This window comes from Bombyx mandarina, chromosome 06 (genome assembly GCF_030267445.1).
Source record: "Bombyx mandarina strain Sakado chromosome 06, ASM3026744v2".
NCBI classification, from domain to species: Eukaryota; Metazoa; Arthropoda; class Insecta; order Lepidoptera; family Bombycidae; genus Bombyx; species Bombyx mandarina.
This window is the reverse complement of record NC_143213.1, coordinates 9,787,712-10,941,144: the sequence shown is the minus strand read 5'-3', so window position 1 is coordinate 10,941,144 and position 1,153,433 is coordinate 9,787,712. Positions and strand designations below refer to the sequence as shown.

Below are 1,153,433 nucleotides of genomic sequence, written 5' to 3'. Positions count from 1 at the left end.
AAAACACAAACTCTCAAGTACTCTTAAACACAATGGGCATTATTGCAGAAGCATTTAGTTTACTCAGAAAAAAATACTAAAGACAAAATTCACTATAGTTTATACAATAGTAAGTTTTTAACACCGAAAAGTAATACCGAAAAGTAATAATCAAGTAACCATTAACGTACCATTGTGATTACAGAAACATTTAGAATTATTCATAAACGCGAGGTAACTATAAAACCTCTGTATTAAATGCCTTAAGTCTTACAAGTTAATGTTTAAATCTGTGTAAAGCTTTTAATTGTTCTTAATTTCCCGCTTAAAGCAATTGAACTATTTAATTCGACTGTGGGGGTCGATACTGTTTCGACATAATCATTTACAGCTTGTCATTACAATTTTCTAAATATGTGCTTCTTCTAATCTATACATTCTAGTACTGAGTGTAAATTTTAAGCTTCATTTGGCGTTTCTTTATCTCTTTACGTCATCAGTTGCGACAGCACTGACGATGTCATGTTATTTTTACTTGACTTCGAAGGAACTTCATTTCTTGTTAAGGCAAGCGTCCTTGCCGTTCACCAGTGGTTGCCGTCACCCAAATCAGGAATGCCGGAGGCACAGCCGAGCTACTTACTGCCTTCTACTGGCTATTACTGCTACTTGCTGATACATAGACTATCAGCAATGCCAGTAATAAAGCCAGGAAAGTGCTGATAGTATTTTACTTTTTGTCTGTCTATCTATATTTATAAGATACTAGTGGCCCCGCAGTAGTCGAAATTCGACTATAATTAATTGAAATTGTAAGTTTGTACACTATTATGATTCAATTTTCAAAGACTATTATACTTCTATAATCACAAATTTCGCCAAGACTACACTATAGAAAAATATTAATAAATACAAACAACATTTAATTATTCTCAATTTGACCACAGACGTCAAGAACAAAAGTTTGACAATAAATAAATAGTACGCATGCGTGTGTGCGTCAAATACAGGATAGTGTGTGTAGTGTTTTTTTTTATTGATTTCACGTATTTTTAGGCATAATTTAAAAAAAATATTAACATTCTGCACTCCTTCTCTAAATTCTCTATAAGTGTGGGAAATTTCATACACAATTTTCGTAAAAAGGGATACAAAGCTTTTCCTTCACGTATTAATATATAGATAAAAAAAAACATTTTTTTGGCTTGAGGCGGTCTATAACGAACACACTATATAGACTGCAAAACGGTTGGACCTATTTCGATGGGTTTTTTTCAGACCAATTTTCAAATTCAGCCAGCGGCTTTTATCGGCTAGAAGCGATCGAATCGAAATGAAACAAAAACAGGTAAGCAAAGCGAGTCGAGTTTGACTGGTAATGTATGCAATTGCAGGGACCCAGGCGCAAAAAACTTTATCACTGCAACGCAACTACAAAAAACTATTATTTGAAGTATTATCTTAAGAATGAATATATATTATAATATATATTAATCATAAAAGTATATTATACTTTCTTATATTTATTATATTTTTGTATATTATATTATATAAGTATATTATACTTATGACTTACAACTACCCGAAGTTGCAGTAAGGTAATAAAAATTGTACGACACATTTTAACAAAACTATCATTCAAATAACTACCGTCGAACCGCGATACCGACTTGAGCTTTAGATTATAACTAACCTGCCGTTCCGGTTGGTTTAATACCAACGGAAATGGAAAATTAAAAATATAAGAAACTTTGTTAACCCATTCATTTAATATTGTATTAAATTCTTGTCGATAATCTAGTAATATGTATTGTTAATTTGGCGCGTTTTACCTGTAAACTATTATTGACTGTAATTTTTTGTTTTAAAAGTGTAAAAGTTAAGTTAGTTAAAAGTTTTAACGTTTTACCTCTAATTAATTATTGACTCTAAAGTATTTTTGGTGTTTTCATTAAAATCATTCATTACTAAGTTGATTTAGTATCAGGTGATTTTTACAGCCCAAAAACACGCCGAAATTTATTCCGCTACCAAATTTAAAACACATGCTCTTAATTTCCATTGTATTAGAACAAAATTTACAACTAAGCAAATGTTTTTATTGTTCTCTAATAAGACACTTTGAGCATAATTAGCAGTCCCCTAAAATTTATATTCTTTTAAATTAGTTAACAAATATCTCAAGTGGTATATATTTTCTATAATCTATAATTTTCTAAGTTGTATGTATATATTTTCTATAATAATGTATTATCTATAGTACACCGCAACATACCTGCAATATTTTATATATTTTCCAGAATTTCTATAAATTAAACGGTTGTCTGGAAGAGATCGCTTTTAGCGATAAGACCACCTATTGTACATATGTATCTGCTTTTTTGATTGTTTTTGAAAGTAAATTGTGTTTTGGTGTGCAATAAAGTGTATTCTCTCTCTCTCTCTCTCTCTCTCTCTCAAGTGGTAAAAATGTAAAAATACAATATTGTATATTTAAAAAAATTGTATATTAGAAAGAGCCTTAATACTACTTGGATTACGAAGCATACATTTATCACACGAAACAAGGCACAAGACGGTAACCGAAAATATGAATTAGATGCGTTCAAAAGCATTTACAATTACAACTCGAAACGCTAATAAGATATTTCGGTGACGCCATCAAACTTCCATTAGCAATTAATTGGAATATCATTTTGACGTTACGCCGCCGCTGCGAAATTAATTGCTGTATGTATTGCTGATGTCAGTTTCGGTTATTTGAAATGCAAAACAAATATCCTGACGTGTTTTGTGTGCGGTGAAAGAGAAATAAGTTAATGCAATTATTAAAGATATGGTTGTAAAATTAGTGAAAATTTATTTAGGAAGATTTTTTATTGTTTTTTGGAGTTTACTCCTTTAGAATCGATTTACATATATAGGCCCGGGGTATGAAAATTATGGGGACCAAAATCGTACTAGCATGTCACACGAAATGCGTTATGCGCCTGATTGGCTCCTGATTGCGTGATGCGTGCGCGCGCCAATCAAAATCGTACTAGCATGTCACACGAAATGCGTTATGCGCCTGATTGGCTCCTGATTGCGTGATGCGTGCGCGCGCCAATCAAAATCGTACTAGCATGTCACACGAAATGCGTTATGCGCCTGATTGGCTCCTGATTGCGTGATGCGTGCGCGCGCCAATCAGGAGCCAACGCGCGGCCGCGTTATCGCAGGTGACGCCGGGCTGCTGCGCCGGCAGTCCGCCACAAAGCCTCGTACTGATCGCGCGTTTCTCTCATTATTGTATTTTCATATATTTGTTAGTCGTTTGTTTTGTGTCTCGTTAATTTGTTAATAATCTGTAGTGTATCGTGTTGTCGTAATATAGAACTATTTCTCGTATTGTTTCGTTTAATTGGAGTTTACTCCTTTAGAATCGATTTACATATATAGGCCCGGGGTATGAAAATTATGGGGACCAAAATCGTACTAGCATGTCACACGAAATGCGTTATGCGCCTGATTGGCTCCTGATTGCGTGATGCGTGCGCGCGCCAATCAAAATCGTACTAGCATGTCACACGAAATGCGTTATGCGCCTGATTGGCTCCTGATTGCGTGATGCGTGCGCGCGCCAATCAAAATCGTACTAGCATGTCACACGAAATGCGTTATGCGCCTGATTGGCTCCTGATTGCGTGATGCGTGCGCGCGCCAATCAGGAGCCAACGCGCGGCCGCGTTATCGCAGGTGACGCCGGGCTGCTGCGCCGGCAGTCCGCCACAAAGCCTCGTACTGATCGCGCGTTTCTCTCATTATTGTATTTTCATATATTTGTTAGTCGTTTGTTTTGTGTCTCGTTAATTTGTTAATAATCTGTAGTGTATCGTGTTGTCGTAATATAGAACTATTTCTCGTATTGTTTCGTTTAATTTTTTATATCCAGTAAACTCCAGTCGTGCGTCGGAGCGGACACACACACTTTTTTTTTTATATCCAGTAAACTCCAGTCGTGCGTCGGAGCGGACACACACACTTTTTTTTTTTTATATTTTGCAAGCACTAATAATATAGAGTTCATGCCTAAGCATTTAATAATACCTATTTCCCCTCATACATTAATGAAAAATTAATATTCTAAAAGCCACCAAAAAGGTCCGAATTTCGCAATTCTGATTTCTCTTCGAGTTGTATACTCGTATACTACATTAGTTTTTGCTTTTCGTTCTCAATTTTTTTTTTGGGGGCTCGTCCAATCTTCCGTGGTGACAACTAAAACTTAAAATATAAAAAAAAGTGTGTGTGTCCGCTCCGACGCACGACTGGAGTTTACTGGATATAAAAAATTAAACGAAACAATACGAGAAATAGTTCTATATTACGACAACACGATACACTACAGATTATTAACAAATTAACGAGACACAAAACAAACGACTAACAAATATATGAAAATACAATAATGAGAGAAACGCGCGATCAGTACGAGGCTTTGTGGCGGACTGCCGGCGCAGCAGCCCGGCGCGCATTTCGTGTGACATGCGCATAACGCATTTCGTGTGACATGCTAGTACGATTTTGGTCCCCATAATTTTCATACCCCGGGCCTATATATGTAAATCGATTCTAAAGGAGTAAACTCCAATAAAATCATAACAAATGCTAAATTAAACTGTAACGAAATTTGAATTATTCCTGTGACCCGCGGAAACCGAAGAAAATACTTTTATTGGAGTTTACTCCTTTAGAATCGATTTACATATATAGGCCCGGGGTATGAAAATTATGGGGACCAAAATCGTACTAGCATGTCACACGAAATGCGTTATGCGCCTGATTGGCTCCTGATTGCGTGATGCGTGCGCGCGCCAATCAAAATCGTACTAGCATGTCACACGAAATGCGTTATGCGCCTGATTGGCTCCTGATTGCGTGATGCGTGCGCGCGCCAATCAAAATCGTACTAGCATGTCACACGAAATGCGTTATGCGCCTGATTGGCTCCTGATTGCGTGATGCGTGCGCGCGCCAATCAGGAGCCAACGCGCGGCCGCGTTATCGCAGGTGACGCCGGGCTGCTGCGCCGGCAGTCCGCCACAAAGCCTCGTACTGATCGCGCGTTTCTCTCATTATTGTATTTTCATATATTTGTTAGTCGTTTGTTTTGTGTCTCGTTAATTTGTTAATAATCTGTAGTGTATCGTGTTGTCGTAATATAGAACTATTTCTCGTATTGTTTCGTTTAATTGGAGTTTACTCCTTTAGAATCGATTTACATATATAGGCCCGGGGTATGAAAATTATGGGGACCAAAATCGTACTAGCATGTCACACGAAATGCGTTATGCGCCTGATTGGCTCCTGATTGCGTGATGCGTGCGCGCGCCAATCAAAATCGTACTAGCATGTCACACGAAATGCGTTATGCGCCTGATTGGCTCCTGATTGCGTGATGCGTGCGCGCGCCAATCAAAATCGTACTAGCATGTCACACGAAATGCGTTATGCGCCTGATTGGCTCCTGATTGCGTGATGCGTGCGCGCGCCAATCAGGAGCCAACGCGCGGCCGCGTTATCGCAGGTGACGCCGGGCTGCTGCGCCGGCAGTCCGCCACAAAGCCTCGTACTGATCGCGCGTTTCTCTCATTATTGTATTTTCATATATTTGTTAGTCGTTTGTTTTGTGTCTCGTTAATTTGTTAATAATCTGTAGTGTATCGTGTTGTCGTAATATAGAACTATTTCTCGTATTGTTTCGTTTAATTTTTTATATCCAGTAAACTCCAGTCGTGCGTCGGAGCGGACACACACACTTTTTTTTTTTTTTTATTGCTTAGATGAGTGGACGAGCTCACAGCCCACCTGGTGTTAATGGTTACTGGAGCCCATAGACATCTACAACGTAAATGCGCCACCCACCTTGAGATATAAGTTCTAAGGTCTCAATTATAGTTACAACGGCTGCCTCACCCTTCAAACGGAAACGCATTACTGCTTCACGGCAGAAATAGGCAGGGTGGTGGTACCTATCCGTGCGGACTCACAATACGAGGGCTGCACTGAAAGTAATTACGCAAATTATAATTTTGCGGGTTTCATTTTTATTACACGATGTTATGTTATTCCTTCACCGTGGAAATCAATCGTGAACATTTGTTAAGTACGTATTTCATTAGAAAAATTTGTACTTGCCAGCGGGATTCGAACACCGGTGCATCGCTCAACACGAATGCACCGAAAGTCTTATCCGTTAGGCCACGACGACTTCAATATACTATAACAATTTTTTATTAGAAAACGCAATGGCATAATTTTATGGAATTATATACATATTAGTTTTACAGGACAGGAGCAAGTCTGCTTAAACATTACCAGTTCATTCAAATGAAAAAAAAAACAATATATTTAATTTTTGTTTACACAGATGTTCATTTCTTTTATTGCGGTACGATTATTGAGTAGACGACAGTTTAATGCGGTACTTTAAATGTTTTATATATTATGTTAAAATAATATAAACACAACATTTTAACTGCAATGCCAACATATTATATAAACCTATTTCTTTTGGGATTTTTATTTTTTCCAATAAAACCTACTGGTTTGGTATAGTAATAGAGAAAACTTTAGAAGTCATCGTGGCCTAAAGGATGCAGCGATGCACCGGTGTTCGAATCCCGCGGGCGGGTACCAATTTTTCTATTGAAATACGTACTCAACAAATGTTCACGATTGACTTCCACGGTGAAGGAATAACATCGTGTAATAAAAATCAAACCCGCAAAATTATAATTTGCGTAAACACTGGTGGTAGGACCTCTTGGGAGTCCGGACGGGTAGGTACCACCGCCCTGCCTATTTCTGCCGTGAAGCAGTAATGCGTTTCGGTCTGAAGGGTAGGGCAGCCGTTGTAACTATACTGAGATCTTAGAACTTATATCTCAAGGTGGCTAGCACATTTACGTTGTAGATGTCTATGAGCTCCAGTAACCACATAAAACCGGGTGGACTGTGGGCTCGTCCATCCATCTAAGCAATAAAAAAAAAAAGTTAGCTCAACTCACGACATCGATATATTTAAAAATGAATTGCTTGCTGTTCGTTAGTCTCGCTAAAACTCGAGAACGGCTGGACCGATTTGGCTAATTTGGGTCTTAAAGTATTCGTGAAAGTCCAGAGAAGGTTTAAAAGGTGTATAATAAATATGAAAATGCTCGGAATTACACAAAAATAACAATTTTATTTTTCCTTTGATATGTGTCCCCCGTCGGGCGAATTTTGTTTGTTTTAAGTTTATTTTATACACAACTTTAGGTGTTTTATTTATCGATTGAGGCACTACGAAGTCTGCCGGGTCAGCTAGTACAATGTATATTTTTTGGACTGGAAGGCAATAAACTTTGAAATTGAAAAGGCATTTTCCCGAGCTGAAGCCACGTTTAATTATGTCGGGCTATGCAGTTCTGTAACTGAAGCTTAGGTTCGTTCTACACGCACGCACGAATAAATGTAATCGTACCGCATATTTCTACTGCATCTTCTAATAGATCTTTAGATTGATGACGAAATTTATATCGCTGTAATTTTATGTGTACGTTTCGGTAAGGACCAAAGGAATTTTTTTTAATGCTTAGATGGGTGGACGAACTCACAGCCCATCTGGTGTTAAGTGGTTACTGAAGCCCATAAACATCTACAACGTAAATGCGCCACCCACCTCGAGATATAAGTTCCAAGGTCTCAGTATAGTTACAACGGTTACCCCACCCTTCGAACCGAAACGCATTACTGCTTCACGGCGGAAATAGGCGGGGTGGTGGTACTTACCCGTGCGGACTCCCAAGAGGTCCTACCACCAGTGAAAAACGTGAATGCAGACCTATAACATGGCTTTTGAATTACAAAGCTTAAAGTAAACATACAGAGAGACCCAAAGATAAAAACTTTTTCAAACAAACTAGAGTATTACGATCGGATCGTGGAGGCGTCGTGTCCCCTTACAGGGGCGTGGGATGGGCCTCTGCGAAACCCCTCTGCCCGGGCTTGTAACTCCCTGCCTATTGAGGCAGGGGTGATGCGCTGCGGGTTGGTGAGTGGCAGGCTTCACTTTACTATCGGTGGGACCGACTTCTTTCTTCGTTTCTTTCTTCTCCCTTGATCTCTTTTCCTTCTTTTGTCTTCCTTCTTCTCTTCGTTCTTCAGGGGCGCCCGCTTCTCCTCCATTTTTTTTATAATTTTTTTTTTTTTTATCTGGGTATACCATAAAGACACATTTAATACTGTTGCAGTCAATAAGGCGATTACGATCTGATAGTAGATTCTGCGAAGCATCGCTATTCTCAGGGCCAGTGTTAGCAAACTCTATCAGGATGAGCCCCGTGAGCTTACCTACCCGCCAGTGCATTGCTGGAATAGCCCCTTAGGCTACTAGCTAACAGATAGGGAGATAAGTCAATAAGATCATATAACACAATAATATAAGACTATTTTAAAAATGTTAGTCAGTGTAAATCTTCGAACGAAAATTGCAGTAAGTTTCATGTTGGTATCCTATTAATAAATAGCACAGTATCCTATAACGGTGTAGCAGAGCCCTAAGCGCTTAAACCGCTCAGCGCTAACTAGCTTAGCCCGTGATCTAACTTTCATGAACTTAAAGAGTAGTAAAAAGCTCGGAATAAAGTCGCGATTAGTTCGGAGGATATAAGGTGAGTTAAAGTTTAACCATCAGCTTTAATGATCATTACGTCGTCTATCTACAAATAAATAAAGAAGATGTCTGTCTGTGATTTCGAAGTAAAAGTTTTTGTCGTCAAACGGATTTTTTAGATAAAACTTTAATAGAACTAATACAATTTATGTCTGTCTATTTATTTTTTCGTGCTAGATACTTTTTTGAAACAGTAAAATTAATTCTGATGAGACTTTGAAGACAGACCATCGAGGTGATTCGCCCGGACCATGGTGAAGCGCGATCGCAGACGACTTACGGACTGGTGTTAGTACAACTCGATAAGGCTTATTTCGGGAAGTACTTGCACCAGATTGGAACTTAGAGTACGAATTGGACGCGGTAAAGCACACGCTCGCAGTCTACCCGGCTTGGATAGGCCTCGACTTTTTGCCGCCAAGCAATAACCCAGCCCATAGATATCTACTATGTAAATGCGCCACCCACCTTGAGATATAAGTTCTAAGGTCTCAGTATAGTTACAACGGCTGCCCCATCCTTCAAACCGAAACACATTACTGCTTCACAGCAGAAATAAGCAGGGCGGTGGTACCTACCCGTGCGGACTCACAAGAGGTCCACCACCAGTAAAACCTAATACTGACACTACCTAAATGTAACTATGGACATAACATACATTTTTCTTAATAAAGGTCTTTACAGTAAAATTAATTAAAGATCTTTCAATTTCGAAATGAAAGATTTCAATTATTATGGTTAACTATTTTCTAAAACTTAAAAAAATGTTATCCGTCTGACTATTTATTGAGCCCGGTTTATCTTTTATAGCATTAGTCCGATAATATAAAGACCGTTATTAATCTTTGCCTATAATATTGCAATTCATTTTCCCGAGAATAAAGGTTTTGTTTCTTCCGTCAATCAAAATTTGCACTCATGGTGTCGATGCATCTCTTGCCAGGGCAATAGCGACCTTTCCGTACTCTACTTAAGGAAGTCGGGTGTTCGGGATCTAAAAAACTTTTTGAAGTATTTTTGTGTTACCTCTCGGGTATCGAATTTTGTCACGAACACATCGTAAATTAAAATATTCTTATAAAAATACACAAATCAAACCGAACAATACTTTAATAATGTTCAACTTCATTAATTAATACAAGAAATACATACAAATGTTTTGATAACACCTTCAGTACTTATAGACATTAGTTTTACCCCCGTATCTTTAGTCGTTCACACGAGCCTAACTCGACTCGACTCAACCTCCAACGCGCGTTTTGGTATGCTTAGTCGTAAAAATAAACTCCACTCAAACGTCCTTGGAAAATTGTCCTAACCGGAGTGAAGTAAGCGAACTGTCGCGAACTGTCGCGTCGCGACGTACCTTGAACGTTCCTCAAGGCTGGTTTTCTATCAATGTCCAAATAGTATTTGGACCGTAAATGGAAATATATGATATTGTTGTGCAATGGCCTGGGTCTGTGCATGATGAGGAATGCTCGAGCATCATCGGATGAGTTAAGAGTGGAGGACTATTTTACAAAACGACTAAAAATACGGGCAATAGTCTCTGAAGTTGACACATTAAAGAACACGCTTCTTTGTATACTCGTAATATGACAATGCACACAAAACGCACATAATATAAAAGTAACTCGAACATAATACGACAGTATGAACTAGGTCGCGAGGATGTTCATTTTGTTCTGTTTTATATCTACGGTTGCAGCATATTATGTACAAGGTATTTATTATATAATTCATAAAAAATAATACTTATTTACAACTTTAAAATGATTATTGTCATTCTGTGTATTTATTTGGAATTCAATGTGTGTGTGTGTTAATAATATGTGACATTCTGAAATATTGTGTTTGAGAAAATGTTCGTGGATTGATGTTTCTAGAATGAACTCAAATTATGAAAACTTAAGATTGGTAGTGAATAATTCTACCATTACTATTATACTGTATTCAATTATTATTAATTAACTGGTTGGTAATAATGTGTTTTATTGTTACAAAATATTATTTGATAAAAAGAAAAAGATTCGTTAAAAACAAAATCCTGTCCATTTACTGGCATTGGCATTTTAAGCTATGTTCGTATAAATTTCAAACTCATCGTAAGGCTAATTTGAAAATCATTAACAAAGTATCAGGTGAAAAAAAGACAGTGAAACACTAAAAACATGGTAGAGAAATTTCTACAAAATTCTTAATAAGACTCTCAAACAGATTTTACCGACTCTTTTACTTGCTTCTAGAAATACCACTAATAGTACTATAATGTCATCCATATTATGGTACTATTATTTTAGTGTCGACAGTGGGATCAATAATTCGTTATTTCAACTTATTAATGGACGGGCTTACTTTTAGATCTATTTCAGGATTGTCTTCGAGTCTTTCGTAATTCATTTAAGGAATTTGTTAAGTATAATAATAATAATAATAATAAACAAGTTTGAGTGGTCAACGCTGCTCATAGACCTAAGATATTCATTGGATGAGCGCAATAGTTCATAGTAAGTTAACTTAACGAGTTAGTAAAAATTAAGGCTGCCTTACCAGATTATTGAGGAACACAATGCTTTTAAAATTAATCTCCATCTCCGCAACTTTTTCCAGAGCATCATTTATTACATCGATGTCCGAGAAACGAACATTTCGTTGGAAACAGCACCGACTGCCCGATAACATGTTCGAACCGATATCAGACAGTGCCGGGAGATTCGTGTGAAACTTACTCGGGATGCGTATGCGATGAAGATCGGGTTCGGCTATTCGATGATGCCACTGGACCTTGCGTTTCGACGGATTCGTGTCGTAAGTGTCTTGAGTGTCGTCGTGGCCCAACGGATAAGACATCCGGTGCATTCGTGCTCAGCGATGCACCGATGTTCGAATCTCCAGCGGGTACCAATTTTTCTAATGAAATACGTACTCAACAAATGTTCACAATTGACTTCCACGGTGAAGGAATAACATCGTGTAATAAAAATCAAACCCGCAAAATTATAATTTGCGTAATTACTAATGGTAGGACCTCTTGTAACTCCGCGCTGGTGGGTACCACCACCCTGCCTATTTCTGCCGTGAAGCAGTAATGCGTTTCGGTTTGAAGGGTGGGGCAACCGTTGTAACTATACTTGGGACCTTAGAACTTATATCTCAAGGTGGGTGGTGCATTTACGTTGTGGATGTCTATGCGCTCCAGTAACCACTTAACACCAGGTGGGTTGTGAGCTCGTCCACCCATCTAAGGAATAAAAAAAAATAAAAAAAGTTCAATTTAAAACAGACACGTACCGGATTGGTACACTGACTTTGACAGTTTCTTTCGAGTCCACGGTTATTATAAAGCGAATTTTGTCGCTCATCTTGGGACGTATCATGGTAGTCTTAATAATATTACATTGGATTTTAATACACGTCCTTCCAGGTTTATATTACGCCTTATCTGTTGTAAAATTAGAGAGAAAGAACTGGTACGGTAGTAAGAAGTTGTAGTGGTAGTAGTACTCGTATCAAGCGATATTTAAGACTATTCCGGCGTTCAAATCCCGCAAGCTGATACTAGTTTTTCTAATGTAATACTTCTACGATAATGGATTAAGATCGTGTTTTTAAATTCATTCATCTCAGATGGAAAATTTCCAGGTTATCTTTATAAACCAACTATAAGTCTTAAAGGAGATGTTATTTCATCAATGGTTCTAAAACTTATCAAACTAAAGCTTAAAATTCTAAAAGAAGCTTATTCCAAAAGAATTGCTTTTTAATCCTTTGAATTTGATTATCCTAGTTAAACCAATGTGATACTAATCTGTCTTTTTTTAAGCGGTTTTAAGCGGTTATTGGAGCCCATAGACATCTACAACGTAAATGCCGCCACCCACCTTGAGATATGAGTTCTAAGATCTCAGTATAGTTACAACGGCTACCCCATCCTTCAAACCGAAACGCATTACTGCTTCACGGTAGAAATAGGTAGGGCAATGGTACCTATACGTACGGACTCACAATACGTCCTACCACCAGTGTCTTTGATGTATGTCCACATTTCAAAGTAGACCGGATCTCCTAAAAATTATGAAAATTACTTTAAAAAATTCACTGCCTATATATTGAAATCTTTTAAAGTATGCACTTATATGCATGCTTTAATATATTTTATATTGCATCTATATGCGTGATAATTTTATAAAAAATTGTCAAAAGTACTCCATCGTGGCAGCGCGATTATAATAATGCGAATCTTGGTCCTATCTATTCACAGACAGTGACGGCTTGCGATGCTTATTCACACAGGCAATGTCAATAATTTGATCGCGAAAATATTTTTTCAGTTCTTACATAAATTATGGTTGCTTGCAAGCTGAGCATACATGAACAGGTGATAAAAGAAAAACATATGACGTCAGTTCATTAAATGCTCACATCACTAAACTAGAATTCCAACAATAATAGATAAAGTTCTTGATTTGACTCAGTACAAAATTTAAAAAAAATGTGTGGTGTCGTGGGACAGCGGATAGGAACGAAGTTCCTTATTATACAATTATTAATTTTAAGTTATATTCAATAATTTAATAAATTTTAAGGTACACAATTTTTATTATGATTTTTTTATTGATAAAAATGAAAAAAACTACTTTACAAAGTTATCAACTTTATTTTATTCGCAATGATTTATAAAAATTATGTAATAAAAATATGTTATTTTTTGGGCGTTAAGTTGTACACTGTGTGCATTACTAATAAAAATCTTACGTTACGGACGTTTTTTCCCGGTTAGGTATCCCTCCGCTCATCCCACAAGGAACTTCGTTCCAAAAATATTGCTTTAATGCTCGTGAAGTTTTAATCACGATGCTTCTTTTAGCGCCAGATCCAGTTTACTGTGGGCCACACGAAGAACCGACAGAATGTGAGAATATCTGCTTAGAGTCCTGCGCTCATGTTTATTCTAACGAAATCTGCATCGCCAGTAAACTTTGCTTCCCTGGCTGCAAATGTACTAAAAACCACTTGAGAAACCAATTGGGAATGTGCGTTCCGCGGGATTACTGCCCAGGTTTGTTTTTTTCCTACCTCTACTGATGGCCTTGAGAGGCTATTTCAACTTTGCCTTGACGTGTAGTTGAGCTCACGGGGCTCAAACCCGGAGTACTGCTAGCACTGGCCCTAGCAAGAACAGTGCTTCGCAGAATGTACCACCGGATCGGAAACGCGACCCACTGAGAAGGTTTGTACGAATCTATACTAATAATATTAGTAGATTAGATATTAATACGTGAAACAAAAACTTTGTATCTCTTTTTACGAAAATGGCGCGGACGGAGAAGTATGAAATTTTCCACACTTATAGAGAATATAGAGAAGAAGTGCACAATGCTAATTTTTTTTTTAAATAATGCTTAAAAGATACATTAAATCAATAAAGAAAACATTACACACACTACCATGTATTTGACACACACACGCATGCATACTATTTATTTATTGTCAAACTTTTGTTCTTGACGTCTATGGTAAAATTGAGAATATATTAAATATTGTTTGTCTCTATTAATATTTATCTATAGTGTAGTCTTGGCTTTGAAAATACAATCATAATAGTGTAGAAACTTACAATTCCAATTAATTATAGTCGAATTTCGACTACTGCGGGGCCTCTAGTTCACGTAAAAACGACTGAATTAATTTGGATGAACTTTGCGCACAAATAATTTATAGCTTGAATTAACACATCGGACACAGCTTAATATTATCAATGTCATCACCCAGGCAACGCCGGATATAACTTCTATAATAGCAGATGTTGAGATTGGTTGTTTGTCTATAAACCATAGAATGACGCAAGCAACTCTTTAATCCCAAAAATGTAATCTTATTATGTTTGAATAAGCAAATTTAACACGAATAAAATCTAGGACACGTCTAGTTTTAAACGTGTATAAATGCGATCTTTATTTAATTTTAGGAATAGCTTTTTTATTTATTGTTAGGTTTGGGATTGGAAATACAGTCAAAATTATTTTATTAGAGCTTGTTATAACAAGTGCTATTGAAGTTCCAACAAGTGAATTTTAAAAAGCAAAAATGTGCGATTTCGTAACAATAGAAAATCTATATAAGTAAAAAGAAATCGAAATTACTTTTCAAAATACCACTCCCTATATTGTTTCCCCAATAGCTAGTTCATGCTCACAGCCCACCTGATGGTTACTTTTTTTTTTCTTTTTTTCTTTTTTCCTACCTTTGCTGATAGCCTTGAGAGGCTATTTCAGCTTCACCCTAACGTTAGTAGGTGAGCTCGCGGGGCTCAACCGGAGAGTTGCTAACACTGACCCTAGCAAGAGCAGTGCTTCGCAGAATCTACGACCGGATCGGAAACGCGACCCACTGAGAAGATCCGGCGAGAAACTCAGTGGGCTGCGTCTATGGGTTTGATGGTTACCGGAGGCCATAGACATATATAACGTAAATGCCGTCACCCAGCTTGAGATATGATTTCTAAGATCTCAGTACAGTCACAACGGCTGCCCAACCCTTCAAAGCGGAGCAAATCATTAAAAATCAAAAGCATTACTGCTTCACGGTAGAAATAAGCCACCAGTAATTCCGTCATTAATAAATTTCTAATTCCTAGAAGTGGTGACATACGGACAAACGGAATAAATATTCCTATTATCTTGAAAATAAATCACCGCTACTGTTTGAACACTGTTTGATGATTGTAATGATTACATTCACCTATGTTTATTCAAGTGTTAGAATGTTGATGTTAACCTCCGTAAGGTCGTAGTTTATACTTCGAGAAGAAAGGATCATGTTTTTTTTTAAATATACTGCTATTAGTACGTTTCCCCTGAGTTTACTAAAACAAATAAACATTCCAGTTTACATGTTTTACTAAGCTCTAATTTTATATTAAATCAATTAAGCATTATGGCTTCGTCAAACAGAACGCGTACTTAGCGCTGCGTTTTAACGTCGCGCTCTTTTCTTACTTATAGCGCTGGGGCTCTGTTTGACGGTATGTTACCATAGTAGTACAGCACATCTCGGCGTCATAGCGCGCCGTCAGTTTAGCGCTCTGACGCGCGCTAATTACGCGTTCTGTTTGACGAAGCCTTTATAGTTGACATCAGTGAGACGTTAAGTCATTAGTTCTAAATTCGGGAGCCCCTTGGTAATAATATAGTACCGGATGGAGTCTCGATCATACCCAGTTTCTTTGTGTAAGGTATCCGGGCTGTGAAACTTGTTATTGTTGTTTCCTTCATTAAAAGCACACAGAACAAAATATTAGCGCAGGGCTTTCATGCCGACACCTTTAAATACAAACAAAATTTTCCGTTTCTCAATACGGAATCCTTTTTGACATGGGTCTAAACAGCGTATTAATAGATTAAATATTTAAAATTTCCTTCCCAGATTCGAACATCTGCTCGCCAACGTGCGCTCAACCTAATCCACCGGACTGTCCTAATATTGATCGTAATGTATGCGAACCTGGTTATATATTGTCTGAGATCGGAGGCGTCTGCATAAAGATCGAAGATTGTCCTGGTATGAAAATAAATTATGTAAAATTCATAACGTGAATGTCACTATCCACCATGAGTGGAAGTCTTAATTATATTTGTGCAACGGCTAAACATAATGGCAAGTGGCTCATTTGTTCTAAAGTTTTTAGACCTAGGACCTAAAACCTAGGATCTAGGACCTAGGACCTAGAACCTAGGACCTAAGTCCTAGGACCTAGGACGTCATTAAATGACGAAAAAAATTAAATATTTTTTAAGTAATCATTTGTTATGGGAGGGTAAGCCGCTTCGTTACGTTACGCGTTACGGCGCCACTATGTCTGGCTTCCCTCTCTCTCACGCCTACGACAGCGCTACTGACAACGTATGTAACTCTTAACTATTTATATATCTTTTTCAATTTATGTTACAATTTCCCTTACCTTATCAAAGTGATATACATAAAATTTAAGTAATAACCTAAAGTTTTCTATAATTAAACAATTTCAATATTAAATAATTCAATATAGATTAGTTTTTATTTTATAACACAGACATTGTCGATAATATAATTCGCGGCCAGTCAATATATTCGTTGTATCTGGAAATCATTAATGAGTCCTTAAATTTCAGCTGATGCCTCCTGCAATTCTGACCCGAATGCTATAATCGCTCAGTGCCCACAACCGTGTCCTTCGACGTGTGAAGCCCCTAATGCTGTTCCGTGCAAGAAAATGTGCGAACCCGTCGGATGTGAATGCAAGCCCGGCTTCATCCGGTCAAAGGTCAACGGCAAATGCATTTTACTTGATCAGTGTCCTGGTTAGTTCTTTTTTATTTGAATTTGGGTGTTTTTGGGCTTAATTCGTGAAGTTGAGGCTACTTGTTTAGCCACAGAATCATTGAAAGATTTTTTTTTTATAGCTTATAAGGATGGACGACCTCACAGCCCACCTGGGTTTAAGTGGTTACTGGAGCCAATAGACATCTACATCGTAAATGCGCCACCCACCGAAATTGAAACTACTGCCAGAAACAAGACGAGTCGAAAAAGTGTTTTTTTTTCGTAAATTAAAAGAAACTTTTTGGGTGTATCTTCCCTCCTACTATATGGAACAGGATGGAAGAACCAATTGAATGTTAGAATGTTGAGTTTATGAGGATTCCTACTTATTACGCCATGGAGTACCTTCAATTCCCCAACTTATTGTCCCGTCAAATCGAATGCGTCAGTGGAAGTCTAACGATGATCCATAAAACTCCAGACAGAACATTTTTTAATCAAGTACATGTCCCAAAATAAATTTCAAAGAAAATTTCTATTCCCCGTAAAACGTTGATTCACTAATGATCCAATCAAAAACATTATTCAGAGCCAAAGTTCTTTGATAAATAAAGGAACAAATATAATTAAACGAGATCTATTGGATCGTTCGTGTTTCTGGGAAGTTGAATGATATTTGAAACTTCCGGTCCTTATCTATTACGTACAGGAGTCTCGATTTCAAACGAAGGCAATTTACCACCGTCCGTCATAAAATCGTTCTACTCTATTGTTACGTGTAAAAAATTTCGATGATAACATTTTCTTTAGAAATTCTGTGAGATTATTAATAAAGCCTTAATGAATTATATTATAAATGTACTAGTATGCATATTTTAATGAATACACCTTCGTAAAATTCTTGACGTGGTTGCTCTTACATAATAATATTTGCTTTTATAACTTCAAAATTCTATTATCTTTTTCGTAACTTTCCCCGGCTTTCCAAAACAAAATAAATAAATAAATTATTAATTTTTAATTAATAAATTATTAATTTTTAATTATTAAATTATTAATTTTTAATTAATAATTTAAAAAAATCTAAATATATAAAAAAAATATGAGTCATCTAAATATTCCGTTGCTTAAATGTATTATTCATATCGCGTAATTATTAGGCTCGTATCTAGTTTGCTTTCGTCTACTTTGGAACATGATGTTGATAACTAATATTGAAAAATATCGCTAAATACCGAATTAGGCAAGACTATGGCACCAATCTGTAGGCAGTTACAGTTTATATTAATACCAATTTTAGAATTATTTGCCAATAAACTATATACGTAAATTTCTAATTACGCAGTTTTAAATTGCTCACTGATTTTCTTAATATTGGACTTTTTCAGGAGGCAATCCCTGTGGAGACAACGCGACTTTCATGAATTGTCGGGTGCCTTGCATAACAGACTATTGTCCCGTTAACGACACCAGAGGCGAGGTCATTTGCGATATACCCAACCCTTGCCTTTCTGGATGTGTTTGTAACTCCTACTATAAGCACCGAAGCGTCAATGACAATCAATGTATCCCGGCCAAAGAGTGTCGTAAGTAACTGCTTTAATTCGTCTATATTTTTATAACGGCTTAGCGTTTATGTTCATAGTTTATACCGCTTAGAAGGCGATGAGATTCAGACGTTGTTTACATTTTAAACGAAGCCATGGGGGCAGATTATAACCCACACACACACACATACTGATATTCGATCGAATTATTCGATGAATGTTATTTATTCGAGAAATTTTGAAGTTTTTAATCATAAATTTAACCTTACATCGTAGGCCAACTAAGAACTACTTTGTTATTTTTAAACTCGTTTAGAACACCTCTCTCAATATAAGTATTTTTTTTTTAATTTGGAATGTAAATCTTGAAAAAAAAAATCCATTCAAAAAAACATCAATATTGTTGTTCAAATTCGATTTTCGTTCGCTTATAGTAAATTCTGACTTGTGGAAATGGTAAATGCTAAGTTACTCGTTTACTATTGACAAACAAGCGCACACATATTAGGTACCTGTAATTTAACGATTACTAGAGTCCGTGGACAAAGCAACGGGAATATCACGGCTCACGGCATCCACCTTTGCGCACCTAACATGACTTTCCGTCTGTTAATACAAATTTTAAGGAGTTATTTATGAAAATAATTAAGAATCTTAGTAATTAAGAAGATAGTGCTTGCATACCCACATTTTCTAATCAATGAACTATTAACCTTTTCTGCCCTATTGAACAGAAAATACCTTTGACCTTATCTGACCTTAACATGGATATGTCTAGTACAGTAGAAATATATTATGAGTATGTCGTTGAACTTCATGACGTTTCCAAAAACTATTTTCAGCACCGGTCAAGTGCACCAGACCGAATGAAGTCTGGGACTCTTGTCCATCGACGTGCCTATACGAGAACTGCAACGATGTGGACAATCCGAATGTAGTGTGCGATGACAGTTGTAAAGCCGAACCCCGTTGCGTGTGCGACGAGAATCATTTTAGAAACAACGACGGAATTTGTGTGCCAGCTGAAGAATGTCGTAAGTATTTATGTATACATACTAGCTCACCCGGCAGACTTCGTAGTGTCTCAATCGATAAATAAAAGACCTAAGCTTTCGTATAAACTAAACTTAAAACAAACAAAAGGAATCGGTCTGACGGTGGACACATTAAAGCGAAAACAAAATTGTTATTTTTATTTAATTCCGAGGATTTTCATGTTTACTTACCTTTTAAACCATCCCTGGACTTTCACAAATTATTCAAGACCAAAATTAGCCAAATCGGTCCAGCTCTTCTCGAGTTTTAGCGAGACTAACGAACAGCAATTCATTTTTATATATATATAGATTATATTATACTGATTGTTAAGAGATCGTTCGTGAAGTCGAAATAAAAAAAATACCTGCACTTAGACGGAAAACAATATTAATTTTCATAGAAAAACCTTGATTTGCACAAAAATTGCTAAATTGGTAGGATCATATTATGTGAACCCGCAAAGCACTATGGTCTCGATCGGCGAATCTAATATAACCCCTCAAGGCTACTAGAATAAGTAAAAATTTAAAATTTAAATTATAATTTGCGTAATTACTGGTGGTAGGACCTCTTGTGAGTCCGCGCGGATAGGTACCACCGCCCTGCTTATTTCTGCCGTGAAGCAGTAATGCGTTTCGGTTTGAAGGGTGGGGTAGCCGTTGTAACTATACTGAGACTTTAGAACTTGTATCTCAAGGTGGGTGGCGCGTCTACGTTGTAGATGTCTATGGGCTCCAGTAACCACTTAACATCAGGTGGGCTGTGAGCTCGTCCACCCATCTAAGCAATAAAAAAAAAAAAAAAAAAAAAAAAAAAAAAAAAAAAAAAAAAAAAAAAAAAAAAAAAAAAAATATATAATCAAAAATCTCGAGTGAAAGAAGGCATTCGTCTGGTTTTACACGTTGCATTGCGCTTTTATGATATTTTATGTTAACCGAATGATAATCACGGTATTACGAATTCTCTGTGGTATTCAACATATTAATATATTTAACTAATTACTTACAGCTTCCTACGTCATCAATACTGAACGCTGATGGAAGACGAATGGCATTTGTTAAAATTGTAACTATTACAAAAAGATTAATAATAAAGAAAATATAAACTGCCTGTTTCATTTTTCCTGTTCTACAAATTACAGTAATTATACATACTTAGAGCATTTATATAAAAACAGAATTTCCTTAAAAGTCGCTCCTTAATACTTCGTGAAATACATCTTAAAGTATTTTCAAAAGATTTTCATATAGTTGATTTTCAGAACAAAATACCGAAACATAACTTGATTCTCTGGCAATATCTAATAAACTATTAAACATTTTTAACGCTATTAAAAAATTTACGTCAAACCGAAACCAAAAATCAAGTGAAATTTGAACAATGTCGTCAAGAAAAAATATGTATACGAAAAAAGTGTTAAGAGGCTTTCGGTGCAAATCCGGGCGACGTTCAAAGAACACTGATGACAAACAGGAAAAATTGGACGTAAAGCTGGCAATGTCGTCGCCTTCAAATATTTTCCGTCCAACGAAACTGAAAGGTGGATTTATTTGCGGTTTTTCAATACAAAAGAAACAACAAAAGACAAATCGATACTGTACTTCCTTAACCTGTGAATCATAACATAACATGTCCCATCTAACAGTATCTTTATGAGTATCTTATGGTAGGCAGCGGCTTGGCTCTGCCCCTGGCATTGCTGACGTCCATGAGCGACGGTGACCACTTACCATCAGGTGGGCCCTATGCTCGTCTGCCTACAAAGGCAATAAAAAAAAAGAGTACTTAAATAATTAAGCAATGCATTGACAACTAAAGTAATTAGGGTTAGGTATACAATAAATGTAAGGACTTACGGAGCCGAGACGTGGACACTCATAGTAAGGTTGTTCCGTCAGCTCAAGATCGCTCAACCAGCAATGGGAAGAGCCATTCTCGGAGTTTCTCTGAAAGATAAAATCCGGAATGAGGTTATTCGACAGAGAACTAAAGCCATCGACATAGCTCAAAGAGTCAGCAAGCTAAAGTGGCAGTGGACTGGCCATATATGCCGTAGAGCTGACGATCGCTGGAGCAGACGGGTTCTCGAGTGGAGACCGCGCAGTGGAAGACTTCACGTGGGACGCCCCCTGGCTAGGTGGTGGGTGCGATGACCTCTGAACGGTGGCCGGCAAGAAGTGGATGAGGAGAACCGCAGACCGGGCTCAGTGGCGTGGATTGAGAGAGGCCTATGTCCAGCAGTGGACGACTGTGTGCTGTTGTTGATGATGATGATGATATAATAATATAAATTTTAATAATAAATTGGTTTTCGACGATACTCGAATGGCTTACATCAATTTAAACGCTCAAAAAATCAGTCTGTTCTTTTTATTCTAGTGCGCCTTTACAGGCAGCTTTAAATCGTGATAGCATTACTATTCAGATTCACCACTGAGAGTAATCAACGATAAACTTCAGACTTGATTTTTATCATAACTATGTACATGTGCATCGCGGCACGGACAGCTACGACATTTATCAATTTACAAGTAATTCAAACTACATACATACTTTTACGGCCTCATCTGGCGTTTTTATTACCATTATTATTTCCGACGTTCCGAAATTTTTTTTTTTTTTATTGCCTTTGTAAGCAGACGAGCATACGGCCCACCTGATGGTAAGTGGTCACCGTCGCTCATGGACGTCAGCAATGCCAGGGGCAGAGCCAAGCCGCTGCCTTTTTTCGAAGTAGCTCTTAGCAATGATCTTTTCAATATTTGTTCTGCGTTTAGCAGAATTTCAAATCCGCGCCGTTTCGTCGTTCAAAAAAGGCTGGAATACAAGTTTTCGGTATTAAAGTGCTTTAAATCTTTTTGACGTGACAACGTCTTATAATTCGATGGAGCCGGCTGCACGCACGAAAAACATGACTCATGCGGCGTTGCCTCGCTCTGAGGCGTTCCATTTAAGGCTTGAAGTGCAAGCGAGAGCGCGCAACGAGCGACAAAGAGGCACAATCGGCCTCCGCATTCGGCAGCGTTCGACATCTGTCTCTCTCCTACTTGAGTGAGCGATGCATCCGCGTGGATAGCTGCTATACAATAATACATTTACATGTTTTCGTCAAGTATGAAGTTCAGTGAAAAGTGAATGTGGTGTCAATTGCTTATAGCAACGATAATTGCGATAATTGAAAAATGAAACCATTCCATCAGAATTTTCTTATGACGTTGACACGTTCAACCATCGTCAGTAAACCGACTTTACAGACAACCGATTTTTTTTTTCTCAAACTGTTTGAGCCAGGATCCAAAATGGTCCTGGAGATTTTGTTCTTTTATGCTATGTCCTGACCAAAGAACGACTTATTATTTTCTGTAGGCGATAAAAACTGTAAAACTTACAAACTTAATTTAGGTTCTTATGTTTATCGAATACAAATCACTTCTTTTACCTAAAACTTTAACAAACATGCAAAAATATACATATATTTTAATACAACTGTGAATATTCTGACCAATGGAATTCAGGTTTTAATATTATAACTACAATGATATAGTAACTAGATTCATATATTTAAGACTAGTTTTAAGTGATACGTTTCGCTGGATCGCTAAATTAAACGATAATTGGTTGGTTAATTATAAAATCATTAACAAAATACTGAACCGATGATAATTCTTCAGTAATTACAATGTTGACGTAGCAGAATTATTACGCTAGTCTCAGTACGAGGAAAATTGTGTTATGAATCAAAGATGACTGGCTTAAGTCATTTTGTCAATAGATTTATTGGTTTTGAACACGCCGAATGAAGTGGACGACTACAGTTAATTAATTAAATAGAAATGACAAAGTTTGCTCTCGTGGTTTTGGGTTCGTCGTTGTTACTTTGTTTTATTCAAAGTGAAGGTAAGATGATGAAAATGTTTTATTTTATTTTATTTAATTTAACAACAACTGATTTGAAGAATTGATTGGTAGTGTTTATTTATTGACAACTAGCGGCCCGCTCCGGCTCCGCTCGGGTCTTTAACAAAAATTTCAACGATATTTGACGTTGTTTTGTTTTTTTAAATAAAATAACCCTTATTGCGGCATAACTATAATAGTTCGACATATGCTGTCGCGACACTTTTTGTAAATAATAATCTGTTCTACAAAGTCATAGTATAGGTATATTATTTTATTCTATCATAAATAGTTTTCGCAGGGCACGCGATGTAAAGAATATTTAAGGTTTTTTTTACACCTTGGGTTACATTATTGGAGTTTTAGTTAGGATCCCTAATTTTTTTCAAAAAAGATCATAGCCTATGTCACTCGGGAATAGTGTAGCTTCCGAACAGTGAAAGATTTTTCAAATCGGTTAGTAGTTTCGGAGCCTATTCAATACAAATAAACAAATCTTTCCTCTTTATAATATTAGTATAGATTTTAGACGAACTAAGGATTATCTGTTTTTATCTCTCACTCTCTTGTATCTTTTTGAGACTCATAAATGAATATACATCACGAAATAATGGAGAAATCATACTGTGACAATAATAGGAAATAATAATATGCACGTGACTCCAAAAAGCAAAAAACATTTTTATTTGTAATTTTGATTGATAAAAAGACATACCTATACAATTATTTTTGAAATTTGTCATAATTTAATAGTTAAATTTAATAATCAAAAATTGGCCTTTTTCAAATTCTCTCGTAAATTTCTAAAACGCAACGCTACTGGTGGAACAAAATGTGACGTCAAACTACACTGTCAACAGTGTCAACAAGTTGTTTGTATGGTTTCTACGTGTGATTACGTATATTATTTATTTCATGTTAAGTTAATAAATAATAAGTTCTCAGTGTAAAATTATTACCTACATTCTTGTGGAGAAAGACTCAACACAATGACTGGAACCGGTTTTAATGTAATCTGACGTCACAAAAAAGCGTGCCAAAATGGCCGAGTTTAAATCGCCCCAAAATGATAATGATTTTAATATAATTTTTTTTGCCTAATGGTTTGTATTACGGATGTGCTATATTTATTTTTGCTAAAGTAATAACTAGTAAAATCTTTTAAAAAAATAAAAAAGTACATGCATATTCCCCTTATAGTAGCTAAATGTTCTTATAAATTCGTAATTGCTGCCTTATATCTTATGCTTATATCTTATTCTATAATATGTCTATGCAACTCTTATTATATGCGTACTTATTTTTACGTAGATACGTTATTTTTTCAGCGTTTATTATATTTATTGCATCGTAGGTACATATTATTATACATATTTGTTGTATCTATTGATGACGTTTTTGTGGCATGCTTTGTATAAAATAGATGTAAAATATACCAATGCGGAAGAATGACCAGTTGAAATTCATGAGAAACCGATTATTATCCACCTATTGCTGCTACTGTAGGTAGTTACAGAGTTATACATAGAGTCTGCCCATTAACTGAAACATGTAAATTGTATTGTAACATGATATTATCAAAACTGTTAGGTACTAATTGCATGTTTCTAGAGATAAGAATGAAGTTTATATAATATGTTTTATTTAAAAATCCTTAGTACGTATCTGTATCCAAAATTTAAGTGACCAACTAAATGAAGACATGAGTGGATGAAGAGGTTAAGTATCATTTTTAAGATTTTTAAGTTTTTACATTGAATAAAGGTCTTATGTGCCTATAAACCATAATAGACCTAAAAAACTCCGAGTTAAAAGGCTATTTTTAGAAATTGCATATTGTGATGATGCAGTTATTTACGAAGAAAAAGTACAAACAAGAAAAGTTTGTTGCCCGTTTTCTCAAAATTAACAAACTGTATCCATATCCTCTTCATCCACTAATGTCTTCAAATGTGACATTTTACTTTTATTGCCTTTGTAGGTAGACGAGCATATGGCCCACCTGATGGTTAATGGTCACCGTCGCTCATGGACGTCAGCAATGCCAGGGGCAGAGCCAAGCCACTGCCTACCAAACTACCGGGGTAAACTTTGATTACAGTTGTAAAACGCTCGACACTCACATGTGAAGCTAATGAAATGTCTGTGGAATGCTCGTTTTGCGGTCCGAAAACTTGCGAGGACCTTGGAACAGCGGTGCCTTGTAGTGGAGCCACTGGGGTCTGCAGGCCAGCGTGCGTATGCGTCGATGGCTACGTCAGAGATACGAACGAAACTTGCATACTAAAGACCGAGTGTCGTAAGCATTTGTATTATATTTAAGACCAGCATTTGCCCGCGACTTCGTCCGCGTCGAATAGTTACTTTGGCGTATATCTATGTAGGGGAACGATACCCCGCCCCGCTTAGCTTACTATGCATTTATAGTAATAGACGTTAGTCAGTCAGTGGTTAAAGTGCAGCGATCCACCGCGCTCGCTGACACGAATCAACATGTAATTATACGTAGTGTTTTATAGACCGCTCCGATGAGGTTTATGGAGGACAACACGTAATAAACAACCAACGCACATGCCTCCTCCTCTGTCATCTCCCTATAAACCTCACATCTACATATGGCGTAAGCTCTCAAAAGGGAAAAATACCCCGATTTTGAAACATTATTTATTGGTGCTCCGCTTGGTCCTATTGGTCTTAGCGTGATGCTATATAGCCTATAGCCTTGCTCAATAAATGAGCTATCTGACACTGAAAGAATTTTTCAAATCGGACCAGTAGTTCCTGAGATTAGCGCGTTTAAACAAACAAACCCTTCAGCTTTATAATATTAGTATATTTAAGACTAATAGTTAGGCTGCTATGACACATACGCACTTTTTTACTGGTGGTAGGACCTCTTGTGAGTCCGCACGAGTAGGTACCGCCACCCCGCCTATTTCTGCTGTGAAGCAATAATGCGTTTCGGTTTGAAAGGCGGGGCAGCCGTTGTAACCATACTGAGACTTTAGAACTCATATCTCAAGGTGGGTAGCGCATTTACGTTGTAGATGTCTATGGGCTCCAGTAGCCACTTAATACCAGGTGGGCTGTGAGCTCGTCCACCTATCTAAGCAATAAAAAAAAGCATAGACATTAAGGAAACCTACTTATTTGTTTAAGCCTTTAAAAAGCCAAAAATCAGAAAAATCTTTTACGGTGCACCCATATCACCATTGGCTTAGTGTTACGATTTTCGAGATCGTAGCTAATTTACACTAAATTTTTTTATAATCTCCGATGTCGTATTACAATTCGAAAATGCATAGGCCATACCTTTATAGTTTGATATGGTTTTGGTTTGGAATGTATCCCCTGACCACAAATGATATTCTTCATTTATCTCCCAAATAAATGATACCTAATAATAGATCTGCGAAATTTGTCCTCCGCCATAATTATATCGCACTATATAGATAGGAGACGTGGTGCTTCACTAGGGATCTTTTTAGAAGGCTCAAAGTCGCGCAGCGAGCTATGGAGAGGGCTATGCTCGGCATTTCTCTACGTGAACGAATCCGAAATGAGGAGATCCGTAGAAGAACGAAGGTTGCTGACATAGCCCGTAGAATTAGTGAACTGAAGTGGCAATGGGCCGGCCACATAGCACGAAGAGAGGACGGTCGATGGGGCAGAAAGATCCTGGAGTGGCGACCACGTACTGGCAAGCGCAGTGTGGGACGGCCACCTACTAGATGGACCGACGACCTAGTAAAAAGCGCTGGGTCTCGTTGGATGCAGGTGGCAATGGACCGGTCGCACTGGAAATCTATTGGAGAGGCCTATGTTCAGCAGTGGACGGCGATAGGCTGAAATGATGATGATGATGATGATATGAATAAATCATCCATGTATGCCATGGTTGCTTGTAGGATATGTTGTGAGGTTAAATAAACTTCCTGCCCATCCCTACCCTAAAGCGCCCGTGCATGCACTTTCAAAATGAAGGTAGGGTACTGCCAGTGCCCTTAGTTGAATAGCAGTATTTGAATCGACCTAAGTCTTAAAACTTATGAAATAATCGAAATTGAATCTAATCCACAGCAAGTTGCGGAGGAGACTTCAACGCTACAACCGGTTGCGGTAACCACTGCGGCAACTCATGTTCCGATTACAAAGAAGTTAACAAAACATGTCTGACCGGTTGCAAATATAACAGTTGTAGTTGCAGAGATGGTTATGTTTATCATGACAAGTTGCAGTTTTGCGTATTACCTGTTGATTGTTGTGAGTAAATTGATTTTAATTCTTATTATTAGGGTCAGTCGGTCATTATATTATCTAAATAAGCACGCTTTAAATAGAATCGATTAGATACATTGAAATGCTGTCATCCTTCTGAATTAATAGTTTTCCTACTTTTGATACGGTTTGATACTATTTTGATACATTACATGTTTTACGACACTAAAAAAAAATTTTCTAAAAAGTTTGTTATGTGTTGCCGGAGTACCCAAAATACTTTAATTGATCAAATATCATTATGTTTAGATAGACGCCCTTCTGTGAATAACAAAAAGTATCGACAGAATCTACTTAATAAATTCTTAGGCTTACGGCATGTCCATGTTTTATTAAATTTGTTTGTTTGAATAACATATATTATGAAATACAATAGCAAATAAAATTTCGGATCAAACAAAAGAAAAGATCCCCAAAACGTTGTAACGTTCTATTCCAATTTATGAATATAACAGATGAAACAAATGATAAATATTATTCCTTTATTACAGAATTTTTGCAGATAAACCTGGACATTGAAGTTGATTAAGGATATGGAAGTTGATGAAGTTGATAAAACAACTGCCGCGAACAAAATAGCTATTAAGAATAAAACCAAAATGACTTTTATATTTATTAATTTCTTGCCAAGATAAAATTGTTAAGCACAAACCAATTGATAAAACAAAATATGCATTGATACAGTAAACTTTTATACATAATTTTATTAAATAAATAGTTTTATTCGTCAGGTATCGAGTAAGAATTACAGATATGGACAGATAAAATAACAGCGGAATCCATGATATTACATAATCGCGGAGAGAACTAAAAATAAATTCCTCTGGAACTTTACCTACATTGAAATAGCGGCTAGAATGTAAATTAAAATATAAATCTTTGTAGGCGGTTTTCCATCATCATTATTTTATTACTAAGAAACTTCCAGAAGAAGTTTTGAAATTGGAGCTATCAAAACATAATTACAAACAAAATTACTGGCACTTAATCAACAAACAGGCAGTGACTAAACTAAGTTCAGTACCTCTTCTTTGGTGCTCGACAACAGTAGCTAATGACGCTATAGTGGTTCCAATAAAACATTTTACAAAAGTATATTTTTCCTTAAGTAAATGACAAATGTCACTAGCAAAAGAAAACAAAAGAAGAAGTGGACAACATAAAATGAATAAGCCTTGTAAGTATTTACGGTCAAACTTGTCAAGTCGCCATTGGACAAAGAGAAAGTTTTATAAACAATCCTAAAGTAAAGTGAGAGAAAGAGAGAGTGAGAGAAAGAGAGAGAGAGAGAGAGAGAGAACATACTTTATTGCCCACAATTAACATTAGAAAACAGTCAACAAGCAGATACGTTTGTACAATAGGCTAGCTTATCGCTAAATGCGATTTCTTCCAGACAACCGTTTAATTAACAGAAATTCTGGAAAAGATAAAGATACAGCAGATATGTTGCGGTTTACTATAAATAATACATTATGAAAGAAAATACATACATACAATAAATATTATTAAATATATAACTATATGTACCGTAAGACTAATAAGCCCATTATTGTCTTTCAAAATAGATTTCAAAACTAGAGTGAACGATTTACTACGGATAATGCGACTTAGTTATATTGGTGGTAAATTAATTTGAACTTTCAATAACAATTTTCAATGACATTCAGATTCTAATAAATTATTTTCAATTTCAATTACACTGAGCGGTTTTCTACATTAGCAATATCTTTCGTGATTACTTGAAACATACAATAATTATCTCGCGACTACAAATTCGCCAAGTATTTACATATATCCGTCTACAATTCAAACGATATAGATTCAAAAATAAATAAAAAAGGGTGCGCGTACTTATGTACGCGCGTAAGAAGTTATACTTTATTTTTATTAAATTTTTAAATATTAAATAATTAATATTTAACGTTAATAATTTAATAATATTTATTATGAATTATTTTAAATAATAATTTTATCATTTATATTACTAAATAATACATACGGATAGTTAACCTCAATTGTATTGGAGCACTTGTGGGCAACTTCATTTCTGTTAATTTTGTGTCACGGTCACGAATAAGAAAATTCATCGAACTTGCCACGTACCATCCGGCTATGGAATGAGCTCCCCTCCACGGTGTTTCCCAAGCACTATGACATGTCCTTCTTTAAAAGAGGCTTGTGGAGAGTATTTAGCGGTAGGCAGCGACTTGGCTCTGCCGACGGTAACCACTCACCATCAGGTGGGCCGTATGCTCGTCTGCCTACAAGGGCAATAAAATATGAAAAATAACTCTTTGCTCATAACAAAAAATATTTCCGGCATGTTACATAATAATATGTTGTCAGTTCCGCGCGAGTGGTCACTGCGGACGCGCGTGCCTCGCTCTGTTCGACCCGTAATCGTGTTTTTTATTTTATTCGCGCGGCAAGTACATAATAACGTTATCGCTGTGAATTAACATAACTAGGGTAACTCCTGGTAACAGGAGACCCTTTAAATAATGTATCCAGCATCAACGTCTCAAAATCCACCAATGTCACAACCACCCACAAAGTTACAATCAGCACCCAACGCATCAAGCTATGCCAATGTAACATCATCAACATGTTTCCCCAAGAAAGACCAAGCTATCATATTGGACTCCATTGATGGAATAACACTCAGGGAGTACCTTATTGCCTTATCCTCTATAACACCTACGGCATCTATACGGTTTATATCTCGCATCTCGAATGCACGTATATGTATTTATATGGACTCCAAAAAAACAGCAGATAATTTGATAGAAGAAAAGAAAAATATAACCATAAAAAATAATATTGTACAAATTAAACCCCTGATCACAAGAAATAAAAGAATTGTTTTGTCAAACGTGTGTCCCGTCATACCAAATTATGTCATAGAAGAAAAATTTCAAGAAATTAATATAAAAATGATGTCACCGTTAACATTCATGAAAATAGGTGTGACTGATCCAGGATTTTCTCATATATTAAGTTTCAGAAGACAACTGTATATTAGCCCAGATGATGAAAAACGCCTCCCAGAATCATTTCAAATAACATTTGAAGGGACCAATTACTGGATTTATACATCTACTGATGCTCTAAAATGTTTTAACTGCAATACACTCGGCCATCTAGCCAAAAATTGCCCTCAAACTATAATAAATATTCAAGACTACCCCCAAGCAACGGACACACGAAAAGCTAAAGAAATAAATGAAACATTTAATACAAACGATGATCTTATACTCGCTCGACCCCATACTGACTCTGTTTGCCCCGCATCGACGACGCACGATTTCCTACAACCATCCCAGATAAACTTAAAAGGTAAAAAACGAATACATTCACCAACAATAACCGAATCATCAAAAACTGAAATCTCAAAACAGCATACACAAGAAGATGACTCTGATAGAATGGAGCTTGAGACGGATGAAACGAGCAGCATTATATCGCTAGAAGATATAGAAATCCAAACAAAAACGAAGAAAAAATTAAAGAAGACAGACCCTAGAACTGACGAAGAAATTTGGAAAAATATTGAAGACCATATGACGGAATTAAATAACGAAAATTCATTCCCTATTAATTTAGATCAATATATTAGTTTATTAGATAGCTCTCGAGGGAAACAAAATATTAAAGAATTGGTGTATTCATATACAGATGATATTAAAGAACTCATTAAAATGTGCAACAAATTACACTGTAAAATGAACAAAAGTTTAAAAAATAGATGCTCACGTTTATCAAGGAAATTACATGAAATGTTGAATCCTGTCCCTAACATAACTTCGAACAAAGATCAATAAATACATAATATTATTAATTTATCTGTACTACAAATTTAAATATTTTTGTACTATTTATATAATTGGAATGGATATTTTACAGTGGAACGTAAATGGCTACTTCAGAAGATTCGAAAATATAAAACTATTGTTAAATCGTTTACGTCCAACTTGCATTTGTCTACAGGAAACAAATTTCACTTCTGATAAATGTGCCTCCCTATCAGAATACGAACATTTCTACAAAAATCGAATGCAAAGTAGTAGGGCTAGCGGTGGAGTAACTATTTTTATTAAGCCTCATACAATTCCAGAAGAAATAACTTTAAACACAAATTTAGAAGCAGTAGCGATAAAAGTTAAATTTCCGTTACCTATTACATTATGCAATATTTATCTTCCCAATAGTAATCCGATCAACAAACAAGATTTAAATGACCTCGTCAGTCAACTTCCATCTCCTTTTATAATTCTAGGAGATTTTAACAGTCACCATTTTTATTGGGGCTCAGACAAATGCGATACCAGAGGTAGAATGGCTCGATCAACATGATAACGTATTTTTATTAAACAACGGACAGCCTACCCATTTTGATAGCAATACAGGTCGCACAAGTATTATAGATTTAACTTTGGCTTCACAAAATATAACATCATATTTTGAATGGAATGCCTTAGAGGATTTGTATGACAGTGACCATTTCCCAATTTTAATTAAATCTCAATTATTTTATGATACCGAATCAAGTAATATCAGAGTACCCAAGAAATGGATATTTGATAAAGCAAACTGGTCCATGTTTAGTAAAGAGGTTGAGTTACATATTAACGAATTGACACCTTTACGTCATACACCTGACTATTCTGTCAATGACATTATTAAAAAGTTCACTGAAACCATTCTTAAGGCAGCTGACAAATCAATACCGAAGACATCTGGTACCCTAAAAAAAAATAATTTGCCGTGGTGGAATGAAGATTGCAAAATAGCAATTAAAGAAACAAAAAAAGCTCTTAAACTTTTTAAACGACACGCTACAAGTGACCCTAATTCAGTGTATAAAATTGAATATAAGAAAAAGAGAGCATACTACAGAAGACTTATTAAAGAAAATAGAAAGAAGTATTGGGAAAATTGGGTATCGTCTATTAACAGTAAGACTCCCATTGGGGATGTATGGAAAAAGATCCAAAAACTGAAGCACCGCAACACTAGATTCAACAATATTGTGCTCGAAAATATCGATGGAACATTTACATCCAACCCCATTAAAACCTCAAACCTATTAGCTAAAACCTTCGCAGCTAATTCTAGCTCGAATAATTACGATGACCAATTCATTGAATATAAGACCAAACAGGAAATTGATTCAAACTTTAATGTAGATAATAATTCCAACCCAATTAACAGAGAAATATCAATGCAAGAATTGTTACTGGTACTTTCTCAAATTGGCAATTCTAGTCCAGGGCCAGACAATATATCAAATATTATAATTCAACACTTGCCAAGCAGAGGACTTGACTATTTACTTCAGTTATATAATTATATATATAAGAAACAGGTATTTCCTGACAGCTGGAGAGAAGCCTTAGTAGTTCCAATATTAAAACCAGGAAAAATATCAATTTTACAAACTAGTTATAGGCCCATATCCCTAACATGTAATCTATGCAAAATACTTGAAAAAATTATAAGTAAAAGAATCAGATGGTATGTAGAATCGAATAAGTATCTTTCACCGTTCCAGTATGGATTTCGTCAATTTCGATCAACAGTGGACCATTTAATGAATATTGAAAGCGAGGTACTTGATAGCCTTGCAAATGATAATTATATTGTTATAGTAGCACTAGATATTGAGAAAGCCTATGAAATGGTTTGGAAACACAGAGTTTTAAAAGTATTACAAGACATTGACATTAATGGAAATGCCCTAGCGTTCGTCAGAAACTTCCTTTCAGAAAGAACAATAAAAGTAAGAATTAATGATACAATCTCTAACCCTATTCCTACAGAAAATGGTCTGCCTCAAGGATCTGTACTCAGTGTGATTCTATTTTTACTGGCTATTAACGATGTTCTTTCACATATTGAAAAACCAGTTAAAGGTTTTTTGTTTGCCGATGACCTAACCATGACTTGTAGTGGTAGAACATTAAATCCTACATTAAAACTTATTCAAAATACTCTAAATAATCTTCAGGAATGGTCTAAAAAATCTGGCTTTAAATTTTCGAAAATTAAAACTGAATTTATGATAGTGTCCAAAAAGAAAGACAGAAATAGAAATATATTATTAACTTTAGATGAACATAGTATTAAAGAGGTAAATAACTTAAAAATATTAGGATTAATTTTTGATAAAAAAATGTCTTGGAATTCACATATAAATAAACTTAAGTCTGAGTGCTATAAAAGGTTAAACATAATAAAGGTTTTATCATCAACAACATGGGGATCTGACAGTAAATGTTTGATTAATACGTATCGCGCTTTAATAAGACAAAAAATTGATTATGGCTCTGTGATTTATGATTCTGCAAAAAAATGTTCACTTGATGCCTTGGAAAGCATACAAAACACCGCTCTTCGACTGAGTATTGGTGCGTTCAAAACAAGCCCGATTAAGAGCATCTTAGCTGAAGCTGGAGAAATGCCACTAGGACTTAGAAGAAAGGAACTTGTAATTTCATATGCTATAAACATACTGTCTCAACCTGAAAATCCAACATACTATTACTACAATAAAACAACAGCCGTAGATACAGAATACGAACTTCAACCTAATTTACTGCAGCCTTTACGAATCAGAGCATCCAAATATTTAAACGAACTGAATCTTAAAATCCCAAAAATCTTTACTAAGAAACTACTCTCATCTGGTCCATGGGAAAACTTTGAATTCCCCATTAACCTTGAACTAGCTAAAAACAAAAAAGACGACACTCCTCAAGACATATATAAAAACTCATTCTATGAAATTAATAGTAGATATACTGGTTGTAACATTTTCTATACTGACGGGTCAGTTATGAACGGAAAATCAGGATGTTCAGTAGTGACTGGTGATAATTGTTATCGATATAAACTAGGAGATTTTAATTCCATTTTTAGTTGTGAAGGGATAGCTATTCTCAAAGCTTTGGAGTTGATACATAGTGAATCTAATACAAATAAGTTTGTAATATATACTGATTCAAAATCATGCTTGACAGCGTTACAAAATACAAATAATACGAACACTCTCATTAAAGAAATCCAGCAAAAAATGATAAATATGCTTAAAAATAACTACAAATTCGAAATTATATGGGTTCCGAGTCATCAAGGGATAGTTGGCAATGAAAAAGCAGATAGTGAAGCGAGAAATGCAATTAATGAGAATGAAAGGCATATAAATAAATCAACTCCAGTGGAATTACAAAAATATTTCAAACGTAAAATTAAAGTGAATTGGGATCATTATTGGAAAACAGACAACACAACAACATTATTTAATATTAGAAAATCGATTTTTGACAAATCTCCTAGTTCATACACCAGTAGAAAAGACCAAGTCGTTATCACCAGATAGCGTATTGGGCACACAAATATGACACATATCCATTTAATCACTAAAACAGATAGAAACAAATGCAAGTGTGGACACGACCTTACTGTTTTGCATCTATTAGTAGAGTGTACAGCATTTGACAATGAAAAAAGACTATGTAAAGTTCCTAATAACTTGAAAGACTGTCTAAATCAGGATGGATGTCTGCAAACCATAAATTTTTTGAAAATGTTAAATGTTTATAAACTAGTGTAATCTACTGTATTATGTAATGTAAATAGCCAATAGTGGTCGCTAATGACCTGAGATGTTAAAAAGCGACCTAAAATAAATAAATAAAAAAAAAAAATATGTTGTATCAAAATTACGAAACCGTGCGTTTTTTTTTTTTTTCAAAAGAAACGTAATATAATGGAATCGCCCAAAATATTCCCGATTCATAGATCCGAAAAGGGCCCGCGAAGTTAGTATCACGTTATCTAACGCAGCCCAACAAAAACTTGAGGCAATCTCCCGGAGCCTTCCGCGAGAGAGATTGATTTATGACTAACGCAAAAAGGTATCCTTCCTTTTACTTTGTGCCAGAAATATACGTTTTGTACTTAACATTTATTTTAGATTTGTAAGTAGTACAGGGAGTGAGTTGAAAGGATCTCTTTGAAATGAACTAGCTTTAATTTTGATGAACATTTATTTACCCGCGATCTCTTAGGGGCTAATGAACTACTAGTTTTAATTTTGATAATCATTTACCCGCGATCTCATAGGGACTTTAAAATGGACAAATTATTTTGTTATCTCTGATAAGCAAACCAGAGAACTAGTATGGTATTAAATAATTATTAAAGTCATTAAATTATAGGGTAAGCTCTGACGTATACTTTTAATCTTTATGGGAAAGTTAGGATACGATAAGGTTGCGTTTCAGAATGGAATACTCGAGAGCTTTGTGATAGAAAAAGCTGGAATGATCTGCTCGTGCGTGCTAATAATATGCTTTAACATCCTTATTAGAGAGAAATCAGGGGCGGCAGTAGAAAGTATTCGGGAAAGAAAAATGTTCACAATTGATTTCCACGGTGAAGGAAATAACATGGTGTAAAAAAATAATCAAACCCGCATAAAATTATAATTACTGGTGGTCGGACGTCTTGTGAGTCAATACGGGTAGGTACCATCATCCTGCATATATCTATCTATCGTAAACAGTAATGCGTTTCAGTTTGAAGGGTGGGGCAACCGTTGTACTGTAAAAACTGAGACTTTAGATCTCAGGTGGGTGACGGTACTTACGTCGTTAACGTCTATGAGCTCCCATCAACACTTAACAACAGGTGGCTCGTGAACTCGTCCACCTATCTAAGCAATAAAAAAACCCTTGATGGTTTAGCAGTCATTAAAGTCATTCCAATTTAAAATTCCTGTCCTAAGCAATTCTTGTCACTCTTGTTGCAATATATTTTAAACATAACAGAAATATGTCTGACTGTAGTGTTTTAAAACGTTGGCTAAATTACCTTCCATCTAATTACTCTCCACTCAATTTGGATGATGTTTTGACAGTATCTAATAATATGTCATACAAACTTCTATAAAATGACTGTAATCAAAGTCCTAGTTTAATCAAATTCTAGTAAATATTACCGGCCTGGTCGCGAAATATTCTACACTTATACCTCTGAAGCTGATTACTTTGAAGTTTGATTCGAACCGACGCGACGACAGCGAATATTACAATATCAATTTTGTACTAAAACGTCCGAACAAGTTTAATGCGCTTCTAAAAGTTTTATGACTTCGTAATTTGTTGTTTACTACGCTGGAATAGAATGGTGGTGTCATTGGATAATTATAAAGAGCCCGTTCCCCCTATTCACATTTCAGTTTTAAAAAGGACTAGCGGTCCCGCAGTAGTCGAAATTCGACTATAATTAATTGGAATTGTAAGTTTGTACACTATTATGATTGTATTTTCAACACCAAGACTACGCTATAGAAAAATATTAATAGAGACAAACAATATTTAATCTATTCTCAATTTTACCAGACGTCAAGAACAAAAGTTTGACAATAAATAAATAATATGCGTGTGTGTGTCAAATACATGGTAGTGTGTGTAATGTTTTTTTTTATTGATTTAATGTATCTTTTATGAATTATTTCAAAAAAATATTAGCATTGTGCACTTCTTCTCTATATTCTCTATAAGTGTGAAAAATTTCATACTCCTCCATCCGCGCGATTTCCGTAAAAAGGGATACAAAGTTTTTACTTCACGTATTTAATATATATGTTGGCACACGTCAGGGATGGCTGAGCGGTAGGTTCCGTCATCACTCGTATTCGATTGAACTCAGTTTAGTCAATAAAACTTTTCAATAATAATTATTGAAACTCAACACACACAACTTTGACAATGACAGGATAAACCGACAGTTTCGTTGCACATACCGACAGACCGACTGACTGACTGTCAGAGACTCACTGCTGAGACGGACGGAATCACTGTCTGACACGAATGCCACGACTCTGTCCACGTACCGCCATTTTATACTGTGGCGTTACGGGGTCTACCCTTCATTTTGTGATATTTATCAAAACAACATTTCATCATTTAAAATAATAATCAAAATATTACTAAAAGTCGTTATCCACGACATATATATTGTTCAACTCATTGTCAACATACTCGCGTGACGTATTTTGTTTACTTCTTGTCTGGAAGTTAATTATTTATATATGTTAATCGTAGATATGTATATTAGTATAATTTATACTGTTTTTACAGCTTAATATAGTGTTTTTTATTGTCATCACGACAACTTTATTCGAAAAGTCAGAAATAATATTGATCTTGAGTTATGAAATTGCCGTGTTTATAATTTTGGTATTAATACAGAAACATGTTTTCCGAAGTTCGGTCTATTATTTCTTAGTTTGCAGTATTCATTTTTTTCCCTACCTATGCTGATAGCCTTGAAGCTATTTCAGCTGCTCCTTGACGTGTAGGTGAGCTCTCACAGTTATTAACACTGGCCCTAGCAAGAATAGTGCTTCGTAGAATCTACAACCGGATCGGAAACGCGACCCACTGAGAAGATTCGGCGAAAAACTCAGTGAGCTGTGTCTATGGGTTAATTCGCTCGTCGAGCCCTTGGTCGGAAGCGACGGGTTCGACGAGGACGTTGACCGGTGCTTGTGGTACCTAAAAGCACCGTTAATGGATTGAGAGGATCCGTAATTATGTGTTTAGGGCGACGTCGACTGTTTACCATACGGTCCACAAGATCGGGTATGCAGTATTCATATTGGTATTAGTAAGCGACATGACATATGCTACGTCAATATTAACAATATGATAGATACTCTTGCGTGTTCAAAATGGCGTCTTAGCATGATTTTAATTATGAAACATTTAGTTTTTGTATCAACATTTAAGTTAGTTAATTTCATGACAATTTTACAGAAAAAATATAAAAAAATAATAATATCCAGACTTCAATAATAAATTTATTAAATGCAACTTAGTAAACACCAGTACAAGATTGGACTTTTAATATATTTCTTATAGAAATAACAAGGTATATAATTTTATCAAAACCAAGCAAATGTAATAAAAGATTAACTGAAAAATATCCATTCTAAATATTAAAAATGTAAAGGAGAGTTTATTTAATACGCTTTTACACTATAATATACTAAATTTTGAAAACATAGTATCAGGAGTACAAAGAGGATATATTATTATAGTATTTGCAAAATTTAATATAGAAAAAACTCTTTTATCATTGACATGTTTAAAAGCAAATAAAACAACAATTAAAATATCCAGACTATTATTAATACACTAGACTAGTATTAATATACTAGAATGGATTACGATTAAAACAACAATAATTTTAGTTGGAATTTGTTTTAAATTAACAACGTCTATTTACACGGAGTTTCAACGAAAATAAATGTAATTTCCTCCAGCTCTCTCGATCTGTTTGCATACAACAGATACAAATCTGTTCAGTACGAAATGGGACCAAAGCAATCAAATTTTAAGAAATCCCTACAAATCACCTATTTGGTTTACGAAACTTTAGCCTCATTGGAACTATTTTGAGTCGGCAAAACCGCGTTAATCTTCTTGGTTGAATTGAATTATCCATTCAAGATAAAGTGTCTTGTAAATTGTTTTTATAATTGATCTGCAATAGACTGGTAGTAGGACCTCTTGTGAGTCCGCGCGGGTGGGTACCACCACCCTGCCTATTTCTGCCGTGAAGCAGTGATGCCTATCGGTTTGAAGGGTAGGGTAGCCGTTGTAACTATACTTGAGACCTTAGAACTTATATCTCAAGATGGGTGACGCATTTGCGTTGTGGATGTCTATGGGCTCCAGTAACCACTTAACAACAGGTGGGCTGTGAGCTCGTCCACCCATCTAAGCAATAAAAAAAAAGACATTTTGAATGGTATTTTCGTCAACTTTCATGAGTTATAGACATAATTATAACTACTTCTAAGATTTAACCGAATACTTTACAATTTTCGTACTAACCCCCGACTGTGAAGTATTTGCGAGATTTAACCCTAAAAGTAATTTTAACCAGAGATATCTTAAAGTTTAACATGAGAGTCATGAGACACATTGAGTCTCTCACTCTCTTCTATTGTCCGAGAAATTATGCATATTTTTCGACACCATATTGTGCACATTTTACAAAACTCCTGAAGTCTGTGTATACTATAATATCATACTTAGCAAGTACTTTTTTAAATTTATGGCTCTAGTTTGTATTGAATGAAAAATAAAGTAAAACTAGAGATCCCGCAGTAGTCGAAATTCGACTATAATAATTAATTGGAATTGTAAGTTTGTACACTATTATGATTGCTTTTTATACTTCTATAATCACAAATTTCGGCAAGGCTACACTATAAAAAATATTAATAAAGACAAACAATATTTAATCTATTCTCAATTTGACCACAGACGTCAAGAACAAAAGTTTGACAATAAATAGTATACATGCGTGTGTGCGCAAATACATGGTATGTAGTGTGTGTAATGTTTTCTTTATTTATTTAATGTATCTTTTATGCATTATTTAAAAAAAAATTAGCATTGTGCACTTCTTCTCTATATTTTCTAGAAGTGTGGAAAATGTTATACTCCTCCGTCCGCGCAATTTTCGTAAAAAGGGATACAAAGTTTTTGCTTCACGTATTAATATATAGATAAACAAAACAAAAAGATTCTTTCTTTTTCTTATCCAGCTATGTTTTTGAAGCGTTAATCTCTCGACATTCCTGGGCGCTTATGCAAATACTTGAAGAATTCCTGAAATAATTCTCTTTACAAACACATTTAGGTTCATTGTTAAAAACTAGTGTATTGCAAACAGCTGGAGGGCTGTCGACATCTTCACAATACTCCGATAAACAAGCTGGAGGAGAAGGATCCCAAACTTCATTTTGTCTCGTACAGTTCACAGGTGCTGAAAGCGATAAAATTATGTTCATTAAATCGAACATTATACAAGGGACTTATGTACATCTATAAATAAATGGGTTTTTACCATAAATTACAAGCAGTGAACAATGATTTAATTTACATTTTATGTGTCCAGTAATAGCGCTCCCTCTCTCCACATAGAAGCATTTTTTTTTCCTCCTACCTAAGCTGATAGCCTTGAGAGGCTATTTCAGCGGAACCTTAACTAGTAGGAGAGCTCACGGGGCTCAAACCTGACGACGTTGCTGACACGAACCCTAGCAAGAGCCGTGCTTCGCAGAATCTACCACCGGATCGGAAACGCGACCCACTGAGAAGATCCGGCGAGAAACTCAGTGGGCTGTGTCTGAGGGTTAATTTACTCGTCGAGCCCTTCGTTGCAAGCGACGGGTTCGACGAGAACGGTGACCGGTGCTTGAGGTACCCAAAAGCACCGTTAGTGGATCGGGAGGAGAAGCAAATAAAGTCGACTTTAGAATTTATGTCGATAACTCGTCAATGAAAAAGGCGGCAATAAATAATTTTCGCAAATACCCACAATTTACGAACAAAAAATCATCAAGAGCAGTGGTCTCATGAGAAATGGTTCATTTCATCTGAAATAGGGCTCAAGTATGAGTCGCAGAAAAATTATTTCGATTTTACCAACATATTGCGTTGGTATTTCACATCACTACGTTAAACGTTAGGTATGATAAATAAAACCACTTACGGCACTCCCAAGACGCGATACATCTCGGATCTTCTGTGCTAAGTCTTTTATAGCTAAGTTTGCAGATACATCCAGAGTAGCAGGGGCTGAACGGGAAATACTCGCAGATCAAAATCCCCATGTTATCATCTACAGGGCAATAATCAGTAGGGCACCCGGACTTGCATTGGACGTAAGTACCATTTGGACCACAAGGGTTTCCACCTAGATGTAGGACAAAATTAACGTAGTACCAACGATTATAATTTGCGTAATTATTGATGATATGGTGTCTTGTAAACCCGCACTCGTAGGTACCACCACCCTGCCTATTTCTGCCGTGAAGCAATAATGCGTTGCAGTTTGATGGGTGGGGCAGTCGTTGTACAGTTGTACAAATAGTTCTTAGAATTTATGCGTTAAGATGGGTGGTAGCATTTACCTTGTTGATGTCTATGGGCTCCAGTAACCATTTAAGACCAGGTGGGCCGTGAGCTCGCCCACTCATCGAAGTAAAAGATAAATAAAAAAAACATAGAAACTGTTGTAACTAAAGTCTCAACGCAAATATCAAAATAAACTATATATTTTTTATTTGGGGAAATAGGACAAAAAAGGTTTTGTTGAAAAACTGAATGACAAATAATTGCAGATATTTTATAATAGCTAAACTAAAATTCTTCGTGTTGTAACACAAGCGAAAATAAATTGATATGAAATTAAATGTGATTCACTTTTAAAGGATATTGTGAACAAACCCAACTAAATATCATATTAGACGAATACTTTACATAATATGATTCCAAAATATCTTCTAGTTTAAATATTTCAAGACTAATAATTGAGCTACTAGCCTGGGCATTCTTCGGGGCTGATACATTTGCCTTTTGTTTCCGAAAGTATATAACCAGATTCGCATTCGCATCCGACAGGAGCACATTTCTTTTTACAGGGCTTAGCCTCCGGTGCCTCACAAGTAGACGGACAAGCCAACGGACATTCTTTTATTACCGCATGCGGATCACCGTTGCAACCTCCCATTTCTGTAAAAGCAAATTAAATCTTTATCAAGCACTAGCTGGCCCAGCAGACTTTGTAGTGCCTCAACTTTTGTATCAAATAAACTTAAAACAAACAAAAGGAATCCGTCCAATGGGGGACACATCAAAGGAAAAACAAAATTGTTATCTTTGTTTCATTCTGAGCATTTTCATATTTATCTACCTTTTAAACCTTCTCTGGACTTCCACAAATAATTCAAGACAAAAATTAACCAAACCGTTCCAGCCGTTCTCGAGTTTTAGTGAGACTAACGAACAGCAATTCATTTTTATATATATGTGGAGTATTTTTTAGAATTTAATTTTATTTAAATCTGACAACCCCAATTTGTGGATGGGCTGTCAAAGTCAGGAGGTAGTCAGAAAAAAAAGATTAGTGTGTGTGGTGGTGGTAAGATGTAAAAGTGATATGTTGTTGTTTCTTTGTGTAAAAAATAAAAATAAATAAGGTGAGATCCATTTCTCGTTATTCCGCCATCCTACATCTTTTGGGAGCTCTCCGTGAGATCAGAAGAGACAAGTCCTATATAGCTTCTGTTAAGCTAAAGGAGAAGATGCGCAGTGACAATATAAGAAAAGAAAAGGTAAAACAAATTTACAAAGTTGGCGATTTAGTTGCAATCAAGAAAACGCAGTTCTCTCAAGGCAGTAAATTATTTCCTAAGTACCTAGGACCTTATGAAGTCTTAAAAAACAAAGGAAATGACCGATATGTTGTGAAGAAAGTTGGAAATACAGAAGGTCCAATCAACACCACTTCTTCTGCTGATTTCATGAAACCATGGGTCACGTCGGTAGAAAATTATTCATCTGGGTCAGATGATTAACCAGGACGGCCGTGTGGAGTATTTTTTAGAATTTAATTTTATTTAAATCTGACAACCCCAATTTGTGGATGGGCTGTCAAAGTCAGGAGGTAGTCAGAAAAAAAAGATTAGTGTGTGTGGTGGTGGTAAGATGTAAAAGTGATATGTTGTTGTTTCTTTGTGTAAAAAATAAAAATAAATAAGGTGAGATCCATTTCTCGTTATTCCGCCATCCTACATATATAGACTTAACCAAATATCGCTCACAAAGCTCACAAAGCATATTATGACCAAAATGCAAGTCATGCACAGAGCCATAGAACAGGCTATGTTAGGCATTTCTTTAAGGGATACAATGCGCAATACCAAAATCCGCAGAAGAACTGGTTTGACTGACATAGTCAAAGAGATTGCTCGGAAAAAGTGGAAGTGGGCCGGCCACATATGCCGTCGCACTGACAATCGGTGGGACACAAAAGTACTGGAGTGGAGACCTCGTAATGGACGTCGTAACGTGGGCAGACAGCCAACAAGGTGGACAGATGACGTGGTCAAAGTGGTTGGTAGAGACTGGATGAGAAAGGCAAGAGACCGAAGAGAATGGGGTGCATTCGAAGAGACCTACACTCAGCATTGGGTGGACACCGGTTGAAGAAGAGAAACCAAATAATAAAATGACAATAAAAATATGTTATACATAACATTATTTAACGGGCTCTAACTACATTACACGATCAGTTCCTGATATTTCGGGGCTGTGGCAAACGCCATGATTAAGGGCAGACTGTAATGTGTAAGTTTTAGTGTGAGAACCCGTAAAATAATAGTGTAATTATATGGCAAAAGCTTAAAAGAGCTTGTAAAAAAAAAGTTCCGTAAAAAGGTGGCTAATAAAACAAAGAGCAACTAGGTACATAATTAAGACTAGTCTATCGGTGGTCACGGACAAATCTACTGCAAAGTATTAAAAATGTCACAAATTATGAAATGACAATTAAAAACGCGAAATACGTAAAAATAATGTTAAATAGAGATATGGGTCACGAAAACTCAATAACGCTTACAAACAAACTGCAACTAGGCATGATCTTAGGACCGACAATATTTCTTTTAAATAATTGTAAATATAAAATGTTATCCTGAATGATTTGCTCGGTGTAGAAACATCATCGTGTAATGAAATCACATAAGGAAATTTTATAAATATGCTGGTGGTAATAGTCTTAATAGGCGCTTAGGTCTTAACCTTAACTCATATAAAATCCCCGTTATTATGTTGGAAAAACCTTGATACAATAAAATCGAAATTTCGACCTTACGTTTCAAAGTCTACATCTCTACATTATTTATGATAATACTTACAATACAAAACAATAACCTTGTGGTTTTTTTTCCTACCTACGCTGATAACCTTGAGAGGCTATAATATCAGCTTCGCCCTAACGTGTAGGTGAGCTCACGGGGCTCAAACCGGAGTGTTGCTAACACTGGCCCTAGCAAGAGCAGTGCTTCGCAGAATATACCACCGGATCGGAAACGCGACCTACTGAGAAAATCCGGCGAGAAACTCAGTGGGCAAACTTCCGTGATACCTCTATTAGGAAGCTAAAATCTGGATATGTAAACAGTGTTACCAAACTTACTAGGACATTTGTCGATTGCAACACATTTCCCATCGAGTTCCGACAAAACGTATCCTTTCTTACATTGACACCCATCCTCATTGTTGGCAGGTAATTTATACTTAGAACATTTTTTTGGATTAGGAACAGCACATGTGGGTCTACATTCAATTGGTATCGGACATCGACCAGCTGTAAAAAGAATATGTAATAGTTTTAGGTACATTTATGAGAACTATAAAAAATATTAGTCGTTTGTAAAGTCGCTTTACGGACAATAGTTTTACGTGACTACGTCAGCAACATAACTAATCAAACTGCCAGACGCTCTAGCGTCACGCGAGTAGAGAGATAAATGAGTCACAAGCCAAAGCTTGGGCCGATCGTCTTTCTCTATCGCTTGTTCCGCGCTCTCGCTTGCACACTCAGGCTCAGACGGAACGTGACACTTTATAGTACGTACAGCTGAGGTTCATCGATTTATAAGACGTTATCACGTTGAAAACTACACAAATTTTATTTAAAAAATGCATTAAAGAGAAACATCGATTTCACTTACGACACGCTTTTTCCGGAACACAAACGTCATCTTTGTTTCTTTTATACCCATCTACACACACGCATCTAGGGTCACAGTTTGAGCCGGGCGGATCATCACAATTAGTAGTGTTAGCATCTTCGCAACGTTCTGCCAAACATTGCGAACAGGGATTCCAAACTTCATTAGGCCTAGTGCAATTGACGGGTGCTAAAACATATTGGACAAAATTAATGTAAAATTAACAGAATAAATTAGCTCTTTCATTGATATGCAAAGGAGTTGGTATTTTTTTTACTGCTTAAAGGTGTGAAGTAATTCACGGCATGGCCGATCATCATCAGCCTGCGGCAGTCCACTACTGGACATAGGCCTCCCCCAAAGCTCGCCACTGAACCCGATCTTCGGTTCTACGCATCCAGTTACTGCCAGCTGCCTTGCGGAGGTCATCGCTCCATCTAGCAGGAGGGCTATGTTGAGCCGATATTGAGTATATGGTCGATGTTGAGTGGATATCGAAGCCAATTGACATCGACAACGTGAATGCTGTCGCCCACCATAAAACATGAGTTCTAAGTGACAGTTGTATAGTAGAACGGCTGACCGTCTTTAAAATTGCTACTTCACGGCAGAAATAAGCAAGATGGTGGTACCTACCCGTGTGATCACACAAAATTCCGTACCTTCTATTTGCATAAGAAAAAAGCTACAATACGCTGTTACTGATTATCTAAACATTAATGGGTATTTAACAAAATGAATCTTACGACAATCTGAGGCGAGCACGCAAACATCGTCTTCTTCGCGACTTTTTCTTTTGTAGTTATCCTTACATACGCAGCCAGGCGGGCAGGGTCGCCCAGGCTTACACGCTATTTGGAGTAAACTGTCGTCTTCAGGACAATACTGGTTTGGGCATCGAAAGCCGCAATCGGAATATGTTCCGTTTACCCCGCATTGTTGTTCTTCTTGAAAAAAAAAATAACCAAATCTTTGAAAAGCTTTTAGTCTTTCAAAACCAGTGATACTTGAATTTCAACAGCTAAACCAATATTTCTATAGTACCATAATTTACATATTTCAGGGATTGGTTCTTCTGAAACTTTTGATCTACCAATCCTAAAACTATAGGTATTATTCCTTATATGTAGTATCATTCCTTAGCCACGCTGGGTTTAAAAATAACATTATAATGTCCCTATTTTTTCCTCAATTGAAAATTTATCATTCGTAAATTTAGGGATGTCAATACTGTATTTTGACTAAAACAAAATTGGCGTAAACATAATTATTGTACGTACTTGGACAATTTTCGATCTTAATGCATTCCCCGTTGATCTCGGATAATATGAAACCAGGCTTACCATAACAGGCTTCTCTTTTGAAGGAAACTTCCTGAACGTAGGAACAATTGGGATTCGGAATTGCGCATGTCGGTATACATTTAGAAGGAAGCGAGCATTTCTCCGCTACAAGAAAAACAAACGCTGAATTCCTTAGGAAAAGGAGACTACGAGTATTGCAGGAAAGACTAAAGATAAAAGTCAAGTTATATACGAAAGGGGGAGACAGGATTATTTTCGCAATCTAAATATAAATCTTATGCAGAAGTTTTTAAGAAACTATAGACCGAAACAGAAAACGTCAGTCAGCATAATCAACATGAGTAAAAAAAATAGTTGTACAAGCACAATATTAGTGCTAGTAGAAGGGAAGAAAATGAAAAGGATTTTACTATTATTTTTATGAAAGACTGACAAACGACACGTGGCAGCTCTTAACAATAGATATATTATTATAATTTGAATTAAAGTCTGTAAAGTCGTCCGACATCAAGCGATGCGATTATATTGGCGTTCAAATCCCGTAAACAGATACCAAATTTTCTTGGAAAATACATAATTACCTGCCAAACTATTGATATTCACTGACTGTGGGGTTTATGATAAAGCCGCATAGGTTGATACTCCCTATCGTACCTTGAAGTCATGTAATCTGGTTTCAAGTTTCGTGAACAACCAGAGACGTTAAAATGACACGGAAATATGTTTATTTCTTTACCTGTCCCCGTCTTTACTAGCACATGTTATATATTTATCTATAAGACTACACTTTGCTATTAATTAGTATATATATTTTTTTTTTTAATATCTCTGGTAGGCGGATGAGCATATGGCTCACCATGGTGAGTTGTTGTCATCGCTCATGGACTTCAGCAATGCCAGGAGCACAGCTAAGCCGCTGCCTACCGTTATGTGCTCTCCACAAGCCTCGTCTGAAGAAGGACATGTCATAGCGCTCGAGAAACACCGTAGAAGGGCGGGATAGATAAATATGTTTTGTTATATTCATTCATTTATTTTGTTTTACATTTTAAGTTATTTGATAGTTTTTAGTAAATAATTATTGCGGTCATCATCATATAAAAATGATATACTTTATCTCTTTCCCACAACTGAAGGAATCCAATGATTCAAGTATAGAAAATCGGTAAAAATGTTTAGGGACTTTTTTTTATTGCTTAGATGTGTGGACGAGCTCATAGCTCACCCGGTGTAAAGTGGTTACTGGAGCCCATGGACATCTACGACGTAAATGCGCCACCCACCTTGAGATATAAGTTTTAAGATCTCAGTATAGTTACAACGGCTGCCCCACCCTTCAAACCGAAACGCATTACTGCTTTACGGCAGAAATAGGCAGGCTGGTGGTACCTACCGGTGCGGACTCACAAGAGGTCCTACAACCAGTAAGAAATAGGACTAATAGTAAAAATAGGAATAATAAATCAGGACTTAATATTCCAAATGCATAAAACTCTAAATACATATTTTTTTACAAACCCACCTTGAAAACATTCCTCACTGGGAATGCATATACCACTGCTGTTCCTCAAATATCCAGATAAACAGTTACATCCGACTTCATCACCCCTAGACTCACATAAATACGTAGTGTATATGCTCTCACAAGTCTGAGGGGGACACACTATTTTGGAATCCGACAGTACTTCGTTATAACCACATTCCGGTACTGAAATTAAAGTAAACAAAATTAATCGGTAATTTGGTTTGAGTGCACGACTGTTGACATTCTTGTGGATTTTAAATGTCGTTAACCATTTACACGTGTACGATTTGTCGTGAGTTCTGTGGGCGTAAATCGTAGCCCAGCTTAATAAGCACTGGCAAAATGACAAAATTTTTGCGAGCAGGCCAACATTACAATGTCACCTGCGATTTCGCCTCACGACATTTGAAAGTGTCTTATCACCTTCTATGACTGTTCAGTTTTTTTTTTGTTTAGATGGTTGGACGAGCTCACAGCCCACCTGGTGTTAAGTGGTTACTGGAGCTCATAAACATCTACAACTTAAATGCGCCACCCATCTTGAGATAGAAGTTCTAAGGTCTCAGTATAGTTACAACGGCTGCCCGACCCTTCAAAACGTATATACCTAGTCAGGTCATAAATTCTGTCACATGTTTAATGTAAAATAATTGAAACAAGTTTATTCATTATGTAACCATTCATATACCAAAATGAACTTAACAAAACATAGATTCTTATGACACTAAAGTTTATTCAAAATGATCTCCGTGATTTTGAATACAGGCCTTCAATCTGCGCGGCCAGTCGTCTATCGCAGCACGAACGAGGTCCATGTCAATATCGGCGGCTGCCTTAATCAAGGATGTCTTGAGTGACTCCAAATTGGGATGAGGCTTTGAGCACGCCTTTTCTTCCAAGTGTTGCCATATCTTGTAATCTAACGGATTCAAATCTGGACTGGAGGAGGGCCAGTCTTCGTGCCGGATGAAGTCGATTTCACGCGCCGCCAGCCAGTCTTGTGTGCTCTTCGCTCTATGAGCTGGCGCCGAATCTTGTTGGAATACCCAGTGCCTGTTATTGAACATGGTATGAGAAACAGGTTCCACAAGGTTCGTCAGGACTGTATTTTGATCCACAACTGCATTCGTTTTTACACCTTTCTCACAAAAATGTACCTCTGTTAAGCCCCAATAAGAAACTCCCAACCATACCATGAGCGAGGATGGAAAATGACCTCGTTGGACACGCGGAATACGGTTGCTCGCTTCTTCACTACTGTGTGCGTACACCTTATCATTTTGTTTGTTGTAGCTCTCTTCTACGGTAAAAACTTTTTCATCCGAAAAAAGAATTTCCCGATATATTTTTCCCGCGTACCGCTTCAACAAAGCGCGGCATCTCTGCAGTCTCAGGTCCATTAGACGAGCATTCAAACGATGTCCTGTTTTTCTTCGATATGTCCGAAGCCCTAAGTCTTCATTTAACACCCTTTTCACCGTGGTTCTGCTTATCCCCATCTGAAGGGCCAACAGTTTCTGCTTACGTTTGGGATTTCTTTGAATTCGCGCCTTCACAGCTTTTATCACTGCTGGAGTCCTAACAGACCGAGGGCGATCACTTCTTGACCTGTCATCTACACTAGAGTCTTCATTGTATCGTTTGATGGTACGATAAACGAATCTTTTGGTTATATTCAAATTTTTCAGTATGTTAAAAATTTGAATTGGCGCGTAACCGCAACGATGCAACGCAATAACTGCAACACGGTCTTCTTTAAGCGTCCACTCCATATTTAAAAATGAGTGAAAATTCTAAAAGTATACATTTTTATTTTCATGAACAATTCGAAATTCGAATTCAATAAACTTTTTTGTGGCCAGCATTCTAAAAGAAAAGTTTTTACTGTGTGACAATACTTATGACCTGACTAGTTATATACACATGTACACATGTGTGTATTATTGAAACTCACCTTCTGTTGTATTGTGCGCGGTTGAAGAGCATATGAATACTAACACACTAACACATACGAACAACATCTTGGCAAAACTATAATAAATACAATTCAAAATCCAATTTATATACTAGCGCATTTTATTATTGTGCTAGTCATCGTGTTAACTGTTGTTTAATTAACAGTTGTGCAAAGCGAAGCATTTTTATTCAAATTTGATAACAAATAAGGTTTCCTTTTAAATAAACAAGTAAAAAAAAATATCATTCGTTATGTTAATGTGGTTTTCACATAATACTGTGCCCCATAGCTTCAGTCGTGGTTTTTTGAAATTTGGACCGTTGTTCAATGTTAATATTGTAAAAAAAGATACAACATTCCAAACTTAATACTTTTTATTTATTTATAACTTCTTATACTAGAAAGTATAAAGGCGGACTTAATGCCATAGGCATTCCCTAACAGTCTACCTTAGGGGAGTGCAGAGATGAAGCTTGGTAGGTGTAGTGTTAAGGTGATATTACTTAAACATATGTGTATATATAACACACATAATATTTATAGATACAAATACTCGTACTTAAATAAACACATATACTTTTAATACAATACTTTTCTGCATTCAAAAAACAATAACGTAATTCATGTTTCCATACCTATTCCAAAGGAAGGTTAGCTCATATGATATTTGCGCAGTTTTAAAACCTCGCCATGAAATATGCAACAAATTTTAATTCCAATAAAAAAATTAAAAAAAACCTTTCATGGTTTCCGTTGATTGAACCCAACAATAACTATGGTATTAATGTACTACATAATGATTGCGTTTTGAAGCTTATTGTGTATTTAGTGATCTGTATTGTTTATAATCGGGCGAATCAAAACAAAACAGAAGATTTTTTTCTAATGAAACATATACTTTAAACAGCATTAAAAAAAGAACAAAATTGCACCTAATCAAGTTCTGAAAAATAATTATTACACTGTTTAATTTCGTGCTCGAGACATCGAAGCGTATTAAATAAGGAGGAATTTCAGCATAACTTCAACGTAATTAATTGAAGAATTAGATCTATTTCTTACTGTCACGCTTCTCGCGATTCTTCGTACGCTCATTTATGTCGCGACATTCCTGAGCGGAAACGCAGATTCCGCTATCGTTCCTGAAGTAATTATCTTTGCAGATGCATCTAGGGCTGCTTTGTATAAACTCGTTACAAGGTACCGGAGTAACGTCGACATCGTCGCAGGTTTCTTGTAAACAGGGCGGTGGTGACGGGCTCCAGACTTCGTTGGGTCTAGTGCAATTTACAGGAGCTGGCAAAAAAAAAAAACACCTTGAACCTCTGATATCGATTAATAATACTACAATAGAACTTTTTTTTTATTGCTTAGATGGATGGACGAGCTCACAGCCCACCTGGTGTTAAGTGGTTACTGGAGCCCATAGACATTACAACGTAAATGCGCCACCCACCTTGAGATATCAGTTCTAAACACGGAATAGATAAACCGTGGTTCTAAAGTATCAAGTATAGTTACAACGGTTGCCCCACCCTTCAAACCGAAACGCATCACTGCTTCACCGCAGAAATAGGCAGGGTGGTGGTACCTACCCGTACGGACTCACAAGAGGTCCTACCGCCAGTAATTACGCAAATTATAATTTTGCGGGTTTGATTTTTATTACACGATGTTATTCCTTCACCGTGGAAGTCAATCGTAAACATTTGTTGAGTACGATTTCATTAGAAATATTGGTACCCGCCTTTTTTTTTTTTTTTTTTTTTTTTTTTCGGGTAGAGGGCCGAACCTCCTACGAGGTCCCCGCGCAAAAGGGGCGCGCGGGGTATGTGAGACTCTACGATCTGCATGGTGTTATGAGCAGACCGCGGGACCAAGGATTTTAGGGCCCACCCACTAAACGACTCCCCTGCACTCTTACACCCGACGTCCGATCCCCTCCGAGGTCAGAACCCGGATGAGGTAGGGGGGTTACCGCGGTCAACACTACAACCAGACGGCGCGGCTCACCCCAAGGACGCCCAGCCGACGGAGCCTTCGAGGCGAATCGAAGGCTCTGAAACGTCGGCCGTCTCGGTACGGCAGCCCGTCGGGCCGCCCAGACGGTGCCGCTGGTGTCCCGGAATACCCCGCTGGACCAGAACCAGCCTGCCGGGTCGGGACGCGATACACCGTCGACCGGTCGCTCTATTTACTCCATGGCAGCGCGCTAGAGTGCTGGTAGCGCGCCGCGCGGCCTCACCCCCTCAGGTCGCCCCTTGACCTTCACCGGGGGGAGTTCGCCTCTTACAGGGGCCGAAGTCGGACAAAAGCCCTTCTGCGGCCCCCGGCTCGGCGGCGACGGATAGGTGCGGAGAGGGATGAGCTCTCCCTCTCTCGTTCCGCCGCCTCCTTCTGCGAGATGGTGCACTCGCAGAAGTCGAGCATCGCCTTCCAGGACTCATCGCTGCCGAGCATCGTAGCCACGATAGTCGGCAGCGACAAGTCCGGTCCTATTTGCGAGACAAGGACACGGCGTTGCTCCACCCATGCGGGGCAATATGCGAGCGTATGCTCGACCGTGTCCTCGTCGCAGTCACAGTGGTGACACTCCATCGTCGGTTCCCTCCGGGCAACGCGATGCAGGTACCGGCCGAAACACCCATGGCCGGTAAGCATTTGCGTCAACCGGAAGGTGAGACGCCCTTGGTCACGGTTCGCCCATTTCGCGAGGACCGGGCGCACCGCCTCGACAGTCCGGAGACCGGCCGACGGGTCCGCCAAGCGGCGAGACCACGCCTCCAACACAGACCGCCGAGATTGGAGCCTCCGCGCTCTAATTGCTCCTTCTCCGGGACGTGGTTCCCCCCTGTCGCGAAGGTCACAACGCCACGCATAATCGGCAGCGAGCGCCTCCGCCTCCAGGTCCCAGGGAGGCGTCCCGGCGAGAACGCACGCCGCCTCGAAGGAGACGGTGCGGTATCCACGAATCGCCCTGACTGCGATTGCACGCTGCGGGCGTCGCAGCGCCACGACGTTTCTGCGAGTCAAGGCGCGGCACCACACGGGGGCTCCGTATAATGCAATAGACCGCACCACCCCCACGTAGAGGCGGCGCACCACCGTGTCAGGCCCTCCGACGTTTGGCAAGAGCCGACTCAGCGATCCAGCCGTCGCCATCAGTCGGGGGCCCAACTTCTCGAAATGAGCGCGGAAGTTCCAACGACCATCCAATTCGAGACCGAGGTACCGTAACCCAGTCACCCCGACCTCGACGCGGACGCCTCCAATCACCAGGTGGGCCCCGGGTGGCGGCTCTCTCCCAGCCCTGTGAAACAGCAGGGCCTGGGATTTCTCGAGGGCCACGTCGAGGCCCAGCCTTCGGATCTTACCGACGACGAATGCCACCCCTGCGCAGGCAAGACGAGCAGACTCTTGGTAGTTCCTCCCCCGGGCCACGACCAACGTGTCATCCGCGTAACACACAACGCTTAGGCCCGGGAGAGGGCCGTGCAGGGCGCTCCTCAGAGCCCAGTCGTAACCGATATTCCACAGGAGAGGGCCAAGGACCGACCCCTGTGGAACACCGCGCTCGACCGGAAAGCGGAGCACCGCACCACCGTGTCCGGTGCACACGACCGATCTGTCCTCGAGATAGGACCCGATCAGTCGGCGGAGGTACGCGGGGACGCCATGATATTCGAGCGCCCCCGCGATCACTGACCAGGGCAAGGTGTTAAAAGCGTTGGCGATATCCAGGGACACCGCCAAGGCCACCCCACCCCGGGCGACAGCTTCGTCAGAGAGGGCACGCACGCGCATAATCGCGTCGATAGTAGAGCGGCCCTCTCTGAAGCCATACTGTTCCTCCGACAGATCGGGACCCGTCCCGGTCAGGTGCCGGACGATGCGGGCGGCGATAACTCGCTCCAACAATTTTCCCGCCTCGTCCAGCAACACGATGGGGCGGTACCCCGCAGGTGAGTCTGCGGGGCGCCCCTCCTTCCTCAGAAGGACGAGTCTGCCCGTCTTCCACTGCTTAGGAAACCGTCCCGACTCGAAGCAGGCTTCAAAGAGCCGCACGAGCCGGTCCCCAAGGGCACCGAGGGCCAAATCCCAGACCCGGCCGTGAACACCGTCAGGGCCGGGGGCCGCGTCTTTTCTCCGCATCCTCAACACGGCCGCATGAATCTCTTCCTCCAAAATGCTCGGAGGGACCACCTCAGCAACACCGCTCACGTCACTGCGAGGCGGCGCGCCCATGGAGGGAGGCTCAAAGTCCCTCTCCATCTGCGGGAACAGCCCGGAGACAATCTCCCGCAGCTGCTGAGGCTGGAGACGCTCCGTCACTGGGAGCGCCCACGGCCGCAATTTCTTGCGGACCGTTTGGTACGGGCGCCCCCAGGGATCCTGATCGAGCATCTCCAGGAGCGTCTGCATGCCCTGAGATTTGGCCTCACCGATGGCCAGTCGCAACGCTTCCTGCTTTTGGCGGCAGTCGGCGCGCAACCGGTCCGCTACCTCCGCGAAGTCCTCATCGCGAAGGCGGCGGCGGCGATGGCGAGCGCTCCGGCGGCGCGCCCGCACGCACTCCTCGCGGAGTTGCGCGATTTCGGGCGACCACCAGTACGCACCGCCACGCGGAGCACTGCTGCCTACCCGGGGCATCGCTGAGTCACAAATACGACCCATCGTTCCCCGGAACCAGTCAGCCTCTGACTCCACGTCCACGGGGCTAGTAGGCACGGGTGCCCACGCAGCCACCGTGGCTGCCTCCACCAGGAGCTCCTTATTCAGGCGCTTCAGTGCCCACCTGGGGAATGACCGAGGAGCACTTCGCGGGAGCTCCTCCTCACCGCGGGCGTTCATAGCCGACGCGGATCGAGAGGAGGCTGAGAGCTCAAATCGGACGTATCGATGGTTATTGGTACCCGCCTGGAATTCGAACACCGGTGCATCGCTCAACACGAATGCACCGGACGTCTTATCCTTTAGGCCACAACAACTTGAAACGACGACCTCTCATATCGATTAATAATAGTAGAATAGAAGCGGTTAGGAAATATATATTTTTTCTCGTACTTAGTAGAAAAAATGTTAAAGCTATAAGTTTTTGTTGATATCAAAGTTATTATGGCAATATCTGATGGTAATATAATTATTTACACAGCTCATGAATAAGTTTCGTTTCGATATTCGAAAATATAATGTATAAAGTGTGAATCAAATTTCACGAAAATAATTGTGGTAGATACATTTAGTCATAATATTGGTGTTTCAATACGTATCCATCCAAGCAGCCCCAGAATACTAAATGTTTGTCGAGCCTTAATAGATCCCTTCTTATCTCTGGATATAAATTTATTTACATTACAATATACTTTAACTTCAAAGAAGTTATCCATAAATAGTAGTCCAAAGTGTTCCTAATAGGCTTTAGTAAATCCAACCTGTTTCGCAGGGCCATTCAGTTAGCCATTGAATTTCGTCCCACTCGGATTTATTTATATTTCTCAATTGTGTTCGCCTTAATGTTTAAGAACAAAGAAATTATAAGTAAAATACGCCCTCAGGGGATTTCTCATTGGACCGTTCTACAATAAATCATTGTCGTTATAATTAAATATAAAAGCAATTAATACCGGGAAACACTTAAAAAATGCTTTCACTAGGACTTATTCCATCAACATTTATATCATCTTTCATATTTTTGTCTTGATTAATCTGAGCAACAAAAACAAAATACCTGAGTTCTTAGTGTCAGTTTTATGGTACAACTGCTGCCCTGCCCTTCCAACCTGGACGCGTACTGCTTTACGGTAGAAAGGACAAGTTTGCTGGTGAGTGGTTACCGTCGCGCATGGACTTCAGCAATGCCAGGGGCAGAGCCAAGTCGCTGCCCACCGTTAACCTCATTTAAAGAACCTACCCCTAGGAGCCTACCTCTAGAAACCTACCCCCAGAAGCTCAGAAGATGCCCTACGACAACCAGAAGATATCACCGCAATGCCCAATAAAACTATTTTTATCTTACTCTATGTTGTACTTACGACAGTCTGTGGTCGGCACACATCGCTTGTCATCCTGACTCAAGAGTCGATAATTGGGTTTACAAACGCAGCCCGGATTACACGGGTAAGGGGGCGAGCAAGCAACTATAGCGCGGCTGTCGCTTGTTGGACAATAGTCGGTGGGACAGCCAGCTTTGCAGGATACGAGCGTTTCGTTTGCATTACACGGACCTAAAATATATTCTTCATTTACTTATAGCTATCATAACAGAAGTGGACACACATATACATAACATATTTCCAAAATCCATATATAAATATTTTATCGGGCAACTCAAAATGTAAGCCGATTTAGATGAGTAATTAAATGATATTAACAAAATTCAGTTTATCTCAATAATCAAACTTGTTTTTGATTGAACAATTGATTTTTCGACCTCATGGCCCAAAGTGGGCGGCGACAGTAATATTTTCGTGAATATGGGACTTGGGTAATGGCCAAATATAAAGCACGACGTAGACACCCTCGCGTCACCCACATTTTACAATAAAATATATCAATTTTTTTTCTACTTTTTCGTTGATAGGCTAAGGAGCTACTCTAGCTGCGATGTGACTTGTAGGTGAGCTTTCGGGGCTCAACCTGTATTGTACATAGAACCATTCAAGTCATGTCGTTTGTACTGCAAAAAATCGTATACCGCTTAAGCGTTTAAACGAATACTCAAAGGCGTTACGACGATTTGTCAAGCGAATCGAATGCACTTTAACGTTGCAGTGGCGCATAGTACTCGTTCACACGTTCGTTTTTACACAAATGAAAATCTAACCATATGGAACATCCGGGTGATTGTACGTTAAAATAACGAATACAAAGAAAACGTGCAGGACAATACTGTGTGAACACTTTTTTTTTTCTGGACGAGTGCCGAACTCCCTACGAGGTCCCACAGTCTTCGGTAAATCCCTTACTGGATTTTATATTATACACAACAGATTTGTGAAGTTGATGAAATATAAAAAAAAATAAACAACTAAAAATAGAATGACGTCAAGCATTATTTTCCTTATACGTGTATGCACGGTTAACTATAATGATTTGTGTTAGAAGTCAACTTCGAAACTAGTTTTAAGATTAAGACGCTTAATAAGGTATGTGCTAACAATTAAATCACACAACAGCTGATAAATACCACATTAGTTACAATGTATTTTTTAAATAATACAAAAAATGTCGAAACATGTTACTTTTATCTTCTTTTATCAATTTAAATTATTGAAACTCACCTTCAGTTGTATTGTGCGCGGTTGAAGAGCATATGAATACTAACACACTAACACATACGAACAACATCTTGGCAAAACTGTTTAATACAATTCAAAATCCAATTTATATACTAGCGCATTTTATTATTGTGCTAGTCATCGTGTTAACTGTTGTTTAATTAACAGTTGTGCAAAGCGAAGCATTTTTATTCAAATTCGATAACAAATAAGGTTTTATTTTAAATAAACAAGTAAAAAAAAATATCATTCGTTATGTTAATGTGGTTTTCACTTAATACTGTGCTCCATAGTTTCAGTTGTTGTTATTTAAAATTTGGACTGGTGTATAATGTTATTATTGCAAAAAAGTTTTTTTTTTTTATTGCCCTTGTAGGCAAACGAGCATACGGCCCACCTGATGGTGAGTGGTTACCGTCGCCCATGGACTTCAGCAATGCCAGGGGCAGAGCCAAGCCGCTGCCTACCGCTTAATGCTCTCCACAAGCCTCGTTTGAAGAAGGACATGTCATAGCGCTCGGGAAACACCGTGGAGGGGAGCTCATTCCATAGCCGGATGGTACGTGGCAAAAAAGACCTCTGGAAACGCACTGTGGATGACCGCAGTGGCTCCAGGTAGTATGGATGAACTCTACTCCGGTGGCGGAGTAGAGTTCATCCATAAAGATACAACATTCCAAACTTAATACTTTTCTGCATTCCAAAAACAAAAACGTAATTCGTGTTTCCGTATCGATAGCCTTCAGATAAATTGAAATGCTGTTTCGCCATCGATTAATAAATACCAAAAGGAAGGTTTGCTCATATGATATTTGCACAGTTTTAAAACCTCGGCATGAAATATGCAACAAATTTTAATTTCAATTAAAAAATTACAATAATCGCTTTCACAGTTTCCCCTGATTGAACCCAACGGTATCTATCGTATTAATGTACTACATAATGATTGCGTTTTGAAGCTTATTGTGTATTTAGTGCTCTGTATTGTTTGTAATCGGGTATATCAAAACAAAATCGTTAGAATTAATTTTTTTAATCATTTAAACAGTATTAAAAAAGAAACAAAATTGCACCTAATCAAGTTCCGAAAAGTAATAACTTATTAAACTGTTTAATTTAGTGTTCGAGACATCGAAACGTATTAAATAAGTAGGAATTTTAGCACATCTTTAACATTTAATTGAAAAATAAGATTAATTTCTTACTATCACGCTTCTTGCGATTATAATCACGCGCGTTTATGTCGCGACATTCCTGAGCGCAAACGCAGATTCCGCTATCGTTCCTGAAGTAATTATCTTTGCAGATGCATCTAGGACTGCTTTTTATAAACTCGTTACAAGGTACCGGAGGAAGGTCGACATCATCGCAGGTTTCTTGTAAACAGGGCGGTGGTGACGGGCTCCAGACTTCGTTGGGTCTACTGCAATTTACAGGAGCTGCCAAAAAAAAAGAACACCTTGATTAATCGAAAACAAAAACCGAAGACACAGATTACGTGAAAAAATATGATTCATCGACATGCCGTTACAAGCATTCACGACTGACTGACTGAAACTCTAAGCCTCAATAAGAAAGCCTCAAAAAAGTCCTTCTCTTCTTTCATGATTTTTTCCATAGAAAGTCGTGGTAAGAGAGCTTACTATTTCTGTCATTAAGCAGTCGTGGGTTCCTTTTATAAAAGTCAGTTACACAGTACACTTTACAAGAAAAACTTCGATCTCTTGTCTTGAAGGGCGGTAACCAAGATATAGGGCTTCAGAAATCAATGCTTCCCAGATGCGGGTTTATTTTGGAAATGCTTACAAACAGCGCCCATGTAGTCATTAGAATAAAAGTTGTTCCCAGACTCGGAATATGGACGCGAAAAATTCAAAAGTTAGGTCTGGACTCATCTTTAAGGACATCCAGAGCTCTTGGGTTTTAAAAAAAACATCAGGGACCGGATTGTATGCCTTTGCAAATTTACATATGTAATTGCATTGAATGGAAATGGAGTATCATTTCCAGCGATCACTGCATATTTTAATTAAAATCTACCAACAATCTATATATTATATATAAAAACGAATTGCTGTTCGTTCGTCTCGCTAAAACTCGAGAACGGCTAGACCGATTTGGCTAATTTTGGTCATGAATTATTTGTCGAAGTCCATAGAAGGCTTAAAAGGTAGATAAATATGAAAATTCTCAGAATTAAATAAATTTTAGATCTTTTATTTATCGATTGAGGCACTACGAAGTCTGCCGGGTCAGCTATCATTCATATTTTCGATAAACATATTTACTAAAATTAACTGCTATAAAAAAAATATCGGTACTTTTGGGAAATAACAACAAAAGCATGATCTTTTACTGAGCGAATGTACCTAAGTTGTTCGGTAAGCCGATAGCCTGAATGTTTTTGTTCGAAACTTGCATACCCATATGCAAACTTATTTTGAAAACGTCGTTAGCCATATTCAGACACCTGTCAAATATCTTGTGTTCTATGATGACTTGTTACTTTATAATTTTTGTGCTTAAGCCGTAGAAATAGGGATAATCATATTTCGCGAATACCAAAGAAAAACGACATTATTAGAATTAGAATTTGCCGCGCTTATCAACTATTTAAATTAGATTAATTATAGAGTATTACGAGTTTATTTGAAAAACATTGTAACTTACGGCAATCTGTATACAGAATGCATCTTTGGTCTGTCTCGCTGCGTCTTTTATAATTTAGCTTACAAATACATCCAGAGTAACAGGGGGCTAATGGAAAGCCTTCACAAATTATAACTCCACGATTATCGTTGACAGGACAATAGTCATTCGGACACCTTGATTTGCATTTAACAAATGTACCATTTGATCCACACGGGTTTCCGCCTACGAAAATTGTAAAGCTGAAGAGTTTGTTTGTTTGAACGCGCTAATATCAGGAACTATACTGGTCCGATTTGAAAAATTCAGTGTTAGATAGCTCATTTATTGAGGGAGGCTATAGGCTATATAACATCACGGTAAGACCAATACAAGTGGAGCACCAATAAAGAATGTTTCAAAATAGGGGTTTAAATAGCTCCTTAACATGTTTTCACTTTCTACGTATTTTTTTAGTTTTTTTTATTACTTACATGTGTGGACGATCTCACAGCCCACCTGGTGTTAAGTGGTTACTGGAGCCCATAGACGTCCACAACGTAAATGCGCCACCCACCTTGAGACATAAGTTCTAAGGTCTCAGGTATAGTTACAACGGCTGCCCCACCCTTCAAACTGAAACGCATTACTGCTTCACGGCAGAAATAGGCAGGGTGGTATTCACCCGTGCGGACTTAAAAGAGGTCCTACCACCAATAATTACGCAAATTATAATTTTGCGGGTTTCATTTTTATTACACGATGTTATTCCTTCACCGTGGAAGTCAATCGTGAACTTTTGTTGAGTACGTATTTCATTAGAAAAATTGGTACCCGCCTGAGATTCGAACACCGGTGCATCGCTCAACACTAATGCGCCGGACGTCTTATCCGTTAGGCCACGACGATTTACATTTTACACTAAGCTTGGCCGTTGGCTGCATGTAGGTACGGCTCAAGCCAATTCTTGTCTAAGTATTACCATCACCGCTTTGTTCGAAAAATTTGACTTATTTTTGTATTATTAATCAATTATTTTACAATATTAGTATATATTACGTCCATTATGAAGGCTTTCTTTTACGCATCATCCGTCATCCGGCTCCATATTAGGGTTCCCTGTACTAAGGAAACCAGAGACTGATATATGTAGATACTTATATTAGTTTAATTACATATATAGATAATAAACGCTCAGACAAAATCAAACAAACCATCACACGAATGTCGAAATGAGAATCAAACCCATGGCCCTATTGCACTCTTTTTTTTCCTACCTAAGCTGATAGCCTTGAGAGGCTATAGCAGCGGAACCTTAACTAGTAGGCGAGCTCACGGGGCTCAAACCTGACGACGCACTGACAACTATTGCACGGTAGGATCGGGTCAATCAGCAAAAATAAGATTATGTATAAAAATCAAACCTGCAAAAATTATAATTTGATTCTCTCAAGGCGGGCGGCGGTATTTATTTAGTGGTAATTTTTTTATTTTTTTTTATTGCCTAGATGGATGGTCGAGCTCACAGCCCACCTAGTGTTAAGTGGTTACTGGAACCCATAGACATCTACAACGTAAATGCGCCACCCACCTCGAGATATAAGTTCAAGTTCTAAGGTCTCAGTATAGTTTTTATATATATAGTATACCTAGTATTTATAGGTATAGTTATAAGTATATCAGTATATTTATAAGAAACTAAATACAATAACTACGTCATTGGTTTAAAAAATTCATATTGGTGCTACTTTACTATACTATTGTTTGTTTTTTTCAGTTCATATGTCAAAATTATTATAAAGAGTTATAGAACTAACCTGGGCATTCTTCAGGCTTAATACATTTTCCTCCTATATCTGATAGTATGTAGCCATACTCGCATTCACATCCAACCGGATCGCACCTTTTCTTACAACCTATAGCCTCTGGTGATTTGCAAGTGGACGGGCAAGGTAACGGACACTTCGTCACTTTTGCATGTGGATCTCCATTACAGCCTGATGTTCCTAAGCATAAATCAACTCAATTTTACAACTGATAGTCTGAACTCGTCGTGGCCTCAAGTATAAGACGTCCAGTGCATTTGTATCTTGCGATGTACCGGTGTTCGAATCCCGCAGGCGGGTACCAATTTTTCTAATGGAATACGTACATACTCAACAAATGTACACGATTGACTTCCACAGTGAAGGAATAAAAACATCATGTATTTAATAAAAATCAAACCCGCAAAATTATAATTGGCGTAATTACTGGTGGTAGGATGTCTTGTGAGTTCGCACGGGTAGGTACCACCGCCCCGTCTATTTCTGTCGTGAAGCAGCAATGCGTTTCGGTTTGAAGGGTGGGGCAGCCGCTGTAACTATACTGATACCTTAGACCTCATATCTTAAGGTTTGTGGCGGCATTTACGTTGTAGATGTTTATGGACTCCAGTAACAACTTAACACCAGGTGGGCTGTGAACTCGTCCACCAACGTAAGCAATAAAAAAAAAATTGCCCATGATGCAGGAGTCTATAGCACGAACCACCACCGTCTATGGCTTCACATATTGAGAAACCTCCTCATGATACGCGCCATGCCAAGAATAGCTGCTTTCTGCATCAGGCCCCTACCCCAGCTATTTAACAAGATTTTCTTATTGTGTTGATCGAAACTTTTCGCTATCAAACCGTGCACCGACACAACTATTGGAACAATGATAGTTGAGTCAACCTGTCATATGGTAATAGTCTTGTGGACCAAACTAAACTATTAATTTGACAATCTAAATATTTTATGAATTTGTCCTTTTCTGCCTTCACGAGGTCTCCTCAGGCGGAACGGTGATATTAACCAACACTGCTCGACGCGCAGACCAATACCAATTACCACAATATCAGGCTTATTCATGACAATATACTTGTACGTGATAATAGATCAGAAGTTTTGAAAAATCTCGTAATGTGTGAATGGTATATCGATCTTGATGATTTCGTAGGTTATAAGAATTTTATTTTGTTGTCGGTATAAAATTAATATTTACAATGTCAAAGTGACTTACTAGGACATTCTTCTATTTTAATACATTTTCCTTCTGCTTCAGACAAGATGTACCCTTCTTGACATTGACATCCGTCCTTGTTCTCAGCAGGCGGCTTGTAAGGTGGACAATTCGGTGGATTCGGCACAGAGCAGGTAGGTCTCCACCTGGCGGGCACCGGACACTGACCAGCTGTTTAGAAACATTTGTGTGTTAAAATTTGAAAATTATGTGTACTTAGGACGTATACTTATTATTATAGGACGTATAATTGTGTGTACTTACGACGAGACAGAAGGAAATATTTCAAACATTTTTCCTACCACTTAGAAGTACACCAGCTCTCACCTTATCTTTTTAAAAATAGATACTGAAGCCCATAGACATCAGAACTTTAATCGTGTTCGGTATCCACCAGGAGACGTCAGCTCGAACACTGTTGTTTTGGAATAGTGGTGATCCTTCAAACCAAAAGGCTTCCTGACAGGCACGCTTATATACAAGTGTACACTCACAATCCGTCGTTATATCGGTACTCAAGACTTGGAGGAGATATAAACGAAGTTACGTTAAGAATGAATGTGAACAAATTAGACTCTAAAACACACTATTACCAAATTATGAATATAATATTGCGCTTACGACAAGCTTTCTTCGGGACACAAACGTCATTGTTGTTCCTGTAATAGCCGGTTGCACACACGCACTGCGGATTGCAGTAAGGGCGCAGCTGAGGAGGACAATTCAGGTTAGAGGGACTGTTGGCATCCTCGCATCGTTCCGCCAAACATTGTGCACACGGATTCCAAACTTCATTCGGTCGTGTGCACTTCACTGGAGCTAAAATAGGTTTTTGGTTCACATTTTAATGAAATTAATATCTTAAGTTGCCAGTGAGCCTCTGATATCGATTAATATCGATTATTAATTGATATCGATTAATAATTCGACAATAGAAGTGGTTAGAAAATATTCATGTGTTTCCTTTTTTTTCCTACCTAAGCTGATAGCCTTGAGAGGCTATATCAGCGTTGTGTCATTAAGTATTCGTCCAAGCAGCCCCAGCTAAATGTTTGCCGAACCTTAATAGATACCCTCCTTATCTCTAGAAATATATTTATTTACATTACAATTTATTTTAACTCCAAAAAAGTTATCCATAAATAGTAGTCCTAAGTGTTTCTAATAGGCTTTAGTAAATCCAACAGGTCGCAAGGCCATTCAATTAGCCATTGAATTTCGTCCCACTCGGATTTATTTATATTTCTCAATTGTGTTCGCCTAACGTTTATTGAGAAAGAAATTTTAAGTAAAATACGGCCTCAGGGGATTTCTCATTTGACCCTTCTACAATAAATCAGTGTCGTTATAATTAAATATCAAAGCAATGAATACCGGGAAACGTTTATGAAGTGTTTTCACAAAGAATTATTCCATAAACATTTATATCATCTTTCATACTTTTGTCTTGATCAATCTGAGCAACAAAAATAAAAGTTAAACAACAAAAATAAGAGTTCTTAGTGTCAGTTCTGTGGTACAACTGCTGCCCCGCCCTTCTTATCTGAACGCGATACTGCTTAACGGCAGAAAGGACAGGTTTGCTGGTGAGTGGTTACTATCGCCCATGGACTTCAGCAATGTCAGGGGCAAAGCTAAGTTGCTGCCTACCATTAAGTACTCTCCACAAGCCTCGTTTGAAGAACTTACCCCTAGGAGCCTACCCTTAGGAGCTCACAAGAAGCCCTACGACAACCAGAAGATATCACCGTAATGCCCAATAAAACTATTTTTACTATACTCTATGTTGTACTTACGACAGTCTGTGGTCAGCACACATCGCTTGTCATCCTGACTCAGGCGTCGATAATTTGGTTTACAAACGCAGCCCGGATTACATGGGTAGGGGGGATCGCAAGCAATTACAGCGCGGCTGTCGCTTGTTGGACAGTAGTCAGTGGGACAGCCAGCCTTGCAGTATACGCGCGTTTCGTTACCAGAACACGAACCTAAAATATATTCTTCAGTTACTTATAGCTATGATAACAGAAGTGGACAATTAATTATAATAATATATAACACATTACCAAAATCCATTTATACATTTTTTTATCACACAACACAAAATGTAAACCGACTTAGATGAGTAATCAAATAATATTAACAAAATTCAGTTCATCTCATTAACCAAACTTGTTTTTGGCGCGAAGTGTTCCAGTTTCATGGTTGAAATGGAAGTAATTGATTTTTCGACGTAATGACTCAAAGCGGGTGGTGACAGTCATATTTTCATGAATATGGGACTCCGGTAATAGCCAAATATAAAACGCGCCGTAGACACCCTCGCTTCGCCCACATTTTACAATAAAATATATCATTTATTCTACTTTTTCTTACCTATTCGCTGATAGACTAAGGGTCTATTCCAGCTGCGCTGTGACTTGTAGGTGAGCTCACGGGGCTCAACTAGAGAGAATGTCCTAACAAAGGCTCTAGCAAGAGCAATGCTTCGCAGAATCTACCATCGGATCGAAATTGCAACCCACTGAGACAATTTTGCGAGAAACTCAGTAGTATTTCTCCTTTTAATTACTAACTAAGATAAAAAGGATATATGTATCTAACTAGTAGAAAAGGCTCAATGCGGTGGATCGACCAAACCGGGACTACAATGGGAGGTTCCTTAAAATAGTGCTTAACATAACGCTTACAGTTTTTTTTCTGACTGAACTAGCAATAATACTGCGTAATGCACGTTTCCGTTTTTTTTATGAATGATGGATTACTGATAGCCCGGATGCCTCCAGTTTCACCAGGACAAGTGGGCGGATAAATCTACTACCGGATCGGAATCGCGACCCACTGAGAAGATCCGGCGAGAAACGCAGCGGGCTCTTTGCCCAGTACGACGGTACGGTTACCAGGTACTGTCCGAGGGTTACGGCTTCGCTCTGGAGCATACTTGCGATTAGAGAGTAGTTCCTACTCGAGTAGTAAACGGTTGTGTCATCAGCGAATCAGACTAATTAGGTTGGCGGCGACCGGGGAATGACATTGATAAATAAACTAAATAGGAGCGGCTAGAGGACGGAATCTTGCGGTACTCCAGCCGTGAGTTGCCACGGGGCAGAACGGGCTCCTTCGAGTTGATACCGAAAAGAGCGGTTCGACAAGAAGTCCCGTATGATGAGCACCCGTTTCTGCTCTGTTAGTGTCATGTATACCAAACTGTAATTTTAAAACGATTTTTTGCATGATGACCACAAAACTTACTAGGGCAGGTTTCTATTTTAACACATTTCCCTTCTGTTTCAGACAAGATGTACCCTTCTTGACATTGACATCCGTCCACGTTCTCAGCAGGCGGCTTGTAAGGTGGACAGTTCGGTGGATTCGGCACAGAGCAGGTAGGTCTACATTTGGCGGGCACCGGACACTGACCAGCTGTTTAAAAACATTTGTGTGTTAAAATTGAAAAATTATGTATTGTATTTTTGTATTTGCATGTAATATATTTATTCATAAAAAGTTACACTTTCATTTAAACCATGCCCCGCAAAACTACTTACGCAGTTTGACTGCAGGTAACTCGATTTATATATTTATAGCTTATAAATTATTAAATTAGGTTATTTTAATTTTTTTATTTATTTTTCGTACTGTCAAGATGAGTGAATCTAATGAAGAAATTCGATACATTTTAAAATTTTACTACAAAAAAGGTAAAAATGCAACGCAAGCCGCGAAAAAAATTTGCAATGTTTATGGACCTAGTGCAGTGTCTGTGAGGGTAGCACAAATTTGGTTTAAGCGTTTTCAATCCGGAAATTTTTAAAGAAGTCAAAGATGTACGTCGCTCTGGTCGCCCTATTACGGATAAAATGGATGTCATTTTTGAAAAGTGGAGCAAGGTCGGCATATCAGTAGTTACGACGTAGCTGAAGAACTGGGAATTGACCACAAAACAGTTTTGGCGCATTTGAAAAAACCGGGTACACAAAAAAGCTCGATATTTGGGTACCTCACGAGCTCACTGAAAGAAACCTAATGAGCCGTGTACTCATTTCTGATTCTTTATTGCGACGTAATGAAAGCGAACCATTTTTGAAGAAGCTGATAACTGATCATGAAAAGTGGATCACGTACGACAAGAACGTGTGAAAAAGGTCGTGGTCAAAGGCCAGTCAGGCTTCACAGACTGTGGTGAAACCCGAGCTAACTCGCAACAAGGTGATGCCGTGTGTGTGTTGGGGGATTTGAAGGGCATTATTCATTATGAGCTGTTACCACCAGGCAGGACCATCGATTCCAAACTCTACTTAGAACAACTGATGAGATTAAAGCAACAAGTTGAGAGAAAGTGGCCGGAATTAATCAACAGAAGGGGTGTGGTTTTTCATCATGATAACGCTAGACCTTACACATTTTTAGCCACTCAGCAAAAATTAAGGGAGTTTGGCCGGGAGGTGTTAATGCATCCGCCGTATAGTCCTGACGTTGTACCTTCAGATTTCCACCTGTTTCGGTCTCTTCAGAATTCTTTAGGCAGTGTCAGGTTAACATCACGAGAGGACTGCCAAAATCAATTGTCGCGGTATTTTGATCAGAAGCCCCAAAATTTCTATAGCAAAGGGATCATGTCCCTACGTACAAGATGTCAAAAAGTTATCGAACAAAATGGTACTTTAGTTAAATGTAAATAAACTATATTAAAAAATGTTGTGAATTTTCATAAAAAACACGAATAAACTTTTCCCCATGATAAAATGGATGTCATTTTTGAAAAGTGGAGCAAGGTCGGCATATCAGTAGTTACGACGTAGCTGAAGAACTGGGAATTGACCACAAAACAGTTTTGGCGCATTTGAAAAAACCGGGTGCACAAAAAAGCTCGATATTTGGGTACCTCACGAGCTCACTGAAAGAAACCTAATGAGCCGTGTACTCATTTCTGATTCTTTATTGCGACGTAATGAAAGCGAACCATTTTTGAAGAAGCTGATAACTGGTGATGAAAAGTGGATCACGTACGACAAGAACGTGTGAAAAAGGTCGTGGTCAAAGGCCGGTCAGGCTTCACAGACTGTGGTGAAACCCGAGCTAACTCGCAACAAGGTGATGCCGTGTGTGTGTGGTGGGATTTGAAGGGCATTATTCATTATGAGCTGTTACCACCAGGCAGGACCATCGATTTCAAACTCTACTTAGAACAACTGATGAGATTAAAGCAACAAGTTGAGAGAAAGTGGCCGGAATTAATCAACAGAAGGGGTGTGGTTTTTCATCATGATAACGCTAGAACTTACACATTTTTAGCCACTCAGCAAAAATTAAGGGAGTTTGGCCGGGAGGTGTTAATGCATCCGCCGTATAGTCCTGACGTTGTACCTTCAGATTTCCACCTGTTTCGGTCTCTTCAGAATTCTTTAGGCAGTGTCAGGTTAACATCACGAGAGGACTGCCAAAATCAATTGTCGCGGTATTTTGATCAGAAGCCCCAAAATTTCTATAGCAAAGGGATCATGTCCCTACGTACAAGATGGCAAAAAGTTATCGAACAAAATGGTACTTTAGTTAAATGTAAATAAACTATATTAAAAAATGTTGTGAATTTTCATAAAAAATACGAATAAACTTTTCCCCAACCTATTATTTTGTATACTGCCCACTTTGAGAATAAATTACTTTTTGTGCCCCCATTTTTTCACCTACTTAAAAACCACTTTAGCGAGAGCTCAATCGGTGTCTAAGAGTCATCCTACATGAAATTACAAATCGCCTCCCACGTCTCTACACAACGCTCCCATTTTTTTTCTGGGTCTCTTACCGCCCCCCTTTAGGCCTGCAGCGCCCACAAGGGGACGTTATCGCACTCTTTGGAAAAGGCTGCCATAAACTATCAGAACTTTACGTTTACGTGTTTACGTGTTCGATATCCACCAGAAGACGACGACTCAACTCAGTTTTTTGGAATAATGGCGATACCATTCTTCAAAACGAAAGGCATGATGCTTCCTGACAGGCACGTTTATATATAATCCGTCGTTATATCGTTACTCAAAACTCTAGGAATCCAGAGTAACAGGGGGCTAATGGAAAGCCTTCACAAATTATAACTCCACGATTATCGTTGACAGGACAATAGTCATAACGCTTACAGTTTTTTTCTGACTGAACTAGCAATAATACCGCGTAATGCACGTTTCCGTTTTTTTTATGAATGATGGATTACTGATAGCCCGGATGCCTCTCCAGTTTCACCAGGACAAGTGGGCGAATAAATCTACTACCGGATCGGAATCGCGACCCACTGAGAAGATCCGGCGAGAAACTCAGCGGGCTCTTTGCCCAGTACGACGGTACGGTTACCAGGTACTGTCCGAGGGTTACGGCTTCCCTCTGGAGCATACTTGCGATTAGAGAGTAGTTCCTACTCGAGTAGTAAACGGTTGTGTCATCAGCGAATCAGACTAATTAGGTTGGCGGCGACCGGGGAATGCCATTGATAAATAAACTAAATAGGAGCGGCTAGAGGACGGAATCTTGCGGTACTCAAGCCGTGAGTTGCCACGGGGCAGAACGGGCTCCTTCGAGTTGATACCGAAAAGAGCGGTTCGACAAGAAGTCCCGTATGATGAGCACCCGTTTCTGCTCTGTTAGTGTCATGTATACCAAACTGTAACTTTAAAACGATTTTTTGCATGATGACCACAAAACTTACTAGGGCAGGTTTCTATTTTAACACATTTCCCTTCTGTTTCAGACAAGATGTACCCTGGTTGACATCGACATCCGTCCTCGTTCTCAGTAGGCTGCTTGTAAGGTGGACAGTTCGGTGGATTCGGCACAGAGCAAGTAGGTCTACATTTGGCGGGCACCGGACACTGACCAGCTGTTTAAAAACATTTGTGTGTTAAAATTCAAAAATTATGTATTGTATTTTTGTATTTGCATGTAATATATTTATTCATAAAAAGTTACACTTTCATTTAAACCATGCCCCGCAAAACTACTTACGCAGTTTGACTGCAGGTAACTCGATTTATATATTTATAGCATACAAATTATTAAAGTAGGTTATTTTAATTTTTTTATTTATTTTTCGTACTGTCAAGATGAGTGAATCTAATGAAGAAATTCGATACATTTTAAAATTTTACTACAAAAAAGGTAAAAATGCAACGCAAGCCGCGAAAAAAATTTGCAATGTTTATGGACCTAGTGCAGTGTCTGTGAGGGTAGCACAAATTTGGTTTAAGCGTTTTCAATCCGGAAATTTTTAAAGAAGTCAAAGATGTACGTCGCTCTGGTCGCCCTATTACGGATAAAATGGATGTCATTTTTGAAAAGTGGAGCAAGGTCGGCATATCAGTAGTTACGACGTAGCTGAAGAACTGGGAATTGACCACAAAACAGTTTTGGCGCATTTGAAAAAACCGGGTGCACAAAAAAGCTCGATATTTGGGTACCTCACGAGCTCACTGAAAGAAACCTAATGAGCCGTGTACTCATTTCTGATTCTTTATTGCGACGTAATGAAAGCGAACCATTTTTGAAGAAGCTGATAACTGGTGATGAAAAGTGGATCACGTACGACAAGAACGTGTGAAAAAGGTCGTGGTCAAAGGCCGGTCAGGCTTCACAGACTGTGGTGAAACCCGAGCTAACTCGCAACAAGGTGATGCCGTGTGTGTGTGGTGGGATTTGAAGGGCATTATTCATTATGAGCTGTTACCACCAGGCAGGACCATCGATTCCAAACTCTACTTAGAACAACTGATGAGATTAAAGCAACAAGTTGAGAGAAAGTGGCCGGAATTAATCAACAGAAGGGGTGTGGTTTTTCATCATGACAACGCTAGACCTTACACATTTTTAGCCACTCAGCAAAAATTAAGGGAGTTTGGCCGGGAGGTGTTAATGCATCCGCCGTATAGTCCTGACGTTGAACCTTCAGATTTCCACCTGTTTCGGTCTCTTCAGAATTCTTTAGGCAGTGTCAGGTTAACATCACGAGAGGACTGCCAAAATCAATTGTCGCGGTATTTTGATCAGAAGCCCCAAAATTTCTATAGCAAAGGGATCATGTCCCTACGTACAAGATGGCAAAAAGTTATCGAACAAAATGGTACTTTAGTTAAATGTAAATAAACTATATTAAAAAATGTTGTGAATTTTCATAAAAAATACGAATAAACTTTTCCCCAACCTATTATTTTGTATACTGCCCACTTTGAGAATAAATTACTTTTTGTGCCCCCATTTTTTCACCTACTTAAAAACCACTTTAGCGAGAGCTCAATCGGTGTCTAAGAGTCATCCTACATGAAATTACAAATCGCCTCCCACGTCTCTACACAACGCTCCCATTTTTTTTCTGGGTCTCTTACCGCCCCCCTTTAGGCCTGCAGCGCCCACAAGGGGACGTTATCGCACTCTTTGGAAAAGGCTGCCATAAACTATCAGAACTTTACGTTTACGTGTTTACGTGTTCGATATCCACCAGAAGACGTCGACTCAACTCAGTTTTTTGGAATAATGGCGATACCATTCTTCAAAACGAAAGGCATGATGCTTCCTGACAGGCACGTTTATATATAATCCGTCGTTATATCGTTACTCAAAACTCTAGGAATCCAGAGTAACAGGGGGCTAATGGAAAGCCTTCACAAATTATAACTCCACGATTATCGTTGACAGGACAATAGTCATAACGCTTACAGTTTTTTCTGACTGAACTAGCAATAATACTGCGTAATGCACGTTTCCGTTTTTTTTATTAATGATGGATTACTGATAGCCCGGATGCCTCTCCAGTTTCACCAGGACAAGTGGGCGAATAAATCTACTACCGGATCGGAATCGCGACCCACTGAGAAGATCCGGCGAGAAACTCAGCGGGCTCTTTGCCCAGTACGACGGTACGGTTACCAGGTACTGTCCGAGGGTTACGGCTTCGCTCTGGAGCATACTTGCGATTAGAGAGTAGTTCCTACTCGAGTAGTAAACGGTTGTGTCATCAGCGAATCAGACTAATTAGGTTGGCGGCGACCGGGGAATGCCATTGATAAATAAACTAAATAGGAGCGGCTAGAGGACGGAATCTTGCGGTACTCCAGCCGTGAGTTGCCACGGGGCAGAACGGGCTCCTTCGAGTTGATACCGAAAAGAGCGGTTCGACAAGAAGTCCCGTATGATGAGCACCCGTTTCTGCTCTGTTAGTGTCATGTATACCAAACTGTAACTTTAAAACGATTTTTTGCATGATGACCACAAAACTTACTAGGGCAGGTTTCTATTTTAACACATTTCCCTTCTGTTTCAGACAAGATGTACCCTGGTTGACATCGACATCCGTCCTCGTTCTCAGTAGGCTGCTTGTAAGGTGGACAGTTCGGTGGATTCGGCACAGAGCAAGTAGGTCTACATTTGGCGGGCACCGGACACTGACCAGCTGTTTAAAAACATTTGTGTGTTAAAATTCAAAAATTATGTATTGTATTTTTGTATTTGCATGTAATATATTTATTCATAAAAAGTTACACTTTCATTTAAACCATGCCCCGCAAAACTACTTACGCAGTTTGACTGCAGGTAACTCGATTTATATATTTATAGCATACAAATTATTAAAGTAGGTTATTTTAATTTTTTTATTTATTTTTCGTACTGTCAAGATGAGTGAATCTAATGAAGAAATTCGATACATTTTAAAATTTTACTACAAAAAAGGTAAAAATGCAACGCAAGCCGCGAAAAAAATTTGCAATGTTTATGGACCTCGTGCAGTGTCTGTGAGGGTAGCACAAATTTGGTTTAAGCGTTTTCAATCCGGAAATTTTTAAAGAAGTCAAAAATGTACGTCGCTCTGGTCGCCCTATTACGGATAAAATGGATGTCCTTTTTGAAAAGTGGAGCAAGGTCGGCATATCAGTAGTTACGACGTAGCTGAAGAACTGGGAATTGACCACAAAACAGTTTTGGCGCATTTGAAAAAACCGGGTACACAAAAAAGCTCGATATTTGGGTACCTCACGAGCTCACTGAAAGAAACCTAATGAGCCGTGTACTCATTTCTGATTCTTTATTGCGACGTAATGAAAGCGAACCATTTTTGAAGAAGCTGATAACTGGTGATGAAAAGTGGATCACGTACGACAAGAACGTGTGAAAAAGGTCGTGGTCAAAGGCCGGTCAGGCTTCACAGACTGTGGTGAAACCCGAGCTAACTCGCAACAAGGTGATGCCGTGTGTGTGTGGTGGGATTTGAAGGGCATTATTCATTATGAGCTGTTACCACCAGGCAGGACCATCGATTCCAAACTCTACTGCGAACAACTGATGAGATTAAAGCAACAAGTCGAGAGAAAGTGGCCGGAATTAATCAACAGAAGGGGTGTGGTTTTTCATCATAATAACGCTAGACCTTACACATTTTAGCCACTCAGCAAAAATTAAGGGAGTTTGGCTGGGAGGTGTTAATGCATCCGCCGTATAGTCCTGACGTTGTACCTTCAGGTTTCCACCTGTTTCGGTCTCTTCAGAATTCTTTAGGCAGTGTCAGGTTAACATCACGAGAGGACTGCCAAAATCAATTGTCGCGGTATTTTGATCAGAAGCCCCAAAATTTCTATAGCAAAGGGATCATGTCCCTACGTACAAGATGGCAAAAAGTTATCGAACAAAATGGTACTTTAGTTAAATGTAAATAAACTATATTAAAAAATGTTGTGAATTTTCATAAAAAATACGAATAAACTTTTCCCCAACCTATTATTTTGTATACTGCCCACTTTGAGAATAAATTACTTTTTGTGTCCCCATTTTTTCACCTACTTAAAAACCACTTTAGCGAGAGCTCAATCGGTGTCTAAGAGTCATCCTACATGAAATTACAAATCGCCTCCCACGTCTCTACACAACGCTCCCATTTTTTTTCTGGGTCTCTTACCGCCCCCCTTTAGGCCTGCAGCGCCCACAAGGGGACGTTATCGCACTATTTGGAAAAGGCTGCCATAAACTATCAGAACTTTACGTTTACGTGTTTACGTGTTCGATATCCACCAGAAGACGTCGACTCAACTCAGTTTTTTGGAATAATGGCGATACCATTCTTCAAAACGAAAGGCATGATGCTTCCTGACAGGCACGTTTATATATAATCCGTCGTTATATTATCGTTACTCAAAACTCTAGGAATTTGGAGGATATATAGACAAACTTACGTAGAGAAACAATGTGAACAAATTAGACTCTAAAACATACTATAAAATTATGAATATAACATTTCACTTACGACACGCGTTCTTCGGGACACAAACGTCATTGTTGTTCCTGTAATAGCCGTTTGCACAAACGCACTGCGGTCTGCAGTAGGAACGCAGTTCAGCAGGACAATTCTGGTTAGAGGTACTGTTGAGATCCTCGCATCGTTCTGCCAAACATTGTGCACACGGATTCCAAACTTCATTCGGTCGTGTGCATTTCACTGGAGCTAAAATAGGTTTTTGGTTCACGTTTAGAACAAATTAATATCTAAAGTTGCCAGTGAACCTCTGATACCAATTAATATAATATAATACTACAGTAGAAGTGGTTAGAATATTTTTTTCTCATTCTTAGTAGATTTGATGATGATAGCGTGACTTTTAAATCAAATTTCACGAAAATAATTGTGTTAGATACATTTAGTCATAATATTGGTGTTTCATTAAGTATCCATTCAAGCATCCCCAGAATACTAAATGTTTGTCGACCCTTAATAGATACCCTTCTTATCTCTGGAAATATATTTATTTATATTGCAATATACTTTAACTTCGAAGAAGTTATCCATAAATACTAGTCCAAAGCGTTCCTAATAGGCTTTAGTAAATCCAATCTGTTTCGCAGGGCCATTCAGATAGCCTTTGAATTTCGTCCCACTCGGATTTATTTATATTTCTCAATTGTTTCGCCTTAATGTTTAAAAAAAAAGAAATTTTAAGTAAAATACGGCCTCAGGGAATTTTTCATTGGACCGTTCAACAATAAATCAGTATCGTTATAATTAAATATCAAAGCAATGAATACCGGGAAACTTTTAAGAAGTGTTTTCACAAAGAATTATTCCATCAACATTTATATCATCTTTCATACTTTTGTCTTGATCAATCTGAGCAACAAAAATAAAAGTTAAACAACAAAAATAAGAGTTCTTAGTGTCAGTTCTGTGGTACAACTGCTGCCCCGCCCTTCTTATCTGGACGCGATACTGCGGCAGAAAGGACAGGTTTGCTGGTGAGTGGTTACTATCGCCCATGGATTTCAGCAATGTCAGGGGCAAAGCTAAGTTGCTGCCTACCATTAAGTACTCTCCACAAGCCTCGTTTGAAGAACTTACCCCTAGTAGCCTACCCCTAGGAGCTCACAAGAAGCCCTACGACAACCAGAAGATATCACCGTAATGCCCAATAAAACTATTTTTACTATACTCTATGTTGTACTTACGACAGTCTGTGGTCAGCACACATCGCTTGTCATCCTGACTTAAGATTCGATAATTTGGTTTACAAACGCAGCCCGGATTACATGGATAGGGGGGTGAGCAAGCAACTATAGCGCGGCTGTCGCTTGTTGGACAATAGTCGGTGGGACAGCCAGCTTTGCAGTACACGAGCGTTTCGTTTGCATTGCACGGACCTGAAATATATTCTTCAGTTACTTATAGTTATCATAACAGAACTGGACATACATATAACATATTTCCAAAATCCATTTATAAATATTTTATCGGACAACTTAAAATGTACACCGATTTAGATGAGTAATTAAATTATATTAACAAAATTCAGTTTATCTCATTAATCAAAATTGTTTTTGGCGCGAATTAGTCATGCGTTCCAGATTAATCGTCGAAATGGCCGCAATTGATTTTTCGACCTCATGACCCAAAGCGGGCGGTGACTGTGAATATGGGACTCCGGTAATGGCCAAATATAAAGCACGCCGTAGACACCCCCCCCCCCCCCCCGTACATTTTACAATACAATATAATATAATTTATGTTATGTTTTCCTACCTATTCGCTGATAGACTAAGGGTCTATTCCAGCTGCGCTCTGACTTGTAGATGAGCTTTCGGGGTTCAACCTGAGAGAATGTGCTAACAAATACCCTAGCAAGAGCAATGCTTCGCAGAATCTACCATCGGATCGGAATCGCGACCCACTAAAAAGATTCTGCGAGAAACTCAGTGAGTGGCCAGGAACTCACTGGGTAGCGAGAAACTCAGTAGTATTTCTCCTTTTAATTACTAATTAACATAAATATGATATATGTATCTAACTAGTATAAAAGGCTCAATACGGTGAATAGACTAAACCGAGACTACAATGGGAGGTTCCTTAAAAGAGTTCTTAGCATATCGCTTACAATTTTGTTTCTGGCTGAGCTAGCAATAATACTGCCTAATGCACGTTTCCATTTTTTTATGAATGAGTGATTACTGGTAGCCCAGTGCCCTCTCCAGTTTCACCAGGAAAGGTAGGCTCAGCCAGGAGGTGTGGGATTCGCTAACAGCTGCCCGAGCGTCTCCAAAGGAGACCTAACAACTCAAGGGCAGCTGCTTCGCGAATGAATCTACCACCCGATCGGAATCGCGACCCACTGAGAAGATCTGGCGAGAAGCTCGGCGGGTTGATTCATGGATTAGGTTGCACGTCGAACTCTTTGCCCAGTTCTACCAGTACGGTTACCGGGGTCCTTAAGCCTGCTCCTAGTGTTAGAGTTGAAGGCGTCTAATATAAGTTATTGGATCTGTTGAATCCGTAAGGACATGTTTAGGGTGTCGACGGTGACTGACTCCTGCGTGATTAGGATTCGGGCAGCAGTCAGCGGCGGTAACGATAAGGCGATTATCATGACGCCTTATCGAAGTAACGTTCCGATGGTGACTTCATGTGTTTTCGTATAGATTCGAGGCCCAGGTAGCCGTGTAAGTCGACGTTCCTCACGAACCACGGAGATCCGACGAATAGCCTTCAAAAACGATATTGTAGGGACTGAAGGGTGTCTATATGTGTTCGGGCTGCGTGAGCGAACACCAAATTCGCGTAAGTCATGACGGGCCTTATAAAAGCTTTGTAAAGTGTCACCTTGTTCCGAAGGGATATTTACTGCGCTTACATGTCACGGGGTAAAATTTGCCGAGATTAAACGCGGCTGATTTTATATGCGGGCGGAATGTCATAAATGCATCCAGGGTGACTCCCAGGTACTTGACCTTCCTGGCCCAGGGAATAGGTTAGCTGAAGAGGGTGATAGGGGTGTGAGATTTCTCCTTCTAATGCGGGAGGAAATCCGTGTAGAGTTTCCCCTTTGAAATAGCATCGTTGTGCTATTCGCTAGGTTGATGTCTATGTGTCATTTTCGGAACCATTGTCCGAGGGCTACTGCTGCGCTCTGGAGTTTACTCGCGATTAGGGACTTGCTCCTACTCGAACAGTAGGCGGTGTCATCAGCGAATCAGGCTAACTGGGTCGGCGGCGACCGGGGAATGTCATTAAATAAACTAAATAGGAGCGGTAAGAGTTAATTCGACTCGATATAGAAAAGAACGGTTCAATAAGAAGTTCCGTATGATGAGTACCCGTTTCTGTTCTGTTTTTTTTTAATGCATACCACACTGTAACTATGTAACGAATTTTTGCATGTTAACTACAAAACTTACTAGGGCAGGTTTCTATTTTAACACATTTCCCTTCTGTTTCAGACAAGATGTACCCTGGTTGACATCGACATCCGTCCTCGTTCTCAGCAGGCGGCTTGTAAGGTGGACAGTTCGGTGGATTCGGCACAGAGCAGGTAGGTCTACACTTCGCGGGCACCGGGCACTGACCAGCTATTTAGAAATAATAGTGTGTGTTAAAATTTTAACTTAAAAAACGATGAGCTTTAAATGAATTTCCGGAAGTATTCCAATAAATACTTTAGTACAAGAATAGAAGTACATAACCTCAAAAAATGTGTGGACCATGTGAAACTCTTCCTTCCGGTTAATAGGCAGACATACTATCATCATAACAGATCATCGATTTAACACATAAAGAAACCTAGGAAAGACAAGATATTTGTTAATGTCCTATAACATTTCACTTACGACACGATTTCTTCGGGACACAAACGTCATTGTTGTTCCTATAATAGCCGTTTGCACAAACGCACTGCGGCCTGCAGTAGGAACGCAGTTCAGCAGGACAATTCTGGTTAGAGGTACTGTTGAGATCCTCGCATCGTTCCGCCAAACATTGTGCACACGGATTCCAAACTTCATTCGGTCGTGTGCACGTGACTGGAGCTGAAAAAGGTTTCCACTGATAACTGAGCTTTTATAAAGTTTACGTTGGTGTGCAGGAGACGCAAAAATGCGTCCGCGGTATCTCTGCTGTACATTTGACTAGCAGCAACTCAGCAGGTATCTCGATGTGTGAAGGTTAGATGTTAATAAATGTACACATTGTAATGTGAAATAAAATAAATATTTAATGATACAAAGCAACCCGGCTCAAAAAGAAATACTATCCATAATATTTCTATAATGTACTACTATAAAAAAATCATAACAAAGTATTATCTTGAATACGTTGATTAGGGTGTTAACAATTTATAGACTAGGACGTTTAAATTGCAAACAACTATATTTTTAATTCTTCGTCTGCCTCCGCCTGCAATATCAAAACTGAATTTATTTTACGCATTTCATTAAAAAATAACTTAGTTATTATTGTGTGTAACTTTACTAATCTTAGAAAGTTCCTAATAAATTCACGAAAGACAGGAGTATTCCAGTAGTAGGTATAGGTCGTACTGTATAAATGTTTGTTCTAGGGGAAGCGGCATTCAAGAGTGGACCATGAGCTCACCTCGTCTATAGCATCAAAAAACCACAACACAACTTTGATTGTATTACATGTTGTACTTACGACAGTCTGTGGTCAGCACACATCTCTTGTCATTCTCACTTAGGAGCTTATAATTTTGTTTACAAACGCAGCCTGGATTGCATGGGTAAGGAAGCGCGCAATCAACTAGAGCGCGGCTGTCGCTAGTTGGACAGTAGTTCGTTTGACAACCAGTTTTGCAGGAAACGAGCGTTTCGTTTGCATTGCACGGACCTAAAATAAAGTTCCTAATTAATTTTAGTTAACACTATCGATCCGTTCCGTTACAAATATCTGTTACATATTGTATCATATTGTTACAGATATTTGTAACACTTGGACACTATATTTTAATTGGATTCAGTAATATATAAAATCTACTTGCAGAACTATTAAAAATGAAAAGATGAGATAAATAAATCTATTTATTTTATCCCTGCAAACTCCGAGTAATAATGAAAATAAGGCTTTCCAGCTTTTGCCTTAAGCGAATCTCAGAAACATTTCCAGAAAACATAGAGATAATTTTGAGAAGCTAGTTGTTACTGGCAAAATGGAATAGAAAATATGGCGAGGCAGCAACCCAATGCGTTCTTTTGACCAGATCTGTACCACACTCGATTACAGAGTCTGCAATGATGTACAAAGAATCAAAGACAGGACATGGATGGAGGTGGTCACAACCCCAGACATAAGAAGGTCAACTGGGGGACGAGGACAAGAAAACAGAAATAAGATATATATTTGTTGGGAAAAGTGTATCACATATCTATATATCACATATAATAAATCTGAAGAGTTTTTTTGTTTGTTTGGTTGAACGCGCAAATCTCAGGAATTACTGGACCTATTTGAAAAATTCTTTCAGTCTTAGATAGCTCATTTAATTTATAAAATCACGCTAAGACCAATTATTGCGCTTGTATTGACAAGCGGAGCACCAATAAAGAATGTTTCATAGTCGGGTTTTTTTTCCCTTTTGAGAGCTTCCGTTGCGTGCACTGCGGACACAGTTAAAGTTTCGCTAAAATAATGTATGACAAAATTGTTCTCCTTTAAAAGTTCTAAAAAAAGTCCGCAACAGCATATGTCTATATTTTAAGGTTGGCTCACTATATCGTTTTTTATGCTAACCAAATTTGTTTTAAAATAAAGCATTATAAGTGAAGGTGTTTTTATGAAGATGATATTAAATTCCTATCCAAATAAATACGTTATTCATCACAAGTATTTAATTTTAAAGAAATTTCCCCTCACTTGATTTTAATGAGTATCTCGCTATGAGTATTTTAATGAGTATGAGAAGATATCGCAGTTTTAAAATAACACCGCAGCAAAATAATGATCAAGCGTGTAATATTGATGTACAAGGCGTCGGCCGGCTGGTGCGCGGCGGCGCAGAATAAGAAGAATAACAAGAAACACCAAACAACTTAGGCTATAAACTATAGGCTTTAAAAATTATAAATTTTCCTGGATTTCTCCAGGATCCCATCATCAGATCTTGATGATTACAGGACCATTCGGGAAGTCTATCCTTTCGAACAAAAAAAGAAAAAAGAACTATCAGAATCGTTTCAAGCATTCTCGACAAATCGGTGAACATACATAGATAAAAAAGTATATTTGTTGGGAAAAAGGATATCACATATTATTATGATACATATATGGAAAGCGCCGCATTAGTACTAAAGTACTTATATCTTTTCTTCTGCACCGTATGTACTGAAAACCCGCGTGGAAATTTTATTTTTTCTCAGAAACGGCCTATTGCACTTTTTAGTTTTTGTGTTAATTTTTAGTTTAATTTGGGTTGTTGCAACTTTCATGTAGAATTGAAGAATTGAAGCTTACAAATGTAATTAAATTTCATTAAAAGAGGTATGATGTAGTGACTACGTAAATTAACCTCAAGCACCAGTCATCGCTATCGTCAAATCCGTCGCTTGCGACGAAGGGCTCGACGAGTAAATTAACCCTCAGACACAGCCTACTGAGTTTGTCGCCGGATCTTCTCAGTGGGTCGCGTTTCCGATCCGGTGGTAGATTCTGCGAAGCACGGCTCTTGCTAGGGTTCGTGTTAGCAACGTCGTCAGGTTTGAGCCCCGTGAGCTCACCTACTAGTTAAGGTTACGCTGATATAGCCTCTCAAGGCTCTCAGCTTAGGTAGGAAAACAAATTCAAACGTAACTTACTAGGGCAGGTTTCTATTTTAACACATTTCCCTTCTGTTTCAGACAAGATGTACCCTTCTTGACATTGACATCCGTCCACGTTCTCAGCAGGCGGCTTGTAAGGTGGACAGTTCGGTGGATTCGGCACAGAGCAGGTAGGTCTACACCTGGCGGGCACCGGACACTGACCAGCTGTTTAGAAATAATAGTTTGTGTTAAAATTTTAAATTAAAAAAACGATGAACTTCAAATAGGATTTCCGGAAGGACTCCAATAAATATTTATTACAAGAATAGAAGTAACCTCAAAAAATATGTGAACCATGTGAAACTCTTCTCTCCGGTTAATAGGCAGACATACTATCATCATAACAGATCATCGACTTAACACATAAAGAAATCTAGGAAAGTCAAGATATTAATGTTCTATAACATTTCACTTACGACACGCGTTCTTCGGGACACAAACGTCATTGTTGTTCCTGTAATAGCCTTTTGCACACACGCACTGCGGCCTGCAGTAAGAGCGCAGCTGACCAGGACAATTCAGGTTAGAGGTACTGTTTACATCCTCGCATCGTTCCGCCAAACATTGTGCACACGGATTCCAAACTTCGTTGGGTCGTGTGCACGTCACTGGAGCTGAAACAGGTTTCAACTGATAACTAAGCCCTTAAAAAGTTTTCGTTGGTGTGCAAGAAACGCAAAATGCGTCCGCGATATCTCTGCTTTGCATTTAATTTTAATTTTGACTAGCAGCAGCTGAGCAGGTATCTCGATGTGTGATGTCAGATGTACAGTAAAATAAATATTTAATATACACAACAACCCGACTCCAAAAGAAATACTATCTATAATATTTCTCTAATGTACTATAAAAAATTTTCATATTAAAGTATGTCTTGAATACGTTGATTAGCTGATAGGGTGTTAACAATTCATAGACAAGGACGTTTAAATTGCAAACAAACATATTTTTAAGTCTGCGTTTGCCTCCGCCTGCAATAAAACTCAATTTATTTTACGCATTTCATTCAAAAATAATTTAGTCATTATTATGTGTAACTTTACTTATCTTAGAAAGCTCCTAATAGATTCAGGGAAAAAAAACATTGGAGTATTACAGTAGTTAATATAGGTATTGTATAAATGTTTGTTCTAGGGGAAACGGCATTCAAGAGTGGACCTCATCTCGTCAATAGCATCATAAAACCACCAAAACAGCGTTGATTGTATTACATGTTGTACTTACGACAGTCTGTGGTCAGTACACATCTCTTGTCATTCTCACTTAGGAGCTTATAATTTTGTTTACAAACGCAGCCAGGACTGCATGGGTAGGGACGCGCGCATGCAGCTACAGCGCGGCTGTCGCTTGTTGGACAATAGTCGGCGGGACAACCAGCTTTGCAGGATACGAGCGTTTCGTTTGCATTGCACGGATCTAAAATAAAGTTCCTAATTAATTCTAGTTAACACTATCAATTGTAACAGATATTTGTAACACTTGGATATTGAAATTTTAATTGGATTCAGTCATACAAAAAACTTATATTTTGATAAAACAATTAAAAATGCAAAGACGAGCTTGATTAATCTATTGGTTTTATCCCTGCAAACTCTTAATAATAAACAACACAAGGCTTTCTAACATTTGCTTTAAGCTAATTCTAGAGTACCTCGGAAACATTGCCGGAAAACATAGAAATAATTTAGAGAAGCTAGTTGTTACTGGCAAAGTGGAAGGAAAAATATGGCGAGACAGCAACCTAATGCGTTCCTTTTGAACAGATCTGCACCACACTCGGTTACAGAGTCTGCGATGATGTACAAGTAATCAAAGACAGAACAAGATGACACAAGATCGTAAGTACGAAAGACACGGATGGAGGTGGTCACAACCCCTGAAACAAGAAGCTCAACTGGGAGACGAGGACTAGAAGACAGAAATTTGATGTATATTTGTTGGGAAAAAGGATATCACATATTATTATGATACATATATGGAAAGCGCCGCATTGGTACTAAAGTACTTATATCTTTTCTTCTGCACCGTATGTACTGAAAACCCGCGTGGAAATTTTATTTTTTCTCAGAAACGGTCTATTGCACTTTTTAGTTTTTGTGTTAATTTTTAGTTTAATTTGGGTTGTTGCAACTTTCATGTAGAACTGAAGAATTGAAGCTTACAAATGTAATTAAATTTCATTAAAAGAGGTATGATGTAGTGACTACGTAAATTAACCTCAAGCACCAGTCATCGCTATCGTCGAATCCGTCGCTTGCGACGAAGGGCTCGACGAGTAAATTAACCCTCAGACACAGCCTACTGAGTTTCTCGCCGGATCTTCTCAGTGGGTCGCGTTTCCGATCCGGTGGTAGATTCTGCGAAGCACGGCTCTTGCTAGGGTTCGTGTTAGCAACGTCGTCAGGTTTGAGCCCCGTGAGCTCACCTACTAGTTAAGGTTACGCTGATATAGCCTCTCAAGGCTCTCAGCTTAGGTAGGAAAACAAATTTAAACGTAACTTACTAGGGCAGGTTTCTATTTTAACACATTTCCCTTCTGTTTCAGACAAGATGTACCCTTCTTGACATTGACATCCGTCCACGTTCTCAGCAGGCGGCTTGTAAGGTGGACAGTTCGGTGGATTCGGCACAGAGCAGGTAGGTCTACACCTGGCGGGCACCGGACACTGACCAGCTGTTTAGAAATAATAGTTTGTGTTAACATTTTAAATTAAAAAAACGATGAACTTCAAATAGGATTTCCGGAAGGACTCCAATAAATATTTATTACAAGAATAGAAGTAACCTCAAAAAATATGTGAACCGTGTGAAACTCTTCTTTCCGGTTAATAGGCAGACATACTATCATCATAACAGATCATCGACTTAACACATAAAGAAATCTAGGAAAGTCAAGATATTAATGTTCTATAACATTTCACTTACGACACGCGTTCTTCGGGACACAAACGTCATTGTTGTTCCTGTAATAGCCTTTTGCACACACGCACTGCGGCCTGCAGTAAGAGCGCAGTTCAGCAGGACAATTCAGGTTAGAGGTACTGTTTACATCCTCGCATCGTTCCGCCAAACATTGTGCACACGGATTCCAAACTTCGTTGGGTCGTGTGCACGTCACTGGAGCTGAAACAGGTTTCAACTGATAACTAAGCCCTTAAAAAGTTTTCGTTGGTGTGCAAGAGACGCAAAATGCGTCCGCGATATCTCTGCTTTGCATTTAATTTTAATTTTGACTAGCAGCAGCTGAGCAGGTATCTCGATGTGTGATGTCAGATGTGCAGTAAAATAAATATTTAATGATACACAACAACCCGACTCCAAAAGAAATACTATCTATAATATTTCTCTAATGTACTATAAAAATTTTTTCATATTAAAGTACTATGTCTTGAATACGTTGATTAGGGTGTTAACATTTTATAGACAAGGACGATTAAATTGCTAACAAACTTACTGGTGGTAGGACCTCTTGTGAGTCCGCCCGGGTGGGTACCACCACCCTGCCTATTTCTGCCGTAAAGCAGTAATGCGTTTCGGTTTGAAGGGTGGAGCAGCTGTTGTAACTATACTTGAGACCTTAGAACTTATATCTCGAGGTGGGTGGCGCATTTACGTCGTAAATGTCTATGGGCTCCAGTAACCACTTAACACCAGGTGGGCTGCGAGCTCGTCCACCTATCTAGCAATAAAAAAAAAAAAAACCATATTTTTAATACTTTGTCTGCCTCCGCCTGCCATACCAAAACTGAATTTCATTTAAAAAAAACATGTGGCACTCGGGAACTGCCGCGGTAAAGCTATTGCATAGCATTTTTTATCAACTTATGCAATTATAATTAGACAATGATAATTTAATATTAAAACAATAATAAAACAGGACCACGCTATATTAAACATTAAAAAGTAAATGTATCTGGGCTCCAGTAACCACTTAACATCAGGTGGTCCGTGAGCTCGCTCACCCATCTATGCAAATAAAAAAGTATAAATTAGTTCAAGAAGTCGGCTTATGCAAAGAATCCAATCACTGGTAGAAAATTAAAAAATTAAATATATATCTAAAACAAAAAAAAAGAAATCAATAATTTCATGATGCGCATGCAGTGTGACGTCACGCCACGCGCTTATTCACAAACACTACACAAGCGCAACGTGTGAATGTGTTGAACGCGAGCTACATGATAGGCGGAGTGAGGGGTGTAAGGTTTTTTTTTGTTACGGAATTTCATGATTCGGTCGCCGCGCTCAAGGCGTTCTCCCCGCGATAACCTACGGCGCGGAAACCTGGAGACTGACGGCAGGGCTGGCCCATAAGTTAAGAGTCGCACAGCGGGCGATGGAGAGAGCTATGCTCGGTATTTCTCTAAGGGACAAAATCCGGAACGAAGAAATTCGACGGAGAATCAAAGTCGACGACATAGCTCTCAAAGTTAGCAGGCTGAAGTAGCAATGGGCCGGTCACATCTGTCGAGCCAGCGACGCCAGATAGGGGAGGAAAGTCCTCGAATGGAGGCCACGGATGGGTACCAGGAGCGTGGGGTGTCCTCCAACCAGGTCGACTGATGACTTATTACACACGGCGGGAAGTCGTTGGATGCGGAAGGCGGAAGACCGCATTATGTGGAAGGCATTGGGGAAGGCCTATGTCCAGCAGTGGGCAGATAATGGCTGATGATGATGATGATAATGATACTCAAGGCCCGCGATGAAATCTATGCAATAGCTTAATAATTTAATCATTATTGTTTGTAACTTTACTAATCTTAGAAAGTTCCATATAAATTCAGGAAAAAACAACATTGGAGTATTTCAGTAGTTAATATAGGTATTGTATAAATATTTGTTCTAGGGGAAACGGCATTCAAGAGTGGACCTCATCTCGTCAATAGCATCAAAAAACCACCAAAACAGCGTTGATTGTATTACATGTTGTACTTACGACAGTCTGTGGTCAGTACACATCTCTTGTCATTCTCACTTAGGAGCTTATAATTTTGTTTACAAACGCAGCCAGGACTGCATGGGTAGGGACGCGCGCATGCAGCTACAGCGCGGCTGTCGCTTGTTGGACAATAGTCGGCGGGACAACCAGCTTTGCAGGATACGAGCGTTTCGTTTGCATTGCACGGACCTAAAATAAAGTTCCTAATTAATTCTAGTTAACACTATCAATTGTAACAGATATTTGTAACACTTGGATATTGAAATTTTAATTAGATTCAGTCATACAAAAAACTTATATTTTGATAAAACAATTAAAAATGCAAAGACGAGCTTGATTAATCTATTGGTTTTATCCCTGCAAACTCTTAATAATAAACAACACAAGGCTTTCTAACATTTGCTTTAAGCTAATTCTAGAGTACCTCGGAAACATTGCCCGAAAACATAGAAATAATTTAGAGAAGCTAGTTGTTACTGGCAAAGTGGAAGGAAAAATATGGCGAGGCAGCAACCTAATGCGTTCCTTTTGAACAGATCTGCACCACACTCGGTTACAGAGTCTGCGATGATGTACAAGTAATCAAAGACAGAACAAGATGACACAAGATCGTAAGTACGAAAGACACGGATGGAGGTGGTCACAACCCCTGCCACAAGAAGCTCAACTGGATGACGAGGACTAGAAGACAGAAATTTGATGTATATTTGTTGGGAAAAAGGATATCACATATTATTATGATACATATATGGAAAGCGCCGCATTTGTACTAAAGTACTTATATCTTTTCTTCTGCACCGTATGTACTGAAAACCCGCGGGGAAATTTTATTTTTTCTCAGAAACGGCCTATTGCACTTTTTAGTTTTTGTGTTAATTTTTAGTTTAATTTGGGTTGTTGCAAATTTCATGTAGAATTGAAGAATTGAAGCTTACAAATGTAATTAAATTTCATTAAAAGAGGTATGATGTAGTGACTACGTAAATTAACCTCAAGCACCAGTCATCGCTATCGTCGAATCCGTCGCTTGCGACGAAGGGCTCGACGAGTAAATTAACCCTCAGACACAGCCTACTGAGTTTCTCGCCGGATCTTCTCAGTGGGTCGCGTTTCCGATCCGGTGGTAGATTCTGCGAAGCACGGCTCTTGCTAGGGTTCGTGTTAGCAACGTCGTCAGGTTTGAGCCCCGTGAGCTCACCTACTAGTTAAGGTTACGCTGATATAGCCTCTCAAGGCTCTCAGCTTAGGTAGGAAAACAAATTTAAACGTAACTTACTAGGGCAGGTTTCTATTTTAACACATTTCCCTTCTGTTTCAGACAAGATGTACCCTTCTTGACATTGACATCCGTCCACGTTCTCAGCAGGCGGCTTGTAAGGTGGACAGTTCGGTGGATTCGGCACAGAGCAGGTAGGTCTACACCTGGCGGGCACCGGACACTGACCAGCTGTTTAGAAATAATAGTTTGTGTTAACATTTTAAATTAAAAAAACGATGAACTTCAAATAGGATTTCCGGAAGGACTCCAATAAATATTTATTACAAGAATAGAAGTAACCTCAAAAAATATGTGAACCGTGTGAAACTCTTCTTTCCGGTTAATAGGCAGACATACTATCATCATAACAGATCATCGACTTAACACATAAAGAAATCTAGGAAAGTCAAGATATTAATGTTCTATAACATTTCACTTACGACACGCGTTCTTCGGGACACAAACGTCATTGTTGTTCCTGTAATAGCCTTTTGCACACACGCACTGCGGCCTGCAGTAAGAGCGCAGTTCAGCAGGACAATTCAGGTTAGAGGTACTGTTTACATCCTCGCATCGTTCCGCCAAACATTGTGCACACGGATTCCAAACTTCGTTGGGTCGTGTGCACGTCACTGGAGCTGAAACAGGTTTCAACTGATAACTAAGCCCTTAAAAAGTTTTCGTTGGTGTGCAAGAGACGCAAAATGCGTCCGCGATATCTCTGCTTTGCATTTAATTTTAATTTTGACTAGCAGCAGCTGAGCAGGTATCTCGATGTGTGATGTCAGATGTGCAGTAAAATAAATATTTAATGATACACAACAACCCGACTCCAAAAGAAATACTATCTATAATATGGGTGTAGGACGATTAAATTGCTAACAAACTTACTGGTGGTAGGACCTCTTGTGAGTCCGCCCGGGTGGGTACCACCACCCTGCCTATTTCTGCCGTAAAGCAGTAATGCGTTTCGGTTTGAAGGGTGGGGCAGCTGTTGTAACTATACTTGAGACCTTAGAACTTATATCTCGAGGTGGGTGGCGCATTTACGTCGTAAATGTCTATGGGCTCCAGCAACCACTTAACACCAGGTGGGCTGCGAGCTCGTCCACCTATATAGCAATAAAAAAAAAAACAATATTTTTAATACTTAGTCTGCCTCCGCCTGCAATACCAAAACTGAATTTTATTAAAAAAAAAACATGTGGCACTCGGGAACTGCCGCGGTAAAGCTATTGCATAGCATTTTTTATCAACTTATGCAATTATAATTAGACAATGATAATTTAATATTAAAACAATAATAAAACAGGACCACGCTATATTAAACATTAAAAAGTAAATGTATCTGGGCACTTAGCCAGTAAGCACTTAACATCAGGTGGGCCGTGAGCTCGCTCACCCATCTATGCAAATAAAAAAGTATAAATTAGTTCAAGAAGTCGGCTTATGCAAAGAATCCAATCACTGGTAGAAAATTTAAAAATATATATATAGGTATCTAAAACAAAAAAAAAGAAATCAATAATTTCATGATGCGCATGCAGTGTGACGTCACGCCACGCGCTTATTCACAAACACTACACAAGCGCAACGTGTGAATGTGTTGAACGCGAGCTACATGGTAGGCGGAGTGAGGGGTGTAAGGTTTTTTTTTGTTACGGAATTTCATGATTCGGTCGCCGCGCTCAAGGCGTTCTCCCCGCGATAACCTACGGCGCGGAAACCTGGAGACTTGTGGGGTAACTATGTAGTTACATAAGTGAAATTTTATGTATATATCGTTGATTGAGAAATTATATTAATTTTTAATATTGTCTACTTTTGTGACAAACATCATTTATATATAGTTAGCAATGACGCACCGTGCGCAAGCACTACGGGTGGCCCAAGCGCGCGCGCACATCACCCGCGTCTTCCAATCGATCGGCCGGCCAGTCCGTAACCTGTCTTGCCGTCGGATGCATGTCGTGTTTTACTTGCTAACCCGCTTCGCAGTGCTTGCGCATAGTTTGCTTAACGTTTATGTTTAGTTTAAAGTTGAATACATATTCGCTTTACTGGTGACCCCAAATTAGAACACAATGGCAAACAAAGACGACAATAAAGATGGAGATTCGAACGTTAACCGTGTCGGCGTGCGGGTACCTGCTTTCTACCCGACAAAACCAGAATTGTGGTTTGCAGCTCTGGAAAGCCAGTTTGCCTTGGCAAAGGTGACACAGGATGAGACTAAGTACCACTACGCTATCTCACAGCTGGAGGCAAATTACGCAGAGATTTTGGAAGATGTAATCACATCCCCTGCCGCAGCGGATAAGTACCAGCGCCTGAAAACCGTGCTGATAAAACGGCTCACGCAATCACGCGAACGCCAGGTCATGCAGCTGTTAAACCACGAAGAACTGGGGGATAGGAAGCCGTCGATTTTTCTGCGACATTTAAAGCAGCTCGCAGGTCCAGGTGTTCCCGATGACTTTATCCGGACCGTATGGACCAGTCGCCTTCCCATCGGTGTCCAGACCATCATCGCCTCCCAAAGCAAATTACAGCTGGAAGAGGTTTCGGAACTGGCAGACCAGATTATGGATATAGCGGCACCAGGTTTGCAGGTCGCAACAGCTTCCGCTTCATCCACAACGGGAGACCAGCAGATTGCGGCGCTCACTAAGCAGGTACAAGCTCTGTCAGCCAAGTTAGATCGAATGTCACGTCCGAGAGATAGATCGACGTATAGACGTCGTGGCCGTTCATCGTCTACCAGCACCAGGTCGCAGTCCAACTACCGGAAGTTTCCCACCTGCTGGTATCATATGAAGCATGGATCGAAGGCGCACAAATGCGTGAAACCTTGTGACTACGCGGGAAAAGAAACGGGCAGCCGGTAAGCATGGCCGTCGACTGCCCCAGTACCGGCCGTTTATTTGTGGTGGATAAAAGGACTAAAATACAGTTTTTAGTGGACACGGGAAGTGATTTGTGTGTTTTTCCTAAAACATTGGTTAAAGAAAGACGTTTTAAAACCGGTTATGAACTCAGTGCGGCAAACGGTTCGATAATAAATACATATGGGTACGCCCACTTTGTACTAAACCTAGGCTTGCGCCGCGACTTCGCTTGGCGGTTTATAGTAACCGACGTTACAAAGGCGATAATAGGGGTTGATTTTCTGTCACATTATAATCTTGTTGTAGATATTCGCAATCAACGCCTAATCGATGGTAGCACAATGCTAGCGTCCCCGGGTTTGCTTGCCCGCACTAATGAGGATGTTTCTTCGGTCAAGGTAATGTCTGGTAAGTCTGTGTATCATGACATACTAGCAAAATACCCCGAGATTACTCGTCCTCATGGAATAAACACCACACCTCGTCACAATACTGTACACCACATACGCACCACACCTGGGCCGCCTGTATCATGTACACCGCGCCGATTGGCGCCTGAAAAATTAAAAACAGCTAAGGCTGAGTTTAATGCTATGCTACAAATTGGTACCTGTCGTCCATCAGATTCGGCATGGGCGTCGCCGCTTCACCTCGCCTCTAAAAAGGACAACGGATGGCGTCCCTGTGGCGATTATCGTATGTTGAACGCTCGAACAATCCCCGACCGGTACCCAATCAAACACATCCACGACTTTGCACATAGTCTATCTGGTAGCAGTGTATTTTCAACCATCGATTTAGTGAAGGCTTACCATCAGATACCCGTACATCCAGGCGACATCGCGAAGACCGCCATAACAACGCCGTTCGGCCTGTACGAATTTCCGTACATGACGTTCGGACTTCGTAATGCCGGACAGACATTTCAGCGCTTCGTAGATGAAATGGTAAGGGGTCTAGATTTTACATACGCCTATCTAGATGATTTTTTAGTGTTTTCTAAAGACCAGAGCACCCATGAAGAACACCTTCATCAGCTGTTTAGCAGATTGAGTGAGTATGGCATGGTCATCAACACTTCGAAATGTGTATTCGGTGCCTCGGAGGTCAAGTTTTTGGGGTACCGCATCTCAGCTGCAGGAACGACTCCTCTGCCAGAGAAGGTCGAAGCTATAAAGAGCTTTCCTACCCCCAAGACTGTCAGGTAGCTACGCAGGTTTCTGGGGATGATAAACTTCTATAGGCGGTTTATCCCTAACGCAGCCCAACATCAAGCACCCCTCAACGCGTTGGATCAGTCAAAGGCTCTCAACCAATCGACATGACAGGTGAGGCATCGAAGGCATTTGAAGCCTGCAAAGAAGGCCTCTGTCAGGCCGCCTTGCTGGCTCATCCAAAATGCGACGCCAGGCTGGCACTGGTAACTGACGCGTCCGACAGCGCTATAGGGTCTGTCCTCCAACAGCACAATGGAGATGCGTGGCAGCCTCTAGCCTTCTACTCTCACAAGCTGAGTCCCACCCAGCAAAAGTACTCACCGTATGATCGAGAGCTCCTCGCCATTTACGAGAGCGTAAAATACTTCCGCCACATGATCGAGGCTCGCGACTTTGTGATCTATACGGACCACAAACCACTCACGTTTGCCTTCCATAATCGGAAGGAGAACTGCTCTCCTAGGCAGTTTAGGCATCTAGACCTAATCGCGCAGTTCAGCACCGACATCCGCCATATTTCAGGTAAGGACAACGTGGTGGCCGATACCCTCTCAAGAATTGAGGAAGTTGTGCAGCCTTTAAATTTGGACCAGCTGGCCCTTGCCCAGCAGTCTGATAAAGAGCTAGAGCAACTGATCGTGGAAGGTAAGAGGTCACTGCGCCTAAGAAAAATAAAACTGCCCGGGTCGCAATATGAGCTCTGGTGCGATGACTCGACCGAGACCCTGAGACCTTTCATGTCCAAAGTGCTTCGGCGGAAAGCTTTTGAGAGCTTACACTCTCTAAGCCATCCAGGTGCTAACGCCACGGCGAAGCTTGTCTCAGAGAGGTACGTATGGCCAGGCGTCCAACGGGACTGCAGAGAGTGGGTCCGTACATGCTTAGCATGCCAGCGCTCCAAAGTCACGAGACACGTAAGTTCACCCATGGGAACATTCAAACTTCCCGCAGCCAGGTTCAAATTTATTCATATTGACCTGATTGGCCCTCTGCCAGTTTCACAGGGGTATCGTTACTGCCTCACGGCGATCGACCGCTTTACACGGTGGCCAGAGGCTATCCCTTTGACCGACATCACTGCGGAAGCCGTAGCTAAAGCCTTAGTCAGTGGGTGGATTTCGCGATTCGGGTGCCCTGCCGACATTGTTAGCAATCGTGGGGCACAGTTCGAGTCAGCCCTATTCAGAAGTCTTGCACAATTCATAGGTTTTCAGCATCGACGGACAACTGCATACCATCCATCGTGCAATGGAATCGTAGAAAGATTCCACAGGCAGCTTAAAGCTGCCATAATTTGCCACGAGAGTGCAAATTGGGTCGACTCCCTTCCTCTGGTCTTACTGGGCATCCGTAGCGCTTTCAAAGAAGACCTTCAAACCACCTCCGCTGAACTACTCTATGGTGAGCCACTTCGTTTGCCAGGTGAATTTTTTAACACAGAACCAGATTTTGGCGGTACACCAGTCTTGACAGAATTTGCATCAAAGCTACGTGGTATTGTGCAAAATTTGAAGCCAACGCCTGCGTCTCGCCATAGTAATCAAAAAAAGACCACGTTCGTTTTTAAAGATTTGGCCACTTGCAGTCACGTATTCCTGCGTGACTGTACTGTCGGTGGAACTTTGAAACCAGCATACACTGGACCATTCGAAGTGGTTCAGCGTGGGGATAAAGTCTTCACGATCATAGCCAATGGTAAGAAGGTCACGGTATCCGTGGATCGCATCAAGCCGGCCTACATACTACATGACCCAGACACCACAGCACTTACACAGCCCACACGTACACCACACACACATACCAACCACACACACTTACGTACTCCTCACACAGACGATCGGGTGCTACCGGAAGCCGAAGAACATACTCGTCGAACTAGATCGGGGCGTAGGGTCAGATTTCCGGACTATTATCGCCCGTAACCCGGTCTCTGGAGGGGGGTGATGTGGGGTAACTATGTAGTTACATAAGTGAAATTTTATGTATATATCGTTGATTGAGAAATTATATTAATTTTTAATATTGTCTACTTTTGTGACAAACATCATTTATATATAGTTAGCAATGACGCACCGTGCGCAAGCACTACGGGTGGCCCCCGCGCGCGCGCACGTCACCCGCGTCTTCCAATCGATCGGCCGGCCAGTCCGTAACCTGTCTTGCCGTCGGATGCATGTCGTGTTTTACTTGCTAACCCGCTTCGCAGTGCTTGCGCATAGTTTGCTTAACGTTTATGTTTAGTTTAAAGTTGAATACATATTCGCTTTAGACTGACGGCAGGGCTGGCCCATAAGTTAAGAGTCGCACAGCGGGCGATGGAGAGAGCTATGCTCGGTATTTCTCTAAGGGACAAAATCCGGAACGAAGAAATTCGACGGAGAATCAAAGTCGACGACATAGCTCTCAAAGTTAGCAGGCTGAAGTAGCAATGGGCCGGTCACATCTGTCGAGCCAGCGACGCCAGATGGGGGAGGAAAGTCCTCGAATGGAGGCCACGGATGGGTACCAGGAGCGTGGGGCGTCCTCCAACCAGGTCGACTGATGACTTATTACACACGGCGGGAAGTCGTTGGATGCGGAAGGCAGAAGACCGCATTATGTGGAAGGCATTGGGGAAGGCCTATGTCCAGCAGTGGGCAGATAATGGCTGATGATGATGATGATAATGATGCTCAAGGCCCGCGATGAAATCTATGCAATAGCTTAATAATTTAATCATTATCGTTTGTAACTTTACTAATCTTAGAAAGTTCCATATAAATTCAGGAAAAAACAACATTGGAGTATTTCAGTAGTTAATATAGGGATTGTATAAATATTTGTTCTAGGAGAAACGGCATTCAAGAGTGGACCTCATCTCGTCAATAGCATCAAAAAACCACCAAAACAGCGTTGATTGTATTACATGTTGTACTTACGACAGTCTGTGGTCAGTACACATCTCTTGTCATTCTCACTTAGGAGCTTATAATTTTGTTTACAAACGCAGCCAGGACTGCATGGGTAGGGACGCGCGCATGCAGCTACAGCGCGGCTGTCGCTTGTTGGACAATAGTCGGCGGGACAACCAGCTTTGCAGGATACGAGCGTTTCGTTTGCATTGCACGGACCTAAAATAAAGTTCCTAATTAATTCTAGTTAACACTATCAATTGTAACAGATATTTGTAACACTTGGATATTGAAATTTTAATTAGATTCAGTCATACAAAAAACTTATATTTTGATAAAACAATTAAAAATGCAAAGACGAGCTTGATTAATCTATTGGTTTTATCCCTGCAAACTCTTAATAATAAACAACACAAGGCTTTCTAACATTTGCTTTAAGCTAATTCTAGAGTACCTCGGAAACATTGCCGGAAAACATAGAAATAATTTAGAGAAGCTAGTTGTTACTGGCAAAGTGGAAGGAAAAATATGGCGAGGCAGCAACCTAATGCGTTCCTTTTGAACAGATCTGCACCACACTCGGTTACAGAGTCTGCGATGATGTACAAGTAATCAAAGACAGAACAAGATGACACAAGATCGTAAGTACGAAAGACACGGATGGAGGTGGTCACAACCCCTGACACAAGAAGCTCAACTGGGAGACGAGGACTAGAAGACAGAAATTTGATGTATATTTGTTGGGAAAAAGGATATCACATATTATTATGATACATATATGGAAAGCGCCGCATTGGTACTAAAGTACTTATATCTTTTCTTCTGCACCGTATGTACTGAAAACCCGCGTGGAAATTTTATTTTTTCTCAGAAACGGCCTATTGCACTTTTTAGTTTTTGTGTTAATTTTTAGTTTAATTTGGGTTGTTGCAACTTTCATGTAGAATTGAAGAATTGAAGCTTACAAATGTAATTAAATTTCATTAAAAGAGGTATGATGTAGTGACTACGTAAATTAACCTCAAGCACCAGTCATCGCTATCGTCGAATCCGTCGCTTGCGACGAAGGGCTCGACGAGTAAATTAACCCTCAGACACAGCCTACTGAGTTTCTCGCCGGATCTTCTCAGTGGGTCGCGTTTCCGATCCGGTGGTAGATTCTGCGAAGCACGGCTCTTGCTAGGGTTCGTGTTAGCAACGTCGTCAGGTTTGAGCCCCGTGAGCTCACCTACTAGTTAAGGTTACGCTGATATAGCCTCTCAAGGCTCTCAGCTTAGGTAGGAAAACAAATTTAAACGTAACTTACTAGGGCAGGTTTCTATTTTAACACATTTCCCTTCTGTTTCAGACAAGATGTACCCTTCTTGACATTGACATCCGTCCACGTTCTCAGCAGGCGGCTTGTAAGGTGGACAGTTCGGTGGATTCGGCACAGAGCAGGTAGGTCTACACCTGGCGGGCACCGGACACTGACCAGCTGTTTAGAAATAATAGTTTGTGTTAACATTTTAAATTAAAAAAACGATGAACTTCAAATAGGATTTCCGGAAGGACTCCAATAAATATTTATTACAAGAATAGAAGTAACCTCAAAAAATATGTGAACCGTGTGAAACTCTTCTTTCCGGTTAATAGGCAGACATACTATCATCATAACAGATCATCGACTTAACACATAAAGAAATCTAGGAAAGTCAAGATATTAATGTTCTATAACATTTCACTTACGACACGCGTTCTTCGGGACACAAACGTCATTGTTGTTCCTGTAATAGCCTTTTGCACACACGCACTGCGGCCTGCAGTAAGAGCGCAGTTCAGCAGGACAATTCAGGTTAGAGGTACTGTTTACATCCTCGCATCGTTCCGCCAAACATTGTGCACACGGATTCCAAACTTCGTTGGGTCGTGTGCACGTCACTGGAGCTGAAACAGGTTTCAACTGATAACTAAGCCCTTAAAAAGTTTTCGTTGGTGTGCAAGAGACGCAAAATGCGTCCGCGATATCTCTGCTTTGCATTTAATTTTAATTTTGACTAGCAGCAGCTGAGCAGGTATCTCGATGTGTGATGTCAGATGTGCAGTAAAATAAATATTTAATGATACACAACAACCCGACTCCAAAAGAAATACTATCTATAATATTTCTCTAATGTACTATAAAAATTTTTTCATATTAAAGTACTATGTCTTGAATACGTTGATTAGGGTGTTAACATTTTATAGACAAGGACGATTAAATTGCTAACAAACTTACTGGTGGTAGGACCTCTTGTGAGTCCGCCCGGGTGGGTACCACCACCCTGCCTATTTCTGCCGTAAAGCAGTAATGCGTTTCGGTTTGAAGGGTGGAGCAGCTGTTGTAACTATACTTGAGACCTTAGAACTTATATCTCGAGGTGGGTGGCGCATTTACGTCGTAAATGTCTATGGGCTCCAGTAACCACTTAACACCAGGTGGGCTGCGAGCTCGTCCACCTATCTAGCAATAAAAAAAAAAAAACCATATTTTTAATACTTTGTCTGCCTCCGCCTGCCATACCAAAACTGAATTTCATTTAAAAAAAACATGTGGCACTCGGGAACTGCCGCGGTAAAGCTATTGCATAGCATTTTTTATCAACTTATGCAATTATAATTAGACAATGATAATTTAATATTAAAACAATAATAAAACAGGACCACGCTATATTAAACATTAAAAAGTAAATGTATCTGGGCTCCAGTAACCACTTAACATCAGGTGGTCCGTGAGCTCGCTCACCCATCTATGCAAATAAAAAAGTATAAATTAGTTCAAGAAGTCGGCTTATGCAAAGAATCCAATCACTGGTAGAAAATTAAAAAATTAAATATATATCTAAAACAAAAAAAAAGAAATCAATAATTTCATGATGCGCATGCAGTGTGACGTCACGCCACGCGCTTATTCACAAACACTACACAAGCGCAACGTGTGAATGTGTTGAACGCGAGCTACATGATAGGCGGAGTGAGGGGTGTAAGGTTTTTTTTTGTTACGGAATTTCATGATTCGGTCGCCGCGCTCAAGGCGTTCTCCCCGCGATAACCTACGGCGCGGAAACCTGGAGACTGACGGCAGGGCTGGCCCATAAGTTAAGAGTCGCACAGCGGGCGATGGAGAGAGCTATGCTCGGTATTTCTCTAAGGGACAAAATCCGGAACGAAGAAATTCGACGGAGAATCAAAGTCGACGACATAGCTCTCAAAGTTAGCAGGCTGAAGTAGCAATGGGCCGGTCACATCTGTCGAGCCAGCGACGCCAGATAGGGGAGGAAAGTCCTCGAATGGAGGCCACGGATGGGTACCAGGAGCGTGGGGTGTCCTCCAACCAGGTCGACTGATGACTTATTACACACGGCGGGAAGTCGTTGGATGCGGAAGGCGGAAGACCGCATTATGTGGAAGGCATTGGGGAAGGCCTATGTCCAGCAGTGGGCAGATAATGGCTGATGATGATGATGATAATGATACTCAAGGCCCGCGATGAAATCTATGCAATAGCTTAATAATTTAATCATTATTGTTTGTAACTTTACTAATCTTAGAAAGTTCCATATAAATTCAGGAAAAAACAACATTGGAGTATTTCAGTAGTTAATATAGGTATTGTATAAATATTTGTTCTAGGGGAAACGGCATTCAAGAGTGGACCTCATCTCGTCAATAGCATCAAAAAACCACCAAAACAGCGTTGATTGTATTACATGTTGTACTTACGACAGTCTGTGGTCAGTACACATCTCTTGTCATTCTCACTTAGGAGCTTATAATTTTGTTTACAAACGCAGCCAGGACTGCATGGGTAGGGACGCGCGCATGCAGCTACAGCGCGGCTGTCGCTTGTTGGACAATAGTCGGCGGGACAACCAGCTTTGCAGGATACGAGCGTTTCGTTTGCATTGCACGGACCTAAAATAAAGTTCCTAATTAATTCTAGTTAACACTATCAATTGTAACAGATATTTGTAACACTTGGATATTGAAATTTTAATTAGATTCAGTCATACAAAAAACTTATATTTTGATAAAACAATTAAAAATGCAAAGACGAGCTTGATTAATCTATTGGTTTTATCCCTGCAAACTCTTAATAATAAACAACACAAGGCTTTCTAACATTTGCTTTAAGCTAATTCTAGAGTACCTCGGAAACATTGCCCGAAAACATAGAAATAATTTAGAGAAGCTAGTTGTTACTGGCAAAGTGGAAGGAAAAATATGGCGAGGCAGCAACCTAATGCGTTCCTTTTGAACAGATCTGCACCACACTCGGTTACAGAGTCTGCGATGATGTACAAGTAATCAAAGACAGAACAAGATGACACAAGATCGTAAGTACGAAAGACACGGATGGAGGTGGTCACAACCCCTGCCACAAGAAGCTCAACTGGATGACGAGGACTAGAAGACAGAAATTTGATGTATATTTGTTGGGAAAAAGGATATCACATATTATTATGATACATATATGGAAAGCGCCGCATTTGTACTAAAGTACTTATATCTTTTCTTCTGCACCGTATGTACTGAAAACCCGCGGGGAAATTTTATTTTTTCTCAGAAACGGCCTATTGCACTTTTTAGTTTTTGTGTTAATTTTTAGTTTAATTTGGGTTGTTGCAAATTTCATGTAGAATTGAAGAATTGAAGCTTACAAATGTAATTAAATTTCATTAAAAGAGGTATGATGTAGTGACTACGTAAATTAACCTCAAGCACCAGTCATCGCTATCGTCGAATCCGTCGCTTGCGACGAAGGGCTCGACGAGTAAATTAACCCTCAGACACAGCCTACTGAGTTTCTCGCCGGATCTTCTCAGTGGGTCGCGTTTCCGATCCGGTGGTAGATTCTGCGAAGCACGGCTCTTGCTAGGGTTCGTGTTAGCAACGTCGTCAGGTTTGAGCCCCGTGAGCTCACCTACTAGTTAAGGTTACGCTGATATAGCCTCTCAAGGCTCTCAGCTTAGGTAGGAAAACAAATTTAAACGTAACTTACTAGGGCAGGTTTCTATTTTAACACATTTCCCTTCTGTTTCAGACAAGATGTACCCTTCTTGACATTGACATCCGTCCACGTTCTCAGCAGGCGGCTTGTAAGGTGGACAGTTCGGTGGATTCGGCACAGAGCAGGTAGGTCTACACCTGGCGGGCACCGGACACTGACCAGCTGTTTAGAAATAATAGTTTGTGTTAACATTTTAAATTAAAAAAACGATGAACTTCAAATAGGATTTCCGGAAGGACTCCAATAAATATTTATTACAAGAATAGAAGTAACCTCAAAAAATATGTGAACCGTGTGAAACTCTTCTTTCCGGTTAATAGGCAGACATACTATCATCATAACAGATCATCGACTTAACACATAAAGAAATCTAGGAAAGTCAAGATATTAATGTTCTATAACATTTCACTTACGACACGCGTTCTTCGGGACACAAACGTCATTGTTGTTCCTGTAATAGCCTTTTGCACACACGCACTGCGGCCTGCAGTAAGAGCGCAGTTCAGCAGGACAATTCAGGTTAGAGGTACTGTTTACATCCTCGCATCGTTCCGCCAAACATTGTGCACACGGATTCCAAACTTCGTTGGGTCGTGTGCACGTCACTGGAGCTGAAACAGGTTTCAACTGATAACTAAGCCCTTAAAAAGTTTTCGTTGGTGTGCAAGAGACGCAAAATGCGTCCGCGATATCTCTGCTTTGCATTTAATTTTAATTTTGACTAGCAGCAGCTGAGCAGGTATCTCGATATGTGATGTCAGATGTGCAGTAAAATAAATATTTAATGATACACAACAACCCGACTCCAAAAGAAATACTATCTATAATATGGGTGTTAACATTTTATAGACAAGGACGATTAAATTGCTAACAAACTTACTGGTGGTAGGACCTCTTGTGAGTCCGCCCGGGTGGGTACCACCACCCTGCCTATTTCTGCCGTAAAGCAGTAATGCGTTTCGGTTTGAAGGGTGGAGCAGCTGTTGTAACTATACTTGAGACCTTAGAACTTATATCTCGAGGTGGGTGGCGCATTTACGTCGTAAATGTCTATGGGCTCCAGTAACCACTTAACACCAGGTGGGCTGCGAGCTCGTCCACCTATATAGCAATAAAAAAAAAAAAAAAACAATATTTTTAATACTTAGTCTGCCTCCGCCTGCAATACCAAAACTGAATTTCATTAAAAAAAAAACATGTGGCACTCGGGAACTGCCGCGGTAAAGCTATTGCATAGCATCTTTTATCAACTTATGCAATTATAATTAGAAAATGATAATTTAATATAAAAAAATAATAAAACAGGACCACGCGATATTAAACATTAAAAAGTAAATGTATCTGGGCACTTAGCCAGTAAGCACTTAACATCAGGTGGGCCGTGAGCTCGTTCACCCATCTATGCAATAAAACAAACAAACAAAAGTTGTAAATATATCTGGGCTCCAGTAACCACTTAACATCAGGTGGTCCGTGAGCTCGCTCACCCATCTATGCAAATAAAAAAGTATAAATTAGTTCAAGAAGTCGGCTTATGCAAAGAATCCCATCACTGGTAGAAAATTAAAAAAAAAAAAATATATATATCTCTCTAAAACAAAAAAAAAATCAATAATTTCATGATGCGCATGCAGTGTGACGTCACGCCACGCGCTTATTCACAAACACTACACACGCGCAACGTGTGAATGTGTTGAACGCGAGCTACATGGTAGGCGGAGTGAGGGGTGTAAGGTTTTTTTTTGTTACGGAATTTCATGATTCGGTCGCCGCGCTCAAGGCGTTCTCCCCGCGATAACCTACGGCGTGGAAACCTGGAGACTGACGGCAGGGCTGTCCCATAAGTTAAGAGTCGCACAGCGGGCGATGGAGAGAGCTATGCTCGGTATTTCTCTAAGGGACAAAATCCGGAACGAAGAAATTCGACGGAGAATCAAAGTCGACGACATAGCTCTCAAAGTTAGCAGGCTGAAGTAGCAATGGGCCGGTCACATCTGTCGAGCCAGCGACGCCAGATGGGGGAGGAAAGTCCTCGAATGGAGGCCACGGATGGGTACCAGGAGCGTGGGGCGTCCTCCAACCAGGTCGACTGATGACTTATTACACACGGCGGGAAGTCGTTGGATGCGGAAGGCAGAAGACCGCATTATGTGGAAGGCATTGGGGAAGGCCTATGTCCAGCAGTGGACAGATAATGGCTGATGATGATGATGATGATAATGATGCTTAAGGCCCGCGATGAAATCTATGCAATAGCTTAATAATTTAATCATTATTGTTTGTAACTTTACTAATCTTAGAAAGTTCCATATAAATTCAGGAAAAAACAACATTGGAGTATTTCAGTAGTTAATATAGGTATTGTATAAATATTTGTTCTAGGGGAAACGGCATTCAAGAGTGGACCTCATCTCGTCAATAGCATCAAAAAACCACCAAAACAGCGTTGATTGTATTACATGTTGTACTTACGACAGTCTGTGGTCAGTACACATCTCTTGTCATTCTCACTTAGGAGCTTATAATTTTGTTTACAAACGCAGCCAGGATTGCATGGGTAGGGACGCGCGCATGCAGCTACAGCGCGGCTGTCGCTTGTTGGACAATAGTCGGCGGGACAACCAGCTTTGCAGGATACGAGCGTTTCGTTTGCATTGCACGGACCTAAAATAAAGTTCCTAATTAATTCTAGTTAACACTATCAATCCGTACCGTTACAAATATCCGTCACATATTGTATCATATTGTAATTATTGTAACAGATATTTGTAACACTTGGATATTGAAATTTTAATTGGATTCAGTCATACAAAAAACTTATATTTTGATAAAACAATTAAAAATGCAAAGACGAGCTTGATTAATCTATTGGTTTTATCCCTGCAAACTCTTAATAATAAACAACACAAGGCTTTCTAACATTTGCTTTAAGCTAATTCTAGAGTACCTCGGAAACATTGCCGGAAAACATAGAAATAATTTAGAGAAGCTAGTTGTTACTGGCAAAGTGGAAGGAAAAATATGGCGAGGCAGCAACCTAATGCGTTCCTTTTGAACAGATCTGCACCACACTCGGTTACAGAGTCTGCGATGATGTACAAGTAATCAAAGACAGAACAAGATGACACAAGATCGTAAGTACGAAAGACACGGATGGAGGTGGTCACAACCCCTGACACAAGAAGCTCAACTGGGAGACGAAGACTAGAAGACAGAAATTTGATGTATATTTGTTGGGAAAAAGGATATCACATATTATTATGATACATATATGGAAAGCGCCGCATTAGTACTAAAGTACTTAGATCTTTTCTTCTGCACCGTATGTACTGAAAACCCGCGTGGAAATTTTATTTTTTCTCAGAAACGGCCTATTGCACTTTTTAGTTTTTGTGTTAATTTTTAGTTTAATTTGGGTTGTTGCAACTTTCATGTAGAATTGAAGAATTGAAGCTTACAAATGTAATTAAATTTCATTAAAAGAGGTATGATGTAGTGACTACGTAAATTAACCTCAAGCACCAGTCATCGCTATTGTCGAATCCGTCGCTTGCGACGAAGGGCTCGACGAGTAAATTAACCCTCAGACACAGCCTACTGAGTTTCTCGCCGGATCTTCTCAGTGGGTCGCGTTTCCGATCCGGTGGTAGATTCTGCGAAGCACGGCTCTTGCTAGGGTTCGTGTTAGCAACGTCGTCAGGTTTGAGCCCCGTGAGCTCACCTACTAGTTAAGGTTACGCTGATATAGCCTCTCAAGGCTCTCAGCTTAGGTAGGAAAACAAATTTAAACGTAACTTACTAGGGCAGGTTTCTATTTTAACACATTTCCCTTCTGTTTCAGACAAGATGTACCCTTCTTGACATTGACATCCGTCCACGTTCTCAGCAGGCGGCTTGTAAGGTGGACAGTTCGGTGGATTCGGCACAGAGCAGGTAGGTCTACACCTGGCGGGCACCGGACACTGACCAGCTGTTTAGAAATAATAGTTTGTGTTAACATTTTAAATTAAAAAAACGATGAACTTCAAATAGGATTTCCGGAAGGACTCCAATAAATATTTATTACAAGAATAGAAGTAACCTCAAAAAATATGTGAACCGTGTGAAACTCTTCTTTCCGGTTAATAGGCAGACATACTATCATCATAACAGATCATCGACTTAACACATAAAGAAATCTAGGAAAGTCAAGATATTAATGTTCTATAACATTTCACTTACGACACGCGTTCTTCGGGACACAAACGTCATTGTTGTTCCTGTAATAGCCTTTTGCACACACGCACTGCGGCCTGCAGTAAGAGCGCAGTTCAGCAGGACAATTCAGGTTAGAGGTACTGTTTACATCCTCGCATCGTTCCGCCAAACATTGTGCACACGGATTCCAAACTTCGTTGGGTCGTGTGCACGTCACTGGAGCTGAAACAGGTTTCAACTGATAACTAAGCCCTTAAAAAGTTTTCGTTGGTGTGCAAGAGACGCAAAATGCGTCCGCGATATCTCTGCTTTGCATTTAATTTTAATTTTGACTAGCAGCAGCTGAGCAGGTATCTCGATGTGTGATGTCAGATGTGCAGTAAAATAAATATTTAATGATACACAACAACCCGACTCCAAAAGAAATACTATCTATAATATTTCTCTAATGTACTATAAAAATTTTTTCATATTAAAGTACTATGTCTTGAATACGTTGATTAGGGTGTTAACATTTTATAGACAAGGACGATTAAATTGCTAACAAACTTACTGGTGGTAGGACCTCTTGTGAGTCCGCCCGGGTGGGTACCACCACCCTGCCTATTTCTGCCGTAAAGCAGTAATGCGTTTCGGTTTGAAGGGTGGAGCAGCTGTTGTAACTATACTTGAGACCTTAGAACTTATATCTCGAGGTGGGTGGCGCATTTACGTCGTAAATGTCTATGGGCTCCAGTAACCACTTAACACCAGGTGGGCTGCGAGCTCGTCCACCTATCTAGCAATAAAAATAAAAAAAACCATATTTTTAATACTTTGTCTGCCTCCGCCTGCCATACCAAAACTGAATTTCATTTAAAAAAAACATGTGGCACTCGGGAACTGCCGCGGTAAAGCTATTGCATAGCATTTTTTATCAACTTATGCAATTATAATTAGACAATGATAATTTAATATTAAAACAATAATAAAACAGGACCACGCTATATTAAACATTAAAAAGTAAATGTATCTGGGCTCCAGTAACCACTTAACATCAGGTGGTCCGTGAGCTCGCTCACCCATCTATGCAAATAAAAAAGTATAAATTAGTTCAAGAAGTCGGCTTATGCAAAGAATCCAATCACTGGTAGAAAATTAAAAAATTAAATATATATCTAAAACAAAAAAAAAGAAATCAATAATTTCATGATGCGCATGCAGTGTGACGTCACGCCACGCGCTTATTCACAAACACTACACAAGCGCAACGTGTGAATGTGTTGAACGCGAGCTACATGATAGGCGGAGTGAGGGGTGTAAGGTTTTTTTTTGTTACGGAATTTCATGATTCGGTCGCCGCGCTCAAGGCGTTCTCCCCGCGATAACCTACGGCGCGGAAACCTGGAGACTGACGGCAGGGCTGGCCCATAAGTTAAGAGTCGCACAGCGGGCGATGGAGAGAGCTATGCTCGGTATTTCTCTAAGGGACAAAATCCGGAACGAAGAAATTCGACGGAGAATCAAAGTCGACGACATAGCTCTCAAAGTTAGCAGGCTGAAGTAGCAATGGGCCGGTCACATCTGTCGAGCCAGCGACGCCAGATAGGGGAGGAAAGTCCTCGAATGGAGGCCACGGATGGGTACCAGGAGCGTGGGGTGTCCTCCAACCAGGTCGACTGATGACTTATTACACACGGCGGGAAGTCGTTGGATGCGGAAGGCGGAAGACCGCATTATGTGGAAGGCATTGGGGAAGGCCTATGTCCAGCAGTGGGCAGATAATGGCTGATGATGATGATGATAATGATACTCAAGGCCCGCGATGAAATCTATGCAATAGCTTAATAATTTAATCATTATTGTTTGTAACTTTACTAATCTTAGAAAGTTCCATATAAATTCAGGAAAAAACAACATTGGAGTATTTCAGTAGTTAATATAGGTATTGTATAAATATTTGTTCTAGGGGAAACGGCATTCAAGAGTGGACCTCATCTCGTCAATAGCATCAAAAAACCACCAAAACAGCGTTGATTGTATTACATGTTGTACTTACGACAGTCTGTGGTCAGTACACATCTCTTGTCATTCTCACTTAGGAGCTTATAATTTTGTTTACAAACGCAGCCAGGACTGCATGGGTAGGGACGTGCGCATGCAGCTACAGCGCGGCTGTCGCTTGTTGGACAATAGTCGGCGGGACAACCAGCTTTGCAGGATACGAGCGTTTCGTTTGCATTGCACGGACCTAAAATAAAGTTCCTAATTAATTCTAGTTAACACTATCAATTGTAACAGATATTTGTAACACTTGGATATTGAAATTTTAATTAGATTCAGTCATACAAAAAACTTATATTTTGATAAAACAATTAAAAATGCAAAGACGAGCTTGATTAATCTATTGGTTTTATCCCTGCAAACTCTTAATAATAAACAACACAAGGCTTTCTAACATTTGCTTTAAGCTAATTCTAGAGTACCTCGGAAACATTGCCCGAAAACATAGAAATAATTTAGAGAAGCTAGTTGTTACTGGCAAAGTGGAAGGAAAAATATGGCGAGGCAGCAACCTAATGCGTTCCTTTTGAACAGATCTGCACCACACTCGGTTACAGAGTCTGCGATGATGTACAAGTAATCAAAGACAGAACAAGATGACACAAGATCGTAAGTACGAAAGACACGGATGGAGGTGGTCACAACCCCTGCCACAAGAAGCTCAACTGGATGACGAGGACTAGAAGACAGAAATTTGATGTATATTTGTTGGGAAAAAGGATATCACATATTATTATGATACATATATGGAAAGCGCCGCATTTGTACTAAAGTACTTATATCTTTTCTTCTGCACCGTATGTACTGAAAACCCGCGTGGAAATTTTATTTTTTCTCAGAAACGGCCTATTGCACTTTTTAGTTTTTGTGTTAATTTTTAGTTTAATTTGGGTTGTTGCAACTTTCATGTAGAATTGAAGAATTGAAGCTTACAAATGTAATTAAATTTCATTAAAAGAGGTATGATGTAGTGACTACGTAAATTAACCTCAAGCACCAGTCATCGCTATCGTCGAATCCGTCGCTTGCGACGAAGGGCTCGACGAGTAAATTAACCCTCAGACACAGCCTACTGAGTTTCTCGCCGGATCTTCTCAGTGGGTCGCGTTTCCGATCCGGTGGTAGATTCTGCGAAGCACGGCTCTTGCTAGGGTTCGTGTTAGCAACGTCGTCAGGTTTGAGCCCCGTGAGCTCACCTACTAGTTAAGGTTACGCTGATATAGCCTCTCAAGGCTCTCAGCTTAGGTAGGAAAACAAATTTAAACGTAACTTACTAGGGCAGGTTTCTATTTTAACACATTTCCCTTCTGTTTCAGACAAGATGTACCCTTCTTGACATTGACATCCGTCCACGTTCTCAGCAGGCGGCTTGTAAGGTGGACAGTTCGGTGGATTCGGCACAGAGCAGGTAGGTCTACACCTGGCGGGCACCGGACACTGACCAGCTGTTTAGAAATAATAGTTTGTGTTAACATTTTAAATAAAAAAAACGATGAACTTCAAATAGGATTTCCGGAAGGACTCCAATAAATATTTATTACAAGAATAGAAGTAACCTCAAAAAATATGTGAACCATGTGAAACTCTTCTTTCCGGTTAATAGGCAGACATACTATCATCATAACAGATCATCGACTTAACACATAAAGAAATCTAGGAAAGTCAAGATATTAATGTTCTATAACATTTCACTTACGACACGCGTTCTTCGGGACACAAACGTCATTGTTGTTCCTGTAATAGCCTTTTGCACACACGCACTGCGGCCTGCAGTAAGAGCGCAGCTGAGCAGGACAATTCAGGTTAGAGGTACTGTTTACATCCTCGCATCGTTCCGCCAAACATTGTGCACACGGATTCCAAACTTCGTTGGGTCGTGTGCACGTCACTGGAGCTGAAACAGGTTTCAACTGATAACTAAGCCCTTAAAAAGTTTTCGTTGGTGTGCAGGAGACGCAAGAATGCATCCGCGCTAACTCTACTGTACATTTGACTAGCAGCAACTCAGCAGGTATCTCGATGTGTGAAGTTAGATGTTAATAAATGTACACATTGTAATGTGTAATTAAATAAATATTTAATGATTCAAGACAAGCCGGCTCCAAAGAAAATACTATATATAATATTTCTCTAATGTACTATAAAAAAAACAAAGATTATAAAGTATGTCTTGAACACGTTGATTAGGGTGTTAACAATTTATAGACAAGGACGATTAAATTTCAAAAAAAATGTTTTTAATTCTTCGTCTGCCTCCGCCTGCAATACCAAAACTGAATCTATTTTACGCATTTCATTCAAAAATAATTTAGTTATTATTGTGTGTAACTTTACTAATCTTAGAAACCTTAGAAGATTAATTAATTCACAAAAGAAAACATTGGAGTATTTCAGTAGTGGGTATAGGTCGTACTGTATAAATGTTTTGTTCTAGGAGAAGCGGCATTCAAGAGTGGACCATGAGCTTATCCCTCAATAGCATCAAAAAACCACTAAAACAGCGTTGATTGTATTACATGTTGTACTTACGACAGTCTGTGGCCAGTACACATCTCTTGTCATTCTCACTGAGGAGCTTATAATTTTGTTTACAAACGCAGCCAGGATTGCATGGGTAAGCGAGCGAGCAAGCAACTACGGCGCGACTGTCGCTAGTTGGACAGTAGTCGGTGGGACAGCCAGCTTTGCAGGATACGAGCGTTTCGTTTGCATTGCACGGATCTAAAATAATGTTCCTCATTAATCGAACCAGAAATTGGAAAAAGAGAATAAATCCAAAAAAACAATAATGGAGATAATTAAAAAAAACTTTATAAGTTTTTACTTTCAACTTAAAGGCTCACGTAGCATCACTGATATTGAAGAAAATATAAATTCTTACTTATTTACTAATAGATCTGGCTGAAATACTTAGTCTGGCCATAAATACTGTTACAATTAAAAATAAACAAAATATTACATTTGAATTTGGAATCTGTAATTTTTATGTGATTGCTCATTGAGTTTTCTCATTTTGGCGCCAATACATTGTACAATATTTTGCGATATTAAAATGGAGTGGGGTGATAAAGAGAACCGAATCGCTGTGATTGCATTACACAAAGTAGGTATGGAGCTAAATGCGATTTTTAAAACTCTCCATACGCTTGGTATTAGTAAAATGTTTGTGTACCGGGCTATTAATAGGTGCAATGAGACCTCCTCTGTTTGTGACAGAAAAAGATCTGGCCGTCCACGTAGTGTTCGTACGAAAAAGGTAGTCAAAGCAGTAAGGGAAAGAATTCGAAGAAATCCTGTCCGAAAGCAAAAGATTTTATCTCGGGAGATGAAGATAGCACCTAGAACCATGTCGCGTATTTTAAAAAATGACTTAGGACTTGCAGCCTATAAGAGACATACTGGTCATTTCTTAACTGATAATTTAAAAGAGAATAGGGTGGTAAAATCGAAACAACTACTGAAGCTGTACGCAAAGGAAGGTTATAGAAAAATTTTGTTTACGGATGAGAAAATTTTTACAATTGAGCAACATTTTAACAAACAAAATGACCGTATTTATGCTCAAAGCTCTAAGGAAGCTTCCCAATTAGTCGACAGAGTGCAACGTGGGCACTTTCCGACTTCAGTGATGGTTTGGTGGGGTATTAGCTATGAAGGAGTGACTGAGCCATACTTTTGTGAAAAAGGTACCAAAACATCGGCACAAGTGTATCAAGATACCATTCTTGAGGAGGTAGTGAAGCCCCTTAACAACAACATGTTCAATAATCAAGAATGGTCCTTCCAGCAAGACTCGGCGCCAGGTCATAAAGCTCGGTCTACGCAGTCTTGGTTGGAAACGAACGTTTCGGACTTCATCAGAGCTGAAGACTGGCCGTCGTCTAGTCCCGATCTTAATCCGCTGGATTATGATTTATGGTCAGTTTTAGAGAGTACGGCTTGCTTTAAGCGCCATGATAATTTGGAGTCCCTAAAACAATCCGTACGATTGGCAGTGAAATTTTTTCCCATGGAAAGAGTGCGTGCTTCTATTGAAAACTGGCCTCAACGTTTAAAAAACTGTATTGCAGCCAATGGAGACCACTTCGAATAATCTTTTTATACTTTAAATTGTTTTATATTTATGTATTAAACTAACACACTGTAAAAGTAATAAATGTTATTTGCAAAAGAGTTTTTTTTATTTTTTATTGTAACAGTATTTATGGCCAGACTAAGTATATTACTCATTTATATATATGTATACATGTAAATGTGTGGGATTTATTCCCTTCTTCCAATTGGTGGTTCAATTTTAGTTAAACCTACTGTTTCGTTCTGTTACAAATATATGTTACATATTGTATCATATTGTAACAGATATTTTTGTAACACTTGGATTTTTATTTGATATTGATATTTTAATTGGATTCAGTAATATATAAAATCTAAATCTAAAATCTTTAACGGCCGTCTGGTGTAGGGGTATGTGACATGGTCACTACACAAGGGGGTCGCGGGTTCGAATCCCGTCAAGGGAAGATATTTGTATGATAAATATAAATGTCTTTTCCAGGATTATGGATGTATATTAAATATATGTATGTGTATAATAAAAATCTTACATTTACTTCCGTTATCTGGTACCTGTAACACAAGTTCTTTACGAACTTATCACGGGACCAGTTAACGTGGCGTGATTGTTAGTAAATATTTATTTATTTGCAGAAAAATTAAAAATGCAAAAACGAACTTGATAAAGCTATTGCTTTTATCCTTGCAAACTCCTAGTAATAATGAAAATAAGGCTTTCCAGCATTTGCCATAAGCGAATCCTAGGGTACCTCGGGAACATTGCCAGAAAAAATAGAGATAATTTCGAGAAGCTAGTTGTTACTGGCAAAGTGGAAGGGAAAATATGGCGAGGCAGCAACCCAATGCACTCTTTTGAACAGATCTGCACCACACTCGGTTACAGAGTCTGCGATGATGTACAAGTAATCAAAGACAGAACAAGATGACACAAGATCGTAAGTACGAAAGACACGGATGGAGGTGGTCACAACCCCTGACACAAGAAGCTCAACTGGGAGACGAGGACTAGAAGACAGAAATATGATGTATATTTGTTGCGAAAAGTGTATCACATATCTGTACTAATATTATAAAGCTGAAAAGTTTTTTGTTTGTTTGGTTGAACGCGCTAAACTCAGGAACCACAGGTCCGATTTGAAAAAATATTTCAGTGTTAGATAGCTCATTTATTGAGGAAGGCTATAGGCTATATAACATCACGTTAAGACCAATACAAGCGGAGCACCTATAAACAATGTTTAAAAATCGGGGTATTTTTCCATTTTGAGAACTTCCGCTGCGTGCGCTGCGGAAACGGTTAAAGTTTCGATAAAAAGGCAAAATTGTTCCCCTTTAAAAGTTCTAAAAAAGTCCGCCACAGCATATGTCAATATTTTAAGGTTGGCTCACTATAACGTTTTCTAACCAAATTTGTTCTAAAATAAAGCATTATTTGTGAAGGTGTTTTTATAAAGATGATATTAATCCCTATCCAAATAAATACGTTATTCATTACAGGAATTTAATTTTAAAGAAATTTCCCCTCACTTGATTTTAATGAGTATCTCGCTATGAGTATTTTAATGAGTATGAGATGATATCGCAGTTTTAAAATAACATCGCAGCAAAATAATTATCAAGCGCGTAATGTTGATGTATAAGGCGCGCGGCGGCACAGAATAAGAAGTATAACAAGAAACACCCAAACAACTTCAAGATAGGCTTTGAAAATTATAGATTTTTTTGGATTTCTCCAGGATCACATCATCAGATCTTGACGATTACAGGACCATTCGGGAAGTCTACTCTTTCAAACAAAAAAACGAAAAAAGAATTATCAGAATCGGTCCAAGCATTCTCGACAAATCGGTGAACATACATAGATAAAAAAGGTGGTCGAATTGATAACCTCCTCTTTTGAAGTCTGGTAAAAAGCGTGATTTTGGTACCTTAAATAGCTCCATAACATTCTATTATTCAAAAATATTTTCACTTTCTACGTAAATGAAGTCGCGGCTAAAATTTAGCGTTATGCCAAAGTAACTATTCCACGCGGACGAAGTCGCGGGCAAAAGCTAGTGATACATATATGCAAAGAACCGCATTGGTATTAAAGTACTTATATCTTTTCTTCTCAACCGTCTGTACTGAAAACCTGCTTGGAAATTTTATTTTTTCTTATAAACGGCCTATTGTACTTATTTTTGTTCTTATTTTAATTTGTGTTGGGTTATTGCCATTTTCGTGTAGAATAAAATATTACCTTACATTGAAACGAGATATGATGTAGTGACTACGTAACTTACTAGGGCAGGTTTCTATCTTAACACATTTCCCTTCTGTTTCAGACAAGATGTACCCCGGTTGACATTGACAACCGTCCTGGTTCTCAATAGGCGGCTTGCAAGGTGGACAGTTCGGTGGATTCGGCACAGAGCAGGTAGGTCTACACCTGGCGGGCACCGGACACTGACCAGCTGTTTAGAAATAATTATAATGTTAAAAATTAAATTTTTTTTTTTTTTTTTTTATGTGCTTATCTGCGATCAGTCCTGGACTATGAGCAGATCCGTTGCGTGTGCCATCGCGTTGAAGAGGCTCCTCACCAGGAGACTCCTCATTAATCACCATCTGTCACCAACTCCCTGTATATCATGACGTTTCAGTCGTTTAATGTAACTGACTTTTGTCAACTCATTAGCTAGGGTATTTGGGTGGTTTTCCAGCCGAGTTCTGTACTTAGTCCCTGTCAACCTTATCTCTTCCTTAACAGTTCTCATGTTCATGGCTTCATGGATCTCAGTGTTTGTCACAAACCATGGTACGTTTGCTATGGTTCTTAAGATGCCATTCTGCATTCTTTGCATGATATTTAAACTGGAGTCGCATGCACTTCCCCACAGTTGCAATCCATACGTCCATATTGGCTTCAGGATCATTTTGTAGATTAGGAGCTTATTGTCAGTGGAAAGCTTCGAGTTACGTGCCATCAGCCAGTAAATGTTTTTGAACCGCATGTTTAGCTCATCTCGTTTTGATTGGATGTGTTTTTTCCATGTCAGTCTTTTGTCCAGGTGCATACCGAGGTATCTGACTGTATCACATTGTGGCAGGGTGATATCGCACATTTTTACCGATGCGCAGCTTCCTTTCCTAAGCGTAAATGTTATGTGGACGGATTTTGTAGTATTAGCCTTTATTCGCCATTTCTGGAGCCATTCAGTCACTTTGTCAAGGTTGTTCTGCAAGGTAGCAGAGGCAACAGCTGGGTCCGTGCTGCTTGCAAGTAGTACTGTGTCGTCCGCAAATGTAGCTGTGGTAACGCCTTGTGTTTCAGGAAGGTCAGCAGTATATATGGTGTACAAGACGGGTCCCTGAACAGTACCCTGTGGGACTCCCGCCATTATATCGTGAATATTTGATAGCTCTCCGTCTTCTCTCACCTGGGAAATTCTATCTATCAGGTATGATTTCATCAGTGGATAGTAACTATGGGGTAAGAATGCCTTTATTTTGTATAGTAGGCCTTTATGCCACACCTTATCGAACGCAGCCTGGATGTCCAGAAACACGGCAGAGCAGTATTCTTTGTTTTCAAGGGATGATCGAATTTTTTCACAGACCCTATGCACTTGTTCTATGGTAGAGTGCTGTTGTCGAAAACCGAATTGATGTCTGGGTACAATTTTGTTTTCATTGAGTATGGGTAATATTCTACTCAAGAGAATCCTCTCAAACATCTTGGACAGCACAGGCAACAGGCTTATGGGTCTGTATGATGTGGGTTCTTCCGGGGGCTTTCCAGGCTTGTGAACCATTGTCACTATGGATACTTTCCATAATCTGGGAAAATGTTGCACTCTAAGCACACTATTGAAGAGAGTAACCAGGAAGACCAATGCCTTTTTGGGAAGCTCTGTGACAATTTCTTTGGTGATGAGGTCGAATCCAGGGGCTTTTTTATTTTGTAATTTAATTATGGTCCTTTTCAGCTCCTGTATCGTAACTGGCCTTGGTGGGGTGGAGAGTTGCAGGTCTTGCTGCAGTGTACTTTCAACTGCATTTTCAAACTCCACATTATTGCTATCATTCGGCTTGAAGATGTTGGCTAGATGTTCTCCAAACATGTTCGCTTTCTCTGTACTTGTCCTAGTCCATCCAGAAACAGTTTTAATGGGACATTTGTATTGTTGTGGTCTGACCAGTGCCTTTGTAAATTTCCAGAGTGAATGGTCCGTTGATTTTGTGGCCGTTAGGTTTTCCAGATTATTTTGTAGCGTGGCATTATTCACATTGTCAATTAGGTTTTTCAGTTCTCTAATAGCTCTGTTAATTGCAGTCTTATCGCTTTTGTTTCTAGTTTGATGCCATATTCTACGCAGCTTTCTTTTTTCTAAAATTTTGTGTTTTACTTCGAGAGGTACATTTCCAACCACTTGAGATTTTTTCCTTGGAATGGGTGTATTAGTCCAGCAAGCCTTTTGGATGAGGTTAGTAATATATTGAGTTGCTTCATCTATTTCATCAGGTGTCTTCAACGATACTTTCAATTCGATATTGTTTTCAATATAATCTTTGAAGCCTTCCCAATCAGTGCGGTTGTTGTAGAGGGTATCAGGCTTGTCATAATGAATAATCGTCGTACTAATAGTTAAGAGAACAGGTGTGTGGTCAGAATTACTGTCTAGACAAGTCTCTGCCTTGAGATAATTTCTCGAGAGTCCCTTTACTATGAAGAAGTCTAATAAATCTGGTTTTTTATTTGTATCCGTAGGCCAGTAAGTTGGTTCTCCAGACGAGACAGTGCTGAGGCCGTTTTCTTCGAGACTTAGCTTTAGTTGTCTGGCTCTAGTTGTTGTTAGCCTTGAGCCCCAATATGTATTTTTGGCGTTCCAGTCTCCACCAGCCACAAATTTCCTCCCCAGTGTAGCGAAGTAATCTGTAAACTTTGTTGCGCTAATTGTATGTCTCGGTGGGCAGTATACCGCTGACAAATTCAATTGTCCACAGCGGGTTTCGACTGCAACCGTGGTAGCTTGGATATGGTTTGTCCTAAATTCTGGCAGCAGTTGATGTTTAATTGATTTTCTTATCACAACGGCTGTTCCCGCGTGGCCAGTTCCATCAGGATGATTAGTCACATAGATGTGGCATCCTTTGATGCTAATTTTGCTTTTACTTGTACAGTGAGCTTCAGAGACAAGTACAACATCAAGCTGGTTATTGTTCATCAACAGTTCCAACTCAGTCTTGCTCGAAGGAAGACCATTAATATTCCAGGTACCCACCCTCAGTGCGGTCATTTTGATATTCTTTCGACTAGAGTAGCTATGAGACTCATGAGAGTGCTCATCTGTTGTAGGATTAATTCGAATTTCTCCGATTGTTTGATGAGTAATTCTTCTAATTTGTTATTCACGCTAATTGTAGTAGTTGGCTGGGTTTCTTCCTTTTTAAGTACATCCGAGTAGAGAAGTTTTTCTTGTGTTTTTTCGAGAGGTTGTGGTCGAAAGTCTATTGGGACAGTCCTGCTTGTCACTTGTGTTTTAGTTCTGAAGGTTAGATTCCTAGCCATACGTCTGTTTAGAATTTCTTTGTAAACTTCACAACCTTTATAATTAGCCGGATGTGCGCCTTGGCAAAGGGCGCATTTTGCTGGTGTATTGCGGTCCTTCTTTGGGCAATCCGCGGTTTTATGCCCTTGGCCACACTTCACGCATCGGTATGGTCTCATGCAATAATTTTTAGAGTGACCATATTGCTGGCACCTTTGACATTGTGGCAACGTGGTTCTTTTTTTTGGATCTTCGATTATAACTGACTGATGGTATATATATTTAATGTCTTTCACGGCGGCGTTGTTCGCTCCTGGTTCGATATTAATAAAGAATGTGGAAGTTGGTTTTTTGTCTGGTCCAAACTTAGAGTTTATAATTTCACCTTGGACTTTGTTTCCCGTCTTTTCGATTTCTTCTTTGATTGCACTGTGTGGAGTTGTATGGTGCAGGTGTTTGATGACTATTCTATAGCAGCGTTGGTCTTTTAAGTTGAAAGTATGCCCTATAAGGCCTTTTTTTCGAACTAAGGTGATTACGTTTTTGTATATTTCTGTGTCCACGCAGACTACTCTCAGTTGATTTCTATTGACAATCTTTATTGTAAAACAGTCTTTGTCTACTGTAGACTCCAGCAGTTCCAGGAGTTTGTTGACATCTTCAACTCCATATAATATTATAGGAGGTGGCTTACTAGGTCGTTTTTCCATTGGCTCCTTCGTGGGTTCTTTAGAATCAAGTGGTAATTCGCTAAATCTATTGCTAGTTGTGATTTTTTCTGGTGAGGGTGACTGTAGTTTTTGTCTTTTTCTCTTTTGGTTTCTAATTCCAGGGATCCTTTGCCAGTCTGGTGGTTTTGGTACAAAAGTATCAGAACTACTGTCTTCTAATGCTGTGGTAGTTTCTAGCGGGGGAGTATTTCCCAGTGACGAGCATCTAGTTCTTGTGAACAGACTAGGATGAAAGGCCTGTTGAATATATCGTTTGAAGTCTGGTAAAAAGCGTGATTTTGGTACCTTAAATAGCTCCATAACATTCTATTATTCAAAAATATTTACACTTTCTACGTAAATGAATTCGCGGCTAAAATTTAGCGTTATGCCAAAGTAACTATTCCACGCGGACGAAGTCGCGGGCAAAAGCTAGTGATACATATATGCAAAGAACCGCATTGGTATTAAAGTACTTATTTCTTTTCTTCTCAACCGTCTGTACTGAAAACCTGCTTGGAAATTTTATTTTTTCTTATAAACGGCCTATTGTACTTATTTTTGTTCTTATTTTAATTTGTGTTGGGTTATTGCCATTTTCGTGTAGAATAAAATATTACCTTACATTGAAACGAGATATGATGTAGTGACTACGTAACTTACTAGGGCAGGTTTCTATCTTAACACATTTCCCTTCTGTTTCAGACAAGATGTACCCCGGTTGACATTGACAACCGTCCTGGTTCTCAATAGGCGGCTTGCAAGGTGGACAGTTCGGTGGATTCGGCACAGAGCAGGTAGGTCTACACCTGGCGGGCACCGGACACTGACCAGCTGTTTAGAAATAATTATAATGTTAAAAATTAAATTTTTTTTTTTTTTTTTATGTGCTTATCTGCGATCAGTCCTGGACTATGAGCAGATCCGTTGCGTGTGCCATCGCGTTGAAGAGGCTCCTCACCAGGAGACTCCTCATTAATCACCATCTGTCACCAACTCCCTGTATATCATGACGTTTCAGTCGTTTAATGTAACTGACTTTTGTCAACTCATTAGCTAGGGTATTTGGGTGGTTTTCCAGCCGAGTTCTGTACTTAGTCCCTGTCAACCTTATCTCTTCCTTAACAGTTCTCATGTTCATGGCTTCATGGATCTCAGTGTTTGTCACAAACCATGGTACGTTTGCTATGGTTCTTAAGATGCCATTCTGCATTCTTTGCATGATATTTAAACTGGAGTCGCATGCACTTCCCCACAGTTGCAATCCATACGTCCATATTGGCTTCAGGATCATTTTGTAGATTAGGAGCTTATTGTCAGTGGAAAGCTTCGAGTTACGTGCCATCAGCCAGTAAATGTTTTTGAACCGCATGTTTAGCTCATCTCGTTTTGATTGGATGTGTTTTTTCCATGTCAGTCTTTTGTCCAGGTGCATACCGAGGTATCTGACTGTATCACATTGTGGCAGGGTGATATCGCACATTTTTACCGATGCGCAGCTTCCTTTCCTAAGCGTAAATGTTATGTGGACGGATTTTGTAGTATTAGCCTTTATTCGCCATTTCTGGAGCCATTCAGTCACTTTGTCAAGGTTGTTCTGCAAGGTAGCAGAGGCAACAGCTGGGTCCGTGCTGCTTGCAAGTAGTACTGTGTCGTCCGCAAATGTAGCTGTGGTAACGCCTTGTGTTTCAGGAAGGTCAGCAGTATATATGGTGTACAAGACGGGTCCCTGAACAGTACCCTGTGGGACTCTCGCCATTATATCGTGAATATTTGATAGCTCTCCGTCTTCTCTCACCTGGGAAATTCTATCTATCAGGTATGATTTCATCAGTGGATAGTAACTATGGGGTAAGAATGCCTTTATTTTGTATAGTAGGCCTTTATGCCACACCTTATCGAACGCAGCCTGGATGTCCAGAAACACGGCAGAGCAGTATTCTTTGTTTTCAAGGGATGATCGAATTTTTTCACAGACCCTATGCACTTGTTCTATGGTAGAGTGCTGTTGTCGAAAACCGAATTGATGTCTGGGTACAATTTTGTTTTCATTGAGTATGGGTAATATTCTACTCAAGAGAATCCTCTCAAACATCTTGGACAGCACAGGCAACAGGCTTATGGGTCTGTATGATGTGGGTTCTTCCGGGGGCTTTCCAGGCTTGTGAACCATTGTCACTATGGATACTTTCCATAATCTGGGAAAATGTTGCACTCTAAGCACACTATTGAAGAGAGTAACCAGGAAGACCAATGCCTTTTTGGGAAGCTCTGTGACAATTTCTTTGGTGATGAGGTCGAATCCAGGGGCTTTTTTATTTTGTAATTTAATTATGGTCCTTTTCAGCTCCTGTATCGTAACTGGCCTTGGTGGGGTGGAGAGTTGCAGGTCTTGCTGCAGTGTACTTTCAACTGCATTTTCAAACTCCACATTATTGCTATCATTCGGCTTGAAGATGTTGGCTAGATGTTCTCCAAACATGTTCGCTTTCTCTGTACTTGTCCTAGTCCATCCAGAAACAGTTTTAATGGGACATTTGTATTGTTGTGGTCTGACCAGTGCCTTTGTAAATTTCCAGAGTGAATGGTCCGTTGATTTTGTGGCCGTTAGGTTTTCCAGATTATTTTGTAGCGTGGCATTATTCACATTGTCAATTAGGTTTTTCAGTTCTCTAATAGCTCTGTTAATTGCAGTCTTATCGCTTTTGTTTCTAGTTTGATGCCATATTCTACGCAGCTTTCTTTTTTCTAAAATTTTGTGTTTTACTTCGAGAGGTACATTTCCAACCACTTGAGAATTTTTCCTTGGAATGGGTGTATTAGTCCAGCAAGCCTTTTGGATGAGGTTAGTAATATATTGAGTTGCTTCATCTATTTCATCAGGTGTCTTCAACGATACTTTCAATTCGATATTGTTTTCAATATAATCTTTGAAGCCTTCCCAATCAGTGCGGTTGTTGTAGAGGGTATCAGGCTTGTCATAATGAATAATCGTCGTACTAATAGTTAAGAGAACAGGTGTGTGGTCAGAATTACTGTCTAGACAAGTCTCTGCCTTGAGATAATTTCTCGAGAGTCCCTTTACTATGAAGAAGTCTAATAAATCTGGTTTTTTATTTGTATCCGTAGGCCAGTAAGTTGGTTCTCCAGACGAGACAGTGCTGAGGCCGTTTTCTTCGAGACTTAGCTTTAGTTGTCTGGCTCTAGTTGTTGTTAGCCTTGAGCCCCAATATGTATTTTTGGCGTTCCAGTCTCCACCAGCCACAAATTTCCTCCCCAGTGTAGCGAAGTAATCTGTAAACTTTGTTGCGCTAATTGTATGTCTCGGTGGGCAGTATACCGCTGACAAATTCAATTGTCCACAGCGGGTTTCGACTGCAACCGTGGTAGCTTGGATATGGTTTGTCCTAAATTCTGGCAGCAGTTGATGTTTAATTGATTTTCTTATCACAACGGCTGTTCCCGCGTGGCCAGTTCCATCAGGATGATTAGTCACATAGATGTGGCATCCTTTGATGCTAATTTTGCTTTTACTTGTACAGTGAGCTTCAGAGACAAGTACAACATCAAGCTGGTTATTGTTCATCAACAGTTCCAACTCAGTCTTGCTCGAAGGAAGACCATTAATATTCCAGGTACCCACCCTCAGTGCGGTCATTTTGATATTCTTTCGACTAGAGTAGCTATGAGACTCATGAGAGTGCTCATCTGTTGTAGGATTAATTCGAATTTCTCCGATTGTTTGATGAGTAATTCTTCTAATTTGTTATTCACGCTAATTGTAGTAGTTGGCTGGGTTTCTTCCTTTTTAAGTACATCCGAGTAGAGAAGTTTTTCTTGTGTTTTTTCGAGAGGTTGTGGTCGAAAGTCTATTGGGACAGTCCTGCTTGTCACTTGTGTTTTAGTTCTGAAGGTTAGATTCCTAGCCATACGTCTGTTTAGAATTTCTTTGTAAACTTCACAACCTTTATAATTAGCCGGATGTGCGCCTTGGCAAAGGGCGCATTTTGCTGGTGTATTGCGGTCCTTCTTTGGGCAATCCGCGGTTTTATGCCCTTGGCCACACTTCACGCATCGGTATGGTCTCATGCAATAATTTTTAGAGTGACCATATTGCTGGCACCTTTGACATTGTGGCAACGTGGTTCTTTTTTTGGATCTTCGATTATAACTGACTGATGGTATATATATTTAATGTCTTTCACGGCGGCGTTGTTCGCTCCTGGTTCGATATTAATAAAGAATGTGGAAGTTGGTTTTTTGTCTGGTCCAAACTTAGAGTTTATAATTTCACCTTGGACTTTGTTTCCCGTCTTTTCGATTTCTTCTTTGATTGCACTGTGTGGAGTTGTATGGTGCAGGTGTTTGATGACTATTCTATAGCAGCGTTGGTCTTTTAAGTTGAAAGTATGCCCTATAAGGCCTTTTTTTCGAACTAAGGTGATTACGTTTTTGTATATTTCTGTGTCCACGCAGACTACTCTCAGTTGATTTCTATTGACAATCTTTATTGTAAAACAGTCTTTGTCTACTGTAGACTCCAGCAGTTCCAGGAGTTTGTTGACATCTTCAACTCCATATAATATTATAGGAGGTGGCTTACTAGGTCGTTTTTCCATTGGCTCCTTCGTGGGTTCTTTAGAATCAAGTGGTAATTCGCTAAATCTATTGCTAGTTGTGATTTTTTCTGGTGAGGGTGACTGTAGTTTTTGTCTTTTTCTCTTTTGGTTTCTAATTCCAGGGATCCTTTGCCAGTCTGGTGGTTTTGGTACAAAAGTATCAGAACTACTGTCTTCTAATGCTGTGGTAGTTTCTAGCGGGGGAGTATTTCCCAGTGACGAGCATCTAGTTCTTGTGAACAGACTAGGATGAAAGGCCTGTTGAATATATCGTTTGAAGTCTGGTAAAAAGCGTGATTTTGGTACCTTAAATAGCTCCATAACATTCTATTATTCAAAAATATTTACACTTTCTACGTAAATGAATTCGCGGCTAAAATTTAGCGTTATGCCAAAGTAACTATTCCACGCGGACGAAGTCGCGGGCAAAAGCTAGTGATACATATATGCAAAGAACCGCATTGGTATTAAAGTACTTATATCTTTTCTTCTCAACCGTCTGTACTGAAAACCTGCTTGGAAATTTTATTTTTTCTTATAAACGGCCTATTGTACTTATTTTTGTTCTTATTTTAATTTGTGTTGGGTTATTGCCATTTTCGTGTAGAATAAAATATTACCTTACATTGAAACGAGATATGATGTAGTGACTACGTAACTTACTACGGCAGGTTTCTATCTTAACACATTTCCCTTCTGTTTCAGACAAGATGTACCCCGGTTGACATTGACAACCGTCCTGGTTCTCAATAGGCGGCTTGCAAGGTGGACAGTTCGGTGGATTCGGCACAGAGCAGGTAGGTCTACACCTGGCGGGCACCGGACACTGACCAGCTGTTTAGAAATAATTATAATGTTAAAAATTAAATTTAAAATAATATACATATTATTAAAACAAATTTTGGGAACGATTCCAGTAAACAATAAGAGAATAGACTTCAGGTTGGAAAAAAAAGTAGGCAATGTGAAACTCCCCTTGGCTTCTGGTTCATAGGCAAACATACTATTATCATAACAGACCATCAACTTAACACATCAGAAAACTAGCAAAATCAGGATATTAATGTCCTATAAGAATTCACTTACGACACGCTTGCTTCGGGACACAAACGTCATTGTTGTTCCTGTAATAGCCGTTTGCACACACGCACTGCGGATTGCAGTAAGAACGCAGTTGAGCATTACAATTTGGTTTTAAGGCACTGTTGAGATCCCCGCATCGTTCCGCCAAACATTGTGCACACGGATTCCAAACTTCATTCGGTCGTGTGCACGTGACTGGAGCTAAACCAGGTTTGTAATTGATAATTTAGCATTGTATTAACAGATTTATATGCCTGCTAAGCAGTAGCAAAAAGCGCTCACAATTAAGTCATTAGGTACGCATTGTAATCTACCTCGAGTGTCATATTGTTTTGCTTGAATATATTTATAAGTAAAGGTTGTAAAGAATCGGTTCTCGAAGGCGACGAAATAAATTGAAGCAAATCATTTGATGCCAAATTAATCCGTCATCATTTTAACTCTCCTAACGTAATGTATAAAGCAAATCAAAAAGTTTTGTTCCTATTGCAATATTATCTCTGATAAGCATATTTGTTAACGCAATAATATTAGTTTATGACTGACAAATAAATTTTAATGCGGTTTTCGAAAGTATCGTGATTATGATTTATCGTGACTGCACAATAAAAGTGTGTTTTAAAATTTTTGTACTTACGACAGTCACTGGTTAGTACACATCTTCTGTTTTTCTCACTCAAGAGCTTATAATTTGGTTTACAAACGCAGCCCGGCCTGCACAGCTTGGGGGGGGAGCAAGCAACTATCGCGCGGCAGTCGCTTGTTGGACAATAGTCGGTGGGACAGCCAGCTTTGCATTGAACGAATGTTTCATTTCCATAGCAGTAGCCTGAAAGAAGCCAATCATTATTGAAGTGAAACTTCTTTAGAATCGTTGTGATGTGATCTTAAACTCGATGAAACGAAAAAATGAAATGTGAAGTTAAAATATCAATTCACAAAGGGCGCTACCACATACTATAAACGATGATTTACAATTATTTCTATTTAGTATGTTATCAAATCAAATCAAATGAAATCAATGGTTGGTGGTTGACCCTTGCGATTATTCTTATATTTTATAAGTTTCACTTCTACCGTGTGTGACTTGCACACACACACTTTTTTTAATTTATTAACTACTCCAACCAGAACAGAAATAGGCAATGTACATTAGACATATTAAACAAATTTTTTTCTACATTACACTAAAACTTATGCCAAATCGTCACATTACAACTTAACAAAATGAAACCAAAGACCAGCTTAATTCAGTCATCCTACTTGTTCCACCAAGAAGTTGATTTCTATGTATCCGACCCAGGCGACGGGGCAAAATAAAGCCGCCGTCCGCCGAAACATGTCCAATCGAGTTCTCCGGATCCGCTCTTGATGATTTTAGGCCCTTCGAGCACTGGTCACCGTCTTCGTTAAACTCGTCGATTACGGTGAAGAGTTAGGCGTGTAGTTCTCGTTTCACTGAGTTTCTCGCTGAATCTTTTCAGTGAGTCGCGATTTCGATCCGGTTATATATTAAGCACCGCACTGCTCTTGCTAGGGCCAGTGTTAGCCATTCTCTCAGGTTGAGCCCGTGAGCTGGCCTACCGGTCCGCGTATAGTTGGAATAACCCCTTAAGCTACCAACGATTGGGTAGGGAGAAATAAAGTGGTTTTATATGCAAAATACGAATTCGGTGTTCACCAAATAATAATGTTCTTAAATCCTATAGACATAGCAAGTAATAAGATGAAATAGAAGCACCTAAAGGATAAGACGTCCGGTGCATTCGTATGTAGCGATGCACCGGTGTTCGAATCCCGCAGGCGGGTACCAATTTTCCTAATGAAATACGTACTCATCAAATTTTAATGTTCACGATTGACTTCCACGGTGAAGGAATAACATCGTGTAATAAAAATCAAACCCGCAAAATTATAATTAGCGTAATCACTGGTGGTAGGACCTCTTGGGAGTCCGCACGGGTAGGTACCACCACCCCGCCTATTTCCGCCGTGAAGCAGTAATAATGCGTTTCGGTTCGAAGGGTGGGGCAGCCGTTGTAACTATACTGAGACCTTAGAACTTATATCTCGAGGTGGGTGGCGCATTTACGTTGTAGATGTCTATGGGCTCCACTCCACAGTAACCACTTAACACCAGGTGGGCTGTGAGCTCGTCCACCCATCTAAGCAATAAATAAAAACCTAATAGCAGTAGCTCGATAATACACGTATCCGCTGATTTAAATCAGATTAGCAGGAGTTTAAGTGTCCTGCCTAGTAGGCACTAGCCTCCAGATCGCGGCCACCAATTTAGGACAGTGGTTCCGGAAATGGTGCATTGACATCAACCCCATGAAAAGCACAGCCGTGCTCTTCAAATGGGGTCGCGCTCCCGACACTGCTGCTAGTATCTCGTCAGCAATTTGGCGCGGTAACTCCATTTGCGCCATTAAAATCTTTGGCCAGCCCATACCATGGGCTTCGAAGGCTAAGTACCTAGACAGAGGGATGACATTCGGGCTCCAAATCAAGTCAGTACGCGACCAAGCCGCGCTTCTACTCGGTCAACTCTAGCCCATGATTAGCAAGTGAAGTAAATTGTCCCTTCATAACAAGATGACACTCAACAAAACTTGCATAAGTTCCATTATGACCTGTGCAAGTGTAGTATTTGGTCACGCGGCCCGCATGTACATTAACTCTCTCCAGGTCACCCTATCTCGTTTCTGCAGGATAGCCGTCGGAGCACCGTGGTGTGTGAGGAATGTAGATCTACACGACGACCTGAATTTAGTACCGATACGTAAGTATCTTAAGGAAGCGTCAGAACGCTACTTTGAAAAAGCAGCGCGGCACGATAACCCTCTTGTCGTGACCGCCACTAATAACTTATCCGACCGCGACGAGGCAATGCAAACTATGCAAAGCCGCCGTCGCCCGAAACATGTCTTGTCGAATCCCCCGGATTCACTCTCGGTGCTTTTAGGCCTCTCAAGCATCGGTCACCGTCCTCGTTGAACTCTTCGAGTTCGAACGCGAGAGCGAACTAACCTACAGACTGAGTTTCTCGCCGGATCTTCTTAGTGAGTCGCGATTCCGATTTGATGGTAGATTCTGCGAAGCACTACTCTTGTTAGAGCTAGTGTTAGCAAATTCTCTCAGGTTGAGCCCCTGAACTCACCCACCTGTCCGGGCATAGCTGGAATAGCCCTTAGGCTACTAGCGAATAGGAAGGGAAAAAAGGGCAAATATTGGTCAAATGAATACGAGCGGAGCAAAATATTTTTTTTTTTTTATAGCTTAGATGTTTGGACGAGCTCACAGCCCACTTGGTGTTAAGTGGTTACTGGAGCCCATAGATGTCTACAACGTAAACGCGCCACCCACCTCGAGATATAAGTTCTAAGGTCTCAGTATAGTTACAACGGCTACCCCACCCTTCTAACCGAAAGGTATTACTGCTTCACGGCAGAAATAGGCGGGTTGGTGGTACCTACCCGTGCGGACTCCCAAGAGGTCCTATCACAAATTTAAAATTAAAATCTTATTGAAAATTTTACTAAAATTAAAATTTTATTTTTTCAAACATATGTATACTTTTTGTTGATGTTTAAAACTGTAAAGTATTTGAAACGTCAGAAATAATGCAACAAAAAAACGAAAGATTGAACGGTAAACGGTATTTGATATTTAAAAAAAAACTTATTACCTTAAAGCAGAACGTGGAAAAGAAATGAAAATCGCATTTAAGATATTCAAACTCACCTCTCGGTACCGTGGTAGCAGTAGACGAGCCGATTAACATCAACAATCCAACAAATAAGACCAACATCGTGGCCTTACTAACTCCGACATTTTCAAACCCGATCTTTTATACTATTATTTTATTATCGGATAGCATTTAATGCCGACTCTTTTAAGTAATAAAATAAAAAAACGTGACAAGCAAGTACACAATGTTTTATTGAAAGTTAATTAATCGTATTATGTTTGTAACAACTAAAGTTTTAAAAGCGTTTCTCATTTGTAAAAGTCTTATTGCGCTTTTTAATTTAGCAGTTCCAGATCACCTAAAATGTACAATATTTGTGTTACAAAAAAAATAAGGCACGACAGTATTTTTTTTATTTTTTTTTATCTCTTAGATGGGTGGAAGTGCTCACAGCCCACCTGGTGTTAAGTGGTTACTGGAGCCCATAGACATCTACACCGTAAATGCGCCACCCACCTTGAGATATAAGTTCTAAGGTCTCAGTATAGTTACAGCGGCTGCCCTGCCCTTCGAACCGAAACGCATTACTGCTTCACGACAGAAATAGGCGGGGTGGTGGTACCTACCCGCGCGGACTTTCAAGAGGTCCTACCACCAGTAATTACGCAAATTATAATTTTGCGGGTTTGATTTTTATTACACGGTGTTATTCCTTCATCGTGGAAGTCAATCGTGAACATTTGTAAAGTACGTATTTCATTGGAAAAATTGGTACCCGCTTGCGGGATCCCAACACCATTGCATCGCTACATACGAATGCACCGGACGTCTTATCCTTTAGGCCACGACGACTTCAAGTACATAATAATATTATGATTTATAATCTTGAAAATTATACATCGGCAATATTTTAAACAAAATTATGCCCTTTTATTGCCTCTTGCTCTTCATTAAATATTCATATGTTTTCTGTATCCTCACAGAACAATGCTAATACTAAATACTAAAACGCGAACATTATGAATTGGCGTGGTCGAAATTTCCGAATTCACCAGTATTATAAGTCAAAATTTAACTAATTTTATAGATTTAGTACCTACCTAGAAATTATAAAATAATACATACACATCACGACCGATTTGCACGATAAAGGAATAAAAATTACGTCATAAAATCAGAACCATTAAATTTTAAAACATACTGATAGTAAAGTGTTGTAAACTTATAGATTCACCACACTGATGTATAGGTATATGGACAGGGTTTACAATATATCTGAAATTATGAAATTGCGAAGTATTAATTCCGCGATGAAGGGATAGCATCGTGTAATAAAAAGCAAACCCGCAAAAATTATAATTCGCGTAACAACTGGTTGTGAGCTCGCACAGCTATCCTGCGTCTTTACCATGTTCGGGCGTGGCCTTTTTACTATTTTCGGCCAACGAGTCCGTATCGTAGTACCGTTCCGACGCTGGCAGATTGTCATGTAGGTCGACGATCCTCACGAACCACGGAGCTCCGACGGCTAACCTGCAAAAGCGGGATTTTAGGGATTGGAGGGTGTCTACATGTGTGCGGACCGCGTGAGCGAACACCACACTCGCGTGTGTCATGACGGGTCTTAAGCAAGTTTCGTAAAGTGTCATTCCGGTAGCGGCATTTACTTTGTCTATGGCTCTGGCGTCTATGGCTCTGGTGAGGGACGGAAAATTTGTGTACAGCAACTGTGACAATGAAGCTCATGTGCAGGATGCGTGATATCATCCACATTGTGATATTGCTTCGATAACGGTGTGAACTAGTCTGGTCCTTTAGTATAGTCAAAAAAACCGCCTTTTCCTGAAAACATATCACCAAATTCCTGTCTTGAATGGTGGAAAAACATATCGTGAGCCTTTCGCTAACAGGATTCGATATTTTAAACCGACTTAAAAAAACAGGAGAAGGGAACAGGGTTCGTCTATTTTTTAGTGTATTGCCATCAGAACTTTTTTCTAGGTGAATCGATTTCTTTCAATTAAAATCTGGCTTTTATTAATGTTGTCAAGACCTGACCAATATTTTTTGAGTTTTCCTCAATAATGCATATTGAATTGACTTCGACGCGATTGATGATATTCTAGTTTTATTTTGGTAAATTCGTGTATTATATTGCAATAGAAACTTTGACTTCGTGTTTTGACTAGGCGGTGACTATTTTATGATGCTTATAGTAGCCAATTCCAATAGTACCCAAATACTATTGATCATGGAATCTACGCTACTAAATAATAATTGTATTTATTTAGTCTTACGGTTTTCGGGTTACTTTAAACAAACGTTTACCAGTCGGATTTGAATATCTTCAACTTTTCCAATTACAACCACGCAATTTTATTTTGCTATCGTAGTTAGCGGTAATACGAAAAAATAAAACTGCCAAATTGATAATAAAATGTATTTATTTCAAAAAATTACAATAACAATTTCTTTTTTATTTATCATATATTACATTTTCATTAAAAACATTTATATTATAAAAATATATTTTACAATCTATCATACAAAATTACAATAGGTAACGTTTAATGAACCAATAAGATTTTTAGATAATTTTGTTACCTACTTCATTTGTTTGGCACGAATAACCTTTTAAAATACAAAATGAGCATTTCTTTAGTATACTTATTATAGCTTATTAAGCTTATTAAGTAAGTAAGCAGCATTAGCTAGTAAATGGAATCAAATACACTTTTTTGATCATTTTTATTCACTTCTTTCGTTCTTTAGATCAAAGAAATGAGTATTTTAAATAATTCATACTCAGACATCGCCACGCCAAATTCTACATTCTTTCTGAATTAATTTACATAGTATTAAAATTTAATAATAACTGGCACATTATTCATATGGAAACTATTATAATAAATGTATTATTTATTCTTGAATATCAGCGTTGGTTTAAATAATAAAAACCTTACCACGGTGACTATCCGATAAAAAAAACGCTATAAAAATATTCGTATCTTTAAATATTTAAATATATAAGTTTAGTGTACATTACTTTAATACAAACACTTTAAAAGTATTTGGTAACGTAGATAGTGACACCTTGTAAATGGCATACAAGTAAAATATTTTATTCAAAGGAAATTAATACTCTGAAATCCTTTTCGAGGTTTTTACTCATTTACAGCAAAACCACGAGAGAGTTTACGAGAGTTTTATTCGAACTATTGACGAAGCCAGACACTTTTTGAACAAGATATGTGAATTTACATGGCAACTTGGAAGCCATGTTCAAAATAAAGGGAACTGTTTTTTTTCCTTTTTCTATTTCCTTATTAGATATTAATATTGAAATATTGTGATAATTTCGATTGTTAATTTTTGCGTATAACATTTTCAAGACATGTTCATCGTCATTTAAAAAGTGCTCATATTACATTCGTTTTAGGTTACAGTGTTTTTTTTATGATTTTTCTTAGTTTATCCTGGCAAGTAAGCGGTTCGAATTAAAACTTTGCAAAACCATTGACAATTTCACTATGATGCAAGCCGTAAGCACTGGCCAGAGCCAGTAAATCGATTTAAAAAAAACCGTAGTTTTTTTTAAAACCGGAAAATAGAATAAAATAAAATTACGGTCACGACTAGCGAAAAACTTTAGTGCCACGTCGATCTGTTGCCTTTAGTGACATTAGTGACATAAAGTCAATTATGATCAATGATGTAAGCTTTTGAAAATAAATATTAAAATCGCATATAAATATTTACGCAACATTTTTTTTATGATTTCTTCAAACAATTTAGCTAAAACATTGTAATCTAAAGGTCGACTCTAAGAAAAAGAAGCTGTCTGTAGATGATTAGACCAAAAAACGAGTATTTTTAAAAATAAAAATCATTAGAATGACGAGATATTTCCAAAAAAAAAAAAGAAAACAACAAACTAACATTCTCCTTGGGAATCCTTATTCATAAACATATTCAAGTAAACGAACCGCTTTTAAGGGCAAAACAATATTAATTTGCTACACATAGCACAAATATATACCGCTTTCAATTAGTTCACACTCAGTAGGTTTAAAATAGATATAATTTTTTTTATCTGTAAACTAAATCACTCAACCTCTCAGCTAGTGATATCTGACCATTTGAAGAATAAAAATCACTTCCAATTGTTTTCGGAAGCAATTCCTTTGCACTGTTAAATTCCCCCCATCAAAAATATTTATCTGACATTATACACGTTACTATTCGTATATTATTAACATTATCTATACACTTTCTAATGCCACAATTATTTACAAGATAATATTTATAAAAAAAAAACATTACGCGCAATTTGTTCTCATTTAAAAGACTAGCCTTGGCTAAGTAAGTACCGCTAAGAAATTCGTTATAAAAATTATTATAATAATATTAAGTTTGAAGCATTTTTCAGTCGTATAATAATTATTATATTCGTTGAACACATCTCATCATCATTATACTAATTTTACGAGTTTTATTAAAAACGAAATCATAAAACAGAGTAAATAAATTTAAATACAAACTTTTTTTTACAAAAGTTTTGTTAAACATATACATTTTTTGAATACGTAAATTAATAAATTAAAAGAAGGACATTATTATATGAAGAATCACTCGAGCTAACTAAAAAAGAGTTGAACATAAAAAAATCTTTTAAGGAAATGAGAGTTCATTTTAGAATGGTTGTCGGAATAGAATTATGATAAAGCAATATATCTCAGTTCGCTTATTACAAAACCTATGTACAGATTTTTTTTTATGTTAAAATATTTTACGTGTTGAATAACAAATAACGGGAAAGAAATTAACGTTACCCTGCCACAAAAATGTAGTATTTTTGTACCCCTAAACTATAGTACAAATAGATACAAATAAATCATATATAACTGAAAAGATTATACAATGTATATTTATTTTTAGAAGATAATTTAATTAGATTTATAAAATAAGAATAGTCATTTAAAACGATCACAAAATAGAAGGGATATAGTAGAGCAATACTTTAAGATTTCGCTTATATTAAAACAGCACTTCACCCACTGATTGGACGGATATTTCATCTTACAATGTTCGATATCATTATTTTATTGTTTCACAAATTTCTCACTATAACTCTGTCGTAGTTTCGACAGTCGATTGATCGTATGGGTACCCGGAGAAGTTTCTTTTGCCAAATGTCACGTTGTCGTTGTCAGAGGCTCTAGAAAAAAAAAAAAAGTTAGTGATCTCGCATTTCAGAACTCTGTTCGAAGAGTAGGTGACTGTCAAATACAGTAACTATTACCATGTGCAAGAAAATCCACTTTGTCTTTGATGACATTAAACGTAATATCGTCATTTCGCATTAAAAGTGTACAATTTCCAAAAATATTCGAAATTGAGTTAATATGGGGAATCATTTGATATCACCAGTATTTTTCTCATAAATACTGTCAAAAGAGCGTAGTTTAGTTTTAGTTTTTTTTTTTTAGTATACCTATATTTTGACTACTATTAACAACATTAATACATAATTTTATCTTACTTTAAAATAAAGATAATGTAACTGGTAAAAAATAAAAAATCGATGTTGCAAAAATGATTAATATTTAAAAGATCATATGTTAAGCCGTTAAAATACTCTCCTGTAAAATTAGTAAGTTTTGAGATTATACAGTTTTAATGCGAGAAGACGATAAAATATGTCAAAGTGCCATTTCAAACTTCATGATTTTTGCCACCAGGGCGGCGCTACTGTGCTGATACTTGACAGTTTTGACATATGTCTAAGTAATGTTAAACTTACCTTTTATTTATCTTTTAAGTCTGCTATTAATTATTTATTAATTTGTATGACTGAAATAAAGATTTAATGAAATCAAAAACAATTTTATACGTACTTCTGCATTCCGGGTATATCGTCGTACGCCATTATCGGTTGAGTTTTCTTCTTGTGATTATTCCCGTTGATCTTCCTACCTAATGTGGCGGCTAATAATCCACCACCGACATTGTTATTGTTGGCACGGGGCAACGTCCCGAGAGCGTTGTTCAACGCTTGGGAGTTCGGCATCCTTCGGTTCAACGTCTGTGTGTTGCGCGCAATGGACGCGTTGTTCGCGATAGGATCGTAGTGGCTGTTGTGGAGTTTGTTCAGAGTACCCCCGTTTTCATTAACGCTCGAGGCTCGAGCTGTCGTCGCTGTTTCCGATAACGTTGGACTTCTCTCGCCTGAGGTGGATAAGTTATATCGTACAATCTATACTATATATAATATATATAATAATATTATAAAGAGGAAAGATTTGTTTGTTTGTTTGTATTGAATAGGCTCCGAAACTACTGAACCGATTTGAAAAATTCTTTCACTGTTTGGAAGTTACACTATTCCCGAGTGACATAGGCTATAAATCTCTTTTGAAAAAATTAGGGATCCTTACTAAAACTACAATAATGTAATCCAAGGTGTAAAACAATTATTACCTAAAATATTCTTTACATCGCGTGTCCTGCGAAAACTATTGATGATAGAATAAAATAATTTACAACAAATTTGTAGAACACATTATTATTTATAAAAAGTTTAAAGACAGCATATGTCTAACTATTATAGTTAAGCCGCAATAAGTGTTTTTAAAAAAATAAAACAATATAATAAAATAGTACAGTATTTTTTTTAGATAATCTATATTCAGTTTGCACTTAGGTACTGGGACAGGACTTCAAATTTCGTAAATCTTACAATGTGAAGCATAAATTCAGATTTACTTTTTCCAAGTCTCTTTTGTCAGGATTAGTGGGTACTTTGGAATTTTATAGCAATTATTTAAGAAAATAATTATAGAAAAGACAAACCAATGATATTGTATTTTAAATTAAAAAAATATTTCGAAATCTTCAAATAAGTTTGGCGAGTTTTTTTTAAAAATCCCGTTTCTAATTATTAAGTCAATATTAAAGTAAAAACAAATAAGTAAGATATCCTTATTGTAATTAAGAGACTCTAATACCAAGTGGCATCGTGTGTAAAATATGTGTACATTTATTATATTTTATAACAGTGTCAGATCTGAATTACCTATTTTAAGAATCTTAAATTGTAACGTCATTTTCCATTTACTTGAGTTTTACAAAGGTCGAATAAACTCACCATTATCTTTGGATAAATATTGAACGTTGTGTATATTGAACGCGTGATTGTTTGGGCTGAAGTCTAATTGCAGATCCGCGTCATCGACCGCCATATTGAGAACCTGTTAGAGATGCGAAATTCTATTAAAATACAAATAACACAATCTAAAATATGACTAAAGCAAATAAACCTAAGAGCTACTTTAAAACGAAGATTTTTTCACCGACACGATTATCTGGACGACATTAGCATCAGCTAAAAATAATTGAAGACATGAGTGAATGAAGGGGTTAAGTACCATTTTTAAGATTTTTGGTTTTTTACATGAAATGAAGGCGTTATGTGACTATAAACCATATTAGACCTTAAAACTACTGATTTAAAGGCTATTTTTAGAAATCTGCATGTGTTGAAGTAGTTATTAACGAAGAAAAATTACAGATAACAAATGGTTGTTGCCCGTTTTCTCAAAATTAACAAATTGTATCATATCTTCTCTTCATCCACTCGTGTCTTCAATTGCAACATACCCCAATAACTTTTGCAACATACATCAGTAAGTTTAAAAAAAAAAAACATTATCGTATCCTTTAGTAAATTTAACTAGATCACCAAAATTGATTCTGTGTAAAACAAAAGTATTGACTATGTTATTTAGATTAAGTTAAACCTTCAAGGGCAAAAGAGGATTGAAAAAAACCCTGCCAGCGCCATATCTATTTCTGGCGTTGACATTGTCGATAAGTGAAAATGAATGTTACACAACTCAATGTCATACACATGTCTCCAAAATGGCTCCTTCTCATCTTCCACTTATCCTCGGAATTCTCCCGAATGGGGGTTGATAGACCATAGTTATATTTAAATAGAGATAATTTTGTATGGGTTGCTGTAAATGTTATTATATCCAGGAGAACTTGAAACTTATAGTACCTGTGTTTCATATCTTGGTGCGGGGTCATCTTCACTGGACTCATAGCCAGACGGAGGACGAGGAGGCGGCATGCTCATACTCAGAGTTCCGTACTGTTGAACCGCTTGCTCTTTGTGTTTCTTATACCTTAGAAATGGAGTAAGAACAATTGATACATGATTTAATAATATTATGCACGTTGTAGTTATTGAAGTGAAACTTCTTTAGAATCGTTGTGATTTCAAACTCGATGAAACGAAAAAATAAGTCCATAGAGACACACATAAATGTATAGGATTCAGCCGGGAGAGAATGAGATAGAACACATTAGACGTTCTCGTCTCATCTCGTTCTCGTCTCGTCTCGTCTCCTCTTTGTGCGACTATTCGTAGCATCCCCACTATCGTCTACTCAACATTGTCCGTAATATGTATGCTCCTGTGTAGTGGGATAGTCAGTATATCTGTATCTATATCTTATTTATAAGTTTCACTTCTACCGTGTGTGACTTGCACACACACACACTTTTTGCTAATTAATCTGCACCACACCGATCAATAACGGTGTCATTATCATAAAGACTGCATTTAAAGAAGTATATGTCTCTTTCAATCCCCTCCTACTGTCGTTCTTTTTTGGAATAAAAGATATCTGACAAAAATTTGGATTGTGGAAACGACATTTTCAAGGCAAAGTTTCAAACCATATTCGGGTGGTGGACCTGTTCGATAATTGTAGTATTTTTTTTGAGTTTTTCGAGTCCTAAACATAATTTAACTACTTTTACAAAAATCTTATTACTTGACGCTGGCTAATGCACAAACCGTGCCGGAGCCAAAAAATAAATTCGTATTCGAGAGAAAGAAGAAGAAGAATGTATATCAAAGTATAAAACGCGTCGGTCAAGGCTGATCGCGAACCCCACTCCTTGACCTGGGCGCCTTGGGAACTTAAACGAACACGTATATTTACCTGTTCCAGGAGGCGCAGATGTAGATGGTGGCGACCAGTGCGGCGACCAGTACGACGGCGGCCAAGCCGATCAGGGCGGCGGGTAGGGCGGTGGCTAGCGGCGCGGCTGCTATGTGAGGCTTCTTCGGCAATTCGGCCGCTACTAAAGGAGCTCGGACTTCACTGACTGGAGACTGAAGCCGAGCAGCCACCGCTTTGTGGACACCAGTCTCTATGGCCCTATGAAAATAAAAAAATTTGAAGTCGTCGTGGCCTAAAGGATAAGACGATCGGAGCATTCGTGTTGAGCGACGCAGCAGTGTTCGAATCCCGCAGGCGGGTACCGATTTTTCTAATGAAATACGTACTATTGTTTGTTCGGTGTATTTCATGAAGTTACATATGTATGAACTACGAATAATGCATAGGAAAAATACTAAATTGAGCATAATAAGAATATCATAATAAGAATATCATATTCTCTAAGGTTTCCCGAGTCATAAGAATAAAAAAATAATTTACACCACTCCATGCTTGTGCATTGTGCATCGAGTGGTCCACATTTTAGATTAGACAAGACCTTCAGTAATGAAGAGACCGACTCAGAAGAAGATGCTTTTGCTGTTATAAATCGGATTTACGTTTTCTATTTATTATTATTTTCGCAAATGGACGACCGAACTAATTGCCCATCTAGTGTTTGCTATCGGATTCGATTGATTCGAACAGAGATGTATGTACGTATACATAAAATACGTAATGACGGGAATTGTCTACTCACTTCTGCACAGGCATAGATTCTCTAGTCAATATTTCGCCAGTACTAGGTTCGATTAGGTAGAGCCAAACGTCGGTTCCACGGCTGTCGCTCTCCAATGTACCATTCTCTCCTAGATAATGTCTCGACGTTAACTTTTCTAGGCCGGCGACCAAACCGCTCTTCTCTTCTATGACGGATAGAAGACTTCTGGCTCTCCGGCGCATTGAATCCGGATTCAAATCCGCTATTTCCAATACCAGCTGATTCTCTTTTTGTAATAAGTTTATCTGTAATTATTATTAGTATCATTATATTGTAACGCCTATTATTTGAACCATTATATTGAATAGTCGAACGAATATCGAAGGATCTAGAAGCACCTAGGACGCTCGAGAGGTACAACGCCATCTATTGTCAGATAGCGAAAACTACTACTAGAGAGATGTGGAATATTCTCGATAATTCTAGGGATGAGGTATCGACTATAAAAGCGTTGCAGGGATGGCACGCAGTTAGTAATCGGAACTACTCGAAGCGAAACAGCGAACGGATCACCTGAAGGGAAGCGGAGCAAGCGAATTGAAAGTTTTAAAGTGTTTGTGAAGTGTTTTAAGTGTTGAATACAGTTTTTGAGTTGTACTTTGGTGAAATTTTATTTATCCCGAACCCCAGCGCGTACCAATATTGTTTTTGTATAAAGATAGATAGATACAGGTCTAGGAATAGATAGTTAGATATATAGAGATAGAGGTGAGTGAAGGTCACCTCACGTGGAGAATTTCAGTCAATTATTGACAGGATTACATTAGTATGGTTGCTGTAGTTATGTATTATTTAATCGGTTTTGCTAGACAAAGACATGATTAAAACTAATTTTACGGTTTAATCAAACATTTATTATTGCTATTATATATCGAGGGGTGATAGGCTATTTGGTTTTAGCGATATTTCGCTTAAAAACGCGACATTTATCTTTGTAATTAAAGGTCTATTTTATTTAGTACTAGCTGTATCCGTCCGCTTCGCTGGGCATTTAAAATTAACATTATTATTTCTCACCCCCACAAAGATTCTCATCATTAAAGCCCCCGCAACTGGTGTAGGGAGTCCAACACTCATATAAATATTAGCCTATCCATTAAGTACCTGTATTTTCTACATGGATACCCAGTTTCAAAACAATCGGAAGCATGGTTCAGTAGTTATAACGGAACATCCGTAAAAACCACTGTAAATTTATAATATTAGTATAGATTAGCATCAACAGTTCGACAGCTCGAGGTTTTTAATTGAACTTAAATTAAGTTTACTGCATTTAAATAGCTGAAGTTTTTTTTTTTGTTATGATATTTTTTCTAAAATTTTAAACTTTAAACGGCTCTCCTGTAAAGTTGTAAAAATGTTTGTTTAAACCAAATAGCCTTTCACCTGTCGATATTGTTTCCGCCATTTCGAATTGAATACGAACGATTGCGTATTAATGTTTCATCTTAACTGATTAGAATTTTCAGCCCGCCCTTATAGGTATCATTAGCTTAGTCACTACTGTAGAATTGAGAATAAGAGCTCACGCGTCAAGATGGCGGCATTTACGCGTTAATGTCTGTGAGATCCTATGAACTATGTAACTATACTTGAGACCTTAGAACTTATATCTCAAGGTGGGTGGCGCATTTACGTTGTATATGTCTATGGGCTCCAGTAACCATTTAACAACAGGTGGGCTGTGAGCTCGTCCTCGTCATCTAAGCATTAAAAAAAAAGATCCTATGATCACTTTACACCGTGAGCCCGTCTATGAAATAAAAATGAATCGAAAATTTACCACAACCGACGCTCTGGCTATATTATAGTCCTGCGGCGAATCAGGGTTGTCTCTCGCGGTCACGCTGAACTTGAACGGCAGAATGTCCTTTGGAACGTTCTCGAACGATTTTATATTGCTTATGATCCCCGTGTCCGCGTCGAGACCGAAGTACTCTTCGGCCGCTTCGGTCCACGAGTTCTTGTGGTATTCTAACTTGCCGTAAGCGCCGCTGTCCCGGTCTTTCGCCTGAATAAATCGATATTTATTGTCGAGTAAATAAAGAGTTGTTTTACACGATAGAAAATCTTCGGACATTTACATTCGATGCTTTACAAAAATGAACTTTAACTGTACGACAAACGATTGAAATTTAAATTTATCTCATGTATTATAGCACTTTATGTGAGTAGTTATAAATCAGCACGCATTTAATTACTTCTATGTTGCCGGGAGTATATGATAGGCGTCTAATAGCTTTTCTCATAGTCTCCACATTCAAAAATGACTCGTATTAGTCTATGTAAAAGTATGTTTAATATTTAAAAGTATTTTTATATTTAATCAACGAGAACGATCTATTAAAAAAAACCGTGTGTTTTCAATAGTTCAACTATTGAAAGCTTAATTAATTAAATTTAAATTATTGACTTCATTTAGATTGTTTTTTTTTTTTATTTACATAAAATTAATTTTGATTAAATTTAAATTAAACTAAATAAATAATAAGATAAAATTATTAACAAAAAAAAAATTTTTTTTTTTTTAATTTCATCTCACCTTTACTTGAAGAACGTTGGTGCCCAGAAGCATCTCTTTATTGACGATAGCGAAGTATTTCCCTTTCGCGGCGGCCACAGTGGACTGTTCGTTGAACACAAACACGGGGTGGTTGTCATTGACGTCGGTCACGTGAACTTTGACGAGCGCTTTACTACTGTCGGGGTTGATCAGACCCTGTATGGACTCCAGTTGTACTTCAAGAGAATACTCCGATAGTGTCTCGTAGTCTAGCGAACTCGAGTTAAGGTATATCGCGCAGTCGCGGTCCTCCGTCAGCTTCACGTAGAATATCCCTGAATAAATCGGTTAGTATATTTACCAGAAGTCGTCGTGGCCTAAAGGTTAGGACGTCCGGTGCATTCGTGTTGAGCGATGCACCGGTGTGCGAATCCCGCAGGCGGGTACCAATTTTTCTAATGAGATACGCACTCAACAAATGTTCACGATTGACTTCCACCGCGAAGGAATAGCATCGTGTAATAAAAATCAAACCCGCAAAATTATTTGCGTAATTATTGTGAGTCCGCGCGGGTAGGTACCACCGCCCTGCCTATTTCTGCCGTGAAACAGTAATGCGTTTCGGTTTGAATGGTGGGGCAGCCGGTTTAACTATACTGAGATCATAAAAAAAAAACATATCTCAAAGTGGGTAGTGGCATTTACGTTGTAGATGTCTATGGGCTTCGGTAACCACTTAACACCAGGTGGGCTCTGAGATCTTTCATCCAAATATGCAATAAATATAAAATAAAATAACAGTGTATTATTTTCTGGCCCTGGCATCATTGGTTTAAAGTAAGGATGAGCAACACGCGGCCTGCCAAGCATTTCTAAAATTGAAATTTATTTTATCGACCTTCTCACATCAATTCGGTTTTCTGTTCTTTTCTTGATTGTTTTTATTAAAAAAGTATGTTTCGTAAATTATTAATAATAGTTAATTTATGTGCGGCCCGCCAAAAAAATAATTAAAATTGGCCCATTGATTAAAAAGGTTGCTCACCCCTGGTTTAAAGAGATTCTACTCCAAACGAAAATAGGGTAATCTTGGCCATTTTTCTACTGATTCATCAATTCTGTTTGTCTTAATATCAATAACCATATAACATATTATTATAGAATAATTAACGCAATCTTACCTTTTTGCGAAGATTCTGTGAGTAAACATTTTAGAGGCGTGTCTGGGGAATGTTCCCTTTTATTGAGTAATGGCAACACCCTAACTAGGGTACCGTTGGGCGAGTTCTCGGCAACGTGTTCCGTATACACTGTATCAGCGAAACCTAAGCCGACCTGAAGGACGAGGAAAAAAAAATTGAATTAGCTTAGAAATGAAGAGATAACATCATTAAAAAAAATAAAATTTAATTTAGATTTAAAATTACGTAGTGGTTTTTAGTGAGTTGTGGTATATATATAAATTAAATAACTGGGAATAAATTACACACGGTCATCTAGCCCCTAATTAGGATTCCCTGTGTTATAGATACCAGAGACTGACACACAAACTTGTTTAATAAACACCCAGAAAATGAGCATAAAAAACTGTTCGTTACACGAATGTTCGTTCGATGTGGGAATCGAACCCACGACCCCAGGCGCAACAGTCTGGGGCGCTAACTATTGCACCACCGAATCAGTCAAACAAAAGCTTGTTGTCTCTTTCCATCCTGCCTATTTCTAAAGAGCTTGTTGTCTCTTTCCATCCTGCCTATTTCTATAGAGAAGCAGTCAAACGTTCCTAAATCCAAACATTCAGCTTGAAGTGGTGTTATCCACGTTTTGGTATCTATGGGCTTCGGTAATCAATACTAGGGGCCCTGAGCCCATAAACTTCTATCTATAGATATTTCCCTGTCTACTTACCTCTCTGCTCTCATTCTTAAAGTTAATGCGATTGATTTGGTACTTTGTTCATTTAGAGCACGTACTTCCATCAAATAATCTTTAGATAAAAACCACCTTAGTATCAACGAATTAAAGACGAGTTTTCAAGAAATATTTTTTTAGTTCTATTAGTGTTCTATTTATCTCTACTACTACTACTACTACCACTCATACTACTGCTACATGTGTAGAAAACTGAGCGCTTACGTCAGGTGGAACGGTCGCCGAATGACTCACGTACACCGTTAGACTGGTCACCGATGACATGACCGGATCGCCTTGGTCGTAAGCTTGTACGTCCACCTGTAATGCACACGAATTTCGTTTTAATCATTTCTACTTAGCTCGTAGGTACCAAAACTCCACCTGTTGCTGCAGTAATGCGTTTCGGTATGAAAGATGTGGTGATAGAGAAAGGTGGGCGGATGTGTTCACGTTTCTGTCTGTGGTCTAACCATTCGGTCTTCCAAAAGAAAAACGAAGAAAGAAGAAAATTCCATCCAATGTGAACTCAAACCAGCACGTATATGAGATTCATGCCAGCAAACCTCTTGTGAGACCGCACAGGTAGGCACCACCACCCCGCCTATTTCTGCCGTGAAGCAGTAATGCGTTTCGGTTTGAAGGGTGAGGCAGCCATTGTAACTATACTTGAGACCTTAGAATTTATATCTCAAGGTGGGTGGCGCATTTAAGTTGTAGATGTCTATGGGCTCCAGTAAGCACTGGAGCCCATAGACATCCATCAATATCACATCAATACTAGGTGGGCTGTGAGCTCGTCCACCAATCTAAGCAATAAAAAAAAACTCATCACCCCTGCCTCAAGGCCAGGCAGAGGGGAGTCCCCCGTAAGGAGACTCATGGCAACAAATCAGTATGAATCTTACCGTATACTCGCTATCAGTTTCTTTCTTCAGATCATCGCGAACCCTCAACGCACCGGTGTCGGGTTCGACGTGGAAGTACTTGGACGCTTTACCCCGACCCACTAGTTTGTACCGGACTCTGTTGTTCGGTGACGTCGCGTCTGCGTCACTGGCGACGACCGTCTGCACGAGACTGCCTATAGACGATGAGTCCTCCACCGTGACCGGTCGGACCACTGACGTGAATATGGGCGAGTTGTCGTTCTTGTCCTGGAGATATACAAACTTATTTATTTATTTTATACAAGTAAAAAAAAAACACGTGTGGCACTCAGGGATTGCCGCGGTAAAGCTATTGCATAGCAGTTTTTAACAACTTATGCAATTATAATTAGACAATAATAATTTAATATTAAAACAATAATAAAATAAGACCACGCTATATTTATAAACGTTAGCAAAAGCAAAACATTAACTGTTCCCTTCACACTCATAAGCTAGACCGCACGAGAGAGAGATGGGCAGACTTTTCATGATACGCATGCAGCGCGACATCACGCCGCGCGCTTATTCATAAACACTACACAAGCGCAAGCTGTGAATGTATTGAACGCGAGCTACAAGTAGGCGGAGTGGGGGTGTTAGTTTTTATTTTCGTTACGGAATTTCTTGATTTGGTCGCCGCGCTTAAAACCCGCGATGAAATCTATGCAATAACTTAACAACTGGCTGCAACATAAACCATGTAGCGCATGACTAACACAAATGTTTTGAATTTGTATACAATGGTCGTTACAGCTATACAACAAAACAACACGATAACGAAAACCAATCTAACTTATGATGTATGGATTGCGTTTAGTGAAATGGAATGATTTAAAAACTTGTTCGTGATTTAATGGCATCATTCGTTTTAGTAGCCCAAATATATTAGAAAAAATGGCGGTTTTACTGGTTGTATTATGAGTCTGGACAGGCAAGAACCACTAATTTGAAGGTTGGGACAGTCACTCTATTATACAATATTGACTTCGACCTTTGGGTCTCAAAGTAACTGGCGATTTTAACGTTGCGTTGTCCACGAATTTTGATAATCACTCGACACCTATTGAACCATATGTTCATCCATTCATCTAGCACAATAAAATATTGTCAAGTATACTATTAAGAAGAAACCCGTAGGAAAACTCCGATGCGTTAGCAATAATTTAACGAAATCTTTTATTCAACAGTACTTCATCACATCTGCAATAATTTCTGGCAAACGAAATAATTCACAAAATGGTTTTCAAAAGCAAACACATAAATTATTAGTCTAAACTGTACCCAGCAACTGTATGCAGCTAGCAGCCTTTTATGTACTTTTCAAAACATCTTCATACATTTGCCATTGTAAACAGCGTAGCATACGGAAAATTGGATGATGAGTAACCACTGTTGCCCATGGACATCAAGGCAATGCCAGGGGCATAGCCAAGCTATGACTACCGCTGAGAAGTTTTCTCGTACCTCGTTTGAAGAAGAACGTGTCACAGCGCAGAAATATATGGGAAGTGGTATAGATGGATGGTGGGTTGATGGTATAAAAGGGTACTATTATGTATATATTAAGTCTGCTATAAAAATAAGATAGCGCGAACATCCCAAACAAGCCTTTAGTATTTTTTTGTAATTTCAATAAAACAAAATGACGGCCTTCGGAATTCAGTAGTAACGAATACTCACATCAACGACAATCTCTATAGTTGTGGTCGCGCCCGGTCCTTCTTCAGTGTTTTCTTCGGTGCCAACAATTAGTTCGTGTCGGGCCGAGGTCTCTCTGTCTAAGGCCTGCAGGGTCCTTACCAGACCCGACTTGCGGTCGATCGAAAACAGATCCATATCGCCTTTCATTATCGTGTACGTTATCTCCGGAGATGTATCGGGATCTTCTGCCTGTTCGGGGAATTATCAAGGCTATTATCAAACGCACTCTTTCAATGTCTGTCTACCCTCATTCTAATTGATTTATAAGTATCACGAAAGGTCATGATTGATATTTATTGTTGAAATGAAAACTTCTTCAGCATTATTGTGACTTGAAAGTCGATGAAACGAAAAAGCGACAATGAAAGAGACAGACACATAAATTTGTAAGATTTAACGTGAGTGAAAATAAGATAGGAAGCATTATACAGTGTTTCTTATATTCGTGATTCTCTGTGCTCTGCTTCGTACCTAATATTCGTACTTTTTTGGTCATGAGGAAATCGCCGGACTTACGCCCTCTACTGAGGATGGAGGGCGGGGCATGTCAGAGTCGAACTGACTAAAACCTCCTGTCGCTCAACAACCAACGTGCAAACCTCGCATGAGACAGAACTCATGAAAAGGCAAAGATCCTCTCTTGAAGGATAATATATTAAATATATATTTTATCAATAAAAATAAATAAAATTTAATGTATGTTTGTAATATTAATCTGACTGATTTTTACTACAGGCATATTAAGAATGTATATACGGTACATATATACCAAAATAACGTTTGTTACAATTTTTGTCTGTTTGTCTGTTTGTCCCGACTAATCTCTGGAACGGCTGGACAAGTTTTGGCGGGACTTTCATTGGCACAAATCGTAGGTGCAAATGGTAGGTACAAATCGATACCACATCACTGTGACTACTGTTTTTCACATCACACGAACCTGAACTTTAACGACCGGGTAATTGGGCACGTTTTCCGGTACATGAACCGAATACAGCGGCAAAGGAAATATTGGCGCTTCATCGGGTATGTCTTGCACTTGTACTGCGACGGACGCTGTTCCCAGACGTTTGTCTATAGCGCCATCTGTCGCTGTTACCACGAAAGAATATTCCTGAAAAAAAAAAAGTAATTTATTGAGACGTTTCAAACCTAGATTTTGGTTATTTTCTTGGCGTTATTCGTGTTTTTTTTTTTGCTTAGATAGTTGGACGAGCTCACAACCCACCTGGTGTTAAGTGGTTACTGGAGCCCATAGACATCTACAACGTAAATGCGCCACCCACCTTGAGATATAAGTTCTAAGGTCTCAGTATAGTCACAACGGCTGCCCCACCCTTCAAACCGAAATGCATTACTGCTTCACGGCAGAAATAAGCAGGGTGGTGATACCTACAGGCGCGGACTCACAAGAGGTCCTACCACCAGTAAGAACTGTTGTAGACATATTTGAACATATTTGATTTCTACGGTTTAACTTCATAAACAAGTATTGCGAATGTCGGAAATAATATCGAAAGGAGAAAGGCTATTTGGTTTAAGCGAATTTTTTGCAACTTTACAGGAGAGCCACTTAAAGTTTAAAATTTGGAAAAAATATTGGAACGGAGTAAATTTAATTGAAGTTCAATTGAAAACATCGAACTGTTGATGCTAATCTATACCTATATATATATATATATAAATGAATTGCTGTTCTTTGGTCTCGCTAAAACTCGAGAACGGCTAGACCGATTTGGCTAACTTTAGTCTTAAATTATTTATGATAGTCCAGAGAAGGGCTCGACGCAGCTAATTTTTCTCTTTCATTCTGTTCTATCAGCCGTCAGCTCAACACTCACTCCTCTCTCTCTTTCTCTCATATCGTCACTCACACACTCCAATGTCTTCTTCGGTCAACCTCTTCCCTCTCTACTTCTAACATTGTTAGAGTATTATTGTTTTTTTTATTTGTTTTTTTTTCCGGAAATTTTAATTGCGTCGTATCGGGTTTATTAGCTAAATAAATATACCGTATATTTTATTGACAAATGAACGGGAAATCTAAAGGTTTTGTACTCACCTTCGTCTTCTCATAGTCGAGTTTGGTCTTGGTGCTGATCATCCCGGTGTTGTTGTCGATGTTGAAAGGCAAATTGTTCGGGATGCTGTAGCTTATGATCGCGTTGACGCCTTCGTCCGCGTCCGTCGCGTGCACGTACCCAACGAATTCATCGGACATCCCTATAATATTAATAATATATTGGTAATCTTGTGTGGTAAGTATTGTATTATACGTATATTATACTAGCGACCCGCCTTCGCTTCGCTTCGGAAACATTAAATTTTATTATTGATAGTTGAGTCTCACGATGTTACCGGCGGTTATTGTCGTACCGCGGGTGAGGCCGCGAGGCGAAGCTGGTCTAAAAAAAGTAGCCTAAGTTATAGTAACCGGCAAACTTCTTGAGCAAATGACCTTGACTGCGAGAACCGAATTTTAGATCACTTTGGTGGTGAGGGTGAGGCGCGACGGCAGGGAAATCGTATCGAGCGCGTTATTGGTAGATCAGTCGAACCTTGCGTCCCGCACCGCGCCCTCGTTCCGCTTGCTCCCAAAAGTACGCTTGCGTACAGTGAAAAGTCTATCGTTATTAATCGTTAAGTTATTTGTTATAATTGCTTGTTGACTTTGTTGCCATTGCTATTTGTTGAGTGTTTGTTGATTTTTTATAAAAAATACACTATGCCGCGACAAACTGGTGTAGTATTCAAAAGAAAAGGTAGAAAAATTGTGTACGACGTATATTGCTTCATTATAAAACAGGGGAAGAATGATATGGAAAAAGTAAAACAGACTTCGGAAGCAACAAAAACATCCGTGAGTACTGTTAGGTGCATTATTAACGAAGCTAAAGGCTCTGGCTTGCTCGCCGTGTTTCGGACTCCGGGTAAGAAAAGGTCAGGGAAGAAGAAAGTTACCGGAATGGATAGTTTCGTTCAATCTGTAATAAAAAGATGTAATCATAATAACTACATAACAAGCAGCGAAACTCCGTACCGTAGAAAGGCTTCGAAAAATTTAAAGAAGATATAAATTTTAATGGCTCGGTATGAAGTTTACGACGAATTATGAAAGAGCTAGGCTTCAGATGGAAAAAAAAAACAGAAAATAATCGGAAGCTGGTAATTGAAAAAAGTTACATTCGATTACTTCGAATCGAATATCTTCAAAAAATAATTAATTATAGCCAAAAAAGTAGACCGAACCGACCGAGTTGTAAACTACACCGATGAGCCCTATGTCGACTCATCACGATGATAGCAACTCGGGTGATAAAAACAGTGATGATGATGGTCAAAATTATGATAACGAAAAAAATAATTACAAATACCTGCTTCGCTTCAACTGAACCAAGACTTGGCAACAGCTCTAGTTTTGACTTAATAGAAGGAATATCTATTTTACCCCAAGATTAAATTATTACAATTATTAACCTATCTTTTTTGTTGATGTTCTCATAAATATATAAATAAATACATATGATGATTTTAATAATTTAATTGCATTATGACGCAGAGTAAATAATGTTTTTGCACGTGAGTGTACCATGCGCAAACTTACCCCCACTACGTCAACAAGTGCTCAAGAAGTTTGCCGGCTATTATACTCCTTATATCATCAGCTACCTATCAGTGAAAGTCCCGTTAAAATCGGTCCAGCCGTTCGAGATATTAGCCGGAACAAACAAACAGACAGACAGACAAAAATTGTAAAAAATGATATTTTGGTGTATGTACCATATATATATATATATGTGCATGAAGTAAAAAGCGGTTATTTCAATATGCAGCGTCTCCTCTAGTACTTCGGACACGTGGCCCGACGAAATCCTGACAACTTGGAAAAACTAATAGTTGTAGGTCACGTGGCCTCCTCGACTTCTCTTTCCTTAAAGAGAAGTCGAGGATGATCGCCAACTAGGTGGACGGACATTGTCAAGGAGGCCACAAACACCAGCGTCCCGGGCGCCATTGAGCAGGCCAAATGCAGGCAACATTGGAGGAAACTAGTGCAAAAACTAGATCAAGGTGGTCACGACTCTCAGTAATGAGGAAGCAACGAAGAAGAAGAAGATGTTTTGTTATACAATTGGGTTATGTCAATCTATCCGATTTCCGAAGTCTCCGTCTAATGGTGGCTTGGAAGTTTGCAATTATATTTTGGTTTTAAGTTTGTTTTTTCTCGTTATTTCGGTGTACCTAAGTATTCCGTATAGTGTTGCTTATTGATAATATTCGAATAACTGATGATAGGACCTATCGAACCTTACCGCCTTGAACTTCCGCTTCCGTTTGAAGAGTACATATAATCTGGAAACACTTAACATCGAATGCGCCGCGAACTTCAGCCCAAGCCAGAAATTTTAAGAACAAATCGCAAAGGACTTTAGGCGCTTCGATAAATCTGTAGTAACTTAACTAATAAGCTGCGGTTAGATTTTGAATAGTTGTGATATGTTAATTATCTACCTTCTTTAACATGGAACATGTATAGTTCCTCATCAAATTTCGGATTATTATCGTTTATGTCGGTAACTTTGATATTGACGGTCGCAGTGCTCACTAATTTCCCTGGATCTTCTGCTTTCACCTCCTGAAACATCGATAAATGTTGTGCTTGTAATTAAAACAAAATACCCAGTAATAGTATCGTTTTTTTTCAATCGATTCGTCTTTCATTTATTTCAAATTAATAATCGAATATATTCGAATAATTATGAGGCCTAAATATTAGAAAATATTTTTATTGCAAATTCTTGATGTCTATCTGTATAACTAACTCAAAGGAATCGCTTGGATCGACGATACCGGGCATAATTTTGTATACAACCTCTATTTTAGTATTTTTTTCTACTTTTTAAGCTGATTATCTTCACTTTAGTAGCTACTGGAAATGCTAAGTGTTATCCGGTTTTTTTTAAGTCTTATTAATAGCTAAACGACATAGAAAATGCAACAAACAAAATGAAACTAAATTTTTATTTTTTTATTATGGTTGAATTTCGATCATCGGGCAAACAATAGTTTATTTATATATGTTAAGTATGTGTACAACAGATAGATTACATATCTATCCACTCACACGATTTTTATTATGAGATTTATTACTTCAAGTAATAAAAGTCACGTATTGTGTTCACGAATATATTCTTAAGCCCCCCTTTAAGATCAATCGCATTATAATTGCTACATTTTTTTAAGCAAACTCAAAAGTATTTCAAACTATTAACTAAAGCTACACTAAACTTAAAATTTTAATTAAAAATGTGCATACCAATTGATATCTCGTCAAAACTTCTCGATCGAGACTCCTAATGACCGTTATGACGCCAGTATTAGAGCCGATTGCGAACTGTCGCAGATCGTTTCCAGATAATATGCTGTATGTTACAGGCTCGTTCTCGGGATCTTTTGCCTGAAAATTAATAGAAAAAAACAGCTATGATATTTGTGTAAAAATTAAATTTCGAAGTTCCTTATGGGACGATGCGGAGTGGTAACCTAACCGGGAAAAAACGTCCGTAACGTAAGATTTTGATTATTTATGTATATTCTTAGTATGATGGCTATACAGTGTCTAATGTATAGTCTACGTGATAACGGTTATTATTATTATTCATATAAATAGATGTTTCTTTGTATATTAATTATTACTATATATTTTAAATAAATCATTGTGAATAAAATAAAGTTGATAACTTTGTAAAGTAGTTTTTTTTTTATCAATAAAAAATCAAAATAAAAAATGTATACCCGAATAATTATTTTCTTTATACCTCGAATAGAACTTAAAATTAATATTTTTATAATAAGGAACTTCGTTCCTATCCAGTATCCCACGACACCACACATCTTTTTTTTGTTATTGTGAAACTGGTTACTGGTGGTAGGACCTCTTATGAGTCCACACGGGTAGGTACCACAACCATGCCTATTTCTGCCGTGAAGCAGTAATGCGTTTCAGTTTGAAGGGTGGGGCAGCCGTTGTAACTATACTTGAGACTTTAGAACTTATATCTCAAGGTGGGTGGCGCATTTACGTTGTAGATGTCTATGGGCTACAGTGACCACTTCACACCAGGTGCTTTGCGAAGCGATTGCTTCACGACACACAGTTGCGAGATCTTTCCTTTTCATAAGGGTTCAAATAATCACGAACACTCACAGTGACTGTAGTAACGGTCGAGTTGATGGCGGCGCCCTCTGAGACGGGCGCGTAGTAGTCTCTGGACGAGAACTGCGGCGGGCTCGTGTTAGGGCCGGGGGCCACGGATAACTCCACAATGCCCTGCGAACTGAGGCCCTTAGCGTCGGTGGCTCGAACTGTAACGCTGTATTGTTCGCCGGCTTGGAGACGCCCCGTGCTTGCTGGAATATGAACGAGTTTTGTCATTTGAAGAGTGCTCTGAGGAATTGAGATGATGCCATCATCTCGTTTTTACTATCGCATCGCCCGCCATCGGAGTAGAGCTCATCCATACTACCTGGAGCCACTGCGTTCATCCACAGTGCGTTTCCAGAGATCTCTTTTGCCACGAACCATCCGGTTTTGGAATGAGCTCCCTCGCACGGTGTTTCCACGAGCGCTATGATATGTCCTTCTTCAAACGAGGCTTGTAGAGAGTACTTAACGGTAGGCAGCAGCTTAGCTGTGCCCCTGGCATTGCTGAAGTCTATGGACGACGGCGACCACTCACCATCAGGTATTATTATAAAACAATTTTAAGTGTCCGTGAAGCAAACACTCCAGATTTACGGTTTTAAAAAATTGACTCCTTATATAGTGAATGAACTACGGTAATTTATTGCTTAGTATTGGAATTTACTGGTGATAAGGCGAAGTCGTGGGCTCATGAGTTTGTGAAATTATTTAACCAAAAGTATTCATGCAACACAATTCACACAAGAAAGATATAATTCGATAGTTAAATAAATATGAAAAGAAGAGCGTTCAAGCAAAACCAAACAGGATGGATAAGACTTCCATTACCATGAGTACTTTAAAGGAGAATCAAATTTTAATTACATTGCAGCAATGCACTAAAATATTTGTGCTCAGAAAGAAAGAAATGCCTGTAAGTACTTTTTACCAAAAATAATAGTTTGCAACTGTAGAATGCAGAAAATATTGTATCTGTGCGGTAAAAACCTATTGAAATTTTCTAAAATTCGATCTAAAATCGCATACCTATAGACAAAAGCGTCTATAGACCATTTAGAGTCCGTGTAAAAAAAAAAATTGTGCAATATTTTTTTGTATTTTGTTTTTTTTTTTGTAAATTGTAATGTTCGCATTGTTTATTAATTTTGTGTAACATAAAGAATACTGTCTTTCTCACTCCCACACTCTCTCAATCTCTCCCTCTCTCTCTCTCTCTCTCTCTCACTCCCACACTATCTTACTCTCTCAATCTCTCTCTGTCTCTCATTACCTCAGCGCCCTCTAGTAAGCGCGCGGTCAAACTGAAATACAAATATGTCAGTACAAATGTATCAGGCTAATTGAAAGTGCCGACGCCGGCGCCCCCTAACGCCATTGAGGCCACATTCAGCACCGTAGACAAAATCGCCTCTGCCTATGTCTATAGGCTCAATGCTAGCTTCTAACCACTATTAGGCAATGTAAAGCAACTTCCAATTATCTTTCAACAGCAGTATCCGGCAGCAAACGTTATTTCTATTACCTATCCAATTGAAAAAGATTAAAAAGAAGAGAAAAAGATTTCGGACCGTACTTAATATCAGTGACGAAATTCAATTCGTCGTTCGTGCGATTGAGAAAAGTGTTACAAGTGTAATTTAGACAGTGATAAGTGCTTACATATAACTCCCGTGTTAGGGTCTATAGTGAATTTGTTGCCACCGTTATTAGACACGTGATATAAATTATATGTCACACGTGCGTTCTCACCCTCGTCGATGTCAACAGCTTCGACCTGTAAAAAAACATAATGTTACTATGAATAAATAAAAGAAAAGATTACTAAAATTCCTTGTCCTATTTTTTCTAATTTATTCATTGATATTATGGAGGGTAGAGGTAAGTATAACCGTCTCTGTGTTTGAAAATGTGTCCGTTAAAATCTGCTAAATAAGGGTGGCGCTACAGTAGCAAAAGGGTAAATTTAAAAAAAAAAGCGCTGATAGTTATTAGATTAAGATAGAGTAATAAAAAAAGACGTAAGAACTGTAAGCAATACAAAATCACAAAAAATATTTTATTTAAAGCTGATAAGAAAATACAATCCATGTCTTCACGTTTTACCACAGCAATAATTTTAGGTTATATTGACGAAATTAGTTTGGACTACGTAAACATGTGAGGTCTTGTATATTACACTGTCACTAGCTACTCTAGTCATTAAATATATTAAATTTCCTAACTCAGCATACTTCAATCAGTTAACAACTGCTCAATTCATATCATACCCTGTGCCTGTGCTAGAGCCATTCTGGAGGATTTTTGAACTGTTATTTAAGGCTGAAAGTGGGACACTTTTTCAAGCTTCTCCCATTTGAGATGGTTCTCCTTACCTCTACCCTCCATAATTGATATAAATTGTATAGAATAAACACCTAATTGTGTAAATAATTTGATTCTATAACCACATTAATTGATTGAAAAATTATTAGAGCAATATTTCGGGCGCCATTTTTATATTTGAGGCCACGTCACTTGTGGTTACATACGCCATCTTTTTTTCACACAAAAAATCTCACCTTATGCACTGCAGTGGGTTCTAAAGTGGCCGGTACAATTATTGGTTGGGTTTTAGGTATGGTTGGTGCGTTATCGTTCTGGTCTAGCAACTGTACGGTGATGGTATATGGAGCTGAGGCGGCTCCACCGTTCGCTTCGCGGGCTACGACCTGAGTGAAAAAAAATTCAAGCATCAGAAAATCAGTATTTTTATATTTTATAAGTAGTTTCACTAATAATAAAAAAAAAAAACGAAAATATTCCAATAGGTTCAATTTATCTACAGATACGTAACATAAAGAAATTACAGTAATTAATTAGTATGGCCACATTACTAAAAATAAGATTCAGTGTCTTTTGGCGCGAATTCAATAATAATAATAATAAAACATTTATTTCAGAAAAAATCCATAAAATAATAATAATACAATAGTCAGCACACAAACAGTTCAACAATACAAATAGAAAATGAACAATATACTAATTCAATTAATTAAATATACAAAGGAAATGAATTAGAAACACATAATTATATCAATACAGTAGTAACCACTCTATGTCAATATTAGCTATCATTATGTCAATCAGTTAATTAATTTGGAGAAAAAATAAAATAAAAAGAAAATCATACACATTTCATAATGAAGAGTAAAATAATAATAAGGATATGTCAGTCTTGTCCGGTAATTATACAATGACATTTCTTTTTTATTTTTGTATATGTACAAATAATACAATAACTTGAAGAATAGGGTTTGAATGTGTAATACTGGTGGACTATTAGCCATTTAACAAGCGAGTTACTGAATCTTAATAAGCCTTATTTTGGTTCATAGTTCATTAGATCACAATCTCCAGTAGAGATTTAGTGAGACCTTTTGTATTCTACTGTAGGTAGCGGCTTGGCTCTGCCCTTGGCATTGCTGAAGTCCATGGGCGATGGTAACCACTCACTATCAGGTGGGCCATAGGCTCGTCTGCCTACAAAGGCAATAAATATATTTGTATACAGTACAATTTATCAATTAATTTTATAGGTATTGCCAGACTCCCAAGCACCCGGTATGACATTTTAAATAGGTTTGTGCTGACGAAAAGTCGATAGATACCTGAATTCTATATTTCCCTGGGTTCGGTGGATCTCTGTCAAGTGTCTCGTCACTAACAACCAAATATCCGTCCTTGATGTCGAAGAAATTAGTTGTCAGTTCAAACGTGTAGTTCGGAATTGGATCTCCTGGTCCCTGTTAAAATTATATTCGTTCACAATCGGCGCTTCTAAGACTACATCGAGGAGTGAAGGGAAAGACATTTCACTTAATACACGAAATTTATCTTTTGTAATTAAAGGCTCGTTTTATTTGGTATTAGCATCAACAGTCCGATGTTTTTAATTGAACTTCAATTAATTTTATTTGGTATGATATTTTTCCCAAATTGTAACTTTAAATGGCTCTCCTGTAAAGTTGCCAAAATGTCGCTCAAACCAAATAGTCTTTTGCCTGTCGTTAATATTGTCTTAAAGTTTCTAATGCTAACATCTAACAGGGGTCAGCACTAAATATCAAAAGGTCACTCTGCAAGTCTGACCATTATATTTCCATAATAGGCACTATATGCCTTCGTAGGGTGCTGGAATTCTTCAAACATATTGGTCGTAACGAGGGTCACGATCTAGAACAGCTGATTTTGACAGGAAAGGTAGATGGCAAACGTCCCAGACGACGCAGTCCCACGAGATGCTCGGACCGAATACGATCTTCTCTAAACATCGACTTCCACAATGCCCTTCATGAAGCTAAGGATCGCAGCAGATGGAGGGAAATCGTACGGGAGAAACTGATGCAGTGGGAGAGTCACGACCCTCAGTAATGAGGAAAATGACGCGAGGACGAGGAGTAGGCACGTACGAATGATTATTTCGAATCTATGTATTACACTCACCAGATCAGGATCGGAAACAGTTAACTCAATCGGCTGCCCGTTTAAGTCCAAGACTTTAGTTCCTTTCGGTGAGTTTTCCTCGACTTCCCCTAAATCTGAAGAAGCTTTCACGACTGGTGGACTAGCGTCTACCGGCCGCACTGTGATGGTCAACTTGGCTGTGGTATAACGTTTCGCTTCTGATACTTCTTCGGCCTAAAATACAATAACGTCGGTTGATTTTTGCTTGAAATTTCTAGGGTTCGTGTTAGCAACGTCGTCAGATTTGAGCCCCGCGAGCTCACCTACTAGTTAAGGTTACGCTGAAATAGCCTCTCAAGGCCCTCAGCCAAGGTAGGAAAAAAAAAAGGATTGAAATTTTCTTAAGTCTTTGTGGTCACCAGATTTCCGGGTGTCATCATCTTGTCTATCTATGTCGTGTAGCAATAATGCGTTTCGGTTTGAACGGTAGGGTTGCCGTTGTACTATAAAACTGAGACGTAGAACTCATGTCTCAAGGTGGATAGTGCCAATGATGTTGTTAATAGCTATTGGCTCCGGTAACCACTTAGCACCAAGAAGGTAACGGGGGACCACAGGCAATTAATTTACAAAAATATGGGTAATGTCTGTTGTACTGAGTTAGTTGATTAGTTGATAGAGGTATTTTACATGTAATTTTACTCATCACGTGGATCATGTGGTTAACAAAACCAACAACTTATTGTTGCGGTAGTATCGTAGAACACAAGGTATTTGACAAAACTTGAAACGTGTCAACAAGGCTTTCGAGATAAATATGCATATGCATATACAACACTCAGATTGTGGGTCCACCGACCAATATCGCTTGCTCGATGGTATATCTTCACTTTATCGATATCCTTAAATATATCGAAAAAATGTCAACTTTTTTTTTTATTCCTTAGATGGGTGGACGAGCGCACACCCCGCCGGTGTTAAGTGGTTACTGGAGCCCAAAGATATCTACAACGTACATGCGCCGCCCACCTATAACGTAAATGCGCCACCCACCTACAACGTAAACGCGCTACCCACGCTAACTGATTTATACTTGCGTCTTCTCAAAAAACAACAGTGCCCGAATCAGAATTTGAGCTCCAGCGTGACAATTCATCGAACTCCTAAAGCTTTATCTGTTTGAAAATCGTGAAACCAATCAATATCTCACCTTAATGACCAATTGAAACTTTTTCGCAATACTTGTATCGACCGGCACCAGTTGCCTTACAGCGCCGGTGTTTGTGTCGATAGTGAAATAATCCGGCCAGGACTCTGGTTCTCCGCTCTCGATGCTGTAACGTATCCTCGCGTTCAATGTATCCATGTCGACAGCTTGAATCTTTTCCGGTTCTAATGAGAGTATTCCTGCTAGCATACCGCTGTTCACCTGGTATAGGGATATACAAAAAGTTAGGTTAATTTTTTTGCCAGAATTAACCAGAAAAGTCCATAGCGCACTTGTCATTCAACGCTTATTAGTCTATATACTATAACATCAATATCGCCATTTTCGTTGGGATTTGAAATCGAAGTTTCAATTGCATACACACTGTTAGTGATATATTATGTGACATGAGGGAACACCTATTGCAGATGTAATGAATAGTATGGCTTGAATGACACAATCTCTTCTTAATTAATAGCAGAACAGCTTAATGATTAAAGGGCCCCAGCTAGATCATTCTATTCCTTTCTTGTGAAACCCATACGAGTTCCAGAATACCAATTCATTAACTGACTCTGAACGAAAATTGAAAATCCGCCCCTAATCGAATTGGTCGACCTTGTTATTTTGAAACTCTCCATATCCTCGCGAGCGACTTTCAGAAAAATTATTCTAACGGTAAGCAAGATTTTGATTGTGGCCACGGCTCAACTATTCTCTATGAGTTACAGCGAAGAATTACTATTACATAAATATTAGAATATGAACAAACAATAAAAATAAATATTCTATTTGTAGCAGTTTCAGCGACGCTTAGAGAGATCTTTAAAAATATTCAAACTTTTATCCCAAGTCGTTCATTGCCCGTCCATAATATGAAATGACACAAACATGGGTTCTGATAAATTAGCAGCAACAATAAGTCTTTGTAGAGAACAAAAATAAATAATGGCTCTTACGTAGCTGGCATATTCGGGGTTGAAACAAGCTCCTTCGTGTAGGGTGCAGCCTTTGTATATGAATGAAGGATCTTGATCATCATCATCTTGAACGTTCACTGTTAGCGTCGTTGTACTTGACAACCGTCTTTTGTTATCACGGGCACGATCCTTAATAAGATTGAGGAGAAATTCGTTATCAAATTCTATAATGAGAATATGTAATTTCTTGCAAAGATTGGTGATCCGCTTATGTACCACAAATGGTGTTTATAGAATCCACTGAGCTCGAGATATCTGGTGGGAATCTGGTGGGCACAAGTAACATTGAAAAAAGCTCGATGTCTTAAATGAAAAGCTGTTTAGAAAGGCCAACTTAATCGACTTAAAGTTATAATAGTAACAGCATTGGTGTGGTGTTAACTACGGGCTTTGCGATTTTATTTCCCATATGACGAAAAGGAATGTACCATAGTCTGGTTCTTTCTTTAATCCTTCTTTTGTTGCTTAGATATGTGGACGAGCTCACGGTCCACCTGGTGATAAATGATTACCGGAGCCCATAAACATCTACAACGCAAATGCAGCCACTCACCCACTTTATGAGCTCTAAGGTCTCAGTTTTTACAGTACAACGACTGCCCCACCCTTCAAACCGAAACGCATTACTGCATCACGGCAGAAACAGGCAGAGTGGTAGCACCTACTCGTGCTGACTCACAAGACGTCCTACCACCAATAAATATTCAATATTTAAATCCCTCATTCCTATAATACTTACAGAAGCAACAATAGTGACTAGATACTTCTGTGTTCGTTCGTAATCCAAACTCTTGTTAACTGTGACGTGTCCAACATGAGGTATCGGAATGGCGAAATGGCTGTACCCGTCAGCGGCGTTCATTGAATCCAATGTCTGGTTATCTCCCTGTATTATGAAGTATTCTGACAAGCCATTAACTCCAGCGTCGATGTCAACTGCTCGAATCCCTTCGAATATCGTCGTGCCAATCGGAGCCAACTATATTTAAGTGAAAAACATAATCTATATATTAATACGTGAAGCAAAAACTTTGTACCGCTTTTTACGAAAAATTGCCCGGATGCAGGAGTATTAAATTTCCCACACTTATAGAGAATATAGAGAAGGAGTGCAGAATGTTCATTTTTTTTTTATTATGCATAAAAAAATTTATGCATAAAACAATAAAAAAAAACATTACACACGTATTTGTGTAATGTATTTGTACATGTATTTGACACACACATGTAGTCTTTGTTTATTGTGAAACTTTTGTTATTGCTTAAAGTATGTGGTCAAATTGGAGAATAGGTTCATATTGTTTATCTTTAATATTATTTGTCTATAGTGTAGTCTTGGCAAAATTTGTGATTATAGAAGTATGATAGATAGTCTTTGACAACAGAACCATAATAATATTAATACTAACGACTAATTGATTATCTGTTTGTTTGATTACGGTGGTGTTGTCAAGACAGGTGCCTTTAGAAGGATCATAGGTGCCTAAAATTAACGTAAACACTTTAAAAATTAGTATTTTTGTAAGTCATTGTTATTCCGTTTATTCTAGATATTTTTTAAAAATAAATATTAGCACAAGATTTTTCTATTTATTCAAAATCCAATCTAACTATGTTAAATATAAGTTTCGAAATATCAGAATCGCACCGTACCTCAGAGACGCTAGTTTCATACGGTGTCCCCTGAAACACGGGCGCATTGTCATTGATATCCGACACTCTCACTATCACAGGTATGGTCCGACGCTTCTTCGTAGCTTTCACTTGGCACACCAACTGGAAACCAAACCAGTTCATTAATTATCGACAACATTAGTCACTGACGACGATTAATTATATTATGCAGATCGATGTTATGGCTTCAGGCTTCTTGATAATAAGTTCATATTTGGAAATGATTTAAAAGCAAGCGATTATGTACCTTAACGCACTGAATTTTCAGATTAGAATCCTATGGTTTGAAATCTTTGAATGGAGCTCAAAGTGAATGCAATAAATTAGTGTGGTAAGATCACAGATCGAAAGCTCTAGCCACCCACCGGCGGTCATGTCTCAATTTGTGACATGTTTTTGTTTATTTTAGCTATTATTTATATTACGCGATGACAAATTTCTAAAAGCTTTAGATTCTGGCCTATAACTTTCACTATTTAGTTTTGCAATATTACAATTATAATATTTAAATTTGTTAGCAATACACAATCCAATTTTAGATACATTAGAATGTTTTTGTAATAAACATACCTACTAAGCATTTCTGCCTATCCATATATTATATTCTTTTCATATTTAAAACTACATGTCATAATAACAAAATCATAACAAAATCATCAACTTCCTAAATTGCCTTGTTATAATACTGGACATTTGAAATGTAATTTTGCGTATAAAAAGTAACTTATAAATATTTCTTAAAAATGCGATAAAGCTGTAGGCACCTATAGTTTACTTTAATTAGTAACCGTAAAAGAAGTTTTCTTTTCATTATCAATTACTACGTATTTAAAATAATTATTGAAACCATAAAATACAGTTAATTATCGGCAATTTCACAAGATAGGATTGTTACTGCGTACACACAACTGCAGATATTAATGATGCGCCACTGCTATAAGTGGCTACGAGCTGTTAATTAATTTTATTTATTTAATTTTATATGATAGTTTACAGTCGGAAAATAAGCAGCTATATAAGGAGGTTAAGCGCTGTTTTTAACCGACTTGAAAAGGAGTAGGTTATTTTTTTTGCTCTGTTGCTACTCTATTATCAAGAGCGGACCACTAGTTTTTGAGTTTTCCTTATTATTGAATATTTCACTAAATTCCACTACATTGATAATACACTGATTTATACTTCGTTGAAATCGGTTTATATTGATTAGAAATTAATTAAAAAAAAAAAACTGTTGTTCCTTAGATGGGTGGACGAGCTCACAGCCCACCTGGTGTTAAGTGGTTACTGGAGCCCCTAGATATCTACAACGTAAATGCGCCACCCACCTTGAGATGTAAGTTCGACGGTTTCGGTATATTTACAAAGGCTGCCCCACCCTTCCAACCGAAACGCATTAGCGTTTCGGTTGGCAAGCAAGTAATCTGCTTCACGGCAGAAATAGGCAGGGCGGTGGTACCTACCCGTGCGGACTCACAAAAGGTCTTACCACCAGTATTTTTGTAATGTGTTTCATCATTTAAAACAGTTGATTTATTTAGGCTTATCTTTACCTGAAAGACCATATGTGAGAGGTTGTCCGCGTCTCTATCGAGGGGCTGGAGCAGTTGTAAGCGTTTTCCATCGAGCTGAAACAGCGTTGGCCCCTTAGGGAACACTGTCGATAATACTACATCCACATCGGGCTCCCCCACTACTGGCAAGATAGCTGGCACCGTGCTTTGGTTAACTTCTGAAATGGGAATTGTGATTTCATTAGCCGAGTCTTACTTTAAATACGTGACTTTAAATACGTGGGGACCTCGCGTCCCGTTACAGAGATGCGGATGGGCCTCGGAGCAAGCACTTGGAACCCAAAACCACTTCTTCCTTTAAGGTGTATTGGAATAAGGATGTGTATTGTTATACACCAAAAATCTAAACATCACAAACCCAGTCACCGTACGGGTATTTACCCATTATTATTCGTTTCAATTTGAAGACTGCGTTTACAGTAATATCTTGAGACTTCAACCACTATGAAAGATAGGGATTGATAATATTTAACTTAATTTAATTTTTTAATTACACGATTTAATTTTTAATTCACGATGTTAGTCCTTCACAGTGGAAGTCAATCGTGGACATTGTGCTCCTGTTTGAAGTGTGGAGCGATTATAGATATTTTTATGGTTATCATTTAAACCTAAGAAAAATTACTGATGGTATTTCCTTCATGATAGCTTTGATAATCCTCGAACCCAGGTAATATGAGCTAGATTGCATATGTTTGCGTATAGTATCATCATCATCATCATCATCATCAACAGCCCACAGTCGTCCACTGGTGGACATAGGTCTCTCCCAATCCACACCACTGAGCCCGGTCTACGGCTCTCCTCATCCACTTCTTACCAGCCACCGTTCCGAGGTCATTGCACCACCTAGCCAGGGGGCTTCCCACGTGACGTCTTCCGCTGCGCGGTCTCCACTCGAGAACCCGTCTGCTCCAGCGATCGTCAGTCCTACGGCATATAATGCCAGCCCACTGCCACTTCAGCTTGCTGCTTCTTGCGTATAGCGTATGCAGTAAAAACAACAGGAGAGTTTTATATTATTATGCCTTTAACTTACGATCTCCTCTGCTTTCTTCGATATCGACTATAATACTCGATTGACCCGTTTCCACTTCGCATGGACCTTGGAACAAAAATTCTTACGTTAATAACACGTCAATCAACTAACAATCTCTTAGGCAAAGAATATTTTTCCTATGTAGGTATTTTATATAAAATAGTATAGCATTATTATATATCAATATGTTTATTTTATTATTCCTTAGTCTTAATTTACTAATGTCCTTTCATATTTATAAGGCATTTGCGTCAGTTTTAAAGTAGCGTATTGCGGTTTAGATAAAATTTGCATTATTGTATGGAATCCAGGGTAATACAGCCATAGAAAATGTGTTTAATAAAGAAACAAATTTGTTTCTCCTTTGAATACTATCTGGCCGAAAACAAAATACATATTACCATTTAAAATTTCCAACCGAAATAAGATTTGATATGAAAGTTCTATAATATAATATAGAATGTAGGAAGATCGGTTTATTTTAGTTAGTTCACACTGGCACACTAAATTTATTTTAACAGAAGATGAATATCAATGGCAGTATTCGGCTTTCCTGATGAGGTTTTTTTTATTGCCTTTTTAGGCAGTCGAACAAACGGCCCACCTGATGTTAAGTGGTTACCGTTTCTTTTATTAATAAAGATTTTTGGTGTTAAAGTTAAATCCACTAGATTTTGCCCTAATAAAATAATTTGTAATCTAAAAACCAAAGGTCGTTTACACGAACATTTAGACAAATTAGTTCGTAGTCATAACACGGAAGTATTTACGAGTATTCGCAATTAAACGCCAGTTAGCAGGACGTCCAGATTGCGGAGATACTCATTGCAATTATACTAATTCCGAATTGCACTGTTCAACAATACAAACAGACAATTTAGTAATTCGATTTTATGATTGCACATCACGACTCTATTAAATAATAAACTTTACATTTTGTTTATAGCCCCTGTAGGCACACGAACTTACAGCCCACCTAATAGTGTGTGTTTATGGTCGCTCGTAAACATTAGCAATACCAGGAGCAGAGCCAAGCCGCTGCCTACCGCTAAGAACTCTCCGCAAGCCTCGTTTGAAGAAGGACACTAGGAATATAGTTGTTTGTCTAACAGTAATTTAAAAAAATATATAGCTTAGCTAGGGTGGACTCACGGCCCACCTAGTGTTAAGTGGTAACCGGAGCCTATAGACACGTAAATGCCGCCACCCACCTCGAGACATGATTTGTAAGGTCTCAGTTTTAACAGTACAACGACTAGCCCATCCTTTAAAATGAAACGGATTACTGCATTACGGCAGATAGGCAGGGCAGTGGTACCTACCCATGTTGACTCACAAGACGTCCTACCATCAGTAATTACGCAAAGTATAATTTTGCGTGTTTAATTTTTATTACACGATGTTATTCTTTCACCGTGGAAGTCAATCGTGAATATTTGTTAAGTAGGTACGTATTTAATTTAAAAAATTGGGAATCTAATTTTAATTGCTTTTGTCTCTTATTTATTCAGGTTTATTCACAAAAGTACAGTAGCGGACTTACTGCCTAAGGCATTCTCTGAGATACAACGCCTTACATATAATTATATCATAATAAAATTTGCACATATATCTATATACCTATACCTATACCTGTACCACACCATAATCATACCATACCATACATCTATATACATATTCTCATACATATTTAATCATAAACACAAAATAATATTATAACTCATTTCACTATTCATAAGACACGAAAAAGAAAAAAAAATAGCAATGTTATGTAATTTCGGTACCCATAACACTGAAGACTACTGCCCGTATCTTTAGACGTTTCGTGAAATAGTCCTCCACTCTTAACTCATCCGATGATGCTCGAGAATTCCCTCCAAACTTACTCGAGTTTGGTATTTTTAGTCGACCATTACAATATTCCTCAACTGTCCTCGAGTGAGGTAATAATGATGAAAATTTGATCAAGCTAGCATCAAACCCATAGAGTTCTGTAGTCTATGGTCATTGCTGACGTCCATGCTCTGCCCCTGGCATTGCTGACGTCCATGAGCGACGGTGACCACTCACCATCAGGTGGGCCGTATGCTCGTCTGCCTACAAAGGCAATAAAAAAAAAAAAAAAGTTTAATGTCAAAATCAAGCTGCCGCTGTCTGTTTGACACTAGATGAACTTGTTTGATGTTTTGGTTGCTGAGTTATTCGTAAATATGTGTGCGTGCGGTAAATCAGAAAGTGTATTATTTATTTTCTAACCTATTATTATTTTAGATTTCGGATCCGGCTTTGTATTTTTATTCGCCGCTTTTGTGTGATTTTGGTTGCATCGTGTTGTTGAAGTGCTTTTCCACAACCACCAGTTTATTATTAAATAAATAAAACTTATAATCGCATTGACTTTATTTATCAGGTAGTAAGCAAAATATGTCTCTTATGTAAGTAAATAAAATAAAGAGTTTCAAATGTCTAACCTCGAACTATTTACTTTATTAATAAATATTATCAAACTTAAATTATCAAAATATGCGGGAATCATGCACAGATCCAGGCCATTGCACAACAATATCATATATTTCCATTTGCGGTCCACATACCTACTATTTGGACATTGATAGAAAACCAGCCTTGAGGAACATTCAAGGTACGTCGCGACGTACCTTGACTTGACAGTTCGACTACTTCACTCCGGTTAGGAAAATTTTCCAAGGACGTTTGAGTGGAGTTTATTTTTACGACTAAGCATACCAAAAGGCGCGTTGGAGGTTGAGTCGAGTCGAGTTAGGCTCGTTTAAACGACTAAAGATACGGGTGTACATCTCGCCTGAGGGGTTTTCGATTCTAATTATGACGTCACACGTCAAATTTCCATAGTCTTTATCTACCTAACGGAATAACTTGAATCTAACAGACCGCCATAAATATTGAAAAGGACAGGTGCAGAGTTCTCTGGGACTACGTTGAGCCGTCGGCTAATTAACGCAATACTTAGGTCTGGCTTCCCTCCAATAATTGCCGATTACGTAAGCACGTGAGATTGTTAATGATTGTACAACGGTATTTGAATTGTAACTGCTATGACGTGCTTCCTATTCCTTTAATGTATACATAATTACAAGTACATAAGTATAAGTATATTATAAACATAAGGGTTCATTTTAAATAACGTGTTATGATCACTATTTAGTACAATTATGTTTCGTTTTTCTACATTTCTGTAATGAGAAAAGCTTTTTTTTTCAGCATTCAAAAAATCAAGTCAAGTTTTAAGGGCAATGTACCATGCCTACTGTCACTTCAACGTCGCAAACCCGTGGGCTATGCTGGTTACCATGGTTTCCCTGCGAATCTCTTCATTTCTGATTTGATTTCACAAGGAAACTCCGAGCATAGCCCTCTCTGTTGCTCTTTGGGTGACCTTAAGCCTTCGGATTATGAAGTCATAAGATGGCCGGGTTGTAGCGTGTAGCTATACTTTATAATAAAAACGACATGGGCTCTGTGTGACTCGTTTTAATGGCGCATGCAGTCTGGCAGTGTTGCCATATAATTACATTCTTTACCTAACACTGATAAGGCCCATAGTCAAGGACCACGTCTCAGTGCTATGTATCCCAGTGTGTGTATATCACGTATTTCACCCTTCAAACCAAAACGCATTACTACCTCACCGCAGAGATAGCCAGAGTGGCACCTATTCCTGCGGGCTCACAAGTCTCACTGCAACTGTAAACAAACTGTTCCCTAATGTGTAATTTAATACGTATTTTAATCATATTAAAATATTTAGTATATAGTATCTACTCTTAAATTATTAAATCCAAAGCCGCAATACGCTATAAAATTATGTAACCGAGCTTATGTTAAGCGGTTTTAATGCTTTAGCTGAATACCAAAAGATTATAACGAAACTTTTATCGTGAACTTCTTTGGCAGGGTGATAAATCATCTACTTTATAGTTTACATTTTTCAATTAAATTTGTAACAACTAAGCTTTTAAAAATTATAAAATGTATGCATTTTTGTTAGTGAAGTGGTTATTGATCCCTAGTACTTTAGCATGAGATCCGGTATCAGTCGTAGTCGATTGTATAATCTATAAGATAAATGGTTGAAATTACTTTTGGAGTTTAATCTCGAGTTGTTTATTGTCATTATATTATCATATTAATTCCGTGACCGAGAAAACTATAATGAAAACGTCGAAAATAATATAATGATTAAAAAAAACGAGAGATTATAATATCGTAAAATTAATTTTAATTGTGTCAGTGTCTCACAAGAACCGAAGGAAATACTTTTCTTTTATTGCCTATGCAGGCCGAGTAGCATGCGGTCTACGGTAGGCAGTGGCTTGACACTGTCCCTGGAATTGCTGACGTCTATGAGCAACGGTAACCACTCACCATCGAGTGGGCCGTATGCTCGTCTGCCTACTAAGGCAATAAAAAAAACCTGATGGTGGGTTTGTACCGTCACTTGTGGACTTCAGCAAAGCCAAGAGTAGAGTCAAGCCACTGACTAACGCTAAGTACCCCTCGCAAGCCTCGTCTGAAGAAGGACTCTAGGTATAAAGTTGTTTTGCTAACAGATACTTGGTATTCTGGATCTGAGTGTACTTTCTTTAGTATCGTCTTCTATATTTCTGGTACATATAACAGTGAAGAAAAACTGAGCTAAGGACTGTTAAAATGTCTAAACTTTATCTTTACGATAATGATAATTATGCACTTAGTGATAGTATCCAGAAAAGCATTAGAGATATAATTTATATACGGACAAAGATGAAACAGCTCCTCTTGTTGTAAACCGATTTTGTGTGTGTTTTAGCTTGGAGTAGCATTGACGAAATTTAGTACTACCTATTTTTTAATTTTTTTTTCAAAATGTCAATAACCAGACTCATAATGTAATGTACAAAATGAATCTAAGTCTTGAGGCGTTAGTGTTTATTGTCGAAATTCGATCATCTGACAAACGCTTGTAAGTTTAAAAGCAAAACGTAAGCAAGGTCTGAGTATACGTGAAGCAAAAACATTTATAAAAATTTATAAAAAAATTATAAAAACAAAAAAAAAAATTACGAAAATTGCGCGAACCGAGGAGTATGAAATTTCCCACACTTATAGAGAACAATCTGTTACCAGAGGATCCTCAGCTACTTCGGTCATATTGCCCGCCGACTGTCAGATAACTTGGACAAAGTGCTTGTGACGGGCAAAGTAGAAGGAAAGAGACCCCGCGGCCGATTACCTAGCCGTTGGTGTGATCAAGTAACCGGTCTAACTGGGTTGCCAGTCGCAACCGCCATTCGAGCAGCTGAGGACCGGACGAGATGGAAACAGCACACGAAACAGGCAACGGTGAAGTTTCAGTTTTTTAACATGACACACACTACCACGTATTTAACACACACACACACACACAAACACACACACACGCACACACACACACACGCACACACACACGCACGCACACGCACACACGCACACGCACACGCACACACGCATATATATACTTCGTTTATTATCAAACTTTTGTTATTGTTTAAAGTCTGTGGTCAAATTGAGAAAAGATTTATATTGTTTGTCGTTATTATTATTTGTCTATAGTGTAGTCTTAGCGAAGTCTTAGTCTTAGCGATATCACCGTCCTAACTATCTCTACCACGAATCCGCACACCAATTCGAAGGAGTCAATGTAATCTTGAAACATTTTATCTTATGTCTAACTAGAGACATCCCACTGTCGTATGTCATAACTAACAACATACACTGATCATAGATTTTTGACTTGAGACTCTTGATAACAAAAAAACGATATTCTCTGTTTTATATTTCACACATATTGTTAACACATAACAACGGATAAAATTTGGTTTTAATTGAACATGCACTGACCAGAGCGTGATATTGTTCAATTCTGAAAACGAAGTAGTCATAACAGAGCTTTTTCGACAATAGTTAAAATCCCAAACAAAAACACAACAACTATACGGCTAATACCTATTACTATACAATACTTCATGATCATTTCAATGGCCGCCATCATTACTTCTTTGACAATTAACTAGATAACGGTTTGAAATAATCATTAATCTGTTAGATAAACCTTGTATGGAGAAACTGGTACTGAAATAACAGATACGTGGGCGTTAACGATTCACGGTACCAACAGTTAGGTTTGCATCTTTATCTTGATAATTATGAGATATTTTATTCGTGTCTCTCAACTTTTCGATTTTCGGGAATCCGAAATGGCTAAGTCACTTTATAAAATAGTTTTGGTGGACCTTCAGAGACGATAACAGTTCCCTTTATTTTTTTTATAATATAATTATTTTGTTACTCTCTTTTGTTGCACAATGGAGTGGCATATTCACTAGGCGAGTAATCTTCTTAAATAAGATTTAAAAAAAAAAACTTTTCGGTTTTAGTGCAATTATGTTGGTCGTTCTATCTTTAGATCGATCTATCGATATTTCGAGAGAAATAGAAATCCGTATTTTGGTTTTAAATTTTCCTATGGAAAGATAGATCTTTAGTTCGTGTAGTTGTTAAACAAATTCATTTGAGCATCACCAAAAGGTGTCAGATAAACATAATGGACAGTAAATGGGTTTTAAATTATCATATTACTAGATTAAAAATTCATTTTCCATGACAGACACCGTATCAATGCAATCGATTTTTTTTCTGATAAATGTCGTGACTTAGTCGCCAGTCTGGTTTGACGTTGAATTTTGGACCACTCGACATATCAAATCAAGCATTCAAGAAAATCTTTGAGGTATACAAACAAAAATAAATCTAGTAAAAGAAATATTTGTTAACGATCGAGTGACAATAATGAATGTAAACAATGAATTCATTCATATTAAAATAACAAATCGATTGCTGTGTACTCGTAAACAATCCATTGTTACATTGATTAAGTTGTGTTTCTCATTCTGATTGCTTGTTTGTTTACACTCCGTTAGTTTGTTAGAATTGTTTACTCATAATGAAAACATATTTTTGTTATATGACAGCCTAGAGTAGCACAACCCGTCTTCTTCGTGAGTGTCGTATGAGGTGACCCAGAGGGCACGAACAACATCATTATAAATAATATAAATATAAATATTTTACTAACAATCATGCCACGTTAACTGGTCCCGTGATAAGTTCGTAAAGAACTTGTGTTACAGGTACCAGATAACGGAAATAAATGTAAGATTTTTATTATACACATACATATATTTAATATACATCCATAACCCTAGAAAAGACATTTATATTTATCATACAAATATCTTCCCTTGGCGGGATTCGAACCCGCGATCCCCTAGTGTGGTGACCATGTCACTTACCACTACACCAGACGAACGTTAATCTGTGTGCTTAGTACAAGTTTTTAACGTTCTCGACAGCGTAAAAGTTAACTCAAATCTGTATGCAGTTGGAACGTTTGCCTACGTTTGCCGCTGGAGGCGCTGTTCCAACTGCATACAAATGTGAGTTCACTTTTACGCTATCGAGAACGTTAAAAAAATCTCACTAAGCACGCTGAACATTATACCAAATTGATGCGAGAAGCCCGCACACGTGAGTACTACAATTCTACCTGTTGGTATAGCGAAACTGTCACCTGTTCTGCTTTATGAAGTGGGAGAGACTATGCGAAATTGTAACTTCGATGTCTCCAAACGAATGAATCATGATATACACGTTGTAATGTCCACTACGTATTGATATTTTATCGGATTTTTGAGGATCGATATTTGAGGTTATCCTAAATGTTAATTTTCTTCACACTTTATGTTGTTCTTACCGGGAGTGGCGATGACCAGATAAACCAGGCATAGGAAAAGCCATATCGATGTTTGTCCATGCCGGATCAGCGCACTCCACCGCGGCATCTCACTGTAACAAAAAAAATTTATCATTCATTAAACAGTTTCATAGGATCGATTGCGTTACAGGTTAATCTGGAATCGATTATACATTCTTATGGATGATCCGTGAGTCTCTTAAAATTGTAGAACGTCATATATTAAAAATAAATGATGTTTTTGTTTATTTAATCCCTGTGATTATGTTAATGGTAATATTAATTATTATAAAATATATATTTTATTTACAAAGGAGGAACATAAGTGTAGAACAAAAATGTATTTTGTTTGCACACAGTTGCCATGGCCTTTGTAATAAGTGCTATGTGAAATATACATACATTAACATTATAAATAATTATGATACTTTGTATGTAACTGAATCACGCAAAACTAGCTGAACGAATTTGGAAGATAACGATCCTAACCCAAACTTATCATAAAATCACCGACGTAAGAAAAGGCATACAATGATTTTAAGTACCAACTAGTCTACAAAACAACTTTTTAGTTCACAGACTAGACTGATCCTATAAACTGTTTTTTATCCACGGAAAATGCAGGTTTAATTCTTTCTAAATTACAAATTTTACACGGTCAAAACTATAGAGAAAGTTAAGTGTCTCTATAATTATTTATTTCCCTATAGTTAAAATATTAGTACAATTTAGTATAACTGAATCCATAAAAATAATCCGATTACGTATGTATTCAGTAAGATACCCAATATAAAAATATTGTCCTCAATCTTGAATAGATATATTGCTAACCGAACATGAAAATAAATTACCTCAATCCATCATTTTTGTACCAATTGTACATTTTCTTAGACTCCTTATTGCGGCCTGGTGGAACGCGGACGCAACGTAAAGATAATAAATATTATTACAAAACCCAAGTCATGGATCTCGCACCACAACAGCTGAACTTAAAGCGAATTTATGATAGTCTTAGTCTAGATAACGTTATTTCATCTAAGTTACAGCGCCCAATACAAAGGTAAAGTAATCCATGAAGTTTACGAAGGACATTGCTTAAGCGCCCTTAACAATGGTAAAATTAGCAACTATTATACGAACGGTTATGTTGGACATTTCTTTACGGGATAGGACGCACAGTGCAGAAATCCGCAGAAGAACTAGTTTGACTGATATAACCAAAGCGATTGCTCGGAGAAATTGGAACTGCGCCGGCCACACATGTCATCGCACTGAGAATCAGTGGGGCACAAAAGTATTGGACTGGAATTGAATTGATTGAAAGTCTTGGAAAAGGATTGGACGTGGTCTCCACCTCGTACTGGACGTCGTAACTTGAACAGACAACTAATGAGGTGGACCGATGACCTTATCAAAATAGCTTGTAAGGACTGGTTGCGAAAGGCATATGAAGAGACCTACACTAAGAATTGGATGGACACAGGTTCAAGAAGAGATTCTAATGGAGTTTAAAATAACCACATTGCAAACGTAGCCTTAGATATTATAAATCTAACACTGGAAATGACATTAAAAATAGATTATCCAATAGTAAATCATAAGAAAATGTTAAAAGTAGCGTATAAAAGCTGGTGGGTGGTGCAAGCAATAAATAAATTGAAGCGAAATGACGATACCGGTCTTTGCTGGATGATAGTTTGAATCTTAGAGGTGTGTAGAAATTAAAGTAACGGATGTAAACCATCTACTTGTTAGATCTTACATAAGAATGTTTATGGCCATTGGCATATCAGATCGGGCATTATAAATTACTTTAAATTGTAGTTTGTAATGCCATTTTGTTTTCATTTTCTTTGCAATGAATACATCTTTAATTTTCTGATAGTCTCTGATCGCAAGTTCATTGCGTGGTGTATAATAACATGATTTTATCATAGTTTTGAAGCATAGTGATAGAACACAATTGTTGTCTAATGTTTTAACGATACAAAATCTGCTAACAAGAGACTAAACGACTTAAATTACGCTTGGTAGCAAAAGGGGAGAAGTCATATAGATAAAAGTCATATTAGGGATTTATTGAAAATTTTATTTGAATGGTTTACAAAGTACATATTCATTAAATGAGTATTCTTCAATTCAGCCCAGCCCTATTCTTGAAACGATATAATGACTATTGCTTTTTACGAGGCATTATCCTGTGTAAGTAGGACTCTAGCTAATACAACAAGTTTCCTATTAGTAACTGGCATCCTTGTTCAATGACAGTTGCCAGGGACTACATGCTTACGCGTAAATGCACGCTTACATTACGTTTATCAGAAAATCTTCATAGCTGTCGCATCACAATCAAATTTGATTTGAGATATCTCAAAGAAGGATGGAACTAAAATTTTTGATGAATCATGTAATATTGAACATCATATCGATGTAAGATTAAATTTGATCTACAACATTGCCTCGAACCGAGTCATAGTTATTGGTCGTTTACTGTTTTTCCTTTTGTGTTGGAGGTAATTCAAAATGTGGTCAACAGAGAATTTGATTAAGATAATGTTCAAATAAATCATAATGTTAATTTATCAATGTGCGTAATTATAGGTCGTAGTATACCCGAACGGGAAGGAACCATCATGCCAACTCCTGGCGCGAAGAAGATAGTAAATGCTCTAATCTTGAAGGTTGGGTGGTAAATGAACAAGTTTTCTTTTTCATACAAAATATGGCTGGATAGTAATTAGCCGTCAACGTCTGAGTTGAGTAGTATCGGGTTCATTAATGAACGTCAATATATTATGTATGAGCACTCAAGCAAGAATTAATTCTTACAACAATAGGGCAAACTGAAAATTTTGTTTCAATTTGGAAGCGACTCTTTTTGAATGTGGAAGTTTAGGAGTCGACCCAGAGAACACGTCACTTATCAGGCGATTTGGTCTTGGCCTTTTTAAACTAAAGTCGCAGCGATTACCCTGATTATTATTATTACCCTAATATTTATTATATAATATTTGTTTAACAATCAAAACAATGTCACAGTGGTCGTCTTCGGCTACAAGTTAATAAACATCTTATCATTTAAATAAACACTGAAAATAATTTTATAAGGATTTATAAATTTGTTCTTTGCCTAAATATGTATATACTATTTCGTTTTCCCTATCGTAATTACTCAGGAAGATATACGTACGCTAACCGCATCTAAGTTTTGTACGGAACGCCACAATTTAAGATCGAATTAAACCTAACCTTGATGACATAAAGAATAGTCCGTTAACCGCATTAGTAAAGATTACGTTTAGTGGGACGTTCGCCGTCTACTATGATCCTATTATATGTCGCAAGATTTACTTACAATCGTAGAAACTAGATTGTATTTACAGATATTATTGGAAATTATTCTAGTGAAATTGTGATTTAACCTACGTTAAGGCTGCTCTGTCTAGAATTGGATATAGATCATTTTCGGTCTCGATTCGCTGTCATCTCTGTTTCTTTTCATAACCAAGCCTCAGGGGCTTATACCATAAGTATATTTGTTTTTAAATTAGTTACAAATTGTTTTTTTTTTCCTACCTAAGCTGATATCCTTAAGAGGCTATATCAGCGTCGCCATAACTAGTAGGTGAGCTCACGGGGTTCAAACCTGATGACGTTGCTAGCACGAACCCTAGCAGGAGCCGCGCTTCGCAGAATCTACCACCGGCTCGGAAACGCGACCCACTGAGAAGATCCGGCGAGAAACTCAGTGGGCTGTGTCTGAGGGTTAATTTACTCGTCGAGCCCTTCGTCGCAAGCGACGGGTTCGACGAGAACGATGACCGGAAATTGGTAGTATGCGTTTTAATCTAAAGGATTTATAGCTGTTATACAACAGATGCTCTGACTTCGGGTCTCAAACTGAGCGATGGTAATCAAATTCTGTAACTCATTCACCTATCTAGTATAATGAAATTTTAACCCGATAAGTTTCTCGCTGAGTATTCTCGGTGGGTCGGAATTCCGATCCGATGTTAGATTCTACGAAGTTGCGAAGCACTGCTCTTGTTGGGGCTATTGTTAAAATATTCTCTTAGATTGAGCCCGTGAGCTCACCTACCCATCCGCGCGTAGTTGGAAGAAGCCCCTTAGGCTATCAACGAATAAGCAGGGGAAAAATATGAAAACACAAAGAAAATAAATAAAAGGCGATCACTTTAAAAAGAAAATTTAGATAAAGATCCTTCAAAGATCTTTCAAAATACCGGCCAGTTTAAAAGACTTGAGCACGAATCGAGCGGCGAAATGTATAATTTTAGCACGGTATTCTCTATTGTAATGGTACAACAGACCATTGTTTATAGTTTCTGCGGTTTTTGTTCCCGGTTCAAGCCGCGCCGTGAATATTCATAGCTACATACAACATAAATTTTGAATGCGTTGGTTATTAAGTATTTAATTTGTCAAGGAATTATCTACGTTATTTTTCTTTTTTTTGTTATTTGTTTAAATTTGATTTTTACTGTTGAAGACCTGAATGTGATATTCATTTCTTCAGTCGCTAGATCCATGTTTCTTTTGCATGGAAATGACGATGTATGGTTTCGGAATAAATGATATGTTTCGTTGCATCTGTCACCTTGTGAGCTTTATGAGCTCACAAGTTTCATCGGTATTCAGAAAATTTGAATTTGTTTTAGGATTAGGACGATTTTTATTACACGAGGTTGTCCCTTCAGCTTGGAATATTCGATAGGACGGGTTGTAATACTTTTTTGCCGAGGTTTGCGCGTCTAGTTGTACTGTTGACCGCAGGCAGGTTGAAGACAGGGTACTATCACTCTACTACTATCTACTATCACTCTACGTACCCTGTCTTGTGTTCCATCTCGGGCGGAAAGAGACGTCAGGAGGGAGTCATTGATGGGTCTTGGTCGGTAGTCATCTTGGAGTTCGACATAACCCGTTCTGATCCTCCATCGACCGGGCTATGTCGGCCCACGGACATCCACTGCTGGACATAGGCCTCCCCCAAAGTTCGCTATAATAGCTTTTGTCTTGTGCATCCAGTGGTTTCCCGTGACTTTCAGTAAGTCATGGGTCCATCTCGTGGGAGGCTTATCCACGTTTCGCTTTCCGGTACGCGGTCGCCACTCGAGAACTTTTTGGCCCCAGTAGCCATCTATTCTACTAGCAATGTGTCCTACCCACTGCCACTACAATATCGCAATCCTTCGGGCTTTGTCAGTTACCTTGGTTTTTCTACAAATCTCCATTCATTTTCGCGGCCATTTCGCAGAGAAACTCCGAGCATAGCTGTTTCCGTTGCTGTTTGAGTGACTTTGAGCTTTCTTAGGTCCATTGTCAGCGACCAAGCCTCATTATCGTATACTATCATTGGCAACACACAACGGTCACACACACTTGAGCAAATTTCAAGATATAATGCTGTCAATGACACGGTAGTGTTACTGTATTTCGAAACAATATGCACTCACACAATGTTAAACCGAGATTCAATCAAACAGTGATTAGCACGGAGATTTAACGACTCCAGACAAATGCTATATGAAATTAACACTTTACGAACGAAACGCGTTTCCGCTTTTTGTAACATACGAAAGTTCATAGCTTCATCAAACATAAAAGATGGCTAAGCGAATAATAGAAAACGCAAATAATGGGCTGCCGTTATGCTCAGATAGCTGTGAAAAGTTAAGTGCTCTGAAATGGTAGTGCGTTTTTTTTGCGTGTACGGAAATCGCCTTATTTGCGTCTATGCGTAGGGGCGGTATTTGAAGCGTCTAGGATCTAAATTGAGTAAAAGCCCTCGGACGCTCACTTACGTCCAAATCTCAGATAGGACAGAACCCATCCGAGGTAGTCTGGGACAAGGAGATTAGTTTCGGGAAGAATGCGTATCTACTCACCACCCTGCCTACACCGAACGCCAAAACGACGATCAATCCGAAGTTCACCTCAACGATGCCGTCAACTTAGAATACCTGAACACCACACTGGATCAAGGCCAGCGTAATTTGGGAATTACGGTCGTCTGTCTCTCACTCCCAGGGGCTCGTTACCAAGAAGCGTTAAAGGCAGACGACTACATGAAGTTTTATTAGGTCTCTCTCGACGGTACCCTAGTTTAGCACACGGTGGGGATCCAAAATTTAGAGTCATAAATCGGACGTGATCCCTATGCCAACCGCCAACTCGACAGCAACGGGTCGATACGGAGAAAGAAGAGCTCTATCTCACGTTCTAGCGTTTGCTTCTGCAAGATCGTATACTTCGGTAGGTCGGGCATCGAGCGCCATGACTCGCAAGCAGAACCAAACGCAGAAGCAAACTCCCTTAAAGCGGTTATGGTATAGAGAAATAAGTGTCGCGATAAATATTGCAATAAACAAGAAGTGTTATTGTGAAGTTTGTATGAGAATATCCCTCGATTACCGCAATTCAAGGTCGTACGCAACTTTAACAAACTATTACTTTATGTAATACATATTATTATTATGTGATTTATTGATAGACTACTAGTGCGTGACTAGATTAAATTTAAAAGCCGAATAACTTATGTTAATTGCTCTGCCATGGTTTTTTTGTATTGCTTAGTTAGGTGGACTAACTCACAGCCCACCTGGTGTTAAGTGGTTATTAGAGCAAATAGACATCTATAACGCTAATGCCGCCACCCACCCTGAGACATGAGTTCTAAGACCTCAGTATAGTTACAACGGCTGCCCCGCCCTTCAAACCGAAATGCATTACTGCTTCACGGCAGAAATGGGCGGGGCGGTGGTACCTACACGTGCGGACTCACGCGAGGTCCTACCACTGGTGTTTAATTAGTATGAATTAGTATGTAAAAATGCTAAGAGTCGCATTTTACAATATGTATTTCAAGGCATGAAACTGATGGATGACAAAAAAAAAAATTTTTTTATTGGCCTTGTAGGCAGACGAGCATACGGCCCACCTGATGGTGAGTGGTTACCGTCGCCCATGGACTTCAGCAATGCCAGGGGCAGAGCCAAGCCGCTGAAAACCGCTTAATACTCTCCACAAGCCTCGTTTGAAGAAGGACATGTCATAGCGCTCGGGAAACACCGTGGAGCTCATTTCATAGCCGGATGGTACGTGGCAAAAAATACCTCTTAGATGATCGCGGTGGCTCCAGGTAGTATGGATGAACTCTATTATCTCTAATATTAAATGTTCAAGCATAACCGACGTTGTGTGGGTGTGAATTTGCGAAATAGCTTAGGACGGATTACACGTGTGTGTTAATTTCAAAAGCAATGCGATAATTCATAAATCTTACTCTTATTTTTTTTTTAAAAGCCAATTAAACTTTATATCCCTTTATCTCGAAGCATCGTAAACTTAAATGTAAGCGTATCGTTTCTTAGAATCTTATTGAATTCGGGTAGGGCTATAATAATGCAACGTTATAAAATGCTTCCATAGGATTTGACGACAAAAAAGCAAAGACATTTTTTATGAATGGTTTTGACAGTCCAATGAATATACGAGCTAGCTTGTGCAGTCATTATTCGTTTTTTTTTTTGTGCATTAATTCAAAAATATGTCCCTTATATTCAATGAATCAATAGTTTAATAATAGCACTCGATTTTTGTACAATACGTTACGTATAACAGAGGAAAAACGAACAGGCCGTAATCAATTTATAAATCTCTCTCAAATAAGTACATAGTGTAATGAAATAATGTGTTTCATACTTAAAAAATAAATAATAGTTTAAAAAAACTAACAAAATACGGTTTTTAAGAAAATGCAACTAAAAAATAGAAAAGAAATTTTAATAAATTTGAATTAAAAATAGTGTAAGAAAAAATGATTTTATTGTAAAAAAAGCGTTTATTTATTTTTCATTTTTTAGTTGAATTTCAATCTTTTCAATATATTTTTTTCAATTTCAATATTGTTAAATATTGAATTGTCATCGGTCCTTAATAAATATACCAAATTTCGAGTTAATCCGACGTTTTGAAGGGGGTCAAAATCATGCTCAAACTTCAAAGATTCCGTTACATTGCGTTACATAAATATTACGTCTGAAGCTAATAGAAGCGTATTAAAAAGGCATTCATGTGACGGGTGCACGACCTCATACGACCGCGAGATGCGCTGCCAAATAACATTTAAGATTAAGCGGACGCAGTTATCGATCTCGTAAGTTTTCGATGCGTTTAGAAAGATTTTTGTTTTTTTATTCTTTATTAGAGCCATACACCCATTAGGTTAAGTTAATTAGAAAGATTAAGCCGCGAAACTTTCAATAAATAGCTTCTATAGGACAACGGGCGTTAGAATAATTCTTTTAGATTAAGTTGGCACACAAAAAATCTAAACAAATTCAGGTTTGTTGTTATTAAATTGACAAAAATTACAGAATACGAGTATAATAATACATATTATTATAATATAAATAGAGAGGAATGTATATATTTGTGTACATTTCGAATTAAGCCGCATTTAGACCCTAAATTTACAGATATGAAATTTACAATATCGAAATTAATTCAATTCGAAGATTTATATATACCTACATTATTATGTAATTCGCACAGATTATTTTTAAAAATCCTATTCAATCTTGAAATCTTAGTGTACTTAGTTTCAATGGAACTCAATAAGATCAAAAATAGGTTCACAAATTTTCTTTGGAACGTAACACGTAAGACTGAATATTTAACTCAAACAATATTTCACTATAAAATGCTAAAACGAATTGTGATGCATAGGAAAAACAACCTTATAGTGCCTGTCGATAAGAATGATTCCAGTAACTGAAAGGAATTCTATTTAATAGCAGACTAGCCGCCGCGGTATTTTATAAAATTGCATCACAGCATCGAACCCGTTACATGTTACCTCGGTTTATTCCTAACGTTTCCGTATCCACCCTTTGATTTACGCTGATAAGTGAAGCTGTGTCCATTCAAAGAGTCATCTTGGGTTTAGATTTTAAGATAATTGAATCATCTTTTGTTGGTTTATTTAAAATTTTTATATAAAATTCTCGTGTCACAATGTTAGTTATTAGTTACCATATTCCTCTGAAACGGTTTGACCGATTTTTATGAAATTTTATATGCATGCTCAGTAGGTCTGAGAATCGGCTACTATCTATTTTTCATACCCTAACTGATAAGGGCTGTCCACCCCTAACATTTATTTTATTTTTTGGACATTTTTTTTTGTTTGTTATAAAGACGCATTATGTGATTGAATGAGGTTTTGTTATTTTTATATTCCCTCATCGTTCACAGCGCTACATGCCTCTTTCACTCATTTACCACATCCTTACACATTTACAATAAGTTAGTTTTTTTTTCTACACTAGAAATTCCCTATAAATCCTATAAATGGCAAAACAACGTTTGCCGGGTTAGCTAGTAATATCGATATTTTGTGTTACATAAACGTAATTAATTCAAGATAAAATTCAAAAAACATGTTATGGCCGTGTTCATCTTCAATTAACAAATCTCAAATGAATAAAAAGAACCAATTTTTTTAAATAGATAGAAATAGATTATTTACAAAAGTTGAAAAAGTTTACTCCCTGCGCATTACATCAATAAAAGCGTGCATTATGACCCAATTTAGTGCCAAACCCGGTAATATTGGAGGTTAATGTGTCGATCGTGAAATCAAGTCTTTACAGGCAGCTTGGCATTTAGCTCTATCTGAGCGATCTAATTGAAGTATCTGAACAACGCCCTAAAGTAGAAAGGAATTCTTGAGTCGTTTAAACCTTTTTGCAATAAGCCGTCGGGAGCCCGATTAAAGTTCCTTGATCCTTCACTAGAGACAGGTGTACAATTCAGTCTATTTGAAATCGTGCTGTCTGCCATGAGAATAAAGCTCGATTTCAATCGATGATAACAAGAATAAACGTTTTCCGTTTATTAGCAAACTACAATTTTTTCGTTACAATTTAGCACCTTTAGAACTAGAGATTTATATCCAAATATGTTATAGAAATGGCCGCACAATAGGACCGGATAGTAATCAATACGATGCCTAGATCCAAAGGTCGGGTTATCGTACATGCGGGCCTTTATCAGACGATCTCATCTTAAACTCGATCCTATCCGCACACGCGACAAACTGCGTAAATACTTGCAAGGAAACAGTCTGTTAAATAAATAGCTTCGTAATATAATAGCATAGTTGTTTTACCGACAATTTTATGGGTTGCCTTAAATGCTTTAAAATTGGCTGCGTTCTTACGCACGTTAGTTGCTGAACAACTTACTAGTAGTCGGATATTATTTTTTTGCAAGGTGGGTGGCTGAGCTCACAACCCACTTGGGGTTAAGTGGTTAACGGACCTCATAGACATCTATAATGTAAATGCCATTGAGATATGAGTTCTAATATCTCAGTATAGTTACAACGGCTGCATTCGGCCCTTCAAACCGAAACCCTGAAATATGTAGGGTGATGGTACCTACCCGTGCGGACTTCCAAGAGGTCCTAACACCAGTCACAAGGGGACCTACTACTACCAGTCACAAGAGGTTCTACTACAAGGTCAGCGGTTATCTTGTACGATTAAATTTAAACAAAATACGAAAATTAATGCCCTAAACCTAAATAAATCTAATTTCAGTAATTAAAATTGTATTTAGTACAAAATTGCTTTATTTTATATAAAAAACAAGAAAGCGAGGATTTCAGCACGCTGTGAGAAATTTATAAGACCATTATGTATTAGACAAAACCGAATTAATTTGCTAGAGGATCTTTGGTTTTGTAACCATTATCGGATCGCTATCAAACATCACAGGATTGCCTGCTAGGTTAATTTGAAGATTTTCTGAAAATTTCATCGATATTGGTACAGCCGTTCCAGAATCTTACATAAATAAATCTTACATAGAAATTATATCCAAACATCTCATATATAACTTCATGGCACATGAAAAACAGCTAAGCCCTTAGAACCCATCAAAAACTATAAAATAATAACGAAATGTCATCACGAAGCCGGCAACTCCTCTTCGTCAGTATTACGTACAGCATAATGATGCTAAACATCCATTAGCGGTTTACAGAAACGTGAAAGTGTGTACATAAAGTTAGTGTTTAAGGTACATCTTCGTCTCGTTTTGCATAAGTTTACGTAACGACTCCATCTTCAAAGTTCACGGGGTCAGCGACTTGAAACATAGAAGATGTTTGTTGAATAGAAGAGAAACTATTGTAAGATAAATTAATATATTTTAGAGCAGTAGACAGTAACATAACTAAGCTCACAGTAATGCTCATATTCATGTGCACTCATCGCCTGGTGGGACATATGAATGCAGAAAGAAGACCATAAGAAGACAGGCAAGCGTGTGACTCAACAACAATGCCAGGCTCAAAACTCTTTTGAAGTTATTCTGAAGACGGACATGTCATGGTATTCAAGAAATATCATGAAGGGGAGTTCATTCCAGAGCTGGATGACTGCAAAGACACAACACTTAATGCAGAATATACAATAGTATGCATAGATAGGTGTAAAGATGAAGTTAATATTTAAAAGAATCTTTATAAAAAGCACCCAACGCTATTACAAGTCTACTATTATCTATATTCTATGATCAACACAGCTGCAAACGACGCCCGTGTTTGACGGGTTGACTTGTAAATTAAAAGTTCTGTTCGACGCCAACCTATACCGTGATTTACGAGTAATATAATTATCACTTGTTATCCAATTCTGTTTGATTCACGACTGTCTTGTGGCGGATGTTTCTATTAGGCTTAACAGTGCAAATGTGACATTTTTTTATTAAGCTTCATTGCTTGTTTTTTATGATTAATTTTTATTTTCGAATATCAATATTGTTCTTCATCGCGTTTTTAATCATAAAAGCCAGATATAGTCTGGCATTTTTGAGTAACTACCAAAATTCTTCTTTCCCGTCATCTAAAATCCTCACATTAATATTTTTAGGTATTGCTATTGTGATTTGCCAATGCGACTAAATTACATTATATTTTGCCGAACTAAGTTAATAAATTTTAAGATCATTTTTACCTGTACAGTAGCGTTAATTAAAGTTAAAGCCCTATGATATGATATTTCTGTGCGGACGAGTGGGTGAGCTCACGGGCTCAACCTGAAAGAATTTCCGAACACTAGCCCTAGGAAGAGGAATGTTTCGCATATCAACACCAAATCGGCATCGTGACCCATTGAGAATCCGGCGAGAAACTCCGTTGGACATATCTTATCGTAAATCATAATAGTACAATAAATTGGCTATTATTATAATAGTGGTAAGATATATTATGTTTGCATGGATAGGTCTCATCGCCTACTTCTGCCGCGAAACAGTTATGCCTTCTGGTCCAATCATTGAGTTTTTTACTTTAACGTGGGTGGCATTCCTGTAATGATGTGTATTGGCTTCTGTGAGTATTTACCAAGCGTACGCCCATTTATGGCTATAAAAAAAGATATTTAATAGATATGGGACTAACGTCAATTCTCAGTCGCTCCAAATTATAATCTGAACAACACAACTTCGTTGCTTTCAATTTTATTTTTGATTTTAGAATTTAGATAATACGCATTTTTATTTTTTGCCTTTTTAGTTTACATTAAAGCATATTTTAAATCTGTACAAAAACAAATCCCGAGAATACAATTAAAACTAATTTTAGGTATTAAATTGATTCTGGAAAACAACATGGAGAAGTGGAAAGATCTCTTCACGATTAAATATCAAGACTAGTTATGGTCACTATCGTTCTCGTTCATATATAATTATTATTTTGTATCAATGCACCGTAAATGAAGTTACATGGCATTTAAATTCATAGATATTTCTAAATATCTGGTATTCAAATAGGTACTTAATACAATCGAAGTTGTGCTTACATTAATAGGCGTAATCTTAACACGAATATCTCCTTTAAAAGCCATTTGGTATTGTATTGAATATTTAAATGTCCATTGATTTAAGCTTTTCCTTCGGCCTTTGCAAGTTGCAGACGCAATTAAAATTAATTTTACGATTGTCTTCGCCCGTGACCACGAAAACTGTAAAGCATTGGAATCGTCGGAAACAATAATTCGAAAATCATAAAAAAACGCAAGATTAAAGCGTAAAAGTATTCGTCATTATGTTTCCAATATATTTTGCAAAATATATTTCCGCAAATCATTTAGAGCAGCGGTCGGGGAATCGGGGTAAATTACCCCAAATGGGGTAAATTACCCCAAATGGGGTAAAATGAAATTTTGGGGGGGTAAAAATGAAACTTTTGTGAGTAAATTATATTTTTAGTTATTGTTTTCGTTTCAAAATTATCATGGGGGCTATAATATGAAAGATACTAAAAAGAAGCGATTTCGTATTTTTTTTTGTTCTTCGCCATTGGGTTATATCAACTTACACAAAAATATTTTGGGGTAATAATCAAAAAAGTTCTCCGACCGCTGATTTAGAGGAATAGACACTAAAAACAGATATTGTTATTGCAAGTTCATTAATTCACTACCACCAATAACCTTTTATTTTCGTTATCATTCGACGACTGAAAAGAGCAGTAAATAGTGAAGGAAAAAAAATAACACACATATTCTAATTTTGTTTAGTTTATATTATAATCCGAGATTTAATAAGATTATTGGAGTCAATTAGGTGGCGGCTCCCGAAGCCAAATAAAATCTTTCTAAGCTCCATACAATTATTGGATAACAGAATGAACAATATAGACAGTAGAATTAGCATAACCAGTTTTGATGCAAGGATTGCAGCGAAATGTGGTTTGTAGTGAAAAGGAAGTAGTGATTGGCGGTTCGGTTACGAGTTGTCCAGTTCGATTGAGCAGGAACGTATTTGGACATTTAATTTTAAATTACAGTTAGGTCAGTTTGAAAATCGTCTGGGATGTCGTTGGCATTAAACAATGATTTATTCACCTAGTCCCTGTTTGTCAGAATATAGAATAATACTTATTTTGTCGAAGGGGAACAAACTGGTTGGTTATATGTTATTTAATAGCAAGTATTATAATAATATAACCTTAATCGCTAAGAGTACATTTTGCGATTATGAACATATACTTTTAGCGTAGGATCGAAATTTTACATCACATTTTTATTTGCTAAGTAAACCTGGCCTAAGTCTCAATTATATTGTAGAACGATTTTCTCACCCTTCTTCATACAGGTATTTTTTTTTTATATCACGCATAAATAAATGGCTCAAATTTCTAGAAATTATAACACACACGAGAAATAATACCCAAAACATTCGTACTTTCAGTCTTAAATTTACATCGAGTCACCTCTAAACAACATTGAAGTATCCACATTCCCGAAGAAAAGCCACAGCATTGCATGCAAATTCGCTCAGTTTCCTGTGAACGGCCCACAGTGTTGAATCACCTGCCTTCATTATACACGCGAGATGCGATCGGCACTCATGTGATATGTGATATCGATAACATCTAGGCACCATTACAGTCCTTCGAGACAGATTCATAGTTTTTCTTTAGAATTGAAGTAGACGTCTTGTAATCAACAAGAAGCGATTCTACTTCACAGATTCCATTGCACCCTACAAAATTTATCTATGCCTCAACAGATATTTTAAATAGGTGGCTTCGAACTAACCTCGCTATTTTAGTGGTTAGAGTACTTTTTGTCGAAGTCTGCATTTTTCGATTTGATTAAACTAGAATATGGGTTTCAAAAACCTTTTTTTATATTAACTACTACCAGATACTAAGATACTCTTTATTGATGTCACATTATCAAATTGAGGGGGAAAACCAAGCGACATTTATATTTGTAATGAAAAGTGCGTTTTATTTGATGTTAGCATCAACAGCTCGATGTTTTTAATTGAATTTGAATAAGTTGAATAAATGGCTGAAGAAGTTTTTTTGTTATTTTATTTTTTACAAATTTAAGGTTTAAATATCTCTCCTGTAAAGATACAAAAACGTCGTTTGAACCAATTAGCTTTTCACCCCTCGATATATAGTCTGTCAGGATAAGATATACGTATGACTAAAATAAACAACTTAATGAGTTCGAATTTTGTGTCTACTTTATTATTATTTTTCATAATTTGCCGTTCTAAAAATAAATACAATTTAGAATAAACTGAATTTGTAACGTAGACTATGAATTCTGCATCAAACTATATTATTTTCACACGTTTTTTTTTATTTTATTGCGATCACTACGATCTGTTATCCCTTAGAAGTTTTATAGTGACTTTTATAGTAAATTACTAGAAATAGCTTCTTAAGAAAGGCTTAGTAAAATAAATTAACGTCAGTGAGCTTCTATGTTCGTTATAGTGTCTGTACGTACTTAGCAAATCGCAGCATCGACTTCCACGGTGAAGGAATAACATTGTGTAGAAAAATCAAACACGCAAAATTATAATTTGCGTAATTACTGGTGGTAGGTCCCTTGTAAGGGTACCGCACGGGTAGATACCACCATCCTGCCTATTTCTGCTGTGAAGCAGTAATGCGTTTCGGTTTGAAGGGTGGGGCAGCCGTTGTAACTATACTGAGACCGTAGAACTTATATCTCAAGGTGGATGGCGCATTTACGTTTTAGATGTCTATGGGCTCCAGTAACCACTTAACACCAGGTGGGCAGTGGGCTCGTCCACCCACTTAACCCGCTAAAAAAAGTTAGAGACAGAGTTGAGGCAATGTTCGATGAACAAACATTCAGCTGCTGGGAGTATATTTTCATGGTAAATTTATTTTTGACTTTACATTTAATTTAGATTCGACTTACATTCGACCTTCAACTTACTTTATAGTTTTGAATTTACATACGATTTTCTAAATAGTCATTTAATAGTGCGAATAACGCGAGAGACGTCAGAAAGTCAACGTATTTTGCGTTTTAAGATTATACTAGAGGTCCCGCAGTAGTCGAAATTCGACTATAATTAATTGGAATCGTAAGTTTGTACACTATTATGATTGTATTTTATACTTCTATAATCACAAATTTCGCCAAGGCTACACTATAAAAAAATATTAATACAGACAAACAATATTTAATCTATTCTCAATTTGACCGTAGACGTCAAGAACAAAGGTTTGACAATAAATAGTATGCATGCGTGTGTGCGTCAAATACATGTTATGTAGTGTGTGTAATGTTTTCTGTATTGATTTAATGTATCTTTTAGGCATTATTTAAAAAAAATATTAGCATTGTGCACTTCTCCTCTATAGTCTCTTTAAGTGTGGAAAATTTCATACTCCTCTGTCCGCGAAATTTTCGTAAAAAGGGATACAAAGTTTTTGCTTCACATATTAATATATAGATAATGCGATTTCGTTGATGTAAGGAGACGTCTAGTGAAATTCTGATTATTAAATCAGAATTAGTATTAACTACAATAAAAAAATTGTTTTCTAACAATGAAGAGTTTTGCATGTAATAAATATAAATAATATTGGGCATTACTCGAATTTTGTATCAAGGTGTCGTTGATAGTATTAAACGAAGACTGCACCAATAGTACCCAGAGTTTATAAAACAAGACGGTAGACGCATGCTACCTAGACGTTTTGCAAAGAAGACAGGAACTTATTTTAACTTCTTGTCTATATATTTTTCTACAGCTCCCCAGACGAATTCACAATCCGGCTATTCTTAACGAAGGCTACTGGAAACGTCAAAAACATCACTTACGTCTTGAAATAAAGACTTAAATATTATTTTTTGCAATACTTAACTGACCTCTGCTTCAATACCGTTTCACGTGTCTGTACAAAACTTGATGTCTTTCAAGTTTTTGTTCACAAGCGGTAAATTAACGCTAAAATAATTAAAGATATTTTCCTTATTTTTATTATTAAATTTACACTTTGAAAAAGCTCTCAGTCAGGATTTAATTTGGCCATCATCAGCGTGTCGCTTCAATGGTCGTAATGATTAATCGATAAATAATTTTTGTTTGTTTATTGAAACCGTGGTTTTCCGCATGTAGGTTGAGTAAAAGAGAGCTGATCCTCTGTATGAGGATTCGTTCTGGACATGTTCCCTTGGGTGCATTTAGGTTTCTAATGCGATTACAAGACAGTCCCAACTGTGCCACGTGCCACAATGTCAAGGAGGATCTCTACCACCGCCTAATGGAATGTGTCCAGAACGAACCGGAAAGAGCAGAACTGCTGCAAAATACGGGTCTTTCTAGGTATGAATTGTTCTTTTTTTGCATAATATTTTTGTATCAGGTTTTAAATGTGATTATAGTGATAGAGCTATGAGTTTTTTAGTTTGTTCTTTCTTGAAAGATGTAAATTAAGCGATATATGTAGTTATTTTAAGTGTTTTTGTTTAAGTTTTATGTTTCACTGTGTTTAAATATGTTATTTTTTTGTTTTGTTTATATAATAGCCGACTTAACCTAATAGGTGTATGGCTCTAATAAAGAATAAAAAAAATAAAAAAAACTTATTGATATTTCCTGAGATTATGGGAATGTATCGTCTGCAAGTTATAAACACTACAATTTTTATTGAGCAGTTCTTGATACATTTAAAGCAGTGGGAATTTACAAAGCGTTTACTTAATAATGAAATTCATTCAGAGTGTCTAATAAGGGAATAGTGACAAGGACATCCCGTGAATCAAGTATAGCCAATGATGTGCACCTGGCATCCTAAAGTATACATGTGTCAATTGAATATAATTGCACGCGCAAAACGTTAAACGCCAGAAAGTGGACGTAAACGCTAGATCTTGAGCATTCCTCGGAAAACTCCTGTTAGTTCACTCATTATCCATACAAAACAAGCGCTACCTCGTTTCAGAAGGCAAGGTTGTCAGGTTTGAAACTTGTGTACTCGTTGAACTTTTATTCAGAAGCCATTTTTTTCCCTCCACAACCGAATGAACACAGGAACACAGAATGAACTAGCACAGGGTTCATGTGGTGTGCTTGCACAGCCCAAACACAAACTAAATGCCACCACCCCACTTTTAGACGTGTGGTTGAATCTTCAACTGTATACACAACAGCTGATTTGAGGATGAAATAAGTAGAGGATTTACTCATTTAACTAGATGACGTTACTTATTCTCTAGATGGTTGAAAAAGTTTAGGGGCAACGAATCGTTACGTGGTTAAAGAAGTCCATACACATCACGATGTATCCACACGCCTTGTTATTTATTCGAAATCTCAATTTTATAACAAAACACCTAGGTATCCAACATTGACAACTTACCTATCAACCTTTTCACTGGTGGTAGAACCTCTTGTGAGTCCGGGTAGGTACCACCGCCCTGCCTATTTCTGCCGTGAAGCAGTCATACGTTTCGGCTTGAAGGGTGGGGCAGCCGTTGTAACTATACTGAGACCTTAGAACGTAGATCTCAAGGTGGATGGCGCATTTACATTGTAGATGTCTATGGGCTCCGGTGACCACTTAACACCAGGTGGGCTGTGAGCTCGTTCACCCATCTAAGCAATAAATAAAAACCTAAACCCATGACTGCTTCGTTGTAGAGACATGCCCAAGTGCGCATAGAATACACACAAATTATTTAAGCAGGTTGTAGGGTAGACCCAAATTTACGTTTAAATAATGTAGATAGATGCAATTACTTACGGTCAAAGCGATTCTAAACGTTCGTTTGATTCTAAACAAGTTAATCACAAAGTAAATCCACGAATGGCTTGATATGCCGAATAATGTTATAGATCGTTTTTGTTTTCTTCATAATCACTCAGACTTAATTGATTTTTCCAAGAGAGCTTAAACCTAAAAATATTATGCTAAGTGTCATTCTTAATCTATTAAACCTACATTTTTCTTTTGTTATCTTGACAGATGATACATCAATAACATTACCGTGTTTCTACATAACTTACTAAGTTTCTTTAAAGTTTAGTTTACATACAGGTTTCCATTTTTATTTCCAATGTGGTATTGTTGTTTTACACATTACATTGTGACACAAACTATGTAGACGCCAAATCTAAAAAAAATCAATTAAAAAATACCAAATTAATCCTACAATATAATGCCAAATTAATAAAACAATGCATTTGTTACTTTGTAATTCGTTCACTCGCCAACCCTGCTACGGTACTGATAACCCAATATTACTAGTCTAGTGTCTTGTAATTTCGTTGTAACACCAAAGAGAATACAGTCTAAATGACTATTGGCTTTGATCACGTTACTGTACGAACAAGGAAATGATCTAAAAATCAATAGTAAATGTCACGCGACCGTGCTCAGAAATAAATGTTCTAGTTTAGGAGTATAATAATAGTTATTTCGCTTAGAAGTTGCTGTTTTTCAATACTGGCCATTTGAAACGAAATTTATGCATAATTGGCAATAAATTCCAAATTCAAACTAATTTAATTTAAAAAATATAGAATTCTAATATGTATTAATGAGTAGCTCTATTTATTACACTTAACGACATATACAGAGGAGATTAATTTTTTTAAATTAAAATAGTGGGCTTTGTCATTGCAAATGTAAGTGTGCGAGCTCACGGCCCAGCCCATTTTAAGAGTTTACCGAAACTTTAAATAGATGCCCCAGATACAGATATGTATAACAAAATCGATATCGTTAAGAATAAATTATAGACTATTTAAAATTAAATTTTCTTGTTGTTTTGATTCATACATATTTGGCACAAGTTATTATTATGACTTTAGAAAAAAAAAGCAATTATTTTACTAATAATTTAGCTTCTAAAGCCTTATTGCTTTTTCACTTTTCGTTTTGTATAAATATGATATCGGGCCCAGGTTTTGCTTTCAGGCCTTGTGCGAATGTACCTTCACTATTGTGTGATTAGATTAAGAACATATTCCATATTCTATGGAAGAAGTATTGAGTAATTATTCGGATGATTTTCCAAAATTAATCGTGGACCAAAATGGTTTCATCGAAAATGCATTCCATTGTTTTTTTTTTGCCACGAACAATCCAGCTCTAGAATTCCGTCAAAGGTAGGCTTAATATAGAACGTTTGCATAAACGATCAGGCGATCAACTCGTCTGCATCCGATAACAAATTAATTTAACCAATTGGAGCCAATATTAAAGTGACTAAATTCCTAACGTCATATCTAAAATCAATAGGGAACCGTTTAAAATACATACCCAATACGCATGAAATATTTTATAATGGCTCTGACTTCGTTCAACATCGAGTGCTCACAAAACGACAGGTACAATTTGCTAGGACCGGTTCCGACCGTGTTTCCATCGCACTAAAATACTCTCACAATCCGGTTATAAAATATCACATAAGAAATATTTATGTGTGTATTCATTTTTTTTTTTTTTCAAATCGGATTTGACCAGATGTTTTGCGTGAGAATATTTATGCTTCATTATAATAACGTTATAAATTGAGTGCATGTTGTTAATTTGTAGCACAGAATGGCTTTAGGGTCAGAATAGGCAAAATTATTGCGACCTCGATTGAATTATTGCCGTTTACTGTTTGACTATGAAATTTAAACACATGAAATTAGATAATAAATAATAAACGTGTTTACGTTGTCAAAATATCGAATTCAGGTTTCCGAATTTGAATTCTTTTGTTTTGGTCAGTGACTAATCGAGTTTCGTATCTGCGCGTATCTGAACGAACTAAGCCCTCTATCACTGAACGGGTGATAATCGGCGCCGCGACCACCTGACTTCTCGATCAGCGGGCTGTCCGAAGCCCACCCAGACGGCGCCACCAACTCGTACCCGGGATATCCCGCTGGGTCAGAACTAGCATAGCTCGTGCAGTACATTTAGTGCAACTTATGTGTCGACTTCTTGAGTCTCCCTCGCCGGTATTCAAGCAAGCATAGGGAAAACCTCCAAAATACTTAAGGAGCCATCCAGGATTGCTAAATATGTAATTCTCTTTTTTTTTGTAGATTGCGATTCCAACCAAGTGGAACGACGACTTAATGCGCACGGCGGGAAGTCGTTGGATGCGGAAGGCGGAGGACTGCATTCTGTGGAAGGCATTGGGGCAGGCCTATGTTCAGCAGTGGGCAGATAAAGGCCGATGATGATGATGATTCCAAAAATTTCACTTATCACTTTTCCAATTTACCTACGATAAATTTTTAATGACAATAAACTTTATTGCAATTCAATAAACAAACGGAGATGAATATAACAAATAAATGCCTTATTAAAATTGTATAAAGTGTAAAAATGAACAGAGCTAAAGTGTTGCGCGTGAATTTTATCGATAAAACCCAGAGAGCCTACTGAGTGTACATGGCGAGCGTACGATTTATTGTTCCAGTGTTCCGAACACTCACCTACGCGACCGAGAACGTTTTAAATAACTACCGGCGATGTTATCGATTAAACATCCCCGCAAAAGGAATCGCAACTATACCAAGAAATTATTTTACGAAAGATTTTTAAAACAAATTGGTTGGTTACGTTGAGGTGCAACTTTTTTTGCCTTAAACGCCCAGTCGAACTCACGCAATTTATATTACTAGTGGTCGCCCGGTAGTCGAAATTCGACTATAATATTAATTGAAACTAAAAGTTTGTACACCATTATGATTCTATTTTCAAAGACTATTATACTTCTATAATCACAAATTTCGCCAAGGCTACATACACTATAGAAAAATATTAATAAAGACAAACAATATTTAATATATTCTCAATTTGACCACAGAGGTCAAGAAGAAATAAGAAATAAGAAAAGAATTTGACAATAAATAAATAATATGCATGCGTGTGTGCGTCAAATACATGGTAGTGTGTGTAATGTTTTCTTTATTGATTTAATGTATCATTCATTTCATGCATTATTTAAAAAAAACATTAGCATTATGCACTACTTCTCTATATTCTCTATAAGTGTGGGAAATTTCATACTCCTCCGTCCGCGCAATTTTCGTAAAAAGTGGTACAAAGTTTTTGCTTCACTTATTAATATATAGATGCTTGTATGGAAGTCCATAGCTGCTATCTAGCTTAATATCCTTGTCGTATCACTCTTGTCAGAGCGGTCGTGGTCATCATTCAGTATCATTGCTGTGAGCAGATGTTATGCGCCTCACGAGTAATTGCCACTTCTCCCAGTTTTGGTGAACCTGGTACGCTCATGTAAACAACCGCCAAGTGCCGACTTGACTTGGTCGATCCATCGTATGGGCAACCTTCCACGCGGTCTGGTGCCTATTAAGGCATACATGACATCAGAATGTAGGTACATAAAACACGATCGTGTTGATTGTGCCAAGGTAGAATTGCAGTATCCAGGTCTACTACTTTACAATATAATATAAGCTGGTCAGATCTGGTAAAGACGCTCACCGGCCTGCCAATAACCGAAACTAAAAGACCGCCGAGGAAAAGAAGACGTGGAGAGGGATGGTGCTTAAGGCTATCGACGCTTCAAGCTAGAGACGACCAGACGATTTCAGTAATGAAGAGACCGAGTAAGGAGAGAGAGAGATGAAAAAATGAAGATAATACTATTAGGATAATAGAGAAGTAGCAAAGATCTGGGAAGTCGGAGTCTAACACTCATGTTTTCTGATTGATAGCTGAACGTAAAAATGTATCATGAAGAACCTTTGACCTTTGAACCATCACTTCGTAGCTTGCACCATACCAACTCGAACCTACAATGTCACTGAACTACTAAAAACTTTATAGCAAATAAATCTTTATAACATGAACAATATTTGTAAAGCATTTACGATCGTGTTTAAAACAATTACGAAACTATCTTAAAACAAACTCAATAAATAGTTAATATACGCTTTGAAGTGAACAATACAGATTATAATTAACGACATTAAAAACGAATCGCTTGCGGTTAACAATCGTTTAGTAGCTACAGATAAAATCTATATTAATCGTAAATATTGTTAATTAATAGGTCACGTGGTCGATAATAAATTGTCTAGTCATGCACCTCATTTGTTTTGTAATATCGATAAACGGTTTTCGCGCTCTGACAGATGATTGAAGGATCGATTTTGAATGGAATAGAAACGAACGGTTTGCGTTTTTAAATGGCAAAGAAAAACACTCGTGAGGCCTCAAAAATTTCGCGTTAAGCGTCATTTAATGCACCTGGTTTCAAGTGATTTCCGGGGAGTATAAGCCACGCTACCTGCCCTCGAACAAAGAGTCAAGTTACTTAGAAAAATACAACTAAAATCTGCTACAGAACTGAGTTATGTTACAGGTTTCTTTATATTGGGAGGACTACGAACGTTCTGTCACTCTCTATGGGCAATTTTAAACCTATCCGTATTCACTGCTATGGTGACGTTATCTAGAAGCGAAAATAACTTAAAGAAACATCGAAATATTCGAAATTTGTTTTTTTTTATTGCTTAGATGGGTGAACGAGCTCACAGCCCATCTGGTGTTAAGTGGTTACTGGAGCCCATATACATCTACCACGTAAATGCGCCACCCACCTTGAGATATAAGTTCTAAGTTCTCAGTATAGTTACAACAACTGCCCCACCCTTCAAACCGAAACGCATTACTGCTTCACGGCAGAAATAGGCAGGGTGATGGTACCTACCCGCGCAGCCTCGCAAGAGGTCCTACCACCAGTAATTACGCAAATTATAATTTTGGGATGTTATTCCTTCACCGTGGAAGTCAATCGTGAACATTTATTTTGTTAAGTACGTAGGTATTTCATTAGAAAAATTTGTACCTGCCTGTGGGATTCGAACACCGGTGCTTCGCAAGATATGAATGCACCGGACGTCTTACCCTTTAGGCCACGACAACGTCGATTACATAAAGGCTGACCCGCAAGTTATATCAAGACGAAATGTGGCTATAGTATCAACAATGTAGATCATGTTAGAAATGTTTTTTTTTGTAGCAATTAATCGTTTCATAGAAAAAAGTATTTAATAATTGTTCGACAAAATAGCCCTGAATATTTACAATAAAAGTACCGTTACGCCGCGCCGCGCCGTTCATTCGGTTAAACGCGTCAGAACGAGATAGACAATAACAAATTCGGTCAACTCTTTTCAAATAATGAGTACGACAAACAATGCAGCCATCTATATATTAACACGTGAAGCAAAAACTTTGTATCCCTTTTTACGAAAATTACGCGGACGGAGGAGTATGAAATTTTCCACACTTATAGAGAACTAGCGACCCGCCCTCGCTTCGCTTCGGAAACATGAAACACATGAAACCAAAAAATAAAATATTTTTTTTTTTTTAAAAAGTAGCCTATGTTCATCAGGGACAATGTCGGCTTCTAATGGAAAAATAATTTTTCAAATCGGTCCAGTAGTTTCGGAGCCTATTCGAAACAAACAAACAAACAAATCTTTCCTCTTTATAATATTAGTATAGATATAGAGAAGAAGTGCACAATGCTAATATTTTTTTCAAATAATGCATAAAAGATACATTAAATCAATAAAGAAAACATTACACACACTACATACCATGTACATATTTGACGCACACACGCATGCATACTATTTATTGTCAAACTTTTGTTCTTGACGTCTGTTGTCAAATTGAGAATAGATTAAATATTGTTTGTCTTTGTTAATATTTTTTATATTGTAGTCTTGGCGAAATTTGTAATTATAGAAGTATAAAATACAATCATAATAGTGTACAAGCTTACAATTCCAATTAATTATAGTCGAATTTCGACTACTGCGGGACCTCTAGTTCAGTTAAAGCGTCAGAACGAGATAGACAATAACAAATTCGGTCAACTCTTTTCAAACAATGAGTACAACAAACAATGCAGCCATATTACTAGAAGCATAAGGCTCAAAATTTTGACGACCAAATGACGGCGAGTTTAGTTAAAATTCATCACCAATATTACATAAAGCATTTAAGACACTTGTGTATCTTTGCAAATCTTGAATTTACGACAAACGTGAAAGCGCCGTTTGTTTGACCTGATACCATGCGCCCAACAAGAAGCCGACCTCTTTTGAACGCACGCTACAAACAACAATTGTTTAATTAGAAAAAATCTCACGTTTATATTCAATTAAACGATGTGAAACACACGTATTATCTCGGTTTTGTTACGTAAACGATTGCAATTAGCTGCCAATTAGATGTATGGTCATTTGTTTGTTTTTTTACCATAACCGTTTTTTGGTTTGACAAAAAAAAATATTTTCTCGTTTCTCATCTTTCATTTATTACCAAACAATTTCATTTCATTTTTTACTAGTGTAACTCCATCGCGTTTCGCCTTGACTGTCGCTATTTTTTGACAACTTCTTCAATTTCTCGAAAATAATAACGCGCCTCCTCTCGTGGGTTGGTACTTAGACTTGACTTTGAAGCCTTCCCTGAAGTGCCAACAATAACTGTATCAAATTTCGATGATGAAATATCTATCAGCACCTATTTATTACTTTGGGTCACCAGACGGCCCCTGAAAGAGTCCATCTATTCAGAGCAACAAAAAAAACCGCTAATATTCTGTTATGCCCACTACGTTACGTTTTTACAATCCTTTCTCGCTTCCAAATACTAGCGTATCAGCGGCGAATACGAGAAGGATCCCCTCACGATTCTTTTTCAAGGGTAAATCCGTCACGATTTTCTAAATCAAATGAATCATTACGTGAATGCGTCGGACAGAATCACCGGTTTAAATTAATTGACAACTCGTGATCATTTCAATCTTAACATCTCAATAAATTAATTTTTTATCGAGCAAACTTAATGAATTAATTTCCGATTGAGCAACGAATGATCTCTGAGGTTAAAGATCACGGCGATTGCTTTGTGATTGTAATTTGTTGCATTTTTATGAAAACGAGCATGTGCACGTCACGCTGCTAGACTTACTTGAATACAATAAATAATAGTTTAAAAAAACTAAAAAAATACGCTTTTATAGAAAATCCAACTAAAACATAGAAAATAAATTTTAATAATAAATTTGCATTAAAAAAAGTGTATGAAAAAATTATTTTATTGTAAAAAAGCGTATTTTTTAGATTTTCTAAACTATTGTTTATTTTTCATTTTTTAGTTGAATTTCAATTTTTTCATTATTTTTTTATAATATATACATAATATTATATTTAGTTGTCATCAGTCCTTAATAAGTATGCCAAATTTCGAGTTAATCCGACGCTTTGAAGGGAGTCAAAATCATGTTCAAAGTTTCCGTTACATACTAACATACATACGTCTGAACCTAATAAAAGCGTATTAAAAATAACGTTTAGTTATTTGGACAATTAATACCTCTTTACATTACATTAATACTTTCATGAATACTCTTTCCATTAATACTTTTGTATGACGCTTAGTCATATCAGTTGTTTGTTTTGACTCAAAATAGCGTATTTATAGAATATCGTTATCTTTTTACCGTTATTTTCACCGCTCGTCTAACACGAAAAGTATTGTCATTTTGTCAGCATTAAAAAAAAAAGGGCTAAAGCATCATCGATTGCTGGACAACTATTACTATCGGAATCTAGTATTTCTTTTCTTTTTGTATTACATTGATTCGTTAAATTGGATTTAATTCATTGAGTTTTTCGATTTGATTCGGTATAATTTTCAATGGACAAGCTAACTGTTGGAGTAGTTTGTTGTTATGTCAATGAAAGCAGTCGCCTGAGTTTTACGCGATGAAGCTATTACGGTTTTGATGTTGAATGTTCAAAAGAAAGCAGTAGATTTTGTCCATAAGACTACAAATATTTTTTAATTTTAAATAATCTTTAGTGATAATTGGTTGCAATGCCGTTCTCACATTTGAGTGTTATATAGCTGATATAGAAAGTCTTCATATACTAAAGCAAATTTAGATCACGTTGCCCCGATTACAACATCAAACGGAATATATTACCTGCCACATTATAAACGCCTATTCACATATAATGTATTCCTTTCAATTATTTTTTTGTCCCGACAGATGCGTTCTTTACTCCAGTGTAGACCACCTACAAAAGGCAGATGGGCAGAGTGCTTAATTTCTTTTGATTTTTATAAAAAATCCCATTATTTTAATAATAAAACAGTATCCGTGTAGTGTGTTCTCAAGGAATTCGTTGGAGATAAGCCAGCAACGTTCTCAGGCTAATGTAATGTATATTGAATTTCAATCATGTATGGATGAGTACGACCATACTTCTGACAACAAAAACAATCGTAAAATATGGCCTGAACGCGGAAAAAATATTTATTCTTTATCTTGAGATTTTAAAATTTAACAATAACGCATAGATGTTTTAAGCTTTTCATAAAATCATTACTTTTGTTTATCATTATTATTATGTATAGAAATTATAGTTATTGAAAACACAAAAAAAGACAATGTCTAAAAATACACCTCAATTAATAACCTTTACAATTTAACTTCAAATGATTGAATTGCGTATGTAAATATACAACGTGCGAGATTCGACTCTACGTAATCCATCAAATGGACCATTAAAAGTTCGATTGCTGATAATGAACAGAGAGAGCAACTTCTCCCCGACAAACCAACTACGGTGGTCTTTGGTTTGTCGAGGAGTTTTATTTATAATGACTTCACTTTAAGCTGCATTTTCCATAACCCGTTCTTTTGATTAATAATAATAATTATATACATATTATTATGTATAGATATTATTATATAAATAATAATTTGTGTAATTACTGGTGGTAGGACCTCTTGTACGCCGCACGGGTAAGTACACCACCACCCTGCCTATTTCTGCCGTGAAGCAGTAAGGCGTTTCGGTTTGAAGGGTGAGGCAGCCTTTGTACTGTAAAATCGAGACTCGGAACCCATATCTCAAAGCGGGTAGCGGTATTTAAGCTGTAGATATCTCTGGGTTTCGGTAACCACTTAACGTTAGGTGGGCCGTCAGCTCGTTCACTAGCCTAAGCATTAACGTTCTCGATGAACGCAATTGTTTCAGAAGATTTTTTCTCTTGAACCAGGTAGTGCCGTAGCAAAAGCTAAACTAACAATATTTTTTAGATAATAAATATTACGCATATATCAAGTTATGAGACTCATTACCTAGTTGATTAAAGCTTACCACATAAATCCCTTCTAATTCTAGTTTATATTACACTAGCTGAGTCTCGCGATGTTACCCGCGGTTATTGTGTGAAGCCGCGGTGCTAAGCTAGTCTAAAAAAGTAAGGCCTAAGTTACTCCTTAGATCATCAGCTACATATCAGTGAAAGTCCCGTCAAAATCGGTCCAGCCGTTCCAAAGATCAGCCGGAACAAACAGACAGACAGACATTTAAAAAAAATGTTATTTCGGTATATGTATACCGTGTATACATACTTACGTATTTAGTAAAAAGTGGTTATTTTATTATTACAAACAGACACGCCATTTTTTTTTTCGTATAGATTAGAGTAAATTACATTACAAACGGCGTCCAGTTAACACGTAAACATTAACTTATTACATAATTAATCAAAGTAAATTGGTAATTAAAGAACGGATGTATTTGTATGGCTACAAAACATGGTTATCATTTATGTACTTACGCTAGATTTATAACGCTTATGAATTAGCATTCCTCAGATCGTCGGCTTTGCTTCATCTGTAACAAGGAAACATAAATTAGTATTTTTTGGCGATATGTGTGTGTATAACTCACGGCCCACCTTATCCCATCAAGAGAGGGAGTGACGTTACTCCTTTTGTGGGTTTTGAAATTTCAATTGTATGTTATACAATGTCGACGCTCGGGATCATCAAGACAATAATAATTTGATAAAAAAATTTAAACTTATAAAAAGGCGGCAAAGTCGTGATTGATTTTTTTAAGGGATTTTATGACCTGGTAACTAAGACCTTTAAGGTCAAGTCTTATTTTAATTTTAACGAAAACTTTTTTATATGAATATGATATTATGAAATAAAATGACGTTGGCTAATATGAAACATGGCATGAATTGAAATGAAAACGAAATGAAATGAAATAAATGCGAAATGAGATAACATGGGATGACATAATATATTTTCAGTAAAATGGTGGTCATTTACTGAGACTTTTTCAGTGGACCATTTGGAGGATCACGAAAAGTTACGTTCAGCGGCTTTGTTTCATTTTCCCTCATTTGTGCACTTTCACAGATACTAAGCAGTTAACAAACCACCGTTATTACACATTTAAACGTGGAAGAACACTAAATAGACAAAATAAAACAAATCACACAACTTCACTCCTCGCGTTCCCGCCAAAAAGTCCAGTCATGATTAAGTGAAAAATGCACAGATAATATAAAAAAATTTGCGCTTCCGTTTCGTTTCACACTGTAAAGATCTTGGATATACCCTTTAGACCTTCAAACTAAAACCCACGAGTAATTCCCAGCAGAAATAAGTAGATTGTATTTAGTCATGCAGTCTTACAATACATCTGACCACCAGTAATTTCTACTTTGTAGCAGATATCAGAACCAAAATTACTCTACAAAGAATAAGCTAACTAAAGAGTATACTTCGTTGTACATCGAAAAAAAAAATAGCATTGAATTGTCACTCAATAGGCAGGTATAATTTGAACAGTTTCGCTAAAATATATCTCTTCCTGCCAAGGCTATTCCTGAAAAACATACGGCCGGTATGTTGTGACTTGTGATGTACTATTATTTAAATAAATCAGAGAAATCGATGCAAATAGACAAAACCTCAAGCATAATAATAAATAATGAAGACAAATAAATAAATATGCACATTAAACATAATGAATTACATAATGATATAATGAATTACAGAATTGCGTGAAAATTATATTACGAACAAACCGGCTAGGTTTTTTAATAATCGCAATCAAAGTGATTTTTTAATTTATTTTTTATTGCTTTGATGGGTGAACGAGCTCACAGCCCACCTGATGTTAAGTGGTTACTGAAGCCCATAGACATCCACAACGTAAATGTGCCACTCACCTTGAGATACAAGTTCTAAGGTCTCAAGTATAGTAACGACGGCTGCCCCACCCTTCAAACCGAAACGCATTACTGCTTCACGGCAGAAATAGGCAGGGTGGTGGTACCCACCCGCGCGGCCTCACAAGAGGTCCTACCACCAGTAATAATAATTATTCATGATGTTGAATATTATTAACCTATTTACCGCAATCGACAGTATATATCTTGTTCTAGGATCCAACCACAAGCCCGTCATTAACTTAAAGCTTTTGTATTCTTACAAGAACCGAACGCATTTTCGATACGATTGTATTTTACACCTTTGAGTCAACGTTCCGAGAAAGATTCGCTTACTTCCTTTGCAGCTTTGTACTTACGTTGCATCACGATCCTGAGGTCAGCTCCCAACATTGTCTAACCACAATGGCAATTGTGAGAGAGATCGTCGGTACAACAATAGGTATAAGACTCAGCAATTAGCGATACCAATTAAATATTTACTTTGCTAACGTTGTGATAAGCAGTGATCACCGTCAGAGGATTTTGAAAATGATTAAACTCCTCAATAATGGCTTTAAAACGAATGGCGTTACAAGATAATTTACTTTCATTTAATATTTAATTGATATTTTTAAAAAATAAGGCCAATTGCGGGCTACCTCCACTGCGGTGTCTTCGCAGAACCTGTTCTTCTCAATCAAATTTCTATTTCCTATTTTGGTTACCGGTGGCAGGGCGTGCTGTGGTCTGCCACAAATCAGTTAGACGTTCCGATCTAAAGGGTTGGATGAGCGTTACAGTGCAATTACGACTTCGACCTTGAGGCGACTTGTGAGATCTATGGGCTTTAGTAGGTAACTTGTTAAAGTCAAATGATCCGTGAATTCGAACACCTTTCCACACCCTACACAAAGAAAGGTCTAATGGTCTAATGGTGACAGGTTCTGAGAACAGCTTGGGACCGATGAATACCCCTTTAAACTTAAAGGGAAGATTTAGAAGTCAGTTATAAAGCCTGTATTTTTGACTGACTGTATTGACTAGAGTGCTGGGCTACGAAAGCGGTGGATGAAGGAAGAATGTATGCAGCAGAAACGAGGATTTTTAGATGGACGTGTGGAGTAACAAGAATTGATAAGATTAGAAGTGATCTATACAAATGGAAAATTTAAAGTAGCGCCAGTAAATGAAAATATAATAAATTGAAGGTTTTCATGATATCGGCATGTTATTAAATGATGAATGTCACCAAAAAGATCCTGAGTGTGAAAGTCAACGGTAAACTGGGCGTCCAATAAAGAGTTGAACTATGTGAAAAAAGATATGCGAGAGTAGAGTGTGAATGCAGATATTATATATGAAAGGCCCGATTAGAAAGAGGACACGCTGCGACAACCCCACATAATGTAGGACAGGGGCAAGAAGGAAAAGAAAGAAAGAAGCTCTCTGATGGTAAGCTTTTTTAATCTTTCAAGCATGTCCATCTATGCTTGAAAGATTAAAAAAGAAAGATAGATCACCCGATGGTGAGTAACCGGTGCTTGTGCATAGGATTATTATCAAACCTCATCCCAAGAATAACATATCAGAGCGCTAATTCCGGAGCCAAATAATACGCTTTAATTATATCGTAGTTTCTATAATTGAGTAACTGTTACTATATTCACTGTAGCATAGTTTATAGACCGAAATCAAGCCTGTTCAATAAACTAAGTAGCTTTGTAACAGCTTTCTGCGATAAAACAGGTATAGTCTTTATATAATTGATGCTAAAGTCCAGACGGTAAGTGCGGGGTCTACAAACGCCATTCAGATTACAGCATCACTAGTCTACATGTAGCCACTACATCTTCTAACTAGCTCATACATTGAATACGCGCAGTACAAGTAAGCAGGGCAGGTAGCAATTTCTCAGTGTCATTCGTAAATGCGTTTAATGTGTAGGCGCAAGTCGGACAACTGTCTAACTTGACTCACAATCATATCGACCACTCGATATTGCGTCATTAAATAAATCGATTTTAATACACATCTGACAACTCTGACGAAGAATCGGAGCTGTTAAGTTATTTGTACTCTGTTGCGTTCAAGTTTTTTTTTGTTGCTTAGATGGGTGGATGAGTTCACGGTCCACCTGATATTAAGTGGTCACTGGAGCCCATAGACATTTACAACGTAAATGCCACCACCCACCTTGAGACATGAGTTGTAAGGTCTCACTTTTAACAGTACGGCTCCCCCGCCCTTCAAACAGAAACGCATTACTGCTTCATGGCAGAAATAGGCAGGGTACCTACCTATGCGGGCTCAAAAGACTCAAAACCTAACAAGACACCCTATAAAGTGTTTAGTTCTCAAATAAGCAAATAAATAAATAAGTTATTTGCGCAAGACATGTCAATAAACGGCCTGTATTCGAGCATGAGTATTATTTTAGTGTGGGTAGATGGGAGTGCCCGCCATTCATTGTGGCCGCGAGCAGGTTGAACAAATAGATCGAGTTGAATTTATAATGAAGTGTGACCGATTGATTGTCGCGGTAATTGTGCAATAAAAACCGTGTGCCAGTAATGGAATGTAACACGGTCTTATTACGCGAATCGTGCTCGGAATAACACTGAGAACGAACTACATTATGGTTGTAATTTTGAAGAAAAAAACAACTAAATAAAATTTAGTTTACTTGATTGTAGACCAAAATAACAAATGCCAACATTAGGAATATAATCAATCTAATATACATATTTGTAAATATTATGCAGTTTTGAGAAAGTTACTAAACTTAACGCCACCGACTCGTGTATTTCTGTCGCATAGATTTCCCTAATAAAAATCAAAATTTGCGTACAAATGTGTTTACATTATTTCATGTTCATTAACATTGAATGAACTTGTGATTTTAGAATGGGATTATAGCTTTAGTCTATCTCGAATTTCGTTTAAATACTTTAAATGGGGATGCAGTTATAAAGCTTAACGAATATAGTACTCATAGCATTGGGTATTGTGGATAGAGTTTTTTTTTTATTTATTTACAAGGAGAACCAACAGCCAACTAACATAATATAATAATATAACAAATAATAGAAACAAAAAGCCAAATTAATGGTCTTGTTTATATTGGATAAACAAATTAAAACACTAGAGAAACAAAAAACATAGAAACAAAGAAATTAAAAACAATCAGCAAGCAGAAACAATATATAGTTTTTATGAAATTAATTATGGTGTTAAAAGTATTTTGATTTTTAGTAGGTATCATTAATCAACATTTTACGGTAACAGAGGTTCGAGATCCCAAAGAATCGATACTTCGATATCAATTTTAAAGTGATGTAGCAGGATTATAGTACATAGTTTAGAAGTCTACAGGTTTCACTTTTGCAAGACCACGAACTCTTCTATCAACTTTTTCCATATTTTTTTAGATTACCATAAGAGTTTGTAACTGTAAAATCTTTTCAACACAGCCTTACGTACGCTTCCGAACATCTATTTCTTACGCACAAAGTTCTTAGCGGACTACTATAACACTATTGTATCTTCTTTTGTTTGTACTATTGTTTATATGACTGGTTGGCATTCGACCTAGTTTATCTATTGTGTACTAAATGAGCAACGTATGAAAATTCATAGCGTCTGGTGTGTCAAAATGTGAAAGCTTATTTGCATTATTGTATTTTGTAGAATTTAGACGCGTTTTTACTCAGATACGATAATTTTCCATTAAGATACAGCTTTTTGAATACCACCCGCATTATGACAAAAAGTCCAATCATGTTTATCATTTATAATGTCATCTCTCATCTACAACATTTAAGGATCCATTTCATGTTTGATGACCGATTCTCATCAAGTAATAGACAAAACAATGAGACCCACCGGTTGAGACACATAGTATTACAGATTAACACTAATTACGTGAATGGGTCAAAAAAGTAATTAAAATTAGACCGCTGTCCTTTACTCGTGCGTTAGAATTTTAAGGAAACTCATCACAGACAGTGCTTCAATCAAAATAACTATTGTGCTTTATAACTATTTTTTAAATGACATAAAAGCAATTGACCCACAATGGCCACAAACTTTGCTAATGTACAGCTAACAATTACAGCTAGCAATCTGACATTTATGACGACTAGTCGTAACGTTTTTTTTTTTATTAAAAAGGGAAAACCTTTCTCTCTCTGCTATAAGCGTGTAATTCCATGAAATTTGTTAGTGATTTTATTACATAACGCAATACACACAAACAAGTCTTACATTCGACATTTAAAGTTACTGGGCGAAAAAAAAAAAAAAAACCGAATACATTATCTGTAGCAAACTTGATTGACCTGAAACTGACCACTTTTCTTACGCACGTATCTTGTACCAGTCACTTATCATAAAGTATATTACGATTCCTGTATCAATATATCCATAGGTATTATTACTTAAAAAAACACGATTTTTTCGAAGCTTGCTCTTAAATAACATTTACGTATTTGTGGTTATTTAATTATAAATATACTCGCACGCGCTGAGAGCTTTATTTGATATGCCCATGTTCCTGAGTAAGCTTCATTGAAATAATTGTTATAAAACAAGAGTCATAGTAGAAGCAATAAGAACATCTAATATATAAAATTCTCTTGTCACAATGTTCGTTCCCATACTCCTCCGAAACCGCTTGACCGATTCTCATGAAATTGTTTATGCATATTCAGTAAGCCTAAGAATCGGCTACTATCTATTTTTGATACCCCTAAGTGATTAGGGTTGTCCACCCCTAACATATTTTTTTTACTTGGACTTTTTTTTTTGTTATAATGAGGTATTATGTGGTTGAATGAGGTTTTGTTATTTTTATTATATATTCCCTCATCGTTCACAGCACTACATACCTCTTTCACTCATTTACCACATCCTTACACTTACAATAAGTTAGTTTTTTTTTTTCTACACTAGAAATTCCCTAGAAATCTTATATATGGCAAAACAATGTTTGCCGGGTCAGCTAGTAAATGCATAAAAGTATCACAAGACCAGCATTACTAATATCTCAAGGTGGGTGGCGGCATTTACGTCTATGGGCTTCGGTAACTACTTAACACTAGATGGGATGTAAGGTCGTCCACCCATCTACGCACTAAAATATAAATAAAGAACTAAATAGTATTTAGTTTTTTTTTTTAGTAAATACGCTATATCCCTAAGCCCACTGTTCCGTACCTAATTCACGAATCCAGCTAATTCAATGGGCATTACTGTAAACAGTAAGTGCCGTTGGTTTCGTCAAGTCTCGCCCACAATTGATCAAGTCGGAACACCATTCCTTGTAATAACATTCAAACCAGTTGTTACAGTACAACGGAAAATAGTCAGGAAGCGAAATGTGAATCTCCCACGTCTTGGACACGACCTGCCGCAATGACATTTGAATCTATAACCAAACGTGATGCTATTCCCGACATTCTTACTCTGTTTGTTACTTTAAATGGATAACGTGGGCCTGGTTTTCCATAACGGTTGTCTTCCACTGTATATCCATCTAGATAAAAGTCTTTAGTTTTTATTTCGGTAAATTTGATTCCACCGCGTCCTTTAGTAATATATATATATATTTTTTTGGTGATCTACACACCAGTCTTTTATTTACTATTCTTTTCATTAACTATTTAATATTCATGCTTGTGATTTAATCAACAAATGTGTTTTCGAATTATCATTATTTATTTAAATAAATGTTAATGTTAAATTATTCAGTATAGGTATGCATTGGGATCATTTCGCAACAGTATAGATTTTCCGTGAAGTATAAGGCAAGTAATCACAACCTGCTCTCGCTCATTGGTATCGGCGTGACTCACAGTAAAGTTCAGCCAGCCAGTCAAGGTCCCGATGAGCCGTTATCGGAACAACAGCATCACGAGGGCGGAGATCCGCAATCACCTGAACTCCACGCTATTGTTGCTATTTCATGGCTTTTGAAAGATCATCCAAAGTGGTAATGTTTAAAATTGTTTGTACTCAACAAATGTATGTCAAGATTATTGAATAAAACGTTATATGTACTAGGGAAGTAATGCAAATTTTATTTATTCCTCCTATGACAGTATTTGAATTTTTACTGGTGGTAGAACCTCTTGTGAGTCTGCACGGGTAGGTACTACCCCGCCAATTTCTGCCGTGAAGCAGTAATGCTTTTCGGTTTGAAGGGTGGGGCAGCCGTTGTAACTATACTGAGACCTTAGAACTCATATCTCAAGGTGGGTGGCGGCATTTACTTTGTAGAGATGTCTATGGGCTCCAGTAACCACTTAAGACCAGGTGGGCTGTGAGCTCGTCCAACCATCTACACAATAAAAAAACAAAAATAAAAGAATAAATTAAATTATAGATTTGACCGTCACCACTATTTGGGGATTTTCGAAGAATTAAATCAAGTCAAGATGCAACGACTTCTAGAAAGATAGAAAACAAAATGTTAATAATAATTCAAATGCTTGTAATGAGTGGTTCAACATTAAGTAAGTCAAGCCCTTAACGTAACTAACAAGCTAGATACACATTAAATTTCGATTTTACTGACTAAATAAAGTGGACATAGATCCGATAGCCTTATTCGTGGAACTCAGAAGATAATGGCTTCTGATTACGATCTTTTCGAATGAAATCGTAAGTAATAGAATATAGACAGAGCATTACGTATTATTAAGCTGTCGGTGACTCGGATGTGATTCAAGAAGAATGTTTTGAAAGGTTTTTATAATTTGAATTTCTTCGAACGATGTACAACAGTACTGGAAGTGTTTAATAATATCGGTTTATTGCATAAATTTTTTTTGGATCTAATTTCATTTTAAAATTGATTCTAATTTACGCAACCAAATTTAAGTCAATGCCGAAATTCAAACTACTTTTTAGGAAAATTTCCTAACAATATTAATTTTGTATTAATTCAATTTGACGAAATGTTTTTGTTTGAACAAATAAATAGCGTTAATTAAAAATTTTATCGTATTTCTCTAATCATTAAATATTGACCAACGGACTCGACTCTCTCATAGACGCCTTAATTCGTCGTTCTGTGCGCACTTGGGCCTAACATTAGGCTTTACTGACAAACTTTCTGCGTTACAATTTTAGGAAAAAAAACATTGCTATTTCGCCATCGCATCGAATTATTTATTATCCAACCGAAAATTGTTGTTTTTGCGTACAAAAGTGATTTGGAGCGGGCCGCGTGACTTTCGAAACTAGGCACATTATTGTTTCGTGTCTGGCCAAAACTTAAACGTCTGACCTCGCGGCTTACTCGAGAAAACGTTGTCTAGTCACCGAACGAATGCTATGAAACCGAGGCAACGCCAATACACTTTGCCCGAAGTGAAATTAAACATTATTCTAAACAGCCTCAGTAATGGTTTGATAAACAATACTAGATGATGACCGAGCTTTGCTCGTTTTTTTTTTAATAACGCCATCTTGTTGTTTCTTTAAAGCGGTTAGTTGCCCTCAATTAAGAAAAATAATATTATTATTCGCCAATAGATGTCGGGAAGAATTGATTATTGAAAACACGAATAAAACAACATTTTCTGAAAATAAATCGTAGCTAGATCGATTTATCGCCCCCGAAATACCCTGTATACTAAATTTTATGAAAATCGTTTGAGCCGTTTCCGAGATTCAGATTATATATATACAAGAATTGCTTGTTTAAAGGTATAAGATAAGACGGAGTAGTTGACCGACACAAAGATCACGACTGTTTTGTCATTCAAAATGTTAAAGCCTCTATTGCCTCTATCTATATTGCCAAGTTTATGAAGCGATATGAAATTACCTTGCCTGTGTGAAAACATCCGTTTTCGACTGCATACTGAGTTAAGGATTATTTACCAACTAAATATTCAAACGTATTATTTAATAGACAATCAGAAACAGTCATATTCGTGTAACGTTATCATTACAATTCATTAGAATTGACAGAATAGGCAACGGGCAACTCACGTCCGTTGTAGATATGTGCCTCAATAAAGAAGAAAGTGGAAAAAAAAGTGGATGTCACTGGAACTAATTAACTGCTTGAATAGTACTTTCCAAGTTACGCTTTCTTCATTTGTTTGGACGTTTGTACAGAAAATATGATTATCGATCTTACAACTAAGGTTAGTTACGGATTTTATGGTTGCATGTTGTACTTTAAAAACTGAGACACTAGAACAAATATCATAAGGTGTGTAGCGGTATTAACGTTGTAGATGTCTATGGACTCCGGTAACCACTTAACACCAGGTGGGCCGTGACCTCGTCCACCCATCGACAATAAAAATAAAAAAGCCTAATTTCATTGTCTCACTAAAAATATTTAAGTATATGATTTAAAACAAAAGCAAGGACGAGAACATTCTCTAACACATAATGGAAAACAATTGTATAGCTATTGCTGCAATTGTAGTTCTCACTATAATACGTATTAAAAATGTAATCGATTATAATGGCACACCCTCCAATTAGAACGTTTTTAATTTATTTTATACTTAGATGAGTGGACGAGCTCACGTCTCACCCGGTGACAAGTGGTTATAAGAGTTCATAGACATCAACAACCTAAATGCCGCCATCCTCCATGATGATTTCGGTAACATTTTGACACCAAACCAAGTTGAGAATGTGATCATCGCCCGATTAGTTGAGAATCCGTAGTAATTTGAGCCGTGTTTACGCATTAGTCTATTTATGTGGAAACTTCGTTTTATTACTACTGTGTGTTTGATGTATACCGCAGAAAAGTAATTCGCACAAACAGCTAAAACAACTTCAGTTTGATAAATCACTACATTACAACTAAAACAAAAAATTCAAGAACTAAAAAGGACACGGTTACGCTAAAGAACCCAAATAAGCAAGCCAAAAGTGTGTTAATGAGATAGCATAAAATAAATAATAAAAATAACCTTGATCATAAAATCACTGACCGATTTCGAATGGAACTTCGCAAAAAAGACTAAGAACTTAAGATTATTTGAGTAAAACCCGAAGCTTTCGGACGTTATTAGTGACTGATAGCAGTTGAACTATACATTAGATTCCAGTAATATAACTTTTTTTTTTATGGATGTTTTTCTAGGAGCTTGTCATTACTATATTAGGACTGGTGGACGAGTGCTGACTTCGAAGGCATAGGATTTGCTAACAAAGCTTCGGGATTGAACTCATACGAACTTAAGTTCACTTCATACAATGTATTCAATGTATTAAAAGTGCTCAAAGGAATTGTTTGAGATGATCCCATCATCTCGTTTTTACCATCGCACCACCCGTCACTGGAGTAGAGTTCATCCATACTACCTAGAACCGCTGCGTTTATCCACAGTACGCTTCAAGATATCTGTTTTGCCACGTACCATCCGGCTTCGGAATGAGCTTCCCTCTACGATATTTATAGCACATTTACTGGTGGCAGAACGTCTTGTGAGTCAGCACGGGTAGGTACCACCACCCTGCCTATTTCTGCCGTGAAGCAGCAATGCGTTTCGATTTGAAGGGTGGCGTAGCCGTTGTAACTATACTGAGACCTTAGTTAGAACTTATATCTCAAGGTAGGTGGCGGCAGGTGAGCTCTTCCACCTACCTAATAAATAAAAAATTACATCTCCTTCTTCAAACGAGGCTTATGGAAAGTACTTAACGGTAGGCATCATCAGGTTAGTTCTGCTCTTACAACACATATACTTAAAGGAGTCGCTGCGTAAACTACAAATAAGTCCAGTATACTCGTGTAGAACGATACGAATTTTTCTAATGAAATAAGTATTTAAACCATTTTCACGAATTGATTTCCACGAAACATAAAAATATTTATCTTGTCTTAAAATCGAATCCGATTATTATTTTGTAATTACTGTTGGTAAGCCCGCACTGATAGGCACCATCGTACGTTCTATTTCTGCCAAGCAGTCATGCGACCCAGTTTAAAAGCTGGGACGGCTGTTAAAAAACTCCATTATGACCCGAAACTTGTTTCATTGTGATATCTCTGGGTTCCGGCGACCATTGAACACTAATTAATCTGTAAGTTTGTTCACGCGTCAGTAATAAATCAACTTAGACCAATTAAACAGCCAACACCATTATTTCGTTGAAAGCTATTTGGTATAATGACTTCGAATATAGCTAGTGCCATAAAGACCGCCAAAACACTGCCGAATCTGTAAACCACTACTGGCCTTGGACACAGTTCTTGTTAGGCGCAACCGAAAAAAAATAAACGTCTACAAAATCTTGTTTTCTAATTACAACAACTTTTTTACGATTTAATATCGCATTCTTTGTTGTCGTTATTTTAGATGTTTCAAATACTTCACAGTTTTGGTGGTGGTATATATGAGTCGACTATTATCAAAGCCGGCAATGTGACTTTTGGACAATTATTGGTAAATCAGATAAACGAATTATTGACTTTGTATTCCATTGGCAGTCACAAAACTCTTCTGAACGACATCTTAGATAAATAACAGGTTAAGTATTAACCTTTATTTAATGCAGGTTTTGAACCGTATTCTTTGAAGGAGACGATTATATTCAAATCAATCTGTATTGACATATCAATAACATTTTTTTGTCCAAATGCACAGATTGCCACCTTTGATAATAGACGACTCATATAAACTAATAACCGAAAATATAAACTAACAAATAAATAGAATATATTATCTTGTTTTTTAGTTGTATTTTTTAGCAAGCCGTCAGCAGTTCCCTTAAATAAAATGTAAATTGCTGACGTATCGCAAATTGCATAATCGATTCAAAAGATTTCAAGACGAACGCTTGTAACGCTTGACACATGACTGTCAAGAGTTAACGTGTAAAACGAATGTAAATTTTTAATCACGATTTAATTTATTTTTATTTATTACACTTCATGTGATTATCTGCATTGGCGGACTTATTTGTAAGGCATTCTCTACCAGTCAACCAAAAGTAGTGCAGAGTGAGTGGTAAGTGCATTGTAATATAATCCGTTAATTGTGTGTTTTTTTTAAATATGCGCTACATCAATTACAACTGTCTTAATTTACTTGAGTTTAGTTTAAAAAGTATGCGAAACATCAAATTAAAAGATCTTTATACGCAAATTAGCGTGCTATGACAAATCCAACATGAATCAAAGTCTATAACGGCTTACAAGAACACCCATTTGTAAAATAGCGTCCGCATATCTTCTAATGCTTATTGTAATACCATTAATAAATTTAGTATTTCAACAAGTAAATCCCTTTAAAGTGGATTAATTTTAATAAGCTCCGGTCGACTTACCGGTACCGCTACGCAAAGATTACTGTATTCCCTATTAGTACAAAAAAGCATCCGTTCACATCACTCAATCGTCAGTTACTGCTACTAGGGCTATTATAGTCGCAGTATAGAACGCATCAGCTTTTATAACGTTTAGACAAGTAAGCATTTTGTTGATACTAGAGCCCTATCACGCTATTTATGTGATACGAATGTTTTACTTAGAAAATATCTGTCATTAATGAATGAGTTATTAATACCAGTGGTCCCGCAGTAGTCGAAATTCGACTATAGTTAATTGAAATTATAAGTTTGTACATTATTATGGTTATATTGTCAAAAACTATTATACTTCTATAATCACAGATTTCGCCAAGACTACACTATAGACAAATAATATTAAAGATAAACAATATTAACCTACTTTCAATTTGACCAGACTTTAAGCATTAACTAAAGTTTGACAATAAGCAAAGAGTATATATACATATCTGTGTATGTCAAATACATGGCAGTGTGTGTAATGTTTTCTTTATTGATTTAATGTATCTATTATGCATTATTTTAAAAAATATTAACATTGTGAACTCCTTCTCTATATTTTCTTTAAATGTGGCACATTTCATACTCCTCCGTCCGCGCAATTTTTGTAAAAAGGGGTACAAAGTTTTTGCTTCACGTATTGATATATAGATTTTTATAGTTAGCTGGTGGTAGGGCATGTTGTGAGTCCGCACCAGGTATCACCGCCCAGCCTATTACTTCCGTGAAGAGTTTGGGTTGAAGGGTGGGGCAGCTGTTGTACTGTAAAAATTGAGATTTAGCGCCATTAACGTGGTTATTGTCTATGAGCTCCGGTGATCACTTAACACCAGGTGGGCCGCTAGCTCATCCATCCATCTTAGCAATAAAGAATATCTATTTGAGCCATTGATTTTAGTGTCGGTTGAAAGTCAATGAAAAGGACGAACAGAAGATAAGGAAAAAAGAAAGGTTCTTTATAAAAAATATTAGTGATACAAAAGGCGCTCCGAATTTATAGCGTTTGCTTATTTTTCAAAAGAAGTTTGTAAAAATAAATTGAATAGTTTCAAGACAAGTAAAGAGAGTCGGATTATAATAATTATTCATGGTTTTGAACTTTTATTACTTAAATAGTGATAAATTTAAACCTTGACTTTCTGAAATGGTTTAAAATTATGAACTGTTTTGGTAAATACATACGAAACTAGTATTTAACAAAAAAATATTATTACATATAAAAAATAAATATTGTAAGACTTATTAGATAGAAGACTTATTATATTAAAATATTGTAAGACTATTTTAGTTACATATTCTTCTTTTTTTCATAAATTTTACGCGGTTCTTATTTTTTTAAATCGAATGTCAGAAAAATTAATACCTCTAAAAATTATACCCAAGGTGGTGTTCTTTCTCCTCTTCTGTTTTCTGTGTTTATAAACTCTGTCACTAGGCTTATATCTTCTAAATTCCACCTCTACGCAGACGATCTCCAGCTATATCGCCACTTCTCAGAGCCTGAAGTTGAATCGGCTATTGCTGCGATGAACAGTGATCTGAAGTCTATCAGTGAATGGGCAAAAGCCTACGGTCTGCACATTAATCCGGGAAAATCACAGGCTATCATTATAGGGGGTAAACAATTGCGCAGTAGACTCAGCGATCCTATACTCCCCCCAATTTATTTGGATGGGACTCAAATAACTCTAACCGATTCAGTTAAAAACCTGGGTGTTATTGTAGATCGACATCTTTCGTGGAGTTCTCACGTTGCTGAGATTAGTAGGAAGGTGCACTTTGCCTTGCACTCGTTGAGATGTCTGCAGGGCTTCTTACCTCAGCATACAAAAATATCTCTCGTCCAAGCTCTCATTCTACCCATAATTGATTACGCCGATGCCTGCTACTTGGATGCCACTGAGGAGCTCTCAAACAAGCTTGAGAGGATGCAAAATCTATGTATCCGTTTTATATACAATCTCAGAAAATTCGATCATGTTTATCATTTTCGCAAAGAACTTAAATGGCTCCCTATACGCCTTCGTAGGAATACTCGAATATTATGTCTCCTATTCAATATCCTACATAAGCCCACTTCTCCCTTATATTTACGTGAGCGATTCTCTTTCATTCGTTCTCCTGATGCTCCCTGCAGGTCCAACCAACGTTCTGTTTTGTTATTCCCTTCCCACAAAACCAATTTCTATTCTCACTCCTTTACTGTGTACGCGGTCAGACTGTGGAATTCGTTGCCGGCTGACATCCGAGTTTGCAAGTCTGTTTCCGTTTTTAAATACAAGGTCAAACAATTTTATCTATCATCAACCGAATGATCATGGTTCTATACTCTTCGCATATACGAGTGTTACTGTGTTACTTTTAATATTTGCTATGTGTATGTGCTATAATTCTCATGTTGTATTTGTTATTTTAGTTATGTGTTCTACACACACTTATCACTTTTTATTATTATTCTCATTATCCTCTCGCAGGTCTGCTGGAAGAGATTTCTCAAAGAAATAAGCAGTGCCTTTGTACATAATTTTCCTATTACTCTGTACTGTGTCTTGTTTTCTGTGTGTACATAAATAAATAAATAAAAAAATAAATAAAATACTCTATAAATAAAATGCCACTCGTTAGTCTTTTTTTAGGCGAAGCGCCGAATCGAAGCTCTCTTCAAAATATCTCGTAATAATCGTTTTAATTCTTTGTGAAAGCAACCGTATATGAAGGCTACATTAATAAATCAAGAAAAAAAACAAGGTAACAGTTGTCATTGAGACAGTCTATGTGAGGAACAACATAAACTAGATCCAACTGTATTGATGTGAAATAAAACAGTTCTTTCCTGTGTGCGCCTTTGAACGTTGGCGTACGTTTGCCGCCAGGGACGCTATTCCAACTCCATACAAATTTGAGTTAACTTTTACGCTATCGAGAACGTTAAAAAACTCGCACTAAGAACTCGGTTCCACAACATACTTTCGCTTAGAACTTCATAATAGTACTTCAAATATAACTTCAAATATAACTATGTAAAATGTAACTTCAAATATACGGACGTAATATTTAATTATAATTTTTACAAGATGATCAATGTAGTGCTTGCATACTTAGTAGACATTATTAGTGTTTAAAAGTGGCAGAAATGTAGTACTTAAAATGGTTTTGGTAAAATTATTAAAATTAATCGTAAACAGATAATGTTATTGCTTTTAAGCGAAATGAATCTCTGACAAAATTAATAATTACCATATAATATCAGCACGCCAAAGTAATGATTCATATAATTTATTTTCAAAATACACGGCCAGGTCTCTTACACATGCAATAGCGCTTCTGCGGTTTTTAGGCAATGGTACGACATAAGTGACGGTTACCACTTACCAGCAAATGAGCTGTAAGCTCGACTTATAACAAATCTAAGTATGTCATCTTACATACCTCACGGATACTAACAGAATAAGCCATAAAAATGAATAATTCCCGGTAAGATTATTTCCTTATTCTCCGGTCACTGCACAAATCATCACAATACAGTTTTCGTACACTTTCACAATCAAAAACACGATTCGGCGAGCAGATACTATAAGTACGCGCGTCTCGGATCACTACACATGGAGTACTGAAGTATTAGTTTAGTTGAGACGTAACTCCATGTGACGTAATAGGTTGTATACAGCATTTATAGAGATAATTGTATCTAATTATAAATATAAAACTCGATTCGAATTTTGAATTTATTAATGTTTCTTTTGGTTTTTTTTTTCAGAAAAGTTTAGAAAATTTGAATATCAGCGCATCGACCGCCATCAGGTTCATCCCTACCACCTGAAACTACTCCTTTCCACGTAATTTCGGATCCTCCCGATCCACTAACGGTGCTTCTAGGTACCTCAAGCACCGGTCATCGTTCTCGTCGAACCCGTCGCTTGCGATGAAGGGCTCGACGAGTAAATTAACCCTCAGACACAGACAGCCCACTGAGTTTCTCGTCGGATCTTCTGTGGGTCGCGTTTCCGATCCGGTGGTAGATTCTGCGAAGCACGGCTCTTGCTAGGTTTCGTGTTAGCGACGTCATCAGGTTTGAGCCCCGTGAGCTCATCTACTAGTTAAGGCGACGCTGATATAGCCTATCAGTGCTATCAGCTTAGGTAGGAAAAAAACCTCCTTTCATCCACAGACACTGTTTTCGTCACATACCGTCCGGCTCTAGAATAATCTCTTTTCTTCGAGGTTTCCATGATTGCTGATGTCCAAAGACTCGTGTGATCTTGTCTGCCTTTGTATTAAAAATGTGAGAAATGCCTCGCACATTAATGCAATTCAGGCTTCAGTAACTAAGGGAACAATATTGCTGTGTTTCACCCCAGAAAACACATTCAGGCGCATGATGTTCTTTTAACACAAGTAACTTTGTGAAGCACGGTCCAAGTTATGAAGAATTTTTTTTTAATCCTACGAGTTAGTATATCGTAAACGCATAATTTTAAAAGTACTTTTATTTTTAAGTATTTAAAGTTTAATAATGAATGTGTAAATAAACAGTAATTTTTTGGGTTAAAAGTTATTTCTTTAAAAAACGGTCTAATTTTCAATCACAATAATGAGGTTTTTTTTCTGATAATTCTAAAGAATTCATGCTTTTATTTTGCGAGTTTATAACATTCTCTTATTGACTTGTTTAGATCTCGTTGCTGTTTACAATTTATTGCATCGACATACATAAACCCATATCTCTTGCTGGACATTCCGCTATCTTCCATTATGTAATTGTTCCAAGTACAAATATACAGTAGTTATAAAACAAAAACAGTACCACCGCTTTTACAGGGAAATCAGAGAACCAATAATATAATAAAATTACAACTCGTTCTTATTATGTTAAGCTACTTCCTATTAGTGATTTAGATCCCCGTCGCGTTTCTAACTGCGACTAGCATAGATTTAATTATTTAAGAACACTCATTTATAAGCCTTAGGATTCCGCTGGGTATATTACGTTTAATAATATATTTTATTATAATTTGTTCGTTGACTGAAAGTATCAAAGACTTTTATGATGTTTTTATGAGTACAAAAGTTTAAAATACTTAAAACTATAATTGATGGTAATTGGACATCATCACAGTCAGGGGTGCACTTAAGCCACTACCTACAGCTGATCTACTTTACCACGCTAATAAAACGCTACGTGACGTTTCACTTCCGTTATGAACTCTTAATTAAATACTATGAACAATTGCATTTAGAATTACTTTTACGATTTAATCTAGAGTTTATTGTATTCATTTCATTATTTCCGACCATTCGAATACTTCACGCTATTTGTGATCGCGGAACATTAAGTTTTTATTCGTCGTAATTCGAAATTATTTTTTGAAGTGAAACTTCTTTAGGCGCATGAGGGTAAAATTTTTACAAAACGTCACGCAGGTATGCAACGGAAGTGTAATCAAACTACTATTGAAATTAAGTACCGTACTTGTCAAATGTCAGTAGTAGTAGTTGTTGTATTTTTCCAACTGGAAAGGCAAATGTATCATACCATACAGCCTAATATTTTATAATTTTTTTGTGAAAAATGTTAATAGGAATTGAAATGAAATGAAAAGAATTTGGAACATTAATCAAATAGCATGAAATTAAATTAGTCAATTCAATTGGCAAAATATTAGTCATTTACAATTTAGAAATCTAAACATAATGTGGTTGTCAACACTGAGGTTTGAGATTGACATTTGACAGACTTTTGGCGTTAACATATCTTCCTTTTTCCCTTCCTCTAAGTCTCGGAAATCTAAAGTTTTAGATTTGTATTTGTAAGCAAGACTTGTAAATTAGTTCACCAAAAAAGTTTCACTTCTGACGTGTACTTTGTACGGACGCACTTTTTATTTAGTTACGGCTCGCGAAAATCGAAAAACAAAAAAAAACAATTTAATTTAATATCTGAATCTAGGTTAGTAATCTGTAACCAAACAAACGTAGATAATCAAGCTTCGGTCACGCTGAAAACTAAAACAATACATCACAGAATAAATAATTCATATTTGATTCGCAGATTAAACAATAGCTCCCGACAATATTATACGAGATGAACCTATGGTAATAAGGAAATTATACAATTGTATTAAATCAATGAACAGTTAGAACTAGAACGATAACCATAGAAGGGCTTACAGCGTAAATCATATAGGTAGGATAATACGTAGCCAATAAACTGACGCTAGTATTTGAATGAAAACGTTATTCTAGCAAGGCCTTTTGGAGTTAATAGGTTCATAAGTATTCATGGGGTGCCTTCAATATGGGGATTGTTGAGAGACCCGGTCAAGATGGTTCTAAAGACGATAGTATTATGAGTTTTCGAAGTCACTCCTATTATTATGGAAATCGTGAAATGTTTATTCGTGTCGAATGAAATATTTAAGATTATTGTTGAGAAACTTATTTCGTATTGAAGTTGTTGCAATCGAGCACCTATTTAAATCGATTTTAAATATATTTATTTTGTGTTTTAAAGTTCATTTCTTAGAGCTATTGATACATAAGCAAATTTTCAATGACACGACTTACATCACTGGTCGAATCTCAAAAAATAATTTAATTTATACATTGATACACAAATATTTCAAACAGTAAATTACATTTTGCTATAGTTCCATTCTTAATCTATGTAAGAAGGAATTGTTTATCCAAGACTGTGATCTATTGCCATTATTTTATACGCGTGTTTGCGTGAATTGTTTACGCTAACGAGTGGACATAACCAATTCAGTATACAGGCAGTAAAAGACTTAATTAAATGATTGATTAATGAATACTAATAGTGTGCAGAACAGCCTGTTGCATTTTTTTCTGATTCGCAAGTTCCTCGATTTCAATAATAATGAGCCTTGAAAATGTTCGTAACAAAATAATTCCCTTAGGAACATTTTTACAGTCATAGGCGGATTGATAAATTCTTCTTCTTCTCAGTCGTGTCACTCTTGACAGAGTGGTCGTGATCGTCATGTAGTGTTGGAAGGGGCAGACTTGATGCGTCTCACGATGTCGCGCCATCTCTCCCTGCTCGAGGCCATTCTACTGCACTCATTTAGGGGACCTCCCACTGCAGTTTTAATTTGGTCGGTCCACCGCATTGGTGGCCTCCCGCGCGATCTTGTACCATCAACGCTTCCCTGTACAACGAGGCGTTCTATGGACCGGCCATCTCGTCGCGAAACGTGTCCGAAGAAATTCACCATTCGAGACTGTACTATACCAAATAGACGCTGCTTGATGCCGAGTTCCTGAAGTATCGAGACATTTGTACGAAAGTCGGTCCACGAAACTCCAAGCATTCTTCTCCAGCACCACATTTCCAGAGCGTCTATTTTCTTCCTTTCCACGTCTCGCACGGTCCACGTCTCAGCAAATAGATTGATAAATAAAGCAAATAGATCAGCTTTGCATTGAATGGTTAATATGATATTGTATTATTGGATATTTAACTTTTTTATTAATGTTTATGAGCTTGGGCTGGTAGGTTGCCGCTTCCTATAAAAGGCAGCACGGAAAAGGTTCTTACGGAAGATATGTCGGTTTGACTTGGCGTGATTTGTTAGTCCGTTCTATTTTATTTACTCTTTAATTGGCTCCTTGAGCTTAACTTTAATAGTCATAAAATTGTATATAGCATAGGACTGAATGAAAATAAACCACGTTGTTAAAGATTGTCACTTTAGATCCCCTTTTTGGGGTAATTCTTAATAATATATTTTAACAATATTTCACTTCTGGTTCCTAAAACTACAATAGATTTTCACGCTTGCTGTTGCTACTTTATTAAAATATAGCTACAGGTTTTGAGGTTTAGAATATTAATTATGTTTTAAAGAATAAACTCACAATAAGAATCGTTGCTTCAAGAACATTATCATCATTTTCAATCCGTACTGCTGCGGATAATCATGCACTCTTTGAATATTTTACCCGACTCAAATCTTAGTTTTTCTCGTTTAATTATGATCCATTTTTACTGACATAATGTCCCCCCTAACTCGTTAAGGTTTTCTTCAGATACAAAATAATTTCAAACAATGAGCCCACTTATTTTCAGTTTAGAAAGTACAGCACTCTCAGATTTATCACTTTTATATCCTTTTAAGCAAATAAAAACGTGTATTACCTATCTTGATACTAAATGATCAGTCTTCGAGATATCAAACTTAATCGTAGAATTAAATGTAGGTAAAATATAAGAAAGGTACTTGGGCCAAGTTGCACTAATAGTGCTGGTGTCGTTACTCATCCAAACGTTCAAGATAAAAATGAATTGTTATACTCCTTTGCTTTAAAGCATTTTAATAATTTAGTTAGTCATTAGATGATACGGGTTATGTGTGATCGCAATTTATGTAAGATCATGTATATAAATGATACCTGGCTAATTCAATCTACTGCTTCTACTCTCAGTTCAGTATTCTTACCTTTTTTTTCTTAAGTACTGAGCAATTTCTGCCCATCTTAACACATACAACACACTTATGAAACTACCTATGACCGCTAATTTTGTTATTTATTTTATCGTTATATTTGACAGTATATATCCGCAACTGTGTTTACAAAAAAAAAAACTGGAAAAAATCAATCAAGACACATTAATGAAAAAATCATTCCCGATCTACTCAACTCTATCGAACAGAAGTACGTTTTTATCGATAATAAATCGATACGGGACCGTTACCGCATTCGAGCTATTAACAGCATTATAAAATTTACCGTTCGCTTGTGAAACATCGATAAATATTGTACTAAGTGAAAAAGAGGTCTGGCTGTCAACACTAATAATAAATAATTGATTGTTTGGTAATACTGGGTGAATTGACGACGTTTTTATTCTATCTATGTTTTATGTTCATATTTTACGGTCAGGTGAAAATTGTAGTTTCACTACTGCCTCTGAAATGAAATTAGGAGTGGTTTCAATGTTATTTTTCAATAGTAATTTGGTAAATTTAAAGCATTGAAAGCAAAACATTTTTATAATGTGAACAGATCTTTAAACTTTATTCTGGACGTATATAAGGACCGAAGGTATTTTAACGACCTACATATTCACATAAATTTGTCTACACCGCTCAGAATTTTTCTTAATTTCGTTTGAATAACATTAGGACAACTCCAAAACAGGCTTTAATGGAAAGAAAACTAATATGTTTCACAAACTAGGCACGTTAATATGCTTCAAAATTTGAATCTCCAATGTCGAATTCGTTATTATTCGATCCATTTTCTATCAATCATGTATTGAACATTCTCTTTGGTACTCGGAACTGACTTCGATCTAAATAGAACTGTTGCAAAATAAAATACAAAGTTGATACGAAACACCTGTGCAAAAAACGAAACAAAGGTTGTGTTTTATTAAAAGTAACTATCGGTGATTGGAACTTGCTGAATCAATGTATAATATTAAAGAAATTTGACACATTGAATTTAATCATATATACCTAATCTGTCGTGAATTTGTTTGCTGAATTGCTATGTGAAGGTAATAGTCAGGGGGGTGCAACTCCCATACAAAGGAAAAGAACATTCAACTAGCGTCATCTTTAGGAACCGGCGAGGTCATTTTTGAAACGTTTTGGCCTTAATGAACTAATAAACTCACTAGATGGCAGATACGAGTTCTGACTCAATAAAAATGTTAGCGTACTTTGAAGCAGTGCTTCCACTTTTAGGGAATTCTCCCTTTTTTAGGGAAAAATAGCTGATATTTTGGATGATAAAGACAATTTTAAAAATACCAGGATTTAGGATATTTCGGGGTAAAAAGCAAAGCCTATACTAGTAACTGTTTTGAATTTTAAAATAAACGATAATTAAAGTAAAACAATGAACATTTTATTTTATGGAGAGAATGACATTAAGTCGAGTTGACAAGTAAAAGAATAAAACAGAGTTGTGTATAAAAACTATAAAGAAGGTTTGATTCAACAGTAACCCTCTAGTAAAGTAAATCATAGATTAAGCCACTGCTTTTTTCTTAGGGATTCCCCAGAATCCCAATAAGTATAATCCGCCAAATTTTTATTTACCTATTTTCGTTGATGTCACCAGAACTTACTTGTATTGTAATATACAGGTACTTCATGTACCATGAAAGATTATCATGGTAATTTCATTTACGAAAACCTTGTAATTGTCATTTCGCTTTTGCTAGCAGTTCCTTCTTCAAAGACTGAGGTAGAAAGATTATTCAGTGTTCTCAAATGTAAAAACTGACAAAAGAAACAGGCTTTCTAACGAAACCCTGAACGACTTGCTTCATAGAAAGTTGGGAATGCCAGCAAACAATTGCTTAATTTTAGAACCGAACAGTGTTAGGTTGCGTGCAGCAAAAGAATATAAAAGCAATGCGTCGACTTCCTTGAAAATTCTAATCCTATAGATCTATGATCTTCTGGGGGCGTTTAGATTATATATACCTACATTAAATAATATGCTGTGGTTTATTTTCTGTATTTTATTTATGCTTTCTATATAAAGGATTTATGAAAGTTGTTTAGGAAATTTTAGGGATAAATTCAAAAGAAACTAGGGTAAAATGTGGTAAAAAAAACGTAAGTGGAAACACTGCTTTGAAGTTTTCAAAACTCCACGGCCAATAAAACAATCTCAAAAAAAAAAAAAGTTTTCAAAATGTCGTACATAACGCTTTAATTTTTTAAATCGTTTTTTTTTGGTTTTGTTTTGAGTTATTTTACGTTGTAGTATTAATTTAGAGCAACTTTTAGCTTTGTGAGAATATTAGACGATTAGACATTGAGAAACTCTGTTTTGAATTCTCTTTAGACATAACTTGGCTCCAATACTTTTTTCTTCGTTAGCGTTTCGTAAGCCAGTGTAACTATTTTCATTTCAGAAAGTTTATTATTAAAAATCAGCATGCCTCAAGATCGAAAATGAAATGCTATTTCGGATGCCTTGATAACGGTGAGTTTACACTATTTTTCCGGTATATTATTTGCTAACAGAATTATTATTCATAATATAATTAAATGAATTAGCACCAACTAATGGTCCTTCCTATTTCTGCTGCCTAGCTATCATATATGTTAAGTTTTGATCAAAACAGTCGGTATTAAGTCTCGTACTATCACACACACACCTCAGATAATAAAATTGTCCCGAGTGGGTGGCAGTATTTATGTTTTGCAACTCAGCGTATTATATGCTTATTGTCAAGTGGGCCCGAACTAGTTTTTTGGAATGATCAATCAGTCATGATTTCCTGTTTAAATAAAATACAGCACAATTGATCTCACATCCAAAGTTAGATGATGGCATTCACGTTTTGTTTCCTGGTGTTTGATAACCAAGTTACACCAAGTGACCTGTGACCACGTTCATCCTTCTACCCAATATAAAATAATGTTTTTATTTTTGTAGACAAAGGTTTGATAATGACAAAATTTTATGGAAAAATTATAAGGAGCACTAAAATGTCTGAAACATGAAAAGATTGATGCACTATATTTGAACCAGAACGTGTTATGTAATATATTAATTTGTAAGTATGATTACATTAACACAAAATTTTTCCTGGTCGTATTTTTTCAATATTTGTTACATACTTAAGATACTTTGTTTCTCCGTTTCAGAAGAGAAACTGATTCAGCAAGGAACGTGAACTCACAAGGGATCTTAATTTTTTTTAAATATGTTTATAATTTATAAATTAATAATTGAAATAGTTCATAAGAACTAAATTGATGCCAATTTTGTTTTAAAATAGGTTGTTTAGTTCTTATAGTTATAGTATTATGTTTGAATAGCTGTAATTAGTAAGTTAGTAATATATGAAAATACTGATATAAATTTTTGTAAATAACCTTTTGTAAATTCTACGAGAAGATGATTTTAATTAATGATCAAAAGTCAATGGTCTTCAAAAGCATTATTTGCAATTATTTAGATTAGCTGTGGAATATATTTGCTAAGTTGTGTTTTCTGTATGAGCAGATATAAATGAAAATGCCCAAACATGATTATGTTTCTTACATTTTCATTATGTGAAATCAATATGCTTGTGACTTGAGTATATTAATAATTTATTAAAACTTAATTTATAGACAGCAACCCCTATGGCACTGCTGAAGTTTATAAGCACTGGTGACCACTTATCATGAGCCGGGTTGCATGCTGGTCTGCTGTTGAGTGCAATAAAAATTTTCGAAACCCTTTCTATTATTTAGATGTAATATTAATGTACATTTAATTTGGATTAAAAGATAAATTTACATTTTATGTTTGCATGTGTATGTTTATAATTCATTTGCATGTAATGAACATCAGTTTCTTTTGTAACAAAATGCAAACTAATGGTTTGTAATGAATGTAATTAACTTTAAGATGATTTTCTTTCAATCTGCTGTTTGTTTCATCTAGTATTACCAAAGCTAAAGCATCAGAAACGTCAGAATAGAAATAATTTAGATAGGGAATAAAAGTATAACTATTGTAATCATGTCTAAGATTACTATAAGCGTCATTAAGTACAAACTATCAATATTTAAGAGTACTTTAAATCATCTTTACATTTTTTAAACATTTTGTTTTTTTTTTGTTTTTCAAATCATGTAACAAAACGTTTGTGCAGAACAAAATGTCACATGTTATGAACATGATTGTGGGTTAATCGTTTTTTAAATTTCTAAATGTTTATAAGAATGCTAAGAATAATTTAGTATTCACTTTAGTGTGTGTATTATCTCTACAATGCTAGTTTAAATGACAATTATTGTATGACGAAGCATAGGTAGTGTTTATAGATGTAATATTTTCATACAAGGTCATGATCTGTCACGATCAACTTTAAGCAAGAACTGCTATCGTTAAGAAACAAATTTATTAAATTTAATTCAAATTGTCTACTATGTTTGTAATGGAAAGCTGACATGTTTATATTTCGCACAAATGACTTAATTGACATTGAATGATTTGATTATCTAGACTTAATTAACTTTTAGATAACTTTCGATTTAATGTTAATAAGTACGCTAGTAGGATTAATCTAGAGGAGTTATTGTTATTCGAAATTTTATACAATTGTACGTTCATACAATCTTTTAACAGAAAATTGTTTGTAATATAGGGAAATTAAATAGCTTACAGAGAATTACAGCTTTTTATTTAAAAAAACTGTTTTCTCTCTGTATGAAAAGATCTTATCGATTAGAATGCTGAACACAATCAAACATTCCTTAATAACTCATAAGTACTACCGGGAATTTCAGCGATTCTAAACGATAAGATTTTTTCATAAAGAGAGTTATTAAAAATATTAAAATTACTAAAAAAGCCACCTGGTGGGGGGTAGGGAGACTAATAATCGACTGTAGCGACGCCTGCTGGACCGGGCTTTAACTAAAGCAAAAATAAAAATGAGAGTTGCGCATCTATCTCTAATATATTAAGTGTATAATCTATGGTAATAGTCTATATTGGGTCGAAAGGGGACGGCCCATTTCAGGCCCAAAGCGGACAATAGATTAGAGAAAAAATACTTAGTGCATTAATTTTGTCATAAATAAATATGCATTTACTTTCTTCCAAATAAGCGCCACTACAGTTTACAATAAGTAGTTTAAAAAAAGTAACTCTATTGAAAAAAACAAGAATTTTATTTTTGCGGGAAAAATATTGCCAACTTCAAAACCTTTTACGTATTAAGTAAACATTTTAAGTATATAAAAAAACATATAAATAAATCATTTTAAATATTATCATTAATCAATCGATTTTAATCGATTTTAAGGACATAAAATAACATCAAAGACATACCCATTGGACTTTAACTTGTTACTATACTTGAGACCTTAGAACTTATATCTCAAAGTGGGTGGCGCATTTACGTTGTGGATGTTTGTGGGCTCCAGTAACCACTTAACACCAGGGTGGCTGTGAGATCGTCCACCCATCTAAGCAATAAAAAAAAACTTAACTTGTATTGTTATTTAAATATGTACAACTAAAACAAAAACATAAAAAATAAAATATAATGTGTACTCGTAAAAAAAAGAGTAAGAAATAAATCCAATATCGGTTATTTAAAAAAATGATGGATATATGAATTTCATGTAATTATTTTTCTTTATACTGACCACACTGATTTTAATCTGACTGACTGACACTTCGCTTGCTGCTTGTGCTTGCGTTCAAAATGGATGTGTTTTGATTTTTCTTCGATTTATTTTGCTTTTATCAATAACGTTTCATACTACGGCTGAAAACCATTGTGTGAATTGTGGTTTTAACCTGACCGAGATTTAAAACCGTGTATATGCTCTCCTGTGCTATTTTTAGATGATTTACTAATTGTGTATGAAGATGAAGAAAATATAGAATAATATAGATATTTAAAGAAGTATGTGTGTTTTTTATACCCTAATAACTACAATTGGATAAAAATACATTAGGAACATCTTAAACATTAAAAAAAGAAAAGTTCTTGAGGTATTTATATAGAAAATTAACCTCAAAACGAGTTTTTTATTTTTATTATATTTTTTATAATAGTGGCGTCAATTTCAATATATTTTTTAGATATCTTATACATTTAAGAATTTGAATCAGTCCATTTTTATAGTAATATTTAATGTCCACCTTGGGCCTAGCACACTATGGAGAGTGGGCAATCCCCTTTTCGGTGCAATGAAATAATATTACCTGAAAATTGTAATGAGTTATTTAGTTATATTATGAACTCTACTGCTTCAATAAGAGCTAATCAGAAGTGGAAACAGCTAAGTACAATAAACTGGAGGCGCATTGTGATGCAGCACTCCAAAGTATCTTTAATGTAATTGAAATCAGTTTAATTTCGAAAAGGGCACATGTCGCATATTTTGTCAAATACGTTTTTTCATATACATGTAGTTTTGAGGCTTACCTACACCCATTTTATAATAATTCCAGTAATTTTCAATTGCTAATTAACACTAAAATATATATCAAAAGTTAATATTTTAAATTTTACACTGCTCCTACAAAATAATAATTTTTTTTTTCATTTCCTGAACATTTTACATTTTCAGAGATTATATATCGAAATTGCATATTCAATTAAAGTGTTCCACTCTGCGCTACTGTACGTCAAATTTCTTGGAAAGCCTTTTCCGTACAAACACCATTTTTATAAGTAAATAGATATTAAAAAATATAATTTTAATATAATAATATAAAAAATTACGTTGAGTATTTTCGTCGTCTATTCCACAGAGTCTAATGGCGAAAGTCTTCAATCAGTGCGTCCTGCCTGTCATGACATACGGGGCGGAAACGTGGACCGTCACGGTTGGGCTGGTCTACAAGTTTAAAGTCGCTCAGCTCTGGACAGGGCTATGTTTGGAGTTTCTCTGAGAGATCAAATCCGGAACGATCCGACAGAGAACCAAAGTTATAGACATAGCACAGCGAATTAGTAAGCTGAAGTGGCAAGTGGCCATATTAGCCGGACAACCGATAACCGTTGAGGTAAACGCGTTCTTAAGTGGAGACCGCGAAATGAAAAACGCAGTGCAGGACGCCCTCAGGCTCGGTGGAGTGACGATCTGTGCAGGGTGGCTGGCAGGAACTGGATGAGAGAAGCCGAGGATCGTGCTCAGTGAGTGCTCAGGGAGCAATTGGAGAGGCCTATGTCCAGCAGTGGACTGCTATAGGCTGATCCGGGAACTTGGAAATTGGGCAAGGTTATTGCCCTGCCCAAACCCGGCAAGGATAGGAGAAATCCCTCCAGTTATCGTCCGATCACTCTGCTGTCGCATATGGGCAAGTTGTTCGAGCGGCTGCTGCTGAGAAGGGTGTCGCCGCACATCCTTCTCAGACCCGAGCAATTCGGGTTTCGCAGCGGTCACTCGACAACGCTGCAATTGGTCCGCGTTATGCACCACTTGGCGGATCGGTCCAACGCGCGCCAGTACACGGCCGCAGTCTTTCTCGATATCGAGAAGGCCTTCGACCGTGTCTGGCATGCGGGACTGATCTACAAGCTGTTGCAGAACACGGACCTCCAGCACGCCTATGTGCGACTGCTGGGGTCGTACCTGGAGGGAAGATCCTTCCTTGTCGCGGTCGAGGGCGCAAAGTCGTCGGTGCGCCCAGTCACGGCCGGAGTTCCCCAGGGAAGCGTCCTGGCACCAGTCCTCTACGCTCTCTACACCAACGACATTCCCACGCTTGAGGGCAACCTCCAAGCGTGGGAAGCCGACGTGAAGTTGGCGCTGTTTGCCGACGACAGCGCCTACTTCTCGTCCTCTAATTTCCCCTCTGCGGCCATTTCGAGGATGCAGAGGCTGTTGGACCTACTGCCCCAGTGGCTGGACCGATGGAGGGTCGCGGTCAACGTGGGGAAGACCGCGGCTATCCTCTTCGGTCCGGTCCGCACAAGAGCCGTCCCAGGACAGCTCAGTCTCCGTGGAGTCAATGTCGAGTTTAGGCCCAGTGTCCGATACCTGGGAGTCAATATCGACCGGAGTTTGAGGATGACCGCCCACGCCAAGTCGGCGTTGGCGGCCGCCCGCTATGCGAGGTTTCTCCTCCGGCCGGTGTTGGCCTCCAGGTTGCCGACCAGGACTAGACTCGGCATTTACAAGACGTATGTTCGTTCCCGTATCACGTACGCAGCTGCGGCCTGGTATCACCTCATCCCGCAGATCATGCGGGTGAAGTTACAGGCCCAGCAGAATCTGGCTCTTCGCACGATAGTCGGAGCAGGGCGTTACGTCAGAAATGACGTAATCGCCCGGGATCTAGATGTGGAGTCGCTCGAGGAGTTCATCCGGAGGCTAGCTCGTAATATGTACGAGCGGGCTGACGGTGGACCCCACGAGCATCTCCGCAATATAGCTCCCTTGCACGCCAGACCACCTGATGGTCAGGCGCTACCAAGGGAGCTACTGGAACCCCCGGCTATGGTAAGATAGTCGGCTTAACCGGAGTGATATGGGAGTGCTCATAATGAGTGCCCCCATGGGACTGAGCTGTCCACACTCTTCATCTCCCCCCACACTGTTGGGGTGCCCCCCTATGGGGACCCATTTCTACCGCCCGTTTGGGTGGACCACTCCCCCTTAAGGGGAGTGATTTATTTATGTCGGTCCCTCCCCGCGACGGTCTTCCCCTTCTGGGGAGCCATTAGCGGGTGAGCGCCAAACTAGTGCCGCGGCTCCCCCTCTGACTTGTAGAGGTGGGGCCGCGGCATGGGGCCGGTGGCGGGCCCCACGGTGCTGACTGTTGTTTTTTTGTAGTTGTAAATAGTTAGTATAGTTAGTTAGATTAGTTTTAGTTAGTTTATAGTTTAGTAGTTAGAGGAAAAAAAAAAAAAAAAAAAAAAAAAAAAAAAAAAAAAAAAAAAAACCGTAGGAAGCAGAGGACAGCAGCCGGCGCCGGGGTGACTCCTCCGCGGGCATCACTCCACCCAGGAAAATAACAAGCCCATCGTATTATATTTAAGTATTTATTCATTTTGTCGATGTGAGTGTGCCGAGCACGCTGCGAACAGTCCCCTCCCATCTCGTCCTGCATCCATATCACCCCTGCCCTATGTGGCAGGGAGCTTCGTCCCGGGCAGTGGGGATTGCCCCGAGGCCCGTTCCGTACCCCCGAAAGGGGGTACGACGACCCTTCTTGTTGTATAGGCTGATAATGAAATAGATATTATGACAACTTACTCATCTGCTGGATTATCCGACCGCGACGGGGCAATGCAAAGCCACCATCGCCCGAAACGTGTCTTGTCGGATCCCCCATTTTCACTCTCGGTGCTTTTAGGATCCTCAACCACCGGTCACCGTCGTCAAGAGTTTGACAAGCGAACTACCTCATAGACACAGTCCGCTGAGTTTCTCACCGGATCTCTCTATAATACCAACTAATAAAACCGGAACAAATCAATGCTTCGCAGTAGAAATAGGTAGGCATAATATAAATAATAGAAATATTTTTAAGAAGCGATTCCATAATCTTTTTTATATGTTTTGTTTGGTCGTGTTCTATATCTGCGCTGTATTAGTTGCGCTGAATCGAAATTTTAAACAGTTTTTGTTCGCACTTTAAAGAACGTCTTTGATGGAACATGATCAAATCTACGGGTTGTTTTAAGCTTACGCCATTACCAACATTATAAATACGTCGAAACAATATAAATTAGTATCAACTCATAATATCAAAGATTGATTTGATCTGTTTCAAAGACTTCACTAGTAGGTAATAATGTGTTCAAGGAAGTGACATCTAACTAATGCTGCTAAGGATTAAATTTGGAAAGAATACTTAATTAGTTGCTTAGAATAAAGATGCAGTATTCTTTGGAGTTTATTGTGAACACCAACACTAAATTACTGCTAGGGCTGTGGAAGTTATAGATACGATCTACTTGATTCCTGCAGCGAAACTCATGATGGATTCCGGTTTGAAAAATCGCAAAGGCGACAGTTGTTGCTGTGACAGAACTGTGTAAAGGTGGGTGGTGTTTTAAAGGGGGTGTTGAAATTCACCTTGTAATATTTATGGGTGACCAATGAGTACCAGGCCAGCACGAGCTCGTATGCCCAACGATAGCAATATAATACCTAGACTAACTTCACTAACGACAAAATTTTGTAAATTAGTAATATTTAATGTTATGTAATAATTCTCTTGGCTTCATTAGAGAAAGAAGAAACTGGTACGAGAATCGGTATCCCGAACGATTTAGCATAACTAACTTGGATTTATAGCAGAATATTTAACAAGGTATAGGCGTTTTATGCTAAACTAAACTAGGAGGAGTTGCAGAGGAATTTTATATTTACCACGATTGATGTTACGATACGTTAACAACTATCATTGAACATAGGAAACGACTATCTATCTATAAATATCTATATGGTCTATAAATCAGAAGCAAAATCAATTCTTTTTTTTTAATACGCTTTTATTAGCTTCATACGTATGCTATTTAGTATGTATGTTAGTATGTATAAGTATATTAGTATGTTAGTTAGTTAGTGTTAGTTGTATGTTAATGTAGTATGTTATTATGTAACGGAATCTATGAACATGATTTTGACCCCCTTCAAAGCGTCGGATTAACTCGAAATTTGGCATACTTATTAAGGATCGATGACAATTCTGCTAGTCCAGAAAGAGTGATAAAAATGAAGTTCGGAAATTTATTCCAAGACGAAGAAGTTCAAAGACTTAAGAGTAAAAAATTATGTCAATAGCGCTAACAAACATTGCAGATACCACCAAGAGAGAACGCAAAGTGATTCATTAAATGTTTGATTAGTTCTTGACTATAAAGACATTTCTACACGATATGCAAAGTAGGAGGCAATCTACTAGCAGATAAACTAAGAGTTATCTTACCATATTCTTTTAATTCATTGATCTTGATCGAGTTTAAGTTATGCAAAGCTTAAGAACAATTTAAGCTAATGAAATAGCGTTATAAACATTTATTTTAAAAAATATGGGCTTGGTAAACGTGTAAATAAAGGATAAGTTATTTTTTTTTATATCTAGTGAATCAGTTATATGTGCTCGAACTTAAGTGTGAATAAGTCCGAGGTATCATTAGATGTATACATCAAATCTTGAGAATAACAATTAAAAATTACGACTTCACAAAAATGCCTACATAATTAAATTTAATTGAGAGACACACAGGTCAAACAGAACAAAGAAATCATTTAATCGATTAGGCAATTATCAATCGGAGGAATTCGTGATTCTAGTTTTCGTTAAAATCTTAACTTACAATCCATCAGTTCACCGAACATCGTAACCATTTTTAAATTGATTATTGATAAACTCGATCGAAGTTAGGTTATCAGATTATTTCCTTGACAAAATGAAGCGACGTGGCGTGGTGTAGCGCCCATAATTAATGACATTTTGAGGCATAGATAGATATTTTAATGATATAAACTAAGAGATAAACGTACGCTGACAAACAAAACCAATGACCAATAATAAAATCATAAAAAAGTCAATTATTTCATTGCTTTTTTCTGTGAAAAATAAATGCGTCATGCGTTCCACGTTGAAGAGTGAGACAGTGGCTATACAACTGAGACTGAGATCTTTGAATGTAAACCATTGCTGTAATGTCTATGCTCTCCGTCCGTCAGTTTTAGACTGCTTGAGTCCATATTTGAGCATTAATATCTCACAAAGTCTTATATACCACCAGATTATTTTTTCTAAAGCCATTTGTGTACAATTAAGTAAAACATTTTGCAAAGACTGCTGTTTTACTTGTGTTGTAACAAACAGCTTTTTCTATAAGATAATTAAGATTTGAGATCCAATAAAATGAGTTCACAACGGTCGTAATTTCGTAATTAGAATTAATCGTTGATTTAGTTATGTAACTGCAATATAAAAACTAATAGGATAATTATTGCACTAGTTTGCATTGGGCATTGTTAAAACACAATGAGCTTGGTGGAATTGGTATTGCTTATGTCATTACGTAATATTAAACTAAAAAAAAAAATGGTTGATACTATCACTTAAATAGTTTCAAATGTATTTTGATTTGTTTTCTAAGTAATAATAGAAGTATCGCAACACTGCAGCGCATTTTCATTTTGGATTGCAATTGCATGTTAGCAATAACGGTAATTAGTTGAATCAAAATAACACGAGGCTGGGGTATTTCGTTTTTCTCTTTTTTCATAGCTTAACATGATAGTTGCTCTATATTTAAAACTACAAAACATAAGATTTAATATAAGCAATAGACTATATTTTTTAATTCGTGTCAAATAAATTTTGCACCGAAACATCAACCAATTTACCTCAGATAAAAATGGGGCAAATACATTCGTGACAATGTCTTATTATTTTCGTATTACGTAAGAATCGTTCGCGTGCAATTGAATTTCTGAGGAGTATTTTACAAGTTTAATAGTCCGTTAACTTATAAATAAATATCGCAATTTAGCGAAATAAATTAAAAAATCATTGTTGGTTACGATTTCGTTATGAAATTCAAAATTATTTTCCCCAAATGAAGCGTTTACTAACAAACAAATAGCATATTTTTTAAAGTTAACATTACCATATTTGGAACATACGTTGTCCAGGCCATCACTACATAGTATAAAACAAAGTTTCTCTGTCTTTCTCTGTCCCTACATCCCTATGTATGCTTAAATCTTTAAAACTACGCAACGGATTTTGATGCGGTTTTTTTAATAGATAGAGTGATTGAAGAGGAAGGTTTATATGCATAATAACATCCATCAAATAGTGGAGAAATCTATGATAAATTATAGTTTCCGAAGCGAAGCGAGGGCGGGTCGCTAGTAAACAATATGACGTAACCTACTTCATAAAGATTCCTTAAACACAACCATAGCGTCGTTAGATTTACTATTAAGCCCCCTGCTTCATAAGTAGCCCCCATGAACCCAAGTATATCGCTTTCATGTAGTATTTATTCACTCGTATCTTAGCAAAAGGTTCACTATAATCTAGTTGTTAGGCGGCTTTCACACCGAGGCGACATGTTACACGGAAAATGCATTAAATGCCAAACGGTTCGTTATTTAAACGCGAAACAAGGAGGTGGATTATGTCTAAGCTAACCAGGAATTTGGAATACGAAACTTACTTAAAAGAGTATATAATTTTACGTCGCTTTTTACGAAAGTTTTTTCTTTATTGTCTAGGGGGGGTCTTCATTGCGTGAACCTACACAGAAAATAATGGTTAAATCAAGCAAACGTTCATATTTAAATTGAATCAGATACCATGTGTGGCAAACAATGTTGGCGGGGCCAAAACTAGTCATGGAGATAAAATTGCTACAAACAAAAATATGATTTCGTCTATAAGCAGTGTTTTAACAAGGAATACATTTGTATACCTTGGTAAATACCATGCCGGTGTTTATATTAAAGCCTATATCTGAATCTGAATCTGAAACAAGAGGATTCAAATGGGAAATGTTTGAGAAAAATTAACAATGTCTTTACCGGAACCAACAGACGCCGCAACAAGAATTCAACAGTAATCTGGGATCCTGGGGTTGACCTTACAATTGTATTTTTAAATAGTGTCCCATTCTTAAAGCCGAAAATATGACAGTTTCGCGTTAAAAATGTATACAGAACGAGGATATCTACACTTCAATTACTGTATACTATACTAAATATGCTTTTATTGAATAGTCGAGTGTTAGTTTTAGTAAAGGATTTTCACTAAATTGTTTAAAATATCGCAGTTCACGTTTTTTTTTTATCGCTTAGATGGGTGGACGAGCTCACAGCCCACCTGGTGTTAAGTGGTTACTGGAGCCCATAGACATCTACAACGTAAACGCGCCACCCACCTCCAGATATAAGTTCTAAGGTCTCAGTATAGTTACAACAGCTACCCCACCCTTCGAACCGAAACGCATTACTGCTTCACGGCGGAAATAGGTGGAGTGGTGTTACCTACCCGTATGGACTCCCAAGAGGTCCTCCCACCACCACGTTCCAGAATTTCCGTGTTATTTTAATACAAAACTGTTATAATAGGGCCCCATACTATAGGTAGACTGATAGCTTGGGAAACGTAATAACGGTACAAGACAATCGATAGATATCGTTTAGCTGTCGATTATCGCTATTTAAAGCGATCGGAATTTAAAATTAACATCATTGACCATCTTTTTATCGCGAGTATGATCGACAACTCTATTGTCGTATTGCTGAAGTTTCTATTTATAATCGATGAAGCAGGCAAAGGGTTTTCACTGTGCTCTCAGGCACGTTCTTTCTAGGTAGTTTTAATTGAAAAAAAATAATATGGTAGACATTTAATAATATAATAGGATCGGCTCCAAAACACAAACTAATTATTAGATAGTAAATAATTAGTTTGTGTAAGAAAACATGTTTTTATGGAACGAAGTTCCTTATGGGACGATGCGGAGGGGTACTCTAACCGGTAAAAAACGTCCGTAACGTAAGATTTTTATTATATATGTATAGTCTTAGTATGATGGCTATACAGTGTCTAATGTATAGTCTACGTGATGACGGTTATTATTATTATTCATATAAATAGTTGTTTCTTTGTATATTATTATTATATATTTTTTGTCGCGTTTTACTCCGAAAACAATTCAACGTAAATTAACATTCAAATCAATAATGTTCACGGAAAAGCAACTAAAATTTTATTCGTACAAAACATTATTATTGTAATTAAATGTAATTAAAGAAGACGAAACACTTAACATATTCGACGAACGCCCACACAAAACTCGTAAAACAAAAACGAATGACACCAAACGTATATATCTACAAAATTATTCAAGACACGTTTACCAAACATTGAAATGGAGTCCACAAAACGAGCCATTCACGATTCTATATACCGTAAATATAGTCTAGAAACACGTGTCAAGTAGCGGTAATTGGTTCGGAGGTGCAGATTTTTTAAATTTAATTTTAATTTTTTGTCAGCTAACGTTTGCACAATATTGAATGCACATTATAATATATGCACTCAGGGTATCGACAGGATTTTTTTTTTGCCAAAACTTTATGAACGCACTGTTTTTTCACTTAATCTAATATAGAACTTCTGATAAAAACTTAAATTTTATCAGAAGTTCTTCTTCGTTCTTTAAGAAAGGTCTTAGATGAATAATCTTTTGTTCGGTAATTAATATATTATTTTCCCTGGTTTACGCAATATTTCTTTTGTTGGTTTAAATTTATTACACGATATTTTGTCTTTCCCCATAAAAGTTGTTCATGAACATATACCTATTAGATGCTTATGTAGTCGAATAAATTAATCCCAGTTGCAGGATTGAAGCAGCAATATCCTATATGAGGTTTGAGCGTCAGTTGGGACGTGAGATAAATTGACAATTGAAGCTAATCACTTTTTTTTTATTGCCCTTGTAGGCAGACGAGCATACGGCCCACCTGATGGTGAGTGGTTAACGTCACCCATGGACTTCAGCAATGCCAGGAGTAGAGCCAAGCCGCTGCCTACCGCTTAATACTCTCCACAAGCCTCTTTTGCAGAAGGACATGTGATAGCGCTCGGGAAACACCGTGGAGGGGAGCTCATTCCATAGCCGGATGGCACGTAGCAAAAAAGACCTCTGGAAACGCATTGTCGATGAACGCAGCGGTTCCAGATGGAAGAAGCTGGTACTGTAAATTAATCCCGGTTGCAGGATTGAAGCCATATCCTATATGAGGTTTGAGCGTCAGTTGGGACGTGAGATAAATTGACAATTGAAGCTAATCACTTTTCTTTTATTGCCCTTCTAAGCAGACGAGCATACGGTCTACCTGATGGTGAGTGGTTACCGACGCCCATGGACTTCAGCAATGCCTGGGGCAGAGCCAAGCCGCTGCCTACCGCTTAATACTCTCCACAAGCCTCTTTTGCAGAAGGACATGTGATAGCGCTCGGGAAACACCGTGGAGGGGAGCTCATTCCATAGCCGGATGGCACGTAGCAAAAAAGACCTCTGGAAACGCATTGTCGATGAACGCAGCGGTTCCAGATGGAAGAAGCTGGTACTGTAAATTAATCCCAGTTGCAGGATTGAAGCCATATCCTATATGAGGCTTGAGCGTCAGTTGGGCCGTGAGATAAATTGACAATTGAAGCTAATAAAATGATAATGTAAAATCTATATATATAAAAATGTATTGCTGTTCGTTAGTCTCGCTAAAACTTGAGAACGGCTGGACCGATTTGACTAATTTTGGTCTTGAATTGTTTGTGGAAGTCCAGAGAACGTTTAAAAGGTAGATAAATATGAAAATGCTCGGAATTAAATAAAAATAACAATTTTTTTTCCTTAGATGTGTCCCCCGTCGGACGGATTCCTTTTGTATGTTTTAAATTTATTTTATACAAAAGTTAAGGTCTTTTATTTATCGATTGAGGCACTACGAAGTCTGCCGGGTCAGCTAGTAAGATATATTTATTTCGATAAAACACCAAGAATTAAGGCTTTTCGAAAGTCCATTCGTTTCGTCTCAATTAAAAAGTGGTCGATCCACTACCTATCTGTAACGGTGAATTCGGAGATCATAACCGGTTAACTGTTGAAGATACTGTAGTTTTAATAGAATTGCAATTAAATTTGGTCAATCATCCTATTCTGTTATAACTACACAAAGTGCGATATTCGGGCTTAGGTAGTGCGAAACGATATTTTGTTCGATGAATTCTTAAATGAAGCCGGAATAAAATGTGTTATTTTACTTTAGTGCTAGATCTCAGTGAATATATTTTCGGCACAACAAGCCTTATTATAATCAAGATCAGCGTTTTTTTTTTTTTATTGATAAGCTAGGTGGACGAGCTCACAGCCCACCTGATGTTAAGTGGTTACTGGAGCCCATAGACATCTACAGCGTAAATGCAGCACCCACCTTGAGATATAAGTTCTAAGGTCTCAGTATAGTTACAACGGCTGCCCCACCCTTCAAACCGAAACGCATTACTGCTTCACGGCAGCATTAGGCAGGGCGGTGGTACCTACCCGTCCGGACACAAGAGGTCCTACCAATACAATGAAGAAAAAGCGGTTTTACCACATTTAAAATGATTGATATTATTATGAAATGTAAAAAGTCCGGGAATCGTTTATCATAAAGCTATAGTGCCACTGATATTTGGTAAATAATGTGTGTATACATACATAGCTGCGATTGAAATGTACGTAGATAGCAAATACCAAAGAGTTGACTACATCAATGCAAACTAGTGATCTGATTACGCATGCTCTGCATCGCATTATTGAAGCGCACGGATTGTTTGTTTACATGTGCTTTTTTTATTTCAATGAATTCTAGTCGTGATATTTATAAATCCTTTGCCTTTTAGACTCTGCGACTGTGTAACTCTCTTCGTAATTTTTGAGCGGTATTGGGTTGTCGGGTTTTTTTTAAAACCGAACTAAAGAGCTTTTCCTATTACTTACCTAACACGTTTAATTGAATAGGTTCATAGTCGTTGCTAATTTGAAATCTCCTATGTGTATATATGTACTTTTCGATAAAATCTAATAAACCTACCTGCTGAAAAAAACAATTTGCAAAAATATTTTTTAGCATATAGAATATTTTGATCTACAATAACATGCAAACCGACAGTTAGGATTTTTTAAGATTGACGCGTAATAAAGTAAAATATTTAGATATGCACATGGCAGTTTTTGCTGGGTATAGGTATTCAAAATAACTTTCATAATAATATTATGAAAAAAAACATCGTTTTGGCCCAAAATGTCATATAGAAGACTTTAAATTTACAACGACGATATGTAACTTATTATGTTAATAGCTGGTCAAAATATTAATAATAATTTTAATTTGGAAGTCTTCGTGGTCTAAAGAATAAGGTGCCCGGTGCATTAATATAGAGCGATCCGACTAAGTCGTTGTTCGAATCTCAATTTTTTCTAATTAAATAACGAAATGCTAAGTAAATGTTGACAAAGGACTTCTGCGGTGAAGTAATAGCATCGTGTAGTAAAAATGAAACCTGCAAAAATTATAAATTGCGTAATTATTGCTCGTGAGCCTGGTGAGTCTGCCATTGTAGGCACCGCCGTGAAGCAGTAATGCGTTGCGGTTTAAAAGGTAGGGAAACTGAGACTTAGAAGCGTTCTCTCAAAGTGGTAACGGCATTCACTTTGTTGATGTCGCGGGGCTTTGGCGACCATTTAACATCAGATGCGCCGTGAGCTCGTCCTTACTTCATCCACGTTTTTAGCAGTTAAAAACACACAATTTTTACGTTTTTTATTGAAATTTTTGTATATAGATGAATCTAATTTTGGTTTACTAAATGAAAGCTCATAAATCAATTAAACTTTTTTTTTTTACTAAAATTCGCCTTACATAATTATTTTCCATTTCAATTAAAAAAAAAGTTAAATAGTTGTGTCGATAATAAAATTTTATCGATATTACATAAGAAACAAATCGAACACATTCAATGACATAAACTTGCAAAAGTAGAATGTCTTCCAAATCGATCGCAAGCACGAGATTCTTGGATCTTATGAAATTAATTTGCATCATGAACATTCAAGGTTGCTATTGTGAAAACTATGCGACACTGCGCTCGAGAATTGGGTTAAACAAATCAAAACGATAAATTTCATTACTACAATATTCATACGAAAATTCCACTGATTGAAATTCTGAGAACATGCATAATGCAAAAGTCTACAATTAATGGGAAACGTATATTGAAATGGGAATTGAAAAGTAATTAAAATATTTCTGTATCAAAGCAGTATTTTACTGTGTGTCACTAAATGTTAGTTTTACAGTTTCGTATTGCGTTTTTTTGTCGTTGGAAACGAAAGTAGAATCTTAAATATTAAAGATTGCTTTAAGTATTTACAATATTATTTTTATCCCTCATCTGTTATGAGTAGGAATATGTTTATGTACCCTTCCAATATTATCGTACCGACCTAATTCTTCGTTGGTCTTCTTCTGAGCAAAAATTTGCGTATTTTTAGTTCGCAATAATAATTATAAAACATATTTTACTTGTGGTAGGGCATCTTGTGAGGGCGCACTGGTAGTTATTAGTAGGTATTATGTTTCTAGCGTGAAGCAGTAATGCGTTTGAGTATGAAGGGTGGGGCAGCCGTGTCTCAAGGTGGGTAGCGGTTTATGTCATTCATGTCTATGGGCTCCAGTACCACTAAACAAGAAGTGGGTTTTGAGGTCGTCCACCAATCTAATCTATACTTGTTTATTTCTGGCACTAAGCAGACATGCTTCAGTGCGAGTAAGTATGAAGAGTAGGACGGCCGAATTGCGAGACAATTCCAACTTCAACCCCGTGTTTCAAAGCAGCTGGTAACATCGATGTTATGTGGTTCTGGAAACCACTTAGTCCACGTACACTAATAATTCAATAAAAAAAACAATAGAAATATAACATGCGTACGATGACGGAGCTACGAATCACAAGACGACATATTTACAATAGCATCCAAAGAATTGAAAATGCACATACATTAGATTTCGTAATGAAACATGAAAATGAGGACATTTCGATGCAGCGGCAACATACACACGGTGGACTCGAATAAAATAGCCGCGTGTGCAGAAAATAGGAATGAATACGCATTTTTTTATTTAATTCATACATAAGTCGTTAAACTTTGCATTAGAAGCGTGCTCAAAAATATTCTAGAACCAATTTTTAGGAATTAATCTCTATAAGTGCAATCAGTCTGATGAAAATGAAGCTTTTGAAATAGAAAAAGTTATACTGTAAGTAAACTGCACTAATGAATCAAGCGAAGAAGATTATTTAATATCTCATTATTATTTTTTATCAAAATACATCATACGATGCGAGACAATCGTTCAAAATATAAATTTTAATTGCAACTTAAATGATTGAATCTCACGTTTTTATTTTTATTTTATTATAATTACATTATTTCCGACGTTTCTCGGATGCTGTAGTCATAATCTTAATCGTCCGCTGACCACGGAAACTGTAAAATTTCGGCAACGTCGGAAATAATAAAATAACCAAAAAAAAACACGCGAAATTTAACGGTAAAAGTATTTTTAACTATACGTATGAAACTATAATACAACATTTATTGTGAAAAAGTATTTATTGGAATTTGTTTTTGTCTATAAAACGAAGGAGTATTCTGCAAAAGAAAATGTATTTTTTTTTTGTTGCCATTAATCACGGATTCCAGCTGGCGTTAATGGTTTACCAGAATCCTTATAAGGCACAGCGTGAATACCACCACCGGAGACGCGGCTTCCCATCCAGTTTTGTAATTGGTGGTTTATGCAAAAACCTTTAATCGCAAGAGCTTACACACCTAACAAATTTTCAGCTCAGGAATATGCTGGATAAACTTAGTAAATGCCACAATTTAACCTCCAAAAGGAGCAATACCATATCTCATAAATATAATTTTATGCCAATCGCTCTCAAAATAAGTGACGCAATGAAGTTACAATGTCTATGGGAACAGGGCTGTATGGGATTAGATCCCCTTGCCTCTCCTAATAAGGAAAAATTGTACCAAAAAAAATGTCTATGGGATACCGCAGGTGGGGGGGGAGCTCATCTAAGTTACCCCAGTAATTTTTTTAAAGCCATATTTCTGTCTCATATCGTTAATAATGGCCTTTTTAATTCCCTATATGCAGACGAGCACACGGTCCGTCTGATGATGAGTGGTTACCGTCGCTCATGGACGTAAGCAATACCAGGGGCAGGGCCAAGCCGCTAAGGAATAACATCGTGTAATAAAAATCAAACCCGCAAAATGATAATTTGCGTAATTACCGGTGGCAGGACCTCTTGTGAGTCCGCACGAGTAGGTACCATCACCCTGCCTCTTTCTGCCGTGAAGCAGTAATGCGTTTCGGTTTGAAGGGTGGGGCAGCCGCTGTAACTATACTTGAGACCTTAGAACTTATATCTCAAGGTGCGTGGCGCATTTACGTCATAGATATCTATGGGCTCTGTCTGTGAGCTCCTCCACCCCTCTAAGCAATAAAAAGCTTGCCGTTAGAATATATATACTCGTAATACCGTCTCTGCCAATAAATAATTTACATATCGACGCTTGAAAGGCAAACGTGACTAAGCGACAATGCGTGAACATTATACATTAATGACAGGCAATAACCATATTCGATGCGCAAAAAAAATATATTTCTAGGTCTATTAAAATCATTTTAATCCTACAGCTAGATTCGTTAAAATATAATTTTTACAGGTATTTCTCAACTTTAAATTAGTCTACTGTAAAGTTCACGCATTGTCGCTTAGTCACGTTTGCCTTTCAAGCGTCGATATGTAAAATATGTACTTACATGTGATCTTACCAAAAATCAAGATTTTATAGCTCATAAAAAATTAATCAACCCTGTAATTTTATCATGACATAAAATCATTGTGTTTGCATCACTTCGACTTATAAAGCAGCGGTAGCTACAAATTGCCAATCAAGTCTACAATAGGCGTTTTACTATACACAATGTATTTTGCCAATTTCTATTCGCTAGTTATGAACAGCATTGAAAGATTTCCTTTAATTTGACTCAACAAACGTTTGAATCGAACCTGAATAAAATTATATTGCTATTGGCGAACGTGGTTGTCAGATTTATTATCCCTCAAATTCGATTAGTTTGATTTTATTTTTGACATAATTGATAAAAAAATCGTATTAAATTTAGATATGTTTTTTTTATTGCTTTGATGGGTGGACGAGCTCACGGCTCACCTGGTGTTAAGTGGTTACTGGAGCCCATAGACTCTACAACGTAAATGCGCCACCCACCTTGAGATATAAGTTCTAACGTCTCAAGTATAGTTACAACGGCTGCCCCACCCTTCAAACCGAAACGCATTACTGCTTCACGGCAGAAATAGGCAGGGTGGTGGTACCTACCCGCGTGGACTCTCAAGAGGTCCTACCACCAGTAAAAATAGATAGAATCAGACAGGAGCTTTTTCTGATATTTTATTATGGGTATTAGGTACACACTGACCATCAGGTGGGTTGTATGATCGTCGCTAAGTTGAGGCACGACGTCAAAATTCGACGTGAATAAAATGTACTATAACGATTTAGAATAGATAATTAAAAAAAAAACATTTGGTACTCATTAATAAACATAAAAAAAAAAAATTGTTTATATGGCTTTATACGGTCTCAAAGCACTTAAGTACCGAAGTGCGAAACATAACAAGTTAATTCACGTACTGCCTTAATTTTAACCTCTTATTTTGTGTCAGTTTATAAAAAAAAACGTATCCCAACTTAATGTCAATGACATTTATATACCGTAATGAATTTCAATATTCTGTTAATATAGTGCCGGCTGTAAATAGCGAAAATGCGTGGAAAAGTTTAAAATACAATTAAATTCAATCAATATTTAAAACATTCGACTCGAAAAAATGTCATTAAATGAATGCATTGAAGAACAAATGTATGTATATTAAAATTGTATTTTTACTACTTTAGTTCTGTGCCAAATATGTCAATTTCAATTTACGGTATCATTAATCACAAATTTTAAACGCAACAACCCCATAATACATGATAGTACTCCATAATACTTCATAAACTCGAATTTCGACATTCACCTCACGGAGGCATAAACTCTCTCTGTTCCAGACTGTAATCGAGAATCAACTTCATTATCACTCGAAAAAGAGGTCAGAACTTTACCGTTACTCGAGTACTTGAGAACGGAAACACACGGGAGGCTACTGACGCTATCGACGCTCGCCGCAGATAACTATCTTCTAGCAAAACTTTGCTGTACAGAAATAATAAAAAACTGGCATAGCAATATTTTTTTAATTGTTAAAGTACTGACGAATATTATTACCACCATTTTTGGTTTCAGAGAAACAATCAGACCTTTGCTGCAGCGTGAGTACTGTTGGATCACACATTCTTGAAAAGAACACGTCAGTAAGAAAAACGAAGACTGAACTAGAATACTCTGGACAATATGTCATTCTTCTTCTTCAAGGTTACGTCAAATAAATTGAAATATTTTACATGGTATCTCGTTTACAAGATTTATTTAAGTGGCACAAAGAAATATGAAGGTTAAATGTATATTATATATAGGTGTAGACGCATTAAATGATCTTGTGATTTCCTTATAAGAACCAACTCGAGACAAACTCGATTCCTGAGATTGTTTAGACTTTAATAGTAAAGCTTGCTCTAGTACTATAAATCTAGATTAAGTTTTGAAAATATATTATTTGGATCCGGCAAACAGATTGAGATTTTTTATTTGCCAGAAGTTTGTAACTCAGATGTAACAGCAGGCAACAGCGGCAGGTGCGTATGCCATACGTAAAAACAAACCTTATAATCGTAGCAGTAAGAGCTGAGTATTGAAGAGAACAATTTATGATGGTTTATAATGTAATATTAAATAACTTAGGTGGGACGTTTTCAAGTTTCGGGCCAAAAGCGAGTTATTTGATTTAATACTCATAACCTTAATGTTATAATAAGTACAGTAAATTTGTTGTCATGACAACAGGCGTAAACACTCTTAAATCAGGAGTTATACATTAAAATCTACCCCAAATCTCATTCGTATCACTGGTTCGAAATTCAAATTCTAACTTGTTTGCTATTTTTCCAGTAATGCGTTTTGAAATTCGGCAATTTTATTTAATCTGTATATAACACAATAATAAAGGAAAACTAACTGGATATTAGAACATTATTAAAAACAAAAGAAGTACGATTTCTAAGCTTTTTAAAAATATCCTATTTATATTGTCATCCGTGTTGGCGTTATCAAATGCGTAAAATGAAAAATATAAATTAATATTATATAATATTATCAATAAATGAGTGATTTACTTGATTGTGATGAAGCATTTTTTATTCTGAACATGTCTAAATACAAAAAAATATATGGAAAATTAGAGAAAGTTTAAATTAATGAAATCGTTACTTTTTTGGCCGCAAAATTGAAAACAACTCAGGTGCGCCACTTCTCCAAGAAAAGTACGAACAAATCCTATCAACCGTCAAAAAGTTTAAGCTTATCAAAATAAAATGTACTAGAGGTCCGGCATTAGTCGAAATTCGACTATAATGAATTGGAATTGTAATTTTGTACACTATTAGGATTGTATTTTATACTTCTATAATCACAAATTTCGCCAAGACTACACTATAAAAAATATTAACAAAGACAAACAATATTTAATCTATTCTCAATTTGACAACAGACGTCAAGAACAAAAGTTTGACAATAAATAGTATGCATGCGTGTGTGTGTCAAATACATGGTATGTAGTGTATGTAATGTTTTCTTTATTGATTTAATGTATCTTTAATGCATTATTTAAAAAAAATATTAGCTTCACTTCTTCTCTATATTCTCTATAAACGTGGAAAGTTTCATACTCCTCCGTCCGCGCAATTTTCGTAAAAAGGGATACAAAGTTTTTGCTTCACGTATCAATATATAGATAATCAAGAAATTGTAAAGTTGACATTGTATCATATCATTGAACTAGATCACAAACAAAAATTACATAAGTGACATAATTGTTGAAGCTGCCAATGCAACAGTTTTTTTGTGTTCGTAATACTCAAATAAAATGCGTTCACCTTTTTTCACAATAAGGCATTCAATCACGCACGCGTTGCGTATTGTTGTAAGTATACATAATACTTGTAGATTCACTACCGGTCTGTTCAATCTGGCCGCTTTCTTAGATAGGTATCGAAACTTTTAAATTTCAAATCATATGGAAAGGAATCGTAAATGATAACTCCACTGATATTCTAAGCTTTGCTATAGATTGCTTGTTACATGAAAATAACTCTTTTTTTGCGTAGATGAATGGACGAGCTCACAGCCCACCTGGTATTAAGTGGTTACCGGAGCCCATAGACATCTAGAACGTAAATGCCACCACCCAACTTAAGATATGAGTTCTAAGGTCTCAGTATAGTTACAACGGCTGCTCCACCCTTCAAACCGAAACGCATTGCTGCTTCACGGCAGAAATAGGCAGGGTGGTGGTACCTACGCGCGGACTTACAAGAGGTCCTACCACCAGTAAAACAAAAATATACGTATTCTGTTTATAAATACCGCCTTGTGATAGTGATTAACGCAGCCCCATAGATTCTATAATATAAATGCCATCTATTTTGAAACATGAGGATGAAGTCAAAAATGTATTGTAATAGTCTGTCAAACAGAAATACTTGAATGTTTCACGGCAAAAACATTCAGAATGATGTTACCAACCGATACAGATAAAAGCCAATGTATTTAGTGTTTACATTTATCGCTCCGTAATTATGGAAATCATTAAATTTTACAAGTTTTGTGATACATGATACCCGATGGAGGTCGTGAACTATTGTTGTATTTATTTATATGTGTCCTGTTTCTTGCCTTACTTCAAATATGCAGTCTAGATTTGCTTTCAAATAAACGGCTGCTTAAAATATGTTTAGAAGAAAACGCATTGGAAATTATTCACGATAATTATTACAAAATAAAATATTACAATGAAAACTAGTAAACTCTAGTGGGACGAAGTTAGTTGATACAAAACTGCCGTTGGTAAGTGTGTGTGCGCGTTGAATGTCAAACATTATGATAATATTTATTTTAATGCTTTTTGTGTATAGTTAACAATCAAATTACGTTCTATTTGACGTCACATTCACCGGAGATACATACCTATTGGATGCGGTAGCAATTAAGTTTTTATTTATCTTTATGAATATTCATTTTCTTTGTCTAAGTTTTTTGCTTTATTGTCAGTATTGTTCTTCAAATGAAGGTTAAACATTTTGCTTGATTTTGCTTAAAGACCTATTTTTCTTCCGCAAATAATGGTTTTCAATGTAATAAATGTCCATAGCCATTACTTTACTTAAATCTCTAGTCACAGATGTTAAGAAAAGCGGGCATGTTACCTTATTATCTAATTAGATATCCACCTAACAGTTGGTAGGAAAAATTACTTTAAACGATAACTAACTAGTTTTTCCCCCTACCTATTCACTGGTAGCTGGAGGGCCTACACCAACTACGCCAGATCTTCTCAGTGGCTCGCGTTTCCGATCCGGTGGTAGATTCTGCGAATCACTGCTCATGCTAGGGTCAGTGTTAGCGGCACCTTCAGTTTCAGCCCCGAGAGCTCACCTACAAGTTAGGGTAACGCTGATATAGTCTCTCAAGGTTATCAGCATAGGTTTTAGCGGTAGGCAGCGGCTTGGCTTTGCCCCTGGCATTGCTGAAGTCCATGGGCAACGGTAACCACTCACCATTAGGTGGGCCGTATGCTCGTCTGCCTACAAGGGCAATAAAAAAAAAAAGGTAGGAAAAAATAATACGAACTACGGTGGGTAAGTTAGCTCACCGTCTCAACCTGTAACACTAGCCCTAGCAAGAGCAATGTTTCGCAAAATCTACCACCAACTAAATAATTGTAAGTTTAGACTGCTGCTTTCTAAAACTCCCGAAATACATACCATAGCAAACCTGAACTGAATTGAATCATAATTGTAATCTGAATACAAATCTTGAACGAAACCCTTCTGATAGAAATTTGCCCAATTTTCACTACTATTATAATATACTAGCGACCCGCCCTTGCTTCGCTTCGGAAACATTAAAACACACATGAAACCAAAAAATAAAATAAAAAAAAGTAGCCTATGTTCATCAGGGACAATGTCGGCTTCTAATGGAAAAAGAATTTTTCAAATCGGTCCAGTAGTTTCGGAGCCTATTCGAAACAAACAAACAAACAAATCTTTCTTTATAATATTAGTATAGATTAATTAATTCATTGTCTCAGTATTGATCTTCAATATAGCAACTAATACCAGAACATCACAAAAAATGTTTTTCGATGTACTTGTCCAGCAAATTGGAAAATATTTAATGTATTTACCGGCATAAATTATTCAAGAGTCATGTTGGGTGCAATGAAACGAAAGTTCTTTGGTTAGGTGGGACTTCAAAGAAAAAGGTTATAATAGACTGAGTACACTGACATTACTAACAAATCAAAGATCATAAATAATTGTGAGGCACATATGTTCGCTGTATTGAAGATACATATGATAAATTTTTTTTTTTTTAACTCCGAATATCAATTGTGGTTTCTCTGAGATAAGTTTTACAATGCATCTGAAGAATTCTAACCAAATGAATAAATTTTAATTGTTTAACCACTTACGTCAAATAAAACAGGGTCCTTTCAAATTAAATTGGCTTTACATAAATTACTTGACTAACCACAACAATGCCTAACTAAAATATAGATTTGCTATTTCACAGTAATCAAACGGAACATAACCATTTCACAGAGTCCGGAGCACCAAATAATATAAAGCTGGTACGGCAAATATTCACATGAATAGAAATACAGTCAAACCTGGATAAGCGAGAGTTCAAGGGCGCACAATCTCACTCTCGCTTATAGAGGTTTCTCACTTACCCGAGTTTCTCGCTAATGCACCCTCTGAATTTCATTTCGCGATTCTCCGGATTCAAACGCATTCACTATTTTAAGTTGATCACTTAATGACAGTACTTTAATTCTCCGTTTTGACATGATGCAGAACAGGACTTTCCTTCGCAATTGATTACCGATAAACTGAGTAAGTCCTACAAACAGGACGGTACACAGGCACACGTGTCCATTCGAAAAGAATGCGATAAAATTACAACGTTATTTAGTTCCACGAAATAGAATAGGTTCAATATTGACGAGAAAACAATACAAAAACAATGGTAGGAAGTTCCACGAAAGTTAAGAATGAGTCATAAAATAGCAGATGTTAAATTTGTAATTTGTTTTGTCATTTGTTCCTCCTAAATAATATAAATAAATAAAGCTCGACTGTCGCTTATAGAGGTATAGATAAGTAGCAGTCTCACTTACGGAGGTCCATGAGGGAAAAACGACTCTCTCTTACAGAGGTTTCTGTTTCTCGCTAATAGAGGTTTTGGGAGCTTAAAATGACGGGTCCTGGCTATTACTCTCACTTATAGAGTTTCCTCGCTTATCCAGTTCTCACTTACCCAGGTTTGACTGTACATAGGTCAAACCTTGAATTCTACAAAACATATTAAGTAAAAGTCTCTAGCTGGCGAATGGCTAAATAGTCATTAGAATCGCAAAACTTGTTGATGTTGTTGAAGAAAGGCCTTAACTTTTTCTAAAACTAAATGATTGAGAATATTATTATATGTTTGACAACAGGTATTACGAAGGTGCAATAAAAAATGTTGCATGATTTCTAAACTATTTATCATCGATTGTTCAAAGATAAATAAACAGTTTTGTCAGCACGTAGCGTGGGTTTCAAAGCAATTCCCTGTTCTTCGGAGTCGACGCACCCTTTGCTTTGAACTCATATAGATATTCGATTAACCGGCAGAATAGGCCCATTATGTGCTTACGGTTGAAACGTGTTTGTTTGCATAACACATTTACATTCTGGACTCACCTAAATGTCGTTTGTTAGCGGACCTCATAATCTAGCCGCCATCTCGATATCTGCAAACAATACCATAAAGTTAGCAACGTATACATAATAATAATATAATACTTAAATCTAATCAACATATTACTGTTTAAATATGTCTTACAAATGTACACGCATCTGCATGCAGGTATGGGACTGCGTCACAATTTAGCACCGAATCTAATGCAAACCACAGGTGCCGAGGGTAATAGGTAAAATTTTTACTCTTCCATTGACAAAATGATTTCGCAGCTATAAATATTTGGTTAGCAAGTATCTAATTTCCCAAGCAATATGAACATTAATCAATATAACACATTCAAGTCATACATAAGAAAGGGTGGTCATATTTCTTGAAATGTCTATTTGCCTACAATAAACGATTTCATTGCTTGACAATATAATAAAAAATATTAATTTTCAATGGTACTTCAAAAGTAATTGCATACGACATAAAACAATTTTACTGGCTTTTTTGTTTGACGTGCCTCTCAATAAGAAGCGACTCGATATTTCTGCGAAACTTATTATATAGAGAATGTATTTTTTGTTTGCCGATCACGTCGTAAAAGGACCCACGTGATTCCATCGCGATCGATCATATTTGAGAAAGAATGAACCGTATCTTTATGTATTCAAGACACATAATACTTCATAACCCTGAACTTGTTTGAATGTTGGGTTTCCTTCAAGTGCATTTATATCAAAACGTGTTTACCTCTTGACTGGACATTAATTTAGTAGATTGGAAACCACAGTATCTTACTTGAATTTTAATAGAATGAATCCTCAAGGACATAATATTTCCTTAATTTTACAATTTTGATTTTATTACTAAGAATATAAGAGACTTTTTTAATTTAAAAAAAATACCAATAGATTCAAATTTAAAGGGGAAATTGTTAAACGAATCATGTTTGGCAAAATTATTTAAAGGTAAATTGTCAAGGAAAATATTTTTAGGAATATTTCTTCATCTCAATAAGCCTACGCCTAAATAAGAATTGATCTTAAAACATAATCTCAGTGCTTGCTTATTACCACTGTTAAGTGTACACAAGTAATTGCCTAATGAAGAATGCAACAGTAAAACGGGATCCAGGATCGTGTTGTCGTGATTAAAATTACGTGACTGATGCGAAATGATGTCACAAATTACATTTAGTCAGGAAATTGCGGAATTTTATTAAGAATCAACTAGAATTTCACAAGACGGTTTCAAAATTATGAAAAAATATACGGCTATATACACAATCAAAACATCGTCCTCCTGTTTTAAATACCACGTTTACCCAATATGTATCGGTCGTGATCTGAATATTGGTCTTTAGTCAGATATAATTTCTTTTATGTAATTAAAGATCTGGATAATTTAGTTATGAAATTTAGAAAAATAATGCCTGCAAAACAAAGGAATTCTTGAAGTTAAGTTACAATTAAGTATTACGCAATAACTATGTGGACTTTTTGTTTAATAAATTGTTTCTTTAATTTTATTTGTCGTTTTTATATTATTTATATTACCTACTAGCTGACCCGGCAGACTTCGTAGTGCCTCAATCGATAAAAAAAAGACCTAAACTTTATTTAATTCCGAGAATTTTCATATTTATCTATCTTTTAAACCTTCCCTCGACTTCCACAAATAATTCAAGTCCAAAATTAGCCAAATCGGTCCAGCCGTTCTCGAGTTTTAGCGAGACTAACGAGCAGCAATTCATTTTTATATACATATTATATAGATTATGTTATATTTGTTATACGCGTTATTATTTTAGTATTTTAACCCACAGATACAGCCCACTGTGTTTCTCGCCGGATCTTCTCAGTGGGTCGCGTTTCCGATCCGGTGGTAGATTCTGCGAAGCACTGCTCTTGCTAGGGTCAGTGTTAGCATCACTCCGGTTTGAGCTACGTGAGCTCACCTACTAGCTAAGGATACGCTGAAATAGCCTCTCGAGGCTATAAGCTTAGGTAGAATAAAAAAATATATTTTTTGTTTAGTATTTATAGATATGTATCGACCAATATCAATATGTTTCAACTTAAATTGAATTTTCTCAAACAGTTCCAATGAAAATTGTGATTTGTATTGTAAATTATATTAACGTGTCTGTAAATTTAACTCTCACGGACTACCGTTCGCAGCGTCCGCCGACCAGGAAGAAATAAGACATTCCCGGTTGATGGATGTCTGACGTGCCTCCAGCTTCGTGGCTTCGTTATACCTGACACAACATACGATTATAAGGCCGAGATTAAATTAAATTTCACGACCGCCCCAACTAAGACATGGTGTGTCTACAGCATTATTATACAACGTGAAGTTATACGGTATAGTACATAGATCAGTTTCTAATGAATTAATCTTAGTATTGTCTTAGAAGAAAGGTACGTCTCTCAATTTAAACACCGAATCTCATTTAAAAATATTCGAAATTGAGTTAATATGCGGAATCATTTGGTATCACCAGTATTTTTCTCGTAAATACTGTCAAAGAAGCGTAGTTTACCTTTTTATTCCTTAAGGGCGATGCGAAGGGGTACCATAACCGGGAAAAAACGTCCGTAACGTAAGATATTTCACTAGTGGGACGTGTTGTGGGTCCGTCCGCACGGGTAGGTACCACCACTCTGCCTATTTCTGCCGTGTAGCAGTAATGCGTTTCGGTCTGAAGGGTGGGGCAGCCGTTGTACTTTAAAAACTGAGACATTAAAACTTTATCTCAAGGCGGGTGGCGGCATATAAACTGTAGATGTCTATGGGCTCCTAAGCACATAACACCAGGTGGGCCGTGAGCTCGTCAGCCCGTCTAAGCAATAAAAAAATACTCTTCAGAGAAATATTTAATATTTCTATATCTTTTGTAATTCACGATGAACACACGCAGATTACCGAGACACAAAACTTGCATTAGCAATTTCAACTATCTTCATCAATGACAAATTTGTATTTTGTATGCAAGCGTTAATGTCTGTAGGCTTGAGATCAACTCTGGTTACAAGACTATTACATAAAGGAAAACCCTAATGACATGCGATATTTTATTTACTGCTATTTATCTCGGACGAGCAAGTGCTAATGGTCTATGATAATGTTCGAACATTACATCGCAATAAATAATGCAAATCTTTCATTTCGAGAAAGCGCCTCGTAAAGTTGCATTAAAGAATATCCTATAGTCAATATTTATTCGTTAAAACTAGCTGTGCCTGCCACTTCAGCCGCGTGGGATTTAACAAAACATTATTTATTTGAAAAAAAAAAACAGGTTTTTTTTTCTCTAAGATATAAGTATTTTAAGTTACTCCTTATTACATCAGCTATCTGCCAGTGAACGTCCCGTCAAAATCGATCCAGCCGTTTCAGAGATTAGCCGGAACAAAACAGACAGACAGACAGACAAAAATTGTAAAAAATGTTATTTTGGTTTATGTACCGTATATATATTCATATGCATGTAGTAAAAAGCGGTTATTTCAATATTAATTTCAATAACGAGTCAATTTCATTGCAAAAATTCTTATATATCTGAAACAGACAGGAAATTATCTTGTATAGATTCTTGTTATGACATATTTCTGTCGGTCTTAAATTTCTTCGAGAAGTGTACATAATTAAGTATCAAACTGCACCAATTACAGGAACGAAACATGCAGATTAAGAGTTAAACATATTTGTTTTTAATCAAATGCCACCCAAGGTGCATGGCATTAAAATTGAGTTTCGTTACAACTTCGTAATTAATCACGGGTCGTCGTACTCGGGGTGAGCCCCTCTATCCGGGTGTAAGCTCCCTATCCACTAAGTAAGGGTGAATTTGGTTTTTTCCTACCAACTATCTAATACACGTAACTTAAAACTAAGCTAAACTAAGCTAAGCTTTTTCACTGGTGGTAGGACCTCTTGGGAGTCCGCACGGGTAGGTACCACCACCCCGCCTATTTCCGCCGTGAATCAGTAATGCGTTTCGGTTCGAAGGGTGGGGTAGCCGTTGTAACTATAATGAGATCTTAGAACTTATATCTCGAGGTGGGTGGCGCATCTACGTTGTAGATGTCTATGGGCTCCAGTAACCACTTAACAACAGGTGGCCTGTGAGCTCGTCCATCCATCTAAGCAATAAAAAAATAAAAAAACTAACTAACTACTAACAACTAAAGTGTCGTGTGCCATGCCATTGCTACACACAACACCGTATCAAATGCAAAATCCAATCAAATAACAATAACTAACCACATAAGTACCATCTTTATTATCTAAGTCGAGAACTCGTATTAACCAATCTCAATAGCTTTGTGAGATAAAATTCTGAATTAGAATCATAGTTAACGATTGTTTTACTCTCTAAGCCAGAGACCGCGGATTGGTTCGCAAGTATCGCGGTTTTGATACTTCGTAATACAAAAACTACAACATAAAAACTTAGGAGAGGCCTATGTTCAGCAGTGGACGACTGTGGGCTGATGATGATACTACGAAAAAGCAATTGTAACGGACGTGACGTCAGCTGCCATACCCTGCCGCCAGCCATCCTGCCAAGCCACGTATTGACACGCCCGCTTCCGCCACTGCCACCAGGCAAAGCCAACAAAGGGTTGTTAGTAAAAAAGCCTTGCTAGCTATTTCTACCCGCTTTTTCGCAGAAATAAAAGAATTTTTTTGTTACACTTTTGGTTTTTCTATCGATCATTTATAAAATTTATAGTGTTGGTAGGACCTCTTGTGAGTCCGCACAGGTGGGTACCACCGCCCTGCCTATTTCTGCCGTGAAGCAGTAATGCGTTTCGGTTTGAAGGGCGGGGCAGCCGTTGTAACTATACTGAGACCTTAGAACTTATATCTCAAGGTGGGTGGCGCTAAATGCGTTGTAGATGTCTATGGGCTCCAGTAACCACTTAACACCAGGTGGGCTGTGAGCTCGTCCACTCATCAAAGCAATAAAAAAAAAAAAAAAAAAAAAAACCCTATTTTTTAGGAAATAAACGAATCCTTTAGCGCTTAAAGTACGATGTGCCACCCACGGTTACACGTTATGTGAAAGTTTAGTGCACTTCAAACCGGCTTCGCTGATACAAGTCTTGTCTTGTAATCGCAAAACTACAGAAATAGATATGATGACAGCTATCTAATGTTATTATGAATTTCATGTTCCATTCCTGTATAGGAAGTCAGAATTAATGGTGTCCCTTCTTATATGTATTAAGGTTTAGCGCAGGGTAAACGTTTTATTCGTTTTGTATTAATCAGTACTTCCATTTAGCTAAGCAGTCACGAGTCCCAGTCTCAATCGTAAAATACAATTGAGACTGGGACCTCATGCCTCAAGGAAGTTAGCGATATTAAAGATCGTGCGTCTAACGTTACCGGTAAAGACAAAGCATTAGTTTGCTTAATGCGAGTTTTTGAACGTTCTCGATAACGTAAAAGTTAACTCAAATTTGTATGCAGCTGGAACAGCGCCCTTAGCGGCAAACGTAAACAAACGTTCCAACTCCATACAAATTTGCATCTATTTGCATAGATGCTATTAGATAGATGCTATTTGCATCTTTTTTATTAGAAGACATGTACATACAACTAATTCGAATAATTACAGAAAGTGACTGCGAAATATCTTAAAAATAAACAGGCATATTTTTCCCTTACTAAATGAAGTAGAGTTTTGAATCGATTTATGGAGACTATTATGTCTATCATATAACATGTTTTACTAAATTATCAGCCATGGTCCACTGAACGTAGAAGGGACAGAAAAATAATAGTAAAGCATTTTTTTCTAAAGCGTCGATAGGTGAATAAGCTCACGGTCTACCTGGTGTTAAAAGGTTAACAACAACATAAAAACCCGCTTTAAGGGTAGAAGCCTACGAATCAATTGTTTAGCAATAACGAATATTAAAATGTTGAAGGGCTCAATTTTTAGTGCCTTTGTTGAATAGATACATATTTCACTAGGAATAATGATGGCTGCTTGCACCGAGCATCTTATCATTTAGACCACGACGACATAAACCATATCGTGAATTAGCACATTTTTTTTAAATCGAACACACACGTGGCCACAAAATATTTTTTTGAGTCAGAGACATGGTTTTACGTAATGATAATATGTGGTCACATAATGTGTGGCCTTAACTTAGGGACTCCGAATATAATAATCATAAATGAGAATCTTAACTTTTACTTAAAATTACAATTCTAATAAAATAACCATTTATACCTTAAGTAGTGTGGGAAACTGACGACCGCAGCGTTTCGTCTAAACTTGATAATGCACACCGAGAGTAAATTTAATAAATACAAATATTTATTAGTATCTTAAATATTACTCCTAAGTCCTAATATTAAATAGTGCCTGCTACTAACGTTATTAATTTATAAGAAAATTAATAAATAATCAAAAAAATTACAACTATTTTACAAGGATGATGGTTCCAGTTTAAGGGGTGGAAGATTCGTTATACAGTAAAATTGAGACCTAGAGCTTGTGATCATTGGGATGTGGCATTCACGTGGTGAGGTTTACATGACCAAGTAATGAGCTAGCACCAGGAAAACCCTGAGTTCATTGACCTTTCTACGCATTTAAAAAGAGTCGTCGATCTGAAATTAAAGCAATCATAGTCTACACTTAAGTATAGTCCCTAATGTTATCACTCGCCTCAAAATACCAATAAAAATTATCGTATTTTAAGTGTCCCATTTACGTCGATAGCTATTATTCGTTTGCTTTGGATTCTAATTTAGAATTAGTATTATCAGAAACGAGTTGGGCCGTAATTCCGACCATAAAAGTTTGAACAAGACCAGAGTCAGGACCGGAACCTTAACGTATTTTATCAGTAACTTAATGTTCGTTCATTCGTGATAACTTCAAAGAACTGCCTCCATCAAAATCACATCCTCCATTTTACGCCTTCCTAATTATGTAACAGTTTCTTAAACGACAAAATATGTAATAGAGAAAAAAAGTCTGGATTGTAAAATATTTTCGGACACGTAATTGTTTCAAGTATTATTTAGAATAAGCGTGATCCTAACGCTACGAATACGGTCTTAACAATGTTATTTGTCTTTAAAGTAAATGGCACTGAGGTACGTTAATACTCAATAAAACGAATATGGTTAGATTAGAAATTAAAAGCATTATTTAATTTCAAATTTCACAATAAATCAATAGTAAGCAATCATTAACGCCGAATGTCAATAAGACAAAGTGTGTCGTTCCGTTACACGCACAAAAAGCGGTAGTAGGTCATTGGCACAAGCATCAAGACGCTCAGCCTGACGGCTTCTCACAATGCGGGTTTTACTTTTTACACAATTACGGTACCGTGTGATGACCAAACAACTCATCGTTTTGTGCCCATATACATTTTTAATTTCGATTCGACCAAATTCATTAAATTCCAATCTTTTCTAATATTTTGTTGATTGGATAAGAGGTGTATTGTGCATTTTAGCATTGTAAATGATTCATTAACCAATTGGCCGTATCAAAGGTTTTTTTTTAAATTCGAGCGCTCTTGTTCTCTGTAAGAAGCCTGATGTACTGGTAACTCTGCCTATCTAGAGCAGAAAGCGACATTATGACTTAAAATCAAAACTATAAAAGTTATATTTGCATGCAAGTACTTGTGTTAAATATTTTTACATTCGAATCATCGTCCTCGTGTCTCATTGTCGACGTAGCTTTTATGAATTCCAGAAGCTTCTTAATACCGCGCTGATCGTGGGCAAACCTACCCACGCACTGCAATAAAAAATAACTCATTTGGACGACATTTCGGCTATTGTATAGCCATAAATTCCAAATCAAATCTCACATCAATCTCACGAACAAAAGCCTATCCACAAAATTATTTTTACATCGTCATCAAATACAAAATTATTGGCGGACGGTAAGATTAATGCGCGACAATTCCCATTATCTTCGCATATATTTTCGTCTGCTTTTGTCAGTTCAAACATTTGACCATAAAACGCTGCAATCTTCTGAAGCGCCATAAATTTCACGAAATAAATAATTCATAGGACGGTTACTAAATGTAACTTTACCAACTAATACTTAACGCTGGTTAAAATGTAAATCCGTCGGATAAACGCCACGACAAGAATAATTTAGAATTGGATGAGACAATTTGCATAGAACATTAGCCAAAGTATGCTGTATCGAAACGGGTGAATGAACCTACACAATACGAACATTTACATATAAAAGTAACTAAATATTATGATAATTTTATAAACAAACAATAAATCACTAGTTAACATAAAGTGGACTAGTCCAAATCAACATAATATTAATACTAATTTTATATCAGAGTTATGAATTGTAGACTTCGAATGTAAAATATGAATTCAAATGGAACTTGTAACGGAAGTCAGCATTTGGGAAGGGCTTTCACGCAATATTATTACCTAATATAATTTCTAATATTCATCAATGTTTATGTAACATCTGAAATCGTTTATATTACAGTTTTGATCTTACCTTGACTTCGAATTTTGTCATAAGTCGTTTTACGAAAGCCCTTAATTTGTAGGGTGGGAACCCTGGGCAAGGCACCTTTCAATCATGAGATCTGAACTGGCCGATCAATGGTGCTAGTACAGGAATAGTAACAAGCATCAGCAGTATTTTTCGCTGACGTCTGTTTTCCTCTTTTCCTCTCTTGGCTTCTATTTAGCCACTGCATTTTTCTGTAAGAACTACAGTAACAACGCCACCCACCTCGAAACTGCAGTAACAATCTGTGCGTATTAAAGTACATATCTACAAAATTTAAAATCGCTTCTTCGTCTTTTACACGCATTTTATGCATCCGCAATAAGCCCTTTAACATCATTACGATTCACGCCTGCAATGCTAAACGGGGCCAACGTAGACCGGTCTTTGAGGTTTCTATACCATTTCTTATCCCTTCTGTCTGTACTTTGATGCCAACTAAGTAACATCAACCAGACAAACTTGACCATTAATATTAACGTATAAGTTAAGATTAAGATTCAATTGAACATTTATTTAATAGTGACTATTTTATGCATTCGGAACATAATCGATTGCATTACATACCGTTAATCCATTTAATCGAAAAGCTTAAACAGCTTAGTTTAAAACATTCAAATTGTATGAATTATTTTCTTGTTTGGTTTTGTAAACAGGTCTTATTAAGTGATTACATTTCTACTTATGCGTAATACGCCCGTTTTTATTACTGCACTCATTCGACCTAGTAGGTGAGGTATTCAGAATCCTGTCACGGCAATTTTGTAATTATCATTGCCAGTCCAGACTAAGTCTAGATATGACGAAATATGTATATTTTTAATGTATGCATTTGCAATATAATTATTTTTGGATAATTTTTCGTTAATAACTTGACGTTTTGTATTCCACCCAAAATATTTGATTAAAATTAATGACGAGTCGCAGTTTTAATAATATTTTTTATTTTATTTTTATTGCAGTTGGGTGGATGTGCTCACAGACCTCCTGGTGTTGAAGCCTCCCACCTTGAGATATGAGTTCTAAGGTCTCAGTATAGTTACAAGTACAGTATACCTACTTATGAAACTATGACAATAGTGAAGATACCCCAGCTGATTTGTTTTGGAATTCATCTTTTAAACCCTGCATTCTGCTTCATGAGAACGCTTTATATTGTAAGTCCATTTACTAAAGCCTTTCTGAAATATTTTTGTATCGTTGTTGACTTAGATGGGCAGGCAATTATACTCGTGAGCTACTTTTAATTTAATTAAATAACTATAGTGAAATGCGAAGATTGTTTTTGAAAAGCATTACTTCCTGTGCAAATTATAAACTCCCGCATTCATGGTACTAATAGGCCCCATTAAAGAAAAATCATTTCTCATGCGGGTACAATTAAAGTATATTTGCACAGATACTTTTTAATAATCATAATACAACCAAGCGCTCCCTGAATTGAACCGTAATGTTTATGGTGAGGTTATGTATAATACTTTTACTATATTCCATTCAAATCAATGCAATAGGCAATCACATTTAATTTTATCAGTGTAAGTTACTTTTTCACAATGGTTCATAATGCTCAATCTTATGAGCATGCTTTTGTTATTTTGCACAAATTCAGCATAAGATAAAACTTGGTAAAATTGCTTTTGACACTTCAGGGAAACTATGGGGAAAGTAATCTATTCTTTGTATACAATTAGTGCAAAATCGTAACTTTTTTAGTGGTAAGGTGATAATTTTTTTTTTTGGACAGATCGGAGACCTAAGTGTCATCTCGTATTAAACAATCAATCTATACTCGTAATAGGCGCGGTAACACCAACACCATTCGCCGCATTACCTTCTTCGGTCAAAGTTTAATGCTCGGATGAATATTAATTGTACACCTTCGTTTTGGCGATAATCTTCTATGAATTTTCCTAAAATAAGAAAATGGAGTGGAGTGTTAAAAAGAGCTATATTGTTACTAGCTGACCCGAAAAACGGTGTTTTGCCATATATAAGATTTTTAGGAAATTTCTAGTGTACGAAAAAAAAAACAAACTTATTTAAGTATGTAAGGATGTGGCAAATAAGTGAAAGAGGCATGTAGCGCTGTAAACGATGAGGGAATATAAAAATAACAAAACCACATATTGCCTCATTATAACAAAAAAAAAATTCCAAAAAATAAATGCTATGGGTGGACAACCCTTATCACTTAGGGGAATAGATAGTAGCCGATTCTCAGACCTACTGAACATGCATATAAAATTTCATAAAAATCGGTCAAACCGTTTCAGAGGAGTGTGGTAACTAACATTGTGAAAAGACAATTTTATATATAAGAAGCTGATAGCATTACAAAACGGGTAGATCAATTTTAGTAACATTCGGTATTTGCTTTACTTATTCACATTACCCACATGCAGACGATAACAATCGAACACACCATCAATTTGGAATCCTAACGAGGATAATTTCATATAGTTGGGTTGCAAACTTCACGTGCAGGCGCGTTATCTTACACGATAACAACGAGTTGGCTTGATTTATATTTTGCTATAATCGATCTAATAGAATTGAAGTTGACGAAGAGTGTTTCTTGCCATGCGGATACAGTTAGACGCGTGTCTGGGTGGGCCACGATCCAAGCACACGACACTACGTACAGTCACGATGATTAGAGAACGACATGGCGAAACGTTGCCAATGAAGGAATGGAGATTACGTTTAAAACATTGACTAGCAATTACAAACATGATGATTGAAAAATATACGTTTCACATCGTTGCTTATATAACTAGGGAAGCTAAATACATGATGTATGGCCTACAGCAATCGCCTGGGACAGGTGAGCTGTGAGCTAAGGGTAGAGTAATACAAAATATGCGCTAAAATATAATTTTAATGAAATGACAATTAAATCAGAGAGAGATGCTTCTTAACAGTGTCTGCATATATCAAATGTACTCACTATAATATTTGCCGATTATATACATAATAATTATAATCAATGAGTAATTTCCATCAATCAATGTCAATCATAAAAAATTCATTCGAAAACATCACCAAAGAATTATCCAATCAATTTATTTTGATAATACATACATACTCGTCAAAAATGAATAATCAATGAATAATTGGCATGTATGATTTTTAAAACCAGATTGTTACAAACAAACAATTAACAATAACAATTACAAACATCAACAACCTAGCGATCACAATCGCCTTTGCTGAACAATACTTTATTAATAGCCATTCTTACCAATCAAAATAGCCGCATGTAACTAAAGATTCTCCACGCATATTATTTTAAAGAACGACCTAAAGATATCGGCCCGGTATATCAACTATAAAACAAAGTCCACTCTTCAGTACTTTTCTATACAAGTAAAAACTAGGAACCGCAATAATGAAACTTCCTGAATCTGGCAGGGCAAAAAACCTAGTGTCCGATACCCATTTTATGTCGCATGTAATAGAAATAAACGAGAGCGTGGAAATGGAAAAACAGAATTGATATCCGACCTAGAAAATAAAAACTGGTCGTCTTTACGACTAAACTTCCATATAACAGTATCTATAATGGATTTAAAAACTGTTATTAGAGACTTTTTTTTAGGAATTAAAATTTCAAATGAACGGAACACGAATCGCGAGTGTTGATACACGCACGATTCATGAATATAATCGATAGATACGTAACGGTATTTCGAAGTTGTCGATATATAAGAGACGAGACAGCAAATCGAATTAAATACTATACTAGATCGATTATTAGCAAAGATATTTCAGAAATATCAACTAATTTAAATGCTTACAATAAAAATTTCAACCACACTTTTATCAATACGTACCTAAAAACGTGAGCATTATCATCAATGTACCAAGGTGAGTAATGATTTCTGTTTCTAGATGTTTCGCTTGAATCATCAAAAAAAAATTGATTTATCGTTTTATAATTTTCTGAATCAATCAGTTGAGATGAAGACAATTAAAAACAAAAAAATAGATAGGCTATTCATTAACAATAATGAACATTTTCAATTAGATTGGCAATTTATCAATTTTCTTGAGTCACGCAATACCTTTTTACTCTTCTAAGGCGAAGCAAATTCATCAACCGGAGAGCTGTATTCTGAGCATGTCAATGTATCTACAGGTATGTCGCAACATGTAGTGTCGCATAACAAAAACCGCGACGTTTGAGCTTGCGTCACTTTTTATTCAATAATAAATGTATTATTGTTCAGTACGAGTAAGAACGTTTTTATATAGAGATTTTCAATGTTGTAGATATGTGATATAATTATATCGATGATGTCATTTCTGTTGAAGTCATACGAGATTAACGCACCATCTTATTTGTGGCGGCATATATGCAGGCAGGGGCGCTTGCTGCTGATTACCAGTGATGATCAAGTTTGGTAGCCGGAGCGTAATGCATTCCCGATCTAGTGTCATAAGAGAGAAGACCCAACTTCGGTCATGATTCAGGCTAAAGACTATCGGAAGCCGATTAAAAAGGACTCGTTTGGTGGAAAGTTTAAGCCTTTTATAATCCATTTTAGTATTACAGGATCGTTATTTTTCAGTGGTTTTACTTCTACTACTGCTGTGCTGGCGCTATTGCCCCGAAGTGCCCCGATCCCCTACCACTCCGTCAGACTAGTGGAACTTGGGCCTCCCTACGGAAAGGCGTCCTTCTGTTAGCTCTAGTATCCTTCTCTTTCTGTAGTCCTAGTCCAGTGAGTTTAAAGTTTTTTTTATTGCTCAGATGTGTGGACGAGCTCACAGTCCACCTGGTTTTAAGTGGTTACTGGAGCCCATAGACATCTACAACGTAAATGCCGCCACCCACCTTTGAGATATGAGTTCTAAGGTCTCAGTTTTTACAGTACAACGGCTTTTTTTTTTTTTTTTTTTCCACAGGAGAAAATCGCCGGATCCCCACCCGCGCGGCAGGTGGGGTATGTGGGAGTTGAACCTCACTAAAAACTCCTGCCGCTCACAACCGGCGCCCTACCTCGGACCGGGCCGGAGCCCAGTCGGGGTTATTGAAACGGCGGGACAGGGTTGACGCAGAGCACATTACATCCATCCCACCGTCCCACGGACGCCGGACCGGTGGCCGCCAGCGACACGACCACCGGTTCCCTCGTTCAGCGGGCCGAGAGCCCGCTTTGATGGCGCCGCGTTACACCTTCCCCCAGAGCGGTCGGGGGAACGCGGTCTACCATCACCCGGCTTCCTATTGCGGGTGAGCGTGCAGAGCACGCCACCCCACGTCTGGGTCCCTCCCCGCACAAAACGGGTGGGACCCCTAACTCTTAGGGAGCCAGGTCACGGACCCCCTGCTCGGCGGCGGCGGGTTTCTGCGTAGTGAGGAGAGCTTTCCCTCACTCGCCCCGCCGCCTCCTTCTGCGAGATGGTGCACTCGCAGAAGTCGAGCATAGCCTTCCATGACTCATCGCTGCCAAGCATCGACGCCACGACGCCAGGCAGCGACAAGTCAGGTCCTATCTTTGCGACCAGGACACGGCGCTGCACCTCCCAAGCGGGGCAGACAGCGAGCGTATGCTCCGCCGTGTCCAGGTCGTGTCCACAATGGTGACACCTCGTCGTCGGCTCAGCCCCTATCCGGCGCAGGTACTTCCCGAAGCATCCGTGCCCGGTCAGCACCTGCACCAGACGAAAGGTGAGACGTCCTTCGCCACGATTCACCCAGTCATCAAAGACCGGGTAAACCGCCTCGACGGTCCGTAGCCCCCACGTGGGGTTGGCCAATCGCCTCGACCACGACTCGAGCACGGACCGCCGAGAATGGGCCTTCCGCGCCCGCAGCTCACTTTCGGGGAGACGCGCCACGCCCCGAGCTCGAAGCTCGCTGCGCCACCGATAGTCGGCAGCGAGCGACTCCGCCTCCAGCTCCCATGGCGGCGTCCCCGCCAAAACACACGCCGCCTCGAAGGAGACGGTGCGATATCCGCGAATGACCCTGATGGCAACGGTGCGCTGCGGCCGGCGCAGGAACCGAGCCATAGTGGCCCGGTTACGCGGCTCAGCCCACACAGGTGCACCGTACAGGGCCATCGATCGCACCACCCCCGCGTAGAGGCGGCGCACAACCTGATCCGGTCCCCCAACATTCGGGAGCAGCCGGCTCAAAGAACCGGCCGTCCCCATCAATCGGGGGACCAGCTCCGCAAAGTGAGCACGAAAAGCCCACCGGCTGTCCAACACGAGGCCGAGGTACTTCAACTGCACCCCGACCCCTATCCGGACGCCTCCAACCACGATGTGGGTGTCAACGGGTGGCGCCCCCCGCGGCCCGTGAAACCACAGAGCCTCGGATTTATACAGTACAACGGCTGCCCTACCCTTTAAACCGAAACGCATTACTGCTTCATGGCAGAAATAGGCAGGGTGGTGGTACCTATCCGCGCGGACTCAGAAGAGGTCCTACCACCAATAAACGAACAACACTGATATTAAAGGTTGGAAATACAACACAGTATCCCGTATAGCTCATGCGTGGAAAATTGATTTCGTGGTACTATTATTGATATAAAGGAATATTTGCTGGTCTATCTGCCCTAAAATATTCGGTATACACATTATTCGGGTCGATTGAATGCACACCTTCTTCGTAAAATCGTGTTACCGAAGAACATCTTATTCGATACGCGCGCTTAACCCCGGTGTCGAGAATTCGATTCGAACACGTTCATGCCTAATCGATTTCCGTTCGAGTTGCGGGTCCACCTACATTCCCGTCCGCATATACCAATATTATTATGCAGATACTTTAGAGATTATGACGAAATAAACCGAATGCTTTCGACTCGATAAGAATCTATATATTAACTAGCTGACCCAACAATCTTCGTACTGCCTCAATCGATAAATAAAAGTCCTAAGCTTTTGAATAAAATAAACTTAAAACAAACAAAAGAAATCCGTCCGACGAGGGACACATCAAAGGAAAAACAAAATTGTTATTTTTATTTAATTCCGAGCATTTTCATATTTATCTACCTTTTAAACCTTCTCTGGACTTCCACAAATAATTCAAAACCAAAATTAGCCAAATCGGTCCAACCGTTCTCGAGTTTTAACGAGACTAACGAACAGCAATTCATTTTTATACATATAGATATGCGAGGCAAAAACTTTGTACCCTTTTTTACGAAAATTTCGCGGACGTAGGAGTATGACATTTCCCAGACTTATAGAGAATATAGAGAAGGAGTGTAGAAAAGGAGAATGTTAATGTTTCTATTATGCACAAAAATACATTAAATCAATAAAAAAACATTACACACACTACCATGCGTATTGACACACACACATAATATAAATACTCTTTGTTTATTGGCAAACTTTTGTTATTGCATAAAGTCTGTGGTCAAATTCAGAATAGGTTAATATTGTTTATTTTTAATATTATTTGTCTTTAATGTAATCTTGGCGAAATCTGTGATTATAAAAATATAATAGTCTTTGAAAATAGAAGCATAATTATGTTCAAACTTATAATTTCAATTATAGTCGAATTTCCACTACTGCGGGACCACTAGTATGTATAATGTAATGTAAAACATATAACATTTTGATGTGATAATATGTTTAGCGTCATGCGAATTTGAAACTCGATGAAGAGAAAAGCAATAGTAAAAAGCGAGAATCGCACACATAAGAATTAACTTGCGAGAAAATGAAATAAATTGCGTCTAAACAACACATAATATGTTTGTTTTTAACTACAATTAAAGTATCCTATCCAAATTGAATTCCATAATTTATTCGATACCCTTTTTCTTTCTTTTATGCTTATTCTAAACAATACATAATTATTCTAAATAGATAAAACTTTGTAGAATGTAGCCAGCACAAAGTGTCTGTGTCATGATTAAAACTCGATCGATCATTAAAAGGAAAACCGGGACAGTCGAGACTTCCAGAGAACGTATTTCGATGTTACTTAGTACCGTGAGCGCATTAGCATAACTAGAGAAGAGCGGTCGCAGGTGAGCGGTCTAACGGTACAGAAAGCTCATATCTGACGCATCTGTTATTAAGGTGATCCATTCGAAAGTGAACTCTAAGCTCATTAACTGAAATCTCATTTCGCATGTAACGTAAAAAAGGGTTTTTAATTTATAGGATCGTTGTGAGCCAAGTACATGCACGGTCGGACAGATTAGCGCATCGCAAAACACAGCCACATTGGTTTGTTGGATAGTTAAAAGTATTGCGCCGCCTTATTTATATGTATGGATTTATTCGATTGATAAAATTGAATTTACACATAAGATGCATGGCTATTGGAATCAAGAGCATAAGCTGTTTGAAGAACATTTATGTTTTTTATGTGTTTATTTTTCAATAGGTCAAATATATTGGCTTGAAAACAAAATGGGCTTAGTAAAAATCTGGCCTATAAGCAGAGAAGCTGTCCTTTTCCGCAGTGACTTTGTACCAAAATTTTATCGGACTCTTGATCGATGACGTCACTCTACAAAATAACCTGCACTTTGTCTAAGGCAATATTGTACCAAACTTTTTTTCAATATTTCAACAAATTTCAAATTTATTTTCATTGATTGACTGTACTGATGATTATCTTTTTAAGGTAATTACTAGTTAATCTAGACAGTTATTTTAAATCGACCTCTTTCGCTTATAATTTATATATTTTATGGTGTCTGCTGCTGTAACCACTCAAAACGGGATGTTCTATCAGTTTGCTTATTTATTTTAACTTTAAAATAAACACACAACATCGCTTATAAAAATTAACAATAAGAGAAAACAAACAAACAAAGAAACAAATGAGACGTAACGGACGACTTCAGCCTATAAACTATGTTCCTATTTTACTGAGCTTGATACCGAAAGCAAAATCGTTTTTGTAGCACCTATCACCGTGAATAATGTAAAGCGTGTAACGTTATTAGCAGAACCGTGAAATGTGTAACTGTTCGTGACGTGTGATGAGTTTTTTCATTACGTAATATTTATGTTGATGACGTTGTGATAGCTTGTGTGAGAATTTTGCCACGCATTCGGATTATTCGGAAAATTTTAAGTGTCTATTTATTGGCCCACGTGTGGTGTACTGAATTGCCGGAGCCCATGGACATCTTGAGGCACGTTTGGACTTACACGACGTCGTGCCACAAACAACAAGGTACATTTTAAGTAAAGTATGTAATACTTAAGTTGTAATTGTCTACTTCCCAGAATTTAATTAGCTTTTTAAAACATTTTCATTAGATTGGTATATTTAGAAGTACGTATTTTTTTTAATTATCTATGAACTTCAATTTCACCGGCTTCAAGAAGTCTAATTAACATGAAAATTTATACATGCATCCGGGACCAATGATAATACAAAATATTATAACTTCGCTCTAATACCCCCACCAGTATTAACGGGATAAAAAAATTAAATTTATTGTTAGTTTGATGTGAGTGTTTTTATTTTATTTAAGCTACATCAATACATTTTTTTCTATCAATTTTCACGTTAGATATATACGACCTAACGTGATAAAGTTTCTAGGCGTATAGTGTACTGGTTTAATATCGTATGTGCGTCTTAGATATTCTTAACGTAGACAAAAATCTAACCTTAAAAGTAATCTGACAAAATATGTTAATGTTTTAACTTCCATTAGTGCTCAAATTTCGTCTACCGTTACCCATTGACCGGAATAGGAACTATTTAGTAATTAAACATTAATCAATTGGGTCAAAAAATCAATAAAGAGAAATCGTTTAGTGGCACAGTTTGCTTGAATAAACAAAATCTACAATTGTAAGTGAATGAATGTTCTCACGGATTTATTGAAACCTTTGGGCCTAAAGAAGAAGTCTACTTCATTTCTCTGTATGTTTTGTATTAAATAAACAATTGATAATTACACTGGATTTATTTTCATATAATTTGTTTTCTCGTTCTTCCCTATCGATGGTAATTTAAAAATTATTTATACAAACTTACGAGTTAATAAGATTATAAGTATTTATTTTCAATGTGTCTCTAAAAAAATTCAATTCAATTCAAAGCCAACCAGACCCAGGAGGGGTTTTGATCTTGTACCTTCAATTCATAGATATAGCCTATACCCACACGGATACCCACTCTAACCGGCACCATCTAGGTGAACTTCGTATAGCCTGCCGACCGAGAGGCGTCCCAAGGGGGAGGATGATGGGAGAGATGTACTTTCCCCCCATTGCCTTTTTATGAGTTCTGTCTTATGCGAGGTTCGGACGTGGGTTGTTGAGCGACAGGAGGTTTTAGTCAGTTCGACTCCGACCTGCCCCGCCCTCCATCCCCAGTGGAGGACAGAAGTCCGGAAATGTCCTCCAGCACAAAAAAAAATACCCCTACGGATAAATTATAGTTGTTTAAAATATAAAATATGTAATTATGTATATACATAGACAATGTTGTATTTCTTTAAAAATTAAATTGTATAATAATTCCACAATTAAAACATGAGTTCAACGAGAAAGAAACACAAGAAAACTACGTGTTCAAAACTAGTAATCTATTATTTATATACATCGTGGAGTCGCGACGGTCGCGTTGTTAACATTTCCGTCTTTACGCATTGACGAAGATTCCGCTTAATTTCCCACAGGCCGACTAGAAACGCCCACGATCTTACTATAATTAATATTGTATCACATACGTCATCCGGGTCGGTATCCGCACTATTGCAATGTAGACGCTTGACAGCGAATGGGCGTGAATTGTTGTTACACAGATTATGGTGAGAGTTACAAGAAACACGATTACACTACACTGCCCACATTTGCAGTAACTTTTTTTTTTTGGGAATTTACTACGTTATTTTTTATTTGAAAGTGAATTGGGTGTTCTGATTTTGTATTCAGCTGTTTGATGTATCACGACAATAATTTGTTATTCTTTTGTTATGCTTCAGTAACTTATTTTTTATTACGCGTCAATTCGGATTTCGTTTTTCAATAATATGTATTTGTTGATAATCTTTTTGTGTTAGTACCTACTTATCCTATTACCTAAAGACTAAAAACTTTTAATGTTATTGTTTCAGCTTACACCGTATTTCTATATTACAATTACCCCTAATTCCTATCTTAAGTGGTGGGGTGTGTTGGAAGACAACGTAAATGATGTGCAATTAATAAAATAGACTGCAGCTGGTGCTGTAGTGAGATTGTATGAATTAATTTAAAATTCACTGGCGGTAGAACCTCTTGTGAGTCCGCGCGGGTAGGTACCACCGCCCTGCCTATTTCTGCCGTGAAGCAGTAATACGTTTCGGTTTGAAGTGTGGGGCAGCCGTTGTAACTATACTGAGACCTTAGAACTTATATCTCAAGGTCGGTGGCAGATGTCTATGGGCTCCAGTTACCACTTAACACCAGGTGGGCTGTGAGCTCGTCCAACCATCTAAGCAATAAATAAATAAATAAAATAATTAGGAAGTATATATGTGTGTACTTGAACTTTTATTTTATAATTACTAAAGTGGTTTAAAACATTTCTATTATTTATTACGGTTAACGGTTTTAAGTTGGTCACCCATCTAAATATTTTTATGACAGTTAGTGTTTCTTTTAAAATTTTATTTATTCCTTTATCAGCTTTATAGCAAGGGCACGTCTAGTAGTGTAGTTATTAAGTTACATTATGTCATACAGTTGTTTCTCTTTGAAAATTGTAGAACAATTGTTACTGAATTTCAGACGTGTTACTCTTGTGAATTGAATTTTTGTTATGGGTTACAACATTACATAGCGGTGTTTGGAGCATATTATTATTTATGAGAAGACCGAAGCCTACGGAATATAATGTTTCACAGCTGTCATCGGTCGCGTTTACCTGCTGGTGCGAGCGCATTGCTGATACACTGTATTGTTTTCAATATTTATGATGCCCTTTCGTTTAAAACGTTCAGTTCGTTCGCTTTTATGAACTTGGACATATTTAAATGCAGACGTCATGTATTCTGAACACGCACAGACCATGCAGGCGTGGACACAGCTTTGAAGGATTTGGTTTAGCTGAATCTAATAATTATATCGTTTTAAAAATTTGAATTTGTTTATTTTTGTTATTAAAAGGGTCCAACTTTTTGTTTTTTGAGTCAGTAGATAAATTACCCAATTTCCGCATACACGTCCTGCCTATTTCTGCCGTGAAGTAATGCGTTTCGGTCTGAAGGGTAGGGCAGCCGTTGTAACTATACTGAGATCTTAGAACTTATATCTCGAGGTGAGTGGCGCATTTACGTTGTGGATGTCTATGGGCTCCAGTAACCACTTAACACCAGGTGGGCTGTGAGCTCGTCCACACATCTAAGCAATAAAAAAATAAAAAAACACGTTGAGAGACGTTATCCGGGGCACGTCAGAGTTCAAGTGGCTAAAACCCCTTTGTTGCTCAAAGCTCGCATCTAAGCCTTCGATGAAGGCAGAACTCATTCAAGGCAGGCTAGGAGCAAGACGACGCGTTTCCCGTCACCAACCCCCCAAAAAATGCTCCAATTCCTATTATTCAACAGAGAGTCAACAAATATGTATTAGCATAACAGTCAGAATAACTAACTAAAGGGGCAATGGTCGTGAAATCACACGATGAGAATGTACTTGAAACAAACGAACACTTTCCTGTTATATTATGATTTTTGGGTAAAGTCAAAACTTTTTTATTACGTTGGGTGCACGAACTTACGACCCACCAGGGATTTAGTAGTTACAGGAGCCTATAGACATCAACAAAGGAAATTCCAAGTCTTAGTTTTATAGTACAACGGCTGCCCCACCCATCACACCGAAACGTATGATGGTGGTACTCATCCGTGTGGACTGATGCAAGGGCTCATCCAGGAGGGGTGGGATTTGCTAACAGCCACACGAGAGCCTCCAAAGAAAACCTAACAACTCAAGAGTAGCTGCTTTGCGAATGAATCTACTACTGGATCGGAATCGCGACCCGCTGAGAAGATCCGGCGAGAAACTCAGCGGGCTGATGTTTAAGGTAGGTTGCACGTTTGCCGAGTTCAACGAATACGGCTACCCGGGTCCCTAATCCTGCTCCTAGTGTTAGAGCTAAAGGCGTCTAATTCAAAATAATTATTACACTTATATCACCGTTTATATTCAAAATACTTGATAACCGAATATCAATTATCAATTGGACCGACGCATGACTTGTTACTGAAAAACCCTCTAAGCTGTTAGCATACCTACTGTCTTCGTGAAATCAAAACCGCTCTTCAGACATGTTCAATTTCTAGATATAATAAATTCAATTGATTTTTTCGGTTTCTTCATCAATACAAACGGAATGCTGTTGTATCTCAATAAAGTTCATGTATTCTAGTATTTATTCCAAAACAGTACTTACTGCATACTATTCAAATAATAACTAATAAATAATTAATAGAACACGTGAGAAAATACACAGGAAGCTATAATTTATGTTAATGAAATTATGATTAATAAGTGGTTCTCAGTCGAGAACGCATGGTTCGTCTATCGATATTGATTTTGAGATAACGGGTTTGTGAGTTTTCGGTAATTAAATATGTAATGATTTAATAACCCATCGAAACAGTAAATTGACGTGGCAAGTAGAGAAATAGGATGTTGACATTTTTAATTACTCAACGAAACGCCGTTCTGTGGAATACGTCATGGCATGGCTCAAATACTGATTTAAATACAATCGATTTATACGCTTTTGTTACTCTTTATTACATATTAAGATTGGCTGATTCTTAAATCATCAAATAACAATTGTCCTTTTTTTTATGATTGGGGTTTTACTGGTGGCCCGGAGGTCTTTCCAGTTTCACAAAGACAGGTGGGCGAGCAAGAGCTCAGCCAGAAGGGGCGGGATTTGGATTTGAGAACAGCTACCCGAGCGCCTCCGAGGGAGACCTAACAACTCAAGAGTAGCTGCTTCGCGAATGAATCTACTAACAGTTATCCACCAAGTTATAATATCTATTAATTGACACAAAAAAGTTTTATACTTTCAGAACAACTAATTAACACGGTATTTGTTTTTATTGCCCTTTTAGGAAGACGAGGATACGGCTCACTTGATGCTGAGTAATTACCGTCGTCCATGGACGTCAGCAAGGCTAGATGCAGAGCGAACTCTGCACAAGTCTCGTTTCAAAAAGGACATGTCATAGCACTCAGGAAACACCGTGGAGGGAAACTGATTCCAACAACTATTGGTACGGATGGTGTCTTTAAAATGTGATCAAATGACGGTTTTTTTATGTCTTAATGAAGAACACAATATATTTAGTTACAAACTTACTAAATAAACTCATATATTTCACTGACACAATGCAGGATTTAAGCATTAGTATTCTTCAGAAGATAAGAGTAGGCATACAACTTCGGCCTCTTCGAATCACTACTTCGGATGCAGTACTTGTATTATGCTATAGCAATAAGTATTCTCTTAATATCATCAACGTCATAGTAGGTCATTTAAACTTAATGTTACGCACTGTGTGAATTTAAGACATTAAAATATATTAGTACGTGCCCAATCATTATCCACTGAGCCTTGTCGTTCAGAGGTGTCATCAGCACGTTTTCGAATAACAAATCACCAATCATGATCGCATGAATAAATTATTACATTTAAGTAGATTGTTTAAATGATGATAATGTGTAAAGTGTACCTACCCTGAAATCTAGTCCTTCAAACTGATTGATACTTTTTCGGTCAGTTACTAAATTACATATTCATAGCTCATAAATATAATTGCAATATAACATAAAATAAATTATTTACGGCCTATCAAACATAACGTTATATATTTTGAACAGTCACTAAAATTCTCGATATTAACAAGGAACCGAATTGAAATAGGGCTTAGTGACCGTACAATTGCCAATTACCGTTACAAAACACAATTTAGCCGGTTTCCCAAGCTCTATTTGGTAAATAAACGGTGTGTGTTGAGCTAAATACCTTATGTATAGACCGAGTTAATCTTGTGATCTTCCTTGGTAGTGTGTCGCTAGAGGCGGCTCAGCTTTTGGTTAAAACACTCGCTTGTGGCTGCGTATTACCGTAATTCCGGTGAGAGACTTAGGGTTGTCGTTAACTTTAAAAGGTCCTTATAGTCTGTCGCGAACAATAGAAGTGTAGACTTTCTTGGTGGGTGAACCTGACTAACATATTTTTTAGTGGGTGAACCTGACTAACATAGGCGTGGTACCAGCTCGGAAACCTATAGCAATATCGATAGGTACTTTGAAAATTTTTCTTAAAAAAAAATCTACTAGAATTATTAAAAGACTTGTCAAAATTCTTTTACATATTCAGTTAATATTTTTTCTAACTTTTAAACTCTTAGTTAATGAGCCGTTGAGTGTGTAACGTTTAATACATTTTCTTTTCATTTTTAGTAGGTACCACACCAAGTTAATCTCAAAGTCCACAAATAACTGACACCCAAATATGCCAATAAGCTTGCAAAATCTCAGCCCTAAATCGCAAGACCAACTTGCTGCAAATTATTATCTGCTACACAATTGCTTGCAGGTTCGACGCACGATCAAATAAACCACTTTTACTACCAGGCTATAACAATCTTTACTAAATATCACAACCCTTCAAACGTGCCTTCGTTTTTACTTTATCTCACCACTATCTAGTATACCGTCCATATTGTTTATGACTCGCAAGGACCACTCACACGATATGAATATACCGAAACTCGAGTGACCTTTTTAGCAGTATTCTAATTTTTTTCATTTAGTACCACTGTTATTTATTTGGCTTCATTCGATAGTTTTCCATCTTCAATTTGTTTATTCAATGGCAGCAAAGTTCAGAAATATCATAAAAACAGCAATTTAGTAATAATCACTTCGACTCCGACAGTTGTACTGCCATTTACATACTAGAAACTCTAATACAAGCGGGAAGGTCAAATGTTATTTGAATTTGTCTATTGGAATTAACAAAATAACTTTACAAATGTACAGTGCCATAAAAGGTTAGGTCAGACCACTTGTTCAATAGGGCTTTAATTGTGAGTAAAATGTTTATCATGACTAACATCGACTTCTCAATATAGATATAAAAACTTGATTACTTAATTGTTGCTAAACGTATTTTAATTGGTTTTTGTTTCCTAATTACTTAAAGTATTAATAATTTGTAAACCAAAAACACATGATATCAGCGACGTAATGTCAGTTAGCGATAAATTTTAAATTATAATTCTTCATGAGGTCGGGACCTTAAAACACATAGGTAAGTTTTCTTAAAGCAAAGTAAACGAAAACAATTCTAGATCATATACGAAGAAACTATTGAAAAGAATAGTGTGGAAACAATAGTTAATTTAATTTCCCAGAGTGCGGGATTAATTTAAAGCATTCATAGTCATTCATACGTGTCTAATAAAAAACCGTATTAAATCACGTAACATGTGATAACGATATTTATATACTATCATGCTTGTGTAAGATGTACATTAAGATTAACATTCAATTGAACATAATTCGCGCTGCTGCTTTAAAGTTATTGTATATGATCATACCGTTATAGAATTTTTACAAATTGATTACGTGTCACTATTTAAAAAATTAAATACGTCATTGTTAAAAACGTAACAAAAGTTCTTTTATATACCGATACGTTTTCGTTATCTATCTTTTGTGACCAATCAAACAGAAACATGCCAAATTGCACAACTAATAATAGCGGCAGTCGTTTTTTTTTTTATGACAACAAAGAAGAACTAATTCATTTAAAGTATTTCACAATCATATCTTCGAAGTGAACACCCAAAACATCAGCCGGTAAATACGATTCGTTGGGGCGATAAGGAAAGTAAGAGCATGTTTGACAGTTGGGCAGCCATTTTGGATTTACTGTCAAAGGTCAAGTGCCTCGTTTCACCACTGCAGCACTGTGAGAAGTGTGAGATGAGATATTTTGCACGCGAACAAGTTGCGAGAACAACATAATTGGTAGATTTGAGCACGCATGATGACATCCACAAATGTGATTCTAATGACTTTAATTTAGCAGTCGTTTTGACGTGTTACAATAGGAACGTAAAATTTTGATATTCGCATTAGATAGCTTTGTTTTTGTGTATCAGTTGTCACAGCGAACAAAGCCTGTGAATTTTCACTTGAAACTAGGTCAAATAACTTGAGTATAAAATTTCGATGAAATCAATTTTCGTAGTATTGCGAAAATCGGAACTTCGGTGACGTCGAGTAATTATGTTATCATTACACATTCAAACGAAATTGTAACAGGTACTACTAAACCAGTTACAAGAGGAAATGCTGACGAGTTCACGGGCGGTGACCCGACAACGTTAACAACCGTGACAATGCAGGCACTACACCACCATTTCATTACAGATTAGGTGCAACTTTTGAAGTGAACGAGTTTTTTTTTTTCAAAGAATTTCACGCTTTGATATTTTTATTTAGCGTCTTTTACGCTCGATGTAGGATTGGTTCAGCGGATAAAAACTAACATTTTTGTTACTGGCAACTATGAGTAAATAGCAGAAATCTAACAAAAACCCGAATTGACGTAACGGTAACTCAAACAAATCTTCACAAATTACGAACAATAACATTCGGATCATCAGTCTTCCTTTGTAGTCGTCTCCTAAATGATATCATGATATTGATATTTTAGGTGTAATATTACTGATGCGCTTGAATGACGGTAACCGCAAATTACTTCCGTCTGTTTGTCTGTACTTGCAGGAAAACGATGTAAAAAACGAGTAGCATTTGTGAATCTTTCTATTTTAGATGTTTTCCATAAGACTAATTTAAAATTGTGCTGTCATAACTACCTTAAATTTGGAGTATGACGCAATAAAATCAAGTTTCGGAACGTGAAAAAAGTTTGCAGGACGTTATCAAAGCACGAACGCGGAATGCGTGTCAATCACGTGTGATGCGTGCCCGGATTACTAAAGCGAGATTCTACTGTCGTATTATTACATACTGCTAGAATGAAAATGTCTAGGTCATGTAACATAACGTATAAATGTTAGTCTTTCGTTTTTTTTTTTAATAGGTTTTATATAGTTTTCCCGTGTGACGTTTTTAGCGAATTTAGCAGCCAATTAAAAGATTTAAGATGTTCTAAATTACACACAAATAAACATTGATACAATGTTTTAAAATAATATTGTAATTAGGAACGTGTTCAAGCTAATATCGAACATATTACGGTCGCCTAAATCTTTTTACCTGACGACCCGTAGCAATAAATTCAAGTCTATTACATCGTTAGTCTTCACAGTGCAGCGCTACGAAGACATTCAAAATATGGATCTAACATTTATCTGAACAACCTATTGAAACACAGTTTCTTGTTATCGCCTGTTATATAGGGTAAACGCACCAAAAGTCGGTCCTTTTGTCTCAGATAAGGTTGGCTATTAACTTAGGAGTACACAGTCGCGAGGTAGCCGAGCGCCGCTGGATGCGGAAACGATAAAGTTGCCAGCCGTGAGGGAATCAGATTGTAGCCGTCAACCTAGATATATTGTCAGTGAATGGCATTAAAGTGGCAGAAAAGGATAATCTAGATACTAAGAGATAGTCGAGGTTGCTGTTTTTTTTTAAATCCACATTGTAAAGGTGTCAAAGCAAGAATGACATAAAGATATCCATAAGATAAAAAAATGAATATCCATGTACACAAAATTAACAAAGCAACAATTTATAAACTTTAAGAAAGAATTAACGAACAGGTAGGTAGTATTAGGGTGTGTTATGTGCTCGTACCCTTCCTATTTCTCTTACGAAGCAGTAATGGTTTGAAAAGTGGGACGGCCATTAAACTATGTATACGAACGACTGAGACTTCGACTTCAAGTGCCAATGTGAGTAACGGCATTTACATTGTGATTTATAGATATCAAATACACAAACATCAAGCTACCGTTCGTTGTTTACTCTGTGGAAAGAACCTTATAATGTATGTCAATAAATAGACATATTTTTTTTATTAATTAGACGGTAGTTACCGTAATATTCAAATGTTTACTAAAAACGCATTAGTCGCCCGTGACTACCAAAATAGTAATAAATTTGACAGGTCAAAAAAAAAAAAATTGAAAATAATAAACGCCGAATTGAATTTACATTCGAATCTCTCAAACAAAATACAATTACAAAACGCTCATATACAACAAGTATGTATCTGAACCTCCAATTTCCAACGCTAGACAAGGAAATTACAGACCAACCTGCCCGAACGGAATGACATACAATCCGCAAACTTACGAAAGAACCGATAGAAACATTCATTTACCGATACGTGTCATTACACGTACGATTGAACATATAGGTACATAAACATCGTCTAATAATATCTCAATCAGAATATCGTGTGTGAAACTTCAAACGTTTGTTTTATAACCCACAAATGAGGTTCGTCACGATCTCAACAGATTTATGATGATGTTTCTTAAATTTCTACGTGTTGTCAAGAATAAAACACATTTAGTGCTTTATTCTATTTTTATATTCTAAAATTAATTATTTCTCGATTCTGATGATCAGTTATTCAAGGATTTTTGGGTGAATGTGCAGTATATAAACTTTATACACCCATAAGTAAGCCATTAAAGCTGGTTACTGAGCCATTAATCCGTGAATGTATCCGTGATTGTAGTAAGCGGCCGCATTGTTTACCTTTCCTTTCTTGAAGTAATTCATTGAAGGTATGCCGGGACTAGGAATTGAATTCCACTGATGCTTATGGACTGTGGTCACTGTCTTCTATGCCAAAAGGCATGCCTGTCTGACACGCAACTGGATTTACGTTTTGCAAAAGTCGTTGAATTTATTCAGGATAGATTAATCCCATATGTGAATTAAAATCAACAAAGATTATAATATACCTACGTAGTTTAACTTTTTTTAGTACTATTGTTACTGGCCAGGACGTTAAAACAAAGTTAAAAAGTATTGTAATGCGAATGGTCCGTGATGCGTGTGCAAATTTGAAAATTTATCGGACGGAATCTTGAAGTTGCTCACTATGACGTTCAAAGACATTACATACATACAAACAAACATACAGCTAATAAAAGTGTGATAATAACTTAAAATTACAGAAAGTATCATCGATCATTTGTTTATTTTTCTTGAGCAAATTCATACAATGACATTTCTAAAAATTACATAATACCGTAATAGCTTCAAACTTCCAAAATGTTTAAAGGTCATCTGTTCAGTTTTAATGCATGACAATTAATAATGCAGACATGGCAATAAAACACAAACCGGTATTTAAAAAAAAAACATTTTTAAGTTATTATTGATCATATTACCGCGTAACATTTCTAAATGTGTGTTGCACTCTATTCGCGAAGAATAAGGGACTAAGGTATAGGGAATAACAGGGAAATACGGAATTTACCAGTGAATGGGGAGAAATATTTTTTGAGTATCATATCGGGGTATTACGATCATCAATAGACATTTACTGGCAATAGGACGTATTGTAACTCCGCACGGGTTGATACCCGGTGATCATGCAATGGCGGTAATTCGGCGTCTATTCCGCCAAATTCTGCCGCGTTTCAGTTCGGACTCTCAAAGTGAATAGCAGCATTCCGGTCGACATCAATTGCGTCCGTTAACCGCGTAATATCTGATAGATCAGGATCTCGTTCATCAATTTTAAGAAGTGAGACTTACAAATTAAAAAGATACAAACTGAAAATATTTATAGAACTATCAGATTGCAGCAGAATATATAAATAAACACGTACTTTAAGATTCTTAGGTACTTTGACTGCATTGTCAAGAATGCATAAAATATTGTTGAAACGATAAAACATACGATAGAAAAAGAGCCTGGTATGTTCTTTTTTCTATCTAAAAGGAATTGTAATATAAAATAATACGTTTGTAATATAAAAGCAAATTATTGCCACTATAAAGATATTCAGGATTACAAAGTAACATAATGTCAAGGTTAGTCAAATTCAAGTCAGATCTATCATAAACCACAAATCTAATATAACACATTTTACAACTTTAATCTTTCCAGGAAATCATTTCCAGTAGCAAATTCTTTGTAAGAAAAAAAATCACGCGGTTCTTGACGTGAAACAACTCTTCGTCATTTGACAAAGAGTTTTGTTGCTCATTAGAGTTTCTGTACAACACTACTGGAGCAGTTTGATTAAAATAATTTAATAATACATTCATACACCTTTAAAAGAACCTGATACGTTTGACATTGTATCAATATCAAAATATCTAATAAAAATATCGAAACTGCATTTTGCTTTCCTACCTAACAAGCAATCTAAGGTTTTCGCACATTGGGACATATTTCTATTAAGCCAGGGCGTTCTGTTACAAGGTAAACGTGGGAGAATGAAACAGATACTTCAACGACTCGGGTTACAAACGGATTCACATTATTTACACATTCATGATTTAGGAATTTTTTTAAATGTGCTCGATAAACAAATTTAAAGTAGTGATGTCACCGTTTATCGAATTTCTTGTATCGTATTGCAGTTTTATTTGAATAATATTGCAATGAAAGGAGTTTATGTATCAATGCACGTTCAAAAAACTTGCAACAGTTGCAAATTCATTTATTATTTCTTTTCATTGATTTAAAAGTGTAAAGCCACAGTTATTCCATAAAATCGAAGACAATATAGGAAACATACACCAACTTTTTTTATTGTTTAGATGGTTGGACGAGCTCACAGCCCACCTGGTGTTAAGTGGTTACTGGAGCCCATAGGCATCTACAACGTAAATGCGCCACCCACCTTGAGATATAAGTTCTAAGGTTTCAGTATAGTTACAACGGCTGTCCCACCCTTCAAACCGAAACGCATTACTACATCACAGCAGAAATAGGCAGGGTGGTGGTACCTACCCACCCGTGCGGACTCACAAGAAGTCCTACCACCGGTATTATTATATTAAATCATGTCACACATTCATATTATTATGTTACGTCTGGAGACGCCAAAAGAAACGAAAGCGCGCCACCTAGTGGATGAGGGCCGTTAATACTCGTCAAGCATCGGATCGCTTCGGATGGTGTGCTTCGGCAGTGTCGAGGTGTCATCGCTCGAGTGGAATCGAAACACATTCGTTACCTGACTTTGGAAGAGTGAAGACGTCTCGGAACTGTCAACAAAGTTTGATGCTGCGCAATATTTTTGCGCGACCCACTATGTCAAAAGATAATGAAGATTTCGGCCCTTCTTCTGCGACAGATACTTATATCGATTCGAAATAAACGAGACTACTGGTAAATTGTTTAAATAAACTCCGTGCTAAATGTAAATATGATTACAATAAATACAAACGCATAAACTGTAGCCTCGATAGTAATCAGATTACATTAGTACAGGAGTGAGTACTAATGGACTAGCTTACATAACTATCGCATTGAATAATCTTAGGGTAAATTGTTTAGTAACATATAAATTTGGTATTCAATATTAATGTTAATTTTATAAGCAATTAAGATTACCTCTCACTTTCTGTCTGTCTAAAAATTTGTAGGATCATGGTGATTATTAAAATGAATAGTGACCTAGTGCAGTTGTGATTTAGGTATTAATAACAAGATATGATTTATATATAGGTATACTAAAAAAGTATTATAGATATTAAATGCTAATTCCTACCAGTTATTTATATCGCTTGGCTATAGTAAGGAAAAAAAGGCTTAGCAAAAACAGCACATTCAATATAATACAAGTGCCGCAGGTGATTCATTGTCATTGGTCAAAATCAGAACAGTATTGATCGTTTTTTTTAAAGTTTAATGCTTAGATGAGTAAACGAGCTTACGTCCCACTTGATGTTAAAAAATTAGCTGAACCCATAGAGATAAAAGAGTGAATGCCAAAACGTTTTTATAGGTATTTTTATCATATAGTTTGAGGGCATTATTTTACCGGTGTGGCTCACTAAACGCCCTAAAACCAATAAAAATATCCCATTTTAATATTTTTCTAGATAGCTTCAACATATATAACCACGTTTTCTATTGTCCAATTCAATAATATCCTTTTTAGTCGCATATGTTGTCTACATTAGGGCCATAATATATCACGTCCTATTTGGTCAGAAAAATTCGCAACGTGTATTGTAAAAACGAAAGGCGAAGAGACTTGTATTGTTCCGGTGCTTACAAGATTGATGACGGAGAGTGAACAAACCGTTGCATATGATCGTGAGAGAGCATATATGGGACATGTGAACCGTAGTTAAATGGTATTAAACGGGTTATCATGCTGCAACAATGGGCTTTACACTGTCGTTGGCACGAGGTGTGGTAGGAAGACTTTAACTTTTTTTTTAATAGTGGGTTGTGATTTTAGGACGATCATTGTAATACTAGAACAACGAAATCTTTGTAATTTTTTTTATCTAGGGTCTGACAAAATTAGACTGTCTTAATTATAATAGATTAAAAACTATAAAAGAACTACATATAAATGAAAAGAAAACTATCAGCGGCATAGTAGGAACAAATTTATATAAACATGTTACTAGATTGGTAGGACGTCTTGTGAGTCCGCACGGGTAGGTGCGGACCCTGCCTATTTCTGCCGTGAAGCAGTAATGCGTTTAGGTTTTGAAGGATGAGGCAGCCGTTGTTGTACTGTAACAGTGAGATCTTAGAAGTCATGTCTCAAGGTGACGACATTTACGTTGTAGATGTCTATGGGCTCCGGTAACCACTCAACACCAGGTGTGCCGCGAGCTCGTCTATCCGTGTAAGTAATAAATAAAAATTGAGGTTATTTTATTTTATGTGAAAATAAGTAATGTTTCTGAATTTTATGTTTAATAATAAATAATCTTAAAACAGTATCATTTTTTGTACCTATAACAAAAAGCATATCTGGATATAATCGAATGGAAAGAACGCTAATATACTTCCAAGAACAACAAAGGCCAAATGAAGTCTAGACAAAAACCTGCACCCAGTCGCTATCACATCATCTAACATTAGGATTCCGGACTAATGGCCATATATACACTGGCGATAGCATAGAAACTTAATATTAAAAAGAAAAAAGAACTTCTGCTGTCTTGGAACTGGTTTTGTATAATGTGTCATAAGCACATAATGTGCTGTATAACACGCTGCCCACATCCGGAGGCTATACAATCTACACTCGTCTATTCCTATAAAAGCCTATAGTTTTCTAGATATAAGCAAGATTAAATAATATTCCTTGCCTACTTGAAAATGGAAAAACCTAACCCATGCATCAGCTCGCTGAGTTTCTCGCCGGATCTTCTCAGCGGGTCGCGATTCCGATCCGGTAGTAGATTCATTCGCGAAGCAGTTGCTGTTGAGTTGTTAGGTCTCCTTCGGGGGCGCTCGGGCAGCTGTTAGCAAATCCATCCCTTCTGGCTGAGCCTTTGCTCGCCCACCTGTCCTGGTGAAACTGGAAAGGCCTCCGGGCCACCAGTTAATAATATTTAATCATTAAAAAGAAAATGGAAAAACAATTATGTATCAGTCTAGTAGCTACTTGATTTTGTCCAGTGCAGTGACAATGTCCATGAACGGCTTTCACTACCACCAATCAAGTAGACCATATGCTCGTCTGTCATAACATTTCGATAACCATGAAAATATACCTTCTAGAAAATAACGCGTAGGGTAAATTAAAAGTTACAAACAATTAAAACGAAACTTCGTGAAATGACACAGAGCCTTCGTGAATAAAGACATTCAACAGGTAATAACTTTGTTTAAAATTCGTTCAAATTTCCCACGCCTCATTTTTTTTTTAACCAAATTCGGTCCAATATTTGGGTCGCTGCCGGGAGCCACGCCATCCCATGACGACCAAGCAATAATGATAGCTATCTAAGCAATTACTTCAACATTAAATAAAACATCGCCCACAAAGGCGGGGCACGACGTGAAAGCTAAAATGTTGATGCTGATATCATATCTCTCTTAATAATAAAACCCGCATCACCACAACTGTTTGAATATTCAACATCGTTTTTAGAATCGATCAGATTAATAAATTGATAAAGCATTATGGCTAACGAAGCGAAATATTCGGATTAGCCAACTGCTAATGCTTAAAGAGTTATTTTGTAAACATCAATTTCATAATTTCAAACAAAATTATTTATAGGGGCAGAGGGCGCTTGTAATTTAATAATAATCATAATTAAATAGACTTTAAGCCTTTTAACATAAGAAAAAATCGTACTGAACCCTTTTTCGGTGATTGACGAAAGCATTGATCATGAATTGTAATCTTTTTTTTAGCGTGTAAGTAGGCGATCTAGAATCTGCCGGCGTTCTCAATAATGACATTACTGGGTCTACTTTCGAGAAATCTTCCCCAAAGTATCCGACCGCAAAACATTGAATGTCTGGTTTATTAGGAAATTAAAATAGCATTTAGACATTCAATTGATATCCTAAATTGTGAATTATGAAGTATTTTAAGATAATCTCATCAAATCATCAATCATCTCATTGTCATAAATAAGCAATCCCGTGGTATAGTAAAAAAAAGGTTTAATCAAACTTAAACATCAGAATAGACTGAACTCGTTTTTATGTAGAACTGTATCTGGCCACAATCTAATCGAGAGACTTTGGTAATTGTTAATAGCATTAAATTGCGAGAAGTTATTTCATTTTAAATCGATTATTCGCTCCACCGCTTTTTTACCGGTGGCCAGGCCGATAAACTTGTGTCATTTATGCTATAAAAAATAAGTAGAAAGCTTATTTAAAAAAAAAAGCTTCTGCAGCTCCTCTTGCGCAATAAAACCTTTATATAACCTAATACAATCTTTAATTATTTTAACATTTAACCAATATAATATTTATAAATACTACACTGTCCAAAAACTAGTACCGAAATGCCTATGTAATGTTTTATCAAGATTATGATTCAAGATTACATCACACCTGTTACTCTGGTTCGACATTACATGGTAGAAATCTGAACCACTTTTTTCTGTACACGGCCGGTAATGTTCGTCTCGTCCATAGAAAATAGACAAAAAACACAGGGCCCGGTACGTGTTGGTTTTGTGTGTTTAACAAACAAAAGACCATTGGCCGCGTCGGTGGCTTCGAATGCGGGGAGGCTGGTTAAAGGGGGACACGTAGCGAGTACTTGGTCAAAGACGCCGCTGTATAAGCCTTTTGCGGTTAGAAGGGCCGAGAATACAAAAAAATTAAATGAAAGTGTTCTTCTACGAGAACGCTTTTTGACATGATTTAACGTGACGTATTTTTGATCATAATATACCAAGAGAATAATGCGAAATATTAAGGTATATTTTAAAGTTTTTCATAGATCAATTACTTGATTAAAAAAATATTAAAAGACTCGTATCAAACTGTGGCTTTGGACTTTACTTACTCCAGTAATATCTTCACAACAGGTGGGCTCGATTGATGTATCCACACGATTCAAAACAAAAGTAAAGTAAGGGAAATATGAAGGTGCGGCATCATGAATCATCATTATGCTTAAAATCTTGATAGTCAGTATTCAGCCAACAATTTACCCGCATACCTGACTGACATTCCGCGCGTATTCGTGACTTGATATGGAGACAAATTATTTCACATGCCTTCTGAAGTCCCACTGGCAGGTAAATTAGTATGAGTCAGGATTACATGACGAGATTATCCTATTTCTACATCCTCGAAAACATGTTGTATTTTTTATTGCATAGATGGGTGGACGAGCTCACAGCCCACCTGGTGTTAAGTGGTTACCGGAGCCCATAGATATCTACAACGTAAATGCCGCCACCCACCTTGAAATATGAGTTCTAAGGTCTCAATACAGTAAAAACGGCTGCCCCATCCTTCAAACCGAAACGCATTACTGCTTCACGACAGAAATGGGCAGGGCGGTGGTACCTACCCGTGCGGACTCACAAGACGTCCTCTCACCAGTAAAAATACACACACAATATAAATACACGATATTTTTTCCTTTACTAATATTAAAGCTTAAAGTACCTCTCTCAAGAAGTGGATAGCAAAAAGCCGATTCACTTCAGATTCTTAGCTCTGCGTTATGTAATCAAGACGGCTCGTGTAGTCATCTTTACTGGCCGCTGAACTGTGAACGTCCTTTGCCGTCAACCGTCAGTGTTAATTAAAGGGTTCCCGTTGTTTTACTTTGCTTAATGGAATTTAATCAAATGGTATAAAGATGCAAACGAAGCGACCGAGGGAAAACGTGACGGGTATACCGTGGCGGTCAACTCAGATGATATAAAAATGTAGATGAATGCTGAGATGTTATAACACATCATTATCTTGAGGTAAGTCAGAATTTAGTAAGCAATTAAAAAAATCTTCATAACTAATTGAATATGCAATTTCGAAAAGGGCACATGTCGCATATTTTGTCAAATACGTTTTTTCATATACATGTAGTTTTGAAGCTTACCTACACCCATTTTATAATAATTCCAGTAATTTTCAATTGCTAATTAACACTAAAATATATCTTAAGAGATATAATTTTAAATTTAACACTGCTTTAGAAAATAATCACTTTTTTTTCATTTCCTGAACATTTTACATTGGCCTTTTGTGGCCTATTCGAAATTGCATATTCAATTATTAATGTGAGAACATTCTTCCTAGTTGTGATGATTCAATATACAAAATTACGAGCATTTAAAATCCAGTCGTGGAAGATAGTCGTCAATTGACAATGTTAATTGTTACATAGAACGCCGAGAACAATAGCCCACTCCAGATGAGAAATAAGGGCCACGAGTGAAACTCATTAATTGTATCACAGAAATGCTTTTATGTCCACGCGGTTTCCCACAGGAATAATATTAGTTCTTCAATCTAAAGATATAATTAACTTTTTTGTGGTTCACAAACTCGTTCGTTTTATTCATAGAAACATAGACATACAAACGTCTACATAGATAAAAATGACAAGTCATATCGATGTGATTGGCATGAACACGTCGGAAACGTGCTTGCGATTGTAAGGGACTGAAGATTTATAGATTCGTTCGTATAGTACACACGTAAACTGGATTGGGTTGATGTACCAATCAACAAGCTTTCGGTAAAGTTAGAAAAAGACAGCTAAATATGCATCATTTCATCACTAAGTCAACGTAGACAACTGAGGCTAACTGAGCGTGTCAAGTTTAAGGGCTAATAAATTTTCGAACGTAGGTATGTCTCGACTATTTATATTGTCCAATTTGCTGAGAATAAAAGCGCAGTAAAGTCTCACTAGTGATTAGTTCGAGAAGCCATTAGGATCAAGGAATTAGAATTTCTTAAGAGTTAGGTACATACTATTTTTTTATATTTTATATTTATTTTTATATTTTTTTATATATTTTTTTGTTTGATATTGTACATTATTAAGATTATTTATCTGTAAACAAAAATGAGCGCTGCAAGATATGTTTTTTTGAACACCATCAAAATAGTTAGATATTAATATTACGCGAGAAAGGGAAGGTATGATGCCGCGGTGTAGGAATGTCGCACTATCTCTTTCGCACACGGTAATAACGTCAGACGCAATGTGGCACATTTTTATTTAACAACTACCCCTATATACTTACTATATTCAATGTTTTAAAGTGTAACCACTCCAAGCTATTGAATTCAAAATGAACTAATGGCTTCAACTTTTTGTGCATTTACAGAATGGCAGATTAATGATAGTGAAACAGCCTTATAATCGTGATCGGTGTAACTTGACAATGATTGCCAATTAACGAGGTTAGCATTCATGTAATTTATTTAATTGAGTTTTTAAGCCACCCAGTAGGTACGACGACAATAAACTTAACTTAACTCAAGATCCAATCAGAACCGGCATAATCATAATCATCAGAACTATTATTATCATGCAATGACCATTGTTTCAGGAGTCTATCGAATTTACCGCAGTTATTTTCATGCTCAGAAAATTTAGTACGATTTAAATTAATGCCATTTATATCCCCTTTTTTCTAAAAGAAAGGTCTTAAGTTATATTTTTATTGTCTTTAAATGCCTGTCGAAGAGCAAAGGACTTTGATATTTGTTACATTTTTTTGTTTTTTTTTTATTGCTTATATTGGTGGATGAGCTCAGGCCACCTGGTGTGAGGTGGTTACTGGAGCCCATAAACATCTACGACGTAAATGCGCCACCTACTTTGAGACATAAGTTCTAAGGTTATAATGGTATAAGTATAGTTACAATGGCTGCCCAACCCTTCAAACCGAAAAGCATTACTGCTTTACGACAGAAATAGACGGGGTGGTGGTACCTACCCGCGCGGACTCACAAGAGTTCCTACCACCAGTAAATCACCAGTGTCTTACAAACCACAAACTCTCGAAATAAAATTAAACAGCTATTTATGTACAAGGTAACGACTAACGCCTTTCATGCTAGATGCAAATCAATAGATACCATTTGTCAAAACATCAATAAAACACTGGCAAGCAACATGTGTGACACGGGCAAGGGCAAGGCGGTCACGGTAACAATGAGAATAGAATGGCGACTTGACAAATTGATTTGAAAACCGGTAACTATGTTGACTTCGGCGAGAAATTTATGGTTTGCGGGATGACAAGACTTGTGTAAATAATTTTTAAGTTTGACGAATTGATGTATTATTGGTGTTTGTTTACCACTATTTCCAGCTTTATTTTTCTACCCGTTTGATAGCCGAAGGAACTATTCCAGCTATGCGCGGATGGGTAAGCTCACGGGCTCAGTCAGAGAATTTGCGAACACTAGCCCTAGCAAGACACAGTTGTTATAGATTTGATCCCGGACATACCGGTTCGTATGTTTTGCTTGCAAGCCCATAGTATCATCATCATTTCGATGAATCGAAATCCACAACGGAATTACAAAAAGTTTTAAAGTTACCTACCTATTTTAAAACGGTACGAAATTTGACCAACTTTTGAGCGTTTCGTTTTTTAGTTCCCTCTGATCCCAAAGTATACAGAAATGTTCGTGTGTAAAATCCATACAATTTATCCTTCGATCAACAATAGTAACTATGTTGATCGAAGAATTTATCTCTTATTTAAAATTCCGTGTTACATTTATAATTGTATGCCATCCGTCTGTCAAAGTCCCGGCTATCGAACTCTATGACTATGGGAATAAATGCAATTATAACGGTAGGTGAGATTGTTCTATGAAAGAGACTACATCGATGTTTTTATAAAATCACTCTATTTCACTTCCTACAGGAGGTTACGTCTGAGCGCCACGAGAAATAGCGATCACAGAGCACCGGTATCAAAATGAAAATTACCTTGAAGAGCTTTGCTTCTCCACGTTTTTTGATTTTGACCAGAGGGCCCAGAAAAGTGAAATTCCGGATGCGTGGGCACTGAGAAAGGCTCTTTGAATACTTACATTCTAAGGAGGTTAATCAGATGACTAAAGGTTGTGACTATAAAATAAACAAAAAAGAAGATTGGGAATGCATCCATTTTATACTTTGCAAACAGTCTCTTAATTGAGATACATGTTAATTAATTAATTAATTAGAAATAAAAAAGCTGATCTAGGAATCGTCTTTATATTAATTAATAAATGAAGCAAAAACTTTGTACCCCTTTTTACCCGTGCTGGAATCATGGTCCAGGCGGCTGGCCGATCCTTCGGCTGGTCGTAGGACCCTCGAGGCGATTCGCCCAGTCCTTGTGGATTGGGTGAATCGTGACAGAGGACGCCTCACTTTCCGGCTCACGCAGGTTCTCACTGGGCATGGTTGCTTCGGTGAGTTCCTGCACCGGATCAGAGCCGAGCCGACGGCAGAGTGCCACCATTGTGATTGCGACTTGGACACGGCAGAGCATACGCTCGTCGCCTGCCCCGCATGGGAGGGGTGGCGCCGTGTCCTCGTCGCAAAAATAGGAAACGACTTGTCGTTGCCGAGTGTTGTGGCATCGATGCTCGGCGACGACGAGTCGTGGAAGGCGATGCTCGACTTCTGCGAGTGCACCATATCGCAGGAGGCGGCGGGGCGCGTTAGAGACGCGGAAGCCCGCCGCCGTCGAGCGGGGGCCAGGGAGGCGGATGTCGCCCAAGCCCTGGCCCTCTAAGTGTTTCGGGTCCCCCTCATATGTCGGTCTGGGGACCGGACAGGGAGACGTCGTGCAAGCTGCTCTGCACGCGTTTTACACAAGAGCATCCGGGTAATGGAAGGCCAGCTATCCTCGACCCACGCTGGTTCTGACCCAGCGGGGTATTCCGTAGGATAGCTCACTCTAACCGGCGCCATCTGGGCGGGCTCCGGATAGCCTGCCGACCGAGAGGGCTGGTGGTCGTGGCGCCGACGACCGCCAGTCCGGCGTCCCGAGGGGGAGGGTGATGGGAGAGATGTGCTCCGCACTAAACACTTCACTTTCCCCCCTTTGCCTTTTCATGAGTTCTGTCTCATGTGAGGTTTGGACGTTGGTTGTTGAGCGACAGGAGGTTTTAGTCGGTTCGACTCCGACATGCTCCGCCCGCCGTCCCCAGTGGAGGGCGGAAGTCCGGCGATTTCCTCCTGACCAAAAAAAAAAAACCCCTTTTTACGAAAATTGCGCGGACGGTAGAGTATGAAATTTTCCACACTTGTAGTGCAGAATGCTAATATTTCTTTTAAATTATGCATAAAAATACACAAAATCAATAAAAAAAAGCATTACACACATTACCAAGTATTTGACACACACACGATTTGGTTATTGTCAAACTTTTCATATTGCTTATAGTCGGTGGTCATATTGAGAATAGATTAAATATTGTTTGTCTATAATATTATTTGTCTAAAGTGTAGTCTTGGCGAAATCTGTAATTATAGAAGTAAGTCTTTGACAATAGAACCATAATAGTGTACAAACTTATAATTTCAATTAATTATCTTCGAATTTCGACTACCGGGGGACTACTAGTTTTTTTTAATATACCTCTTCAAGATGAATACTTTTTGATTACTATTCATAGTTTCTAAATTCAGCTGCTGGTTCGGAATAAAGAAAAATGTCAAGTAAAAGTCATCACTCGATTTCGTGTCCTCGGTCTGCGCTGAGGCCAACAACTATCGCGCTAGTGCATTCCACACTCTCGATCGAGAACACATTCGTTTTGCACTATTCATATTGGGTGACAAGTGGATTTCAATGACGGAGTTTATCAGGATAATAATAAATTTCGCATTTTTTTTTTACTAAGAACAATAAGGGCTGTTAAACTAATAGAACCATAAAAAATATACACGAAATCATAATAAATGTTGATTGTATTTTCCTCGGATTATTCATTTTAAATTAAAGTTATAGTCGATGTAGATTTGACTTAAAAGTCCAAAACGTAAAAGACAACTGAGTACAAAAACTTAACAACAAAATTTATAAGAACTTTGGCTATGTCTGATTCAATTCCGAGAAGTCACGAATATGTTAAGATGATTATCAATTTATATATCTGAATTAAAGATGCATGTTATTAAGATTCGTCTAATTTAATATGACCCCTTTGTTCTTTAGCTATTATGCTGGGACTTACGTCACCAAGACTCAAGTCACGAAAACTAGCAAATATTGTGACAAACCGACATCATGAAATGTATAACGCTTATTTATGGATATAAATCGCTCAATGAAGCCCAAATTTCTATGGCAAATACAAATAGGTTAACATAACTGAGTATTATTGTTAGTTATGGTTAGCAATAAATAATAGCTGAATATTTGACACTTTTGGCAATACACTCCTTAGCTTAGTTGAGCACTCCACAAAATATACAAGGCATAAGAATACTTATATAATATTTACATGTAAAGCCTTGTAAGTCGATTTAAGATTAAACTAATCTTCTATCTGCTTATAGAACTGAATTATGGACGAGAAAATTTGCAATTTTTTTTTTCATTTCCACATCAAACATAACGCTATGTAACTTTCAATTTGCTAGTCGTTAATAATTTAGGTACTTAAAAGATTCAGAACATCATCAGTAAATTATTAACACACACACGCACACACAAACGGACACGCTGCAGGTGAATAAACAACACCTATTTATAATGATAAAACAGTTAACCGGCATTAACTTCACCCGACCTCTGCAAAGGTAAGCCGCTCCCAGTTGTACTAAATTTTATTCAACGTCAAGTATCTCTCCTGCTTCTACGCATTAAATAATTATAGGTATGAGCGAGATATATATACAATAAATATAGGCCTAAGATTTCGCACCAGCACATAGACCGTTGCCTAAGATTTATATGTGGTTCACAATAGAAATCAGAAGTCGTGTCTTGTACAAAGTTCGAACCAACCCATTATTTAAGTTAAATTGGAATTAAGTAAATTTTCTATCGATTTCTTAATGAATGAGGCGTGGGTTAGATATACTGTTGCAATTTAGCATTTAAGGTTGAAGATATGAACTTTAGATGACACAATATTTCCAAAAAAGGATATAAACACCCATATGTGCAATAACATATTTTAGTATTTTCAACAAACAAGAAGCTTAAATTACAACTGTACAATACAAAAGTAACAGGTTTAAGACAGTTCAGGACGATTAAAAATAATCAAGAACTGGTTACACCCGTATTTAATATTCTGCCAGAAAAACGTGCGAATTAAAAAGTAAAAATTACTAGTTGCACCTAAATGAGCATAATAATGGGGTTTTGTGACATGAATTAACACCTCGTGATCGCCTCAATTAAGCTCGGTGCAAGTTTATTATAAACTAAAGTGAATGCAATTACGTTGTTTCGATTTAAATAATATTTTGCTAATACCGTAAAGCCCGCACTTAGGTTCAGATGGAAAAAAAACATAGTAATTTTAATGCTTGTCCTATGCATCTAGTCTTTTTTGTGAAAGATTACGACTTAAATTCTTTAATATCGACCTGATTATATGAATTATTATTATACAAAATGAAGGTTACAAACTGTTCTAGATCAACGTAACTAAACTACTTTTTTGTCAAACATGGCCCACTAAACGATGGTGATAATACCTGAAATAAAAAGGTAAAAAACAGCCCCAAAAGTGCCGAAATAATCTAGATCAATTAAGGAAATATGTATAAATCAGATGCAATACGAATACCGCAATATTTTCTAGTCAGATTCGATTAGCAAAATACTTAACTCAATAGCTCCAATATCTTATGTCCACGCGATACACACTTTTAAACTAACCTAAGCCGTCACTTAAGATAAATTAAATTCCTGTTGAAAGCCTAGACGTATTCTAAGGAACATTCCGAGACATGTCCGGTTGCTTGAAACTTAGATAAAACAATACGATTGCAACATTATGGCGATGTCTACCTATTGGAGACAATAACAAAATTCTCATTTTTAACGGTATTTAAATTATGGAAGATTTTATGTTCTGGTAACCTTTCAGGCGAGTCTAATATTTCTTCTTACATTCTGTTTTATTATGAAAAATGATATGAAGCGAAATGATATAAAGTTGATTAATTTGAGAGTTTAATCAATTTGGATGAAATTAAATGGAACAAAATGAGATGGGATGAAATATGGTCTTAGTAAAATTGTGATTATTTATTGAGATTTTTGAAGGAACCTGTGAAGTTTCATCTAGCGCTTTTATTTCATTTTCCCATGTTTGTGCATTTTCATTGACACTAAACAGTTAATAAACCACCATTATTACATATTTATTAAACCTGAAGAACTTTAAATTAACAAAATATATCAATTCGCACAACTTTGCTTCTCGCGTTGCCGTCAAATTGTCCATTACATATTCTACGAACTTCTAAGGTTATTTTTTAGAAAAATACATGTTTTATTTCATAGATTTAGTATGTTAATATGGAGTAATGATGTGCCTACTTCGTATAGACTCATCTAACTTCGTACTAATTCTTAAATATCTTAGTCATCAAAAAGTCAATATAAAAAACTTCAGTAGTTTTTAAGCACTTTTGTTTGTTTTTTCTTTTAGTCACAGTGTACAAAAGGCTTTCCAATGCCACAACGGTGGAGTACTGTTATGTAGAAAATTTCTTATTGGTTATTTTAACGCAATAAATGATATCTAAACCATTACACTAACTAAATAATCGAGATGGAGCCGAACAAAGATCGTGAACATAAATGTTTTTTTATTTATTTTTTATTGCTTAGTTGGTTGGACGAGCTCACAGCCCACCTGGTGTTAAGTGGTTACTGGAGCCCATAGACATCTACAATGTAAATGCGCCACCCACCTTGAGATACAAGTTCTAAGGTCTCAAGTATAGTTACAACGGCTGCCCCACCCTTCAAACTGAAACGCATTACTGCTTCACGATAGAAATAGGCAGGGTGGTGGTACCCACCCGCGCGGACTCATAAGAGGTCCTACCACCAGTAAAGTTGTTTGTTTGAAGAGACGTTAGGTATTTCTTTGTGCAATTTTATTATTTGTATTTTGTTCCAATCGAATCAGATTTGTTGTTTCAATTCTTTATGTCAATCTTAAAAACCAAATATCGCGAAAGTCAATAGCTTTAACCAAGTTTTGATTTACACGCGGTGGTTGTCAACTTAAAATTTGCAAGCTCAAAAGCGTAGGTTATGATAATAAACTATAATGCAACCTAAGGAAAAAAAAACTGAATATTCTTTGTTTTATTTAAAATTTTATTGGCTATTTATTATCTTCGAGGCATTTGCGAAAAGGCCTCTCAAACTGTGGCAAGAGAACAAGAAACCTTATTAAATATTCAAACTCTTGAATAGCATGTTGAATATCAGCACTACAGAAACAAATTTGTATAATAATCACTTACATTGTTATATCTTATAAACTGGTTTTAATTTAGTGCAAGGACATATGCTGTTTGTATTGACAGATATGCTGGTGTTTGACTGGTGTAAACTCTCAAAGCGACGGCTAATTATTAAATTGTCAATATCAACTATTGGCAACTAAATATCGCTAATAATGTTGGGCTCCATGAGCAAGTGAACCAGAAGCAATTCGTCTTCGTCTAAGTAAATAATACTTTAAGAATTGGTTTTTCGTAAAGGCAAATTTAAATCGTTTGAAATATAATAGTATATAGTGTATAGTTACATTAATCCTTTGAACTAAAATATCTAGGCTACTTCTCCTTTGCTGTATATTCAGACCAGTTTACCTCTTGTTAAATGAACATCGGAGCTAATACACACCACACTGTTAATGTCACCTAATCTGTGACAACCAGTCTTTATAAATTGTATTGCTACTTGGCCTTCAAAGAACAACACAGAACTGCTTTACGTAAAAACAGTCTATCATGGTAACTACTCGTGCAGATTCACGATACAAACTCTTGACAGAGCGGTGGTGTGCATGTAGGATTGTTGTCGGACATATTGCGTCGCAGAACTTCTCACCAACTCTCCAGTTCTGCAGTGATGTAGTAAGATCTAGTAAGACACTCATTGGGTGTTTTACCAGATATGTCCACCACCACCTTGAAAAACGTTTATATGAGACTTTCAACTAGGTCTTCTCCCCGTTTCTGGTGAGTCTGGTACACTCATGTAAACAACAGCCAACTGCCGACTTGGTCGGTTCATCTTTATCTATTCCGTGGGTTCATCAAATGGGCAACCTTCCACGCGGTCTGATGCCTTACTTTACCCTGAAAGACAAGGCGCTCTATGGAGTCATTTCCTCGCCGGGAGATATGTCCAAAAAATTATAGTATGTGCCCATGCACGAGCGCCGATTTAGCCGATTACTTATATGGAGGGCTTTGTATCGTACTATACTATGTAAATGATTTATTAATTCGGAATTCCCAAATATAGGTAAGATCCATGTTATCTGTGGTATTGGTTAAATATTTATTAGGCAAGAACGAAATTCTCGTTGTTTGCACAATTGCCCGTATTTAGCTCGAGAATTCTAGTGAGAATGTTAAATCAATTCTGTTTGCGGTCGGTGAACTGGTCACCAGAACGGTTATGTTAACTCATCGAACACGTGACTCAAGCTCATAAGTGCCTACGTGTTCTTGTAATGTAGGTAAATATGACAGTTTTCTGTAGAAGGCAAGTTTTGATGTGTACTTCTTAATTGCTTTTACCGTTATCTACCTGTTTAATAAAACTTAATACTAGCTGACTGATATACAATTCTCCGATTAAGCCTGGGCGCACGCATACTATACTTTCTTGGCGGTTTACAAAGTTTCAGACATGTGTCTGAAGAAACAACTATGTATTTGCATTTAAGCTCCGCAAACTACCATTTCTTAACACTTTATGATACTTTAAAGCTGCTAATCCATAAAAAGGTAATGCTAGTTAGGTTGTACGTGTAACTAATACCCGTAGTTTTTTTTCTCTATTTTCATTACATTAATTGTAAAAACGAGGACATGTTAATGTTAAACAAAACGAAAAACTTAACGGTTAAACTGGTGGTTCGGTGGACTAAAGGTGATGGCAAAAATGATGTCCAATCGGAAACTACGAAATAAAATTAGAATTAACATTTTGAAAGATTTTCATAGTAATAAGCAGGTACTAGGGCACCCATATGTCCTTGATTTCTTTAAGAAGGATGTAAGTGTCTAGCACCCAACAATCAAAAAATTCACGGGGAGATCAACAGTTTGGATTATCATTACCCAACTGGACCGACGTAGGCTACATTTATTATTAAAATTATATAAATGTGCAAAGACAAAATGTTCGGTATTTTTCCGAACAGTTTTTTTTTGTCTTTGGTCGATTTTTTTGCTTGCTTGCTATTGACGACCTTTAAGTCTATAAAAACATTTGGAAACCGTTATTTTTTTTACAAGGCAACAATTTCGTAATATTATAAAAAAGAAAACGTTGTGCATGATATGAGTCTTGAGTTGCCAATAGTTACAGTCGATTTTTGACTATTCGGCGAACACTGCGTCTACAGTTGTATCGTTCAATGTGCTTAACATTGAATGAGAGCCTATAGAATAATATATTTAAAATGATAATGCTTATATATGCAATATTATCATCAGTGCTTGTCATCAAGGTTCATTGACCGCGGCAATAGTTTGCCATTTCACCAATTAAATACCTTGCTAGACATTTACAAACATTAATTTTCGGCTCAAGAAGTATATAAGATTTTGCAAGGACTTAAATGAAATTCATTAAACAGCCTATTTTTCTATTACAATCTTTACTGTTTTCAAAATGTAAACAACGCTAAGTTTATGTTAAGTAAGTAAAATAATAGTATTGTAAATTTGTCCTTGAGTACGACGTCAACTTTTGTATTTCTATATTTTGAATTAAAGTCATAACATTTTTAACTACTCACCAAAATAGGATGATAGTGACAAATTCACCTGTCTATTTGAAGCGGAGGCTGCGTCCTTAACGCCCCTGGAATGCAACACCTGCTTCCACAACTACACTCACAGATCCTGGTTGTTAATCACTAAGTACGAGCCTTAAAGTATTACAAAAATCACGTTCACCGCTATTGAAAGGTAAAGTCACAAGCACAATTATTTTTTTGTTGAGATTTCATAAATACGTAAACAAGTCCACGAGCTTTATTTAAAATGATTATTATAATTCAATCGCCACGCTTAACGACGTACAAACGCGACAGCCAAACGAGACGCTTTACTCTTTGTCCGAGTCCCCCGTGTCGCTTCGGTCGACGAACGAATACGAGTGAATAGTTCGCCCGTCGCGTCGCCGCGCCGTCCGCCGGCCGGTGAATCGCTTCGAGGCGAGGCATCGGGGCTGCCAGATTAAAGACCTATATTGTATGCAATTCACCCTTCGATCAAGAATTCACCTTACACCCAATGCTTTTGTAGAGAAAACGAAATTGTTTATCTATACTAATATATAAATCTACAGTGGTTTTACAGGTGTTCAGTTATAACTACTGAACCATGTATCCGATTGACTTGAAACTTGGTATCCATGTAGAAAATACAATATGTACTTAATGGATAGGTTAATATGTATATTCTTAAATTTTTTTTATTGCTTAGATGAGTGGACGAGCTCACAGCCCACCTGGTGTTAAGTGGTTACTGGAGCCTATAGACATCTACGACGTAAATGCGCCACCCATCTTGAGATATAAGTTCTAAGATATCAGTATAGTTACAACGGCTGCCCCACCCTTCAAACCGAAACGCATTACTGTTTCACGGCAGAAATAGGCAGGGTGGTGGTACCTACCCGCGCGGACTCACAAGAGGTCCTACCACCAGTAAATTATTGGTAAAGTGTTGGACTCCCTAATAATAATGACAATAAATAATAATGTTAATTTTAAATGCCCAGAGTACGGCTATATAACTATATATATATATATAAAATAAGTTTTGACGTAAGATAATAAAGTACAATACAGTAAGATAATGTGTATGCATTGTTTAAACTGATTTGAGGCCGTCAACGTAAAAGTGGCCTAAGCTTACGATAGTTATTACGGAGCAATAAGGTTTAAATTTTCATGAACTTCAATTTGAGTAGGCAAAAAAACAATACGCGCAAAAATAATGTTTACTAACCCATCTGTTATCTATAGGTGAAACTATGGATAGGCCAGTTTTGCATAAAAAAATATTATATAATTTTTTAAATAAATTGCAATATACATATAAGCATGATTATGAAAAATTGTAAGCTAGGCCACTTTTGCGCTGACGGCCTCATTTATCAACGTTCGGGCGAAGCTGTTGAACCTGAAAACGACCTGACATCAAGTGTACCATGAGCTCATCAACCGAATCAAACCCAATGAAAAACTTAAAATTGTGTTTTTAAAGTCGTTCGTAATATTTTCTGGAAGGCCAAACGAGCTCATAAACATTACGTGTTCGCCGCCACGCATGAATCTTGAGATCGAAATCTCATTTGTACCAGAGCTAAAAGAGGCAGGTTGGTTGGTTGGTTCTTTTATCTAAATTATACAATACATAATTTTACAGTTTTGGTTCGTATAGGGAGCTTAGCGACTGCGAAAACTAAACTGTTAAACTTGTTTTTATTCATTATTACGTAAAACGACATTCAAGCTGCCAATGAGTTTGCTAGAACGTCCTCATTTCACGCAGCAATGAAGCAGCAGATATTCATAAATTTTTTCAGAGATACATAAGTTAAAATGGACAACAAAATACATTGTCTGGATTTTATTACATTTGTACGTTTAAAATTAGAAAAGCTTAGTTATTTAGACTTCCTTTAGATGTTTAATAGCTATTGATAACTTTAAAGCGCATTTATTTTTAAACTGGGAATACTAGACTGTTACATAGAGTACTTAATACTGATATTTCTTTGTTAAGTTAATATTCGTGTTTTTGCTTGTAAAAACAAACCTACATTACTGTTCCTTTTATTTGTTATGACTCCTACATTAAAGTATGAAATTAACCATCTGTTGTTTTTTCTCCGGTTAAGCCGTCAAGAAGAAAAAAGCAGGATAGTGGCACTCCAGGCTCACAGTACGCCGCATCACTAACCTGTTTCGATCTGGAATCAAGCCTGGAGCTACTAAGCCGACGAGGTAACTTACTGACAATATATTATGAGGTACACTCTAGACGCCTGTTTAAATTAATATCACGTGGTGCCCAATTAAGAAATTGCCTGTTGCCATAGAGCTTCGATTTTGAAGCATCATGGGCCCGCGCACGTACTCACTCACGAACGGATTGGCGGACTAACCTAAAACTTCCTGTGAAATTCCGATGAGGTCTTAGGTACCCACATTAATACTTATAAAAAAATGTACTCGCTCCACTACTATATATTGTCTGCATTAATCAGTGTGCTCGGTAACTCCTGTGTGCTTAGTGCGAGTTTTTTAACGCCCTCGATACCTAGCGTAAAAGTAGCAAACTCAATTTGTCTGCAGTTGGAACAGCGCCCCAAGCGCCAAACGTAGGCAAAATTTCCAACTCCATACATATTTGAGATAACTTTCACGCTATCGAGAACGTTAAAAAACTCGTACTAAGCACACAGGAGTTACCGAGTACCCACTCAATAATGTAAACATTATAATAAGTTTTGCACAGTATATTTTTCCTATAAAAAACCTCGTTGCAATTAAACGTGAAGGATAGTGAATTTGAAAAACTGCATGTTACATGCGTCTCTATTGTATAATTTGAGAACACTCATACGGAGTATTTGGTTAATTTGGTAATGAATACGTTAAAAGGAACCATCAGCATTACATTGAAGCAAAATAATGTTTTTTTTTTTATATATTCTCGTACTTACCTTTAAGAGAATTTACTTAACGTAATGATGTCCCTGGAATGTATGGTATATTAATATTTCGTATTTTCTTTTTGCAGTCTTGCTATATTATTTAATATCTTGAACACAAGTTTATGATTTGCGCTCCTGATGTTTACCGCCAAAACATTTACACACGTTCGGATACATGCTTGATTTTATTCCAATTATTGTGAATTTTGGATTAACTTGTATTTTTTGGCTTTCTTATTAAATTAGATTAGTTAGTATTTTACGATACAGATTTCATATTTAGTTTGGTACTTTTGCAGCTGTGAGCAATTATCATAATTTCATTCCGCATATGTAGCTTTATTAAGAACACAAACTTGACATATCAGTTCAATGTACGCTTAGCGTAGGGATGACATAAAATTATGTATTGATGAAAAAAATTGATTTGGGTATTTTGAGTTAATAAATAAAAAGAAGAACTCCACACTACGCGCGTGCGTATATAAGTATACCCGAGCACTTTTTTTGGCGTAGATATGCAGAGTAGCTTACTGTCTGAAGGATTTTAAATACTTAGCAGATTCCTTAAACTAACACCACCGCTCATTTTCAGACATGGAATATCTTTTTGGTTAGTTGATACACGTGAAACGTAATATTTTTTCATTTATTATGTATTACCCTTGTGGGCAGATAAGCATACAACCCACCTGATGATGAGCGGCTAATGTGGCTCTTACCGTAGCTCATGAACGACAACAATGCCAGGGGCAGAGATAAGCCAGTGCCTACCGCTAAGTTATCTCCGCAGGCCTCGTTTGCAGAAAGATATGTCATAGCGCTCGGGAAACACCATAGAGGTGAGTCTATTACAAAACTGAATGGTACGTACCTACCAGAAAAAATCTCTGGAAACGTACTGTGGATAAACGCAAAGGTTCTAGGTAATATGGAAGAATAATACTCCGGTGACGAGCGGTGTGATAATCATCTCAAGTAATTGTTCAGACCACTTTGCTTAAGGACCCCAGTCTAGAGGTGAGAGTAGTACTTCACGCGATGCTGGACTATTGCTTTGTAAAGCAAACGTCTTTATCCAGGTGCGAAGTATCCCTTTGATCTTGAGGACTGCAGAATTTTTGCCGCCAACTTTGATTTGCCCCGCAAATAGCTCCGATACCGGACATCGCTCGAAGCTTCAACTCCCAGTATCCCAATATGCGTGAAAGGTCGATATAGGTTACTATACTTGAGACCTTAGAACTTATATCTCAAGGTGGGTGGCGCATTTACGTTGTGGATGTCTATGGGCTCCAGTAGCCACTTAACGCCAGGCGGGCTGTAAGCTCGTCCACTCATCTAAGCAATAAACAATAAATAAATAAAAAAGGCTGCAGGGACACTCGTTAGGATTGCGGCACCATGACAAAAGCGTATTTCTTTGCAGTAGACGTGCAAAGCTATCGCTTTAACGGATTGAATTCAACTAAGTTCTACAGGAGACTGACCCCAGTGATTTTTTCACTTCTGACACAAAATTTGGTCATCCCACCTGCACCGCGCTTCTATTCGAAGAGAGACTGATAGTCGATATATCGCGCATCCTCAAATCATCTCACACAATATGTAGTTAAAAGATGTAAAATAATGAAATAACATTTTATTCCTAACACTGATTTCATTGCGGCCCTGATACCATCGATGATTGACATTAATTTTTAAAATATTCATCTATTGCTACAACATTTCATAGGACCAATTTAAAAGGTGAAAGTTCATAAAACGCCAAAGACCACGAATTGATGAAATTAAATTTGTTTGTACTGTGCCATAATTTTATTAACCTTTATTGTGTTACATTTAATCATTGCGTTGCTTTTAATAGAGGATAACGAAAATCGCAATTTGATAGAAAATACTACATCAATATACTACTATGTATTACATAATTCTCATGAATGGCACGTACTATATTACAAATATACAGGATTAAAAGCTAAATTCATAATTCTAATATCACTTTTATTTGTTAATGATATAGTAAATATTGTAGAAGCGAAATCGCCAGAATATTCTGAAGGTTGGAGATTTTATCTGAAACAGAAACATAAGTATTTTGATAAACATGTATTAAATTACTTACTGGAATATATAGTTAGATGTGAACTTACACAATGAACATGAAGCTTTATCTTGAACCGAAGGTGCCTGATATTCATCAGTTGCTTCTAGAAACTGATAAATGGCTTTGAATCCAGCTCCATCCAATCTATCATTGGAACGAAAAGTTACTTTGAAGAAATTCCTTTCGGATTCAACATGGAATTCTTTCATTTGACCACAATATCTGCCGTATCTATTGTCTTCAGTCATGTAATTAGAAAATTCGACGTAATCACTTGCCGATACAGCTTCACACCTGAAATTATGAAGATTTTAAATGAAAAAACTATTGAGAATTAATTACAATAAATTAGCAAATAATAAACAACGTCTTACGGCAAAACTCCTTCTACATCGAAATTGGTGAAATGTAGATGCACTTTCTCGGTCTCACCGCCGTGGAAAAAATATGTACATTCTGTATCACGAGGATATGGTCCTGGTGAATTAGGGGATGCGAAGGTACCGTTACGATTTTCTGTACTGTTATATACGAAGGCGCAGGGAAACTCTTTGAGTTGCCTCCCAGATGAAATTCCAAAATCTGTAATGTAGAAGATTTTATAATATATACTATTGCAATCGCTGCCAAATAATAAAATTGAACATTTTAGGTCATGTTCGATATACAATACTTAAAATTGTTTTTCTAACTCTTGAGAGAGTTCTAATGCGTACAAAACTTATTGTGAATTCACAAACGTTCACAAATTAATTGATGGCACTATGATGTTGTTAATTGTAGGGTAATCAATTGCGTTTAAGTGGGCTGCTAATCAGTGGCAACTATTGACGAATTTATCTTGATACCAAATCAAATAGGTACCTACATTACAATTATCAATACTCACTTTCAACAAAAGAATAAGCAATTTTAAATCCTCTAACGTATCTAGACGATTGCGTGCCCCGAAACTCTAACATCAGTTTTGGACCGTTAGACATGATAGGCTTTGGGAGATCGATTCCGCAAAACGTCTGTACTTTTTCCAATCTTCCGTCCACATTAATGAACGCTTGTAGCGAGTCCGTATTCGTACAGCTGAAATGTGAAAAAATAATATTATGTAAAAAATAATAAATGTTATTTGTAACTTCCCAATAATTATTTTATTATGCTGTTAAATGTTCTAGGTATTGTAATTGTTTTAGTGTTGTTGGTATAGATACTCAAGGTGAACAGTCCACTGTATCGATCGAGTCCAATGGAGTCGAATTATGTCACACCTTTAATGCTTTGGGTTACCGTTTATTAAAAAAAATAAGAACCCAACGTTCACAATTGGAAAATTAATGTAATCCACGTATATCATCTTATTTTCGATACAGAGATATAAATCAGTTCACCGTTCACTTGTTGTTAAGTAGTAACCGGAACCCCCGGGCACTATTGACTGTTAGTGTGAAGAAGAGGTGTACTAATTTATTTATAAAGTTACCTTATTAAAAATAAATGTACCTTCCACAAATCTAAGCGGCAATAAAATTACACGACATATACTTACAGAGCGGCATACCCATTAGACAAAGGACAGTCAAATTAATAGTTATTTATTTAATATTACGATTATTTTCATAGATTTCCAGAAATGTGAAGATTTATTTTGTTGATAGCATTTTACTAATAATCTTTAGCTTATTGAATATTAAAACAAACTTCGTCAAAAGTTGCGCAATATTTTGAAAATATAACTTTTACTTACTCCAAAGTGCCATCAGCTGTTTTATATAGAAAAAAGTCCAGGAAAATTAATCTTATTCTTTCTTTTCCTCTCCCGAAGAATTCGTAATGACAATGTGTGTTCGGTGGATATGGAGTGGGATAATGAGGAGAAGTCAGTGTTCCATGCTTCGTCGTATCACTGCTGAATTCTTGGTGGCAGGATGATGCTGAAACATAAACAAATATTATTATTATTATTACAAAATTGATAAAAAATAACTATAGTTTTTCCTATATGATCATAGTCAAGTGTATATCATCAAAGACAAATATTTCATAACAATTATTCGTGAATACTAGAATTTACGTATTAATAGTCTAATATTGCAAAATTAAAGATTGCCAAGAATCTGTATCCGAATGTTCCACGAGACGCGCATGCGTGGCTGTTTTGTCTATAACGTCAAATGTCAATAATGTAATGTGACAATGTCAGTTGTCTTTTTAATATGTTTTGATGTGTATTGAAAACTGTTGAAAACACGAGGAAAACTGTTTTTAAAATTAAAGTTGTTATTGTACACTTCAGGCCGTAATTTTTGTTATTTTTATAAAAAAATCCGTACTTCGCGCAAGTTATGTAAAGTGGTTAAATATAAGGAGATAGAGAATAAAAGTTATTTAATATTAAACAGTGCTTCTTGAAAAAAATGCTTCAAAACCTGTCACAACAGGTCTCGTATCAGATGTTTTGAGTATTCAACATATATTTTTAAGTGTGTCATTGCCTCATTGGCATTATTTACTTAACATAAATATGTACGAAGATTCCATTTAATATCATAATCGCAATGTCCGATTCAACACCGTTTTACGTAGATCGAGCCAAAGGTGGTAGGGCAGCATGTAAATTATGTAAAGGCAACTGTCCTAGTGGTGAACTACGTATGGCCAAACTTGTACCGAGCCCGTATGGCGATAATCAATCTATGAAATCTTGGTATCATGTTCATTGTTTTACTGACGTATTGTTAAAGCAACGCCCTAATACTAAACGAGTTGAATCCATAAACGACATTGGTAACTGGGACAATATTAGTAAGGAAGATCAAGAATTAATACTAAAAAAATTAAACGAAACTGAAAAATTATATGCTGAAAAACACAGTGGGAAATACACAGCGAAATTAATTGAAAACAAATCTTTAGGCTCCATAAAGAAAAATAGTGTTAAAAGTGAGCCAGACACTACTGATAGTGGTAACATTGTAGAAGATAATAAATTTAGTACTTTTATTGAATTATGTAAAAGAATTGCAAAAGTCGATGCATATACTGAAAAGACTGCTGCTGTTAATTCTTTTTTTACGAAAGGAATAGAGAAAGGTAATTTTAAAGGGGATCTTGGTTTGTGGTGTAAGCTACTCTTACCTCAAGTAACCAAAAGAGTTTATAATTTAAAGAGCAAACAATTAGTTAAGCTCTTCTCGAAAATATTCAATATTGATCATGATGATATGTTAACGGATCTAGAACAGGGAGATGTGGCAAATACGATACAGAGATTTTTCTCAACATCAAAGGTAGTGCAACCTGCCTCCTTAAGTTCTCTTACGATCCACAACGTAGAAGATTTCCTAGAAAACTTATCTACATTAACAAAAGAAGAAGAACAAATTTATCACTTCAAAAAAATTGTGAAAAAATGTACATTAGATGACATGAAAATGTTGATCCGGTTAATAAAAGGAGATCTAAGAATTAATGCTGGACCAAAACATATCTTGGAAGGAGTACATCCCGATGCATATAATGTTTTTCAAACTTCAAGAGACCTTAATATGGTTCTTGATCGGGTTTTGTCAAAGAATAATAGTTCTAATGACAAGGGTGTGAGCCACAAAGCTGTTTCAGCAAAACTGACATTAATGACTCCAGTTTTACCTATGTTAGCTGAAGCATGCAAATCAATTGAAATGGCGATGAAAAAATGTCCTAACGGTATGTACTCTGAAATTAAATATGATGGGGAGAGAGTTCAGATACATAAAAAAGGTACAGAATTTAAATACTTTTCTAGAGCATTAAAACCTGTGATGGCACACAAAGTAAGCTTATTTAAGGAACATTTGCCTAAAGCTTTTCCTAAAGGAGAAGATATGATATTAGATGCTGAAGTTTTGATGGTGGATGTGTGTACTGGGAAGCCCTTACCATTTGGTACATTGGGCGTACACAAACAATCTGAATTTAAAGATGCGGAAGTATGTTTGTTTATATTTGATTGTCTCTATTATAATGGAGAAGTATTGATGAATGAACCAATTTGGAAAAGGAAGAAGTTTCTTGAGGAAAATATGATTGAAGTAAAAAATCATGTCATGTTATCTGAATTACAGTTTATTGAGAAGCCATCAGATTTAGCTAAGATGATTGCTGAGGTAAATAAAATAAAAATCCTCTAAAATAAAAATCCATTGCAAATTGTTTAAAACAACACAATTTTTACTGACAGTAGAGTCTTGTGAGCCTTGGTTAGGTCTCACCACTTTGCCTATTTCTGTTGTGAATCAGTATTTTGATATGAAGGGTGGGGCAACCATTGTACTGTAAAAACTTGAAAGTCATGTCTCGAGGTGTGTAGGCTGCGTTGGCCATTTAGCACCAGGTGAGCAATGAGCTAATTCACTCTTATATCTAGAAAATCCCTTTTTGTATTTTAATTTTACACAATAATATTCATTACATATCTATACTTCTATACTATAATATTATAAAGAGGAAAGATTTGTTTGTTTGTTTGTTTCGAATAGGCTCCGAAACTACTGGACCGATTTGAAAAATTCTTTTTCCATTAGAAGCCGACATTGTCCCTGATGAACATAGGCTACTTTTTTTTTATTTTATTTTTTTGGTTTCATGTGTGTTTTAATGTTTCCGAAGCGAAGCGAGGGCGGGTCGCTAGTATTTTATACACACACATATTTTATACAATTTACTTTTGTTAATATTCATCCAGATATCTTTTCTAAACACAATAACATATATAATTTCTGTAGTAAAAAAGAAACGTTATGTCAAGACATCATTTGCCAGAAACTGTCTTTTAATTATTCCAGGTTCTACAACTGGGTCTGGAAGGACTGGTACTAAAAGACCGTGAATCTATATATGAGCCGGGAAAACGTCATTGGTTGAAAGTGAAGAAAGATTATCTCTTTGATGGAGCAATGGCTGACACTGCAGATCTTGTTGTACTTGGAGCTTGGTTTGGTAAACATACAGTTTTTCATAATTAACTTCTTGCCATTAAGTATCAATTTTTATAAGATAGCATCTAACTAACATCTAAATTTAGTCAAACAACACTGCTAACTCATTTTTGTGTGAATAATAAACATAATTTTTGAATGTTACTTTCTTTAGCCAAATCTGCCGTGTAGTGGCATTTCGTTTCGGTTTCAGGTGCTTTACTGAAAAATAAGAGTTAGAACTTCTGTCTCAAGCTGGGCTTCTATGGGCTCCGGTGACCACTTATCACCAGGTGGGCTGTAAGCTCGTTTACCCATCTAAGAAATAAAAAAAATTATGGATGTATTTTAAAAGATAAAATATTTTGATATATCCATTAGGTATATTTGAGATATTCAGAAAACATGTATTTTTCTGGCTGTATTTTTTTATTTCTTGTAAAATTATATAAGACCCCATTGAATTTTTATATATTATTATATATTGTTATTGAATTTTTCAGGTACAGGTAAGAAAGGCGGAATGATGTCAGTATTCTTGATGGGCTGTTTGGATAACTACAGAAATAAGTGGGTAACTGTAACCAAAGTGCATACGGGACATGATGACAGCACGCTCGAGAGACTTCAAAAGGAGTTAGGGCCTTTAATGCTGAAGATTTCTCAGGACAGTAATAAAGTCCCGTTATGGTTAGACTGTAAAAAGGGTATGGTGCCGGATTTCGTCGCTTTAGATCCTAAGAAGCAACCAGTTTGGGAAATTACAGGTTAGTGTATTTGTTTTTTGTTTATGGTAACTATTGATTAGTCGGGGCCTTTTGCCATAAACAAAATACATATTGAGGGGTGAAAGTTTATTTAGTTTAAGCTACATTTATCTCTGTAATTAAGGGTCCGTTTTATTTGATATTAGTATCAACAATTCGATGATTTTAATTCAGCTTCAAATTAGTTTACCTCATTCTAATAGCTGAAGAAGCTTAATAGTTTTTTTGTTATGATATTTTTACCAAATATAAGCTTTCAATACTTTCTGTAAAGTTGCGAAAATGTCGTTTAAAACAAATAGGCTTTCACCCTTCGATATAATAACAGCCTTATCTAACCGTGAGTATCCATGAATGCCGTTAACGCTTTATAGATAGGAGTTATTAATAGAAACTGTAAATAGAGCATTACATGTCCGTGCACGAAGCTGGCCTTAATAAGGTGACCAAACTATACTAATTTACTGAGTTTTGTGCTCTTTTTTCGCAAACCATTCTCTTTTCAAATCCTGTACTCTAAAAGTACTCATTTGTATAATTTTATATCACCCATTTGTATTTCTAAATTTAATTTTTTAATTTTTTTAATTTCAGTTTTATTAATTAAATACTTAAAATTTTATTTTGACAGTGATTTGAATTTGATTTAAAAATAGGTTTTTAAAAATAAATAAAGTTTTTATCGTTTTTTCTTCTTTTTTTTTTCACCGATGAAATACTTTTTTTTTTTTTTTTTTATTGCCCTTGTAGGCGGACGAGCATACGGCCCACCTGATGGTGAGTGGTTACCGTCGCCCATGGACTTCAGCAATGCCAGGGGCAGAGCCAAGCCGCTGCCTACCGCTTAATACTCTCCACAAGCCTCGTTTGAAGAAGGACATGTCATAGCGCTCGGGAAACACCGTGGAGGGGAGCTCATTCCATAGCCGGATGGTACGTGGCAAAAAAGATCTCTGGAAACGCACTGTGGATGACCGCAGTGGCTCCAGGTAGTATGGATGAACTTTACTCCGGTGGCGGGCGGTGCGATGGTAAAAACGAGACGTTGGTATCATCTCGAACAATTCCTCAGAGCACTCCCCATGGAACATGCGGTACAAAATACAGAGGGAACCGAAGTCCCTCCGCAGACCCAGAGGCTCCAAACGATCCGTGAGACCGGGATTATCAACAATCCGAACGGCTCTCTTCTGTATGGAGTCAAATGGAAGAAGCTGGTATTTGGGAGCCCCGGCCCAGAGATGGGAGCAGCACTCCACGCGAGGCCGGACTTGTGCTTTATAAAGCAAAAGCCTTTGTCCAGGCGTGAAGTACCGCTTCGCTCTGTTGAGGACTCCCAGCATTTTGGACGCCAACTTGGCTTTGCCTTCCAAATGACTCCGAAATTGGACATCGCTCGAAATGTCGACCCCAAGTATCCCGATACTCTCGGAAGGTTGCAGGGATACTCCTTGGAATTGCGGCGCCATGATACTTGCAAATTGTTACTCTTTTTGAACAAAAAATAGTTGGTCACCTTACTTAAGTTTCTGCCACTGACAATGTGATTATTTAAATTTCAATATTATATTTCAAGTACTAATTGTATGCTGACCTTTATGGAGTTTTAGTATGTGGTTAAGATTTTATTATAAGAAAATATTAGGGTCCTTGAAACTGAAATGGCAAAACAATTTTTTTTGGCTTTGTAATCATAAGTTGTATGGTTTCAGGTACCGAGTTAACAAAAGCAAACCAACACACAGCCGATGGGATATCAGTGAGATTCCCAAGAGTCACAAGGATTCGAACAGACAAAGACTGGCAGTCCGCCACGAACTTGGATGAACTGAAACATTTATACAAAACTTCGAAAGAAACCAGTGACGTCTCATTATTAAACAAATTGGCTGCTTCAGCTTCTGGTATTGAAACAACGAACAAAAAAACGAAGGCTAGTCCGAAGAAACAAAATAAATTGGACAATTTCTTCAATAAAGAACCAAAACAGAGTCCTTCAAAGAAATCTCCAGATAGTCCCCTAGTAAAGTTAGAAACAAAAGCGTCGAACAAAAATAAACTGAATGGTTCTAATTCGGATTTGAGTTACGATGAGACTGATTCTAAAAGGGAAATCAAAAGAAGGAAAAGACATTTAAATATTTCGGAAGGAACCCTCTCTGAATCTTATGAGGAAACGAATAAGAATAAGAAAAAGAACACCGAAGAAACAAAGAAGTCGGAGGAGACTGAAACGGATGTCAAAAGAGAAATGAAAAGAAAGAAAAGAGATTTAGACAGTTCTCAAGAAACTATTGCAGAGTTAAATGAGACGCCTGCGAAAGTAAAGAGAAAAGACAAAACAGTTAGTGAAAATAAATTATACCCCGAGAATCCTTTGCCGGACGCGTTCAAAGATAAAATATTAAGTTTATATCCAGACTTAATATCTTTTTCGGAGGACGAAAGAAAACATTTTGTTAGGCATTGGATTGCATACGGAGGTGTTCTTGTGAAATCGATGCGATCTGCGAACGTTGATTTTGTCGTACATAATAACAATTGTATTACGTACAAGGAAATGCAAAGGTTAAAAGAAGAATTGCGTCAAGGCGTAAGGCATGTTACGAAAAATTGGTTAATTAGGTGTATAAATGAGGTTGCACTATGTGATACTACTAAATATGCGGTAACGGTTATACCTCAGAAATGATATTAAGTGATCTTTCAGAATGTATTGTTTTTTATCAAATTTCATTGATTGTTTTTATACCTAATTGTGTGTTTAACAATGATCTGTTAATTTTATATTTGGAAATAAATTATATTCATAGTGCTCGCTTCGTTCATCGTTGTTTTTTATCGTAGTCATTTTTATTACGAGCATACGGCCCAAAGTTAAAGGGTCTCTGTCGCACGTAGACTTCAGGAGTGTCACAGCGAAGCCATTATTAGTCCGGTCATCGTTCTCGTCGAACCCGTCGATTGCGACGAAGGGCTCGGCGAGTAAATTAACCCACAGACAGCCCACTGATTTTCTCGCCGGATCTTCTCAGTGGGTCGCGTTTCCGATTCGGTGGTAGATTCTGCGAAGCACGGCTCTTGCTAGGGTTCGTGTTAGCAACGTCATCAGGTTTGAACCCCGTGAGCTCACCTACTAGTTAAGGCGACGCTGATATGGTCTCTCTAAACCATCAGCTTAGGTAGGGAAAAAAAGTTGCCTAGTTTGTTTTCTTTGCTATTAATCTGCAATCAATTTGTAGACAAGCAATCAGTAGGTAAGCAGATAAACTGATTTAACGTGATTACTCACTGCCCAGGTATCCTCGAACCTTGTTTGAAGAAGGGCATGTCATACCGCTCTGGAAACTACAGGAGTTCTTTCCAGTTTTTGGGTCAGTTTTTTTTGGCATACTTGTTAGGCGTGTCAGCCAGAGCTCGTCAGAGTTTAAACAACTAAAAACCTCTGTGGTCGAAAAAACAACCCGTGTCTGAAACTTGAATGAGACATTGAGCGCATTGTACATCGTACACTTGACTCCATAGGATGGCGAACTTCGCGGTCCGCGGAATCTGTGTGCTTTGTGCGAGTTTGTTAACGTTCTCGATCGACAAAGAGGTCGACGTGCAACCTAACCCATGCATCAGCTCGCTGAGTTTCTCGCCGGATCTTCTCAGCGGGTTGCGATTCCGATCCGGTAGTAGATTCATTCGCGAAGCAATTGCTCTTGAGTTATTAGGAGGCGCTCGGGCATTTGTTAGCAAATCACACCCCTTCCGGGGTGAGCCTTGCTCGCCCACCTGTCCTGGTGAAACTGGAAAGGCCTCCGGGCCAACAGTAATCTTTCAAGCATAAAAAATAAATAAATGAAAGTTAACCCAATTTTGTCAGTTGGAACAGCGCCCCTAACAGCAAAGGAAGGCAAACCATTCCGTTCCATACAAATATTAGCTAACTTTTACGCTATCGAGAACGCTAAAAAACTCGCACTAAGCACACTGATACACACGACGCGAATTCAAACTCCCGGAATACCCCCTGTATCGGAACCAGCGTAGGTTGTTGGTCGTTGAAATCCCCCAAGCTAGGTTTTTATTCTGTGCTTAGTGTTCATGGACTAAACTAGGTTCATACGTCCTATCGCAATTAGATGAGTAAAAGCGGAAAACTTATTGCCCATTTCATACTTCGACTTTTTATTTACAATTCAATACAACAAATGTTCACGATTGACTTCCACGGTGAAGGAATAAAATCGTGTAATAAAAATCAAACCTGCAAAATTATAATTTGCGTAATCACTGGTGGTAGGACCTCTTGTGAGTCCGCACGGGTAGGTACCACCATCCCGCCTATTTCCGCCGTGAAGCAGTAATGCGTTTCGGTTCGAAGGGGCAGCCGTTGTAACTATACTGAGACCGTAGAACTTATATCTCGAGGTGGGTGGCGCATTTACGTTGTAGATGTCTATGGGCTCCAGTAACCACTTAACATCAGGTGGGCTGTGAGCTCGTCCATCCATTTAAGTAATAAAAAAAAAAAATCATACGTATAGTTGTAAGGATAATTGATTACAAATTCAGCACTTTGTCTTGCTTAGTCGTGCCCACATGGCTTATGTTGCAAGCCAGATTTTGTTTCTTTTTACTTATGTTTTTATGTATCTTTTTAGCTTGTGATGTGTATTGTGTGCCTAATAAACAAATAAAACTAAATAAAATAAAATATATACCTAGTCAGGTCATAAATTCTGTCACATGTTTAATGTAAAATAATTGAAACAAGTTTATTCATTATGTAACCATTCATATACCAAAATGAACTTAACAAAACATAGATTCTTATGACACTAAAGTTTATTCAAAATGACCTCCGTGAGTTTGAATACAGGCCTTCAATCTGCGTGGCCAGTCGTCTATCGCAGCACGAACGAGGTCCATGTCAATATCGGCGGCTGCCTTAATCAAGGATGTCTTGAGTGACTCCAAATTGGGATGAGACTTTGTGCACGCCTTTTCCTCCAAGTGTTGCCATATCTTGTAATCTAACGGATTCAAATCTGGACTGGAGGAGGGCCAGTCTTCGTGCCGGATGAAGTCGATTTCACGCGCCGCCAGCCAGTCTTGTGTGCTCTTCGCTCTATGAGCTGGCGCCGAATCTTGTTGGAATACCCAGTGCCTGTTATTGAACATGGTATGAGAAACAGGTTCCACAAGGTTCGTCAGGACTGTATTTTGATACACAACTGCATTCGTTTTTACACCTTTCTCACAAAAATGTACCTCTGTTAAGCCCCAATAAGAAACTCCCAACCATACCATGAGCGAGGATGGAAAATGACCTCGTTGGACACGCGGAATACGGTTGCTCGCTTCTTCACTACTGTGTGCGTACACCTTATCATTTTGTTTGTTGTAGCTCTCTTCTACAGTAAAAAATTTTTCATCCGAAAAAAGAATTACCCGATATTTTTTTCCCGCGTACCGCTTCAACAAAGCGCGGCATCTCTTCAGTCTCAGGTCCATTAGACGAGCATTCAAACGATGTCCTGTTTTTCTTCGATATGCCCGAAGCCCTAAGTCTTCATTTAACACCCTTTTCACCGTGGTTCTGCTTAACCCCATCTGAAGGGCCAACAGTTTCTGCTTACGTTTGGGATTTCTTTGAATTCGCGCCTTCACAGCTTTTATCACTGCTGGAGTCCTAACAGACCGAGGGCGACCACTTCTTGACCTGTCATCTACACTAGAGTCTTCATTGTATCGTTTGATGGTACGAAAAATGAATCTTTTGGTTATATTCAAATTTTTCAGTATGTTAAAAATTTGAATTGGCGCGTAACCGCAACGATGCAACGCAATAACTGCAACACGGTCTTCTTTAAGCGTCCACTCCATATTTAAAAATGAGTAAAATTCTAAAAATATACATTTTTATGTTCATGAACAATTTGAAATTCGAATTCAATACACTTTTTTGTGGCCAGCATTCTAAAAGAAAAGTTTTTACTGTGTGACAATACTTATGACCTGACTAGTTATATCCTAATCGTTTTAATGGTATCTCTACAAAATCGTTAAATGAATGGCAAACATTGAATACTGACCTATTTACATAAATAATTATTATCTAAGTACATAGACCCAACGTTGTATATTAGTGTATAATCTATGGAGCCGACGTGACAATAAGTAAACATTGAAGACGGAGCGCTGTCGTGCCCTATCTTTTCCTTTCCGATTCATTCTCGAAGCTCATCGGTGTGACATGTTTCTCAATAGAATCACGTTACAATAACGTCGGTATCCTAATGTGTTGAATAGAGGCTTTATCATCTATTAGTATTACCTACATGTAGATATACGTGTACTACTAGTATCTTTAAACGTGTCCTATTTTACGTCTACAAACATGTAATCTAAAAATTCTGGTATGACATCACATCTTCTCTTCTTCTATATCGTTCGCTCACTGCTGAGGATCGTGACCACGTGTGACGTTCCTCCACAGTGTTCGATCATGGGTGGCATGGACCGCATGGTACAGACTATCACCAAGTGCTTCTCTTGCTAGATCTGACCATCCGGCTGTTGTTCTGCCCACGGCGCGCTTGCCCTCTATGCTGTCCGAAATTGTAAGCCTCTATAATTCACGTCTGGGAGACCGCATGATGTGTCCGAAGGGTGTTTAGCTCCCTTAGAATGGACTCGTTAGTTCTCATCGCAGTCCACGGTATTCGTAGCATCCTCCGCCACACCCCCTTTTCACAGCCCACTTGGTGCTAAGTGGTTACTGGAGCCCATAGACATCTTCAACGTAAATGCTGCCACCCACCTTGAGATATGAGTTCTAAGATCTCAAGTATAGTTACAACGGCTACCCCACCCTTCGAACCGAAACGCATTACTGCTTTCTAGCCGTCCGTAATAGTAGTAAATATCTATTTTCAAAACTTTCTCTATGCTCTCTGGAATTCATTCTACTCTATACTGTTTTGTTTTTCAAACAAGTTTTGAAAATTATATTAACTTGCATCCCTAGCTTCTGAACAAATTAAAACATTCTGTAGGTATTGCTAGCATTTTAAAACTAGCTAATAATGTTACAGTATGTAAACTGAAGTTAAATTTTTAACGTGTTGCTAGCTAGGAATACTCGTAACTACTCTCTCAACTCGCCATATCTCGCATATCTACAGGGTGTATTAAAATTAATTCTTGGAAATGAAAAGATACAGATAATTTTTTATTTGTAGTGCGTTTTTAATTAAAACTTCGAGTATTTGGTTTACATGCAAATAATGCAAATTTTGTAAGGAACTGTATATCTCACAACACTCCTTCATGAACCTCCACGATGAATGTTTAACATAATTTTATAAAAACAAATTTTCTCAACCGACAAAATTTTTGTATTTACAGATGTTATTGTAAAGCCGGACGTACCACGATCCTGTACATGCTGCCGTGATTTACATACGTAATTGAGGACTTGCGCAAAAACGTCAATTACCGAATATGTATCTGTATTCTGTATTCGTGCTTAAAACAATAGGAATAAGGCGTTTAGCTGTCAACTGTAGCTGCAGCATTGCTTGTGACACTTGTGACATGGATCATTTGTTGTTCCTTCTAGCGCAAAGTCTCAGGCTTAGTCCCAAAGTCCCAGAACTAGTAGGTATACTTATGTGGAAAACTGGATACAACTACACCTACACATAACTACATGCAGCTACCACCAGCTACTATAGATACACCCGTGGGTTGTAAAATAACTGCTGGACTTATTTAGTCTGATCATCTACATTTTTACCTAAATAACATTATTAACTTAGGGAATATAAATAAATGCACATTGAATGTCGACCCAATTGATATGTTCTATCAAATAGAATACATTAAATATATTGTCTTGTGATTTAGATTGGTCCGGGGCAATGATAGGGACAATTAGTAATCAGCGTGTAGGTAATCAATATTGATCTTGGTATAACTATTAGTATTCAAACGCCAAAGATGTTAATTGAATATACAGAAACAACAATCACACAAATTACGTGCTTCCATCCACAATTCCGTTATAAGCGTGAACATATCTGAGGCAATTGTAGATCGAATGCGGTTTGCGAATCAATCGGTGATGCGCAAGCTCTAGAGTCTAGGTAATTGCTCGGTCAGTTTCTTTGACAGTAAACCAATTTCGCTCTCCCCCTGGCTCAGGATTTCACCCTGAGGTGCGTTTAATTGGTTTTTATTCTAAGAAATATAGTTATGTATTATTTATACTGCTATTTAGTTGCTTTTTTATACACTTTGCGAATTAGTTTATTATGATATTAATCAGTTTTACGATGAGGTGCCGTTGCTATTTAAACTAGTGATCCCCTGGTAGTCGAAATTCAACTATAATTAATTGAAATTATAAGTTTTGACACTATAATACTTCTATAATCACAAATTTCGCCAAGACTACACTATAGACAAATATTAATAAAGACAAACAATATTCAATATATTCTCAATTTGACCACGAACTTTAAGCAATAACAAAAGTTTGACAATAACAAAAGAGTATAATATGTGGGTGTGTGTGTGTTAAATACCTACATGGTAGTGTGCGTAATGTTTTATTTATTGATTTAATGTATTTTTAATGCATAATTTATAAAGAATATTAGCATTCTGCACTCCTTCTCTATATTCTCTATAATTGTGGAAAATTTCATACTCCTCCGCCCGCACAATTTTCGTAGAAAGGGGTATATACAAAGTTTTGCTTCACGTTAATATAATAAATAAAAATACCAACCTCTGGGATTTCAAAGAACAGCCGACACAGTCTTCGTTGTTATTGTTGTATGTGGTAACTGTTTAGACTGCTTACTATCAAGCGTTATGACGTTTCGGTCTTTACTATTGTAATTTGTAAAAAAACATAATAATAATATGCGTTATACTTTATTTGGAACGGAGTTACATATCGCACGTTTTGTTTGCGGGCTGAAGAGTAAGAACGAAAAAATTGTAACAAATAGAAAACGATTTCTCGATCACCAAGGAAACTTTTTTCTATCAATTCAGCTCGCCATTAATTTTGAGAATATATTATACCTCCGTTTAATAATATTTTTATATGTTAATAATAAATAATAAAAGTGTCATACATTTGTTTTCACTAATATTCTAGAAATTTAATTGCAATACCAACTTTATTCGTAATCACATTTATTAATGATTCGTTTAATTATTTTACACTAGCTCTTTATTTTTTACTAGCGACCCGCCCTCGCTTCGCTTCGGAAACATTAAAACACACATGAAACCAAAAAATAAATAAAAATAAAATAAAAAAAAGTAGCCTATGTTCATCAGGGACAATGTCGGCTTCTAATGGAAAAAGAATTTTTCAAATCAGTCCAGTAGTTTCGGAGCCTATTCGAAACAAACAAACAAACAAATCTTTCCTCTTTATAATATTAGTATAGATTTAATCGTTAATGAATACAAACATAATAAAGATAATATAGCAAAATAATTCCGTTCCAACCTCTCTGTTTTTCTGAATATTTTATGGAGTTTACAATCAAACCTTTTTCCTATTTTACTTTTCATTATGAATTTTTTTCTGGGCAAACGAGCTCCATTGATAGCAACGCGATTGCCAGTATCCACAAAACGATATAATTGAAAAAAATATGATGCAAACAATTTGCTAACAAAATGTGAAACTGCGGTAATTACATGACTTTCGTGTCATCCCGGAAGCCAGCACACGAAACAGTTCACAAGCGGTTTACCGAGATTCGGATGAGCTCAGTACAGCTCGCTGGTTCGTAACTACTAGTATTTTACGGTCCTCGTAATATGTGGGGTCACAAACCGCCGCTGTATACATCGTGCTAAATGCTAATCATTTAAATGAATTGCACAAATAGTTGGAGTTTTGGAGGAGGTATGAGCATTATACAGTGGCTTCGGCAGTCCACACTTCGGTTTTGGTAAAAAAAAACAACTTTTAAATCTTGCATATTCTACAAAGGAAGTTGGAAACCCGTTTGAAAAATAATATCTCAGTTTCCATGTTTCTTAAAACTGTAAATTATATTTGTGAATATTTACTCCGCCTGAATATTAATCCTTTTTTATGTCTGTTTTAACTTTTTTTTGATCCTATTCACTAGTTTTATTCTATTAGTATTTACTACAACAGTATTTGATTTATCAAGCTACTAGAAATGCACCGTGGTTTCACTCCTGTTAGATTTGCAAGTCAAAAAGAATGAAACAAGTTGCATCTTGCCAGTAAGTACTAAGAGTTGCTTGTGACACTCTTGTCAGTTATACTACCAGTCGATTTAGAGTTTCATCGGCATGAGAACTTACGAACCGGCGTATACAGTATCATATTTTGTATCTAGCGTTGCCCGGGTCATGTCATTTACAATGATAATCCAGGTTATAAACTATCTTTAAGCGAAATTTTATTCAAATACTTTCAGCCGGTTTTGCGCGAACAACTAACGAATAGCCGAACATACAAACTATGACATTTATAATACACAGTGTAGATAGAACAGTTTAATGTCTAACAAGAACTGAAATAACTAAGACCCTATGTAACTATACTTGAGACCTTAGAACTTATATCTCAAGGTGGGTGGCGCATTTACGTTTTGGATGTCTATGGGCTCCAGTAACCACTTAACACCAGGTGGGCTGTGAGCTTGTCCACCCATCTAAACAATGAATAAATAAAAAATGTATAAAGATAGAACGTCAAGTATAAAGACTGATCCGCGGACGAGACATTCATCATATTATAGCTATAGTACTTAAGTAACGCAGTTCAGGTAAAGGGAGAGGGGAGTAGATATAAGCAATAAATAAAAAAAAAGACCCAAAAGAAAAAACACTACAATACAGTACTAGTTTCTTATACGTATGATAGTAATATCAATCTACCCAAGTTTGTTATTCTAAGATACTTGCTTTCCACAAGTCTGAAGATTTATGCATTAATAAAGAGTCACGAAAAGCGAATCATTTCGTATAATTTTGTGAATATACAAACGCCCCCGGCTGAGTTCGTTTGAGCGTGAAAAGCCCCACGTTGCTCTAAATAATTAATTTGTTTTTGCACACACAAAGAGGCTTCAGGGCTTGTAGCAATGTTGAAAATTTAAAATGGCCCAACAAACGCCACACGTGTTGTCGAGTTTTTGAGAGTTGTTCGAGGCGTTATTGCTATTGAAGCTGTTAGATAAATATAGCTGAAGTCTGGATTATAAAGTATGTGGCTTTTAAGTGTTTTATTAACTGGAATGGATATGCAATCTTTTGGCCTACCTAATTGTTAGCGGTCACAAGATTAATGAAAGCATTGCAGATCTTAATATGATTTTGAAATTCGTCTTCTTGTTCTTTTTCAGTAAGGCAAATCGTTTACTACCGATGCCATTCTTACCAGCGTCGAGTTTATAAAAATCTTTAGTAATTAAGAATACACATTCTATTTTATGAAAAAATGATATGGAATGAAAGATGTTGTTAACTTATTTAAGACTGTAATCAATGGGCATGAAATTAAATGTAACAAAATGAAATGAAGTGTAAGAAAGCCTTAGTAAAATAGTGATCATTTACTGAAATTTTAGTTGACTTTTCGAGAGGCCAAACCCAGTAGCTTTTTTTTCATTTTCCCACATCTGTGCATTTTCACAGATGCTAAAGGGTTAATGAACCATCGCTATTATACGTTTAAAATTGACAAAATAAAGAATGCGCTAAACTTTGCTTCTCGGGTTCCCGCCAAAAAATTCTTGTTGGAACTCAGCTATGCTAGCTTGTAACATGCCTACTACGTAATCTATGAGGTTTAGTAGCTAGACTGCTTGATAAGGACAGTTGGTAAGGCCTACGGGCTACGAAGAAACGAGAGTTACACAATCAGCACGAGCACTCCGGTATTTCATGTCTCACTGCATTCCAGTTGTAATCTGTGTCCAATTGATGCATATTCATTTCATTGTTTATTAAATCGCTCTAATCACACCCGAACATTGGATACTGATAATTATTTCTGTGATTAACTATGAACCTGTTCGATAATGAAAGCCTACGCTAGCCGCTGTCATTTGAATAGAATAAAAATTTCATTGTGACGAAACAATATTATTATTTAAGTTATGGTCGAAAAGTGTACTTCAATTTTCATAAAAATGTAGAACTTAAATTTAGCGAAGAACTGCTCTTGTTAGGGTAGATGGTACAGGGTAGAATACAGGGTAAGGTACACTTTCGGTGAAGCTGGAATAAGGCTAGGAGCCCCTGAAGCCCGTGGACCTCCTGAAGGCTACATGGACTTGGTAGGCTAAAAAAGACTAAGTCTCGGTGACTATGTTCATTTCTATCATATGATGTATGTATGAAGGCTATAGAGGAAGAAGAAATGGATGGATTGCGTGAAAGGCGATATGTATAAGAGGACAGTGAGCGAAGACAAGGTATATGATAGCGAAATATGGAAGGAGAAAATATGTTGCGTCGACCCCAGGTGACTAGGAGAAGAGCAAGAGAAAGATGATGATTCGTATAGAAGGAGAGTGGAATACTGGAGCATTTCTGAATTGTTTACAGGAACCAATAGATGTAACTAAATTGTAATCGTAAATGTTTGATTTGTATTATTGTGCAACGGCTGTCTGCAGCTTACGGACTTAATCTTCGACGTAGTTACATCGCTCATAGCTCGCTCTTTAATTTTCAATACTTTGACAATCTACTGTTCATAGTAAGTTGAACTGTTGTTTGATAATTTTTAATAAAGAATGTTCAATTTACTTCTACGGCCTTTGAAGTTTTTCCAATAATATTTTCGGTACTTGGTATCACCAGATTTATTCGACGGCAAGCGCAGGCAAATATCCAAGTGCCTAGTATCAAATATTTATAAGAGTTTCTCGCTCACGTATACGATACAGCCTTGGTAGCCTTTTAAATTGCTCCACAATCTTTTATAGAGTATAAATGTACGCTAGGGTTACCTATCAGGCACGATTGCGCCGAGGAAACTACATTTGTAAAGTAAATGTTTTAGGACTGAAATATGAAGTTGTTCATTGTTGTTAATAAATATTAACGCACAGTTAAGTTGGGAGGTAAGTTGATGTTCATATGTTTTGTTTGGTGTTCCGCATTGCCATTTTCATTATTATGCTGGCTGTGAGATTAGTGGCTCTCAAAGTGTTCTTGGTTGTAGAACTGTCAGAGGGGATTTAGTTATTCATGGCCACTGTACACGGCCAGTTAATTATGACGGGGAGTACGGTTCGTCGAGCGCAACTTTCAAATTGGATTACTCGCAACATCGCGTTTGCAGGCTAGTTGACAACTAACGGTCCGGCTTGCTGTTTTGTTTTTACAACACACGAGAGAAGTTAAATGAACCGTTTTTATTCTGTGGCTCGTAAAATCGTTGCATGTTGTAAAAAGCTTAGTTTTTGTATTGGTCTAAATAATATGTTTGAAGTTTAATAGCCTGCCGATACTTTTGTGTTTAACGCTTAAGAGAAATACAAGTCTTATAAAAATACGAATAGAATAGAAAATTAAAACTTTGTTTTGAGTAATTCAGAGAGTCGGTTAAAAACTTTTTTTGTGATTTAATCGAATTGTAACGGAGGAGCGGAAGATAGGAATTCTTCAATCCTGGGGTTTCACCTTGAGAAAGTAAAAGTATTACTGTACACTATAGTGTTATCGAGCAACACTTCCGGCCTCACATAATTCATTAATTACGAACTTAGGAAATATATAGAACTTATTATTGTCTTATAATATAATTAGTAATTTCATAAACAAGTAAATAGTTCATTCATATTTCTTTATACTTATAATATTTTATTGGCGCCTTCCGCTTGACAGCTTCCGGCGCAATAAACCTTACGGCGCAATAAGCCTTAATGCTATTTATGTTACATAATTCGATATTATTAAATAATAATTGTACGTAAATAATCAGCAGAATAATTAAGATGAACAATGTTTAATAGATTTTCTTAATTCTGTTGATGTTTTCACACATTCAACAAACCGATAGTTGGTATCTGTTATTCATTTAAATTTAAAATTGACCCACCTATTCTTTCATTAACCAACCAAGCTGACCTACAAAGTTTGTCGCGTTACTCCAGCCTTCCTCCGGATCAAAAATTTCAAATATAACGTCAAACTGGTTACATCCGAACCGCATTTCGAACAAATCTAATTTCGAGTAACCGCATCATCTAATTCTACAATGTCGCAAACGAGACTCCAAAGTATAACTTTCCCAAAGTTTCAGACTTTCAAAATCATTGTTATGCGTTGACGCTACCGCATTATGACGATGCGGTGGTGGAGTTTGACAAGCGCTGGTTCCTTGGATTTTTTTTATTTCTCTTAATAGGCAGACGATGTACCAGCCCACGTGGTCTAAAGTGAATGCCGGAACGGACGGGGAAAAGGCATTTACTCTTCTATAACCCTTTCACAGATATTTTTAAGAAGAAGACTCGACTACGCTTAAAGAAAAAAACAATGAATTTTTATTCTTTAAATTTACATAATTCAAACCACACCTTAAACCGCTCCGCCTTATACCGTATAGAAGTGATTTTACAATTTTTTTTAATGAAAACTTATAAAAATGTTATTATATTCTGGTGACATTAATAATATAACCACTGTAAAGCAAAAATATAGGCAGTGTAAGTCTTCACGCAGAATTATTTCATTTTCTCGGCAATGTTTATTCTCTGCTTCGAGAGTGGCAAATCATGTTAACTTGCAACTAAGAATTTTTAAAGCGCTGTAAACAATACGCAAAATAATATTATGTTTCTTTAATTTCTTCTGATTCTGAAACGTTAAAATATTGTTTTCTGCGGATAGTTAAAAGAAACCGCATTAAGTGAATTTTTATCACCTCGAAAATGCTCTCTTTCATTACTTATCGTTTCCTGCTCGTTAATTAATTTACATGTTATTATGATTTATAATTTAATAGTGGGATTCTGTTACTTACACTGGTACTTACAACTAAATGTTGGCACAAGCAACTCGATAAAAGACAAAAGTTTACACATGGTTCAATTAAACTTATATTGATAATAAAATGCCCGGCTATTCCTGACGAATAACCCGGTATATGGGTACGCAATCTGGATCGTCTCTAGCTTCTAATACGATAATACAATAAGTTTTAACTCACTTCATTTTCACTTTAATATCTAGAACAATATCAATAGAATAAAGAAAATTATTTAAAATTTAAATTAAATTAAATTATAAAATTACCTAAATATCAGTTCGGTTTGATATTTAATTAGGCGTTATAAGTAAAAAAAAAGTATAAGCAAGTTTTTACCTATGTATTACTTAATTTTACCTCTTCTTTTTCTCCACCTTATCCCACAAGGTGGGGTACGCACAGCTAATTTTTCTCTTCCATTCTCTTCTATCAGCCTTTATTTCAACGCTCACTCGTTCTCTCTCTTTCTCTCCTATCGTCATTCACACACTCCATCCATGTCTTCTTCAGTCCACCTCTACTCCCTACCTATCTTGCACTATCATTACCATACATCTCCTAGTCACATGCATCTTCTCTCTACGCATCATATGTCCATACCACGCTAATTACTATTACTAAATTTTACATTGACTGCAAATAATACAGCCCAACTGTCACTGATTACTGACAGTGCCAAGACATTTTTCTAGTGGTAGGCCGTATAATGTAACATGGCTTTCACTTTGCAATTTCTTCAAGGAACTTAAAATTAGTAGTTCTTAGTATCGTCAGTTTAGCTAATGCAGTAAAAATATATCACACTAATACAAACAACTCCCGTTGTAAAGTAATGTAATTATATCGAACAATAAGCAAAGAAATATTAAAACCTCTTGAGAATTCAACAACAACTAGTACAATATAAGAATCCTAACTTGTAAAGTCGTTGTTATAAAAGTTCTTTGCAGGCACTGAACTGCCTTTTTCGCTTTGTGTAAGCATTACTTGGACTGTTTCGTATAAAATCGTGATCGAAAAACGTATTCAGTTTTGATGTTAAGTATGAAAATTATATTTATCAGTAACTATAGTAATTTGATAGTATTAGAAACAGAAATACTTAAAAGCAGCCTAGACAGCTTATTACAAATGAAGAAGCTGTTGTTCGTGCGGAAGTTCAAATAATTTTGTAAATACAATCTAAATTCTGTTGGAATAAAGTTTTATTATTATAAGGTATAGGAAGAGTAATTTGCGGTCACCCACAGATAAAATAACATCAATCCCGCTAACATTGGATCAAAGTTTCAATTATCAAAGCCGAAATAAAACTGCTCGTCACAAAATGAACGAAAAACAACAATCATCTAAACATTTACAGTGAAAGACAAAACAGCTCAGTATCTTTTTTACTTTAGTTGGTCGACCAATTTGATTTTTTTTTGTTAAATCGATATTGATAGCTGTTCTGCTAACTTAAAAATTCGGAACAGTTTTCTGTATTCCAATTTTATAACAAATAATATAGTAAAACAGAAAATTTAATACGTAAAATGAACCTATTCTTCAAGTAACAATGGCCTTTCGAGCCCTGTGTGAACTAGGTACAAATTGTTGTCATTCCACTAAGTTTATAGTACGAGAATCTTCAATATAGCACAAAGGTATCACTCGAAACTGCATATGCCGCGTATCAACTAATCAAAAGTTATAAATACATTGCGTAATAGGCAAAACACTATTAAATAAAATGTTCCCGAATTAGGCATTACTGGCTCCATCATTTAATTACTTTTTTGGAGCGGCATAACCTATTTTAGTATTTTCTAAATTTACTTTTCAATCTCGAAACCATAAATTAAAATAATCGTTTCGAATTTATCGGCAGACCTACACCTCCGGCTCAGACTGTCAAACTTGAATCCGGAACGCTGAGAAGTTTAAGTGGAAATGTGTTTATCAGTTCAGAACCGGCGACACAAAATGTATCTGTTCAGCTTGTGTTTCAGTATCACTAATACTTTATTGCGTAGAAGAAATGTTAATGTAAATTTATATGTCAAATACGGGATCGCGATAACGATCTTTGGTAGATTCTGTGAAGGACTGCTCTTGCTAGGGCTAGTGTTAGCAAACTCTCCCAGATTGGGCCCGTGAGCTCACCTACCCGTCCGGGCGTAACTGTATTAGCCCCCTAAGCTACCAGCAAATAAGTAGGGGAAAAAAGTCGAATCCGGGTCATGAACAAAATAGTTCAACTAGTACCGACGCCGTAAACTTATACAGAATCTAGGTAGGGTAGTATGAATTAAAATGAAGCAAGCAGACTCTGTACTGTTCTAATTTTGAGTTAATCGCAATTAAACTAAGAACTGTGTTATGTGTCATGATAAATTGTAATTCTAAATATTTAAAGAGTTACTTTCTGGCCCTTCGTACATTAAAAGATAAGAAACCAAGAACGTGATAATACTGTCTACCGCTCACATTAATACATATTCTTTCCAACTTTTAATGCTATGTATTATAATTTAAGAAAATGAATACATGCTATAAATATGAATAAGCTATGTAATTGTTTTAGCTTAGTAGTCTTGTGTAAGAACATCATAATACAAAAGTGTATATTTAATTGAATTTACGTATGAATGTCACTCAATATGTGTACCAGACAATTTTCTGTTAGGCCAGTGCTAGGGCAGACGTTAACAAATTAATTCCAAGCAGAGCCCCGTGAGGTCCTCTATTAACCAAGGCGAAGAATAGACGAAGAACAGAATAGCATCCAGTGTGCTTAGTGCGAGTTCTTTAACGCTCTCGATAGCGTAACAAATAACTCAAATTTGTATGGAGTTGGAACGTTTGCCTACGTTTGCCGCTACGAGCGCTGTTCCGACTGCATACAAATCTGAGTTAACTTTACACCATCGAGAACGTTAAAAAACTCGCACTAAGAACACAGACGCACATACTCGTAAATAGGCAAAAAAAATTATGCCCGAGATTACTGGTAGTAGGACGTCTTGTGAGTCCGCACGGGTAGGTACCACCGCCCTGCCTATTTCTGCCATGAAGCAGTAATGCGTTTCGGTTTGAAGGGTGGGGCAGCCGTTGTAACTATACTGAGACCTTAGAACTTATATCTCAAGATGGGTGGCGCATTTACGTTGTAGATGTCTATGGGCTCCAGTAACCACTTAACCCCAGGTGGGCTGTGAGCTCGTCCACCCATCTAAGCAATAAAAAAAATATGTCTATGGGCTCCAGTAACCACTTAACACCAAGTGGGATGTGAGCTCGTCCACCCATCTAAGAAAAAAAAGACACTTCAATTATAGTGTATAACTAATTTGTGAATCACTTCTATTTATATATGTTTAAGGAAGAACTCACTCTATCCGATTCAAATTTACTCTATACGCAAATAAACCAGCCAGTTGCAAGCCCCGGAATAGTAAATGTCTGCTTAGCAATAGATATATGTTGACTGCCAAAATACTGCCAGCATAATACTAAAGCCACTCTGTACAATGAAGCATTGTAAATACAGTGAAATAGGATTAACGATTCGGATATCACTACATAGTATAAAACAAAGTCGCTTTCTCTGTCCCTATATCCCTATGTATGCTTAAATCTTTAAAACTACGCAACGGATTTTGATGCAGTTTTTTTTAATGGATAGAGTGATTAAAGAGGAAGGTTTATATGTATTATAATATGCATTTAATAGTGGAAAAATCAATAATAAATTACAGTTTCCGAAGCGAAGCGAGGGCGGGTCGCTAGTAATACGATAAAGAGCAAACTTACTTTACTTTATTATGTAACTAGCTGACCCGGTAGACTTCGTAGTGCATCAATCGATAAATAAAAGACCTAAACTTTTGTATAAAATAAACTTAAAACAAACAAAAGGAATCCTTCCGACGGGGGACACATCAAAGGGAAAACAAAATTGTTATTTTTATTTAATTCCGAACATTTCCATATTTATCCACCTTTTAAACCTTCCCTGGACTTCTACAAATAATTCAAGACCAAAATTAGCCAAATCGGTCCAGCCCTTCTCGAGTTTTAGCGAGACTAACGAACAACCATTCATTTTTATATATATAAGATTATTATATTCAAATATTTAAGCTGGATTTGATGTTTGTGATGATACAATTTCGTATTTACAACCAAACACATCGCTAATAGTGTCAAATGCTTATATGAGTACATAGACATCATAATGCCGCCACCATGAGACAAGAGGTTAAAGTCGTATTTTTATATAAAAGCATATTTCGGGGATATATATTACAATCAGCAAAATGAATCATGTTTATAGTACTTCAAAGTTATATTTTTTGGAAGCTCTATAATTCAATCGTTCTTACTTTACGGTAGCTGTTCCGAAAAAATCTATAACAATTCGTTTTATATGCTTGGTTACTACGAAATAATACAATTTGATTTAAATCTACACGATAAACTTATTTCTCACAACTTCACAAGTTATCTGTCTATTCTATATCTATTGTATGTATGTATGCATGTGTATGTATCTATGTATGTGTATATGTATGTGTACATATGTGTATGTACTTAACTGGATTGGTACACCGCGCGTAATTCGTTTCCAAATGACTCTTGTCCACCTGATGATTGTCTGGAAGAGATCGCTCTTAGCGATGACACCGCCAATTGTACTTTTTTGTATTTAATGTATCGCACTGTTTATTTGTTTTTTGGTGTACAATAAAGAATACTCTTTCTCTCTATCTCTTCTTCTTTTGCTTCTTGCCCTTATTCCACTATACGGGGTCGCCGCAGAATGTCCTCTTTTTTCATCCAGGCCTATCATACGTCATCTCTGGACCCACACCCATCTCTTACATGTCCATCATCTCTTTCACACAATCCATCCCTGTCTGTTTCATAGGCTCCCTGCCCCAATCCCAATAGTACCCAAAAATACCAATCTATAACTGATATGAAAAACTACAATTTCTGATAACATTTCCATTTCTGTGGAGGCGTGGAACTAAAGCCATTATTAACCTGGGCAGGGACAGGTCATGCATTACTAAAGGAAAACAAAAGAATGAGACCTAAGCCGATACCTGGATTCGTAATACATTCCGTTAAACCCCGGGACACGAGGCTTTGCGTCATAATCAAAAACACAAGTACGTTGCGGGTGTTGGTATTTTTTTTCTTTCGATTCCGCTTCTGTTGGCTTTATGATTGAAACATATTGTTTCGACGTAATTGTATAGACTGCCTATCGGCAACAGACCGTTCAACTAACAAATTGCACGTTAGATATTTAGTATTTTCTCTAGTTTTCGCGATTCGTAGATATTATGATTAAAACAAATTTTACAGTTTTATAGCATCGCTCGCACGGGTTTTCACCACCACCCTGCCTGTTTCTGCTGCGAAATAGTAAGGCTTGCTTGGTGGTATTTACATTGATTTCCATGAGTTTAGGTAACTGAATACTAGGTAAGCTGTGAATTCGTTCAACCGTAAAGCAAGCGGATTGTTTAAGGATCTTTATGGATTATGTCAAATCTTCTAAAATGTTTGGCATAACTATAAAGAGCATAAAGACAATTAATGACAAACTAAAGTATGTGAACTCGATTGTCCTTGACATTCTCAATTAGCTCCTTAACTTTAACCGAAATATTCTTCTTAGCATGTGGTGCATAGCTTAGTGGGCAGGGGTGTAGCTTAGCCCATATATAACGCGGGCACCTCGGTGCGAGGTTCGGCCCCGCTCAAAATAAAGGGCACGATGCCAGAGTCGCAACTCTTAATATCCATACAAGATACCTTCGACTCAATTCGACTTAACTCCGGTTTTCAACTTTTACTTTTCCAGCAGCCAACGCCGCAGCTAGAGAGCTCGGTAATTCAGTGGCAACTGGAATTAATGAAGAAAGGTATAAAGTATTTATTAAGGTGCATATTTCAGTGGTATTCTAGAAAGACATGACTTTTACGTTAGGGAGACACGTCCACGATCCTCCTCTAGTGCCACCGGTACTAATAAATTTGAATTCATGCATAACTCAGCTGTGCCACGCGCGTTTAAACACCTAAACATGGAGATGTGAATAGCATTGCAGAGCGTTTAAATCTGTATACCATTTACTTGCTTTATATATTTTCTATAGAATGTTGTGTCAAGACGACGACAGACAAATTATTAGGAATACTCGTTTAGTAACATTTCCGATGGTATCAATGACTGCAGTATTGAAAACAAAATGGATCTGGACTACAATCTGGCATTTCTATCAACGTTTGAATTTGAAAATTCTTTACTTTAATTTATAGATTAAAATCGTTTAAATTTAAGTTTTTACAGTTGCATATCAACTGAATCTATCTGCCTGTACGTTAAGTAAGTTTTATAAATTATATTTTGGCTCTGTAAGTCGCTAAGTAATTCAATCTGAGCTTGCACTAATGAGGTAGAGAGAATAATTACTCGCTCAGCTGCGAGTTTACAGTAACTCCGTGTTTATTTTGCGACTTTTGTACATATTCAATTATTAAGGTAAGAGAATATGTGTGTAACCAATTTGATATTTTTATTTTCGTTTAATTCAGATGAAGATTTATTGTTGCACATTCATATAATTGAATATGCAATTTCGAAAAGGGCACATCTCTGAAAATGTAAAATGTTCAGGAAATGAAAAAAAACTGATTATTTTCTAAAGCAGTGTACAATTTAAAATATTAACTTTTGAGATATATTTTAATGTTAATTAGCAATTGAAAATTACTGGAATTATTATAAAATGAGTGTAGGTAAGCCTCAAAACGACATGTAAAAACGTATTTGACAAAATATGCGACATGTGCCCTTTTCGAAATTGCATATTCAATTAGTTTAGCAGTAACTATAAGTAGCTAAATTAAAAGTATGATCATTATGCTAAGGGCGTAATTTATTCCGAATAATAGTTTGAAGATGTTTAAAAATTTATCAGAAACAAATGTACTCTGCTTATCAGCTAGTTACCTCACGTCGCTATCGGAGAGTTGTTAAATCACAAGATCCCAATACAGTTTATTGCCAAGTTCTGATTGTAATTGTATCGCCAAAGTCGGGTTTTATGTATCATTTTCAGTGTAAGTTTGCAGGAAATCTCTCGACCGTTTGATGGATTGCTCGTTTAAATTTAAGATTTTGTGAGCTCTTAAAATCAAAAAATCTATGTGAAGCTTGGAGGAATCAGCGCTCTCCGAATCCTGATCACGCAGGAGCCAGTCACCGTCGACGCCCTAGACACGTCCTTACGGATCCATCAGATCCAATAACCTTTGCATTAGACGCCTTCAGCTCTAACACTAGGAGCAGGCTTAGGGACCCCGGTAACCGTACTCGTCGAACTCGACAAAGAGTTCGCCGTGCAACCTAACCCATGTATCAGCTCGCTGAGTTTCTCGCCGGATCTTCTCAGCGGGTCGCGATTCCGATCCGGTAGTAGATTCATTCGCGAAGCAGCTGCTCTTGAGCTGTTAGTTCTCCTTTTCGGAGGCGCTCGGGTAGCTGTTAGCAAATCCCACCCCTCCTGGCTGAGCCTTTGCTCACCCACCTGTCCTGGTGAAACTGGAAAGGCCTCCGGGCCACCAGTAATCCTTCAATCATAAAATAATAATAAAAAAAAAAGGAATCAGCGATAGATTTCCGGATTTAGATAGCTTCATGGTGTTCTTTAACTTATAGTGAAACCATAAATAAAATTATGTAAAAAATAAGTTATATATTCGTGCAGATCAAAACTTAAATCAAACAAACTGCCAAACATCAAGGTACAGTTAGTTCATACAGTGTGAAATGAAACGTGTTTTTTTTTAGAAAAATAAATGGTAGTCTAATATTCAAAGGAGGACGTATAGCACCATAAATGTCTGTGACCACGGCAACTAAAACACATTCGAAAATAATATAAAGACAATGAAAATCTCGATATTAAATCATAAAAGTAATTTTCATTATCTCTACGACTCGAGAAAATCGAAGAGAATACTGAGGTATATTTTTTCTAAATAACACAATATAGATTGTTGTTAAAAAAAAATTCGGAAAATCCCAATCTCCAATATTTGAGAAGGATTTCTTCACGGGCACTCACTTAAAACAACAAAAAAGACAAGACTCGATGATTCATTTGATAGATGGACTCTTTTATTTTAGGTTCGTTATTTAAGGTTCGGTTTATCAAATCCGGTACATTTCATCAACTAAATTTTACAAAAAATACTCGGTATATCTTTATAGATATTGTGTCATTATATTTGTGGCAATAGTTTAAAAAAATATTGTTTACAAATACAATAATGGATTTAACACAATGTATAGAAATCACGCGGGATAAAAAATAAATAACTGTGTACACCAAGCTACCGTTTATCTAATAATAACCGAGATATGAACTCATACTACGCCTTAACCTCACCTATTTATATCTTATTATAATATACATATAATACAAAGTGGATTGTTACACACTTATAACTCGAGAACGGCTAGACCGATTTTAATAGTTTTTGTGTTGTTATATTTGTCTCCGCCTCGAATAGCGGAATAACTATTAAAAACATTGGAGAATTTACTAAAAAAAATATTTAAAGATTTTTTTCCCCCAAACACAATATGTGTGGATTTCGTAACTGACAAACATTTAATGTTCATCCGTTGATATCAATTATCTATATATAGGTATATAAAAATGAAACCCGTTTTCCGTTGTCACGACATAACATGAAAACGGCTTGACCGATTTGGCTAATTTTGGTCTTGAATTATTTGTTGAAGTCCAGATAAGGTTTAAAAGGTTAGATAAATATAAAAATATTCGGAATTAAATAAAAATAACAATTTTGGTTTTCCTTTGATGTGTCCCCCGTGGGACGGATTCCTTTTGTTTGTTTTAAGTTTATCTTCAACAAAAGTTTAGGTCTTTTATTTATCGATTGAGGCACTACGAAGTCTGCCGGGTCAGCTAGTAATTTATATAAATATCTTTTATCTTCAATATCTTCAATTCTCCCATCAAATTAAAGAACGTATTTAAATAAATATTCCGAATCGACAAGATATATCCACAATATTCGGATAATCGCGTATTTTAGATTTAAAAAAAAAACGTGGAATTATATCAGTAATAAAAAAGTATTGACATATAAACTAAGTCTGGCCATAAATAGCGTTACAATTAAAAAAAATAGAAAAATATCTATTGCAAATAACATTTATTACTTTTACAGTATACAGTACTTACTTACTTTTACAGTAATACATAAATATAAAACAATTTAAAGTATAAAAAGCTTATTCGAAGTGGTCTCCATTGGCTGCAATACAGTCCTTTAAACGTTGAGGCCAGTTATCAATAGAAGCACGCACTCTTTCTATGGGAAAAAAATTCACTGCCAATCGTACGGATTATTTTAAGGACTCCAAATTATCATGGCGTTTAGAGCAAGCCGTACTCTCTAAAACTGACCATAAATCATAATCCAGCGGATTAAGATCGGGACTAGACGACGGCCAGTCTTCAGCTCTGATGAAGTCCGAAACGTTCGTTTCCAACCAAGACTGCGTAGACCGAGCTTTATGAACTGGCGCCGAGTCTTGCTGGAAGGACCATTCTTGATTATTGAACATGGTGTTGTTAAGGGGCTTCACTACCTTCTCAAGAATGGTATCTTGATACACTTGTGCCGATGTTTTGATACATTTTTCACAAAAGGATGGCTCAGTCACTCCTTCATAGCTAATATCCCACCAAACCATCACTGAAGTCGGATAGTGCCCACGTTGCACTCTGTCGACTAATTAGGAAGCTTCCTCAGAGCTTTGAGCATAAATATGGTCATTTTGTTTGTTAAAATGTTGCTCAATTGTAAAAATTTTCTCATCCGTAAAAAAAAATTTTTTATGACCTTCCTTTGCGTACCGCTTGAGTAGTTGTTTCGATTTTACCACCCTATTCTCTTTGAAATTATCAGTTAAGAAATGACCAGTACGTCTCTTATAGGCTGCATGTCCTAAGTCATCTTTTAAAATACGCGACATGGTTCTCGGTGCTATCTTCATCTCCCGAGATAAAATCTTTTGCTTTCGGACAGGATTTCTTCGAATTCTTTCCCTTACTGCTTTGACCACCTTTTTCGTAGGAACACTACGTGGACGGCCAGATCTTTTTCTGTCACAAACAGAGGAGGTCTCATTGCACCTATTAATAGCCCGGTACACAAACATTTTACTAATACCAAGCGTATGGAGAGTTTTAAAAATTGCATTTGGCTCCATACCTACTTTGTGTAATGCAATCACAGCGATTCGGTTCTCTTTATCAACCCACTCCATTTTAATATCGCAAAATATTGTACAATGTATTGGTGCCAAAATGAGAAAACTCAATGAGCAATCATATAAAAATGACAGATTCCAAATTCAAATGTAATATTTTGTTTATTTTTAATTGTAACAGTATTTATGGCCAGACTAAGTATTTGTTTTAGAAGAACCAAAGTTGCTGACATAGCCCATAGGATTAGTAAGCTAAAAGGGCAGTGGACAGGCCACATAGCGCGAAGATCGGGCGGTCGATGGGGCAAAAAGATCCTCGAGTGGAGTGGAGACCATGCACTGGCAAGCGCAGTGTGGGACGACCACCTACCATAGGACCGACGAACTGGTCAAAATCGCTGGGTCACGCCGGATGCAGGTGGCAACGAACCGGCCGCACTTTTACTGGTGGTAGGACCTCTTATGAGTCCCCACGGGTAGATACCACCACCCTGCCTATTTCTGCCGTGAAGCGGTAATGCGTTTCGGTTTGAAGTGCGGGGCAGCCGTTGTAACTATACCGATACCTTAGAACTTATATCTCAAGGTGGGTGGCATATTTACGCTGTAGATGTCTATGGGCTCCAGTAACCACTTAACACCAGGTGGTCTGTGAGCTTGTCCACCCATCTAATGAAAAAAAAACAAAAAAACATGATGATGAAATATTTATGCGTGCATTCAGAAATTTATTTTTCCTTAACTAAGGAAAATATAATCAAGCTACGATACGCCTGGATCGTGCTGTCTGAATGGTAAAGTCATATTTAGTTCAGCTAATCTGTAACACGACATTCACTGACTATTAGTCGGTCCGAAGTTCGACGGCTCAGCTAGTAAGAATTTAAAATAAGACCATAATACTATTTATATACTCGGATTTTCGATCAACAATAGTAATAATAACTCGGATGCATGGAAAGAGCTATTAACGTCAACTTCAAGTAATTTCTTAAGTTAGATTATAGAAAAGCTTCACACAGTAAAAGATCTTTGAGCAAATAATGTTAATAAGACATATTTTTTTTAAGTTTTTCTAACGAATGCCCAGCTAGCCTAGCTGTAGCTACTGTACAGTATATTTCATATAATAATAAATGTTTGTCTTGAAAATGTAGACGATATAGACAAGGGTATGATTCACGGCCAGTATTGTTCGTGAACAGTTACAAATTCACCAACAAATAGTTTTGTATTAAATTGTTTGTTTTGTTACGGAGTTCTTGTGTCAAATATTGGAAACCAAAATTTAATATAGATTATCAAATAGTACCTACGCACTTTTTAATAGTTTTTAATAATAATACTAAATTCTTGATTTATGTTATACTAGCCACCCGCCCTCGTTTCGCTTCGGAAGATGTAATTTATTATTGATTTCTCCACTATTTAATGTATGTTATTATACGTGTAAACCTTCATCTATCTAGTCACTCTATCTATTAAAAAAAACCGCATCAAAATCCGTTGCGTAATTTTAAAGATTTAAGCATACATAGGGATATAGGGACAGAGAAAGCGACTTTGTTTTATACTATGTAGTGATGTGACGTATACAATTTTTTTGAAGTGAAAACTTCTTTAGAATCGTTGTGATTTCAAACCGGATGCAACGGAAAAAACGACAGGTAAGAGACACAAATACAAAAATGTGTAGGATGAAGCCAGCAAAGAATGAGACAGAAATATTATATACATACTATTTAATACAGCGCCATCTGTGAGATTTTTAATACTAACGTGTGTATGAAAGCTCTTGTAGTGAATTTTAATTTAGGATTATACGTGAAATTAAAATATCAATTCACAGAGGGCGCTACCTTACAATTATTTACTAATGACAAAATTTTACATATACTTAAGACGTTTAGGATAATTGTATTTTAATTTTGGAAGGTTTTACTTCTACCACGTGTGAATTGCACACATTTTTTCGATATTATCTCAATACTATAATATCTACGAGGAATATGGACAAAAAAGCTCACGAAAAAAATATATTTATATATATTTCTTAGTTTACATCTATTCACGCAGTTTACAAGCTTCGAGGTAATAATAGTCCTTCTTGCCTATTATTTCAGTTATAGGCGCTTCAAATTAGCTTTGTAGAGTGACAATATAACTACATACTTTTTAACAAAGAATTCGCTGAAGATATTTACATATCTATCATTATAAATACTAATATTTTCAATAAAACAAATATATCGTATCCCTTTGGTAAGTTTTGTTCGACAAAGTCGCCTTATTGTCTGAAACGTTTCATAATTCTGATAAATTGCCTCTATTGTACGTTATCTATGCGTAGCAAGGGCTTCGAATTATTCAGAAATTGAATATACATGTTTGTCTATCAAAGTAATTATTGTTTATGGATTTAATGATTTCACGACCGAGTTCTTAGACGATTTGGTTTTAATTGAGAAAATATATTTGGGTTCTTTTGTTCTCAATTATATAATTAAGCTAATTACATAATCATGTTTGTAAACAGTTTTAGGGTAATGTTTGTTTGTCCTTGCAGATTATAGTGTTTGATGAAATATAAGGCCTTGTTACACGATTCGTGGATAATAAGTCGTCGTGGCCTAAAGGATAAGACGTCCGGTGCATTCGTATGCGTAGCAATGCACCGGTGTTCGAATCCGGCGCAGGCGGGTACCAATTTTTCTAATGAAATACGTACTCAACAAATGTTCACGATTGACTTCCACGGTGAAGGAATAACATCGTGTAATAAAAACCAAACCCGCAAAATTATAATTTGCGTAATCACTGGTGGTAGGAGCTCTTGGGAGTCCGCACGGGTAGGTACCACCACCCCGACTATTTCTGCCGTGAAGCAGTAATGCGTTTCGGTTTGAAGGGTGGGGCAGCCGTTGTAACTATACTGAGATCTTAGAACTTATATCTCAAGGTGGGTGGCGCATTTACGTTGTAGATGTCTATAGGCTCCAGTAACCACTTAACACCAGGTGGGTTGTGAGCTGGGCCAACCATCTATGCAATAAAAATAAAAATCGTGAACGTTTCATCATTTCAATGAAACCTAATGTTTTCAATTCGGGCGCCGCACTGGATAGTTTAGATAAGAGCTGTAAAATTTCACAGGCTTTATTTTAGCGTATTATTTGACAATTGTTCACAACTGTCTATAGTACACCGCAACATACCTGCTATAACTATTTTTATGTATCCCGTTATTTCTGTAAATTAAACGGTTGTCTGGAAGAGATCGCTTTTGGCGAATAATTTTTATTTTATTTTTTTATTGCTTAGATGGGTGGACGAGCTCAGAACCCACCTGGTGTTAATTGGTTACTGGAGCCCATAGACATCTACAATGTAAATGCGCCACCCACCTTGAGATAAAAGTTCTAAGGTCTCAGTATAATTAGAACGGCTACACCACCCTTCAGACCGAAACGCATTATTGCTTCACGGCAGAAATAGGCGGGATGGTGGTACCTACCCGTGCGTACTCACAAGAGGTCCCACCACCAGTATTTAAATATAACGTGACGATATTATATAATATAATTCTTTTTTTTAACGTTTTAATATCAATATTAACATACTTGTTTTCAAAATTAATAACTATACAAACATTCCGTGTGGAAGTTTAACATGCATACGTATCTCATACTCTTGATTTCATTTAAATTTTGTATCGCGTTTTTATTCTCACGTCTACGGAGAGAGTCATGAGAGAAAAGAAAATCACATTTCATAATGCAGAATTTAGTACAAAGATTCGTTATAACCGTCTTAACTGTTTGAAGTTTTTATTTTAATAACTAAAGGATTACTGGTGGCCCGGAAGCCTTCCAGTTTCACCAGGACAGTTAGGTGAGCACGGGCTCAGCCAGGAGTCTGAAGTTAAGAAGCAATCGTGGCTCTAAAAAGCCTCTTGACGAATAATTCAATTCCGTGATTAGATATTGTTCTCCGTTTCTAAATTCCATTCAATGTATATAAAAATGAACGTAACTAAGGTATCATGAAAATAACCCCATTATGGTACCTGAAATAATAATGGGATACTCTGTTGTTGTCATCACATCATTAATTTAAGTCTTTGTTCACGATTTCACTTTATATTTATTAGGCATTCATCATTAGAATAATTATGGGGACGCTTTAATTAATTGCTTCTAAAGTATCAAAACCGTTGCGCATTGTTAATGTATTGCCACCGAAGAAAATTCAGTTTTATATTTATAATCTTAAATAATAAATTTGAATTACTGCGCTGTGGGACGAGTATTGTACGATAAATCAAAACTTTAAGAGATTATTGTTTCATTATTACATTAAACATTAAATACACATTATAAAAGAGTTTAATGTGTAAAAAAATTATATTCTCGTTAGTTATATAGAATACTAGCCGTACTCGCTCGCTTCGCTGCGCATTTAAAATTAACATTATTATTTATTGTCATTATTATTAGGGAGTCCAACACTCATATAAATATTAACCTATCCATTAAGTACGTGTATTTTCTACATGGATATCAAGTTTCAAGTCAATCGGAAGCATGGTTCAGTAGTTATAACGGAACATCCGTAAAAACCACTGTAGATTTATATATTAGTATAGATATTCGAGATATTAATTACCAAAAGCCAACAAAAACTTCATCTCCCGAGGCATAAGGCTATTAAAACCCAAAAGTCTGTTTTTACAAAAACATTTTATCGTATAATATTAATTGGGGCTATGATGAAACTGTGTTTTACAAGTAAGGTTTTAATTTAATTAGTAATTGAGAACTTACCTTGATATCTACTGGCAGTCTTCGCTATGGTTTCATTAAATTGACAGCTCAAGGATATCGAAACAAAACTCAAAATTAGCCCTTGATAACTGTTGCAAATCATTGTTATGTAGGTGTTAATTTTTTTAGAAAACTTAAAATTCGACAAGAACCAATTTCTTTTTTTCAACTATTAAAAACATTTTGAATTTGGAATATTTAAAAATAGTTTGAATGCGTTTCAAAAAACAAAGACAAGAACATTGTTTTTTTTTCTTTTTTTGAAAAAGAAAATACGGATTAGAATTTTGAATTTGGCGCTCGAAATGTGAGGAAACGGTGTCGATTACTGCTCCTAGAAAGGTCGAGAGTACTCGAGACACGAGAACCGACTGAAACTGGGTACCGTGCCTCTAACTGGAACGGGAGAGCTACACCGCTGCGCAGTACAAGCTTAGCTACGTCGACTTTATATTTTCATTTATTTCGAAAACAAGGTCGATGCAGGAATTTCGTTAGTTTCTCGCTTTGAACGAATTCGCTCAGAGAAAATACTTTAAAATTGTAATGAAAATAGTGCTGAGCATACCTTCCTCGGTACAGTAATAAAATCGATATTAACTTTTTTCATATCGACGCTTGAAAGGCAAACTTGATTAAGCGACAATAACTGCTTTGCACATAAATGATAGGCAATAACCATATTCGATGCGCAAAAAATATATATTTCTAGGTCTATTAAAATCATTTCAATCCTAAAGCTAGATTCGTTAAAATAGAATTTTTTTCAGGTATTTCAACTTTAAATTAGTCTACTGTAAAGTTCACGCATTGTCGCTTAGTCACGTTTGCCTTTCAAGCGTCGATATGTATTGTTTATTGTGAGCGTGAAATTTTGTTAATTGATTCATGTTTTCACTTTGCGCATATGTATTAAGAAGAGTAAATTAACAGCTGAAGCTTAATGTAAATTTCGTTTGACAACACCATTACTTTTACTCTGAGGCGTAAGAGGTCAGTCTTGTGCTAAAACTTTAATGAACACGGCAAACTAAACTCGACCTTACACTGAATAAGTCATAGCCTAAGTTTCTAAGTTGTGACTTTTTCACGACAACACAGACATCTTTAAACTTAGGAAATTGTTTGGACACTGTTGGAATAATACAATTAAACACGGAATGTTATTGTTGAGTATCAAAAAAAACTATAGCAGATTATTCGACGTTTTAAAATTGATTCATATATAAAACATATTGACAGTACAGTTATAATTTGTATTTTTTTTTTCGTTTTTTTTATTGCATAGATGGATGGACGAGCTCACAGCCAACCTGGTGTTAAGTGGTTACTGGAGCCCATAGACATCTACAACGTAAATGCGCCACCCACCTTGAGATATAAGTTCTAAGGTCTCAGTATAGTTACAACGGCTGCCCCACCCTTCAAACCGAAACGCATTACTGCTTCACGGCGGAAATAGGCGGGGTGGTGGTACCTACCCGTGCGGACTCCCAAGAGGTCCTACCACCAGTAATTACGCAAATTATAATTTTGCAGGTTTGATTTTTATTACACGATGTTATTCCTTCACCGTGGAAGTCAATCGTGAACATTTTTTTGAGTACGTATTTCATTAGAAAAATTGGTACCCGCCTGATATTCGAACTCCGCTGCATCGTTCAACACGAATGCATCGGACGTCTTATCCTTTAGGCCACGACGACTTCAATGTATATCATTGTGTTGGCATAGCACTCTTGCATAGCACTCTCCACTAGAGAATCGCGGGACTTATTCCATAGACATTTAATAGCACTCTTTAAGAAAAATCACGGTATAATTCTTATCGCTATGATGTTATATTTAAAAAAGTATTTGTGCTGTGCTACGTAAAAACTAAAATATCAAAATTAGATCAAATGATAATTTTAAAATATCCGAGTTTACTTCAGACGTTTGTTAGCCGAGATACCGAATATATTTTGACAACGGTAAAGGTAAGCGTCAAGTTATCCATAAAGTAAGTTGTTGGAGTGCGGTTATATACCGTGACTCTGTCACGCGCAGACCCACAAGCTTGCCCCTAGAGGAATTATAAACAAGTCCGTTACCTGCTTGTAATAAACGACAATACTAACAATAGTTTCAGTATTATCTATATATATAAAAGAAAGTCGTGTTAGTTACACTATTTATAACTCAAGAACGGCTGAACTGATTTGGCTGAAAATTGGTGAGGAGGTAGCTTAGAACCAGGAGAAGGACATAGGATACTTTTTATCACGTTCCCATGGGACGTGACATAAAATGTGGTATAACAAAACGCAACTGACAGCTAAACGTAATATATTCTATGGTTAATTATAGTAGAATTTTGAAGTTGGTTGATGTGTTTGAAACAAACCGTGTGGCGGAACAAAGTTCGCCGGGTCCACTAGTTTCACTTATAAACACTGCTACTAAACGGGCTTTTTTACATCTTAAGTGTTCCCGTTATTCCAGTGCTTTTGCCGGCCCTGTTATCTACGCGTTAAGAAATAAATAATAATGTTTGTAATATAGATAACCGCGAAAGCTTAAAACAATTCAGTACTTACTGACGGGCACAATTACGAGTACACGTAAATTTTTTTTTTTTATGCCCACATACTAGCAATGTTAGTCGCCCACTGAGTTTCTCGCCGGATCTTCTCAGTGGGTCGCGTTTCCGATCCGGCGGTAAATTCTGCGAAGCACTGCTCTTGCTAGGGCCAGTGTTAGCAACACTCCGGTTTGAGCCCTGTGAGCTGACCTACATGTTAGGGCGAAGCTGAAATAGCCTCTCAAGGCTATCAGCATAGGTAGGTGAAAAAAAAACTGTTAGACATAGGCCTCCGAGGCTCGCCACAATAACCGGTATTGCGCAGCCTACGTAAAACTTAAGATTTCACCATGACTTCTAGAATATTTTACAGCATTTTTCCTCGACTGTTAGACATAGGACTCCCCCAAGGTTCCCATAATAATGGTCGTTTAAGATTTCACAATTATCACCTTCTAGAATATTGTATAGCTTTTTTCTCCGATGAAAAATAACATCATATAACGTGGTATGTGATTATATTTCAAGGTGGGTGGGCGGAGGTAGCCCTGTTGTCATGTTCTCCTGGCTCCGGTAACGACTTAATACCACATTGGCTGAGCGCTTACTCACTCGCTTACGTAATAAATAAAAAAGTTGTTTATTTTTTTTGCCCTTGAAGGCAGATGAGCATACCACCTGATGGTGAGTGGTTACCGTCGCCCATGGACTTCAGCAATGCCAGGGGCAGAGCCACGCCGCTGCCTACCGCTTAATACTCTCCACAAGCCTCGTTTGAAGAAGGACATGTCATAGCGCTCGGGAAACTTGGGAAGTTGTTATAAATTCAGACTCAATCCGGTGTTTAATTTAGGTATTTGTTCAGCACAAACGTCGAACATCGCAATGGGAAACGAGCCTATCAATTATGAACCTTCGTTTGCGGCAGTTTGACCCACATACCTAAAAGATTAAATGCTTGCTCGCACTGTCGTTCAAAATTATCGGCGTTAAAAGATACAAACTACATAGTATAAAATAAAGTCGCTTTCTCTGTCCCTATATCCCTATGTATGCTTAAATCTTTAAAACTACGCAACGGATTTTGATACGGTTTTTTTTTAATAGATAGAGTGATTAAAGAGGAAGGTTTATATGTATAATAACATCCATTAAATAGTGGAGAAATCAATAATAAATTACAGTTTCCGAAGCAAAGCAAGGGCGGGTCGCTAGTATTATATAGATATAAGCTGAAGGTACATTAAATTCATTGAAATTAAAATCGAACATAAACATTTTTCGTCACATAAGTTTCTCATAATCAAAACTGATTTATTTGTTAAATCTCGCGTTTTATTATCGAGTTATCCTCATCACACTGTTTCCAACGCTTCGAATACTTTTTATTCATCGTAGCTGAAACGTATTCGAAATTCCCGTCATTACGGATTCTTCCAATCCATTAACGATGCTTTTACCACAAGCACTGCTCGCCGTCTTCGTCGAACCCGTTGTTTGCGACGAAGGGCTCGACGAGTGAATTAACCCATAGACACAGCCCACTGAGTTTCTTGCCGGATCTTCTCAGTGGGTCGCGTTTCCGATCCGGTGGTAGATTCTGCGAGGCACAGCTCTTGCTAGGGCCAGTGTTAGCAACACTTCCGGTTTGATCCCCGTGAGCTAACCTACATGTTATAATAGGGTGAAGCTGAAATATCCTCTCAAGGCTATCAGCATAGGTAGGAAAAAAAGTATTCGAAAGGTCGGAAAAAATATAATGACAATGAAAAATGTGAAATTAAGCCCGTAAAAGTTGTTTTACTTTATGTCTGTTACTGCGGAAAGCAGAAAAAAATACTAGATGTTTCTCTGTTTGTGTAATAAAAATGAATAGCTCCTGATATTGTGTGGTTACAAGAACCCTTAAACGTCACAACGTGAATTCCACCACCTAGCTTGAGACAAAGGTCAAGTCATATTATATACATATAACAGTTACCTTGCTTTTTAAACCAGAACGCGTGGTTGATATGCGATATAATCAAACGAAATGGCGATAAACTTACAATACGGCCTAGCCAGAATAGCTTTTATAAAGAGAACATCAGAACATAATTAACATTGAAAAACAGTCAACAGACAGGTATAATTGTACAACAGGCGATCTTATCACTAGATCTTCCAGACAACCGTCTTTGTATAAAAAAAAACTGAAAAAAATGTTTAAAAATTTATGAAATATAATTTATTTTTATTCTTTGACTACTTTTATAGCGTAGAAATCACTTATAAGGACCCGAGACGTAGCCGCTTCCCCGAGTTATATTTTTATGTGTAATTTATATCCGATAAGTTTTCAAATAGCACTAGTGCGAATTTACGGACAAAAACATGAAATCCACATCGGTCATCGATATAAATACAAGTTTATTTGATCCCGGGGAATACAATAGATTGCACGTGTAGTATTAGACAACATAAGAATTTAAGATATATTTATAACAAATAGTAAAATATTTATAAAGACAGCATATGAATTAACAGGTGATTGTCTGTTAGTTTTGGTTTTAGGTAATATCTTCACGTAACAATAAACTTTTAACCGCCCAATAGAATAAACAAAGCTCATAAACAGAGCGGACGGTTAGCGTGGTATGGTACATGTGATGCGTAGAGAGAAGATGCATGTGAGTAGGAGATGTATGGAAATGGTAGAGCAAGTTAGAGAGGGAAGAGGTCGACCGAAGAAGACATGAATGGAGTGTGTGAATGACGATATGAGAGAGAGACAGGAGTGAGTGTTGAGATGACGGCTGATAGAAGAGAAAAATTAGCTGTGCCGACCCCACCTAGTGGGATAAGGTGGAGATAAAGAAGAAGAGAATAAACAAACAGCCCGCCCACTTATTCTACGTAACATAACTTTGACTAATCCATTACAAACAATTATATAAATTACTAACACATTTCTTACTCAAGTTTTGAGAAGTTTACGTTGACTGTAAATTGTCAGTTGTTTTTAATATAGTATATTGTTGTAGTCGTCACATAAATTAGTTGATTGTTTGAAGCCCCAAGGCGAATTTATAAAATATTAGAGGTCCCGCAGTAGTCGAAATTCGACTATAATTAATTGGAATTGTAAGTTTCTGAACTATTATGATTGTATTTTTGACGCCAAGACGACACTATAGAAAAATATTAATAAAGACAAACAATATTTAATCTATTCTCAATTTGACCACAGACGTCAAGAACAAAAGATTAACAATAAATAAATAATAGGTATGCAGCATGTGTGTGTGTGTGTCAAATACATGGTAGTGTGTGTAATGTTTTCTTTATTGATTTAAGGTATCTTTTATGCATTATTTTAAAAAAATATTAGCATTCTGCACTTCTTCTCTATATTCTCTATAAGTGTGGAAAATTTCATACTCCTCCGTCCGCGCAATTTTCGTAAAAATGGATACAAAGTTTTTGCTTCACGTATTAATATATAGATATTATACATCTACGAAACATTGAGAACAATGTTGTAGCAGAAAGTATTTTATGTTTAAACTACAAAACCGAATCTAACCTAACCTAGCCCATTTTTAGAGACATTTTTTAAATAATCGAATTACAACTAACCTTCACAGTTTGTTTAAAAAATCTAAGAAATTCATCAGAAATCTTACTCGTGATACAAAAGGCCCGCAAGGGTGTGCATCTCAACCCTGGTTGTCTCTATCACGAAGCAATCATAATTTAGTATTAACACGTTGAGCGCCACATGAAAAATCGAGTATTTTCATTCAGGCTACTTTGCTCACCGGTGAGTCTTACTGAACCGTTTGGGCCATGAGGGTCACTCGTGAGCCTGGGCTCCAACATAAACGCTTGCTACAACTACAGACTACAGCTATCAAACAAAACGTGTATGGAAATGAGCCACGTGACCCCTTAGTCGAACGCCTTGGTTCTCAAATCCAATAGATAGTTGTAGTTTTTATCAAGATTATAGACTTTTAAAATATCTTCTTCTGTGCAAATTATCGCATTTTATAAATTTTGGAATGAAAATCATGTCATCAAAAAAGTAGATCACTGATTACCTGATTTGGGCTTAGCCTGAAAGTTACAGAATACAGTGGACCGTATGGCGTTTTACCTGCTATGGGTCTTATGTCTCATATTATGTAGTGGCATTCATATTATGACGACCGTGAAATGATCATGTACTTTGATTTGCAAATGCAAAACTGTAAATTTCTCGATGCGATTGAAATTTTAATGTTATGTCCCGACAAAACTTCCAGCGGCATTCAGTAACGGAACTAATCTCATTGTTACCCGTATTTACAAACCGGTCCAGTCATCATACTACTTCAGTTTGTTTTGCGCTTACAAGAGCGCCTTACCTCATTACCTATTTAATGAAATTTGAGGTAAATAAGCATAGCAACTCAAACGTTGGACCGTGTGGAGCAAGCGAGCCAACAATGTGTACAATGTTTACGTTCAACGTATCAAAACTTAGTGTTTGTTTTATGTACGATTTATTGCGCGGTACCGGAGCCCGCTGCTTTCGTTGCTTCGGACTGTATTTTGACTTTAACGAAACGAAAACCAGGGCTTTGTTGTTGGAATTACATTTGAGGAGAATGGGTTTCTGAATCGTTCTTTACTTTATTGGTGGCTTTTAAACACAATACGTCCTAGCGTGCTGTGTAGAAAATCAATGATTATAATACAGATGAGACTTCCACCTCATGTTTCAAGTTGAGCGGCTTCATTCGCGTTGGGAGGTCTGTCAACTTCGCCAATCATGAGAAGTGATGGGAGCTCGATCGGAGTCAAATTTATATACAAGTAATAAGCACTAGATACTATATTTTAAGCTAAATTAAAAATCTTTAATATGTTTGAATTTTTGAACTGTTGCATTTTCTGAACTATCCCTCTCTTATTCAAACAAATCATAATTAAGTTGTCAAATTTCTTGATGAAATTCAATCAGACACATTATTTAAATTATTCAGTTTGACACAATCTTTTCATTTGCTGTTACCTTACAATGTTTAGTATAAACATCGCATTCGTCTTAATGTGAATGCTTAGAGAAACTTAATTCAAAATAATTTTCCACCTCACACCCTGGCTTCATACAATATCTCAGTATTGTATTTAGGTAATTACTTTGGGCAACTACGAGTGGGAAAACTTCGGAGCCAAACAAAATTTTCCAAGCCTCGCTAACTAACGCCAACGGAAATAATCGGACGGTTTCATAAAGTCGGCTCTGCATTTTGGTTTACAGACTATTTTCCCAGCTGAAATGGAACTAAGTACTGAACTGCTTTTGCTTAACTATCAGCATCCCAGTGTTATTATTTACGGAAGAGTGATTGAAATGGACTAAAGTTTTTCGTGATTCATTACCAAAAATAAATTTGGAAAAGAACCGGCAAAGGCGTTTGTTACTTTGGATAAAACAAAAACAAAGCTACCGGGTATTGATATTGAACATTTTACTAATTCAAATGGCTTTTTCCTTCGTAGATCGCCTTACGGTGGACTGACGTCTGGAGGTAAGTCGTTAGTGACAAGCCAGTTGTATGCCCCAGTCTATAGAATATATAAGAGCAAGATTTGGTTTTTCCGAGTCATCATTCTCCCATTCTCTTGCCCTTATCCCAGTCACCTGGGCTCGGCGCAACATGCTTTCTCCTTCCATACTCCTCTATCATATACCATTTCTTCGCTCACTCCCCTTTTACACATACCGTCCTTCACGTAATCCATCCATTTCTTCTTAGGTCTACTTCTTCCTCTATATCCTTCCACCTTCTTCCACCTGGTTTTTCCGAGTATTATTTTTAATTATCGTAATAATCTGTTTAACAATATTTACCTAATTCATAAAAATAAAAAAAAATTACTTAATTACATTATAATTCATTTTGTTAAATTTATCTAAATTTCAATTACTTTCTTTGATATGCAAGAATATTTTTGATACCAATTAGAAGTTAACGCAATAGTGATCTAAACCTTATGAGGACATATTAAAATAGGAATAAGTATTTTTATATTAAAATATGAAACAATACATACAAATGTGTACAGTGCTTTATCTTTTTGCGGCTAGTTTGGAGCTAACATAATGTCAACACAGACTTGGGCCGAAACAGTACGTTTGCTTTACCATTGGTCTACCGACTACAGTCTATCGAGTCTATCCTATTAGCTGTAGCTCAGAGATTGTACATAGCTGTGAAATACAGGGCATAGAACGTTGACCGTGACCATGAAAACTTTCAAGTATTCGAAACGACAAAAATGACAATGACAATGACAATAATAAACTCGAGATCAAGTCGTAATTATTTACATTGCATATTTAATTTGCATATTATGTAAAGCCCGTTATCGAAATCAATACACGATCATACTATACGGGAAGTAAGTTCAACTCTCGGTAACTGACAAAAGTAATTTAACAACTTAATAATAATATTACAAAAATAAATCAGTACTAATGAACGTATTATGGTTAACTTTTATTTTTAGTACCTAAATAGTTATACCTACATTTTAAAATAGCGCTCTCTTTTTTATCTTTCAAAAAAACTGAGGTATTGAGTAAGCATAACTAGAATATTTAATAGGTATCGTTTATTAAATAACTTAAGACTTCTGACGAAGTTACTTAAGCTATCACAAAATATTTAGGTTTAGGAAATCTCTACCTACGCTTAAAAACCACAGTGCGATTTATGTTTATTTATTTTAAAACATTCGTTTTAATTGTACGACCAAAATTTTTAATTCGTCAGTTACGAATAATACAAAAATCAAACCCGCAAAATTATAATTTGCGTAATTACTGGTGGTAGGACCTCTTGTGAGTCCGCACGGGTAGGTACCACCACCTCGCCTATTTCTGCCGTGAAGCAGTAATGCGTTTCGGTTTGAAGGGCGGGGCAGCCTTTGTAACTAAACTGAGATCTTAGAACCTATATCTGAAGGTGGGTGGCGGCATTTACGTTGTAGATGTCTATGGGCTCCAGTAACCACTTAAAACCAGGTGGGCTGTGAGCTCGCCCACCCATATAAGCAATAAAAAAAAATTAAGACTGACAAAAAAAAAACCACGCTATATGAATCACTGCCTTATAATTAGGACACGTTAAATTTTAATTAAATCAGCATTACATTTTTCGAGGTTAACAAAATAGTTCGCGGGGCTCCCCTAATGAAATGAAAATGAATGTTGTTTGTGAAATCTTAATTATTTTTCTCGCAAAGAAGATTTATTTCAATGCTCTTAATATTTCACGAAGTTTTTTCGAAAATAAATTAACACGGATCTGATTTTAGTACATGTAGTTACAAACATGAGAACGGAGTCTCAATTAAGTATTTTGTCTTAGCGGTGGTTTTGATTAGGTGCCCTCAAATCGGAACCCATTATTAATTGCGACAGTAATGACGGTCCATAATAAGTCCTTAATTATACAAAATTAATATAGGTACACCGCATTTTTAAATTTTATTTACGATATCATAAAAAAAAATTGGTTAGATGGGTAGTTATATCCGAGCGCGTAGACATCTACAATGTAAATGGCGCCACCTTGAGACATGATTTCTAATGTCTCACTTTTTAGGTTAGAGCGGCTGCCCCACCCTCCGAAACGTATTATTCTATAGTATTCACAGCAGAAATAGACAGGGTCCCCCACAAGCGTCCTGCCACCAGTAATCTACTTTCATAGTAGAAGTAATTTTCTACGCTTTTTTTTTTCCTACCTAAGCTGATAGCCTTGAGAGGCTATTTCAGCGGAACCTGAACTAGTAGGTGAGCTCACGGGGCTCAAACCTGACGACGTTGCTAACACGAACCCTAGCAAGAGTCGTGCTTCGCAAAATCTACTACCGGGTCGGAAACGCGACCCACTGAGAAGATCCGGCGAGAAGGGTTAATTTACTCGTCGAGCCCTTCATCGCAAGCGACGGGTTCGACGAGAACGGTGACAATTCTACGTAACGCCTAAGTGACGTGAAAAAACATTACCTTTCGCCCTGACCCACATAATCTGGATAAAATAAATAAAATTCATAAAATTACTAGTCTTTAAACAAACCAGAACCTATGATAGATTCAATTTAACAAAATATATGCTAGACAAATATAAATTAACACCGTATTCTAACACTGTATTTACATTATTTTCTTCGTGCTCAATCAAACAAAACCAAATATATTAGCAATATCAATTTTTATGGTTCAATTTCGTATAGTTCAAGAAGTTCTTTAAAAACTATCCGAATGTATTTTATATGACCAATTTGCGAGTTTAGCTGTAGCCTAAAGGTGTTTTACATGAATGATTCATGCAGCGTCTTGCTTTGCCTAGGTCTAAAATCCTCGGCGTTAGTTTTACAGTCTCCATCTAGGTCGCTGTGCTTGAATAAAATGGCTGAAAGAATCTCTTTTATTTATTTAAGGCGGTATGTTTTATTCTCTTGCGCTAGCTACTCGGCTAGAAATGCAAAGCTCGACAGCCAGTTGGGTTTTAAATTTAAGGCGGCGTTTCGAGCGCCAGAAAAATGTGAACTTTCAGTGAATTTCTTATGATTTTCGTATATACAGCGGGTACTAAATGAAGTTTACAGTTCATAGTAAACTAAATCACTAGAAGTCGCAGCCAAAACGATGAGTCGCCTGTGATTGTGATTTTTTCCCGGCAAATACGTATTTCGCACTTGATCACGAACGACTTCCACGATGAAGGAATAACATCGAGTAGTAAAAACCAAATCCTCAAATAAAAAAATTGCGTACATACTTATTGGTTATTATGGTATATAGTAAAATGCAGCAGTAGAAACCATTATAAGAAACGGCAGTGGGTTCTGTTTTAGAGGGTAGGATAACTACAAAAGCATATCAGACTTCAACTTCAGTTCGTTATAAAAGACTAGTTTTTTTATCAATTAGTTCACGCTTATTAGAATCTATTTTAATCTAAACTAATAATAGGTTTTAGAAACTATAATGTCAACGGATTACAACAGTACACGGTGCTAGGACATAACAGACCTTTTTCAAACATTGGAAAAGAAATCTTCGTCAACTCGATACCACAACTCATTAGAATGTAGGAAAAAAGGAACATTCGAAACTCAAGCTTAAATAATATTTAAATGAAGATTCTTAACAATTCTCTGTGTCGTCGTTAATGAATAATGATGTCGTCAAATTCTGTCGTCTGTTAATAAAAATATATTATCTCGCTACTCACTTGTTGCGCTTACTTCAGGCCCGAGGGATTCAAAGGCTTTACCGAAGCTGAGTTTCAGGAGACGATCTGAATCTGTAAAAAAAAGAAATTTCTTAAACTGCCATCTATGATTAAAAAAAACATTACTAGTGTAGTTATTAAGAACTCCAACAGATGGCGCTATCTCGCAACCGAAATTGCAGTCGAGTCAATTTACGTTGGGTTCAACTGTACAAATAGTTTAAATAGCCTACACTAGATGGCAATAATAAAACATTAAATTCTCTGAATAAACTGTTTTGGAATTATGGAAAAAGTGAATAACATAATAGCACGACCCACAGGACAAAATAAACAAGACACAAGAGGTGAAAAAGAAACAAAATTATGTGGACTTATTATGGAATTATTATGTTATATACAGTTCACTAGCCTCTAGTTTCATATTCACATTATCAATCATTATATTATTATATCCAAAGATCAAAAAAAAATCCTAAGCTTAGGTAATTTGAAAATGATTTTGAAATTGTTAAGAAGGTTTTCTTTTTGAAATGATTGCACTCAAAGTAACAGTTTGTTTAAAACAACACAATGTGTAATTATGAAAAATCCGTAGTGCTTGAAATAGCGTGTAAGAGCATCATAAAACAGTACGTTCATAGTTTGTAAGCCAACTAATTTTCATTCTAAAAGCTTATAGGTATTTTTTGTCCAGTGGTAAGTACTAGCGTTATATTTTCAAGAGTTTTCTAAACTAGTTAACGTAGGTTTTGGATCGAAGCCAAACTTCCTATTCATACATAGTTGGCGGCTAACGCAAATTTAACTGGTTCGCTCTGTCGCATTTATTACAAAGAAGTCAACAACGAATCGGAACGAAATTGTATTAGAGGAATTTTTTAGGAAAAATTCTCAATTCTTTATTGAAGGAAAAATGTGTTTCAATTATTTGATGATTATTTAAAAATCAGAAAAACGTTGATTCTAGTGGGGGATTCGAGGTTATTTACTGGTGGTAGGACGTCTTGTGAGTCCGCACGGGTAGGTACCACCGCCCTGCTTATTTCTGCCGTGAAGCAGTAATGCGTTTTAGGTTTGAACGGCGGGGCAGCCGCGGTACTGTTAAAAGCGAGACCTTAGAATTCATGTCTCGAGGTGGGTGGCGGCATTTATGTTGTAGATGTCTATGAGTTCCGGCAAACCACAGATTCAATTAATTTATTTTATTGTTTGATATTTTAATTAATTAATATATTTACTAACTGAATTTAATGTAAATAATTTTGAATAATATTTGCACGCCGACCTGGTAGAAACACGCTGTTCTATAAAATAACTATCAACAACTTTGTAAACCATGTTTTAGCTAATAACGTTTGATTTGATTTCATTTGTTTTGAGTTCTTGTCGTATTTTATTGTGTAACTGGCGACCCGCCCTCGCTTCGCTTCGGAAACTGTAATTTATTATTAATTTCACCACTATTTAATTGATGTTATTATACATATAAACCTTCCTCTTCAATCACTCTATCTATTAAAAAAACCGCATCAAAATCCGTTACGTAGTTTTAAAGATTTAAGTATACATAGGGATATAGGGACAGAGAAAGCGATTTTGTTTTATACTATGTAGTGATTTTGTTGCAATGCAAACCAGCAGCCGTCGAATCAGGGGGCGGTTGGAAGTGGAAGGTGGCCGCGAAACCCTGGCCTGGTGTTGCCGAATTCGCCGTGAACTGCAGCAGTAATGCGGGTCCCGTTGACAGCACCTCGTAACCTACGTCAATCAAAGAAACATATCGTCGTTGTCAAATCAAAATCTGCTATGTGCACTTTTTTATTTATTGTTTAGTTGGGTGTACGAGCTCACAACCCACCTGGTGTTAAGTGGTTATTGGAGCCCACAGACATGTACAACGTAAGTGCGCCACTCACCTTGAGATATAAGTTCTAAGGTCTTAGTATAGTTACTTATTTATTGAGATTTTTTCTTTTTAACCTTTTCGTATAGTTCACAGCCCTATCTACCGTATTAAAAAAACTGTTATGTGTCTATCTATAACTTTCATTTGATATAGTTCTTAAAAATTCACTTTCATGTGAATACAAAATTTTATACGAAAATGTTTTTACTCGTTAATTCAAAATAGAGTTTTTGCACATAGCAGATTTTGGTTTGAGAGCGACGATGTACAGTTTTATATTAAGCCCCTCGATTTTTTCATCAGATAAGTATTACTAATAATCACTAGTAGTCCCACGGAAATCGAAAAACAACTATAATTATTAATTTAAATAATACCTAATTGTAAGCTTGAACATTATTATGGTTCTATTGTCAAAAAATTTACTTCTCTGATCATAGATTTCGCCAAGTCTACCCTATAGGCAAATAATATTAAAAACCCACAAAATTTATCTATTCTCGATTAGACCACAGACTTTAACAATAAACAAAATAGTATAATATATGCGTTTGTGTGTGTTAAATACATGGTAATGTGTGTAAGGTTTTATTTATTGAGTTAATGTACTTTTATGCATAATTTTAAAAATATATTAGCAATCTGCACTCCTTTATATTCTCTATAAGTAAGGGAAATTTCATACTCCTCCGTCCGCGCAATTTTCTTAAAAAGGGGTACAAAGTTTTTGCTTCACGTATTAATATATATATAGATAATAATTGGGAACAATTCACACACTGTCGTCCAGCCCAAATTTATGTCTTATGGGTACCAGAGACCGAGAAAGATATCTAAATACGCATAATGATATGGAATATTCTAAAATGATTGAGCAATAATAAAAGACTTAATTACGATTTCTGTAAAATATTAAGTAAACAACATTTTTACAGCCTTTATTTTCCTTTTTAAATTCTTGTTTTACACAGTATTGTTGAATTAGGTAAAACTGAACTCATATTTTTTCTCAATGACAGACAGCTCACTGAATCTATCTAAGAAAAATCTTTTTTAAAACTAAAAAGTTTCAAAGCTTTTAGATAAAAAAGGTTTTTCTTTACATACCTTTAAATACATACATATATAGTTAACAAACGCCCAGACACAGAGCAAATATTCATGTTCAACACAAAATGTTCGCCAGATGTGGGAATCGAACCGACGACCCTAGGTGCAACAGTTAGGTGCACTAACTATTGCACCATCGAGTTAGTATTTAATAGTTTTTTTATCGTCTTGTTGAGAGGCTGATCGTTTTTTTAGCTTTTAGCTGCCCGAGCGCTTCCAAAGGAAACCTAACAACTCAAGGGCAGCTGCTTCGCGAATGAATCTATTACAGGATCGGAATCGCCACCCGCTGACAAGATCCGGCGAGAAACTCAGAGGGTAGATGCTTAGGTGAGGTTGCACGTCGAACTCTTTGACGAGTTTGACGAGTACGGGTTCCTAAGTCTGATACATGGAGTCAAAGCCTCAACTCTATTGTGCAACGGTTACCCATCCTAACCCACCATCAATAATTACAAGTTTTTTTTAAATGTCTATCAACATTTTAATAGTCGATTCCCAAACCAAACTGCCTAAAACATAATTCTTCGAAAACCAATGAGGTTTTGAATTATCAAACAAGAAAAATCTAAAAAGTTAACAATATAACAAATATTTTGAACTGTTCATTATGTAATGCTTCTTGCATAATTCTCTTATCTATTTCAAATTTAGTGAATAAAGTAATCAAATGCTACAAATATTGAATTAGAATATTATATTCTGTCCGAACGTTGTGGCTTTGTTCTAAGAAATATTATTCAAAACGAAAATAATATTTATGACGCTCCAACACAAAGGGTCTGCTCTGCATCCACGCAACTTTGTTATTCATTGAAGTAAGCTATTTAATTGACACGACAATAATAAATATTATCTTATCTCGTGATATAGGTAGGTTCAAAGATCACGTACCAATCAACAGAAATGAATAACGATGTTGTTTACTCATCGTTGTTAACGGTCACATATATTTACACTTCTATACGCTCTTTGTGTAACATTTTTAGACGTACTTTTTTTGAAGTGAAAACTTCTTTAGAATCGTTGTGATTTCAAACCGGATGCAACGGAAAAAACGACAGGTAAGAGACACAAATACAAAAATGTGTAGGATGAAGCCAGCAAAGAATGAGACAGAAATATACATACTATTTAATACAGCGCCATCTGTGAGATTTTTTAATACTAACGTGTGTATGAAAGCTCTTGTAGTGAATTTTAATTTAGGATTATACGTGAAATTAAAATATCAATTCACAGAGGGCGCTACCTTACAATTATTTACTAATGACAAAATTTTACATATACTTAAGACGTTTAGGATAATTGTATTTTAATTTTGGAAGGTTTCACTTCTACCACGTGTGAATTGCACACATTTTGTTTTTTCTGCCTACTCTAGTAACCTGGAGGGGCTATTCTAGATTCACCGAACTAGTAGGTGAGCTCGCAGCGCTCAAACTTGACGTTGTTGCTAACACTAGCCCTAGCAAGAGCCGTGCTTCGCAGAATCTACCACTGGATCGGAAACGCGACCCACTGAGAAGATCCGGCGAGAAACTCAGTGGACTGTGTTTGTGGGTTAATTTACTCGCCCAGCCCTTCGTCGCAAGCGACGGGTTCGAGATGAACGATGACCGGCTAGACGTCCCGAGGGACTTGCAAGCTGTATAGACAGTGGCTTGGTTATTGACGCCTACCTATATTTTGCTCCCGGGTTCTGGCACGGCCGGGAATCGGGTGCTTGAGAGAGAATGCAGATTGTTAGGGGGGTGGTTCAACCATTTTAGCCGACTGACGTCTGTTAGGGCAGCAAAGATCTGGATTCCAGATCACGTGCGGCAGACAATGCATGGCACGCTTACTTTAAGCAAGATTTGAGAAGAATCGTCAAGACAACAAGCTAACAACAAGCAGCTAGCGTTTTAGACGTCAAAGAAAGACTCATTATGTAGTAGGCCACGTGCTTATTTTCCTTACAAAGCAATGAAAAGGAGCACAGATGAGCTGACTAAGAATCGGCCTATTCTAATCACGCGCTTTAGGAGAGGCGTCTAAAAGCGTTTGAGGAAACTATCGAAACCGTAAGTGGACATTGTCGGAGTCGACTCATCGAGTCCTAGTGGAACACCCGAAAAGGAACTAGAAACATGGAGGACAGATCTGTGTGCTCATAGCATCCTACCCACAGTCTTCATGTGTGATAATGACGTTATCGATAAGTCATGGAAATGTGACAATCGTAATTAGAACCCTTCCAATAAGTGTGTATAGCCAAGGAAGCTTAGAATGTTTATGTTAGAGGACATCTGAAAGTGGCATCTGCGACAAAGAAGCTGAGAAGTACGCCTATGGGCATGTGACGAGACGAAATGAAAATGAGGTTGGTAAGAGAGTGTTAACTATGAATGTGGAAGGATATAGAGGAAGAGGTAGACCTAAGAAGAAATAGATAGGTTGCGTGAAATACGATATGTGTAAGAGGGGAGTGAGCGAAGAAATGATATATATTAGAGGAGTATGGAAGGAGAAAACATGTTGCGCCGACCCCAGGTGACTGGGAGAAGGGCAGGAGAATGATGATGATGAGCCAAGGAAAACGATTGGTACATTTTACTTACTCGGTGATGCAGTAGTTAGCGAAACTGACTGTTGCGCCGAGGACCGTGAGTTCGATTCCCAAAACGGGCAAACATTCGTTTTATGAACAGATTTATTGGGGCCATTTGAACGTGCGTGATTTGTTCCCACTTATTTCATTTTTTATTTTAATTTATTAGGGAAGTCTTTGTTCAATGCAAAAGGGTGATATTAAAATGTTTTCCACTTAGAATTATTCTGTTGTTTTTAAGGTATTACAGCGATAGCGGTCATGACTTGTGAAAATATAAAGTGTTCATGTGGTGTTTACGTATCACGTGTCAACAGTAAATAGAGGTGATAGGGGATGCATACTTATATCCTCAGTTAAATAGCTATATACTTATTTTACTGTAGAATTCAGGCTCTTTTTGCTTCAATAGCTTGTAACATGTACAATCAAAAGTAACCCTTGTAGCGAATGTTTCTAGACTAAAAATCGTTTATCAAACTAACCAGTCAGTTCATTGCATAGCATTGCGATCGCAGGCGCGTTCGAGTCCCGGCCATCAAACACCTTGATGATATCCGCTCTTCGAAGGCAACTGAAAATAATAATAAAAAAAATACATTAAAAGCACACAATAAGCTTCATCGTAATTTAATTCAAGTAAATGATTCAACCACCAATGAAAACCAGCATATAAATAAATATTGCTGTGATGTCTATGGACTTCAGATATCCCGCCGCTTGTTTGCCGTGAATTTTCCTCGTCAGCATCACAAAACTAATTCGATTAACAAAATCAAAAATTATTTATTTTACAACAACTCCATTCCATTCAAATTCCATTTGGATTTCAATCCAGTTTGAATTCATATCAAGTAACATCCACAATGCATTTTATTAGCAGTAGTGGACTGATATTCTTATATAGATAATTCTGTACGAATATTATATCTGACATCTGTTGATAACAAACTAAATAGAAATAAAAGTATCTCAGGACGCTCCGAGAGCCACAACAGCGTGCACGGACGTCAAAAAGACCTGAACTGAACTAGTCGGGGACGCGAGACCGTGTGGAGCGCTTCGTGATTTGTCGGCGCCACTCGGAGCCGCTTCGGCAAGCCAATCGCAGCACACTTATTTTTTCGTTTCGTTTCATTTCGTTTCATCGAGTTTGAAATCACAACGATTCTAAAGAAGTTTCACTTCAAAATATAATCTTAAAACTGCATATGCAGACCGCTTTAGGATTGGCCTCTCCGGTTGGCTGCATCAACAGACCTAATTAAAGTAGTTCGACCGCAAAATAATAAGGTCGGATTTACGTATTCCAGAAATAGACCATCGCATCGATGTAAACGAAATTACTTCCACTAATCGTGTTATTCAGGAGCCCAGAGGAAACTGTAAGTAAATTACGCGGAACAGTTAACAAGGGAAAATTAATCGGCCAATAAGTGGAATGGTAACTTCGGAGATTATACCTTGATGGTTCTATAGTTTGGAAGCTGTTTTGGTAACGAGTTATCGTTTCGTATTCTTTAGAAAATCGTCACTTCGTCTATTTTTATTTACTACTAGCTGACCCGGCAGACTTCGTAGTGCCTCAATCGATAAATAAAAGACCTAAACTTTTGGGGGACACATTAAAGGAAAAACAAAATTGTTATATTTATTTAATTCCGAGCATTTTCATATTTATCTACCTTTTAAACCTTTTCTGGACTTCCACAAATAATTCAAGATCAAAATTAGCCAAATCGTTCCAGCCGCTTTTGAGTTTTAGCGAGACTAACGAACAGCAATTCATTTTTATATACTTATATATAGATCACAAAAAAAGATAAATATAAATTGATATTTACATGATTTCAAATTCATTTGTTTATGTTCGATTATTTATTAGTTTTTTTGTTGCCCTTGTAGGTAGACTATAGGCGATCGGCTTTTCAAGATAGACACGGAAGAGACCGCTTAAGGAGAGAGAAGAGAAAGGCAGCCAGGCATACGACTCAACTAACAATTATCAATTACCAGGGGCACAGCAAAGCTGCTACCATTGTGTACGTCTCATAAACGCCGTGGAAAGAAATACACTTCATAGCGCTCAGGGAACACCGAGTAGGGAATCCATTCCAAAGCCGGATGATACGCGGCAGAAAAGATCTTTGGAAACGCACTGTGGATGAACGCAGTGGTTCTAAGTAGTTTGGCTTAACTCAGAATGAGATGACGGGATCCTCTCAAACGACTCCTCAGAGCAGAATCGAAACTTTTTAACTCACTTCTACCGCGAAATATCTGGGATTCAAGGGGAGGGCAGACAATGTGAATATGCCAAACGGCATTTATAATTAAGAATCAGTGGTATCAGAATATAATAGACATAATTATTATTAAATATTCAAAATTACCAGAATCGCGAATTACATAGGATTTTAACAACACTAAAATTTGAATACATTGAAAACTTCAGGCTTACAGCTTTATTACAGCTAGTTTAATATTTCAAACAGTTCATTCACAAGTTTCTCATTTGCGACCGACCAAGATTCACTATTGAATTGTCTACGGCACGATTTATATTCAGAATGTTGCTATTCACGTATAATCCGGTTAATTAAACAAGTAGACGTAGTTTATAGTCGGCCCTCATTACCGGCTACGCTAGTGACCTGTTATGTTCATAATTTAATTATTCCAACTCCGCAGCGCAAGCTTTCCGTGTGTGGATTTTGCCGTATTCTAGTTAATCGTATTCTGTAATGATATGACATTTAAGTCGACTGTCGTATTGAGTGCTCTTGGATTTGAAAAATGTTTGATTTAATACCTAGTTGTTCGTAGGCATAGAAAATTGAGAAATAGCTGTATCGTTCCTTCATTAGAACATTTAGATTAAAGGCAGCAAAAATCTAACAAATACTTAAAATGTAACCTGCAATATTATAATATTGCACTAGCATATTGCAAAAAACACTAGCCGTGGCCATCATGATTTTCATGACATAATACTCTCTTTTATTTAGTAAATAGTGGAAGAAATTCAGATTCACGAAGATAAGAAATTTCAAGACCTTAATTCTTTATTTATACTTAATATATAAATCTACAGTGGTTTTTACGGATGTTCCGTTATAACTACTGAACCATGCATCCGATGGACTTGAAACTTGGCATCCATGTAGAAAATACATGTACTTAATGGATAGGCTAATATTTATATGAGTGTTGGACTCCCTACACCAGCTGCGGGGGCGTTAATGATGAGAATCTTTAGGGGGGTAAGAAATAATAATGTCATTTTTAAATGCCCTGCGAAGCGGACGGGTACAGCTAGTACTACATAATATTTATTTACTTAATGCTCGTTTTGTATTGAAAATATTTCATTGTTTTTTTTTGGAAACTTTCTCGTGTTTCGATCCCCTTTCTTATTCATTATTTTTTTAAGTCATATATCATTTACTAACCTGAGGTCACCTTTTTGAAGTGAAATTTCTTCGAAGACAACTTTCACGCGCTCCTTCGGCCTGAAAGGGTTAAAAAACCCAGTAAATGTTAAATTGTTCATAATATATACCTACAGATGTTCACGATTGTAAAATGGTTTTTTTTTCAATCTATAGTATTATTGAATCATACGTTGTAATTTTAGTCAATTTAATATAATATGTTTGTCGAACTAAAATCAATAAATAGTAGTCAAAGGATTTTGACTCTCCGACAATTTTAAAATGCGATGACAGTTTTACTATATGTTAAACATGTTTGTTTGTTGCTAGTTTTCTGATAGGATTTTTAGCCATCGGTAGCAGACGATCTTACGGATCATCTGGTATAAATAGGTTATCGTTCAGTGTATGAAGAAAGCCTACGGAGAAAGTTACAACTTAATTTGTACTAGAATGTTGTAGCCTTAGAACTTATATATCTCAAGGTGGGTGGCGTATAGAAGTCTATGGGCTCCAGTAACCACTTAACACCAGGTAGGCTGTGAGCTCGTCCACCCATCCAAGCAATAAATATAAAAAAATGTGTGGTGTCGTGAGACACCGGATAGGAACGAAGTTCCTTATTATAAAAATATTAATTTTAAGTTCTATACCTACCTATTCCCTACCTCCAGTATAAAGAAAATAAAACTAGAGGTTTCGCAACAACCCACGGTCATTCGGTAACGTGCGAACTTATTGTGGTACACTTCATTTATGGACGTTTGCATAAGAGTTAGTGTATTGCGCAAACGAACGCTCTGAGATCGTAGTCAATGCATGACAAAAAAAAATATTATTTTTTGTACGTTATTTAAAAGCAAAGTTAAGTCGTACACTGTATGCATTACTAATAAAAATCTTACGTTACGGACGGCGTTAAGGTACCCCTCCGCATTGTCCCATAAGGACTTCGTTCCAAAAAAAATAAAAAAAATAAAGTTACAACTTTATATGTACTAGAATGTTGTAGCCCTGGACAAAAATCTAATGTTGGGAATTCAACAGTTGACAAAATAGTTTCTTTAATAAATATCACGGCTCTAGATATTAGGGATTTTTATTATTGTTGCTCGCATTGTTTGAATTTTTTTTTTTACGCATTTCCCCGCCCATTGGCTCGGCTTGGCAGGACCTTATTATTCTATGTAACACATTCATACCATTTCTCGCTTGTATGCCTCTCGCACTGACATGCCTCATACTATATCTTTCTTCCATCCATCACCTTCCTTTCTTAGCCTCCCGCTACTTTGACTACCTTTTATTTTTATCTGTTGGGGGAATAATTTTACTACATATGTGACCGTTTATTTTAACCTTGGTGTTACTACATAAGTTTTTTGTTTAACAGCTTTACAACATTGTCCACTGTTTGAATATTAGGGATGTGTATAAGGCAATAGAAATGTCAGTACAGTACCTTGCGTGAAAGTGATAAGTACACCGCACGTTGTTGGGATAGATGGACGGGTAGCGAGGGCTGTACAGCCGACCGTGCTGCGGACGGCTCCCGGAACGGCTGAACTGGTAGTCGCATTCCGTGCCCGGGATCCGGACGCCATCCGTATCGAAGAGTCCTGGCAACAACGATAGTAGACTTAAGATTCATTCTTAATTCAAACAGGTTTTAAAATTTTAAGCCGGTAGTAGGACCTCTTGTGAGTACGTAAATGTAGCTACCACCACTCTGTCTATTTCTGCCGTGAAGCAGTAATGCGTTTCGGTTTGAAGGGTGGGGCAGCCGCTGTAACTATATTGAGACCTTAGAACTAATAACTCAAGGTGGGTGGCGGCATTTGCGAGATTGTAGGGTTCGGTTAACACCAGGTGGGCCGTGAGCTCGTCCACCAACCTAGACTCGAAACAAAACTTTGGAATGTTCTTTCCTTCTCAGTATAGGCTGAGTTCTGTCTTCAAAAGAGAATTAAGGAGGATTTACGAAAGATTTAAAAAAGTTTATATAGGTGCTAATCTCCCCTAAAATAGGCATTAAAAAACTTAAGTGGTAGATGTGTAAAAACGTATATTGACTGAAAACAAAATTGGCATTGATATCAAAGGGCAAATAATATTGGAACATACGTCTCGTAAATGTTCTTTTACTGTAGTTTCTGATTTCTGGTGCAAGGCAGCTATGAGCTCAAGATTGAGACAAGAGGCAGCCGTGAGACAAGGTAGTGACGTCACTAGGCTCTGATATATAGGCCGTGATATAGTATATTTTAGCTACCCTTACTTACTAAATATTACTCAAATTTTTACTGTATAGATGGATTAGCGAACTTATGACCCTGATGATGGTGAGCGGTTATGACATGGCAGCTTCGCGGCAGAAAACCCAGGATAGCACTACCTACCCGTGTGGACTCATAACCCGCCTAAGCGCCATTTGTCTTTTCGTTTGAATTTTTATCATCGGCAATCTTCGTTAATTTAATTGTAACGGCTTATTGCAGCCGAAGCCGGGCGTCCATAAAAGTCCCTTGAGTAATATTAAATTATGAGCATCCAGCAACGACGGGGTTAATTGACTTAGGAGCTGTTTCCTTTCATAAAGAACCCGGTACCCCAACTCGACAAGAAAAAAAAAAAGTCCGCGCAAAATAGAGTGGTGCGAAATTTAATTTCGTTCATTCATTTCGTTGCTGCATACGAAAAATTGTAATTCGGCATTAGATTAAGGCTAAGGGAGATGTACTGTATAAAGGAAATTGTGTGAGATTTTTTACATTTTTCTAACTTGATCATTTTTATCAAGCTTCGGCGTCGTGAATAACATACTTTTTGGAACGAAGTTCCTTATGGGACGATGCGGAGGGGTGAGTACCCTAGCCGGGAAAAAACGTCCGTAACGTAAGATTTTTATTAGTAATGCACACAGTGTACGACTTAACTTTTTAATAACGTACAAAAAATAACATGTTTTTTTATCATTCATTGACCACAATCTCAGAGCGTTCATTTGCGCAAGATACTAACTCTTATGCAAACAACCGTGAATTAAGTGTACCACAATAAGTTCGCACGTTACTAAGTGAGCGTGGGTTGTTGCGAAACCTCCAGTTTTTTTTTCTTTATACCTCAAATAGAAATTAAAATTAATATTTTTATAATAAGGAACTTCGTTCCTATCCGGTGTTCCATGACACCACACATCTTTTTTTTTTTTTCCTACCTATTCCAGTAACTTCGAGGGGTTATTCTTCACTGGGCTAGTAGGTGAGCTCACGGGGCTCAACCGGGAGTGTTGCTACCACTGGCCTTAGCAATAGCAGTGCTTCGTAGAATCTACCACCGGATCGAAAACGCGACCCACTGAGAAGATCCGGCGAGAAACTCAGTGGGCTAGAGAGCTCTAACAAATACCCTGTCGTTGTTACCAGTCTCATGTGTAAAATTCATTCGATCGCTTAGCATTTTATTCGAATGAAATATATTTGGAGAGCCTTTTACGTAAAGAGACGTCCCAATATTGTGCGTTAAGGACCGGATTAGACATGTCACATAGAGGGTTATTCAGAATCAGCCACGCCTTATCGGATATTGAGTTTCGACGTACGGGCGAAACTTATGTTAGTGCGGCACTTTGAAACCGTAGCTTCATCAATCAAGAGATCGTGTTCAAAAAGCAAATGCAAAAATTCAACGTTATAAAAGATAAGAAGAATAGAGATAAAATTCTCGTTATGAATCACGAAAATTTATACCTCGAGGTCATTTATTGTTTTTCAAGTGAATTAAGAGTCTCCTCATATGTATTTTTTTTTACTGGAGCCCATAGACATCTACAGCGAAAACGCGCCACCCACCTTGAGATACAAGTTCTAAGGTCTCAAGTATAGTTACAACGGCTGCCCCACCCTTCAAACCGAAACGCATTACTGCTTCACGGCAGAAATAGGCAGGGTGGTGGTGCCTACCCGCGCGGACTCACAACGATGCCTCCAATCCTCTAACTCCTCTCACTCAAAATTTTGAAATTTTCGTTTTTCACGCAAATCGCTTCACTATTTTAAAAGTATTACAAATTCATTATTGATGGGGTTTGAAGCAAGAGTAAATCAACTAGTTACACAAGAAAAAACCATAAATATATCTGCAATAATAAAGATTTTATTAACTTTTTTCGTTTAAACGCTCCTCCTGTAAACCTACGAATTTGGAGTTAGAGTAGTATTCATTGGAGGCATCGACAAGAGGTCCTACCACCAGTGAGTGTATTATTGTTACGTATTAAAATATTCAGCGAGGCAACAACGTAAATCAGTATATTTAAATTCACTTAAAATGTCTAAATCATTAGCAATACTTCAAGCTCTTTAATCTTGCATTACTAATGATAAATGATATTATTATGACGCGATGAATCTTAAGATAAGACAAATTTATAAAGCATTAAAAGCGTTTTCGCTGATGCCTAGAAAATTTCATCGTCGAATGGTACTAGCACTAAGTGCGAAATAACTCACTTTGACAAATGACAGTCGAAGACGACCGATCTCCCGGACTCGAGCTAAAAAAAAATACGTAGAAAAATAACGTCTACACGATCTCTAATTTGTTCTTATCGAAAGTGTTGACAGGTCAGTGAGTGTTCGTATTGTGTTGAGGGAAAAAAAGATGAGTTCGCGAGTGAGCGCGATTTGTTACTGCTTGGGCTTTGATATAACGAGCCTGACGTTTTTGTAACTGATACCGTCGTACGTTTTTAAGGACGAAAAAGACGTTATTACAATACGATTGAGATTACGAATGATTATCTCTCAAACGAATGACGTCATTAACGTTATTATTAGCTCAAGTTAATTTGGAAGAGATCGTCTTAATCTCCAGAAGAGCTAATCATCAGAAAAATATGTGAAGCTTAGAAATTTATATTAGAGCGAAGATATAACATTATTATATTGTCATCGATCGGTACTTGATACGCTTGTAAATTTTCGATGGAAATGACGTTCAAAGATTCGGTTGCATACAATTAAACAAACATACATACCGAGCTAGTAAAAACGTGTTAAAAATAAATAAATAATTTATGTTTTGTTTTTATTGTAAGTAGCAGTATTAGTAGTAGTTGTAGATAGTCCATTGCGTCGAGATTATTTATGACTGACGCTATAATATATACGTAATCTCATGTACGGCGAGAAGAGCGATATTGTGTGTCTTATCTATATTAAGATTTGCGAGTAGTACTCAGCGGTAGGTGGCGGTCAGTGCCACTGGCATTGCTGACGTCCATCAGCATTTTTTTCCCCTACCTATGCTGATAGCCTTGAGAGACTATATTATCAGCTTCGCCCTAACGTGTAGGTGAGCTCACGGGGCTCAAACCAGAGTGAAGCTAACACCATCGGATCGGAATCGCGACCCACTGAGAAGATCCGGCGAGAAGCTCAGTGGGCTGTCTCTATGGATTAGTTCGCTCGTCGAGCTCCTCGATTACGACCAAGAGTTTGACGAGGACGGTGACCGGTGCTTGAGAGACCTAAAGCACCGAGAGTGAATCCGGGGGATCCGACAAGACATGTTTCGGGTGACGGCGGCTTTGCGTTGCCCCGTCCCGGTCGGATAAAATTAACCATCAGATGAGCTGTAAGCATATAGAAGCATATAAGCAAATAATTCTGTGGCGGTAGCCATCATACAACGCAAGATATTTGACAGATGCCTGAATCTCGCTTACGACGTTTTCAAGATAAGCCTGCATATATACAAGTTCCGAACAACAACATTCGGACCGTCAGTCTACCGAGCAAATATGACCCGCTCGGTGGAAGATCTTCCCTTTGTCGTCTAAGCCTACCTAAAAGTCATTACTATTTCGTTAGAGAGGCGCGTCTTCCTACATAAGCAATTTAAATATCAAAAAGCTCTATCAAGCTTTCGAGTTACTACTTTTCCAGTCTTTGATCTTTAAAGCATATTATTTTTTTTTTAATTTTTTTTTTTATTGCCTTTGTAGGCAGACGAGCATACGGCCCACCTGATGGTAAGTGGTCACCGTCGCTCATGGACGTCAGCAATGCCAGGGGCAGAGCCAAGCCGCTGCCTACAAACTTACAGACTAAACTGTGCAGACTTGGACAAGATATAATAGATACAATTTGACAGACCTTACAATCAATTAACACAAGTTGTACGGAGATATTACTCTTCCTTGACATTCCTTTAAGATGTTCAATACGATATATGGAATGAATATAAAGCGCACTAAAAAGAAAATATTACATCATTATGACGAAAGAAAATACGAATTTTTTTTTAAGGCTTACCAAGTTTAAAGTTTTTCGAAGGTAAAAAATATAAAACAAACTCTTTTCATGTTCAATACAATCACAAGGAAACACCGATTTTTCTATCACAAAGAGATTTTTATTATTATTTCTGCAGTAGGTATGTGGAAACGAACAAAGCGGAGTATTGAGTGCACTCTTGCCATATTTAAATAGAGAGCGCTCGGTTTCTGAACGATTCTTATACGAAGGAGTCGATTCGAATCTGCTGGTGATGATTTTCAAATCGATTTTATAAAAGTTTTCAATAGCAGGCCTAAGATATAGAGATTTGTAATAAAAAAATAAAACTTTTAATTATTGTACCCGGTGTTAATGTACCCTATCATCGTCATGAGCCCAAAGTAGCAGCTTCTCTTCATCCACCTCTTGGCCGTCACCCTTCGGAGATTATCGTACCACCTAGCTTAGTCTTCCTATAGATATCACAAAATAAAGGATAAAACCATTGGGGTTGATCGTTATCTTATCTTATACCTTTAAACGAGCAATTCTTGTATATTAATATATAAATATATATAATAATACTATTTTTCTTAATTGAGGGCAACTAACCGCTTTAAAGACCCAACAAGATGGCGTTATCAAAAAAAAACCGAGCAAAGCTCGGTCATCATCTAGTTACAAATACATATGCTATTATTACTAGTCCTTTGTTGTGGAAGTAATTTTTGAATATGAGCTAAGTACGTATTTCATTAGAAAAAATTGGTACCTACTTACGGTATATGGATATCGGAATTGTCGCATCGTTCGATAGGAATATACCAGGTGTCTTATCCTATAGGCCACGATGACTTATTATGATAAGGGCGTGTCAAATTTATTTCCTAAATTTGTTACCGAAGTAAACATTGTTCGCAGAAGCGATTGCGCTATTAAAAGAAAGCTAAAAGCTGAGAAAAATCCATTTTCTCGTTTATAAAATAGTTTTTCAATATCGTTCGCAAACTTTCTAGAGGAGTCCAAGTTTTTTAATATAATACGTTCACGATGTCACTGCCAATGAAATAAAAATGAAAAAATACAATTAATAATATGATAATAAAATGAATCGTAAAAAGTTGTCGAAAATATTTTTTTGGGAAAATGCGCATCGTGGTAAATAGTCAAAGTGATTTTTTTTATTGCTTGGATGGGTGGACGAGCTCACAGCTTACCCTGTGTTAAGTGGTTACTGGAGCCCATAGACATCTACAACGTAAATGCGTCCACCCACCTTGGGATATAAGTTCTAAGTTCTCAAGTATAGTTACAACGTAGGCCCCACCCTTTAAACCGAAACGCATTACTGCTTCACGACAGAAATAGGTAGGGTGGCGGTACCTACCCGCGTGGACTCACAAGAGGTCCTACCACCAGCAAACCAGAATATCGCAGATCTTGAATTTTGAGCTTCCCTATATCTACCGCCATGTATTTATGTGTTCCGCTATAAAGATAATAGTAGCCATACTATTAAAACCTCAACTACAATTCACGGTGGACAATGATTTTTGTGATATCTATGAGCATCGGTAACCACTAATCTTCAAAGGAGCTATGAAATCGTCGGTCCGTGTGTAACAATTTTTATCGTCCGATTTACTGGCATTCTGATTTATAGACTTATGTATTTATTGTGTTGTAGTCTTGGTTTTGGCGTAACTGATAGAGTTCGCTACCTACTTAGCGTCTAGTTGTAGGAGATCATACGTGTAATGTATAATAACTATATTAGCTTTATGTAGTTGTGATAGTCGGATAATTATGTACATCTTTTATTTTATAAAAAATTGACGGTGATTACGACTATATTAATTTATACCAATATTGATCAAACAAAACCGTGATCATGTATACTAATGTATAGTATTCGTAACGCCAGAAATAATTAAATGACACTAATGACCGCGAAATTTTAATTACGGAAAGAACGCTTTATCGTTTGTCTATTGAAAGTATTTTTCCATTTTTCGCCCTTTGTTGCATTCAATAGGAAACATTTTTAGTAATAAAACATTTTCTAAATAAGTACAAACAGTGTTAGTAAAGTAAATAATTCGTCGAACCTCCCTGTAATAAATTTGCAACACCTTGAAATTTTCAATTCCGGATCCTGATCAATTCACGAGGCGAGAGATAGCGAACTGTAAATATCGCAAGACCCAAGTTCAATATCGAATAACAACGGCTCGAGAACTTGATAAACCAACCGAGCCGGTAATGAAAAGCAAATACACCTGCGCCCGCAGTACGAGTTGCATTGCGCGTTCGTGGCCTATTGCTTCTTTTTAACCGTCACTCGATATACCGTAGAATGCTTTAAAGTACCAGTATTAGTAAACAAAATAAAGAAATGTTTTACTTAAAGGAGCATAAAACATTTATTAGCAACTAGCTGACCCGGCAGACTTCGTAGTGCCTCAATCGATAAATAAAAGACCGACGGGGGACACATCAAAGGAAACACAAAATTGTTATTTTTATTTAATTCCGAGCATTTTCATATTATTCTTATCCACTTCCACAAATAATTCAAGACCAAAATTAGCCAAATCGGTTCAGCCGTTCTCGAGTTTTAGCGAGACTAACGAACAGCAATTCATTTTGATATGTAGAGATAGAGATATTTCCTTTGCAACTTTTTGTTTGCTTTAATGGGCGCACGTGCTTACGTCTTCATTCATTAAAGTCCTTAGACATCATAATGTAAATACCTTGAATAAAGACCTTCTTGTTTCCAGAGCGCTATGACATGTCCTTCTTCAAACGAGGTTTGCGGACAAGACTCAATGGTAGGCAGCGGCTTGGCTCTGCCCCTGGCATAACTGACGTCCATAAGCGACGGTAACAACTTACCATCAGGTGGGCCGTGTTCTCGTCTGCCTAAAAAGTCATTAAAAAAAGGCTATCCCAACTTTCAAACCGGAACTATATCAAAGCTACACAAATTTATAAATTTTGTGGGTTTCATTCATAATACACGTTAGTATTTTTAAAATTTTGGAAATAGTCGTATTTCCTTTGACGGTCTTAGCGGTTCGTCCTCATTTTTAACGTGCAGAGTATACTATGCATAGTTATGTACTGAATTAACTAAGAATCGTACTTATCATTATGGACTTAGGCCAAGTCCAACGACCAAATAAATCCAAGACGATCGTGAGGTATAAGTAAGTTTTTTTTTTTTATGAAGGAAGAATTTCTGGTGGTCTGGAGCCCTTTCCAGTTTCACCAGGACAGGTGGGCGAGCACGGGCTCAGCCATGAGGGGTGGGTTTTGGTAACGACGAGAAACTCAGCGAGCTGACGTATGGGTTAGCTTGCACGTTGAACTACAAGTATTTGCCGAGTTCGACGAGTACGGTTACCAAGATCCCCAAGCCTTTTCTTCGCTGTAACTATGTTGATTGACATGGCAACACATGAAAAGTTCACGTTCTTATATTGAAAAAGATTTATCCTCTCCAGGCCACTACATTTTCCCGATACAGTATAATTACTGAATCAAATGAGAACGATATGAGGATGCTTGAATAAATTGCACTGTACTCACGGCGCTGGTCTCAATTAACTGCCGTCTCAAACAGGTGTGTCACTTTATATATTATACAGGGTGTGAAAAACTGTATCGCCTTAAATGTGAATACGGCTTATGTTGGTTCTTTTAAATATGTACTATAAAAATAAGTCAATCATTAATTTTTCCGATATATGTTTTAGGGAAATATTATGAAAAAATATTTTATGTTTATTTTTAACTGTTTAGAATGGTGACGAACTGACGACTCAGCACAAAGCAAAAGTTGTTACCTAACTTGAAACGGGACGTCGAAGCCTAAAATGTATTGTATAAAGGATGTACCGCTATACAGGCCCGCAGACATGCACCTTGATAGAAATAAGCAAGAAAATAGTACATACTTTGCTCGTTTACTGTAATATTAAAAATCTTGCACATATGGTTGCTTTGCATTGATGTGATTTTCAAATTGGAATCCATTCGTGTCAATTGATTGGTAATTTTTTTATTGCTTAGATGGGTGGACGAGCTCACAGTCCACCTGGTGTTAAGTGGTTACTGGAGCCCATAGAATGCTATATGCCACCCACCTTGAGATATATAAGTTCTAAGGTCTCAGTATAGTTACAACGGCTGCTCCGCGCGGTCTCACAAGAGGTCCTACCACCAGTAGCAACGAAGTATTTATAATTAACGAAGTATTTTATTAACACGTTGACTACCTTGTAAGTCACCGGTGCCCTACGCGGCGCATTAAAGTAATTATGTCGATTTTTATTAAAACGCCTGGATTGCCTAACTTTGCCTTCTTTTGTTTGCTATGTTTTAGTCTTTTTCGGTCTTTTAGAAATAGATTCACTCTCAGCATCTGCGGATTCGTCTTTCGCGGAGTCTATTAGATATTCCGGGGCGTTAGTTAAAAGACCGAAATCGATATAATTCCTTCAATTATTCAATGCGTTAAGAATTTATAAGCCGTCGTATTATTAGGTATGAATTAACCGGGTCTCCTCCGGTGAGCTGTGAAAGCTTCTCTGTAATCTAATTATATCACACTACGTTGGTTTTGTTTTATTCACAATAATAACATACGCGATTAATTAGTAGTTCCGCACATAACGTTTTTGAAAGCGAAAGTACATGATCTGTTTTTCAAAGCACAGATTTCTTGATTGTTTTGTAGTGTGTTGTGGTTTATATCATTTATTTTATTTGATATGTATTTCTCATCTATGTATTTTGTATGTATTTGTATGTATGTATCTGTGTATTTGTTTTGGCAATGTAATTATAACCTAGTGTTCATTTCACTCATGTCTACTATAATTCTTTAAATTATCGCCATGTACCTATTAGCTTTATCACAGCTACGCACTTCTTGAATCTTTCACTTCATCAACGAGGGTTAACTGGAAGAGAATGCCTGCATGGCGTTAAGTTCGCTTTTGTACAATATTTTTGTGCAATAAAGAATTTTCATTCATTCATTCATTCATTCATTCAACCTTCAATATTACTAAAATAACTGTGTTCTTTACTGAAAAAAAATTGTTTCGCTCGTTTTATTTGAGCAATAGAATTCCTCTGTATCGCCGACGTAAATATTCAATTTTCTTGAAAGAATGTTCTACGGTAATTTCACGTTCACTCCATTTTATGAAGTATTTAAAGCTAAAACTAAAATTTCGTATTTCCTTAATTTCTATAAGGAAAGTGCTTAGTGAAGCGTGTGAATATATGTAACTAAGAAAAAAATATATATTAATTTTATTATAAAAAGATAAAGACTCGCGAAACTTGTTGTTAATTCTTTTGATAGCATCTGTGTGTGGACGAGATCTTGCTTGACCGTGTGTGCCTAGCACAGATACCGGAGTCTATAGGCTTAATTACGTAAATTCCGCTTCTTATCTTGTGACATGAGCTTGAAGCATTATTTGTACTAGTGTCCCCCAGTAGTCGAAATTTGACTTTAATTAATTGAAATTATAAGTTTGAACATTATTATGGTCCTATTGTCAAAGACTATTATTTTACTTTCTATAATCACAGATTTCGCCAAGACTACACTATAGACAAATAATATTAACGACAAACAATATTATCAATCTATTCTCAATTTGACCATAGACTTTAGGCAATAATAAAAGTTTGACAATAAACAAAGAGTATATATATTTAGTGGTTAAAATATGAATTTGCCGATTTGTACTGAAAAATTAAAATTCGTTTTTTTTCCATTTAACATATTTATTTAATCAAAATATCTACAATTATTACCTATACATTGCTGCGATCTAATAGGATGGTCATTTATGCATTTGCGATAGAACTCTAGTGATCTAGATTCTACAAACTGTGTGAAAGCATTTTCTACTGCCTCTTGGGAAGAAAACTTTTATCACGTAAAAAATTGTCCAAATCACGTACGGTAGTCTGTTGGAGCAAGGACTGGCGAATACGGAGGGTGAGGAGTGGTTTTTGATTGCAGTTCCTGTAGAGTTTAAAGCAGTTTCTCGTGCTGTATGAGGACTCGCGTTATCATGGAGCAATACCTTTTTATTGGTAAGCTTTGCTTTAGGGCACCGTTGTGGCGTTTAACCTGGGGTCAGCCGTTGGTTGCATTTTTCGCTTACGTTTATCGTAAAGAATCGAAAATATTCCTTCATTTCTGTATCGATTCAACAAGGCAACACAAGTTTCAATACACCTTTCTTTCTGCAGATCAGTTTAATCATGAGGCACCCATTTTTCATATTTTATTTATTTATTGATTTGAGCAAATGAGTCAATATTGTTGGTAAGATAACGTTAAGTCATGCCGCTTATTCCTGGGTAGTTTGGCTCGGATCGGCTTCCACCATATCTTTCAATTCATAGTAATTCACATGTGTGGGCGGTCTTCCACGTGGTTCGTTCTTCAAATCAAAATTTCCATCACGAAAGCGTTTAAACCAAAATCGCATGGTGCGTTCATTAGCAATCCTCTCTCCAAACGCAACATTGATATTGCGAGCTGATTCTGCAGCGTTAGTTCTAGTCGGAACTAGTATTTAAAAATCACTCGAATTTTCGAAGTATCCATCTTTTTTTGTCTAAGCTGAATAAAAACAACAACTGAAAGTCGATAATTGAATGTTGACATTTTTTAAAAGAAGAACCTCATAGGTACCATTTGAAAAAGTTTCACTAAAAATCTCAAGCCTTCATGGCTCTATGTCTATTCGAAGTGCCTATTACAATAATACAATAATACAACAAAGGGCAATTTCATACTTTAACTTCTATTATATATTATTATGTATATGTGTGTGTGTCAAATACATGGTAGTGTCTCTAATTTTATTTTTATTTTAGATGTATTTTTTATGCATAATAAAAAAAATGACATTCTGTACTCCTTCTCTATATTCTATATAAGTGTGGTAAATTCCATACTCCTCCGTTGCGCAATTTTCGTACAAAGGGGTACAAAGTTTTTGCTTCACGTATTAATATATAGATATGTATCCTTGGGCCCGCGATCTGCTCCCAACATCGTATGAGGTTAGACACCATGACAGATTTTTTTATCATATAACGCTTGTCCCACCTAAGAATGTAGGCTATGCGTAACAAAGAAATAAACTAAAACGCAACATTGAATTCTGTGATACTTAAATTCTCTTTAGATATTTTTCCTCCTTAGCGCGCTATGACGTATTCCAACTTTGAACTTGGAATATTGATATGATAAGAAAGGTCAATATACTGCCGAAATACTACAAAATCAGCTTTAGTCACAATTATATAATTTGTTTATCGAATCAAATGGCCGTGGCCCCGGAGATAACAGCTCTTTTTTAATTTAGATTGGCAAAAAGGCAGTGAATATTTATCTAAATTTAAAATTAAACTTGTGATTATTTAGCCGTAGAAATGACAAGGCAAAAGCCTAAGCGCACGCTCGAAATAGTAGGTAGTAATAGTTGTTTTTTCCTACCTATGCTGATAAGCCTTGAGAGGCTATATCAGCGTTACCCTAGCGTGTAGGTGAGCTCTCGGGGCCCAAACCGGAGGTGTTGGTAACACTGGCCCTAGCATGTGCTGTGCTTCGCAAAATCCACCACCGAATCGGAAAGGCGACCCACTGAGAAGATCCGGCGAGAAACTCCGTTGGCTCTTTTAAAACAAAAAAAAAGCACTTATACCTTAAACCATATAGCATATATTCGTTTGACGATACTAAGTACTTGAAACCTTAGATACCAGAAAGTGAACGTCATTGTCGACGTGTTTGATCCAGTATCGATTGATGCGACTCCTGAATACTAACCTGAATCTAATTCAGGTGCACATGATGAAAAATTGAATAAATTACATCGAATCGTTTCGCTTGAGCCAATTTGCTTAGCGTTAAATTTGATTATTTTCTCAGTACGATGTACACACACCCAACGTTTCCGAGGTGGAAAACGGCTGAAAGATAACACGGCAACATGGCTTCGCATCCTAAATAAATAGAGACCTCGCTTGTAATATTAAAACGGCGTAATTTAATAAGCGGTAGGTACGTGTGCTATCATTCTAAGTAGATTATTTAAAAAAAATTAACACCATTTCGTAATTTTGTTTTTTTTTTTTTTTATTATTATTAATCAAGCGGTTAACACGGACAATATGATTCCTCTGACACTGTCTAGTGTCTACCTTCACCGAACCTTTGACAGCTATGTTGTTGGAGCTCGTATTGCTTATTTTATGAATAAGCACTTTCACTAATTTTCACGATTGACTTCCACGGTGAAGGAATAACATCGTGTAATAAAAATTGAACCTGCAAAATTATAATTTGCGTAATTAATGGTGGTAGGGACCTCTTGTGAGTCCGCACGAATAGGTACCACCGCCCTGCCTATTTCTGCCGTGAAGCAGTAATGCGTTTCGGTTTGAAAGGTGGGGCAGCCGTTGTAGCTATACTTGAGACCTTAGAAGTTATATCTCAACGTGTGTGGCGCATTTACGTTGTAGATATCTATGGGCTCCAGTAACCACTTAACACCAGGTGGGCTGTGAGCTCGTCCACACATCTAAGCAATAAAAAAAAAAACTAAGCACAACATTACAATCCACTGGTATTCAAAGATCCACGACACGACCACGACATTGTTTCCATCTAGCCTGTTTTTACCGCATTAGCTATGTGTACAAATTTAGGTATTCACCATACAATTTCCACTTCTTACTGTGTTCGTTTCTACGCATAGAGCTCTTCTCCACGGTGGTCTATCTCGGTGTGTCTTTATCAATGCCGAACATGGCTCGTTCCATAGCCCTTTGCATGGCTTGGTTCTTCATAATAAAATAATATAGTGTGCTTAGTCAGGAGTACGTTTTTGCTGCATTTATTAAATACTAGCGACCCGCCCTCTCTTCGCTTCGGAAACATTAAAACACACATGAAACCAAAAAAAAAAAAAAAAAAGTAGCCTATGTTCATCAGGGACAATGTCGGCTTCTAATGGAAAAATAATTTTTCAAATCGGTCCAGTAGTTTCGGAGCCTATTCGAAACAAACAAACAAACAAATCTTTCCTCTTTATAATATTAGTATAGACAGTGAGGATAAATAGCTTGAAAGGTAGACGTTTTAAGTTAAGTGGAAATTCTTTTCTGAGTATACCTGTTGACTTTCCCAAATTGCACCGTCCTTCTTCCATACAGTCTAGTAGAAAGTATTCCTAATAAATAAATAAATAGAATTCTAAGAATTAACTTTAACATCCAATCATAAGCTACTGCTTCTACTTATATTTTCCGTATATACATAAATAAAACACGCCCTTATAGTTGCAACCCTTGCAGTTTAAAAATATTTCGCCCACAAGTGAGGTTGTTGCTAACACGAACCCTAGCAAGAACCATGCTTTGCAGAATCTACCACCGGACACACAACAGCCACAGTGGGCTGTATCTGTGGGTTAATTTACTCGCTGAACCCTTCATGGCAAGCGATGGGTTCGACGAGAATGATGACCGGACCCACAACTATTTGGGTGATTAACCGTATCTTAAAATCATTCATTTTAAGTCCTTAAATATTAAATGATTTGCCTTAAATAGTTTGCTTTTGCTCTAAGTAGATGTGCTTGCTGCCCATCTAGGGTAACCTGATATAACAAACGCTAATGCCGTTATCCACTCTAAGACAAGGGACTTAAGTCTCAATTACATATAATGTAGTCTTCAAATTGTATTCAAGTTGGAACAACAGGTAGGACGTAAGCATATTCAAAAATCGTATTCGCATTTCAACTCTTGTCTCGAAGTAGTGACGCTCGCACAGCCTAAATGGCCTAAGAGTTACATTAGCTGTCTACGGAACAAAAACAAAAATTTGAAACCATGCACCGTGCAATTAAGATAGGTAAAGTTTTTTAGCTTTTTTTTTATTGCTTATATGGGTGGGCGAGCTCACAGCCCACCTGGTGTTAAGTGGTTACTGGGGCCCATAGACATCCACAACGTAAATTCGCCACCCACCTTGAGATATAAGTTCTAAGGTCTCAAGTATAGTTACAACGGCTGCCCCACCCTTCAAACCGAAACGCATTAGTGCTTCACGGCAGAAATAGGCAAGGTGGTGGTACCCACTCGCGCGGACTAACAAGAGGTCCTACAACCAGTAATTACGCAAATTATAATTTTGCGGCTTTCATTTTTATTACACGATGTTATTCCTTCACCGTGGAAATCAATCGTGAACATTTGTTGAGTACGTATTTCATTAGAAAAATTGGTACCCGCCTGAGATTCGAATACCGGTGCATCGCTCAACACGAATGCACCGGACGTCTTATCCGTTAGGCCACGACGACTTCAAATTAAACATTCACTAAGTAATTGGCAAGTTTGTTGTAGACTACCTACAGCACAACAACATTATAGTCATCAATGAGTATTCATTATTCACGTACCGCGAATAAATTTTATCATTACGATATTCAGAAAACGTGACATTCCTGAGTCATCGAATCGACGAACAAAGGTATACGTGTTTATAAATAGGCGAACTCATTTACATTTTCTCGTGATTTTTTTGTGTTTTCTTCATTGAACATGACGTTCTTAACAATATTAGCGTTTGTCTTTGTCGGTTCGGTCTTGTTTTACGTGAGTTTTATTTAATCATATTGAAGCAAACAAGTTTTGTTGTCAATGAATAGAGATAAGTAAAACAATTCAATTGTTTCTGAGTTGTTAGGTCTCCTTCGGAGGCGCTCGGGCGGCTGTTAGCAAATCCCACCCCTCCTGGCTGAGTCTTGGCTCGCCCACCTGTCCAAGTGAAACTGGAAAGGCCTCCGGGCCACCAGTAATCCTTGAATCATTAAAAAAAAATCAATTGAACGATTTTCAGTCATTGTAGCCTAAAGGATACGACGTGTGTTTCATTCGTATCGAGCGATGCTAGTGCGCCGGTATTCGAATCCCGCAGGCAGGTGCCAATTTTTCTAATGAAATACGTACTTAACAGATGTTCATGAATTACTTCCACGACGAAGTTATAACATCGTGTAATAAAAATCGAACCCGTAAAAAATATAATTTGCGTAATTAGTGGTGGTAGGGCGTCTTGTGAGACCACACAGGTAGATGTGCCTCCTCCACCTTGCCTTTTTCTACCGAGAAGCAGTGACGCGTTTCGGTGGTGACGGGCAGGGCAGCTAGTGTACCGTAGAAACTGGAACTTGGAATTCATGTCTCAAGATGAGCGGTGCCATTAACCTGATGTCTATGAACTCCGATGACCATCTAACAGCACCTCACTCAGTGAGGTCGTACACGCATCTACAAACAACAATGAAATGTCATACAGGAATCCACATTTTTTGTAATGTTTTTTTGTTTTCATTTTTTTTATGTTTCCAGATCATCGGTCTAACACCTTTTATTAATTCGTTAACCCAGCGTATATATTTTGAATGTTTCAAATTGGATGTGTTGAATTTATCTGTTTCTACTTAAAGATTTCTTCAATCGATGATTGGTAAAATATACGACTTAGAGATCGAGCACCTAAGAATTAAAGATAAAAACTTGTTATAACTACTTTTTTTTTATTGCTTAAATGGGTGGACGAGCTCACAGCCTCCCCCGTTGGTCGTACCCGCCTACGGGATTCGAACACCGTTGCATCGGAATATATACGGATAAATCATAATTTTTTTAAACAGTACAAATATTGATTCTGATGTTGCCAAAAAAATCCCGTAGCTCTTATTAAAATCTATCCCAATAACTTATAACAAGCATTCCGGTGGCTTCCATTCTTATTTTTAGGCCCATGGATCGCCAACAGAAAGGACTGTTCCGTTCCGCGTTCCGGACTACGAGCCGTACATGACTGATGCTGTACAGAATATGAACGCTGCAGCAGAATCGCAAGTGCAGCCCGCACTGTCAAGACTTCAGGGGACCGACGAGGGAGACTCTTTCATCGACAGAATGGGGTCCTTCGTAGACCAGATTAACAGCATGGTCAGTAAACTTATATACGATTGGTAGGTCCAGTAGTACCAGTGGTCGGAGTAGGTAGATTGGTTTTATATACTTGTGTCAAGATATTATAATATGGACATGCCATTTTATCCATAATTATTGTTTTTTTAAATTGAAAAAAAATATTTTTAATCCTCATCGGATACAATTTCTATATTTATGAGATAAAGTAACAAAAAGCCCTGTCTAAGTTTTGTCTCGTACTGACAAGCGCCATTTCTAATTTAACAGAAAGGGACAAAATACGGTGTAACTATTCCACGGTGTTTTTGTATAAAATAAAATACTGATTTCTTTCACCATTAGCTAGCACTGGTAGCGTAGATTAATATTATTAATACGTTTTACATCTTAAACACAGATTCATGCTAATTTTAAAATTCCGGAACAAATATCACAATAAATATGAAGTTCCGATATTTTGGAGGCATATCCATATTATCCTCTACTTTGACGTCAGCGACCTTCTAATCATCAATCAATCTACCTACTTCGACCTCTAGTAATTACAAAGCTGCATCATGCCTGCGCAATTGTTAAAACAGTAATTTTAATGACTACCGTCAAATTTTTCACCTATCTGTGTTTTGATTTCTATAAATTAATTTAACGGTAATGAAATTGAATTACGCGAAATATGAACCAAGAAACCATCGTATAGAAAAACTAACAAAAATGTACACACTTATTCGAAGTGACGTGAATATACAGAGTGTAATCAAATTATATCAGAAGTCGATATTCGTTTTTATTGCATCGACGTAAACAAAAAATAATATTAATTTATTAAATGCATAAATAACGAATTTTAATTCTGTTACATTGCGTATTACACCAATGTAGGCTTTTTTAAATATTATCGTATCAAACATCTTTTTTTTTTCGAGAAAGTTTGCGTGCATTCGTTATTTGTAATTTGATTAATCTCTCTCTACAACGATTCCATTGGCACTATTGTCACAGATTACTACTGTGATCCAAAAAACTAATAAATTGTAATCATATCTATTTTCCTAACAGTACTTTAGTGTAGATTAAAATTTTGTAATATTTGTTTGACAGACAAACACGCAAGACATATTATTAGCTAGTTTATGAAGTAAATGATTTAAATTAAATTTCAGATATTGTGTGTTAATAGTTAAATTTATTTAAAATTAAACTCTATTTAATTTTCTATGTTAAAAATAAATGTGAACATGAAAAATTATCTACGCTTCTTTGACTTGGGTACATATAAGTTAGGGATAAGCATAACAATTACTATTTTATAATCAAAATCATAATTTAACTTTACACAACTTAATTCATGTTTATTTATTTATCAATAATTGAGAAAAAGCCCTTCAATCGTTATTTTATCTTTTGTATTCAAAGAGAATCTCTATAATTTTTATTATGTTTAAATTATCCTCGGCACTCTATATTATTATTTTTATGTACTATTGTGTAAGTTTATGTTTTTATTAATTTACAGATCAGCGCAGTAAAACAGCACGTGATAAATAATAGTGAGATGGAGACCGAAGATGATGTAGAGGATTACGATGATAGTGATATTGATTCAGATTATGAAAACGATGATCAGGGGTCAAGTGATATAAATGATAGAATTGGTATAGAACCCGACATTGTAGGAGAATAAAAAAACAGGCTAAATGAATAAAGGGGATTCTAAGTTAATAATGCTTAATGAAGTATGACAATTATTTACCGTATTCTATTCCAGCATAAGTAGCTTGTCATAAACGATAGCTGGCAATGATATCTCAAATCGAAGCGTTTCGAAGTTTTGTACTAGTGAAAGTATCACAATCAAACGTTTTGTGTATATAAGGAATTTACGTCAGGGATATGCGTAAAATACATGTGATATGAAATAATATATTTAAAATTCATAATTGAATATGCTATGATATGTATTATATTTTAATATATTTGTATAATATTTAATAGTTACAGGATTGTTAATATATTTGAAATAATAAAGAATAAAATTTCAGTATTTATTTATTATTCTATTGCTTCTGCAGCTATAATGTAATTTTAAAGGATACTTTTTTATGAAATATATAAAATGTTGGGCTTTTTTATGATAATAACGCTGATACATTTTAGGATATGTTTTATTTGTATCCCAACCCATAGCTAATACTTAAATAAGGTATTTTAAGAACAAAAAAAATCTTAGTTATTTTAAGAACAAAAAAATTCGAATATCAAGGATTTTCTTTGGTCGTAATATTTTAAATTTTATTATTAATTTCACAAGATACAAGATACAGACACTGGTGTTAGGACCTCTTGTCGGTCCGCGCGGGTAGGTATCACCACCCTGCCTATTTTTGCCGTGAAGCAGTAATGCGTTTCGATTTGAAGGGGGGGGGGCAGCCGTTGTAACTATACTTGAGACCTTAGATCTTATATCTCAAGGTGAGTGGCGCATTTACGTTGTAGGTGTCTATGGGCTGTGAGCTCGTCCACTCATCTAAGCAATAAAAAAAATGGGTAGACAAGAGCATTAATAGACTGACCGATAGCTAAATTGTTATTTGCTGTGAGATTTGAACCCTAATATCTGACTGGATACGAATAAATCGGGTATCTTTCTTGCTAGGTCACGATTGCATTCGATCCAGAATAAAATCCTAACATTCTTCCTTAATTGTAGCACACTCAGTACAGAAATCTAAACGATATGTCAATATTTAGAAGTGTAAAGTGACGTAGGGTACATTGTAAATTAACAAGGGTAGATACCGATATCTTGTTCTTTTCTGCTGCAAATCAGTCACGTGTTCCGCTTTGGAGGGCGAGACATCAAATACAAATGAGATTTTGACCTCATGTGCCAAGGTGGCATTCGCGTTGCTGACGCCGATGGGCTTCGATAATTGCCCAAAACCAGCTTCGCCATCACCCAACTATGCGTTATTAATATAAAGATTTCTGTGATTTTATTTCTTTATTCAAATTTCCTGCCAACTCCTACCTTAATTTGTAATTTTGGCGGCGGCATTGACGTGGTTGGTGTTTGTGGGCTGAGGTAACCACTTATGATCGGGTGGGCCGTGAGTTCGTTAAAAATGAAACATACATTTACAAAAGTTATGTTATGTAAGTTAAGTAAATATAATAAATTGGATCTTCTGATTAGATATAAATGTAGTGATGTACTGTTATGTCTTTTTATGATAGCAATGATTTAGCACGATCATCGTGCGAATCACATTTAACAAGAGAATTGAAAAAATAAGTAAACATTGTGTTTGTTTACTTGAAGCAACCTTTGACCGTCAATACCGGTATTGCGGCTAATGTGTGACGTGAATTCTATATACAGGATGTTTGTCAGACAATTCATTTATTTGTAGACTTTCCATTTTTCATTCCAATCGTTGACTAGTGCTCACGTTTCACAACACGTGCATGAATATATTCTTATTACATTAAGATCTTAATGCTTACGAGACAGGCAGCAGTGTAAAAATGACACGTGATACGTTCTCAGGGTTGACTAGATAAATAGCATCCGCTTCTCTCGATATTTTTAACGTATGTTCCACGGGGAGTGCGCTGAGGAATTGTTTGAGATGATTCCATCATCTCGTTTTTACCATCGCACCGCCCGCCACCGGAATAGAGTTCATCCATACTACCTGGAGCCACTGCGTTCATCCAAATTGCGTTTCCAGAGATCTTTTTTGCTACGTATTATTCCGCTTTGGAATGAACTCCCCTCTACGGTGTTTCCCGAGCGCTATGATATATCCTTTTTCAAACGAGGCTTGTGGAGAGTACTTAACGGTAGGCAGCGGCTTGGCTCTGCCCCTGGCATTGCTGAAGTCCATGGGCGACTGTAACCACTCACTATCAGATGGGCCGTATGCTCGTCTGCCTACAAGTGCAATAAAAAAAGGATATGAAATTAATTTAACGACAAAATTGTACAACCCGCTGTAGTTTTCGATACGCTTATGCTAATTTATACGGTTTGGCTAGTGTTACATCGGCTAGGTACTTAAAATGGTATGAGCTGAGATACATAATTCAGTTTGTCGTTAAATTTAATAGCAAATCTTACAAGCACTTACAATGATGAAACTTAACATAGTTGTTGTAGTGAACATTCTATGTGCACTTTTGCTTGAGGTGAGTTATAAGTTGGATACACACATTCATATCGCGTAAGTTGATTAAATTTAGCCTATTTTAAACGAACAAGCTCACACAAGTATTACGTGTTTAATTGGTACGCGAGTCCAGCTGTCACCTTAATTAGTAAAAAGGCTTTTGAAGCTTTTGAAGTCGTCGCCGCGTCGTGGCCTAATGGATAAGACGTCCGACGTATTCGTGGCGATGCTAGTGCGCCGGTATTCGAATCCCGCAGGCGGGTATCAATTTTTTTAATGAAATACGTACTCAACAAATGTTCACAATTGACTTCCACGGTGAAGGAATAGCATCGTGTAATAAAAATGAAGCTCGCAAAATTATAATTTTCGTAATTACTGGTGGTAGGACCTCTTGTGAGTCCGCGCGGGTGGGTACCACCGCCCTGCTTATTTCTGCTGTGAAGCAGTAATGCGTTTCGGTTTGTAGGGTGGGGCAGCCGTTGTAACTATACTTGAGACCTTAGAACTTATATCTCATAGGTGGGTGGCGCATTTACGTTGTGGATGGCTCCAGTAACCACTTAACACTAGATGGGCTGTGACCCACCCATTTAAGCAATAAAAAAGGCTCTTATTCCGGCATGACGGACAAGTACATGATTTATTTTTGTGGAAGCGTCGAAACACAAGTCATTCACAACTACATAGATCCATTGCAAATCGAAATACACGAATACTTGAAGCAGTTCTTAAGATTGCCATGATCAAAAACTCGCTAATACTCTGAGTGATTTTGATAAAAAAATATACCTAAACGTATCTTCAATTCGCATTTAAAACTAATTAAATTTTCACAAAAACGTGATCAAGGAAGCGGCATGTAATGACGGTGTTTGCAAAAAAGTAGCAATTTAGCAGATTGGATGATGATATTAGGGAAGTGCCCGGATCAATCCGGATAAAGCTCGCCAGGGACTTACTAAAATGTAAAATGTTTGATAGCCCTATATCGGAGAACAAGACTCGGAGGGCTGTTCCGAGCAACGGACGCAGTTAATATTTCAACGATCATTAAACGAAAAACAATTGACGAATGAAAATTGCTAGGCTTTTTTTTTAATATAGAGAGTTTAGTAAAATTTCTTGCATCAGTCAAAATTTCTTGCTAATATCAATAAACTTTATGAGGCTGTGAACAGATAGAATATAGTTTATTGCGCAGCTTAGTTTACTGGTACGTATATTGAGAAATTACAGGTGATAGGACCTCTTGTGAGTCCGCACGGGTAGGTACCACCGCCAACCCATATTTCTGCCGTGAAGCAATAATGCGTTTCGGTTTGAAGGGTGGGGCAGCTGTTGTAACTATTATGAGACCTTAGAACTTATATCTCAAGGTGGGTGGCGCATTTACGTTATAGATGTACGGGCTTCAGTAATCACTTAACACCAGGTGGGCTGTGAGCTCGTCCAACGAACTATGCAAAAAAAAAATGATTTATTGTAGAATGGTACAACATATAATATGATACAAGTTATAAAAATTCAACTGAGAAATAAACGTAAGTGGTTGCTCTATTGCTTTACTGCAAATCAAATGTTGCCAAGAATATCTAGTGACGTCATTAATAGCTATAATATGTTTATCGTCTGGTGTTAAATTAAAACAATGGTAACTTCCTCGAGCTAGCCTTAGTACGTTGGTATCCCATACCTAATGCAAAACGAAGGAGGCGGCAAGACTTCGTGAGAGAGAAAGAAAGAGCTACATCATGACCACGAACGCTCTGTCCAGACTGAAACGACGTAAAATAAGAAACCCATTATCTATTTATTAATGTTGATAAGCTTAACTGATTCAGAACAGATTTTATCTTCAGGTTTTGGGCCCATTTCTCATTACTTCCTTTAAACTTACAAAACAATCAGCCGAATCGCCAATTCGTATCGTCATCTTCTTTTTTTGGTCACCTGATCATTACGCATACATTACGCCACCGAGGTCAGATCGACGTGGCGTGATATAGTCCGCCGGAAGATTCTGAAATCCCACAGAGGTCGCGATCCTCAGCATTGAGGACTCGCGACGGAAGGAGGAGGATCATTACACGTTGCAATTCCATCTTTGAGTCATTCGGCTATGTTTGATACCAGCGTTGATTGCTTCGAAAGAGAAGCATAACTTCTCTTCGAAAGAGAAAACATACGTAGATAAAATAGAATCATTGCAAACAAGATTTTTAAAATTACTCGTAAATAAAAAGACAAAGAATCAGTGTAAAGGAGATTACTATAAACTATATAAAATATGTAAAATTTTACCGGCTAGCCTGAAACATAAATATCTTCTACTTGTAAACAATCATAGTAAACAAGATCGTTTAACTAATTTGGTGCAACATAAAACTGGCACAAGGTCAATGTCCAAAGGTAATTTTGTAATACCCATGGTACAAAATTACTATGGAGATAAAACGTTAAAAAAACGAGTTCCATACTTACTCAATAGTTTACCCGAGGACAGTTGTTTTCCTACCTAAGCTGATAGCTTTGAGAGGCTATATCAGCGTCGCCTTAACTAGTAGGTGAGCTCACGGGGCTCAAACCTGATGACGTTGCTAACACGAACCCTAGCAAGAGCCGTGCTTCGTAGAATCTACCACCGGATCGGAAACGCGACCCACTGAGAAGATCCAGCGAGAAACTCAGTGGGCTGTGTCTGAGGGTTAATTTACTCGCCGAGCCCTTCGTCGCAAGCGACGGGTTCGATAAGAACGGTGACTGGTGCTTGAGGTACCTAAAAGCACCGTTAGTGGGTTGGGAGGATCCGAAATGACGTAGTAGAGGACATAAGACGTGAACCTATACTTGCTAAATTTAAAAGTTTATTAAAAAACACTTGTTAAATACGTTGTAACCATTTATGTAAATTAATTGTATTAAAATAATCTAATTTAATAATTTATAAGCTATGTTTATATAAAGCGAGTTACCTGCAGTCAAACTGCGTAAGCAGTTTTGCGGGGCATGATTTTATATGAAAGTGTAACTTTTTATGAATAAATATATTACATACATACATACGTACATACATACATAAGTGGGGCGTCCTTCAAACAAGGTGGACCGACAACCTAGTGCGCACGGCGGGAAGTCGTTGGATGGGGAAGGCGGAGGACCGCATTGGAAGGCATTGGAGAAGGCAGGCAGGTCCAGCAGTGGGTAGATAAAGGCTGATGATGATGATGATGATGATACATACACAGATACATACAAGCAGCATTTAGCACTGTGAAGGTTTTCATCGTGTCAATTTTCAGGTAAACGGAGCGTACGTGGTGAAGAGAGACACACCATCGACCCCCCCGAATATATTAGAATCATTTCAAACAAACATGGACATGTTCAGGAAGTGCTTGGATTTAACCCTGGCCAAATCGGTGGACGATGTTAATGTGCATCAATTGAAACCTGTCTTTAATGTTATTGGTGATCAGATTAATAGATTTTCTAAAGCGGTGAGTCCTGTAATGCAGAAATAGCACACGGTCCTCGTTTTAACTGATTACTAGTGGTCCCCTGGTAGTCGAAATTCGACTATAATTAATTGAAATTATAAGTTTGTGCAGTATTATGATTCTATTGTCTAAGATTATTGTCCAGATTTCGCCAAGACTACACTTTAGACCAGTGATTCTCAACCACTGTTCCGCGGCACTTTTGTGTGCCGCCAAATTTCAAAAGTGTGCCGCCAAATTTTGCGAATATTTATAATAATGTAATAATATTAAATTATACCACTTTAAAAGAAAAATATTTTAAACATGAATATATATTTAAAAAACACAATAAAAAATATAGTATATTTTAGTTTATTTCGTATATTAAAATTTTTTGATAAACTATTTATGCAGTGTGTTGTAGTAAGTAAATAATTTTTATCTTTTTTTTTGTGTGCCGCCAAATTTTGATATCGTTAAATATGTGCCGCAACAAAAAAAATGTTGAGAATCACTGCTTTAGACAATTAATAAAGACAAACAATATTCAATCTATTCTCAATTTGACCACGGACTATAAGCAATAAGGAGTTTGACAATAAACAAATAATATGCCTGCGTGTGTGTCAAATACATGGTAGTACGTGTAATGTTTTTATTTTATTTTATTGATTTAATGTATTTTATAGGTATAATTTAAAAAAATATTAACTTTCTGCACTCCTTCTCTATATTCTTTATAAGTGTGGGAAATTTCATACTCCTCCGTCCGCGCAATTTTCGTAAAAAGGGGTACCTACAAAGCTTTTGCTTCACGTATTAATATATAGATTAGTACCTCAGATCCGGATACCGAAGCTTATAGACATCACGTGACTACCTCTACGCAGCTTGTAAGTTAAGGTCGAAACTTTCAATTTAAATTTAAAGTAATAAAAAAAACTAATATTTTTCTACTACTTCTACGGTTTAATCCCTAGGTTTTTTTATTGTAATTATAAATTATTTTCGACATGCGGAATTCTTCGCAGTTTTCGTGGTCTCGGATTATTTATCAGTCATTTCAATCTATACGGTATTAGTTTGGTCGTAAGATCAAAGCGTAAATAAAGTTTGTTTTAATTTTTAAATGTTTGACTCTTGCACTCCTGACTGTTGAGCCGAGGGTCGTGGGTTCGATCCCCACATCGGCCAAGCATTTATTTTATGAAATGATTTAGCTATAATGACGGTTCGCCCATCAAATCTTTTAAAGTATTTTTTTAAAGAACTCTACGAATTATTTCCGATAAACGATATAGCAACAATTTTCAGATATTTTTTTTATTGCTTAGATGGGTGTACGAGCTCACAGCCCACCTGGTGTTAAATGGTCACTGGAGCTCATATACTTTACAACGTAAACGCGCCACCCACCTTGAGACACAAGTTCTAAGGTCTCAGTATAGTTAGACCGGCTGCCCCGCCCTTCAAACCGAAACGCATTGCTGCTTCACGGCAGAAATAGGCGGGGTGGTGCGGACTCATGAGAGATCCTACCACCAGTTTTTATTCAGGTATTCTGTTTATTTACTGCTAACAGCTGTGCGATATACGATACTTTGGGTTTTTTGTTTTTACGATACGAAAGCATCACACAGAGATTTAGAAGTATTACATTGTTACTGCTGAAAACAATTGCTTAGTATAATCATATTGCAATTTATTTATTTTTTAAATACATTCATTTTCAGTTCGAAGATTTGACCGCGAAAAGTACTACAACACAGGAATCGATTTGGGCGTAGACACTTTCAATTCAGTACTTTGGTTATAGCGTTCTCGTTATGGTAATAAAATGTATTTGTAAATGGCACTGCGGATTTTATTTGAATGTTTATAACAATAAAATTAAAATAGTAAAATTAATAATAAAATTTATTTAATTAACATGAACAACTTAAATACTGACACCCACCTCGAGATCTTAATGGTCTAAAAATGTCAATAGATCCCAATTTTTACAGTACAACGGCTGCCCACTGGAGCTGGCTGCTTCAAACCTAAACGAATTACTGCTTTACAGCAGAAATAAGCTAGGTAAGCTTACCTATCCGTGTGTGCTCTGACTACCACCAGTAATTACACATATTAAAATTTTTGCGGATTTGATTTGTGTTACACGATGTTACTCCTTCACCGTGGAAGTCAGTCGAGAACATTTTTGATATACGTATTTCATTTAAAAAATTGATATCTGACTGCGTAATTCGACAATCCCATTGCTCGATACGATTTTACCAGGTTTGTTAAGCCTTTAGGCAATGTTAATTTAATTTTTTTTCTGATTATAACTGATACCGCAGAACTAAAATATCAGAACGTCAATGCCTTCACCCACCTCGAGACATGATATCGAAGTTTCAACTGTATTTTATATATATATAAGCCGCTATTCCGCCCATCAAACCTAAATTAAAGACTGATTCGCGGCAGAAATAGGCCAGACGTTGGTACGTCTCGGTACAGGTTTTACAATACGCCCTACCAAAAGTAAATGCCGGTTGGCGACCGAAAAACGCTCAAGTAATAATCAGGGGCCTTTGACCTCACGTATCAATGTAGATATAAAATCTAAATGCTCCAATACACCAAGGAGCAACAAGAAATTAATTAAAAAAAACCCCTGTATTATAATCAATAAAGTGAAGTATGAAATATTCGGAATGTTCTTGATGTTTTATTTAATACGTGCCAACAATTACGTATGTGAGTAACTTTAAATTTGTACCTTTTTTTTGTAAACTTTAGGAAATTTTCCGTCAATCTTTTCTAATGGATGGTAATATTTGCTGTTCTAATCTACTATTTATTTTTCAATTGCTGTGGGTGATGAGGTCGTGTAAACAAAAACAAATTGTTATCAGCGCTTTAGGGTTCTCGGAAACGCTAATTAACGGTTTCTCGTTTATTAATTAGATCACATTATCTTATTATACTGACAAATAAGTTAATGAGCTCTGTTAACATAAAGAGGGCTACGGCACAGAAAGAGCCAGTGGTGATTCTGTAGCCGATTCGTGAAGACGTTCTCAAATATCCAAAATGAACAAGCTGCTGATTATCTTGTTGGCTATCTGCCTCGCCAATGTAAGTAGTTTTATTTCAATTTCCATTTTTGTTATAACTTTTTTTTGTTTTGTTTTTATAAGCTTAGTTGGGTGTGGTGTTAAGTGGTTACTGGAGCCCAAAGACATCTACAGCGTAAGTGTGCCACCCGCCTTGAGATATAAGTTCTAAGGTCTCAAGTATAGTTACAACGGCTGCCCCGCTCTTCAAACCGAAACGTATTACTGCTTCACGGCAGAAATAGGCAGGGTGGTGGTACCTTCCCGTGCGGACTCACAAGAGGTCCTACCACCGGTGTAAGCTAAAACTCACCATAACTAAAACTCATTTATACCTTATTGCCGTAATTCTTCATAGAAAACCGGACGATATATTTCCGTATATAAAACTACTGCTTCTGTAAATAACAGTAGTCAAGTATTGTTTCATTTTGTCGTTATAAATAAGCCGACGTTTTGAATACATAAAATTTCGACTTCATAAAATTTTCGTGTTCACGAAATCAATATATGAAAATGGATCATTTTTATCTCTAACTGTGCCTACGACTGCGTCCGCCTAGATTTATACTTATTTTAACTTGTTGAAATGTAAGCTGTATCTCTCTGTTGCTCGTGAATACGATAACATTAAACGATTCTTATTTTGGTCTCAAATCAACTTAGGTTTTTTTTAATATCGTACGATGAGGTTGAGGTGACGAAAGATGACTGCTGACTTAATAGATCTACAATTTTACGCACAAAAAGCAAACGTCTGATAGGCTCTTTATAATCTTTGTTTTTTTTTTTATAGAATTACCTCTGCGGCATATAATATAATTATTTTAATATTGTAATTAAATTTTAGGATCATTTTAAAATCATTTTCGATGCGCATTACAAAATTTTGTTTAAAACTTCACATGTTCACAGTTAATGTTGTGGTTTCGATCTATTTCATTATTCTATTGGAGACTAGTAGGGCTTATGAACCAAAGTTGTATGATTACCATGACCCGTAGAAATTACAACGTTAATACCGCCACTCGCTTTTAGATCAAACCGAAACTGTAACGGTTTTACATCGTTTACTTGCTGTGAAATATTAATGAAATTAAATGATGCTCAGCCCCTAAAATAGATTTTGTGGATAAACTGGCAACTGAATGCGGCATAATAAGTATCCAACTGTTTATAGTATTAGATGACCAATAATGTTTTTATCAACATTTATTATCTATACTAATATTATAAAGAGGAAAGATTTGTTTGTTTGTTTGTTTCGAATAGGCTCCGAAACTACTGGGCCGATTTGAAAAATTATTTTTCCATTAGAAGCCGACATTGTCCCTGATGAACATAGGCTACTTTTTCTAAATTTTTTTTTTTGGTTTCATGTGTGTTTTAATGTTTCCGAAGCGAAGCGAGGGCGGGTCGCTAGTTATTTATATTTATACAACATTCATATTTTTAACAACATTTATGTTGCAGAAATGAGCTATACGTGCTATTTATAACGTGCACTCAAAGGAATCCCTGAGGGAGAAATTTAAAGAAATTAAAGTTCTCATTATTCCATCCCAGTACATTTTTTAAAATTTGATGTTTGTTCGAAAACATACATCAAATTTGAAATTGAGTTTCCTAAAAAGTCTCACTTAAAAAATACTAGGAACAAACACAAGCTTGTTGTGCCGATGAGTAGGTTACATAAGATACGAAATTCATTCGGATTCATGTCTGTGCGCCTGTACAGCAAAATTCCACAAAATGTTCAGAACCTACATATACATAGGTTTAAGAAAACTATTAAAGAAAAACTGTGCAATAAAGCATACTATAAAGTCAATGATTATCTAGAAGATGCACAAAGTGGGAATGAACTGTTCGCTCCGGGCATTTCAATATTGGAATAATTGTTACGTTATAATATCTATTGTAAAAATGAATATTTAAAAAAAAACTAATATTTAAAAAAAAATAAGACATGCCCGCTGACTTTCTTGCCAGTTCTTCTCAGGACCGAAGCTAGTTTTTGTGAATTGGCGGTAGTTCTTTTTGACGTTCAATAAGTACGTACTTTCATTTATGTTGAATAAAAAAAAAATGATTTGAACAGGTGCATGCATTCGTCAAACGAGATGCTCCTAAAGAAGACAATAGCATAAATACGCTGGCTGAGAATGTGAAGAAAACAATTGCCGAATTGAGCGGAAAAGTTGAATCCGCCTTGGCCCCGGAGACTGTTAAGAAAAACTTCGGCGCGATGGTAGACAGCTTCAACGAATTTGTAAGTATTTTACGATAATAATATGAATCGCGTGACCAAAGAGATAAGAACAGTTAAAAGTAAAATGAATTCGAATTCTTTAGAATAATTCCAAATTTTCTAATTAAATATCTAATCATCATGCTATATAAGAAGTTTCCATCATCATGATTAGCCACGTCCATTAAACGATACAGGCTTCTCTCCTAATGAAATTATCTAAGAAAAAAGCTCCGAAGTCAGTAAAATGTGCAAAATTTGCGCAGTCACCGATGCTAGGGCAATAGACTATCATTCTACTTATTCGCAAAGTAATCACACGTTCCTGTTTGATTGCACTTAAACACAAGGAAGTATCTGCGAGAAGGAGGCACCTATTTATTAAAAAAAAAGCGCATATAGATCTTCACATAATTATCTTCATGTCGTGGCGTGTAACCTCTTTGATCGCGAAGCAGTTGCTCTTCAGTTGTTAGGTCTCCTTCGGAGGCGCTCGGGCAGCTGTTAGCAAATCCCACCCCTTCTGACTGAGCTGTTGCTCGCCCACCCTTCCTGGTGAAACTGGAAAGGCCTCCAGACCACCAGTAATACTTCAATCATAAAAAAAAACTTCTTTGATGGGACATATGACCTACAACGACTGGACATAGACTAAGACAGAGAGTTGACAGGTGATTCGAAAAGAAACAAAAGAAAGAAATGGAACGACGGCGGCTTTTTTTTATTGCTTAGATGGGTGGACGAGCTCACAGCCCACCTGATGTTTAGTGGTTACTGTAGCTCATAGACAACGTAAATGCGCCACCCACTTGAGATATAAGTTCTAAGGTCTCAACCATAGTTACAACGACTGCCCCACCCTTCACACCGAAACGCATTACTGCTTCACGGCAAAAATAGGCAGGGTGGTGGTACCTTCCCGTGTGGACTCACAAGAGGTCCTACCAACAGTAAAATGTGGATATATAAATGTGTATAGCTTTCGTGACAATCGGACGTAACACCCTTATCAAATTAAACATAGCATGTAAATAGATATTTCGTATCTGCATACTCTGCATAACATAAATGATAATTAGACCGATCAGTGGCTGCCGTTAGCAGTGAATCGACATTGTTAACATGATACAAACGTGGCTGGTGAATTAGTAAGTGGAAACGCATTTTTTTTATCGTGTTTTTTTGTTTGTTTGCAGTATAAAAATCTGAAGCCCACGGAAGCACCGAAAGCCTGAGAAGTAATTTTTTAGTATCTAAGTACATAACCCCAAAGATATCGAATGTAATGTTCTCGACGTTATTGAATAAAAGTTTTCTATGAAAAATCTTCGTTTCACTATTTCCTTATGAAAAATTACATTTTTCAATTTCAAATCTCATATCTCTACTATCGTTTCGCACGGACGTTAGTGCACGAAAACCGTAAAGCAATAATATATAACATTTTTAATATATTATTTATTTATATAATATATTATTTATAAAATTTAGTATACAGGGAATATCGGGGGCGATAAATCGATTTAGCTACGATTTATTTTCAAAAAATGTTGTTTTATTCGTGTTTTCAATAATCAACTCTTCCCGACATCTATTGGCGAATATTAATACTATTTTTCTTAATTGAGGGCAACTAACCACTTTAAAGACACAACAAGATGGCGTTATCAAAAAAAAAACCGAGCAAAGATCGGTCATCATGTAGCAATATAATAATATTTATAATTATAATTATATATTTATAATTATTATAATAATAATAATAATACATTTTTTTTATTGTTACGCGAGATCAAGTCGTTAGAGTAGTTTTGATTATGTCTCTCGCGAAAACCGACGAAAATATTACCACACCACATCAACTGTCAGTCAAGACAATACAGTTTTCTTTTCTATCTGATAATATAAATGCTTTATTCTGCATATCCATTGTTGGCGACTTTTGGTGTTAGCAATAAAAAATGGAAATAATCGTTGTTTTATTTTTCAAACGCAACTATACTGCAAATTTAACATATAAGAATTCTAAATCTGGAGGTGTCAATAAAAGTCAAAGGACTTTTCAATCATAGGGCGAATAGTAGTTAGAATAAAAGATGTCATGCTGCTTTACTGGTAATTGACCAGAGCGCATAATATATCTTCCGCGAAGAAGTCATGGCCTTTGTTATATTGAGTTGTTCAACATAGTTGAAACTTTACCCTCGTGTCTCAAGGTGATTGGCAGCATTCATGGCATGAAGCCCGACAACCACGTAACACCACATGAGTGAGACCAACTATAAAGGCAGCCAAGCTAGAACCGACAAGACTAGAGAGAGAGAGAGAGAGAGAGAGAGAGAGAGAGAGAGAGAGAGAGAGAGAGAGAGAGAGAGAGAGAGAGAGAGAGAGAGAGAGAGAGAGAGAGAGAGAGAGAGAGAGAGAGAGAGAGAGAGACAGAGAATACACTTTATTGCACCCCAAAACACAATTTACATTACAAAAAAAACAATTACGATACATTTGTACAATAGGCGGTCTTATCGCTAAAAGAGATCTCTTTCAGACAACCGTTTAATTTACAGAAATTCTGGAAAATATTAAAATATAGCAGGTATGTTGCGGTGTACTATAGATAATACATTATTATAGAAAATATATACATACAATAAATAAAATATACACCGTTTATATAATATAATATATACCAATATACATACTTATATACAATACATACTAATACACTTACATACACATAATACATCAACAGTATGGAAATGATAAATAATGATGCAAACAAACAGCACTAAGCAGATAGGTAGTGTTCCTTCACCATTCTTTCCAAGAATAGATCTGAGAAGACAATACTAGATTATTACAAAAAATAATGTCAAAACATATATCTTATTATTTGTATTAGCTTATTGTAGTTTGTGTATTTGAGTGACAGTAATCGAGCTCCTAACGGTGCTTTCAGGTACCGCAAGCACCGGTCACCGTTCTCGTCGTAGTCCGGTGGTAGATTCTGCGAAGCACTGCTCTTGCTAGGGCCAGTGTTAGCAACACTCCGGCTTGAGCTTCGTGAGCTTACCTACATGTTAGGGCGAAGCTGAAATAGCCTCGCAAGGCTTTCAGCATAGGTAGAGAAAAAAAAAAGAGTTCCCACTAATTTAAGCTGTTAAAAGAACCAGTTCGTAGTTAAATTATTTTTCTGTAGGGCCCTCACTTCGCAGGCATCTAGGTGATTTTAATATGCATGGTCCGGTTACCAATAAGATTCTGGGCAAATCCAGGACTTGATCCTTTTAGAGTATCTTCGGAAGCTTTCACCGGGATCTGCTCGGATTTCCGCCAGATTTCACTTACCACTAACGTTTTAGGAGAGTTTTAAAATTCAGAGAGAGATTATTCAATTCAACTGGAAGTGTTTATGTGGATCTTATGCTAATTCAGCTGAGGTTAATAGATAAATTAAACAACTATTTTAAATTCCCTAGAATGTAAATGGTAGTATGGTAAATGGTACGGACGACGGAAGCATTAAGATGACTATTAATCAAAATGTACGGACTTATTTCTTATGGTAATTAGTTTTGTGAGCGTGCAAGTGTAGGTACCAGAGCCCTGACTATTTCTGCCGTGAAACAGTAAAGCGTTTCGATTTGAAGGGTGAGGCAGCCGCTGTATACTGTAACTGAAACTTAGAACTTATATCTCAAGGCGGGTACCGGCATTTACGTAGTTGAGATATATGGAATTCTTTTTTTTCGGACCGGCGGCCGAACATCCTCCAAGGTCCCCGCGATTAGGAGGCGCGCGGGGTATGTGGTACTTTATGATTTGCAGATGTTTGGAGCTGAATGGGGGCCCAAGGATATTTTTAGGGCCCTACCACATCAAATGACTCCCCTGCTCTCTCGCCCAAGCGTCTGATCCCCCAGAGATCAAAACCCGGGTAGGGTAAGGCAGTTATCGCGGTCAACACTGCAACTAGACGCGCGATTCACCCCAAGGACGCCCGAACGACGGGTCCTTCGAGGTGAAATGAAGACTCTAGAACGAAATAACCTTGGCCGTTGAGCACCTGCTTCATCTGGACGGTAAGGTGTCCTCAGTCGCGGTCACTGTGCAGCACCCTGGGCACATGATCCTTTTTTGCAGCGACGTGATTCCAGTTTGAAGAGCGGAGTAGAATGGGGTGGAATAAAGTCAGTAGTACTGAATCGAGGATCGTGGAAACTTGCTTGGTCTGTATCTGAGTGTTTATTATCTGTATATTGTGTATACATGTAAAGGTACATAAATATGTGTGGCGTTTAAGAACGCACCTTTTTATGATGCATGAACCGGAACGCACGAGTGGTGAAAAAAAATAAGATAGTCTGTAACACGGGACCGTTTTACCGCCGAAAATACTTAAGACGAAAAAAAATATGTGTATAACTTAGAACTGTGTAAGCCGCTGCAACAATAAAACTCCTATTGTTTCAACTCTGATGCTAATTACGAGTGATCCAAAAACACGATTTTCCCGCGAAATAAAGAAGGGACTCTATACCATATGTATATCAATCTCCGATAGTCCGACAATTCTCATAGAACAGGAAATCGTTGATTATTTATCTAACATAAATAAACAAATGAGTGCCTATAGTATCCAACATTAATAAAAACCACCGTACTATCACCATATTCAACGAAAATGCGGTCAGCTCCGAGCTGGTAATCCGTGAAATCCGGCATGATCTTGCTAAGCTTTTCGGACCTCGTCTTGACTTAAATAGACTTAACGTATCACGCCGGGAAACTGTTAGTTTGTAGTCTTTAAACGATCGAGTTTTGTTAGCACATCTAAAATGAAACATCGACTTGTAATGTGGATGAAACATTTGAAAGAAGCCTTTGAGAACCAATTGAAAATATTGGTTCGCTTATAGAGAAGCAGTTCAAGTATACTCATTTCACAACAAAAGTCCAAATATCCTTACGAATAACTGCAATCCTAGGACTTGTAGTGCTCAACTAATTTTATAATAGAAATTAATTGGATGGCAAATATAAACTGGGAAATTGTGTTTCGATTTTTATACAAAGAAATGTAATTCTTGACGGTTGTGTGGTGTTGAACCAGAATTACTATAGGCTACATTACTATACCTCTTTCTCTTTTACTATATCTCTTTCCGTGAGTGTCGTAAAAGCGAAGAAAGGATTTACAGAGAAATTAATACTAGCGTTGTCTGAGTTTTATACGGATATGCTGGAGTTTTATACGGTTGGTATACTTCAACCAACCAGCCTGATGGTTCACATAAGCGTATGCGAAATATTGTATCAAAAATGGGGACACGCCATAAACCGTGAACAGTACGAAAGATATAAAAAATCCCATTCCATACCACAATCCTGCATGGGAAGGCTTCTTCTGCATTTTCCGCAACTTTTCTGTTTGACGGTTGAAACAGGCATTATACTAAACAATTCAGATCTCATTCAGTTCATTCTCAGATAAATTTAGATCTCATGAGCATTCTGCCGTGAAGCATTAATGCGTTTCGGTTTGAAGGGTGGGGCAGCCGTTGTAACTGTACTGGAGACCTTAGAACTTATATCTTAAGGTGTGTGGCGCATTTACGTTGTGGATGTCTATGGGCTCCAGTAACCACTTAACACCACGTGGGCTGTGAGCTCGTCCATCCATCTAAGCAATAAATAAAAAAAGAACACACTCATCTGAAGGTGTCTACGGGCTCCGGTAACCGCTTCACACCAATTGGACTCTGAGCTCGTTCACCCAACTGAGCCACAAAAAGCTCTGACAGATTAATCACAAAACATTTAATCAATATTTCTGGCTCGCTAACTCATGTGATACTTGGTTAGCAATCCAAAATGGAAAGTAATTGCTAATTACTCTGATCGGATATGAACACTTACTCTTAATGCACTAATTTCCTGGTTATTTCTCAATTGTGTGTGGGCGTAATTATCATTGGAACAATTTTAAGATAACTAGAAACGTTTTCATTGTTTTAAATCGATCGAGTTAAAGTTTTCTTCACAAAACCCGATTAATACAGTATGCATGTTATTTTTTTATAATGTTCACTCATGTTTGTGTGTGAAATGAATTTGTAAAATCATATAAAAAGGCCATCGCAAAAAGTAACAAAACAATACAATTCTAGATATAAAGGATACTAGTTAAATTAAAACGATGATGAACAGTATTTCCCGCACCCCGCAGGGGCACCCCGCCCCTGTTTCACACGGGTTAATTTAATTAGTATTTTGTGCAGAAAGTACCACTTAACACCAGGTAATAAAGTGGTGAGATCGTATATCGAACTTAACAATAAAAAAATAAGGACTATAAAATTTTCACATACTAAAAACCTTAACTACCTTTATTTAAAAAAAGTAACTGCCATTTTAACTTCTTTAAAGAAAACCAATACGCTATTCAAATTGGTGATTAGAAATAAAATGAAACAATAATTTAAATCGGTCTTTATTCATAATCGAAAAATCCTTGTGGAGCCTTAAACAATGCTAGGGTTCCGGGGCGCTTATTTTCCCTTTTGTTTTCAGGATTGAATCGCAAAATAGCGGAAATATTGGAGCGAAGCCTCATTGTTCCCGGGGAACGATCGAGAGAATTCCCCGACCAAGTTTTAAGTATGAATAGTATTCTCAACGATTTTTTTCTTTTTTTAAAACACTGAGTAGACAATATATTATAAATTTTGTTTTACATCGATGAGGCATCAGTATTGAAAATTTAATATTAAAAGTAAACAAAAACAATTTAAAACATATGTAGGTGTATACTACTAAGGCAATTAAGTTGTGATTTTTTTTTTTTTATATTGCTAGGCTTACTGCAAATGTACCTATCAAAGTTGATGCGACGAACTCTAAATTGTAATACTCAAAAGCCGTTTCACCCTTGAAACGAGAACGCAACACCGACCCGGCTCATGTAACCACCATCGACGCCTTACAGTTCCCTACAGATCCTTTTGATCCGCTTTCGGTGCTGATAGAAGCTACCGGTAGCCGAAACTAAAACAGAGGACAGCGTACTCTTCGAATACGTCTAGGAATTCGACTTGAATTTTAGCCCATCGCATTATTCTGCTGAATTTTTCGCTGGATCTTCTCAACGGGTTGCGATTCCGATCCAGTGGTGGTTGCACTTGCGAAGCAGATTTTACTGAATGCAGCTTTTACTGATGGTAGGACCTCTTGTGAGTCCGCATGGGTAGGTACTACCACCCTGTCTGTTTCTGCCGTGAAGCAGTAATGCATCCCCACCTGTGTGAGCTCACGATACGCCCTACCACTAAAATGACTCCATTGTAATATAAATACCACATTAACCCCATAAAAGGTATATGACTGTCAAATTTATGTTTACTTGCATTTTTATCGAATCTATTATATATCGGGGAATAACAATTTCCTTCCTTACTAAACCGTGCTGCGAAATTTCTTTGTGCCAACGATTTAGGAAGAAAAAAAAAAACATTCAAATTCCACGTGCTACGAATATAAAAATATTTCTCTATTGTACGTAGACAGATTGGATCCCTTTAACGAACCGTGCCGTTGATCTGATCCGCTTAGAGTAGATCACGTGGGCATAAAGAACGAAATCAAGCGTGTTCGGCCACACGAGATACGCGAAGCGCTGATCGACAAAGCGAATATCTTGAAAATTCGATTCGGGAGCTGCTTTGTTAGGCCGGACGTCCGTTATACAGGGTGGAGTTAAATTCAGTCGATCCGAACTGTACGTATCAGCTCTTTCCGGCGCTACATTTGATGTTACGTTGCCAATTCCCCCGCGTTGGATATATTCTCTTTAACATTGAACGTAATCGCGGGTTATTGAAAAATTCAAAATGGATGGATGTTAAAATTTTGGAACTGTTATCATCGTCATCATCATCATCAGCCTATAGAAGTCATAGTAGTCATAGACATAGGTCTCTCCAATTGTTCGCCACTGAGCACGATCCTCGGCTTCTCTCGTCCAGTTCCTGCCAGTCGCTCTGCACAGATCATCACTCCACCGAACTGTTTTTTTTTTACTGCTTAGATCGTTGGCCGAGCTCACAGCCTACCTGTTGTTAAGTGGTTACTGGAGCCCATAGACATCTACGACGTAAATGCGTCACCCACCTTGAGATATAAGTTCTAAGGTCTCAAGTATAGTTACAACGACTGCCCCACCCTTCAAACCGAAACGCATTACTGCTTCACGGCAGAAATAGGCAGGTTGGCGGTACCTACCCGTGCGGACTCACAAGAGGTCCTACCAACAGTAAGCTAACGTCTATACTTACGTTTGTCAATAAAGCTGTATGTTCCAACGAAGCCGGTGGCGTTACTCCGCTTCGGACCAGAGTGAAACTCCAAAACTAACGCTTGCCCCGGGGAGTAAAGGGCTGGAGGCGCATCAGGTCTGCCTCCGCACAACTCCCTTGCCCAGGCCGAGCGCTCGTTCACTGCTCCAGGCGGCCCAGGACCTTGGACCTCCCAATACACCTTCAGGTAGTCTCCACGAGCGCAACTGCAACAAAACACTTTCGTTAGCCATCGTTATTGCTTACATGGGCGGTAATTTTTTTTTATTATTTCTACCTAACTGTGAGCCTTGAGAGGCTATTTCAGCGGAACCTTAACTAGTAGGTGAGCTCACGGGGTTCAAACCTGACGACGTTGCTAATATGAACCCTACCAAGAGTCGTGCTTCGCAGAATCTATCACCGGATCGGAAACGCGACCCACTGAGAAGATCCGGTGAGAAACTCAGTGGGCTGTGTCTGAGGGTTAATTTACTTGTCGAGCTCTTCGTCGCAAGTGACAGGTTCGACAAGAACGGTGACCGGGCATGGGTGGATGAGCTTACAGCCCACTTGGTGTTAAGTGGTTACTGGAGCCCATAGACATCTACAACGTAAATGCGCCACCCACCTTGTGATATAAGCTCTAAGGTCTCAAGTATAGTCACAACGGCTGCCCCACCCTTCAAACCGAAACGCATTACTGCTTCACGACAGAAAAAGGCAGGGTAGTGGTAACTACCCGTGCGGACTCACAAGAGGTCCTACCACCAGTAAAAATTATTATTAATGATTATTTACATATGACCTTCGAAGTCAATATACCGTTTCTAGGTTTGCTATTAACTTAATTACTTGTACATATTTGATGTCATGTACAATTTACAAATGATACCTTAGTGATTTTAAGCCATTTGAAACATTATCCAGTCATATTAAGTCTTATAATGTACAGAATAATAGTACATAGGAAAATAAACTGGTGGTAGGACCTCTTGTGAGTCCGCACGGGTAGGTACCACCACCCCGCCTATTTCTGCCGTGAAGCAGTACTGCGTTTCGGTTTGAAGGGTGGGGCAGCCATTGTAACTATACTTGAGACCTTAGAGCTCAAGGTGGGTGGTGTATTTACGTTGTAGATGTCTATGGGCTCCAGTAACCACTAACACCAGGTGGGCTGTGAGCTGGTCCACCCATTTAAGCAAGAAAAAAAAAGAAAACAAAATTTCAAAAATATATATATATATATAGCTTTATATTTATTCATAACCATCAGTTTTCATTTCATTTCTCCCTCGGCATAAGCGTATGCGAAATATTGTATCAAAAATGGGGACACGCCATAAACCGTGAGCAGCACGAAAGATATAAAAAATCCCATTCCAGGTAATCTACACGGTTTCAGGCGGAGGAGCGGTATTTTAAAGAGAACAGGCGTTAATGCACGTGTTGGAACGTTATTGAAAGTCTGCTGCCGAGGGGCTTACGGTCTTTTATTATAAAGTAATGGCTCTTGAAACTTGGAGCACTATCCTCTATTTTAAAAAGACAGTCTTTATTACCGCAGGAACTGAACAAGGAAATTGAATATTTTTTTATTTTATATTACGATAGAGAAGCGCTGCTCCAGCGGCTTTCAAATTTTGTATTTATTAACTGTCCGCATTTTACTGGCGTGTACAGTACCAGGCAATAAATATTGCACATCGATATTTAGAAAGAGACAGTCGTCTAATTTTGTTTTTGTTGTATAGCGTTACATGTGTGCGACGAAATACTAACGATCCGGTATCTATGAAGACTAAACGTCAATTAAGTAATGTGCGACAGATATAACGATCTACGAAGCAAAAATTTACCGTCTCTTTCCCACGGTCGATGTGCAATATTTATTGTCGGGTACTGTATAACTCTTTGGCACGCCCTGCGGCTCAATTTATTTACGTATTTCAACATTAGAGTTTAATTTTAGATTAATTATAGTTATAGAAGAGATATATGTACTCGTATGTATTATTGTGTCGACAGGTAAATGAGCTAACGGCCCACCTAGTATTAAGTTACCGAAGCTACTGACAGGACAACGTGAATGTCACCAGCCATTTTGAAACTGGAGGTCGAAATTCTAACTGTGTGATAATTTTTTATTTGATTTTTATTAGTGTCTATGATTAGAGTTGGTCAAATACCGTCAAAAATCCTAAGATGGGTTCTCAATCCTGGAGCACCATGAAAATAGAGTGGACACAGTTCTTGGTTCTTTTGCGTCGTTAATTCGACTGAATTACACACTGTTGTCCAAATATTTGCTCGAAAAATTTCATACACGAATTACGGAAAAACAGTAACTTCAGAGGAAAAATTAACTTATTATTTTACATCAAATGTTATCTTATATAATTATGTTAGTAAGTTCATCAAGCCTTGAACATACATAATTGCGAAAGTGTAATCTGTGTTAATAACAAAAGACCACTAGGTCGAAAATTTAATTTTCATTATCAACAATAATAATTCATGTTCGGACTGAATACGAAATCGTAATGGCTTCTGACGCTTTCTGTATTGTGGCTGTATCAATTCAGAACATAATTTTGATATTTTATTCATCGCACCACCCGCCACCGGAGTACCACCCATTTTATCCATCGCACCGCCCGCCACTGGAGTAGAGTTCATCCATACTACTTGGAGCCACTGCGGTCATCCACAGTGCGTTTCCAGAGGTATTTTTTGCCACGTACCATCCGGCTATGGAATGAGCTTCCCTCCGCTGTGTTTCCCGAGCGCTATGCTCTTCTTCAAACGAGGCTTGTGGAGAGTACTTAATGGTAGTGGCTAGGGTCTGCCCCTGGCATTGCTGAAGTCCATGGGCGATGGTAACCACCATCAGGTGGGCCGTATGCTCGTCTGCCTATAAGGGCAATAAAAAAAAAATTATATTTTACTCGAAAAGAAAAAAGTCCTAAGCGGTAGGCGGCGTCTGTTATGCTGATGCTGATATTGATAATCCCCTTGTGCGTCTGTGACCAATCACCAATAAGTGGGCTGTATACTCGCCTATCTTACACTGGATATTTTTTCTTCAGTATATAAAAGCTATAAATATAATTCCTTAGACGGAAAAAACAACTAGATCCTTACATAAAGTGAACGGAAGACAAATTTAGTTTACTCAATATAAGCGAACTTTACTTTTTAGCGAATTTCAAATTCATGAACCATCGACAAAGCATGAAAACAAGAGCCCCTTGTGTCCTTTTATTATATTTCATTGCGTGCAAATAAAACATTTTTTTGTTCTTCTCAAAAAATAAAATTTATTGTTTTTAAGAGTAACTTATATTAATGACTGCCTTCGTTTTCGGGACGACTCTAATACGACATACAAGCATGTAATGTGCCTCAAATTAGACAGAAAAAAAGGATAAAGAGATTAGAATATATAACATAGAAGAAGCTTAGTACGAAATTATCTGACCTCAGACGCCCACACGTGTACGTGGCGGTAAGCCAGTCAGAGTTTAACAATCTAAAACACGCTGTCTGCCGACAACCCGCCTCGGATGAGATTTAAGTGAGTCGGAACAGGCGGGGGACAAGGTGACGCGCTGAGCGTAAATCTACTCGCCATTCGTAGTACGGACTTCGTACCAGCGTCCAATTATGACAGCTGAACCTCTAACGCATAGCCAGTCTAGATGGCGCCGTCAACTTTGGGATATCCAGTGCGGTCAGAAGAAGCATGGCTCGGCCTAGACAAACTATTTACTGGTGGTAGGAACTCTTGTGAGTCCGCGCGGGTAGGTACTACCTCCCTGCCTATTTCTGCTGGGAAGTAGTAATGGGTTTCGGTTTAACGGGTAGGGCAGCCGTTGTAACTATACTGAGACCTTAGAATTCACATCTCAAGGTGGGTGACGGCGTTTACATTGTAGGTGTCTATGGGTTCCAGTAACCACTTAACACCAGGCGGGCTGTGAGCTCGTCCAACCATCTAAGCAACAAATAAATAAAAAAGAATCGATATTATTGCAAATGGCAGTTTGGAGAACCAAAAAACCGTACTCAATCGTCGGAAATGACGAGTTTCATTGACTGAGACAGGCGAAGATTTTATTTCCTCGTTTCTTCTAGTAACATACGAAAGTGACAGTTTTTGCTTTATCATTCATCTTGTGTTACAACGTAGTAATTTTAGTATTTTTTTTGTCAAACTTTTTCATACTCAGATACTTATAAGACCATATTGATACGATTAAGCTGTCTAGAGTGCTGGTCTAGAACACAACCGCCCCATCTCTTCATGCACTACTTCAATCGAGGTTTTTGGAAAGTACTCAGTAATGGGCATCGACTAGGATCGGTTCTTGCTATTGTTGACGCCTATGGGCGGCGTTAACCGCTCACCGCCAGATGGACCGTATACTCGTATAAAAGGACAACATAGAGTCGTCATCTTCGTGAGTGGAGGGAAGAGGTAGAAAAGGCTTTTCCAGCGTGGGGACCTAGTAGGAGTTTTGGCGCCCGGCCCGAAAAAAAAAAAGAAAAGGCGTCGTCAACTGCGACTAAGGATGTACCGGAGAATGGTCAACATCGTTCTTTAAGTATTGTATTATGTATTATAATCCCCAACCAGCGTTTACTGATGGCAGGCGTATTGTAAACTCACACGAGTGGCCCCTATACCCTGCATATTTCTGCAGTAAAACAGTCCGTGGGCGTAAGCTCAGCTGTTCATCTCTGCAAAACATAATCTGAGAAAAACAAGAAACAATTTGCAGTCATTTATTTCTTCCAGTCTTTTTTTTATTGCTTAGATGGGGGGACGAGCTCATAGCCCACCTGGTGTTAAGTGGTTACTGGAGCCCATAGACATCTACAACGTAAATGCGCCACCCACCTAGAAATATATAAGTTCTAAGATCGCAGTATAGTTACAACGGCTGCCCCACCCTTCAAACCGAAACGCATTACTGCTTCACGGCATAAATAGGCAGGGTGGTAGTACCTACCCGTGCGGACTCACAATAGGTCCTACCACAAGTAACCACAAGAGGTCCTACTACCAGTAGTCTCTTCTTTTGTGTTAATTAAAAAAAATTCATTCATTAAAATCAGAGACATGCTTTGGTTTCACAAATGAGCCAATAAATCCGTGATTCTGTGCATCAATTGATGCGTTAAATTATAAATTCGTGAAGATAATATTGTTCTTTCCATTAACACCGCATCGTGCTTTAAACAAAACATAAAATACGAATGAACGCAATCAGTTTGATATAAATGTTTTCTATTATCGTTCATTTGTCTGGATTCCGAGTTTGGGTATGATTCATGGGAATGCCGATATCTTTCGAACGGAAAAAGGGTGAATTTGGGTTAAAAAAAATACTTTTCACCGTAACGTATGTCTTCGACCTATATAAGCCAAAGTAAACAGAAAAGTTATTGATGTAATAGCTGTACTAACTTTAAAATACGGGTTAAAAATTAGCTGGCAAAGATTCATTTTGAACCAATTGTCTTGTTACATTTAAGACATTGTCAACAAAGCCAGATTTACAAGTATTCGTTTTTGGAATTACTTAAAAGTAGTGGTCGCCCGGTAGTCGAAATTCGACTATAATTAATTGAAATTATAAGATTGTACACTATTATGATTCTATTTTCAAAGACTATTATACTTCTATAATCACAAATTTCGCCAAGTCTACACTATAGAAAAATATTAATAAAGACAAACAATATTTAATCTATTCTCAATTTGACCACAGACGTCAAGAACAAAAGTTTGACAATAAATAAATAGTATGCATGCGTGTGTGCGTCAAATACATGGTAGTGTGTGTAATGTTTTTTTTATTGATTTAATGTATTTTTTAGGCATAATTTAAAAAAATATTAACATTCTGCACCCCTTCTCTATATTCTCTATAAGTTTTGGAAATTTCATACTTCTCCGTCCGCGCAAGTTTCGTAAAAAGGGATACAAAGTTTTTCCTTCGCGCATTAATATGTAGATAAATGATATGATAAAAGCATGCAGATGAGAATTAGAATTCACAATGCGTTGGCGTACAGCCGAATGTTTGACAGCTTGTATTTGTAATCAATGGCTCGACATGCCGCTCACTGATACTGTTTGTGTTGATCGTCATCTAGACATGTCGCAATAAACACAGTCTGTGTGAATACTGCGCGTGTACCCACATATACATATTATGTATTTGTTAAAACAATGTTTAAGTCTAGCCACACAAGTCTACAAACACTCCGACAAGAGTGATACGACAAAGAACAAATGAATTATCAATAGTTTTTTTGTTCGAATATTAAGAATTTCTAAAAAAAAAACGTAGCACGTAAAGGACGTCGCGAACTCTGTAATAGATGTGCTTGTGAGAAATCCACGAGAAACTTGGAAAGAAAACTTTGGATACGTTTTGTCTGGTGCATTTTCAAGAAAACATATTACGCTTTCTGTGACCAAAAATTTCCTCAAAATTTAAAAATTCTGAGTTAATTTCATTATTAATTTAAAGTATATAGTTTGTCGGGGACTTCTACTTATTTATTCATAAGTTTGAAAGTAAATAGGAGTGTTTGTATTCGGAGTCGTTCTAACTATTCTGTATCAACAGATGTAAATCATACGTCGATAGACACAAAAAGCAATACAGAAAACGATAAGCATTATTTAAAAGATGTAGAAAGCCAATTTTTGGTCACGTTATATTTCAGTCAATAATACAACACTAATCTATAATAATAATAGGAATCAATAATGTTACGCGCTGGGGTTCGGGATAAATAAAATTCCACCAAAGTATAAGTAAAAACTGTATTCGACACTTAGAACGCTTAAAACACTCAACAAACACTTTAAAATTCTCGATTCGCTTCATCCGCTTCGTTTCAGGTGACCCGTTCGCTGTTTCGCTTCGGGTAGTTCCGATTACTGACTGACTGCGTGCTATCCCTGCAACGCTTTTGTAGCCGATACCACATCCCTAGAATTATCGAGAATATTCCACACATCTCTAGTATTGTATTTCCGCTATCTGACAATAGATGGCGTTGCGAGATCGAGCTTTCGAGGTGCTACTAGATCCTTGGATATTCGTTAGACTATTCGGCGATAAATTGCGTTACTCTCACCGGCGTAACAATAATAATTCAATGAAATCCACCGCAATGACAACTTTTACATTGCTCTGTAATAACTAAGATTATGTGCTATGTGCTAAGAATATACCATAACAAAACTTCCACAGAAAATCGCGTCGGGCGTGTTCGGACGATGTTTCATAACCACGCCATGTCACAGCCCGTCCAGTTTTCTCGTCTCACAATCAAATTAAAGTTTGAGATTAGTTTGCAGGCCGACGTTGGCAATTTGCAAAAAGTTATGTAGAGTGAATGCAATGGCCGTCAGTTTCGTGATATTGAAAATAGTGTGCTCTGGTATAAGCTAAATCTTTAATGGTAGTTTTATTCGATGATTGCTTTAACCAGCCAAGACTCAAGATCAATAAATAAAAATATTTTTTTGGTTGTAAACCATAGATGAATGAACATCCAAAAACTATAATGGATTAAATTAAATTTGCTTAAATTTAACATACAAAAGAAAAGAAAAATAAGATAAAAATCGAATTAAATTATAAGTAAAATTATTAAATTTAAAATAAATTATAGAATTAAATTTGCACATAGTAAACCAAATCAAATTATAATTAAAATTCAATCTACGAAATGACATTCTCCGTGATATGGTGGTTGCATGAATTGGTATCACAGTTCCGACAACTTTGTTATGAAACAATTAGGTACGCCTTCAAATTCGAAGGATGTGATAACTCTAATAGATTAGGTAAAATTGAGATTTCGGTCTCACGTATCAAAGTGAGGAACGGCATATACGTTGTGATAGTTATTCCCTCCAGGAACCAATTAACAACTGGTGAGCTTTTTTCATACAATTATAGTTTTCTCTACCACTAAATTAGTCGAATGGTCCTAATAAGTTTATCCATAATGATCAAAGTAAATTCATATAATTCAAACTATATGAAATCATTAGAAATATCTAGTTATTATTGAATAAAAATAACATTTACTGTGCTACAAGTGTCTCTGAATTGTTATATTTGAGCTTTTATAGGGTCTCATAATGCTGTATGTTATGATAATGAAGCTTCTCTTTCTTAGCTTCCTTTTTTATTTCATCGATATTATACTATTTTGCAGGGTTATAAAAATAACATCACCGGAGTGATATAAAGTGTTAGCCAATACAACGTGTTAGAGTTGCTTACTGTCTGATTTCTAACTTTAATCGTCTATTCTCGGATTTGTTGTTTGTATTATCATTATATGTATTATTGGAAGCCGTTTCTAAAGCTTTATTATTCGACATTTGAATATTGTGCTAACTACCGTCTTTTTCTCCATAAAAAAATCTTGACGTTTCAATTCACACAGAATTATCTAACAGTATTTTGCGACCTGTCAGTCTATTTGACTCAGGTTTTCATCTTTAGCCACAGTAAAAATGCCAAAAAAAAATCCTACCAACCGTAATTACGCAAATTACATTGATACCAATTATATTAAATTATAATAATGATAATTTTTCGGGTTTCGTTTTTATTAGACGATGTTATTCCTTCACTGTGCAAGTCAATCGTGAACATTTGTTACCTACGTATTAATAATGGTAAAAATATTGGTAACTGCTTGCTAGATTCGATACGAACGCATAGGGCGATTTATCCTTTAGGCCACGATGATTTCAAGATGTTTTGGGAAAGCAGGTATTTGGAGTACACACTCACGATTAACCATAAAATTTTCGACATATCTGATGTCATAGTGAGTCATGTCATGTCTGTTAAATTAACACTCAAAAGTCTGTGGAATAACTGTGTTTACGAACGAATTTGAACATCCCGCCTATTCCAGAGCGAAACACATGCGAATGAATACTATTAGTGGACCACGATTGAAAGAAACACAAAAGCAGGGCCCTGCCAAACTGCAATACTTTAAGACAAATATTTCTTTTATACGGAATCTAGCTGGTCTACGCTGGTCTTCATCTAGCTGGTCTTTCTTTTATACGGAATCTAATCTACTGGTGGTAGGACCACTTGTGAGTCCGCGCGGGTAGGTACCACCGCCCTGCCTATTTCTGCCGTGAAGCAGTAATGCGTTTCGGTTTGAAGGGTGGGGCAGCCGTTGTAACTATACTGAGACCTTAGAACTTGTATCTCAAGGTGGGTGGCGCGTCTACGTTGTAGATGTCTATGGGCTCCAGTAACCACTTAACACCAGTTGGGCTGTGAGCTCGTCCACCAATCTAAGCAATAAAAAAAAAAAATAGCGACATCTTGTAGCGGATGCCCTAAACTTATATGTTAAAGTTAAGGCATTGAAATATTGTATAACTAAAAACAGAAAATAATAATTTAATAAATCATACAAGTCTTTATTTGTTATAGAGAAGTTGATTAAATATTCAGATAAATTTGTAGTTTCTGAAAATTTACAAAATCCTTCATTAAAAATAAAATATAGGATAGGTAATATGTTATTGCCATCTATAGGAGCAATGAGAAACTAATCGAAGCGAAGCCATCTAGTGGCCGACCTCCGTAAACATTTTTGTTCAGTGCTTGAGTTGCTATCTATAACTAATCTTTATATATTTATTTCTTCTGTGCGTGTGTTTGTCACTGGACTCCTCCTAAACGCCTGGACCGATTTGAATGATTTTTTTTTTGTATGCGTTTGGGTGGCACCCTGGATGGTTTAGATTCACAAATCAGCCCAGCAGATGGCGTTGCAGTTGGTTATTTATTTTTCCTAGAAATAATTTATAGCTAGTTTATGTATATTTATTATTTATGCACAAAACCATTTAAATATTCCCCTCACGGATTCGATCTTCGAAATCATAGATCGTAGTCGTACGTTGTCAGTGTTTGCAGCCCGTACTACGGTGGCCGGGGATAGTTTGCACTTGATGCATATTAATGTGCGGCACTGTTCACAGAAGTCGTTATAATTGTGACTGGTTGCACGATCGTTTGGGATATTTGCTCGGCGTGAAACACGGTGTCGTGATTTGAATAGAACGAAATTCACAGATTCAGCCCAGTAAATATTATTGGATGCTCGTAATTTTTGTGATCTGATAAACAGCGAAAGTAACATGTACGTAATCATGTTAATTTGATTATTTTATGTACATCTTATATATATAAAATGAATTGCTGTTCGTTAAAACTTGAGAACGACTGGGCCGATTTGGTTAATTTTGGTCTTGAATTATTTGTGGAAGTCGAGAGAAGGTTTAAAAGGTAGATAAATATGAAAATGCCCGGAATTCAATAAAAATAACAATTTTGTTTTTCCTTTGATGTGTCCCCGGTCGGACGGATTCGTTTTGTTTGTTTTAAGTTTATTTAATACAAAAGTTTAGGTCTTTAATTTATTGATTGAGGCACTACGAAGTCTGCCGGGTCAGCTAGTTTCATATAAAAATACCAGAAAAAGGTAATTTGTAAAGGTGTAGTAGACGGTAATGTGAGTGAGAGGAGGGGACGTCCTAAAAATACTTGGGCAGATTTCGTGAAAGGGATTTCGTGGAAGTCGTTGTGGCTTAAAGGATAAGAAGACGTCGGGTGCATTCGTATGTAGCGATGCACCGGTATTCGAATCCCGCAGGCGGGTACCAATTTTTCTAATGAAATACGTACTCAACAAATGTTCACGATTGACTTCCACGGTGAAGGAATAACATCGTGTAATAAAACACAAACCCTCCAAATTATAATTTGCGTAATCACTGGTGGTAGGACCTCTTGTGAGTCCGCACGGTTTACCACCACTGTATGCGTAACCGACGCGTATGTAATGCGCTTCGGTTCGAAGGGTGGAGTAGCCGTTGTAACTATACTGAGATCTTAGAACTTATATCTCGAGGTGGGTGGCGCATTTACGTAGTAGATGTCTATGGGCTCCAGTAACCACTTAACACCAGGTGGGCTGTGAGATCGTCCATCCATCTAAGTAATAAAAAAAAAGAAAAAAGGAGATATGTTGGAGAAGAGTGAGAGTGCAGAGACGACGTATGATAGGCCTGAATGGACAAAACTTTCTTGGTGACAAAGGAAAAAAAGGTTCTGTTCTGAAGAAAGAGGGAAAAATTTTGTTCAACGTTTTTACCACATCACCCACAAGACGTCCACTGTTGAACATAGGATTGCTCCATAAATTTTAAGTCGTAAAACTGTAGAGAAAAATGAGCGAGTGAGTCGACGAACAAAAGTAATTCAAACTTAACACTGAAATCATCTCTAATAACCAGCTTTATCTTCATGATAACGGTGCCAAAGAGATTTCCTTAATACGAATGAGCAAACGCAAGACCCGGAAAGCGCAAGCTATAAATATTTTAATAACGCCACGAGAAGAACGCTTAAGTGTCTATTGTGAGTTAATAAATGAAAATCATTCTAGAACCGTAAAACACGAACATTTTCTATTGTAGCCACCAGACGTAGAATTTCTTAAAGCTTCGCCGGAGACGCAATTTGGTCAATTATCTTGGGATATTGCGAAGTCTTCAGAACGAATTTTAGAAAGTCTTTTGATGTTGGAGTTGTGATATTGCCAACTGGAGCGGACAGACAGGTTATTAAAGATACCGAAACCGCAGATCGGCTGTGTCGTTAATAAGTATGCATGTATATAGATACAAAATATATTCCATTTCACATAAAATTATTTATATCGATAAGGATATATTTTGTGATTAAAGCCGTTTGATGCGTGACAAGCCCGATAGAAAAAATCAAATAAATCGCAAGTTCAAATGTAAACGGTTTTTTAATGGAAAACGTATTTTTAATTTCATTGATTTTTTTTAATTTGGGATAGGACACGAACTGATAAATATTTGATCGAGAAATAAATTGGATTATCAACTCTACACCATCGAGACCTTTTTATTAATAGAATCATTGGTTTCGAAAACGTTAGCTGCAACAGAGCTCTTACATGATAACATTAGGTTGATTATAATATTGGTCAGTGAGTTTGCGAATAAAATAATTATAATAATATAACATAATACTTATATATGAACTTCGTATATTTGAATATTTTTTATTCCATTACCCACTCAATGACTGAACGGATATACATGAATTTTACGCACATAGTTAATTCATAACATGAATTAATTCATGTTAGTTAATTCATAACATGAATTAACACCCGAATGTGTAATTTAAATGACACGTCCAGGCCAACGTCTGATTTGTCTGTTTTATAATACCTGATACTCGTATATGACATGACGCTGAATACTTAGAATAGAAAATAATATTCTATTATATAGTATAGAATAGAATTGAATAGTGATTTCATAAACCAAAGTGAAGCAGTTCTTTATCCCGAAAAAATGAATTTCATTTTTCTCAGTCGTCGTGCCCTAATAGGATAAGACGTCGGGTGCACACGTGTTGAGCGATGCACCGGTGTTTGAATTTCAAGCGGGTACCAATTTTTCTAATGAAATACGCACTCAACAAATGTTCACGATTGACTTCCACGGTGAAGGAATAAAATCGTGTAATAAAAATCAAACCCGTAAAATTATAATTTGCGTAATTACTGGTGGTAGAACCTCTTGTGAGTCCGCGCGGGTTACCACCGCCTTGCCTATTTCTGCCGTGTAGCAGTAATGCGTTTCGGTTTGAAGGGTGAGGCAGCCGTTGCAACTATACTTGAGACCTGAGAAATTATATCTCAAAGTAAGTGGCGCATTTACGTTGTAGATGTCTATGGGCTCCAGTAACCACTTAGCACCGGGTGGGCTGTGAGTTCGTCCAACCACCTATGCAAAAAAAATATACAAATTTAATGCATACGAAGAAACGGGGCTGAACTGATACACACTAACTATTTCCAAAATATAGAAAAGCTGGTTGGGTACTGTAATTACAAGACACAGAATAGTTTGTAGGCTGTATTTACTACTGTACTGTAAACCACATTTCAAAGTTTCACCTCAAGAGTTAAGTTTGACTCAAACTGCATCATCACACAACTAAATGGTACCGTCTTATTTTATTGACAACAGAAATATGTACTAACAATTATGAATTTTCATCATATTACAATAAATATAATTGAGTGAAAATTCAGTTCAAAACTCCATTGCATTCTTGCGCTGTAACACATCAAATATTATTAACGGATTTAAGAAGAGTTTACTGTTAATGGGATGATAGAGATGTTACAAAATGCCAACAAAGATTTCATGAAGAACTTTTATAAACTCTACAACTCTGCTTCAAGTAATAAACTCTAGATTTTTACAGAAAAACTATTCACCAAATAGAAGCTCTTAATGCGGATTGTTAAGCTTCCTGGTGGCCTCTTAAAGCGAGGGACAACGATGCAACTGGGAAATCTATTCAGCACTGTAAGATAATCTGAACTAAAGTTGTAGAAGACAATGAATACGCGACAATTTTTCACCATAAATTTTTTAAGTCTTGTAAGATTTAGAATGTCCGGTCAAAAAATCTACTTGAAAATACAGACTGATGATTTTGAAAAATGTAGTTAATTTGCTATGCTACGTATTACTTATTAAATACTTACCTATTAAATAGTAAATGCGTATTATAAAAAAAAAAAAAACTATTAATGATGGATATAAAAACTAAAATAATCCCTTTGTGATTGATTTGCGATCGGATTCTTAGTTCTGTGACGTCATCAATCACCAGTCTGGTCATCCATCGTCTGTCTCTCTGACGTTTGGTTATGTTTTTTTTTTCTTTTTGATCTTACATGAATAATAATGTACGGTAGATGAAAGTGGTGATCTTAAAAATTAACAAAGCTATATAAATCTAGATGATGTACTAGCAAAATTTTTTTTTGCTCTTGTTAGTAGACAAGCGTACGTCAGCAATGCCATAGACAGCGGTATCAGCGGATGTCAGCAATGCCATAGACAGAGCTAACCTGCAGCGGCCTACCGTTAAGTACTCTCGATAAGTCTAAATAAAGTAAAGACTTTTGCTTCAGGTGTTAATCTTCGTAGATTAAACTCATAGTAGTTTTTCCTGTTGTATTGTAACAATCCGGATTGAAAAACTATAGAAACAGTTCGACGTTCGTGTTTAACGTAGAATAAATATAGATTTGGTACACTTGTTATTTTTAATTGGATAAAATGTTCATTCAGGAATTATTTTTATTGAATAACTTGAGTAACAGTTAAGATCTTTATGACAAAATATATTCATAATTGAATGAAAATGCAAGATCACGACATAAATAGGTAGGACAGTGATGTCTAAGCGTTCGTGTTTAACGTCGAATAAATATAAATTTGGTACACTTGTCATTCTCAATTGAATAAAATGTTCATTCAGGAATTATGTTTATCGAATATGTTGAGTAACAGTAATATTTTATTAAAAAATATATTCATAAGCTTTAAGGAAAATGGTACCAACAATCAACTGAGACAAAATCAAAAGGCTCATCAACAATGTACACACATTATTAATTTCATCCCTAATATTTCATTACGTTTCTAATGAAATTTCTCATAAATTCGTATCGTCATAAATTATTATTTTTTGAGAACATAATTATAAGAGAATATTATAAAGCATATTAAAAGAAAGACGTTAAGAATCTACAACAAATATTGATTCCCAGAAAACGTTTAGTTGTTATCAAATATGTAACTACCATGGCAGCTTTATTGGAATGAGGAATTTTTCAAATATATATTTCGAAAATGTCGTAATTACAGACGAATTTACTGAGCTTGTAGGCTTAGGTAGTATTTGGTAAAGTGTTTACTTTAAGGTACCTTTTTGCAGCCCAATCATAGACTAAATAATATTATTATGGTCTGACCAAATTCGATAAGCTCTTAGTCCAAGTCCAAGTTATGAAGTCGTCGTGGCCTAAAGGATAAGACGTCCGGTGCATTCGTGTTGAGTTATGCACCGGTGTTCGAATCTTGCAAGCGGGTACCAATTTTTCTAATGAAATACGTACTCAACAAATGTTCACGATTGACTTCCACGGTGAAAGAATAACATCGTGTAATAAAAATCAAACCCGCAAAATTGTAATTTGCGTAATTACTGGTGGTAGGACCTCTTGTAAGTCCGCGCGGGTAGGTACCACCACCCTGTCTATTTCTGCCGTGAAGCAGTAATGCGTTTTGGTTTGAAGGGTGGGGCAGCCGTTGTAACTATACTGAGACCTTAGAACTCATATCTCAAGGTGGGTGGCGCATTTACGTTGTAGATGTCTATGGGATCCAATAACCACTTAACACCAGGTGGGCTGTGAGCCCGTCCACCCATCTAAACAATAAAAAAAATCTCTGTCCATTAGAGAACATGAATGTCACGAAACCTCTAACTTATTGTTTTGTTAAAACCCTACGAATAAATAATAAGTCAAAACCTGATTAAATCGAGGTGTATCGAATTAATTTTTATTCATGGATCAGTGTAGGATCATGGAGCACACATATAATTTACATAGACGTATGCAAAGTGCAACTGTATTAGGTGTAGGTAGGAAACGGTAAATCAAAATGTGTTTCCGTCGTGCATTGACAATATTCCGGTGGAGATGAATATTAATGGGATGCGCGTTGACTTTAATGAAACTAATCTGTGTCTATTTTAATTCTATATCGCTATAGAGCGTAGGTATTTATCTACTGATCATCACGGTCTTCATGCTTTTGTTCTGAATCGTACCTCGCCTTTGACTACACAATATGTCCCCAAAACATTTGTTCCGATCGTTTTGGCCTAAAGGATAAAACGCCCAGTGCACTTGTAAAGAGCGATATGGCTGTGCCGGTGTTCTAATCCCACAGGAAGGTAACAATTTTTAAGTAATGAAATACGTACTTAAAAAATGTTCGCGAATGACTTCTACGGTGAAAGAATAACAACGTCTAATAAAAATCAAACCTCCAAAATTATCATAATTATATTATAATATAATTTGCGTAATTACTATTAGTAGGACGTTTTGTGAACCCGCGTAGATTTCTGACCGAACCACCACCCTGCCTATTTCTGCCGCGAAGCAGTCATGCGTTTCGTTTTGAAGGATGGGGCACCCATTGCACTGTAAAGGTGAGACCTAGAACTAATGTCTTAGGGTGAGTGGCGACGCAAGGGCCGTCGATTGCTGGGTGCGGGGGCGCCCGGTGCTCGGCACTAAGGTCCTGTGGGGTGGTGGTGCGCTGTGGCTCCGGTGCGCCCCTCACGAGTCGTGGAGATGAGAGGGGGAAGAAGTCCCCGGTGGCAGATCCCGCCCAACGTAACATTGGGGTGGGAGCCGGCGAAGGCGGGCCTATGGCGCGCACATGGCGGTACCTGGGTCCCCGCCCAGCCGGAGTGGAAGAGCTCGTTGGGGTTTAGTCGGTAGTCGTTAAGCTGGGCGGGTTCGGCGAGAGCTGAACTTAGCCCAGTGCGCCTTTCTAAAGGCGTAGTCTCCTATGACTAATTGGGGGAGGGCGCGGACCTCGGTTCGCGACCTTTCCCTCTTTTTCCACTGGAGGCGCGGAGTCCGACATAACCCGGTCCGACCCCCGTCGGCAGGGTATCCGTAAAGACTGGGATTCCCCATCGATACCAAAAAAAAAAAAAAGGGTGAGTGGCGACCGTTTAAGATCATGTGGACCGCAAGCTCGTCCACACATCTAATAACAATAAAAAAAATTCAAAAAAGGACGCAATGAAAACAATTATTTGAGACAAACGATAGCTTAATGTAATGGAAAGATAAAAAATTTGTATCATCATCTGAAACAATTTTTCCTTAAACTTCTTCGGCAACGATTCGATAATCGATAAGCGAATTGAGAGTAAAATTTTAAGGGCGTGTCAGGTTTATTTACATTTCGGAAATTAAGCGAGAAGGTAGCTATGACGTGGAAAGAAAAAGAGCTATACATTCCGGAATAGGATTAAAAGAGAGCTTTGTATAAACAACAACACAAAGCCGTCATAAATAATCCACAGTACAAAGGCGGTAACAGAGCTTGTGTATCGGCAACACACTGACACTGAACCGATTTGAACGATGGGACAGTTATATTTTTATTAAGCTACTAGCGACCCGCCCTCGCTTCGCTTCGTAAACATAAAATTTTATTATTGATAGCTTAATTCACTTCAGGTAATCCGTTCGCTGTTTCGCTTATAGTCGATACGACGTCTCTAGAATTATCGAGAACATTCCTCACAAGTCGAATATTTTCGATGTGTGTTTCGGCTATCTGACAATAGATGGCGTTGTACTTCTCGTCGTTCTAGATGTTACTAGATCCTTTGATATTCGTTTCAGCTATTTGGCGATAGATGGCGTTACTCTTACCTTAACAGTAGCAATCCAAAAAATAGTTTACGCAAATGTAAGGAGTTTTCAATTAATTCACTCTTTCATTAAGTACTCTATCTTACGAACTATATATTAATTCACATTAAGAACAGGATATTTTATTTCAGTTGATGCCGTGGATAAGCAGAGCTGGTGTTAACCTAAGTGATCACTGGAGCCCATAGACAATATTAAATACAATGTCCTTCAAACAGGAAAGCAAGTTACCTTTTGTTTTAAAAGTTTCACTCATCACGTGTAGTGTGCTTGCTATAAGTGCAGTTTTTTATTACTGTATTTTTTAAGGAACGATGAGTTCACATCCCACCTTATTTTAATTAATCATCGAAGCTAAATCGAGATATAAGTTATAAGTCGTCGTGGCCTAAAGGTTAAGACGTCCGGTGCATTCGTGTTGAGGTACCAATTATTCTAATGAAATACGTACTCAACAAATGTTCACGATTGACTTCCACGGTGAAGGAATAACATCGTGTAATAAAAATGAAACCCGCAAAAGTATAATTTGCGTAATTACTGGTGGTAGGACCTCTTGTGAGTCCGCACGGGTAGGTACCACCGCCCCGCCTATTTCTGCCGTGAAGCAATAATGCGTTTCGGTTTGAAGGGTGGGGCAGCCGTTGTGACTATACTGAGACCTTAGAACTATATCTCAAGGTGTGTGGCGCATTTACGTTGTAGATGTCTATGGGCTCCAGTAACCACTTAACATCAGGTGGGCTGTGAGCTCGTCCACACAGCTAAGCAATAAAAAAAAAAAAAAAAAAACTATACTTGAGACCTTAGAACTTAAATCTCAAGGTGGGTGGCGCATTAAAGTTGTAGATGTCTATGAACTCCAGTAACCACTTAACACCAGGTGGACTGTGAGTACATCCACCCTTCTAAGCAATAAATAAAAAATAAAAATATTTTTTTTTTAATACAATCGCCCGCTTTGATACGTAAAATAAATGTTATCTTTGTTGAACAATTAATTTCTACGATCGTGCAAAACTTTTTATTTATTTCATGAATTATATTTTCATTTACTTTTGTGTGAAGAAAATAAAGTTATCAACACTTAATCCTCATATCAGAATTCAAAATCCTCTGGGATTGAGTGTTTAGAGCAATAAGAAGGATTAGGCTGGATGTAATCCCTTTTATTTATACGCGCGTTCAATGTGCGTTAGAAAGATTATGTTAAGTTTTGTAATTCGTAGAAGCATTTATTCTCACGAACACTGTTTACAACGTACTTATATTAATCTGATTATCATACTTATTCGATACAGTTGGATAAAGTTTAAGTCTTATCTATCTATCTTCTTTATATATAAAAATGAATTGCTGTTCGTTAGTTTCGCTAAAACTCGTGAACGGCTGGACCGGTTTGGCTAATTTTGATCTTAAATTATTTGTGGAAGTCCAGAGAAGGTTTAAAAGGTAGATAAATATGAAAATGCTCGGAATTAAATTAAAAAAAAACAATTTTGTTTTTCCTTTTATGTGTCTCTCGTCGGACGGATTCCTTTTGTTTGTTTTAAGTTTATTTTATACATAAGTTTAGGTCTTTTATTTATCGATTGAGGCACTACGAAGTCTGCCGGGTCAGCTAGTTCTTTCATAAAATTGCATTGATGTATATTCCAAGTTGCACCATTCACATATTATATACTCGGATTTTTAAGTACGCTTCGGATACTGGACGTAAAAATACCACAACAAAAATACGAATTGCACTAAAGTACACTATGCCGTTGTTGAACATAAACAATGTAAGATTACTGTTTAATGACGCAGGTAAAAAGCTTCGTAGTCATGCAATTGCGACGTCGTTTATACATTGGATTGAGTACCAATTTTTTCAACCTCGGTGGTGTTCGAAATAGTGCGTGAATGAGTGAATACTCTATTGCTGTTAGAACGGTGGAAAGTCTATTAAAACTTTTTTTAAACGAATTTTATGACCTGGTAACTAAGACTTTTAAGTCTTATCTTATTTTAACTTATATTTTTATCAAAAATGATAATATGAAGTGAAATGAAACGAAATGAAATGAAGGTGATTAATTTAAGATCAACTGGGATAAATTAAAATGAAATGAGATGAAATGATATGGGATGAAATATAATCTCAGTAAAATCGTGGTCACTTCCTGAGATTTTTTCAGTGGACTTTTTGGAGGATCCGTCCGGATGAAAAAGTCCGTCTATTAGAGCTGGTAGTGTATAGACTAATTTCAAATCACACACAAATCATTCATCCATTTGAAAGTAAAAATAGCTTTGTTCCAATGCGTAATGTATTAGGAGTAGTTTAAGGTAACTGATAAACATCAGATGGCCTATAAAATTGTCTACCTACAAAAACAACGGTGAAGTTACTAACTACTAAAATTGACTGGAAGCAGATACTCAATTAGCACGAAAATGAGTTGAAAGGGGACTTAAATAAAACGATTGACCCAATACCCGTATTTAATTAAAAGCTCTTAAAAACCTTCAAAGTAACAAATAGATCTAAAGTGTTTCCTCGAGGTATCTGGTCTGAATATTTCCATCAACGGTAGAATTAATCTACTACCAATCTAATTCAGTTTGATCTCTGTCTATAATTTATTTTCCGCTTTTCCGCCTCATCTCACTGCGAAAAGCTTTCTAAAACTTTTCGTGGTCTAAATGATAAGACGCTCGGTTTACTTGTGTCAAGTATTGCGAATATACCCGTGCTTCATATATTCAGTAGATAGGTACCAGTTTTTTTAAAATGAAATACGTATCTAACACCAGTTCACGGACGATTTCCTCTATGAAAGATTATCATGGTATACCAAAAATCAACACCGAAAAAAAAAAAATGCGAAATTTATATACATTTTCTACACAAGCACATCGACTTTAAGTTTCAAGGCGGAATGGAATATTCACGATTTGGTGTCTATGGACTCTAGTAACTACTTAGCACTAGATAGGTCATGAGCTCGTTCTGTCGTCAACAAATTAAAGAAAAACAAAAAAACTGCCCATATGACCACGACTTTATAATTGGCAACGGTACTATTTTTCCTTTGTCGTACCACTCTTGTCAGAGCGGTCGTAGCTGTCATTAGTATAATTTCTGTGGGCAGATGCTATGTGCCTCACGAGCAATCGCCACTTCTCCCGGTTTCTGATGAGCTTGGTACACTCATGTAAATAACCGCCAAGTGCTGACTTGACTTGGTCGATCCATCGTATGGGCAAATTTCCAAAGGCTCTCCTTATACGTTGCCTTGAACAACAAGGCCTATATGGAAGGTACTATTTAGCATCGTGCTAATGCTCCTCAATTTAACTATCAAAGCGAACTTTTTTTGTTCGTTGTGGCTCTTCACATTTTATGGGTAAGATAGATGTGACAGGCACTCGAGTACAATAAAAACGGAATTCCTTCATTAACGAAGTGAGCGATCTCCTGGCTTTGACTCACCCAACTTAAATCACTTTGAAAGAAGTACTTTAAGTTTGATTGTTATCATGAATTTGTACAATTTGCGACTACTCTACATTCGGTTTTAATTCTGACAAAAAATTAAGGATTACTTTTGAGATGCAATTTTTTTTTTTATTGCTTATATGCGTGGGCGAGTTCACAGACCATCTTGAGTTAAGTGGTTACTGGAGCCCATAGACGTCTACAACGTAAATGCGCCACCTACCTTGAGATATAAGTTCTAAGATCTCAGTATGGTTACAACGGCTGCCCTACCCTTCAGACCGAAACGTATTACTGCTTCACGGCCGAAACAGGCATGGCGGTGGTACCTACCCGCGCGGACTCACAAGAGGTCCTATCACCAGTTCAAATTGTTAATTCAAAATTACTGGCTATTTTGAGATGACTTTGCGAGTTACTCACGCGGATTCGTCATTGTGTAATATTGTAAAGTCTAAGATCTACTTGTAGTTAGATAGTATAGCTAAGATCCTTTACATTCTGGTTACACGATGCTGCGGCAGTTCGATTTTGGGGTCCGTGCCAATTTTGATTAATAATTTCGTAACATCTGTTCACAGAAGACGTTTTGTCACCAAGACCTTCCACTACAATATTGTATTTTAAATACAAATTTATATTTTATTTATTTATTTGATTCTGATTGAGACCTAGGGCATATTGTAAACTGTATTATAATGTATTATATGTATGTATATAATATGTAATATATATGTAATATGTATGTAATAGATATGTATATTGGCAAGGATGGTGATACAAACACATGTCTGCTTACAGAATACAATAGGCACTAGTTCACCATGTATATGTACAATGTAAATATTATAAACTAGCAAAATTGTCATTATATTATGTAATATTTATATTTATTGCTTTGTACTTTTAATATTTTGCATTTTTGTTTATTTTGGTGTACAATAAAGCATTAACTCTCTGTCTCACTCTTTTTCTCTACCTCTTCTATAAGTGTTATTTCTTCAGATGATCAGTACCTACTTCGCGCCAGCCACACTATGACTCATTTGAATGTCTAAGCCAATGAGAGAAAAGTACATCAGAAATTTAGATCTGAATTGATAAATTGCTGAGGATATCAAAATATTAATTCGTAATATCACCGAATTTGATGTTCTCTCAATATTTTCCCGGTCTAGACGGTATAATTTTAAGACAAACAAACCCAAACCTATTAATCGGCGTCTAGCTAAGTTTTGTGTAGTTGTTTTTCAGTCTAGAATTCCTTAGTCATCTACTAAAATAATTTGTGGATTTAAAAGCTCTCAACGTTTTAAAATGCGCTTCTTTCATCCAATACCAAACATAGTTTCCTAAGCGAGTCGTTTGAAATTCAAGTCATGTGCAAAAACGTTACAAAATTTGAGATTCGAAAAAGATTATTTTCTGTATCTGTGAGATCAATCTTCTTCTTTTGTTCTTCTTTCAACCCGCAAAAAAGATATGAGAATGTTTCTTTGGGCGTATGGGAGTTAACAACAAAGGATAGATCTTCTAACGAGCGAGTGAAATTACTCCGTAGACCGATGGTCTGAATGATGTTGTTCGAAAGCTTGTATATAAAAGGTCATAAAATTTCATAAGTCATATGTTATCTTGAAAATGTCATAAGTAAGGTGAGGTCTTACTGGTGGAAGGACCTCTTGTGCGTCCGCACGAGTAGTTACCATCACCCTGCCTATTTCTGCCGTGAAGCAGTAATGCGTTTCGGCTTGAAGGGCGGGATAGCTGTTGTGACTATACTTGAGACCTTAGAACTTATATCCCAAGGTGGGTGGCGCATATACGTTGTAGATGTCTATGGGCTCCAGTAACCACTTAACATCAGGTGAGCTGTGAGCTCGTCCACCCATCTAAGCAATAAGAAAAAAGAAATAAACAAACATAAATGATAGATACATCTGAAGGATTTGGATTTATTTCAGACCATCCTTTTTCCACTTGTGTACCAGCAATGGACTTCGTTTGATTTACTGCCCTATCGATGTTTTTTTAACGTTAAAAATTCGATGCAGCTGATCGAGTCGATTAAAATGAAAACTAAATTTCTTTTGGATCATTAATTACGAACTATCTCTCTTTTTCTTTTTTAAAATTATCTTTTCGAGAAATAAAAGGTGTAGAAATTGTACAGTCATAGTTTGTCTTTTTATTAAGATTATTATCAAATAGTTTAAAATTACTCTTATTGTTAGAGGAGATTAGGAGTTGATAGATAATATACATTAAGATCGTCAAATCAAGCCATTGTCGAAACATTCATTATGTGGGTTTGTGATAAAATTTAATCGGATATAAAATTTAATAACAATTAAACAATTACAACAGATATTAGTATTCAATCTTATTTAATAGATTTAATACCAATATCTGTTTTAATTCTCATTTCAGTTTCAAACGAAGTGAAATCATAAAAAAACAAAGTGAGCTTTAAACAGAAGAAAAATAAAAACAATTTCAGTTAAATCTCGAGTGGCGAACAGCGATGAATCATCCTTTTAAATTCAATGGCGCCAACGTAAACACATTTGAATTATGTTCAAGAAAACACACGTACCAAAGCGAAGTTATGGCGTGTAATTTCGTTAAAATTAATTACACCGTACATCCAAAACCGGTTGAATAGAAGCGAAACACGCGATATCTCAATACAACATACCTGTGCACGATTTTCCCGTGAATATGATGATTAATCGAAAAACCTTCCAACGCCTACTTTTCCTATTCTAATTACAATGTCGGGCCGAGCTCCGTACAAATTACTTTTTCATCGGGTACAAAAGATCCATTATCCACTCAAATTAGTTCCCAAAGGAAATCATTAATATTAATCAATGTTTAAAAGCTTTCGTTCAATGGGTAAAATATCAGTACTTCTCACGAATGTCGGCAATGACTGAAAAGTATCCAGTTTAATTTTTAAGCCTCTAACATTTCAATTCAAATGGTTCTTCACTTTGTGACTTTTTATATAGAAAAGAATTGTAACAGCTTTTGTAAAAGTCATTACGATGGCTTACCTTTTACATTTTATTGAATATACACTAAACTATGTACGTAAAAAAAGATTCGTAAAATAATTTCATAATTCACACCAAAGCACTTCTTATATTAAGCAGAAAGCATGACCACAAATTCTTTTAAATTAACCGCCGGTGTGTTACGCTCCAAATAGATTTCCTGTCGTAAATCAGAGGTGGGGAATTCCGACGTAAATCTGGATGGTCTTGCGAACCACCAGGTAAGTATTAATAATGGTTCTCGAATTAATTTCGCATATGTCTGCGGCTTCATTCCTTTCTGTATTAATATAAAAAAAACCTTCCCTTAAAAATTACTTATTTGTTCACTCGTATCTCGTGCGGAAGCATGTTTCTCTTCTTATTGTAGGTGAAAATCAGTATACAGAATACAGTTGGTACTTTAAGGAAGTTTCCTATCATTGTGTTAACAATGTAATTTTTTTTACTACATTTCACGGCTTTCTTGAATAAAGCGAATACTCATAAAAACTACAAAGTGAATTTCGCTTGAGACTTCTCACCTTGAGACTTGAGGAGTAAATCTCAATTTTATTGTCACGATTGTTTCGACCATCAAACCGGAACGTACAATTGCTGCAAGGCAGCGATAGGCAGTATGGTGGTGCCTATCCGTAAATAGCGGGTGCAGATTGCATTACGTTAGTATAAAGCTTAGACAACTCTGTTCTCCGGTGAACCCCTTAGTCGCCTTTTACTACACTGAACCAGAAATAGATGGAACAATGCTCTTTTAGACACCACACAGATAAAATTCGAATCAATTCACTTTTAAATTTGTGGATATAATAACTTAGCCAGCGAATACAAAACGTGACCAGAATGAAAATTTGAATGTAAATATGACCAGTCGCATACTTTTCAAGGTAAATTAATTGAAACACGTACTTCAAATAGCTCTTTCTCGTTTGTTCGTTGTCCGAAAACTATACTTATATTTTCTGAAATGAATCATTCTGTATAAAAAAAAAGATGTGTGGTGTCGTGGGACACCGGACAGGAACGAATTTCCTTATTATTAAAATATTAATTTTAAGTTCTATTCGAGGTATAAAGAAAATAATTATTCGGGTATACATATTTTAATGTGATTTTTTTATTGACAAAAAAAAACCACTTTACAAAGTTATCAACTTTATTTTATTCACAATGATTTATAATATTATATATATAATAATAATATACAAAGAAACAGTAATTTATATGAATAATAATAATGAAGCCTAATTATGTTCTATCATAGAAATAATAATAACCGTCATCACGTAGACTATACATTAGACACTGTATAGCTATCATACTAAGACTACACATAAATAATAAAAATCTTACGTTACGGACGTTTTTTCCCGGTTAGGGTACCCCTCCGCATCGTTCCATAAGGAATATCGTTCAAAAAAATCTACTGGTAAGCATTCCTAAGGACAATATACTTAAAACTAATTTACAATTAAAAATCGCATTCATTATTTTATTTTTTTGATTCGGGATTTCTATGAGTTTAATGCAGATATGTTTTAAAATTTTGTGTCGGAAGTTAGACTAACACTCATACATACATTTACGATAGATCTCGCCTTAGTCATTGGTGATCACAAAAACAATAAAAATACGATAAATCAGATATTATATTATATTTACAAAACCGTACAAATGTTAGTTATCAACTCTTTCGACGATTCTCGAAGAGCGAAGAAAATTCTAAAATTTACAAGAATACATTACTTGTTTTAGACAAGCTTACGACCGTCGTAGCTATCAATCATTTCCCGGATCCATTTCAACCGGTGTAGGTACGTAGTATCTAGAATTTCGGAATCTGACTACGTCGTGAACATCCATCATTCTCAGTATCATTGTATATTAGTTCCGTTGTGTTTGTTTGCGGATGTTTCCATCCAGATTCTAAGTTACCTAAAATCTGTAGATACACTAAATTGTGCACTTTAGTTTTTTGAAAGGCTCTCTTCTCCATCGTTCCTTTATTACTGAGGATCGCGACCACATGTGACTTTCCTCCATAGTATTCGATCATGGGTGGCATGGACCGCATGGTAGATATATATAGAGTACCAACAACTAAAGGCCAAACTAAAACTAAACCAAAGCTAAGCTTGTTTAATTAAATCGGACATTTTCTTTTTTCCCTCAATGCTTTACCGCAATTAGTAAATAAGATTACTGTCAAACTTTTGTTTGTTATTTTAATTTATTTCATACATAAATCAAATCTGTAATGTATTAGAAGCACTATATTACGTATAGATTTGGAAAGTAATTAAATTTCTAAATGATTTATTTGCACTGGATGAGTAAACACTTTTCGAGCTCAATTGGACTACGAGGTCCATAAATATCACAATGTAAGAACCACCACCATCTTGAGGTTAATGAATACGTAGTCAATCATTATTGCAACCGGACAACCGGATATCAAACCGTAATACGTGACATTTAAGCGGTTGAAATCGGTAGGATGGTATCCCTTCTTCTAACTATACGCCCTAACCTCAATAAATACAGCAATTTTCTTTTTGTCGTATCTACGATTTGCAAAGCAGCATTACTGAATTTTGGATGTTAATATTTCTTTCCAAAGAAACTAAAAATCATTCATAAAGAGTATCCTTCAAATAATAAAACTCTTAATAAAAAGACAATTTTAAAGAACCAAAAAATAACTTTCAAAACGAAAATAAAATATTCCTAGTATTTAAGGTTCTATGAAAGAGATGGAAGAGAATAATATTCAAACAGTACCGAAAGGATTTGCAAGAGTATTAATAATGCAATTTTCAATCACGAAGCGGGAAACGGTTGCCTTCGTGAAGGCGAAGGAAATCCGAATTAATATAAATCAAGTTTCTGTAACTGTGAGAGACAAAGGAATGTATGAAGAACATGACGATGTTCCTATCGTGAAATGTTATGATTCATATTTCTTCCAGAAATGAACAAGTATATTTCGGCATAATTAAATGAGAATTCTTTTGAGAAAAGGTGTATAAGTTTTTACGAAAAGATTTGGATTGGTATTTTTTCCTATCTATTCCCTGGAATCCTATGAGGCTATTCCGGTTACGCCCAAACGGGTAGGTGAGCTCACGGGCTCAACCTGAGAAAGTTTGCTAACACTATCTCTAGAAAAGCAGTGCTTCACAGAATCTACCACTGGTTCGGTATCGTCTAATTGTTTAAATGAGAGTAATTTTAGAAAGTTTCTGAGATGTTTATTTGTTTATCGGACAGCCAATGTGCTCGACTGCTACTAAAGATAATTCGAAATTTGAATTAAAGGAAAGTTATTTAGCATAGACCATGTGAGTTAGATGACGAAGGAGGATCTGCTATTATTGGTTTAACCTATAAAAACGATTGAACCTTGCACTAAAAGTATATACCTTTCACTAAAAGTATATTGTTATTAATGCAAAAATAATAAAGTGCTCAATAACTAAACGGGGAAAGTAAATTTCAATATATCTTCACAAAAATAAAGATCCAGAACGTTATTATATAATAAAATTACTACGATATAGTCATAAACGTATTTTCTAAATTTAATAGAAGCAGAAACTTCACACAACCAAACGATCGTAACTAGGAGCACACCCGAAACTTAGCCGCGTAAGACTCGTAATTCGATTTATGTTTGTACGTACATGAAACGTTTAATATTCAACACGATAAATCTAGTCTAGTGAGAATAAAGGAATACGACGGGTATATTGTGGTTTTGTGGATAGGCGTGAGGAAAATTCAACGTGAGATTACATACGAATAAACAGCGTTGCGGTACGATTCGTCACTGTCTTAACGACTTTACGATACTTTCTGTATTGTTCTTACATTCATTTTGGTACAGGATTATTGTTCTGACGGTCGATGATTTAGTAATACGCAAAACAAAGTAATTTATATGGTATAGTAACGCTTCGTGGTTTCAAAGGGAAATTTTATTCAGATTTGTGTTTCACATAAAATAGATGTCATCGGCAAAAGTTAAATCGATATAATCTTGAATCAATGATGACATAATTCAAGACTAGATTCCGATATTTTTGAAACCTTTATTGACATTCATAATTCAAAAAATATTGTGACCGATTTTGACGGTTTATCTAATTAAAACAAAATAACTAAAGAAAGTCCCTTTGGAATCAAATATAAAAAAAAAAATCTGTTTGTATTTAAAAACATGAAAGAGGGAAATTTAGAGGGCATTCTCCGGATTCGTTCGGAGGTTGCACTGGAGATAGAAGCATTCCGATTGTCGGCGCCCATTGACACGAGCATTCCTCACGACTGCCGCATTCTCGCTTGAATCCTAATCCTCAATACAAACAACCGTGATGTGAGAGAATCGTTCTGGAAATTCTTAACATTCGAAATCTTCAACTCATGAATTGGTTGGTTGATATTTTCAAATAGTTATTTTCGCATTGTAAAAATTCAATCAGAAATGAATGCAACGAAAGGAATATGTAGGAAATTATAATAACTGCATTAACACAAATCACTATATCGCTTACATTAAAATATAGAATGTATAGTAAAAAACAAATAGCAAACCACCATCTTTTATTAGAGTAGTTTCGTCGATACTTAAAAATTCAATTAAGCCACAGAATTTAGCGTATAATATTTTAAAGGAATTGGGAACACAAATAAGTTCCGAAACGGACGTGGTGAAATATTAAAGGTTGAACAATCCAATATCAACGTGGGTTGAGGCGTATAAATTCAATCCAATCGGAATATGTGAAAGAACTGTCAGGACGACCGCAAAAGGCATACCCGTATAAATTTCAGGAAATATGAGAGGGGCCTGATAAAGTCATGGATATTTCGGGTGGGTATTATGCCCTATTGAAATCAATGATGTCTTTATTGGAAGCTCACTAAATGAAGAACCCTTTACCGCTTCAATAGAGTTCTGTCTACGGGTGAGATAAAGGTGTGAACTCATCTCATCTTGAATTTTGACGGCCAACTTCAAATTTGATGTTAATAGAGACAATGATAATCATAGACCTTCATACTTTAGTGACGATAATAAAATCAAAATACAATAACAGCGGCTTATTTGTCTTATATAGTCCAAATGAATGCCAAAATTAACCAAACTACAAGGAAGAGTATGAGTATTGCAACAAATAAATTACATGTGAGACAAGAAAACCGAATATAAAGCAATACACCGAGGAGCACCGGCCGGGTTTCGGTGAAGCCAAAAAATGTACCAAAGGAAAACATTCTTTAATCTTAACGGTGTAAGTCTCAAAATTCTCTTAGATTAAATTGTACCGCAATGTGAAATAATTATTTTGCGTTTTACATCTCATGAGAAAACACGATGAAGTAATTTGTCGAGGTTTCGCTTGTTTTATAGTCGACGAAAGATCGATGGATCGGAGCTATTTTAGCTTGAATGTATTTTTTTTATTTTCCTATAAATTATATCAATTAATTTTAATGTTTTTAATAATTTGGTTTTATTGTTTTTTTTATGACAAAATCCAGTCCTACCAAATATTTTCAAAGTGTTTTTTATCACTAATTTCCATTTTGACCACTTCAAAATATACGTTTTAAGGACTATTTTATTTATAAATAATATGTTATAATAATAAATAAACTAATTTAATTACTAGCAACACCTGACAAACTGCAAATCTGTATTACCCAGCTATTCTTGACATCCGCAATTTATACATATTAATTCTATACGAATCGTGAAAAGCAACTTTTATTAAACTCAAACTAGTAAGTAATATGACAGCAAAAAAGTATTAGGAATCTAAGTTTGACGCTCACAACATTTGTGTTTTAACACAAGCGACTCAATATAAAAATAGGAACCACAAACTTGGATGTTGGGCTGCAGAGAAAATAGCTAAATTCAAAATAGACTACTAAAAAATAGACGAGGCATTGCTGTGTTTGGAATACGTGAAAGAATTGAACACAATAGCGATGTGGTGTAAATTTATATCTGATCTCAGTTCACAGTTTTCTTAAAATAAATAGTACATTTTGTTTGTGACATACACATAGAAAGCAAATAATGTACTTTGAAGATTATGAACAAGAATCAAATGATCTTTAATATTTTTTGGTATATTAAAGAAAATCATATAAAATGTATTTACATCGATTTATTTGTAATATTGGTGTGAAGGAAGTAATCAGAGTACCTAGTACTAAAAAACTGTTTTGGTATTTACTACTTTCATTTACCTTTTTCCTTCAATAAATATTAATTTGAACACTTCTCAAACTACAAAATTTAATGTGTTTCAGAAATGTTTGAAATTATAATTTCGGACGAACGGATTTATTTTCATTGAGGTACAGAATTAGGAAAATATTAGACGTCAGACAAGGCAATATATCTGCGGTAGTATAGATAGAGTAAGGCATAATTTTTGCGGTGGGCAGCGGCTTGGCTCTGCCCCTGGCGTTGCTGAAGTCCATGGGCGATGGTAACCACTCACCAACAGATGGGCCGTATGATCGTCTGCCTACAAGGGCAATAAAAAAAAAAAAAGATACGCAATGGTTGATTGGCATTGAGTTATATTAGAGTCTGATCCATTAAAGCGTATAAAAACTGCGAACCATTTGCTTACATGAAATACGAAACTTATTTTATACATTGATTGTTATTAAACAATTATTACATATTGTGTGTATAGTTACATCGGCTGCCCCACCCTTCAAACCGAAACGCATTACTGCTTCACGGCAGAAATAAGCAGGGCGGTGGTACCTACCCGCGCGGGCTCACAAGAGGTCCTACCACCAGTAATTACGCAAATTATAATTTTGCGGGTTTGATTTTTATTACACGATCTTATTCCTTCACCTTAACCTCTCCTCAACCTTTACGTACCAGGTTCAAGAACCCGCGGTAGGCCCAAGGAACGCTGGTTGGATGTGGTAAAGGCGGATATAGAGGAGAATAACCTTGCTCAGAAGAATTCCGAAGACCGGTAAAGTGGAGGAGTTTAAGTAGGGAAGCAGATCGTGGCACTAGACTGGGAAAACGCTACGAAAGCGAAGAAGAATATAGGCAGATGAATCCTGCTCTTACTAAAAGTTTATCGGAGCTCATTGACGCCGTAACCCACCTGATATCGCACTCTCAATTGTATTGCATGGTGATTGTCTCACAATACAAACCAGAACGCAATATAGATTCAAAAAAAATCTGGCTGCGTTGTTACACTTCTTTTAAAGACGGCTGAACGAGCTTACGCCTCAACTGGTTAAGTGGTAACCAAAACCCATAGATATCACAACTTGCTAACAGCTAGCTAGCTAGAGCTAACACTCACCTTGTGATATCAAGTCCAAATTTTAACTGTATAGTCTAAAAGTTGTCTCAATCCCTCAAACCTTAACGCATGATTTATTTGGTGGCAGAAACACGCAGATACGTGTTCATGCTGACTTTTAACATGACCAGTAATATAATAATTACCTACATGAGCGGATTCACTATACGTTCTTACCGCCAATAATAAAAAAATATTTATTAGTTTCAGTGTAGATACAGCAATTACTTTTTTTTACACAAATCGAATACTTACAGTCGTTTTTATTGCAGGCTCATTGCGATGGTACTTAATGTCATATTTGCTAAGGCTTCCATTCGCTTTCATCTCTAGTAAAGGCAGGATTAAGAGTGACTTAAATAGAACCAATGTCACATTTCAGTTTATAGTAAATTTTGTTTCTTTTTAATATTTGTTATTTACCGAAATAATTGAACAACATATTTGTATTTTTTAATAAATTTAGCCTGGCCAGAGGTTTACGAAAAACTTGAAAAAAAAATGAGGCACTCTAGAACGGCTTCATATTGGTTTTGTTGGTAAGTAAGATTTTTACAGACACAATTAGCTTAAAAGCTTTACAGAAAACGTCTTAGAGATTATCATCAATCTAGCCTTGAGTAGGCACAATTAATCCAACTAAATCTCTTAAAATATTAACAAAACTTTCACTCACTTATAAACTTATGAAGTCTTAGCGAGAAAAAAATATACGAGAATCATTCATCTAAAAGAGATCTTTTAAAAAAGCCCTTAATTTTCTTAAATCCAAATTGCCTTATTAGTCGCGATCATCTAGAGAGTCTTTCAAATTTTTATGACAAGCGAATGAACGAGAATGCTTAGATTTGGATCAGAAAAACATTTTTCACTTAACTTTCTTAAAATAATTTCGAAGCTTTAAGAGAAATCTGTCCTTTTAGGGATTTCATTGCCAAACGATAAATAACGTTCTGTAAGAGTATATACTCTTTTAATGGGTCTTTAAAATATTAACAAAAAATCCAACCGAGTTCTTAATCTGAACTGAAATATCGGTGATGATTATGATGAATGAGTCCGTACGTGTGGGTATCACTATTGTGGCGAAAGACATTCGGTGAAGGGACAGACAACAGTTATAAAATACAATCAAGGTAACAACAATATTAGGTGAACCTTCAGCATATCTTAAATAAAAAAAGAAGTACCCTACTATAATCGCCAAAAGTTGCAACACGAAACAATCGAAATAGACTGATTCGCTTTAACCTTTTACTGGTGGTAGGACCTCTTGAGAGGCCGCGCGCGTAGGTATCACCACCCTGCCTATTTCTCTCGTGAAGCAGTAATGCGTTTGGGTTTGAAGGGCGGGGCAGCCGTTGTAACTATACTGAGACCTTAGAACTTATTTATCTCAAGGTGGGTGGCGCATTTACGTTGTAGATATCTATGGGCTCCAGTAACCACTTAACAACAGGTGGGCTGTGAGCTCGTCCATTCATGTAAGCAATAAAAAAAAACCTATTTACCGAAAACCGTTCTGAAAACATCAAGAGAAAACAAATGGCTTTTGTATTTTAGAATAGTATTTTTGGCTACTTTGTCTTCAATCAGGCAAGAGATACCCAATCACGAGTCTTTTGAAAGTCAAATAGAAACATAAACAATAAAAAGGAAGCTTCGATTCAGTTTTGACTATCGTGTTCTACAATCACCGGATCCAATAAAAGAAAAGAATTTGTGGTACCTATTCCTTTTGAACATTTATTCAGAAGCCCCGGATATTAGCAGTCAGTCACTGGTGATTTACATAAACTGAATGTTATTAATACGGGAAACCGTTTGCGTATTTTGTTGCTATGATAAATGGGAGAGATGTTCCGTTTTAGCGATTCGCTTCGAGAAGGATTTGTGTAATCGCAAAACGACCAAAATTATTCCTCATTTTGATATTGTTATTTTTTTTATTGCTTAGATGGGTGGACGAGCTCACAGCCCACCTGGTGTTTAATGGTTACTGGAGCCCATAGACAACTACAACGTAAATGCGCCACCCACCTTGAGATGTAAGTTCTAAGGTCTCAGTATAGCTACAACGGCTGCCCCACCCTTCAAACTAAAACGCATTACTGCTTCACGGCAGAAATAGGCGAGGTGGTGGTACCTACCTACCCATGCTGACTCACAAGAGATCCTACCACCAGTAATAAAACAAAGTAGTTGTCTTTCAATCACAATTAATATTATGTTTGAATTAAAAGAAATGTTAATTCTTTTTAAATAAATTACTAATGAATTAGTGCCACGTTTCAATATAATTTTAATTACACCACTTTTTTTAAATTACATGCGCACCTTGTTTGCCTTTTTCTAAAGTATCAACAAGAACTTTAAGTACATTTTATTTTGTAGATTCAATCGAATTCAAGCCAATCGAATCCAATGTACGATGCGTGGTTGTAATTAGTACGTGTACGCGCACCCACTAACGTTTATTTCTAAAGTAAGCTACCCTTATTTGTTCGAGAAGGCGATGAAAGACACAGTTTGGATTCTACAAAACATTCTTAATAACACGATTACGATGCAAAGAAAAGCTTTTGCGTCAAAGGGTTGCACGCCCAAAAGCGAAAGTCACGATTTATTTCACACATAGAATATTTGATAAGTACCTACAGTCAGTAAGTACAGTCGGCCGCCCAAATCCATTTCTCGGGAGACCGGCCGGCTTTCGAGACCGTTACGGTAAACATTTGACATATTTGTCACCCGCGAAGCACAGTACAATAAGTTTTCAACAGGAATCAGTCAACCCTCCAAAATGTCCCCCGTGTGAGCCACGGACATTATTCACAACTAGGGCTGTCATAGTCGGAGAAGTAAAATGTTTTGAGGTACTTTATCATTTTGATATGTGGTATTTTGAAAGAACAAATTGATTTTCACACTAAGACACCCATTTTATATAGTATTTATATATATATATTTAGGATGGAAGCAATTATTATCATGCAAATTCAATGTTGGTAAATTTATTTAATAATTTATTTAAAAACTAGCTTAACATTATAATACCATTTTATGACTTGTCTCTTTATCTACGCAAAGCTAAACCCCTTTTTAAAAATTAAAGCTCATTTAGAAATAATGAAAATGAAAGGCATCGTTCAAGTGAATTATAGATTCTCTATGTTCACACTAAGAATAAATGAAGTAGCACAACTTCTCTTTGACGTGAATTTTTTAGCAAGGGCATAAATTTCTAGACTTATTATATGCGCTGGTGGCGATATGAATTGAGAATGAGTCGTCAATTGAAAATGATCTTGTGACGTCGAAATTTGGTCTCGTTCAAAGGAAAGCGTTAGTAAAATGAATCATCTTAATTTATTTTTAAAATTGAAAAGAGATGCCTTAATAGCCTTGAAACAGAATAAAAAAAAAACTGAATAATAGAGCTAAAATAAAACAAACATTTTTAAGCGTCGTCAAGCATTAACAAATAAAATCGAATATAGCTTATAAACTAGTTTAGTGTTTACGATTTGAGATTAAATTAGTTTCAAATTTTATTTGGAACGCCTACTTACTGCTGATAGAATTATTATTTTCATTGGATTGGTGAACCATGTCACGGCCCATAAACTAATTGCTATAAATTATTGTTCGCCTAGTGGTTGAAATTTAGCGGTGCGGTTCGCATTGCCGTCGTCACTGTTGTCACCAGACGTACTCTGAAAGAGCAAGCCGGTCAGCGGCGTATCGCGTTCCGACCCGGCAGGCTGGTTCTCGGTTTTATTTTATTTTATTTTTATTGCCCGTGTAGGTAGGCAAACATACGGCCCGCCTGATGGTAAGTGGTTACCTTCGCCCATGGACTTCAGCAATGCCAGGGGCAGAGCCCAGCCGCTGCCTACCGATTATGATTATGCCTACTGGTATGCCAGATCAACACCATAGCCTAACGGGCCACCGTATCGCGGAGATTGCCGTCGTTGGTCGTTGACGATCACCTCCACGACGCATCGGTCTGCCATCCTCGGAATAGCATTGCGAGTCTAGTTATAGCGTTGACCGCGGGAATACCCCTACTCTGCCCGGGTTCTGACGTCGGGTGAGAGAGTGCAAGGGGTATCATTTTGCGCGTAGGGCCCTAATCATATCTTTGGGCCCGCAGTCCGTTCCAACATCTGCGGACCGACAACCCCACACGCCCACAGGGCGCGGAAACCTCACGTCTGAGGTTCGGCCCCCAGCTCGAAAAAAAAGCAATTGAAATTTACCCATAGCCACTGTCACCTCAAGAATTCTATTTTATATTCATTTGATGTATTACCATTACTCTTTTGTTTTGTTAATTACATTTTTTTAATTGAACTTGTAAAGACTGAAAAAAACGCTCCCAAGCAAATTTTTACTCGTAACATTTTAATCAAGCAAAAAAATATCGATTGAGAAAGAAAGGTACAACAAGGTACTATTTTCTCATTTTCTATTTATATACATAGCATAGCTTTTTGGTTGAAAAATTGTATAAATTAAAACAAAAAGTAAGAATTCTCCATATTTCATGTCTTCAAACTCGAGGCTAAAGTCACTGTAAATTTGTAATAACCAGTACATTCAGATCCAGTATCCATACTTAATTTTTTTAATCACACGTCAACTTACTTTGGTAAATTGAGTAAATTTTTCTTTTCAATCTCAGGAAATTAATTGCTTGTAAACATTTCTCTGGTCGAGTCACTAGTTAGTTTACCCGGGTGTAGTGTCCCTGGAGAAAACCGTAAATACTTTCTAGGAAAATGAACTCAGATTTTCTTGGACGTTTTTTCGTGTCAAACTCAATGCCTAAAAGCATCCGACTACGTAAAAATATCCCAGAAGTATTTTAAATTATAAAAGTGGAAAGGTAAGTAAAAAACAGTGTCATTTTTGTTTTATCAATATTCCTAAACAATATCTCGAGGGCTTGAGATCGTAATGCCGCTTATGAATACTAAATAAGACGGGAGCTGGAAATAGCCTGTCGTGAGGTAAAATTTACTATAAAAAAGACAAAAAACAGTCTTGCATTCCCCAACACTTCAACCAGCTTTGGGTTTGTTTATTCAAGACAGATGAGCTTATATCGCAAGCGGTAAATGTCACTCGCGACCTTTGACTGAATCGGTGATGTAGTAGTAAGTAGCTTTGACCGTTGCATTGAGGGTCGTAGGTTAGATTCCCACATCAGGCAAACATTTTATGATGAACAAGTTTGTTTGCTCTTTGTCTGGATGTGCATGATCTATATATGCATATATAGGTATATAACCATATATAAGTTTGAGTCTCTAGTACCCACCAGTCTTGATACTGGTGGTAGAACCTATTGTGAGTCCGCACGGGTAGGTACGATCAGCCTGCCTATTTCTGCCGTGAAGCAGTAATGCGTTTCGGTTTGAAGGGTAGGGCAGCCGTTGTAACTATACTTGAGATCTTAGATCTTATATCTCAAGGTGGGTGGCGCATTTACGTCGTAAATGTCTATGGGCCTCGGTAACCACTTAACACCAGGTGGGCTGTGAGCTCGTCCACCCATCTAAACAATAAAAAAAAGAAGATATGTGAAGGATATAAAATTGGTACCAATGAAGCAAGTAAGGTAGTCGATATTAAACAACGGATATTTAGCATCTGTTCACGTTAGATATAAAATGTTTTCTTCCTCTTTGCTTAGAGAGTAGAAGGAGAATGGTTTTGGAAAACATCTGTCAATTAAATTTAGTGGATGATTTCTGTAGTGTTGTCAATCACTGTACTGTACAATGAATACATTTGAAAATGTCACCGTGCTGTTTTTATTAACCCGTAATGTTGAAAACTTCTTCGAAATTTAATAACACGTGACACCTTACTGAAGTGCTAGTTTGGTTTTTATAACAATTAATAAAGTAATTCAAGCCCATGAAATAATCTGAAATACACTTATAAATTTCTTTCTTCTTCTCCTTCTTCCTAGCGCTTTCCCGGTCTAGTGCCAGGGTCTACTTTCCTACTTAAACTCCTCCACTTTGCTAGGTCTTCGGCATCCTTCTAGGTGAGGTTATTCTTCTCCATATCCGCCTGTACCTTTACTTTTCAATTTCTTTAATTGAATTATATTGAATTTTGTGAAAGATATAGGAAGGAAAAGCATCTAAAGAAACCGATATCCGCTAAGATGATGAATGTTTCAGTAACAATTTATCCATAGGATTCATCCAAATGTTCAACATAATTGTATTACCTAAAAATATAAATGATTTGGCTTAGCACCTTGTTCTATGTAAAAACCATTTTATTACTTAATATTTATTATTATTTGAACATAAGATGCTTGCAACTAAATGCTCTTAAGTACTAGTTCACTCTTTGGAGATTAAGCTCGGTTCATTATTATTTAGGTACTAATATTATTCAAACAATTCTATTTGTTGTACCACACACTATAAATACACTTTATATGCTTGGCAAAATGCTCCAAGGGGAGTAATTATTCAAATGACCACCATTATCTCCATTTTATTACTAAAACACTCGCCGATGCCGAGTTCATGCTCATTTCCTAAAACCAAGCTTTTTCTAGAATGTCTATGGCACGTTCTTATTCAGAAGTCTTTAGTGCTAGTTTGCTGTGGTCCTTGAATCCTCCTCGAGCAATCCTACCCACCTTAGACAGGTTCATATTCATTGGCACTAAAACATTCTGATTAAGCGTTAGCTACATTCAAACCCAAAACTCACTCATTTGTTATAGATAAAATGGATAAGGTAGTACAATTATCGATACCATCAAAAGGACAAGTGGCGAACTTTTTATATTGTGTATGAACATACCCCAGTGGCCTATGGATGAAATGAGCTCATCAACTGAACTTCTCTCGTTACCAACAATTTATTGCTGTTGACATACTGACACAGGCTAAAAGCTTCGCTCCGTAGCCACTGGAAATATAATAGCTTTTTCTTTTGTTATCCCGACGTTTGTAATTGTGTTTGATTATTGTTCTAGTTCTGTCTGACTAATGGTTGTCGAACATAGTTTGGCATACCCACGATGCGAATTATCAAATTACAGGGACCTTGAAGTACATAAGCTTAAATTAACATTACTGTTTTCAAACCGTTTCAACATCGTGTAATAAAAATCAAACCCGCAAAATTATAATTTGCGTAATTACTGGTGGTAGGACCTCTTGTGAGTCCGCGCGGATAGGTACCACCACCCTGCCTATTTCTGCCGTGAAGCAGTAATGCGTTTCGGTTTGAAGGGTGGGGCAGCCGTTGTAACTATACTGAGACCCTTAGAACTTATATCTCAAGGTGGGTGGCGCATTTACGTCGTAGATGTCTATGGGCTCCAGTAACTACTTAGCACCAGGTGGGCTGTGAGCTCGTCCAACCATCTAAGCAACAAAAAAAAAATTATACCAAAATACTATGATATATGTTTTTAGAAAATTGTACTTAGAGAATAAAAAAGATCAAATGGAACATTGCAAATGTTCTAAATTTTATCCTTAATGTTAACAAAATTTTAAGCTGTTCGCTAATACTTGTTAGTTACTTAAAATCAATCGAAACCGGTTAACGTTGGCAAGATTCCGAAACTTTGTCTTACTGTAGATTTAAAGACATCCCCGCTTACTCTCAGACTCACAAAGGAAGCGGTTGCTAAGTTCTGCCTCCAAAGCAGTTAGGGTATTCGAAGAAATTCAGCAAGACCCCTGAGACTCCGTGAACTAGTTCAATTCAGTGATAAAATAAACTGTTATACGAATCAAAGTTTTAAAAGTAAAATTGAAAAAATTAACAACTGGTTTAGAATTGAGGGCACAAATTCCTACGCGAAATCTATTTGCTGTCAAAGGTATCCTGTCTACTATGGAGCCATAGTAATATCCCAATAGAAGCATTAAATCCGTTAGTTCTATGCGCTCTGATGAACACATTCTCAAAATAATATCGCACTAAAGCTTGACCAGAAAAATAATCATTAATTAAAACGGGGCATCCCGATTAATGAACTGCGAATAGTGTAGAAAGCGGGGAAAGAACAAAGATTAAATTCGTGCATTGGGATTACTAAAATAGAGTAATCGCCGTCTCTGGTTGTCGAGTCAGGAGAAATTGCGCCCACGAGAGCGGCCGCCTCAAACAGTTCTACATTAAGCCTTTGTTGTGTTGTTATAAAATAGGAAGGAGGAGAATTATTTGGGCTGAGGTAAATTGTTCTACGCTTGTTTTACGTTGATCACTATACTTATACAGTTTTTATTTGTTCGCGTTATCAATATAGACAGTGGTCATAATGCTACATCTGCTTGTGTAACGTAATTCATTGCTATTTAACACAAATCGCGAATAACTAATAAAAACACAAATCAAGGGTACAAAAAAATACATTAGGGATCTTGCTTACTGTAACACAGTATTCCAAGACGGGGTCAATATAAATATATTCAATAATATCAAATGATAGAGATATTCGATATAGCTATTTTTTTCTGAGAAATTGTAAACATTTTGATATTGATAAACATAAATTGGAGACAATTCTGTTTCGAACTTGTAATCTTTCGGACAAGCAGCCCATTCTATATGCCCGTTGAGGCAGAAACACGTAGACACAAAAAACAAAAAGGACTTATTTTCATTTAATCACTTATCTATATTTATCTTCATTTATCACTTCATTTTTTATTACTTATGGTAGGGAATGTTGTAAAACAGCACAACTAGGTACAACCTTTCCACCTATTTTTGCCGCGAAGTAGTCGTGCATTCTGGTTTGAATGACTTGGCCAGCTATTGCACCTTAGAATTCAAGTTTAAGCTGTCTCAAGATGGGAGGCGGCATTCACATTGTGATGTCCATATACTCCGGTAACCATCAATAGCAGGTGGGCCGTGAGCTCGTTCAATCATGTACGCGATAAAAAAATAAAGAAAAAATAAAAATACAAGATTTGTCCGCCTTTTTATTCGTCAAGAGTGACTATTTTCGCCTAGACCATTAAAAGTTTTTTTGAGTTGGATAACGATCTTTACATCAAATTCAGAGCCGAAAATCAGTTAAAATGAGTCGGAATTCTCGCGCGCCGTTGAATTGGAGAGCCATGTTTAACTTCGCTTGAAGTCTCAGGTAAACTTTGTAGCAGAAATAGTCGGGTGTGCTGTTGCTACGAGTGTGTGTGTGTGTGTGTGGCGAAGCACGGACAACTGTGGCGCTTAACTGCGACATATATCTTTGAAATAGCACTAAATAAGGTCCACGAATTGCAGGTCACAGGAAGTTCAGTGCTTACGTTCACAGATGTCAATTCAATTTATATTTCTTGTGTTTATTAATTAAAAAAATATGAAGAAGGAAATTGAAACTTAGTTGATTTTAGATTAGGTAACGGTCTCACGTATATCCCTCAAAATTTCTTCCAGATACAATTTTTTTTAAGAAATAACCCACCTCTCGTTTCGAAAATGTGATACACAGCAGTTCCATGGAACTGTTATCATGCAGCGCCCTAGATTCTGGTAAAGGTTCGTGTGGCCCGCATCCTCGGGTTGCCCTGAAACCTTAATCGCGGTTTTCATTTTTTTATTGCTTAGATCGGTGGACGAGCTCACAGCCCACCTGGTGTTAAGTGGTTACTGGAGCTCATAGACATCTACAACGTAGACGCATCACCCACCTTGAGATACAAGTTCTAAAGTCTCAGTATAGTTACAACGGCTGCCGCACCCTTCAAACCGAAACGCATTACTGCTTCACGGCAGAAATAGGCAGGGCGGTGGTACCTATCCGCGCGGACTCACAAGGGGTCCTACCACCAGTAAAAGCTAGTACGCCTAGTATAAGTGTTGAAGTCGAGCGAAAGCCCTTCTCAGGTTCCGGCTCGGCGACAACGGATCGGTAGAGGGATGAGTTCTCCCTCTCTCATTTCGTTGCCTTCTTCTTGATTTTTAGCTTGATTATTATCTTAACTTCGGAAAGTTACGTTCTTCTGGATGTTTCATCAAAAATATAAGTCAATATAATGTAATGTATTGTTCAATAATTCATCGGAGCGGCAACATCGACATTGAAATTCACGGAAAAGTCAGCAAATATTGATGTTCGATTTCCCCTATTCAACCTTTTGCATAATTGGAGCGAGTAATCCATCTCCGCCAATACATATCGTTCCAATATTAGGGCCATGAAATAAAACATTGACTCGCATACGGAGCGATATTTGCTTTAGAACGAAGGAGTATTCAAATATTGGTTTTTGCAGCTTTCATTAGAACGAAACATTAGATATTGTGTATCAGATTTGAGAAAACCGAATACTTATAAAGACACTGAAACTAGTTCAGTAGATACTAGAAAACTATATTTATGTGCATGTTATTTTTAGGGAAAACCATCATTTTCCCTGTCATATTCTGTGAAATGTAGTAATGACGAAATTCGACTATAAATAAATCAAAGTATCTACTACCACCACTATTTAATTAAATCAAATAGTGGTGGTAGGACCTCTTGAGTTTACTGGTGGTAGGACCTCTTGAGTCCGCGCGGGTAGGTCCCACCGCCCTGCCTATTTCTACCGTGAAGCAGTAATGCGTTTCGGTCTGAAGGGTAAGGCAGCCGTTGTAACTATACTGAGATCTTAGAACTTATATCTCAAGGTGGGTGGCGCATTTACGTTGTAGATGTCTATGGGCTCCAATAACCACTTAACACCAGGTGGGCTGTGAAGTCGTCCACCCATATAAGCAATAAAAAATAAATTTAAAAAAAGCTGCAAAAAATTTAAAATTGTCTATGCACTATTGTCAGGGCGTATTGTAAACACAAACGGGTGTTTACCACCACTCTGCCTATTTCTGTAGCGAAACAGTCATGCGTTACACTTTGATAGTGGTTTAGTTGTAAAATTGTCAATACAAGTACAATTGTCGTTCTTATTTCACAACGTGCGTTATTCCAGTAACCACTTAACACCAGGTGGGCTGTGAGCTCGTCCACCCATCTAAGCAATAAAAAATATAGTTAAAAATATATGGGATTAATATCAATTATTATAAATTAATTAAATAGAATTTTAAAATCGACACTTTTAGATTATCATTTGCCTTTTTCTCGTGTTTGTAACGGATGATACTGTTTCATTATTTTTTAATTAAACCGAAACTAACTTATGCACTCAATACGCCACAAAAGCTCGTTAACATATCAAAATCGCCTGTACCGTAATGTTCAATTGAAATAGAAATTATACGCAGCTGTCGCGACCTGAATGTGTGACCTGAATCGGTTAAGTGATGTATGCTATGTACGTATTAAAATCGAGTCTATTAAAGAGCATTCAACAAGATTATTGAACTAGGATTACTCTATAATATTAGTTTTCTGCAAGAGTTCTCTGAGGAATTGTTCGAGATGATACCATCGTCTCGTCTTTACCATCGCACCGCCCGCCATTGGAGTAGAATTCATCCATACTACCTGGAGCCACTATTCACAGTGCGTTTCCAGACATCTTTTTTGCTACGTACCATCCGGTTTTGGGATGAGCTCCCCTCCACGGTGTTTCCCGAGCGCTTTGACATATCCTTCATCAAACGTGGCTTGTGGAGAGTATTAAACAGTAGGCAGCGGCTTGGCTCTGCACCTGGCATTGCAGACGTCCATGATCGACGATAACCACTCACCACAGGTGGGCCGTATGCTCAGCTGCATACACGGGCAATAAAAAAAAGGTTAAAGAGGAAAGAGTTTTATAGTAAAACGCTCCTCCTCCTTGCGACGTATTCCTCAATGCTGAGGGCTCTGAAAACCCTTCTGTATCACTTTCTAGCAGAGTACAATTAAAATTATTTTCATTGTACAGCAGAATATTAATTTCAGGTGAAACAATAAGTACTCTTAGTCGAATTAACATGAACATGTACCTAGTTGGGAGCATTTTAACTACAAGTCATTTAGTTAGAAATTAGATCTTTAGATGCGACAATAAAAAAAACAGTGGCTTGGAAGCTAACCAATGTAATGAATACATTGATTAATTAACACACGCGAACGTTATAACAATAAGGGCACGCGCAATACGTTGTAATGTAAATCGAATACAATCCTTTGTGAACGATAATGAGTCTTCGTCTTGAAACTGAATGCGACCGCTTTAAGCAGACCTCCTCGCGTCTTACATTATGCATTACATTTGTAAAGCGAATTGATACTTGTACGAATTTAGAGGTTCTAACTGAAATGGCTAGTCAAAATAACAGCAGTCGACATAGACCTCTAAGCGGTAGTTAATGGGTCAATTATGTGAAACGACACGAGGGAATGTTTGAGAATACTTGAACAATCCTAATAAGTGAGTTAGCTTCTTTAGGTTTTCAGTGACGAATTTCTAACAAAGATGATGAAGCAATTGTATATGTACATATGTGTGTATGTAAGCAATGTATTTGTTTTATAATAGAAATATAAATAAATGGTCGTGAGTCATTAAGCTCAGTATAAATCTGACTGACTACACATACTTCACGAAAATCTACAATTAGCCACCGACCTGTTTATGCCACAAAACTGTCATGTATTTTAGATACAAATCTTAATAAATCACAAGACATTTATGAGAAATGGTTTCTTCGGTCCCTGGACTCTGTTTAACACATTTAATTATCAAAATAAACGAAGTAACAATTTAGTTGAATGCACTTATTTTATGCTCAATACCGAAAATAGTTCGGACTAAATAAATTAATTAATCTATACTAATGTATAAATCTACAGTGGTTTTTACGAATGTTCCGTTATAACTACTGAACCATGCATCCGATTGACTTGAAACTTGGTATCCATTTAGAAAATACATGTACTTAATAGATAGGCTAATATTTATATGAGTGTTGGACTCCCTAATAATAATGACAATAAATAATAATGTTAACTTTAAATGCCCAGCGAAGCGGGCAAGTAAAAATAAGAGAAATTTTAGCCAAAGGAATTGAGACTTTTTGTTAATGGTAGTAGAGAAATAAAACCCTTATCAAAGCATCATCTACGGGAATTTGCTCAAGAACAGATAGATCTCCCTAGGTTAGACTACAGTTGGGTAGAAAAATGTGCGTGAGGGATAAACCAAGAGTACATTACAGTCAGATCGGGCACCGTTCTGAAAGTGAGGCCGATTCTCCTCGTCACCAATTCTGAATTCCAAAATCAGTGCGCCTTACCAGTCAAGATATATGGGTCCAAGTAAAGGACTAACTTTTAAAAAAAAAAGGCTAATAAGACACTTCAAGGTGACTCAGTGAGCTTTAGAGCGAGTATGCTTAGGTTTCTCCTAAGGACGAAATCCGAAATAAGGTTATGAGACAGAACTAAAATCACCGAGGTAGCTTATAAAATTAATGCATTGGGCTGGCCACGTGAACTGCCATATTCAGTAGCGTCTATATCCACCAAAGGTCGAGTGTGAGCTGTCGACGGTGATGATGATATTCAACTTTATGACCAAGCAGTGGCATTCACGTTGTTAATCTAAAGGCTCCTGTAATCACTTCATATTAGGTTAGTCTTGAGGTCGTCTATTCAACCGGCGCAATAAAAATTGAGCGTGAGTTCATCGGCTTGCGAGAGTAATAAATTTTTCTGATAAACTTTCAGTGTGATCGTATACTACTGCGTAACAAAAGAATTTTAATGTCATAAAATATGTATCGTCACTCAACATTTTCTGTGAGGTATTAAGTAGGTACTCGAAGATATATTACTATTTTAAATCATATTAATTTATTAGCAATAAAGAACTTGGCCTATAGAAGAAAACTTTTATGCTTGAGTATTATCTTGGTGAATTTGGCATACTTAGGTATTAGTGACATAGTTATGTTTTTAATTTTTTTAATGAAATGCGTATCTATACTAATATTATAAAGAGGAAAGATTTGTTTGTTTGTTTGTATTGAATAGGCTCCGAAACTACTGAACCGATTTGAAAAATTCTTTCACTGTTTGGAAGCTACACTATTCCCGAGTGACATAGGCTATAATCTTTTTTGAAAAAAATAATAATTTGGGATCCTTACTAAAACTCTAATAATGCAACCCAAGGTGTAAAAAAAATACCTAAAATATTATTTACATAGCGTGCCCTGTGAAAACTATTGATGATAGAATAAAATAATGTACTACGATTTTGTAGAACACATTATTATTTACAAAAAGTGTCACGATAGTATCTATTTAACTATTATAGTTATACTGCAATAAGCGTTCTTTTATTTTAATAAATAAAACAACGTCGAATATCGTTGAAATTTTTGTTAAAGACCCGAGCGGAGCCGGAGCGAGCCGCCAGTTACTTATATTACAACTTTAAATCATATTAATTTATTAAAAATAAAGAACTTGGCTTATACGAGGAAACTTTTATGCTTCAGTATTATCTAGGTGGATTTGGCATACTTAGGTACTAGTAACAAAGTTATGTTTTTAAGCCGATCAAGCAACGCGGTTATGCCACTTGTTCTAATCCCACATGTAGATATCAATTTTTTTTAACGAAATGCGTATTTAGAATAATCTCAGGAATGCCTTCGGGAATGAAAGGAGCACTACTTATCGATTTAGTATTACTTATATGTATTTATTTTATGTATTTCATTATATATGTACGTGTATGTATACGTTTATGTTATTTATGTGTGTAATTGTGTACGTATATAGTCTGATATATTATGTATTAGTGTTTTTATTTATTATTGTTACTATTATTGTGGACTGTATCAATAAGTTAATCGATTAGATTGTACTTTTCTACGCACCTAGGTAAAGCTCACCCTCTTTAAAAACGGTTAGCTGGTAGATAACTCAATTGTTGAGTTAAGCTCGCCATTTTATAACTTTTCGCAATTATTATATTTTATTAACTGTGTGTACAATAAAGAATAAAGAAGAAGGACTTCCGTGATGGAAAAATAAGCGCGTGGGTGTAAAATCGAATTCGAAAAAAGATTAATTTTCGTCAATACTGGTGTTGTGAGCCCTCCCGGGAGGTACCGCCGCCTACCTTATTTCTGATACGAAGCAGAAATTCGTTCTCGTATAAACACGATAACACTATAACACAGCTGAGAGCGAAAGTCTCTTGATGGGTAATGGCATTCACGTTGTGATATATGTATGTGTATGGGCCCCAAAAACTGCATATCACCAGGTGAACCGTGAGCTCGATTTTTTGTTCAAGCATTAAAAAGCAAGCATTCAAATGTATAAGAAATAAAATGTATAAAACATGTATGCTAAGAAACTTTTAAGATATTGCATAGCTTTTATCGCGGGCTTTAAGCGCGGAGACCGTATCAAGAAACTTCGTACTGAAAATAAAACCTAACACCCCGCACTCCGCCTACCATATAGCTCGCGTTCAACACATTCACACGTTGCGCTTGTGTAGTGTTTGTGAATAAGCGCGCGGCGTGACATCGCACTGCATGCGCCTCATGAAAAGTCTGCCCATCTCTCTCTCGCGCGGTGTAGCTTATGAGCGTGAAGGGGACGGTTAATGTTTTGCTTTTGTTAATGTTATAAACATTGTACAGCGTGGTACACAATATAGCGTGGTCTTATTTTATTATTGCTTTAATATTCAATTATTCTCATTTATTCTCCAAGCTGAAGTCAGTAAGGCTATCGATACCCAAAAGAGTGAGAAAGCACCCGGGCCTGACGGCATAAGCAATGAAATCTTAAGAAATAGCAAAGAGATACTGCTACCTGTCCTCACAGATATATTCAATGATATAATGAATACTGAAACCATCCCCCAGCAATGGACCGAGTCTCTCATCAGCCTACTGTATAAGAAAGGTGATAAATATGACATAGGAAATTATCGCCCTATAAGTCTTATGTCCAATGTATATAAGATTTTTGCTAAGATCATCTTAAAACGGATCGAAAGAACCCTAGACGAAAACCAACCTATAGAGCAAGCAGGATTCCGCAAAGATTACTCAGTGATTGACCACAAATTTTGCGTCAAATTTTGGAGAAATACAACGAGTACCAACTCACATACTACATCGCATTCATCGATTATAGTAAAGCATTCGATTCTCTACATCATGACAAAATATGGGAGGCGTTATTAGAACAAGGAATTGAGCACAAGTACATTCGATTGATAAGAAATATATATAGCTGCAGCAGAGCAAGACTCCAACTAGAAAAGAAAAGTACTCCTTTCAGAGTAGAAAAAGGCGTAAGGCAGGGAGACCCTCTATCTCCGAAATTATTCTCCGCAGTATTAGAATCAATCTTGGAATTAATATAGACGGCCAACTGTTATCACACTTAAGATTTGCTGATGACATAGTGTTAATGGCCAAAACAGCAGAAGAGTTAACCAGAATGATAAAAGAACTTGCGAAAGAAAGTGAGAGAGTAGGGCTGGCAATGAATCCGGAAAAAACTAGGGTGATGACAAACGGGTACAAACATACTATAGATCTAGGAAACACTGAAATCAACTATACAGACGAGTACGTATATCTAGGGCAGCTCATAACTCAAAAAGATCCTATGCAGAAGGAAGTGGACAGAAGAATTACAAATGGCTGGAAGACATACTGGAGTCTAAGAGAGGCTATGAAAGATAAAAAGCTCCATATAAACCTAAAAAGCAAACTTTTTAACACCTGCGTACTACCTGTCCTTACATACGGGTGTCAGTCATGGTCCTTAAATCAGGTCACCTCAAACAAACTAGCAACTTGCCAGTATGCAATGGAAAGGAGTATGCTAAACATTAAAAAGTCCGACAGAGTAAAAAAAACCGTAATTAGAATCAAAACAAAAACTACCGATATAATAAGCAAAATCAAAAGACTCAAATGGCGATGGGCTGGTCACCTGGTAAGAGGACACGACAAATGGAGCAAAAGGGTGACATGGTGGTACCCAAGGGAAGGCAAAAGAAAAAGAGGCCGACCACAGAAAAGGTGGGACGATGACGTTAGACAAGTGGCAGGAGTCACATGGAACAGAGTGGCTCAAGAAAGAAAGGAATGGAAAAGGTTGGAGGAGGCCTTTGCCGACTGGCAAACAGATCTAGGAAAGATAACCAAACAACAAATATTAGTTTAAATTTATTCATATCTATTAAGTTTTAGTTTTTAATGCTAGATTTTACATAAGTTTAAAAATTCATTGTACTAAGAGATCTGAATAAAAGGCTATATTATTATTATTATCATGTATTAAACACTGCCACGCCTGGGAAGACGGTTATTATTATTATTATTATAATATTCAATTATTATTGTCTAATTATAATTGCATAAGTTGATAAAAATGTTATGTAATAGCTTTACCGCGGCAGTCCCCGAGTGCCACACATGTTTCATAATAACAAATACAGGAAACAACTATCACGATTAGTTAATGCTATGCAAAATTAAAAGCCCTATCCCACAAATGTCAGAACTGCTAAATAATAATAAACGAAATACCAACCGTTAAACAAATATGAAGCGAAATCCTTGCTCCCGAAATTCATACTGAGACAAATTTCCTGAACCGTCTTACTGTATTCAAAACATAAGCCGCAACACTCAGGAGCAGCCGCTTTTCATAGTCAAGCGACTGGAAATGTGTAAACGCGGCACCGACAATCCACTGACCTGGAAATCTTAGAACGGTTTCGGCCCAAAGATTAATTACTTAAACTAAATGTCGACTAATCTCGCGATCTCCGAGCATCCGTCCGAAATAAATAATTATTCTTGACGGAAAACGTAAGTTGACATTACGAATGTGCAGTTTTAATCCATGCACTACGGTGGTCAGTCGCAATACGAACTACCGGAGATAAAGCGCGTCACCTTTCAAATATTTCAATATTCACGTTCAAAATGGACAATGACGTATCAACAAAAAAGGTAACAAATAAGAATGTAAATTAAAATAAGACATGACTAAAAGGTCTTAGTTACCAGGTCATAAAATCCCTTAAAAAAATCAACAAAAAGGTATAATCAGAGTTTTTTTTGTATGGTATTTATTGCGATATCTGAAAACCTCAATTTGTTTTCAGGCGAAGGCTAAAGGAGAACGTCGTCGCAGCCGCCCCGAAACGGATCCCGCTCGGGACGAAATAAAGAAATTCAAAGAAAATCTACTCCAATCAGTGTCTACCTCGGAGTGAGTTATGAACACTCTTATTCTATTACTCGATAGTCACAACATCACAACGTAGCTGCCGGTACCCCTATGTATGTATGTAAGATATGATGTTGAAGTCGATAAAGGCAAACATTAAGACTGGGTCGTGACACTTGTTTGAAGGGTGAAACTGTCATTAAATGTACTAGTCAATTCGTTACTTAGACTTCATTTTTCAAGGTGAGCAATGGCATTGATGTATTTGATGTACATGGACAACGGTAACCTCTTAGCTTAAGCTGGGGGAGATTTCGTTCACTGGTCTTACGAATTAAAAAACAGATGGTTATTCACATTTTTCACATTCAAGTAATAATTGAATTTTTAACATAACTGTTTTAGATAAATAACGTCACACTTAAAGCAAGTACACAATATTCAGCTATGAAAATCTGTAAAATTTTAAGTTTTCTTATTCTCACTCGTTTTACTCTTGACATAGTGGTCGTGATCGTTATATAGCATTGGAAGATTTGATTCTTGCATAAGATGTCACACCATCTATCTATCCCTAAATCCTAAATCGTCAATTAAATCGCCTAGGAATTGTAATTTCATTACAGAATTTGTAATTATTCAATTAAAACCTACCCAAGGGTCTGCACGATATCGAATTTTCTGCTTGTAATTACATAAAAAGGATAGACAAGAGATGATAACGCATGATAGTAATACATATCTAAGGATGGTGACGATGCTGAATCTGTAATATCTACACTCCGATAATCGTTTACCATCAGACCTATAATAACTCTACCACATGTTTAATATGGTTAAACTAATTTATCGCCCCTTTTAGTGTATAATATCCAATACTGGTGGTAGGACCTCTTGTGAGTCCGCACGGGTAGGTACCATCACCCTGCCTATTTCTGCCGTGAACCATGCGTTTCGGTTTGAAGGGTGGGGTGACCGTTGTAACTATACTGAGACCTTAGAACTTATATCTCAAGATGGGTGGTGCATTTACGTTCTATATATCTGTGGGCTCCAGTAACCACTTAACATCAGGTGGGCTGTAAGCTCGTCCACCGTAAGCAATAAAAAAAAAAAATCGGTTGTCTGTAAAGTCGGCTTACTGACGATAGTTGAACGTGACAACATCATCAGAAAATACTGATGGAATGGTTTCATTTTTCAAAAGAAAATTTAATTTTATTTGTTTGATAGATATTTTGTATGGACAATTGACACCACATTAACTTTTTACTGAACTTCATGCTTGATGAAAACAATTTATGTATTATTGTATAGCAGCTGTCCACGCGGATCGTTCACCCATCGCTTACTCAAGTCGGAGAGAGACAGATGTCGAACGCTGCCGAGCGCGGAGGCCGATTGTGCCTCTTTATCGCTCGTCGCGCGCTCTCGCTTGCACTTCAAGCCTTAAATGGAACGCCTCAATGAGTCATGTTTTTTCGTGCGTGCAGCCGACTCCATTGAATTATAAGACGTTGTCACGTCAAAAATATTAATGTATCCAACACAATCATCAACGTTCAAATCGAATAGCCAAAAGCTAGATTTGTTTTAACGAGAATAAGTTTGTCCAAATCCCGCATGTACAATATCTTAAAATCTTAACCCAAGACTACAATCCTTTACCGAATCTGGGCCACGTGGTACAGTAGTCAGAGGCCCAACCACTAAATCAACAATCCGATTAAAATAGTACTTCCAAATAAATAATGAGCGTCTAGTAAAGAGGCATATAAAATTATATTTCTGTACTAACATAATGGCACCCTGTAAATGGTTATGCGTTCAGGAACCCACTAATGACGACTCGGGGATTTTTTATTAGAAACTGTTCGTGTAGCTATGATTATCGTCCATATGCTAATTCCATTATTTTGTTCGTAATTTTAATTTCCGACAGGGGCTGTTCCGACATCATAAAAGTTTTTATTGGGAAACTAGCTGACCCGGCAGACTTCGTAGTGCCTCAATCGATTTATAAAAGACCTAGTTTTGTATAAAATAAACTTAAAACAAACAAAAGGAATCCATACGACAGGGGACACATCGAAGGAAAAACAATTTCATTTAATTCCGAGAATTTTCATATTTATCTACCTTTTAAACCTTCTCTGGACTTCCAAAAATAATTCATGACCAAAATTAACCAAATCGGTCAAGCCGTTCTGGAGTTTTAGCGAAACTAACGAACAGCAATTCATTTTTATATATATATAGATATAGATAGATAAATAATTGAAAAGGCGTTATAAAAAATCATTACTGTAGTAAACTGAAGCCACGTTTTTATGACAGTTTTATTTATCGGGAAGCTGCCGAATCAAGTGTCGTTTGAAAATTTTTTACGTAAACTTAGTTTGGCATGATCAAAAGACAATATCGGAGGCGGGAAGTAAATTTCATTTTCTTCTATCAGTAACGCTGGCTGTGAAATTTTAAATCGATTCTTTTATTTATAGGACGATGGAGAACAAATTTGTAAAAGATCAAAAGTCGCTTAGCCGGTCCGTAACAATTTAATTTCAGGTCGTAGAAATTTTATTATTATTATTTTTCAATTTTCGACGCTTTCACCTTAGTACAGTTTTCCTGGTCATAAATGATAAAGGTGTTTTGTTAATTGTTAAAATTTGAAAACGGCACTAACTGGCCTCTAATAATTTTCTTTTAATTCCGATCTCTTCTTTACCTTCACACCGCCTATTACTAAAGCAGATTTCATTGCATTAAAAGTTTTCTAGACATCATCACTTCTTATCCTGCGCTGGAATGAAGCCACGGTGTTGTTGCACTGTAAAAAGTTCTCATTGACATGAAATTCGGTTAAAAAGGCACTACTGTCCCATTCCCATCACCCTGTCGTATTATTAATATCCTTAGTACATCTTTGTAGCTCCCTTCTTTCGTTACTTCTCCTTCGAATTCCAATCTTTATTTCTCGTGCTTTATTAAAAACTCATCCTGATCTGAACGATAAGGCACCCTAAGTAGCTATACGACCACATTGGTCTTCAAACACCGTAAGCACGTACTAATAAATAAAAGTTTATACTAATTTTACAATCTTCTTGAAAGATCGTTACGATGAAAGAATAAAATTGTGTTATTCAAATAAAATACTGGTGGTAGGACCTCTTGTGAGTCTCCGCGGGTGGGTACCACCGCCCTGCCTATTTCTGCCGTGAAGCAGTATTGCGTTTCGGTTTGAAGGGTGGGGCAGCCGTTGTAACTATACTTGAGACCTTAGAACTTATATATCAAGGTGGGTGGTGCATTTACGTTGTGGATGTCTATGGGCTCCAGTAACCACTTAACACCAGGTGGGCTGTGAAGTCGTCCACCCATATAAGCAATAAAAAAATATTTAAAAAAAAGCTGCAAAAAATTTAAAATTGTGTATGCACTATTGCCAGGGCGTATTGTAAACACAAACGGGTGTTTACCACCACTCTGCCTATTTCTGTAACGAAACATTCATGCGTTACACTTTGATGGTGGTTTAGTTGTAAAATTGTCAATACAAGTACAATTGTCGTCCTTATTTCACAACATACGTCATTCCCGTTCTATTTACCTTCGGCATGATATTGCTACTGGATAAATATACACGCGAAACGACTTAACAAATACACTTGTTAAATAATATTTCGTACAGTATTAAATTTAGTATGAACATTAAACATTAAATAGAAAGCAATGGAGATTTAGCAATTTACTGAATACTAAAAATTTTATTTGCAGTTCCATATTATCGGATAGCGGTCTGGATTTGCCGGTGCAGGCCAGATCTCGATCGGCTTCCAGAGCTCGTGAAGCACTATCCATACCTTCCAACGTCTTAGCCGAGATAGACGAGAATAAACTCTTTGAACTAAAAGAGGTTTGAGAATTCATTTTATTTGAGGGAACATAGAATTTTAGAGGCTTTAAATTTATAACGTTGAGGGTTATTTCGATAGTTTTATAAGAATGTTTGGATAAAAAAGATTTGAATTTTATTAGAAAGTTATAGAAAGATTGGAAAGTGGATTTAAATTTTGGATTTAAATTATTTCAATATTATTTTTGGTCTCTGGTTAAATTAAATACATTTATGTATCATAGTTCCTGCAATATTTTTCTATTTGTTGTCTATAGGGCATATTGTGAGTCCGAAACGGTAGGTACGACAATCCTTATTTCTCCCCTAAACAACCATAAAACTATCTTGATATTTCATTATGATACTGGCATAAGGCATTTTAAATTAAGTTGAAAATTAACGGCCTCTATTTTTCAATGTCACTCTGTGTGTGTGTTTTAGTTCTCTGTGCCTGCGAGTATGTGGAATCATAAAAAAAGAACTGTCTTTTTCCTTACATACGGAATAAAAAGAGATATGTTTAGTCAACTGTTGAATTTACGACAGTTCGTTTTTTGTACTTTCACAGTAACGATCTCGTCTAATACGTCGAAAACCAGTAATTCATTTATATTTCGTTGTAATCTGAATTTTAAATTACAAATTAATAATAATCTTATAAGAAATTTGATACTATAGTATCAAATTTTATTTCGTTCAATTGGACTGAACCAATAAGTTTCAGTACTTCTTTTCTATTTATAATTTGAATATGAACTCGATCATAATGACAAGGCAGGCAGCGGCTTTGCTTATCCCTTCGTATTGCTGAAGTTCATAACCACTCATCATCAGGTGGATCGTATGCTCTCCCGTCTACAAAGGAAACAAAAAAATCATTAAAAATAAAAATGTTAAGAACACGCTAAATCATTGACTTATTTTTCCTATCAGTCGTTTTGTCTTTTTAATTTTGTTATATTTACATATTGGAATTATTGTTGTTTTGTAAGATTATTTTTTTCATAGGCATTTTTGTTGTTCAATTTATTTATTTATTTATTTATTTAATATATTTTGTACACACAGCTGTTAGAAAAGAAACGTCAATAAGGATACAGAGTACAAGGGCACTACTTATTTCATGCTGAAATCTCTTCCAGTAGGCCCGCAAAAGGAAAGAAGAATTAAGAACACAAACCTAGTGCATACAGTGAACATTACATATAATAATATATACCTATGTAAGCTTGAGGGTAGATATTATCTTGTTGAACACCGAGTAAAACGATGTCACTTTTTTGATTCCTGATTTAATCAACAATATGTTATCTTAACAATTCACTTTAACACTTGTCCAACTTTAACCAGTAGTACAACAGTCACTGAATCACACAACGTAACAACGATATAGTAAGTGCACCAGGCAAACGCAGTCCAACGAATGTTCATTTCAAGGCACGTTCCTCCTTTTTATACTAGCCGGCGCAGCTGGCTTATGAGTCACTTCTGTTGCAGCTGTTGTTTACGAGTGGAACGACACGGCCGGCGCACCTGGCTTGTGTGAGTCACTCCTATTGCACGTGCTATATAACATAAATATCGTTAACGCCGTCACGGCCATACTGACGTGCGCTCGTCCTCGTGCGCGCATTCTTATGGTATGTCTGTGAAACGGATGCAACTTAAAACGTGGTCTATGATATTAACAATCTAGTACGGTTCGGTTCGCATAATTCTTCAGAAAATCCTACACTGGCTATAAATAACCTTCAGACTGCTTACATACCTGGGACAGTTCATTTAAAACTCTTCAGGTATGTAAGTATGTCCCTTTTAACTTAGACCGGAATTGTTATCCCTTCAGTTTTTCGAACTGGACCGGATAATGCTAGACCGAATCGCAATCCCTGTAGCTAATTGTTGTGGCTAATCTGGATGAAAATCCCTATAGCCAAGCCATTGGACCGGACAGACCCTTCAATGACTTCACACTTTCTTTTTTTTTTTTTTTTTTCTTTTTTTTTTTTTTGCTAGTCCGGATTAACATCTCTCTAGCCACATACAATTTTCTCTTTTTTTTTTTTTTTTTTAATCTGCATGTACGGTAGCGTTTGTTAAAACATTTCTTAAACCAGAACATTTATACGGAATTTCTTCAGAAATAGTGCGAGACCGACCATCGTTTTCTACATTTCCAACACCTGCACCTGAGGTGCCTGAGCTTACAGACATTGTATCACTACCTACAGACTATGTTTGCTGTATCGCTATTTGCGGACAAAAATGTCGCTTCTATTGTCAGTGATAGAGTCGTCATCATTAAGATCAGTTTCATGAACAAGATTAATTAACCCATCTGTGTACGCCGTCACGTCATCGTCACTATAATTTTCAGAAATTTCTAGTAGGCCTGACGGGCCTCGAGGTATTTCACGTAAGTTTTCATGGGGAAATTTGTACACTCTATTAGAACTATTTACATGTCTCAATTTATACCTATCGTTTTCCAAAACTGCAGTAATGTTGAAGGGACCTTTACATTTTCGGTCAACTTACGAAAACAAAATCCCCAGCGGAAAAGAGTTTGACTTTAGCTTTGCCTCGACTAAACCAAGCTTCTGTTTGTGCCCTATTTTTTTTATGTTTTCGCCGGTCTTCGACCGTGCTAAATCAAGATCTAATCTAGAGGGATTATCACTCTGTTGAAACTTTAAGATATTTCAAGTGAACTACCCTGAACGGCAAACGTCTATTCTATTGGAGTAAACCCTGTTACTCGACAACGTGCACTATTAAGGGCGAGTTGAATATCCCCTAAGTGCTCTTGCCATCATGATTGGTCTAAGTTACTTTCAGATCAAAGAGTGACTTGTTCATGAAACCGCTTACCATTGAATAAATTACTATGACTTTGTTTTATAAGACTACATTCTGACCCTGAATGGAACATAAAGGGGAAGCCAAAACCACTTATCTGTAACACACTGAAGCTCTGGAACACACGTTGACGTCTCTGGTTGCACCTGCCACAGCACCTGGAGCAGTGTCGTTTTTCTTCTTGTAGCGCATGGAACACCCAGAAGCTACATGACTCGCATCACCGCACACGTAACAGCTGACTTGCAGGCGAGAGCCGGGCGCCCACGGATGAGGAGGTTGTTCAGGTTTTGCTCACAGTCTCCTACGAGGCGGCGCGCCCTAGCGCAAGTGCAGCCGGAGCGCGGGGGCTCCAATATCGGCAGTCCGTGCTGGAGGCGTGGTCTCGTCGTTTGGCGGACCCGTCGGCCAGCCTCCGTACCGTCGAGGCGATCTGCCCGGTTCTCGCGGACTGGGTGGGCCGCGACCGCGGAAGTCTCACCTCCGGCTACCTGTGCAGACTCACAAGACATTTTACCACCATGCAAACTTCTTACCGCAACAAATCTTACCAGCCACCACGCAAACTACAATTTTACGGGTTCCACCTCTCTTACACGATGTTACTCCCACACTGAGGAAGCCAACCGCGAAAACATGTCAAGCACGCACAAGCACGCACTTCACCGGAAAAACCTGCATCCGCCAGCGGAACCCGAACACCGCCGCATCGCCAGACACGAACGCACCGGACGTCTTATCTTACAGGTCACGACGACTTCAGATGTGTCAATTTTTCTTCCCCACGGAAACTTGCTTGCTTTCTTGTTTGCTTGCTTGCTGGAGCCCGAAGTCATCGAACGTGTAGTGTTATTGGTATTGAATCGAGTAGATTCTAAAATTTCAGCGACAATTCACAGTCTCATGTCCTGGTTTACTGTACTAGTGCCATGTAACTCTAGCAGTAGTCATTGGCTTAAAAACGATTCGTGTCGGAACTACCCACTCGTCATGACAGATCCATTATTGCGATCGAAGTTTCACTTGAGATTTGCACTTGCCTTAATTTCTTGCAATAGGTTACGTGTTGTATTTCCGTTAGTAAATGCCATGTGATGAAGTCGACAGTCAAACTGGGCAACATGAGCCAGAACGTAAGATGTGACGATTTCTTCGTGGCTCAGATCTTCCATCGAGGTAACAGAGACGTTATTACACGACTTACGTATGCTGCATTCACGCTCTTGTGGCGTACCACTACTAGTATTCTGATCTGCATCATGTTTTTTTTGCTGTACTTCGAACATGTTCAAACACGTCACGCCAGTGAGAGTAGAGTCCTGATCTCACTTCTGATGTAAGCTTGAGGGTAGATATTATCTTGTTGAACACCAAGTAAAACGATGTCACTTTTTTGATTCCTGATTTAATCAACAATATGTTATCTTAACAATTCACTTTAACACTTGTCCAACTTTAACCAGTAGTACAACAGTCACTGAATCACACAACGTAACAACGATATAGTAAGTGCACCAGGCAAACGCAGTCCAACGAATGTTCATTTCAAGGCACGTTCCTCCTTTTTATACTAGCCGGCGCAGCTGGCTTATGAGTCACTTCTGTTGCAGCTGTTGTTTACGAGTGGAACGACACGGCCGGCGCACCTGGCTTGTGTGAGTCACTCCTATTGCACGTGCTATATAACATAAATATCGTTAACGCCGTCACCTACATATTACAAGATACAAAACAATATATATACATACAAATACACACACACACACACACATACATATATATAACATACACACATATACTTACTTTATATTATAATACATTATACAATTTAATTTATTTTTTATTTAAAAAAATTGGAATTATTGTTGTTTTGTAAGATAATTTTTTTCATAGGCATTTTTGCTGTTCGATTTAAATGGAGACGGGTGTATTGATTACAACGACCTACGCGGAACCCTGGTTAGTCTTGGAGACAAGATAGATGACCAGGCTATTCGCAACATGTTAGCTGAGGTGAGAGTTTTTGTTTTAATTTCGCTTAAGAAAATATATTGGACTAGAGCGTATCTTATAGCACTTATACAATTTTATTTTGTGACTTCAAATTAAATTATTCAAAGACAAAAAATTACCGCGAAATGACGTGCCAATGTGCTAAAGTTTGTGTGTGTGTGTTTTTTTATATGTATTTGGAACTAAGGCTCTTATCTAAAAAATAGATTGCAAATCCATATTGTTTATTTTAAATATCATTAAATTTACATAAAAAAAACTTAATAGGAAATTTCAATAGCATGAAAAAATTCAATTACACAATTTTTCTTTAGTTTTAAATATGTTTTTCTATAATAAGAGCAATTTAAATGGAAAAAAATCGGAAAAAATATTTAAAAAAAAAATGATTTAAATGAAATGGCAAAAATCACATCTGGTGATCCTTTAGAATAATAATTAACTTAATATGACTAATGAATATATATAAAAACAGCTGATACAATTTGAACACAACATTACCAAGCTCTCGTTTAAATAAATATTTCATGCACACGAAACCCCTAGACCAGAATCTGCACAAACACTGCGATGCTAATATACACATCTTGCACATAAATTCTCAATGCATACTCAATTAGCCAGCTGGCATCGATATGTATTGACTATCGTATGTGAAAACGGTTCGAATTAGTTGTGGACCCGCTTTAGTTTCATAGTTGAACTTCGTGCTCTATTTTATAGTTGGTGCTAATTTAATTTTTAATCACAGCCCCTAGATGTGAACGAATATAATACCGACAATGACGTTATAAATATATAAAAAATGTGTGGTGTCGTGGGACACCGGAACGAAGTTCCTTATTATAAAAATATTAATTTTAAGTTCTATTCGAGGTATAAAGAAAATAAAACTGGAGATTTCGCAACAACCCACGGTCATTCGGTAACGTGCGAACTTATTGTGGTACACTTCATTCACGGTTGTTTGCATAAGAGTTAGTGTATTGCGCAAACGAACGCTCCGAGATCGTGATCAATGAATGATAAAACATATGTTATTTTTTGTACGTTATTACATAGTTAAGTCGTACACTGTGTGCATTACTAATAAAAATCTTACGTTACGGACGTTTTTTTCCGGTTAGGGTACCCCTCCGCATCGTCCCATAAGAAACTTCGTTCCAATACTATCGCAATCGTCAATTATAGTGATATTCTTTTTTGCATCCAAAATATGATTACGTTTTTTTCTTGCTTACAACATCAACAACAAAGCATTCGTTCTAAGGTCTCGGTTTTTACAGTACAACAGCTCACTTCAAACACAAACGCATTACTGATTCACGGCAGAAATAGAGTGGTGGTGCCTACCCGTGCTTACTCACAAGATACCCCATCAGCAATTAAATTTCTGGCCATCATATACCCGAAAGTAAAACATTACCTTTTGAATGACCAAAAACCGAAATTTTATTACGAATATACCGAACAAGCAAAACTTATTTCCATTACATCGAAAAACAATAAGTACCTACTACAACTTGCAGTGATACTTGCAAGTCAACTGAGGGGAACTTTTCATTTAATTCCACATAAGCGAAGAACTTTGGAATAGAGCTGATCCGTGATCCTTTGACGCTGCCAGGGATCGCTCTTATTAAGGACCTAATAGTCGAATGTAGAGTGTTCGGAAGAGCTTATGGATATTAAAACTGCTTGGAACGTGCTCTACTGTGAAAAAGTACATTCACTCATTATTTTTAGTACACAAAGTGCCAAAGAAAACTGGTACTTTATGTACTAAAAATATATCGGTTGTAAGAACTACGATGAATTAAGCCTCTTTTTGTTATTTATGCAAATGTTCCAAGCATTAACAGGTTTGGTAAAAAATACGGTAAAACCCATTCCAAATCTCGTGTACATAAAACGGCATGTACAATACCCCGATTTGCATGTCGATACATCTTAAAAACCTACTGTATAATCCTTATTCGAATTAGGAATCAAAGAATGAAAATAAGATAAATTCCCATACAGATCAACCCTTTCCGGTGAAAAATAATTGCCGAGCCGTTACGCTCTGTTTGGCAAAATATTTAAATTCCATATTAAAATTAGCTGTTACACATCAGATAACACAATCCAATTTATTTTAACGAGGGTTCACTGAGAACTGAGCCCTGTTAACATTTATGTAGTTAACCTTTCTCGCGGTAACAAAATCAAAAGTTGGCGCTAATTTACGACTTCTGAGCGCGTTTTTTTTTTATTCAATATTTCATGTAGCTTGGAACTCGGCGCTGTAGCGGGGTCGCAAATTAATTTTTTAACTGAGCTAAGCTTTATGTCCTTTATAAATTTAGATTGGCTCCTTGCATGTATGTATTAAATCAGGTAAATATTTTTGGCAACAGCTTTTGAGGAGTTCTAAAATTTAACTTTATAACACATCTGTTTATATTTAAAATCATATTTTTGGACAAAGATTAGTTTGCTTTCAGAGTCATTAAATTTTATTGATAAGAGTGACCAACGAAGTGATTTTTTAGTATTCATCATAAATGGACGAAAACTTAATTCAAAGCGCAATACTCTTATGATATGCACAAATAATTATGAGCGTCCACTGCAATTAAACAAAGGAAAACTCCTTCTTTTTTTAGGACCAAGTGAATCGAATTTCTAGATACGACCTACTACAAGAATATAAGTGTATTCAACTAATATTCTTGCAGTAGGTAAAACCGATTTCCCTACGTAAAACCGATGGCCGGCGTGTCGATGCATACCATGGCATGCGTTTATTATAGTATATATAAATATACATAATAATATGTATAGGCTATAAGTAGTAGTGTGTATGGTGTCGCGACGCGTCGTCATGCGCAAGCGACTGTTTCTTAATATTAAATTTACTTTTCATTATGCCACATGAGCTTTCTGCCGTAAGCTATCCTTTCATCCATCCATACCTGTACAAAATAATATAAATGTTTAGCATCTGCTAGCCTTCCCGCGATGGCTTCATTTTTTGTTCTACATATTTTGAAATATGTTTTGAATAAAGGAAGCAACCCCTTGTTTGTATCTAATTGGATCGAATTAACCTATAAGGATATAATTGTTTTTTTTTTTGTTCTCGCATCTACATATTAGTATGTAACATTTAATCTTTCTATATATAAAAATGAATTGCTGTTCGTTAGTCACGCTAAAATTCGAGAACGACTGAACCGATTTGGCTAATGTTGGTCTTGAATTATTTGTGGAAGTCCAGAGAAGGTTTAAAAGATAGATAAATATTAAATTGCTCGGAATTAAATAAAAATAACAATTTTGTTTTTGCTTTGATGTGTCCTCCATCGGACCAATTTCTTTTAGTTTGTTTTAAGTTTATTTTATACAAAAGTTTAGGTCTTTTATTTATCGATTGAGGCACTACGAAGTTTGCCGGGTCAGCTAGTCGCATAACGTATCTCTAATTTATCGTCTAAGAGTTTTATATAAATAATATCTTAATATCCTTTCCGATGTGCAGGCACCAAGCCCCTTGGACTTCGATGGTTTTGTTAATCTACTTGGATACAAAACTTTAGAACTCGATTCCGAAGAGACGCTTGTAGCTGCTTTGTCACGGTGGGATCCAAATAATACAGGACTCATTTCAGAAGAAAGGTAAAATTCTATCAGAACGTCTTTTATGATATTTTTACATATAGCATCGTTAGTTTTTCTTTACAGGCAACTTACTTATTACACGGTATTTTACAACACGGTACCACTGTAAGACAATTTTTTTTTTCAAAAACCCTCTCATAACACGGTTCTTCTACAACACGGTAACGAGATTTATGTTAAAAATATATTTAAAAAATTACTTTATGCATTATAAACACACAATATATGGGAATAACCAAAATTTTACTGCTTATTTTATATGTATAATCGGCAAAATAATACATAAAGGCATAGTTGAGATGTTTCATTCAAAAAAATTACTCTCTCGGCTTCTAGCCTTATATGAGACGGTTTTGCACAACACGGAACTTTGTAGACACGTATCTGCAGTGTTATGGGAGGGCTACCTGTATTTACTCTAAGTAACGACGTCGTTCATTAGCGCTTGTACCAGCTAAGTCTGCTAGTGCTAATATGATCTAAAAAGTAATCGTAGCAGACAGTTGAAGTCATCGTGGCCTAAAGGTTAAGACGTTCGGTGTATTCGTACCTTGCGATGCACCAGTGTTCGAATCCCGCAGGCAGGTACTAATTTTGATAATGAAATACGTACTTAACAAATGTTCACAGATGTCTTCCACGGTGAAGGAATAACATAGTGTAACAAAAATGAAACTCGTAAAATTATAATTTGCGTAGTTACTGGTGGTAGGACGTGTTGTGAGACCGCATGAGCAGGTACCACCATCCTGCCTATTTCTGCCGTGAAGCAGCAATGCGTTTCAATTTGAATGGTGAGGTCGTGGCCGTTGTACTGTAAAAACTGAGACCTTAGAACTCATATCTCAAAGTAGGTGGCGGCATTTACCTTGTAAATGTCTATGGGCTCCGGTAACCACTTAATACCAGTTGGGCCGTGAGCTCGTCCAACTACCTGAGCAATAAAAAAAAGAAAAAAATATCATAATATCCATTTCACCACCTTGAGGTAAGAGGTACATACTCATATATGGCACAACTATTCTCTGTAAACTCAAGCCGTAATTTATGACTGCTTCGTAATTTATGTAGGAAACATAGTAGTATCTTCCTGAAAGGCCACAAATTACACAATATTAGAAGCCGCTTTTGAGTATTGATGGTTGCATTTTGATATCTGGGCATCTTCCATTCTTTAAATATCATTTACACCAGGCCATCCATTCTCAAATATAGATATATAGTTCATAAGTACCCCACAAACAATATAAACACAAACACATCTCTTTACACTTATGGACTGACCCAAAATCTTGTGTTTACATTATAAGCATTGCGTACTGTTTATCTTATCTCGATTGTGAGAAGCCTCGCCTTGGGGCTGTTGTCCTTTTCGGAAATCACAACGGTCTATTCCGTTTTGAATAATACGAAACTACATGTTGAAATTTTTATAGGCTTATATTTATCAGCAAATATCTGACCCGACAGACTTCGTAGAGCCTTTATCGATAAATAAAAGACCTAAACTTTTGTATAAAATAAACATAAAACAAACAAAACGAATCCGTCCGACGGGGGATTTTTTTTTAATCCGAGAATTTTCATATTTATCTACCTGTTAAACCTTCTCTGGACTTGCACAAATAAATCAAGACCAAAATTAGCCAAATCGGTCCAGCCGTTCTCGAGTTTTAGAGAGACTAACGAACAGTAATTCATTTTTATATATATAGAAGATAAGATAGAAACAACATTTTTGGCCTGATATAATTTCCTCCAAAGTTCCACTCAGCTTGGCATGGAGGACTGCTCCCGTTTCTGAGCTAGTGCCAAGTATTTTCGTTTGACTCTACTCAGAAGATGGTTCTTCGGATTATCGATAATACTAGTCTCACGGATCGTTTGAATCCTTTAGTTAGGGCAACAGAGCGACTTTCGTTCTGTTTGTACGTGTATATTGTTTCTATGTTTTGATTCGTGTATACCATAATTAGTGCTTTATGGAATTTGGTTGAGATGATCTCATCATCTTCTTTTACCAATGGGGAAGAATCCAAACAAATCAATCAAAGAAATTAAACTCATCGCTCCTTATTCCATCTCCGTATTTTCAGAGTACTATAATATGATCTTCTTAGAATGATTTTTGAAAAAAGTCGTTAACGGTAGGTAGTGGCTCAACTGTGTTCTGGCATACAGTTAAATAGGATAAATAGGGTAGAAATAGAAATTAATAAAACTGCACAAATTTCAAAGTGCTCGCAGTCCCTTCTCAGTATTGATGTTCCGAACATTATGAATATAATGAAATTTCATAATAATTTAACGTGTAGATTTTATGTGCTGGTTTCAATAGTACGAACAAAAAACAGAACATCTTTGTAGCCTAGGTATTATACATCGTTGTTAATTAGCTAACAGCGGAAATAAGGAAACTTGTTTAATATCCGTAAAGGATTAGGGAAGTTCAACACACATCGTCGAGTTTTAATCGTATGAGCAGATTAATAATGCCTTCTTTGATGTTTTTTATTGACTTAGATAGGCAGTAGAGTTTTAGAACTCCATCCGTCAAGCGCTCACACATCAGTCACAGAGAACTTAAGGACGCATTTTTAGTATCTTACTTTTTAAACTAGAACAAATGACTAATCACATCAATATTACTAGCCAGAAACCAGTGAAGGTTCATAATATTCCCTATAAATTTATTATTTTTGGAAATAAACGCAGATTTTTCGACGCAATTTTTAAAGTCAGAAACTTGGGTCTTGTAATATGTTATGGGTCAATCGCTTATATTTTACGTTTATTGCCTTAAGGCCGAGCATACAGCCTATTTGTTGATGAGCGATCACCATATTGATTCTTGATTTCTAGAGACTTTAAAATCTCGTTTAACGAAGGACATTTCATAGCGCTCACAAAGCTCCGGGAAAAAAAAGGACATAATAGTGCCTGTGGAAATGAGCTGCGGATGAGCGAAGTGCTTTCAGAGAGTATGGATTGGATGGTCTACGATCCGGTGGTCAGTAGTCGTGTTCGTATAATAAAAATGACGGAACTTTCCCTAACAATGAAACCGAAAACTTAATTGTTTTTAAATATTGCAATCTAATATTGTGACATTGTCTCTCATAAAAAAAACTTTTTTTTTATTGCTTAGATGGGTGGACTAGCTCACAGCCCACCTGGTGTTAAGTGGTTACTGAAGCCCATAGATATCAACAGCGTAAATGCGCCACCCACCTTGAGATATAAGTTCTAAGGTCTCAATATAGTTACAAATCAAATCAAATCAACGGCTGCCCCGCCCTTCAAACCGAAACGTATTACTGCTTCACGGCAGAAATAGGCAGGGCGGTGGTAGCTACCCGTGCGGACTCACAAGAGGTCCTACCACCAGTGAATTACCTTATTTACCTTTTTACCTTATTTACCTATTTACTTTCTTGATTGACAGCTAGACCCAAGTTATTTCTAGCTTACTGTATCTTCATCAAAAAAGGTTGTTATTTTGTTTACCTACTACCCTAACCTACGTACGGTCAAAGGTCCGCCCTTATTTTTTGTTGAGAGGTATCGAAGTTTCACTGTCAGTGTGCGGATTAATTTTTTATCTTAGGGTAGTGCCGATTTACTAATAAATATTCAAAATTATCGATACCGGAGTCAAAAATAACTTTACTGTTAGGTAAGGGATATTCTTCGGATTTCACTAATATAATTAAAGCTTATACATTCATTTTCCCATTTGTTATTTACTTTTTTTCCTACCTAAGAACAGGTAGGAAAATAATATAAGATTCATCGAGCTAGTAGGTGAGCTCACGGGGCTCAAACCGGCAATGTTACTAACGCTAGCCTTAGCAAGAGCAGTGCTTCGCAGAATCTACCACCGGATCGGAAACGCGATGCACTGAGAAGATCCGGCGAGAAGCTCAGTGGGCTGTGTGTGTCTATGGTTTAACTTACTCGTCGAGCTCTTCGTCTCAAGCGACGGGCTCGGCGAGGACGGTTACCGGTCTTTAGGCCCAAAAAGCATCGTTAATTGATTGGGAAAATCCGTAATGACGTGTTTAGGGCGACGTCGACTGTTTACCACTCGGTCCACCGGACCGAGTATGTAATGTTACTTACGATATGTAATTAGCGACGTTTTTATGTGGTTGCTGAGTCGATTCGTATAAATTGCACACAGCACACTCTAACAACTTATTTTTGTCTGGCTTTGATTTACCAGTTCCTAGCATGTGTTGATTTTTAAAGGTTTCACCCTGATTCGATCTAAATTCAATGTGCTCTGTTCAATGGCGAAAAATAAACGACCTTTTTTGTTGTGCTTTTAAAACAATACATATGAGGCAAGTACGTAGAGGTTCACGCTGGATTTCGGGTCAATGCCCCACTAAAAAGAACGACTGCTTGTCAAATTAAAAATAATAGTATGTTCAAACAAAGAACATATTAAACTTTGTTGGCATGCCTATTATTTCTCAATAATACGAAACAAAACTATTTCGTTGTTGTATTAAAAAAAATCCAATTTCAAGATATTTGAAATTTTTCGATTTTTTCAATGACTTCAATTACTGGAAGATGTTTTTTTTTTCATTCAGTCAATGCTCTTCTTTTGTTACATTTTATTAAACGTATTAAAAGATGGGAAAAATCGAAAGGAAAAATCGAAATCCATAATTAATTAGAGGAAAACTAATTTCAAAGAGCTGCTGTGAGTAGGATTTAATAATTATAATATGTCGCTTCCTAATTACTAAACGGCGAGACTCGAGAAACTTATCTAATCTGTACGAGACTAAGGGATGCTTACAGAGTTAGCCGGTTTGTACGTTGCCCATATTAATACTAGTACAATTTTAAGGGTATATTTACCTTTATTATCTTGAGCGCAGCTGATAAGAATTCATACTTTGAATAATATGAACCGGTCGGAACAAACGGAACAGGAGGTTTTATGATCATAATTTGTCTTTAATTTATTTTGGTTATGGTGTCTTAAAATAGCACAACCATATGTCTGTCCGAAGACGTCGTTAAAGGCGACTATGTGATTCAACGGAGTGCGGTAGCAGTAAGTTTTTTTGTTAAATGATATTGCTTCTAATTAGATTAGCTTTGGAACACCTTTTTTATTTAACACGTATTTCGACTATAAAATTATTACAATTAGATGCAAAAAATGATTTATCAATGGTCAAGGTCCGAGAATTTGGATTTATTTCATTTTCAGTCTGTTGTTTTTGGGGCACAATTAAATTATGAAACTGTTTATGGATTATGAAAAATCATAGCAATTGTAACCAACGATTGAAAAATTAATGTTTGTTTGTTTTAATTGGACATAGTACGTAAAAATGGTTTAAGGTAATTTGGGCTTTTCAAAAAAAGGAAGCACAAGCTTTACATATACAATTTAAATATGATTTTGTGTATTGTATACATTACAAATATACCATTAAACACAAAATAGAATCCGAAGCGTGTAATTTAAAAGTCAGACATTTGACAATTCCATACAAATTATCCTGCGTCTCTTTCAAATGCAAATAATATTCAACTCTCGAAAGAAGGCTATTTGTGAACTTTCTGAAGTCATAATTCTTCGACGCGATGAATAAATGTCTAGCCTACATCATCTTTTCAGTGCTCCAGAATCATTAATCACGTCTTTCACGCTAATTGCGAAGTCTCACTTGAAACCATCTCTAGTTGTTTTGTCATTCGGATCTTTTCTTGTCATTCTTATTTGTGTATTTTTTTGTTCTGTGTATAATTTTCGATAACTTTGTGTTTTAGGCTTTTAATATTGAAAACACTTGTCCGTAGTACGTTTTCAGGACCTATTTCTGCCATGCACCACACGACTTTATAACAAATTTCTACAATACTTATATAGCTTTATAAGATATTTCCTCTCATTTTTCTCATTTAAACTTTTTATTTTATTGCTTACATAGGTCAACGAGTATACATGGGTTAAGCGGTTACCGGAGTCCATAGACATGCACAACGTAAATACCACCACCAACTTTGAAACATGAGTACTAAGTCTCAGTTTTTACAGCACAACGGCTGCTTTTCCCTTCAAACCGAAACGCATTACTGCTTTACGGCAGAAATACGCACGATGATGGTACTCGTGAGGGCTCAAGGATACCTTACCACCAGTAAAACTAGAGTTAAAGGGAGCTGAGAGTAGTAGGACTTTTATTTTATTGCCCTTGTAGGCAGACGAGCATATCGCCCACCTGATGGTGAGTAGTTACTGTCGCCCATGGACTTCAGCAATGCCTGGGGCAGAGCCAAGCCGCTGCCTACCGCATGGCATGACTGTGTCCTTGAAATTGCTAATATCCATTGATGTGCCTTATGCTCTTCTGCCTTCATAACGAAACCAAATATCGTGTCCTATTACATATTCTACATAAACAATCAAGCCCCAACAGCAAAAAACAACTGAAATTTAATTACACCATCAAGTCCGTTTTATTGCTTTTTTATAGGTGGACGAATTCACGGTCCACTTGCTTTTACATTGTTACCGATGCCCACAAATACGAACCCCGTCACTTATTTTGTAATATAGGGTCAACATGGTGTCTCATTGTACGCTTTTTTTTTATTGCTTAGATGTGTGGACGAGCTCACAGCCCACCTGGTGTTAAGTGGTTACTGGAGCCCATAGACATCTATAACGTAAATGCGCCACACACCTTGAGATATAAGTTCTAAGGTCTCAGTATTGTCACAACGGCTACCCCACCCTTCAAACCGAAACGCATTGCTGCTTCACGGCAGAAATAGGCGGGGCGGTGGTACCCACCCGCGCGGACTCACAAGAGGTCCTACCACCAGTAAAAACATAGGGTCAACATGCCCTGTCATTATACACTTTAGTTATTTTTTTTCAGAATTCGACACGATCTCATGACCTGGGGCGATCGCTTCACCGCAAAAGAAGCAGACTACGCTTTAGACGAAGCACCGATAGTCCAAAAAGAAGACGGCACCATGATAGACTATGTAGGGTTTTGTAGTCAATTGAGTGGCCTTCGCAAACCAAATAAACCCAGAGATCAATAAATTAATACCGAATAATTTTGCTTATCAAATCAATAAGATTGTTTGTTTAATTTAAAAAATAAAATGAAATATTAATATTGGAAAGAGATTACTTACTTATTTTATACAAGTAAACACGATTTTATTAATATATAATTACAGTTTGAATACCGTTGGCAATACAAGTTAAAATATACAAAAACATAATGAAATAATTATCATATTGAAAAGATTATTGATAGATATTGAAGAATAGATCAGTGAAATGATAAGAATAAAAATAATAAATAACAGTATAACTTTTCTATTGTATTTATAACATTGGCAGATGGAATTTCGCCCAAAGGCAATCCTGGGATACGTCGTTACCAGCATTCAAACATTAATATTCTTTCAAAACCTCGCTTAAAAAATAAATATAACATCCTATTTATATTGAACTTGGTAAAGCTTAATTAGCGTTGTAAACAAAATATTGGATGCTTTTAACGTCAAAATTTAATAAATAACATACGATACTCGTATATTGAAATACATAATTATATATATATACTTTTTTTTGTTTTTTATACAAATAACAAATTAAAATGGATAAGACTTTTGTAACTCTGAAACTCTTTACACATTCAGAACTCTTTAATTATCAATTTTGTTCAAAACAATTTTTGCTATTGTAGAAGTTACAATGATAAATATTTACTTGTTATTGTTAGCAACAGTTATCCGAAGTCTCATAATAATACATACAGCTTTAGGAATTTTATTTTGGTTGTTTATGTACTTACTCGATAGGGTCCTTGTAGATATCGAAGTCCGTGAAAATGATTTCTACGATTTCGTGTGAGGCAGCGATGAATGTGTAGAGTACGCAGGAGAGGTGCGGCGGATACGGACGCGGGTAGTCCGGGCTGCTGAATGTTCCACGCTCTTTGCCGTATGTTGAAGTGAAGCGGATGCACTCACAACCTGATGATAGAAAGATACCCATTAGGAAACTATTCTGCTCAGTTTCTTTAAAATTCTAAGTACTTTATACTGTTAGTAGGACCTCTTGTGAATCCGTGCAGGTAGGTACCACCGCCCTACCTATTTCTGCCGTGAAGCAGTAATGCGTTTCGGTCTGACGGGTAGGGCAGCCGTTGTAACTATACTGAGATCTTTAGAACTTATATCTCAAGGTGGGTGGCGCATTTACGTTGTAGATGTCTATGGGCTTAAGTAACCACTTAACACCAAGTGGGAGCTCGTCCATCCATCTAAGCAATAAAAAAAAACTTTAAAAGGATTGAAAATTTTCAATGGAATTAAATCCTCTTCCTAAGATATTGACGAAATCATTTCCAATGCTGATCATCATACGTATTTCACTATGCAGAAGATATTAAATTTGAAGAACGATAAGCACTAATATTTTAGAAATAATGAAGCACAACTTGAGACGCATTTTTATATAAATTCTTCCTTTTGGTGAAAAATAAAACAAGAATCTCATTAACATCAACACAAGCAGATAGATCCAAATCTTAATTACCTACATCAGGTACTTATAGTACAGGTCTGTCCTTGAGACGCAAGCAAAATAACACCACCCGAGTTACCTCTTACCCGCAAATTGTTCACGCTGATTGGATTAGTAATTCAGAAAGGTAGGTACTAAATTATTCGCCCACACATCGATTACCGGGACCGTAACGGTAATTATGTAAGGGAGTAACTCAACACCGACCTGTAATTAGCTGAGTTTCCGAAAATCTGCACCTCATTGAGAAACGTTGAGGACAATGTTTGTTTTGTTTTTATTTGTCTTCAATTGAGAATTCAGTTTAAAATCCCATTTTTTTAAAAACTAGGCCTAGTTCATAAGGGATACAGGAGTTAAAATGAGTAGCTGATAACTTTACTTCAAAATGCAATATTACTAGTAATAACGATAACAAATCTACTGCTTAGAGAGCATAAAATCATAAATTTAATTCTTATTTAATTGAATTAATTATTGACTACCCTAATTTTTCATTGCCTCTAAAGTCAAGAAAGTATGTGATCCACCAGACAGTGAATGGTTACCGATGCGCATGAAAATGAATAATGGTAGAAGCATAGCCCAACCTAGACTTCCTCTTATTATCAAGATTATTTTCAACATTTAATACTTATCAAAACGAATGAATTGTTTCTTTATATTTTTAAAATTGATATGTATTTTCTATTTAAAATTTTCAAAAACAATACAAAGGCTTAATCAGTTCATTCAGGGTTCATTAAGTTCTTTATTTGTCATACTTTTCTTTCTCCAACCAAATTATTAAGCTATACCTAGTACGTTAGTAAATAGCTAATGTTACTTTTTCTCGCTACAATTTTCTTATAACCAGGATCACTGTCTTTCGTGACTGCCCTAAGAATTGTCTTCATTATTCGCAATTATCAATTTGTCTTTTTGTTAAAGATTTCTTTGTTCTACTGAACTAGATTAGTTTGATAGTTTTTTTTTACTAAGATATACTTTATACTATTACTCAATACTATTAATTTATATTTACTAGAACTTTATTAAGATTTTTTAAATTTAAGATTTAAGAATCGTCGGAATTGTTATGAAATGATTTTAAATTTTAAGTCAAACCAGAAGTCTGGATTGATCTTTATTGATCTCGTATGGAGATTCAGTTATAGATTAAACACATTCTCGTAATTGATAGCTTGATCCCCATTAAACAGAATCCTCCCCCATTATACAAAATCCTCGGGGTCTCAGATTCAATTGAAGCTTTAGATCTTATCAGATCCAATTTTCATTACCGCGGTTAGGTCCTGTTAGTGAATTACGTACCCCCAAATAGTTTGAGTCAACTATTCCAATTTAATTTTAATGTTTCTCCTCATGATTACGGAGTGCTTTGGATTGATAGGTTATTAAAGTGATTGTCCTCGTGCTACGCTTGGAATTTATCGTTCACATATTTTTTTCATTTAAATTATTCGGTGAATTGACCTGATCGCGACCTTCACAAAGCCTTGATGTTTATTTTAACGGCCGTCTGGTGTAGTGGTAAGTGACATGGTCACTACACAAAGGGGTCGCGGGTTCGAATCCCGCCAAGAGAAGATATTTGTATGATAAATATAAATGTCTTTTCCAGGGTTATGGATGTATGTTAAATATATGTATGTGTATAATAAAAATCTTACATTTATTTACGTTATCTGGTACTCGTAACACAAGTTCTTTACGAACTTATCACGGGACCAGTTAACGTGGCGTGATTGTTAGTAAAATGTTTATTATTTACATTATTATTGACTTTTGAAACGAAAACCAATGTAATTTCGGTGTCAATAACGTGATAAGACTTTTGGAAAGATTGAAGGTTAATTTCCATCGCTCCATTCCAGTGAAAGCTATATTAGCTTACGAAAGATTCGGTATTAGACTATTTCAATTTACTATCAATACATAAGCATCGCTACTATGAATCGTGAAATATGTATTGAACACGTGATCGTACTAAAGAAGTTTTTTATGGTGCTAACAAATTAATTATTAGAACAATACGAAACAATTAAGCGAAAGCAAATAATTCAAGAAGATGGAAACATGAAGTTGCGGCAATAAATTGTGTTCACGAAGCAATATCGTTTGACGAAGTTAGTAATTAGTGTAATCACCGAGTGATTGTAGTTCCGAATAGAACTCGTTCAAAGGAAAAACTTAGGAAACTCGTAAGCATTGGGTTAGAGTTCCCTACACACCCGCACTATGCTTGGTATATACGAGAAATATATATTTTTCTTCTAATTTCAAAGCAAAGTGTTGGGTACAAGTTGGTCATTTTGGGTGGATGTAGCATATCGTACACGTATGGCTTGATACTTATATTTACCTAAATAAATAACGCTTCGACCCCTTAGCTTGAGGACGAAGAGCATTGTAGTATGACAAATGGCTTCAATATTTAAATATACAAAGACTGCTATTAGATATTTAAAAAATATAAGAAATATGAAATAATTATGAAATAATATAAGATATCTATAAAATATAATATAAGATTAAAACCAAATAAGAAAATCGTTAAAAAAAAGCACTTAAAGTTTATATTTAGTGAAGTGGCAGTAGGCACAGAAAGGACAGCAAGTTAATACATGTTTCAGTACAGTTTCATAAGTATTTCTTGTTTTAGATTTATTCTGTTTTGATTGAACCAACGTAGAACGTACATGATCCTTTTGAACAAAATGGTCTCATTTCCATTACGACGGTTTCTTTGATGCTACATCTCATAATCCACAATAAGTGGCTAACTGGTTACCCGAGCCAATCAATTACATTAATGGATAGAAAAATAGTCATAAGACTAAATGTATGTAAAATGAAAGAGTGATCGCCTCGCCCTCAGTGGAGTTTGGTTTCTAGGAATCTCTGTGAAAGATACTAGGGTACATTGTTCAGCGGGAAAATTAATTCAACTGTTTTTTTTTTCTTTTTTTCTTCTAAATCGGTATATTGAACAAGCGCTCCTACCCGTGTCAACGCTGTTAAAGTTGTAATACGTGAATAGCGTCAAAGATGATCAATAACTATTTTAAAATGTTACAATTGTATTTGTTCGTTCTAATCTGACAAAAGTATTTATCGAATTGAATTTGAAGAAATTGTGCTTACAAGAATAGACATAAAAAAAAACATTTCTGAAATCGCCACATCAGTGGACAGAGATTCGCCAAACGTTCAGGTTTTTAACAACTCTTAGGCATTGCAAGCGTTTATGATAGTAGACCGGCCTAGCAAAAATTAACTAGTTTTGAACTTAATTATGAATTAATGTATAGAATCAACCAAACAAATAAAAAGAGAAATGGAATTGAATAAAGCCGTTAAATTGCAACTTAATCGTATTAATGACGTGTGGATGGATATGAAAAGCACAGATATACAAACATTCTAGTACATATTGTTTTTAATTATTGCCTTAGTAGACAGGCCAGCATACTTGGTGTAGAACGGTCACTCATAGACAACCAAGAACATAGCAAAGCTGCTGTCTAGCTCCGATGCCTTTAAAATAAAACCTTTACAGCAATGTGTAAGACAGACAATAAAGAAAATAATTCAAAATTATTATTGTTTTTGTTTGCCGATAAATCGTTTAAAATTATTATTGTTTTTGGAGAGGCAATCATCGCAACTCGTCCATCGGTCTTTGCTAAGGTGGATAGGCGGACTCAAAGGCTCAGTCCGTGTTAAAAGATGATTAGCTAACATCAGCCCGAACGCCTCCAGAGGAGGCATAACATAAAGACAGCTACTTTGTATCTACCATCGGATCTGTATAGCCACCCACGAAGAACACCCACAACAAACTCAGCGGACTGACGATTCAACAATGAGATTACCCAAACATATTCAAAGCGAACATATTAACTCATCGGTATCACTGAACATTAGATGAGAAATAATTTAAATTAGAATCCGATAGATTGTGGTAATCGTCTGTCGTAGTGAGCTTGAGAACGGAAATTGGAAACGTTGGCCCGGGGACAGACCGGCTCCCGGATGAAGCCCAAACTGCGAACATAAGCTGTGCAGCTTTAATAATTCAATGTTAACGTTAGATGAATATTGACGCAGATTATATCGATTTATTAATAGCCAGGTAAAGACGATATTCAGATTTTCGTCTTTTTAGAGATGTTACTGTATCGATAATTTTAGATATTAGTCAAAATTTATAGCCATTCTAGTGGCCTACGGCCGAATATCTTTGAATTTGGTTTTGTCATAATAAGATAGCTTAACAGCTCGAGGTTCCAGTTAAAGAACATCTACGGATTTCACAGTTACATTGGACGGTGTAGATTTGATAATTAAATATCACCAGCTTGATCAATGATTGACTGACGGCAACCGTATTCATAGTAACAATCGTAACATATTCATAGCTGTCACGTTACTAGTTTATCGATAAGATTCAAAATTATGGTTTAAAGCACACGCAATTAAAAAATTCTGGACAATATAAAAGCTGGATACGTAAGAAACAATAAAAAAATAATATCATAGCAGCTGACCGAACCCAAAATTAATATTACGAAATCTTTTATCCAATTAGAAATTTATACACCGTTCCTAGATTTACAACGAAACGATGTTTGAATATACAAATGAACCCAATTAGCAGATGATTGGGGAACGGTGAGACCCCTTGGGGAAATAATAAAGACGCCCAAGGGGCTGAATTGTCCATTATTTATCCAAATGTCTCGTTAAAATTAGTACAATTAGTTACCTGCTTTAATTAAGACCTTCAGCCCTTCTTTCTAGTGCGGAATTGTCGTCTTATATTTTTATGTCTTGTTATAAAAAAATACACTTACTTACGATTAATATCTTTTTAACTTAATCTCCTTGTATGATTTTAAATATTTTTTGCACATCTTTATAGATAGTCCTAATTTTTTAATTCCTACTTCGACACTACGTCAAAAAATAATCGTTCCGAAAATGACTCAGAATTTTCCCATTTAATTTAATTTTAACGGTAGGCAGCGGCTTGGCTCTGCCCCTGGCATTGCTGAAGTCCATGGGCGACGGTAACCACTCACCATCAGGTGGGCCGTATGCTCGTCTGCCTACAAGGGCAATAAAAAAATAAAAAAAAATTAAATACCATTAACATGATATCAAACATGATCATAGTAAAGCGATAAAAATTGTAACTATAAATTACCTTCGGAAAGCACTCACCTAAATTAAATTGACACAACCCTACATCGATTCTAAAACGAATACTACCTAACTTCTTTTAAGATTTGAATGGAATATGCGACATTTGAACAAACAAATAGCAACGAATGACACCTTAGTCATTAACCACGAAAACTGTAAATTTTTCGAAAAGTCACTAATAATACCATGCCAATTTAAAAGTAAGATTCAACCGTAAAAGTAGAAAAAACCGAAGAAAATACAATACCGATACTAATTAAGATAGTTCTATAACGACCAATACATAATGATCACACAGCACACGCATATCGAATTGACACGAAATCTGAATACGAAATGAGTTGTAACGAAATCGAACACATCATATTCCCGACAAACCCTCTGTTAAGCGAGAAACAATAGTATATCAGACATTCCCTCACTGATTGAAGGATTCAAGTGTAAACATCAACCCAACATGCACAAAGCTAATCTAATGTGCTTCGAGCTGAGAGAGTTCGATTTATAAATATCACGAGGAATTTCAAGCAGAGATCGGTTCACGGTTTTGAAAATAATAATAAAAGAGTGGTGTCGTGGGACACCGGATAGGAGCGAAGTTCCTGACTATAAAATATTAATTTTAAGTTCTATTCGAGGTATAAAGAAAATAAAACTGGAGGTTTCGCAACAACCCACGGTCATTCGGTAACGTGCGAACTTATTGTGGCACACTTCATTCACGGTTGTTTGCATAGTTGGTGTATTGCGCAAACGAACGCTCTGAGATCGTGGTCAATGAATGACAAAAAAATATGTTATTTTTTGTACATTATTACAAAGTTAAGTCGTCCACTGTGTACATTACTAATTTGTACGTTATTACAAAGCTATGTCGTACACTGTGTGCATTACTAATAAAATCTTACGTTACGGACGTTTTCTCCCTGTAAGGGTACCCCTCCGCATCGTCCCATAAGGAACTTCCTAAATGCTAAGAAAATCCTAAAGGTCTCGGGTCCATCGAAGACCAAACGATTTTGTAGTTAATATAATTTCAGAGTGGACTGGGTAAGACCTTAAAACGCCAAAGTAACAAAGGACGATAATCAACAAGAGCGTTCCACAAACGTATTTTCAAATGTTTCCCGTTATATGAATAACGAACAACGCATCACAAAATAAGATGAAATAATATTTGCTTTCTGACGCTTTGCTCTATGCGAATCCAGTTCCAATAAATTGGCCTGATATATATGAGTCGAAGAATATGGGATAACCGTGCGCTCATAAATTCTCGTAAAAGCGCACATACCTATACTCAATTCGATTCACAAAAGTACTCGTATTCGTAAATAAAATCGTCATGCAGATTAAAAGGTATTTATGAATTAAAATCACTTGAATTTACTACTACCTAGATATTTAATTTTACTTATACTTATTTTTGTTATTCCTTAAATTGGTGTACGAGCTCACGGCTTACCAGAACCCATAGACGTTTTCAACGCAAATGCCGCCACGATCCTATAGACATGAGTTCTAAGTCTCAGTTTTTACAGTACAACAGCTGCCCCACCCGTCAAACCGAAACGCATTACTGCTTCACGGCAAAAATGGGCAGGATGGTGGTAATTACTCGCGTGGGCTCACGAGATGCCCTACTACCAGTATATAGTGTACACATTTAGTGATCAAACTAAGAGGTATCTAGCTAGCTTTTAAGCAAAAAAAAAGGATAGAGACTACAGACTGAGAGAGAAAGAGAAAGAGAAAGATAAAGAGAAAGAGAAAGAGAAAGAGAAAGAGAAAGAGAAAGAGAAAGAGAAAGAGAAAGAGAAAGAGAAAGAGAAAGAGAAAGAGAAAGAGAAAGAGAAAGAGAAAGAGAAAGAGAAAGAGAAAGAGAAAGAGAAAAAGAAAGAGAAAGAGAAAGAGAAAGAGAAAGAGAGAAAGAGAGAAAGAGAGAGAGAGAGTGCAAATTAATAGGAAAAGGAACCGGACCTTTTGTGTCGATATATTGCTTAAAAAATACATGTTGCCTTAATAATCAGCGACCTGGAAGATGCCACTTGAAGAAGAATTGGACATATTACCGTCAAATTTCAATCATCGGGTGGAATAAAATAAATATCTGTGATAATTTCGTTTATCTGTAACTGCCACTTTTTCCATACTTCAAAAACTTCGTAAAAACAGATCAAATTCTTTATTGATATTCTGATTGCTTAGTATTATTTAGTAGTACAGCTTACAAGTAATACCCCACCGACTAAGCTCGTCGTTAACACGTACCACATGATACCCTGCTCGTCTAGAACCAGATTGAATCGAGGAAATAAATCATCCATCATCTGGTTTCTCTTTCACATCCTAAAGGATATTATTACCCATTTATAAAACTCAGAAGCAATGTAAATAATGACATACCTTCAATACTGTTGAATGTTAAACGTTTATCTGAATGCTCCGGAGCACAAAGTGTAACTAATGTAAACTATTTCCTTTTGATTTCACAATTCAATGATCTTCTTGTATCCTGTGTTTCCATTACACTGCCATTTCTTACGATCCATGTAACTATATGATCAGTTGAGCAAACATTTTTGGAAAACATTTAAGATCGTAAATACCACCATTGAAATATAAACCCTACAGTACCGGTGGTACATATTTTGCTTAGCATTTTCTTTTGTTCCGCCTTAATAAATTTATAAATAGTTTCACTGTATAGTTCAATTGTGGCAAATGCAAAATCAGTTGTATTTCTCGAGTTTTATTTATTTTCTAATATCATATTTGTATTTAAGAGTCAATATAGATTTCCTGACATCGATAAGATTAATAATACTTAGCTAATATTACGAGTTTGAACGTACATATCTAAATGCAACTGGATCGCTTCCATATTTCATATTTGTTCGTTCAAAAACCAAAACCCCGTTTCTCGCAACTACGCAACCAGTTCTTCTTTTGATATTGTAATAGTTTCTTTGATAGATAAGAATTAAAATATATAATACTCGTATTCTATTTCGTATTTTTCTATATCTATTTCTTCTATTTCTGTTTCTATTTCATATCTATTTTCTATTTCGTATTAGAGGAAGAGGTAGACCTAAGAAGAAATGGATGGATTGCGTGAAAAACGATATGTGTAAAATGGGAGTGAGAAAAGAAATGGTATATGATAAAAAAGTATGGAAGGAGAAAACATGATGCGCCGACCCCAGGTGAGTGGGAGAAGGGCAGGATAATGATGAATACTCGTACAAACGTTATTAAAATTTGTTTATCTGAAAAGTCATACATTAACTACTACTATTGTGCCCTAGACACATCGATAAGGATTCATGAGATCCAATAACCCTTGCATTAAATGCCTTTAGCTCTAACAGTTGGAGTAGGGACCCCGATAACGGTACTCGTCGAATAGGCAACTTTGGTAGGCAGCGGCTTGGCTCTGCCCCTGGCATTCCTGAAGTCCATGGGCGACGGTAACTGCTCACCATCAGGCGGGCCGTAAGATCGTCTGCCTACAAGGGCAATAAAATAAAATAAAAAACTCGACAAAGAGTTCAACGTGTAATCTAACCTAAACATCAACCCGCTGGGTTTCTCGCCCGATCTTCTCAGCGGGTCGCGATTCCGATCCGATAGTAAATTCAGCCTGTTGTTAGGTCTCCTTTGGAGGTGCTCGGGTAGCTATTAGCAAATCCCATCTCTCCTGGCTGAGCCCTTGCTCGCCCACCTGTCTTTGTAAACTTGGAAAGGCCTCCGGGCCACCAGTAAACTCTCAAACATAAAAAAATAAATACTACTATTGTTACTTCATCATACACAAAAAAAAATGCAATATAATGTGTTTAATCACCATACTTGAAGCTAAGGTTACTAACGTCGAATATGAACTATAATTTTTGAATTGCAAATTACTGGACGAGAATTACTGTAACCATTTAATTTGTACAGAACTTTCTCTATACTGGTAATGTTGTAAATTAGTTAAATTTAGTAACTAGCAACAAAAACACAATATGTTTAGGATCTAGTTGCGAAATTCCATGAAATTATTAAAATATTTAAAACTGCTTTTGTGGTTACATAGTATCGCGTTTAATATTATGTTTTATTATTTCTGACGTTCCGAATAACTTACAGCTACCGTGGCCATGGACTTTTACCTTCTATAAATTTAAATTAACTTTTAATTCGTTAAAGTGTACCTATTGAAATGTAAAAGTTTGCCTAAAAACTATATTTAAAGACGATTGAACACACCGACAAGTTACGGGCAATACCTAACATCGGTAAGTACCAATTTTTCTAATGAAATACGTACTTAACAAATGTTCGCGATTGACTTTCACGGTGAAGGAATAACATCGTGTAATAAAAATCACACGTTTAAATTTGAGTAATTACCTACTGGTGGTAGGACCTCTTGTGAGTCCGCACGGGTAGGTACCACCGCCCTGCCTCTTTCTGTCGTGAAGCAGTAATGCGTTTTAAGGTCTAAAACTCATATCTCAAGGTGGGTGGCGGCATTTACGTTGTAGATGTCTATGGGCTCCGGTAACCACTTAACACCAGGTGGGCTGTGAGCTCGTCCTCACATGCATTTTTTTTTTTTAAATATAACTTTACACATTACGCTGCCGCAACATCGGTCCGATATTTAATTAACATCGTGTCGGTAAATGGAAAAACACTTCAATATTCTCGTTTGATAATATCGTACGCGTCGAATTTACAAAAGAACAACACCGTCATTGAACCGTAGGAATCCGCGCGGGCAACATGAAATATCTACTAGTTGTTTTGTTGTTCCTTTACGATTCGTGTTACGGTCGTGTTGCTGTACAGGAAACGGATATAGTGTCCCAGAGAAGAACCGATGTGAAGGATCTATCGTCGAGTTTGACTTGTACTCTCAGAACTTTGGACGCCGGCGACCCGTATCCGTCCGTTTTAGTGAATTTGAATAATGACTTAAAGAAAATAACTTGGAATAGTAATGGAGAAGTGATTCAAAATAACTTTATCCCCCCCGTTGTGTCGCATTCGTATCCTACATCTAAAGGACTATCGGGATCCGGTCTTTCTGGTGGGGGCACCAGTTCACCTGATTACAGAAGCCTAGCAACGTACGTGGACGGTGGATATACGATTGAGGAAGTGGTAGATTGGTTCAGAAATACATGTCAGAAACCATATTGATTTTTTGTGTAAAGTGTATAAGTATGCTACGTGAATAATCTATGGAAAAAATAATAAAACGTCACAAATGGAATATTGAGTGGTTTTTTTTTTCTATTAAGCAATATACCCTTTTTTTTTTTTTTAACGCTGGGATTACGGATACCCATTTACGGATACCCGAGCGAGAGGGGTAATAGACCGGGTCTGTTAAGTTTAAATCGTTAATTTCTATGAATATGACGACTTTGAACATTAAATAATATTAAAATGTTTGTTAGCGATAAAAAATTACATATATAACAAAATTTATTCAACTCCGATAACATTTAAAAGGTCAAATGATCTCAGTTATAGAATGGAATATAATATAGGTATGTAGATGACGCATACAAGACTTGGCGTCATGTGTAGAAATAGCACGCTCTTTGCTTGCGTAACATTCTCCAATATCCGTGTTTTTGAATAGATTTTGATTACATCAATTTCTTCCGTTCAAAGCTAGGCTATTTTTGAAACAAATATTATTTTACATACAAACAATAGGAAAGTTGACCAATTAATTATCATTAAAGCTTCGTGGTAACGTCATAATGTCATGAAAATTTCAATCAGAGAGTGTTATTCATTAAGAATCAAATTCATCCTTCAATATAAAACGAATAAATAGTTAACAAACTAATAGACTTTATAATCAAACATGAAATTATGAATTACTAGCGACCCGCCCTTGCTTCGCTTCGGAAACATTAAAACACACATGAAACAAAAAAAAAAAACAATAAAAAAATTAAAAAAAGTAGCCTATGTTCATCAGGGACACTGTCGGCTTCTAATGGGAAAAGAATTTTTCAAATCGGTCCAGTAGTTTCGGAGTATTCGAAACAAACAAACAAACAAATCTTTCCTCTTTATAATATTAGTATAGATATAGATACATGTTTAGTACTATTCCAAGAACTGGCGGTGGATTTTTTGATTTTTCGTAACTATGTTCACACTACTTAACTAAGACCAATAATATTATGCGTGAAACATCGAAATACGAACAAAAGTACTATTAAGTTCTTCAAAAATATAATTTATAATAAAATAAATAATGAAAAATCGCATTTATTCTTTAGTAAGGCTTACGTGCTTTTTGGCGGGCTAGCACTGAAATTAATGCTTATGATTTGAGCAGTTTAAAAAAATTGAGACTTATTAAATTAATTTTGGATTAATTTTTATACTATAATACAACTATACAAGGGGTATCATATAAACTATTAATTGCATTATTACTAAAGTGAAAAAAGTTATGAATTCTACACCTAAAAAAGACTTTCCGAACAGGCCAGTATAGAATTACCGTTTCAGTACAATTTTTTTTTTATAGCTTAGATGGGTGGAGAACCTCACAGCCCACCTGATGTTAAGTGGTTACTGGAGCCCATAGACATACAACGTAAATGCGTCACCCACCTTGAGATATAAGTTCTAATGTCGCAGTATAGGTACAACGGCTGCCCCACCCTTCAAGCCGAAACGCGTTACTGTTTTACGGCAGAAATAGGCGGGGTGGTGGTACCTACCCGCGCGGACTCACAAGAGGTCCTACCACCAGTCTAGTCTAAAATATTACTTTGTATAATTGACTGTATATCCATGGAACAAGGATCATATTGTTTCGAACTTACTAACTAAGACTAATCCTCGAAACCATCTACTTAAGATCCAAAGGGACGGATTACGGCCATAATCTGTACACAAATTAGTTTGTCTGTATAATCCTTTGAAATGTTACTATTTACGATTCAAAAGTAACAAATTAGTTAAGTCATAAAAGCAATATTGTTTAATATCAACGTACCTACACGGTATTTTTTAATCTTCATATACAAAGCATCATCGTCATCAGCCCAAATACGTCAATCTTCGTTTTAAAATAATTCAACAACTAACAAACTTCGTTAGAAAACAATTTTCTTGTCAAGAATAAAATCCTCAATAAAAACTAACTCAAAAGACATATTGTCATTAAAATAGTCGAATTAGCTAAAATTGGCAGCCCTACGTACAGTGTGTCATGTGATGGGATCTAAACTTCACAAACAATTTATTATTAATGGCCCTTCATTCACATACGCTTGATTAATCACACGAATGACACATGGGTAACAGAAGCGTAAATTGGCTTTACTTAACACTTGGCTTATGTTAAGTTTGGGAAGTTATTGCTGACATGTTATCGGAGTACACCACATAAATATATTTAGTACATGAAATGTGACAGGTGTACCACACACGATTTCCCATAAATATAAATGGATTATGTTTACGCGTAGAGTTTTACGACTGTGAGCTAGACTGCCCAGCTTAGTGAAATGTACCCATTGAATTTCTCGTTGGTTCTTCTCAAAGGTTCGCACATACCTGAAATAGCCCCTTGGGATACCTGAGCTGGCTAACATAACTATTGTTCTATGGTTCTTAGTATACGTCTGTGGATTTGTTTATACATGTGGTTGTGGTTATTATTAACAAAAGATACATTATAAATACGAAAATTTAACTAATGCGATGAATTATTAAAATTTGAAGATATCTGTATCCATTCCGCCCATAAATATCACACAGTACAAATTTAATATTTTGTCTCCCCTTTTTAACTTAAGAATTGAAAACATAACAAAAAAGTTAAAAACTTCCACTTATAAATTTGCGTTACTTGTGATAGAAGACAATGCCATGCCCATCGATCGATGACTGTCACCATCTTACTTATTTTTGGCGCAAAGCAACTATGGGTTCCAGTTACACTAGTTTAAAGGAGGAGCAACATTTATGACTTCGGTGAAAAGTTTAACTGTCTAAACAAAAAAAAAACAAAAAATACACGTGTGGCACTCGGGGACTGCTGCAGTAAAGCTATTGCATAGTATTTTTTAATAATTGAATATGAAAACAATAATAAAATAAGACCACGCTATATTTATAAACATTAACAAAAGCAAAACATTAACTGTCCCCATAATGAGTGTGAAGCTAGAGCGCGCGAGCGAGAGATGGGCAGACTTTTCATGATGCGCATGCAGTGCGACGTCACACCGCGCGCTTATTCACAAACACTACACAAGCGCATCGTGTGAATGTGTTGAACGCGAGCTAGATTGTAGGCGGAGTGAGGGGTGTTAGGTTTTATTTTCGTTACGGAATTTCTTGATTCGGTCGTCACGCTCAAAGCCCTCGATAAAAGCTATGCAATAGCTTAAAACTACACAATTTTAAATAAACTGTAGCTATAATCGGCTATGTCGGATAATATATAGTAATATATAGATAATCGGAGTCGCTCGCTGCCGACTATCGGTGGCGCAGTGAGCTTCGTGCTCTGGGCGTGGCGCGTCCCTCCAAAAGTGAGCTGCGAGCGCGGAAGGTCCATTCTCGGCGGTCCGTGCTCGAATCGTGGTCGAGGCGGTTAGGCAACCCTACGTGGTGTCTACGGACTGTTGAGGCGGTTTACCCAGTCTTTTATGACTGGGTGAATCGTGGCCGAGGACGCCTCACCTTCCGTCTGGTGCAGGTGCTGACTGGGCACGGATGCTTCGGGAAGTACCTGCACCGGATAGGAGCTGAGCCGACGACGAGGTGCCACCATTGTGGACACGACCTGGACACGGCGGAGCATACGCTCGCTGTCTGCCCCGCTTGGGAGGTGCAGCGCCGTGTCCTTGTCGCAAAGATAGGACCGGACTTGTCGCTGCCTAGCGTCGTGGCGTCGATGCTTGGCGGCGACGAGTCTTGGAAGGCTATGCTCGACTTCTGCGAGTGCACCATCTCGCAGAAGGAGGCGGCGGGGCGAGTGAGGCAAAGCTCTCCTCACTATGCAGAAACCCGCCGCCGCCGAGCAGGGGGTCGGGACCGGGGTCCCGTCCGTAACCCGGCCCCCTAAGAGCTTCGGGCTCCACCCGCTTTGTGCGGGGAGGAACCTAGGCGTGGGACGGCGTGGTAGGTCGCGTTCACCCGACCGCTCCGGGGGAAGGTGTAGCGCGGCACTATCAATCGGGCTCTTGGCCCGTCGACCGAGGGAACCGGCGGTCATGTTGCTGGCGGCCGCCGGTCCGGCGTCTGGGGGACGGCGGGATGGATGTAATGTGCTCTGCGTAAACCCTGTCCCGCCGTCTCAATAGCTCCGACTGGGTTTCCGCCCGGTCCGGGGTAGGGCGCCGGCTGTGAGCGGCAGGAGTTTTTAGTGAGGTTCGACTCCCACATACCCCACCTGCCGTGCGGGTGGGGATCCGGCGATTTTCACCTGTGGTAAAAAAAAAAAAAAAAATGTCATCTAAAGCAATTGAAAATTATAACGACGTTTCGACAATAATTTCTTCGATGCAATTCAAGATATGCTAGATATAAAAATTAAACATTCAAACTGGTTGCGCGTAAATAGTTAATGTAACAGACTCTCCCTTATTGTTATAAGTACGGTTCGAGCTCGTTATTGTTGAATTTGCGTTCTTAAGGGTCATATTGTCTGCGGTTTACAAACAGCAAAAGTTTGGCTATAAACGATGTTCGTGGCTTAGATTGTGAGGTTTATGACCGAGGGCAGCTGAACAAATTCTTGGGTGATAATTCCGGAGTTTGTGTGCGGTGCAGCTTATCTGAACTGTTTGAGCTTGACGTTTATTGTAATGTTAGTATTGTATACGTAATATTATAACTATTAGCCTTTTAGAGTATATTTTCGGTTAAATTTGCCCACTGAGTTTCTCGCCAGATCTTCTCAGTGGGTCGCGTTTCCGATCCGGTGATAGATTCTGCGAAGCACTGTTCTTGCTAGGGCTAGTGTTAGCAACATTCCGTTTTACATGTTAGGGCAAAGCTGAAATAGCCTCTCAAGGCTATAAGCATAGGTAGAAAAAAAAAGTTCGATTTTAAGAAGCTACTCTGATTTAAAATTATATTCGCGTAGTAAATAGTGATTAGTAAATTTTAAATTTCGTAAATACTTCCAATGCTGTAATGGACTAAAGGTGAGGCGCTCTGTACCCTATATCGAGTGATGTGACAATATCAATCAAAAACAGTTTTTTTTTAGTACGCACTTAGCACTTTGTCACTAATAGCTTCGATGCTAAAGGAATAACATTTTACATTTAAAAAAACCCTTCAAATACATAAACTTGCTTAATAATGGTGATTTTGTGAGGCTTCAATCGTGCTTATTTCTGCCGAAAATTAGTCATTAGTTCCTGTTTGAAGGGCTGTACAGAAAGTGTTCATTGATTCTTCCCTATGCAAGTAGCAAATAAGCAGTTTGATTGTATTCTAAACAAACTAAACTTAAATTGGAATTGGGACGATAATTGCGATGGGTAGTGTTTTTATATTTCCAAATCAATTGAGAGCAAACGCCTCGTCACATAAAATGAAATATTGATACGTTTGACTATCATAGAAACGAACTCCTAACAATATTTATCCGTTCTGATTTACCCAAATAATTTTCAACATATTAAGGAAAATAAAATCGGAATCTAGACACGAAAAGGTTGAATTTTCTTTCAATGCTTATACGTTTTAACCTTTTCATTATTAAGCAAACCAAATAAAAATATTGTTATAATAAAAGCACATGAGAAAGTGACGCTATCCTTAGATGTACGTGAGTAATATCAGCTGAATGATATGAATATTTATTGCCAAGCGTATCGAATAACTTTTCATTTCGGAGTCATTAAGTCAAGTCGTTACCGCGAGTGGATATTAACGTTTGATGTAAAAATAATAAATTAATGACCAGACAAAATAAACTTTGGTAATGTACATACATATAGTACAGTCACCTATTATAATTTATTGAAGTACAAAGGTCAAGCTGATAAAAAGCGATAAGCGTCTCATGCAACATATAAGTATTTCTTCTCGACAATCCAAGACGCTATTAAATCTTGAGTAAGACGTAAACTAAATAATAACGATTAAATAAAGACCAACACAAAAGTAAGAAATTATCTATACTAATATTATAAAGAGGAAAGATTTGTTTGTTTGTTTGTATTGAATAGGCTCCGAAACTACTGAACCGATTTGAAAAATTCTTTCACTGTTTGGAAGCTACACTATTCCCGAGTGACATAGGCTATAATCTTTTTTGAAAAAGTTAGGGATCCTTACTAAAACTTCAATAATGTAACCCAAGGTGTAAAAAAATTACCTAAAATATTCTTTACATCGCGTGCCCTGCGAAAACTATTGATGGTAGAACAAAATAATGTACTACGACTTTGTAGAACACAGTATTATTTACAAAAAGTGTCGCGACAGCATATGTTTCATTATTATGGTTATGCCGCAATAAGTGTTATTTTTTTTAATAAAACAACGTCAAATATCGTTGAAATTTTTGTCAAAGACCAGAGCGGAGCCGGAGCGGTCCGCTAGTATTTCATAAAGTAAGATAAATAATTTCATTGTTATCCTACTGAAATTTCGTTTTAGTGGAGGAGGAGATTAGAAATATACTGGCAAAGATTAGGGTGCGGTATTGCTGTGAGCACGATAATTATACTTTTGTATACCTAATCGTTGGTAACCTAAGAGGCTATTCTATCCGACGATGAAGTAATAGGTTCATGTTATAAATCAAAGTCGCAAAATTAGTGTCAGTATATTATATATACAGTCGATTAGTGGTAATCGGGTATATTAAGAGCACGCAAACTCAGTTACAACAATCCTGCCTATTTCTGTTTCGGAGCAACCCTGCATTCCAGGTTGAAGTATGTTTATTGGGATTCACTCAAACTTTGACTTCACGTTTTTGAGTTCCGATAACCACACCAATCATCTGAACTCGGTCGCCTATCAACCCTGCGTAGTAACATATTAATTCATTTATGTCTACGACTGGTGGTAGGACCTCTTGTGAGTCCGCACGAGTAGGTACCACCGCCCTGCCTATTTCTGCCGTGAAGCAGTATGCGTTTCGGTTTGAAGGTTGGGACAGTCGTAACTATACTGAGACCTTAAAACTCACATCTCGCGCTGGGTGGCGCGTTTACGTTGTGGATGTCTATGGGCTCCAATAACAACTTAACATCAGGTGGGCTGTGAGTTCGTCCATCCAACTAGGCAATAATAAAAAAAGATTACAAAGTACTTGAGACAGTGTATTTATTTCATTTACTTCAGATTTTGCATCCATATTACATTCATAAACATTTCATATAGTATAACAGAATTAAATAAAAATAATAACTATGTACAATTTCGAAATAAAATAAAAACAATAATAATAATAAAACAAAAAATTAAAATGAACGTCAAAACTACCTTAACCTAAAGGCTGGTTTGGATCCAAACTGCTCAACATGCACACGTGTCCAGTGTTGAATTATTGGGCAGTCCAGATCCATCCGTGAAGCGAACAGCCGCAGGTAATTGATAACGATACTAAGAAATTGAATAATAATGTCATGGTAAACTGGTGGTAGGACTTCTTGAGAGTCCGCGCGGGTAGCTACCACCACTTTGCCTATTTCTGCCGTGAAGCAGTAATGCGTTTCCATTGCGTGATTAAAATTGTTCAGTAAAAAAATGAATAATCCTCTATTCGATGGGCAGAATTCTTTAAATCTCAAAACTAGTTGAATTGATAGTAAAATCGCATTTCTGTTTCGGTAATAAAACATTAATTAAACACGGCAACTGACAGCTATGCGTTCCAATACAACCGAAACATTTATAAGACCCGTAGTTCGAAGCCTTAGTACTTACGAAGTGACAGCTCGATCACTAAGCCTCTAGAGATTTACAAGCTTTTAATGAATTCTCGGCAAGGCTATCTAGAGGTCATACTCGGCTCCCGAACCCACATACAAGTCTCATTTAGATAACATATTTTATTTTAAATGATATAGTAATTGTTTCTTTTTTTTCAACATTGCAATAACTTTAACGCACCCAGTTTTAAGTAATAATAAAGTTCATAAATTGTCAACATCTTCAAATAATAGCTATGATTGAAGAAAAAGTAGAAAAGGTTTATCTCGACTTCCTTCCTCCTCTTTGCGTCATTCTCCTTATTACTGAGGGTCGTGATTCCCTGCTGCATCAATTTCTCTATACGATTGTTCTCCATCTGCTGTGATACTTAGCTTCATGGAGGACATCGTGGAGTTTAACGTCCGGACAAGACTGAATTTGGTCCGACCATCTCGTGGGACTGCGTCCCAGAACGTTTGCCCTCAACCTTGCCCGTCACCATCAGCTGCTCAGTATTGTGACCCTCGCTAATATCGAAGCATCAGTGTGCCGAATCTCACTGACGGGACACGCGCCGATCGTTATCGCGTCCGTTTATCTTCCACCGGATAAGATCGTTCTAAGCAGTGATATCGAGGCGCTGCTCGGTATGGGGAGCTCTGTCATTCTGGCGGGCGACCTAAATTGTAAACACATCAGGTGAAACTCACACACCACAACCCCGAATGGCAGGCGGCTTGACGCGTTAGTCGATGATCTCGCCTTCGATATCGTCGCTCCGCTAACCCCGACTCACTACCCGCTAAATATCGCGCATCGCCCGGATATACTCGACATAGCGTTATTAAAAAACGTAACTCTGCGCTTACACTCGATCGAAGTAGTTTCAGAGTTAGATTCAGACCACCGTCCCGTCGTTATGAAGCTCGGTCGCGCTCCCGATTCCGTTCCCGTCACGAGGACTGTGGTGGATTGGCACACGCTGGGCATCAGCCTGGCTGAATCTGATCGACTATCGCTCCCGTTTAACCCGGACTCTATCCCGTCTCCTCAGGATACCGCTGAAGCCATAGACATCTTAACGTCACACATCACCTCGACATTAGATAGGTCATCGAAACAAGTTGTAGCGGAGGACTTCCTTCACCGCTTCAAATTGTCCGACGATATTAGGGAACTCCTTAGAGCTAAGAACGCCTCGATACGCGCCTACGACAGGTATCCTACCGCGGAAAATCGTATTCGAATGCGTGCCCTACAACGCGACGTAAAGTCTCGCATCGCCGAAGTCCGAGATGCCAGATGGTCTGATTTCTTAGAAGGACTCGCGCCCTCCCAAAGGTCTTACTACCGCTTAGCTCGTACTCTCAAATCGGATACGGTAGTAACTATGCCCCCCCTCGTAGGCTCCTCAGGCCGACTCGCGGCGTTCGATGATGACGAAAAAGCAGAGCTGCTGGCCGATACATTGCAAACCCAGTGCACGCCCAGCACTCAATCCGTGGACCCTGTTCATGTAGAATTAGTAGACAGTGAGGTAGAACGCAGAGCCTCCTTGCCACCATCGGATGCGTTACCACCCGTCACCCCGATAGAAGTTAAAGACTTGATCAAAGACCTACGTCCTCGCAAAGCTCCCGGTTCCGACGGTATATCTAACCGCGTTATTAAACTTCTACCCGTCCAACTCATCGTGATGTTGGCATCTATTTTCAATGCCGCTATGGCGAACTGTATCTTTCCCGCGGTGTGGAAAGAAGCGGACGTTATCGGCATACATAAACCCGGTAAACCAAAAAATCATCCGACGAGCTACCGCCCGATTAGCCTCCTCATGTCTCTAGGCAAACTGTATGAGCGTCTGCTCTACAAACGCCTCAGAGACTTCGTCTCATCCAAGGACATTCTCATCGATGAACAATTCGGATTCCGTACAAATCACTCATGCGTTCAACAGGTGCACCGCCTCACGGAGCACATTCTTGTGGGTGTGCTTAATCGACCAAAACCGTTATACACGGGAGCTCTCTTCTTCGACGTCGCAAAAGCGTTCGACAAAGTCTGGCACAATGGTTTGATTTTCAAACTATTCAACATGGGCGTGCCGGATAGTCTCGTGCTCATCATACGGGAGTTCTTGTCGAACCGCTCTTTTCGATATCGAGTCGAGGGAACCCGCTCCTCCCCACGACCTCTCACAGCTGGAGTCCCGCAAGGCTCTGTCCTCTCACCCCTCCTATTTAGCTTATTCGTCAACGATATTCCCCGGTCTCCGCCGACCCATTTAGCTTTATTCGCCGACGACACGACTGTTTACTATTCTAGTAGTAATAAGTCCCTAATCGCGAAGAAGCTTCAGAGCGCAGCCCTAGCCCTAGGACAGTGGTTCCGAAAATGGCGCATAGACATCAACCCAGCGAAAAGTACTGCGGTGCTATTTCAGAGGGGAAGCTCCACACGGATTTCCTCCCGGATTAGGAGGAGGAATCTCACACCCCCGATTACTCTCTTTAGACAAACGATACCCTGGGCCAGGAAGGTCAAGTACCTGGGCGTTACCCTGGATGCATCGATGACATTCCGCCCGCATATAAAATCAGTCCGTGACCGTGCCGCGTTTATTCTCGGTAGACTCTACCCCATGATCTGTAAGCGGAGTAAAATGTCCCTTCGGAACAAGGTGACACTTTACAAAACTTGCATAAGGCCCGTCATGACTTACGCGAGTGTGGTGTTCGCTCACGCGGCCCGCACACACATAGACACCCTCCAATCCCTACAATCCCGCTTTTGCAGGTTAGCTGTCGGGGCGCCATGGTTCGTGAGGAACGTTGACCTACACGACGACCTGGGCCTCGAATCAATTCGGAAATACATGAAGTCAGCGTCGGAACGATACTTCGATAAGGCTATGCGTCATGATAATCGCCTTATCGTTGCCGCCGCTGACTACTCCCCGAATCCTGATCATGCAGGAGCCAGTCACCGTCGACGCCCTAGACACGTCCTTACGGATCCATCAGATCCAATAACCTTTGCATTAGATGCCTTCAGCTCTAATACTAGGGGCAGGCTTAGGGACCCCGGTAACCGTACTCGTCGAACTCGACAAAGAGGTCGACGTGCAACCTAACCCATGCATCAGCCCGCTGAGTTTCTCGCCGGATCTTCTCAGCGGGTCGCGATTCCGATCCGGTAGTAGATTCATTCGCGAAACAATTGCTCTTGAGTTGTTAGGTCTCCTTCGGAGGCGCTCGGGCAGTTGTTAGCAAATCCCACCCCTCTTGGCTGAGCCTTTGCTCGCCCACCTGTCCTGGTGAAACTGGAAAGGCCTTCGGGCCACCAGTAAACATTCAATCATAAAAAAAAAAAAAAATTGTGACCTTCCTTTCGAGAAATGTGTCCGAAGAACTCCAATACTCTACGAATGCACGTCGTCCTCGTTTTCCTTAGTTTATGTGAAGTATTATGCAGGCGTAGCTATCTATAATTTTCGAGTAACATCGTACATATTTTTTTTGGTCAGGAGGAAATTAAATGGGTGACTGAATATCAGCACTATTCGAGGTAACACTTCGGATAGCAATTGAGCCAGGTCCTTGATTTCAATTTCTATTGGCCGACGTTGAAGCATGCGATATCGACCTGTTCCAAATACTCATAATGTTAATTATTCCACATACATCTATAGTGGCTGAATCTTCACCCACCTATATTGTGTTTTTAGCCTTAATATAAATAATAATTTTCGGTAAAAGAAATCCACTTCATCAATCATACCTATATTTGATTGGCAGCTCTACCAATACTATGAGTATCTTTAACAAGTTACAATGTTTTATACAAACGCAAACATGAATAAAACTGTCTTGAAATCTAAAAAGCATTCGTTACAACGTTGTAACAGCAAAACATAATATTAAAGCACCGACCCTGTCGTCATCGAAATTCAATATCACAAACCGGTATTAGTGTTGTTCGCCTTTTTCTAGTGCCGACTAAAATAAGCAATACTTCAATGCTTAAATAATGTTAAAAATAATTATAACGACAGAATTTGTTACATAGTGTCATTTGCTGTAAATTAGAAGGTTTTTTATGTATGTGAACATAATATGCTATATCATCACAAGAAACATTACGACTTAGCCGATCAATGAAGTCTAAATTAAAAATGATTCAGCAAAATGAAATTCATGAGTGTTTTCATTCCATACTAGACAAAGATCACACATATTGAATAATTATCTTTTTTTTGGTTACCCATTGACTACTAGAATGACTGGGATGAAATCTTGCTCTGGGTTCGGATTATTTTTTATTACTGAATTCCCTCAAAATCTTTTCAGTTTGTTGGACGTGAAACATTACAGCTAAACAAGACTCACTTTCTTATTAATAACGTTTTTTGCTATGTAGTTTCTAACATCTAATAAATTTCAAGTAAATTCCAATAGTATTTTAAATTTAACGATAGATTTTTTGGAAATGATATTAATGAAACAATTCTGCAATGATTTACGTTCTTAATTCATCTCAGCCTACATGTAAAGTCCTAGCAAACAGATAGAAAATAGGTCTAAAAATCGCTGGGTTTTTGTTCAATTTATTAATATTACTTAGTTACTTCCTTTCTATTTTAATTACACTTATTTCTTTAAGTTACAGCTACACCGAATTTTCTTATATTAAAATGTTTGTTTCTTCGTGACTATACATTTTTCTGTTGCCTAACAAATTGACTTGGTACGGTTATTCACGATAGATCGCAGGGCGGATAGTTTTAAGACATGTGTATTTCGTATTATTCATGAAAAATAAATTAAAATGAGCATTTAAAAGCGTTCACAAACATAAAACACTTCTAAAGGTAAAAGTGTATTAAGACGTAGACGAATATACAACAACACACTGAATACGAAAATATACGAAACATTTCGGTATTTTCACGATCTCTTAAGCCCGTGTCATACTGTCTCCTCGCCTTTAGCCGACCGCATTTAATATTCAATTAGGGAGCATTTGACCATTCGTCAGTCTGTCTGAGCTTCACCGCTTTATAGAGCTGGCTAGATTAGTTTACGACATCTAAAATTTCATCTCGTTAAAATAAATTGCTCAAGTTATTTTAGTTAAATATGTATTTTCGAATATCTTCTTCAATTTTATATAGTCGATTTCTGATTAAACGAAAGCTCGAGTCGAATTGGATAATGTAGTAATCATCTAAATTTACATTACAATTAAGACTAGAAGATTTATTGAAACAGTTTAATTCGAAATACGATGTTTTCTTTGCGAATGCAAAAGCAATATCTACTGATTCGTTTTACAGCTTTCTAAAAACACCTCCAAATTTAACGATCGTCTTAAAAATGTTTACAGAAACATTAGAGAAAAGAAAGTAATTTAAAATTTCGACTTTGGTGTGTTTCAGAGCACGAAGCGGTAGGCATGGGCTATTTGGCTGCCCATGATTAACATATAGGCCTCCCACAAGCTGACGGACTGACCTATTGAGGTTCGCGGGGATCTGCTGGATGCAAGCAGCGCAGGACCGATCTTTGTGGCGAGGCTTGGGGGAGGCATGAAAAGGGCCTTATACTGGTCTTTTTTTTTATTGCTTAGATGGGTGGACGAGCTCACAGTCCACCTGGTGTTAAGTAGTTACTGGAGCCCATAGACATCTACAACGTAAATGCGCCACCCACCTTGAGATATAAGTTCTAAGGTCTCAGTATAGTTACATCGGCTGCCCCACTTTTCAAACCGAAATGCATTATTGCTTCACGGTAGAAATAGGCAGGGTGGTAGTACCTACCCGCGCGGACTCACAAGAGGTCCTACCACCAGTAAATCGTCTACACACAAAGGGCAATAAAAAATAAAAGAGTTTTAAATACAGTATAATATAACAAGTTTTTAATAATAACAGCGTATTGTTATTCCAGCAAAGAATTCAACACCAGCGTCTCCGATTTCCTCGGAAATTTTATGATGGGTATCGCTTGCATAATTTAAACTGCTTGTGAGAGGGTGAAAAAATCCATTCGTTTCTTTGTTACAGTGCTCGAGACCCAAATTTATAAAACATTGTGTTTACAGTTACTGTTATTTCATTTTTAAAACACATTTGTAGATCTCGTCTAAGTCATGAATTGAATTTATAGGGGCTTTATTTTTTTAAATCTTATTCTTTGTTAAATGCACTGGGGATCGTAGAATGGGAATATCCACTGTCGAGATTTATCATGTCGAAGGCTATTCTTTTTTTTGGGTCGCTAACCCAAAGTACAGTAGAACTATTCGACAGACCATAATATACAAATTTTCTATTGATCACGAACCAATTCCTCCAGTATTTGTCAAATTCAGGTATTCGTACCATCGTATCTTTACTGACGAGCTCATAACCTCTAGAGCTTACTGGAAACCATAGATAAAATAATAACTGTTAAAGCAGTAATGGGTGCCCAAACCTATCGGCCTTAATGCGTCATTGCCTCGTGAATGATATTTGGTTTTCTGGGTAATTCAATGTAGTTCAGCATTCCCGTATGTGTTTTTGAAAAACGGATTTTTCAAAAACAGTATAACGTCTTAGCATATCAAAGCATATTAAAGCTCTTATATAAAATATGAATTAACTTTGCGTAGTTTTTTTTTTCATTTTATTTTTATTTTTTGTTGGTTTTATTTTTATTTTATTGCCTTTGTAGGCAGACGGGCATACGGCCCACCTGATGGTGAGTGGTTACCGTCGCCCATGGACTTCAGCAATGCCAGGGGCAGAGCCAAGCCGCTGCCTACCGCTTAATACTCTCCATAAGCCTCGTTTGAAGAAGGACATGTCATAGCGCTCGGGAAACACCGTGGAGGGGAGCTCATTCCATAGCCGGATGGTACGTGGCAAAAATGATCTCTGGAAACGCACTGTGGATGACCGCAGTGGCTCCAGGTAGTATGGATGAACTCTACTCCGGTGGCGGGTGGTGCGATGGTAAAAACGAGATGCTGGTATCATCTCGAACAATTCCTCAGAGCACTCCCCATGGAACATACGGTACAAAATACAGAGGGAACCGAATGCTTAGATGGATGGACCAGCTCACAGCCCACCTGGTGTTAAATGGTGTTAATGTTACCGGATCCCATAGACATCTACAACGTAAATGCGCTACCCACCTTGAAATATAAGTTCTAAGGTTTCAAGATAAGTTTCAAGTTACAACGGCTGCCCCACCCCTCAAACACGATGTTATTCCTTCACCGTGGAGTCAATCGTGAACATTTGTTGAGTACGTATTTCATTAGAAAAATTGGTACCCGCCTGAGATTCGAACACCGGTGCACCGCTCAACACGAATGCACCGGACGTCTTATCCTTTAGGCCACGACGACATCAAACTATAGTATGTACTATTATATTATACTAGTGGTCGCCCGGTAGTCGAAATTCGACTATAATTAATTGAAATTATAAGATTGTACACTATTATGATTCTATTTTCAAAGACTATTAAACTTCTATAATCACAAATTTCGCCAGGACTACACTATAGAAAAATATTAATAAAGACAAACAATATTTAATCTATTCTCAGTTCGACCACAGACGTCAAGAACAAAAGATTAAAAATAAATAAATAGTATGTTTGCGTCAAATACATGGTAGTGTGTGTAATGTTTTTTTTTTATTGATTTAATGTATTTTCTAGGCGTAATTAAAAAATATATTAATATTCTGCACTCTTTCTCTATAATCTCTATAAGTGTGGGAAATTTCATACTCCTCCGTCCGCGCAATTTTCGTAAAAAGGGATACAAAGTTTTTCCTTCACGTATTAATATATAGATGTAGATTATAGAATTAAAATTCTGACTTCGTGTTTCAAGGTTTTTGACGGTGTGAGTAGAATTTTGAAACGTGTTGTGTTATCTATGGGCTTCAGTTTCAGCGAGCACTATCTACTCGACAACTTTAGTACTTGACAAGACACTGCAAAAGTTCAATGACCGAGAGAATAAGTCAATGTACTCCGATGACCACCTATTACCAAGTACGTATTATCAATGTATTATTTAAAAAACGTCTTCATATATTCAACTAGCTGTACCCGTCCGCTTCGCTGGGCATTTAAAACAAAACATTATTATTTCTCACCCCCACAAAGATACTCATCATTAACGCCGCCGCAACTGGTGTAGGAACTCCAACACTCATATAAATATTAGCCTATCCATTAAGTACATGTATTTTCTACATGGATACCAAGTTTCAAGTCAATCGGATACATGGTTCAGCAGTTATAACGGAACATCCGTAAAAACCACTGCATATATATTAGTTTATATATTAGTATAGATTAGATCCTATTAGCTATAGTAAGACAGCAATCAAAGCTAATGAACTCACACGAACCCCTTTGAAAATGGTTGAAATAACTGTATACTTAATTGTCTGAGTGGCGCTTAGAAAACGTGCCACGTGATGTCATGTGATATCACAATGGGAAGTATCACGTTCCCCAAATTGGTGTACTCCAGTCGTAAAACCTCAATAAAAGTTACACGAACAGTACGAATGAGCGGGTTTATATTTCAACTAGGAACGCCACTCGAGAATTCATATTTAATTTGGCCGAGAACCACTTTCGCTTATTACCTGCACGTCGTGTTGCTGAGCCGTTGTTTCGCGTTGAAATTTATTGTTTTTTATAATTATATACCTAATATTTTTCTAAAAGGTTTTTTTTTTCTTTAAGCTTTAAACGAGAATTTTAGAATTAGGGTTTATGGGAGATTATCTAGGTTGTGTCCCAATGTCCAATCCTAACCGTTCTAATATGAAGACAAAGATGTATCTTCAGATCTAATGTTCATTATCACTACATAGTATAAAACAAAGTCGCTTTCTCTGTCCCTATATCTGTCTGTCCTTATGTATGCTTAAATCTTTAAAACTACGCAACGGATTTTGATGCGGTTTTTTTTAATAGATAGAGTAATTGAAGAGGAAGGTTTATATGTATAATAACATCCATTAAATAGTGGAGAAATCAATAATTAATTACAGTTTCCGAAGCGAAGCGAGGGTGGGTCGCTAGTTTAGATATATATTTCAATAACAGCCTCTTGTGCTATATTTTTTTATAAACCAAACCTATAAACTTAAAAATATTATAACGTGTCCCATTTTATAAGGGTTGCAGAGATGGCGATATAAAACTTGGTGATGACCTTCATATGCAAATCTTCAGATATCTGAAAATTCCTACACATGCAAATCTTCAGATATCTGAAAATTCCTACACATGCAAATCTTCAGATATCTGAAAATTCCTACATATGCAAATCTTCAGATATCTGAAAATTCCTACACATGCAAATCTTCAGATATCTGAAAATTCCTACATATGCAAATCTTCAGATATCTGAAAATTCCTACACATGCAAATCTTCAGATATCTGAAAAGCGTTTTCATTTTTTGTGTATCTTTGTGTACAAGCTTGGCTATCAGATTGCTTGAAAACAATAAAATTGAACTTAACTTTAAAAAGCCAGTACTACAAAAGATATTTAATTACTTTTTATAGCAAATTTTAATGGATTTTAATCTGGTAAAATCATTTTACAGAAATACATTTTCCGTATGCCATTGTATTGAATAATAATCATTTTACAGTGCATTCCTTTGTTTGCCCACGGCTAAATGTTGTGATTTTAATTGAATCGAAATCCCCTGTAAACGAAGCCAATTTTATTCAGTATTGTCACGAAAAACGTTAATACTAGCAAAGAACTTGAGCCAACGTACCATGACGTGTCGGATAAAGTGACACGTGACACGATTACACCTGACTTGCTTTATTCGTTTTTACCTAAATTATTTATGACCACGTAAAAGTGGAAAAGTTTAACGCATGACATTCCTTCGAAAAATAATTTTGGATCCGATCGGATTTTAGATTTCGTCTTCAGCACTACGGTTATCAATATAATTTTACACTAATTAGTGAATCGGAGCTTAATTTTATAGAGTTGCATTTATAGGTCACATATATTATGTTTATTGGTAAACTATGTTGAGGCTCTTAGGTGAATGGGTATAACCGCATAGCCTACGTGGGCATGGGGCAATCTATGCCACTGTACGGGGATTCCATATGGTTCCGGGTCCTGACCTGCGACAACGTTGCAATATCACCTCTTCTTTGAGACGGCGTGTGTTCTTGCCAGAACGCAGCCCTGGGATTTGCACACAACCAGGCGAACCGTATCCAGCCATGTATCATCTAATATCGGGAACATCAATCTCGGTGAATCGTTCTAGTCACCTAATCTTAGTTCACCAAGTTCTGCGGACAAAACCCTGGCCACAACTGCAGATTGACCACGGCTGCTTTGATCGTTAATTGAACTGGACTTGGCGTACTTGTAGGGCAGCGACAGACGGGTTCACGTAGGACAAGCCCAAAAATAATACGACACCAACTACTTATAGAATACTGAATATTAATAATAATAACTCTACCCCAACCGCATTAAGAAGATTTGTTCCAAAAATACAAGCCAAGGGTTCCACTGCTAACAAAACACTATCAAGCACCATTACGTCTCACGCCGCTTTATCAAAGTAATCTATTGACATTAATGCGAAGGAACCCCACTCGACTTGGCCCACGTAGAATTACACGCAACACTGACTTTTCGAAGGATGCTGTAAGGGTGCCCTTAAGTTCCTAATTGGGTTCATTGCCTCGCGGAAGGCTGAAGCCGTTTTAGGCATGTGTCAGATTTGCATCTTCAGTGTGGATAACATCGTGAAATACTATTATTAGAGCTAACTAGTATTTATCAAGAATCGTTGTGCCACGGGTTTTTTATTACTTAAATAAGTGGAGTAGCCACTTAATATCAGGAAGACGGTGAAAGTTACTATAAAAAAAAGTACAGAGAAGTCATGATTTTTTACTTATACGTTACAAATTTTATATAAATCGGCTATAATAATAAATTCAAAATTCTTAAATGCCACTCTTAAATCTCAATCTTTTATCGTAGTTTTATATTCCAATGGTCTTCAGGGAAGATATCTGGTATCAAACTAATTCCTAACTACTAATTAAACAAAAAACCGATTATACAAATGTTAGACATTAGCAAACATGATTAAGTACGACTCGTAAAAGCTGTTCCAGTTAAAATTCATTAGTAAGGAAGACCAGTTTATCGCTCCTTTATTTCTCTTTCATTGCCAGTTAATTGTAAAGTACGTAATACCCGTAAAATAGCTTCTTGCGCTGAAAGCATTACGGATTGTTCTATTTAATATTATTACGCCTTACAACATATTAGCGATTGAATTAATAAATTTTAAATCGCGATCAAAGATCGTCAGTTTTACTTATGTACGCTAGTGTTCACCACGAATATTGTGTGTACCTTGGTGAATATCTGGAATTCCTGATATGAACTATTCATTTCATTATTTTTTAGTAAATAATATTTTATAGTACGCTGTAAATTGTAATAGGTGTGTGGGTTAATTTCAATTAACAAAATCTAAAAAAACTAAAGAACTATTTCGCAAAACTATGAGTTTTCTTTTTAGTAATGTCAAAGTGTAATTGTTCTATTTTTGTGGAGCAGTAGAATTACTTTAACTTTTTCAATGAAAATTTATTCTTTTAAATTCATCGGTAATAAGCGTCTCACTATTGGATGGTATCAATAAAATTCCGACTAATCTTATGTATGATAATATGTAGTTAGGAAAAGTTAATGGCACATAAAATCTTCAGTCGCGTCTAAAGGGAATTCTAGGAATTTTGTTTATTGCTGTGTTTTTTGTTCATTCTTATATAAGTAACAATGTCAGATTTAAAATAATGTTTCAAAGATTGTTATTATTATCATTAATATTATCATTATTATCACAATCTTATCTTAGATTTATATTTATCTAAGTATTACGTGAGTATAGTTTGTTAGTTAAGTTTAGTGACTCCTGACTTCTGTAGCGTCGGTTCAACTTCTCGAGTCAGTGTATTTTATGTATTTTTTTACTAGCACATCAGTCTATACTATCTAGGGACCAATAAATATGCATTCGTTTCTTTAGGAAAACTAGTGATACAGTCAAAGGTTGACATTAAATCTAATTCGTAAATCTAAAACGATTTCGTTCAAAAAAATCATTCATTCGGATCAAATTTCCCGCTCTAAATATTCAGACGCGAAATTAGATTTAAAACTTTTGTACTGTAAAGGAACGAAAATCGTAAACCTAATAAAATTAAATACGATCGAATATGGCATTCAAAATAGAGCCTAATTAGATAATTATATTCCAAGTTAATTAAATTTCATGGGCTGAACATAATGACGAACATCTTGAGGGCCGTCTCGTTTTGTTTTCAATTAAAATTTTTAATTAGATTTCAATTGTAAGGAAACGTTAATTGTCGTCTTTGTAAAACGATAATTAGTCCTCCGCTCGCCTTAAAATTGTTAAAAGGAATAAAAATATAAAAAGTCAAGAAGAAAAATATCGGTGCCTTTTGTAATTTTTAACAAAGAAAACTAGATTAAGAAATGTTTAAACACTATTAGTCCATTACATTTACATTTACATTAGAATATTACATTACATTATTTTACTGCTGGTAGGACCTCTTGTGAGTCCGCACGGATAGGTACCACCACCCTGCCCATTTCTGCCGTGAAGCAGTAATGCGTTTCAGTTTGAAGTTTCGGGAAGCTGCTGAAACTATTCTGAGACCTTAGAACTCATATCTCAAGGTGGGTGGTGGCATTTACGTTGTAGATGTCTATGGGCTCCAGTAACCACGTAACACCAGGTGGGCTGTGAGCTCGTCCACCAACCTAGCAATAAAAAAAAAAAACTAAGCCCACAATAAAACTGTAGCTTTAAAAAGCTTTGATTAATCGACTATGTCAAGATCAGAGCTTTCTTGAACTACAATACTTTCGTAAGTATTCAATATTTTTCACTGTTCACTAAAATTATCTGATGTACCTTAATTAAATATTGATATCGACACAAAATACAATTTTAACAATTTTTACCCATGTGCTTAAGACAAAAAAATTTTGATTTGATTTGATTTGATTTTTAGTAGAGTCTTTTGGATTTCGAAAAATACGTTCATCAAATGAGCACATTTTGAAATCATTAATTTGCTAACGATAAATTACGGTAAGCAGCGGCTTGGGTCTGCCCCTAGAATTGCTGAAATCCATGGACGATGGTAACCACTCACCATCACCATCAGGTGGGCCGTATGCTCATCTGCCTATAAAGGCAATAAAAATAAATAAATAAAAAACACAAAACTGCGGCTATTACAACGAAATTCTCAAAATTATATATCATAAATTACGAGCGAGGATTATCCCAGTTTGGCAGGAGTCCATAAAAGCAAGAAGCTGTTGAATTTAGTCTATGACTTGGCATAGAGTGTCAGACAAGCCCTATTCTTGGAGCCAAGACAGTGCCTTGGGAACTTGGATGTAATGAAAACAGCAAATTTATTTGCTATGTCTTTTATTTGGTGTAATGCACAACAATAGTGTATACAAGAACTGTGATAAACAAAAAGTACCGTAAGGGAAAATGCTTCTGGCGCTTTAGTTTTTCATAGTTATGTTAATAGGCAGTAGATCCTAAGATCGATTTGAAGGGCTTACCGTCGCATATAGATACTTGAAATAGAGCCAAGAGAAAGAAAGACCCAAGAGAGAGCCGACCTGATGCCTACAATTGAAGACCCTTTTCAAACATTCTGTGAATATGGACGCTGCTTGTGGAACGTAGAAGAGATGAGGGATGGTATGTTTTAAAAAAAGATGCGTTAATGTCGCATTGAATGCCAACGTTCGCAACGATTCCAGTTGAAACAACTTGACTTTGCTCCGGCGATGTATGTGCGATGGTAAAATGAAGAAGATTATTTTTAGTTTACTTTCTACAATCCCTTCTTCTATGCTTTGATAATTATTATCAGTCCGGCTGTTAATCAGAAGACGCGGCCCTAAACCGAAGGTATGCAGCTTTATATCAGTCACGAAACATAGAAAACTGAAAAAGTTAACGGCCATACTATAAGCCTAACCCTAAAACAGTGAAAACGATGGAATGTGACCAAAAAAACTAAAATAAATGGTAGTAATAGGTATTGGGGATCAGAAAACAACCAAATATTTTTTGTTTAAATTAAAACTTCCTATTTTAAACACGATTCCTATTTTGGACGATCAACTTGTTCCCGCCGGCAATATTTTGACTGACATAGCTTTTTGCTTTTCAGATAGTATGTATTTTTAAGGCAATCAGATTTTTCGTTTCATTGAATAATAACCGTGTTCATGATGGTCACCTGATCCCAAACTAGAATTTCCTGTAATATGGGAACCAGGGACTTATATACGTACTTATTTATGTTTAGATATATCCATTAATAGATAATAAACACCCAGATAAAGAGCAAACAAAGACACACAATGTTTCCCTGATGTGGCTACCGAACCCACGATCTTCGAAGCAATCGAGTCAGTCATCCCTTTTAAACTTTAAAAAATATTTTTGCTTTCAGTATGTTTGGTTGTAACATTATAAGCTCTCATAGTACAATATTATGTAAAGTGCTCCTAGTTTAAAGGCAATTTCTCGCTGTGTATCGGATCCCTTATCGTTAATGGTCAGTCCTACCTCTGGGTAAGCCCATGAATTTTGGAAACGATCATTTTCTGCATTCCCTGTCATAGTCGTAGCGATTCAGATTCTGATAGAGTCGACATAATATGATTCATTGAGTAGGCATTAAAAGCCCTAAGATCAAAACTACGGTTCTACATATTTAGAAACTTTTAGTTCGTCGAACTGTAATTATTGTGTTTACATAACGACTAGAGGAAATAAATTACATTAGCCATATTGTATTAGAATTAGATTAGGAAAAAAAGGATTTTTTTATAGCTTAGATAGGTGATCGAACTTACAGCCCACCTAATAAATACTACCTACCATTAGCTACCGAAGCCTGTAGATGTCACAACTAAAATGCTATCCGTTTTGAGATAGATAAGGTCAAGATATAAATTTTAAAGAACAACGGCTGTCCCATTTTTTCAACGGAAAAGCATTACTGCTTCACGCCAGAAATAGGCAGAGTGGTGACATCTACCGATCCGGGTTCACAAGGCGCTCCAATAATTACGCAAAGTTTTGTTTTAACTAGTGGTCCCGTAGTAGTCGAAATATAATGAAATTATAAGTTAGAACATTATTATGATTCTGTTGTCAAAGGCTATTTATACTTCGACGATATAATCACAGACTTCGCCAAGACTACACTTTAGACAAATATTAATAAAGACCAACAATATTTAATCTATTTTCAATTTGACCATAGACTATAAGCAACAACAAAAATGTAATGTTTTTATTTATTGTATTAATGTATTATTTATGCATATTAAAAAAAAATTATCATTCCTATATCCTCCTTCTCTATATTATCTATAAGTGTGGGAAATTTCATACTCCACCGTCCACGCAATTTTCGTAAAAATGGGTACAAAGTTTTTGCTGCACGTTTATAGATTACACGATGCTATTCCTTAATCTTGGAATTAATTAGTGAATACATGTTAGGTACGTATTTCATAGAAAAGTAATGCAGCTGTCTACAGCGGGATTTGGGCACCGACACAGTCGTGCCACTCGGTACGAGTGTACTGATCGCCTTATCCTTTAGGCTACTGTTGGCGAGAAAGAGGAGGCAAGCAAGTGGTGTACGAATGAAATGATTGTTTTATTTCTCCTTCCAAATTATATTTTAAACTAGCTGACCCGGCAGACTTCGTAGTACCCCAATCGATAAATAAAAGACCTAAACTTTTGTATAAAATAAACTTAAAACAAACAAAAAGAATCCATCCGACGGGGGATACATCAAAAGGGAAAACAGAATTGTTATTTTTATTAAATTCCGAGCATTTTCATATTTATCTACCTTTTAAACCTTCAACCTTTTAAGCTTTTTCAAGACCTACAATGCAGAATAAAATCCAAGTTGTGAGCTACGCAATGGCGTATGCTCGGCAACACTAAAAAATTTAAATGAAGATCTCTCAAAAAACTACAGAACCATGTAATTTCAGGAACCGAGTATATAGGCAGTTACATAAAACCAACGATTACATCCTAAACACATAATCTAGTTCAATATTTAACAGGGCATTGTTTATTGACCGCGGGTCAGTTTGACATCCGGCACATGCCAACCCTTCATACATTATTCAGAGTCGCTCGCTCATCATACACGCTTATATCTAACGTTGACGATTACTTCATATGTATGTTATATAGTACAAGACTTTCTGCAATGTCAATACATTGAACATTCCGTATTTGTATAGGGTGTGTGAGAATGGTTAAGGATTCCTGAATTTTACGGTACAGCTAGAACACCCTGTATAATGTCCTACATGATATAGATACTAAATTAACACGTTTAGTTGTATATATGGTAATATTCGAGTTACGATCTAGTGGGACACGTGGTGCAACTAATTAAAAAAAACGATGCGTATAATTAATTGATATACTCAATCGATTACATAATACATAGTAACATCTTGAAATAAGTTAGAGTCCGTTTAAATTTCTATAGTTACTCCACCAAATGGACTCACAATGAATACGTGAGTTCAATAACACTATGAGTCCGTTAGTTTCGTACAACCAAATTTACTAAAGCATAAGAACTTCGAACTTGTTTAAGGAAAGTAGCCGCTCAACACAGATAAGCGACAATACGCACATTAACCGACTTCCGAAGTTCTGAAAACTAGAACAAAACGATTTACTAAAACTTAAACTGAATATAAATTTATACTTTATATTAGTTTAAAATTACTAAAACAATGTAACCGTTTCTTTTTTCGTGAGATTATGTTACGATCAACTGAAATAAACAAAGTTCTTTGTGTTGAAACATGGGAATACTTTACAGTTATTTTACAAGCTTTACAATAGAGATTTAGACCTCATCCATGTCTTGAAGCAGGCAGTATTCACGTATCTCATTGAACGCACCGGCCGAAGACACCCGCGGCGAGGAAAAGCTTCCGCGTAGCGCTCCCCGATCATTTCCGCGTTGGGCTTTTAAGCACCTGAACAAGGTACTGGCGGTGGAGGCGGCCGCAGTGGCCGCATGGGCGCCCATGCCCGCGCGTCTAGTGGACATGGAGTCGGAGGCCGACTGGTTCCTGGGTACGATGCGTCGCGTCTACGATGTTGCGATGTCCCGGGTCAGTGGTCGCGCTCCGCATGCCGGTGCGTATTGGTGGACGCCCGAGAGAGCGCTCCTTCGAGAGAAGTACGTGTGGGCACGCCGCCAAAGCGCCCATCACCGCCGTCGCCGCCTTCGCGATGTGGACTTCGCGGAGGCGGTGGCTGACTGACGTCAGAAGCAGGAGACACTCCGGCGAGCCATCCTCAAGCGGCCAAGTCTCAGAGCATGAAGATGCTGCTAGAGACGCTCGACCAGGATCCCTGGGGGCACCCGTATCAAACGGTCCGCAAGAAATTACGGCCGTGGGCGCCCCCGGTGACGGAGCGTCTCCAGCCTCGGCCCCCGAAACCCCCTACTCTAACCGGGTTCTGACCCCGGATGGAGATCGGACGTCGTGTCTAACAGTGCAGAGGAGTCTCTTAGTGCGGTAGAGCCCTAAAATTCCCACATAACCGGGCGCCCCCTAAGCGCGGGGACCTCGTAGGAGGCTCGGCCGCCGGCCCGAAAAAAAAGAGAAAACAGTATTCACGTTTTGGTATTGATGTCCTTCCGTAACCACTTAACACCAGGCGGACCGTGAGTTCCTTGAAATCGTTCAAATGGCCTATGCAATAAATAGAAGAAAAAAAAGCCATTATATTTTTTTCTGATCAAAACAAAGCCACACACAAGAACGACGGTTTTTATTACTGAACCGTAGAAAAAACGACCTCAAAAACAGCGCTGAATTATTTACAAAGAGCACTCGGCGCTTTTTACCGCACACCCTTGTTTCATACTATGAACATTAACCTGTTCAAAAGCCGAAACAGCTTCGGCGTGAATAAAACTTTTGTTTTTGGCACTGAAATGCATTCGATCCATTTCGTGGTGTTTTTATTGCTTTTGTGAGTGAACGAACTCACGGTCCACCTGGTATTAAGTAGCTACCGGAGCCCATAGACATTAACAATGTAAATGACGCCACTCACCTTGAAATATGAATTCAAAGTTTTTAAATTTGTGTATGTGGAATGTATTTTGCTCAAGAGACACTAAGCTTAAATTAAATAGTAATTTCGACGTATTCTGTTCAAATTAAGCTTGAATCAGTTTAGCAATCGACTGCTACTCACATCGGGGAGTGTTTATGCAAATCTGTGGTTCATTTGTAATTTAAAATTTCATCTATATTCACCAGTGGAGTATAGAATTGAAATATATTGTGGTCGTGATACTCTTGAAGTAACTTTGCATATAATTAGTATATTTTGAATTAATAAGAAGGAATGTATTGTTTTTTTTTTAAATAAATAAAACAATCGACAGTTTCATATTGGTCTGTTAAAATTGCCAATTATTTTATTCATAAGGCCTTATTTGGGTTAGAAGGATCTCGAATGGTCCAGAAACTTTTCCGCTTAACTGAAAGAATAACGACTAGTTTAACCCACCCGTACAATGTGTGAATGCAAATTTACCAACTTAAAATAATACTGCTATTTACAATCGGCAAATGCCGGCTGTAAGAGAACCATTTCTGAAGTCGAACCTCCACATAAACATCCGCTTAATTAAACCACAAACAATAATCACATCAACAAATTCGTATTTCATGAATCCAACTAAGTATTGGTAACATGGTTGTTTGTCTGATGCAAATGGAAGTTTTCTCAAGGAGGTGGGTCTGTCCACTTCTTTTTAATTAGGATTGAGGGATAACTGGTGGCTTGGAAGCCTTTCCGGTTTCACAAGGAAAGGTGGCCGAACAGGGGCTCATTCAGGATGTTGGGATTTGCCAACAGCTGCCGGAGCGCCTGTTGGCAAATCCCAAAAGCAAAACGAGACTGTCGACGATTTGCTACCAGAAGGTTCTTGGTTACTTTAGTCACATTGCTCGGCAGCTACCAGACAACCTTGAAAGATTGACTGTGGTGGGCAAGGTAGAAGGGAAAAGACCCGCCTGCCGGCCACCAAACCGTTGGTCAGATCAGATAACTGCGCTCACTGGACTCTCTGTTACGACTACCTTGAGAGAATCCCGGAAACCGAAGCAAATGGATGCTGATGGTACAAAGAGCCACGAAGGGCTTTCAGGGACACGACCTTCAGCAATGAAGTATTCGACTAAGAAGAAGAAGCCCGAGCGCCTCCAAATGAGACCTGGAAACTCAAGAGCAGCTGCTTCGCGAATAAATCTACTATCGGATCGAAATCGCGACCCGCTGAGAAGATCCGGCCTAGAAACTCAGCGGACTGATGTTTAGGTTAGGTTGCACGACGAACTCTTTGCCGGGTTCAACGAATAGGGTTACCGGGGTCAGCCAAAACTAGTGTTTTTGTATTATGAAATTTGTACGGACGCAAAATATCCACACAATCCAGAAGACAACAGGAATGGGCGATAAAGGGCGCTCTTCTCTTCCATAGATCCAAGGAATGGCCGAAAAAAGGGCACTATTCTCTTCCATACATCCACTTTGGACAGCACTAACTGTGCCTTCTCCGTGAATTTTTATTTTATTTTATTTATTTATTTATTTATTTGTGTACACACAGAAAACAAGACACAGTGCAGAGTAATAGGAAAATTATGTACAAAGGCACTGCTTATTTCTTTGAGAAATCTCTTCCAGCAGACCTGCGAGAGGATAATGAGAATAATAATAAAAAGTGATAAGTGTGTGTAGAACAAATAACACATAACTAAAATAACAAATACAACATGAGAATTATAGCACATACACATAGCAAATATTATAAGTAACACAGTAACACTTAAAAAACAAATTTTAATTGTTTTTTGTTTTTTAAATACGCACAAACGTATTTTTATTTTTTATTTTTATTAGCGTAATTCAGTTATTTGCGGTATATTTTCTATTCAGTATCTCTCTACCATAGACGTATCACATTCTAAATTGTAGCATGGTATACAAAAAAATATCAGTGAAAAAGATGTAAATAAATTTATTTTGTATTAAGAATCAGGAATCGCTACCACTGCATCTGTCTTTGGGTTAATACTAATAGATTTATTTTTGGAAACAATAAGTTCTGTAAATATGCTTATACCCATAGTCGTAAAGACGACCTCCTTGGAAACAAACAAACAAACAAGGCGTTCACGTTACGAAGGGATTTTCAGTTGTACGTACGTGGTCGTGATCGCTATCCTAGCTTAAATTGTAACTGTAAGCAATTTTGAACGCTATACCATAGGACTTAAGGAGATAAGATTGATTAGGTAAACACACGTATAAGGGACGAACCCCAAACCTTTGCAGACCCAACACTAGAATCGAGTGTGCAAACATCGACCAAATGGTAGGGAATGTCGATAAAGTTTTATCGATATCGATTAATATTGTCCTGCAAAACAAACTCGTAAAATATTTGCGTACAACGTATAAGGTATTTTTACTACTGGTGTAGGACCTCTTGTCAGTCCGCACGGGTAGGTACCACCGCCCCGCCTATTTCTGCCGTGAACCAGTAATGCGTTTCGGCTTGAAGGGTGGGGTAGCCGTTGTAACTATACTGAGACCTTAGAACTTATATCTCAAGGTGTGTGGCGCATTTACGTTGAAGATGTCTATGGGTTCCAGTAACCACTTAACACCAGGTGGGCTGTGAGCTCGTCCACACATCTAGGCAATAAAATAAAAAAATCTCTAGACGGGGTAGTCAAATCCACTACCCATCTGATGCGAAGCGTACAAAATCCATTCCATCCAGACATAATATTTATGAGCCTTAAAGATCACAAAGAAAAAAACAAGATTTTCTTACATAATTTAATTCTAAAAACAAGCAAGCTTTTTATTCTGCTCTAACAACATTAATAACTTTATAACACTACTAAAATCTCAGATATTGGAAACGAATTCACGTGTTTACACAGTAAACGTATTAAATAGTTACACGAACAATAAAAATACAAAGTCGATTTCCGGAAACGAAATGAGGGGAATATAATAAATATTTATTCATAATATTATGTTACTCGATCGACATAAAAAGGCACTTATCTCCACCAGGGCTCCATCAAATTGTAGGTACACAGGCTACGACAACACCAGGGAATATTGAATTGATTTAGGAGCACGACTCCATTACATATGCCTAATACTAAGCGCTCTAAGATTGTTTTATAACTACTAAACAAGACTTTATTTTTTACTAGCGACCCGCCCTCGCTTCGCTTCGGAAACTGTAATTTATTATTGATTTCTCCACTATTTAATGGATGTTATCATACAAATAAACCTTCTTCTTTAATCACTCTATCTATTAAAAAAAACCGCATCAAAATCCGTTGCGTAGTTTTAAAGATTTAAGCATACATATGGATATAGGGACAGAGAAAGCTACTTTGTTTTATACTATGTAGTGATTTATTGCTTAGGTGGGTGGACGATTTCACAACCCACCTGGTTTTGAGCGATTACCGGAGCCCATAGACATCTACAACATAAACGTCGCCACCTACCTTAAGATATAAGTTATAAGGTCTCAGTATAGTTAAAACACCTGCCCCACCCTTCAAACCCAAACGCATTACTGCCTCACAGCAGAAAAGGCAGGGTGGTGGTATCTATCCGTGTGGACTCACAAGAGGTCCTACCACCAGTAAAAATATTCAAAAGCGCCCGCTAAAATTTTATATATTTTCAGAAATCGACCGAGATAATTTAACAATTGAACATTTGAAGATGTGCTCTGTTTGTTCGTATCCTAAGCGTTCCTATTGCGTGTGAAGCTTTCGGCTCTAGACGGAAGTTTTCTGACATAGTACCACTAATGTAAGATTGGTGGCGAATGAGTTCCATCATTTATTTTTACTGGTGGTAGGACTCTTGTGAGTCCGCGCGGGTAGGTACCACCACCCTGCCTATTTCTGCCGTGAAGCAGTAATGCGTTTCGGTTTGAAGGCTGAGGCGGGGCAGCCATTGTAACTATACTTGAGATCTTAGAACTTATATCTCAAGGTGGGTGGCGCATTTACGTTGTAGATGTCTATGGGCTCCAGTAACCACTTAACACCAGGTAGGCTGTGAGCTCGTCCACTCATCTAAGCAATAAAATATATATATAGAAAACACGCGGTCCAATTGTAGGTATAAGACAATATTAACACGGTATATTAAAATAGTATGACTGAAGAGCATCCACTATAACTATCAACACATCCGGAAGTTCAAAAGTAATAAAAAAAAAAACAAAAAAAAAAACGCTTTTATAGAAAATCCCACTAAAAAATAGAAAATAAATTTTAATAAATTTGATTTAAAAATAGTGTAAGAAAAAATTATAATCTACTCATATCTGTTTATAAAATATTTATAACTATTGATACCATGCACCCATTGATGGTACGTATATAGCCATACGTGTGAAGCTAATAAAAGCGTATTAAAATCAAGAATGTTGATAAATAAATCCTATTTTTATTAGGTAATTTAACTTACTAGGATTGACGGCATGTCCTTCATCAACGACATTCATCGACAGATGTAGCAGCACCAGCAGTATCGCTGACAACTGAAACAAGATTAAGAAGACATTAGTCGAATTGTTTTTTTCTATTATCACTCAACTTTCGCTGTAACAATAACACCCAAAAATGGCTATTTCACGGCTGTAATATAACTCGTTACTGATTGCTTTTATTTATTTCAACTACCAAGTATATTTTATAATTATTACTAATTTGATACGAATGTTCCAATTGTTGTTTTTGCATGCTTTATATTAGCTTTATATAAAATTCAACAAAAAAATAGAAAATCAATTTTAATAAATTTAAATTGAAAATAGTGTAAAAAATATATTTTATTTTAAAATAAAGCGTAATTTTAAAGCGTTATTTTAAAATAAAAAAATAAAGCGACAGACGAAACGTTCCTTTGAACGGTACTCGTAATACTTGTATGACATCTAAGTGCCGTTTCACTTAAAGTTTGTCTTTAACTAGGGTCTTGTAATTATAATAATAATAATAATTTCTTTATTTACTACTAGCGACCCGCCCTCGCTTCGCTTCAGAAATATTAAAACACACATGAAACCAAAAAATAAAATAAAAATAAAAAATAAAAAAGTAGCCTATGTTCATCAGGGACAATGTCGGCTTCTAATGGAAAAATAATTTTTCAAATCGGTCCAGTAGTTTCGGAGCCTATTCGAAACAAACAAACAAACAAATCTTAGTATAGACATAAACTCTTAAATCATGAGCTAGAATACTATTTACATATTTAACAAACTGAGAGATTACGCAGATGGCATCAACAATATAAAATTAACCAATGATCCTCACACTAGGCATAGCCTGTATCGTGGGGACCAAAATGCGATTTACTATGTATATAATTGACCTCGAAACGACATCACTATTATTAATAATTATGACGCTCAAAAACATGCGTTACAAGATTTAACATATAAGATAATAAAAATTTTTGAGTAATAAAAATAAAACATCAAATAATTACACATATGTGGGGAGCGTAGACATAAACAATTATAAAATAAATTAATAAGGAAAAATAAACAAAAAGATACAAAATTGATAAATCTACTGCTATTTCTTGCTTTTAATTAAGTTCTCTGTGTCCATATAGTTCAATGTAAGCAACCATTTTTTCACTAGTGGTTTAGCTTGCCTAACCGTTTTGTGTTTTAGGTTTTCAATTATAGGATAAACGTAAGATAATATTATACATAACATGGCTTATACACATTATTCTTCCTATTCGTACACTCTTGACAGAGTGGTCGTGGTCATGCATCAGTCGGATCCTGCGATATCGTTGCTCTCGCGATGCGACGCTATGTGTCGGTGTTTTGCAGAGCGAGAGCAATCGTTTATGTTAGAGTGAGTCACAGATTTTATGAGGTCGATCCATCGTATTGGAGTCGTTGGAGATCGTCTGCGAGATCTTTTGCCCTCGCCTTTCCCTTGCACCACCAACCGCTCAATGGAGACTACGAGTGATGTGCCCGAAGAACTTGAGGATTCGTAATTGGACTGTTGACGATAGTCTCTCCTTGATGTTGAGCTCTTTCAGGATCGAAACGTTGGTACGGTGCGTGGTCCACGGAATTCTGAGGAGACGTCTCCAACACCACCTTTCCAGTGCTTCAATCTTACGACGGTCTCGCATCCTCAGCGTCCACGTCTCAGCCCCATACAGAAAGATCGGAAAGACCAGGCATCTCATTAACCGAACTTTTGTGTTTTTGGTTATTCTGCGGTCTCTCCAAATCTTTATTAGCCTTTCAACTGAGGATCTAACGGTAACGGTGCAACCGTACATATACACATTATATGAGAATCCTTTTTACCGTGCAGCAAAAGCGCATTCAGCCACAGGGCTCTTTTCGAGAACATTATAACACGTATCATCCGACTTTAAAATTAGCTCCCCTTTACGATGCTTGAGTTAGATGTCGGAGTGCTATGTGATGGTTTTTTTCAAACGATTTTAGGCGAGCGATAGGTAGTGCGGTTGCGATACGCTTCTGGCGTTACTGATGACCATGAACTACGATGACCACATATTGTCGGGTGGCATTACGCTCAGCTGCCTAAAAATACAGCAAAATCTTTTACTGTTAACAGTGTACCTTGAGGGTCCGAACGCATGGCTACTTTCACCCCGCTTATTTCTGCCGTAATGCGTTTTGGTTTGAATGGAGGACCAGTCGTACTATAAAACAGTGACTTAAAACTCGTCCCAATATGGGCGGCGGCATTGACGTTGTTACTGTCTATGAGCTCCAGTAGCCACTTAATACCAGTTGGGTCGTGAGCCCGTCCACCCTATAGAGCAATAGAGAGCTTGGGATAATGAGCTTTACGTTAAGAAATAAGCCCAGCTGACCTCGCAGGAAATGAAAAGGAAATTTCAGAATAATTGAAAATAGTAGTTAGTGCTTACACAAGCTCGAACCACGAAACCAGTTGGTATACAAGTGTAGTGGTACAGGTCCCAGTAATTGCTTAACATAAAGTGTAAATAAGTAAAAAAGTAATCCTAACAGACGATCGTACAATAAATTATAGTACCTTAAAGTATCAAATCAATTCCGCAGTGCATATACTCAAATTGGAAGGATACAAAGAAAATTAGCATGGATGACACGCTCAACCGTGAAGCATTCCACATTTTTTGGGGGCTTATGAAAGATGCTTATATCATTTTCCCCCCTACCTATTCGCTAGTAGCCTAAGAGGCTATTCCAGCTATGCCCGGACGGATAGGTGAGCTCACGGGCTCGACCAAAGAGAATTTGTTAAAACTAGCCCTAACAAGAGCAGTGCTTCACAGAATCTACCACCATATAGAAATCGCGACCCACTGAGCAGATGCGGTGAGAAACTCAGTGGGCTCGGCTTACATCCAAAAGTGAATAGATATAAGACTAAAGATGACGAGCATATCGAAATCTTAAAATTTCTTATCCAAACATTGCAATATTTATTCAAATTAAGTAGGATGAAATATAGGGTTATAACTTAAAGAACGCTTCGTTAGCGAAGCTTATACTTAACTTTTATAAAGATGAACAGTTCGTATTAATCTTTTTGTCATTATTATCGTGCCACCAGGTACTGTTTATTGATGGCACCTCTTCGGGTGACGTCAGTTACGTTAATAGCCATTAATACTTCTAAATTAATGTGAAATTCGTTGGAATTATAATTAATTAATAATTCAAAATAACAGACTTTGTATTCGTCAGTTTGAGTATTTCGCTTAAATGAAATTCCGGCGGCAGTATATTACTGTAACTGTTGAGCCTCAAGAATAAAAGCCTCAAAGAATAAAAATGTACTAAAGAAAACATGAAACAAACAAATGAATGAATTCGCGGTCACACTTCTAAAAAAGCAGCGTACAATTTCATAACGACCTTCTTTACAACTCTTGGTTACAATCGTTTAAAAACCTACAGAAATTGTTTGCGCCTACTCCAGTTTTACTGGTGGTAGGACCTCTTGTGAGTCCGCGCGGGTAGGTACCACCACCCTGCCTATTTCTGCCGTGAAGCAGTAACGCGTTTCGGTTGGAAGGGTGGGGCAGCCGTTGTAACTATACTTGAGACCTTAGAACTTATATCTCAAGGTGGGTGGCGCATTTACGTTCTGGATATATATGGGCTTCAGTAACCACTTAACACCAGGTGGGCTGCGAGTTCGTCCATCCATCTAAGTAATAAAAAAAAAGTTCAGAGTACATGGAGTAACCTTCCAGAAAAAAAAAATACTAAGGCACCAACACGAAGCTCCTTCAATAACACACTTGAACTTAGAACGTTTCAGGTCTGAAAAACACGTATCAGAGAAAACACTTAGTCCGTTTATTAAGTTACTCATTAGGAAAATTATTAAATTGTTGTAATTATCATCACGTGTACATTTAAACTTAATTAAAACCTGAAATTTAGTTGAGGTTCTAATTCAAGCTGTACCTACATGAAAAATAAATACGTACGTAAGAATTAATCTAGGAATCCGTAACTCAGCTTCCGTAAAACATTCTCGAAACGGAAAATAAATTTTATCTTTTCCGTTTCGACTCCACACTAGTTCTAAAACAAACTTCGGAAAAGCGCGCTTAAAATTCCGCTCGCGGGCGGGCGAAATTTCAGTTTTATTTTGTCTAAACTAAAAACGTTCAAAGTTTAGGATTTTTACATGCTAACTCGTTTAAAAGCGATTACGTTCATCTATCAAACGGCACACAAATAAAATACACGGCTTTCGATTTGATGGTTGGGAAAAGCGTGTTTTAGTTTCGTTCTAATAGCGAAATATGATTTTTAACCGCTTATCACTACATAGTATAAAACAAAGACGCTTTCTCTGTCCCTATATCTGTCTGTCCTTAAGTATGCTTAAATCTTTAAAACTACGCAACGGATTTTGATGCGGTTTTTTTAATAGATAGAGTGATTGAAGAGGAATGTTTATATGTATAATAACATCCATTAAATAGTGGAGAATTAATCAATAATAAATTACAGTTTCTGAAGCGAAGCGAGAATTACTAGTAGGATATAAATGACACTTATTTAAAATTGTTCGTAAACATTGCTTGAATTGTGGCTTTATCAAAGCTACGTATGCTACAACTGTTGCGGATATTATAATTAATATGCTGCAAATATCGTAATATCATATGGTAGGCAGCGGCTTAGCTTTGCCCTGGCATTAATGAAGTCCATGTGTGACGGTAACCACTCACCATCAGGTACGCTCGTCCGCCTATAAGGGCAATAAAAAAAATCAGGTCATTAATGAAGAAGGATATGTAAGTAATAAGTTATACGATGGGTTAAAAATACAGGATATATACTAGATACACATAAATACTAATACTAAATATCAACTGCTACTATTAATAATTTTTAAACGAGGCATCAGGAATATACCTGTGCCAATTAACAAGAGCGCTTGTTCCTTTTTGAGTCATCTTAATGAGCGTGGATTTTGTTAGAAGATACCACGCAAAGAAATAGGGTTGACATTCAACAAATATTTGTATTTTTTTTTTCTTTAACATGTTTGAACCCTTGCCGATTTTTATTGAAAACAATCAGATGGGAATTCTTTTATCATTCTATCTTATTATTTTGTTTCAGATTCGTCATTGGTCTTCCGAGTGTGATGGTTTTCTTGCTTGAAATCTGCATCATTTAGCACGCGATCAGGCAGTGACCATCTTTCAACGGGTAGTAGAAGTAGAAGGATATCAGAGGCCAATACTTTTATCCAGTAAGATGACAGCGTAGGAGTCCGTCTGAGATTGTTTCCCATGGATGGGAACTTCAGCTCAAGGTACTATTTTAAAAACACTGTTAGTTCATTATCAGTGCCATAAAATGTCAAAGTCTAGAAATAATCTTATGACAAAGTGGGTACTTAGCTCAATATAACAATGACAGTAAATAACATCTTAATCGTCCGTGTTCACGAAAACTGTAAAGAATTCATAACAACGGAAATCATATCATACCAATGAAAAAACGCAAGATTAAACCGTAAAAGTGTAACAGTTTTAGATTTAGGTTTTAGTAGTACGATGAAATAAAAATAAAACTGTTTATCTTGCTCTAGCACGCACAAGATAATAATTATTACGTTTGGCTCTACACGGTGCCTTTGTTAATTAAACCTAACCTCTATATCATTTACGTGATGAATTTATTCTTGTTGATATTATTATGACATACAATGTGACTGTGACTCCAAGGCATACGCAATTTGGCTATAATTATATCGAAGAAAACAACGCAGTTCGCTTTTATAACTCTCTTATTCTTTGTCTCCATCTTATCCCATTAGGTGGGGTCGGCACAGCGATTTTTTCTATTCCATTCTCCGCTATTAGCTGTCATCTCAACACTCACTCCTTTTTCTTTCATAACGTCATTCACACACTCCATCCATGTCTTCTTCGGTCGACCTCTTCCCCCTCTACCTTGCACTACCATTTCCATACATTATCTCCTAATCACATGCATCTCCTCTCTACGCATCACATGTCCATACTACGCTATACCTATACGTGGCTAAAAGCCTCGTTACCAGAACATAAAATCTTCAATTAAAAAAGTTATACATTTCAGTTACAACATATAAAAAAAAATATAAATTTTCACACTTTAGCTCAAAGACAGATTTGATAAACTTGGTTTATTGCGAGTAACTAAGAAACTTCTTCGAGAAGGCTTTGTAATTTGCAAACGATTTCAATTAAGTCAAATGCAGTTTTAATCCTGATTAAAAATGGCAACCGAAATACTGGAAGTGTCTTGTATTAATCTCAGGACTTACAGCAGACAGAGTTAAATGGGGGATATAAATACAATCTTTATTACAGTTTTCAGTGAGAACTACTTAAGAAGCTGCGGATGTAATAAATTTTAGTCCGAAATCTAGGAAATTATTTAGGTACTGACTTTGTACAACAACAATTTTTGGAACGAAGTTCCTTATGGGACGATGCGGATGGGTACCCTAACCGGGAAAAACGTCCGTAACGTAAGATTTTTATTATTTATGTATAGTATAGCTATACAGTGTCTAATTAGTCTACGTGATGACAGTTATTATTATTATTCAAATAAATAGCTGTTTCTTTGTATATTATTATTATATATTTTTTATAAATCATTATGAGTAAAATAAAGTTGATAATTTTGTAAAGTACTTTTTTATTTATTTTTATCAATAAATAAATCATAGTAAAAAATGTATACCCGAATAATTATTTTCTTTATACCTCGTATAGAACTTAAAATTAATATTTTTATAATAAGGAACTTCGTTCCTATCCGGTGTCTCACCGACACCACACATCTTTTTTTTTTTTGATGAATCAGATAACTCTGCCTACTACTGGTGTTAAGTGGTCACCGGACACATCTACAGAAATTGGTCCATTTCGAAATTATGATTGTATAAGAGCTGGCCCACGCTTCAAATCAGAGCGCTTTACTACTTTGCAACAGAAAGTTTTTTTAAAGGCCCCTATCGTTATCGTATAGCCGTTTGAATCTTCGTTCTCACTACTCACATGTAGTCTAACAAAATGCCCTCCCAGTAAAATAAAATAAAAAATATCTGATTTTTATAACACTATGTACGTTATTCTTAATTGTGGAATTCGTTGGTGAGCATTGTATTAGATACGCATTTACTATGAATACTTGTGTGCAAGAATTTAATCCCGAAATAATCGAATAACTTGACGCGAGTGTACTATGTCTCATAATGCCTTAGGCCGGCTTACAAGTTTTTTCACGATCAATTTTAATTTTGTTTGTTACAGAAAATTTCAAAATCGAATAAAAACTTCACAAATGAATGTAATTTATAATTCTTGGCAGCACATTACTTCAAACTCTCAACATCGTTAGAAGCAGTCTTCAATCACTATCACTTCTTAAAGTTTCCGTTCGTAATAACTTCCAATATATATTGTAAGATCAACGGAAACCTAAATCTAAACTATTGAACATTACATTAAAAAAAAAATGTTTTGACTGCCGAAAATATATGTATCCAAATTGCGCGGTCGCAAAAGAAATACAAAATTATTCATGAACGCAAATTAAAAACCTCGAGCATATTAAGAAGCCCGAAACTAATAAAATAATATCGTCCCAATTCTCTAGGGACGTAAGTTTCAATTTTATTTAAATTAAGCCAATAATTATTATGAATGGAAACTAAAACATTTTGATAAGCTATATTCATTAATGATATTTAAAAGAAAACTTAAATTAAATGAGCATAAGAATGTTGAAAGCTCTGTGAAATGTTCCAAAAGCCCGCTAAATCTGAAATTAAAATAGTGATTTGATTTTTTTGAATTTTTCGTCATAATTAAAAAGATTAAATAGGCAGTAATAATATCAAATATTCTTCTTCTCCATCGCTCCCTCATTGCTGAGGATCGTGACTCCGTTTTAGCTTGTCGACTGTCAGCCTCCATCGGTTCCGGTCAGAATATCAAATATAAACGTCATTTATTAACACAATGATAGCTTTGAATTTTCACATTTTGTGGATATGGTTATAACAGAAACACAAACATATTTTGAAATAACATTTAATAAGAAAATATTGATGAAGTTTTAATAAAATTCGTGATAAAAGTATAAAATTCCCGTTTTTTTTTGTTTTTGTTTTTGTAAACCGAACGTTTCTAAAGAAACTGCAATAAAGAACTGCATTTGCAAAATTTGATCAAGTTTTGTTGATTCTGCAAATAAACTTTTTTTTGTAAGTCCATTCAGTATAGTTGAAACCTGACATTTTACCACTGACCTCGTTTTGACGTAGATCAAAACATCAGATCAATCCGTCGTAAACAGTCTCCGAGCGTAGCCTATAAACCCACTTTTACAATTCAGAAACAGAACATTTTTCTACAAACCAAGAACACGGTTTCAACAATTGCCTCGGAACGTAGACGACCAAGTCTCTTGGGACATCGAAGGCCACTCAACGAAGGTACTTTTTGAACGATGTTAGTCTAGGGAACAATTTCACGCAACCTTGACACTGCTATGAAGCAACTTTGATTAGCAGCTTTGGATTGATAGCAATCTTTGTATTCTTATTTTCAATTATAAGTATAAGCCCAAAGGCGTGATAAAACCGTGAAATTTGAAGAGAAAATCTCAACTGCTTTGTTACTGGCTCGGCGAAATCTCGACACAGATTGTCGTTTAATCCTACGAAAGCATTACAATGCGACGTAAGACTATCAAAAGAGAAGTCGATTTATCATCTTTTGTTTGATAAAATCTTGACACGAATATAAATGGCATGCAATCGGTGCACGATGAATCAGTTCAAATGGGTAAATACGAGGAAGAGGATCCCTTCGAACGAGGGAACATCAGTCGAATGGGCTTGTTTATCTAAACAACTGTAAAGGCACTATCTCCCGCAAATTGGCGGCGGGCTAGAAAGATTGTAACCATTCGTTAAAATCAAGACCAAACTCGGCTATCTAACAAAATGAAATGTTGCTGCGGCTTTAAATTATTGTGGGGTTTTAAGTTTTTTGTTGTCCTACGAAGGCTGGGGAACTTACGTCTTAGATGATGGTTATTTGTTGCCGTCGCTGGTGAACTATAGAATGGGATGTAGGGCGAAATTTAAAAGTACTATTTTCGAAGACAGATGATTCGATTTGGAATTTGAATACAAAAATCATAGAAGTGATGTAGCAGTCTGGGACAATAAAACACAAAGAGATAAATAATCTATTGAGAAATAACTGTATCAGATTTTTTTTATATTGCTTAGATGGGTGGACAAGGTCACGGCCCACTTATGTTAAGTGGTTACCGGAGTCCATAGACACCTACAACGTAAATGCAGCCACCCACTTTGAAACATGAGTTTTGAGTGTCAGTTTTTGGTACCTGTCTCCGGGATTCGAACACCGGCACAGCTGTATCTTGTACTTGGTAGTAATGTACCGAGCGTCTTATCTTTTAGGTCCCGACGACTATAACAATCCTAATTGCGAATTTGAATCATGTACCTTTGATCTCTATCTTCTTGAATAGAGCCTTAAAACGGCTTATTATTAAACACTAAAGCTTACTGTATAACAATAAGCCGCTTAAATTAACCAGCCTTAATGAGCCTTTTCAGACGCGCTTAGTGATTAAAAGGATATCGATTTTAATGGTTGAAATTTAATGTTTTCTCTTTAATGATTCTCGAATGACTTCAACTAAAAGGATTACATTCTTATTTTATTTCATTAAAGTTGGTTTTCTTTTTTATTAAAAATTTTCAATATTCGTGATCTTGTTACAGGAATATAACAATCGTGCAATAAAAATCAAACCCGCAAAATTATAATTTGCGTAATCACTGGTGGTAGGACCTCTTGGGAGTGCGCACGGGTAGGTACCACCGCTCCGTCTAATTCTGCCGTGAAGCAGTAATACGTTTCGGTTTGAAGGGTGGGGCAGCCGTTGTAACTATACTTATATCTCGAGGTGAGTGGCGCATTTACGTTGTAGATGTCTATGGGCTCCAGTAACCACTTAACACCAGGTGGGCGTCCATCCGCCAAGAGAAAGTTTAAATTTTGTTAGACGCAATATTGTCACAAACGTTCACGTTGTAGTAAGTGAACTATTATTATTATTATTATAACGTGAATTTTATATACAATTTGCGAACTAAATCCGACGTTCGTGCGGTCAGCTCCTAAACGTACTAGCGGCTACACCAACACCCGTCAACCGAGAAAGGTCTAATGGTGATTAAAATAAAGGTTCAATCCGCAACAGAGGAGCGTACGAGATCATTTGTTAGTACATACTGGATATAAAAGGGATTCCGCCGAGCGTTCTGACACGTGATATCCTATTATTTTCTGGTTTACTGTGGACAACGAGATAAAAACGGACTAATGGTGAGCGATTGTGTTTGTGCCGTGACGCCGCCAATAAATATGGCACCGTTTTTCCTATTTTTATGTATTTACTTGTAACATTGTCATTAAATTAGAAGGCATATAGGCTCAGTTTCCAAGCGTAATAAGTCAAAAGCATTTAGTTCTGCTTTCAGAAAGTTATATGACTCAAAGTGGAGTTATTAATTCGTTAGCATGGTATCGGTATGGTTTGAGAGGACTTCTTAAAAATAGTTCGATGAAATGTGTAAAAAAGAATATGCGAGAGAACAGTGCGAGTGTAAAAAATGACGTATGATAGGCTTCATGGAAAAGACATGCTGTGCCGACAGTACAATAAGCGCCAACAGAAGAAGAAGTTCTTTTTACTGGTGGTAGGACCTCTTGTAAGTCCGCACGGGTAGTTACCACCACCCCGCCTATTTCTGCTGTGAAGCAGTAATTCGTTTCAGCTTGAAGGGCGGGGCAGCTGTTGTAACTATACTGAGACCTTAAAACTCATAGCTCAAGGTGGGTGGCGGCATTTACGTTGTAGATGTCTATGGGCTCCAGTAACTACTTAACACCAGGTGGGCTGTGTCGTCAACCACCTAAGCAATAAAAATAAATAAAAAATGAAGTTAACGGTATGACGTATAGGAAACTCGCTTGGGTAGGTATCACCAGCCTGCCTAGTTCTGGTGAAAATCATTTATTCGAGTTTGAGGAGAAGAGACAATTAAAATATACCATTGTGACTTCACTAGCACATCTCCAGGTGTTTGGTTTAGACTTTCATTTAACGTAACGCTTTAAAAAGAGCTCTAAAAAGAGGACACTACAAGACGCCTACAGGCATTCGAGATGTGGGGCTACCATTGCATGTTACGCATAAGTTGGCAAAGTGGACGGAAAGAGACGTGCTGGGCGAAGAAAGAAGTCATGGCTACGGAATATCCGGAAGTGGACCGATATCGCCTCCGTCGAACAGCTGTTCCGGCTGGCTACTGATAGAAATGAATACAGGAAGCTAACCTTCAGGATTGAAGAGGCACTGGAAAAAGAAGAAGATTCAATGAATTCGTTCAATGAAATTCTCGTGTATTTTTAATATTTGTTGTAAATTCGTCGACGCTATTTGCGCTTAAAACTAAAAATTCTAACAAACTTAAAGAAGCAAAGTATTAAATAGTTTCTCTCCGAGAGTCGAGCGTGTGGCCCGTCTCATATTTATCACTGTCTGTCAGCTCAGAGCGCTACAGCAAAAACTGTATGTAAGATCTTCAACTTTAGATACACGAGTGTTCGTGAAGTCAGAACCATAACTTGCAGCCGCTAATTCGTTTTCTAAGAATACTTAATGCTGTGTATTTAGAGATCATTTTGAGTACTGATTTGAGATAAGCGTGGATATTATGTAGGCACCACCGTTCTACTTATACTGGACTTGTACAACAGTTTCTTCAATATAATACGTTTGAGAAATTAATATTGGTTATTTTATCGTCAATTATCAAATTTCAACCATAAGTACCTCAAGATTAAGATTAAGTTTGTGTATAATATTTTTTTTGCATTGTGTTTGAAAAGCACACACAAAAAAAGACAATCAAATAATAAACAAAACAGAAATTTTTATTTAATTATTTCGTCTTTTCCTATTTATTTACCGAAGCAGAGGCATTAGCGTTCTTTTACGACCATATGAATATGGCTTCGTTTAACTTGAGCAAATTGAGATAAAATTAATTGTAACTTGTCGTAGTATATGGTGATCGAGAGTGTGAAGTCTGTCTCGCTCTGGCGTGGACAATTTTTTTTTTAAATGTAATTTACCAAATCCTAGGCTCGGCACAATATTAAGATTACAATCTAGCTCAATAAGGCTAATAAGTAATTTTAATTTAACCTAAACTACTATTTTAACTAATGTCTCTGAGATTTGAGTCCACTGACCTTACTCAGTTTTTATTAAGGCTAAACACTTTGTTCATGTGTTATTGTGAGTGTGAAAAATAAAGAAACATCTTTAATCCTTTGACTGCCATGTCGGTCACTTGAGCCCTACGCGACGCACTGAAGTAATTGTGTCGATTTCTCTCTTTGATCTTTTCACTAAGACGCTGGAATATTTAGTAAGCTCTGGGAAAGACGAATACCTACGAAGATACTGAGAATGAATCTATTTCTAAGAGACTTAAAAGATAAAACATGCATAAAAAAGATGTGTGGTGTCGTGGGACACCGGATAGGAACGAAGTTCCTTATTATAAAAAGATTAATTTAAAGTTCTATTCGAGGTATAAAAAAAAAGTACTGGAGGTTTCGCAACAACCCACGGTCATTTGGTAACGTGCGAACTTATTGTGGTACACTTCATTCACGGTTGTTTGCATAAGAGTTAGTGTATTGTGCAAACGAACGAATCTCAGAGAGACCGTGGTCAATGAATGATAAAAAAATATATTATTTTTTGTACGTTATTACAAAGTTAAGTCGTGCAATATGTGCATTACTCATTTGTACGTTATTACAAAGTTACGTCGTACACTGTGTGCATTACTAATAAAAATCTTACGTTACGGACTTTTTTTCCGGTTAGGGTACCCCTCCGCATCGTCCCATAAGGAACTTCGTTCCAAAAACAAAAAAAGGCAAAGCTAGGTAATACAGGTGCTTAGTAACAGAAATAGACATAATTACTTCAGTGCACCACTTAGGGCACCGGTGACCTACATAGCAGCCAAAGGGTTAATTAAGTCTTTTCTAGGCACATGATAGTTAAGCGAGACAGACGTCATAATATTTAATAATAATAATAAAGTAGCTCCCTAGCTTAAATGAAAAAAACGTCTAGTGCATTCATATCGAGCGTGCAGGTACCACTTTCTCTTAAACTATATGTACCTAACACGTCCCAACGAACGGGTATTGGTATAAAGGAATATTATAAACAATATTTTATAAGCTAACATGAATGATGTTGGAAGCCTGTATTGTGGATTTTTATTTTTCACTTGTTGGAAGACTTAAATGTGATGTTGATGCGTGAGTCTGACAGCACGCTTGTATCAATACGATCAACTTATTTCGGTTAGACTATATTAGGCTCATTAGTATTTGTAAAATAATAAACCCTGAAACGTTCGCGTTCCGATATATTTTCAATCACTTAACATCGTGCGGACAATTTGACCTAATTTCAGCCAATAAAATTTTAGCCAATAAAACGTCCAATCTAAACCGAAAGCAGTGTTTTAATTCTATTCAAATTCTTTTTTAAGCTATCGCATAGCTTTTATCGAGGACTTTGAGCGCGGCGACTGAATCAAGAAATTCCGTAACGAAAATAAAACCTAACGCCCCCACTCCGCCTACCATGTAGCTCGCGTTCAACACATTCACACGTTGCGCTTGTGTAGTGTTTGTGAATAAGCGCTTGACGTGACGTCGCACTGCATGCGCATCATGAAAAGTCTGTCCATCTCTCTCTTGCGCAGTCTAGCTTATGAGTGTGAAGGGGACAGTCAATGTTTTGGTTTTGTTAATGTTTAAAAATATAGCGTGGTCTTGTTTTATTATTGTTTTAATATTAAATTATAATAATAATAATAATAATAATAATGAAGCCATTTAATCCAATTCTCACTCTCGATTTATAACACAATGATTGTTAGTAAGTTGTAGTTTAAAATTAAAAGGTTACATACTTATAATTAATTAATTATTTGATATTAGTACTATTTATGAGATTTGGACCCCTATTTGGGTAAAGGCCTCCTCCATCCTTTTCCATGACTCCTTATCCTTGCCTGATTTTATCCAGTCGTTTCCTGCGACGTGTGTTATGTTATCAGCCCATCGTCTTAATTGTCGACCAACATTCCTTTTCCCCATTGGTCCTTTCCATCGTGTGGCTTCAATGGTCCATCTTTTGTCTGGGTATCGTGAGATGTGTCCGGCCCATCTCCACTTAAGTGAGAGTGCGTGGCTGAGAGCATCGGTAAGTTTAGTTTTTTGACGAATGTTTTCATTCTTAATTCTATGTATTCTTCTAATTTTCAACATGCTCCTTTCCATGGCTGTTTGACTGCATTTAATTTTTTGTTTTATTTTATTTGTAAATATCCACGTTTGGCAGCCATACAACAAGCAGAGTAACAGGCATGTATCAAATGTTGCCCTTTTCATACGCAAGCTGTAGTTCCCTTTTAGGATTTCTTTTAGTGCCCAGAATTTCTTCCAAGTTGCGTTGATTCTTCTTGTTACTTCTTCTTCGTTGCTTGTCGTTTTGAATGAGATTTGCTTCCCTAAGTAGATGTATTCGCTGACGTATTCTATATTGTTTCCTTTTATCACTATCGGGCGTTCGTGATTGTTGGTTAATATCTTAGTTTTACTTTTCGTTTCTAGGCCGATTTTTGAACTTTCGCAGTCCAGTGATCTCATCATTTCCTCTAGGTCTTTGGTAGTTTCAGCAATTATAACAACATCGTCAGCGAACCTCAGATGGTTTAGGTAGTGTCCGTTTATGTACACTCCTCTTTTTTTCCAGTCTAGTTTTTGAAAAATAGTTTCAAGTACTGCTATGAACAGCTTCGGGGAAAAAGGATCTCCCTGTCTGACTCCTCGTTCTATTTTTATCTCGTCTCCTCTACTTTCTAATTTAACTCTGCTCGTACTTTTTGTGTAGATATATTTTAAGATATTGATGTATTTATAGTTAACATTTGATTGTTGTAATGCGTTCCAGATTGAACAGTGACTGATGCTGTCGAAAGCTTTACTGTAGTCAATGAAGGCCACATACAGAGGTCTTCTATATTCTCTGTATTTTTCTATGACCTGTCCTAGTGTTTGTATGTGGTCCATTGTGCTAAAGCCTGATTTAAATCCCGCCTGCTCCTATGGTTGCAGCTTGTCGATGTCGTCGGATATTCTCTTTAAAATTATGGATGAAAATAGTTTATATATGCTCGCCAGCAGGCTTATGGGTCTATAATTTCCTATATCTATGGGACATCCTTTCTTGAAGAGTAAAATTATGTCTGATGTACACCATTGTTTCGGTACTTTTTCTTCGTCTAGTATCATGTTAAACAATTTCGTAAAATGACGTGTTAAAATAGGTGCTGCTATTTTAAGGGCCTCATTACATAATCCATCTGGTCCGGGACTCTTCTCAGGCTTAAACTTATTCATTTGTTCGTACACTTCGGAGTCTTGAATTTTTCTGATGCAGTCTGTTGTGTTCATGTGAGTTATTTGCGCTTTCGTTTCAGTGTTGTTTTGTTTCTTGTATAAGTTTTTTATAGAAGTCTGTTGCATGGTTTATTACATATTTTCTAGATTTTGTTTCTAGTGAGTTATGTTCGAGTTTTTGAATCCATGACTTATGTGTAGTTAATTCTTTGTAGGCTTTTTTGGTACTTCTAAAATTCTTTATGTTTCTTGAGATAATCTCATATCTATGGTCGTTGTAGTCCTTACGGATTGACCTATTAGCCTCTTTGTATATTCTGCTGAGTTCTTCTTTCATATCTTTGGTTTTATTCTTTGTGTATGATAGTTCTGTGCGCCTTTTTATAAGCTGGGTTGTGTCTTTGGAGAAAATATTGTGTTAATGAGCATGTGCACTGTTTTTGTATTTTAGACTCTCTGTTATGCCTCTTTCTAGGATATCGTAGTATGTTTGGATATCATTACACTCTGTTTCTATATTTTCTGTGTGTATTCGTAGATTTTCGATATAGTTTTTAATTTCTGTTTCTGTCTTAGGGACATTAAATGGTGTTGTGTAGATTCTTCTGCTCTTTACTGGACGACTTAAAAGTAATTTATATTAAATTATTATTAAATTTTATTATTGTCTAATTATAATTGCATGAGTTGATAAAAAATGCTATGCTTTATCACGGCAGTCCCTGAGTGCCACACGTGTTTTTTAATTTTTTAATTCGACTCTCAATATTCTTTTTTATTGCCACTGGTTGGCAAACAAGCCTATGCTCCACCTCGTATTAATTGGTTACCGGAACTCACGGAAATTACAGATGTCTATGGGCTCCGGTAACCACTTAATAAAAAACAAACATGATTCAATCCAGTACAATCCAATTGACAGATAGGAACGCTTTAGTACTTTATACAGAACAACCATGACGATACTAATGAAACGGGCGGGCTCACAGTACGCCTTACCGCTGCTTTAGCATAATTAGTAGTATATTTGGAAATCGTTACTATTTTTAATACGCTTTTATTAGCTTCAGAGGTATGTATGTTTGTAAGGGAAGGAAACATGATTTTGACCGCCTTCAAAACGTCGGATTAACTCGAAATTTGTTATACTTATTAAGACCGATAACAATTTAATATTAAAAAAAATTCGAAAAATTGAAATTAACTAAAAAATGAATAATAAATAATAGTTTAAAAAAAACTAACAAAATCCGCTATTATAGAAAATCCAACTAAAAAATAGAAAATAAATGTTAATAAATTTGAATTAAAAATAGTGTAACAAAAAATGATTTAATTGTAAAAAAAAGCGTAGGGTGCATAGTATCAGTAGTTATAAATATTTTATGAACAGATATGAGTAGAAGGGTTATTTTGATAATATCCTGAAAAGCACCTCACGCTTTTTCACAATAAAATCATTTTTCTTACACTATTTTTAAATCAAATTTATTATGTGAACTAGATTATAAATGTTAAAGGTAGTCTTAAAGATCGCTCTACACAGGACTGGGAAAAGAACGAATAGGTACTGGCACTACGAAGAAAAAGAACAATGCTCCTTCATTATATAACTTTTTAATTAAGATTTTCGTGTTACTAACGAAACAGCCGAACATTGTTTCGCTCTTGAATTAACATTTGATGAAGAACGATCTTTTATATTGTGTCATAGCTATATGATTAAAATTAATCTTATTTGCGCGAGTGGTGGATTTTCTCCGTAAAATGTCTACTCAGATTGTGCTTATAACTTTCTTAGTAGCTAAGCTAATTATGATTTTCAGCTTTTATTACAGTAAGTCTTAAAAAAATTTCACGATGGCTGAAAAGTTGTTATTAATTTCAATTAAAAAAATATTTTTACTCTCTTGACTGAGAACTAAAACGACGTATGTAGTGTGTTTATTTTCATTGTATATTTTTCAAAAGTTTTTGACGGTGACGTATCATAGAACGCTAGAGTTTTTTTTTTGCATATTGTAGACAGACGAGCATATGGCCCACCTGATGGTAAATGGTCACCGTCGCTCATGGACGTCAGCAATGCCAGAGGCAGAGCCAAGCCGCTGCCTACCATTAAGTAATCTCCGCAAGCCTCGTTTGAAGAAGGACATTTCATAGCGCTCAGAAAACACCGTGGAGGGGAGTTCATTCCAAAGCCGCAAAGATGAACGCAACGGTTCCAGATAATATGGATGAACTCTGCTCCGATGGCGGGGGGTGCGATGATAAAAAGGAGATGAGGGGATCATCTCGAATAATTCCTCAGAGCATTCCCCATAGAACATACGGTATAAAACACAGAGAGAACCGAAGTTTTTACAAATGCCTGAATCTCGCCAACGACTTTATCGAGATAAGTTTTGATATATGCAAGTTCCGAACAATAACGCTCGAGCCGTCGGTCTACCGAGCAATTTCACCCGCTCGGTGGAACATCGTCCTTTTATGATTAACCCCAAAAAGTCAATATTGTACCGTGTACTTTAAGAAAAATCTAAAAGCTTTTACTTTTAGTTATTACCTACAAAATCGATGAGAGACCAGATAATGAATCGGTCATATTATATCCACCATTATCTATAGTGCACTTGACATGCAGCAGAAGTTTTTTTTTTTTTTTGTTGCCCTTGTAGGCAGACGAGCATACGGCCCACCTGATGGTGAGTGGTTACCGTCGCCCATGGACTTCAGCAATGCCAGGGGCAGAGCCAAGCCGCTGCCTACCGAAGATAGTTACTCGTGGCGAACAATGATTCAACAAAAGCTTCAGGGTGCTATGACGCTCTTTAATAAGTAAAAACGGTTTTAAGTATACCGGAGCCCATAGACTTCAACAACGTAAATACCGCCACATACGTTGAGACATGATTCCTGAGTCTCAGTTTTATAGTACATTATGTGCCCCACCCTTCAAACTGAAAAGCATTACTTCTTCACAGCAGACATAGACGAGATGGTGGTACCTACCCCTGCAGGCTCACAAACCCTCCTAGCATCACGCAAATTATAATTTTTGCGGGTTTCATTTTTTATTACGACGTTATCCTTCACCGTGGAAGTCAATCGTGAACGTGTGGAAAGTATGTATTCAATAGAAACAGTAGTACCTGCTTGCGGGATTCCAACGTTTTCATAGTCCCATCGCTCAACATCAATGGACTAGGTGTCTTATTACCCACACATATAAGCCTCAACGACTTAATATCGAATAAAAGAAAAACAAAAATATATTGAACCATAAATTTTACATTCTTAAACAATACGTTTTTCAGGTAAAATCATTGTCAGCTTTAACAAAAGCCGTGATCTTTATCGGTCTTAACGTAAATAAATCACCGAAAAATTTTTTAACGACCTTAAAAAGTATTATAATTTTGTCTCGGTGTCGGCGACTCTGTCCAAATTAATTGCCATATTTTATTACGGGCCAACACAGTTTAAGGGCTGTTTGCATTTATATTTTAGAAACGAAAGGGCTGTCCTTAGAAAGAATAAAATTCGTTTCAGAGAAGCGCGACCGATTCAACGCTAAAAGTTTAGTGTAACAAAAACGAACTCGGCCGTTCACATGGAAAACCATTCTTACGCGCCTGGGGAGATGAAATTTCAATTTTTTTGTGCGACATCAAATATTAGGCGTAAAAGAGCTACCATGTTTAATAAATTTACATATTTTCGACTTTCTGCAGTACTTCGTGGCACGTGAGTAAACATCGTAAAATTATAATAAATTTCTGGAATTTTCAATTCTAATACAATTATTCTTTTTAGACCGTATAATATTGTTACGCCGGTAAGAGTAACGCCATCTATCGCCGAATAGCCGAAACGAATATCAATCTAGTACCTAACATCTAGAACGCTCGAGAATTACAACGCCATCTATTGTCATATGGCTGAAACACACATCGAAAACAGTCGACCTGTGAGGAATGTTCTCGATAGTTCTAGGGATGTCGTATCGACTATAAGCGAAACAGCGAACGGATCACCTGAAGCGAAGCGGAAGAAGTGAATTGAGAATTTTAAAGTGTTTTAAGTGTTCTAAGCATTAAACACAGTTTTAATTTGTACTTCAGTAGAATTTTATTTATCCCGAACCCCAGCACGTTACAGTATTTTAACAACAATTAAAAGATCTGGTTTGTGACATAAGCCATGTGCGCACGACTAATCAAAAGAAACGTGCTAAATACACTATATTCATTACAACTATAGAATAAAATAATACGATAACCAAAACTATTGATACGATAATGAAAATTATCACGTATAATAGTTATAATATATTACCAAACTCAAGAGATCTAATTTACACGAATTTTACCGTTTATTCTCGAATTTACTATTTCCAATTTATTGTTCCAGACGTTTCGAATACTATAAAGCTTTCGTGGTCACCGTCGACTGAAGATACCTTATCCTCGATCGAGAAATATGGGCATTATCGAGCAAGGGAAAGTTAGATGTTTCACTTTTACCAAGTTGAACCGTGGCTCAGTTTAACGAGCCAAGTTCGTGAATAACTCAAGTCGACCCCGACTCAAAGGTGAAATTCGAATATCTATATAGTGACACTAAAATATTAATCGACGCTGAAATTCTAATATCTATACTATTAATATTATAAAGCTGAAGAATTTGTTTTGTTTGAACGCGCTAACCTCAGGAACTACTAGTCCGATTTGAAAAATTCTTTCAGTGTTAGATAACCCATTTATTGAGGAAGGCCATAGGTTATATAACATCACGGTAAAACCAATACAAGTGGAGCACCAATAAAGAATGTTTCAAAATAGGGATTTAAATAGCTCCTTATGATTCTATAATTCAAAAATATTTTCACTTTCTACGTAAATGAAGTGGGGGGTAAAATTTTGCGTTATGCCAAAGTAGCTGAGTAACTATTACACGCGGACGGAGTCCTAAAATGTTAAACAGTTGACTGTTAAATTAGTTTTGTGTCTACATTATTATTGTTTAGTCTGTTGTCTACTAAGGAAATATAATGCAGTAGTTTCCCGTTAAGCACCATACATTTTTCAGAACATTCAATTGTCGAAGCCCTTTTAACCTCTTACGAACGAACCTGTTGTTCGTCAATCTCGCCGAATCTTCTCAGTCGGCCGCTATTCCGTACCGGCGATTCAGCGAAGCACTGCCCTTGCTAGATTAGATGAAATCAAGCTTTTTCAGTTCCCTAGAGTCTCGTGATAAGTGCGTCAATTTGCATGAATACATAATACTTTTCAGAATTGCTAAAATACTTACAAAAGAAACATTTAAAATAAACAATTTAGATATTTGAACGAGAAAGCGATACTAAAATTCGAAATAGTTGACTGTTAAATTAGTTTTGTGTCTACATTATTATTGCTTATTCTGTTGTCTACTAAGGAAATATAATGCAGTAGTTTCCCGTTACGCATTATACATTTTTCAGAACCATCGGTTGTCGGAAGCCGTTTTAATCTCTTATTTCTTTAAGAACGATCTCGTTGTTCGTAAATCTCGCCGAATCTTCTCAATAAGTCACTATTTATTTCCGGTAGTAGATTCAGCGAAGCAGGGCCCTTGCTAGAATAGATGCTAACAAAGTTTTTCAGTCCCCCAGAGTCCCGTGAGAAATGTTTTAATTTGCACTAAGACAAACATATTTCCTAAAGTGCTAATAAACGACTCTAAAAAACATTTAAAATTAACAATTTAGATATTTTCAGGAGAACTCATTCGATTAATGTATTTAAGTTTTAACTACTAACTATTTAAACTAGAACGTGTCGCGCTGTGTCCGTTTGTTGAAATTACTCGCTCGCCACCTACCATATTTTGATAGTACTATAGCACAAAATCCCAAAGTTGTAATTATATACAAAGTCTCAACTCAATTAGAGGCACGAGACCTGAATGCATACTCAGGACAAACAAACAGGTTCATTTGCTTAGATAAAAGTTGCTTTCAATTAAAAAACTGCTTTTTGCATTTGGTTAAACACAAATAAACATAGATACTATAGATAAATTTGCGGCAATCTATGATGATGATGATGATTCATCCGACCGATTTCGGCCATGGCGACCACTTTGACTCCTATCCGTCGATTTGGCGCTCGTGTGCTCGAAGATGGCTTATATAGCCTATCTTTGCGGCAAAACTCCTTGCGCATTGAGGGCACGTAAGCACGCCGTTCTCATAATTATAGGTTATGGCAGCAGGTGGGCGGGCCTTCAACTGGTCGCGTTTGTAATCAAGGTCAGCTTTACGCTGATCCTCGAACTCGCGTACTTTGCTGTACACCATCCTGCGCCATTGCGGCCGCTGTGCTGCCAAGCGCTCCCATTGAGAGGGCTCTATATCACATCTCTTCATGTGTAATCTATAGGTACAACAAGAATGAACAGTAAGGATTTCAATATTCGTCAGATGCAGAGTCTTCTTATTCTTAACGACTTCAGAGCGTACATTCAATGAATCAATCTTGGAGCTTGGATAGAGGAAAATAAAACTGTTAGATCTATTGTGTTAAACAATTCACAAAACGTATCAAACAAAAACGTTATCAAAATAGAAACTCGACTTGAAATAAATCTGCAGGGAACTTTCTGACACGAAGCCGTCCCGAACTGGGTGAAGCTAAAAACTTCGACGAATGTAGGTGAAAGCCTGCACTATATCTCTGTTTTCAACCCGTCCGTTTGTTTGTAATAATAGAAAACAAAAAAGGGGCCTTGGTCTTATTTTCGTTGAACTGATTTATTCGATTAGAGTGTGCTGGTACGTGACAGAGTCATGTACCTTCGTAATATTTCATAGAACTAGGTCGAAGCCTCTGTTGTTTGTAGTATGAATGTTTGATTTGGATTTTGAAATGTTAATTTTGTGACTTGTGTTTTCGTGTTTCGCTCTTAACTGATTCGGTAAACAAGGTACGCTTCGCCTGTAATAGACCGATTTTTATGTTTCGATTTTTTTTATATATTTCGAATTGTACCATTTAAAAGGCTAAATCGATTTAGAAGAAAATAATAGTAACTTGACGATACACAGAAATATTTAGCAAAATTATTGCGATATTTTTTTGTTGAAGTTTCTTGGCACAGCAAAGACAAATTAAGTAGAAAACTTTTCCCAACGATTTCGCGCTTGACTGCCACATATAAACAACAAAAACTTAATTAAGAATGTTATCTATCTATCACAAAAAACGAGACACAGTAATAATGGTTTACGGCCGCCAGAATATCACAGCGTTCCCCGTTGGATGTAATATCGTTCAATCTACGCCAGGCGGGCTTCTAATCTCGGCACAAACTATCATGTGTCCTAACTAAGCGACGCTTCTCTCCACGGTGCCTGCATTACACGGCCCAAATATTTTCGTATAAAATTTTTATTGAGCCATTTAGTATTTCTAAAAAGATATGCAAAATGAGCTACAAGTAATCTACTGTGTTTTTCTGTCTTTCAATCAGTCAGCTCTATACGTAATTTCATTATAGTGTTAACGTATTTACACATAATATTAAAGCTTAAAGTGTTTTGACTTTTTGAAAAATACTTTACGATAAAACATCATTTAAATAATTTTTACTCTATTTACATTTGTGGTGATTTACATTACATTTGTGGCTTATATTTAACTATATATAGTTGTTTGCGAGTTGATAGATAGATAAATAAAATGACGCCTGTTTAATATGCTTCATAAAATCTATTCATTATAATAATTTTAATTTGAATTAAAACTAAATCGGCACAAGATATCATTTTTGACTTTCGTGCAACGCTAGTGTTGTATTGTATCTGAACTATTCTCGGTTAAGCGTTTTCGTAAGACAAGCGCATTGTTTGAACATTAAAAAAAACCACGGGGCTTAAGTGAGGGCTTCGTATTGTTTCAGACGTGATTTGAATTTTGCCCCAAGGCACATTTATATATCCATTCGAAAGATAAGTCGCTTCTTCCTCTGTATTGATATGCTTTCAAGGTTCTGGTTCTTATAAGAAAAAAAAGAAGAATCCTTAACAGATTACTTTAACAGGCTTGTCTTCTTATGAGAGCGCATAGGTAGATAACACCACCGTGCCTATTTCTGCCGTGAAGCAGTAACGCGTTTCGGTTTGAATGGCGGGGCAGCTTTTATACTATAAAAACTGAGACTTAGAACTCATGTCTCAAATGGGATGCGACGTTGACGTGGTTGGTATCTATGGGCTTCGGTGAGCACTTAACACCATTTGGGCCGTGAGCTCATCCATGTATCTTAGTAATATAAATAAAGAAAACTATAAGTATTCTAATACACTAACTGTACCCGTCCGCTTCGCTGGCCATTTAAAATTAACATTATTATTTCTCAACTTCACAAACATTCTCATCATTAACGCCCCCGCAGCTGGTGTGGGGAGTCCAACACTCATATAAATATTAGCCTATCCATTAAGTACATGTATTTTCTACAGGGATACCAAGTTTCAAGTCAATCGGATGCATGGTTCAGTAGTTATAACGGGACATCCGTAAAAACCACTGTAGATTTATACCTATATTAGTATAGATACGAACAGTTCTTGAGATCGAGCCTCTAAAGCCTTTTTTTGCGAAAGGTCTTATACTTAGTGTACAGTCAAAGTACTCAGGATGCGAGTTTTATTAGCACTAATCTTGTTTTTATATTCTCAAAGTGAATGATGACGTCCGCAGTGCTCTTAAATTATTAAAGGTAGCTAAACGAAACGCAGCACGATTCCCGAGAGACGGCAGCACGATTGCGGCATCGTCGGAACTCGGCTAACTTCGTGCTACGACAGAGCCTAGCTGATGGAGGCGCGTAGACGCCATCATACTTACCAACCAGCCTTCTTGAAGAGCAGTGCCTCCGTCCTAAGAACTGTCATTTGTTTTCGTTTGCTAACGTCAAGAAAAGATTTCTAAATATTTTTTTATTGCCCTTGTAGGCAGACGAGCATACGGCCCACCTGGCAAGTGGTTACCGTCGCCCATGGACTTCAGCAATGCCAGGAGCAGAGCCAAGCCGCTGTCTACCGCTTAATACTCTCCACAAACCTCATTTGAAGAAGGACATGTTATAGCGCTCGGGAAACACCGTGGAGGGGAACTCATTCCATAGCCGGATGGTACGTGGCAAAAAAGACCTCTCGAAACGCACTGGCGATGAACACAGTGGTTCCAAATAATATGGATGAACTCTGCTCCGATGGCGGGAGGTGCGATGATAAAAAGGAGATGAGGGGATCATCTCAAACAATTCCTCAGAGCACTGATTGCAGCTCACTGATTTGAGCATCCAAATTGTTCTAAGACAACAAACTTAACGTGATTGGTGTACTCAATATTTCTCATAGCTCGATCACCTTATTCACCCCTACGAAGTCTGACGATGTTGTTAATAATTGTGGCTTCTCCGACAAATAAATATTTAACTTGCATTCAATACAATGTAATGAATGCTTGTAAAATACAGTAAAGAAAGATTAGCACTGCTCAATAAAACTCAATACAATTAACCTTGGAGAAATTGTAGTGGAAAAACACACACAGCGTCTCGTATCGACCGTAGCGCGACATTTTCTTTTTTCTAGAAATAACGAGGCGATGCATTAAGTCGTTAAGTCGCTTGAATGTTGCCTCCGGTTACCCTCGGTGTTTTGTGCGCCGGTCGCGCGACAGTCGTCTCGAAGACGTAACAACAACGGACAGGGCTATTGTCGTGCCACCCTGGGAAGGCACTTTGTCATACCATCCTTTGTTACAGAACTAATGTTGCTTAATGCCCGTACACTAAGAACGAAGAAATGGTTGAAAGCGTTTGTGATTTTCACGGGTTTTTCTGCGGAGTTGCTTTTCGTTTGTCAGATTTTTTTTATGTGTAAAGCTGTATCAGGTAGGCTGGTGTAGGATGTACGCATAAGAGATTTTTTTTATTAGGACGTCTACTTAACGCGGCTTTGTGAATTACTACTGAAATTTGAAAGGCAAAAGGTCACATGCCAAGCAAAAGACAAAAAAGGGTAGAGTGAGCAATCTTAATGCCAAAAGCGATCTCTTTTGGACAACAATAGAGCCTATAAAGAAATAATGTAAACACACCAAGTACTTTGCCGCGTAGAGAAACTTAAATGATAATTATAATACATAGTGATATTATAAAGGCAAAAGTGAATTTGTTTATTGGGTATTAGCGTTTCAACTCCTCAGCCGATCAACATTAAATTCGCATACATATTGTTAAGCTGACAGAAAAGTACAGGATTTTTTTTCTTCGATGAGTGGACGAGCTCACAGCTAACCTGATGTTAAGTGGTTACTGAAGCCCATAGACATATACAACGTGAATGCGCCATCCGCCTTGAGATATAAGTTCTAAGGTCTCAGTATAGTTACAACGGCTGTCCCATCCTTCAAACCGAAACGCATTACTGCTTCACGGCAGAAACAGGTAGAGTGGTGGTACCTACCCGTGCGGACTTACAAGAGCTCCTACCACCAGTAATTACGCAAATTATAATTTTACGGATTTACACTTTATTAAAAAAAACGCACTATTCCTTAAGAATATTTATTTGACTTCAACTCTGACAGTAGAGCTGCTTTAAAAATCTAGTTATTCTATAAAATTTTACTACGTATGCTTACGATACTTTTAAAGTTTCAAGGCACTACGAAAACTTGCGCACCACATCATTCATTATTAAAACTTATGCACACAGATTTCAGTACCCTTGGCCCAATAAATCACTAGTAAATAAAGTACTAAGTCAGAAACTGAAATATTACACACAAAAAACATTGTATAATCTATGGAACCGGTTACGGAAGCTATTACGGAAGCTCTGAGTCACGCTCTTATTGAAAAAAAATGGGGAATGCGAAAATAAAAGGTATGATTTTTCGTCTATTCTTTTCGGGGCAATACAAAAAACGCTATCATATACTCGTAGATATTCAGAGGTAACGAGCATATTATATATTGTATTATATAAATGTAGTGAATAAAATTTGTACCAACCAAGATCACTTCATAGTAGATAATTTTTTTTGTGTTCATAATATGCAATCTGTTTTTGATACGCAAAAAAAAGTTACGCGTGCGTGGTCTTCTAAACCATAAACACTTTATGCTGACATTCATTTCAGTCGTGAATCTCAAATATCGTCTTTTCTCATTAAAAGTGTACAATTTCCATACATATTCGAAATTGAGTTAATATGCGGAATCATTTGGTATCATCACCAGTATTTTTCTCATAAATACTGTCAAAAGAGCGTAGTTTAGTTTTAATTTTTTTTTTTAGTTTACCTGTATTTTGACTACTATTAACAAAATTAATACATCATTCTATCTTACTTTAAAAGACATAATGTAACTGATAAAAAAAAATGTTGCAAAGATGATTAATATTAAAAATATCGCATGTTGAATCTTTAAAACACTCTCCTGTAAAATGAATAAGTTTTGAGATTATACAGTTTTAATGCGAGAAGACGATATATTATGTGTATAATCTATGGTCGTGAAACATACTTGTGAGATACAATCAAAATAGCGTTTATTCTCTTTGAAAGAAATAAAACGAGATTCAAAGAAAGATAAATGCTGCAAGGTTATCATTAAAACAACAAGTGCAGTCCTGTGTTCCAACGGAGTTCATTGTTTCGTTAGTAAGTAAATTCGAGTTAATGAGACAAGTTACGAGCAAGCTGGAACCTAAAAGAGAATTCTCGGAGAGATATTATAATGTAAATGGATCGTAATACAGTTCATTGCCGTCATTATATTGATGTTCTTGCATTTACGAAATGTGCGTCCGTTAGACTGAAATTTTTAAATGCCACTTCAAAACTAAACACAAGCAATTTGTTTCAGATAGTGTTTGGCAAATCAATCAGTAGGCTTGGCTCTTACTTTTGTATGGTGTATTGTGAGTTGGCATTTTTACGCGGCTAGTAATCAAGGGATTCAGACGTATCACCGGCTATACTTAGTCTGGCCATAAATACTGTTACAAAGGAAAACAAAAAAATTCTATGGCAAATAACATTTATTACTTTTAGAGTGTGTTAGTTTAATACATAAATATAAAACAATATAAAGTATAAAAAGCTTATTCGAAGTGGTCTCCATTGGTTGCAATACAGTCCTTTAAACGTTGAGGCCAGTTATCAATAGAAGCACGCACTCTTTCCATGGGAAAAATTTTCACTGCCAATCGTACGGATTGTTTTAGGGACTCCAAACTATAATGGCGTTTAGAGCAAGCCGTACCTTCTAAACTGATCATAAATCATAATCCAGCGGATTAAGATCGGGACTAGACGACGGTCAGTCTTCAGCTCTGATGAAGTCCGAAACGTTCGTTTCCAACCAAGACTGCGTAGACCGAGCTTTATGACCTGGCGCCGAGTCTTGCTGGAAGGACCATTCTTGATTATTAAACATGGTGTTGTTAAGGGGCATCACTACCTTCTCATGAATGGTATCTTGATACACTTGTGCCGATGTTTTGATACCTTTTTCACAAAAGTATGGCTCAGTCACTCCTTGATAGCTAATACCCCACCAAACCATCACTGAAGATAGGCTGCAAGTCCTAAGTCATCTTTTAAAATACGCGACATGGTTCTAGGTGCTATCTTCATCTCCCGAGATAAAATATTTTGCTTTCGGACAGTATTTCTTCGAATTCTTTTCCTTACTGCTTTGACCACCTTTTTCGTACGAACACTACGTGGACGGCCAGATCTTTTTCTGTCACAAACAGAGGAGGTCTCATTGCACCTATTAATAGCCCGGTACACAAACATTTTACTAATACCAACCGTATGGAGAGTTTTAAAAATTGCATTTGGCTCCATACCTACTTTGTGTAATGCAATCACAGCGATTCGGTTCTCTTTATCACCCCACTCACTCCATTTTAATATCGCAAAATATTGTACAATGTATTGGCGCCAAAATGAGAAAACTCAATGAGCAATCATATAAAAATGTCAGATTCCAAATTCAAATGTAATATTTTGTGTATTTTTAATTGTAACAGTATTTATGGCCAGACTAAGTACTGAGACCTTAAAACTCATATCTCAAGGTGGGTATCGGCATTTTCATTGTAGATGTCTATGGGCTCGGTAACCACTTAACACCAGGTGGGCTCGTCCACACATGCAATAAAAAAAAATTAAAAATAAAACTTCACACATCACACTGCCGCCATATCGGTCCGATATTTAATAAATATCGTGCCGATAAATGGAAAAACACTCCAATATTCTAGTTTGATAATATCGTACGCGTCGAATTTACAAAAGAACAACACCGTCATTGAACCGTAGGAATCCGCGCGGGCAACATGAAATATCTACTAGTTGTTTTGTTGTTCCTTTACGATTCGTGTTACTGTCGCGTTACTGTACAAGAAACGGATATAGTGTCCCAGAGAAGAACCGATGTGAAGGATCTATCGTCGAGTATTATTTTGTTTGTCGTAATATTTTCTTTATTTTTAATTGTAACAGTATTTATGGCCAGACTAAGTATTTGATTGTGTTCTCTCTTCAATGACCTTCTTCTTCTTTATAAACAAATTGGATATTTCGTTCTAAATAGTAGTATAAACGTTATAATGGGGATAGTATAACGACGGATAGTATAACCGTTATAATTCCATATTCCAAAAAAGCAGTAGTATTCATATTGTTATGTCTGTCGACTCCGATAACTATCTAACATCAAGCAAGCCGTAAGCTTACTGGCCTATAAATAACTAAAGATGAAATTTAAGAACAAAAGTGCACAAATAAAAGCGGACAACGAACAGTGCAATTTATAAGAAAGTTAATATCGGGAATTCTGCACTAGCACAATGCTTACTCCGGATAATTTTTGTGAACAATTAGTCCATCAATCATCATCATCATCAATAGAAGGATAATGAGAGGATATGGTTACGACCCTCAGACAAGGAATGCGACTCAGGCAGGAGGACTCCGATCATGATTATGTCTAAAGTTTTTTTAGGGAGGAAGCATTATTTGTGGCTTGCAAGCATTTCCAGTTTCACAGGGACAGGTGGGCGAGCACGAGCTCAGCCAGGAGGGGTGGGATTTGACATCTGTCCCAGTGACTCCGAAGGAGACTTAACAGCTCCAAGGTAGCTGCTTCACGAATGCATCTAATACCGAATAGGAATTGCGACCCGCTGAGAAGTTCCGGTGATTAAAATTTGTCTAAACTCATTAGATACTTATAACAGATTTAATTTTTTTTTCCTACCTAAGCTGAGAGCCTTGAGAGGCTATATCAGCGTAACCTTAACTAGTAGGTGAGCTCACGGGGCTGAAACCTGATGACGTTGCTAACACGAACCCTAGCAAAAGCCGTGCTTCGCAGAATCTACCATCGGATCAGAAACGCGACCTACTGAGAAGATCCGGCGAGAAACTCAGTGGCCTGTGTCTGAGGGCTAATTTACTCGTCGAGCCCTTCGTCGCAAGCGATGGGGTCGACGAGAACGATGACCGGTGCTTGAGGTACCTAAAAGCACCGTTAGTGGATCGATAGGATCCGAAATGACGTGCAGATTTCATTAAATGAATCGATCACATGAATGGCTATTCATACCGGACTTACGTCGTGTTTCCTCTCACAGTGACTCATTAAATTGTTATTAACCTCCGCCAAACAAATATTTTCCCAGAAGACATTTAAATGAACTGAAATCTCTACTCGTTGTCAATACACGTGTCAGATATCATCAGTAGCTTAGAAGGCCTTTGAAAAGTTACAACATTACGGTTTATTTTCAAATTATGATCCGTGAACCGTGAATTAAGATAACACTGGAAGTGAAATTCAAATTATGTTTTCGTCGGTAGCTTCGGCGATATTTTATTTTGATGAACTTATAACAAAAACGTTCAGAAATATCCTTATCTTCTTTATTTGTTTGGAACAGGAAATGCTCTTAAAATATTGTATAACATGAAGTTATCAAATTTTTTTTGGGAGTAACAAACCTTTTTTTTTCTACCTAATCGTTGGTATCCTAAAGGACAATTCCAACTACGCGCGGAGAGCTAGGTGAGCTTACGAGGCTCAACCCGAGAGAACTAGCTAACACTAACCCTAGCCACTAGCACTAGCCCTAGCAGCAGACTCATTCAATAAAAAATAAAAAAGCCATTAATGGAAATTGCTTTTTCCCTAAAATCCAGCATCGCGTGTCATTCTCCTCTGCCATAGCTCTTAATTTTACTCCTATGCTCCATTCAATTTTGTTCTTTGAGTGATTAAATTCATATTTCTGTTATTTTCATCGATACATAACTTCTTACTTTTGCCGTCTTAGCGAAAAATATTTTTGTTCTCCCAATGGTTTTGTTAGATAATAATTTTATTATTAGTCTTAATATCAGTTTGGTTGAAGTCTTGGGTATAATTAATGCAATTATTCAATTGCCAATTATCCACTAGTTTTTTGACTCCAGTCTTCTAAGAGTTTCACGTTTTCTGTTGACTATCTATTTTCATCAAATTTTGACAACTCCATTTAACAAAACAACCGGGAAGGTCATAATATTTCAAAGTGAGAGATTGTGGATGCAACTGACGTAATCCTTAACCCTTACACTAATGAAGGCAACTATTTAAACCTATGTTGATTTAAAACCTACTGTTTTAAATCCGTTTTTAGTTTAGAGGTTCACGGCTTATTCACGGTACCCAAAGATTTTATAAGAATTTTGCTATTTACATCTAAAGACCGTCTAATGGAAAACATGTTTAATCTCAAAAAGTAATCAGCAAAATATCGTTTTTTTTTCGTTGGAAGAATTCTGATTTCTGTATATCAAACAAATTTAAGATTTCTATCAATTTTTATGAACGTCTATTTCAGTATTTAGAACCTTCTAAGGCTACCTTTACATAGCATTTTTCATTTCTCAGTTAAATATGAGTCTGAGTTACACTCACTATAGGACGACAGCCCATACATAAAATTTCAGTAATGGAACGGAATCTTTGTATAACGGTAGCTTCAGAATTTCTTCCGTATAGTTCCAATAGGTTTGGGTATTGTCTTTCAAAATCAAACCTATTCTTACAACGTATATTTTAATGCTCCGATCATGTGCACATGACCCTAACGAGTCCATAAATACGTAGCTTGCAATGACGTCAGTTCCATGTTCCCAGATACGGTAGATAAAGGCAATAATTAATGGAACAGTTTGAAATAGAATTTCGAGATCATTCTGTCTTAAATTTTTTTGAAAATTATCTTCAGATTTTCTACTCCAACAGCAATGATAAGAAATGCGGGTAAACATACCTTATAGTACTACTATTCATTATTATTATTTACTCTTCATTATTTCCACCAAAGACCAAGACTGTATATGCGTCACAGCAGTGTCTCCTATTTCATTGGTTTTTAAGTTATTAACCGACTTCAAAAAAGGAGGAGGTTCTCAATTCGACTATATTTTTTATTTATTTATTTCATTTACATCAGATTTGCATCCATATTACAAGCAGACAAGCGTATGGCCCACCTGATGGTGAGTGGCTACCGTCGCCCATGGACTTCAGCAATGCCAGGGACAGAATCAAGCTGTTGCCTACCGTTAAACTCAATTATGGCCATTATACCACGGTGAAGAAATAACATGGTATAATAAAAATGAACGCTACAAAAAAATATCATGTACGTTACAATACAATTACAATAAAATTGAAAGTGGGTGGCGATATCCAAATGTTGATTTCTAAGGACACCGGTAACTTACTGGTGGTAGGACCTCTTGTGAGTCCGCACGGGTAGGTACCACCGCCCCTGCTGTTTCTGCCGTGAAGCAGTAATGCGTTTCGGTTTGAAGGGTAGGGCAGCCGTGGCAACTATACTGAGACCTTAGAACTTATATCTCAAGGCGGATGGCGCATTTAAGTTGTATATGTCTATGGGCTTCAGTAACCACTTAACATCAGGTTAGCTGTAAGCTCGTCCAACCATCAAGCAATAAAAAAATAATAATAAAAAATTGCATTAAGTACGTGCGCGATAAATAGATGAATATCTCCAAATCACGCCAACCGATTTCGATGATTATTATTTTAGTGTGTATTAATTTACTTATAACGACTGTAACCATTCCAGTAACTATATTGCAATGTTTTTTGACCCATACAGAGATGGAGCCCGACAGAATATGCAAAATAAAATACGTTCGTCATTAATATATTATGTCCAAGGGACACGGAACATTTTCGTGTACCAACTGTGATGTCCGTGCAAAGTTTTAATTCAGTATAATAAGGACGAGTGTTGGAAAACATAATTTCAAATTGCTAAAAGTTGAAAAGGGTTCTTTTCATTAAAAATTAAAAATATCGAGTGGATACCCCTGGAGGGTATTCTCTGGTGGCTGCCCTTTTTATTGTCGCAGATGAGGGCGAATTACAACACTTATTAAATGAATTAAGTTAAGTTCTCAATCTCTTTCTCTCCAGGTTAAATAAATATTAAGTTGTAACATATATATTTGTTTTATGCCCTTGTAGACAGACGGGCATACGGCCCACCTGATGGTGAGTGGTTACCGTCGCCCATAGACTACAGCCATGCCAGGGGCAGAGCCAAGCCGCTGCCTACCGCTTAACACTCTCCACAAGCCACGTTTGAAGAAGGACATGTCATAGCGCTCGGGAAACACCGTGGAGGAGAGCTCATTCCATAGCCGAATAATAGTATGGTATGCGACTATTCCGCCTTTCATACGATTGCTTTGCGGAGTCAATACCACCAATACCACTAACACAATTAATACGAAAAAATGATGGGCGAAAATTGAAGGATTCGGAATCCTAAACGGGTTTATATTAATGAATAAAAATAAATAATTTACGTATTTACTAATAGAGCATCCTATGAGTTCGCACCTTTTTTTATGCGAGATTTCCGCGCCTACGGAACTCGGCATGTATGTAGCTTCAATGTTAATAATCACTAGAATTTTTTTTTGATAACGCCATCTTGTTGTGTCTTTAAAGCGGCTAGTTGCCCTCAATTAAGAAAAATTGTATTATTATTCGCCAATAGATGTCGGGAAGAGTTGATCTTTGAAAACATGAATAAAACAACATTTTCTGAAAATAAATCGTAGCTAGATCGATTTATCGCCCTCGAAAACCCCTAAATACTAAATTTTATAAAAATCGTTGGAGCCGTTTCCGAGATTTTTTTTATTGCTTAGATGTGTGGACGAGCTCACAGCCCACCTGGTTTTAAGTGGTTATTGGAGCCCATAGACATCTACAACGTAAATGTGCCACACACCTTGAGATATAGTTCTAAGGTCTCAGTATAGTCACAACGGCTGCCCCGCCCTTCAAACCGAAACGCATTACTGCTTCTGAAATAGGAAATTCAGATTATATATATATATAAACAAGAATTGCTCGTTTAAAGGTATAAGATTTTCAAATTAAAAAAAATTATACCGCTATTTACAGCCGCGTGTGTTCTGATTCGAAAGGTGAGACATGTATTATGCAGCTCAGTGAAAACTTCGAACTCATATCTCGAATTGGTGGCGGCATTTACGCCTATATCTGTGAATGATGTTATTATAGAGATATAAATGGTGCCTAATGCTCTTTAATCAATTCAGAACGATTTTTAACAGGTTAAGGACCCGAGTGGTCCTTGTGGGTGGATACTATTACTTTGCCAAAACAAAATTAGCCGTCCCTTGGAACTGCTGCAACTCACCTGCCTAGAATACCCCTGACCGCAAGTTTTCTATTGAATATGTAAGAAACGCGGACCGCCATGGCTTATCTAGGCTAGTAGCCATAACATAATTATTGAAGGGGGACTATTTGACAATATAACTGCATAATCAAAAAACTAAGAGTAGGAACAGCTTATTTTGTCTTTTCGCATTAAAAGTGTACAATTTCCAAAAATATTCGAAATGAGTTAATATGCGGAATCATTTGGTATCACCAGTATTTTTCTCATAAATACTGTCAAAGGAGCGTAGTTTAATTTTAGTTTTTTTTTTAGTTTTCCTATATTTTGATTACTATATACTATATGACTATACTATACTTTAAAAGGCAGATAATGTAACTGGTAAAAAATAAAAAATAAATGTTGCAAATGTGATTAATATTAAAAATATCCCATGTTAAACCTTTACAACACTTTCCTGTAAAATTAGTAAGTTTTGAGATTATACCGTTTTAATGCGAGAAGACGATTTGAGTAATTCTTTATTCATATGCATTTAATTACTTTCGGCAAAAATCGCTAAAAAAATCTCGGTCCCTAACCTGTTATTTTTTTTTTATTTTTTTTTATAATCGATATTTGCTTATGGAATTCGAGAGAACAATAAACATAATAAAATCAACAATAATATTAGAACGTAATTCAGCGAAAGTAGTGACCTCTAGTAAAATGTGAAGGTGGGTGTTGCGTCATTTTCACGTCATTAAGACGCGAGCTAATGAGCCCGCAGTCACCCTCGACCCTTTAAAGGTCATCTTAATATTATCTTTCACGGTGGATAATTTCCAGACTATTCATAACAAAGCTCGGCTCGATTATGTCACTGATTGGCTTTAAAAAATATGTGTGGTGTCGTGGGACACCAGATAGGAACGAAGTTCCTTATTATAAAAATATTAATTTATTTAAGTTCTATTCGAGGTATAAAGAAAATAATTATTCGGGTATACATTTTTATTATGATTTTTTTAATTGATAAAAAAAAAAAAAAAAAACTACTTTACAAAGTTATCAACTTTATTTTATTCACAATGATTTATAAAAAATATATAATAAGAATATACAAAGAAACAGCTATTTATATGAATAATAATATTAATCGTCATCACGTAGACCATACATTAGACGCTGTATAACCATCATACTAAGACATATACATAAATAATAAAATTCTTACGTTACGGACGTTTTTTCCCGGTTAGGGTACCCCTCCGCATCGTCCCATAAGGAACTTCGTTCAAAAAGAATGTAGTTTTAATTTGACTTATCAAATCGTGCGAGTATCATGTCTTTTTGTAGCGCAAAGCAGTTACACTTAAATTTATTACGTCGTCTTACTCACAAAAGTCATTCAAGAAAAGTCTGTTTAAATTATTTATATTAAATAAAAATTACAAACGTGTTATTAAGTCGAAAAAGTAATATTTGTTTTCTCTGTGAACCTGGGTAACTCGAGAAAGTACCATAGGAATGGAAATATTCAATGGTCAATCAACTTTGAGTTGCAATACCAGAAGAATAGCAGTCTTTATAGTTTGATTGGCGAAAAGCGTCGTTTACGTCTTTTATTAAATTACATTAAACACGAAACGAATCTGAACGATAAAATTTTATTGATGCATGGGTATGATAATTTATTAGTGTTGATCCATGGGTATGATAATTTATTTGTAATTAAAATTTTGTTTTGAATCGGTAAAAAATAACGTCAGAATATACCAAAAGGCATTATAATTAGATTAGATCTTCCCTCCCCGTAAAATTGGAGACAACAAAAGCTAAAATGACGCCTAGACAGAAAGAGAAGTTAGAGAAACTCAACTACAATGCACAATTAAAACGATGTGTGGTGTCGTGGGACACCGGATAGGAACGAAGTTCCTTATAAAAATATTAATTTTAAGTTCTATTCGAGGTATAAAGAAAATAATTATTCGGGTATACGTTTTTTATTATAATTTTTTAATTGATAAAATTTAAAAAAAAACTACTTTACAAAGTTATCAACTTTATTTTATTCACAATGATTTATAAAAAATATATAATAAAAATATGTTATTTTTTGTACGTTATTACAAAGTTAAGTCGTACACTGTGTGCATTACTAATAAAAATCTTACGTTACGGACGTTTTTTCTCGGTACCCCTCCGCATCGTCCCATAAGGAAATTCATTCCAAAAATTTGACATTTATGAATGGAAAAAGAGACCTTCGTTTTGAACGCTTCAAAAACCAATTGCACCAGTTTTCCAATTAAAATGTTTTAACATAGCATTGCATTCCTATGGAATTTACAAAATGTCTGCTTATTGGAAAGCCTCATAATACACAACAATGTATTTGTTACGCGAAGTAACGTATACAGCTCACAAAAGCGTACCGATGTTCGTCGAACGCAGTTAACTTCATTACTTCTTTGTTTTATGCAGATAAGTTCCATTTTCATTGTTTCCATACAAAGTGTTTCATTGCAAGCGTCGTTCTATTGTCGGTAATGCTATCAAAACTCTTTGCAGCGTGTACATGTTGGGGACATAAAATGAAAGCGTTGGCTTTGAATAGAAACTTAGCTTGTACTGTATTTATATGAATATTACTTTTATTGATGCTTTTTAACGCGTACAGAAGTTTTTGAACTCACTTCGTATTTATTACTCAGAAAATATCGTAACTCATGAAATCGTGAATACCGTTGTCCACCATATAACCCTAGATATAAGGGAGAAAATCGATTGCATCCACCCGTGCACACTCACAATACCGCCCCTAACACCAGTATTAATATAATTTTATATTTTTAAATGAGAAACAATGATAAAGTTAATTGATATTTTAAAAAAAGTATTTTCGTTTTATCTCTTCCTTCCTTAATCTTATTAATGGATTCGGTGTCTTTGATTTTTATTACACGATTTTGTTCATTCATCACTAAAAGTGTGAATGGATACGTTTTTTGATTCATATAAAATGAAAATCGATGCCTCCCCGAGGATTTGAACCACGGCATACTCTCAACATACCTTCCTAAATTTACGTGAAGATATTTTTTCTTCATCTACCAATATCTTTTTTTGTTTTAAGATTTATTTCTGTCGTTCTCGATTTATTAATCAGATATTTGGGCGGAGAAATTCATATTTTTGTTGGTAGCATTGGTAAATCTTTCGTATTTAATACCGGGTAAGACGAGATAGGTAGATACCAAAACTCTACCCTTTTCTGATGTGAAGCAACAATACTTTTTGTTTTGATCAGCGGGATAGAATACTACACGACTGTGACTCAGACTACTGGTGGTTGCACCTCGTGTGAGTCCGCACGGGTAGGTACCCACACTGTACCTATTTCAGCCGTGAAGCAGTAATGCGTTTCGATTTGAAGGGTGGGGCAGCCGTTGTAACTATACTGCGACCTTAGAACTTATATCTCAAGGCGGCGCATTTGTGTTGTAGATGTCTATGGGCTCCAGTAACCACTTAACCCCAGGTGGGCCGTGAGCTCGTCCACCCATCTAAACAATAAAGAAAAAGACTTCATGTTTCAAAGTAGGCGACTATACAGGCGTTTTGCTTCGTTTCGTAAGCTCATTCACTTGAAAACACAATAAAAACAATGCGCAACTTGAATCCGAAAAGAACGATGAAAACAGAAGTACGCTACGAAAATTTCAAATCCTGCGAACAATTAATGTAAGCCTAAAATAGGATATTAAGGTCACGGTTTTTTTTAATGAATATTTTAGCATTCGTTGGCACGTCACACTTGGCGTCACACAACAATGATGGATTAATGGAATCCCTAGTGGGATACACGGTACATACACCAAAAATTTATTTTTATAATTTTTCATCTGTCTGTCCGTCTGTCTGTCTGTCTGTTTATTCCGGCTAATCTCTGGAACGGCTGGACCAATTTTGACGGGACTTTCACTGATAGGTAGCTGATAATGTAAGGAGTAACATGGGCTTTTTTAGACTACCTTCGGCCTGCAGCGTTAACCACGGTACGACAATAACCGCGGGTAGCACCGCGGGGTCCAGCTAGTATTAATAATTTCGGAGAGATTCTAACTTAAATTTCGTCTACCCAAACAGATTTGGGTACACAAGCTTTTGGTAAAAACCTGTCTTAAGCAGTTACTTAAAGCTCGTTTGCCCAATGAGAATATCCAGTTATGACCCTAGGGCCCATCAATCAGAGGTGCTAACTATGCAATTCAACTATTTAAAACAAAGTGAATCGTCACCACATCAGTTACATAGACTGACATCTAAACGACAAAGCTACACAAACTGACTTCTACAAATAAAGGACCATTATAATATCTCATCTTTATGAAATAAATTAGTTGAAACTATTCATACGTGTATACATTGACGGCAATAGGAAATTTTATTGTACTTTTTATTGTACTATTGCTTCCCAAAACAAGGAACCTAAAAACCAACAGGCAAAATTCGAAACGCAGTCCTTTTCAATTCTATACATCCGCCGCCATTTCATTAATTAGGGGGCAAAATTCTGCGGCTATCCGCATCTCAGCTGAACTGGAGACGAAGTAAGTAGAACACAGAGCCCCCATTCTGTGTAATGACGTTCTATTTATAAAGGAATCAACGTTGTGGATCCCGAGACGGCTTTTCAACGATCGATGCTCTCGCAGAGCGTCTTTGCTGTGGTCAGGAAAAATAAGCCAATTATTCTTAATCCAATGGCATGTTACATGAGTAATAACTTGGACTTTGGCGTCACTGTGTGACAATTAGGAAGACGTTTCTCTATAAACTATAACGCTATAGTAAAACTATAATGTATACAGCAAAACTAATGCGCAGAAATGCAAAAATGTTCCCAAAGTAATGTTAAGAAAAAAGACATGGCAGCACGATAGAAATGAATTTTTGAGTACATATATATGTCGGCGCAAATATGACTATTTACCTACTGATCATCAACTAATTACTCTGTGATAAGAAATTAATGTTAAACAGTTCCTTTTATTGTAATTTCAATACTTTAAAACGTGTTTGAAAAACGTGTAAACCCGCTCACGTGTTTGAAAAACGTGTAAACACGCTCACGTGTTTAAAACGTGTCAACACGCTCACGGGTACGAAGCCCCATAAAATACGGCCGTGCTGTCTAGCACTGATTGATTCGTGTCCGAGCCGTTGTACTGTACGGATATCTCTGTAACGTTGTTATGCTTTTCGTGCAATATACGAAGTTCTTGTGAAGTTCTCGTGAAGTTTTGTTTCGGAAACCCAAACATGAGTTATCGTCAACAAAGCAATAACCGTGACGTCAGCAATGCTGACGTCACACTTTTTAAAAACGTTCCATCTGTATCTCCCCCGACATCAGAAGTGAAGGATCAGGACTCTACTCTCACTGGCGTGACGTGTTTGAACATGTTCGAAGTACAGCGGAAAAACATGATGCAGATGAGAATACCAGTAACGGTATCTGAGATCACGGGTCAGAAATTCTTCGGGAACAGACAGATTCCGATCCATGTGCTTGGTGCGCTACGATTGATATGTACCTCGATGAACGTCTACTGGATGGTGCACGGCTCATTGTAGTCTTCAGTGGGGCCCTGAAAGGCGGTGCCTTATCATGATTGTCGCGGATTTCATACGTAAGTGTCACATGGAGGCATTTGCGACTTATTTCTCGCTCGTTATGCAAAATTCTTGCTGCGACGCTTATCAATTTAAGCAATGGTAAGCCACAAAAGCGTGAATGCAGCATACGCAAGTCGTGTAATAGCGTCTGCTACCTCGATGGAAGATCTGAGCCACGAAGAAACTTTATCACATGGCATTTACTAGCGGAAATAGGACACGAAACAAGCTGTTGCAAGAAATTAAGGCAAGTGCAAGTCTCAAGTGGAAGTTCGATCACAATAATGGATCTGTCATGACGACAAGCAAGCAAACAAGAAAGCAAGCAATTTTTCGTGGGGAAGAAAATTGACACATTTGAAGTCGTCGTGACCTGTAAGATACACCGTCCGGTGCGTTCGTGTCTGACGATGCGGCGGTGTTCGGGTCCCGCAGGCGGATGCCAGTTTTTCGGGTGAAGTGTGTGCTTGTGCGTGCTTGACAAGTGTTCGCGGTTGGCTTCCGCAGTGTGGGAGTAACATCGTGTAGTAGAGGTGGAACCCGCAAAATTGTAATTTGCGTGGTGGCTGGTGGTAAGATGTCTTGTGAGTCTGCACAGGTAGCCAGAGGTGAGACTTCTGCGGTCGCAGCCCACCCAGTCTGCGAGAACCGGGCAGATCGCCTCGACGGTACGGAGGCCGGCCGACGGGTCCGCCAAATGACGAGACTACGCCTCCAGCACGGACTGCCGAGTTTGGAGCCCTCGCGCTCCGGCTGCAGTTGCGCTAGGGCGCGCCGCCTCGTAGGAGACTGTGAGGTATCCTTGAATGACTCTGACCGCGATCGCGCGCTGCCGCCGTCGCAGCGCAGCGACGTTCTAGTGGGTAAGGACGTGGCACCAGACGGGTGATCCGTATAGTGCCATCGACCGCACGGGTACCGTCACCCTGCCTATTTCTGCCGTGAAGCAGTGGTGTATTTCGGTTTGAATGGTGGGGCAGCGGTTGTAGCTATGCTGAGACCTTGAAACTTGTATCTCGGGGTGGATGACGCGTTTGCGTTGTGGATATATGTGGGTCCAATAACTACATAGCACCAGGTGGGCTATGAGCTCGTTCATAGTCCACCCATCTAAGCAAAAACATTGCCACGAGTTGCCGCCGAGGCAAATTGATGGCGCGATGTCATCGACGGCCGCGAGCAACGCAGCAGCAGAGCGACGTGCCGGTAGCTGCGTAACATCGGGTGTTTTGGTAAATGAGAAAAATCTGGTGAGTCGTTTTACTTTTATTTGGAATCTGATGCCGAATGTTCTCTTGTCGAGAAATCTATTAGTAGTAGCTTCATAATTCAGGAATTTTATGCGATGGTTCTCATAAAGGGTCTGTTGTTTTGACCAAAACTGTACGGAACAAATCCTTTGCGATGATTTATTGCTTAACCATTTTAATGTCATGTACTACCCGATAGTTGTTTTAATCGGTTCAGTGAGATTGAGCATTCAGCGAAATAAGCACTTAAATCTAGTGTGTCCTTATTCGAAGCCCACACTTGCGTTATTGCTGACCAAGCTCGCAATTAGCTCATGGAATTGTTCTTGACATGTTCTTGACAAGAAGTGCTAGAAGCACATATTTTTTAAATTGTTCTATCCAACGTATAAAAAGGGTGAGCCCTCTTGAGCTTTTAATAATTCGCGTGCCATACCCCGAAAAGCTTTTTACTTTAAATGATACTGAAAACAAGAGATTAACCTTGACGAGACCAGAGAGCAACCGGTTCCCCTCGTACTAATGGACAGGTAGAGCGCGTTATGAGTGTCCTAAAAGCAATGTTAACAGCGGTAGACTAGCGATACCAGATCGTGGCAAGATGTTGTAGGTGAGGTTCAGCTAGCTATTAATTGCACGATGAGTCGTGTAACGAAAGCATCGCCACTCGAGCTTTTAATCGGCAAGGTTGCAAGACCGTCGTTGATGTGTAGAGATGTAGACTGAAATTGATATTGACGAAATTCGCGAGATAGCGTATGAGAACAAAAGATTATGATAAGGCGCGATTTAATCAAACAAAGGCGAAAATTTAAAATTTTCCGGTAAGCGTACGTACAAATATGCACACGATAGGTTGAGGAGGATATCAGTAGGTCATGTACCAGTCGAAGTTGATGTTGACAATGATCCTATTGAAGATGAGTGAGCCTAAGTTGTGCTGGAAACTCTAGTAAGACTCTATCGGCCGTATTGTGTTCGACCGTACTAGTAGCTATTACGTAGTCGTAGCCCGGTAGAAATCGATGTCTCTTGAGGCAACTCAAGTAGTCCGTGGGTGCGCGGTGCGCGTTTGGCTCTGACGGAGGTCGGGGTCTGTAAATACCATCGTGTGTAGTCAGGGGGTGATGCACACGGGCGATTCACGCTGTGGATGCGCATCATGAGGGCAATTGCGATTGCTGGTCGGCGGGAGAGCCGTGGCGATAGAGAGGCTTATGTGAAGTTTCGATAATTTAATTATGCTTAATTAAATGGTTGAATGAATAAACGACGGTGGTACAAGGCTCTGATCATCCTCCGCTCTTTAATTTGCTCTAGAAGTTTATTGTGATCAATTATTTCCGTATACTTGAGAATTTTCTAAGCTTTTACTATGTGTGTGTGCTTAATTCATCAAAATGTAGTGCAATCCCTAAATACGATTTTGTTGAAACTAGTGATTTAGAAGATGTAGAGTCAAAAGACCACGATACAACTAACTGATTAAAGTAAGGATTTTTGTTGTCCTATTTTGTGTGATTAGTAAAGATAAGTATTCGGTGTCATTTATAAAACTGGTAATTGAACACATCACCTAAATCGAGCGTGTGTTTTATGTTGAAGTTGGGTGCCGGATGGAGGTCCCACTTATTTGCGTCGCTCGATGGAGGTATCAAGGTTATCGTCACTCGATATAGGTGGCATGAGTTACTCTCACTAGATGGAGGTGATTGTAACGACGGTTTGTGATTGATACTGAATACTGATGAAATACTACTCACATTACTTAGTTTTGTAATGACTCTGGTTTCTAATGCTTATTGAGCGTTAATGAAATTTTTCAGTTGTATAATGTGTCGCTAATAATTGGGTAATTAAATTATCTACTCACACAGGTTAAAGATCTTGTTGAAAGCTAACGTTATGTTTTGTAATGAAAGAATCCCAATCCTCAATCTTGAATGAATCAGGATTGGCCGAGACGAAACCTGTTTGATATTACAGAAGGTTATTTTTCTAGCAGGAGCGTCACACAGGGACGTGTGACATGTCAGAATGGCCGTGTCGTGATTAAAGACTTTTAGTAATATTAAGACGTTATTTTGACTATTATTTTAAATGATGAAATGCTGTTTTGATAAATATCACAAAATGTAGGGTAGACTCCGTAACGCCACAGTATAAAATGGCGGTACGTGGACAGAGTCGTGGCGTTCCGTGTCAGACAGTCATCCAGTCCGTATCAGACGGTCCGTCCGTCAGAGTCAATGAGTCTCTGGCAGTCAGTCAGTCTGTTGGTATGTGGCACGAAACTGTCGGTTTACCCTGTCATTGTGAAAGTTGTGTGTGTTGGGTTTCAATAATTATTATTCAAAAAGTTTTATTGACTAAACTGAGTTCAATCGAACACGAGTGATAACGGAAACTACCGCTTAACCATCCCCGCCGCGCGCCGATTTATATTTCTTACTGCTATCCTGATAGTTACTTAAAATGTTTACCAATTTATGAGAAAGTCAGTATCAACATCAGCAGTAAGATCCAGCCGTTGGCCTTTGTCTTTGTTGACGGGTCGACCATCATTAAAAGTAAGCCTGTACATTACCCCTATCCTATTTTCCTTCCTTGAACCAATTTCAGAGCCCCTGTGGACCACGGTCATAATACATAAGGCCTAGGCCACAGCATCGTCCTACCTACATCCTTTAGAGCCCCTGTGGACCACGGCGTACGAGACCGCTCAGCACCACAGCATCATTCCCATGTGAGCTCTTCATTACGCTATTTATTTTCAGAGCCTCTGTGGACCACGGTCATAAATATAAGGCCCAGGCCACAGCATCGACCTTCACAATCCTTTAGAGCCCCTGTGGACCACGGCGTACGAGACCGCTCAGCACCACAGCATCAAACCCTCATAAGCCTAAACAAAAGGCAAGAAAGAAAAAAAAATTATTTTTCAGAGCCTCTGGGGACCACGGTCAAAATGATTGACTATGACTGACTAACTTTGACCGACTTAGGCCTAGGCCCCAGCATCGTCCTAGTTCCCACTTCCATTAGAGCCCCTGTGGACCACGGCGTTCGAGACCGCTCAGCGCCACAGCATCAATCCTATCTACGAGAAATCAAATCGTGCAATTATGCGTGGAGCATTTGTATCGATATATCTACGAGTACATAAATCGTGCGAGTAAGCGTGGAGCATTACAAGCACTTCAATATCATCGCTCACCTCCCATGTACAGCATTCCTATACTTATAACAATTTTGTATAAAGCTTCTCAATCTTTATTCTGTACTACATAAGTACCACAGTGTACGCCCACTACATAAGTACCACAGTGTACGCCCACTACATAAGTACCACAGTGTACGCCCACTGCATAAGTACCACAGTGTACGTCCACTACATAAGTACCACAGTGTACGTCCACTACATAAGTACCACAGTGTACGTCCACTACATAAGTACCACAGTGTACGTCCACTACATAAGTACCACAGTGTACGTCCACTACATAAGTACCACAGTGTACGTCCACTACATAAGTACCACAGTGTACGTCCACTACATAAGTACCACAGTGTACGTCCACTACATAGTACCACAGTGTACGTCCACTACATAGTACCACAGTGTACGTCCACTACATAGTACCACAGTGTACGTCCACTACATAGTACCACAGTGTACGTCCACTACATAGTACCACAGTGTACGTCACAATATAAAACTACACAAAATAAGTTACTTTCAAAGTAACATAAAAAGGTACACAGATACCAATCTCAGAAACAGACATTCCATTGTTTCAGATGGACTCCAAGAACTCTCTGGTGATACACCATACATGGGCGGCTGGTGCAGAGCGCGCACCGCCTGTCAGTATGGCCGTGTCGGCGCAAATATGACTATTTACCTACTGATCATCAACTAATTACTCTGTGATAAGAAATTAATGTTAAACAGTTCCTTTTATTGTAATTTCAATACTTTAAAACGTGTTTGAAAAACGTGTAAACCCGCTCACGTGTTTGAAAAACGTGTAAACACGCTCACGTGTTTAAAACGTGTCAACACGCTCACGGGTACGAAGCCCCATAAAATACGGCCGTGCTGTCTAGCACTGATTGATTCGTGTCCGAGCCGTTGTACTGTACGGATATCTCTGTAACGTTGTTATGCTTTTCGTGCAATATACGAAGTTCTTGTGAAGTTCTCGTGAAGTTTTGTTTCGGAAACCCAAACATGAGTTATCGTCAACAAAGCAATAACCGTGACGTCAGCAATGCTGACGTCACACTTTTTAAAAACGTTCCATCTGTATCTCCCCCGACATATACGTAAAAGTACAATTTGTATTTAAGTCAATCTGAAGAAATTGAACTGATTGAATACTGAATGAAGTCAGTCAGTAAGTTAGGTGCGCCTGTTAAGCCTTTTCATCTATTAGTGGAAAATACTTTTTATTTATTAAAATTACTTTTAAGATTTACAACCACTTTTTTTTTCATTTTGAAATTTCACATTTCAATGTTGCTGATTTAAGCTTGACATATATTCATATTGACAAGGAAGAAAATAATTTTTTTATGTGAAAAATTTTCAATGTTTTCCGTCTCAAGCTTTGCTTTCAATATTCCACATATAAATGATAGCAAATTTGCCAAAACCAAAAAATTACATTTAATAAATACGGTATTGAAAATGCGGGTATTGAAAAGCTACTTTTGCGTCTTAATCTCTAACTTATTTACTTAATTTTAAGAATATACTTACACGACTACTATCTTTGCCAGCATTTCGAGATGAGGACGAAATACAATTTTTCAAATTGCTTAACTGTCTACTTTCCAACGGCTTATTAATTGACGTATTGACGTATATATTGTGTTATTGAACAAACATTGACGTATCGATTTTGTTTTCAGCTACCACTATACTAATATATAAATCTACAGTGGTTTTTACGGATGTTCCGTTATAACTACTGAACCATGCATCCGATTGACTTGAAAATTGGTATCCATGTAGAAAATACATGTACTTAATGGATAGGCTAATATTTATATGAGTGTTGGACTCCCTAATAATTATGACAATAAATAATTATGTTAATTTTAAATGCCCAGCGAAGCGGGCGAGTACGGCTAGTAGGTTAATAAAGAAATTAACTAAAACAAAATTTTACGTATAACCTTAATTGCGTCTATGACTATTATAATAGCTTTAGGGAATACCTATACTATGGAAATTCGATGTTATTATATTTAAGTCAAACAAAATTTTGCTGCGCGCAGTGTAAACAACGTTCTCCATCATACGGCATACATATACCCAGTGCGAACGTAACCTGCGGCAAGTCGTTAAATCTCAGGTTTACAGCACGATAATGTTTCCACGAGGCTAATGTCTCCCGTCATGTCAGAGGTCTAGTAAAATACGGGAGCTAAATTTGTCGAGCGTATATGAATAGAGCACTGAGTCGTAATCGGTCACCGTTCTCGTCGAACTCGTCAATTACGACGAAGAGTTCGAACCTAACTAACCCATAGACACAGTGGGTCGCGATTCCGATCCGGTGGTAGATTCTGCACTGCTCTTACTAGGTAGGGGTAGTGTTGGTGAATTCTCTCAGGTTGAGCCCGGGAGCTCACCTACCCGTCAATGCGTCCGTCTCCTTCGAGGCGGCGTGTGTGTTGGCGGGGACGCCGCCATGGTAGCTGGAGGCGGAGTCGCTCGCTGCCGACTATCGGTGGCGCAGCGAGCTTCGTGCTCTGGGCGTGGCACGACCCTACAAAAGTGAGCTGCGGGCGCGGAAGGCCCATTCTCGGCGGTCCGTGCTCGAATCGTGGTCGAGGCCGTTGGCCAACCCCACGTGGGGTCTACGGACCGTCGAGGCGGTTTACCCAGTCTTTGATGACTGGGTGAATCGTGGCCGAGGACGCCTCACCTTCCGTCTGGTGCAGGTGCTGACTGGGCACGGATGCTTCGGGAAGTACCTGCACCGGATAGGAGCTGAGCCGACGACGAGGTGTCACCATTGTGGACACGACCTGGACACGGCGGAGCATACGCTCGCTGTCTGCCCCGCTTGGGAGGTGCAGCGCCGTGTCCTGGTCGCAAAGATAGGACCGGACATGTCGCTGTCTGGCGTAGTGGCGTCGATACTTGGCGGTGACGAGTCCTGGAAGGCTATGCTCGACTTCTGCGAGTGCACCATCTCACAGAAGGAAGCGGTGGGGCGAGTGAGGCAAAATTTTTGCAATAGTAGGTAACTAACTACCCGCAACCACTACCAAAATTTAAACAAAATACCGAAGTAATTACAAAAAAAAATCTGATGTAATTTATTATCATACAATCGTAGCTTACATTAATTCGCAATGGTTCGGATTGATAGTGTAAGCTTCTGTATATTTACAGTCAAGTTAGATATAATGCTAAACAGTGTTAGTGGTCCTAAAATGGTTCACCACTAACGGTGCTACTTCCAAAAGGAGCCACTATAGTATATGAGACACTTCATTACTTATATAAACCATTAATGAGTCTTTGTAAGTTTCTGTAACGTATAATGTTTGAAAAATCAGGAGAATTGGTATCGTCATACGAAATTATGGGTTGAAAAAATCCTTAGCCAAATACAATTTTTCTAAAGAAAATTCGTAACTAACAATGTTGACAGACAAAATACACGATGAACGATTGATGAGAGTATTGCGTAAGAAAAATCAATTTCGTTTAACTTCAATCTAAAATAAAGTAATTAATAGTGGAAATTGATCTAATTCTGGTTATACAATACAAGATTTTACTAGACAAGACATTAATGTCACTTCTCTAGATTGACAATGATATCCACGATGACTGTTAGGCCGAGAACCAGATAAGCTATAAGTACCAATTTTGATTTCTCTCTCCTTAATCGGTCTCTACATTGCTGAAGGTCGTGTCTAGATTGAAGCGACGATCGCCGGATGCGTCATGCCTCTCCACGTATTTCTGTACTCGGCGATTTTTATACCCTCGGCAAGTCGGTGAGCGTCTGTACTAGATCTGACCAGCGGGTAGGTTTGCGTCCGCGTCATCATCTCCCGTCAATTTTGATTTGCAACAATAAAAATCAAATAATCAAACAAAAAAGAACATAAAACGACGATTTCGGATAAGTCTTACATTTTACACGACTTATTATTTAATAGTTTGTTTATGTAATTTCAATTTGAGGTATATTTTTGTATTATTTTGTAGCTTTTAACGGTAGATAAGCTTCGACACACGTAGTAATGATTTGTCGTCGTCTCTACAATGCCAGAGGCACAGGCAAGCCGCTGATTGTTTCTTGTCGGATTTTTTCCTGATGTCGATTCGGTTTTAATTTCAGTGAAGCAGTGCTCTTGCAAGGACAACCGATAGCAAATCCTTTCAGACTGAGTACCGTGAGCTCGACCAGCAGTCGTGGTGAAACAGAATAATACGAGCTAATGTCAGACGGATAAGCAAAAAAATACGCATCACTCCGTTGGATCACGTCTGGATTCAATCAAGCCAAATACATGAGTCTAACAAAACTAGTGGTCGCACGATATCCGAAATTCGACTATAATTAATTGAAATTATAAGTTCATACACTATTATGATTTTATTTAAAAAGACTATTATACTTCTATAATCACAAATTTCGCTAAGACTACACTATAAAAAAATATTAATAAAGACAAACAATATTTAATCTATTCTCAATTTGACCACAGACGTCAAGAACAAAAGTTTGACAATAAATAAATAGTATGCATGCGTGTGTGCGTCAAATACATGGTAATTTTTTTATTTTTTATTTAATGTATTTTTTAGGCATAATTTAAAAAATATTAGCATTCGGCTCTCCTTCTCTATATTCTCTATAAGTGTGAAATTTCGTACTCCTCTGTCCGCGCAATTTTCGTAAAAAGTGATACAAAGTTTTTCGTTCACGTATTAATATATAGATATATTAAGCACGTTCAACAGTTTCACGAAAATTTAAACTTAAGAAATAAACACAGATTTGAATACTTATAAGCAGACCACTATTTCAACACGAATTTCGCTTAATCAACTCGAAATTCAATTTACATCTGAAAATCACATTTCAACGAAAACACCATCACTACTGGGTGCTAAATAACTCGTATAGCCGGCAGCTCTGATATAAATCCGTTCCGCTTAAAGTTGTTGGATAAGAGATTAAGTGGGTACGAAATTAGTACAGGAACGGGAACCAACCAAACAAGCCATAGATTTTCTTACTCGTTTAACTTCGTCCGAACCGTTCTGATGCCTCAGATATCTCGGCACGCGGCAAGCTCTGGATGTTGCTTAGTAACCGTTTTCGAGTCTACGAAGTGACGTAAACTTTTTAGAATAAACAATACTTATTAATTTATTAATATTAAACACTAGCGGCCCGCTCCAGCTTCGCTTGGATCTTTAATAAAAAATTAAAAATCATAATACACACACATTAACCCTTCTATTTGCGTCAGGTTACTAAAAAAAGAAAATTTTGAATTTGATTTATTTTAATGTGTGTACTTTTATTTACATTTAAATGATATTTTTTTATCTCTTTTATTATTATTATTTTTCTAATTTTTGTTAAAAGGTCATCACACAAAACAAAAGCCATTGAGTTTATTCAATCAGAGTTTCCCTGTAAACGATATTTGACGTTGTATTATTTTTTTAAATAAAAGAACACTTATTGTGGCATAACTATAATAGTTAGACGTATATTGTCGCGACACTTTTTGTAAATAATAATGTTCTACAAAGTCATAGTACATTATTTTATTCTATCATCAATAGTTTTCGCAGCGCACGCGATGTAAAGAATATTTTAGGTTTTTTTTTACACCTTGGGTTACATTATTGGAGTTTTAGTAAGGATCCCTAAATTTTTTTTAAAAAACAATATTGCCTATGTCACTCGGGGCTAGTGTAGCTTCCAAGCAGTGAAAGAATTTTTCAAATTAGTTCAGGAGTTTCGGAGCCTATTCTGTACAAACAAACAAACAAATCTTTCCTCTTTATAATATTAGTATAGATACAGACGACGCTTTTAATAGTAGAAACCAGCAGAGATTATGTGATACCAGTCAGAATAAATATTTCATGATGGTAATTTTCAATTTAGGTCGTTCACTGACTATTTGCATTATAATGAAGTGTCGGTAACCATAAATAGGCATTGTCTTCGTGAAAGGACATTATAAATAAATTACACTTATAATAGTATTGTTTTAAACATTTATCTATTCAGAATCTATTCATTATCTATTCTATTCAAAAATTCTATTTCTGAAAATAATAAGAAGGTTTTATATTCTAATGTAACAATATTTCTGTCTAAAATTCATTGAATAAAATGTAATTACGAATTTTAAAACATAAACACAGTATTCACTCCGAAGTTTACTTAATTTGCCTAAGCTGGGTAATCATTTGTTGATTCCTACTCACAAAATGAATCACATCAACTAACGTTGTTTTTCCATGGAATTTATTTTATAACAACTATTGCATCGGTTTCAGACTTTGTACGCAAGACATTCAAACTTAATTTATTTCTCGTGCTATGGATAAAGACAAAAATTCTCAGATCCCGATACTGTGTCATTGTGGTATGTCTGCTGCAACATATACAGCATCATGGTCAGACCATCGAGTCGGGAGTGAAGAATTATTTTCCTCATTCCTGCTTCAGATTAAAGTTAATTCAGATAAACCGAATCCAATTTTTTTTACTTCTGGTTCTTTTTTTAATGAGAGTAGACATAAAACCGATCGCATGGCCAGTTATAAAAAAAAAAAAAAAATATACTATCGCCGACTGCATTACACGCATTGTACACGCACACGCCGCTTGTTTTTTCACCTCAATATTTTTATGGACTTTTACTAGTTTTCTATTAAATTACGAACTCTTACTGACGATCATACTCGTCGTTGCGCGAGTGGTATATCAGTTTTGTGAACAAACAATTTAGAAGAGTGCCGTTAAGTCGTCGCACTGGCCGCCGCCATTACGCGTCATCCAGCAGTCACGTTCCTTGGATTCTGCAGCCCATATGAAGCCAGCGATGGGTTAGCAGGCACGTCTACTTCTCATTACCTAGCCTCGGCCTGCCCCTCTTTTAGTTCATCTTTTAGCGATACTCGCCCCCGCAGAAACTTCCAAAATATAGAACCAGCGCACCGCCGTGGTGAAAATTTGTAAAGAGTTTTTCCCACTAACTTTTTACCCAAAAGTTGCTGTAGACGTATGATGCATAAACTTTATATTCATAAGATTCTGTATGTAGAATTTTTGGAATCAAAGGATTGCTAACCTAATGACTTTTCCAGCTTCACTAGGACCGGCAGACGAACTATACGTTGATCATTTAGGTATTTAATATATTAACTAAAGTCTATTTGACTAAACCCAGTTTTAAAAGATTTTCTTTAAAAGGGATCCGAGATCCTAATCCTTTTTTCGTTCAACAACTTACAATTTTTTGTTTGTGATATCTGTGTTGTGTTATTTTCAGTTCTTTGTGAATCATCGTATAATATTATTAGATTGAAGATATACACCGCTGCGGATTTATTCTATTTTATAAGATATCTTTCGGAATAAGCTCGAAGTTAAGATTCTTGCAGATCTATCAATGAAAATAATTTGAAAATCTTATTTTCTATACGATTTGCAAAAACATCTTTAAAGTTCATTCCACTCGTTTTACTCAAAACCTTAATTTTCTTGAAATCAAATTCTTTTTTAAGAATAAAAGTTGCAAACTGCGAACTCCATCGATTTGAACGCGAACGAGATAATAAATTTAATTAACGAATCCCATTACACATAAAGTCTCTTATTACTTAGAAATTAGACAAGGCGAGACGAAATTAAAAAGTCTCAAAGTTAATTTGATCGGAATGTGAGCACAAGAACAGAACTTCGCTTCGTTGAAAGAGAGAAAAAAAAACAAGTAACAAAAACAAACGAAGCACCAAAGTTAACAAAAGTTGAGGCTAATTCTCTGTTCCTTCAATTACTTTTATTTCGGAATTCCAAGTTCAAAGTTTTTTTTTTCTTTCCCTTCCTAAACAGGGTTTTGTTGAAACAATTACGAAACATGTTTGAAGTAATATCCTTCTGCCAGTATAAAATGTGAAAACAATTTCCGCACATATTTATGGACTGAATTAAATAAATATCTTCTCAAGATATCGCCTTTTCGCATTAAAAGTGTACAATTTCCAAAAATATTCGAAATTGACTTAATATGCGTAAACATTTGGTATCAGCAGTATTTTTCCAATAAATACTGTCAAAATAGCGTAGTTTAATTTTAGTTTAGTTTTTTTTTAGTTTACTTATATTTTGACTACTATTAACAAAATTAATATATAATTTTATCTTACATTAAAATACAGATAATGTAACTGGTAAAAAATAAAAAGCAAATGTTGCAAAGATGATTAATATTAAAGATATTACATGTTAAACCTTTAAAACATTTTCCTGTAGAATTAGTAAGTTTTGAGTGCGAGAAGACGATATTATTATATTTCCTTTATCTTCCTTAGTATTACTAAGTTCTCCGGTTAATTCCTATAAAAGAATCTCTTTCTCGTTTCAAAACGTAAAACTTATTCGTATAGCTTAAAGTAAAGTTATCTCAGCAGTATATTAAATACGTGATAAATGAGAGTGAAAATATGAACTTAAGAACACGTAATTAAATTTTATTATCATTTCGAAAGTGTAACGCGACTTCGTACCGGCACAACTCGATTCGTAAACTTCAGAAATACTTCAGAACGCGCAGTAAAATTCAAACTGAGCTCGGTACTAAAACGAGTACCGTCATTTATTATATAAATGAGGATGAATTGTCTTGACGTGGAGTTCTGGATGATGGCAATCGTACACGGAAAATTTAAGACTGGAGAATTTGTTTAGTTTAATTAAAATAAATTCAGTTTAGTTTCAATCATTTTTATTTTTCTAGTTTTTAGCGTTGCAACTATAGCAAATTTCAAATAAGAGCCAGAGTTTATATATGTACATACAGCGTCGCATAAAGTTTGCCGTGTACCGCGATCAGTGAGCTAGAATTTTCCATTGAATTACATACTATTCAGATATAACGGCCGTCTGGTGTAGTGGTAAGTGACATGGTCACTACACAAGGGGGTTGCGGGTTCGAATCCCGCCAAGGGAAGATATTTGTATGATAAATATAAATGTATTTTCCAGGGTTATGGATGTATATTAAATATATGTATGTGTATAATAAAAATTTTACATTTATTTCCGTTATCTGGTACCTGTAACACAAGTTCTTTATGAACTTATCACGGGACCAGTTAATGTGGCGTGATTGTTAGTAAATATATAAATATAAGTAATTTCTAAATAGCTGTCTAAAGTGTTGTTCTAAACTTAACCCGTAATTTTATTCAGTAAAATTTTACGTTGTACTAAAGTGCATCCAGTACTTACTATCTACGCACAAGAATGTTTTCCGTGATTCAATCTCCCTAGAATTCAGAGTCAATTGTTAGATTGGTCCAGTATTGTTTGACCGATACTCTTAAAAAACAATCAGATAGACAGAGAAATCGTTATCCTAATGTGAGTGAAATAAACAACATGATTTCGTATTCTTTTTATTGTTATCAGTACACTATTCTGTCAAGAAAGTACCAGGAAAAGATAAATAATACACAAAATGTTAAGTAGTTATTCTCCAAACTTATTTTATCACCTTCAAAGTATGCTCGTTGAGAAACAATACACTTAAGTCAGCGAATAATCCAATCATCAAGATATTCTTTAAGTGCTTTTTCCTTTGAAATAACTGAATTGAGTTCAGTTCTCGCCTCCAATTCTATACTATGTGGTAATTTAAGTTTAGGAAATTGGAAAAAGTCGCCTGTTGTCATATCTGGTGGTGGTTGCTCGATGGCATTTGTTGAATTTTTGGTCAAAAATTCATTGGATGGTTTTATGCGAAGGCGCACTATCGTGGTACAAAATCCAAGAATTTTCTTTTCACAAAGCTGAGCTTTTTCGTCTAATTCGCTCTCACAATCGCCGCATAACATTAAAATAATATTATTTATTTACCTTTTTTGAGTTGCTGGCAAAATTCCGAGTGTAGGACATCGGGATAGTCAAAGAGAACAGTCAACATGAGTGACTTTTGAACGAATACGGTGTGGTTTTTCGGTTTCAGTTCAGTTGAAAGGTGCCACTGGTATTTTATAGGTATTTTTTGTTGCTTAGATGGTTGGACGAGCCCACAGCCCACCTGTTGTTAAGTGGTTACTGGAGCCCAAAGACATCTACAATGCAAATGCGACACCCACCTTGAGATATAAGTTCTAAAGTCTCAAGTATAATTACAATGGCTGCCCCACCCTTCAAATAGGCAGAAATAGGTGGTGTGATGGTACATACCCGCGCGGACCCACAAGAGGTCCTACAACAGATATAACCAGCTTCAGTCACTATGTATTTACTTATGCAATGTTAACTTCAGTTGAAGTCATTGATGGCCTATCAGGACGAACAAAATCTTCCATCTCCTCTTGACTTCTTTGGAACGCCTTGTACCACTCATAAGCACGTGTTTATGACAAAGTCGATTCACCGTAAGGCTTCTGTAATATTTTCAGCGAATCCCAACGTGAAATTTCACTGGCGATGCAAAATTTAAGACTTTTTGTTCGATGTTTTTGTCATTATGAAATTCACAATACCCACTAGATGTGATTTAACTAAAAACAGCACTGTATTTAATCTAAATGACAAACGCAACTCCAACTCCGCGCCAAAATGTAAAACAGTTGTGCCAACTTAAGAACAACAAAAAATAAAACAAGAAATAGTGTTTGGAACCATAAACAAATCATCCGTTCCCGATACTTTTTTGACTGAATGTATTATTATTAGTAACCATATTTTATTATAGTCATTTAATGTTAAAAAAGAATTCATAAATTCTATATATTGAATTGAACCTTCATGGCGCATTAAGCGCTTTTGATTCATCAATTTTGATTTTAAAGTATTGAAAGTTACGAAATTACTATAATTTATTTTTAAATTTTCATTTAAGCGCCGAGTTAACGTTGAAATTATTATGAAGTTATCGCAAAGTGACTTAATTTTCAACGTTGAATTTAATTAAAACCAATAAACTTTACGACTTGAATTTCAAGTTGATTGGACACGTTTTACGTCTTTAATTAACTTGTTTATAACTTTATTAGAACAATTATTTGAAAAAAAAAAGTGTCCATAATTTATAAAACAGTTGGTATTTGGTAGACAGCCCCTGGCATTGCTGAAGTCCATGAGCGACGGTAACCACTCACCATCAAGTGGGCCGTATGCTCGTCTGCCTCATCATTATCCTGCCCTTCTCCCAGTCACCTGGGGTCGGCGCAACATGTTTTCTCCTTCCATACTCTTCTATCTTCCATTTCTTCGCTCACTCCCTTCTTACCCATATCGTTTTTCACGCAATCCATCCTTTCCTTCTTAGGTCTACCTCTTTCGCTATATCCTTCCACATTCATAGCTAACACTCTCTTACCAACCTTATTTTTATTTCGTCTCATCACATGTATGCTCGTCTACCTACAAGGACAATAAAAAAACTCCCATGAAAGAAGTTGCTATTATAGGGTTTTATTGTCACCAATTTATAGATCGAAAAAAAATACTTCCATAGTATGAGATAATGAATATATAGCTTATTTTGTAAAATTATAAAGCTTTGTTTCGTGTCGTGTCGTCGTCACCTATGGGATAAGACCTCCAGTGTACTCATAATATGTATTTCCAAAGTTCAAATCCAGCAGGCAGATATAAGGTTTTTCACCACATTGATAGGCGGCGGTTTTTACATTGTTGATGTCTATGGGCTCCGGTATAATCACTTAATACCAGGTGGGCGTAAGTTCATTCACCCAAAAAAAAAGAGTCTGGTGTCGTGGGACACCGAATAGGAACGAAGTTCCTTATTATAAAAATATTAATTTTAAGTTCTATTCGAGGTATAAAGAAAATAAAACTGGAGGTTTCGCAACAATCCACGGTCATTCGGTAACGTGCGAACTTATTGTGGTACATACACTTCATTCACGGTTGTTTGCATAAGAGTTAATGTATTGCGCAAACGAACGCTCTGAGATCGTGGTCAATGAATGATAAAAAATATGTTATTTTTTGTACGTTATTACAGAGTTAAGTCATACACTGAATGCTTTACTAATAAAAATCTTATGTTACGGACGTTTTTTCCCGGTTAGGATACCCCTCCGCATCGTCCCATAAAGAACTTCGTTCCAAAACTTCAACAAATTTGAAGGTTTGACAAATTTGAAGGTTGATTTCAAGGTTTGAAACGATCAGTAACAAACAAAAACGTTTATTATCGCGAAGGTCTAAAACCACATTTCAATTTCGAGTTCAAAGTCGTGATCGTGAAATTTACAAAGAAAATCCTCCGAGAAACCCAAATTACTTCCATTCACTTTAATCGCATCAGCATCGCAAATAGTGGACGCATAAAAATGCCCATTACGACGCCATTAAACGTATTATCGTGTTCCGCCAGAAGGTTTTAAACGTAACGACAGTTAAATCCCAAGTTATGAAAATAGAATTGTTCACTAAACAATTTCTTTTTTTTTATTTATTAAAAATTTAATTTCGGATTGTTTCATTTTTCCTTACAATCTCTTTTATCACTGAACAAACAAATGGGCTCACGGAATTTATGTGTGAATTCCGTGATTTCTGTGTTTTCTACCATTCACTTTGCGGCCATATGATGATGTCATTATTGCAGTCTCGTCGTGGCCTAAAGGATAAGATTATGCACCGGTGTTCGAATCCCGCTGATAAGTACCAATTTTTCTAATGAAATACGTACTTAACAAATGTTCACGATTTACTTCCACGGTGAAGGATTAACATCGTGTAGTAAAAATCAAACCCGCAAATTTATAATTTGCGTTATTACTGATGGTAGGACCTCTTGTGAGTTCGCACGGGTAGGTACTACTACCTCGCCTATTTCTGCCGTGAATCAGTAATGTGTTTCGCTTTTAAGGGCGGAGTAGCCGTTCTATTGAAAATAGCAGTAAACCACCAATACATATTTCATTAGAAAAATCGGTACCTGCCTTCCGGGATCCGAACGCCGACACAGTCGCATCACTCAAGACGAATACACAGGGCCTGTTGTCCTTTATGCCACGACGACTTCATAACAATTTTAATTCTCTTGTCTCTTGTTCGCTTACAAGTTTGTTAAAGCAGCTTTTGATAAGTCAAATTCACTGTTCTAATTTAAACGTTGAACTAGGCAAACGGATTTACGCACCAGCATGACAGAGTAAATGAACTCGAGTAGGCAGAATAAAAGTTAAGGAACATTCCTTAGAAACGAAATTACTCTTAAAACTTTTCATCGTGCCCGAAACTTTTTTAATATGAACTTTAATGATTAATTTTTTACAAGGCTCCGATTGTGAATTGTTATGGAGATCGGCTTCAATGAGAGGCCAGAAAATAGTTGTCGTAAAAATTTAAATTAGAAAAGTTTTTCGTAACTTTTAATACGGTACATAGAGTGGACGTCGCGGCTTGTTATCGACTTATTACGGAATCCCATCCCTATGGGGTCTTTACCATAGCACTAATGCGTGAAACATAAGACACATGATCGAAGATTCAATTGGTCTACAACATCCCTGTACAACGTCAATGCAGAACGGTAGTATAACTAAAACTTCCATTAAAACAATTTATGTTCGCTCGTCGTGCTAATTTAAAAATTTCCTTAATAAAAAGTAAGAAAATAATAAAAATAGCGTCACTAGTCGAGTGTTGAAACTGGAAAAAGCGAAATAAAATAATATTGTCGAGCGGCGCTTGTCAGTGGTGCCTCCTCGGGCTGTAGTTATGAAACCGCAGAGATACAAGGAACCGAAATGATTGCATGGTCCAAGAATAAGCGAAATGGTTCGATTTTTTATTTAATATTTTAAAGTATTCTCTACAAACTAGGTTACGAGAAATAATCATTTTAATGTATTATTAGAAAGTTCAGTTCAATTAAATTACTTAGTGGATAAAAAGGCAGAACGCTGATACGACGCGTGGCATTTTTTCTCCATATTTTCAGAAGTTTAGCTTCTGTCTCTATGAAACGTTAGCTACATTTAGTCATGACTAAAATATAAAATAATCACAATTTTCTTTGTAAAACATAATAAAGTTCAGAATTTGAGAACGTTTATGGACGGGTACTCCCATCAGGAACGAAGCTCATTACTCTTTTTGACGCTACGCATATCATCATCTCACGATTATTTCACCGTGATACGAGTATATGCAAATACTTAAAACAATTCAAACGGAAAACAACGCACGAACGCTCTTTTCAAGTTGAAGTCGATTTTAAATTTCGTTACTATTATGAGATCGATACTTTAATTAATAATAATTATTTAAAGAAAACTTTTATTTATAGTTAAGCCTAATCAAAGGCTTCACGTGATAATCTGTACGAGTTAGCCCCTACCTCAGGTCGCGATAAAGAAGTTCGTTCTAATGATGGACGAATGAATATACACTCTACTGCTCAAATGAGGCTGAGACGCATTTTCAATACTAGAAACGAGGGAAATACTTAAAAAATCGATAAGTAAAACAAAACAAATGAAAATCGATTCAAGCAATTTGTCATATCGACGACCGGCAGAAACTTATTATTGGCAAATCATCTTTAGTCTGTTACTTGTACCACAAAAATACGGTTCAACATTCGACAAACGATACTCCAAGTTCCGAAACTCCTCCTCTTTGTTTGTCGTTAAAAACAGTGGACCAGACAAAAATATACCTACAACAGATTCTATACTAAATAGAAAAACTGCTCTTTTATATTTTTGACTTCATAATGTACAAAATACGTAACTCATCTTTGTCTAACCTTTCAAACACTTATTTGACATTGTCTCAAACATTATGTAGCTAGTATCTATACAAATAAATAAAATTGGAGTGTCTGTTTTTATTAATATAATAAGCACTTTTTACTAAATGCGTAAGTATGTATACCACAGTACATAATATACAAAACTACATTTTTATTTTCGTCCGTCTGTCACGACACTTTCAGTGATAGGTAGCTGATGATATAAGGATTAACTTAGACTTTTTAGACTAGATTCGCCCCGCGGCATCACCCGCGGTACGACAATAACCGGGGGGGGGTAACATCGCGGGACTCGGCTGTCAATAACAATAAAATTTAACGTTTCCGAAGCGCAGCTAGTCGCTAGTCTTAAGTAAAAACAAAACCAAAATAAACAAATAATATTTGTTTATGAAACAGAGATGTTACTTCAGAATGAATATTAAAGTGAATTACGAACCTCCATGGCATTACCGCTCCGCATGATGGCGCAACATCGTTACAATTAGTCTGAGATACCTGAAATGAAACATGGGTTTTTAGAAAAAGTGTTTTTTTTTTACTTGTCAATATTTTTATATTCCTAGAAAACGGTAGCCCCGATACTGATCTATTTATGATCGAACTATTCAAAAAAGAATAGTTCTAGAAAAAAACAGCATAAATAAAAAGCACATAATAAAACTAAAACTACTTTTATGGTTTCATTTCGCATTTCTTATTATTATATTTCAGGCGTTTTCTTTTTTTTTTTATTGCTTGGGACGAGCTCCCAGCCCTCCTGTTGTTAAGTGGTTATTGGAGCCCATAGACATTTACAACGTAAATGCGTCACCCACCTTGAGATATAAGTTCTAAGGTCTCAAGTATAGTTACAACGGCTGCCCCACCCTTCAAACCGAAACGCTTTACTGCTTCACGGTAGAAATAGGCAGGGCGGTGGTACCTACCCGCATGGATTCACAAGAGGTCCTACCACCACGTTTCGAATACCTTACAGTTTTCGTGGTCACGGACGATTAATGTCGTCAAATTAGTTTTAATTGTACCTACGACTGGCAAATGCCGTAAATACCAAAACATCACTAGCTAAGCTCGCCTTTATACAAGTTATTTCAAAATGCTAAAATTATTTTGCCTATGTATTCTCTGTCTACTATAAACATATGAATAAAATAAAATATATATTAAGTTTAACGGTTAAATTTTTATTGAGATCATAGTTTAATATTAAGTGATATAGCAGAGGTTAAAATATCTTTGCCTTTACCGTTGACCGCGGTCACACCTTCTACTTCTCTTGGGATCTGTCGCGGGCCGGCGTTGGGCCAGCAGGAAGAAGAATAGTCTAGTAGGTAGATACGGTAGTCCCGCATACTCCATGCATCATGTTCCACACGAGTATCCCGCCCAGAGGTTCAGTGCTCGGCCATAAAAAAAACATGGCTTTAAAGATGAGCAAAGGAGCCTCAAACATTTTCTATTGAACTTACCGCTGACTTTTGAATACTATAAGTCTAAACTATAAATATAGGCTAGATTGTTTTACCATTCCATACGAAGAACGTGTGTGAGCTTACATCATTACAAATATTTATATTTCGATAAACTCAAATACGATTTTCTCAAACGGAAAATAACGCTCGGCGTCTGATAAATAAACAAAACACAATCCGTCTGATTATCGGGTACTCTGAGCTCTGTTCAGTGGCAGGTAGATTTATCAATACCATAAAATGTCCATAAATTACAAGTTATAAATGTTCCAGGTTTATTACCGGTGAGCCTTTATTTTAATGGAAAAATGACAAACGACCCGTATTCGAGAATCAGCTCGCGTTTTGTGATCGCTCGGGTGTCGTTAATACAATTTTCGGATTTAATCATTTAAAAGTTTTAAAACGAAATTAGTGGAAATTGTTATTATGGAATGCGCGCAGATTTTCCTTTCACTGAGCTTGTGGACGTGAACCCTATCTAGATCCATTTATTGCTTTGTGGTGGAAGCCTAGTTCACGATCGTGGAGATGATAGACAAAATTGCAGATATCACAACATCACTATAGCCACCCATCTTGAAACATTAATTAGTTACCATAACTGTTATACAATATTAAGCAAAGTCAAAATGCAAAGCAAATGAATAACTAATTGTCGGGTTCGATTTATTTCGAAAAATTAAAATTTTCAACTCGATCTATTCTACGGGCCATCGAAAAGTAATAAACGAGAGGAATGCCAAGTAATCGAGATAAAACGTTTTCTATGTTAATGGAAATCGATTCGCGTTAGTGCCAACATACAGAAATAACAGCAGAAACTCCTGGTGCCAATAGTACCGAATTGTTTGATAATTCCAATAAATGGATGAAGTAGTCGTGGTCTAAAGGATAAGACGACCGTTGCATTCGCGTCCAAAGATGCAAGCGTGTTCCTCAGTCAGTAAACACGTCTTTACGGATCCTCCCGATTCATTAACGGTGCTTTTAGGTACCTCAAGCACCGGTCACCGTCATCGCCGAATCCGCCGCTTACGACGAAGGACTCGACGAGTAAATTAACCCATAGACACAGCCCACTGAGTTTCTCGCCGGATCTTCTCAGTGGGTCGCGTTTCCGATCCGGTGGTAGATTCTGCGAAGCACTGCTGTTGCTTGAGCCAGTGTTAGCGTTACTCCCGGTTTGAGCCCCGTGAACTCACCTACACGTTAGGGGGAAGCTGAAATAGCCTCTCAAGACTATCAGCACAGGTAGGAAAAAATGAAAAAAAACAATGCTCGAATCCCGCAGGTAGATACAAATTTTTGTAATGAAACACGTACATAGCAAATGTTCGCGATTGACTTGACTTCCAAGGTGAAGGAATAACATCGTATAATAAAATCGAAGCCCGCAAAATTATTAATACTGACACGCAATGCTGATGGTAGCTCACCTTGTGAGTCCGCATGGGTAGGAGGTACTTATACGTAGGTCTATTACTGCCGTGAAGCAGTAATGCGTTTCGCTTTGAAAGGTAAGGCAGCGATTGTGCTATAAAAACTGAGGCTTTGGAACTCATGTCTCTAAGTGGGTGGCGGGATTTACGCTGTAAATGTGTATGGGTGTCCGTGACCACTTAACAGAAGGGGCGACGTAAGCTCGTACACCCAACTAAGCAATAAAAAAACCCTCCGTAATACTGTAAAATGTGCTTCTTTTTCAAATAATTAAAATTAAATTAATACATATTTAATATATTCAGCGGTGAGAGCTTCTCCTGAGCTATAGGTGTTGGAAAACATGCAAAAAATCCCAATGCGAAGAATCCCAGACCATGAACAATGAACACCTTTCGCAAATATATTTAATTTGGCCACGAAGAGTGAATGACCACAAGATTAATCATTCTTACAACTAATAATGTTTTCAATGAATCTATACAAATATAAAATGAATTGCTTGCTGTTCGTTAGTCTCGTTAACACTCGAGAAAGGCTGGACCGATGTGGCTAATTTTGGTCTTGAATTATTTGTGGAAGTCCAGAAAAGGTTTAAAAGGTAGATAAATATGAAAATGCTCGGAATTAAATAAGAATAACAATTTTGTTTTTCCTTTGATGTGTCCCCCGTCGGACGGATTCCTTTTGTCTGTTTGAAGTTTATTTTATACAAAAGTTTAGGTATTGTATTTATCGATTGAGGCACTACGAAGTCTGCCGGGTCAGCTAGTTTAACATAAATAACAAGTCTTTGTTAAACCATGAAGTTTTACAATACTGGCATTTGAAACGTAATTTATATAGGGCTAGCAATAAACTCTAAATTCAAATAAATTTTATTTTCATAATCTGAAATTCTATATATCGAGGGTTGAAAAGCTATTTGGTTTAAGTGACATTTAGTTTAATACGCGACATTTATCTTTGTAATTAAAGGTGCGTTTTATTTGGTATTAGCATCAACAGTTCGATGTTTTTTTATTGAACTTCAATTAAGTTTACTCCGTTCAAATATCTGGAGAAGTTTTTTTGTTTTTTGTTATGATATTTTTTTCAAACTTTAAGCTTTTAATGGCTCACCTGTAAAAGTGCAAAAATGTCGCTTAAACCAACTAGCCTTTCATGTCCTGACTTATACAAAACGTGACTTAAAAGGCGACTGCATAGTTTGTAGGTTTTAATGCAAATTTTATAATACCTACTTCATCTGCTACGTCATGTGCTAAAAACATAGGACGATTATATAACTAAAACTGAATAGAGCAAGAGAGAGAGAGAGAGAGAGAGAGAGAGAGAGAGAGAGAAAGAGAGAGAGAAGAGAGAAAATACACTTTAATGCACACGAAAACACAATTCACATTCAAAAACAGCCAAAAGCAGCAATATGTACAATAGGCGGTCTTATCGCTAAAAGTTATCTATTCCAGACAACCGTTTAATTTATAGAAATTTTAGAACATATAAAAAACTAGCGACCCACCCTCGCTTCGCTTCGGTAACTGTAATTTATTATTGATTTCTCCACTATTTAATGGATGTAATTATACATATAAATCTCCCTTTTCAATCACTCTATAAAAAAACCGTATCAAAATCCGTTGCGTAGTTTTAAAGATTTAAGCATACATAGGGATATAGGGACAGAGAGAGCGACTTTGTTTTATACTATGTAGTGATATAGCAGATATGTTGCGGTGTACTATTGACAATACATTATTATAGAAAATATATCATCATCATCATCATCATCATCTCAGCCTGTCTGCTGTCCACTGCTGAACATAGGCCTCTCCAACTGATGTCCAGTGCGGCCGGTCCGTTGCCACCTGCATCCAACGTGACCCAGCAATTTTCACCAGGTCGTCGGTCCATCTGGTAGGTGGCCGTCCCACACTGCGTTTGCCAGTACGTGGTCTCTACTCGAGGATCTTTCTGCCCCATCGGCCGTCCGATCTTCGCGCTATTTGACCAGACCACTGCCACTTCAGCTTGCTAATCCTATGGGCTATGTCAACAACTTTGGTTCTTCTACGGATCTCCTCATTTCTGATTCGATCTCGTAGAAAAATACCAAGCATAGCCCTCTCCATAGAAAATATATACATACAATAAATAGATATATACCGTTACCGCAACCGATGATTCAAAGAATTTACGTACAAAATAATAAACATGAAACAGCCTCAATTATTAACTGTACCTCACAAAGCAGTCTCCAAGCAGTTACGGTTGAACTGGATTATATTTAAACAATTCGTTATAAAAATTCTGTTTCGTATAATTTAGCCGGCAGCTGAGACCGGTCTCTGTTAATTGACGCAATTGAAAAGTTAAAACCCTGCGTTTCACGCTCACCTTTTTAAATATTTACTTTAGCACCCAATTAGTGCCGTTAGGAGACTTTTTTCTTTTACAATCCGGCTGGTAGCACACTTGGTTATGTACCAGTGATTTTAATATGTATCAAGAAAAATCTAAAATTAACATTATTATTTATGGTCATTATTATTAGGGAGTCCAACACTCATATAAATATTATCCCATCCATTAAGTACATGTATTTTCTACATGGATACCGAGTTTCAAGTCAATGGGATGCATGGTTCAGTAGTTATAACGGAACATCCGTAAAAACCACTGTAGATTTATATATTAGTATAAACAGATATAGATTATAATATAAACCATAAAGCATCTAAATAGTTTTCATTAAAATAGATAATGAGCTTTGATTTATAGACATGTTTTCGCTCTAACTTAATTGTTGTTAGTAAAAGTATGCGCTCCAGAAAAATACTATGACGAACGCGCTTGGATAGAAAATAAATCGTAAATTTTCCATGCAAACAGAAGTGTCGATTATGGCGATGGACCGACCAGATCAAGTCGGCAGTTGGCGGCTGTTTGCATGAGTGTACCAGGCTCACCACAAACCGGGAGGAGTGGCGATTGCTCGTGAGGCGCATAACATCTGCCCACAACAATGATGCTGGATGACGACCACGACCGCTCTGACAAGAGTGTTACGACATACGATACGAACTATGTGATGATTGTAAAAGGCGAAAGATTTTGCAGATAGCCGTCGGAGCCCCGTGGTTCGTCAGGAACGTCGACCTCCATGACGACCTGGACTTAGAGTCCATCAGTAAGTATCTACAGTCGGCGTCGATGCGCCACTTCGATAAAGCGGCACGACGCGAGAACCCTCTCATCGTGGCCGCCGGTAACTACATTCCCGATCCTGCGGAAAGAATGGAAAGCAGTCGACGTCGCCCAAAACACGTCATCTCGGATCCTCCCGATCCACTGACGGTGCTTCTAGGTACTTCAAGCACCGGTCACCGTTCTCGTCGAACCGGTCGCCTGCGACGAAGGGCTCGACGAGTAAATTAACTCTCAGACACAGCCCACTGAGTTTCTCGCCGGATCTTCTCAGTGGGTCGCGTTTCCGATCCGGTGGTAGATTCTGCGAAGCACTGCTCTTGCTAGCGTCCGGTTTGGGCCCCGTGAGCTCACCTACAAACGTTAGGGCGAAGCTGTAATAGCCTCTCAAGGCTATCAGCATAGGTAGGGGGAAAAAAAAGATGATTGTACGAGACGCATAATTTCTCACGCGTCCACTGCATGGAAACTACTAATGCGTATTTTTGCATCATTACGTTTGCCACGAGTGGAAACTCTTCCGCCTTACTGCGCCACAAAGAATTCACAAATTCCAAAGTGTACACCCTCCCTTCAGTCACCGCTCGAATTAATGGGGCCGACTTTGGCCCAAGTTAATAGTAAAGCTAATTTCGTTTATTTTTCACTCCACCTGCAAATTAAACGTTTGAATATTCTCTTAGTTTATGGTTTTTACGATCTTTGAACTGCGCGCGCGTATGCAAACACGCTCCTTGCGGGAAACCGAGAAAAGTGAATTTATTTAAATAATATTCAAGAGTCACATAAAGTTGGAGTGAAATGCTTGAAAAAAAAAACAAAATTAATTTCAACTAAGTGTTTTGCTATGTCATTCTAAACGAGGACCCGAAAAAACATTGTTTCACTAATTACAAATCTGATAAAACAACTTATTACGTGGCCGCTTTCGTTATAAATTGGGCACTTGACACACTTATGAATATTTAAATACGTAAGTACAGCAATCGCATCTAAAGATCTAATTTCTAACTAAATGACTTGTAGTTAAAATGCTCCCAACTAGGTACATGTTCATGTAAATTCGACTAAGAGTACTTACTTTTTCACTTGAAATAAATGTTCTGCTAAGTATCATTTTCTTCGGTTTTTGCCAGTCGTATATATAATTAAAGCTACTTTTACAGCTTAATGTCACAGGTTATTTGTTTTATCATATTATTTCCGACAGTTACAGCTTACGGTTACAAGTTTACAGTTTTCGAGGTCACGGATGACTAAATCACGTGGACACGTCGACATTTGAATATTGTTTTAACTAATCAACTAAATGACTATGAAGCTAAATTTATAATAAAAATAATTTTAGTTGGAAGGGTGGGGCAGCCGTTGTAACTATATTGAGACCTTAGAACTTATATCTCAAGGTGGGTGGCGCACTTACGTTGTAGAGGTCTATGGGCTCCAGTAACCACTTAACACCAAGTGGGCTGTGAGCTCGTCCACCCATCTCAGCAATAAAAAAAATAAAAAAAAAAAAAAACTCTGCTAGAAAGTGATACAGAAGGGTTTTCAGAACCGTCAGCATTGAGGAATACGACGCAAGGAGGAGGAGCGTTTTACTATAAAACTCTTTCCTCTTTAACCTTTTTTTATTGCCCGTGTATGCAGCTGAGCATACGGTCCACCTGATGGTGAGTGGTTACCGTCGTCCATGAACTTCAGTAATGCCAGGGGCAGAGCCAAGCCGCTGCCTACCTAACTAAGTTGCTAACCTAACCTAAGCTATTGTCCACCCAATGCTAAGTGTAAGTCTCTTCATAAGCACTCCATTCGTTTCGGTCCGTTGCCTTTCACATCCAGTCCTTACCAGCTATCTTGACCAGGTCGTCGGTCCACCTCATTAGTTGTCTGTTCATGTTACGACAAGGGGTCCACTCCAGTACTTTCGTGCCCCTTCAATTAATCTACCGAATAAAACTAAAGCAATATAATTGTCTCACCAATAGGAAGTTGAAACTCTCTGAATTTTACACACTACTTTCGTGCCCCTTCAATTAATCTACCGAATAAAACTAAAGCAATATAATTTTCTCACCAATAGGAAGTTGAAACTCTCTGAATTTTACATACTACTTTCGTGCCCCTTCAATTAATCTACCGAATAAAACTAAAGCAATATAATTTTCTCACCAATACGAAGTTGAAACTCTCTGAATTTTACACACTACTTTCGTGCCCCTTCAATTAATCTACCGAATAAAACTGAAGCAATATAATTTACTCACCAATTGGACGTTGAAACTCTCTGTATTTTACACACTACTTTCGTGCCCCATCAATTAATCTATCGAATAAAGTAATATAATTTCCTCACCAATTTAAAGGTGAAACACTGAAGGTAAAAATTTATATGATTGTGATCTTCCTAGTAAAGTGCACTGACTTCAAAGCAGAGGGCCATAATTAAGAACACGTTACCTTATCAGGAAATTTAGCGTCCATAATTAACGAGGGTCGATTATCGCATAATTACTCCTTCCAATATTCGTCGAGTACGTTGACATAAAAGCGATTTTATGTAATAACACGGTTTCGTTTGGGGTCCTATTCTGGTTTGCACGCGATAGCGACGCCCAGCACTCTGGCTAAAGTGCGTGCTTATTACACAGGAATAGGTGCGGAGAAGACTACACTATAGTCATAATAATGAAACCGCTCACGCAACGAGTCGTATTCCCAACGAAAACTTTCAGCTATATTTATGGCTCAATAATATTCGGTTTGAATTCTGTACAAGAGGAAACAATTCACAGGCCTATAATTTTACTGTTTTTCATTATTATTTTCCTTTATATTATCGCATTAACAAAACGATAATGCTGTATCAAAGAAGATAATTTCAAAGTTCAATAAACAGAGCAATAATCAGGACCGAATTTAAACTTAATACCGCTCCTGGGCACCGAAAGAAAATCCGTCCTAATACTGGAATTTTACTTAAACTTATAGTTTTCTGTTTTTCCAAATTAAAATAACGAATTTATTACAAAAACTTTATTACGTGTTATATATTCCAAGACCATAAATAAATATTCGTTTTCTTACTAACAATTATAAATTTGGCACTAAGGGCGACTCATAAAACTATATTAATTTAAAAAAAACCTAATTAAATTTCTTTAATTCCAGAAAATAGAAAAGGCGATTATTGTTTTAAATCTCCAAGGAAACAAATTGATTAAATCATTTTGATTATTAATTTTTACCAAAAGTCCCAAAATATTATTTTTCACAAATAATGGATGAATTGAATTTCTCGAATTATCAATTAAACAGAAAATTATAAATTAATAGAATTAATTAAATAATTGAGCAATCTTGATAAGACAAAAAAATGTTTTTTACCTCTAAAAAATTTACCGCCCTGTGCACTTGACCCAAGTGTAAATCTACCTCTGGCAACAATAGCAGGCTTAGTGGCGGGTGGTGGAATCACATGAAGATGCACTTACATTGTATTTATGAGACTACGTTACACAATATTACATTTTTCTCTGAAAAACAAGCAAATTTTATTTCACTAATCCAGGCCAATAAAGAGATCGTGATATCGCTTATGCGACGATAATAACCAAATTCGATCTTAATACGCGATTTAATGGTGGGCATTATGATTTAAATTGCTCTATTTTCTGTTGATAATGCGAAGAGCCATCATAAACACAACAGGCATTTCGTTCGTGATCGATGTTAAGTACATAATTTTTACTGTCATTCAATTGTTTTTCGATCGATTTGGTTCTGAGAACGAGCTGTGTTACTAGAAAATTCGACGCTAGTGGACGCGGTGATTCACTCGTCGGCCCTTGGGATACCTTCATTTACGTGGTCACTACACAACTCATTTGGATTTCATCAAAAGCATAGTTAAGCTTCACTAATCAGCGAAAAGAGCTTTTAAACAAACATTTGTAACGCTTTTGACAAATATGTGAAATTCGAGATTTTGACACTATCTACATGTGTATTTTTCTGTGGTTTTGGTTATAACGCAGTTTTTATATTTATTGAAAGCTAATTTGATGTAAAATTAGAAAGCTACAAAAACCCAAATAAAATCTTGTAACTGCATAAATTTCAAAATAAAACATTTCAAGTTTCTCTTTACCGTTTATTGCTTCAGATATTGCTAACCAAATAAAATGGATGCCAAGATGAATGGAACTGAAATATAAAGTAAGCAGTGATAGGCAACTCGCGGTGGCAATAAAATATATATCTATCTATTTAGATGGTTAAAAATATCCTGGAATAAACTAACAACTTATCTAACAACTTAAAATTAAAGAGGAGATCTAACCCTTTCGGACCTTTGTAGTTATTTCAAGGTACAAAGAAGGGTGTGAAACTTCATTCAGCCGTAAATATCCTCCCTACCACGCGTTCTATTCGGTTTCGTATCCAATTGTTCCTTTGAGCGGAACTGTTCGTCGGCCCATTTAAACAAGTGCACTCCAAGCCGATATACCAATATCAGTTTATTATTAGCGCGAGTTGTGAAATCAAACCCGCAAAATTATAATTTGCGTAATTACTGGTGATAGGACTTCTTGTGAATCCGCACGGGTAGGTACCACCGCCCTGCCTATTTCTGTGGTGAAGCAGTAATGCATTTCGGTTTGACGGTATGGGGCAGCTGCTGTAACTATTCCGAGACCTTATAACTCATATCTCATGTGGTGGTGGTATTTACATTGTAGATGTCTACGGGCTCCAGTAAACACTTAACACCAGGTGGACTGTGAGCTCTTCCATCAATCAGAGAAATAAATATATAAATAAATTAACTTCAGCAGTCTTCTTCATAGGAATAGTTGCAAGAAGTTACAACTTTTCAGTGACTTCAGATTATTAAGGCTGTATGTCTACAATGGTGGCCATCACTTCCCATTGTCATCAAAAGCGACATTAGGATTCATCAGAGAATGAGCTGCTACATTTCCTGGCATTACACCACATTACATCAATCACCGACCGGCATTAGTGTAATGTTAGTTCTCACTTTTGATACTACCGTCCTACTGAAGCACTCATGAAGTGATCCGAAGCATTCATGAAGGCTCATCATTCTTAAATACTTATAACATTTAATTAAAAGTCGTTCGTGACCACGAAAATTGTAATGTATTCGAAAGGTCGGAAATAATTTAATTACCATAAAAATGCAAGATTAAAAGCAAAAACTAGCACGAACTATGCTTACGATTCTCGAACACCAAAGAAAATGCCTCGTCCCATAATATCATTTTATAGTAATGAGAATACATAGTAGGGCCTAGTAATTCTCGGGGCGTTGTAGCAAACGAGTGTATATAATTAGGGCATTGCCGTTGCGGCCAGAGCTTAGCCATTTACCGGCCGCAGAAATAGATGTGCCACCTCGGACTATTACGAGATTCATAGTTCTGTATTGGAAATAAATCTGCATTTTTGTTTTTTTTTTGTTCAGGAAACTACAGAGTTGTTTCAGGCTTTCCAATGCAGTCGTGGTGGTGTAATATAGGCCTCTATAAGTAGGTACAATTTCTGTCACGAAGCAGTTAAGCGTTTGGGTTTGAAAGATGGGGAAACTTTTATATTGTAAAACTGAGACTTAGGACTTGTATCTCAAGATGAGTTATGTCTCAAGACATTTACGTTGTTAATATCTATCTCCCGTAACCCCTTAACACCAGGTTGGCCGTGAGCTAATTCACCGGTCCAGGTAATAAATAAAAAAAATTACATTCTATTAACATTAACGCTTATAGAAAAATAAACAATAGTTTGATATATGTTTAAGTAATATCACCTTCACACTACACCTGCCAAGCTTCATCTCTGCACTCCCCTAAGGTAGACTGTTAGAGAATGCCTATGGCATTAAGTCCGCCTTTATACTTTCTAGTATAAGAAGTTATAAATAAATATAGACATCGTGACTTTGCGTTGACCTATGATAGTACTAGACAACGATTAGGCAGCTACTGAAAGCCATAAATATTAAATAATATACCGGCCCAGTTTTAAAAACTAATGCCGAAACGTAAAATAAATGCAATCATTGAACAGTACGCAATTATTGCATTAACCATGCCGCTATATTTATAGCTTTACAATATGCGGGTGTTAATGACATAATACGAATAATCTCTAAGCTAAGAGAAACTTTAAGCTACTACTGTATCAAAACATCGCTTTCACTAGCTTGGTTTACATCTACATGTGTATAAAATATTGAAAAGTACTTTTCATCAACTTCACGACATGCGGTTAAATTGAAAACTTCCACACGTATCATGCATAAAATAAAATACAATAATTTTTACTACTATGATCTTATCGAGGTAAATAAAATAAATTAATTAGAAAATAAAATTTAGTTTGCTTTCGCTTTGATGTAAATATTTTTTTTCTAATTTATTTATTTACTACTCAAGTAATCCCTTTGTTTCCATCTCAAGTCTGGTAGTAACAGGTGTGATTCACGGTTCAGTTCTGCTTGTTTCTATCGCAAAGTAATCGTGCATTTGTATTAGAAGTGCACAACAGTCGTTATTTTTCAATTTTAAGTCTCAAAGCTACAATCGTTTCTGTGGACTTTGGCAACAACCTAACAACAGCTTCACAATTTCTAGCGCCCAGCAACTCTAGCACACGATAACTTAATAACCGTTGCATCAGATTTATGTATATGTCGGAGAAACCACATTTATCAACACCATCGTCAGACATCATAGGGGCGAATAGGGTAATCGAGCTATGAGAAATATTGAGTGGATCACGTTTGTTGTCTTAGAACAATTTAGAAATCTTCTCTTGACGTTAGCAAACGAAAACAAATGATAGTTCTTAGAACGGAGGCACCGCTCTTCAAGAAGGCTGGTTGATAAGTGTGATGGCGTCTACGCGGTAGGCTCTGTCGTAGCACGAAGTTAACCGAGTTCCGATGATACCGCAATCGTGCTGCCATCTCTCGGGAATCGTGCTGCGTTTCATTTAGCTACTAAACTAATGACCGTCTTCGACATTATAAAACTAAATAAATCAGTAAAACATCGATTTTCTACTAATTAATTGAATCAAATCATTTCGCTCACTAAATTAATTATATTTCATTTTATTTAATCTATTATTATAATATATTTTCATCCGTTGACAATTTGATTGAATTTAAAAGAAATTAATTTATAGATTTCTGTCTTCTCCTGTTGACTTTAGTAATCGCACATACAGATGACGGGTAATCCTCGAAGGGTTGTGATAAATATGCACGAATTTACATACCCTGTCTACTCAGATTTTGGATTTTATGTACCATTATTTTTATTTATTATCTATGTTTTATATACGACAAATCAATACAACTTTGGGACTTTTTGGCGGGAAGGCGAGGAGTGAAGTTGTGTGATTTGTTCTATTTTGTCTATTTAGTGTTTCTTCAGGTTTTAATGTGTAATAACGCTGGTTTATTAACTGTTTCATAACTGAGAAAGTGCACAAATGTAGGAAAATGAAACAAAGCCGCTGGACGTAACTCATCGGGATCCTTAAAAAAATCCACTGAAAAAATCTCATTAAATTACCACCACTTTACTGAGATTATCTTTTATCCCATATCATATCATCTCATCTCATTTCATTTAATTTCATCCTAGTTGATTAATGTCTTAAGTTAATCACCTTCACTTAATTTCCCTCCATATTATAATTTTTCATAAAAATAAGAATATAAATTAAAATAAGACATGACATAAAGGTCTTAGTTACCAGGTCATAAAATCCCTTTAAAAAAAATCACAAGTTCGAATTTTAAAATTCACCACTAGGTTTTCGATTTTTATGGAAGTCGTACGGATCACGATGAAGCGCTCACGATTTTTCTTTTCGTACATTTTAACATAAATGGACAGACGAACTCACGACTGACTGGTTAAACTAATAACAGTTCTTATGCATATTATGAAAAGGTTACTTTTAAAATACAGCTCATGAAACAAACATGCTTCGCAAATATATGAGATTCACACAATACAATTTGAGTAAATTACATCGAATATAATAGCTAGAGAGTCAATAACGTATCCCGAACAAAAGGAGCGATCTCGGTCATCTAATATTCACAATGAAATAACGTTTCTTATCTACTGCCGGCATAATGACGACGTGTTGTTGGTTCTATTTCCGTGGCCACTGCTATCTATCTACGTAATATCATAATAGGTTGGGGAAAAATTTTCTTCGCATTTTTTAAGAAAATTCACAACATCTATTTAACTTCTATATATATAAAAATGAATTGCTGTTCGTTAGTCTCGCTAAAACTCGAGAAATTTGGCTAATTTTGGTCTTGAATTATTTGTGGGAGAAGGTTTAAAAGGTGAATAAATATGAAAATGCTCGGCATTATATAAAAACAAACAATTTTGTTTTTCCTTTGATGTGTCCTCCGTCGGACGGATTCCTTTTGTTTTTTTTGAAGTTTATTTTATACAAAAGTTTAGGTCTTTTATTTATCGATTGAGGCACTACGAAGTCTGCCGGGTCAGCTTGTTTTGTAATATAGTATATTATTTTATTATTATATATTAATATAGTTTTAATGATACCAAAACCAGCCAGATACAAACAGTATAGCCAAAGAGATTTTATTACAAGTTCATACATACTATAATGCGAAAAGACTTTTTCCCCGACCTATTATTATGATATTATAACAGTTGTGCGATTCGTGGCTATGAAAGATTTACTACATTGTATACTGTATACATGGACTGATCCAGTGTAGGACTATAGGCGTAGTAAATTAGGGTATCGTTTGAATCAAGCAGTGTACAGAAAGAGAATGTAATTTCGTTTTGTTTGTAAAATTGTGGTTGTGTCTGGTATTTTTTTCTCTCAATGTGACGTGGCAACCAGCTTGAGGAAATTTTTGAATTTAGTAAGATTTCGAATTAAGGTTATATTGGAATTTAAAGGAATAGTAGGACGAACTCACAGCCCACCTGGTGTTAAATGGTTACTGGAGCCCATATACATCCACAACGTAAATGCGCCACCCACCTTGAGATATGAGTTCTAATGTCTCAGTATAGTTACAACGGCTGCCCCGCCCTACAAACCGAAACGCATTGCTGCTTCACGGTCGAAATAGGCGGGGTGGTAGTACCTACCCGTACGGACTCACAAGAGGTCCTACCTCCAGTAAACCACCTTAAATTTTAAATAAATCAATATCTGGTACGGAATTAAAAAAAAATATTATAAAAACAAATAAAACTCTATATTAAGCGACGTTCAATCCAACTTCGTCCAATAAATAACGTGGAACAATTCTATCTTAAAGTTAAACGAACGAAATTACAAGTAATTCGTAACGTCTAACTCGCTGAAAGTAATTTCCTTTACGGTGGATTGAGTGGGGGAGCCCAAATCAAGTACATGAAATACATAACGATCTTTTATTAACACAATGCTCATAATTCTCGGTGGCACACATCTCTAATACTTACTTACTGGGCGAGCCCATTTGCGGCGGATTTCCTCGGTAAAAGAGAATCGTTAACTGTACGGTGTAATTCATGGGTGATCATATTATTAGGAATCAGAAGTGAGAAATGAATAAAAAAACAATTGCCAGTGGCCTAACCTTATCTTACTTATTTTTAATTAAGTACAAATCACAAATCACGAATCACGTATGAGTATGCCGAGTAGTCCGCGAACGTACCCAGCGCCGGTCAATGCTCAAGTCGCCGAGCCGCGCCAAATACGGTGCTTTTATAGGTTTACTCGGTATAGTGCGTTTAGCTAGTGGGGGTACATTTGACATTTTAGCTAATGGGGGTACATCTAACACTGATTATCGCCAAACGTCCGTACACTCCGAGTGTAACGAGCAAAATGTTCGGAATTATCTAGGTACCCTCCTTATATAAGCTTGCCGAGTATTCGATGACAATGTTTCAGAGGCTCCTTACAATATCATAATTTTAAATTTTAAAATCGAAATGCTAACGACTTTTCTTTGAATTCGTTTTTAAATGAAAGCAGCTGTTTTATAGCTGATGCCGACTTCGATCGATGCTAATAAGCACTAACAGTAGTTAAGAAATATGAACTATGTTTACTCTTGATTAAGATCATTCATAGCAAATATTAAAAAGACAAATATACTTATATATAACACACACACATAACGCAAATTTATGTAATTTTTTTATCTGTTAAGAGATTTATTACTCTTTGAAATATCAGCATTAATAAGAGTATCCAAAATACTTTTCGTTTAATCGAATAGACAAAAATCATACAGTCGGATAATCCAAAAAGTGTACAATTTATAATGATGATATTTTTTGTGTAGGTCACCATTTCTGTAGACATATCTACTGAGAGAAGTTCTAATGTGTCCACACGAAGATGTACTTCTTACCGAACGAGTACATAAAAATCATTTTCGCCTGTCAATTAAGGCACAAGCAAACTCGGAGGGACTCTATCGAGTGCTAAGTTCGCGTGAGCTAAACTTTTACCGCGACTCCTTTTAACACTTCTGTAGCTATTTACATTTTATTGCTCCATCCACAAGCTCGCCAGAGTTGCGAGACCACTTTATTTGTTACGTTTATTTATTTTGTTTCGTCTTTACAAAGTAAACAACTTTGATAACCTCTTATTTGAGTTAAATGGGAAATTTAAACCGAGTCCGAACTTAGCGTTAGTTCCCTGTTTACAATAAACTGAATAAATTTCGTCAAACTTTGAAAGCTTCGATGCTCAATTAAAAATTTAATTTCCGACGTTTTCAAACTTTACATAAACTTACGTAGAAACAAATTAGTTACTTTCATACATTATTAGAATAATATATCGCGCTATATTATATACTAGCGACCCGCCCTCGCTTCGCTTCGGAAACATTAAATTTTATTATTGAATAGCTGAGTCCCGCGATGTTATCCGCGGTTATTGTCGTACCGCGGGCGACGCCGCGGGGCAAAGCTAGTCTAAAAAAAGGAGACTGAGTTACTCCTTGTATCATCAGTTACCTATCAGTGAAAGTCTCGTCAAAATCGGTCCAGCCGTTCCAGAGCTTAACCGGAACAAACTGACAGACAGACAGACAGAGAAAAATTGTAAAAAATGTTATTTTGGTGTATTTATCGTATATATACATTCATATGCATGTAATAAAAAGCGGTTATTTCAATATTACAAACAGACACTCCAATTTTATTTATATGTATAGATTATAATAATATTATACCACAATAAATATATATATATATATATACCTGGTTAAATGAAGCAACGACTGACAAATCTTGGTCGACGAAAATTGTATGAGGAGAACCGAGAAACAAGCTCATTGACGCGTTGAGAAAGGCCTCCCTTACTGTGGACTAATGATGATGAATAAGACTTGAAGAATGAATAAATAAATTCGAGTATCTGTTTTTTTCCATCTTGATCCGTAAAACATTAAAGAGCTTCAACACCAATTCCCTTTCTTTCAATCGACAGTTAAATCCGCAATCTATCATCGACGGTTTTCCTTTCCTTGAAGTTTAGCAACGAGGTATGACTCGATCGAATTAGAGAAACATTTTTTGTTGTAAATTCGAATTTCAATTTAGGTAATAAATTGATAAACGAAGAAATGTAAACAAAAGCTAATCTCCTGCGAGAAAACTGAGAGTATTCAATATTTAATGTGAAATATTAGCAATGAAAAAGTTCAGAAAATTTATTTTGAAAATAAATAAATAATAGTTTAAAAAAACAAAAAAACCACGCTTTTTTACAATAAAATATATTTTTTTACACTATTTTTAATTTAATTTTAATAAAGTTTATTTTCTAATTTTTAGTTGAATTTTATATAAAGCGTGTTTTTTAGTTTTTTTAACTATTATTTATTTTTCATTTTTTAGTTAAATTTTCTATAAAAGCGTATTTTTAAAACTATTAAGTACTTTAACATCAATTCCTGCCTTATCGACTATAGATAAAAATTATATAAATTGGCAAAAGTCTTATTTTGCAAATTGAACAATGGAATAATCTTATCAAATTAGTGTATTGTCATCGGTCCTCGATAACTCTACAAAGTGAAATCTGTCTGTTTAAAGTTAGTCAAAATCGCATCTAAAGGAGTCAGTTATTTTTTTTATTTATTTTTTATTGCCTTTGTAGGCAGACGAGCGTACGGCCCACCTGATGGTAAGTGGTTACCGTCGCCCATGGACTTCAGCAATGCCAGGAGCAGAGCCAAGCTGCTGCCTACTGCTTAATACTCTCCACAAGCCTCGTTTGAAGAAGGACATGTCATAGCGTTCGGGAAACACCGCGGAGGGGAGCTCATTCCATAGCCGGATGGTACGTGGCAAAAAAGACCTCTGGAAACGCACTGTGGATGACCGCAGTGGCTCCAGGTAGTATGGATGAACTCTACTCCGGTGGCGGGCGGTGCGATGGTAAAAACGAGACGTTGGTATCATCTCGAACAATTCCTCAGAGCACTCCCCATGGAACATGCGGTACAAAATACAGAGGGACCCGAAGTCCCTCCGCAGACCCAGAGGCTCCAAGCGATCCGTGAGAATGGGGTTATCGACAATCCGAACGGCTCTCTTCTGTATGGAGTCAAATGGAAGAAGCTGGTATTTGGGAGCCCCGGCCCAGAGATGGGAGCAGTACTCCACGCGAGGATGGACTTGTGCTTTATAGAGCAAAAGTCTTTGTCCAGGCGTGAAGTACCGCTTCGCTCTGTTGAGGACTCCCAGCATTTTGGACGCCAACTTGGCTTTGCCTTCCAAATGACTCCGAAATTGGACAAACATACATACATACTAGTGAAGCTAATATAAAGCGTGTAAAAACTAAAACATTAACAGTTTATTGATTAGATCCAATTGAAATTCCCCTAGCTGATTTTTGGACATTTTCCAGCTGAGGGCCATCATTCTAGCCTCATCTCGAAACGCTTATCTGAGATTAAGTGCCTAACATAGTTCACACAAATCTCTCGTGCGGGCCTGGCGCTAACATTCAAACCCCAGTTCCCGCATTGATGCCGCCGAAAATCCGAAAAAGGTATTCGTAAGTACCCTTGAAAGATTTATGCGAATAATTCTCTGTAAGGAAGACTCTGTGGTAAATCTGTATTGCTTACATTATAGAAGCGGATGGACTTTGAAATCGTTTTCCGTGAATCAAATGCTTAGAACGCTTATGCAGTTCGTTTGTTTCGTTTGCTGTAAATAAACATAAAACCGCTCACGATAATTAATATTCGATAATAATAAACGATATTTCATAATACTTTATTTTACTTATACATCGTATTTCTCTCTGTTAATAGTTTGCTCGAAGAAAACTCATGAATGAGTTAAGCTCCCCTTTTTACATAGTATTTAGACATTCTTTTAATCTGTTTTTTATTGTATTTTCTTTTTGTGTACAATAAGTATAAATTAAAAAAAAATAAAAAAGTCTGTGGCCGCGGATAACTTAGTAGAATTTTTCAAAAATTACTCACCTAAATTAAATTATACATAAATGCCACTACCCAAAAAACTATTATTAGATTATCTGTGCTAAATATATTCCACAGTTTAAATTATTTATATTCGAAATGATAACTTAACGTTCCAAAAAGTTTTCATGACAATAAAAAGGATTGGTATTAACAAAGTAATGCTTGTTTATCCGCGAAAAGCCATAATATTTAAAGTGGTCATAATATTCGAAAGAAAACGAATACCATTATGATAATGTCCGACGAAAATTAGATAGGAGCCAACATCCGCATTTCCTGCAATAAAATTTTTGAATGGAATCGCTAAGTATTTTGTCGCCGACACATACGTAACAAGAGCGGCCTGGATACACTGTTATGTTAACAATGCGTGCATTTTCCTGCTGCGTTCTTAATCTCTAGACGTCTCCTTCCTATTGTTGACATATGTAGAGTACATGTGACCTAAAAACTGGTGACGCGCTTATGTACTCTACTCTCTACACATTTGTTTTCGTCCTTCTGGCTAGTTTTAGTCGTATGTTTGATTTTTCGAATAAGGTGAAATTATTTTTTATGTTATCTCCATTACCATATGACTTACTTATTCATACTCGTATACACACACACACACACACAAAGAATCACCCACAAAAAACTACATACAACTAGTTTGAGCTGCACATCACATATGTTATGCAAAAATATTATAAAACCCAATTTATAGGATTTTTCATTGGCGATAAAAGCTGCGTTTGGTGTAGAGACCGCTGAGAATTTGCATTACAACATGCGGGAATTTAGTACTTATTAAAAAAAGGCGTAGAAAACAAAATTATATCTATAAAAGCAGTTAGTTATATCTTTCTCTATTTTTTTCTGTAACAATCAAATTATCACGTTGAACAAAAACAACAAAGTTTGACCTTCGTTATCATGTTTTAGAGATTAAACTTTGTGAGACAAGGGCTCAACGTAATGCACTTCAGTTGTACGCAAAATTGTATTCCAGTTTCGAAACATTCGAAATTTTCAATTTGATAAAAGGAATTGTTTACAAACATTTCTTGTTTAAAAAGAAGCAAAACTTCATTGTTTTGTAAATATATCTTACAGCAAAACATATTATTTACATGCACAGTATATGACAAAAAATTACTGGTGGTAGGACCTCTTGTGAGACCGCACGGGTAGGTTCCACCACCCTGCCTATTCCTGCCGTGAAGCAGTAATGCGTTTCGGTTTGAAGGGTGGAGCAGCCGTTGTAACTATACTTGAGACCTTTAGAACTTATATCTCAAGGGGGATGGCGCATTTACGTTGTAGATGTCTGTGGGCTCCAGTAACCACTTAACACCAGGTGGTCTGTGAGCTCATTAAGCAATAAAAAGAAAGACAGCACAATGCGAACATTCGATATATTTAAGTTTTGCATAAGTGCTTTAAAAAAGTTTTCTTTCGAACTGTGATGTCTGATTCTAAGGTCCAATCGCGGCTAAAAGGAAACTAATGAAACCATGTCACGCTCTGTTATGACTATCGTAAGCTGTATATAAAAAATATACAGCTGATTTGTTTAAACTAATTCAGGGTGACCTACCGTGAGCTACATTGTGAATTTTCCACAATCCTGTCCAGTGGTTTATGTCTGAAAGAACAATATACAACATCCGACCTCACAAAGTTTCACATTTACAATAATTTTTTTTTAACTATAATAGCAATAATATATAATAATAATTTTAAAAAACTTTGTAATAATCAAACTTATACGGACAGATCAACTCACGCGTTATGCAGTGGGACAATTTAACTAGAACCTTAAAATGTATGTTTCAAGATATATTTCCCCAAATCATACTACAAACATGAGTTGTAGTATACTGGGTGGAAGGGTCAAGTTAGCGAGCCAGGAACGTGAACAAGGGCTGCTCTGCCTAAGGAGCAAATTAGAAATTAGTCTCTGCTAGATACTCAAGCATCAGGAATGAAGAATATTCTAGAAGCAACAAGGACGTCAAAGCGGCTGACTTCAATTGTATCGCATGATCAGTGAACAGCACAAATAGTAAGGAAATAAGTGAGCTTAAAAAGTGTTTTTTTTTTCATCTGCAAACTATAACGGAATTATCTTTAATTATATCGCGAGGTCCTGACACAGAAAAGTGATACTTTCAGAAAGATTTCATCTCTCTCTCTCTCTCTCTCTCTCTCTCTCTCTCTTGCGCGGCGTAAATTTCGAGAACACAAAGGTTTACACAACTTTGACGACACTCCAACTCTTCAAACGATTAAGAACTGGGTTGCTAAGTTCGAGGAGACCGGTTCGACGTTAGATAAACCGCGGTTGGGTCGCCCAAGAACGTCACGTACGGAACAAAACATAGACACAGTGACACAGTCTATTCGCGAAAATCCGACATAGTCAACTCGTAAGCGCGCCAGAGCATTAAACGTATCCAGGACATCGTTACAACGGATTTTGAAGAAAGATTTACATATGCACCCTTACAAAATTCAGTTGGTTCAAGAATTAAAGGAAACTGACGGTATTCAAAGACAAAATTATGCGAATGAAATGTTGAATCGGTTTACTTCCTTCAATAACAGTTCTCTGACGAGGCTCATTTCCATCTTAACGGGCATGTTAGTAAACAAAATTGCCGCTATTGGAGCCCCATCAATCCAAAACTTAAGCATCAGAAGCCCTTACATAGTCCGAAAGTGACTGTTTGGGCCGCTATGTTAGCCCATGGTATCCTAGGGCCTTACTTCTTTGAGGATGGCAGAGGGCGCGCAGTTACTGTTACGTCGGAGCGATATGTGGCTATGATCGAAGAGTTTTTCATACCAGAATTGCAAAACTTTTCAGGCTTTAATGCCAGGACGTGGTTTCAACAGGATGGGGCCACTTCTCACACCTCTAACACTGCTATGCCCGTTATCCGTCAACTTTTTCCTGGCAAAGTTATCTCTAAGAGAGGAGACATTTCCTGGCCTCCACGTAGTCCAGATCTGACCCCGATGGATTTTTTTTTGTGGGGCTACCTTAAGGCTAAAGTATACGACACAAACCCGCGGTCAATTGAGGCCCTAAAAGAAAACATCCGCAGAGAAATGACAAGCATTTCAGCAGTGACGTGCCGCGCAGTCATCGACAATTTTAGACGTCGTTTGCAAGAGTGCCGTGATCGCAACGGATTACATTTAGGAGATGTTATTTTCAAAAAATAATTCCCGTTTTTTAAGCTTTTTATGTAAATAAAAATTTAATTCATAATGTAATTAGTTTTATTTTAATAAAAATTTTTTCATATCAAAGGACTTATCCCAATTATGATGGTGTCTGTGGGTTAAGTGATAATTTATTAACATAATTCCGAGGACGAGCTTTATCTGTCTCTCTCCTACTTGAGCGAGCGATGCATCCGCGTGGACAGCTGCTATACTACAATAATACATTTAATGTGTAATGAAAAAACTATGTACATTGTAAAAATAAATTATATATATGCGTACAAGTAAATGTAACTTGATCAATTCAATAGTGATTTCCATTTACCTCCTTCTCTATATCCATACAAAATATCTATCAAACAAATAAAATTAAAATTTTCTCGTTCAACTATCGTCAGTAAACCGACTTTACAGAAAACCGATATTTTTTTTGTGTCGCTGTTGTCAAGTTTCAAATCGCAACGTAGCTAAAAAAATTCAGAATATAACTACCAACATATTATATAACATTTGAAATCGTCTATGTATCGTATTTCGTATCTAAAATTAATTAAAGAGATTAACACCTGCGCTCACAGGCGAGAAAATCGACTCCCTGACACGTATTGGTAAATAAATATAAGGAAGGCGTATATTGGACCGTGCGTTACCGGTTCATCGCGTCTCGCGTAATACCTGCGCTCCAATCTCGACGAAGGCCATGATAAAAAATTTGCCTTCAGAATTCGTAGCACTAAAAATATGGTAACAGTATTTTCTGCCGGCATTTCATTCTATAAATTGTCTGACTAGCTCCATTCTTATGTTAAAACGGTTCGAAGCATTGATTATTCTTTAACACACGTGGTTTTGATTTGGAGGATTTTTTTTAGAGAAATCTTCTCACAGAATACCTACCTACGTCGCTTTTTATGGTATTTCGGCCATGCTACACGCCGAAGCTCCAATAATCTTGAGCATCTGATGGTATTTGACATGAATGAGGATAAAAGGCTAAGAGAAGGAATTCCGGGCAATGGACCGGCTAAAGAGACAATTTAGCATTCTCCATCAAACCAGTGACAGTACATTGTGGATACAGAATGTAAAAAGTGCACAAAAATATTAGCCATATTTTAAATTAATCAATTAAGTAACGTGTCAAAAGTTATTGATTTTTGTTCTAGTTTACTTCACTTATCCCATAATTGATTGTCGCTCAGAATTTTATCACCATCAACAGATAATTTTGTGACAGACTGTGCCTTAAGTTCCTTTGAAAATGAAAAGATTAGATTAATAAATTAACAGTATGGATAAAGCATAAACAAAGCCAAAGACTTTCCATAAAAGAATATTCATTGTGTCAATAATTTTACTTTTTCATTTTACTGTTTTAAATTGAGAACATTAAGAGAGCCTCGTCATTGTTTTAGTTAGTTGTTTATTCCGACGAAATATACTGACATTTTTTTTATTGCTTAGATGGCTGGACGAGCTCACAGCCCACCTGGTGTTAAGTGGTAACTGGAGCCCATAGACATCTACAACTTAAACGCGCCACCCACCTTGAAGAACAAAACATCTTCATTACTTCGGTAGCATGAAATATTCTACAAAAGAACATCGCAAAATTTATCAACTGTCAGGTTACATAAAAACGTTCGTCTGAAGATTAACCGAACGCGAAAACTGGATACTGAAGGGCGATCGAACGGAAGCCATAAAAATATTTACATTTTTAACCTCATTACCTCTGAAAATCTAATTTGTGCTTATATATTTTTATCATATCATATGGTAGTCTGTACCGTGCGGTCCATGCCACCCATGATCGAACACAGTGGAAGAACGTCACATGTGGTCGCGATCCTCAGTAGTGAGGGAACGATTTAGAATAAGATTTTTATCAAAGTAAGTACAAGCTTGTCCAGGGCGCTAACAAGTTTCCATTTGCATAAATTATCATTTACGACTTTTGGACTGTTAGCTCTATGCCTCTCCTCTGCGAAGCCAAGAGTGATACATAATGTAAGCCCACAAGGATCCCTGTGTCTCAAAGCCAGTGGTGGAACATTATAGCGTCTATGATTTCTGTTAAATCCGACTTTTTTTTATTGCTTAGATGGGTGGACGAGCCCACCTGGTGTTAAGTGGTTAATGAAGCCCATAGACATCTACAACGTAAATGCGCCACCCACCTTGAGACATAAGTTCTAAGGTCTCAAGTATAGTTACAACGGCTGCCCCACCCTTCAAACCGAAACGCATTACTGCTTCACGGCAGAAATAAGCAGGGTGGTGGTACCTAACCGCGCGGACTCTCAAGAGGTCCTACCACCAGTAATAGCCTGACTAAGCAACTCATCCGCATTTATAATTAAAAAAAAAAAACGATGAAACCATAACGAATGCGTCCATTTAATATATGTCACGAAATAACGAATAAAGCGTAGTTGTTTATGGTTTCAAGTTTATTCACGAGAGATTTCTATACTTAAACTATACTCATAAACAGTAAGGGTCAAAGACATATAAAAACTTGTTCTTGTTATGAACGTTGAAAACTTCGGCACTAAAGTTTACAGACGAGTTTATTAGGAAAGTATACAGAAATATGAAACTAATAGTGTTTTGAGTCTTCGAATCCTTCGTTTCGAACTACCGTACGTATACCGTACGAATTTCCGAATGACGAATGAAAATGTATTTCAATGATGAAATAAAAATTATTTGCAAACTTTAGATTATTTATTAACTAGCGACCCGCCCTCGCTTTGCTTCGGAAACTGTAATTTATTATTGATTTCTACACTATTTAATGGATATTATTATACATATAAACCTTCCTCTTCAATCATTCTATCTATTAAAAAAACCGCATCAAAATCCGTTGCGTAGTTTTAAATATTTAAGTACCTATGATATGGATCTATGTATTTGCGATCTTTATTCAGCTTAAAGTTTGCAAAATCGAGTTATATTTTTACGAAATAAACTCTCTTTGTCTCGTCAGCGACCCTATTCGTCTCCTGATAATACTGTCACCAATTGGAGTTCAAGAGAAATAAAAACTCTTCACCGAAATAATCATTAAAACTGAATTTAATTATGTCTACAATTAATGCAAACTTCCCATATCATAATTCACTTTTTCGCTTTCTTGATCGTGATCCTAACGTCGCTTCGCTTCGAATAGAATTATTTTCATGCATGCCGGCCATGCTACGCTTGTACAGTCGTGTCGTGTCTACAATTCTCCAGAACATTCCCTATAGAGCATTCGAGAAAAAAAAAAAAAAAAAAAAAAAAAAAAAAAAAAAGACGCATTTTGCATATGTCGAGTACATTCTAGTAACACTCTCGATTCGCCTTGAACAATCTCGATATCCGTTTTTGGTATCTAACAACAGATACCATAACATATACATAAAATAATAATACAATATATTTAATTACGATCATTCCGAGTTTCGAACTGAAACTATATTATGGAGCAAAGGATATTTATGGCTTAGATTGATGAATGAAAAAGAATGACGATGAAAGATAAGTTGGTACTGAATCCACAAAATTAATGCCCATACCAAACTTGAGACAAGACATCTTAGTCTCATTGCATTGTAGAACAATTACTACCTATCGATTAAGCAGGAGACAATAATTATTATGTACGTAAAATTTATAAAATTTTGCAAGTTTGATTTTTATAGCCCAATGTTATTCCTTCATGGCGATGGTTAGTCGTGTTAAGTACTGAAGTCGTCGTGGCCTAACGGATAAGACGTCCAATGCATTCATGTTGAGCGATGCACCGGTGCTCGAATCTCAGGCGGGTACCAATTTCTAATGAAACATGTGAAATGAAACAAAAATGTTCACGATTGACTTCCACGGTGAAGGAATAACTTCGTGTAAAAAAATGAAACCCGCAAAATTATAATTTGCGTAATTACTGGTGGTAGGACCTCTTGTGAGTCCACGCGGGTGGGTACCACCACCCTGCCTATTTTCTGCTGTGAAGCAGTAACGCGTTTCGATTTGAAGGGTGGGGCAGCCGTTGTAACTATACTTGAGACCCTAGAACTTATATCTCAAGGTGGGTGGCGCATTTACGTTGTGGGTCTATAGGCTCCAGTAACTACTTAACACCAGGTGGGCTGTGAGCTCGTCCACCCATCTAAGCAATAAAAAAAAAAAAAAACTTATTTCCTTATATAACAACCAGGTAATCCATCCCGAATAAAACCGTCTGAACAAATGAAATTGCCTCATTAGCGCATCTGACCTCCAAACTCTTGGCTGGAACGTCTTTACAAAGGCTCCAAGAAATCCAAATGTCATACATAAAGCTACACGAGTGTTTGTTTAGGACAGATGCCTTATTTATTTGGCGTCAACAAAAAGAACCTTAGGTATTAAGGATAAGCCAAACGTTAGGATTCTGCACGTTTCAGTAATTATATTACTTGTTACCGAGCGAGGCTGGAACAATCTTTAGTTTTCCAGTTCAACGACCTTCAGACTTCAGTCTGTTGTAATTGTTTATACTGTTATTTATTATGCCGTTGTGATTTATATATTGTATAGTATGCTTTTTTTTCTACTTATGCTGATAGCCTTGAGAGGCTATTTCAGCTTCACCCTACATGTATGCGACAAAATATGGCTATCATCGATTTATATGTATATGTCAATAATGCTACGAATTGCTTTAAACTTTTGCAATTGTAAACGTTATATAAGTAAGAGCCCATACTACGACTTTAGTCGCCCTAAGCACGTCATTACGTGCTTTTAGGTACCACAAGCACCGGTCACCATCCTTGCCGAACAAACGTTAGGGCGAAGTTGAAATAGCCTCTCAAGGCTATCAGCATAGGTAGGAAAAAAAAACCAGATCGGAAACGCGACGCACTTAGAAGGTCCGGCGAGAAAGTCAGTGGGTTGTGTCTATGGAAGAATACCGTGAGTAAGAGCTTTGCTTTTTAAAGATCAGAATCTTTTTTAATTTGAACATAATAGTAATAATAATAATCTGAATCGTAAATCGCTTCTTTCATCTACCTAAAAGCATTACGCGGTTACTTAACTATCCGACACGTACTTTATGTAATATAAGAAATCAGTCGGTCCCCGAGGAGTCTCACGACTCGCTTCAATAAATCTAAAATGAAGCATCTAGACTAGAACGAAATCTTCTCCGAAGTTGAACCACACGTGTCTCAGATTATATTAAGACTTTTTTAACCGACTTCAAAAAAGGAGGAGGCTCTCAATTCGAATGTATGTATTAATTTTTTATATTTTCTACCTCATAACTTTTGACTGGGTGAATCGATTTTGATGATTCTTTTTTTATTAGAAAGCTGGCGCTTCCCGTGCGGTCACATTACAATTTAGTCCAGTTCTGATAGTGGTATCTATGAGAAAACCATATAAGTCTGAAATTTGCATTACGTGCGCGACAAATAGATGAATAACTCAATAACTGAATATCACGCCAACCGATTTCGATGATTATTGTTTTTAGTGTATATTAATTTGTTTTGGAATATCTTTTTTTTTCTATTTGAAGTGGGTTTTTGTTAAAGCATGTCTATTTACAATTATTTACTTACTCTTTTTTATTTGTTTACATAACACATGAGGTGTAAATTAATTATTTAATATTGTGTGAACCATCAATGCAAGGCAAAAGTCATCAACCCCCGCTCCCCTCTTCCCTTGAGACTACGGACCCCACGCGTATTTGAATTTTAATTGTATTATTACGTTGCATGCATTAGTGAAAAATCAATTTCCAAATGATTTTAGTACTATCGAATTTAGGATTCACTGACAATATTGTTACGCCGGTAAGAGTAACGCCATCTATCGCCGAATAGTCGAACGAATATCGAAGGATCTAGTAGCACCTAGAATGCTCGAGAAGTATAACGCCATCTATTGTCAGGTAGCGGAAACTACTACTAGAGATGTGTGGAATATTCTCGATAACTCTAGGGATGATGTATCAACTATAAAAGATTTGCAGGGATGGCACGCAGTCAGTCAGTAATCGGAACTACTCGAAGCGAAACAGCGAACGGATCACCTGAAGTGAAGCGGATCAAGTGAATTGAGAGTTTTAAAGTGTTTGTTGAGTGTTATAAGTGTTCTAAGTGTTGAATACAGTTTTTAGTTATACTTTGGTGGAATTTTATTTGTCCCAAACCCCAGCGCGTAACAATATTTATACTGTCTTCATTTTCGAAAACAACTACATTTCATTCTGTATTTTGGTCGACTCACATTGATCCGGTGACTAACAACAGACGCAGACTTGAATAGCGTGTCTGTTATTGGTCTTCAGTGACAGATGGATTATTATATTAAAAAGGAATTTAGTAAGCATACGCCAGAGGCTATTGCAGCGCATTCACTGCAGATTTAAATTCACTCGGTGACTAGTGTAAGTGATGCTGACAAGCCATCGCAAACTCAGCGTAAGCGTTTTTTTTCATATCAATCGAATAAAGTCGAATAAAGCTCGTCTATTTTTGTACTATTGGCTCGCCATTCAAAGCACTATTTACATCAACGCCGCGATTGTGAATACAGCCGACGTACTACGTCTAACTATTATGAACATCATCTATCACATCGCTATCTTCAACATCTAACTATCATCTACGATAGACTTTTTGGCGGGAACGCGAGGAGTGAAGTTGTGTGATTCGCTTTATTTTGTCTATTGAGTGTTTTTTCAGGTTTGTATATGTAATAAACGTGTAAGTTTATTAACTGTTAAATATCTGTGAAAGTGCACAAATTTGGGAAAATTTAATAAAGCCGCTGGACGTAGCTTCTCGGGATCCTCCAAAAAGTCCACTGAAAAAATCTGAGTAAACGACCACCATTTTACTGATATTATATTTCATCCCATATTATCCCATCTCATTTCATTTAATTTCATCCCAGTTGATTAATGTCGCAAATTAATCATTTTCATTCCATTTTATTTCATTCTACTCCATATTGTCATTTTTCATAAAAATAAGAATATAAATTAAAATAAGACATGACCTAAAAGTTCTTAGTTACTAGAACATAAAATCCCTAAAAAAAAATCTATCAAAATATCTATCAAACAAATAAAATTAAAATTTTCTTTTGAAAAATGAAACCATTCCATCTGTATTTTCTTATGACGTTGTCACGTTCAACTATCGTCAGTAAACCAACTTTACAGACAACCGATATTTTTTTTATACAAAAATATTAAAAAAAACAGTAGCAAAAGTTCGAGAAGACAAACCAGTGGAGACGGTTCGGTATACGACAGTCGCCGCGCCGACGGCACAAGGACCCACAATTAGATTTGCCGTCGGCTAAAGGCACGTACTCTACTCTAATCCTGTTTGTTGAAGCTCTCACAACAATATTACATATCAATTTCTCGGGGAGCGGCATTCGATGTGAAGCGACGCGCGTCGGAAACGTTCGGAGATTCTCTTAACGCGGAAGTAACAACAAAATATTTTTACTTCGACAAACTCCTTGTTTTATTTATTTCGCAATCTCAGTCGCAAATTGAACAAAGGCGATATCGTCTCTTGAGAATTTCCGAGTGACGAATGAAAATGTATTTCAATGATAAAATAAAAATTATTTGCAAACTTTAGATTGCTTATTAACTAGCGACCCGCCTTCGCTTCGCTTCGGAAACTATAATTTATTATTGATTTCTACACTATTTAATGGATGTTATTAAACATATAAATCTTCCTCTTCAATCACTCTATAAAAAAAACCGCATCAAAATCCGTTGCGTAGATTTAAAGATTTAAGCATACATAGGGACAGAGAAAGCGACTTTGTTTTATACTATGTAGTGATACAGCTTTTTTTATCTTTGCTACCTACTACTTTTGGTTTTCGCCGAAAAATTCTAAAACTGTTTACTTATACTTCCTTTATTACTACAATTTCACGTAGGCTATGCTTTATTTAATATACATAATTTTTCTTATTCTATATACTTCGAGAGAACATTCTGCTTCTGCCCTCGCTCAATCAGTAATGTCAGTATTTGCGTTTATCGTACAACATTTTTTCCCAGTAAGGAAGTGAACAAAAGTTTACGATAGTAATGATACTAGTATTTAAATCATGAATTATTCCACAATTCAATAATCTGAGTACTTCTGTAATTATAATTAATAAAATATAATAAATAGATATTAAAATAAACGCGAGATTGAAATCGTCGTGGTCTAAAAGATAAGATGGCCGGTGCATTCGTATCAATGGATACGACTGTAACGGTGATCAAATCCCACAAGCAAGGTACCAATTTTGAAACGAAATACGTCCTTAACAAACTTTCACGATTGACTTCAACGGTGAAGGAATAACATTGTGTAATAAAAATCAAACAAAAATTATCAAAAATTATATTTTGCGTAATTACTGGATGTACCTAGTCAGGTCATAAATTCTGTCACATGTTTAATGTAAAATAATTGAAACAAGTTTATTCATTATGTAACCATTCATATACCAAAATGAACTTAACAAAACATAGATTCTTATGACACTAAAGTTTATTCAAAATGACCTCCGTGATTTTGAATACAGGCCTTCAATCTGCGCGGCCAGTCGTCTATCGCAGCACGAACGAGGTCCATGTCAATATCGGCGGCTGCCTTAATCAAGGATGTCTTGAGTGACTCCAAATTGGGATGAGGCTTTGAGCACGCCTTTTCCTCCAAGTGTTGCCATATCTTGTAATCTAACGGATTCAAATCTGGACTGGAGGAGGGCCAGTCTTCGTGCCGGATGAAGTCGATTTCACGCGCCGCCAGCCGGTCTTGTGTGCTCTTCGCTCTATGAGCTGGCGCCGAATCTTGTTGGAATACCCAGTGCCTGTTATTGAACATGGTATGAGAAACAGGTTCCACAAGGTTCATTAGGACTGTATTTTGATACACAACTGCATTCGTTTTTACACCTTTCTCACAAAAATGTACCTCTGTTAAGCCCCAATAAGAAACTCCCAACCATACCATGAGCGAGGATGAAAATGACCTCGTTGGACACGCGGAATACGGTTGCTTGCTTCTTCACTACTGTGTGCGTACACCTTATCATTTTGTTTGTTGTAGCTCTCTTCTACGGTAAACATTTTTTCATCCGAAAAAAGAATTTCCCGATATTTTTTTCCCGCGTACCGCTTCAACAAAGCGCGGCATCTCTTCAGTCTCAGGTCCATTAGACGAGCATTCAAACGATGTCCTGTTTTTCTTCGATATGCCCGAAGCCCTAAGTCTTCATTTAATACCCTTTTCACCGTGGTTCTGCTTAACCCCATCTGTAGGGCCAACAGTTTCTGCTTACGTTTGGGATTTCTTTGAATTCACGCCTTCACAGCTTTTATCACTGCTGGAGTCCTAACAGACCGAGGGCGACCACTTCTTGACCTGTCATCTACACTAGAGTCTTCATTGTATCGTTTGATGGTACGATAAACGAATCTTTTGGTTATATTCAAATTTTTCAGTATGTTAAAAATTTGAATTGGCGCGTAACCGCAACGATGCAACGCAATAACTGCAACACGGTCTTCTTTAAGCGTCCACTCCATATTTAAAAATGAGTAAAATTCTAAAAGTATACATTTTTATTTTCATGAACAATTCGAAATTCGAATTCAATAAACTTTTTTGTGGCCAGCATTCTAAAAGAAAAGTTTTTACTGTGTGACAATACTTAAGACCTGACTAGTTATATACCTACATATACATTACTTTGCCTATTTCTGCCGTGAGGCTGGAATTCCTTGCAGTTTGAAAGATGAGGCAACTTTTGTAATGTAAAACTGAGACTTAGAACTTATGTCTCAAGGTAAGTTGCCGCATATTTTGTTATTTTTTTATTGCTTTGATGGGTGGACTAGCTCACAGCCCACCTGGTGTTAAGTGGTTACTGGAGCCCATAGACATCTACAACGTAAATGCGCCACCCACCTTGAGATATAAGTTCTAAGGCCTCAAGTATAGTTACAGCGGCTGCCCCACCCTTAAAACCGAAACGCATTACTGCTTCACGGCAGAAATAGGCAGGGCGGTGGTACCTAACCGCGCGGACTCACAAGAGGTCCTACCACCGGTAAAATATATGTTGTAGTAATGTTGGGTTCCGGTGACCACGAGATGGGCCGTAAGCTTAACCAACCATCAAAGCATTGAAATAAAAACTGCGTGAAAAGTGATTCACGATAAATCTAAGACCCGCGGAAATCGGAAGAAATTATAATTTATTCTCGTATAATATATAAAATATATTTCTTGTTAAATACAAACAGCTCATGCGTAACCTACAATTGGATATACCATAAATATCTCAAAGTTTTTAAAATCAAGACACCCAACTCAAACCTAAAACTTGATATTCAAACATTCATTTAAAACCATATCATCAATAAAGTCGATTGACGGTGCTCAGAAAATATTTTATAGTTCTGCAACATTTGAAATTATTATCATTTTCTTTACGCTTTTTCATTTATTCTCATGCTCGTTACCGCATGTTCATTTTGCTTTGTGAACAACGATACTGAATTCGCAGACATTTCAAACAGAGCAACATGGAATAGCAATTGAAAAAATAAAAGCAAAAGATATATTTTCCAATTGGCTTCTAATATTTTATTAGAAAGGATTCAATACGGTTTTTTTTTGTCGAATATGTAATGTAAAAATGTACCCTAATCACACATTTTTATGTTCCAATTTAGGTCTACAACATGAATAAAATAAACCAAGCTTAATGTATATATTATATATTAATAAGAGAAATATTATATTATTATGTATTTCAAAATTGTATTTTTATATATGGGCTTAAATATGTTCTGAAATAAATGATATTTACTATTAATTATTAAAAGCATGCTTTAACCGAACTTAAACTTAAAATAATGGATATTGAACAATTATTATTAATCCGAAATTCCAAGATATATGTATAAATTAATTCGACGTCTTAAAGTTAGTGAAATTTATCTTACATATATATATATATATAGAATATAAAGTAAAGCTGCTGAAAATGATCGTTTGTCATTTTGATCGCGTTTTTGGTCTATTGGTTAATTACCCTAATTACTGTACTACAGGGCCCAGGATAGACCTCCAAAGTCAATATTTCATTTAATTCTAATCGATTTTGTATTCTATGTTTGTGTTTGTGTGTTTTTTTTCCTTGTATACGGCGCAACGTACAAGTGAACCAACGCATACCTCAACAACATAACGATTAACGACTATACTAGCCATTAATAGCACTTAAAAATATATTTCAAATTAGCTGACCCGGCAGACTTTGTAGTGCCTCAATCGATAAATAAAAGACTTAAGCTTTTGTATAAAATAAACTTAAAACAAACAAAAGGAATCTGTCCGACGGGGTACACATCAAAGGAAAAACAAAATTGTTATTTTTATTTAATTCTGATCATTTTCGTATTTATCTCCCTTATAAACCTTCTCTGGACCTCCACAAATAATTCAAGACCAAAATTAGCCTAATCGGTCCAGCCGTTCTCGAGCTTTAGCGAGAATAACGAACAGCAATTAATTTTTATATATAAGTATAAATCAAAGACATCAAAAATAGTTGAAATATCCAAATTCGTGACCAATAACAAGTATGCAAGCTGACGTATTCGAATATCCGACATTTTCTACCAAAGTACCAATATAAGCAAAGGGATAAATTCCGAGGAGAAACACAGTTCGATGTGTTTTTGATGAATTTGCGTACGTAACGCCGAAGCTCTAACTTCGGATACGTATTGCGTTGAATAATATAATTTGCACCATAATCTAAGAGAGGGAACATTCACAACGAGCTTCCTTTGTGCGTTCAATACGGCTATGCGTGATCAGTCGTATTTTATCGTCACATCCATTTTTTATATCTGTCAAGATTTTTAGGAATAATATTAATAAATAAAGTGCTATGTATTTTTTCTTTTATTGCTTAGATGGGTGGACGAGCTCACAGTCCACCTGGTCTTAAGTGCTTACTGGAGCCCATAGACATCTATGACGTAAATGCGCCACTCACCTTGAGATATAAGTTCAAAGGTCTCAGTATAGTTACAACGGCTGCCCCGCCCTTCAAACCCAAACGCATTACTGTTTCACGGCAGAAATAGGCAGGGTGGTGGTACCTACCCGTGCGGACTCACAAGAGGTCCTACCACCAGTAATTGCGCAAATTATAATTTTGCGGGTTTCATTTTTATTACACGATGTTATTCCTTCACCGTGGAAGTCAATCGTGAACTTTTGTTAAGTACGTGTTTCATTAGAAAAATTGGTACCCGCCTGCGGGATTCGAACACCATTGCATCGGTAGATACGAATACTCCGGACGTCCTATCCTTTAGGCCTCAGCAATGCCTGGGGCAGAGCCAAGCCGCTGCCTACCGCTTAACACTCCCTACTAGCCTCGTTTGAAGAAGGACATGTCATAGCACTCGGGAAACACCGTGGAGGGGAACTCGTTCCATAGGTATGCGGAAGAAGGCCCAGATGCAGAAGTCCAATACGCTGGTCGGACCAGATACTCTCTACTCTCAACACTTCAGTCCATGTTGCTATTCACATAGCCGAGGCTAGGCAGAAGAGGCCCAGCATAATCCGAGAAAAAGGTATTAGAGGAGACTACAACCCTCAGCATTGAGGATAATCGACGCAAGGATGAGGAGGAGTGTGAAGTATGTGAATAATAATACCTACCCATGCGAGCTCCTAACACACCGTACACAATTCTGTCTCCTCATCGCAGAAGAGCCGCGTCAAAGTCAGACCCCAAGCGAGGCTGAAAGACATTATTTTACATGTCATTACTACTTTTAAATGGTTTCTAAGAGAATACAAATAGTAAACCATTAAAATACACTTTTAGAAACAACTAGCCGTACTCGCCCGCTTTGCAGAGGCATTTAAAATTAACATTATTATTTATTGTTATTATTATTAGGGAGCCCAACACTCATATAAATATTAGCCTACCCATTAAGTACATGTATTTTCTACACGGATACCAAGTTCCAAGTCAATCGGATACATGGTTCAGTAGGTATAACGGAACATCCGTAAAAACCATTGTAAATTTATATATTAGTATAGATTGGCGTGCTCTATAATTTCAGTATAAAAATTAATAAAAAATCCTTGAGGTATCAAGTGTGCAAGGGACCGGTTCAATTATTCCTGATCATATTACCTTTCGTAATATAATTTGGACTGTCATGAGGTTGAGCAAAACTCGCGTCATTTAGTTGAAAAACCAACCCCTGAGCCCACCTGGGAAACACCCTAATTTAAAATATTTATTGTCCTCGTTTATCTTTTCTGTATAGAGCATTGTATTTTTTTACACCCGAAAACTCTGAGTAAGCTCTCGTATAGCGAAATTGTCAATTAAATTTTAGATATAAACAGCTTCGATAAGTCTCCAAAATCTAGCGAACTGAATTGAAATTGATTTCGGTCTAGCTTTTTGATTTTAATTACTTGCCAGAACTTCTAATGTGCTTCTCGTTGACACTCAAACTAAATGGGATTCGGGTTAGCGGTCGGATTCAATTAAAATTTAACACTAGTAGTGCTTATTTTGAATGAACTTAATCGAAATAGGATCGTTATTTAATAAGTTATTACAAAGGTAAAATATTCACCGTGGAGGGGAGCCCATTCCCGGCTATGGAATGATCCCCTCCACGGTGTTTCCCGAGCGCTATGACATGTCCTTCTTTAAAAGAGGCTTGTGGAGAGTATTAAGAGGTAGGCAGCGGCTTGGCTCTGCTCCTGGCATTGCTGAAGTCCATGGGCGACGGTAACCACTTACCATCAGGTGGGCCGTACGCTCATCTGCCTACAAAGGCAATAGAAAAAAAATTCACCAAAGCTAACAAAATTTAACGTAAAACGTCGCAAAAAATCAATTGTTGTTTGCCAAAGCAGAGTAGAGACAAATCAAAACATTTTTGATTCCAATTATCTTTGAAGAGCCACAAAATCTCTTATTAAGCTGTGCAACAATGCCTCAAAAATCTGTCACAATTTTTTTAACGAATAACCTAAATATTCAAAAGAGCGTCGATACTAAATCTAATCCGATTTCATTAAAAATTAATCTCATCTAGAAACTAAACAAAAGCCCATTCAATAGCACGACCCACGAACGCTAGCATGTGGTTATGTCACCATGAATAAATTAGCTGATCGTGTGCCACCATAGTTTGGTGGAATAATCCATTACCAAGGATGTTTAAGCTCTAAATCGTGATCGGGCAAATCAATGCGTAATTCAGAACCGTGATCCCAATGTACACGCGATTAAATCAATTACAAAATTAACATGAGACTAAAATTAATAATGGGTTTGGTGATTAATTAACTGTCATTGCTTCACCTTCGGCAAGACTACGAGTAGTTGGCTGTTATTGTAAGGTTAGTTGTCAATTCTTTAAGTTAATTGTATTTTTTAATGTCACATTATTTATTTGTATAAAGTATTGGATAATGAAGTTTTAAGCCCTATGTTTTGTAGTCAGTAATTAACTTCTCTAACAATAAAATAACTATCGTATTAAATTTAATATTTTAAAATTAACACAATTTTCAAATTACGGTCAGAGCGAGCGGAGAAAATAGGGACAGTGGGTAAGAGAACGGCGAAAAACGAAGACGAGGGTATAAAGCCAGCAAGAGTGGATACTTTCTATAGTGTACCTTTAAGTAAAAGTGGAATGGCGAAGAATACAGTACGGAATTAAGTAAACTACTGCAATCTGTTCATTTCCTGGTTTGTGGAAGCATATTTATTATACACCGTAATATCATCATTTAGATTACTGGGGGTAGGACCTCATGTGAGTCCGCATGGGTAGGTACCACCACCCCGCCTATTTCTGCCGTGAAGCAGTAATGCGTTTCAGCTTGAAGGGTGGGCCAGCCGTTGTAACTAATATAAAATATATACTGAGACCGTAGAACTTATATCTCAAGGTGGGTAACGCATTTACGTTGTAAATGTCTATGGGCTCCAGTAACCACTTAACACCGGGTGGGCTGTGAGCTCGTCCACCCATCTAAGCAATAAATAAAAAAAGGTACTGTTATCTATAACTTGTTTTATTGGTGTACCGAATTTCCACTCACAGCTTCACGTACGTGGGTTGCGCTTTGTATGGCTTGATCGAAGTCCCATGTTCAGCAATGGGATGAAAAGCAGGGTTTGTGATTTTCCAGGTTGTAAACTATTTCTGGATTTCATTCAAACTCGGTTTTGTTATTATTTGGGTTACATTGCGGGCTATCAAAAAAGTATAGGCTTGCAAACGTAACATTTTTTTTTTCTATTCTGGTTATATTCTTTACTGGTGGTAGGACGTGTTGTGAGTCCGCGTGGGTAGGTACCACCAACCTGCCTATTTCTGCCGTGAAGCAGTAATGCGTTTCGGTTTGAAGGGTGGGGCAGCCGTTGTAACTATACTTGAGACCTTAAAACCTTATCTCAAGGTGGGTGACGTATTTACGTTATAGATGTCTATGGGCTTCAGTAACCACTTAACTTCAGGTGAACTGTGAGCTCGTTCATCCATCTAAGCAATAAATTTTTTTTTTTTTTTTACTTATATCGTGCTAGGGATCATCCAATCGTACCAGTGTTCCTCTTTGCGGACAAACACAAGTTATTTTTGTGTCTGTTATTGATTCATTCGTTCGAAGATCCTCAAACCGATTGTTATGATGTAAGATACAGTTGCAATTGACATTTCTGAGAAATTATTCTCCTAGTACCATAAATTCATTACACTATAGGTGGCAGACGAATTCAGCAATTGTTTTTCATAAAATCAGAGATGGTCGCGACCAAGTTTCATTAGTACCCACTAAATTTATATTTCAAATGAGCTTCGCAAAGTTGAGCACTCAAACTAACGAATTCATTGACATTGTTGTAGTGAAAGTTAGGTCTACGGATCTCATACTTAATTGGTGAGCATCAGTCTAGATTCTAGTTTGAGATAACATTGTTCGAAGTCTCGAAACTATGACGTCATCTCGTGTTGAAGGTTTAACGTAGGCACTGAATTCAAGCGCGAACAATGAAACCTAATAATTAATGAAATCGCACATTTAGTGGAGCCGATACTTATGAACACTTAATATTATAAATGTTAAAGTAAGTTTGGTAGCTTATTACTCTTTCAAGTATTAACTACTCAACCGATCATTCTGAAATTTTGTACATACGATATAAAAGTGCACATAATATTATAGTACTTTTCATTTTTTTTTACATGAACGCGAATGAAGCCATGGATAAGAGCTAATATCTATTAATCTAAGCCCACACGTTACCACTCTTTTTTACTGGTGGTAGGACCTCTTGTGAGTCCGCGCGGGTAGGTACCACCGCTCTGCGTATTTCTGCCGTGAAGCAGCAATGCGTTTCGGTTTGAAGGGTGGGGCAGCCGTTGTAACTCTATTGAGACCTTAGAACTTATATATCAAGGTGGGTGGCGCATTTGCGTTGTAGATGTCCATGGGCTCCAGTAACCACTTAACACCAGACGGGCTGTGAGCTCGTCCACCCATCTAAGCAATAAAAAAGAAAAAAAGAAAAAAGATTATACGCAGCTTTGTGAACTCTGCCCTACTCTCTCCTGCCCTACTCTGCCCTACTCTGCCCAACGAGTTTGACCAGTATAACATAAATCGTAAACAAAACTCTTAAATGAATTCAAATTAAATTCAATCAAAACTAATTAAAATTCGAATCGGACGGATTCAGTGCCCGTTAAATCTACAAACTCGAACGAATATCGGTGTCCCAAAACACGGAGACGCTTCGGTGGATTAACCGATATTATCGGTACCTGTTCCCCGTGTGTATAAAAGTTCAATATTAATTTAATCCATTTGCTGAAGTGACGCATTGACATGCGTGTTAACGCGGAAAGCGCATTAAAAATGACTTCAAAGTTTATTTTTTGACGATTTTGCAAGACTACTCTAATCGTTATATAGAGTTATTCTGCACATAATATTATGTTGTTGATGTATCTTCAGAAAATAACGAAATAATCCCAAAATATTCTTTAGTTCCCTTTACCCACATATTAGCTAGATCAAAAGTAAGCGCTCTGTACGCAATTTTTTTTTTTTTATTGCTCTTGTAGGCAGACGAGCATACGGCCCACCTGATGGTGAGTGGTTACCGTCGCCCATGGACTTCAGCAATGCCAGGGACAGAGCCGAGCCGCTGGCTACCGCTAATTAATAAAATGGGATGGATTACTTTAAGTGCTACAAAGTATAATATTTTTTACTCTCTAATTATGAATCTCAATAAAATTGTAGTTTAGTATTCCAATATCAGCTAATACCTATAGTTATCCGTCTCTGCGTTATACCCGTTCAAAAACAATAGTAATGAGCGGTAAATTCACATGATTGGTTTTCCGTATAAACTCATTTTAGTACGCCTACATACCGAATACATTAACGCGTTTGAAATTGAACCGAAAATAGCCTTTTGACAAGCATCATCACACGTCCGAAACCACTTCATTTGCTTTCGTCGCCAAACATCTACTATTAAATTCTAAAACAGTAAATAGAGACTTGTGAGAATTATATCGATTACGATTTGTGATTTGTTAATTAGGTCAGATATGTCATAAAAGCTTGACAGATTAATTTTACATCCAACCGATGCCGATGTCGTGTTTTTAAAGGACTGTTTTTTTTGTGTTATAAGTAAAATTAACTGTGATCTCGATCATAGGTTGATTAAACATAAAAGTGCAATTGAATTTTATTCATATAATGATTGAATTGCAATTTTTTAATGTTTCATTGCATTGATCCTGCAGCTATGTGATTTCGATTAAATACAGTCCTGATTGTAATGACAAGGATCTATATACTAATACGTGAAGCAAAAACTTTGTATCCCTTTTTACGAAAATTGCGCGGACGGAGGAGTATAAAATTTTCCACACTTATAGAGAATATAGAGAAGAAGTGTACAATGCTAATATTTTTTTTAAATAATGCGTAAAAGATACATTAAATCAATAAAGGAAACATTACACACACTACATACCATATATTTGACGCACACACGCATGCATACTATTTATTGTCAAACTTTTGTTCTTGACGTCTGTAGTCAAATTGGGAATAGATTATATATTGTTTGTCTTTATTAATATTTTTTTATAGAGTAGCCATGGTGAAATACTTACAATTCCAATTAATTAATGCTGTAATTTTACCGCAAATAATACTGTCAATCTATTTCAAAGTTTATTAACAGTTTTATGTGTAAAATTCACAGCGCAGTCTAAAGCGAAAACTTTTAGGAAACTAGGATAACGAAGCGGTTGACATATCTGCTCCTGAAACAATTCCCGAACACGTGTTGTTCCGAACAAACTCTAACGCGCTCCACTAGACACGAAAGGATCGTCTTATTACAACCTTCTGGATAAAGTTAGTTCACGGCTTACTGTGATACAGACTAAACTCGAACAAAACATTAGCGTTGAACAAATGTTATTTCACATTTACCACGTCTACGCTAAAACTCACCGGTCGATTTCAAAATTACACATTTGACACATAATCATCGGAGATTTTTGGACCTGTTGAATGGACGTGGGAGATTTACTAGTGGGCCTTAAAGGAAATGACAGCCCTTAAACTAGATAATTGAGACTAAAACCTCATGTCTGAAATTGAGTAGCGGCATTCACCTTGTGATATCCCTGGGCTCCAGTGACCACTAATGATGGACCGTGAACTCGATCACCTGTCTATGCAACAAAAAAAGAACCACTCGTGAGCTGAAAACCCACTTAGGTACAATTTACAACGGAGTATAATCCAAGATTCAAAAGATATCTAAGATTTCACAAAAAAAATTGAAATGTGTTATAGCAGTTAAAAAATAATAAAAAAACACGAGATTAAACCGTAAAACTAGTTGTGTCTGCGACTCGCAAAAACCGCAAAATATCGTATTACACTTTTTTAAATTGCTAATTTGGCTTTAAAGTGCGCACCGGAGTCCATAGACATCAACAATTTAAATGCCGCTACCCACCTTGAGACATGAGTTCTAAGTCTCCGTTTTTACAGTACAACGGCTGCCCCACTGCTTAAGCCGAAACGCATTATATAATACCTTTTTTTTTTTTTTATGATTGAGAGATTACTGGTGGCCCGAAGGCCTTTCCAGTTTCACCAGGACAGGTGGGCGAGCAAAGGCTCAGCCAGGAGGGGTGGGATTTGCTAACAGCTGCCCGAGCGCCTCCGAAGGAGACCTAACATCTCAAGAGCAATTGCTTCGCGAATGAATCTACTACCGGATCGGAATCGCGACCCGCTGAGAAGATCCGGCGAGAAACTCAGCGGGCTGATGCATGGGCTAGGTTGCACGTCGACCTCTTTGTCGAGTTCGACGAGTACGGTTACGGGGGTCCCTAAGCCTGCTCCTAGTATTAGAGCTGAAGGCATCTAATGCAAAGGTTATTGGATCTGATGGATCCGTAAGGACGTGTCTAGGGCGTCGACGGTGACTGGCTCCTGCATGATCAGGATTCGGTGAGTAGTCAGCGGCGGCAACGATAAGGCGATTATCATGACGGATATAATACCTACGCCCTACCGCCCGTAAATACTATTACTAAAGTGACAAAAGTACAAAAGCTGAGCAATTTTGTTTATTAAATGATATAAACAAAACGTAAACAAAACGTAAACAAAAACAAAAGAAGACGATCCAAACCAAGCCACAAGTATTCTTATAATTTTAATAAAATTAAATTATTAATCAATATCTTGACTCTAGGATAGACTGGACGAATCTTGATCATACATACTTGACATACTTGCATACGTCATAGTGCTCTGAGGAATTGTTTGAGATGATCCCATCATTTATCGCATCATCGTCGCTTTTACCTTCGCACCGCCCGCCACCGGAGTAGAGTTCGTTCATACTACCTGAAGCCACAGATTCATCCATAGTGCGTTTACAGAGATCTTTTTTGCAACGTCCCATCCGGCTTTGGAATGAGCTCCCCTCCACGGCATTTTCCAAGCACTATAACATGTTCTTCTTCAAACGAGGCTTTTAAAGAGTACCTAGCGGTAGGCAGCGGCTTGGCTCTGGCCTTGGCATTGCTGACATCCATGGGGGACGGTAACCACTCACCATCAGGTGGGCCTTATGCTCGCCTGTCTACAAGGGCAATAACCAAAAATCAGTATTAACAAAAAAAAAACTGTGTTAAATATTTTTTAAACAATGATTTTAGCTTCAAACTCGAACAGGAATTGTTTTGGTTAGAGCCATATGTCTGTACACATTTGCCAAAGTTAGGACCGGTCGGACCAGCACGTGGACACTATCGGAACTTGTTACAAAAGAAGATTGTTTCTCTGCAAATTTAATGTGCTAGGGTACGTAAATCGAATACTACAAATACAAACATAGAAGTTTATTTATACCATGTTTCTCGGTAAGAGTCATTTCTTTAAAAAACCTTCGTTTAACCAAATAAAAACACGATTGTTTTGTAGCCCATTAAATTTTGTAATTGGAATCCAATACAATTAACGCTTTGACCTTGTATCCTTTAAGACTTTTGTTTCATTTTTTAACTGGTTCGATCTTTTTAAAAAATTTAAAAAACTGCTAAAAATTTATTTTCATTGACCTAACGCAAAACTGTATGTGTGATACATAGTTGCTGTGAAAATTACTATATTGCGACTCAACGGTGCATGTCTTTCATATTTACCATTAGCACGAAATTCTGTACAATAAGTATAAATAAAGGTAAATACCTTTATTAAAAAAAAAAAAAAACCTTTATTATTTAAAACTCTTTAGTTTTTAAAAGGGATTTTTCTTCAGTGTTTTAGTGTGAAATCCATAGATAATATTTAAGAAGTGAAGGCTGTCATTTTAATGAAAAGAGAGTTCAGTTTTGTACAGTTGATTAATACTGTTTACTGTTTCATTTTTAATATTAGGGGTTAAGGTATGAAATTGCCATTTGTACTGGAAAATTGAAATTCGTTTTTATTTTCATTTAACATATATATTTACTCAAAATATCTACCATTATTATCTATACATTGATGCCATCTCTTTATGATTATTATCTATATATATATATATATATATATCGGGATTTCGGGGGCGATAAATCGATCTAGCTACTATTTATTTTCAGAAAATGTTGTTTTATTCGTGTTTTTAATAATCAACTCTTCCCGACATCTATTGGCGAATAATAATATTATTTTTCTTAATTGAGGGCAACTAACCGCTTTAAAGACACAACAAGATGGCGTTATCAAAAAAAAAGTTACAATAAAACGGCAAATTCATACCATGAACCCTATTATTAATTTTAAAAGAGGTTAAGGGTTTTAAATGTTGTTTTCTTAATACATCACAGAAAACATAATTAAGTCTTTTTTGTTTATTCATTCTGATGTACTCCATATCTATCTATATATATATAAAAATGAATTGCTGTTCGTTAGTCTCGCTAAAACTCGAGAACGGCTGGACCGATTTGGCTAATTTCGATTTTGAATTATTGGTAAAAGTCCAGAGAAGGTTTAAAAGGTAGATAAATATGAAAATGCTCGGAATTAAATAAAAATAACATTTTTGTTTTTCCTTTGATGTGTCCCTCGTCGGACGGATTAACTTTTGTTTGTTTTAAGTTTATTTTATACAAAAGTTTAGGTCTTTTGTTTATCTATTGAGGCACTACGAAGTCTGCCGGGTCAGCTAGTCATTATATAAATATAGATAGTTAGTTGAGAAGCACTTCAACGCTGTAAAGAGATGTGGTGTGGGTCCCAAATCAATGATGACAAGCAATAACTGAATTATTAGTTACGCTTGCAATATACTTATTGCACCACAATGGTAAGTTGCAGCAATGTGCACGTTCAAAGTTACCAAGCCTCGGAACCGGCGTAATTGTCAGGCAACTGACGCGGAAACTGCAAACTTCAACACCGACTCACTTAATAATCTTTGAGGAAAATTCTAATGGACTTTTTCTTTTCGTGGGAAACAATTTTAGGTCTTGTCTTTATATTTTAAAAAAACTAGTCAATGAAGGCAAAATTACTATCGCAATATCGAAGAAATTAGCGTCTAAAGTTATATTGAGTCGATTCGATACATAATTCACAAGGAATAACAACAACGGGAAGCCATTTCGGTCGTCACGCAAGCGTGGCAACAGCGTTCTCGATGCAAAATAACAAAATGCGAATCAATCTTAATTGTCTTAAACGTTGTGCCGTTTTCGAATGTGCAAACAGGGTTAATTACAACGGAATCAGTGTTATTCGACGAATGAACGCCGAAAGCAAACATGGCTGTTTAATCTGGAACATTCTGCGACGCGGAGGTATCAACACAATAGCGGGACGTTACCTAAAGCTAAGCCAAATTGGTTTCACAGAAACAGAGCTCAGGAAATTTGGTCATTACACGGTTACCATTGGTTTAAAAAGGAAATTTAGATTGAATACGGTGTAAGAAAACTACATGCTCAATAGAATGGACTCTGCGATAATATAATGGAATGAAACGCAATACGAAAATTTATAGGAAAGTAGCAATGAACTATGTTCGCATCTTCTTTAGTTTTTTACTATATATATGTATATATTCGCAAGCCCTCAATACGCTTATTAAAATCATCTATTGAAGCAATATCCATACGTCGATCACCGTGTTCTTTTCCTAATTATTTTTACTATAGTTCCTAAATTCTCCCTAACTTACAAAGTGGGAAAAATTTAGGATCCTACCTAATTATACCTACCTATTACTGGTGGTAGGACCTCTTGTGAGTCCGCGCGGGTAGGTACCACCGCCCTGCCTATTTCTGCCGTGAAGCAGTAATGCATTTCGGTTTGAAGGGTGGAGCAGCCGTTGTAACTATACTGAGATCTTAGAACTTATATGTCAAGGTGGGTGGCGGCATTTACGTTGTAGATGTCCATGGGCTCCAGTAACCACTTAACACCAGGTGGGCTGTGAGCTCGTCCACCCAACTAAGTAATAAAAAAAAATACACCTCATACTATGGCGTTTAAAGAATGCAGAAACCAAATTATAATGGTACATATCCTTCTAACGTGCTATGAAAATAGCCCTTGACGGTACATAGCAGCTTATATATATATGTAATGAATGATTGAATGTCAATCTGTCATATGACAATTGATAGTTGTTTAAATAATTTTTCGGTTAATGGACGTTGTGAAATGTGTGTTAAAGAATTATTGAAGAAAGGGCATTAAATGTTGTTTCTTGTTGTTTAGAAGAAACGCAATTTCGTATTTTCTTATTTAAACACCGTAATTACTATTATATATATACCGCTGTAATGTCGCTGTAATAAAGATAAATATACACTATCGAATGAGCCACTTAACCGTCATCCTATAAAAGGCAATCCAAAACGAAAAAAATCTCTTTGATCCCTCAAGTAACGCAACTAAAAAAATAGTGATCCTAACGAAACAATACTAAAAAACGAATAAGCAATTTCATTCTGTACAATATCGATTGAATAATCGAGTAAGGACAATGAGAGGTGTGTGCCTATGCGATATACTACATATACCTACGAGATACTTTTAATCAAACACGGAAACAGACTGTATTGTAAACCATAATACAATTTGAAAGCATTACATATATTTCTGACGAAGCATGTTGCGGATAATAACATGTACTTTTAGGTTAGGAATATTGTTCTTTTTTTTTATTAAAATAATTAGATTGCTTTAATTTAACTAACTCTTAAAATACTAACTCAATGTCTTATAATAACTAAAATTTGAAAGCGAACCTTTATTTACACATGCTTACTAACGAAGGACCGATGATTTCCGACTTTCCGGTTTCTTGAAAATTGTATTCTATTAATCATTCTTGGTATGAGCTCTTATTATCATATTTCTTAAGCCGGTCAAATAAAATCGAAATAATTCATTTTCTTTTTTTTTTAAATCACACGCTTTTAATAAAAACGGTTTGACTAAATACAGTTTAAATTGTGTTTTATTTGTTAAATTGTTAATGGAAAAGATATATGTAATCCTCTGTAACCATTCCAAAAAGCATATACTCCGACAGCTAATCAGAACGGTAATGTTTCAACCAAAATTTGCAAAGGAAATTTTATATTATTCTTTTCTCTATTTCTCTTTTAGGGGGCTGGGTGTGCAACTTTTCAACAAGATCCCACTAAACGTTCAATTACTACCTGTTCATAGATTTAAGAAAACTGTCAAGGAACGTTTATGCAACAAGGCATATTATAAAGTTAAGGATTATTTACTAGATGGCACTACGTGGGAATGAGGCGCTCGCTCCTGGCCTTTTCATTTTTCATTATTATTATTATTTTTTTAATTGTATTTTTTGACTTGTTTTTTCCTTTATTGTAAATATTTTTATTTATTTAAAAAAAAGAAAATATTTGAGAAAAAACAAACAAAAAAAAGCCCGCTGAGTTTGTTTCGCCGGTTCTTCTCAGGACTGTGGCTTTTTTTGGAACCGGTGGTAGAGTTAACATTGTTATTTGTATTTTGAAATTCAACAAGTGTGTCATACTGACATCTAAGTTGAAATAAACGATTTTGGATTTGAATTTGAATTTAATCAAAAAACAAATCCTAAGTTGAGTTTTCACTAAAACAAAATCGAAATGAAAACAAGACTATCAAAGAAACATGATATTGAAATACTACACATTACAGTGCAGCGTGAACGATGTATCTCGTTCATATTCAAGTTGCACAAACGGGTTATGCTCCAGAAAGCGTTCGTGCTCGCATTGTCGCAGCGTCGCGTTTGATTTACGATAAAACTGCATGTACCGCTGCATCCACTTACTCTAAATGAGCATTCAATATCTACGAGAACGTTCAAACACTAAGCGAGCACTCAACAATGCATGTTTTACGATCAGAGAACTGCGGCCGCGGACATTTTGTTATTTTGCGAGCTTCTAGAATACGATATAAATATTATTTACGGTTGAAAGATAGGTAGCGTAATGTGAAATTTTCAAAGGTTCGCGTTATTAGTGCGCGTGAAATTATTACTAACAGTGAAGTCGTATTTTATTGAAACGACCATCGTTTTAATCGAAAAATTCGGTACATCAAATTTATGTTCATCATAAAAATAATGTATGAAAATATATTCAAGATAGAAATTTCACTTACATATGTACATACATACATACATACGTTAACAAATACATATAGTTTACACTTATGCTCTCGAATTCAAATTCTCAAAGAACATTTGTGTTTTTAAGGCCGTTCACTGTCTATGAACGCGATGCGTGGCCCAATGGTTTAGTAGTTAGCAGCCTTAACTACTGGGTGGGATTCAATTTCCACTTCGGGTAAGCATTAAAATTTGTGTGAAAACAGGTTTGTTTCCTTCGTGTCCGGATGAAATCTACGTTATATATTATCTATGTTATATAAAATCTATATTACATGTATAATTCAGCGTATAATAGTCGATAACGATCGCATCTCTCTCTGGTTCCCATAGTACATATAATAAAATCTTGATTTGAGCCTAAATGCCCTTGTGTGATTTGTTCTCTATTATTTATTTGTTGTTTTTTTAATGTTCCGCATGTTTATATTAACCACAAACTCGTTCAATAGCTAAAGTATAAAGTAGCCGTTTTAACGTAGTGTTTGTTTTAATTAAAGCTAAATCTGAACAAATTCAGTTCGGAGTCTTCCTTTTTTATCATTAATTTTGAAATGTGCTTCAGCCATAAGTTTTTTTTTCTGAAGTCAGAATTTAGATAAGTACAGAGACAGCAAACATTTGAGTATTTTAAAAATATAAATAATTCAAAAATATATATTAATTTCAAACAATCGTTTAAGAAAATTACAAGGCCAATTTTATTATTAAATACCACTCACTCATAAAGTAAAATATTAAATTTATTACAGTACCAAATTTTGTGTTCTATATACCTACATCATGTTCAAATAGAATACATAATATATTTACCATTAGCTTACTTCAATATTACATTCAAAGAAAATATCTACTGTATAACTTAATTATATAGTTTAACTTTCTCGATTTTAAACAAACCTTGAACAATCACCTTGTTATTTACCGCGCACGAATACATAAGCCTTATCCTGCCTATTTCTACCACGAAACATGATGTCTATGGGCTTCAGTAACCAGTGAATACAAAGTAGGCTTTAAACTCAGCCAATAGCTCTCAATAGCTCCATAATAAATAAATAAATAAATATTTACTAACAATCACGCCACGTTAACTGGTCCCGTGATAAGTTCGTAAAGAACTTGTGTTACAGGTACACCAGATAACGGAAATAAATTTAAGATTTTTACTATACACATACATATATTTAATAGACATCCATAACCCTGGAAAAGACATTTATATTTATCATACAAATATCTTCCCTTGGCGGGATTCGAACCCGCGACCCCCTTGTGTAGTGACCATGTTACTTACCACTACACCAGACGGCCGTTAATAATGAATGAGCTATGATCCAATACACATTAATTAAATTATTTGAAATTATTCTGTAGCATTTCGTGATTAACAAACGCGTGATGGAAAATAATTTCATTTGCGTTTGAATGTTAAATATAGAACTTAATGATACGAATTTGCAAACCGTGAATCAATTAAGTACGATTTTCGTTTTAAATAAAATACAGAAAACAATTTTATATACAAACTAGCGACCCGCCCTCGCTTCGCTTCGGAAACATTAAAACACACATGAAACCAAAAAAATAAAATATTTTTTTTTGTTTAAAAAAAGTAGCCTATGTTCATCAGGGACAATGTCGGCTTCTAATGGAAAAAGAATTTTTCAAATCGGTCCAGTAGTTTCGGAGCCTATTCGAAACAAACAAACAAACAAATCTTTCCTCTTTATAATATTAGTATAGATATAGATGCGTAGATAACACCATCCGACCTAGTTATACCGTGAGGCACCTATGCAGTACAGTTTAAAGGATTCGATTCGACCTCATGTCTCAAGATCTCGAAGTCGCCGTGGCCTAAAGGATAAGACGTCCGGCGCATTCGTCTGGAGCGATGCACCGGTGTTGGAATCCCGCAGGCAGGTACCAATTTTTCTAATGAAATACGTACTCAACAAATGTTCACGATTGACTTCCACGTTGAAGGAATAACATCGTGTAATAAAAATTAAACCCGCAAATTTATAATTTGCGTAATTACTGGTGCTAGGACCTCTGGTGAGTCCGCGCGGGTAGCTACCACCACCCTGCCTATTTCTGCCGTGAAGCAGTAATGCGTTTCGGTTTGAAAGGCGGGGTAGCCGTTGTAACTATACTGAGACCTTAGAACTGATATCTCAAGGTGGGTGGCGCATTTGCGTCGTAGATGTCTATGGGCTCCAGTAACCACTTAACACCAGGTGGGCTGTGAGCTCGTCCACATATCTAAGCAATAAAAATAAATCAATAAAAGATCGGTGAAGGCATTCACAAAGTGTCGTCGGACCTCGGTCGTAAGATCGGTCATCCATATACCAAGTAAAATGAAAAGGAGACAAATACGAATACAATACGAATTGCATAAATTTGCGCTTCAAACATTATTCTAAAGTTTCAGTACAACCCAATAACTACTCTCTTTAACCAGCAAATTCGAACGTACTATTTTTTCAAAACATTATCCTTCAAGTACCTACGTTTTATTCTAGAACTATAATATCAAGAGAAATTAATTGGACGACCGAACAAACAATCGTGTTGTACTTTTTACTGGAGTGGATGGGCCGATTAATTCACGGCCCAATTCATATCGCAATCTGTATACTGTGAAAAGTGAATATTTACGTCAGTTGTTGACAACAGATCGATGTCTGAATCACTTTATCGTATCCTAGTTCGTACCATGCTAGTGCAACTCGCCATACCAGACACTAAATAGGAATTAGGGGGATCGGGAGAAGACTAAGAATCTAAAATTACGTGAGAATGCTACTACTACCACGGACGGGTTGATTGTAAAGTAAGTCGCTTGAGTAGACTTTTTTTGTTTTTTCCTACCTATGCTGATAGCCTTGAGAGACTATTTCAGCTTCACCCTAACGTTGAGTAGACTCGGCTCGCATATTCTTAAATACTAATTAATAGTCGAAAATCATTATCATTATTAACAGTCGAAAAAACACGACTGTTATTAATAAATTGAACAAAACTATTAATATTCCAAAATGCACTATCGTTATTAGTAATCGAAAAGCACTATTAATTCAATAGTCTAACAGTACTTTTGTTTTTCGATAATAGAGATATATTATTATTTTTAATACTCGGAGAACATTATTATTTTAAATATTCGAAAATCACTATTACTCAATAGTATTTTATTATTCAGTAGTATTATATTACTTAATAGTATTTTTTTTATTCAATAGTGCTATACTACTCAATAGTATTAATCTAATGGACTATTGTCCAGAACCACTTTTATTATTTAAATTTGAACAGCATTACTATTAGTTAGAGCCTATGTCTAACATGACTCTAACTTAATTTTTAGAGTGAAGCTATGGAATTTTTTGTGCTTTTAGGTTAGCAAGCATGCTGACGGTAAGGTTTTGTCTATAGGAGACTCTAGAAATCAGCAGTAGTGAATGCTGGGTAGCTTCGAAACATTGGGTGAAAGTCTTGATTGTACTGTAGTGCCAGGATCTGCTCTTTAGAACGAAACCCGCGTTGGCTTCGAGGCAGCACAAGAGGCTGACGATACCTACCCGTGTGGACTCACAACCAATTGAAACAGGCAAATGTTAAATATAACCATGCTAAATTATTTCGTATTGCTTATTATTTAAAATTAAATTATTTCATTATTATTATTATTTTTAAATTATTTCGTAATTTTCTATTGTATTTATGGGTTATAATAAAATCGGAAGCGAATAATTATTACATTAGCTCGTCATCTTGAAGCTATAATTGGATTATTATAATAGATTTGTTGCCGGAGCCGATACTGAAAATCTTTGGAACATTTTTGGAACATTTCTAAAGTAATGCGGTGTTTTGAAGAATACTGTTGTATTATTATTATATAAAAGTACCAATGTATCAAGGCTATATTTTTTATCTATAAAGTGTTCGAAATGCCGAAAATTGTAAATGCATGTATTTGAAATTGATAAATGCAAAATTAAGCCGTTCATGTATTATTGTACATTTAAAAAGGACCAAAGCAATCGAAAAAGGCTTATTGGTATTACAGCTGCTAGCATTAATGTAGTGATTTCTATGGGCTCATTGTAATGAGTTAACGTCATGAGAGCTAATAAAAACGGTGCTGTGTGTGTATGTGTGTATTATGTTATATGTGTGTTTAAAATTCGATTTTTTAGCCTGACTTGCAGTTTTCCATGTCGTATACTTCCATGAGTTTTTTGTACCAATGAGAGGTACATTATTTAAAAACATATTCTTCAAATAACTCGGTACCAGTGTTCTCTTAACCTATTATTTTGTTTCAAGTAAAAGTCTGAAAGATATTCTTACTGAGTATAAGTATGATTTTTACCAACATACTGTTCTATAAATCAGCGAATTTTATAAAATTCTCATTTGGATTTTGTATGATTTATTATAAAAACAAAAAACTTTTAATCAGAAATCATAATATAAATATTTAATATACTAAAAATAGTACTTATACATTTAAAACGAAATCGAAAAATGAATTCTGCGACGTCATTTGTAACTAAAGTCATTTTAAAAACGTAGTGAATAGAAAAGTCATTACTTACCTCCCCTTTATGAAGAAGCATTAAGTAGGTTACCGTATGCACTATATAGTTACTAACATATACAATACACGAAACACTAACTCGCTTATATTAAATTACATTAAAATTACTTACACTAAAATTATTACATTAAAACAAAGTTAATAATTTTTGGAAAGTTGTAGTGCTCGCGTAGAGCGCTCTACGTCAAGCAGCTACGGCGTAGGTCCGCGCTGTCGTAGCGATCGCGTTGAACTGAATAAAAACCACGGTCAGTCCTTACGTTAGCTTCCGAGTACTTATTTATGCTTTGAGTCACGTAATGAACGCGTTGCTAATGAATAATTAGCGAATATAGACTTGTAACTTTTTTTAGAAATATATGTTTTAACAATTAATATCAAATTGATCCAACCTATGGTCCAAAGATATGAAATATCAAGATTTTTAGTGTAAACGAGTAAAATTAGTTAATTACCAACTTGATTTGACTCTTTCGCTTTAGCTCATAGATATCACAGCCGGATTCCTGTCACCCTTGATATTTAAGGTCGAATACAAGATTAAGCCTATGTGGATGCAAATGTCGCTCTGAACAGCTAACGATGCTCTTAAAAATCGAATGAGATCGTTTCGTGATAGAATAAATAAATATAGCGGTGGTATGAACGCTTATGTTCTCAAAATATGATATCCCGAACACCGGTACTCATTTAAGAGAGCAATCCGAGAGAGGGCAACGGGGTATTTAGATAGGAAAATAAGAGCTTCGGACTGCAAGCCTTTCCATAAAGTTCTTGTTTATGGAGATTTGACCAAAATAGGACAATATTGGCAGCTGCATAGTCTATTTTGTGAGAACTATGCTAAATGAAAATTTAGACGACAAAGCGGATTCTACAGCCACAATTTTTTTTTATTGCTTTGATGGGTGGACGAGCTCACAGCCCACCTAGTGCTAAGTGATTACTGGAGCCCGTAGACATATACAACGTAAATGCGCCACTCAAGTGGGTGCGTAATGTTTTTTTTTTTTGCTTAGATGGATGGACGAGCTCACACACAGCCCACCTGGTGTTAAGTGGTTACTGGAGCCCATAGACATCTACAACGTAAATGCGCCACCCACCTCGAGAATGTTGAACAAGTTCATAGTGAGTTAGTCATCTGGTGTTAAGTGGTTACCGAAGGCCATCAACTTCAACCAAGTAAACGCCAGCACCTACTTTAAGACATGAGTGCTAAGTCTAAGTTTTATAGTACATATAGATGTATATGTAAGTATAGTATGAGTGACCGCCTTTAAAAGCGAAACGCATTACTCCTTCATGGCAGAAATAGGCAAGATGATAGCTACCCGTGCAGACTATAAGACGTTCTACCACCAGCTATTACACAAAATAAAAAAATTGCGGGTTTCATTCTACTACACGATGTTATTCCTTCATCGTGGTAATAATTCATAAATATGGGCTAAGTACGTATTATATTAGAAAAATTGATACCTACTTGTGGTATCGGAACACCCTGACAATTGCATTGCTTGATACCAATTGCACCGAGCGTCTTCTCTTTTAAGCCACGACGGCTTAAAAGACGACTTCGTAACTCGAAATTTACTACTCGTCAACGAGAAAACGAGAAACAACCAAGGATTTACGCCGTCGTTACATCACTACTGCTACTGTCAGCCAACAAGTCAGCTCACTGGGGGATACTCGCCATAAAACCGCTCATGCGCAACTTGCAGTTAGCTAATTCACACAAACCTCAACGGGTCGTCCATTTTGCGGGGGGCTAACCCACATTACATTACTATTAGAACTTATTAAATCTTATTTATCCGAAAGAATCCAAAAGGTAGACGTTAAAGGAAAGAGATCTTCCGGTGTCTTACTTAATATGGGTGTTCCTCAGGGTTCCATATTGGGTCCCTTCTTATTTCTTGTGTATATCAATGATTTACCAAAGTTTATTGAAACCCGTCACGAGGTCGTATTATTCGCTGATGATACATCCTTATTGTTTAAAATTAAACGACAATTGGAAGATTATGACGATGTGAATGATGCTATCTCGCGCGTGGTACATTGGTTTAGTGTTAATAATCTGTTATTAAATAACAAAAAAACAAAATGTATAAAATTTACCACACCTAATGTTAGACAAGTAGACACTAATATCATTGTAAGTGGAGAGACACTGGAGCTTGTTGATTCGACAGTTTTTCTTGGTATAACAGTTGATTCCAGGCTGCAGTGGGGTCCTCACATATGCAAGTTAGCGAATAGACTTAGTTCTGCAGCGTTTGCGGTAAAAAAAATACGAACGTATACTGATGAAGATACGGCACGTCTAGTTTATTTCAGTTATTTTCATAGTGTTATGTCCTATGGCATTTTGCTATGGGGCAATGCTGCCGATGTCGAAACGATTTTCATCCTGCAGAAGAGGGCTATTCGTGCTATTTATAATATGCACCCGAGGGAATCCTTGAGGGACAAGTTTAAGGAAATCAAAATTCTAACTTTAGCGTCCCAATACATTTTTGAAAATTTATTGTACGTGCGTAAAAACATTGTAGAATTCCCCAGAGTCTGCGATTTGCATAATGTGAACACTAGGAACAAACATAGGCTTGCGTTGCCGGCAGCTCGAATTAAGAAAATAAGCAACTCTTTCAGGGGGCTGGGTGTACAGCTTTTCAACAAGATCCCACAAAACGTTCAACTACTACCTGTTCATAGATTTAAGAAAACTGTCAAGGAACGTTTGTGCAACAAGGCATATTATAAAGTTAAGGATTTTTTACTAGATGGCACTACGTGGGAATGAGGCGTTCGCTCCTGGCCTTTTCATTTTTCATTATTATTGTTATTTATTTGAATTGTATTTTTTTGACTTGTTTTTTTGTATACTGTAAATATGTTTTCTTGTTTAAAAAAAAAAAGAAAATAGTTGAGAAAATACAAAAAAAAAAAAAAAAGCCCGCTGAGTTTGTTTCGGCGGTTCTTCTCAGGACTGTGGCTTTTTTTGGAACCGGTGGTAGAGTTAACATTTTCTTTTACATTTTGACATTCAACAAGTGTGTTTTTGATGACATCCAAGTTGAAATAAATGATTTTGAATTTGAATTTGAATTTGAAGCACATCCTTACGAATCCATCAGATCCAATAACCTTTGCATTAGACGCCTTCAGCTCTAACAATAGGAGCAGGCGTAGAGACCACGGTAACCGTACTCGTCGAACTCGACAAAGAGTTCGACATGCAACCTAACCCATGCGTCAGCTCGCTCTTTGTACATTTTTAAAGGTTCCACTAACCATTTTAAACCATATAAGACGTGAATCTTTTCATTGGAAGATATTAAAAACAACGTTGTGCCTTTAAATTTTATCGACAAATTTTACTTGAACAAAAACACGAAAATTATTCATCAATACATTTTTCGGGTATATTAAAGCTAAATTGAAACACGTACCGCTTTAATTAAATGAAAACTTACAATCGCAGATAATTTACAAAATCAGAAACAAGTTCGACGTGTTACATTTCATTGCTTAAGAATGCACCTTAAAAACAAGCTGCCAAAGTCTAGATTGCTGTTTCACTTGTGGAGACATTCGACGTCTTGGACTTCACGTCAATAATTACGCATCAATTTCTTTTTTATTCTCTTGTAGGCAGACGAGCATACGGCCCAGCTGATAGTGAGTGATTACCGTCGCCCATGGACCTCAGCAATTCTAGTGGCAGAGCCAAGCCGCTGCCTACCGTTGAATAAAGTATAAAAAAAGATAGAATAAATCAAAGCAATCAAAGTATCAAAGATGATGTAAAAGAAACAGCATTACATAGTTTTAAAACAATAATTGTGCATTAATAAATTTATATTGTCAATAGCATTTTTGTTGCCCTCGATAAAGGACTAGCACACGGTCCCATTGTTGGAGAGTGGTAATCGTCACTTGTGTAAAACAACAATGCCAGAGGCATCTTTCCACTGACTACCGCTTTAGTCTTTCTAAACCTTGTAGCTAGATGGACAATTCACTCGTGAAATAGCACTAGTGAAGCACTGCGAAAAACAGCATATTCTAGAAACGAATGTCCCAAATATAGTAACTTAAAACGCACTGTAAACGTTAAGATAAGAATTATACCTACAATATAAGATAAATTTATAGTTAATCTATAGTTTATTAGGAGTCGTTTTTTGATGTGAAACATCTATAGCCGCACGTAAAACCGATTTCTGGCGTGGCGACGCATGCCGTGGCGACGCGTCGCCACGCTACATGATGGTATATATATACAGTCTATATGCAGTAGTGTGTACGGTGTGGCGACGCGTCGCCATGCGCATTCGACTGTGCGATTCTCTCCCCCGGCGTTAAGCCATCTCTCTCGCTACACTGAGCTGGGATACCTATAGTAGTGCATACAGTGTTGTTTACTACAATACACATAACCTGTGTTTGAGTTGAAAACAAATTATTTTTTCGTAATATTTTATTTTATCATTATGACATATTTAGTTCCTATCTGTTCTTTTCTGCATATTACTTTTACAAAATAATGTCGATGTTTCACATCTGCCAGGCGTCCCGTGACGGCCACATTTTTTTGTTCAAAACATCCGACGAAGGCCAAAAAGAATTCGATACTTGACTATCGTTTTATTTTGATACTTGGAATTATCATAACGCAGAGGAAAGCCTCGCTGCCGTCAGCGTAGCTTTAAGCTTAGATGAAGATAGTGGGACGAATTGGATGGTTTGCGGAACGATCGGAATTCGAGCCCTCTGAATTGCGAATCTTGGGGAATTGTTTATGATAAACATAGTGAAATACTAACATTATGGTTTTACTTTTTGGCTTGTACAGAAATAGTATTTATTGCTGATCACATTCTGCCAGGTCTACTGGCCAGTGGCCTTAAAGAGCTATTTAGGCCTCACTTCAAGTAGTGTCCAAGCTCACGGCATTTAGCCTCAGAAAGTTTGCTAAGATCTCGGTTGTAATGCAGCCGTGAGGTTCCCATTTTAAGACAGTCGACGGTCTTATTTAACTTGTAGCTTTCACAAAGTGAGCCACGGCACACGCAATGTGATTGATCTCTGTGGGATCAAGTGATCACTTAACCCTAAATAGTCATTAAGCTCGTTTGCCTATAAAAAGCATCTGTTTATCTATCTTGGCCGTAAAACACATCTAATTGGAATAAATCAAATACATACAAAACGTACACTTAAAAACAGATCAACATATTGAAGTGTTATCTGACATTGTATAAGTACAGTTAGAAGTTCATAGATCTTATATCGATAACATCAATTATTAAAGTAAAAATGAATCCTAGTATAAAATCATGCTATGTTTGATGAGATCAAATTTCTGTAAGGAACACAATAGTGCAGCAATTTTATCAACATTACAAATCACCGTATACAGATGGCAGGTGTGCCAATAGTAGCGGCTATGTACCTTGACGTAATTCACAGACCTGTGGCACTTACGAGCAATTTCGGTGAAACAACAGTTTCAGTAATAAATTAAAATGTAACTACTATTAAAGGAAATAGGGTTATATTTACCTATCTATGCAATTATTTAGTTTAATGTATACAACAGACAAGAAGGCGAAGACTAAAATGATTGTAATATAACAGTAACTAATGTTCAATTAACAAATAAACTTGCTCCATTAAAAAAACGGATTTGAAACAAATTATAAATTACAACAGCAATAGCGTGAGGGAAAGAATTAAAGTAATAATTACGTTGCATGCGATGAGTTTAGCGTTTTAAGTTACATGCATTGGACTTGCGACGATGACTCGTTATGTGAAGTAACAGTTGAGAATAGCCAGTATCTCAACGCAAAGTGGGCGTATTCTCTTCTACCAATTTCTGTGGAGTAATAGTGTGTTCCTATTTGCATTTAGTTGCCTGTTTCCCACACTTGAAACTTAGACCTCAGTGCGACCAACGTCATTCGCCTCGTTGTGACTTAAGCCTTTGGTAATTAGTTCATCAATAAAATATGTCTACCTTATCTCATTAAAGCAATAACTAATTGATTAGCCAATCTAGGAATGCAAATTTGGATAGGGATTATTTGCACATATTACAGATGCATGATGGGGAGCGCGTTATAAGAAGATTTTGATGAACTGTATGAGAGGATCTGCGAGATAAAGATAAGTACAGAGATAACTTATGATAGGCCTGAATGGAAAAAGAGGACATGATGTGCTAGCATTGTTGGATTTAGGCTTGATGCCGCCCTAGGCCCTATTGATCGCGCCGCCCTTAATGTTAGAATGAATTCTATGAATTTTGATACAATATTTTAAATTTAAAATAACTTAGTGATTATAAATTTTTTTTTGCCACCTATGCCATGCCATGCCGCCCTAGGTCCAGACCTCACGGGCCTAGGCGTAAACCTATCACTGTGTGCTAACCCTACATAGTGTGATAAAGAAAAGAAGAAGAAGATTACGGACACGATAAACGCTATCTCTTATCCCTTTTAATTATTTTTACACTAGATGAGTGAATAAACTCAAGTTTCACCTGTGAAGACATTATTTGGAGAAAATAGACGTTATTTCTTCGTTAATACCACCCAAGTTGTGGCATGACGACGGTCTCAATTTTAACATCCTTTCATTAGCTCGTTATGTCTGCAGGTACGTCTTAAACTAGGATGGGGCCCTTGGGCACACAAGAATTTGAGGCCCTTTTGGAAAGTAAAAAAAGCGAATTATAATAACATTTTTTTACTGAGTATGACCATTTATTATAGGTAATCAAATACAGTATGATATAATATGTCATTAATGATATTAGAATGCTGCTGGTTTTTTGGTTACGATTTCGATAACGGTTTCTTTCGGGATTTCTGTTCAGCAAAATCTTCTATTATAGTCATAGTATATGCCTTGTAAATACCTTCTGATTACTGATTTGTGAAAAGAATGTAATGTGCCCGACAAAAATGTTTTGAGAATAAACGTGTGAGAGAAATTGTCGGTCTTTCGGGGCCCCTGAGAATGGGGGCCCTGGGCACGGGCCCCATGTGCCGTTATGGTAAAAACGGTATTGTATGTCTGTCATCATGTCAATCATGAAAATCATTTAATTTTAAAACATATAAGGTCGGTTTCGGTAGGCAGCGGCTTGGCTCTGCCCTTGACATTGCTGAAGTCCATGGGCGACGGTAACCACTCACCATCAGGTAGGCCGTATGCTCGTCTGCCTACAAAGGCAATAAAAAAAAAGGAAAAAGAAAATAATTTATAAATTTTTTTATCGTTGGAAAATTATTCTGTTATATTGGTAGCGATTAATTATTTTGTATTTGAATAAATGATAATTTGAATTAAGAACTGGTAACACTGAACGAAGTTACGTTTGTCATGGCGGGCGAACTTTAAGTCATTCTATTATCTTGTGGACAGCGGTCGCACGTGGCGATCTTACAAAACCCATTGGCTCTAAATTATCAATTATTACTAAAAAAAATTTATTGCCCTAGTACGCAGACGAGCGTACGGCCCACCTGATGGTGAATGGTTACCGTCGCCCATGGACTTCAGCAATGCCAAAGGCATAGCCAAGCCGCTGCCTACCGTTAAATCTTGCAATCCTTTATGATTAAGGTAATTTAGGCGTATGTATAATTAAAATAGTGTAGAGTCAACACTACAGTCTACATATTTCAATGTCACCTGAAGTTGAACGCCCATCATGGAATCCTTTGCTGACAATTTCAGGAATCCATCATATGCTGGTGGTAGGACGTCTTGTGAGTCCGCACACAAGTCGTCGTAGCCTAAAGGATAAGACGTCCGGTGCATTCGTATCTAGCGATGCAACGGAGTTCGAATTCCGCAGGCGGGTACAAATTTTTCTAATGAAATACGTACTAAACAAATGTTCACGATTGACTTCCACGGTGAAGGAATCACATCGTGTAATAAAAATCAAACCCGCAAAATTATAATTTCCGTAATCACTGGTGGTAGGACCTCTTGTGAGTCCGCACGGGTAGGTACCACCACCCTGCCTGTTTCTGCCGTGAAGCAGTAATACGTTTCGGCTTGAAGGGTGGGGCAGCCGTTGTAACTATACTTGAGACCTTAGAACTTCTATCTCAAGGTGGGTGGCGCTTTTACGTCGTAGATGTCTATGGACTCCAGTAACCACTTCACACCAGGTGGGCCGTGAGCTCGTCCACTCGTCTAAGCAATAAAAAGTTATAACAGCTTTCCTTCAAGGTGTGTTAAAGCCAGAACACGTAACTCCATCGCGGCAAATAGGCAGAATTATATAATAGTACCTAAGCGTGCACTTTCACTACACTCTCGACCATAATTAATTACACAATTTCATGAATTATGCGGGCTTTTTCATATTAAATTTTGTTTTTAATTCAATTTAAGTTTTTCGAAGTCATGATAATAATGCGTCTACGTAAATAGCACTGTTGTTTTAAGAGCTACACCCCGAGTTCGTACGCCCAGCACGAAAACTATTACGTTCATACCATTTACGGGAATATCCCACTGATTATTTTGTACCGAACGCATTATATTTATTTTCCGTATTAAAATACATTTGTACGACTTTAGCTTGAAGTCCGTGTACAATTGTAGAACTTACAATATAAAAATTGATCGTTAATAAAACAAGCCAAGTAATTCAGGATTAATGTTGGATGCTCATCGCCCGTCACAGACATCGACAATGCTAAAGACACAGTCAAACTACAGTCTACTGCTACGAGCTCTTTTCTAACATTGTTTAATCTATCTTCTATCTATATATATAAAAATGAATTGCTGTTCGTTAGTCTCACTAAAACTCGAGAACGGCTGGACTGATTTGGCTAATTTTGGTCTTGAATTATTTGTGTTAGTCCAGAGTTAGTTAAAAGGTATATAAATATGAAAATGCTCGGAATTAAATAAAAATAACAATTTTGTTTTTCCTTTGACGTGTCCCCCGTCGGACGGATTCCTTTTGTTTCTTTCAAGTTTATTTTATACAAAACTTTACGTCTTTCATTTATCGATTGGGGCACTACGAAGTCTGCCGGGTCATCTAATAAAAAATACAAATACCGGAAACGGTATTAAAGGATTAAATTTTACTTTGAAATTCATTATTTAACGGCCGTCTGGTGTAGTGGTAAGTGACATGGTCACTACACAAGGGGGTCGCCGGTTCGAATCCCGCCAAGGAAAGATATTTGTATGATAAATATAAATGTATTTTCCAGGGCTATGGACGTCTATTAAATATGTATGTGTATAATAAAAATCTTACATTTATATCCGTTATCTGGTACCTGTAACACAAGTTCTTTACGAACTTATCACGGGACCAGTTAACGTGGCGTGATTGTTAGTAAGTATTTATTTATTTATTTACTTATTATTTATTATAGACGTAATCTGCTTCGATGCGATGATAAAATCTCAAAGAATTCTTCAGAGCACTTCTCCCCTAGCAAGAAACGCATAGCATTTTATTAAATAAAAACTTTTGATATTTACCCGTAATAGAATCAAATAACGTAGTAAATAACAAAGCTTCGTGAAAACAAACAACAACCAGCTTACTCGATATTCACTATAACTAGGTAATTACCTCCCTTTATTGAAAAACCTTGACTACAAGGTGATACATCAATCGATATATGACGCAATTCCGACTTACAGAATGTACTTATAAGTACACCGATACAAATACCTTAATTGTGCTAAAGATCATAATGCTCTGGTTCTTGAGACAATTAATTAAACTTTTGGTCGTATATGTAAAAGAAATCATAGTTTATTTTCCAAATGGTACTGAGTTATAATTTGTCTTAAAATTTTCGGTAGAAGCTAAACACTTTTGTTCGTGAACTTAGTATTGTCTTTAGCTTTTGCGAGTCGTAGATATAATTAAAACTAAGTTTGCAGCTTAATTTCGCGTTCTTTATTATCATTACATTAATTACGACGTTTTTAATACTTTACAGTATTCGTGAATTAAATTAAAATTGTTATAACAAAAAATATAGGTGTCCGTAACGTAATATCGGGATGTAATAATATAATTATTTGTTAAATGCACTTATTTGTAAATACCCAAACGTTAAATAGAAATAGGAGACATCAGTTATCAAACGAATTAAAAGTATAAACAATTTTAATTTTATCTACTACACGCGCAAACTAAAGAAAACACTATAAAGAATACATTTAGTGTATCTAGTTTATATTTGAACTAGCGACCCGCCCTCGCTTCGCTTCGGAAAAATTAAATTTTATTATTGATTTTCGTACCGCAGGTGACACCGCGGGGCGAAGCTAGTCTAAAAAAAGTAGCCTAAGTTACTCCTTATATCATTAACTACCTATCAGTGAAAGTCTTGTCAAAATCGGTTCAGCCGTTCCAGAGATTACCCGGAACAAACAGACAGACAGACAGACAGACAAAAATTATAAAAAATGTTATTGTGGTGTATGTAGCGTATACATGTAGTAAAAAGCGGTTATTTCAATATTACAAACTGACACTCCAATTTTATTTATGTATATGTATAATAGATTAGTCGCTATCTTCTTACGAATACAAATTACAAAAGTCGTGCTGAAAATTATAAACGAATTAGTTCACATTTTCTTATTATACAAACTACAACAATCAACTGTATTCGTGTGCAGTTCGCATTTCACTAAGTATTTTGCATACATAATAATATCGCTTTAACTTTTGTTGCTGCTTTGCATTAAAATTACTGTAAAATTGTACGAAGTGCACATTTCCGCTTCGTAAATTTGTAAGTCTTAACTAATGCTAATGTTTCTTGCAGCTTAGTTCCGAGTTAGTAACCACTAATAAAATAAAACTAAAATCAATAAATATTAGGTCTTCACCTGCGAAATTGTCGTTTAGTTTAGACAAACATATATATAATACCAAACAAACATTACATATAAATATTTTTATTTTGTATCATTTAAAAAATGCACCCATGGTATCAATGGATATCTATCCGTGTATTGGTAACTTTTCAATGCCCTTCTTAAAGAAATTAGATCTACGGGAGTTATCAAACTTTTCAAAGGTATTCTGCACTGCCTCTTGAGTGTTAATTTTTTTCTCTCTCAAGAAATTGTTGAAGCTTGGAATAAGCTGATGCCATTTGATGAGAAGCTGTGACGAATTATACTGGCACTATACCATTTCCAAACAGTGATCATGACTTTTTAGGTGTAAGTTTAGGGCATTGCTTAAATGCTAAACTAGAATCTAACCAACAAGATGAACACTTACTATTATCAAAAAGAATCCATTTTTTATGGCAAGTGACAATGCGGTTCGAAATCCCTTTGTTTCTGTGTCTGTTAAGCTACGCAAGGCATGCCTTAACGCGTTCGTCGCGCTGGCGATTTTTCAGATCATGCGGCTTAGCCACTAAAACTTTTTTTTATTAACTTGCAAATTTGACGCAAATGTACCGATACTATTTTGATGCTAACGTTAACAGCTGCTGCTAGTTCAGCAAAAGATAGAGCAGCTATCACTATCGCCTTTATTTCGTCGTTGTTGACTTTGGTTTTCGGGGGATCACAGTACTCATTTTTCAACTCAAAGTTTCCATGTCGGAAGCGTTCAAACCAATAACGAGTCGAGCGTTCTTTTGTAGTGTTCACTCCGTACACGTCATTAATGTTGGATGCCGTTTTTGCGGCATTGCAACTGCCAATGAACTCGTATTACGTAACTGCTCGGATTTTTATCGTGTCCATATCGATGAAAAAGAAACAAATGTAGGTATATAGTGGAAACGAAACACTAATTAATAAACAAATGATTTAATTTGAAAATAGAATTCTATATTAAAAGATAAAATTGAATATACCATTTATTGTCAGCTATAATAAATTAGGTTTTAAATGGCCAGTGTAAAACTTAATAGGTATCATTATTATTATTGAAAATTATTTTTGAGAAACCAAAGTCGTCAGCGTCGTCATGTACATTTTTTTATTGCCCTTGTAGGCAGACGAGCATACGGTGCCTGATGGTGAGTGATTACCGTCGCCTATGGACTTCAGCAAAGCCAAGCCGCTGCCTACGGTTGAGTACTCTCTACAAGCCTCGTTTGAAGAAAGACAAGTCATAGCGCTCGGGAACATTATTGTGAATTTTGCAATAGAAAGTGATACTCCTGTGAACCTAATATTTCCGATGTCCTATCCATCAATTAGCGTAATATTCCGTCTACATTCTGAGCAAAAAAACTATTTTTTCGTAAATATAAATGCATACGTGCACAAAAACTATGCTTGATACGTGCTACGTGCCTGCCTAATCAAATAGTGAATCGTTTTTTTCTTTCTTTCTATAAAACATTGCTCGAGTAGGCACATGAGCGTACGGCCCACCTAATGGTAATGGCTTACCTTCGCTCATCGACGTCAGCAATGCTAGGAACAGAGCCAAGCCGCTGCCTACCAAACATTACAACTACTAGTTTTTATGCATAACGAAATCTTAAAATTTGCTAACATTTTCCGTTTCCATCAAATGATATCCTCTTCTCGCATTAAAACTGTATAACCTCAAAACTTACTAATTTTACAGGAGAGTGTTTCAAAGGTTGAACATGTCATATTTTTAATATTAAACGTCTTTGTAACATTTTTTTTTACCAGTTACATTATCTGTCTTTTAAAGTAAGATAAAATTATGTAAAAATTGTGTTAACAGTAGTCAAAACATTAGTAACCTAAAAAATGAAATTAAAGTTAAACTACGCTCTTTTAACAGTATTTATGAGAAAAATACCGGTGATACCAAATGATTCCGCATATATTTTTTTTTTTTTGCACAGGAGAAAATCGCCAGATCCCCACCCGCGCGGCAGGTGGGGTATGTGGGAGTTGAACCTCACTAAAAACTCCTGCCGCTCACAACCGGCGCCCTACCTCGGACCGGGCCGGAGCCCAGTCGGGGCTATTGAAACGGCGGGACAGGGTTGACGCAGAGCACATTACATCCATCCCACCGTCCCACGGACGCCGGACCGGCGGCCGCCAGCGACACGACCACCGGTTCCCTCGTTCAGCGGGCCGAGAACCCGCTTTGATGGCGCCGCGTTACACCTTCCCCCAGAGCGGTCGGGGGAACGCGGTCTACCATCACCCGACTTTCCTACTGCGGGTGAGCGTGCAAAGCACGCCACCCCACGTCTGGGTCTCTCCCCGCACAAACGGGTGGGACCCCTAGCTCTTAGGGGGCCAGGTCACGGATACGACCCCGGTCCCGACCTGTGCTCGGCGGCGGCGGATTTATGCGTAGTGAGGAGAGCTTTGCCTCACTCGCCCCGCCGCCTCCTTCTGCGAGACGGTGCACTCGCAGAAGTCGAGCATAGCCTTCCATGACTCATCGCCGCCAAGCATCGATGCCACGACGCCAGGCAGCGACAAGTCAGGTCCTATCTTTGCGACCAGGACACGGCGCTGCACCTCCCAAGCGGGGCAGACAGCGAGCGTATGCTCCGCCGTGTCCAGGTCGTGTCCACAATGGTGACATCTCGTCGTCGGCTCAGCCACTATCCGGCGCAGGTACTTCCCGAAGCATCCGTGCCCGGTCAGCACCTGCACCAGACGAAAGGTGAGACGTCCTTCGCCACAATTCACCCAGTCATCAAAGACTGGGTAAACCGCCTCGACGGTCCGTAGCCCCCACGTGGGGTTGGCCAATCGCCTCAACCACGACTCGAGCACGGACCGCCGAGAATGGGCCTTCTGCGCCCGCAGCTCACTTTCGGGGAGACGCGCCACGCCCCGAGCACGAAGCTCGCTGCGCCACCGATAGTCGGCAGCGAGCGACTCCGCCTCCAGCTCCCATGGCGGCGTCCCCGCCAACACACACGCCGCCTCGAAGGAGACGGTGCGATTTCCGCGGATGACCCTGATGGCAACGGTGCGCTGCGGCCGGCGCAGGAACCGAGCCATAGTGGCCCGGTTGCGCGGCTCAGCCCATACAGGTGCACCATACAGGTGCACCATCGATCGCACCACCCCCGCGTAGAGGCGGCGCACAACCTGATCCGGTCCCCCAATATTCGGGAGCAGCCGGCTCAAAGAACCGGCCGTCCTCATCAATCGGGGGACCAGCTCCGCAAAGTGAGCACGAAAAGCCCACCGGCTGTCCAACACGAGGCCGAGATACTTCAACTGCACCCCGACCCCTATCCGGACGCCTCCAATCACGATGTGAGTGTCAACGGGTGGCACCCTCCGCGGCCCGTGAAACCACAGAGCCTCGGATTTACTGAGCGCCACGTCGAGACCCAGCCTCCTTATCCTTCCAACCACGAGGGCCACTCCCGCTTTGGCGAGACGGGCAGACTCTCTATAATCATCCCCCCGGGCCACGACCAACGTGTCGTCCGCGTAACAAATAACGCGGAGGCCCGGGAGGAGGGCGCCCCTCAGCACCCAGTCGTACCCGATATTCCACAAGAGGGGGCCGAGAACCGACCCCTGCGGAACACCATGCACGACCGGAAAACGATGAAGGGTCCCACCATACCCGGTACATACGACCGACCTGGCCCCCAAATAGGACCCAACCAGCCGGCGGAGGTAGAAGGGCACTCCATGCCTCTCCAGTGCCCCCCCTATCACAGTCCAGGGCAGAGTGTTAAATGCGTTGGCGATGTCAAGAGACACCGCCAGCGCCACCCCACCCCGAGGAACGGCCTCGTCCGAGAGGGACCGCACGCGAAGAATTGCATCCACGGTCGAACGGCCCTCCCGGAAGCCGTACTGCTCCGCCGAAAATGATTCCGCATATTAACTCAATTTCGAATATTTTTGGAAATTGTACACTTTTAATGCGAAAACGTGATATATGTACCTGTACCCAATTAAGACACATTTTTGAATGACAAAAGTACGCAGTCTTCAAATTGCACGCGCAGTTCAACAGTAACTGTCACAGAATCGTTTCGCTTCGTAACAATGCAATTAGCAATTCGAGAAACATCTGCCGACTCTCAAATGCGAAAACGAAGTGCTCAAGTTACTAAGGTAAGGATTCGCGCGCAAGACGTATCCTCATTTCAGAGCACGTTTGTATTCATACAGCAGAATTTTAGAGTGGAGCAAACGTTAGAGGAATGCAAGTAGACAAGCGCACAATGATGTAAAAGCATAACGCTCTCTTTGTTCTCGGCTAACGAAAAACGAAATTCAATTTTTACCCAAGTAAATCTAGTTTGCAACTTTTGCCTCTTGAATACGATATAAGGTGTATAATGGACTTATTATTAAGCGAGTTTAGGCATTAAAAGGTTTATTACTGTGACGAGATCTTAAAATGTTTTCAAGGGTGTGGGCGTGGAATTTTTATTTTTTATTGCTTAGATGGGTGGACGAGCTCACAGCCCAGCTGGTGTTAAGTGTTACTGGAGCCCATGGAAATCTACAACGTAAATGCGCCACTCACCTTGAGATATAAGTTCTAAGGTCTCAGTATAGTTACGACGGCTGCTCCACCCTTCAAACCGAAACGCATTACTGCTTCACGGTAGAAATAGGCAGAAAGGTGGTACCTACCCGTGCGGACTCACAACAGGTCCTACCACCAGTAATTACGCAAATTAAGTAAGTGGTTTTTTTAAGTGAAAAGTTCTTCAGTCCCTTTGAGCAATTCTTGGATTGATGAAATCTCGTGAGTTAGCGTGACTGACATGCGTAATAGCAGCATATCTGTAGACTTACGAAGACTGAAGATGTCTCGGAGCTGTCATCGTTTCGTGCTGTGCAATCTCTTTCACGACTACCCACCATACGCCCACTATATTAAGAAATAATTAAGATATCGGCCCAATTCTGCGACATATAATTGTTGCTCGGAATGTCAATATATTATGTGAGAACCTGATTGATATTGATAATTTTAAGTATAATGAAATTTCAAGGTTTAATACTAAAATTCTAAGTTATATGTTTCTCCTTCTATCGGCAGTCCCTATGATTGCCAATTTTTTTATTACTTTTGTAGGTAGACTGGCATACGACTGACCTGATGGTGAGTAGTTACCGTCGCTTACTAACACTAAAAATGCCAGGGGCACATCCGCTATTTACCTCATAGAAAGCGACATGATGTAATAAAATCAAGTCATAACCTCGTTTATGCTTTCACCTGAAAGCTGCGCTTTTTTATTGCATAGACGGGTGGACGAGCTCACAACCCAGCTGGTGCAAAGTGGTTACCGGAGCCCATAGACATCTACTACGTAAACCCACCCACCACCTTGAGATATGAGTTCCAAAGTCTCAGTATAGTTACAACGACTGCCCCCACCCTTCAAACCAAAACGCATTACTGCTTCATGGCAGAAATAGACAGGGCGGTGGTACCCACCCGTGGGGACTCCCAAGAGGTCCTACCACCAGTACGGCTTGTATTTAAAAACTAAAAAAACACATTGCTGTGACCACAGCTAAGTATATGAGACACCCCTATTTGTCGCAACGACTCGCATGGTATCTATATTATAGCAATGATATTAAAAGAGATAACTTCCCTAAAGTACCAACAATAACTTTACAAAGTTTGAACTCAATCAGAAAAACTCCTTACTGTGCGAACGAACAGACCGATTCAATGTGAATCTTCAAATCGATAAAGCAACGATAGGGTTCTCAATTTTTGTGTGTGGGTTTTTTTGTTAAGATTCATCTTTTTCAACAGTATTAACCCTTTGCACACGAGTGGGGAATAATATTGTTATTATTATAGCTTAGGTGTGTGGACGAGCTCACGGCCCACCTGATGTTAAATAGTTACCGGAGCCTATAGACATCTGCAACGTAAAGTGATAAGTTCTAAGGTCTCAGTATAGTTACAACGGCTGCCCCACCCTTCAAACAGAAACGCATCACTGCTGTCGCATTTTTTATTTATTTATTGCTTAGATAGATGGATGAGCTCACGGCCCACCTAGTTTTTAGTGGTTACCGGAGCTCATAGACATCTACAATGTAAATGCTGCCACTCACATTGAGACACGAGTTCTAAGGTCTCACTTTTAATAGACAAAGGCTGCCCCGCACTTCAAACCGAAACGCATTACAACTTCACGACAGAAATAGGCAGGGTGTTGGTACCTACCCGTGCGGACTCACAAGAGATTCTACCACCAGTAATTACGCAAATTATAATTTTACGGGTTTGATTTTTATTACACGATGTTATTCCTTCACCGTGGAAGTCAATCTAGAACATTTGTTAAGTACGTATTTCATTAGAAAAATTAGTAGTTGCCAGCGGGATTCAAACACCGTTGCAGCGCTCAACACGAATGCACTGAACGTCCTTTAGGCCACAACGACTTCAAAAGTATCGGTATCACATCAAATCATGTTGTATCCTCCCATGATTTAATTACAAACGACAAAAAGAAGGATAAGAACAGATATCGAAAACATAAACAATATGCCAATCATCAAATAAGTAACATAAACAGTTTAAACAGCGCATCGAATTTCCGTGCCAAACAAAGTGATGAGCAACAATCATCTCTCGACTGCAAATGGTTAAATTTGGAAATTGTTTGAAAAATGTACAATTTGTTCGATCGTCCGTGTTGTTTAATTGAAAAGTTTTCGATGTCGCAGTAACACAAGGTACCGTAGCTAGCCGCTGTCGATTTGTTTTCGCAGGAATACTCAGTGTAGGTAACATACACAATGTGATACAATTGGAGGACAGCGACCTTGCGTACTCGAGTTTGTTGGTATAGTCTAATACTTGGAAATTTGTAGAGCTGATACAACATAATATTTTATTCTTTACGTATAGTTTTTTTTTATTCTTTATTTGTACACACAGTTAATACAGTAATTGCGATAAGATATAAAAAATGGCGAGCTTAACTCAACAATTGAGTTATCTACCAGCTAACCGTTCTTAAGGAAGGAAAGCTTTACATGAGTGGGTAGATGAGTACAATCTAATCAATTTACTTATTGATACAATACACAATAACAATAACCACTAATAAAAATAAACACTAATACATAATATATCAGACTATATGCATACACAATTACACACTTAAATAACATAAACATATACATACACGTACATATATAATGAAATACATATAAGTAATACTAAATTGATAGATAGTGCTCCTTTAATAATTTAATATTTTATTCTTAACGTATAACATACAAAGAGGTATTCGATTATTATCGTTTGTAGGGTCACACACACATGCTAATAACGTACGTGGCGTGTTACCTGGATACGTAATGCAAGGTGTCATCTTCACCATTCCACGCTTGTGGGGAAAGGATATTGGGACGACAGTCCAGTTGTAACGGTCATACAGTGAACACAGTTCCACTTAGATAGCTATAATAAAACTGTATGTACCTATTGTATTTTCAGTAAATATACAAGTGTGTGAGTTAATAACGACCTTCATTTACAACAACTGGGCTCATCCTAAATTCTTGATTCCAATCTTCGGTTGTTGTTTAGGAGGAAACGACAAAGAGAAAATCTTACACCGAGCTGGTGAAATCGCTCAGTAGACCGACTGACCAATTGATATTCGGAAATTGTATAGGTACATACTATAGGCAAGCTTATCTTCAAAATGTCGTAAAACTTATGACTCAGGATGGGCGGCGGATGTCTATGGGCTCTAGTAAACCCTTGACAACAGGTAGGCCGTGAGCTCACCCCACCCATCTAAGCAATAAAAAAGATTATAGAGTGTTTCTCTTCATCGATTTCTGCTCTGGCCCGACGGTGAGCTCTGCTATCTTTAGATTGGGAAGTTGTGTTGGTTCGTCCTTGATTTTTCCAGTCCTGATGACGGAATTGAGGCTGTCGAAAAGCTACACATAAATTATAGTTCTATATTTAGAAAGACTATATTTATAAAGCATTCACGTGAAATACGTAAATTGTTACTAAATTTTGAAATGATTATTATTATGATCGAACTTACACCTGCGGACGGACACTAGTCAAAAACACAGATGTGTATCATTTAAATTTTATGTTTGAAGGATTACTTTCCGTGCGCCCGAAGGCCTATCTACTTTCACCATGAAAATCCCAGCCAAGAGGGGTGGGATTTGGTGTGTATCATCTCTATGTAGATAGTATTAAGTGTATCCAAGCACAGTATACAGTTTCGGTGGCAACGGTCCAGTGTAATCGTCGGCGGACCATCTGGCGTGTCACGTGAATGTGATAACGCCGGATATTGTGCCAGTTAGCCTTCCGACTTTGAGATGCGCCCGTCGATGTCAATATGCTTAAGTCCACTACGAAAATTTTATGAATTTTTTAAAACGACTTTTAAGGCTTGCTTTTATAAAAGCTTTGCAGTTTTAATTTTGCAGCATGCTTTTTTAAGTAATAGCTTTTTATTGCAGACTGTGCTTTGACCACGGAAAAAGACTATCGCTTTTCGCAAGATTATTTTCTTAAATCACATATGTATACATTCCTTTATTAAAAGGGTGCTCTTTCCAGAGCCAGATAGTTCATGGTAAAAGTGACATCAGGGGAACGTTTGGTGGATAAGGGCTTTCCAGACCACCGCGATGAACTCTTCTGTGCGTAAAAAAGAGATGCAAGAGAGACAAGTCTTTTAAAATAAAAAGTCTCGAAAGTTAGTCATGCTCTCATGATAAATTTAGAAGATATTAATTGGAACCACCGAAGAACACGCCATTAAAAGAAACGAATGAAAAAATTTAATTTAAGTAATAACCGCTGAAGTTAAGAAGAACATCTTTTAAAAAAAAGTGACTTTCTCGTTAGTCGTCTATACTTCTATACTAATATTATAAAGAGGAAAGATTTGTTTGTTTGTTTGTTTCGAATAGGCGCCGAAACTACTGGACCGATTTGAAAAATTCTTTTTCCATTAGAAACCGACATTGTCCCTGATGAACATTTTTTTTTTTTTTTTTTTTTCCACAGGAGAAAATCGCCGGATCGCCACCCGCACGGCAGGTGGGGTATGTGGGAGTCGAACCTCACTAAAAACTCCTGCCGCTCACAGCCGGTGCCCTACCCCGGACCGGGTGGGAATCCAGTCGGAGTTATTGAGACGGCGGGACAGGGTTTACGCAGAGCACATTACATCCATCCCGCCGTCCCCCAGACGCCGGACCGGCGGCCGCCAGCAACATGACCGCCGGTTCCCTCGGTCGACGGGCCAAGAGCCCGATTGATAGCGCCGCGCTACACCTTCCCCCGGAGCGGTCGGGGGAACGCGACCTACCACGCCGCCCCACGCCTAAGCTCCTCCCCGCACAAAACGGGTGGAGCCCGAAGCTCTTAGGGGGCCGGGTTACGGACGAGACCCCGGTCCCGACCCCCTGCTCGGCGGCGGCGGGTTTCTGCGTAGTGAGGAGAGCTTTGCCTCACTCGCCCCGCCGCCTCCTTCTGCGAGATGGTGCACTCGCAGAAGTCGAGCATAGCCTTCCAGGACTCGTCACCGCCAAGCATCGACGCCACGACGCCAGGCAGCGACAAGTCCGGTCCTATCTTTGCGACCAGGACACGGCGCTGCACCTCCCAAGCGGGGCAGACAGCGAGCGTATGCTCCGCCGTGTCCAGGTCGTGTCCACAATGGTGGCACCTCGTCGTCGGCTCAGCTCCTATCCGGTGCAGATACTTTCCGAAGCATCCGTGCCCAGTCAGCACCTGCACCAGACGGAAGGTGAGGCGTCCTCGGCCACGATTCACCCAGTCATCAAAGACTGGGTAAACCGCCTCAACGGTCCGTAGACCCCACGTGGGGTTGGCCAACCGCCTCGACCACGATTCGAGCACGGACCGCCGAGAATGGGCCTTCCGCGCCCGCAGCTCACTTTTGGAGGGACGCACCACGCCCAGAGCACGAAGCTCGCTGCGCCACCGATAGTCGGCAGCGAGCGACTCCGCCTCCAGCTCCCATGGCGGCGTCCCCGCCAACACACACGCCGCCTCGAAGGAGACGGTGCGATATCCACGGATGACCCTGATAGCAACGGTGCGCTGCGGCCGGCGCAGGAACCGAGCCATAGCGGCCCGGTTGCGTGGCTCAGCCCATACAGGCGCACCGTACAGGGCCATCGATCGCACCACCCCTGCGTAGAGGCGGCGCACAGCCTGATCCGGCCCCCCGATATTCGGGAGCAGTCGGCTCAAAGAACCGGCTGTCCTCATCAATCGGGGGACCAGCTCCGCAAAGTGAGCACGAAAAGCCCACCGGCTGTCCAACACGAGGCCGAGGTACCTCAACTGCACCCCGACCCCTATTCGGACGCCTCCAACCACGATGTGGGCGTCGACAGGTGGCGCTCTCCGTGGCCCGTGAAACCACAAGGCCTCGGATTTACTGAGCGCCACGTCGAGGCCCAGTCTCCTTATCCTCCCGACAACGAGGGCCACCCCCGCTGTGGCGAGACGGGCAGACTCTCTATAATCATCCCCCCGGGCCACGACCAACGTGTCGTCCGCGTAACAAATAACGCGGAGGCCCGGGAGGAGGGCACCCCTCAGCACCCAGTCGTACCCGATGTTCCACAAGAGGGGTCCGAGAACCGACCCCTGCGGAACACCCCGCACGACCGGAAAACGGTGAAGGGTCCCACCGTACCCGGTACATTCGACCGACCTGGCCTCCAAATAGGAGCCAACCAGCCGGCGGAGGTAGAGGGGCACTCCATGCCTCTCCAGTGCCCCCCTATCACGGACCAGGGCAGGGTGTTAAATGCGTTGGCGATGTCAAGAGACACCGCCAGCGCCACCCCACCCCGTGAGACAGCCTCGTCCGAGAGGGCCCGCACCCGAAGTATTGCATCCACGGTCGAACGGCCCTCCCGGAAGCCGAACTGCTCCGCCGACAGGTCAGGTCCAACCCCGACCAGGTGCTGAACGATGCGGGCAGCCAGAATACGCTCCAGCAATTTTCCCGCCTCGTCCAGCAGTACGATAGGACGATACCCGGCGGCTGTATCCACCGGGCGCCCCTCCTTCCGCAACAACACAAGTCTGCCCGTCCGCCAGAGCAACGGGAACCGTCCCGACTCCAGGCAACTATTAAATAGCTCCAGGAGCCGGTCCCCTAGGGCATCGAGGGCCAAGGCCAGCACCCGGCCATGGACTCCGTCCGGGCCGGGGGCCGTGTCCTTTGCAGTCATCCTTACAACCGCCACACGGAGCTCTGCCCCAGTAATACGGGGCACCTCAGCAGGGGCTTCACCGTCGATGGCGTCCGACGGCTCACCCATAGCGGGGGGAACAAAACCCTCCCGCTCCTGCGGGAACAACGCCGAAACGATGTCCCGCAGCTGTTGAGGCTGGAGTCGCTCAGTCATAGGGGGGGCCCACGGGCGCAGCTTGCCGCGCACCAACCTGTACGGGCTCCCCCATGGATCCGCTTCGAGCGCCTCCAAGAGTCTCTCCATGTTCTGCTCCTTGGCCCGCCTGATGGCCAGCCGCAGGGCGTCCTTCGCAGCGCGATATTCGCCGTGCAGCCGGGTTTCCTCCTCCGCAAACGCGACGGGGTCGTCGCGCCGCAGGTGGCGGCGACGGCGGTGTCTAGCGCATTGGCGGCTCGCCCGAATGGAGACCGCGCGCAGTCTCGCAATTTCAGGCGACCACCAGGGAGACTGCCGCCGTCCGCAATGCCGAGAGCCGACCCGGGGCATTGAGGCATCGCATATGCGGTGCATCGCGCCGCGGAACCATTCGGCCTCGGCCTCCACGTCGAAAGGGTGTGGGCGCGTGGGCGTCCACGCCGCCACCATAGAGGCCTCCACCAGGAGCTCCTTCTTCAGGAGCTTCAATGCCCACCTAGGGAATGACCGGGATGCACTCCGCGGGGGGTTAACCCCGCGAGCGCCTGCGGTCGGTGTTGGCGTGGGAGCGGAAAGATCGAACCGGATATACCGGTGATCTGACAACGATTCCGCCCCCACCACCACGCCCCAGCCGAGGATGCGCTGTGCGACGGACGAGCTCGCGAACGTCAGGTCTACAATAGACTCTCCTGTCCACCGCACGCATGTCGCGACTGAGCCCCTGTTAACGATACAGAGATCGGCCGCGACCGCCCACTCCTCCAACAGCCTACCACGAGCGTCCGTAGATGGGGAACCCCAAGCGACAGACTTCGCATTGAAGTCCCCCGCCAGTATCACGGAACGGGGAGAGAGGTGACGAGCGATCACCTCTAGCCCGTCCAGGAACCGCTCGAACTCGACGGTAGGCCGATTCGGAGAGAAGTACACCCCGATCACGACGGTATTTTCTAATTGTACCGCGACGATCCCGGGACCCCTGGTCACCATCGCCAGGGGGGGAATCATCGCGGATCTTCTTATATGTATGGCCGCCAAGCCATCAACGTCCCCAAACCAGCAGTCGTCTGCTAGGGGAACGAAGTACGGCTCGGCGACCACAGCCACGTCAATTGACCACTCCGCCATAGTCTGGAGCAGCATGTCCTGAGCCCCGGCGGAGTGGTTCAAGTTTCCTTGGAGGAAGCGATAGGTGTGATCCATTAAGACTGGACCACATCCATCGCCCCCTCCCTTACTCCATTGTCCCCGCTATCGGGCGCGAACGCCTCAGCGTGGGCCAAAGTGCCGGCCGGTGCTCCCCCGGCCGACAGCTTCTTTTGGCGCCGCTTAGCTTGGCGGCGCCAATTTCTGATTGCGTTTTTGCCGGCTGGGGGGCATGCCTTGCCCCCGGTCCGGTGGTCAGCCCTGCGTCCGGCCGCCGCACACAATAAGCAATGCGGCGCAGCCGAGCACACGGCCGCCTTGTGTCCAGGCTGACCACAGCGGAAACACAGTCCGCTGCGGTCAACCGCACTTACGCACCTGGCGAGGCAGTGCCCAGTGCTGAAGCACTTTAGGCACCGCCAGGCGCGTGGTTCTAGCAGGCGCACGTGGGCTGCTATCCAGCCCACGCGCAACCTACCCGGATCCCCCAAAGGTCTCCCGGGCGGAGGAGCAGCCAGGGCGAAGGCCGCCTCCACCGGGCAACGTACCCACACGGAGCTGGTCCCGCTATAACCGGGACGCAGCTCGCCTACGGTTATATTCTGCAGGGCACAGTTGCCCTGGGAAGCGACGGCCGCCGCCACCTCATCCCTGGTGGTGCATTCGTCCAGGCCGGTCACTTTCAATTCGGCCATCTTGACCGGCCTATGCACCCGCACCTCCTCTTCAGGCAGGACCGCGCGGAGCCTTGCGGCCAGACGCTCTGCGATGCCGGGACTATCGGCACCGGAACACTCTAGCAGTTTGGCCCCATTGGCTGTCTGCCTAGAGCGGAGACCCTCCCCCGCCCCGATCTCATTCAGATCGACTGCCGCGTGCGCCCGAGCAATGACATCTCCGTATGTCATGCCCTTGGCTTTGGCAGCCGGCAGCAGCGTTAGGACCACTGCCGCCGACCGCGGCGCGCGCGGTGGCTTCTTTGTTTTCTTGTTTTTCTTTTTGGCGGCTACAGGCGCTCGACCCTGTTGGGAAGGAGCCTGAGCCGCCGTGGCCGCCGGCGCTTCACCCACTTGTGGAGATGCCAGTGGGACCTTCTTGGCACCCCGCCGGGCCACCACGTTCCACCCCTCGTCCATGTTGGATGGGGGCGGAGGCAGCGGACGGGGCTGGGGTGCTTGCGATGGGCGTTTCGCGTTGGCGCCGCCCCCCCGCTTTGTTCTATCCCGTCCCGGGCCCAACCTAGTGGCTGGAGTCCGTACGGGGGCGGGGTGGGCGGCTGGAGCACCCAACACTGCTGCATGTGCCGGTCGCCGTGCGTCAGCCGGGGCAATGAGTTGCGCCTCGAGGGCCGCCAGCCTGCCGTCCAGCCTTTCCAATACAACCTGGACGGTGCGAGTGATGACCTCGTCCAGGCTGAAGTTTCCAGCCAGCTCCCGTGGCCCCACGAGTGCCTGCTGCCTCTTGGTAGCGGTCATCTCCCTAGTGCGCGGCGATGGGAGACGTGGACGCTGCTCTGCCACGCGCGGTGGTGGCAGCACAGGCCAACTGTCGCCAGTCAGCGCTGGGGAACGGCGGCTCCGAGGGGCCCCAGTGATACACGACGTCGCCATCGGTACAGGAGCCGGAGGAGTCCGCAACCCAGTGGCCCGGGGTACCGCAGGTGACGCCGTCGCTGTCGCTGTCCTCTTCGAAGCAGCAGCCTCATCATCAGGCTGCTGTTGGGCTTGAAGTAGTGCTCGAAGCCTCGAATTTTCCGCCATCAGCTGTACCACCTGGTCATTGGCGGAAGCAACCGAAGGCAGAACCTTCGAGACCTGCGAGACCACCTCTCGCAGTTTACGGCCAGCGGCTTTGGTCTTAGTGCCGTTGGCCGCATATGATTTGACGGTCCTCATGGCCCTGTCTATGACCAAGGCAGGGTCCTGAAGGCCGCCTTCTTCCTCCTCTGTCGTTCGCCCGTCCAGTGAGGCGACAGACATCGACGCCGATGACTGCGCCGGTGACGGTGCGCCCCTCCTCCGGGCGAGTCTTCCTTTCGGGGGCGGCATCTCCTCCGCAGCAGAGGCCGCATCGGAGACTACCAGTACCTTCTCCGGCGGGGCATCTGCGCCAGAGGATGACGTTGGCTCCCCTCCCCCCTCGCGTGAGGAAACTCGCTGGGTCTTCCTTTTCCGCCTTATCTTTTTGGCGGTTGTCTCTTTCGAGCCAGCCGCCTCGCTGTCACTGACGAGCCCAGAGTGCGTCAAGTCAGCGCTGGCGTGTCTCTGTTCGACGGGTTTTCCGCTGCCCGTCATACAGCCCCCTTCGTCATGGCAAGCTTTGCCCCCCCCAGAATACGCGGGGCTGCATGCTTCCACCAAGGTGGAAGCACGGAGGGATTCTCCACCTAAGGTGGTACCCTCCTGGGGTAAATTTTTTACAAACTTTGCCATCATTAATTTTTTCCTTTGATATTTAACCAGGGGTCGGTCCCCTGGGACGGCCCTCACGACTGGACTCCCTCCAGCCAGTCATCCCATCACCGGGCACGTCACAGGCTTAGGATTAGGGAATTTTTTATAGAGGTTCGCATCCTCGCGGCCCCTGCTAGGCAGCGGCCCCCGTCCCCTACTCGGTAGGGATTACGGTATGCTTCTTCGAAGCCACGCCGGTAAACCGGTACCCCCCTCTGGAGGGCCTTCCCCTTTAGCTGCCAAGAGGCAGCCGGGGACATGGCAACCAGCGACCGGAAGGGAGTGCCCTCCGGTTCACTTCTCATCCACGTGGGGTCTACCATTACTGACAGACCCACACGTCTGACCACGGCGTGACCACGCCGGCGTGCCGGTACCCTCCTCTGGAGGGCCTTCCCCTTTAACAGCCAAAGGGCTGCCGGGGACATGGCCTAGCATCCAAGAGGTCTCCAGAAGGGAGCCCTCTCCCGCTTCACGCACCCTTTGTCCAGCAAAGGTGGGAAAAAGGAACACTGTGTGCAGTCTTCTTAGTTCGCGGCACCCCTGTGCAGACAACGCTGCTCCACGATATCGGGGTGCACGCTTAAGCCCCACCGCCGCGACAAGGCGAGACCACGTTGTGTGGGGCCCTGATGAACATTTTTTTTTTTGTTTCATGTGTGTTTTAATGTTTCCTCTTTTTTTTTTTTTTTTTTTTAAATTTTTTTTTGGTTTCATGCTTTTTTTATTTATTTTTTTAATTTTTTTTTTGGTTTCATGTGTGTTTTAATGTTTCCGAAGCGAAGCGAGGGCGGGTCGCTAGTTGTAAATAATTAAATTCGATTGTAACGCAACAATTTCACCGTGAGGCATGATAAATCGCTTTAGACAAAATACTTCAATAAGATGGAATATGAAATTTTGATGTTTTTTTTATCACCTCTATATGTATCGAAGACCGTTTAGGCAGTTCCAAGTGGCTTTAAAATTAACAGCTAATCTAGTTACTCATGAATCTACAGATCTTACTATAACTGTCTGTAGCGTTTACTGTATTTGCTATAACCAAGTTGACAGTTGCTCGGACTACGATAAGCAAACTTGAGTGTAGCCGGTTCGGCGTAATGTATAAGATTTCGATCGCACGTTTGATCACAAAGCGGGTAGCCACATGATGCGTTTGCATTGTCGCATCGCAGTACGTACAGAGATATATTAAGCAACGCGACGGCGTTTGTAAATAAAATACTTAAATGGGTGGACGAGCTCATCTGGTGTAAGAAGTTACCGGAACCCATAGACATAGGCAACGTAAATGCCGCCACCCGCTTTGAGACATGACTTCGAATGTTTTATAGTAGCACGGCTGCCCCACCCTTCAAACCGAAACGCATGCTTCATGGCAGAAATAGGTGATTTGGTGTTATCTACCCTTGCGGGATCATAAGCCATCTAACCACCAGTAAGCCTCTAGTAAATAGCGGTACTTATTTGTGGCTAAGAGACTTGATAAGCCGATAGAGAAATCCCTTCTTAAAACGATAAATTAAATAACTATTCATAGGAAAATAGTAAACGAAAGTTTGATAAATTAACTTTTATTAAAAAATATGATTGTCAATAAATTTCATCAAAATACATAAATCACATGGCGGCACCCGAAGCCTGCTGGCTCCATTTCTTTCGAACTATCGCAAAGGAACTTGATAAAATATTGTTAGATCAATAGAACGTTTATTTCTTAGATTTTATTAAAAATTCGTAGACCGAAAATCATTTCGTACCGATTGGCTGTTTTGGCGCTCTAAAAAGAAATTTTAAGTATTAAGATGTGAAAAGAAAAATAAAAGCAATTACACTAAAACATGACTTTTTCATCGCGACTTTATGTATATTTTCAACATATTTAAACACAAGTTTTTTATAACTAAAAACGATGTCTAAGGGATTCGCCGGAAAATAGGTAGTAGCATCCTTTGAATATTATCCCAACGGGCAAAAATCGCCTACTGGTGTTTACTATTGGTAGGGCGATATACAATAAACCTGTCTATTTATGCTGCGGAGCAGTCATGCGTTCGAAATGAAAGGTAGGACAGCCGCTATAAAATCCATTTCAAACTTCAACCTTATGTCCCAGGGCGAAAGGCAGCTTTCACATTGTGATCTCTACAGGTTCCGGTAACAACTCAACACACCAGGTGGGATGTGAGCTCATTCGCCCATATATTCACTAATGAAAAAAAACACAAAATCCCGTGAACTTACAATACATCAAATGGATTGGATATTGAAACGAATTGTTACTTTGCTATTATAAGATAAAATCATAAAATCGGCATATTCCAAAAGAAATCGTGAAAAATTTATAAACACCCACACGACTGATTTATAAGCTTCTCTTATAGACTTCATTTTATGTTCAGATCCTTTAGGATATTTGTAGAAAGTGGGCAAGTAACTGGCATACTTCAACGTGTACAAGTGCTGTTCAATGTATGCTTTGAAGTCCTTCGGTTCAGGCAAAGCTGTAGCTAAACCTGTAATATACACATCGTAATAAAGCCGTTTCAATAATAACAATAATAACAATGAGAATCACGTGCGATATAGTCATGATACATTTTATTTTAACTCATTCAAATCATAGGTGAAATGTATTTTTTTTTATTGCTTAAATGGGTGGACGAGTTCACAGCCCAACTGGTATTAAGTGGTTGCTGGAGCCCATAGACATCTAAAACGTAAATGCGCCACCCACCTTGAGGTATAAGGTCTCAGTATAGTTACAACGGCAGCCCCACCCTTCAAACGGAAACGCATTACTGCTTCACGGACGAAATAGGCTGATTGGTGGTACCTACCCATGCGGACTCACAAGAGGTCCTACCACCAGTAATTACGCAAATTATAATTTTGCGGGTTTGATTTTTATTACACGATGTTATTCCTTCACCGTGGAAGTTAAACGTGAATATTTGTTGAGTACGTATTTCTTTAGAAAAATTGGTACCCGCCTGCGGGATTCGAACATCGTTGCATCGAATGCACTGGACGTTTTATCCTTTAGGCCACCACGACTTCAATGAAACGTTTTGTAACATCAGTTAAACAATGAATTTTTAATAAAAAAAAAAGAAAACGATTAAAAAACAATATAAACTTGCCTGTGCTGTATGTAAGCTTTGCAAGTTCAACGGCAATACTAATCGAAACAGCTTTAATATCTTTTAAAGGTGGATAAATGCGTCCCATTTCCAAGTCTTTCTCGCTTACTGATTCTGCCAACGCCTAAAGTTTGAAGTTTTTAGATTATTCTAGATTTCTAAATATCGTAATATTGATAAATTGTATACTTGAACACTTTTTCTACTAAAATTTTGTGTCTCCGTATATTTTTTCTACCAAATGGTGGCCTTTACAATTAAATACAAGATGTATATTTTTTTATCTAGGGTTAACAAAACGAAAATTATGAAAGAAAAAATTATTAAGCTTCGAATGTCATTCTAGTTAAAATTTGTAGATATGTTTGGTGGAAATGGTGTTAATTCTGAATCGATATTTCCGGCCTATTAAAAACATTGTTTGTAGAACCGGAATAACTGAAAACCGAGTTCTGAATAACGATTTGTTTAGCCCGCTCTAAGAATGTTCAACGTAACCTAGCAAATTTAAGTTATCATGTGTTTAGTTAGAGCAAACGCATATACTTAGTCTGGCCATAAATACTGTTACAATAAAAAAATTAAAAAAATCTATTGCATAGAGATCTGCAACGTAAATGCGCCACCCACCTCGAGATATAAGTTCTAAGGTAGTCTGGCCATAAATACTGTTACAATTAAAAATAAAAAAAAATCTATTGCAAATAACATTTATTACTTTTACAGTGTGTTAGTTTAATACATAAATATAAAACAATTTAAAGTATAAAAAGCTTATTCGAAGTGGTCTCCATTGGCTGCAATACAGTCCTTTAAACGTTGAGGCCAGTTATCAATAGAAGCACGCACTCTTTCTATGCGAAAAATTTTCATTGCATTTGTATTATAATGTGTGTATAATAAATGTTATTTGCAATAGAATTTTTTTTCCTTTGTCTCACTCAGTATTTATGGCAAGACTAGGTATATTGAAATCTGTTCATTGAAAAAGTATATCAGGCAAATTTTTTTCATCCTCAGCTACAATTTTTAATTAATATTTAAAAGATACATTACCCGTGCAGCTTTCAAGAAAAGCAAATCCGGTATCGTATGAGCACCACTAGTTATGACGCCAAGTGCAATTCCTGGGAATATATACGCGTTGTTACCCTGTCCGGTTGTATATTCTTTACCGTTATATTTGACGATAGGGAAAGGAGAGCCTGAAGCGAATACACAACGTCCCTAAAGATAGAAAATCTGCTGAATTTTGACACGTTTATTCCTTAAGAATGAATTTAAATTAAAAATTATTTTACGTCAATTTGCATGGGTACTAAAATCTAGGGTTCCCCAAAAGGTGTCATATCTTTCTATTCAAGTATTAATAGACAACATTACAAGGAAATTTAACTTTAATAATGTATTCAATTGGCACGCTTCTTCTGGTATACCGTTTACTAAACTTGAAATTACGATTTATTTTGTTATTATAATATTATTATAATACAATGACTAAATTATTATTTCCATAGGGTGACATGAACCCCGTAGAGTACCACAGCCTCGTTTTTTTTATTGCTTAGATGGGTGGACGAGTTCACAGCCCACCTGGTGTTAAGCGGTTACTGGAGCCCATAGATACCTATAAATTAAATGCGCCACCCACTTTGAGATATAAGCTCTAAAGTCTCAGAATAGTTACAACGGCTGCCCCACCCTTCAAACCGAAACGCATTACTGCTTCACGGCAGAAATAGGCAGGGCGGTGGTACCTACCCGCGCGGACTCACAAGAGGTCCTACCACCACGTAAAGGCGGTGCAGCACCATTTATGTGCTAAACTGTAAAAATATGTAATTTAAATTATATTAGAATAACATACTTCCGTATTATCGTAGGCTGCTTGTGCAGTACATTCGGCTTTACTCGTAGGATTAGATAGAGCAAATATGATTGGTCTCTCGCTATTACTTGCCATTCGCTTTAAAACTGCCGGTGTAAAAGCACCACCCACTGTTGAAGTTCCTATATTGGATTGAGATGATCACAGTAAAAAAAATTAAATATTTCAAGTGATACAAAGATATAAAATACACTAAAATTGGGGTTTTTTTCATTTAATCACGGTGCCAACATAGGCAAATACTTTTTTCTCTTTAAAAGCTGACCAGCATGCAGTTTGCCTGTTAAGTTGTCATCTTTTTTTTTTCTCTACCTAAGCTGAAGCCTTGAGAGGCTATTTCAGCGTAACCTTAACTAGTAGGTGAGCTCACGGGACTCTAACCGGGAGTGTTGCTAACACTGGCCTCAGCAAGAGCAGTGCTTCGCAGAATCTACCACCGGTTCGGAAACGCGACCCACTGAGAAGATACGGCGAGAAACTCAGTGGTCTGTATGTTAATTTACTCGTCGAGCCCTTCGTTGCAAGCGATGGGTTCGACGAGAACGATGACCGGTGCTTGAGGTACCTAAAAGCACCGTTAGTGGATCGGATGGCGTGTTTTGTTACTTCGACTGCTTTCCATTCTGTCCGCAGCATCGGGAATGACTTATCATCATTGATTGTCATTTTGAATTTAGCAATGCTAGAGGAAATCCAAATGCATATCCGAGTGAATGCAGAACTGCATTCACTGGAAACAAGGCATTTGAATGCAGTTCCAGCTAGTACTGATGAAGCCTACTTCGATGGCAGGTACAGCAATGGTGTGCAACCAACGTGTAAGCATATACTATATATCTATTATGTTACTAATAGGTTGGGGAAAAAGTAATTTCGTATTATAGTATGTATCAACTTTTAATAATATTTCTTTGGCTATACTACTTGTATCTGGCTGGTTTTGGTATCATTAAAAGTTTAAATTTTAAAGAAATTAATTCCAAATTCAAATTAGGAAAATGTGTGATTTTTATTTATTTTTCGTACTGTCAAGATGAGTGAATCTAATGAAGAAATTCGATACATTTGAAAATTTTACTATAGATTTTAAACTATAAATTACTATAAATTATTATTTACTATAACCAAACGACTCAGAACCAAACCGGTTCGTGGTGTGTAAGGTTTTGATCGCACATTCGATCAGAATGCGCATACCTACATGATGTGATTGTGAGCAATATAAATACAGAAATATATTAGGGAAATCGTTGGTTGGTAGCCTATGGGAGATATAACTTACAAATAATTAACCTTGACCATTCACAATTAGTGAAGAAAACGAAAGGTCAAATTCAGACATTGTGACTATCGGTATAATATAACAACCTACCAACAATACAAGTTGCTTTGATACTCTTAATGACTTGTTCCAGATTCCTCTCCGGCTTAACATCCTTTCCGAATGCCTTCGCATAATCAGGTACACCTTCAGGTCGGCTTTTGGACAATAAACCATTGATATCGAACATAAATATTTTAGATAATGCCTCCTTCTTTGATAAGCCTTCTTCTACCATTGCTTGGACAGTCAAAGTAGCAATTCCCGTAGCTGCCTACATTAAATAAATGATCAGGTAAAAATCACACAGAACTGAATGAGATGCTAAATGAAACTTCAATTAATTAAGTTACACATTTTATTCCTCTAATGTAAAATTGGCAAACTTATTTTTTTTTAATTGCCCTTGTAGGCAGACGAGCAGATGATGACTGGTTACCGTCGCCCATGGACTTCAGCAATGCCAGGGGCAGAGTCAAGCCGCTGCCTACCGTTAAACTTATCGGACATTGCTGTCTTCGTGAAATTAATAAAATCAAAGAACAATTAATGATAGAGTCGCTGTTTTATCATTTGAAAATACCGCATAATAAATTCTTAAGTACATACCATGTTACTGTTTTATAATAAATACAAGTTCATAGAATTGCATATCATAAAGTCGCGCACATTAAAAACACTTACAGAACCGGCACCGAAAAACAAATATGTGTTTTCTTTGAGTTTCCGCTTCGTGATTCTAGTGGCCGCCATCATACCGGCCACAGCAACACCGGCGGTTCCTTGAACATCATCATTGAACGTGCAGTATTGTTCTCTGTACTTGTTCAAAAGACGACCGGCGTTTGGTAACGCAAAGTCTTCAAACTAAAACGAAAATTTAAAAATTCTAGAAATTTCAACAAACGAACATATGAAAAAACGAATTTTTGTTTTGTTGCTTTGGTACTCTCAGTGGCATCTTGAGACATGAAGACTGAATTTCAAATTTATTTTTTAATTTAAAATGCTATTGTATGTTATTGTTACGCCGGTAAGAGCAATGCCATCTGTCGTCAAATAGCAGAAACGAATATCAAAAGAACTAGTAAACTCCAGAACGCTCGAGAAGTCCAACGCCATCTATTGTCAAATGTAAACGCAAATCGATAATACTCGTCTTGTGAGAAATGTTCTCGATAATTCTAGGGATGTCGCATCGACTATAAAAGCGTTGCAGGGACGTCGCGAAAGGACTTAGTAATCGAAGCAAAACAGTGAAAGGATCACCTGAAGCGAAGCGGAAGAAGTCTACGAGTTGTAAACTGTTCTGTGAGTGTTCTAGATTTTTAATACAGTTATAATTTATACTTAAGTAGAATTTTTATTTATTCCGAACTCCAGCGCGTAACAATATGTTACTAACATACCTGCAACAGAACCTCTGTTCCAAATCGATTAATACAAGCCGCCATAAATTCATCAATGAATTCGTCGTATGCGGGTCCTCGCACTCGTTTCTGTCGTAGTCCAATATAAATAGGATCCTCTAATAATGTCTGAAATGTTTTTAATATTAATTTCTTACTAGTATCAAACAAGTTCATATTTAAGAGGAAATAGCTTAATGTTATAAAACCGTAACATAGTATTTTGCATCATCTATATAAAAAATTGCCAAGTAGCCTATTTCTTCTTCTCGCCTTTACCCTACTATGTAGGTTAGCGCATTATTTTCCATTTGAGCATCATCATACGCCATCTCAGCTGCCCTTACACGTTTCTCTCGCATATTCTCTTTCACACAGTCCATCCTAGTCTTTTTAGGACGCCTCCTTCTTTGTAGTTATTTTATTCCATTAAATTTTTATAGGGCAGCCTTATGGGCTCAGCACTCTGGCTGAATTTAGCAATACACCACTGGATGCGACAGCCACTATACAATAATATTATTAGAACTTCAACATATGAATCAAGGTAGATGACGACTTTAATGATTTCTTAGGCATTCGATAATCACTTAATATAGGTCGTTAGTTCATTAGCTCATCTAAGCCTGTTATTGTATATTTATTATTGATAATGATCATTCCGATAGAGGCACCCGTCACGTGCGGACGTGCTCATCGTCCAATCGATCGCCCGGTCTTTGTTCGCCCGGCTTTTGTTAGCCCGGCCATTGTTCGCGCGGCCTGTGTTCGTGATACATCTGCCGACCAAGTGTGTTTCCTGGAAGCTTTTATTTGTTTTGTTTTAGTTATTTTTGTGTTCGTGGAACATTTGCCGACAAAGTGTTTTCCTGCAAGTATTTATTTGTTTTGCTTCTTTTTGTAATTTCTGTTTTGTTGTGCTTTTTCTTTGTCCTGTAGTAATCGCGCCGCATTGCCACCTGTGTTCAATAGAACCGCTCAGGTCCGAGAAGTTGGGGCCTCGCCGCAAGGCGAGTGTTTTCAAGACCCGGGGCCGCCCCACCTGGGTACTCAGCGATCATGGACGCTGTATTCGTGGAATTCCTCCGACTTCGTCACCCACAGCTCGCCTCAGAGTTTCTGGCTTTCAAGGCCAATCACACTGCGAGCTCTCTCGAAGACTCCGCCGTGCTCGCTGCTCCTGCGTCGCCTGTACCTGCGTGCAAAGCGTCTACATCGAGCACCGCAGCCTCCGTCGTGCCTGCCGTTCCCGCGTCGCCTATACTGGCGAGTAAAACTACTGCGTCGTCCGCCGTGGCCACCGTTCCAGCAGCGCGATCATCCGCGGCCTCCGTCGCGCCCTCCAAAACTCCTGCTTGTAGGTCACCTGCGCCCGCCTCCTCGTCCTCCGACTCTGACTCGGAGATGGAGGTCGACCTCGCCCCCGCCTCATCGACGGATGGATTCACCCTGGTACAAAAGGGTAAGAAGCGTGCCGCGGAGTCTCGAGCTCTCGCGGCCGCTAAAATTAGCAAAGCCGCGAACTCGTCGCGCCCCCGCCCTCAGACTCCCGTTGCGCCTCCAGCCCGTGCCACTCCGTCGCCGCGACCGGTGGCGCAATCTAAAACTCAGACCCCTCCCCCGGTTATCCTTCAAGAGAAGGCAGCTTGGGACCGAGTTTCCCTGGCCCTTAAGGCCAAAAATATTAATTTTGCCAGCGCCCGTAATCTCGCCAACGGGATTCAAATAAAAGTAACGACACCCGACGACCATAGGGCCCTCTCAAGTTACCTCCGAAAGGAGCGTATAAGTTTCCACACTTATACGCTCCAGGAGGAGCGCGAACTCTGCGTTGTCATACGTGGAATCCCGAAGGAGCTAGATGCCGATCTCGTCAAGGCAGATCTGATAGAACAAGGCCTACCAGTAAATTCCGTGCACCGCATGCACACCGGCCGCGGTAGGGAGCCATACAATATGGTTTTAGTCGCCCTCCAGCCTACCCCCGAGGGTAAGCAAATTTTTAACATTCGGACCGTCTGTAGGCTCTCCGGTATTGCCGTCGAAGTCCCCCATAAAAAAGGCACTCCTAGTCAGTGCCATAACTGCCAACTGTACGGGCACTCTTCCCGTAACTGTCACGCGCGCCCCCGATGTGTTAAGTGTTTGGGCGATCACGCCACGGCCCTCTGCGCTCGCGACCAAAAAACCGCGACGGAACCGCCTAGCTGTGTCCTGTGCCGAACACAAGGTCACCCCGCGAACTACCGTGGATGCCCCCGAGCTCCAAAAATAAATCGCCGCGTCGCCCGTCAAAACCGCCTCCGAGCTTCCGGCCCAGACATCAAAGCCACGGTACCCTCTGTGCCGAAGGCTAAGCCTGCTTTCGTGCCGGCGTCGGTGCCCAGCGTCTCGGCTTGGGCTAAACCGTTGCCGTACACGAACACGGCTACAACTCTCTCCCCCGCGACTCGTCCCACCCCCGCGATACGTCCCTCCCCCGCGACCTGCCCTCCGACCGCGTCCGAAAATCTCGCTCTAGCGATCGACTTTTTTCAGTCGATCAACTTTGAGCGTGTTAACGCTTTGGGTGACGCCATTCGCGCCGCCTCCACTGCACAACATTTCATCGCCGTTGTGCAAGAATACGCTGACGTATACGCGTCGTTAAATACGTACGTCCTCCCCTCACTCCGCCGGTAATCAATGGCGTACATTAGTAGAATAAAACCCTTATCCGTAACAATAGGATTTTTTAACGCTTACGGTCTCGCAAATCAACGTGATCAGGTTTGTGATTTTTTGCGTGACCATCAAATTGACATTTTCTTAGTGCAGGAGACCCTACTTAAGCCCGCGCGCCGTGACCCTAAAATCGCGAACTATAACATGGTCAGGAACGACAGGCTCTCTGCCCGTGGTGGTGGTACCGTTATTTACTATAGAAGAGCCCTGCATTGCGTCCCGCTCGATCCTCCCGCGCTCGCTAATATCGAAGCATCAGTGTGCCGAATCTCACTGACGGGACACGCGCCGATCGTTATCGCGTCCGTTTATCTTCCACCGGATAAGATCGTTCTAAGCAGTGATATTGAGGCGCTGCTCGGTATGGGGAGCTCTGTAATTCTGGCGGGCGACCTAAATTGTAAACACATCAGGTGGAACTCACACACCACAACCCCGAATGGCAGGCGGCTTGACGCGTTAGTCGATGATCTCGCCTTCGATATCGTCGCTCCGTTAACCCCGACTCACTACCCGCTAAATATCGCGCATCGCCCGGATATACTCGACATAGCGTTATTAAAAAACGTAACTCTGCGCTTACACTCGATCGAAGTAGTTTCAGAGTTAGATTCAGACCACCGTCCCGTCGTCATGAAGCTCGGTCGCGCTCCCGATTCCGTTCCCGTCACGAGGACTGTGGTGGATTGGCACACGCTGGGCATCAGCCTGGCTGAATCTGATCCACCATCGCTCCCGTTTAACCCGGACTCTACCCCGTCTCCTCAGGATACCGCTGAAGCCATAGACATCTTAACATCACACATCACCTCGACATTAGATAGGTCATCGAAACAAGTTGTAGCGGAGGACTTCCTTCACCGCTTCAAATTGTCCGACGATATTAGGGAACTCCTTAGAGCTAAGAACGCCTCGATACGCGCCTACGACAGGTATCCTACCGCGGAAAATCGTATTCGAATGCGTGCCTTACAACGCGACGTAAAGTCTCGCATCGCCGAAGTCCGAGATGCCAGATGGTCTGATTTCTTAGAAGGACTCGCGCCCTCCCAAAGGTCTTACTACCGCTTAGCTCGTACTCTCAAATCGGATATGGTAGTAACTATGCCCCCCCTCGTAGGCCCCTCAGGCGGAGTCGCGGCGTTCGATGATGACGAAAAAGCAGAGCTGCTGGCCGATACATTGCAAACCCAGTGTACGCCCAGCACTCAATCCGTGGACCCTGTTCATGTAGAATTAGTAGACAGTGAGGTAGAACGCAGAGCCTCCTTGCCACCCTCGGATGCGTTACCACCCGTCACCCCGATGGAAGTTAAAGACTTGATCAAAGACCTACGTCCTCGCAAGGCTCCCGGTTCCGACGGTATATCTAACCGCGTTATTAAACTTCTACCCGTCCAACTCATCGTGATGTTGGCATCTATTTTCAATGCCGCTATGGCGAACTGTATCTTTCCCGCGGTGTGGAAAGAAGCGGACGTTATCGGCATACATAAACCCGGTAAACCAAAAAATCATCCGACGAGCTACCGCCCGATTAGCCTCCTCATGTCTCTAGGCAAACTGTATGAGCGTCTGCTCTACAAGCGCCTCAGAGATTTCGTCTCATCCAAGGGCATTCTCATCGATGAACAATTCGGATTCCGTACAAATCACTCATGCGTTCAACAGGTGCACCGCCTCACGGAGCACATTCTTGTGGGGCTTAATCGACCAAAACCGTTATACACGGGAGCTCTCTTCTTCGACGTCGCAAAAGCGTTCGACAAAGTCTGGCACAATGGTTTGATTTTCAAACTATTCAACATGGGCGTGCCGGATAGTCTCGTGCTCATCATACGGGACTTCTTGTCGAACCGCTCTTTTCGATACCGAGTAATGATATTATGAGAACCAAATCCTTATATACGTTTAAAATATATACCTTATAGAAAATATAAAGCATTTAAAGACGCAAACCTGTTCATCACACAAATGTTTGTCCGATGCGGGAATCGAACCCACGACGCTCAGCCCAGAAATCAAGAATGTTAACTACTGCATCACCGAGTTAGACCACAAAGATGCATCACAAAACTGTCTAAGCGGGTTAACTGCGTTGCTAATGTACAATATTACTGAATACGGAGAAGGCTTTTTAAAGTTTCAATCTCCCTTAAAAATATAGAGACCTGGGTCTTAAAACTGTCTATGCATACAGACATTTTCTTGTGGTTATATATGACACGCAGTAAAAATACGTACACACCTCATTTTCAGTTCCCACGTCTAATGTAATAGGCAAGCATTGATGTGGTTTTATTCCAGCCAGCGCCGTGTAAAGGGCCAGTTTGCCAACAGGTATGCCCATACCATAAGCGCCCAAGTCGCCCAAACCTAATATTCTCTCGCCGTCTGTAAAAACTATTGCGCGGACAGCATGCTCTGGCCTACAAAGGAATCCATTTGATATATTAAGTAGCCTACAAGTGCGTGTGTTCAGAAATAAAGTCATTGTTCAAATTCAACACAATCTAAACGCATTGTATCCAGAAATTCTCAAATCATCATCTCAAAACTTGCAGCTTGATTTAATCTAATTTCTTTGAAACTGTATCACGATTTCTTTCAGATTATTCGTTGACATCTGCCTGATTACACAACAACAACTTTTTGTTTACAACAACAACAAATATTACAACTATTCGTTTTTGGGATACTGTAAGGGACATAGGCTTCATTAAAGAAATGATTTTCCGAATTTTCATTTAAATATTTTAACATAAGTTTACCTTATGATTAGTATTACCTTTAGAATATATTTCAAAGAACACAAAACAAATATAGAGATTCGGTAGTCGCGAAAAAAAACCTTACCAGTTCTTCAAAATATCAAATATGTGTCCTTTATCATGAATAGTGATATATAATCCTCTCGGTCTCCTGTAAACGAGACCAAATTTCTGGCATGCCAATCCAACCGTAGGCGTGTACACAATAGGCATGAATTTTTCTATGTCACAATCAAGTAAACTGAAAAATAGTTTTTCATTCCTATCCTGAAAATCGGACATATCGATTTATCTAATAATAAAAAATAATAAAATGTGTTCGTCTTCTACAGATGATTCGTTCGATCGTAACGAATGGTTGCTTTTGTACGCATTTAAATGAATAGTCTGATAAAATAAACACTATCAGAGTATCATCAGCTCCTCAAGCTCATCAAGTGATCGTATGTTGAAAGATGGAACGTACAGTATTTTCTGTGGTTTCCGTGAGTCGCAAATCTAATCAAAACTATATTTACGCTACTCTTAAACTCGAGATTAACCCGTAAATGTAATTATAATTAACCAAACCACTGTTTCCTTCTCTGTTTATTAACAGCCAAGCCAAGCACTGCTCTTGCTGGAGCAGATATTAGCAAACTCTCTTTGAGTGAGCACCGTGAGCTCGCCTACCGGTTTGATGGCTGAATTAGCCCTAAAGGCTACCGGCGATTACGTTCGAAAAGAAAACACGGGCTCACAAACCGCCCTGCCAGCAGTAATCACGCATTTTTAATAAAAAGGTAATAGGTCTTTCCTTACCATGCATAAGCACCTTACCTATAGATGCTTCTTTACGACACTTTGTATACACTTACAATAACCAACTTTTTTGTCGCGTTTTAAATTTCAGATCACAAAACTATATTGTCCGATACAGTAAGATATTTGTAATGTAAACTGACTCTAATGCTCGTCGAGATACAGCATCAGGCATAAAATGGAAAAAAATATAAAGTAAAACTACTTACTTGCAACTCAGTCAAATAAAGGTATCTATTCAAATCGTCGTCATATCTATCGAATGAAATTTGGCAGAACTCCAACTGTTCTTCCTGGGTTTTAAATTTGGGTGCCAAAAGTCCGTGAATACCTAAAGCTTGGCGCTCTTCGAGCGTGAAGGCTAGGCCCTGCGAAATTTGTTGTTTTGTTTCAATTCTAATACTTTACACTTGAATTGGTTTAGATTTGATGACATATTCATGGATGAATTGTCAAATTATAAGTTTCAGATATATTTTTAAGATTTAAAGTTGTCGTGGCCTAAAGGATAAGACGTCCGGTGTAGCTAGAAATAGAATAAAAAAGATTCAGATACCTACTGATGCTACCTAAAGGCCCTGAAGCTACTGTCCTTAATCCTGTACCTGTCTTTAGTACTGCATCACCTTTATTAAGGTGATAGACTGAGCTATTTATTTTGTTTTATTATTATTGTATATGGAGAGTTCTCAATGACGTCACGCAAAAAAGAATACTACTACGTACGTAACGAAATATTTGTAAACGCGACCCAAAATAATAGTAATAAATTCATGAAATAATGAACAATGATAGGATTTAAAAATAATTATTGGATTCATTTGATCCACATAGACTCAGGACTTTAGTGATCTTCCTAAAGTCGTTTCCTTATAAACCTTATTGTCGTTCATAAGTATTTTCTCAAATTGTATAAATGGTTTTAATTTGTAGAGTTTACCTTATTAAGCCGCGGATCTTTTATATGGTCAATGCCTCTGAGCATATTTGGGCAAATTATGTTACCAGTTATCTCATGCATATTTCTTCTCTGGTCCAAATACTTAGGTTGTAAACCATTTATTATATTACGCTTAAACTTTGTTTTTTCAAAACTGTAAATAATTAAAGTATGGAAAAGTAAATACCAGAAGAAAGCAAGAAGCACAGAAATATGACGATGATGATGTATTTCATCTTGATCATCACCTGTGATATGTTCGCAAAAGGAAGCTACAACATTTTTATTATGATAAAGCAAAGATTAAATATCTATTTAATTGATATCATGGTAGGTATATGTGCTCGTTAATGTGACCATTAATGTTGTTGCAAACACCACTCTGTTTAGTTTTCATAGATTTTTCATCTTAAATGTAGGACAAAAAATTCCCACTAAACCGAATAAAAATACTTACATAAATGTTAAAAATGATTTATAAAAAGTATTTGTAAACATTTCCAAATTAATTTCATCGACATAAAAGATCTTCATAAATGTCTACGAGACATTTTCTGTCAGTGATAATTCTAGTTGAATATCAGCGATATCATTAAACTATGAGTTTTGTAAGGTTTTATGTCTATTATTATTGCATGAATTAGACAATATCCTCTTCATTATCTCTGTTCTTTTCTCAGAGGAGAAAATCCTTCTTTGTAGACAGACGCAAGATGAACAGAGCCGGTTACCCGGCACATTAGATCTTTTATGAAACGTCTAAGCAAAAAATGAATCTCATAAAAAGTTTATAGTAACAACCGGATGGCAATAACAAATATTTTTAAGACCTCATATAAAGGACGTGCCTAAATAAATTAAAAACACATATCGCCGTTTTCATGAAAAAGAAAAATATGCTATGTAACAACCTAGATTAAGAATCAATAATATATTTTATAGTAATAGCCGGGGGCAAGTTATACACACCCATCTGGCTCCAACTTTTGGATTCTCTATATACTATGAGAACCAGAGACTGATATACATGTTTATACACGTTTTAATGTCTTTATATATATTATAATATGATTCTATTTATTTATTTTGTTATTATTATCTTATTTATAATTTATTTTCTTATTATTATATTTATTTATCATTACCTTATTTATTTATTCTACAGCACGTGAGTATGTCACTGAGCTCCTCCTAAACAGCTGGTCCGATTTGAATGTTTTTTTTTTGTATGAGTTTGGGTGGCGCCCTGGATTGTTTAGATTCACAAATCAGCCCGGCAGATGGCGCTGCAGTCAGTATCTAGGTTATTTATTAAAAACGTCTGTGAGGTTCGCTAGTATAAATATATAGATATTAATGACACAGACAAAGAGGAAACAAACATGTGCATCGCACGAACGTTTGCACGATGTTCGAACTTACTGCCCTCGGCCAAGTAGTTGGGACTGTTAACTACTGATACCTCCGAGTTAGTCAATGATAATTAATATATTTTTTATCCGGTCCTTCTATTTAGGGTGTTGATACATACGTACATTTTTAAGTTAATCGAAGGTATTAAAGTTATTGAAATTTATTTTGAAACGTTCCCTTACGTATTTTATATACTACGCAAAAAAATAAATACATAGGTACAATTGAAAGTAATAAAGCGTATTAATAAATGTGCATGAAATGACGACAATATTTTGTAAACAATCATCATTGATTAGCGTATAATCTGTGCTCAGTATTTTTTTCATTTTAGGCCCAAATTACACCTTCCGTGCTCACTTTCAGAATCTGGTCCCTCGTTTGTTGGGGGTGGCCGGCGCGTTAAGCCGGCTCCTTCCCAATGTCGGGGGGCCTGACCAGGTGACGCGCCGTCTCTATACAGGGGTGGTGCGATCAATGGCCCTATACGGGGCGCCCGTGTGGGGTCAGTCCCTGGCCGTGGGGGTAGCGAAGCTGCTGCAACGGCCGCAACGCACCATCGCGGTCAGGGTCATCCGTGGTTATCGCACCATCTCTTTCGAGGCGGCGTGTGTACTGGCTGGGACGCCGCCTTGGGTCCTGGAGGCGGAGGCGCTCGCTGCTGACTATCAGTGGCGGGCTGACCTTTGTGTCCGGGGCGTGGCACGTCCCAGCCCCAGTGTGGTCAGAGCGCGGAGGGCCCAATCTCGGCGGTCCGTGCTGGAGTCATGGTCCAGACGGCTGGCCGATCCTTCGGCTGGTCGTAGGACCGTCGAGGCGATTCGCCCGGTTCTTGTGAATTGGGTGAATCGTGACAGAAGACGCCTCACTTTCCGGCTCACGCAGGTGCTCACTGGGCATGGTTGCTTCGGTGAGTTCCTGCACCGGATCGGAGCCGAGCCGACGGCAGAGTGCCACCATTGTGGTTGCGACTTGGACACGGCGGAGCACACGCTCGTCGTCTGCCCCGCATGGGAGGGGTGGCGCCGTGTCCTCGTCGCAAAAATAGGAAACGACTTGTCGTTGCCGAGTGTTGTGGCATCGATGCTCGGCGACGACGAGTCGTGGAAGGCGATGCTCGACTTCTGCGAGTGCACCATCTCGCAGAAGGAGGCGGCGGGGCGCATGAGAGACACGCAAGCCCGCCGCCGTCGAGCGGGGGCCAGGGAGGCGGATCTCGCCCAAGCCCTGGCCCTCTAAGTGTTTCGGGTCCCCTTCATATGTCGGTCTGGGGACCGGCGAAGGGGGCCTAAGAAGACGACGTGCAAGCTGCTCTGCACGCGTTTTACGCAAGAGCATCCGGGTGATGGAAGGCCGGCTATCCTCGACCCACGCTGGTTCTGACCCAGCGGGGTATTCCGTAGGATAGACCATTCTAACCGGCGCCATCTAGGCGGGCTCCGGATAGCCTGCCGACCGAGAGGGCTGGTGGTCGTGGCGCCGACGACCACTGGTCCAGCGCCCCGAGGGGGAGGGTGATGGGAGAGATGTGCTCCGCACTAAACGCTTCACTTTCCCCCCTTTGCCTTTTCATGGGTTCTGTCTCATGCGAGGTTCGGACGCGGGTTGTTGAGCGACAGGTTTTAGTCAGTTCGACTCCGACATGCCCCGCCTTCCATCCCCAGGGGAGGGCAGAAGTCCGGCGCTTTCCTCCAGACCAAAAAAAAAAAAAAAATCCCAAATTACGTCACATGCAATAAAGTTCATCTACTCAACAAAATTTAAATTGACGCGATTATAAAAAAAACGGTTTCCCTTTTTATTTTATACCATCTACATCAGTTGTAAAAAGTATGCAAATAATCATGATTAATAATAAACATGATGCATGTTACCAACTAAAATTAAAACTACTTTTACCCTTTTGTCCCTCTCAACGAGAATCCTTTTTTTTTATTTGGGAAAATCCTATTTTTATAAATAAGTTTAATTTGAATTTAGAACATTGCCAGCCATTCATATACTACGTTTCAAATGGCCAGTATTGTAAAACGGCAACTTCATAAGAAAATACCTTAATAGGTACACAATATAATAAACAAGTTTGACAGATAACTGTACTGTACATGCAAAAATGCTCCCTAATCCGAAGACTCAGGGTGTAACATGAATTAAAACAAGATTTATGCTTTCGAACATTTTAATCAGTAACATCTATAATTTCTTCGTAACAATTCAATCAACTAACCGTACAGCATACTCGTACACAGAAGCAGTTACACTCACATTAAAGGGATGAATTAAAACACTTTAATTGACCTACAAAAAGTTACTGAAATGTAAATGACCCTGAGAGTAAAGAATCAAGATCTATGAAGAAGAAAAAAAGACGACAAATTCCAAATAGGCAGAGTAAAAAAAAACAAAAAAAATGTATAATACTAATTAATAATTTTAATAAGCAATACGTTGAAATCGATTATTTCATAATATACATCTTCACAGCAACGTAATCACACCGTATCGGATGATACGTGATAAATAATATGAATTAACTACCTAAGATTATTTTTCTTCGCTCAGCGAAAGATTTTTGTCTCACTAACAAATACTGAATTCAAAAATACTTAAAAAAAAACAAATCTTAAGTCGTATTATCAGTTATTGCATAATTTTCATCATATTAAGTAAGATCAGTTATGTAAACAGCTAAATAGCGGTTTTTATTTTTATCTTCGTCTTTACATATACTATTTTATTTTAAGAAAATTTCTTTTATATTATATACATACTTTCGTTTGAAACTTCGTCTAGGTTTTGAGGACTTTTTTTAATGTTGGCAAATCTCTTGTTCGATTAAGATTCAAATCGATTTCATAATGTTAATCTATCTACGTATTTAAATACGATTTATCATTTCGTTCTTACGATTTATTAAAATTTATAGTTTTGATTAATACCGGTTTTAAGATGAAATGCGAGTTTTTATTTTCCATCATGCAGTGACTAGACTGTTCTCTCTGTTCATCACGTATTTCAAAGGTACATTGGAAGCGAAAAAGTTAATAAAAAAAAAGCATTCACACCTTAAAAATAAAATGAGTGATAAAAATATTCTAAACATTTCATCGGATCATTTTTGTTATATCGACGCAAGTTAATTATTTATGGTGCAAATAAATTTTAGTGATTTTCAACAGTCAAAACTCAGATTTAATAAATAACTTTAACATACAACATACTCTAACACTACTCACACATACAAGTTCTTCAAACTACAAATTCAATATTTTTTTATTTATTTTTACTAAAATTTGCTAATTGCGTTCTTAAACTGGGTTAACGCTTATATTAACATTGCTTATATCATAAAAAAATAACATAAATAATACGTTAGAGGTAAAAATACTTTGTGTTGTTTTTCATTATAAAATGGGTAATGTAATGAACACTCCGATAATGTACACTTAGCACAAGTTAGTACAGTCACAATCTTAAATAAAATAATCCTGAAAACATTGGACAATAGACGTCAAATGTTATTATATATTTAATGTACAGTTAAGTCAGAAAATGTGAACATTAAACAAAAATCAATGATTCAAATTCAATATTACAGTTTTTTTTTAAATATTAAGTACTTGACTGCTCGACTGTACGTGTCCATGTTTGAATAGAATAATAATACATTGGTAGTTTAGGTTTAAATGTTCTTCGGTACAGGTTGGATGGGTCTAACGTTGAATTTCTCCTCGGGCTTCCAATCCCAGGTCACCGGCATTGCAGATTCGTAATAATAGCTGTACATTTGGTTTTGTACGTGCTTCGGTAGATCGCGAGGCTCTGGATACACTGAGGCAAGACCTACAGAACAAAATGTGATTGTGACGAAGATTCAAAATTTTATTTTTCCTCCTACCTATGCCGAAAGTTCGGTTTTCGTCCCGCTGTACAGGGAAAAAAGTCTAACTTTTTCTCCCTGCGTACTGACAATTCGTCTTTTCGCATTAAAAGTGTACAATTTCCAAAAATATTCGACATTGAGTTAATATGCGGAATCATTTGGTATCACCAGTATTTTTCTCATAAATATTGTCAAAAGAGCGTAGTTTAGTTTTAATTTTTTTTCTTTAGTTTACCTATGTTTTGACTACTATTAACCAAACTATTACATAGTTTTATCTTACTTTAAAAGACAAATAATGTAAATGATAAAAAATAAACTTCGCAAAGATGATTAATATTAAAAATATCACATGTTAAACCTTTAAAACACTCTCCTGTAAAATTAGGAAGTTTTGAGATTATACAGCTTTAATGCGAGAAGACAAAGTGCGCATGCGCGATAGTGTTTACGTCAGCTCTCACGCACCTACAATTCTCTGCCATTCTTGTGCTCGGGTAATTTGCAATATTGTGTTTAGTGTAAAAGTGAAATAAACAAAAGGCAACAAAGTTTAATAGTGAAGTATTAAACAAAGATGAGTTCATCAGACAGTTCTTATTCAATCAGTAGTAGTTTATTTAAAAATTAAAAAACAGTTAAATTGTTTTTTTTATGAGTGGGGGGGGCTCCGCCCCAACCCCCCCTTTCAGTCTCCCAAGTGATCGGGAAGTGCCTCAAAAATCAGTGCAAAAAATGTATGTTTTTTTGGTGTCGTTTTCAATTGTTACACTTCTTTCAGTCTAGCCCTTCAGCTCGCAACCAAATCTGAACGACGACTTGCGACAAAGAACTCTATTCCAAATCTAATAGGGTCGCATGTATCTCGGAGACAGCCTAAGTCCGTGATAAACTTTAGTCTCGAAATGATAGTGACGTAAGACTGTATCTATACTAATATTATTATATAAAGAGGAAAGATTTGTTTGTTTGTTTGTTTGTTTTTATTGAATAGGCTCCGAAACTACTGAACCTATTTGAAAAATTCTTTCACTGTTTCGAAGCTACACTATTTATTCCCGAGTGATATAGGCTATAATCTTTTTTGAAAAAAATTAGGGATCCTTACTAAAACTCCAGTAATGTAACCCAAGGTGTAAAAAATTACCTAAAATATTCTTTACATCGCGTGCCCTGCGAAAACTATTGATGATAGAATATAATAATGTACTACGACTTTATAGAACACATTATTATTTACAAAAAGTATCGCGACAGCATATGTCTCACTATTATAGTTATGCCGCAATAAGTGTTTTTTTTTATTTAAAAAAATAAAACAACGTCAAATTGTTAAAATTTTTGTTAGAGACCCGAGCGAAGCCGGAGCGTGCCGCTAATTGTGTATAATATAGTGTATAATACTGTAGGTTTGGTTTTCATGACGTTTGTTACGAAACCCTAGAAATAGTGTTGCGACTCACCTTCGTCGTATGCGGTCTTAGCGACTTCGATGGCGATGGCGACGGACACTTCTTTCACTTCAGCCAGCGACGGATAAATGCGACCGATGGATAGATCCGACTCGCTTACGTAGTTCGCCAAAGTCTGTTAGTCAAATCGAATTTTATTATTAAGATTTATTAAGAAACGAAAAGCGATAGATACATTTGGAATTTTTAATGAATTGTCAGTTTACAGTTGAACAAACAATATTTGTATTTATATCGATTTCAAATATCGATAGTAAAATCGTTGACATACCTAGGTCGTGTATTATGTTTAATGTAAGTTTTTATTTATTACTTAGATGGGTAGACGAGCTCACGGCCCACCTTATGTTAAGTGGTTACCAGAGCCAGTAGACGTCTACGAGGTAAATTCCGCCACCTACCTTTAAATATGAGTTTTAAGATCTCAGTTTTCACAGTAGAACGGCTGCCCTACCCTTCAAACCGAAACGCATTACTGCTTTACGGCAGAAATAGGCGGGGTGAAGGTACCTACCCGTGCGGACTCACAGTAATTACGCAAATCATAATTTGCGGGTTTAATTTTTATTACACGATGCTATTCCTTCACCGTGGAAATCAATCGTATTAAACATAGTCTTTCTCATGCCATGCCAACCGTTTTAATTTTTTCTTGGATATTGAAATTCATGGAACGTTCGCTTAGGAAAACTGAAATCATGGACATACGATTTTACAAGAGAAAGAAGGAGAGAGAAAGGGAGAGAGAGAGAGAGAGAGGAGAAGGAGAAAGAGAAAGGGAGAGAGGAGTGAGAGAAGGAGAAGGAGAAGGAGAGAGAGATAGAGAGAGAGAGAGAGAGGGAGTGTGTCAGCTACACTATATTATATCGACATACGAACCCTGGCGGCCGTCAGGAACATGTTCTCGGAGATGTGATGGGTGGCCGTGGCGATGACGCCGAGCGCCACGCCGGGGAAGATGTAGGCGTTGTTGCCCTGTCCCGGGCGGTACTCCCGGCCGCTGTACATCACCGGCGGGAACGGGGAGCCGGACGCGAATATGCAACGACCCTGGGAACGTTACGTCAACTATGTATGTATGTATGTAATGTTAAGCCAATCCTGGTGTCATTCCCGGTCCTGCGGACAGAATGGAAAGCCGTCGACGTCGTCCAAGACACGTCATTTCGGATCCTCAGGATCAACTAACGGTGCTTTAAGGTAGCTCAAGCACAGGTCATCGTTCTCGTCGAACCCGTCGCTTGCGACGAAGGGCTCGATGAGTAAATTATCCCACAGACACAGCCCACTGAGTTTCTCGCCGGATCTCCTCAGTGGGTCGCGTTTCCGATCCGGTGGTAGATTCTGCGAAGCACTGCTCTTGCTAGGGCCAGTGTTAGCAACGTCGTCAGGTTTGAGCCCCGTGAGCTCACCTACTAGTTAAGGTTATGCTGAAATAGCCTCTCAAGACTGCTATCAGCTTAGGTAGGAAAAAAATAACCTGGATGTGTACATTTATCTTTGATATGATACGAAAATAAGAAATTAAAAGAAGTAGAAATAATACAATCGAGCCATTAAGTTGGCTTTTTTAAACTGTTTTTTTTTTTGGTAATATTTTGATATTTACACATTTTAATAAAAAACGAACCAGCTGTACCTACTGTGTTTTTTTCTTCTTATTTTTCCTATATAAACTGATAGATGTCAGCGTAACCGGGCGAGCCGGCTGTACTGCGTGTTCAGTCTAATCAATGCAATAAATAGGATTTTTTCTGAGTCGAACAACAAATTACGACTTTCTTGATGGTCGTGGTTTTAAACTCGCACTGTCTTGTAACTTACTTCGGTATGGTCGTAGGCGTCTTGGGCTGTGCACTCAGCTTTACTGGTCGGATTCGAGAGAGCGAATATGACGGGTCGCTCGGTGTTCATCGCCATTTGCTTCAGTACATTGGGCGTGAAAGCGCCGCCCACCGTTGAACAACCTGAAAAGAAAAACCAAAGTTTTATAATGAAATTATATACAGGGTGTCCCAGAAAGAATGGATAATCCGAAAACATAGTAGAGCTAATGGGTAATCAAAAAAATTTAAATACAAAAAAATCTTAGGTAGTACCCAAATTAAAAATAAAGAAAAAATACCAATTGTTATGATTAAAATTTAAGTTCAGATTAACTAATAAAAAAATACACTAGCTACTCATACGATTTCCTCCACATTCCTTAGTATAGACACGGAGACATTTAAATGGTGTTTAGTTGTAAGGTTAGAGTTTACAAGTTTACTGTTTGTCTTCCTAATAAAAAAACAAAAAAAAGTCCATGAAGAATATTATAACACCAAAAAGCCTATGGATTTCATTTATTTGTAGCTGTTGTATATTCCAGAAAGGCATAGCAGTATGGAAAATATCAACTTTTTTTTAAATACGTAATTTGGGTACTGAGAATTTCTTTTTTTTGTGTCCTCAATAGCTCTACTATGAGGTGTTTCTGGATTATCCATTATTTCTGGGACACCCTGTATGTGTTAAGTTTTTTTTATTTTTATTGCTTAGATGGATGGACGAGCTCACAGCCCACCTGGTGTTAAGTGGTTACTGGAGCCCATAGACGTCTCCAACGTAAATGCGCCACCCACCTCGAGATATAAGTTCTAAGGTCTCAAGTATAGTTATATACATATATAGATAGATTAATTTCTTACCAATAAGACAGCTAGGCTTGATCTTGGCAACGCAGGCCTCGAAGTCTTTCTCCGGTTCGATATCCTTCCCGAAGGCCTTGGCGTGCTCCGGAACCCCTCCTTCACGTCGAGTGGACAATAGTCCGTCGACGTCGAACATGTACACTCTCTCGCGGGCCTGCCTCTCGGAGAGTCCGTCCGCCATCATGGCGGCCACGGTCAAATTCGCGATGCCGTTAGCTGCCTGTAATATTTAAAAAAAAATGTGTTTAATTCGAGGAATTTAATTTTACTGGTGGTAGGACCTCTTGTGAGTCCGCGCGGTAGGTACCACCACCCTACCTATTTCTGCCGTGAAGCAGTAATGCGTTTCGGTCTGAAGGGTAGGGCAGCCGTTGTAACTATACTGAGATCTTAGAACTTATATCTCAAGGTGGGTGGCGCATTTTTTTTTTTATTGCCCTTGTAGGCAGACGAGCATACTGCCCACCTGATGGTGAGTGGTTACCGTCGCCCATGGACTTCAGCAATGCCAGGGGCAGAGCCAAGCCGCTGCCTACCGTTACGTTGTTGATTGTCTATGGGCTCCAGTAACCGCTTAACACCAGGTGGGCTGTGAGCTCGTCCACCCATCTAAGCAATAAAAAATAAAAAGACTTTAGGGACTTTTTGGCGGGAAGGCGAGGAGAGGAGATGCCTGAATTGTTTTTTTTTTTTTATTTAGTGTTTCTGCTGCCGGAATTAAACGTGTAATAATAATGGCTTATTAATCATTGAGCATCTATGCAAGTGCACAAGTGTAGGGAATATGAAACAAAACCAATGGACATGGCTTCTCGGATTCCTTCAGATAATCCACTGGAGGCTCATTAAATAACCACTATTTCACTTTTACTTTTATTTCATCCCTCATAAATAAAAACGGGCGACTGTATTCATTTTATTATATTCATTGACTACTTTAGAGACTTAAAATTTGGGTGTTCGAATATATATGTCTGAATTTACAGATGTTCTGGAAATAAATTCCTAATTAAATATATCAGATACAAGCCTACACAGTTTTTATGCCTTTTCTATTTATCTGTGAATGTATACAACGAGTTCTTTAATATAGTTCTTTGATTTACGTAACGTCATCGTCACAGATAATATAAAGATATGAACAAAATCATTATTAAATTAACATAACAATAGCTTACATTGTATAAACATAAATAAAATTAAGATAATTGTGCAATCTCTTCAAACCCACAAAATATCTTAACACTTAAAACAAATACAGTCAAAACCGTTTACTACGACATCGTTTAATACAACATGGCGGTTATAATAACCAAGAACAAAGGTCCCGGCTGAATGCCATATGACCGCCTTATTAAAAATATTGCTTTCTACGACATTGGTAATAACGACATACCTCATAAAACGACCACATTTACTAATATTTCGGAGAATTAGATCTGTTAGAACGACCGGCTAAGCTGTATTGTAAACAATTTGAATAGGGATCCACATTTGTCTTCAATGGCTTTTAAAATCAGGAAAGAAAACAATAGGATTTAATTTAGTGTAGGGTCTTTTCTAATTCTTAGAAACAAAACACGTGCATGCGGTAGTCAAAGCCCTCTTCTTCATATCTCTTCAGTTAGTTTGTTACTTATCTATACACAAGACGCACCAAAACTTTGTGGAGTTATTCGTGAAACTTTCAAAATCTCGCAAAGAAAAAGAAAACAAATTAATATTGAAGAAAAATCGCGTATTATGTAAATATATTTTTCCAATAATTCTCTATCGATTTGTTTGTACTTGCACGATACACATTAAACATCACCGGTTGTTACGACTATCGGTTTTTACGACTGAATATGAGCAGTCCCTTCGATGTCGTTATAACAGATTTTGACTGTAAATGTAAAATACTGTTGAAACCCCCAACGTAAATTTTTTTTAAATTATAACAACATTCGACATCTTGTCATTTCGTGAATATGTTCTTTTATTCGTCGGTTTATACTTCTTTCACTCGGTAACAAACTGATTGGCGCGACAAAGAGGAGACAGAGACATGGAGAGAGAGAACAAGAGAGAGAGAGAAGTGAATGGTATTTCATTGATTAGTACATATGAAGCTAACTTTTACACCGAAAAGTTTATTTATTTCAGAAGAAGTCTTCATTATATATTCTTATCAATAAACTACCAAATCACTGGGATAAGATTCAATCTTAAAAATGCCTCACATTAGAATCAGTACGTTATTATGTTGTACATTTAAAAATTAACTATAATTAGCATCGGGAAAATAATAATTGTTACAATAATATACACATCCTTTTATATTAAATATATTACTCACATTGTCAACTCATTATAACAGTCTTCCCCATTTGTAATTACAATTCGTTTATAAATCACAGTTCAAAATTTATTTATTTGTTATTACTTAGATGGTTGGACGAGCTCACAGCCCACCTGGTGTTAAGTGGTCACTGGAGCCCATAGACATCTACGACGTAAATGGCCACCCACCTTGAGATATAAGTTCTAAGGTCTCAAGTATAGTTACAACGGCTGCCCCAAGTTGCTGAAGTAAGTATTTCATTAAAAAAATTTGTACCCGCCCGCGGGTTTCGAACACCGGTGCATCGCTCGATACTGGTAGGAGAAAAAATAGTATGTGCACCGCGGGAGAAAAGTAGAACATCCCATCCCGCGTGTTTACACGCATGAGGAAATGTCCTACTTTTCTCCCTTGGTGCACAATGTACTATTTGCAATCCATTATAATTCAACGCAGCCTGATGGATGAGAACCAAATATAATCTGATATACTCACAGATCCAGCACCGAGGAAAAGATAAATGTTCTCACTGAGCTTCCTCCTCGTGACCCTGACGGCCGCCATCAGACCGGCGACCGCAACGCTGGCCGTACCTTGGATGTCGTCGTTGAACGTGCAGTACTTATTGCGGTATTTCTTCAGGAGCCGTCCGGCATTCGGAAGGGCGAAATCCTCAAACTGAAACATTTATTTGAGTAATTTAAAATTTATGTTTTAGTTTTGTTAATCTCGATTAGTAAATTGCTCTTTTGATGACAGATTATTCGCAGCCTAGCTCACGACTCAACCTGACCTTATGAATCTCAGCCCATAAACTTCACCTTCAGAAATCGATAGCAATTGTTTTGTCCCAAACGCTTCGCGGCAGAAATAGAACAGATGTTTATATCTAATGCGACATGTCGACAATGCGCTCTATTTAACCCATAGACTCAGCCCACTGAGTTTCTCGCCGGATCTTCTCAGTGGGTCACGTTTCCGATCCGGTGGTAGATTCTCCGAAGCACTGCTCTTGCTAGGGTCAGTGTTAGCAACACTCCGGTTTGAGCCCCGTGAGCTCACCTACACACACACGTTAGGGTGAAACTGAAATAGCCTCACAAGGCTATCATAGGTACGGAAAAAAAAGTTAGCGTCGATGGAAGCGCTCACAGTCTATCTGCTATTAACCTTTGAAATGCCGAGTTCAATTCGATCTAATAGAACGCGACTGTGACGGGAAAATAACTGCGCGCAGCCAAAGAAAAGAGTTGTTGAAAAGTCGAAATCACACGGAAAAAACGAATCCATGTCGTTCTTGTAATTATTCTTCTTTCTTGTAATTAGCTAAATAATCATGAATCAATTTAATTTTCAAGACTTTTTAAACAACCCCATTAACTAAATACGTAATTCATTCAGGAAATAATAATTTTCACATTTGGCACTATAATTTTGAATATTATTATATTGAGGTTTTCTGATACACGGGTATTCATATATTTGAATTTAAAAAAAATTATCACAGCGTTATAAATAAAAGTATCATAAATGAAATTGATAAATAAATCGTATATAATTCAGCGTAGATCTACTATAGTCGGATTTTTTATTAGACGAAGTAAACTGACGTTTACTGTGTTGTCAGTTTTTGATGAAATAAAAATAGTGTTGTGACAAAGTGAACGATTGAAAAAACTCCTGAATTAATGAAATTGCCTCGATTGTCTAGTGAATAGTTAGTGTGCCGAACTGCCGATATCGGGCACGGGGTTCGAATTTTAGCCGTGCTTTGTACATACCAACGAGTCTTCGACGAAACATTATGTTCCTATGGTATCTACCTTTACTGAATACCGAGTGTTTTAAACATTAAGAAAAACATTGCGAGGAAGCTTGTAAGACTGTCCTATTTCCAATGCATCATATAGTTGAAACTATAGATGTATAAAATATAACAATTATAGGTACATAGGTAATGAAAATAAAAAAAACTGATTGTAGTTACATACTACTAGTAACATATTATAATATTGGATCACTTTAATACAATTTTATTGTAAAATATAAAAATAATATTCTTTTATTGTTTGAAATTAATGATTAACTCTTCACACTCATTGTTCATTTATGTGATTGAACGAGAACTGAACGCATCACTATTACTTTAAATATAGCAACATTATTTCACAAAGTGACATTAGCTACTGTCAGCTGGCTTCGTCTAATTAAAAATCCGACTATAAGTTCCGACAGTTTACGGTAACATGATTTGTGGCGTAATATTTACGTTGCGGCATTCCAGAGGTTAAGTTACCGGAGTCCATTGAGAATGTAAATACCGCCACCTTGAGACATGAATTCTAAGTCTGCGTATTTAAAGCACAACGGCTGCCTCGCTCTTCAAGCCGAAACGCATTACTGCTTCACAGCAGACTTACAAAGCGGTGGTAACCTACCGGTATAGGCTTATAGGACGCCGTGCTGGTAGGAAAGAAATATGGTTTTTGGTTTACTGGTGGTAGGACCTCTTGTGAGTCCGCACGGGTAGGTACCACCGCCCCGCCTATTTCTGCCGTGAAGCAGTAATGCGTTTCGGTTTGAAGGGTGGGGCAGCCGTTGTGACTATACTGAGACCTTAGAACTATATCTCAAGGTGTGTGGCGCATTTACGTTGTAGATGTCTATGGGCTCCAGTAACCACTTAACACCAGGTGGGCTGTGAGCTCGTCCACACATCTAAGCAATAAAAAAAAATTAAAAAAATGTATGCGTTGAACTTTTATTTTAGTTTTGTTGGATTATAATATTAAAGTGTGTTTTTTTTATTGCTTAAATGGGTGGACGAGCTCACAGCCCACCTTCTGTTAAGTGGCTACTGGAGCCCATGGACATTTACAACGTAAATGCGCTACCCACCGTCAGATATATGTTCTAAGATCTCAGTATAGGTACAAAGGCTGCCCTACCCTTCAAACCGAAACGCATTACTGCTTCACGGCAGAAATAGGCAGGGCGGTGGTACCAACCCGCGCGGACTCACAAGAGGTCCTACCACCAGTAAACCATGTAATTTAGTTATAAGATACCAGAGAACATAGACAGGGAGACTATTTGCATTCGTATAATTCTAACGAGCTATCGTATTATTTACCGACCATTACATTATTTTTTATCAAATAAATAATAATAAATATATAAATTTATGATAACACTTCTGACAATTCGATTCTCGGTTTCGTGATTATTCTTGATTGCACATCGGTTATTTTTAGAAATATTCGGAAATACCTATTTAATAATCACGTGATTTCTGATTTCTCTTATCTTAATAATCAATTACTATTAAGCAGTCAGTTCCTTTTGACAATTAAAGTCACTCACAATATTTTAATTCTGAAAAACGTCAGCGGTACCTACAGCGCAAATATAACTTTTATTTCCATTCATTTGTTTTCTTGGCTCAGAGTCAATTTAAACATTGTAGTCTAATTTAAATTTTAAATCCGATGATAACCGGTCGCTAACGTTACGGACAATAACATCGCCTGTTATAACTAACGTTTTTTTTTTTTTTGCGAATGGTGGAATTTACATTAGCGAACTACTAGTTTATATTAAGATTCGACATTAACTTTATAGCCCTGACTAATGTAACAAGGTAATGAAACTTACGATAGAGTAATATAATAAACTAGCTGACTAGCTTCATAAGAAGTCACCATTCCTCAAGTACCGCGGCCCTTCGCGGCCACTCGTTCACGCGACCTTTTAGAGCTGCCTTTGTTTGGTCGGTCCGTCGTAGCATACCCGTGCGGAATTACAATATTTTTTTTATTTGCCCTTGGAGCAACCCTCGTTTGAAAAAAGACATGTCATGAGCATTAGGAAAATAACGTGAATATAAATGACGAATGAAGTTCGCAGTACCCTCTGGTGCAATACTCAAAAAACGCTGCCACACATTCTCCGGCAAATGTCTTTGTCACCTTTAGTGGTCACGATATCGGATACTAGGTGTGTGTATTAAGCATTTAGAGTTAATGAATAACTTCTATGTCTATTAATGAATCACGCACGACTTGTCGAACGATGATGTCATTTAACGCGTCCGTGACGTAATCTCTGGATTACGCATCTATGTTTGTGCTCAGTTTATTTTTATTAATTACGTCAAAAACACGGAAACTATTCCTGTTTGATTTTTTTTTCTTTGTTTAGAAAACCACCCACTTTGCTGTTGTTATCGAAACTTAATCTCCCAGAATTTGAGTAATGTGCTATTAAAGAGAAACTATTTTTTTAGTGGCCGTATGTCAACAGACGAGTTCATTGCCCATCTGATGCTAACGAAACCTACACACCGACACCCCCGCTCCCTCCCCGCGCCCCCTATCCGCGACACTGCTTGCACGTATTTCAACAAGCACACCAAAAATAAACTTATATACGTACATAGATAAACGTAATTACCCGTTCTCAGGTATTTTCTGATGCGAAATGAGTTTCGTGGGCAACGTTTTTTTTTAGACACTTTATTTACTACGAATAACATTGTTTATTATTTGTTCAGACAAGAGTTCGCTAGCATATTCTACCATTGGAGTAACAAATCACAGCTCATCTGTTTATTCCTATTTGAGAATGACGCGTTCGTAACAAATCGCAACTCATCCCTATTTGAGAATGACGTGTTCGTAACCAATCACAGCTCATCTGTTCATCCCTATTTGAGAATGACGCGTTCGTAACAAATCACAACTCATCTGTTTATCCCTATTTGAGAACGACGCGTTCATAACCGACCGGACTAGACACCCAGCAGGGTCACCTGGATGATAGATTTTGGATGACTCGAAATCGAACGAACGGTATCAACAACAATAACGTTAATCGTGTCCGCGCGTAGCTGGAATAGACCCATAGACTACCAGCGTATAGGGAACAAAGAAAACCGTTAACATAAAATGACTTGTTGCCAAGGTAAACGCGACCTTTTATCGTCCGACTAAAGCCCTATCTAAAACAATCGATCAGCTGATTTGTTATATAAGGTTGTATTATTATTATACACGAACGATTTATTTTCGAAATCGTATATTTACATATCAGATACCTGCATTATCTCATATCGATATAGGTAAATTTAATGCGGAATACTTTTTATCGTTTTTGTGGCAATTGTCTGACTGACGCGTTAAAGCACGTGTTTGATAGATAATCTCGATTAGTAAATTGCTCTTTTGATAACAGATTATTCGCAGACTAGCTCACGACTCAACCTGACCTTACGAGGTTACCTCAGCCCATAAACTTCACCTACAGAAATCGATGGCAATTGTTTTGTCGCAAGCGCTTCGCGGCAGAAATAAACCAGATGTTTATATCTAATGCGACATGTCGACAATGCGCTCTATTTAACCCCTTGGACACAGCCCACTGACTTTCTCGCCGGATCTTCTCAGTGGGTCGCGTTTCCGATCCGGTGGTAGATTCTGCGAAGCGCTGCTCTTGCTAGGGCTAGTGTTAGCAAATTCTCTCAGGTTGAGCCCGTGAGCTCGTCTACCCACCTACCACCAGAAATTACAATTTTTTTTATCCAATTTTATTCCCCATCGTGAAAGACCTTCTTGTAACTTTCTACGAGATATGAACACCGACATAGTCGTATCGCTCCATACTTATAAACCGGGCGTATTTTCCTTTGGGCCATGAAGACTACCCACATCTAAAATTTTAATCGTCATTCTTTTAGACTTATTCGACCTTTAATTCTGCCGCGAAGCACTAATACGGTTTGAGCAGTGAGCCAATCATTGTATTGTAAAAACTGATACCTTAGAACTCATGTCTCAAGGTACCCAGTACCCACCTTCGGGTATCATCGGGATTTACGTCGTTGATATCCGGCAACCACTTAACACCAGGTGGGCCAAGAACACGTCCACCCATCTAGGCAATAAAAAAATATTGGTATGGTGAATACCACAGGCGCCCTAAATAAATCTGGTTAGGAACAAACATATAGACCACAAGTAGGTATTCTATTTTAACATCATAAATATGTATAACTAACTTGGAGCAGAGTGTTCTGTCCGTATCTCTGTACACAGGCCTCCATGAATTCATCGATGAACTCGTCGTATTCCTTTCCCCTGGCGCGTTTTTGTCTCAGACCGATGTATAGAGGATCTTCTAGAAGGTCCTAGGAAAAGAAAAAAAAATTTTGAACCGAAAAGAGCGGTTGAATAACGATTTTGATCATCAATCTAATGATCCAGGATATTAGGTGAAGGAAATAATATGACTGTATTATCATTGGTACTTGATACTTGTGCAATTTTTACAAATGAAGCTAATAAAAACGTGTTAATACTTTAATTTTTTTAATTGTATTTCTTCCATCCTATTTAATAAATAAGTGTATTTATTTAAAAGATACTAGTAAATGTAGTGATAAACTGAATATAATGAATACAAGCATAATATAGATTAGATTGACGCGCAAATAGTTACGCCAATATCTACAATTTCTGGACGTTAAAGCTTTCCCCTTTTTTTAAAGTAAGCAGTTTGTTATGTCAATGTGTTTTTTTTTACCTGATATTAAGTGGTTACTGGAGCCCATAGACATCTACAACGTAAATGCGCCACCCACCTTGAGATATAAGTTCTAAGGTCTCAGTATAGTTACAACGGCTGCCCCACCCTTCAAACCGAAAGGCATTACTGCTTCACGGCAGAAATAGGCGGGACGGTAGTCCGCACGGGGGACTCACAAGAGGTAACACCAGTAATTACGCAAATTATAATTTTGCGGGTTTAATTTTTATTACACGATGTTATTCCTTCACCGTGGAAGTCAATCGTGAACAATTGTTAAGTACGTATTTGATTATGTGTTCAAATATAATGTTTTTTTTTCTGCAATATACTTACTACTTTTAGTATTAACATGAAAAATAATGTATAAATATATTTTGTTTGCAAAATATGGGACATATACATATAAGGAAAAAAATATATTCTAATATACGTATATTTAGTATCGATCAGTTTAATAAAATTACTTTACGTACTGCAATATAATTTATGTAACACATTATAATGCATTTTTCATTATACATATATACTGAAATGCCCAAAAGTATACCAGCTATTTCGAGTATCAACACCTGTACAATTAATTAATGTATTATAATTATTGCCACTTTAATATACTAGAGTGTTTTCGAGAAAACACGTTTTTGACACGTGTTAATGCGGTGTTTCCGGAGCGATATGAGTCACTCTTTAAAACGAAATTTGTAGTATCATCAACAGTTACCAAGGACTCAGCTGAGCCGGAGCCCCTAGATGCCAATGAGCGAAGATAAACAACTCATCATTTATATATTATATAAAAATGAATTGCTGTTCGTTAGTCTCGCTAAAACTCGAGAACGGCTGGACCAATTTGGCTAATTTTGGTCTTGAATTATTTGTGGAAGTCTAGAGAAGATTTAAAAGGTAGATATGAATGAAAATGTTCGGAATTAAATAAAAATAACAAATTTGTTTTCCCTTTGATGTGCCCCCCGTCGGACGGATTCCTTTTGTTTGTTTTAAGTTTATTTCATACAAAAGCTTAGGTCTTTTATTTATTTATTATTCTTATATTTATTGAGGCAGTACGAAGTCTGCCGGGTCAGCTACTCAGCTAATAAAAATCCCAAAGTATTCTATAAATACTTTAAAGATGGATTAAATAAAGACGTAATTATAACACCGTCAAAACAAATCCGTGACCGTGACCACGAATACTATACCAATATAGATATTAATTTAATTAATACCAGATAATACCTATAAAAGATAAATGAGCATTGATAAACGTAGACATTAGAATAGGTATTAGAAATGTACGATAATACCTATAAAAGAAACAAAAAAGTTTATAAATATAGATATTATTGATACACGAGAATACGTTAAAAAAACTAGTTGAAAAATTACACATAACATTTCGCTGGACAAGCGGGAAAGCGAGAATCGAGAAACAAAACTAGGTCAAGTGTAATTTAGCGCATGTTTTAGTTTGTACTGTAAGCAAAGAATTTACAAGCATTTAGGGCATTGTCAATGTCAATATCGTTTTAGGGTCGAGTACGGGTGGTTTACGGCCTATTTTGTTGCCGTCCAGAAAACACATGACCAATGACCGGCAATGACATATCGGCGTGTTAGTTATCCATACTCACTAATATTATAAATGTGACAGTGTGTTTGTCGGTCTTTCTTTGACGTCGAAACGAAGCAAGGGATTGATATACTTTTTTAAATGATATTTTCGGTTAGGATAGGCTACCATTGATCCCGAATAAACGTCTTCTTCCCAAGAGAAACTGTTTTATTAATCTTAGAAAAAATAGTTGAAATTTATCCTTGAGCCGCCGGACGAAGCCGCGAGGAATAGCAAGTATATTATACATTTTCTGAGCACTATACTCAAATATTAAGGAATGATACCAGAAAACTGTAAAATATCTTTAAACGTCGGAAATAATATAACCGATTAAAACACGCGAAATTAAATAGTAAAAGAGTACATAGTTTTAATTATCTTTTCTAAATTCGTAGGTTGTGAGAAAATTAAATACAATCCTTCCCTAGTTAAAAGTTCAAATCGATTTAAATTGATGAATTATTTGTAATCGATCGATTGGCAATTAATAGAAAGAAAAAACGATTCGATTTAAACAAGCCAAACTACAGAATCGAGAGTTTATTGAGGTTCGTCCAATTACTCAACCCACGGTTTTGACGTAAAACCGATTTATTACTGGAATGTTCAGAAAATTTAACGTGTCTAAAAATTTGAAGGTGACAGTATACAAATAGATTTCAACCGCCACTATCATATAGTACGGTGAATATTCGGTATTTCTGCATTTTTTTTAATGCATTGCGTTATTGCTTGAACCATTGCGTGCAGCAGATATGCGAATGTTGCGATGGATGTGTGGAGAATGGATAGAATACGAAATGAATATGTTAGAGGAAGTCTGAAAGTGGCACCTGTGACAGAGAAGCGAAGTGCGCGTTTGAGATGATATGGACATGTGATGAGACGAAATGAAAATGAGGTTGGTAAGAGAGTGTTAACTATGAACGTGGAAGGATATAGAGGAAGAGGTATACCTAACAAGGAATGAATGGATTGCGTGGAAGACGATATGTGTAAGAGGGGAGTGAACGAAGAAATTGTATATGATAGAGGAGTATGGAAGGAGAAAACATGTTGCGCCGACCCCAGGTGACTGGGAGAAGGGCAGGAGAACGATGTTGTTTGAACGAGCTCACGGTTAAACTGGTTGTAAGACACCGAGAACTCCACCCGCCTTGAGACATGAGGTCGAAATTTGAAGTCGACCGGTCGAAGAAGTTGGATTCTAGAACGGCTTTTCCACTAATTAAACATATCCAAGCTAGTACCTAGAAGTACTTCATGAAAATTTGTCAACGGAAGCGGGATTCGAACACCGACCCAGTCGCATCGCTCGATACGAGTGCACCGGACGTCTTATCCTTTAGGCCACGATTTCAAGTTTTACCTGATTGTCCGTTCCGACGTCCAGCGTAATCGGTAAGCATTGGTGTGGCTTAATCCCGGCCAGAGCTGTGTAAAGCGACAGCTTTCCCACTGGAATCCCCATACCGTACGCTCCGAGATCACCCAAGCCCAATATTCTCTCGCCATCGGTGAAAACGATCGCTCGGACATCAGGTTCTGGCCTAAAAACAACAAAAAAACTATTTATGACGTCACTTTACTCGCATTAATTCACACGTTCCGAGCAGAGCATATAACTAAGGGATTCGAAAAATTTTAAAAAAAGATGTGTGGTGTCGTGGGACTATGGACAGGAACGAAGTTCCTTATTATAATAATATTAATTTTAAGTTCTATTCGAGGTATAAAGAAAATAAAACTGGAGGTTTCGCAACAACCCACGGTCATTCGATAACGTGCGAACTTATTGTGGTACACTTCATTCACGGTTGTTTGTATAAGAGTTAGTGTATTGCGCAAACGAACGCTCTGAGATCGTGATTAATGAATAATACAATAATTGTTATTTTTTGTACGTTATTACTAAGTTAAGTCGTACACTGTGTGCATTACTAATAAAAATCTTACGTTACGGACGTTTTTTCCCTATTAGGGTACCCCTTCGCATCGTCCCATTTTCCCCCAACTCACCAATTTTTTATGATGTTAAACACGTGGCCTTTGTCGTTGATAGTCACGAAGAGACCTCTCGGCCTTCGGTATATGAGGCCGAACCTCTGACAGGCCAGACCAACGGTCGGAGTGTACACTATCGGCAAATACTTCTCGACGTTCTCGGCCAGAAGTCTAAAGAACAGTTTCTCGTTTCGATCCTGCAATACAAAAACGTTGTGTATACCTAAACGTGCCAATGGACTCATCTTTATTTATAAATAAGAAAAATATCAAGTCTGTTTATCAAAAGAATTTGCATATTTTTTTCTTCACTGCCTATCACATATAACAAGCTTATAATAAAATAATCAACAAAAAAAATGTGGTAAGCTTTTTTTTTAAATTAAAAATATCAATACTAGAACCAAAGAGGAAGTGTAATACATGAAATTGTCGAATTCCGACAATTAGGTACTACTAGTTAAAAATAAATAACAGATTCATATGATTTTTCTTATATCAATTAATTATTGAATACATTTGAACTTGATGTAATTTCGTGTGGAGGATTCTTTTATTTTAATTGGCATACTACATGTTGACAGAAGGCCGACCTGACTCTAAGATCTAGGTAGATCTGGGATGGCTATCAATCGCAGCGCCATAACGCCATGAAACAGCAAAACCGCTTTGCGAAAAGCGGTAACTATAGTTATGATTTTAATAAACGACTGTGTCACTTCACTATACAAGTCGTTCGTAAACATTATGTTAGGTACATAATTAATTACAAAAAATGACACCAGCACCGGATCGAAACAATTTACGGCGTGACGATGATAACCAGATGATTACAAATACGCCTCACTTTTATGCGACTAACGTTACATCATAATATATTTTTCGTAAGCAAAAAAAAAACTCTTATATTTACTAGAGTGAACAAGCTTGACATGTTAAATAATTTATAAAAGTACGTAAATATTCACCACATCTTTAAGCCCGTTAATAACGCGGTAGTTAGCTGATACGAGTTTGAATGATTTTTTTGTTATTTTTTTTTTTTACTTAAGATGGGTGGATGAGCTCACGACCCACCTGATGTTAAGTGGTTACCGGAGCCCATAGACATCTACAACATAAATGCCGCCACCCACCTTGAGATATGAGTTCTAAGGTCTCAATATAGTTACAACGGATGCTCCACCCTTCAAACCGAAACGCATTACTGCTTCACGGCAGAAATAGGCAGGGTGGTGGTACCTACCCGTGTGAACTCACAAGAGGTCCTACTACCAGTAATTACGCAAATTATAATTTTGCGGGTTTGATTCTTATTACACGATGTTATTCCTTCACCTTGAAAGTCAATCGTGAGCATTTGTTAGGTACGTATTTCATTAGAAAAATTGGTACCCGCCAGCGGGATTCGAACACGGATGCATCGCTACATACGAATGCACCGAACGTCTTATCCTTTAGGCCACGACGGCTTCAAATTCCATTTCGTATAGGCAGATTCGTATTATTTAACTTTTCATTATTACAAGATAACATACGTTCCACATGATTGTGGGCGATCATGTCACGTACGGACATCGGCAATGCCAGGGTCACAAGACGCTACCTACTACTAAATTATTATGATTTTAAACTACTCCTTACTATGTATAAGAACGATTGAAACTGTAATAAAACTGTTAAGATAAATTTAGTTTACATCAGCTATCAACGTTTCAATCGAACTCATTCAATCAGCCATCAACGTCTAATAGCCCAATAAACTAATCCGTCCTCACGAAACACTCCATCCCAAGTTAGAACCAAAACCGAAATTAATACGACGGATTTAATTAAATAAACGGTACCTTTATCAGGTTTAGTCACCTGTAACTCGACGAGGTAGAGATATTTGTTCAGATTGTCCTCGTATCTGTCCACTGATATCCTGCAAATGTCCAGCTGTTCTTCTTGACTTTTGAATTTGGCCGCCAAAAGACCGTGAATGCCGAGAGCCTGACGTTCTTCTAAAGTAAACGCGAGGCCCTAAAATTGTCATTGAAACTTGTATCGAAATAACAGAGTAACGTTTTATTAACTGACGAATCATATGCACTATCCAAACCAACAAACCTTTATGATTATCTTAATTAATCATTTCAAACGTGACCCTGAAATATAACCGGTCAATGTCTTTCGTATCAATTTTATAAGTGTCAACCTAAAATATGATAACGACAGCTTCGATGCCCTGCATTTTACTAACTAGAACTTACTTTATTAAGGCGAGGATCTCTAAGGTGGTCGATGCCTCGGACAACATTCGGGCAAATGATATTGCCGGTTACTTCGTGGTAATCCCGACATTGTATCGAGGAAGGCTCGAGGATCGAGTTCTTTGTTAGGATGTACGCCAGGGCCCTGTTTGGACCTATTGCGTTTGTGCAACATCTGAAACAAATAAAGCAATTTCTGCTCGAAGCTGAAGTCTCAAATATATCTATATATATAAAAATGAATTGCTGTTCGTTAGTCTCGCTACAACTAGAGAACGGTTGGACCGATTTGGCTAATTTTGGTCTTGAATAATTCGTGGAAGTCCAGAGAATGTTTCAAAGGTAGATAGATAAATATGAAAATGCTCGGAATGAAATAAAAATCCCCCGTCGAACGGATTCCTTTTGTTTGTTTTAAGTTTATTTTATACAAATTTTAGATCTTTTATTTATCGATTGAGGCGCTACGAAGTCTGCCGGGTCAGCTAGTACAAAATAAAAATGACTGTCCTGTTCTAAAAAATGAAACATTGCTTATTAGATAAACACCAAAGCTATGGTAATTACATACACATAATATGTGCCGACGTCGCAAATTCGATTGCGCTGATATAGATATCTGAATCTGAACATGATAAAGTCAAAAAATACCGAGCGAATTTTCATATGATTTTCACCAACGGACGGAGTGATTCATGAGGAAGGTTTAGGTGCATATTTAATTGAGGCCGTCAGCGCAAAAGTGGCCTAAGCTTACCATAGTTGTCCCTGGCCGTGGGGGTAGCGAAGCTGCTGCAACTGCCGCAACGCACCATCGCGGTCAGGGTCATCCGTGGTTATCGCACCATCTCTTTCGAGGCGGCGTGTGTACTGGCTGGGACGCCGCCTTGGGTCCTGGAGACGGAGGCGCTCGCTGCTGACTATCAGTGGCGGGCTGACCTTCGTGTCCGGGGCGTGGCACGTCCCAGCCCCAGTGTGGTCAGAGCGCGGAGGGCCCAATCTCGGCGGTCCGTGCTGGAGTCATGGTCCAGACGGCTGGCCGATCCTTCGGCTGGTCGTAGGACCGTCGAGGCGATTCGCCCAGTTCTTGTGAATTGGGTGAATCGTGACAGAGGACGCCTCACTTTCCGGCTCACGCAGGTGCTCACTGGGCATGGTTGCTTCGGTGAGTTCCTGCACCGGATCGGAGCCGAGCCGACGGCAGAGTGCCACCATTGTGGTTGCGACTTGGACACGGCGGAGCACCCGCTCGTCGCCTGCCCCGCATGGGAGGGGTGGCGCCGTGTCCTCGTCGCAAAAATAGGAAGCGACTTGTCGTTGCCGAGTGTTGTGGCATCGATGCTCGGCGACGACGAGTCGTGGAAGGCGATGCTCGACTTCTGCGAGTGCACCATCTCGCAGAAGGAGGCGGCGGGGCGCGTGAGAGGCGCGCAAGCCCGCCGCCGTCGAGCGGGGGCCAGGGAGGCGGATCTCGCCCAAGCCCTGGCCCTCTAACTGTTTCGGGTCCCCTTCATATGTCGGTCTGGGGACCGGCGAAGGGGGCCTAAGAAGACGACGTGCAAGCTGCTCTGCACGCGTTTTACGCAAGAGCATCCGGGTGATGGAAGGCCGGCTATCCTCGACCCACGCTGGTTCTGACCCAGCGGGGTATTCCGTAGGATAACCCATTCTAACCGACGCCATCTAGGCGGGCTCCGGATAGCCTGCCGACCGAGAGGGCTGGTGGTCGTGGCGCCGACGACCGCTGGTCCGGCGTCCCGAGGGGGAGGGTGATGGGAGAGATGTGCTCCGCACTAAACGCTTCACTTTCCCCCCTTTGCCTTTTCATGGGTTCTGTCTCATGCGAGGTTCGGACGCGGGTTGTTGAGCGACAGGAGGTTTTAGTCAGTTCGACTCCAACATGCCCCGCCTTCCATCCCCAGGGGAGGGCGGAAATCCGGCGATTTCCACCTGACCAAAAAAAAAAAAAACCTTACTATAGTTAGTATGGAGGCAATTAGGTATGAATTTTCATGAATTTGAATTTGAGTAGGCAAAAACACAATACGCGCAAAAATAATGTTTACAAAGCTATCTGTTATCTATGGGTGAAACTAAGGCCGGTTTTGCATCAACCAAAATTTGCAATTGCAATGCAAAATTTATTATTTGTTAAATAAATTCCAATATTTTTACATATAAGCTTGAATACAAAAAAATGTGGGTTAGGCCACTTTTGCGCTGACGGCCGCAATTATGATTTTGACTGAAATTCGCCGATGATTGTTGAAGATGTCAGAATAATATCGGCTGGAAGCATAACTAGCAACATAACTTGCGCGCACCACGTAAAGCAATGAAGCTAAATTAAAATATTGTTTTAAGCAAATAAAAAAAAGACTTCAAACATATCTTGAGATTAAGCAAAATTTTGAGTTAATAACTTACGTATTCTTATTAAATTAAATTAGACGATCGTTTTCTGAATTTTATCTAAATAAAAACTGTTTTGGTACCAAACACTTAATTGTTTCTTTAAGATTCTTTTTCATCATAGAGGTAATACAAATTTTCACGAATTAGAGAGAAAATCTCGAGAGCTAGTGAGATTTATTTCTTTATTAAGCTAAGGCCTCAAAGGACCTGTGAACCAGTGGCTAGCGAAGCCCAGACCATCGCGACGCGAATTATGCCACCCACTTGAGACATGAGATACAACATCTAAATTGTATTATATTGTATAACGGCTGTCCCACACTTTAAGTCTCAAATCTAGACTGTTTCGCGGAAGGAGCAACATACATTACCGATTGACTATTACACAACTCATACATGTACGAATGTGGGGTTTTTAAAACCGTGTACCAAGCAACCAACGACACAGCATTTTTTTAGACGATTCAGATTAGTTCAGATTAGACGGAATGGCTATCAGCATAGGTAGGATGAAAAAAAAGGCACAGCATAATATTAAAATCCGTTTTGCAAATAATAATAATCTATTTTTACGTAGTTCTTGACATTGATAAGTGCTAGAGCTAGCAACGCTAGCAGCTGTAGCTCGTGACTGCGTTATTGTATGGATTTACCGAAACATTTCATAACTAATTAACACGTCGAAATTTTATATTATAGCTTACGGAAATCGTGTTTATGTTAATATATAAAGATATATAGCACTTTTTAATTACTGTATACACACGATAAACCGTATCGACTTTTGCCACAGTAAATTTACGCAAATGAAATCATTCTATACATACCTAGTCAGGTCATAAATTCTGTCACATGTTTAATGTAAAATAATTGAAACAAGTTTATTCATTATGTAACCATTCATATACCAAAATGAACTTAACAAAACATAGATTCTTATGACACTAAAGTTTATTCAAAATGACCTCCGTGATTTTGAATACAGGCCTTCAATCTGCGCGGCCAGTCGTCTATCGCAGCACGAACGAGGTCCATGTCAATATCGGCGGCTGCCTTAATCAAGGATGTCTTGAGTGACTCCAAATTGGGATGAGGCTTTGAGCACGCCTTTTCCTCCAAGTGTTGCCATATTTTGTAATCTAACGGATTCAAATCTGGACTGGAGGAGGGCCAGTCTTCGTGCCGGATGAAGTCGATTTCACGCGCCGCCAGCCAGTCTTGTGTGCTCTTCGCTCTATGAGCTGGCACCGAATCTTGTTGGAATATCCAGTGCCTGTTATTGAACATGGTATGAGAAACAGGTTCCACAAGGTTCGTCAGGACTGTATTTTGATACACAACTGCATTCGTTTTTACACCTTTCTCACAAAAATGTACATCTGTTAAGCCCCAATAAGAAACTCCCAACCAAATCATGAGCGAGGATGGAAAATGACCTCGTTGGACACGCGGAATACGGTTGCTCTCTTCTTCACTACTGTGTGCGTACACCTTATCATTTTGTTTGTTGTAGCTCTCTTCTACGGTAAAAATATTTTCATCCGAAAAAAGATTTTCCCGATATTTTTTTCCCGCGTACCGCTTCAACAAAGCGCGGCATCTCTTCAGTCTCAGGTCCATTAGACGAGCATTCAAACGATGTCCTGTTTTTCTTCGATATGCCCGAAGCTCTAAGTCTTCATTTAACACCCTTTTCACCGTGGTTCTGCTTAACCCCATCTGAAGGGCCAACAGTTTCTGCTTACGTTTGGGATTTCTTTGAATTCGCGCCTTCACAGCTTTTATCACTGCTGGAGTCCTAACAGACCGAGGGCGACCACTTCTTGACCTGTCATCTACACTAGAGTCTTCATTGTATCGTTTGATGGTACGATAAACGAATCTTTTGGTTATATTCAAATTTGTCAGTATGTTAAAAATTTGAATTGGCGCGTAACCGCAACGATGCAACGCAATAACTGCAACACGGTCTTCTTTAAGCGTCCACTCCATATTTAAAAATGAGTAAAATTCTAAAAGTATACCTTTTTTATTTTCATGAACAATTCGAAATTCGAATTCAATAAACTTTTTTGTGGCCAGCATTCTAAAAGAAAAGTTTTTACTGTGTGACAATACTTATGACCTGACTAGTTATATTATTAGTATTTGAAATGGTTTAGGCCCAGTATGTAGTGGTGGAGCTAAAGATTTTTACCGTATACCCAATGTTCTTATATCATACATATAGTATATACGACTATTTATCGGTATGCGAGCCCCGCTTCCTCTAAATACAACTCTTCTATCCCCATAATCAATGAGCCAATAATAGCAAAGTATGTCAACTATTCTTATATATTCGCCAACAAACCTTCTCTTAATTCCTACCTTAAATATTTGTAGTTATTTTCTTCGATTTTCGTGAGTGGTAGATATTAATTAAAACTACTTTTACAGTTTAATCTCGCGTTTTTATTGCCATTACATCGAGGGGCGGAAGATTGTATTTTGGTTTAAGCGACATAATAAAACTTTACAGTAGAGACATTTCAAGTTTAAAATTTGGAAAAAATAATATGAACAAAATATTCGTCAGCTATTTGAATGATATAAATATAATTGAAGTTCGATTAAGAACATCGAATTGTTAATGATAAATACCAAATAAAAAGGACCTTTAATTACAAAGATAAATGTTGGGTATTAAGCGACATGTTTAAGCCATAGACACAGCCCACTGAGTTTCACGCCAAAGAATCTTCTCAGTAGGTCGCGTTTCCGATCCGGTGGTAGATTCTGCGAAGCACTGCTCTTGCTAGGGCCAGTGTTAGCAACGTCGTCCGGTTTGAGCCCCGTGAGCTCACCTAATAGTTAAGGTTACGCTGAAATAGCCTCTCAAGGCTCTCAGCTTAGGTAGGAAACAAAAAAAAAATACGTTGTAGATGTCTATGGGCTCCAGTAACCACTTAACACCAGGTAGGTTGTAAGCTCGTCCACCCAACTATGTAATAAAAAAACTAAAAAAGATAACCCCTTAACACCATAATATAGAGATGATATTACAGTCTCAAGGGCCACTCGAACGTGCAACAGCTTTCGACGAGTTCTATAACAGCTTCAGTCGAGGGGCAATTTTATTGATTCGCTTTCATCCGGATTAAATCAGTTCAAGTACGTACGATACGTCATCGTGCAGATTAACAACGATCGCCGGATAAACAGTATTACTCCCATCAAAAGATGAAATGATTTAATAACGTCAAAACGTTTCGTGATTAATTCCTGAAAGAAGTGTAGATGCGAATAATGATAACGGGCCAATTTTTTATTTTTATTTTATTTTATTCCTTAGATGGGTGGACGAGCTCACAGCCCACCTGATGTTAAGTGGTTACTGGAGCCCATAGACATCTACAACGTAAATGCGCCACCCACCTTGAGATATAAGTTCTAAGGTCTCAGTATAGCTACAATTTGGACAAATTGGACAAACGTTTGGACACAAAGACCCTAATGAATAAAAATTTGTAGTGCTTTTGCAAATAAAAAGGTAGCGAATTTAATGACAGAAGAAAAAAAAGCATTGTAAGCATCCATAATTTAACTGTTAGTAGAATTTACTTTTAATGTACAATAAAGTATCCTCTGCATTACTAGGCTGCACTAAAAGTATCGGGAATGGAATATTTCCACTGTTCCTGTCATATTAAAATCTTTTTAATTGAAAACTCCTTGGTTTTAAAAATCGAATACCATTTATTTATTTAAAAAAAAATTCTCGGTCTTGTCACGAGGTTTTGTCAAACTTGTTTAGTCGTTGAGAAAATGGAATTGACTCGAGAAAATTCAAGAGCGATGATTTATTATGACTTTCGAAGTGGTTTAACACAAAAACAGTGTGTTGACCGGATGATTTCTGCATTTGGTGATGAAGCTCCATCCAAAACCACAATTTATCGCTGGTTTGCTGAGTTTCAACGTGGACCTGTCAAGCTCAGTGATGATCCCCGTCAAGGTCGTCCAAAAACTGTAGTCACCCAAGAAAACGTTGATGCTGTGCGTAAGCTGATTGAGGAAGATCGACATGTGACATACCGCGAAATTCAGACAACTTTAGACATTGGCATGAGTCAAATACAAATAATCTTGCATGAACAATTAGGTGTAAAAAAGTTGTTTTCCCGATGGATACCGCATTCGCTCTGTGAAGAGCAAAAAGCGGCTCGCGTTACTTGGTGCGTTAGAACTCTCGAAAGATTCCACGCAGGATCCTCAAATGCTGTATACAACATTGTATCAGGTGACGAATCCTGGATATACGCGTACGAACCCGAAACAAAAAACCAGTCACGAGTTTGGGTGTTCGAAAATGAGTTAAAGCCAACAAAAATTGTTCGTTCACGGAGTGTTGCAAAAAAAATGGTGGTCACGTTTGTCTCCAAAACCGACCATGTTACGACTATTCCTCTTGAGGGATAAAGAACGATTAATGCAGAATGGTATGCTAGCATTTGTTTGCCACTGGTCGTTTCTGAACTCCGTAAAGAGAACTGCAACCGCCGCATCATCCTCCATCACGACAATGCGAGTTCTCACACCGCGCACAGGACAAAAGAGTTTTTAGAGCAAGAAAACATAGAATTAATATTAGACCATCCGCCGTACAGCCCCGACCTAAGACCTAACGATTTCTATACTTTCCCTAAAATATAGAATAAATTGCGTGGACAGATTTTCATCACCTGAAGAAGCTGTGGACGCCTACAATACGGCCATTTTGGAGACCCCAACTTCCGAATGGAATGGTTGCTTCAATGATTGGTTCCATCGTATGGAAAAATGTGTCAAATTTCGCGGAGAATACTTCGAAAAGCAATAAATACATTTTTAAATAGTAATGTTGTGTCACTTCGTTAATTCCCGAAATTTTCAGTGCCGCCCTCTTAAGTATACTTCGATATGACTGACGCAGCATAGTTGAGATACGCTCCTTTGCTGAAAAAAATCGCGCCATCATCGTGCGTTCGAAAAAATGCATATCGTAATCCGTTAATCTCAATTATATTCCAATACCGAAATTCATGTTTTATATGATAATTCAAAACTTTAAAAAAAGATATTTTAAAAAAAAACTGTAGACATTCAATAACGTAATCGATATGACGTCTGAAAATGTGATCGATAATCTTTAATGCTTAGACGGCGACACGTAAGATCGATAAAATACGATACCAAAGATACCTGTCGAGTTCTATACTGACAATGAAAGTCGATACCGTTAATTGATGATCAATGTCAAGGTGAACAAATTATTTGTATGGAACTTACATTTTATTCGGTACTTATTCACGACCTCATTGTTGATGATGTAAATTACACACGTTGCATTTAAAATAATTAGGCTCTTCCGGTACCTACAACTTTAGTGGTGAAGCGAGTGTTATGTAATTGGTCGATTTTCGCGTGACAGTTATATTTGTATGTATGTCGTGAATGGGCGTTGCCCAAGCTCTCAATAACTATTGGCAAATTATGCAAGTGAGAGCAACAAATTTGGCAAACAGCGAGCCGGACCGTGCCTTACTACGTACAGATCGAGCCCCAAATATTACATTACCAACGTGCGAAAAACTAATTCTTTTACAAACACAATTTTAGTCACACAGAACACGACGGCTTGTATACAAATGTCGTTATGTAAGAACGTCGTCGCGTCATTGATGAGCGCTGCTTTAAAACATAAACAAAGAAACTGAACCTATTATAATTAATACTCGCAAACTGTCGAAATTAATAATTGCAATATTCGAGAACTTCGGCAATAGGCACACGATCTGCTCCACCCCCCTACCTTGAGACATTAGGTCGAAATTCGAATCACGTAACGCGTTAATGTTTCTAGACAGAAAATTGAAAACGGGACTTCGAGCGGGCCCGATGTTGGGGCAAGTCATCGAGTTCCAATGGTAACACAAAAACTAGAAATAAGGTCTACATATTTATCTGTTCTTAACACCCGCAGTCTACCTGTGATCATGGCGCTTGCAACAACGCCGAAATATCCGGAACTCATTAAATATGAAAATCGTAATAAGAACCCATTAAATAAGAGTGTATGTAATGTATGGAGTAGAATTAGTAGTAGTTAAAGGTAGACTCGGTGCATTTCCGTTTGTTCTGATTAATAACTAAACATACTATTATCATACAAATTCTGCTGGCCTTAGGGAATTGTCGTGGGAATGTAGGTGTTTACAAGCTTTCCAATGCCAATTTTACACACACATTGCGTGCAACTGCCAACTCTGTTTCTAATAGCTAGTCTGACCTAAAAATTATTACGCTAATTTCAACGAATGATTTTTAATGTACTCTTTCAACTATGTAACAGACCAAATTCCTTGGGGATTTTAACAAATACAGACAAGCTCGAATGATAACAAAAACTCCTCGTCAATTCCGAAGATTCTAATGGAGGTGGAGACTAGGAAGTATGCCTATAGGCTACTACTATATATTTAACTTATGAAACGGTGTATGCCTAACATTACACACAAGATTAGAGACGAAACATTATGGAATCCTGAAATTGTATATGATCTATTAGAAAACCCAGACAATTTACATATTTCACGGAACTTCCGAAATATACATTCCCATTAAAAAGGATTTTCATAACCCAAAGAAAAGTCCATAGTGCACGCTGATGCTTCTTGGTCTAGTTAAGTAACAGGAAATAAAATTCACTCTTAAAGCGTTAACACCAATCAGTCTTGGACAACATTGTATTGAAGACAGGCTCACGATTCATCTTTTCTTTCTGCTTGGATAGGTGGACGAGCTCACGGTCCACCTGGGGTTAAGTGTTTACTAAAGCCCATAGACATGAACAACGTAAACACCGCCTTAAGATATGAGTTCTTAGGGCGATATAGACATTGAGCGGGAACGAAGGGCGCTGTCTGTAAGAGCTAATATGATTGCCCGCAGGTTCGCTCGATGTTCACGGGATGTCAAAATTACTCTATTTAGAGCGTTTTGTACGTCCTTCTACATGAGCGGACTGTGGGTATTATGTATTTAAAAGCACTATAGCGCCTTACGCGTCCAATACACAATGCATTCAGGACGTTGTCGGAGCTGCTTCGGTTCTGTAGCGCGTCGAGGATGGTCGCCGAGGCACGATTCGATTGTTTCTATTCGACCATGCGGAAACGGCGCACATCCCTGATTCGCAGGCCCAGGTCAGCCCTAACAGCATCCTGATGGCATTATAGCAGACCGTTATGATTGTCAGTCCTTGAACCATGGTGCCATGGTTCACTTGCAGACTAACAAAAATAATAATAACCTCTTAGGTAACTAAATATAAAGTAAAGTAAGTACATAATGCTTATAAATAATATTAAATAATATTATAATCTTAGTTGAGAAGGCCTATTTGTTTATTGTTAGTCTTTGTTTATTTTATCTTCTTTTCTTTATGTACCTATATGTAATTGAATTTTGACTAAATGTGTTTTTACTATATGGATTATTATTATCTGATAAATAAATGAATTATGATTATTATTAATAGTCACAGACGCAGAAAAAACATGAGGCCTTATCGTCAGTTAAAAGACTTAAGATGTTAGTCTCAATAGTAATATTTCCAAGTATACTGTAAGTAATATTTCCGTATTCGCCATTTGGCTATCTTACTCTATAGATCAGAAGTCACAAATGTAAGAATGGGGAGTATTTCGTGGCTGCCTCGACGGACCGTGCTAGTCATGGTCTCATTGACTAACATTATTTTAATTTAATCTTTAATCTTCAATAGTTTATCGAAACCCTCCTGGGTGAGAGGGCATTGTTGCTTCGGTAAGTAGGGGATTTGTATTGCCAGAAGCAAGCTGACGATGTGCGACTTAAACATACCGGAAACAATCACACACCCGTTCTTTGCCTTGCATCAGAGACAACATAGTGTTCTTAGCGATAAAATAGGTTCTAAACGATCACAATGAACACACGTACCTACCATCAATTCTAAGACCCCACTAACTGAAAAAACAAGGCGACAGACCATGAAAGAGCATCTCCCTCTGGACTGATCTGCCAAAAGTGTGGTTTTCATTGCTTTCTGTTGCATAATGTCAAAATAGGGTATGTAGGTGTACTAAAACAACATTTTCCTATGTTTATCATTATGACAAAGAGCAACATCATCCAGGATACATAAATGCTCCCTGACATACATTGTTTTGAAACTGCTATTGTCATGGCACCGACAACCGATGGTCTGTCACATCACAGACCACAGCATATGATGCCCTATATTTCTATGTTTTGTGTCGGCATGAATCTAATTGTGTACAAAGAAACAGTGAAGATACTATTTGACTTCCATAACCATCTAAAGCGCCAAGTGAAAATTCAGTGCTCAATATCGGAGACGAAAGAAAGAATGAAGCAAATATTGGAGAAAAATGGATTAAATGAAGAAAGTTTGTGGTTTTTTTATCCTTAAAAAGGGCCCATAAATATATTTACTGGAACTTTACCTGGTACTCCATCTAATAATCAGAGTTAATTTAATCGGAGTCACCACCACTTATATTTGAGGCTTATTTTGGAAGACATGAAATGTTAAAGGCTTATTAAAATTTATTTATAGTCCCTCACTTTTAATATTTATAAGAGATCCAATTTTTCAATTTATTTTTGAATTACCAATAATAAGAGTATCTATTATTTGTTTATAGGACAGTGCTCATTCTTCTTAAATCATTTAAAAAAAAAACTAAAATGCCAAGACTATTTGCTTATGTCTTACATGGTAAAATCTAAATTATTCTCTTATCAGTTATAATAATCTGTTATCTGATTATATTGCAGGTAAATCAATTAAGTAATTAAGGAAAGAATAATTTATTTTAATTAATGATGTTTCTTATTTTCTGTGAATATTGAGATGCAATAAATCTCCCATAATGATACAAAATAACAGAAACTTATGGCTATTCAATTCTGTAATTTACAAAACTGAAATGTAACCAAAATTCTCCAAATTTTACATGAAGTGTAATAAATAAATACTAAACCTTAGAAGTCATGTGTCAAGGTGGATGCTAGCATTCACATTATAGATGTTTAGGGGATTTTTTTTTCGGGCCGGGGGCCTTACCTCCTACGAGGTCCCCGCGCCTAGGGGATGTTTATGGGCTACAGTAACCACTTAACACCAGGTGGGCCGTAATCTAGTCCACCCATCAAACCAATAAAAAACACTCAATAGATTAGAATTTAATTTAATATACAATAAAATTTCAATATTTTAATAAATTGAATTATTTTTATTTGTAATTATTATTTTACATGAAATGTGATTTAAAAATCACAATTCTGTGAACTAGTTTCAAGCCACTTAATGGATATCTCAACAAGGTCACGTTGTGGAAGGATCATCTATTTTTTGCAAAGTAGATTATTGATTAGCATAATAACGTCAATTAGAAAAAAACGCTCAAAATGTTCGAATTTATATTACCGGATATAGGCGGAAAGAAAATTATAATAAAAGAGGTAAATCATAAACTTGAAACCTTGAAGCGAGCTAAGCGATGTGTAAAGCATTTCCCGAATGAGAAAACCCAATGAAAATGCGCGAATAACAAATAAACCACGAATGGGTTTTAACTTTAACTGTTTTAGACAAAATTGCCTATATCTAACATAGGTTTGAGAGACGCGCAAGTCTGCCGAACTCTATGCGTAAAAATGTAGAAACCGTTCCCTAATCTAACTCTCTCAGTTTGTTTCTAAATCGGATTTAAAACAGCTGTCACGTTATGTAAAGAACGAAAATAAAAGAAAATGCACTTACAATAACGACCTGGACACACTGGAAAACATTTCAAATATTTTTTTTCATATAAATGCAAATCACTAACAAACGCGAGACCTTCCCGTTACCCGAAATGAATTTTTTGCTATTTTTAAATAAAATTAAATAACGCCCTCCATTCCATGTAGTGGCAGTCGGACTGTTTCATAGATTAGTAATTTGAAATAAGAAGACTGTTCATAGATTAGATACTAGAAACTAAGTAGTATAGATAAACGAAAAAAACAAATGATCACCGTTATGTTAGCCCCCTTTACAAGATATTTATATTTTATCGCTCAGATTAATTAATTTTGATCAATTATCTTTTGTTCGACGACTATTGGTGATTATTCGATCAAAAAAAAATTAAATTCACAATTATTAAATATTTTAAATCTAATAAACAAACTATCACCTCACGCCACCTTAGTTAAACATCATTGTTATTTTTATTTAATTCCAAGCATTTTCATATTTATCTACCTTTTAAACCTTCTCTGGACTTCCACAAATAATTCAAGACCAAAATTAGCCAAATCGATCCAGCCGTTCTCGAGTTTTAGCGAGACTAACGAACAGCAATTCATTTTATATATATACAAGTATCATAACTATCTCCTATTGCATTGTAATGAATAGTATCATTTTAACACGAAAGTTGTACTCCTAAAATATTCTTAAAAATTATTAGAAATCACTGAAATTTCAACGTGCTTGTTAATATTCAATATCATTAAAAATAACTGAATTTATTAAAACCGCGCTAATCGTACCATAACGACCGTTTCATTCAATTCACTGACATTTTTGAAGTGAAAACTTCTTTAGAATCGTTGCAATTTCAAACCGGATGCAACGGAAAAAACGACAGGTAAGAGACACAAATACAAAAATGTGTAGGATGAAGCCAGCAAAGAATGAGACAGAAATATACATACTATTTAATACAGCGCCATCTGTGAGATTTTTTTAATACTAACGTGTGAATGAAAGCTCTTGTAGTGAATTTTAATTTAGGATTATACGTGAAATTAAAATATCAATTCACAGAGGGCGCTACCTTACAATTATTTACTAATGACAAAATTTTACATATACTTAAGACGTTTAGGATAATTGTATTTTAATTTTGGAAGGTTTCACTTCTACCACGTGTGAATTGCACACATTTTGTTTTTTTGTTGTTGAAGTTTTCAATATTTTTTTGATCTACATATTATGAAATAATTAAACAGACATAAACGCACGTGTAAACAAAACGCTAGTAAATATGGCCATTGCCAGCTAACTGACAAAACCAGCGCATGCGCAATCTAGGCGTGAGGTGATGGTTTGCTAGATATAAAATAATTAATAATTAGGAATTTAATTGTTTTTATGATCGAACAATCACTAATAGTTGTCGAACAAACGATAATTGATCAAAGTGAATTAATCTGAGCGATAAAAATAAAGATATCTAGTAAAGGGGGCCCACTTAACGGTGATCATTTGTTTAATTAATTATAAATAAATAAAAGACAGACGAACAAACAATTTTTACATTCGAACATTAACGAGCAAACGACGAACAAATAATTAAATATAAAAAAATCCAAATATCAAAAAAGGGAGGCCAAATTTACAAAGCCACCCGGAAGCCTTTCCAGTTTTATCAGGGCAAGTAGAAAATAGTGTTGGACAATAGAGTAAACTTTGGTGTATTATTTAAGAAGTAATTTACCTAAAACTATAACTTTTGATCAGACTTTGTGGCGGAAACGCGAGAAGTGAAGTTGTGTGATTTGTTTTATTTTGTCTATTTAGTGTCTCTTCGGGCTTAAATGCGTAATAACGGTGGTTTATTAACTGTTTAGTATCTGTGAAAGTGCACAAATCTGGTAAAATAAAACAAAGCTGTTAGACGTAACTTCTCGGGATCCTCCAAAAAGTCCACTCAAAAGTCTCAGTAAATGACCACCATTTTACTGAAGTTATATTTCATCCCATTTTTTATTTATTTTTTATTTCTTAGATGGGTGGACGAGCTCACTTGGTGTTAAGTGGTTACTGGAGCCCATAGACATCCACAACGTAAATGCGCCACCCATCTTGAGATATAAGTTCTAAGTCTCAAGTATAGTTACAACGGCTGCCGCACCCTTCAAACCGAAACGCATTACTGCTTCACGGCAGAAATAGGCAGGGTGGTGGTGGTACCCACCCGCGCGGACTCACAAGAGGTCCTACCACCAGTAAACTTATATATGACACTTTTGCCTTTCCAGCTGGAAAAAAAGCCTATTACGCTAATATGACTAATCTATGTTTATCTACTTAATCATAGATTATACACTTATGTACTAGCGATGTGAACCGATTACAATGGGGTTGGCAACTGTCAAAGTGGCGCTGGTGTGCATTGTTCCCATAACATTCAATATTTGTATTGGAATTTTTGATTAAAAATTATTTTAAACACAATGACGCGTTGTTTTGTGCCAATATGCTCAGAAATTGGAGTACATCAATTCCCGAAGGACAAGAAAATTGGAAGACTGTGATTAAAGGCCATTTGACGCGAAAAAAGTACTCACACAAAAAGTTCGAGGTTATGTCGTAAACACTTTGTGGAATCTTACTATGAAAACATTAGCAAATACACAGGTATGCTTCTTTCTGTCAAATATTTATAATGCATGACTAGGTGTAGCACACATCTTTGTTCTCTTATTAAAAAAAAACCAATAATAATTAGTTAGGCACACTAAGTATTAGTTGCTAACATATTTTGCAAGTAGATTTATGTTATAAGGAACCTTTTAACAAATACAAAATCAGACTGGAGGAAACACATTCCTCATGAGCTGTTGTTCATTATCAGTTGTTACTATTGAAAGTTCTATCTAAATCGCTGCATCCATTGTAATAACAAATATTTTGAAACTATGGTCAGGTTTCCTTGTGATAGTATATTTAAATGTTTTTTTTTGTGTTGTAGGTGTCAAACATTAACATAAATATCTGAAGAAAGGTGCTGTACCGTCTATATTTTCATGGAATATGAAACCAGTTTCTGAAGAAACAAAAAGTAGAGAATAAAGGTTACAAACCCGTAACCTTAAAAAACAACTTTTTAGCCTGCCCAACACTTCCCAATACTGTGAAGATATAGTACCCCTTGAAGAACACAGCAATTTGCATTTTGATTCAAATGTCTCTCAAGAAATTCTAATAGAAAATAATAACTCTAGTATAGATGAAACAATTACAAGGCATCATATTACTATTGGAACTCAAACATCCAATATATTAAGATTGTTCTCTACAGAGCTATTACTTGCAGACGATGAGACAGTGCAATACTACACCGGGTTGGAAACAGCATCTAAGTTTTCATTAGTTTTAATCACACTTTTGCCAATGGCAAATATTGCTGGAGTAGAGTGGTTGGCATATCAATAGAAGATCAATTTTTAATGTTACTAATTAAGCTTAGAAGAAACACAACAGATTTTGAATTAAGTAAAATTTTCGGTGTAAGTAAAACTGAAGTGTCTAATATTGTTGTAACATGGATAAATTTTGTCAGTGATATCTAGAGCCTAATTGACATTCGGCCTAGCCAGCTTAGTAAATTATTATATGCCTAATTGTTTTAGAACACATTTTCCCTCCACAAGGGTGATTATAGATGGGACTGAAATAGGCATACAGAAGCCTAGTCAACCTGATGCTCAAAAAGCGTCATTTAGTTCTTATAAACATAAAAATATATGGAGATAGTATTATGGCAGACAGAGGTTTTAATGTACAGGATCTGTTTGCCTCTAAAGGAATTAGTATAAATATCCCATCTTTTTTAAAAGGTAAATCACAAATCCCAGGTGTTCAGTTAAAGATAGATCAAAAATTAGTTAGTCAGAGGGTTCACATAGAACGATTAATTTCATATGTGTAATGTTATGTAATTTTAGAGAAGGAAATGTCAATAAAAATAATTAAAAATATTCCTGATTTTTTATTTCGACAAGTGTGTATAGTTATAACACAGATATTTTTCATACAATGCTTCTTTGAAAATATTTTCATAAAAGATATCTAATTTATTTAACATATTATTTATAAAATTATTGTCTTTTTCAACATAAATCACTTTGATGTCCTTGTAGGTGTAAATGACCAAGTTGCAGTATGTTTTGCCTGAGCAGTATAACTGCCCTTGGATTTGATAATAATATGGGCAGGTTTTTTTTAGAGACAATATCCCGTTACATTATTCTAAGTAAGGCACCGTTGTTATATTTATTTCATGTTTTCTGCTAGCGTATGGACATTTCACTTCAATTATAGTTTCTTCGCCCAACACACCATCAGGAGATGCAGCAAGATATGGGCGCTCTTGGCTAATGAAAATGCCACATGGCTCCACTAGCAAATCGTATATATTAGCATATTTTGCTAGAGCAATTTTTTCATTTTGTTTCAAAAATTAAAATTTTGGTCATATAGCTCTAATCTGAAAAAAGTAAAATAACACATTAGTTGGTAGGTAATGTGTGTAATATGAGCAATTCTTTTTGCACATGCTACAAGGAATAAAGTTCCTAAGGTACACAATTTAATATTATTATTATAATAGCTACCGGAAACAGTTTGAGAGAAGTTTTCTAAGTTAAAATAAAACATCAACATTGTACCTTTCGACAAAATCCACTTTTTTTCCTCGTAAAGATGCACCACGTTTTCTCAACTCCTCCTTTAATTCTTTAACTATCCAGTAGGAATACATGTTGTAAAATTGTTTAGCACTACTTAGAAAGTAATAAGAACCGTATCAAAGTCACAAAATGCTGAAATATCACGAACGCAAAACACACAAAATGGCGGCTCTCTGTGACAAGGGAACAAGCTACGCTGGCGACATCTGAGAAAAGCTTTAACCGGCCAACCCCATTTCTGGCTCCGGTTTATTACCGGTTTTTTTCTCAAAAAACCGGTTTTTTTTAGGTATTTTTAGGTTTTTTCCATAAAGGCTAAATAATCACTAAATATAACAAATTTACGTACAAACGAAGAGTTTTCTTCATACAATTAATTGGGTGAGCATATTTTATATAGGCTTTTAATGATCATATATATATTATCCAATAATAAAAAGCATTTTATTTTTTATTTAATACTATTGTATTAAATCAAAATTTTGATGCAAGAGGCATAGTTGGTCCACTGCGTCATTCAGAAGCCTGCTCCTTCTGGATGTTAGCACGTGCCAGCAATTTCGGTGTGGTTTACTGTGGCGGCTTCAGTCTCAATATACATTCGCACTATATTCACTGCGGCCGCCGTGGCATTCGGAATATCCCGTTTTCGCGAATGCAAAAAATCCAGAATACCAAGCATTTTAAAATTGTTTGTGTGTTTTTTCTGGCTGTTCCGATGATAAAGCGAGAGTTGAAAATTCTTCAAGAAGATTCCCCGGTTCACGATGCACCATCTCTTTTGCAGACAACATGTGCTCTGGTTGGCGAAAGCCATTTCTGAGTGTTGGGTGCAGATATGTGGATATTTGGGTCACAGTCCTCATTTCGTACGCTAAAAGTCTACCAACCATATTGTGGTTATTGCACTGTAGTTTTTAAATGTAATGCACGGTAATTTGATTCTGAAACACGGTTTTTTTATATTTGTAGCTTGTATATTTAATCTGGTAGCACTGGTGTGAACTGTAAATGTAAAGCGTAAAAAACCGGTATTTATTTATTTATTTATTTATTTATTTATTTATTTATTAAGTTGCACCAACAAAGTGATCATCAATACAAAACATTGACAAATTGACAAAAGTTCATGGCTGATGTCACCTCAATTATAGGTGCAATCGACAGTGCATTAACATCAAAAATAAAAAAAATATACTTAAATAAAAACCGGTATTTATCGGTATGTATAAAAACCGGTTTTTCTCTGGTTTTCTTCGAACCGGTTTACATCCCTATTATGTACCGTAATGAAGTTTTGAAGAAATTGAGAAAAATGTGGGTTGTGTTTTGTGAATAAAGAATAGATACCGTAGGAAAAGTCAAATGACGGAAAACAAATATTGAACAATAGTTAATTGTGCTGTTTGTATGTATAAAACATAAGGTGGCTAAGTGAGGACTAAATCTGATGCCATGATCCGGGAAGACGATCCTCAATTTCGGATTACTCCACTTCAACAAATGGCATCGGCATGTTCCGGCGCTCTTATAACCTCGTTGTTTAGTAAGTTGTGATGATATATAAATTGATTTGTTTTGGAAGTTCAGTTGTTTCATACTTGCCATTTTTTTTCATTATTTATTACAATAATGCTCGTTGGGTTCTGTGATTTTGTAATTTATACATTTTACATTTATGCCCGCTGTTAAAGGAGTCACGGGTAAATTTAAGATTACAGGTACAATATTAATTATCACAAAATTGTTAAACGATACACTTACACTACGAACCTCTTTTAAACCTATTTTAGAATACTATGTTTTCATATTGCAGTGACACCATTAGATGTTGTAAAAATAAGACTACAGGCGCAACAGAAGGCTTTACTCTCAAATAAGTGTTATCTTTATTGCAATGGCTTAATGGAGCATTTATGTCCTTGTGGTGAAACTGCTTGGGTACCGAAAAGAGTCCATTTCCATGGGACTTTCGTAAGTACAATATCAAATAAAGTTAATGTGTTCCTTTAATAAAAAAATGAACCTTTTTGTTTCTTGTCTAAAAACAAAAACCGCATTGCACGAATACTATGAATTTTGTTCACCAAATAAGAAAATACACCTGTTCTAAAGTTAATAAAATTGTGTAAATAAAATTTGAATAAAATTTAATAACTGGCCTTGTACATGCTCTTGGGAATTATAAAAGGTTTTCCAATAATAAATTTTAAGTTGAAGTCATTATGGCCTAAATAATATTATCGTGCCAGGTATACTTGCATCAAGTGATGCAACTATGCCAGTGTTCTACTCTTACTGGCAGATACCAATTTTCCTAATGAAATACGTACTTGACACATGTTTAAGAATTACTTCTATAATGAAGGAATAATGTTGTCTCATAAAAATTAAACAAACAACAATTGAGACATTAGTCTCCAATTTCCAAGGTGAGTGGTGGCTTTCACTTTGTTATATCTATAAGCTCAATAACCACTTAAAACTAGATGAGTTGTCAGATAGTTTACTCATTTACACAATAAAAAAGTACTTAAGCTGACTGATGATATATTTTAGTAATTGAAATTGCTATAACAAGAATTTTGTCCAAAACCATAATATTTTATGCACTGTTATATGAGATATTGATAAAAATTATAATGAATGCTGTACCATAACATGTCAGGTATTGATACACCAATTAAAAATATGTGACATACTTCTAATACCAGAATTATTAAGGTTATCTAAATTACACTGTAAACCATATTAGAATAAATGGTTTGTTACCATTTTTTTATTGCCTTTGTAGTCAGACGAGCATATGGCCCACTTAAGTGGTTACGGTATGCCGTGGATGGCAGTTAACAATGCCAGGGGCAGAGCCAAGCCCCTGCAGACATATTCTATTACAATAAAATTATCACACCAATGTTTGTTTATTTATGAATGACAGTAAAATAAAGATATGATTATAATGTAAATAAATGGAGTGGTCTTTCTTTTATTTTATATTGTAATTATTTTAATTGTTTCTCTTATTTGCACACCAATAGAATGCAAAAACTACAATTAAACCTAATTTTTTCAATTCCAGGATGCTTTCTACAAAATAGCTAAATTAGAAGGAGTACCAGCGTTATGGTCTGGCTTAAGTCCCACTTTGGTATTAGCAGTTCCATGCACTATGATCTACTTTGTATCATATGAACAATTAAGATATAGAATGAAGACAATGCACAATAAAATGACTGGAGAGTGTAAGTCTTTATCCATTAATATTGATAGCGTAAAGTAACAATGAAGAGTAGGATACATTTTATCTTGTCAAACTATAATTTAGGTGCTGTCAGTTAATAGCAGTAATAGAAGCAGTAGTATTAAATTATTCTCATTCACCTTCAGTTCATTTTCGAATTTAAAAGCAACACATACTTTCAGATACCATACACTATGGTATATGTTGCAAACTGATAAAGATGGTCTAACTAATATAACTAGTGTGCGTTCAATGGTTGAAATTCACCTATAATCTGAAACTGATACTTTAAGATTCTGATTCATTTTATTTATTCTGTTTCCTGTTTCGTTTGTGATATGTCAATAGTAGTAGTTGTTGTCGTAGATAAGTATTGCATGAGCTGTAGAAGTACTTATAAATTATTATTTAAATGTACATATTTTATAATACCAACCATGGATGTTCATTATAATTACTTGAAATAATAAAATTTGAAAGTGGGGTTACATCATGAACTTTACAGTTATGTTGTAAACAAAATAATGATAAGACAAATTTGTAATGGTGCTTTTAAGTATGACTAACTCATATTTAAGGGCTCTTATATTTCTGAGTTACAAGAGATGTGATTCTTTATCTTATCAAAATGATTGATTAATCAATACAGTTTATCTCAAAACAGCCAAGAGAACAGAAGTCCTTGAATTATTTCATAATTAAGTAGAGAATCGCTTTTATAGTTTACAGTAGAAGATTAATATAAAACCTTTCATTATATAATGTGAATGGTCCTAGATATTTATATAATTCATATTTAAAATTTTCACAACTTAAAATGAAATAAGAAATATTTTTCAGTTGGTCAACCTATGTGGATTCCATTAATAGCAGGAGCAACAGCAAGGATCACTGCGGTCACATTAGTCAGTCCTTTAGAACTAATTAGAACAAAAATGCAATCAAAACACTTGACATATTCAGGTAAGGCAATGTAATATTTTGGAATGGGAGTAAAGAGAGTTGTTGTTGGATAAAAGTGTAATGTTACTGAGTGATACAGTAGTTTCTTTACCTTTATTAACCAAGTGTTTTCTAAATATCTATCTGAATAGATCTTTATTGGCTTGAGTATTTTATTTATTTAGGCAAATTTAAGTGTTTTATTTCTTCTCATAAAAAGATTTTTCGCAGACGAACTCACAACTCATAGATATTACTGGTAATCATAAGTTATTTATTTATTTATTGTATATATGAATGAAGAAGTTCACAATTCACCTGGTTTTATGTGATCACTGGAGCGATGAGCAATCAGAATGCAATTACTCATCCTGAGATACAAGTCAGTCACCTGCTGACACGGAACTCGAATTTGATTTCTAATAACAAATATCCAGCTTACTTTTACCACTATTAGTTAATTTTTATGGGTGGAAGAAGTGATTTTAAATTGAATCTCAATAATTAAATCTTAATATAAAGAGGATTGAGTAAGTTTTTTTTGTAGTGCCTATAAAAGCTAAGAAGAAAAACCGTTTTTTTACAGAAATTACGTCGGCATTACGGCAAGTCATAAAATATGAAGGCTATGGAGGACTTTTCCGAGGCTTAGGATCAACACTGTTAAGGGATGTCCCATTCTCAGGTATATATAGATTTTTTTTGGATCATGAATCATTTTTTTACTGCTAAATACTAAGCACCGCCTTTGTTCTTGCCTCTAGCATTGCTGATGTCCATAAGCGACGATTACCACATACATGAGGTGGGCCGTATGCCGGTCGGCCTAAAAAGACAATAAAAATAAAACGAAGATTACCAAATGTGAAAACTATAATGAGAGCTGGCTCTTTGGTACTTTACTAAGTAATAAAAACTAACCTCATTGCATAAGCCATTTCTAATCCAACCAAGATCCGATTTTTTTAATATATTTTACTCATTTATTATTTTATATATTTTAGTACACGTTCATGATTTTGTTCTAGGAATATACTGGACTACTTTCGAATCGACGAAAAGAGCGTTCAATAAACCGGATTCAGAAAAAAATTCGTTTCTTTTTAATTTTTTCTGTGGCTCGGTAGCTGGCAGTGTGAGTACATATACCTTAATTTTCATAAAACATTTATTCAATTCTTAAACGTTAATCAGTTTGCCCGAATTTATGCGAATTTTATTTTTCAGATCGCGGCCTTTGTAACCCTTCCTTTTGACGTAGTAAAAACACATCAACAAATAGAATTAGGGGAGAAAGAGATATATACAGGTTCGTTAAATTATATTTGATAGTGTTTACACAAGGACCGAAATGATACAGTAAAAATTTTGTTAATTTAAGAATTATACATAAGAAATAAAATTTTGTGAATTAAAACTAAATGGCAATAATCCAGAAGGGAGAGTAGGTACTATTCTGTATATATCGTATGTTCTTTGCTTTGTATATATATATATATGTTTTACAGTACGAATTCTACGTTTTCATTGATATTTACAGATGGTAAAGTCCAACAAAGAGCTTCGAATATGACAGACATTGTCAGAAACATATACAAGAATCACGGTCTGAAAGGTTTGTTCACCGGTCTCATGCCTCGAATATTTAAAGTGGCGCCCGCTTGTGCAATCATGATCTCAACGTTCGAATACGGCAAGCAGTTCTTCCAGAAATACAATTCGCAGAAATATAAGGAGAAATTGCAAAGGTAAATTTTGACCCCAGTATTGCAGTGGTTTAGTTTAAAAGTAATGCAAAAACTGTTAAGGTCTATTTTTTAATTTTTTTGTTAGCTATTTGTATTTTTGTTTGTGTGCTTTTTTAAATGTTTATTTTATTCCAGAAACGGAATTGAAGTTGAAATCATTAAATCTAATTAATTATGTAACTGGTTGGTTTTCCTAAGAAATAATAACATCTATATAATTTAAAAGAAACGGTTAGCATTTTTTTTTGTTGCTCAATTTAGGAAACCGATTTTTTTTAAAATCATTTCATAATATCCTCATTGTTTGAAGAAAGTTTACAAAACAATAAAATTATTTTTCTTTTTTTTTTCTCAGGCACCAAGATATTGTTATAATAAGTCAATCAACAACCAGCAGTGGATACTCATGAAAAAAAAGTTTTGAATTTAAAATTTTACAAACAGAAGTAAAGTTTTACAATTGTTGTGATATTGAACTAGATCTAGTTCATCAATACAATGTTACCACGTTGTTATTTTTAAATTAGCTAAACATACAATTGCAAAGGGATGCTTTGTGCGATGGTCATCAGCGTAGCTGACATCAGTTATAATATAGACATGTATTATTATTATTATTATTTTTCATTAATGTACAAATCTTATTGATCACGGTAAACTAAAAGTTGGTAAGGCGTGTTGTGAGCTCGCACTGGCACTGGCAGACTATGGGTTCCTACTGTGAAACACCAAGAAGGCCGTGTACTAGTATACACATCTACATTAACAAAAAAAATAGGCCGTGTGCTGAACGATGAAGGGTTCCGTAATTAAGATAAACGTTGACAGTCAATATTCAAAGGCAATAATACATTTCGGGAAAATTATAATGAATTATCTGACGTATCTATGTACATTCATACTTATTTTATCTTTGAATTAAAATGGAGTGTCATCGTTAATTACTCGTATTTTGTATAGAAATATGTTACAGTATATAAAAAAACATGTAAATTCAAAACTACGCATTTATATGGCCAATAATTTCAGAGCAAAATAGTTGTGACCTCCGGAGGGACTAACAATAACGAAATTTTGATTTCTATATAGAGAAAAAAAATGCAGTAAGGATTTGTCGACGGAACCCTAAAATAGTAACAACAACACTAGTAATTCCTTTTTAATTCTAATTCCAGTTACTTGTTTTAATTCAGTCTTCGTGACCTAATAAAGGATAATGTACTCAAAAGGGTAATGTTTTGAAATCCAACCCATAGGCAGGTACCACTTTTCCTTGTGAAATACTTAGTGGATACATTATGTTCACAAATTACTTCCACAATGTACTTTTTTTTATTGCCCTTGTAGGCAGACGAGCATACGGCCCACCTGATGGTGAGTGGTTACCGTCGCCCATGGACTTCAGCAGTGCCAGGGGCAGAGCCAACCCGCTGCCTACCGCTTGTACAAGCAAAAATTCTAATTTGCAAATGCGAAGGACAAGTGTCATAGAAATCAAAACAAGACAAGGCATTCACGTTGTGTTTTCTAGGGTATAACTAAATAAATACGATTTGTATTTTAATATGATGTAAATTCTTCTACTGTTCTTAATTAAATGTAAATTAATATTATTTTGACATACACCGTAATATGAAGTTCAGAACATCAAATCAAAACTTAACATTTTGAAACCTAACAACTCACACTGAATTTAGAACAAAAAAGCTCTATCTTCGTCCCGAGTGATTTGCGAGAAATCTTTACTGAGACGACAGTGTTGACAGTGAACAAAAAATTTTTTTTTTTTTTTTTTTTTTTTTTTTTTTTTTTTTTTTTTTTTTTTTTTTTTTTTTTTTTTTTTTTTTTTTTTTTTTTTTTTTTAATTCCCTTTACGGGCATACGGCCCACCTGATGGTGAGTGGTTACCGTCGCCCATGGACTTCAGCAATGCCAGGGGCAGAGCCAAGCCGCTGCCTACTGCTTAATACTCTCCACAAGCCTCGTTTGAAGAAGGACATGTCATAGCGTTCGGGAAACACCGTGGAGAGGAGCTCATTCCATAGCCGGATGGTACGTGGCAAAAAAGACCTCTGGAAACGCATTGTGGATGACCGCAGTGGCTCCAGGTAGTATGGATGAACTCTACTCCGGTGGCGGGCGGTGCGATGGTAAAAACGAGACGTTGGTATCATCTCGAACAATTCCTCAGAGCACTCCCCATGGAACATGCGGTACAAAATACAGAGGGACCCGAAGTCCCTCCGCAGACCCAGAGGCTCCAAGCGATCCGTGAGAACGGGATTATCGACAATCCGAACGGCTCTCTTCTGTATGGAGTCAAATGGAAGAAGCTGGTATTTGGGAGCCCCGGCCCAGAGATGGGAGCAGTACTCCACGCGAGGCCGGACTTGTGCTTTATAGAGCAAAAGTCTTTGTCCAGGCGTGAAGTACCGCTTCGCTCTGTTGAGGACTCCCAGCATTTTGGACGCCAACTTGGCTTTGCCTTCCAAATGACTCCGAAATTGGACATCGCTCGAAATGTCGACCCCAAGTATCCCGATACTCCCGGAAGCTTGCAGGGATACTCCTTGGAATTGCGGCGCCATGACAAAGGGGTCCTTCTTCGCAGTGAACGCGCAAACTTGTGTCTTTGTCGGGTTGAATTGAACCAAGTTCAATTCACCCCATTCGGAGACTCGCCCCAGAGAGTTTTCCACTTCAGACACAAGTTTTGATCGTCTCTCTTGCACCACGCTCCGAGAGAGACTCTGATGGCCGATATATCGCGCATCCTCCGTGCTGTCATCCGCATAGCAATGCATGCCATCAATAGACAGCATGTCATTGATATACAGGATGAAAAGCGTGGGGGAGAGCACCGAACCTTGTGGAACGCCAGCGTTAATGGTCATGGTATCAGAGCAGTCACCGTCTACAACGACAGTGATGCTCCGCCCATCCAAAAAGCTAGCGATCCACTTGCAGAGACCCTTGGGGATTCCGTAAGATGGTAACTTCGATAGAAGTGCCCTATGCCAGACCCTGTCGAAGGCCTTCGCGATATCAAGGCTCACAGCAAGAGCCTCGCCCTTGCTCTCCAAGGCTTCAGCCCACCTGTGAGTAAGGTATACAAGAAGATCGCCAGCTGAGCGACCGTGACGGAAACCGTACTGTCGGTCACTGATCAGCTGGCGATCCTCCAGATACTTCAGGAGTTGTATATTTATTATTCGCTCCATCACCTTGGAAAGCAAGGAAGTTATCGCGATATTTTTTATTTTAAATTGTTTATTTTAAATTGTTGATTGCAAGTAAAACATCAACAAAACTGCCATTGTCTTATGTATATATATTGTTAATTTGTAAATACATGGAAATTGAAATGATTTTTTTTACTGTTGGTAATTTTTTTCCTTTCCAGCAGAAAACTAAGCCTAATTTTTTGCCGATGGTCTTATTTCATTAATATTATTAAAATCGTTCAGCTTGGTTACAAAAGAAGTAATCCAGAAAATGCAAACGAGTAATAATATAATAGGTGTTGGTTCTAAACTCAATTCTTCTGATGCCATTGTTTTCAGTGTAGAGGTAAAATCCTCAATGTCATTGGATATTTGTAGGAACCGTTAGCTTATAAATAATCTATTGAGATTACAAATTGTCGATAGATTTCGTAGAGACATTAAAATGTACAATTTAATGCTTACGCTTTCGTAGCTTAGTAAACTGACCAGTGTGCTTAGTGCGAGTTTTTTAGCGTTCGCGATAGCGTAAAAGTTAGCTCATATTTGTATGGAATGGGATCGTTTGCGTACGTTTGCCGCTAGGGACGCTGTTCCAACTGTATACAAAATTGGGTTATGTTTTACGCTATCGAGAACGTTAAAAAACTCGCACTATGCAAACAAGTCCAGCCGTCAAATTGTTGCGTATGACGAAAAGCAAAATGCGTGCCGATTGGTTTAACGAATCACGTGTTTTTCAACCGTTGCCCGTTCCGCCCACAATATAAGCGTCAAAAAATCTATCCAAGGTTATTTTCCACTGCTAGTACACTTCCACGTTCCTCCAGATATTCTAATTCACTCATTGTCAGTAAATATTAAACTTTTTTTTAATATCTTTAAATTAAATAAAAACACCTGTACAGTTATCTTGAGTGTACTCACCAGTTTATCTTGATAGTAACCCCTCGATTGTATACTTCAGCCGTTGACCTATAAGTGCATTCTGGGTCAATCTGAACCATGTTTTTTAAATCGTATGTCAGTACATATACTTTTTGGTTTTGTTAAAAATGGACCTAAGTAAATGTAAATTTATCTTTCACTCTCTTCGAGAAATTAAAAAATTTGGAAAGTACGTAACTCTTGACAATTTATTACTTATTTGCATGACTTTCACTAGTAGTAGTTGCATTCATCCAACAGGAAAGGCGAAAGTATCAAACCATTCATCCATTAATCTTTGATATAAAATAATATGAAAATAATATAAAAAGGATAAGACCTGCGATGAATTCGTATCAAGCGATGCAACGGTTTTCGAATCCCGCAGGCGGGAACCAATTTTTCTAATGAAATCGTACAAGGTGTACCTATGGGGTGGCATTTACATTGTAGATATCTATGGGCTCCGGTAACCACTTAACACCAGGTGAGCTCTGAGCTCGTCCACCCATCTATGCAATAAAATAAAAATGAAGCGAAACGTAAAACCGATAAAATGAGGTGAAGTTGATTTACTTGAGGTTGAAATCAATTAAGATGTAATTAAATGAAACGAGATGAAATGGAATGAAATAAAACCTCCGTAAAATTGTGGTTATTTACTGAGACTGCAGTGGACTTTTTGAAAAAAACCCGAAAATCCACGTTCAGTGACTTTGTTTCATTTTCTCACATTTGTGTACTTTTACAGATGCTAAACAATGAATAACCAGTGATTACACGTTTAAACCTGAATAATCACTACAATTTTTAATCACTACAGTTTAATTTCTTGATTTACAAATCAAGAAATTAAACAATTGACCCAACTTCGCTTCTCGCGTCGATCGCCAAAAGATCATTCCTTTAGTATTATTAATTTAGGCCCATCATGTTTAATATTTAATTGTACATAAAATATGTACTGTTTCAAAATTGTTCAAAATTAGAATCATTACCACTCTCAGATGGTACTCGAATTTTGGTAAAATAATGTACTGCTCGTATTTAATAAACTTGTGCAATATAATTAGGTAGGTAATATTATAGTGTGTAGTGGAATAAGGTTCTTTCTAATTTTGTTTGTAGCACTGTGCAACATTTTAATTTGGGAACTTTTTTGTTCAGTAAGTAGATAAACAAATAACAATTGAATTATAATTAAACATATATATTATGTAACAACAAACTGTTAAAAACAAGCATACATGTAATTTGACAAACTTACAATAAATGACTAAATGAATGACCTCTGGCTATTCAGAATATGAGTAGTGTGCATAATTTTGAAGTTTCCTAAAACAGACTGAAAGGAATATGTATCAGTTTTTATGGAATTTGTTCTCTTAATTATGTAATTAATGAGGCTTTCTCCTTTTTATTTAATCAATGGAATGTGATTTTTCCAATGAAATAATTACCGATGCAAAAAACATTTTTTGTGACATGATTAAAATAAAAAATTCAAGCATCTTTTTCTTGTTTATTTGGCTTTGCCGATTAAAAGAAATGCTATTATGCTAATTCTAAAACGGTTATTTATATACCAGTTACTAGAGCACAAACACATTAAAAAAATTGTGTTGGTAACAGGCTAACTGAGCTGATTGTGATGAGACCCATTAGCAAATGAGAAATAAGGTTCTTTTAGTACTTATGAATATTTTTGATTCCTGTGAATATATTATACAGGGATTTAATGTATTTGAACCTTCATGTGTATTTTGTGAAAGAGTAAAACATATAACCCTTAATTTGGTAGTTTACAATAGGCATCATAAGTAACTTCCTAAGAATTATGTTCCAAGAAATGAACATATATCCAGGGTGTTGTCTATTCTAACAGGTATTACAGGGCATGCTATCACAAATCCTATTCAGAGAATGGAAAACCCAAGCCAGGGCTAAGATTAATTTTTATGGGTGAAAATATGTATTCTGCTTTGCGAATTAGTAAATCAAGACAAGAGACGAATACAAAATATGATATTTATTTGCCCAAATGAAACACCGATTGATAACAAAACATTTATTAACTAATTCTAATGTACCATTGGTCCAAGTGGTTCTGCCTTGATGTTTCCGAGGTCTAATCTGCTATCAATTGATTCGTCTATTTGCCCGACTATTGCCACATTGTCTCCTCTGATTATGTGAAGTCCAAGTACTACTTGAGCGACGCCACTTGTGGAGGAAAACACTCTTTCGTGAGATTCGTCTAAAATAATATTTATTGTTTGGTCAAAGCCCTTAAGGGTGCCAATAAAATTACGTCCATCCGAAGTTATTACCGACACTGTTTGATTCACGTAATTTTCGAGTCCAGAAGCCATTCTTATTATTTTATATATAAATTCAAATTAGTAATAATCAACATCAAACAACCAGGTAATTGATAGAAATTTTCAAATTTCAGGGAGCTGCCACAGATTATTATTTGAAATGTGTACCTACACAGATTAGTATAATAGCTACTACAATTACTATTACTACCTACATGATTACTACATAATAAATAATAGTTTAAAAAAATAAAAAACGCTTTATCTAAAATTCAACTAAAAAAATAGAAAATAAATTTTAATAAATTTAAATTGAATATAGTGTAAAATATATTTTATTGTAAAAAAAGCATGGGGTGCATGGTGTTATTAGTTATAAATATTTTTCTGACGGATATGACTAGAAGAATTTTTATTTCAATAATATCTTAAAAAGTACCCCACTCTTTTTTTAAAATAAAATATATTTTACACTATTTTCAATTTAAATTTATTAAAATTTATTTTAATTTTTTACTTGAATTATATATAAAGCGTGTTTTTTAGTTTTTCAAAATATTATGTATTTTAAATTTTCTTTAAAAGCGTATTTTTAAAACTATTAAGTACATTAACATCAATTCCTGCCTTATCGAGTATAGATAAAAAATATATAAATTGACCAAAATCTTATTTTATAAATTGAATAATGGAATAATCTTATCAAATTAGTATTTTTTTATCGGTCCTCGATAAATCTACAAAGTTTGAATGAATTCTGGCCGTTTAAAGTGGGTCAAAATCGCGTCTAAAGGAGTCAGTTACAAACATACATACAAGTGAAGTTAATATAAAGCGTGTAAATTGGGTAGAAAAGATCTGACGGATCATAACATTCACAAATTATTATGATACACCAGCAGTCAGGGAACCGGGGTAAATTACCTAAAATGAAATTTTGGGGCGTAAAAATGAAACTTTTGTGAGTAAAAAGTATATATTGAAGTGAAGCTTCTTTAGAATCGTTGTGATTTCAAATTCGATGAAACGAAATTAAACGAAACGAAAAATAAGTCCATAGAGACACAAACACATAAATATATAGGATTCAGCCGGCGAGAGAATGAGATAGAACACATTATTTGGAAACACAAAGTTCACGTGATTGACCCAGGTATTTTATTGTAGGCATCGTGTGAATTATAAAATAACAAGAAATTATCAATTATTTATATTCTCTGTGGGGGTGATTTTTTTTCCTCAACTGTATATTACAGATACATGGAGTTAATAGTTGTAGGTACTTATTAACTCCATGTACAGATATTACTATTATTACCGTTATGTATTACTGTGTATTAAATTGATAAATTGAATAAATGATGCTTAAATTAAATTTTTAGTTATTGTTTTCTTTTGAAAATTGTCATCGGGGCTATAATATGAAAGATGCTAAAAAGAAGCGATTTCATATTTTTTTTGTTCTTCGCCATGGGGTAATACCAACTTAAAAAAATATATTTTGGGGTAATAATTAAAAAAGTTCCCCGACCGCTGTGATACACTGTGCAACATATTACCGAGTAATGCTTCTCTACAATATTGTGGAAAACAAGTCACAAAACACAAGCAATAACTTATTTTTCGCAATACTTACTATTAATAGTATAAATATATGGCAAGTGTCGAGTTACGACATTGATTATTACTAATGTTTAGATGTTAGTCACCGTTTCAGCAGAGAAACTACATCGCTATTGTATTTATATATTATTCGTATGTCAATATTCAGAATTGATGTAGCACGCTTTCACAAAGTAAAATGGTGTCGGGTTATAGGTTTAGTTTTAATATTCCCTATTTTTATTTTTTACCGGTAGTACTAATAGCAGAAGTATGAGACGTGCGCTAGCCATTGTAATTTAGATTCACACTGATCTCTGTTTTAGAATTAGTAGGAGTATCCATGCTATCTATAAGTTCCGGTAACCACTTATTATCAGGTGATCCCTGTGTTAGGATACCCATTTAGAGCTATTAAAAAGGACGTGTTTCTTTTCTTCTTGATATCATAGTTTATTTTTAGTTACAAACGTGAATGAATGAATGGCCAAGTTTAAGAAAAAACGCCAGAATTGCAGGACATCATTTTATGCAAACAGTTCGGAACATTTATTTATAAATAAGCAGCGTCATGATTCTGCACGTCACAAATGGATGGATAGAATTCCTTTAAATTCTGATTATTTGAACAGACTGAGGGAGTTCATATCGAGTCCCATCTTTCTTTCGCCGTAAAGTCGTCGTTTTGCGAAGTCGTCGTGGCCTAAAGGATAAGACGTCCGGTGCATTCGTGTTGAAGCGATGCACCGGTGTTCGAATCCCGCAGGCGGGTACCAATTTTTCTAATGAAATACGTACTCGACATATGTTCACGATTGACTTCCACGGTGAAGGAACAACATCGTGTAATAAAAATCAAACCCGCATAATTATAATTTGCGTAATTACTGGTGGTAGGACCTCTTGTGAGTCCGCACGGGTAGGTACCACCGCCCCGCCTATTTCTGCCGTGAAGCAGTAATGCGTTTCGGTTTGAAGGGTGGGGCAGCCGTTGTAACTATACTGAGACTTTAGAACTTGTATCTCAAGGTGGGTGGCACGTCTACGTTGTAGATGTCTATGGGCTTCAGTAACCACTTAACGCCAGGTGGGCTGTGAGCTCGTCCACCCATCTAGGCAATAAAAAAAAAAAAAAAGTGTTTTATGTAATTAACACCACAGTTGAAACAATATAAATTTTATTGATATAGCGACATAAACAATTCTAGCTAATTATATTATATTAGTTATTTAACACATTATTTACTGAGATTTTGTCAGTGGACTTTTTGGAGGAACCCGAGAAGTTACGTCCAGCAGCTTTGTTTCATTTTTCCACATTTGTGCACTTTCACAGATATTAAACAGTTAATAAACCACCATTATTACACATTTAAACTTGAAGAAACACTAAATAGACCAAATAAAACAAATCACACAACTTCACTCCTCGCGTTCCCGCCAAAAAGTCTATTTGGCGGTAAAAAGGTCTCGTGTCACAGACTATATTCTGTTTTCCACATCTCGTGCGTTCCGGCTTACGCATCATAAAAAGGTGCGTACTTAAACGCCACACCACCCCCCTACGGAGAAGGAGAATCCGCAGAAAAAGAGAAAAATGATCATAGGTCGAAAGGTTTGGAGAAGTGGACTCTGCGACCTGATCGGGTGGTATATTGAGGTGTATGCGTAGGAGTAGCAGTTACAGGTGCCGAAGGCACGAGTGGACATGAAGGGACATCAGTAGCGTCCGGTTGCGCTGGTTGAGGCACAGAAACCCGCGGTGCTGGTGCCGGAACGAGATCTACTGAAGAATGCTCGATGAAAGCTGGCTTAATTCTGTCGACACTGACCGTCACCTGTTTCCCTTTTACATCAATCGACCACGTTTTTCCGTCCTCGGCTCTAGATATAACTCTATGAGGACCAGAGTAAGGTGGTTGCATTGAACGTCTAACCGAATCCTCCCTGACATGAGAGGCGGTGGAAAGATTTTTAAATATGAAAAGTGATGGCTTAGTGTGTGAGGAACATGGAGTGGGACGCAATTTAGACATACACTGTTACTACAACAAAATGCCATCCTAAAGGCTGAGTTACAAAAACTTAAAATGCAAGGCATTGATAAAACGGACCCACCCCCCACAGACCCATTATTTCCTCAACCTACCTCAGTATGCAGAGTAGCCATAAAACTTCCTCCCTTCTGGCCTGACCGGCCTGCAATTTGGTTTGCTCAGGTAGAGGCACAATTCTCGATTTCAGGCATCTCCGCTGACCTGACTAAATTTAACTACGTGATTGCTCAGTTAGATACCCGAGTTATTGGGGAGGTAGAGGACATTATTCTCCAACCACCACCTGAGGACAAATATGGTCGCCTCAAATCCGAGTTGATCCGTAGGTTGTCCACGTCTGAGGAGCAATGTGTCAGGCAACTTGTCAGTGATGTTGAGTTGGGTGACCGCCGTCCTTCGCAGTTTTTACGTTATCTTAGATCATTGGGAGAGAACATCCTCACTGATAAAAATTTGCTTCGCCAGCTATGGATGCGTCGCCTCCCACAAAATCTTCAAGCAATTTTGGCCGCCCAATCAGAACTCTCGCTGGACAAAGTCGCTGAGCTAGCGGACAAAATTTTGGAAGTTTCGCTTGGTATGGTCGCACCTCATTCATCGGCTGTTTTCTCAGCAAGCACGTCTGCCGTCTCACCCCCTTCGTTAGAAGATATCACACGGCGTCTGGATGAGGTCACGCGTCAGCTTGCTGTGCTTACTGCAGAGCGCGGTAGAAATAGGACCCGGGATTTCTCAAACCAGCGACGACGCTCACAAACGCCCGGTAAGCTTCAAATGTGCTTTTACCATAGGAAATTTAATACTAAAGCTGTTAAGTGTATTCAACCATGTACCTGGACGCCGCCGCCACCTTCGGAAAACGACAAAAGCAGTCAATGATGGCGACGTCTGACTGCTTAAAGGAGAGTCGCCGATTATTTGTCACCGAAAGCTCAACCAAGCGCCGTTTTTTAATAGACACAGGCTCCGACCTCTCCTGTTACCCATACCAGTGGTTAGCAAATAAGCCGGTATGTTCAAACTATACGTTAGCGGCTGCCAATGGTAGTGAGATACGCACTTTTGGTCACATAGAAATGGCGCTTAATTTGGGGCTACGCCGCACATTTCAATGGCGATTTATTATCGCTGATGTCAACACTGCCATCATCGGCTCCGATTTTCTGGCGCACTATCGGTTGTTGCCAGATTGTGCCAGTAAGTGACTCGTCGATAGCATTACCGGGTTGTCATGCGTTGCTGCCGTCGCTGTTTTAGACCAGACTAACGTCAAAGTTGTCCATCACGTCGGGTCACCAATGAGGGAGTTCATATAGAGTCCCATCTTTCTTTCGCCGTAAAGTCGTGTTTTATGTAATTAACACCACAGTTGAAACAATATAAATTTTATTGATATAGCGGCATAAACAATTCTAGCTAATTATATTATATTAGTTATTTAACACATTATAAATTATTTTTATGTTTTAAATATTTGGCGGTAAAAAGGTCTCGTGTCACAGACTATATTCTGTTTTCCACATCTCGTGCGTTCCGGCTTACGCATCATAAAAAGGTGCGTACTTAAACGCCACAAGACAATAAAAATTTCTACGTAATAAAAAGTTTTCTTAGGAGGCAGTAGGTACAAAATGGTTTCACACAGTTTGTAAAATCTAGATCACCAGAGTTCTATCGCAAAGGCATAAATTACCTTCCTGTTAAATGACAGCAATGTATAGATAATAATAGTAGACATTTTGATTAAATAAATATGTTACATGAAAAAAAAAACGAATTTCAATTTTTCAGTACAAATCGGCAATTTCATACTTTGACCTCAATTTTTCTTTTCTAATAATAAAATTAGGCTGTATGATTTGGTACTTTCGCCTTTTTTGTTTAAAAATACTGCTATGTGGAGAGATCACGGAGAGATAGGTGAATGAAGTTAGCCCCTCAAAAAAATTTTTTTTCCCTATTTTATACTTATTTTCTATTAATTCGTTTGTTCATCATTTGTTCATGATTGTTCACTGTTAATAATTGTTTGTTCTGCATTTATTTATTTAAAAAAAATATTTAAAAATATACCTACAAGTTAGCGCCTCTAATGCAATTTTTAATATTTTTTCATCCTTAATGACTCGTAAATATTCATTTTCGATTGTTCTTATACAAAACACGTTTGTTCTCTTTCTAAATTACTCGTTTTTTGTTTAATTTACTATTTTTATTAGTTGAATAAATGTATGCAAAATTTGTGTACTGCGCATGCGTCAACTATAATGCCTAAACTTTATACGCGGTTTTAATCGTGAAAAAAAAAACAAATATAAATCCTGAAGGAGCAATTAATTGGTATACAGTTTAATTAAAAAAATTAAAAAATAAATAAATGAAATAATGTGCATTGTCGTTAAGTTAGACCAAATACATTTTTTCCATCCTCTTACCTATCGTATTAAAATGTTATTTTACTAATGTTAGGAATATAATTTCGACTGTGTAAAAAAGTTATTATAATGTATACCTATATTATCTCTTGAAAGATAAATAATGAACATATTTACTTATTTGTTTATATTACCTATGTGAACTCCCTATCTTTTTTATACCTTCATAACGATAAGTAAGAGGATGGAAAAAATGTATTTGGTCTAACTTAACGCCAATGCACATTATTTCATTTATTTATTTTTTAATTTTTTTAATTAAACAGTATACCAATTAAATGCTCCTTCAGGATTTATATTTGTTTTTTTTTCACGATTAAAACCGCGTAGAAAGTTTAGGCATTATAGTTGACGCATGCGCAGTACACATATTTTGCATACATTTATTCAAATAATAAAAATAGTAAATTAAACAAAAAACGAGTAATTTCGAAAGAGAACAAACGTGTTTTATATAAGAACAATCGAAAATGAATATTTACGAGTAATTAAGGATGAAAAAATATTAAAAATTGCATAAGAGGGGCTAACTTGTAGGTATATTTTTAAATAAATAAATGCAGAACAAACAATTATTAACAGTGAACAATCATGAACAAATGATGAACAAACGAATTAATAGAAAATAAGTATAAAAAAGGGAAAATAAAATTTTTTGAGGGGCTAACTTCATTCACCTCGGAGAGATAGTGTTCTACCTTGCAAATCCGCTCAAAAAAAAAAAAATTTTATTTTTTATTCCGTAGTTCCCAAGCTTTTATTTTGCTTTGTGGCAAATGCGCAAGCCGTGCGAGCCAAAATCAAACAGAAGAAGAAGAAGAATATAAATGTCAAATAATGTCAATATTCAGGTCATACATAGGTTGCAGATTCGGATTTCGGTGTGAATAAATTGTACAGTACCGTACATTAAAAATAATGTTTATGTTTTAAATGCATATATAATTATGCTTGATTTTTTTGTTCATATCTCAACACTTCAGAAAGCTATATTGGCATAAAATAAAATGTCGAACGTAACTGTGCAGTATATATTACTCCGTAGTGATTTATTAAAAGAATTTGGCTGGTCTATTGGGGCTCTTGTTGCTCAAGCATGCCACGCTTCTTCGGCAGTTATGCACATATATAAAGATGATGAACATACTATACAATATTTGAATGATTTAGATAATATGCACAAAGTTGTTTTAGAAGTAAGTTTTGATTTTAAAATAACGAAATAACAAAAGTTTCAAGTTAGAGCTTAAATTCAGCAAACGAATATAAAAGTAAGAGTATGGAAAAACTACACTAAATCATTACACTTGCACTTGCATTGCACTGATTTTGTCATAAGTTTCGTTAAACATGAATAATACTTAGAATTGAGAATTAATAGTTATTGACTGAAGTTGAAGATGTATTTTTGTTATATTTTTTCAAATTTTAAAGTATAAATGGCTCTCCTGTAAAGTTGATAAAATGTTGCTTAAACAAAACCCCCCAATGTTTTCTATACTAATATTATAAAGAGGAAAGATTTGTTTGTTTGTTTGTTTCGAATAGGCTCCGAAACTACTGGACCGATTTGAAAAATTATTTTTCCAATAGAAGCCGACATTGTCCCTGATGAACATAGGCTACTTTTTTTAATTTTTTTTTATTTTATTTTTTTGATTTCATGTGTGTTTTAATGTTTCCGAAGCGAAGCGAGGGCGGGTCGCTAGTCTTTAAATAATATGCTACATTGTTTTCAAGTACATTAGTTATCTGAACATTGAGATATTTTTGTTTTGTCTGTTATCTCTGGTTTTGAGTTTAGTCATCATAATTATATGCTTTTCCTGAATTTGTTTCCTGTCCAACTATACAACTTCTAAAAGTCAAGTTTTGGATTGTTAATTTTAAATTGCCTTTATTATTACTTGTCATTTGTGAATCTTAAAATTTAGGAATAATCTATTTTTAGGATTCTATTTTTTCTAAGATTTTGGTCAAGTGCTGTAGATACAGCCTAAATTCTCTTTGAATGAGAATGAGTCACCTGTTGCTCTGTGTTGATGTTATCGTTACTTTCTTGGTTTGTGATGCTGTTTAGAGTAACTTTATGAATACTCTCCTCCATTAGATAATGCCTGATATGATTTTGAAGATGTAGTCAAAGATGTAGGCAAAAATCAAACTATCCTGACTTCATCACCTAATTCGGTTAATAAATGATAAAAGTTGTGGCTGCATTACAATCTGATTAGAAATGTAATTGTTTTCTACTTATGTTAAATAGTACTTATAGATGACGGAAATGGTAATAAATGGCACGCATCTGCTCTACTAATGTCCATATAGTAATGCAGTAACATGCCCTGTGTCACTCATAGCACTAATGATAATGGTCCTCCAGCTACACATGCACCTGTCTATATTTTTATAAAACTAATCATTTAAATTTCAGGTGCCAAATGAAGAGTCACTAAGAAAGGTAGCTGAAAAATTAAAAGAAAACTCAATATTGCACAAATTGTGGATTGAGCAGCCTGAAAACATCCCTACCTGTTTAGCTATAAAGCCTTATCCCAAGGATGAAGTAAAAAAATATGTTGGCAAATTTAAATTATATAAGGACACATTATTAAAATCCAGTTAATTTCACATGTCTTTTAAATACATTGTAAGAGCAAGATTCATTGGTTAATGATTGATCTGATAGTTTTCAAATAAATCATCAACTTCCATCATTGTTATCTAATGAAATACACAATAATGAATGAAGTAATAATAGATACACAGTGCGCATTTGTCTGTTCTACATTTAATATTACCTGGTGACCAATAAACATTTTCTTTTATTTTATGAAAACTAATTGGTCTCCCTCCATTTAAAAATGGTAGTGTTCTTGCTTTTTAGGCTATAATTTCTGCAGCACAAACCTTTAAATGCCATCAGCATGCTATATAACAACAACATAAACAAGATACACAACATAAACATGTGAAGTAAATAGTATATAATTTAAAGCTAACAGAACAAGCTGGGCTGGTATATTTGTGTTGCATGTGAATGTGACAAATGAATAGTGCCATCTGGTGGATGCGAGCTGCAACTACTCATCAAACATCAGCTCAATTGGACTGGTACGCTTTGACAGAGTCGAGGTGTCATTACTGGGGTTAAATGGAAACACATTTATTGCCTGACTTAGGAAGAGTGAGAATGTTTCAGAACTGTCATCGATTCGTGCTGCGCAATCTCTGCACAGCTACCCACCATACGCTCACTATTTCAAAATAATGAAGAAACCGGCCATTCTGTGATATATGTATATATATAAAATTCTAAATAAAAAATAAAACGTTATAATAAGTATAGAAAAATACAAATCCAGTGTCTTAAAAATGTTAAAAAATCTCAATTATTGATCATAAGCTTGCACAAAGTTTATTATTGTTTTTGCTCACTAACCTTTTTTTTTTTGGGCTGGTTGCCAAATGTCGGTACGAGACACCTCCGCGCTAAGGAGCGCAGGGTATCTGGGAGTGCCGTCGGTAGCCACACACGAAACTCCTCCCTTGAACTCTCGCACAAACGTTCGATCCTCGCCTGAGACAGAACCCGGAAGAAATAAAAGGGTTACCGCGGTGAACACTGCAACTATAATGTATTGCTCACCCCCAGGACGCCTGGCCGTTGGATCACCGACCATTGTTGACATTTTTCTTATCATATTAATGTTTATGAAGGCACTTTGCACTTTTTTTATACCAGAACGGTAGACGGACTCGGAACCTATCTGGTATTAAGTGGTTACCGTAAACACAACACAAATACTGCCACCCACCTTGACGAAATTTCAATTGCATTGTTTAATGGCTGTTCTATTCCAAACGAAACATACGAGTGTTTCATACTAGAAACAGCTAGTATGGATTGCTCTCTGACTAAATGGCCAGAAAACCGAGTCACGTTCAAACTTTGGTGTTCCCGTATTGTGCGGATGGAGGTGGCGAAAGGAAATGCCCTGTCGCGGAACTTCACCGTTGATTTAATTGCCCTTTCAGTGTGCTTAGTGCGAGTTTTTTAACGTTATTGATAACGTAAAAGTTAACCCAATTTTGTATGCAGTTGGAACAGCGCCCCTAGCGGCAAACGTAGCCAAACGATCCCTTCTTCTTCGATATCGTTCCCTCACTACTGAGGATCGCGACCACATGTGACGTTCTTCCACTGTGCTCGATCATGGGTGGCATGGACTGCACGGTACAGACTACCACCAAGTGCTTCTCTTGCTAGATCTGACCATCTGGCTGGTGTTCTGCCCACGGCGCGCTTGTTCTCTATGCGACCCGTAATTATGAGCTCTAATTCATGTCTGGGAGACCGCATGACGTGTCCGAAGAAACTAATAACACGTTCCCGGCAGATGGAAGAGAGCCTTTTTCGGATGTTTAGCTGCCTTAGAAAGGACTCGTTTGTTCTCATGGCAGTCCACGGTATTCGTAGCATCCTCTGCCACACCCATATTTCAAAGGTATCGATCTTTTTGATATCTCGGCTTTTCATGCACCATGTCTCCGCCCCATAGAGGAATATGGGAAAGATCAGTGCCCGCACCAATTGCACTTTGGTTTTATATCGAAGGCTACGATTTTTCCAGATCTTCTCGAGATTGGTCATCGCACTTTTAGCCATACCGGATCTTCGGCGTATCTCCCCCGTGCAGCCACCCTCGGATGTTATTTGCGACCCAAGATATATGAAATACACATAAAAAGTGAACTCCACAAATGCCGCAGAAGGCTAATTAGCAAGGATAAGGTCATTAACAACTTAAGGAAGAAAAAATCTAGACTTATTAATTAAAAATACCATTTCATGTCATGACTCATGACTCATGACGGAACGTATGCAAGTTTTGTAGTGTCACCTTGTGAATGGATAATTTAGTACGGTTGCAGATCATGGGGTAGAGTTGACCGAGTAGCAAGGCGGCTCGGTCGCGTACTGAATGAATGTGGAGCCCGAATGTCATCCCTCTATCGAGGATGACGCCGGGGCACTTGGCCTTTGAAGCCCAAGGTCAAATATTTTAATGGCAGGAATGGAGTTACTGCGCCTAAGTAATTCATGACGAGATACTAGCAGTGGTGTCGGGACGGTGACCCTTTTTGAAGAAGTGCTTTTCATTGTTGATGTCGATATCAAGATCTACGATCACCTTTTTATTGTTTTAGTTGATGTGTAGACGAACGAGTTCAAAATCCATAAAAATGGAAAGATCCCTCCATTGAGAAATCATGGAAATGCCGTGCCTTCAGATTTTATGTTCTGATTTTGCAGACAGGTACAAACACCTAAAACATGGCCACAAACGTCTTCTGCGATAGAGGAATCGTGGAACTCATATCATAAAAACGCGTCTCACAAAAATTTAAAATCTAGTTTTTTTCTCCTCCCTAAGCTGATAGCCTTGAGAGGCTGTTTCAGCGTAACCTTAACTAGTAGGTGAGCTCACGGAGCTCAAACCTGACGACGTTGCTAACACGAACCCTATGAAGAGCCGTGCTTCACAGAATCTACCACCGGATCGGAAACGCGACCCACTGAGAAGATCCGGCGAGAAACTTAGTGGGCTGTGTCTGTGGGTTAATTTACTCGTCGAGCCCTTCGTCACAAGCGACGGGTTCGACGAGAACGATGATCGGTAAAATTTACGTCATTGGCTATTGGTGTAGTATTGTGGGCATTGTGGGCTTGTACGGGTAGCTATCACGATTCACACTTATTTCTGCCGCAAAGCATTGAAACGTTCCGACTTAAAAGGTGGACAATCATCTTAAATGCTATCTGTTCTCAAATCTCGAAGAGGACAGCCATTTTAATGTAGCGCTGTCTATGGTCTCTGAGTTTCACTTAATATCAGGTAGGATGTGTGCTTATCTGAAAATTCTGAGCACTAAAAATCTTGTAAAATTTGGATTCAGATTATATAGAGTGAGTTGCAGTGAAACATGAGATATAAATCTAGTGAATACAAAGCTATAATTAAATACTAATATATATAATATCTTCTACTTAGTCTGGCCATAAATACTGATAAAATTAAAAATAAACAAAATATTTCATTTGAATTTGGAGTCTGTCATTTTTATATGATTGCTCATTGAGTTTTCTCATTTTGGCGCCAATACATTGTACAATATTTTGCGATATTAAAATGGAGTGTGGTGATAAAGAGAACCATGTCGCGTATTTTAAAAGATGACTTAGGACTTGCAGCCTATAAGAGACATACTGGTCATTTCTTAACTGATAATTTAAAAGAGAATAGGGTGGTAAAATCGAAACAATTACTGAAGTACGCAAAGGGAGGTCAGAAAAATTTTGTTTACGGATGAGAATTTTTTTACAATTGAGCAACATTTTAACAAACAAAATGACCGTATTTATGCTCAAAGCTCTAAGGAAGCTTCCCAATTAGTCGACAGAGTGCAACGTGGGCACTATCCGACTTCAGTGATGGTTTGGTGGGGTATTAGCTATGAAGGAGTGACTGGGCCATACTTTTGTGAAAAAGGTATCAAAACATCGGCACAAGTGTATCAAGATCCTTGTGAAGGTAGTGAAGCCCCTTAACAACACCATGTTCAATAATCAAGAATGGTCCTTCCAGCAAGACTCGGCGCCAGGTCATAAAGCTCGGTCTACGCAGTCTTGGTTGGAAACGAACGTTTCGGACTTCATCAGAGTTGAAGACTGGCCGTCGTCTAGTCCCGATCTTAATCCGCTGGATTATGCTTTATGGTCAGTTTTAGGGAGTACAGCTTGCTCTAAACGCCATGATAATTTGGAGTCTCTAAAACAATCCGTACGATTGGCAGTGAAAATTTTTCCCATGGAAAGAGTGCGTGCTTCTATAGATAACTGGCCTCAACGTTTAAAGTACCTACTGTATTGCAGCCAATGGAGACCACTTCGAATAATCTTTTTATACTTTAAATTGTTTTATATTTATGTATTAAACTAACACACTGTAAAAGTAATAAATGTTATTTGCAATAGATTTTTTATTATTTTTTATTGTAACAGTATTTATGGCCAGACTAATTATATATAAAAATGAATTGCTGTTCGTTAGTCTCGCTAAAAGTCGAGAATGGCTGAACCGATTTTGCTAATAGTGGTCTTGAATTATTCGTGGAAGTCCAGAGAAGGTTTGAATTATTATAATATAGGAATTATATAAAAACAAATAATTTTGTTTTTCCTTTGATGTGTCCCCATCGGTCTTTTATTTATCGATTGAGGCACTACGAAGGCTGCCGGGTCAGCTAGTAATGAATAAATAGTACTCTTGACTGGCGAATCGTAATTATTATGACCTCGTTAAGAACGAATAATTTTTTACTCTGTTTCTCATAATAGATTAGCAAAGTAAAAAAAAAACTTGACAGCGGTTGTATTCCTTAAACCTGTTTTGCTTCAATTATACAAAGGCCACTTTACCAGAGCATAACAGGTAGGTACATACTGAGTTGCTTATTTACCTTAATACATACATAGAACAGATTTCGATCAATAAGTCTGAGCGAGAAAGACTATGAATAAACTAGATTATTGCTTACGGAATGTACCTATAGGTTTAATTCCTGGTTGAATTTTGTTAAAGGCATTTTAATAAGGAATTATTATGAAAAGGTTAGGTATCTTCAAAAAGTTTCATTTAATATTTTACTAAAGTATACTAATTTTATTAAATATATCATTGGGAATCGTAAGTTGTATAAAATGCGAAGGAAAATAATAAGATTCCACAAACGACCATGCAGAATGTTCGTCTGCATAAATTTCGATACGACTTGCAATTATGTTTACATGTATGTATACTAAGGTGGGCCAAAAAAACCTTTTTTTCTTTTTCTTTGGGTGCTACGAAAATATCGTCCAAGATGACGAAAAAAAATTCTCGTAAAGTTTGAGCTCTTATTAGGAGGTGATTTTTGATTTCCCATTTAAATAACACAGGATTTTATTTTCTTTGCAATTTTATTGTATCTCAACGAATTCATCATCATCATCATCATCATAATCGGTTGCTCTTGGCAGAGCAGTCGTGGTCATGTGGAATTCTTGCTCATTAAAGCCTTGACAGATGTTTTCCACAGTTTGCGAACCGAGGCCCGGCGCACACACTCGTTAAGTGGGGTTTCAGTAAGGTCTTTCACCTGATCAGTCCAACGCATGGGGATTCGTCCACGAGATCTCTTACCATTGACCCTACCCTGAACAACAAGTTTCTCGATAGACTCTGCTGGCCGACGCGATACGTGTCCAAAATATCGAAGAATCCTGGATTGCACTGTTGACGATTACCTGTGAGAGATATTTAGTTCTTTTAGGATCGAGGCGTTGGTGCGATGCTCAGTCCAAGATATACGGAGCATCCTTCTCCAGCACCACATTTCTAATGAATCATCCTTTTTTTTTTTCTTTCACAGTCCAGGTCTCAACCCCATATAAAAAGATGGGGAACACCAGTGCCCTTACCAGTCGGACTTTGGTAGTCTTGGTGATATTCCGGTCCTTCCATACTTTTCCGAGTTTATCCATGGCCGATCGCGTTATGATTATGCGCCGCTTAATATCGTCCTCCGAACCACCACTGTTAGTAACCAGTTAACCTAGGTAGGCGTAAGATAAAACGACCTCACAGCTTGCAATCTCGGTAATCTCCGGGGTATTGTTATTGCTTCTGTCCACTATCATCATTGGGGGAACTACTGGGGAACAGCTGGGTTATTGAGGATGTTGAACAGCATACATAAAACATGTACATCACGGCGAAGTCGGATAGGCAACCAATTAAGTTGTGATCTGTACTGCGAGACATGATCATATTTGCGTAAACCAAAAATAAAGCGTATGCATAAATTTTGTAACCTTTCCAGTTTGTTCCATAGCCCCTCCGCGGCGTCATATTGGGGATTGGTTGGGGAAAAAGTTTCTTCGCATTTTTTAAGAAAATTCACAACCTTTTTTAATATAGTTTATTTACACTTAACTAAAGTATGTAGGTACCATTTTATTCGATAACTTTTTGCCATCTTGTAGGTAGGGACATGATCCCATTGCTATAGAAATTTTGGGGCTTCTGATCAAAATACCGCGACAATTGGTTTTGGCAGTCCTCTCGTGATGTTAACCTGACACTGCCTAAAGAATTCTGAAGAGACCGAAACAGGTGGAAATCTGAAGGTGCAAGGTCAGGACTATACGGCGAATGTATTAACACCTCCCAGCCAAGCTCTCTTAATTTTTCCTGAGTTGCTAAATATGTGTGAGGTCTAGCGTTATCATGATGAAAAACCACACCCCTTCTGTTGATTAATTCCGACCGCTTTCTCTCAACTTCTTGCTTTATTTTCATCAGTTGTTCGCAGTAGAGTTCAGAATCGATGGTTATAACCGAGTTTTCTTAGTAAAAAAAATTTTCAAACCTTTTTTGTAGGCCGTTTAATTCCCTACAAAAGTATGTATTTCTTTTTACTACACGATAATTCGTTGAGATACAATAAAATTCCAAAGAAAAAAAAATCTCGTGTTATTTAAATGGGAAATAAAAAATCACGATGCGGCTCCTCTAAATACCAATATTAAGAGCTCAAACTTTACCAGATTTTTTTTTCGTCATCTTGGACGATATTTTCGTAGTATTTACCTAAAGAAAAAAAAAAAGTTTTTTTTTGTCCACCCTATGTATGCATACATTTTTCTTTTCTTTTTATCTACTATCTTAAACTGTGTCAAAGGCAATACATGATTTTAGAATAATAATTATTATTATATCGTATATTTATGTGACTATCGTACATAATAGGCATAGAGGGAGAGTGAAAGAAAGACAGGGTAGGGGCATAATGCTTTTTGATTAGAAAATAAGAGTTAGTGTTTGTAGTGTAAATTCAGCAACGCTGTATAAAATAATGTAAACAACTGGTAGGTAATGCAAAGGGCTTAACTCGTGTGCGTATTTTTCACATTTCCAACAAACACTCGAGCCCTCTTGCACGTATCATAACGTCAGGTTAAATATTAACTTCAAAACTTAAAAAAATTAGATGATAATTTGATTGTTAAAGTACTTTTAAACATCATATTATTGATATTCAAATAAAAATTAACCCATATTATCGTGAATGAAGAGATGGAAAAATTGGATTTACTCGTGTTAGGTGCTACTGGATTCACAGGAAATTCAACGGTAAAATTCTTAACAGAATTGTCCGAGGAGCCGGAATATCAAAATGTGACGTGGGGTATTGCTGGGCGATCAGAAAAAAAACTCCAGATTTTACTAAAAGAATTGTCTGAATTAAGTAAGTGCATTTTGTTCATTTTCTCGCATTAAGTAGTAGTGAATTAAATTTTTTTACCGTAACTTAGTACCTATGTTTTTTTTTCTCGCGAGTTTTAAATTTATATATTAATACGTGAAGCACCCCCCCCCCCCCCTTGTACCCCTTTTTACAAAAATTGCGCGGACGGAGGAGTATGAAATTTTCCACTTATAGAGATTATAGAGAAGAAGTGCATAATGCTAATGTTCTTTTTAAATAATAGTATAACTAGTATAATTAAAACGACATAATCTCGTGATTGTGTTTTCATTATGTTGTTTCCGAAGTTACATAACTGTAAAATATTCGTGGTCACTGACGACTAAGGTGTCATTCGATGACATTTGAATGCTGTGCAGGTTGTGCTAACTGTCTTCTAAATATTCTATTTTAAAAAAACCATGACATTAAAGTTCTTCGCGAAAAAACTCCATGTAGGTACACAAGAAGATTTAGGTATCTTCTTGTGTACCTACATGGAGTTTTTGTTCGTATGTTCGTACAAAACTACTTATGAAGCAGATCTAAATTATGTATAAGGACTGTTTGATGCACCCGACGTTAATGACGTCAACAAATTAATAGTCAAGGGTTTTTTTTTTTTTTTGTCAGGAGGAAATCACCGGACTTCTTCCCTCCACTGGGGATGGAGGGCGGGGCATGTCGGAGTTGAACCGACTAAAACCTCCTGTCGCTCAACAACCAGCATCCAAACCTCGCATGAGACAGAACTCATGAAAAGGCAAAAGGAGGAAAGTGAAGCCATCACCCTCCCCCTCGGGTCGCCGGACTGGCGGTTGTCGGCGCCACGACCACCAGTCCTCTCGGTTGGCAGGCTATCCGAAGCCCGCCTAGATGGCGCCGGTTAGAATGGTCTACCCTCGGAATACCCCGCTGGGTCAGAACCAGCGTGGGTTGAGGATAGCCGGCCTTCCATCACCCGGACGCTCTTGCATAAAACGCGTGCAGAGCAGCTTGCACGTCGTCTTCTTAGGTCCCCTTCGCCGGTCCCCAGGCCGACATGTGAGAGAGACCCGAAACACTTAGAGGGCCAGGGCTTGGGCGAAATCCGCCTCCCTGGCCCCCGCTCGACGGCGGCGGGCCTGCGCGTCTCGCACGCGCCCCGCCGCCTCCTTCTGCGAGATGGTGCACTCGCAGAAGTCGAGCATCGCCTTCCACGACTCGTCGTCACCGAGCATCGATGCCACAACACCCGGCAACGACAAGTCGTTTCCTATTTTTGCGACAAGGACACGGCGCCACCCCTCCCATGCGGGGCAGGCGACGAGCGTGTGCTCCGCCGTGTCCAAGTCGCAACCACAATGGTGGCACTCTGCCGTCAGCTCGGCTCCGATCCGGTGCAGGAACTCACCGAAGCAACCATGCCCAGTGAGCACCTGCGTGAGCCGGAAAGTGAGGCGTCCTCTGTCACGATTCACCCAATTCACAAGAACCGGGCGAATCGCCTCGACGGTCCTACGACCAGCTGAAGGATCGGCCAGCCGTCTGGACCATGACTCCAGCACGGACCGCCGAGATTGAATAACTCAAGTTGATAACTGTTTTGTTGACTGATTTTAAGAGTTATTAACTCGTTTATTAAGGTTAACGTTTAAGTACCTTATTTACAGAAATCAAAACGTCCAGCGTAGTCATCATAAAATGTGACATCAACAACGAAACTGAGTTAAGAAACGCAACAGGTAGAACGAAAATTTTGATAAATTGCACTGGTCCTCTTAGTATATTGGGCGAATCTGTCATTAAGAGCTGCATCGAGACAAGGACTCACTACGTTGATATATCAGCCGAATTACCAGTAAGTTGAATTACTTCTTGTAATACACAATAAAATCAAACAAAAATACTAATAAACTTTCTAGCATGTTCGTCCCCCATGCGTTGATGCATAGTTACTCAAGCTCGTTGCAAAATTTAAAGTGCCTTAAATTACTGGCGAGTTGGTTTCTAATCTATAACATTAACATAATAATATATAACTAGTCTGGCCATAAATACTGCTGTTACATAAAACCTTTCCTTTTTTCCAACTTTTTAGTTAATTCTGAATTTGGAACACGTATATTATATTTAAAAAAAAATTTGATTTCGCGCCATTTCACATATTTTTTCGTGTTCATTATCAAATTACTATATGGAATGGGGTGTTAAAGAAAATAGGATTGCACAAAGTGGGTATGGAGCCGTCGGTCACATTCAAGACACTTCAAAAGCTTGGTATCAACCGTATATCGTACTATCAACAGATACAACACCACTACGTTGGTCGAAGACCAGAAAAGATCGTGGCGGCCGCGTGCTGTTAAAACTACAAAGGCTATTAATGCTGTTAAAACCAGAATTCGTCGAAACCCCATTAGGAAGTAAAAATCTTATCGTGAGAAATGAAGATTCCCGCTAGGACTCTATCGCGTATTATAAAACAAAACCTGAAGCTCGGTGCTTATCGTGGATATACAGGACATGCCCTAAATCAATCTTTACAATTAAAGAGAGTGGATCGATCAAAACGCCTTCTGTCGCGATACGCAGGTGAAAGGAACTGAAATATCCTCTTTACCGATGAAAATTTTTTCACGATTGAAGAACACTACAATACAAATGTTAAAGTGTACGCTCACAGTTCTAAAGAAGCTGCTTAAGTGGTCGGAAAGGTACAACGTGGTCATCATCCTGCGTCAGTGATGGTTTGGTGGGGCGTATCTTATAAAGGAGTCACAAAACTACATTTTTGTGAAAAAGAAGTGAAAACCTCAGCCAAAGTGTATCATATCAAGATACAGTTTTGGATCATGTTGTGAAACCTCTCAGCAATACACTTTTTAAAAATATACCATGGACTTTCCAGCAGGGCTCTGCATCTGGTCACAAGGCACGAATTACCCAAGCTTGGCTTGAAACCAACGTTCCGGACTTTATAAGAGCTGAAGACTGGCCCTCATCTAGTCCAGACCTCAACCCTTTAGTTTTCAAATTGTGGTCAGTTTTAGAAGACATTGCCTGCTCTAAACGACACGGCGACATTGAGTCACTTAAAAAATCTTTGGAGCAAGTAGTGGCGAAATTTTCCTTTGAAACAGTGCGTAAATCCATAGATTCGTGGCCAAACAGATTAAAGGTGGCCATTTCGAATAGAATATTTTTTATTTTTGCTGAGACTTAAATAAATTTGTAGGTATAATAATAATATATATAATAATGCATAATAATATATAATACTTCATAAAAAAAAATGCATTTTCATTTGTAACAGAGCTTATGGCTGAACTAGGTATATATGTAGGTGGCGTGCAATTGGTTTCCACGAATGGTTGCTTAAGATAATATTTTATGTACTTTATAAAAGTGTAAATACATGTAAACAATTAATTGCAGCAAATCTTTAACGCATTTTGCAATAATCACAATGCTGCTGAAGAGGCGAATGTGCTAATTGTACCATCCTGTGGTCTGACTTCTATACCTTCTGCAACAGGACTCATGTTCTTGCAAAATCAATTCAAAGGTACATTTCTTTGAATTATTATACATTAGCGACCCGCCCTCGCTTCGCTTCGGAAACTGTAATTTATTATTGATTTCTCCACTATTTAATGGATGTTATTATACATATAAACCTTCCTCTTCAATTACTCTATCTATTAAAAAAAACCGCATCAAAATCCGTTGCGTAGTTTTAAAGATTTAAGCATACATAGGGATATAGGGACAGAGAAAGCGACTTTGTTTTATACTATGTAGATACACCTTATCGGGATTTAAACGGATTATTTAAATGAAGTTTGAGTACATTTTTAAGTTTCGTGCGGAGGCCGAGTTATTTATGTTAATTTTATGGGTTCCAGTAATCACTTAACCCCAGGAAGGCCGTGTGAGGCCTCTCAACTCACATCATTTCGGATCCTACCGATCCAATAACGATGCTTTTAGGTACCTCAAGCACCGGTCATGGTTCTTGTCACAGACACAGCCCACTAAGTTTCTTGCCGGATTTTCTCAGTGGGTCGCGTTTCCGGTCCGGTGGTAGATTTTGCGAAGCACTGCTTTTGCTAGGATTTGTGTTAGCAACGTAGTCAGGTTTGAGCCCCGTGAGCTCACCTGTTTGTTAAGGTTGCGCTGAATTGGCCTCCCAAGGCCATCAGCTTAGGTAGGAAAAAAAGCCTCTCAATCTAAAAAACGCAGGTTCGAGAAACTGTTTTTAGGTACCGAAATTTATATTATTAAAATCGAGACAGTCATTTTACAATATAACAGAGACTTCGGCCTCATGTCTCAAGATAAGTAAAAGATGAGCGACAGCGAGGCATTAGTGGACTCCAAAAACAAATTATTTTAATCATAGCCCACTAAAAGATGTATAAGCTCTAGAATATAAATTTACAACAACTGTACAGTCATATTGTGGGAAAAAGCAGTGGGTGGAACCGAAGTTTACATTTGTATATTGTTACTAGCTGACCCGGCAGACTTCGTAGTGCCTCAATCGATAAATAAAAGACCTAAACTTTTGTATAAAATAAACTTAAAACAAACAAAAGGAATCCGTCCGAGGGGGGACACATCAAAGGGAAACAAAATTGTTATTTTTATTTCATTCTGAGCATTTTCATATTTACCTTTATCTACCTTTTACACCTTCTCTGGACTTCCACAAATAATTCAAGACCAAAATTAGCCAAATCGGTCCAGCCATTCTCGAGTTTTAGCGAGACTAACGAACAGCAATTCATTTTTATATATATAGATTATATTTTATAATTAGTTCACGAGCGACTTCCGCGACATAAATAACATGGTGTAATAAAAATAAAACATGCAAAGTTTACAAATTTGCGTGATTGCTGGCAGTGTGGCATAATGATATGTATGTACGCAGTGAGTACGCCCATGGTACCTTGAACTTAGCTGTTTCTGTCGCCTCTTCGAGAAGGCACACAGTTAAGAAACTTTTCACGCAAAAGAGCCATGTTATCCTTACTAATGTGGCTCGTAGCACCAACTATTTTATTTTTTGCCAAGATGGGTAGACGAGCTCACGGATAACCTAGTTGAAGTGGTTATAGGAGTGTATAGACGTCTACAACGTAGATGCCGCGCCTTACCTTGAGATACGAGTTCTAAGGTTTCAGTTTTTACAATATAACGTCTTCCCTACCCTTCAAACCGAAATGCATTACTGCTTCACTGCAGGAATAGGCAGGGTAGTTTTACCGCTCCTACCACATCTTGTCGTTGAAAATGAACGTCGTTCACTATTTTCTATTTCTATCTTCTATTTTCGGTTATATAATCGTTAATCATCTTTGAAAGTGCAATCCGTTTACCGTAATGGTTGGCTTATTTTCGAAAAACTAAGAACCAGTGGTCAGATTAAAAATTGAGACATTTTTCAATAAATCTTGCATCTTCGAGCCACAATTGCGACTATTCAAATTGAACGTCTTAATTATGGAAACAATATAAAACCAAAGGAATAAAAAAAAAATTTTTTTTGAGCAATCAGACTGCACGAACACGTCAAGTTATATCCACAGATATTCCTGACGTCGTCGACTGCTACTTCAGATTCGATATACCAAGAAGAAGTTACGCGCCTATTGGTCAACATTGTTTAGTTCATTCGGGTACATGGGAATCTCTGGTTTGCGTTTTACAAGATCTACCAAAATATTTAAATCTGAAAAAAGAAACATTTCCTGAACCGCTTGTGTACGAGCCTATAGAATTAAAAAGGTAGGTATGTTTATATAGAAATATTCCGACTCGCATCATATTTGCATAATACTACGATTATAAGATGAAACGATATTTAATGAGGACTTCGAACTATACAATGTAAGCCTTGACCTTTGGATTTTGTTACGAAATTTTGTAAGATTATTTAACATTTTCCATTTAAGAGTTTTAGCGAACGATCTGGTATTGCATGGTATACCCATACACATAAGTATCACAAAGTATTTATAGTCTTTTTCTATTATGTTCCAGATCTTTCTTTCATCGTCACAGCGGAGAAGTCTGGTTCCCGTATCCAGGACCAGATGAAGATTTAATCGAAATGTCCCAAAGATATGTATCGGACAAGTACGAACAGAAACCGATAAGATTTCGTAGTTTTTGTACTGTACCGAAATTTTATCATTTTTTAATAATACCCTTAATGTATATGTACTACTATTTAAGTCGTTTCGAATGGTTTCGAAAGATGTTGTGTAAGCACCCTAAGGTTTTCACGGCCGGTTACATGTCACGTAAGGGACCTTCCGAAGTATCAAGAATGAATACAAAATATACCCTAACGATGACTGGAAAGAGTTGGGATTCAAATGTAAAAAATTACGAACATGATCCTAAGAAATCTTTGACTGTGAAGGTATGTTAATCTTTAATTTTATTAAACAGTTACCGTCATAAATATTATTTTACATTAATTAGAAGCCCTTCTCGTTTTAAATTTATTCTATTTGCTATTGAATATATAAAATTATCAACTTAGTGTATGTACATAATTAAATTGTCCAGATTTTTTTTCACGCTCTATTTTTAGTATATTTATATTCAAATAATCCTAATTAAATTTTGTAATTGTTTTGTTTATTCTTAATAATTATAACGAGCTAAAATGTAAGCTGTTATGTTGTATTTCATTTTGTAACTGTGGTAAACGAAAGCTAAAGGTGAGGGTTATTTATTGCATGGCATTGATTTTTAACGCATAGCGCATGCAATGAGAAATTGAGTACAACCGGCGTTCGACTCGGCATTTCTAGTGTTCTTCTCTGTTCTCTCTATATATACAATGGTGGATTTACTAAGGGCAGTGGGGGCAAATTATCAGGGCGGAAAAATTTTGGAGTGAAAAAAAATTGAGTCTTATCAATATTGCTCAATAAAATTAATTAATTCTAAAAATTAATAATTTTCTGTTTAATTAATAATTCAAGAAATTCAATTCATCCATTATTTGTTAGTTATAATTTTGGCACTTTTGGTAAAAATTAATAATCAAAATGATTTAATCAATATATTTTCTTGGAGATTTAAAATAATAATAGATTTTTCTATTTTCTGAAATAAAAATAAATTAAATAGGTATTTTTTATGTAATATAATTACGAGTCACCCTTAGTGCCAAATTTATAATTGTTAGAAAAACAAAATAAATATTTATTTATGTTTTTGGAATATATGTATGTACATATATGTACATATACATGTTATAAAGTTTCTGCAATAAATTAGTTATTTTAATTTTGGAAACTAAAATATATTAAACTTTAAGTATAAGTAAAATTCCAGTACTGGGGCGGATTATTTTCCGGTGCCAAGGAGCGGCATTACGTTTAAATTCGGCCCTGTATATAGTAGTATATAAAAATATATGCCCTGTAGTATCAACCATAGTATCGTATCAACCGAAGTGCAATACCGATGTTCCAATCCCGCGGTACGGCGTATTATAAGTTCACACGGTTCGGTACCACCGTCATATTTATGATGTGAAGCGGTCATGCGTTCGTTTTAACATTCTCGATAGCGTAAAAGTTAACTCAAATTTGTATGGAGTTGGAACATTAGTCTACGTTTCCCGCTAGGGGCGTTGTTCCAACTGCATACAAATTTGAATTATCTTTTACTTTTTAAGGTCCACAGATAATTAATAATGTAACCCCGCAGACCAAACTTTGATTTCCAAACGATCCTATATAGTGGATTTTCGATTTTAATCAAGCGCTACATAAAAAGTATGAATATACATTTATTACTATCGATGATGTAAATTTCTATAGAAGTCTACGTTGAGATGATTTTTGTGTCTAATTTGCTAATGTGCTTTAGGTTTCAGGGTCGGATCCCGGCTATTATACTACGGCTATGTGTTTGATTATTTCTGCCATGACGATCTTAAGAGAGAGTGATAAAATGCCGAAGTAAGTAAAGCAGGTCTCAAAGTGTTCAAAGAGTTAGGATGTATTTAAAATCTCTTGTTTTCGTCTAATGACCGAAAGACTATTTGCCTTCTATATAATTTGAAGTTACTATGTCCCTATTTCGATTTTAATGCACTTTCAGTTCAAACAGTTAGTTAATTATTATTAGAAAACTAAAATAATCGTTTTTGTTTTGTCTGTATTTTTATACTATCTGGTTCTAGTTACTAGTGTTTTAGGAGATAATATTTGCCTAAAATAAGAGATATTCTAGAATTTTGTAGCAAATAGAAGTAGAAAGCTCTTTTGCAGTTTGTATTACATATTTTATCCGAGAATGAAAGAATACTTAACTAAAAATGAATGTTCTGCATATGTTTTTTTCCAGAGGCGGAGTACTTATGCCCGCAGCTGCATTTCAGAACACGAACCTGGTCGAAAATTTAATGAAGCATAAAATGGAATTTGAAGTCGTCACAAAGTAGGGTTTGTGAGGGGTGTATTAAAACAAAAATTGTGTTTCATAATTGGTATTTGATGGGTTTTAAACAGTTAAACTGTCGAATTATGGTTTTGGTATAAATTCATATAAAAAAAAACATTAAAATATATATTATTTTACTCAATAAAACAACGATTTGATTTATGTCTAACCCTAAATATTATGTACCATAAATAATATAGGTACAGCCTACAGCCATAGGTTTTATTTAAAGGCTTATTACATTTGGCTGAATTTAGTAGACTGAACTCAGAAGCATATTTAGAAGTTTCTGATTACACTGTTCTAAATTCAATTACTGAATCAATTGTCAGTTTAAACGCGACGAAGTAAGACGTGTCGTGTGCGTAAGAGGATGGCCCCAGTATTGTCTAGACAACAACAATTTTTTTGTTCTTTGTTTCAATTTCTCAAAAAAAAAAACAAGAATATCGGTGAAGAAATATTTATTGCTGTGCGGAATGTTATCAAATATGAACATTATGAGTGATTTAGAACCAGCAGATTTGAAAAATTATCTATAAATGGATTCGATCTCGTTTGACCTAATATTAAACCTTATGACACCGTTTATTCAAAAGCAGGATACTATCCTACGATAGTCTAAGTCTATTATATATCTATTATATAAATATTACATATCTAATCCTACGATAGTATAAGTCCAAAATAAAGATTGGTTGTAACATTAAGATTTAATAAATTTTATATGGTCACCACACTAGACGAGGACACCGCGACCAAAAAGTTTTCTCTTTCGAGACCTATTTCTCGGCATTAGACAGCACTCCAGTTGTAGGTACTTATTAACTCCATGTGCGAGCTAGTCCGAGTTACGTTGCAGTCTGTGGAGCTTGTCGGGCAAGTTGCAAATGCAAATGGCTATCGCGACCTTGCAACGCTGCAATGCAAATATGCAAAAATGCAGTTAAAACACCAGTTGACCGCGAGTAACACTAAAAGTACACACGTTTTTATATTTTGCAAATTTCCTGCAGTTAGTTAAACAGCAATATTTTGAGTTAAGAGATGGAAAAATTAGATTTACTTGTGTTAGGTGCTACTGGATTCACAGGAAAATCAACGGTAAATTTTTTAACAGAATTAATTAAGGAACCAGAATATCATAACGTGAAGTGGGGTATTGCCGGACGATCTGAAAAAAATCTTAACATTTTACTTAAAGAGCTTTCTGAGTTAAGTAAGTACATTTCATTGATTTACTTAGGTACATCAAGCGTATTTTTAAATCTTGAACCAACGACTCGCCGTAGAAATAATAATAACCACGTTTAGAGTATACTGGGTGCGCTTGTAACAGGATGCGGTTGAAATAATGTGAATGTTTCTCGAATTATGGACAAAGAGCCAGGGGTTCAGGGGAGATAGGAACACTGAACAGTTCACGTATTCGAACGTGTTCCTCAGTGACACAGCGTGACATATATTAAGTGTATAATCTATGCAGCGTGATGTAAAGTTTTTTTTTTCTATGGCCGTATGTTTTAGTTTTTTATGCTAGCTTCGGGCAAACGTGTAGGTCAGCTCACGGGCTTAGCTTGAGATCGAATCACGACCGACTGAGATGATCCGGCGATCCGATCTGAATGTCCGTTTGCTTTATACTAGTTTTTTAATTACTCGATCGTGTAAAAGTTAACTCAAAGAACAATGGCAGCTTTCTATACAACATTTTACCTGATATCTATTTGAGGCGTCTTGAAACAAAAAAATACTAAAACGATAGGAATAACATAGCTTAAGCTTAATCAGAAATATTTTTGGTATTAGAAAGTCACAAAAAAAATATATCAACGTGTTTACTTTATAATTTGAGGTTATCTATCAATAAGAGATGTCTCTGATTTTTGTAGGCACGGACTATAACAAATTGAAAAAATAAGTAAACGATATGTTTAAATAACATTTTTAGTTTCATTATCATAGATGAACCAAGGATACACTTCTAATAGTACTCGAGTAGGTACCCTTAGCACTTGCAGAGCTACCTAGGTACATATACATATAATATAGTGTGTTCTTTCTTCTTTGTAAATGTGTAAAAATGTGTGTCAGAGATAGGTACTTTTAACCTTTTGAACGAATTAGTCACATATTTGCGACAAACGAAGGCTTGCAAAGCTAATTTACTATACCTAGTAGAATTATTTTGTCCATGCAGTTTGGGACGTTTGGGTCATAAAAAATCGGAGCGGTGAAGCGAGTATTTCCCTCTCTCTTCCACTCACGAGCCTTATGGACGGGCACAGTGATGCGCATTATGTCAGTTGTCATACTGTAAAAATCATTTCATCTGCAGTGCTGCCATTACTATTACATATTTAGTTATTTAATTAAGTACTAATTGTAACAAAGGATAATTAATATTATTATTTTCATTTTAAATACTGAATATTATTAATTATCAAAAAATATTACTTTTTTGTGCCAATAGTATAAATGCCATCCTTACAAATGTATTAAACCGGAAGTACACAAAAATCGAATTAAAAGCTTATTAAATTAACATTTTTTCGTGGCTTTGCACGTAAATCTAACATCGTATAAAAAACGAGCAAATAAAATGATGAAGTTTCATTTATGTCTTAATCTTAGACGCCTTTTAAAACATTCAGGTAAAAAATTGCCATTGTTCTTTGTATGGAGTAGGAACAGCGCCCCTAGCGGTAAACTGTTCCAACTCCGTACAAATTTTCCAAATAAAGCTCACTTCATGATGTTTTTTGAGTACAAAAGGAAGTCGAAGTACTGATGACTCAGTTGTTCAACTCCCTAACGCTGTTTTGTTGACTGATTTTAGGGAGTTATAACTCGTTTGTTAAGGTTAAAGATTAAGTATCTAATTTACAGAAATCAGAACGTCCAGCATAGTCGTCATAAAATGTGACATCAACAATCAAACTGAATTAAGGAACGCAACAGGTAGAACGAAAATTTTGATAAATTGCACTGGTCCTCATAGTATATTGGGTGAAGCTGTCATTAAGAGCTGCATCGAGACAAGGACTCATTACGTTGATATATCAGCCGAAATAACAGTATGTTGAATTACTTCTTGTAATCCAAAAAAAATGTGTAGAAGTGAAACTTATAAAAAATAAGAATAATCGCAAGGGTCAACCACTCCGCAGTGCAATGGAGCAGCCTCACCCTGGGGGAACTGCCTGCACGGTCACGGTATCCCTACGCCAGGTAGGTATGATTAAGCAAGAGAAATACGAGAACGTCTATCAACTGTGTAACAACTCGTCATCGCGATTCAGAAATTGTTGGATTTACGTGCAGCTACATCTGTTCATAACAAACTAAATAGAAATAAAAGTATCTCAGGGCGTTTCGAGAGCCACGGACGTGCCAGCGTGCACGGACGTCAAAAACACACTGAATTAGTCGGGGACGCGAGGCCGTGTGGAGCGCTTCGTGATTTGTCGACGCCGCACAGTGGGTCGATACTATGATTTTAGTGACTTAGGGACCAACTTTGTTTTTTAAGATTTTTCTTCACGTAGATAGATAGAGCTCGTTAATCTCAATAATAATTGTTTTGGGCAAAAATTACAAAAACTTTATAGTTTGGTCAGAAAAATGTGTTTTATGATTTTTTTGTATGGAGCGGGTCACATTAAATTAAATTCCTGCTAAGTACCGTGAGGTCCCGCTTTGAAACTTTATTTTTCTTACACCTTGTCTAGTCTACTATCATTTGGTGCTATGAACATGTGCATAAAGTTGCAACTCTGCCAAATAAATGGATCGAAAAAAATGAATAAATACATAGAATAAAAACCTTTATTTTTATTTTCGTAAGTGCTTTTAAGTTAAATTTGATATGGATTAGTAAGTACAAGCACGCAACAATACCCATAATTACATAATACCTAACAAAAATACATTTAGTAGGTCTCTAATTAATCAATCTCTGTAATTATTAGGATAGTTAACATTAGTTACTGAGGATAATTAGTTAAGCAGCCATTACTGGGTAGTAGAAAATATAGTACACATTTGTGTCTCTCTGGAAGTATAAAGTGACCATATTTATTATATACTAACTAGTGTTCGTTTATTCGTACTACTACTAACATCTCGTGATTGTCGTCGTGATCTTCCTTTTTCCGTTATAATGGATAATTTTATTAACAATTTAGGATTATTTATGATTTTAAGAGAGCAACTACAGTCGCTGTCTGATAATAAAAAAACTTTCAATTCCTACAAAATCAAATGAACGTGACCGAAGAGAAAAGTGTTGAGCCCCAAAAATTCTGTACGCACTTTTGTTCAAATATAAGTGCAATATGGAAACGAAGTAGTCGCATGTTAGCACAGTTTATAAGAAAAAAATGTGATTAGTTCGAATGTGCAATAAACTGGCCCGAAGGCATGATACCTGAAGATGTCAACACTGTACACGAAAGGCTCGAGATTTCTAATACTGAAGATGTTGAAAATGTACCACGCTCTAATGTACTACAGAAGCCTCGACATCTAATTTTACACCTCGAAAACCTTTTGAAGAATTGGGATCCAGGCACATTGAACAAATTTACCAATCGCTTTCGTTAACCCCGGATTAAATGAAAGCTACTACAGTTGCTAGTTTGAGAAACACTGGAAATGAAGATGTAGGAGAAATAATGAACCATTTGTCAAATCACCCCGAAAGTCTAGAAAAAGTTAAGGAGTGTTTAAGTACAAGTAAAGTGAAAAGTAGTACATATTCTCCCGATAAGGCACTATTAGTTTCACTTAAATTAAGTAAGTGGCAGTATATAAATCTAAGAGAAGCAGCAAATGAAAATGGGTCCGATTTATACCCTTCTTAATATAAAATTAAGCAAGAAAAGACCAAATGTTATCCAGGGAAAGACGAGGTAGTTATTAATGAAGAAAGAGCTGCTATTAAAATGCAAGCATTACTAAGCTTGGCGGTATATAGGCTTTTAGATGTGATTACTTCGGATTTCGACTCGGCAAGAGAGCTACTGCTTATAAGCAAATAGGCTTTGATAGAGCCCCAGGTCAAAGTAATTATAAACAAAAAACTGAAACAGAGTTTGATGATTCATCTATTTTCTTGACCAGTCTAGTTCCTATAAGGCTTCAGAAATTTGATGGAACAATTGTTTGGGAAAACGACCTACCCTCATCAACTTTTTGTTGCCGTCCAATAATGTTTAAATTTATAAAAGAAACGCAGTCAACAGTGGCAATTATAAAAGCTAGCATAACAGAAGAAATAGAAAGACTTCAGCCATCAAAAATCAAACAAGTTGAAGTTAAGCATCAATTGCACATGACGATGATAGACGGCAAAATAACCTCATATTTGTCAGAAACATTTTCTGCTGTCTGGGATATTTGCAAAGCAAAACCGTCAGACTTTTTTGGAGTCACTTGCTTATCAAAGAGAAAATAATGAAGGAATATTCCAGTATGGAATGCCATCTTTACATGCCTGGATAAGACGCATGGAGTGCTTACTTCAAATCGGTAAATATAATTTTATTACTTCACAATTTTTTCATCCTATGTAGTTTCCTGTGAGATTATTTTTTAAATGACATTTTTTTGTTTGCGTCTTTTCGTTTGGACTTCAAGAAATGGAGTTGCAAGGGGAGATGACTAAGAAAAAATATCAATCAGAAAGAGCGCTATACCTTAAGCGTTTAAAAAGGAATACGGTTTACTTATAGATGTTGTCAAGCAAGAAGCAGGAACAACCAATGATGGCAATACTGCCAGAAGATTTTTCAGGAATGCAGATGGAACAGCCCGCATAACAGGAATACGTAAAGATTTAATAGAGAGGTTTCACGTGATTCTTCAGACTGTTGCATCTGGAGGGCGCGTGGACCTTTCCAATTTTTCCGAGCTTTGTAGATATACTGCAGAATTATATATTAATTTATATCCCTAGTATTATATGCCTTCCAGTATCCATAAATTGTTGGCACATGGTAGTGATATACAATAATAAAAAGCTTTGCCTTTCGTGCCATTCCTATAGGTAAACTGTCGGAAGAGGCAGCGGAAGCTCGCAATAAAGATTTTCGGAAATATACAGAGAGTTGTTATTTTAGAAAGATAAGTAGACTGCCGACTAATTTGTGTAAACTATTTTACACAATCTTCTTTTGTCTTCTGATCTAAAGATCGAATGGTGAAACAAAATATATAATACTTAGAGAGATTGATTAATTAAGACCTACTAAATGTATTTTTGTTAGGTATTATGTAATTATGGGTATTGTTGCGTGCTTGTACTTACTAATCCATATCAAATTTAACTTAAAAGGACTTACGAAAATAAAAATAAAGGTTTTTACTCTATGTATTTTTTCATTTTTTTCGATCCATTTATTTGGCAGAGTTGCAACTTTATGCACATGTTCATAGCATCAAATGATAGTAGACTAGACAAGGTGTAAGAAAAATAAAGTTTCAAAGCGGGACCTCACGGTACTTAGCAGGAATTTAATTTAATGTGACCCGCTCCATACAAAAAAAACACAAAACACATTTTTCTGACCAAACTATAAAGTTTTTGTAATTTTTGCCCAAAACAATTATTATTGAGATTAACGAGCTCTATCTATCTACGTGAAGAAAAATCTTAAAAAACAAAGTTGGTCCCTAAGTCACTCAAATCATAGTATCGACCCACTGTGCGCCGCTCAGAACCGCGTCGGCAAGCCAATCGCGCCACACTTATTTTTTCATTTCGTTTCATTTCGTTTTATCGAGTTTGAAATCAAAACGATTCTAAATAAGTTTCACTTCAAAAAAATAATACAGGAAAACAGTTAAAGATTTCTTACCATGTACATACATGCAGACATCAAAATAAAATGGTAATAAATTTTTACTGGTGGTAGGACTTCTTGTGAGTCCGCGCGGGTAGGTACCACCACCCTGCCTATTTCTGCCGTGAAGCAGTAATGCGTTTCGGTTTGAAGGGTGGGGCAGCCGTTGTAACTATACTGAGATCTTACAACTTATATCTCGAGGTGGGTGGCGCATTTACGCCGTAGATGTCTATGGGCTCCAGTAACTACTTAACACCGGGTGGGCTGTGAGCTCGTCCACCCATCTAGCAATAAAAAAATAATCTTATATGTAAATTTGGAAAGAAACATATCAAATACAGTACCTTACTTTAACAAGGCTTTAGATAACATGTAAATACATGTAAACAATTAATTGCAGCAAATCTTTAACGCATTTCGTAATAATCACAATGCTGCTGAAGAGGGGAATGTGCTAATTGTACCATCCTGTGGTCTGGCCTCTATACCTTCTGCAGCAGGACTCATGTTCTTACAAAATCAATTCAAAGGTATATTTCATTGAATTATTATACCTGCTTGTTAAGGTTGCGCTGAAATGGCCTCTCAAGGCCATCAGCATAGGTAGGAAAAAAGCCTCTCAATCTAAAAAAAACGCAGGTTCGAGAATCTGTGTTTTTTAGGTACCGAAATTTATATCATTAAAATCAAGACAGTCATTTTACAATGTAACAAAGACTTCCTTCTCGTGGCTCAGCCTCATGTCTCAAGATAAGTAAAAGATGAGCGACAGCGAGGCATTAATTGACCCCAAAAACAAATTATTTTAATCATATCCCACTAAAAGATGTATAAACTCTAGACTATAAATTTACGACACCTGTACAATCATATTCTGGGAAAAAGCAGTTGGTGGAACCGAAGTCCACATTTGTATCTTGTTATTATCTTTATCTATATATATGTCGGCGCAAATATGACTATTTACCTACTGATCATCAACTAATTACTCTGTGATAAGAAATTGATGTTAAACAGTCCCTTTTATTGTAATTTCAATACTTTAAAATCTTGTAAACACGCTCACGTGTTTAATACTTGTAAACACGCTGACGTGTACGAAGTCCTATAAATACGGCCGTGCTGTCTAGCGTTGATTCATTCGTGTCCGAGCCGTAGTACAGTACGGATCTCTCTGTAACGTTGTTATGCTTCTCGTGCAATATACGCAGTTCTCGTGAAGTTTTGTTTTGGAAGCCCAAATATGAGTCATCATCGAGAACTTAAAGACCGTGACGTCAACAATGCTGACGTCACACTTTTTAAAAACATTCCTTCAGCGTTTCTCCTCCGTCATCAGAAGTGGGATCACATGCCGCCTCCGCTCAGCAACAACCTGGAGACCATTTAACCATATCGGCGGAAGAAGACTACCCTCCAGCAACAGCCGATGAGCCTATACATCTACTCCACAAATCAGCATGGTCGAGCAACAAAATCAACACTCAAAGATAAGTTTTTATTTTTAATTACCAAAATTACACCACAACATAAGTACCACAGTGTACGCCTCGGCAAAAGTACCACAGTGTACGCCTCGGCAAAAGTACCACAGTGTACGCCTCGGCAAAAGTACCACAGTGTACGCCCACTACATAAGTACCACAGTGTACGCCCACTACATAAGTACCACAGTGTACGCCCACTACATAAGTACCACAGTGTACGCCCACTACATAAGTACCACAGTGTACGCCCACTACATAAGTACCACAGTGTACGCCCACTACATAAGTACCACAGTGTACGCCCACTACATAAGTACCACAGTGTACGCCCGCCCACTACATAAGTACCACAGTGTACGCCCGCCCACTACATAAGTACCACAGTGTACGCCCGCCCACTACATAAGTACCACAGTGTACGCCCACTACATAAGTACCACAGTGTACGCCCGCCCACTACATAAGTACCACAGTGTACGCCCACTACATAAGTACCACAGTGTACGCCCGCTACATAAGTACCACAGTGTACGCCCGCTACATAAGTACCACAGTGTACGCCCGCTACATAAGTACCACAGTGTACGCCCGCTACATAAGTACCACAGTGTACGCCCGCTACATAAGTACCACAGTGTACGCCCGCTACATAAGTACCACAGTGTACGCCCGCTACATAAGTACCACAGTGTACGCCCGCTACATAAGTACCACAGTGTACGCCCGCTACATAAGTACCACAGTGTACGCCCGCTACATAAGTACCACAGTGTACGCCACAACATCACACTACACAACATCCTTATCCGAACACCTTAAATAAATCTACGAGAACCGCCGAGAACTCTACGAGAACCGCCGAGAACTCTACGAGAACCGCCGAGAACTCTACGAGAACCGCCGAGAACTCTACGAGAACCGCCGAGAACCCTACGATACCCTCCGAGAACCCTACGATACCCCCCGAGAACCCTACGATACCCTCCGAGAACCCTACAATAAAATCGCATTAATAAGTCTCAAACCTTCATAGTTACAAGTAACGCAAGTATAACAGATGCGCTACTCAGAGAAACTTTTTATTCCTACAGGTCAATGAGAATCAAAGAAAAACCTACGAGAATCAACGAGGCCGGTGCAGAGCACGCACCGCCTGTCAGTATGGCCGTGTCGGCGCAAATATGACTATTTACCTACTGATCATCAACTAATTACTCTGTGATAAGAAATTGATGTTAAACAGTCCCTTTTATTGTAATTTCAATACTTTAAAATCTTGTAAACACGCTCACGTGTTTAATACTTGTAAACACGCTGACGTGTACGAAGTCCTATAAATACGGCCGTGCTGTCTAGCGTTGATTCATTCGTGTCCGAGCCGTAGTACAGTACGGATCTCTCTGTAACGTTGTTATGCTTCTCGTGCAATATACGCAGTTCTCGTGAAGTTTTGTTTTGGAAGCCCAAATATGAGTCATCATCGAGAACTTAAAGACCGTGACGTCAACAATGCTGACGTCACACTTTTTAAAAACATTCCTTCAGCGTTTCTCCTCCGTCATATATATAAAAATGAATTGCTGTTCGTTAGTCTCGATAAAACTCGAGAACGGCTGGACCGATTTGGCTAATTTTGGTCTTGAATTATTCGTGAAAGTCCAGGGAAGGTTTAAAAGGTAGATAAATATGAAAATGGTCGGAATTGAATAAAAATAACATTTTTTTTCCTTTGCTGTGTCCCCCGTCGGACGGATTCTTTTTGATTCATAGATTGAGGCACTACGAAGTCTGCCGGGTCAGCTAGTCTATATATATAAAAATGAATTGCTGTTCGTTAGTCTCGCTAAAATTCGAGAACGGCTGGATCGATTTGGATAATTTTGGTCATGAATTATTTGTGGAAGTCCAGAGAAGGTTTAAAAGGTAGATAAATATGAAAATTGGTGGTAGGACCTCTTGGGAGTCCGCACGGGTAGGTACCACCACCCCGCCTATTTCCGCCGTGAAGCAGTAATGCGTTTCGGTTCGAAGGGTGGGGTAGCCGTTGTAACTATACTGAGATCTTACAACTTATATCTCGAGGTGGGTGGCGCATTTACGTTGTAGATGTCTATGGGCTCCAGTAACCACTTAACACCAGGTGGGCTGTGAGCTCGTCCATCCATCTAAGCAATAAAAAAAATGCTCGGAATTAAATAAAAAATATATTTTGTTTTCCCTTTGATGTGTCCCCCGTCGGACGGCTTCCTTTTGTTTGTTTTAAGTTTATTTTACGCAAAAGTTTATGTCTTTTATTTATCGATTGAGGTACTACGAAGTCTGCCGGGTCAGCTAGTATTTCAAAATTAGTTAACGAGCGACTTCGACGGTGTAAATAACACGGTGTAAATAACACGGTGTAATAAAGATAAAACATGAAAATTTACAAATTTGCGTGATTCTGATTCTGTCGCCTTTTCGAGAAGGCACATAGTTAAGAAACTATTCACACCTTTTATTTATTTTATATCAACTTTTTATTTTTACCGTGAAGCAGTAATGCGTTTCGGATTGGAGGGTGGGGCAGTCGTTGTAACTAGATGGGTAGACGAGCACACGGATAGCCTAGTTGAAGTGGTTACCGGAGTCTACAACGTAGATGCCGCGACTTACCTTGAGATTTGAGTTCTTAGATTTCAGTTTTTACAGTACAACGGCTTCCCTACCCTTCAAATCGAAATGCATTACTGCTTCACGGCAGAAGCAGGCAGGGTAGTTTTACCGGTCCTACCACATCTTGTTGTTGAAAATGAACGTCGTTCACATCAATATCTTCTATTTTCGGGTATATAATCGTTAATCATCTTTTAAAGTGCAATCCCTTTACCGTAATGGTTGGCTTATTTTCGAAAAACTAAGAAGCAGTGGCCAGATTAAAATTTGAGGGACTTTTCAAAATTAAATCTTGCATTTTTCGAGTCACAAATGCGACTATTCAAATTGAACGTCTTAATTATGGAAACACTATAATACCAAAGGAAAAAAAAATTTTTTTTTGAGCAAACACACTACAGGAAAACCTCAATTTATACAGATATTCCTGACGTCGTCGACTGCTACTTCAGATTCGATATACCAAGAAGAAGTTACGCGCCAATTGGTCAACACTGTTTAGTTCATTCGGGTACATGGGAATCTCTGGTTTGCGTTTTACAAGATCTACCAAAATATTTAAATCTGAAAAAAGAAACATTTCCTGAACCGCTTGTGTACGAGCCTATAGAATTAAAAAGGTAGGTATGTTTATATAGAAATATTCCGACTCGCATCATATTTGCATAATACTACGATTGTAAGATGAAACGATATTTATTGAGGACTTCGAACAATAGGCTATACAATGTAAGCCTTGACCTTTGGATTTTGTTACGAAATTTTGTAAGATTATTTAACGTTTTCCATTTAAGAGTTTTAGCGAACGATCTGGTATTGCATGGTATAACCATACACATAAGTATCACAAAGTATTTATAGTCTTTTTCTATTATGTTCCAGATCTTTCTTTCATCGTCACAGCGGAGAAGTCTGGTTCCCGTATCCAGGACCAGACGAAGATTTAATCGAAATGTCCCAAAGATATGTATCGGACAAGTACGAACAGAAACCGATAAGATTTCGTAGTTTTTGTACTGTACCGAAATTTTATCATTTTTTAATAATACCTCTAATGTATATGTACTACTATTTAAGTCGTTTCGAATGGTTTCGAAAGATGTTGTGTAAGCACCCTAAGGTTTTCACGGCCGGTTACATGACACGTAAGGGACCTTCCGAAGTGTCAAGAATGAATACAAAATATAGTCTAACGATGACTGGAAAGAGTTGGGATTCAAATGTGAAAAATTACAAACAGGATCCTGAGAAATCTTTGACTGTGAAGGTATGATAATCTTTAATTTTGTTAAACAGTTATCGTCATAAATATTATTTTACATTAATTAGATGCTCATTCTCGTTTAAAATTTATTCTATTCGCTATTGAATATATAAAATTATCAACTTAGTGTATGTACCTACATAATTAAATTGTCTAGATTTTTTTTCACGCTCTATTTTTATATCTATTCAAATAATCCTAATTTTATTTTGTAATTGTTTTATTTATTCTTAATAATTATAACGAGCTAAAATCTAAACTGTTATGTTGCATTTAAATTTTGTAATTGTGGTAAATTAAAGCTAAAGGTGAGGGTTATTTATTGCATGGCATTGCATTTTAACGGATAGCGCATGCAATGACAAATTGAGTACAACCGGCGTTCGACTCGGCATTTCTAGTGTTCTTCTCTTTTCTCTCTTAAATATATACAGTAGTGGATTTACTAAGGGCAGTCGGGACAAATTCCCAGGGCGGCAAAATTTTAAAAGTGAAAAAAAAATTTGAGTCTTATCAATATTGCTCAATAAAATTAATTAATTCTAAAAATTAATAATTTTCTGTTTAATGAATAATTCAAGAAATTCAATTCATCCATTATTTGTTAATTATAATTTTGGCACTTTTGGTAAAAGTTAATAATCAAAATGATTTAATCAATATATTTCCTTGGAGATTTCAAATAATAATCGATTTTTCTATTGTCTGGAATTAAAGAAATTTAATTAGTCTTTTTTTTATGTAATATAATGATGAGTCACCCTTAGTGCCAAATTTATAATTGTTAGAAAAACAAAACAAATATTTATTTATGTTTTTGGAATATAGGTAATATGTATATATCTGTATATGTACATATACATCTAATAGTTTCTGCAATAAATTAGGTATTTTAATTTTGGAAAATAAAATATATAAACTTTAAGTATAAGTACTTCAGGGCATATATAAAAATATATTATGCCCTGTAGTATCAACCATAGTATCGTATCAACTGAAGTGACAATACCGATGTTCCAATCCCGCGGTACGGCGTATTATAAGTCCACACGGTTAGGTACCACCGTCATTTTTATGATGTGAAGCGGTCATACGTTCCTCTTTGAAGAACAGTGTGCTTCACCACTTCGAGCATCCCACTCCGTAGTAGGCGCGCAAACATCTCCGCCGTTAGCCCCATAACTCTCTTTGGCCAGCCCATACCGTGGGCCTCGAAGGTCAAATATCTAGGCGTGACCCTCGACAGAGGGATGACATTCCGTCCCCATATAAAAACGGTACGCGACCGCGCCGCGTTTATACTAGGACGACTCTACCCAATACTTTGTAGTCGAAGCAAACTGTCCCTCCGCAATAAGGTAACTCTCTACAAAACTTGTATACGCCCCGTCATGACGTATGCAAGCGTAGTGTTTGCTCACGTAGCCCGCACCCACTTGAAATCCCTTCAGGTTATTCAATCCAGATTCTGCAGGATAGCCGTCGGAGCGCCATGGTTCCTTAGGAACGTGGATCTCCACGATGACCTGGAGTTCGACTCATTTAGTAAGTATCTACAGTCGGCATCACTGCGCCATTTTGAGAAGGCGGCACGACATGAGAACTCTCTCATCGTAGCCGCTGGAAACTACATACCCAACCCAGTAGACCGAATGGTAAACCGTCGACGTCGCCCAAAGCACGTCATTACGGATCCTCCTGATCCATTAACGGTGCTTTTAGGCACCACAAGCACCGGTCACCGTCCTCGTCGAACCCGTCGCTTGCGACGAAGGGCTCGACGAGCGAACTAACCCATAGACACAGCCCACTGAGTTTCTCGCCGGATCTTCTCAGTGGGTCGCGTTTCCGATCCGATGGTAGATTCTGCGAAGCACTGCTCTTGCTAGGGTCAGTGTTAGCAACTCTCCGTTTGAGCCCCGCGAGCTCACCTACAAACGTTAGGGCGAAGCTGAAATAGCCTCTCAAGGCTATCAGCATAGGTAGGAAAAAAAAAAAGTGTGCTTAGTGCGAGTTTTTTAACGTTCTCGATAGCGTAAAAGTTAACTTAATTTTGTATGGAGTTGGAACATTAGCCAAGGTTTCCCGCCAGGGGCGCTGTTCCAACTCCATAAAAAATTGAGTTATCTTGTACTTTTTAAGGTCGACAGATAATTAATAATGTAACCCCGCAGACCAAACTTTGAGTTCCAAACGATCTTATATAGTGGATGTTCGACTTTAATCAAGCGCTACATAAAAAGTATGAACATATATTTATTACTATCGATGATGTAAATTTCTTTCTACGTTGAGATGATTTTTGTGTCTAATTTGCTAATGTGCTTTAGGTTTCAGGAACGGATCCCGGCTATTATACTACGGCTATGTGTTTGATTATTTCTGCCATGACGATCCTAAGAGAGAGTGATAAAATGCCGAAGTAAGTAAAGCAGGTCTTAAAGTGTTCAAAGAGTTAGGATGTATTTAAAATCCCATAATTTCGCCCAATGACCGAAAGACTATTTGCCTTCTATATAATTTGAAGTTACTATGTCCCTATTTCGATTTTAATGCACTTTCAGTTCAAACAGTTAGCTAATTATTATTAGAAAACTAAAATAATCGTTTTTGTTTTGTCTGTATTTTTATACTATCTGGTTCTAGTTATTAGTGTTGTAGGAGATAATATTTGCCTAAAATAAGAGAACATTCTAGAATTTTGTAGCAAATAGAAGTAGAAAGCTCTTTTGCATTTTGTATTACATTTATCCGAGAATGAAACAATACTTATTATAACTAAAAATGAATATTCTGCATATGTTTTTTTCCAGAGGCGGAGTACTTATGCCCGCAGCTGCATTTCAGAACACGAACCTTGTCGAAAATTTAATGAAGCATAAAATGGAATTTGAAGTCGTCACAAAGTAGGGTTTGTGAGGGGTGTATTAAAACAAAAATTGTGTTTCATAATTGGTATTCGATGGGTTTTAAACAGTTAAACTGTCGAATTATGGTTTTGGTGTAAATTCATATAAAAAAAACATTTAAATATATATTATTTTACTCAATAAAACAAAGATTTCATTTATTTAACCTTAAATATTATGTACCATGAATAATATACAGCCTACAGCCATAGGTTTTATTTAGCGGAATAAGAAAGTGATCTCAACCATTTCTTCAATATTTTAAATTATCGTTATACAACAAACATTTAGGTACGTTATTGATGTCCATGGGCTCTGGTAGTCACTCAACACCTGGTGGACCGTGAGCTCGTCCAACGATCTAAGGATTAAAAAAAACTATTAATAGGTAATAAACAAGGAATAGGTATTTTATCAAAAAAAAATTGCTGATATATCTATCTATATTTAATTCTTAGGTACATATGGGAATTACCGTTTTCGGTACTTAGCTACCTTTATTATTTCAATATAATATTCAAATTAGAACGCAAGAGTGTTTCACGGCGTTAATATGTAAGACAGCGAGAGATTTTTTTAGGCCATGACATTTGGAATCTGTGTGCTTAGTGCGAGTTTTGTAACGTTCTCACTAGCGAGCCAGTTTGCTCAAATTTGTATGCAATTGGAACAGCGCCCCTAGCGGCAAACGTACTCGGTGTTATTTTGTGAGTGCGAGTTCATATTAACATTGTGATCTCGTAACCGAGTAATTTTACCGAAATGAGTACTACGAATGACATTTGTGCGAGTGCGTGTTACAAATTAGTGGATTTTAACGTTTCGATCGAGTATTTCTTTAGTAGTTTTATTTTTCCAACTAGAGAGGCAAAAATATCATGCCATAGAGCCTAATCTTTTTTTATGAAAAATGATAATATGGAGTGAAATGGATTTGATTAATTTGAAGCATTAATCAATTGGCATGGAATGAAATGAAATGAGATCAGATAATATGGGATAAAATATAATCTCTGCAAAATGCTGATTATATACTGAGATTTTTTTCAGTGTACCTTTTCGAAGACTTCGAGAAGCTACGTCCAGCGGTTTTGTTTAATTTTTTTAAATTTTCGCACTTTCACAGATACTAAACAGTTAATAAACCCACGTTACTTTGTTATTGCACAGATGGGTGGACGAGCTCCCGGCCCACCTAATCTTAAGTGGTTACCGGAGCCCATAGACATCTACAACGCAAATGCCGCCTCCCACCTTGAGATATTAGTTCTAAGGTCTCAGTATAGTTACAACGGTTGTCCCACCCTTCAAACCGAAACGCATTACTGCTTCACGGCAAAAATAGGCAGGGTGGTGATACCTACCCGTGCGGACTCATAAGACGTCCTACCACCAGTAATTACAAAAATTAATTTTGCGGGTTTGATTTTTATTACATGATGCTATTCCTTTACAGTGAAAGTCAATCGTAAACATTTGATAAGTACGTATTTCATTAGAAAAATTGATACCCGCCGGCGGGATTAGAACACCGGTGCATTGCAAGATACGAATACACCGGACGCCTTAACCTTTAGGCCAGGACGGTCTCAAAATTACACTTATACACGAAGAAATATTAAATACGCATTAACTAAGAAACATTAAATAGACAAAATAAAACAATTCACACAATTTAGCTCCTCGCGGTCCCTCCAAAATGTATTTTCATCTTTTTTTCCTAGTTGTTCAATTGTAAATGAATAAATCAAAATCAAATCGAGTTTACGTTCTATACGGTGAAAAATGAAGAATTGTGAGTGTGAGTTGAGATATGCTACTCGCTTCGCAGGGCGTTTATTCACCGAGAGCAGCAATATTATTTCTCGTATATTGGTAGCACGTGATGTTTTGGCATTAGACCGTCTAAATGAAATACAACGCATTTTAACAGCATTTTAATGGGAACCACTACTTTCAAAATTATTCGGGTAATGTCACGTGTTCAATACTATTTTGTACCTTTAGAATTAAAGTGGCTCAACCCAAAATTCTTAGTTTCTGGTAAACTTCAATATTGTAATACAATAATTGTATTTTTTTAGTTTTTCGGTTTAAGCACTTTAAGGCATGCCATTTTATTTGAAAAAGACAGAAAGAGTACTTTGTCCTTTTCTAGACTAAAAGAGACTGTTTAATTTTATAAGCTGATAGAATAATATAGAAAAGAATAATAGGATACCCTCTAATCGTCACATTGGAAAAAGGTATGGCTTTATCATTTTATCATTTAAATTATTTTTTCTTGCACTTATAAAACTAATTTAATTTACAATATGTAACTACATATATCTATAACTAATCCGTACTTGTCAAATTCCTCATAAATTGTCAATATTCTTAATAAAATTCCTATTAATAATATACAAGTGCAAATGTTGAGCTGCTTGCCAGAAATGATATAATAGTGTTTTGTTTTTTTGTTGTTTCCTTGTAGGCTGCCTGTAATAATCTAAATCTGTGTGAAAGGCAATAAATGATTTTATTATTATCTACTAATGGTAGTCCAGTGGTCGAAATTTGACCATAATTTATTTAAATTTTAAGTTTGAACATTATTATAGTTCTATTGTCACCTTTCTATTATCATCATTTCTATAATAATCATTGCTCTATGTCGCCAAGGCTACATTATAGAAAAATAATATTAAAGACAAAAAATATTAATCTATTCTCAATTTGACCACAGATTGATAAATCAATAAACAAAAAAAGTATAAATGCATGTGTGTGTGTGTGTGTCAAATACATGGTAATGTGTGTAAGGTTTTTTTATTCATTTAGTTTATTTTTTTATTGTTTATGCACAATAAAAAAAAAAAATTTGCAATCTGCACTACTTCTCTATATTCTCTATGAGTGTGGGAAATTTCATACTTCTCCGTCCGCGCAATTTTCGTAAAAAGGAGTCCAACATTTTTGCTGCACGTATTACCTACTTAAAATGTAGGTTCTTAATAATAATACATAAGTGTTTTGAAATATAAAACTAATCTTAAATTTTTTAGTTATACCACTTCCATTCTAAGGGTGCAATTTCGTAAACAAACTTTGCCGTAATGGCGTAACCTTTAAAATACACGAAAACTGCCCAGCATAAACATATTTTTTTAGTAACTTTAATAGAAGTATTAGAATTAGAAGTTTATTATAGAATTTATTTAATTGTAATTACATATTTAGACATACTTAACATAATTAATCTTGGAATAGGTAATTATTTCAGCTTTTTTTAATTAAAGAAATTATGTTTTACATAGGTTTAATCTTTTACCCGTTGAACGTGTATAAAATGATTGTATTTACGGTAATAGTGTTGATAATCTTCATTAGGTGGCCCAAATATACTAAAATTATTACGAGCATCCATCCTTATTTATAAATGTGTAAAGAAGCAAAATTATTATTACATTGTTCAAATTTCTATATAATTTATAAATATAAATCTGTACGTATGTACCTGTAAATATGTATATTGCGCGCGTGTGTGTGTGTGTGTGTGTGTGCGCGTGTGTATGTGCGTGTGTGTATATATTTCTATAATAGATAGATACACAGTGTGCAATTCATTTCGAAATTATTCTTGCCCATCTAATGGTTGTCTGGAAGAGATCACTCTTAGCGATAAGACCAAGAAAAAATGTTTCACAATATTTATTCATTTTGTGTACAATAAAGAATACTCTTTCACTGGTGGTAGGACCTCTTGGGAGTCCACACGGGTAGGTACCACCACCCCGCCTATTTCCACCGTGAAGCAATAATGCGTTTCGGTTCGAAGGGTGGGGTAGCCGTTGTAACTATACTGAGACCTTAGAACTTATATCTCGAGGTGGGTGGCGCATTTACGTTGTAGATGTCTATGGGCTCCAGTAACCACTTAACATCAGGTGGGCTGTGAGCTCGTCCATCCATCTAAGCAATAAAAAAAAAGCAACTCTATCTCGCTCTCTCTCTCTCTCATCAAACAACTCTTTAAAAAAAAGCAATGATTTAATAAGAATTAAATGAAAAAGCAAAGAATTAATATGTATTTACAACTAGCTAGACGTCTATAAAATTTTCTAACCGAAAAAATATATGTGTATAAACCATTAGAATAGATAAAACCTTAAAAAACAACATTATTATTAAAAACGAAAGAAAAAATCTTGATATTGTATTGGTTTCACGGCAAAATTTTTAGTGACTACTTAACTTGCTTGAAAGTGAAGAAATACTCTCAAAATCCATTAATTTGCAACTCGCACTCGCGCATACAATAATCGAGAGCCTCACTTCGGTAAAATTTTCGGAGTCCCGATCCACTAACGGTGCTTCTAGGTACTTCAAGCACCGGTCACCGTTCTCGTCGAACCCGTCGCTTGCGACGAAGGGCTCGACGAGTAAATTAACTCCCAGACACAGCCCACTGAGTTTCTCGCCGGATCTTCTCAGTGGGTCGCGTTTCCGATCCGGTGGTAGATTCTGCGAAGCACGGCTCTTGCTAGGGTTCGTGTTAGCAACGTCATCAGGTTTGAGCCCCGTGAGCTCACCTACAAAAGTTAGGGTTACGCTGACATAGCCTCTCAAGGCTCTCAGCTTAGGTAGGAAAAAAAAAAAAAAAAAAAAAACACTTCGGTAAAGCTATTCGATACATGAGACAGCAACATAAACAAACCTTCTCTCTCCCACAAAATGAGATTCATAAGCTTACCACTAGGTGGCACTGATACAAACTCACACAAATTAAACATAACATTAACATCGACTGAGTAATTAAAAAAACTCGCACTAAGCACAGGTACATTACCCATTACCCGACTAATTATAAATATCGTTAGAAAGCTTGGCATTTCAATTAAACGCCTTAAAAAAAACCTTGCGTGCTACCAATATAAAAGAAAAAAATATCGCTTCTCAAGATGAATAAACGTCCTGCAAATCGAGTAACTCGCACTCAGAGCTCCGCACGTTTCACCGTGAAGAGCGTACACTCGATGCGAGTCAATCGATTCCATTTTTGAAACTCGCACTAAGCCTACTGATGAGACAAGAAACTGCCACCAATATTTTACTGTAATCTCTAACAAAGATACACGTAATTACGGATCCTCCCGATCCATTAACGATACTTTTAGGTAAGTACTTCAAGTAACGGTTACCGTCCTAGTCGAACCCGTCGCTTGCGACGAAGGGCTCGACGTGTAAGTTAACCCATAGACACGGCCCACTGAATTTCTCGCCGAATCTTCTCCATGGATCGCGTTTCCGATCCGGTGGTAGATTCTGCGAAGCCCTGCTCTTGCTAGGGTCAGTGTTAGCAACTCTCCGGTTTGAGCCCCGCGAGCTCACCTACAAATGTTAGGGCAAAGCTGAAATAGTCTCTCAAAGCTATCAGCATAGGTAGGGGAAAAAAAAACACTGCCCACTGAATTTCTCGACGAATCTTCTCCGTGGATCGCGTTTCCGATCCGGTGGTAGATTCTGCGAAGCCCTGCTCTTGCTATGGCCAGTGTTAGCAATACTCCCGGTTTGAGCCCCGTGAGCTCACCTACTCGCCCGGTTACGCTGACATAGCCTCTCAAGGCTATCAGCATAGGTAGGAAAAATAAAATAAAAGTCAGGCCTCCCGTCTCGAGTTCTCAGCGCTAAGAAGCTCTTACCTTTAGGCTGGAGCTTCTACATATCAGTTTCTTCCATTTGACTCTTACTATAACAAAGAATGATTGGCGATCACTCGAGTGGATAGCTTGCGTGCTAATTTTCATGGGAATTGCTATTTGAAAATTTTATAACTATTTAAAACTATTCGATTGAACTATTTAAAATTAATATATATCGAAAATGTAAATATTCTTCAACAAATATAAGTACTTATTCCAAAGCTAGTTTTAAAAAAGTACAGAGATTATGTACTCGTTTAATTTATTTAGTTCACTGTAAAACATAAACAACAGTACATGTGAATCGCGAATATAACTAGATTCTTGTTCAGAATCCGTGTCTGGGAAGCACATTGTTACGAAATAAAGATAGCTAAAAGCTAAAATGTAACGTATTCTAGCTTAATTTTTTAAGGGATATTATGACCTGGTAACTAAGATCTTTAAGTCATGTCTTATCATTTATATTCTGATTTTTATGAAAAATGATAATATGGAGTTAAATGAAATGAAACGAAGATGATTAATTTGAGACATTATTCAACTGGAATGAAATGAGATGATATGGGATGAGATATAATCTCAGTAAAATTGTGATTTTTTCAGTAGACTTTTTGGAGGATCCGAGAAGTTATGTCCAGCGGCTTTGTTTCATTTTCCCACGTTTGTGCACTTTCACAGATATTAAACAGTTAATAAACGACCGTTATTACACATTTAAACCTGAAGAAACACTAAATAGACAAATTAAAACAAATCACACAACTTCACTCCTCGCGTTCCCGCCAAAAAGTCCCATTCTAGCTTAAGAGTAATTATCACAGATTATTAATTCGTAGGTATATAATTATTTATGGAGGGTAGAGATAAGAAGAACCATTTATGTGTGTGAAAAAGTGTCCGTTAAAATCTGCTAAATAAGGGTGGCGCTACAGTAGCAACCGGATACATTTTAAAAAAGGCGCTGAAAGTTATTAGAATATGATAGAGAAATAAAATAAAGACTTAGTTCTTTGTTTAGTGTCTACCCCACGATCAGCAAGCGAAGTAAATTATCCCTTCATAACAAGGTGACACTTCAAAACTTGCATACGCTCCGACATGAATTATGCAAGTGTAGTATTCGGTCACGCGGCTCGCATGCACATAAACTCTTTCCAGGTCATCCAATCCCGTTTTGGCAGGATAGCTGTCGGGGCACTGTGGTATGTGAGGAATGTCGACCTTCACGACGATCAAAATTGAGAACCTACGAAGTACCTTAAGATAGCGCAGAACGTTACTTCGACAAAGCAGAGCATCACGATAACCCTCTTAACGTGGCCGCTATTAATTACATATCCGACCCAGGTGACGGGGCAACGCAAAGCCGCCGTCGTCTGCAACATATAATGTCAGAGGTGAATGAAGTTAGCCCCTCAAAAAAAATTTTTTTTCCTGTTTTCTACTTATTTTCTATTAATTCGTTTGTTCATCATTTGTTCTTGATTGTTCACTGTTAATAATTGTTTGTTCTGCATTTATTTATTTTAAAAAAATTATTAAAAATATATCTACAAGTTAGCCCCTCTATTACAATTTTTAATATTTTTTCGTTCTTGATGACTCTTAAATATTCATTTTCGATTGTTCTTATATAAAATACGTTTGTTCTCTTTCGAAATTACTCATTTTTTGTTTAATTAACTATTTGTATTAGTTGAATAAATGTATGCAAAATATGTGTATAGTAATCGGCAAACTTCTTGAGCAAATGACCTTGACTGCGCAGAACCGAATTTTAGGTCACTTTGGTGGTGAGGGTGAGGCGCGACGGCAGGGGAAATCGTATCGAGTGCGTTATTGGTAGATCAGTCGAACCTTGCGTCCCGCACCGCGCCCTCATTCCGCTTGCTCCCAAAAGTACGCTTGCGTACAGTGGAAAGTGTATCGTTATTAATCGTTAAGTTATTTGTTATAATTGCTTGTGGACTTTGTTGCCATTGCTATTTGTTGAGTGTTTGTTGATTTTTTATAAAACATACACTATGCCGTGACAAACTGGTGTAGTACTTAAAAGAAAGGGTAGAAAATTTGTGTACGACGTATATTGCTTCATTATAAAACAGGGGAAGAATGATATGGAAAAATTAAAACAGACTTCGGAAGCAACAAAAACATCAGTGAGTACTGTTAGGTGCATTATTAACGAAGCTAAAGGCTCTGGCTTGCTCGCCGTTTTTCGGACTCCGGGTAAGAAAAGATCAGGGAAGAAGAAAGTTACCGGAATGGATAGTTTCGTTCAATCTGTAATAAAAAGATGTAATCATAATAACTACATAACAAGCAGCGAAACTCCGTACCGTAGAAAGGCTTCGAAGAATTTAAAGAAGATATAAATTTTAATGGCTCGGAACGAAGCTTACGACGAATTATGAAAGAGCTAGGCTTCAGATGGAAAAAAGAACAGAAAATAATCGGAAGCTGGTAAATGAAAAAAGTAACATTCGATTACTACGAATCGAATATCTTCAAAAAATAATTAATTATAGACAAAAAAGAAGACCGAATCGACCGAGTTGTAAACTACGCCGATGAGCCCTATGTCGACTCATCACGATGATAGCGACTCGGGTGATGAAAACAGTGATGATGATGATGGTCAAGATTATGATAACGAAAAAAAAATTACAAATACCAGCTTCGCTTTAACTGAACCAAGACCTGGCAACAGCTCTAGTTTTGACTTAATAGAAGGAATATCTATTTTACCCCAAGATTAAATTATTACAATTATTAACCTATATGTTTTGTTGATGTTCTAATAAATATATAAATAAATACATATGTTGATTTTAATAATTTAATAGCATTATGACGCAGAGTAAGTAATGTTTTTGCACGTGAGTGTACCATGCGCAAACTTACCCCCACTACGTCAACAAATGCTCAAGAAGTTTGCCGGTTATTATACTGCGCATGCGTCAACTATAATGCCTAAACTTTCTACGCGGTTTTAATCGTGAAAAAAAATAATTGAATCCTGAAGGAGCAATTAATTGTTCTACAGTTTAATTAAAAAAAATAAAAAAAAAATAAATGAAATAATGTGCATTGGCGTAAAGTTAGACCAAATACATTTTTTCCATCCTCCTACCTATCGTTATGAAGGTATAAAAAAGATAGGTTAAGAGTTCACTTGTAATATAAACAAATAAGTAAATATGTTCATTATTTATCTTTCAAGAGATAATGTAGGTATACATTATAATCTCGGAGTTGTTACTCTGGATCTTTCACTGTGTGGGCGCGTTGCCCTGTGCAGGTGGCCACTCTTTTGGCCACGCCTCCACAAGGTCGGCCCGCCGACTCGCCGGGGAGGCTGCGCGTGGGCTGGGTGATAGCCCACGTGCAGTTGCAGGAGGCACGTCCATGGCGATGCCTCCGGTGTTTTGGCACCGGTCACGGCCTCGCCAAGTGCCCATCGGCTGTGGATCGCAGCGGACTTTGCTTCCGTTGCGGTCAGGCTGGGCACAAGGCAGCCTCTTGCAGCGCCGCCACGCCACACTGCGTGTTGTGCGACGCGGCGAAGCGGCGGGCCGATCATCGAGCCGGAGGCCCGGCCTGCTTCTCCGCCCCCTCTTCCACAAAGAGGCGTCGTGGCGGGAAAAAAGAGAAGAAAAAGGCAGAGAAAGAGCCGGCTGCACGTGAAGCAGCCGGCCCGTCAGTTCCCGCCGCGGCCGTCGAGCCGCAAGGCGGGACGGAAGACGAGGGAGCGATGGATGTGACACCTCAATAATGGGTCACGTCCATCGCTTCCTCCAAGCGAATGTGAACCACTCCGCCAGGGCGCAGGATCTCCTCGTCCACACCATGGCGGAGTGGTTCATCGACATCGCGATCGTCGCGGAGCCATACTTTGTACCTCCCGACCGGGAGGATTCCTGGGCCGGAGATGTCGATGGCTCTGTGGCGATCGTGATGCGACAGTCGGCGGCGTTACCCCCCCTTGGAATGGTGGCCAAGGGACCCGGGTACGTCGTAGTTAGGGTCGACGAAACCGTCGTGATCGGGGTGTACTTCTCTCCGAACAGGAGTCTCGCCGAGTTCGAGCAGTTTCTGGGTGGGCTCGAGGCGTTGATCCACCGCTTCGAGTCTCGCCCGTTGATACTGGCGGGGGACCTCAACGCCAAATGTACGGCGTGGGGTTCCCCTCGCACGGACTCACGCGGCGAGTTCCTGTCGGAGTGGGCCTTCGCGACCGGCCTCTGTCTTTTGAACAGAGGTTCGGTCGCGACCTGCGTGCGGTGGAATGGGGAATCACACGTGGACGTCTCGTTTGCGTCCCCATCCGCCGCGCGCCGTGTCCTTGGCTGGCGTGTCCTCGAGGGGGCGGAGACGCTCTCGGACCATCGGTTTGTCCGATTCGAGCTCTCTGCTTCCAGCTCGTTGAACGCGCCGGCTGAAGACGCCCGCGGCGAGGAGCTCCCGCGTAGCGCTCCCCGATCATTCCCACGATGGGCACTGAAGCGCCTGAACAAGGTGCTCGCGGTGGAGGCGGCCACAGTGGCCGCGTGGGCGCCGATGCCCGCGCGTCTAGTGGACGTGGAGTCGGAGGCCGACTGGTTCCGGGGTACAATGCGTCGCGTCTGCGATGCTTCGATGCCCCGGATCAGCGGTCGCGCTCCACGTGGTGGTGCGTATTGGTGGACGCCCGAGATCGCACTCCTCCGAGAGGAGTGCGTGCGGGCGCGCCGCCGAAGCGCCCGCCACCGCCGTCGCCGCCTTCGCGATGCGGACTTCGCGGAGGTAGCGGCCCGCCTGCATGCCGACTGCCGTCAGAAGCAGGAGGCACTGCGGCGGGTCATCGGCGAGGCCAAGTCTCAGAGCATGAAGACGCTCCTAGAGACGCTCGACCAGGATCCCTGGGGGCGCCCGTACCAAACGGTCCGCAAGAAATTGCGGCCGTGGGCGCTCCCGGTGACAGAGCGTCTCCAGCCTCAGCAGCTGCGGGAGATTGTCTCCGGGCTGTTCCCGCGGATGGAGAGGGACTTCGAGCCCCCCTCCATGGGCGCGCCGCCACGAGGTGATGTGAGCGGTGATGCCCCTGCTGAGGTGGTCCCTCCGAGCATCTCGGAGGAGGAGATTCGTGCGGCCGTGTCGAGGATGCGGAGGAAGGACGCGGCCCCCGGCCCTGACGGTGTTCATGGTCGGGTCTGGGATTTGGCCTTCGGTGCCCTTGGGGACCGGCTCGTGCGGCTCTTTGAAGCCTGCCTCGAGTCGGGACGGTTTCCGAAACAGTGGAAGACGGGCAGACTTGTTTTGCTGAGGAAGGAGGGACGCCCTGCAGACTCACCTGCGGGGTACCGTCCAATCGTGTTGCTGGACGAGGCGGGAAAACTGCTCGAGCGAGTGGTGGCCGCCCGCATCGTCCAGCACTTGGCGGGGGTGGGTCCCGATCTGTCAACGGAGCAGTTCGGATTCAGAGGGGGTCGCTCGACCATCGACGCGGTGATGCGCGTGCGCGCCCTCTCTGATGAGGCTGTCGGCCGGGGCGGGGTTGCACTGGCGGTGTCCCTGGACATCGCCAATGCGTTCAACACCCTGCCCTGATCGGTGATCGCAGGGGCGCTGGAGTATCACGGCGTCCCTGCGTATCTCCGTCGGCTGATCGGGTCCTACCTCGAGGACAGGTCGGTCATGTGCACCGGGCACGGTGGGGCGGTGCTCCGCTTCCCCGTCGAGCGCGGTGTCCCGCAGGGGTCGGTCCTTGGCCCTCTCTTGTGGAACATCGGCTACGACTGGGTCCTGCGGGGTGCCCTTAGCGCTCCTCTCCCGGGTCTGAGCGTAGTTTGTTACGCGGACGACACCTTGGTCGTGGCCCGGGGTAGGGACTTGCGCGAGTCTGCCCGTCTTTCCTGCGCGGGGGTGGCCTTCGTCGTCGGCAGGATCCGAAGGCTGGGTCTGGAGGTGGCGTTCGATAAATCCCAGGCCCTGTTGTTCCACGGGGCCCGGAGAGCGCCGCCTCAGGGGGCCCACCTCGTGATCGGAGGCGTTCGCGTCGAGATCGAGGCGACCGGGTTGCGGTACCTCGGCCTCGTACTGGACGGTCGTTGGAGCTTCCGTGCTCACTTCGAAAGATTGGGTCCCCGACTGATGGCAGCCGCCGGCTCGCTGAGTCGGCTGTTGCCGAACGTCGGGGGTCCCGACATGGTGGTGCGCCGCCTCTACACGGGGGTGGTGCGGTCAATGGCACTGTACGGGGCGCCCGTATGGTGCCACGCCCTGACCCGTGACAACGTCGCAGCGTTGCGACGTCCGCAGCGCGCGATTGCGGTCAGGGTGGTTCGTGGGTACCGCACCGTCTCGTTCGAGGCGGCGTGCGTGCTCGCCGGGACGCCTCCCTGGGACCTGGAAGCGGAGGCGCTTGCTGCGGATTACGCGTGGCGATGTGATCTCCGCTCCAGGGGGAGCCGCGTCCCGGCGCGGCGGAAGTTCGAGCGCGGAAGCTTCAATCTCGGCGTGCCGTGCTCGAGGCGTGGTCTCGCCGCCTGGCGGACCCCGCCTACGGGCGACGGACCGTCGAGGCGATCCGCCCGGTCCTCTCGGACTGGGTGAACCGCGACCGAGGACGTCTCACCTTCCGAGCGACGCAGGTGCTCACGGGACACGGCTGTTTCGGTCGCTACCTGCACCTCGTCGCCCGGAGGGAGCCGACGCCGAAGTGCCACCATTGCAGTGGCTGCAACGAGGACACGGCGGAGCACACGCTCGCGTGCTGCCCCGCTTTCGCGGAGCAGCGCCGCGTCCTCGTTGCAAAAATAGGACCGGACTTGTCGCTTCCGACCGTCGTGGCTGCGATGCTCGGCAGCGATGAGTCCTGGCAGGCGATGCTCGACTTCTGCGAGTCCACCATCTCGCAGAAGGAGGCGGCGGAACGGGAGAGGGAGAACTCTTCCTCCCTCTCGGCGCCGTGCCGCCGCCGTCGAGCCGGGGGTCGGAGGAGGGCGTTTGTCCAGCTCCGGCCCCTATGAGGAGGCAGTCTCCTCCCGGTGATGGTCACGGGGCGACCTAAGGGGGCTGAGACTGCGCCGCACGCTACCGTCACTCTAGCGCGCTGGCACCAGGAGGACGGGACGACGCGTCGGCGGCTGCGGACTGCGATGCGGTCCGCATTTTCGTCGTCGCTGTCGTCGCCGAACATACTGTGGAAGAGCAACCCGGTCGGCGGTGTATCGCGTTCCGAACCGGCAGGCTGGTTCTGGCCCAGCGGGGTATCCTGGAACACCAGCGGCATCGCCCGGGCGGCCTGAAGGGCCGCCGTACCGCGGAGACCGACGTCGTTGGTCGTCGACTATCGCCTCGACGACCCGTCGGTCGGGCGTCCTCGGGGTGGCGCCGCGTGTCTGGTTGTAGTGTTGACCGCGGGAACCCCCCTACTCTGACCGGGTTTTGACCCCGGACGGAGATCGGACGCCGGGTGTAAGAGTGCAGGGGAGTCGTTTAGTGGGTGGGCCCTAAATTCCTTGGGCCCGCGGTCTGCTCTCAACACCTGCAGATCGTTGAGTCTCACATACCCCGCGCGCCCCCTAGGCGCGGGGACCTCGTAGGAGGTTCGGCCCTCGGCCCGGAAAAAAAAAAAAAAAAAAAGGTATACATTATAATAAATTTTTTACACAGTCGAAATTATATTCCTTACATTAGTAAAATAACATTTAATAATTTTTTTATAGGTTTAGTGTTGAAAGTGTTGGAAAATTATTTCATGTTTTAGCTGGAAAACTACATGGAGAATTATATGCAATACAAGATAATGGGCTCCATCAAATGAATTCGAATGAAACCAAACTGTTTACTATCCAAAGATTGTCAGGCAGATAGAAAACGAAAATTCACTCAAAGTGAACCTCGGCCTGCATTTGTGAAACGGCAAAGACTCAGTATTATCAAGGAGATTGAAGAGACGACTAAAAATGAGATGTATCATATTATTATACCTTTGCCATCTTGTAGTCAAGGTAGGTGTAACTGTCAATAATTAGTTACACTCACAGATCTCATAATCAAATAACAATATCAGAAAAAAGGAGAATAGTTAGTTAGTTAGTGGAAGTAGCCAAAATGGGCAAGTGGACCTCAGTTCCTATTACATAAGGTACTAGGAAGTTTGTGATAATGAAAATTTATCACAGTGTAATATCACTTACTTACTTTAACAGTGAAGGAAAACATTGTGATGAACAAAATGGAGATCTGTGAGTGTAACTAATTATTGACAGTTACACCTACCTTGACTACAAGATGGCAAAGGTATAATAATATGACACATCTCATTTTTAGTCGTCTCTTCAATCTCCTTGATAATACTGAGTCTTTGCCGTTTCACAAATGCAGGCCGAGGTTCACTTTGAGTGAATTTTCGTTTTCTATCTGCCCGACAATCGAATTTGGATGGTAAACAGTTTGGTTTCATTCGAATTCATTTGATGGAGCCCATTATCTTGTATTGCATATAATTCTCCATGTCGTTTTCCAGCAAAAACATGAAATAATTTTCCAACACTTTCAACACTAAACCTATAAAAAAAAAATTAAAATATTATGTTACTAATGTTAGGAATATAATTTCGACTGTGTAAAAAAGTTATTATAGTGTATACCTACATTATCTCTTGAGAGATAAATAATGAACATATTTATAGTCGGATTTTTTATTAGACGAAGTAAACTGACGTTTACTGTGTTGTCAGTTTTTGATGAAATAAAAATAGTGTTGTGACAAAGTGAACGATTGAAAAAACTCCTGAATTAATGAAATTGCCTCGATTGTCTAGTGAATAGTTAGTGTGCCGAACTGCCGATATCGGGCACGGGGTTCGAATTTTAGCCATGCTTTGTACATACCAACGAGTTTTCGACGAAACATTATGTTCCTATGGTATCTACCTGTACTGAATACCGAGTGTTTTAAACATTAAGAAAAACATTGCGAGGAAGCTTGTAAGACTGTCCTATTTCCAATGCATCATATAGTTGAAACTATAGATGTATAAAATATAACAATTATAGGTACATAGGTAATGAAAATAAAAAAAACTGATTGTAGTTACATACTACTAGTAACATATTATTATATTGGATCACTTTAATACAATTTTATTGTAAAATATAAATAATATTCTTTTATAGTTTGAAATTAATGAGTAACTCTTCACACTCATTGTTCATTTATGTGATTGAACGAGAACTGAACGCATCACTATTACTTTAAATATAGCAACATTATTTCACAAAGTGACATTAGCTACTGTCAGCTGGCTTCGTCTAATTAAAAATCCGACTATACTTATTTGTTTATATATTTTTTTAAGGGATTTTATGACCTGGCAACTGAGACCTTTAAGTCATGTCTTATTTTAATTTATATTCATTTTTTTATGAAAAATGATATTATGGAGTGAAATGAAATGAAGATGATTAATTTGAGACATTAATCAACTGGGATGAAATTAAATTAAATGAGATAATATGGGATGAAGTATAATCTCAGTAAAATGGTGGTCATTTACTGAGATTTTTTCAGTGGACTTTTTGGAGGATCCCGATAAGTTATGTCCAGCGACCTTATTTCATTTTCCCACATTTGTGCATTTTTATAGATATTAAACAGTTAATGAACCAGCGTTATTACACATTTAAAACCGAAGAAACACTAATTAGACAAAATAAAACAAACCACACAACTTCACTCCTCGCGTTCCCGCCAAAAAGTCTCTATTTGTTTATATTAATGAACTCATAACCTATCTTTTTTTATACCTTCATAACGATAGGTAGGAGGATGGAAAAAATGTATTTGGTCTAACTTTACGCCAATGCACATTATTTCATTTATTAATTTTTTTTTTTTTTTAATTAAACTGTATACCAATTAATTGCTCCTTCAGGATTTTTTTTTTCACGATTAAAACCGCGTAGAAAGTTTAGGCATTATAGTTGACGCATGCGCAGTACACATGTTTTGCATACATTTATTCAACTAATACAAATAGTTAATTAAACAAAAAACGAGTAATTTCGAAAGAGAACAAACGTGTTTTATATAAGAACAATCTAAAATGAATATTTACGAGTCATTAAGGATGAAAAAATATAAAAAATTGCAATAGAGGGGCTAACTTGTAGATATATCTTTAATAATTTTTTAAAAATAAATAAATGCAGAACAAACAATTATTAACAGTGAACAGTCAAGAACAAATGATGAACAAACGAATTAATAGAAAATAAGTAGAAAATAGGAAAAAAAATTTTTTTAGGGGCTAACTTCAGTCACCTTAATGTCAGATCCCTCGGACTCACTCTCGGTGCTTATAAGCTCTTCAAGCACCGGTCGCCGTCCTCGTCGAACTCGTCGACTACGACGAAGGGTTGGACGAGCGAATTAACCCACAGACAGCCGGCTACAAACTTTCTCGCTTGATCTTGTCAGTTAATCATTATAGTTATAGAGGTCAGTGCTTGGACCACAGATAAATTATAATGTTCTGTATTTGTATCTAAATTTGACATTCTTGTACGTGACAGACAACGAATTTTATTGAATTTTATTGAATTAAGTAGGTACATAAATTCATATTTGCCTTGTTTTCTTATACTAATAGCAGCGAATAATTGCGTCAAAGATACAGCTGAGCAATTTTTTGCACCTTAGTTGTGGTAAGTAATGCCTTTTGCATTCCCTATTGGGACAGGAAAAACATTTCAAGCAGAGTAGTTTCTATGGTCATGATATCACGATTAATAGCCATCAAATTAGTCACCATTCATATAATCATCATCATCATCATGCTTTCCTATTACCCTCTGCTGGGGTGTAGGGCTCGAATCAAATTTTTCCATTTGTATCGGTCTTGGGCAGTCTGTTCTAGCTCCTCCCACGTCATGCCCAAGACCCCTAGCTCCTGCTCCACCGAGCGACGCCAAGTTGTTCTGGGGCGGCCTCTCTTCCTTTTACCAGACACTTTCCAGGTCAGTGCTCTCTTTGATAGGTGTGTATCGGGCTTTCTCAGAGTGTGACCAATCCAATGCCACTTCCGCGTAAGGATCTCCTTCTCCATTGGTGTCTGCTTAGTGATCCTCCACAGCTCTTTGTTAGTGATCTTCTCAGGCCAAAAGATTTTCAAAATCTGACGCAGGCACTTATTCACAAACACTTGAAGTTTTTTGATCAAGTCCTTGCGAACAAACCAAGTTTCGCTCCCGTACAGCAATACAGACTTTACATTTGAGTTGAAGATCCTCACCTTTGTTCGTCTTGTTAAGGTTGAGGAACTCCACACTGGCCTAAGTTGACTAAACGCGGCTCTGGCTTTATTTATACGAGCCGCAATGTCTGCCTCGGTGCCTCCCCTATCGTCCACAATGCTGCCCAGGTAACAGAAGCTTCCCACCTGCTCGATGTGCCTCCCTTTGATCGACATAGGAGCCGAATCGGTGGTATTTATGCGCATTTCTTTTGTTTTCGAGAAATTAATACGCAGCCCTACTTTTTCAGCTTCATCTACTAGATCATCTGCTTTGTTTTGTAGCTGCTGCCGATTGGTTGCTAGGAGGCAAATGTCATCAGCAAAGTCGATGTCCTCAAGGTCTTCATCCGCGGTCCAAGGCAGTCCTTGTCGGCATTTACAGGTGACTCTGCGCATCACATCATCAAGCACCATTATAAACAGCAGGGGAGACAGCAAGCAACCTTGCTTGACGCCTGCGGTGACCACGATATTATCCGTGAGTTTTCCCCTGTGGAGCACTCTACACGACGATCCATAGTACAGCGCTTTTATGACATTTATGAGCTTGTCGGGCACGCCTTTTTTCTTCAAAACAGTCCAAATGCTGGACCAACTGACACTGTCAAAGGCCTTTTCGAAGTCGATAAACAATGTGAAAACTTCACACTGCATCTCCTGACATTGTTCTAGGATCATTCGTAAAAGGTTTATTTGGTCCGAGCATGAACGTCCTGGTCTAAACCATTAACCATTCATATAAAAAACAACAAAATTGGTTTAGCCAAAAATAAATAATGTAAAATTAGCTACATCGAAGTATAACGCTTTTTTGTATCTAAAGATTTCAATACTTTTACAGTAAGTACCAATTTTCGTATGATTCAATGCATAGCATAGTATAGTATAATTCTGTGGTATGATACTCAGAAACATTAATAACAGACTAGTAAACTAGTAAAATAAACTCGATTCTATTTTAATCCAAAAAAATTACTGTATTGAGGACTCCACAATAGCTTACTAGTAAATCCTATTTACCCTTGCTGTATTTACTGCCGAATATAGAAGATAAATACACATTGGTCTGTTAAAACAACTTAAATTATCTATATGTTATTAGTGCTATTCCAGAATCTTCCCTGAAGTGTAAACAACAACCATATAGAATTGCAAATAAATTAAAAAATGTATGTTAAACACAAACCCAGATTGCTTCTGAAATCCAGGTTATTGACCCTATAAATAACTAAATAAATGGTCTTATAATTATAAAATGTAAATGGAAAATAAAGGCTTGCATCTATTTAATTCCATTCAAGAAATGCAACAACATTCTATAATTTTAGTGCATTACTGTTGTGCAAGTTAGTAATATTTGTTTTTAAATAAATATATTTGGTTGTAATTCAAAGTGTTGATACTGTTATACACAGTGAGAACCCTGAAGAACGGAAATTCCAATATCTGTACAGAACAGACTAACCTTAAAATTTTATATATTTGTAGATTTCAATGTTTACCTATATAAAAAATATTTATTACTTATATGGGAATTAACTTACATCCCGTCTTAGTGGTTCCCTGAGCTCATGTACTCTTGTGACATCAGATTAGTGTTTCTTGAAGTTTTTGTAAGTTCCAGTTTCAAAGACCCCTGACCTACATATATACTGACACCTTAAACGAAAGGTCTGAGTGGATATTATTTGTTGTTATTATTAGTTGTCATTATTTGTCTAAGTGGATGTTTTTTCATAAATGGAATATTAAATGCAAAGAAAAGTCTCTAGATTTTAGGTCGGTCCATATTAACAAAAAAAAAAAACCAAAATTGTGTAATTTTAAAATAGTTTATTTTTCTAGGTGAATTTAAAAAACAATGACATCATCAAATACCTTACAAAAAGCTATTGATCTTGTCACTAAGGCTACTGAAGAGGACAAGAACAAAAACTATGAAGAAGCATTACGTTTATATGAGCACGGTGTAGAGTATTTTCTTCATGCAGTAAAATATGAGGCCCAAGGTGAAAGGGCAAAAGAAAGCATTCGTGCAAAATGCCTTCAATATCTTGATAGAGCTGAAAAATTAAAGGAATATCTCAAAAAAGATCAAAAGAAAAAACCAGTAAAGGATGGGGAATCCAAAAGTGATGATAAGAAGAGTGATAGTGACAGTGATTCTGATGATCCAGAAAAGAAAAAACTACAAGGGAAACTTGAAGGAGCTATTGTGGTAGAGAAACCTCATGTGAAGTGGAGTGATGTAGCTGGTCTAGAAGCCGCTAAGGAAGCATTGAAAGAGGCTGTAATTCTACCAATAAAATTTCCACATTTGTTTACTGGCAAGAGAATACCATGGAAGGGCATCTTATTATTTGGACCCCCTGGTACTGGTAAGTCATACTTGGCAAAGGCTGTGGCTACTGAAGCAAACAATTCAACATTCTTCTCTGTTTCATCATCTGATCTGGTTTCTAAATGGCTGGGTGAGTCTGAGAAGTTGGTAAAGAACTTATTTGATCTTGCTCGACAACATAAACCGAGCATCATCTTTATTGATGAAATAGATTCACTTTGCTCTTCCCGTTCAGACAACGAATCGGAATCGGCTCGTAGGATCAAGACAGAATTCCTTGTTCAAATGCAAGGTGTTGGTAATGATATGGATGGCATTTTAGTTCTTGGTGCCACAAATATACCATGGGTCCTTGATTCTGCTATTCGAAGGCGTTTTGAGAAGCGTATTTACATTGCTCTGCCAGAAGAACATGCCCGTCTTGATATGTTTAAGTTGCATTTAGGCAACACAAGACATCAACTGTCTGAGCAAGATATGAAATTATTAGCGGCTAAAAGTGAGGGATATTCCGGCGCAGATATCAGTATTGTTGTCCGTGATGCACTAATGCAACCTGTACGTAAAGTACAATCTGCCACACACTTTAAAAAAATATCTGGTCCGAGCCCAACTGATCCTAATGTTATTGTCAATGACCTTCTGACGCCATGTTCGCCTGGTGACCCAGGAGCTATAGAAATGACCTGGATCGATGTGCCTAGTGACAAACTTGGCGAGCCGCCAGTAACAATGTCAGACATGTTGAGATCTTTAGCTGTTTCGAAGCCTACTGTAAATGATGATGATATGGTAAAATTGAGGAAATTCATGGAAGACTTTGGACAGGAAGGATAAGCTTAAATTTGTTTTAATGACAAATTACTTCTAAATAATTATAATTACACAAAATATGAATATGTTAAGAAGTTGAAAGCACAGTGCCTAATATTTTGATTGCTTCTGTTTTGCGATTGTCAAAAAAAAAAACGAAAGAAAGAAACAATTGAAATTCCACGATTTTATTATTATTTGTAAGTATTGCTATAAATACTGGTTTTTTATTTTTAATATTGATTATTACTAACTCTAAAAGCACATACTCTTTCTGAAAATAGTAAAAAAAAAATTTGGCATTATCAATGTTGTAAATGTAAAGTTTAAAAAACTTCATAAAATCGTGAGTTGCTTGTCAATATTGAATTGTAGGTATTTATATATTTGTAAGTATGTAATGAAGACCTGTAATCTCCAGCTTCGTCCGCTAACTTTTTGTTGCTAAAGTAATGCCTACTACACAATATAGAACGAATTTTTGAAGTTTGATCTTTGTGGATTTTATTTTTGTGACATGACAGGGTTATCAAATTTGCGAAGTTCAAGAAATGCTCACGAATATTGTAAATAAAAAATTAAATTGTTTTCTTTTATCAAGAATGATTGTGTTTAGAAGCCCTGCTGCCATGTACACATAATTACAATAAATTATTTACTCAGTACTAATTTTCGTATGTTATATTTTTATATATCCAGGGATGTTTATCTTATTTCAGTGGAATAATTTACTATCCCGTATAATTTTGTTATAACGTAAAATGTATAAAAAATGTAAGTAAATTTTAAAATAAACAACAATAGACAAGGTCTTATTTAGGTTTTTATTTTAATATATTTATGTTCGCTAATGAGCAGTCTGCTTAAATGTAATAGTGGGCTTTGTCTGTCTTTGCGTTAATTTACTCATTGAACCCTTCGCAAGCGACGGGTTCGACGAGAACAGTGACCGGAGCTTAAGGTCCCTAAAAGCACTGTTAGTGGATACCCGTCGGAGCACCGTGGTTCATGAGGAACGTGGATCTCCATGATGATCTGGAGCTTGACTCCCATCAGTAAGTATATTCAGTCGGCGTCAGTGCGCCACTTTGAGAAGGCGGCGCGACAGGAAAACCCTCTTGTCGTGGCTGCCGGAAATTACATACCCGATCCTGCGGACCGAATGGTAAACAGTCGACGTCACCCTAAACACGTCATTTCGGATCTTCGCGATCCATTAACGGTGCTTTTAGGTACCCCAAGCGTATAAAAAATAACAACTTAATTAAGGTTAGGTAACAACATTATTTTTCACGCTCACACGAAAAAACGCGATGGAAAATTTATGCTAAATAAGTTTTCAACTGCACTTTTAACAATACGAAATAACGTCCACGGTACTGCCATCTAGGGGCCAAGAGTTTTTCAAAATTACATTAAATTTGAGTCGACTATTATCAAAGCCGGCAATGTGACTTTTGGACAATTATTGGTAAATCAGAAAAACGAATTATTGACTTTGTATTCCATTGGCACTCACAAAACTCTTCTGAACGACATCTTAGATAAATAACAGGTTAAGTATTAACTAGACATGTGTAAGTAATGCGAGTGATATTACTCCGGTAATATTACTCTACGATGTAATGCAACATCACACATTACGCGAAGGAAACAAACATCACACTATCACCCACAGAACACTATTACTTCTAGCGAAGCTAATAAAGTATTAACCTTTATTTAATGCAGGATTTGAACCGTATTATTTGAAGAAGACGATTATATTCAAATCAATCTGTATTGACATATCATTATCATTTTTTTGTCCAAATGCACAGATTACCACCTTTGATAATAGACGACTGATTTATACCATTTTCAACTTTACTCTGAGGTATAAGTGTAAAGGAGCTTAAATTGAGTATTTAGCAAAAATGAGTCGACTATTATCAAAGGCGGCAATCTGACTTTTGGACAATGATTGGTAAATCAGAAAAACGAATTATTGACTTTGTATTCCATTGGCAGTCACAAAACTCTTCGGAACGACATCTTAGATAAATAACAGGTTAACTATTAACCTTTATTTAATGCAGGTTTTGAACCGTATTCTTTGAAGGAGACGATTATATTCAAATAAATCTGTATTGACATATCAATAAATTTTTTTTGTCCAAATGTACAGATTGCCGCCTTTGATAATAGACGACTCAAATGCGTGTTCTAAACCCACGCACTCGGATTAAAAGAGTAGGAAAAGCCTTTGATCATGTTTAATTTAGAATTTATCTATAGCTGAGGGCAGTGGTATTCTCGTGGCGTTTAGGGTCTGGTAATTGAAAGTAATAATGAAACAACAATTCTTATGAAACGTGTTTATTTACAATAATAGAGTATCACAAATATTTTGTACTAATTGAATAAAAAGTTTGAACAAGTAGTAATGTTGACAGATTGCAAAGTTTGTGCTGGGTCCCGCAATTTATTTCTGAAATGGAATTTCTTAGATTAAAATTCATAATAGTAACCTGACCACCGCTTAATGTTGGTAGCTAATAAAATTATTTGGATGACTCTTTTTGACAGCTATATATTTATGTTGACAATCCAAAGTTAGCGCTCTGCATAAAACACGAAAGTAAAATATTTGATAACTATTAACAAATGTCAGATTTCACTAACAACAGTTGATTTATTAATCTGTTAATCTTCCGATACAATTTACCCATCAAGTAAATCATAACCTGAATGAAAATAAAAGTGAAATTATTTATTTTATAACTTTCTTCATAATTTACATAGAAATTTAAACTTGTTTTGATTTGTTTTATACCTCTACCCTGGCAATTCCGATTTCTTTATTTAGCAAACTTCCTTTTGTATTTTTTTAATTTTTAACAGGTATTTAAAAAGGATTCCGTTTTTTTATGCTTGGATCACCGAGCTCACGCTCCACCTGGTGTTAAGTGCTTACTGGAGCCCATGGACATCAACAAAGTAAATGCTGCCATCATCGTGAGATATAAGTTCTAAGTTTCCGTTTTTACAGTACAACAATTGCGGTACTCTATACGTCAAAACGCATCAGTGCTTCACGGCAGAAACAGGATGGTAGGTACCCATGATCGTAGGTACTCGTGCGGACTAAAATATATTAAGAGCCGAGTGTTAATTCGGAACTTATGCCTTTTTCGTGGTGTTCTTGTAACGAGAATATTCTTTTATAATAAATAAATAAAAAACTTGATAAGAAAAACAAAAATTGTAATGAGTCTTTAAGTATGTCCACCCCATGTCTTAAGATTAGCGGCTTCACTTTTTAATGTATGATTCCGGTAACTAAGTAACAGTATATAGATAGTGACGGTCCACGATGTTTTCTCATGACATGTCCTTCTTCAGACAAGGCTTGCGGAGAGTACTTAACGGTACGCAGCGGCTCGGCTCTGCCCCTGGAATTGCTGAAGTCCATGGGCGACGGTAACCACACACCATCAGGTGGGCCGTACGCTCATCTGCATACCAGGGCAATAAAATAAGAATAATAATTATATATGTAGTGAAATCAACTAGCCCAATTGCTATTGCAGTAAGAATATTTGAGACCGCTGTAAATTTTTGTTGACTCTTGAAATATCCGTCAAGCATCATTCTATCACAGGGACACTGGTAGGAGACTGATCAAACTCGGACATGTTTTTGAGTACATACTTTTTTTTTGTTATCACTTTATAATACTTACCAATGACAACGGTACGCTCTCGTCTATGTGTATCGATTGTTGCGATACATTTGATTTTCATTCGTGATTGAACTGGCGTCCGGAGACCAAGGGTAGATACTAGAAGACCTTGTGGGGCGGGCTTCGCGCCATATGCTATTAACGAAGATCTGTCCGTAATCTGTACAGAAAAAATATGAAATAGATTAATTACCTTCCATCTATATCGGACGGATGTTCTGTTATAACTACTGAACCATGCATCCGATTGACTAGAAACTTGGTATCCATGTAGAAAGTACATGTACTTAATGAATAGGCTAATCTTTATATGAGTGTTGGACTCCACAATAATAATGACAATATATAATAATGTTATTTTTAATGCCCAGCGAAGCGGGCGATTATGGCTAGTACGGTACTTTTATAAATTTTAAATTTTGACGTAGATAGATTCCAAAGTGTGTTAATATTTTTTTTTTTTTTTGGTATGCACGAGAAGCTATCTCACAATTCCTATCTATTTTGTCACGAACCAGTAATTCGTTTGAGTTTGAAGTATGAAACAGTTGTAGCTAATACAACTAATTTCGATCCTTGAGTGTAAAAGTGTTTCGTGGACACGCCCATGATGTCTACGGGGTCAGGCAGCTAATCATTATCAAACGGCCTTTCTGGTCGTCTGTCTTTGTCCATGTTTAAAGCAATGATAAAAATTAGGGGCAATAAAATCAATTAGGTACGCTTTCAAAAGCTTGTTGTTATTTACCTTTTGACCGTTAATTAGCCATTGCAATTCCGGAGCTGGGAACGATCGAGCTGATGAACAGTTAACGTCCAGCATATCCTTGATGTTATATGGTCCTTCGAGTCCCGTGATCCGAGGACTCTCCCTCGGAAAATCTGAAATAAAGCAATGGTAAGAAGAATAATAAGTCACATTATGTTAAAAATAGGGGATTATTAGAAAAAAAAACTTCAGAAAATTAACAATAGGCCTATTCGCGACTAGATGTAGGTAATTTTTTTTTATTTTCGGAATCTGAATGTCGCTTACAGAGTTACTCGAATCGCTAGATCTTCTCAGCGCGTCGCAATTCCGATCCGTACCTCTTGCTAGGGCAGATGTTATTAAGTCTTCTTAGGCAGAGTGCAGTAAACTCCCAACAAGTCATGGTGAAGCTAGAATAACTCATCGAAGCTACTGGCAGGTAGGAAAAAGTAAAAAACTGAGACCGACTACTGGTGGAAAATTATTATAGGTTTGTATGTACGTCGAAAATAAATAATGAATGGCATAACCCACAACGAGCATACATAAAGAAAAAATCTATTCAGATACGACTGATGATCAGCCAACACATTAGTGTAGAAATATCCACTTTTTTCAATGTAGTATTGTCTAGATCCCCCAGGATTTATTCGAAAGATTTCTTGAGATGCACTGCACGCGAGATATTTTTCCTATTGGTTTATACAAAGGTCGCATAGAAATCCATCCATCCACATAATGTACCTACATTAATTACTTCGTTGTAACCAAAGCAAATCGTATTTTGGTAATACGAATAAAATCCAAAGCAGAGATCATGAAACAAGTTTTAGGAATTTTGGATTCATAAATATGTAGACGCTTTGGGACTTAATTAGCACTCACAATAAATTTCCATAAAATTCTCTGCCTGCGCCGAGTGGAATGACGGTGCTTCCTCTGATACTTCACATCGATACAGCCCTCGGGACTTCAACGTCAATTCTCTGAGATGGACTCGACGAGCTGTTGACTTTTCAAGCTAAAATGTGGGTATGTAATGTATAGGTATAGTGAGTTATGACTATTGTACAATACTTTAATTTAATGCTTATGGCTTAACGAGCTCACGGCCCACTTGTAATTAGTTACTTCGCTGCTATTACTACTATTACGTATGAGCGCTCTACAGCCTAACTTGAGCCTGATGATATGTCCTCCTTCAAACAGGGTATTATAGCAGTTCTCCATAGTTAGTGACCACTCATTAAGTGAGCAATTTTCTCATTTACCTTCAAAGACAGTAAAAATTCAATGTTCTGCTACTAGGATGAATTATTTCACAAGGTTCTTGTCCCCGTAGCGTCTTTTTTGGCGCTGGCGTAGACTGTTAAAAAGACCAAAGGTTATATTTCCTCCGACTCTACACTGGCTTTAACCCAGCAGGGTATTTCGAACATGTTTGTTAGTATCGTTCAGGTTCTCGATAATCTTGCGACCGAGAGGTTTGTTCAGATGCCCTGTGATGGGTTATTTTGGTTTTTTCAATCCTACCCCTGCCTAGCAATCCTAGCTCTGTCTTATCTTGACTGGAAGTTTGACGAGACGTCGTATCATCACCCCACACGTTCGGATTGAGATCATATAGGCCTGGCGCATAAAAATTCCGAGTGATGTCCTTTTTAATGGAATAGATAGTAAAATTTCCGATATGAATTTCTAAAACATATCTAACTCACATCAACTTTGACGCCATCCAATTGATGTGCGTGTTGCGGAGGTCTAAGCCTCGGCATGTATCGGTAGAACTCTTCATTATCTCGATACCATTTCACTGAGTATAGTTTCCCGCCCTCCAAATCGTATTCGCAGGTTAGGGTCGCAGAATCACCACGTTGCTTCAGCGGCGGCACAGAAATCCCTACAACCCGTAGGCAGATGGATACTGGAAACACAAAATTACTTATCAAAGCTTTACGTTGAGTGAACTCTTGATACTTAATCGTCATGGTGATTGCGAGGAACGGCGACGTCTAGTGAAGCGCACCACCACCCGAAGTGATGATCACGACTCTGCCAAGAGTGCATGCGACTGAGAAGAAATGTTTTACTATTGTTATTTATTTATTTATTTCTTGATAATCAAACGCCGTAACGTAGGTTAAAAAAACCACATCGGATCTTTTAAAAAGTTTCTACAGCTTATGTACGTCGTGGCCCGGGGGGGGAGTTTTGCTGAGTCTGCCCGTCTTGCTACCGCTGGGGTGGCGCATGTCGTCGGCAAAATCAGGAGATTGGGCCTCGACGTGGCGCTCAGTAAATCCGAGGCCATGTGGTTCCACAGGTCCCGGAGAGTGCCACCTGTCGATGCCCATATCGTGGTTGGAGGCGTCCGGATTGGGGTCGGGGTGCAGTTGAAGTACCTCGGCCTCATTCTGGACAGTCGTTGGACCTTCCGTGCTCACTTTCAGCACCTGGTCCCTCGTTTGTTGGGGGTGGCCGGTGCGTTAAGCCGGCTTCTGCCCAACGTCGGGGGGCCTGACCGGGTGACGCGCCGTCTCTATACGGGGGTGGTGCGATCAATGGCCCTATACGGGGCGCCTGTGTGGGGCCAGTCCCTGGCCGCGGGGGTGGCGAAGCTGCTGCAACGGCCGCAACGCACCATCGCGGTCAGGGTCATCCGTGGTTATCGCACCACCTCCTTTGAGGCAGCGTGTGTACTGGCTGGGACGCCGCCTTGGGTTCTGGAAGCGGAGGCGCTCGCCGCTGACTATCAGTGGCGGGCTGACCTTCGCACCCGGGGCGTGGCGCGTCCCAGCCACAGTGTGGTCAGAGCGCGGAGGGCCCAATCTCGGCGGTCCGTGCTGGAGTCATGGTGCAGACGGCTGGCTGATCCTTCGGCTGGTCGTAGGACCGTCGAGGCGATTCACCCGGTCCTTGTGGATTGGGTGAATCGTGACAGAGGACGCCTCACTTTCCGGCTCACGCAGGTGCTCACTGGGCATGGTTGCTTCGGTGAGTTCCTGCACCGGATCAGAGCCGAGCCGACGGCAGAGTGCCACCATTGTGATTGCGACTTGGACACGGCAGAGCATACGCTCGTCGCCTGCCCCGCATGGGAGGGGTGGCGCCGTGTCCTCATCGCAAAAGTAGGAAACGACTTGTCGTTGCCGAGTGTTGTGGCATCGATGCTCGGCGACGACGAGTCGTGGAAGGCGATGCTCGACTTCTGCGAGTGCACCATCTCGCAGAAGGAGGCGGCGGGGCGCGTGAGAGACGCACAATCCCGCCGCCGTCGAGCGGGGGCCAGGGAGGCGGATCTCGCCCAAGCCCTGGCCCTCTAAGTGTTTCGGGTCCCCCCTCATATGTCGTTCTGGGGACCGGCGAGGGGGGCCTAAGAAGACGACGTGCAAGCTGCTCTGCACGCGTTTTACGCAAGAGCATCCGGGTGATGGAAGGCCGGCTATCCTCGACCCACGCTGGTTCTGGTCCAGCGGGGTATTCCGTAGGATAGCTCACTCTAACCGGCGCCATCTAGGCGGGCTTCGGATAGCCTGCCGACCGAGAGGGCTGGTGGTCGTGGCGCCGACGACCGCCGGTCCGGCGTCCCGAGGGGGAGGGTGATGGGAGAGATGTGCTCCGCACTAAACGCTTCACTTTCCCCCCTTTGCCTCTTCATGAGTTCTGTCTCATGCGAGGTTTGGACGTTGGTTGTTGAGCGACAGGAGGTTTTAGTCAGTTCGACTCTGACATGCCCCGCCCTCTATCCCCAGTGGAGGGCGGATGTCCGGCGATTTACTCCTGACCAAAAAAAAAAAAAAAACAGGTTATGTACACTTATATTTTTATTTTTTTTATAATATTATAAAGCTGAAGTGTTTCTTTGTTTGAACGCGCTAATCTCAGGAACTACTGGTCCGATTTGAAAAATTCTTTCAGTGTCAGATAGCTCATTTATTGAGGAAGGCTTATATAACATCACGCTAAGACCAATACAAGCGGAGCACTAATGAAGAATGTTTCAAAATCGTGGTTTTTTTCCCTTTTGAGAGCTTCCGCTGCGTGCGCTGCGAAAACGGAAAGTTTTGCTAAAATAATGTATGACAAAATTGTTCCCCTTTAAAGGTTCTAAAAAAAGTAAGTCTTTGTTTTAAAGTTGGCTCATTATAACATTTTTTATGCTTTTTTTTTTATTGCTTAGATGGGTGGACGAGCTCACAGCCCAACTGGTGTTAAGTGGTTACTGGAGCCCATAGACATCCACAACGTAAATGCGCCACCCACCTTGAGATACAAGTTCTAAGGTCTCAAGTATAGTTACAACGGCTGCCCCACCCTTCAAACCGAAACACATTGCTGCTTCACGGCAGAAATAGGCAGGGTGGTGGTACCCACCCGCGCGGACTCAAGGACAAGAGGTCCTACCACCAGTAAACTTAACTGTGCTTACCAAAATTTGTTCTAAAATAAAGAATTATTGGTGAAGGTGTTTGTATGAAGATGATATTTATCCCTATCCAAATAAATACGTTATTCATTACATGTATTAAATTTTAAAGAAATTTCCCCTCGCTTGATTTTAATGAGTGTCTCGCTATGAGTATTTTAATGAGTATGAAAAGATATCGCAGTTTTAAAACAACATCGCAGCAAAATAATGATCAAGCGCGTAATATTGATGTACAAGACGCGCGGCGGCACAGAATAAGAAGAATAACAAGAAACACCCAAATCACTTCAAGATAGATTTTGAAAGTTATAATTTTTTTTGGATTTCTACAGGATCCCATCATCAGATCTTGATGATTACAGGATCAAACGGGAAGTCTATCCTTTCAAACAAAAAAAAAAGAAAAAGGGATTATCAGAATCGGTTCAAGCATTCTCGAGAAATCGGTGAACATACATAGATAAAAAAATTGTGGTCGAATTGATAACTTTTGAATTCGGTTAAAAAGCGTGATTTTGGTACCTTAAACAAACTCCTTAACGTTCTATTATTCAAAAATATTTTCATTTTCCACGTAAATGAAGAGGCGGATAAAATTTAGCGTTATGCCAAAGTAACTATTCCACGCGGCCGAAGTCGCGGGCAAAAGCTAGTTTTTGTTATAAGGTGTTCCAGTTTGAAGGATTGTTTTTTTGTGACTGAGGTATTTACTAGTGGCCCGGAGGCCTTTTACAGTTTTACTAAGACCGGTGGACGAGCAAAGGCTCAGCCAGGAGCCTGGGATTTGCTAGCAGCTGTCCGAGCGCCTCCGAAGGAGACCTTTTTTTTTTTTTTTTCGGGCCGGGGGCCGAACCTCCTACGAGGTCCCCGCGCCTAGGGGGCGCGCGGGGTATGTGAGACTCAACGATGTGCAGGTGTTGAGAGCAGATCGCGGGCCCAAGGATTTTAGGGCCCACCCACTAAACGACTCCCCTGCACTATTACACCCGACGTCCGATCTCCGTCCGGGGTCAGAACCCGGTCAGAGTAGGGGGGTTCCCGCGGTCAACACTACAACCAGACACGCGGCGCCACCCCGAGGACGCCCGACCGACGGGTCGTCGAGGCGATAGTCGACGACCAACGACGTCGGTCTCCGCGGTACGGCGGCCCTACCAGGTCGCCCCGGCGGTGCTGCTGGTGTTCCGGGATACCCCACTGGGCCAGAACCAGCCTGCCGGGTCGGAACGCGATACACCGCCGACCGGGTTGCTCTTCAACAGTATGTTCCGCGACGACAGCGACGACGAAAATGCGGACCGCATCGCAGTCCGCAGCCGCCGACTCGCCGCCCCGTCCACCTGGTGCCAGCGCGCTATAGTGACGGTAGCGTGCGGCGCAGCCTTAACCCCCTTAGGTCACCCCGTAACCATCACCGGGAGGAGACTGCCTCCTCATAGGGGCCGGAGCTGGACAAACGCCCTCCTCCGACCCCCGGCTCGACGGCGGCGGCACGGCGCCGAGAGGGAAGAAGAGCTCTCCCTGTCCCCTCCGAAGGAGACCTAACTCAAGCTCAAGAGCAGCTGCTTCGCGAATGAATCTGCTTCCGGATCGGAATCGCGACCCGCTGAGAAGATCCGGTGAGAAACTCAACGAGCTGATGCATGGGTTAGGTTGCACGTCGAACTCTGTCTAATGCAAGGGATCCGTAAGGACGTGGCTAGGGCGTTGACATTGATTGGCTCCTGCGTGAGCAGGATCCGGGGAGTTGTCAGCGGCGGGAACGATAAGGCGATTATCGTGAAGAATTGTATTACATTATGACTTTATGTTTCCAGGGACCAATGGCAATACTTTTTTAGTAGTAGTAGCTTCAGTAATCACTTAATACTAATTAAAACTATTTTATTTTCTATTAATTCCAAAAAAAGTCTATGTTTTTCATTTCACACAGAAATAATTAATAGTATTTTGAGGTCCGGCAGTTTGTTTGACTTGGGTTTTCGTCTTCAGGATAAGAGGTTCACATGTGTTAAATAAGCACCAACCATCTCTATTAATGTTAGGGTGTTTTTATTATTATTATTGCCTTATACCATTCCGTCATTACCACACAAGTTCGTTCATGTGTGAATTGTTCTATGAATGAGAAACGCATAGATAGTTCACTTAATATTTCAAGAGAGAAACGCGAGTTTAAACCATTAAAATTAGGTAGTTTTAATTATGTCTACGACTCGCAAAAGCCGAAGAAAATACTACACTTAATACTAGACGAGCTGTAAGTTTGTTTACCATTCAGAATTTTATAAAAAAGCCATAGATTCCTCCGATTAGGTACTAATTGGGTATATTTGAGACGTGAAGTCAAAATTTCGATTGTATAAATATATGACGTTGTACAATTACCGGTACAATTAGCGATACATCCCTACAAGTAACAAAAATCTGTGAAAGTGTGTCTCAAATAAAATAATTTGTTTACTGTTTGAACATAAAATTTGCGAATTTCAATTGAATATGCAATTTCGAAAAGGGCACATCTCTGAAAATGTAAAATGTTCAGGAAGTGAAAAAAAAACTGATTATTTTCTAAAGCATTGTAAAATTTAAAATATTAACTTTTGAGATATATTTTAGTGTTAATTAGCAATTGAAAATTACTGGAATTATTATAAAATGGATGTAGGTAAGCCTCAAAACTATTTGTATATGAAAAAAACATATTTTACAAAATATGCAACATGTGCCCTTTTCGAAATTGCATATTCAATTATGATCCTTATGTCTAGATCATTTAAAGATTACCTTTAGCTCCTATGAGAAATAAACAGAAAACGTTTAATATTCGTATCATTTTACACAACACTGAGAGTCACATTAAAAAATACGAAGTTAACATTATCAATATACAGATATACAATCATTTTTTTACAATATTCATGACGATAATCGCCGATCGTAACAATTCTTTTGACTGTGTAGCCAGCTAGTGAAGGCGTGTGCTTCGTAGCTCGCGGATAATGCAACTGTCTGACCCTACGTGCTACTAACTGCTACGGCTGGAATAAGTCGAGTTGTATGTAAATGTAATTTATGTACCAGAGTGATGAAAATTCAAAGGAAACTGAGTTTAAGTTGCTTATGAACATATCACTAAGTTAAGTTAACAAAGTTCAACGTTAAACGGTCAAAACGACCGAAGATTTTTACTTGTCATTACGAAAGTTTTGTAAATTACAAATATGTACGTAGCAACGTTAAATACGAAGCTAATATGTTCTTGAATATCAGAGATATGCGCTTCTTCTGTTCTCGTATGAAGAATAAATAGAAGTTAGATATTGTTTTATGAACAGACTAGCGACTCTAGGAGCTATAGTTTATTATTGATCTTATTGAATATTCTTTTATACAAATCTGGTCCTGACAGTAACAAACGCGATAAAAAAAGAACGTAACAAACAAAAAAATCTAATCATTGCTCTTTTTATATTAATGGTTCACTATTTTGGCGATAATGGCTGACAAATAAAAGATAGATGTGTGATAAACATTTCCATTTTACATTTTAGGTACGCGTAACTCCAATGGTTTTTGCGGCGCACGTAAAAATAGCTGGCAGATGGCAGATTTTTTCCTTCTTATTTGACACTTATTGTTATATTTAGGATAATTCACACTATACTTAGTCTTGTTATAAATACTGTTACAATTAAAAATAAACAAAATATTACATTTGAATTTGGAATCTGTCATTTTTATATGATTGCTCATTGAGTTTTCTCATTTTGGTGCCAATACATTGTACAATATTTTGCGATATTAAAATGGAGTGGGGTGATAAAGAGAACCGAATTGCTGTGATTGCATTACACAAAGTAGGTATGGAGCCAAATGCAATTTTTAAAACTCTCCATACGCTTGGTATTAGTAAAATCTTTGTGTACCGGGCTATTAATAGGTGCAATGAGACCTCCTCTGTTTGTGACAGAAAAAGATCTGGCCGTCCACGTAGTGCTCGTACGAAAAAGGTGGTCAAAGCAGTAAGGGAAAGAATTCGAAGAAATCCTGTCCGAAAGCAAAATATTTTATCTCGGGAGATGAAGATAGCACCTAGAACCATGTCGCGTATTTTAAAAGATGACTTAGGACTTGCAGCCTATAAGAGACGTACTGGTCATTTCTTAACTGATAATTTAAAAGAGAATAGGGTGGTAAAATCGAAACAACTACTGAAGCGGTACGCAAAGGGAGGTCATAGAAAAATTTTGTTTACGGATGAGAAATTTTTTACAATTGATCAACATTTTAACAAACAAAATGACCGTATTTATGCTCAAAGCTCTAAGGAAGCTTCCCAATTAGTCGACAGAGTGCAACGTGGGCACTATCCGACTTCAGTGATTGTTTGGTGGGGTATTAGCTATGAAGGAGTGACTGAGCCATACTTTTGTGAAAAAGGTATCAACACTGCTGCACAAGTGTATCAAGATACCATTCTTGAGAAGGTAGTGAAGCCCCTTAACAACACCATGTTCAATAATCAAGAATGATCTTTCCAGCAAGACTCGGTTCCAGGTCATAAAGCTCGGTCTACGCAGTCTTGGTTGGAAACGAACGTTTCGGACTTCAGCACAGCTGAAGACTGGCCGTCGTCTAGTCCCGTTCTTAATCCGCTGAATTATGATTTATGGTCAGTTTTAGAGAGTACGGCTTGCTCTAAGCGCCATGATAATTTGGAGTCCCTAAAACAATCCGTACGATTGGCAGTGAAATTTTTTCCCATGGAAAGGGTGCGTGCTACTATTGATAACTGGCCTCAACGTTTAAAGGACTGTATTGCAGCCAATGGAGACCACTTCGAATAAGCTTTTTATACTTTAAATTGTTTTATATTTATGTATTAAACTAACACACTGTTAAAGTAATAAATGTTATTTGCAATAGAAACTTTTTTTCCTTTGTCTCAGTATTTATGGCAAGACTAGGTATTTTTATAAATTATAGTCTATGTTTTATTCTGGTGTGTAAGTTTATTGTCATATTTATTTATATCGAATCCACAGCCTAAAAAATAAGTTACAAGTTTGTATCTCCAAAATGACGATACTACCATACAACTTTTCATCGCCCCTTTCAACCCTCTACAATCCTTTTTTCACATTAAAAAGTAGTCCTATCCAGGCTCTAGACTATTTGTGTACCAAATTTCATTTAAATCGGTTCAGCTGTTTTGGCGTGAAAGCGCGACTGACAGACAGACATACTTTCGCATTTACAATATTAAAGTATGGATATTATACTTATGTATTACGAGGTTCAACACAGTGGACTATAACAGGCTGTTAAAATTGGTGATGAAGACTATACAGTTTGCCACAACATTTGATGAGAACAAAACAAGTTATTTGCGACAAAATTGTTAAAATTGTAAAATTTAACTTTACTGTTTCATTTATGAAATGTACAACATGAACGCAGCAGCCACCCTTGAGAAATACTTTTTACTGTTGAAAAATGCTGACAGGCTTCGGGCCCACCAGATGGATGGATGATGGCCAGAAGTCAGTATTGGTCATTAACAATACTAGGGGCAAATACTATAGAGACAAAATTTTAGAATAGTTCATGTTGCATTTTACCTTATGAATAACCTAGCAAGAAACTTGATAGTTGAAAAGCCAGCCCGCTATTATTAATTTGCCTCCACCTTGCTATTCAACAGGACAATAAATGAGCATTTAAAAATATTTCAACATTAACTTTTCAATAGCAGATTTGTATGTTGATTGCTGTAAAAATCTGTTAACATCCGACTTGCGGGCGTAAATTAAGCTTTGAATATCACAGAGGCACATTTGGGTTCATACAGGTGTGGATTTAGGTGGGAGTGTGCGTTTTCAAGCGCTTTCAGCATCTAGAAGTTGAGATTTCGTTGCACAAAATAAGAGCTCAGATTATCTCGACAGGCAAGCAGAAGACAGTTCATTATCCAGAAGTAGTAAGTACACTTAGGTCCTTCTCGAACCGCCGCGGTGTTTTTAGTTGCTTTGAGCTTTAATCCATTTACCAGTCCTCATTCTTTCATTGCTTCTCATTTCCTTTTCATTTCACCACATTATGGGATAATGATTCTTAAAAATGCCCATCGAAGAAGCAACGTGCGGCTTGAGATAAAACCAATCAGTTTTTTAACATGCTTTAACAAAAGCAATTAAAATTTCGTAAAGGCCACAGAATCTTTGCTCTGAAAATGCAACATGAGTTCCCTTAAACTACAGCTGCAATTCCTTCAAAATAAAAAAAACTTGTGAAAAACCAAACTATCCTAGATATGGTAATGCCGTATTTTGTTAATCTATTTTAAAGAAACAATTGACTGTCTGTTCTACCTAATGCCCTTATCTACATGACGTTCAATATCCCTTTCAGCGTATCAAATCAGTAATAATTAATCGAACAGCATAAGATGAATGTTTACAAATATCTACCTACGGTCATTGTTAACGTTGTGTAGCGATAATACACAAGACAAAATCGTCCTTTCAAAACTGCTTTTGACAAAAACATCAAAGAGTAAGAAAATAACTAGTCGTTTAAAAAATTGATTTCGTTACTTCAACAACAATGTTGTTAGCGTATATTTCCTTACTACGTAGTCTTGTCCGCTGAAGCCGCTGTAAGTATCTCGAGTCAACAGCACAAAAGCCAATCAGAACTTTTCCGTTCTCGGAGTAATACAAAGAGATTCTAACTCCGTTCCTGCTTCAAACTGTGCAATTTCCACGGCACAACCGCATAATAAGCTGTTTACGTAAATCTCGCTTCCGATGAATGTATAATGTAATCAGGGACTAACAACATAAACGTACGCGACCTTTGTATGCTTCTGTCAACGCCACTGAATGAATAATGATCACGCAGAGCATCCTTAATTGTCATATTAGATACGTAAGCCTTTTAATTTCGATTGAAGTCATAAAGTTGAACTTGGGCACTTTATGAAAACTCATTATTAATTTAAATTTCGATAATGCACTATTTTATTCTGTAAGGAAACAATAATAGATTTTTTTAAGATACTCTTTGTACGATCCGAACTTAAGAATTACACATTTCATCATATGTCATCATACCTTTCTTGCTTAAAATAGAAGTAAATTATTTTGTTGTTCTCAACAACTGATCGTTTTTTTATTAACGACTTTGTTACCATGGAAACGCCACTGATGATTTTTAATTTTATTGTAAATGGTCCGATAGGATTTGAGGGTTCCACTTGACTCTTGACAGACTTCAAGTCGTCTGCATCTGGCGCGAATTTTGGGTAATGTGCAAATAAAAACATTGTCAGGACAATACACTCTTATTGTTTTCGAAAGTTATTAATTCATTCACACCTATCCTTTCACATTTATTTCTACTTAAACGTTTGTCTCGACAAATAATGAATTAGTTCAGACGTTCCTTACAAATTTTAAAGAGTGAAATATGTATATCATTGAAATTCGTTATGGACTAAGCGAAAAGACCGGTTTACTCATAATGAGCGATGCGACTTTGTTAGAGTTAAAATCCCACAGGAAGGTACCTACTTAAATTACGAAGGCAAGACGTAACTAACATATGTGTTCACGAAAGAATTTCGCGATGCGAATAATACCCAGAAAATATCGTTTAATAAAAATGAAACTCGTAAAATTTATAAATTTTCTTAATTACCAGTTCTCTCGGTATTGCCTGTATGGGTCGTGTGATAACCTGCCTTCGAAGGCAATAAAAAGTACCAGGCGGAAGGTGAGTAAGTCCAGGTGTTAAAAAAAGTTAATGACATCAAAGCTATAAATTAATTAAATTAATAAGCCAGACATATATCGTCTATTTGTATTCATTGAATTTTAATGGCTTTAAAACCATACGTGCATTATACGGAACCGCCATAAAACGTAATTTTAATGAGCCTTACCGTTTTTCGAATATTTCTTTGGGGGAGAAACATAATTAAAAAGTTAAAAACTTTTTATGATATTCCGTTTCTACGTTATTCTTTGACACGAAACGCATTAGATATAAAGTAGATTCAAACGTATCGCATTCTAAATTGCCATTGAGAATACCGCTCGACCATCAAAGGACTTTTTTAAATTATATTTGAATATATAATTGCATGGAGAAATAAATAAAAAAACTATAGGCCAACCCCTCACATGAGCTCAAGAAAAATATTGTATACAAAATATAAGTATAATTGTATACGAAAGCGATTTTTGCAAAAGTAAAGCATGAGATGAATAGGAATTTTAAAACCAATAAAATGGCGTATAGGTAAACGTTTTGACTCATGTACTACCGTCGGAATGAAGAATGCGAACAAAAATGGCCCTTTTTTGTCAGGCGATGGTTGCAGACAGTACCTACATTGGAATACAGTTAATGAATTTACAAAGGCTTATCAGGGTCATGGAATGCCAAAACGAGTCAATATTTTATTAATTCAATGTACATTTCCTCGTTAACCGGCGTAATTTAATTAAGCATAAATTTCGTTGCAATATTACGAAGGATAAATATAATTAAAAACGACTGTTAGTGAAACGAACCGAACATGATTTCGTTGCGTATTAAAACTAAGCGTTCACCGTGGTTCTGCTCGCCTTTAATTTGTAATTCAGAAAAAATGAAACAAGCTCAATTTTCCCGGGATAAGTTGATTAAGGAAGTTAGTTGTCTTTGGTCGACAATCTACCGATCTATTTGTTACGTGAAACCCCTTTTTCTTTTTTGGAACGAAGTTCCTTATGGGACGATGCGGAGGGGTACCCTAACCGGGAAAAAACGTCCGTAACGTAAGATTTTTTCTCTTCCTATTGCTGTTAGCTTCGAGGGGTTGTGCTTGCTTCACCGGATGTGTGTAGGTGAGCTCCCGGGGTTCAGCCTGGGGCTTTGTTCACATATACCCGAGCAAGAGCAGTGCTACGCTGAGCCTTCTTCAAACGAGGCTTGTGGAGAGTACTCAACGGTAGGCAGCGGCTTGGCTCTGCCCCTGGCATTGCTAAAGTCCATGGGCGACGGTAATCACTCACCACGGCGGGCCGTATGCTCGTTTGGCAAAAAGGGCAATAAAAAAAAAACTGCCACTGGACTGTAAACGCGACCCACTAAGAAGTTCCGGTGAGAAACTCAGTGGGCTCTAGAATCACGAACCAGAGAGCGCTGTGATAATAAATACGACCGTTAGTATTTATTATAACAGTTAAAGTCAACGTTGCCGTATCACGAAAAAATATTGTGTTATAATCCAACACATACAAAATATCTTTACGTCAAATTTCATCCAAATCCATTGGACCATTTTTGTGTAATTAAGTAACAAACATTGGAATATTCAAGCATCCAAAGTAACATCAGTAAAGATAAGTTTTGATTTCCTCGTTGATTGAAGGTTAGTGATTCTTGCTTCTGTGTCGCGAAGAATGGCTTGTATTTCTGGTCGGAATCAGTGTCTTCGTAAAAATATCATGTTCGCATTCGGTTGTTCCGAATGTTCTTGGTTTCAAACACTATAAAAAACCATAACTTACTCTATTGATAATACATAAAAATAGTTTATGACAAAGGCCAAGTGTCTGTCTATGAAGCCTCAAGATGAAGCCTGATTTAAAATAATAATATGGTTGTCTTTATTATTTCTAATCGATTTGATCGAGCTTTATAGAGAGGTATAAAATTTCGCATAAAATTTAAGAAGCTAATATTCAACAGTATGTGTAATAAACAACAATTACTTCAAATTAATTTATGACTTCGAACACCGGGCTTGTCGTTAGCGACGTATTTGCTAATAATACGAAACCTGCAGAAATTTACTATTTATGAATAAGGCCACTATAGTAAGGATTGCCCATACCCGATCCTGTGGACCGAATGGTAAACAGTCGACGTTGCCCTAAACATGTCATTACGGATCCTCCCGATCCATTAACGGTGCTTTTAGGTACCTCAAGCACCGGTCACAACCTCGCCGAACCCCTCGCTTGCGACGAAGGGCTCGACGGGTAAATTAACCCATAGACACAGCCTACTGAGTTTTTTGCCGGATCTTCTCAGTGGGTCGCGTTTTCGATCCGGTGGTAGATTCTGCGAAGCACTGCTCATGCTAGGGCCAGTGTTAGCAACGCTCCCGGTTTGAGCCCCGTGAGCACTTATACATGAAGGAGCAGCTGAAATAGCCTCTCAAGGCTGTCAGCGTAGGTAGGAAAAAAAAGTAAAAAAAAAGGATTGCCATGGCGTTGGTTAAAATGTTATTTTGAAAAGGTACATTATCACCTTTGAAAATTTTTAATTATGATTTTAAGTGATTTTCAGTGAGTCCCGCGACGAGTGTTTTTATTGAGATTTAATCGATATATCAATTGGTGATTAAATTCTCCCTTCATATATTGTAATTAAGTATGTTCAACAAAAAATGTCAGTGGACTTTCTTTATTTAAAAGTTTGGCATTACACATGTCTTCGTCTCCCAATTTCACTACCTATGATTTTAAATGCATTCGTTCAAGCGTTTGCTTTTGATTAAGCATGTTTTGTCGTATTTCTTTGTTGCAAGATCTTTCCAGATAAAGAATTTATATTTCTAGTCATCCGTCGCCTAATGGTCCGCTCTGTGTATTTGTATCGAAAATGCAACGATGCGAATGCGAGTTTAAAAGCTGTGTCAATTATTTCTTTTTTCAATTTCAATATACACGTATTCACCAAAAACGGCTTCTTCAACGACAAAATAATACCGTGTATTACACGGTATTATTTATACCTATAAGTACGTAAATGAAAAAAGTTATATTAATTAAGGTTGATAGATAGTTGTTGCGTTATGGTAATTGAGCATGCACTGTATTTATTGTTTTGAGATATTTATTGAACCTCTATATTACAATTTAATGACTTCATATATGAGAACTTTAAAATTGATGCGTTGCTCTTGGCGCCTGGGTTTGAAAAATAAAAAGTGTCATGGCGGACGTCACTCGCTGACATTTTCGTTCTGAAACTGAACAACTGTATTTTGTTTAAGTAGCCTCGTATTTGGCAGCATCTGGTAGCATCGTAGTAACTATTAAACTAATCTGTGGTAGCTGTGTAAACTAATCTGTGTGGTATCTTTGGATTATTACAAACAAACTGCATTCACTCGTACACACAAGAAAAATAATTATAACTTTGAACCATGATTCACAATGTATTGATTTCTAATTGTAGCATAATAATTATTTTTAGCGAATTCAATACAACAAATAATTTGTGTATTTTACATTGTATCAAGCATCACTTGTAGCTGTTTGAGCATGTAAAACGTTACAATATTCTCAGATTCAACACAGCGCGAGAGCGGAAAACGTAGACTTCAATTAAACTTAGTCTGTTTTAACGACAATGCACACTCCTTATACTGTCTGCTTCAGATATATTTCACCTTCTTTATTAACATTTAGTAATGTTTCGTATGTTTGTTTTCACACTCTGTATTCTCCTTCGTGCCCTAGATGTATTCGATAAATTACCTTTCTACATTTTGTTTTGCATAATTTGATTTGACGCTGAGAGCTTTATAGCGTACAGCCCAACTTAAGTCCTCCTTCGAAATTGTAGGCTTTGAAGTAAATAAGGATAGAAAATCAGTATCGAGATCCGGCTATGGAATGAGCTCCCCTCCACGGTGTTTCCCGAGCGCTATGACATGTAGGTATGACGGTAGGCAGCGGCTTGCTCCTGGCATTGCTGACGTCCATGAGCGACGGTAACCACTCACCATCCACTCCACTTCATTGTAGAGTGTCCGGTGCATTGTAGTGATCGACTTGAAATTGAACAAAGAATTGGAATCAAAATAGAAATTACAAAACTAAGTCAATTAATCTGTGAAAAAGAAACTAAACAAGACTTCATAAAATATTGCACCAAAATAATACAAAAAGTAAACTTTAGAAACAAATAAATTGTACATAAAAGGATATTTTGAAATATGCGGATATATACAATACTAAAATTAATACATACACAAAATCATCGAATCACTACAATGCCAAAGCAAATTCCTCGTATTCCTCGTAGCGACCTCTAGTTTTAAAATAGAAAAAGAAATGTTGTAAGATAAATGGAAATATTAAAAAATGTAATTTTAAGATATTATATATTGTAATTTATTAATGTAAATTTTTATATTGGTAATGTAATCATTAGATAACGTAAAAAAAATGTAAACATAATTATATAATATGTACAACGAAAAATGTGACAGATAGACAATGGAATGCGTATAAGAAGTGAAAATGAAAATATATCGGAAAAAAGTGAAGAAATAAAATGTATAATAATAGGCATATAGGTAAAATATAAGGGAATTAAAGTATAACTATAAGAAGGGAACAGAAACGAATATTATATAATTATGGAAAACGAAACATGAATCCAACATTACAAATAGTAAAAAAAAAAAAAACACTCACCATCAGGTGGGCCGTATGCTCGACTGCCTATACGGCAATAAAAAAAAACTTGTATGGGGAAGAAATAATCTTGCTCAACGAGGTCGAGTTTACACTTCAGTATCCTGACAAATTAGCATTGTGTTACCTCTCATAAAAAAAATACAGCAAAACCCTAATCGCACTGACAACATTTTCAACATAAGCTTGCATTTATATGTGAGTTCTTAATAGCAATTTTTAAAAACTCGATCTTCGTAGGTGCGAAATAAGATGTAAATTAGTTCAGTTAGGGACCATTCGACAGCGCACTTAATTTTTGGTGGAGCCAAAATGTGAATGGACACTACTTTAACTTTTATAATTCTAGTATGCAATTTTATTAGTACCACAGCCTATCGAATCCTTCGTACTGATGCTCATGATTGATGAACTTTATGATTCTTTTGATGTAAAAATAGGTATGTATAGATTGTGGGTAGTTTAGGTGGACTACGCGTTAGGTGAACTCGCAACATGCCCACTTGACAGTATTCATATGAATGAGGGATTTATTATAATATATTTATATTGCTTTCTCAATAATCAATTTTAATTATAAAAGTAAAACTGTATATGTGCATAGCTTTGTACTTTGTACACGAGTGTCTACAGCTGAACACATGTACCTACAGTTTTGTCCTGTTTGATATGAACTCCAAACTATGTTCCAAATGTAACGATTATTGTTATGGTACACGGTCACGCGTTTTGCTTGCCTATGGCTGTCAATTTTGTTATCTGTCTAGAAATTTTTAGAGCAGAGTGGACTATGCTTTATTGTACACCAAAACACAAATGCAAAACATTAAATACAAAAGTACAATGTGTGGTCTTATCGCGCTATGATCGATCTCTCCCAGACATTCGTCAGGTGGAAAATAATCATATCAGGAGGAAATTAATCGCGGCGTACTATATATATAATAATGAATTACTGTTCGTTAGTCTCGCTAAAATTCGAGAACGGCTGGACCGATTTGGCTAATTTTGGTCTTGAATTATTTGTGAAAGACCAGAGAAGGTTTAAAAGGTAAATAAATATGAAAATGCTCGGAATTAAATAAAAATAACAATTTTGTTTTTCCTTTGACGTGTCCCTCGTCGGACGGATTCCTTTTGTTTGTTTTAAGTCTAATTTATACAAAAGTTTAGGTCTTTTATTTATCGATTGAGGCACTACGAAGTCGGCCGGGTCAGCTAGTTTATTTATAAATATATAATGTCAATAATATAATGATAGTATTGCTACTTTACCCAAAAAGGAGGAATAAATTATTTGATTTACTTATATGGTACTATTATGTAATCGTTTCTTCTACTTTTTATATTTTATTCACCACGATATGCATATTATATTGATGGCATTTTGGAGATGAGTTATTCATTTTCCTAAATAGGTAGAATTACTTTTCTTTTTTGTTTGGAATCAAAGAAGCTATGGTGTTTAATATTTTTTTTAAATATGTAGTTATCTTATAAAATGGACGAATAACGTCTAACGTAAACGTGCAATTTGATGGTGACTATGAATTTATTCTTCTCCCGCGTATTTATTTATTTTATTATTCTAAAATATTGCTCGTAAAGTTTTAACATAAAACAAGAAGATTTTATTGGTTCAGAACGGTAACGGGCGGCGCGCAGTAAACGCGATATCGCTTCGTAAATTTATGTGAATTGATACTTTTCAAATATATTGTCCAGTGGATATATTATGATCTCGTCAAACGTTTTTCGATACCTATTCTTTGGATGATATAAAAAATACGTTTTTCATTGTTATGTCCCTCCAAAGCTTGCGAGAACACATTCGAGGAAAAAACTCCAAGATTTTAGAAAGATTTTTTTAGTAGCCGTGTCTATATCTGAGTGTTATTTAACTGTTACATAATTATCGCTCTTATTATGTCTTGAGAACATGAGAAATGTAGTGCTGCCTTTTTTATTTTTTATTAGATGGGCGAGCGAGCCCACAGCCCTCCTGGTGTTCATCTACAACGTAAATGCCGCCACCCACCTTGAGACATGAGTTGTAAGGTCTCAATTTTAACAGTATAACGTCTGCCCCGCCCTTCAAGCCGAAATACATTTCTGTTTCACGGCAGAAATAGGCAGAGTGGTAGTACCTACCCGCGCGGAATCACAAGACGTCCTGCCCCAGTAAAATCTGCCTGCCTGTGTCTCGAGTATATGATTATCATTCCAATTCGTGTTTGCCGTTATGCAAATAGTCACGAGTTCGACTTTTTTTTTTTCCTACCTAAGCTGAGTCTTGAGAGGCTATTTCAGCGGAACCTTAACTAGTAGGTGAGCTCACGGGGCTCAAACCTGACGACGTTGCTAACACGAACCCTAGCAAGAGCCGTGCTTCGCAGAATCTACCACCGGATCGGAAACGCGAATCACTGAGAAGATCCGGCGAGAAACTCAGTGGGCTGTGTCTGAGGGTTAATTTACTCGTCGAGCCCTTCGTCGCAAGCGACGGGTTCGACGAGAACGGTGACCGGTGCTTGAGGTACCTAAAAGCACCGTTAGGGGATCGGGAGGATCCGAAATGACAAGTTCGACATGGAAAATAACATTGCCGTGATTCCAATTTAATTGAGATTTCAATCTCATTCATTCATACAGGTGGGTGGCGATATCCGAGTTTTTATTTATGGCCTAGACGAGCTCAAGACCCACCTGGTGTTGTTACTGAAGCTCACATCTTGATATTTGAGGTACATTATCGCAATAATACAGTAAATATGAAAATTCCATTTTTTTCTCTCTTTTTAAACGATGCTGTTATTCCTTAATCGCTTGAAGCGAATTCGTGAATACGAACTAAGTATTAAAATATCATTACAAAAATTGGTAAGTGCCAGCCGGATTTGAACATCGGCATAGTCGCTCTGTTCCCTTCGAATACACCAGACGTCTTATCCTTTAAGCCACGGAGACCTTAAAAGGTTGTTGTGTTAAAAAAATACAGACAAAGCTACGTTACATAATCACATTACGGACCAAACGAAAAAATATCGAACCACTAATACATGACATGATCAAGTGCCTTTTACTAGAATTTACGTCTCCAGCTCAAGTATACATTTGTGTTTAAAACAACAGTCAAAGCAAAACGTACATTTTATCATGTCAACATTATTTCTAATAAAAAGCCATTCCCGTACCGAGCCGTGCGTTTTCCTTACCATGATTTATTTGATGACAAACACATTTATACGGCCGAGTTATGACAACTGTGAAGCGAATAACATGTACTTAGGAGGCTTTTTGCCTTAATCTAAATAACGATATATTAGTACCAGCACAATAGGAAAGATAGAAAGCGTTGTGCGAGCAACAGTTAACCTAACTGTTGGCAATTTGGACTAACCTCCCACACAACAAATCGCTTTGATTACATCACACAAAAAATATTCTTAACACGTAACAATAAGACTGAAAAGGGAATTTCACGGAAAAGGGCATTAAAGCCTTCACGGTTATGAGACATTTAATTTCAGTAAAACTGTTTTACTGAATTGGAGCTCTATTCACTGATCTTATTGTTAGTTTTTGTTTGTCTCGTTTGAAACAGTGATGTGGCTGTAACTAGTCACGATGTCTATTGCAGGCACGGATAGTTAATGGTGCAAGTGTTATTGAAGCCAGATATTGCCGAACATTTAGCTTGTTCGCTAATGTAGTCGTGTGAATTTGAATAGAATTGGCAAAATAGCGATGGTGGATTTTTAACAGAAGCGGCAGTTCCGATTTTGTGGTTTCTTTTTATTGCACAGATCAGTGAGTGGGTTAGCTTCTTATTTCGTATAAGGAATTACCGGGGCCAATTGATATCACATCAATTCTTATCCATCTAGAGACATAAAGTTGATTTCAGCTGCTTCACTCTTCAAAAAGAAATACACCGGTGATTCGTGGAAGAATTCAGATGGTGGCACCTGCCCCCCTTTTTTATTTTTTGCTCCTACCCCTGCGGACCTCAATACAATCTACCACGACTGTTTAGAATTATAACCCAGAAATATGTTTTTTGAATAAATGTGTCTGTCGATTGGTTCAATAGGAATTCGTTGCTGTAAATGGTCACATTGCTAAAGCGATTGATCTAAAAGTATCTTACTTCTCTTTAACCTTTAGTCACTTTATTAGTGAAGGTTCTTCATAAGCTTCTTAAATTTGAGGTTTTCCATGGTAGGATTGAGGACCTGTCTAGCCGTCTTGATGCTAATCCACTCACTGACATTTTTGAGCCATAATGTCTTTCATATTAACGACATTAAGAATATATCGCTTCGACATCTTTGAAACTTTATAGGAGAGCCATTTAAAGTTTAAAATTTGGAAAAAATATCATGAAAATAAAACTTCTTCAGCTAGTTGAATGAAGTAAATTTAATTGAAGTTCGATTAAAAACATCGAATTGTTGATGCTTATATCAAATAACAACAATATCCACAGAGCAAGCGGCGCGGCGGCGCGTCGGTAGACCGTACACGCGTTGGGAGGACGACATTAGAAAAGTTGCTGGACCACACTGGATTTATGTCGCCAGAGACAAAACAAAATGGAAATCTTTTGGAGGAGGCCTTTACTTGAGAGGGGTCCATGCATATAATATATATACTAAAAAAAAAAAATGTAATTGCATGGAATAAAGGGTTTTTTATTTTTATTTATTTTATTTTATATCAAATAAAACGGTTTTTTATATTTTTTTTATATTTTAAATTTTTTTTATATTTTCCAGAATTTCTATAAATTAAACGGTTGTCTGGAAGAGATCGCTTTTAGCGATAAGACCGCCTATTGTACAAATGTATCTGCTTTTTTTTTATTGTTTTTTGAATGTAAATTGTGTTTTGGTGTGCAATAAGGTGTATTCTCTCTCTCTCTCTCTCCCCCTAAAACGGTTCTTTAATTACAAAGATAAATGCCGCGTATTAAACGAAATATCGCTTAAATCACATAACGTTTCACCCCTCGACATGTATCTACACACGAAACGATGGTATCTAAATGTAGGAAATAAATTCGTAGTGTCCTTCACGTTTTTTCAATAACTGAATCTCAGGTGACGTGCCCAGGACTTTGGTTTGTACCTGCAAGGAAAGTGCCTGCTGGAAAAAGACCCCTCAACCTCCCTCATCACAGACTAGAGTACTTAATGACCTCTTAGTAAGACACTTATACGAACAAAAGGTTAAAAGGACAAAAGGTTGAAGAAAAAAACAGTTGTGTTCACTTGTGGTTTAGCTACATTTTAAATGTTATTTAATGTACAGTTAAAAATAATTTTAACGATTTAATCTCGCATTTTTTACGCCGATTATATTATTATTGGCGTTTCCAATACCTTACAGTCTTCGTTGGCACAGACGACTGATTAAATACGAAATATTTAAAAGTAGTTTTAATAATGCGTAAGCCTCGGGAAATCACAACAAAATGTTATTTAATGTAATTTCAGCTTACGTTATAAAAGAAGGGGCGTGTAAAATGACTTTGGTCTGCAAGTTATAAAATTTTTAAGCGTTCGCAATTTGTGTAGCACCGTTTTGCCTTTTAGCTAATGTGTTTCAATAGTTTTAAAGGATGTGCTGATATTTTGCATATTTTATAATATACTAGCTGACCCGGCAGACTTCGTAGTGCCTCAATCGATAAATAAAAAACCTAAACTTTTGTGTAAAATAAATTTAAAACAAACAAAAGTAATCCGTCCGTCCGTCCGACGGGGGACACATCAAAGGAAAAACAAATGTGTTATTTTTATTTAATTCCAAGCATTTTCATATTTATTTACCTTTTAAACCTTCTCTGGACTTCCACAAATAATTCAAGACCAAAATTAGCCAAATCGGTCCAACCGTTCTCGAGTTTTAGCGAGACTAACGAACAGCAATTCATTTTTATATACATATATAGATAGATATAGTAATACATTATAAATAAATCTTGTCTTTGACGTAATGACGAATGAAGTAGACAAAAGTGGAAAAACTCGAGGAATATATAAAAAAAAAAAACTGAGAGAGGATATCAAACATTAAACGCAAGGTTACAAAACTAAGAGCGCATTTAAGTTATTCAGTACTAAGTACGGAGAGGATCCTCTTCGGGGAAGCTGCTGAGTCTCAGAATGAATTATGAATACGTCAACACGTTCAACTTCTCGCGACAGGGAATATAATATTATATGAAACGTGCGTGTATATAACCTGACTGCCTACACACCTATCCGATTATAAATTCGTTTTAGAATAATTAACAGCACGTATGTCGTCACTTCAATGTGCAAAATAATTCTAGAACGAATTCCAGCATTTATGGTTTGGTTTATTTTACAACACTACGTATATTTCGGTTCGATTTTATATTTCGTAATATTAAAACGAATCTTTGTAAAATTCGCGTAATTAAGCTCATTTAATATTTAAGCGGTCACGTGAAGTCAAATTGAAGTTTTCGTGGCGTGGAAGGATAAGACGTCCTGTGCATTCGTATCTAGCGATGAAACGGTGTTCGAATCCCGCAGGCGGGGGTACACCAATTTTTCTAATGAAATATGTACTTAACAAATGTTCACGATTGACTTCCACGGTGAAGGAATAACATCGTGTAATAAAAATCAAACCCGCAAAATTATAGTTTGCGTAATTACTGGTGGTAGGACCTCTTGTGAGTCCGCACTTGTAGTTACGGTACCACCACCCTGCCTATTTTCAGCCGTGAAGCAGTAATGCGTTTCGGTTTGAAGGGTGGGGCAGCCGTTGTAACTACCTAGTCAGGTCATAAATTCTGTCACATGTTTAATGTAAAATAATTGAAACAAGTTTATTCATTAAGTAACCATTCATATACCAAAATGAACTTAACAAAACATAGATTCTTATGACACTAAAGTTCATTCAAAATGACCTCCGTGATTTTGAATACAGGCCTTCAATCTGCGCGGCCAGTCGTCTATCGCAGCACGAACGAGGTCCATGTCAATATTGGCGACTGCCTTAATCAAGGATGTCTTGAGTGACTCCAAATTGGGATGAGGCTTTGAGCCTTGAGCACGCCTTTTCCTCCAAGTGTTGCCATATCTTGTAATCTAACGGATTCAAATCTGGACTGGAGGAGGGCCAGTCTTCGTGCCGGATGAAGTCGATTTCACGCGCTGCCAGCCAGTCTTGTGTGTTCTTCGCTCTATGAGCTGGCGCCGAATCTTTTTGGAATACCCAGTGCCTGTTATTGAACATGGTATGAGAAACAGGTTCCACAAGGTTCGTCAGGACTGTATTTTGATACACAACTACATTCGTTTTTACACCTTTCTCACAAAAATGTACCTCTGTTAAGCCCCAATAAGAAACTCCCAACCATACCATGACCGAGGATGGAAAATGACCTCGTTGGACGCGGGGAATACGGTTGCTCGCTTCTTCACTACTGTGTGCGTACACCTTATCATTTTGTTTGTTGTAGCTCTCTTCTACGGTAAAAATTTTTTCATCCGAAAAAAGAAAATCCCGATATTTTTTTCCCGCGTACCGCTTCAACAAAGCGCGGCATCTCTTCAGTCTCAGGTCCATTAGACGAGCATTCAAACGATGTCCTGTTTTTCTTCGATATGCCCGAAGCCCCAAGTCTTCATTTAACACCCTTTTCACCGTGGTTCTGCTTAACCCCATCTGAAGGGCCAACAGTTTCTGCTTACGTTTGGGATTTCTTTGAATTCGCGCCTTCACAGCTTTTATCACTGCTGGAGTCCTAACAGACCGAGGGCGACCACTTCTTGACCTGTCATCTACACTAGAGTTCTTCATTGTATCGTTTGATGGTACGATTAACGAATCTTTTGGTTATATTCAAATTTTTCAGTATATTAAAAATTTGAATTGTCGCGTAACCGCTTTTTTTTTTTTTTTTTTTCCTACCTATGCTGATAGCCTTGAGAGGCTATTTCAGCTTCACCCTAACGTTTGTAGGTGAGCTCGCGGGGCTCAACCGGAGAGTTGCTAACACTGACCCTAGCAAGAGCAGTGCTTCGCAGAATCTACCACCGGATCGGAAACGCGACCCACTGAGAAGATCCGGCGAGAAACTCAGTGGGCTGTGTCTATGGGTTAGTTCGCTCGTCGAGCCCTTCGTCGCAAGCGACGGGTTCGACAAGGACGGTGACCGGTGCTTGTGGTGCCTAAGAGCACCGTTAATGGATCAGGAGGATCCGTAATGACGTGCTTTGGGCGACGTCGACGGTTTACCATTCGGTCTACTGGGTCGGGTATGTAATTTCCAGCGGCTACGATGAGAGGGTTCTCATGTCGTGCCGCCTTCTCAAAATGGCGCAGCGATGCCGACTGTAGATACTTACTGACAGAGTCAAGCTCCAGGTCATCGTGGAGATCCACGTTCCTCAGGAACCATGGTGCTCCGACGGCTATCCTGCAGAATCGGGATTGAATAACCTGAAGGGGCTTCAAGTTGGTGCGGGCTGCGTGAGCGAACACTACGCTTGCATACGTCATAACGGGGCGTATGCAAGTTTTGTAGAGAGTTACCTTATTACGGAGGGACAGTTTGCTTCGCTTGCAAAGCATAGGGTAGAGACGTCCTAATATGAAGGCGGCACGGTCGCGTACCGTTTTAATATGGGGACGGAATGTCATCCCTCTGTCGAGGGTGACGCCTAGGTATTTGACCTGCGAGGCCCACGGTATGGGCTGGCCAAAGAGAGTGACGGGGCTAACGGCGGAGGTGTTTGCGCGCCTATTAGGGAGTGGGATGCTCGAAGTGGTATTCGGAGGGCGACCCCTTTTGAAGAGCACCGCTGTGCTTTTCGTGGGGTTGATGTCGATGCGCCACTTCCGGAACCACTGTCCCATGGTGGCTACTGCGATCTGGAGTCGCCGATGAAGCAGCGACATCTTCCTACACGAGTAGTGCGTAACCGCAACGATGCAACACAATAACCATATTTAAAAATGAGTAATATTCTAAAAGTATACATTTTTATTTTCATGAACAATTCGAAATTCGATTCAATAAACTTTTTTGTGGCCAGCATTCTAAAAGAAAAGTTTTTACTGTGTGACAATACTTATGACCTGACTAGTTATACTGAGACCTTAGAACTCATATCGTAAGGTGGGTGGCGGCATTTACGTTTTAGATGCCTATCGGTTCTGATAACCATTTAATACTAGGTGGGCTGTGAGCTCGTCCACCTATCTATGCTATAAAAAATCTGTTAAAATCTATTAATATTAATTTAATATGTAAATAGCACATGTTTTTTTTAACTAATCGTTGATGGCCTAATCTGGGCTGTTCCAATCTTTCGAGGATGGGTAGGTGAGCTCACCAGGTTCAACCAGAGAGACTCTGCTAACACCTGTCCTAGCAAGAGCAGTGCTTCGCTGCAACTACTGCCAAATCGGAATCAAGACCCATTGAGAAGTTCTGTCGAGAAACTAAGTGTCTATGCGACCTTTTTGAATGATATACATCGTAAAAAAAAGAAATCAAAACGCCATATGCGCGAGAATGATGTATAATTTCATGCATAAACTACCATAAAACCTTTTTACCGTTTAATCAGTAAGTCGAAACAGCAATTCCAGTGATTGATGAAATTTAAATGTTGCAATTACGAATAACGTCGCGTGCCAGAAGAGTTAGAATAGTTTGCATATCATGTGAGATATGCGTTCGAAAGTATATTTTTTGCTTGGATGTCTCGATGAGCTCACAGCCCACCTGGTGTTAAGTGGTTACTGGAGCCCATAGACATCTACAATGTAAATGCTGCCACCCACCTTGAGATATGAGTTCTACGGTCTCAGAATAGTTACAACGTCTGCCCCGCTCTTCAAACCGAAACGCATTACTGCTTTACGGCAGAGAAATAGGCGGGGTGGTGGTGCCTACCCGTGTGGACTCACAAGAGATTCTACCACCAGTGATTCAAAAGAGGTCCTACCATCAATAATGTCGTAACACATGTGCTCGCTCGCGCACTTAATACTGTCTTGCTTATCTCTGCCATAAGGAAATAATTGTGTCCGGTTTGAAAGTCGAGACCGTTTTACGCATTAGATAATAAATTTATCTATTATATAATATGTGGCTGAATTTACGTTGCACGCTTATGGGCTCCAATAGCCAGTTCACATCAAGACCGTGAGCTGTTTCACCCACCCACACAAGAAAAAAAACATACAATGATACATCTAGTAATGCTCGAAGCGAGGCGAATCTGTTTTAATAGTAGACAATAATAGTAATAGACAAATAAAACCGTCAGTAGTAAGATCAATTTAAGTGAGCACGGTATCGATTTTAAATCGCTATGTACCTACCGTTTGTATGGGGAAGAGAAAAAATGTCAGGACAACATTGCCTCATTTCAGTAGGAAAATATTTATAATATTGAGTAAACATTTCGCGCGATCGCTTATATTGCCAAAATGCTTTTACTGGTTCTTATGGCATTCATCTAATTGTTATTGTTGTGCTAAAAGTCATGGTGGGTAATGTTGGCCAAAAGTCTAGATGACTTTACCCACCTTGAAAATTGTTTATATTATCGAGAAAACGATGACTAATGTTAAGTTTTAGTAAACACATGTATGCATACGAACTTAGTGTTGCCATAGATAAAAAAATATGTACTGGGTTACATATAATATATTCCGCGATAGGGAGTCGCTATTGCTGCTGAGGCACTGGAATGAAGTCCATGTTGGCTCAAGACCAGCCATGGTCAATGTAAAATAAATAAAATGTACTTTTTTTTTATAACTAACACTTCATATGGAATTTAATTCTGAAATAAAAATTTATTATTATTATTATTATAAAAATCTTGAAATATCTAGTGTTATTTAAAAAATGTGGGCAATGTTAGCGTATTTTACGGCAGTCGCCATGCCACTAAAAATCGCATCCGATCTGTTCTAGCTCCAACTTTGTATTTTCAACGTTTAATGGAATTCGCCATTTTTCACTGGCCGTCGCGGTTTGCTTTGATTGATGCACGAATTTATTACGATTATCTGACAATCTTTATATGAGTTTAGTTGAGACATAGAATTATGTAAATTATGCGTAACGAAACGTAAATCTAAATTAAACCACTACTTTTTGTTTCAAGTCGTACGTTGTATTCAGCACGATTATTTTGTGTAAAGGTTAGTGTGATTTCTTTTATCTTATCTTATCTTATCTTATACCTTTAAACGGGCAATTCTTGTATATGAATATATATATAATCTGAATCTCGGAACGGCTCCAACGATTTTCATAAAATTTAGTATACAGGGGATTTCGGGGACGATAAATCGATCTAGCTACGATTTATTTTCAGAAAATGTTGTTTTATTCGTGTTTTCAATAATCAACTCTTCCCGACATCTATTGGCTAATAATAGTACTATTTTTCTTAATTGAGGGCAAATGACCGCTTTAAAGAAACAAAAAGAAGCGTTATCAAAAAAAAAACGAGCAAAGCTCGGTCATCATCTAGTAATAATAATGGTATTACTCAACACGTTTCAATAAAAGTCGTCGTGGCTTAAAGAGTAAGAAAGCCGATATTTGTATCGAGCCATGCCACATTGTCGGTGTTGGCAGCAATCTCGCAGGCACGTACCAATTTTTCTAATGTAATACATATATAGGTATAATGATATCAAATACTCCAGCACATTCTCGCTCACGACTCGGTCGTGCGCGGACGTGCTTTCCGATCCGTGGCCCGCTTGCGAGCTGCGTCTCTGAACTCACAGTTGTGCTCGACAGTGTAGTGACCGTGAATACATCGTGCGTACAATTCGGTAGTGCGGACGTGCCGATCCGTTGGTCGCTTGCGATTTGCGTCTCGGAGTCCATTTTTGTGCGCTAAAGTTTTGTAACCGCGAACCCACCCTTACCAACTGCCTTTTTCAAGGCAAAACCAATCGCTACGTTCAGGCTTCCTGTGGCACTCACAGGCTAGCGATTTCCTAACCCTTCCCAAAACAACAGTCTTTTTCAAGACTAGACCCCCGCTCGCGATTCTGCCTGCTGTAGCACTATACAGCCCGAGCGGGTTCCTTTCCTTTTCCCCGCCGATTGCCGTTTTCACGGCATAGGCATTCCCCCCCCCTGCTCCTTGCTGTCCTGCAGCACAGGGGGGTTACAAATCCTATCCGGGGCCTCGCCTTTCGGCGAGTTCAACAAAAGTCCCGGGGCCGCCCCCCCCGGGCAAGAAGACCGAAAAATGGAAGAAGATTGTGCTAGTGATATTGTCGGGTTCCTCCGGGATAGGTACCCGTCAATTAGGGCCGAGTACCTAGAGTTTAGGGCCGCCCGTGGCAATCCCTCCCCCCCCGCGTCCGTCGCCGCGTACTTCAAACGTGCCTCGGAGGCACGCCGCGCGCCCCCCGCCGCCGCGTCAAGTTCGAGCGCACGTTCCGACGTAGCGACTCACGAAGCGCCTAACGCTACCCCCACCCCGCGCCCGCGTCGACTACGTCATCGCGCGTTTCCTCCGTCGCGACCTCGATCGTTTCGAGTTCAGGCTCCGATACCGAATCGGAGATGGATTTCGAATCCGCGTCAAGCCCTCAGCCTGGAACTTCGGATGGGTTCCAAACCGTAACGCGCGGTAAAAAGCGTACTCGCGCCGTGGAGTCCCGGAGCTCCACGACAAAGCAGACTAAATCCGCGACCGCCTCCCGCCCGCAGGTAGTCGTGACACCGGAGTCGGACTCCGCTCGCCGTGTAACCCCACCGCCGCGTCCCAAACCCGCGCCCGCTCCTAAAGTAGCTGCCCCGCCCCCGCTGATTCTCCAGGAAAAAACTGCGTGGAACCGCGTTTCCCAGGCCCTTCAGGCAAATTAAATTAATTATACCCATGCGCGTAACGTCGCGCATGGGATTCAGATAAAGGTCGCAACGCCGGGCGACCATAGGGCCCTCTCTTCATACCTCCGAAAGGAGAACATAGGTTTTCACACCTATGCTCTTCAGGAGGACCGCGAGCTCCGCGTAGTAATACGCGGAGTCCCAAAAGAGCTAGATATCGAGTACATTAAGGAGGATCTGACCGCTCAGTCCCTCCCGCTAGTTAGTGTGCACCGGATGCACAGTGGGCGGGGCAAACAGCCCTACAACATGATTCTAGTAGCGCTAGAACCCACCCCGGAGGCCAAAAAGAAGATCGCATGTCTCACGACAATTTGCGGCCTATCCGGGATCTCAATTGAAGCCCCCCATAGACGTGGCACTCCCGGGCAGTGCTACAGATGCCAGCTTTACGGCCACTCGGCTCGTAATTGCCACGCGCGCCCCCGCTGCGTAAAGTGCCTCGGCGACCACGCCACACTAGATTGCTCGCGTGTTAGGGAAACCGCGACCGAACCTCCAAGCTGTGTCCTATGCCTTAAGCAAGGGCACCCCGCGAACTACCGTGGATGTCCTAGGGCTCCGCGAAAACGTCCGACCCACCCAGCCCCCCGAACCGTCAGCCCAAAGACTTCGGCGCCTTCAGTGCCGAAACCCGCCTTCGTGCCGGCTGCAGTTCCCACGGTGTCGGCGTGGAAAAAACCGCTGCCGTATACGAAGGCGGGAACGGAAACCGCACCCCCGCCCCCGCTCGTGACACGCCCCGCGCCCCAGCCCCTGCTCGCACCTCGCCCCGCGCCCGCGTTCCGTCCCCCGCAACCCTCTGCCGTCAACGACTTCGCGCTCGTGCGTGACTTCGTCACCGCAGTCAACTTCGACCGTCTGCGATCGTTCGCAGACGCGATACGTAGGTCGGTAACCCCGAACAGCGGCTCGCGGCCGCTTTCGATCACATGGACGTCTACGAGTCCGTGTCGCGTACGTTATAAAATCTTTACCGATAATCAATGGCGCAAAAAGGTAGAGAAAAACCGTATTCCCTTACGTTAGCATTCTATAATGCTAACGGACTCGCGCGGCAACGCGATCAAATTTTTGAATTCCTCCGCGATAATCTTGTAGATATTCTATTAGTGCAGGAAACCTGTCTGAAGCCCTCGCGTCGCGACCCGAAAGTCGCGAACTACGTCATGGTTAGGAATGACAGACTCACCGCCTCCAAAGGCGGGACTGCCATTTACTATAGACGGGCCCTGCACGTTGTCCCTCTCGATACTCCCTCGCTCTTACATATCGAGGCGTCAGTGTGCCGTATCTCGCTGACGGGACACCAGCCGATCGTCATCGCATCCGTTTATCTCCCCCCGGACAAGCCCCTTCTGAGCAGTGACATCGAGTCACTGTTCGGCATGGGAGACTCTGTCATCCTGGCAGGCGATCTAAATTGCCACCACACTAGGTGGAACTGCCATCGTACAAACGTCAACGGTAGGCGTCTCGACGCGTTTATAGACGACCTCACCTTTGAAATAGTCGGTCCCCCAACTCCAACATGTTATCCGTATAACATCGCGCTCCGTCCGAGCACTATAGACCTGGCATTGCTTAGGAACGTAACTCTGCGCTTGCGTTCCATCGAAGCAATGTCAGAGCTCGACTCAGACCACCGACCTGTCGTTATGCAGCTCGGTCGCCCTCACAACCCAGTCACTGTTACGAGGACCATGGTGGATTGGAATAAGCTGGGCACGTGCCTAGCCGACGCCGCTCCGCCAATCCTCCCTTGCGGCCCGGATTCGAATCCATCCCCCGAGGACACCGTCGAATCCATAAACATCATTACCGATCACATCTCTTCCGCGATCATTAGATCTTCAAAAGAAGTCGATGTGGAGGACAGCTTCCACCGCATCAGACTGTCCCCCGATCTTAGGAATCTCTTAAGAGTTAGGAACGCGGCAATCCGGGCCTACGATCGTCTTCCCACGCATTCAAACCGGATTCGGATGCGTCGTCTACAACGCGAAGTCCACTCCCGCTTAAGCGACGCGCGTAACGATAATTGGCATAGTTATCTAGAACAACTCGCGCCCTCCCACCAAGCATACTGGCGACTAGCTAGGACTCTCAAATCCGAAACTACCGCTACTATGCCTCCCCTCATACGCCCTTCAGGCCAACCACCGGCATTCGATGACGATGACAAGGCTGAGCTGCTGGCCGATGCACTGCAAGAGCAGTGCACCACCAGCACTCAACACGCGGACCCCGAACACACCGAGTTAGTCGACAGGGAGGTCGAGCGCAGAGCTTCCCTGCCGCCCTCGGACGCGTTACCCCCCATTACCACTGACGAAGTTAGAGACGCGATCCACAACCTCCAACCTAGGAAGGCACCCGGCTCCGACGGCATCCACAACCGCGCGCTAAAATTTTTGCCAGTCCAACTGATAGCAATGTTGGCTACAATTTTAAATGCCGCTATGACGCACTGCATCTTTCCCGCGGTGTGGAAAGAAGCGGACGTTATCGGTATACATAAGCCGGGCAAACCGACAAACGAAACTTCTAGTTACCGTCCGATTAGTCTCCTCTCGACGATAGGAAAAATTTACGAACGGCTCCTTAGGAAACGCCTCTGGGATTTTGTTACCGCGAACAAAATTCTCATTGACGAACAGTTCGGATTCCGCTCTAAACACTCGTGCGTACAACAAGTGCACCGCCTCACGGAGCACATTCTGATAGGACTAAATAGGCGTAAACAAATCCCGACCGGCGCCCTCTTCTTCGACATCGCGAAGGCGTTCGACAAAGTCTGGCACAACGGTTTAATTTATAAACTGTATAACATGGGAGTGCCAGACAGACTCGTGCTCATCATACGAGACTTCTTGTCGAACCGTTCGTTTCGATATCGAGTAGAGGGAACTCGTTCTCGTCCCCGTCAACTGACTGCCGGAGTCCCGCAAGGCTCCGCGCTCTCCCCGTTATTATTTAGTTTGTATATCAATGATATACCCCGGTCTCCGGAGACCCATCTAGCGCTCTTCGCCGATGACACGGCTATCTACTACTCGTGTAGGAAGATGTCGCTGCTTCATCGGCGACTCCAGATCGCAGTAGCCACCATGGGACAGTGGTTCCGGAAGTGGCGAATAGACATCAACCCCACGAAAAGCGCAGCGGTGCTCTTCAAAAGGGGTCGCCCTCCGAACATCACTTCGAGCATCCCACTCCGTAGTAGGCGCGCAAACACCTCCGCCGTTAGTCCCATCACTCTCTTTGGCCAGCCCATTCCGTGGGTCTCGAAGGTCTAATATCTAGGCGTCACCCTCGACAGAGGGATGACATTCCGTCCCCATATAAAAACGGTACGCGACCGCGCCGCGTTTATTCTAGGACGACTCTATCCAATGCTTTGTAGTCGAAGCAAACTGTCCCTCCGTAATAAGGTAACTCTCTACAAAACTTGTATACGCCCCGTCATGACGTATGCAAGCGTAGTGTTCGCTCACGCAGCCCGCACCAACTTGAAATCCCTTCAGGTTATTCAATCACGATTCTGCAGGATAGCCGTCGGAGCGCCTTGGTTCCTTAGGAATGTGGATCTCCACGACGACCTGGAGCTCGACTCTTTTAGTAAGTATCTACAGTCGGCATCGCTGCGCCATTTTGAGAAGGCGGCACGACATGAGAACCCTCTCATCGTAGCCGCTGGAAATTACATACCCGACCCAGTAGACCGAATGGTAAACCGTCGACGTCGCCCAAAGCACGTCATTACGGATCCTCCTGATCCATTAACGGTGCTTTTAGGCACCACAAGCACCGGTCACCGTCCTCGTCGAACCCGTCGCTTGCGACGAAGGGCTCGACGAGCGAACTAACCCATAGACACAGCCCACTGAGTTTCTCGCCGGATCTTCTCAGTGGGTCGCGTTTCCGATCCGGTGGTAGATTCTGCGAAGCACTGCTCTTGCTAGGGTCAGTGTTAGCAACTCTCCGGTTGAGCCCCGCGAGCTCACCTACTAACGTTAGGGTGAAGCTGAAATAGCCTCTCAAGGCTATCAGCATAGGTAGGGAAAAAAAAAAAAAAATACTCCAGACAATAAATAAAATACCCATGCATCAGCCCGCTGAGTTTTGTCGCCGGATCTTAACAGCGGGTCGCAATTCCGATCCGGTAGTAGAATCATTAGCGAAGCAGCGACTCTTGAGTTGTGAGGTCTCCTTCGGAGGCGCTCGGGCAGCTGTTAGCTAATCCCACCGCTCCTAGCTGAACCTTTGCTCAAATATCAATATTATTATATTATGTAAGATTAAATTATCCTCTACATTGAATTACAAGTGAGTGTACTTTTCTAAAAAATCTTTTTCCGATATAATTATTCTAATATATAAAAATTCCTCCGAAATGGCTCAACCGATTCTCATGAAACTTTGTGTACACATCGGGCAGGTCTGAGAGTCGGTCGACGTCTATTTTTCATACTTCTAAATGTTAATGGTGGTCCACTTAAAAAATAATACATATATTTTTGCCGGGTTAGCTACTATTTCTTTAATAATCTAATATAATAATACATTATGAAGACGATCATTCAACATAATATGTTCTGCCAACGTATGCGTTTTGAACAAATAGCAGTGTAGCTGCATAATACAAACTTAAATTGCTTCGGTCAGCGGGAAACTACACTAATGTAACGAAATTCGCTTAACGTTAAATTGTACCAATTTATATGATTCGCTTTTGGCTCCAAATAAACCAGAATAATTTGATTCTGTTGCGGATTCATTGACGCAAAATCGTTTCGGTGGTTCAAAGTTTTTCATTCTTCTTCTTTTTCTCCACCTTATCCCACTAGGTGGGGTCGGCACAGCTAATTTTTCTCTTCCATTCTCTTCTATCAGCCGTCATCTCAACACTCACTCCTCTCTCTCTCATATCGTCATTCACACGCTCCATCCATGTCTTCTTCGGTCGACCTCTTCCCCCTCTACCTTGCACTACCATTTCCATACATCTCCTAGTCACATGCATCTTCTCTCTACGCATCACATGTCCATACCACGCTAACCGTCCGCTCCTTAATTTGTTGTTTTTGTATATTATAAAACATAAAAATCGTGATTAGAGATGAGCTTATTTAACTAAAGATCAAATCGTCTTTTCGCATTAAACGTGTACAATTTCCTAAAATATTCGAAATGGAGTTAATACGCGGATTCTGTTGTAGTATTTTCATAAGCGGAGTATTTTTCTGATAAATAATGTCGAAAGAGCGTAGTTTTAGTTCACCTATGTTTTGACTACTATTAACAAAATTAATACATAATTTTATCTTACCTTAATAGACAGATAATGCAACTGGTAAAAAAGAAAAAATAAATGTTGCAAAGACGATTAATATTAAAAATATCACAATATGTTAAATAAATCTTTAAAACACTCTCCTGTAAAATTAGTAAGTTTTGAGTTTATACAGTTTTAATGCGAGAAGACGAAATATACTATAAAAATGCAATTACATCTTTTATCTTGGGAAGTAAGTTCAAATTCTAAATTACTCAATAATTTGCTTTCAAAATTCACTTAATTTTTTCCGTATGTAATCCTTGGTAGCCTAAGGGGCTATTCCAACTACTCGCGGACCGGTAGGTGAGCTCAACCTTAGAGAGTTTGCTAACACTGGCCCTATCAAGGAGAATCTAAGACCGGATTGGATTTGCGACCAACTGAGAAGATCGGGCGAGAAACTCAGTGGGTTGTGTCTATGGGTATTGTGTCTATATCTTCGCAAGTCAAAGGTAATCGACGACTTCGTTGAGGACGGTGACCGGTGCTTGAAAAGCCCAAAAGCTCTTAGACCGGATCCTGGAAATCCTACGAGGCATTTTTAGGGCGACGGTGGCTTTTTGTTTGCGCCGTCGCCTGGGTGGGGTATGTAATTAGCGGCGGCCACGATAAAAGGATTTCACTTAATTATTTTTATCACCCTATTCATTAGTTGAAGACTATTCACGTATTCTCTTACGTTGTTTCAAATGAAAAGCTAATATTTACTTTATAAAGACATTCATTCAAATATCCCTCTCAGTCACTTACAATAAATCAGGGATTGCCTAAGCTAAATGTCATAAAATCCGCATAAAACGGCGTCCGCGCTCTCAACATTGAATCTCTCACAAAACGGGGCACCCTCCCATATGTCACGTTTAAGCTGCGTGGAAATTGAAACCGAAGCGTCGAATTCACGCGCCCAGAATGAAAAAGCGGAATCGTAAAAGGCTTTCGTATTGAGAACGCTGAATCATCGCGGTGGTGTCGAGTGTCGAGCAACTTGTGTCGGCGTGCAATAACGAGTCAGTGTCGCGATACCACGTCGACACCGCTGACACGACCCCCTGGAAAAAATAACGATCAATTATATTTAGTTCAAAGCGAGTACAATGTCGCGTATATGTTTTCTACGTACTTCGGCTCTTTATTTGTCGTGTACTGTATGTTCCATGGGGAGTTAGTACTATGAAGATTTTTTAATAGGAACATAATTTTTTCTTATCTTTGTCGACAGTGGAGCAAACGATCCAAATAATTTGTTCAAAAGCCGGACGATATTACATACAATAATGTTTTCATTGTAAAATAAACAACATGAGTCGTGGTAGTTGTATGACGGACATATTAAAAACACCCGTTTCCCGGCTATTCGCATAAAAATAGCACGATAATGCAAATAAATATTTCAATAAAATAAATCGATAAAATTAATATAGCGCATGTCCCACCCCTACGGTCACCCTAAGAACTAGTGCCTAATCTTGCATGGGATCTCAAAAGGATGGTTTGAAAGCACTGTGTTTCGTGGCCTGATGAAAACGCAGCTTGAGTGTCTCCAGACGCTTTAATATTCACCCCATCCTTTGTCTGTGGTGATTGACGAAAATCGTCGCATTAGGGTTTGTGTGGGGAGTGTGAGAAGCCTTAGGCTGCAGTGTCCATCTTGCCTGAATTGAAGACTTTTGTTTTGATGTGTTATCCAAGAGAAGTGCCACTTTACTTCTCGTGGCTTGTAACGGAATCTTTGAACATGATTTTGACCCCTTTCAAAACGTCGGATTAATTTGGTATACTTATTAAGGACCGATGACAATTCAATATAAAAAAAAATTTTGAAAAATAGAAATACAAAATTAAAAATACCGGATGCATGAATCAGCAGTTATAAACGGAACATCAGTAAAAACCACTGTAGATTTAAATATTGGTATAGATAAAATAAGTAAATGAATAAGTTACAGTTTCATAATCCTTTCGAGATGTGAGGATTTCCGAAAGCATGTTTACAATTTGTTTATTTTCAGTATAAGCTGATTTTAGGGTTTATTTTCTTAGATTGATTACATTAGCTACGTGAGGTTACACGGGATTGTGGGTCCTATCCAAACAAAAACCTTCGTAAGCATTAAATACATGGAAGTGTTTATCAGTAACATGTAATCGCAAGATATCCTCAACGCTTCTCTTAGAAAGTCATTGCAGAGTGCTGAATATAATAGTGATTTTGTTAGGTGCTGCATTCTTTATAAATAATTTATACATAATTACCTATACGTAAAAAATAATATTGAAACATATAAATGTATATATATTACTATAAACATAATCAAAGACAGACGCAGCCGCAGCAGCAAGAGATGATATAAAAAATAATAAAGAATATCACTATATAATTTTGTTTATATTTGTCCCGGGTAAAAAACTAAATTACCGTATTTTTTTGCCTATTTAAGCATATTATTATTATTATGTTACATTATATTATTATTTTTGTATTATTGATATAGAAGAAACTCTCTTTTAATCCGTAAATGCTACGGGGTGTGTACTTGATTATTAACAACATTATAAGCATCAGATATGGTCGAAGACTATGAAATGTGGTTTGAATTTCTAACAGTAGGTATTGTTAATGTTAAAGTTAAAACAAAGCTTTGTCTGCAGAATGCCGAATATTAATGTTAATTTTATCGTCGGTTTATGGGAATTTGAAAATTATTGTCAACATTCCCACATTCCAATTTAGTAATCATTTCGCCTGAACACGTTACTTATTATTTTGTGCGCTCCATAAATGGAGATAATTAATTGTGTTTATAGGATTATAAGTACTTAAATTAAATCAAGTTACTTTATAATAGATGTTTCTGTCAACAAAGTGCACATAGCCTGCCTAACGTGACCATACGTCCCGATTTGGACGGGACAGTCCCGCTTTCGGGCATTCTGTCCCGCTGTCCCCAGCGAGATCGACATAGTCCCGCTTTTGCAAACAGACAAAACGATAAATTTATTTAAATAAATTAAATATAAATAAATCATGTACCTACTGAGTTCCACACGTGTCTAAAAACAAGACTCGATATTTTGAAACAAATTTGTTCAGCCAGTTTAATTCCTATAATTTTGTTTTTAAATATAACATGCAGCACAGGGACTTGCTTTATTTTGTATCAAAATAATAATAACAAAATAAATAGCAATATAGCGTAATATAGCATAAAATATATATTAAACAAGTAAATAATATTATTATATGCTTTATTAAGCATACCTGTCGGACTTTTCCCTAAAAGCGATCTCTTCCATAAATTATATCAAGTGAACAAGAATCATCTAAAAAAAGATATTAATCATGTTGTACCGTTTGAAAAAAAGAAATAGCAATAACATCAAAAATACATTTAATATAACAACAAGTAAGTATAATAAAAAAGTGTGTGTGTCCGCTCCGACGCACGACTGGAGTTTACTGGATATAAAAAATTAAACGAAACAATACGAGAAATAGTTCTATATTACGACAACACGATACACTACAGATTATTAACAAATTAACGAGACACAAAACAAACGACTAACAAATATATGAAAATACAAAATGAGAGAAACGCGCGATCAGTACGAGGCTTTGTGGCGGACTGCCGGCGCAGCAGCCCGGCGCGCATTTCGTGTGACATGCGCATAACGCATTTCGTGTGACATGCTAGTACGATTTTGGTCCCCATAATTTTCATACCCCGGGCCTATATATGTAAATCGATTCTAAAGGAGTAAACTCCAAAAACTTTGATTTAGCAAACAGCGGTAAGTAATTCCATCAAGGATCCAATTGCGGGGCACCCGGGGGCCACAGCAATGCAAGCGTAATGCGGACTCAACTCGATTAAACTTGAAATACTCCGCTATCCATCCCTCTCCTTCAATAATTGCCTGCTGCATTGTATTACTTAGGTCAGGCTCTCAGAAGCTCTTTTGTTTACTTTTAAACAGAGATGAAAATATAAATGCTTTCTTAAATACTTTTGTTGTCTTTTTCAATCGTCAGTGAAATTAAAATTCATCAGTGTAAAATTATATATCGTGAGTAATTTGATTTTTTAACAATCTTATAAGTTTCTAGCCGTACTGGTCCGCTTCGCTGGGCATTTAAAATTAACATTATTATTTATTGTCATTATTATTAGGGAGTCCAACACTCATATAAATATTAGCCTATCCATTAAGCACATGTATTTTCTACATGGATACCTACAAAGTTTCAAGTCAATCGGATGCATTGTTCAGTAGTTATAACGGAACTTCCGTAAAAACCACTGTAGATTTATATATTAGTATAGATGTTTATGAGTTGTTTGCTGCTCATTTCAGAAATTACTGACTAGCGGCGATTTTCCACTTTACGCATTGTCGAAATCTACAATAATTCAAATCAATTTGTGTTGTAAAGTTTATTGTGAATCTAGTAGTTCCATCTATGAAAGAGGTATGAAATTATCTGAGAAAGATGAGAAGATATCTTAAAATGTTTACTAACGCCATCTCTGGAGCGTTAATGTAATCTTGCCATATAGCTGCGTTTCAGAACATGAGGCTTTAACAGTACCGACTTCTTACTACAGATGGAGCTAAAACTAGATTTAAAATAACTTTTTTTTATAGCGCACTTTTAGAATTGAAGTAGCTTAATCCAAAAATCTTGTTTTTTTGGTAAACGCAAAAATGTTTTTGGATAATTTTTAAGTTTTTCATTATAATACTTTAAGATATGCGCTTCATTTAAAAGAGGAAAGAGTACGTTTGTGCTTTTCTGGACTAAAAGAGACAGTTTAATTTTATAAGCTGATAGAATTTTGAATACCTACATGTCATGTTACATTAAAAGTATGAAGTATAAAACTTATTTTCTAAAAAGTTTTAGTTAAGACAATGGTGGTAAGACCTCTTGTGAGTCCGCACGGGTAGGTACCACCACGTTGCCTATTTCTACCGTGAAGCAGTAATGCGTTTCGGTCTAAAGGATAGGGTAGCCGTTGTAACTATACTTGAACTTATGTCTCAAGGTGGCTTCAGTAACCTAAGTGGTTACTGAAGCCCATAGATACCAGGTGGGCTGTGAGCTCGTCCACCCATTTAAGCAACAACAAAAAAATATAAAAAAAAATCTAAAGTTGCGTTATGAGAAGCATAAGTAACTAATTTATGTGTATTATACAGGGTGGCCGGAACACAGACGTCCAAAAAAAATTTTTGGTCCCTCGTGTCGGGGGGTATCCGAATCACACCCATGTATGCTCCGCGATTTTTGATAGTTTTCGAAATATGAATATTTGACACCAGGGACCTAATTTTTTTTTGGACATCAATTTTCCTGCCACCCTGTATGTGAGCATAAGGTCCAATCTACATTTTGCAAAAGTAGCTTTGATTTGTAATTTAATTCGTGCTTTATTGTTAGATATGCGAACGAGCTCACTGCTATTTGGAGGAAACAGACAACGACAATGTGAATGCTCCGACTAGTCTTGAGAAGTAACTTTGAAGTCCCTATTGTATTTTCCTACTGTTCAAACAAGAATGTATGGTTGTTTCATGGTAGATACAAGTAAGATGGTGCTGCTTACTTATTGGGATATGAAGTGGTAAGATATAAACTTGTAGGAATTGTTTGAAAATTTCCCAGCTATTTAAATCATAAAAACTATTATTCCACGCGTTCTTTCGCTTTTCACTTAAAAAGTTCTCGATGTTTCAGTGCTGGCAATAATATTTTTATTCAGTGTGCTTAGTGCGAGTTTCTTGACGTTCGCGATAGCGTAAAAGTTAACCCAATTTTGTATGCAGTTGGAACAGCGCCCCTAGCGGCAAACGTACGTAAACGATTCCATTCCATACAAATATGAGCGAACTTTTACGCAATCGAGAACGTTAAAAAACTCGCACTAAGCACACTGGTACTTCATAATGAAAAAAATGATCAGAAAAGAAATTGTGCGCCCAAATTTAGAACGGTCGTAAAAATACATCGATTATCTTATGTTGGTTAGTTTTTCTTATCTTATCGATTTCGAAAAAAAATATTTTTCATCTCGGCAGCTCAAACATGCCGCTTTTGCTGCGAGACAACAGTGAAGAAAGCGCGATTTCGATTCGAACGTGGATCAAAGTAACTTTTTAATTTTTCAATCTTCAGTGCCACGAATTGTTATTGTTCAGCCATAAATTTGAAACATTCGAATTTTACTGTGCTCTGTCTCTTTCACATGCACATAAGAAAGCGAGTGAAAAAACAAACCATTTCGAAATTCGATTTTGGAATTCGACGTACCTCAAAGAAAACACTTTCGGAAACGCGTAATACCCTAAAATTTAAAGATATTTGTAATAAAGATATTACGTTTTTTTTAAATAGTTATTTCAATCTGTTCCTGTTTATATATATGTCTCCTAAGTAATATGTGTTCTCACTGCTGAGGTGAAAAGCTACGTGTGCTACACGAGACCAAAGTTTTTTCCCTCTCGTGCTGTTGAGTCCTTCACTGCGCTTAGGATTCTAACTATGAACCATAGAATCCTTCGCTTGCTCGGGACTCAAAATCAACGCTCGAAACAAAAAACAACTTTGCTCTCTTGTTGCACAAATAACTATTGGAAAACAGAGCCGAGACTAGATGACTAGTATTGTCTTCGCTTTGGTCGTATGCCTAATTAAAACTACTTTTACGGTTTAATCTAGTTTTTTAAATTGTCATAATGTAATGGTTTTTAAGCTATTACATAGTTTCTATCGCGGGCCTTGAGCGCGGCGACTGAATCAAGAAATTCCGTAACGAAAATAACCGGACACCCCTACTATGCCTACTATGTAGCTCGCGTTCAACACATTAATACGTTGCGCTTGTGTAGTTTTTGTGAATAAGCGCGCGGCGTGACGTCGCACTGCCGCATGCACATCATGAAAAGTCTGCCCATCTCTCCCTTGCGCGGTCTAGGTTATAAGTGTGAAGGGGACAGTTAATGTTTTGCTTTTGTTAATGCTTATAAATATAGCGTGGTCTTGTTTTATTGTTGTTTTAATATTCAATTATTATTGTCGATTTATAATTGCATAAGTTGATAAAAAATGCTATGCAATAGCTTTACCGCGGCAGTCACCTAGTGCTACACGTGTTTTTTTTCTGACGTTTCGAATATTTTACAGTTATCATGGTCACCAACGTCTAGTCGTAAGTAGTTTTAACTTTTAATTAAGTATCAATACCACTTAGATTTATTAATGTAGCACATTAGGTATTTGCGTGTGCTAAGGTACTTAGAGCAATTTCGTGCGAATAAGACGTTTTTTCATTTCCAACGAATAACTTTCATTAATATGTTATAAATATTTCACTCCTGAACGAATTTTTTTCCTAAGAGAAATCGTATAATATTTTACATTTCTTTTCGGCAAAATAACAAGAGGACGATAATTATGCCGAATTAACGAAGTGCTTCTTTTATTCTTCTCTGTCCCTACTAACAAAACGTTGCTAAATGAGGGTAAAAATTACAACGGCAATTGTTTCGGGGGTCGAATATTTTATTCTAACTGAATCTACATCACTTCAAAAGGCTTCAAGACAAAGAAAAATAATATAAATACATAGGAGCCCTTCGAAGACTCTTGAAGCTTAAGGTATTGTTACACTAGTGGCCCTTCTGGGCCTTTACAACGAAGGATCCTGGGTTTTAGTGTGTACTTGAAACATTTTTCGAATACTATAGCTGATGTGTAATATATTAAGTGAGATAAGCGGAAACGGTGCTTTACTGAAGGCGAAAAGGGCTTAAGTGCAACGATATTAGTCATGTTCTAAGCATATCTAAGTATAAATATTTATAGTTTGGGATCTAATATAAGATCACTTGGTGGAATACTCTGTGTTGCACGAAACTATGGACTTTTTTTTATTGCTTAGATGTGTGGACGAACTCACAGTCCACCTGGTGTTAAGTGGTTACTGGAGCCCATAGACATCTACAACGTAAATGCGCCACCCACCTTGAGATATAAGTTCTAAGGTCTCCGTATAGTTACAACGGCTCGCTCGAAACGCATTACTGCTTCACGGCAGAAATAGGCAGGGTGGTGGTACCTACCCATACGGACTCACAAGAGATCCTACCGCCAGTCCGTAATTTCGTCAGCATAGTATTACCTGTAGCGTAAATTTACGTGATTGATTTTTATAACGGTGACACTGATGAAAGTAATAGTGGCTTATTAATTTAAATGGATACTTTTGAGTTGTTTATCGAAAAGTGTCCATCAAATTTTTAAGTATGATAGAGCCTTTAGGTGCTCGAGCAGGCTGTAGAGCTGACGTCATGACTTACATTAAATGTAATTTTTCTTTATCGTTCGTTCTCTGTGAAGCATCGTGGGACCACTTAGAGACTTTTTCGTTATTACTTTAAGCATTCACTGTTTTGAGAAATTGTTTTTTTTTGCTATTCTTCGACTTGATTACCACTTTTAATCGGTTCAATTTCAAATCGCCACATCATATCAAGGTTTGTGACAAAAAAACCACGTTGTTATTCCACGGTGAAGGAATAACATCGTGTTATAAAAATGAAAACCCGCAAAATTATAATTTGCGTAATTACTGGTGGTAGGACCTCGTGTGAGTCCCCACGGTAGGTACCACCGCCCCGCCTATTTCTGCCGTGAAGCAGTAATGCGTTTCGGTTTGAAGGATGGGGCAGCCGTTGTAACTATACTGAGACCTTGGAACTTATATCTGAAGTTGTGTGGCGCATTTACGTTGTAGATGTCTATGGGTTCCAGTAACCACTTAACGCCAGGTGGGCTGTGAGCTCGTCCACACACCTAGGCAATAAAATAAATAAATAACAAAAGTGTAAACCCATTATTTTTTACAAAAGCCCTTTCTCGCCATCAGATATCGTTTCTCATCAGCTGGATTTCACATTTAAAACGAAATGAACATTCTCGTAACACAAATACGGACAGGGAGTGGATTTAAATTGAATTCAAACATGCCAATACGCCAACTGAGACCAGGCCGATCTGCACGATGCCAATTAGCGTTGTTTACTTGAGCATCCCTGCACTTTGATGTTCAAATCGAGTCGTATTTATAGCAGAAGTGTATATAAATTGGTTCGAGAATTGTACAGTCGCGAACTAAAGTCGCTACCTGGACTGAGTATCGGTTTCTATACAACCGCAAATTAATTCAACAGAGTCGGGATAATTATTGATGTCATAATACACACTTGAGTTAGTTAGCTATGTTTTTATAAAATAAAAAAAAACAACGTTCTCATACTTTTTGTAAGGAATTTTTTAAAATGTTGCCAGCTTATTACTTCTATACATACATAGATTTATTTGGGTACAAGGATATTACACATAGGATATAAAGCTTCTAGGCCTAGTATTAATTTGATTAAATGTTTTATTAATTTACTTCGTATTGTCGTGAATATCGCTAACTGTACGAATTTTTATCGTCAATTTTCCAATAATTATCTTTCGTGCAAACATTGGCCATAAAATTACTAACGCAACGAAAGTGTGTGCCTTTGTCAAACGATGCGTCGCTATGTACTTACTATGTGACAATTGATTTAAATACGCTTTGAATAGTTAGATGTGTGTAATTATAAAAAAATCTAAAAAAAATCTACAATGCTGTGAGGAAAATGAATACGTGCTAAAATGATTTCCACCGACCACGACCATTATTCATAATGAACACGACTAAAATGAACAAGAAAAGTATATGTTTGTTTGTATGTACGTAACGTAATTTTTTAACGTCATTATCATGGACTTCAAGAATCCGATCTTATTAATAACTAGCTTTTGCCCACGACTTCGTCCGCGTGGAATAGTTCACAAATAAATATGCAAAATTAAATGTATATTTTTCAATATTTCTGAGAGATTTTCTTAATATTTGTTTCCGTAAGACCCTTGTACAGAGTATTAGAAAATTACAAAAAAAAAATAAGCCAAATCGGTTAAGCCGTTTTCATGTTATGTCGTGACAACGGAAAACGGGTTTCATTTTTATATATATAGATTTAATAATATTCTATTCTAGCCCACAGCCCACATACGTCCACTACGTGACATAGGCCTTCCTCAAGACTCGCCAAAAAGATCGGTCCTGTGCTACTTGCATACAGCGGATTACCGCGAACCTCAATAGGTTTTATCTATCCTAATATTATAAAGAGGAAAGATTTGTTTGTTTGTTTGTTTCGAATAGGCTCCGAAACTACTGGACCGATTTGAAAAATTGTTTTTCTATTAGAAGCCGACATTGTCCCTGATGAACATAGGCTACTTTTTTTTTATTTATTTTTTATTTTATTTTTTTGGGGTCATGTGTGTTTTAATGTTTCCGAAGCGAAGCGAGGGCGGGTCGCTAGTAATATATACATCTAATATCCTGACTAGTATCAACAGCATAAAAAATATAAAATTAATCATTAGTGTAGCTTGCTATTAATATCATACACATATAATTTAAATATTATATTGAAGTAAGATCATTGAAGACTAATATTGTAATTATAGTTCTAATCAACAAATGAATATGACATGAAATTTATCAATCAATTCACGTTTTGTACGAAATTGTGTGTCTAGAACTTCAATGCGGGTTATTATTAGTACTGGAGGTCCCGCAGTAGTCGAAATTCGACTATAATTCATTGGAATTGTAAGTTTGTACATTATTATGGTTGTATTTCATACTTCTATAATCACAAATTTCGCCAAGACTACACTATAAAAAAATATTAACAAAGACAAACAATATTTAAGCTCAATTTGAGAACAGACGTCAAGAACAAAAGTTTGACAATAAATAGTATTCATGCGTGTGTGCGTCAAATACATGGTATGTAGTGTGTGTAATGTTTTCTTTATTGATTTAATGTATCTTTTATGCATTATTTAAAAAAAATATTAGCATTGTGCACTTCTTCTCTATATTCTCTCTAAGTGTGGAAAATTTCATACTCCTCCGTCGGCGCAATTTTCGTAAAAAGGGATACAAAGTTTTTGCTTCACGTATTAATATATCGATATTTAGCAGTTAAATTAGGTACGAAAGTGAAAATTTAGAATGAGAAATCAACAACACGAGATAAGACGCTTAAAGGATTTAACGTTATTATGTTATCCCATAAGCACATTATTATTTTATTCCATAGGATAGCTCGTTATTATGTTATCCCATAGGATATCGCAGGACATTTTAATTATTTAATTCTAGGCGATGCGACGCCATAGTCGTTTGTAGTTATTTAAATGCGGAGACATTTAAATGTAAGGTTAGATTTTAGTTGTAAGGTTAGATTTTATATAATTTAAGTTCACTGTTTGTCTTCCAAATAAAATAAAAATAAATCCTCCTGGGAATTGATTGCCTACTAGTGGTTACGAGACTGGCCCCGAAATAATTTTCCTTCGACTTTGGTCGCAGCGAGGGTTTAACAATTACTTCACTTATACTACAACAGCTGATGTCGTATACTCGTATTATCTGACTAATAGTGTAAGATCCGAGTCCTAATCCTATAACACTCGAGAAGTATCGAGGGAGAGGGCAGTTTCAAATATTTAGTATTCACTATGTACAATAAACCGAAAAACCCTTTTTTCGGTCTTTGTTTACTTATCTTTAATTCACAATATGGATGTATTGTACTGTTAATTTACGAGATAAAAAAAGTTAATTCCAGATCCATGTAGTATAGTTATACACTATAGTTGTAAAAAGCTATCTTGAAAGCGGCCGTTGTTGAAGCATGCGGTTTTACATGCTCTAAGGCTGGGTGGATCCAATAAAAATAAGTTGACGATATTATTTCGAACAAATCCTCTGAAAATTCATCATGGAAAGTACAGCGTAAGACCCAGTTAATATTGGAGTCTTACCGATATCATTTTTCAATGACATTAAAAACAATTCACCTTGATCGCTGTTAGCAACGTCCTGCTATAAATTAATACAATGTCCGACATCTATAAACGATCACTGAAGATCTATAAAGACGATCGGGTCACTCTTAAGCTTCGAATCGCGAATTACGAGGACACGCTGAAATGACCTGTCGTCGACAGAAGCGGATAGGATGAAAGGAAAATTGTTGTTCAGATTTGCAGCTCTTTTTAGTGGAAAAAATCTATAAGCATTTTAAATTTGTATTACAATTTTAAGGTCAGAAAACTACATTAAATCCTACATTAAACGTTAGTTATTTTAATGTTAAAGAAATTCGTACGCAAATGTACAATGCTCATTACTCGAGAGCCAATTGAGATCTTGTAATGTGAGCTTAATAGTCATGTATAGAGCTTTCATGTTAATGAGTTTGGTAACAAGACGTTGAGTAACGTTGGCAGGTCACAGAAGATTAATTCATTTACGGTTATTCGAGTATGTAAATATAAAACGGGTCAACACCAAATATGACTTAGATTGCAAAGCATAAAATTTCAATGTTTTAATTAAATCGTAATTAGACGGACAAAAATAAAAATACATGGCATGAAACAGTTTGCTTTTTAACTTTAATAAATTGACCACATATGAAACAAAATGCATCAGCATCGTATTTACACTTTCGTGACATTTTAAGTTTTTCTGGGCTTGTACAAAACACCTGATCGTTGTTTATGACTCCAGTGCTATCTAGTGGCACTGTGTAAACGTAAACACCCCACTCTCATAGGGCGGTTTTTTGAAAGTATTAAAATTAATTAAATTTTATAAAAAAATTAAAAAATTAGTATTATTACTATAACTATCACAAAAGCAAACTTTATACCAAAAAAAAGGTATTTTATTTTCGTTTTTGTGAATAATTAACCGGAAAAACCTAGTATAAACGTTAGGACAAAAACGATTTTATTTTTTGTAGAGATTTGTATAATTAAAAATTATTTTTTACTTTCCACTGCTACGTTTTATAAATATATAAAAAAGATAAAAAATATACACATATAAACTTATATATATCTAATAAGTAATATATAAATAAATAATTATTTACTAAAAATCACGCCACGTTAACTGGTCCCGTGCTAAGTTCGTTAAGAGCTTGTGTTACAGGCACCAGATAACGAAAATTAATGTAAGATTTTTATTATACACATACATATATTTAATATAAATCCATAGCCCTGGAAAATACATTTTTATATTTATCATACAAATATCTTCCCTTGGCGGGATTCGAACCCGCGACCCCCTTGTGTAGTGACCATGTCACTTACCACTACACCAGACGGCCGTTAAAATAAATAAAAAAGTAAAGTAAAGTAAAATAAATATATTTTTAGCAACGGCTTAATAATTGAAATAAATAAAAAAAATACAAAAGTGGGTAGGAACGATCGACACAGAATATTAAATCTAAGACAAGTGAACGCTGCGCGCGCTTCTAGCAAAAGTGATCCGAGGTGCGGTGATGTCCCCGCTGGTCGGTCGGTTGCCCCTCCAGATGACGTCACGAGTTCACGTGAGTGCTCGTCGTCAATGGCTCCGCCCATCGACTTTGACTTAAGAGGGAGTCGCCTCTAATACGGCCTCTCCTGACTGGTGGACGTCCACGTTCACCTGGATGTCATGACCGTCTTCAATCTCTGACGATGCAGGACTCACTCTGTGCACAGCGTTGCTATCGGGGTGTTCTATGATATCGTCATAGAAATAGATTGTTTGCATTACAATCATGATTTTGGTACCATGAACCATTAGTAAAAGTTAGTAGTTTTTGTGAGCATTTTACATCACATTTCAGTGTGTTCATGTATAGTAGGCTCTTGTTGAGTTACGTTAGATGTACTGACGACACGGCACTGTTACCATATCGGGTGTATAATATACTGTGAGAGTAAAGTCTGGTTGACATGGCCAAGTTAACATGTCAAGCTAATACACTCGTAACGTGAACTGCGTTACCACGTCACACCTTTACGTGAACTTTGTTACCACGTCACAACATATACGTGAACTATGTTACCACGGTACAACATCTACGTGAACTATGTTACCACGTAAATCTCTGCGTGAACTATGTTACCACGTTACAACATCTACGTGAACTATGTTACCACGTAAATCTCTGCGTGAACTATGTTACCACGTTACAACATCTACGTGAACTATGTTACCACGTAAATCTCTGCGTGAACTATGTTACCACGTTACAACATCTACGTGAACTATGTTACCACGTAAATCTCTGCGTGAACTATGTTACCACGTTACAACATCTACGTGAACTATGTTACCACGTAAATCTCTGCGTGAACTATGTTACCACGTTACAACATCTACGTGAACTATGTTACCACGTAAATCTCTGCGTGAACTATGTTACCACGTTACAACATCTACATGAACTATGTTACCACGTAAATCTCTGGAAGCATGCAGTCAACCCCAAGAATGTTTGACATTACGCGTCACTGGTGACTCAACTAGTGCCTGAACCCTACGAGGACTCGGCCTAACCTGACCTCCACCAAAAATTAAATCAAATCGTGAATCTGTAGACTAGCGTTCGCGAGTCAACCAGAGGGCCCATTATGCCCCGTATCATTATTAAAGTTCCGAGTTTGTCAGTCAGAACTCTGACCATCTTAAGACAGAGCAACGATCTCCTGGCGCACTCGACGTATGAGGCAAAGCAATCTGATGCTAATTGCATAGCATTATAAAGAATATTGGCATACTCTAACTTTTGCGGACACAACGGCTTAAAGTCTTTTACGAAGTTACCCCACGTCCGGTCACTAGACAATCACACGTGTAACCAAGTACGCTCATCACTCTTAAGACAGCCCAAAACTCGTGACAAATACTCAGTGCCTTCCCAGTTAAGGATCTAACCCATTCTACTTCCTTACACATTGTGTCTATCTATTGCACGGCAGGGTAAAACTTAGAAATAAGGTAACCATGAGCTCGATCTGAATTTACGAATCTAATAGATTCGGTTAACTTCCGTGCTGATGTGGTAGTTGCCTTTTTATTGTCACAACGCGTGGTGGAACTATTTTACATCTATTCTCAAACGCGGGTACAATCGACACGGCGATGGAAGAACACGGCGTCCCGTTTGCATGATCACCGACCTGGACAGTCGGACTGTTGTCTAATTGACGTATTGATGGAGTTTGCCGACTAGTAACATTTTGAACCCTTCGAATGCTATTTCCACCCACCGAAACTGAGCATTCAGTCTCGAGCATGTTCTATCGGGTCAATAAAAATAGACCGTAAGGTCGGTTGTGATAAAGTCGTTGAGCTAGTTACTTGGTGATTTATTACATTTCATAAGAGGGTATCCGACAAAAAAAAATCTACTTCGCACCAAGGATCGATATCATTAACGCTGGGGTCAAAATTAGAAATATAAAAATGGTTCGACCTTACTTTGGACAGTGCACTTAATGCTCCGATGATCCTGTCTGTAGCGTCGTACGCGCGGGACTCTGACGGCGGCGGTGATGTGATTCCCAACGCCACCACGGGTCCGGCGCCACCACCGTCCGCGGTCGAGGGACGTGCGTCTTCTATCTGCGACCCTAGCGGGCTCGACTCACGCGCAACGTTCACATTTGAGTTTTAAGCAATTAAACGCGCCAATATTATTCTCCAATATTGGTCTCGAACATTCGGCGAATGCGAGCGTCCTCCTACCCTGCTTCCAGTTACACGTATATCGGTCATTACTTTGTTAATTTAATGCAAATTTTAAAAATAAACTGTACGCCAGGATAACCCAAAAGCGGATAGGGCACAAGCCCTATCCCACTTCTGATTTTAGCAACGGCTTAATAATTTAAATAAATAAAAAAAATACAAAAGTGGGTAGGAACGATCGACACAGAATATTAAATCTAAGACAAGTGAACGCTGCGCGCGCTTCTAGCAAAAGTGATCCGAGGTGGCGTGATGTCCCCGCTGGTCGGTCGGTTGCCCCTCCAGATGACGTCACGAGTCCACGTGAGTGCTCGTCGTCAATGGCTCCGCCCATCGACTTTGACTTAAGAGGGAGTCGCCTCTAATAATATATTATTATAATAAAGTATTAAAAAAGTACAGACAAAATATAGTCAATGTTGTTTTTCGTGTATATTCTTTAAGTAGCATTAACTATATTACATTATAAGACCGGTAAGTAAATATTATTAAATAAATACAAGTTGTATTGTAACTGTAATGTAAAACTGTGTATGCGTTTGTTCAATAAACGTTAATACAAAAACCGGTTAAGAAAACAGCTTGGGGTATGTAGCTAGTAGATCTGATACAAAATCATACTCTAATTTTTCTTTTCTCTTGTTCATTCGGTTTTCAAGAAAAAGAAAAAAAAAACCACACGACTGATTTTGATGTTGCGTAAAAAGCACTTAAGATAATTTAAAAATTCTATTAACAAAGGATTTTTTTTTACTTTTTTGCCTACCTATCTGACAGTAGCCTCAAGGAACTAGTCTAGCTGCGCCGTGATTAGTGGGCGACCTCACAGGGCTCAGCTTGAAAGAATTTTCCAATACCTTGTTACTGTAAAATTGAGATTTAGAACTCATGTCTAGACGAACAATTAATTTAATTACTATATAAATTTCGACGTGCCGGTAAAAATCATTCAAGTTGACTTGAGTCTGTTCTGCTAGTTCTAAAATATACTACACATATTATACTCAAGCCCGACTTATTGTGTTTACGCAATTTTGTTTCTATTTCCGCCGCGAAAGAAAGAAAGAAAGAGAAAGAAAGAAATCATTTATTCGCCAAGCATAGTGAAATGGACTTGGAAGTCGTCGTGGCCTAATGGATAAGACGTCCGGTGCATTCGTGTTGAGCGATACACCAGTGTTCGAATCTCAGGCGTGTACCAATTTTTCTAATGAAATACGTACTCAACAAATGTTCACGATTGATTTCCACGGTGAAAGAATAAGATCGTGTAATAAAAATGAAACCCGCAAAATTATAATTTGCGTAATTACTGGTGGTAGGACCTCTTGTGAGTCCGCGCGGGTGGGTACCACCACCCTGCCTATTTCTGCCGTGAAGCAGTAATGCGTTTCGGTTTGAAGGGTGAGGGAGCCGTTGTAACTATACTTGAGACCTTAGAACTTATATCTCAAGGTGGGTGGCGCATTTACGTTGTGGATGTCTATGGGCTCCAGTAACCACTTAACACCAGGTGGGCTGTGACCTCGTCCACCCATCCAAGCAATAAAAATAAAAAATAAAAAATGAGTTATTACATTTTACAAGTTAAAAGCAGCGTGTATGCTTTGTCATTATTTGCCATGCGAATTTTAGTGCAGTGCAAGATATTATAATATTATATAATTTACCATTCATTCATCCATAATTCAACTAATAATTAAAAAAATCCATTTATTTTCAATGTCGTGCCTAAGAAAATCATTTATGTGATAATAATTTTCACTAATAAGATTTTCTTTTAGTTTTCATCCACGTGTTCTCATTAGAAGGACAGAATAGTCCGAAGCATCCACGTGTACTCCTTAAAATTGCAGAACAGTGCCGTGGCATTTCAAACTTTGACGTCTAGTTTCAACGTTAAGGATACCGCATCACATCATTCATTCATTCTATCCCGGAATTTTCGAACTGATTTACTAAATCTAACGTCCAAACATCGAAAATACATATTCATTATTCAATACCATTAGTAAGGCGACACGAATAAGTCACGGGGTGTACGTACTCTCCAGCGACTGTCCATGAGAAATCTTATTAAAGTTAATGAAGTAAACATGTCTCCTTATTAAGGTATTTTCCTGCGTTCTGTCTCCTGAATTGCTGTTACGAGTAATGAGGATATCTTTGATATTTATTTGAACATTAAGATTTAAAAGATCGTGCCTTATCACGTCAAGTCGCAGACAATATTGTTACGGGCTGTGGTTCGGGATAAATAAAACTTCCGCCGAAGTAGAAATTAAAACTCTATTAAGCAGATTTTGAAACAGAAATTTAAACTCTATTAAACTCTATTAGAACACTTGAAGAACACCTTACAATTTTGTAATTAACTTCTTCCGCTTCGCTTCGAGTGATCCCTTCGCTGTTTTGCTTCGAGTAGAAACGATTACTGCCTTCGTGTCATCTTTGCAACGCTTTTAGACTGGGTACGACATCTCAACAATTATCGAGAACATTTCCGGCAAGACCAGTCGTTTCGATATGTTTCCGCTATTTGTAAAAGATGGCGTTACATTTCTCGAACGTTCTCGATATTACCAGTTCTTTTAATATTCGTTTCTGCTATTCGACAACAGATGGCGTTACTCTGCCGGCGTAACAATACCTTTAAATAATTTAGGTACATATGCAATTTTAAAACTTTAAAAAAATACGCTGAAATAGCGAAACGTACTAACAACTAATTAAATAATTTCTTTGCCGATACTAGTTAGTATATTAGAATGCACTTATAAAATTATTGTATGATTATCAGCGATCCTTTATGCGCATTTTCAAATCAATCAGATGCTTTTACGTCAGAGGAATTGATGTATAAAGATTGATGTTCAATGATGTTATAACATCATTGCATACATGCGTACGAATTTTTATATTTTTTATTTCTTATATGGGTGGACGAGCTCACAGCCCATCTGGTGTTAAGTGATTACTGGAGCCCATAGACATCTACAATGTAAATGCGCCACCCACCTTGAGATATAAGTTCTAAGGTCTCAGTATAGTTACAGCGGCTACCCCACCCTTCAAACCGAAACGCATTACTGCTTCACGGCAGAAATAGGCAGGGTGGTGGTGCCTACCCGTGCGGACTCACAAGAGGTCTTACCACCAGTGATTACGCAAATTATAATTTTGCGGGTTTGATTTTTTTTTAAAACACGATGTTATTCCTTCACCGTGGAAGTCAATCGTAAACGTTTGTTAAGTACGTATTTCATTAGAAAAATTGGTACCCACCTACGGGATTCGAACACCAGTGCATCGCTACATACGAATGCACCAGACGTCTTATCCTTTAGGCCACCACGACTTCAAGCTAATAAAAGCTTATTATAAGTATCTTTATTGTGAAACTCGGCTATTTAATTATCAGTAAACGTATGGAAATTAACAACGAGATGAAAAATCAATCGTGCGCGACCTGCCATTTTTTTTATGACATAATAAAAAAAACCTTCAATCAAAACTCTAACTCTACAAAGTTTGAATTGACGCGCGAATGTAAATTTGACGAATAAACAAACATAGAAGCGTTCATTTCAACAAAAAAAAAACTTCTTCAATAATTCAATTAAATTTTATCTTTTGTAATAGAAACATAACAGTTACCAGAATGTACCGTGTTCGAAATTTCAAGACGATAAAAAGCATTACCATCTAAATACGTAATCGAGTTCGCTCGAGTGTGTCGTAATGTATTTGTTGTTCCATTTTGATCGGTCCTTTGTTCCGAAAGCCATCAGCCGACCCAATCAAGTAAGAAATTGGTGATCTCGACAGAGGCCGAGGCTTCCCTTACACGATGCTGCTACTAAAGATAAGCTCCTTAGGACGTGGTGAAATGTGTCGCGGTGCAGAAAATCCCGATCAAAACAGATTTCAACGGCTCCAACGAGAAAATGTTCCGGAACGCTTCAATAATATACGAGTAAATTTCGGAGCAGCGGGTATTTTGTTGCTCAATCACCACGAGACACTTGTACTTTTATTGTTAATACTATTACTATTAATAGTAGTACATTAAAACGTATCTGCTGTATCTATTTTGGAATTTCTGTAGTTAAAACGGTCGTCCAGAAGAGGTCGCTGTTAGCGGTAAGAACGTCATACAATTACACCTGTCTGTTGACTATTTTTGAATGTTAATTGTTTTTTTTCTTACATACTCGAAGATAGTCTAAGGGTCTCTATTTCAGCTTCTAGCGGCCGGGTGGGTGAACTCGCGGGCTTAACTTTAGAGAATTTGCTAACACTAGAATCTACCGCCTGATCTGTATCGCGACCCACTGAGAACATTCCGCGAGAAATTTGGGCCATTATTAATTATGTTTCGGTGTGTAATAAAGTATATTTTGTCTCTCTCTTTCTCTCTCTAAAAAAAAAAAAAACTTCTAGTTCAAATTATCGTTTATAAAATAAGTTATTATAGTAGCTAAGTAAGCGTATTTTATAAATATGTCAAGCACACTTGTGCTTATTACGATTATATATTGATATTGATATGTTGATTTGTGAATGTGATGTTTTGAATAATAAAATAAAATATTCATATAGGTTAAATTTTTCTGGCGACAGTACAATCATTTTGAATATCGAGTCCTAATTATTATTAACGCCACTACCCAAGGGGACATTTCCCAAAAAACTCCAAAACTCCTTACTTTACTATTTCAGTTACCTATTTCGTATATTAAATTTCCAATCACAAATACACCGGGACAATAAAACGTCACGTTTGATTAGTCACGGGTAAATACCTCGTCGACCCTCGCTCGTTCATCGTCACCACACAAATGCGTTCAATAACATCGGAAGGGCTAATATTTTTTTACGGCCTAACACAGGTAAGTAGTACTTTTTGAGTATTCTCACTTATTTATTCTATGTAGGTATATTTCACATATTTGGTTGAAGTAGATTAATTACTACTGTAAGTAAATTTTTAGTTGCTGTGGGTTTTTAAGCTATTGCATAGCTTTTATCGTGGGCTTTGAACGCGGCGACCGAATCAAGAAATTCCGTAACGAAAATAAAACCTAACACCCCCACTCCACCTACCATGTAGCTCGGGTTCAACACATTCACACGTTGCGCTTGGGTAGTGTTTGTGAATAAGCGCGCGGCGTGACGTCGCACTGCATGCGCATCATGAAAAGTCTGCTCATCTGTCTCGCGTGGTCTAGCTTATGAGTGTGAAGGGGACAATTAATGTTTTGCTTTTGTTAATGTTTATAAATATAACGTGGTCTTATTTTGTTATTGTTTTAATATTAAATTATAATTTGTCTAAGCATAAGTTGATAAAAATGCTATGCAATAGCTTTACCGCGGCAGTCTCCGAGTGCCACACGTGTTTTATTGTGGCTAATTACTTGACCCCATAGGCATCATAGCGTGAATGGCCAGTTCTATAGTACTAGGGTTGCCCCACCTTTCAAACTGATGCTTCGCGCAAAATTAGACTAGGCAGTGGTACTTACCCGTGCAGTCTTACAAGATATCCTGGCAACAGCAAAATCATAGTAAGTGTGAAATATTAATACATAATTACCAAATTAGGATTATTAATCATCGTAATTAATAATCACAAATTGGTGATTATTAATATCTGAAACACAATTCTGTATACAACATACCGCGAGCTGTGGCTTTGCTATTCCAAGTACAAATAATCAAACCATGAAGCAATTAATACTGAGATTGTTTGCAAACGTTTGTCATGCGTTCCCAAGCAACGGCCGACAGATGATTAGAAAATTAATTTGGTTGGGGAATTCTATTCAATTGAAAATATGATGGCTTCTTATAAAAACTAGAGGTCCCACAGTAGCTGAAATTCGACTATAATTAATTGGAATTGTATAATTTCCTTCATCTTCTTCTTCTGAAGTATAATAAGGTTGTACACTATTATGATTATATTTTATACTTCTATAATCTCAAAGACGTCAAGAACAAAAGTTTGACAATAAATAGTATGCATGCGTGTGTGCGTCAAATACATGGTATGTAGTGTGTGTAATGTTTTCTTTATTGATTTAATGTATCTTTTATGCATTACCTATTTAAAAAATAAAATTTGGATTGTGCACTTCTTCTCTATATTATCTATAAGTGTGGAAAATATCATACTCCTACGTCCGCGCAATTTTCGTAAAAAGGGATACAAAGTTTTTGCTTCACGTATTAATATATAGATGTTAATAAATCTGAAGAACGATTAAGCTTTTTCAAAACCGTTAACCATGATTTTTTCTATATAGATATAGATAAAAAAAATTGAGTTGCATTTATAACAAATAGTTGTGTACAACCAAAGTCAATGAATTTCGCAGCTATTTATCCATTCCGATATTACGAATGGAAAAGCGTTTCTTAACTACTTAACTGATCAACATAAAATTTTGCATACAGATTGTCAGGGCCATAGAAGAGTGCATAATAATAATGGTGATAAGTCACACACGGTCATTGGCCCAAAATTAGGATTGTTTGTACTAAGCAAACAAAGGGCAAACAAATTTGTTCATGAAAGGTATGTTAATAAAACTAATAATAAGACTAATTAAACGCCTAGATAACCGAAATTCATGCAAATTTCATGCAAATGTCGATAACTTTTCAAATTTCTGTGTATTGAATTTATTTAAATAAAATTTCGCATTTCAATTTGATGGGGTCCACAACTTAGGTCTAGAAGGTAGTGGTAAAGAAGAATATGGTAAAGTGGGAAGTGAGAAGTGGTAAAGAAATTGATGATGTAGTCATAGTGTGGGTACATGAGTTCGTGCACCGCGAGGGGCAGCTGAGTGGTTACTTCACTAGTGTCGAGGAGCTGGCTGAGCGCCAGACAGACGCAGACGCCGCATTGTTAGGGTACGTCTACAGTTTTATTTTATTTAAATATCCTGCCAGCAATAAATTAATTACATGCAATAATCTACCTTATTAATAAGAACTTTAGACCGTGTAACCAAGTGTCAAGCGAATCGCTAATGAACATATTTTTGTTTTTCCTGCCTAAGCTGATGGCCTTGAGAAGCCGTTTCAGTGTAACCCTAGGTGAGCTCGCGGGGCTCAAACCTGACGACGTTGCTAACATTAACCCTACCAAGAGCAGTGCTTCGCAGAATCTACCGCTGAATCGGAAACGCGACCCATTGAGATGATCCGGCGAGAAACTCAGCGGGTTAATTTACTCGCGGAGTCCTTCGTCGCAAGTGACGGGTTCGACGAGAACGATGACCGGAATGCACATTGATAATGCGAGAGACACAACCGGCATACCTTGAACCTTATTAAGCATGTCAAGCCTCGTTTGTCAGTCAGTACCGCGAGGCGAAATAAAATATACATTTTCTACTTTATTTTCTTCGTGATATTTAAAAAAAATACATAATATATTATATGGATCTAAATCTTAAGTTATCATTAATTTGTTTATGGTCGAATTTTGGAGATTATAGAGCGAAATTACTTAGTTGGAATCCGTGAGTAATATGAATGTATTTAAGACTCATTCAATACAGACTTCTTGCGTCTCAGCGATCCTTCAACGCTTATTGAATTTTTAATTGTGACAAATATACCTAGTTAGGTCATAAATTCTGTCACATGTTTAATGTAAAATAATTGAAACAAGTTTATTCATTATGTAACCATTCATATACCAAAATGAACTTAACAAAACATAGATTCTTATGACACTAAAGTTTATTCAAAATGAAATCCGTGATTTTGAGTACAGGCCTTCAATCTGCACGGTCAGTCGTCTATCGCAGCACGAACGAGGTCCATGTCAATATCGGCGGCTGCCTTAATCAAAGATGTCTTGAGTGACTCCAAATTGGGATGGGCTTTGAGCACGCCTTTTCCTCCAAGTGTTGCCATATCTTGTAATCTAACGGATTCAAATCTCGACTGGAGGAGGGCCAGTCTTCGTGCCGGATGAAGTCGATTTCACGCGCCGCCAGCCAGTCTTGTGTGCTCTTCGCTCTATGAGCTGGCGCCGAATCTTATTGGAATACCCAGTGCCTGTTATTGAACATGGTATGAGAAACAGGTTCCACAAGGTTCGTCAGGACTGTATTTTGATACACAACTGCATTCGTTTTTACACCTTTCTCACAAAAATGTACCTCTGTTAAGCCCCAATAAGAAACTCCCAACCATACCATGAGCGAGGATGGAAAATGACCTCGTTGGACACGCGGAATACGGTTGCTCGCTTCTTCACTACTGTGTGCGTACACCTTATCATTTTGTTTGTTGTAGCTCTCTTCTACGGTAAAAATTTTTTCATCCGAAAAAAGAATTTCCCGATATTTTTTTCCCGCGTACCGCTTCAACAAAGCGCGGCATCTCTTCAGTCTCAGGTCTCAGTTCAGACGAGCATTCAAACGATGTCCTGTTTTTATTCGATATGCCTGAAGCCCTAAGTCTTCATTTAACACCCTTTTCACCGTGGTTCTGCTTAACCCCATCTGAAGGGCCAACAGTTTCTGCTTACGTTTGGGATTTCTTTGAATTCGCGCCTTCACAGCTTTTATCACTGCTGGAGTCCTAACAGACCGAGGGCGACCACTTCTTGACCTGACATCTACACTAGAATCTTCATTGTATCGTTTGATGTTACGATAAACAAATATTTTGGTTATATTCAAATTTTTCAGTATGTTAAAAATTTGAATTGGCGCGTAACCGCAACGATGCAACGCAATAACTGCAACACGGTCTTCTTTAAGCGTCCACTCCATATTTAAAAATGAGTAAAAATTCTAAAAGTATACATTTTTATTTTCATGAACAATTCGAAATTCGAATTCAATAAACTCTTTTGTGGCCAGCATTCTAAAAGAAAAGTTTTTACTGTGTGACAATACTTATGACCTGACTAGGTACATATGTGTTACGAAAACTACGACGGAAGCAAAAAAGTAAATGTTCTTTCTAGATAATTTATCTCTGATATGGGACGTGTTAAACGAATATGTATAAAAACACCTATTAGGTGTGAGATATGGGTGTAGCGCTTTAACGATATCCGTAGAGAGCCAAGTTGATGAAATTCCACTGATACCTCAGCTCAGCGTATCCGGGTGCTATTCTTACAAGATTTAAGCACTCTTTCGGCTCCTAGCAGAATATTTGCCGAGATATATTGCAGAATATTTGTGACTATACTGAGACCTTAGAACTTATGTTTCAAGGTGAGTGGCGCATTAACGTAGTAGATATCTATGGGCTCCGGTAACCACTTAACACCAGGTGGGCTGTGAGATCGTCTACACATCTAAGAATAAAAATAATAATTCAATACCTTTTTTTGTATTTGATTCAAAGTTTTTACGTATGAGAACAACAAAGGAAACACAAACGGTTAAAAACATTAAATTTCGTTATTTCGTATATATAATATTTTTTTTTTTCTGAATTTTTGCTATTTATCCGATTAATATCATTGTACTTTACTATATCTATAAGCCTTGTTCTCTTAGTGTACGTAACTATGCCGTAAATACAATATAATTCTACCATTAAAAAAATGTCAGAGATGTGGACAGATCTTTACTTACAGACCGGGGTAGTTACCGCAGGAGGTTGAATCAGCTAAATACAGGACGATAATAACGTGTTCAAATAAACGATGCCGTACCCTACTTCGTGGCTCGTCGATAAATAGTGCCTTGGCCGTGGCTGGTATCGTATGGTAAGATAGAATTTTAATATTGCTTTATTTATCCACTAGCGGCCCGCTCCGGTTCCGCTCGGGTCTTTAACAAAAATTTCAAAGATATTTGACGTTGTTTGTTGTTTAAACAAAAAAACACTTATTGCGGAATAACTATAATAGTTAGACATATGCTGTCCCGACACTTTTTGTACATAATAATGTGTTCTACAAAGTCGCAGTACATTATTTTATTCTATCATCAATAGTTTTCGCAGGGCACGCGATGTAAAGAATATTTTAGCTATTTTTTTTACACCTAGGGTTACATTATAATAATACATAAGAATAGTGTAGCTTCCCAACAGTGAAATAATTTTTCAAATCAGTTCAGTAGTTTTGGAGCCTATTCAATACTAACAAACAAACAAATCTTTTCTCTTGATAATATTATATTATTATAATTATAGTATAGATCACTTTAACTTCAATTCAATTTCACAAGTTCATACATCATTCTCCTGCCCTTCTCTCAGTCACCTGGGGTCGGCGCAACGTGTTTTCTCCTTCCACACTCCTCAATCATATACCATTTCTACGCTCACTTCCCTCTTACACATATCATCTTTCACGCAATCTATCCATTTCATCTTAGTTCTACCTCTTCCTGTATTGAAAAGTTCATACTTAAATGTTTTAAATGCGAAGATAAGTTTGTACGTCTTCACCACTGAACTGTTGAATCGTATTTCGTAAAATTTTGCATTCACATTATGAGGAGTACAGAAAATAGCATAAAAGGTACAATTCCCGAGAGACTTAATGTTTTTCTACATTAATACGAGCGAACTTGATAATAGCGCATCTCAAATTTGATAAAAATATAATCTATAGTTCGTTTGTATGTTTTTCGAATCATTTAATTTGCAGCAGTCGTTCAGTTAATTTGGACACGAAATGTTAAATTCATCACATTGTTTCTAGCATTGTTAATGACCATGAACTATGGTGACCATTCACCATTAATGGGTTTAGCGGGTAATCTCCATCTAACATTAAAAAAAAGGTAAACTGGTATCACTTAAGAATTTTATGTTAATACATTAGACATAATTGTTATTATACGTAAAGTATATTTCAATGAAACGTCTTCTTCATTAAGATTGAGTTTTCAATGGCCTTCTACGTAAATCGAAGGTAGTTAGCAAACTAAACACGAAATAATCAGAAACTTGCAACTTCGTCCGTGGTGTTTAATACTTATCTGTGAACAACTAAGAACCTGCAAGTTTGTAAGCCGTAACAAAACTTTAAGTACAGTTTTCCTTAGTTGCTCTAAGTAATTATTTATTGTGAATGTACCTGTAAATGTGCCGTAAATAGATATAAATTGCTTTCTACTAATAATTCTTTGAAAACATAATATAAGGCTTCTTTTCTTTCTGTGACCGACGAAATTTGTTGTTAATTTAGTTGGCGGATGCTGGACAGTTTTTATTTTGTTTACTTAGTGTTGTTACCCTGAAAACAAAGTAATCTGTAATATTCTTTCTTGAGACTTCGAGTTTATATTTCAAGGTGCCGAGCGCCATATATATTGAACTTAGTACGGGTGGGCTAGTAACAAGATAATCTCAAAAATCTAAGATCTCAGTATAGTTACAACGGCTGCCCCACCCTTCAAACTGAAATGCATTACTGATTCACGGCGGAAATAGGCAGGGTGGTGGTACCTACCCATACGGACTCACAAGAGCTCCTACCACCAGTAAGTATCTTAAGGTCTGGTGGTTTTTTTTTCACGCTGACGCCTCTGTTTACGTGTAGCCGGTCGAGGGGGGTAGCAGAACGGGTTATGTCCGGCACTTCCAAAGAAGAAGAAGAGGACGCACGTGTAGGCCCATACTGACCATTTCTGTCCATAAGCAATAATTGATTTTGATTTGAAGGATGGTACAGCCGTTGTACAATAAAAACGTAGACTTAGCACTCGTGTTTTAAGGTGGGTGACGGAATGACGCTGTTTACGATGTCCATGGGCTCCGGTAGTCACTTACCGGGAAACAGGAAGGGTATATGGCAAACGTCCCAGAGGACGCAGTCCCACGAGATGGTCGGACCAAATACAATCTTCTCTAAACATCAACTTCCATAATGCCCTTCATGAAGCTAAGGATCGCAGCAGATGGAGGGAAATCGTACGGGAGAAACTGATTCAGCGGGGGAGTCACGACCCTCAGTAATGAGGAAAACGACGCGAGGAGGAGGAGGAGTCACTTAGCACCGTGAGCTCGTCTACTCATCTAAGAAAAAAAAATCATTCTACTGCAGTGCTAACCATTTATGCTTAGTTCAGTACTTTTTAATTATAGTTTATTCGCGTTCAGTTTCTGAGATAAACCTCATATTCTCTGTGTACTTGTCAAAGGTCCCATTCTAGGAAGGAGCACAAAAAACTATCCTTTTAATAACGAATGTTGGATGCTACCCGCAACGGGTCATATTAATATTTCTTAGAGAAAATATTTTCTCGTAGATGGTTTTATTACAGCAATTCATAAAGACAGATAAAACTGTGTTATTTGGGTGCATAAATCTTTGATGTAAGCGAATTTTGCACGTGTGCTTATAGAGTTTAGGTGAGAATTTCACTGTTGGTTTGACTGCACACTTTGAGCACGTCTATGTAAATTCGGCCAAGCTTTTTGGCTTTACATAGTAAGTAGAGCTTGGACTCAAATATACTGAATGTGGTGAATAAGTTTGTTTCAAATAAAGTTTATTGTACGTACAAAAAAAACAAACAAATGAAAAACGATTTTTTGTGAATGAACTCTACAATAGCGTTCACGTATTTTTGTTTTATTAAGAACTCAACACTCTATCTAGTTGTCATAATAGGCAAATAATAGATGTAGTCACAAGGGATCGTGGTAATGAGGAATAGATTTTAGTGTCTACCTTGTTTAAGATTACCGGAGACATCCCACCGAGAACGCTAGGTGGGTGGGTGTACCTTGGGATATATCAGGTCAATATCTCAATTGTATGTTATTTTGTGTAAAAATTCCTACTGCACGTTTACAAATAAAACCCGCTAGGAGATAGAATTGTAAATCGTAAAGTGTAAAATAAAACTTGTAAAGTTGAATTCCGCGAAAATAAATCTTTGAAATTAATTGACTTCATCTGAGTAAATATGATTTGCGAAAATCAACCCGTATTTCTAGCCGGGTCTTCTCAGTGTGCTGTGATTCTGATCTGATGATAGATTGAGCGAAGCACTCTTACTAGGGTAGGTGCTAGTACCGTATAGCGGTGTAGCAAGTTCTCTCAGAATGACCCCCGTGAGTTGGCTCACCAGGCAAATTGAAGCCAGAATAGTCCCTCATGGCTACTGGCACTGGAAGATAGGTAGGTAAAAAAAGCGTAAATCATTGCACTCTTCGTTGAGAAAGACAAATAAAAGATTTCACTACCATTGCATGCGTGCATCACTCCAATAAAGTTGCCTATTCGAACTAAGGCTAAAATACCTGAAAATGATACATCAGCACTTTGTAAGTTTAGTTAATCCCTATAAATATTACATTATATTTCTCTTCCACGAATAGCCGTCACACGATCCTGAAATTGGAAAATTTTCAAATAAATAAAGCCTGAGTAAACAAATCTTTAGTAATATTCTAGTTTACTCGTCATTGAGAACATTGTATTGTGTAAATTAGTCTTCAGTTTAGAAAATTACATAACTCCTATCTTGGTGTGTATTCCGACATCACAGTGATTGGAATAGCTCTTTGATATGAAGAAAATGTTGATAGATAACTTTCTATATTTTTTACTTAAACAAAACTTCTCAGCGCCGATGTGTCGCAGTTTTTTGTACAATTTCCTTTACGAAACTGTGAACTTTTCCAGAAAGAAATAGAAGACACAGATCATAAGCGTACCAAATAAGTTATTGTTTATTTCGTACACGTCAATATGTTCAGTTTGGTCTCCTGTTTTAGTCTTCTGGATGAGGTTTCACTTCAATCATAATCTTATGAAAAAATTTAAACCAATGAAGCAACAGAGTGCCACAATATCTTGAACAGTGCATGCATAATGTATTTTACAAATTGTGCGTCTCATCTCTGACTTAATCGAAAACGAAAATTCTGTCACTTGTATTCAAACCGCTCTCTGTTCTATTCACATAACCATAATGTACACGTTAAAAAACTATAGAATATTCTGGAAATAAAGTTTACATTACGTACTCTGGGGAAATGTATACGAGAGCGAGACCAATGAAATAGTGTTTTCATATTATGTTGCCCGTACTACGTTCTGATTAAGAACTCAGCCATATATATTTTACTCAACTTTATATGGACCAATAAAACTCGTGTTTTTTTTATTATTTTTATATTGCTTAGATGGGCGGACGAGCTCACAGTCCACCTGGTGTTGAGTGGTTACCGGAGCACATAGACATCTATAACGTAAATGCGCCACCCACCTTGAGATATAAGTTCTAAGGTCTCAAGTATAGTTACAACGGCTGCCCCACCCTTCAAACCGAAACGCATTATTGCTTCACGGCAGAAATAGGCAGGGCGGTGGTATCTACCCGCGCGGACTCACAAGAGGTCCTACCACCAGTAAAAAATAAGTCAAGCTTGCCTTCGCGAGCGAGGAACAACACGAAAAACAAAACGCTTTTGTATCACTTAATCAATTCAAAATCTACTGTGGAATTTTAATTAATCCTTACAATTCGGATGTCATTAAACATATTGATTATAAAATTTACCATCTAATAAATTATCAGTCTTGTTCTCTGGTACGATAGTCGGTTATTAAACCTCTACGATCCGTATCCACAGCACACAGAGCATGCGTCATATGACAATCATATCACGTCATCGACGTACTTTGATAGGGAAGGCCTGCACATGTCATGTAGGCAGTGCGTGTAGTTTACAGCTACTAATGACGTCAGCACAAGGGTTAGAACAGACCCTCCATTCTGTATTAAATTCGCAGTAATTACTTGACGTAACTAAGCCCTTAGTTCCGGTCTTGTTCAAGCTGATGTAGCGTTGTGGTCTGTTATGACGTTAAATTCTCTCTATTTTATTATATCCTACTATACTAATATATAAATCTACTGTGGTTTTTATGGGTGTTCCGTTATAACTACTGAACTATGCATCCGATTGACTTGAAACTTTGTATCCATGTAAAAAATACATGTAGTTAATGGATAGGCTAATATTTATATGAGTGTTGGAGTCCCTAATAATAATAATGACAATAAATAATAATGTTAATTTTAAATACCAGTATCGTATACATATATGGTAATATTCCTGATTTAAACGTACTTCAGTTTATATTTGTATTATTAAATAGAATTTATTTCTAAATCAATAGTCCCCTATATTTATTCAACGGTACTGACTACGATTTTGCAGTAGGTTGTGGTTTGGCTCTGCTCTGACGTGACCACTTATAGTTAAATGAGCCTTATGTTCGTCTGCCTGAAATGTCTATAAAAAAACTACTTATATGGTTTTGTTTTGTATTTTTTATTATCATCATATTATCTGCGACGCTTCGAATACAATTCAGTTTAAATATAATAAATCAATTTTTAAAAATCATTGCAATTACGTCTACGACTGGCAAAAATGAAAGAAAATACTATAAACATTTATTGGTGTAATTTGGCTGATGAGCTCTTTGAAACCGAAATTTGAATGTCGCCTTACACTTGTAAAGTCGAAGTTCGTAGTTTTAATTGCGTTCACATAAAGGGGTATTTTGTTTAGCAGTCGGTGCAACGTCCACAGTGACTTTCGATTGGATTCCATTCGAATCTTCTACCGATGGCTCAGCTCAGATCCAACCGAAGGTTCGACAAGCAGCTTGGAACATGCTTCCAGTACAGACCGCCAATATTAGGCCTTTGCCACTCGGATTAAGCACGGGATTCACTATACTCTGGGCACAGAGTTCAACGTACCATCCGGCTTTGGAATGAACTCCCCTCACGGTGTTTCCCGAGCGCTATGACATATCCTTCTTCAAACGAGGCTTGTGGAGAGTACTTAACGGTAGGCAGCGGCTTGGCTCTGCTCCTGACATTACTGAAGTCCATGGGCGACGGTAACCACTTACCATCAGGTGAGCCGTATGCTTGTCTGCCTAAGAGGGCAATAAAAAAAAAAACTGAAGGAATCGAACTATGACGTTATATAATAATATATCAAGCATTATTCTGATTAAATTAGAGTTGCTTCTAATTAAGATAGTGTAGTATCCTATATTTAACATTACAATATTAATCAAGGTATTTGTATATGTATCGTATAATATAAAAAAATTCGTAATTTTAAGATATTAAAATTTGTCTACTAAGCTATATTGAGAATATATTTATAAGGCTTTGTCATCCGCATTCCATTACATGCTGAAAGCTTTGATCGTTAATTTGAATGAATTATTTTTGCTTTGTGGAACTTTCAGATAGATTGGAATATGTATTTTTATTTTAAGTAATAAAAAAAAACTTGCTTATTTATAACTGCGGTTGAGTGATCGCCCATAGATAATGTGCCGCTACCGACCTTAAGACATGAGTTCTACATCTGAATTCTATAGTACTAACGCTGTATTCGCTTTTCAAACCAGAACTTTTTACCGCTCCGGCAAAAAGAGGTGGTGGTATCTACCCCTGCGGGTTCATAAGACGCCCTACCAAGAAAATCTACTTGGACCAATACTTTTGGGGCTGCGTCTTTATTTCTTTCACATTAGCAGTATATTTTTTATAGATTTCTAGGTATCTTTTTTAAGTAAGACCAATTAAATCGAGGCAATTATTCTACCTACTCGGGTGGGATTTTTGTATTCGAAACAGTCGCGAATCATATAGAACTGAATGTGAATCGTCCGTCGCGATAATGGACGCCATTTGATCGCCGAGCTGTCGCGTCGAAATTGAATTTTATACTTAACGTAAATCTGCTTCGAATGCCGAACGATCAATCACTTGCGGCTTCGGTTTATATCTCCGGTTCGCGATAGCTCGTCGCGAATTCCATTTTTAATTCCATTTTTTTTTGCATGATTTATTAATGGATGACCTGAAAATGGCGGAGCGTGCCGTGTTGTATTTCCGAAGCTCGGGAGCTCAGCGAGGATCGAAAATAAATGTAGAATCTATATTTTAATTCAATTTAGATAGCGTTGTTATAGATCGATCAGTTGATGATGCTAATTGATTTTTAAGGGATTTTATGACCTGGTAACTAAGACATTTAAGTCATGTCTTATTTTAATTTATATTCTTATTTTTATGAAAAATGATAATATTATAGAGTGAAATGAAATGAAATGAAGATGATTAATTTGAGACATTAATCAACTGGGATAAAATGAAATGAAATGATATGGGATGAAATATAATCTCAGAAAAATGATGGCCATTTACTGAAATTTTTTCAGTGGGCTTTTTGAAGGATCCTGAGATGCTACGTCCAGCGATTTTGTTTCATTTTTCCACATTTGTGCACTTACACACATATTAAACAGTTAGTAAACCACCATTATTACACATTTAAACCTGAAGAAACACTAAATAGACAAAATAAAACAAATCACACAACTTCACTTCTCGCGTTCCCGCCAAAAAGTTCTGATGCTAATTGAAAGTTAGACGTCATCCAATAATAGTACAGTTATAGGATAAATTGGAGTTTTGATTAGCACAAGAAAGTTATCTTCAATATTAGACATCGGAAGACATCGAATTGAAAAAAAAAAAACAATGGAAAAATATATTTCTATTCTTTATTGTTCATTTGGTATTATTGTATTATTTTGTGTCACACGTTTTTTATCGGATTGAGCTAAAGTTTTGCACAAAAATCGTTGCCACTAAGTTGGACATTTTTATTTGTAGGTTAGTGACGTTTATAAAAATGATCAAGGGTATCCTCCAACTTAATAATAGTTTAAGTAGTGTAATTGTTTAATGTATACTAGATGATGATACTAGATGACTTTTTTTTTATAACGCCATCTTGTTGTGTCTTTAGAGCAGTAAAAATAGTATTATTATTCGCCAATAGATGTCGGGGAGAGTCATAAAGTTAATTATCGATAAAGTTGATTATTGAAAACACGAATAAAACAACATTTTCTGAAAATAAATCGTAGCTAGATCGATTTATCGCTCCCGAAATCCCCTTTATACTAAATTTTATGAAAATCGTTGGAGCCGTTTCCGAGATTCAGATTATATATATAACAAGAATTGCTCGTTAAAAGGTATAAGATTGTGAATAAAATTATTTCCTTACATTAAAAGTTAGATTAGTTTTCGTTATCGTGTTGTTTTATCGTATAGTCGTAAGGAACATTGTGTACAAATTCAGCACTTTGTCTTGCTTAGTCGTGCGCATATGGCATATGTTGCAAACCAGATTTTGTTTTATATATCTTTTTAGCTTGTGATGTTTTTTTTTTTTTTTTTTTTTTTATGGTTGAAAGATTACTGGTGGCCCGGAGGCCTTTCCAGTTTCACCAGGACACGTGGGCGAGCAAAGGCGTATTGTGTGCCTAATATATAAATTAATAAAAAGGTTTTTTTTGTTTAGGCAGTACATAGTAATATAAGGGTAGAATATGTAAGTATGTGTATATGTGTATGTATGTGTATATGTAGATGTGTATTTCTAGCGACAGTCACAGATAGGGTTGCCACCCGTACTTCATAATAAAGTATTGTACGTTATTTTAGGTAATTGTACTCTATACTTTGCGTGAACAATAAAGAACACGAAAATACTTTATTTGGCATGATTTGGTTTCTTTGGGATTTTTAAAAGTTTTGTCATATGTGTTTGTATTCGTTAAGCAAAATACATCGATTGCTCAATCGATGTTGCCACTCGCCGACGCTACATCACCTAAGCACTTATTTTTATAACAAATATTTCTGACCGCAACTTAAGCTCAAATGTCAACAATGTCACCGTCATTAATTGTCACAATGTCTTATTTAATTTGTTCCGTGGTAATAAAAAATATGTATTTAAACATAATAATAATGAATAATAAATTGTACTTTATTTTAATACTATGTACTTCTTTTTCCTACCTATAATAAACAATGTACTACATCTGCAAAAAAAAAAAAATGGTGGCAACCCTGGTCACAGCTTAGCGCGGCCAGACTGTACTAATACTAAATATAGGAGAGGATTTTGCTAAGCTAAGCATCGAAACATAAGCAATTAAAACTTAAAAAGCAAAACAATGTTTGGAACTTAAAGTAAAAAATAAACGCGATGAGCTGAAACTTTGTGCAATAATAGCGTATTCGAAATTTCGCTCTAAAATACACGAAAACAGAATAACAAAGTACCTACTCAAAAACTAATTAGAACCGCGAGAGCCTAGCCGTCACAGCCGTAATAAACGTTCTGATGTAGGTTCTAAGAGCTTTTACGAAAACAATTTTACATTTGAAAAGAATTTCATCTATTTACACGTTTCTATTGAAGACGTCTGCTACAGAAGCACGAATCTCATTTCGAATTATATCGTTACTTATTCACGAAAACGCCTTGAGTATTGTTCACGTTTTGTATCCGAAAAGCCACAGCTGCCTTTGTATTAAATATTTCAATTTCATGCGTGTATATCAATGCCTTTGTTATTTGGCCACGTGCCTACATTATGAGATCCTTTTATTAGTAATTTTGAAACATACAGATTAAAATTCGAATATTATACATATACAGGGTTTCCCAGAAAGAATGGATAATTCTGAAACACCTCATAGTAGAGCTATTGGGGGCTCAAAATAAAAAATGTACTAACATTCGAAGACTTTTTTTTTGACCGTACTATTTGCAGATTGAGAATTTGCGTAATTACTGCTCGTAGAACGTCTTTTGAGTCTGCACGGCTAGGTACCACCACCCTGCCTACTTCTGCCGTAAAGCAGCTATGCGTTTCGGCTTGAAGGGTGGGGCAGCCGTTGTATTGTAAAAACCGACTCAGAACTCATATCTCAAGATATGTTACGTTGTAGATGTCTATGGGCTCCGGTAACCATTTAACACCAGGTGAGTCGTGAGATCGTCTATCGAAGCGATAAAAAAATTTGACTGACGACAAATGTTAGTCCGACGTGAAAAATTATGTACAATAAAATTTTCCAAATAGTAAATTTATAGTGAGTTCCAAACGAGAGATTCATAAAATTTGAAGTACAACTAATATTTTATTGTAGTGCTTGTATTCGCAAGAAAGTAAATTACACCAAATAACTTCTCAGACTCTGAAAAGTCTAACAAGAATTTCGAAATTTCTTTTACACGAGACTAGTTTAATGGTCCATGTAAAGTTCTTCAAATCGATCAGCATGTAAATCCCGTTTCTTTTCCCTGTCGCTAAGTCCCGGTGAAGCTTAATTGACTGAAAATGAAGACCTAACTTCGTCGATTTCATAATAAAAACTCCTTAACGTACTTTCCATGAATAGTAGGACAGCGCTGTCTGTATGTTTAACTGAAAAACTTATCAAACTCAAAGTAGTTTGGTTTCGTCTGATCAGATTTAAGGAATTTTGCTTGTTTGGCTTTGAAGATGGCATTGATTTGCTTTGTTATTCAACAACAGTTTTATTATACCTTCATATACTATAGTGTAAATCTTATATGAAGTTGGTAAGAAAATGTTAACTATGAATGTGGAAGGATATAGAGGAAGAGGTAGACCTAAGAAGAAATGGATGGATTACGTGAAAGACGATATGGGTAAGAGGGGAGTGAGCGAAGAAATGGTATATGATAGAAGAGTATGGAAGGAAAAAACATGTTGCGCCGACCCCAGGTAACTGGGAGAAGGGCAGGATAATGATGAAGATGATGATAGGCAGATAAAAAAACCCTGGAATGCTATCTCAGTAATACTAACGTAATTATATTCACAGGCGAATTCCACGATAAAGGAACAATATTTTATCAAAAATTTATAAACTTGCAAAATTCGTTGTTGAAATCGTTGTGGCCTAAAGCATAGAGAGACGCCCGGTGTACTCGTGTGACTATGCTGGTGTTTATATCACAATGTACAGATACCAAATTTTGCATTGAAATTATTACTGAAATAAAAAATCTAATCGATAAAAATTCTAATACAATTTGCGTAATTATCCCTGTTCTTCTTAGATCGGGGGTCTAATCTCCTAAGGGGTTTCCGCATCTAAAGGCGTATGCGGGATATGTGAGACTCCGTGACCAAAGATGGTTAAGGCCGGATCACTCTTAAATAGTTTCTGATAAAAAAACAAGAAAAAGGCGACGGAGAACAGAGGAGAAATAGAGATCAAGAGTGAGATGGTGCGGGAATTTATCGCTGTTTTTTTTTTTTTTTTTTTTTTTTTTCTTTTTATTGATGCACAAAACAAATTACAACCAAAGAAATTATAAGTTTAAATGTTTAACATAACAATCTGGATTGCAATTCAAAACAGGTGCATACAGAAAATTTTTTTTTACAACTGAACAGATGCCTAAATACGATGTATACATACTCACATACGCTCACACTCACACACACACACACACACACACACACACACACACACACAGCCACATGCACACACACTCACCACACACATATGTAAGTTACTATCTGATTAAATTAGATCTAATGTATTATTAACTGGACAATATTAATTATTTGAGAATATGTTTAACTAATTTACAATATTTATAAAAATTACTCTCAAATATATCAAGATCAGTGTTGTCACTTGCCAACTCATTATAATGTCGTGCCATTCTAACAATGGGATTAAAGTATGAGATGTTATTTTTGTGAACTTCAAGTGCAAAAAGATTAGTGCAATGTAATCTACGCGCAGTATATCTGGTATTAAAAGATATTTGCGAAATTAAATCACTTGAATTTATTATATAATGTATGATTTTGTACAAATAGACTAAGTCAAAGTATTTACGACGAAGAGATAAAGATTCAATTTTGAATTGGGTTAGTCTATATTCATAATTAAGATTATTTCGACCTGGTTTCAAACGGTAAGCTAATATCCTAAGACATTTTTTCTGCACTCTTTCAATATCATCTATATGAACTTTATAATACGGAGACCATATTGGTGTAGCATATTCCAAGAGACTTCTCACAAGTGAAAAAAATAAGTATAATACCGAATGAGGATTCTTGAAGTCTTTGCTTGATCTGAGAACGAAACCTAAAAGTTGATTAGCTTTAGAAGTTATATATTGATAATGTGAACGGAATGAAAGTTTCTCATCAAAGATAATACCTAAATCTTTAGCGATAACGGACCTATTTAAGACACTATTGTTCAAAAAGTAATTATTAATGATTCTATTTCGTTTATTTGTAAATGAAATAACAAAACATTTGCTACTATTTAAAAACATATGATTAGAATTACACCATTTAACTAATGTATCTAAGTCTTGCTGCAAAAGGGAGCAGTCAGCTGGACTTGAAATATTGTGAAATATTTTTAAGTCATCCGCATATAATAAATGATTACAAACTAAATATTCAGTTAAGTCGTTTACAAATATATTAAAAAGCAAGGGTCCGAGATTAGAGCCCTGCGGTACGCCCGATGTTACTGTGACAGGTGACGAGAGAAAGCCCTTCAAGGCCACCAACTGACTTCTCTTGTTGAGGTAAGAAGAGATCCAACGAAATAAGTTACCGTGTATGCCGTACGAGACTAGTTTATGAAGTAGAATACGATGATTGACTTTATCGAAAGCCTTGGAAAAGTCTGTATAGACAGAATCAGTCTGGCCTCCAGCAGCAAAAGATTTACAAAGAAAATCCTTATATACTAATAAATTGCTTATAGTAGACTTGTTTTTTAAGAACCCGTGCTGCTTTTCAGAGATTAGAGGTTTAAAATGATTATAAAGATACATGTAAACTAAAGATTCAAAAATTTTGGCAAAACATGATAATATGCTTATTGGTCTATAATTCTCACATCTCGATTTATCACCACTTTTATGAATGGGTATGATATATGCGGTTTTCCATAGATTAGGGAAAACACCACTAGCAAGGGATTTGTTAAAAAGTTTACATAAAGGAGAAACTAACTCATTTCTACAACTCCTAATAAAGTAGGGGGGTATTCGATCAGGTCCAGCACCCTTACTAATATTAAGTAGCTTAAGTTTGAGAAAAACCTCGCCCTCATCAAGTACAATAGAAGATAATGTATTACTTATGCGATCCCTAAAGTACATGTGCTCATCGAAAGTATAAGAAAAGTTGGCAGTTGTGTCTTTCTCATAAACAGAGCTAAAATATTGTGAGAAAAGCTCACTTATTCTCAATCCGCTAGTTGCAATCGTTTCACCGAACTTCATGGCCTGTGGAAGAGATGTGTTAGATCCATGGACTCTTCTATTGTTAACGTAACTCCAAAAGATTTTAATATTTTTATTAAGTGAGTTTTCAATAGAAGATACATAGTTATTGTAACAATCAACAGCCAATTTCTTACATCTTTTCCTGAGAAGTGAGAATACGTCATAATCGCGTGGATTTTTAAATTTTTTAAATAATTTGTGATACTTATTTTTCTCTTCATTGCACTTGATTAAAGACTTGTTATACCAGATTGGATATCTATGGTGTTTAACATTAGTAACCGGGGTATATTTATTGATTATGCCAAACAATGTACTGTAAAAGATTTCACAACATACATTAACATCATCGTGATTTAGAATTTGAGACCAGTCTGTTAAATTTAATTCATACTTAACTTTATTTAAGTCGCACTTGAAGAAATTTAAACTTTTGCGGGGATTTTGTTTTAGAGATTTAGATAAGCTATACTGAGGAATATTTATCAATATTGAGGGGTGATATCTGTCTAGTAGACTTAATGGGGTTGGCCGGTTAAAGCTTTTCTCAGATGTCGCCAGCGTAGCTTGTTCCCTTGACACAGAGAGCCGCCATTTTGTGTGTTTTGCGTTCGTGATATTTCGGCATTTTGTGACTTTGATACGGTTCTTATTACTTTCTAAGTAGTGCTAAACAGTTTTACAACATGTATTCCAACTGGATAGTTAAAGAATTAAAGGAGGAGTTGAGAAAACGTGTTACATCTTTACGAAGAAAAAAAGTGGATTTTGTCGAAAGGTACAATGTTGATGTTTTATTTTAACTTAGAAAACTTCTCTCAAACTGTTTCCGGTAGCTATTATAATAATAATATTAAATTGTGTACCTTAGGAACTTTATTCCTTGTAGCATGTGCAAAAATAATTGCTCATATTACACACATTACCTACCAACTAATGTATTATTTTACTTTTTTCAGATTAGAGCTACATGACCAAAATTTTAATTTTGAAACAAAATGAAAAAAATGCTCTAGCAAAATATGCTAATATATATGATTTGCTAGTGGAGCCATGTGGCATTTTCAATAGCCAAGAGCGCCCATATCTTGCTGCATCTCCTGATGGTGTGTTGGGCGAAGAAGCTATAATTGAAGTGAAATGTCCATACGCTAGCAGAAAACATGAAATAAATATATCAACGGTGCCTTACTTAGAACAATGTAACGGGATATTGTCTCTAAAAAAACCTGCCCATATTATTATCAAATCCAAGGACAGTTATACTGCTCAGGCAAAACATACTGCAACTTGGTCATTTACACCTACAAGGACATCAAAGTGATTTATGTTGAAAAAGACAATAATTTTATAAATAATATATTAAATAAATTAGATATCTTTTATGAAAATATTTTCAAAGAAGCATTGTATGAAAAATATCTGTATTATAACTATACACACTTGTCGAAATAAAAAATCAGGAATATTTTTAATTATTTTTATTGACAATTCCTTCTCTAAAATTACATAAGTAACTTCTCTACTTTTTGTTTCTTCAGAAACTGGTTTCATATTCCATGAAAATATAGATGGTACAGCACCTTTCTTCAGATATTTATGTTAATGTTTGACACCTGCAACACAAAGAATAACATTTAAATATACTATCACAAGGAAACATGACCATAGTTTCAAAATATTTGTTATTGCAATGGATGCAGCGATTTAGATAGAACTTTCAATAGTAACAGCTGATAATGAACAACAGCTCATGAGGAATGTGTTTCCTCCAGTCTGATTTTGTGTTTGTTAAAAGGTTCCTTACAGCATAAATCTACTTGCAAAATATGTTAGCAACTAATAGTGTGCCTAACTAATTATTATTGGATTTTTTTAATAAGAGAACAATGATGTTTGCTACACCTAGTCATGCATTATATATATTTGACAGAAAGAAGCATACCTGTGTATTTACTAATGTTTTCATAGTCAGATTTCACAAAGTGTTTACGACATAACCTCGAACTTTTTGTGTGAATACTTTTTTCGCGTCAAATGGCCTTTAACCACAGTCTTCCAATTTTCTTGTCCTTCGGGAATTGATGTACTCCAATTTCTGAGCATATTGGTACAAAACAACGCGTCATTGTGCTTAAAATAATTTTTAATCAAAAATTCCAATACAAATATTGAATGTTATGGGAACAATGCACACCAGCGCCACTTTGACAGTTGCCAACCCCATTCGGTTGTTTCATTAACAGTAACAGTCTCCAAATTAGAAAGCACGAGATCAAGAATACGCTTATTTGTGTTTAAAATCATATTAGCTTGCTTAAGACCACAAGTAGTTACGAGTTCTATTAAACTATCAGACTTTTTATTTGGAATATGTGTTAAAGTAGTTCGATAGAAATATGAAGAAGTTAATGATGGCCATTGTATGTTAGGAGTATTAAAATCTCCAACTAATAAAAAGTAATCATCAGGAACTTCGTTTAAAATAATGTTTTGGCAGTGTGAATAAAAATAATCTATATCACTATAATTCATGTCAGGAGGCAAGTAACAAACACAGATATTAATATTAGGAACACAATTTTTTTCGTGCATAACGGTAATCCAAATATCTTCAAAACGGCTATCCCAACGTGTCTGACGAATAACTTTAAATCGTTTATGAATAGCAATTAGCACTCCACCACCTTCCTGTTTTTTAGAGTGAGTTTCAGCACGATCTCGTCTATAAACATTATAGCGATCATCTATTATTTCACCATCAAAAACACTGTTATTTAAATTCGTTTCCGTAAGGCAAACAATATCAAAATTTGAGTTTAGTGCATTTATATAAAACTGACTTAATTTACTACGTATCCCATTAACATTTTGATAATATACACTAACCATAATTATTATATAACAAGGGAAAACGAAATATATGTCTAGTATTTATTATTTTAACTTAAGATAACTTATTTAACGAGTCTATATTCTTTACATGGAAAGCCGGGGATTGTTCATCCTTACGAATATAAATTTGGCCAAAGCGAACCCAAACATACTTCTATTTATTCTCGAAACAAAATTTTCTGGCCAAGCTGTGCAATTCTTTCGCATCTGGCGATAGATGTTCACATAAATAAATCCTACGGCGCTCACCATTTATACCCAGATGAGTAGTACTCAATTTTTCATTGGGGGAAGATTTATTAAACCGCGTAGCAGCTGAGAGTAGTTGATCGCGAAGTCGCGGCGAAGACAGCGTTACCAAGATATTTCGTGGCCGAACCGAGCTAGTATTCATCTTGGCTACTCTGCGGCAGGCGCGAATGTCATTATCGGAAATAACAACTTGTAGACATTCACACAGTCTCTTAAACAAATCCAAAACATTTTCGTTTCTACTCTCAGGTATTTCATGAATTTCAATATTTAAATCTCTTGAAATTTTTTCTATTGTAGCTGTGCGACTCTGCAGCTTGGAAACGTCAGTTTGAGTTTTAAGAAGTGCTGCTTCCAGAAACTTAATACGCTTTTCTTTGTCTTCTATAGCCAATTTAAAGTCCCTTTGCTCAGCAGTAATGAAGTCAGTAGTGGCCGTTAATTCGTTTTTAAAATGCTGCAACGCATGGTCTACTTCGACAGCTACTATATCTTCAATATCCTTTTTTAGGGCTGAACGCAGGTTTGAGACAAAAGCTGAATTTAAAGATAATTTGGAATCGAAAAGCTTACTAATGCTTTCCATTGTAACGGGTTCAGTCTTTAAGCTCGTAATGCTATGAATAAAACTGTCAGATTGTTGGGGTGTCTCATTAGAAACAATGCTAAAAGAAGCATTCATGGTTTCATCCAGCGAACAATCTTGCACAAGGGAAGGCCGGCAGGGAGTATTGTCTTTATTTATGATCTTACGTCGAGTTACATTCAGGCAGTATGGGCAACGCAGTGAAGCGAGTTGCGCGGGATTCAGATTCTTGGCAGATTCCACAGTAATATTCAAGCATTTATAGCAATACTCGGAAGAACAATTGTTGCATTTCAAACAATTAGACTCTATTAGTACCATAAGACATCCGTGGCACTGCATAATCAATGTTTTATCTTTATCTATACAAAGTCGGTAGTAGTAAAAAAAAACAGGTATGACGCATAAGCGAGTATTCATATGAATGCACTACAAAGCAGGTACAGATTGAAAAGTTCAAAGCGCAAGCGCATCGCTCGCTTGGCGCAACAGGTAAGACCGGAGGTTGCCCACCGAGGGACGATGGTTCGAATCCGTCCTCAAGCCCACTTGTTTTTCAAACAATAAATATTTCGTTTAAGCAAAGCAATTTATCACTCACAAACTGACCGCACTCTCACACTTCAAGCAAAATCGAAAGAGACGTCCGACACAATCCAAAATGGACGCCGCTCCAAATGTAGATTAACCAAAGATGAAACGAGAGGCACCGATCTTCGCAAATTAGTCCAATTAAATTTGAGTAAAATACACAAAGATTTCAAACTATAAAAAAAATTATTATAATCGGTACTACACGTCTGTTCAGTTCGACGTCTCGACGAGAAAAAAAAAAAAAGCTGTTAACGAAACCCAAGCCTTATATACATTGGATACTACAATGCCAATAATAAAAATTATAGGCTGAATAAAATCAATCTAATATTATTCGTAAGTAAAATAATCAATAGAATTAGTCGCACTTGTAAATATAAACAAAATAATGTTATATTATTTTCACAACCTTTAAATATAAACTTTGGCTGGGGTCACATCAAAAATTAAGAGTCGCCAATCAAAATGACGCTAAAGCAAACACCAGATACAGTTTCGTACGAACCACAACAAGTTTGCATTAAAACGAAAAGTTTCCTCGCAAATTGTGAACAACAAGCGTAGCGACAGGAAACACAAAAGAATTTAATATCCACAGTGTACGGAACGCTTGTAGCAATTTGTTTTCTTCCTGCGGCCATTCTTTTTGGGGTTCCACATATTTAGCGAGCTTCTGTACCTCATTTGCCTTGCTAAAGATCATTCGCACCCTTTTTGGCTGTTGTTTAAAATTTTGTTTAACCCACAGTACTCGTGATTCGAGGATCATGTTTATGCCCACAAACATTTGCATTTGCAGTTCGTGAAAGTGAATACTTTAAATTTATCATAGGGTGTCTCATGAAGTATCAGCTGATGGTGACTTTAATGCTATGTTTGATATTTTTTTGTAATCTTAAAAATATTGTCAGGCAGATGAGTTTTTATAGGTATTTTGGGCATCCTTGCCTTGAATTATTCGTGCGTTACGGTTTGAGGAAGCTGTTATAAATATTTTTACTGGTGGTAGGACCTCTTGTGAGTCCGCGCGGGTAGGTACCACCACCCTGCCTATTTCTGGCGTGAAGCAGTAATGCGTTTCGGTTTGAAGGGTGAGGCAGCCGTTGTAACTATACTGAGATCTTAGAACTTATATCTCAAGGTGGGTGGCGCATTTACGTTGTAGATGTCCATGGGCTCCAGTAACCACTTTACACCTGGTGGGCTGTGAACTCGTCCACCCATCTAAGCAATAAAAAAAAAAGTTATATGAAGGATAAAATGTTGTTTTGATAAATATTTAAAAGATGTAAGGTAGATGCAGTAACGCTAAAATATAAAAAAGGCGGTACGTGGACTCAGTCGGGTCAGTCAGAACGACATTGTCGATTTACCTTGTCATTGTGAAAATTATTTGTTGAGAGTTTTAATAATTGTTATTCATAAGGCTTTATTGATTTTTATTGCAATAAAATGAGCTCCACCAAATACGAATGATGACGGAACTACCGTTCAGGCATTCCTGGTTACGTCGAATTATACAATTGAGACTTAATTAGGCGGCATTTAGATAATAGTGCATATAATCTATATTTATACCGACTATTGAGCATCAGAAGACTTTTTGGCGGGAGCGCGAGGAGTGAAGTTGTGAGATTTGTTTTATTTTGTCTATTTAGTGTTTCTTCAGGTTTAAATGTGTAATAACGGTGGTTTATTAGCTGTTTAGTATCTGTGAAAGTGCACAAATGTGGGAAAATGAAATAAAGCCGCTGAACATAACTTCGCGGGATCCTCCAAAAAGTCCACTGAAAAAGTCTCAGTAAATGACCACCATTTGCTAAGATTATATTTCATCCCATATCATCTCATGTCATTTCATGTCATTTCATGCCATGTTTCATATTAATCAACTTCATTTCATTTCATAATATCTTTTTTGACATAAAAAAAAAGTTCATTCAAATTATAATAATACTTGACTTAAAGGTCTTAGTTACCAGGTCATAAAATCACTAAAAAAATTAGCATCAGAAGAGTCGCAGGTTCACGCTTTGATTTTTATTCCTCAAAAGCGACTATAAGCTTTTGCTACAAATAATATGTCAAATAAGAGAGTCTATGAACTATTTTGTACATGCCACTACATGACGTCACAGTTAGTCAAAGTCAACGCTATTCATTGATTTCGGCTCAGCTAGCGAGGTGCGCGTGTAATAGCTTTGAATATGATTCAAAGAGGACGCATCATCTGAATCACTGACGATTACATTCCCCGTAGGATAAGATATATATCTACGGACTCCGGATAATATGTAGGGATGTGAAGTTAATGCTAAAAACGTACTGATTGGTTTCTTCGACAAGTAAAAGAAGTTATGTTTCTCATTTAAGGATGTAGAAATCGAGAGTTAAACCTAAAAATTACCTTGTTAATGTATGTCTTGAGACGTGACCCACACGCGGAGTCCGCGGCGCACGAATTAAGTACTTTACATTTTTGAGCTTATCCGAAGAGTGTGCTGATGCGCATCCGACGTATCCTCATACAAAAAGGGCCTAAGTATTCTTAAATATCACTACTTTAAAATAATTGAAGTTATTTATAGTTAAATCTTGGGAAATCTGTTAGTAGGGTGTCCATTGGTGGTAAGACGTCTTGTAAGATCGCACGGGTACATTTTCCCCCTGTTCATTACTGTAGTCTGTCATTAACGTCTTCAATAGATATAAATAAATAAAAATCAAAATAGTACTTTTTTATATTCGAATTTCGTTCATTTAGCGTAAGCTAGTGAATGAAAACGCTTCGAAACCTTTCATACCTTACCGTATTAAGAATAAATATGACTGAATAATGATTTTTTTTTTCTAGCAAAGATTAACGTCAAACGATTTCCGTAGACCATAACGTGCTACGTTCAAAAGATCCACGCCTTTCATAGTACGGATGAAGGTGGGGTCGAAGCGAAAACGCGCTGTCTCTTTATCGCTTAAATGCATGTAATTTTGGGGAAGGTAACGACATCGTTTGTATCGAATACGCTGTATAATGTGCGCTTTGAGTTTAGTACCGTTTTATTGCTGCCTCAAAAATCGTGCTGGATTTGAAACTTTGAATCGAAGTTTTTAAACGTCGCCGAACAATCTACGAAATGGGGCTTAATGATTTTATATTCTTTAATTATATTTAAGACGAGATATAGATAGGTGGTTTTTTTTAAATAAATTAATTATATTTTTTACCGTCAAATTTCTTTGATGAAAATGTGACTATTTTTTTATTTTTTTATTGCTTTGATGGGTAGACGAGCTCACAGTCCACCTGGTGTTAAGTGGTTACTGGAGCCCATAGACATCTACAACGTAAATGCGCCACCCACCTTGAGATATAAGTTCTTAGGTCTCAGTATAGTTACAACGGCTACCCCACCCTTCAACCCGAAACGCATTACTGCTTCACGGCAGAATTAGGCGGGGTGGTGGTACCTACCCGTGCGGACTCACAAGAGGTCCTACCACCAGTAATATTGGACGAAGCTTCCCATTTGACATTTGTCACCATTAGACTTCGAATAGAAAATCGAAAATTCTTATTTTGAATTTTTTTATATTTATCAAAGGAAATTACGCTCTTTTTTAATAGCAATACCTCATTGTGAACAAGGATGGTTATAGACACTTTTTTAGCGTAAAGCTAAATTATTACAATGAAATTTGGGCCTTAAGAGGGTGGCGAAGGCATTCAGTAGATCGCCTTTTTGTAATGTTTATTCTCTGATTATGAAATAAACATCATAATTCCATTTACAAATTTCATGAATCATTCATTACCAATACAAAGAGAGCGGTTTTATGTTTCATTTTATATAGCCTGAAATTTAATTCATAATGATAATTTCGACAATATGGCGGCGAGGGAGCGAAGTTATTATATTTGCCCGATGTTTGATTATGGTTAACTGTAAATAGCTTAAATAAGCGCCAAGTGATTTTTGGAACGTGTTTTGCGAACAGTGATTCCAATGTTAATTGATATTCAATATATCTCGTAAAGTCAACGTTTTCATTTAATTGCAAATTGTTGACACAACGTTTAACTTTGCTTTTGGCGCGGCGAAGAATTGAGCGAAGTCAGCAAACTGAGCGCAAAGCTCGCTACGTTCTATAAAGCAATTTTGATATTCGGAGTGTATTTTATCGACAATTTACTGGTGGTAGGACCTCTTGTGAGTCCGCACGGGTAGGTACCACCACCTCGCCTATTTCTGCCATGAAGCAGTAATGCGTTTCGGTTTGAAGGGTAGGGCAGCCGTTGTAACTACATACACGGAGACCTTAGAACTTATATCTTTCTTTTTATTGCCCTTGTGGGCAGACGAGCATACAGCCCACCTGATGGTGAGTGGTTACCGTCGCCCATGGACTTCAGCAATGCTAGGGGCAGAGCCAAGCCGCTGCCTACCGCTACTTATATCTCAAGGTGGGTGGCGCATTTATGTTGTGGATGTCTATGGGCTCCAGTAACCACTTAACACCAGGTGGATTGTGAGCTCGTGCACCCAACTAAGCAATTAAAAAAATGTTATTGTATTAATGTGAGCTATTATTAAAATTAATTAATTAAATTTGTAATTATGTAGTTAAACACATAAACTGGACGTTCATATTGCTGTGGAAGGATAATATAATTTCATTTATGTAAAACAGATAGAGCGTTTACGAAATTCAACAAACAATTCGGTTTTTTTTCTGCAGCAAATAATTTATTGCGTTTCCATAATTTAAATATATCGTGGCGGCACACGTCACAACTATAAAGAATTTTCATATTTCCGTGCCGGTTTTTCGTGCGTATAATTTTCTTTGAATGTTTCATTCGTGAATGTGGAATTATTTGATTAATCTTTTGTAACGGAAAACATTAATAACATTCGAGGATCTCATAAAGTTATTTATTTTAAAAAAATAACTTCGATTTTTTAATAGTTCCCGGTCCAGTTAACGTCTAGCGGTAGATAAGACTATTATTGCACCGCTTGTAAAAAACATTTAAGTAATACTACAGAATTTATACGAATGTTACAATGCTCTTATCGTCATATCTCATCTTCTATCGTCAATATTGATTTATGAGCTCATTTTATTTTCGTCAAACATATCTATATATATAAAAATGAAACCCGTTTTCCGTTGTCACGACATAACATGAAAACGGCTTGACCGATTTGTCTAATTTTGGTCTTGAATTATTTGTGGAAGTCCAGAGAAGGTTTAAAAGGTATAAAAATATGAAAATTCTCGGAATTAAATAAACAACAATAACAATTTTGTTTTCCCTTTGACGTGTCCCCCGTCGGACGGATTCCTTTTGTTTGTTTTAAGTTTATTCTATATAAAAGTTTAGGTCTTTTATTTATCGATTGAGGCACTACGAAGTCTGCCGGGTCAGCTAGTTTTATATAAAAAGACACATCTATTCAAAATGTTTTATAAAAGTCCATTTTACCCTACTTATTTTTTTAGACATAAAACGTATTCCAAGCAAATTGTTTATTTTACTTCCTTCCAAAAATATATGTATATTTTCCTTTTAAGCACATACCAGCTATTTGATTCGAGCAGCAATTACGCCGACATAATGATATAGTGAAAGCAATAACATCATTAATTCAAAACCTCTGTCGGTAATGATCACATTTGTATGCGTGGTTACTGACTCGATTATTCGTGCCCAACGGCGAATTCAGTGTATGGAAATTTATTTCACGGTCCTCGAAACTTTTATAACCGCAAGACCGTGACTGAGTTTACTTGAACTGATTTATTAGTGACCCGGTTGACCCAAAATCATGAGCGCGAAACATTTAGGGCTTAGTAGTAAGGGGTCACGTTTTTAATTCTGTAAATGAACAAAGAAGTTCACGACCCACCTGGTATTGAGTGGAATCCGTATTCATTATAAAGTCAATGCCCTTTTCTTGTCTGAATTGAAGACGAAATCTCAATTGGAGGACAACGGCCGCTGTCAACGGCGGCGAAATTCTAATTAACAAACACATTACTGGTCTTTGTAACTAGAGCGTTCGTATTAATTATAAATTTGTAGACTCTCGCTTGCTGGTAGACTGGCTTGTATGCATTTGTGAGAAGCGCGACATTGTATGGAAAATATATTTTAGAGATTTACGTACATGATTAAAAGATTAAAGTATAAGAAGTTAGGCTTGCACGGTCTGTGGAGACATGTAGTTATAGCTTACCGAAGAAGTCTAGTCAAGTCGTCGTGGCCTAACGTATAAGATTTCTGGTGCATTCGTGTTGAGCGATGCACCGATGTTCGAATCTCAGGCGGGTACCAATTTTTCTAATGAAATACGTACTCAACAAATGTTCGCGGTTGACTTCCACGGTGAAGGAATAACATCGTGTAATAAAAATCAAACCAGCAAAATTATAATTTGCGTAATTACTAGTGGTAGGACCTCTTGTGAGTCCGCGAGGGCAGGTACCACCACCCTGCCTATTTCTGCCGTGAAGCAGTAATGCGTTTCGGTTTTAAGGGTGGGGGAGCCGTTGTAACTATACTTGAGACCTTAGAACTTATATCTCAAGGTGGGTGGCTCATTTACGTTGTGGATGTCTATGGGCTCCAGTAACCACTTAAGGTGGGCTGTGAGCTTGTCTACTCACCTATAAAAAAAAAACTTGATCTCCCGTCTGGTTTATTTGATTTTAAAGCGGTTTGTTAAGCGACCGGAAGTTTTAATCGGTTCTGCTCCAACCTACTCCGTCTAGTGTCCCCAAAGTGTGTTCGAAAGTGCAGCGACTTCTTTCAGACATAAGAAATTTTTAGTTTCATTCTATCGTCACAAAAAACCGATCTTATGGTTCAATGTTGTCATCGAAATTCAGGTTGAAATGGCCATTTAAGATCTTTTTTTAATGCTTAGATGCGTGGACGAGCTCACAGCCCACAGTCTATGGGTTCCAGTAACTACTTAACACCAGGTGGGCTGTGAGCTCATCCACGCATCTATGCAATAAAAAATAAAAAAAAGTATCGTTACAATGGCTGCCCCACCCTTCAAACCGAAACGCATTATTGCTTAACGGCAGAAATAGGCGGGGTGGTGGTACCTACCCGTGCGGACTCACAAGAGGTCCTGCCACCAGTAAGTGTTAGGGAGATCGCGTGGATTTTGAGAAAATTTGTCAAATTTGCCATGCTACGACCGTAGTTACGTCATTCGCGTAGCTTACAGCCATTACGGGTGTCAATCATAACTAGATATAGCTTCGCAAGTCTAATATTCTGCAGGACACAGCCGGGATAATTAGGAAGAAACTAAAACTTGTTACAGCCTAAGTCTTCTTTTCGGCTTTTGTCAAAAAAGTACGTACATATATCTTTGGCAAAAGTCCATCATAGATACAAACAGAAGTAATATTCCCGAAGCAAAGTCAATAAAGCATTGAAAGCACGAGTAAACAAGTCTTAAACGCAAACTCAAGATTTATTTTGTTTTGATATTCGACACGAACTTCTTTAAGATAAGAAACGAGTCTGGAAAGCGAATAACCAATCAATGTACTGTAATTAATGTATTTTGTTCATTTTCTTAGGTTAGGCTTTCCTTATCATTAGTGTGTTATTGTATGTCTCTGTATAAAATATGTTGGGGTTTTTTGTTTGAGTTTTGGAAAGTGGAAGGTGCAGTTGTCTGGCGTGCAAGGGAGCTAGTTTGTGGAGGTGCTCATGGGGTCCACTGTTAGCCCACTCGTAAATATTACGAGCTAGTTTCAAGATGAACTCCTAGAGCTATTCCACACCCAGATCCCGATCGATTACGTCATTTCTGACGTAGCGTCCTGCTGCTACTATCGTGCGAAGAGTCAGATTTTGCTGGTCCTCTTCCTGCATACCTTGCGGGATGAGGCGATACCAGGCCACAGCTGCGTCTGTGATAGGGGAACGTACATACGTCTTGTAAATGCCGAGCTTAGTCTTGACCGGCAATCTAGAGACCAATATTGGCTGGAAAGGAAACCACGCATATCGCGCCGCCGCCAACAACGATCTGGCCTGGGCGGACTTCCTAAAATTCTGATTGATATCGACCCTCAAGTACCGGACGCTGGATCTAAACTCGACATTGATGTCGAGGAGACTGAGCTATCCCAGGACGATTCTTGTGCGGAACTGATCGAAGAGGATTGCCGCGGTCTTCTCCACGTTGACCGCGGCCCTCCATCGATCTTGCGCGCATTGGTTGGTTAGCAGCGTTGTCGAGTGACCGCTACAAAACCCGAATTGCTTGGGTCTGAGAAGGATGTGCTGCGACACCCTTCTCAGCAACAGCCGCTCGAACAACATCTTCACATGTGACAATCCGTGAGTGAAGATGACCGTTTTCAACCAAGCATACTGTATTATAAAAAGTGTCACGGTCCGCCTGCCATCTTGCATGCCGGTGAGAAAAGTAGAGTAGTTGTTATGCAAAACAATTAATATTTAGATCCTATATTTTAAGATGGTCAATTACTTTCACAGTATGATGATTGATGTCTTGGGACTCAAAAGCCACTTTACGTAAGAAGACTTTACATTGATATAACAAAAACAAAAATATAAAAATTACGAGAACGACCGTGGAAAATAGCTAGTACATTAATACAAAATTCAAAACAACAGATAACTGACTGTAAAAAGACAAAAATACATCGAACACGTAACACGAATGTGTTTTTTGCGAAACTTTCGAAGGGAGACGACGTGAACTTTTTTCTTTTTGGACGTTGATTAAGTTTAGCGGAATCCCTTTCTAAGGGCACGTTCGGGTCTTTTTGTTCGCAAGATAGATCAATGTAAGTAATCAAGTTACGAACGTAATTGAGATCTACGGCTACGTTAGGTAATTTATTGGTTTTTATTCGATAAACGAATGTATAGTTGACTTTAACTACCGTGACAGTTCTAACAAGTTTCAATAGATTTTATAGGTTAAATTCACAATAAACTAGAGACGCTACGTAGGCACAGCTTAACACAGAGTCTATAGACAACATGATACCTTGAGAGCTGAGGTCAAAATCTATATTACATTGCATTATGGCTGCTCCATCCTTCAAGCCAGAAAGCATTAAAGAAATAAGCTATATTAAGTTTTTTTTTCTTGGCGCATCAAACTATCAATCTTGCTCAAATGTATAAAGTCTTTTAATGATCAATGACTGCGAATACGTCATATAGATTTTTTGCTTCTACTACTAGATGCGATATCAATTACAATTGTTCGTATTTTAATTACAAATCTATGGTGAGCCCTAATGAAATGTGACGAGTTACGGCCGGATTCCAGCAAGGTTCCGGCTCTCTCCCTTTTACTATTTGGTTTGGATATTAACGATATACACGGCTCGTCATTAGCTCTTTTCGCCGATGACGCGACAACTCGTGTAGGAAGAAATCTTTACCTTATCCCCGACTGCTGCAACCACCTTGGGACAGTGATTCCAGAAGTGGCGCATCGACATCAGCCCCACGAAACGCACAACCGTGTTCTTCAGAAGGGGTCATCCTCCCGATGCCACTTTGAGTATCCTACACCGTATCGAGCGCAGTAACACTAACGCCATTTATCCTATGACCTTCTTCGGCCAGCGAAGGCCAGGGCCTCGAAGGTCAAGTACCTAAGCACGACAGAGGGATGACATTCGGTCCCCACGCAAAGACGGGATCGAGTAGCATCCCTAATCGAATGACTCTACCAGATGATTTGCAAAGTAAATTGTACCTTTGAAATAAGGTGACTAAGGTCCGGTAAGTGTAGTGTTCGCTCATGTGGCCCGCACTCACATAAAAACCCTACAAGTTATTCAATCCACTTTTTGCAGGAGCGTAGTAACGTGAGTGAAATAAGGTGACTAAGGTCCGGTAAGTGTAGTGTTCGCTCATGTGGCCCGCACTCACATAAAAACCCTACAAGTTATTCAATCCACTTTTTGCAGGAGCGTAGTAACGTAGTAACGGCCGTCTGGTGTAGTGGTAAGTGACATGGTCACTACAAAAGGGGGTCGCGGGTTCGAATCCCGCCAAGGGAAGATATTTGTATGATAAATATAAATGTCTTTTCCAGGGTTATGGATGTATATTAAATATATGTATGTGTATAATAAAAATCTTACATTTATATCCGTTATCTCGTACCTGTAACACAAGTTCTTTACGAACTTATCACGGGACCAGTTAACATGGCGTGATTGTTAGTAAAAATATAAAAATATAAAAAAAATATAAATATTAAGCCACATTGCACGGTAAGTCAGTAAAACAGTAGTACGTGAGGAACGTAAATCTTCACGACGACCTAAAACTACAATCCATGAGTAATCATGTGAACACAGAGTCGGAATGCTATTTCCAAAAAGTGTCGCGATACGATAACCCTCTTATCGTGGTCGCCGCAAATTAATTATATTCTCGATCCAGATTACTAAATGAAAACCAGTAGCCGTCGCCCAAAACATGTCATTTCAGATGTTCCCATTCTCGATGCTCTTAGGCATTCCAAACACCCGTCACCTTTCTCGTCGAACCCGGCGAATGCGTCAAAGGGTTTGTCGTATAAATTAACTCACAGACATAGTCCACTGCGTTTCTTGCAGGATCATCACTGTGGGTCACGATTCTAATCCAGTGGTAGATTCAGCGAAGCACTGTTCTTGCTAAGGAAGATGTTGGTAAGTCTCCCAGGCTGAGTCCCTTGAGCATGCGGTTGGTGAAGCTAACATAACCCTTTGAGGTTACTAGCGATAGGTAGGCATAAAAAAATTTTGAGTATATAAAAAAATCAATTGCTGCTGGTGGCGGTATCTACGACACAAACCACCAGTGGTTAGGACTCCAGAGTAAGAAACCTCCACACAATACGCGCAGTATCGAGGATAACTTAGCCTTTTGTAACAGACCTCTAACCCGGCTGGATAACGAAAGTTTCTGATGATGTTGATCAATGTAATGATTAAGCTATTGCATAGATTTTATCGCGGGCCTTGAGCGCGGCTTGAGAGCGGAATCGTGAAATTCCGTAACGAAAAAAACCTTCCATCCTTCACTCCGCCTACCATGTAGCTCGCGTTCAACACATTCACACGTTGCGCTTGTGTAGTTTTTAAAGTAAGAAGTCTAAGCACCGATTTAAGTACTATCAAAATATGTGATATAATTTCGTGGGTAGCACAACGATAGCGCGATTCAGCTTTTGCGTCAAGCGCCATTTATCGGCGACAAAAGGAATTGTAAAATAGAAAATTATATCACATTACAATGCGTTGGGCGTGCCATATTCTATCGCTTAGTCGAAGAATTTTATTACTACTCCTACTACTCATTCAGTGATTGGAGTGGTATTAAAAATAAACTAGCTAAACCGTTGATTCTGGGCGAATGAGAGTTAGAACTAGCATCCAAAGGCGTGCCTTTATCCCATGTAGCGCCCTCTAGTGAGTGCGCGGTCAAAATGGAATACTCAGAATGTAGCAGATTCATTGAAAGTTAGCCCACTGAGTTTCTCGCCGGATCTTATTTTATTGTTGTTTTAATATTAAATTATTATTGTCGATTTATAATTGCATAAGCTGATAAAAAATGCTATGCAATAGCTTTACCGCGGCAGTCTCCGAGTGCCACACGTCTTTCATTATTATTACATTTTTTATGTTAACATGTGCCATTTTCACATTTTAAATTTAATTGTATATTATTATTATGTCACGTATGTATGTATTTATAATGTATGTATCTAATCGTAGGGTACAAATGCAAGACAGTGCGAGGTCGATGTCCGAGAACAAAATGTTAATCTGAAAAGTCACACAACAAATAGTTTCGTAGGAAAACTAAAAAATCTAAAACTAAATAAATACATATCTTTTACTGCCTCACAGTTTTTAATTGCGCCGTTAACCACCCATCCCTTAGGTTCGTAACAAAAGAAGCCATTTAGGTATGAATAAACTATATTTCTCTCCTTTTGATATCGCGAACCCGAATTTTTGTTTTCCAATACTTCAACAACGAATATTATAGATGTATCGAACTCCAGAGAAATCCATCGAACATATCAATAAAAAAGATACCACGCGAGCAGAATTTCAATTAACCACCCTCATCCACAAGATTCACTATTTTCCCTAAAAAGGTTCTCAAAATAATCCCTGGCATAGGCACTTATTTATTTATGGCGGACACAGTTTGGGCGGAGCTCGTCAACGAGACACTATTCACTGGAGTGAGGTCAAGAGAAGTTGAGAAATAATTTCTCGAACAGAATTTCCTCGTGCCGTCAAGTGTAATCTCCAGTTAAATGGCTGTTAGATAGCTTCACTTTAGTTTTTATGTCGGCTGCACGTTTTTCTACTCCGCTTAAAATATTTATGAAGTGGCGATGCAGCCCGTGATTTTGTGCCTGTGTTCCGAGAACTAGCCTTATAGTAGAAAGATTATTTGAAAGGGTCTTAAACTTTAAAATAGGAATGTTTTTTTAATTTTTTTATTGCCCTTGTAGGCAGACGAGCATACGGCCCACCTGATGGTGAGTGGTTACCGTCGCCCATGGGTTTCAGCAATGCCAGGGGCAGAGCCAAGCCGCTGCCTACCGCTTAATACTCTCCACAAGCCTCGTTTCAAGAAGGACATGTCATAGCGCTCCGGAAACACCGTGGAGGAGAGCTCATTCCATAGCCGGATGGTACGTGGCAAAAAAGACCTCTGGAAACGCACTGTGGATGACCGCAGTGGCTCCAGGTAGTATGGATGAACTCTACTCCGGTGGCGGGCGGTGCGATGGTAAAAACGAGATGCCGGTATCATCTCGAACAATTCCTCAGAGCACTCCCCATGGAACATACGGTACAAAATACAGAGGGAACCGAAGTCCCTACGCAGACCCAGAGGTTCCAAACGATCCGTTATTGGATCCGATCCGGATATAGAAGTTTTACTGGTGTATTATGAGTTATCACGGGTATGATAATGCTGGTAATTGTTTCAGCGAAGCAAACGTGGTTTGTGGTCTAAAGAGTGGGATTGAGCCATCATTCTCAAGATGGATGGCAGTATCCACGTTGTGAAGTCTATCGGCTCCGGTAAAGACAACGCTAAATAAGCCTTGAGCTTAACTACCTATCTATACAAAAAAAAAGAATAATATCACGATCTAAGAATACGTACGAATATGTTCTTAAATGGCTAAGTAATTACAGTCATTAGATAGGATCACGAGTCCAACATATCTAATATTTTTCAATAAAAACGTGCTCTTTAAATATTATGCTGTGTGTACTGGACAAACTCATCGATACACAACGTAACACAGTCCTTTGACCGGACGAAACCGACCTAGATTTATTCGGAAATGAATCTAACCACGACTCGCTTTCCATCTGACCTCTACGAACCGGCATCCACATAATATCCTCTGATGTGCCGGTTTTAGTTTACCGTCACGATTCAAGTTCGGCCTTCGGTTTGCTTTTAGAATTAGTTACGTTGACATTTCGTCCGTGAATAGTTCATTTGGACTCTGTAATCGGACGTTGCATTAACATAAACGTCGGTTTGTATATTAATTATACCGTTGCTTTGTTTTGGGAGAAATGTTTTGTTTCAATAACCGTTAATTAAAACTTAGTTACAAAAGCTTAAGAAAACATTATCAGTTAGTCTGTTCGAATTTATCTTCATCATTTATTTGTTATAAATTACATAGAAATTTCTACGAACAACCAAAGTTTAAATTGAAGATCTGTTTGCTTCACCTGAAGGTTTATGTTATGAATTCGCTTAGATTTAGTTTTCTGATAAAATATTTTTCTTGTTCTTATCCCCCCATATTATGTGGGGTGTGGGGGGGGCTGTATATCCTGTTATCATGCTGCATAGAAATTTAAGTCCTTTTCACCAATCAAGGCGAAGTCAGAATAGCCCTACTGGCAGATAGGTAGGCAAAAAAAGAATTTTGTGTTGTCCAGCTGGAGCACTGGGTATGAATACTCCAGAGGGTCCCACAAACAAGTTCGAAAAGGAATGGTAGCGAGCGAGGTGCGGACGTATTCTCGGGTGTATGCTTCGGTGGTTGCGGGTGAACTGTCGGCGCCAGTAAAGGCGCACGCGCGGCTTGCCAAAAGGAAAGCCACTCGGTCGCTACTCTTTGAATCGCGCCGGGAACCGACAACGAGAGTCCCTGATTGGTCGCGGCGCGCGATCAGACGCGGCTGCCGACGCGGCAGGCGTTAGGGTTGCTATATACTCCCCCTCTAGTCCTGGAGAACGCCCTCGCTCCTGGACTAGGACATCAACAGCCTTAGCTGGGCGTCCACGTTTCCTCTTAGGAATCACAGGTTTGGGTAAGGAGTCTTTATTACCGTGGTAACAGGTAAGGTCTTGGGTATGGTATTTCCCTAATATAATATCAGGCGGTTTCTTCGAAGGATTCAAACAGTAAGGAGGTACTGAAATTGGTGCATGCTCACCCGTTTCGATGCGATGCTCAGCAAACGGTGTTGGACCTCCCCCTGCTCTGAAGATGTGTGCGTGCCTGTCCAGTAGGTCAGCGAGCGCTTGTCGCTCAGCTGGCGTAAGGTGAGTACCTTCGTCATCCCTAAGGATGTCTGTAGCGGCGCAGGAAACTTTGCGCGACTTAGGTTCGAAGCACAGATTATACTTTACCATTGCATCATCACTGAAGAACCAAACTTCCTCTTTGAAGTCGATTACTACTCCAGCTGCGGTAATAAAATCTATTCCTAATAACGTTTCGTTATTGGTGGATTCAGGAAATATGAGGAATGGAGTGGAAATAATTGTCGTCTCTAGGCGTACATCGAGTGTGGTGGTAAAAACGTCCATAATGCGCACCACACCGTCGGCAAGTCTGACTCGTTGAGAGGAAACGCGGAGAGGATGGTTGTTCTGCTGGAGGAGAGCGTATAGCGTATGACCCGCGATGCAGTGTTTTGCAGCTGTCTATTAAAGCGGTGCCGTCAAAACCCAGTATATTTATGTTAAAAATCGGCCGTACGTCACGACCAATAGGGAGTCCCGCAAGATCGTCATCTCCGCCGCAACCATAAAAACAATCAAATCCCATTACATCACGCTTATTCCCATATTTCGGAAAATTCGGGTTTATCCCGTTTTTATCACAATAATTTTCAAATAATGGTATACAAATCTTACTGTCGCCCGGACATCTTTGATGAACAAAATTTGAATCCTCTGCGACCGCGCAGGTTAATGTTTGACATTGCCCGTTTGTATTGGCATTGCGGCAAAGATGTCCGTCGACGCTAGAAAACATATCCAAATTATTATTTTTGTTGAAAAAAAAATTATCATTTTTACGTTCGGCAACCAAAGAGTTAACATTTTTGTTAACCCTAACATGAGTAATGTTTTCGCTCGGACTATCATTATTTTGGCTATCGTCACTCGATCGATTACATGTTATGCATTTCGTGTTGCATGCAGTGATATTGTGGTTCTTTTCTCGAGAAGAACCTGGGCGATCAATATGAGGTCGATCGGAATTATCACTGTTATCAATAACCTTAAACCGCGAACGATTTGAATTACGGGCAGCAAAATTATAATTTTGTGGAATTCGCCGCTGTTTATATTGTGTGTAGGTATCAGTGCATGCATCACTATTTGGCAAAATAGGTATAAATGTTTTATGCACTAAATTAGAACTATGAATACGGTCTTTTACTGATTTGTCGTTTTCAAATTTAAAACACACTTTTGAATCGACACAATAAAATGACTGATCACTTTTAACTTCACTTTCACTAGATTTTGAATGAGTTTTATTTTTAAATAAGTTAGTATGAGATTGATCACCTTGTTTTGAATCTAACTTACGACACTGGTTCTTCTCGTGACCGAAGAAATGGCAATACGAACATTTCGGGCGTCGCTTCTTTTCGACGGAGTCAAATACACGCGGCGTTCCGGTAACAAGCGGCGGCTGCGTCGCGGGCTCGTGGCCGGGGGCGGCGCCGCTCGGAGCGCACGCGGCCGTGCGCGCTGCTACTGCTGGCGGAAGGCGGGTGCGTCCGGTGCCGGTCGTCGACTCGTATGGTTTTCTTGCTAATTCTCCCGTCGGTCTTGAGGCATCGTGCTCGTAGCGAAGTTCGTCCGTCGCGTCTTCAATTTGGCGCGCTCTTTGCAGGAGCACGTCGAATGAACTTACTTCGTCGCGGCGAAGTCTCTCCCGTATGCGGCGGCTGAGGAGTCCGTAGATCATGTCCAGCTGGACTTTCTCGCTTAGGTCGCCGGCAGGTAGCTTCGCGAGAAGAGCACGCGTCGCAGCGATGAAACGGTCCGTTCTTTCATCGTTTTGTTGACCTCGTTTGAATAGTTGAGCGTATATACGGTGTGGAGGTCTGCGATCACCGAAAGCGTCTCGTAGGGCTGATACGGCATCGCACCACGAAGATATGGAGGACTTCACACCCAGCCACCAGACGGCAGCGTCGCCGCACAACATCATGGACAATCCCCGGACGGCGTTCTCATCCGAGATGTCGGAGCAGTCGCGATACGCCTCAGCCGCATCCAGGAAGGCATCAAGCGACTCACCTGCAGTCCCACTAAAGCGCGCGGTACATCGGGCGAAGTTCGCGTGTGCATGTGATGCGGGCACTGGTGTTGATGTGTTGTGCCGTATCGTTTCAAATAATGATTTCAAAACCTCTGTTTGGCTCCGCTGTAGTGCCTTTACTATTGTTGACACGTGCTCGCTGGAGAAGGTGGCTTCGGCGGGGGCCACGTGGCTGTCGCCGGATCGGTTGTGGTGATTGGAGCGCGAGGCGTCAGCAGCTCCGATTTCGCAGGCGGGAGACGCGCTCGTAGATGCTTCTCGAAAGGACTCGTAGATTATGCGCGAGGCGTCACCGGCGCCATTTTCTTGGGCGGCGGACGCGCTCGGGGAGACCGATCGCGGGACGCGGACAGACGACGGGTCCGTTGCATCATCATCCCTGCGATTTCGGCTAGCACGGTTATCACTTCGAGTGTTCACCATGATCATGAGTTCACAATTTTATTTGCAAAACCGATACGATTCGTCGACTCACCGCTAGATTTTCCTTACCACGTTGAGGCGCCAGTTTTGTGTTGTCCTCCTTACCACGTTGAGGCGCCAGTTTTGTGTTGTCCAGCTGGAGCACTGGGTATGAATACTCCAGAGGGTCCCACAAACAAGTTCGAAAAGGAATGGTAGCGAGCGAGGTGCGGACGTATTCTCGGGTGTATGCTTCGGTGGTTGCGGGTGAACTGTCGGCGCCAGTAAAGGCGCACGCGCGGCTTGCCAAAAGGAAAGCCACTCGGTCGCTACTCTTTGAATCGCGCCGGGAACCGACAACGAGAGTCCCTGATTGGTCGCGGCGCGCGATCAGACGCGGCTGCCGACGCGGCAGGCGTTAGGGTTGCTATAAGAATAGATTTGGCATTAATTTTTCGACCGATCGCCCAGTCTGACATCAACCCTTGTTGGGTTTTATCTCCATATATTAATTGCAATGTGCCATTGGGGAGACTTTTTCTGCTTCTTCTTTTGTGTTTGTCTTTTCTGTTCTTTCTTTTACTTCGTGCGTTTTTGCTTCTATAATTTGCACTTTATTATCATAAATGCTTACTCTAAAATTTAGATTAAATTATAGAATAATTGCAAATTGTCCTCTAAAATATTGGTATTAGTATTTGAGCTGAAATATTGATGAATACCAATGTGATTGACTATTAGTAAGTAAACGAATATTATGACATCATTTAAACCAATTATTACATATTACCTTTACTGCAGTTTTACCCATACTTTAACTTTGATTCTTGATGTTTATTTTATCGTTACATGAAAGAGATTGCCTTTAATGCCACCTAATGTATTTTTGTGTTGGCATGTTTATTTCTTTTGACGTACAATAAAGCAAAAACTAGATCAACCTATTGAATATTTTAAGCAAATAAAGGAATAAAAAAAGATTGATATTTTCTGTGAAACGGGTTGTACTGTCTCAGCTTCTGTGGTGAAGCATGAATGTGAAAGCAGTGTTGGGGAAATACCACCGGCTTGTTCGAGCTATGTACGGTAGAACCAGTACTTATATATACGCTCCGCAGCTGGCGATACCGACGAGTTTAGTGTGGCGGTAGGCTTACACCATAGTTTAGCTCTAGGCCATTAACTGTTCATCCTAATAACGGATGCCCTAACATCAGACATACAAGAGGAGGCACCTTGGTGTATGCAGTTCGTCGACGACAATTGTTCTCGTTGGAGAGGATGGGCCTGAGGTACAGAGGAGACTGACAAAATGGAAAGAAGGGTTGGAAAACGTGGGTTTGAAGATCAGTCGAACAAAAACCGAGCATATGTTCTGTGATTTTCATGGTTCTTCAAACTTCACGCCAATCGCCTTAGATCGTATATCCCTGTCAATCTGCTCCGACTTCAAGTACCTTGGCTCTATACTTCAGAACGATAGCAACGTAGACCGTGACATAGCGAGCCGAACAAATGCTGGTTGGGTATATATAAGTACTAGCGACCCGCCCTCGCTTCGCTTCGGAAACATTAAAACAAACATGAAACAAAAAAAAAAAAAATAAAAAAAAAAAAAAAAAAAGTTGCCTATGTTCATCAGGGACAATGTCGGCTTCTAATGGAAAAAGAATTTTTCAAATCGGTCCAGTAGTTTCGGAGCCTATTCGAAACAAACAAACAAACAAATCTTTCCTGTTTATAATATTAGTATAGATTGTGCATTTAATTATAAGTATTGTAGTAATTTGTAGTATTGCTTAGGTGGGTGAACGAGCTCACAGTCCACATGTTAAGTGGTCACCGGAGCCCATAGACATCTACAACGTAAATGCGCCACCCACCTTGAGATATAAGTTCTAAGGTTTTAAGTATAGTTACAACGGCTGCCACCCCTTCAAACCGAAACGCATTACTGCTTCACGGCAGAAACAAGCAGGGCGGTGGTACCTTCCCGCGCGGACTCTCAAGAGGTCCTACCACCAGTGATTAAGCAAATTATAATTTTTGCGGGTTTGATTTTTATTACACGATATTATTCCTTCACCGTGGAAGTCAATCGTGAACATTTCTTAAGTACATAATTCATTAGTAAAATTGGTACCCGCCTGCGAGATTCGAACACCGGTGCATCGCTTAACACGAATGCACTGGACGTCTTATCCTTTAGGCCACGACGACTTCAAAGTGATCACGAATGACTTCTATTATCCAAGAATAGCACCGTGTAATTAAAATCAAAGCAGTAATGCGTTCTGATTCGAAGGGTGCGATATCCGTTGTACCGTAATGAGAATTCGAACTAAAGTCTCAAGACGGGTGGCAGTATTCACTTTCTGATGTTTATCGGCTCCGGTAATCACTTCACACCCGGATCGTAAGTTCATTAACCCTAGGGCTATAAAAACAAATCTGTACACGAAAACCACTATCAGGTTTTTGTTTTAAAGATTCGACCTTATGTTTTTGGCGTTGAGATTTATTTTCGTATTACGCAGTCGTACAGGGTAGCGGTAGGCACGCATGTAAAGAGGTTATTTCACGCATCAACGATCGCTAATGTTTTTATTGGGAGCGCATACGAGGAAAATTGGTGTCGTTTATTTTTACGTCCTTCTGTACTGATTTTTAGCGAAGATGGAAGGAAAGGGAACTCATTGCGCCACGAAATGGTATTTCGTGTTCCTTGACGTGAGATATTGAGGTTATTTTTTGATAGAACTTTATAAACTTCACGGCTAATGTCCAACTAAACAACATTAGTTAAAAACGTTTCAAATTCAAGCTTGCAATATTTTGAATTCGAATTAAATTCAGTTCAGAAAACGATATCATAAGTTTAAATATTTATGGTAAATACGACCAAAGGAATCCAATGAAACGATATCCAATTATCTGAAAGGTTCTGATTTCAACTTAAGTTTGGCAACCCCGTTATTTCAAGGGCTTTCCGTTTCGTTGTGATCTATTTTTAGGTATAAGCTTCTTCGAATTTTTCGACTGTTTTTTGTGGGAAATCAGATATCCGATACATGAATCCGCTTTAAGAATTTATTTGTCGCATTGTGTACTGCACTAGAAGGCGAACATTTTAAATCTGACTTAATTAATTACATATCCATTTAATTACAGATATAGTGGAACTGGTCACCGGGGCGCGTATACATCACAATATTTAAATGCCGCCATCCATCTTGAGCCCTGAGGTTATTCAATATTGTAATATAACTTCTGTTCTAGCTATCAAACCAGAATGCATTACTCTTCTGCGGCAGAAATACTATAAACCAATATCGTTTATGTACCAACCTACCCATATGAATTTATAGTACGACCTAACACCAATATAATAAATCATTTTTTTTGGTTGCTTAGATTAGTGAACGAGCTCACGGTCCACCTGGTGTTAAGTGGTTACTGGAACCCATAGACATTTACAACGTAAATGCGCCACCCACCTTGAGATATAAGTTCTAAGGTCTCAGTATATTTACAACGGCTGCCCCACCTTTAAAACGAAACGCATTACTGTTTCACGGCAGAAATAGGTAGGGTGGTGGTACCTACCCGTGCGGACTCACAAGAGGTCCTACCACCAGTAATAAAATGTTGTAAAGTAAAAGTAATAACATACTGGGATGCACAAAAGTAACGTTTTTTAATTAAAGCGTGCATCAAGGCGTAGCTGAATTCTGTAGAACGTTGAAAACATGAATCATTTTATATGCATTGGTAACTTTCAGAGTGTATGGCGAGCCAACAAAAAGATACAGAGCTGGAAAGATAAAAAGGCCTGGCTTTGTAGAGAGCGGGATGTGAAAATGTTTCCGCAATATTTCCGAATTAAGGACTGCTCTCGTTTTCCGTTGAATCCGTATGAATCTGTGTTTTTCTTGTGCGACGGACTTTTTTTATCTCCTGTTTATAGTTTGATTAAATTTTCTGTCTTTTTTTTTATTGCCGTGGTATGTAGCATATGGCATATGTGCGTATGGCCTACCTGATGGTGAGTGATTACCGTCGTCCATAGACTTCAGCAATGCCAAGGACAGAGCCAAGCCGCTGCCTACCGCCTGCCAAATCTATGGAATGAATCAAATTATTAAATGAATGATACTGATGATACTGATAATTATAAAACTTTGTAATACTAATACGTACGGAACTGCATTTTGTTAACCTGTTTTGTGAATTGGATGGTCCGATAGCTATTGATAAAAGTGCCCTTGGTTAAAGTAGGTTAGGTTATATGAAATACGAGAATCGGTGTGGTGGAATTCTTTTTATTTTGTTAAGTTAGTGTTTCATCAGGCGCCAACGCGTAAAAATGGTGGTTAAAGTGTGGGAAAATGCAACAGAATATAGCTAGAGTAGTCTCTCGGTTTCTTGTAAAAATTTCAAGGGAGTCTCATTGAACTTTCATCAGTCTACTGAATAGTTATTTCGTTTCATCTCATCAAGTTTATTTCTTTCAATTTCATTTTTCTCTTCAAACAACCCGAATTACATTGGCCTTTGTTTCAAAATATTAAACTGTGCGGGTCGAAACGAACAAAAAAGAAATATCTTTTTGGTTAAAACCGAATTCACTATTTCATCTTAATCCCAACTAATCACATCATTTTATAAGGCTATTATTTCTTTTGTTGTTTCATTTATATAAGTAAGTTTTAAAGAAAAAATTCTAATTCTTTTTTAGTTAAATTTATCAATACTGGACTGTATGTATTTCACAGTAAGTGCTTCCATTTCCAAATAGTCTAAATATGAAAAAAAAATCTCAACCCATTTAGGCCACACATAACCTATTTACTTAATCCACATTCATAGATATAATTTATGAACTACATATATGTATTTCTTTCGTATTTGACCGTGATAAATGCGTGCTCTCCTGACGTTTCGTGTTCACCTACTTTGATAAATGGGTCTTAGAAAAAATACATTCCATTGTTGCCGCCCTTTGCATATATTTGATAGAATTTGTGAATATTCATTCGAATACGTTTCGTTGATGCAAATATTTGCTGATGTCAAGGACTGGAACTGACGACGGAAAAGCTTGTAGCTTTTACTGGGTCACGTTTTCTTCGTCTGCTTTACGTATATAGTTTGTATATACTTATGTATTCAATTCGTGGTTTTTCTATTGCCTCTCAAGGAATACCTTTATATGTAGTTTTTTTTTTATTGCTTAGATGGGTGGAGAGCTCACAGCCCACCTGGTGTTAAGTGGTTACTGGAGCCCATAGACATCCACAACGTGCCATCCACCTTGAGATATAAATTCTAAGGTCTCAAGTATAGTTACAGCGGCTGCTCCACCCTTCAAACCGAAACGCATTACTGCTTCACGGCAGAAATAGGCAGGGCGGTGGTGCCCACCCGCGCGGACTCACAAGAGGTCCTACCACCAGTAATTACGCAAATTATAATTTTGCGGGTTTCATTTTTATTACACGATGTTATTCCATCACCGTGGAAGTCAATCGTGAACATTTCTTGAGTACGTATTTACATATTAAGTAGTTACATATTAAGTAATAAGAATACCTAGTAAGACATTAATATCGAGTAATAGCTAGTATATCTAATTAGTTTAATCTAAACGTTTGAAAAGGAATAAAATTACATACGTAAAACATATAAAATCGGAATTATTGACGAATTAAAATTAATTTTTTTTATTAAAAATTATCATTCTACATCAAACATAATATACGATTTTATTGTAAAAAGAAATTATAATGCGACCAGGGTATATTTATTATTAACATGTAATTCCACTTTCGTTATCTAAAATAAGCAGAAACAACGAACAAAAATCCTTATAATATCGTCTAATCCCGTTCATAAACCGGCCATGTGTGGGAGGTTGGTTTAGGCTTCGAGCTGTGAGTGCATCCTCATAACAGTAAACTACCCCGGTAATAATACCTTGAGCCTTACAACGCATACTCATGGATTCAATATATTTTAGAGGAATTTATACTAAATGATGACATGAAATCGTAATACTTAAAACTAATTAGTGTAGTTCTTTCTTCAGTTTCCCCTTTTTGTTTGTTTTTGAATTTTAATATTGTGTTAATTATCGGTTTTGTTCATACATAAATGAGTAATAACAATCAGTATGTCGAAGTGGCGACTATGGTGTCATTTTCGTGCCCATAATTGTGGGCTCAATGCTGAAATCCAAACGCAAAAGTAATGTTCTGAGAAATTTACAGTTTTAAAAATAATCATGGCACACAACACACCTCTCAAGTTAGCTACGATGAACTCAATCATAAGCACCTAGACACTGCGTATGCTTAATACGTTTGCGTCACGTTGTCATTCCCGATCCAGCGAACCGAATGGTAAACCGTCGCCGTCACCTTAAATACGTCATTTCGGTTTCTCCCGATCCACTAACGGTACTTTTAGGTATCTCAAGCACCGGTCATCGTTCTCGTCGAGCCTACTGCTTGCTACGAAGGTCTCGGCGAGTAAATTAGCCCACAGCCACAGGCCACTGAGTTTCTCGCCGGATCTTCTCAGTGGGTCGCGTTTCCGATCTAGTATAACCCCTCGAGGTTACTAGAGTAGGTAAAAAAAAGTCTCGTTGAGAAAATTTTGTTATACCTCGAATGCGACAATATATCGAACGCGTTAGTATTGATTGTTTATAAAATAGTGTAATACAATTATTGTCTCGCAACGTCGTAGAGGAAAAGCACGTTGAAAATGAAGACATTACAGTATTGTCTCGACTTACGGCGTTTATCCTCAGATCCGATTATACCGGAGACACGAGCGAGACAAAATGTGCACCGATCTACGGGAATATTTTTATATAACCCGGTGTAGCAATAACGGGGCTCTTGAAATTATTCCATGTAAAATGAATTGTTTTTTTTTTGGAATCTTCTTAATATTATTTTTTTATTGCTTAGATGGGTGGACGAGCTCACAGCCCACCTGGTGTTAAGTGGTTACTGGAGACCATAGACATCCACAACGTAAATGCGACACCCACCTTGAGATATAAGTTCTAAGGTCTCAGGTATAGTTACAACGGCTGCCCCACCCTTCAAACCGAAACACATTACTGCATTACGGCAATAATAATATAAATAATAGTTATAAATGTTTTTGTCTACGTGCAGCACGATGGCTTGCCTTGCACACGATTATATAGTGACATGCATCCGGGATTCTAATTTTTGAGGTCGGGCTTGATTTGTTGGTTTTTCACTCCACGTTCGATAAACATATGAGAATGTATGTATGAACGTAAAATCAAACTGAAGAAAATGATATGATATTCATGTCCTTTTACGGAAATAAAAAAAGTTCACTATCAAATTGATAATGGTGAATCAAAAGTGAGCGTAATTTGTTCTAAAGTAAAGAGCCTCATTATTGTTTTTAATACGCTTTTATTAACTTCAGACATATGTATGTAACGGCAATATTTGAACATGATTTTGACCCCCTTGAAAACGTCGGATTAACTCGAAATTTGGTATACTTATTAGGGACCGATGACAATTCAATATTAAAAAAAAAGAGAAAAAAATATTGAAAAAATTGAAATTCAACTAAAAAGTGAAAAATAAATAATAGTTTAAAAAACTAATATTATATTCTTTTATAGAAAATCCAACTAAAAAAATAGAAAATAAATTTTAATAAATTTGGGCGCATGGTATCATTAGTTATAAATATTTTATGAACAGATATGAGTAGAAGGGTTATTGTTTTGATAATATCCTGAAAAGCAACCCACGCTTTTATTACAATAAAATCATTTTTTCTTACACTATTTTTAATTAAAATTTATTTTCTTTTTTTTTATTTGGATTTTCTATAAAAGCGTATTTTGCTAGTTTTTTTAAACTATTATTTATTTTTCATAATGTGGAAGTGAGTCTTGTACGATGAGCGATCTTGAACCTTTTTTTTTATTTTTTTTATTTTTTTATGATTGAAGGATTACTGGTGGCCCGGAGACCTTTTCAGTTTCACCAGGACAGGTGGGCGAGCAAAGGCTCAGCCAGGAGGGGTGGGATTTGCTAACAGCTACCCGAGCGCCTCCGAAGGAGACCTAACAGCTCAAGAGCTGCTTCGCGAATGAATCTACTACCGGATCGGAATCGCGACCCGCTGAGAAGATCCGGCGAGAAACTCAGCGAGCTGATTCATGGGTTAGGTTGCACGGCGAACTCTTTGTCGAGTTCGACGAGTACGGTTACCGGGGTCCCTAAGCCTGCTCCTAGTGTTAGAGCTGAAGGCGTCTAGTGCAAAGGTTATTGGATCTGATGGATCCGTAAGGACGTGTCTAGGGCGTCGATGGTGACTAGCTCCTGCGTGATCAGGATTCGGGGAGTAGTCAGCGGCGGCAACGATAAGGCGATTATCATGACGCATAGCCTTATCCAAGTACCGTTCCGACGCTGACTTCATGTATTTCTGGATAGATTCGAGGCCCAGGTCGTCGTGTAGGTCAACGTTCCTCACGAACCACGGAGCTCCGACGGCTAACCTGCAAAAGCGGGATTATAGAGATTGGAGGGTGTCTATGTGTGTGCGGGCCGCGTGAGCGAACACCACACTCGCGTAAGTCATGACAGGCCTTATGCAAGTTGTTCGATTTTGGGGTTTACATTTTGAAATCTCCCGCCAACTTGCCCGGTACTCGCGCAATCAAAACTGAGCGCGACACTAGCGCTACGTGTTGCCGCAGTTTGTGCAACATTGGGAAAAAGGAGTCGTGAAATCTTTGAGCAGTTGGCGGTAAGTCCGTAATTCTTTAAATCTTTAAAATATCATAAAACTGAGCTATCGTACATTTATGATCATTCGACCGGATTTTACCTGTTACGAAATCAAATACCAGTGATTCAGTATAACAAAGACATAATTATTGTAAAAACAATTCCTACAAAAACTTTTATTCGTAAGTAGGTAGTTGTGTGTTTTTGTGAAAAACATAACTTCTGTGTTTTGTGTTTTACAATAAAGAAATTTATACAGTGATTCATAATATACATCGGCGTTCAGGTATTTAGTATTATTTTCGTTACAATATTAAACTTTATTTCAAATTTGTTGCGAACTTTATACTACTTAAACATATCTGACGCCTTGCCGCCATTACTTGCACGAAATTAAATTTCAATAAAATAACCATAAAATATTTTTATTGATAATTCTTATTGTTTGTTAAATCTTAGAATCTTTAATTTTGTCGTATTAAATAGATGTAACTGTAGTTTTTTCTTCGAATATTAATTAATTAATTATTAATATTGTTTTGTGTTACAATTTTACTTGGTAGAACTTTCTTTTAATATTTGTTGTTTGATTATTCGTATTTTATAATATTCTACTAATTCTTAAATTGTGTTTTAAACAAATTAATTTGTAAATTCATAAGTACCTACCTAAATAAAATTGTAAGATGGCGAAAGCAACATCTGGAAAAAAAGTAATAATTTCCGATGACGATGTCGATCAGTTGTTGCAACCACATCAGACAACCAAGGAGATGGCATTTATGCGTTTACAATCGTTGTACGAGATGTCACGAGTAGTTATAAGTAATACTGATATGCAGCCACAATTTCGCGCCCGTTTTAGAGATATTGTCGCTTTGAGAACTGCATATGAAAGTGCTATGAGTGAAATGATTTGTGTCCAAAAACGTTATAATGCGTCGTATGTACCGTCATACGACCAAATCAAAGCATTTGATGAGATGTATTACTCTGTTTGTAATATCGCGGATAGTCTAAATTTATCAGGTAGTGATAATACTAGATGTGATTTCGGTTCCGGTAAAACTGTAAAACCTCGATTACCGAAATTAGAAATTTTCCACTTTGACGGAAAGTTAGAAAATTGGCCCACATTTAGAGACACTTTTACTAGTTTAGTACATTCTAATACTGATATAGTTGATATTGAAAAATTTTATTACTTATTGTCGGCTGTGAGTGGCCCAGCACTCACTATCGTAAAATCAATGCCGATAACAGCAACAAATTATTCCATTATATGGAATTCTCTAGTTACACGTTTTGAAAACAAGAGGGCGCTAGCGACTTCATATTTAGATAAAGTCTTTAGTTTCAAACCATTACAATATGAGTCAGTAGACGGCCTAAATGCCTTTTTACAAGCGTGTCAAGATAGCGTCAAAGCATTAAAATCATTAGACATACCAGATTTATCAAGTTTTGTTTTGTTTTATGTATCTTTGCGTAATCTGGATTCAACTACTAGGCGCGCATTTGAAAACAAAAATGTACCGGGTGATCTTCCGACATTTGATGGTCTTATCGCTTTCGTGGAGAACCAGGTCCGTGTCCTGGAAATGTCGGAAAGTAAATCGGTCTCTAACCAAAGCACAGACAATGCAAAACCTATATACGCAAAGGGTTACCAGAATACCAGTCGTTTTGATAAAAAGCTTAATAATTCAAATACCAGGGTAGGTGCGCCTAGAGCATCTTTGGCTTCAGCCGCAACTGCGGTTACTAAAAGTCTTCAGAACGAACAAAACTCAAATGAAACTTTAAATAAAATAAAAAAATGTTATTATTGCGGGAAGCCTCATTCAATATATCGGTGCTTCGAATATAGTGATCTCACTCCTGAACAACGGCTCCAAAAAATAAAACAGTTGAAGCTATGTGAAAATTGTTTGCGTGATGATCATATATTAAAGAGTTGTCCATCTAGGGTACGTTGTACAGTTTGCAAAAATATGCACCATCACACACTTCACATCGATGCTGGCGTTGGTGCCAATTCAGGAAATAATGCCAGCTCGGTGGCTCTTACCGTTTCTACAACTTCGACAGTCTTGCTCGGAACCGCAATTATACACGTCGCAGATTGTTGGGGCATTTATCAACCCGTACGTGCTATAATTGATAGTGGTGCCATGACGGGCTACATAACTCAAGACTGTGCATTAAGGTTAGGACTAGGGCGGAGAAAGTGTGATTTCAATTCCATTGGTCTAGGTGCCAAGCCTATTGCAGATCTGGGGCTAACTACCTGTACTGTAAAACCGCGTCAGTGCAACAGCCCCATATTAACTACTGATGCAGTCATAGTTACGAAAATAGCCGGAAATCTACCAACTATGTCTATCTCAGATGATGTGATCCGTAAATTTCAAAATCTTTCACTTGCTGATCCAACTTTTGGTACATCGGGTCCCATCGACATGATATTGGCCGGTGATCTATTTCCTCAAATTTATGATGGAGAAAAGATCATGCCACAAGATAAGAACATGCCAGTGGCATTGCATTCCATTTTCGGCTACGTCATCGCAGGTCAAGTATCGATTTCGGGTCATAGAACTGTAGACACGGAAAATCATCATATCAAAAACGATAATACAAAATCATTTGTGGCTCTTTCTGTGAACTTGGAGCAAGAAACGCAGTCTGTCTCTGAGAAGGAAAGCATTCTTATCAACGAATCACTACATCTAGATAATATATTAGCAGGGACATTGTTTGATCGCGATTGTAACCGTGATAAGAGAAATAGGTATTTCGTAAACTACTCTTTACAACCTTTTATAAAACTTGGCGTTTCATCTGGAGCAGAAAAACGTAAATACATTGATATAGAAAAGAAGTTGGAACGCGATCCGAATTTAAAATTTATTCGTGAGTACCAAAATCTTGGTGGACACAAGAGCCACGTAGGTGCGGTACAAAACGTGGATTCGATATTTATCATCCCGCATCTTTGTATATTGTGGCTTTCTAGTACAACAAACAAATTGGGAGACGTATTTAACGCATCATGCAAAACAATACATGAATGGTTTAACGGCCTCCATTGGCTTAATTACTTCCAGTCAGAGGGTCCAGTTAAACCTATAACTCTAAGCCTAGAACGAAAAACTTTAAGTACTGTACTTGTCTCAACAGAAGTCATAGAAGCATATTCACTGTTGGACCTCACTAACAGATACTCTAGTTTTAGTAAGCTTGTGAGTATAATCGCGCGGTCTTACTTGTTCATCCACAACTATAGAGTCTTTCAATTAGAACGTAGATCGCTGTTTGTGGATGACAGCAGAAAGGCTCACGATATTATTATTAAAATCGTACAAAGTCATTTATTTGTGGACGACATTATGGCCTTACAAAAAGGTCAGAGATGTTCTCAGAGTTTGCGGAAACTAATTACTTTCATGAATTCAAACTGTTTTCTCAGGGTGGGGGGTAAATTGTCTAATTCTAGTCTTTCACCTGATAGGAAACATTCTTTACATTTACTCAAAAATTCAATTTTTACAAACATTTTAATAGATTATTGTCATAAATTTTATTTATATGTTGGTCCTCGCACTTTGCAAGGAATTACAACAAGTCAATGTCTCATGATTATTTCAGATAATGCCAATTTTGTGTCGGCTACGAAACATTCAGCAGATGTTACGCGTTTTTTCGAGTCTTACTTAGAAAGCTTATCAAGAGAACTTGTAGCGCGTAATATTCGTTGGAGCCATAACCCTCCTAGTGGTGATCGTTTCGGTGGTTTCTATGAGTCTGCAATAAAATTTGCTAAATTATATTTGAAACGGATTGTAGGAGACAAATCATTTCCATTCAAAGAGCTCCGAACGCCTTTTGCTTGGGTTAAAGCAGTTCTCAATTGTAGACCGCTATGTCCACTGTTTGATGATCCAGAGGAGTTCCAAGTGCTGACGCCGACACATGTTGTGATCGGGCGGGAATTGTTCGCTGTACCGGTATTCGATATCAGTGAGCATCGTTTTTTGCCTCGCGAGCGGTGGAAAATTTTACAACTCTTTTCACAACTTTTTTGGAAATGGTGGGGCCAAGATTACCTCCACACATTTCAGCAGCGACAAAAGTGGTTCAACAGCTGTCGAATTTTAGTTCTCATTAAATCACACGCACCACCACCACCTTTACAGTGGGATCTAGCCCGAGTCACTGTATTTAAGCCAGGCGTGGATGGTGTCGTGCGAGTGGTTAAAATTCGTATAAAAAATAACGAAACGACGCGTCCTGTCGTTAAGCTTTGTCCGCCCCTAATAGCGACGAACATAGAGTTAGCATTATAACATAAACATTAGCTCATAATAAGATTACATAAAGTTAGGCCTTTGTGTGATCTCTCTTTTAGTTATAAGTCAAGTTTATTGTTTAAATACTTAGATTTAAATACTTAAAATAATTTTAATATAAATACAGTCCACTGTGAAACTGAATCAACAAAACATTGTTATTGGTATCGTAATGGGAAATCCGGGCGGATTTCGGTGGGGGGAATGTTCGATTTTGGGGTTTACATTTTGAAATCTCCCGCCAACTTGCCCGGTACTCGCGCAATCAAAACTGAGCGCGACACTAGCGCTACGTGTTGCCGCAGTTTGTGCAACATTGGGAAAAAGGAGTCGTGAAATCTTTGAGCAGTTGGCGGTAAGTCCGTAATTCTTTAAATCTTTAAAATATCATAAAACTGAGCTATCGTACACAAGTTTTGTAAAGTGTCACCTTGTTCCGAAGGGACATTTTACTCCGCTTACAGATCATGGAGTAGAGTCTACCGAGAATAAACGCGGCACGGTCACGGACTGATTTTATATGCGGGCGGAATGTCATCGATGCATCCAGGGTAACGCCCAGGTACTTGACCTTCCTGGCCCAGGGTATGGGTTGTCTAAAGAGTGAGGGGGAGTGAGATTCCTCCTACTAATCCGGGAGGAAATCCGTGTGGAGCTTCCCCTCTGAAATATAACCGCAGTACTTTTCGCTGGGTTGATGTCTATGCGCCATTTTCGGAACCACTGTCTTAGGGCTAGGGCTGCGCTCTGAAGCTTCATCGCGATTAGGGACTTGTTTCTACTGGAATAGTAAACAGTCGTGTCGTCGGCGAATAAAGCTAACTGGGTCGGCGGCGACCGGGGAATATCGTTGACGAATAAGCTAAATAGGAGGGGTGAGAGGACAGAGCCTTGCGGGACTCCAACTGTGAGAGGTCGCGGGGAGGAGCGGGTTCCCTCGACTCGATATCGAAAAGAGCGGTTCGACAAGAAGTCCCGTATGATGAGCACGAGACTATCCGGCACGCCCATGTTGAATAGTTTGAAAATCAAACCGTTGTGCCAGACTTTGTCGAACGCTTTTGCGACGTCGAAGAAGAGAGCTCCCGTGTATAACGGTTTTGGTCGATTAAGCCCCACAAGAATGTGCTCCGTGAGGCGGTGCACCTGTTGAACGCATGAGTGATTTGTACGGAATCCGAATTGTTCATCGATGAGAATGCCCTTGGATGACACGAAGTCTCTGAGGCGTTTGTAGAGCAGACGCTCATACAGTTTGCCTAGAGACATGAGGAGGCTAATCGGGCGGTAGCTCGTCGGATGATTTTTTGGTTTACCGGGTTTATGTATGCCGATAACGTCCGCTTCTTTCCACACCGCGGGAAAGATACAGTTCGCCATAGCGGCATTAAAAATAGATGCCAACATCACGATGAGTTGGACGGGTAGAAGTTTAATAACGCGGTTGGATATACCGTCGGAACCGGGAGCCTTGCGAGGACGTAGGTCTTTGATCAAGTTTTTAACTTCCATCGGGGTGACGGGTGGTAACGCATCCGAAGGTGGCAAGGAGGCTCTGCGTTCTACCTCACTGTCTACCAATTCTACATGAACAGGGTCCACGGATTGAGTGCTGGGCGTGCACTGGGTTTGCAATGTATCGGCCAGCAGCTCTGCTTTTTCGTCATCATCGAACGCCGCAAGTCGGCCTGAGGGGCCTACGAGGGGGGGCATAGTTACTACCGTATCCGATTTGAGAGTACGAGCTAAGCGGTAGTAAGACCTTTGGGAGGGCGCGAGTCCTTCTAAGAAATCAGACCACCTGGCATCTCGGACTTCGGCGATGCGAGACTTTACGTCGCGTTGTAGGGCACGCATTCGAATACGATCGATCTTGAACCAAGGAGGCTATAAACCGCTTTATGAAGTGCTAACTACACAACGCAATTAAGCATATTTGCCTGTAGATATTGAATCGTTATGAGTGGCTGGACGACTTTTTTTATACCACAAAATCCATAGGGACTCAAAAGGTTTAGGGAACTAGGTCATTGCTAGAGCGATGAAAGGTCTCACATGTTGAAAATGATTGTAAAATCGAATTGAGGTGATATATATTTATAGTTAAATTATTATTTTTAATTTTTTATTGCCCGAGCAGGTAGACAACTATACGGCCCACCTGATGGTAAGTGGTTACCGTCGCTCATGGACGTCAGCAATGTCAGGGGCAGAGCCAAGCCGCTGCCTACCGCTTAAAAATAAAATAAGAAGTATAAAGTAATCTTGTTGCAGTTAAAAGTCAGTTCGCTGTCGTTTGTCAGTGGGATGTCAGCATAAATATAGTTTATTCCTTGTGGTGGTAAATATCTCTTCCTTACTCTGACTATAAAATCATTTTAAAGCACAGAGAGTCCATTGTCTATAAGTTTTTATCTTGCAAATGTCTGAAATAAATGCGTACAATGGTGATATAAACTTAAAAACTAAAGAAATACTATGGGCATTCTGTTGTTGTCACTAGCTAGCTTACTTCGAGTTGCTTTCTCGAGTTTTCATTCAAAATACACTTCTTTTGTCTTTGAAGTATATTTCTGTGAATGCTTCGATCAACAATATCGAAGTGTGAATGTCACTTAAGACTAGTTCTGTCTTCAGTGTTATTCTTGAAAGAAACATTACGAAGTGTTAAAAAATTTCTAACTAAATTATTTCTTATGCGACCACGCTGTGATCTTAGGTCCAATCAGCCAGATAATTTCAGCGGTAAATTGATTATGAACCGATTTGGTGGCTTTTTTTTGGAAGTAATTCTCATAATAAACAAGTTTTTACATTAAATAATCGATTTTATTGATTTCTATTTCAAACAAAACAAAAAAAAATGGTTGTTCATAATATTAGATAGATATAAATATGGTCGACTTATTTAGGTGGAAGCATTTTGCAAATTCATGAGGATTAAAATTATCAATTTCAACAAACGTTCCGAAAATTTATGCGAATTCGAGAATTTTATGGAGTTGCAAATGCGATTTTACGATATCCGGCACACGGACATATAAAAGACGCATTCGATAATTTCGCTGATGCTGAACCACTTTCTATTTAAACCTTCTACGATGAAAAAGTAGCTTTTACTAGTGGTAGAACCTAGTAGGTAAGTAGTTTTTACTAGTGGTAGGACCTCTTGTGAGTCCGCGCGGGTAGGTACCACCGCCCTGCCTAATTCTGCCGTGAAGCAGCATGCATTTCGGTTTGAAGGGTGGGGCAGCCGTTGTAACTATGCTTGAGACCTTAGAACTTATATCTCAAGATGGGTGGCGCATATACGTTGTACATGTCTATGGGCTCCAGTAACCACTTAACACCAGATGGGCTGTGAGCTCGTCCACCCATCTAGGCAACAAAAAAAAAAGCTATGATCAATAAAAACCAATTAAATTAAATTTTCGTTAGGAACTGTTGCGAGCGTAGAAGCAAGTCATGCGTTTCGGGTCGACCAGCCCTTGACACAATACAATTGATAAATACTCTTGAATTAAATGAAAGTATAGCGGTTTTACAAAACGAAGTTTTGATTTGCGAGAGCTCTATCATAGACCAGGTAAAGGAATCACAGACTTACATAGATTATATTAAAGTATAAACTAGAGATATAGTCATCACACCACGAGTCTATAAACTATAAAGTAGGGTTCAACTTTCGAATTTCAACAAATACAATACAATAAAACGAACAATTCCGGTACGGTTATAACATAATCTATATATAGGTATTAATACGTGAAGCAAAAACTTTTCACCCCTTTTTACGAAAATTGCGCGGACGAAAGAGTATGAAATTTTCTACACTAATAGAGAATATAGAGAAGGAGTGCAGAATGCTAATATTTTTTTTAAAACGATGCATTAATAATACATTAAATCAATAAAGAAAACATTACACATACTACCATGTATTTAACACGCACACACATAATAAACTCTTTGTTTATTGTCAAACGTTTGTTTTGCTTAAAGTCTGTGGTCAAATTGAGAATAGGTTAATATTGTTTATCTTTAATAGTATTTGTCTATAGTGTAGTTTTGGCGAAATCTGTGACTATAGAAGTATAGTGTCTTTGACAATGAACCATAATAATGTTCAAACTTATAATTTCAATTAATTATAGTCGAATTTCGACTACTGCGGTACCACTAGTATAAGGAATTCAATGAAATTAAATACACATTTTAAACATGATGCTACGTCTTTTTTTCTCCCAGCTAAATATACATTTTTGGGCAGTCGTCAGCGGAGCTCATTAAAAAGTAAACAATGCAAAAATATGTTGACTGCGAGCCCGGTGTGCTTTGATTATGCAGGATCACGATTTTTACTGACTAAAGTTAAGATTACAGCACGAAACATAGCATCGTCTATACTAATATTATAAAGAGGAAAGATTTGTTTGTTTGTTTGTATTAAATAGGCTCCGAAACTATAAACCGATTTGTATAATTCTTTAACTGTTTGGAAGCTACACTATTCCCGAGTGACAAAGGCCAAAATATTTTTTAAAAAAAATTAGGGATCCCTACTAAAACTCCAATAATGTAACCCAAGGTGTAAAAAATTACCTAAAATATTCTTTACATCGCGTGCCCTGCGAAAACGATTGATGATAGAATAAAATAATGTACTACGACTTTGTAGAACACATTATTATTTACAAAAAGTGTCGCGACAACATATGTCTAACTATTATAGTTAGGCCACAATAAGTGTTCTTTTATTTTAAAAAATAAAACAACGTGAAATATCGTTGAATTTTTTTTTTTTTTTTTATAACTACTATGAGGCAAACGAGCAAGACGGGTCACCTGATGGTAAGTGATTCACCGCCACCCACGGTCACCAGCGTTTACGCCAGTGCGTTGCCTACCCTTCAGGTAAGAATATGCTCTTTTCTTGAATAACCCAATGTCGCAGTTGTTGGGGAAGACCGCTGATGGCAACGAATTCCAGAGATTTCCTGTGCGTGGCAGAAAACTGTTTTTAAAACGCATTGTAGTGGAACGCCAACCATCCAGATGGTGCGGATGATAGTTTCAGCGAGACGATCGGTTGCGAAAATCAGCGGATCTATTAAATTGAACAACTCCTGAATTGAATTTTTGTTAAAGACCCGGGCGGAGCCGGAGCCGGCCGCTAGTTAGATATAAAATTGTTGTTAACAATGACGTGTCGATTCTCGGGCCATCAATCACCGAACGAGATGAAATATGAACAGGGAGACGGCGTACGAAAGTGTAGCAGTCTATTGTGCGAAGTTTGTGTGGTGTAAACAACGCTACGAGGTCTACTGAAGTTGAATTATGGTCGTTGAATCTTTGAAAGAGCTGATTGGTTCTCTACACCTAAGAAATTAGGGGTTGTATTTGGTAAGTCTCATCACTTGAGTATGTCTAGGCGGTATTTTCAATGTACACAAAAGTTTTGGCAGAAAAATTACACCGAATAAAGTTTTTAGGTATGTATTGGAAATTAAAAAAAATGACGGGATATAGGAAAAAGAACCAACTCAAAGAAAGGCTACAACATTTTTATAAAAAATATAAAAAAAAATTGGTGTAGGCAAAATCCGTACACACTTATACTAGCAGCCTGCACTGTGGTATTACATTGATGGTGATAACATTCGACCATAACTCAGAAAATAATAATAATAAATATTAATTTAAAATATTAACGTTCACATTTACACAAGCGTGTTACATGCGTTAACATCAGGTGGGCTGTGAGCTCGTCCACACAGCTAAGCAATAAAAAAAAAAAAAAAAAAAAATGCATGTTACACACATATGTAGGTCTTACTTTAGGCCTTGAAAACACGTTGTGAGCGCTTAACAAAACGAAACATAAATCAAGAGATGATCAGAATATATACTGCAGTATCTAGTTTCTCTCTTTCCTTTTAAAACACGGCAGAACTATATTGCAATCGTTCGGTTGGAGCGTCGACGGTCCATTAGGCTAATAGCGGCGCAGTGAGACTGCGAAAAGAGATTAGGCTGTGCTTACTCATCGATTCACGTTACAGCTATTAATTGATAAGTACAGCTTTCAATAGATTACTTCGAGAGGCCTGTTGTCCCGTCTGTGCGCCTTTCAGTTTTCTTTTGAAACTGAAACTTGATGACTACGTTTATTTAGGCGAGCTCTTTCATTGAATCCTTTTGACGCTTTGAATAAAAAAGAATATAGTAGGTAATCTATGTTAAATATGTGCATTTCGAGAGCTAAGTTTCGGCTTGGATTCGTTGGTTCTGTGTTCTGCCTAATGAGTTCCGAGCATTTTCCTTCAGCACCACATTCAAACGCGTCGATGCATTGGCTATCGGCTTTCTTAAGGGTCCATGTCTGTGCGCCGTAAAGAAAAATGGAGAAGACGAGAGAAGTATTTTTTTGAAGAGTTTTTTATAATAATAAACAAATTGTATACATTTAAATGTAATGTACCATCACCATGCCTATTTTCTGCCGTGAAGCAGTAATGCGTTTCGGTTTAAAGGATGGGGTAGCCGTTGTAACTGTACTGAGACCTTAGAACTTATATCTCAAGGTGGATGGCGCATTTACGTTGTAAATGTCTATGGGCTCCAGTAACCATTTAACACCAGGTGGGCTGCGAGCTCGTCCACCCATCTAAGCAATAAAAAGATGTGTGGTGTCGTGGGACACCGGATAAGAACGAAGTTCCACATAAAAAATAAAAGAATTACGAGAAAAAAATCTCGCGGTGAAATATCGCTGTGCGGAAAACAAGGCCTTAATCCACGGACTTTTCCTTACGGTTTTTACTATCACATTTTTTCAGTTCGGTCGCGCAGCAAAAATCGCACGGGGAAATATCGCTGTGCGGAAAACAAGGCCTTATTCCACGGACTCTTTCTTACGGTTTTTACTATCACCTTTTTTTCAGTTCGGTCGCGCAACAAAAATCGCGCGGTGACATATCGCTGTGCGGAAAACAAGGCCTTATTCCACGGACTTTTTCTTACGGTTTTTACTATCACCTTTTTTTTGCAGTTCGGTCGCGCAGCAAAAATCGTGCGGTGAAATATCGCTTTGCGGAAAACAAGGCCTTATTCCACGGACTTTTTCTTACGGTTTTTACCATCACTCTTTTTTTGCAGTTCGGTCGCGCAGCAAAAATCGCGCGGTGAAATATCGCTGTGCGGAAAACAAGGCCTTATTCCACGGACTTTTTCTTACGGTTTTACTATCACATTTTTTTCAGTTCGGTCGCGCAGCAAAATCCCTATCTCCTCCAAGCCTGCCGTAAGGAACTTCGTTCCAAAAAAAAAATCTTTAGTTGAGAAACTTTGACTTAATTTTAGGGTATTCGTATACCGAGATGTAAGTTTTCCATAGAAGAACTTACTTAGACATGTAAATGCTTAATTGGAAATTTGTGAAACGAAATCGAAAAACCCAGCGAAATCCTGATCAACGCAATATTTATTTTCCCGTCTCCATTCAAAACAGACATTTTCTGTCTTCCCGGCTCAAATAATCCCACATTACCACATTCGTATCTCTCGAGCCATGTTCCACGTAATTGGTTCGCTTGCAAAAGATCTCGGCTAGCACAACGTCGTGTACGCGAATCTGAAATATTTGAACGGTCTACGAGCTATCAATTTTATTACAGGACGGCAGCCAAAAGATACCACAATACTATTGAGTCGTAATTTTTGATGGTGAAATATTGTTACCGTAACCCAGATATCGCCCATTTGTATAATAAGTCGATAGACTTCGACGATTCAACCCTCAAATAAGACGTCGAAAAAAATTGTGTGGTTTCACGATTTCGCAGCCGAAAACGATGCTTATCCGAAACAGTGGTTAAACGACTGTTAGGACTGTTCACGTTTCAATCATAATTTGTCCGAGAAAAAGGGGCGTAACGTAATTTTTAAAAATTCTAAAATTTACGTTTTATACATTATAATAAAATTGTATTCCCAAAAGAGTTTTCTTGTAAAGCGCAAAACGTGATCCAATTTACAATGCCTCCTAATATTTCAGATTTGTTACGATCAAGTTTATTACAAATTGGAATCGTCTCAATGTTTCCCCGGAGACGACCGCCGACCTTTTCATCTTCGATTCTTTCCGTCGGTTATGACGAGATATCAAGTTACAAAGAAAGTTATCGACTTAACAAATAGTAAATAGAACACCGACGTAATAAAATACTTTTGATGTCGTTGCCGCCTTTATTACGTACGAACGTATTATATCTAAATTATTAAAAGGTAAGTTATTCGGGTTTATGATAATATGTATCTACATATAAATGCAGGACGCCCTCAGGCTCGGTGGAGTGATGATCTGTGCAGGGTGGCTGGCAGGAACTGGATGAGAGAAGCCGAGGATCGTGCTCAGTGGTGAGCAATTGGAGAGGCCTATATCCAGCAATGGGCTGCTATAGGCTGATGATGATAATGATATAAATTATGCTTCAGATACAATATTATCTTATTGATAATAAACAACTATCTTTGCAACTTATTATGTAACTAATCAATTTATTATTTAGTAGCATGAGACTCCGTATATAGGGATACGCAGACTACTATGTAAGTATGCTATGTAATATGCAACAGCTATTTTAGATGCCGGCTTGTCGCTAGCTAGCTACAGGATATTTTTATGTATTCAACGGCACATTACCTTTAAAGTGACTAGCTATTACCCGCAACTTCTTCCACTTTGGGATAACGATAAATTTTACCCGTGACTTCATTTACGTAGAAGGTGAAAATATTTTTGAATAACAGAATGTTAAAGCTATTTAAGGCACCAAAATCACGCTGCAAAAGAGGAGGTTATCAATTCGACACCTTTTTTATTTATGTATGTTCACCGATTTCTCGAGAAAACTTGAACCGATTCTGTTACTCTTTTTTGTTTTTTTTTTGTTCGAAAGGGTAGACTTCCGGAATGGCCCTGTAATCGGGAGGAGAAATCGAGAAAAATCTGTAATTTTCAAATCCTATCTTGAAATGATTTAGGTGTTTTTTATTATTCTTCTTATTCTGTGCCGCTGTGCACCGGCGGGCTGGCGCCTTGTACATCATTATTACGCCATTGATCACAATTTTGCTGCGATCTTATTTTAAAACTGCGATATCTTTTAAGATACTCATTTAAATTAAATAATGTAAAGGGCAAATTTCTTTTAAATTAATTTCAAATATGACCAGTAGTTCCTGAGATTAGCGCGTTCAACCAAACAAACAAGGTGTTCAGCTTTATAATATTAAGTTTAGATATCATCTTATTTAGTTACTAATACTATTATTAATAAGGTGATCTGTTCACTGTTCACATTGTACTTACTAAAATAAGTGAGGTCGTTACTAATGTGTATTATAAGTTACGTATGCGTAACACTCGATTAAAATACATTTTATGTATATATGTATTATATAATATGTTTTTGTTTTTTCAATTAAATATTTATATTAATGAAATATCTTACATTGCGTTTGACTGAAGAATTCATTATTATTTAAAAAAATTTGGTGACTATTTTATTGACGTGGCTTTAGATTTGATTCAGATATTATGTTACTTGAAAATAGATTAAATAAACAAAAATTAAACATACTGTGTTCTTTTTTTTAAATACTTAATGTTTATATTATACATGGGAATAGTCTACAAAGTGATAAATTTTAAATGGCCTCACACACCCTCACACGGTATAAGTACATACGGACGGCTAAGCTCTTTCTTTTATTGCTGGTAAATTCGTGGAGAGCAGAATATGCTTTATTGTACACCAATATAAAAACAAAAATAATGCCAAACAATAAGTACAAACATTACAATATGCGGTAAGAAGAAACAGTGACCGAGAATGCAGGATAATGCTTCGAATTACATGTCTGATTTCGCTATATCCGTATATCCGCTATATCGTAGTATGTGTAATGTTTTCTTTATTGATTTAATGTATCGTTAATGCATCGTTTTAAAAAAATATTAGCATTCTGCACTCCTTCTCTATATTCTCTATTAGTGTAGGAAATTTCATACTCTTTCGTTCATTGAGTATAGTTGTAGTTAAAGAATGCCAATGAAGAAATGCCAAAAGTGAAGAATTACTGGCTGATATGATCGTTGAAACAATGATGTCATTGACATACATTACACATATTTGAAATATTAATTATAATAGATTTTTATCTCCCAATAACAATTTAAAAGTAATCCTATGTTTTTGTATTTAGTATTTCAAAGAAATCGTTTATTTATTTGTTTGTTTTCCTATTTTGAATGTATAAAAAGTTCATTTCTTTAAAATTTGCATCGGAATGTGGTTCTGCATGCTCTCCGATAGTATCCAAAGTATCTGAGTCGCTGAAATAAGTAGTTTCTACCGCTTTTCTTCTCAATGCAAATAATCTCGTATACAACTGAAACTTTCCTACTTACCATTGTGAATAGCGGATTGTTTTTGTGAGCGGCAGTTTGTAATTTTAGTTTTGTCGTTTTCGAAATAAAAAGCTTTTATTTTGATTTCATGCTTTGTACCTTAGAAACTACCAAATTGTATGCATCTAAGAGTTCTTAAAAGCCTAATTTGGTTTTGATAAATGGAGTTAACCTCGAGAAAATTTAGTCAATAAGGTCGTATTTTGGTAAGTGTATTTTCATTGCTTTAAACTTATTTTAGGTTTCTAAAAATAATTTTTACTTTCATTCATAAATATAATTAAAAAGAGAGAGAAAAAAGTTGTGATATTGCCTTTATTATTGTTAAAGGTATACATATAAACGAGCTATTTGAGCAATGCAAGTGACCATTGTACCTTTATTTATGCTGGCCAAAGCTAGGCTTCGTTCCTACTGTGTTGTGCGTGTCATCGTCGGACTTGATAGGGTATAATGCTAGTTTTCGGAGATACTATCATCTCATCTTACTTTTGCAGCTGTTATGCAAGCATGGTATTAAAATTATGTATTTGATGGAGCTCATTATGCATTTAGTCTCGTTATTGAGATCCATTAACACTATTATTAGACGCCTCCAGCTACTAGCACTAGACTTACGAACCCTGGTAGCTGTATTCGTCGAACTCGCCAAAAAATAATCTAACCAATACAACAGCCCGCTGAGTTTCTCGCTGAATCTTCTCAGCGGGTTGCGATTCCGATCTGGCTTTTTTTAGTGATTTTTTAGGCAGACGAGCATATGGCCCACAAGATGGTGAGTGGTTACAAGGACTTCAACAATGCCAGGGGCAGAGCCTAGCCGCTACCACTAAGTACTCTCCACAAGTCTCGTTTGAAAAGGGGCATAGCGCTCGGGAAACACCGTGGGGGGCAGCTCATTCCAAAGCCGGATAGTACGTGGCAAAAAAGATCTCTGGAAACGCAGTGGCTCCAGGTAGTATGGATGAATCTACTCCGGTGGCGGCCGGTGCGATGGTAAAAACGAGATGATGGAATCATCTCAAACAATTCTTAATTTTTAATTATATTGTTATAAATTTTTTTTATATATAATTTAAAATAGATTTTATAAATTTAAATTGCTTTAATTTATCATTAAATTAGAATAATATGTAATCCTAGTCTAGTCGTCTAGTTGAACATTGTGCTCAGTTTGTTAATGTACTCGTAATCTTGACAAAATTTCTTGATTACGACTTATTACGTATTTTTCAATAATTAAAAATATAATTTTTCGTAGAACAGCTTTTTTAATGAACTACTTCTATGTTTATTTATTTCCAATTTTAAAATTAATGTCTAAAACTAATGTTTCTAATTTCTAAAATTAATGCCTTTTCATTTCATTAATTTCATAAATAAATCTAAAATCAGTAAAGAGCGCTTAACATTCTTACTGAATACAAAAGTAAATCCGCACTCAGACTATATATACTTTTATCTCGAATCCGTAATTGGCGTCGTAAATTCTCGGGTAAAATCAACTGCAGAGTCACTCAGGTGAAACATTACGTCCATTAACCGAACGAGATCTCACAGAATTAGGCCGATCGAACGGTCTTCGAGACGAATTATCCGGTGCCTCAGCTTCCTGCTTCCCCGACACTTGGATTCCGACAACAGAACAAAGTGTGGCTCTTAAAGAATTCTGCCGACATACTAAACTAAGACTGATGTAATTTGTACGCTCGAACTAAGTTACATTCTGTTCCGAATTAATGGTGCGATCGCACCCAATGTTACTAACCAAATTTGTGGAGCTTCGTTTTTTAAGGTGTACACCGTCTGTGTTAGAGGAAGTCCGTTATTGTGGAGACAGGGGAAAAGTTGGCAGAATCTGATCATGTTCCGAATAATAAACAAGCCTGATGTTATAGATAAAGTTTTGCGTATGCCAAAGTAACGGAATCAATTTACAAACAGTATTTTTCTGATAGTATAAAACTAAAATTGAATATGAGAAGAGTTCAAACGAGAGATAATATTTAAAGACAGTGAATAAATTTTATTAAAGGGAATATTGGAGTTTCACTAGGATATTCTAAGATTGATTGATTATAATGCGTACTTTTGGTCGTTCTTTTGATCGACTTTCATTTTAATCATTTAAAAGAAAATACTTTAGAAACAAACAAATTGCCTGACTACATAAGATAATTTACATTTACATATGATATTTACGAAGAACCTTATAAAATATGCATTATTTAAGAAAAAGGATTCATTTTTTTTTAAATCGACTATCATAAAAAATATATTTGCGTTTGTGGTTGGGGTTTTGTTTTAAAACAAGCTACCGATAGTTAGGGCTTCAAGATGAGAAATCTCAACACGATAGCTCGATGTTAAATATGACCACTTTCTGTACCGGGCCCTTGACCCGGCTGAATAAAAATGCTTCTTTAGGTGTTGTTCGAAGTTTATCGCTATTCAACCGATGCACCGATAAAGTAGCAACGGAACAATGAAAATCGAATCAATACGCCAAAAGGTGGGCTATCTCGCAGTTCAGGTCTAGGATATGTTATAATTTTTTTCTTTTCTGCCATCACGAGTTCATCACGATTGGTGGATATCAATCAATATTGCTCGACGCGCAGACCTATCTAACATCACGATATCAGGTTCATTCGAGGCAATAGTCTCCTCCGGGATTATAAATCAGTCCTAGTAGAGCAGTGATCGTCTTCAAGAACTGGTTGAGTTTTTGGTAAAAGGTACACCGGAATCTATAAAACTACATTTCTAGGCAATTTGACCATGTATAATCCTAACAATCCAATAATCCTAACAAGCAAGTGGGTTTTGTCAATGCAAGTACTCACCATCGGCAAAACGAGAATAATCAAAAACAAATTGTCTAATAGACTTTCCCGGACGATGACACTACATACATTATTATTATTGTCACTTTATCTACTTTAAAAACGTTGACTGTTATTAAAATTTGTTATTAATATTAGTATCTAAAAGATAATTAGTCTAGATCAAAGACGTGAAAAATGAACATTTTAATTGATAACCAAGAAAACGCGCAAATGGAATAACTTTCAATTGAACTTAAAAAGCATTCTCGGAGAAGTTTATCGTATCATTCATCGTTATTTATAAAACCATCTGGTCGGAGTTATTAAATCGTCGAAAAGAGCAATTATCTTCTTCTAAATCAGGTGAGAGCCGAGAATTTAATGTTCAAATAACAGTTTATATTCGAAATGGCGTTATTAAATTTCAAGGGATTTAGGGTCCGACGATCCGTAGAAAAAGGTTGGATGGATATTTCTGAATACAAAGCGAACAAGCTGTAAAAGATAAAACGTTCGGACGTTACTGGCCGAAATTTTTAAATGTATTTTCTGTGATCCGTTTTCACATTCACTAGTGGAGCGGAAGATGAGCTAGTCACCCCTGTAGATTTATCAGTTCAAAGTTTCGGAGCGGACATGCGGCCGAAGCGGTCTTTTGTTTTATTCCTAATTTTAGTGCTAAGCCTAGCTTTTAAGCCTTTTTGGCAGGAGCCTTAAAAATTCGTTTAACATATTTTGTTTCAATATACATATTTATTATTGAATAGATAAGCCTCTCGACTATCGCTATATTATGTATGATTCGCAAGCTTCTCCATTATTGTGTACTGTGCCTCATAGTATGCATCCGCACTAATACTAATGACATTAGTAAGAAGCTCTGATTAATTATATCGGCACTAAGCCACCAAACAGTTTCTATAACTGTTTTGGGTGCAAATTTTGGATCATTACCTAGGTGCTGAAGCACCAATTATTAAAAAGAATTCATTTTTCATCGAGTGACAATGCGGTTTAAAATCATTTCGTTTCTAAACCTGTTAAGCTACGCAAGGCATACCTAAATACGTTTCTCGCGTTGGCAATCGTTCAGATCGTGCGGCACCCATTTATCAAGTTTTTTTTACCTTGCCCATTTGATGTAAATGGACCGATATTATTTTAATGCTAACTTGGAAAGCTGCTGCTAACTTAGCGGTAGATATAGTATTGTCAGCTTCCAATATCGCATTTAATTCGACGTTCTTGACTATAGTTTTCAAATGGTCACAGGGTTTATTTTTTAGATCAACATTTCCATGTCAGAAGCTTTCTAGCCATAACGAGCCGTGCGTTCGTTTTGTAGTGTTCACTCCGTACACGTCATTAATGTTGTGAGCCGTTTGTGTGATATTGCTAACGCGACGCAGCTCGAAAATTCATTATTTCTAAAATTAAATTTATTTGAATTTAGATTTTTTTTATTGCCCATAGGCATCTACAACGTAAATGGCGCCACGTACCTTGAGATAAGAGTTCTAAGGTCTAGTATAGTTACAACGGCAGCCCCACCCTTCAAACCGTAACGCATTACTGCTTCACGGCAAAAATAGGCAGGGTGGTGGTATCTACCCGTGCGGACTCACAAGAGGCCCTATCACCAGTATAAATTTATTATTCCGTTCTGTATATTATTTCGTTTATTCCATCCATTTATTTATTACATTTCAAGTGACCAGTTTTTTAAAGCGGCAACTTTATAAATTGTACTAAGTTTCATCACAACTGGATCAATGACGTAGAAAGGCACGGAGGCTAAACTAAAAAAGAAACATTTTTTTTTAAATATAGATAAAATACGAGCCTTTGACATCTGAAATCACTTTCAGTGAATTAGTTATGCATCAAAGAGTTGTGCTAATGACTCGTTACTAGAGGGCGAGAGGTTAAATTTTAACGTAACACCGCCCAAGACGGGTAATTACCACCTTCCACTTACTTAGACTTTGTAACAACCTCTCAGAACTTAATTAGCCTTGAATTATTTGAGAATGGCTTCATTAAAAGCAGATCTGCTATATGTTACTATGGTTTCCCGATAGCTTATTGAAGTTAACGATTTGTGGTTTTTGCTTTAACATTATTCGGAGGATCGGAGGTTCATTATGAAAAATTTGTTTTGATCAAACGTGATGGCAAAGTGTTGGTGGGCTGATGGCCACAATGAGTCACTGTGAGTAATGAAACCCAAGGTCTAAACGGTCTAAAAGAAGAAATGTGCTTATGAGAGCAAGTGTTTCATTATTAATCTATTTCTATTACTTCTCTGGCATTGGTCATTATGTTCGAAGAGGCAAACTTGACGCATCTTAGGAAGTCTCGTCCGCTCCCTGCTTGAGATCCTCCTGTAGCATTTTAAGGGATCTCCCACTGAAGTCCTGATTTGGTCAGTCCACTGCATTTGCAACCTTCAGTGCGGCCTTGTGTCGTCCAGCTTTTCTTGAATGACGACGCGTTTTACGGACTGGTTATCTCTTCGTGAAACGAATCCATCTGAGACATATTAATCTGAAATTAATAGTAAATATCTTTGTGTATTTTTTGTACTCAAGTTCCTGATTCCAAGCACCTTAGTTCCCTTAACTTCTATGTCGAGTAACAATGATGAGCGTTGTGAGTTTATACGCGTATCTTCACCGTCATTTTTTGGTCCCGTGTGTTTCGATTTCAAGGAAGGGACAGCCGTTGCAACCAATATACATATAACATTTTAAGTCTGTCAATTTAAACAAAAATGAAGATCTGAAATTTGAAGTTGAAACTATTTACAAATGTTACCAATGAAATGTGTTCACTTTAATTTGAACATTACTTTGAATATTAGCTTAGCCGAATTAATAGCTAAAATTGCCTACCAGTATCAGCATCAGCAAAAATCAAGAGAGAGAGAGAGGAGAGAGAGAGAGAGAGAGAGAGAGAGAGAGAGAGAGAGAGAGAAGAGAGAGAGAGAGAGAGAGAGAGAGAGAGAGAGAGAGAGAGAGAGAGAGAGAGAGAGAGAGAGAGAGAGAGAGAGAAGAGAGAGAGAGAGAGAGAGAGAGAGAGGAGAGAGAGAGAGAGAGAGAGGAGAGAGGAGAGAGAGAGAGAGAGAGAGAGAGAGAGAAGAGAGAGAGAGAGAGAGAGAGAGAGAGAGAGAGAAGAGAGGAGAGAGAGAGAGAGAGAGAGAGAGAGAGAGAGAGAGAGAGAGAGAGAGAGAGAGAGAGAGAGAGAGAGAGAGGAGAGAGAGAAGAGAGAGAGAGAGAGAGAGAGAAGAGAGAGAGAGAGAGAGAGAGAGAGAGAGAGAGAGAAGAGAGAGAAGAGAGAGAGAGAGAGAGAGAGAGAGAAGAGAGGAGAGAAGAGAGAGAGAGAGAGAGAGAGAGAGAGAGAGGAAGAGAGAAGAGAGAGAGAGAGAGAGAGAGAGAAGAGAGAGAGAGAGAGAGAGAGAGAGAGAGAGAGAGAGAGAGAGAGAGAGAGAGAGAGAGAGAGAGAGAGAGAGAGAGAGAGAGAGAGAGAGAGAGAGAGAGAGAGAGAGAGAGAGAGAGAGAGAGAGAGAGAGAGAGAGAGAGAGAGAGAGAGAGAGAAGAGAGAGAGAGAGAGAGAGAGAGAGAGAGAGAGAGAAGAGAGAGAGAGAGAGAAGAGAGAGAGAGAGAGAGAGAGAGAGAGAGAGAGAGAGAGAGAGAGAGAGAGAGAGAGAGAGAGAGGAGAGAGAGAGAGAGAGAGAAGAGAGAGAGAGAGAGAGAGAGAGAGAGAGAGAGAGAGAGAGAGAGAGAGAGAGAGAGAGAGAGAGAGAGAGAGACGAGAATGATTTCGAATGGAATACGTGAATGCTTGACACTGCTATTACTGGTGGTAGGACCTCTTGTGAGTTCGCGCGGGTAGGTACCACCACCCTGCCTATTTCTGCCCTGAAGCAGTAATGCGTTTCGGTTTGAAGGGTGGGGCAGCCGTTGTAACTATACTGAGACCTTAGAACTTATATCTCAAGGTGGGTGGCGCATTTACGTTGTAGACGTCTATGGGCTCCAGTAACCACTTAACACCAGGTGGACGGAAAGCACGTCCGCCCATTCTAGTAATAAAGAAAAAATGTATCCTCATATTTCAATTGTGTTTCTTTATGTTATTTTTTGGTTTTTATAATTTTCATAAATTGATCACAGTAGTTCAAAAAATTCCAGTTTTAATGAGGATACTTCATAGACCCTCTATTATGAATCGGCACGCACAACACGTGCCATCATCCTGGTTATTTCTATCACGTATTAGCGACGTCCATGTTGGTTTGAAGGATGAGACGGCGTTTATATGTAGTATAACACCTCAAATCTCGAGACAGGTGGCGGCGTTAACGTTCTAATGCCCACAAGCCTTAGTTATCTTTAGCATTAGGAAGTCATCGAACTCATCTATATCAAATATCTCATATATCTAATCAAATATATTTGGAAAAAATAATAATAGACGAAAATTAATTTCATAAGGCTCTTTCAATTAAACGGTTCTTTGGGAAAGTAATTTCCTTTCTCGTCACGATGAAAAGGCCGAGACGCCCAAAAATAACAGCTGTCTTGGAATAGCTCATCAAATATTTATTACGACACGCTGATTGAGAAAAGTAATCCGCAGAGCTCCCCCGATTCCTTTCGAGATCATTATCTTAGCCGACTCAGAAGAACTACGGTACGTTCACGAGCGGAGATGAAGCGATTTTTATTCTAAGCTCCATCGGACATCAACGCTCAAATACCAGAGGATTTAAGAATACGAGAGGTTTTAAAATGATTGTCAGCAAGCCTTTAATACCGGTCAATAGTTATAATCTTATACCCTTAAACGAGCAATTCTTGTATATATATAATCTGAATCTCGGAAACGGCTCCAACGATTTTCATAAAATTTAGTATACAGGGGATTTCGGGGGCGATAAATCGATCTAGCTACTTTGATTATTTGATCTATTTCGATGATATATGATCTAATGATCGATTTCTAGTTGATTATTTGAAAACCCGAATAAAATAATTCGTGTTTTCAATAATCAACTTTATGACTCTTCTCGACATCTATTGGCGAATAATAATAGTATTTTTCTTAATTGAGAGAAACTAACTGCTTTAAATACACAACAAGATGGCGTTAAAAAAAAAAAACGAGCAAAGATCGGTCATCATCTAGTATAATTAAAACTAAAAATAAGAAGCAAAATTTAAAAAGTTTATGCATTTGTTTAAAATCCAAACGAAGTATTGATACAGTCACGACTGATAGAACACAAAAGATACAAATTTGTTTAAAAGAGTAATTTAAAATAATAAGCTGATTAGCAGCATATCGAGTGAACAAAACAAAAAAAAACTACTTTAGTTTTAATAGTTAAGTTTCTAGAGATTGAATAAGTGAAGACATAATTTGTTCACAGGGACAACTAAAGTTATGATTAATAAGTTATCTATGAAATATAGCAGAACTATTGATGCACCATAAATTTAGAATTGAACAAAAAAGCACTTAAGCCCAGAATATTAGTAAGTTATACTTAATTAATATAACCGCCTCTCTCTATTCGCTCTATTCAGAAACCTCAATCTAAAGCGTATTTGTAGTAAGTAAGTCTAATCAATAATCAATCCATTTCAATACAACGATTTCGGCTCTAATACTAGCCGCTACACGAGATGCGTCGGGGGAAATCACACGTGAAAGGAAATGCCAGCGTGGACCGGGCATCTCCTCTGTACTTCAAGTAACGTGAAACTACAGGGTGTTACTTAACTTATTTGATTAGAAAGCTTATTTCGTTAATATAAAGAGTTGGGAGTAGAAAAAAATCGTTTTTTATGATTTCATTCATTTCAATTTGAGACAGCGGGTGTAATATTTTTTGGATTGTTATAAAAATTGGGTTTGTTATAAAAAAGTTTTGTCGTGGTGATAGTTTATTTAAAACATAAGCCACCCATGTGACTAGTGAAAATATAGTTTTCCAGTTTGTTCCGAAGCAGGATATCCGAGTAAACAATATAGCAGGGAAAGTGATTTTATTAGATTTGCACGGAATTTAATTAGTAAATTAAGAGATATAAGAAAAGAGATACAAGATGCATTATGTATCGTCATTTTGACACAGAGAAAGTACAGTTTTGAAAAAAAAAAAAGAAGTTTTTTTTTGTCAAGCTTTTTGGGCTTTTGGCTCTCTTTAATATAAATGAGCCTCCAGAAAAATTCTTGTAATAAAGGGACTACGAATCATGAACAGTTATTTGTAGTGAACATGTTGATATAATAATATTTACAGTTATAGTATTGTACATACTAAACACAATGCTCGTAATATTATTACGCTCTGTGTGCACAACAAGCCCGCATAATTCAAGTCTTTCGTAAACAGTTCCATTTACTGTCTGTATGTAGATCGCACAAAGAACTACTTTATGTAGCATCGGTTTCTGTCAATTCGTAGTCATTATACAATACCTTCAAAATATGTATAGGATTTATTAAGCAGCAGTGCTCTAGAGACTTTGCTTTGTTCATTGTAGAGATATTGGTGTAATGTGTATTCATTGTATGGGATGTTAGAAACTGAGAGATATATTACTAGCTGTATCCGTCCGCTTCGCTGGGAATTTAAAATTAACATTATTATTTCTCACCCCCACAAATACTCTTATCATTAATGCCCCCGCAACTGGTGTAGAGAGTCCAACACTCATATAAATATTAGCCTATCCATTAAGTACACGTATTTTCTACATGGATACCAAGTTTCAAGCCAATCGGATGCACGGTTCAGTAGTTATAACGGAACATCCGTAAAAACCACTGTAGATTTATAACATATTAGTATAGATTACAATGAAATAATAGTAAATGCGTGTGATGTATAAGTATGTCTGCATCGTAAGGCTCAACTTATAATCAGGGCTTTCTAGAACTTCGTTAACTTTCTCGAAGTAAAAATCGCTGCCTTCCATTAATTTGCACTCGGTCAGGCTTCACTATACAATCTGCGGTCACCCTTTTTTAATTAATCCATGAGCCGAACTGGGATTCGTTTTATTGCACGAAATTGGTTTGCAAAGCAAATCACTTGTCGATTACAAGCGCAAATTGAAGAGAAGCGGTGCCTGCTACCGAACGAATGCCCGAATGGAAAAACTATGATTTATTTCATCCGAAATTGTGAGCGAACAAAACCCTTCTGTGTGAGTGTAGAATGGAATTGAATAGGTATACGTATTATGCAATATTCGAGTGGTAGAATGTTGGAAATTGATGTACCGCTCAGTTTCTATATATATTTTTAGTTTTCATATAAAAATACGACAATTTATAGTTTTTCAATTATTGGGTATAGGACGTAGCGTGAAACCGGATAGTTAGGCACTGCCATCTTGCTTATACCGCTAGGCAGTGATGATTTCTGGTATGAGGGGCGTTAAATCCTTATATAATAGATTTAGACATGAAACTCATACGATCTATTCTAACCACGTAACACCAATAGATCGCTATCATTTACGCTCGAATTGAGCAAAAAATTTACCACCAAAAAGAGTTATTGAAAATTGATGTCACAGACAATAACGTCGACTATTTCATTGTGATTGAAGAGTACAATTTTTTTTCATATCATTTAGGTACGTAAATATCTTAAGCATAGAATCAGAGCACAAAGCGTCGAGATGAATTTATAATATAATTGTGTGTTGGCTTCAAGATTCGATTTTTTATATGGATGAGAGCTTGGCTTGTTGTACTCTTAGTTCGATTGCCAGCATAATAAAATAACAGAAATATTTGTTTGAGCAATTACAACGATTTCGTTTAGAATACAATTTGATGGAAGCACTCCTTAAGCCTAAGTTTAAGCAAAAATATTTGATTTACTTGAATTCGATTGTTAGAAATTCGTTGGAAGTTAATCTGAAAGGCTCTACGTCAATCAATTGGTAAAAGTCTCACTAGGGAAAAAAGTAATAAAAGTTGTGAGTGCTATGAATGAAATTTAGTAAATTTATATTCGACCACAATCAAGTTATGATAAATATAAGTCACGATAAATATAAGTCTTATGTCCTAAGGGAAACTTATCGTCTTGTGTCAATGGCTCCGTGTCCATTTTACATTCCTATTGTTACGCGCTGGGGTTCGGGATAAATAAAATTCCACCGAAGTAAAACTTAAAAACTGTAATCAATACTTAGAATACTTAAAACACTTCACAAGAACTTTAAAATTCTCACTTCGCTTCTTCCGCTTCGCTTCAGGTGATCCGTTCGCTGTTTCGCTTCGAGTAGTTTCGTTTACTAACTGACATACTGGTGTTCATACTTAGCACACGGGTATCAATTTTTCGACGAAAGAATAACATTGTGTAACAAAAATCGGTTCAGGAAACTTTTTATTTGCATCACTCAGGAATTAAGACATAGACCTCAGGTCTCAAGGTGGGTGAACGCCTCCACGAGGTGATGCCAATGAGCCCCGACAACCATTTATCACCGTGAACTTAATAGCGTGATTCCCTGTTTTAATTTTAAATAAAATTGCGCCCTTTGTTAGAATTTGAATGAAATTAGTATCTTAAAAAATATTGACCAATTACTCGTTTAAATGAAAGTCAATTACATTTTCAATGGTTTTTTTTAGCGTGATGGGCAGATTGTCTGGTTATTCATCGCGCCGATTTAATTCGATTTTCCTCAATAGAGTCTTACCTTAAACTGACCTCTAGACGTTGTACCTTTTTCGTAGAACGACCTTTTCAAAACGACTAAAGATATTAAAATGTTGAAAAATAAAATGGTTAAACATTTCAATATTATCAGCTTTTAAAAATAACTCGATGAAATATAACGCGTTATTTACTTTAACAAATTAAGCTCTGCTGAAGTCAATTTTAATAGTGAGAAATATTAATATAGGTGCTACTAGATAGTGGTTTTTTTACGTTCTCAAATACACTGAAACATCAACATCTGTTTAAAAATAAAGCGATATAAAGAATTCTCATAAAGAATTCTTATAAAGAATATCTCTTCTCTAATGTAATCAAATTTGTGTTCTCTTTGTATTCCCAGTTGATTTTTTATATGTAAGGCTCTTTATTTATTTTTGTGCACATCAAAATTTTCAGCTTCGTGTCCATTTTAGAGCCTTTTCGAAGATATTTCAGTTTCAATCGAGCAATACATTAGTATAATTTAATTTTTAAACAAATTTCATGGCTATTATTACTGTATATAAATGAAAGGAGAAAGCATGTTACGCCGACCCCAGGTGACTGGGAGAAGGTCAGGATAATGATGATGATGTTACTGTTTATAAATCTAAATAAATAAAAATGTATGTACATATGAATAATTTACACTTAGCGATCAGTCGATATCGGTAGTAATTAAATTTTCTATTTTATATATTTTTCTATAATTCTATTTGAATTATTTTGCGGCACACGTCGCGGATACAGGCGATACAGAAAATATTGGAGGCAGGAAATCCTGAATCGGTATCGGAAACTGTGCCAGATGTTTCAGAGTTTCGCAAAAATGAAAATCGATTTTAAAGGAAATTGATGCGGCCATTAACCTTTTTAATAGAAATTTCTGTCTACCAAACGTGAACCCTCAACAACACTCAGAACGTTAGGCAGGTGTGAGTCGCAGAGCATAGACTAGAAATGGCTAGAACAAGCTAGAACTCTTTGTCCTACTATCTCTTGTTTGAGAGATATATATCTTGTGAGATATATATCTATGTGCTGTCTTCGACAATTCGGAGCCATTGTAGATGTTGGAATCGAGTGTGGTGCCGATCTGGTCATAGCAATTAGCATTGGATTGCGACACCGCGAACATTTTCTTCCACTTTTCCAGTTACCATTCATTTAATATTTTATATTTTCCCACTATTTTAATATTTTTATTTTACATACAGGTACTCATTTCTATGTAATTCTCATCGGAATGTTTAATGTATACAACGAAATATTGAAATTAGCAGCAGATGGCAATACAATGAAAACAATGGTCTCATTAATCAATAACCACAGTTAAATATATTGGGATGGTTATAGAGAAATTATGCTAATTAAATGGCATTCGAGTGGGCTTTTGTCGCAGGAGATGAATTTAAACTTTATTGAAAATAAGATATTATGTTGTCAAAAAGTAGTCGCAGTAAATGTATGGAGGGTTGTATTACTTAAATATTGTTGGATACTGATATAATTCATTTTTGGATAGCCAATCATCAAACTAATGGCAAGGTTTGCCCATTTGTAGAGTTGGGCGGACGATCTCAGAGCCCAACTATTGTTAAGTGATTATCGAAGCCTTTAGACATTAAAACACGAATGCCACCACATCCATTGTGATTTGAAGTCAAAGTCTGAATTAGACAGTACCTACCCTACTCATCAAAATAGAAATCAAGATTGCTTCACAGTAGAATTAGTATAATGTGGCCCAAATGTGTAGGCCAAGATAAAAAACGGCGGTACCCATTCAGAATAAAACTTAAAAAAAGAATTATATTTCATTAAATTGATTTTTATGCACTCAACTGAGCAAGAATCGGAAGTGATAACATCTCAGTACTGCATCTTTTATAGAGAGTGACTATTATTGTGGTTGTCCATGGTCAGACGTGTGTTTGGCCCACCCGCTGATAAGTATATACATATGGACACCACAAAATTAACGCTCTCCTTTTGATACGAGACCCAGCGACTTGATAGCGCCAAAAATTAAAAACATAGAAATGAAATATGTAAATGTAATGAGTACTCACCCTCATGAATATTTTAAGTTCGTGCGCAGCGTAATGATCAGTATTCAGCTAGTAGCATTGACGGAGAGACGCATTCATCAAATGTCGCCTACACTGCAAAGGACGTGGTTTTCTAAATGCATAGCACGACCGCTTCATTTATATCGCTCGCGTTTTTCTCAGTTTCACCGCAGTCCTGTGTTATTTTCACCGAAGACTGAAATTGTGTACCGTATCCTGTAATATATCCTGTGATATATCCCTACTGGTGGTAGGACCTCTTGTGAGTCCGCACGGGTAAGTACCACCACCCTGACTATTTCTGCCGTGAAGCAGTAACGCGTCGGTTTGAAGGGTGGGGCAGCCGTTGTACTTTAAAAACGGAGACCTAAGAACTCATATCTCATGGTGGGTGGCGGCATTTACATTGTAGCTGTCTGTGGGCTCTAGTAACAACTTAACACCAGGTGGGCTGTGAGCTCGTTTATCCATTTAAGACATAAAAAAAAATATATCTCTTCAAGCAATTTTTTTCAATTTAAAGGTATAAAATCCTAGCCTGGCTATCCTGTTTGGCATTGTCGACGTCCATGCTCAACGTAGATTCGACGATCGTCGAAGCAGACGGATTGTTGAGTGCAGACCACGCATCGGCAAATGTATTGTGGGGTACCTCTCGGCCCGGTGAAGCGATGATTTACGAAAGGTGGCTGATTAGAGATTGAAGAGAGCCGAAGGCGAAGGCTGATCTAGGAGTGAGCGATTTTGTGTGGCGATACATCCTTCAAAGCCTGCTTAAGAAATGCTTAAGAAATAATCTCTATATTTAAAAATGAATTGCTGTTCGTTAGTCTCGCTAAAACTCGAGAAAGGCTGGACCGATTTGGCTAATTTTGGTCTTGAATTATTTGTGGAAGTCCAGAGAATGTTTAAAAGGTCGATAAATATGAAAATGCTCGGAATTAAATAAAAATACTAATTTTGTTTTTCCTTTGATGTGTCCCCCGTCGGACGAATACCTTTTGTTTGTTTTAAGTTTATTTTATACCAAATTTTAGGTTTATCGATTGAGGTACTACGAAGTCTGCCGGGTCAGCTAGTTTCTTAATAAAATTCTTAGTGGTTGGAAGGCAGACAGTTTTAAACGGGATATCCATATTTCTGTTTAAAGCGTAATATACACATCAAGAGAAAAAGTAGAACATTGCATTTTTGTTAACGGCATTCATCCGAAAAATAGCGTAAAATGAATAAAACTGTAATTCAAAATCCATATTGTGAATACAATTTATAACGGTGCTTTCGCAATAGTCGCACTATACCAAATGTTGCCAATATGTTTTGCTTGTATGCTCGGATATTTGAATCCAGCTAATGCTTATTCCATGTACGAAATGTCTGCGAGTTCCATTTGAGTAAGTTCACGATCAAAGCATTGAATTGGATTTATGATATTTTAAGGGGATTTATGATATTTTAATGGTAGGCAGGGCCTTGGCTCTGTCACTGGTATTACGGACATAAGCTACAAGCGACGCTAACTACTTAACATCAGGTAGGTCGTATGCTCGTCTGCCTAAAAAAGACAATAAACTTTTTTTTATATAATTAGTATTGCAACTTAGCAGTCTGAATTTGAAGCGATTCGTTTGACTGACAGTTTCGGTGATAAAAAAAATCAGTCTGGCCATGAATTGCCAGCTAACGAAACTACGCAGTGGCCTGTCTTTTTAAAAACATTGGAAACGTTTTGATGGGTTTTAACAGCTATTTTGAATTTTCTACTAAATATATATTTTCACTGACAAACATTTACTGGTGGTAGGACCTCTTGTGAGTTCGCGCGGGTAGGTACCACCACCCTGCCTATTTCTGCCGTGAAGCAGTAATGCGTTTCGGTTTAAAGGGCGGGGCAGCCGTTGTAACTGTACTTGAGACCTTAGAACTTATATTTCAAGGTAGGTGGCGCATTTACGTCGTAGATGTCTATGGGCTCCAGTAACCACTTAACACCAGGTGGGCAGTGAGCTCGTCCACCCATCTAAGCAATAAAAAATAAATAAAAAACTTTAAAATAACGTTCTTGTTGAACGGATAAATGACAAAAAATCTTTCTTATTTTCTGATAATTCCAATAGCTACGTATTAGTTTTTAATATTTTCTGAAGAGTCAATCTAAAGCGTATAAACCTTGGGGTTGATGAACTTGCTACCTAAACGCTGCAGCTTATGAATGCTCCGAGCGGTTTTCCAAGACCGTTAATCGCATTCATTGTTTATTACTTTGAGGTTCTTAAGTAGTTTAACAATTAAGGTACTTGCGTATCTTTGTTTAATTCTATGTACATATTTAACCTATGTGAACCACACATTATTATATACTTTTATTGCATAGATTTGCGAATGAATTTATAATTTCCCATGTGCTTAGTAGTCCCTAAAAGTTACAAACACCCCAACGCGAATACTGAAATATTCGAACAATAAATTTAACTAACTTTAGGAATTATTCAGGTAATTTGTTAACAATGAAAATTTCAATTATTAATTATTTATGGCCAGTTCACATTTTTATTTCAATAAAACCTATGTTGTATTTTTATACTTGCAATTGATCAGCGCCTGTTTCTTTTGTTGTTTAGAAATCGATTTGAATGGAAAAACAAAATCGATATCAAAATTTATATCTTCTTCTTCTTCTTTGTCGTTTCATCATTACTGAGGGTCGTGGCCACCTTGGTCCAGTTTCTGCACCAGCTTCCTCCAATGTTGCCTGTATTCGGCCTGCTTAATGGCGCCGGGGACGCTGGTGTTTGTGGCCTCCTTGATAATGTCCGTCCACCTGGTTGGCAATCTTTTTTATAACAAAATTTATATCAATCACATCAAATTTAGATACAGGTAAAGGTAAACTTAGTAGCGATTATTTCACGTGCGAAATAAATAGATAGCCAATTTTTAAATAAATTCAAATTAATTCTAGCCGGTTTGTACAAAACTATTTTTGTTCATTTACTACAAACTTTAAACTGGGTTAAGAGTTATTTCCCATGGCGCCATCATGCTATGAGCTTAATGAAAAGAGCCGGTAGTTTCTTGATTTAAGTGTGGTTATAACACTCCGGTTTCCTTGTAGAAATTGAAAGTTACTTTCTTTGTGACTGAGTCGTCTTCAATTTAAAGAAGTGGAGTTTACTGTTTCCTTGTGGATCGGCCGGGATTATCTCGGGATAATCTTCTTTGCACGAGCAGCAACTTATTCTTATTTGGGTATGGACGGTCAATGGGTGAAGTCTGTAAAGTAGACGGTGCGTGGCATCTTCTTAAATGAGGCCGACGTGTGCTCAAAGAAATCGATGCCGCAGACAAGAGTTCTTCTAATGTTGTGTCATTTTATGTAGGATTAGTTAAGACTGGTGGTATTTACTGGTGGTTAAGACTATTTACTGGTGGTAGGACCTCTTGTGAGTCCGCGCGGGTAGGTACCACCGCCTAACCTATTTCTGCCGTGAAGCAATAATGTGTTTCGGTTTGAAGGGTAGGGCAGCCGTTGTGACTATAAGTACTGAAATCTTAGAACTTATATCTCAAGGTGGATGGCACATTTACGTTGTAGATGTCTATAGGCTCCAGTAACCACTGAACACCAAGTGGGCTGTGAGCTCGTCCACCCATCTAAGCAATAAAAAAAAAAAAGACTCGACCGGAGAGGTAACCGAAGTGACGTTGAATGTGTAGTGTGTGAGTCGTTTTCGATTAGCGGTGTATACTGACCACCGTGCTGAATCTAAACACGTTTACCACATTTTATAGTAATAGTTAGAAGTAACCTACCGAAATCTTTTTATATACTCTTTAACTTATCAATACATTTGAGCTGCATACATTACGTGAGTTTCATACAAACTTCTATCTATTACGAGAATATCTACGTGCAAATTTTAATCTTGTCGCAATAAAAACTGTAGTAATAAATATAAAAAGTACCCTTTCTTTCAGGGAATAATTGTGTGTCCATATAAGCGTAGCCTTTTGAATATGCGGAATATTAAAGCTTCGTTTATGTCTCCCCACAAAAACCCGCTGACAGCAGAAATCATGTAACCCCTTTTATCTTTTATAATAACAAAAAAAAAGTCCTCAACTCTTGTAAATACAAACGGAATTTAATTCACGATGGCTCCCAACGGATCGTGTCTGTTTACGTAAATCGATGTTAAAAAAAGATCCATTTTATTGTCCCGGAAATATATTTTACAATAATTGAATTTCTCACTGTGTAATTGAAAACGAAATAATAAAAAAAAAGTGCATGCGTACAAAGTACACATGTCAGAAGTGAAACTTTTTTGGCGAACTAATTTATGAGTCTTGCTTATATTTAAACAAATCTAAAACTTTAGAGTTCCGAGACTTAGAGGAAGGGAAAAAGGAACATATGTTCCCGCCAAAAGTCTGTCAAATGTCAATCTCAAGCCTTAGTGTTGACAGTCACATTATGTTTAGATTTCTTAATTGTAAATGACTAATACTTTGCCAATTGAATTGACTAATTTAATTTCATGCTATTTGATTAATGTTCCAAATTCTTTTCATTTCATTACGATTCATATTAACATTTTTCACAAAAAAATTATAAAATAATAGGCTGTATGGTATGATACATTTGCCTTTCCAGTTGGAAAAATACAACAACTACTACTACTGACATTTGACAAGTAATTAATTTCAATAGTAGTTTGACGTCACTTCCGCTGTATACCGGCGTGACGTTCTGTAAAAATTTTACCCTCATGCGCCTAAAGAAGTTTCACTTCAAAAACTTTTGAACGTCAACCGTCAATGGTACCTATTCAGTGTCCAAACACAAACGAATTAAATCGTGTCGTAACAAAGGCCGCTTTTCCTATTAGGCAAAAGTAAACCCTAGTAATTGAGTTTTGATTGCTTTAAAGATTTAAATTGACTATGTTTGTAATGGGAGGTACACTGATGCGAACGTTCTGTGTATCCTTCATTTCAATTAAAATATAATGAATCCATTACAGCGGTTCTTAAATAATTTGTATCATGGTACGCGTATAATTTCAAAATAACTCTTCGGATTTTTAATTATCATTTGGATGATCCACTTTTTTGATTAGCAAATTTTCTAAATTAAATGTCATTTCTGTATTATAACGATGCATATATTGGTAAATTTTGTTTTCGTTAAAGTAACACATAAATAATCTTAAAACGATACAACACACATTTACTGTGCAAATTTAAGCAAAAAAAAAACCTCTTTTGATGTGTAGCAAAAATTTCTGGTGCCAATGTAAGCAATTCTTATTGCTTTCACATTAAATGTATATTAAGCGCTTAAATAAAATTATAGGTACAAAGATCTTACTTTTTTATTGTGGGATAAATCGATTAAGTTTATCGATACTTTTAAATAATTAAAATAATTAGAACAGTTGCTTTTGAGTTTGTTAAAAGCAAGTAAATTTTTCAAGAAAATCTTAATTTGTTATTTTAATAAAATACGTCTATATGTAATTATATTAATTATATCCTTCTTCAAACGAGGCTTGTGGAGAGTATTAAGCGGTAGGCAGCGGCTTGGCTATGCCCCTGGCATTGCTGAAGTCCATGGGCGACGGTAACCACTCACCATCAGGTGGGCCGTATGCTCGTCTGTCTACAAAGGCAACAAAAAAAAAATTAAGTAAAAACAGTCCATGTTTTTGAATTTATTTTAATTGTATTTTCAATTTTGATCAATGGGTAAACAGGCAATCATTTCCCAGCTGAATTCCGCATAGTTTCAGCTATGGGAGACGAAATTTAATCTTCATGCTCCTTACCACAATAGCCAGCTAATAGATGTTTACTCTGCCAACACTCAATGCTGAATTAATTCCGATGGTTCTATAGTAGCAAGCCAAGCAGAAATCAACGGTTTATTACGTAAGCGAAGTCGTCTGCTACTTCAACGCGATTTACATATGCAATACACGTTCCCTTGGAAAATTTTGTGCCCTTAACTCGGATAATAAGATGTCTAATAGCGTTGACGGTACATAATGGTCTCGAGGCACGAATACTGTGAGTTTCTTGTTATCTGTTTTATGGATTCGTATTCGCTACGAGATTTTAATTTCATGACTTCCACGATGAAATAATGAATGTAATAAAGATCAAATGTACATAAAATTTGCGTAATTGCTTCTGGCAGTGCGTTTTGTAAAGCCGTTTATGCTGTGAAGCAGTCATGCATTCCAGTTTTGAGGATGGGACAGTTGTTATGTAATATTATTGGAGCTTTGACCTCACATCTTAAGGCGGGCAGCATTTGTGTTTATTGACCAAGAGCTTCTGTATGGCATTATTTGGGGGAGGCCTATGCGAAAGCAAAACAAGCTTAGCCGATGTCAAATAAAAAAAACACATGTGGCACTCGGAGACTGCCGCGGTAAAGCTATTGCATAGCATTTTTTATCAACTTATGCAATTATAAATCGACAATAATAATTTAATATTAAAATAACAATAAAATAAGATACGCTATATTTATAAACATTAACAAAAGCAAAACATTAACAGTCCTCTTCACACTCATAACCTAGACCGCGCGAGGGAGAGATGGGCAGACTTTTCTTGATGTGCATGCGGCAGTGCGACGTCACGCCGCGCGCTTATTCACAAACACTACACAAGCGCAACGTGTGAATATGTTGAACGCGAGCTACACAGTAGGCGTAGTGGGGGTGTCAGATTATTTTCGTTACGGAATTTCTTGATTCAGTCGCCGCGCTCAAGGCCCGCGATAGAAGATATGCAATAGCTTATATATATAATATTGCTTAGATGAGTGGACGAGCTCATAGCCCACCTGGTGCTAAGTGGTTACTGGAGCCCATAGACATCTACTACGTAAATGCGCCACGCACCTTGAGATATAAGTTCTAAGGTCTCAGTACAGTTACAACGGCTGCCCCACCCTTCAAACCGAAACGCATTACTGCTTCACGGCTGAAATAGGCAGAGAGGTGGTACCTACCTGTGCGGACTGACAAGAGGTCCTACCACCAGTATGTACCTAAATATGAATTAAGGTTGTTAATAAAGGCTTCTTTAATCTTTAAGCTTCTGTAACAAAATAGAAACAAGTTAGCGATATGAGTCGTTCGTAATCTCCGTGCTTTTAGTATTTTACGTTAAAAAAGTTCTTATTCAAACATGTTTATTTCATTACGGCACAAGTGCTTTTCACGGTCAGCCTGTAGTTAAATTAGATATCACTCACATACCTCACACAGCTTGAAACATGAGGTACATGTAATTTTCGATTACTTGGTAAATAATTAAATTATAATTACGCAAATTATGTTGTTTTCAGGTTTAATTTTCATTACACGATGTTTCCTCCTTATCGTAGAAGTCATTCGTGAACACAAGCTAATTATATTATCGTATCTCAGCCATGTCCTTTGCTGAAGACAGGTAGGTAATTATAACCTAGTGTTCATTTTTACTTATGACTACTGTAATTCTTTAAATTATCGCCATCAATTAACTTTATCACAGCTACGCACATCTTGAATCTTTTACTTCATCAACGAGGGTTAACTGGGAGAGTAGTTTGGTAGTCGTCGTGGTCTAAAGGATAAGACGTCCGGTGCATTCGTATCTAGCGATGCACCGGTGTTCGAATCCCGCAGCCGTTGCTTATATTGATGGACGAGCTCACGGCCCACCTGGTGTTAAGTGTTACTGGAGCCCATAGACATCTACGACTTAATGCGCCACCCACCTTGAGATATAAGTTCTAAGGTCTCAAGTATAGTTACAACGGCTGCGCCACCCTTCAAACCGAAACGCATTACTGCTTCACGGCAGAAATAACCAGGGTGGTGGAACCTACCCGCGTGGACTCACAAGAGGTCCTACCACCAGTAATTAAGCAAATTATAAGTTTGCGGGTTTTTGATTTTTATTACACGATGTTATTCCTTTACAGTGGAAGTCAATCGTGAATATTTGTCGAGTACGTATTTCATTAGAAAAATTGGTACCCGCCTGAGATTGGAACACTGGTGTATCACTCAACACGAATAATGCACCTTTAGGCCACGACGACTTCAATCTTGTTTTGAAACGATAGCAGATCGGAAAAACACAAAAATTAATTTTCGAAATAATTAGAGGGAAAATGTTAATAAAATTTTCTTAATAGCGGACAATGCCGTAGATCTGGTGTTCGAGCAATGGACCATTGTTTGGAGAGTTTGTAGCTGTTAGTGTAATCCGTGCAGAAGTTGCGGCAATCCCCCAAACTTGGTCGTTGTTGCTGGCATGATTCAAACAGCCGGCAACTTGCCCGTGTGCTCTTTACGAAACGGGGTCTTAAGTTTGTGTAAATTGAAAGTAAGGTATAGTATTCATGGTGAATTGGTTCTATGAGAATTGGAAACTAAGAACATTGGGAGACCTTTGTGGGCTATTAGAGCAAATTAGATTAGTCGTAGCTTTTGGTTATAAGTATAAAATGATGTTATGTTCAAAATTGTAAAGAGTGTATTAGGAATTAGAAACTTCATTATTAATGACTACTAATAAATCAAACAAACATATTAATATATTTGCGGTTTTGTGAAGGTTTCTTTTTATTTTTCGTGTTTTATTGCTTTGATACTTACATCAAATTGGACTTTAATCATGTTCTTATACTTCCAGGAAATCATAAGATGAAGGCTTTTTCTTTAATTAAACATTAGGATGTGTATAGAGATTAAAAAAGGAATCTTTGCCGAAAAAAAGCCGTATGCAAACCAAAATCGGTTCCCAGAGACTGTTTTAAAATCGTACAGAGACAAATATTTATGTTTACTACATTGATGTGTGAATGGGCTCACTGCCTAAATTGTGTTGAAAGATTACAAGAGCCTATAAAATGTCATCACATAACGTCACTCATTTAGAGTCACGAAGTCTAATTTTCGTCCTTCAAGTTAGATAGGAGGAATGCTTCACTCGCAGAAATAGACAGGACGGTGATACTTATCACAAATACTCCATACATACTTTATACTTTAAACCCACACATAAAAATGAGCAAATCATTTTAAAGACGGTCATTTTGTACCAGCATCATATTTTTACAGGTAACAAAAGAAACAGCTAATCAACACGGCTTTTAATTTGTTTTTGTGATACTACCTGTAATCACTCGGGCTATTATCGTTCAGCCGAACTAACTAAAGCGGTCGTTATACTTTTTATTGCTTCACAACTCTATCGGTTAGGGAGAAAAATTACAAAAGTTACTCATAATCACAACGTGAAGATTAAAGAGGCCCACTCCTTAAGGATTATCCTGTGTTTGGGCCATTATAATACTTTAAAAGTCGTATTAAAAAGGAGATCGTGTTTTATCTTTTATCAGCTTAATTGGATTCGTTGGGAAAGGTTTGTGTATTATCAAGTTTGTGGGGGGAACTTCATTACCGGCCGTTAGCCGAATTTCACTTTTACCGTACCCGATAAAGATTATATCTTTTGATTAAATAATAACAGGCTTAGCAGATGTTTTCCTTGTTTTTATAGATGGAATATTCAAAATCATTTCCTCCTTATGGTAATACGATTCTGCGGTAATGAAGCTAATTGTTAATATCATATTCCGCCTACAGCGGGAGGTAATAGTATTTCTTTTGATCTTCATGTGTACTTTTATTATTATTTATTAATTTGTATATATGTATGCTTAGAAGGAATAAGCTTACGATCCACTGACATCAACCACGCAAATGTTGTCAGCCATTTTGAAACATGAGTTCGAAGTCTTTGTTTTATACGCATTTCTGCTTCACGGCAGAAACAGACAAGGCGGAAGTACCTACCCGCTTGCGCTGAAAATTGGCCCTACGATCAGTATTTACCCAATTTGTTGAAATTGACATTTATTATACGATGCTATCCCTTCATCGTGGAAGTCATTCGTTTTTTTTATTGCTTTTGTAGGCAGACGAGCATATGACCCACCGAATGGTTAGTAGTTAGCGTCGCTCATAGACGTCAGCAATGCCCAGGGCAGAGCCAATAGTAGTGATCTTGGAGTTTAATACTCTCCGCAAGCCTTGTTTGAAGAAGGATATGTGCAGGACATACGAGAGGCGAAATAGACGCGTTAGCGCTGATGTCAATTTAGGGGCGCATGTTTTTAGAACAAGTGCGGGAATGCAATCCGGCCCACTCGACTCATGGACATCGAGAAGCCGAAGCTCTTGCCTGACTGGTGCTGACGCTGTGTGATGAGAATCTTAGGCAAGGAGCTGTCACACCGGGAGATGTTGGGCGGCGTGGCTTCCCCGTCATCCAAAGTTTGGAAGTCCGCAGTGCTGGAAGACTAGACCTACATACGTTACTCTCTGCAGCCTTAGCCAGCGACCTGAAATCACGGCTCCCGGTGGGATAGCTTCGGTCGCTCGCCAATTCTAGCAACGTGTTCCCACTTCGCCTTGGCAATAGCCCTCTTATAGAACCTAGAAGTGGGGTGAAATTTCCGCTTTCCTTCGAAATGTCAGGATCCCGAAAGTTTCCCAAGGTGAGTATTTCATTACAGAAATGGGTACTTGTCTGTGGAATTCGAACACCGGAACAGTCACACTGCTCGATACGAATGTTATGGGTGTCTTATTCTTTAGGTCACGAGTTCTTCAAAATAATATAGCTAAGTAATATTATGACAATATAAGAGAGATGAATAAAAGTGTCAGTTCAACAGGATAGCTTACCTATATATATTACTAGCGACCCGCCCTCGCTTCGCTTCGGAAACATTAAAACACACATGAAATCAAAAAAATAAAATAAAAAAAAAAATAAAAAAAGTAGCCTATGTTCATCAGGGACAATGTCGGCTTCTAATGGAAAAAGAATTTTTCAAATCGGTCCAGTAGTTTCGGAGCCTATTCGAAACAAACAAACAAACAAATCTTTCCTCTTTATAATATTAGTATAGATAAAGATCTGATTATCTTATTATGTTGTAACTACATCAATATGTATTTGTTAGTGTGAATTCACGCTGTTCCTTTTCGATTTCAAGTATAAGGGTTTGTAAATATACGCAAAATAATACATGCCTTCTGAGTGAATTGAAAGTTTAATTGGAATTCTTATTATTTTGGATCTATCATGAAACATTAGCTATGTTTTGAACTAGAGTGTCGCATTTAATTGTAATAAATGAAAATCGTAGTTCAACTGTAAAATTGTGATTTATAACGAAAAGGCTGAATTTCAGGTTTTATTTTTCAAGAACAAACATGGAAAAAGAATAGAAACATAATTCAAATGAAATCTGAATATAGATTGATAGTAAAACAAGCCACGATTTGACCCGAAACTAACAGATTCGCATGCGAAGTGGGGTATATTTATGGTAATTTATGTCAGCGATCCGATGTAAAACTTTCACAAGCCCCAAATCGTATTTAGAGTAGTAAATTATATACTCTACGATATAAATGTAGAATAGGGATCGCAGCGCGTAAAATAAAACTTCCACTGTTCCAAAATCTTCTATTATAATAATAACTAGACGATGACCGAGCTTTGCTCGGTTTTTTAATAACGCCATCTTGTTGTGTCTTTAAAGCGGTTAATTATTATTATTCGCCAATAGATGTCGGGAAGAGTTGATTATTGAAAACACGAATAAAACAACATTTTCTGAAAATAAATCGTAGCTAGATCGATTTATCGCCCCCGAAACCCCCTGTATACTAAATTTTATGAAAATCGTTGGAGCCGTTTCCGAGACTCAGATTATAACTAGTCAGGTCATAAGTATTGTCACACAGTAAAAACTTTTCTTTTAGAATGCTGGCCACAAAAAAGTTTATTGAATTCGAATTTCGAAAAGTTTATGAAAATAAAAATGTATACTTTTATAATTTTACTCATTTTTAATTTTTTTTTTTTTTTTTTTTTCTTAAAGGCTTAAAGAAGACCATGTTGCAGTTATTGCGTTGCATCGATGCGGTTACGCGCCAATTCAAATTTTTAACATACTGAAAAATTTGAATATAACCAAAAGATTCGTTTATCGTACCATCAAACGATACAATGAAGACTCTAGTGTAGATGACAGGTCAAGAAGTGGTCGCCCTCGGTCTGTTAGGACTCCAGCAGTGATAAAAGCTGTGAAGGCGCGAATTCAAAGAAATCCCAAACGTAAGCAGAAACTGTTGGCCCTTCAGATGGGGTTAAGCAGAACCACGGTGAAAAGGATGTTAAATGAAGACTTAGGGCTTCGAGCATATCGAAGAAAAACAGGACATCGTTTGAATGCTCGTCTAATGGACCTGAGACTGAAGAGATGCCGCCATTTTGCTATCCACCTGTTTTTGAGCGTTATTAATGATTCTTATTGCCAATGCCGAAAACACAACTAAGGCTTGCCTATCGCCTATTATCTAATAACATATCGCTATCATCTGCAATTTGAAGGTACAAAATATATCTGATCTTTAAAACCACAATGCGTTATTGCAAGGCGGTAGATGTAGGCGGGAAATACTATTCGAAATAAATGTTCTGCTGGAGAGTTTATATGAGGGCGTCTTTCCGATTTGGCTTACATCACAGCTCATTTCAAATAATAGTCCTTTAGGGGATCGACGAAGGTGGGAAGAAAAGAAGATAAGGTTTCTACGTCTAGGGATGGATGTTGGAAGAAGCAATAGTACCTGAAGTGGCCGGATTCACTATCATTACAAACTTTTTAAGTAGTATCTCGAAACGCTTTCTCATCTAAGAGCTTATAAGAAAAGGTTGGCTTGGGTCAGGATAATTCGAATTTTTTATTTTTCGCAATCAAATCTTATCTAGTTTAATGTTTTTCTATTAGGTGTCGTGAATAAAATTGTATTTTTGGAGATGTTTTGGTTTGCTCTTGAATGCGGATAGAAGTTTGTTCGATTAGTAAAACTTTTAATATATCTTACGCTTGAGCCTCACGTCAGAATGTACGCATATTGGATTATCGAGATTCGTAATCGAAGTTCTATCGAAGTTGTAAATGCGATTCGTCATAATGTAGAGCGATCATAGTTTATGCGGCTCGTTTTGCAACGGAGTTCGAATCCCGCCGGCGGGTACCAATTTTTCCAATGAAATACGTACTTAACTAATGTTCACGATTGACTGCCACGGTGAAGGAATAAAATCGTGTAATAAAAATCAAACCCGCAAAATTATAATTTGCGTAATTACTGGTGGCAGGACCTCTTGCGAGTCCGCACGGGTAGGAACCACCGACCCGCCTATTTCTGCCGTGAAGCAGTAATGCGTTTCGGTTTGAAGGGTGGGGCAGCCGTTGTAACTCTACTGAGACCTTAGAACTTATATCTCAAGGTGGGTGGCGCATTTACGTTGTAGATGTCTATGGTCTCCAGTAACCACTTAACACCAGGTGGGCTGTGACGTAGTCCACACGTGTAAGCAAGAAAAAAAAAAGTTGAAAAAATGTTTGCTTGTTGTTTAATTGTTTTGTTTGTTTATTGTTTGACCTTAGAGTTTTGAGAATTAGTCTTACGCAAATTCACCCAGAACGATGACGTACATTTCATATAAATAGACTTGAAATTCTGAAAGAAAATACTTTTCATGACAAATATGTACATTTCGCAGAGTAAACTTTTTTAATTACAGCTCCTTTGTAACCGTGGATAAGTTTCTCTGCATTGAAGTTTTCTCGGAAAACAGCTTTGTAAAAGATCTTACATTGACTTTTTTATTGCCATTGTAGGCAGATGAACATAGAGCCAACCTGATGGTGAGTGGTTACTGTCGCTCATAGACGTAAATTTTTTTATTGCTTTGATATTTGGACGAGTTCACAGCCCACCTGGTGTTAAGTGGTTACTGGAGCCCACAGATATCTACAACGTAAATGCGCTATCATCTTGAGATATGAGTTCTAAGGTCTCAGTATAGTTATAGTCAGTCGCTATCCATCTCATTTTTCCCGTTTTGAAGGATGAGACAACTGTTATACCATTCCATTTGAGATATCAACCAAAGTTCCCTTAACATCAGATATACCATGAGCTCGTTGGTTCATCTACGGCTCAAATAATACAAAAATCCCATAATAACAAGATGTTAGGTAACAAATGAAATAATATGCTGACAAATTATGTTCATAATTAACAAAACATTTCATCACACAACATTATTACATCATTAATTTCCTACGCGATCTTAAGGTTCCACTAATGAACGTTGCTGCGTGCTTAGTTATCATTGTGATGAAACATCCAGCTTATTATGTTTCCACAATTAAAATAATTACAGTCACAATTTATTTATATATTCGTTTTAATAATTTCGCTTTTGCGTTTGATAATTCTGTTTTGGGTTTCATTTTATTCTCAAATGTTAATTAAAGCACTGACAATCTCTTTAGGAGTTTTCGAACGAATCGTAATTACTGATGTTTTTAATTAATTCTTTTTGTTAAGTTATTTTCGACGGAGGCTCGCGATATCATTGCGCGCAGATCAGCAAAAGGGTATTGCGGTTTTTTTTTTATGGTGTTTTAAATCGATAATTATTAGCCCGCATTGGTACGTGTTATAATTCATATCGAAGAGGTGAAAGGATATTTGGGTTTAACGACATTTTTGCAATTTTACACGAGAACCGTTTAAAGTTTAAAATTTAGAAAAAATATAATAACAAAGAAAACATCTTCAGCTCTGCGAATGGAGTCAATGTTTTTTTTTTAATTTTTTTTATTGCCCTTCTAGGCCGACAAGCATACGGCCCACCTGATGGTGAGTGGTTACCGTCGCCCATGGACTTCAGCAATGCCAGCGGCTGAGCCAAGCCGCTGCCTACCGTTAAGTACTCTCCACAAGCCTCGTTTGAAGAAGGATATATCATAGCGCTCGGGAAACACCGTGGAGGGGAGCTCATTCCAAAGCCGAATGGTACGTGGTAAAAAAGATCTCTGGAAACGCACTGTGGATGAACGTATTGCCTCCAGGTGGTATGGATGAGCTCTACTCCGATGGCGGGCGGTGTGATGGTAAAAACGAGATGATGGTATCATCTCAAACAATTCTTCAGAGCACTCCCCATGAAACATACGGTACAAAATACAGAGGGAATGGAAGTCCCTCCGCAGACCCAGAGGTTCCAAACGATCCGTTTGAAATGGCCAAAAGTAATGGAAGTTCAATTAAATACATCGAACTATTGATGCCAATTGACCAATTAAAATGCACCTTTAATTACAAATATAAATGTTGCGTATCAAGCGAAATGTCACTTAAACTAAATAGCTTTTCACCTCTTAATATTATTACTATCGCGAAGTAATCAATATAATCGAGACAATACAATCATGTCAATGCTGGTCAATCATGTCTCATGTCTTAAGGTGATTGGCGTACACGTCCTGATTGACGTCTATAAGCTCAGGCGACCATTATACAACAATATACAATAAATAATTAAAAACGTTGAAAACGAGGGATATTTCACATGACATACTCAATCAAATGAGTTGTGAGCTTACCTATAATATACACTAAATGTAAGGCTTTTCCATTTCAGTCAAGCATATTTAGTAGTTCATGTTATTGGAGTAAAACTAGATTTATTTTATGTTTGCCAAACATCAGCTCCGTTCAACATAATAAAGGTCGGCTATAAATGTAGATTCGCTACAGCCACAAGGGTCTCACTGTGAAAATGTCGTGAAAACTAATCAATACCCATACATATGTATTATATTCTAATACATTAAGTATATATTAATTGTATAACTATATATATGTTTTTTCTTCATTCTTTAATCAAGTGCGTATAGGTTTGGTCTATTCAGGTAGTACTGAATATTGTTAATAATAGTGCATCGCAACAAATCTGCTGTATCTTTTCGGTATTTCTGTAAATAAAAACGATTGTCTGGATGCGATCGCTTTTAGTGATAAAACCGCTTACTGTCCAATAATACTCCATGAATGCTTATCAATGTTAATCGTGTTTTGGTGTGCAAAAAGTATACCCTAACTACCTCTCTCTCTCTCAAGACCATTTCATTAAGACTTACTAGTTCTGAAAAGGACAGCAATTATTTAAGTATAAACAACACGTCTCGCCATTAGATTACGCGCAACCAATCCTTTTTAACTCATGAATAAAACATGTACCGATCGAACGTAACGCTAGTATACCTCTACAAAGGCTACCTAACCAAAAAGATATTTACATAATTAGATAGGAGGAGCGTCGAAACAGCAAAGTGTAATGTAAGGTGCTTCGTACATTGACCCCGTAAATAAGACTTTCGAATGATGCCCGAACCAGCATTATCGTAATTGAAGTTTCATAGCCGACCGTAGACGCACGATACATTACCGATATTAAGAAAAAGACACAAAAAGAAAACTAATTGAATTTACCCCGAAAGGGACGATATCTCGTCTATTTATACTTGAATGGGTTCTGTGTAGTCTGTTCGTCGATATATCTTCTTGTCTGCCAGTTACTACGAACATCTATACTCAATAATCTGGGATTAAAGATTGGCGGAGATTCGTCTTTATGTCATTGGCTTGATCAAGCAAGTCAATAAATTGGTCACCATTGACCAATGTCTCTAACGTTGAAAGATACGTCTTTTCGTGGGATGAGCGAAGGAGCGATGAACGAACAATGCTATCATTGTACAACAAAACGAGAATGAAGGAACTATAACAATAAATCGCACTGGTACTAGAGCAGATTTTAGGTATACTACTTAGAATCACTGTGTTCAACCATAGTGCATTTTGAAAGATCTTTATTGTCTCGTGTAATCCGCCTTTGGAATGAGTTTCTATCTACGGTGTGGGTTTTCAAGGGCTATAATTAGTTTTATCTTCAAAAAAGGCTAGGCTTCAGTGATAGGCAGTAACCCGACTCTGTCCCTTTATTGCTGCAGTCTACCTTAAGCTGGGCCAAAATATTCAAATACACATAAAATAATGGTCCAATTTTCACGAATTTCAATACAGTTTCTTTATGTTACAAAGAAATGACTGTTTTTTATCGATAACAAGTTTATTCGCACAGTATAGTGCAAATAAAACAACTGTCTTCCAAAGATAACGTAATTCGAGAATCAAACTTTTCCCTTAGTTTTGTACGTAGCACTGTTTTTTACTTCGAATTACTTCTGTTCTCCAACCGTAGTTTCTGTAAAAAAAAAAACTGGAAATGTTGCTTAATTCGCTTACTGTACGGGCAGTTGGAAACTCGTTTGTACAATTTCCAAAGTAATTTTAGTTGGACTAATGTGCAATTAAGTTACAATTTCTTTTATATTCTGTAACGGCTCTTATACCTGTATTATGTAGTTATTTTAGTACTAAAAACACATCAGCAGATCATTATAATAAATTGGCGTTTATTGTTTTAGAATTTTCATTTTTGGAAAACAATAATTTTTTTTTTTTTTATTGCTTATATGGGTGGACGAGCTCACAGCCCACCTGATGTTAAGTGGTTACTGGAGCCCATGGACATCCAAAACGTAAATGCGCCACCCACCTTGAGATACAAATACAATAGAAATGGAGCCTTTTTATGAAATGGAGCCTTTTTATGAAATGGATCGCTCAACGAAAATGTATTTTATTAATTTCGGACTCAGATGGATTTCAGTAACTTTTTCTCCTCGCTATATCTCGTAGTTAAAATTTAATAGTCCTTTCCGAGGCTTTTACCGCCTCACACTTACGGCCTTCGCAGTGGACGGTGTCATTAAGGCCAAGTGACAACGTTTTCCCGTGAAATGGCTAATTGCGTTGCCTCTCCGATTGTGGAACTGTAATTATACTCCCGCGGGGACTCTCACACGACTAACTGGTATAACGACCTTTGCCTCTTTGGACGTACAAAGTGTCATTTTTGTGTGGTGTTTTCGGTTACAATGAGAGCAGTTGGAATTAATTGGGAGATAGCCCAATCGGGAACTATTATGCTTATTTATGATTCATTCTCATTTCCATGAAAATTGTTTCTTCCGACCTTACGGTAAAACGGTATGCTGATTAGTGTGAAAAATCGATAGGCCTTAAAACGGCTGTGCCATTTAAATGCACGTAGGCAAATTGGCTAATTGGCAAACTATTGATGAGCAGCGTTACTAGATTTCTCTGCAGACACAGATGGGTTCATAGAATTGGTATCAAACCGGCACTGTTCGTTGCGAGATAGTTAGCACTTCGAATTTCAGGAGTTTGAACAAGTTGTGAACTATGCATACTGGATACTTGCAGATGTAGCTAAAGTCGGAGGTGAACGAGGACAAGAGCTCTCGTATCGCACAAAGGGTTGTTCAGGAATAGTTGCAAACTTAGAATTGAGATTATGCGGCTTTAGCGTACAATGCAAATTTGAATGAAACATACGTGAAACTCTGTTATAACATTGAAAATAATATAGTAGCAAGATGGCATACTTTCTTTTTACATAATTCTCAAAAGGATCAGCCTCGTCTTTGTCTATTGTAAAACAACATTCCGTTCTTGTTTGAAAAGTAATATGTCTGGTTTTTTCTAAGTTTTGCGTCCACGCCACAACAAACAAAATCTCACACTAAATGTTCCAGCTATGAAAAAAAAACAGTGGTACCAAAAACAATTTTTTTTTTTTTTCCCTACCCAATTAAATTTCTAGAAATAAACATATTAGGTATAATTTTACAAATGTAAACTTGTAACATATACGCTGATCTCGTCATCCTTGTTGATGTTATTATACTCTTATTCCAACAGAAAATCGATCCTAAATCTTTAGCGCAATTTACGTTGGACATAAAACGGGACACCATTTTCGCATCAGACAGGGTCATTTATTTTTTCATTGCTCTCTTAAGCAAATTCTAATCTCGTTCTTCCGTTTCATTTGACAATAGGTGCCTTCATTATCTTTCTCGCTTGTTCACTTTTACTGCTATTTGATTTTACGACTTTTCGCCTTCGTTTTTATAGGTATCGAGATTATTATTCTAGTTCGTTTTGTGTTTTGTCGATTTCAAAATTTCTTTATCAAGTAGGATGTATTAACATCCAGATTCAATCATTAATGAAAGAGGCAGAAAATCAGAAAAATCTAAAAAAACTTGATTTCGTGAAAATGTAATAAAAACCGAGAACTCATCAAACATCATAACATAACATAACATAAAAGATTCGTATTCTAAAATTGTAGATTACAATAATTAGATTAATATATCACTATTTATTAGTCACGTATTCTAGACATTATTAAGACGTTAAGTCGTTAATTTTAATTTAATTAACTAAATACATCATTATTATAAATATATTAACGGTAGGTAGGAGATGGCTCTGCCTCTGGCATTGCTGACGTCTATGGGCGACGTTAACCACTTACCATCAGGTGGGCCGTAAGCACGTCTTCCTACAACAGCAATAGAATGGAATAAAAAAAGACATTACGCTTCAAAGAAACTCAATTTACTTCTTAACTTGTATATCCATGGTGTTATTGGCTAAAATATTAATTACTTTCGAATTAGCTAAAAGCAAACGGCCATAAAAGAGGGATCCTTGTGGAATGTGGGCATTTACAAAAAGAAAAAATATTCTCATTCCGTTTAATGAGACTTGGGACTTGGAAACAAATTGAGAGAAAGTAATTTAGCAAATGGGCTATGATTGTACAATATCATTTAGACACCTGCTTGGCTCAGTATGGGCGGGGATCCCTTAAATTAGACCCAAGTGTTATTTGAAATGATTAATGAGACGCAGCTGTCCTTGTGGCCAATGAATATGAATCGTGCGTTTGGTTGATGACTAATGATAAATTATTAATATTAAATAACGATCTAAATTCTTTACAAAATGAATTGCATATAAAGCAATTGGATGAAAGTTAGATAGAACGGAAGCATTGGGTTAGAATTAAAAGAAAATTAACATTAAATTCTATAATTTATTTCGTCGGGCTTTGTAATGATGCAATATGATAGTAACAATAATTTTCCTTAGTTATTTCCGTTCAAACTCTGCAACGAGTAAGTGCCTAACTCGGTCTGGCTGTAATGTCAGCCACCTGCCTACACTCTATCAACTGCAGAAGCGGTGTGAGCTGTGAATATCACTCCAACAGACGTTGCGAGTGAAATATATTTTGTAACTTTAAGCGCATACTCTCCATTTCTATTTTTCAATGAAAACCACAATAGACAATATTTTTAGTTTTTTATTTGTTATTAGTTTTACCTGCTGTATTGTATTTGTTTTATTAATTTCTGTTGATTAAGATTATAAAGATATTGTTTAGGTTTTAAAGGTTATTTATTGACTTAAAATATTTGTTTTTTTGCATCTAAATTTTCTAGATGTTCACTTCGGAGAATTACAATTATAGATTACTAGATTAAATAATATTGTTGTTTGATGATCTTCGACTTTTGTTATTGTCGTATATTTTATACTGCGCATCTGTATTTATCAATGTAATATTTAGCTATTTTTCTTTCTTTCTTTACTTACACTTATTGTGCAATGCTTCATGAATGTGTCATCGCGTATTATTTGTACAGACTAAACAACTCGTAGAATCTGTTCTACCGTTAACATTTCCACGAACCAGTTAGGTCGTAATGTCAGTCAACTGTCTCCGGTATATCACCTGCAGGGTCGGTTAGAGCTCCGAATGGTCGCCCAACGAACACTGCGGATGAAATATGTTATCACGCGCAGAAATTCGACCACAAAATAATGTGCGGTTGTCCTTAATGACGCGACTCTTTGAAATTTAATCAACTGAAAATATGCGGGCCATAATTTTTAATAACTTAATTAATGGTTTCGGTTGACGAATGGTGAGGTATTTATTTTAATTTCCTATAAATCATTTTTAGTTTCGTGATCCAAAAATGCTTTGCTTGTTTTCATTTTGTTTGAAATTTGGAAACGATTTTCAGTTCCATGTTAAAAAAATATATATATTATTGCCCATGTAGGCAGACGAGTACACGACCCACCTGATGGTGAGTGACTTTACCAATGCCAGGGGCAGAGCCAAGCCGCTGCCTCATCCAAGCTGCTGCCTAAGCCAAGATGATGGTGTTTTCATGTCAGCCAGTTTACAAGAAGTCCAATTCCAAAGGTGATCAGGATCAAGATCTCGTGTTCAGTAACATATCCTTTGGAAACACCTTTGTTCAGTAGGGGACGATAGCAAAAACGAAAATTAATGTTGTGACCACATTTTAAAGACACTAGTTTAATGATTGAAATTTCTGAATGGTTATGATTATAATTTACTATCGAAATTTAGGTTTTTTTTTATTGCGTAGATGTGTGGTCGACGAGCTTACAGCCCACCTGGTGTTATGTGGTTACTGTAGCCCATAGACATCCACAACGTAAATGCGCCACCCACCTTGAGATATAAGTTCTAAGGTCTCAAGTTAGTTACAACGCCTGTCCCACCCTTCAAATCGAAACGCATTACTGCTTCACGGCAGAAATAGGCAGGGTGGTGGTACCCACCCGCGCGGACTCACAAGAGGTCCTACCACAAGTATTAAAATTAAAATAATTTATTGTATTTGAGATGGTTATTACATTAAGCTGCTATTGATTATATGTCACCGTTACTAATGCAGAAACAATTAAACATTTTGTGAATGTAATTTAAATTAAACGAAGTGGAAACGAAAAAAAAAAAACGTTCGTTCATAAATATTTATTTCTCAATTTCAAACTGCTATAAAATGAAGGCTGTGCTTAATTTAGTATTAAATGACCTTTTGGGGCACCCCTAATTTAGGCGACTTATATTCGAAGTACGAGAAGGTCATTTTCGTTATAGTACCGAAATACAGTTCCACGAATGCTTATTTTTGTTATCAGTATCCTTTTCCACTTGAACGCTATTAGGTTTTCTTTGCTTGCTTCTTCATTATTATCATCATCATCAGTCTGCAAACGTCCACTGCTGGACACAGGTCTCGCTTAAGGTTCGCTAAAATGATCGCCTTGCCTCGCCCCTCCACCGGATTTCGGCGGTCTTTACCAGCGTCAATGTACCTTGTGAGAGGCCTACATGTGTTTTCCGGTGGGCGATCGTTACTCAAGTAATTTTCCTCTTTGCTTGCTTCCCTTAGAAGCCGGACTGAACTAGGAGTCTACACTCCTAAAATTGTCCACACCTCCACTAGACATAAAATTGGTGATTATTAGTGGTGGTAATGTGAATATTGGACCACACTTCTTCTTGTAATTGAAGTTTCAATGAAATTAGAATAGCTTATCTTAATCGTACCAACTAGAACGACATATGAGAGCACCGATATTCACGTTAGGTCTAGTAAAGTTTCCTGGTACGGCGACCTTGTAACTTCACGAAGATCGTGGGGTACACAGGGTTTTTTTTTGTCAGGACAAATTCGCAGGGGGAGGGTGATGGGAGAGATGTGCTCCGCACTAAACGGTTCGCCCTCCCCCCTTTGCCTTTTCATGAGTTCTGTTTCATGCGAGGTTTGGACGTTGGTTGTTGAGCGACAGGAGGTTTTAGTTCGACTCTGACATGGCCCGCCCTCCATCCCCAGTGGAGGGCGGAAGTCCGGCGATTTCGTCCTGACCAAAAAAAAGAAGGACAAATTCGCCGAACTTTCGCGTACGCTTATCTTTCCTAACTTAAACCGATCTTTTGAAAATTATCTTTACCTCGTTCCTAATTTTCACCCAAGTATACTGGCAGTATAGTGTATTATGAACTTCGAAGGGCTAGTTAGTATCATCATCTTACATCTTACATATTTCTTTTACAAAGCTGTGGTTCGAAGTTCTGTAGCCGTTTTTCAATTTTCAATACCATTGAAATGACTTATGTCAATCTGGCGGCATATTATCTATATGGGTTTCAGTACTTTCTTAGTACAACATGGAATTTAGGATCATTTTCCTATTTATTATAATGAATTAGAAAAGACACTAACAAAACATCAAAACATTAACCCTTCGCCTAACAACGAACTATAAAAAGTACATAAAACCAATATGGATTCATCAATTTTATTAAAGGAAACACCGAAAAAAATGGAATCTTCAGACCAACGTTCAAAGAAAAGGCACAATATCTCTACGATGAACCAGACCTCGCCAAGAAAATTGTCTCCAGATAAAATCATTCAATTTTACGACCGCTCATGATTATTGACAGGCGTTGGGTTATAGGCCATTGATCTGATAAACAAAGTGTGTCTGCTGTAAACACTATTATTTGTAAATTCAATGATTTAGTATAATCGTTGTTATGGATAGGAATTCACGGTTCAATTTCTAATTTTATTATTATAATTATTTTAAATACATGTAATGCGTTGTAAATGAAACAAAAAACCAAGTTGTTGCTCTGCAAAGAGTTATTTATTATTATTATTTTATTAACTTATTTCTACCCTTACAATTATTATAATTATTTTCGAACCTGCAAAGAGAAACAATACTGAAAGCTATTGCTTCAATATTTTTTAAATCTTCAAGTATTATATTTTTTTAAGAAAGCACATTGTCTTTTTGAATGTCCAAAGCCAGAGAGCAATTCCAATTATAGAATGAACATAGCTTCCACCACAGATAATACTATTATGATAGTTGAAGCTAATGCGCGGGAAATTTAAATGTAATGAAGGGCCAGGAGAGCTTCATTTACATACAAATAAACTTAGCTTATGGTCCAATCCTTTTGACATGAAAGCTGACTGCACTATAGTTCGAAGGCTATGGTTGTGGTCGTGAACATACTTAATGATACTATTTACGGATTAGGCAGCTTGATTTTCCTGACGTTTCCTTATTGCTTAGATAGGTGATCGACGGCACGCTCCGTCTGGTGTTAAGTGGTGACCATAAGTACCAGAGACGTTAGAATACCACCACTCAAACTTGAAATGGACGTCTCAATTGTATTTAATAACGGCTGTCTCGTCAAGGTGACCATTCATCATCAATAGACCTTTATAATATGTTCGTCTGCTTTCGATAAGAGTAAAAATCAAATAATACTCTATAGGTCGGTGAGGTTGAGTGGTGTAGCCTTCCTACTCTGGATGCATGAAGGTATAAATGCTTCGTCGCAGTAACAGGCAATATATTGAATATCCTATCGTTTGAATACTGTATAAGCTATACATTTATAACTATATATGTATGTGTATGTGTGTGTGTTTGTAATCTAATTGAAATTTTAATGCACCTACCATCATTTATTCTTTGACTATAAGAAAATGCCTTAGGAATTAAGTCGGCCAATGTAAATATTACATGAAGTGTAATAAATGAATAAATAAATATGGTGGTGCTTTTTACTGCTCACCCGTACGTGCTTATAATAAGTCCGTACAACTAGTTAAGAAGTTGTAAGTTATCAGATCTATATTGCCGTGGAAAAATAAATTTTTTTCTTTAAAATCTTAATGATATTGTCATTGCTTATCGACATGGGTGCGCGAAGGCATGTACGATACAAGGTAATACTGCTTGAAGTTTTGCATTACCAAAATACGACAAACAGTTATAGAATTCGTTCTTCACTGCATTCCATATTACATTAATAATGCAACGAATCTTTTTATTTCATATGCGAAAGAATCTGTAATGATATTAAAAAAATACAAATACAAGGTCAAACAATTCTATCTCTCATCAACCGAATGATCATTGTTCTATACTCTTCGTATATACTGTGTTACTTATAATATATTGTATTAAAGTTTAACAATATTTGCTATGTGTATGTTCATTACTATAATTCTCATGTCGTATTTGCTATTTTAGCTGTTCTACACACATTCATCACTTTTAATTATTATTCTCATAATCCTTTCGCAGGTCTGCTGGAAGAGATTTCTTAAAGAAATAAGCAGTGCCTTTGTACATAATTTTCCTATTATCCTGTACTGTGTCTTCTTTTTTGTGTGTACATAAATAAATAAATAATAATTTTAACGACTTCTGAGTGTCAAGCAAGAAAATTTTGTGCACGAGATGTGCCTTAAATAAATAAGTTTTCAATTTTGACACGGTAATAATACAGCAACATTACTATAATTCACTTTCTGTCACCGAAAACAGAACGATTCCATGTTTATTTAGGTACTCGGGGATACATTGTTGTTTTCTATTGGCAACATTGCCAAAACATTGGACGGAAAACTCCCGCCCCTTTAATTTCCGGTTGCACTTGTGTCTTGTTTATTTTCATCTTTCCATCAAATCCGCTTTAGTGGGGTCAAAGGTCGGGTTTCATGAAACACTTTCAGTTTGTTTGAATGAAAAGGCCATCTTGTTAGGCGCCGGACGTAGGTATCTCTCAACGGTTTTCTCATTCATTTTGTATAGTGTTAATTATTTCGGTGAAGGGCTTAACCGAATTGACTTTCAGGGAGTAAAACTTTTTAACTATATGACTGCTAAAGATTAAGAAAATGTATGAAATAGCTACTTTATATTGCTGACTAGCTGACCCGGCAGACTTCGTACTGCCTCAGTCGATAAGTAAAAGACCTAATCTTTTTTATAATATAAACTTAAAACAAACAAAAGGAATCCGTCCGACGGGGGACACATCAGAGGGAAAACAAAATTGTTATTTTTATTTCATTCCGAGCATTTTCATATTTATCTACCTTTTAAACCTTCTCTGGACTTCCACGAATAATTCAAGACCAAAGTTAGCCAAATCGGTCCAGCCGTTCACGAGTTTTAGCGAGACTAACGAACAGCAATTCATTTTTATATAATATATAGATTGAAATAATTTTTATGACATATGCACGCATACATAGTTTTAGGCCTCAAATCCGTTTACGAACAAAGAAATTTACAATTTGAAAGGACGCAAGCTGATTTTAATATCAATGAATGCATTGATGGCTGTTATAAATAAAAATGTTTACTGAAACAAAATGACTATCGTTTTCCAAGGTGCGCTAAGCTGGCGTTTAAATTCATAAATCACATTGTTTTGTTTAGAAACACAAAGGCGATTAAGCTTAATGGACGAGTATGGTAATTCGTTTTTTTTGTGAAAGAAAAACGTGATTTTTAAAAGTGATTTTGTTACTGAAATTTCATTAAGCTTGCTTTTATTGATACAAGTAATGGATCTAAAGCTAAGCCGCTTTATTCGAGCTGTGTTATCCGATTATTGTGTTGGGGATTTCCGAGGGGCAAGAATATTTCGACTAGAGACTGAAAATAAGGTGAAGTTAAAAAATTTATACCCATACACAATAAGACGTCATAAATGGATAGTTATCTTAAGAGTAATTTTTTTTATTTTATTTTTTGGTGTTAAGTGGTTACTGGAGCCCATAGACATCTATTACTAAAATGCGCCACCTACCTTGAGATAGAAGTTCTAAGGTATCAGTATGGTTACAACGGCTACCCCACCCTTCAAACCGAAACGCATTACTTTTCACGGCAAAAAATAGGCAGGGTGTTGATACATTACATTCAAATGCATACAATTTGTTTATTATTAGACAAAACTCTTCAAAATAAAAAATAAACTTCTCTCGTCTTCTCCATTTTTCTTTACGACGCACAGACATGGACCTTTAAGAAAGCCAATCGCCAACGCATCAACGCGTTTGAATGTGGTGCTGGAGGAAAATGCTCGGGACTCATTTGGCAAAACACAGAACCAACAAATCCATCCTTAGAGAGCTCAAAATTCCGATGCGGCTCAGCACTATATGCGCGCGGAGAAGTTTCGCGTTCTGTGGACACATTGCTAGAAAGAGAGGTGACAATTTAGAAAAACTGAAGGCCCAGAGGTGCAAATTCAATACGCCAGATACGCTCTACTCTCAACACTTCAGTCCACGATGCTTTCCGCGCAGTCGAGGATAGGCAAGGTTGGCGCAGGATAATCCAGAAGAAAATTATTAAGGGAGGCCACGACACTCAGCATTTATGGATTATCGACGTTAGGAGGAGGAGAAAATCTGCAATAATAAAATATAAATTGTTCCTCAAAGAGGTTAGAATGATAATTACGAAACAGTACAACTGAATTTAAGTGATCTAATTTTACATTTTCATCTTAGTTAAAGTACACGGTCTACTTGTATTGATTAAGTTGTGGGTTTAAAAAGCGTGTTAATGAGTCTTAAATACGGATTTAACATAATTATTACGATAGATTTAAATTCTACATATACTTAAGATACATTATATTTGTGTATAAAATATTTGTAAAAAGAAACAAAGCTTTTTTTGGCTTCTCTGACTGAAAGAAAAGCATGAAAGAGGAGTGCATGCGGCAGAGACGCGAATGTTGAGATGAATGTGTGGATTGTGAGGAAGTGTGAAAGTAGTCCCGGTAATTAACAAATTAAAGAGCGGACGGTTAGAGTGGTATGGACATGTGATGCGTAGAGAGAAGATGCATGTGACTATGTATGTGTGTATGGAAATTGTAGTCCAAGGTAGAGGGGGAAGAGGTCGACCGAATAAGACATCAATGGAGTGTATGAATGTCAATATGAGAAAGAGAGGAGTGAGTGTTGAAATGACGGCTGATGAAAGAGAATGGAAGAAAAAAAGAGCCATACAGACCCCACCAAGTGGGAAAAAGAAGAAGAGTAACTGTTTAACTTTTGACGAAATTTAATGATATCAATCTTGTTTTTCGATAAAAAAAATTTAAGAAACAGTTTCCTTCCATTTTTCGCTTTTTATTGCGTTTATTTGAGCTTTTATTTGAGCGGCCTGGCCCATCTGATTTTAAGTGTATAGGAGTAGATCGGAGCCCGAACTGGAATCTGGTTTCCAGTAATCGTCCAATAGGTCGGCTGTAAGTTCGTCTTTACAGAACTTAAAAGTCAAGTTGTTGTTATCGTCTTTTCGACAGTACCATAGCACTTTAGTAGTTGTTTATCATCGTACAAATTTTAATTTTAAAGAATTTTCAAACATAAAATTAGAACATCGAGAATAGTGAAGTGACTGTACAAAAACAAAAAAAAATATAAGCCGCCATGACGATTTTACAATTACAGAATATAACAATGAATTTCGTCTTCCCGACATTACGAGACTAATTCCAGACACGTTCGTATCGTACTCTGTATAATTATCGCACGAGTCTGCTAATTAGACTAAGATCTCGGGAGACTGATTGGTTTCCAAAGTCGCAGAAGCTCAGACAGAGAGGTGGAATACTGAAATACTTGAATCGGGACTCATTAGCGGGGCTTTGAAGCGACTTGTTTGACATCAACGTAGAATTCGTACTCATTTGAAACTCACAAAAGATGACTCGTGGGCCCAACGATGGAATTGAAACAAGTTTCCATTCTGAATGAAATAAGAAATCTCTGAGAAGTTTTGCTTGAATGTACATTCATTGAATACGGAATTCTTCGTTAGTGAATTCGAAGGAAGGTAAAATTTACCTGCATATTTTAACTCTGAAGAAAGACAGCAGGGGAACATCGGCGGTTATCTTTCGTTATGGTAAAAAAAATCTATTTTATTCGAGATCCGTTTTTTTAAATTCCATTTCGATTTAAAAAATTCTTAACTTAACGAACTTGTGTAAAATATTCAGTCTGTTAAACTATGTTCTACAAAGTTTTTTGCCATACAATCTAAAATTTAATGAATCTGTTCAGTTTATTTCTTGTTTTTGTTTATGGAATTGCAGTTCCGTAGAACTAAACTTCCGTAACCCCAGGCATCTAAGTGGGTGGCTTTATTCGCATTAGATATCCATGGATTGCAATGCCAGTGTGGTGGTGGATTAATGAAATTTTAGTAAACGTAATATTAAAAATACGATAAACTACCTATTGTAGCTCTACACGTTGAAATGATTGCTTGATCATTATGCTTTGCCAGTAACAATTTGCATCGTCTTGTGTGCCACGGTATACCGCTACAAAGCAAATCCTGGTTGAAATTGCTCACAGGGACATCAATGTCAGTCGGTGCCCCTAATCTCGTATCGCGTAGATAATTGGATTTCTGGTACAATTACGAGCCAAGATTATTAAAGCCGCCACTGATTGACACTGGAACCTAATCCCGTGCACTCCGTAAACACACTGATATGTAGAACAGCAAACATATTTTACCTGTATTTGAGTATTACTGATAATTTTTAAACTATATTTGGTTTTGTAATTTTTCAATTCTTAATGCTAAAATAATAAAATAGAATACATATGTATGTTTAGCTTTTTTACGCCATAATTTGATGGGCTTGTTGGTGGTGGGGCGTCTTGCGAGTCCGTACCGGTAGTGATGAAGTATTTTGTTTTGGTTTGAAGGGTGGATTAGCTGTTGTGCTTAGAAATCGTATCTCAAGGTGCGCGGCGGCATTTACGTGTGTGTGTGTGTGTGTGTGTGTGTGTGTGTGTGTGTGTGTATGTGTGTGTGTGTGTATGTGTGTGTGTGTGTGTGTGTGTGTGTGTGTGTGTGTGTGTATGTGTGTGTGTGTGTGTGTGTGTGTGTGTTGGCTCTGGTAACCATTTAAATACGACTGGGCTGTGAGCTCGTCCAGCCATCTAAGCAATAAATAAATGAAAAAGGACTTAATGAAAACTACCTTTATGGCTTAATTTCGCATTTTTTGTTTTCTTTATATTATTTAATGGCCTTGTGGTCATTGTACTAACGGATCCAGGCTCGATTCTCAATCGCAGTACATTCTTTAAATAGGTTTTTTGAACACTGGCTATTCTTATTTTACATCTGTATTTTTTGTACCCACAACATCGCCTACTTTGGGGCCGAATATAGAATGTATATAATTTTTCAAATACATATAGTCTGTAACAAAATAATTATAGAGATTTTATAAAAAAACCATGATGACAACAACGAAAATATATTATTATGTTAGAGTTATTATAATAATACTCTCTATTCGCACTAAAAAATGTTTCCAATTCCGCATTTAAACTTTCAAAGACAAAGAAAGTTATCAAATTGACGACGGAAATAATATGTTATACATTTATTAGAGCAATGTGTAGCACCCGACACGGGCTTTGATCACGTAAACAACATCACTTTGTATTCGCTGTTAGCAAGTAGTCTTGCGCCTAATTACTAATCGTGTCTGCACATATGAGCCCTTAAAATACCCGTATAGATAGATATGTTTATGCATTTACAGATAAATTGTTGCAAAATGTTTAAGACGCTATTACGCTCACTTTTAATAAATATGTGAATGGCGTTACGAATCATGTTTAATAGTGTTTATGCTATTTGCGTCATATGTATGTAAAATATATTTTTATCTTTAAGCAACCAGTGTAAAAATCAATATTAAAGTGGTGATACGTGTTTGTGTTTATTTTATTACTAGCAACCCGCCCTCGCTTCGCTTCGGAAACATTAAAACACATATGAAACCAAAAAAAAAAAATAAAAAAAAAAAAAAAAGGTAGCCTATGTTCATCAGGGACAATGTCGGCTTCTAATGGAAAAATAATTTTTCAAATCGGTCCAGTAGTTTCGGAGCCTATTCGAAACAAACAAACAAACAAATCTTTCCTCTTTATAATATTAAGTATAAGTGTAGATGTTGATTCGAGTTAAGAAAAAAAATGCCGCTGTGTCATTTGTTGATTTTTTTTTTTAATAGCAGTAATATCGACTATCAATAATCGATTCATAGATGAGATTAACCGTGCATTTTTGGGCCGTTGTAAATCACTGGAACATTTTCAGAAGATAGAGCTGTATTTGTTAGTAGTGTCACATGGAAGTCGTTTGCAAAGCGGTAAGCGGAACCTTAGTTATGTCCTTGGCATTGCTGACGTCGATAAGCTTCGGTAGCCACACATTATCAGGTGATTTACACTCATCTGCCTAGAAAAGCAATAAGAAAAAATTATGACTTCAAGCTCCCACGGTTCATGAGTCTATTTGCCTATCATGTATTATTATAGCCTGAAAAATCTTAATAGCAGTAATTTCGACTACCAATAATCGATTTACAAATAAGATTAAGCGTCCATTTTTGGGCCGTTGTAAATCACCAGAACATTCTCAGAAGATGGGGTTGTATATGTTATTGGTAGGATATGGAAGTCGTTTGCAAAGCGGTAAGCGGAACTTTAGTTATGCCCCTGGCATTGTTGATGTCGATAAGCTTCGGTAGCCACACATTATCAGGTAATTTACACTCATCTGCCTAGAAAAGCAATAAGAAAAAAATATAATTTCAAGCTCCCACGGTTCATGAGTCTATTTGCCTATCATGTATTATTATAGCCTGAAAAATCTTAATAGCAGTGATTTCGACTACCAATAATCGATTTACAAATAAAATTAAGCGTCCATTTTTGGGCCGTTGTAAATCACCAGAACATTCTCAGAAGATGGGTTTGTATTTGTTATTGGTGTGACATGGAAGTCGTTTGCAAAGCGGTAAGCAGAACCTTAGTTATGCCCGTGGCATTGCAGATGTCGATAAGCTTCGGTAACCACACATTATCAGGTGATTTACACGGATCTGCCTAGAAAAGCAATAAGAAAAAATTATGACTTCAAGCTCCCACGGTTCATGAGTCTATTTGCCTATCATGTATTATTATAGCCTGACAAATCTGACAGATACATTGACGGACTTCAGCCTCGTGTCTCAATGTCAATGGTTTTAACATCTATATCTACTTCACATCCCGTCTTGTTCTCACGTTGTTAATGGCTACGTCTATAATGGCTGTCAAATCCTTATAACGAAATGAGGAATCATAACAAAAATAATTATTAAATTTAGTTGTTTTTTTCATGTTAAAGTAAGTAGCTTAGATCATCAATTTTGGATCACGTCCATTAATGTCATTAAAAACGTTTTTTTTCTCTCTCTCATCTCCTCCAGAATCTTGGAAGTTCCGAAAATGGAACGCAAAAGGATCACAAAAACGCGTTTGACACAAAAAACTTTCAGCTAAATTGGTGTGTCCAACCCAGGCCGTTCTTCACTTATGTAATTTACTTTCACAAAGAAACTGCGACCTTTGTCTTCGTCATTTGACGAATTAATTTCACTTTTACGAAAAACATTAACTCACGTAAAAGGGTATAGAAATATAGGGTGTATTATTTATTCGAATGTGTGCTTGGGCGCAAAGAATTTATTCGGGCCACATTACAATATAAGAGTGCTAAGACATGAGGCCTAAGTCGCAATTGTATATAATTAAACGGCTGTTTGACGCTTTAAGGCAGAACTGCTTCGCGGCAGAAATTGTCAGAGCAGCACTTATCTATACGTGCTCACAAGACGCCCTACCATCAGTGAAAGGAGTTAGCTATCACTAGTGGTCCGCGATAAGATCCCGCTTGATAGATATTATGTTAAATTGATGTAATGTCGCGACGTCTTACGACGAAGACTTCTATTTTGTTATAATCCTATGAAAAAAGTCGATTTCTTGAAACAATTCGCGCGCCATCTGTCTTACGTTAGCAATACTATGACGAAGACCTTCCCTAGAGCGTCAACAACAACTATACCAAGTTTTCTCACAAACGGATGATTTAGTAGGAAAATATAGAGTACATGCTTATTATTCTAAAGGAACAGTGCATTTTTCAGGGATAGAGTCACGTGTGTATCTCTCTGGTCGATACATAAAATGGATGGTAAATGCTACCGATTCTATACTTCGCTCACTCACATCGAGCCGTGTGTACTCGTGTTAACACCTTTTCCATTTGACTGTTCAAATATCACTGACTCGCAACCTAAGCTTGCGATGTTGCGTGATAGCTTCCAACTTCAAGTCGACTTGAGAACCGTTGAGATTTTTGTAAAATCAAAATAATTTTCTCGAATATCTCTGACCCAGCCATCTTTCATTCATATTGTAGTAATAGTAAAATGATCGCACTTTATTTAATGTATGAATCAGTTACTTAATATATACATTTGTTGTTAATCTATACTAATATTATAAAGCAGAAGAGTTTGATTGGTTTCAACGAGCTAATCTCAGGAACTACTGGTTCGATTTGAAAAATTATTTCAGTGTTAGATAGGCCATTTATCGAGGAAAGTTATAGGCTATATAACATCACGGTAAGACCAATACAAGTGGAGCAGCAATAAATAATGTTTCAAAATAGGGGCTTAAATAGCTCCTTAACGTTCTATAATTCAAAGATATTTTCACTTTCTACGTAAGTGAAGTGGGAGATAAGGTTTAGCGTTATGCTAAAATAACTATTCCACGCGGATGGAGTCGCGGGCAAAAGCTAGTATTCCTATAGGTGTACAAAGAGCGGATGAAAGGAGTTAAAAATATTTTTTAAAATTCAAATTCCTATTAACTCGATTGCAGATTTATTAAATTGAAGAATACGATTTTATTGTAAATAATAAAAATCATATAGACTCTTTCGTTTTTATTAACATTTTATAACAGATGTTCAAAATTTTATGTATGAATAAGTGCTTCATTGAGCCATTATTCAGCTTTTCCCAGTTTAGGCACCATCACATAATAAATGTAACGCGTCCACCGATATAAGGCGAGTCGGATGTGGATTAATAAAACATAAAATAAATTATCAAAGAGAACAGTGAGGTTTTATTCTACTGTGGTAAAATACGTTCTTAATATAACAAAAAAGCATTGCATATTAAAAGCCAAATAGTATTACGTTAACAAATAAAATATTGGCCTATTTTTTACTGGTGGTAGGACCTCTTGTGAGTCCGCGCGGGTAGGCACCACCACCCTGCCTATTTCTGCCGTGAAGCAATAATGCGTATCGGTTGTAACTATACTTGAGGCCTTAGAACTTATATCTCAAGGTGAGTGGCGCATTTACGTCATAGATGTCTGTGGACTCCAGTAACCACTTTACACCAGATGGGCTGTGAGCTCGTCCACCCATTTAAACAATAAAAAAAAAGAATAGTATGAATAATTTGTATCACATTTTCGAAATACATCTCGGTTGCCGGTGCGTTAAATTTATAATTCAGAAGCACTTCAGAAGTAATGAAACATGTCGATTTTTTTCGGGATAAACAGTGTGAGAGACTGAGTGTGTCTAAGTTCTTTGGTTTTTCAATTGTCAATCGATTTGTAGGTCTCTTAGTAAATAATATAAATATAATAAATAAATAATATTAAAGACAAACAATATTAATCTATTCTCAATTTGATCACAGACTATAAACAATAACAAAAGTTTCACAATTGACAATAAACAAAGAGTTTTATATGTGTTGGCTTGAGGGTAGATATTATCTTGTTGAACACCAAGTAAAACGATGTCACTTTTTGATTCCTGATTTAATCAACAATATGTTATCTTAACAATTCACTTTAACACTTGTCCAACTTTAACCAGTACGTACAACAGTCACTGAATCACACAACGTAACAAGGATATAGTAAGTGCACCAGGCAAGCGCAGTCCAACGAATGTTCATTTCAAGGCACGTTCCGCCTTTTTATACTAGCCGGCGCAGCTGGCTTATGAGTCACTTCTGTTGCAGCTGTTGTTTACGAGTGGAACGACACGGCCGGCGCACCTGGCTTGTGTGAGTCACTCCTATTGCACGTGCTATATAACATAAATATCGTTAACGCCGTCACGGCCATACTGACGTGCGCCCGTCCTCGTGCGCGCATTCTTATGGTATGTCTGTGAACAACAAACGTGTTCGTTCATCCTGACATTAACGGATGCAACTCAAAACGTGGTCTATGATATTAACAATCTAGTACGGTTCGGTTCGCATAATTCTTCAGAAAATCCTATACTGGCTATAAATAACCTTCAGACTGCTTACATACCTGGGCTAGTTCAAAAACTCTTCAGGTATGTAAGTATGTCCCTTTTAACTTAGACCGGAATTGTTATCCCTTCAGTTTTTCGAACTGGACCGGATAATGCTAGACCGAATCGCAATCCCTGTAGCTAATTGTTGTGGCTAATCTGGATGAAAATCCCTATAGCCAAGCCATTGGACCGGACAGACCCTTCAATGACTTCACACTTTTTTTTTTTTTTCTCTTTTTTTTTTTTTGCTAGTCCGGATTAACATCTCTCTAGCCACATACAATTCTCTTTCTTTTTTTTTAATCTGCGCGTACGGTAGCGTTTGTTAAAACATTTCTTAAACCAGAACTTTTATACGGAATTTCTTCAGAAATAGTGCGAGACCGACCATCGTTTTCTACATTTCCAACACCTGCACCTGAGGTGCCTGAGCTTACAGACATTGTATCACTACCCACAGACTATGTTTGCTGTATCGCTATTTGCGGACGAAAATGTCGCTTCTATTGTCAGTGATACAAGATTAATTATTATTAACCCATATGTGTACGCCGTCACGTCATCGTCACTAATTTTCAGAAATTTCTAGTAGGCCTGACGGGCCTCGAGGTATTTCACTTAAGTTTCCATGGGGAAATTTGTACACTCTATTAGAACTATTTACATGTCTCAATTTATACCTATCGTTTTCCAAAACTGCAGTAATGTTGAAGGGACCTTTACATTTTCGGTCAACTTACGAAAACAAAATCCCCAGCGGAAAAGAGTTTGACTTTAGCTTTGCCTCGACTAAACCAAGCTTCTGTTTGTGCCCTTTTTTTATGTTTTCGCCGGTCTTCGACCGTGCTAAATCAAGATCTAATCTAGAGGGATTATCACTCTGTTGAAACTTTAAGATATTTCAAGTGAACTACCCTGAACGGCAAACGTCTATTCTATTGGAGTAAACCCTGTTACTCGACAACGTGCACTATTAAGGGCGAGTTGAATATCCCCTAAGTGCTCTTGCCATCATGATTGGTCTAAGTTACTTTCAGATCAAAGAGTGACTTGTTCATGAAACCGCTTACCATTGAATAAATTACTAAGACTTTGTTTTATAAGACTACATTCTGACCCTGAATGGAACATAAAAGGGAAGCCAAAACCACTTATCTGTAACACACTGAAGCTCTGGAACACACGTTGACGTCTCTGGTTGCACCTGCCACAGCACCTCACAGTCTGCTACGAGGCGGCGCGCCCTAGCGCAAGTGCAGCCGGAGCGCGGGGGCTCCAATATCGGCAGTCCGTGCTGGAGGCGTGGTCTCGTCGTTTGGCGGACCCGTCGGCCGGCCTCCGTACCGTCGAGGCGATCTGCCCGGTTCTCGCGGACTGGGTGGGCCGCGACCGCGGAAGTCTCACCTCCGGCTACCTGTGCAGACTCACAAGACATTTTACCACCATGCAAACTTCTTACTCAAACTTCTTAGAACGTAAGATGTGACGATTTCTTCGTGGCTCAGATCTTCCATCGAGGTAACAGAGACGTTATTACACGACTTACGTATGCTGCATTCACGCTCTTGTGGCGTACCACTACTAGTATTCTGATCTGCATCATGTTTTTTTTGCTGTACTTCGAACATGTTCAAACACGTCACGCCAGTGAGAGTAGAGTCCTGATCTCACTTCTGATGTTGGCTGTTGTTTACGAGTGGAACGACACGGCCGGCGCACCTGGCTTGTGTGAGTCACTCCTATTGCACGTGCTATATAACATAAATATCGTTAACGCCGTCATATGTATGTATTGTTTCAAATACATGGTAGTGTGTGTAATGTTTTTTTTATTGATTTAAAACAATTTTTACGCATAATAAAAAAAAAATTGGCATTTTGCTCTCCTTCTCTATATTCTCTATAGGTGTGGGAAATTTCATACTCCACCGTCCGCGCAATATTCGCAAAAATGGATACAAAGTTTTTGCTTCACGTATTAATGTATAGATTAATTCCTACAGTAACAGCAACACTTACTGAAATTTAATGTACTACAATTTACTTTTTATTTGTTTATTTATTGCGTTGACAAGTGAAAAAGCTTATATATAGTCCACCTGATGTTAAGCGGTTACTATAATAGCCCATAAGTCTCAGTTGTGTAGTATAGCGGCTTTTCCACCTTGAAAACGGGGGGTGTGACATGATTATAAAAAAATATTATTGAAGTCCAGCGTTATGAACAAAATTTCCTTACCGGATTTGGCGTCTCAAATCACCCACACAGCACCACCGTTTAGCCTAAACTAATAAAAATAAACAATAATCGCTCATAGTTGAAATAGAAAAATTACCATTCGAAACTATGAATTGGAAATAGCGACCTTATGCCCCAATTATATAGGTATAGCAGCTAAAATACAATTCTCGCTTAGAAACTATCCACGATTCCAAATTTAAAAAGGGACGGTTTAAGTTCTGCCTATTCATAGTTTATGTCGGGTTTCCACCTCGTGGAATTGTGGCGCATTTAAAGTTATAGGTGTGCCTGCATTTTAATCTTCTAATGGTTGCCCCGGACGGGGTTTCATCCCAGAACTTACACTTCGTCACTAAACGAAAAGCACTTTTTGTAATCATTCTTTTTTTTTATTGCTTAGATGGGTGCACGAGCTCACAAGTCACCTGATGCCAAGTGGTTGCTGGAGGCCATAGACATCTACAACGTAAATGCGCTACCCACCTTGAGATATAAGTTCTAAGGTCTCAGTATAGTTAAAACGGCTAGCCCACCCTTCAGACCGAAACGCATTACTGCTTCACGGCAGAAATAGGCAGGGTGGTGGTACTTACCCGTGCAGAGTCACAAGAGGCCTACCACCATGTTTTAAATACATCATGGTATTTTACTTCGCATTTTACAGCCAATAAAAAATACAGGAATGAATCTCTGTTGTGTTTTAAATAAATTAAGAATTTATTGCATCTAGTACTGATTTGTATGATATAAAAAATGGTGTGTGTACTTATGTACGCGCGTAAGAAGTTATACTTTATTTTTATGAAATTTATTTCTTTTTTTTTAATTTAAATTTTAATCAATTTGAAAAAAAATCGATTAAGCAACATGCTCAAACACGCATATTGGACATCCCTTTTCTTGACCTCGTATAAATTCGGTAATTCTCAGTACGGTTCGGAAAGTTCACCTGCGGCTATATTCAGACTCGCCAAGTTACGTCGGTCGTATTGTAATGAGCGATTTAGTGGGCAACTTCATTCTGTTCATTTTGTGTCACGGTGCGCGCGCATCGTAAAATTTCACTCTCATAAATTTTTCATAACGCGCCTAAAGAAGTATAACTTAAAAAAAAAATAACTGGGAAGAAATAATGTACGGTCATTCGGCCCCAAATTAGCATTCCCTATGCTATGGGTACCAGCGACTGACATAAATACTTATATACTTTTAAATATATACTTATACATAATACATAATGAACACCCAGCCAAAGAACAAACAAACCTGTTCATCACACCATTGCTTGCTCGATGTTGGTATCCAACCCACGACCGTCGGCGCAACAATCAGGGGCTCTAATTATTGCACCATCGAATCAGTCAAAATGGCGTAAAGAAAAATACCTAAACACTTTGATCAGAGTTAAGATTGTTTTTACTCTTCGAAAATCCGAATGATGATAATTCAACTGAATGCATTATCTTCAATATCCGTAAATCATCTTATCCTATCTATTTGACCTAAATCTACGTATTACTATGTCCCATTGCTATGTTCGTAAAAAAATAATGACATTTATTAGTAAATGACATGATTGTGTTTGTTTCCCTTAAAAAAAGTCCAAGTCAAGAATAAAAACGTGTTCCTCGTAGGAGGTTCGGCACATGCACGAAAAAAAATAATCAAAACGTGTTCAAACTTTGGCGAATCAACGAACCGCATGCGACGAGGTCAGCGCAATTTTTAATATGACATTTTTAATTGATCGATTCGGTCAAACTTTTGATTTCTGTTCTAATGGTGGAGCTACTGGATGCTTTGTTTGAATATCTCTATGATATTTAAAGCTGATTGTTCAGGACATCTGACGGGTAATCCGAAGAGGACCGTAATAGACGACGGGACCCGACAATCATCATCCACGAATCGGCTATTCCGAGAATTCGTAATCTGCTACCGAACTTCGCAATTGCACTAACGCATCCTCCCTTCGTTTCATTTATTTATTTAGTCTACTTACAAATTAACAGTATAAACCAAAACATTTGTAAGGTATTAATAATTAGCTTAAGTAATTCCTAACAACAACAATAAATCGCTGCAAACCATCATGGAATATATCCATTTCCGGAGCATAGGCTAGCAAGCCATTGAGTAGCGAGACAACACGATGCGTCGGAGAGTTAGCGGTGTGCTGCGTACGCGCGTGCGTAGTACTAAGAGGCTGCCACTGGCGACGCACCCAAAATTCATGTCAAATTGTAGAAAATTTCAATAGATAATTAATGTAGTGAAACAGGATTATAACAGTACAGACCACTGACCTATTTTCTAAGTTAAGCCGAACACATTAAGTGACATCAACTTTGAGTGTTATATGATAGTAGAGATAGTTCTCTAAAGTTTTATTTGCCCTCGTATGTCCTGAAAGTTTGACAAAGTGGTAATTAACGGTTATGAGGTAAAAGGTCGCATTTCATCGAAATGACGGCTGTAAATGATCTTTTATATTATTTTTACTGGGGGTGGAAGGTAATAAGTGCCACACGGGTAAGCACCACCCTGCTTATTTCATTCGTTGGCCAGTATTGAAATCCAGTTTGAACGATAAGACAGTTCGTCTTACACTTCACAACTAGACCCATTTGATAGAGAGTCGTCTTTAAAGTTCTTCTAATTGTTTATTGTTTATCACTTAGCATTCTTTTTAAATCTTTATTGAAGAAGGATATGTTAATGTGCTCGCTATTGTCCAGCAACCGAATCACCGAAAAATATATTGGAAATCATCTAGCATCCTAAACTAGCCCCATTATTAAACGTTTTGCCCATGTTTGGAATTTATGTTGTCCCATTATTTAGAATTGACTGTATGAAGTTTATCTACGAATTAAAAAAACTCGCATATTGAATATCCGATGAGATTACTCTGTTGCGTTTAATAAATATTTTAGCTGTTGCTGAAATTAAATATGGAACGCGAACGACAAAAAAAAGAAACATGTTAATCGCAACTAGTTTATGAGTTCAGTGAAAATTTATTTAGTTTATAAAACTCGGTAAACGTATTCGTGAGCGTAAATTAACTTTGTCGCGTTTTGCTAGTGCATTAATTTGAGACGGGGTGAGTCTAATTTTAAGCTCATTCAGTATTGAATGTTTTTTGAATTGATCACATAGCACTAAATAACACAGTGATTCTTTTGCGTATTTACTGAATCGCTGTTGTGGAGAGGTATCATAAAAATACCTCATCATCATATAAATTTGAAGTCGTCGTGGCTTAAGGGATAAGACGTCCTGTGCATTCGTGTTGAGCGATGCACCGATGTTCGAATCCCAGGCGGGTACCAATTTTTCTAATGAAATACGTACTCAACAAATATTCACGACTAGCGACCCGCCCTCGCTTCGCTTCGGAAACATTAAAACACACATGAAACCAAAAAAATAAAATAAAATAAAAATTAAAAAAAGTAGCTATCAGGGACAATGTCGGCTTCTAATGGAAAAATAATTTTTCAAATCGGTCCAGTAGTTTCGGAGCCTATTCGAAACAAACAAACAAACAAATCTTTCCTCTTTATAATATTAGTATAGATTGACTTCCACGGTGAAGGAATAACATCGTGTAATAAAAATGAAACCCGCAAAATTATAATTTGCGTAATTACTGGTGGTAGGACCTCTTGTGAGTCCGCGCGGGTAGGTACCACCATCCTGCCTATTTCTGCCGTGAAGCAGTAATGCGTTTCGGTTTGAAGGGTGGGGCAGCCGTTGTAACTATACTGAGACTTTAGAACTTATATCTCAAGGTGGGTGGCGCATTTACGTTGTAGATGTTTATGGGATCCAGTAACCACTTAAAACCAGGTGGGCTGTGAGCTCGTCCATTCATGTAAGCAATAAAAAAAATATAATGTTAACTTACATCTCAAATAAGGGAAAGAGAAAGATTGATATTGAAGTTTAAAATTTTATCGCTATTGACATGAATTTCATTTGCATTTTACTCATAACATGTGCCTTTTCCTACAAAACAATTAAGCATCAGAAAATTCACTCAGATAACCAAATTTAATACTTCGAATGTACAAAATAATCCACACGGATTGTCAGCTGAATGCTATTTTACACCTAGAATGGTCAAAGAAGATTCAGATTATGAATCGAGTGATAATCACTATTAAATTTAATAAGAAACAACGCGGTCTGAGTGTCCTTAAAAAATTCTTGATAGCTATGTATTATCCTGGCGACTTTTCGAGTTTCAGTAGTAACACCAAAAAGAGACTAGAAAGAGGGTGGACGTATTTGTTTTTTACTTGTAACATCGTACCTACTGGACTTTTTTACTGGTGGTTTTGTGAGTCCGCACAGGTGCACCACCGCCTTGACTATTTCTAGTGTGAAGCAGTAATGCGTTTCGGTTTGAAGGGTGGGCCAGCCGTTGTAACTATACTGAGACCTTAGAATTTATATCTCAAAGCGGCATTTGCGTTGTAGATGTCTATGGGCTCCAGTAACCACTTAAAACCAGACGGGCTGTAAGCTCGTTCACCCATTTAAGCAATAAAAAATAAAAATAAACCTACTGTCCTTAGTTAACCTGTGATAATGATTTTTCCAACAGCTCTTCCAGAGTATCGGGAACTCACCAAAACTAAAACATGAGGCAAGGATCCCTTAAATACTTGGAAAATTAAAAAGGAAACCCACAAAGTTGCGAGGTGATTTTGTAATATTGTTTCCCCGCACAAGTGTGGCTACTCGCAGATTTCCATCCAATTTACGGTCCACGGCCTAGTAATTAAGACGCCCGGTGTATTTGTCCTATTCATTCTCTTCTGGTTCAGATTTGGGGCAAGTACTAATGTTTCTAAATGAATGTTCAGTCTAATCATTTACAACGTATTACTTTCATGACTTTCAAAATTATTTTTAAATGATTATAGACCATGTCTTGAGTCCACACTGGTAGGTACTACATAAAATCTCCCAATCTATTTTCCTAGAAGATAATGATACCCTTTCTATAATGCGATTGAGAATTCGATCCTGTATCTTAGGGTGGATAGCGACATTCACGCTGCAACGTTTATCAATTCTGAAACAGATTACTGTTCCCTCGTTCGTGGATTCATTAACCTATAAAATACCTATAAAAGAAGTTTAATTGTTATAGAAAAAAATACATATATTATAAAATATGTTTTAGATTGAAGTTCGTCTACTGCACCCAAGCAACATTGTATCGACAGACTAATTATAATCTAAGCTCATCTAAACGATCCTACAAAGTTTAGCCATTTCCTAACCAAAGCCAACTCGTCTCTTGGCTGTGAAATCTGTAAGTGGTACGTATATCTCAGGAAACTACTATCCTGCTCACACCTACGTGACGTGGAAGCGAGACAGATAGTTAAGTTATGATGTTCATAGATTTCAAAGAGTACCGAACCTAAGTGGTCTCGAGTTTGCAAGCTGGTTTCTTGCCAAATATTAATCGTTAGTTAATTCATTATTTCGTTGGTTTTGCATTTTTAAATTAATAAATTTATATCCTTGAAATATTTTAAATGTACAGACTAGTTGAATTGAAAAAGCGAAAAGTATCATAGAATAAGTTTAAAATAAAAAAAAAGTCTTGAAACTTCTTTTTTTCTACTTTTCTTTGAATCTTTACTTACTTTAGTTTGAGAATATTTTTATTGAGAAATAATAATTTTGGCGTCTGTACCTATTAAAAGAAATCCTTTTCAATGAGAAGTTTAAGTATGTACGTATTTCACTCCTCTAAGCTACGCAACAAATTTTCATACAGTTTTCACAATAATTTAGATAATTCCTTGTTGAAATATGCACATATTGTATACATAAAATAATGGCCACCAAAGATGATGGTTCTTATAATATTATATTATCTTATAATTCTTCAAATAATTGAGTTACAGCCCTATATTTTATTTTAAGGCGTAGATGGATGACCAAGTCCATAGTCTATATCATGTTAAGAGGTTAGGAGAAGAAACATTATGGTGCATTCACATTGCCGCCATATTGTAACATGAAAGTAGCAGTAGTAAGGTAGAGGCAGCCTCAGTTATAACGGCTGCTCTTATTCTACAAGATGGAATTCAAAAGTAACTCTATGTTTAAGAGACAAAAGACATACATAAATATTTTCAAAGTGCTAGATTTAATTAGATTGAATCCTGGTCTTTACAAAGCCGAGACGGATCGTTAAAAAATATTTCCAATTTACTTAATCCAAAATCAAATTCAAACCAAGCCAGTGCCCTACAAATACAATGAAAGGCGAACAGATTTCCGATGCTTTGTCGATCAGTCGAGTGGCATAACAAGAGGTCCATGAGTCCTCAAAGGGTCAGTCTGAATACCGAAGTGATTATATTGAAGTTGGTTTATTATTATTAAGATTAAAGGAAAGTGGGGATTGCCCTTTGTAATCATGAAAATGATTAAGTACATACCAATATAGAATCAAGGTATAACAATGATAAGCCCAAGAACATCTTGAAGTACCATTTAAATGCAATAACAGTAAATTTAGAATGTAGAGTAACCGCACGTATTGTAGAGCCGAAGAGAAACACTTTATAGAGGGATTGCGCGTTATCTGCTAACAGCCGTTCAATAAGCACTGCCCGGCTTAACATATCGTGCTTTAAAGCGCCTCAGCCATCGTACGGGGGATATTTAACTACGTGTCGAATCCTATAAGCTACATTGACTGGAACTCTTCTCAATAGAATCGTTCGATGCCATTGAAATCGTATTCGATTTGGATAATGCTCTGTTTCCAGACTTTTCAGTACTTTTGTACCACGTAGTAGTAAACTACCTGTAACGTTTTATAGACTTCAATGTAAACTTCAAACATGTGTAGCTTTAGATTCAATTTTTGAATTTCACGGTCATTTATTTAAAAAACAAAATATTTTTTATTGCTTAGATGTGTGAACGAGCTCACAGCCCTCCTGATTGTTAAGTGGTTACTGGAGCCCATAGACATCTACAACGTAACTGCGCCATCCACCTTGAGATATAAGTTCTAAGGTCTCAGTATAGTTACAGCGGCTGCCCCACCCTTCAAACCGAAACGCATTACTGCTTCTCGGCAGGAATAGGCAGGGTGGCGGTACCTACCCGGTACCTCACAAGATGTCCTATCACCAGTACAGTAATTGTGCATCGTCTGTCCATAGTAGCGGCATCTTTAAGAGTAATGCTTATAAAAATATCTTGGTTATATTAAAATCAATGGATTACTAGTGGTAAGATTTGCTTCGAGCCTACAGTAGTTGGATGATATGGATTACTAGTGATAAGACTTGTTTCAAGCCTACATTAATAGGAATCACAATGTTGTCTATTGCTGCTGTGAACCAAACTCCGTTTTAGTTTGATATTGATAAGTTAAATAACTATTTTAGTGAGACTCTTGATTATTCGATATCATGTATCAAGAAGCAACGGAATGTATGTGTGTACGTAGTGGTCTCTGTACTTTGAGGTACGTGCTTAGCATATGTGGACTTTAAGTGAGATCTATTAGGATTAGCATGAAAAAAATTCGATGGTTTTTGTAAACATGCATAATAATATGTTTTAATCTATATCTATATCTATACTAATATTATAAAGAGGAAAGATTTGTTTGTTTGTTTGTTTCGAATAGGCTCCGAAACTACTGGACCGATTTGAAAAATTCTTTTTCCATTAGAAGCCGACATTGTCCCTGATGAACATAGGCTACTTTAAAAAAAAAAAAAAGTATTTTTTTTTGTTTCATGTGTTTTTTAACGTTTCCGAAGCGAAGCGAGGGCGGGTCGCTAGTTTTGAAATAAATCGATAAAGTAGGAGAAGAAAAACAAAAAGTTTAACTATCTGTGAATTTAATTACCGTATTTTTTATTTATTTATTGAAAAATGTGTAGACGAGCTCACAGCCCACCTGGTGTTAAGTGGTTACTGGAACCCATAGACATCTACAACGTAAATGCGCCACACACCTTGAGATATAGTTTTAAGGTCTCAGTATAGTCACAACGGCTGCCTCACCCTTCAAACCGAAACGCATTACTGCTTCACGGCAGAAATAGGCGGGGCGGTGGTACCTACCCGTGCGGACTCACAAGAGGTCCTACCACCAGTAAAAACTGAATTACATGTATCGTAATAACAAAACAAGCAACATACTATTTTATTTCTTATATTTAACGCAGACTCAGAGTCCTTGTTCCAGCGAATTGTTTCCAAGATTTCCTTGTATCTATTGTCTCGTAATATTTTCTCTATATCAGAGTCTCGCGTACAATGATGCTTTTGTAGTGCAGAAGTCTGGCGTCTATTCGCACTTAATACGAATACAATGCATTGTACTCCCGGACGATTTAACCGCCATTGTTACTAAAGCCCCGGCTTTGGTAAAAGCGAAAACTTTTTTAAACGTTTAACATTTTCCACGAAATTTATCTTGTTACGATGCCAATTTGCGAAGTTATGGAAATATTTCGTCGATTCTTTTAAGCTTTGACTCTTCGTTCTGTGCAATTTAATATCCGAAATCTTTGTTCGCCGAAAGTATGTAACAATGTGAAACTGATTTCTTTTGGTGATTACTACATTCGGTACTTGGAGAAATTGGTGGTCACTGAAAAGGTCGAGAGCAAGCGACCAAGAGGCAGGAACCGTTGGACGGACCAGATTCGTGCAGCCCTGGATACCACAGTGCACGATGCTTTGCACTCAGCTACAGATAGGAACAGATGGCGGTGCATTATAAAAAACAAACTGTTTCAAGGCCATGACCACGACCCTCAGTAATGTGGAAACCGACGCAAGGAGGAGGAGACATTCGGTTTCAAAGGAGCTTACTTACGATCCTGTCAAAACAAAATTATTGATTATTATGTTGAAAGTATTGAAATTGGAATGGGCCGTTTTAGAATTTTTTTTGCGACACGCCCATTTTCATTAGAACGTTAAGCTGAAACTAATAACAGGTTTTAATTATTCATTAATCAAAACGAAAACTGAATTAATATGTGCAATAGAAGTCGTCGTGGCCTAAGGGATAAGACGTCCGGTGCATTCGTGTTGAGCGATGCGCCGGTGTTCGAATCTCAGGCGGGTACCAATTTTTCTAATGAAATATGTACTCGGCAAATGTTCACGATTGACTTCCACGGTGAAGGAATAACATCGTGTAATAAAATTGAAACCCGCAAAATTATAATTTGCGTAATTACTGGTGGTAGGACCTCTTGTGAGTCCGCACGGGTAGGTACCACCGCCCTGCCTATTTCTGCCGTGAAGCAGTAATGCATTTCGGTTTGAAGGGTGGGGCAGCCGTTGTAACTATACTGAGACCTTACAACTTATATCTCAAGGTGGGTGGCGCATTTACGTTGTAGATGTCTATGGGCTCCAGTAACCACTTCACAACAGGTGGGCTGTGAGCTCGTCCAACCATCTAAGCAATAAATAAAAAAATAAAAAAAAAAAAGAATTAATATGTGGTGTTTGAGTCTCGAAGCGCGCGTGAAAACACAAAGCAGCCTTAAATTTATTACTAAATTAAATAAAGCAACATAGTTTCATCACAACAGAGCGAACATATACATACATACACACACGTATTTCAAATTGGAACATTGAAAAGTAAACAAGTAGGACGCTTCGCAAACCCAGCATTGAATGTGACTTTTCAATTTACTCTAAACCAATTGAAATTTTACATTTACATTGTATAAAATCGAGTCAGGATTGTGAAAATGACTAAGCAAACTTTCTACAAGCGCTAGTGTGTACTCGGTAACAAAAGTGGTTGTTACTCGGTAACAAAAGTGGTTTTTACTCGGTAGCAAAAGTGGTTTTCGAATTTAGTTAAACACCACAAATGCTTTTCCACAACTATTAAAAGGTATCTTCGGGGTTTTTTTTGTAGAATGAAAGGGTCACGGTTGATCTAGATATGCCGTTTAACTAGAACGAATTTTAGTTTCCTAACGACTGCTCGATCCTAGACGAGGTTTTTTTGCCTACCTAACTACCATTAGCCTCAAGGGCCTATTTTGTTTCGCCATGACTAGGCGATTGCGAGGCACAGTCTGAAAGGATTTAAGAAATCCGCCCTAGCAAAAGCAGTCTATATGTCTATATCCTATTTCAATCACTATCTATTTTCTTTTTTTTTTTTATTGCTTAGATGGTTGGACGAGCTCACAGCCCACCTGTTGTTAAGTGGTTACTGGAGCCCATGGACATCTACAACGTAAATGCGCCACTCACCTTGAGATATAAGCTCTAAGATCTCAGTATAGTTACAAAGGCTGCTCCACCCTTCAAACCGAAACGCATTACTGCTTCATGGCAGAAAATAGTCACGGCGGTGGTACCTACCCGCGCGGACTTACAAGAGGTCCTACCACCAGTGAATCTACCACCGGATCCAAATCGCGACCCATAGAGAAGATCCAGCGAGATACTGAATGAGTTGTAGCTATGGGTTAAATTACTTGTCGAATTCTTCGCCGCATTTGACGAGTTCAACGAGAATCGTGACCGCATTGGTTGGAAAGCCTAAATGAAAACGCAAAAAAAGCAGGGCAAGTGTTTCGCCAGGATTCGCAATTACACGCTTAGGGCGACCACGACTGTACGTTGCCCCGTCGTCTGGGTTAAATATAAAATTTGAGGCAGCCACAATAACAGTGCTATCTTGTCGCGCTGCTTTCTCGAAGAAGCAGAAGAGGCCCAACAGCTCATGGGCAGATCTAGATTACAATATTCGTTAAGAAACAGCTACAGCTACAGTCGTAAGTGTCACATCCAGCTCTTCAGCGAGTAACAAATGTTATAATACAAACTATAAAATAAAGCCATCTACATGTTATTTTTATTGTTTTACTATTTTCTACTACTACAAGTAGGATGTATAAGAGTTCACATGGATTGGTTGCACTGCTTTGTTTGTGTTAATCTTGTGTTAGATTAAATCGCCTAATGTGAGATTGTGGGTTGCGAAAGTTCATATACCAGCTGGCAAATGGATCAGTTGGTTACGCAGAGATTTTAGTGCAAACGGGACTGTCTTACACATTTTTACTGTATTCAAAATTTTTGATATTTGACTTTTTTAACATTTCAGATATAATAGTGTTATACGTGTTTGTACGTGTTTATTATTATTATTTTTTTATTTATTAACCTTTTTTTTTGTATCTATTTTAAATTTGTATGTGAATTGATGGATTATTATTATATGATACATAAATGAATTGAATTAAATTTCAATCTTCTGCGGTAACCCAAAATTTTGCACGTAGCGCTCGTTGAGAACATTCGTGGCCAGAACATTTCAATGATCAGGGAGAGGAACACTTGCTATTTTAACTACTGCGACCATAACATTTATTTGTTTAAACTAATCTCTCATTTGTCTTGTATGGCTGTAATGTTCTTGAAACAGTAACCCCTTCGTTGTTGCTTCTTATTTTGTACTATGATAATTTTTTGGGTCCTTTATCGTACTTTATGGCGTTCTCTGTGCTTAATCGCCAAATTGATTGTAGAATCTTTCGCTTGCATATAAATAATACTGAATTCTATACTGATATTGGATTTTAAGCTAGCCGTAAGTATAACAATAAGTTAAAAAGAATACAAAATTAATTATCTATCCATGGTAAATAGTTCAATTTACGCTGAACTTACTCTACACTCTATTTATCGCTATGTTTTTCTTCAAATGAGTTCTGAAAACAGTTTTCAAATAGTAGGCTGCGAATTAACTATTGTTTTGGTATTCTTGATATCTATGAGTTACATTAAGCTACTTAGAGTTATGTAGACAGGCAATTGTGAACCATTGTGGACAATTTTTGATGGTCAAACCGAATTCTTCAAACCGATAATGTTTTTTAGACACATTGCTCGTTTGGCTGTGTATTTGACAATCAGATATCTAATAAACACATATAAATTCTACACGAATAAAAAACCAATAAACAAACGAATTTACAAACGAATTTTGTGATCTATATGTTGGAAGGCGTTGTTTCCAAAAAAAAAGGCTTAACATTTGTTTTTCTGAAACTCATAATATTTACAATGAAAACATCATAATATATCTTGTAGCTTCCGGCAGTATATTCTCCGGAGTGTCGAATAGGTACGGTTTATGGACCGTGAATCGCGATATCACCGAATGCCTTCGGGCCACGGCTACAGATCACAAGTCAGTTTACATATAAGCGTAAACATAATTTAGATCTAGTCGGAACAGAGGAGAGAATGAGTTCGTTCGTGAGAAATATCCGTAATTCCTTATTAATGTTTATCTCTGCCAAATATTTTGAGATTAAATACGTTATTATTGATCTTAGTAATGCCTACCTACCTATCGTTCAGTTAAGAAAATTTATTACGTTGTATTAAAATTATGGTCACAATTAACGTTTTATTACGATTTCATTTGAAATTCGGGCGGGTCTTGTTAACTTCAAATTCTAAAGATAGATAAATATCCAGTGGTCTATTATATATTTTATTTATTTATGTATTGCTTAGGTGGGTGAACCAGCTCTAAGCCCATCTTGTGTAAAGTGGTTACTGGAGCCCATAGACATCTACAACGTAAATGCGCCACCCACCTCGAGATATAAGTTCTAAGGTCCCAGTGTGGTTACAACGGCTACCCCACCCTTCAAACCGAAACGCATTACTGCTTCACGGTAAAAATAGGCAAGGGTGGTGGTACCTACCCGTGCGGACTCACAAGAAGTCCTACCAGTAGTAAAAGTATACATATAACATACAGTACAAAAATACATGTACAAAATTAGTTTGAAGATACACGGTTTTATGGTTGTGATATTTTTCGTCATTATTCGGTTTGAAGAGGGAGGCAATCGATGTTATTCTTTCATCGTGGAAGTAGTTCGTGAATATGTATTAGATATAAAAAAAAATATATATATATACTAACATAAAAAAAATGTTCCTTGTAAAGTTTTTAATCCCAGTATAGCTGTATCACTATTCGTTACGAGGTCACTGAACATCTCAGTCATTACGGAATCAAGAACTGCTCTAAAGATAATAATGGTAGGCAGCGGCTTTCCTCTGCTCCTGGCATTGCTGAAGTCCATGGGCGACGGTAACCACTTTCCATCAAGTGGGCCGTATGCTCGTCTACCTACAAAAAGTTGATGGATTTCTAGATGGACGCGGAGCAGGAACAAGCTGCTCTCTAAAAGCTTTTACGGGCCCTCTAAAAGTACAACCAAGTTTTTCTTCCAGCTAAAATCTAAATTTAAAATTAAAATTATTTGTAAGTACATATTGTGTTTTATTTTTTATTGTCTAAATGGATGGACGAGCTCACAGCCCACCTGGTGTTAAGCGGTTACTGGAGCCCATAGACATGTACAACGTAAATACGCCACCCACCTTGAAATATAAGTTCTAAGGTCTCAGGTATAGTTACTGTGTCAAAAAAAAAATATTTTTCGGGTAAGCTAATCGATTCATTTAAAATTTCTCTGGTAATTATTTCTCTCGTACATAGCACATTAAACAGGGAATGAACTGTACGGCCGCGGGTAATCCGCACAAGCGGCTAAATGACGCTACCGCTGACGCCGCACTCAATGTTTGCACGTCAATTTAACTAACAATCCAATTAGCTTCGGGCACAGAAACAGAATACTAATTGTTCATGTCCGGGAATGCGAAACCTATAAACGCAGCGAGTGAACGGAGAAAACAAAAAATTGAATTGATTATTTTGACAGTTTGAAAATGGAAGCGCTTGAAGCGATTTGTTCGACTGACAGTTTCGGTGATAAAAAAAAAAAACAGTCTGGCCTATAAATTGTTAGGTAACGAAACTACGCAGTGGCCTGTATTTTTAAAAACATTGGAAAAATTTTGATGGGTTTCAACGGCTATTTTCAAAATTCTACTAAATATATCATTTCATTAACAAACATTTACTGGTGGTAGGACCTCTTGTGAGTCCGCGCGGGTAGGTACCCACCACCCTGCCTATTTCTGCCGTGGAGCAGTAATGCGTTTCGGTTTGAAAGGTGGGGCAGCCGCTGTAACTGTATAGTTAACTTATAGTTAACTGTATAGTTACAGCGGCTCTCAAGTATTTGAGACCTTAGAACTTATATCTCAAGGTGAGTGGCGTTGTGAGCTCGTCCGCCCATCTAAGCAATAAAAAAAATCCTGATATTTTCGATCACCTTATGTTTTATAAGAAACGTATATTTAATTAGTAGTAAAGAAAAAGAATAGTGCTCTTAGGAATTATTTACGATGATTTCGTCTTCGTTCTTTTACCATAGCTTCATTCGCGACCGAAGCAGAGGTTATTACTGTGACTTGTTCCAAACTGATAGATAAAAGTTTATTTGTGCCTTAGCCGTTAATGGCACAGTTAGTAGCGATGAGTGGTCTCCATCGAAGTAAGCAATGAATATAATGTGTATTGCTGAATATAAACTATAGTCTATTACTAAATCAAATGTTCTTAGCATTCCAAAACCACAGAATCAGTTGTTCATGAGACGAACAAAACGTCAGAAACTTCCAAACAAGTTTGTTAGTTGAACTAATCTACATTAATGAGCGGCACCTAATTTGAAAGGGTCCCTTTGAAATGTTATTGCCGGCGCCCCAATTATGACTCCAGCTAGTTACTATAGTTGAATTGCCTGGGTTTTCATAACGAAACATCTTAGCATTAGCCTCGGGGATGCCAGAGTTTTTGATTATTCCGAGTCAATCGTATGCGTAATCTTGTAGTTCTCTTTTATTATCTTTGTGTGTTCTGTAGTCTGAATGTTTTGTTTCCTTTTGAATTTACATAATAGCTACTTAAATTTTAAAACGATCAACCAACGTTGATTAAGTGTTAAGATATTTATACCTTAATATAATTTATACCTTAAGCTGCAAATTAAAATTTCCAATCAAAATACTACAAACTAATTGGTTCACAAATTAACAGCAAAAATTATATAGGCAAGTCTTTTGTGTATATCGAGTGATGTTATGGAATGTTACGTCTATTTAAATTTCTACATGAATTTTCGGAAATATCACAATGTTGATTCTGTGAATTACATTTGCGAATTAATTTGCTTTAACAATAGCAATGGTTGTTGAAACTGAACTAATTTCTGTTATTTTATGAATAATTGAACGTCGTGTGTTAGATACATCGTGTATTTGTGATTAATAGATGTTAATTTTTTTTAACAATTTTACCCAAATTAAAATCCAACCTTCAAAATAAAAAATTTGACATCCAAACTGAAACGTTCTCGCGTCAACCCGGGGAACCTGCCTGCAGATGAGATAATAACGAATACACCCAGACTAGAAACACCAAATGCCGTTAACAAAAATATAGAGTTCGACCGATAATCGAACCTGGACCCCGTGATATTCTAGTCAGTTCAACAACCACAAGACTAAAGTGGCGAACAAATTACTAGAAGGATAACAAAAAAAAATTTGACTCGACGTATAGTTGAAAACGTTTCCGTGGAGAATTCACCACAAATTACGTCATACTCCTAAAAGAAAAAAGGTTTCGGTCTAAGCCTCTAGTAGAATCCTCACTTGACACAGCAAAAGCTACATAAATAACCGTGAACGAGAGAAAAACTACATGTAAAGTCTGAGGCTTAAAGCCGGAAGTTCGCCGTCCGCCGCATCCGGTTCTGTCTGCTACTGAAAGCCTTTTAGTTCAATTTACCGTAAAAAAGAGACCAGTTCGTTCCTGTGTTTTATGCTTCAGCAATTGCTTTCGTCTTTGAACTTGTAATAAGCTGTAATGGTTTTGATATTCTCCGCTCTCAATAATTTCAAAGTGATGCATTATCGTATCGCGATATTTATAGTAACTCTGCCAAATAAAGATAATATCAAGATAATAAACAAAAATCTACGTCTTTTGAGTGTATTTTTTTATTGCTTAAATATGTGAAAGAGTTTACAGCACACTTGGTGTAAAGTGGTTACTGGAGGCCTTAAAATCAACATCGCAAATTCCGGTACTGACCTTGCTACGTCAATGCTAAGTATAAGGCTAAGAATAAAAATTCCCAACCCTTTAAACTGGAAAGCATAACTGCTTCGCAGCAGAAATGAGCGGGGTGATGGTACCTACCAGTGCGGGCTCACAAAACCCCCTACAAATTTTCATACCTGTATATACACACAATAATTTAAATATATTAATTTATTTTTTTTGGATTGAAAGATTACTTGTGGCCCGGAGGCCATTCCGGTTTCACCAGGATAGGTGGGTGAGCAAAGGCTCAGCCAGGAGGGACAGGATTTGCTAACAGCTACTCAAAAGCCTTCGGAGGAGACCTGACAACTCAAGGGCAAGTGCTTCGCAAATGAATCTTATTGTATCATTATCATCAGCCCATAGCGGTCCACTGCTGGACTTATATAGGTGCCATTTTGTATACTGTAAGTATACCACAAACCGGGAGAAGTGGCGATTGCTCCTGAGGCGCATAACATCTGCCTACAGCAATGATACTGAATGACGATCGCAACCACTCTGACAAGAGTGATACGACAAAGGAAAAGTATTAGGTACAGGGTTATTAAATGAACGGCTTTACCAAAAGGGTCTAAGGTCACATTTTCTGATTAATAGTTGGCAGTCTATTATCGTGTACGATCGTATCATACTAGTTGCCCAGAAGTCAAACTAGAATTGTACCACTCCGTGAGTGTCGTGAAAGCTTAAAGATTTAACGGAGCAAAATGAGTAACATTTTTCGGGCTCTACAGACGTCAACAGTCCGCTTTGGTGGATGAGGCGTATCGAGGGCGTGCAAGAATCGGTGCCACAGCCTTATTTCTGCTTCGAAGCAGTCAAGAATTTCAGCTTGAAAGATTACAGCCTTTGTACATCTTCTTCTTCTTCTTATTTCTTTTCTATTACCCTCTGCTGAGGTGTAGGGCTCGAATCAAATACTTCCATTTACATCGGTCTTGGACAGTCTGTTTTAACTCTTCCCACGTCACGCCCAAGAAACCCAGCTCCAGAGTGAAGCCAAGTTGTTCTGGGATGGCCTCTCTTTCTTTTGCCAGACACTTTCCAGGTCAGGGATCTCAGGAAACGTGGGTATCGGGTTTTCTTAATATGTGACCAATCTAATGTCACTTCCGCCTAAGAATCTCCTTCTCTATTTGTGTCTACTTGGTGATCCTCCACAGCTCTTTGTTAATGATCGTCTCAGGCCAAAAGCTTTTCAAAATCAGAATTTCAAAACCTTTGTACACATACAATTGAATATTCGACCATATTTCTCGAAGCAACTACTTAATAGCAGTTAACAATAATTGTCTATCGTATTGGTAGGAAATCAATTAAGCAAATAGATTAACTAAATAAGTCAATTAAAAAGGAACTTTGAACGGAATTTATTCACATCATTTGGTTGTATAAAATTATTTACAACTCAAGACAAGTTAAATAATAGATAATTTGGAGCGCTAATTGCCTTCCTAGGCACTATTTCTCAGACGTTGCGAATTAATCGCAATTAACCGAAGCATTTAGCTGTACGTCATTTTCATTTGTGAATACCGAAGGCATTCTGTTCATTTTCCTTAAAGAGAAATGATCGTAAATAAGGGAATTCCTTTGTCGCTTTGTGTAGGGGCAAAGCTGGAATAGTTATCGATCCATTAGGAATTCAAATTGGTATTTATGAAGCCTGAAACTTGCTCATTGAATTGTTTATTGCGGGAATGAGATACTCAATGCTTCAAATTATCATCCGTTGAGTCGTGTTTGGACATGTTGTGTTTAGGAGGTGGTGGAAAGAGTACCTGCCTGCCTCAACTAACTGATCGGGTCCTATCTGGAGATCAGATTGGTCTTATGCGCCGGACACGGTGGAGTTTTATAACGGTCGTGTGCGGTTTTCCACAGGGATTTGTCCTTGACCTTCTGCTGTGGGGAATGACTGGGCCATGTGGATCACTATGACATCATTTGAGAACTAACAAAGACACTAACACTTTTATTAAAAATATCGGTACTTAAAGATTAGTTTTCATTAAAAAAATGATTTTCTTTAGTCAGCTAACATATACCTCGAAATGGTTTTTTAATTAAAGAAAAAAGTAATTATCCATTACAACGTTTAGAGATACACGAATATGGACACACCATATCTGTTTGAGTGGATTATTGATTCAATGAATAAAAACGAGATTTAAAGAAATGTACAAATAAAATAATGTATAAATTTAAAGGATTATCTGTCATGTGTAGACACAGTGCCGTGACATTTTTACGACAGCTCACATTACTTATGGATATAACAAAAGTGCTAGCAAAAAAAAAGAGCAGTATCTCCTTATACCGTGATAATGAGATTTTCACGAGTATTATTGCTTTAATAACAGTTTCATCATTGTTGGTAGATAGTTTCATAGCATTTGTTATTTGCGAGAGGAATCTTAGCGGATCGTAATATTGGTAGAGTTAGTGTTATTGTGAAAATAATAGGTGTACGAGAAGAATTGTAGGAAGCGCTTCATAATATATAAAGAGAAGGCAATATTAATAAAACACATAGTAGGCATATAATAAACTTATACAGATAATTTGAGGACTCATACAATGTATGAATTTCGAAAACAATTCTGATAGGACGTTTTGTGATGCAGTAATACTTTCCAGTTTGAAGGGTGGGTTTTCCGTTATATTATATTTCGTTATATATTGTGCGGTATGCTATATATGCTATGTATTAGACTTCATATTACAAGATGATGGCATTTACGTTGTGAAGTTTATGGGCATGGTGGTGGGCGATAACCAATTTAAGCTCAAGTGGCCCATATATTCAATCGTCCATCCATTGAAAAAGAAAAAAAATTACCTTACTTCATTTTAGGCAACCCTTAACAGATTATGCGAAAGACAATATTTGCATTTAATACGCAAACATCTGTATTCAAACGCAATTTCTCGAAATTTCCTCATAAGAAGAAGGGAAGTCGTCGTGGCCTGAAGGATTAGACGTTCGATACATTCGTATCCAGCGATGCACCGGTGTACGAATCCCACTGGCAAGTGCCAATTTTTCTAATGAAATACGAACAAATGTTCACGATTGACTTCCACGGTGAAGGAATAGCACCGTGTAGTAAAAATCAAACTCGCAAAATTAAAATTTGCGTAATCACTGGTGGAAGTACGACTTGTGAGTCCGCACGACCAGGTACCACCACCCTGCCTATTTCTGCCGTGAAGCAGTAATGCGTTTCGACTTGAAGGGCGGGACAGCCGTTGTAACTATACTGATACCTTCGAACTTATATATCAAGGTAGGTGGTGGCCCTTACGTTGTAGATGTCTATGAGCTCCGGTAGCCGCTTAGCACCAGGTGGGCCGTGTGCTCATCCACCCACATAAGCAATAAATAAAAAAAGATCAGGAACTTAATCTAATTCACGGGTTAATTTATTCTTTCGATTCTTTCAAACTAATTCTATCTCTGTTCGAACGAGGCTCATCTCCTTCATTGCAAATCAATATTATCAATGTTCACATCAACAATAATTTTAACAATAACAACAATGTTAATAGAAACTTTCAATAAATCGTAAATTTTTGTTTCGTTTTTTGGCTTCAGAATTCAACCTTCAATTTGTATATTTTATAAATTTTTGCAATTTGCAATTTTCGCAACAATTTTTCATATAAATTCTAATTGCTTATAGTGTAATTGAGTGTTCCGAGCTAAATAGAGGGTGGTGCGACGGCAAACCCATTACGATATTAAAACCGCAAATGTTGCTGATCTAAAGGCACTGACACAGCGTGAACTAGAAGACTTTTGGTCACTTTAATTCATTAATGACTTGATTCATGAATGAGTTTCTCACTATAAGTTTGTGAAAGGAAACCGAAATCTTAGTTATTGGGTCTGAATCTAGTCTTAGTATTTATAAAAGCGTAAATGACTATTTGATTCCTTTTGAGATCACGAGCATATTTCGGAGATTGTATCTAATCCAAAATTGTTTTTATTGTGTTTTTATAGCAACGTATCTGATTATATGAGTAGTCATCTGCAAGACGGGTCGTCGTACCCCCTTACGGGGGCACGGAACCCCACTGCTCGAGCAGAAGCTTCCCGCCTTGGAGCAACGGAGTAAGGCGGAGCGGAGCTGCGTACTGTGTCTGTCCACCGGAGCGGAGCAAGAAAGTAATGCGGAGCGGAGTTTAATACCTACGCGACGAGTCAGTAGTCATCTGTAATTCAAAATTGCTTTTATTTACTTTTATAAGCAACTCATCTTAACGTAACGATTATGAGTAGTCATAATAGCTCATCGACATCAAAAATGTCAGGACCACATTAAAGTCGTGGGCTCATTTCGAACCTTTTGAAGAAGAACATTTCATGGCACTCACGAAACACTATAGTGAGTAAGTAAATAGGAAGTAAATTAAACAGTAAGGAAATCATGTCTTGAAACGAATTGTGGGTAAGTTTCGAGGATTTTTTTATAGAAGCAGTGTCGAAGATCATTCCATTGCCCCTATCAATGGCAGTTGTGACTTTAAATGCTTTACTACGAAGTCTGGCTTCGAAAAATCTTAAATCGACTATCACTAAAGATATTATGTACATATACTTGAACTGGACTGCAAAAATGAAATATAAGGAATCGATAATAGCTACCATAGGCTTCTAGAATACTTCAATTATCCGGAGCATCCTGTATTTGCATGATATTTAAAGTGTAATATTTAAAGGTCACCATTGAATATTAGCTTTGATCAACTAATATACTCCTAATATGTACTTAGTACGAAAATAAATTTGTCGTTTTCAATAGTCGCTATTGTGTTACGATGTTGTTATTTACTTAACGTTCCTTGGGCACGGAAACTTAAGTTATGTAGAAACAGTCTTTATTAAAACACTGTTAAGAGCTATTTTTTGTGAACTCACCTTTACTTTTCGTTGGTAAAGTGTAGCGTGCCCCTAACGTGATAATATCGGTGCAGTCCGCATTACAAACTCATTTACTACAAAAGCTTGGATCGTGTAATTGAAGTTGTGAAACACGTTTTCTCAATAAAACGTAATGTGGTGGAAATATTAGAAATTCTAATTGTCAATTGAAAAACCCAATGCGAATAATTCACAGTAGAGCTAATCCTCTAATTTTAAATGCAAGAATGAATCAAAAAATTGTTAGTTTATTGAATTTTAATTAAATTACACGTAATCTATTAAAACCAGTGAATTAGCTTAATAAACAATTCTTTTAAGTGTTTTGTAGAAAAAGGCTGAGGACGAAATATGGCACTTAAAAAAATATATATATTATACAATGACATTATGTCATCATTAATAACACTGTATTACTTGTTCTTGTAACCGTAATTTTGGAAACTTCCCACAGTAATGTCAGTTGTTAAGTTATATTAATAGAGCACATAGTTGTATTTTAGCGCCGAACTATTCAGCAAGTTTTCATAACACGCATGATAAATTAGTCATTTCATGAACTCTAGTATTTCAGTGTGAAGTTCTTACTTCATTTACCTATATATTAATACGTGAAGCAAAAACTTTGTACCCCTTTCTACGAAAATTGCGCGGACGGAGAGAGAATATAGAGGGGGAATGCAGATTGCAATTTTTTTTATTATGCATAAAAAACACATTAAATCAGTTAAAAAAAAATTACACACAATACTATGTATTTGGCATATACGCATGCATACTATTTGTTTCTTGTCAAACTTTTCCTATTGCATAAAGTCTGTTGTCAAATTGAGAATAAATCAAATATTGTGTCTATATTCATGTTTGTCTAAAGTGTAGTCTTGGCGAAATGTGTGATTATAGAAGTATATAGTTAATAGGTTGGGGAAAAAGTATTTTCGCTTTATAATATATAATATATAATTCTTTGACAATAGAATTATAATAGTGTACAAACTTATAATTTCAATTAATTATAGTCGAATTTCGATTACCGAGGGACCACATGTTATTATAAATACTTCTACCAACTATAAATATTTAAAAAACGTGTATTTCATAAACAAAAACTCCAGATTAGATAATATAACTTACAGGGAAAAATACTCGATATGAAAATTAAAAAGTTAAGTTAAAGAGAAATTAATAGTTCATTAAAACATGGCCTTATCTTATTAAGAAAATAGCTAGTATTTTTAATCGATTTATTTTTCTCCTACTTACTTGCCGATAGTCTAAGAGGCTATTCAAGTTAAATACTGGCTGGTAGCCCTTAGGTTCAACCTGAGGGAGTTGTTAACACTGGTCCTAGCAAGAACTAGTGAAGCACTAGTACTTCGCAGAATCTACCACCGGATCGGAATCGCGACCTGCTGAGAAGATCCGGCTACAAACTCAGTGGGTTTTGTTTATTGGACTACGTGACGAAATCAAGAAAAAAGGTGGGTAGGAAAGATTTCGAAAGAGTTTTTAATAATTAGAGGGTTATTTTCAAAATCCACGAATTATAACATAAAAAGTAGCTACACTGACGAGTCATTTAAATAGTCAGTTGACTGTTATCGATAATAGAAACATAGCACTGTGAATAGAGATGAAAAAACATTTTTTTCCTAATTTTTTTTCTTGGTCTTGTAGACAGAGGACCATATGACCAACTTTATGGTGAGTAGCTACCGTTCCTCATAGACGTTAGAAATAGCAGGGTCATAGACAAGACGCTGCTTGCCACTAAGTACTATCTGCGAGCCTCGTTTGAAGAAGGACTGGCTATAGTGCTCTAAATCTGATTTGTGAATTAGATTAATGCAACAAAGATCTTCAAAATTAACAACACTTCAATTTTATATAATAGCATCATCCGATTTACCATAAAATACGAAATACGCTTTTCAACTTTACCTTTAGGGCTGACGAGAGATTTAAGTAAATTCAAGCTTTTGATTTTGTAAATGGCCATTTGATTTCTGTAGATGTCTGTTATTCAAGGCTACGTCTTTTGAAGGCTATTACATTGCTTATTAAGAATTTGTGCTCATCCAAAGAGACTGATAAGCGGAAGTTGCGTGTCGGGTTAGCCTTATTATTGAAGGTTTTGTCATATTTCAAACCAAACTTTGAATATTTTTATTAATTTACACAAACTGATGTAGAATAAACTATTTGAAATAGGCTCCAAAGAAGGTTTGTAATGGACGGGTAAAGATTCATAGAGGTATTAGGTGAACTATATTTATAACAGACAGTAATGTTGTTTTTATACAATCTTTAAAAAATAGTCCTTCTGACAAGCAAAATAAATAAGGTAAAGCACAAACTTATGTTTTACATTATGGCCAACTATCCGATTCATTCCATGTAAATCAGGGGTTCCCAAACTTATTTTGTCTACTGCCCACTTTGAGAATAAATTATTTTTTAGCACCCCCATTTTTTCAAATACCTAAAACTCACTATAGTGAGAGCTTAGTCGTTGTCTAAGAGTCCTTTTAGATGAAATTACAAATCGCCTCCTAAGCTTCTACACAACGCTCTCATTTTTTTCTGGACCTGTTACCACCCACGTTAGGCCTGCAGCGCCCACTTTGGGAAAGGCTGATGTTAATTTATAGCGTGCCCTAAGAATTTAAATACGGCTTATACTTACAGCAGGTGATTAGTCGTTCTTTTGTTTCAGCAACAGCAAAAAAGTGGACGTTTCGCATCTCGACCGCATTAGGGAATGATCTGTAATAGGTACTAATTATAAATTTCGGATACGAGGTAGATAGATATATTTTTTTATTTCTTAAATGGTCGAGCTTATTAACCTGGTGTTTAGTGTTTACCTGAGCCCATAGGCATCAACGACATAATGCCGCCATGTCGGCATGCAGGACATGTCGCGGATACAGGCGATACCCAAAATTTTGGAGGCAGGAAATCCGAGAATAGAATCTGAAAATGTGCCAGATGTTTATGTTTTGCAAAAATGAAAATCGCTTTTAAAGGGAACTGATGCGTACATTAACCTTTGTAGTCATTCCTGACTGCCAAACGTGAACCCTCATCAACACTCAGAACGTTAGGCAGGTATAAGTCTCAGCACAAAAACTAGAAATGGCGGCATGTTCTTGGTCCTGCTATCTCTTGTTTAAGAGATACATATGTGTTTTACTTTATTGCTGAGATGGGCTCCCCATACCCACCTTGATTATGAGTTCTAAGTCTCAGCTTTTACAGTACAATGGCTGCCTCGCCCTTCAAAGCGAAACGCATTACTGCTTCACAGTAGAATTAGATGGGGTGGCGGTACCTACTCGTACGGCCTCAAAACACGCCACCACCACCAGTAATTACGCAAGTTATAATTTTTGTAGGGTTTGATTTATATTACACGATGTTATTCCTTCATCGTGGAAGTCGTTCGTGAGCATTTGTTAAGTACGTATTTCATTAGAAAAATTAGTACCTGCCTGCGGGTTCGAACACCGACGCATACACTTTGCTCGATATGACTGCACTAAGCGTCTTGTCTGTGAGGCCACGACGTCTCCAGAATTGTATTCTATAACAGATACCTACCTAACGTTCAAACTGGAACGTTTATTACTGCTTGGTGGCAGAAATCTCAGGATTGTGGAACAATATGTCCTAACATCAGTGACTAGATAAAAAAAAAATCATAATTGGTAATTTTATTACGTTTACAATTATAATAATATAAGGGTCCTATCCTAGGGTACACCGCTGGTATGGCCCTCACAAGTTGTCACCACTTCATCCTTTCTTACAAGGAGCAAGCCTCCTTAACATCACTTCAGGTCAGGCCGGCTGTCCTCATCTCGCTATCCACGGTGCGTCGCCAAGTGCGACCAGGTCTACTCCTGCCAGGTGGTTGACAACCAAATTATAATGGCAATAAAATAAAAAATAAAAAAAAATTGAGGATAGCAAAAGGTTTTTTTTATTGCTTAGATGAGTGCACCCTTCAAACCGAAACGCATTACGGATTCACGGCAGAAATAGGCAGGGTGGTGGTACCTACCCGCGTGGATTCACAAGAGGTCCTACCTTCAGTATTAACCGGTTACCGGCTCAGCAATGCCTAACAGTAACGAGTCCATCGGTACTGCGGCGCTGATCTTCCGCCGGCACCTGCGGAGCGACGACGATCAACCATTCTTTTCAGTATAACAATAGTTCTTTTTTGTTTTTCAAAAGTAAAACATAGTAATGTAAACGAAAAACAAGAAAAAACAAAAGCCATGAAGAAAAAAAAAACACACAAAAAAAACATTAATAGCAATGAAACATATTAAGTTCTTGGTAATTGATACGTGTTATGTACGTATTTTAATTAAGAAAAAATAAGTAAATGAACGCGGGGCATATCGCTAATTGTTATATTTGTATCTACATCACCAAAAATAGTCACACAGTCATAGAGTATCATTTACAACGTAATTGGAAACTACATTGAGTTGATCATTAGTTGCTTTGGCTAAATATAATCTATATGTACGAGGAATTGCTTTGGGATGTACGGGGATCCTGCTTGCTGGGAACCAGCTTATCGTATTACTTCTGCAGGGCTGCCAGTACACTAATAAAGAATTCGTATAAAATCATCAATAAAGAAACACAAGATTGTTAATTGAAAATTTATTGTATTGTCATTCTAAATATTTGAGAAAATAATTACTCTAATTCTTGTTGGTTATTCGAAGACACTATCGCAAAATCGACCAGGTATAATAGAAATCGTCTCAGAACATGATACACCCTTCTATAGTACTAGTACTACTTGAGATACAGGTTTTATCACCTAGTTCTAGCACGGATGCAAATAATCATGGTGTTTCTACTTATTTATGTTAACAATAAATAAATAAAATAAATAGTGCATACAGGCACATTAACCTTTTTGTTAATACCGTTCCAACATTATTAAATACATTATATACCTAGCTTTCAGTAAGCTTTAGATTAGCAGTCTTATTTTTAATCAGTTATTGCTGCCATATAGTCCCGTTATAACAGGATTGCCAGGAATTGATATATCTTCTGAAATGAATAATAAAAACATTACAAAAAATACAATATTTCGTAGTAAAATATGTATTTAATGTTACTACACATTCCAACAAAAATAATTGAATAAAAACTACACTTACAATAATCCTATTTTATGTTTTTTCTTTAAATTTCAGTCTACATTTGATGTAGAATAAACGATCGTGGTAATTAAAGTTCAGGTACATTTGAATTACAAAGAAGAAATAAAAATAATATCGAAGCTCGTATGTAATATGTATGTAATGTAATATTTGTAGACAAAAGCGGTATAATTTTGCCAACAAAATTGGAGTTAGTCCGAATTGTAGTGTCAGTGAAATAATTTGATTTTAAATAATCTATAATTATGCTCTATATGACCATCAACCCTGTACGATTCCACTGCATTGCATCGCGTTCACGTTGAACGTTGAGCTGAAATCAGTATCTGTTTACACTTTTGATCAATGTTCCAGATAATTCTATCGATTCTGCTTTCGAGTTTCTTGTTTGGAATTGCAATCTACAACCGTCGCATGATTCGTTGTATCGTTTATTTATTCGGAATGTTTCGTGTTCGTGCACGAATAGCTGGATTTCTTGAAAATCGTTTATTCCATTTTCGACGTGTTGTTTATTACTTATTTTGTTTACATCAATAACTTTGTTGTATCTAGTATTATTTAACTAATATTGATAAAATATCCAACAACAATTTTCCTACGGATATGATTCTCATGTTCCGTACTCATTGCGTCAATGCTGAACGTAGTTATTTCTAATGAAGTCGTCGTGGCCTAACGGATAAGACGTCCGGTGCATTCGTGTTGAGTGATGCACCGGTATTCGAATCTCAGGCGGGTACCAATTTTTCTAATGAAATATGTACTCAACAAATTTTCACGATTGACTTCCACGGTGAAGGAACAACATCGCGTAATAAAAATGAAACCCGCAAAATTATAATTATAAATTACTGGTGGGAGGACCTCTTGTGAGTCCGCGCGGGTGGGTACCTCCACCCTGCCTATTTCTGTCGTGAAGCAGTAATGCGTTTCGGTTTGAAGGCTGGGGCAGCCGTTGTAACTATACTTGAGACCTTAGAACTTATATCTCAAGGTGGGTGGCGCATTTACGTTGTGGATGTCTATGGGCTCCAGTAACCACTTAACACCAGGTGGACTGTGAGCTCGTCCACCCATCTTAGCAATAAAAAAAAACAGTCTTCTGTTGACTACAGTCCGCCAACCAGCCTAACAGTAACTGTTAAATGTTAATTGGAATTTCGAGGTTGACCCGATGTGGTAGGATCAAGAGATGAGGCTCCGGTCTCTAGGTCCATACCTTAAACATTGCCAGTATTCATTTTTCCTAATCATCTTTCTTTCTAAGTGACATGTAATATAAATCAAATGTTTTCACATTCAATATCTCCAAACTAGAATTTCCTCGTTTCTTATTAGTTAATGGAATCACACATACAGGATACAATTAGAACTTAAATGTCGATTATTTTAAAAAAGATATTAATTTCGACACGAAATCGATATCAGAAAATAAACGAGATATCATACATTCAAAACGCACAAAGCTCCACAGCGTAAGTAATAAGATATAAGCATGATCTTAAGATCAAAATAAGCCCTGATTTACATGTTTCTATAGTACAAGATTAACTAAATCCTACACGATGAAAATGTTAAGAAGAACAATAACAATCTGGTAATAATTGAAGAGTAATTACCGATAAATTTATTTTTAATCGACTTCAAAAACGGAGGAGGTTCTCAATTCGACTGTATGTTTTATTTAATGTTTGTTACTTCATAACTTTTGACTGGGTGAATCGATTTTGATGATTCTTTTTTTATTAGAAAGGTGACGCTTCCCGTTTGGTCCCATTTCAATTTAGTCCAGTTCTGATAATGGTAACCATGAGAAAACCATATAAGTCTTAAATTTGCATTAAGTATGTGCGCGACAAATAGATGAACAACTCAATAACTCAATATCACGCCAACCGATTTCGAATGATTATTGTTTTTAGTGTATATTCATTTGTTTTGGAATAACTCTTTTTTTCTATTTAAAGTCGGTTTTTGTTAAAGTATATATACAATTATTAGGTTGTATGTACCCTATTCTTCAGATTTCAGTTAGAATTTCACATACGCTCTGTTGCCTTACAATACTACTCTCATGTTGTAGCTATGTAATCTGTATGACCTCAGGCCATTTCGAACAAGCGAATTCGAGGTCTTAAGAAGGCTCATAATACCCTGACCGGAATAGAATATAAAGGTCGAAATATAAACCAGGTGAAAGGGTTGTCACTCGTTTGTATTAAATATATGATTTTATTGAATATCTTTTCCATATAAGCAAGCAAAATAAATTCCTCAGCATAAAACGCATATAAAAAAATTATAGGCGTTTTATAGTGAGAAACTTCAAAGGCGTAAAAACTTGTAAATTATTTTTATTAGAACAGTGTTAATTTGGAATAACACATGTACATTAAAACTGCCTTAGTGATTTTTGTTATTCAGCAATGGATTTTAATGAAACAAGCATGCTATATGGACAAATGCTAATCACATTAGGTAGCTGCTTTCTTTAGATTTATTTTAACAAAACACTAATACACGCTATATTCATGTTGTTTTAATGTTAGAGCTTAAAGTCGCTTAATTAACAATATCGTCTAAGTTAAATTTGTGAAATTTTTAGCGGTAATGAAAAAAATCTGAAAATTCAAAAACTTTAAGCAGGCAGGACCTCTTGTGAGTCTGCATGGATAGGTACCACCACCCCGCCTATTTCTGCCGTGAAGCAGTAATGCATTTCGGTATGAAGGGAAGGGCAGCCGTTGTACTGCAAAAAAATATATCTTAGAACTCATATCCACCTTAGGTGGCGGCATTTACGTTGTAGATGTCTATGGGATCCGGTAACCACTTAACACCAGGTCGACCGTGAGCTCGTCCACCCACCTAAGCAATAAAAAAAAATGGATGAACGATACACAATATTATTAGCTGTTTATGAACTCATCATAATATATCTCAGGAAATCCTAAAAATTATAAAGATTTTTGTTGGAAAATGCATTTAGCTTCGCTTCGTTTTATCTTCATTTAGAAAACATGACAGCCCTCATAGGGGAACATGCCTATCTAATTTTGCGAATAGCGATAGTTCCGAACAGCCATACCATTATAGGCGACCCCGATAAATACTTTAAATAGTTATTGTTCAACTTTTCTTTAGTCGTTTTTGTTTTGTTTCTTGTTAAATCTGCCATTTTTGATTGCTTTTTAAAAACTCCGTCAAAAACTACTTGAAACGTCGCATCTATGTTTTGATTTTATAAATCGTACAAAACAAATTGTACAATATTTTAGTAATAGGGGTTACAGTATGAAATTGCCGTTTTATTGTAATAGGTACTTCGAATTGACATAGAACCTTCATGGTTTGAGATTTTTGAGAGAAACTTTTTTCAAATGGTACCATTTGTCACCACCATTCGTATTCGCCAGACCTTGCTCCAACGGACTACCATTTTTTTCGTGATTTGGACAATTTTCTACGTGATAAAAAGTTTTCATCCCCGGAGGCAGTACAAAATACTTTCACACAGTTTGTAGAATCTAGATCACCAGAGTTCTATCGCAAAGGCACAAATGACCTTGCTATTAGATGGCAGCAATGTATAGATAATAATGGTAGATATTTTGATTAAATAAATATGTTAAATGAAAAAAAAAACGAATTTCAATTTTTACCTATAAATCGGCAATTTCATACTCTAGCCCCTAATATATCAATGTCTCACATCGCATCGCTTAATCGATTTGATTTAGTCTAATTTATGGAAAATTTGTGACCCCTGAACAACTATTAAATAGCTTAAAACCTTGATTCAGTTATTGTAAATGAAATTGCTGAAGATGGGCAGACGAGTTCATAGTGCTTCTGATGTAAAGTGGTTATTTCTACCCATAGACATCACGACGAAAATTTGGCAGCTCACCTTAGCTCCAGGATTCGAAGGACTATATCAATTGTATTACGGAAAATATACCCTTAAACTAACTTTAAATTTAATATATAAAAACGAATTATGTAAATGTTTAATAAAAGAGTAGATATAACATAACAAATAGTTCATTTAAACGTGGTTTATAAATACATAATTAGCAATATTGCAGTTATTACCTACTTTATTTGTGATAATAATTATTATTGGTTAAGTGAATATCGTAATTTAAAATAATTATAACTCAAATATTTAGAATTATCAGCAATAATACAATAGAATTGAAAATATTTATTTTACGAGATATTTTTGAGAGATCTTCAGTCCTTTGATACCCACTGCTGGGCATAGGTCTTCCTTTTTTATGCCATAATGTTCGGATGACTGCTATTCTCATTCAGGACCGCTCGGCCGTCTTGACTATGTCATAGGTCTTCCGACACTTCTACGACTTAATCCCACTTACCATTCCCTCGCTGTCTAGCTCCACCTGTTATCATTTCGACTTGCTAAGCGTCCAGCATATGAGATTAGGCTTAAAAATATTAATAGGAAAGTTTTGTAAAAATCGTATTCGTCAATATTTTCTGTCCCAACTTTTTACGACCTAGATGAAAATCAATTTGGTTTACGTGAAGCGAATAAAAATTTAAATCAATTCTTCTATAAAATAAATTCCCTGGGTACCCAAACTGACGCAACATTTGCAGAGCTCTAACAAGAATTAATAAAATTTTATTAAAAAGTAATATTGCAGCATCCCTCGGGACGAAACCGTTTTTCACGCTAGCTCTCGTAAATATTGAAATTGCTAAGTTTACATTCGCAGTGAAGACGCCACTGTCCTTTTGCTCGGAAGAAATTAAGGACCTCAAATGATATTAATTCATTTTTCGGCTTACCGGTTTCAGAGAAATTAAAGTAGATTGCTTTTTAATATCCCCCTTCACGTAAAATTACAGATATAGCGAAACGTCGGAGCGAAGTGGCAGCTGTTTCAATAGGAAACATAAATTGTTGAAAACATTGCCTCGGGGTAAAGTTTACTTGTATTTTTCTTTCAATTTAAGGGGCTCTTTGTATAGAAAACACGATGAAAATTGTCGGAAAAGTCTCCAAAGGCACATTGAGAGCGTGTTTTGTTGATACCGTGTTACCTGGCATCTTACCGCCGAATAAACTCTCACTTAGAGTGGTGTGTCAATAAGACTCGGAAAGCTTTTACTTAGCCGTCGCCGGGTGCCAAAACATACGGAAATTATCTCCTGGCTTCTTTACAGAAGAAAGATAACACGTAATTTAGAGTATTTGGCGTGTTTGATCTTGAATTTAAGCGGTGTTTCATGTAGCTTGTTAGTATAGCGTGTAGGTAATAATAATTGTACACATTAAGTATGCTTTTTTTAGAATTTTTCTAAACGTTATTAGTCGAAAATGTATTGAACGTTAACTCGTATTGGGAAAATCGGATAAATTCGACCACAACCCCTAAGCTCAGAATTTCCACTCAATTAAATATCGCAATGGGACAGAATCGCTTGTACGGATGGATTTAATCGCAAGACATTTCGGTTTGCCTTTCATGTGTAATTTCCCACGGGTTAGGCCCAACCCGACCGATGATTATTTCCTTCTCAACAGATATAATGTTTTGTTTCATTCATTCAAAATTTGACTAAATCCTTTGTCGAAGTACATATTCGAATATTGAATTTTAAAATTAATTGTTTGTTTTTCGAGCTATTTGAAACTATTGCAGTTAAATCGTAAATTTACAAGATCAGCATTGACTTGATCTATGAAATGATCAGTACATTGTTACAGCTTTATTTATTCACAATTTATTTAACTGTGCCAACAAACAAAATATTTATTTACGTATTTAATCTCTTATACTCAGACACAAAGCAGTACAAATCAATTATGTTGAACTATTTAAGCATCTGTATCAAATTGGGAATTTCTGTAGAAAATGTATAGTAGGAACATGAGAGCTATCAACTTCTATCGATCCTCGAGCAGTAGTGGTATTAAAGCTGGATACCACCGAATCTGTATCTGTATTCTGGCTTGACTACACTGTTGCAGTCAAGCTAGACTTGTATAGAGTAAGCTATGTTATTTGCCTCTAGAACAGCAAGTATGATATAAAAAGTTGATAACTTTACCGACAACGCTTAGTTTTATAATGCTAGCTTTCTAAATGTAATGCAGTTAGATCACACATCAAATATCAATTAAAGATATAAATGGAGCTGTCTCCAGAACGGGGGTGCTTATTCGAAACGTGTTTGTTGAGAAACATCAATATTTGTTTACAAAGATCTTACTTTATAATTTCCATTTCAACTAAACTCAAATACACCGAATACAAGGAAAATGAAATACGATCCTACGAATCCCTATAGCCAAACCAACCAACCAAAGTTATAAAGTGTAGTGAAGTGAGTTGTTTTTGTGGGATGTATGAAAAGATTATGGCCCGGCGGCCTTTTCAACTGCGCTCGAACTCGTGGGTGAACTCAATTGCTCAGTATAGGTGGTGGTTGCTAACAATTGAAGGTCATGAGAGCTCAAAGGCAGGTGCTTCACGAGTGCATCTGGCATTGGATAGGAATCGTGATTGGCTGTGATTTTCCAATGCTCAACTCTTGGACCAGTTAGACGCGTGATTACTGCAATTGCAGCTGCTAGCGTGACCACAGGAAGCGACTAAAACTTGGTTATTTAACATGGATAATTGTTATAATATAAGCGGTTATCGTCGATCGTGGACTTAGCAATGCCAGGGGCACTATCAAACTATTAGCTATGATTCTCGCGAAGCTTAGATTCTCCTCTGCACAAGCCTCATTTAAGGAAGAATGTGTTACAGCGCTCAGAAAATAAAGTGTAGGGAATTTAAATCCAAAAAAGGAGAGAAGATAAGAAGGAGGAGATAAGATAAAAACCTACGATGAATATTTCACCCAGTCATTACCAGAATCTGCTCAATGCAGACTACACAAGACAGATCACTATGGCGAACCTTGTACGAGGACTCTGTCCACTGGTAGAAGCCTGATGGACGGATGATGATGATGAGTGATTACTAGCGGTATGATATATGAGCCTTCATGATAATTACTACAAACTAATCAATTTCCACTGTGAAGCATTGATTTTTTTGGCTTCAGTTCTGGAACAGTTGGTATACAATACGACCGTGACTTCGACCTCGTGACTCAAAGATTCCAAATAACTTATTCTTACAAACAGAACCCGTAGGACTGTTCAAACTACAAAATACTTGAACAGTTCGCACATGTTCAGAGCGGACCCCGGGCCTAAGGAATGGAATTGAGGACCCTCCCCACTAAATGACGAGGTCAGACCCCGGGGAGGGTAAGGGGAAAAAACTAAAAATACTGCGCCGATTGTTTTTTTAAGATAAAATGTAAATTTCCTTTTTTCGTAACAAAACATATCCCATAAAAAACGGTTTATTTTTTTCTATTCCATTTAAAAAATATTGTTGGAAAATTCATCACGATGCTTTTCAGATACTTCAGGCCGGAGATTCCATTTTCATTACTTAAAGCTTAAGTTTAATGAACTGCATTCGTATGCTGGGACTTAAGAAACTTCTTTCGAGAAAATCTAGCACTTAACCGAACGAGTTTAAGGATGAGTTTTCTGTAAAATTAATTCTGCTTTCAAGGGGTTAGATAGTATAAGGATGGAATCTTTAGACTGTTTATTTTTGTTAAATAAAATAGAAAGGAAGGAAATACCAGGTATGTTTTAGAAGAATTCAATATATATGTAAGCTTGAGGGTAGATATTATCTTGTTGAACACCAAGTAAAACGATGTCACTTTTTGATTCCTGATTTAATCAACAATATGTTATCTTAACAATTCACTTTAACACTTGTCCAACTTTAACCAGTACGTACAACAGTCACTGAATCACACAACGTAACAAGGGTATAGTAAGTGCACCAGGCAAGCGCAGTCCAACGAATGTTCATTTCAAGGCACGTTCCGCCTTTTTATACTAGCCGGCGCAGCTGGCTTATGAGTCACTTCTGTTGCAGCTGTTGTTTACGAGTGGAACGACACGGCCGGCGCACCTGGCTTGTGTGAGTCACTCCTATTGCACGTGCTATATAACATAAATATCGTTAACGCCGTCACGGCCATACTGACGTGCGCTCGTCCTCGTGCGCGCATTCTTATGGTATGTCTGTGAACAACAAACGTGTTCGTTCATCCTGACATTAACGGATGCAACTTAAAACTGGTCTATGATATTAACAATCTAGTACGGTTCGGTTCGCATAATTCTTCAGAAAATCCTATACTGGCTATAAATAGCCTTCAGACTGCTTACATACCTGGGCCAGTTCATTTAAAACTCTTCAGGTATGTAAGTATGTCCCTTTTAACTTAGACCGGAATTGTTATCCCTTCAGTTTTTCGAACTGGACCGGATAATGCTAGACCGAATCGCAATCCCTGTAGCTAATTGTTGTGGCTAATCTGGATGAAAATCCCTATAGCCAAGCCATTGGACCGGACAGACCCTTCAATGACTTCACACTTTTTTTTTTTTGTTTTTTTTTGCTAGTCCGGATTAACATCTCTCTAGCCACATACAATTCTCTTTCTTTTTTTTTTTTTTTTTAATCTGCGTGTACGGTAGCGTTTGTTAAAACATTTCTTAAACCAGAACATTTATACGGGATTTCTTCAGAAATAGTACGAGACCGACCATCGTTTTCTACATTTCCAACACCTGCACCTGAGGTGCCTGAGCTTACAGACATTGTATCACTACCCACAGACTATGTTTGCTGTATCGCTATTTGCGGACAAAAATGTCGCTTCTATTGTCAGTGATAGAGTCGTCATCATTAAGATCAGTTTCATGAACAAGATTAATTAACCCATCTGTGTACGCCGTCACGTCATCGTCACTATAATTTTCAGAAATTTCTAGTAGGCCTGACGGGCCTCGAGGTATTTCACGTAAGTTTTCATGGGGAAATTTGTACACTCTATTAGAACTATTTACATGTCTCAATTTATACCTATCGTTTTCCAAAACTGCAGTAATTTTGAAGGGACCTTTACATTTTCGGTCAACTTACGAAAACAAAATCCCCAGTGGAAAAGAGGTTGACTTTAGCTTTGCCTCGACTAAACCAAGCTTCTGTTTGTGCCCTTTTTTTTTATGTTTTCGCCGGTCTTCGACCGTGCTAAATCAAGATCTAATCTAGAGGGATTATCACTCTGTTGAAACTTTAAGATATTTCAAGTGAACTACCCTGAACGGCAAACGTCTATTCTATTGGAGTAAACCCTGTTACTCGACAACGTGCACTATTAAGGGCGAGTTGAATATCCCCTAAGTGCTCTTACCATCATGATTGGGTCTAAGTTACTTTCAGATCAAAGAGTGACTTGTTCATGAAACCGCTTACCATTGAATAAATTACTATGACTTTGTTTTATAAGACTACATTCTGACCCTGAATGGAACATAAAGGGGAAGCCAAAACCACTTATCTGTAACACACTGAAGCTCTGGAACACACGTTGACGTCTCTGGTTGCACCTGCCACAGCACCTGGAGCAGTGTCCGTTTTTCTTCTTGTAGCGCATGGAACACCCAGAAGCTACATGACTCGCATCACCGCACACGTAACAGCTGACTTGCAGGCGAGAGCCGGGCGCCCACGGATGAGGAGGTTGTTCAGGTTTTGCTGGAATATCGAAAAAAGTTTGAGAGCAGTATCTGTCGCAACACCCTTCGGCACGATGCCCAGGTTTTCCGCAGAAATGGCAGCTTCCACGAAAAAAAACTTCGAGAGCGTTTTGGTTCTTTATCAGGATCTTCGTTTTTTCTTTTGAGGGTAAAGCCACGTAATGTGTGAAATAGACGATTTTTTGTGGTAATAACGACAGAGTTCAATTCCCGACGGATTCTTTCATCACACTGCGACAGTATTGATATAACAAATCCGGTGGCTATTTGTTCTGGCACATTAGCGTCGGGAATCTTCTTTATAAGTTGCCATAGCCGGATACCGGCTTCAGCTGGTCCCTTTTTGCTTTCCATTTCAAATTTAATAACCAGGTCGAAGTGGTCTTGCATCATTAGATAATTTTGTCAGCATCTCTTTAATAGTAGGCCAGGATATCTTACCAGGCTGTATTTTTGCGAGGCAAGTAGCAGCTCGAGCCTTAAGCGAATGTGTGAGAGTCAAAATTAAATCGACACCATCCAATACTTCAACTACTTTAAACGGCCCTTTAAACTTCGTATCTAATTTCGTTTGATTATGCTCTTCGTATTAATGTGTGGACGAGCTCACAGCCCACCTTGTGTTAAGTGGTTACCATAGACATCCACAGCGTAAACGCACCACACACCTTGAGATAGAAGTTCTAAGGTCTCAGTATAGTTACAACCGCTGCCCCACCCTTCAAACCGAAATACACCACTGCTTCACGGCAGAAATAGGCAGGGTGATGGTACCCGTGCGGTCGATGGCACTATACGGAGCACCCGTCTGGTGCCACGTCCTTTCCCACGAGAACGTCGCCGCGCTGCGACGCCGGCAGCGCGCGATCGCAGTCAGAGTTATTCAATGATACCTCACAGTCTCCTACGAGGCGGCGCGCCCTAGCGCAAGTGCAACCGGAGCGCGGGGGCTCCAATATCGGCAGTCCGTGCTGGAGGCGTGGTCTCGTCGTTTGGCGGACCCGTCGGCCGGCCTCCGTACCGTCGAGGCGATCTGCCCAGTTCTCGCGGACTGGGTGGGCCGCGACCGCGGAAGTCTCACCTCCGGCTACCTGTGCAGACTCACAAGACATTTTACCACCATGCAAACTTCTTACCGCAACAAATCTTACCAGCCACCACGCAAACTACAATTTTACGGGTTCCACCTCTCTTACACGATGTTACTCCCACACTGAGGAAGCCAACCGCGAACACATGTCAAGCACGCACAAGCACGCACTTCACCGGAAAAACCTGCATCCGCCAGCGGAACCCGAACACCGCCGCATCGCCAGACACGAACGCACCGGACGTCTTATCTTACAGGTCACGACGACTTCAGATGTGTCAATTTTTCTTCCCCACGGAAACTTGCTTGCTTTCTTGTTTGCTTGCTTGCTGGAGCCCGAAGTCATCGAACGTGTAGTGTTATTGGTATTGAATCGAGTAGATTCTAAAATTTCAGCGACAATTCACAGTCTCATGTCCTGGTTTACTGTACTAGTGCCATGTAACTCTAGCAGTAGTCATTGGCTTAAAAACGATTCGTGTCGGAACTACCCACTCGTCATGACAGATCCATTATTGCGATCGAAGTTTCACTTGAGATTTGCACTTGCTTTAATTTCTTGCAATAGCTTGTTACGTGTTGTATTTCCGTTAGTAAATGCCATGTGATGAAGTCGACAGTCAAACTGGGCAACATGAGCCAGAACGTAAGATGTGACGATTTCTTCGTGGCTCAGATCTTCCATCGAGGTAACAGAGACGTTATTACACGACTTACGTATGCTGCATTCACGCTCTTGTGGCGTACCACTACTAGTATTCTGATCTGCATCATGTTTTTTTTGCTGTACTTCGAACATGTTCAAACACGTCACGCCAGTGAGAGTAGAGTCCTGATCTCACTTCTGATGTTGGTTTGAGGGTAGATATTATCTTGTTGAACACCAAGTAAAACGATGTCACTTTTTGATTCCTGATTTAATCAACAATATGTTATCTTAACAATTCACTTTAACACTTGTCCAACTTTAACCAGTACGTACAACAGTCACTGAATCACACAACGTAACAAGGGTATAGTAAGTGCACCAGGCAAGCGCAGTCCAACGAATGTTCATTTCAAGGCACGTTCCGCCTTTTTATACTAGCCGGCGCAGCTGGCTTATGAGTCACTTCTGTTGCAGCTGTTGTTTACGAGTGGAACGACACGGCCGGCGCACCTGGCTTGTTTTTTTATTTTTTTTATTTTTTTATGATTGAAAGTTTACTGGTGGCCCGAAGGCCTTTCCAGTTTCACCAGGACACGTGGGCGAGCAAAGGCTCAGCCAGGAGAGGTGGGATTTGCTAACAGCTACCCGAGCGCCTCCGAAGGAGACCTAACAGCTCAAGAGTAGCTGCTTCGCGAATGAATCTACTACCGGATCGGAATCGCGACCCGCTGAGAAGATCCGGCGAGAAACTCAGCGGGCTGATGCATGGGTTAGGTTGCACGTCGACCTCTTTGTCGAGTTCGACGAGTACGGTTACCGGGGTCCCTAAGCCTGCCCCTAGTATTAGAGCTGAAGGCATCTAATGCAAAGGTTATTGGATCTGATGGATCCGTAAGGACGTGTCTAGGGCGTCGACGGTGACTGGCTCCTGCATGATCAGGATTCGGGGAGTAGTCAGCGGCGGCAACGATAAGGCGATTATCATGACGCATAGCCTTATCGAAGTATCGTTCCGACGCTGACTTCATGTATTTCCGAATTGATTCGAGGCCCAGGCCGTCGTGTAGGTCAACGTTCCTCACGAACCACGGAGCCCCGACAGCTAACCTGCAAAAGCGGGATTGTAGGGATTGGAGGGTGTCTATGTGTGTGCGGGCCGCGTGAGCGAACACCACACTCGCGTAAGTCATGACGGGCCTTATGCAAGTTTTGTAAAGTGTCACCTTGTTCCTAAGGGACATTTTACTCCGCTTACAGATCATGGGACCTGGCTTGTGTGAGTCACTCCTATTGCACGTGCTATATAACATAAATATCGTTAACGCCGTCATATACTTATATATTTAAATGTTTACCAATACTGGAATTGTTATGCGAGTGAGATCTAAGTAGAGAGATAATGAGTATTATTTTTATTTTTAGTACGGTAATTGTATGATATGAAATAACTTGATCATAATAATAAATGTTTTTGTTTATTCTTATGATCTACAAAATATTTGACAAAGGAAACATTTCGGCGTACATTGCATTCTTCATTCATCATTTTTCATTTCTTGGAAACTAAAGAGTTTGTTTTCTATTGGTCATATCTGCACCACACGAGATAAAGACCTACCTGCTATTAGGTGGTGATTAGAGACTATATTAAACCATCGTGAGCACCATAATTTTCTCTACGTTCTCTCCATAGCCTATTAATTCGTTGTCCCACACATAGTTCTAGTTATGTTCGTAACTCTTTCGTCGTGCAATCTGTTCTGCTATGGAATGCACTTCCTCTCGAGATCAGGACTATTACTAACCGTTGCACGTTCAAGTTAAGGGTTCGGCGAATGTTGTTGGAAAAGTTAGCGGAATCATCATTAACTTATTAAGATGAAGTTATTTGTTAAGGAAATTTATTAATATATTCCTTTTAATACTATATAAACTATTATATGTATGTATGTATGTATGTATATACTTTTTGTAACTTAATATAAATTTCATTGCACCTACCACTATCCACTCTGCACTACCTTTGGTTGACTGGTAGAGAATACCTTAGGCATAAAGTCCGCCAATGTAAATTTTACATGAAGTGTAATAAATAAATAAATAAATAAATAAATAATTCACCATGACACTTTAAGTTCAAGTCTCAACTTTATTGCGCAAAGGCTTTTCCAGCCTTCATCTAGAGCGCATCATTACTTTAGGTCAGAAATTGGTAGGATCCACTCGTGCCGGTTTACAATATAGTTTACCGCTAATAAATGCTGACTGGCATTATACTCGTATATTCATCCTCCGCATTCTCATACTCCGAGAGCACATACATAATTATATGATAATATACATGTAATCTCTATACGAATTATCTTAAAAGAGGTAAATTTGTTATAAAGATGACATAAATGAAAATTTGAATATTGAAAGATTAGAAAGAACATAAGAAATATAAAAACATTTTTGAATTGTAAAATATAAAAAACATAAGAAAGTGGTGAAGCAATAGCTTTAAATGTTGTTTCTCTTTATATTGCAACTCAATTTGTGCTATAGGTTTACCCTAGTAAACTTTATTTTTATGTGAATAAAATAATACATTATATACAATAAGCCCTTGGTTTACCCTACAAAAGATCTTTGGTGATTTTTAGTCACCTTTAGCACATAATCAAAATCTACCTAGAATAGTCCCCTAGGTCACCAGCGAATAGATAGAGAAAAAAATCAAAATAGCCCTACAATCACACATAAAAACGTCAGACGTCATAAAAAAACCTGACCGATTTATTTGGGCCTGTCAAGAAGAAGTTCGGGCATATTAAATACAAATCAATACGTTTTTGTTGGACGAATTCGATCTACACACGGTATTTGTATATCTAACATGTATAATGCTGTAGAGATTTTTTGCCAGAACAAAGCGGTTTGCGGCTCGGCCATAGACTCAAAATTAAATAATCCGTAATATCGGATAACAGTGCAGTAAACATTTTTCAGTAATTTAAAAATATCATGTGCTGTATTTTTAGGCTTACGCAAAATGCTGTATTGGTCGGTATCTTTACTAATTGAAAAATCGATTTGTATGGATATGTGTGTTGCCAAAATGTTTGCATATATGCAATAACAATAATAGAACAACAATTTTCCTGGTGATAGGACCTCGTGTGATTATTGGTGATAGGGCCTCTTGTGAGACCGCGCGGGTAGGTACCACCACCCTACTTATTTCTGCCGTGAAGCAACAATGCGTTTCGGTTTGAAGGGTGGGGCAGCCGTTGAAACCTTAGAACTTATATCTCAAGGTGGGTGACACATTTACGCCGCAGATGTCTATGGGCTCCAGTAACCACTCAATACTAGGAGAGCTGTGAGCTTGTCTACCCATCTAAGCAATAAAAAATATTTCGTAAAAGCAATTGTATGTCAAGAATTTCGATTCAGTGATTTATATCGATAAAATCTACTTTAAAAGTTGATTGAAAACGATTTATCTTAATCATAATTGCTCTAAAAATACAAGTCAAGGTTATCAACCCAATTAATTAGAAGCCTTACATGTTAATGTTTCGTTGAAGTATAACTCATGTCAGACAAACGTCAACATCCTGAGTGATAAGAACTTGTATATTTGTAGGCGCCCTTGCGTGTCTCTTTCCGTTTCAAACGCGTGACAAAGTCATTTCACCCGCTCCTCGCAACATTCTCTAGACAAATAACTTTTCCATTATAACGTAAGAAGAGCTCTTCACAACTCAAGTATCAAAGGAAGTTTGCATTCATGTCACTTTGACATGACTACACTATATTAGCATGGAGCAAGGGCGTCCAGTGCTTCTTGATCTACTCCTCCTCCTTCTTGCCTTAAAATATGGGCGTTACAGTTACGCGCGCTTGCCATAAAAGAGGCCAATTGTCTCTGGACGTCGGTAACTAGTTGTTCGTTAGTCAGGAATAAGCATCCGGCTTCCTTATCAAGTAACATCCGGCCTTGGAGCCGTTTTGTTTCTTTGAGAATGTACCGGAAAACCGGGTGAGACCGGATCTACAATTGTTAACTTGCGCGATAAATACCAAGGAAAACTTTTCATTAGTGGACGCTCAAATAAAAAGCCCTTTAATTATAATTAATTAACGAAAAAATTACGGGGTGAATAAGCATTGTAAGTCTTGGATTTTGAAAACAGCATTTACTAAATTCATTGTCCATAAATCAAGCACTTCTTAATGTCCTTGAAATTAGCAAACACGAAATGAAAAAAGGATTTTGAAAAAAAAAAAAAGCTGCGACCTACCTGATGTTGAGTTGTAATCGAATCTCATGAATAGACAGCGGTGCTGCGAGAGGATGTACCGGTGAATTTACCAGGTAATTAATTTAAAGGACTTTAAAACCAGAGAGAATTCGAATTGCGGGACAGGGTTGACGCAGAGCACATTGCATCCATCTTGCTGTCCCCCAGACGCCGGACTGCCGGCCGCCAGCGACACGACCACCGGTTCCCTCGGTCGGCGGGCTGGGAGACCGACAGCAGTTCACTTTTGGGGAGACACGTCACGCCCAGAGCACGAATCTCGCTGCGCCACTGATAATCGGCAGCGAGCGACTCCTCTTCCAGCTACCATGGCGGCGTCCCTGCCAACACACACGCCGTCTCGAAGGAGACGGTGCGATATTCACGGAGGACCCTGATAGTAACGGTGCACTGCGGCCGCCGCAGGATCTGAGCTGAGCCGAGTGGTCCGATTGCGTGGCTTAGTCCATACAAGCGCATCGTACAGAATCATCGATCGCACCATCTCCGCGTAGAGGCGGCGCACAACCTGATTCGGCTCCCCAATATTCGGGAGCAGCCGGCTGTCCTCATCAATTGGCGGATCAGCCCCGTAAAGTGAGCGCGTAAAGCCCACCGGCTGTCCAACACGAGGCCGAGGTACCTCAACGGCACCCCGAAACCTATCCGGTGGCCTCCAACCACGACATGAGCGTCGACAGATGTACTGAGCGCCACGTCGAGGCCCAGCCTCTTTATCCTCCCTACGACTAGGGCCACTCCCGATGTGGCTAGACGGGCAGATTCATTAAACATCCCCATGAGCCACGACTATCGTGTCCACCCGATGGTGAGTGGTTACCGTCACTCGCGGACGTCAGCAATGCCAGGGGCAGAGCCAAGCCGCTGCCTACCATAATGACGATGGTAACGACAAGGCGATTTAATTATTTGTAATTTTAATAACAAACTTCCTTTAAATCTATACATACAATACAGTTTAACGCAAATTATTAGACGCAGTGCACCTCGAATCGTAAAAAGCGAAAATTATTTTGTAAATAAATAGATTTTTTGAAAATAAGTGTTTAAAGTACCCTCAGATACCCAGGCCGTGTTTTTGTGTATATGTAGTAATGGAAACCTTGTGTACGTTCCAAGAACTCATTGACGTGTTCGGAATTTGATGTGGGTGTGTTTAAATTAAGTATGATTATTGGAGTAGACGGGGACTAATGTAATTAAGCTTGGTTGAAAACGAATACGTTTTATATTATTGGAGTACATTGCACAGTTTTATCATATTTAATTTAATTGTAAAATAAACGAATTTTCAATACGTTATGTTTAATCTATATATTAATACGTGAACTTTGTACCCCTTTTTACGAACATTGCGCGGACGCGGAAGTATGAAATTTCCCACGTTGATAGAGAATATAGAAAAGGAGTGCAAAATGATATTTTTTTTAATTTATTAATTTTTTAAATTATGCTTTAATAATACATTAAAACCAAAAAGAAAACATTACACACACTACCTGTATTTGACACATACACGTCATATATTATTATATTATACTCTTTGTTTATTGTGAAACTTTTGTTACTGCTTAAAGTGAGAGTGAGCTCAAATTGAGAATAGGTTAATATTATTTGTCTGTAGCGTACCTAGTCTTGGCGAAATCTGTGATTATAGTAGTATAATAGTCTCTGACAATAGAACCTTAATAATGTTCAAATCTATACTTTCAATTCTATAAATTCAATAGTCGAATTTCGACTACTGCGGGACCACTAGTTAAAAGAAAAAGCTGATAAAGATACTATTGCAAAACAATTAATACGTTTTTATATTATATAGTAATTTTTTTTCTTTTAGTGTATAGGTTTTAATATTATTCTAGATTTATAATATTCGGAAAGATTTTTATTTCTATCTTAACGTTCCGCCAGCGTAATGCCAATACCTGAAGCAAAATTCCACACTGAATCGAACTGAATTCAGCTGAGTTTTTAACAGTCAGTTCGACTCGCTTCGTTCGATTTATTGATAAGTCAGCACTCTTCGGCTAGTTTGTACTGTAAAAGCATTTCGGTGCTTGTTTAATGGTTTAACTTTGAAGGCTAACATGAAAGCTACATGCCGGTAATAGTGATGTTGCCTCTCTTTAAATTCTAACTATTAACGACAATTTTTTAATGTTGTTTCCAAAATATGGGTTGGGAAGAAATTTTAACTAATAACGACAATTTTATTAAAAAGCTATTTAAAATATTTTAAAAAGATTTTACCAAAATATGGGTAGGAAAGTAATCGTGCGAGTGAGATAGCGAGATATTCCTGTTTCTAAGTCTACTAGACACCTTTTGGATGTTGATTTCAATTAAAGGTTTTAATGATGTTTATCACTATGTCTAATGTACAGAATGATATAGCAAAGTTAATTAGATCAAATAGTTCAAAGAGGAACGCAAGGAAAGGCGGAAATATACGGTTTATACCTATCCGAGCGTCTTACAATACGCATTACCACTAGTAAAACATAGTGCCCTGGTGTAATACCTAAACAAACACTACTGCACATTCTCCGGTGAATCCCTAAGTCGTCTTTTATGGCACCAACGGGAAGAAACAGTAGTGCCATTCTAGGGCAACGTCACTCATAGTCAAAGTGCGGTTTACTACTACAGCGTGTTTTTCAATATTTTTTTTTTTTTCTCCTACCTATGCTGATAGCCTTGAGAGGCTATTTCAGCTTCACCCTAACGTTAGTAGGTGAGCTCGCGGGGCTCAACCGGAGAGTTGCTAACACTGACCCTAGCAAGAGCAGTGCTTCGCAGAATCTACCACCGGATCGGAAACGCGACCCACTGAGAAGATCCGGCGAGAAACTCAGTGGGCTGTGTCTATGGGTTAGTTCGCTCGTCGAGCCCTTCGTCGCAAGCGACGGGTTCGACGAGGACGGTGACCGGTGCTTGTGGTGCCTAAAAGCACCGTTAATGGATCAGGAGGATCCGTAATGACGTGCTTTGGGCGACGTCGACGGTTTACCATTCGGTCTACTGGGTCGGGTATGTAATTTCCAGCGGCTACGATGAGAGGGTTCTCATGTCGTGCCGCCTTCTCAAAATGGCGCAGCGATGCCGACTGTAGATACTTACTAAAAGAGTCGAGCTCCAGGTCGTCGTGGAGATCCACATTCCTAAGGAACCAAGGCGCTCGAACGGCTATCCTGCAGAATCGTGATTGAATAACCTGAAGGGATTTCAAGTGGGTGCGGGCTGCGTGAGCGAACACTACGCTTGCATACGTCATGACGGGGCGTATACAAGTTTTGTAGAGAGTTATCTTATTACGGAGGGACAGTTTGCTTCGACTACAAAGCATTGGATAGAGTCGTCCTAGAATAAACGCGGCGCGGTCGCGTACCGTTTTTATATGGGGACGGAATGTCATCCCTCTGTCGAGGGTGACGCCTAGATATTTGACCTTCGAGACCCACGGAATGGGCTGGCCAAAGAGAGTGATGGGACTAACGGCGGAGGTGTTTGCGCGCCTACTACGGAGTGGGATGCTCGAAGTGATGTTCGGAGGGCGACCCCTTTTGAAGAGCACCGCTGCGCTTTTCGTGGGGTTAATGTCTATTCGCCACTTCCGGAACCACTGTCCCATGGTGGCTACTGCGATCTGGAGTCGCCGATGAAGCAGCGACATCTTCCAACACGAGTAGTAGATAGCCGTGTCATCGGCGAAGAGCGCTAGATGGGTCTCCGGAGACCGGGGTATATCATTGATATACAAACTAAATAATAACGGGGAGAGCGCGGAGCCTTGCGGGACTCCGGCGGTCAGTTGACGGGGACGAGAACAAGTTCCCTCTACTCGATATCGAAACGAACGGTTCGACAAGAAGTCTCGTATGATGAGCACGAGTCTGTCTGGCACTCCCATGTTGTACAGTTTATAAATTAAACCGTTGTGCCAGACTTTGTCGAACGCCTTCGCGATGTCGAAGAAGAGGGCGCCGGTCGGGATTTGTTTACGCCTATTTAGTCCTATCAGAATGTGCTCCGTGAGGCGGTGCACTTGTTGTACGCACGAGTGTTTAGAGCGGAATCCGAACTGTTCGTCTATGAGAATTTTGTTCGCGGTAACAAAATCCCAGAGGCGTTTCCTAAGGAGCCGTTCGTAAATTTTTCCTATCGTCGAGAGGAGACTAATCGGACGGTAACTGGAAGTTTCGTTTGTCGGTTTGCCCGGCTTATGTATACCGATAACGTCCGCTTCTTTCCACACCGCGGGAAAGATGCAGTGCGTCATAGCGGTATTTAAAATTGTAGCCAACATTGCTATCAGTTGGACTGGCAAGAGTTTTAGCGCGCGGTTGTGGATGCCGTCGGAGCCGGGTGCCTTCCTAGGTTGTAGGTTGTGGATCGCGTCTCTAACTTCGTCAGTGGTAATGGGGGGTAACGCGACCGAGGGCGGCAGGGAAGCTCTGCGATCGACCTCCCTGTCGACTAACTCGGTGTGTTCGGGGTCCGCGTGTTGAGTGCTGGTGGTGCACTGCTCTTGCAGTGCATCGGCCAGCCTTGTCATCGTCATCGAATGCCGGTGGTTGGCCTGAAGGGCGTACGAGGGGAGGCATAGTAGCGGTAGTTTCGGATTTGAGAGTCCTAGCTAGTCGCCAGTATGCTTGGTGGGAGGGCGCGAGTTGTTCTAAATAACTATGCCAATTATCGTTACGCGCGTCGCTTAAGCGGGAGTGGACTTCGCGTTGTAGACGACGCATCCGAATCCGGTTTGAATGCGTGGGAAGACGATCGTAGGCCCGGATTGCCGCGTTCCTAACTCTTAAGAGATTCCTAAGATCGGGGGACAGTCTGATGCGGTGGAAGCTGTCCTCCACATCGACTTCTTTTGAAGATCTAATGATCGCGGAAGAGATGTGATCGGTAATGATGTTTATGGATTCGACGGTGTCCTCGGGGGATGGATTCGAATCCGGGCCGCAAGGGAGGATTGGCGGAGCGGCGTCGGCTAGGCACGTGCCCAGCTTATTCCAATCCACCATGGTCCTCGTAACAGTGACTGGGTTGTGAGGGCGACCGAGCTGCATAACGACAGGTCGGTGGTCTGAGTCGAGCTCTGACATTGCTTCGATGGAACGTAAGCGCAGAGTTACGTTCCTAAGCAATGCCAGGTCTATAGTGCTCGGACGGAGCGCGATGTTATACGGATAACATGTTGGAGTTGGGGGACCGACTATTTCAAAGGTGAGGTCGTCTATAAACGCGTCGAGACGCCTACCGTTGACGTTTGTACGATGGCAGTTCCACCTAGTGTGGTGGCAATATAGATCGCCTGCCAGGATGACAGAGTCTCCCATGCCGAACAGTGACTCGATGTCACTGCTCAGAAGGGGCTTGTCCGGGGGGAGATAAACGGATGCGATGACGATCGGCTGGTGTCCCGTCAGCGAGATACGGCACACTGACGCCTCGATATGTAAGAGCGAGGGAGTATCGAGAGGGACAACGTGCAGGGCCCGTCTATAGTAAATGGCAGTCCCGCCTTTGGAGGCGGTGAGTCTGTCATTCCTAACCATGACGTAGTTCGCGACTTTCGGGTCGCGACGCGAGGGCTTCAGACAGGTTTCCTGCACTAATAGAATATCTACAAGATTATCGCGGAGGAATTCAAAAATTTGATCGCGTTGCCGCGCGAGTCCGTTAGCATTATAGAATGCTAACGTAAGGGAATACGGTTTTTCTCTACCTTTTTGCGCCATTGATTATCGGCAAAGATTTTATAACGTACGCGACACGGACTCGTAGACGTCCATGTGATCGAAAGCGGCCGCGAGCCGCTGTTCGGGGGTTACCGACCTACGTATCGCGTCTGCGAACGATCGCAGACGGTCGAAGTTGACTGCGGTGACGAAGTCACGCACGAGCGCGAAGTCGTTGACGGCAGAGGGTTGCGGGGGACGGAACGCGGGCGCGGGGCGAGGTGCGAGCAGGGGCTGGGGCGCGGGGCGTGTCACGAGCGGGGGCGGGGGTGCGGTTTCCGTTCCCGCCTTCGTATACGGCAGCGGTTTTTTCCACGCCGACACCGTGGGAACTGCAGCCAGCACGAAGGCGGGTTTCGGCACTGAAGGCGCCGAAGTCTTTGGGCCGACGGTTCGGGGGGCTGGGTGGGTCGGACGTTTTCGCGGAGCCCTAGGACATCCACGGTAGTTCGCGGGGTGCCCTTGCTTAAGGCATAGGACACAGCTTGGAGGTTCGGTCGCGGTTTCCCTAACACGCGAGCAATCTAGTGTGGCGTGGTCGCCGAGGCACTTTACGCAGCGGGGGCGCGCGTGGCAATTACGAGCCGAGTGGCCGTAAAGCTGACATCTGTAGCACTGCCCGGGAGTGCCACGTTTATGGGGGGCTTCGATGGAGACCCCGGATAGGCCGCAGACTGTCGAGAGGCATGAGATCTTTTTCTTGGCCTCCGGGGTTGGCTCCAACGCGACGAGTATCATGTTGTAGGGCTGCTTGCCCCGCCCGCTGTGCATCCGATGCACACTAACTATAGGGAGTGCCTGAGCGATCAGGTCCTCCTTAACGTAGTCTATGTCTAGCTCTTTCGGTACTCCGCGTATTACTACACGGGGCTCGCGGTCCTCCTGAAGAGCATAGGTGTGGAAACCTATGTTCTCCTTTCGGAGGTATGCTGAGAGGGCCCTATGGTCGCCCGGCGTTGCGACCTTGATCTGAATCCCATGCGCGACGTTACGCGCATGGGTGTAGTTGATTTTATTTGCCTGAAGGGCCTGGGAAACGCGGTTCCACGCAGTTTTTTCCTGGAGAATCAGCGGGGGCGGGGCAGCTGCTTTAGGAGCGGGCGCGGGCTTGGGACGCGGCGGCGGGGTTACGCGGCGAGCGGAGTCCGACTCCGGTGTCACGACTACCTGCGGGCGGGAGGCGGTCGCGGATTTTGTCTGCTTCGTCGTGGAGCTCCGGGACTCCACGGCGCGAGTACGCTTTTTACCGCGCGTTACGGTTTGGAACCCATCCGAAGTTCCAGGCTGAGGGCTTGACGCGGATTCGAAATCCATCTCCGATTCGGTATCGGAGCCTGAACTCGAAACGATCGAGGTCGCGACGGACGAGAAGCGCGATGACGTAGTCGACGCGGGCGCGGGGGTGGGGGTAGCGCTAGGCGCTTCATGAGTCGCATCGTCGGAACGTGCGCTCGAACTTAACGCGGCGGCGGGGGGCGCGCGGCGTGCCTCCGAGGCACGTTTGAAATACGCGGCGACGGACGCGGGGGGGAGGGATTGCCACGGGCGGCCCTATACTCTAAGTACTCGGCCCTAATTGACGGGTACCTATCCCGGAGGAACCCGACAATATCCCTAACATCTTCTTGCTCCATTTCTTCGGTCTTCTTGCCCGGGGGGGGCGGCCCCGGGACTTTTGTTGAACTCGCCGAAAGGCGAGGCCCCGGATAGGATTTGTAACCCCCTGTGCTGCAGGACAGCAAGGAGCAGGGGGGGGGGGAATGCCGTGAAAACGGCAATCGGCGGGGAAAAGGAAAGGAACCCGCTCGGGCTGTATAGTGCTACAGCAGGCAGAATCGCGAGCGGGGGTCTAGTCTTGAAAAAGACTGTTGTTTTGGGAAGGGTTAGGAAATCGCTAGCCTGTGAGTGCCACAGGAAGCCTGAACGTAGCGATTGGTTTTGCCTTGAAAAAGGCAGTTGGTAAGGGTGGGTTCGCGGTTACAAAACTTTAGCGCACAAAAATGGACTCCGAGACGCAAATCGCAAGCGACCAACGGATCGGCACGTCCGCACTACCGAATTGTACGCACGATGTATTCACGGTAACTACACTGTCGAGCACAACTGTGAGTTCAGAGACGCAGCTCGCAAGCGGGCCACGGATCGGAAAGCACGTCCGCGCACGACCGAGTCGTGAGCGAGAATGAGCGTGTTTTTCAACTACATTCTTTGTTATTTATTATATTTCTGCACAAAAAAACTTTAAAAATCAATGATTATTTTTTTTCGACTGGAGACAATCGCCGGATCCCGGTATGTGAGAGTTGAACCTCACTAAAAACTCCTGCCGCTCACAGCCGGCGCCCTACCACGGACCGGGTCGGAACCCAGTCGGAGCTATTGAGACGGCGGGGCAGGGTTTACGAAAATCAATGATAAATAATTTTTGAGTAATTTTCATTAGATAGCAATGATACGTAAAAGTTTTTATTCAAATATGAATACCGTAGATAGAAATATCATAGTTGTTTGCATACCCGAAATACATATCGGTACAATGTTCAAACTGTGACAAAATTTGGTGTTTGCCAAACATCAAATTTCTTAACAGAGGTACGTACTTCGACTGGTAGTCAAACTTGTGTTCTATAGTTTACGTTACTAACCAGTTTACCAATGAGATGATATAACGATGCTAAATTTCTCCAACAGATAAACAAGTTTTTCGTCATTTGAAGGGTTAATAAGATACTAAGCTCTCGTCTGTGTCAAAGATAACAAATGGTACCGTAATAAGCTGGCTGAAGGCATTGCAGAAGGTAAGTCTCTAGTAAATCGAAGTATACCGACGACGTGACAGCCACTCAGATGGTATCACTATATTAGAAGCCCAATTTCATGGACGTTATAAAGTTTCGTCTGTATATATTTTCCTCAGCTTGACTAGATTTGTATGTAATGTAATCAGTGGTTGTTTTACTTTTTTTAAAGTCTTATTTAGGAAACTAATCCCATTTGCGCTTTCACAAAGTAAATGTAGAATAAAATTTAAAAAAGAAAAAAGAATGTGGAAAAAATGTAGTAAATATAGGAGTATACCAGATCGCTCGCTCGGCTCGCTTTCATAAAGTAAATGAAGAATACAATTTTAAGGAAAAAAGAATGTGGAAAAAATGTAGTAATTCAAATGAGGCTTGCGGAGAGTAATCAATGGGACGCAGCGACTTAGCTGTGCGTCTGGAATTGCTGACGTCTATGAGCGACGTGGATGGGAATGTCGGACGATATTATGGCATAAAAAGGGGAGACCTATGCCTAGCAGAAGGACTAAAGGCTGAGGATGATGATGTTGATAAGATGAAGTGTATAATATCACAATGAACGAATATTCACAAATGATTTACACATTATGTTTCGTAGAGATTCCTTTGCCGTGAGATCGTGTTATAAAAATTATATTAGGTGGTTTGAGGGATTTCTCATAATAAACTTTGATTTGCAGTTCCAAATAAAATGTATCGTCAATGCTCGCGATTTTCCTCGGGGCTATGTGTTGCATTCAAATGAAGGTGTTCGCTAAAATGCTAGCTTCGTGCTGTCAAAGTAAATCGTTTGAGATTCGCAATAAATAACCACGAGTTGGCTAAAAGCGCCTTCGAATACTATCAAGTATTAGATGATTTTATTAGCTTTCATTGTCAATTAGGCCTTTGATTCGGGTTGCATTTTGGCACATTCATTTGATTTCATGATAAAAAACAAAAAAAAAATATTGTGCGTCCATTGTCCAGCCTAAAATTGATAGTATTGTTAATTCACAATTTATACATTTTGTAGCGGGCTTAACTTAGTTCAGTCTGTGTCGAGTATTCATACAATAAACAGATTGCAAGCTGTCGTGTCTTGTTAATAATTATCACCCTACATAATTTAACACACGCTCTATATATAAGCACAGACTTAACAGTTTATTATTTGATAATTACATTACCAAGTACAGGTACGAATTAGGTCATTTTTGAATTGCGTATTTCTGTTTCACAACGGGGACATGTATTTAAATGCTGTAATCTATATATATAAAAATGAATTGCTTTTCGTTAGTCTCGCTAAAACTCGAGAACGGCCGGTCTGATTTGGCTAATTTTGGTCTTGAATTATTTGTGAAAGTCCAGAGAAGGTGTAAAAGGTAGATTTAAATATAAAAGTGCTCGGAATTAAATAAAAATAATAATTTTATTTTTCCTTTGATGTGTCCCCCGTCGGACGGATTCCTTTTGTTTGTTTTAAATTTATTTTATACAAAAGTTTAGGTCTTTTATTTATCGACTGAGGCACTACGAAGTCTGCCGGGTCAGCTAGTATATCAAAAAAATATGCAAGCCCAAGAAACCGAACTGAGAAACGTTATGACTAATTTTAGCAGTTACAGATACAATTATATTTATGACCAGACAAACAAAAAGGAAGACACACATATTTTTTGAAGAAGATTTAACGACTGAAACGTTTTCCGATAAGAAAAAGTGTCATCAAATAACATTAAACACTAAACTCCGCGAAGATTCGCACATTCTCTCAATGTCTTAACAAAAGCTATCGGAACATTTACTAACATTAATCGAACAGAGTTTGCCTCGTGTCGAATACTAGGAGAAGAGCGTGACTTTACTCTTAAAATAAATAAAAAATCGAAATATAATCAGATGAGCCCCGTTCTGCTAGATATTTAAACAAAACTAACCTTCTACAACTAAAACTTATACTCCAACCCAGCAGCATAGGTTTTCCTGCGAAGCAACATCCCTATCCAGTGACGTAGGGACCTCTGACGGCCAGCCTGTACCCCCGTAAGGCCAAGGGTTACGACGACCGAGCAACACAATAACCAGAGCTATCTAAAAGGTTCTCGTGAATGCTACAAAATGTTTTGCAATTTGTGAGCGAGCCTCGACACAGTTTGCAGTGGAACAACAAATCGGAAACAACGTTGAGAGACTAAGCACAACAACTTCACCAGTCTAGTGAATGGAAAATAATGGGTTTAGTTTTATAGTATTGGATGGAGTATATAAATAAAAATCTTTTATTTCAATTTCAATTTTAGTTTGATAGGATTGCACGGGTATATACTACAATAATGCATGTTTCTGCCGTTGCTGACGACATTCATGTTGTGACGTCTAAGGGTTCTAATAACCTATTTATTTTATTGCTTCAATGGATAGACGAGTTCACGACCCATCTGGTGTCAATTAGTCACCGGAGCCCATAGACATCAATGTTAATGCTACCCAGTTTTTTTTTTTTTTAAAGATTACTGGTCGCCCGTAAGCTTGTCCAGTTTCACTAGGACTGGTGCGGTGAGTACGGGCTCAGCCAGGAGGTGTGGGATTTGCTTTGAACAGCTGCCCGAGACCGAACAACTCAAGGGCAGCTGCTTCACGAATGCATCTACTACCGGATCGGAATCGCGACCCGCTGAAAAGATCTAGCAAGAAACTCAGCAGGCTGATGTAGGGTTAAGTTTCACGTCGAACTCGTATAGATTATTTTTCTTTTATGACAAAAAAAAAAGTAATCAAACGGACACAGCACTTTTTAAAGTATTATTAAAGGAATAATAGGAAAAGTTTCCACACTCCGATAATGATCGTTGAAATAAAGATATTTCATCGAAACTATTATCCGGAAGTTTCTGTTTTCAGCGGCTTTTGCCAAATGGGAAATAACGATTTTATTGTCTTTTCGATAAAGCCGAAAAAAATTCCAATATGAAGCTTTTGTTCCAGAAGGCTTTTGTTATTAGATAAAAATATATTGGTATGATGAAAAGAAAAGGACGCACATATATAATGACGAATATGCGAGAGAGAAAGCGAGATGGTGCGCACTCACTTTTCCTGAGTTAATCCTTCGACTTTCATAATCTTAGAAATATTAATTGCTACAATCGATTTCTATTCTGCTTTTACAAGAAGATTTATTTTTGTTGGTATTCGTGGTGTTTTAAGGCTGTAAGACCTCATGGATAGCTGTGTTTTTTGTGCACTTTTTTGCTACGAAGCATTCACGAGTCATCAGTTTGAAGGTTAAGAGAGCCATTGTATAATTGAGACTTCGATATCAGGCAAAAAGGCGGGTGGCGAAATTCACTTGGTGATGCGTTTCCGGTAGCCGTTGGACCCTGAGGTCGTTTACCCCTCAGCGTAATAAACGTCCTTCTTATTGCAATCTTTATCTGTTCTAGTAAATGATGCACCTGTTAAAGTGTTTTAATTTGGTTAGTTATTGCTTACGCTATCTGCAATGGATATATCGCCTTAATATTTTTTAATGTAATTGGGAGCGCATAGATATAGTCCCATCCCTTCCCCTCTTATATCAATGTCATTATAAAGTCGAGTTTGATTCGAGCGCATCAAAATTGTGCGATCGCGAAAAATAGTAGTGAATATTGAGTGCAGCTAATTAATTACTTAAAAAACTGAAGGTTTTTTTTTTATAAAAAGAATGAAGTCCAAACAGCTACAAAATAAGGAAAATGTTTAGTATCAAAGTCGTCATTTAGGTATAACTTCGTTGTGAAGCTCTACTGCTCGTGGCGTGGAGGCTGTTGATTGTTGGAGGGTTATGATGACACTATTTTTGTTTACATTTGAATATCTTTCTTTTATTGCTTAGACGGTGAACGAGCTCACGGTCCATCTGGCAGTAAGCGGTTACCGGAGTTGCAGTGGAGTGCATTCATGGTATAGTGTTGATCGACCTCAATACCTCAAGTCGAGACCTCAAGTTGTTGGCTACCCACTTGAGGTCTAAATCTTAGTTTTAAACGGATATCCCACAGTAAAGGATCACATTCATGGTTAAAGCAAGAAAAAATTGCCGACCGATGCATTTGAGCTTCACCAACGTCGCCTCACTTGGTACGAATACACTTGGCGTCTACCATTAAACTCGACTGATTATGATTAACAGAATATATACATTTCACTAACCCAATACTTAAACGATGAAAGACGTACGAGTGTGAATTTCCGTCTAGACCTCACATGCTCCATGTTAAAAGCCCGGAGCAAAAGCACTCACGTCTTCTCTTTTATATCGCATCGGTTCGAGCTAACGTTTGTTCGCTGTAGGTTTACACCGTAAAAAGACGTCTTCAAGATACGATACTGGGTTTATTGACTGTGCCGGAGATATTGCAGGCAGCCTTGCTAATGGTATTTGCAGTACAAGTAATTTTCCTCCGAAGCGATTGAATTCAATGTTTCTAATGTTATTAAGTTTTGTATTTTAATATCTTACACTTTAATATCTATCTATCTGTCTATATATATAAAAATGAATTGCTGTTCGTTAGTCTCGCTAAAACACGAGAACGGCTGAACCGATTTGGCTAATTTTGGTGTTGAATTATTTGTGGAAGTCCAGAGAAGGTTTAAAAGGTTTAAAAAAAAATATGAAAACGCTCGGAATTAAATACAAAATAACAATTTTGTTTTTCCTTTGATGTCCCCCCGTCAGACGGATTCCTTTTGTTTGGTTCTTTTCTTTATCGATTAAGGCACTACGAAGTCTGCCGGGTCAGCTAGTACAATATAAAAATACAAACGTCCTATAATAAGCATCATTTGTTTGCTAACTTTAATATTTTCTTCAACATTGATTAAAAACATTGTAATTGCCACTCGAATTTTTGGTGCTTTAGAAAAGCATATTATGGTAATTAATTCGTTTAAAAGAAAATATTTACAATTCTTTTATCTATGACTATCACTTAGAATGCAAAATTATTTTCAAGATTTTCTCGAAGAGACCAGACAGAACTGTTAAGTGAGATAAACTCCCTAGCCAAACAAAATTGCCTTGCTATGCGTGTTCACACGGCTTGACAACCTTCCTCAAACATGCTACCTCGTTTTCTCTCATGTTCCAGTCAAGTGTGCATACATAGACTGTTTACATTGGATTTTCGTCTTTCTTACGGAATAAAGACGTCACTGTTGACGTCGATAGCCCATAGAAATCAAGGTGATCATTGCTTCGATCTTCTTTATTTTAGTACAATCAGCGGAGTTTGATGTTGTTTGAAATACTAGTGAAATTTCGATTACATTCTTTGACTGTGGTCTCGATTATCAAACCGATAACTAGTTAGTGGCAAAAATAGGAAGTACTGATTGATCTAGTTGTGAAGTTATTGTGTTGGTAATCGTGGGAATGAATGAATTTCTTGAATTTTTTTAAATACGAGTTGTTTTATGCAGCCTTGTATATTATTATGGTTATACAGCGGAATTATAATAATATATACTATCATATCATACATTTAAATTTTATTGTTAGTTGGACCTTATGTACCAACGTAGAAGGTGGCATTCGCTTTGATCATATCGTAGTTTCCGATAACCACCTCCGTGTCTTCTTTAATTTATTAAATATCATTCAGCTGTCAAAAGTTTTTCTGCACTTATGGCGTGAACCTGCTGTGGTTCATTTTCTTAGTGGTCCAAGTCAAACTATGTCTTCAAGATTTTCTGCTCACATAGTAATTTATATTATTGTATTTGATTATTATTTAAAATAATCGTTAGTCGGTGATACAATAATATTCTAAAATTATTGAATCTAATATATACTACTGATTAAATTAAACATATAATACAATTATTTTTTTCTTTAATCAGGCGATTTGTTCGTAACTTCCCAACAAATAATGAGTTTCTAAGAAAGTAAGTTACAGCTACTCAAAGAATTGAGTAGAACCACAACGTCATACGTCATTCTGTCACCAGCAGAGCCATGATTAATGACGAAACTTGTTAATTGATGTTAATTAATGAACACAAACAAATTACAACGTTAATTTGTTTATAAGTTACTTTGTGTTCCGAATTCTATAACTTTAAAACGAATGATTGAAAATATCGTACATGAAAATCTCAATTTTTATACGAATAGGGTAGGTATACATATTTCTCTGTTTTTCTACTACAATGTGTTATTGAATAATTTACATTTTTACTTTGTGTCTTCAGATAAATACATTTTTTTTTTTACATATACAATTATTATTTCTTTTTTTTTACTATGTTTTAAGTAAGTAAAAATTTTTCTGTATGCACCTGTTTTGAATTGCAATCCAGATTGTTATGTTAAACATTTAAACTTATAATTTCTTTGGTTGTAATTTGTTTTGTGCATCAATAAAAAGAAAAAAAAAAAAGAAAAAATAAAGTAGTGGTATTAATATTAATTAAATTTTTATAGAAGTTTTTTTTTTTTTTGTTTTTGTCTGTTTGTCTATTATAGACATAGGCCTCCTCTAACTGCCTCCATAAGCTTCTATTTTCAGTTGTACAGGATACCAGTACATTATAGTTTTACACCATTTGTCCTGTCCTCTTATAGTATGCCCCGTCCACTTCCATTTAAGTTTCCTTATTGTAACTTAGACATGAGAATAATAAATTACAACGGAACGTGTCAATAGGTACACACACAATTCACAGCTCAATCTAAAAATGCGTCAAAGCAATTATGTAACTATGTATAAAATTAAAAATACTTTTTTTTTTTCAAAACCTCGCCATTATTAACATGGATCAAGCAACCCAATCTAAATTTTAATACTAATTAAACGTCTCGCCGAACAACTGCGAGACATAATGTTGATTTTATGGAAACTGCCATTGTAATTTATTTTATTATACACTCGTGGGCTTTGTTATTAAATTTTAATAACTTTGCTTTAAATTAAGGCCGTACACGTCGTTTCTCGGCACACTTAATAAGGTGCGTGTTATTACTACGCTTTCGAACGCATTGTGTTTAAACTGGGGCTTATTGAGGCGATATTTACATAGCGTTGTTTAACTATTTTGGGCGTTCTAGGATTTAGAAACGAAGGGCTATGTTAATCGACCGCTGTTTTGTTAAAAAGTTAGAATTCGGAGCAGCCGTTCTGCTATAAAGATTGGGAGGACTTAGAACTGGTATGACCTCTTGTGAGTCCGCACGGGTAGGTGCCACCACCCCGCCTAGTTCTGCCGTGAAGCAGTAATGCGCTTCGGTTTGAAGGGTGGGGTCGCCTTAGAACTTATATCTCAAGGTGGGTGGCGCATTTACGTTATAGATGTCTATGAGCTCCGGTAACCACTTAACACCAGGAGGGCTGTGAGTTGGTCCACCCAATTAAGCAATAAAAAAAAGAACTCATGTCTCAAAGTGGGTGGCGGCATTTACCTTGTAGATTTCTATGGGCTCCAGTAACGGTGGGCCGTGAGCTAGTCCTCTTATATAAGCAATAAAATCATTAGTATTTTTAAAACCGTGAAGGTAATAAGCTATAATAACTATTAAGATAAGAAAAGTAGGAGATTGGATTTTAATATCTTTTCTGTATTCTCCTTTTCGAAACTGCAAACATCCTCAAAGCGAACTCCTAGAAATTTAATCATGCTATGTTGAAACTAATATTAATATCGGTGGAATTTCTAAGCGTTCGCTGTGAGCTAAAGATGTGGAATCGGAACAAACACTGACATATTATATCGAAAACATTTAATATTCTCTTATATATTCATTTTATCTTAAATATTCTCAAAATTTTACAGGATCACTCACATGTACAAAATCAAATTGAAAGCATTATCTATACAAATAAATAAAATTGGAGTATCTGTTTGTAATAATAAAATAACCACTTTTTACTAAATGCGTAAGTATGTATACGCGGTACGTAATATACCAAAATAACTTTTTTATTTTATTTCTCTGTCTGTTTGTCTGCCTGTCTGTTTGTCCCGGCTAATCTCTGGAACGGCTGGAGTGATTTTAACCGGACTTTGACTGATAGGTAGCTGATGATATAAGGAGTAACTTAGGCTACTTTTTCTAGACTAGCTTCGCCCCGCTGCGTCACCCGCGGTACGACAATAACCGCGGGTAACATCGTGGGACTCAGCTAGTTCTAAAAATAAAAAGGGAACACGATGTTTTAAAATCTTACAGAAAATGTTGTTCAAATGTTTAAATATTTCTAAAAGAAAATGCCTAAAAGGATGGTTGCGCGCAGTGTATTTTTTTCACATTCCGCAAAGCCCGGTTTTTATTTAACCAACAGCTGAATGCGCGTAATACAAAGGCGTGTCAACCCGATAGTATGTTGGCAGAGAGAAGCACTAGAACTGACACGCATAGATTTGGGTCGTTTTCAAATTTGGGGCCAAAAGCGAGTTATCTATATATTAATGTCGAGGCGATTGGCCAACCCCACGTGGGGGCTACGGACCGTCGAGGCGGTTTACCCGGTCTTTGATGACTGGGTGAATCGTGGCGAAGGACGTCTCACCTTTCGTCTGGTGCAGGTGCTGACCGGGCACGGATGCTTCGGGAAGTACCTGCGCCGGATAGGGGCTGAGCCGACGACGAGGTGTCACCATTGTGGACACGACCTGGACACGGCGGAGCATACGCTCGCTGTCTGCCCCGCGTGGGAGGTGCAGCGCCGTGTCCTGGTCGCAAAGATAGGACCTGACTTGTCGCTGCCTGGCGTCGTGGCGTCGATGCTTGGCAGCGATGAGTCATGGAAGGCTATGCTCGACTTCTGCGAGTGCACCATCTCGCAGAAGGAGGCGGCGGGGCGAGTGAGGGAAAGCTCTCCTCACTACGCAGAAACCCGCCGCCGCCGAGCAGGGGGTCGGGACCGGGGTCGTATCCGTGACCTGGCCCCCTAAGAGCTAGGGGTCCCACCCGTTTTGTGCGGGGAGAGACCCAGACGTGGGGTGGCGTGCTTGGCACGCTCACCCGCAATAGGAAGCCGGGTGATGGTAGACCGCGTTCCCCCGACCGCTCTGGGGGAAGGTGTAACGCGGCGCCATCAAAGCGGGCTCTCGGCCCGCTGAACGAGGGAACCGGTGGTCGTGTCGCTGGCGGCCACCGGTCCGGCGTCCGTGGGACGGTGGGATGGATGTAATGTGCTCTGCGTCAACCCTGTCCCGCCGTTTCAATAGCCCCGACTGGGCTCCGGCCCGGTCCGAGGTAGGGCGCCGGTTGTGAGCGGCAGGAGTTTTTAGTGGTTCAACTCCCACATACCCCACCTGCGGCGCGGGTGGGGATCCGGCGATTTTCTCCTGTGGAAAAAAAAAAAAAAAATCTATATATTAATAAGTGAAGCAAAAACTTTGTATCCCTTTTTACGAAAATTGCGCGGACGGAGGAGTATGAAATTTTCCACACTTATAGAGAATATAGAGAAGAAGTGCACAATGCTAATTTTTTTTTTAAATAATGTATAAAAGATACATTAAATAAATTAAAAAAACATTACACACACTACATACCATGTATTTGACGCATACACGCATACATACTATTTATTGTCAAACTTTTATATTTGACGTCTGTTGTCAAATTGAATTCAAATATTGTTTGTCTTTGTTAATATTTTTTATAGTGTAGTCTTGGCAAAATTTGTGATTATAGAAGTATAAAATACAATCATAATAGTGTACAAACTTACAATTCCAATTAATTATAGTCGAATTTCGACTACTGCGGGACCACTAGTTTGATTTAATTCTCATAATATTAACGCTATCGTAATTATAAGTACAGTAAATTTGTTGTCATGACAACAGGCACGCTGTCCTATAACTGTATAATCGTAAAAACTGTTAAATTAGGAGTTATACATTAAAAACTACCCCAAATATCATTCGTATCACTAGCTTAAAATTCAAATTCTAACTTGTTTGTTATTTTTCCAGTAGCGCGTGTTGAAATTCGGCAATTTTATTTAATCAGTATATAATACAATAATAAAGGAAAAATAACTGGATATTAGAACATTATTAAAAACTAAGGAAGTACGATTTCTAAGCTTTATAAAAAAGTTCCTATTTAAATTGTCATCCGTGTTGGCGTTATCAAATGCGTAAAATGAAAAATATAAACGAATATTGTAATATAATATTATCAATAAATAAGTGATTGACTTGACTGTGAGGAAGCTGTTTTTATTCTGAACATGCTTATATTCAAAAAAATGAAAAATTAGAGAAAGTTTAAATTCATGAAATCGTTAGCCTTTTGGCCGCAAAATTGAAAACGACCCATTTATTCTTGGTTACATTTCTTTTGAAGATTAATCATAAAACAGTTGAAGTGTTAATTTATTTATTTATTTCATTGCACCAACAAAGTGATAAATAATACAAAACATTGACAAATTGACAATAAGTAAATAATAGATGTCACTCAATTATAGGTGCAATCGACAGTGCAATAGTAGACAACATTTTGAAATTAGAAAAATAAAAATACAATGAGTAATTTTAAGAAATATGAAATCTAGAATAATATAAATAGATAGATGAACTTGCGCCCAACCTTATCTTAAATTGATCCTATATACTACGTAAAAAAACGCTGTAAACCCCCTTCTGAAGCATGTGATGATTTTTCGTGGTTGAGGTTAAATGATCGTATGATGCTGGTGATATTGCGAAGAAAGTTATATAGGGAAAAATTACTGCCTCTACGGGTGGATGTTTTGGAAACAGTACCGTTACTACTGCGCGGTATATCCATGTAATAATAATTATAACTGGGAAAAAATCGCGCACGGTTATCCGGCCCCTATTTAGGATTCCCTGTGTTTGCCTGATGTGAAAATCAAACCCCTGACCCTCGGTGCAACAGTTAGGGCCGCTAACTACTGCACCATCGAGTCAGTAAACAGATGTATTAACGAATAGCCGGACAATTCTTTGGAATAATAAATTTCAAAATTGGATCAATCAACTAACTAATAACAAGTGACGTTATCATCCGACAGTTTTTCCAAAAGAATTGAAGGAGCTCTCGATTTAAACTGCAACTGATATTGCAATTCCAGAATCTCTATGTCGAAGGCCACATATGCGTATGTATGGTGTAATCATGGTTTCATCAAAAGCGCGGTACACACTGGTGCACTCCAGCCATCACGGCTCGTCACGGCGGCATTCATTCGCCCGCCGCTGATGGTGGCTGCAATTATGTGAACCTACCTCTATTTCTACTTTTTGTGCAACCGGCATAGTGGCTTTTATGCGACTGAACAAATGCATACTAAATTGCTAGTCCTGTTGAACACGAAACGTAAGAAATACATTCATTTGGCTTAAAGAATTTACGTTTGTATTAAATGCAATATTATGACAGCTTTACATATTCACAGTAATTATTCGAATTGATCCTGTCATCTCCTTAACGATATCGCAAAAAGAATATAGTTGTTTCGTATTATCTGGAATGAAAATTTAACCTATAATGTGCTTCTAGAGATGATTTTAATCGTATACCGTCTTGCTCTGGAATTTTCAATCCTACCACAGAACAGTATTGTTGGTCTGCAAGAAGGATTTGAAAATAATTCATCGCGGTAGACTTTATGCTCTCTTCAGATCTTTGTTTTTGATAGAAATAAAAATATTAAAAGTTATAGAACTCGTAGAAGTGGTGCTGCAGCTTGTGAAAATATCGTCAGTAGCTTCCGGCGAGATTCTGTGATGTTAACACATTGATAATGAACAAGGCAAAAATTGTTCTAAAGTAAGTTAAATCTTGTTGTAACTGATTTTTCTAAATAATTTCGTCTATAAAATCGTTTGTGAATGACTTCTGTGGTAAAGGAAAATAGCATTTTGGAATAAAAACATAATAATATATTCTCCTCAGGTCTTTTCCCCACTGCTGAGGGTCGTGATCATCATATTTCGACAGGTTTTTTTTTTATTTTTTTTTGTTGTTGTTTAGATAGGTGGACGAGCTCACAGCCCACCTGGTGTTAAGTGGTTACTGGAGTCCATAGACATCCACAATGTAAATGCGCCACCCACCTTGAGATATAAGTTCTAAGGTCTCGAGTATAGAACAGTTACAACGGCTGCCTCACCCTTCAAACCGAAACGCATTACTACCTCATGGCAGAAATAGGCAGGGTGGATAGGGACTCACCCGTGCGGACTCACAAGACGTCATACCACCGGTCATTACGCAAATTATAATTTTTCTTGTAATGTTCCTCCAGCGCCTCCGACCATTGACCGTATGAAGGGCTTCATGGGATGGGATCTATAGTGAGGTGCAGATTTGATCGAACCACCTTGTCGGACTGCGCCCGCGCGGTCTCTTTCCGTCCATTTTCCCTGTCACGAATAGTCTCTCTAGGCCATCGGGTGTTTTCCGAGCATTATGACCGAAATACTCGAGTGCGCGGCGAAGGCAGAGTGTGGACAGTCTTGTATTAATCTGCAGTTGGTCTAAGATAGACACCTTGGTTCTTTTCACTGTCAAAGGTATCCGGAGCATTTTTCTCCAGCACCACATCTCAAAAGCATCCATGCGTTACCGATCAGCCGCTTTAAGGGTCTAGATCTCCGCTCCGTATAGAAAAATGGAAAAGACCAGAGTAAGCACCAGTTTTATCTTTGTTTTCTGTGTAATGTTACGGTCTCTCTAGATTTTACCGAGCTGGGTCTTTGTCATTCCGCTACGCCGTCATAACTTAGGGTCGCTGAATCCAGTATTGCTAATGTTGGAGCCTAGGTAAATAAAATTGTCGAAATATTATTAGTAAGCTTGCATTATTATCAACTACCGTTATGGATTTTATTATAAACTAGCTGACCCGGCAGACTTCGTAGTGCCTCAATCGATAAATAAAAGATCTAAAACCTTTGTATAAAATAAACAAAAGGAGTCCGTCCGACGGGGGGACACATCAAAAGAAAAACAAAATAAATTAATAAATTAATTTTAATTCCGAGCATTTTCATATTTATCTACCTTTTAAACCTTCTCTGGACTTTCACAAGTAATTCAAGACCAAAATTAGTCAAATCGGTCCAGCCGTTCTCGGAGACTAACGAACAGCAATTCATTTTTATATATATAGATTGGACAAGAACTATAAAAACTTCGACCGAAGGTCAAACTTTCGAATTATAAAATACTGAGCTTTGATATGGAATTCAAACCATATAGCGTAGTATAATGTCCTGATGCCACCGCATTTCCTTTTATGCTCGAGAAAAATCCAAGAAAACAGTTTTTTTTAATTACATTTTGAAAACAGTGCGTTCGGAATCATCGGTGTAACAATCTATAAACATAATTAAGGACCACATCGCTCATCTATAACTATCTGCCTATCAAACAATCAGTTTATATACGAGCTAGACAGCTGTCAATAATAATTTGATGCCGTGAAATTGAATACACACATCATAACAATATCCTTCGACGCCATTGTTGGTCTGTGCGTCCAGTTTACACATATTAGTGTTTAACCTAAGGTTTACACATAATTGTTCGGTTCAAAGGCAGTTTAGTTAGTAAATTTGAGAGAGAACAGAACTTATTGTTATCGAAATTTTTGAATGTAATAAACTTATTTACACACCATTGCTAAGTTGAAATTACGTATAGTGTGTATTTATTTTTGTGTTTAATTTATATTAAAACGCACCTACCATTACCCATTACCTTTGGTTGACTGGTCTAATGTCAGTCAATACTGTCTTTTGGCAGATTATAATGTAAGTCCTTCATCATTTTGTAGAGAGAGAGAGAGAGAGAGAGAGAGGTAGAGAGAGAGGGAGAGAGAAAGAGAGAGAGAGAGAGAGAGGGGGGGAGGAGAGAGAAAGAGAGAGAGGGAGAGAGAAAGAGAGAGAGAGAGAAAGAGAGAGAGAAAGAGAGAGGGAGAGAGAGAGAGAGAGAGAGAGAGAGACCCTTTTGACGCTTGTCAACGTCATTTTCAATATCCTCATTAAAAATATTATTTTCTACATCGCGACACAGAGAAGGTCAGTATTTACGTTGTTAAACGCACAAGGAATGGTTTGACTGAATTCACTCATACTCACTCACTCGCCTGTGTCGTAAACTCATAAAAATGATCATTGAATCAAAGATTTAATCTAGTGCGTCGAGTAATCTGTATTAACGGAAATAGTTTATCTGGTCATAAAACATAAAATACGTGTAAACGACTCCGGTCTCTTCAAGGGGAGTGGTTTTTTTTATTACTCTCCTAAGTAGACGAGCAAATGGTCCACCTGGCGGTGAGTGGTTACGGTCGCCCTTGGACGTCAGCAATGTCAAGGGCAGAGTTAAGCCGCCTACCTCGATGCCTACCTCGCAGTTGGCTACTTCACGCCTCGTATTTTTCTATCTAATTTCTTAACTGCTTCTCCATTCATACCTAAGGTAAAATTACGAAAGTCAAGGTTAAAAGCGTTGGAAGGTGGGCAATTAGTTTTATACTACCCGCTGAGCTGCCTTTTGGCTCAGGGGTGCCCTTACGATTTTGACCAAAAGCAACAACAACTATAAACTTTTTCCAGCTAGCATTTTATTTTTTGTTATAGGTACCGATATTATTGACATACTTATTCGTAGGTCTCGAGTTAGCGCTCACGAGGTTGTATCAATCAATTCTGATATTGACCAGACGCAAATGCTGTGAGATAGACTAGCCATCGCACATAATAAAAAAAAATATTATGTAAGATTACAATAGGTGTAAACAAACAGTTCGCGGTTTTATTATTATTACTTTTTTTTTATTGCTTAGGTGGGTGGACGCGCTCACAGCCCACCTGGTGTTTAGTGGTTACTGGAGCCCATAGACATCTACAACGTAAATGCGCCACCGGCAGAAATAGGTAGGGTGGCGATATCCAACTGCGCGGACTCACAAGAGGTCCTACCACCAGTAATTACGCAAATTATAATTTTGTGGGTTTGTTTTTTTATTACACGATGTTATTCCTTCACCGTGGAAGTCAATCGTAAACATTTGTTCAGTACGTATTTCATTAGAAAAATTGGTACCCGCCTGAGATTTGAACACGGGTGCATCGCTCAACACGAATGCACCGGATGTCTTATCCTTTAGGCCACGACGACTTCCAAAACCACACTATTAAAACTCTTGGTGCTCTCTGATTCCTTTATTGCGTAGAAGCCGGAATATATCGAAATAAATTATAACACACCATCTTGTTTTACTATTGCTATTGGACTAGCTCTTGACAATAGACCGTGTACACGCCGAGTGACCATAAATCGCACGGTGTCCGGGCCTACTCTGGTCATGTTAACACGGCTTAAAACGATCTCACTTCTGCCGGCATAAGTTATCGCAAGAACGAGTTAAGCCTACGAACGAGTTTATGTAAATCGCGATATACTAAAAAGGGCTCAAATAAATAAATAAATCGTCGTAATAGAAAAATGTCAAAAAATTTCAGTCTCATGTGTCAAATATGTCTATCAATATGTAAAAAAAAGATTGAGATAATTTTAATTTCCATTTGATGAAAGATGAGGTTTTTAGATGCGCACGCTTCTTTCGTTTGAACGAAGTATTTGTTGTATTTTGATATCTTCACATAACGACACGACATGAATGTTTTGTATCGAGAATTATGGCCTCCTCCATAATATATCCATATCCCTCGATAATCTGGCACCATATCATAATGGTATTAAAATGAATTAAGTTTTTTTCAGCGTAAACAATTCATTACAGGTATTTTAGCGATGGAACTATGGTTAATGACCTGAAGACTTTTCCAGGTTCGCAAGGACGGGTAAACTCAAAGACTCAGCAAGATGGGGAAGTTATGCTAACAGAGCTATTCAAGCGTCCCCAAAGAAGCTTAAAGATAGAACGCTTTACTAATGCATCTACCACCAGAATCATGGGATGCAGTTTGAGTCGTGACAGTTAAACCTTTTTTAATTCATTTACAAAATAGATAACATATTACTAATTTGATACGTTAGTTAGTGAGATAAATATATTTCAATTCAAGCGTAACCTCTTGGATTAGTAATCAGTCCTGACGAAATTCATACGTCGCTTCGATGTTTAGAGAATGTTAATTAAATTTAGTAAGAGCGTGCATCACCGTGGATTGTATTTGATAGACTATAATTAGTTATTTGATGAGTGTTCAAATACTATGATAGCATTTGATGCATATTGGTTCTTTTTTTGATGAGAGTTGACATAAAACCTATTGCATGGCCAGTTATAAAAAAAAAGGAAAAAGAAAGAAAAAAGAAGACTATCGGTGACCGCACCGCGCGCATTGTACATGCACCCGTCGCTTATTTTTCATCTCAATATTTTTTTAGACTTTTGTTACTTTTCTTTTACGAACTCTTACGGATGATCATCCTCGTCGTTGTGCGAGTGTTAGACGCGTTTTGTGAACACAAATAATTTAGAGGAGTGCTGTCAAGTTGTCAGGCCGACAGCCGCCATTACGCGTCGTCAATAAGTCACGTTCCTTAGATTCTACAGCTTGCAAGAAGCCAGCGACGGGTTGACAGGTGCGTCTACTACTCTTTTTAAAATACTTTATCTCGATCTAACCCTTCTTTTTATTCACCTTTTGGCGATACCTACTTGCCCCCCAGGAACGTTCAAAAATATAGAATCACCGCACCGCCGTGGTTAACATTTCTAAAAGATTTGGTTTTACATATTATTGTAGTCTGGCAATGAATGCAAATTACGGCAGACTTAATGTAAGTTTCAGTCATTCTAAAAATACTTATAAAAGTACTTATTAAATATTGGCACGACGTCTCCCATACTCTTCAAAACGAAACGCACGATTGCTTCGCCCTTACAGTACCACTCCTAATCTTAGTTTATGGCACGACTTGCCTCAGTTCGAAACACTTGGAAAACCCGATTTGGGATATTGTAACGATATTATATTGGTCCCATGAGAAATAAATGCCTCTATTTTAGTGTCATATTCCATTTCATATGCTGCATTTTATTTGTGTATATTTTTTTCGGAATACTTCCGAAATATCATATATCAAGCTTTAACAGCACTAAGACTATTTTGATGCCTCATTTAGATTGATTATTCAGTAGTGTTTAAATAGGTCAGATTATTACGGACGCTAATGAACATAACGCCTCGTTTTTCTATTTCAAATATACAACACTTTCTGCTACATCTGAGTTATAGCTTGCGTTAAGGAGTTATGTATGAGCTAATATAATGGCTTCAGTGATAGAAGTGTCACTATGATGCTTTGAAGTAGTCGTGTGATAACATATTATTATTATAGTCGATAACATTTTTTTCATGAAGTAATCAGGGCCGAAGATATTTGTAATTTATGTAATTTAATTGAAATGTGTGTTTTACATATATGTTTCAATGAAAATACTACGAATGGCCACTTCTAAAATTAAACAGTGATTAGATCATATGTATTAATTAAGCTACATAAAAATAAAATAAAATCTTTGGTTTGGGCTTAAGATATCGTGAGATAAAAATAGAGTTCCCATCGATATATTAAAAAAAAAAATACTTTTTATTTTATTTATTTATTATTAACATAGAAGTAGAAACACAAGCATAATGTGCATCTGTGCTTGAACTAGGTGATAAAACCTGTATCTCAAGCAGCATATTAAAATAAAAATGAACTTTTTCTGATAATTTATCAAAATAACATAATATGTTTTTGAAAGTAGATATAAAACTCGTATACGGCTACTTGTGTCAGGTTGTCGTATTTGCTTAGTACAAATAGGGCGACCAATTCTGCCCATAAAACCCGCTACACGCAGATTCATACAAACAAACGCAATCCATATAGGTAATAATGTCGCCGAGAAAAGATTTCGGGTCATAAGGTTCACTCGAGACATGAATATTAAAATTCCCTTTCGCTTCGTCCCACGTTCCAGACAATTTCCCATCAGTTGCCATAAAACGGGCATGCAAAGGGAAAAGTAACGGGGGACAATTCCGTTTAGCACCTGAGCCCAGTACGATTTGTGGAATATTAAAATTATACTTGCGTGAACGCATTATCGCTAATGGAAGGCTGCAAAATGATTCCATTGATGATTGCGAAGCTTCAAAAGTGAATGTAAAAATAGATTTCTTTGGAAACAATTGCTCTCAGATAGCGATATATCTGGTATATACAAAGGCCTTTGTAAGCAGAGGAGAATTTGACCAAACCGACGGTGGATAGATATTGTCGCTTATGCATGTCAGCAATACCAGGGACACAGCCAAGTCTCTGCCTACGGTGATGATGAGATGGTGTTTTGCGGAGTGCATTTTTATTGCTTTAGTGGTCGGACGAACTCACAGCCCACCTGGTGTTACAACATAAATGCGCCACCCACCTTGAGATATAAACTCTAAGGTCTCAGTGTAGTCACAACGGCTACCCCACCAGTAAAGCGTATGACATTTTTTGTCATGCCGTTAAAATGAGGGCTGTGGTCCTATAGTTCTGATTATACCATTTTACACACACCATTATAACCATCGTCCTATCAAATTCTAAATGCAAACCCATCAAGCTGTATGGTTTGAAGGGTGGAACAACCCTTATACAATTCAAATGAGATTTCGACCTCATCTTTTAAGGTAGGTAGCGACCTCACGTCTCAATGTCAATAAGTTATATCATCGGCGATAATAATGAACGGAAAATGAAAAACTGAATTGAAATAATATGTACGCCTTTTTGCATTAAAGTCTCATATTGCTCGTTACAATAACAAGAATCTCATCTTACCATAATATCCATCCGACATTTTTCTAAAAGCATTTTCTCTGTTCTTCATATTCGAACAACGCTTCACTTGTTTCCACATAAAATTGGATTTGAGATTCTTGATACCATTATCTGATCTATACGTGTTTATTCTCTGAAGTTGTACCGTCTGAGGTAACTGTTCCTATTGTTTTGTAACAAACAAAGGCGTTGCGGTCGAGGACTACGATAGGATCGTTAATTCTGCCAAAGCGTATCGAAGATGTTAATGTGATTGTATAGGGTCTGAAGATTCCAATTTCGAGATTCATTTGATTGTGATATGAGATTAGCTTGTTCCGTGTAAATAATTCGTGTAATGAAATCGGGTCGATGTATGTGTATTTAAGATTATAATTTTTATTCCCGTATGTTTTTACTGGTGGTAGGACCTCTTGTGAGTCCGGTAAGCACCACCACCCCGCTTATTTCTGCCGTGAAGCAATAATGCGTTTCGGTTTGAAGGGTGGGGTAGCCGTTGTAAATATACTTGAGACCTTAGAACTTATATCTCAAGGTGGGTGGCGCATTTAAGTTATAGATGTCTATGGGCTCCAGTAACCACTTAACACCAGGTGGGCTGTGAGCTCGTCCACCCATCTAAGCAATAAAAAAAATGTTTTGGCAAGCATTATTTACATAACTATTTTTGCCCTACAGTACTATTGCGTTCGGTTTGAAAGGAAGTGGCAGTTTTTATACAACGAAGTTGAGTCTTAAAATCGTATTATTATCTCTAGGCGGATGACAGTGTACACTTTACAATGGGATTTGGTAACCGTACAAGAGTAGGTGGCCAGCAAATTGTACTGGTTTATTTATTGAGCGAAGAAGTGACGACGGATTCTCCTTATATTTCTTTTTACCTACTCTAAACTTTTCAAACAACAAACCGATATACAAATCATATTAATTTTATTTATGACTGAATCGGAAAGGTTAAATATGGATTTAGTGTCAGTCGCGGGCTGGCACCGGAGGGTTCGCAAACCCGATGACAAAGGGTGATTCGATTTAATTTCTAAAAACTTTCTTTCTAGGCTCGAAGTAAAAGAGTCATTATATTTCGGAAACCTTGAAATGTTTTAATTTTCTACATTAAGTTGATGTCTTTGTTGAATCTTTTATTTTAAACGAGATTTTAGAAATGATATCTTCTCCATTAGACAATGATCATTCTCAACTCATACTTCTGAGGTAAATTTATCAAGAACGGGTAATTATTTTGTAGGCTTCTGAGGATGTTCTTAATAAAAATTGTTAAAATATATAGTTATATCTACGTATTATTATGACATACTGATAACAAATTACTTCAATGCTTAATTCTTACTGGTGGTAGGACCTCTTGTGAGTCCGCGCGGGTAGGTACCACCGCCCTGCCTATTTCTGCCGTGAAGCAGTAATGCGTTTCGGTTTGAATGGTGGGGCAGCCGTTGTAACTATACTTGAAACCTTAGAACTATCTCAAGGTGGTGGCGCATTTACGTCGTAGATGTCTATGGGCTCCAGTAACCACTTAACACCTGGTGGGCTGTGAGCTGGTCCACCTATCTAAGCAAAAAATAAAAAAATGCTATGTAAAAATATAAATAACACACACAAACAAATATTTCATTCCGTGAATTCTTTGAGTGATCAAAGAGAAAATATGGTTGTCATAAGCCGGAAAAAGGCAAATCTTCGTTTTGTAAATCTTCAGTAAAAGGCATCCAAACGATGTTTTTATTTGGCAAATCGTAAAAAAGTCGAACATTAATTAAATGGGAATAAGCGGCTAACAAACATCAGACATAATTATTTTTTCACAAATAAACTCGAAGGAATGTCTGAGCTGTCACCGTCATTGATATAAATGAGTAGAATATTCTAGAGAATTAAAAAAAAGAATTTGACGATAATCTAAATATTCCCTTGAGACCTTAGAACTTATATCTCAAGTTGGGTGGCGCATTTACGTTGTAGATGTCTATGGGCTCCGGTAGCCACTTAACATCAAGTGGGCTGTGAGCTCGTCCACCCATCTAAGCAATAAAAAAAAATTCAACAAGTTTCAAGTACAAATGCCTATTACATTCTTTCATCTGAATACCATTTCCTCCATTACCCCATTTCTCATAAATAATAAACAGAGCATTAATAAGAAGGAAGACAGACAAATAGGTCTCATATTCAGCACGCTGTTACATATTGCATGAGTACATCGGTCCCCGTCTGCGCTCGTCCAATGGAAACGCCAATTTCACACATGCCAAGAATCCCAATCAGTTCAATTTCGAAACCATCAACCAATGTCACTTATATTGAGGTCCATTATCTGTGGTGTATTTTGTTTCTTGTACAGAGGAAATAAGTCAAAACAAATTGTTAGTGAATACATAGGATTTCTCGTATTTTCTAGGAAATATCTAATAAGAAAATAATACATCAATTGCTTAAATTTGTTTCAAGAGAAACAAAAACCTTTTATATAGCCATTTAGGTTGTTATTTACATATTATTGTACTTATTACTTATAGACAAATGATATTTTTCCTTCAATTACCATTGCCAATTTACTAGTACAGCATGCATTTTACATGAGCACATTCGCTCACCGACAGAAAAATCTGATAAAAGCCCGCAATATAACACAGGCACGCTGAGTCGCGATGATACTACAAGTTTTCTTGAGAACGGCGATTTATCACACCGACTATTTCTCGAATTCTGAAGCGATCGGTTGCAGGTTTCGACTGAATGATGCATGATTCCGCATCGCTGACACACATCTGTTCGCAGCTACGTACGATAGTCGTGCCAATATCATGCAATCACCAACATATCTCTAATTTAATACACTGCAATATCTGCCAACTGAGGCACGTATAGTAATAGAGCTAACGGGTCTACGTGATTATCGATAGCGTTTCTATGTTCGTAAAATGGCGGTTGTAAAAATTTGTGAGCTTTTTCCGTACACGCAGACGCTATAATAATCACCACTCGAAACGTCTTACGAAAATCCAATTTAATGTTAAACGTGTCGCCTTATACGTTCTGTAATAACACTCGACTTAGACAAGGGTATGCTTCTTTAAAGTTTTTCGGTCGAGAGGCGGGGATAACATTGCATCCCATTTGGCACCGATCCAGAAGACAGTCACGGTGTCTTAAATTATTTTATTACTTTACGACGTTGATAAAAATGATCCGCTAAAAATTCGTACTGTTGAATTTGTTTTTATCGAACGGCGATAGTAGGTATATTTCAAGTTACGAAAAGATAACTTGGTTCTCTTAGTAATAAAAAAGATTGGAGTCAATTAAAGTTAGGTATACTGTAAGGTGACGTAAGATGTACGTCATCTTACAGTATACCTAACTTTAATTGACTGGAGAATGAATGGAAGGTGAATGGAGTAGGTTAGAGGAGGCCTTTTCCAACTGGCAAACGGACTTACAGAGAGTAAAGAAGCACCAAATACGTGAACAATTTTAATTTTCTAAAATACATATATATACATAATCTATCAATATAAGTGCAGTAGTATAAGAAACTTAATTGTATATCTGTTATCCGAATAAAAGGCTTTATTATTATTATTATTATGATACTGTAAGATGATACATATGTTTGGATTCTCTGATTTATATGTAACAAGTTTGACGTTCACACCCGCAGTCTGTGTCGTGGCTGTCTCTGTGGGTCGTATAATAACAATTGTTGCGAATTAATTTCGAATCCGTCGAAGTTTCAGCTTATGCATTATTCATACAAATCCGGATTATGACAGAGTCGGTACAGTTTTGCGAAAGTTGCGAGAGGTCTACTTAATATTACCGAATGGGTTGAAGTAGAATTTCGAATAATATTATTTTAGTTTTTAAGTTTCACTCGTATAAGTATCGTTATAAAAACTGTTTTAGTTTCACACAATTTCTTTTAAATTTTATCCTTACTGAAATGAAAAAAGTGTAATATGTTATATTGTATTATCGGTATATGATCGGTAATGTGTTAGTACAGGTAATATCGTATAGATTATGTAATTGTATATTTTTAGAATATATTTTTATTTCAAAAATTGTTTGGGCATCATGCTATCTATGTTTAACATCTTACGAAATTGATATTATTCCAACAACGAATTCGGGTAGGTACGATCAGTTACGTCCTTGCGAAATAGTCGTTGGAGAGCGACAATTGAATTTGCATATCACGATAACAGTTGCAATATCCGCTGGGGGAGAGCTGACCGACTGTATTGGGTGTGGGACGAATCTGTTTTGGATCGCTTCCTATGCTATATACAGACAGCGCTTCTAATCAAAGTTCCAAAACTAATCCCACCTTGTCTCTTAGTTATAATATAGATATATACATATCTACAGACATAACCTTAGTAATTCGTTTTCATTTCCAATGGTATTTAAAGGTTAGTTTACCGTGTCTTCAACTTTTAATGTTGGTAACTCAATTTTCTTTTTCTCCAACTTATCTCACTAGGTGGGGTCGACACAGCTAATTTTTCTCTTCCATTCTCTTCTATCAGCCGTCATCTCAACACTCACTCCTCTCTCTCTCATATCGTCATTCACACACGCCATCCATGTCTTCTTCGGTTGACCTCTTCCCCCTCTACCTTGCACTACCATTTCCATACATCTCCTAGTCACATGCATGTTGGTAACTCAATATTTAGATTTTTGAGATGGGTTAAGTAAACCTTATTAAATTAAATAAAGGTTTCTTATTATTTCTAGTTAATTAAATTATTAAGTGAAATGCACTCAAGAAAACCAAAACGAGTCTAGAAGTATTATTCAGTAGACGAGATCAAATTCCCTGACCAAAGATGAAGTTACCTTTTACTGTCTCCAGCAAAGTATTTATCGTGGCTTCTTGTCTGGTCTTTTGAAGCTGATTATTTAAGACCCGAAGGTAAAGCCACGTTACTGTTTGGATTAAAATATAAATAAAAGATTTATGCATAGCGTCGTGTCTAAATAAAAGATTTAAGTTTTCTTCTAGTTCATAATGTCCCTAACCCTTTTTGAGTTGAGGGACCTTGTCCGACAGTATTCAGTATTGTTTTGTAGATTTGTTTTCTGGATTTTGTGCAAGTATGTTCGATTAAATGTAGTTGTTTACTATATTAAATACATCAACTGCCTAAATTTCAAGTTTACAGACATCAATTTTATAGAAACATTTGAGTGATTGGAACGATTAGGATATCCTACCTGCTCACTTCCGTAACGTGTTTATCCCATGCAAGGTTCACAGGTAGGCCTAGATTTATTAGTCCGCTCGATCCTCCCGCGCTCGCTAATATCGAAGCATCAGTGTGCCGAATCTCACTGACGGGACACGCGCCGATCGTTATCGCGTCCGTTTATCTTCCACCGGATAAGATCGTTCTAAGCAGTGATATCGAGGCGCTGCTCGGTATGGGGAGCTCTGTCATTCTGGCGGGCGACCTAAATTGTAAACACATCAGGTGGAACTCACACACCACAACCCCGAATGGCAGGCGGCTTGACGCGTTAGTCGATGATCTCGCCTTCGATATCGTCGCTCCGTTAACCCCGACTCACTACCCGCTAAATATCGCGCATCGCCCGGATATACTCGACATAGCGTTATTAAAAAACGTAACTCTGCGCTTACACTCGATCGAAGTAGTTTCAGAGTTAGATTCAGACCACCGTCCCGTCGTTATGAAGCTCGGTCGCGCTACCGATTCCGTTCCCGTCACGAGGACTGTGGTGGATTGGCACACGCTGGGCATTAGCCTGGCCGAATCTGATCCACCATCGCTCCCGTTTAACCCGGACTCTACCCCGTCTCCTCAGGATACCGCTGAAGCCATAGACATCTTAACATCACACGTCACCTCGACATTAGATAGGTCATCGAAACAAGTTGTAGCGGAGGACTTCCTTCACCGCTTCAAATTGTCCGACGATATTAGGGAACTCCTTAGAGCTAAGAACGCCTCGATACGCGCCTACGACAGGTATCCTACCGCGGAAAATCGTATTCGAATGCGTGCCCTACAACGCGACGTAAAGTGTCGCATCGCCGAAGTCCCAGATGCCAGATGGTCTGATTTCTTAGAAGGACTCGCGCCCTCCCAAAGGTCTTACTACCGCTAAGCTCGTACTCTCAAATCGGATACGGTAGTAACTATGCCCCCCCTCGTAGGCCCCTCAGGCCGACTCGCGGTCTTTGATGATGACGAAAAAGCAGAGCTGCTGGCCGATACATTGCAAACCCAGTGCACGCCCAGCACTCAATCCGTGGACCCTGTTCATGTAGAATTAGTAGACAGTGAGGTAGAACGCAGAGCCTCCTTGCCACCCTCGGATGCGTTACCACCCGTCACCCCGATGGAAGTTAAAGACTTGATCAAAGACCTACGTCCTCGCAAGGCTCCCGGTTCCGACGGTATATCTAACCGCGTTATTAAACTTCTACCCGTCCAACTCATCGTGATGTTGGCATCTATTTTCAATGCCGCTATGGCGAACTGTATCTTTCCCGCGGTGTGGAAAGAAGCGGACGTTATCGGCATACATAAACCCGGTAAACCAAAAAATCATCCGACGAGTTACCGCCCGATTAGCCTCCTCATGTCTCTAGGCAAGCTGTATGAGCGTCTGCTCTACAAGCCCCTCAGAGATTTCGTCTCATCCAAGGGCATTCTCATCGATGAACAATTCGGATTCCGTACAAATCACTCATGCGTTCAACAGGTGCACCGCCTCATGGAGCACATTCTTGTGGGGCTTAATCGACCAAAACCGTTATACACGGGCCGTTATATCTCTTCTTCGACGTCGCAAAAGCGTTCGACAAAGTCTGGCACAATGGTTTGATTTTTAAACTATTCAACATGGGCGTGCCGGATAGTCTCGTGCTCATCATACGGGACTTCTTGTTGAACCGCTCTTTTCGATATCGAGTCGAGGGAACCCGCTCCTCCCCACGACCTCTCACAGCTGGAGTCCCGCAAGGCTCTGTCCTCTCACCCCTCCTATTTAGCTTATTCGTCAACGATATTCCCCGGTCGCCGCCGACCCATTTAGCTTTATTCGCCGACGACACGACTGTTTACTATTCTAGTAGAAATAAGTCCCTAATCGCGAAGAAGCTTCAGAGCGCAGCCCTAGCCCTAGGACAGCGGTTCCGAAAATGGCGCATAGACATCAACCCAGCGAAAAGTACTGCGGTGCTATTTCAGAGGGGAAGCTCCACACGGATTTCCTCCCGGATTAGGAGGAGGAATCTCGCACCGCCGATTACTCTCTTTAGACAACCCATACCCTGGGCCAGGAAGGTCAAGTACCTGGTTGTTACCCTGGATGCATCGATGACATTCCGCCCACATATAAAATCAGTCCGTGACCGTGCCGCGTTTATTCTCGGTAGACTCTACCCCATGATCTGTAAGCGGAGTAAAATGTCCCTTCGGAACAAGGTGACACTTTACAAAACTTGCATAAGGCCCGTCATGACTTACGCGAGTGTGGTGTTCGCTCACGCGGCCCGCACACACATAGACACCCTCCAATCCCTACAATCCCGCTTTTGCAGGTTAGCTGTCGGGGCTCCGTGGTTCGTGAGGAACGTTGACCTACACGACGACCTGGGCCTCGAATCAATTCGGAAATACATGAAGTCAGCGTCGGAACGATACTTCGATAAGGCTATGCGTCATGATAATCGCCTTATCGTTGCCGCCGCTGACTACTCCCCGAATCCTGATCATGCAGGAGCCAGTCGCCGTCGACGCCCTAGACACGTCCTTACGGATCCATCAGATCCAATAACCTTTGCATTAGATGCCTTCAGCTCTAATACTAGGGGCAGGCTTAGGGACCCCGGTAACCGTACTCGTCGAACTCGACAAAGAGGTCGACGTGCAACCTAACCCATGCATCAGCCCGCTGAGTTTCTCGCCGGATCTTCTCAGCGGGTCGCGATTCCGATCCGGTAGTAGATTCATTCGCGAAACAATTGCTCTTGAGTTGTTAGGTCTCCTTCGGAGGCGCTCGGGCAGTTGTTAGCAAATCCCACCACTCTTGGCTGAGCCTTTGCTCGCCCACCTGTCCTGGTGAAACTGGAAAGGCCTTCGGGCCACCAGTAAACTGTCAATCATAAATAAAAAAAAAAAAAGATTTATTAGTTACCTTTCCAAATTAGATGAAGACACTAAAGTATAGTTGAAATGGAGTTAACATCAAGCAGATTGGAATAGCACTGACCGCGAACGAAAATAGCTTGCAATTTTGATGAGTTAACAAGGGGTTTAAAAGACATTGCCATTGGATGGCCCAATGTTGGATCGTTGTCGTTGATAGCTGAAAAACAGAGTACTTTTGTGATGGTATTAAGAAGCAGAGCGGTCGAGGAAAGAATACACCACCCAGAGGAATATTCGCAGCAATGTCACAACACTCATAGTGATATTCTTTGTAGCGTACCGACTGTGAACCCCCAAGAAAGTATTAGTTGAGTCTCGCAATTACCGAGTTAGAGATATTAAGAGAGGACAGAATACTGAGAAAGATACTAAAGTTAACCGTATCAAAAGCGCTGCTGAAGTCGAACAAAATAAATATAGTGGGTAATTAACGGTTCATGTCAATCAAATTTGGTCACTGATGTTCATTAGACCAACAAAATTCATCGAATAAATCCTTGAATCAACACTATTTATCACGATTATGCTGACTATACACAATTTGTAGGTGACCTTTGTTCACAGTTCACACTCATTACCGTTCATTTACAAGAACTAATTTAAACCAGTACAGCCAAGCGTAAATTTACGCACCGCATTAAGGCTGTGTACAGTCGAATTCAATAAATTTATTCAATAAACTTTTGCATATTTTCCGTTCGGCGTTCTATTCTGTAGATTGAATCGATAGTTTTACAGCTTTGTTTTAAACCCGTTAATACTGCTCCCAGTAAACGAGATTTCACTCACTATGAGTGCAAGTGTATTTTTTATTATGTTTAAAAATTAAAAGTTTATTTAAATAACTTATGAATATCGATGACCTAGTTTTATGTGCAAAATAAAAAGAGCCTTACTCATACAGTCTTGAAGTAGCAATTGATACTAATAATTATGAGTGATAATTGAAATATTTCTCAGTAAAAAAACATCTAAAAAAAAACACTGACTTTTCCAAGACTTTAACAGTCATATTAATCAATACTAGTTAAACAAATTTTACGGAGTAGTCCGTTCGCTGATAAATAGTAGTATTTATCAGCGAACGCATATACTATTCAAGTAATTTTATGACGTAAAAAAACTTTTTTTTTTCTACCTACTCTAATGGTGTATAGACCATGTCAGCGTCGCCGGGTTAGTAGGTGAGGTCACGGGGCTCAAACCTGACGATGTTGCTAACACGAACCCTAGCAAGAGCCGTGCTTCGCAGAATCTACCACCGGATCGGAAACGCGACCCACTGAGAAGATCTGGCGAGAAACTCAGTGGGCTGTATCTGTGGGCTAATTTATTCGCTAATCTATTCGCCGAGCCCTTCGTTGCAAGCGACGGGTTCGACGAGAACGATGACCGGATTACGCCACCAACTGTACAAGTTGTGTATTAACAAATACTTTGATGGTAATTTCACGTTTACAACTAACTGCTCGACGCGTACCATAGTTATTATCGACATCCATAAAACTAAACTACCTAACTGATTTAATTTGGGTACAACCAGTTTATCGAGGCCATTGCTTGACAAAAAATATGCTTGATAAAAAAAAAACTCGTTTCTACAGCCCCTTATTTATTTACAGCTTGTACTCCTACTTATCTGGACTATTATTAGATTATAAATAAAGATAATTAACAGTAGTACCTTGTATTTGATTTCGGATTATTCCTTATTTACATTTAAATTGATATTCGTGGTTTTATTTTTAGGTTAATTCATAATTTTCCATTAAGGATTGTTATGTCTTCTTGTTCCAGTAATTACAATCTCGCCATGAAAAGCTGTTGTATCGAAAGTACTTGTACTGCAAAAATCACTTTAGTATCGTTTCGATTATATGTGTAATCTCTAGACTGTGTAATGTGATACACATACGAGAATATGATTATTATTATTCAACTAGCTTTTGCCCGCGACTTCGTCCGCGTGGAATAGTTACTTTGGCATAACGCTAAATTTTACCTGCGACTTCATCTACAGTACTCAGGATTGGAGCTTCATTACTAAACCGGTAGATGGCACCGGTTTTGACAAACAATTTTTTAATTTTTGGTAAAAAAATTTTTTTTTTTACTTAATAAAAAGTATCATGTTGCGCCGACCCCAGGTGACTGGGAGAAGGGCAGGATAATGAATAAAAAGTATCATATCTTACTTCTAATACCTCCAAGAATATGTGTACAAAGTTTCATGATGACCAGTTGAGTAGTTTTCGCGTGAAAGCGTAACAAACAAACTTACATTCACATTTATATATTAGTAGGGATTACTCAAAGTAATAATACTCTCCTAAAAGTGGTTGTATATTCGATTCCGAAGTTATAATCGTGGGTAGAACGACATTGTGAATCTAATTTGAGATTTGTTCTGATCAAATTATACTATACAAGTCCAGTGATTTCGCTTGTGTTAAATTTTATTATTCAGTCATGAATGAAAATGTTATTATTAGTATAGATGTTCTGTAGTAGGTATTTATGTAGTTTTTACTAGATGGACAGGATCATGATTTAGTCGGTGCACGGTAGGCTTTTTTTTATGATTGAGGCCTTTCCAGTTTCACCAGGACAGATGGGCGAGCAAAGGCTCAGTCAGGAGGGGTGGGATTTGCTAACAGCTACCCGAGCGCCTCCGAAGGAGACCTAACAGCTCAAGAATAGCTGCTTCGCGAATGAATCTACTACCGGATCGGAATCGCGACCCGCTGAGAAGATCCAGCGAGAAACTCAGCGAGCTGATTCATGGGTTAAGTTGCACGGCGAACTCTTTGTCGAGTTCGACGAGTACGGTTACCGAGGTCCCTAAGCCTGCTCCTAGTGTTAGAGCTGAAGGCGTCTAATGCAAAGGTTATTGGATCTGATGGATCCGTAAGGACGTGTCTAGGGCGTCGACGGTGACTGGGTCCTACGAGATCAGGATTCGGGGAGTAGTCAGCGGCGGCAACGATAAAGCGATTATCATGACGCCTAGCCTTATCGAAGTACCGTTCCGACGCTGACTTCATGTATTTCTGGATAGATTCGAGGCCCAGGTCGTCGTGTAGGTCAATGTTCCTCACGAACCACGGAGCTCCGACGGCTAACCTGCAAAAGCGGGATTGTAGAGATTGGAGGGTGTCTATGTGTGTGCGGGCCGCGTGAGCGAACACCACACTCGCGTAAGTCATGACGGGCCTTATACAAGTTTTGTAAAGTTTCACCTTGTTCCGAAGGGACATTTTACTCCGCTTATAGATCATGGGGTAGAGTCTACCGAGAATAAACGCGGCACAGTCACGGACTGATTTTATATGCGGGCGGAATGTCATCGATGCATCCAGGATTACGCCCAGGTACTTGACCTTCCTGGCCCAGGGTATGGGCTGTCTAAAGAGAGTAATCGGGGGTGTGAGATTCCTCCTCCTAATCCGGGAGGAAATCCGTGTGGAGCTTCCCCTCTGAAATAGCACCGCAGTACTTTTCGCTGGGTTGATGTCTATGCGCCATTTTCGGAACCACTGTCCTAGGGCTAGGGCTGCGCTCTGAAGCTTCTTCGCGATTAGGGACTTATTTCTACTGGAATAGTAAACAGTCTTATCGTCGGCGAATAAAGCTAAATTTGTCGGCGGCGACCGGGGAACATCGTTGACGAATAAGCTAAATAGGAGGGGTGAGAGGACAGAGCCTTGCGGGACTCCAGCTGTGAGAGGTCGTGGGGAGGAGCGGGTTCCCTCGACTCGATATTGAAAAGAGCGGTTCGACAAGAAGTCCCGTATGATGAGCACGAGACTATCCGGCACGCCCATGTTGAATAGTTTGAAAATCAAACCGTTGTGCCAGACTTTGTCGAACGTTTTTGCGACGTCGAAGAAGAGAGCTCCCGTGTATAATGGTTTTGGTCGATTAAGCCCCACAAGAATGTGCTACGTGAGGCGGTGTACCTGTTGAACGTATGAGTGATTTGGACGGAATCCGAATTGTTCATCGATGATAATGCCCTTGGATGAGACGAAGTCTCTGAGGCGTTTGTAGAGCAGACGCTCATACAGTTTGCTTAAAGGCATGAGGAGGCTAATCGGGCGGTAGCTCGTCGAAGGATTTTTTTGGTTTACCGGGGTTATGTATGCCGATAACGTCCGCTTCTTTCCACACCGCAGGAAAGATACAGTTCGCCATAGCGGCATTGAAAATAGATGCCCACATCACGATGAGTTGGACGGGTAGAAGTTTAATAACGCGGTTGGATATACCGTCGGAACCGGGAGCCTTGCGAGGACGTAGGTCTTTGATCAAGTCTTTAACTTCCATCGGGGTTACGGGTGGTAACGCATCCGAGGGTGGCAAGGAGGCTCTGCGTTCTACTTCACTGTCTACTAATTCTACACGAACAGGGTCCACGGATTGAGTGCTGGGCGTGCACTGGGTTTGCAATGTATCGCCCAGCAGCTTTGCTTTTTCGTCATCATCGAACGCCGCACGGTAGGTATCGTTGTGACCCTGCACGAATAGACAATATCGTCCTGTGGAGCGGTTCATCGTAATTGTAATTATTATGCGTTTTAAGATATATATTTTTTATTGCTTAGATAGGTGGACGAGCTCACAGCCCACCTGATGTTAAGTGTTTACTGGAGCCCATAGACATCTAGAACGTAAATGCGCCACCCACCTTGAGATATAAGTTCTAAGGTCTCAGTCAGTACAGTGTCAGTATAGTGACAACGGCTGCCCCACCCTTCAAACCAACACGCATTACTGCTTCACGGCAGAAGTAGGCGAGATGGTGGTACTTACCCGTGCGAATTCATGAGAGGTCCTACCAATATTAGCAGCAAGGCAGCCGTTGCTCTAATGACTTGGATATGCATAATGAAAAATAGATGTTAGCATAAAATCCAAATGTAGATGATTAACAGCCGCAATCGTCGGTGATCGCGAAAACCCTAAAGTAGATAAATAAAAATAAAAAGCCCTTTATTCCATGCAATTTTTTTTTTGTGTATAATTATGTTATATGCCTCCTCCAAAGAATTCCATTTTTCTTTGTCTCTGGCGACATAAATCAAGTGTGATAAACCAATCAATCCGTAAAGTATTTGAAATGTCATAATTAATATAATCATAATAAAAAACGTGAGATCAAATCGCAAAAGTACTTTTAATTGAAATTTTCAACATAATTCTACGTCACATAACAACACAAACAAAATGTTTTACGTCCGTTTTCTTTCAGGATTAAGCATTCTCCTAAATTGAGTTACAGATTTTGTGATAAAAGACGAATTTAGCTGCTCAATAAGATGCGTTTTAGAGTCGTAGCGTTCGTTATATACCTTCGATAAATTTCGATGTGCATATTTTGTTCGGGCTCCGATGAAATTCTGACAGTTTACGACATCAGCGTCGTGTGATGTATGCGTTTGATGGCTTTGTAACGAAACATGAAATTTAGATTGAATCTACGTTATTTGTTTCAAGCATATTCTTCTTCTTCTTGCTCTACCGTCCCTGCTCCCGTTATCTGGGGTCGGGTTTGCTCACTCTACGGCGCCAGGTTGATCTGTCCTAGGCTGTTGGTTTTGGCAATCGGGTCCCTGCTGAAGAACGAAGACGGAAGAAAAAAGAGAAGAGGGAAGAAGAGAAGAAGAAGAAGGAGAAGAAGGAGAGTCCCACCCATTACTACCTCAAGCCTGCCTTATCCTGCAGCGCATCACCTCTGCCTCATTAGGCAAGGAGATTCAGCCCGGGCAGAGGGGTTTCCCCGAGACCCGCTCCGTGCCGCAAGGAGGTACGACGACCCCTTCTCTCTCTTGACCACCAGGTCGATGGCGGGCGGCATTTATTCTTTTTTGTTCTGGCAAGCTTAATGCAATTTTCACTACACGGTCTTCGTCCCGTCTCATGATTTGTTTCAAGCATATAATATTTTCAAATAAAATAATTTAATTATTGTCTAAGTACGTTTTTAAAAAATGAGCGAACAGTTCCTTGACTCGTACAATGACTTCTTATTCTTTTTAACTTTATGGTTGTTCTGTGAAACGTGTAAAATAGTGGTTTATTGAGTGGATGTATTGCTTAGAATAGGATAGGATCATTAAGGCCGCCAAACTATCATCATCTTGACTATTTCTGCCGTAAAGCAGTCATGCCTTCCGGCTTAAAGGATGGTACAGCCGTAAAACAATACAATTCATAACATGATGTCGCTTGGTATCAAGTGGGCCGTGAGATCGCTCGTGTACGTAAATAAAAAAAAATAAAACTAAAAAATCATCAAACTCTCTCAACTCTCAGATGAGCTGCATCCGCTTTGATCTTCATGCACACAACGCTTCGATAGACTCTTAACTTTTTTGGTTCTCTACTACAACGGTCTGTTAAAAGTCTGGTTTAATTACTGTATTATATTATATATAAAATACAGTAATTGTTAAAATTAGTGATATATTTAAAAACAAAACAACAAATAAATCGAAAAATGTTGTAAGCCAATAAATAATACAGTATAAAATTCTCCGTTCATTGTATTAGTCAATTTAAGTGATACGGAGAGAGCGGCTTGAGTGTCTAGGATTACGTATAGTGCACTCTGTCCAACGGGATAATTCTAGGGATCGTCGGAGCTCTGGAATTCTCCAGGCATTGGACGTGATTCGCATTCTCTTCCTTCGGGAATTGTGGAGAATGAGCCTCCACACTCGAGAAATTTTGCCAAAATATTTTGCTCGCTTTTTCATTTGCCTGAAAATAACCTACACTGAAAGAAATTTATATGAGTTTCTTGTCAGGTTTGGAAAGTTTCACGTTGTTTTCCGAAAAAAAAAAATACCTTTCTGAGATGTTTGTCTCATTACAGGCTATATGTTATGTTGAATATTTGGAACACAGACAACAAATATCATAATGTTATTACTTTTTTTACTTTCTTTATCAATTTGTCTATTCTGCCTCTAACGGATCTTTAAGTATTGTTTGTAATATAGGAATTCCATGATTTTTTTTTCTGTTGGTTCTTCAAAACAGTCTTGTCACACTTCTTATCCATTTTACTGTACTGTTATTTTCCATATGTTCAACGTATCCAATCTAGCGAATCGAGCCTCGATTCCTTCTGTAAAGAATTGTAACATAAATATTCTATTTCCATCTCGTTCCCAAGATGCTTCGTTGCGAATTATTTGCGTGAAGATAACACCGCAAAGGCTTCGTAAGCTGATCGTGTACGTATGTATTCTACGAAGGAAAGTTTTGCGCGAGTTCTTCGTACTCAGCATATTACTAGGTACTAAAACACGATATATAAGTATTCCCCTAGTATAAGTTACTGTCGAATTTAACTAAAATATTATAAATCATTAAATAGTTTTGCATTTCAAATTAGCAAATAAATCTATATATCAATACGTGAAGCAAAAACTTTGTACCCCTTTTTACGAAAATTGCGCGGACGGAGAAGTATGAAATTTCCTACACTTATAGAGAACATAGAGAAGAAGTGCAGAATGCTAATATTTTTTTTAAATTATGCATTAAAAATAAATTAAATCAATAAAGAAAACATTACACACACTACCATGTATTTGTCACAACACATACTTATAAATATACTCTTTGTGTATTGTCAATTGTGAAACTTTTGTTATTGTTTAAAGTCTGTGGTAAAATTGAGAACAGACTAATATTGTTTGTCTTTAATATAATTTATCTATAGTGTAGTTTGGCAAAATCTGTATTATTATAGAAATATAATAGTGCTTGACAATATAGCCATAATAAAGTTTAAACTCTTAATTTCAATTAATTATATAGTCGAATTTCGATTACTGCGAGGAGCACTAGTAATAAATAAAAACATTTATTGTGTATAAGGGACTAATTAAGTTCATGTATGTAAGGTAAGCATGATTGATCCATGCGAATTTTTCATAAATCAACCGTCTTTTTCAATTTTAATATTCACACACACAACACAGAAACATTGTGAAATGTTAAAACTAGACATTAATACACATTATATCTTAATTTTGATATTGACGTTGCGAAAACACAGTGAAATAGTGATTGCAGACCTATTGTTTCATTTATTAAAAAAACTATTGACAAAGTTCAAGTGGAAAAATTATTTGTGTCTGTGTTAAAATAATTTAAGGTTATAATTAGAAAGTGTTTAAGGGAAATAATACTACATATATCTTAAGTTAAAAAAATATATAATATATTATACTAATGAATGCATTATATTCAATTGTAGAACAATATAATTATATTCCTATAAGACCACCTATCTTATCTGTGTACATTGGTTGAAAATTAAAATTAAATAAACTAAAAAACTGTTTGAAAAATTGTCTTGTTTACATTGTCTTTACATTGTAGTTCAATTTTGTATTTGTAATTTAATTGTCACGTGTCTAATAAAAACGAGGAAAAGTTCGTACCAACCCCCGGTGGGTACATCAAGCGATTTCCTACGCAATATGAGTCTACGCGTAAGTTTACGGTGTTGGAAAAATATTTTTCACCAAAAAAAATAGTTGGAGACTTTTTGCACGGGAAGGCAATAGAGCTTAAAAATATGGGTACCGAAATATTGAAAATATGCTGTATGCACTACGACGTTCAGCGATGCGCTTATTGAATGGAAAACTTTATGAAGCTTAATTCTTCAGTACTTACTAATTTTTATTTTATTTCTTAGATTGGTGGACGAGCTCACAGCCCACCTGATATTAAGTGGTTACTGGAGCAAATAGACATCTACAACGTAAATGCGTCACCCACCATGAGATATAAATTCTAAGGTCTCAGTATAGTTACAACGGCTGCCCCACCCTTCAAACCGAAACGTATTACTGCTTCACGGCAGAAATAGGCGGGGTGGTGGTACCTAGCCTTGCGGACTCACAACAAGTCCTACCATCAGTAAAATGTGTATCTATAGTGTGTTATATATATCTATAGGTGTTTTAAAATTTCTTGGCGATGTATTATTAATTAAAAACCTTATTCTACGAATGTTCACAACTTGTTATACCTACATTGAGATTCATTAACAACATAAAGTTTTTTTGATTGAACATTGACAGGTTGTTTCGATTTGACTCGTCTCTAGTGATAATTAAAAACACAAAAAAACCTCGGCATAAGTAAAAAACAAAAACAAATATATACACAGTGTACACAGTGCCGTATTCAAGTAGCCGGATATCACGTGTGGTTCGTAGCCCTCCCCGGATAATTCGGCTTTCGTCTCGCGCGAGTTCTGCAACATACGTGACTAGTATACTGGAGGGAAAAGTTTAAGCCAAGACGACGCTATTGATTTCTTTATCGCTGCAAGCAGACGCAGAAGAATTCTCAGTTCGCACGAGTAGGTACCCACTTTCCGCCTATTTCTACTGTGAAGTAATCACGCTATCCGGTTTGAAGGGTGCGAATGTCATGTCTCAAGGCGGGTGCTGATATAAACGAACTCTAGTAAATACTTACTAAAAGGTCTATGAACCAGGTCTATTTTTTTTTTTTTTATTGCCCTTGTAGGTAGACGAGCATACGGCCCACCTGATGGTGAGTGGTTACCGTCGCCCATGGACTTCAGCAATGCCAGGGGCAGAGCCAAGCCACTGCCTACCGAGAATTTTATGGAGAATATTTATGGAGAAACAAAACAAACTCACGAGCCAATTTAACTGGAACCCTATATTACAATATGAATACCACTTACCAGAGAAGAGGCTGAGATTACAATTTTATTATATTATTGTAAAGGAATGCTACGAGTACGACACACCTATCTTTATGTGCTTCGTAGATTATCAGAAGGCCTTTGATTGCGTGAAAAGGGAGAAACTGTGGGAGATCCTAAGTGAAACAAGAGTTCCGGGTCATCTTATTATGTTGATTCGCAACCTGTACGTGTCAGGCTGGGTTTGGGTCTATCTCTATAGAAAATGCCACGTCAAGTAAATTTCGTTTCCAAAAAATAGGTCCGGCATGGATGTGTTATCTCACCTATTCTCTACAATATATAGGGAGAATAAATAATGCGCCAGACTTTAGAAAACTGGGAAGGAGGCGTTAGAATAGATGGAGTTCAGATATCGATCTTGAGATATTCCGACGACACCACACTTCTTGCATCATCTGAGGCGGAGATGAAGGAGCTTCTGGACAGATTAGAGGCTATAAGCCTAAACATGGGACTAGCAATTAACAAAAGCAAGACCAAGCTGCTAGTTGTAGACCGCTTCTCATCCGCCCAGCGTACGGACCTTCTGGCAGAATACTAGGCCGTAGACCAATTTGCCTACCTTGGTTCTGTAATCCCGGATAAGGGGAGTTGTGAACCTGAAATACCCAGACGCATTGGAATGGCTAAGACAGCTATGACGCAGTTGAGCAACGTTTGGAAAGATCGTAATATTTCGAATAGAACCAAAATACATCTTGTGCACTCACTGGTCTTTCCAATCGCTCTCTATGGAGCAGAAACATGAACAATAAAAGCAGCTGACCGAAACTGAGTTGATTGTTTTAAAATATGGTGCTGGCGCCGCCTATTAAGGATTGCATGGACAGGTTGCAAAATCTCGGTCCTACAACAGCTTAAAATGGAGAATGCTCAACGCCTATCTACCACCTGTTAAGTAGGTACGCATTTCATTAGAAAAATTGGTACCCGCCTACGGGATTCGAACACCGGTGCATCGCTTGATACGAATGCACCGGGTGTCTTATCCTTTAGGCCAGGACGACGATAACTACTAAATGATCTTCATATTTTTTCATATCACGCTTTTTTTACAATAAAATATTTTTTCTTTCACTATTTTTAATTCAAATTTATTAAAATTTATTTTCTATTTTTTGTTGGATTTTATATAAAAGCGTATTTTGTTAGTTTTTTTTAAACTATTATTTATTTTAAATTTTTTAGTTGAATTTCAACTTTTTTCAATTTTTTTTTTAATATTGAATTGTCATCGGTCCTCAATAAGTATACCAAATTTCGAGTTAATCCACGTTTTGAAGGGGCTCAAAATCATGTTCAAGGATTCCGGTACAAACTAACATACATACGTCTGAAGCTAATGTAAAAGCGTATTAAAAAGAGCCTATGAGAAATCAAACTAACACACGTACGTCGTCTACGTAGGATGTCACGTGTGGCTTGCGGCTCGCCCCGGGGTAATTCGGCTTTCGTCCCACGCGACTGCTGTACCATTTACGTGACCGTTCTACCAACGAGAACAAGTATTATTAAAGACAATGTTGTTGTGTTTTTTTTAATGTACTTATTTCAATTTTAATACGCTTTTATTAGATTCAGACGTATGTACGTTAGTATGTTAGTATGTAACTGAATCTTTGAACATGATTTTGAAAACGTCGGATTAACTCGAAATTTGGTATACTTATTAAGGACCGATGGGAATTCAATATTTAAAAAAAATATTGAAATTCAACTGAAAAATGAAAAATTAATAATAGTTTAGAAAAACTAACAAAATATGCTTTTATATAAACGCTTTTTTAACAATAAAATGGTTTTTTCTTACACTATTTTTAATTCAAATTTATTTTCTATTTTTTAGTTGGATTTTCTATAAAACCGTATTTTGTTAGTTTTTTAAACTATTATTTATTATTAATCACAAATAGCATTGACTACAATGTATTATGACAATTTCACATGAAAATGCAATCAACGTAATTAAATTTTAAGAGGCGTCTCTGTAATCAAATCTCACATTTTTTTACATAATTTAAAATATTATTTCTACATTATGACATAGTAAATTAGCTTAATTTTAATAAATTCATAATAATGTTATAATACATGAACAACATATTAGATTATATAATGATTGTAGACAACCAAAAATATTAATTTAAAAGTAGACACTAATACACATTATGTCTTAATTTCGATATTGACGTTGCGAAAACACGGTGAAATAGTGATTGCAGACCTATTGGTTCATTTTAACAATGTTCAAGTGGAAAAATTATTTGTGTCGGGAAAGTGCACACCCCTAATTCTACTTTTGATCGTCACTAATTGACATCAGAACTATTATAATCTTAGCCATACCAACGAAATATTAAACTGGTTTACGTTTAAATTATGTATTTTTTTTATTGCCCTTGTAGGCAGACGAGCATACGGCCCTCCTGATGGTGAGTGGTTACCGTCGCCCATGGACTTCAGCAATACCAGGGGCAGAGGCAAGCCGCTGCCTACAAAAAGTATGTAGTTAGACCTTCTTTAAACGAGTTTTGAAGCGAATTCTCAGTAGCAGGCAACGGCCGTGTCCACTGCATTGTTAACCTTCATGAACCACTGTGACCATTAGGTGAATCGTATGATGGTATGCTTACAAAAGCAACAAAAAAGGTATAATCATTGAAACCTTTGAAATTACACGTATAAATTTTATTGAAACGCTACCTAGAGGGTAATATTTTAAGTTCAGTAACTAGCGGAAAATGAACAAAAAAATCCGGTTAGCTTCCTCGCTAGCTCCCATAAATCTTAGCAAGCAAGTCCAGCAGTAAAACACGAGAAATCTATTTAAAACCTGAATCTCTTCAATATTCCATACGAGAACAAAGGAGGCCGAGTTACGACCACCGTTACGGAACCCTTTTACGTTCAAGGCTAAACACCCATAAAAGTATCGATGTCGTAAAATTTATCCCGGTAATAAAATTACATGTCGCGCAGGGTGAAAATGAAATATTGTGTCGCACCGGCACTTGCAAAAAGTATGCGAATTTAATAACAAAAAAAAAAAAACAGAATTGGTGTTATTATTGGCGCTACGCGGCGCGCGGTGCCGAGCCGTTTCAGCCATTACATTTGTATCGTTATGATTTATAGCAGTTAATTAAAAAGCATATTTGAAAAGTGAACAACTAATCAGAATTTTATATGGATCAGTTTGAAATTACTTTTGCCAAAATACTCTAGATACCATTCGTAAGCCTAACGTACCAAATATATTTTTTATTCTTTACAGATTTAAAAGCTGATGATCGTTTAAACAGATAATTGTCGATGATCGATGAAAAGAAGACAACGTTAGGACTTTTTGGCGGGAACGCGAGGAGTGAAGTTGTGTGATTTGTTTAATTTTGTCTATTTAGTGTTTCTTCGGGTTTAAATGTGTAAAAATGGTGGTTTATTAACTATTTAATATCTGTGAAAGTGCACAAATGTGGGAAAATGAAACAAAGCCGCTGGACTTAACTTCTCGGGATCCTCCAAAAAGTCCACTGAAAAAATCTTAGTAAATGACCACCATTTTACTGAGATTATATTTCATCCCATTTCATTTCATCTCAAATTAATCATCTTCATTTCATTTCATTCCATAATATCATTTTTCATAAAAATATGAATATAAATTAAAATAAGATGTGACTTAAAGGTCTCAGTTACCAGGTCATAAATACCCTTAAAAAAATTACAACGTAATAACAACCATCGATCTATGACGTATTAAAAATTCTATATTAATATAAAACTCGTATGATATAAGGACAAACAAGGTTATTCGTCTCTTACGTTTTCATTCCGTTTCAATTGTAGGTACTATATATACGTAGGTGCTCTTGTTGTAATTTCACTCGAAGCCACGCTTTGTTTGGCGAATGTTTCATATTATTGTCGTTCTATTCAGCAGTCATATTTTTCCCCGAGAAAAACCATTATGTAGATTTCAATTCCATACGAAACGGATTTATAATTTATAAGATTTCCGTTACGTGCCCGGTTTTTGCCTTTTACGTTTCAGGGATAAGTTCGTGTTTGGTTTATTTCGATAATGCGAACACGTTCTCATGAATAATAAATAAATATGTTATAATAACATTGTAATGTTTCTTGTGTATAAGGGAAGTTCAGCGTAACATGAATGTGATGACAGATTTATGTCGATTGCGCCTTACATGGTTCATTGAACGATTAATATATAATAATTGTTTGTTCGCAAAAGTACGACGGATTTAAATTTAGTAAATTGCTTTTTTAAATATCAATGTACTCATTTTTCTAAAGGCAGTGCGTTCATAAGACCTTTGCTACTGGTAGGGTATTTAAAAGTTAATAAAACTTCGCTGTCTTCGAAAAAAATGTTCAATGTTTTTATACGAAATGTACATATCTCTCACGTGAAACGTTGAAATAATCCCGCGGTCCCCGATCCAAGTTTCAATTTGGTTAAGTTTCGCTAAGGAAACGTACGGTATTAAACCAAGATTCGCCCGGGTTCCACATAAAACCGGTTGTAATGTGACAGACTCAGGGACCCAGCTGGCCCGGGTAATGTCTCCCCGCTCTCTTCACTATCGGGTTTATCTGTGGACCTTCTGGGACAACCCTGATTTATATATGAAAACTCCGAATTTATAGTATACTCAGTTCCGGTAGTTAATTGCTAAAGATATTCTGTGGTAGACCGCCCAACTTACGATTAATGAGTGTGGGACAAAACGGCCGATGTGTTTGCTTTTAGTTTTCTAATTATTTTAACATCACTTGAAATATAACCTTATTTTCATAGCAGTAGGTTTTGGAATCGTTAGTATGTATAAAGCTTGTTGATGGCACCGATAAGGATCCCGAAAAAAGTTCGAGAATATTTATTAAGTTTTAAACACCTATAAATATGTTTATCTGGGACGGTTTCATCTCTGTTTCTTCTTTTCATTCAAACAGAAACAAAGCCAAGTTTTATGCAAAACTCAAAAGAAAATATTATGATAGAGGATAATAATATTACTCTTATGTATCATTGTGGAGATTTTAAACAAATTTCGAAGTGTTTTTGATATTTACTTAAGTGAAATTTTAAGTAGCTAATTCAGTTATTTTTTTTCACTATCTACTTGTGTGTTGTGTTTACGGTGGCAATTTGTTTCGTTTTTGCTTATCTAACTTTATTATGGTATTAAGTTATTTAAAAATACATAGTAGGCGTAGTGAGGGGTGGAAGGTTTTTTCGTTACGGAATTTCGCGATTCCGCTCTCAAGTCGCGCTCAAGGCCCGCGATAAACTCTATGCATTAGTTTAATAAATATTATTTGAACATAATAACGTCGAAACACGAAATGTGTTAGCCACAAGCCACAAGTAACGTTTCCGGGTTTTTCAATTAGACAACGGTAAAATTTATATCTTTCATTGTGAAGATAACGTGAACATATGCAAGGGATTGGAAGAATAAACTAATAACAGGGCATCGTTGGGTCCGACGGATATTTTCAATTTGCACCGTGGTTGCGACTCGTGATGTTTCGCCTTCAAAGAAATGAAATATTATACGGTTCGAGTACGAGACCCTGACCCATGTCAAATCAGCATTCGCAGGTATGCCGCAAATTATTTACGGCCAACTCACGGCTATGAAATTTTTTATCGCAACGATAAATCTTTATTAGCTAAGTTGGAGGAAATTTCACTGAGAGAGAACCGTGCGAACTGGTGTTTTTCTTGGTTTCTCTGGGCCGTTTTGATGTATGAATAAACGGCGAAATTCCCGGCGGACCTTTTTTGTTACTTTTTTTTGGTTCGATAAAAGTTTTCGCTGCACTTAAATCAATCAGGATTCGTTTTACGTTGAAGCTATACGATATTAAATGAAATCGGGTCGCTGTTCGCTTGTATATAAACCAAAAGTATGTTTACAATAATGTAAAACGTTCGTTGGCCCTTTGGCCCTTAGAAGACTTATGTTGAATAGCAGTAAACATACAATAATACAATGCGTAATCTCGAATTCAGAATGACCTACGTACACGCTGTTTATAGAACAGAATATATTGGGCAAATTGCCGCATTCTGGAGCCATGCATATTTCATGAGTGGCCCGTACTAGAGCGATCACTTCATCATAAAGGCCGGGATAAGCAACGCATGGCTCTATCTATTTATCTAGCTACGACCACTGCTATTGTCCAAGGGGGAATATGCATAATGGCTTTTCCGCCACGAAGATAAGACTATCTTCGCATGTTGACGATGCTATATTCCTGTTAATAGATGTGTGTAATAACATTTCTCGAAGTATACTAGGGCATTGTCCCAATAATTTATATTTATTCCCTTACATATTAAAGTCGAGTGTGTTCATGGAAATATTTTTAAATCTTTTTTTTTTTTTTTATTGCCCTTGTAGGCGGACGAGCATACGGCCCACCTGATGGTGAGTGGTTACCGTCGCCCATGGACTTCAGCAATGCCAGGGGCAGAGCCAAGCCGCTGCCTACCGCTTAATACTCTCCACAAGCCTCGTTTGAAGAAGGACATGTCATAGCGCTCAATCTTGAACAAAAAGGTTTGAAAAAGGAAATGTATTGATAAGGTGCTTTTTATGATGGCTATGGGCTCCGATGACAAACGGTAGGTGGCGAATTTATCTGCCTTATAGAGTGATTTCTCTCAAAAAACTTTTTTTCATTTTCCAAATTGGCTTTCATAAAAATTGTTACCTAAAATAGCTTTAAAAAGCAAGTTGACATCAAGTTCATTGACTAGGAACTTGAGCGCCTTTGTAATACCAGATCAAAAGAGATCAATCGATCTTAAAACTGAATAAGGTAATTAATTCAAAACATCGTTCAAGTTGTTTCAAACTTCAACAAAGACTCTAATCGAGACTGCTGTCGAAATATGTTCTTTGATCTCAGAATGTTCGAGAACGCTGGGGTAAGCTGAGGTATTTATACTAAGTTATACCAGGAATTGGATAGCAATATCCTATCTATAATTTACATTTGAATTTCGAGAATGTTAGCACACTGTTGTTGTTCTAACAACAATTTAGAAATTCATGAACTAAACAATCAGTTAAGATAAATCCACAAAACAATAAATTTGATGGATATAAATTGCTTTGCACGTTTTAGGTGTTATATTTGTGTATTAGATGGTTACATCTTCGAAATGATCGATAAACAATTCTGCCAAATGGAAACTTTGAAAGCTGCGTGTCCATATTTTGTTCTTTTCTGACGCTTTTTTATTTTATTGCTTAGATGGGTGGACGAGCTCACAGCCCACCTGGTGTTAGGCGGTTACTGGAGCCCCTAGACATCTATAAGGCGGGGTGGAGGTATCTACCCGTGCGTACTCACAAGAGGTCCTACCACCAGCAATTCCGCAAATTATAATTTTGCGGCTTTGATTTTTATTACACGATGCTATTCCTTCACCATAGAAGTCAATTGTGAACTTTAGTTGAGTACGTATTTTATTACAAAAATTGGTACCTGCCTGTGGGATTCGAACACCGTTGCATCGCTAGATATGAATGCACCGGACGTCTCGCCGGAACTTCTCAGCGGGTCGCGTTTCCAATCCGGTGGTAGATTCTGCGAAGCACTGCTCTTACTACAGCTCACTTACTCGCCGGGTTACGCTGGCATAACCCTATAGGCTACCACCAGCTTAGGTAGGAAAAAAAAAACACGCCATGGACGCTGCGTAATAAGAAAGATCCGAGGATATTAAAAAAACGTATGTAAATTTAAATAATATTTTTGCCTAAGTCTGGCTGTAAAATATTTTTTACAGACAAAATTAATTGTAACTTATGAATATGCTAAGAATAATGTATAGCGTACTAGTTAAGGCACCTGTTTATTGAGCCTTGGTCTTGTTCCCAGCTTAGGCAAACAATTCTGTACTGAACAAGACTTGTTTGATCTTTGTCTGTGGGTTTATGCATATAAATGTGTACATATGTTTTGGCTGTGTGGTCTCGGCCTAGTAACTTCCCCCCATCTTTTGCCGTCAGTATTGTAAAAAGCGCCTAAGGGATTCATCCCGAAAATGGGTGACTTTATAGATGAATGGTTTTTTTTTATTGCTTAGATGGGTGGACTAGCTCACAGCCCACCTGGTGTTAAGTGGTTACTGGAGCCCATAGACATCTATAACGCAAATGCGCCACCCACCTTGAGACATAAGTTCTAAGGTCTCAGTATAGTTACAACGGCTGCACCACCCTTCAAACCGAAACGCATCACTGCTTCACGGCGGAAATAGGCAGGATGGTGGTACCTACCCGTGCGGACTCACAAGAGTTCCTACCACCAGTAAATTATAATGGTTATTCAAACTAGATTTTTTAACTGCTTTCTAGTACCTACAACATAAAAACAACTCATAATGAACATCCCTTACCGGTAATTCACTGACTAAATGAAGATGCTTGGACTGTTGATGCCCTCTGTCGTTTTTGTAGCCTTTGGCACAGTTCCAGATAAACATTTTTACGTAAACAACGGTTGGGAATTTCGGCATACCGACATCACTCAATCAGATTGTCACGCTCCTCTGATTTTCACACATTCCGTGAGACATTTTTTTTACCCGTTGCTATACCCGGGCTAGGTAAGTTTTTTTAAATATAGTTTTTATATAATTTAAGTTCACTGTTTGTCTTCCAAAATAAAATAAAAACAAATTAAATTAAATTCTATAGTCAACACTAAAAATAGACGCGTAGCTCTAATTGGGTTCGGAAATGGAGTCATCGAAGCAATAGTCGATGACTTTACGTCAGCCATTACGATACGGTAGCTCATCAGGTTGTCTCAGGGGGTGCCACTGTTCTCCTGAAATACGCCACTGGGCCAGTACCAGGCCGTCAGTCGGTCGGATCGGTGCGGCGAGGGATGATTTATTGGTGGTAGGACCGCTTGTGAGTCCGCGCGGGTAGGTACCACCACCCTGCCTATTTCTGCCGTGAAGCAGTAATGCGTTTCAGTTTGAAGGGCGGGGCAGCCGTTGTAACTATTCTGAGACTTTAGAACTTATATCTCAAGGTGGGTGGCACATTTGCGTCCTAGATGTCTGTGGGCTCCAGTAACCACTTAACACCAGGTGGGCTGTGAGCTCGTCCACCAATCTAAGCAATAAAAAAAAAGATCTTTTCCTCTCTCGTTTTGCCACCTCCTTCTGCGAGACGGTACGCTCACAGGAGTCGAGCACTCCACAAGTCTGAGTACTCTTAGAGAAGTTAGGTATGCAGAAAATATAGACAATTCTGTACGAAATGCTCATTTTTCGTAATAGGGTCCTAGAACGTAGATTGATGGCACAATAACCTAACCGAAAAACATAAGACTTGGCGAAGATTAGAACGTTGCAGCAAACATCCTTTATTGTCGCGGTAGTTTGAACAGCCGACCAGATTGCGCTTTAGAGCTCAATATTTATTACTTCCAGATAAATATTTTATTCTGCATATTATACATTGTCTTTGGGCTAACTACATCGATCTTTGTGATTGTGATTGATTTTTAAATATCAAGAACGAACTTAAAACCTTAATACAATTATAAAAATGCTTAAACGAAAAGAGGAACAATTTTGTTTAAAATAATTAAACAGTACAACAAAATATCCAGCACGAAGACCTATGAAGAATCATAATTGTTCAAATTTTCTCAGAATTTTCCACACAAAACGTTCCACAAAAAAAAATTGTATAACAAAAAACATCTGGGTTGACGAGCCTTCCCGGGCGGGACGTCATCTGTTTTCATTACTCGACGTCCGCGGAACTCATTACTACTTCTAATATTACCTGTTTTACCTAAACACCGTTATTTACCTCAATAACAGCACAATACCTTTCTTTTGTGTGTTTAATATTTTTTGAAATTATAAGCTCGCTTGGGAATGTTATGAATCATTTTTGTTTGTGCTGTTTTCTACTCGAATTGTTTTGTGTTTCTAAAAAAATAGAATCTAGAATTATATTGCAACATTTTTTATTGCTTGAAGGTTTTTTTTTAAATTGAAAGATCTAATCGGTGAGTACTTCACTATCTATATCTATACTTCTATACTAATATTATAAAGAGGAAAGATTTGTTTGTTTGTTTGTTTCGAATAGGCTCCGAAACTACTGGACCGATTTGAAAAATTCTTTTTCCATTAGAAGCCGACATTGTCCCTGATGAACATAAGCTACTTTTTTATTTTATTTTTTATTTTATTTTTTGGTTTCATGTGTGTTTTAATGTTTCCGAAGCGAAGCGAGGGCGGGTCGCTAGTACTTAATAATAGCGTAAGAAAAACAAGCTCACGGCTCACTTAGTCTAGAGAATGTGAAACTAGAGCATTAGGTAAAATATATTTTTAATACAAATACAAATGAGTATATATATGTTATTTTTTCGGGAGTATTTTTTCTGTTCAGCCGGAATTTCTTTAAGTTTCGTTTGGTAATATTCTAAATCATATTAAAGCAGTTTTATGAGACTGATGATACTTCACATATTAAGGGAAGAAATAATTTTTTGTAATATTTTTTTCCATTTACGAACATTCATACAATACATAGAACATGTTAAGCAAATGAATTTATTGAGGGTATTTTTAAATAAATTACAATAACTAAGTACGTATTCTAGTAGAATTTTAAAAATAGTTACAATCCTTTCCCCGAATGAAGCACGTCAGCGCTCCACAAAATATTACCAACTCTACTTTACGAGTACGTAGAATCGCCGAGGTCGGTAAATTTTTATCCATAGCAATTCGTTATTTTAAAACGATAGTGATATTTCATACAAAAATATTGGCGGTTCTTATCTCTAAAACCTAGGTCGGCGCGCTATGCCTAACAACAATATTTTCACGGAAAAAATCGGAGAAAACAAGAGAATTTCGATCATAATTTTTTTCTAGCGCTTTCCCAGTGACATGTAGTGAAGTGACCGAATAATTTTCTCATTTGTCAACGTCTTCGCTTTGCCAAGGAGAAAAATGATTCAGTGAATCTGTCGGGTATTCACGTCGCTGAATTAATTGAAATAAATTACCCGGTCGCTGTCAACAATTTAATCTGCAAAGAGAATAATCTCAGAACTGTCCCAATTACTTCGTAATCATTAGCAGCGCGCCGTTTGAATAATGCATTTTATCTTTCATTATGAATAACCATTTTATTTGGTAGACTCCAGAGATTGGCTAGCCAGATGACATCCTACCTTGAGAGTAAAATTATCCTGAATTCTGATCGCACCCCCACATATCGAGTGTAATTATAAATGTTCCAAAAGATCATTACTAAGATCATTTAATATCAAAAATATCAAATCGGTATAGCCGCTCTCAAATTATACGATTACCAACGAAAATCATTTTATTTTCTTATAGATATTGAAATGTTTATTAAAGATTGAGAAGCTTATGTCGTACTGTAGGTTTGCTTTTGCATTTGCTCAAACAGTTCGGTCAGGAACCTTTCAACCTCAATAGAATATTCAAAAGGTGGTCTGAAAAAATATGACTCAATTGGCGCTGGAATTCGCGGAGGATTTCCGTATTAATATTCAGCCGATGAAAAATATCCCGTCATGAAAAGCTGGACCGTATGAGTTTTTAGAGCCGACGTATTTGAATATTGATGTTTATGCAGAGCAGGAACGGATACAATAATTTGTAAGCATAAAAGCAACCTTTTAAGCGAATGCGTGTCCTATAGATTTTACAACTAGCGCAACTGTAGACAAATTCCGCACATTTGCGCGGTTTCCAAACTTTGCGTGTTTTTCATTAATTTAGAGGCCGAGTGGGAAGTGTTTTAGCATTTATTCATTTTTATTACAGCAAGTAAACCGCCACTAAAAATGTATAAAACGTGCTTACAGATTATCATCATATTTCACGTGCTTCAAGAATTGAATGTTAGCTTTTTTATGTTTTTAATGCATTGCGGAACGTTTTTTTTGTTTGGTCCGTTCGAACTAAGATATTCGCAGTTGAACATAAAATTGAAATGCTTATCAAATAAATCGAACTGTCTCCATAAACAGGTATTTCGCAACAATAATATACGGCCTCTTAACGATAGGCTCTGCGCGAAAGAAAAAAAGAGCATTAGGATGTAATTTATCACAGTTTCCACGCCATTAAACCAGGAGACTGCAAAACCTCGTGTGCGTGATAAGCTCCGTGAAAACCGAATTGTCTGAAAACGTAAAAATCATTACCACGATCACGATACGCGGATAAAATTTCGAGAAAGAACATGGGAGCGTTTGATATTTTTGCTAGAAAAAAAAAAACGATAGAAATAAGACTCTCTCAAGGGTACTTTATGAATGACAATTTCGTCAAAAGTATTGAGATGACGGCATAAGAGAAAAGCTCTTTGAAAGATTTGTTTTGATAAATTGAAAGAAATAAAGGAGGGCTTCTGTCGAAAACACAAGAACGTTTTGATATTCAGTTGAAAAGAAAGTTCCATTGAATAAATCGGTACAAAGTATTTCCGATAGGTTAAATAATTTGTATTTAAAAGGTTTCTTTATTTAAAATTCTTAAAAAGTTTTACATGTATGTTTCCAATGCTTTAATAAATTCGAGACTTGGAAATTGCGATTATTACATTAAATGATTATAATACAAAACATATATTTTTTAAAGTTGTGCTACTTTTACTGAAACTAATGTTCGTTCCATGTTCCATTAAGAATCATTTTTGGGTTGTTAATATTTTGAAAAGAAAAAGTTTTATTTTATTTTTCTGAAGTGAAACTTCTTTAGATGCGTTGAGAGTAAAATTTCATTCACGACAGATTCGTTACGGCTAGGAAGAAAAAATATAATTTAGGACGAGCGAGAGTGAGATAATAGACAGAGCGCCTCGCGAACCACTTGACCTTGGAGAGAGGGAGAAAGCGAGGTAGGACGTATTTTTTTTATTTTTTTTCTTAGATGTGTGGACGAGCTCACGGCCCACCTCGTGTTAAGTGGTTACTGGAACCCATGGCCATCTACAACGTAAATGCGCCACATCATGCGCCACATCATGCGCCAATCATCGCATTACTGATTTACGGCAGAAATAGGCGGGGCGGTGGTACCTACCCGTATATACACCCCTATACCGCGGACTCACAAGAGGTCCTACCACCAATAATTATGCAAATTATAATTTTGCGGGTTTGATTATTATTACACGATGTTATTTCTTCACCGCGGAAGTCAATCGTGAACATTTGTGAAGTACGTATTTCATTAGAAAAATTGGTACCCGCCTGGGATTCGCATCGCTCAACACGAACATCACCGGACGTCTTATCCTTTAAGCCATGACGACTTCAAATATATAATGTAAATATATAATATAAAACAATTATGTATTATATAAGATTTATTATTATAATTTTGCGGGTTTTTACTACACAATGCTATTGCATCAAATAGATATATACCTGTATGCGGAATGTGAACACCGGGTAGTTGCATCGTTCGATACGAGTTCATCGGTTTTTTTTCTTTAGACCCCGATGACTTTTTGTATTTGATATTTAATAAAAGATATTTTATTTGCTTCAGAGTTGGGCTTACCTGAAACACATTTTGGAAATGGTACATACTTTTTAGTATTGAACTTGAGCAATATTAAAGAATACATACATTCGTGTCAGCCCTGTTCTCAAATAAGAATTGTTTCTGGTGGAATTTTCGACAGTTTTTCTGTAATTGATATTCACGAGGGGGTAAGCCCTATCGTCACTAGTTAAAAATAATTCTTAATTGATTGTAATTATTTGATACTAGCGACCCGCCCTCGCTTCGCTTCGGAAACATTAAAACAAACATGAAACCAAAAAAAAAATAAAAAATAAAAAAAAAAGTAGCCTATGTTCATCAGGGACAATGTCGGCTTCTAATGGAAACAGAATTTTTCAAATCGGTCCAGTAGTTTCGGAGCCTATTCGAAACAAACAAACAAACAAATCTTTCCTCTTTATAATATTAGTATAGATATAGACTAATAGTCAAGTCTTGTATTTTGTACATTTTAGATTTTCACAATAGATTTTAAAGATAACTATCTTTAAAATCTATTGTGTCTGTAATCTAAAGCACTTAATTTTTTCTAATCGATCTTATCGTTTCTTTACAGAATCGTTAGTATCGGAAAATCGAATACATGCGCATATAATAAATTTTTTTGCCATTCGTAACTAAATAGTCATCACCTTAGAAAGCGAGATGAATACGGTTTGCGGATAGTCGTAATATAAACATATTCGTTTATATATTAACATCGCTGAAATATGTACTCGGCCTAAGGTTTTCCAAATAAATGATTTACGTCAACAAACTTTGAAGTTAACTTCAAAGGGAAGATAAAACAGATGCTGCTCCGCTTGACCGCAAAACGGGAAAAGTAAAGAGTTTATACCAGATCTAACTTATCCGAGATCAAGGGTCAAAACTAACATAGACACAAGGGTTATGTTTTTGACAAAACTAACTTAGGCACACCTTGACACGGATTATCTGGGATCGATTGAATTATTCTCGTTATTGTCCAAAATAATAGTGGTTGCCCAAAAACCGTTTGAAGTCATCATGGCCTAAAGAATAAGACGCCCAGTGCATTCGTGTTGAGCGATGCATCGGTGTTCGGATCCCAGGCGGGTACCAATTTTTCTAATGAAATACGTACTTAACAAAAGTTCACGATTGACTTCCACGGTGAAAGAATAACATGGTGTAATAAAAATTAAACCCACAATATTATAATTTACGTAATTACTGGTGGTAGGACCTCTTGTGAGTCCGCACGGGTAGGTAAAGCCACCCTGCTTATTTCTGCCGTAAAGCAGTAATGCGTTTCGGTTTGAAGCCAATGTAACTTATTATAATTTCGAGGCGATATCCTTCATAGGAAAACCCTAAAAATCAGGTCCTCGATGAATATAAAAAAACGAGTTCAACCGAGTGAAATAACGATAAACTTTTCAGTTTGAGCATCCCTAATGGACTTGAATACTGTCCACCAGGCTTTGTTTCGCTAAAGGCTAATGGGACCCGTTGAGCATGCCGTGTTATTCAAGTGTCAGGAAGATGAATGTCATGTTATTTATGGGGTTACGTTCAAAAACTGGCTTTATTTGATACCTGGCTTACAGACTCGGCTTGCATGTCGTTTGGTAATGCGGCGCTTTTCACGGTAATCCCGTTTTATCATTTGAATTCTTTTCGTGTCACGTAATATTATGTTCGCCGGCAGGATTTATTGGTCTAACGTAAAAGAGCAGTTAATGTTGGTGAATTTTGTCGATTGGTAAATAATTAGTGGTGTTCCACGCGAGTTCGAGTGTGGCTTAAAGAACATTTTTATAGATTAAGCTATCACACTATTATTTCAGTAAAAAAGAATCACTACAATGAATATATCATTAGGTACTTATGTTTTTCCTAAAAAAATATATATAAAGATTGTGCTTTTACAAACTACACGTATGATAAAAAAAAACATCTTTATGAATTTCTCAAAGTCAAAGTCTAATAATAATTCTATGATTTTTTACGAATCCGTAGATTTTATGGTATGGATTTTATGGGGTGGATTTGATGGTGCCACGCTGCACCTTCCCCCGGAGCGGTCGGGGCAACGCGGTCTACCATCACCCGGCTTCCCATTATGGGCGTGGTGTAAAGCACCCCGCCCCACAGCTGGGTTCCTCCCCGCATAAAGCAGGTGGAGCCCGAAGCTCTTAGGGGGCTGAGTCACGGATGGGACCCTGGTTGTCAGGAGAGCTTTACCTCACCCGCCCCGCTGCCTCCTTCTGCGAGATGGTGCACTTGTAGAAGTCCAGCATAGCTTTCCAGGACTCGTCGCTTTCAAGCATCGACGCCACGACGCCAGGCAGCGACAAGTCCGGTCCTATCTTTGCGACCAGAACACGGCGCTGCACCTCCGGTGCAGGTACTTCCCGAAGCATCCGTGCCCGGTCAGCACCTGCACCAGACGAAAGTTGAGGCGTCTTGCGCCACGATTCACTCAGTCATCAAAGACTGGATAAACCGCCTCGACAGTCCGTAGACCCCACGTGGGGTTGGCCTACCGACTCGACCACGATTCGAGCGCGGACTCGTTAAACTCCTGGGATATTTTAATCGTAAAGCCGAAAGTTGTTTAAACAGTTTTAATTGTTTTTTGAGTGGAAAGGGACTTTAATGTTATAAACGATTCGAAAAAAAAAAGACTAATAAATATTTTTTGTATACAAAACAATGCTTCTCGGTTCTCAATTAACAGAGTCACAATCATCCACAGCGGAGCCTACATGGAACCCGACAAAATGCCGGGATAATCCGCGCAAATACCATGGCTTCCTTCACAAATAAATTGGATTTTCCTGTTGTCTCACAAATAAATAGGTGATACTTTTATCAGCCCACATAGAGCTTATGTACACAGAATAATTATATTATTTCCGATGTGACTTGCGGACAATGTCCATTTTGTGTTGCGTAACATTTATAAAATCGATATATAGGTCCTGTTAATACTTTCCGCACGAGGACGTAATAGGAATAAGCCGACGCAGACTGCCAGTCATCGTCGGACCATTTATGCGGTTGCCTCAGATATTTTTGTAAGGATAATTTCGGTAGCCCTAGTTAAATTCGAGTTTGTTCGTACCGGGTCGTTAAGGTTTGTTTTCTTTGCACAAGGTATTATAAGGGTTGTGTCATGTGGGAATTTAAATGGTTAACGTGGAGCCTCATTGTGATGTTATTAGCATAATTTTAAACGGTCTTTTTTTTCCAGTTTCGAGTTAAGTATTTTGTTTTCCAAAGCTACTGTTTGCTTTAATATCTACCTCTTATGTATAAACAAAGAAAATGTACAGAATCAAATCAAAAATTGTTTTTTTTAATATATTTTTTGTGGCGTAGAAGAATAAACTCAAGCTTCATCTGATGTAAGGTGTTTAGACCCGGAGCGCTTAGGCATCACAACCTGGATACCAAATCTTGAAACTAGAATGCATTACTGCTCCACACCAGAAATAAGCAGGCTTGTGGTACCGAACTATTTGGACTTATGATATGCGATACCACTGGTTAATGTCGTCTGACAATCGCACTATGCTAATATAAATAAAACTCTAGTACTAGTTCTAATATAATCTTATACCTTTAAACGAGCAATTCTTGTATATATATAATCTGAATCTCGGAAACGGCTTCAACGATTTTCATAAAATTTTGTATACAGGAGAGATTTCGGGGGCGATAAATCGATAGCTACGAATTATTTTCAGAAAATGTTGTTTTAATCGTGTTCGACATCTATTGGTGAATAATAATACTATTAAGCTATTTCAGCAGATGGCGTTGTTAAGCCACCCGAAGCCAGTGAGTGTTTGGTTTAAGGTTAGACCAAGAAAATGAATTTTTTATTTATATTATTTGTGTCTTTTTCATATCTATATCTATACTAATATTATAAAGAGGAAAGATTTGTTTGTTTGTTTGTTTCGAATAGGCTCCGAAACTACTGGACCGATTTGAAAAATTATTTTTCCATTAGAAGCCGACATTGTCCCTGATGAACATAGGCTACATTTTTTTTTTAAATTTTTTTTTTTGTTTCATGTGTGTTTTAATGTTTCCGAAGCGAAGCGAGAGCGGGTCGCTAGTAAATTATAAAAAAATACCGAGCAAAGCTCGGTCATCGTCTAGTAATAATTAACACAGCTGTCCATACTCAAATGTCTAAGGGTTTCATCTTAGTCGTTTTTAGGACTTACACGAAGAGATGGAATCTTTTTGTTCTAGCGAATTACAAAACAGTCAAAATCTTGCATGCTTCATTAAAAACCGCAGCATAATCTCGTGTAGAATAAAACTTTACGATACAGATATTAAGTTTGTTGATGAAAGTATATCATCATCTTTCGTATATGATAAGACGTAGACGTGATAGACGTATATGATAAGACGTAAAGATGATATCTTTATTGCGACCCTAAGTATTCCGTCATCTTATGTTATGTACTAAAAGAAGAGGAGAAAAGTAAATTTAAACATAAAGCTGGAAGAACTTACAAAATATAAACCGAGTAACATTATTTGTATGTCAAGTTTGGAATGTGGATGGTTTTTTTTTTCAAAATTCAATTGTAATTACGGGTTGTCAAAAACTGAATCTGATAAACTATATCATTAGTAAAGGACATAAAACGTAAAGTTAATTTTAAATTCCATAAGAATATTCAGGTTTATAATGAGCCCAACTGTGAATAGAATTTTCGCTAGAATTTGAGCCTGAATTTTCATCTGTTTATTCATGTAATATCATGCCGGGCAGAGCCATTTTATACCGACTTAGTCTCCGTAATCTCAGACAAAAATATCTTCCTTAAATAATAAACTTACCTACGGCCTATCGAAACCAGCTGACGCGATTTGCCTTAATTAACTTTGCATCGTTGCGCTGATGGACTATTAAGGCTTGGACAATAAAACGTTCTCATTAGAGAAGTAAGACAGTAGAGAATTCAAAATAACGTGTACTAGATATTTATTTTAATGTATATTCATAATTTTATGTCCTAAATTAAAATCTTCAATAAACTAAATAACTATTTGTACAAGATACAACTGTTAACGAAGAAATTTGGCTTATCTATTGACGTGAAAACATCTACTGCTTTGTAAGTCGTTTTAGGGATAAGTCTGCAAGGTTTGAGATCTAATAAGGCTGCATTTTTTTCACCATCACAAACCAAACTAAATAGGCAGTTATTAAAAAAAATACTGTTAAGTTTACATGTAATTTAATCTCTTGATTTTTTCTTTTTCAACTCATGTGCTTGTTTGATTTAGAAACTTCAAACATAATGCTACATAGCGCGTTTTGTCACCAACATCACCAAAACTGGGGTTTTAATTTGACATGTTACTGTGTAATATTATAGGAACTGCAATACATTCATCTGATTGTCAATCAGTGCTTCCAAATAAATATAAAACTATTCTATAAGTGTTGCACAAAATGAAAGTTTAATGAGTAGTATATTTCGAGGTGGGTGGCGCATTTACGTTGTAGATGTCTATGGACTCCATTAACCACTTAACACCAGGTGGGCTGTGAGCTCGTCCACCCATCTAAGCAATAAAAAAAAAATCGAGGTTATTTATTGAAATCTTACCCAAACAGAAATTTGTGGGTATTTGGATCTAAATTTTACCACACGTGTAAATATTTAAAACTCTGTATGGTACTAGTACATGTTGGGTTTCAATAAAAGAGAATCCCTCTTTGAAGATTTTCCCCCTGCTTGCTACTTTATGAAGGACTGCCGACGTATGGATTATTTTTTGAGCATATAAGTCCATTTTCTGTTTGAAGCAATTGTTCGAGTCCCTTCGTTATTTCGAGAATATTCACGAAATAAGGAGCTCCGATGAAATATATTACGTTGTTAATATTTATATATGGTTTTTATTTATTGCTAAGATAAGCGGACGAGCTCACGGTCCATCTGGTATTAAGTGGTTACCTGAGCCCATAGACATCAACAGCATAAATGCCTTGAGACATGACTTCTAATTCTCAGTTTTTCAGTACAACGGTTGCCTCACCGATCAAATTTAAACGTATTACGGCTTCATGGCAGAGTGGTGGTAATTATTACCCATGCAAGCTCACAAAACGCTCTACCACCAGTAATTTTTATTGTTTATTTTATGTATTGTCTTTTAAATAACAAAACTTTAGACTAAGAAGTCTTGTCGGCAAATGTTTCCATTGTTTATTTATTCGACTTCCATCATATAAGTAAATGTATTTACCCAAAAGATCCCATATGACGAATCTCTGCGATTATCGATCGAAAAATGTTAGCCAACCACTTCAAGTAAGGAATTTTACTTTTCCTCCTCTCTGGCCTATTCTTTTACAGTTCAGAAAGATTGTTGACAATTTGAGAGAAGTATATCGTAAAACTATAATTTAATATTTTTTATTAGCTGCAAAATGTTTGGTGTTAGAAACCAGTGTACTATTTGTGCCCAATTATAAGTAAAAATGTCGTCACCTATAAATTGTACATGAATGACTTCCACAATAATGGCTTTAGATACATCACGTTGGTAAACAAACCTACAAAATTAACATATTCGGTTAGTTTTTTTCGTGAGATTCCATCTCTCCAGTAAAAAGTCATTTTGTTATACCATTGAGACTACGGCATCATTTCTTAAGACGAGTGACAACATTGATATTGGGAAGTGTTCAGGTACCAAATATAATTCTATTTCAATTGGATCGTGACTTCTCCACGTCTGTAGCAAAAAATAATTCACTAGGTAAGGTTGAACCAAGCCAATGCGATATATTAACCAAACCATTCTCAGATACTACGTTTCATGTAACAGAAGAGGAAGCCTTGCGATCCATAGCAGCGGAATTTAGAATGTGAAATTCTCACGAGCTTATCTACTTAAATTACACCACTAACTTACGGCTCGTATAGCTGTCCCATGAATATCAGACTTTAAGCTAGTGAACTAACAGTCTGTTGGAGTATTAGGGAATTATTTGAATGACCTTCTGGTATGAAATTTTGGAGCCAACACATGTACATTTTCTACTGATGTATATCAGAATATACTTGGTAAGCTTGTAATTCGTCGTTAGTTAATTACGTTAAGTTACAAACTTAATTATTGTTATTAATGTCCTTTATGAAATGTTTATTAAGACGTCAAAAGAACTAAGTTTTCCTTTGTCTTCTTTTCCTCATAAAGCCTCCCTACCTCACGAACTGCTTTAAAAACTAAATTATTTGAACCTTTTTGGTAATATCTTGTGATCTGTGACTATAATATATCTATAATATCTATATATATAAATGAATTGCTGTTCGTTAGTCTCGCTAAAACTCGAGAACGGCTGGACCGATTTGACTAATTTTTGTTTGGAAGTATTTGTGGAAGTCCATAGAAGGTTTAAAAGGTAGATAAATATGAAAATGCTCGGAATTAAATAAAAATAACAATTTTGTTTTCCCTTTGATGTGCTCCCCGTCGGACGGATTCCTTTTGTTTGTTTTAAGTTTATTTTATACAAAAGTTTAGGTCTTTTATTTATCGATTGAGGCACTACGAAGTCTGCCGGGTCAGTTAGTCTGTAATAAAAAATAGCTGTTCGAAGAAACCGTCTCATAGGTTTAAATTTTTCGATTTAAAGTGAAGTCGTGCATATACGACCTTATTCTGCTTGCAATATCGAAATATTATGAACTGTAATTCAAATAGGTGGGATGCTTCTGAGTTTTCAGTTCAGTGAATTAGATAGTGCAAAATTACCGACTGTGTTTACGAGGCACCGCCCTTTGAGTTTTCAAACGATTGAGTTACTCTACAAGTACAATGGCAAACAATTGCATTTAGTAAATATCTGTCTTCTGTTTTAATTAAGATTCTGAAATATTTTCAACTGTAAAATATACCAATAATAGTATTCATGATATAATCATATAATGATTTTAAGACTAGAAATTCAATCTTATCTTGAAGTCAAAGAAATTATTTTTGGTGTGATATCATTTTGTTTTACGTCTGCTCTAAGAAATGAATTATAATAAAAGCGTTAATTGAAGCCTCCAAGATTTATAAATTAAATTTTTAATAAGGATATCACTAATACAAACAAAGCATTGTGGCACTCCTTACAATTTGAATCGATTTCTCCTTTTGTTTGGAATATTTTGAATATAATTAGACATAATTATATTACCTTTAACAATTCACCCAAAACTTACAGCTGCGTTGGTATTATTATAACAATAATCTATGGTTATTAACACTGAAATAAAATACACAGATTATCAAAAATTTGGATCAGTCTTCTATTAATTTATGTTGATGATAATATAAAAATTAGTAATATTGAATCACCTCAAGTAAATACCCGTCTTAATATTATTATGTTATAATATAGCAACGTTACTCCTCTAAAGGATTTTTGTTTTTTTGTAAAGCCATACATAACACGCACAACTTGCAGAGGAATAACTTTTTGTAATATACATGGAGCCCACCTTTAACAAATTCACTTAAATGTAATTAGTAGGACCGTGCTATGAGCTCGCCTGGAAACATCCTCTCACTTATTTCTGGCATATCGTCGTTGTCAAACCAAAATCTGCTATGTGCACTTTTTGAGATTTTTACTTTTTACCTTTCCATATAGTTCACAGCCCTATCTAACGTATAAAAAAACTGTTATGTGTCTATAGCTTTAATATTTATCTACAGCTTCCATTTGATATAGTTCTTAATTTAAGATTCAATTTCACATAAAATTTTATACGAAAATGTTTTTACTCGTTAATCCAAAATAGAGTTTTTGCACATAACAGATTTTGGTTTGAGAGCGACGATATTGTAAATTTTAGGCTTAACGCTCCTTAAATAAAGAATCTTTAGAGATTATCTGATTTTTTTAACCTTCACTGACTCCTCTGCTCCTTTCCTTTGTCATAATCGTATGTAATGTATGGCGTAGTCTTAAAAACACCAACCTATGCCTTCCCACGGCTGTCGTAAGAGGCTACTAAGTCGTCAAGAAGTCAGTCACAACGCAATCCGTTCACCTATCTATAAAAAAAAGTATATGGAAAAATCCCACACTCAAAATTAGGTACATGTTTCGTGAATCCGTAAAGAAGCAAATCCGCTAGTATACGCTCGCCACGCTATCTCAAGATCTTAGATTTGGCACGTCAGCCGAATGTTAATTGCAATACACTGCATGCCATACAAAAATATTATAATAGAAATATTTTTCTTGCGACTTTTTGAAGCATACGATACTCGCTCTGTTTTCAGTTTTCCAGAAAGGCCTCAATGCGCGATGTTGCGACCAAAACGTGTACTTTGTAAAATACTTATTGCGAAAATAATTTACGTAAATTACGCGCGACCTGTATGTACATACAGCGGGACGATCAATTTCGTTCTACATGTAATTATTGTTTGGTCGTTGCTACCAGACGCGGTCACCGGTATATCGGGTGGAATGTACCACGCATCCCGCATGAATATTTCATGAGTCGACCGTTGTGATCACCGCTGTGCAGAGAAACAAGCTTTTGTACTTTAATATTACCAGTGAGTATCACGAAAAAAACTTTGCTGATATAAACTCATAATTTATTTCTTATTAATAATTCAGCGAGTTTATTAGGGAGGTAATTCTTTAAAAGTACAGATCGCAGTCGCGGTTTTTTTTTTTGTTATTTTAGAAATATTCGTTTGTAACTTATTTATTAATTTAAAAAAGCTTAGTAAAAAATATCAAAACTCTAACAGATATTTAAAATAGCAAACTTTATTATTCTAATTTCGAATAACAACGATGCTAGTTTTTGAGCTTCGAATATTCCATGTTACTATAAAAATATAAAATAATGTAATACTATTCATTTTTGTTAGGACGAATTTACTTTGAATTACAAATCTAAAGACAGGTCACCGTTCTATAACGTGGTAGATACGTTCCTACAAAGACCCGTGTTGTGCGAAACCGTGTTATATGGCACTAGAACCCAGCACAAAAAGAGATGAGATATAAGTTCTAAGGTCTCAATATAATTACAACGGCTGCCCCAGCCTTCAAACCGAAACGCATTACTGATTCACGGCAGAAATAGGCGGGGCGGTGGTACCTACCCGTGCGGACTCACAAGAGGTCCTACTACCAGTAAAGACGATATAGATAGATCGAATACATAAAGGGGCGACGTCAAGTGCTGTACGTTTGAAACAACGTAATGATATTCTCTTAAATTTCTCTGTAGGTAGAATTAAAATAATGTTTTAAGATTTAGACGTGGCGTACGAATGTATTATGAGAATGCAATTTAAAAAAAGTCGTCGTGGCCTAAAGGATAAGACGTCCGGTGCATTCGTATCGAGCGATGCACCGGTGTTCGAATCTCGCTGGCGGGTACCAATTTTTCTAATGAAATACGTACTAAACAAATGTTCACGATTGACTTCCACGGTGAAGGAATAACATCGTGCAGTAAAAATCAAACCCGCAAAAATTATAATTTGCGTAATTACTGGTGGTAGGACCTCTTGTGAGTCCGCACGGGTAGGTACCACCGCCCCGCCTATTTCTGCCGTGAAGCAGTAATGCGTTTCGGTTTGAAGGGTGGGGCAGCCGTTGTGACTATACTGAGACCTTAGAACTATATCTCAAGGTGTGTGGCGCATTTACGTTGTAGATGTATATGGGCTCCAGTAACCACTTAACACCAGGTGGGCTGTGAGCTCGTCCACACATCTAAGCAATAAAAAAAAAAAAAAAAAATGCACGGATTGTAATGGCCTTCCCCCATTTCTCACAAAGCATTCACGCCTTCCAGTCTTAACTGCCGGATGGCCGTCGTTCCAATGTATTGAGGTTGCGATCTCATTTCTCAAGGGCATTTAGTGATAACCAAAATACCGGTTCGGCCGACCAAAATACCGGTTCGTTAAAAACCTGTCAATATAACGTTCACTGGCGAATTTTATACGGCAATTCAATGTTTGTAAAGTATCCGAAGCGCTCAATCTTGTTCTTGTCAAGAATTTATTATTCTCCTGTACTGTTTTGGTAGGGACACTTTTGTTAAGTGATTTCGTTGATAAATAGGTCAGTGAGCGATGTCCAAGTTCTGGATCGAATCAAGTTAATTAATTGAATTGGCGAAATGGAAACGTTTGCTAGTCATTCGTTATTTTTGGAAACAATTAATAATAATTTATAATTTTGATAACGAGTTGTTAGTGTCGGTTGAAGAATTCGCATGAATCCTTTCTAAATAGCGACCAAAAATTGAAACAGTCACACTACAAGTTGTATTTTACTAGTACGTTTTTTAGTGCTACGTTCTAATATCACTGGGCTCCGCACGTCATTTCGGATCCTTCCGATCCACTAAGGGTGCTTTTAGGTACCTCAAGCACCAGTCATCGTTCTATAATAAATAAACCCATAGACACAGCCCACTGAGCTTCTAGTCGTATCTTCTCAGTGGGTCGCGTTTCCGATCCGGTGGTAGATTTTGCGAAGCCCTGCTCTTGCTAGGGTTAGTGTTAGCATCACTCCGGTTTGAGCCCCGTGAGCTCACCTACTAGTTAAGGTTACGCTGAAATGGCCTATCAAGGCTATCAGCTTAGGTAGCGGAAAAAAGGGATCCGGTAACTACTTAACACCGGGTGAACCGTAAGTTCGTTCGTTTAAGATAAAAAAAAACATTGTTCCTGATCACATATTAACATGATTTAAAAAACTGAAATATTGATATAGGTTTTTATCTTTTAACAGTAGGTATATATATATATTTTTTTTTTATCCTAAGATGGAAGCTCATGGGTGATGGTGGTCACGACCCTCAGACATGAGGAGCACGACTCGAGGAGGATATATATTTATTAAATGATCGTTTTCATGGTTTGTAAATATAACCTAAAATACGCAACTAATTTTATAACTTTTGTGACAGATCTGAACGAGAATCATATGGGGATTCAGCCATTGGATATGTGCAAGTAAAACAAGAGTAAGATATATGCGTCGTAAGGGGTAGAATAACACCTGAGCATAATGTCCATCAAAAAGTCACTTTTTTTAAAGTGTGAACTTCGCTGCGTTGTTGACATCGAATTCGTCTGTAATCTGACGTGACAGAAAATGCGTGCCAAAATGGCCGTGTTTAAATCGCACCAAAATAATAGTGATTTTAATTTTAAAAAATTGCCTAATGGTTTGTATTACAGATATTTATTTTTGGTAAAGTAATAACTAGTGGAATCGTTTAAAAACATAAAAATAATACATGAAAATTCCCTATTAAACCACGTATAAATAAATATACGCGAATCCGAAATTCATTCAGCATTTGTAATCTCAAAATTTCATATTAAACTTCATTAGCGTGGTTATTGTGAAGTAAATCACTAGGGAAACTGGCCTATCCGTTGCAGTGGAATCGAATCTCATTTCGTTGATCCTCTAGAGACAAGTAGCAGTCAACAACGTGATTCGAATACAATATCCTCTCTGGAAACTTCTGCAACAATGCAGTATAGTCCTATCTAAATATTATGAATTATTTTAATATTCGTAGCCGTACACGTCCATGTCAAAATTATACGCTTTGTCTTTATAAATTGGTGGATTTTGGCTACATCTCCAAATTCTTTTTTCCCAAAGCCTTTTTGTGTTTGTCCGAAATAAAGTTTAAAATGCAGTTTTCAAAATGTATTGTTTTATTGTTTAGATGGGTGGACGACCTCACATCTCACCTGGTGTTAAGTGGTTACTGGAGCCCATAGACATCCCAAACGTAAATGCGCCACCCACTTTGAGATATAATTTCTAAGGTCTCAGTATAGTTACAACGGCTGCCCCACCCTTCAAACCGAAACGCATACTGCTTCACGGCTGAAATAGACAGGGTGGTAGTACCTATCCGTGCGGACTCACAAAAGGTCCTACCAACCTACCTGTAATTACGCAAATTATATTTTTTGCGGGTTTGATTTTTATTACACAATGTTATTTTTCTTCACCGTGGAAATCAATCATGGACATTTGTTACGTACGTATTTCATTAGAAAAATTGGTATCCGTCTGCGGGATTCGAACACCGGCAAATCGCTAGATACGAATGCACCGGACGTCTTATCCTTTAGGCTACGACGACTTCTTCATCTTCTTCATCTTCAAAATATTATATAACTTATTCTCATTGCTCATTCACATTTGCAGAATGTTTAAATTAAAAAAAAATCTTCATTATTTTTATTGTTATTGAAGAAAGCAATTTGCTAAACAAAACTATGTGCTATCATTTATAATATGGTTTAGTTTCTCTAGTTAGTAGAGCCCTGTCAGCTCACCTATTCATTTGGTGACGCTGGCATAACCCTCTAAGGTTACCACAGCATAGATATAAAAACAAATATTTATGAAAAAAATTTAGCACAATTTAACGTCACTGGCAAGCCGTAATGTGTGAAACGTGACGCCCCTAAATGAGGCTCTTTACAGCGGTTAATCAATGTAGTTATTATGAGAGGGCTCATCGGGGAGACTGGGATATCCATAACCGCGAGTTTAATCTCGTTACGCCGATCCTCTAGGGATGGACGAACACGAACGACGCACCTCGAATATTCAAAAACCCGGCATAATATTGCAGTATTGCATTAATCAGGATCTTGTGCTGACAAATATGAAAATTTTCTACATTCAATGCGTTGAAAAAAATGCTACTAGGTGGTTATATTTAGTTTTATATTCGTGTATTGTTCAGAATGAGTGATCCAATAATCGTAAGGCCTTTATGGAATGCAGGTCTATAGGTATGTGTGACTAGGAGATGTATGGAAATGGTAGTGCAATGTAGAGGGGGAAGAGGTCGACCGAAGAAGACATGGATGGAGTGTGTGAATGACGATATGAGAGAGAGAGGAGTAAGTGTTGAGATGACGGCTGATAGAAGAGAATGGAAGTGAAAAATTAGCTGTGCCGACCCCACTTAGTGGGATAAGGTGGAGAAAAAGAAGAAGAAGAAGTTCTATAGGTATAAAACAAGTGCGGTGGGAAAAGAACCACTACTAATTTTTTTAAATAGATTTACTTTAGTTTAATTGATGCATAACATTGTCCACAGGCTTTATTTGAAACAAACTGTCTTTTTCTATGTTTAATTATAATAGATAAAAAAATATTTAAATGTTTTTTTTTTATGAATATAGAAGATAAGATGATTTGAAAAAAATACTTTATAATTAAAAAGCATATCTATAGAATGAAAATGCATTTCATTTAAACTAGGTTAAGTATAGCTTAAACACGTCACGAATCACTCCAGAAGGATTTTAATATTCACGAGGAAAAACATATTCTCAAAGTCCTGACGAAAATTCGATAGTGTTAGCATTATGAAAATAAAATAGTTTAAAGTAGCTTTCATTGCTACAATTGATGTAGAAGTGAAATATTATTTCACAACGACCTTATAATATTTGACAGACTTAAATTTACCCATAATATTTAGCATTTTTAGAATAATTTTCGATATTTTACAAGCATGATAAAATAGACTTATTTTATACTATTTTGGAAAATAATTTAAGTGTTCTTTTCGTTTATATATCATAGAATAGTATCTTTAATTCTAATAGAAGTTCTCTTAACACTGGCTAAATTTCATAGAATTTATTTATAAAAAAAAAACAATAGTGGAATGCGTAATTTTGACAAAAAACAGAAACGTTGATTTTCGGGGTCTACATGTGTTTTTTCTTGTCTTGTGTGATTCGGATACCTGTAATAAAGTCCTAGCTTAGCACCGTTGAATGTGGAATAGCATTGTTTATTTATCTATTTTAGCTATTTAAAAAAAATATATATTTGTATGTTTATGATCTCTTTCCTAAACTTTCTTTTAAGTTTTGGCAATCATGATATTATTATATTAGCGACCCGCCCTCGCTTCACTTCGGAAACATTAAAACACACATGAAACAAAAAAAAAAAAAAATTTTTTTTTTTAAAAAGTAGCCTATTTTCATATTTTTAAAAGTAGCCGCACCAACATATCTATTCTCAGGCAGTTAAAAATAGAAAAGATTCAACGTCTATCCACAATCTGCCTACAAAGAATATTGCGGTATTTTGGTCATGTTGCACGTAGGGATACCAGCAATTTGGAACGCCTTGTGGTGACCGGTAAAATAGAGGGAAAAAGGCCTAGGGGTAGAGGTCCCAAACGATGGTCGGACCAAATAGCGGAGGAACTGGGGATACCTATCAGCGACGCACTCCACCGGGCTGCAGGGCGGGATCGATGGAGACAGTTGGTTGACGAAATCGGACGGAGTCACGATCCTCAGCAGTGAGGAACCGATCGAAGAGAGAGAGAGAGAGAGAGAGAGAGAGCCTATGTTCATCAGGGACAATGTCGGCTTCTAATGGAAAAATAATTTTTCAAATCGGTCCAGTAGTTTCGGAGCCTATTCGAAACAAACAAACAAACAAATCTTTCCTCTTTATAATATTAGTATAGATATAGATTTACTTAGGTATATACATATATAGAATAAGTTAAAACAGATTGAGTATTTTTTATTCTTCTTCTGTTTGTCGACCGATTTAATTTTAAAGGTCATCTTTACAAGAGAATGCATCAATAACAAAAGAAAATATATAAAAATATGAATACAATTTTTTTGTTAAATTGGTATTAATTTACCAGTAATTATTTACAAATACTATCCTGAGGTGATATTTATGATGCTCGAATTCAGAACACTCTTGCATTATAAAATGACGGCATAGTTTGAAACAGTGCAGCTGACAAGAGTGGCAGGCTATTAGTGCTTAGTTAAAATTTTATCAATAGCGCAGACAGACTAACAATTCTCTTTTTTGTAAGTACAGGGCTATGTTTAGAATACGTTAAGTTCTGCAATTTTTATTAGGCTAGATCGTCCTCTAGCTTTATGCAAATACTATTTGCTGAACTAAAATTACCGGAAATCCATTACGGAGTCCCTTTGTATGACCGATGCTTTGTGACATATTGAATGGAATAACAAGCGCTGCAAAACTGAATAAATTCAATACAAGAGGTTCGTGCCCGAAGAATATTAAATATAGCTTTTTATCATATTGTAATGTTCATTAGTCTCGCTAAAACTCGAGAACGGCTGGACCGATTTGGCAAATTTTGGTCTTGAATTATTTCTGGAAAACCAGAGAAGGTTTAAAAGGTAGATAAAAAATATAAAAATGCTCGGAATTAAATAAAAATGTCAATTTTGTTTTTCCTCAGATGTGTCGATGTGTTTTTAAGTTTATTTTATACAAAAGTTTAGGTCTTTTATCTATCGATTGAGGCACTACGAAGTCTGCCGGGTCAGCTAGTCGTGTAATAAAAATCAAACCCCCAAAATTATAATTTGCGTAATTACTGGTGGTAGGACCACTTGTGAGTCCGCACACCGCCCTGCCTATTTCCGCCGTGAATCAGTAATGCCTTTCGGTTTGAAGGGTGGGGCAGCCATTGTAACTATACTGAGACTTTAGAACTTATATCTCAAGGTGGGTGGTGCATTTCAGTTCTGGATGTCTATGGGCTGTATTTGAAATTTTGCATTCTCTTTTTCAATAGCAGTCTATTTCTCATTTTGTATTTCATAAGAATGCAATGTACAGCTTTAAAAGTAAGTAATTCGAACATTCTTAAAACGATTGCCAATCCAATCGATGTGTTTCTCTGATGTATCCCTTAGTCGCCTTTAGTCGCCTTTTACGACACTCATGTGAAGAGTTGGTTTGATTCACGTTGCGGCCTGTGTGGGACAACCCCGTTTTAAATTTCACTAATATTATCCGCTAAGGTTTACTGAATAAAACACAGATCCGTTAATAATTGTCCTTTATTGTAAGCTGCAATTTACAATTATCAATAACAAAGAGTTTCCATGAAACTTGACAATGAACTTATAACTATGTACACGGTATAATAATTTTAAATCTAAAGTGAAACCGCATATCGAGTGCATTACCGCGGCGTCACAATAACTTATACTTCTTCGAAGTCCACAAAAAGAGTATAGGTTTTACCACGCTTAATAGAATCAACATGAATTCACTTGTGTACACATTTTTAGTATAGTCCTTACACGAAAGATCCGGTTACATAATTTTTATACACGCATCCAAAAAACTTATTATGTTGGTTTCAGCTACTTTAAAATTAATTACGAAAATAGAGAAAAGACAAGATTACGTTCCGACTATTAAGTATGATCTAAAACTCAGGTTATATGTGATGATAGTTACCGAATTTTCAGTCTTTACCTCACTAGTACAAGTTTGTTCGAATATTTTGGGTAGTTCAAACTAGACTCTGGTCTAGAATAATACCGTAGCAGCAGCTGTGGCAGCGGTGAGTCCCTAAGTAACAGAGGTGACAATTCTTTTTATCATTCTCCTCGACTTCGGCAAAAGTTATTTTATCGGAAATCTTGTTAAGATCAGGGTAAGTAATGTCGTATTGAGCCAAGGTCACCAGGAACTTTAACCAAAAATTAGCTTCGCCCCAAACCACCATTGTGTTCGTATCGCGTTGGCTCTTCAGGAAAACGTACAGGAAGTTCTCAGGGCCGATGTCCACAAAAACATACACAGTGTATTCAGCCTTCAACATTTCGCTGTGTATTTTCTTGATGTCCACGTTGCTGTAGGCTGTCGTCAAATAATTTGGGGAGAAAACTATTAAGGTGGTGTACTTGTAAGCATCCTTGACGCAGGTCTTCAGGTTGTCCGGGCTGATATCGCTGGGACACCTGATCGCGTTTGTGTACACTTTCAAATTTTTCTCATTTTTTAAGGTAGGCAGTATCTCTTTCATTACAAACTCTTCGTCCTTTTCTGAGTATCTTATTATTAATTCTTGTTCGATAATCCGTATGCCCTTTTTCGACATTAAAGACAGCTTCCACTTAAGAGTCTCGTACGCTCGACACTTGTATATATAATACGCCATGGTGATGACCGCGTACATCACACACAAGCCCAAAATAATAGCCGAAATCGTTAGAACACGAATACTGCAGAATGTTATTTGCCATTTCGGGCAGCGGAACAAGCGTGCATCCATAATCTGAAAATTGGATGGAGTTAGAAAAAAAAAAAAAAAACAATTACATTAATAGAATTTAAATGTGGTTAACATTACCTTACGGTTTGTTACGTCTTGAAGAAGATCAACAAACATGTAATTGTTGCAAACACATTGAATGGGATTATTGAAAACCCACAGTTCTTTGAGTGGTTTTCTGGTAACACCCTCGTATAAATCCGAATACTCATTGTAAGCCTGCGAAAGAAATGTTACTATTATAATAATCGAGATTCATTTCTAACGATTAAAATTTGTAATATAATCGCATTGGCTTACCACGAGAGTTTTAATTACATTGTGACTGACATCAACGATTTCATGACCATTAATCCACCAGTCAACGAAACTGATCCTGAACGCGTTATGACTCAGATTCAATAGTTTCAAGTTGTAGGTATTTGCAAATGGCGATCTCGGTTCCAGAGACAAACAGTTGTTCGCGTACACTGTCTGCTCGAAGTCAAGATTATTGTTTGCCAACGAAATAGACATCCTCTGTTTGTTGTTCCGAAACAAGTCCGACGTAATAATCTTTAAATTATTATTCTCTATATTCAGGTCGATGAGGCTTAACAAAGAAGAGAATAGGGATCTGTAACAAAGAAAATAGCTCTTTAAAAAATTTGAATTGAATGCCACTGTCGTTCTAATCTCCAAATCGTCAGCTCACATAGTATGAGTGATTCCAAACTTGTACACAGGCGGACTTAATGCCATGGGCGTTCTCTTCCAGTCGATCATAGGGTGGTGCAGAGATAATGCATGGTAGGTGCATTAACAAAAGAATAACAAACAACAACAACAAAACAAAAAAAAAGAACAAACTCAAAACAAAAATCTTCAATTCTTCTTATCTTATCTTCAAATTATTTACTTATCAAATTACAATAAACATATAATCTCTGTTTTCGAGTTAAATTACAATAGTATTGTGAATTAATATTCGACTCACCCGTCAATAAACACAAGTTGATTATTACACAAGTTCAATATCTCGAGTCGCACCAACGTTGAAAACGTTCTCGTTGCCAAATCAAAGATCTTGTTGTGACTGAGATCTAAATTTAATAAATTGATCTGATTGTTGAACACTTCTTCCGGGAGGCGTTTTAAATCGTTGAACGCTAACGATATGTTGGTAATTGCCGGTGAGTTCTTGAACGTATCGCGTGGCACGACCTCGATACCGCTTCGTTGAACGTAAACCTGCTTCAAATTGGGCAAATTTCCAAACAAACGTTCCGGCAGTACCCTTAATTTAACATCATTGTTTAAAATAACTACAGTTTCCAGTTCGTTGTTGCCGATGAATAAGTTCTTCGGTAAAGATGAAAATTTGTTCGAAAATAAAGTGAGTTTCTTTAATTTCTTGAGCGGCTTAAATATTGTCGCCGGAAGTTTGTTAAGTCCATTAGAACTTAAATCTAATTCTTCGAGAACGTCTACGCCGTTGAAAAAGTCCTGGGAAAACCAGGTAACATTACTCTGCCATAACGAAAGTTTCCTCAAGAAGGATAGATGAGAAAACAAGTTTGAAGTTATATTAGTCATGTGGTTGTGACTAATTTCTAAAGTTTCCAGCCTTTCCAAGGGCTTAAATAGCTCCTCAGACAGATATATAGTTTTTGATCTTATGTTCAACCAAGTAAGTTTGTTGATGTCAACAAAGGCGTCGTCTGGTAGATGAATAACTCCGTTAATTGACAATAATAGTTTGGTTAAATCTTGTAATCCAGCGAAATGTTTTCGATCTAAGTATCCCGATAGATTCTTGGCATTCTGGAAGATTAGTGCCATAGTTTTAGTGACGCCCATGTTGTCCAAAACATCTTTAAAAGAAGTCTCCGGTAATGGACAATCTTTGAAGCTAACGGACTGGAATGAATCGGTTATATTTGTACATCTCGGTAGTTTGCTATAATCGAGTGCCGTTGCATTCTCGCATTTGACATTGATGTAAATCTCCGGTACTAGATTTATGTTCACAACGCTTCCTGAAAGACAAACTCTGGGTGAATACTTGAATGTACTAGTTTTAATACAACGAAACCTGTATGTATTTAAAAGCATTAACGGTACTTACGTATTAACGCCACCGCGGCAAAAATTTAATGGTTAGCAATAGTAAAATTGCTCGTGTTTTGGTAATAAAATTGCATAGATATTCGAAAAATATGGAAAAGCGAATCAGAGCACCCCACTTTCCACTTGGTCTTGTCTGCCCTACCCCTAGAGTGTATATAAAAACCGGAAGCGGAGCACGAGTGACCGTGCTTCGGCACACAAGGGCGGAAGGGCTGCTCTTCCCGCAGCGCCAGGGATAAGACGGATTCAAAGTTAAGCTCAAAAATCAGCTAAAAATCAGCAAACAATAAGAAAACCAAAAGATAGGCTACTATATAAAAACATAAAGATTGCTTTCTATCGGCTTTTTAATAGAATTTTTGCCGCGGTGGCATTAATACGTAAGTACCGCATTAACATTTACCGATAGAAGATGCATTTTACTGATGAAAATAAAGTTCATGAACTCACCATCGATATTGCAATCAAGCTCGATAGCCAAGGTACCGCCACAAGTACAATTGGCGTCTGTCGGGCATGAAATGTTTGTCGCGGCCACCACTTGAAGTAGCACAGCTGCCAAATAATAACGCAGCATTTTGCGACCCATTTTTAAAGATCTTTAGTTATATTTATTTGTCTACTTCATGATTTTCAAGTACAGTATGGATTGACGTATCGAAACTGTGAACACGATCATCGTTGTACCTGTGAACAAAAAGTTTCGTTGTTATTGTTCTGTTATATTGTTATGTTCTTCTGCGCGTGTGTTTGTCACTAAACTACTTCTGAACGGCTGGACCGATTTTAATGAAATTTTTTATGTACCTTCAGGTGTATTTGAGAATGGTTTAAATTTACAAATCAGTCAGTTATTTATCTTTCCTAGAAATAATTTACATGGCAAAACAACATTTGCCGGGCCTGCTAGTTATTATATCGTTTTGTTTGATATTGACGTCATTCGAATTGATTCCGATATTCATAGTTTACAAGTGACGGCAACAAAAAGCCGCGGCAGATAAATTGCCGCATCGGCAAATATAATGACACTCTCTGTCTGTACGATAGCCCGTTATCTCGGTTGGTCGCACTCGCCTGTTTTCCATTATTACAGCTTTGCAATTTCAATACATAATATTAAAATGGAACAATACAAATTTTCAGCGTCGACACGAAATAATGCTGCTATTTTTTTTTCTGTCAAATAAAATTTTATTTAGCAATTTGGACGTGACTGCAATTTATTCTTAGACTATCTGATCCGGCAGACTTTGTAGTGCCTCAATCGATAAATAAAATACCTAAACTTTTGTATAAAATAAACTTAAACCAAACAAAAGGAATCCGTCCGACGGTGACACATCCAAGGAAAAACAAAATTGTTATTTTTATTTAATTCCGAGTATTTTCATATTTATCAACCTTTTAAACCTTCTCTGGACTTCCACAAATAATGCAAGACCAAAATTAGCCAAATCGGTTCAGCCGCTCTCGAGTTTTAGCGAGACTAACGAACAGCAATTCATTTTTATATATAGAGATTATAATATAATACGAAAGGATTCTTAAGCCTTTGACTGCCGTGTAGTGGGAAAGGTGAATCTGATGATATTGAGAATGAATGTATTTCTAAGAGACTTATAGACTAAAACATACACTAACAAACAAAAGAAGGCAAAGTTAGGCAATCCAGACGACTTAGTAACAGAAATCTTTTTTATTGCCCTTGTAGGTAGACGAGCATACGGCCCACCAGATGGTGACTGGTTACCGTCGCCCATGGACTTCAGCAATGCCAGGGCAATGGCAGAGTCAAGCCGCGAAAGACAGCGTTTTAAAAGAAAAGAAGAAAAAAAAACGATAATTTATAAATAGTAATTTTCAATTCCGTAGTATGGTAAGTACGTCGGGAAATTAAAGTATTATAGCTACGAATAAATAATAATTCTATTCGTAGTATTATAGATCCCGCTCACATTGGCGATCAAGGAAGTCGTTGACGAAGTCGAAGTTGACTCACCAGTCTCCATATTAATATGTCATCTCAACCGCACTATTTAGTGGCACCGAACGTTTTCGCTGTACCGTGTATAACAGAGGATTGACCTAAAGGTTACAAGACTAAAACAGGTCAATCCCAAAACCCTTTATAACTACTCGACAGAACCCTAATATATTATAATGCGGTAAGGGCTCCTTACTATAAACTGAATTGCGAGAAGTTGCTTCATGACGATTTTCTTTGAGCAAAAAAAAAAACTTATTTTTTTTTATGACATTGTCAAAGGTATTCGTGACCTCCTAATAAAAGCCACAGAACAAATAAAAGAATAAGATTTATGTCGTTAGTGCTACTTAAATTCTACTAAAGCAAACTATTCGAAGGTTCCATAACTTTCGTCCGGTTTTATCATAAAAATAGTGATAGTCAGAGGAGATATTGAAGCGAAAATCTCATCTTTATTTACGAGCAGTAAACGACGTAAGTCTTGGATAGTGTATGTGTACTTACGAATCGCTACTCGTGTGAGGGGAATGAAAATTTTCGAGTGATTTTCAAGCACGGAATCCATCGACTACTTAAAGAGTCGCAAAACTGATTTTTCCTATCACCGTATTACGACGTCATACGTTTTTTTAAGGTCACTTAAAGAAAAGTCACGTTACCATAATTTTTTTTATTATTTACACACGTGGACGAGCTCACAACCCACCTGGTGTTTAGTGCTTACCGGAGTGGTTACCCACCTTGAGACAAGAGTTGTAAGGTCTCACTTTTAACAGTACAATCATAATACAAGAAAACAGCCGGGAGACCGTTCTAGCCTACTTGCAAGAGCAAACTGAATAGAATTGCATAGCATAGCAGTTAACTTTAATATAAAAGAGCTATATTGCCAGTTTATACTTAAATAACGACCCTAAATTAATAAGCATGAAAAAGACAAAGTTGACAAAAAAAATAGAGGCCGATAAACGAAATAAAAAGTCTTTTATTATTATATCAAAATATTATCATTACCGTCACAAACAAACTAAGGATAAGACAGCTGCTGGATCAAATAAATTAAAAAAGAAAAGATAACAAAAACAAATCAGTCATCATTATGTTTTTTATTGCTTTAGATGGGGATATATATAGCTCACCCAGTGTTAAGTGGTTGCTGAATCTCATCACAAAGTGAATGCTTTCATCTACCGTGTATTGTATGGCTATCCCACGCTTCAAAACCGCCCGGAAACCATGTTTAGAAATAGGAAATTAACTGAACGATGATTGCAACTGGTCCCGTGTGGTTTCAACAAAAGAAAATCTCATGAATAACCAACCATGTTGGCGAAGAGCTGAAGTACTATCATTTGTAATTGAAGTACTAGCTTAAGTGATTGTTGATGTTAAACAATAAACAAAACGTAATTAATTCAACAGTCTAAGATAAGAGTACCGATGTGTTATAGTTACGGAAAATATATTATGCATGAAAAATTAACAAGTACATCCAGTTCCAGAGTATCAAATTCCACTAACAAAGACACAAACTCCCACAGCAAATCTAACTCCAAATAGGCAGTACCATTAGACCAACAAGGCCATAGGAAAGTTGGAATTCGAGCTTCAAATACACTGCACAGAATTTAGTGCTATGCTGTATCCGGAAATCCCTATTACAAATTTATTTATCTACCCACGTATACTATAATAATAATAAGGCTTTCAGACTCGCGGGGAAATGTGGCTCATAACTTTTGTACCAAGTTATGGCGTGCATCGCTTTTATGGGGGTCATAGGAAGGATTCTGTTTGACCATACAATATTATGTATGAGAGCTTTATGACTGCTTCGTAAAGGTTCCGAATATGTACGCGGTAAGCGGTAGTCTCATAAAATGGTCGTATTACTGTCATAATTTTAGATTTAACATGTTTCTGGTAGTTATTACAGTTACGCTGACCAGACATAAAATTAACGGGAATAGGCAGCCTCTCTCTCTCTCTCTCTGCACTTTGGTGAACCCATTTTAATGATTGTTATTGTAAAGCTGGTGCTTCTCGTGTGTTTCCATTTCAATTTTATCAAGATCTCACCAGCAATTCACTTTTACTGGAGGTAGGACATCATGTGAGTCCGCGCGGGTAGGTACCACCACCCTGCCTATTTCTGCCGTGAAGCAGTAATGCGTTTCGGTTTGAAGGGTGGGGCAGCCGTTGTAACTATACTAGAGACCTTTTAGAATTTATGTCTCAAGGTGGGTGGCGCATTTACGCCGTAGATGTCTATGGGCTCCAGTAACCACTTAATATCAGGTGGGCTGTGAGCTCGTCCACCCATCTAAGCAATAAAAAAAGCAATTTTTAAATTATGCTTAATATTTTACATATTTTAGTGACTTCGACTAAATTAATTTTTGTTTTGTTTTTGTTGTAATTTTGTATTATAAATTGTCGATTCATGCTGAAAGCCAAAACTCATTATTAATATTAAAGTTATTTAACAAGTTTTCGTTATAATCAATTATTCCTAAAGTCAACAGAAATGTCCACTTAACGAACTCGCGTTTTAAGTTAGGTAATTCATCAAGTTACGACTTGACTTGTGACGTTGAACTTAGAACTACGTAGAGATTGTTTATCATACAATTAGGTCTAGTTTCCTAGTGTCTGCTTAATCTTGTAACGGTATTCGGTATTATTGTATTTGGAAATAAAGTTTTACAATCATTATGTATGTTTTACAAAAAAAAAATTTTTTTAACTTTAAGTAGGAAGGTTAGAAGGCCTTCCTTATCTACCCCTCCTTCTCAGGAGGCGCCGGAGTCCGCCGGTCTGTTAACCCCCTGACCGGATATCCGTGAACAGTTCTCCAGCGTTGAAAAGAAAGGTAGGAAAGTCTGAAATCTTATGCTACCACTTTTACACCTATTATTGACTACGTATATCCGATAACGGTAAGCGTGATTAAAACTAATTTTGTAGCTTAATCTTAATCTCGTGTTTTTAATTAAATTTCATTCCATTATTCTCGACGCGCTTCGAATACTGTACAGTTTTTGTCGATCCGGAGTTTTTACTGTGACGACTGGCAGATATCAAAGAAAATATTTTAAGAGAAGGCACTTCACAAGAGATTCAGCATGTGCATACCGCGAAGCAGTTGTGAGTTCGATCTCATGTCTCAAGATTGTGAAGATAATTGTGATAACTTCGGTAACCTTTAAACAAAAGGAGGACTGAGACGTTATCACGCAAAAATTCTTTTTCTCACATATAAGAATTAGACGAATAAATTGAAAAAGCTAATTCGTTTTCGACTGAAATTCTATCCTTAAATTTCTCATTTAGGTAATGATAAAAGATTATATCGATTTGGTAATTGGGTAATTCGATTGAAGAGTTCCTTTTAATTTCGTTTTGAAATTTGAGCAGAGTAACTGAGGTCACGATAATCGATGAGAACGATGAGAATTATATTTCTTTCGATTTTATTGTATTGTGAGCTTAGCTGTATAAGACACAAGATTCAATTTTACAGTGAATCTTGTAAGTATGATTAGCTATTTTTAGTCCTTGAGTGAATAAGTATTCAAATAACGGATAATTAATTACACATTAGTAAGCAGCTGAAGCAGTAGACAATAGTAAATTGGCTACAGTAATATTTAAAAAAGCTGTAGAACTAAAAGATAAACGTCCAATACATTATAGTATTTCTCCAATATGATTTAATACGTACATTATTGAAAACATTAATACCAAATTCAAAGGCTATTTAATTGAGTCATTCTAAACAATTCACATAAATAGAACAATGAACCATTCATATCCTTTGAAACAGAGCCCATAATTTATCCGCTCCAAAAATGGATAAGACGTTGCTATGAACCCGTGTAAATCAAATATAAACTTTGAAACAATCTCAATAAACTGTTAGCCAATATTAAGGGATTATCTAACGCTTCGATCGGTTCAGAGATATCTCACAAATGAAGCAAAAGAGGGTCGTCATGTGTGGGTGGCAGCCGAGATAAATGACCGCTGCCTTACCCAACTTTTTAGTAAAACAACTAACAAAAATGACGTAGCGGTAAAGTTGCCAAGAGTTTCCGCGTCAACAGGCGCAGGGATTTTCCTGTTACAACCGTAAAGAGAAAGGCTGGGCACTCGTTTAGGGGACAACAAAATTTATTGCATCGCTCGTGTCTATTAAATTCACAGTACATCACAGTCTCTGTTAAATCGGATAATTCATAATTAAAAGTACTTTTGCGGTTTCGTCTATCGTTTTTATTAACATTCCTTTTTGATATTTTTTTTATTGCTTAGATGGGTAGAAAAGCTCACAGTCCACCTGGTGTTAAGTGGTTACTGGAGTCCACAGACATCTACAACGTAAATGCGCTACCCACCTTGAGATATAAGTTCTAAGGTCTCAAGTATAGTTACAAAGGCTGCCCCACCCTTCAAACCGAAATGCATTAATAGTTCACGGCAGAAATAGGCAGGGTGCTGGTACGTACCCGCGCTGTCTCACAAGATTTTACCACAAATTACCACCAGTAAATTATAATATTTCGAATTGTTAAAAGTTTTCTTGGTCACAGTCGATTAAGGTGTTTGTTAATCGAATATTATGCAGACTACCGTCTATTTTTCTATAAATAATATTTCTAGAATAACTTTAATGTTTCATTTCACATATTTCTGTGTAGCTGTAATTATATGTAAGACTCGCGAAAGCCCAAAAGAATACCAAACAATTCATTATATTTTTTACTGCCTGATTTCATTAGGTATTTTTCCTTTTCCCCTGTAGCTACTTAACGTTAAGTGAACCGTGAACTGATCCGCACGTCTACGGTGAAAATATCCAAAGTTTCTGCTGTAAAACTTAATATTCCTAAATGTGAACCGTAACCTAACAACTTACGGCTCATTTTACTAGGGCACAATTTAATATGTGCCGCGCTGGTCATGTAAGCTCTGTGTATCATGTGACGTTGGACCATAAAGTAGTAAGATTTAAGGCTGCCCATTTCAGGTGTTCATTTACAGCCTACACAAAATAACATCGTTAGAACATTGAGTAACTTAGTTACAAACATTAGGGGGAAATAGTACTACAATTAGATTTTTGGCGCATCCAAATTCTCATTAATTTTAATAGCCTAAGCCCAGCCTTAAGCTGTTATTGTTAGAAATAAATTAATCCGCAAAAAAATAAAATTAACAATATTAGTTGTGGTAAGCTCGCAGTGGTATGTACCATCAACCTGCCTATTTCTGCCGCAATGCAGTATTGAGTTTCGATCAGAAGAATGGGATACCCGTTATACAACATAATTGAGACTTCGACCTCATGTCTCAAGGTTGATGGCGCCGTTAAAATTTTTATGTCTATGGGGTCCAGTAACTATGCAATGCTGCAAGGCCGTGAGATCGTTCAATAGCTTAAGAAATAAGCGAACTAGTCTCTGAAATCGTAGTCGTAGCTAGAGTATACATTCTTATTATAATTTTGATTTGATTTGATTTATCGAGCGATGCGAATTACTTCCATAGTAAAATTGAATCCCGTAAAAATTCCGTAATTGCTGGTTGTAGATATAAATATTGTTATGCCAGTAAGAGTAACGCCATCTATCGTCGAATATTCGAACGAATATCGAAGGATCTAGTAGCACCTATAACGCTCGAGAAGTACAACGCTATCTATTGTCAGATAGCGGAAACACAATACTGGAAATGTGTGGAATATTCTCGATAACTCTTATCGGCTATGAAAGCGTTGCAGAGATGGCACGCAGGCAGTCAGTAATGGAACTACTCGAAGCGAAACAACGAACGGATCACCTGAAGCGAAGCGAGAGTTTTAAGGTATTTGTCGAGTATTTTAAGTGTTCTTAGTGCTAATACAGTGTTAACTTGTAATTCGGTAGAATTTGTTATTTACCCCGAACCCCAGCGCGTAACAATATAAATCGCTCGTTTACATTGTTGATGCCTATAGGCTCGGCTAATCATTTAGCACCCGGGGGGCATACCGTCCAAACATGTAAATAATAAAAAAAATGCTTAGTCGAATAAACAAAATTACGTGTCTGATGTGTTTGTTACAAACAAATAAATACTCTGAGATGGCGACTGGATGTTATAACAAAAATCGTTATAGGGTCTCCTGTCAACATATAACATGTTTACCTTAATACTTAACCCTCTTCCTGTCAAAGACACGTGCGCCAAAAACATTTATCTATATCTATATCTATACTAATATTATAAAGAGGAAAGATTTGTTTGTTTGTTTGTTTCGAATAGGCTCCGAAACTACTGGACCGATTTGAAAAATTATTTTTCCATTAGAAGCCGACATTGTCCCTGATGAACATAGGCTACTTTTTTTTTTTTTTTTTTTTTCGTTTCATGTGTGTTTTAATGTTTCCGAAGCGAAGCGAGGGCGGGTCGCTAGTGTAGTATAAGATCGTATCATTGCCTTTAGTTGGTGATATTGCCCTGTTCCCAGATTCGATTTCTGGTTTGATTAAGAATCTGTTTTCAAAGTCACTGTGATCTGAGTTGATGCTATCTCCTATTTTATGCCTATTTTAGTTCCCGAATTTTAACTTGTGTGTTTTAATGTCGAAAGCTTATAATAAAATTCGACATATAATCTAGCAAAATAAATTTATTATTGTGTTTATCGGCAGTGACGTTAAGAGTTCACGTATGTATAATATACTGGTGGTTTACTGGTGGTAGGACCTCTTGTGAGTCCGCACGCGTAGGTACTACCGCCCTGCCTATTTCTGCCATGAAGCAGTAATGCGTTTCGGTTTGAAGAGTAGGGCAGCCGTTGTAACTATGCTGAGACCTTACAACTCATATCCCAAGGTGGGTGGCGGCACTTACGTTGTAGATATCTATGGGCTCCGGTTACTATTTAACACCAGGTGGGCTGTGAGCTCGCCCACCCGTCTATGCAATAAAAAAAATTAAAAAAAAAGAATAAAACTCGGCTATCAAAATTATTGAGAATGTCGTATTAGTGAAAATAGAAGTAAATAACGTTAAAAAATTACACGTCAAAGGTGATTCTGTTTTCCTTATTCGTTAAATCATTAGTACTGTCAGAGAGACGTGCGATACGATTTTATTAATGCTTCGAAGGAATCGGAAATGTAATTTCGTTTTGTTTACACGATGTCACGGGAAAATGTCAAGTGAATTTACTGAATTCATATTTATTCATGTTATATTGAACGTATATTTAAATTAGTTCCAAGGAGTGATGAGTTGGAAAGTAACGAAGTTAAGTTCGAGAAACGATTGAATAATTATAATATTATGTAAATTGCACAATAGGGGTGGACGAGATCACGGCCAATTGATATTGCCTTGACCATCACAAATAGACACCACCCTTTTTGAGATGAGGTCAGTCCCAAATATATTTTACAAGCTTTTGCCCGCGAATCCGTCCGCGTGGAATAGTTACTTTGGCATAACGCTAAATTTTACTCTCCACTTCATTTACGTAGAAAGTGAAAATATTTTTAAATTATAGAATGGTAAGGAAGCTATTTAAACCCCTGTTTTGAAACATTCTTTATTGGTGCTCCACTTGTATTGGTCTTACCGTGCTATGTAGCCTTCCTCAATAAATGGGCTATCTAACACTGAAAGAATTTTTCAAATCGGACCAATAGTTCCTGAGATTAGCGCGTTCAAACCAACAAACTCTTCCACTTTATAATATTAGTATCGATAACGATTGAGACACTCCTGTATGCATTACTGCTTCACGACAAATATTGGCTGGTAGCTATTACCGACTCCTATAGACTCAAAAAGCGTTCCGCTACCTTTTTCTTTTCCTAATCGCAGTTTAGCTGGGATCAAGTCTCCTAATTTGTCAGCGACAGGAATTTCTATCCTGAGATGTTATACTGGGTTGATCCTAAGTTTTCAGGTCATACTCGCCCACTTCCGTGCTTTTTTTTTCAGATATAAATAAATAACTGGTAGTAACCAGTAAAATAATTATTACCAACAATTTATAATAATAAGTTTATCGATAAAATAATGCAGTACAATAGCTACACAAGCAAACACAGGCTTGTTGTGCCGATGAGTAGGTTACATAAGATACGAAATTAATTCGGGTGTTTGTCTGTGCGCCTGTACAATAAAATTCCACAAGATGTTCAGAACCTACATATACATAGTTTTAAGAAAACTATTAAAGAACATCTGTGCAATAAAGCTTACTATAAAGTATTATCTAGAAGATTGCACAAAGTGGGAATGAGTTGCTCGCTCCGGGCATTTCAATATTGCAATAATTGTTACGTTATAATACTAATTGTATAAATGAACATTTAAAAAAATAATAATCTAATATTAAAAAAAAAAGAAAAAAGACAATATGCCCGCTGAGTTTATTGCCAGTTCTTCTCAGGACGGAGGCTAGTTTTTGTGAATTGGCGGTAGTTCTTTTTGACGTTTAACAAGTATGTACTTTCATTTATGTTGAATAATTTTTTTTTGATTTGATTTGATTTGATTTGATTACGTTAATTCGTTATAATCTTAAAGTTGAAAATCGTATTATTTGTTCCGTCTCTTTTAATTATCCTTAATTTAAATATACCTGAAGTTCAGAAATAATTCGAAGTATCAGAATTCAATTATAAATTTACCAACTTATTAATTACGCCCCAGAGGTTTTAGGTAAGTTAGTTAAGACGTGATTAGATTTTGTAAGGTTCGAAATCGAAACTATCTTGAGAAAATTCTGAGCATAATGAATTTACTTTCACTAAGCAAATTTACTAGGTTCCAAAGTTACTATATATAACAATGTTACTATATATAACGAGAATGAAGTTAACTGATATCATATTGTTTGTTTATCGAATAGCTTACAGTTTATTTTTATCTTTGACGGTAAAGCAGGACGAATTATTTAACAGATAAAGCATACGAAATTTATACTGACTCTACCGAACGAAGATTTGAGCTAAAAACTTTAGCGATTATGGCGTTACGACAAAATATTGTATTCCTTAATGAAAAATGTAACAACGATAAATAATTTTCATATACAACCAACCACGTACGGAACAAACGGAACAATGAAAAGGTTTCCTGGCCTCATATAAGACGTACAATTTAATCCGGCCTGAATGTAATTAAAACACAAAAGCCGTCACTGCGTTCATTAACACGACCCTTAGGATGAGAGGCTTGTATGACGTCATCGCAGACACATTCAAACCAGTACGCTCTAAACAAAAAAAACATTGTACCCCACGAAGAAAGACGAGGTTTCAAAGCGAGCTAATTAATTATAGGGAGTACTTTCAATGCAGAATACAATTCTGATGTGTTTATCTGAAAATTTTAGAGACTCATCTTTGTTTCGATAAAATCTTTTTTTTTTGTTGCTTACATGTGTGGACGAGCTCACAGCCCACCTGGTGTTAAGTGGTTACTGGAGCCCATAGACATCTACAACGTAAATGCGCCACACATCTTGAGATATAAGTTCTAAGGTCTCAGTATAGTTACAACGGCTGCCCCACCCTTCAAACCGAAACGCGTTACTGCTTCACGGCTGAAATAGGCGGGCCCGTGCGGACTCACGAGAGGTCCTACCACCAGTAAAAATCTTGAGGAAAAAGACTAAGTGCACTTAAGAGATTCGCTGAGATTCCCCGGAGATGTTTTTATTTGATGGTATTTTTTTACAACGATTCTCAAATTGAATGAGTTACAGATTATATCAGTTTTTCGCAATGTATTTAATCGCGTAAGTACAAAAAGATTCTTGATCGTGAAATGTTAAAGGTATAATAGGTATATACAAATAATTTAGAGCATCCTTTCGTGCATTGATCCACTGTTGTCTATATCTATACTAATATTATAAAGAGGAAAGATTTGTTTGTTTGTTTGTTTCGAATAGGCTCCGAAACTACTGGACCGATTTGAAAAATTCTTTTTCCATTAGAAGCCGACATTGTCCCTGATGAACATAGGCTACTTTTTTTTAATTTTTTTTAATTTTATTTTTTTGATTTCATGTGTGTTTTAATGTTTCCGAAGCGAAGCGAGGGCGGGTCGCTAGTTGTACTATAAAACTGAGAATTAGAGTTCATGTCTCGTTTTAGATAGCGGCTTTAACGTTGTTAATGTCTGATGATCATATCAATAAGTAATTGTAAATAGACATGCTTTAACAAAAACCGATTTCAAATCGAAAAAAAAAAAGATATTCCAAAAGAAATTAATATACACTAAAAACCTTAATCATCGAAATCGGTTGGCGTGATATTGAGTTATTGATTCATTCATCTATTTGTCACGCACGTACTTAATGCAAACTTAAGACATATATGGTTTTCTCATGGATACCATTATCAGAACTAAACTAAATTAAAATGGAACCACACGGAAAGTCTCAGCTTTTTAGTAGAATCATGAAAATCGATTCACTCAGTCAAAAGTTATGAGGTAACAGACATAAAAAAAAAACATGCAGTTGAATTGAGAACCTCCTCTTTTTTGGAAGTCGGTTAAAAACCAGAAACTTTCCAAACAATAATAAAGTCGAAAGTTTTATTCAACAAATGATACTTGTGTTTAAAAACAAAATCCCACTCAATACGTAAACAAAACACGTATTTACCTTGTAGATATTACGTTTCCTCTCAGTTCTCTACTGTTAAGAAAAGATTAAATCGAATTGAAATAATTAAAATTACTATTGCTGTTCCATTTCATCTGAGCGTTGTGCGCAAAATTATTACGTAAATGTACAACATACTTGAAGATGATCTGTTTAAAATTTACTTTTTTTTGCAATTAAAATTTAATAATTATAATTATTATTCATTAATGACAATTAATAATTGGTAAAATTTAATATCGATTATTTAACGGCATGATGATACAGCAGGACATTTTTTCTTGACGTCGGGCTTAGACGTGTCTATATTAATCCACGATGTCCACTAGTAACGGTGAATAATTAAAAACAGGGAGACGTAAACTCTACTTTTCTGATTTATGTGGACCCAAAGCTTTCAGTCAAAGTTGACGAACTTGCTGTCAACTTGATGAAAAACGGACGGACACTGGCAATGCTAGGAGCATCGCTATTCTGCTACTAATTACATATAAAATATTATCCACGATTCTCGTTTAAATAAAACCATATTGTAGCGTTTATAACATTATATAATCTGTGTAACTGTATAATCTACAAATTTATACCAAGGTCAGAAAAGAGGGCACAACATGAGCAAATAAATAACTAAATCTCTAATAAAAAATCTTCTAAATGAAAAAATAAGATACTATTTAATCGTTTAAGTATGCAGCTTAAATAAATTAAATAACTCAATGTTCCTAATAAATAAAAAATTAAACCTATATTTCTACTTAAAATAAAAAAGTAGGATAAAAAACATCCAATAAAAAAATATTTGTATTCAGTCTTACCTGTTGCGAAGTATCCAATCCAACCACAATTTGAAACCAATTTAACACCAATTAATTTAATTGAACCATTAAAAAGTTTAATACTGGTAATAATTATTACCTACTTCATAAAAATGAAACAGCTAAATTTGAATACCAATCATGAAACAGCAGCTGTTTGTAGGGGTGCGTAGACCGAGGACTACGAGAGCTACGAAACGACTGGCGTGCTACAGCGGGAACGGCTACGACCACGAATGGCAACTGCAAATAAAGACACTCGGGGCAGTTCGGCGCATGTCGGAACCTGCCGAACACTGGAAAATTTTCATCTAAAGCTGTCCATTAAATAACAGATTTATAGAAAAATGTATTATGTGATCATAATAAGTTGCATATTTTTTGTATTAATTTGTATTTAATCGTATGTAAGTCTATCTTATATTGTATTTATTTTTCATATGTGTATATAAGTATATATTTTTATATAAGTTTATTAAGATATATAGCACCGTCCATGCTAGTTTGCTTATTCCTCTCCCTCCCTTTGCTTATGTCACCGTCTATTATTTGTGTTATATGCTTACTCTGTACATGTGGTGTCAAATAAAGAGTTATATATTATTATTATTATGTCTTAAGTGATCAATTTGATAAAATACAAAAAATCATTAAACTATAATTGTAATTCTTTCATTGATAGTTAAACATAGTACTGATAAAATTAAAATTTCTCAGCGTAGAGGGCAATTCGTCAATATGTTTTTTTTGTAACATGGCAACCTACCATGGTCTTCTCTCTGAAGCCTTAGTACAACTAAATATATTGTCTACAGTATCGATTGCTGTGTCACTGCAGATACAAGAGTACGGGCGAGAGTGTAGGATACATTTGACGAGTCTCTTAATTAGAATCCCATATACCACGTGCGCCTCCTTAACGTGGGTATCTCATAGTAGACTCAGTTTTTACGCAAAAAAAGGTTTTATTTTATTATAATTTTTTATTGCTTAGTTGGGTGGAAGAGCTCACGGCCCGCCTGGTGTTAAGTGGTTACTGGACCCCATAGACATCTACAACGTAAATGCCGCCACGCACCTTGAGATATGAGTTCTAAGGTCTCAGTATAGTAACACCGTGGTTGTTTCAGCATAGTACATGAGCAGAATCGTTGGAGCCAGCTACCGATTGTTATCACTGGGCAGACTATCCACTGCTATCAAATCTATTTGCTACCGGTAGTAGCATGCATTATGTATCTATATCGATCTCACAGCCCATTTGGTGTAAAGTGATTATAGAAAACTATCATTATCTACTAGACTATAATTATCGACAAGCCATTAACATGTATACTATGAATACCACCACTCACTTTGAGATATGATATTGAAGTCTCATCTATATTGCATGTATAATGGCTGTCCCACTTTTCAAATGGTAAAGTATAGATTGCTGTCGCATTTTATTTGTGACTGGTAACCGTTATTTGGTGAATACTTTAGTCACCTTCATGACAACCAAATAAAGAGATTATGTGATGCTGAGTGGTAAGTCAACACAATACCGACATAAAGGTTAGGAGGTAGGTTAAGACATACGAGTCGTAAATAGCTAGCCTTACTAAATCAACCGTCGATACTTATGCCAGCTTACTATTATATCTTAAGGGCAGCGAATATTCTTTTACGTACCGCTTCTAATGATTCCTTTTCAAGTGAGTAGGTATCTGAATCTATTTATATAATATTAATTGGTTTCAGCAGTACGCTTTTTCGAAATTAGAATGTTAATTAATTACAAAGTAACACTCTTTTTTTTAAATTAGCGTAGACGGAGACACTAGCTCACGGTATACGTGGCGGTAAGTGGTTACCGAATCCTATAAACAACTCGAATACTGTACCCGGCTTGAGGTATGCAGTGTTATTCCTAATTCCTGCGAGAAAACAGTTTTTATAGGAATAGTAACAGTTTTCTTCAAACCTTCAAATGCGGATGAACATAAGATTGCTTGGAGGCAAAAAAAATATCTGTGAGTATCCTTAAATTTCGATTGTACTGGGACTGACAATAACTAAACAATAATAGAATGGACTTAGAAACATTACTAAAGCATTACATAAAGCTATGCATTATGTGTGAAATTTCTAACATTTGTACCAAGCGGTGGAATGCGTTTATATGAATTGAACAGTTATTGTATTTAGATTAAAATGAGTTTGAATTAAGCAATCGATCGACAACCTTCTTGAACATTCGTTGGAATTTTCCACATCTTATAATGCAGCCCACGCAGCGCCAGACAACTTAATGGGTTACCTGCCGACGGGTAAGTGGTGGCGCCAGCTGACGTCATTCTGAGTAGAAACACCAACGCGATGTTTCCTCTTCAGGTATACAAAAGCGTGGGATGATTTTGTTTACATTAAATTTTAAGAAGATCTAAAATTTGATCTGTGTTGTGTAATAGTATTAAAATATTCCACGCATCATGAGTGAAGGATTGTTTTTATGTTTTTACCGTGATAGGCTTACGGCAAATATTTTTGACGTGACAACGTCTTATAATTCGATGGAGCCGGCTGTACGCACGAAAAAACATGACTCATTGAGGCGTTCCATTTAAGGCTTGAAGTCCAAGCGAGAGCGCGCAACGAGCGACAAAGAGGCACAATCGGCCTCCGCGTTCGGCAGCGTTCGACATCTGTCTCTCTCCTACTTGAGTAAGCGATGCATCCGCGTGGACAGCTGCTATACAATAATACATTTACATGTTTTCGTCAAGTATGAAGTTTAGTGAAAAGTGAATGTGGTGTCAATTGTGCATACAAAATATCTATCAAACAAATAAAATTAAAATTTTCTTTTGAAAAATGAAACCATTCCATCAGAATTTTCTTATGACGTTGTCACGTTCAACTATCGTCAGTAAACCGATTTTATAGACAACCGATTTTTTTTCTAAAGCGAGAATAAACTGTCATAATTTATTGATTTTTTTTTAAGACAAGAAATACACGTCGTTTACTTAATATTCAGAGAATATCAATGCATATAAGGTTGCAAGTCCTCAGTATTAAATTGATAATTCAAGGGTCATATCGACAAATCTACTCAAATGAATTGTGAAATAAAATAATATAAAAACATATTTAACAGGCTTAGTCTTGCAAGAGCCGGGCCAAGGACAAATCTGCACGGAAGGTCACACGTGTACTGTCTGTTATTGATTTAGTGCACTAGCTGGTCTGGAGTAAAGGTCGTCTCGAGAAGCTCCCAAGGCTGTCTATTGCGTAAGAACGAAAGCTTCATGTTAAATATAAGTTACTTGATAATTATACAGCTCATTTATGTGTTCGGCCATTAATTAATCACTAGTGGTCCCGCAGTCGGGCCGCAGTAGTCAAAATTCGACTAAAATTAATTTAAATTATAAGTTGGAACATTCTTATGGTTCTATTGTCAAAGACTATTAAACTTCAATATTTTTTTACAGATTTCGGATTTCAGATTTCGCGAAGACTACACTTTGTTAGAATTGTATAATTCCTAAAAGCATCTTTATGTTAATACCAACTGACAGCAGTCACTCGTCTAATATGTGTCAAAGTCGTTCGTGTGCTCCTTTTTCTTCTTGCGTCATCAATGAGTACGGACACAAAAAAGTGTATCTCCGTCATAATAAAACTATCCATGAAAATCTGCGTCTTTATTATAAGAAACTCAGACGATCGCTCCAACACACTTTAGACAAACATTATTAATCTATTCTCAATTTGACCACAGACTATAAGCAATAAGAAAAGTTTGACAATAAACAAATAGTATGCATGCGTGTGTGTGTCATATACATGGTAGTGTGTGTAATGTTTTTTTATTGATTTAATGTTGTTTTTATACATAATTTAAAAAAATATTAACATTCTGCACTCCTTCTCTATATTCTCTATAAATGTGGGCATACTCATCCGCCCGCGCAATTTACGTAAAAATGAGTACAAAATTTTTACTTCACGTATTAATATATAGATTCTCGTTGTTGAATGTATTTTCTAAATAATCACATGTAACAAAAAATTAAGAAATATACAATTTTCTTTTCCCTACCTATTCGCTGGTAGACTAAAGGGCTATTCCACTACGCGCTGAGAGGTAAGTGAGCTCATGCGTTCAATCTGAGAGAATATGGTAACAATAGCCCTAGCAAGAGCAGTGCTTCGCAGAATCTACTATCTGCGAATCGCGACCCACTATGGTAAGAGGATTCTCCGAGAAACTGAGCGGGTTGCGTTTGTGGCTTAGAATATATGATAATGATAAAATTATACATTTTTTAGAGATCCACTCAGGAGTTCATTTCTTTCTTAGAAAATACTTTTCTTAGAATAAAAAAATGGCGCGTAGTTTTATACATTTATATAAATAGATGCATTTCGTATTTAGTTAGTTAACTTTAGTCACTACAGAGCTTAGTTCGCTAGTTACAGATAAATTTTAGATGTTTTAAAACGATAAGAACTATAGATGTATGTCATCGTATTTAATATCGATGATTTTGTAATAGCCTATTATTTATCACCGCATTTATCCAGTGCAGAAGAGAGAGAGAGAGAGAGAGAAAGAGAGAGAAAGAGAAAGAGAGAGAGAGAGAGAGTATTCTGTAATGTACACCAAAAAATAAATAAACAATGCGATACATTAAAAACAAAAGTAAGAGCGATCGCTTCCAGACAAGATCAGGTGGACAAGAATCATTTGGAAATTAATTTGGAAGAGTTCATGCTTATTACTTACAGCCGCTCGTTTCCTCCACAAAACGTCCAATATTTTTGTATTTTAAACAAAATGAAAGGCGATCTTGTGTTTCATTAGCCGTTTAGTCTTATAATAATACTTCCTTCAAACATTATTTTTAAAAAAGTCCTTAATAGCAGTCAGTAGCTTATCTGTTATTTCTGCATTACCGATGTCCACATTGACCACATAAGATCAATTCAGCAGTATGTTTGCTAGTTTTGAAGTCAATAAAATGAAAAGATTCCATACCGAAGAATTTTCCATACCGAATCGAAACACAATAGACATGGTTCGGAAACAATACTGATTCAATGTTAGTGTTCTTACGTTAGTAATGCACGAAGAACTCTGAAGACGTTATTGCGATTTCACTGATACGTCTAAATTGACTAGAGTTACAATAAATTTATCTAATTTATCATCTCTATATTATCATGTTTGGTAGTTGAACAAATTTGCAATCTTCCATATCGTTAAGGCCACGATAAATTGAAAAGTATGAGGACAGTCTTTCTTTATTTGGGGGAGGCAGCGGCGCAATTAAAAACTGAGACGGTAATAGATATTTAATTATTTTTATTCAGGATACCATATCTGATTTTTTCAAACGCCCCACATATTTATTAAGGAGCTACGCTTGCCTTTTGATATAACAAGGGTATGTAAATAATTGCATGTTATTTGCTCTTTATCTGCGTATTTATTATCTACATAAGTATATGTTTAAACATATATAAATATGTATGGTATATCAGTCTCTGATACCTATAACACAGGAAATCTTAATTTGGGGTTGGATGACCGTGCATGATTTGTTCCCAGTCATTTATTAATTATTCTTATATAGTACATAATTGTTTTATATTATATATTACCATTATACATTTGAAGTCGTCATGGCTTAAAGGATAAGACGTCCGGTTCGGTTCGTGTTGAGCGATGCACCGGTGTTCGAATCCCAGACGGGTACCAATTTTTCTAATTAAATACGTACTTCACAAATGCTCACGATTGACATCCACGGTGAAGGAATAACATCGTGTAATAAAAATGAAACCCGCAAAATTATAATTTGCGTAATTACTGGTAGTAGGACCTCTTGTGAGTCCTCGCGGGTGGGTACCACCACCCTGCCTATTTCTGCCGTGAAGCAGTAATGCGTTTCGGTTTGAAGGGTGGGGCAGCCGTTGTAACTATACTTGAGACCTTAGAACTTATATCTCAAGGTGGGTGGCGCATTTATGTCGTAGACAGGTGGGCTGTGAGCTCGTCCACCTATCTAAGCAATAAAAAGAAATTCGCCACACTTTTGCTACACTATTATTATAATTGTAATCGCAGTGACTCTAAATTTCTTCAGCTTCGCAATTTATTGAATATTATTGTTATATTGGTAGTATCTGCTGTTTGTTTACTTTGAGAATGGGAGCTCCACACCCCCGTGGGTGGCGTTAAGGCGATCAAAAGCCGCAAATGGTGAATTTCTCACGCTTCATCTCACGTATCAACATCATGTTTATTTCTGCTGCGAAACTCATCCTGATACCGACATTTTGTGTTCGTAATTTCTTCCAAATAATTCGAATAGGAAATAAATTTTTTTATTACTTAGATGAGTGGACGAGCTCACAGCCCACCTGTTAAGTGGTTACTGGAGCTCATAGACATCTACGACGTAAATGCGCCACCCACCTTAAGGTATCAGTTCTAAGGCCTCAAGTGTAGTTACAACGGCTGCCCCGCCCTTCAAACCGAAACGCATTACTGTTTCACGGCAGAAATAAGCAGGGTGGTGGTACCTACCCGCGCGGTCTCACAAGAGGTCCTACCACGAGTATAGATATGTAGATGTGTAGATACTTATGTACTCAATACACCAATATTTCGTCTTACATTCGTTAAAGTAATTTTACGTATTTTTGTGATTTCTTGCCACTTCCCAGTGCGCAGTCTGCCACTACTCTATTGAGCTCCCTCGAAGAATATCCTTGCTCGAGAACTCTCACAGATGAGGAAAGCTCGTTCTAGAACCGAATGTAGCATTATGGAAAAATTTGCTTGGTATAATTTTACCAAATCCACGATACGATCCACAATACACACACATACCTTTATACGTATAAGAATACAATAAATGTAATGTGCGTATCGTTAAATACAAAAATCCCTGTACTTCGATAAAATATAATTAATTTAGATTGAAATGCATTCCCCGATGAAAGTATCCGTATTTTTTCATAAAACGATCTGTACATTAACGTGATAAACCGATTGTCGGGAATAGCCGGGATTTTGATAATCTGTTTTTGCTCGCGGATCCTCCCGAACAGATCGGGGACCACTATAAATCATTTTCGAATGTTTTGCGGTTTCATGCGGATTTTCGCGGCGGCCGGTTTATCTTGTTTCGATTTAGGGTTGGACTGTAAGCTTCGTTTTGTGATTTAGAGTCTTTCGTTTCCATATTGCGAACGTATCGATTCTAACCGTTTCAGTCAACAAATTCTGGGAAGCTTTGTACGTTTCGTATCGCGATCATTGAACCGTGAACGCGAAGTTTCAATTTCGTTTTAAAATGTGATCGTGAGATTAATAAAAACTTTTCCAGCAATTTCTAAATGCAAACGTCATTCTATAAAGGAAGGAAATTTTTCAATTCGTTTTTTTTATATAAATAGCATCAAATTGAGCTTTTAATGTTTTCCTTATATTTTTGATTGTTGCCACGGTCAGACAAGTATACGTCCATAAAAACTAACAAAAAAAACTGCTTACATTGCTTACAGTAATTGTATGCTAGTGTAGTGCTTTTAGTATGATAGTTATATTATTTTAGTTATTTAATTACAAATCAATTAAAGGAAAACTGTTTTTTGTTCTAGTTCGATAGCCAAGTTCTTAGTCCACCCGATGTGCCACCCACCTTGAACATGACATGAGGTCGAACTCTGAATTACATTACTTAATGTGTGATTGGTATGCGGCAGAATAGTGTTACTTTCCCAATTTCCTACTCTATTCTTAAATTCCTCTTTCGTTTTTTTTAAATAGTTTAATACAAGTATCTTACTGGTGGTAGGACCTTTTGTGAGTCCGCGTGGGTAGGTACCACCACCCTGTCTATTTCTGCCGTGAATCAGTAATGCGTTTCGGTTTGAAGGGTGGGGCAGCCGTTGTAACTATACTGAGATCTTAGAACTTATATTTCAAGGTGGGTGGAGCAATTACATTGTAGATGTCTATGGGTTTCAGTAACCACTTAACACCAGGTAGGCTGTGAGATCATCCACCCATATAAGCAATAAATAAAAAATTGTAAACAACGTAGATTATGCTAAATTGTTACAACTTTATTTAATAAGTCACGGCCTATGTTTTGGCACTGTACATAGTTCAATATTATTATATACTTGCAAGTCCGCAGTAAGCTTAGTCATGCATCTCCGCTTACCCAGAAATTTGGCAACGACTTCGTAAAGTTTGCCATAAGACATGTATTACATCTATTTTTTCGACATTTCTAAGCTTGTCCCACATAATTGTTCTGATCTGAATTATTTATAGGTCATTTATGTTTTCTAATCAACTTAATTGAGACATTGTGAAAATAATATGAAAATATAGAAGGTTGTACCTACCAATTATTTTGTAATCTTTAGAACAGCTATTACTGGAAATAATTGGAAAAGGATGAGGAAATACAATTACACAGAATTCCTTAGTGCCACTTTTCATTTTACTAAAATATCATTTTATGAAATTAAAATTGAACATTCATAAAACAAAAAAGGTTAGAAAGACAATTAACTTCATTATCTCTTGGCTCCATGGTTCGGGGTCGAAATAAATTTTGTTTGTTATTTACATTTGTCGACATGACCAGACAAATTAACTGAATGTTAAAAACTTTAATTACCTATGTGTTTAGCTTACTTAATAATAATAGTAATAGTAAGAAATACCTAAAAGATTACATATTCGTTATAATTAAATCTTAGAATACATAATACATACATCTCATGTACTGTTTTCTAATCTTTCAAAAACTAGAAACGAATACATTGAAATATTGTTTGTTTGTATTTAGTTTTATGTTTTGTTTCTTTATTTCTTTGATTTTTATGTTACCAAGAGTAATGCCATCTATCGCCGAATGGCCGAAACGAATATCAATTGTACTAATAAAATCAAGAACGCTAGAAAAGTACAACGCCATCTATTGTCAGATAGCGGAAATGCATATCGGGGGAAAAAACCTCGACTCGTGAGGAATGTTCTCGAAAAGTATAGGGATGTCGTATCGACTACAAAAACGTTGCAAAAATGGCACGATGTCAATTAGTAATTGGAACTACTCGAAGCGAAACAGCGAACGGATCACCTGAAGCGAAGCGGAAGAAGCGAATTGATAATTTTAAAGTGCTCGTTATTTGTGTTATAAGTGTTAATACAATTTTAATGTACTCCCCGGTAAATTTTTTATTTATCCCAAACCCCAGCGCGTAACAATATATTTTTTCAACGATCTAACACACTATATATATCTTCTAGTTTTAACTAATACTTCTAGTTTTCTAGCATTTTCTCGGAAGTTTGCTTAAAATCAATTACAGAATTCATCTCGGACACAACAAAGTAATTTAGTCGAAATGAGATAAAAAGGAAAATCACTTTGCCTCATTCGAGTGAGTGTTGAAGCTCTGTCGCTCTCTACGCAAATAATCAAGCAGCTCGCTTACAGTACTCTCAAAGTTAATCCCATCCAACAGATAGCGTAGGAATTATTTAAAAAGTACGTTATTTTAGTTCAGACCTAAGTCTGTCGGCACTACAGGAGGACATTGTATTAACAAATTGAATGTTTACCTTTTATCTTAATATGATTACGATACGGCGTTCATGTTTTACTGCTACAGATATAGATTTATCAATTGTAGTAATATCTTCTCCCTTGTTTGTTCCATTCTGCTTTTATTACAAGGCTATAAAGTATAATGCAGAAAATTATTAGGCAGCCAAATATCTGAGATAAATTAGGGTTTCTATTTAATAAATACACACGTACTTTATCCTGTTTTTTCAAAGGTGGGTGATGGTATCCATGTTGTTGATGTCTATGGGCTCGGGTAACCACTTTGTGCCAAATAAGCGGCGATCTCGTTCATCCATCTAAGAAATATTATAAAAATAGATAAAAAGTACGTTAATCTAATACAATGGAAATTTACTAACTACTAATATTCTAAAATAATTAGAAAACTTCTAAAATAACCAGAAAATTCCCGATTTAAAACGGTAAATTACAATATAGGTACAATTAAAATGGTACCGAAAATAAGGAATTCAGAAATGCCTATTTCGTGTTTTCGCATGTTTTCACTCCAAAGTTTTCCGAATTTTCGTTGATTACACAAGAAGATACGTAGTACTAATAGAACTTGCGACTAGCCACACATTTACTCATCAAATGCTTTGGCACCCGCATCGCCTCACAATCTTTTAGGCCAAACATAAACATATTTGGGCCACACGCATCGTATTTCAAGCACATCTTGTTAATATTAAATATAAAGTGACAGGAGCCCTTTCACATAAAGAGTACCCGTGCGAAAATAGGTGAAAGTTACCTAAAGGCTTCCATTACATTTTCTCTGTATACGAAAATAGGACACCTGTGTCCCGAAGTGGGGTAATTTCAGTATTCATTCCTCTTGTTCAGTTCGTATGTTCTATCTTTGAATTATCATCAGTAACTACAGAATACTATAGATACATTTCTCTGTATTCTAATTAACTGGATTTTATTTCGACACCGCTAAAAAGTTCAACGAAAAGCTTAAAACTCGAGATTAAAAATTATTAATTTAAAACAAATCCGCAGTTCCAAATATTAAATATAGGTCTGGCCGTTTATTCATATTCATTATGAAAGCCAATATTACTGTATTCCACGTAAATTTAACAAAAATATTTTTTTTAATTTTCTAAAAATTGACAGACAATTTTATAAATTTTGCATTCGGCATTATTGAAAAACTTCAAATACGCGAAAAAATAATTTCGATAACAATATTACTTCAATACGCTGAAAATGTTTCCGCATTTGTTATCAGGCTGTCATTGAAATTTTTCATTTTCCCTCGAATATTTTCCAGCTAACGTAGCGTTTAAATCATAAAATTATTGTATGTTTCGTTAACCTTTATTGCTATGAAATAAAGGCACATTAAATTACCCAACTGATAATAAATGGTAAAAGTTGTATAGATGCTAAACATTATATCAAGGTAAGACCTATAACAATTAATTAAAAGTAAGGTAAGATACTCTGTTATTTAAAAGATACTTGTTTATTTTTAAATTAAAGGAGATGAACGAAATCCTGTAATTTTATTTTTAAATATTGTTACGTCACATCATGATATCACAAAGGAAAATGGTATCGCCGAGGTCCAAGCCTTATACAATATTCTAGGAATTGTAATTACTTTTACATCTATCATTAAAACAGTAATTTGAAATGAATTTCTTTGTCTGTTTGTTAGTTTATTAGTTAATACATTTATTAGCATATTAAATTTAACGAATCTAGGGTTTTATTAGCGCAAAAAAAAAAAAAAAAAAGATGCTTAGTTCCACATTTCTGTGTTTGAAATTGTAGTTCAGCTCAGTGTCCAGTAATGAAACCAGAACATCTCTTCAGGAACTAGAACAAACGTACTTATTGTATATAATTTTGATAAATATTATAATTATTGTATAGTAATGTACATACATATATAACATACGTACTAGTATTTGGAAAAGAGCAAGCCTTGGCCTATAGTCTTTATTTAGTGATGAGACTGCTTTCAGAATCCATGACCATTTGACACTTTCAAAACAAAAGCGACTGTAAAAGCCTACTTAAATAAATTATTCATCATTATCCTGCCCTTCTTCCAGTTACTTGGGGTCGGGGCAACATTTTTTCTCCTTGCATACTCCTCTATCATATACCATTTCTTCGCTCACTCTACTCTGACACATATCGTCTTTCAGGCAAAACATCTATTTCTTCTTAGGTCTACCTCTTCCTCTATATCCTCTGACACTCATAATTAACACTTTATACCAACCTCATTTTCATTTCGTCTCATCACGTGTCCATACCATCCCAAACGCGCACTTCTCAACTTTCTGTCACAGGTGCCACTTTCAGACTTTTTCCAACATTATACTACTTAAATAAATAAATAAATAGAAACACATTGATTGATATTTGATTCGATATTGGTGCTAATATTTGCATAGTTTAACACTCTGTTACCAACCTCATTTTCATTTCGTCTTATCATATGTCCATACCATCCCAAACGCGCACTTCTCAACTTTCTGTCACAGGTGCCACTTTCAGACTTTCTCCAATATTATACTACTTAAATAAATGAATAAATAGAAACACATTGATTGATATTTGATTCGATATTAGTGCTAATATTTGCATAGTTTAACACTCTGTTACCAACCTCATTTTCATTTCGTCTTATCACATGTCCATACCATCCCAAACGCGCACTTCTCAACTTTCTGTCACAGGTGCCACTTTCAGACTTTCTCCAACATTATACTACTTAAATAAATGAATAAATAGAAACACATTGATTGATATTTGATTCGATATTGGTGCTAATATTTGCATAGTTTAACACTCTGTTACCAACCTCATTTTCATTTCGTCTTATCACATGTCCATACCATCCCAAACGCGCACTTCTCAACTTTCTGTCACAGGTGCCACTTTCAGACTTTCTCCAACATTATACTACTTAAATAAATGAATAAATAGAAACACATTGATTCATATTTGATTCGATATTGGTGCTAATATTTGCATAGTTTAACACTCTGTTACCAACCTCATTTTCATTTCGTCTCATCACATGTCCATACCATCCCAAACGCGCACTTCTCAACTTTCTGTTACAGGTGCCACTTTCAGACTTCCTCCAACATTATACTACTTAAATAAATAAATAAATAAATAGAAACACATTGATTGATATTTGATTCGATATTGGTGCTAATAATTACGGTAAAGCACTTTTGTCTTCTGAAGTATCTACTTGTGATTTTAATTATACTGTACTTCTTCATAGGTGTGTAATCGATACTAGCTACGCATTATATACTCTTGGACGCTTTTAGCGGAATCACTGTATCGCGTGTCCGCTGTAATAAACATTAAACCGCGTATTATTAATACATTCAGCAGCTCAAATTGTCTGTTCATTATTCAAAGCTTTTGCGGTTCATTCAAGGTCATCGTATTTAGCATCTAGAAACTCCATATTCAGTTTCTTAATATCGTTTTACTTAATTAATTAAAAAGCCTACTCTTCAGACATGATTATCAAAAATTCAATATAAATGATAATTAGAAAAGGAATCAATGAGCTTATTTATTTCCTAGAGCTTAACTGAGCTTTAAAAGTCACTTATCCCAAATAATTTCACTCATTGATAGTTTTTTTTTTTTGCTATAAGTCGGTACAGACTGTATAGAAATTCACGCATCAATTGCATATTGTAAATTTTTCTCTAATAATTTTCGTTGGTCCCGGGGCCCTAAAAGATCAGAACGGAAGATCTCGTAGAGAGAATTTTCGTAATATTTTGATTGACCGACTTACTGCTTACTGATGTTAAATGGGGAGCTCATAGGCATTACAAAGAGAATCTTTCTAGCGATGAACTTTTGTATACGAAGTCAACCATTTGTATTAAGAAACTACCTTTTTACATTCAATGATAATAAGCTAAAGTTTTCTCCTGTGTTTCGTGTGCTGGATACATAAAGACTAGATAACTATATGTGCACTTAGAGCCCGAATATCAATTTTCACTAACAAAGTACTACCAACACTGACTGCAAATCGAACCTGACACAATACTGCGGCTTCTAATCAGATTTACTAGCCATTGCATGAACGAGGTCTTCGATATCGTATAAGCCCTGTAGAACGCAAATCATCAGAACGAAAATCTGCTTCGCGACAGAAATACGGAGATTATCTCACAATACGCCCTACCGTCAGCTAGCTACCTAAGTCAGTATTAGTTAAATCAAACAAGGGATAGTCAAAATAGTTTCTTGTTAGCAAAAGGTTTTCGGAATATTCAGATTATTCAAGGATGTCTGGGCGTTGATTTTGATAATGTATATTAATAGTAGACATCGTTGTAAGTCTACATTAGCGTTTAGAAAGCTGTCTATGATAAACGTTAAAGAGTTTTCAATAATTTCACACATCATTTAACTCTATAGACGCTATTATTTATCGGGCTCTGTCAATTGTCACTTTTAATATATATATATATATATATATATATATATATATATATATATATATATATATATATTAATACGTGAAGCAAAAACTCTGTATCCCTTTTTACGAAAATTGCGCGGACGGAGGAGTATGAAATTTTCCACACTTATAGAGAATATAGAGAAGAAGTGCACAATGCTATTTTTTTTTTTAAATAATGCATAAAAGATACATTAAATCAATAAATAAAACATTACACACACTACATACCATGTATTTGACGTACACACGCATGCATACTATTTATTGTCAAACTTTTATTATTGACGTCTGTTGTCAAATTGAGATTAAATATTGTATGTCTTTGTTAATATTTTTTAGTTGTAGTGTAGTTTTGGCGAAATTTGTGATTATAGAAGTATAAAATACAATCATAATAGTGTACAAACTTACAATTCCAATTAATTATAGTCGAATTTCGATTACTGCGGGACCTCTAGTTTCCTATTATAGTTCGGCGGCGTTGCAAGTGCCACTATCACAGGTATACTGAAGACTATGGGTATGATGTTCGGAGTAGACTAATCCGTCTTCCATCTTTTTAGTTGTTTTTGAATACTACAATTGAAAATCGATAACATGCTTCGACAATAATCCCTACAGTGTCGATATTTTTTTCCGAACAACTTGAAACCCAATACTTATCTGCTCTTCAGTCTAGCCGTGATCATGGCGATGAAAATATGCAGAACTCATTAAATGTGAAAAACGAGGTAACGAATACTTAAAAAAATAAATAGCTATGAAATAAAAATTTGAAACTCCTCCATTTTTAAAAACGATTTAAAATATACAAATCTTTTATTCATTACTAATGATCTCTCATGACATTTCCCCCGAGAATAAATGATGACATGTTTTTGCACTTAGGTTCGATTGAAATAGAAAACTATTTGAGTATCAAATTCCATCTAGATTTTTCCATCACAATGAAATAATTAGTTAGTACCATGACATGGGGTAAATTGGGATCCTGGGGTAAATTGGGACAAACCTGCGGAAGATTCTCAAAGTACCTGTAGCACGGAATCTACCTAATTTTGTTTATGTTAATATTTATCAATGTATAGAAGAAAAACCAAGCTAACTATGGAAGTACTAAATATGAGTTAAGTTGGTCCCAAAAATTCGTCAAATTAAATTGAAAATAGTGGTTGAAAAGTGCGTTTTAAAACAGCTTACAGAACTTTTAAAAAAAGTAATATTATCGTTGTTTTTTCAATAAGATCACAGTTTATATAAGTTTTTAATACACCTGGAAATACCACAACAAACGGTAAGTTGCAATATTCTTATTTTAAATACAATATTTCGACAAAATAAAAAATGTATAATTTTTCCTTTTTTTTTGGGGAAAATTGGGACGTTTGTAGGGTAATTTGGAACGATACTGGAAAAATTAGGGACGAGAAAACACAAAATTGGAACGCCAAAAGACAAAATAGGGATGGATTGTTAGGGTTGTCACTGATATCTTATAATAGATTTTTTAGCCTATACTATCACTCAATTGCGTGATGTAAAGAAGGTTAATGTGTTTATCAGTTAGTTTATGTAAGTACTATAGGTAAAAGAAAAGTATATATATAATTACATTTTTTCGCGACATTTACCTTGTAATATCTGCCCGGTCGTATGTCCTTTATAGCAATAAAATAAAATTAAAAATTATAAAGAACTCAAACGAATCAAAACTTTTGTTATTTCAGAATCTATTCATGCGTCGAATCATGATTTTTTTAACATTCACAACGCACATAAAAATAAAAACAGGCCTCAGATTTTAAATGTAACATTAATTAAAAATCCGAGATATCTAGGTTCCAATTATGAGTGAGTGAATTAATTGAGTTTAGTTATTTAGCTTAGAAAGAATTTCTTTTATTTTTGTTATTATAGGCAGTAATCAGATAAATCTGCTTTTTTATCTTATTCACCTGATATCTTACTCTTGCTCAAAGATTATTTTGAAAATGTTGATTAAATAAAATTGTATTATTGCATTTCCAGTCCTTTTGTTTTCTATTTTTTATTCTATTTTATGATTTTGTTTCAGAGTTGTGATTTTTAAGAAATTAAATAATAATTTTCTAAAATATAACATGCACATACTTTTTTTGATCATTGTATTGTTGATTATCATTCACGTCACATCGCTTCGGAATAGAAACCAGCTTAATTTACACTATGTTGTGTATTGTGCTTAAATTATGGATTGTATTCATCATTTCGGTCCATATAAATAATTGTATGGCACCTACCTACCTACTTATATATCGCAGTACCGCGAACTGACAACCCTTACAAATATCCCAATTTAACCCTTACCCGTGTCAATTTACCCCGAATGCGGGGTAAATTGGGATGGCCATTATTTTTCCGATTATTTCTTTAAATTGAATAATTAAAATAATGTAACGGTTTTTATCACCTAGGTACGTTCAAGACTCAACTTATTTCTTTGGTTGAGCAGTGACTATTTAATTGGAACTATGTTAAAATTCAATCTGAAGTTCGATTTTGTCCCTATTTACCCCATTTTACGGTAATTTGCGATAGGGTTGAGTTGACAAATAATCTCGTAACATTATGTCACTCGCTCTTGATTAAATCAAATTAAATCAAACCGTTAGCAGATTTTAATTTTAACTCTGTCATGTGCCCAAATTTTTTTAAATTTATATGTAAAGAAAAACCTTTATTATTTAAAACTCTTTAGTTTTTAAAACGGGTTTTTCTTCACTGTCATTCAGTGAAGTCTATCACTCAGTAAAAATAAATTCAGTTTGTTGAAGATATTAATTTTAAAAGAGATTAAGGACTTTAATTGTTATGTTCTTAATATATCACAGAAAACACAATTAAGTATTTTATTGTTTATTCATTCTGAAGTACCCCATATCATTATATATATTCATTTAGATATTGTAGTACACTGACTGCCCCACTCTTCAAACGCATTACTGCTTCTTCTTTTTTCCTAACTAATCTGATGGTCTTGAGAGACCATTTCAGCGTGACGGGGCGAGTAGGTGAGCCCACTGCCTGACGTTGTTGCTAACACGAACCCAAGCAAGAGCAGTGCTTCGCAGAATCTACCACCGGATCGGAAACGCGACCCACTGAGAAGATCCAGTGAGAAACTCAGTGGGCTGTGTCTGTGGGTTGATTTACTCACCGAGCCCTTCATCGCAGGCGACGGGTTCGACGAGAACGATGACCAGTGCTTGAGGTAGGTACCTAAAAGTACCGTTAGTGGATCGGGAGAATCCAAAATTACGTGTTTTGGGCGACGTCGACTGTTTACCATTCGGTCTGCAGGATCGCGAATATAGTTTCCGGGTATCTTCGGTAATGATCAACATAGCTTCTCAACAAACGTTAAGGAGGTGGGGGGTGGAGGTGGTGGTGGGGAGGTGAGGATTGCCTCAGACAGCCATTCCCAAGAACGATAACAGACGTCATTTCTTCGATGAGCATTCCTCAAACAATACAGCATAATTTAATATACGCTGACTGGCGCTTGAGGTCAACGATCTCTTGAAAAGCGGGCAACGGCGTCCACTAGCTTGCCTTCGTCTCTAATTGCAAGTTCACAAACGAAAACAGTTAGAACTTTTGTTTAAGTATCACTGCTTGAAATATGTTGTCGGTTTTCTTAAGTGAACAGCGAAAGGAGATGTACACAGTTGATAAACGTATCACGAAACTCACCATTGAAATAGAGATGAAGTTAAATGTCAATTGGGAATTATTGAGATAATCTTAAAGACTTTATCGATTGTTAACTAGTGGCCTGGCGATCTTTAAACTAAGTCTTTATATTCTGATAAATGAAAAATTATGTAAAGCGAAATGATATGAAGTTGATTAAATTGGGACTAGTCAACTGAGACGAAATTAAATGAAACGAGATGAAAGTTATGAAATAATCTTAGACACTGTTAATAAGCCGCTGATATGGTTTTTTTTTTTGTTATTGCTTACATGTATGGACGAGCTCACAGGCCACCTGATATTAAGTGGTTACTGGAGCCCATAGACATCTACAACGTAAATGCGCCACCCACCTTGAGATATAAGTTCTAAGGTCTCAGTATAGTTACAACGGCTGCCCCACCCTTCAAACCGAAACGCATTACTGCTTCACGGCAGAAATAGGCGGGGCGGTGGTATCTACCCGTGCGGACTCACAAGAGGTCCTACCACCAGTAATACAAATTATAATTTTGCGGGTTTGATTTTTATTACACGATGTTATTCCTTCACCGTGGAAGTCAATCGTGAACAATGGTTAAGTACGTATTTCATTAGAAAAATTGGTACCCGCCTGCGGGATTCGAACATCGCTAGATACGAATGCACCGGACCTCTTATCCTTTAGGCCACGACGACTTCAATTCACATTTTTTATTGAACATTTCAATTTCAATCTGAAGAAGCACTAAATTAACAAAATGATAAAAAAATCACACAACTTCGCTCCACGGGCTCCCGCCAATAAGTCGTTGAGGTTATCAAATGGCTATTCGCACCAACTTCTTTTTTTCAATCGGAATCGATAACAAGAATGTTTTCGGGCTAGAATGATGACCACCAAACAAGAACTCGACTAATAAGGTCGATGTATCAATCATATCACGGGTGGAAGCCGCCATGGGTAGGAAACCTATTTTGCCGCTTAGCTATTTTACGTTAAATTTTTTACAGCCGTTACAATACTACAGTTCGATATCATAGTTCATGGCAGCGACATTCACGCTGTGCTGTGTATAAATTATAATTTGAGTCCACACGGGTAGGTATCACCACTCTGCCTGTTTCTGCCGTGAAGCAGTAATGCGTTTCGGTTTGAAGGGTGGGGCAGCCGTTGTAACTATACTGAGATCTTAAAACTTATCTTAAGGTGGGAGGCGCATTTACGCTGTAGATATCTATGGGCTCCAGTAACCACTTAAAACCAGGTGGAGCCCCATCTAAGCAATAAAAATATATATACGTTCATACCTTTGGGCAGAGTGATTTCATCGTACGCATAGGTACGATATAAACGCCTATTGTGTTGAACGACGGACATACATCATCTTGGTCGGAGTACCTGCCCCTCGAATACAGAGGATTTGAATAGATACCCCATATCATTGCGTCGTGAATTGTTCATAAATCTTCGTGTATGCCATCTTTTGTTTAGGCCGCGCTGGCGGGCGTGTGAATACTCGTAAACAGGGTCGTATCTGGGGACGAACAAAAATGAATGTCACCCCCGAGAGTGTGAAGACGACCTTAAAGCCTATACGTGTTACACATAATAAGTCCAGGTGTGCTATTTATATTTTTTGCTCACCTCTTTCATGAGTTTTAATCAAGGTAATAAATATTTTATTATGTTTATTTCCTTAAAATATTTTCCAGTAATTTTTATTGTTTTGTTTTTTTACGACATTAAACATTTTAATTTAAGCTACATTCATTTTTATGGTTTTAGTTTCATTAAAATGCTAAATTTATGATTTAATCTCGTGTTTATTAAGCTGATAGAGAGGGTCGAAGGGTTTATTGGGAAACTGAACGTTAGGCCGTTATTTGGCTTATAAGCAGTAAATTGAAATAAAGTCAACGTTATATTCAAATCGTTAAGTACACATTACTTTACCACAAAGAAGGGTTTGTTATTTAAAACCAACCGGACTGTCACCAGACCCTATCATAGATATTAAAGTTAGGAAATATGAAATGTAAGTTAAAAATAATATTACTAAAGATGATTTTTTGAATGAGAGGATTACTGGTGGCCCAAAAACTTTGCTTTTTCACCTGAACACGACCACGTTTTTTATTGGTAAACTAGGAATTTGCGGGGGGCGGGGTCTTAACTTTGCTCCTGATATTATTGACGTCTATGACCGAAGATAACCACTCACAATCAGATGGGCCGTGCCCATGCATTTTCTTTATGGATTGAAGGATTACTGTTGGCCCGGAGGCCTTTCCAGTTTCACCAGGACAGGTGGGCGAGCAAAAGCTCAGTTAGAGCACAGGCTCAGCCAGGCTAAGTTCAGCTAGGTCTCCTAAATTGAATCCCTTAAAAGACGCTAGTTATTATGGTAGTACTGCTTAAAATAATGGCTCGAACACTAACTAACTGGCATTGGCATATTTATGCATAAGTTTCAAAACTTTAAAAATGAAAATTAATTGAATCATTAATTAATGTTAATGTCCTATCTAAAATTAGTTATTCATATACGTACAATGTTTTCACTAATATGTAATCTATGTATATTACGTATGCAAAACGTAAACATTGTACCTACGTGATGTATGGGAACAAAATTGTTTTGACAGTACTAATTTCTACTCTGGCGCACGAAGTTTAAGCAAATAGTGAATACGCTTTCACTTCGTTCGTTGAAATTGGATCGCGTTGGTCTCCCCGCGCTCGGATAATGTGTGGTGCATCGAGAATTAATCCCCTCTTTAGTTTTATTGCTCCGTGAACGGGGAATTTCCATTCTGAAATTTCGGGATTGTGCGGTGTTCGATTTCATAATTTACGGCTTTGTATGATTTAAGAGAGTATTTAGAATTAATTTCTACATAGTTGTTACGGCGAACAAAAGCTAATTTTGGTTTTTATAACACAGCTGGTGTTTACATAGTATGTATATGTGTACGATGGTGTCAAAGTATTTAGGCGTAGGCCCTAGCAGTGTCTCAGACAGCCCTAACGGTACTGGGCTTAGAAAATTTTCTAATTCGTTTAACTCGTATCTGAAACTAATCTTATCTAATCTTATATATCTTATCTAAACTTTTTTACTAAACACCTAAAGAGGTCATATTCGTATGTAACACTAAATTTAAAGAAAAATAAAACATTTTTTAAATCAATCAGCGAACTGCAGATTGTCATAGCCTTAGTGCAACCTTTTGATGGATTCATAGATTATATCAATATTCAACGATCTGATTATCTTACCACCCAAAGGTACTAATATTCAGTTTAACATTTCATTCGGAAAATAAATTAAAGAGAATTCTAGCAACAATAAAGCTAAATAAAAATTTAATGTAAGTACATTTTGTTAATTTACAGTTGATGGCACAACTGTTTACGACATTATCTTATTTTATATAACACTTTTTCTTTTACTCGTAAACTTTACATCTTAAGACTCTTTAAGGAAATACGAGTACTGTCTTTTTATCATTGCGGCGACATCATTCCGTGTAATTGGATCACAGAGCAGTATAATTTTATTCAGCCGGTACGTGAGACACTTTTACTTTATTACAACGAAAGAATTGCTCCTAAAGAAAGTCTTTGTATTTTTGTCAAAATTAAATATTTGTTATTAGATGGTTGTATAAATTACCGCCTCGTGCGCTACTGATTAATTAAACATAAGCTTTTCTGGTGGTAGGTCGTTTCATGAACCCGCATGACTTACCTATTTCAAACGTGAAGCAATAATGCGTTTTGATTTTGAATGAAAATTGAATACAAATAAAAAAAAAATGTGATTTAACTCGGTTTAAGTACCAGCAGCTCTTAAAGCCTAAAACGATTGTTTGTAAAATTCGGTATAACGAAAGTCATTGTAAATAGTCTCGACTGTTTTAATCTAGTTTAGTAAAAACATAAATATAAAAAAATAAATTTAAATCATTTTCCATTGTGCCTTAATTTCTATCGATGTTCGTGTTCTACTTCAGAAAATACTATGTAGCATGAATATTTTCATTAACATTACTTTATTTCTATACAGAAGTTTGCATTGGAATAAACTTCAATCAAAGATTACATCACTTACATACGTCCGAGTATCAAATTCCTTGCCCTTTAAAATTTTACTAATGTTAAGAAAATATCATAATCCGGAGAAAGAGTTCGTTCCAAAACATTTCATTCAGAAAGAAACCGTAGGTACGCCATAAGCCGAAACGGGACCCAGCTTGGAGCTATCAAAATTAATTTAGTAAGTACCCGAGCTAAAGGCGACGCGTCACACCGCTCAGTTCCGACTCCTACACAACTCCTAATTTATGAAATCCCCAAGACGGATGGAGTTAGTATAAAATTATTATCATAATTTCTCACCAAAAACTTCCGACTGCCTTTACGTCATGAATATGCAAACGGAAAGTTCGCCGCGTGCCAACTTTTTATGAGTCCTGTTCTGTTGCGCTGCCTGTCATTTACATTTTAAACTTTTCTCATTTAATTTTGATTTTACATGTAATTAAACAGGTGACAGAAAAGCTTGAATCGTAGCGGTAGAAAAATGAAACGCGCTGCTATGGGTGCATCGCGGTCAGTACAATACTGGTCCATTATCCATTAATGCAGTGTTGCGGTGAGTCCGTGTGTATTAAAACCACCCTAGTCTCGCAATATGTAGGACTTTGTGAGACCAAAATACGAAGGTTCAAAAGAAGATGTTTTAAACATGAAGAATTACGTGGGTTTTCAAACTGTACAAACAGGTTCACGGGAAACCAGTATCCACGCGATCAGGTGCTAGTTTCCTGAAAACTTTCAACCTTGATGCTGAATGAAAGAAGGGGACCGCCTTTATAGAGAAATGACGTGCAGCAGATATTCCTTCGATTAGATTTTAAAACTCGGCAGGCCAACCTTCCGATCGTCGCACGGAATCGGAATTGTCGTTCCGAATTGTTGTAGAAGTATGAACTATTCTTGTTAGAATTGTTAGCGCCTTTCGAGTTTTTGCCTAATTTCATATAATCACTATCACTACATAGTATAAAACAAAGTCGCTCTCTCTGTCCCTATATCCCTATGTATGCTTAAATCTTTAAAACTACGCAACGGATTTTGATGCGTTTTTTTTTTTAATACATAGAGTGATTGAATAGGAAGGTTTTTATGTATAATAACATCCATTAAATAGTGGAGAAATTAGCTAGTACTCGTATATTCGATAATAATAATCGCTGCACAGTTCTTATTTAAAAAAAAAAGTTACTAAGCTATTTTTCATGCTAATCTTGATCTTGTGATCACATTTGTACTATGTATGTAGTTTAAAATTTGAATGGCGGTATCATTATATCCCTTGCGAAAACACTAAAGTGTAAAATAAATCTTACCAACTATTTACTCGATGGCCAACAATAATAATGCAGTACATACAAACAATGACCAATTTAATGCTTAAGCGGTATTTCAGAGATTAAAATAGTATCTCAATTAGTGTTTTAGTCACGTTGTAGTCTAAATTCGACCGTTATTCGACATTCAGATTACTTAGTGAACGTAAATAATGTATGTTTTATTTAATTTAATGTATTTACGACACTTACTATAGTTAAGTAAGTATACAAACGATTGATCTTTTCTAACTCCTCATTTAACTAAACCTAAACTGACACACAATGTGCCTAAAAAGGAATCCATAGTTCTTTTCTTCTTTTGTAATCGCTTAATACAAAGAAGGTCACATACCTTTCTATCTAGCGCATCTCATATACATATATACTAGGAGTCTAGTGTAAAACTTAAGCATTTGTTAATTTTTCCATAACCCCATTGAACATCTGAACCAAATAACATTACAATTTTATCTTTTCCTTTGATAGATCACCCACTCATCGAAATTGAGTCATTGGAAAACGATACATAAGCCCAAACCCTTCAACGCGATACGTGCTACTGTGTTTCAAAGAAATTGAGTGGATCCTACGTAGTCCCCTCTCATATGCATTGTAAAAAGATTCCCAAAGGTGTCGCTGGCTTCCAAGAGTAATGTAAGAAGGATACTTTTGCACTTTGATCTATCACGACCGTGAAACAACGTAGACGTCCCGAATGATTCCCGCCTGACACTTTCCTACCTGCAAAAGTGAATTGATGCGGGTTCAGTGAAAGAATGTACCACAAAGTTTTCTGTAGATGATCAAACAAACTCACTAAACAATTTGGTTTTTTTTCATAGACAATTTCATACCAGTGCTCCCAACAATGACATACTTAACTTTATAATACATTAAAAAATTAAATTTCTTCCTAAACTGATTCCTGAGGCTGGAGTCTGTAAAACATCAATCAGTTTGCGGACTATTAAAGAAAATAAAGTTAAAATGTATGTAACATAAGCTATAGTACCTTACGTACAAATAAATATAAGACACGATCGATAACCAATATCGTGTAGTAGGTATCGCGTTTTGTACAATATTTAATATCTTTCAAGTTGTAATATATTTTAAGTACTAGTAAAACCAGGTCACGTCCGTTGTAACATTCATTGAGTATACGAAAAACATCGATTACTTAAAACTAATCGTGCACTTCCTAGAAAACGTTGATAGTAGTGTGTTATTATGTTACAATAAAAAATACTAGTGCTCTGAGGAATTGTTCAAGATGATGCCCCCATCTCCTTTTTACATTTTTTAATTTTAACTATACCTCACTCCATCGTTACCATACTATTTGGAATCGCTGTGTTCATCGACGGTAGGGTTCCGGAGATATTTTTTGCCATGTAAGGCCCTCCGGCTCTGGAATGAACTTCCCTCCACCGTGATTCCCAAACGCTTTGACACGTCCTTCTTTAAAAGAGACTTGTAAAGAGTACTCAGTGGTAGGCAGCGGTTTGGCTGTGCTCTTAACTTTGCTGACATCCATGGGCGATGACAACCATACACTATCAGGTGAGTCATGAGCTCGTTGGCCTACACAAGAAATAAAATGATCGATGAAGGGCTGGAAACTCTTATCATAACTTGTTTGAAGAAGATCCAGTCATAGCACTCGAGAAATAACAGAACCGAGAATTCAATTCAAAAGTGGATGATACATGACAAAGATGTCACCGTCGAATACACTATGGTTAAACTCGACGATTTCAAGTGTTTCGGATGATCCCTTCTCCGACGGTAGGTGATTCACAGAAACGAAATCAAACTATTCTTATTTTCTTTTATTGGACACAAGGGTGTTTACAATTTTAACATTATCGGATCATCGGTACTCGTTCATTCTTTAGTATATTAAAACAGAATCATCAGTCTAATCACAATTAGCCATTTTATACCATTAAATACCTAACGTTGTCAATTTATTATTGATATTTATATGCAATATTCTTTTTTTTAATTGACAAGCACACAACGGTTAATGTGTTTTCTTAGATAATTATTTTTCAGTTCATGTTGCCCAGGAGAGATCATTCTTAGGGATAGCTACTGCTATAGCTTACTGATAGCGACTGCCCATTACACATTTTGTATTTAATGTTTTGCATTTGTGTTCATTTTATATTGGTGTATATTACACTCCGCTGAAGCATATTCCACTCTAATCTAAATGTCGACGATCATATATTCTCACAACTCTAAATACAGTTTCATTAAATGAAACTTCGTAATTTTCAAGCATACCACGATCAGTACCTGTAGTTTATGAAGTTATTAGATTCGCATGCATTCAGTCCCTCATTTATTTAATAGAGCTATTAAGTTAAACACGGCATAAGCCGGCTGACGCCGATTACCAAGATTCCTTTAAAATGGCTCCGAGCCTTTGATGAATTATTAATAAAAGGACATTAACCTTACCGATGTCGGTTATATTTAAATTCTGAAAGATATTTAAGTTACATTTTATAAACGTTTCTCTTTAAAATTCTTTAATATTTTTGTTAAGTAAAATAGTAATAATATGTATTTCGTTATTTGAGTAGATATGCAAGATTAGTGTCGTAGATACAAATGTGGCAAGATTAATTATTTTTATTTTTAGATTGAGAACAAAGCCTTACTGTTTTTGAGACGTTAGGGTGTATTCGTAAGTTCGCATCAGTTAGTACTACTATTTTGTTCATTTAAATATTTTTTTCTTACCTATCTGCTAACCACCTCAAGGAGCTATTCTGGTTTCGCCCTCATTGGTGGGCGAGCTCGCGGTTCTCAGCTTGAAATAATACGGTTGTAATCTGCCCTAGCAAGAACAGTGCTTCGCTGAATCTACCACCGGAATAGCGACCTTCGCGAAGATTCGCCATGAAACTCAGTGGGTATTTCTAGTGTGAAGCGGTCCTAGCGTTTAGAAGTCGTCGTGGCCTAAATGAAGTCGTCGTGGCTTAAAGGATAAGACGTCCGGGTCCGGCAATGCACCGATGTTCGAATCCCGCAAGCAAGTACCAATTTTTCTAATGAAATACGTACTTAACAAATGTTCACGATTGACTTCCACGGGGAAGGAATAACATCGTGTAATAAAAATCAAACCCGCAAGATTATAATTTGCGTAATTACTGGTAGTAGGACGACTTGTGAGTCCGCACAGGCAGGTACCACCACCCTGCCTATTTCTGCCGTGAAGCAGTAATGCGTTTTGGTTTGAAAGGCGGGGCAGCCGTTGTAACAATACTGAGACCTTACACATTAACAAAAGCAAAACATTAACTGTCCCCTTCACACTTATAAGCTAGACCGCGCGACAAAGAGATGGGCAGACTTTTCACGCCGCGCGCTTGTTCACAAACACTACACAAGCAGAACGTGTGAATGTGTTGAACGCGAGCTAAATGGTAGGTGGAATGGGGGTGTTAGGTTTTATTTTCGTTATGGAATTTCATGATTCGGTCGCCGCGCTCAAAGCCCGTGATAAAAGCAATGCAATAGGTGAAAAAACATTATATAAAACTGCATTGAGTAATCGCTATCTCCATCAAGTTGCTGATTGACGCCTGATTGCAGTGCCTGTTAAAATTAGTACATAGATCTTTTATTTTACGCAAAACGTGAATCTATGCGACTGCATCATTCATTTAATACGAGGACAAATAAAATAAAACGTTTTTATTCGTGCTTAAACGCCAGGACCATTTAGATGAATTAATTTTCGAGAGAACTCAAGTATATACTACTTAACACAAACTTTGTTATTCTCGAATTGCCATCAAGCTTAAACCACTTGGCGTATTTCCCAAGTTTTTCATTGAGGTGATTAAATGCTCACTTAGGGAATTAAGTTTCGCGTTTTAATTAAAATAAACACGAAACGACATGTGCCGAAAGTCGTAAAAACATTTTAAATAGCCTTTAATGTGTTTGATATTTTTCATTTTTTTTTAAACTACTTATTAGACTATCGCACCAAAGATGCACTAGATATATTTGAAAGTAAGTAAACAAAGAAAAATATAGGAAGTTAAAATTTGTATGTGGACAATTGAGTTTTATTCGGAATTCGATATTTTGCTGTCACAAAAAAAAAAAAAATCAAATTTATTTTTGTGTTCTGTTTATTACATAATTAAAATAAATAAATATTTCTTTCTATCGAGCTTCTAACGGAAATCACACATACAAGACAACATCCCGAATACCATAACAAATATGTGCCGAAAATAACTTGAGACGGGATTCAAATTCGCATACCACGGTACGAAAGTGTGTGTCACTAACTACTGTATCCACAGAGCTAGTCTGTTAGAAGAGCACCTTATTTTTAATACTCAATATATTTAAATGATTATCAAAATTATTAAATAGTAAATATTAATAATATCATAGCTAAAATATATTATTAAAAGGAGTCCCTTTAGGCAAGGTTCCGAATATACTGGCAGGGTTCCCCCTTTGAATAGCTAGACTAATTCTTTGTCCTAGGTAGCTGCCAGCTCTTCAGACTCCTGTGATGTCGACTAATCTTTTTGCTATTTTATATTATTATTATTATTTTAATTTTATATTTAAATTACGAATTCATGCTTTTACTTGGGTATTCAATAATTTAACTCGCACGCGTTCATGAAATAGAGCACGGAAATCTTAAAAGCAAGGGTTTTCACTAAAACTTTTAATGTTGATGAGTTGTAGCTCGGAGCAGCAATTTAAACTTTGAATTCATAATGAATTCCTTTGCAAAGACGTAAGAAATATTCCGATGTTGTGTGTAATTCAATGAACAAACACCCTTTAATGAAATACTAGCTAGCGAAGTTTTTTTTTATTGGTTAGATGGGTGGACGAGCTCACAGCCCACCTGGTGTTAAGTGGTTACTGGAGCCTATAGACATCTACAACGTAAATGCGCCACCCACCTTGAGATATAAGTTCCAAGCTCTCAGTATAGTTATAACGGCTGCCCCGCCCTTCAAGCCGAAACGCATTACTGCTTCACGGCAGAAATAGGCGGGGTGGTGGTACCTACCCGTGCGGACTCCAAGAGATCCTAGCACTAGTAAAAAAGAAGTTGTAATATTGAAGTCTTCGAATTTTATGTTTATTTATTTTAAGGTTTCGAGGTTTGATTCTACTTATACGAATACAGCTGTAGTATTTTTAGTAATAAATTAAATTGTTTACGTATTTACGGTAGCAATCCACCAAACTATCAATCAAATTATCAAGCGCGGCTTTGTTTGCCTTGTCAATGTCCTTCATGTTACAGAGTTAATATTTAAAACCATCGGAATTTAGTACACTCAACTATAGTGAAAAGCCAATTTTAGTTATTTTTTTATGGAATTTCGAGCTCAATATTTGATTACATTTAAGTAACTACACGTAAACATAAATCACATACGTACTTCAGGTGTCCAACGATATCTGAACCTTTCGATTGGCCATTAAAGCAATAAGAACCCTTATTCAGCAGAATTTAAGTCCAGAATCAAATGAAAAAGTAGAATCAGAGATTATCCAGACACACGATGGCTTGGATAAATAAAAATAAATAAAGATGGACGCAAATGGAACAGATAAACTAACATTCCAAAATTAAACAGAAAATTTAAAGAAATTGTTCTTTTTGAGAATTTAAAAGAAGAAGGTTTAATTTGGTACGAATTTCTTAGACGACACATAATTTCGCAATATGGATAGGTACTTGTAATTCCGTAAACAGCTCGAGGCGTGAACGCGTCTCGCGTCTGCTTACAAACTCGTACAGCTCTGCAATAATTCGAGAAAACATGCTAAAGTATAATTTGTTTCTGTTAATAAAATTTGTTTCTGTTGGGAAGTCTTGTATGTATCAAATTATTATGCATACATTTCTTTTAATAATTTAGCCCAAAGTGTTCACGTTTCGGCAAACAATTACATACACATTAAATTTCTATAAAATTAAGCTTACGAGTTATTTATTTAGCCCCAAAAGTTATATTTTATCCTAGCTTTAACTCCGCGTAAGTGGATGCAACTAAACTGAAATGTTAATAAAATTTCGAACTAACAATATCTATTTGATCACAGAAGCTCTACCAATAACATCTTATTAACACGCAAAATATTGTAAAATCCTAGGACATTTTAATGTTACTAACTTTAGGTGTTTCTGTAAATAGTGCCGAATATTTTTCATCTCTAATTACGCAAGATACCAAACGCTTAGCGTTCCGGCGAAGGAAAGTAAATTCCCTTGTTCGCTGGAAGACAAGTTGTCCAGTTTACAATTACCGTCACCCGAATTTAAGAGGAAAAAATGCTTGGGATTTGTCGCCTTTCCGAAAATTCATTGGACAGTACCCTTAAGCACGAAAGCGCCGAGAAAATAAACCGTGACAGAGTTTGTGAAACAAAGATTATATATAATTGGAAAGAATTACAGGCTTTATACGATGTATTGTCTGATTAGTCCGTTTTGCAAAAGGACATTAGGCGATACATACGGCACGTTTGTTTCTATGTGCTTCTATATTTATATTCTCTATAGCTTCATGGATACAAAATATATATACATAATCGTCGTGCTGTGCATTTTATTGAGATATACGTGTTTGATTATCTCCGATACGACCAAATCTAGAACAATTTTACAGGGTAACGATATTATATTGCCGTCTCGCTTTCAATTGGAAAAAGCCTTTGAAAAATGAATGGTACTAAAATATTAAACATTTTCAAAATGCTAATTCATCATAGATATTTATGTGTAAAGCTTCGCAAAATGCAGTTTTTATTTTTTATTTATGGCCTTTTTTATTGCCCTTGTAGGCAGACGAGCATACGGCTTACCTGATGGTGACTGGTTACCGTCGCCTATGGACTTCACCAGTGCTAGGGAGAGAACCAACCCCTTGTCTACTAAGTTTTCCTCATAAAAATTTTTTTTGGCAAAACTAACACCTATTTGAGAATGTTTAAGACTATTAAAGTTTTTGTAGAGCTTTCATATATTTTTTAATTAAGCCGTCACACATTTTTTCGATACAAATAAAATTCTTTATCTTAAATTATTTCTCTATTTGGTATTCAGGGATTAATAGTATACATTGTAATAAAATATGAAAACACTAAAGGTAATGAATTTGGTACACAATATATATATATTTTTTTTTTATTGCCTTTGTAGGCAGACGGGCATACGGCCCACCTGATGGTGAGTGGTTACCGTCGCCCATGGACTTCAGCAATGCCAGGGGCAGAGCCAAGCCGCTGCCTACCGCTTAATACTCTCCACAAGCCTCGTTTGAAGAAGGACATGTCATAGCGCTCGGGAAACACCGTGGAGGGGAGCTCATTCCATAGCCGGATGGTACGTGGCAAAAAAGATCTCTGGAAACGCACTGCGGATGACCGCAGTGGCTCCAGGTAGTATGGATGAACTCTACTCCGGTGGCAGGCGGTGCGATGGTAAAAACGAGATGCTGGTATCATCTCGAACAATTCCTCAGAGCACTCCCCATGGAACATACGGTATAAAATACAGAGGGAACCGAAGTCCCTCCGCAGACCCAGAGGCTCCAAACGATCCGAGAGAATGGGATTATCGACAATCCGAACGGCCCTCCTCTGTATGGAGTCAAATGGAAGAAGCTGGTATTTGGGAGCCCCGGCCCAGAGATGGGAGCAGTACTCCATGCGAGGCCGGACTTGTGCTTTATATAGCAAAAGTCTTTGTCCAAGCGTGAAGTACCGCTTCGCTCTGTTGAGGACTCCCAGCATTTTGGACGCCAACTTGGCTTTGCCTTCCAAATGACTCCGAAACTGGACATCGCTCGAAATGTCGACCCCAAGTATCCCGATATTCTCGGAAGGTTGCAGGGATACTCCTTGGAATTAAAATAAGTATATCTATAATGATATGGGATACTTCAGAATGAATCAACAATAAAATAATTCCGTTTTCTGTGATATAGTAAGAAAACAACATTTAAAATACTTAATCCCTTTTAAAATTTATATTTTAAGCAGTTTTATTAACTATACTATACAAAACTGAACTCTCTTTGCACTGAATGACAGACAGGTGAGTGATTCCGTCGAAGAAAAATATTTTTTTAAAAGTAAAGAGATTTAAATGAAAAAGGTTTTTTTTACAAGTAGGCATTTAAATGAATATCGTCAATTATGTTCAAATCGATTTCATTAAGCTAGAATTACGAAAGTACGAAAAATTAAAATACACAGGCGTCATTATGTGAAGGGTTGGAAGCCGGTTCGAATTATGCGAAGTGACGTACTGGCTTAAGGATTTTTTTGGCAAAACGAAGAATCTGAGAATACAAACCCCTGACTTACTTGATGTTCTCCAAGTCCCCATATTTGCGACTACGTTCCTTGACTCTTTAATGGTTTTTCAAGTGCCGAACTAGAAACGATCACTTGACAACGTTATTAATACAGTTCTGATAAAATGCGATAACAGTCAAACAAGTAAATTGAATAATATTTGCGTAAAATTTAGTCTCAATATTTTTCTAATTAACGTCGCGTGTAGAACAGAAGCGGGAATTGAAATGGAACGCTCCATTCAAATTCGAAATTTAAAACTATGAATTTTAATTCATTTTTGAATTTCGTAAAATTCAAGGAGTATTTATTCATTAGATCCTAAAGAGGTGGCGTTACTAGTATAAAAACTCTAAATTTAAACTGTGTTGAAAAATAGAACACGTTTATTTACTCTCGAAATTTACCGACCCTACTGTTATAATACAGTAATTCTGTGTGCGTGAATAAAAGGGAAGATAAATTTTGTGTCGTAACTGAATCTTCACTACTTCAATCTCAGCAGCATGCATTGGGCGTGTTGAATCCATTAGCGCTCGTCAATTTCACTAAACTTGTTTCATTTTGAGAGAATTACGCCGATAAAAGCCCTGGGGCTCCGAAGAATTATTCACGGGGAACAAAAGCGACACCCACCTTTTTGGGCAGGTGTCTGAAATTCGGAATTCATTGCGCCGTAAACAAAAGGACGATTTTTAAAGCCTCAACACAAGCGTTGTGCATGGCTCAATAGTGGTTTTATATTTACACTCGCTTTGTCGTCGATACGTGGGGTTTGATTGCGTATTCCTGAATTGGGAGTCTTATTCGCTTCATTTGTGACCGTTGTTTTTTACGTCACTGACATGTTGTCTTTTTAGCAATCACACAAACAATACAATATTGATTATAGTCTCGATTGGATTGTTCTGACTGCTATCTGCTGCTTCGTTCACGATGGAATAAATGCCGCTCGGCAGTTGGATGAATTAATTTCTTACAAAATTGTTTACGTTTATAAGCTTAAAAATGTGTGTGTAAAATTTGTTAGGATAGGACTAAACGTCTACCACGACTGCATACTAAGAAACTCAAACACAGCTACCGGCCGACAAGTATCAATTCACTCTGTTTACCTACTTAAGTTGCGCCTGCCTGTCAAAGTGTCTAACTCATAACGCAGGTACGTTACTACAATGTAAAATAAAACAGAGCATCTTATATTCAAAGAGCTAAAGTCCAATTTTGCTTACAAAGAATCGGGTGTATCTTTGTATATTTGAGCCGATGTTATTGCCTCCGCGTCTGTTTGTAGGCAGACAGAATGACACGTGACGCGTTCCTTATTGAAATTACGACTGGCTGCGATGAAGCGAAATAAAGCATTTTCGTTTTCACGTAAACAAGACCGTTCCAATTTTATTTTATTTTCCAAGAACGAATGTATCCACAAAAAATATCGGATTGGGGATTGCTTTTTTCGAATTTTCTTTTATACTGATGCCGCATTACAGGTAATATTTTCAATACTGTGAACTATAATCTGATTTCTATTTAGTTCTTTTATGTATTCTTTTTTTATGTAAATGTTTGATACGCTTGAGTTAAGCTTCGGTTTTATTACGCCTCCTACTCCTTCTTGCGTCGATAATCCTCAAAGCTGAGGGCCGTGGCCTCCGTAATAACTTTCTCTTGGATGACCCTACGCCAGCCCTGTCTAGCCTCGGCTGCGCGGATGACATCTTGGACTTAAGTATTGAGAGTATAGCGTATCAGGTCCGACTAGCGTATTAGACTTCTGCCTCTGGGCCTTCTTCCGCATACCTTGCCTATTACCAGCAGCCGGTTACTGGTATTACTGCTACTCTTATGAGTCCGCACTGGTAGGTACCACCACCCTGCCTATTTCTGCCGTGAAGCAGTAATGCGTTTCGGTTTGAAGGGTGGGGCAGCGGTCGTAACTATACTTGAAACCTTAGAACTTATATCTCAAGGTGGGTGGCGCATTTACGTTGTAGATGTCTATGGGCTCCAGTGACCACTTAACACCAGGTGGGCTGTGAGCTCGTCCACCCATCTAAGCAATCAAAAATTAAAAACAAAATGTACCCACAACTCTTGTCATACCCTTTTATGTCAATATTTCATAATAAATAAATAAATCGCAATTCCTTATTGCTTGATTTAAATTTTTTATTATTCTGTTACATACCCTATTACGAATGAATTATCGCGCATATTGTTGTCTCAAATTGGGAGACGGTTGACAAACTGGCTTCACTTTAATTAAGTTATTTTGAACCCTACGGAACGATGTCACGATCCTGCTATGAATTTGAAAGAAGAAATGTGTACAAACACAGAGCCGTCATCGTAAATTTCAATAGCCGACAAATAATTAAATAAGGGTTACTTTGATATTAATTTAAATGTCAACAATGCGTGTACTCTAGAATAGTACATCTGATAGTTTGATCATTCTCTTCACGACAGAACTCTTATCGGTGGCGACGTTTTTATGTCGTGGGGGCGGCTAATCTACAACTTTTGATGAGTACATTGATATCTAATGCAGCATAAAACTGAGTCGTTGCGGTTTAAAGATAAGACTACTTTTTGTACAAACTACTTAACATAATTTAGGCCGTGAGTTCTTTCAGCGCGAAGTATACAATAAAACGTTATCTATCTTTAAATAGAATGGAAACGCTCTCAAAAATCATTGAATAATATGAAAAAAAAGACGTGTGGCACTCGGAGACTGCCGCGGTAAAGCTATTGCATAGCATTTTTTATCAAGTTATGTAATTATAATTATTTATTTATTTTATTTATGCAGTATTTTTTTTCCTTTGTTTTTCTTTGATAACAATTCTTCTTTTTTGATTGTAAACAAATTTTCTTTGATTGTAATTCAAGTTACAATTTTTGAGCGTGGTGACCGATAAGAAAACATTTTTTTTTTTCTTATATTATATAAATGAGAAGTTAATATTGTTCAAAATATTTGTATAAAAAAATTATATAATATGAAAACATTTAATGGCACCTAAATGAATTTCTTTGTAACATTTTTGTTTACGACTGTTCCTAATCGTAAAACTTAACATGCGAATTCACGAAAGCCGTATTCGGACTTTGTAGGAAATTAAATAAAAATTCATAATCATTATTTTGTTTCTTTTTTCCCTCTAAACATGGCGTGATATTTTATTTTTCATAAGTGTATTATCATAATTGTGGGTAGTGCATTATTAATATACGTTTGTATAAAAACATTAGTAAAGTTGACTGAAATTAAAATCAGCGGTCATCCAATAGCATAAGTTTAAGATTACAATGTAAATAATAAGTTTACACTAACTTATTTTTACTAACTCAATCAAGCCTTTATTATAAGAAACGAATCAGTGCACGAAATCTGTGTTTTTCAATTGAATTTAACTCAATGGTTCTTCTAAAAAGTATCGATACGGCAAGCGCTTAAAAGGAGATTTCTCGTTTACTGGTCTATATGAAAAAAGCAAGGAATCAGTCTTAAGCCTATAGCAAAATGCCGTAAAGTAAATATTATTCACGAGCATTGCTAATCATAAACTCGAGCATGCGAACTCCATAAACGTGCAGTCATTACCTACCGAACAAGTTGCTGTGTTTATTCAAAATTGTGACCACCCTCATTTCGGTAATGGCTTAATCGGAATGTTTCGTTCTAAAAGTCGATTTACGTACCCAAGAAAGCGTTGGAAACGGAGTATTTTCTCGCGTGCATTACGTTTTTCACGCCCCACACGGAAAGTTCACGATTTACGAAAGTATCACTAATTACTGGCGTGTGAGTATTTAAGTGTACGTAATGACAGCCGTCGTAGCACTACCGTGTTCTCCCATGGTTGTTATTTTAACAAGAACGAACGCTCCGAAGGTTTGTTCGTTTTTATAATTACATGGCTTGTATCGTTCACTCGAAATACAAATATTACATGGCCGAAAACATTAAGCAACGTAAATAATTGATTAGTTCACCCGGTGTACAATTGATGATTCGAAAAAAATTATTATGAAGCTTTTCAAAAAACTCATAACTGTTATAGCATTTAAAAACTACTCTACTGGTTTTTGTTCGAAATATTGGCATGCTGTGAGCACACATATTGATATGATCTAATATATATATTTCTATAGTAGCAATCCGTTTTCGGTTTTGAAAGTTCAGTAAGAAAATCTTTATCTCGGTACAATTGAGACCCGAATCTCGTGTTATAAGTGATTATATGATACCCTGAGCTATCAACAGCAAGTTTATTGAGAGCGTTGTTTGTAAGTTCAAGGCAGTAAAAGTCTCATGTAATACGCAGAAATTCTTCACATATCATCACAATCTTTAAAGTTTCAAATAGTTATAGTCTAAGTATTTCAAGTTATGGTGGATGAAGGCGAAGATGCAAATTCAAATTCAAAATCATTTATTTCAACTTAGATGTCAGTATGACACACTTGTTGAATGTCAAAATACAAATAACAATGTTAACTCTACCACCTGCCACATGCCTGGGGTTTCATCGAGCAAAGTAGCTGTATTCATAACTCGCACACAGGTTGCAATCTTTCTGGAAATTTACTAACTTACGTAACCTTGTACGAGAACAATATCCACAAGTAATGAACATTTTTTTTAAGCTATTGCATAGATTTTATCGCGGGCCTTGAGCGCGGCTTGAGAACGGAATCGTGAAATTCCGTAACGAAACAAACCTTCCACCCCTCACTACGCATACTATGTAGCTCGCATTCAACACATTCACACGTTGCGCTTGTGTAGTGTTTAAAGTAAGAAGTCTAAGCACCGACTTATGTACTATCTACTATACTAACATTATTATACAATTGATTCACTTATAATCTAAATAACATTCGCGGACAAATCTCGAATTTTAAAAAATAATACTTTATAACGAAATACGAGACCACCATTGACGCGGTATTTTCCAGATATTTAAAAGATATCAAGTCTCAAACTTATGTTTCTTATTTCAGTTACCATAAACCTATAGTTTCAATGATAAATATTCCTGAATAACTTACATGTATTGTAAGATAATAAAATCATCAAAATATTTGAACAATATTAACTTCTCATTTATTTAATAAAAGAAAAAAAAATGTTTTCTTATCGGTCACCACGCTCAAAAAGTGTAACTTGAATTAACATCAAAGAAAAACAAAGGAAAAAAAATACTGCATAATAAAATAAATAAATAAATATAATTACATAAGTTGATAAAAAATGCTGTGCAATAGCTTTACAGCGGCAGTCTCCGAGTGCCACACGTCTTTTTTTTTATAATAAATAAATATGCAATTGTTCTTTACTTATTACGTGGATTAAAATTTTGGTAACGTAATATTTACTGTGTGGCGTATGTGAACTTGCATGGCTAGTTTCGACTAGCCTGCCTAGGCAGTACAATAAAGATAAACTAAAATGCAATATAACATTGCAGTTAGGTACACCAAAATAACGACGATTTGCAGAAAATGTTAATGAGGTAAAATTAAAACTTGTATTATTATACAAAGGGTGGACTTATCGAAAATGACATATTCCAAATGTGCTGTATGGTGATAGTTTAAAAAATTACAAAGGTTAACGTAATAAAGGGATATAATAAAATTTGTAACATAACTAAAAAATAAATAAGTATATAAATAAGTACATAAAAAATAAATAAGTAGAAACAGACATAACTAGTGGTAGGAACTCTTGTGAGTCCGCGCGGGTGGAGTACCATCCCCCTGCCTATTTCTGCTGTGAAGCAGTCATGCGTTTCGGTTTGAAGAGTGGGGCAGCCATTGTAACTATTGTAACTATACTTGAGACCTTAGAACTTATATCTCAAGGTGGGTGGCGTATTTACGTTGTGGATGTCTATGGGCTAAAGTAACCACTTAACACCAGATGGGCTGTGAGCTCGTCCACCCATCCAAGCAATAAAAAAAGACATAAATACAGATATAAATAAATACCTACATATAAATTTAATGTAAGCATTTGTGTGATGGTAGTTGGGTATGATGACAGGTGTGATATGCCTATAACCCATAGTACTACCTTGAAACTAGACGAGCAAAACGTCCAATAAATTAGTGAAATAAAAAAAACACGTAACACGCAATCATAATTACAAAAAAAGTCGAGAACTCATCGCTGTGCCCCAACAAAATGGAGGTCTTAATTAATTAATATCGATCGTGCTAACTTAGGTAATTAATAGAAACGCCGGTCCCCGGAAACTTAGGTTAACCCTTTGTGAAGTTCACGTATTAATCCACCGAGGACACAATGAAAACTCGCTTCGAACGTAACTCGGATACTTGTCTCGAGTGCTGATAAATTTAGCTTTGGCCCGTCATTATCTGGTTCCGTTTCAACCGCAGTCTGACGTCTAGATCTGAACGATAAGTATTTGGAGGATATTTAACGGGTTGAAGTTATTCACTGTATGGTCAATGCAAACTTTTAAATGTCATTGACCCAATATTCTTTATAAATTTATGAAAAGAACAGTAACAAATTAGCTGCTTAAACATTGTTTAATAATAGTGTTTATGTATAAACTATAAATGCTTACGTGAATTGATGTAGTATAAATTAAAAAAATTTAGCTTTTGGTTGTAGCTGAAATTAATGAAAATGCTCGAAATTAAATATAAATAACAATTTTGTTTTTCCTTTGGTATGTCCCCCGTAGGACGGATTCCTTTTGTTTGTTTTAAGTTTATTTTATACAAAAGCTTAACCCTTTTATATATCGATTGAGGCACTACGAAGTCTGCCGGGTTAGCTAGTATTTTTATATAATATTTATGTGAGGCAGCTGGTTGCTGCGCCATCGCTGGCTGTCCATTCGTAAAATAAAAATTGATGGACAACTCTACTGACCTGGATCTGATATTGTGAATTTAAAAATCACTTTTTTTTTATTGCTTATATGGGTGGACGAGTTCACAGCCCACCTGGTGTTAAGTGGTTACTGGAGCCCATAGACATCTACAACCTAAATGCGCCACCCACCTTGAGATATAAGTTCTAAGGTCTCAAGTATAGTTACAGCGGCTGCCCTACCCTTCAAACCGAAACGCATTACTGCTTCACGGCAGAAATAGGCAGGGTGGTACCTACCCGCGCGGAATCACAAGAGGTCCTACCACCACCACTACATCGAAAATTGATGCAAATTGCTTTTCCCTAAATTGTTTGCGCCGTTTGAATTCGCCATTAAACTGCTGTCAAGTGTAAATTTCGAATTTTGTGACAAAAGTTTTTTTCTTTATTTTAAAAGTTTTCATACGTAATTTCATTTTAACGAAAAAAAAATACTTTTAGGAGCTGTCTATTTGCATTTTATTGTTTGAATCACAATGTCGGTGGTATACCAAGTTTTAAGCGGATATGATCAAGGAATACGATTTTGCTTACAAAAAAATGTTATCCGTTCTCGTTTCTCGATAGGTGGAACGTAACACGCTTCCAAATTTCCAGGCCCATCAGCTCAACGGATTGGCCTAAGTATGTAATGAATCGAGTCAGTTAATCTGTTAAGAAATGTATTTATTTTTATAGGTATATTTAGACAAATAAGAATACTTTTTTTCGATGTCGGTTCTGCATGTGTTGCCATAACGTAGGTTAGTGTATCTTTTGAAATTTGGAACAGAAAGGAAATGATAAATATGGATATAATACAAACGTAGTTCGCTTGTAGAAACTTGAAGCTCAGTTGTTCCGAGTATAATCCAACAAAATCACAAGACGTTCTCGCTGAAAAATTCATGTGCGAATTTCCTTATTTACCCGGGAACTTTTAAATTTTACATGCTCTTACTTGCAAAACGTTTTCTTTTTATATTGAGTGAGTACTTTGTAATTTATCTCAACAGTTTTACGCTGGCGAATACCATAATGTATATTAGTAGGGAATACTTACTTCCTAAAAACAACTGTAAGTAATAACTAAATAATTCCGTGTTACAATAATTAATTCCCATTGGCATATTTATCTATATATTAATACGTGAAGCAAAAACTTTGTATCCCTTTTTACGAAAATTGTGCGGACGAAGGAGTATGAAATTTCCCAGGCTTATAGAGAATATAGAGAATGAGTGCAGAATGTTAATATATTTTTAAATTATGCATGAAAATTCATGAAATCAAGCAATAAAAACATTATAATTTATTTGACACACACACGCATGCACACTATTTGCTTATTGTCAAGCTTTTCTTAATTCTTAAAGTTTGTGGTCAAAATGAGAATTGAGTAATATTGTTTGTCTTTATTAATATTTGTCTAAAGTGTAGTCTTCGCGAAATCTGTGATTCCTATAGAAGTATTTGACAACAGAATCATATTAATGTACAAACTTATAATTTATACTAATTATAGTCGAATTTCGACTACTAAGGGATTACTAGTATCTATTAAACATTCGTCGTAGCATTGGCGGGACAAACGTAATCCCAAGAGTCTCATTTAACAAAGCATTGTTAGAGTTTTATACTTTATACCAATACCTAGAAATACAGTATTGGTATTCAAAGAAATATAATGGCTAATGCAAAGCAATAGACATCAATTTCGCATGGCGAGCAGTCTGTATTTTGTTATATGTTCATGGATCTGGATGCACTTTTTTGAAGTCCTCGTTAGCCTCGCCAAGTGTTCAATTATTCCGTTGGTTTACACTACGTTTCGCAGTTTAATTAACTTTGTATTCTTGCCAATGATGACCAGTGGTAAATAGATTTAAAGATGTTGATTAATTTTAAACTTTATAGTTCAAAAGGGACGCTATTAACGATATATGGAGAATTTTAAATGTCAGTATAAAAAAAAATATAACTTGCCACGAGCAATTTTTGTATAGAAATATATATTATATATAACTTGAATCTCGGAAACGACTCCAACGATTTTAAAAAAAATTAGTATACAGGAGATTTCGGGAGTGATAAATCGATCAACTACGATTTATTTTCAGAAAATATTGTTTTATTCGTGTTTTCAATAATCAACTTTATCGATAATTTTTTTTTTTTTTTCTTTAAATAACCAGTTTATATATTTTTTATTATTCTTTCGGTAAGATCGAAAAATATTATTCATATTTCATCATTTTATCAATATATAATTCGTATTTAACCATAATATCTAGAAAACACAATTTATGAAAAAGAAAAGAAATACAGTGCAAAGCTCGGTCATTATCTGAGTAGTGATCGTTAATTGTGTTGAAGAAAGCTTATCTATTCAAAGAACATTTTTCGATTGTAATTTACTAGACAATAATGTCAGCAATATCCCACAATATAAAAGAACTAAAATATTACAAAGGCCAAACCCAAAAAGTTAATTAATTCAAGAGTGGTAATTTCAAATTTTTTTAGCAAGTAAATAAAAAAATTTAACATAAAATTCTCTACCAACCGCTCAGTATAAAACAAATAACCGAACGATTGCTTACGTGTAGGTTACTTAATTAAATTCTCACTAAATGAATCACGCTTCGGGGGTTTCAAAATATTGACCGCTTTCAAATTTTCTTAAAATATGCGATCGAATTGTTCCAACATTCATGTTAGGTAGCACGAAGCAAAACAAAGGTTGATTAATATGTTAGAATACGTTTTGTTTCCCAGCTCCCTCATTTACGTTTCTGGGGATTGTGGATTTGGTTCAGTCGGGACAAAAAAAAAATAACTATTTAAAAAAAACCTTAAGTTCCAAACTTTATTTTCTTTTTTCAATAAGTTTTGCGAATAAAAAACTAAAAGATCAATAAAAATTAAATTAGGTAGCCGACGAGCTCACAGCCGACCTGGTGTTAAGTGGTTACTGGAGCCCATAGACATCTACAGCGTAAATGCGCCACCCATCTTGATATATAAGCTCTTAAGGTCTCAGGTATAGTTAACACGGCTGCCCTACCCCTCAAACCGAAACGCATTACTGCTTCACGGCAGAAATAGGCAGGGTGGTGGTACCTACCCGCGCGGACTCACAAGAGGTCCTACCACCAGTAAAAAAATTCTTAAGTATCGGGGAAAAAAACAGTGTAAAATACTTGTTTATATTTTGCTATTAACTTGAGCATGACACTTACTGACATGACACTACATAACACTTTTATCTGAAATGTTTATTTTTATTAACATTCAATGTATAGTCGTGTATTAGAACAGTTGAAAAAATAACGAATCTATGAATTACAATTCTACCACTAAAGGAAAAACTTTGAACGAATTTGGTTGTAAAACTTGTTCTAAAGTGGTTAAGTGCGACTGCGATCTTTTCTCCGGATCTTTGTAAGCGCAGCGTAACTGACACTAAGATAGACGATCTGGAAAGACAAAAATATTGTTCACAAGTAAAGAATAAATACAAAGTATATTACACTGACAATATTTGTTTTTCATTGCTCTACAAAAACGTGTTTTATTATGCATAATATAACATCTTTGATCGTCTACCAGAGCCCACGAAAGTGTACCGTCTCGAAACTTAAAGTTTTAATTGTATAGTAAAGCCTATTTTCGACCTTTTAAACCAGAAAACATTCGACAGGACGATTCACGACAAAAATAGACTTACAAAAGTGCACTTTGGCAGATTCAGTGATTGCCGCTCTGAGCTATTTTTTTAAATGTTTTTTTACTGCATAGATGAGTGGACGAGCTCACAAGCCACCTGGTGTTAAGTGGTTGCCGGAGCTCATAAACATCTACAACGTAAATGCCGCCACCCACCTTGAGATATGAGTCCTAAGGTCTCAATATAGTTACAACGGCTGCCCCACCCTTCAAACCCAAACGCATTATTGCTTAACGGCAGAAATAGACAGGGTGGTGGTACCTACCCGTGTGGACTCACAAAAGGTCCTACTACAAGTACACATCATACATTACAAAAAAAGAGATCTGCTTATTCTACAATACCATACATGTATATAACAAGCAAGAAATAAAAATTGATCCGTAACCAGTGCTAGTCTATCAAAAATGAATCAACTTACGCTCACCGATTTACAAAATATAAATACCTAATCATATTAAACTGTTATTAATTTTGTAAAATCGAATTTAATTTGTTCAACAAATATTTAATAACAAATTTATTAATTATATACTTAATAATTTGATCCGGTTATACGTTCCCCGAGAATGATAATTAAAAGATTAATTATCAACGCTTTAATAATGTTTCAATACGGTGTTTAACGGTCTACCTCACGTAATTTTACGTTATAGGCGAACGAAAATCGAGTGGAAAGCATATTTGCTCATTACACTCAAAGCTAAGGAATAGGAACTAGAAAATACACGAAATATAAATACTCAAACGAGTTTTTTCAATATCGACGCTTGAAAGGCAAACGTGACTAAGCGACAATTCGTGAACTTTACAGTAGACTAATTTAAAGTTGAAATACCTAAAAAAAATTCTATTTTAACAAATCTAGCTGTATTGGATTGAAATGATTTTAATAGACCTAGAAATATATTTTTTTTGCGCATCGAATGTGGTTATTGCCTATCATTTATGTACAAAGCAGTTATTGTCGCTTAGTCACGTTTGCCTTTCAAGCGTCGATATGTTTAATAAAAACGCGTTGCCTGTTCGTGGAGTTGGTCAGATTTTTTTTATTGCCTGTGTAGGCAGAGGAGCTTACGGTTTCAGCAATACCAGGGACAGAGGCACGCCGCTGCCTACCGTTAAGATCGAATTCGCGAATTTGATTCAAAGAAATGTCACAGTAACATAATTACTATTAAATAAAAGATTAGAGGTTCGAACTTTGGTATAGTATGTTTTTTTTTTTTCAAAATTACCACCACTGCCTTTTCTTGTCGCGACGCAGTAATGCATTCCGATTCTCATTACACTCAACAGAAAGTGAACCGTGAGCTCATTCAATCTATAAAAAAATAAAATATATGGCCCTTGTAGGCAGACGAGCATACGGCCAATCTGATGGTGAGTGGTTACCGTCGCTGATGGACGTCAGCAATGCCAGGGGCAGAGCCAAGCCGCTGCCTGAGCCAAGTGGATTAAAACCTAGAACATGTTCTCGAAAAAGCTTTTCATCGCACCAACACTGAACACATTGAATATATAATCAAAAATACTATACTGAAAATATATCATCAAATAATACATTTTTACTGGCACTTTTTAAGCACCCAAAAAAGAAAAAGAAACCTCGTGTGTTTGGATGTAATCCATTAATTTATATAAAATAATGACTTCTTTACGTACATTTCACATTTTACGTTCACAAAAAGTACAACACTGTCATTGTAAAAGTCGAAGAAGTTAAAATTAAAGGAGTCGAATCCAACAAGTTCACGATGGCTTCTAAAAATAATGGCGAACATAAAACTTGAATGTGCTCTAGAACTACTTACTTCTGTTACTTACGCTCTAACAATTTAGTATGTTTCATTGTAGACCAGGCCAGGAATAGTTAGTTTCCGTATTTGCTCAGGTCCTCACAAGTCGTCAATTTTGATTAAAGCATTGGGAATACGCATTGGAGTGACGTGAGACGCCCAATAACATGCCATCAAGCCATATAAGATTCTTGAAATATTAACTTTCATAATATTCACTAAGGAATTTCACGAATTAAAAATAGTATAGTGTGATTGTATACAAACATCGTGGATAGGACGTAATGTCATACTGGACGAGTGCTGTTTTATCCATTAACCTATCTAGTATGAACTTCCAGTATGAAGGTTTGTGAGAGTCACTACACAAATGGAAATTCTATCGAACATTTGAGCGGACCATAGATTTTACTTCTTAAGCCCTATCGGCAGTAGCATACTATAAACTACTAACTTTTCGGAATATCTTCGCGTATAGGACCCCGATAACTAGAACTAACCTAAGTTTTAGCTAGTACCTTAACTATTCAGTAAGCTTTATCATTGATTAATTAGGGTTTATTTTATGATCAAAATGAGAATTTACACACATTTGTAATTAATTAATCTTCAAAATTCCGTCTCAAACTCCTTTACAAATCGATGTGAAAGTGGGTAGAGGTTAGCATATAAGAAGCGAATATGGATTTACATCACGTAACATAATTCTTCTGTGTGTGATGTAACTGAACTACTCCTAAACGGTTGGACCGATTTTGATGATTTTTGTTGGTATCTTCAAATGGTTTCGAGAATGCTTTAGATTCACAATTCGATCTGCTACGAAAATAATTAATTAGATATATTTTTAGCACACCCTACTTCTACCATTACCAGAGTTGCTACTGTCTCTAGGAATAGTAGGGCAACCGGGAACTAGGGGCTGTCGTTTTTGTGTGTCTTTCATGGAGGAAGATGACCTCCGAAGGGTGACTGGCAAGAGGGGGATGAGAAGAGCCGAAGCCCGGGCTCAAAGGTGTGGATTAGGAGATGCCTATGTCCAGCAGTGGACGACTGTGGGCTTATGATAATGTTGATGGATTTTTGTAAGTTTGAAATTTTCGGACTTAAGTCGTGTGTATAGAACAACGTTTGTCGGGTCGGCTACTAATATAATTTAAAACCACTTATCATTGTACATATAAAAGACGTAATTTGTGAAAATGTTTATAATCGGTGCATTAAAATAACAAATTTAACATATTTAGCTTACTGTAAAATTTGTACTTACTTGAGACAGTAGTTGTTTGTGTATAAACTTTAATACAAACATTACACATACAAAGATACTAACTAACACATCATATCGTTTTGTATGAAACTCAAACAGCTGTGTGTACTATCGTTAATGGAATCAACATCGAATGTATTATAAATCTTCATCAACAAATTCTCACCAGTTTCATATTCTACTCTAACTTGTGCTCGCAAAGTTTCGAGTGAAAAATTGCAGTAATAATTTTAGTAGAACTGTGAACATCTTTCGGGCGTCTTTGTAATTAGATCCCCGCTGAACCAGAGCTTCGTACGGTCGTTTTCTTAATAGCTTTGTTACTTACTTATTTTAATCGCTAAGTTCTTCGTGTTTAATTTAAAAGCTTTTTATTTGTTTTTTTTTAATCTAATCATCTTTTATTTCCTATATAAATATGCGTGGATTCTATTTTTCTTTCCCTTTCGCCTCACATCATTGGCCACGATCAAAATTGTTCTTTGCTGATGTACCTAAGCAATAAGTACATGGTTAATATTAATTTTACGATCTACTATTATCTGTTCTAGAATATAAGCATCCGTAGCCTAATGGTTATGATATAGCCCACTGAGTTTATCGCCGGATCTTCTCAGTGGGTCGCGTTTCCGATCCGGTGGTAGATTCTGCGAAGCACTGCTCTTGCTAGGGTCAGTGTTAGCATCACTGCGGTTTGAGCCCTGTGAGCTCACCTACTAGTTAAGGTTACGCTGAAATAGCCTATCAAGAAGGCTATCAACTTAAGTAAAAAAAAAAAGGCTACGATAAACAATATAGTTATATTCAGATCAATAGATGTGACTGTGCGGAAACTAAAGTCCCATTAACAAATTTCTTAAATAAATATATTCTTGTTTTTTGTCTAGACGACATAACAGGCCACTTTTTTATTGCTTATTTGGGTGGACGTGCTCACACAGCCCACCTGGTGTTAAGTGGTTACTGGAGTTCATAGACATCTATAACGTAAATGCGCCACCCACCTTGAGATATAAGTTCTAAGGTCTCAAGTATAGTTATAGTTACAACGGCTGCCCCACCCTTCAAACCGAAACGCATTACTGCTTCACGGCAGAAATAGGCAAGGCGGTGGTACCTACCCGCGCGAACTCACTAGAGGTCCTACCACCACTATCACAGGAAGCTAAAGTAAATTCATCACTACGCTAAGTTTTTTTAGCAGACTTTGGACCAATATCGTTGGCAGGTTTAGACAAAAGGTTGAAGTTTCAATTGAAATATACATATAAAGGTTGACTTTCAAACAAGAATGTATGACTGCTTCACTCCCGTATGAGGAAAAATAAGAACACAAATCCATTCTAAGTTAACAGTCGAAAGTATTTTTATCAGAATGAGGTTAAACTGCTTGTCTACATAGGCTCTGTCCCTGATTTATGATTCCATATTGACAATACCATCGTAAAAAATAACATTTTCGCAAACCCTTACTTTTAGAGCTTAATGAAAACTGAAAATTTATTAGCAGTACGGATTAGCTAAGTTACCGAGTTATCTTCGCAATAAATCCCACGATCCGACTTCATGATGGCAGATTAATGACCGAAATTTGTTAGAAAAACAAACTTCCTTTATTAGTAATTTAATCTGTTTTTCTTCGTTAAGCTTTACATTTAATGAGGATTATGTTTTATGTGAAAGATTTCGTTACGAAAGATCGTATTACTAGTGAAAATTTAAAAAAAATCTAATGTTCCAACGATTCCATTATATAAACATATAAAATTTTATTTCATTGAGTGAGATACTGAAAATTACTCGGATACTGAAAATCGTTGCCGCAAAAATTCTGTATACCGGTAAAAATTTAGCTAGTGAACATTTTCACACATTTTAAGCTTCACTTTTTGGTTAACATGAAAATGGTTTCAAGCCTGGAACAAAAAATAAATAGTAAAATAAGATCTCTATTTTTATGCTAGAATATTTCGGCTGGGAAAGCTTGAAGTCTTTCGTATGTGAGTATAGGGCATGTGCTATATATACCAACCACCACAGTTTTTTTAGAACGTGACCCGGGGAGTTGATAAAGGCTTGTGTCGGAAGTGTCTTTGGAAATGAGGTCAGTTAAATTTAACCTGTTGTAGACACTGTCATCTCACGTACACTGTGAAGAAAGACCCTTTTGTCTTAGCGCTGTAATGCAAGGAGTTTGCACCTGAAGACTGTCGAAACTTATGCCTTGCAGAGCACAATTTCGACCACTTATGGAGTATTTCTCCTAGCTGTAGTAGCGCAAGACTCCCAAGTACCAGGTACCATTTGACCCTATTATCCTCCAAATTCTAGCGCTCACAGCTGCTTTGAACTTCAAAGAACACGAGGAGAGTTTGGTAAGCTCACTTTTTGTTTCCTATGTTATATCATATTCTTTTTAATATCTCACCGCTGTCCACTAGAATTTTATCCTTATTACTTGGAATCGCTGCGTTCATATCTCCAATACATTTCCAAATATCTTTTCTACCACGACCTATGTGGCTTTTAGGATGTTGTTCCCGACACGGTATTTCTTGAGCACTTTGACATATTCTTCTGCAAACTAGGTTTGAAGGGAGTCCTCAAATGTATTCAATAGATTCCCTTTGCTTTGAATTTACTACTACTGTTCATATTTAGAGAAACATTCTAAAAAAAATAAGACTATGTTTACTAAGAGACCTAAATAAATGCCATAATTCTTTATACAGCGAATTAAATCAATAATTTATATTACAGTTTAAATGAGTTACAATACTCTCAATACAGTTACGGTAGGGAAAAAAAGGCAGCGGCTTGGCTCTGTCCCTGGCATTGCTGAAGTCCATGGGCGACGGTAACCACTCACCATCAGGTGGGCCGTATGCTCGTCTGCCTAAAAGGACAATAAAAAAAGAAAATAAAAAGAAAAAACAATAGCAAATAATCGTTTTGAGAGTTTGATATCGGCTCCGGCTTACCTTTCACGTCAAAAGTGACGCCTCTGATGTTTCGGAATGGAAAGTCGCTGTATACCATTTGCAATGCGACGTTGAAATACGATTTCCCTTTCAATACGCAAATGCGTTCCTGATTTATTTTCAGTTGTCAAAAACAGCCTATTCGACCATCAATACATTGAATAATTACAAAATGAGTATTTTCAATGGTATTGGACAGCAAACAAAAACACAAAAACACAGTCATCAAGTGGGGCGATATTAATTTCATAATTACAATTTGTATTACATTGACGTTTCAACATACATTTAAATTTTTCATATGTAACTGAAGCAAATCATGATTTAATGAATAAAAAAAATGAAAATGCATTAAAAAAAAATTGCATTCTTAATCGAATATTCTTTTTTGATAGAGCTAAAATTTTGCGTTTTTGCCATTTTACTAAACATTTTTCTTACATTAGACAAAGGCAAAATTACAAAACAGCAAAATTAGAGCTGATGATCTACTTACTGTAAATCAATTCAATTAATAAATATGTTCAAATGTTAAATCGGTGGCAGCGGCTTGGCTCTGCCCCTGGCATTGCTGAAGTCCATGGGCGACGTTAACCACTCACCATCAGGTGGGCCGTATGCTCGTCTGCCTAAAAGGGCAATAAAATATAATAAAATAAAATATTTTTTTAAAACGGTCGCAGATTATAATTGATTATCATGGACATCCGACTTTATGATTTAAATTTCGAAAATTATAGACGCATTCTAAGGCCATTGACCTTGAAAGCCTACACGTTTCAAGTTGATCACAGAACCCGATTTTCGGTTGAAAATAACACACTTTTACGTATTAGCACGGTATCGATTTAATACGAAAATTAGATTGTAGCCTGTTCAAGTCAATTAACATCGTTCATTTTCCCGGATTTGCGAACTTTGAGGGATTTTTTCATGTTATTTCAATTGCCTGTGACGGAGTCAACTTAATAAGCGTTGTTCATTATAAACTTAAGATCCACGCAGCGTCCCATTTCACCTGTACTTCATTGTTTTTTTAGAAGTATTTTCGTGTAATGTTTGTTTGAGTAGTACGGGTAGGTACCGCCGACCTGCCTATTTCTGCCGTGAAGCAGTAATGCGTTTCGGCTTGAAGGGTGGGGCAGCCGTTGTAGCTGACTATACTAAGATGTTAGAACTTACATCTCAAAGTGGGTGGCGCATTTACGTCGTAGATGTCTATGGGCTCCAGTAACCACTTAACACCAGGTGGACTGTGACCTCGTCCATCCATCTAAGCAATAAAAAAAAAATGTAGTACAGTATTGTTTTGAAGTGTCAATTATATAGCTGTCCCTTAATACTCAAAGCTGTGTAGCTCACAAAACCCCTACCACGTTCTGAACATATTCTCCTCTAATCTAACACGCACGTTTTTTCTTAGTAACAATCAAGCGTGTCAAACAGCAAACGACACTGCCTAGTTGGGATATTCGCGGTCTTAAAAATAATGAAAATAAATTATCGTCATTTCGCGAACTTTCTGCATGATAATTTAGCCCTGGAGGCGAGGGAATACGCAAACATAAGAAACAAGAGACATAATAAGAGCTCGCTACGCAAAATTTACTTTTCGAGAATATTAGAACAACAGTCGTTTAACTTTTCATATTTTCGTTGTGATTCGCAAGGCTCTCAGTTATTATAAATAGTGTATCGGGTATTCGAATTGGGTTTTTATTTTATTTTATTTTATAGGAATTTTGGAAACTTCTTATTGCAATAGCTAAGTATTATGTTAAGTAATGTCTTCAATTTTTGCAAATCGTAGACATAATTAAGACTGCTTCTACGATTTAATATCCTGTTTTTTAATGTATTTATATTATTTCCGCCTTTTCGAATTTTTACAGTTTTCGTGATCACGGAGGAATAAAGTAGTATTCGTCAACATTTAATAAATAAATAATAATAATAAAAAATATTTACTAACAATCACGCCACGTTAACTGATCCCGTACTAAGTTCGTAAAGAAGTTGTGTTACAACTTCTTTACGAACTTGTGTTACAACTTCTTTACGAACTTCTTTAAGGTACCAGATAACGGATATAAATGTAAGATTGGGCTGAGCTTATTGCTTCGTTCCGATATCGAGTCGAGGGAACGCGTTCCCGGCCCCGTCACGTCACAGCCGGAGTCCCGCAAGGCTCCGCCCTCTCCCCGTTACTATTCAGTTTGTATATCAACGATATACCCCGGTCTCCGGAGACCCATCTGGCGCTCTTCGCCGATGACACCGCCATCTACTACTCGTGTAGGAAGAAGGCGTTGCTTCATCGACGACTTCAGACCGCAGCTACCACCATGGGACAGTGGTTCCGGAAGTGGCGCATCGACATTAACCCCACGAAAAGCACAGCGGTGCTCTTCAAAAGGGGTCGCCCTCCGAACACCACGCTGAGCATCCCCCTCCCGACTAGGCGCGTCAATACCCCCGCCCCCGCCGTTCGCCCAATCACGATGTTCGACCAGCCCATACCGTGGGCCCCGAAGGTCAAATATTTAGGCGTCACCCTCGACAGTAGGATGACATTCCGCCCCCACATCAAGACGGTACGCGATCGTGCCGCCTTCATTCTAGGACGTCTCTACCCGATGATATGTAGGCGAAGTAAAATGTCCCTTAGAAATAAGGTGACACTCTACAAAACTTGCATACGCCCCGTCATGACCTATGCAAGTGTAGTGTTCGCTCACGCGGCCCGCACTCACTTAAAGTCATTCCAAATTATTCAATCCCGTTTTTGCAGGATAGCCGTCGGAGCCCCGTGGTTCGTCAGGAACGTCGACCTCCATGACGACCTGGACTTAGAGTCCATCAGTAAGTATCTGCAGTCGGCGTCCATGCGCCACTTCGATAAAGCGGCACGACACGAGAACCCTCTCATCGTGGCCGCCGGTAACTACATTCCCGATCCTGCGGACAGAATGGAAAGCAGTCGACGTCGCCCAAAACACGTCATCTCGGATCCGCCCGATCCACTAACGGTGCTTTTAGGTAATTCAAGCACCGGTCACCGTTCTCGTCGAACCCGTCGCTTGCGACGAAGGGCTCGACGAGTAAATTAACTCTCAGACACAGCCCACTGAGTTTCTCGCCGGATCTTCTCAGTGGGTCGCGTTTCCGATCCGGTGGTAGATTCTGCGAAGCACGACTCTTGCTAGGGTTCGTGTTAGCAACGTCATCAGGTTTGAGCCCCGTGAGCTCACCTACAAAAGTTAGGGTTACGCTGACATAGCCTCTCAAGGCTCTCAGCTTAGGTAGGAAAAAAAAAAAAAAAAAAACTTATTGCTGGTAGTGGGACGTTTTGTGAGTCCGCACGGTACTTCCACCCTGCCTATTTCTGCCATGAAGCAGTAATGCGTTTCAAAATAATTCTATCTTGACTTTAGAATCATGAAAAAATCACCAGAACAAAAAGAATTTATCATTTAAATTTTTAGTTCGGCTTACCATTGCCTGAATTTTTTTAAGTTTCTCAATCATATTTAAGAAGTTATTTCTTTCTCAAATCCTTACATATATCTTCTAAGTACTCACTAAAATTTCCAACCAAACTCCATAGTGCACTAGACTATTTCCAAATGTAGCTTTTCAGTTGACATCCGCAATTTCCGCATCCATTTTTCACTGCGGTATGAGGAAAGAGCCACGTATTTATTTTGTTGGATGCAACTACACATGTTAAGTGATGCGGAAGGATTTATCAAGGGACGCTGGAATTTAAAGCCGGTTTCCGTTTTCATAAAACTGAGCATTCGTTGTGTAATAACATTTCGTTTTTTTTTTTCTTGTTACGTAATACGCGGTGGTGTCCCAACTTCCTAATTTTTATCATACGTGAGGTGTGCTGCGAGAACACTTGGATGGCAATGGAAAAAAAATCGAATGATTTTCTCATTGACAGTATGATGTGGCTACCACATTATGATTCTTATAGATACTACTTTACCACTTTTGAGTTTTAATACAAATCGTATTAAGAAGTAATTCACTCTATCGATAGCTTTATTTGGACAACATCAACCTTGACATTTATCAAACAGATTAAATAACAGAAACATAGTCTACGATGGATCGAACACAAAAGTCCCATAATTTGAACTAGGTAGACATCTCCCCTTAAGTTTTCTAGTCAATAATTAATTTGAACTAGGTTAACATCTCTCCTTAAGTTTTATAGTCAAGAATTAATTTGAACTAGGTTAACATCTCTCCTTAAGTTTTCTAGTCAAGAATTAATTTGAACTAGGTAGACATCTCCCCTTAAGTTTTCTAGTCAAGAATTAATTTGAACTAGGTTAACATCTCTCCTTAAGTTTTCTAGTCAAGAATTAATTTGAACTAGGTAGACATCACCTCTTAAGTTTTCTAGTCAATAATTAATTTGAACTAGGTTAACATCTCTTCGTAAGTTTTCTAGTCAAGAATTAATTTGAATTAGGTTAACATCTCTCCTTAAGTTTTCTAGTCAAGAATTAATTTGAACTAGGTTAACATCTCTCCTTAAGTTTTCTAGTCAAGAATTAATTTGAACTAGGTAGACATCACCCCTTAAGTTTTCTAGTCCCCCACACAACGTGGTCTCGCCTTGTCGTGGCGGTGGGGCTTAAGCGTGCACCCCGATACCGTGGAGCAGCGTTGTCTGCACAGGGGTGGCGTGAACTAAGAAGACTGCACACCGTGTTCCCTTTTCCCACCTTTGCTAAGCAAAGGGTGCGTGAAGAGGGAAGAGGGCTCCCTTCTGGAGCCCTCTTGTATGCTAGGCCATGTCCCCGGCGGTTCTCTGGCTGTTAAAGGGGAAGGCCCTCCAGAGGGGGGTACCGGTACGCCGGCGTGGCCACAACGTGGTCAGACGTGTGGGTCTGTCAGTAATGGTAGACCCACGTGGATGAGAAGTGAACCGGAGGGCACTCCCTTCCGGTCGCTGGTCGTCATGTCCCCGGCTGCCTCTTGGTGGCTACAGGGGAAGGCCCTCCAGAGGGGGGTACCGGTTTACCGGCGTGGCTTCGTAGAAGCATACCGTAATCCCTACCGAGTAGGAGGCGGGGGCCGCTGCCTAGCAGGGGCCGCGAGGATGCGAACCTCTATAAAAAATGCCCTAATCTTAAGCTTGTGACGTGTCCGGTGATGAGATGAGTGGCTGGAGGGAGTCCAGTCGTGAGGACCGTCCCAGGGGACCGACCCCTGGTTAAATAAAAAGGAACAAATATAATGATGGCAAACTTAAAACAAAAATTACCCCAGGAGGGTACCACCTTAGGTGGAGAATCCCTCCGTGCTTCCACCTCGGTGGGAGCACGCTGCCCCGCGTATTCTGGGGGGGGGGCAAAGAATGCCATGATGAAGGGGGCTGTGCGACGGGCAGCGGAAAACCCGTCGAACCGAGGTGTGCCAGCGCTGGCTCGACGCGTTCTGCGCTCGTCAGCGACGGCGAAACAGTTGATCCGAAAGGGACAGCCGCCAAGAAGATCAGGCGGAAGAGGAAATCCTGGCGAGTTTCCTCTCGTGAGGGGGTAGGGGAGCCAGCATCGTCCTCTGGTGCGGATGCCCCGCCGGAGAAAGTGCTGGTAGTCTCCGATGCGTCATCTGCTGCGGAGGAGATGCCGCCCCCTAAAGGAAGACCCGCCCGTAGAAGGGGCGCGCCGTCACCGGCGCCATCATCAGTGTCGATGTCTGTCGCCTCACTGGACGGGCAGACGACGGAGGAGGAAGAGGGTGGCCTTCAGGACCCTGCCTTGGTCATAGACAGGGCCATGAAGACCATCAAAACCTATGCGGCCAACGGCACCAAGACCAAAGCCGCTGGCCGTAAACTGCGAGAAGTGGTCTCGCAAGTCTCGAAGGTTCTGCCTTCGGTTGCTTCTGCCAATGACGAGGTAGTGCAGCTGAGGGCGGAGAATTCGAGGCTTCGAGCACAGCTTCAAGCACAGCAGCAGCCCAATGATGGCGCAGCGACGCCTTGGGTCGCTGGAGCCCCTCGAGGTCCCCGTCCCCCGGCGCTGACTGGCGACCGATGGCCTGTGCTGCCGCCACCGCGTGTGGCACAGCAGAGGCCGCGTCTCCCGTCGCCGCGCTCTAGGGAGACGACCGCTGCCGAGCGACAGCAAGCACTCGCGGGGCCACGGATGTTGGCTCCGCTACAACCAACAAACTTCAGCCTGGAAGAGGTAATCAGCCGCACCATCCAGGCTGTAATAGAAAGGCTGGGCGGCAGGTTGGCGGCTCTCGAGGCGAAAGTCCCTACCTCGGCTGACGCTAGGCGGCCGGCGGCGTCGGGTGCTTTGGCCGCTCGTCCTGCTCCCGTACGGGCTCCAGTCACCAGGTCGGGCCCGGGACGGGATAGAACCAAGCGAGGGGGTCGCGCTAACGCGAAGCCCTCACTACAAGCACCCCAGTCCCGCCCGCTGCCTCCGCCCCCGTCAGATATGGATGAGGGGTGGAACGTGGTGGCCCGGCGGAGTACCAAAAAGGCCCCACCGGCAGCTCCTCAAACGAGTAGAGCGCCGGTGGCCATGGTGGCTCAGGGTGCATCCCAACAGGGTCGAGCGCCTGTAGCCACCAAGAAAAACAAGAAGAAAAAGAAGTTGCCGCGCGCGCCTCGGTCGGCGGCAGTGGTTCTTACCCTACTGCCAGCCGCTGAAGCCAAGGGCATGACATACAGAGATGTCATTGCCCGGGCGCGTGCGGCAGTTGACCTGGGCGAGATCGGGGCGGAGGAGGAGGGCCTCCGCTGCAGGCAGACGGCCAACGGGGCCAAGCTGCTAGAATGTCCCGGTGCCGATAGTTCCGGCATCGCGGAGCGTCTGGCGGCGAAGCTCCGTATGGTCCTGCCTGAGGAGGAGGTACGGGTGCACAGGCCGGTAAAAATGGCCGAATTAAGAGTAACCGGCCTGGACGACTGCACCACCAGGGATGAGGTGACGGCGGCCGTCGCTGCCCAGGGCAAATGCGCACTGGAAAATGTTACAGTAGGCGAGCCGCGCCGCGGTTATACCGGGGCCAGCTCGGTGTGGGTGCGTTGCCCGGTGGAAGCGGCCGCCTCCCTGGCTGCTCCTCCTCCCGGGAGACCTTCGGGAAATCCGGGCATGCTGCGCGTGGGCTGGATAGCGGCCCACGTGCACTTGCTTGAACCACGCGCCTGGCGATGCCTCCGGTGCTTTAGCACCGGACACGGCCTCGCCAGGTGCACCAGCTCGGTTGACCGCAGTGGTCTGTGTTTCCGCTGCGGCCAGCCGGGACATAAAGCGGCGTCCTGCACGGCTGCCCCGCATTGCGCTCTGTGTGCTGCGGCCGGGCGCAGGGCAAGCCACCGAACGGGAGGCAAGGCGTGCTTTTCGTCCGGTAATAATACCGAACGCAACCGGCGCCGCAAGTCAAAGCGTCGGCAAAACAGAAGGTTGGCCAGAGGAGCACTGGCCAACGCTGTAATCCCCGCTGCGGCGCCGGTGCCGGAGGGCGGGGGCAGTGGTGAAGGGGAGGGGGCGATGGATGTAGTCCAACAGTAATGGACCGCACCTATCGCTTCCTCCAAGGAAATCTGAATCACTCCGCCAGAGCTCAGGACATGCTGTCTCAGAGCATGGCGGAGTGGTCCATAGATGTGGCTGTGGTCGCCGAGCCGTACTTCGTTTCCCCGGCAAATGATTGCTGGTTTGGGGACGATGGCGGCCTGGCGGCCATAGTCATAAGAAGAGACGCGGCGATCCCCCCCCTGGCGATGGTGACCAGGGGCCAAGGTTTCGTCGCGGTGCAGTTGGAAGGGACCGTCGTGATCGGGGCGTACTTCTCTCCAAACAGGCCTACTGTCGAGTTCGGGCATTTCCTGGGCGGGATCGGGGCGATTGCTCGCCGCCTCGCTCCCCGTCCAGTGATTCTCGCGGGGGACCTCAATGCGAAGTCTGTCGCATGGGGTTCCCCCCGCTCGGACGCTCGTGGTAGGCTGCTGGAGAGGTGGGCGAACGTGGCCGGCCTCTGTTTGTTGAATAGAGGTTCGGTTGCGACGTGCGTGCGGTGGCAGGGCGAGTCTATTGTGGACGTTACGTTTGCGAGCCCGGCCATCGCGCGCCGTATCCGCGGCTGGAGGGTCTTGGAGGGGGCGGAGACACTGTCAGATCACCGATATATTCGGTTTGATCTCTCCGCCCGCTCCGCAGTCGCGGACGTCCACAGGGACCACCCCCATGGTGCGTCCCGGTCATTCCCCAAGTGGGCACTGAAGCGCCTGAATAAGGAGCTCCTGATGGAAGCCTCTATGGTGGCGGCGTGGGCGCCCATGCGTCCACACCCGGTCGAGGTCGGGGGCGAGGCAGGGTGGTTCCGGGACACGATGTGTCGCATTTGTGATGCGTCGATGCCCCGGATTGGCCCTCGACTTCCTAATCGCCAAGCGTACTGGTGGTCGCCCGAAATTGCGCAACTCCGCGTGGAGTGCGTTCGGGCGAGGCGCGAGTGCGCCAGGCATCGCCGCCGCCGCCTGCCGCGACGCAATGATCCGGTTGCATTCGCGGCGGAAGAGGTCCGGCTGCACGGCGCATTTCGCGTCGCGCAGAGGGCATTGCAGCTGGCCATCAGAAGAGCCAAGAACCAACACATGGAGGGTCTCTTGGAGACGCTGGATGAGGATCCGTGGGGGCGGCCCTATCATATGGTGCGCAATAAAATGCGCCCATGGGCCCCCCCGATCACGGAGCGTCTCCAGCCTCAGCAGCTGCGGGACATCGTCTCGGCGCTGTTCCCGCAGGAGCGGGATGGATTTATCGCTCCCGCTATGGACGCGCCGCCGGAATACGACGGTGAAGTCCCTGCTGAGGTGCCCCATATAACGGGGGCGGAGCTCCGTGTGGCCGTACGCAAAATGTGCGCGAAGGACACTGCACCCGGCCCGGACGGCGTCCATGGTCGGGTTTGGGGCTTGGCTCTTGGTGCCCTGGGGGACCGACTCTTGAGGCTTTACAACTCCTGCCTCGAGTCGGGACGGTTTCCTTCATCGTGGAGGACGGGCAGACTCGTGCTGTTGAGAAAGGAGGGGCGCCCGGCGGATACCGCCGCCGGGTACCGTCCCATCGTGTTGCTGGATGAGGTGGGCAAGCTGCTGGAACGTATTCTGGCAGCCCGCATCATCCAGCATCTGGCCGGGGTGGGACCCGATCTGTCGGCGGAACAGTATGGCTTCCGAGAGGGCCGCTCAACCGTAGACGCGATCCTTCGCGTGCGGGCCCTCTCGGAGGAGGCCGTCTCCAGGGGCGGGGTGGCCCTGGCGGTATCACTCGATATCGCCAATGCGTTCAACACCCTGCCCTGGTCCGTGATAGGGGGGGCGCTGGAAAGACACGGAGTGCCCCCCTACCTTCGCCGGCTGGTGGGTTCCTACTTAGAGGACAGATCGGTCACGTGTACCGGACATGATGGGATCGTGCACCGATTCCCGGTCGTGCGCGGTGTTCCACAGGGGTCGGTGCTCGGCCCTCTTCTGTGGAATATCGGGTATGACTGGGTGCTAAGAGGTGCCCTCCTCCCGGGCCTGAGTGTAATCTGCTACGCAGACGACACGTTGGTCGTGGCCCGGGGGGGGAGTTTTGCTGAGTCTGCCCGTCTTGCTACCGTTGGGGTGGCGCATGTCGTCGGCAAAATCAGGAGATTGGGCCTCGACGTGGCACTCAGTAAATCCGAGGCCATGTGGTTCCACAGGCCCCGGAGAGTGCCACCTATCGATGCTCAAATCGTGGTTGGAGGCGTCCGTATTGGGGTCGGGGTGCAGTTGAAGTACCTCGGCCTCATTCTAGACAGTCGTTGGACCTTCCGTGCTCACTTTCAGAATCTGGTCCCTCGTTTGTTGGGGGTGGCCGGCGCGTTAAGCCGGCTTCTGCCCAACGTCGGGGGGCCTGACCAGGTGACGCGCCGTCTCTATACAGGGGTGGTGCGGTCAATGGCCCTATACGGGGCGCCCGTGTGGGGCCAGTCCCTGGCCGTGGGGGTAGCAAAGTTGCTGCAACGGCCGCAACGCACCATCGCGGTCAGGGTCATCCGCGGCTATCGCACCATCTCCTTCGAGGCGGCGTGTGTACTGGCTGGGACGCCGCCTTGGGTTCTGGAAGCGGAGGCGCTCGCCGCTGACTATCAGTGGCGGGCTGACTTTCGTGCCCGGGGCGTGGCGCGCCCCAGCCCCAGTGTGGTCAGAGCGCGGAGGGCCCAATCTCGGCGGTCCGTGCTGGAATCATGGTCCAGGCGGCTGGCCGATCCTTCGGCTGGTCGTAGGACCGTCGAGGCGATTCGCCCAGTCCTTGTGGACTGGGCGAATCGTGACAGAGGACGCCTCACTTTCCGGCTCACGCAGGTGCTCACTGGGCATGGTTGCTTCGGTGAGTTCCTGCACCGGATCAGAGCCGAGCCGACGGCAGAGTGCCACCATTGTGGTTGCGACTTGGACACGGCAGAGCACACGCTCGTTGCCTGCCCCGCATGGGAGGGGTGGCGCCGTGTCCTCGTCGCAAAAATAGGAAACGACTTGTCGTTGCCGAGTGTTGTGGCATCGATGCTCGGCGACGACGAGTCGTGGAAGGCGATGCTCGACTTCTGCGAGTGCACCATCTCGCAGAAGGAGGCGGCGGGGCGCGTGAGAGACGCGCAAGCCCGCCGCCGTCGAGCGGGGGCCAGGGAGGCGGATATCGCCCAAGCCCTGGCCCTCTAAGTGTTTCGGGTCCCCTTAACACGTCGGTCTGGGGACCGGCAAAGGGGGCCTAAGAAGACGACGTGCAAGCTGCTCTGCACGCGTTTTACGCAAGAGCATCCGGGTGATGGAAGGCCGGCTATCCTCGACCCACGCTGGTTTTGATCCAGCGGGGTATTCCGTAGGATAACCCATTCTAACCGGCGCCATCTAGGCGGGCTTCGGATAGCCTGCCGACCGAGAGGGCTGGTGGTCGTGGCGCCGACGACCACCGGTCCGGCGTCCCGAGGGGGAGGGTGATGGGAGAGATGTGCTCCGCACTAAACGCTTCACTTTCCCCCCTTTGCCTTTTCATGGGTTCTGTCTCATGCGAGGTTCGGACGCGGGTTGTTGAGCGACAGGAGGTTTTAGTCAGTTCGACTCCGACATGCCCCGCCCTTCATCCCCAGGGGAGGGCGGAAGTCCGGCGATTTCCTCCTGACCAAAAAAAAAAAAAAAAGTTTTCTAGTCAATAATTAATTTGAACTAGGTTAACATCTCTTCGTAAGTTTTCTAGTCAAGAATTAATTTGAATTAGGTTAACATCTCTTCGTAAGTTTTCTAGTCAAGAATTAATTTGAATTAGGTTAACATCTCTCCTTAAGTTTTCTAGTCAAGAATTAATTTGAACTAGGTTAACATCTCTCCTTAAGTTTTCTAGTCAAGAATTAATTCCTGGATAGCAAGATACGGAATTCACCATTTCGTGGAATTTTTCAATAAGGCACCCTTTAGTCGCAGTATCTTGCGGAAATATGCCGTATCGCCTTTAATCGATGTCGGCTGTTATTTGAAACAGTTGCAGAAGCTAATAATTGCGACAGAATGATGTGACGTTGGCTTTTCAAATAGAAACAAACAATCGTGTATTCTGATCTAAAATAATGACATTTTTCAATTCTACAGAACTAATTCGAGATTATTTAACATTCCGTCTAGCTTAAATAATAATTTCAAATATTTGAAAGCATTGATAATATTAATAGTTGAAAATCCACGAATAAAGAGTTCGTATAGTAATTGCTTAATCATTTTGTTTTGTTTTTGGGTCAACAGGAAATCTCAATGCTTCTAAGCTTTTTCTCGCATCGTGACCTTTTTGGAGCACTTTTGTTACGACTATGATCCTTCTAAACTAGTAATGACTAAAACTCCCTGTAGCTCAAAAACTTGCACGCGAATCGCAGATAAAGTAGAGGCACTAAGGCATGAAGCAAGGCAGACTGGGTGCAAGGTGACGCGATTCGCGCAGAGTGCCTGGTCGCCATCCTGTCCCCAAGTAACTTTCTTGCTTAATAATTTCAGTGGTGTCTACAAAAGTTATAACCGGCTTCTTTAAATAACACATAAAAGAAAAGGCCTGGTTTTGTTTTGTCATCGTTCTAGTTAGTCAGCAAAATTATCCAGTCGATTATAAGCTTAGCGAAGAAATAACAGAAATTGCGTATCTTATCTTAAACGAGCAATTCTTGTATATATAAGTATATAATCTGAATCTCGGAAACGGCTCCAACGATTTTCATAAAATTTAGTATACAGGGGATTTCGGGGGCGATAAATCGATCTAGCTACGATTTATTTTCAGAAAATGTTGTTTTATTCATGTTTTCAATAAATTCTCTTCCCGAATAATAGTACTATTTTTCTTAATTGAGGGAAACTAACCGCTTTAAAGACACAACAAGACGGCGTTATCAAAAAAAAAAACCGAGCAATGCTCGGTCATATTCTAGTTGTTGCTGAAACGTAAGAGGTAAACAAAATTGAATATGAAGATATTTTCTTTTCCGTCACAAAACAAATTAGCACAGAACATTTTAATGCAAGTTTTGGGTTTAACGGGTAGACATTGAGAGACGTTAGGTAACGTTGTTAAGTTCCAAAGTTGAGTGTTTTGCGAAACGGGACGTCCGCATCGCGACGTTGCCGTCTTAATGAACTTAACGCGAAGAACTTCATTTGCTTCACGAAAATTTTCTTACTGCAGAAATATTGTTTATTGCAGACCAATATTTATATTGTTTCAGAAACATTTTGAAAATTTTTATACAAGATTATGCACAATGTTTATTTATATTTTACAATCGACACGTTAAATACTTTTTTATATTTTTACTAGCTGACCCGCCAGACTTCGTAGTGCCTCAATCGATAAACAAAAGACCTAAAATCCGTCCGACCTTTTAAACCTTCTCTGGACTTCCACAAATAATTCAAGACCTAAATTAGCCAAATCGGTCCAGCCGTTTTTTTTTTTTTATTGCTTAGATGGGTGGACGAGCTCACACAGCCCACCTGGTGTTAAGTGGTTACTGGAGCCCATAGACATCCACAACGTAAATGCGCCACCCACTTTGAGATATAAGTTCTAAGTTCTCAAGTAAGTTACAACGGCTGCCCCACCCTTCAAACCGAAACGCATTACTGCTTCACGGCAGAAAGAAGCAGGGTGGTGGTACCCACCCGCGCGGACTCACAAGAGGTCCTACCACCAGTAATTACGCAAATTATAATTTTTGCGGGTTTTGATTTTTATTACACGATGTTATTCCTTCACCGTGGAAATCAATCGTGAACATTTGTTGAGTACGTATTTCATTAGAAAAATTTGTACCCGCCTGAGATTCGAACACCGGGTGCATTGCTCAACACGAATGCACCGGACGTCTTATCCCTTAGGCCACGACGACTTCATAGTTTCGAGTTTTAGCGATACAACGAACAGCAATTCATTTTTATAAATATAGATAGAAGATAGATTATGCACAATGTTTATTTATACTTTACAATCGAGTCGTTAAATACTGTTTTATATTTTTATTACATAAATAAACAAGCTTAGTGTCCACCCGATGTTAAGTTGTTATCGGAACGGCAGTCTCTATCCCACCTTCAAGCCAGAATGCATATTTACGAAAAGTTTAAGAGATTAGACTATAATTCGTAAATTGACAGTGATATATCTAAGTATGTCTAAGTAAGAACAATTGTGTCATAACCCACGGCTTTGGAATGAGCCCCTCTACGGTGTTTCCCGAGCGCTATGACACGTCCTTCTTTAAACAAGGCTTGTGGAGAGTATTAATGGTAGGCAGCGGCTTGGCTCCACCCCTGGCATTGCTGACGTCCATAAGCAACGGTACCCACTTACCATCAGCTGGGACGTATGATCTTCTGCCTACAAAGACAATAAAAAAATTGTACTTATTAGTTTATTTAGTTAGAACTATTTCGACCAAGGATTGTCTAGTTGAAGATCAGCCAAACTAAATGATTACAGCAAGTTTTGGCCTAAACGAACCTTTGAAATCAACACACTCTTGTTCATACTAAAAATAACTAAATCATTGTTCAGAGTTAGCTAGTTCTAATCGTTTACTTTTTAAAAATAGCGAAATTCCGAAGTTCAGAACATACATTTATCGTTTAGACAACTGCCATTTGTAAGCGTGACGTTGATATATTTTATGTGTTTTTCGCAAGCGTGCGTGCGTTTGACCACCTGCATTTATTTCGTGTAATATATGAAACTATTCAAGAGCAACGAATTCATTTGTCATTAATGTAAGTTCTGTTAGTTTCAGCTATCTATTTTATAGATATTTACTTGTGGTAGGACCTCTAGTGAGTCCGCACGGGTAGGTACCACCGCCCCTGCCTGTTTCTGCCGTGAAGCAATAATGCGTTTCGGTTTGAAGGGTGGGGCAACCGTTGTAACTATACTGAGACCTTAGAACTTATGTCTCAAGGTGGGTGGCGCATTTACGTTGTAGATGTCTATGGGCTCCAGTAAACACTTAACACCAGGTGGGCTGTGAGCTCGTCCACCCACCTAAGCAATAAAAAAAATTAGAAAATATCTTACTGAAGACGTGAATAGTTTTTGTATCGGTTCCTTAAGTCATCAACAGATCCTTCTCTACTTCCGTATGTCGATGGATAAATAAACCTAAGCAAAAAAAAAAACTATGGAGTGGCTATGGCACCATTTAACATTCATCTGTGCAAAAAAAAGCAATTTGTGGTTTTATCACAAAAATCTGTTTTTCGGATAACCGGCAATGAAAAAAAAAACGATTTCAGACTAAATGGTATCATGTAATCGATACACAATTTTGACATAATATTTACTACATGCAATACGTATAAGTAACCATTTATAATTTCGTATAATAAGCGTATCTAATTCAATTTATATTAAGATACGTAATACTTTGGCATTAGGATTCGTAACATTGAGTCGATAGCTAACAATTTCTGCGAAAATCAACTAAATTCGCTTTGACAACGTCATTTCCTGAAATTAAACTTAAATAACATAAATGTCGCCATCCCCAAACAACTGAATTCCCGAGGCAGCCCCTTGACGTCATACGAACTCGATTACAAGAGAAAATTGGAAAGTTGTTTAACATTTAGTTTTCAATATAAGTTGCTCGTTTTGATATCCCAAAGGCAATGGTCAGAGCATTATGTTTACACACGTACATACGTACGTGGAAAAATAACAGATAGGTTAGTTTTTTAGGTTATATAGGTTGCTTTTTTTTAACTCACCTTTATTCGCTTGACCTTTGATCTATATTATTGTATATTATTGTTTCAACATTATTTCCACTAAGTCCTCAAGATGTTATAAATAGGATAAATAGGATTTTTAAACATGTATGTTCATTTTTATTCGGGTTGCTATTGTAGGACATTTAAAAAAAAAAAAACTACATTTATTTATTTATTTTACTACCCTGAATGGGCAGGACGCTTATGTATTGGTGTTACATTAAAGCATTGCTGATATAATGCACTATGATAAGTCCTGAGATGCGCTCAGATTTAAAGTCCGAGAAAGTTTTTTTTTTATTGCTTATGTAGCGGGCTTAGCTTAGTCAGTCTGTGTCGAGTCGTCGCACAATAAACAGGTTGCAAACTGTCTTGCCTTATTAATAATTATCACCACATAATACCACACACGCTCTATATAAGCACAGACTCCACATTGGTGACCCCGACGTGATTTGCTGACGACGTGACTGAGACGTGATTATAGTGGTGATGAACTGTAACAATTTATAGTGAAAGACATTACGTGTTTTAAGGTGAAAAACTGAAACTGTTAGATTGTGCAATTTACATTAAAAAAAATATTTCACCATGGCTGAGGAAGGATTTAAGACGGATACGGGCGTGTTAGCAGTGTCAGTGGCAGCTAGAATTCCTGATTTTTGGCAGGATCAGCCCCGATTGTGGTTTATACAAGTCGAAGCCGTACTACAGTCCCAACACTTGGCAGATATAGCAAAATATCATATTGTCATTGCTAAGCTGGGGAAGCAAGTGATAGAGCAGGTAACAGATATTTTATTAAAACCCCCAGAAGAAGGAAAATACGAAGCCCTTAAGAGAAGACTTCTCGTAATATACGAGGAGTCAGAAAATCGACAAATACAAAAGTTAATAGGAGAAATGGATTTAGGTGACCAAAGACCATCGCGACTCCTGAGAAGAATGAAGGAGCTGGCACGAGATAAGATCACGGATGAAACGCTTACGGTTTTGTGGCAAAATCATCTGCCAGCCGCTGCACGCGCAGTATTAGCCGTGACGGATACCAAAGATATTTCGACCTTGGCAACGATCGCCGATAAAGTTATGGAGAATATGAAACCCACGAACAGCGTCGCTGAAGTCACCAGCTCCAAACAAGTGGACTCAGCAATGGCTGCCGAGATAGCCAAGATAAATGTCCGGTTAAGCAAGATCGAAGGTGCAGGAAGAGCTTCCAGACCATTCTTTCACCGGAACTATTCCCGAGATGGAAGGTCAGCGTCCCGCGGACGAAGAGGACGTACTCCTCGTCGTACTCCAGCAAGCGAGGATTGGGTATGCTTTTACCATTACAAATATAAGGAAAAAGCACACCGGTGTGTAGAGCCTTGCGCCTGGGAGAAGAAGCAGGGAAACTAACCACCGCGCAGTCATCACTGGCGGAAGTCTGCAGCGGAACAAATTACCGCCTAAGTGTTACGGACCGTTGTAGTGGATTACGTTTTTTAATAGACACTGGTGCGAATATTTCGGTATTGCCACGTAGTAAAGTGCAAAAAAACGTTAGCAGTGAGTGTACAGACTATACATTATATGCGGCCAATGGAACTATGATAAGAACTTATGGACTAAAAATTTTATTACTAGATTTAGGGTTACGTAGAGCATTTCGCTGGACTTTTGTAATAGCTGACGTACGACAGCCGATCATAGGTGCCGATTTTTTAGTACATTTTAAGTTAATCGTAGATTTAAGTACACGTAAGCTTTTTGATGATGTCACAAAGTTGAACATTTTTACTGGGATTGTCAACACTAACGAACAATCAGTAAAAACGGTAGACGTGACACATCCATTTTACCAGCTGTTGGCCGAGTATCCTGATATTACCAAGCCAATATCATTCAAGGAACCGCCCAATCATGCGGTCTACCACGAAATTATTACCACGGGCCCGCCTGTCCACGCTAAGGCGAGGCCGTTGCCACCGCACCGATACGCGAAGGTTAAAGAAGAATTTAAAATTATGCTAGAGCTAGGTATTTGTAAACCGTCGAAAAGTGCATGGGCAAGCCCTCTGCATGTGGTACCTAAGAAGGACGGACAAATTCGCCCATGCGGTGACTATAGAGCACTTAATGCTGTGACGCAACCGGATAGATATCCGATACCGAGGTTGCATGACTTCACTTACTTATTACATAATAAAAAGTACTTTTCACGGATTGATATAAATAGGGCCTATCATTTTATTATGGTAGCGCCTGAGGATGTGGAGAAGACAGCAGTGATCACACCTTTCGGACTTTTTGAGTTTCCGCGTATGCCGTTCGGCTTGCGCAATGCCGCACAAACCTTTCAATGGTTTATGAATCACACAGTGTTAGAAGGTCTAGATTTTTTGTATGGTTATATCGATGACGTCATAATTGCAAGTGAAGATTTAAGCACTCATAAAAATCGCTCAGCTAATTACCGTGTTACACGTAGTGGTCGTATTGTGAAACCACCGGTACGTTTTGCTGACTAAGTAGATGAATAGAAAAACGATATCTTTTGCACAGTACAAAGTATTTCGCAAGAAATTGTAATTGTAATAATTCGCTAAGTTGGAAATTATGTGAAATTGTGCTACAAATGACTAGAAGTTTAAAAATGTTTTTAAATAGGATTACTTTTATTTTATATTTCTTATTTGTTAAGCAATGAATAATGTTACTAAGTTAAGATTTTTATATTTTTACACTTTTTTTTTACATTATCTTATATACTTTTTTTTTACATTTTACTCTTATTTTTTTGTAATAAAATTTTATGTCTTATTTTTAAGGGGGGAGTGATGTAGCGGGCTTAGCTTAGTCAGTCTGTGTCGAGTCGTCGCACAATAAACAGGTTGCAAACTGTCTTGCCTTATTAATAATTATCACCACATAATACCACACACGCTCTATATAAGCACAGACTCCACACTTAGATGAGTGGACGGGCTCACAGCCCACCTGATGTTTAGTGGTTATTGGAGCCCACAGAAATTTACAACGTAAATGCGCCACCCACTTTGAGATATAAATTCTAAGGTCTCAGTATAGTTACAACGGCTGCCCCACCCTTCATACCGAAACGGATTACTGCTTCACGGCAGAAATAGGCAGGGCGGTGGTACATACCCGTGCGGACTCACAAGAGGTCCTACCCCCAGTAAAAACTATATAATTGATTATACACTATACAATTGATTTTTTTCGATTAAAATTAATGTCTCAAGCGTCAGTTCGTCCACCCGTAGAGTACATAATAATGAGATTATAATGTAACGTGCATGTAAAAAATAAACTGTTAAAACACATAATTGTTTACCTATTAATAAAAGTTACGTTTTTTCGAAGTCCACAAAATCATTACTTTATTTTTCTCAGACGGACCCGAGATGAAACGGAATTGGATTCTTTTATGTTGATGAAGGCACATTCATAGTTGCGCTAATTAGACTTAATAGCTGTAATAGAATTCGATACGGTTTGCGGAAGAACTAGTAGCGTACTAGTGAAACATATGGTTTGCGGAGTTTGGATGTAATCTTGTTTGGCTTATACATATATTCGGCACCCATAACACATGAAAAAATCTTTGGGTTCTTCAAATGTTTGTGTTGAATCGTTTTATGTAAAATCAAAATTACGATCGAGTCTAAATTTTAATAGAACAAAACGCAAAAGGCCTAAAGGATAAGGCGTCCGGTGCATTCGTGTCGAGCGATGCGCCGGTGTTCGAATCTCAGGCGGGTATCAATTTTTCTAATGAAATACGTACTCAAATACGTACTGAAATACGTACGTTTTTCACTGGTGGTAGGACCTCCTGTGAGTCCGCGCGGGCAGGTACCACCAACCCGCCTATTTCTGCCGTGAAGCAGTAATGCGTTTCGGTTCGAAGAGTGGGGTAGCCGTTGTAACTATACTGAGACCTTAGAACTTATATCTCGAGTTTGGTGGCGCATTTACGTTGTAGATGTCTATGGGTTCCAGTAACCACTTAACACCAGGTGAGCTGTAAACTCGTCCATCCATCTAAGCAATAAAAAAAAAAACTTAATAAATGTCCACGATTCACTTCCACGGTGAAGGAATCACATCGTGTAATAAAAATCAAACCCGCAAAATCATAATTTGCGTAATTACTGGTGGTAGGACATCTTGTGAGTCCGCGCGGATAGGTACCACCACCCTGCCTATTTCTGCCGTGAAGCAGTAATGCGTTCCGGTTTGATGTGTGGGGCAGCTGTTGTAACTATACTGAGACCTTAGAACTTATACCTCAAGGCGGGTGGCGCATTTACGTTGTAGATGTCTAAGGGCTCCAGTGACCACTTAACACCAGGTGGGCTGTGAGCTCGTCCACCCATCTAAGCAATAAAAAAAATAAAATATAAACGAAACAAAAGTTTATCCAGAATAACTAAATCCAGAATATTCTAGTTTGACTTTTGTAATATTGTCATATTGTAAATGAATTGTAGATAAAGTAATGTTAAGACAATATCTTTACTTCGACGAACTTAAAGCTTATAACTCGCAACTTATGGAGCGTAGTGCGTAGCAAATTCGCGGAAAGTCTCTCGAGGAAAAAATACGTCTAAATACGACTTACCTCACCCACACGCAAACAAATAGACCGCGAAGAGGCATACAATAAATCCTACTTATTTTGCCGCTATCCAACGATTCCGAACTAACTCGCAGTTATAAATTCTCGGTTACGCTACCGAAAATAGCTGCGGCGGGGGCCCTGGTGTGCAGCCAAACAGATGAAATGTAGCCAGTAGTCGCTCCATTAGGAATTAATGGGCCGATTCGAGAAATGTCATCTTCCGGTAAATACTAACGATAATTCATTTCTTACGCGACCACAAGTTTCGGTCACCCCTCGAATCGCGAACAAAAACAAAGCAGCCCGAACAACCTGCGGACGGACGTGATTCATTCCGTAAATTAACCGTTGAAAAGATGGTTTTATTTGCAGCAAGAGGTCCTTCTCGGAGCGCCATTAGGACAGTTTTATGAAAATAAATAAGCTTTTTACTTAATAAATTAAGTAGCAGCGTTTACGTTTCGAAGCGGTAATGGGTTACGTCACCATTTTATTATGTTGACTCGCAGAATTTTTCCACACGAAGGCTTTTGTTGTTGCTTGCAAGCACCCATTAGCATTCACTAAATTTATTAAATAGTTAGCTGACCCGGCAGACTTCGTAGTGCCTCAATCGATTAATAAAATGTATAAAATAAACTTAAAACAACACACATCAAAGGAAAAACAAAATTACTATTTTTATTTAATTCTGAGCATTTTCATATTTATCTACCTTTTAAACCTTCTTTGGACTTCCACAAATAATTCAAAAATAGCCAAATCGGTCCAGCCGTTCTCGAGTTTTAGCGAGACTAACGAACAGCAATTCATTTTTATATATATAGATTAATTTACGGTACATACCTTTACGATTAACATCTCGGAAAACGAACGATAAACACTTGCAACCCTTGTCGCCTTTGTGACCCGTTATTAGCAATTCATAGATTAAGTAGGAATGCTTGTCCGTAACAATTATCGTCTATTAATCACACAAGTACGGCACTGCTATACGAGCTCACTGTTAATGTATTATGCGTATAGCAATATGTTTGCGTTCATGAATAATTGCTATATTGTCCGTGTGTATATCTCATGAATTATCAAGAAGTATGTTATTGGATTGGAACCAACCGCCATATTCATGTTCTTGCCCAAAAGTATAGCAATGAATCGTAAATTACATCTTATTCAGCTGAACGTAGAAATATAATTTTGTTACAATAGTTATTTACACTAAAACAACGGCCGTCTGGTGTAGTGGTAAGTGACATGATCACTACACAAGGGGGTCGAGGGTTCGAATCCCGCCAAAGGAAGATATTTGTATGTAAAAAATAAATAACTTTTCCAGAGTTATGGATGTATATTAAGTATATGTATGTGTATAATAAAAATCTTACATTTATATCCGTTATCTGGTACCTGTAACACAATGTATTTACGAACTTATCACGGGACCAGTTAACGTGGCGTGATTGTTAGTAAATATTTATTATTAAATACATTCTGAATATCAATTAATTAATAGAAACGTATTCAAAATATATACCGTAGGTATTACATGAAAAGCAAATGAAAACGCTCCAAAATATTAAGCTTTCAATGAAAACCACAAAATCATAAATATCAGAGAAGCCGTTGAAAATTTACTTTTGAAATTACTACCTTTACAAGGCAGTACAAGTTCAAGATACCTCAAATGAAAACCAAACCCACATCAAACTTAAAGGGGTACTTCAGTTTATCTTTCAAGTTTGAAGCGAAAACTCGACTAAAACATCGATAGAAATGGACCAAGTTACAAGGGTCATTGGTTTCACCACTTTAATAACACAAAGTCATTGTTGATTCGTGAACAGGAAATTTCAGAGCGAAATGAATCTCGATCCAATAAATCTTGCCTGAGAACGTGCTGCGAATTTAGTATCAAAACTAGAGTCTCTAGAACAAAAGACTGATGTTCAAATAAAAGAGTGGCGTCGTATGAAGCGTTGAAACATTGGCGTGTCAGAAAACGTGACGGGGTTTCCTTCATTGGGGAACTCGTGCCAAACGACCGCGTTCCAATATCAATTTCACGGATTAAATTTCGGAGTGAATGAATTTCATGTTTCGCATCACTATTACAAGTGTTTCACAGTTTACCGGACGAGTTATTTTTGGATTTATTTTAAAAAATATGAGTCAGAATTTTAGTGCATCTAATATTTATACGTCGTAAAAATTTGACCATGTTCATTAAAAGTTGGGTTGTTACGCACTCAATTGTATTCACTGTGAAGTTTTAAATGGTAGCTTCTACGATAAAGATGACATATTGGCCACGTAGCTCAAGATGGGTTGCAGAATTTACATTCTGATATCGATTAATACCTATCACACCATAAGTAAACAAGCCTATCTTGAAAAGTTAGCAAGGAGTATTGATCCCGCAAACATGTCATTTTTGACCAATTTATATTAAATTCCAATGATTACCTTTTCATTTGGATAATAGCGCCTGACTTTATACATAAGAATGAACAGAATTATTGTATAGACTTACACGCTCCGCTACTTAAGTAGTTAAAAAAATATACACATTTTCCTGTTTTTTTAATTTGTCCCAAGTGGTTATTTATCGTGCAAATCATCCGCAAAATTGTGTTAGCTTTTACTTAAAATAATGATACAAGTACCAGAATTTAAGCTCTGCTATTAATGCGTCAGGATGTCCCACTCAGTGGGCACACGAAAGCTCGTCATTTCATTTACTTCACCTTGAACTAAATTAGACTAATACAGTAATCTAGAGTAAAACTTTTAATTTTCTGAAACATTACTCACGAAATCTTTACAGCACACTCAAAATTTACAACCCCACTTAACTTTTATAAGAGGGTTTAAATTAATTAGGAAATTGTGTTCGACCCAGTCTGAGGCATCAGTCCATAGCGGTAACAAATTTTGTTGCTTTCCGGAACCCCAATGTGGATGGGGTCAATTTAAAATTATTACCATAATTTCTTATCAGAAACTTTGCTCAGAGTTCCATGAATATTCAATCGCGTCCTTATTTAGCCGCTCATTTCCCGGCGTATTATGTTTTAATACTTTAATACGCGCGCCGACCCGTCCAAAACTTTGTCATTTAATCGGTACACTCATTTATTCGAATATATATTAATACGTGAAGCAAAAACTTTGTATCCCTTTTTACGAAAATTGCGCGGACGGAGAAGTATGAAATATTCCACACTTATAGAGAATATAGAGAAGGAGTGCACAATGCTAATATTTTTTTTAAATAATGCATAAAAGATACATTAAATCAATAAATAAAACATTACACACACTACATACCATGTATTTAACGCACACACGCATGCATATTGCATACTATTTATTGTCAAACTTTTGTTCTTGAAACTTACAATTCCAATTAATTATAGTCGAATTTCGACTACTGCGGGACTCTAGTTCGAATTATTACCTAAACATCGATCGACTTTAATATTCGGAAAGTATAAAATTATTTATTGGCGAACAGGTCGTGAAAAGTTCGTCGGTCCGGTATGGTCGTACTATAAAATTTGTTGTAACAAAGTGGGGCCCCAATAGCCAGAGGGTACTCGAAGGAAACTTTTCCATTTCCCGAGTGTGTCGGATGCGAGGATAGTGGAACACGCCAAAAGCAGACTACAGTCGATAAATCGTCCGGTCAGCGTTCCAATCGGGACCTTGTTCACTGTCGGAACTTCCACAAAGTTTACTTAACTTTTCGTCAGATTCTATTTAAGGACACAAAAAAATACCACTGCTATATCAATTTAATTACAATCTCAATGCAT

The 1,153,433-nt window shown here is 37.6% G+C and overlaps 24 protein-coding genes, 10 long non-coding RNA genes and 2 pseudogenes across 58 annotated transcripts; 21 read left to right on the top strand and 15 right to left on the bottom strand.

Annotated features, from left to right (window-relative positions):
- The first annotated feature begins 9,866 nt into the window (after positions 1-9,866).
- Positions 9,867-20,647, top strand: LOC114247925 (SCO-spondin). The gene is made up of 8 exons (XM_028181014.2): positions 9,867-10,403; positions 11,291-11,488; positions 13,548-13,739; positions 16,106-16,240; positions 16,831-17,019; positions 18,370-18,567; positions 19,371-19,562; positions 20,575-20,647. The coding sequence occupies exons 1-8, from the start codon at positions 10,352-10,354 to the stop codon at positions 20,601-20,603; spliced, it is 1,185 nt and encodes a 394-aa protein (XP_028036815.2). The 5' UTR covers positions 9,867-10,351; the 3' UTR covers positions 20,604-20,647.
- A 2,664-nt stretch (positions 20,648-23,311) lies between these two features.
- Positions 23,312-28,456, top strand: LOC114247927 (serine protease inhibitor swm-1). Its single transcript, XM_089728139.1, has 4 exons — positions 23,312-23,463; positions 25,565-25,762; positions 27,544-27,726; positions 28,233-28,456. Coding segments are annotated over exons 1-4 (447 nt in total). The 5' UTR covers positions 23,312-23,399; the 3' UTR covers positions 28,235-28,456.
- Positions 28,457-38,591: 10,135 nt separating this feature from the next.
- On the bottom strand, positions 38,592-57,491 carry LOC114247919 (zonadhesin). Of its 14 annotated transcripts, XM_089728123.1 has the most exons (12): positions 57,413-57,491; positions 56,165-56,356; positions 51,195-51,428; positions 48,173-48,358; positions 46,627-46,794; positions 46,093-46,293; positions 45,347-45,535; positions 44,809-44,979; positions 42,153-42,341; positions 41,320-41,523; positions 40,332-40,590; positions 38,592-39,911 (listed from the first exon to the last, which is right to left on the bottom strand). In XM_089728123.1, exons 1-11 carry the CDS (start codon positions 57,477-57,479, stop codon positions 40,370-40,372), a joined length of 2,022 nt encoding a protein of 673 aa, XP_089584249.1. In that variant the 5' UTR covers positions 57,480-57,491; the 3' UTR covers positions 38,592-39,911; positions 40,332-40,369. The 14 variants fall into 14 exon arrangements, with proteins under 14 accessions (XP_089584249.1, XP_089584248.1, XP_089584250.1 ...); XM_089728122.1 differs by having other exon boundaries at positions 38,592-40,590; XM_089728124.1 differs by having other exon boundaries at positions 38,592-40,590; positions 46,093-46,290.
- Positions 57,492-57,642: 151 nt separating this feature from the next.
- On the top strand, positions 57,643-176,426 carry LOC149502838 (uncharacterized). The gene is made up of 2 exons (XR_016323229.1): positions 57,643-58,024; positions 174,294-176,426. It is a non-coding gene; the product is annotated as an uncharacterized LOC149502838 (long non-coding RNA).
- Positions 58,455-68,371, bottom strand: LOC149502843 (rh5-interacting protein). Its single transcript, XM_089728485.1, has 8 exons — positions 68,368-68,371; positions 66,335-66,505; positions 64,879-65,070; positions 63,704-63,901; positions 63,083-63,253; positions 61,855-62,043; positions 60,080-60,283; positions 58,455-58,848 (listed from the first exon to the last, which is right to left on the bottom strand). The coding sequence occupies exons 1-8, from the start codon at positions 68,369-68,371 to the stop codon at positions 58,586-58,588; spliced, it is 1,392 nt and encodes a 463-aa protein (XP_089584611.1). The 3' UTR covers positions 58,455-58,585.
- LOC149502842 (zonadhesin-like) lies at positions 69,689-76,365 on the bottom strand. Its single transcript, XM_089728484.1, has 5 exons — positions 76,356-76,365; positions 75,551-75,742; positions 74,358-74,555; positions 72,345-72,515; positions 69,689-69,953 (listed from the first exon to the last, which is right to left on the bottom strand). The coding sequence occupies exons 1-5, from the start codon at positions 76,363-76,365 to the stop codon at positions 69,724-69,726; spliced, it is 801 nt and encodes a 266-aa protein (XP_089584610.1). The 3' UTR covers positions 69,689-69,723.
- On the top strand, positions 76,383-80,148 carry LOC149502841 (uncharacterized). Of its 4 annotated transcripts, none has more exons than XR_016323224.1 (3): positions 76,383-77,153; positions 77,813-77,904; positions 78,928-80,148. It is a non-coding gene; the product is annotated as an uncharacterized LOC149502841 (long non-coding RNA). The 4 variants fall into 4 exon arrangements; XR_016323227.1 differs by having other exon boundaries at positions 76,383-77,624; XR_016323226.1 differs by having other exon boundaries at positions 76,383-77,624; positions 77,813-80,148.
- Positions 80,947-84,919, bottom strand: LOC149502840 (zonadhesin). The gene is made up of 6 exons (XM_089728483.1): positions 84,898-84,919; positions 84,107-84,304; positions 83,685-83,855; positions 82,406-82,597; positions 81,598-81,795; positions 80,947-81,346 (listed from the first exon to the last, which is right to left on the bottom strand). The coding sequence occupies exons 1-6, from the start codon at positions 84,917-84,919 to the stop codon at positions 81,138-81,140; spliced, it is 990 nt and encodes a 329-aa protein (XP_089584609.1). The 3' UTR covers positions 80,947-81,137.
- LOC149502839 (uncharacterized) lies at positions 94,675-98,897 on the top strand. Its single transcript, XR_016323260.1, has 3 exons — positions 94,675-95,817; positions 98,029-98,129; positions 98,658-98,897. It is a non-coding gene; the product is annotated as an uncharacterized LOC149502839 (long non-coding RNA).
- Cad99C (cadherin 99C) lies at positions 127,787-292,669 on the bottom strand. 3 transcript variants are annotated; one of them, XM_028179074.2, is made up of 31 exons: positions 292,306-292,669; positions 245,413-245,462; positions 195,645-195,700; positions 167,132-167,223; positions 159,322-159,387; positions 158,262-158,440; positions 156,691-156,813; positions 155,777-156,016; positions 155,017-155,166; positions 154,061-154,279; positions 152,890-153,084; positions 152,055-152,189; positions 150,966-151,115; positions 150,067-150,181; positions 148,411-148,613; positions 147,520-147,660; positions 146,715-146,838; positions 144,265-144,425; positions 143,143-143,316; positions 142,182-142,391; positions 140,478-140,726; positions 139,795-139,890; positions 138,840-138,993; positions 137,698-137,993; positions 136,939-137,166; positions 135,135-135,400; positions 134,375-134,593; positions 133,423-133,549; positions 132,508-132,610; positions 131,258-131,588; positions 127,787-130,578 (listed from the first exon to the last, which is right to left on the bottom strand). In XM_028179074.2, exons 4-31 carry the CDS (start codon positions 167,217-167,219, stop codon positions 130,485-130,487), a joined length of 4,836 nt encoding a protein of 1,611 aa, XP_028034875.2. In that variant the 5' UTR covers positions 167,220-167,223; positions 195,645-195,700; positions 245,413-245,462; positions 292,306-292,669; the 3' UTR covers positions 127,787-130,484. The 3 variants fall into 3 exon arrangements, with proteins under 3 accessions (XP_028034875.2, XP_028034877.2, XP_028034876.2); XM_028179076.2 differs by having other exon boundaries at positions 292,334-292,669; XM_028179075.2 differs by lacking the exons at positions 245,413-245,462; positions 292,306-292,669 and adding an exon at positions 211,794-211,981.
- On the top strand, positions 219,011-221,517 carry LOC149502837 (uncharacterized). The gene is made up of 3 exons (XR_016323228.1): positions 219,011-219,332; positions 219,789-219,909; positions 220,001-221,517. It is a non-coding gene; the product is annotated as an uncharacterized LOC149502837 (long non-coding RNA).
- Positions 292,670-296,865: 4,196 nt separating the features above from the next.
- Positions 296,866-617,826, bottom strand: Sol1 (CUB domain-containing protein Sol1). Its single transcript, XM_028179067.2, has 15 exons — positions 617,604-617,826; positions 565,178-565,236; positions 505,285-505,357; positions 463,638-463,818; positions 393,819-394,045; positions 355,598-355,754; positions 354,154-354,213; positions 351,187-351,275; positions 346,728-346,850; positions 345,090-345,161; positions 299,087-299,273; positions 298,235-298,425; positions 297,720-297,927; positions 297,392-297,639; positions 296,866-297,314 (listed from the first exon to the last, which is right to left on the bottom strand). Exons 2-15 carry the CDS (start codon positions 565,199-565,201, stop codon positions 297,250-297,252), a joined length of 1,905 nt encoding a protein of 634 aa, XP_028034868.2. The 5' UTR covers positions 565,202-565,236; positions 617,604-617,826; the 3' UTR covers positions 296,866-297,249.
- Positions 299,535-305,890, top strand: DNAlig3 (DNA ligase 3). Its single transcript, XM_028179065.2, has 4 exons — positions 299,535-301,487; positions 302,166-302,319; positions 302,801-303,064; positions 304,777-305,890. The coding sequence occupies exons 1-4, from the start codon at positions 299,898-299,900 to the stop codon at positions 305,754-305,756; spliced, it is 2,988 nt and encodes a 995-aa protein (XP_028034866.2). The 5' UTR covers positions 299,535-299,897; the 3' UTR covers positions 305,757-305,890.
- Positions 371,028-374,503, top strand: LOC114246517 (uncharacterized). Its single transcript, XM_028179071.2, has 3 exons — positions 371,028-371,129; positions 372,297-372,494; positions 373,993-374,503. The coding sequence occupies exons 1-3, from the start codon at positions 371,076-371,078 to the stop codon at positions 374,158-374,160; spliced, it is 420 nt and encodes a 139-aa protein (XP_028034872.2). The 5' UTR covers positions 371,028-371,075; the 3' UTR covers positions 374,161-374,503.
- Positions 376,533-381,985, top strand: LOC114246518 (uncharacterized). The gene is made up of 3 exons (XM_028179072.2): positions 376,533-376,667; positions 379,951-380,148; positions 381,864-381,985. The coding sequence occupies exons 1-3, from the start codon at positions 376,611-376,613 to the stop codon at positions 381,915-381,917; spliced, it is 309 nt and encodes a 102-aa protein (XP_028034873.2). The 5' UTR covers positions 376,533-376,610; the 3' UTR covers positions 381,918-381,985.
- Positions 383,102-386,813, top strand: LOC149502836 (uncharacterized). The gene is made up of 3 exons (XM_089728376.1): positions 383,102-383,259; positions 385,339-385,509; positions 386,685-386,813. The coding sequence occupies exons 1-3, from the start codon at positions 383,215-383,217 to the stop codon at positions 386,721-386,723; spliced, it is 255 nt and encodes an 84-aa protein (XP_089584502.1). The 5' UTR covers positions 383,102-383,214; the 3' UTR covers positions 386,724-386,813.
- LOC114246515 (myosin regulatory light chain, smooth muscle) lies at positions 443,102-462,960 on the top strand. Its single transcript, XM_089728118.1, has 6 exons — positions 443,102-443,128; positions 443,284-443,390; positions 447,132-447,270; positions 452,005-452,124; positions 455,648-455,784; positions 462,702-462,960. The coding sequence occupies exons 1-6, from the start codon at positions 443,102-443,104 to the stop codon at positions 462,871-462,873; spliced, it is 702 nt and encodes a 233-aa protein (XP_089584244.1). The 3' UTR covers positions 462,874-462,960.
- Positions 463,887-974,011, top strand: LOC149502829 (uncharacterized). The gene is made up of 3 exons (XR_016323221.1): positions 463,887-463,923; positions 481,688-481,741; positions 973,865-974,011. It is a non-coding gene; the product is annotated as an uncharacterized LOC149502829 (long non-coding RNA).
- On the top strand, positions 507,902-507,991 carry LOC114246524 (U6 spliceosomal RNA; annotated as a pseudogene).
- LOC114246495 (NADP-dependent malic enzyme) lies at positions 645,850-658,832 on the bottom strand. The gene is made up of 12 exons (XM_089728482.1): positions 658,815-658,832; positions 658,597-658,698; positions 657,866-658,024; positions 656,941-657,122; positions 656,333-656,513; positions 651,361-651,489; positions 650,636-650,818; positions 650,003-650,225; positions 648,610-648,752; positions 647,799-647,969; positions 646,743-646,866; positions 645,850-646,115 (listed from the first exon to the last, which is right to left on the bottom strand). The coding sequence occupies exons 1-12, from the start codon at positions 658,830-658,832 to the stop codon at positions 645,850-645,852; spliced, it is 1,881 nt and encodes a 626-aa protein (XP_089584608.1).
- Positions 662,171-695,285, bottom strand: Men-b (NADP-dependent malic enzyme b, mitochondrial). The gene is made up of 12 exons (XM_028179023.2): positions 695,111-695,285; positions 682,843-683,017; positions 682,454-682,612; positions 680,603-680,784; positions 679,953-680,133; positions 676,436-676,564; positions 670,876-671,058; positions 668,055-668,277; positions 667,189-667,331; positions 666,244-666,414; positions 665,356-665,479; positions 662,171-663,852 (listed from the first exon to the last, which is right to left on the bottom strand). Exons 1-12 carry the CDS (start codon positions 695,137-695,139, stop codon positions 663,692-663,694), a joined length of 1,860 nt encoding a protein of 619 aa, XP_028034824.1. The 5' UTR covers positions 695,140-695,285; the 3' UTR covers positions 662,171-663,691.
- On the bottom strand, positions 692,720-695,103 carry LOC149502835 (uncharacterized). Its single transcript, XR_016323223.1, has 2 exons — positions 694,775-695,103; positions 692,720-694,692 (listed from the first exon to the last, which is right to left on the bottom strand). It is a non-coding gene; the product is annotated as an uncharacterized LOC149502835 (long non-coding RNA).
- On the top strand, positions 697,453-699,102 carry LOC149502834 (uncharacterized). The gene is made up of 2 exons (XR_016323219.1): positions 697,453-697,759; positions 698,094-699,102. It is a non-coding gene; the product is annotated as an uncharacterized LOC149502834 (long non-coding RNA).
- Positions 701,097-707,360, top strand: LOC114246499 (solute carrier family 25 protein Shawn). Of its 2 annotated transcripts, XR_016323218.1 has the most exons (10): positions 701,097-701,359; positions 701,630-701,787; positions 702,893-703,055; positions 703,895-704,017; positions 704,583-704,681; positions 705,025-705,131; positions 705,224-705,305; positions 705,537-705,744; positions 705,880-705,975; positions 706,100-707,360. XR_016323218.1 is itself a non-coding variant. In XM_028179038.2 (9 exons), exons 1-9 carry the CDS (start codon positions 701,269-701,271, stop codon positions 706,152-706,154), a joined length of 1,086 nt encoding a protein of 361 aa, XP_028034839.2. In that variant the 5' UTR covers positions 701,097-701,268; the 3' UTR covers positions 706,155-707,360. The 2 variants fall into 2 exon arrangements, 1 of the variants encoding a protein (XP_028034839.2); XM_028179038.2 differs by lacking the exon at positions 705,880-705,975.
- LOC114246497 (U6 snRNA-associated Sm-like protein LSm8) lies at positions 711,949-712,378 on the bottom strand. Its single transcript, XM_028179036.2, has one exon. The coding sequence runs from the start codon at positions 712,265-712,267 to the stop codon at positions 711,977-711,979; it is 291 nt and encodes a 96-aa protein (XP_028034837.1). The 5' UTR covers positions 712,268-712,378; the 3' UTR covers positions 711,949-711,976.
- Positions 719,136-721,085, top strand: LOC114246491 (putative peptidyl-tRNA hydrolase PTRHD1). Its single transcript, XM_028179030.2, has 2 exons — positions 719,136-719,506; positions 720,745-721,085. The coding sequence occupies exons 1-2, from the start codon at positions 719,318-719,320 to the stop codon at positions 720,934-720,936; spliced, it is 381 nt and encodes a 126-aa protein (XP_028034831.2). The 5' UTR covers positions 719,136-719,317; the 3' UTR covers positions 720,937-721,085.
- LOC114246494 (saccharopine dehydrogenase-like oxidoreductase) lies at positions 728,146-737,270 on the top strand. 2 transcript variants are annotated; one of them, XM_089728115.1, is made up of 7 exons: positions 728,146-728,663; positions 730,316-730,503; positions 732,081-732,210; positions 734,228-734,438; positions 734,694-735,078; positions 736,545-736,636; positions 737,025-737,270. In XM_089728115.1, the coding sequence occupies exons 1-7, from the start codon at positions 728,492-728,494 to the stop codon at positions 737,119-737,121; spliced, it is 1,275 nt and encodes a 424-aa protein (XP_089584241.1). In that variant the 5' UTR covers positions 728,146-728,491; the 3' UTR covers positions 737,122-737,270. The 2 variants fall into 2 exon arrangements, with proteins under 2 accessions (XP_089584241.1, XP_089584242.1); XM_089728116.1 differs by having other exon boundaries at positions 728,151-728,663; positions 734,240-734,438.
- LOC114246510 (saccharopine dehydrogenase-like oxidoreductase) lies at positions 737,816-752,430 on the top strand. 2 transcript variants are annotated; one of them, XM_028179060.2, is made up of 7 exons: positions 737,816-738,084; positions 740,010-740,197; positions 744,369-744,498; positions 748,529-748,727; positions 748,990-749,374; positions 751,702-751,793; positions 752,185-752,430. In XM_028179060.2, the coding sequence occupies exons 1-7, from the start codon at positions 738,045-738,047 to the stop codon at positions 752,279-752,281; spliced, it is 1,131 nt and encodes a 376-aa protein (XP_028034861.2). In that variant the 5' UTR covers positions 737,816-738,044; the 3' UTR covers positions 752,282-752,430. The 2 variants fall into 2 exon arrangements, with proteins under 2 accessions (XP_028034861.2, XP_089584243.1); XM_089728117.1 differs by having other exon boundaries at positions 737,821-738,339.
- On the top strand, positions 740,208-743,492 carry LOC149502833 (uncharacterized). The gene is made up of 2 exons (XR_016323222.1): positions 740,208-742,652; positions 742,761-743,492. It is a non-coding gene; the product is annotated as an uncharacterized LOC149502833 (long non-coding RNA).
- Vps4 (vacuolar protein sorting 4) lies at positions 768,503-773,221 on the top strand. Of its 3 annotated transcripts, XM_089728114.1 has the most exons (3): positions 769,269-769,442; positions 769,535-769,730; positions 771,098-773,221. In XM_089728114.1, exon 3 carries the CDS (start codon positions 771,114-771,116, stop codon positions 772,428-772,430), a length of 1,317 nt encoding a protein of 438 aa, XP_089584240.1. In that variant the 5' UTR covers positions 769,269-769,442; positions 769,535-769,730; positions 771,098-771,113; the 3' UTR covers positions 772,431-773,221. The 3 variants fall into 3 exon arrangements, with proteins under 3 accessions (XP_028034828.1, XP_089584240.1, XP_028034829.1); XM_028179027.2 differs by lacking the exons at positions 769,269-769,442; positions 769,535-769,730 and adding an exon at positions 768,503-768,662; XM_028179028.2 differs by lacking the exon at positions 769,269-769,442 and having other exon boundaries at positions 769,535-770,092.
- On the bottom strand, positions 774,749-784,332 carry LOC114246490 (uncharacterized). Its single transcript, XM_028179029.2, has 6 exons — positions 784,098-784,332; positions 778,600-778,805; positions 777,767-777,902; positions 776,879-777,012; positions 776,131-776,290; positions 774,749-774,876 (listed from the first exon to the last, which is right to left on the bottom strand). The coding sequence occupies exons 1-6, from the start codon at positions 784,144-784,146 to the stop codon at positions 774,785-774,787; spliced, it is 777 nt and encodes a 258-aa protein (XP_028034830.2). The 5' UTR covers positions 784,147-784,332; the 3' UTR covers positions 774,749-774,784.
- On the top strand, positions 851,704-852,436 carry LOC149502832 (uncharacterized). The gene is made up of 2 exons (XR_016323259.1): positions 851,704-851,739; positions 851,921-852,436. It is a non-coding gene; the product is annotated as an uncharacterized LOC149502832 (long non-coding RNA).
- Positions 852,428-855,319, bottom strand: LOC149502831 (uncharacterized; annotated as a pseudogene). Its single transcript, XR_016323258.1, has 2 exons — positions 852,907-855,319; positions 852,428-852,577 (listed from the first exon to the last, which is right to left on the bottom strand). The product of XR_016323258.1 is annotated as an uncharacterized LOC149502831 (transcript).
- On the bottom strand, positions 869,286-872,771 carry LOC149502830 (uncharacterized). The gene is given in 2 exon segments (XM_089728375.1): positions 869,286-870,293; positions 870,295-872,771. Coding segments are annotated over 2 exon segments (2,889 nt in total). The 5' UTR covers positions 872,364-872,771; the 3' UTR covers positions 869,286-869,473.
- Positions 974,012-980,695: 6,684 nt separating the features above from the next.
- LOC149502828 (uncharacterized) lies at positions 980,696-985,665 on the bottom strand. The gene is made up of 2 exons (XR_016323220.1): positions 985,596-985,665; positions 980,696-984,838 (listed from the first exon to the last, which is right to left on the bottom strand). It is a non-coding gene; the product is annotated as an uncharacterized LOC149502828 (long non-coding RNA).
- Positions 985,666-1,064,511: 78,846 nt separating this feature from the next.
- Positions 1,064,512-1,081,593, bottom strand: LOC114246512 (uncharacterized). Its single transcript, XM_028179064.2, has 6 exons — positions 1,081,348-1,081,593; positions 1,068,315-1,068,551; positions 1,066,732-1,067,773; positions 1,066,056-1,066,371; positions 1,065,834-1,065,974; positions 1,064,512-1,065,758 (listed from the first exon to the last, which is right to left on the bottom strand). The coding sequence occupies exons 2-6, from the start codon at positions 1,068,451-1,068,453 to the stop codon at positions 1,064,991-1,064,993; spliced, it is 2,406 nt and encodes an 801-aa protein (XP_028034865.2). The 5' UTR covers positions 1,068,454-1,068,551; positions 1,081,348-1,081,593; the 3' UTR covers positions 1,064,512-1,064,990.
- Positions 1,081,594-1,153,433: the final 71,840 nt, after the last annotated feature.

Bases quoted from the DNA above. Each gene is read 5' to 3' on its own strand.
- LOC114247925 (XM_028181014.2), top strand. From the start codon at position 10,352: ATGTTCATTTTGTTCTGTTTTATATCTACGGTTGCAGCATATTATGTA. The intron at 13,740-16,105 runs GTTTGTTTTTTT...TTTCCTTCCCAG, and splicing joins TCCGCGGGATTACTGCCCAG to ATTCGAACATCTGCTCGCCA. The intron at 19,563-20,574 runs GTAAGTATTTAT...AATTACTTACAG, and splicing joins TGTGCCAGCTGAAGAATGTC to CTTCCTACGTCATCAATACT.
- LOC114247927 (XM_089728139.1), top strand. From the start codon at position 23,400: ATGACAAAGTTTGCTCTCGTGGTTTTGGGTTCGTCGTTGTTACTTTGT. The intron at 23,464-25,564 runs GTAAGATGATGA...CTTTGATTACAG, and splicing joins TTGTTTTATTCAAAGTGAAG to TTGTAAAACGCTCGACACTC. The intron at 25,763-27,543 runs GTAAGCATTTGT...TCTAATCCACAG, and splicing joins CATACTAAAGACCGAGTGTC to CAAGTTGCGGAGGAGACTTC.
- LOC114247919 (XM_089728122.1), bottom strand. From the start codon at position 57,479: ATGTTGTTCGTATGTGTTAGTGTGTTAGTATTCATATGCTCTTCAACC. The intron at 46,795-48,172 runs GTGGGTTTGTAA...TTTTTCTTGTAG, and splicing joins CAGTGAGGAATGTTTTCAAG to CGGAGAAATGCTCGCTTCCT. The intron at 41,524-42,152 runs GCTAGTAGCTCA...TCCTACATCTAG, and splicing joins CAGCCCCGAAGAATGCCCAG to GTGGAAACCCTTGTGGTCCA.
- LOC149502843 (XM_089728485.1), bottom strand. The intron at 65,071-66,334 runs GTAAGTTTTGTG...AATATATTTTAG, and splicing joins TAAAATAGAAACCTGCCCTA to GTTCGTGTTCTGGTAACGAA. The intron at 63,254-63,703 runs GTAAGCGCAATA...GTTTCTAAACAG, and splicing joins TGTCCCGAAGAAAGCTTGTC to CTGGTCAGTGTCCGGTGCCC.
- LOC149502842 (XM_089728484.1), bottom strand. The intron at 74,556-75,550 runs GTAAGTACAACA...AACCTATTTTAG, and splicing joins TGTGCTGACCACAGACTGTC to CTCCAGTGAAATGCACACGA. The intron at 69,954-72,344 runs GTAAGTTTTGTG...GTTTTTAAACAG, and splicing joins TAAAATAGAAACCTGCCCTA to CTGGTCAGTGTCCGGTGCCC.
- LOC149502840 (XM_089728483.1), bottom strand. From the start codon at position 84,919: ATGGCAGGCGGAGGCAGACAAA. The intron at 83,856-84,106 runs GTAAGTGAAATG...ATTTCTAAACAG, and splicing joins TGTCCCGAAGAACGCGTGTC to CTGGTCAGTGTCCGGTGCCC. The intron at 81,796-82,405 runs GTAAGTACAACA...AACCTGTTTCAG, and splicing joins TGTACTGACCACAGACTGTC to CTCCAGTGACGTGCACACGA.
- Cad99C (XM_028179074.2), bottom strand. From the start codon at position 167,219: ATGCCGCGGTGGAGTGCGCTGATCCGGCATGGACAAACATCGATATGG. The intron at 138,994-139,794 runs GTAAGCGCTCAG...CTCGTCCTTCAG, and splicing joins CGGCGACCGTTCCACCTGAC to GTCGGCTTAGGTTTCGCTGA. The intron at 130,579-131,257 runs GTACGTATAAAA...TTTTTTTTCTAG, and splicing joins GATATACCCGGAATGCAGAA to AGCCTCTGACAACGACAACG.
- DNAlig3 (XM_028179065.2), top strand. From the start codon at position 299,898: ATGTCCGATTCAACACCGTTTTACGTAGATCGAGCCAAAGGTGGTAGG. The intron at 302,320-302,800 runs GTAAACATACAG...TGAATTTTTCAG, and splicing joins TGTACTTGGAGCTTGGTTTG to GTACAGGTAAGAAAGGCGGA. The intron at 303,065-304,776 runs GTTAGTGTATTT...GTATGGTTTCAG, and splicing joins ACCAGTTTGGGAAATTACAG to GTACCGAGTTAACAAAAGCA.
- LOC114246517 (XM_028179071.2), top strand. From the start codon at position 371,076: ATGACGTTCTTAACAATATTAGCGTTTGTCTTTGTCGGTTCGGTCTTG. The intron at 371,130-372,296 runs GTGAGTTTTATT...TCTTATTTTTAG, and splicing joins TCGGTTCGGTCTTGTTTTAC to GCCCATGGATCGCCAACAGA. The intron at 372,495-373,992 runs GTCAGTAAACTT...ATTAATTTACAG, and splicing joins TAGACCAGATTAACAGCATG to ATCAGCGCAGTAAAACAGCA.
- LOC114246518 (XM_028179072.2), top strand. From the start codon at position 376,611: ATGATGAAACTTAACATAGTTGTTGTAGTGAACATTCTATGTGCACTT. The intron at 376,668-379,950 runs GTGAGTTATAAG...GTCAATTTTCAG, and splicing joins TATGTGCACTTTTGCTTGAG to GTAAACGGAGCGTACGTGGT. The intron at 380,149-381,863 runs GTGAGTCCTGTA...ATTCATTTTCAG, and splicing joins TTAATAGATTTTCTAAAGCG to TTCGAAGATTTGACCGCGAA.
- LOC149502836 (XM_089728376.1), top strand. From the start codon at position 383,215: ATGAACAAGCTGCTGATTATCTTGTTGGCTATCTGCCTCGCCAAT. The intron at 383,260-385,338 runs GTAAGTAGTTTT...TGATTTGAACAG, and splicing joins TGGCTATCTGCCTCGCCAAT to GTGCATGCATTCGTCAAACG. The intron at 385,510-386,684 runs GTAAGTATTTTA...GTTTGTTTGCAG, and splicing joins TAGACAGCTTCAACGAATTT to TATAAAAATCTGAAGCCCAC.
- LOC114246515 (XM_089728118.1), top strand. From the start codon at position 443,102: ATGGACAATGACGTATCAACAAAAAAG. The intron at 443,391-447,131 runs GTGAGTTATGAA...TTTTATTTGCAG, and splicing joins CAATCAGTGTCTACCTCGGA to TTCCATATTATCGGATAGCG. The intron at 455,785-462,701 runs GTAAAATTCTAT...ATTTTTTTTCAG, and splicing joins GGACTCATTTCAGAAGAAAG to AATTCGACACGATCTCATGA.
- Sol1 (XM_028179067.2), bottom strand. From the start codon at position 565,201: ATGCGGAGCGGTAATGCCATGGAG. The intron at 505,358-565,177 runs GTTCGTAATTCA...ATCTTGTTTCAG, and splicing joins GGAGCGGTAATGCCATGGAG to TTGTCAGCGATACTGCTGGT. The intron at 299,274-345,089 runs GTGAGTAGCGAG...TTTATGTTTCAG, and splicing joins GCCTGAAGTAAGCGCAACAA to CATCATCCTGCCACCAAGAA.
- LOC114246495 (XM_089728482.1), bottom strand. The intron at 658,025-658,596 runs GTAAACTCTACA...CAAATTTCGCAG, and splicing joins AAGATCCGCGGCTTAATAAG to GGCCTAGCCTTCACGCTCGA. The intron at 646,116-646,742 runs GCAAGTTTATAT...TGTATATTACAG, and splicing joins AAAGCTTACATACAGCACAG to GTTTAGCTACAGCTTTGCCT.
- Men-b (XM_028179023.2), bottom strand. From the start codon at position 695,139: ATGTTTTCCAGTGTGTCCAGGTCGTTATT. The intron at 666,415-667,188 runs GTAAGTTACAAG...TAACGTTCCCAG, and splicing joins ACGCCTACGACCATACCGAA to GGTCGTTGCATATTCGCGTC. The intron at 663,853-665,355 runs GTGAGTCGCAAC...TTTGTTCTGTAG, and splicing joins TAAGACCGCATACGACGAAG to GTCTTGCCTCAGTGTATCCA.
- LOC114246499 (XM_028179038.2), top strand. From the start codon at position 701,269: ATGATCCGGGAAGACGATCCTCAATTTCGGATTACTCCACTTCAACAA. The intron at 705,132-705,223 runs GTGAGTACATAT...TTTATTTTTCAG, and splicing joins GTGGCTCGGTAGCTGGCAGT to ATCGCGGCCTTTGTAACCCT. The intron at 705,306-705,536 runs GTTCGTTAAATT...TGATATTTACAG, and splicing joins GGAGAAAGAGATATATACAG to ATGGTAAAGTCCAACAAAGA.
- LOC114246497 (XM_028179036.2), bottom strand. From the start codon at position 712,267: ATGGCTTCTGGACTCGAAAATTACGTGAATCAAACAGTGTCGGTAATA.
- LOC114246491 (XM_028179030.2), top strand. From the start codon at position 719,318: ATGTCGAACGTAACTGTGCAGTATATATTACTCCGTAGTGATTTATTA. The intron at 719,507-720,744 runs GTAAGTTTTGAT...TTTAAATTTCAG, and splicing joins TGCACAAAGTTGTTTTAGAA to GTGCCAAATGAAGAGTCACT.
- LOC114246494 (XM_089728115.1), top strand. From the start codon at position 728,492: ATGGAAAAATTGGATTTACTCGTGTTAGGTGCTACTGGATTCACAGGA. The intron at 735,079-736,544 runs GTATGTTAATCT...AATGTGCTTTAG, and splicing joins AGAAATCTTTGACTGTGAAG to GTTTCAGGGTCGGATCCCGG. The intron at 736,637-737,024 runs GTAAGTAAAGCA...GTTTTTTTCCAG, and splicing joins GAGAGTGATAAAATGCCGAA to AGGCGGAGTACTTATGCCCG.
- LOC114246510 (XM_089728117.1), top strand. From the start codon at position 738,168: ATGGAAAAATTAGATTTACTTGTGTTAGGTGCTACTGGATTCACAGGA. The intron at 740,198-744,368 runs GTATGTTGAATT...AATTAATTGCAG, and splicing joins ATATATCAGCCGAAATAACA to CAAATCTTTAACGCATTTCG. The intron at 751,794-752,184 runs GTAAGTAAAGCA...GTTTTTTTCCAG, and splicing joins GAGAGTGATAAAATGCCGAA to AGGCGGAGTACTTATGCCCG.
- Vps4 (XM_028179027.2), top strand. From the start codon at position 771,114: ATGACATCATCAAATACCTTACAAAAAGCTATTGATCTTGTCACTAAG.
- LOC114246490 (XM_028179029.2), bottom strand. From the start codon at position 784,146: ATGATACGAATATTAAACGTTTTCTGTTTATTTCTCATAGGAGCTAAA. The intron at 777,903-778,599 runs GTGAGTTAGATA...CCCACATTTTAG, and splicing joins TGGATGGCGTCAAAGTTGAT to CTTGAAAAGTCAACAGCTCG. The intron at 774,877-776,130 runs GTAAGTATTATA...ATTCCATTTCAG, and splicing joins AGAGCGTACCGTTGTCATTG to AAATAAATTGCGGGACCCAG.
- LOC114246512 (XM_028179064.2), bottom strand. From the start codon at position 1,068,453: ATGGGTCGCAAAATGCTGCGTTATTATTTGGCAGCTGTGCTACTTCAA. The intron at 1,066,372-1,066,731 runs GTGAGTCGAATA...TCTTTGTTACAG, and splicing joins CAACTTGTGTTTATTGACGG to ATCCCTATTCTCTTCTTTGT. The intron at 1,065,975-1,066,055 runs GTAAGCCAATGC...TTTCTTTCGCAG, and splicing joins ATGTAATTAAAACTCTCGTG to GCTTACAATGAGTATTCGGA.